This window comes from Poecile atricapillus, chromosome 7 (assembly GCF_030490865.1).
Source record: "Poecile atricapillus isolate bPoeAtr1 chromosome 7, bPoeAtr1.hap1, whole genome shotgun sequence".
In the NCBI taxonomy this organism is placed as follows: Eukaryota; Metazoa; Chordata; class Aves; order Passeriformes; family Paridae; genus Poecile; species Poecile atricapillus.
The window spans coordinates 26,705,011-27,858,443 of NC_081255.1; the positions used below are offsets into that span (position 1 = coordinate 26,705,011).

General features: G+C 40.3%; 2 protein-coding genes and 1 long non-coding RNA gene across 5 annotated transcripts; 1 reads left to right on the top strand and 2 right to left on the bottom strand.

The window, feature by feature from the left end:
- Positions 1 to 22,576: 22,576 nt before the first annotated feature.
- Positions 22,577 to 903,506, bottom strand: LOC131580845 (BEN domain-containing protein 5). 3 transcript variants are annotated; one of them, XM_058842532.1, is made up of 13 exons: positions 903,235 to 903,506; positions 886,108 to 886,236; positions 856,502 to 856,626; positions 685,478 to 685,572; positions 549,679 to 549,895; positions 434,056 to 434,095; positions 225,511 to 225,600; positions 201,886 to 202,000; positions 166,675 to 166,786; positions 115,349 to 115,501; positions 101,560 to 101,722; positions 34,206 to 34,302; positions 22,577 to 22,944 (listed from the first exon to the last, which is right to left on the bottom strand). In XM_058842532.1, the coding sequence occupies exons 1-13, from the start codon at positions 903,332 to 903,334 to the stop codon at positions 22,821 to 22,823; spliced, it is 1,560 nt and encodes a 519-aa protein (XP_058698515.1). In that variant the 5' UTR covers positions 903,335 to 903,506; the 3' UTR covers positions 22,577 to 22,820. The 3 variants fall into 3 exon arrangements, with proteins under 3 accessions (XP_058698515.1, XP_058698517.1, XP_058698518.1); XM_058842534.1 differs by lacking the exons at positions 22,577 to 22,944; positions 34,206 to 34,302; positions 101,560 to 101,722; ... (8 more) ...; positions 886,108 to 886,236; positions 903,235 to 903,506 and adding exons at positions 340,411 to 340,614; positions 344,488 to 344,701; positions 349,129 to 349,277; ... (1 more) ...; positions 357,478 to 357,611; positions 371,308 to 371,726; XM_058842535.1 differs by lacking the exons at positions 22,577 to 22,944; positions 34,206 to 34,302; positions 101,560 to 101,722; ... (8 more) ...; positions 886,108 to 886,236; positions 903,235 to 903,506 and adding exons at positions 340,411 to 340,614; positions 344,488 to 344,701; positions 349,129 to 349,277; ... (1 more) ...; positions 357,478 to 357,611; positions 360,675 to 360,792.
- Positions 564,468 to 565,615, bottom strand: LOC131580846 (uncharacterized). The gene is made up of 3 exons (XR_009277970.1): positions 565,545 to 565,615; positions 565,333 to 565,385; positions 564,468 to 564,708 (listed from the first exon to the last, which is right to left on the bottom strand). It is a non-coding gene; the product is annotated as an uncharacterized LOC131580846 (long non-coding RNA).
- Positions 903,507 to 943,128: 39,622 nt separating the features above from the next.
- Positions 943,129 to 1,003,928, top strand: ELAVL4 (ELAV like RNA binding protein 4). Its single transcript, XM_058842653.1, has 7 exons — positions 943,129 to 943,245; positions 961,355 to 961,595; positions 983,944 to 984,047; positions 994,037 to 994,190; positions 994,578 to 994,803; positions 996,196 to 996,234; positions 1,000,449 to 1,003,928. The coding sequence occupies exons 1-7, from the start codon at positions 943,222 to 943,224 to the stop codon at positions 1,000,774 to 1,000,776; spliced, it is 1,116 nt and encodes a 371-aa protein (XP_058698636.1). The 5' UTR covers positions 943,129 to 943,221; the 3' UTR covers positions 1,000,777 to 1,003,928.
- The last annotated feature ends 149,505 nt before the right edge of the window (positions 1,003,929 to 1,153,433 follow it).

A 1,153,433-nucleotide genomic window follows, 5' to 3' on the forward strand; every position in this document is an offset into this window, starting at 1 on the left:
ATCTGAAACTGTTTATTCTTACCCTCCCACAAACTCAAATTTATGTTCTTGATCTTCACCATTTTGGTCATATGAAGAATATTCCCCAGTGTGTCTTCTGCTCAGTTGTTTTCAGAGGATTTACAATCCCATCCAACACCAGAATAGTCTGATTTTCTGTCTTGGCAAGTGCAAGTTGTTTCAGCCTCAGACCATGAGGGGATTTCAGGTTTTAAATGTTCTTTCCAAGTTCACAAGTACAGCTGTAGAGAGGACAGAAAATTTTAATTGCTTCTAAAAGAAAGCAGTGGCTCAAATTCATCCCTTGTCTTTCTTTATTTAAATTTTACAATTTCAAAGAAAAAATCATGCTAAGTGATCTGGAAAGAAAGAGCATTCTCAAAATGCATTGATTTCCCTCTTTATTTTTTGGTGGTTTCTTTTTTTCTTTTTCTTTGTTTTGTTTTGTTTTTTTAAGGGAAATGGCAAAGAACATGATGTGCTAGTGCAGACAAAAGAGAAATCTATAGATGGTTTAAATATCACTATTAGTACTTGATACCAATCCTTTAAAATAAATAATGGATTGGAAAGACAGGCCTTGTTTTCATTAATGTGACTTCTGTAACAGCTCTTAGGTGTGGAGGAGGATTTTTTTGTTTGTTTGTTTAGGTGGTTTTGGGTCTTTTTTAGGGGGTGGTTTGGATTTTTTTGTTTTAGAGTTTTTTTTGGTTTAGCAAGGGATTCTCTGTTTAGGGCCTGGAAAATTCTCTGTAGACTTCTAGTACATCTATTAAGGAGGGGCTTACTCTTGGATAAAATAATTTTCTAAGCATTATCAGTCTCAAGGTTATGAATAGCATTCCAGAGTTAATGAGAAGAAAATTCTCACAGATCCATTGCTTCAGATGGTAACAGTATTAAAATGGTTTATTGCTTATTTTCAGCTACCTTTCATATACATGCTTTTTGGAGGCATAAATAATGTGTTAAAGATTGTGAAGTATGAGATATTATGGTAAGTGTGGCCATATAAGAACAGAAGATAGATAAATACTGAAATCAAAAATGGTATCATGTTTGTGATGAGAATTTAATATCCATATGCAGTGCCCTGGAACAGAAGTACTTTATAGCCCTTGGGAAAAAAAGCCAAGGCAGGACAGAAAGCTTCTCCAAAGTGATAAGGCAGTGATGAATTTCAGTGCTTTTCCCTGGCAACCTTCTGGTTTGCAGAGTTTCTGCCCCTTCACCCTGCTGGGCCTTGGGAAGAGAGGCTGCTGCTGCTGCAGTGCTCCAGCCCTTTCTGCAGCAGTGCGAGACCCAGCTGAACCTGCTCATTTTTGTTAAATGCATGATTTACACTTGCATTTGCACTGCAGGAACAGTAATGCAGGAATCTGGGGGACAATGAGGGAAAACCCTGACTTTCAGCAAAAATCCATTTCTAATAAGAAAAAACTGTTAACCAAAACAACAAAAAAAAGTGCTTGCTCCTGTAATAGACCTGAGACTTTAACTGCTGTAAAGTTCCCTGCTGTGAAAGCACATGAATTCCTTTGCTTTTACAGTAGTAAATCTTCTTGTAACACTACTTATACTTAGTTCCATGTATTAAAAGACTCTGAATGACTGCTATGCATTGTGTTATTTTTTATTTTTTTTTTTACAATCTACTCCAGTTATGGGCTTCAGCTTTTCCTGTCCTCTGGGCCCTCCTACATGGCTGCTACAGAAGAGCTGTGAGGTCATCAAAGTACTCAATTTTGCTCTTATTTCTACCACTGCAAACTATAAGTAATTGTCAGAAGGTTGAAGTTGCACAGGTTTAAGATAATTATCACAAGATTTATCTAATGTTGTTGCAGTTCTTGTGATGGTCAAGCATCAGGAGTTTCAGTGCATTGAAATACGCTACCAAATAGGTAAAGTGGGAAAAATAGGAATATTCAGGTTTGCAAACAGTGGGTATTGTACAATTCAGCATCTAAAAAATACTGGGGATGAGACAGAATTAGATCAGATCAGGCTGGAGATCAGAGAGCAAGCCTAACATGACTGAGTTTGTCAGAGGCTCGCTTTCAGCTAAGAAGCCAGCAGTGGTTTTCTCCATTAGGAAGCAGAACACTGGGTGCAAAGTGGTATTTCACAGTCATCCTGGCAATCAGAGGGGAATAAAGGAACTTTCCCCATTTTGCCACCCTCTGCTACAGTTCTTAGGAATGTTGTCAGAGGTCCATTTCTGCCTACTTGGAGCCCCTGATGTTGCCCGGCAGCAGAGGAGACATCTCTGTTCCTGCACGTCGAGCCTGTTATTTAGATATCATCACCAAGCATGACTGACTTACCATTAATAACTGAGGAGAATTCCAGGAAGGCATCTGCTCAAATAACAGCAATAAATTACAGGAGATGGTAAGATTTCCACATTAGAAAGGCAAACAAACAAAACATTAAGACTGTTTTACTTTAGAGAGGAGAAAAATAAGATGTAATTCAAAGGAGGTACATAAGGGATTGAATGATATGTAGAAATAAGTTCTTCTGTTTGCCCATGCCTATTTATCCTTTCAAAGGACACGTGCAGTGAAATTAAAAGACAAGAAAATCAAAATTGATAGAAGAAAGTACTTTAGATAGTGGAACTTATTATCACAAGATACATTCAACAGTGTTCTAAACACAATTAGGGTGCTCTGGGGACCCCACAGGACAATACCCCAATGCATTAATTTTGATCTTCTGATTCACTGTGAGGTTAAATGTGCAATCCACAAAAGTCAGTCCCAGTGCAAAGAATTGTAGTCAAGGAAAGCAGGCAGCAGAAGTTAAGACTAAATAATCCCAGAACACTATAGAGTAGAGAAGGAAAAATTTTGTGTGAGATTCTAATAGGATCTAAGGGGACCAAAATGAATTGTATTACTGCAGACAGTAATGTAACAGGGAAAGGTAGAGTGCTAGATTATTGATGAGGACAGAGGATGGAGATTACCTGAGGGTGTCAGCACACTCCTCACAAAATACATTTTCATCTAATTTTTCTACTTTAGGAAAAAAAGTTGCCCAGAAGTTCCTATTCATTAATATCTATTACTTTCAAAAAAGGCCACAATGATTTTGTTGATCCTGTCTTATTGAGTGTCTTGCTCTTTCCCCACATGCAAAGACACAACGGGGCAGAGTTCTTGGTGAATCTTTCTTGATGAATCTATGAGTTGCTACAGGCAAAAGGCCACCTGTTTATGTTTTTATGTAGGTGAAGCAGTGACCTTTCTTTGCCATGCCCTCCCAGTCTCACCTGTGCCTTTTGCAGAGCATTTTCACTGCACATCTGGAGAAACTCAGTGGCTCTTTAACATGTCACCATGGCTCAGCCATGACAGAGCAATCCCTCCATATTGCTGTTAAGTCAATACTCACTTTGGTGCATGTGAGTGTTAGCTTCACTCATTTGTGATGTGTCTCCTGCCTGTAACAAAAAGATAGGCGAGCTATCTAAGGACACTGAAGTTTTCGTAACATGTAAAATGTTTTCCAGGTCTGCTAAATTCTTTCTTGACTGGCTGCAGCTAAAGAAATCAAATCTGATTTGATTACACTCACTAGAGGAATATTCCAGATCTTGAATTCAGTTGTAGTAATTGGAAACTTGTGCTGTAAAGGAGTCATCTAAATTCATCTAAGAGATAACTTCTTTGAATACAGTCTTAAGAATTCACAGATGGCACAAATTCAATCAGCCAAGACAGCATTAGCTTTGTACCCCAGAAAGTTCCTAGTCTCTCCCTTACGCGGTTCAAAGGAGGTAACATTTTTCTTTGTGCTTTATATTTAAAATAAATTGTCTTAGATGGAGATATTGCCCCAGCAAAGTTTTTTGCCAGAAACAAAATTCTAACCAAGTTATAAACCCCTGAAAATAGGGCTTTATAATGGGACTGCTGATAGACCCTTAACAATAGCGTTGTGAATGGCGCTGCTGTAATTAATGACACTTCAGAAAGATTTATGGTCCTTAGAAAGAGATAAAACAGAAATATCATTGCTTCTTTGCCTCCCATCATTTTATCCTCTATGAAATTTTATGTGAAATAAGTCAAATGAAAAATGTAAGCTCTTAATCTTTTCCCAGAGTCCTGTCTCTCACTTGATGAACACTTTCACAGAATAAATTAGAGCTTTTTATTCCTTATGTATGTACAGCTTTGTATTTAAAAAGCAAAGAAGAGAACATTGTTGGCTTGGCAAAGCAACTCAAGACAACGGTCATGGAGGATGCAAAAATGGCTCACTATTCTTGTCTGTTCTTCTGCCATCCCAAAGACAATGGCTCTTGTCCTGCAATAGTTCTGAGCAGCTTGGTAGTGCTAAAAGTGCTCTGTAGAGAAAATTCTCTGCTGACAGAGTCAGCTACAGCGACTCTGGCTGCAGCAGCAAGAGCCCAGTGGCCTGAGCAGAAAACCAAAATCTGTGGCTTGATTATAGGAGATAGTACCTTTGTGTTGGAAAACAGAATACTGCATGGAAATTAATTTAACTGGGAAAGGCTTAGCAAGAAGCAGTTGCTGTAGGCTGAAGCTAGAAAAAAATTGAATTAGATATTTGGCATTATATTGCAACAGAGAAAGGGGGTAACCACTGGAACAGGCTATCAAAGTGAATTCTTCATTTCGTGACAATGCCAAAGGAAAATGAGAAGGTGACAGAATAAATGCGTTTGGTGAAACAAAACATATTTTAGCCAAACAAAAAGAGAATTGAAAACAGTATTAAATGGCCTGTGATGTACAAGAAGCTGCCCTGATGGTCTAACAGTGTGTTGTGTGTGCGAATGTTGTGACTTCGTACAGCATTTTAACAAGTAATGGTGAAGCACTTTTTACTGAGCAGAGATCAGGAGAGAGGGCTCTGAACGATTTGCTTGGAGCTCATGCCCTGCAGCACCTGGCAGTGCCCAGGGAGCTGCTGGGAGGTGGCAGGGAATGCCAGCTTCTGAGGCTTCTGAATCTGCAGGGGGAAAAGCTTCACCTCTGGGCAGCCAGGCTGAGGCAGCAGCTGAAGAGGGGCTGAGAAGTCCCAGATTTGGCACAGGACACCTGGAACGGCAGTGAAAGCTCAAAATCCATCTCATCCAGATAAAGGCTCTGGCTCCTGCCAGCCTCTCCCAGCTCAGATGGCATCAGGCACTTGTTTTCCAAAAGCCTCTGCAATGTGTCAAGAGTTTTGTCCCTCTGCCCATTAAAGTAGCAATGTTTGAGCATCTTTCCTGTTATTTTGGTTGACAACAGCAAAGTTACTACAGAACCTCAAGGACTTTCTTGCTGGCTTGTTTTTCTGTTATAAATCTTAGCTTTTTATATAAGGGAAAAAAAAAAGCTGAAATGATGTTTTGAAATAATAACTGAAGTTCTAGTTTCTAATAGGAAGCTCTGAGATCTATGCTCAAATTCCCCCTAAATTATAACATTGCTCCTTTAAAATGTCTCCAATCCATCAGGAATGGAGAGGAATATTATATATATATTTATTATTTTTTTATGACAAGAACTTTTGGTTTTCAATGGAATTCACTTTGGAGGGCAGAACATTTTCTTTTTCATTGTAAGAAGATTTGTAAAGGGGCAGGATTGTGGCTATTATTAGAGTTCTTCCTAAAGAAAATCATCAAATCCTTTACAGCACTAGGCAGATCTGGGCTAAAAAGTATAACAGGATGGTATAAAGCAGCCCAGATAGCAACAGAGAGAAAATGGAGCAGGAAGAATGAAAAAAAAATAAAAAATGGTAACCCACAAAGAAGAGCAGATGCCAATTAGAATTCTTGCAGGCTGCAGCAAGGAGTGAGCATAAGAAGCTGTAGGAAAAGAAAGGGTAGAGTGGATTAGTGTTAATCAGAGACATGGGAAAGTAGGGAAGGTTTTAAATGAGCTTTTGGGTTAGCAGCTCAAAAGAGAATTCCAGATCCATCAGGTGTAGGGGCAAAAATAAAATGCAGAATAGCAGAAGATACATCTGAATCCTGAGTAATTAACTTTTGAATGTAATAAGACATTTTTTGGAAGTGGAAGCCTTTCTCTCTCTCTCTCTCTTTCTCTCTCTAGCACTGTTACCCCAGTGAAAGAGTGCACTTAAAATTATAAGGAAGTGACTCCTACCTGTTTTCTTTTTCACTGTCTTAATGGTACATACACACAGAACCTTGTTATAGGAAAGTTAAGTACTAAGGAACCAGAACTTGCCCAGTCTCTGGCAATGAATTTGCCTGAACACGGAGTGCAGATGAATTACCTCTGGAGCTGGGTGAGTTACACCAGGTAAGAAGCTGGCACACTGTGGCACAGTCATGAGTGGTCTGAACATCTTGGGGTTCAAGATGAGTTCCAAAATCCACTGGAGACATTGTTGACTTGAGTAAACATTAGAGCAGGATGGCTGGAGTGTAAGGGTAGGGAGTCTTCTTACAGCTCTGAGATATGAAACATCCCTTAACATTTTCTGAGCTGCCAGTTTAACACTCTGTAAAATGAGGACACTAACACCTAATCACTAAAAAAGAAGAAAAAAAAAAGAAAAGAAAAGGGAAAAATAAAAAAGAGGAAAAGAGGAAAAAAGAAAAGGGAAAAATAAAAAAGAGGAAAAGAGGAAAAAGGAGAACCCCACCGATCATCTATTCTTAGAGGTTGTACAGTGCTATAATTAACAATCTTATTTCTAACTCTATTTGTGTTTTACAAATGAATCATTATTAAAGGTTAATGAGAAAACTAACACTGTATGAAAAGGTTGTATTCTCATTATTTAAACATTTTCATTTTAAAAGCTTTATATATTTCTAGAATATTATTAATTCATTATTTGCTAAACAATATCTTAACTAGTCCCTTTTTATTTCCTCACATGGCATAATTTTAAGCAACTGCAATCAGTGCCCTTAGTTCCACTCATCAGTTCTGAATCTCTGCACCACTGAATCTCCAGCAGAACAAACTTCATCCAAACAAAGCTCAGACATGTCCATCAAATAAATCAGCCAGAGCTTCTGACACACACTTTGTGCCAGCTTGGTGCTCTAGTGTTGGCTTTACACTGGCTGCCAGAGGAGCAGAGGATTCTGGATCCAGTTTAATGTTAGCTTAGCACAGAGAGGTGATGCCTAATGTAGCATAAACCCCACCAGCACTATGCCAAACCTTCCGTGTTTTTTTTTAAACAAATTTAAACCATCTGAGTGGGCATATATGAGATCAGTGCTTTACATCAGTAGATGCAACACTGAGAGCCTTGAAGTCGCAGTTTGGTCACTCCCAAGCCTGCAGTAAATTTTACACTGTGATAAAACACTATTGAATTCAAATGAAATCTATAAATCATTTGTCCATTTTCAATGCACTGGAATATATTATGGTGATGAAAGCAAGTCTTCTGGTGTGGTGGAAGATGAACCCTACATTATGGCCTCAAACCAAGGCACCCATGCTCATGGGCATGAAGGGAAAAGATGAGCTCCCAGGAAACAGAAACACAAAAGTTTGCTCAAGTTCTTTCTCCACGCCAGGAGTGCCTGTGCCAGGTTTTCCTGTTGGATGTGACTGTCTCTTAATGACCAAAATTACACAAAAAAACCCCTCTGAAAACAGGATTTTGTGGCAGAAACGCCTACACAGCTGTAAGAGCCACTTCTCAAATGTTCCGCTGCTTGTGAACCACAAGACTAATATGGCAAAATTTGCCGACTTTTCAGTTTTCCCCTCTTTTGTTGAAACTAATGAGTCACGATTAGAGTAATGCTTTTCTGTGACTCTGAAACCATTTTGCCTAATGAGGTACTAAGTCTTTATAATTAGGCCCAGAAGGGAGCTAGGACGTGGTCCCTTAAGAGCAATAATTATTTAGGTTATTTATGGTAATAAAAAATTGAAAATAGGAATTCTTCCTCAGAATGCAACTATTTATTCTTTTACATATTGCCTAATAGGCAATTACCCTATTAAGGCAACGTTTTTTTGCTAAAGACATTAATTGAAATGTAAATTAAATGTAAATCAGCTAATTAAATTGATATGTAATGAACTTGTCATGCAGGCCTTTGAGATCAGATGCATTCTGCTAATAAACAAGTGTTTTACTGGTGCCATTGCTCAGTGGAGTTAAGGCTGTTTAACATGTTGTGTCAATAACACTCTCCCATCCCAAATTGAAAGGTTTGGATTGTGTTGTTAGAGCCCAGAATGAAGCTGGCACAGGGACCTTCTGGATTTATTCCATCCTTTTATTTCCTGATCAACTTCATTGCAAGGCAAGGTGCTTCGCTAATGGGAAGTGCTGCACATCCCATTGGGTTGTGATCCAAACTCTGTCTGTTCCTTCTGCTCCCCAGAAATGTCAAAAGACTTTGTAAAAGCACTCTCCAAGATCGATGCTGCTGTTTCAGGTGGCTTCTGGAGGGGTTAATGTTATTTCTTTCTCCACGAGTTATGGCCAGTTCAGCAGAGGTAATGAACCCTCACGGCAGTGGGAGGATAACTCTACACATTCCTGAAATAGAAATAAAATGAGAAATGAAGCAATCAGAATTTGCTTGGTGAGTATGTTGACAACCTACAAGGTAAACATCAATGTTAATACAGCAACAGGAGAATGAGCTAGAATAACCTTCTATGCTGGCCATAACACACACCTAACCTTCAGCATCAAAGTGTGGGCTTGTGTTAAGCTGTAAATTAAAGGGAAAGAATAAGAAACTATCAGTTCTCCTATGAAATGATCCATTTACCTGCAGCTGTGATTTGAGACAGACCTACTAAAATATCTGGCAAAAATTCAGGCCCTGTATTGAAGGTACATTGGAGGACAGAACTCCTTCCCCTGCCAGATACATGGACAAAACTCACTGCCTCCAATTAAGCAGCAGTACTAGGCAAATGTCACACATTTTGCTTTCAAAAAAGGTCAGATCTGCACCTTATAGAACCCACTGTCCACTTCTGTTCACATCATGCAGACATTTTGTGTGCTCAGTCACAAAGCTTAAGCAAATGCAGCAAAAAGGGCTGTGGAAGCAAGAGAATGGAAAACCAGTTAGGAGTTGTGGAAATCCAGAAAGTTTTCCTGGATATCCGTCGTGCTGTAGCTGCACCTGAGCATTAATGCTTAATTATTCTGTCTGGAATAAATCAGATGCTGTGTTTATAACTTCTTCTACCCTGAGAACCTTCCACCCTGCAATCCTTTGGGGCCTGGGGGTATTTAATAAACATGTCAACTACCACTCTTCTTTAGCTCAAATGCATCATCTTGTTTTGTCCTACTGAAGAACACTCCAGTTTGAAGTTTACAGAGCAATTAAAGACCCTCATGGGGCCTCTGATATTGTCAGCATATGTAGATTAGTAATTGTCAAGTTTCTCCCTAAGGCTGAAGAGCTCTTAGTCAAATTCCAGAGATCATCAAATATTCAGATTTCAGTGGGCTCTGTGTCATACACAACATAGTAGCATAATTAAACTAAAATGTTTCTTTTCTAGTAAACTTTTGAATCTGTATATGTTTCTGTTGTTTGTTTTTAAATTAGCTATGATAACAAAATAAAAAAAGAACATCAATCTAAATCTGCAACTTTGCTGCTTCCAAAAAGTCACCCTGTAGTAGCTTTCTCTTCCAAAAAGTTGGGGTTTGGGGACCACATTTACACTGCTATGACTTGCAAAGGCCTGATGGATCACAAACCCCAGCATAGTGGGACTTTACAGAAAGTAAAGTTCCTTCTCTGACTTCTTTCCAGTCAACACCTGGGCATAGGCCATGATGCTGCTGTCTTGAACTGTGTCTTCACTGACCTGGTGGCTTGAACTAGCTCAGATTTTGGTCTATTCTTATCTAGTTTTGATGTCTGTGAACACTGATGTAGATAGAAACAATATTAAAAAAAAATAAATACTTTAGAGGTCAGAGAAGGGAATTAGTATAAGGATCCTGACAACCCAGGCTGATGCTGTAGTGGCTGACTCCAACCTTCCCTGTTGTTTAAGTCCTCTGCCTGCCACACTGTGCAATCAAAAGTTCACCTGAATTTAATACTCATTTGCCTGAGTGTTGGACAGGAATTTTGCTTACTTGCTTTGAATCTTGCATGGTCCAGCTCTTGGAGATCAAATAACTGCTCTAATACGGTAAAATGGAGTAACAAGAGCAACTGGACGAAGCTTTCCTGCATTAAGACTGGCCTGTGCATGTTCTGCCAGCTGCATCCCCCTGCTGTGGGTTCTCACATCCATTGGATTGTGGTCCCAGGCCCTGGAAGGGTCAAAGTGTTGATCACCATTCTGCATCCATCATTGGAATCCCATTTCATTGAGCTGTGTCTGTCTGTGGACAAAGCCTGTGGCAAGGAGGAAGTTGTTACAAACCTCTCTGATGTTTTTGACCTACAAACTGAGATTTTAAAGGTGCATTTGGGATCTGAAAGTTTAATTCCTGGCAAAATGAAAAAGAATTGGACTTGGAAATTGTGAAGACAGCTTTAATAATCTTCACTACAGCATGTTACATAAAGGAGCTAAGTTATGAGAGTAGAGCTATAAGAGCTAAGCTCATGAGGAGTAGATCTCAATTTCTATGCTGTTCACATTTCCTTGATGTAGCAGAGGACAAGCTGGCCGTGCTTGGAAGTTGACAGAAATCTTTTGTTAACCCCAGACTGCCCATGCACAAACAGGTGTGTTCTTATTTAGACTCAGACAAATGTGTCCAAATGAGCAACATTTCTCTTCTCAAGCTGGTCAAGTGAGTAGGAATTCCTGTTTCTGTGTGCAGGAGGAAAGTCTTTATTACCTCCATTACTGCACTTCAATGGCACTTCTTCCTCTGTAAATCCCATTTTATTTGTCACAACTTACCTGCAGTGCTGAATACAGGCAGCTCTGAAGGCTGATATCTTTCACTAGCCCCAGAACAGACAGCTGAAGTATCTCCTTCCCAACACAAAGATAACCTGAAGCCAGCAGGTAATTTGAGAGTGGTTTTCTGCAATCTCAAGCTGACTTTAAAGCAAAGCTCTATTATTTTGCCTTCAAATCTTTCAAGACTCCATGTCCCCAAGCCCTTTTTTGGACTAAATAATCATTTCTTGAAAATCACTTAAATTCTTCCCACTGTTGAGTAACACCCAAGTGAGTGGCTCTTCTCCATTTGGTCCACTGCATATGGCAGAATATAGTGCTGCTTTCCTTTCTGAGGCCTGTTTCTGTGCTAGGCTATGGAAACTGTATCCAAGCAGCACAAAGAAAGTTTGGCCTTAAATAGTAGCCCAGGAGGAGATCTCAAGAGTCCCAATAAAAAGAAGATCAAAAACTTCCCTCACATTCTTCCTACGATGGCATGTCTCAAAATTTTTAATTTTTCTTGTCCTGTATCATATCTTAGGCCAAGCTGTTTTTCCCAAGTGAATTGCAATGTGGCCTTTGGTTCAGTGAGTTTAACTGAACCATGGCTATCTGGAAAAAGGAGTGTTATCTGTAATACAGTAACTCCTTCAAATTCATTTTCTTGATCTTGTACTTTGGTTGGGCTGCCAGAGTCTTAATGCCTGGAAAAGTATCTCTCACCTAGGACCCTAATTTTAAAGGACTTTAGATTTTTTAGGGGCTGGATGGCGTCATCTGCTTGCATGGATTTTGTCAGTTTATTTCTGCGAGAGAGCCAGCCTGAGCTGTGTGCTAATTTCCCATCTCCTATTTGGTTGATGACAGTCCCTGGCTCAGTGAGATTTCACTTTTGCTCAATGAACTCTTCTTTCCCTGCCCATCCCTGAGATACATTTTCTAAGCACCAATTTCACTCCAAAATTAAAGATGAAATTAAAGATTAGGGACTGCAGGGTTTTTTTGTTTGTTTTGTTTTGTTTTTACAAAGGCATTTCAATGTCTCATACTCATTGATTGAGTTAGGTATCTAAATCATCCAGAGCAATCTGGCCCCCATCCCAAATTAGGTGATGTAAAAGGCCAATTTGCCTTTTAAAAGCTCTCCAATTTAATCTCCTGCTGTGCGATTAGTGCCACGCGTAATAAACACATTGTGAGCGGCACGAGGGCAGGTGTGGGTGAGGTAATGGATCCCACCAACTGCCTGCACTATAAATGCCAGAAATATCAAACACTGTGTGCACCAGTCTTAGTCCCAGTCAATTCTAATTACTTGAGTGGACTGACTCCAAATTCAGATGGGCTGTGGTGTAGCTGAGGTCAGGGTACAGTACATGATTCTTATCTTAATACCACTGTAGTATTGGAAAGGTCAAACTGAGCATCGTGCAAGCAGAAGAGGTACTGGCTCTGTTAATTATTCTTCACTCCTTGAACAAAGGGGTGAAGATTGTGTCTTTGCTGAAGAGCATTCTGAGGTACTGCGTATTTGAAATAAAATACAAGGAAAAATAGAGGAATCATTCCCACAACAATCCGTAGCTGAGCCTTCCTGAGCTTTGCCTGAAACCTTGGAGCACTTGGTCTGCCAATCCTTTGAACTACAGCTACACCAGAGTCAGAGGCCAGGGAGGGCAGCATTGCCCCTCCAGGCAGGGGTAGTTTCTAGTTCTGACCATTAAGAAAATAATGCTTTTCCTACCAAACAACCTGTTCAGAAAACATTAAAACCCTGTGTTCATTTGTAGGCATTCCTGCTGTTGGAGGAATTGCTGATGAGTGGGGAACAAGGCTGAACTTCCTTTTTTCACTTACCACCATCCCACTTGAACATCTGTAAAGCACCTCCAAATAAGAATGTTCCCTGCATGCCAGTCATAGCATTTTGTTCTGTTTTGCTTTAGTTTTCATAACAGTATTAGGTAGAGAGAGTGAATATCTGGGTTCAGAACTGGTTTGAGTTGGGCTCAGCTCACTGTTAGGTGTTACCTGCACCTGTTTCCAGTGTTTCCTGTTACCAGGAGCCCACACACAAGACAGTATTTTGTTCTTCTCTGAAAGTAATAGGCAAAGTCATTGCTAGGACCAGAGTGTAATCCTGATCCATAGCCATTCTGCTCATTTAATTTCAGCTATCTCTAAAGTGTTAACTGCTGAAAGAAGAAGCATGAAACCCTGCAATAGAGAGAGCTGATTAGAATTCAGCCCACTGTATCACCCGTAAATAGGAAATGAATACATGGCTGTGATTAATCGTCCATAAATGGCCATTGCCTGCTTCCTCTACTCCATACAAACACAGTCCAAGTATTTATTCAGCTCACCAAAGGAGTAACAAGAGCATTCCTATTTGTTAGGACCTGGGATTTAAGCAAGTACTTAAAGGGGAGCTCAGTTCTTGTGTGTCTGTAGATATGCACACACATCTGCTCTTCTGTCTCGTTTTCACTATCCATGATATAAATCAGAATTATTTTTTTTTAACAGGTGTACTTGCTTATAGATCAAAATACATTGAGATGCAAAATCACAGCAATATCAGTTTCAGTAAAGTAATTTTTATGATATTACAAACATCAGTCTCTAAGGATTGGCAATAATTGTACTATTAAAAAAAATGTTTTGGTTTATATGCGTTGCAGCTTGACCAAATCTGATACCAGGACACTGGAAAAATAAAAAAAAAATCATGTAATGCACAGAAACCTGACCTGTAGCTTGAAGCACTGGTGGGTAAAGCCTGTTTTTACCAGTCATGGATACAGTTCCATTAGAGCACCAGCTTGCCTGCTTGTGGTTCAGCTGAGCTCAGCAGAGCAGGGCTGCCTGCACCACTGCTCCCTGGCAAAACACAGAAATAGCTTTCCTTTGCTGGGATTTGCGGTCCAAGGGCTGCATCTGTGAACAGAGTGCTGCCCCCAGTGCCTTCATCCCCTGCTGTCACTGGCTGCTTGGTACACCAGGCGTTTCACTGGAAATACCATTTGCACAGGCATTGCAGTGGCAGTGCTGGTCTGGGAAAGGGGAGGTGACACTTGGGAGATTTGGTCCCTCTGCCCCCAGTTTCCTGAATGTCTTTAAGCAAATCCCTTGGCTTCTGAGTTCCCCAGTTCCCCAGCTGATCAATGGGGATTGTGAACTACAGCCCTCATTAAAGGCACTGCAGACCAAGGAGGGAAAAATGCTGCATGAGACCTAAATATTGATGTTGTTACCCTGCAAAATGGCTGCAAAATGGCCAGTAAAATTGTCAAAACCATGTATAAGGAACAGGGAACAGAATCACAGAATAGATGATGTTGGAAAAGGTCTTGAGATCACCTTATCCATCCCCTCTGCTCAGTCTGAGTTACTCACATGGGGTTGCCGATGGCTGTATCTGGCTAGGTTTTGAATAGCCTGCTCCAGTGTTTGACCACACTTAATAGTTAAAAATAATTTTCTTGTGTTCAGATAGAATTTGAATTTGTTTTTATTTCTGCCCTTTGCTTCTTGTGCAGCGTGTGGTCCCCACATCCCCCCTGAGGAACCAGTGAGGCCCAGACAAGGCCTGCATGTGACCAGATGTGATTTTGTCCAGTCACCTTTGAAATCCCAGTGTTCATTCTTCTTTTCCCCTCTTGATTTTCCTCAGCAGGCTACTTTTTCTTGGAGACTGCTACCAGCTTGTTGAACCATTGGGTTTAACAGCCTCACATCACCTGGAGATGCCCTGGCACCATCCAAGGGCTCCACACCTCCAGGAAGTCAGCAGAGATCGCCCAGCAGCAGGGAGCCTTTCCCAGGTGAGCCTGTTGTAAAACAGTGATTACCACTGCCACAAGGTTTCTCCTCCAGGAGGGAAAAAACTCTCTTGCCTTAAGATGTTATCATGCATAATTCAGGGAAGAAATCCATACTGCATTTAAAAGATTACATCTTATCATCCAGGGTACTTATTAGCTTGATGATTTAGAAGTAGATGGGGACAGAGCCTTTCCTGCTATTCTGCAGTAGCATCAGTGCCGTGTGCTGATGAGTGATGGCCTCGTGGCTTGGTCTGTGACTGAACAGCTTTTCTGATGCCAGAACTGGTCCAGGTGGGGTAGAGAAATTCCCAATTCATGGTGAACAACTCTGGCTCTGTTCATGCGTGGGTTTCGCCACACCACCATCCCTCTTCTTCCTGTTGGGTTTGGGTAAGTTTGTGTCGGGCAGTAACAAGGGGTTAGTGGTGTTTAGCTCCTCTGGTTAATGCCACCCAGGAACACACAGTACTCCCATCTTCCCAAGGGCAGGAGAGGATGCTTTGGGACAGCCAAGGGCAGGCATCTGGATACTGAAATGGTGAGGAGGTTGGAACAAAATTCAGGCAGATTTACCCTGGACAGCACTAGTTGTTCTGATGGCCCTTGGTGATTTCTAAATACGTGTTCCCCTTCCCAGAACATGCCCTCCTTTTGACCTGGCATGTCCCATGGTGCACACAGCCTCTCTCAGAACAGGGCTGGGTTTCCACCCTCATACTGTGCAGACTGTCACCATTTTCCTAAATCAAGAAAAACCTTTTTTTTTTTTTTTTTTTTTTTAAATCCAACCCACACATGGGCTGTTTTAAATCCAAATACTAATTTGAAAAGCATAGTGTAAGTTTTTTAAAAATGGAATTGCACTAGCAAATAAGTTCATTCAAATACCAGGTGGTCTAGATTGAACTTGGAGAGGGAGAACTTGGTTATGACCATTATTTTTGCACCATCATTCTGTCCCTATTATGCCTTGTGCCTCCCCTGCATCACGAGGCAGGACATAGCAAAACTGGCCATTCATGGCAAAACTACCAGGGTACCATCTTGGGACCTATCAGCAATATCTAAATAAAGTAGCTTTTTTTTTTTTTAGGTATTTTTTGTGTGGGGTTTTTTTTAGTTGTTTTTTTTTTTATTTTTTTTTTTTTTAGGTTTTTAGTTTTTGGGGCTTATTTTGGGCTACAGGCATGTAATAGGAGTGAAATTATGATGAAGTTGAGTGAGGATGCTTAGGAAATCTTGATTTTTTATTAAATATATCCTGGAAAAGCAAAATAAACCCCAAAAGGTGACACCTGAACTGATTGTAGCAAGTGGCATGGGGATTTCTAGGGTATTTCTTTGTGGCTTTCCACACAAACTCTCATCTCAGAGATTTCCTGATTATTTGTGGACTTAGAACTAAATGATAACCTGGGGACCCTGATGTTTAGAGCCATTTCAGGCAGAAACCCTAAGATGAAAGGCTTGGGAAGTTTGAGGATGGTGAATGACAGCTTGGTTGAAGAACGGGGTGTCCTGAACATGGAGTGTGAGTTAAAAGGAAGTATTTTGCAAAAATCCTTCTCCCGTTTCAAGAGTGAGAGGTATGAAATGTCTGCATTTAACAGTCATTATTAATTACTGTTTATTCTCTGCCAACACTGCCTTGGGAGCATCTGTGGTGATTTAGCCAAGCACCCATGGCCATCACTCAACTGGCTGCTCTGACTCAGCCATGGAGCCTCAATTCACTTCCCTCATAGATTCTGTGACCCACTTCTGTCCTGCTTCAGCTCACTTCATGTGCCTGAGTCTTGGGCCATCATGTGAGAAATGGGTGTTTCCTTACATGGGAAAAATGATATATAAAGCAACATTAGTATGAGGTAAAAATCATGGGGGTTTGGATGGCAGACATGAATCACAGAGATAAATATTCTTCACCTTATCCAAAATCTTGCAATATCTGATCCATAGAAGAGCTAAAAGTTGCAGTCAAGATTTCCAGGGTAAAGTCCTGGCTTTATTAAAAAAACCAAAATGCTTCTTCACCTAAAAAGACCAAGGGTTCAGCACCTCGAGGCTGAATCACAGCTCTGTGAGACCCATGTTCCCATGCCAAAAAAGGAGGAAGAGTGGGGACTCAATACTCCCATGCTGAAGAGCACTTCTATGCTCTAACCAGTTTCCTCAGCTAAACTTAAACTGTGCTTCTCCACCTTTTTTCCACCCTCTTCTTCCTACTTCTTAGTCAAGCCTCCTCAGACATCATGCGTGTTTTCCACTTGGTGACTCAGCATCAGCTGCTCAAACTCTTCGGGAGCGTGACAGGGCTGTGACCGACTGAGGGGGAAAAGAAATCTGCCTTAGGGGACACAGAAATGATTAAGTGTTAAGTACAACATGAATTTGCCAGAAAACAACATCCCCACCAAGAGCCCGCTGTCTCCCTGCAGGGCTGTGCTCAGCCTTCAGACTTGCGAACACCAGCGAGCTGATTTAGTGCTCATGGCAGCTCTGGAAGGGGCATCACACAACAAGGATAATGCTCAGGGCCTAAAATAATCACACCTCTAGAAATGTATTAATTCAGCCTTAAAATGGGCCCTAAATGCTATAGAAGAGTCCTCATCAATATTAGCAGTACATGCACGGAGCATCCCAAAAACTCCCTGCCTTTACCTGGCACCAAAGGGAAAAGAGTACAAATCCTCAGCATTTATTCAGGCTGCTTTGGTTGGAAGTATCAGGGGTAACAACCCTAAAAATGCAAAATGAACAGGAGACTCTTTATACCCAGGATAATTTTGTGTATGTAACAGGGAATCACAGTAGGATATCGACTCCCTTATGGCTGTGAGAAAGACTTCATCCCCAATGGCATAACCTGCTCAAGTACTCTTTCCTTCCAAACACTAGCTGGTAATAAAACCTTCCTTCAGATACACAAGGAAGTTTGTAGTGTAGTTTGAATTGTAGTGTTTGAAGTGTAGTGCAGTTTGAATTGGCTGGTTTCTGTTCCCACTGCTTCCAGACAGTAAATTTCAAGCCTTACTGGAAAAGCAGCATTTTCGTACTTCACAAATTTGGATTCTTTAAAAGATTTTTGATGATGAACTTTTTTGGTGAAAGACTTAATGAAAAAGAAAAATGTCTTTTACATCCATGCCCATCAGACTGATGCTCCAAGTCTCACCTGTGTTCTTTCCACAGGAGGATTCAAGCTCCTCCAGACACACTCTCAAGCATTTCATCCTTCCATGTGTGCTGGTCTGCCACGGAGAGGTGCATGAGATGCGAAATAAATCACACCTCCCCATACTGAGCAGCTGTGACAGCCCCTGACAGCCATGCTGCTGCAGTGCATCCATGTCAGCTGCTCTTGGATCCCTGCTCAGAGCCACCAAATGGGGAGGACCGTGAGTAATGAGAGGAGCTCCCCCGTGCCCAGGCAGAGCAGCAGGAGATGCTCTGACCTGTCCTGAAATCCCCTGTCGTGCCTGGAGCGCCCAGTCCATAGTGCACTCACCTCCAGAGAAGGGGCAGGGTGCTGGTGGGTCTCTCTGCTGCTCTGGCTGTGGTGTCCATGCCTGGAGGTGCTGTGGCTGCACTGGTAGGGCAGTGTGGGGCAGTGGCCAGGCTGTGCCCATCCTCTCCTGGAGAGGGTGTGCGCTGCCCCGGCCACAGCAGCTCCATCCATACACAGCTCCATGGAGCCCTGGGTTTGCAGGGAGCCAGGGTACTTGCTCTTTGCTGTTGAACTGTTGTTAATGATCACTGGATACTGATGCTAAAGCATAGGAAAAACCTCCATTAACTATGGCAAAGTGCTTTGAAATCTTTTCTCTGCACAAGGACAGAGAGACTTTAAGGGGATGGAAACTAGCTCCTTTACCAGCCATGCCAATTGTTTTCAGCAGCCTCCAGTGGAAAAAGAAACAGTGAGCTCTGTTCCCATCCAGCACCATTCCTCTGGCTGCTGAGGAACCCGGTTTAACTTATTTTTATGTGCAAAGAAAGAGGGAGGTAGACACGAACACACACACACAAATATACAGAGCACACACACATAAACACACATAATCTAGGAGGCAAAGAGAGAATCTGTACCTGCATTTGCGGTATCTTCCTGCACCAGGTAAGGAAAGCATCTTTTTCCTTTTAACTGTGTGCTGTACCTACATTGTTTCCTTGCAGTCTATCTTTAGGTTATAGCAGTTCACAAGGTTTTTTCAGCAGATGTGTTATTCAATTACTTCAGGGCTTTTCCATTTGTAATATTGCGAAGCAATGATAGCCAGCAGACTTCACCTGTCTTTTAGAGATAGCCAGCCTGGTAATTTTAACTCTGCCCATTTTATCCACACCAGTAAATCTCATAACATGGTTATAGAGAGATTCCAATTTTTGTAGAATCTTCTCCTGGGAATTCCTGTATACAATATTGCCATAGTCTGTAATGGACATAACCTGTGATTGGATTAATGTTTCCCTAGTGAAGAAGTCAAAGCATTTCATGTTCCTATAACTGGTTTGCAGCTCTGCAGTAAAGGTCTTTGGTGTGGCAGAGGGAATAATTGCAAACTCAGCCCCAATCAGAATATATAATCCCCTCACAGCGAGGGTCTAATTCGGTGCAGTTACACTGCCTGTGCAGGGGTTTGTAGTGGGATTTTCTTGTCAGGAGAGTAGAATGCATAGAAAACAAGTTAATTTCAGCACTTTAATATTCATCACCCAGCCCTGTATGAAGGGAGGCAAATACATTGCTACTGTTCCAAGGGAGCAGCTCCCCAGGCAGAGAATGTGAAGAGGCAGGGAGGGCTTTGCAATGGGCCACTGGTCTCCTCACAAGAAAAGCCCTCCACTTGTGTTCAGATAAACATGTGCCTTTTTTCTTAAGAGTAAATACCATTCTGTCCAAATAAAAGCCTAATTTTGGATCCATATTGGCTTCTGAACCTGTCAGAATCCCTGGTGTCACCTTACTTTGGTCCTGACACAAGTGACTAAATAAGGAATTACTGTTGGGAGTTCAACATGTATTACTTACACCTGAGACAGGGATCATCTCCAGGAAGAAGAGGTTCATGGAAGGCCAGGAGCAGGTTCTGAAGCAGGATCTGCCTGCTTAGGTGGAGGAGAACTTCAGCACTCACATGGAAGGAAAGGGAACTAGAGGCTGGGAACAAAAGGTCTCCTATTTTCAGCTCCCTTGCTAGTCTCCCCCAAAAACGGTATATATAAACCCTCAAGCAAACTAGCAGAGACCCCCTCAGTGAAGGAAGTGCTCAGGCTCCCATCCCCAGCTGGTCAGGGAGAGCTTTCAAGAAACACAGTTTATTGGAGAACCCTGAAAGCAGCTGTGGGTCTCAGAGGAAAGCACCATAAAGTCAGCTCTGCCTATGGGGTTCAGAGGAGATGTGATTGGCATCTCAGCATGGAAAAACTGGGTAGGGGCAACTGTGGCTCAGCCAGAAGGTGCCAGAAACAAACTGAAAGAGGAATGAAAAGGGAGGCAAGAGCAAAGAGTTTGAACATGACATTCTGGAACAAAGATGGGGAGGATGTGTTCCAGGACAGGCGTGCTGCCCAGCTGAAGAGCAAGGCAGATGCTCTTGGCAGATAACCTTGTGTTTGGATGTTACAGCTTTGCTAGGCAGGTGGAGAGGATGGGAAGAAGGTTAGCACCATGGGACTTGACAAATGGGATGTCATCATTCCCCATATGGGTAACTGTCTCCAATCTGTGCTCTCTGTGCCACTGAAAGGTTGGGATATCTCAGCAGAAATGCAGCATCTCTGGCTGAGATGAGCAATCTACTTTAGGTCTGTCCTAAGACCCACAGATTCCAGGCTGTGGGGCAGATACCTGTGCACAAGACAAGTAAGAGGTGGAGACAGTGATTTTCAGGAAAATCCAGTTATTAAATCTAAACTTAAAAGACTGACTTTTAGAAGTCTGACAGAGGGAGCCTCTGACAGCCGATAGCTGGGCAGCACAAGGGCTTCCCAGAATCATGGCTGAAGTGATCTGGGAGCCTGTGAGGAGGAAGAAATGGAAATGAAACAACACACTCGTTCCACAGCTGCTTTTATCACTTTATTCATATTTCTAGAGTAGGCTTTTTAGCAGCTAAGCAAATATTGAAACTCTCTCATTATATATATATATATGTATGCATATATAGAAACATCCAAAAATAAATAACAAGGAATTTTGCAAGAGTTTTTGCAATGAACATGGGAGAGAACATTTTAACTCCAGTAAACCAACTTTGAAAGTCTTCCACTAAAATCCTATAAAAACCAATGATAGTCATAAATTAGCACTAGATTAATTCAAAGGAGAACTTATCCCCTCTCTGTGTACCTTCTAATCCATATCTCCAAGAGGTCATTTTAATTATCACACTGTCACTGCTATTCATTACTCTGCTTTTGGAGACAGAGCCAGCACTGTGCCTTTTGGATGCCTTGGAATTCATCATATGAAGGCATTTTATTCTGCCCAAAAATGTACACAGTTTAACCCTCTCACCTTGAAATATGGACAGTAACAGGTTTGCTTGGTGTTTTAAATCATTTTTTCCTTCCAGTAGGATACCTCCTTGCTTTCAAGCAAGTTCCCTTTGTCAGAGAACAACTGAAGAAAGCTCAAGTAATGGGTGGCTAATGCACAGATGCACTCAGCTCAAGTTTTGGTAGATCTGAGTAGCTTGTCCTTCTTCAGAGGCATGCCAGAGCCAAGCTTTTGTCCTTATTCGTACCTGCTTATTCTTTCTGGCTGCAGTAATACAAACTGGATGGAAACCATGTGTCAGTAGCTGCTCATCCCACTGGGATGTGGGACCCAGCTCAGCCTTACTCTGTTCCTAGATCATGGCATTTCTGTCCTGGGAAAGAAGAGAGGGACAACCAACACATTTCTTTTACTAGAGGACAGTGTCTGGGGTTAGTACTTCTTCAGGGCCACCCCACACCAAGAGGAGCTCATTCAGTCATGTTTCATTCATCTTTTTCACCCTCAGTCTCATTCATCTTTTCCCTCTCTTTCCTACTGTGTCTTGGCACCTTCTCTCCCTCAAGCTACCATTCCAGCCCAGCTCCTGGCAGAAGACTGAAGAGAAGCTGCTTCCCAAAGCTTTTGATGGGTTGAGAAGCACTTCTGAGTGCATTCTCCCTTTCCATCTCCTGGGAGACGTTCAGACTCCACTCTGGACCACCCTTTTTTTGTCTCCAGTTTGAGAATGAAGCTCAGATGTTTCAGAGAGCTCCACATTTCAGGAGACAAGACTGCAGCATGCTGTCCGTGTCCTGGGGTGGTGCTGAGGTTTCACTTGGGGTTTCTTACACAACACTATTTGTTCACCCCTTTCAGCACCACTCCTCACTGCCTCAGTCATGCATCTGTTGGCAAGTCTGGTCTTTCTAGGCCCCAAGCAGCTTTTGATGGAGGACCACTGTCCCTGCCTGTTGGACAGGCCTTGCAGCAAGGGTCATGCTTGCAGCCCAACAGCCCCATTCCTCATATGACTCCTCTCCTCGAATGATCTGATAGAAGAATGGAAAGCCCAGCCATGCAGTGGATGATAAACTGCACACTGAGGAGCACCTGCCTGGCTCCCAGAAGCTATTTATCAGACTCTCTTAATGCAAGCTAACAGGACTAGCACATGCAGTAGGCATAAGGGCTTCTGAGCCTGACACTAAAAGGGGAGACATCACATGGTGCAGTAGAGGGCCCAGAACTCCCTCGTTAGCTCATTGTATGGATTACCCCTTTAAAGAGAGAGAAGGGGACTGGGGGAGGAAGGAGAGGCTTTCTCATTTTAGCAAATAGCTTTTCAGCCACCACAAATGATTTCTGCAAATCTATCAGTTCACTCTATTTTTTTCCCCCTCACCTACAGATAGAAAAAAAAAAAAAAAAATCCCTGAAATTGATTCACCATCTATAAATAAAAAAGAATCAATAGTAAAATTTCTAGCTAATTTCCCTCTCCCTCTTTGCTCCTTGGACTATTTGTTATCTTAGAAATGTTTGTCTGGGGAAAAAAAAAAAGAGAAACATCATTGATTCCTGACTGCGACGTGTTGCTCCGCATTGTCCTACAGCTCTCCTCTCCTCTCCTGTCCCCTCTCCTCAGCGTGTGGAGAGAGACGGGTCCTTCAGGTGCGCCTGGCTCCTCTTCCCGGGTTTCCCTCCAGCCTGGCTGTTCCCTGGGCCCCGCTGGGCAGGGCATTTATAGTGTGGCACGTTGTCCTTCCTGCCAAAGGAAGAGAGAGAAGACAGGTGGTATCAGACACTGCGGGGCTCCAGCAGCGGGTAAGCGTGTGCGGGGTGCACTCTGAGGAGGAGCCTCGTGTGAGGTCTCACAGCTTTGGAAGGCTTTGGCAGCTCGAGACAAATTAGAGGTGGTTAAAGACCAGCTGGTCCCATCCCTTTCTGGCCAGAGCAGGGTTAGTCCTTCCAGGAGGCTACAAGGGCTTTGTGGTAGCTCTGAGCTCTCCAAGAGAAGGGTCCCATTAGTTCTCTTTGGGTGAAGCACTCCCCACTGTTTTCTCCTACCAAGATTCCTGTGCACCTGAAATATTTCCCTTCATTTCTGCTCATGAACAGCTCTCCTCTCACTGTGAGTATTTCCTTCTGGGCATGCACCATTCAAAGGATGGCTGGGTTCACACATCTGCTCACAGCTGGATTGCCCCCACTGCCAGGTGTGTTCACAGCTGGCTCAGTCTTTGGGGACACACTCTGATTATGTGGCCAGGGAACACCCAGCAGGTGATACCAGAGCTTCCAGCATCCAGACCAGTTCCTGCAAAGAACCCACAAAGATGTGATACTGCTGTTTCACTGCCCTTAACTCCAATTATCTGACTCCAATTACCTAGCACTCATGCCAAATTCCAGTTGTCAGTAAAGTTTGGAGTTTCCAGTGCCCCTTTCAGGCTGCAGCCCCAGCAGAGCTGTGTGAGTTTTTTAACTGGCCTCCAAAGGAGTAGGGTTGTGATAAATACAAAGTACTTTTTGCAGTGATGCCCCAGGAGCTCACAGGGTAAGAACTGAGCTTTTCACAACTCAGCACCATAGAACCAGCTTCCCACAGCTTATCTGGTGGAAAGACTCGCTTTGTAACACTTCAGTTCCTGATAAGGAACTAAGTCTCACTACTTGTTTCCCAGACAAAACACTCTGTGTGTATATTTACAGTGTGTGTGATTTTCATTACTTTAAGGAAAAGTAAATCTCTATTTTCAGTTAATTCTTTAACATTTCTGTTCTATTTACGTATAGAGCCTTTTTGCTTCGAGGTTGTAATTAAAATCCTCCATCTCACAGCCCACCACTCTCACTGTCCCTCCTCCCTCTGGGTCCTGACACACTGGTCACAGAAAGATGGGCACAAGTGCCCAGACAGCCTCAGCCCTGGTCTGTCTGAGCAGAGCCAGGCCTGGGGAAACTGGGTCACAATTTATTGTGTCCAGAGGCTTCCTTGATGAGAGGCTGAACTGCAGAGAGTGTGGGTCCTACAGCACCATCCCTTGTTCAGGGAGGCTCAGCCAGCACCAGGCTGTCCCAGAGCAGGGACCTTCACTTCACAGCCCCTGCCAGCACTGGTGGCTCTCACTGGGACTGAAAAGCTGTCTCTGAGAGAAACACCAGGACCAGGAGCCAGAGGAACCATCTTTGGCTGTCCTAAAAGCATGCCTCTGGAATTCCAGTGGAGACTGGGGGGTCCCTCCACCCTCACCCCAGAGCAGCACCATCTCTGAGCAGCCATCACCATCCCCTGCAGATACATCTTCAGACAGCTTCTCCTTTGTACAAGCAGCAAACCCCAACTATCTATTCCCATCCCAAGGAAGGTAATCAAACTGTGCTGTCAGTGTTGCTCACACCAACCAAGGGGCTCCAGTGACCCTTCAGGCAGCTCTTGGCCCCCTCAGCCATGCCTTGCCAACTCTGTTCATTTTCCCTGCTGTGACAGGACACAAATAAGAAAGTCCTCCACTTGTGCCTGATACGCTCTTTGAGCTCTCAGTCTGCTCCCCCTTAGGTCAGTTATTTGTATTCCCCAGGGCAGCTGCTGACCCTGGGCAGGCTGGTGCTGTACCAAACCCTACTGAGACTCAAGCACTGAGAGGAGCTGTCTGTCACACATCCATGTCACACATCAGATGTGAACTGACCTGCCAAAGGCCACGCAGCAGACCTGGGGAGAACTGAAAAGAGCTGCTGAAACCCCAGTTTTATTGATCCCTGCACCCTGAGTCACCCCAAGGAATTGGGCTTCTCCGTAGTGACACAGAGGAACCTGCCTTCCTCACCACACAAGCCTGTGTTTTTCAGTGCCTCTGCTTTTATTTGCAAAAGGATGTTTTAATAAACTTTTTTTAAAAAATTGTAATAATGTAGTTGCTAATACCCAGGGCTTAGAGGGCTTTACCTCCACCAGCCCTCCCCTCCTCCCTGCTGTCACAGCTGCCACCAGTTCAACATTTACTGCATCTCTACACTTCAATCACCAACCTAAGGCAGAGTGGTATTTTGAAGAGATAAACGTTGAGACAAAAATAAATAAATGAGGACCCTGGGAGGGAGACCTGAAAGGCACAGTGAAGTGAGAACAAGCAGTTTCTCTGGTTCTGTGTATAATTACATTGACGTGTTCCTAGACATCACTGGAGACCCAAATGCAGCAGCAGCTGTGAACCAAATGGAGACTCATGAAAAACATCAGAAAACCAGCCAGGCAGCCCATCCCTTGCCCTGGGGCTGCATCAGCACTGCCCATGTCACTGCTGACAGCCTTCCTGCCCGCTCCCAGGGCACAGCCAGCACTGGATGGGCAGGCTGGGCTCATCTCCTGGCCAGGCTTCCATGCAGACCCCCATTTCTCTGCACCCACTCCAGTCACTGGAGCAGCACTGCTGAGTGTCACTGCCACGCTCCTCTGTGCAAGTGAGGGAAGCAATATAATGCAAAATATGCAAAGAGGATAAAAATGGGTCTTAAACTTCCTTTCTCCTGATTTGGTTAACATGGGAAAAGGAAACCCTGTCATGCCAACAGCACTTGCAGGTGAGATTTTTAGACACTGGCCTTTTTCAGCCGTCCACTGAACTGAAGCACCATGAGAATCAAACACTCGGTTCACATCAGGTACTTTTGACAAAGTGTTTTTCTTGGACATACAGCCAATTGACAGTCACAATCAAACCACAGCTCTGCTACATGTTCATTGCACAGACAACAGTTAATCTTGCAGCCATGCAAACTGTTTCTCAAATTGAAATCTCAGAGGCATAGCAATTACAATACCAAATTTATACCACATCTCTCACTCAACTAATTGTACATCCAAAAAATCACCACTTGAATAATCTGAATACATTCACCTTTAGAGCTAAAAAAGCCTCTGCTACATGCTTGATCTCAACACAATTTTGAGTTACAGAACCCCATGGGAAAAAAAATGCCAGCCTCTGATTTCAACAGGAAAATTGCTTCTATCTAAATACAGCAGATGCATAATTCACACTGAGGTCTAACAGCCTGATGTTCCCAGCAAAGCTCGGTTTTACTCTGCAGAATTAGGGACGCTGCTGTTGCTGCCTGTAGCTCTCCCAGCCCATCTACAGGAGGACAAGCCCTGTATGCACCTGCTCTGAATGTAGTGTACAAGTCCTCATCCAAAATAACTATACCCGGATTTCTAATTGTTAGCAAATCTTATGGGCCTTAAAATGAATTACCAGACTTAAAATCTGGCTGATGTTTTGGATGAGTTGAGGTATACAGAGCCACCAGTGGAGGCACATTTGTGCTGCTGTGGCATTTGGAGCTCTTTCACACACACATTTCTTGACTTCTGTTTCTATCTCATGAAGCAAGGCGAGGTGGGGAGATTTGAACTAGTGACTTTGCAGCTGGTGTATTAAAGAAAGTCAAAATAGAAGAGAATTTAAACTGCAAAGGGAGGTAAAAATAAAGTTATCTAAGCTATGTGAGTGAGATGAAAAATGAGTCATCAAGGCTGGAAAATGGGTAACCTCTGATCCCTGAAACGAAGAAATCTGGCTGCCGTCATGTTGCTGCTGATCTAATTTTTACACTTTCCCCTCCATACAGAGGAGACCTGTTTCCATTGCATCCATCACAGCTAAACAATCAGTGTCTGATCAGTCCCAATGCTTCACTCTCAGGGATGCACAATTAACCAGCACCATGTTTGACACTGCAAGGGGAGCGCAGTATTTTCTGGGAATGCCTGACAAGTTTCAATCGTAAAGAACACAAACCAAATGACCCAACAGATAATGACAGCCAGTGCCCTGACAGTTAGATAATGTGCATGCTCCAAAGCAAGGCCAATTAGAAGCAATAAAAACAAATTTGAAATGTTAGAGCAAAGGTCAGAAATCCTCAGCCATTACCACAGGCTTGATTTTGCTTTTTTTCAAGCGGTCACCAGCTCCTATTTCCAGTAAGTGAGCACATAGTCATGTTTCCCAGGTGCCCACCCATCCATTATAGCACATTGTGACTTCTGGGACTCACAAACCCCACTAAAGTGGTGTGTGGAGAATCCCAGCGCTACCTGGGTATCTCATCAGGTCCATATCCTATGGCTCTGCTGTTCTGAGTGCAGGGGCTGGCCCACAGTGCTTATACAGGAGGCAGATAAAAGAGGGTGTGCATGTCTCTCCCTCCACCACAGAAGGGTTCCTGCTGCTGGCCATCCATCCCTCAGTTCCTGACCTCCCTTCCCAGCTCAGTGCACCAGGACACACCTGCTTTATCCAGGAAACAGTGCCCTGAGGCAGGAATGATTAGTTTATAGCTGGAGTCACACTATCACATAAGAGGAGGAGCCACAATTACAAGCAACTCACGTGGCTCACACACAGCCACCCTTGTGTACCTCTCACCCCAGAGTTGGAAGCTGCAGAGAACATAGGGGTGGGTTTTGTCTTGGTTCCTGTCCTCCCATTTCCTAAGGAGCAGGAGGGCAATAATGGATTTATATGCACTCACCTGATGAGATGTAGCAGAAAATGGCAGTCTCTTGAGCTGGTTCAAGTTATGATATTGGGATTAACGTGCTATGTACATCAGACATTATCCATGTCAACCCACCCTTCACGTAGGTCCCTGTCTCTGCTTTCAGAGCAGGAAAATCCCAGGCCAGGGTGATGCATGAAGTAACACAAATGCTGTAAATCTGCTTATTGAGCCCTGGCTTCCTCAGAGCAAGAAGACCAGGGAAGGAGAAGGAAAGCAGGTGGGTACCTGCAGGCATACCTATGTGAGGATGCCTGTGAGAGCTAATCTAAATACATTTAGGGTTTAAATGCAAAGCTGATTAGTGAAACCACAGCAAGCTCTTGTGTGATATGCTCCTTCAGAGTTAAAGTAGCCATAATTCAATTTACTCATTTAGCTCATTTCCAAAAAGTAAATTAAGGTGGAGTAAATTAAATTAAAACAGCTGACAGCACCTTCATTTTGAAAGGGGTTGTTAACGCGGACCCAGTCTACTTCATACAGTAATGCAGATTTTTTTTGCCTGATAGGCCCCCATCAGGCACACCAGTTCCCCATCCTGAAGTATTTTTACACACCCTCTGTTCAGGGAGTCTCCAAGAGCAGGATCAAGCTGGACATGTATTTGGGTGTTTGCATGTGCTTAGTGTGCACGTGCTTAAATCCAGGGTAAAATCCCTGCAGCTGGCAGCCTCATTCCTAAGTGTTTGAGAAGCTAATTGTTGTAATGAGGAATTTTGGTGAAGCCTCTGCTGGGAGCTGGTCAAGCACAGCACATCTCTAAACTCTGTAAATGAATCCTTTTCACTGAACCCATGCAAAGTCAATGTTCAAATCCTGGAAGGTGTTCTTTAGTGACAGCTACAAGCATCAAGAGTTGCATAAAATGTGCAGACGTGGGAGCGAGCTGACAGATTATAATTACCAATAGAAAAAGGGGGAAAATCCCCCAAAATTATTTTTTTTTTTGGCAAAACATATAATTTGCCTTTAAACCTTAGTCGGGCTCCCATTAGTAATACAATTTACAGACCTGGAAATCAAATTGAAGCTGTTTGACTCTTCTGTTTTGCTGCCCTCACTCCATTTCCTCCCTATTCTACAAACTGTAAGAGGTTTTGCTGACCTTTCACATTTGGTCTGGAGCATTTTTTCTGTTTATGACATTCTGCTCTCCTCTTAACCACTGAAAATGGTGGGAGAAAAGACAACAAAACAATAATTTAAGTTTAGGAGAAGTGAGCTGGGGATGGAAACAGCTTCTCGGGAATAAAGCAGGGAGGTGGCTTCACTCCCTACTCTCACCTCAGTCATGGCCAGGTCAGAGAATACACAACCAGATGTAGGTGAAACCTCAAAAATCCTGAGCTTGAAAGTGTAGAGGGGAGTTCTTCTGGAACATGGGGAGAGCATTCCCAGTGGGGCAGAAGGACCTGCACTCAGCACATGCCAGAGAGCAGCACAGCCCTGGGATGGTATCAGAGCCACACAAGCTCTGGGCACAGCTGTTTAGTGTCCATATGGGGCTCAAAATGAGTTGTCCAGGTAGAAGGACCTACCTTTGGTCAGACTGTGCCCACACACAAAGGCTTTCCCCATCCCCAGCCAGTGTGGTGCCAAGACAGTGCCCATGGCCTGTGAGGATGGTGGGATGGTCCCGTGGGCAGACCCAGCCTGTTGGAGACGCAGCTGTGCTCTCATACATCATCATTAGAGCTGCAAAGTCAAGCAGCAAAAGGAGGAATTGCCAGAATAAAGGCTGTCAGAGCAATTTTAATTCAACCTCCTGGCAGATATGCCTCCTGATGGGGTCTTTAATTACCTCATCACAGCCTACTTTTTCTTCAACAAGGCTGCTGCTTTATTCAGGGCACGATGGACAGACGGCAATTAATGAAGGGCCAGTCAATATTTTGTTCTGTCCTTTTTTCATTCAATGTGTGGCCCCAGGCATTATTTGCCACATGCCATCAAATCCTAGCTCTTGGAATTATTCATCTTCTCCTGGGCTTTTCCTTCATATGTATCAGTGCAGCAACTGAGATTCCCACAAAGGAAGGAATTTCTTTTCCAGCACTTCTGTGAGCAGAGAACCTGGGTTTTACCAACAGAAAAATATGGGGCAGACGTGAGCTGCAGAATGCTCCACCAGCAAGGCCCAGGTGGCATTTTTCAGGATACCCATGCTGTCTCTGTCCAAAACCCATCTTCCCTAACCTCTGCCAGAGCTGTTTAAACACTCAGGGCATCTAGAATTTGAAATTCAGTGTGTCCAGAATATGATTAACATGGACCTGGTGGCTCTCAGAGAAAAAATGTCAGTGGTCTAAAGAGGGAAGATCTCTGCTGATGCTGTGCTGGAGCAGGGCTTTGTTGCAGCCAGGGATCCAGAGGGAAAGAACAGAGAAATGACGATAAGGGCAAAGGGATGAGCCTCAGGCAGGGCAAGCTGACTGGCATTTGTGAATTTTTAACCAAAAGTTCTGTTTTTCTCCCTTAGTCATTCCCTGTAACAGCTGTACTCTGCTGTGTCTTAATCTCTAACAAATTTTTCACCTTTTACCATCCTCCTTTCAGAGGAGGACAGTTCACACTTTCAGCCCAAGAAATCTTAACCTTTCCTCTGGCACAAGTAGAAAGAGGTGAGAACAGGACAGAGATTCAGTAAGAGGAAGAGCTCCCTGTGCCACTGGCAGCATCAAAGGGAGCCCCACTCGAATGGATTCCAGTGAGTGCACTGGGAGTGGAACCCTGGTCACTGAACAGCTTAGGAAAAGAACAAGAGGAGAGGAAGGGCATGAACCTTCATTGCTGTCCAACAGCCCCTTTCTGCACTTCTCTCTCCTGCTCTGTGCCCACTTAACCCCCCTCTTAGAGAGCTGCCTTAGTGTCCAGGATGGGCTCTCTGAGCCTCTCTCAAGCACAGCTAGATGACAGTGCTCTCTTCTCCAGCAGCTTCTGCAGGCAGCACAGAGCTCTCTCTTGCCCTGCTAGAAATTCATGGGCCTGCTGGCCTGTCACTCCAAAGAGCATCCAGCATTTTCAGCAAGGCTTTTAATTCATTAGCTCACAGAGGAAAATATTCTAACCTTGCCCTCCTCAGCTGAGTCAATGATGCTTTCCTACCTTGCCTCAGACAATCACCTTCAGAAAAATAATTACTTAGCATGCTGATAACAGCAGACATTATCTTTGTGAACTGGGTGTTTGTTTGGGATTCACAGGGTCTCCCTGCCATGAGGACTGCAGGGAAAACTGGGGTTACTGCTTGAAACCTGACCTGCCTTTGCAGGCTGTGGGAAACTCTGTGGTCACTGGGCTCACTCCAAGGGGAGCTGGGGGGATGCTGGAGGATGCTCAGTCAGAGGGAAGGGGCTGAAGGGTTCTGGGAGGAGCTGGAGGAGTTGTGCTGGGCTCCATCACTGGAAGAGGTTTCCCAGAAAAGCTGTGGATTCCCCATCCCTGGAAGTGCTCAAGGCCAGGTTGGATGGGGCTTGGAGCAACCTGGTTTAGTGGAAGGTCCACCATCTAGGGGATGGAACTGGATGATCTTTAAAGTCCCTTCCAACCCAGACCAATCTGTGATTCTGTGATATGTTGATCTACAGGTGGCATTTGGGCTCCTGTATGCAAGGACAAGGGAATTTACCCACAGGTCCAGCCAGCCAGTTGGATTCACTTACAGGCACATAATCACATTATACACAGAATACAGATACAGTTATTTCTCTTGACCCTTGAAATGAGCTGCATTTTCGGTAGCAGAGGGTGCCCCACCTCCAGCCTCAATCTTGTTCTGTAACCAGAGCTGTTGCATCAGGTATTGCCTCTTACTCCAGATGGTCCTGATTCCATTCCCACTGAACTGCCTGCATTGCCTATGCTGTAGGATGGCTGTTCTCTGACAGCCTGACTGCATGGACAAAGCTCTTGTGAAGGTGCCTGAATTTGGGTGCCAGCCCTATTTCTGACCCTCAGGTCCACCTCTCTCTTTTTGTGCCTCAATTTCTTTCTCCAAAACATGGTGATTCCAACATAAACACTTCCTTCCTTACAGTCAGATGTACTCTGGAAGTGTTGCAGGTTGTTGCTATTTCCAGGCCTGTCATTCTAATACATTTTGGCTGCACTAATTCCCTCAAACAGAAATTGTTCTGCCTGTCCTAGTCTGGGACAAAGCAGGCAATTAGTTGTCTCTTACACGTTTATTAACTCTGCAGCTTTCTTTCAATGACTACGTGAAATCCAGTAATGTTTTAATACATTTTCATAAACTGTGGGCACAACATGTCCTGTTTCCACTAATAACCGTGCCATATAATTAGTCCTGATTACACAGATATTTAGTATCATTTTACATATTCCAGTCCTTTCCTAGTGCCACTGCCTAGCCAAGGCATATTTAAAGCCACAGCCATCTCCCTTCTGTTTCCCAACAGTTTGCAAGAATTCTTTATGGAGAGGATTGCAGTTAACACAAATTGCAGATTCAAAGAACAATTTCATTTCACTGGTGTACATTTTAGGTGTATGTATATATATATGGCTCTGATCAAATGTCAGGTGACAAAGCCCAGGATACAAATAGAAGGCATTTATCTACTTACAGGGAAAAGCCGGTATTTGAAATCCATCAGGAAATTAACAACATGAATCTTTAAAAATCTATTCCTTAAACATCTGTTGGCTTAGGGCTGAACATTGACCGTATTTAGGATTTTACTGTGAAGTAGCAGCCCCCAAACAAAAGATCCCTCGTGGCATTAGGCTCTGGTGGAGGAACAAGAAAAATTTACTCTGTGCAACCTGATTAGAGATGTGTATCTTTCCCTGCTGGCGTGGCTGTCTCTATAGAGATGGACATGGATATTTGATGAGATTAAAATGCTTCAGTTACCACTGTCAGTGGTTCTTTAATTTAAAATGAAGGAAGCAAACAAACATTCCTTTTGATGAGGTAACTGAATGATGCTATGGAAAAGCACTTTGCTGTCAGGTGGTAATTAGGTTCAGTAATAGTTGTGGGTTTTTAGCCTTGGAGGCTGTGGCCCCTGGGAGTCTGAGAGAAATGATACATTCAATTTCCAGAGGAGAGGAAGATGCTGCATGCTTTTCTCTGCTAACCCTGCAGGTCTCTGCAGATAAGAGCATTCAGAACTGCAGTGCTGACAGTCCTCCTTGAGCCAGCCTGAACTGTGGTGTCAAGATCACAAACAGAAAAGGGAGACGGGCTCAAAGCAGGCCTAACACAGGCAGCCTGGCTCTGACCACATGTATAAGGAACTGCCAGAATGGCTGCAATGAGAGGATTTTTAAAGGCTGCAGAAGGAACTCCAGCAATTGCTCTCTGGTCTGGGCTGATATTTGTAACATCCATCTTACACATCACTAGAAAATCTTCAGCAGGAAAGTGTCTCTTTGTAAACAAGGAACATTCCCACAGCTACTCTTTTAAGGGAGGAAAAAAGCAGGTAGAAGGAATCTCGAGGCTCAGCTGCCTCCCTTGCCAATTTGAAATTGCCTTTTCCATTGCAAAATAGAAACAATATTTGGTTGTGCTGTTAAGGGTTGGAACCCAAATGAAACATTCCAATTGGTCCAAATGCATTCAATTGAAATTTTTCAGTTTGGAGGCATTATTGCCGTTTTCTCAGAACAGAGGCAAATACTGAATATGATGTTTCCCATGAAACAGGTGCTCTGGGTCCTGCTCTGCTGCCCTCTTCATGTTGTCACACAGCTTTCCCAGCCCAAGGAGTGCTAGTTCTCCATGAACAGCTCAGTGGTATCTCCCCTGCTCCTCACCCCAAGCTAAGGAACACTGAAAGGGCACGGTTGGCCAACACCAGGGAAGGACCAGCAGTGCTGCAGGGAGCCAGGCATGGGCATTTCATGCCTTTGTGCCTTGCTCACCAGTGCCTGACCTCGTGTCACACTTATTTTTGGACTAACAGCCACTGAGCTGGTTGTGAAACTGGAGTAAGGGCTCAGAACGAGAGGGGGTCCTGGGTAAAGTGTCCAGCTGGGCTGGCAGAAGGAACCTGCCAGCACTGCAGCAGCTCCAAGGGGAGCTGGAGGACTCTGCCTCAGCACAGGCTTGCCAGTAGCTTCCTGAAGCGCTGAAAAAGTTTTCACTTCCAGAACTAAAACTTTGCGAAATAAAAGCGGGTCTGATTCGCTCTCAGGAGATAAATGAAGGGTAAGTCCATTAAAGATACTGGTGTGAGATTGGTGTACAGCAGACAGAATTCAGGAAAGATATTGATATCTCCAAAATCCTCTGAATATTTTTTCAGACATAAACCAGGTATCTTTCCTGATCATAAATGCTTTATTTCCAAATGGAATTTCAATAAAATAAGCACAGTTAGACTAGCACTTATTATAAAGCCATAACGCAGCAGCACTGAAGTTTAGTTATGAAATGTATTAAAAAAGCAGCCTGGATAAAGCAAGAGAAATTGCTTTCTGACCTACCGAGTTTTAGGAGTAGGTGCTAGTGGTCCCTCCACCAAGGAGTTCAGCCTGTAGTAATCCAAGAATGTCCTGGCCACATTTCTTCCAAGCTTCATATCTGTGATTTTTTAATTAAGGAGCATTTAGAAAAAAAAATAAAAATAATAATAGTAATAAAAGCAGAGTCTAAAGGTAAGTTACTGCTATTTAATGCAAGAGCAAGTTTTACATCAACCATCCCACAGAGCTCAGGCTTCAGGCAAACATGACTTAGGCAGGCAAATAAGGTTGGGGTCATCTTGTTTGCTTCTTGTTTTCAGAGGCAGATGCTTCATAAAAACACAGACAGGAGGAAACAATCTCCCTTTCCCCCCACGCCTGGCTGCGGATCCCTGTGGTTCTCATGAAGTAATACACTAGACAAAAGGGGCCCTCCAATCTCCACATTCAGGGAAAATAATTACCTTAAAATGCTTGGATACAGGCAGTATTTCTGTATCCAGGATACAAGGTCAGCTACACCATGGTGTGAACCTGCCATGGACCAGTGTACTGAAGGTTGGGATTAATGCTGTAGCCCTCACACCTTTAGCTCTGACCCCCAGAGTGTCATGGGAGAATTCACTGTTCTTTCCCTGTGTTGTATTCAGGACCTGAAATGGTGATTTTAGCACTGACCTGGAAGGACAGTAGGTTACCTTAACGAGTTCAGCAGTAACTCTGATGTGTCTTCTCTCCTCACTAGCCACTATTTCTCCTTCAGCTAATCCCAGCATTAGGCAGGTGCTGCACATCAAAGCTGCTATGAAGACCTCAGGGGCACAGGAACCAGACGTTCCTGAAGACTCAGCTGCTTACAAAGAAGTTGAATAACCTGTGGATTGCATTAAAAAACAATATCCCAGACAACATGTTCATGGGGTGAATCTGCTGCTCATGAGAAAAGCCATCATTAAGTCTGCCTGTTACAGAGCAGCATCTCCTTATCATCTACAGGGTGATGTCCAGCTGGGAGATATCCCGTGGACTCCATTATCCACAGCTGAAGGAGGCTGAAGGCTCCTTTATTTGCTTGTTTTGAGCTGATGCCTACCCAGGCTGCAATAACCACATAGCACTCCAGGGCACTGCCCCAAATGGTCATTTCAGCAGGGCTGCTGCTGCAGAACCTGGGGACTCTGAAGAGACCTTTGCATCCAACACCCAGCAGTCCAGGGAGATAAACCATTGCTGGGTTGTTCTGTGTGCATGTATGCATGTTCTGCTTTATCATTAGTTATCTGCTGATGTTTCCATTAGAGGAAAATTCCAGAAGTGCAGCATCCCAGGGGCTTCCAGCAGTGCTGTTGAAGACACTGGCTTCTAAATGAAGCTTTTATTACCCGCCCACTTACATTAGACACATCAAAACAAGTGAGCATGAGACATCAGGTTCACGCATCACTGTGAGGTCTCTTTCTTGTTTATTTATGTATTTCTAAGGAAGGTCGAACCGATGTGACAGCCTTCTGCAAAAATCCAGCCACCAGCTCTGCCAGTGCTGCAGTCAGGTCTCCTGGCTGACAGTGACTCCTGACACTGCTTTTCTCTCCAATGATCTTGTCCTGATTTTCCAGCTCCCACCTCTGTGCCTGGGGATGGTTCCATGGACCTGTCCCTGCTGAGGGTCTATTGTGACACGCTCGTTTCGATCCTGATACCGCGTGTGCTGCGGGCACCTCTGTTCTCCTGGCCAGCAGCAGGGCAGAGCTTCAGCAGCTGGTGCTCCCAGCTGTTGTCTGCATGGACAGGGAGAGGCAGCTCTGTGGATCAGCACCAGCTCTGTGGATCAGCACTGGCTGTTCCCCAGCTGTGGCACTGCCCAGCGAGCTCCCCTCACATCCTACCAGCACTGCTTGGTGAGACCAGCCCTGCGTGCAGGGAGGTTTGGAAAGTCGGAGACAGCCTAAAGTTTAGCGATTCAAGGGAGGGCAGTGTTGCTCTGAAAGTGTTTTGTGATTGTTTCTGGAATTTGGGGATGGCTGGGGGTAGTTTGGTTGCTGCAGATGTGGGCTCAAAGCAGTGGCGAAGGTTAAGAGTTCAGAGTAGTCTGAGGAAGCCAGGAAGGGGAGAGGGCTGTCAGACACTTAAGGGATTGAGAAGACTAACATGGCTTGATCTTGTAGTTTCTTTCATTTACTCGTCACTTTAAAGACATAAAGTGGTAATTGGACTCAGTAAAGTCTCTAGGACATTTTGTCTGTGGCAATCTCAGAAAGCTCCTCTGCCAGAAGTGGCCCTGCTGCCCTTTTCTTTGTCTCTCTGCATTGCTTTTGTTTGCACGGAGGGAACCTGCTGTCCTGGGGGAGGAAGCCCTTGGATGGCAGTGGGTGCAGCCGAGGAAGTGGCTCCATGAGCTCCTGCCTTGCAACTCTGCCTTAACCCCAACCTGCAGGAATCCAGTTCCACTGCTGAGCTCAGGTCTCAGGAACAGCTTTCTGAAGCTAAGGACAGCTAACCACTGGAATAACCTGCCTTAGCACGTCGGGAAATGTCCAGACCAGAGGTATTAAAGAACAGGTTAAGCCCACAGCAGACATGAATGGTTTAGGTGTAACTGGTGCTGCATGAAGCTTGGGTAAGGGAACATAAAAGGCCCTCTCTGACTGCTTCACCCCATCTTCCTACAGTTCTGAACATATTTTTCAACCCACAGAGACCTGTTTTTTAAGATTGTTGAGAAAGGTAAGGGCATTTTGCAGAGCATGGACACACAGATAGATAGAGAGCGTGAAGAAACTGGAAATGCAGTGCCACCAAAATACGTCCACCAAAAAGTCACAAAATGGGAATAACTTGCAGTCAGCAATGATGAAAAGAGACTCAAACCAGCATGGGATAAAAAATGTGCATGTTCTAATATGAGTCTCTCCAGCCATCCTGCCCCCTCTTCTCTGCCTGTCACTTCTGCAAGGGATGAGTGGTTTCTGTCATGGAAATCAGGCACCTGATACATAAAAACAGGAGCAGCAGCATCAGTCTCTCCCTGTGACTGTCCAGCCTGGGTAAGAGCTGGCGTGGCTCCCTCAGCAAGTGCCAGCAGCACGTGTGTGCAGAACCAGTAGAGGAAAACAAATTAAAGCAATAACATTTGCATTTATCTCTGTGCATGGAAGGCTCGAACTCCACTTTGGCTTACAGTATATCCTGGGCACGTAAATAACAGCTACTGCAACCCAAACCCACTTCTGCTGCGTGGTTTGGTCGGTTGGTTGGTTTTTAACCAGCTTCCTATCTGGAATCACATGTGCTGTGTGCCCACAGGAGCTCCCTTCCTAGCCTGAACTGCACTTGACAGAAGGCCATTTCCCAGCTAGTCCCATCATGGGAGCTCAGCTCATACAAGACAGTCAAAATGTATTTGGGAGGGTGATGATGGAAACAGCTGGGTGTATCTTCACCTTCACTAGCATCTGCAGCTCCCTCTCATCTCTCTTCCTCCTCCATAGTCTCATTGCTCCATGCTCCATATTTCTACCTGGAAGTGTCCCTCCTGCAAACGCCCTTCTCACAGCATTCACTCTGTGAATGGCATCAGCAGATTTGGGGAGATTTCAGGACAGTCTGTTTATGCACAACTCTGCCAAATTTCACAGATGCTAGGAGGTTCAAGAATCGTGCTGGGCTCTCTGCAAAATCCCGCATGTTTATGATCCCTACCATGCCCCACAGCCCAAAGCTTCCCGCCCTGGTAAGAAAGGAGGACAGAGGAGTGGGGACTCTCACAAGCCATTACTAGTTTTCAGCTGACACAATTCATTGAGCCTATTGTGAGCAGTCTGCTTAAGCTCGAGCCTCTGGAAGTGCAGACAGAGCCTTGTTCTGTCTGTGCATGGAGGCAATAAAAATCTCAATTTGGAAACCAGTTAGCAGTACAAGTCATTAGGGGAGGTACTAAATGTTGCTGCTTTAATAGCTCACTGATCCTTTAATAATGTCACTGCTGCAGAGCATGGTGGCACCATTCGCTCGCTTTTGTTTTGCTTTTTGAAATTCAGGGTCATTCCACTTTCAAGTGAGTGGATTATCTCTCTTTTCTCCTTCTGCCAGACACTGCAAACTGCTTTAAATAATTAGAAAAAAGGATGGCTCCTTCAAATTCACAATCTCATTTTCATAAGGTCCAGTGTCATTGCTTTGGAACGGGAAGAGAAACCGTGATGGTGGTAAGGATTTGACAAGGGCAAAACAGTTAGCAGCCCCCACTCATCTTTGATAAGTCCTGTGGGGTCTCTGCCAAGCAGATTGGATCTCTGGTTTTATGTCTCATCTAGAGGACGGCACCTCCATCAATTTGAAAGACTGCACTGGGTTATTAGCTTATGGAATTCATCCAAGTTTAGTCCTAAGTAGGATTTGAAATGTGACCATTCAGTCCAGAGGCACCACTGACCAGACCCACGCAAGTCTTTTGTTTCAGACAAACAGCTTTAAGTTATCCTAAAGACAGACACAGAGGAAGAAAAAAAAAAAAAAATGGAAAGGAAGAAAGAGGGTAAGGAAAATGAGAACAAAGAGAAAAATGAATCTTTTTAATAGCTCAAATTAAAAACCAGAAGAAGCTCTTTGTTTGACGCAACTGAATTTTACAGCAAATCTCAGTCCACCACAACGATCCTGTTATTTATGAAAAGGGTTATTTTGTTTGGGAGAGTCCCAGATGACTGTGGTCAGAGAGCATACTGTCAGCTTCATACAGTCTCAAGAGAAATATGGATGAGGTTTTCTCATCCGTTTATAACAGCTTCCATCAATGGATCAAACCCCTTCCTGACTTGAACAAGAGCTCTAATGGAAAATGGCATTACAGGGCTTTAAACCACCATGTTATATCATGCCAAGCCTGATCAGAGCTAGTCCTCTATTGCAGCAGAGTTGTTTTCACCAGTTACTTACTTATTTTGTTTCACTGTGCTGACACTGCTCTCTAATAAACAGATGCTGCCCCAATCTCATCTCCTGGGGGGGCCCACTCCAAGCAAAGTGTTAAAAAAATAGAGACTTGGTGGTGAAGGAGGGTGTGCTTCCAAGGCTTTTCACCAGCATTTAACATCCTGCAAGTCTGGGTGCTGATGATGCATCCTTCCCTGGGACTCACTCTAGGGAAAAAATGTTCCCAATGCCTAGCACAGCTGCCATTGCAAAAAATGTATTTCAAAATGTATTTCAAAATTTAGTTTGAATGTATTTTCATGTATTTCAAAATCTTTATCAATGGTGGAAGCTTCTAAAATGGGAGTATGGGGAGGAGATTGGGCTTTCCATGGTTCCAGTGTAAGAGCCAGGCTCAGTATGAGAATTACTGGGGACTCCCTCTCATGGTAGTCAGCAGGTCAGACTTGAGAAATGCAGCCAGACCATCCAGCCTAAAAATCTATAAATGCCCTGAACTGCCAACCTGGAAAACCAGAGGGACTTTCCCCAAGGAGAGCATTTTCATTCCCAACAGCCCCAGCTCCTGATCCCACATGGGACAGATGCTTTTGGAAGCAAAAGGTAACAGCAATGACGAGCCTTCATTTTTATTCCTCTTGTGTGTTATCAGGGAAGGAACCAGGCGGAAAGATCCCTGACCGACTATTTCAGGCTTTCAGGCCCTTTTCCTGAAATGCTTGATTGTGGTGGAAGAAATTACGAAGATGGGAGTTGTGCGCTCTTCTCCCTGAGTAATCAGAGGCCTGTAATTTTCGCTCCTGCTCTGAAAGAGGAGGCTGGAGAACAGGGATCTGGGAGAGCACTGTTTTATCTCTGCCAGAGGGACTGTGCTCAGGGACCACGCTGTGTTTCCCATGAACTCATTTCAATATCAGCCATCGCTTTTGTCCTCGTGAGCTGAACTGAAACAGGCAGGTCCCAGCTAACACCTGGGCACGGGGAGCAGACAAGAGGGTGGAGGTGCTGCACAGGAGCCAGTGGCTGGACAGAGCATCCAGGGGCAGCAGAGTGTGGGGGAACACCAGTGTGCCCCAGCTCTGCAAATTGTGAGGGAAGTGCCCAAGTGAGCACATTCTGCTGCTGCTGGAAACCTGCCCGTGACACTGAGCTGCAGAGTGGCTGCCACACCTGTGGCCATGAGCAGGGAGCACCTGGCTCAGCATGAGATTCGAGACACACAGACAGGTACAGGGAATTCAGGGTGCCCTGAGCAAGCACAGGGACAGCGAGGGCTCTCAGACTCCAGCAAAGTAACACTAGGAATGCCACAGGGCCACAGTCCTTTTCACTCTGAATCCACGTGCCCTTCCCAGAGCTGAGAGCATGATTTTACAGGGACACCTCCGACTGCTGCTCCACTATCCTCATGCCATCTTCACATTGCTCCACACAAGTGACATTTTGTCCATCTTATGGTCCCACTACACAAGTGGGAGATGGAAATGGGCCCTCCTGTAAATGGTAATTTGGCCTAAACTATAAAATGACCAAAGAAAATGGTTTATTAAATATCTTAGAGTTGCTGACTCCTGATGAGGTTTTCTGAGGGACAGAAGTCAGGACCAAGCTCACAGCTGAAAAAGAAAAAGACCCTGAAAGAATGGATTTCAGCATCGGTACATTTTAATTCATTAAAATACTGCATCAGCTTCACTTTGTAAATTGGTATACTGTTAAAATTATGCACTTAAAAACTGATTGTAGAAACTTCTATCAAACTGTCCCAAAATTAATTTGGGCCTGAATTTACTGGTCTCACATTAATGTCTGATGGATTTTTAACAAGACTAGCAGGAAAACATAGGATGAGTCTCTTTTGTGATTTTAACGTTTCTGATCTTTGCTATTGTTTAATTCTGGTTACTTGCCAGCTCTGGGAAGGAGCCCTTGTGGATTAGCTGACCTCAGCTCTTTACACAGTCAATGAAAATTACAGAGCTGATTCTCTCTGATGTGCTGAGAAGGGATGAAGACAGTGGAAGAGATTTCCAAGTGAAAATCCAGCATTCACAACCTTCTTCTATCGCTGATGAATGTTCTCAAATGCACGGGGGAAAAACAGCATGAAAAACAAAGCCTTAACAGTTGTTTTCAGCTTAGTTGGAAATGCAAGAACAGTACAATACTTTCCAACTGTAATTAAACGCCCCAAAATACACTGGAAAATCATAAGCTGAACTCTTTGGGGATCCTCTTACTCCTCACATCTCAGCTCAGAAACACGATGATCCCTGTTGTTCCAGGTCTGGAAGTTCCCACTAGACATTCCACCCACGGCTTTGGGCGTAACATTTACTACCACCCAAACAAAATCAGTTTTGAGATAAATGGTAGAAAGACTGTTTCGATACACCGAAGTGTGGATAAACCATTTCTCATCCCTAAATTGCTGGAAGCTCCTGAGTTGTATAAATCACAACCAGGCATCAGTAATCTGTTGTGTGCTGCATTTTCCCTCTTCAGATGCAGCTTCCATTGTCAGATGGGGCACAGTCAATGGCTTTGACAAGAGCAATCCTAAAAAGAAGAAATTAAGAAATGAGATTGACTAAGAAGTATGAGGAACTAAGAAACACGAGTGTTCCCTTGTGCCAGAAGCCTGCGTGTAGCTGGGTTTAAAGTTGTTGAGTAAAGATAAAGAAAATTGAAGAATGGTGGCAGTGACTGCAGGATTCACTGGGATTTTAGGGCACCTTCCTTCCCTGGCTGGGATACCACAGGTTCTGCTGTGTCCAAGTGGAACTTTTTGCATTGGGAACATGGGAGTCTGCTCTCCAGTGTGAGCAGATGTAGATGATCTCCTGAAACCTACCTGAGGTCTCCCAGCTGATAAAAGACTCAGTCCAATGGCTATGAGATGGTCTAAGTCAAGATGCCTCTTAAGAACTTGCTGAGAGACACACTGGATTTATCCTGCTTTCAGCCAGGCTTTGTTAAGTCAAGAAAAGGCACCACCTGCATTTATATTGGGCCAAATGCAGGGAAGGGACCACTTATCCTCAGGAATTGGCTTAGCTCCTCTCTCAATCTGTCCTGCGAGGCAGAAGGACCATGGCCTCAGAGGCTGTGCCTTTAAAAACACTTGCAATCTCCAAGTAATAGTCATGCTTCAGTGTGTTCAGCATTTCAGCTGAGCTCAGTACAAAGTGCAGTGATTTAAAGCTGGGAGATCAGGCGGGATTCAGCAAATTCAGAATTATTTATTTCTTTAGAGCAGAAAGTCTGGCTACAGATTATTTACTGCAAATGGGTCTGTTTGGGGGAGGGGAGGAAGGCAAGAGGGTAGAGAAGGGGTGAATTGATTGATTGAAATTTTTTCAATTAAAACAAGCAGTTTTTAAAAAAGATTTAATGCTTTATTGAAAACCGTGAAATAATTCAAGAGTCTGGAGCTCTGCTAAGTGCAGGTCATAGAAATGAGGATGGGGGGAGAGGAAACTAAAATTTTATTCTGTGGGAGAGGGGAAGGAAGAAGAAAAAAAAGGGAGGGGAGGGAAGAAAAAATATCATTATCTTTGTTTCTTTGTCTACGTTAATGTATTTCTCTGCCTGAGTTATCTCCAGTATCTGCAAGTATTGATTCAGAATAAGGCACTGCTGGGCAGGCTGCAGGCAGCCCAGAGCTCTGCTGGGAGTGGAGTATTTCCAGGGCTGCCAGAGCACAAAGAAGAGCCAGGGATTGGCTTTGCAATGGGAACTGCGCCTGGCCAAACCAGAGACAGGGCTGCTGCCCCCTGTGCAAGGACCAGGCTGGGCTGGGGTGGCCCAGAGGCTCCAGAGCAAGGGAGGGGTCCGTGCTGAAGGGCTTTTGGGGTGTTCTGCTTTGGAGTGAGTGGCACTAAAGGGTGAGGGGACAACCAGAGCTAAATGAAGTAATGCTGGAAGGAAGAGGCATCAGGCCATGAATGCCAAGACCTCATTTCTGCCTTCGCTGCTCCCTCAGAGTGAAGGGTCCATCCCACACTCAGGTTATCTGCACTGCGGGGCTTCCTCCCCAAAGCAGGGACACAAAGCTGGGCCAGAGCTCCCCCCACATCAGCTGGACACACCTCACCATAGGTGGTCACTCCAGAGAGGGGGTGCTGGAAGGTAAGAAGAGGATTAGAGCTATTACTGGTAGGTATAGAAACTAATGATATTTTTGTCTTTGTAGGGAAGAAGTAAAATATTACTATAATCTCCACCACTCCTAAATTAATTGCCTCTTTGCTAATATAATTCCCATTCCCAGATAAATTTAGCTTTTTCTAAACCCTTTGATTTTTTCTTTGTGTTTAATATTCAAGCTGGAATGCAGTGATAAGGCGCTATGCATATATATATATATATATATATATATATATAATCTACACACACACAAATATAGTTATATATAGTCCCTGCCACAAATAACACTCCTCTGACTGCTGTCACAAAGCCCTTTCTAAAAAGCTTCTCACTCAAGCTGTGTTGTTTTCCTACATCATGTCCCCTGGGGAAGGGCTGCTGGCAGCAGCAGGACTGTGTCCACAGAAAGATGCTGGAAAGGTCTGCAGCTCTCCCCTTCTCCACTGCCTGCCTCTTCCCCATGTTCCTCTGATGGGAATAAGCCATTGCCAAACTTGAGATGCACCATCTCCTGTCATTGTCACAGCAACCAGCTTTCCTGGAGCAGCTGGCAATGTCTTGCTGTACAGTCAGCGTAGGAGTGGCCCTTGAATTTTGAAAGGGGCATCTCAGAGGAAGTTCTTGTGAGGGAAGTGAGCACTGAGTGGTGGGCCAGCTTTATAGCCACTGCCATCCTTGGTGAAAAGAGGCTTCATAGCAGCATGCTTGTGACTATAATTTAATCAGCAGCCTCTGGTTAAATTACTTCATGTGACTCTTCTATTAAACCTATCCTATTTTGCTATTGGCACAGTCTCACTCTCTGCTTGTGTTGCCTATCTCTATTTCCTTATTACCAACATTAAATAATTCCAGGAGCACTGTTTGCCTCTATTCACAAGTTCCAGTATCATCCTGGAGGAGACTCACTGGTCCCCAGCTCAGGTGACACAGCAGCACCAGCCTCTGCTGAGACCTGGAGAGAGCTCCTCCCTCTCAGAGCCGCTCCTCTGCCTCTGGTGTTCACATGGATCACTGGGGAATATTCACCCACGGATGCCAAAGGATGTTTGCTGCAGCTGTGGCCCTGCTGCAGAGGGCTGGGACTGTCTCTTCAGCGAGCAGCACCTCTGGTCCCTGCAGAGCTGCGTGGATGAGCTGCCAGCTGCATGCCAGGCTTTTTGGGAAGCAGAGGTTGCCTGCTGTAGGACCACAAAGCTCCTGAAGCTCCTGAAGGTTTAATTTCAGCTTCATTGTCTGGATGCTTCAAGGGCTTAAATAAAGGCTGATCAGGAGTACAGAAAGTCCAGGGAAGAAAAGGTGAAAAGATTTCTGGACTTTGGGCCAAGGAATGGTGATAGAGATTGTGCAAATAAGAAAAAGCTGCTGTAGAACAGGATAAACTTTTCAGCATCTGCTGGTGATGGGAGAACAAGCAATGGCCTCAATTTACAATAAAACAGATTAAGATTAGACTTAGGGGAAAGCTTTCCAGTGATAAGACTAGTGAAGCACTGGAAAAATATCTCCTGGAGAGGCAGTGCCATCTCCATCTTAAGACAGAATTAGGGAAAACAGCTATGAGACCAGGGGAAAAGAGAGTTGAACCTTTTTGAGGATGGAGGGATCAGCAAAGGGTTGCACTATAACTCAGTTCCTTAGGCTCAGATCTTGCTGTGTAGGAGCACTCTCCACCATGTTTTTTCTCAGTCCTTAGTGAGGCAATTATGAAAAGCTTCTGCTCCTTTTCTATTCCCAGGAAGAAGAGTAAGGGGCACAAAATCACCACTCTGTGGCCCACAAGCCCCAAAAGAACCACTTTAACCAGCTCACCATTCACCACTCTGCCCTGAGACTGAAAATTTGGCTTCTCTTTAAGGGCACCGCTGTCTTCAGCTGGACTGAATCCCAAGTTCCCCTGTCCCACATTCATCTGCTCTTAACTTCTGAATTCAAACACTGTTCTCCTTTAAAAGCCTCTCTGCCTTTTGCTGCTAATTAAAACATTGGTTGCACTCTGGGCTTGCTTTTCCAAGAGGTCTGGACAGCATTGCAGGCAGTTCAGACAAACAAACAACCAGACAAACAGAATCCATTAGGAGCTGCCACTGCTGACTGTGGCCCTTTCGCATACATCACAGTGAAAAGGTTAATGCTTCCCAAAAGGGGTGGAAGAGACGGGCGGAGGGGAAGGGCAGGAGGGATCCAATCCTGCGAAGACCAGATGTCAGAGATGCTCAATACCTCACAGAATGGGCTCCCCCGCGAGCAAGGCAATTGCCCATCTCTTGGCAAAGCTTCCCTTGGAGGGATCTATAATTTATTAGGGAAGGTGGAGTGCTGAATAAATTGTGCATAGAGATGAAGCAGCGATGATCGCTAACTCAAATCCCTGGGAGCCTGGCATTTCCAATCTTTAGCTCCCATTTGTGTCCCCCCGGTCCCTCCGAAGTGAGCGAGCCAAAGAGTTGAATATCGACAAAACATAATGAGCTCATTGAGATCTAAGCGCTGCAATTAGCAGGGTGGAATGGAGCAGAGGGGCTGGGAGGCAGACTGTAATTATTTATAATGTTGATAATCACTTACATGTAGTTAAAAATATAAATACATCCCAATGCTTGACGGCATTAACTACCCTTCAATTAGCTCCTTGCCCACTAAGTAAGCGATACCCAGGTACTCACAGGAGAAAGGCTAAAGGTCTCTGTCATGTGGCTCTGCTCACAAAATGTTGGTGGCTGGGTGGAAGAAAAGCATTTAAAGAAGGTACCTTTGTGATAACTCACCCCACTACCTGTTTCTGATGGAGCTGTGAAGGAGACAGCTCAGACAAGTGGCTCCTGTTCTCATGGCGGTAAATCACCCTCTGCCATCTATCCTAAATTTCACGGTATCTCCACAGGTTCTCATCCAGATGACCACAAGTTGATTAAATCGAGGGACACCAGTGCAGAGAGCCCACAGTGGAGGTGAGGAGCCCTTTGCTGTGTGGCAGGCTGTTGTATCTGTGCTGCAGTCACAGAAGTACCCATGGTGTATTACAGGGCCACTTGAACTATCATGAGAAGCACTCCAACTCCAGCCCCACGTGTCCCTGCACAGCTCACCTCATGCTGTTTCTCCTGTGCCTAAATCAGCTTCTTTCCAAATAGCTTGAGTCCCTCTGTGCTGCAAATACTTCCCTGCTCCTGAAGATTTTGCCTAAGAGTCATTTTGACTAAGACTCTTTTGACGAAGAGTCATTGTTTCAACAGTCATCCAGTCTGGATGATTCCAGAGATGGACAATCGAAACCTTTCCTTTCTAGCAATATCCCATCTCTTTGTGGACAACAAATCCAAATGTCTCTGTTACAGAAACATAAGGGATTTTATTAAAGAGTTGGCCCAAATGCAGTCATGTTTTACCAACAAGAGGGAAGGGGAGAACAACCAAAAAAAACCAAAGCAGCCAGTCTGAGTTGTAGGCATGCTCCCAGGGAAGATTCCATACCTGAGAACACCTTCAGCTGACAGTAAGCAGAAATGACCCTTATCATCCTCATAGTGCACTCCATCGGCATTAAAGTTTTAATGGAAAGCCAGGTAAGAGTAAAACCATGAGAAAGGGAGAGATTGCTGTACATCAAAAAGAAATACATTTTGGTGTGGGAGAGTAGGTAAAACCTCAATCTGCCTGTACCATTTATTTCCTTCCAGGTGAAGGGAGCATTTAACACACTGAGGTTAAATTTGGACCCTTTTCAGTACAAATGTACAGAAAGGACAGCAGTGGAGGAATGGTCACCAGAGTTTAGTGAGGGAGCTTAATGAAAACATGGAAAATGTGGAAAGAAAAAAAAAAAAGAAAGAGAAAAATCAGGGAGAACACAAACAGGCTGTGTTGCAGTTGAAAAAGCTCAGAGAAAATGCAGGCAGTGTTCAGTGAAACTGAAAGGGAAAAGAGCAAAACCAGAGTAAATGGAAATTGTTCAAAGATAATTGAATGTATGTCCAAGTGCTGGCGTGTGCCAGCCAGCAATAAATACACTGGCTGTGAAAACAAGCTGGTAGGGCACAGGGAGGAACTTCTTAAAGCAAACAAGAGGAGCAAGGAGCATCTGCAAGTGGGATGCAGGGCTGTAGGGACCAGGAATAGGAGACAAGGGATGACAGGATGGGAAGGAGCTGGCGAGGCTGGCAATGAGGCAGAACTATGTGTCTTGAATTGCATTGAAATAGGATCCCCAGGTCTACCTTGAGCATGCTGGAAACCTGAAGGAAAGGCAGCTGGATCACGCTGCAAGGGCCTGGCAGTGGCTGGAGGAGTTGGTATTTTTGGGACTGTGTTCTGGTTGAATAATCAACCATTCATTTAGTAAGATGGTGCAGGAAATCCGTCCTTGCTCTGTACATGGCTTTGAAGGGACAGAAGCAGCTAAAAGAGAAACACATCTCAGTTATTCTAGCAGACAAAGAGCAGAGAAAGCACAAAAAGGACAGGGAATTTCTGGCCTGTCTAGAAAAAAATCCACAGAGTGCCAGAATAAAAGATTCTTTCACAAGAAATACCAAGCCAGTTCAGACCAAACCTGACCTATTCCTGTCTTTGTCACCAGAGAGTGTCCAGAGGAAGAATTATAAGATTTACACCAAGGGATGAGCCCCTTCCCCCTGTATGAAGAGCAGTGTTGCTCCTGCAGCAAGGAGCTGTCCCTGAGCTGAACAGATAATTTAAACTTTCCCAAATTCCTTGGGCACAGGACAAACATGGCTCAGCCCTTTTCAGAAGCAATTTCTCTTCCCTGTTGCCTGGAAAGCTTACCAAGACCTTGGGGAGCATCACACAGGCACAACTTCAAGTCCTGAGCCAGGAATCAATGCTTGCTGCAGCACATCCTTTAAAGTGGTGTTCCCAAAGCAAAAATTAATCTAGAACTTACAAGGTGTAAAAAGCTGGGCACCACAACAGATAAAGTAATACCTGCCAATAGCAGAAACCTTTCAGAGGCTGCTGGGCTCCTGCATCTGACATAGATCAAAACCAAAGTGCAAAAGGGGATGTGATATTGCAACCCCATGGGGGAAATGCAACAGCACAAGCAGGAAAAGGAGCCATGTCCTCACTTGGTCCATAAGAACATGCCTGTCCTTGATCAAGCTGATGCTTGCATGAGAGGAGACAATCTGGTGAGAAGACCAGGGACTAGCATCAAATATATTTCCACAGAGATCTTCTAGGAGAAAAATCCCTCAGCTACACTTGTATTTGCTGTACACTGCCTTACTCCCAGCTCTCAGGAAATAAGTGCAGTGCTGGCTCAGCTCTCACAACCATGGGGTGATGCCTGACTCAGGGTCAGCAAATGCAGGCACAAGGAAACAAACCAAGGGAGAGGAGAGCCCACTGGAAGCAGATCTCCTGTCAAAGCATGGCTCCCATGAAGAACAGCCAGCAATTGAGCAGCCACCCAAGAGCTGCTTGGCAAAGAAATTTTGAGCTGATGTAGCTGAGAAAATGTGGGTCTGTTTGCAGATCATTTGTCAGAGTATGCCAGACTGCTCAGAAGAAACACTTGAGCTGACTGGAATTCTGTTTTTTGGGTTTTTTAAAATTTATTTTATTTTTAATATCAAAATGACTATAAATGATTTTTGTTTTCCAAACCATATGTTCCCAAAAAAGAGCATACGTTAGTATCAACTACTGTTTAAAACATGGAGAGAAAATAAAAAGTAGGACTTTTCCAGGGGAAACAACCTCAGCATTTCAATGATTTCAATGCTACAATATTGTCTCTTTTATGCAACCAGATAAACTCTAATTAGTTCTGACTAAAGCATCTGCTTTAGCAACACCTGATCTACAAGCCAGGGAATCCAACAGAGAGACTTCTACTTATTCAGTGTGCTTTGCAGAAGTTTCATGTTGGATTAACCAGTAAATTCAGTCAAAAACCCAGAGAATAAGGGTGAAATTAATTCAGGCTCCCCAAAAATGAATGAAGAGATTTTGGCAAGAAAATTCTGAAAGTGCAAAGGTGTCTAGGCCCACCACCCTTTCATTTCCCTTTGTCTCTTGCAGTAACCTGATGAACATTAGACAAATTTATGATGGAAGAAACCAACCCAGCCAAGCCTACAGTGGCTCCAGAGCCCTGCCTGTCCCAAGAGCCAGATTCCTTTATTGCAGTGTTTTTCATGGATTCTAAAATCCCCTTTATTCTCCTCTGAGCTGCTGTTGCCTTTGATTGTACAGAAGGGATTTCTAAATGCTTATTTACTACCGTCCTTTTATAATTCCTGCATCTTGGAAGAAAGGGAGACCAGTTCATTTTGAAACAAGATGTTCATCTTTTCGACAGCTAGCGTAGACCGGGGCATCAATAAATTAAGGGTTCTAGGGATTAATTGATTGGAACAAGGCTGGTTAACTTTATGACTAAATGGGAACTAATCTGCTAGCAGGCAAGCTGAAGCTGGGCTACATTTGTCCTCCATGAGTTTGGGCTGTGAAAATGAAAATTTGATGATGATAGCAGTAATACAAACAGGGATTGAGCGGAAAAGGAAAAAGGAGGTTTTTCTCCCTAAAGGAAATGTACACAGGCTCTGCTAGATCTGAAACGATATCTCGCTCAACCTCTTTTCTTTGTGAAAATCACTACTTCTGAAACAGAAATTCTAGTGAAGGAAAGATCCTATTATCAGCAGCAGTCACATTTCACAGCAATGTGATTAACTGCCGGTCACATGCTCCCCTCGCTCACCACTTGTAGACAGCTCAATAATTTTAACGAGGAAAGAAGACCGTCTTTCCCTTTCTTCCTTCCTTCCTTTCTTCCTTCCTCCCTTCCCCTCCCCCTTCCCTCTTTTCTTTCTTCCTTCCCCTCCCTTCTCCCCCTATAGACCTCCCTTACAAGGCAGGCAGTTGAAGCTGACCCTTAAGGAAAACCCCACCGGGACCTGGATATCACTTATCAAGTCTAAATATGCTGTCCTGGTCCAGGTTGATGTGAAGTGCGGCAGCCACGTCTCAGAAATCTCCCCCTTTCAGAACAAAACCAGTCACCTTGGCTAGGAAATATACTACTTCCATCACAGTCACACTTCAATCACCAGCCTTTCCCTTGTCTCAGCTCCTGTCCTTGGTTCGGAGTATTTACAGCCCATCTGTCTGTCTCAAACACACTTCTCACTCAAGAGGGAAATTAATCTCTCCTTCGCTCCCCTCTCTGCTTTCTCTCTCCTTCTCCCTCCCCCCTTCCCCCAACACTTGCAATTTGCCATGAACAGCTTCTCTTTTCTCATCTAAAATTCTCGATGACTTTGAAAATTGACTGCACCCACACACCTGGGCACAGTGAGAGATAATTGATTGCATTTTCATTTAGTCTCTTCCCTAAACTGTTTTCCTTGCTAATGGCCAGTTCTCTGCAATTTTTTTTTTAAACTGACACTCAGTGTGAGGGACTGAGGGAAAGGAAGAAATAACCAGCTGCTGAATATTGTCTCTCCTGCCTCTCCAAGGAATTAAAAGCTCAATGAGTGATGAGGATCTTGCGTGGAGGCAGATCAGCTCTCACAGGGTCCAGGTGATAGAAAGCTTTGCAGGAGAAGCTCTGGGGCTTTGCAAAGGGACATGTCCTGTAGCACTGCTAAAAGCAAAGGTCACACAGCCTGCCCAGCCAGTAACTAGGGGTACCTCCATGTTCTTCTGTTTCACTTTTAAGGTTTAAGTTACTCACTGCTCCTGCACCTTCTTTCCAAACCGAGCAGGCTCCCTCTTTTACAAACAGGGAAACTGAGGCATGGTGGGGAAGGGTGGTTTCCATGAAATCTCATGATGTGGAAGGCATTACAACTGCCAGAGCACAGAACTGGGAGAGGGAACACCCTGCTTTTATGCCTAGACTGTCCAGCTTGGTACCAAGTGAGGACAGAGGAACCAAATTATTTAGATATGGGTATTGACCTTGGCTCCTAAAGCCAAAGGAAGGCTCTTGAAGTGTCTGATGTGTTTTTCAGGTAGAATATTGGCTGTGATGTCTCTGACTCAGTTTCCCTTGGTAATAGTGATAGGCCAGTTTGATTGTGAATCTGCCTCTCATCATCAGGAATTGGTGGCAGCTCTGTTACGTCTCTCAGACTGAAATGATATTACCAGAATATTTGCTCCCAGGAAAAACCTGCTTCTCCTCCCATCCTCTTAACTCAGCTTACTCCAGAGGGTGTAGTGGAGATTATGGAGACTGAAATTAGGATGGAGGGATAAGGGATGGATTTCATAGCTGGAGTGAAATGGAACTGGTGAAACCAAGTCAGTCAGCTGAACCTAGAAGGCTGCTCAGGTGAATTCTTCCTGCTTGAGACCTCCTTAAGGTCTCGTTTCTTGGTGAGTAAAAACTGTTCTTTGTGCCGAGTGGTGGCTCTCACCACAGGAATGTGCAGAGGGAAGAGCACAAGTTTCTGAGGTGTGTTGGGTCAATCCATCTGCAGCTGGAGACCCAGCAAGATCAATCTGGAGACAGATGGCAACTCAGAAGAAGCCACCTCTGAAATGACACACAGCATTTGACCCTCAAATCCTGACAAACAGATTCTGTGTGTCCAAGTTGCCTGGAGAAACAGAACATACCCCTGGGCAAAATCACATTTATATCTTACAAAACAAGTTATAAATGGGAAAAGAAAAGGCCACAGTCCACAGTCTGAGGAAGATTCTGAGCATTTCTTTTTGACAGTCTGATTTAGCTGTGCAAGGAAAAGAGATGGGGCTCCTGAGGAGAAGGAAGGAAAAGGTCTGGATTCAATCTGCAGTATGCACAAGCCTCTGATTGTATATGTGGCCAACAAGATCCTAGCACTAAAATCAGCCTTCAGCTTTAAGTCTATACCTGGGTGCTTGGGATTGAGAAAAAAACAGAATTTGCAGTCAGATAAGATTTCTGCAGTGTAAGATGACAGAAATCCTGTAAGGTATTTTGATTTTTCCAGATTACTTGCCAAAACCTAAAGATATTTTGGCACTATGCAGTTTAAAATATACCCCTTGCTTTAGTTCAAGTGTATACAGGAAAACTTGATCCAGAAGAAACTTCTCCATCCATGGCTGTAATCCCTCCAACAGACTGTGAGTTTGCACTTAGCTGGGCTAAGCCAATTTACCTCAAGTCTCATAAAGCCAAAGCTACTCTAACATTTTGCTAATCTGTAAGAGACAGGAACATTCTTCACTTCTAACCTTTCCAGCAAGATCAGCTGATTAGATACATCAAATACGAGTGTCAGAGATGAGCCAGAGCAGCAGCAGTGGGAAATAAGATTTAGCCCCCACTTTCATTTAATTTTTATGATCAAAATGTTTCAAAACGTGGTTATGTCCAAGGGTATCCTCAGGTTGGATGAAGGTGTCAGGCAGATACTGGACTCTTCTCTTCTCTTAGTCCATTGCAAAAGACAGAAAGAACAGAAGCCTGGTGCTTCCAGGAATGCAGGGCAGGTTTCCAGGGAGAGATTCCTGGGGGTACATTTCTGAAGGATTTCGAGGCAAAGCTTATCCAACAATAGCATTTAGAAGAGAGTGGATGATATTGTTAGGGAGAATACAGGTTTGTTTGAAATATTCATCCTCTCCACACAAAACTGTTTCCCCTGTTGTCTATTTCAGTGAGCACATAGTTCCTCTCTACATTTACACTCTGAGATGTTTACATAACCTTCGCTCAAGGACCACAGAATTAAGCATAAACATGTTTTATCCCTTCCTTTCACCTCATCCATGGATTTCTGTAAATGCAAGGATGGAGAAGTGCTCTCCAAGGCAGGCCCCCCTCTCATCAGTGTGCAGTGACCTCAGGGCTCAACCTTTGGCTTTGCCAAATGTGTGCAAACACAAAATTTGTACAGGGCTGCCATCCAATTCTGTTTTAACATTCCCTTTAGAAGTCAAACCTTTTTGTTATTTATTGTCAGTCTTCAGACCAAAGCAACAATACCCATTCCTGGTGTGCTGACCTGTCACGACCTGCCCAGCCTTCCTGGCTATCCTCAGCATTACCAAAACCCATTTCCAGGGCTGCTGGCTGTCAGCAAGAGTTAACTTCTGCTGCCCCTACATAGCTCTATCCTCTCAGGTGCCTGAAGGCCAACAATTGGCAGTTTCTCTATTTGCCAACTGGAAATCAACCTCCTTTATTTCCTGAGCACTCCATTAATAGAAACTCACAAGGAAAAGGATGAGGGAATCCAAGTCCCAGCCCAGTGGGAAGCTTTCCTCTGTGTCCAGCAGGCCCTGGATCAGGTTTCTACCCAGGCAGTAATTACATGAAAAGAAAGCTGTTGTAATCTTTGGAGCCAGTGCAGGGCAGAGGATCATCCACAAGTGTTAACCCTGCTCTGATCTGGGTGTGACTTGGTATGCACTTCTGTGGGAAAGAAAAATCTTAAATTTGAGACTCAGAAGATGAAATCTCCAACAGACACATGGTTCTGACTCTCTAAGCAAGGTTTTGTGTCTTTGTGACCAGGCTGGGCTTTTTTTTTTTTTTTTTTTAATTTTTTTCACAAATATATTTCAAACAACAGGGGAAATGTAACAAACCAACCATTTAATTAGCAGGTACTACAGAAAGCAGGAAAAGAGCAATGCTGTACAGAGTGATTGTGTTTCCTCTCAATTTATTTCACACAGACAGAAGAGTTAGTGACAGCAAAAGAAGTAATACTAATTCCTGAAAGAATAATTAAAAAAACCCCAAAACAAACCAAAAAAACCCCAAAGCCAACAAGAACTTAACAGTACTGTTTATGGGCTGTAAAATGAGCAAGGCCCTACTTGGTCCTGACAGAATCTGATCTGTGCTAGAACTGTCCTCTTTGGGATGTCCTATAAATGCAATTGATATCCCACTGAAGTGTGGGAGATTCACTGATCCTGCCCAGTCTCATTAATAAATGTCCCCTTACACCAGCAGGAACAACCAGAATTTTTAAGAATGGGTTTATACCTTATGTACACTGATTTTGAAAATCTCTACACATTTTCCAAAGCTTTAGTTCCCTCAAGTGATCTGACCTGGGTTAGAGCTGTGATGGAGTCACTGCCATAACTCCACTGCCACACACACCTAGCAGGTGGCACCTGAGAACCACCAGACTTAAACCTGCAGCCCACCCAGTGGTGCTCCAGGCTTGCCTGAGTTGTGTGTGAGCTGAATGTGGTTTGATGCCACAGGATGATTTCACTGGGTCCGTGCTCAGGAACATTTACCACTCTCACAATAGTCATGGATGCTTTTACAAAATGTGATTTTTCTACACAGAAAAGGATGCAATAAGGTGCTGATACCTGACAAAGCCACAGAAGACAGGAACTGAGAGTGAACAAGAGAGTGCCTGGTGTAGGTTAAACTTTGTGCTGCTTCTGCAGGCTTTGTTTTGTGGAGCAGGTGAGATAGGAGGGAGCTGCTCTGCATGGAGCACAGCCCCTGTGCCAGTTGTCAGGCTCTGAACCTGACAGAGGTAACAGGAAACAATATGTAATTACTGTGTTTGCAGATGCAGGGATTTGAGGACTCTTGGGTAAATAAGAGGTGTCCTCAGCCACAGAGAAGTGAATTTAATGATATTTAGTAGGAAGAGCTACAGGAACAGCGTGATGGAAATGTCAAGCAACCTCTAAATGAGAAGAATGAGACCCTAAATTTTCAAAGAGGAGGATCCCACTGAGAAAGCATGTGAGAGAGAAAAGGCAGCACAGTTATTTAAAGTAAAGATACTGTCAGCATCACCTGGGTGTGTGCATCACAGGCTTTGTATGCAGAGGAATCAGAGAGATGCCAAAGGCCCTCTTACAGATCTGTACAATATTCCCTGCCAGATGACCAACATCAAGAAATGCAGAGGAGGCCCTAGAGCTGCAGAAGGCATACAGAGACAAATTCAAACCTTTCTTTCCATAGAACACCCAGGGCTGCAGGTGAAGATGGTCCCTCTCCAAATGGAGATGAACAAGAAGCTGATAAACATGTCTGGACTGGCCTGGGTTTTAGAGGGGACAAGAAGGTCAGGTGGGCACTACAAAATGCTGGAAAAGGTCATATTGGAGCTGATATCATTGGAAAAAACAAATCCACCATGTGGAGCATGCAGCTGAAGGGAATGTGGTGGTCTTAGGTCCATTTGCCAGTGCAAATGTGTCCACAAGACAAAACCTGCTGAAGGGGTTGGCAGCCTTGTTGCATATTTTCACAGAATAAAAAGGCACTCAGTAGGCTATTGAGAGGTTCTTTATTTTTAACCTCTAAATCTGGTTCCACCAGATGAGGGCTGAGGCACAGTGGCATGGGTAAGCTCTCCCGTGGATACTTGTTTTTGGGGCTGTTAATTCAGCACTTAATTCACACACATGGGAAACATTCTCATCAGAAGATATAAAAGCAATTTCTTGTATATGTCACACCATTCACAGTATCTCACAGCCACTCTCTGGAGCTTTCAAATACAGCACAGTCAGAACTGCTGAGACTTAAGAGACACTGGGTCACCTCTGAATGCACAGTTACAGCCTTTCCCTACACCCTGGTGACCTGGCTGGTAATGGATGTTTCAGTGAACAGCCCAGAAACACAGAAACCGTCTCACACCGACCACATTTGAGAGTATTGTGCTCTCAAAAAACACAGCCTGCACTCAGCAGCTCTCCAGAGCAAAACAAGCTGGAGGCAGCTGAAAGCACCTGCTCCTTCAGGGAAACTTAAACCTGCCTCCTGGTATGCAGGAGGAATCCTCCTGAAACACCCAGCTGCAGCAGGATAGATAGCAGTCTGTGTCTCTCTTGCTGTGCCACATTCCCATTCAGCTTGGGCAAGCACGGCTGGAGGATGCTGTTGATGATGCAAGCTTTTCCTAAGCTCAGGATTTAGTCACTTGTAGCTGTGTTGATCTACTCCTGCCTCTTAACCTCAGTCAAGATGCACTCATGGACCTCACTGAAGCAAGCTGTTGTTCTCTCTAAGGAATATAAGCACCTCTAAGTGACAACAGGGGAATTCTCTCTGCCAGTGTTCACAACAATTTCGTGGCCCAGTCAGTGGACACTGGGGCAAACAAAACCGTGAGGTGAGGTGAACTCAAGACATCTGGCATGAAGAGCAACAACAGGAGGGAATCTGAGGAGTGGACGTTCACAGAAGTGCATTTCAGTGAGCGACAGGGCTGTTCTGCATCTCCACAAGCCCTTTCATCCACGTGCTCCACGTGGCTTTGCCCTCCACTGGCTTGGCTGAGCTGCTCACCAAGGTGAGCAAAATGGGATTTGCCCACCTGGGCTTGTGGTTGCTTATCCTGCTTCATGCCCACTCGTGGAACAAAGCACCTGGCAGTTTAGAAACAATCAGTGCTTAACCTTTACAAAGCCCCAAGAGAGACGGGAAAAGGCAAAACAAAAAAGAAATTGAAAAGAAATTAATGATACGGTTTTGTTAACAGTTAATTTTGAAAGCTAACACCCACTTTTTAATTCAGAGTAGCATGGCAAAGTCAGGCTGGATGTGGCTCTGAGCAACCTGGTCTAGGTTAAAGGTGTCCCTGCCCATGGCAGGGGGTTGGCATGAGGTGGTCTTTAGGGTCCATTCCAACCCAAATAATTCTGATTCTATGCAAAAAGTGTGGTTGTCTGTCTCATTTGCTAAAGCACCTCTTCCCCAGCACGGTGATGACTATACTCTTCAGTAATTCAGTTTAATTGAAATTCTATGCCTGTTAAATTCTGAGTCCTATATCGATCAACATATGTCAACTGTGGAAAATTGTACTAAATTGTGTTGTTTTACTGTGCAGCAGTCAACTATCTGTTGGTGTCTGAAGTTAGTTTATTTCACCTACTCAAAATTGGGCCTGGACTGATATTACATCTAGAATTGGATTTTCTGTTCTTGATTTTTAATAACTAGGATTTGCACCACACTCAGAGAGATAAACAGAGCCAGTAGTTGGGGCTGTGGATCCATCAGCTCTGAGGCATGAAGCAGAGCCTTTCCTAGTTTGGAGCTGCATGGGAAACCTCAGAACCAGTCAGCTCCTGTGCAAGATGGTGCTGGGATTTCAACAAGCAGCTTTCTCCCCTCTCTGCTGGTCCTGAGGTGATCCCATGACAGGATACTTGGGACACTTGGCACTTAATCATGCTCTCCCTCTGTCTGATTTGTTCCCATGCTAAATGACCCTGAATTCTACTGACCCTTCTCCTCAAATCCTGTTTTCCAGATCTCCAATGCAGTTATTCTCCTCCTGACCCACATTTTTGGGGGCGAGGATAAAAAAAAGCAATCCACACTCAGAACTAACCTCTGTACCCTGGCTGTGACCTCACAAATGCTGAGGGAAGCACAGGGCTCATTCCAGCACCTATTTCTGTGAGAAAATGCTGGTTTCCCCCACAGCAGAATTTATTTCATGCTGGTGATAGTTCCCAAACCCTTTTCAGCACTAGTTTGCCTCCTGTCTCAATCCATACAGCCAGTTCCTCCTGCTTGTGTATAAATTCCTGCTTTGCTTTCACTGAATTGCATCCTCCCTCTCTTTCATTTTTTTTCAGAACATTTCTCCAATTTGTTTGATCTTCTCAAGTGGAAGCGCTTGCACTGAGCAGCCTCTACAAATACATGGTGCAGTTTAAATTCCCCAGTGTTAAAAATATCTGCTTGACTGTAAAACACTCCACTTTTTATATGGAAATAGCAGCTCACTGGGACACAAGTGGCACTGTGCTGTTTGGCATGCTGAATCAATCTGGGAAAAAAGGAAAACTAATACATACCAAAAGTAAAAAATACAAAGTAAATACATAAATAAATAAATAAATAAAGTAAGCAAATGGGATTGAATTTACAAATATATCAAAAACGTCCTATGTGGAGACATTTACTTTCCATGCAAAAGTAGTTTCTTATCTGCTTTTATCTCCATGCTGTGTGCACACTGTGCAGCTCAGGGGACTGACTGCTTGATGTGTTATTGATTTCAGGGGGAGGGGGACGTACAGAACTGACAGAAACTTCTTTAGCAAGTAGCACAACTATTCACTCAACATCCATTGGCCTCTGAAACCAATTCTGTCCTCTTTTCCATGCTTTCTCATTTTGTTTTCAATCACCACTGACAGATACCTTCAGCTTTCCTCTCCTTCACACTGCAGAGGGGAAGCAGCAATAATTAATTCTAATCACAGAGAAGAAAAGCACAACTGCAGAGAATGTCCACTGGAAAAATATGGTCAGAAACTCCCTACTCATGCTCCTGCCTGTCTGCAACTATAATGAACAAAGAACTGTGAATCCAAGAGGGAGAGGAAATGCATCTCTTGCTCAGTATTTTGCACTTGTAGTCGATCAGGAATGAATGAGAGACAAAGTAAAGCTCTGTTTAAATTTCTGTGCAATGCATAAATAAATGTCTCCGAGTGAATGCATGTATTAGATGCTCAGCAGAACCCACAGGACACATCTCTGCCAGACTGGGACAGACTGGTAGAACCCTAAGAGACAATTCCTACTTTCTAATACTCCGTCCAGAATTTTACTGGCTAAATAAAAACGATTTAAGAAGTGGGAGGCCACCAGTGGACAGACCTGAGCTGCTCCTCTTGGTGCACAGGTCTTGGTGTTTAACCCCTTAGGCAGAAGGTCAAAACATTATCTCCTTTGTAGAAGAGAGACAGATGTGCCACTAAACAAGAAAAGCAGGGAGGGAAAGAGACAATAAATTCTTTTAAGAAATGCCAAAGGTAGAACATTACCTAAATAGTGATTTTAGAAAAACATCTGTATAAAACCAAAAACAAGCAAGGAAAAAAAGCACCAAAATTCTGTCTGATATAATTAAACTGATAGGTTTCTCTAATTTTTAAGTTTCTTCCTTTAGATGTCTCTATTTTTTGGCTTAAACAAGTCTCTCAATAGCCTGACAATAGAGTGTTATGGGATTTGGTACAGAGATTTAGACATGTTTTCCTTTGAGTCAGGTGATGCCTCTTGATTTCACAGCATTCTCTGGAATTCCACACCTTACCTTTTATACCCTTTCTCCACCAAGAAAAACATATGAACTGAAATAATTTACAAAAAGCACTAATATTTCTTTTCTCGAGTGATCCAAAATGTTCTAGACTTTTACTCATGACTAATAAGGGGTTACCTCAGCATTAAAATATGAGTAATTACTTAGCAGCACACATTAACACAAAATAAAACCTCTTCAAGACAAGAATGCCGAGCAATAAGTCTGCATGAAAAGTTCAGAGAGATAAAAGATGATCACATCTGCATCACAATTTGGCTAAGAGAGGTGTCTGCTAAAACACCAAACACTAATGTCAGCTTTTGGTATACATGTGATATAATCCAAGGGCAAAGGAATTAAAAAAACAAAAAAAAAAACCCAAAAAACCTTTTTTTTAATTAAATTAATTTAAAATTAAATTTAAGCAGCAGTGAATTATTTCAATATCCTCTGAGATCATGAAAGAGAGATGGTGACTCCAGCAAGCATGAACTTAATTCTGTCTAGTCAGAACACCTTAGAGGAGGGGTCTGGGGAACAGAAAGGATGGTCTCTCAACATTTTGGATTCATGGAAACTCCTAAAAAAGCAACTGCTGCAATGTCCTACTTCTCATGGGGCACAGGTGGGATTTTCTTTGTTATTTATGGTCATTCTTACTCCTGGTTTCTACCAGAACATGAAATGAAGAAAGAAAAACGAAGATGTTTTGCAGATATTTTGAACCCAAGAAAACATTTGGTTTCCCCTGGGGGTATAAGAAGTCAATGGCCCTTGGAGCAATTTTGACTGGTATTTATTTTTCCTGCTTGGTGTAGGCACTCAGGGAAACATTTCTTGTGCTATTTCAGTAGCTTTATACTGCATAGAAGCTAAAAATCTCTGTGTCCTCATCTCTCTAACATATCACTGTACTGACAGAGACAGGAAAAGCACCCAGCAAATACAATGTGTTGACTCGCTCCCGACATGCATAAAAGCAAGCAAGGAAGATGTAATTTCAGTATTTTATTATACTCCAATTTTCACTGAATCTGATTGTAACCAGCCATTTTCAGAGCCAATACTTTCATTCAGAGATGCCTCAGAAGCAGGCATATTTTTTTTTTATCAGTGTGAGAGTAGCTTATTGCAGTGTTGATTTATACCAAGGAGCAGGTGGGATAACTTGAGGCCAGCTTGAAGCTTTACCATTTAATAAGCAATGGGCAAATGCAACTCATCACTGTGTGGTCTGCTGTGAAAATACTACTTGCTATTTTGGTTTCCACAAAAGAGCTGATGCCTTTGTAAAGAATGTGTTGTGTTCCTGAAGGTGACAGAAACTCAGGTGATTGGAAAAACATTGATTGATTCATCAGGTAGGCATCCCCCAAAAATATGTGTTTAATCTAAATATGCATAATTATACGTGGATACTGTCTGAGGCATCTAGAGATGTATTTGTTCTCATCTCAGGCCTTTTACCTCCTTCGGAAACCTCAAAAAAGTAATGGCAACATCAGGGCCAGAGGTCAAGAAATCTTTCAAAATCACAGAAGAGTTCAGGTCCCCCATGAGTTATGGAATTGGTCCTAGAACTACCAAAGGAGTTCTTATTTTTTAGTTCTTCCATCACTAACTGAGTTACCAGGCGGAGTTAACTGAAATGGATACAAACAAATCTCAGTGGTCATTATGTTCTCAAATGAAAGTTTCAGGTTATTTTTGCTGATTTACTAGGGCTTTGTCTTTGTTTATTTATTTGTCATTACTTTAATGCATAGGACCAGTGCATTCTTCAGTGATGCAGCTGAGATTTCGAACTCCAGACAGTGGCTGGGAGGAAATAGCACTGACTTGGCAGGCATGAAACATAGTTCTGTTTTAGCTGGGCAATTTATTTCCTATCTCACTTTGCACCTGCCTTTTTCTTCTCCCATAATACATTTGTCCATCTAAATTGAACAGCCTTCCCAGCAAGGATGGTCTTTCTCTTACTGTTTGTATCTGGCATCGCTCAATAGGGCTCCTGTTTCCTCTTGAGTCCTGAGCAGTATTGTAACTCAGGCAATTAAGATGAGCAAAAAGCCTGATTATTCTGCCTAAAATAAGTCTGTAATGGAACTAACACTGTGCAGATGGGAGAACAGATACCTCATATGACTATTTTGCTCCATTACACAACAAAGAGTCAACTGTGCACAGCTCTCTAACAAGCTGGATGTTGGTAATTTTTTGTCCAGAGCACTCAGCAAATGCTGATAAATAACAAGTGAGTGTGCATTTACGAGTGATTTACTAACAAAACCTGGGAGCCATCGCTGTAGCACAAACTCTACTAAAAAGAAATGGGCATACTTATTTTGCTGTCACCAGCAGAGGCATCTTCACTGGTGCTAATGGAGGCTTGGGCTGCGGGCTCTGCAGGGCACAGATTTTGCTCGGCGTTCATACAACACTTAGCACAGTGGGATCCTGGTCTGTTATGAGATGTCATGAATGCTAAATTAACACAAATACATATTTAGGAAGGAGCAAATGATAGATGTTTTGTGGACAGCCAGGCTGCCGTATTATTTGGATTGCAGAGTTCTAGTACAGCCCAGGCAGTTCTAAGAAAATACTTTAAAGATGCCCAGGAGCTGCCTCATGCAATATTCAATCAGCTGAAGTGATCCGAAGCACTGCTGGTATTAGAGAGCACACTTTGCTGTATTCATTTGTGAGCTGTTCCCTACAGAAATCTGAGCACACAAGAGATCCAGAATCACAGGTAACGTCTGAGAGAGGTCTCTGTCTGTCTTAGAAATTCAGCCATCAACATCTGCTGAGGTGGGTTCTGTTTCAGATGAGATTTATGGAAAAGCTATTGATTAAACCACAGCTTTAGTTCCGTTTACCACTTACACACACATACACAAACAATTAAATACATTACTGAGCTGAATAGCATTTCAAATTATAGGAGTTTCTGCCTTCAAAAGCACTTAAAAACATTATCCACAGACATACATATATATGTGTTTGCACTGTTTAATTGACATTGTTTTCCCAACTCTTTCAAGTCACCTGTAATATCAAGTCAATTAAGTATCATTTTCCCAACCTATTTACTGAGCTACCTAGCAATCAATCCACCTACACACAGAGAGAACAAATGCTCATGGGGGATGGTAGATCTTAAAAAAAAAACCACTGAAAAACTGTCAGCCTTCTCCAATGGCAGCCAGGCTCATAGCTTTGCAGGATTACACAGCCTGACATCTTGCAGAAAATAAGTCCATGGGATAAAAGCTCCATATTCTGACAGTACCTTTCCTTCCCTGCAAATCAATACAATCCTGTGTGGAATAGCATTTCTATTTCAAGTTATACACATACTAAATATGTTTTGGATCACGCTGGTATTAAATAAATAGATGAGAACACATTTCTTTTCCCTCTCTGGTCAGGAGATCACCCTTAGGACAGAAAGCAGTGCTGGGGCAGGTCAGTAACATGGGACACTTGGGTAAATGAGGTTTGGTTCCTGCCATTGCCACAAAGGGGGCTGTGCACAGGGTGGAGATGCAGAAAAGCCAAGGTGCTTGGTGTCACCCCACCTCAGCTAACCAGAGTCATCCCTACAGTATATTAAATTTTTCTGTATTTGCACGTGTGGCAGTGCAGAAAGAAACAGAGATAATTCACAATCCACCACTTTTCTGTAGAAGGGGTCTAAATGAGGGTCAGCTCAGCTCACAGGTGGTTTATTTGCCAAGTCTCACTGTGGTCTTGCTCACCAGGAAGCGTGTGGGGTCATGGAACAGGAGAGCTCATCCTGCCCTCTGCCACATCAGGCTTTGCCATGTCTGAAAGGAGCTCCCACTGCAGCTGGATGCATGGCACTGCTCTTGGGAAAGGGCACACCATCCCACAGACAAATACCTTTTTTGTCTGTGTTGTATTCCCCATCCTTGTAAATCAAAGCATTAAACCCTTTTTTGTCCCCATTTTGTCAGTGTCCATCCCTGAGCACCGTCCTTAGCACAAGTGAGGCTCCAATTCACACAGGAAAATCTGTGCCTTTCAACAGGAACCAAAGATTAATAATTCCTGGCCTCACACTGCACAGAGCCAGCGTGAGGCTGCAATCAGAGATGGCTATAAAGCTCTTTCAGAGTGAAAAGTATTATTGTTATTATTTGTAGTGCTTCATTTAGTAGAACAGCAAGTCATACCCCTGTACAAATATGTACATTTTTGGGCACCAGGCCAGGTACTAAAACAATAGCAACTGTGACTTGTCAGGTGAGACAAGATCAATCGGGCTAGGATTTGGAGTTCAAATCACTATTGGAAATAGAGCTTCCTGGGAGCTAGAGCAAACTAAATTAAAGCACAGATATTCACACTGCCAGAGGATTTCAAAATGGAATTTAAAGGGCTTCTTCCAAGAGATCATAGGGTAATGCAAACAAATGCCCATGAATATTTGTTCACATTTTACAAGCTTTTGCTTTGGCCACTTTCAGCCACCTTCAGTACTTTAGTGTGTGTTCAAGTGATCCACATTTCATGGTTCAAAAGTCACAGCATTTCAGTGTTCACTGCAAATAGGCTGTCTAACATTTTCAGTTGGGGAATAGCACCAGATGATTCCCCCTGCTCAGCTGTATCTGTTAGGACAGCCAACTTTGGAATTCAATACCAAATGAAAACTGGAAACTTCCTTTCTTCTCATACCACACCAGTTTTAGCAGAGGGACCTTCTTAGTGTTTTCAGAGCAGAGTTGCTTATTTTTAGCCTTCTGTGACCTTTGTGGTCTGAAGAAAGGTGTAAAACTCCAGCCTCCCATCATGAGGGCTCTCTGCTGCTTTATGCCTAATGTCCATTCCTCCTTTTACAGCCCCTGAGTTAATTTTCCCTCATTAACCTGTTGATGTGCCTGCACCTGTGGCAAAATGGGATCCACTGGCCCAGACCTGTTGTGTGAGAGGGTGCACACAAACTCTTCCCACAGCACTTTCAGCCTGCCTTTCATCATACTCAGTGTGAGCAGACCACAAGGAAAGGATAGAATTTCAGTGTAAATCAGCCACTGTTATATACTGAGGACAGTTCTGGAACAGCCATTTAATCCCTTATTGTTCTTTTTCATAAGAAAAACACATTGCCTTCCATAAATCTTTGCTGTGAGTCCACAGGGTCATCTATTTGCCAAAAGAGCAATTATTGATTATTCCCAGCCTACAGCTTCTGTGGCTGTTCCTTAAGTGTGTGTTCTTTTCTAATCAGAGCTAAGGTTATGACACAGCTTTTGTCATCTGCTTTCCCAGAAAACAGCAATATCCCTATGATATCCACAACCAGTGCAGTGGTATAAAACACCTGAAGGAATAGCTTCTTAGTGAAGGATCTTTTCCTATTAGAATCCCATATTTCAGCAGTCTTGATATTCCTCTATCAGTCAAATCAACTGCATCTGCAGTCCAGCCTCTGGATCTGTTTGAGCAGGAATCTCTGCCAACTCCTTCTAGCACATTAAGGCATAAAGGAAAAATTAAGCAGCATTTCAAAACACCAGTTAGGTGTAAGACTTAGCCAGGCACTCAGGGTAATGATCAATCACTTCAAATTTTAAAGCTGGGTGTTCTGATCCTTCTTTCTCACCAAATGATCCCAGTCTCTCCAAAGAACAGTAAAAGACATGGATGTGCTAACTGATGTTCAGAGGTTTTATATGAAAACCTCAGCCACTGCTGGGCCTGGGTGGCCTCAGGAAGTGCCAGTGACACTCCTTCTTAGCTCATTAGTTTGAATATATGGTGATGGCTTGAAGGGGCTATTGTGAAATGAGTTGCTAATAATCATCATGTGTACAGACAGCATTTCAGGGTGGGCTGGGATGCCCCATGTCAGCCTCTGCTTTATGTTCATGTCTATAATCCCCATATCAGATAATTCACACCCATTTAAGAGTACCAGCCTGGGAAAATAAATCCTCAGATAACCCACACAGTCAAATAATCCACCAAATCAGATGTGGTGGGATGACCAGGGATAGGGAAACTATTAGGAAAAAAGGTGCAGACTGTGGGAGGCAGAAGCAGTAGAGCTTGACGAGGAGAAGGGATGCTGAGGTAAATGTCCCCTCATCTCATCCATAAGTGTGGGCAGAGACCACACTGTTCCCAGAGCATTTTGGCTTGTTTTTTTCACAGAGAATGAGCAGCCTGTTCATGAGAGAATCTAATACTATATGGAATAAATGAGATTTGAAAACTGCATATTTTCCACCCACACTACAATGGGCATTATTGCTGGCAGCCAGCAGTGGGAATAGCTGGGTAGACTAGCCTTAATTAGGAGGAAGGCATATTCTTCTCAGGAGAAAGCTGGGCTTGCAAATGTTTGCATCGAGCACATTCCATGGATTTCAGACATAGCACCATTTGCAAAGCAAGGTCTGAATGAAAATGAGTGCGCTGTAGGGCATAATTTTAGAAGTCCTGCACAGGACATTTCTCCAGATAAGAAAAGGATTTCAGATGCTGTCAATTCTTCCTTTGTGAATTTTAGGTGATGCATTCACCCAACACCAAATGTCAGAAGCAAGGGCCACAATATCTGCAGGGCCTGAGCCCTCTGAAACCTCAAGCTGCCATTTGGGGAACCCAAGCTGAGCTGTAAAATCATCCAGAGCTGGATTCCTGCACAGCCTTAGCACATGTGGCCAAACCTGGTCTGCACTGATGCTGGGGAAAGAGCAAGTTGGACTTCTTTGTAAGGTGTTGACAATTACAGCCCCTTAAATCACATTGATGTTATTAAGGGGCCTTTATTTGGTATCAAAAGGGGTTAGGAAGGCCAGACAGATCAAGAGTTCCTCAAGCAGATATGGTCTTCACTGTTGACACAGCCTCAGCTGTCCCTCAGGATTGTTAGTCTGTCAAGGACCTGCCTCTGCTGCCAGAGCTGTTGTGAGAGGGATGGAAGAAGTTTCCCTTAAAAAGGATTTTGCAAAAGGATTTCAAATGTAAGCTCAACATTTGTAGAACAGTTTTGATGCCCTTCCTGCATTTGTGTTGTTTTTAGGAAACTGTTTGGAAACAAAATGCTGATGATTCTTCATGGTGAAAAACTGAAATGTTGTATTGTTTATCCTGTTTTGGAAGTGTTTCGGCTGCAGACATCTGAACCTGGCTCCATTTCACTTCTGCATGGCTCCCAGCCTCCCCTGGAGACATTTCACACGCTTGCAGCCCTGTCCTCTGCCCTCCCACCAGCAGGCTGCCACCAAGCCAGGAGGTGCTGGTTCCTCTAAAGCAGTTGTCAGTGTCAGCACATGAATCCACTGACAGATGGAGACTGAAAGCCATGAAAAAACCAGTCCTGCCCTAGAGATAAATTCATCAGCTTCCTACCACGTCTCGCTCCTCTCGCTCACCCAGGAACTGACTCCCTGAGTTCCCCTGGAAGATGAATTTCCTTAGGGCCAAAGCATGGAGCTGCCAAGAAGCTGGCAGAGCCTAGGTTTTGTTGTTTCACACTATAATTACACATTAAGGTTTGGAATGTTTTCCAGGGTTTTTTTTTAGAGGCAGCTGAGTCTCTCCGTCCTGTCCCATCCAGATGGTGCTCCAACTGGATGCAAATCTTCAGACAACACTTTTAGAACTAAAAACCCAACAACAACAACGAAAAATGTAACTGAGTGAATTCTGCGAAAGAAATATGGCTGTGAGAGGGCAGGAGAAAAGAGCCAAATGCCTTAAATGCCTCTATAAGAGACACCCAGATCTGACCCTAGGTGTCTGGAGCCCTGGTGGCACCCAAGGGTCAGGATGTGACCCCACCAGTCCACACCTGAACTGTAACGCTCAGCCCACAAATGTTTGTGCTTCCAAAATACCAAGCCAGCGTGGCCTGGGTTCAAAGGAAAGCATGACACAGTTCCTCTAGTTCATATACATTGTTATTGGTTGGGTCTGACTTTTTTATTTCTTTTAAACTTAGAAACAATAGAAGGCCATTGCCAAGTTCTCTCTGTGGGAATTGAATCAAGACCATAAAGTCATGGAAATAGGAACAGTGGTTGAAAGCAAATACTGAGTTTTGGTCCTATGAGGTGAAGGATTTCTAACCCTTCCTGGACACCCATGTGATTATTTCCACAAATTCTTTTCTGGGTCCAGAGCTCGGGGAGCCAGAATGGTTCCTGGTGCAAGAACAGCAAGGGAGTACACAGCAAGGCAGGAGAAAGTAAATTTCAGCTCCTTTCAGATCACCTACCATGCCGTTATGAAGTAAGCTCCTCTATCTAAATGGCTTCACATTAATTTTCTTCATCTGTTTCACACTTTTCCCCCTTTATTGCCCCACTTCTCCAGCAATACAAATGATGTTGGCTTGGATGTATTTTCTCTCCAGCAGTTCAATAATTTGGAGACAGCGATGCATCAGAGCTCTCAGTTGGAAAGCACATTCAAACATTTACTATTCACTCCTACGTTGATTACTCACTCAGAGTGCTTAAAAAAATAATAATAGCAACATTAAAAACCAACAAAAATACCAACCTAAAACAAAAAGCAGAATATCGAAGTGTACAGCATTAAAATAAACTCTGTCTCCCTTGCCAAAGTCATTAATAATTTTGGCTTTCAAAAAAAAAAAAAAGAAAAAATTTGGATTGCTCTGCTCTTCAAGTATCAAAACATCCAATTAACACAGCTAATTAGCGTCACAAACAGCAGTCAAAAGAATGGTAATTTAGATTCAGGATTTCAAAGGTTTCTTAATCCCAGGCCAATGCAACTAATCTCTCACAGGCTGAAAGTGTTTTGTTATTGCAATGCAATTGTATAGCATCCCATCAATTAGTGGCATTGCAGGGAACACTCACTTGCATGATTCATTTGTATAATCAGAACCTAAAAAAAATACTTGGGGTGGTGGGGGAAGGAGGGACACGAAGGAACAGAATAAGCTAGCCCCTGAAAATGTGCAGTATTAATTTTACTGAATATAACATAGCTGGAAATGATTGTGAGTAGCACCACAACTTTCCCAAACTGAGCTGGCAGGTGGAAGGACTTTTTCTAGTTCTTAAGAGATTAATAGGAAAAGTAAAACCAGCCCCACAAGTGACATCAGCTGGCCTGCAATTAGATGTGTTGCCTGACACAAACACTCTCTTAGAAAGGGAAGTGAAAAGATCCCTTTCTCACCACCCTTCCCTTTATGCAGGAAACACAAAAATGGCAAGACTCACAACAGACAGACACTCTTGCATCACAGTTGCTTGCACATTATCCAGGAAGTTTACCCCAGAACCTCCTGGCAATCCCAAAGTTTACCATGTGTCTTGTATCACCATTCCCACTTCTGAAAACCTCCTTCTTCCAGTGGGTGGGAATGCCCGACTGGCATCAGGATTCTTGTCTTGACTACAGAATTCAAGTTACCAAATTAAGCTTTGAAGGTATATCTGCAACACCCTCTGCTTGTTGAGATCATGCATCAGCTCTGTTTTACAGGTTAAACCCACTGTGAAATGATCAAGGTCCAAGTTCAGCACAGAATTCCTCTTCATTTGCCATGTTTCTCTCTAAGTTCTAGACCAGCTCTAACTTAGTTTCTGATCAAAACAACACAAAGTAGTGCCTGAGCTCTGGAATCAAACCATCATCTTCCAGAAGCGTGACAAGATGAGAGGATGATGACAAAGATGACATTTCATAATAATGAATGGTCGTAAATCACTGATTTACTTTAAGCAACCTCTACACAGAGCTGAGCTGTTCAGTACAGCTCACACCTGGAAGAACAGAGTGTTTCAGGTCTAAAAACAAAGCTTTTTCTTCCCAGTATGTGCACAGAGTGCCCCACACCTCCCCACTGCAGGGCCTTTCAGCTTCATTTCCTTGTGGGTGCATAGCTGACTTCCAAACCATCAACATTTCTACCTCAGAGGTACCTGAGGCCTTCACTGTTCTGCACATCACAAAATGAAGTCTGTGCTTGGAAGAGGGTGAGGGTAAAACACCCACTACAAAGCAGTTGGTTCTACCCATAGTATCCTTTCTTCATGTCTGAGGAAAAAGAGAAATCTTGAAAGAAAATGGACTTGGATCAAAGCACGATCAAGCTGATGGAAAACAGATTATTTATGACAGGAGGGAACCTTTGCCCTCCCCAGTCCCAATTTCTAGCTCCTGTATCAAACCTGCCACACAACTGCAGTTAATAAGATTGCATTGAATGAGACAAGCCATGAGCAGAACAGGCTCTGTAACGAGGTAAGTGCATGGCCAAATCTAACTAAGTCAAGAACAGGGAACATACAAAATCTGGGACCACTGTCTACATGAGCCCACTAAATGATCCCAGTATCAGTTCTGGTCAAGGCAAAGTAGGTATGAAAAAGGTGTTCAGAGGTGAAAAAAAGTTAATGCACAAATACAGTGCTCACTCTTGAAACCATTACCATGTTTTAAGGCATAAAGCACTAATGAAGATGTATAGACTCAATCTCATGGACTTATAGACTGAATCTTTGCCTCACTTATATTAAGCTCTGGCTGGTCTCGCCCACTCAATCATCCTTAACACACTCATTGGCATCAACAGCTCCTTTTTTTTTTCTGTACAGACAGAGCTCCTCATATGCTGCAGGTTTTGATATGAAGTCTAAAGAATGGGTAATTATTAAAGGGTGCTTTGTTGTGACTGGACACTGTACTGGATGGGTTGAGCTATCACCATTCACTCAAGAAAAATTAGAAGAAAGAAGACCTTTAGGAAACCCAGACAAAGCAAAAAATTTCTCAGAACAGTAGAGTTGATTAATGCCTGTTATTAGAAATGGCCCAAATGGGAACCTTATCTATGAATTCCCTCACTGTTTTGGGACCAAGGAATTCTCAAATCAAAGTCTGCCTGCATTATTTTCACAATGAAACAGGTGTTAAAAAAGAGAAAGAAAGAATCTATATTCATTTCTGGTTGGCAACAGTCAGGATGCTTTCCAGGCTTCCAGGATTCAAACCTCAAGGGCAGGCTTCCTTAGAATGGAGGGTGATATCAGAGAAACATTTATATTATTTTTTTTTTAAAATACTGAATCCCAGAGTCACCAAATCACTCAATAACACAAGGAATACCTATCCTTAACTCTCCCCCCCAAACATATCCTAAATCTCTGTACCATTTAGTTTAGCTGACACTAAGGCAGGATATTCTCTGCAGCACATATGCATACAGGTAACAAAATTCAATTATTCAAATTATGTGGCACTTTAACTGTTGTTCTGCTGTTGTATAAAGAACAATTGCTATCAAATGATTAAAGGCACATTCTGGTTCTGCCTCAAAGGAGAAAGTGGTATTTTGATCAAGATGGTTCAAGATTTCTCATGTCCTCCAGCTTGATAACAGAGCTCATGGACAAAAGAGAATGCAAAGGTAGGAGCAAGTATCTTAAAATAACACTGCAAAAGTTACCAGGTAGCTGGTGAAGTCAGGTTTTAGTTGAAATCCTGCTTCTCAGCCTGAAGCTCGAGCAGGTTTGGCTAATTAAAGCACAATAAAGCCTGTACTCATAAATAAACACATATAATCTACGTATCATGTACTCCAGTGGATCGTTTTCCAAAACTCACATTCCTGATCTATAAAATGGAAAGAATATTTGCCTTCCTCTCTAGAGCAGTCTGAAATTCATGAGCATAAAGGTTATTGTTTAGGAGCTCTGAAATACTACTCTTTATGTAGGGTACATTTACACCATTTCTTTCATCTTGTTGTTTCTAGAAGTGTTTGGAAATGTGCAGTAGATTCACAGCCAGAAAGAGTCTTTGTTTGACCAGGAGAAATATCTTGAGGTCTGAACTTCTTAGTGCCAGTGAGTCTAAGTCAGGTGCTGAAATATGATCTTAGCGTCATTTCTATGTATATTAGCTCAGAGTTAATAGATAGGTACATAGATCTACATTACAATTAATAAGTGTAGCCAGGGAAAAGTAGGTCCCACAGCACACCTTTCAGAAGCAAGCCGTTATTAATCAGCATTTTAACGAAGCATAATTACAACAGCTCATGGCTCCCACCAGGTAAAGCAATAATTATAGGTGCAACCAAATAAACAAGAAAAATAATTACCTATTTCTCAGAGCTAATATTAATTTAACCGGCTCGGAGTGATGGCTAGACAGACAGCTCTGTGCTTGCACACTGCCAGCCAGAAAAAAATCTGCTCTGATTAGAGCAAAGTCACAGCTGCCATTGTCACAGCACAGGGAAAGGCACACGGTGTTTTTTTCATTTCCAGGACAACTCCCAAATTCCCACATGCCCTGTGTGTGAGACACACATCTTCTCCTGGGAAGATGGGGTGAGGCATCCTGGACTGAGGCATGGAGCCATGCTGGATGGGCAGTGTGGAAACAGGCAGCTCTGAGCAGGGAGAAGTGCCCACCACAGGAAGGACACCACGCTTCCAGGGAATCTCTGCTCTGCTGACAGGAAAGTTAACCACTGGCAGAGGAGGTCCCTGGATTAGTCCCACCACTGTGACTCCCTCAGAGTAAACGGTGCTGTTCAGATGGATCAGCAGAAACTGTTTAATAATTACTTTCCAGAGCAATTTTTGCTCTGCCATACCTTCTATCCACGGAGAGCAGCAGACACAGACACATCAAGTGCTGCTGTAATATCTGGAACACTCCAGGCTTCCTCTGGATTATGGTGGCTTTTAAGCACACCCCCTCCTGGACTCAGTGAGGCTTTCTGATTGCATTGGGGATCTCCCACTGCATCAGTGCAGGCAAGTCCCTAGCATATGAAATAAAAACTAATGAAAGTTTTTGAATTTGTCTTCGTGATGCTCCCATCTCTCTATGGAAACACAAAAATAATAAAAAGGTTGATGATGATTTATTGCCCACCGCAGCCCAGTGGTGTTTTTGATTCCAGCTCTAATACTGTTAAATATTAATACCTTAATGATTCTAAGGCATGCTGGTATTACCTGGTGATCCCAAGGAAGGAGGTGGGGGTCAGGGAATATGGTGGAATGCTGCCAAGCACAGCCTGTTCCTCCAAAGTGCTGGAGTCTGCAGTGTGGTAGCAGAAATAGGGAAGGAAAGTAGGTGGGTAATAGGACAGGCACTTTGCAAAATCACAAGCTGCTGGGTCGAGGCTGAGACTAAATGATATTGGTGATGACATTATGACACAGTGTGGCTCTGCTAAGCCACATTTGTCCTCAGGCCCCTTCCCAGTCCTCAGCAGCACAGTTTCCATTGGGTTCTCTAGTGTTTCAGAAGAAATTACACTGGTAAAGAGATTTGTGGCAACATTTCATGCTGAAAGTGAAACTCTGTCTTTGAGCAGCATCGATTCCTCAGGCTGACCCAAGTCAGCACAGACATGTCTGGCTCCAGCCAAGCAGCTGGGAGGGGAGAATCAGCTGTTCTGAGAGTTCACTAAACCACTTCAAATCCACAAAGCATTTTCCCTCCTCTCTGAATGTTGTGGTGCTGGGTTGCTCAGGTGTGAGGAACAGGCTCTGCCAAAAAACAAGTTCAGGAGTGGAGCATCCTCTGCTAGGGTTGGTTTGGCTTCATAATCAGAACAGCTCCTTCATTCTCATTCTTTCCTTTTTTATTTTTTTATTTTTCCTCACAAGAATTACCAATCCTGAAAACATTCATTTGTGTTTCATATTTACCAAAGTGACTTTGCACATCCATGTTGATGTCAGAAAACAAATATAAAAAGAAACCATAAAAAGAGACGGGGTAGGACTTAAGGCATTTCTGATATTAATAAAAACACAGTGACATAAACACTCCTCAAGAAACCATGTTCTCCTGAGTAGCTCCAGAACTAATCATTTGGGAGTAGGTTTGATAGGTTTCAGCTAAGCTAAACCAAATCCCAAAGCCTTTTTAGCTTCACCATCACTAAATGGAGGCTTATGCCACTGTAATTTGGGCTTGAATTGAAGACATGAATGTCAATAGAGTCAAGAGGTTTGGATACAAGTGGGGTGGAAAATTTACCCTGCAGGACAGATTTTACCCCTTGCAAAAGCTGTAAAGAAAGGATTATACAGAAAATGAAGCTATATTACCAAAAGCAGCACATTTAAACCCTTCAGGAAACTTTTATGTAATTTTATTATTCCTTTAATTTAATTTCTTAAAATCTCTTTCTCTCCCCACTCCGAACAGTAACCATGAAATGATGCACTGGAAGGAGACATGGTGGTGCCAAATTCTCCTTAGCTGAGATGCTCTAAGCTCAATTTGAGCTGACAAGGTGCCTGCACGGGATGCTGAATCAAACACCTTGTGAAAAGCAACTTTTCCTTGAACAGAGAGCATTCCTGTCTCAGGACCATCGTCCTAGTGCCCACGCCCTTTGCATGGCACAAAATAAGGGAAAGTTTCCTAGCGTCCAACAGTACATGAAGGCAATGGATATGTGACCCAGATGTCTGGGTCGCCCACATGGGTTTTTTGAACCTTAAATGTCCTATGGATTTCTTTGGGCCAGATGCAAAAACAGCTAAAACCTCCACAAGCAGTTAAAAAGCAGTCAGAATTCCTAGGACACTGCTGGAATTAAAATAGGTTCAAACCCTAGGTGTTTTATAAAGTCTTGGGAGAGACTTATCTGTATTTTAAATGCCTCTAAAAACCTTCACCCGTCTTTTGCATCAGTTCATCTATTTTAAGTACAGTAATAAGCATCATCCCTTGCCTCAGAAGTGTGCTGTGACATTTCCTGAAATGTATTAGTCAACTCTCAGGAGAGGTCCAAGGGGCAGAAAACTCTTTACATAACTACTGGTGAGGAGGAGAATTCATCCCATGCTAACCATGGTAGCATTTCACAGGAAAAAGGCTCAAAGTAAGGAAATGTTTTAATGAAACAGTTTCTAATCAGCTGCTCTCTAAAGAAAAATATGAAGCCTCCACTGAATTTCCCCAAAATTTTTCTCTTTGGAAGCTTGTGTGATACTCCAAGTAGCTGTAGGAATCTTTCCAGGCAAATCAAACTCAAAGCTGTGGCTGCTGGCTGCCTGAGTCACTTGTACAAAGGTTTTCCATGCCACTTTATTTAGAAGGATGTTACCTTAACTTCAAATTCCAAGTATAATTACAGGGAGGGTTTTGCTTAGCCTGGATGTAAATTTAATGCCTGGCTGATCAAAGCAGGCTCTGCACATATCTGACTTCACAGAGCTACACTGGCTCTGTGGGTGCAGTGCTCTCTTTCCATAGGGAAGGAGAATGTGGTGGAACAAGGAGAGTACACAAGGGATCAGCAAGGATGCAAAACCATCAGACACTGCAAAGGTGAGACAAGCCAGAGTACAGGCTGGAAAAAAGTCCCCTGCAGAAAAAGCCTGAAGTCCAAGGTAGCTTCTCCCATCTGATTGCCATACCCTCACACTCCATAAGAAACTGCACCATTCAGCAAGTCAGTAAAATGTCTCTTCTGCAGGCACACATTTAGAGGAGTTACCTTGAGAAACAATGTCATTCTTTTTCTTTTGCTTAAATGGTAAATGAAAAATACGTGCAAAGTACCTAAAGTCATCACTGTCCCTTCCCACCCCTCTGCCACATCTCCTGAGTCCTGATGTACTCAGACCTGGCAAGAGATCCTGTAACCCAGCCACCGCCCTCCGTGTGTCCTGACAACCAGAGATGTGGGAGCTGCCTGGTGACAGAGACCATGGGAGGACTTGTGCAGCTGGGACCTCACCAGCTTGGCTCAGAAATTTGGCCACTCATGCAGAGCACACGATCTGAAAGAGATCTGCCACCTCATCCAGCTCCTCCTCCTCCCAGGCTACGAAGCCAGGCTTACAAAGAACTGCAGGTTTTTTCAGGTCTATGGTATCTCCTGTAAGTCTGGGCTCTGGGAGCTGGATGATTACTTGAGATTTCCCCAGCATTCATTTAAAAATGCAATTGTAGGCTTCACAGTTGGAGGGAAAAGCTTAATAATGCAACTGTATGCAGACCTAAAAATAGACTAAAAAAGATTTAAAATACTCCCAAATACATCTGGCAATGCTAGATTCCAGCTTCACTGGTGCATTCCCTTCACTTCAAGCTTTTCTTGCAAGCACAGGGAAATCGGGGAGAGAATTGAAAAACCCAAAATAATGAAGAAGAACACTGTAAAAGTTCAAAAACATTGAAGCAAGAATTAGGAGAAGACACAGCTCCAGAAATGAACTCATTTACAAAGCCTGCCTGGGCTGCTGGGGTCCCTTTAACTGAATGCACTCAGCACAGAAATGAGTCCACATTTATGCAATGAAAATGCTGATGAACGTCATCACCGTGCAATGGCTTCAAAATTGATTTGTAGGGGGTAGGAAGATTTTGTTTCACCTTCCTTAGTGGGGAAGCCAGACAGAGCTTTAAGCTTTATTGACTCTGGTATTACAATCACAGTTGCTGGTCTTTCAACCTGTTTCAGAATTGGAGAGAGGTTTTCTTCTCTGTGTGACTGGATACTGTGGCATGGTCGATTCTGTGCTGAATTGAAATTCATCAGAGCCTGCTTTGTCTCAACAGAGTAATAAAAGCCTAAAACGTTATTATGCATGAAATGGTTATGGAGCTGGTGAAAGGGTTGTTTCTCCCCCTTGTTGCAAAAAGGGGAGGAGAGGGGAAATATCTGACCTGACAATAAAAAGTGACTGGAAGAAAGATAAGTATTTCATGTAAAATTGGCTCTGCAAAATTGTGTAAGAGAAGCAAAAAGCAGTAAATGGGTCTCAAAGAAGGAGCCCAAATGATGAGATCAGAACCTCACCCAGCCTGGTGCTGCTCAGTGCAGGAGACTCAGCAGAAATCTGTCTCTGCTCACAGTTAACCCAGTGTTTAAATACAGATGCAGTCTTCACATTCACCTCTTCTCTTGATCTTCTAATATGAAACATTAGCAGATACTCCAGGGCACATCACAGTTGTGCCAACACAACACAGGGCTCCCCTGGCTCCAGTCCTGCAGAGAATTATGCACTTACTATACCCCTGTGGCCCAAGTGAGCATTTGTAAAAACTCCTCATGGAATCAAAAGGCCTCAGCAAGACTCAGCTTTCCTAATAGAAACCAAATTGGGAAAACATATGCACACAGTCACGATATGACTGAGGGTAGGGGAGAACCTTTGTAACAGGTCAAGACACCTTAATCTTTGCAGGTTTATCTCTCCCAGCCTAAACATTACCCATGGAATCCCTGTGGTTCAGGCTGCATTTTGTGCTGCTTGAGGCAGACTGGGGGCAATGCTGCTGTGTTCAACTCTGGCTGCATGTGCAGTAGAAAGGGGGCAGCTCACACAGGCACTTCTGGATGAAGGGCACACTCTGTGCTGCTTTTCTCTCCAAGTGCCTATTAGAGTTAATGAGCAATTAAGTAATTGAATTATATACAATTGCACAAAACACATATGCATATACACAGATAAGTACTATGCACTAGGGTGCCTATGTAGCTATATATAGATATATCTATATCTATCTATATATCAATATCTCTCTATATTATTGTTCAGTAGCACATACACATAAAATAAAGACACAGGAGGAACTTTGCCCTTGCTGAACTGGGTGGGGGTTTGCTAATTGGCTTGGATGGGACCCAGGCTCTGTCTGTGGCTGCTTCCCACCCATTCCAGAGGCAGTTCTGTGACAGAGCAGCCTACACCTCTGTACCATCACCTGCAGGGTCAGACTGAGACACTCCCTTGCTGAACAAGGTAGCAGGAGATTTAAAGCCATACTCAACACCCATGAGCTGCTAGGCACTTCTAAGATTTTGAAGGCAGTAAGAAAAAAATCCCAAACATGTGCTAAACAAACCAACAATGTCTGTGTGCTCCTGTAAATCGCTCAATATAAACCACACATTATTTACCCCTGTGAAAAAAAGGCTCATGAAAGTGTCTGGTCTCCAACCCTCTTGGATCCTCTCAGAGGGGGGCTCTCAAAGCAATAACTATTAAAATGTTCCTGCCATTTGTCTAATGCAATTCCATGCTCCACATCCATCTTTGGCAAGCTGACTTTCATTAACACTTCAAAAATAATTTAAGGTTTTCGCGGTGAAGGTTAGAAACTTTTCACAGCCCAGAGCTAATAGCTCTGCTGTTTACATGCTATAATGTCTTGATAACCTTTTCAAACATGCTGTGGCCGGCAGCTGGGACCTGTCCCTGCTATTTTTGTTCCCAGAATGTAACAGCAGAAATGCAATGACTTTGTGCCCCTGAAATGGTCACATTTCTTCTCTTTAGGTTTCGCTTCCATTACGAAGGGGCCTCACCTTTTCAAGAGGCTCCTGGTGTACTGAAATATAGCCCTGGCTGTCTTTTCCCTGGAGGAATGAAACATGCTGATTGTCTCATGGGAAACCCAGTTTGGGGGAACAGAAGGAGGGCAGGCAGTCTGCCATGCCACTCCAGGGGTGCCTTGGCGAAGGCAATGAACCTACTTGAACCATTTTGCTTGGAAGAATAAGGGAAAGATTCTTGCTTTCAGATGCTGGATGGACAAAAGCACAATTCTACAGTGTTTGTTCCAACGCTGCAGCAAAACAAATTCCCCAGCTCTCTTGCTTTGCTTGAGTTGTGCACAGATTACAAACCTGTACGGGTGACATGGCAGGCTGGAAAACAGTAGCTGGATGCTGTGGCATCCATAGGCTGGAAAATGCTGTCTCTGTCAAAAAGCAGGGATCTCACTTGCTTCAGTCTCCTGCCTGCTCAACAGCTGGAACAGGGAGGCAGGGTGGAAGGATGCTGCAGTTTCTAAAAGCCTTTCTAAAAACATCATGCCAGTCTAATTTCAGCATACTGTCCTTAAAATTACTGGGCCAAAAAATGCCCTCAGATACAATTTACATGGAAATATTCAATCCCATGGAGAGCTCCAAGAGGAGTTTTCTCTCCCTTAAACCCAGAAGTATATAAATGCAGCTGCTCCAAACTGATAGTGAGTTGAGGCCCTGAAGCTCAGAGAATAGGACCAGTCCATTCCTATTAAGTTAAAACATTAAAAGTCCTGGACAAGCTGTAAAAAACAGAGACATGATCTACTCAGTCAAATTTAGCGGACCTGGGGGCACATCCATGATTTTCTCTCTCTCCTGGGAGCTCTGCTAGATACAGCTTGGAGCAGTCAGAAGCACCACAGCACGTGTTACAAACAATGGGCTAAATGAGCCCTAAAAGAAATTGTTTTAATGATCATCTTTCTCCTTTTGGGCAGGGAAGGGGGAGGCAGAGGTCAATTTGTGCCAGGCTCCCTGTAGCCTTCTTGAACCCATTCAGAAACCAGATGAGGTGAAATGAGGGGTTGTGGATTCTTCCCAGTCCAGAGAGGGTTCACAGGGGTGCCCATGGGTGACATGGGCTGCTGCCACCACAGAGAGCTTGTCCTGAGAGATGGATCTGCAAATGGGATCCTAGAGAGCAAGGGGTAAAGTATTTCTGGCTACTACAGAGTCACTACCAAGTATCTTGAAGACAAAGTACAGGCTTTTGATCTCCATCCAAGTGCTTTAATTTTTTAAGGTTGAGAAGTGATGACAAAAAACTTTTAAAAGATTCCTTGGCTGGGAAGGAGAGGGAAGTAAATCAAAGAGCAGGGTATGTATCCTACAATTTATTGTGGCTTATTTAGGCAGCCTGGCTAAATACTCCACAGAAAGGTGCAAATTCAGCAGAAATTTTGCAAGGAGTTAGCGTAGCAAATGAGAACAGATAGTGATCAGGCTACAGAACAGCAAAGAAGAGTCACTGCTAATTAAGAGACCTAAATGATGAGGCCTGCTGAATTAGGTCAGTGAATATGCCCCTTCCTGCTCCACTTTTAGGCTGTGTAAATGACTCCAAGCCAGGTCATTTCCAGAGTTCCTGCGGCTGCCAGTGGGGCCATGTAATGGACGCGAGAAACACCGCCAAGAAATATCCAGCAATTTAGATCTGCTCTAGAACTGGGTCAACATACGGCAAAAGAAAAGTAAAGTCAACAAATGCAAAGTAATGTTCATCGCCACACGATCCTCAGAACCCCTGCTAAGCCTAATTTATATAAATGGCTCCGAGAAGCTGACTACAAACTGGTTAAGCCTGCTGACAACACAGAATTGGGGAAGTGGACATGGAGAGGGAAGGAAAAGAGCAAGCAAAGAAATTCTACAGAGTCCTTAGCTTTGCTGGGTAATTTGGACAAGCTGCAGCAAATAGCTCCTAATGTTGACAAATGCAAAAGCAATACAATTTATTTGCAAGATCTCAGGACAAAATGGGAATTGCCTTGAACGTTAGCAAGGGGAGACTAAAATGGCTACAGCAGGAAGTCAGCAGCCTTTTTCTCCCAGAAGCCAGGTGGCACAGCCACATAATGCATTTTTAAGCTAGGAAAGAAATCAAGGTGAACAGAAAGGAAAAAAAAAAACAAACCCACACACATTCAGGTTGTTTAAAGATAACCTCCCAAAATCAGCAAAATGGACCTGCATCTATTATTACATCTCTACAGCAAAGTCTTTAACTGGCAAAAACAGCTGCATAGCTGATACTCTGCAAAGCCTGAGCACAGGCAAGACCTTGCTATAAGTGAACACAGTATCCTTTGTATGAGCCAGATGGAAAGGAGCTACAGCTAATTCTGGGTGACTTTTGAGTTACTTCTGGCAAGACCTGCTTAGAAATTTCACTCCTGTCTTACCTGAGCAGCCCTAGAGTACAGAAATGACAATGTCCAAAACAAAAGCCAAGTCTTAGAGAGAAGGGTTTTTTGTCATTGCCTCAAGACTGATTCCAGTTGTACCCAAATGTGTTTCAAGGAAGGCTTTTCCAAAGGATCAGGACTTGAGAGGTGTCAGGAGATAAGGCAGGGAGAGGCCAGTTTTGAAGGAGAGCTATCACACAAGTTCTAACCCTACCCATGCCAGCAGAGCCAAGCGATCACACTGCAGCACAGGGCAAGCTAGAGATCAAGCCTAAAACTGAAAGAGAGGCAGAATCAACTTATTTTAAAAACAAAACTTCCCAGACTGTCCTCCATCTTCATAAAAGCAACAGAAAGTAACCTTTTGGAATACTATAGTTCGGACATTAAGAGCAGACTGCACATTGCTTTGGCAAATGCACTACACAGCCATGGCTGACCTAGATACAGAGAAGTGATCCATGCTGTAATAGTGAAATGAGCAGCAGGAAAACCTATATGACTACTGTAGGCTATAAAGGGGATGAGTTCAGAAAGGAACCTAAAAAGGAGGGAATAAAAAATACAACACAGATGACATCACAAGTGCGGTAGTCAAGGAAACATGTTTCATTCTTTCCCTCAGTTCAGAGCAAGCAATCATAAAATGGACAAAAATAGGAATTCAGAACCATTCCTATCTTCTTCCCTGAGATTATACAACTTTCAGAGACAATAAAAAGCAAGGTTTAGTCAATGTAGACTTAGAATCTAATCTTCACAAAGGTTTGATCTTTCAATGTTCAGCTCATAGTAATTTTGTTCCTCACTTCAATGCACACTGCATCAGCCCAGGAACAACAGAACACTATGTACACAGTGAGAACTCCTTATCAGCCCCTTTTTGGGGTAGTCTATCAATCACCAACTATGTGTTACAGCATTTTATTAGCTACTCTAAGTTAAATGCTAGCAGCATTGTCAACGTGTTACGATTGTGCAGCTGAACTCCATTTTGAATCTTTTTATGGATGTCATCTCCTTGAGCCCAACAGCCAACAAGCCATTATGTTTCTTACCCCAAACTAAGTAATTCTGGCCCACAGGACCTGCAGAACAGTACCAGTGTCCCCCTTCCACTGTCAGAGCTTTCTACTCCCCAAAGTTTAGGAAGCAGGTAAGATGATTTGCACAGAAACATGTCTCACAGCCAGGGAGATATCCAGAGAGAGTGGAAACCTTTTCTCTCTAAAACAATTCAATCATAAAGCAGAAAGCAAAACCAGACAGAAAAAAAGGGAAAATAATGGATGTCTGGCACTTCATTTTGCCATTAGTTAACCAATGTATCCTACCATTCCCATTCCTAGGGCAACATTAACAAGTCTATCAGAGAGCCCCCTCCTCTCCACACTATCCCCATTAAAGTAGATCCCAGTCATTCCCAAATATAAATTCAAAAAAAGATTCTTCTCATTTTGCAAATTACTCAACCTTTTCTTGAGCTGGTGTTGCACATTTAGTCAAGAAGAATGCACATTCCTCTACAGCAGGACATGCAGAACCTGGAAAATGCCCCCACAGAGACGCAGTCTGAGGCTGGGGGGCACTGGCCATCCAGTGGCATCCTGAACCAGAGGAGGAGTAGCAGTCCTGTTGTACCAGTGCAGGACTGGGAGAAATACATTAGATCTGCCCTCCAAATCCTGGGTGTTCATCTTAGCAAGCAAGCCTTCCATATGAGGTCAAGAAAATAATGGTCAAAAAATATTGTTCCTTTTATTGCTTATACATTTATTTCTTGCCCTCTCTTACGGAATGAGCTAATGAAAAAAATGTTGTCTTTTATTTCCTTTTAAGCTATTGTATCATCTTCTTACATTTTTATGTTCGTTAGAGATTCTTAGCCTTTGAGTCAACACTGTAACTAATATTTAGACACTAAATTGGGACTCACAAACAGATCAGTGGCTATTAAACACAGCCTGATGCATCCTCTGGATCAGAAAGTTCTTGATGTCCTGACTGCAAAAACTGGGTGAATACTTCAGAATTTCCTCTGCCTTATGTCTCCCAGTTTGATTCATCTTTAGTACTATCCAGTAAAACTTTACTGCCACTAAAAGCTTTATCAAAGTGCATAGTGTTGCCTGAGGTCAGACCAGCCAAGCCTTGAGCCTCATATGAACTGTTTTGATGCATAGAAAATCTGTCTTTAACAATTCCAGCCTCTCCTAATAAACTGGCCCATCCCTAAAGAGCACCGACTTTGAAATATAATTAACCTCCACATATTCTGCCTTGTGCAGCAAATAGCACTAGGAAGAGAGAGGGTTTTTTTATCTGATTCACTCTTAACTGCTAAATCATGATTCCTTTTATTACGTTTTTGTGCATTTCATCCTAGTGGGACACAGAAACAAGTTTGGGTAGTTTCATTGCCTGAATTTTCTGCTGCACACCAGCTGTCTGGTGGGGCTACATTCTCTGCACTGGAAAAGAACATTTATTTCCCATTTCTATACAGTCTCTACCACTTTCCTAGGAGGGAAAGATCTTTTCCCTAACACAATTAAAATAAATATAACAAAATATTTCTTCATACCATATCTAGGCATTGTAAAGCCATTTTGTGGTGATGAAGTTATAAACCTCCCAGTTTAATTCAGTTTTATATCTGTTCAGTTAAGCTGAAGCTTTGGCAGAGTATATAGTGCTACAGAGAACCCAGACCAGGCAGGACTACACCTTCCATGGAGGGCTTGCTCAGGGATTGCAGCCCCCCATACACTGGTGACCTGGGGAGCTCCTTGCTGCCAAAAATCAAGGAAATGAAGAACTTGACAGCATTCAGAAGAGAGGATGTGGAAGAGTCAGAGCACAGAAACCTTGTTTAGCCTGTGGACCAGGGGAGAATGTGGCATGAGCAGCAGGGAATGAGAAGAAGAGAGACTCAGCAGGTTTAAGGGAAGATGGACAAGAAGCTGCGCAGCCACTCACTGCACATGGGCCTTTCTCAGATCACCCTGATAATTTGCTGCTGCAGGAGGAAGGGGAAGCCATCACAGCCAGCTTTGCAGGGTACAGTCCTGCTCCTGCTGCTTGTTGGAGAACCAGGGGAAGGATGACCTTGTTTGTCAGGGAGCTTTACACACACAATGTGTGCCCCTGTCAGGTCCCCAAGCCAGCAGAGCAGCACCAAACCAGCACCAGGCAGGTACAAACACACACAGCCCTTGTTGGCAGTTTCAGAAAAAGGCCCTGTTTAGCTCCAGGAAGGCAAAGACCAGCACAATGTGCTCCTTGCACTGTTTCTGTGCCTTCCAGGCAGTTTGTACTCTTCACTGAAGGGCTGTGACAAGCACTGCATTCACTCTTTCCCCCACATGCACTTTGTGTAATATCTGGATTAAGGATGCCTCCTCTTGTCGTTCAATCTGTCTGCTACACTGCTCAGAGCTGAGCTGGCTGGAAAAGTGAGAGGCACAAGAGCTGATATTCTCAACTTCCAGAATTTCTTCCATAAAGAAGGGATTTAGTATATTTGTTATCTCAGTTTAGATGGAAAGACAAGAAGACAGCAAACACACATGAATTCTAAGGGAATGAAGCTGAATGAAGAAAGCTGGTGAGAGGAGAGTTGTGCCCATAACCACCAGAAACATCTGATCTTCCTTCCAGCCTTGCTGGAAGAATCCTTTTGCTGTTTCCCAAACGCAGCCATTGCCAAGTCTCATACCCAAAATAATTAGACTTGTGACATTTAAATGAAGAACTTTGGCAGGTGAGAACAGCAGAAGAAAAGCACAGCAAAATGCCATTCTATGCCAGCCCTCCAGGGAACAGAGATATGGGGCAGCCACAATGGAGAGGAGAAAGCGGGATGGGAAAAAAGGGGATGTGGGTTGTTGAAAAGGCCTCAAAGGCTCAAAGTGTCTGCCTCACTCATCTAACCTGTGTGTCTCTCAAGCAGAGGAGCAAAGTGCTGTCCCTGCTGGCTCCTGGTGGGCAGCAATGAAAGGAGGCACACAAAGTGATATTTCTCTCTCTCCTGCCTTGAGCAGGTGCCAGCAGAAAGCTTTGGCAGCTGCTGAGTGTTGTGCTCTGGGAATTTCTGCAGCACAAAGTGTTGGTCTCACTGCCGCAGTTGGATGACACCAGACCCGTTGGTGACAATGAGCCTTACAAGGAGAAGTGAAGGTGTAAAAACAAGATGAAATGCAAGCAGTGTTCTTTTGCAGGGCAGAAAGCATTTACTGACGTCAAGAGCTGCAGCCCGTTCCATTTGAGGTGCGTGTCGTGCCCAAAATGAATTCAAGAGACCACAAATTCACCTGGAAGATCGATTTCATGGCCCGAGAGTCAGAATATTAACTGTGCATCTCTCAGCTCCAAAACAGCCCCTCTTTTTCCATTTGTGCTACTCCTCACAGCCACGCCACCTTTCTCTGCCGGGCTGGGAGAGCGCTGCGTGCCACCCCCTCACAGCCACCACTGTCCAAAGGCACTAGAAAGGCAATTAGCAGTGAGAGGATTAGGGAGCTGGCAAGTGTGTGGGATGAGGTGTGAGGCCAGGGAGACAAGAGGGCTCACAGGGCTGGTCTCACCTGGAACCACACGCAAAACCATTGTGCCAGTCCCACGGCAGATGGGAGCAACACCTGATTTTTATTCCCAAAGAAAGTAACAAGTGGCAAGAAAGATTGCTTTCTGCAGAAAGGAATAAAAGCAATGCTAATTAAGCACTGTGCCTGTCTCTCTGCTTTGTTGCCAGCGTTAATCCAAAAGCTACAGAGGTGACTGTGGAACAGATTTCATCTTTGGTGTCACTTTGATGATTTCGGTACAAACACAACAGGTGATGCAGGAGGAAATTAGCCAAGTAACCAGAACAAACTTGCACCCAAGGTGCCAAACAGCCCCCATGTTCAGTCACTTCTTCATCATCCTCACAATGAAGGATGCCCTGCTCTGCTCACTGTCTCTCATCTTGACCCAGCTCTTCACACATCCCCTGGTGCAGCTGACAAAGGGAAGATACAAAATACATCCTGTGTGTCCTGTGCTTCATCCATCTCACACAGTTAGCACCACTTTAAGTCCAGCTCAAACTTTCCACTCCCTGGAGCAGAGGAAGAGGCAATCAGCTTGCCCAAAGACCCCAGCACCAAGGCAGATCAGGAGCAGTATGAGTCGCAGACGGGGAGCCCTGGGAGAGGGGAAGGTGTTTGCTGCCTCCTTCTTCCTTCCAGCCCCTTCAACATTCCCAAACATATTGCAAAACCAACACACATTACACAGCTGGAGGATGAGGATGAGCAAGAACAGTGGAGTTTGCAGAGACAGACATACAGCAGCCAGAGAGTGAGGAGACAGAATCCCACCAGGAGCTGGTGCTCAGCATCTCTGCTTTCCCTGCAGCGGTTTCTGAAGCATGAAGGTGCCTGAAAACCAGCTCCCACTGTCCCTGCACCACAGCTCAGCTCTTCCAGGGCTATAGGGAGGTGATTGGATCCCTGCACTGCCTTCCTCCAGCACTTCCCCTCTGCAGCTCCTTGTCTGTTGATGCTCCCACTGTGGGTTTCCAGCTCCTGACAGGGTTAATTGGCAGGCCCAGCAGGGGAAATAAAATGTTTCAGCTCTGTGGCTGCTTTTTTTTGTCCTTGTTTGCTGATGAGGCTGAGGGAAAGTGCTGGCTCCTGAAGGGTTACAGAGCAAGCACAGCAGGTAGCCAGCTGCTCTAGATCTCTGCCATTTATTCCTGGCCCATATTTGTGCCCCTTCGTGCTGCTCAGGTGCATTTGGCAGACAGACATCCCTGCTCCTCAGACTTGGGGCTATGGGGAGCAGGGGGCACAGGCCAGGGCTGGGGGGATGTGTGGGGCTGAGGGGAACAAGCCAGCAGGCACAGCCCTGGGCACTGAGGGCCATTCTGCACCCAGCAGGGGCTTCTGTAGCACTTTTTCTCTCCCTCCGAGGCTGTGCTTCAGCAGAGACAAAAGCCCCCTCCCAGATTCTTCTCTGAAAGCACTCTCATTCCTTTTCCATTTTCATGTAAGTTTCCAATGAAGATTTATTACTCTGAGTGATTACACTGTCAGCCAAATGAGCAGGGAATAGGAATATCCTTTCTTCTTGCATTCCAGCTACTAGTCCATTTGGCTCTCAGCAAAAAGGAGCAGATTTCGCATCATTTTAGTCCCTTTATCTTGAAGGTATTATTTATTTTCAGGCCGACAGCCTGTGGGAAAACCCATCAAGAATCAGTACCCTGGGGCATGAAACTGGGTTGTTATTCACCTATTTAAAACCTCGAAGGAATGGGGTGGTCAGTTAAGTGTAAGTCATGTAAAACTCCAAGGCAAAGACTCCCTATCAACACTGAAAACCAGTCAGATGTGGCATGAGAAGCAACTAACAAAAGGCAAAGAGGGCGGTGAGGAGACAGAAATGTCAAAGCAGAAGACAGCAATAGTTCCCATCCTACACTCAAAAACCAGGAATTGTACACAGGATGACAATTGCCAAGGAGATGAAGCATGCACGCATATGCAAAGAGATTTTACCCAAGACCTATGAGATCAAGATTTATTTTTGAAGATTGGTTTGTTGGGTTTTTTGTTGATGTTGTGGTTTTTTTGCCCCTGGGATAGGTGGGCAGTGTGACATTTTTGTTTTTGATTTTCATTTCCTTGTAACAAGACTATTCCCCTGTCATGTGAGAATGCAGCTGCAGCAGTAACACCACATTATACCTGAATGACAAGGACACAAACCTAAATGTAAATAAAAAGAGTACCCAACTAGTCTGATATCGGTGCCCACCTGTGAGAAACGCAAGTAACAAACAGACTGCATCAAAAAAAACCACCGCTCATGCTGGATTTCTGACATAACTGGTTAGATTATTAAAATGGTAATCAGTAAAAAGGGCAATTTCAATCAATCAACTTCATCTCCTAAGGAGAAGCCACAGGAGGGAGAGTGAAGGAGTCAGGAGATCTGGTTGTGCAGATTTAGGCAAATCACTTTGCTCTGTATGCCTGTTCCATTTTCCTTTTATCTCACTAGACTGTGTCCTAGCACTGTGTCATTGTCTAGACAACGCCATTTCTCCTGTCCTGCATTTTCATCCAAAAAAATACTGGGAGAGGAAAGGACAGGCACCGAGGCTGCAAAGCTCTTTACAGAGCCACAGACAGATTCACATCCCCACATCTCAACATCCCTAGTCACCAGGAAACGGCCAGAAAACCCTCTGGCAAAATGTTCCCTTTTTTTCCTTTCCTTATGTTGGTCCAGCAGAGGAGGACAAGTTGATATTCCGTGAGGCCGAGCACAGCACCCTGCTCGGGGGAGCCGAGGGCTCGGCCCCGCCGCTGTTCTGTGGGTGTCAGCACAACACCACCTCTGCTCTCAGTTTGCTTTGACAAAACCCGGGAAACGGCGCAGAAATGCAATGTCAGAAAACAACCAACCAACCAAAGCAGCCCTGTTAGGATGGCAGGGCTGAAAGCTGCTAACCGGGAAAGGCAGGGAGGGAAGGAGGGAGGGAGGTGGTGTGACCGCCCCCAGGCCAGGCCGGGGCACAGCGGGGTCACAGCCGAGCGCAGGTATCGTGACACGGTGACATGCAGGGCCACCCCTTCACCTCAGATGAAACACCAGCTCCCAAAAGGCCCTCAATCAAAACAGGGCTGAAGCATCCTACCAAGGTCACAGCGCAGAGCAAAGCTCACAGGAAAATCACAGCGTTTTCAGGGACTGCCAGTGAGGTTTGCCTGGCTCCCCTCAGGCCCCTCAGGCTGTGGCTGGAGCCGTGGGATGGGGTTCCCAAACCGCCTGAGCTGCAGAGCACACTGGGGAAATAAATGACACAAACAATGTCCCTCTGGGTTCTTCTCTTTCTCTCCATATTATCGTGTCACTGTGCATGTCACCTTGTGATACTGGGTTATTTATCATCACTTAGTGCCTAGATTGGCCCCGCTAGAGGAAAATCAAAGAAAGCAGCAGGGCCTGGGGTTTGATGAGGAGGAAACAAATTCTTCCCTTCAAGAGTATGGAAACTTCTCTTCTAGCCCATGCACACCCACACACACAATCCCAGGCTGCTCCTTTCCCCTGCCAGCAGCTCTTTCCAGCCTCACGCATCCCTGCTCTTCTCCCTTTTCTCTCCTCAGATTCAGTGCCTCGTTTCTATGGATTTCTGTGTCAACTCCCTCAAGGATATTCACTGGAATGGACACATTTACAGGATTACTAACGTTCTGAAAGCAGGTGGTGCTATTATAGTCATACAAAAGCCACCTATTTTTGGTGCCTCGTGCTGTCATCCTGTTAGGCTTTGCTTTGCCTTGTTATTGTACCAACTTCTCAGCACCACTACTCCAGGCTGCTCCAGTTCCAGCTCTGTCTGCAGAGGACTGATAGAGGGGCATCTTTGTTCACTGCAATGGTGCCTTGGAGCTTCCCCACACAAAGAGAGGCCTGCAAGTGTCATCATTCACTTCCTTCATGAATCTTGAGAATTAGGAAAAAAACTTGAATGTATTCACTTTATCCTTATGTCATATTTCAGGTAATCACTTTCAAAGTCATCGGGTAAATTTTAAGTATTGTCTATGTTTTTCAGTTAGGTCAGTTCACATTAACTGCTTTAATATCTCAGATTGTGTTGGCTGGAAACTCTCAGCTTGTCTCATTTCTTGGCACACACCCTGCACACCTGGGTTTGGTTGACAGCACTGCAAGGGTGCTGCACTTATCTGCAGCCACAGACCATCTCTGCCTAAATTCCATCTAAGCACCCAGCACTGAGAAATAAAGCGAGATGAAACACAGGCACAAAGTTTAAATAAAATCACATTATTAGCAGTCACATTTCCCGAGCCTCAGCTCTGAGACCTTACTAAACTAATAGTGAAATGACCAGGAAAAAAAACAATGTCAGCATGTGACAGATTAAAAGTGCATATAACAGAGCAGGGATCACTGCAGGAAGATCCTCAGGCAGACCAAAACCACCAGGATCTCCTATGTCCTTTTCACCTTGAAGGGAGAAGCTGGATTTTCACTTTCAGCTCGGCACTTTGCAAAACCTGGCAGTCTTGACTCCAGCTCCTTTTACTCCTCATAAAGGCAGTTGAGGGCAGTATAAATTGTGTGTGTGCTTCCCAAAGTGCTTTATGCCAATCCAGCTCGCGTGCGAGAGATTTGCATTCAGAGGGCTTACAGTAGGTACAGAATTATTAATACAGCGTTGCACTCGATAGCTGAGACACTGCTTGTAACCAGGGGAAAAAACCACTACCCTTCTGCTGTAAAGCATCTAAATGGGAATCAGGCTCAGTCTTGTCTCATAGCATAAATGTCCTGACCTGCTGTTCCCTACTTTGTAACACAAATTCAGCTATAATCAATTATGGCTTGAAATGTTCCTTAAACATAGAGAAAAATCCAAAGCACATGCGAAGGCCTCTGATGGTAACTGATGTGATAAAGCAGTGCAGGAAACTCCTTTTTCTTAAGGCTGGTTTTAAGTGCCTCTGCAGACAGATGTAGCTGCTGTGCTGTGTACTGCTAACCTTGAGCTGACATTAACAAGTGTATCCAAACTTTCCTTTTCCAGCCAGGATGGGGACTCCTCTGACAGCTGCTGCGCATTCCCCTCTCCCCTCATTGCATGACCATCTCTAGGTAATTGATAGAGGTCAAATCCAGATCCCCATGGGGATTCACAGTGAAAACTATTGACATCAACAGGTCAGGAATAGCAAAGAGAGGATTTATGCAACAGAAAGCAGAGAACATGAGCAGGAAAAGGCCACCCCAAACTCAGCTGGTGTAAATCAAGCTAGTTACAGATTTCCAACAGATAAGGCAGGGGGAGGAAAACCAAAAGAGAATAAAAGTATCTGTATTTAATCAGCTCGGATGCAAACACAATCGGCTCACAGCCCCGTGCCACAGGAAAGCTTGGAGGTGGCCAGGCTGCTACAACAGGGATGCTCCATATCCTCCAGTCGCTACTGCTTCCAGGCCAGTCCGGACACAGAGGCGAAGCAGAGAGAGGAAAAGCACTGCTTTGTTCCTGATTTTAGCAACCATGAGGGAAACATTCCCTGCTGCCAGGCGGCTGGGCCGGTTCTGTCGGAGCCAGAAGAGGGCACTTGCGCTCCAGCAAGCGGGAGATGCGCGGCAGCGCTCCGGCAGGAGCGGCCCCGCCTGCGGCACCGCGCCCGGGATGCGCCGGCAGGCACCGGCTGCTGCTCCCGGGAGGGCATCCACACCTCTCCTCGCTACATTTCCTGCCTCGGGGCTCCCTCGAGTCCTCTCGAGAGCAAAGAGATGGAGCTCCTGCACCGCACAGGTCTCTAACCTGCTTTCCTCCAGCAATATGGATCGTGTGCCAGCTGAAATTCTCTCCTTGCTGGAGCTTTCTGTGGTGGCTTCCCCAGACAGACCCTCTGGAGTGCAGTAACATTTACACTCCTCTCCAGCCTTGCGCCCAGCAGAAGCATTTCTTGAGACCCTTTTCTTTGCTCAGCTACCTGTTCTCACCAATCTTGCCCAAAATTAATACTGCTGAGAACTCTTGGTGATAGAAACCAAAACCAAATAAGGTCAGAAGTTTTGGGGTGAATGTATGTGAAACACACAAATGCCTGCTGCCCAGCTAAGCATCCTAAACAAAGAGGCTGCTTGCTTTTCCCAGCTGTGTCATCTGGTTCAAAATCAGACTGGTCTCCCTACAAACCTTACTCACTGAAGCACAAAAACTGTTCCCATCCCTCCAGGCACAATGTAATCAGCCATGCCTCATCTCCTTAGAAAATTCCTGACAACAAAATTTCACAGATTATGCAAAACCTTCATTTAAAGGCAAGTTAGGCCAGAGGAGATGAAGAGAAACAACCTGAATGATATAGCAAATATGACGATTTAGGTCTTGTTTTGAAAGCTTTGCTCCTTTTCTGTGGTGTTCCCTATGACAGATACGAAGCCATTTTCTTTTTGAGGTAGGCAAGCACAAAGTAATAGCTGATGTATCTGAACCAGCCCATAAACTCCCACTGCATCAATCTATACCATCTAATTCTAAGTGGCTGCCTCAGAGTGGTTAGCCCTCTGTTTGCATCCCAAAAGTTTCCAGACACATGAATAAACCAAGCACGGATAAATTAGGTCTGAAGATCAGTTTCTCAGATGGATCTGGCAGCTGCCTCGGTTTATTGGCAGCTCATTTATCATCTCAAGAAAAATATTGATGGTTCTAGAGACACAGGCCCTTTCTGTGTCCTGGCTGAAGGAAAGCTATCCTTCTGGGCAGGCTTTGGAAAGAAAGTCAATGCAACAAAATATGCTTGGCAGAAACGTGAGGGATGTGGTGCAAAGAGGAATCATTAACTAAGGAAGAAGGAACACCAGGATGATAACCCTGTTGGCCCAGAAATAGCCCAGTCTCAAATCTTCACAGTATTACAGCAAGAATATGAGATTGTGAGAGTGCTAACAGGCACAGTCATGGGCATCTTCTCAAGTGGAGATATCACTGCTGCACAGGAAGAGACAAAGAGCCTGAAGCTGTGTTCTGCCAACAGAACCAGACACTCAGCAGACCCTGAAGAAATTAACAGAAACACAATGATCAAAAGGCTTGAAAACAGGAATAATGGGACCGAAGTACTGGAAACTCTCTCCCCTTGGGCTGGCAACATCATGCCTGAGTCCATGTAGTGTTGGCAGTGCAGCTGCCTCTCTTCCGAGAGAAGACAATTGGAGCACCTGAGCCTCCATTCCCTATCTTGATTCAACCAACTGCATTCCACTTGAACAGCATATTTGAGGGTTTATTGAAAGTGATATTGAGATCTGTCATGTATTGCTGTGGTGGGAAGAGATCTCACTTTTCACATGTCCCCCCAACATTGCTCCAGCTAAATGTCAAGAGGAGCCAGTCCAGTGTAAGCTTTTGCTACACATGCCACTGCACTGCCCTGCAGATCCTCTTTGCTACATGAGAGGTCTTGGGCAGGTAGCATTCATACTGGATTTCTTGAGGGACTGGATGATGGAGAAAAGATGAATGGATTGTCACCTATCATTTGGTCTTTCATGGCATCAGATGACAATTGCTGGTTTAATAAGGATTGCTTAGTTTCAGAAAAAGAAATAAGCAGCCTGACAGAATCATGAATGCAACCTGACTGTGGGAGCATTTTATCCAGATGCTGGTTTGCTGCACAGCAATCATAATGACACAAATCAAGGTATTTGGGATATTGCTGTTTTCAAAAATGTAATCCCTCCAATAGGCATTGGTTGCCAGATTTTTTTAACATGACCAAAAACTCCAGTCTATACTGAACAGAATTCAGTTAGTTTAAGAAGTTTTGAATCCCTCCTAAGTACTGGGAAAAAACCAAGAGGACAGGAGAGCAAGCACAGTATTAAGTGCATCAGGAACTGAACACATGATGTTTACAGTCTGCACTCTGAAACTGAAAGCTTTATTTTTCATTTGGTTATAAGAAATTCATCTTATACCTGCTGCTGCTCTGTGTCCAGAGCGCAATTTATCCTGCATGCAAATAAAAATCACACAACAAATACCACTGGAGTCACTGGAGTTGGTTATCTATTAGTTGGCAACTCGAAGAGTTATGTATAACCAGAGAAAAAATGTATGATGACAAACCAGCTCTAGACATGGTTACCTGATCTGATAATAATTTTCTGCTTATGATGGACAGGGTAAGTATGCAGAAAATAACTAAGCTGTGAAATTTCAAATGTGAAATACAGGTGGCTGATGGTCAATGCTGCTCCCAACCAATATTGTTCTCCCAAACAAATAATTTGTTCTATTTAACAAAATAAAATTTCCTGGTGGTAGGCTCAAAACAAACAAATTATTAGTAAGCTATGGAAATCCATAACAAGGAATGTTGTGGATGCCAAAAATGTATACAGGTTCATGGGAGGCACATCCATTGATGTTATCTCAGGTATAATCAACATGTGGGGTTTGGTCTCTTCTCCCAAGTAACAAGTGATAGGACTAGAGAAAATGGCCTCAAGTTGTGCCAGGGAGGTTTAGGTTGGACATTAGGAAACATTTCTTTACAGAAGGGGTTGTAACACACTGGAACAGGCTGCCCAGGGCAGTGATGAAGTCACTGTTCCAGGAAGGATTTAAAGGACAAGTGGATCTGGCACCTGGAGACATGTTTTAATGGTGGGCTTGGAACTGCTGGGTTACTGCTTGGACTTGATGATCCTAGAGGTCTGTTCCAACCTAAATGATTTCATGATTCTAAGAACTCTGGCTCTGAGATCCCCAATCCGCTAATTGCTGCAAGCCAAAGAATATTCAGGGAAAACAGTTACATGATTACTCTGTTATTACATTCTTCTCAGGCACTGTATTTTGACCTCTGTCAGAGACAAGACACTGCAGAGGACTGGTTTTGATCTGAGCTGATTTGGCTGTCCTCTTCTTAAGAGATGAGACATGAGAGAATTAGACCCACCCTTGCTCTTATCAAAACACAAAGGTTTCTGAACACCAGATCAAAGCTGCAGGTTACCTTTGGTTTCTGCCTGAGACATGTTTAGGCTTTATTTTTCTGAACTGTGGACAAAGTTTCACCTCTAGGTGACAAGAAACACAGCTGGCTTGGGGTGGACCTGTACTGGCCTTGGCTTGGATGGGCATTCTCATCACCTCTGAACTGAAACCTGACAGGTTTTTTGCCTCTTTCAGCAGGGGTTGGATGGGGAAGGTGCAATCTGCTTTCCAGAATGCCATGAGATATCCTTTGTTAGGGTTTTCACAGACATTAGGGGTTAAAGTGTAGGGAGAAAAGGAAAGTGAAGTCACAACTCACCAGGGGCATGCTCAGAAAGAAAAGGAGATGTTGGATCTGTTTGCTGTGACTTTCATGCCTACTGTCCTCCTCTGGTTTCTAACAATAGACATGCAGCTGTCCCTACTGGAGAGATTAATTGGGGTCTCTCTGCTCATTCAGCCAGCTATTTTTCATGAAACTCATAGGAATGTAGTATCTCTGAGACCTTTATCACTGTCAAATTCAGTTGCAATTGGTCAAGTAGTTGAGAAAGACACACAGACAGAAAGACACTTGTTTTTTGCAGTTTCCTAAAATTCATCTCTGATCCCCTTTCAGATCATTGGTATTTGAGACTAAAGAAGTAGTAGTTAAAGAAAACCTTCTCCTCCCACCCTAGAATTCCCTTTAATTAACAGTAATCAAGCCAATAGTAGTAAAATCTGAAAGAAAGAAGCAGTAGTTTGGGTGAAAGACAGTAAAAAGTGAACAAAACCACAACACTGTGTGTGTCTGATCAGTGAAACACCTCCTGAAAAAAGCCCCAAGAGATGACAGAAAGGCCTGGGGTAGGGCTAATGACCTAAATGCCAACAAGATGGTGAGAACACAGACAAGACAGGCACAGGGGAGGAGATTCTGCCAGATTTGAAGAGACACAGAGAAAAGGAAAAAGCAGATAAAACATGGAGACACACAAACACCGCCACAGGCTGGCAGAAAAGGAGAGACTTCTCCTTTTAAGCAATTTGGCTGCTTATTGCTTTTTGAAAAACACCTTGCTCTGAATGGCTTTTTTCCTCTTCAATCCCAATGACATTTGGGAAAGCTCCAAAGCACAGGACTGTCTAAAGCCCTTTCCTAACCTAAGTCTCCAACCCACAGACATTACTCTTTAGTTATAATAACCACTCCCCTCAGACATTTCCAACAAATTGTTAATATCTTTTAAGCCCTGCTCTCCATTGCCTTTCAGATTAGCCTTGCCCTTTCCTTTGCACTTAAGTTTAGCAAGTGTTACTAATAGGAATTTAACATTTACCAAAGAATTATTTTAACTACAGATCTAATAGCATTTGTATGGTGTTCTGAGCACCCAAGAGCCTCATATCAGTTCTATATGCTTAGTTTTGTCTAAGTTGCTTCTAAGAAAAAGGAAAAATACAAGTTTAAGGAAAATAAAGTTTATAAAAGAGGCATTCAAATCCAGGAAAGCCAGTTCCAAGAAGGATAGCAGCAGTGCCTGGAGAGAGCTTTCCTTTCTTTATATTATCCACAACCCTGCAATCACTCATGTGATCAACTTCACCTTCCAACCTTTCAGCAAAAGCTTAACTTGTGCTTGGTCTATGTTATTTTTTTCCTGTGTACAAAAGAAATACAAATAGAAAAATGTTATGCTTATTATTACTATTATGCTTATTATTTATTATATTATTACTATTAAGATGCTTATTACTAGCTGGCTCATGCTCCAGCTGTCCACAAGGTCCCAGTTGCTGAATAGAGTTGTAAATATTGATGGTTCTCAAGTCAACCTGTCCAAATTCCCTAGTCCAGGCTCACAGCTACTCAAGTCTTCCTGCTCTTCAAAGAAGGCAAACTCCTCTATTCATGTCTAAAATAGAGGGCATTTCTGTAAATCTGAATATGCATCCTGCTCACATTCTCATCCCACAGCCACCAGCTGTTCTCTCCCCTGTACCTTGGTATCCCTGGGAAAGAAATATGTGTACACACAAGAGGAAGGAAAAGGAAATGGGAATCATATGGTCAAATGGAATAATTTTGAAGATGTCTGCCAAGCCCGATATTCTAAATTTAAGCAAAAAAATAAAAAATTCTTTTTTTAAAAAAGCACCTTTATAATACACTTTCTGCTTTTATAGCATCTTTCATCTGAGGCTATCAAAGCACTTTGAGGTACAGATCATAAGAAACCCATTAAAAAAATATACATATTCCTAAATTGACTATAGTAACTTCCCTAAATTTCCATTTCTCTACTGATACTCTGAGACAGTGTTTGCATAGATTGATGCAGTCAGTACTACAGGCAACTAGATAAATAAATCTACATAGAAATATAAACTGTTCCCCACGGACAGCCTCTCTTACAGAAGAGAAGTAATTTTGTGCAGCATTGTCCACTCCACTGAGCCCTTCGAGAGAACGAGGTGTGCATAGTGCAACACCATGTACTGCTTTGTACTTTCATTCCACTGCACTTCATTAAACACACTTGCACTGTTTCTTAATTTTCTTTGAGCAGGTCCCACTGTATATCCCCGATATGAACAAACACACAGATTCCTTCTGGGTATGAGCCAACAGCTGCAACCCTGAAAAATATCAGCTTCTTATATCATTAACTGAGTTTCCATGGTGCCCTGGGGCAGAGATATTGATGCTTGACAGCATTATCACTATAAAGTAACTTTACAACTCTATAATTTAACTCTATGCTTCCAGTAATATTAAGAGCATTTGAAATTGTGGCTGTAAACCTTGACACTTTCACGCAGACTGGGGAGCTGAAAAGAGGATTTTGTTTCCTTTCCTCCAAACCAGCCCTAAACATGGTACCAAGAAACAGCCAAGTACTGGAGAGAAGATGTGCAAAGAGGTCACTTTTCGAAAAATCTGCAGGGTTAGGATTAATGCCACCTTTTGCAACACACAGAAAGGAGCCTGTTTCTAGAAGCTTAGCAGAAGTAGACCTCTGGATGCCTTTCCCAGAATATGTGCCTGATTTACTTTGAAATCATCTTGGCAAGAACCTCTAACTGAAGTTCAAACCTAAGCCACACTGGATAACCTCTGCAGAGCTCCCTCAGCTTTATCAGCACAGCTTTTTATACCTCATTGGCTTTTGCTAGTAATGTTGCCTTTACTGGCGGGGAACGAACCTGCAAGGGCCATAATCTGTCTCATGAGGATCTTCTCTTAAGAATATCACTAACAGAGATAGGAGGATCAGGACAGGCAGTTGCCAAAAAAAGAAATGTAAAAAAGCCCAAAATAACCAAGTACATTTGCCCTAGGGGACTGGCAGGTACATGAAGCTCTAAAAGTTATAGATGCTTTTACTGGAATTGTAGTTTGCATACAGATTCCTTTCCCCAGGACAGGCATTTAGTGAGATCCAAGTACTCTTTAAAAGGAATCTGGATGTTACAAATGACTGTTTCCTCTGGGGATTTAACTTCTCAAGTTCCCAGTCAAGCAGCAGGCAGATACTTTGCTTGAAGTTGAGAATAAGAATGAACCCAGTGGTCTCTGTGTTGAGAGTCCATGATGTGAGCTCCTGTTAGGTGTCTGAAGAGATTCTAGTCAATCCAAGCCTTCATTTTGTGGCTGTAGCCACATAAATACATCTTTATTCCCACAAACAAGAGAGAGTTCAGCAGTGCACCTTTGGATGGGGTCCTTCACCACCTGGAGGAAGCTTGCAATTAAGATAAAAATACACAGAAAAAGCTATGGACATGCTGACAATTGTGATGCCCACCCATCTCGATGATTTTCCTCCCCTACAGCTACTGTTGTACCAGCTCCTGCCAGGTCTCCATCATTTCTGCCTTCCTGCCTCATGGCTGGGCTGTGGAAGAGCGAAACCTTTTATTCTCTTTCATGGTCTGCCTCCTTTGCAGCAAGGATCCAGTTCAAAAACTCTAAGAAATGAACCAGATAGATTTTAAAGCTGTTGATGCGAGGGTTCTTTGCTGGCTGCTCTCAGGTCAGGCTGTGATGGCTGCTGCTCACAGCTGTAGTGGGATACTGGAAAACACCAACTCTGGGTGTGCTGTCGGAGCAGGGCTCAGCCCTGCAGCTGGGGATTCATCCTGCTTCCCCCTCTTTTATCCCTTGCTCCCTGCCCAGCTCAGAGGCTGCTGTGAATCGAGACAGCTCAGCAGCTGAGCTGCTGGTGGTGAGTGTTACAGAGCAGTTTACAAGCCTCATGTCATAAGCCCTGTAAATGCCTAGTAAAACATGGAATATAATGGAAGCATATCAGCTCATTTTAAAGCTCCTTCACCTGGTGCTGAGCTAACTGCTGTTGTGCTGCCTTTTTTAATCAGTTACCACCAAACGCGTGCATGTGTGAGAAGGGTTTTAAACATTTCTCTGTCCACTTCCAGGCGAGTAACAGACAAGCCTGCAATCCTCTTATTATGCCTTTGAAACAGAGTCCATTCACTGTTATCTGCAGCACGTGTTATCGTAGGGTTTTCTGCAGAGCTTACAGAACACATCCCTAATGTTTCTCACACTCCAGGTATGTATCTGTTAGACACAGACCTAGCAGGCACACACACAGCTCTGCAGGAATGTCTAAGTGCTTTGTTTGCTGGATGAAAATACAAGAGGAACTCCAGCAGTAATATCATGCCAGTCAAGGCCTGAGACATTGATGCAATCATGTTAATTCTCTGTTTTAGAAAGGGCCAGAAAGTCAACACTCTGCATGATGTTATCCCACCATACATGCCCCAAACATACACCCCCTACACAGGCTGAAGGAAGATCCTTCCTGCCTGGATTTCATTTAAATAGTGCAGCCTCAGTAGCCAATCTGTTTTCAGAACATTCCAGGTACCATCCTCTAAATTCTGAACCAATTCATTTTGAACATTCATACTAACTGGAGTAATTTGAAACTGATTTCCACTTCTAAAGATACCTTCCCATTCTTTTTTTCTTACTGAAAAAAGTTACTGTCCACACTAATGGTGAGAATTCAAACACTTATTCTGAAAGTCTGTCTTCCATTTCCATGCATGTAAGGTATCCACTTATCTCAAAATTACAAAGTATGTTTCAGTCAGTCACACAAATCTGAAAAAAATGGATAATCTCACCCAATGTAAAAATATATCTATTACTGTCACACAGAGGTTGGTATGGATTACAGAGTTAGTATGTAAAACCTGGAGAACATGAAGAGATAAAAAACCCACCAACAAACCTAATCCACCTATATAATGGCATGAAAGGGAGTAGTACTGTGATCTTATTTGCCACAAATGTTGTAAAGAAAAGAAGCTGACAGGTATCATTACCTATCACCAGTGCAAACAAAAGTCTGTTCAGAGTATTCGGTTTTCCTACCTGTCAACAGGAACAACATTAGGCTAAATTAATATTTTTCAGAATCTGGAGATCCTAATTGGTTTTGTTCTCTAAAAAGAGCCAGTATGGATAGTTCTGGATGTGTGATCCACTTTGTAGTCTTTTTCCATGGTCATGGGTGACCTGAGTTTGAGGCTGAATCTCAGTCTGTGCTTCTTTATCCAACAGGAGAAGCTTTGAACAATCACAGACTCCCTGATCCTGTTTCCATCGAAAGGAAAGGGAAAAAGGAGAAAAAGAAAAGAAAAAAAGGAAAGGAAAAGAAAATGGAAGGGACAAAAGACTCATACAACCAAATAACATCACAGTGGGATGAACAAAGTTCTAATAAATACATCTTTAAAGGCAGATTTCCAGAATACTTGCACTATCAAGTCACAGTTCTTGGGTTCACTGTATTTTCTTCATTTATTTGCTTGAGTTGCTGCCTGCATGTAAGTAGATAGTTAATAGAAACAGCCCTGTCCTTGGAGGCCAATATGAACTGACTGCCTGTGTCTTTGGTTCAGCTCCATTAAAAAATCTGAGCATTAATTAATCACTGACTTGCAAATAGCTTGGAAGAGCTGCTCAGGCTAAACTGGAATGTTCTGCAATTGTTTTACTTTCAGTCATAGGCACTTCAGTGATGTGAAATTTTCTCCCCTGCCAGGACAGGATATGCATAAATCCAGTGGCTACTCCTGTGTTGGATCAGACCAGTCTAGAGATTATTTCAAGCAGTTCCATTTCTTTCACTAACTAGAAAACTGCACACGTGAGGAAAAGATTTCATAGGCAGTACTCTGGATAGAATTCCTACATTGAAAAAGAAATAATAAAACCTTCCAGGGCAAAATGCCAGTGGAGCATACTCCACAGGCAAAAGAGCCTCCCCTGCTTGCTCTCTGCCAGGCCAACCAAAAGCTGCTTCTCCTCCTTTTCCACTCAGCTGGGTGAAACCCTAACTGCAGAAACCAAGCTGCTGCTTGAGCTTTCCCCATGCCAGCTCCAAGATTCTCTGATCTGGAGCCTGTTTGCTGTGCCCCAGATGCTGATGGAATGAACAGAGAATGGAGCATCTCTGCCTGCAGCAGGCAAGGCAAACCAAGCAAATGGAGATGTTGGACCCCACAGGTGAAACATCTGCAATGTGAAGCACAAACCAGAAATCTTTATGGAAAAGGAAACTAAACCAGTCTCATCTACCAGTCATGAAGGAAAACATATCCAAGGGAATCATGATCTCATGTGTATAGGGGCTCTTTCCATTCCTCACTGTAAAAGCTGCTCTTGATAAATAAAGAAGAGATATAAGCAGTTTTCAGCACAATGAGCAGGAAGCGAGGAAGAAAATTAAAGGTGAAACTAAGGCACAGGTTCTTGAAACACCAAAATACCAACTTAAGAAAATAAATACCTAAACCTAACAGTGACAACATTTTATTTCCACAGTGGCAAGATATACTACATTTGTGTATGTTGCAAGGAGCTTTTCCTTCAGTTGACTTTGCTGGGCAAAAAAAGAGCTATTATTAAAGAGCTATAAAAAAGAGCTTCAATTCCAAACGCTCAAGCCAGGTAAGTCACTTTAATATATTCATCTCTCTCCTTCCCCCAAATTTCACTTTCAGTGGAGAAGTCAAAGCACAAAAGCCCAAATGACAAACAATTCCTTTCCCTACTCCCTGTTTCTTGCTCTTATTCCCACACCGAGAGCACATGGATGGTGAAAAATTATGTCTCATATGAAAATTTCTCCCTTGTTACCCCCAACTTCCAAAATGCAGCGGGGAGGTAAATAGGCAGTCACAGCTAATCCCTCTCCTTCTGCAGTGTTTCTAAACCTGTGGAAATTTCTAAAGCTGCCAAGATAGAATGACAAAATGAAATACCCAGCGTTGAAGTATGGGCACTGGGTGTTTGATTGAGCATGGTGACAAAAAGAAAAAGAAAAACATAAAAGCAGATCATAAGCCCAGTCAGAACAATTCTACAAATTGCTGATACATTGAGATAGCCAGATGGATATGTGTTTTTTGAGGAATGAGACACTGCTTCTATTTGAGCACTCAAAAATGCCAACAACTTTGATGGTTTTGTTTTCACAATTTGACTTCCATTTCTTTGTCAACTGGCCTTGAAGATTTGTCCTCGAAGCAGCTGCAGAACCTAATGGACCCAGTTCAAAGGCAGAGAAGATATTTTACTCAGTACCAAAGATGCACTCTCAACTTGCTATTAAAACAATAACACAAACACAGGGCTAATGAGGGAATAAGGAGAGAAATGAAGAAAGAAATGGAAGACCGTGGAAGGGAATGGATCACAGACTCTCCAGGACTAGCTTCTATAACAAGTGTGTGAGACAATCTCCTACAAGAGGGAAATGGCTTATTTGATCTAATGTCTTTCTCTTCTTGAATTTTAACAGTATGGAGAATCAATAGGAGGGAAATTAAAGCACCAGGAGCAGACTCACATTTCCACTTGTGTGTGTTTCTATCTCAGCAAACTCTTATGGAGACAGAAGTATTTACCTTAAGTGCCTGGCTCACGTGTGCTTCAAGAGGATGGATTTCAAAAGGATACAGGCTTCTTCGGTGTAGGGCACGGCAGAAGCGGTTCCACCCAAAATGTAGCTGTAGAAGGAGACCTCCAGGGTGTAGCAGTAGGATGTGTCATTTAAGAGCCCGCCAAGAAAGCGCCGGCCTGTCCCAGCTTTCACAGCATCCCTGTTGAATGACGTGCTGGACTGCAGGAGCAAGAACACAGGGACATGAGGAGAGTTCAGTGGAGCAAGGGAAGGAGTCTCTCAGCAGAGAGAGCAGCTTCACTCACATTGCCAAATCTCATTTACGCTGTTTTTTGATCATGGCCTGGAGGGGAAGCACGTTTCTGGCACACAGGCTATAAATGATGCCTCACAGACTTTCAGAAAATTCATCTGGGTTCACTATTAATATCAGCTTTTCCTCTTCCCTCTCAGATAACACAAAGCAAGGCTGTCATATGCAGGAGTTGAAAGCGAGCTTTCCAGATCCCCCATGCTCAGGAGTTAAGCTGTTCCATTACCTGGATATTGGATTCCTTCATCTCCTCTGCATTCCCCTGTACCATAACCATTCCCCCCACCCCTTCACCTGGACTCTTAATCAAAGCAGAAATAACAGTGGCATTTACGTTTTGGTGGAACTTTCTCACCTAAGACATTTGACTGGTTCTTAAATTAGGTCACAGAAATTTCCACTTCACTAACTTAAATGTTAACGGGGTGCTGCTCTCTGGGTGGAAAAATCTGCCTCACTATTCTACAGCACTAGCAGCACAGTATAAAAGGCAGTATTTTGTGCTATTACTGAAGATCTGGCTTTAAGAATCCTACAGCTTTATGACTATTCATTTGAGGGGTGGAGGGGAGGACTCCAAGTATTTCCATAAATGAGTTTTAGCTCTCCTTTGAAGGCATGACATCTGGAGACGAAAGGGCTGCTCATCCACAGGTTGATTGAAGTCTCAGAGCTTGTTCCTACCAACTAGATAGAAAAAATGGATTCTGATTTCATTTTGATTTTCAGACCCTATTCAGAAACCTCATAACCATTAGGCTGAGCCAATCTGGGCTCAGCACAAGCTAGTGACAACCACAAAAAAAATGATCCAGCTTGGATCTGTTGTATGAAAGGTCATAATATCTCCTGCTGTAAGAATATTATGTTGCCAATGAAACACAAAGGGCCCTTGCCACAGCTCATTGTTCAGTCATTGTGGCCATGGTGAATTTTTGAGCTGTCCAGGGTCCTCCTATGGAGCCTTAGGGCTGCTACCTTCTCTAGCTAATACAATGGGAATATTTATGAAATCCATCTCTTACCAAAACTGGGGAAAATGACATTTCCTTTGTATTTAGCAAATGAGAGGAAATGGTTCAAACTGCTGAACTTCTCTAGACTAAGAAAATCAGACTAATACTGAAATGAGCAAAAATTCTTGATAAATACTGTATGCCAAGAGATAGAAAAAAGTAGAAATACCTGTGAGTTTATTAACATTTTGAATATCTTGAAGTCTCTCTCATGTTATAAAAAGCAAGTTTTTTTCCAGCTTAATTAGAATAAAATGGAATTGGGTTTCTTATTAGCATTATATATAGGTGTTTTCAAATGTAACTTGTCTTTTTGGTAACATAATATTTAACTTTGTGGTAATTTGTACACAGAATGCATTCTCCTAAGTAGATATCATATAATTTCTGCCAAATTACATGGCAGAAGCCTGCAGGACATCCTGAATACCTTTGGGAGAGGGAGTAAAACACTCATAAGGAATGCTGGGAAAATTAACGGTTAATTTGATATAGGGGATAAAATACTTAAGGAGGTCTATGAGAGGGAATGTTCTCTGGCTTCCTGCAAAAGAAACCTTCAAAAGACTACTGAGATCCTGAAACTGAGGGGAGCTTTGTCCTCAGTTAAATTTCAGAAACAGAGGAAGATGACCATGCTCAGGGGATTGCTTCCTGAGCCAAGTGAACATCAAATTCAGTGGGTGGTGCTTCATGTTCCAACAAATGCCTGTAGTGGAACTTTTAATGCATGAGAGCATCAACTTCTGATGGAAACAGCTCAAAGGAACAGGACAACAAATGTGTCAGGACAGGAAATTGGGCTTTGTGTGCAGAAGCATCACTCACAAAGGGACTAAGCTAATTCTGAGACTGTATTTGGCACAGGAAAAACAAGGAAAATGTGGGTGGAGGTGACTCAGGGAAGACATTAGGGATAGAAGTACTTCAGTGAGTAGGAGACTCAGTTACTGATACGGAACATTTGTGAAGATTATGGAATCTCATCAACTATGTTTAAAAACAAATTGTACAAGTATCTGCTGAGTACAGTTCGTGGTTTTGGGATACAGTTTGCACATGAACTCCTTTTCCTATTTCCCATTATCTTAATCAGGCTAAAGGAAAGTTATGACTAGAATTCCTAATAGATTATTCTTGAGATAAATCTTACATAATATTTTCATCACAGTTCTTGGCACAGTAAAGGAGGACCATGCCAACAAAATTTGCTGATGACACACTGTGGAATGAATCATCATTATGGAGGAGGTTCTGAATATCATACAAGTAAAAAAAGCAGTGGGATGACTTTGAGGGCCAGAATGATTGTAGTCAGATGAAACTCAGCCACACAAGTGCCAGGTCATGCACTGAAGCATAATGAAAAAAAAAAATCTGCAATAGGCTAAAGCCTTGTCAGCTGGAAATATATGAAGAGAGAGTCTGATGTGTTACTTCACTGAAGTGATTTTTGCTTTCTAGAAGAAGTTGAATCTAGTTATTGGCAAAATTATATTTGTTGTATTTCAAAAATGAAGCATGAGTAGTTTAAATATTATCAAGACAGTTATAAAAATGGTAAAAAACCAAACAAACCTACCAAAATTTAGAGCTTTTCAGACTCTGAGTTTTTATAATGCTATTTCATGGGGCTTGGAGCTTTGGGTTTTGTTTTGGGGGACTGGGGGTGGTGTTCCTTTTCTCTTTTTTTGTGTTTGTGGGTGTTTGTTTAATATAAGAGTTTCAGGTTCAGCTGTAAAAAATTACTTGAAATGGCAAAGGGATTAATAAAATCCTCTGTTCATTTCTTTGCCAAGTGGTACTGAATTTCCAGGAATAAAAAGCTGACCCTTCATTTAGATGCACAAATGTAGATTTTGAAGGTTATCATTGTCTTCATTTTGACAAAAAAATGTGATAGCATAGACTAACTTGGTGTCATGAGCAAAAGGCAAAATCTCTCATTTGACTCAGAAAGGCTGGGGTAGAGCCAGCTTGGACCTGGCTCTAGAGAAAGTGTTTATATCAGCCAATACATGATTTGATATTTTATAGGAGAAAAAGAAAATTACAGATTAAAGAAAATTTAGGTAATGACAAGAAAGAGCAGCAGGTACTTGCTGAGTCTAACCTTCAACTCACTGTTTTAGGTGAAGATAAGTGGAGTGGGAAAAAAAACCAAAACAACAGTCAAAACTTTGACTGCTCACCACAGCTGATCTTGAAGTTTTGCCCATGTACATTTATTTAATCAAACACTAATCCAGGGGAAAAAGGGGTGGGGTGGCAAGAGGAGGGCACGAACACAGGGAAAATTGTCCACAAATTGCTTTTCTGGGAGAATCTGTTTCCCTAAACCCCTTTGCAAAGCTAAACTGAAGTCATCATTAAACAAATGCACTGAGCAGGCACAGCAGGAGAACAGCTAAACAAATATTTATTTCTCCAAGGCTGAAACGCATGGGAGTGTTAACAACAGCAGCAGCAAGAAGTGCAGTCTGGAGGGTGGGGGAACACCAAAGACTTTGAAGTTCTTAAATAGTGATATTTGTATAAAATCAACAGTAATGCATTATTAAAACACACAGATACATTAAAGCTCACAGAAGGACTTTGCTTCCCAGCTGGTGTGAGAAAATTCAGTGAACAAATAGCTATCCACAGAATCAGAAGCTGCCAAGAAATCCAGAGTTAAAAGAGCAGAGAAGGAAGGGCGAAGGATTCCCTTAATTTCTGGTGGGAAGAAACTCACCAGAAAAACAGATTTCAGAAACATTTGGGATCCTCAAGGTGTGCTGACCCTCTCTCTACACATCAGGCATTAGTGGCAGCTTCCCCAGGCCTCATTCCTGCTCCCCATGCTGTGCTGAGTGTGAAATTGTGTGACCAGATTCCACACTGGGAATGGCAGTGAACAGCCAGGCAGCACATTCATGAATCAGCTGGACCTTATTCCAACATTGCAGCAGACAAAGATGTGTGGAAAGAAATAAGAAAGAAAAAAAAAATAAAAAAATTGCATGTAAATTTTTTCTGGAGTGATTTCAAAGCAGAAAAATGTCTTGGCCCTTGGTCAGACCTGTTGAAGTGCCAGAATGCCTGTCCCTGGTTGTAAGGACACTCTGCCCCAGTGTGGTAGGCACTTTGTGAGCTCCACAGCTTGGGCAGCTCCCACAGGACTGAGGGATTCTCTTGGATCCTCAGCACTGCTCCATCTTCCCGCTGACAACCACTGCAGTGAGCATCCTGGGCAGTTCACAAATTAAACAGTGTGCTGATCACCTCTGCAGGCCTCTGTCAGTCACAAGAGTGGCTCCAAAAGACAAAGAGGGAGATTTCTCACACACCTGAGACTCAATTTACCCCAGACTACCCTTTGTAGCCCTGGTGGGCTTGGAATCTGAGTGGCCCTGAATGGTGGGAGCTCCAGCTGGTGGGGTCTCCTCCTCAGTGTATGTGTGACCTCAGAGGGGACTTGTTCAGCATCAGAAAACCTCAGGCTGCACAAAAGGAGAGATTGGAGGCAAGCAGCAGTAAAACTGGATCCACTTTTGGGTGGAAGAAGGGATAACAAAAAGAGATGAAACGTCAAGCAGGCTGTGTCCAGACAGTGGTGGATGGGAGCTTCCTTCTACCTTTCACTGATGGCAGGGCAAAGGGCCCTTCTCATCCAGAACTTTCTGGGGAATGAATATTTCACATCTTCTGAAACTGCTCAAAGCATAGGAAAAAAAAAGGAGCAAGGTATGACCACAGGGCAAGTCAGACCTTGCCAGGCTCCTGACATGGGATTCAGGGACTGCACATCATTTCTGACCAATCCTAAGGTGTTTCTCCAACCCAGGAAGAAAAGAAAAAAAGAAAAGCACAGAACATTCAGAAAAATGCCAACCAGGCAAAATCAGACCAAATCTGGTTAGAGGCTTTTACAGAAGGCAGAAGATGAATTTCTGGCATAGCAAGGTCCAGGGAGGTTCCCGAAATCCAAGAGAGAGATTTTTACCAGCTGTTCAGATCTCCTGCAACACAACTGATTATGGATGTGCCTGTGGAAGGAAGTAACAAACTGCATATATCTTCAAAAATCTGAGCATTAGTGTGCACATGAATGATTCCCAGATGATCACTTCTCCTCACAAACAGAGTTTTCTGTGTGAAACTCAGAATAAAGAGATCTTCCCTAAAGTCCCTGATATATTTAGATGATGTAGGTCCAGGAAGTGTTCTACAAAAGGATGTAGCATGCTCAAAAATCAGAAAATTATGTTAGAAATCTTTCCTGGAGAAAAGCAGAGGCAAAATCACCAGGATTCATAATTAATGTAAATAATTAATTAAATAATTAAAAACCACAAGGATTCATAATTAGAGAATGGTTTCATATTGCAACATATAATTAAAAATATGCAGGGTCAGCCTATGCCACCTCCATAACTGTGTTTCACAACTGAGCCTAACTACTAAAAAAACCCTGCTCCAAACCTAGTAAAACTGCTCACATTTTGCTCATTCTGTAGTTAAGAAATAACACTTTACCTGCTGGGGTAAACTGGGATTATGCATACAAGTTGTTTCATTTTCTTCAGTGACCAACACCAGCAATGGCAAAGAGTAATCAGGACTCATTTACAACATCACCAGAACTGTCTGCTGATGCTGCTCTCATGGATAAAGAGAAAGGGTTTTTTTCCACAGCAGGTCTGACCTCTGTGAGCCCTCAACTCAGTGCCCTGGTGTGGCAAAGAAAAGTGATAATAAAAAAGTTAGTGCTCTAGAAAAAAGGAATGGCAGACTTGTCATCAAGGAGGAATAGACGTGCCATTGGGAAATGGACTGGAGCCCAGACAGTGTCAAATCCATCTCAGAGAGCAGTTTTACAGTATCAGCTATAACTCACTCACTCTCATTTTCTAGAATGCTTTATTGAAGTCTGCAAAAGTTTGAGAAAGGGCACAGGAACACACTGGCTTTTGGAATCTTTGCCATAGAAGGTTGCAAATAGCAATATTACAGGCCGTGGTTCTGTTTGCCCCTGTGCAGGGAGCTTTAAATGGGTGCAGCTGGCATTTTGCTTTCCTTGTGTGGCTAGAGCTGACTCCTGCCATGATGTGTCCAGCTGCCACTGCTCTGACCCTGCCAAACTCTTACAAGCAAAACTTAACCTCCTCACTTCTCTGGAAGCACTGACCAAACTTCTCACTCCAAAAGCCAACTCTCTCATCACACTCACCTCTCACCAGCTCCATTGACTCTATTAATAGACTGGGAAGTAGATGTGTTGGCGTGGTTTGGGGTTTGGGGTTTTTTTTTGTGATAGGCTATCATCAGCTCCATGCCAACAGGGTCTGGAGACTTGGAAATCATGGCTTTTGGGAGGCTGCAACAGGCAGGCTTCTTCCAATTTATTTGACAAGCTACAGTCAGCATCAATCCCCAAAGCAGACAGCTGATCTGAAGGAGGGAGCAAGCAAAGAGGAAGGTTTCTGGGAGCAGAGGTGTGATGAAAAGGGAAAAGAGCTCAAAATTACTCCACGTTTCATCTCACCTTGCAGCTTAGCTGTGTTTCTGATGCACAGGAAGAAAACTTATTTCATCTGAAAATCAACTGTGACTACTGAAATCTGGGAAGAGGAGGTTTAGAAAAGTTCAGGATCATTTCAAAGATGAATTCCATTGTTTGAAGCTTTTCCAGGTCCCTTAGGAACAGGCAGATTGGACTGATATTCCTGTGAACAGGGCTCACTCTCACAGAAGCCTCTGGAGTTAACAGCGTTTTGTTTCATAACTTCTGTGCCCGGTAGGAAACACTGAGGTGGGCAGCAAAGTTTGGGTTTAGCTGGGGAATATTCTCCCATCTAGAGTCTGATTTGCAGAAATCTGAGGAAAGGCATGCAGAGGAGACCTGGAACAGTTTGACCTGCACCAAGAATGTGAGAATACCTTAAACTAAAACTTGAAGAACAAATAGCCTCAAGTCATAAGAGATTTTTAATCATTCTCCTCCCTATTTCTTTTTGCCTTCTTCCTCCTGCTCAGTGGAAAGAGGAGAGCAATCACCCTTTCTTAGAGGTGGCATCACTGTTGTAGGAGTACCATGAACACAACCTGCCTAGCACCACATTCTCAGGCTTTAAAGCGCAATTCTCCTCAGAGAAATAACAGTTTTAAAGGTACATTGTCACCACACACACATCTGCTCCCTGAGGGGCTTCATTATCCCTCTAATGTGCAGTGAAGGAATACCAGATCTTTCCCCCTCCCGTGTCTTTCAGTCATGCCTGCTTAAGTTTCCTGATAAAAACACATATTTGCATGGTCATTAGCAGAGAGGTTGGAAGGAAGGAGCTTTATAAGCTCTCAGTTTATGCCTCAAGACCAAAAGTACCAAATTAGTTCTTTTTTTTTTCTTTTTTTTTTTTTTTTTAAGAAATTCTGCAGCTAGAAAAGTAACTGGCTTTCATGCTTCAGGGTTTCAGCTGTTCACCTGTGAGAAGTACAATAGCTGCACTTTTTACTTCTCATTAATATCTGTGCTCTGCTGTACAGCTCCAGGACTGGCGGAGTTGTTGTGCCAGTTACACTGGCAGCACCAGTGCAGGGATTTGGCCTGCATTTCACACTCCCCAGAGTCCTTCCTCACCTGCACCTAAACTGGTTGTACTCCCCCTTCCCGGGGTGCTGCAGCTCTGAAGTTGTTCACTGAGTTTGCTGGCTTTAGCACGGCAGCTAACACGACTGGAATGAAAATCAAACCTGCAGCTCTTCTGAGAGAGAGCTCCCCAAACAACATCTGCAGCCAAACAAAGCAGGGTGGCAATGGCCTGAGACCTTCACAGGGCCAGACAAAGGTTTCCCTGCAGAGCCACCACAGCCTACAGGGAAAAAACTAGAGGAGGGAGATTCCACCATCCTAAAGCAAACCTCAGTTAGAGTCCTTTACTACTGGGTCTGCCATCCTAAACACACGCCCCCACACATCCCCATGTTCTTGTATCCCAAAACATCCTTCCTCAGGTCCTCTCAGCTCCTTCTTCAGCGAGTCTGCATCTCCCCATCACCAGAAATTCACTTAACCCCAAGTGACAATGTCAGCTACTCAAACATTATCCTGTTCCCCTTTAACCAGAGTTACTCTGGAACTTATCTCCCTTTTAAGAGCCAAACCAAGCTGTGACCAGTAATATACACAAACAGGGAATCTGAAAATGCTTCAGGTTAATAATGAAGGTGTGCTTTTCACCCCTGTTTTTTTTTTTTCCACTAATAGCAGCCTCTGCTTCTCAGAGCACATCTTCCCCCAAAGATGCCAATGGTGGCATTTCCTAGTCTAAGCTCTACAGAATAATCACACTGTTTAGAAAATAACTCAAGTCTCTGGAGTTCTCACTTTCTCCATTTGTCAGTAGAAAACGAGACATTTCCTCAAAATATACAATAAAATAGCCTCTAGCAATAGCCTGCAATGCTTCTCTTTACAATACTTTTATGAGCATGAGCATGGTCTCCTGGGAGTGCTTTCATAATCATTTATACAAATGCCAGAAAACTAGGACAATGAGAAGCAAAAAGGAAAATACAGCCATCATGCACCCAGTTGCATTGAATAGTTTGCAGAAAAAGTGGTTTTCTCCATGGCAAAGAGAAGTTCTCCTCACTTGCAGGCCTAGAACAGGGGGTCACAACCTTCCTAAGGTGGGTCAGGATGCTGCTCCCAGAGCTACCCATGCAGCCCATTGTTCACACTCCTTCTTGGCTCTCTCACTGCTCCAGGACAGTTCTCTGAGCCAGAGTTGTATCCTACATACATTTAAATATCATGTGATTAAAAAGGTAATACCCAAAAAGTTATCCTGCCAGGGAGCCAAGTGTCCAGTTCTTAACTACCTTCCTGTCCTTCCTTCACAGCACAGTTTGTCCCATCTGAGGGAATTTGTGGTGCCCTGCAGGAGATTCTACAGCAGCTCCTTTGCTTGCTGCTGCTCTGGGAGGCTGTCATCCTCTCCCAGTGGGTTGACATTAGGTGAGAGTAATGATGGTCTTTGAAAACACACCATAAAATTGCTATGAAAACTTGATCCTTCTGTGTACATTCTGAGTTTCTACCTGCATGTGGATGTAGAAGGGGCTATCAACTCTTATATGCACAAACAACAAGGCAAGAAGGTACTGAAAGAAAATTCATTTGTTCCAACACTTCCCCCCCACACTTTTCTTTTCAATACAAATTCAATCCTCCGTATTTGAGGGGGGTGAACTGCTGCAGCACGACATAATGGAACAGTTTCATTCCACTGAGACTCTCCAAAAGGCAGAGTCCTTGTGAGACCAAAGCCTGTAACTCTGAGAAGGATTGACTCTACACTCTGTTCCCTTTGCCACCAGAAACACATTTTCTTGTCTTGGCTCACCCAACCTCCAGAATAAATAAATAAATAAATAAATTTATGGAGCAACACGTCCAAGAAGCAGCAAGCAGAAATGCATCCCAGAGGGGTGCTAAAGTATATAATAGCTGTATTTGTCTTCCTGGATATGCCTTGGTACAAGACTACAAAAAAAAGGAGGCAGGATCATTTGTTGTGCTCAGGTTTTAAGAGATTTCTGAGTAGATCTGTTAAGCTTGCATGATGTCAACAAAACCTACCTGAACACAGCAGCTTTTGCCTTTCTGGGACAAGAGTCTTTTTTTACCAAAACAGCACAGAGGCACTTAGGAAGTGGTGATGCAAGTGAATATGGATTTTACATCAGGATAAATTCCACCTTTTCTACTGCTTCCTCTTCCTTGTCCAGCCATATGCAACACAAGCTATATTTTTGTTATTTCAGAACAGATTATTGGGTTTTGATCATTCAATGTTGATATTTCTGCCTCAGGCACTTGCATCACCGCTGATTTCAGGGGGAGGTATCCAGCCAGGGTAAATAACAGCCCAGAGGGGCTGCTGTAGGTAGAATGGAGAAGGTTTGCTGGAACAAACACATCTTTTCTATTAAAGCTTGGATGGGGGGATGCTGTGAAAATGAGAACAGCAGACCTGGAGTTTGTGGATCAAGGAAAGGTAGCAGAAGATACAGGGATTAAAGTATTTTTCTTCATTGCTCTGTGTTTGATGTCCAAACTAAAAACAACCAACCAAACATAACACCACCACAAAAAGTACTAGTGCAAATCATTCCATATCTGCATCTTCTCATATTGCTGAGACAATGATAGTCTCTAAAACATGTTTCAGGTCACAGTGTTATGGCACTGGAGTTAACAACATGCTTCCCCAAAGGAAACTGCCTGGGTTGCTGCCTAGAGACTTCACTCTAGAGTGTGAGCATGATGTAAAACAGAGAACTACTGACAGAGAAACAAGACTGGAACTTGGGACATCCAAGTTTTATTCTCCACCTTCTTACCCGGTTTCTATCTCTTTCTCAGCATGACTGGAGGCTTTTAGGGTTGTGGACTTCCTCAGCATAATTGGACTCTAAGTTTTTATCAGGGTCTTTGGGTAACACTGGCACACAAAGGTCAAACAAGGAAGAACCTTCCAAGGAAGGTTCTCTGCTGGGAGGTTGAATACAAGATTGAATACAAAATGAGAACTCAAATGTATCACCCTATGCCACCAGTTCAGAGTCCAAAGGGAAAAAAAACCCAAACTGATCAGATCAGGCCAAGTACCTCTGGCTGGTCTTTAACTGAAAAGAAAAGCAATCTTTGCAAAGTGATAAAGCCACCCAAGAATGGCTGCAGTTGTTTCTTTGAAATGAACCAGAGAGAACAGATGGTCGCCTCTCATACTGTCACAAAGGTCAAAATTAGCCACCCCTAAGACTAGCAGGTTCTTGAAATGCTCAAATGCTTGTGTCTGGTCCTTGTGACTAATCCACTCTCCCAAACAAGAAAGGTCAAATGAAGAACATCCCTACAAAAACTGCAACTACTCCAAGCCATGGCTGATGTGTAATGCTCTCAGACATGGTGCCAACAGCTGCTCCCAAAATGCAATGAGTCAGTCTTTCAAAAGAGCATGTCAGCTTTCATGTGAGCTTTCACATGGATTATATTTACATCCCAGTGTTTAAAAATATCCTTCTTAAACATTGAAAATATAAAATGTTTTCCTTACAGATTTTGTCCCTTTTGCCCAGGCAGCTGCCCAGGAATGTCTCATGTATTTATTTGGGAGAAAAACATCCTAGCCCTTCTTTCACTTTCCTTTTCACATGCTGACAGCTAAACCAAAGGCAGGCCTCTGTTTTCTGAAGTCATGTACAAATGAGGAATTTGTGGTCTCTTTCGCGACTCATGCCTGTGAACCAAGTCAGCCTTCCAGAGAGCTGTGGGGTCACGTGCTTTGCCCAGCAGACAGGGCACAGAGACACTGGGTGAGTCCCCTTTGGTCCTATAACAGGCATGTGGGTACAAATCCCCTATCCATCCCCTGCTCTAATCACCAATCTCCCTTGGATACTGTCATTTAAATAAAAAGGCCTATTGGAAATGACAGGTGAAGAAAGCAGCCCAGGCATGAAATGCACTCTAAAGTATATTAATAGAAGGTTGCCAGACAAAACGGCACAAGGCATTTGATCGCATCGTCTTAGGCTTGTTGTTCATGCTCCTTTGCATCTGGCTGCGTGATCCCTGCCAGATTCTCGGCTGGAGGAGCAGACTAGGATTTGCCTGCCTTCCCTTACCCGTGCTGGGCTCAGCTGCAATCATGCAGAGCCCTGAAAGAAATCCCTTTGAGTTGGGATTCATTCCGAACATGTAAAACCCAAATGACTGCTTCTCCAAAGTGAATCCCATTTCACAGCAAGTAGGTTATTAGTGTGGAACTCCATACAAGTAGCCTGCATTCAAAAGCTCTCTGCATTATTAATAGAAGATGAGCTTTTGACATCAAAGGAGAACCATTATGTATGCTAAACGGTGGCAAAAATTGTACCCGCACTTCAAACCTTTTCAGTGCTTTGTCCCTTGTAAATCAATCAAGGTTGACAGATGCTTTAAGGAGAGTAATCTTTTCAATGATACTGTCAATGGATAACATAATGGAACATTGTCTCTGTGCTGTGTGAAGACATGGAGCTAGTCAATTATGGACAACACTTCATGCAGCCGCCAGTTTTCACTTGAAGTGCTGCTGTTGAAGTATTATAATCCCAACAAATGGCCGCAGCAGCATACAATGTAAATGAGACCTCCTGAAGCTTTGGAAAATTCATTAGTAACAACAGTGGTCCATTCCCACACTTTCAAACACCAGCCTGGTAATGTTAACGATGCACTTCCCCCCTTCCCTTTGAGCAGGCAGTAGGGCATATTTACATACACTATTTTAAGTCTTTGGCACATTTTCCAACCCCACTTTGGGTTCCTTTCCTCTCTTCACCTGATATTTCCAACAAGTCACATAACCCACATGGCTGGAGCTGGAAACAAGAAAACAGACCTTCCCACTTGGGGACACATCAGTTGTCACTTCACACCTGTCAGACACTTGGTGGCTGTCCCTTTTTCCAACACTTCTATCTGCTCAGCTGCCCTGGGAGGAATGGCCTGGATGGACAGCAGGGGAAAAGCTTCCAGCCTCAAGAGACCAGTAGGATGTCAGGGGGAAGCTGGATGCACCCAGTGCCAGTAGCACCCAGGTGGAACTCTGGGCTCAAGGGCCAAAAGGGAGAGACTGTGCTGTTTATTTAGCTATTGGCTTCTATTTCCTACATCATCTTCTCAAAGATTTTCTCTTTGTCAACCAAGGCTGGTGATAAGAGGAACACTTAAAATCCCTCAGTAGCAGAGAGAAATCCCACACTTGAGCACAGAATCTCTCAGCTCCTATTAATTGCAGGTTTTCATTGCTGTGATCTGTGAATGCCCCTTACCCCTAATGTGTTTTTGAAACAACCAGGTGCAGACCAGAAACTCAATCACTGAGGTCTCCTTGGGTAAGAACAAGCTGTTCCTTGAACCAAGCTTCCCCTTTTCCACTCTCCAAGTTGTAAGTACTGGGCAACTGTAAGTCCTCTTGCAGAACACTTTGCTATGGTAATACCAAAGAATTTCAAAAGCATACATTGACACAACTTTCAACAAATGTTATCTTACCTTTTCTCTCAAGCTAATTAATTTTATTTCTATTTGCTAGCATATTATTATTTAGAGTGTACAAGTAAAATCTTTGACAAATTAACATAAAGAATGGAACAAAAAAGTTGATCCAGTTGATCAAAAGACAAAAGATCTGAGAAAAACAGGATGTGCCAGTAATTCAGAACTAAGGTTATTAAACAGAAGATGAAAAACCTGCTTTTGTTAAAGGGTCCAATGACACATAAGATCACAAGTTACCACTTCTAGATAAGGTAAGTATAAGGGGGAATATGGTAGCTTATAGTAAATTTTTTATGTAGCCTTTTATTCATACTGAAATAAAATCTGCTCAATCAAATGAAGCCAGAGATCTTTCATAAGGGAAAAAAAAAAAAAAAAAGAAAAACTAAGAAAAAATAATTAAGAAAAGCATGACTTACATAAGAGAAGTCTTCAGCATTCTGACAGAGTAACTTGGGAAAAACAGCCTGTCGCTGAAATCTTTCCTCATCTTCAAAGATGTTCCCATACATGAAGCCATTCATCATGGTGGAGTGGGCATGGATGTCGATATAGAACTCCAGGTTAATCTTCTGTTGCAGGAAAACAACAACAACAACAACAAAACATTCAGCACGAGATAAATCATAACTGAGTTATGCAGGTGAAGCCTCGCATAAATCCAGTCCTGCCATTCTTGAGCCCATCCATGGTGCCAGCATCAGAGCCACGCTAAAGATCTCACTGTGATGCACCCAACCATTCCTGCCTCTCTGTGGGGGCATGTGAAATACAACAAAGAACCATGACAGATATTTCTTTACCTTTTTTTGAGTTTTTTGAGTTTTTGAATTTTGCCCAGGACACTGTGCGAAACAGAGCCAAAACATCCTTCATTGTGATGCAGCACTTACTGCCAGTGATAAAAAATATGCATCTTCCAGTTCTAGAGCACGATTATTTGGGCATAGCTTGGCCATCTCTGCACAGTTCTGCATTGAATTATGCAGATGTTCCCTTCTGCCAGGTGAAACAGGCTCAAAAATGTGTAAAAAAGACTCCAGTAGTTCCTGTGCAGCTTATTTCTGCGTATGAGGAGAAATACTCCAAATGTTTTGTCTTCCTCTGCTTTCTAGTAGTAGCTCAACAGAACAACTCTTCAAAGCAAGAGCCTGTAATGCCTCTCTGCTTGTGGCTCCCTACAGGATTCTGAACCAGCTCTTGCTTTAAAGGAAGACAGCAGGAGCCCCTAGCATAGAAGTGCCTGCTCTGCCCATCCCCTTCCCACAGCATCAGTGGCAAAGAGGGAATGTTCACCTGGGGCACTACATACTGTGCCATCAGCAGCAGTGGATGGCACTGTCCAGCATGAAAGAGTGATACCAGAGCAGATGCCACTGAATTACTCAGTTTCCCCAAATTCTTACAACTTCTGGACCTGAACAAATGATGTGACAAACCCATCCCTGTCCCCTGGCCAGCACGGGGCCAATGGAGCAGTCCTGGTCCCAGAGCTCAGATGTCCCTGCCTCAGCAGAGGGATGGAGAAGAGCTCTGTTGGCAGCAGGATGCTGATGATGCTTCTCCCTGTGCTGAAATACATCAGGGAGCTGTGCAGCCACAAGTCTCTCTGCACAAAAAGCTTTCCAGGGCTGCTGGAGCACCCTGAGCTATGGGACATTCCAGTGTAACAGGAGGGAAGGTTGGATTGTGCAGTTCATGTGGAAGCAGTGTCAGCTCTTCTAGAGCCTCTGCTGGGGGAAGAGCATCAGTTGGTATGTGACACTAATATAATACAGATTTACATTCCCCTGTCAGAAAACCAATGTATAATACACAGAGACTGTTTAGTTTAATTAAACAGCCTAGAGAGAGTAATAATGTATCTTATTAAGCCTCTGCTATGTTAAAATGTTAGCTAATGCAATATCAATATCTGACCATGCTTCATAGGAAAGGGAACATTTGATTATGTTTGACTCTAATACAATAAATTGTTTGCTCCTGCCAAAACATTTTGCTGTGCTATAGAGGACCAGCCCTGCAATAAAGCACACATCTGCTATTTGGAGATACAGCACTGAGGAGAAAGATTAACATTGACAGGATGAAACACCACACAGGATTTTCTTCCTCTCCAAGCATAGAGAAATTAAAAACCGAGATTAAGTAATACTATTTTCATGAGATAATTTCCCCATCACAAACAGAATTTGATGAGATCAGATGCACACTGGCATATCACCATAAAACAGAACATGTTGTAGAGTCTCAAAACAGTGATTTGATGAAGTGAGCAGATAATCTAGTTAAACTGGGTATTTGTAAAGTATGAATGTCCTTCACATAGAAGTCAGTGACCTAAGTCATACTTATTTTAGAACAACAAGACAGAATTCTTTATAGGAACATAGTTACTAACACAAAGTAATTGAGAAGCACAGTGAGGTATGTAACAATAAACTAGAATAATTTGTGACTTAAGACAAATAAAATTGCTGGTGTAAACTGCAGGGTTTGTGGTATGTAGTGTATTTATTCATTCATAGTTTTCAAATTGTTTCCAAAAGAAGGTGGCCACAAACATAGATGCAGAGGCAGAGATTAGTAAGATTAGTAAGATAAATTTCCATATCCAGCAAGAAATTCACCTGGAGGACATAAGTGACCTGAGCCTCAGCTTAGTATTCAATTATCAAGTTATCCAGTCTAACACAGTGTCATTGGAGTATTTTCTAAACTCTCCTAGGACCCTCACTCAAAAAAACTGTTGGTTTTGAAGTGTCACAGAGTATATAAGAAAGTTTCCTGGTGTGCTGAAATTTCCTTGAAAATCTTTTTTTTCATCAAAACTATTTTCAAATAATCTGGTTGCAATGGTTATTTGTGAAGGAGCAGTGTCCTTCACAGATGTCATCTTTACCTAAAGATTAAGCTTCTAGATCCCTTATTTGGAAGCTGTGACATTAAACAGGTAGCTCATCACCCAAACAAGTGTTAAAAAATGTTTTTCAAGTCATCCATTTCAACATAATTAAAAAGGAATTTCTTATGTTAGCCCACAAAGACTATTCTATTGTTTTTTTGTTTTCTGGTCTTTGTTCCTTAGCCTCCAACTGAACATATAAAAATCTCTATTTCACATATTCCTTTGCACTAAATTTAGTCCAAACTTGCAACTGTCCATCCTATTCAGCATGTTTTTAAACACTGCTAGAGTAATTGCCAGTTAGATGTACTATTCCAGACACTGCTGTGTGTGAGCAGAACACCATTTCAGCGTTTCACATTTCTCCTCCTCACATTCATTACTTTATCAAAGGCAAACATGTTGAGCATTCTCCATTACAGAGCAAAATAATTCAGTTCATTGTTGATATAACACATAAGTTCCTAATGGAAAAAGTCCTCTTTATTCCCTGACACAAAGTTATTGTGGCCTTAAAATGGACAATAACAGCCCAGTCACTGGGACATTAAAAGTTTGCCACCCAATGCCTCAAGCAGACCAAGCAGCAGACAATTTGTTTGCCCCCAAGCTTCACAAGAACTATGCTTTGCTCCTGAACAATAATGGTATTTCTTCTTCTTCTTTAGAGTCATACATATTCATAGGTGCTTTACATGTAGGAACGTTTTCCCCCACTGCCACACAACCAATTTAAGCAAGGGAATAAAGTTTTATATTTCAGTTGAGGTTCTCTGGAAGATTTTGACATAATTACTGATCTCCAGCAATTCAGGTAGGATCACAGAATTAACATTTTATGAAATATATGTCACCTTACTGATGGCAATTTCAGCAAAGTCAGCAGAGAGGTGACCTTCCGAAATTGTTGCTCTTGGAGATGGGAGAACGTTAGTGGGGGAATGAAGTAAATAAACACGTTTGCATTTACATGAGCACATGCAAACACACTTAACCCATTGCTATCTGCTCTCATACCCCAGGGGTATCTGCCAGGATCTACACACCACAACCCACCCCCAGTAGGGCTTCTCTTGCTGCAGCACCTGCAAGCAAGGGAGTGAATACATTTAGATGTGGTTCAAAGTCTCATAGTCACATTTTCTTTAGCCTTTATGCAGAAAATAATGAAAAATGAGGCTCAAATAGCTCTGGATGCCACAGCTGCCTTCTGAGAGACTTACCAGTTACATCCTACAATATGATATTAAACTCATCATTTTCTGCTTTAAAGGTGGAATGCAAAATGATTCAGATGCCTTATAAAAGTCATCATGCAATTTAATTCTCTCAAGTGTCTTTTCTTTGTGCTTACAAGCAGTGGCAGAGCTTTCCTCTCTCACACTGTTTCTTAAGTAAAGCTGTAATTACCTGGATGACCCAGGTTAGAGAGTTCCAGAAAACAAAGGCAGACTTGGTCTTTCTTTTCCGTGAGTCTCAAAACAGAAATCATTTATTAGACTGACAAAGACAATGATTGAAACCCACTTGAAAAACAAGTTTCTCTCCCTTGAAAAGAATGGTTTTTATCTCTTCTTGCCACTTACCATATAAACCCAGCATAAATAAACAAGCGAACGAATTTCTGCTCTAAAGTTCATTTGAATCCCTACTGTTGTGACACGCTCTTTCCACTGCTCTACTGAGTCAGTCTGAAGTTTCTGTCAGCTTGAGAAATGTACATATAAATTAGGGGCTGGTGAAAATGAAAGAAATCATGAATTAAGAAAAAGAACTCGTGTTGTCAAGAGAGGAAATAGTTAAAGTAGTACAGAAGCTGTACTACTGTACTGGCACGGAAAGTTTTGAGAAAACAAATTCTCGTGTGTCTGCCTTTTTATTTCCTTCATTGAATGCCTTTGGAAGGGCAGTAATTAAAGAGTAAGAGGAAAGAACTGTGTTAACAGCTAGTGCTGATATGACCAAACTTAGATTTTGAGCAGTGCAGTTATGATTCTTAAGAAAACAGAGGTTTAATAAATAAATAAATAAAGTCAATAAATGCAGTAATAAAAGGATAAATGTGCATTGAGCCCAGAACATGAGCCACTAGAGAGACAAGTGATGCAGGAAGAAGCCAGCTCTGTCCACCAGCTGTCACTTCAATATGGATTTTATTAATTCTTGGGCACAGCAATTGGTTTAGAGAGAGAAGCATCCAAAAACCTTCTCCACTCCAGTATTTTGTATAGGGGATGGGATAAACTCCTTGCAATGTTTTCTACAAGCTGCTAAAACCATGGACTGTCATTTGTTGCAAGGAAGGGAACAACCTCCAGGCAGACTTTGTGCTCTTGCTGCTAAATCACTGTTTGGAGTAAACGGACATTGAGCAGCTGGCTCAGCAGAAGGAGTTTGTCCCTCTTCATTCAGAGGACATTCAGAAATTCCCAGAAGAATGGCTCATTGATGCTTCCTCAGGTATCTCTCAGAAGAAAAATTCCCCAAAAGAATCTGTCAAAATTTTGCATGTGTCTCCAAGAGATCCCTTTTGACAAACACATCGTTACCTCAGGATTAGTTATTTTGGCAACGCTTTCTCTGGTGACACCAGAAAACACAGGAGTGTGCTCCTAAGGAAAATGAAGAAAAATTGACCATTCAGCATCACATGGCCAACAGTCCACATTCAGCTACAAAGCACCCCTCCTTCCCCTTTCAGCCCAGTTGAATTCTGCCCAGTGCTTTGACTTGCTCCTTCTTGTCTCCTTCTGACTTTCCAAAGGATCATGAAGTGGAATTCAAACTGCCTGGATATGGTACACATTTTCAAGCTTGAAACACCTGGATTTGGATACCTGGTAAGATGAATTTTACCCAAATTACTTTTCTTACCTCTACATTCTCCCCATATTTCCCCCCACCACCCCAAAAAAGCATTAAACACTTCTACATTTTCCTCTGCTGCCCTTTATATAACCTTGGACAGCTTAGTCCTACAGAATCATCCTCAGGTTTTTCAGACAATGCAAGCCACACCTTATTAGAGGCACTATTTCAGATTTATACCACTCCCCTTTTGTAACCATAGGGACAACATCTTTTTCCTTCCATTCATCATCTCACGGGCCACCTGCTCATTCACCACTGTAAACACCATGGCAACAACAGCAATTATTTACACAAGAAATTAATAGTAGGAAAGGGAGTTACTATTTTTAAAAACGTTAAGAAATAAAGGTTTTCTCGTCCTGTTTCCAGAGAAAGGAAAATGTCAGTTTAGAGCCACTATTTTTCTCACTGATATGAAGCACAAAACACAATTTTGCTTTTTCTGTAGACACCTTTACAGTCTGACAATGTCTTTTAAATGTCCCTGCAGAAGCAGATTGCAAACTCTGATGTGCCACTAACTCTACGTGACCTTCCAGCAATTCTTCATAACACTTCAAACTTTTCCTTCAGAACATTTCAAAGATATTCCAGGAGCTGTTGTCTCTCAGAATGAACCACTCCAACCCAACTGATATTCAAAATAACTACTTCCCAACCCTGTTTCATGGCAAATAATGATACCTCTTGATGGCAGGAGTAACCTGACATGACTCCCTAGAGCCTCAAAGTGGATGGAGAAGACACCTCTGTTGGTCTATGGTTCAGCAAAAGGATGGAAGACCACCAGTACTGCTTTCCTGCCTGCCTTAAAATTTAGGGGATGCTTTTATCCACCAAAGAACAGGAACTTCAACCCTACTCTGGTGTGCCCATCAGTCGCCCCAAAAGGAGCGAAACTCAGAGTCCTGACCTCAGAGTGGGAGGTCAGCAACATGCATATTCTGATCCTGGCTCGTTATCTGCTTGCTTCTCTCACCTGCCAGTGCAGATAACAACACCTCCTGAGGATTAGCTGACGTTTGTAAAGCACTTTGAAGATAAAGCATCACAGTGTGTACAAGTTAAGTGTTAATTCATCTGCCGGGCTGATTCACTCTGACCCCTCTGCAGAGACGTCCAGTTAGTGTCAGCTCTGGCAGTTTTTGCAATTCAGGCACCTGTCCACCAGCCCCTGGACTGAAGCCAGCAATTCACACAGGACACAGAAGAGCCGTCAGATGGCAGCAACATTTGGTCATGACAGGCCTGAATTGGATTTGAAAGGCTGACCTGGAGGTGAAAGGCTCTATCAAGAAGCCACTTCTGTTCAAATGCATATTAAATTAGAGAGGTGCCAAAGAGACAATGTTAAGACCCAGATCAAGTTTAGACAAGACTTTTGGCTCAGCTGCACGGACAATTCTTGTATAATTTTTACCCTAAATTATTATGAACCAGAAAATACATTCTTATGGATTTAGGGTCTGACCTCAAGCCAAAACTAGCAGTGTGAATCTGAAGAAGGACAGTCCTTGCTCTGTCTCCTTCCTCTGTCCCTCACATGAAGCAAACGTGCACACACGCTTAGCACCACTGTTTTTTGACCTTCACAAGTTCTGAAATCTTTCCTTGCCTGAATTATTAGAAAAAAGCAGTGGGACTGAACAGGGTCTTGGGGCATTATCTCACCACAAGCTTTTCTGGTTTCACTTGGCTCTGCCCATCTCAAACACCACTTGTGTGTCACTGCCAGGTGACCCACAGAACAAGCTTTAGAAATCCTACCTTGCTCACTCCTCTGCTGCTGAACAGCTCTGGCTCTGTAGAAAGAGGGCTCTTCAGAAGAGAAGTGGCAAAAGAATCAAACAGCTTTTTAGAAGAGGGAAGAAATCCTACCATAAAAGACAATGAATGAATAAAAGAAAGCAAGCAAGAGGGAAAGAAAGAGTAAAGGAAAGGCAGAGAGAAGCTGAGGCAGTAACTGCTTCTTATTCTCTTATAATTAAAGAAAGAAAATTAGCTTATGAAACAGAAATATATAAATGACCATGTTTTCACTGGATAATTAAATTTATCTCTGGTCTGGCTGTGAAGGTTCTCTCAGCTGAAATGCACCCAGTTGCTGTATTGGAGGTTTTAGCACGCTTTGGTGCTGTTCCTTAGATAGCCACTTGCTTGCTGCGTGACAATACTCCTCATTTAATGTCTTCAGGCATCATTAATTGCTGCTTATATGCCTGCAACTATATTAAGGTCAAGAATTCCTGTTCAACTATTCACTTCATAGCAGTATTAATAGCTTTGTGTTTTACCACTAACTTTTAATTATACCTCTGCAGAACCCTTGGACCAAGCAGCAGAGACTTTACAAGTACATAAATATGGCCCAAAGACATTGCCTGCTTCTCCTCTAATTACAAAGGCAAAGAGTGGTAGACTAAAAACAATAGCTAGGAGTTATGGCTCCCTGTCCCCTGATTTCCTAGGAACTCTTGCAGTTGGACAAATTGTGTGTAGGCAAATCAAACTCTTTTAACTACCAGTTTCTGTACTCTCTCAAATAATATATATCATTATTCACTATTTCTTACTAAATAAGCAGCAGCTGGCAGAATATAAAGTCATCAGGCAGAAGACCAAAGGCAAACAAAATTAAGTGTTTTTTAAATTAGCTTATACTGCAGCCCTTACTGCTGCCAGATTTTGGCCAAAACACAGGTGAACACAGGTGAACAATTAGATAAATTCAAAGAAAAATTATGTTATTACACTCAAAGCAGTGAACACAACTCCTTGAACAGAAAATACCCAAATTACACATTATCAGAGCCTTGCTCTCTTCTTAGTCTATCCCTTACCATCTGCAATTAGATTCTGAGCCAAATAGACCTTGGGTTTTGATGCAGCTTCACTGTTCTTATTTTCCAATTACACCTTTAATTTATGCTGCAGAATGAGACTTCTGTAGCTCTTAAAAAGGTAAGGTGTTGATTGGTGGTGAAAGGTATGTGTATTTCTACAGTTTAAATCTCTAAAAAGAGATTGAACAAATTAAGGTAGATCCTGATGTATATAAAGCTTTCAGCTCAACAAGCCCTAAAACAATGAGAACTATAAGCTGGAGATCAAAGGTAAAGGTCCATTTTACAGATGTAAAATATTTTAAACCCACCCCAGTGTCTTTTCCCACCTACTCAGAACATACCCAGAAAACTGGATTAGTTGAACCTATTAGAGGACCTGTAAGGGTTGCTTTTATTTTACCTAGATCTTCATGGAGTAAGAAGCAAAAAAACATGCCTGGATGGAAACTGCCAACCTGCTCAGTCAGGTGGAAGGAAACAACACGACATGTGCCATTCAAAGGTTAGGTGGGTGCCCACTTGCTTGAGAAGACAGGAAGGCAGTGGATGGACATTGTGCACATGCTTTACCAGGGGACTGACAGCTGAAAGGCAAAACTCTTCCTGCTCACCCTCCTGGCACAGCCTGGCCACAGGCAGAAGCTGTCCATGGTCATTATTCTTATTCTGTTCCCTTGCAGGTTGAGCTTCCTTCTCCTTCCTTGTACTCAGGGTGAGCAGCAAGCACATCGAGGAGGAGATAAGAGTGAAAGCTGATAAACAGGAACACAATGACACCAAAAGAGATTAGGGACTACACAGCAGACATAAATGCTGAGGGAAGGGATGGCATGCAAATACAAAATAGAATTGACCCGGTATTCTCTTGCTGACCCATGATTCATCCACACAATGGGAAGAACAGGTTTTCTTGCCTTTGTCCTACTCAGACATAACATTTTGTACCAAACTGTGGGATGTTTTCTCTGAGCTTTACATCTATCAGTATTTATGGTCTGCACAGTGCTATAAAAGCTAAAATGTAATGGACATTTTGGAAGGGTCTGCCATTACAACTGAAAGCACAACATATCATGCCTTTTCCAGGGCATTTTATCAGCATCAGTTGTATCTGAAACTTTTTACTCCAATATTCCCCCTACTCCTACTTGGCCAGTAGGTGTCCTGGGCTGCACCAAAAGCACTGGGGCCCCCAACATAAGAAGGACACAGAAGTGCTGAAGGAAGTCCAGAGGAGACAGAGAAGATGCTCAGAGGGATGGGGCACCTCTCCTATGAAGGCAGGCTGAGAGAGCTGGGATTGCTCAGCCTGGGGAAGGAAAGGCTCCAGGGAGGCAGCACCTTCCAGTACCTCCCTAGGGTGACAAGAAAGCTGGAGAGGGACTTTTGACAAGGATGTGTAGTGCAAGGACAAGTGGCTCAAACTTAAAGAGGGCAGATTTTGATTAAATACTAGGAAAACATTCTTTGCTGCGAGGGTGGTGAGGCCCTGGCACAGGCTGCCCAGAGAAGCTGTGGATGCCCCATCCCTAGGAGTGTTCAAGGCTGGATGGAGCCCTGTGCAGCCTGGTCCAGTGGAAGGCATCCTTGCCTATGGCAGGGTTTGGGAATGAGATGGTTTTTAAGGTCCCTTTCAACCCAAACCATTCTGTGGCTCTGTGGTATTACTGCAGGCGATGTCACCTTGTGCTCCTCTTGTCAGAGCAAACAGCAGGACAGGTAACTGTGCCCATAAGTAGAGTCACAACATCTCAGAGACAATGTCTCCCCTGCAAGCACATCCTGGGGACCACTATTTCTTACTATTTCAAACAGAAAGAATATTCAGTTCTCGCAGAAGATTGGGAACTCAAGATTCAGCGCAGCACTGTGGAAAATAAGTGACAATCTCAAGAGGACCCACCAGGGCATACCTAACAAAGAAATGGTAGGATTCAGAAGAAGGATATTTCCCACCCTAGACAGCAGCAGCTGACCCACATGATCAATGGTTGACTTTGAGATTTAGGCAGTTTCTGTGTGTTTTTTTCCCTTATATGTGTATAAATTCACCTTTATAAGGATGTCTGTCTGTAAAAAGGCATCTTTAAGTACAAATATTTTGAACTTGTTTTCATCCTTCTCCTCTGTATCTGTTACAGCTGTCTGTAATGGACAACAAGGCAATTTGCTTTGAACCGTAAATAAATCAGATCAACAATTAATCTTTGCTCTCCTAAATGCTACATCATCAGTGATGGTTTTCAGGTTGAGCATTGTGAACAATATTGTGATTTATCATGATTTTACTGTGTCCTCCCAGGCAGATAAGCCCCACAGAGCCACTCATTCCCTTCTTCAGTGGACTGAGGAAGAGAATCAGGAGGATAAAATTGAGGAAACAAGGCTCTTGTTAGGACTTACCCTCTCATGCCAGCCACAGACCACACAGCAAGTCAGAAACCAGCTCCATGCCACAGCAGCACAGCCAAGGCTTGCACAAAACTTTGGCAGACAACTTTGGCAAAGCAAACTTTTGGTGAACTTGCTGTGTTTTTCCATAGTTTCCCTGACAATTTCCTTCCCTCCACACTCCCACACACCGCACTGTGAGTCGGAGAAAGTCCAGAGCTATACTTTAACTTTGGATTTCTCTGAAGGAAGGAGGTTGCTGCTATCTCTGATGGTTGGAACCTGATCCTGTCATCATTAACTTTCTCAGAGATTCTTCATTTGCTGAATATTGGTCTGTAATAAGAAGCAGGAAGGATAGGCATTTTCATAGCAACTACCTGCCAACAGATTTCAATTCTTTATCCCTTCAAAATCCCACATCTGTCCATGTCTCCAGGCACTAGTGGAAGAAGCTCTGCATTAGTTATTTTTATTATCAACATAAAAATCTTTCCAATTATTTATTTATTAAGGAAAAAAAAACCCAGCTATCTACAAAACTCAGTTCGTTTTGTCCTTAGGCAGACATTTAAAGCTGTCTGCCAACGTCTTTCCTTAATAAAAAAAAATAAGCTAAAGTCTTTATTACACACTGTGCAACAAAATACAACCAGCTACACTCACCCAGCTGAGACATGCACCATCCATCTATCAGAAAAGATTGCTGTCACTGGAAGAGGAAACATCTGCTAGAGAAGCTGGTCTTATCCTATACCTGAACCTGGCCACTGATGGTGCTCCAGCCAGACCCCCAAAAAAACCCACTTTGAGCTGGATCTTTGCTTTTGCCCCTTAGACTGATACAATGAAGGCTGAAAAATACAGCCCAGACTACTTCTGTGCCTTGCACAAATGCCCCTTGGACCCTGATGTGGGGACATGGTAGGTGATGCATCTTCTGTCCAAAATTTTGTGGGCTATGTCATATCCCTGTATCCCTGAAAAGCAGGAAGGATTTGGAGGCCTTGCTGGGATACGTGGCAGAGCTGCTGCCTGCTCTCTTTCTAGGCTAGTGACTGGCATGTTAAACCCAAACAACACATCTTAGACTGACACAAGATGAAGCACATTAGGCAGATGGCATGTTTTCTCTGCACAAGCCAGTGCCAGAGTATTTCCTCCTAATGATCTTCTGTTCTTGTTCTCACAGCAAAATTAGTTTTAAAGCAAAGAGAAACAACAACAACAAAAAAGTATGTAGCATGATGAGAGCAAAGATTACCATGTGGGAAAAATATCAACAGGATTGGGATTTTGTTCTATCAATTCTATGGCTTTTATTGATATATATATTTATTGTTTATAAAAACAAACACCCTACTTTGTCAGACTTGAAAAGTCAAAATTTACATTTAAATGGAGACATTTAGCTGTTGTTTTTTTTTTTTCCACTCTCTCATCTCTTGAATGCAGAGTACAAAAGATTAAAAACTCTCAATTTTCCTAAATGGACGGATAACAGGTGAACTTTGCATTCTGAGAGCTATTCATTTAGTGAACAATGTTCAACTCAGCAAGGACCAAAGCCCAGCTGATCAAGGGGAAAAGAGCACTGGCTACTAGGCCTGACACAGATTTGCTCAACAGCTGAGACCAGGAGAGGCTGTGATCCCATTGTGTATTTCCTGAGGAGGAAATTATGCCAAATACAGCTCCCTGAGGGCAACACCTACATTTCCAGATGTACAGTGGATCACTATCCAACCGAAAATCACTGCAATTTAGAGACTGCAGTGCTACAATAGCCCTGGTTTTGTTGCCAGAACTACTGCAGATGTTTAAAATGTGAGGTGGTCTGATTGTGAGAGAAAATGAGAAGACTTAAAACAAGTCCATAATTGCATGGCATTAAAGCCATTGTAAAATATCAAAGTGGACGCAAATACTGTGATGACCATTAAATCTTGCTACCAATTACCTTCCTTTATTTTTTATTCTATTTTTTTTTTCTCTTTCTTCTTATTTACTTCCTGGCCAGGAAAATAATTGCTGATTTTAAGCAGGGAGTCTATCAACAAAGTACAAGTGCAAGCAATATGCTCAGATAATGCCATCTTAGTCCATGGAAAGGTGCAGTGGCAGCTCATTCAGTTCTGGGCTGGATTTCTCCTCTCTGGCTTTTGCTAACACAGAGCTGATCCACAGTGTTAAAAGGACACACAGGCAAAATGCTAACTTCACGTTTTTTAAAACAAGGCTTAACCACAGAGCCAACCAGCCCTTTGTTAAAATCAGGGTCTCATTTTAAATGCTGTTAACAGTTTCTCATGTCTCATACTGAGTGAAATGCATCTATAAAACACCATCAACAAACCAAAAAAATCCCCCAACCACCTCTGCCTCCCCCTGCCAAAAATATCCCTAAACCAAATCCCCCTTCCCCTTCCCCCCCCAAAAAAAAAGACAAAAGTCACAAAAAAGAAAAAGGAATAATAATAACTGTTTAGAAAAGGCAGACACAGACACAAAATCTAAATTCCTGGGAGGCAAAGGCGCTATCTATCTGTACCCAGCACTAGGAAATTACTGACTCACTCTTTTTAAAGTTGCAAACAGTGTTTCTAGACTCCCAGGACCAGAAGCTATCCCAATCACATTCCTACTGAGACATGTATTCTGATGTTCACCCATCATCTCATTGGTCCCTCTGTCTTTGGAGAGTTTCCCTTTCTGTTGCTCTCACAGACTGCACAAGAATCCATTGTTCAAGCAACAAATGCTGCCAGATTTTCTAGCAGTTCCTAACTTAAAAGCATTAAGAAAAAAAATACAAGAGAATGGAATATGTTAAAGCAATTGATTCTGAATTTAAGCCTTATCCTGAGATTAAAAGGATTTTAACTGAGCCAGCAGGACAGACATCACAACATATGTCTCGGTTTTCTCCTCAAACAACCAGGAGCATCTGGGAGTACCTGGTTGTATCTGGAGCACTGACTTGACTGGTGTCCATGTGGTACTGATCCAAGCAGTCTGAGGAGTCTGCACAAGAAATCAATGAGCAATTCCTCCTTTCCCAAGCACAGCTCTCCACAGCTGTGTCATCCCTGCGGGCCAGAGTCCTTTACCCCAAATATGAGGCAGAGCATTAAGTTAGTGCTGAGATCACTATGCCCCGTGCAGCTGCTGTAATGCTGTTTCTGGACATGCACTTATCACAGCAAAAAACCAGGAGGCTTTTACTTCAGGCAATCCTTAGGATAAGGTTTCAGCCTCCAAGTGATATCAGCTTGATTCAGCCTTGAGTTCTCCTGAAAATATCATAGGATGCAGTGAAACATTCCCTTCCTTTGCCATTTCCTACCATGACCATGTTCTAGCAATACTACACAAGGGTTGGTTTATTTACACATTTCTTGTGGCATCCATGCCCACAACATCCAAATCTGACACCTGTTAAATCCACACAAGTGAACTCAGCTGGACAAGGGGATATAAAGTAATATAGAATGTCAGCTTTCTTGTTCTCTGGCTAAAGCCAGCCATGTAATCAGGCACTCCTTATGATGGGCATATCATAGGTGAGCAGTGATGACAAGAGTTTATCAGATACCAAAGGCCACTAAAACATTCTCCTGACTTTGCCTCTGTAGGAGTTTTTCAATCAGTGTTCCCAAACTTGGCACATGGTAATCACAGCTGGTGGAAACATTAAACCTTCTGGGTTACCTTCAAGTCCTAGCAAGAATTAACATGGCCTTGAATTAACCTTGGCTCTTACCCAAAGGAAGAGCTGTGCAAAATATTGAAACAGGCTGTGCTAACTGGCTGCAGACGTGTGAGCTCTGGGACAGAACAGGGCCAATAAAGATGAAATACTGACCCCTTCCTCCTGCTCATCCTGCTGAGGGCTGGGCAGGGCTCAGCCAGCTGCTGTGCTCCTCCAAGGTATGGCAGCTGATCCCAAAGGGCCAGGCACCAACTAAAGCAGAATTACATTTCAAGCTGAATACATAACTTCTCTGGAATGACTTCTCTGCTGTGAAGCATCTTCTGGGGTGGCTGTGTGGCCACTGGCTCTATGTGACACTTCTCCAAATTACCTGAAGGACTTTTATTTAAACTAGGTATTCCTGAATTTTTTGTGGTTTTTTGCAACAAAAAAATATCTTGTATTCTTTTTAATAACCAATTTGTGGGGAAAAGGACTTTTAGAAATATTATTCAAAGAAGAATAAGCTCAGCACACAACTGCAGTCAGGTCCCTCATGGAAAGTGGTTCACCCTGAAGATACACAGTCCTTAGCACTGTCCCAGCTTTTTAGCAGAGTACTCCGTGTTTTTACATCCACAAACTTCCCTGCACAGGTGAGATCTTCTTCACATAACTCTTCCTTTTCCCCCACCCACCCCAAAATAGCCAACACAATTTCCCCCACAAGCCAACAACCTACAGCTTGATGTGCAGTAATTTGACAACTTTAAAATCTTAATCTGCAGCTGGGAAGCAGAGACATAACAGTGAAGAGAAGCAAAGCACCATCCAAGCCTGATTCCTCTTCTGTGCCAACATGATGGATTCATACTCAAAATCCCCCAAAACCGTGCTGACCTACCTGGAAAAACCAATACATATCATCATACCATGTTCTGAGTGTTGGCTTTTTTTTTTGAGTTGGTGGGGTATTTTTGGGGTTGTTTTTTTTTTTGTTGTTTTTTTGGTTTTTTTTGTTTTTTTTTTTTTGTTGTGGGATTCTAAATTTTTTTTTTCCTTTTGTCTTTTTCCTTCTGTTTAATAGGTTTTGTTCTTTGTGGTGAGGGTATTCTTTACTTTGTTTTCAAGGGCTCTCCAGGTTCCAGTAAATGACATTGGGTTGTGTATAAAGCTGTGGCATTTTACTCTCTAATACTAGGAAATTAATATGCACACATTTTTCAGTTTTTTATCTTGTGAATCCAAAGACTGAATCAAAGCATCAAAATGAAGGAAAGAGGGCTTTTTTTTTTTCTAAGTTTTCTGGGACTCAATAATATTGTCGGTTTCTTTTCCTCTCCTGCTTCTGTTTTGTCTTAAGGCTCTGCATCGTGGAAGACTGTGAAGCTGCTGTGTGATTTTTATCTCCATGATTAAAGTGTTACACTTTATTGAGCTCTTTGCATCAGCACCAAAATCTGCAATGCAGGATTTTACATAACACTTCATTTTCTCCTCGCACCATTACTGTTATTAACCTGGTGGCAATAAACAGAAAATACAGCTCAGCTCATGATGTACTCCTGAGTTTTTTTTTTGTGTGTGTGTGTGTGCATAACAGAAAAGGAAAAAGAAGAATGAAAATGGAAATCAAAGGGCCTCCACCTTGTGAAAGGCTAGAAATGGCTGCATAAACTTGTCTTTTCCTTAAAGAACAATCTCAGCCTTTCAGAGTTAAAAGGAGAAGTACTGTGCTGGAGCATCTGCATGTAAGGATTTCTTCCAAAATAAAAGATCAAAACATAAAGAATATCCAAACTACTTTGAAATTCTCCAACTCATTATTATTCATCATTAGACCTCTCAGATGGAAGATTTGATTGAAATCCTACTTTGGGATGTTGCACATTTCTTTGTTTAAATGACAAAGAGCACGAGATCTGCCAAGAGGATACCAACAGAGGTTTGGAACCAGCTGAGGAGCTGGAGGTGCCAGCACAGATGACCTTCCCTCACCATCAGGGCGTGGAACCTGCGTGTTCCACAGACACGAGATCTCTGAGTTCCCAGGAAAACAGTGTGGGTTAAATATCCCAGTGTGTAGGGATCTGGGTTACTGACAGAGATTCTCTTTTTGCTGAGGCAGGTTGTGCAGCAGAGATATCTGGATGTGTAAGAAAGATTGCAGGAGCTGTGAAGAAAGAGAAGGGTTGTCCATGAACAGATGGTCACCAAAACTTCATCAAAGCCTAATGGAGGATAGAGAGAAAGAAATCCAGAGTGGGGACCTTGGCATGTCCCAGACAGAGCCTTCAAAGGCAAAGTCAGTTTGGGTATGACCTGACAGATGCTTCAGGAGCTTAGGCATCATCTTCAAAATAAAACAATTAGAAGGCCAGATTTCCTAGACTTGCTCTTCCCTTTAGATAACAGAAGCTCTCCTTTTGCAGTTTTGAAACGCTGGAGGTGGGGAGGTGAGGGATATCCTAAAAAACCTGTGTCAAGCTGTCCTCACTCAGGTGCTGCAGGTCTCCATGAAGTGCACTGTGCTGCCACAGCTGCCCAAGGCACCTCCTCCCAGGAGTGGTCAGGGAAGTCAGGGCAGACTGGGCTCTGTGGCACTGCTATAGCTTACCCTGAAATGTCCTGGTTATTTTTGAAGGATTGTTTTGTATTTTAACCCAAGAGAAATATTTTAGAAAGCTCGCCAAGCTTCTGCCCCCTACTTATGTGGGTTCCTGCTCTTTACTCTTGCTATTTATTTTGTACTTGCTCTTTACTCAGTTTACTACAGTTTGAAATATAGCAGAACATTTTTCAGTTCGTCAGTGTGTTGTTTGCTGTCAAGGAGACGAAATGTTGCTACTTTCCTCTGGAGAAGCTTAGGACATGATGGATGAAATGTCACAAATAATTAGACTTTCCTTATGAATTACATTTTTTTAAACTTCTGTTTTCGTGTCAACAGGTATGTTACGGATAGGCTTCATGGAAGGACCTGGGGAAATTTTAGTTCTCTGGGAACAGCAGTAATGTAATATCTGATAAGCCAGGGAATAGTTCCAGCTGAGACAAACTTCAAAAACTTCTGCTATGGCAATTTGGGGCTATGAAAGATCTGAGTCCGGTGGCAGTATCAAAAAGGTCCAATCCAGTTCCTGAATAGCATGGACATGGTTAGGGATTTAAGGATTGCTTGACACAGTCTGACCTAAAGCCCATCCACTGCAGTCCCTTGATTCTGATGGTGATGTTTTGTGGCACTGTTAAGCCCTACACCATATGACACCCAGTGATAATCTAAATAACTATCAGGCTTGGAGGAAATAAAAGCTGCAGTTAACTTTCACACTTTGAGCAGGGATGTACTGCAGATAGGCAGATACTCAGATTGCATAAGATTATCTGGGAGACAGACATGAACAAACCCTCTGACTCTGAACTCTCCCTGGATAACTGGTCTATATTTATGGGCTGGGCACACACCAATGAACACCCCCAAACACCTGAGCACACTGAAAAAGCTGCACAAAACAATCACAGGTATTCACACACTGCTTCTTCCTTCGGGTTTATGTGAGTTTCTAGATCTCTCATCATTTTAATCTCTGAATTTCCAGTTGTTACAGCAGTAAACACTGGATCAAACATAATGCTGCATCTGAATTACTGCTTTGAAATTTTGTATCACATGCAATTGCTTGCTTTGCTAGAAAAGCTGAAAGGATGTGAAGCTGTGGCACTCTAGATCACACTAATCAATGATGTAAATCTTAACTGAATGAACGTATCAGTAATGAGGAATGCTCCAGGGGAAAAATCAGGGGAACTGCACACCTTGAAGATCTCCCTTCCATAACCAACTTATTGTCATGTGTTGTAGAATCATCAAGAAAATATAAAGACTAATAATGATGTGGCAAAATTTATTTAACCCCCTTGACATGGAAATAGAGTCTTATTTTATCTATGGGAAAAAAAAAAGTCTCCCACATGCATTTGCTAAGCAATCTCAACTGTTTAGGAATGATTCAATTAAAATGGAAGCATTGCAGTCAATGACATAAAAAGCATCACCAAAATTTTCTCAGGAGATTTAAATGTTATTTTTAATGCTAAAGATAAACTGTGCACACACAAATGTTTGAAGGGGAAGAGGAGCCACGAAGTTCCAATGTTCATAAACAAAACACAGCTTGTTTGGAGGGTCACAGTATTTCAGAAAAATATTACAGATAGATAATATAGACATATATCAAAACAGGGCCTGGGAAATTAGTTTTCAAATGCCAGGAAGGGAGCAGGGGGAACACACCTCTCAAACCCTTTTTTTCTTCTTACTCAGAAAACAAAGCTGTGATCATCAGCTCATCTATAAGGATCATAAAACAACAAAAGAAAATTGCCTCCCAATGGCTAACATGATGAGAGGGAAAAGAGGGAGCTTAAGTAGCTTCTTGACTGAGTTGCTTCCTCCCAGCAACAGCTAATGAGATTCCCTGCCAAGGTGGAACCTGCCACACATCCCCTACATCAAAGGAGATCTGGAGGATATTCTATGGCCTTTGACTACCATGCTGCCTAGTGTGGTAGAAAGCCACATCTGAAAGTCCCCATGACCCCTAAAAGTCACCTATTTCTCTCTGGATAAAACCCATAATTGAGCCTTGTTTTTCTGCTTCACAAACACTTGAATTCTAACAGCTGTGTGCAGATTTATCAGGGAGAGAAGTGATTGCACCTCTGTCTTTGTCAGTCAGGCCCATCATAACTTACATGGTGTGATCACTGCCCATCCTTCCTCTTCCCTCACACTGCAGCTAGAGAAGGCTCAGGAACACTGTCAGATTTCCTCTAGTGAAGTCACAGAGCTGCTCCCACTGTGGGTTCCCAACTATTAATCTACTGTTCCATGTGCTGCAGGCCACCACCACCGTGCTCCCAGTGGGACAAGGCTCAGCCAGCCCCACAGATACCTGTGGCTGCTGTTCAGCGTGCCTGAGCTCCCCGGGGCACTTTTTAGCTGCTCTCAAAACACTTGAAGAGTTACTCAGTGGGCAGGGTCACACTGCAGCCTGGCAACCAAAGCCCAGGGGGAAATCAACCTGCCCAAGGTCACGCAGGATGCAAGGAAAAGCCAACCAGTGCTTTCAATTTCTGTCCATTATGCTGCTGCTCTTGTTTTGGAGGGTAGGGAGAAGCTCCAGGTGCTGAGCTGAACCTTTTCCATGTTAGACCCTGTTTTCAAGCAGAGTGAAGGTGGAGGTAACTACAAAAATGACATGGAGATGGGAGGTCACTCTTCTTCTCCTGGATAAGTATTTAGTTCAGGGGAGACAGGAAGCCTTCATAGGCAAGTCCAGCTTCTGCCACTGACCAGTGTAGGTAAAGGAAACAGGAAGAAGCTGGTTTTCAGGAAAACTATTTGACAACCTTGCATCCTTCCTTTTGGGGCAGAGATATAAAGAAGTACTCCAACACGAAGGCATAATTTTGGATCCACTCGACTGGATATAAGGATGCAGCGTCAGCTGCCTGGGAACATAGCTCCCAGTGCTCTGATATTATTTTGGATTTCTCTGGTTGGGTCCCAAGTCACTGTGCTCGTTTATCACACATTGAAGACTGTTGTTTCCTAATACTTCTGCTACAGGGAATACTTCAGCAGGCCCTGCCTCCACTGTTCCCAAGCCAGCAGAAACAGAAGGGGCAGAAGCTTCTATCTCATGAAATGACATATGCATTGATTTCTCAGTTCTGGCACGGGCTTGGCATTTGACCTTCAACAAATCATCCAGTTCCCCTCAGCTCTCACTCTTATAATGGGCATTGCAGGAACCAGTTTGTCTGATCTCCATAAATCACCACCTCCTCGTGGAAGACACTTTTCCATAGTGCACAGTAGTGCAAATTCAATGGGATGCTGGTCAGAGCAGGAACTGCTGGACCATATATAGCCTCCATTACACACACCTAAACACAACACCCTTTTCTTCAGGGTGGAAGTGCAAGAATTATTGCTAAAAGGAACATCCAGAAAAATGTTATTTGAAAAGTTGCTTTTTACTTAAGAAATTACCCCTACTTTGTATTTAATATTTCATACCTAAGTTTCAATCAATGCAGGAAATTCTCCTTCTATTCTCGTATCTCAACAATAATGATACAAAAGGTCATACAACATATCATCAATAAAATACTGTCTCTTGAAAATCAGTTTTCAGATAGTCAAATTATTTTTGAAATGGAAGTGTCATTCTTTAACCCTGTCAGGAAGTTAGAGGCACAACATTCAGTTTCCATTTAAAAATCAAAGTGTAAAAGGGTAGGGGAAAAAAAAAAAGGTCCCAAAAAAATCACTAACACAAATGTCATTCAGGCCTGGCAAAAAGGAACACAGAAATTAAATGTTACCCTTTGTAGTTTGCAACCCAAACAGAAGATGACTGAGCTAGAGCATGACAATAAACTCTATTGCACATATGCAAACCAGCCAGTCAAATCTCCAGCTCTCTTCAGGCTGGGAGAAAATAACCAAAGGAAAAAGAAACAACAAAACATTAGAACAACTGAAAGAAGTAACATTTCAAAACACATTTCTGCTTCAACTACATATAAGCTGTTCCTGATAGTGGGGAAAGTCTAAAATCTGGATATTTTTTTTTTTTTTCCTTTTAATGTGAGATTTTTACTCTGACAATTTATCCTTAATGTTACTTGAACATAGGTTACTCTCACTGCACACCAAAATATACTGGCTTGGAGTTTAATTTTGAGATTCTTAACATTACATTTTCCCAAGGAATGGTTGCTCTTCTCCTGGATTTGATGGCTCATTGAGCTTCCAGGTAAGAGCTGGTTTTACAGGGATATGTTTCTGTACATTCTTTACAGTCCTTATAAAACTGCCTGGCCAGCCAGAGCACTGATTGCCTGGGGAACTTTTGGTAGGGGTAGGTTAATCTATGTGACCCCCATAGTTCATCTGAAACTGCTGCACAACTTTCTAAAGAGCCATCTTTATTTCCTCCTCATCCACTCAGTTTCTGAGTGACTCCCAGCACACACTTTCTCACAGAAAGCTGGATCAAACACAGAGGTGAGCATAAACACATTTCTTCCTGTGAGAACGTTTGCAGTGCTATAGATAAAGACTCAGGGCTGCCCACAAACACTCAGTCCCTTGTGTACCAGCCCAAGTGCAAAATCACGTAAATATGCAAAGACAGTGATTGGGCTCCAGAAGAAGTGTTTCTATTCCCACAAGAAATACAATTCAGCTGCTGGGAGGGGTGGTTTAGTAGCAGGGATTCGTCCTTTCCAGCAATGAATATAATTTGTCTGTTCTCTGTAAGGACCAGCAGATACCATTCATTCCAGGTTCAAGTCTTTCTCCTGTATGCTAATGTGCTTGATTTTTAAGCTGATGATGAGTAGTGTGTCAAAGTTATTTCAATGTAGAGCAAAGGGGTAGCTCCACACAGCTTGGAAGCCCTTCCTTCCCCATCCTCTGAAGCAGCATTAATCAGGATTGCTGCCTAAGCCATGGAGCATTTTGTAAGTCTACCCAGCCTTCTTCCCACCCCTTAACACCTCCTCTCCTCTTTCCCCCCACCCCACCAGCGCTGCTCCCCCAGCACAAATTGCCACACATCTGCACAAAGGACAGGCGGAAGAATAAGGTGACAGTTCTTTAAGGAAAGAATAAAAATGCAAATTAACAAACACCAAATTTGCTGTAAACATTAAATACTTCAGACATGAAACCTTCTGTGCTACAAGAGTGCTTTCAGCATTATCTATTCACAGCAGTTCCTCTGCTCCTGAGGGTCATAAACACTGAGAGATGGAGCCAGCAAAAAAGCTCTAGTTGAAATTCAGCTCACAGCAAAAGCAATTTCCGAGTGTGCAAAGTGCTGTCAGCAGGCCTGATGTTTGTGTATGAAATATAGACAATATGACTGGCCCATCGGCAGTCACTGTCAGCCTGATGGATGGGGCCTGAAAAGAAGTAAAGCGGCTGCCGTTAGGGCCCAGTCTATCAGATGCTTGATGGAGATTCGGGGGCTTAATAGAGGTAAAAGTTTCTTCTAATCGGACAAAATTTCCAGCGGTGATCACAAAGGAAATAAAAGGGATAGCGATGTGATAGGAGGGCACGAGCAAGGCTCCCCCGCCTCGGCACAAAACAGGCGAGGAAGGAGATGCATTCTCAAGATGGAGGAAAATTGGGATCTTTGTTCTTGGATCTCAACAGTCCCTGAACAGACAGGGCAGCCCTGCAGCTCACTGTGTGCACCAGCATCTGCAGGTGTTCCCCATTGCCCACTCTCCTGACAAAATGGAAACATCACTCTGCAATCACTCTGGTGCCCTTCACAGCATACCTGTTGCTGGGACAGAGAGGGGACTGACAGACACAGCACCACACCCACGCAGAAAAATGGGTGAAACAGCCAGTTCAAATGTCCTTGATCCTTTTACCATTTGGAAACCAGAGTTCTTGCTATTTCCTTTTTTCTTTTGCCCCCAAGGTTGTTATGTGGGCAAAACTTCACGTGCAGGATGTGTGGGCCATCTGTAACAAAAATACAGAGGGCTGAGCTCCACATCATACCTCATGCTATGGGGTCCTTATCTCATGATGTCCCTCAGGCAGAAAAAATAGAGACCACAGAAAAAAAGGCATGGCATGGGTCAGGGTACTCATGGTGGTTCAGTTATTAATACTTGTGCCAGGAAACCCTGAAAATCAAAAGGCTCTGTTGAAAAAATGCTGACCACTTCAATAAGCATGGAGAGCAATTAGAAGTGAGCTTGTGCTTCAAAGCCCACGAACCAGTCTGCAGCCAAACTGTATATATTTTGAAACAAAATCAACCCACAGCTTTGATCAATCCTTATTTGCAAAGGCAAAGAAGGGCTGACAGCTCATGATGTTTGCCTCCCTTCAGGTATGTGAGAAGGCAAGTTCACGGCATAGGGAAAAGCAGAATTATTGCAGGTTTTCACTCCAAAACAGGACTGTCAAGCAGAAGAAACGTCAATGAATGCTTAAATTTCTCAAGCAAAACCACCATAATAATTGAAGCAAAATGAAGAACAGGAAATTAAAATTGTGCACAAATGGGAAACCACCCCAGTTCTAGCAGTCTAACATTTTGGAAGAAGCAATGCATTTCTACATGAAACCATGGCTTAAGAAAAACCTTCCTTTTCACTGGGACTTTATACTGTTCACACATCATTAGAGGCTCTTCCTTGATCACAAATGAGATTGAGAGTGGCTGCTGGGGGTATTTGGGAAATTTGAAATGAATTAAAAAATTTCTTTGCACTAGTGTTGAAATAGCTCGCCAACAGGAGAAGCAGCAAACTTTTCAATATTCTAAATGGTCACGGTCATCATAATGGACTCAGGCTCAAGAGGAAGGAGTACCCTTGATTAGTTCCTACTTGACCTTCCAAAATACAGCCTACTGGTTCTCTCATCTCAGGCATGCTCTCTACAGCTGGAGATGTTCCTGAAAAACCTCTCCCCAAAGACATCCATCCCTGTTCTCAGGCTGCAAGCTGGTCTTCACACACTAAACCCTTCAGTGTTCCTACAACGCCCTGTGGGCCTTTTCCTCTGGAATCCAGTTTATTCTGCCCCAGACTCAGCTGGAAATTCTACATCTCAAAGCCCCAGCTTAGAACTTGTCACAAGGGCTGGCTGTTTCCTACTTACCAAAGGGACACAAGAGCAGGCAGGGCTCAGCTGGAGCCTCTGGTAGCAAAGCAGCTCCTGACATTAATATCCCTTAGCACAGGCTCCAGAAGAGCTGCTAACAGTGAGCTTTTAAAAAAGATTGCTGTACCTTTAACGGGTTTTAAACCAAGCTCCTTTACCCTATTACCAGCAGCTGATGAAAACCACTACCCTATTGAACTCACCAGCGGGCCATTAGAAGTGTGTCAGATTATATTAACTAGGCAATTAAAAAAAAACACCCAACCAGCAACAACAAGGAGCAGCGACTCAGCGAGTGAGGAGAGTCTGTCTGTCGTTTTGTAAATCCCCAAATTAGTTTTGAAAGGCCACTTTCAGCCTGGAGTTAAGGCCAGATTTACCCTCTGTGTTGTCTGCAATGGGCTGAATCTCTGCAGCAACCTGATGAAACTGATTATTTATGATAAGTGACTGACATTGGAACAGTGCCCAAAAGGCGAAGGAATGAAAGCTGCTGTGACCCCAAATGAGAAGATTTTCTTTGATCAGCTTGCACCAACTTCTAAAAAAATTATGACTTTTGGTTTCATGCAGGAGATCAAGTAATTAAACAAACAGATGTGCAGATATTAATAACAAAAGGTGTTGCATGAGGGAAGCATTCAACCACAAACAAGCCATTTATTTTAAGACTTAAGTGTTGCTGAAATTCCCAATCAGAAGAAGAAAGAATGATTTTTAAGCGTGGTGTGGGAGGCATTTTAGAGAACTGGGGGTAATTTAAAACAGAATATGCTTTTTTGATGAGACTGCCAAAACCAAGATGCCTCTGGATAAAAAATAAAGCAAAAAAAAAGTTAATTTACATACAGACAGAGCTGTCAAGCGAGTCATCAGCAGAGAGAGGGATAACAAGTCTTTGGGTAACAACTCCCTTGTTAGGAAGATGGCAGAAAGAAGCAGGATCAAGGGAAAAGGAAAGTCACTGTACAGATGTTTTAAAGGAACAGATAGCATTTTCTGTGGCTTGGGGGGCTGAACATTGCAGCTGCCTGCTTGGTGCAAGTAGAGAAACCACCTGCATGAAGGATGTGTGCACAGCTGGGGAAATAACTGAGTAATATTTTCTATTTCTGTTCAGCATTCAAGGGTCTGAGCAAGGAGTTTGGGTTTAGACTCCAACCTCAATTTTTGTCAGCTTTATGCAGCTGGGGAAGGGCAGGAAGGATGTTATTTTGAGGCTTTACCTCTCCAGGATAGTCAGAAATGGCTTGAGGAGGCACTGGGGAGAGAGTCACAGGCCCTGTTGAAGAAATTTCAACAAGTAACACATACCCACACATACTCCTTGAATGCTGCTGGATGAAAAGCCCATGGATAAGAAAGAAAAATGAAAAACACAAGTGGTTCTTGTGTAAGAGCTGCAGAGAGCAGATCTCAGCCTCTCATCAACATGGCAGCTGCTCCTTGTCCCTCATTACACACCCACAGTGCTACCAGCGGCACAAGGAGCATTGATATCCAAGATAAGGAGGAAAAGGTTCCCCAGCGCCAGCCAGAGACACATCTGGGCTTCAGCCACCTCTCCTTCTTTACCTTGAACAGCAGAAGCTTTCATACTATTCCCATTCCTTCTCTCTCTGTGGATGCAGCAAACCCCAGTTGCAAGCACAGATCCAAAGTATGGGATTTATCTGCTGGGGTGTTGTTTATTCCCAGGAGAGCACAGAAGGTGGAATGGAAGTGCTGACAAATTCCATCTGCAGGCCATCAGCTAAACTGGACTAATGGTTTCTTTGATTTGCAAATGCCTTCTGCCAGCTTTACCTTCCCTTACCAAACCCTTTCCTGGAACCTGAAAGCCATCATCCTTTTCCATTCCTTTAATCAAACATCCTCCAAGAACTGTGAAGGTTCTGAGAAGATTTGATGAAAAAGGGATTAATTTCTAGGGAAACCCCTACCTATTCTCTACCATCATGTATCTGTGGCATGAGAAAGGGACAGATTGCTGGCCTTAAATGGTCTTACACTGCAGAAAAGAAACTATGGAATATGCCTCCATGAGAGAAAACTGAGATGCCAAGAAATAGCAGAGATAGATCCATAAATCCAAGCCACTGGCTGTAATAATCACCTGCTTTTCATGGAACTCAGGCTCACACTGATCACATTGCAAAGCCATTGGCTTTTCTCCATTGGTTCATTGTCCTGACTCACTGAACTGGGCACTCAGGCCCAGCTGATGCTTTCCTGGTGTGTTCAACAGACTGAGTGCCTCAGCCAACCATCACGGGAAGCCTGGAGGAAAGCATCTTCATCACATTTTGACTGGAATCAACTCCAACTCTGCCTCTGACAGTGGGGATAGGTGAAAGCAGCCCATGTCCTCCTAAACAAGAGAGCTGGGTGAAATGCTACTGCCTGAGCCTTTCCACATTATAAAGGGCTATGGCAAAGCACATCATTTTTCAGGGAAAAAAAGAAAAATCTTTCGTCTAGAAGTGAATCCTTTATGCAAAAATGCGTTTTTCTGTTTCCATATGCTACCAAAATAAATCCTTATACTGTGCTTAAGCTAAATATCACACAGAGAGTTTATTTTAATAAAAACTAAAGTATGCATGAAAAAGGCTTTACAAAGAAGAAAAACTTTAGGACCAGAACTCTCCTAATATTGTTTCAACATGGCCATTTTCATGTATGTATTTGTGGTACAAAGCATTGTGCATGCTGCACAGAACTGTACCTTTGTGACCATTGAGTATTTGAGTAAGTGCAACTTTAATGTGATAGTGGCTTTCTTCATGAGAGTACAGAAAATAGGCGTTAGAACAAAGTGTTTGTTTTTTTTTAAATAAAAACACAGTAGGGTAAGAAACAACTTGGCTGGCTGTGGGGGTGGACTGGCTAATCTAACAGAGTGTTCCCATCTCGGTCTTCCAGATTGCTACAGAAGTGACAAATCTACCCAAAAGCCAGCCCAGGTGACTCGCAATTATCTGCATTTCCCCATTGTGATCGTGGAAATGTGGACTGGAGATGGGGTTGATTTTCAGAAAGCAACATGTACCCACAACTGAGACTGACTTTATCTTCCAGAAAATACACAGAGCTCAATGGATTTGGTCTTACAGGAAACCACCAGGAAATTTTTCAACAATATATCCTCAGGAAGGAGAGGTGCTCAGCCAGGAGAAGATTCCTGGCTCCAATGGTCTGTATATCCAACACATGCCTTTGATTCACACAGACAGCAAAATGATCAGTTCTTTATGGCTCATGGTCTTCCCTTCCTCTGCATGACCAAAACAACATCAGGATTCAAGACAAATGCCAAATTATGAGGTTGGGTCTGGTGAGACACACACGACAGGGAGGTGAAGCAGCCTGGCACACCCACCCTGCCCTGTAATGCCACAATGTCCCTGTGAAAACAGCTGCTCCACTCCTGTGCAACCCCCTTCCCTTTATCAGGGTTTTATATCCTTCACTAACAATCATTCTCAACATTTTCCTTACTCTGACCTCGCTGTACAAGGAAACAGCAGCACCTACGGTAGTAAAACGTGTCCTTTAGTTTCAGAAGCCTGCCTTCCATTTAAGCTTTGGAAATGGGAAGCAGCAGCTGCTGATGGCTGTATAAACATAACTGTTCACAGAGCATAACTGGCACTTTGCTGAACTCATCTCTGCAAAATAATAGATGTGGCTGGTCTGATGTGATAATACTTGATTGATTTACCCACATGGTATTTAAAACGTGGCTGATGTGACCCTTTTTCTCCAGTCTACCCATGAACCATAGATTTAAACTCCACACATTAAGTGGATTTGTTGGAGAGCTGGAATTCACAAATCAAAGAGGCTGTTAAGGTTCAATAATATGGTTACATGATGAATGTAAAGCCAGAGCCCATCGGGTGCTAAGTGTGTTGGATAAAAAGACATCTCAACAATATCTTAGCGTGATCCCCATTCTTTCCTGCATCATGACCCTTACCAAAGTTTTCCAAAGCTGTGAAGCCCAGATTTAGACTTACCAACACGAAGAGCACGACTAAATAAAATTTCTTCTGAACATGTATCCACATGTTTGAGTGTTTATTCAGATTTCACCTGGGCTTCAACCCCAGCCAGGCTTAAGCCCTCTCTTAAAACAGTGACTCCAACATTACCCAGTGACTGTGCTTGACAGCCACCAGTGCTTAGCAAGTCTGTAGTTCTTTATGTCTTGGAGTAGTGCATTATTTAATTTGTCCATATAGCTGAAATGCTTGCTTTGATATATAACTGAAAGGATCAAAGGAATCGCTCACGACTGTTATTCAGTGAGGCACCTACCAGCACGTTTCCAGGAGCTACAGGCAATTTAGGGGGAGGATGTGGTGGGAATTATGGGTAAACAGCAGCAAATATTAAAATGAAATAGAGGAAAACAAATGTTGCAAGCACGGCAACAACAAGGAAAAAAACAGAGGTTTTTATTGTTTCTTTTTAAACCTGACTGGATTAAAACTTGTTTCCACTAAGCAAAACAAAAAGAAAACCTAACAATTCTAAGTAAAAAAAAAACAACCTACTGATTGGAAGTTTTTATTTACTCCTTCTGTGTGAGTTACAAAATAAAATGCTATCAAGGGAGAAACTGAGTATTTGCTTGTTTTTACCCATGACAATCATAAAACCACATATTCAGACAAACCTTTTAACTAAAGAAAACCTTTCTCTCGTTCCTGTGTTTCCCGTATGTATACTCTCTATTATTCACCCTTTTCCATCAATAGCTTCCAGCACTTGGAATTTATGTGCAGTATTTAATAAGAGCTGGTGTGAATGTCGAAAGTATCTTGGTAAGATGTTATGTGTCAAAAAGCGATCATGTTACAGTGTGATGGATTAATATAAAGAAACAGCTTGAAGACAAGGTATTCATCTTTTTTTTTTCTTTTTCTTTTTTCTTTTTTTTTTTTTTTAAATGACAACACTAATACATTTGTTTCAGTTCTGAAATTAATTTCCTAATAGTAAGAAAGGTCAAAATGAACGAGAGACATATGAGCCTTTTTTGTCATCTTTGACAAATTATCCAAAACAAGCCTGTCAAATCAAAAGGGATAACATTTTGAGTAATAAATGTTAGTACTGATTAACTGGTCAAAGTTAATTATTTCCAGGAATTGCCATATGCAAAAGGCAGGAATTCATTCATTTGCTTTGTTGTGGTATTTTATTTTTATTTTTTTTTTCTTCATATTTCTTCTATCATGTTTTCAGCATAGTTTTCTTGGAAATAGGCCAACCTAGTGTTTTCTGGGAAGGATGTCTGTTGGATGGTACAAAATGAAAGTGGTATCTTCTGCAGCGCTCAGATGGGTGGGTTTGAAGTAATTTGAAAGATAAATGAGATATTAAGCAACAGAAAAGGGAAGGAGCTGTTTTGCAGTTTTCCCTGGTTTTCAGATGATGCTTTGCACTGGGATTATGATGGGGGTTTCTCCTGAGAGACAAATTCTCCTGAGTATGCAAAGAGTTAACACCCAGTTACAGAAAACTGACATTTAAATCTAGAATAAAGAAAGTTCTTCATTATGACTGCTTCCAAACTGGTAAGGCTGTTGGGTTGTCTAGGGTTGGGTTACACTTCTGGGTATGTTCAGTATTTTCAGAGGCTTTGAATTATTAGAAGCTTCTTAGGGTAAGACTGGGGCAGAGAAACCACAGTTCTCTCAGGGATTCAAGGATCTGTCCAAGGGTAAAAGCCAATAAAGTCCAGCAGACATTATGGGCTCGTCACCTTTGCCATATATGGGACTTTTTTTTGAAAATAAAAATGGTCCTTTCAGCCTATTTCATGAGCAACAAACTATGTGGGAAAGATGTAAGTTACACTTACAAAGAGTAGTCCCCAAAACTGTGGAACAAAGCCTTATGAACACCTGGTTATTAAACCAGCATACAAATAATTTAAATAGAATTTTAGGAATCTGTATTTCCCAGGTGAAAATCCAGCCTGGCTCTCCAGGGACCAGATGTGATTCATAAGATGTGACTTCCTGGCAGAGTGTCTGCATCACAAAACAATGACAAACTTGTCTTACTTCAACAATACCAGCTGGGCTAAGGAAAATTATTACCTCTTCTCCTAAAAACCTTGGGGGTTTTCTATTCTGAAACTCTGGCAGCCACAGTAACATCATACCTCATCCCACAAGAAGACCTTAACACATCCCAGAAGCCTCACTGCTCATTCCAGAAAGTCTTTTCTCTATTTTTGCCCGGTGATTTCACCTGCAGAACCTGCAGGTGCTGCACACAGGCATTGCTGGGCACACTTGATGGCCTGAGAAAGGGCTGCTCTTAATTTAACCCACACAAATCACAATCATTTTCCTGGATAAGCAAAATTTTCAGCTTCATGCTGCCTTTCTGTCCTCTCTTGGTGCATCAGGTCCAGAGAAGGCAGTGCAGTTTCCAAGCTGAGCTGACAGATGCTGACATCCAGCCCACAGTGGGTGCTGCTGGAGGCTGTGCCCACCCGTGCCCACACAGGAACCTGAGCTCTGTCCTTCACCACTGCACAGCCCCTCACTTGGGGTCTTCTGCTAGAAACACCCTCCTGCTGATCTCCACAGAACTGAACAGCGGGCCAAGGTCCTGACAGCAAACATCAAAGAGTATCTCTGTGCCAGTTTTCATGCATTTAGAAAAATTAGTTCCTTTTCCTGTTTTAATTCTACTCCAGTAGTCTAAAGAAAACCCTCATACTATGGGAAGTTTTCCCCTTAACTTATTTCTGTAAACTTACACTGATAAACCTTTGGTCAACCCTAAATAAATCCTTTTCTCTTTGGGGCTTATGCAAGTCAAAAAAGATCTGGAAGAGAGCACAAAGTTAGGGGGAGAAATATGCTGAATTCTGATAATTGCTCTTCTCAGAATAAAGAGTTTCCAATTTATTACAGTTGGAAGGATTTATGCAGCATAGAGAAAGCTATATCAGTCCATACATATTAACACAAGATTGGGCTCTCTATTATATCAACACTTTTCCAAAACAGGCAGCAGCATGACTAATCTCAAAGCTCCAAAAAAGAAAGTGTCTCTTCTTTGTTTGGCCTCTCAAATCTTCCAAATAATTTAAAAAATATGTTCCCTTCTCTTCACCTCCTCCTGCTACTAAAAAAAAACCTACAGAAACCACAAACCCCAAACAACAACAATGAAAAAACAAAACCCACACACACACACAAAAAAATCCCTGAGAAGAATTTAAAGAGCTCATTCAAAAATAAAGCACAAAGATAAAACCTCCAGTGGTAGATTCTTTCTAACCGGTGAATTTATTCTAAACTCAGTGCAGGGAACTGAGTAAAATAAAGGTCAGACCCTGTGCTGGGAATTCCCCTGACCTTTCAGGCTACATCCATCATTGGTATTACACAGAATTTGCCATTTATCACACCAAACAGAGAGCAAATCTTTAACTCCTTTTCTCTTCCCAGCAGTACAGACCCAACAATTATTCAGATTTTAAAACAAAATTGATGTTTATCCAGCTCCTTTTTACAGCTCTGCCTCTTTGGGCTCCTGACTTCTCCAACCTCTGGATGTACAGCAGGAAACTGATAAAGCAGGGAGCATTTGAGAACCATGTGTGAGAATGTGTCTTGGGGAGATGGGTGCAAAGGGGTGGATTACAAATGCATTTGAGAAGGCCTTTCCAAAAGGGTCTGCTTTCCTCCTGGCACCTGTTGAAGGGTATTTGTGACAATCCACTCCTGAATTCCCTATCATATCTGGGGAAGAGGATTCTTTGAAAGTTTCAGGCCTTTGGATGGCATCAGGGAATTGTTATGATACACTTTCCACAGAAACTTGGCACCTGCATGCATCAGATTTGAACAGTTTTTAAGGATCCCCCCAGCTGTGAAACCATCCTGGATGGGTGCAACGAAGGGAGAAGCCCAGCCCATAAGTTCACAGCCCTGCTCATCATGAATTTCTCTCTGACACAGAAATCTCTCATTTTATTCTCAGATTTTCTGATAGCAAAGCATAGTCAGTCCAGAAGTGGAGATTTATGGAAAGAAAGAAAGAAGAAAAAAAAAAGAAAAAATAAGAAAGAGAATATGGGTAGCAGCTATTTCCATGTGGGGCCCACCTTCCTCAAAGCCAGTGACAGGGGTAGCACTGCCCCCTCTCCAGGACTCTCCAGTACTCATTCCAGAGAAGAAAATGAACAAATCAGGGTCTTGGGGTCTGACACAACCACACTGGGAGCCATAGAAAGGAAGTCTGGAACAACCTCATCTCCATCTAAGTGATTTCCTCTGTTTACAGCTGCACTCCTGCCCCCAAAAAATATAGGGATCTCTTGATAGACCTGTTCCATGGGGTGGTCCAGCTCAGCTTTCAGTGCACAGCAGAATTCAGAGCATGCCCCTTTCACCTCAGCACAGGGATCTCTTCCTTCCCTAAAAGCTATCAGGCTATGCCTGAGCCACCCAGTGCCCTGGTGCATTTCAGTGTCTTCTGCTTGCATTCAATATTCACATTATCAACACTAAGGACCAATTTGGGAGCTCCCAAGCTTCCTCCTCACAGGGAATGCAGGAAGAGAGGGCAGTTGCCAGGATATTTATAAAAGGGTGCGTGGGACAACTGTATTTGTGGAAGGTTAAACAGCCTAATGCAGGATACGAGCATCTGTGTCATGAATCAATGATTAAAGTAAAGTCTCTTTCATCAAAATTCAGCAATCTCAACCATGGTAAATAATGGGCTAATTAGGCATCTGCTCATCCAGTATCCAAAGGGACAGGCCAGTTCCTGGCACACAGAGAAACATTTGTTGCACCAGTGAAAAAGTAATTTCCAAGCCTGTGAGCCACCCACAGCAGAAGAGATCAGCTCCTTCCTTTGCCAAAGGATGCTCTCCACAAGGAGGAGAACAAGATCCCCTTCCTCTTCCTGCTGTCAGGGCTTACAAACTGCCCTTGGGTGGCTGAATGCAGCACCTGGTCCAGAGTGGGATGGACGGGAAACCTCAGACTAACTTTTGAAACACCAACAGATTAAAAAGGAAAGAGTGGGGAGCTGAAATGTTCTATCTGCCCAAATGTGTCAGGTATAAGGTTTGAGGTTTACACATGGTTAACAAGGGGACAGAATCTGACCAAATTACAAAATAGGCGGGTTTGGCAACAACAGTAATTAATTTTCCTTGCATGGGCTCATTCATCCATGATATGCCCAATACTTCTAGCAAAGGAACATGCTCCATTTGATTGAGGACTGCTTCCCTCCACTCCCATCACGTGAGGCTCACCTTCCTGTTCCCTTTGGCTCTGTGGGCACAGCTGAACACAGAAACTGCTGCCTCATTGTGCTGTGCTGGGGACAGCAGCGTGCTCCACAGCTGGCTCTGGCCCTGGCACAGCTGCAGTGGCCAAATCCATTTGAATGACAGCCAGATTTAAGAGGAGATCTCCTAAGGCTGATTGAAACAACCCCAGAACAGCAAGGATTACATGCCAGTAGGGAGGCTGCAGATCCATCTTTATTCAGAATAAATGCCATTTCTTCCCAAGCACCCTTATCTATCCCTCACACATAGCACTAAGATCCCTTCAAGCAGTGAAGTGCTGCTGCCAGGTGACTGAAAACCTGGAGGCCACTTGGCACCAGGCAGCCCCTCAAGCAAAATTTGTCACTAATTTTTCTTTCTGTCACACCTTTAAAAACACACAAGTGGAGTTTTTTTGTCTCAAGATTCCTCATCATTTAGCTGGACATTGTAGAGGAAGACTGGTCACCCCCTCCTATAACACCATAAGAATAATCAGAAGCTCCCCTGAGTGCAATGAGGCATTTCTTAGAAGGTTTTGTGCTCTTAGCACACCACCTTAATGCCTCAGCAAGGCTCTAAAACCAGCCATGTGCCTGCTGTGCCATTCCCTGGGCTCCTGCATTGCTCCCCTGGGACAAACTAGATTTTCCATGGCAGCTTGCAGCAGACTTCAGAATGGAAAGTTTTGCTAAATGCAAGATGGTCATGAATAACACAGGGAGTTTAATAACCTGTGTGTTATTTATTTTGCTCCTAAATTCAATCCATGCACTTTATTACATTCAAGGGTGTCAACTCACAAAATAAGTCAAGCCTGCTCTGTTATTGCCCAATGTACAGTAAAGCTGTTTTCACTCATATTCCGTGAGGTTATGCAAAATTACTTTAAAATGCTTACTGCTACAAGAAGTTCAGGGGAAAGCTAACATCCTCCCAGTGCCCTTCTGTCTCCATTTATCTGGCTGAGTATTTGTCCTTTTGTACCTTCAGCAAAATTTCAGCAAGGTTTTTCAAACATATCCTGTCCAAGAGCTGTTTCTGAAAGCCATTACCAGATGCATTTTTAAAGATATTGAGAAAGGGGAGAAAAAAGTAGATAATCTTAAAAATATCTTCCTTTTGCAAATACAGTTTCTGATCTCAAACTGTTACAGCCAAATTGGCTCTTTCCACATTCTTAGTTTTTAAACATAAGTCAATTTGCCTTCTGAGTTTTTGTATCTCACCCTCCTCCTCTACTTTAATTTTAATGCAAAAGGACTGAGTATCACAGTGAGAAAAGCTTAGGCTACACAATTAGTTCAGATGAGGAAAGTTAAAATAAATGGAATTTACTGGTACTAAAATAATAAAGCTCAGCGACATCTAAACAGCATTCACTTGTTTGCTTACCAGAACTAGTTATTTTGTTTATTCAAGTGACAACCTTTCATACAGTGAAATATCTTCACCTGTGCTTTACTACAGCTCTACTAAACTGAAGAAATCTATGGTGAGGTGAAACCTGCACTTAGGAGGAGATAATCCAATATACTCTGTCTGCAGTCTGTTCTATAATGTCCAGTCCAAAGGATAAAAATCCTAAAATACTCCATCAAGTCCCAGTGTGGTTCAAGAGGACATTGACTTTGTTATTAACAAAATTAGCTGGGGTACAGAGCCAGTGAGCCCGAGTGCAGCTTTATTCTCTCTACAGGTTCCTGAACGAGGGTGGCAGCTGGCAGTGTGCTCCATCCAACCCTGCATCACACAAGTTAGAGCAGGAAAATTCCTATCAGCTCTTCCAGCCTGTCTCCAGGTTCCTGCAGGATGGCTCCCCACAGCTGACTGAGGGGCTGTGCTCCAATTAGCACAGACCCTTTTGATGCTGGCCAGCCTGCAAAGCCAGATGGCAGCTTCTCCCTGGCATTTTGGGCCTGGGTACCCAGTGCAGACCACAGCTTTTGTAACAGCCTGGTAAATGGCTCCCAAGCTTTATATCAACTGCTCCAGCCTCTCCCTGAACTGCAGCACCAGATCCAATCATACTTCTGAACTCCACAGGGAAGAGATGCAGATAAATTCCTTTGCAAAATACATAATCAACAGGAAAACAATGCATAAAACACACTATAGATGTAATATATGTACAGACACACACACATACACTTTCCCCATTGTTCTCAGTGCACAGATATTAATGGGTCAGGTGATAAATCAATCTGCATGGCAAAAAGCAGTCACAGTGATCATTTACAGCTTCCACTGATTTCAGTCAAAGATACTGGCACTCCCAAAACAAGACTGAAAACTAAAATAATGTTGTGCTTGGATGAATTTCTGTGTTTCAGATCTAGCAAACTGCATTTGAAGTTATTTTCACTAATAACATAAAAGAATAATGTCTGTTATGATATCAATTTTCATTGCCCTTTGCTATTACAACACTGCTGAAATCAACAAAGTCATTTGCAAACACTGTCCAGAATCCCACCTTTTTCAACAGTGGTATATCTCAGTTTGACTAACACACAACAACTGCTAAATATTTGGCTTTGCAGAGAACAATACACTACTATGACAACTGTAAATAGGCTGGGTTGGACAGAGCTCGTTGCACCACTTCTCCTGGCAACCCAGTCCAAATCACCCTTTCCAAGGGTCTCTGGAGGACAGCTGAGCACTTTACTCCCTCCCTTCCTCTAATCTTGTTAGAAGGTAACCACACCACTTGGAGAATGGAATTAACAGACTGCAACCAGGGTAACATGGGATCAAGCAACCAGCATCTTCCAGCTCTCAAGGAGAAGGAAAAAAGATGAAAACAGTCTTCACTTTAAATCAGCTAATCTATCCCCCACCTTGGACTCTGGGGGAAGAAACCCACTCTACTGATCTCAGAGTTAATCCTGTTCTCTCACCACCACCCCTTCCCAGCTATGGTGTCAGGCCTCTTGCTTTTAAAAATGGACTAAAACAGGTTGAAGTATTCTGTCATGGTGAGACATATTCATCATTGCAGAGCTGGAATATTATTTCTTATTTCCAGGGACAACTGGGGGTTTGTGCTAGGAGAACCAAGTACACAGACTGAAACTGTTTTCTAAACAAAGAGCCAAACACCCCCAGCAGCTTTAGGAGATTCAGCAATTCTCACTCCTGCAGCTCTGCTTGGAGTTGCTGCAAGTCAAAACTCAGGCTCAAAACCTTTCCTCCTGGCTTTTGCTTTCTAGTGAAAATTCCTTGTTGAACGGAACAGGCAAGGAGATGATGAAGTAATTTGCCCAGAGCTGTCAGGCTGGACACAACATCCTACCTGCCTCACCCTTTTTCCTCCTGGCTCAGGGCAGCTTTAGCCACTTTGATAATTTTTTAAAAGAAAGGAATGCTGAGTTATTTGACAACAAAATTCATAGGTGGTTTTGCACACCATTTTCATTGTGACTTATGTTTCCAAACAAGTGAAAATTAGGCTAACCTTTAAACGTTCCTGCATTGCTTGGCAGTCAAAACAAAAATGACAAAAAATACACTCTAATTTTAGCAGCATCCAAGTCTGACATATGCCAGATTCTGACACATGCCATTTTCCTGAGTCACCAACATGTGGCATCCTGCTGCTCCAGCTTTCACACACCGAGGCTGAGGGATGATGGAATGTGTCTGCTGGTGGCAGTAATAGTCTGGTACCCTTAGCAACGTTGGGCGAACTGTGAACCTTTGCTTACATCAGGCCAGATCAATACAGACATTATCAAGGGACATAAACAGAATAAAAAGCTGTCTCTATTGCATGAGTTAACTGCAGCAAGAGGAGAACATCCAGCTCCTGAAGGGCAGACTCACCAACCAAGCACAGGCAATAATGTTTCCACAGACTACAAGTCATCAGGGAGGATTAAATCTACTCCTGCTGAGATTTAATTCTACAGTGAATATCCTTTTTGGGGAAAGTCATAAACCACCACAAATTCCCTAGCAGAAGACCAATACTGAGATGAAAGCAGTTTATTTTCAAAAAATACAAAACAATAGATTAGCTGGACTCAGAACAGAAATAGATTTTTCTTGATGTACATCTAAGTAAACAGCCTTCAAATAGTGATCTGATGATGGGGTCTTTTCCAGAGGTGACCACATTTCAGTAGGGCATAAACTGATTCCTAACTTGCATTTAAACTTTGGAGGTTTGTCTTCAAGATATAGTGAGACAGGGCAGGATCCTATTTCAGAGGGTACTATTGAAAATAAAAACCTAAATGCAAGATATTCTTACAGTTAAAAATGGAACTTTCAGGGAACAGTCCATAAATAAAAAGATTTAAAACAACAACCTATTTAACAAAATCACATGAAAATACAAGTAGCATTACATATTATACAGTGTTGTTAATTGGAAAAAAGCACCAAAACTACCAAAAAACCCCATTAAATTCTATACATCAAGACATACAAAGGTTTGTTTTGACCTTGACCACGAGCTGGCAGTGTCCTTGTGGCCAGGGAGGGTCAGTGGTGTCAGCCTCAACAGGAAATTCTGCACACCAAGAGGGGCAGAGCACTGGGACAGCTGCCCAGGGATGTTATGGATTTCCCTCTCTGGAGACATTCCAAACCCACCTGGAGATGCTCCTGTGTAACCTGCTTCAGGTGACCCTGCCTTGGATCATCTCTGGAGGTCCTTCCTAAACCAAAGTGTCCTGGGATTCTGTGAACCAGACACAAACACCAGGATGAAGGAGGGAGCAAAGCTGCACTGCTTTCACAAACTTGGCCTGCACATTTATCTTGCTGAGCTCCCTTTTCAGCAGGATCAAACACATTGTTGATTTTTCCTCCCTGCTCACGCACTCCATGGTGTGTGTTAACTTAAATTTTGCTGTTTATGCTCAAGCAACTCTCTGCATCTCCCAGATGTACATTTATGTGAATCAAGGATTCTCAGTCTTCATAATGTGATCCTTCCTATTTCTTGAGAAATAATGACATAATTATCAACATTGTCGCTAAAGGCGTCACCCTGGAACACGGACAAGCCCCACAGAAATGAAGGAGGCAGCTCACATGTTGGAGTATCCCTGGCTTTTGGCATGTTCAGGCAGATTTATCACAAAGTGTGATCAGGTTCTGCAGCTCAGGGCATCAAAATGATCCCGCTCAGTAATACAGCCCTACACTGCATTTTCCTGTATGTCAGTTCCCAGAAGGTAGATGTACTGAAGAGAAAAAGGAATATATATATATATATATATTTATATATATAATTTTTTTTGTAAAGAAAAGAATTTGTTTAAAGAAAACCACCTTACCAGCACAGGAATGGAGTTTTGAAGATATTTAGAGAAAGATTTGATATTCCAGATGCTCTTGTGAGATAAATCCTCTAAGCTCTTTCAGATCAGTCATTTTCTCTAACAGCTAAGCCACCAGAAGTTGGGGAAGCTCAGACTTTGATGCCCATTTAGGAAAACCATGATGGATGATATTTAGTACTTTGTAAGTCAGACTAGATTATCACGGTGATTCCTGTCTGCTTTTAAAAACCTATTGATCCACCGGTGTCAGCACTGCAGAAGACAGCAAGTAGAAGCTTTCAAAATACTTTTAAGATGGGGACTATTGCTAACTTTGATGTGATAAAATTCCAACATCTTGATGTATCTCCTGACAAGAAGAAAATTAAACTTCTGTTAATTAATACATTAATTTTAATTGGATTTTTCACAAGGCATACAGTAATCAGATTCTGAAGAGATGACTGAATGCATCCACATAGGAAACATCGATCTGTCGTGTAACACTAACTTGAAAGATTTAAGCTACTAATTCAGTTTTCTTGTCTGAGGAGCCTTTCCAGCAGGTTTGCATATAGCGGTCCTCTGGGTTTGGGAGAGTTTCTAAGCATAAACTAGAGAAGGAAGTCAGCAGAAAAGCTTTAACAAGAACAGGGATTAAGTCTTGTTCCAGTGCAGCTTGAGCAATGCTATGAATAGGTCACATACATCATGGAAACCAGCCATGAAATATAAGAACTTGCAGCCATCCAGAGGCTGATTAATGATTCAAATAAGCAATTTCTTTCTATAATTGCACTTATGGAACATTAGAGACACAGACCCCCATCCAACAGCCTAAACTGGGCTCTAGATCAAGAAAACATATGCAAAACTGCAGGGTTGCTGCCTGCAAAAGCCAGCTAGTAATGCTACCAGCATTAAGCTATTTTTTGATGCCTATGAAATGAAAAGAGCAGTTTTTCAGGTTTAAGGAAAATAACAACTCTGGAAGCAGCTCTGCTTCGTTATAATTCTCATAGGGTGAGTGTGCAAAAGGAAAAGATCCTGGCAACTTGAAATCATAAAGGATATCTATTATAGTCTGCAGAAGGGAAACAGCATTATTTGTTCAGCTCTAGTCACCCACTCTGTAACTAAAGCCTATCTGCCTAAGTATCCCCACTGGATCCATTAGTTACCTTCCTTTCAGCTGTTAGGCAGTTGCTCTGTTTTTCTCACAGGATTCCTGTTCTCAGGCAGGGGCTCTGGTTGACACAATAAACCAGGCACAAACTGAAAATAAGCAGTGGAGACTCTACAGGATTATCTGGGATTACTATCTTGGAATGGCATATGCCAAGAAATCAGTGGACCTATCCTGTACCTCTGCATGTTGTCACAAAGACAATATAATGGCTTCCCCTGAGGATAATGATCTTTTATCCAGGGAAATCATATAGTATGTAAACGTTTCCCATCAAAACACAGATTCACTTTTTGTTTTTTTGTATAGCACTGCAAAGTAACTCCACTGAGATTCAGATGTCCCCAAGCACCAGAATTACAGGAATGCAGAGGCAAACAGGACAGAACAGAGCTCTTTTTTAGGCAGAGCACCCACTATTGGTTGTCCAGAAACCTGATAGTGCCAATCCAGCCATCAGACAGCCACCCCTGCTACTTTAATGGAGGAATTGTACAAGAGGCTGTCAGAGAGCAGCAGCAGGAGCTGTGGGGTTTTTTGCCACGCACAAACTCGTGAAAGAACAGCCTCACAGGGATCCCTGGATGTGGGCAGCACAGGGTGGTTAAGGAAACAATGCAAGTAAAAGCAAAGAGGAGCACAAATACTCATATCACCCAACTTGGATTCTTCATTTCTTTAAAATCATTTGGTCAGGAATTTGCCAATGCTTTTCAGAAATTCAAAATAGGCAACAGGTTGATTGCCTTTATCTTCGTGCTCATCAAACCCCCGAAAAAAGGCTACCAGATGTATAAATTCTGCTTTCAAAAATGAAAACTCCCATTAAACCACTGTTATCCATGTTATCTGACTTGTCCCCCATAAAGAGCAGCTCTAATTTGGGAATTCCCTTTAGGCTCCTCACTGTGAACACCAAAGCAAATAACTCATTTAGCTTTTCTGCAAAGACCTTATTTTCCTTGAGCACTTCTTTTACATCTTGATCATCTATCAACCTTATAGACCTTCAGGCAGGCTTCTTGCCTCTGATGTGTTTGAAAAAGTTTTTATTATTAGTTTTTATGCCTTTAGCAAGTTATTCTTCAAAATTGTTTTTGTCCGCTATTATTATGGGTTTGCATTTAACTTGCCAGAGTGTACTGGGTTTTTTTTTTCCTTAGTTCATTTGGGCAAGACTTCAAAGGGTGTCCTTTAATGCTAATGACCTCCTTCATTCTAATAATGCCCTTTGCTAACTTCTCATGCAACCTTTTATAAAGTTGTGGAGTTTTTCAAGCAGGGGTAACACACTCTCTAACAGTAAAACTGCAAAAATGCATCTCAAAATGGTGATTTTATATAGCTGCCATGTCACCCAAAGTGTTATTTTGTTCTGTTTTGACCTTTTAGCTACTGCTTTTAGATGTCTTTTCCATTTTATGTTGGCCCCCTTTCAGAAGTATGTGCCATTCTGAGGTCTTTTTGGTTTTCATATTCCACCAGGAATGATGAATTTGAGCATGTTTATGTTTATTATTATGGAATTTTTCTATGACAGGTACATCTTCAAACAAGACTCAGTCCTCACTAAGGGATAAATTAAAAAAAAATAAAATTGTTCTTCTCTTTCAGGCACTTTGGTTTTTTACTTCCAGAAGATGTCATTTTAAAGTGTATAAATGTGGCTGTTACATCAACTTTAATCATGACCCTTAATCAGACTCTGTCATTACATTCTTTGAGTCCTCATTGCTTCTGTGGTAATTCTGAGCATGAGGCCAAAGATGCTTAGTGCTACCATCCCATTTGGGCATGAAATTTTAATTCATAGAGATTGTGGGATTTTTCAGTACTTGTTGATACAATTCCATTCCCTTTTTTTTTGTTGTTGTTGGTTTTTTCCCTTCTTTTCTTTTCTCTTTTTTTGCTTCAGATCTTTCTTTGAACTATAATGTCACTCCTCTGCTGGCTTGGTTTCCTCTGTTATTAGTGTATAATTTTACACTTCTATTCCAGTGCTCCCTGATTGAGATGCTATTATGTCAATATTCTCATTTAAAATCAGCATTTCACTTTACCCATCTTCATTGCATACACTGGGCTAATTGTCCACTGGCTCTATTACTGCTATCTTGCACCAGTAGAATAGCATGAACAGACATAGCTAGGTCAAACACTTGGCCAGCTGTCTCTAAATCATTTTTGAATACTAAAAGCTCTTTTGTATTAAATAAAAAAACCCTGGCAGTGACTTTGCCCCTGTGACTTAAAAGGCAAATGCAATCCCAGGAAAACTGAACAAAGGGCATGGTCCCAACACCTTCTGAAGTGGGAAAAATAAAATGGATCAGCTCATTCCAGGCACTTCCACTTGCATCCAGTGAGAAGCCCCGACTCCAAGAAGCTCTGGCAAGAGGCAGCTGGAACTGAGCTCTGTGTTGTGCAGAAGCTGGTTCTCCTCACTGCTCAGCAGCTCAAATGCAAGCACTGAAGCAGACTTGTCAGTGACCTCGACTCTGACCCACTTTCTAGAAGCACTTGGGGAAGGAGCAGACGTGAAAGGGGAGTTTTTCATAAGTGGCTAAAAAAAATAAATCTCAAACTCTCGTGTCGCACTGAAAAACTGAGGAGGGGAGGAGAAACATGAAACCAGAATTACTGAGGAGCTTAATGATATCTCCCAGACTCGAGGAAAGTGTCAATGCAGCACTGAATGTGTCAGCCAGTCCCTGATTAATGCTACTTAAAATTATAAAACCAAAACCCTCCCTCCTCAATGCACATGATAAGAGGAGATCGACAACATCATATCTATAAGAATTACAAAATGTATAAGCAGGAAGATGCAAGAGAAGGAGAAAAAAGTCCATACTGAACCCTTCTCGAACACTCAGTCCAAGAAAAAAAATGTGTATTATATAAAGGGAATATTTTCCTCCATTGGCAAGGGGTAAATTCTTTGAAGAGAAGGCTCTGATTCATCAGCAGGGTGCTGGCAGATGCCCCCAGAAAAATATAGAACATGGCTGTACATCTTCAAAAAACTATTTTAGGAGACACTATTTCCTAGAGGGATATTTGAGTTGTGTTCAGCCCCCTAGGCACATCCCAGGAAAATACAACCATGTTTTGATGGTAGAGAGGATACTAAAGCTTTGATGGATAATATTTTGATCCAAGGTAAAAGAGAGGAGTTTGACTAAAGGCCCTAAAGTGCCGTGGAAGGAGACTGAGATGCTGAGCTAAAACTAAGAAAGCAACAACATAAGTTCCATGTAATAGCAATAAAACACCTGGAAGAAAAGATAAGGTGTACAGTAGATCACTGCAAAGTGGAGGTCATAACTAACATGTCTGTCCCAAACAAAAAGCACAGAGATTCCTCAGAATGGCAAACTCCTGGAAAGAAAAAAACCAACAACCAAACTGGTTCAGATGTTTAGAGCATCAGATGGTTACACAGACACCCCACACCACAGTGCACGACAATTAGCACAACCTGTGAGAATATCAGATTTGAGTAAAGGACAGCTAGAAATATGGTAGTGAACCACACACTAACCTGTCTGCAGTGCTTTGTGCAGGTGTCTCAGTACCATGGAGAGCAACAGTTTAGAAGTGTCAGGTACAAATGAAAACTGGCCTTTATTGTGCTGAAAAAAACCAAAATTTTAATCTCTGGGATTAAAATGTTTTGCTCCTCTTTGTGTTATTGTGTTTTTCTAAAACTGTTCCTAGTCTAGATAAAAACATTACCAAAAGGGATAGCAAAAATAAACCCTAGCCAACCAAAGAAAGCATAACCCGTGTCAGAGGTTACCACTATGACATGATGAGCACAATGACTGAGTACGAACAGAGAGAAATTTGGTAGCTGTGGACACATTTCAGATTTGTTTCCTGGAGAGTCTGGAGTATTTGATAAAAATACAGTGAACCATCATCCAGAGCTAGATTGTGAACGTGCAAGTGTGATCAAAACAAAACAAAACCAGCCAAAAACCCTGTCTAGTTTAGATGAAATGTGGTTTATCATTTCAAAATACAAATTTTCCTTAGCAAAAAATAAGAGTATTAGCACTGGCTAACCTGAATAGCACTCCCTTCCTTGACTATCACTTTAACAAGGAGTTCACTGTTGCATGTGGAACTTCATCTAACAGTGTCAATGATTCCTAAAAGTTACCAGAGAAATTATATATTCACTTTTATATTTACATTTATATTTATGAAGATTTACATGTTGAAAACAAATCAAAGGGAAGGGACAAAAATCATAGATTAATTGGAGATGAGAAGGAAATCTGTATTTTATTGAGTGTATTCAACTGCTTCAAAAGGGAATTAACTCCATCTAAACCTTTTTCCAATAAATACCTGTCATAAAACCCTCCAGCAGCAAAGATTCTGCATCTCCTGCAAATACTCTGTTCTAGTGTAAAACCAGCTCTGCTATTTGCAAGTTTCTTTGAATTTTGTGTGTGTTTAAAGGACTGTGGGAAGAAAGTTGCTAAGATCAGAAGCTGCTTCACCAGGTATAAACATAGAACATATTACTAGATCAAGACAGAATGTTTACTCCAGGAAGCAGAATTGTTAAAATTGCATGAAAGGAACTGAGGAGTCCCTCTGAACTGTTACTCTCACAAGATTGCTTATCAGAAAATGCCATAGCTAACAAACTGATCACGCACACTACCTTTGCTTCTGTCAGCAGATACCAAATTTATCCTTATTTAACAATGAGAAGAGTTTAATGGGAATACCTTTAAACAGCCTATATGAAGCAGAATCCTAGCTAGAGCATTAGTAACTCTGATTATACTGGTCCAACAGGGAGGTGTGAAATAGAGACAAAATCCTAAACACAATCAGAAAATGATGGATACAGCATACTGCTAAAACACAGCACTGAGAGAAAGGTTGTCCTTACTACTGTTCAACAGAGAAGAAGAACTCAGAGTAACATAAACTATATTATCCTGAGGTCTGTTGGCAAAAGATGATGCCAAACAGCAATGGCTGTTTTGATGTTGGAGCGAAAACCATCAGGTACAAAGGACAGCCCAGGGTGTCTGAGGGGCTCTCTGAGTATCACTTCCCAGTGGCTTCTCAAAATTCAATATTAAGTTAAAAATGATTATTCACTGCTATTGAGCTGCTTAGCAGGGGAAAAGAAGTGTAAGAGCTCTGCTAGGAGCAAGTGGAGCCAGGTAGTGTGTGATGCTACAGATCTCATTACGCTGTGTTAATCTGCTATGACTCCTCACACCAGATGATGCAGACCCCAGCTGATCTGTTTGGCTCCAAGTGAGTTCTGAGCAACACCAAACCCCAATCCACAGCCTTTCCAAACAATTATTAACATTCAAACTGTCTTCAGCTAGACTGAGAATGAGTTTATAATTTTCCAGTGAAATATTTTCCAGTTTGCTGCTCCAATTTATAACAAGAGCAGGGGAGATGATGAGGGAAAAGAAGAATATTTGAAGAGAAAACAATTGCTTGCAGTCATTCAGATGTTAGATTAGAAAATGCTACTTGAGGGCTTATAGCATAAGAAGCCTAAATGTACAGTTTTGATGTGAAAACCTTGCAAAATTTGTTGTTATACTTGTCAACTATCCAGTATCACATTGATGGTAATACTAACAACATCATTTCATGAGATGAGTGGAAGCAGAGCCTCTAAGATTGACACACTTTACAGGACAAAAATGAAATTTATGTCACTCTCCAGCAAAGCACACACATCTTGGAGACCAGCAGCATTTTGCTGAATGTGGAGCTCTCTGTGAAGAATGTGGCACTGCCCAAGGCAGAGAGGATGTGAGGCCACTAAAGCAACGTTGCCATTGGGGATAGTATCCCCAAAACTATCAGTTCCAGGACTCTAAGTCTATATTCTGTGACTTAGTTTTCCATAAAACCAGAATTCTTCTCTCAATATATGGTAGGGATAAGAGGAAAAATAATATCCTGATCTTTTTCATTGCAAAAGTTGAGGATGATGGAGAAAGTGGGGGGTTGGATGAGCTGCATGTGGAGCAGTCCCACAACACCACACTTGGACCATGGCTCCTGCACAGTCACAAGTCCTCTCCTTGACAATACACTCTAAATGGTGCTACTGGAGGCCTAGAAAAGATGTCAGCTGAACAACAGCATTGGCAGTGGGTGGACTAAATCATATCTGAAACAGAGCAGCACGAAGAGGGGCAGTGATGGAGTGACTTCATCAAGCATCAACACCCGAACTGCATCTATGAAAGAGCTGGGAAGCAGTCTGGAGTGGTAAGAACACCTGCAAACTCATGAGAGTGATGAAAACACAGAACCAGAGTGTCAGAAACAGAAAATGGAAAGGAAGTCTGTGAGCACAGCAGGGCAAAGAGGCTGTACTCCTTGGCAATGGGGAAGCCTGGAGAAACCACCTGTCTGGACAGGACAGTCAGCTCTAATGAGTTACAGACAGACAGGGAGACAACATGTTTCCCTTCATCTGGGAGCTCACCTGCTTCACACACCACTCAACCTTCAATCTCACCTGTTCTCTATTATCAAGGCTTATCAGCCACAAAGCTGGAACTCTGAGATCAGGCCTTTTCCCCCAAAACCATCTTTCTGCTGTCTTCCTGCAGCAGTGAGGTGCAGGATGTTCTGAGGGGAGCCAGCCGTAGGAGGACACCCATCTGTCTCTAAAGAAGGGCCTGAGGAGTGATAACACAGACCCAGAGAACTGTACATTCCGTGACTTTGAAAGAAAGCAAATATATTCTCTTTCTGAAGAGGATATATTCTTCTGAAGAATCCAGTTACATTGACTTACCAGGCTAATTCCCCTGTACTCTTACTGCTTGCCCACTCAAGCCTACCTGGATCAAAAGCTAGGCCTCCTCAGAGACAGGGAGATTGGAAAATAATGATTTTGTTCAAATCTGAGCCTGCACATGGGATTGTAAAAAAAGCCTCCTCAAAAATATAAAAGGTGTCATTCACCCTTAAATACCACCCCTACCCATGCCTACAGTATTGTGTTTACTCATCCTATCTTATTACTAATGCTGTTGTCAGCAGACACCCCAAAGCCCACGGGCTCCTTCCCTCCCTCTTTCCTGTCCACAGCAATAGCAGATTGCCATCCTCTATCAGCTAATTCATCAACCCTCGTGGCAGATGTCTGTGTGCTGGATCTAAAGCTTCCAGCCCAGCAATGACTCAGAGTTTAGCATGCTGGGGCTTTCATTTTGCATTGAATCAGTGAAAGCTTTCACCCAGAGTAGTATTAAAAGTACTCAAGGGCTGCAACATCAAGCACTCCAAAGTCAGGAATGTATACAGAAAGGTCACTTATGCAGAAATATTAAAGTTTGGTATATGTGTGCATGAAGAAGGAGATGATAATTAAGGACCACATCTCAGGGAAGTGAGTATTTTTGTTGTTTCCAGCTCACTTAGGGCACAAGGTGAACACCATCTAGCAAAGGAATAATTTGCTTGTAGGAGTCCAGCTTCAATTCAACAGGAGGTGGAAAAGAGGCAGAGCAGAAGAAACTCGGAAGAAAGAACACAAAGTCCAGCATTGCAGCGAAAAGTGCCTCGGAGCCCTGAATCCCATGCCTGCATTTTCACTTGGGAGGAGCAAATTACTTGAAACAGATTCATTCCAAGTGGCCAGTCATTGCCTATTCCTTGTCTCCTAAGTCCTAGGAGAATCAAATGACAGAAACAGTCTATCCCAATCTTCCTTGCAGAAGCAAGGGACAGAAACAAGACAGTGAAAATATCAATCTTTGCTGGATGCCATGAAACAAATCTGATTCCAGGCATCTTAAACCATCTATCACAAATGAGTAGGTGTGATCATAACTGTTTCATATCCACACAAGGAAGAAACATTTGTCTCTCACAGGGTGCCCCTCCTCCCCCCCCAAAAAATAATCCACACTTCTGCAATGCTCCCAGGGATGAGCAATGAGCAGAACAAAAGAGCCTATGAGGAGATTAACAGTTCTGTCTTCAGTGTAGGATCTGCAGAGTGCACAGTAAACACAGGACAAGGCTGCACAGTGAACACTGAAGGTAAAACAAAACACTGAGTAGCTGCTCATTATGTGGGAGTTTTCCATTTGGAGGAGGCAGGGGTCTCTAGATGGGGGAAGAACATCTGTGATATGTGTAAAGGCCAGATCACAATGCTCATATTGAGGGGGCTGAGCTGACACTGAACACACCACCTGAGTGCACTCACTGAACCTGCTTTTAAAGGGTGCTGGAGGGGCTCATATGAACATGATTTAACATGCTCCAAACAAGAGTCAGCTGGGCTGGTTTAAATAACACATTCATGTTCTGAGATAGTTCTGCTACCTGCTCCAGCACAGACAGGGAAACCATCGACAGGTATCTCTGGTGGAGTGGTGGGAAGACATTGCTGGCTCACAAATGGGCAGGGAAAGGTACTTGGGAGCAGAAATATCCCAGCCAACAGCACATGACCTAGAGGAGACTATCACTTCAGTCTCATCTGCAAGACTGACACCACTAGAATCAGCTGAGAATATCCCCTCACTCCATGTAGGTCAATGTAATGACATTGACCATCAGAGTTACTGTGTCAAAATCGGTGGCACAGAGATCAAAAACTTCCTGTTGTTCTTTCTGTTGTTCTGACCCATCCATTCCTTCCTAAGGATGATATGGTCCTTACTGTATCTGAAATGCTTTAAAACTAAAATAAAATAAGCACACTTTGTAAAGGCAGGAAGAACAGTGAACCACAAGTGCTTTGGATTATTTTTATACAGTAACTACAGCAAACACTCAGCCCTGGAACACTCAGTGCTGGAATCACTGTAGCTGTGGCATTGTGTGTGTGCCTCATACCCACTTCACTTATTTCTGTGTCACTCATCCTCTCTGCTCCAGAGCGAACTTTTTTTCAAAGGAAAGAGCTTATCTCCCATACTGCAGAGCAGAAGAAAAATCCTCCTATGCAGCAATATTTAAAACATGGTTTTATGGTCTTATGGCAGCTAATTTTCCTTAAGTGATTTAAGGGAATGAATACATCTAAAAGTCCTGCACTGAGCTGTTCTGCAATGGCAACACGAAGCCAAACTTCCTCTTGCTTCAAACAATCCGGTCTTCAGTGGACAGCCCTTCACAGCAGATCTTGTCTGCAATGGGTGGGATGAAGGTTATTTTTTTATTACATAATTTCTCAGGGAATTGGGGTTTTCATTTTATTTCATTTCATATTCCCCAGTGTGGGAAGACTTCAGGTGAGGAGAAGGTGTCAGGACAGACATGTCCAAATGCAAAATGCCTGATGTGTCACAGTTTGACACCAGCCCTCCTGCAGCAGGTCACCTGTGCATGCAGCCAGCCATCTATCATGTATTAGTCATCTGAAAGTAACACTCCACCCCTGAAAACCACCTAAAATTTTAGCTGCCTGAAGGGATTCAAAGCAGGTTTTATTCTGGCACTCTGTCATAACTCAATAAAAGCTGTCAGTGCTACAGCAGGGTGGTGCATGGACAGCCCCATGCCTGCCCTCTGAGGCAGCTGAGTCTCCCCCTTTTGTCCCAGCACCTTGGATATGGTCTTTTCACACCAACGTTACTGGGATCAGAGGGACTAAGGATCTGGTATTGCCTGAAAATAACAGTAATCCTATGTACTGCAGTGCACTGCTGAGCATCCCTGAAACTGCCAGAAAGGCTGGTGTTGACAAGGGGATGATAAAGCCAGACAAGAAGGTTTTTTTTCAGTGGATAGCTAATTCATGAAGAAATGGAATTCTGAAGAGCAACCTGAACTTTGCTGGTACTTTAATAAAACAAACAAACAAAAAAAAATTAAAAATATAAAAGTTATTTTTTTTTTAAAAAAATAATAAGTAAATAACCTTGAAAATGAAATGTTACACTTGTGTTTCAAAAGGCTCCCTTTTCTTTCCCTCAGAAAGAAATGAACTGGAACTGGTTCATCTCAGGTTGATCACTGGGTAGAATGGGAGACAGAAAGATGGAGAAAAAAAATATTTCCATTTCAAAACAGCTCTCACCAAACAGTTATTTTGATTTTTCATTTTAGCCACCAAAGCAAATTAATTCATTCTTCACACATAGGACAGCTGGAAGCTACCAGAATTTCCAAAGCTTCCTTAGAATGGGATGAAGCTGAAAAGAACTTCCCCCTACCTCCAAGAATAGCTTTACTTTACTGACAGTGATTTTTGACAGTGCCAGGATTTGTTGCCTTATTGGCTACAAGCATTTCCCTATACCAAACCTTCTTATAATGTTCAAAGACCTCTTCATTCTTAGAAAAATACCAAAAACCTCTTCTCAAAGCAGTCTGCATGCCCTCTACCTCATCTAGAAGAAAAACTGTCTTGCTTTTTGGGGTAGAAAACAGAGGAAAGACCAGGCTGGCTCCAAAGCTCCTTCCTGTGCCTTTCCATTATTGTTATCATCATTTTAATAGAGCTTTGGAGGCTTGGTCAGAGGCACAATGCACAGTGCAAGGTGCTGCAGAAACTGAATAGAAGGACAAATTCTGTGCCAAACAATTAGCAGTCTAAGAAAATATTTTCCATGCAATTGGATTCCAGTCCATATGTAAGGATCTTATCTATTAACCTATCTACCTTGTACCTAAAACCTCCTCTGTACAGTTATTACTGGAAGATAAAAAGTGCAATTAAGATGCATTGGGAAAACCAGGAGTTAAATTAAAGGAGGTCTTATCCTATACATGATGTAGCTGGGGGTAAGAATCATCTTTCTTTATTATCCAGGCAAGCCAGGTCCTTTTTCACACAAACAAAAAGGAAAGAAAAAAAAACAAAAGGAAAAATTAGCAAAACTTCAGGGACTTAAAGATTCAAATTCCCTCTCCATTGTGAGGAACAAAAAGAAAGGACAAATTCCAGGAATCCCATAATGAAAAAAATAATAATCTATAAAATCTCCTCTTATTTTTTGGTAGTGATTTTTTCCTACCCATCTCCATTTTTTTTTTTTAGCAGTTTTTCTTAGGTGCCACGTTCAATAATCCTTCTGCACTTTGATGTCAAACATTCAATAGCTGTCTGCCTCCCTCCCACTCCTCTTCTCCATATTCTCTGCAATCCATCTCCTCTGATTAGCTCAGATTTCACCTTCAAGAACACCTCTCCTTCTCTGAGCGAGCATGAGTGTGTGTTTATATAACATTTGCAAATATTCTCCCCCTCCTGCACTGCACACCACACAGCCACCACTGCCAGAGCCCCGGATTAAGCATCGCTGCCATTCCCTAATTCAATTTGGGGGCCTGCTGTTTCAAATCCAGCTCAGAGCATGAGAGCTGCTCAACTGAACCTAGGCCCCGCTTTCAGAATTATTTCCTCCTTAATCTGAGCTGAACTTCATTTCACTGCCTTTCTCCACTTGTGACGCTTCCTGTGGCACAAGGAGCAGCTGTTCCCTGGTCTCCTGCAGGGATGGGGTCGGTGCCTCGGCACAAGGGGTGGCTCAGCAGCTCTGTGCCCACTCACCGGGTTGTTGTACATGTCGATGATGAGCTCCTTCACTCCGTGCAGGGTGGGATGAGCCCACGGAGAGGGATTTGCCCAGTGCCGGTTCAGATCAAACCCCATCAGGGAGCACCTGCACACAGACACAGAACACACACAAAGGGCTTAGGTGGGCTGCAGCCTCTCCTCGGATCAGCTGCAGAATTAGGGTTGTATTCTGCAGCTGAAGCAGTTAAATGTTATTCTCCTGGGGGAAACAAAGCAAACACTCCCCCAAGGAAAGGCTGCAGCCACGGCACCTTTCAGAAATAACGTGAGCAGCAGAAAATCAACTGAAACAGCTTTGGTCATTCCCCTCCACAACCTGTGCTCTCTGTATCCTTTGCCTTTTCCCAGCTTGGCAGGCTGGCTCTGGAACAGCCTTGCCTGACCTTGGAGGTTCCCTGCTTGCTCTGGCTGAGGGTCTGCAGCCGTGAGGGTGATTCACACTCTGCACCACCAAACTGGACCTTCAGCTTGTCCTCAGCCAGCCTTTGACTCAGCAGGGCCGTTCAGAGCATTCTACTCAATGGCCATTAAGTTTCTTTTTAAGGGATTTAAAGCATGAATGTCATTGTTCTACTAACCCAGGGCCTCGTCTCTCCCCCTCCTGCAATTGCCTACACAAAAGTTAGCCAAGCAAATCACCAAGTTAAAATGTTCATTGGCCTTCAGATCCTGTAGGCGTTGGAGCGTGGATGCCACCTTGGCTTCTCCTCCCTGCCCTGACTCAGATCCCTCCCAGGACACCGTCCCAAATTGGATTCTGCTGCTCACAGCCCCACAGAGTAGTATCCAAATTCTTTGTGAGGCCCCACTGAAACTCAGGAGGCTGTCGATAGAGTGAGCACTAAAACTGAAAATTGGAAAATGAAATTAAAAAGCTGCAAGTGGTACAAGTAGGAGAAGGGGGAAATCAGGTCCCTTGCCTACTGAAGAGATCACCTACAAAATCTTTGGCTACTGCTACATGCAGGAAAAGGCCTCTCATCTCAAGCTAAGCTTGGGATGAGTTGGGTAAATTCTTGCTCAGGAATTCTGTGGAAGACCACACAAATAATAGAAGCCCAGGTAGAGATGCAACTTCTTCTATAGTTAAAACAAACAAACAAAAAAATCAACCTCGCTGCTAAGCCTTAAAGCTTCTTGGGAAAAGAAGAGCTTTCATTGATCCCATGTCTATTACAAGAATGTCTGTTCAGCCTTAATCTTTTAAACACACCTTTGCAAACAAGAGATTCACTCCAGCAGTGCTATCCTTTGACAAAAAAAATTCTAAGAAACTGAAGACCTAAAAGATAGGTTTAATTGGCAAAGAAAAAAGAAAATAAAAGAGAGGTGAAATACTTTAAAAAGTGGGGGAATGAAATCAGAAGATAAAATTAATTTCCAATCCTGTTGAATAAGTATTTTCCTATGAACCAAAGGATAACCAAAGTTAATGGACGTTATTTTTAAAAGACTCTTATGGATATCTAAGCAAGCAGGATTTGCTTTTCTCCTTGGGCTTACAGAAGCCAACCATCAGCTCTCTGGCAGCTCAAACACCTGACTGCAGCTCTGCAGCTCCATCACTGCTGACGTGGGTGGCTTGCTGGGGTGCAGAGCCCACCTCCTTGTCCTGGTGGCCACTTCTCTGCTTGAATAGAGACCAGAAGGATTTTTTCCTGGACATTTTAAACAACTACAATTGCACAGACAACTCAAAGTTGCTGCCATCCAACTCCACAGCATATTGTGTCAGATTTCTCTCTCTCTCTTCTTTTTGTCTGCATGTAAACTCTCTGCACTCGGCTCTACTAAATCCTATCTTCTTTTGAAGTCATAGACATTAATAAAAACCAGAAGTATTTCCAGAGATGTAGGTGGAATTACATTGGGATAAAACAGGCAGAAGAGCAGAACGAGAGGAATGAGTTTTTCATTTAATAAAAGCAGAAAATGTCATGAGTTTTACTGTATTTTGGCACAGTTCCCAAGAAAACAACATTCTTACTTTACAGAAACTTTCTTAGGAGCTCAGAATCTGAATCTGTATTTATATAGTTAATGTGTCACATTTACATTTTCTTTTAATAATATTTAACACTAGAGAAAATTACCATACTGTCAATATTAAATTTGGGGTTTGGGACTTTTTCTATAACTTTATCTAAATCATCCCCATAGAGAAAAGAGGTAACCAGTACCTAATTTTTTGTAAGATTCTAAATAAGGCATTGCAATTTGCAGTATTTGGATGTGTCAGGAATGTCTGGTAAGTGATGGATCTCATAGTTCATTTAAAGCAACAAGAACAGTTGAAAACAGTTGTCTTTACTTGAAAAGACTTTATAAACAGAAGGAAGCAATGCTTAGCAAACAAGTTATTCATTTGGGAAGCTCCTCTGAGCTCTGTTTAATAGGAATCCAAATTAATTTCCAAATATCATTTAGCTAGTCTTTGATGTGGTATATCACATATTTATCAATGTAACAACAATTAATTAACTTTCTGATGTAGGCATTACTATTTCTTCCCAGTCTGGAAACAGTGCAATATTTTCTCCCCGCTTCCATTTTTCAAGTCTTTTTTCTTTCCTTTTTTGCCTAAAGACAAATTTGTATCTACCACATTCTCTCTTTATTCATCTGCTGCAAACTTGTGGCCTCTCTAAGGAAACATCAAGTTGTGTTCCTTGGTACTTCAGATTTGATTATTGACTCTATTGCATGTAGAGCTGTCTCCCAAAGCTCACGTATATCAGGACATGACCAAAACATACGGCAAGAGCCTCCCACGTGCCTCTTACGGATCCTGAATTCATTTTATTATCTTGCTCCCAGCTGATGTGATCTCCCTCATGGCTAATGCCTCCAGTGCAAGAGCTTGAACAGGATAACTTAAAAATTGCATCTTGCACTGCTTTTTAATTCATCCTCCCAGTCTTAAACCGGCTAATTTCTGGAATGCTTTGCTGCTGGTGTCACAGCTTAACTGTTTGCCTGCTGCTTCAAACCCTGGGAAGGCAAAGTAGAAATACAGATGTGCTCTGGGAACAGCAGCTCTATGGTGGGGAACAAGTGTGTTCTAAAATTATGCATAATCTCTCAATATTTGAGACCAGCTCTTTTACTCAGAGTGCAAGTGTTGTTATTTGATTCAATGTAGTTCCTCACGTGGCTGCAAGTGTCCCCCTAATTTAGAAAGAGCCTCCAAATCTTCCCTAAACAGATTAGATTTATTTTGTGCTCAGATCAGATTTATTTTCTGCTGTAAACAGTCTAAAATTAACAAGGCAGGGGGGAACCCTAAATTATATCCAGGGACTGTTTGAGGATGATCTTAGAAAGGGGACACAGAGATAAGAAATCAGGAACAGGCTCCTAGAGGTACAAGGGAAGACAAAAACAACTTCAGAATTAGTGATGGTTCTTCCTTGATGGAACAAGGACATTGGAGGATATCCCATTCCATGAAGCTTAATGACCATGCCCAAGAATGCTCTCATGAATGTGGCAGGGCACAATGCCACAGAGCCTGATGAGAATGGTGTGCTGACACAGACTCTCCCAAGTAAGGAAAAAGCACAGCCAGAACAGGTAACCTCCAACCAAAGTAGTAACCTGCAGCTGTTATCTGTTTTTGGTCTTTATTCCTCCTGTAAAAACCTGGGTTTTGGTCACATAGTCACTGCAGCCACAAAAAAAATGGCATGCATGTAATTTAAAGCATTTAAGCTGATAACCATTGTTTGAATTTTGGATTATGCTTGCTATAGTTTGCTAGATATACAGACCACATGCTGTGTTTCTGCTTCATGGCTGAATGTTCATTTAAATCAGGTTCTGTGAATATTCCTGTTGAATTAGAATTTGTGTTTCACCAATGTTTTCCAGCCTTTTTCTAAAATTTCTGTTTTCTGTAAGTAGATAAATTTATTACAGTGTTTATAAATTTACATAAACACAGCGCAAATTCAGTCAAAGCAAATGAGTTTCAAAATTGCACTGGAAACTGAAACATTTTGCAGTATTCATCCCTCCCTACTTGGGAGGCAGCCAGATCTGAAGAGGTTACCAGCACAACTCAGTACAACCAAAGATGTTCAGACCAGCTCCCAGCTTGCTGGGCACTTCTCTGGACAGAACCCCTTTGCCTCTGGGACTGAACTCATCACTGCTTTTAAGGGTTTCTTACGTAGCTGCTTCAGTGACAACATCCTCAGGAAGGATTTAATGCCAAGGCCCATGCCTTGGTTTATTTTTCAGGGCTTCCTCCTGTTCTTTCAGGTTGTGCCTCTTTTTCCTGGAATCTCTGAGTTACAGAAACCTCCAGGAGCTCTGCCTTCTTTTACCCTCAGTTCTCCCCGCCCTGCTCATTTTTCCTACCATGTGAGTTTGAGTCTCTTCCTTACAGACCCATTTCCACGAGGTGAGATATGGAGAATAATGGAGGAAAGGAAGTAAAGAAATCCCTTTTCACGCCATGTGATTTATTACAAAGGGAACCCTGCACCCTTCCCTTCGGCTTTGTAAGGCTGCGTTGGTTCATTGGATCAGCACCAGGTGAATCTCCAGATAAACTCCACACAAAGCCGGGGAGTTCCAGCCCACAAGTGGCTCTACCAGCAGGGCCAGGGTTTGAAAACTGGATTTGAAGCTGGGAAGGCAGTGGGGAAGGGGGAGTGCAGACAGAGGGTGAGAGCTGGTGGCTCTTGCTGCCCTTCCTGGAAGGCAGGGTGGCAGCAGGCAGTGCCATGGGCCTGCACCCAGGGATGATGGCACCCAGCAGGAGTGAGGCAGCAGGGAGCAGAGACAAGGGCAAGGGGCAGGAGACTTTCTTCTTTTCGCAAATACCATTTCAAAACTGATGTATTCACGGCGTTTTACAAATCAAGTCCGCACCTGCCAGCCAAGTCAGGTCTTCATTAGTGCACGTTTCACCCTTTGGGTGCTCGGGGTTTGCTGTTTACGCATTTGCCTATTAGTATTAAAAAGGATTCATTCAAGCCCACATATTCTAAAGCAATTAGGTAGCGAGACATCCTAACGCTCCAGCTACAGAGAACCCCTACTCTGAGGACTCTCTCCTCCTCCCCAGCATTGTGCATTTTTAATTTAGAGCTCTGGAAGCCTTCACAAAGGCTATTTAGCAGAAGCACTGCAGTGTGCTCCAGGCAGAGCAGGCTGGCAGTGCAGAGAGCAGCATTAGCTCCCAGAGACCACACGGTGGAGTAGATGTTTGCAGAATGAGCGCTGCCTGGTGCACAGACATAATTTCAAATCGTACATGACGCTTAAAGATGTGTTTCTCCATTTTCTGTGTAAACAATGTTAAATAAGAATAAACACAAAGGGATATTTTTTTTTTTTTCCTTCTGATGAATACATGCATTTCTCAGGGCTGGTAATAGGAGTCACAGGCACACACACCGAGGAAGACACACGTCCCCTCCTGACTTGGGCACGCTCTGATCTTCAGGATATGTCTCAATTCTTGTATTTTCTCTCCTTACACACCCCAGGTCCTCGGTAGTGCCAGAAGAATTCCTGGGCACAAAGCAGGATGCTGGATAGAAAAGGCTGTCCTGCAGATAGGAGAACTCCATGCTGTGAGTGTGCCTGGGGTGCCAGAGGGTGAGATCCCCTCCCCAGAGATCACCCCTGCAGAGATCACAGGACTCTGAATTTCAGTTTTCACATCTGCTTTGTGCCCAGCCCAGTTTTCAGTGGGACAGGGTTTCCAGCACTTCCCCTGGGATCCAAGCCCAGTTTAGCAAAGCTCCCCCTTAGGCAGAGCCTGTCCCCATGTGTGGATCTCTCCAAATGAGCCCTGCAGGAGCCAGTCCCATCTGTCCTGCCCTGGGAAGGCTTTCTCAGACTCCTGCTCCCAGCTGGATCTGAGTCACTGCCACGCCAGTCTTGGGCATTCAGGTGCTTTAAACAAGTTGCTGGCAACACCTACAGTGCTTCCATTTTAAAGCCTGATTCATTGTTTGGCCTTTTCAAAATCAAACACATCACTGACTTAATGACACAGGAGACAGGGTTTTTTTTTTTCCAACTTTTGTATCCCAAAATATTTCCACTGTAGGCACAGGACCTCCAGAACTCTCATATATATAGACCATAATGCAGTATTATATAAACTTTCTTTTCTGATGTTGTCCAAAAGCCACCTGCTTATGGGTCACAAGCTGCAAACCACTGAGAAAGAGAATTTTAATATGTGCTTAATTTACTGGACTCCCACTCTGTCAACAAGTCAAACTCCTTTAGGCCCTCCTGCCATATCTACTTGACACTTCCCCACAATTTCCTAATTCTGCTTCCTAACAAATGTTTCCCTTCAGATAAGCAACCCTTCTTTAAATAATTTGTATATTTATTTTTTTTTTTTGTGTCTGTCTACATTCCTGGAGGGACAGGTTGGGTGAAAATAATTGTTTCATCATCACAGTGGTTCACAGGAAACAGCAGATACATAAGCATTTCTGGAGACATGGCTGCTCTTGAATTGTGCTTTTGTTGCCACTTCTGGCCTTCCTCATCCTGTGCAACAGACACACAACACATCTCACAATTATTAGGGAATACTCCAGCTGCTGTAGGATGGTGTTTCTCCATATTACAGCACATTTCCTATACTGCCTGACACACAAATCTGGAATTCTCCTCACTGTCAGGAAAGAGGAAAGACACATGCTGTTCCCTGTTGACCAGCATTATAGGAACACCCCAAAAAGATGGTTCAGCTCTTACTACCAGACCCATTACACAGAGAGCTGCAGTCAAAGGAGCCAACCTTAATGTCACAACGCTGAGCTCTTAAAAGTTTGGACATGGCACAGCTGCACAGGTCCACAGAGCCCTCCTTCAGCCCTGTGCTTGTTATTATTGTGACACAGCCCTTAGCTGCAGGAGCACGGGGTGCCTTTCCACAGGCTCCTGCCTTATTCTGTGCACAGGATCTGCACTGTTCATTAATGAGTGGACTATTCAATATTTTGGCTTTTCCCTATTGCTCAATATGCAACCCTGGGCTCCTGCTTTCTGCACACGACTCAAAGCCTGCTCCAAGGACAGAGCTATTCAGTTCTTCATGGCTTTTCTAAAGTGCTCAGCACTGCAGGAGACAGCTGCTTTATAAGCACTGATGGGCTAATTTTCCCAACAGCACTGGTACAAGAGGGGACCACATTGTCCCCAGTTCATAAAAGAGCAATTGGGACAAAAATTGGCTTACATAAGAGATAGCCACTAATGTGAACCATTCTGTCTGAGAGGCCAAGGACAGGACTTTTTTTAGGAGAACTTGGGTTTGCATAGCATGTGACATGTCCAGCATCTAACTCTGATTTGAGCTGAAGCTGACTGTACTCAAGGCTTCTCCAAATATGACCAAAACATAGCCTGTGAGTGAACAGAATATCAGAAACATCCAACTTTATGAAATTAGAGCAGTCAGAGATTAATGTAAAATTGTAAGGTATTACTGGATCATGAATGAGTTTTGTGTGGGTTTCAGTTTAATTCACTTTAATTCAGCCATTTTTTTTGGCTTTATTTCCTGATACTGCTGCATTCAGCTGTGTCTGAGAACCTGCTGCAATAGGTGGTGGTTGGGGTTAGCACTGTACCTGATATTTCCTTTATTCTCTTGAATAGAATTAAATGATTACTTTGCTACATTACAGGGTACCAGACTATTTCCACCCAGGAAACTCATGCCAGAATCCATTTCCATCATCACAAAGGCCTTTTCCTCTTGGATATCCTGGAGGAAAGGTTTGACCTGGTACCAAACTGCCAAGAAGGTGTGTGCTGGCACACAGGGAAGCAGCACAGGACTGGCAAACTGCTGGCTGAACCCTAAGAAGCAAAATTTAACTCCCCAGCCCCAGAGCATAGCTGCTGGCTCCCTTTTATAATGTTTGCTAACAGGCTCTGACACACCTAGGTATTTCTCACTCCCATACATAACCAGAATATTAATTGTATTTCTGCATAGTCTTGCTGCATCTACAAATTGTTCAGCTTGAAAATGACTTTTTGCATTTATTTTGGGCTTGTGGGAGGGAAGGCCCTTTTTACTTTCTCTGTACTCCCATCCACATGGTCTGCAAGCAGCCTTCTCCTGCTGCATCAGCTAGCAGGTATAAATGTCATCAGAAGTTAGAGGCAGGGATGTGTCCATTTGCCAAGCACTCCCTTCATCACACCCAATGGAAAGTTTCACAGTTGTATGCAAAGCCCTGAACAAAATCCCAGTGGTCACAATGCAGGAGAGGGAACAAGGGACACAGTGGTTCTCTTCGGGGTGACACCATGAGACTCTCCTGTCATTGCCTCTCTCCTAACCCAGCTCAGAACTGCAATGCCTCAGTTCTTCACTTGTAAAAATCATCACAAACCCTCCAGGTGTTTTGAGAGGAAATGCATGAAGGATTATAAAGTGTTTTGGTGCTACAGTGCTGGGGATGTGTGAGGTGAGGGTCTGTGTTGACACAGGGTCCCGAGGCAGGTTCAAAGGAGAGCCTTTTTTCCAAAAACCTGGCAGCTGGCTGTCAGCTACATGCTTTTAAAGCATAACAAACATAATTTAACCATAATTCCATACATCACGATGTGAAGGGTTAAATAACTTGCTTTTCTGCCTCTAATTCAGCTGAGTCACTTCCCCATAGTCCTTTTCTGCTTAGCAGGAGTAGCAGGCCTGAGCCATGGTTTTACAAGGCCTTCCCTTGTAAGGTTTTACCTATATGCAAAAGAGATATATCAGGTGCTACAGATGGAGATTAAGTGATCTGTGGAATTGAGGAAGGGTCTTCTGACAGACCCTGAACTTTGTTGAGGTTCAGTTCCAACAAGATTGCACAAGTTTGTACTTAACAAACAATCCTGCAATGTCTATAAGAGCATATAAGATAAGGTAAGCATAAACATAAGATATAAGATATCCCAGACTGGTTTTTGAGAAACATTCTCTAAGGGTTTGGGTGGAGAAAAGGGATTGTGTAGGGTTGTGTTGTTATATCAGTGAACATTTCCTCTTGCTTCTTCTACCCCTTACCAGCTGTAACTAAAGATATTTTCCTCTCAAATCTGTCTTTTTTCTCTCTTTAAATTTCAAGGTTATCTGGCCCACTGAGTATGTTACATATTGCTGTCTAATTAAAGACACAAGATTAACCTTATTCTATTAGATTATTTTAACACCTGGCGGGTGACTACTCTGCTTTAGCAAAGGCACAGTGTGGCTAAATCAGTTAACAAAACCCCAAATCAACAACCAAAAAATCTTAACCCAAACAAAAAAACCACATCAAAACCTCCAGATTATTTCATTTTTGGAAAGTCCACCAGGAACTGAGAATGTTGCAAATGTTCTTTCCAGAATCATTACTGTGATAAACAAACATTTCATAGCAGAAATAATGCCAGTGTCTTGTTTGTCACATAACATTTCAGACGATGGCAAAGAAGCTGTAAAGTCCTGCTCTGTCTCTGATTGCAATCAATAAAAAGCCCAGATGCTTTAGAAGGGAGTTAAATCAGGCTCAGATCTTTCCCAATCAGTTGTTAATTTGAAGGGCAGAGTTTTACCACCTGAGCTTCTCTGTGTGGTGTTGCCTCATCCCAAGCAACGCAGAGAATGGGGAACTATTTGATGGCAGGGTGGTCTCTGGTCCATTTCCAGTTCCTACCTCAAATCACTTAGGCTGTAAATTTTCCACACTGAGCACCCCGTTAGGGAAGCTGCCTGGCAAGGAGACATTCCTCATCCTTCTCCAGGACACCTCAAAGCCACGTGGGAGGGTTTGGTGCCATGCCATGGGCCGAGGGTCAGTTGTCTGAGCTGGATGTTTGTGGGATGCAGGGGAATGGGAAGGTGAAGTGCTCAAAGTGTGGCTCCTATCAATCACTGCAGCGCACCAGCAGAATGTGATTTGATGCCAAGCCAAGCTGAAACTACACATTTTGGTTCCAGAGCACTGAAACATCTCATTGCAATGAATAATGGTGCAATGATGGATTAGTTCAAGAATCCTGATGAGAATGTTAAAGCTGAAAAATGTAAACCTTCAGGGATTCAGAGCATTTTCTTTTCTTTTCTTTTTTTCTTTTTTTTTTTTTTTTTTTTTGTTACGCCTCAAAAATAGGTGCAAATGGGTGTAAAATTTGTCAGAAAAATTTATTATTATACCCTGTTCTGAGATGTACAAAAGAATGCAACAATTACTAAAGACATGTAGCTGTTGAAGAAAAGAGGTGAGGATGAAACACTGGGGAAAAGTAAATCTTCTGGTAATTGTTATACAAAAAGACTAGGAAAGAGTTCAGGTGGAAGCTGATCATGGAGTGATTTGGGTTGGAAGAGACCTTAAAGACCTTTAGTTCCTGCCAGGGCCAGGGCCACCTCTCACTAGACCAGGTTCCTCAAAGCTCCCTTCAGCCTGGCCTGGAGCACTTTCAGGATGGGACACCCACAGCTTTCCATTTCCATCCAAGAGATTAAATAAGGAAGTCAATTTTAATTAGGCAACAGAAATGAGGGGAAACACCTCCCACATTATGACTTTTTATCCACGGAGATTTTCAGATCTTGCCTGTAAAAATCCCTAAATAACCAACACAACACTGAAGTTAGCCTTGCTTTGAGAAGGGACTGGAGACCTCCAGAGTGCATTAAACACTTTTTCCTTATAATTCTGTGAAAGTCTCAGGCACAGGGAAAGTTTCACTTGCTGCTCATACCTCTGTAGATACCAGAGAACCCCACTGTGGGACAGGTGACTTCACAGGCTCACAGAATTGCTTATTTTTTCTTTCTGCATATTTGCAGCCTCACACAGTTCAGCACCCTTGAGATAAAATCCTATAGCAAAAAATGTACAATGAATGAGAACATATATGAATGGGAAGCGGAGGAGCAAACAAATTTCAATTTCAAGCTTTCATGGCTCAGCATAAACAAACATGAAACAATTCATCCTCAAAATATAGGGGTGGGAGGGGGATATTGACAGTGTCCTCAAGACACACAGGGAGACTGAGAACGAGGGAGCCTGGAGCAAAGAGAACATTTCAAAAAATGTTTAAAGCCTTGGGAAAGTTTGAAGCAAAGATGTAACTTTCCTGATTCGTTCAGTGGGTCTGCAAAAACAATTCTCTTCATCCACTGCCACCCCCCAGACTGTCAAAAATAAGCCAGCTCTGTCAAATGTTGTTTTCTTCTTAACAAAAATGAGCTTTTAAAATCTGTCAAATTTTGGAATGGATGAACAGATTCTGAAAAAATAGGAACAGTCTAATAACTTTCTAGAGAAAGATGCAGAAATAGCTTCTAAAGGACTCACACTGAGCTAATTCACTTTATGATACTGCAAAGTCTATTTAAATTTTATATTTCCCCCTCTTTTATTTTCATAAATGCATCCTCTGCCTGAATCCAAGCTGATACAGAACTAAAACTCAAACCACTCATCTGAGATGGTGCCCCATTTCTACACCTTTTAGCAACACGGAGTGCAGTGATCTTGTAGTGAATATGAAGTGATCAGGGAGATGGTTTGCTTGTCTTACAGGTGCTTGTAAACATTCATTTGAGCTGTAAATGGACAAAGGAAGAAAGCTCTTCTTCCCAGCTGATCTATCCATTAGCTTGTTGTATCCCACACCGCAGAAACATCATAAAACAATGATTAACTGTGCAAGTCCTGGCTGTTTTAGCACTTGCACAATGTCATCCTCCTGACAGCACTCAAATCAATCCCTCCAGTCATATTCCACCCTGAAAAGTACTTCAGTATTTGGCAGGCAAGAAAGGAAACTGTTCAGCAGAACTGTTGCCTGGTTTGTTCAAGCTGGGACTAAGATCTGAGTGCTGTGGCTTCCACTGTGCACACATTTAGGGCTTTGATTCTGGTAGCCAGTGCTCCCACCTTTGAGTTGTTCAGAAGTTGGTTCTTGCTGCCTTCTGACAGAAAAAATGCAAGGCCCTGTGTTTGTAAAGCTCAAAAAATGTGATTATTGGAAGCATGTAGGGAAAAGAGCAATTCCCTACCTACAGAATCAAAAGATTCCTCTACACTGGCTTGACCTAAATGCCTGCCAAGAAAGTTGTGGTATCTCTATCCAAAACTTACAAGGCAGAACTAATAAAATAAACCACAAATGGGTCACTCTGTCCATGCATGGGCTTGAAAAAGAATGTGGAGGTAAACAAATTCGAGGATGACAAAATTTAAATGGTTCACCTGCAGTCAAAGCCCATGGAAAGAGTAGTTTCATGGCCAGGGAAAGAAGAGATGGAAATTGCTTTCTCCACTTTAAAGGAGAATTTATTGAAGCCTTGAAGACAAGAACAGAAGCAAAGAAAACCAAAGAAAACAAAACAAAACAGCCCAGAAGAGCTCTGAAAATCCAATCTCTCCCATCAGCCTCTGGAAAATGGATAACCTATGCGTGGTATGATTGAATTTCTCTGTTTCATCACCCTGGTGGAAGCATCTTGTATGAAACTCTGGTTTATGAATTGAGTTTTGAGAGGGACCTGGGAGAGCAGGAGTTATACCAATCTAATCAGGATGTGACAAACACATGCATCAAAATGTTGCATTGTCAAGATCCAGAAGCCATTTAATTCCAGAAAGATTTTAAAGTTGAGAAAACAGCTTTGGCAACAGGATTAGAAATTATGAGAAGGCAGATGAAAATCCAGACAGAGAAAGATAGCACAGTTTTTTTTCCAAAACATCCTTTCAAAAATTAGGCCATGTCCCAACATGATTTCTTATTAACTTCTTATACAAACCTATGTTTTATTCAAATGAAGGACACAGTTGCCTTCTTCCATTTATTGCACCTTCTTCCTAAACATATGCTAATGATGGAATGAAAGATACATGAACTGAGATAAATAACACCATGAAATCCTATAAACCCCACAGGTTAAAACACCACAAAACAATCTGAGCAAAATATCCAACAAAGCAGATTAAATACAAGAATAACATGCAAATGTCATTGCCACAGAGCAGAGAAATGTGCTAACGCCAGTGCCACAGGACAGGAAGCAAGATTCATGAGATTGATTTGTGATGGCTCCTAAACAAAAGCAGGGCACAAAAATAGCCCATGATTATCAATAAGGTGAGATCAAATCAGAAAGTGTGTGCATTTAAGAGAGATGGCATCAAATGCTTCCTCCAAAAGAAAAGGAACATCACAATCACTTTGTATTTGCCTGGTCTCAGCTTGCATTTCCTATCTAACAACTGAAGATAGTTTCAGAGGATAAGTACAGATTAGCAAAATATTCAAGGTGATTGAATGGATTAGCATTATTGTTTAGCACAATGCAAGGTGATAGAAAAATCCACAGAAAAGAAAGATCTGCTATCTGGACAGCCACTTGAAATTATGCAGCTCACAGGTTGAAATCTTACATTTATTGTAACATCATCAAGTGTCACAGTGGATGCCTGAAAACATTTCCAACTAAAGAGTGAGATTTAAAGCTGGGTATCTTGAGCAACAGGTGGAACAAGAATTCCTAAGTAAACTGCTATCTTGTTTGTCACACAAATAGAAAATCCATATGCTAGTGCCAGAGGCAAAAAGAACATGTTCTAACAAACAGCACAAAAAAACCCAAACCCTGAAGAAACATTTCTCTGTAGGAAAGGGGTGGGAAAGAAAAAAAGAGATTAAATGCATCTAAAAAAGTCAAAATTACTTTTAGAGGAATTAACTGTGTACTAAATCCCAGCCAGGTAGAAAGCATAAACACATGCCAGCCCCACTATCCTGGCCATTGTAATCATGTCCAGCAGCACGGGCTGCCCATTTTCCCCACCCTTGTAGAGATACACACTTTAGTTAACAGATGTACTGATGTGCTATGTTCCCCTCAGGCCCCAAGGATGATCAAACAGACAGACTGTTTCACACTGTGACAGGGATATTTGGGGTATTTCTATGTATCCAGCCTTAATAGAGGTCAAACTGTGAACAAATCCACATAACCTGTGACTAGGGATGGAGATTTCGCATTCAGACATTGCAATTCCACACAGTTTTCTTTGTTTCCAGAACCAGACATTTTGAGCTGAATCAAATCCCCTAAAATTCAGACATCTCTAGTTTGCTTTTCAGAGAGTTTCCTGGAGCATTTCACAAGCATTAATGGCATGTCCTCCAATGGTTCAGTGAGGCAGGTGCACAGAATTAGTTTCACTTTGCAGCCAGGACCGAGGAGCAGGGGGGGATTGAGTGAATCAGCCAAGATCATTCTGCACTTGTCTGACAGAGTCATAAATAGAAATCAGCTTTCCACAAAAAGTAAATAAAACCTCCCTCCCTGGAGTACGCAGCAAAATATTTGGTTAATTTTGACTGCGTGCATCCTTGCTGGGTTACAGCCAGGAAAGGAAACATCATTGTTCTGAGCAAGGTCACTCCCACGGCAAGCCCAGGCAGACCTTTAGCCATAAATTGTATGTGCAAAACCCTTGTCTCCTCACAAGCAATACATTTGAATATTTAAGATCCAAGATAGTGGTATAAGGAATTTGGGTATCTTCTCCTTATTGATCGGAGAAGAACCCAATTCCAAATTTACCCCTGTTTTCTCACAGGTAGTTATGGAGGCAGAACTAAACAGTAAATGACACTCACCAAGCAGACACAGATTGCCAGGTTAGCAAAATTACCTTCTCAGATGAAAAAAAAACTTGCCCTAGGCTGGGACAGGCAGGTTGAGCCAAGCTAAGGAAAAAAAACTTAGTGTAGGTACTCTCTCTATTGTAGCAGAAGAGCTTAACTGGTCTGTGTGGGGAGGTAAATAAGTAAACCCAGAGAGCCCTGCTTGCCCAAAGCACAGCAGACACCTCCCCACTCCACAGAATGCAACATCCAAGCTTAACTGAAAAACTTAAAAATACATTATTTGGGCTAAAAAGTCAATTTGCTTTTTACTTCCCCTTGACACTTTTGACAAGATGACTATCACACAGAGGTTCAGAGAAGATGTAAAGCAGAAAAAAGGCCAATTACCAACTTTTCCTCCTTCAGAAAAATTTGAAACTGCTTTCCAGTAATGAAAATACACAAGCATATCACTGAAAATTGAAAGGTGGCTTGCCTGAGGTGATCAGCACAATAATTGGGACAATTCTTAAACGAAAAAAATCCTTTCTCTCCAAATTTGTGTTCAAAGCTGACTTCCCCCAGCCTCTGAATTATAAGTCAGGACTTTAATTTGCCAACCCAGGCCCTTTCTGCCTTGGCAGTAAACATTCTCTGCAGTCATTGCTGTGGCCACAGTGCTCAGCAAAGGAGGATCATTAACCTCTGAGACAAAATCTGACATGACAAAAACCTCTTTAGCCCTGTTTGCATCTTCCTCCACTGTGCCATGCTGCCTGATCTCGTGTTTGAGGGGATGACACAAAGTTGAGAAACGTTTAAATGTGAGAGGCTAAAAGGAGTTCTGCATAGAGCAGTAGACAGCCCTGGCCAAAATTCAACACAGACACTTCATGACACTTGTAGACACAAATGACAGCAAAGAGCTGGATTCACATCACAAAGGGACAGGGGACAAGGGGGAAGATATAAAAGAGCAGTAGATCAGTAATCAATATAAGAATGTTGGTTTAGTCCTCTGTAGTAATTCCCATGTTCTTGAACACTTCACTGCTAATCAGACTGACCAGTCATGTAAGGATACTGAGCCAGAACTAGACCCTAGATACCTGCATTTGGTATGATTATACTTTCTTAGAAGAATACATTTAAAAAAACCCAACAAACAACACAATCCAGAGGGCCTGATCCACAGTCAGTGAAAATTGGTACCAGTGTTGGCAAATGTATGTGTGGATAGCAATAGATTCACAGCAGCTGGGAGCAGATCTCCCGACTCTTGTTAAACAGCTTAAGAGAGGCAGGATAAATCTCACTCTAACCCAGCCCCAAGTTAACAGGGTTACAGAAATCTGCTCAAATGGCAGCTTAGCCCACTTGCTGTGGGTGATACAAATTGCTTTCTGGAACGCCCCACTGACCACAGCCAGCTCTAAGCTATCAGTCCAGAACAGATGACTAACTTTCAGATGGCCAAGACTAAACAAAACTAATCCAACTTGCATCATTCAAAAATGTATTTAAAGTGTAGGTGGTGTTACACCTACTAAGCAAAATCCAGAATCTATAGAGCAAGATCTGACAACAAGATAATAATCCCCTAATCAGGTACACAAAATCTTTCAGGCTTTTCAAAATACTAAAACCCCAAAGGAAATTTTGTCCTCAACCAATTTCAAGTCAAGTTTTGCAACCCAACGAGGTGCATAGTTTTTTCCATGGAGTTTTTACAAATGGAGCATCCAAACCTTTGAAATTCTCTCATGGCTCATTTGTAGGCATCTCACTGTATCCCAGTGAGAGTGGATGAGAGGGATAATTGAAAACGGGACACATGGGCATCAAAACAAGCAAAATGACCCCCTCCTTTCTCTTTTCCCTTTTCTTCTGGTTCGTGCTTCTAAATGAAATCCCAGGCTGCCTTCCAGCTGCTACTCAGAGCTGTCACAGAGGAGGAACACGTAGAGAGCACTAAACCGACTGACCTACTTCCATCCTTGGAGCTGCTGTGTCTAAACCCTTCGTTCTGAATTCCACACACACACATGCACATGTGCACAGCAATTTCCCTGTGTGCTCCCACGAGGAACTATTTCCAATGTCTAACCTCAGCTCCTAGAGGAGCTCTCTGCATCTTCCTGAACAGCTGTTAACCCCATGGCCTCAGTGCCCTCCATAATTAGGTTAACTTTTGGGAGTCTACCCTTTGGGGAAGACAACAGAAGCTTTGGCTCACTGACCCATCTTTTCTTGTATCAGTTCTGTTCTCCACTGGATACTGCTCTATAGCTGAGAAATTTGTATACAAGGATCCTTTCATGTCTTTTAAAAATGCAAGCGTGCGAAGCAGCGCTGTGGAGTGAATAAATCTGAAAGAGCACATTAATAGGTGCAATTCAAGTAAACAGCAAAAAGACCACTAAAAATGAAACCAAGTGGCTAGTGCCTTCCTACAGCACCCAAATCACTGAAATAACAAAAGGTGTTGGAACCTGACACCTTTTGATTCTCAAATCCTCCCTCCCTCTTTTACAGTTAAAAAAAATTAAAAAAATAAAAAGGCTTTGTTACCCTATATGACTTCTGTGCTACTTATGTCACTTCCTAGGAAGAAGCAGCCACTGTCTTACTGATCTTGGCTGAACTTCAAAGATACAGAAAAGTTAATTGGATGAAATGAGGCTTCCAAAGAAAAACTTTGTGTGGAAAACTCTTGAACCAAGATTTACATGCAATCCAAGGAGCCACAATATGGAGTGGCAGCAGCATTCTTAATGTTGTAGAGGAATGCATAATGCTTGGGAAAAAACTTTTCTTTGCTCTTTTTCTTCCAAAATGTACCCTTTTCCTTTTCCCCTGTCCCACCTTCAATTTAAAGGTTTATAAAATGAGAAATGTAAAGAAAGTTAATGAAGGTAACATGGAACATTAAACCAAAGATTATTTTTTAATATGACCACATTATCAGCCCCTGAAAAAGGATAAAGTAAATGTTGTTCCATTTTTATTTCTTGTTATAACAGTACTCTGACAAAATTGAGTATAATTATTGCATCCGAAGCTTTGTATCATTCTTCCCATAAGTTTTCTATTTCTGCTTAATGTGGGTTTGTACTGAAGGAAGCCCTGGTCAGCAGAGTGCCAAGTACTGCAAAATACAATTACCTTTTGGGGAGTAGAGCATACTCCTAGTTACACAGAGCTGGATGAGAAAACTAGACTTCAAGGGGCCCAGAAAATTGTGATGAACTTCAGAATATCCACATACTATGAAAAGTCAGGGGAGACCCTCTTTTTATCTAAGGTGACTTTTTAAAACAATGGACCATTTGATACCAACAAATTTCTCCATTCACCCCTATGAGGGAGGAAGAAGTTTGGTCTCCACCTGCAGTCCTCATCAGGTGACAGTCTGCTATTTGCATTGGCAGCTTGTTTCCCCATTTGAAACATTTACTTTCCTAGCTGAAAGCCAACTATTTTTGCCATGTCCTCCTCTGCTAAAGTTGTCATCACCTGCCTTGCCCCTCTGACTGAACATGGGCATGATGGTGGCATCAGCTTCCTGCACTAAACAAAATTATCTCCTTTCTCTTGTTCTACAAGATATGTTTTCCAGACCTCAGGCAGGTCTTTGCATCTCTTTCTCACGTCCCAGTTTTAAACCTCTCAAAGCAGAGCCAGTGCAGCAAGGTTTATTGTCGAGGTGAGAGCCCAGGGTCAGCCCAGTGGCCCAAATGAGCTCCTTCAGTATCTGAGTGCAGTCCTCAGTGCTCAGGAGGGTGTCACATAAATAAAAGGTATCTAACATTCACTCCACTCTTTATTTCCACATCAAACAGTGGCAAACACAGCAGTGGCAGTGACACATCAGCCAGGGACAAGAGACCAGCACACAAATCACCCCAACACAGACTAATGAGCAAGGAGAGAGAGAAGGCCCCTCTCCTCCTTAGCCATGCTCAGAGAAGATTTCAGCTCCTACACTCTGGCTCTGCTCAGAGTATCAAATGTCATTATGGTTCTGCTCCTCACAGCCATTCCCAAAACTCTCTTGAACTCTGTCTCCTCTCAAGTCAAGGATTGCCACAGAAATTCTCACTAATGGCAATCTTCTGTCGTTTCCTGCTGGAGCTCACACTTGGCGTGTAGGAGACAGACATCAGGTCCTGTCCCCCAGTCACAGGGAACTGAACTCTTAATTTCTTCTTAGCAGATTCTGTCCCGTGAAAAGCTGCTGGAATAAAGAAGAATTAGGGACAAGTTACCTTTAAAAATATGTCCCAGAGCAGCTGCAGTCCAGGTACTCAAATTAAAGCAAGTGTCATTGCTTGAAAGGTAATTGAAATGCCAAAATCAGTATGAGAATTTGTGCTAAGTCCTCTCTCAGGACTACACCAAGGCTCGTGATTCAATTAGGTATTACAGCACTAAAGCCCGACCTTCACTCCTAATCTCTGGGCAGAGGATTCAGTATTTTAGAGATAAAAAAAAAAGCAAATGACAGCACTTTCTTCCTCCTGTTCAGGTCTATATCCTAAAGGCCTGTTCTTCAGCTTTTTTAGGGGATTAGAAGACTTTGACTCCCACACAATGTAGTTACAGAGGTGTGTTATACAGGCAAATGCCCATTTGACTAAACCACCTCTGAAGTATTTTTTTTTTTCCTTTCTTATTTTAATTCAGGGTAAAGTAAGTTCTAAAAACAACTCAGACTGTCGATCTTTTAGGACAACTAGAAAGAGTCTCCAGTGAAGCCTTAAAACATGCAGCTGTTATATTCTTGTTACTTACAGATCTAATAATTTCTCACAGAGACAGCCTGGATCTTACTTGCTGTAGCATCAACTGCTTCCAGAAATACAAGCTTATGTAGAACTACATCCATGTGCTGAAGGAGAATTACAGAGCTAGTTATAGAAACCTGACCTTACCAGAAAGCTGAATTTTTGAATTATTTTAATTGATAATCTACAGAATAGTCCTATCTACCAAACAATATTTTAAACAAAGAGAACCATCTTAAACTATATAAACCAAATATTTCTGCCTTCTTTTTTTAACAAACAGCTCTAGAAGCACAGGATTCCGTGATGTTATTGGGAGAACTGTAACAGTCTCAAGAGAAGCAAAAATAAAAAAAAAAAGAGAGTACAGCGAGGCATAAATGTATCCTGCAGCTGAACACACTTCTCAAAATTCCATTCCTCATATTCTGAGTGTCCTGAGATGCCCCATCCTGCCCCAAACCAGATGCTCAGCTAACAGGACAGAGGCAGCTGCTCTGGTCCCAGCACTGGTGCATTTATTCCTGCAGGCAAGCCCTTGGGAAATTTCACGTGCAGCTGGTTTACACCCACTCATCCTCTTGGGCTCACTCAGCAAAGGAACAAAATCCAGTGACAGGGGCAGTGGGAGATGAGAAATGCCAAACAGGCCATCAATACAAATGCACCTGAATGGAAACAAGCTGTAAGGCTGCAGTCAGAAGAGGAAATGTCATCCATCTAAAAATCCACTTGCCCCTCTGTTTAATTTACAGCACAAACACCTGTGGAGCCTTTCCATGGCACCAGTGAGGTGCCACACTCTAAATTCCAAAGCCAAACATTTCAAGACTATTTCACTCTCTGATTTGGGAGGTGCTACAAAGATCCTGTAATATTAAAATCGACTAAATACTCTTCATCTGGACTCCAGAAGCCTTTGACATGTCTCAGGCTCAGCACCCTACACTTCAGCACCTGAGGAGCATGAATTGCTAATGAAAACCAAAATCCCCTGAATCCAGGGCAGACCTGAGGCCTTCCTCAAGAGTAGAACAGGAGGTACAGCCAGGTGCCTGAGCCCCATCCAGCAGGATGGAGTGAGAAAGGCACAGGAGCTTGGGAAGAGCACAGAACTGATTTCCAGACTCCACCTTCCCTCAGGTGTTCCAAAAGTACAGATTTAAGAGACATGGACTGGTGTAAAACAAAGCTCTTACTACCAACCAGTTGTATGAAAGTGATTCCAGCCATGTCAATGACCACTTGGCACTTTTACTGTATTTTGTCACTGGCAGTAATTCTAATTTGCAAGGTAACCTCTTCAGCTATACAGTGTGATAAACACGTTCATAGGGAGAAATTTAGGTGCTTGCTTTAGTTAAGACGACCAAGAGCAAAATATTCTATTCTTGACAGAACTCAGTACTAACTTTCACCTTCACCACTGGTCAAAGTCACATTTAAGAGCTGAGAGTTTAATACAATTTATGCCCTCAGACATAGGAAAATACTTTATTGTTTCCAAGACCAGAAAAAAAAGATGTGGACTATCTGAGAGACCCATTATTAAGGATGTAGCCACATTATTTTCTCTGTTCACAACAGCACTCAGTCATGGCCTCTATCCAACTTAAATAATTGTTCCAAATTCCATGTATCAGCCTTTTATTTTACAGGCTAGAGATTGTATCTTTATAATAATTTTTTTTTTTTTTTAAATCTTATTTTTGTGTTTGACCTTAAATAAAGCACCATATTTATAATGAGCTTGTCCTCAAGGAACAGGCAGGTGCAAATTATTTCTGCTCATGCCAGCAATGGTCAAATGCTCAAAGCTGACTTTTCTCCTGCTTCTGCAGACCTTGAACAACTATAGGGCTTACACAGCTTCAGCCCAACAGCTTCTGCTTAAGGCAAGTGTTCAGGGAGGCATCAGCAAAGTTAAATGGATTTTCTGAGTAAGTACAACATTTTATTTTGTGATGTTTCTTCCTTACCCTATTAAGCTTACATGATACCAAACCACAAACCCCCTCTGCATTGCACAGTTGAAAGAAAAAGCCTCCAGCTTCCATTGATTCTAATGGAATTTGTCATTTGAAAGGAAGATATTCTCTCCAGAACTCACAGAATACTCCAATTAGATGGAATGATTTAGTTTATATGCACTATGTCCAAATTTTCCAGTCAAACAATCCTTTAACTCCAAGATAAACCAAGAAATAATTTGGTATATGGGGTTATTGCAAAAAGAAAACTATGAGCACTACACAATAGTTTGAAACTCATCTTTTCAATCCAGAAAGAGGTTACTGTGATCATCTTTGCTGATCTACAATTCACACACAAAGACCTTTTTTTAAAGCCATTCTCACTCACAAAAAAATGAACCACCCCTCCAAAAAAACCCCAAATCCAATAAAAAGTAGCAAGAAAACAAACAAAACCCCAAACAGATCTTTTAAGAAAACATTTTTATTTCAAACAAAAACAGTCCATCAGGGAAAGCACACCATGTCCCCTTAAAGACTTGAATCTTACTTTCTTGAGAAGCTGTGCCATGACATTCAGCTCAGTCATGCCTTCCTCTATTATAGGAAAAATTACCCTTCCTGTTACTCCATGCTTATGTTCCTGATGTATATACTCAGATCACAGACCAATGTGTCCCCCCAGATCATTCATTCCCTTGCCTGCTCTCTGCTAAAGGTAACAAGCTAAGCTCCAGGACTGCCTTGTCATAGAACAGTTTTTCCAAAACTCTTCTTGCTGATCTTTAGAACAGGTCAAACCTGTGCCAAGCACAACTGTTGATGTGTACATCAATGCACTTGTCTAACTGGCCTTTGGAAAGCTGAATTTCTGAACATTTTGGGTAATAAGTAATTATTTGAGATAGATCCAGGAAATGCAGAGGAAAACTGAACGATGGAATGGACTAACCCCTCCAGAATTCTAAGAAACAGAGTATTTTTTCATGCATCAATCAGAAATAAAGGTCTGAGGTAGATTGGTTGTTCAAAATACTTTGCTTGTCTGATCAAGCAAGCTGTGGTTGTCTCCTTCTCCAGCTTAAAGATTTTAAAAAAACCCAAACAAAACCCCCTCACTTCTAGACTCAGTTCTTCTAAGGTAGCAGTCATTTGACTTCCGTGGGAATTTATGAATCCTCAGCTGTGTTGTTACTGTTAACAAGAGCTGACAGTTAAATGCATTTCATTAACAGAAACTAGAATGAGAATGACAAAACTTTAGCAGATCAGATCTGAAATTGAAAAGGTGACCAACGTAAGGAGAAAGAACTGTCTGCCAGGATTGCACTAGCCTCACACCCACACTGATAACAGCGTTATCTCCTCCTGCTCCTGGCCTGCCGCTCTCCTACACAAGTTAGCACAGCATCAGCAAGATGGAGATGTCAAGAACAAATCCATGCTAGCATCAGCTCTCCCTGCAGATCAAGAGCGGGAGCAAAAGTAAATCCTACTGGAAGAATTAAAAACAAAGATCTTTCCCAGCTGAAAATGTGCAGAAGATTAGCAAAGGCACAGCAGAAAAGAGGCTGACAGGCACTTTGTTAATTGATTCTTTTCAGACTTGGAAGAGCAGGCAGAAGATCCAAGGACAACTGCTGGGGTACAAAACTTGCTGGGAGTGCTTGCATGGGATATATATTCTCAATGTGCAGCTTCCTCACTAGCAAGCACTGCCAAAAGATTGGCTGGGCCTGGAACATCTGTGGATTTTCAAAACCCCCTGAACAAACCTACCTCCAGATGCACAAAACGACAATTTAATCCAGATGTAAAACAATGGGTAGAACCATTATACTGCTCAGCTGCAGCAGGATAGCAGCAATCCTGGAGCTGGAATGTACTTGATGATTGAACTGGGAGCTGAGTAGAGCTCCACAGTTTTGCCCAAGAAGTAAAGAAGAGGAGAATGTCTAAAAGTAATCTGTTCTGAAGAAACACACCTTTTGGGTCAGCCATTCTTTTCAAATGTATTTTGTCCTTGGGTTCACCAAATCTAGAGTAGTCCTACTCTCAGTTGATATATGAAGGTAATTCAGCCTGATTGTACAGTTTGTTATTGTGTTCCCTTCCAGCAACCAGTGAGGGGAAAAGAAAACCTAAAAGAGGAAAAAACCCACCACTATTCATCCTATTATATTTAGTGCTCTGTCTTCCTCTGCCATAGCAGCTTTCTTGATTGCCTCGTCCCCCTGCTGTGACACACTCTTTTAGCTCTGGAAGCACTTTGGGAAAGTGAGGATCATTTATGATATACTCATGTAGCACCTGGCAGGACAGGATTGTGGCTTCTGGTCAGCACGGTGCTTTATTGACCACCTCAACATCCAGGCTGCCTTGCTGACCTGTTTCTATTCAAGCTAATGTACAATGTTTGTTATTAATGGTGCGAAACACAACCAGTCTGAGAGGCTTTGGCTTTGTCACTTCTGTGACATCCTTCTCCCAGTTCTTGGGAGTCCCAAAGGTACAAGCTTACTCTAAGCCCTTCCATGGTGCACCTCACTCACTGCTTTGCAGAGAATCAAATCACAGCTCAGCCTACTCTATGAGTAGAGATTGGTCTTCTAAACAGGAAAAACACGTTCTTTCAGTCAGCTGTTACTTGGAGAGCTACAGACAAGGTGCCTCCTCTTCTTTCCCTGGCCATGACGGAGAGGCACCTTAGAGAGGTCAGGCTTTTCCAAGCTCCAACAGAGCTGACAGAGTCCCAGGATAAATGCTGAATTGGATGTTGGGAAGCTCCAGTTCTTTCGCCATCATTTGGATGTCTGAAGGGCAGTGATAAAGGGAGGGGGCAGCTAAACCCATCCCCACCCTCCACAGCAGCATTCCAGTGTTGTTAGAAATGCAGCTGTTCTCCGCAGACTGTCAGGAATTACTGTTCCTGTTGTGGTTAAAGAGACAGACAAAACTCCCCTTCCCCACCCATTATCACTGTCTAATCTCTCCAGCACTTGTGCTCCGTGGCTGTGGCAGGAAGGGGAGGCAGAGGCAGCATTAGCATTCCAGGCACGGGCAGCACACGAGGCAGCAGGTTTATCATCTGTGCAGCCCTAGATCATCCCTGCTCTCCTCAGAGGAGCTCACCTCCAGTAATGCCCAGCCTTCCCAGCCTGGGAGGGGGCAAGGAGGCACAATCCCTGTCCCACTCACACAGGCAGAGACAACCAATGTTTTTGTGGCCAGAGACTGCCTGTCCAGAAATCCCACATCCCCTTTCTGATCCCAACTCCTCCATGCTGGCAGAAAGCTCTCCTCCATAGGCATGGTTGCTTTTGAACACAGCAAAATCCATCCAAGAAATCACTGGCTGCCACTGTCTTTCATTTCCAAGACCCCCAGAATCACTGCACAGCAGCCACCTACAATTTATGCTTTGGATTCAGAGTTGCTTTGTGTCCATCCCACCCAAGCTGCCATGAAAAAGGGATTCCTCTCTGCTAATTCCTCTCTTCTATCTGGGTCCCACTCTTCTGGAAGCACTGGGAGACAAGTGAGAACTGTTTTGTCAGGTTGGTTTTCTGTGGGATCAGTATTTTTCTAGCTCACAGCACTGCCACACAAGCATCAGTCCTAGCAAAGAGGAGATGGCAGAGATGGACAGCCAGGAGGGAAAACAGAGATGAACTGCCCCTCTGGGTATCCAGACCACGTTTTCCTGAGCTTAAAGCAGCTGTGGAACAGCAGTCTCCCATCTCTCTGTGCTTCAGCAGAAAAGGGTTGTGTACTAGTAGCTAAATAAAGTTTCCTTTACAACCACAACCTAAATTTTCAAATGAGCACCAGGACTAGTTTTCAAGAGCTCATTGCCTTGCAAGCTCCTTAAACTGGATATTTAAACATGTTTCTTTTGGGACACTTCCCCTAGCAGAATTAAGCCAAGAAAAATTGTTTCTTCTGCAAACAGAAAACAAAAAATCACAACTCTGAACCACTTAGAGACACTTCACAAGGCACAAAGAGATTACAGTGTCTGGGAGTTAATGTGCTGACCAAGACATGAGAGTGAGAGCTTTGGGCAGGTGTCTGCCTTTACACTCCTCAGAAGTGATGCACACCCTCAAATTCTTTAATCTTGTTTTATTAATACAATATTGGTTTAGATAACGAATGCTTATTACTTAGCTTTGTCTCAGGATTGTTTTGACGTTACATGACACTGCCCTTAGGACCAATATTATAAATTAAACAGCAAGCTGCCATCATTTTAAGTGCTGCAATTTTAAAAATAAAAAAAATAAAAGAACAGCTGTCACCCAGGAAAAGAAAACAATAAAAGTGGAACCTAAACAAACATTCCCTTAGGCTGCTATTGTTTTCCTAATAACTTGGATGGTATTTTCCCCTCCCCACCCACACAGCAGCAGTTGGAATAGGAAGACTGGACTTTTCTACTGCCAGTTGATAAATTCTTTCTGAATTTAGATTTAGAGTATTAGAACCCCTCCCTTGTATAGCATTATAACTATATTATTATATTATACATAATTATGACTACAAGAAAAGAGTCTCTTGCAGAGATGATGGGAGTGATCAGTAGTTGCTGGTGATCTCGTGTAAATGGGTACAACTTCAAAAAATTCCAGGATGTCTGTCCAGAAAAGTCTGCAGGAAAAGTTAATCCCTCTACTGCCTGCCCTGGTACCCTGTGTAGGTGAACAGATGTTGCTGAAATGGAAGAGTCAAAGGGAGAAAAGACTGAAAAAGATTCTGAGATGCTGCTTGGGATGGAAGAGTCTGAAACTGGGATACTAATCACAAGCTGGGCCTTATGTTCGCAGAAAAGAGGCAAAACACCTTCCTCACTCTTCCTCTTTAGGCTGCTCACCCAGGAGGAGCAGTAGGTGCTCTCATGAAGGCAGAATTTGACCTCAAATTGGTAATTTCTAGAGTTAAGGAAAAAATTCCCGCTCTTGACTTGCAGTTTTCATTTTTCACTTAATTGTTGCAGAGACAATCCCTGCTGGCACAAACAAGCACTGGAGTGTAAGCTGTAAAGTTAAAACACAGAATTAGCCTGGTTCTGCTCCATGCACCAGCTGAAGTCACAGAATCACAGAATAGTTCAGGTTGGAAGGGACCTTTAAAGGCCACCCAGTCCAGCTGCCCTGCAAGGAGCAGGGAGATCTTTAGCATGATCAGGTTGCTCAGAGCCCTGTCCAACCTGGCCTTGAAGGTTTTCACAGGTGAGGTTTTTACTGCCCCTTCAAGCAACCTGTGCCTGTGTTTCACCACCCTCATCCTAAAATTTTTTTTCATTATATCTAGTCTGAATCTACTTTCCTTTATTTTAAAACCATTACCAGTTGTTTTGTTTTGTTGCTACAGGCTCTGCTAAAAAGCCTGTCCCTGTCTTTTTATAAGCCCTCTTGAAGTATTGAAAGGCAGCAATAATGTCTCCCTGGAGCCTTCTCCAGGAATTCAGGAAGTACTGCCAAGTACTGCAGTGACTCTGTGCTCCTCACCAGGAGTCAGGACAGAGAAATCTCTTCCAAAGTAACTCCTGGAGATGGGGTAGAATGCAGGAGTCTGCTTAGGGAACAACCCAGCTCAATAACTAGAGTGCAAGGACAGCTTGAGTCCCTGTTTATAGCCTCAGGTGTGTGGGCATCCTCAGGGATGGATGCAGATCCTTTTTACCAGGAGAGGAGAACGGAGGGCTGGAATGGAGCTCAACCTCACCAATGCTTCAGGCTCTGGGATTTGCTCCCAGGTGTGCTGAGAACTCCATGATGCTGCTGGCAAGGCAAAAAACTCAGCACAGTTCCCACTGAGCTCCCCAGCTGCTCTTGCCTTCTGCAAGGAGCCACACCTTTGTTTTGGGCCAATAATTGTGTTAGAGAGGGAAAACCAAACAAGAGCAAGGGCAGGAGGGGAAGAAAGCCCAGAGAGAAACAACACTCCTGAGTCACAATGCTCATTGCAAGTGCAACTTCTGAGCACCTCCCTGAACCAGACCTTCAGGAAAAAAAAACAAAAAGGTGTTTGTTGTTTTTTTTTTTTTTCAGAAAAAAAAGCAGGAGCACCACAAATCTTGTTTGGGGGAAGGGAGGAGAACAAACAGGAACTGGAATGGGGATTGTCCCCACTGATGACACCTACACCTTATCACAGACCATCTCACCTGCCCCTTGTCACTGCAGACACTCCCCTCTTTCAAGGGTAAACCAAAACAAAGATCCACAGTACACTGGCAGGAGTTTACTAAGTCATTAGCGAAATTTTTAAAATAATAATAAAACCCCAAATAAAACACAAAGGCAAAGAAGAAATCACTGGAGAATTTGGTCCTTTGTTTGCTGTTATGAACAGAACTAAGAGCTCCAACCACCAGAGATACAAGCCAGATTTATAGAGGAAATTAAAAAAGAGAAGAAAGCCAAATATGTTTAGTTACTTAACTGAAAGTAAATCTAAGAAACCCAGATGGGATTATTCAGACCGAAGATCAGCTATTCAGAAGAGGAGAAAAGGGAAACAAATATTTCAACCAAGCTGACTTTAACACCCCTGTTAATTACAAGTACATTCTGGAAGATAAAGATATACAAAAGAAATAAAGTCAGTGAAGGTCAAGAATAGGCTCCTACAGGCTTACAGAAATGTGCCATAAATGGCACTTAGGCACAAAACTTTGATTCACTTGGCTGGGATTCATGAGCTGGGTGCCTATTCTCTGCATAATGGCTCAAAGGTAATAATCACAAATGGTGCTATTTAAATGGAAAATAAATAGCCCTGTCTCTTTAAGGACATCATGTCTCATTCTCAGTGGAATAGTGGCAGCTATAAAAAAAGCTATGATTTCAGTATTTCTTGTTATGACTTCTCTCCCCGCTCGTCTAAAAATAAAAGGCTACTCTGTAGTTCCAGATCAATCTAACTAAAAGAGAAGAATTCGCTTACAAAAACAAAATAGCAGCTCTGACACTAGTTAGGTATTCATCACATGTGGAAATGGCCCATAATGCTGCCTTCAAACCTTTCCAACAAGTTGTATTAAATTAGGTTGGGTTGGGATTTTTTTTTTTCCTTGCACCAAAAGCAAAATAAATATAGTTTTATTTAATGCTACTAAAACGTTCAGATTCAACTGGAACCCCAAGGCATGTGGCTTTGTTGTTAAAGCACATATACTGGCTCTATTGATTGGTGCAGTCCTCTGTGCGAGAGAATTTGTCACATCAATAGCAACTGAAAAATACTCAGGAGCTGTAATATGGTTTAAATGAGCAGTTACCACATCAATATAAAGAGCATTTCAACGGCAGCAGATAGGAACCCTTTTGCAAACCTAGTATTTGTTTTAAGATAAAGGCTGACAGCTTTTTTTTTAACAAGGGAGATTTTTTTAAGTAATGGTGAGCAAAGCAGCAACCCCGGTAGCTGTCCTGTGGTGACAGCACTCTCTGGGCAGTAAAAGCCACAATGGAGAGCAAATTTCCAGCTAGGAAAGGAATGGCAGTGCCAGGTGGAGGAAAGGGCCAGAGAGAGCTCTGCTGCTCCCTGGGCTTCTCCACTGCTGCTGCCCAGAGCACACCCAGGTCACAGCCCTGGATCCAGCCCTGAATTTGCTTCCCAGAACCCCAACCTGGCACAAAGCATCAGCTGGGACACGATGGATGTGAGAGGAGGACAGAAGAAAAGATTCCTGACCCATCCTCAAGGCCATGCAAGAGTTGAGGGAGGAGAAAACTTCTGCCATGCCTCTCCTGCAGCCTCCTGGGAGAAGGGGATAGATGGAAATGGCCATTCCCAGCTGATACCAGATGTGATCTAGGCAGGCTCAGAGAGACACTCACTGGCCACAATAACTTGCAATCTAAATTAAAAATAAGAAGGTGTAAGAGGGGCTGCTGAGGAGAGAGAGGTGCAGGAAGCATCCTGCCCCATGGCTGCTTTGGTGGATCCTGGCATTGGGGGGTCTGGCACACGTGGATGGGCTCCCAGACCTCCCCAAGGCGTGCTCCCACTGCTTTGGTCACAGCTGGGTTGGAAAAAATATAAATAGGAAATGCACCACAAGGACTAAACCTCCATTTCAGGGGCTTGAGAAATCCCTACTTTTCAAAAATGAGAAACAGTTCTATGTTTTTGGAGGAGGGGACACACTTTTCGTGATTCAGTGTGTTTGTAGTGTACAATCCTCTCTCAGCCAAATCCCTCCTTCCCTTGGGTTAAAGTACAAAGAACATTTCTTGTCATTCAGGCAAAAATCCCACTAAAGGAAGACAAGGAGCAGCGTGTGCTGCAAGTTTTGAGTAAGATGAGAAATTTCACACTATCCTGATATCTTCTGGGTAACTGCTTATTTTATGATGACTAATAGGCAATTACTATGGTAATACTGCAATACAACATGTGTGAGGTTTGGAAATGAGAAATTATAGGTAACTGCTTTGGACTCATTTCTATGGTAACAAAAAGTAATTGTCATTAAATACCAGTTATATTGCTGCTGTACCTGGTAATTATAGATTTTTTATGCCCAGTAACATAAATAAAACCAATAAATTTATTCAAAAGGTCCACGATTGTTTACTTATACGTTGCTATATAGAATACACAATGACAAACACCTAATTAGGAAAAATAAACTCCATTGAGAGCTTCATCTTGTCATCTGAGATGGATACTCTGTTTTTCAATTTAAGGGAATACATGAATTTCACATATATTAAATGAAGTTAAGGGGAAAACAAGAAACCTCTGGCAGAAAAATAGGTGAAAAATAATGAAGAGACAAACAAATGATAGCCTGCACGTGTGGAACTGTCTTACAACTGAATCAGTGATAGTAAGAACCACCTGACATATCCAGTCCCCCTAAAAGGGACATAAATAATAAAACAACTTGGATGAAGTCCATATGTGCCTTTACTGTTAAAAAACCCTTATGAATTACACTTGAACATGATTTTTTTACTATTTCTAGAGTCAGAGAAATAAAGTCCAGAAGAACATGTTTGGGATAAATCTGAAATAGTTAACCTGATCCAAAACCTAGTTTTCTGATTGTATTTGAAATCTTTCAAAAGGAATGTTTGGAAAAGGTCAGTTTTTAAACAAATTGTGCCATTAACAAACAAAAATGAAAGAAGATTGTCCTTTATAAAATGCTAGTATGAATAATTTAAAATGTTCCTCAAGCCTTCCCTTTCTTCCACATGAAACAGTTTGCTAAATTCTACTGCCTTCTACAAAGTATTTAAGTCTTTACAAAACTAGATTTCTGAGACAAAAATGTACCCTTTGCTCAAAACATGAAATCCCAACACAGCTTTCATATGGACACCGACACTGTCTATGGTGAATTTGGCTTTACAGCCTGGGTAGGGCTGGCCTCCTTTCTGCCCAACAAATGAATTTGTTAACCCTTTCCACAAGCAAGAAGGACTGTGTTGAGTTCACAAATATTGTCGCTGACAGTGAAATGAGAAAGGGCTGGAATGGGTGTGTGCCCTCTCCTCCCCATTCACACAAATTCTTGCAGCCCTACAACAGGGCTAGAAGGACACAGCAGAGGTGGAACTTCAGAACATTTCAGCTAATTCATGGCTTTAATTTACCGAAGGCTGGTACTGTCACAGCTCCCCCAGAGAAGGAACACAGAAAATCCAAGGAATGGGGACACTCACTGGGTCATGACACTCACAGAGCCTTTGGAGAACGGTCAGGATATTTCATCTGCCTTGTCATGGCATTTCTGGGATACCTCAGTGAAGAGCTTCCCAGACTAAGCAACACATCCCTTTAGGTGCCAGGGTAGGATTTAGCCTCTGAAAGGTGAGGCTGACAAATTGGAACTAATCTAAGATAGTGTGGTACAGTCATCTCGCCTGCAGGGACACATTTCAGCATTCAGCTGCAGAATGCCAGCTTAAGAACAAGCTCTCGATAAAGGAAAGTTCAGGCCAAGCCTGGGGATGCACGACTTTTAAATCAAGAACACTTTTTTTTCCTCCCCTTAGTCTACCCCCTCCTCCCTGGGGATGGCAATATGATAATGCTGTGCTGCAAACAGAGGGAGAAAAGTCGAGAAACCTCTTCACTGCACTAGCTTTCCTTTATTTCCTAAAGCTGTTTCACAGTTTAATCCATCAGAGAGGGTGAGATTAGTGTTATAGAGAAACTCACAACTATTTTTATTTGTGTGCCACGTTCTTTTATACTAAAGCTAAAGATCAAGTGCACTACCACCAGCAAAAGGGGTCTTTCTACTCAGGTGAGAGCTGAAGGCAAGTTCCCAGCTAGAAATGAGGCAAAATTACGATGAAGGCTCTCTATATTTTAGTTGGGTCAATGAATGGCATCTTTCTGGACAATTTAATTAACGAGCCCATGCAGCACAACATCATCTATACAGCACTGTAACTGCAAAGCCAGTTACACTTAGAAGTGCATTGTCAGGCTTTAAAAACTTCAAGAAAAGGGAGAAGCCTGTCTTCCTGTTTTGAGAAAGACTCTGCACCCTTGGCCCTAGTGAACAGCAGGTACCTATCATTATTCTGTGTTTCAGGAGGAGCTGGGTATAATTATGCAGCAAGAAAAGGAATTGGAGGGTGTTTTATTTCCACTAAAAAGACAGTTAAAAAAAACCAAAACAAAACCAAAACCACAAAAACTTTTTTGTTCAAATTGTATTTAGACTTTCCAAACATTCTGAATTAAAGGAGCTGCTTAATTGCCCCTGTACATCCCAAAAGGCACCTTTGTATTTTCTAATTGTATAGGTCTACAAATTCTTAAACACTTGCATAAACTTGAATAAATCAGTAAAGTTTAGCATCCCATTTCCACGCATCCTGATACACTGAGCTCTGACATTCCTTTCCATGGCCATTTCTTTTAGAGCCACCTGAATATACATGCAACATAAAAATATCTTTCCTCACAGATGAATCTGTGCTTTAGAGTGGCAGTACTAAACTCAGTTGTTGCTGGTGATGAACATTTCACCACATCCAAGTCAAGAGTCACAACCCATTTTGTCTGCTCTCTTGAGAATGAGCAGCAGCTCGTGAAAAACGGGCAATTCTTGGTGGCATCGTTGCAGATTTGGCTTAAACTCCCAGACCTCAGTTCACAGCAACAAAGGAGGGAGGATTTTGGAGGACAGCACAGGACTCACATCCTCAGTCAGTCCTGCATCCCCAAAAGTGGCAATGAAGAAAATTTCAGCAGCCAGCTGTGACCATATCCCTCTGGCTTAGTGAGTGGCTGGTTCCTGTCCTGATGCCAGGAGAACAAGTCCATCCCATCCCTCCTCCAAGAGCTGCTGACACACTCAGGCTCTCAGTGGTGCCCCTGTGCCTGGCATTCCAGGGGACAGCCAAGTGCATCCAGCAGAACGCTTTGCCAGTTGTACAAGGCTGTGCACTGGTGGGGTAAAAGAAAAACCTCCCTCACACTGGCAGGAGATCAATTTACAAACTCAAGCATGAGGTTTAATTACCCATTTCATTATCTTAGCTTGCATAGCTCTGAGTGTGAACCTTCAATGAACCAAAGAAATAGTCACCAGCTGCTGCTTTGAGAAAGAGGGAGATAACAGGAAGAGGTTCAAATGCCTAAAGCTGCTCTTGCTGCATGTGGCACCCCTGTTTGCAAAAGCAGGGGGTTATCCCCAGCCAATAGATCTGTGTTAGACCCCACTACTTGGAAGACTTCTGAAAGTCCTATTTATGTGCTAGTCTGAACAAAGACCATAAGAGATGAAGCAGACTTATCTAGCCAATCACTGAGAAGCCTCAGAGTTAAATTTTCAAATACAAGCAAGTGATCCTTAGAGATTTTTCTAGAAATACATCCAGTAAATTCAAGTAAATAAATTGTGATGTGCTTGTGGATTTTGAATGAGAAGGAAATAAGGTGTTTGCTGTAAATTATTCACTCAGCACTAGTTAACTGCAATGCTGGCACATTACTAGGCTTTTTAATATTCTTCTCAAGATAATAGGTAGCATTTTGCTTATTATCCTCCTTTTTAAGTTATTAGTTACATTAGGCCATTTGTAAATACAGTGAAAAATTGCAAGAAAATCAAATGTTTTTTCAGCTAGCTCATTTAAATTCTCTTTAGTTCAGGAGGGCTGAAAATCATGCATATCATGGAAAGTTAAACCAAGAGTACACCATCAAGCTCAGCAATTCCAAATTAATTCGCATGCTCTTTCTCACTACCTTTGGGTTCCCAAAAGGCTCTTCAAGTTCTGAGCCATATAAATGCCTATAAAAAGCTGCATGTCTCTCAAAAACTATAAATAACAGCACAGGGGAAAAAAAACCCTACAGTGCAAGTGACCTTATGGGGAAAACAAAACCTGCTTAATTGCAACTGGAGTTTGCTTATGTGCAAGGCACCTGGAAGAAAGGAAAGTGATGTAGTAGCAGATTCTAGAGCCATTTGGGGGCTTTATTCCTGTATGGTGACACATTCTGCTAAATCCCTGGTGCTGTCAGATGTCACCACTGCAGTCTGGTTTGGGATTTGCAGTCTGAGTGAGGATCACTGCAGCTGGAAGGACACCACCTGTTCTCTGAAGTTTCACTCAGAACGCACAGAACTGTGGTTTAAATCACCCCCACAACTCCCTGCTGCTTCAGTTTAACAATGAGCAAAGAAAAGGAGGGCTAAGGAGCACAGGTCACAGAGTCATGAATGATGGAAAAGACCTCTAAAACCACTGAGCCCAGCCATTAACCCAGCACTGCTAAACCATCTCCCTAAGCACCAAATCCACACATGTTTTTTATCACTTCCAGGGACAGTGATTCCACCACTGCCTTGGGCAGCCTGTTCCAATGCCTGGCCACCCTTCCAGTGAAGATTTTTTTGCTAATACTTAATCTAAAACCCTCCTGGCACAACTTGAGGCTGTTTCCTCAACAAAGAACTGCCAGCAGCCCCATTTTCTGCACCTTCTATCTTCTTCCTCAGTGGTCTCCTCACCCATACAACAACCCAGCCTTATTCTGCTTAGCAATACCTAATTAGATCAAAGCTCGAGGTAGCCTGGCTACAAAGTGAATTGTGTTATTTAGTGTTGCACTGTAAGCAAAACCACATGCAGTATATTTTATTTCTCAGGGGCTTCTCCAGAGAACTGTGTGGTATATGTAATTGCCCCCACAAACAAATCATCAACTAATCAACTAATCATTATCACCTCCAGCAGCACATTTATTTTGTAAATAAATGCATTAAGAGAAAACAATTTTAGGGAAAACAAAAGATTATCTGAATACGATCTCAGCAGAGGAGGTGGTAAAGTAGTAATTCAAACACTAAAATGGAGCAAAATTAGCATAGGGTGGAATGATTATTCCATTCCATGTATCCCTATCTATTACAGTACAATAACAGAGTGAAATCTGTGACTTTAATGGATGATCTGGGTAGTTTAAGGGAGCTGTGATTGACTGACACATTTACATAGAGGCTGATGAGCAGCATAATGAGTGCATTTATAAAACACAGCTAAGGTCTAACTCTAAGCTGACATTAACTCCCACACCTAGAGGAGGCTTGCAGAGCAGATACCCTGCTGTCTTGGAGAGCTATTCTCTACCTCCTGAAGAAAACAAATTTGCTATTTGCCCCTTTCCTAGGTGGGAATTTCAGGAAGTACGTTTGAATCCACGTGAGAATCTCCAGTTTAAGAGGAATGAATTGAAACAAGCCATATAAGATTCAATGACAAAACAGTGCAAGGCAAGTATAACAATACACAGATTCATTTCCCACACCATACCTGTAATTTCCTAGGTAAACTCCATCAGGATTGAGCATGGGAGCAATCTTGAAGACCAGGTGGTCTCTCAGTACTTTTGCAATTGGATGGTGGCTGACAAGGAAATCAATTATGCCTGAGGAAAAAAAAAATAAAAAAGGAGTTTGAAGAAAGGGGTCTATGACATCAATGATTTCCAGATATCTACCTGAAATTTCACATATAAAAGATCAGAATGATGATTCCTCCTGGTTCCTGGCACTGCTTCAGCTTCCAACAGAACAAGCCACTTGCACTCACGTAGCACCTGCCACCTGCTTAAAACTCCAAGAACTTCAAGGAGAAATCCCTTAATCTGTCCTCATAATGCAAGTCCCTCACAGCTGCATTGCCAGACACTGTCGAGTTTCCACAGAGGGAGAAGTTAATGCTCATCAGCTAAAAACCTTTAACAAAACCAGTTACAAAACCTTTCTGCTCCTCAGAGGGGAAATGAAGACACCCCTCACAGCCAGCCTGCGTAGGGCTCACACTACAGCTCACCTTGTGAGTGGGAATTTGTTGAGCTGAGCCATCTCAAATTCATTTCAGCATACACCCAGACCCGCCTGGGACATATGAACACAGATTTCAGATCATCTGCATGTATAAAGAGGTGTAAAATGCCTCACAAAAAATGGGAGGGTTGCCTAATATGTGCACTGGGCACAGGAATACTGTGCTAGTGGTGGACTGGAATTTATAAGGTATATTCCTCACTTCTTTTAGACTCATAAACACCAGGAGTAACTGCACTTCATCAGCTCCTTTAATGTGGAGCCCAGACAAGTGAAGGGGAAGCAGATCCTAAATGCCCTTCCTTTGGGCACATCACAGCACCAGAGCCTGCAGGAGCTCCTGCTCTTGGCCCCGAGCTCGGGGAGCCACTGAGCATTGCCTCAGCCCAGGGCTGCTGCTGGGGCAGGAGACAGGAATCTGGCAGCTCAGTTCCCTGCTCATCCCTCCACTGAGTTGGTCCTGACAGAAATAGCTTCCAGGGAATTAATGTTGAGATAAATTGAGTTCCTGTGTAATCTCAGGACACCCACAGATAGGTCATGACAATTTGCTATTTATTGTAAGGTCCATCCTGTGAAGCAGGAACCATTTACTGAATTTCCCCAGAATAAATCAATCACTACGGTCTAGTAACAGGATAAAATTAAGCAGAGAAAAATTAAGGCTGCTCATCAGTAAAATTTCAGTAATGGTGAGCTCTATTAGAGTGTGGAATTGTCTCTCCAGGGTAAGAGTGGAATCCTATCATGAGAAACATTTAACACTGGGCAGGGTAAAGCCTTAGGGAATAGCTACAACAATTCAGGATAGAAGGGATGGCCTGGACTAACTAGCTGACTTCACACCTGACTTTTTGTGATTCAACCAAAGTATTAAAAAAACCCCCTAAACCCCAAGTTTGTGCTAGATTAAATGCACTTGTTTACACCTTGGCTGAAACATGCATTAATGATGAGACCAAAATCTCACATTCTGCACGACTCCTTCATTTAGCTAATTTCTTAAGGTCCACTTTGTATTTCAAATACCAGAAAGTCTGAGCCTTGGCTGCTGTTGGAATAAATTATAATTTTCTGAGGCACATGGAGAAAAATGAGGCTTCTGAAATGTCTGAGATGATCAAGGCGTAGTTGACTCTAAACATCAGCAATTTTTTCATGTCTCAGTGACTAATCCTGCAGAGGAGAAAGGAACTTTCTGTAACCAGGTCTTCCACCTGAGAAGAAACTAAACCTGAATTTCTGAGGCAAATTAGCATATACATAATTATATTGCTCAGGAAATGTTCCTGCAATTACCTCCTCTAGATGAAGGAAACCGAACATCGATCTGCTTTTTGGCTGGTGTTGTGACTTTTGTTCATTATCCAACAGCAAGAACACGGAGGAATGACAGGGACACAGTTGGATCCTGAACAACCAGATTTCCTAACTGTATGCAAACACGAAAAGCTTAGCTATGTTAAACTGCTGCTCTGACTGTTTCCTGGCAGTGTCTGAAACATAATCCACAGTACTCACACCTGGAGGGCTCAAAATCACTTAAAGGGAAACAACCCCTCACTTAGCCCATGGTTTCCCAAGACTCTGTGCCGGTTTTAGTTTAGAAGAGCTTGCAACTTGACTCAACTAGACTCAAACATCACATCAGTTTGTGTTTTCTAAAACACTTGGAGGAGTTAACTGCTCAGAAATCAGTGTGTCCAGAACAAGTTTTATCCTAATTTGGATAAGACCTTCCAGGCTGAAACAAAACCAGCACAAATAGTGCATGGTGTGCACTGTGGATCATTGCCTCCCCAAAGGCCTTGGCAGAGCACCAGGCAGGAACATGCCACAGCTCCCCAGGCAGCAGGGAGCACTGTCAACACCCCAGGGGTGACAGGACTGCTTTCTTTCAGGAGGACACACAAGAGCCCCAGCTCTCAGGGCTGTGCTGTGGCTGTCGCTGTGCCAGTGAAGAGCCTTGTCCAGGTTCTGCTCATTTTGCCCCTGTTACCGATGCAGCCTCGCTCACAGAGCTTGGCAGGAGCATCTTGGCAACTGGAAGCTGCAGTTTTCAGCTTCAGCAGGCAATTGCTATTCCCTGAGAAAGAGCATGCAATGGTGTGGAAGGCTGCACATAAACATGCAGTGGGTGAGACTCTGCTGTGCCTGATTCACTCCTGCACCCGACTAAAGGAACCTGGCCCTGGGCACCCAGGGCGAGGTGTCAAACATGACCAGCGTTTCCCCAGGCACCCCAATCTACTCGGGCTAAGTTACCCATCAAAAGGAGATTTACTTGATTTTCTTACTTAGCAGACAGTCAGTTAAGCCTGAAGAAGCCTTTCCCCATCGTGAAAACACCAAGGAAGAGCTAAAAATAACTCTCAGAATTCTAACCTGGAAGTAGAGGCAGTTCTAAGGAGCATGGGAAAAGCATGAGACAAAAGCATGCATTTACATATACAAACCTCACCCTAAAATTATTGTAAGTATCCAAATTATCAATACAGCTAGGAAATAGCTTTGTCTTTCAGAGGAACCCAATAGTTTTGGACTGCCTGAAATAGTCTGGATCAATAACGTTTAAAATAAAAAGACAGATATCATACTATTAAAAAATACCTTTGCTGAGAACTTGGTCCTCCTGTTAATAAATCAATACAAACTAAATTTTACAGCTTCTGTAATCAGCAAGAGACATATCAGTGTATCTCATTAGGCTGGGGTTAAGAATTTGGCAGCGACCAAAGCCCATTTAATATCATTTACTTCAAGGCAGACATGGCAATACAACAGATGCCCTAATTTATTTGTTGATCTTTGTATTAAAATAACAGTTTGCTGGTAAACAGGAAGGGTAATGATGCCAGTCACCCTTGTTAGTGGCTAATAATTGCTTAAATTGTCCACTAATTGACCTGTGCTACTGCTGAAGCACTGGATCGTGTTGCAGGGCATGAAGTAAACAAGGCCACTGTAATGTTACTTTAGAGAATGACTTCTGGAAATAGAACTACTTATTGCCATAAATTTTCTTTTCACAGATGAGCAGATTAATTGGTCTGCCAATTAGTCTGCTATTAAAGAAAAAAAAGGGCTGCCCACAGATTGGTTGGATCTTCGAACTGTAGCCCCAGTTTGGGTCAAAGGAAATAATCCAATCTGAATCAGTCACATCAGCTATGAAAAATAAGACAAGCATTATTTAAAAACACAAACCTCTGTGGCTGGAGATCAAGGAAAATAGCCAAATAACAAAGTATTAACTCTTCAAGAGACTTGAAAATGAAATAGAGAATGTGATGGAATGGGCCTACTGAGACACATTACAGTGTGGAAAAGTTCTCCAATTAGAAGAAGGAAAACAATATGGATTATTTTCCTCTCAAGCTTTCTGGAAAGCAATTAAAATCTTTATATTCCAAACAATAATGTGCAATTATAGATGCTGCCTGGAACCAGAACAGCTCAGAAATCAGCATTCAGCCATGACACAAGAAGAGGCTTATTCATAGTCGACTAAAAATCCACCAAAGTCTTCAAGGAGCTTTTCATAGTTGCAAGTGAAAGGGAAGAAAGAATTGAAAACAAGGAAAAGGGAAAACAATCCTCACAACTGCAAGTATTAGAGACACGGCCGCATTGACTTAAAAATGTCAGACTGTTAGAAAACTGATTTCTTGGTAAACCCAGTTTCACTGAAACTGCACTAAATCTGGACCAAACCCCTTCTACTCTGAGCCATTTCCTTATCATTTATTTTTTCTCAAGGCTGAATGCACTTTTTCAAATTTCTCTTGCCTTTTGCAGCTCAGCACCTCTCATCTGCTCCAATGTTAGGTGCTGTGGCATATTTCTGCCCAGCCCAATCCAGCTCAAATTATCTGCTGCTTCTTCTCAAGCAAGTTAATCATTCACTCTTCCATAACATGTCATTTCCACTGTTCTGTCAAGACATTTCCTCAACCAACCTCCTTAAACTCTGTTTAAACTTCCTGCTGGCTCTAACATGACCTCTCCATTTGCTTCTTCCAAAGAAAAGCCAGCCTTATCCCCTGCTTTGTCAATTACTCCATCCTTTCACCCTCAGTCTGACAATATATTTAATTGTGCAACTATATAATACATTTGCCCTGCTCCTATTAGTGAAAATCTAATCAGCACAGATCCTAATGCAATATGGCAACTGCTAATGCAAACATACCCTGCACTGTATCTAGTACATGCCAAGAAAGAAGTGATTTATGTTTTCAGACCCATCTCCTAATGCTGAGTAGCTGCTGGTATCCTCCATCAGCTCAGCACAGCCTGCAGGTTAAAGAGAATGTGACAATTGGGCTCTAACAGCCATAGGATCTATTCACTGGAAAATAAAATGTACAGTCCCAAATGCTCATGCTCATATGAAACTATTGAAATATACTGTTAAAGGAGACTAAATCCAATGTGAATGACATTATAGTTATGTTTCAGTGGAGAGTAAGAAAACAAAAATATGGGGTTGGGCTTTTTGGAGAGGTTTATTTTAATGTGATAGTGAAGAAAAAAAAAAAAAAAAAAAAAAAAAGCAGGTGTCCATGGCTAAGTTTCAATAGTTACAATATTCTATCTCCAAAAAAAAAGTACAATACATAGAATAAATGACAGCAAGCCATCACTGTGCCACCATTTGCCTGAGAAGTGTTTCAGCAACAGGGCCCTTGTCTGTTCAGCCTTTGCCCTGTCTCTTAGGACTGCAGGAAAAAAATAAAGTCACCCAAAACAACAAAACAAAAGATGAAAAAGACAGATGGACCCTGTTCTCCACCCCAGCACGGTGGGAAAGGTGTCAGAGCCCCACGGAAGCCTGCCCAGCACGGGTCACAGCAATGCTGTGCCAGAGTGGGCTCCAGAGAACACACACCTGCTCCTTCAGTGCAGCTCCCAGCCGAGCCCAACAGGTGAAATGGTCCAGAAACACCTTGGTCTGAAGTGCTTCAATATTCAGCACAACAGCAAGAACAAATATAAAAGCATGTGAAGGGTGATAAACGAGCAGAGCTGACTCATAGTGAGGTTACTGACAGGATCTAACATCATGCTGTCACCAAAATTATTCCTACAAAAGATCATCTCAGAGGGGTCCATATGCACAGCATCATCACAGATGCTGACTCTGCCCCTTCTTACAGTTCTGCTCCTCCTCCTAATGTGGAAAAACAGATTGAGAAACTCCAGTGTGTTTTGTTTGCAGTATTTCACACTCTTTTAGAAAAAAGTTTCTTGGGCAGGGGAAGGGGTGAAGAAGGGTGATGTTAACATCAGTCCAGAAAGAATCTATAGATTTTGAACGCTTTATTAGTAAGTTGCTTTATTTTTCCAAAAGGCCCCTTTGGAATCCATGGCAAAGCCAAGGTTTATTTCATCAAAATTATAAGAGCTAATAGGACTGTTGAAGAAGCAGTGCAAATCTAAAACCAGGCACCTGCTTACACAGTGTTAGATGAAGGAAAATTTGATGTCTGAATTATGTCACCAGTTTCCAAATGCCCAGGTGTATATCTGCATGCCTATGCCTCTCTCTCAGAAGGTTCTGCAGTGGAGAATGGGAAGCTCCAGAGCAGAGTCTGTTTTCCATGAACCCCCTCTCTGGCCATCCTCAGCACACCCTGGTGCAAGGCAATCGAGTGCTGGCTCTCAGAGGGAGGACAAAACCTGAGTGAGCATCCATCACACCCCACTTTTCAGGTCAGGCTCTTCTCCTGCTTCCTCTGCTGATGTCCAGACTTCATTTACACTTCCCCCAGGAAAGGCTCAGAGGGGACCTGCACAGGCCTGAGGGTGGCACATGATGAAAAACAATCAGGTTTTTTTTTGGAAAATGCAGAGAAGTGAACGATTTTCCCCAGTGGTTCCTGTGGACAGGAAGGTCTCAAGGGAAAGAACAACTAAAAAATTGCCCATGACAAAACACATCAGAGCCAACTGAGGCAGCTGAGAACACTCTAGGAAGGACATTTGTTTACATTATTTCTAAAGGGAACAGAAAGGCAGATTAATTCTCTTGGAGCATCAAACCTTTTGATCACACAGCAATTTGTCCCCAGCTAGACAGGTAAATATTTCAGTGCTAAGCACGATCTTGTTGCATGAGTTGGGTTGGTTAGAAGCACTCCAAAAATAGTCTGTAGGTCCCCATGATAATTTCAGCTGTTTTTTTAAACCTGAAACCATTTTTACACTGCTATTGTAAGAAAAAAAACCACCAAAAACAGCCTAAAAACCAAACCAACAGTTAGTACCCTGTGAACTGCGCCCAGAACCCCACTTCACCTATTTTTAAAGAAGTTCTAATCAACCTGAGACAGAAAAGTTGCACACCTAACTAAGGATCCAGCTGCAATAAGCAGATTGATTAGAAACACATCAAGCCACATTACAGCATGTTTGTTCTTTTATTTACTGTTTAGTCTCTCATCTATTCTCTGCTGTAACTCTTGGTCTCTTCAAAACACAGGATTAAAAGCAAAGGAAATCTCAAATAATGGGATAAAATGAATGTGCAGGAAATGAATGGGTGAATTAGATTACAGCAGATGAAACACTGAGGTCTCAAATGCAAAATGCAGGGAGTTTATTTAATTTGTTACTCTTTTAAAATGAAAATATGCTCACTGACTTGAATTAGTAATTCTCCTGTTTTAAGATATGTTAGGCCATTACAGCTAGGCCTGTTTCCAGAGCAGTGGAATAAATGGAAAACAGCCAGTCTCCCAGGGAACACAATCCTCACTGCATTTTGCCAGCCTAGTGGAAGAGTGCTAATGTCAGCTCCAGAGAAAACCATGCTTCTGCTGGAGGGGCTGCATGCAAAGGAATTGAGAATGACTGGCAACAAATACTTCAAATGGCAGAGAAAGGCACTGTGGATTTTCCCCAGTTTTAATGTGCATGGTAAGCACAGGCAGTAATTGATTTAAAGAAGATTTAAAAAACCCATTGCTCCTGACCATTCCCTCCCTCCCTCCTCCAGTTAGCCCAGGGTTTCACAAATAATTAATCTGGAATTTGGTGTGGCTGGAAGGCAAATCCACATGGAGCAGTGGGAACAGCAGTCAGGAACCTCGCAGCTGGGTTCTGTCAGCATGAGAGAGAAACTTCTCTGTCATTTGCTGACCTGAGCCAGGGCATCCCAGCCAACACCTCCACCCCTCCAGGCTTCCCAGGTATCTTCTTTTGGGTGTAATGCTCTGACTGAGGGGGCTGAAGTCTCTGGTGGAGGGCCACAGGTGTGTGACAGCCCTCTCTAAACAGCTCAGCAATCACAGGGTGTGGGCACAGTGAGTGCCTGCTGTGCTGCTGCAGCACAGCTCTGTGATGAAATGGCTCTGACCACTCTGGTACCCAAACATTTCAACTGCTCTCCAGAATTATATAGTAATAAAAATCCTGCTCACACCCTTGTAAGGATACAGGAGACATTTCTGCCATCACAGCCTCAAATGACATTTGACATCTGTTGAGACTGCAACTTCAATGTAGATTTGGGAAAACTGTGCAATAGTAAAACATTCTGGGACTCCTGGGTAAGAAAATGGACCATATGATACCACGAGGCAGATATTTTTTCCCATTTTAATGTGTCAGCTGATTGGACAGAACTGGCTTGGGTGGAAACCTTTACATTTATTATGGATATTCCACATAGAGGAGGTACATTTGCACCACAGCCTTTCATGTCCACCATCCTACTATTTTTGAGAGACTTCTACATTTAGACCATGCAAACAAGGCCTCAGAACACCAGAGAGTTCCAGACCCTGACACTCCAGATGCATTTCAAACAGGGAGAATACACAGGGAAATGGATGTGACTGGAATAGTCAGTCACAAATCAGCAGTCTAGAAGTACAATCAGTTCAGTGTAGAAAGTTGCTAAGTGATGAGTGTTTGGGATTTCCTATGTATTTTTATGAGCTGTTGCTCTTTCCTCATAAAAAGATTCACATCTGCTTTGAAGGATACGCGGCTGCTGGTGCTTGGCTGGAGCACAGCATCCCAATTCAGTGCTGAAAAGATATAGATATACATTGCCAGTAAAACATAATTAAAGTTGGCATTCCCAGTGACTGGGATGTGGGACCAGGAGCCAGAATGCCTGATCTTAGTCTCTAGCACTGCTGATTTTTGGCAAGTTGCTCCCAGAGTCTGCTATCTTAGTGTGTTCAACTTGAGATAGCAATGGCCAGATTTGCAGGGCAGCAAAACTGGCATCGCTGGGGCCAAAACCAGCAGATGGATTTTCCAAACAAACTCATGAAAGCTCATTGGAGCCGACTGTAGCTGGAAACATGGCAAGTGGCCACAAAATTCTAGGTGTTGAGTAAAATTCTGAAACTTTTCTGCTCTTACTCAGCTGTCACTAGTGAGATCTGTGCCACTGACAGTCCATCCCCACTCTTCCCTAAAGATAAGCACATTATGAAAATCAGCCCTGTAGTGGTCAAGATGGGAAAACTTCTGGTGACAGAGACAACCAGCATTGCTGGTCAGTTCAGAATTGCTGCCCTGGCACACTCACTTCTGTGGTTTTCTTTTCTTCCAAAGAAGTAAGCACAGAAAGGAGCATACAAAGGGTTCCACAAACCGTAGCTGGTTCTCAGAACCTCACAGAATTTCCCAGAGAGGGTAAAATGTGGAATTTAATTTTGCCTGTTAAAATTGTCAGACAAAAAAAGAGAAGACAATTAAGCATTTTGTGAGGACAAGTCTAGTTCCTACTTTAAAATTCTCTAGACACTTTATTCTACCCAAAGCCTCATCCTGTCTGCAAAGCCAAAAAAAAAAATAAAAATAACATTGCTAAACAGATTAGAGTAGATAATGAGACCACATAGGCGATCTTGTTACAAAAGATGGCCTAGGTCTCATTCATGTAGTCTTGTTCTGGTAAAACTCTTCGAACATGCCTTAAGACTTGCTCTAATACTTTGGCAGTTTAATAGTTGGAAACCCCAAGGAACCAAACAGTTTGACCCTTTCTCTTATTTTTTGGATGTGGCAATTTATGGCCTCAGGACTCATTTTGATGCTATTGAACTGGATTGTGTGTCTTTTCAGACTTCAAGAAAATGCACAGAACAAAGAAAAATCCCACTAGATTCAAGCTTGGGTGTTTGTGGCAGCTGCTTGAACATTTGATCAGAGCAGCAGGGTGTTGGTGGCACCATTTCCCTCGTCCCACTGCAGCTGTGGGTGCAGGGGACTCGTGCTCTCTCCAGCAACACCACGAGCCCGGGTGGAACATCAGGTTAATCCCTCCCATTATTCATATATCTGCCTTTCCTGGTCCTTGCAGCATGGGATACCCACAAGCTTCAAATGAGTAGACTAATTTAGAAGAGCAGAATGAGGCCAGGGCTGGATTGCCTGGTAAAAAGTGCAAACCTGCTCAGAGGGAAGCAGACTCTCTCTTGCCCAGTGAGAAGCCCATATCTCAGCCCCTTAATTACCCTAAAGGCTGAAGTCTCTTGCTTAACCACAAACTAATCTCCCTGGGTCCAGGGGAAGTTGTGCAGTTCTCCAGTAGAACTGATGCAAGAGTTCTGTGGAACCTGTGGAATTGAAAGAACCTGTCAGGCTGAGGAAGAGGGGAGCTATTGGCAGGAGCACACAGCTGCTGCTGCAGGATTGCCTGAAGGGTTCCTAAATTCAGTGCACAGCACAGACTGAGTGGGTGGCTTTGCTGGCTGGCTTTCCTTTCTTTAATTTTCTTAATATGCTGTGAGGAGTTTGGAGTTCTCTCTGCATCAAAATGAGCCTACCAATAGCCCCTGGATAATGCCTCTTTTCCTCCTGGGGAAAAACAAAAGGGCTCCTGGAGAAACACTACAAGGATCAGATGATCTTGTTTCATTAATTAATTACTTGGGATTTATCAGAAACATTCTCAAGATGTTACCTCAGAATATGATGTGCTTGGCCATTATTATTCAAAGTCTGTCATTCCCATGAGTGTGAGTCCCCCAGTCAGCTTGAAAAATATTCACTGCATTATGGCCCTCAATTTTTACAGAATTAACTAATGTTAAATACAGCTAGGATTTCAGCCTTAGAGTTGAACAGGAATATGCAGAAGATTACACCTTCCCTGATGTGCAAGACAAGAGACAACCCAGAATAGAGGCTTGATTGCAAAGAGGGGAAAAATAAACACCAGGGGAGTAAAATCCAGAATGCATGAGCCAGAGTCAAGCGGGCATGTACCCTGGCAGAATTAACTCAGGCATCACTACACTGTTTCCTGCTATCCTTATCAACTCACAAAACACCAGACTTTTCTCCATGGCCCTGAAGGGAAGTTTCAGCTCTCCACCAACAGCTCACACAGCACCAGCAAGGAGGTAAAAAAACCCAAAAAACCAGAAACAGAAAATCACTTCATTCTCCAGTTTGCTATTTAGAGCTGTAAGGGGCTTGCAGGGGAAATAGAGAAACTGCATCATTATTAGAGTGTTGCTGCTTTACCCAGGACCAGGCTGAGCTCCCCAGAGCCTGGAAGATGACTGCTTTCTTCCCCATCATGACAACTGCAGACGTGGAGGTCAGAAGCCTTTCCAGGGCCAGCAGGAAGACTGCACCACAAGTGTAAATTTTCCAAAGTTGCCTGCACCAGGGAAAATATTCCCAGTAGAGCTATAAAAGTGATAAAAATAAACTTTGATGGACACAAGGAGGTCTAAGCAGACTTAGCTCTTCTTGGGAAACTACTAAGAGTTGCAAGGAATAAGCAAAGAGGATGAACCTCCTTTGAAGCCTTTTGTTGAATTGTCTCCCCAGACTCAGAGCACTTCCTATTTATGGCCAGAGTTAGCCTTTCATAACCTGGCAGGTGTCTTTCCTTGGGAACCAGGAACCTTTGGGATTTCAGTGTGCTTGGTTCAACAAAGGTGGGCACTGGGAGCAGAGGGCTGGATGAGTTTTGCCCTGCACCTCCCCTGGGCCTGTCAGTGCTGCTCTGCAGGCCCAGGAAACACAAGCAGCAGCCACATCGAGCTCTTACAGCATCAACTGTGCTCCAACAAGAACTGCAGAAGCCTGGAGATGGATAGAGTAGCTCAGGCAAAGAATGTGGTGTAAGCCGAGAAGGCAAAAGGTGGATTTCTCTGGAGGCAGACGGAGAATACATTTACATATGAAAATCTAATGCACAGTGAAAAAGGGAAAGGGCATCACATAAATAATGTGGGGGAAGAAATGAAAAATATGTCTTTTTAAACACAGTCTAAAAATGCTTTCCAGCATCTGCAAACACATTGGTCAGCCAAGCAACAGAGGCAACAGGCTTGAGTCAGGCAGGCACACACACAGAGCAGAGGGGCCCTGCAGAGCATCACTCATTCACACCTAACCTCTCCAGCTCCCTTCATCTGTAGGGTGATGGGAGAGTGCACTGGGGTATCTCTTTAATTTGGCTTTATCTTCAATGACCTGTAGAGGATTTTCTACTGGCCACATCCCAAGTGGGCTCCTCAGCTAGACAGACTCCTGGTGCCACCCTCTGTGGGATGAAAGTGGAACACGCATTGCTGGGAAGGAGCAAGAGCAGGCTGGGTGCCCCCATGGGGGATGTGGTGCCCTAATGCTCTGGATCTCCAGAGGACACAGGTATGGGACTCAGAACAAAACTGGAATGTGGGAAAGGAACTCTTTCTTGTGCTTCAGTTCAGAACTTTAATCCGCTCAGCTAAAGAGAAGAGCTGAGGTGTCCCCTTGTCAGGGCTGAACCCCAGCTGTTCACTTCTGCTGGAGATGTGGCTTTGCCATCCATATGTGGCACATCCATACACTCCCCAGATCCAAACAATGGCAGCTGGCAGCTTGGCCTGGCAGGAACCTGCACATCCATTTGCCCTCATTTCCCCTGCGGGGACGAACGAAGAGATCGCTTTGTAAGTCTTGATGCACGAGAACTTACACTAAGCCAGCTGTAATGGCACCTTTTGGCTGCTTCATTGATTTCCACTTTACTGGGTTTGCAGGTTATACTGCTTCACTTTTATAGGATTTTCCTGTCCTTCCATTCAAATAGACTGAAAAGGTACAAGGCAGTTTCTCCTCCTCCCAGTCAGGCAAAGGGATCTGTGAGGCTCCAGTGGCAAAGCAGGGCACTTTGCAAGGCTGGTACCTCCAGTAAGGCAGCAGCTCTAAAATGGACAACCATCAGACTCCAGAATCAGAGGGAGAGAATCCTGTTACTGAAGAGCTGTTTTACACTCTCTGTTTTACCTTCTGGGCATGAGAAAGGCAAGAGTGGCATCAACTTCTCCAGAGGGGCTACCTGTCCCCTGAAGCCAGTGGGAGCTTCCTGCCTGCTCTGGATTTGCCCCTCAAAGACGCTCAAAAGTACCACATGAGCAAAATCAGACCAAAGTAGACCTGTATCCATTTCCCCCTTCACAGATGGTGTCAAGCTAGTAGAGGCTGAGCTGCTCTAGTGTCAAAGTTAAAACTGAAATGAAACATGGAAACCCATTTGCACAGCAAAGTCTGCAGCTTCACTTTTGACAGGCAAATAAAGCAGGGACTGTATGTAACACCTGAACTGTTTCTGGGGAGAAGAAAAAAAAAAAGGAAAAAAAAAAAAAAAAGGAGTGATTTATTAAACAAAAAAACCTAATCCTCAGAGAAGATCTGATGTCCAAGAAAATGCTGGCTGCCTCTGAACTTCCTCCCCTTGACTCAGAGATGAAAGTTGTGTATCTGCAAGTCGCCTTCAGTGGTACTGGAGGGGACTTGTTGGATAGCTGCTTGCACTAGGCTCCAGCAGGAAAAAGCTTTTTTCCCTGTGGTTTATTTTTTTGTCTTATAGAAGAATAAAAAAAATGACCATGTCTCTACATGAAGAAGGAAATTGCAAAAGCTCTGCTCTGCCCGTCGTCAGTGGAGATGGATCTGTTCTTTTATTTACGCTGCATGACATCCAGGCAAGAAAAAGCTCCACAGAAATAAATTAAGGTCACTCTCTGTCAGTGCAGATGTGCTCCTGGCTGTTAAGCAGCAGAATATGGCATAAGCCCCTACCTCCACTCCAGAGAAAATTTTGCTGTGAAAATGAAGATGTATTGCAGATCCTAAAGGTGAGGGTAATTAGCACTGGAAAGGGAATAATCAGAAAATTTCTTCACATGAGTAGGACCATCACAAGCAACTGACATCTCTCCTTGTGAAGAACTGAAATTCTCCAGAAGAGTATAAAAGTACATGTTTCCATCTGAGGAGCACGAGGGAGAAAAGTCAGGAGGACATACATTTCAGGAGACCTCCAAAGATTGAGGGGGTTTGTTGTTGCTGTTTTAGGAAGAAGCAGCTAAAAAACCTCACCATTTCCTAAAGAATTCTGTTTGGAGACAGTCTTAAAGCAAAAGCAACTTTGAAACATATTAAACTAAGAAGGCATAAGATGCTCCTGTTCCAGAATAAGAATTGCTGTAGAAATGTTCTATTGCACACCACATTCACAGTCTGCCTCAGATGCAAATGAAATCTCAAGTGCCAGCAAGCCCCAGATAGAAGCTGTCCCCAAGCACTTTGCAATGATGGGTTTAAACTCTGGCAGCACTGTGACCACACCAGCTGATGTCAAAGTGCTATTTCCTTCATATTCTTGGCAATTAGGAACATTGCCAGGACGAAGAATCAGAGTTGACATGTAACCAGGGCTGAGGACTGTCTAACTTTCTACCTTGAACAGTCAGATTGAATTTTAAAATTTAAAAGGTAAACTTAACTGTAATAAACAGCCCCATTTACTGCATGAAGGAGCCAGACTTCAGAAGGGAGAGGTGCCACAGATCCCTCTGGGTAAACAGAGATCCCAGTGATCTGCTGTGTCTCCAGGGCAGGCCCCCTCCTGCAGGGAATTAGGGGTGCAACTCCAGCTCTGTTCCCAGCTTCTCCCAAGGAATGAGTGACACACACAGCTTTTGAAAGATGGCACCTGGGCCAAGGCTGGGTCACAGCATTTTTCAGTTCTACTCTTGATCTCTGACAGGTGAACCAGAGCTTGCTCTGTTGTCGTTGTCCATGTCACACCTGTTCTGTAGTCTCCCAAAGATTTGGCTTATGCTTGTCAATAGTAAATAATAAAGCACACCCATCTTTTTAATGTTTTGCCTACACACTGTACCACTGGCTGAAATAAAGTAAACTTTGATAATTTCAAACAAAATTTCACATAAGAAGACCTACAGACTTCTCCTTTCCTCCTCTTTTAACTGACCACAGATCTTTGCCTTTCTTTGTTCTTTCCCTTCCCCACCACCTTTTTTCTCCATCAGTGATAAAGTGACAAAAAAGTAGAGAAACAAGAAAAAAGAGAGAGAAAGGGAAAATAAGAGAAAAATACGGGAGTTTGTATGAAATTTATAGTAAAGCACTCCTTGCAAACCTGTGTCATTAGGAAAAAAAAATACAAATGAATTATTTTTCATCTGTCTCCAATTATCTTTTACATTTAGCAGCTGCAAAGACTAAAACCATAACCTGCAAGTCAGAGCACAGAAACCAGGAGTGTGTCACCATTTACTGAACATGTGATAAGTAATTTGACCCTTGAACTAACACTATAGGGCACATCTGGAAATAGCCACTTTGGGGTGATATCAGTCACTAAGAAACCAAACTTCCTGGTGAGAGCAACTTTCTAGAGAGCTCTTTGCCACTGTTCAAAACTCCCCTAAATTTACCCTTTCTGCCTACAAAGTGTTCAATAGAATTTTGTCCTGCATTAGGGTCCCAGCAAAACAATTTGTGACTACATTTCTTCTTAGAAATAAATTGAGCTTAACTTATTTATTTAACTCTTAAATTAAGCAGAACTGGTAATGAATGTGCCCCATCACCCTTTCCATCCTCAGAGTGCAGAGGAGCCAGACTGCACTGAAAGAGCAGAGCCATTCTCTACAGGGCTGTTGTCTGGGGTAGAAGCCTGTTTTCATCCTGAGTCCTTTCTTCTTGCCCTCCAAACAAGCTTTGCACCCTTTTCTCTGTAAGCTGAAGAAGTCAGGGTGACGTGGCTCTTATAAACATGTACACAGTGCAGCCGAGGAGCGTGTGAGCAATCTGTGCAGGGGCAGAGGGAAAATTTAATCCGAGTGCCCTCATGTCAAAGAAAAGTTTGCAGCGGCCAAGTCCCAGTCGCTCATGAATGCTGGCTCCTGAGAGCAGAGCAGAAGGAGCAGGAAGGTAAGTGCAGGGCACCTCGGAGACAAAAGGGCTGAAAACAAAATGAAAACGAAAAAAAAAAAAAATCAATTCAGCTGAACCCAGGCAGGGCAGGCAAAGAACAAAGGGTCAGAAGACAAAGCTGGAAACAATAGACCAGCAAGATTAATATCAGTTGTGAGGAAGAGCTGGGGCACTGCTGAAGGAGAATGGAAAGGGCTTAAATTATAAAAGCTAGAAGAGATCCCTAATTGTGAATTCTGACCTGCAGCTTGATCAGCACAGCTCTCACACATTGCTGCACTGACTGAAAGGCCTCATCTCAACTTTGATTCCTTGATGGCAATGATGGTCACTTATCAGAGCCCTTTCTTTGCCATTAACAACAGAGCCATGCAAATGAGATCTAAAGACAACCCCAAACTTCCTGTGGTTTTTATATCTTTGTCCTGAGTTTTGCATATTTATTTCCTGCCTTGGCCCAGAGAAGATCTGGTACCTGGGGGTAAAACTGTTCCCCAAAAGTGTAGGACTTACTGCCCATGTCCATGCAGAGCAATAAACACAAAAAATGACCCTGAAAACTGGGCAGACATGGATAAGCACCTTCAGAATCCACACAGGCTGCAATTTTTAGTGGGAAAACCAGGCCATATTAAGGAAAGCCAAGTGATCATGATGTCCAGGTGAATCAGTATTTTCTCTTTTTCTTATCCTCAGACATCAGCAAAGTGCCACAGTGTGTACAAATATGATGTGCTCTGCCCTAGAGGGAGGTTGGAAGGGCTGGGAGGAAATGATCTTTAAGCCACTGTTATCCAAAAGTATGAGCAGTCAAGAAACATTGCAAAACCAGGATGCTGAAGAGATTAATTGGGCGATCTCACATGGAGACAAAACAAATTTGCCTGCTGTTGTACAGTGAAGCCCTTCTCAATTCTCCCCCTTGAAGACCAAGGGCTCCTTTAGCTCGGTGATTACTGTAAAGAGGATTAGTTAAGCAAAGGTAGTCAAAGGTGTGCTCTGGGCAAAGGGCAAACCGAATCAAACAAAACCACTTGACATTTCTTAGCTGTGCAGGCAACCCTGGCCTTGCTGTCCCAGGGCTGAGGAGTTACTGGAAGCAGAAAGATGAGCACACAGGGCAAGGCTGGAGAGGGGTGAGCCTGACCAGACCAGCTTTCTGTTCCTGCTGCTGCAGACTGAATGGAAGAGGTGGGACAGCAACCTCTGCTGTTGATGGGGAGAGATGTGCCAGCCACAGATAACACAGCTCCTCCCTTGGGGACAGCTCAGGTCTCCAGAGCCCTGGGGATTCCTCTGCTGTTGCAAACAGCAGCACCCAGCCCATGCACAGCTCCCCTCCAAACCCTGCCACCATCACACCTTCTCTTCCCTGCAGGAGCACCAGGAAACACGTGTTGTGAGGGAGTGAATCACATAACTCTGCAGCCAGAGAAATTTAAACTCATTATAAATTTTCTCCAGCTCAGGAACCCAGGTGTATAACCTCTCATACCTGCCTGACACCACAGTGAATTGATTGAAAGCCTTGGTATCCTGTAACAACCCAATGTCACACTGGGTAGCAGGAATTCCTCTAACAGTCTGTTTACATCAACACAGCTTTAAAAGGAGCTTTTATTTCCATTACTCCAATATGGATGCTTTATTATTCTCAGAACAACCTTTCTCTCTCCTGGGATACTTCACACTAAAATCTCATCCAGAAGATTTACAAGGGACAGACAATAGTGTTTTTCATGTGGCTTTAGAAGTCAGGGAGAGTGTGTTTCCCTTTGTATTAAAGCTTAGGAACTATGCACTTAAGGAAAAAAAAGAAAATCTTGGTGGGAAGGATGAATGCAATTTAAGAACTTTAAGAGAGCCCTGCAGCTCATTTCATGGTTGGGCTGTTGAATTCTGTTGCCTTTGTTTGCTTCTCATCATTTGGTTTCCTGAACTCCTGTAAAAGAGACCATGAACTGCAGCTCCTGCTCACCACGTTCCCTTACTGCTCCTAAGTGCTGAGCTGCTCCTGAAAGCACAGGAGTGTTCCCAAACTCTCCTGACACAGCTTGTGCACGTCCTTGTCTGGATGCAGAACACCATTCACTTTATGGAAAGATTCTGCTCTTCTTTCGGCCAAGAGCAGTCACCTCTAGGGTGGAACTCTAGGGGATGCACTTTCCTCTGGACTGCAGCCAGAAAAGATTTGCATAGGATACAGTAAGTACTGAAAGGGAATGGAAGCTTTGTGTCTTCATAAAAAATATAAAAAATATCCTTCAAGGAGAGCTTCTGTGTTACTCAGTTCTCTCCAGTCTTAGCAATGCTGCCCACAAAGAAACACTTTTCCAGAAGCACCAGGAAAGGCATTCCTGAACCAGAGAGCACTTATTCCTTGTTTGCATGGCCATGGCAAACCTCCTCCTGCACCCAGAGATGCCTTACAAACACATCCAAAGAGGAATTGCAGACTAAGCCTTTATACATATGGAGTCTAGAAGTAGCCAGGACAGCATAAGTGTTTGCTTCCATTCTCTTTCATTTGGCAGCAAAGACAGAAGTGAGACTTGACAGTAATATAACAAACAGGCATTTATAGGATTCCTATTCCCCATGGAATCGTATTTTGTTTCCTCCTCTGGTAGAAAACTTAGCTTGGAAATGAAGATGAATTGGCTTGCTAGACAGAAGAATAAAACAGATAAAGTGAGATGCAAGCCATACATTTATTCAGATGCACATTCAGCCTGAAAGGGAATCTGGCAGATGATGTCCCCAAGCTTCTGAGGACCCAGTCATTACCTCCACAGGAATTTCTAGGTGCAGTGCTTTTTTCTCCAGTACAGCTGCTGTTACCAAAAGCATCTTATAGCAATGGCTACAGAACTCAGCTCCTTTCCCTTGGGAGAAATTTATACCCTGGAGAGAGCTAAGCAAGGCCATCACCTCTGCTACTTCAGAAAGGTTATTTTCACATGTAAAGGCTGCATTTACACTTGCATGTAAAACATGTCCTGGCCTCCAGTTACTATCACTTAAGTCCTAAAGCTCAAAAGATTTATGCTTAATAAAAGAAACAGAAAAGTAGTTTCTAACCCTGACAGTTTATTCTTCCTCTTTCTTCATAAGAAAACACAGAGTCTGGGTAAAATTCCAAGTAGAAGAAACAAGATTCAAGAGGACATTTCTCACACTTATGACTGTGTTTCCCACAAGAAATAAAAAACAAAAATCCCAAATAAATATCAAAATAAAACAAAGAAACCCCATAACACAACAACAAAAACCCCACCCAAGCCACATTTATTCTATTTTAGCTCTCCTGCTAACTCCTTCAGGTTTAATGCAGGATCAAATTCAAAGAATTTGAAGGCACTGCCTCCACAAAACAAACTAGAAAACAGCTTTAAGAGGCCACTTTGGAATCTGTAGGACTTAAATCCTTCATAGCACCTGGAGCATCCTGGTGACAGAGAGAGCAAGTTCAATTACCCACTAGCCCAGAGTTATAGTGCAACAGCAGAACTTGGGAGACAGCTGCTGGGAGACTTGTTTTTGGGCAGTCTGTTGCCTGCTATTCCAATCTTTAAACTTAGAATCAATTTTTTTTTACAAATTTTCAGATTTTTTTTCCCTTACCCTCTGCTGGCAAGTGGGTGAGGGTTGAAAAAACAGACAAAGAATGCAAACAGAAAATCAAAAGACTTTGCCCAGTGTAATCTGTTTCTTCATTTCATATCATCTGATATAAGGTGAAGCAAGAGGGAGCATTCTTTTAAGCAGCTATAAAGAAAAAAAGATTGATCAAAAAGTAATTTTTGCTCTGTTTCTTATGGAAAAGAGACCCAGGTGTCTGTTTTTCTTATATTTTGTTTTTAATGGCTGTTCCCTTTTCAGCCTGTAAGATTCAAGGTTAGCTCCAGGTCAAATTGCTGGGCCTGAGATACTCAGCAACTTCCAACCCAGCTGTGGGATTTCTCTCCCTCCTGTATTGCACTGGGTTTTCCATTCTGGCATCCCAGCCTGGAAAACCCTATTAGAGGCTTAGGGTAGAAATTTTCATTTCTGCATTTAGATAGCATGGTGGATGCCACACTGGCAAATCAACAAATGACATCCTACTAACAGAACATGCTAAATCAGTGACTGAAATACATGTCTTGGTACATCTAGACATGTTTAACCTTAGACTTCTGACTGCTGGCAAAAGTCAGAGCATACAGGATAAACTTAAACATAGGAGTGTGTCCTACAGCTTTCTGTGTGTGTGAATAGTGAGGGACAGCTGCTTTCATCCCACAAAGAAAATAAAATCTAGGAAACATAGGGAAAAAAATAAGACTCTGGGAATATTGGGGGCTAAAAATACCCCTATTGCCAGATCTTGAATAAAACCCAAACCTTTTGAAAAGTGCCTTTTTTGCACTTTTTGCCAGTGTTTGTAGGGTAAGGGCTTGCACAGATTTTACACACATTAGTGCACCGTGTTACCTGACATCTGTAAGAGTTAATTTGCCTTTACAGTCAGGTATGGAAGAGAAAACAACACACATTTTGTGAAATGAAAATACTGCAGGGGAGAAAAATGAGGAAAAATATCTAAGAAAGGAAAATAATCTAAACCCACAACTTCAGAAAAGCCCCTCAGAAATCTGAACAGCCCAAGAGAGATGAGTTTAGGCTGTAAAATGAATTTGCACTTCTTTGTGCTGACTACAAAGGCCCTCCAGGAGCAGCAGTGATTCCAGTTGGTTAATATGGTTATTAGTTGGTTAATATTAAAAATGGTCTATAAGAGCAAAGTAAAAACAAATCTTAATCTTGAGCCTTACTCCTACTTATTCATCCCTAAAAGTGTTACAGACATCAATGCTCATGGTGACCATCACCATCTAAGGAGAACACCACCCTACCTTTGGATGTGAAAGGTACTCATGTGAATATTCTGAATATACTCTCTGATGACTGGGCCTCCATTTCCAGCCCTGAGCTCCACCACAAGTTAAGAACCACCAGGAAAACTTCCTAAAAAGGCTAACCATTGTACTAACTCTTAAAAGACCAAAACAGAAACAAAAGGCTCTTAATCCATCTTTCTATGAAGAGGCCCTCCAGGGTTTTGTCTGCCTTTTAAGGAACTGAACTGCAGCATGTGTGAAATATTGCAGCATTTGTTTGTAAGTGCTGGATGAGGTGCCTGATGGTTCTAGGGAGGTCTGGCTACTGCTGCAAGCACTCCACATTGGAAGGTGACAGAAATGTGCATCCAAGTTTAAAATACTTGCACATTTGCAGGAATGAAGGGCATTTGTATCCAAAATTCACTTTTCAGTGGATTCTTCATAGTAGAATATGAAGAAGCATGACAGAGAAACAATTTTGAACAGAGAGATGACAAGCTTTTTTTTTTTCCCCACAGGAACATAAAACCCTTACTTATTCATAATATGTGGGTAAAGTGGAGGACAAAGGATGGAAAGACAGGAATGAGCATCTCTTGATGTATTAAAGCTAGAAAACTTGCTTCTCAGGAACCTTGGCTAGTCAAAAAAACCCAAAACAATGGGGGCTGTAATAGGTAGCTTCAGTCAGGCCCCAGAAAGCTCCTGTTTGGAATATACACTAAAAATCCCTCAGCAGAGACAAGGCCAAAGAGGGCAGGAAGGAAACTGGCCAGCTCAAAGACAGCTAGAAAAAATGAATAAGGAGTCAAATACTATCTTCAGGCTTTAAAGAAGACAAGGACTGAACTGAACAAAACCAAAAATCAACAGGAAAAAGTAAGAAATAAAAAAATATAAAGCTTTTAGCTAATTCTCTATTCCCCTATGGAATGGTTCTCCAAGCTTGGGCAGTCACAGTTCTGGTCTTCCATCCACGAGATGCTGCTTGCTCCTGGGGAATCTCTGGGATCAGTTTCCAGATCTTAATACTCCAGGTGGTAAGCATCATCAAATGTTCAAGAAGAAATCTCTCCACCAAGAAAAAAAAATAATCCTGACACGTTCCATATGCACTGAGCTGGCATCTGGATATAAAATCTGCAACACCTAACTATGCCAAAAAGCTTCCTGAGACTCCAGAAATAAAATTCCTAAGTGTGCCCTCAACTTGAATGCCAGAGGAATCTTTTTTATCCCTTCTTTTGATCCTCCCACACAAAAGTTTCCAAAGATGGAGCAAGCACCCAATTTCACATTTGGCAGCGCTGGAAACAATGCTGCAACAGCCTTGAAATGTTTGACATTTCTGCTTGTCTGGATGCTAATTCTGCACACGAGGCAGCTCTGCCTGCATGGGGCAGGGCTCAGTGCAGAGTCCAGTGCCTGTGGATCCACAGGAGGATCCATAAGTGCAGCCACAGCAAGTTTCTCATGTGCTTCTCCAAAACTGATACCTTGATATTTATTTCCTTGTTATTTTTCTTCTATTTCCTGCTTTTTTTTTTTGTTATTTTTTTGGGTGTGGGGGGTTCTTTGTTGTTTTTTGCTCTTACAAAGCACAAAGTTTCTGTGAGACAATCAGAGCGTGACTTCTCTCTGGCTGTTTCATCATGCTGAGCATGCCACACGCTTTTACACATCTTTCTTTTTTCCTTTTTTTTGATTATTTCCCTTTTGAATAAACTCTCCCTTATCAAAATAAAATAACATCATTTACAAAGCACCACCTCAGCAGCATGCCTCAGCTTTCATTTCACAGGGCTATGCCAGCAGCCACAAACAGAATCAAAGCAGCCAATTAAAAATCCATATTCATTAACAAACATCATGTGTGCTATAATGCCCTGCATTGACTGTGGCACGGCAGGAGATGGGAAACTCGCTGAGTTTTCCTGCTCTCAGTCTGAAGCATTGTTTTATTAGAGGAAGGGTTTTACCTTTGCTCCTCCAGGCCAGCAAGGAGAGCGTCCTGCAAGCCCACGGGGCTGGGGCGGCACAAGGGGCAGCTGCTGACCTTTAGCCTCAGAGAGATGCCAGGCACAGCACCTTGCCAGGATGAGGAGCACTCAGAGGACACCATGAACACGTGCCAGACCTCCCCACCGAGGTCTTTGGGTATCAGCAGGGCCAATGGCAGCCGAGTCTGCGGCACCGTGAGCAGACAACGCAATAAACTCTGCATATGCTTGATTGATGCAACTCATCGGCTCAGCAGGGCCAGGTCCAAGCTGCTGCAGTGAATTACCAAATTGCCCTGGCTCCAGGGGAGCTGCTTTGATTTACACCATCAACACTTTACTGCTGCAGACAGTCACATGCGTAAGTACGATATTTCAGACCTATACAATGAAATTATATGAAGGCGTGCCAGAGTTATTTATTTATTTGTACCCACAAGCCTGAGATTTACAACTCTTTATAAATACAAGCCGGGCAATTTGCTTTCTATTTTTAGCAGGAATGCTTTGTGCAGGAAACAGCTGTCAGCCACTGGGAGCTGTGTTCCTCAGAGCAGCAGCTTCAGACAAAGAGAGGCCTCTCAGAATTCAGCTGGAACTAGGGTCACCGCTTTGTGATGGAAAAGAAGCTGGAGATGGTACACAGCAAGAAAAAATGAGCAGTTAACAGAATAAACTCCAGCAAAATGGGCTGGAAAAGCTCTAAGGAAAGGACCTTTACACAAATCTATTGTATGTGAGTGTGACTGTCTCATTCTTCCCAAATAGCTTCAGAGCCCAATTCTGCCCAAGTTCAGCAAACATTCACAAGACTTGGAGACAATCTACTCCTGTGGCCTCAAGGTTTCAGATGAGACATTCTGCTGATACCCTCGCTGTGGAAAAACCTGTCACCCTTTCAGAGCCAAAGCTATCCACACCAAAGTCATGCACCATCAGCAGGAAATCAGATCCCAGCAGATCTGCCCCCTCGGTGCAGACACTCACCTTGGCAGACGAAGGAAGAGGGCGTTTCCCCAGGATGGACCCGGGCAGTGATGAACACCACTTTCTGTTCAGCTCCTGGACGCAGGTTTGCTGCAGCAGAAAAGGGCAGGGGACAGAGGGGGGAAAAGAGAGAAATGGAGATCATTAAACTGTGCCCCAGATGCAGAAGCAAACAACTGTTCATTTTGAAAGCACATCCTTTTATTAAAATCGGTCGTGCGTTATAAACAAGCGCAACCCCTGAGCAAAGAGCCAGCGTCACCAGGTCTCCTTCCCAGACTGCACAAGGGCTGCAAGACTCATGCCATGCAGCCAAACCTGCAACAACAATTTTAGCTCTCTTTTAAAACCCTGGGATTTACTGCAGCGAGTTTAACTGCACTGTAATTGTGCTCTCACTCGTGATAAATGTACCCCTGGGCCACTGCTAGTGGGGCTCCAGCCAAGGTAAAGCCAATTGCACCCTGCATTACACTTGGTACAAGCCTTGACAGTGCCAGGCAATGGCAAAGTCCTACAAATTAGATTTATTAGGCTTTGCTCTGGAGGATTTAGAAGTGATTTTTTTAAATCTCTTAAGTGTTTGGGACTGCATCTGCTCTAAGTGAAAGAAAAGTTAAAAAAAAAAAAAAGTATAGAAAAGAGACCAAGATTAAATCCAGGAACCTTCTCCAGCGAAGGCATGAAAATGTGCCATTTCCACTTCAAATTACAGATAGGTGGGAGGCAGATTTAGATTCCAACTATGCTGAATTTAGCATGGGTTAATCCCTCAGTTTTGAAACCACACCACTTTGGCCACCTGCTCCAGCCATAACCTACATGGGTCGACCAGAATCCTTTCTTTCTTTGTGCTGTGACTGCATTTAATAAACAGTAAATGAAAATTATGCTCTTTCAAAATGGGTTCTGGGAATTTTAAAGACTATAAGAGGTCAGGACCTCAGTTAGATGTCTTATCTCAACCTGAACACACACAGCAGGGGTAATGCTAAACACGGCAGGCTCCAATTGCTAGGACAGTTTAAATCTTTGTTTTGAAGTAAAAAGTTTACAGACTGAAAACAAAATGCAAGCTTTTTTTCTTTTTTTCTGTTTTATTTAGGTGGATGTATTGCACACATATCCAAAGCCAGACTTTTATTTCCAAAGATATGTGAGAGTCCTCAAGACCACGTTTTAGTTAATTTTTTTAAATTTCCCAAATTCTTAGAAATGCTCCATTTTCCCCAAGGCAAATCACACCTTACAAAGCCATAGGAATAATCAATTCATTTTTTGCTGTTCTCAGGAAGCAATTGCAGCAGGTTTCTTCCTTTATTTTCTTAGCATCTCAAAGTCCTGCAGCTGCTCTCCCTATAACTCAGCCATTCGTTTGTTCTTTCTTACACCAGCTTCACCATTCTCTGATGTTTTTGAGCTCCAGAGGCAAAGAAATATAAGAAAGTCTCTGCCAAACCCAGCAGCTGGTGGGGTCAATCCTCTTGGCAGAAGAAAAGTGGGAGGCAGTGAAAAGGAGCACAACCCCATCAGCTAGAAGTCGATGACCATCCCACATCATTTGCATTAACATTTAGTAGTGTGGGAGGAAGGAGATAAATCAGCAAACCAGCTTTAAAGAACAAAAGGAGAAGGCTGGGATCGCTTTTGCAAGAGGAGATAAGTTTTTCTCCCCTCCTGGAAAACCAGCATTGCATTGGAGGGACTGTGGCTCAGCACAGATGTGATGCTCAGCAACAAGACTGCCACTCTTTGGATCTGGAACACCACTGGTTAGGAAACTTTTGGACAGAGGGTTGGTTTGGGGTGTTTTGTGGCTTTGGCTTTGCTTGTTTTCAATTACAAAATTGCCGTTATTTATGCTTCATAACATTTATTAGAATCGTTATTATAATCAATAATTTTCAGTATGCAAGTCTATTTTAACTGGCAATAAATTAAAATCCCCACAAGTCAAGTCTGCTTTGCCCACAATGGCAATTAGTAAATAATATCCCTTTCTTTCTCTTGACCCATGAGCCTTTCCTTTTCATTTTCTCCCCCTGTACTGGATAAGAGGGAGCAGCTGTGTGGGCATCTGGCTGCTAACCAAAGTTAACCCACTAAACAACTATAAAACACCATTTTTCTTTTTAATTTAAATGTTACATTAGAAATACATCCTATTTTCTACTTCAGGATTGAAAAGATCAATCAAAATTAAGAAGATTAGAAGTGTATAGCTTTGCTTAGTAGGTGCCAAAAGCACTTAAGCAAAATAACAGAGAGGCACATTCTATTTAGCCACAGCTTTGAGACTTGTGGAAATGCACAGAAATCTGTTGTACCACTTTTACCCTTCTGAACACCATAGCAGTGAATCTTAGAAACAAAACTCTTTGACAAAAGAGTTTTTCTTGGAAATACAGGAAAGAAAAGTAGACATGTCTGGAATTGTTCCTTTTTCATTTTCTGTTCTGGAAAGTATCTTGAAGATTGAAATGAACATTTTCTCTTCCCTTTGAAGGCTACCACTATCATCATCATGGATAATATTTGCATTGACTTATGACTGAGACCTAAACAATCTGTCACTGTGTGTTACACCCTGGTGTCCTGCTACTCACCCCCTGCCATCCTGCCTCTGCTCAGAGGAGAATTCCCCTGAGCATCTCTGAACATCTGAGATCTGTTCAGAACAACCATCACTAGCCTCAGCATCTATTCTGGCTCTCCAGCAACCATACCACACAAATTTCACACTGAAAAGAAGCTCAATGAGCTGCAAGCAAGCAGCTCAGATCTCTTACTCTGAATATCCCTTGTGCTGTCTGGCCCACAACCCATGTTCCTTTCCCTCTAAAGCTTTGGTATGTTCAAGCCAATCACCCAAAACAACCCCACTGGCAACACTCCCTCAGCTCTCACCCAGGAAACAGCAATTTCCACTCCTGGTTGCTTATTATGCTACTGCACCTAAAGCAGGGTTGCACAGAAAATGTTTTCTACTTACAAAGAGAGAGTCAGATCAAATTCTAAACCTTCATGGGGAGGCAGGAAATTCAGTTAGCCATTTTCATTCAATTTTCATTTTTATGCTACTATAAAAACATGAAAATGAGAGTATTTGTATATATCAGCTTAATGATAAGTATCTAGAAATTTCAAGCAGAAATATTAAATTTATGGAATTTCATTTGTACCACCAAGATGAGGTACTGTAACAGAGCTGAGGTAGAACATCACTCCTCAACATCCAACATTTTCTGCCACCTTTTCAGACCAGAATCAGACTGCAGCTCTGTGGTTTCTTTAAGTCTTGCAGCCATGATAGCTGATGATTCAAGCTCACAAACTGGCACTCAGGATGAGAGGTCTGACCCTCAAAATCTGGTCCAGATTAGGCTGGTGCCCACCAGGACAACTCAGGAGTGAATTTCACTCCTTCACAGAAGACTTCCAAGTTGGGAAAGGTACTAGAAAAATACTGTCATCTCTGGAATACCATAAGGCTCTAATCCATAGGAATCCATCATCCTAAAAACATATGGCCAAATAACGATTTGATCTAAATACCCATATATATTTTAATGGAATGTTATCCATTGCAAACGAATTCCATATTGTCATCCTGTCTCAGGTACTTCCCAGCACGAGGTGGGCTGTTGCCAGCATTTTTTATTCAAAACCCTGCGAGTTAAAGACTCCACAGAGGAAATCAAAACAACTCTATTGCATTACACTCCTCTGTGCCACCTCAGCTCGTTTGTGTCCAACAGAGCTGGAACATCTGTGTGGAAAGCGAACACCGGTGTCGGCGCTGCCCCAAGAGCCTCGTCTCCACCACATTAACCTGCTTTAGCAAATCAAATCCAGGCACCATTTACTGTACTCTGGTTTTTCCTAAGAGACCAGATCAGCACCTAATCCCATTTATTTTTGCTCCTTCTGGCCACAAATGTCATTTCAGGTAAGAGCGCGCATCTCAGCAACACGAGAGCGCAAAGGAACAGCGTTTTTGGTCACTACCAAATCCCACAGCACTTGGTGAGGTCAGATTTTCTTTCTCGCCTTCTTACAGCTGGCTTGAGCAGTACAGAGAAACTGTAAGCAGGGCAGAAGGTCAAAATGATGCCATTTGTACCACAGAGCGATGAGCAAAGACTGGGCCATGGGTTTTGGTAGTCAGACACCCACTCCTATGTAGTTTTACCTGCACCTGGAGGCAGCAGCACTTTGTCTGCCATGCAGAAGCCACAGAAGTCTGTGGTGGGGCAGCAGTGCTAGAGGGGACCCTCACGGCTCAGGGACTCCCATCACCTGCACTCTGTCCTGCCCAGGCTCTTTACAGCAAAGCCTCCTCTGTGCATGGGCCATCTACTCAGCAGTGGTCCTGCATCCAATGCTCCAAACCGCATCCAAAGCCTTCCCAGCCTTGGATTTTCATTCAGGATCTGTCCTTGACTCTGTCAGGTGCTTAAGCACATGATTTGTTTGATGGACTTGTATGGTGCTCAAAAAATGCGCTTAACCATAATTTTGGCATGAGAGCTGTGCTGAACTGGGGCCATTTCGCAGGGAGGCTGCCTCTGAGATCATTGTCACGATGCTTTAAAGTTGGAGATCGTGCAACTATTATCCTTTATTGCCCGTTTTATGCCAAAGTCTCTCTTTCTTTTTACATTCCTCTTAAAAGTAAAGCTATTTTGGAGCATTTAATATTATTTAATCTCTTTACTCTGGCAGCATAGAAATTACAGGACCATTACAATGGTCCTGTGTGAGTGTATGCTTTATTGATGTATATGCTGACCTAATATCAAATTGATTTTACTCAGCTTTTCTGCTGACCATGGGAAAATGCAAATTGGGTATTATATTTGCACACTAATTTTATTGGGCCCCTGTGTCTTCATAAAAAGATAAAGTTTGGGCTAATAAAAATAAAACATTTCTGGGGCTAATATAGGCAAATGTTTATGTAGGCAGGTAACAAATTGGTTTGTCATTTAGAGGAACATAAAGAGCACTAAAATCATCTTTAGGCAAAATAGATTGGTGGCTTTTGCTTAGCTTTTAGCTTTCATTTGCAAAATCAATTTAATGTAGCACAGTGTCTCAAAGAAAGGGTGACACAGGATTAAGACATTAATTGTATTCCTCCCCCATAACTCCCCTTATTCAGAGGCCCTGGGATTTGGGTTTGCTCTTGTTCAAAGCAAATTAAATATATTTCAGCAGAAAATGGGAAAAAGGAACCTTTACACTTTTGCCATGTGTGAGCATCCTATTGGGACAAACAGGGGCAGGTAGGAAAGTGGGACTCAGTGTTCTGAAGGCAGATGCTGACAGAGCTATCAACGCTTGTCAGTGCCACCAGAATCTGAAAGCGTCGTTGTATGATGCTCTTTCTGGATGTGCCTTTGTTCCTCCCTCCTTTTCCCTCTCAGGCCTCTGTAGCAATGCCTTGTGCATCCCTAACGGCCTGGAGCCCTGCTGGAGTGCAGCTGAGTGAACCTGGATGACAGTTTAAGCAGACAGGCATATATCAACAGTCCAACTTCTTCTTATTGAAAGGAACTGGCCTATTTGCATCTCAGAGCAGGCACTATTTCTACCCAGCTCTTGGTTTTCATCCCCTCCTTCCCCTTCCCTTCCTCAGTTTCAGGGTGTTTTGGAGGGGTTCCATGTGGTGGGAGGTTACATAAACAGTTTTGATGTTAATACTTGACTGCATTTTCAACTTAATAGCCCAGCAAAGGGATCTGACTGTGAAGCAAAAGGCCAGAAATATCTCCTGGTAAAATTATGCTGAAGCACAGATCGAACGCCACTGCAGAGCTATTTGCAAAATCAGAAATGGCAAATGACTACGGAGCAAGATCCCCCTTACCTCCCAGCCCCATGTGCTTGATTTTAATCTTCATTACATCTTGTAAGCAGCTATTTTTCCATTTGGGCTTTCTGATACTGGCAGCTCACTATGCTTTTGAGGGAGGAAAATTAACCACACGCAAAACCAGTCAAGATACACTCATCTTTTCTCCCTCTTTACCTCCACTAAAAAAAAAAAAAAGCCTCCAAAAAACACTCCTAAAAACCAGAGGTTTTGTTTTTAAATTATAGATATGCATTTTAACGTTGGAACATACAGTCCTATGAACAAGAATAGAAATCTGGAGTATGAACAGCACATTATTCGTCCTCAAACGGCCAAGGTGATGACAACTCACAATTAAGGATGCAGACAGTAGCATTTAATGTCACCTACCTGCATCACTGTCATATCATAACAGTTTAGCAGGCAGGTCCCCAGCCTGCTCTTTTTTTCCCCTCTTCTGCTTTGCTATTTATAAAGTCAGGTTGGAGTGCAGATCAACCCCTTGCCCTCCAGAGACCGGAGGCACGCAGTAAATTATGGGAAGGCTAAGTGGTACATCAAATGTGTCTCCTCAAAGCTGTACATCATCTTGTTAAATTTGATGTCTAATCCCAGAACCCCAGAAATCATTCCCAAAATCCCAGAAAATGCATGTGTCCTTCAGATGATATAGAACAAGAAAGTAAAGTTTACCTGCAGGGAAAAGATAAAAAAAGCCACCAAGACAAAAACATTCTAGACTGTCTTCATTTTACTTGAGTGTCTTTCAATGCCATTTCCTTAAATGCCACTGACTCAGAACTCACCATCTGTATTTGAATACATGAACTCTGATCTACGGTACTCTTATTTTTTTCCCCTTGCAATAAATTACAAACTGAATAAACCAAAGCACATCCTATTTATCTCTCTCTAAAAATCTCACATCAGATAGAAATGCAGTATCTTACATATGCAGCAGCACCTCTTCAGTCACCACCAGTGACAGCAATAAAGATCTTCAGCCATTCCACAGGGTTCTCTTAACTGAGCTCCACAGCCCCTCAGCGGTGAGGAGGAGATGGAAAACTCAGGAGCTGCCTGCTGCCCCAGAGGAAGCAGACCTGATCCTTTGGGAAGGAATCAATACTAACTGGGATCTTTCTTGCTCGCTCTGTTCAGAGCTAGCATCCCTCTAGAATTCTCACCATCCCAGTAGCCTTCACTTTTTACAAAGTGGTAGAAATAAAATATTCAGATGCAAGACATTTCCACCTGAAATACTTCATTACATGGGTACTTTTTGAGTTTGTCTTTAAAATCCAGGCATTCAAAAGATGATGCTAGGACCTGTTAAAAAGCAATTCTCTATCAGTTCTCTCCAGTGGAGAAGGCTATGGCTATGTTTGTTTGCTCTAAGTATGCATGGACTTCAAGATAAGAGAATAATTTATGTCAGAATTTCAGCCAAGGTAGAAAAGAGGGAATTACCACCCCCTCAGAGAGTAGTCTAGCAGTTACAGGAGCAGCCAGGACACCTTTGATCTGTTTTGGGTTTTTTTCCAGTTTTGCTGTGGCTTTGATTGTGATTAACTTTAGTGCCCAGACTTTCCCATATAAAATCTGAGCAAAACCATGTGCACTTCAGAACAGAATTGAGAGTCCCAGTACAGCTATTCTCAAAACTTGTTTCTTTGAGATGCACAGCCACATCCCCGTGCTCATCATGGATTTTTCCAAGGAAGGCAGTGCTGAAAATGACATTTATAGCTGCCATGAGATGCAATTCCAGACACTGTGAGTCCAGCATCTTAACCTCTGAAGGCCAATGGATAAAAATTCGGGAAAGGAACAAGCTGCAACACAACATGCAAAATTCAGGAAAGATGTTTCTGAGAAGCTGTATCTAGAAAACCTCCATTCACCGGGGCTAGGTCTCATATTATTCACTTAAGAAATGGGTAAAAAGTATAAAAGGAGAGGAACTAGGAAAAAAAGAAAAAGTTGGAGTGGCATGTAATAGCGGACAAAGCTGGAGACCTACTCAGGTCTGTCTCTCTGAGGTAAAAAACTGAAAAGCATACAAAGTTTCAGCCTGCTGGGCTAAAATCACAAACCTGGGAGAGCAGTGAAGCAACACAACCAATGCTGTCAGCGATTAATCTCCTGTGTTCCACCTTTTTGACACTGACCTGAACAACATTAACCCTTCTCTCACTTATTCTTCCTAAATATTCATTGAAAAGAAGTGGGGACATGATCAATTACAGGACACAGGAGATGATTATTTTTCTGATTTATGTGTTGTATCAGACCCTCTCTGGGCAGAAGGACAAGGACTGACAGGGTTAGGAAGAAAAAATCCTTCAATGTACAAAACCTTGAAAGCAGTGATCCCAAGCAAGATGTGCAGGGTGTTGTGCAAGGGGTTTTGGCCTTTACTGAACTCTGACTGTGAGCTCTTCAGGAGCTGAGCCAGCGGTCAATAAAAAGCAACCTGCTGAAATGAGATTCATGAAGAGCCATGCTCCTCAGAACGTGCCACTGACCTCTCTGGGAAGCACCAACACTCTGTTTGGAGAGAGGCTTGAGCCCACAGGCAAGAAATAGACACCCATGAATGGTTTCTATTTTCATATTCACTACTTGCCTGAAATTAGAATTTGGCCCCAAACACCCAGCACCAAAAATTAATATACCTCAGTAGAGGGTCTTACACACCAAATTCAAATTTTGAAATATTTCAGCAAGGTGGGGCATGCAGACTGCCCTCAGGGCTGAAGTACATACACCCCTAAGGCAGCCAGGAGCCAATCCTTCTTTACTGTATTAGACAGGCTTCAAATCCTGTTCTTAATGTCAGCAGGATGGCAAAGATGGGGTGGAAAAGTCCCCCTTTTCACAGGCCCCTGCTTTTGTTCATTGATTCTTCAATGATTTTAATCACAGGGACATGATGTCAGGGGGTCTGTAGCTTGGGAGGAGTCAACAGCCCTAAATCAGCTCTGCTTAGTGCACTCCATTCACTGACTCCAGCATCAGCAGGTGTCACAGACATGACCTCAGACAGAAAAGCACGAAGAGTGTTGGACCTGTATGATAAATCCCAGAGCCTGGCAGGAGAAAGTCCTGTCTCACCCTCATCCTTTCCTTCAAAAGGAAAAGGGTGAGATGCACGCCTGGAGTCAGGGCACTTTCCATTCTCCTTAAGGGCCAACAATTAAGCAAGCTGCCATTCTTATTCAGATGCTGCTTATGACATTTTCCCCTCCGTTGCAAAAACAATTATGGCAAAGATGTTTAAATTCCAGCTGGACACATAAAACCTTCTCCTTCCCCAGCCAACCTGCCAGCTCAGTCCCCTGCTTCTCAACAAACTGAGAACAGCTCCTCTCACAGACGTGACCCCTTCCCAAAGCTCCCTGTAAGCACCACATTAACTTCATGTGCCTGCAAGTGCCCACCGATCCTAATTGTCCTTTTTGTCCCATCATTAGTTAGCAATAAATTCCAGAGGCGCAGTCAATCAATACAGCACGGGGCATAAGGGAAAACACATTTTGTTGCCCACACTAGACACACACCAGAAGGCTGTGAGAGCTTTGTAAAACCCATCTAGTCAGCAAACTGTTAAAACCAATTTATACACACTCACACTCTCTCTCTCTCAAGGCAATAAGCCTATGGAGAATTTTAATTAAAGTCAAAGGAGCCTCTAAAAGTGGAGGGGGAGAAATCTAGCACAGCGAGAAATAAATTAATAAAAACACGCTCCAAGTTGAAGCTCAAGGGGATCACTCTCAGTCATCATTTATTTAAAGGATGGGACACGTCAAAGAGAGGAATGTCAAGTGGGAGATGCTGTGAAGCAGCAGAGGACAGAAAAGGGGCTGACGAACTGCATGCCACAGCTCCTGTAGCAGATCATTTTTTGTCACGTAGGTTATACTTGTGGCTGGCCACCTGCTGCTTGATATTCACTAGCTCTCAAAGTTAGGCACTGAAATATCTGTAATCCCTTTCACAGCTGATCTGGGAAGGACCTTTTAGCTCATCTAGACCATCCTTATCTGGTCAGCACCCAGTTCCTGGAGAAAATTATTCCTTTTTCTCAACCTGAGGGTATTTTTCTCGGTATTTAGCCAACAGTTTCTTTTGCTGAATTTCATTATATTTTGTCACTTGCTTCTTCCCTTGTTGTTTATATCTTTTTAAAATTAGTTCATTTTTTTTATGCATTGTTCTAGCTTTTTCTTGGGCTACTCCAGAGGAACTGACTGACCCCTCTAGATGAATTTGACATGCAGGCAAACCACAGTTCTGTTCAATTCTCATGTTCCAGAGCGCAGAGGAGAATCCTGCTCTTCACCTGTCGTTTTTGCAGACACCAAATCATATCTTGTATCTTTTTCCATAGCACAGGGAAGAGATTTCTTCACTCGGGGCCAGTTGCAAACAGCAGTGCCACATTTCTTAACTTTAACAACTGCCAGTATCAGCTGCTGGAGCAGCTTCTCATCACCTCTGCCTGCCTTCCAACAGCTCAGTGGAGTGTAAGGTGCTCGTGTGGATCCCTGTCCTCAGCAGCCTCCTGGCTACCAGCCTGTGGCCAAGGGAATTTACTTCTAGTTGGGGCTGTGTCAAAACATCCCCAGCATCAGACGCAAATTAATCACCCATAATAAATCGTGTGTTTGTACTGAAAACCCATCCACTCTCAGCCTTCAGCCACAAGAATTATGGAGATCCAATAGCGACTGCCTATCCTGACACTCATTATCTTATGTAGAGAGTCTTCTGCTGTCTATTTTCCAGCTAGATCCCTCGGCAGAAGCAAAAGTTTCATGGATTAATAAGACCCCACATTAGTTTCCATTTAAAAGCACGGAAACATAACTCATTTCCAATATAGAAAAAAAAATTCCAATTATTCAAAACATTAATAAGTATATTTGATAGTCAATGTAAATTGAATTATGTTTGCCCTTTCCCATAAAGCAAACCAAAACACCCTTTTCATGGAAAGAGGGTTAGAAAGGTTAAAAAAAATGAAGAAAGTCAAAGTCATTATATTCCAATCAAACTTGATAAATATGTAAATTACAGCAACTAAACAATTGTCTTTGACAAATGGCTTCCACATAATGGATTTTTCATAGTAATGAGGCTACAGTGCAATTGTTTCTTTAAAGCCTTACATTTCTCATTAATAAAAAGTGAGTCAGTGTGCATAATGGGCATATTTACAAAAAAAATAATAAATTAAGAAGCAAAAAATTTTTCAGACATGAGTTGATATCACAGAGGGATGCCTGAGATGGTGTCATTGCCTCCATCAGCACTGACATGTTGTTGACTACTCTTTAATTAAGTAGCTTGAACCTGAGGAGCTACTCAGGGCCAAAAGAAAGCCCAGGACTTTGCCACTTGCAATTCACTTGGGGTTTGTTTATCCACCCAGACCATCAAAGGTGCCAGCTGCCTGTGCTACACAGGCCCTGCCACACCTACAAAAATGGCAAAACAAGCAAGAAAATCACTTGATGACACAGGAGTAACTTCTGTGGCCACCAATATCTTCCTGCCCCATTGAGTCCACTGGCATTTCAGACCATGTCAACCATCACAGCACCTGTGAATCTCCCCACCTTTCTATGCAGCTGGAACACTCCTCCAAAGGAAAAGATTCATGGAAGACAATGACCCTGGATCACACAGGACTGCTTTCAGCTGCCTCATCATTGTCCTCAAATCATCCCAGTACTCAGCAAGGTATCTCTAAGCTTCTTGCTCTTGATTTCTGTTCACTTGATGCATTTTGGAATGACAGAAGGGCAGTATCCAATGTGGTTTGAGCCTGAAACAGCTTCCCCACGTAAAGGAGCAAGGAGTGCAGAGAAAACATCTCCAGAACCACAGAGGCTCCCTTGCCATGCAGGTTTTAGCAGGACCAGAGCACTCAGGGTCCCCCTTAGTGCAGGCTGCTGGTAACCAACCAGCCAGTTGCTGCCAGCCCTGAGCCTGCTCTTCCATCACCACAGTCCAAGGCCTACAGCTGGAATGGACTTCTCCCGACTTTTCCAAAGGCATTTCCTCTGCAGTGCTGTTTCCCCACCCCCATCCTGATTTAAATAGAAAAAACAGACTAATTAAAAGTGGAGTGGAAAAGATCAATCAATTTTTCCAAGTTCTCCAACTCCCCCATCTTGTGCATTATCTCATGTCACCCTGGTGCTAACAGGGTTTATATGTTCTGTATTGTACAAAAATCCCTGAACAAGGATAGGGAGAATATAAGCATGCATGCCTCCATCATTTAATACAATTTTGGCTGTTCAGCCCTTCCTGTTTGAGGGAGGACAGCATCCACATCCCCTCACTGTAAGGAATTCTGCCACCTGGCATTTGAATTCCTGAGCCAAGGATGCATAACTGAATTTATATTTACTCCCAAACACCCTCTGTGCACCCAAGGGTCAGCCAATACAGGGTGGTGGTAGATCAAAGACTCTAATGCAGATTTTAAGTTATTTAAAGTAAAAACAAACCTTCTCACCCCAATCTGTTGAAAGTAAATAAGGGTGAAGAAGGGAAAACACAGCCAGGGGGAATGTCAGTGGGAAATAAGGACAGAGGAGGTGGAAGAGAGGACTGTTTATAAGTCTTCTCATAAGCCTATAAACCCTGGCTATATCTCTGCATGCATGCATTTCTTTAGCTGATACAGGATGCATACTCCATGTAATGCTATTCTTGTGAGCCAAGAAAATCTGCATGTAATACAGCAGGAGAATGCTAATGACCTTCAGCTGAGCTGGAATCCAGTGCTACTTCCCTTTATCAAAGGTGGCTTCAGAGCCAGCAGTCAACCTTGGGGCTCCTCATGGAGCTGAAAACCAGTGAATACGACATGACCACGCACATCCCAGTTTGTGCTAAGTGTCCCCCAGTTGTACAGGAGTTGGTAATTCTTCCCAAATATCCCTCAGGCTACGGAAAAGGAGATTTTTCAGGAAGCACTTTGTCAGTAAGAGAAAAGCAATTTCAAGCCCATTCAAGTGATGAATCCTTGAAGCAATATGGGTTAACAGCTCATCCAGCACAGACCACTGAGTGGTTGGCACAACCACCAGCAAAACATCTGTACCCCAACTCCCCACACCTCCCTGGCCCCTCCAGGCTGGGAGGACACTCCCTGGTTTTACCTCTGATGACAGCCATGTGTTACCCAACCATACTGTTCTCCAGGCAAAAATATTGGAGAGATTTGGAGCTTTTTCAGATGAAAGAAAAATTAATAGGGGTACTCCAGACAAGTGGAAGACTTAACTCTTCTGTCCTTAGGAATATGTGGCACAAAAGCTCGATTTGAATGAAAAGCTAAGTCAGCACTTGCGCTGTCTTCTTGGTTCATGAACTGATTTAGGAGAAACAGAGAACAGATTAGTCCTAATTTGCTTTATCTTTGCATTCCCAATCTATTGATTATAATAATTGTAGAAGCTATCTTCCCATTAGCCACAGTTATTACCATACAGAGCACATGCAAAAGCCAGCGTGGATTTAAGCGGTTTTGTTTCCAGAGTGTTGGTTTAATGTAGCCCTGCACATTTCTGAGGTACAGAAAGAAAAAAGAGAGTTTCCATGCCATTAAATTCAAGCAGATTTTTCTCATCATTGCAGAATTTAAGCTTTCAAACCAGATGTGTCCACAGTGATGATATTTAGGACTGAACCCTGGAGAGGCTTTTCAGAAGTTGTCAGGGCTGAGCCCAGACCACTGTCCTAGTTTTGAGAAAGCTTCTAAAATGATGGAAAACTTTCTGAAGGTCATTGTCCTCTATCAAACACATAATGTAGCACTGTCTGAATATGGGGAGAGAAGTCAAAAATCCTGTGTTCTTTCAGTTGCTCTTCCACTGAACTGATGAGTAACCTTTCAAAAGACATTCAGGAATAAATCCGCAAACAGATTTAGCCACTAAAGTCGCCTAAATCCCATTTAAGTCCATAGTTTAGATCTTCAAAAACTGCATTCAGCTGTCACCTAGTTCAGGAGATGTCAGTATCCATAGGCAACCAGAGTTCCTCCTTTGGCCAAGTCTTCCAGAAATCCATTTACCTCTGCCTCTCCTGCTTGTTTTAATAGATATTTCCAAATTGTACTTAAGGGAAGAGCACCACAAAAATCAGATGTGAAAAAATAGTGGCAAAAATCTCCGAGTTTTCAATACTTATATGCTAAGGAGACTTGGCCAGCATTAGGAAAGTCTCCAGGCAAAACCCATTTTTTAGGCTGAAGACACCCGAAACCACCTTTGCACTTCCAGGAGCATCCTAAATACATTAGACAGGAGAATTTATTTTCCTTTTTTAAAGTACATAGCATTAAATAGCACATGAACCAGAATTCTGTTTTCCCTCCTTCCACACTGACACCCTGAAGAGAAGATTAGAGGATCCTGATTGCTCTTGCTCAACAGCTAATCCAGTGAATATTGACTTAGGTGACAAAGAAAAGTAGCTTCAGCATGAAGACATAAGACATCCCCAAAGCCTGAAGACTGGGGTTCTCTGAAGGCTCAAATTCAGAACACAGTTTGGAAAACCTAAAATGACAGGGGGTGTGTGAAAATACTGTTTCCCTATCCCAGCTCTCCCCTGATTTGTCTGTGCAACTTCAGGAGGGAGGCCAGAGTGAGAGAACCTTCCCATGCTGACAGAAGATGGGATCTGAAAACAGAGACAGAATTCAAGGACTGTCCTTGAGCACACTCTACTTGACCACATTGAGTTAACTGGGTTTTTTTAAACCTTATTTTGGGCTTTTTCTGGGAGCACAGGTGACTGCTGAGAAACTGATGGCTATTTTAAGCAGCACATCAGGAACCTCCCAAACTCAGAGTGGTGAGGCACAGGATGCCCAGAGAAGCTGTGGCTGCCCCATCCCTGGAATGTTCAAGGCTGAACAGGGCTCTGAGCAACCTGGGGTAGTGGAAGGTGTCACTGCCCATGGCAGGGGGCTGGAATGAGATGATCCTTAAGGTTTTTCCAACCCAGACCATTCTATGAAGAAAATTGCTATAGGGACTGTATATACCCACCTGATATTTTTTGATGTGTTTTCACAACTCTTGCTTTATTTTCCTCCATTTTAAAAGCACTAGCAATGATTATCTGGTTTTATACATTGATTTCAGATCCTTGAATCAAATAAAACCTTTACATCTCTTTGCATCTATTACTAAAGCCAAATGATGTCTGTTTCTTCTCTTCCCTGTAAAATAATCTGGAAAGTGCTTTCCCAAAATCTGCACTTTGATCATGCAGTATTTTATCTACAAAAATGCAGATCTTAGGTTTTTAGGGTATTTTTTTTTCTTGGATGGATAGAAGACATCAGAAGAGGGAGAAAAAAAAATCCCAAAACAAAGCACCATCAAATCTTTCCTGGGAATTTTTTGTTGTGTTCCTTTCCTACTCCTCTAGCTGTGGGTCACATATATAAGTGGCTTTTCATGGCAACATCCAAAATTATACCAATATAAATCAATAGTAGGTATATTTAGTTACATTTTTAATATGCCATTCAGTTTTATTTTATTTTTTTTAATAGAAACAGAGAACCTGAGCTGCATATAAATGGGTCACAGTACCTCATGTTTACTGTTAAACATGAATTAAATCTGAGTAGCTTGGCATATCTCTATAATAAAAAAGGCACTATTAATAAGATATCATTAAATGGAGAGCTAATGTGTAACAGCCTTATATCAGATATGTGAAAACAGAGTTTCATAACAAGGTTGGGAAAAGTATTATCAAGGACCTAAGTAGAAAATCTGTCTTTCTCGATACTGGAGGAATTTATATTTGAAGAGTGTTTTTTCCTGTTGAGATCTTCATTGACTTGTAGAAAAATACCGCTTTTAATCTCAAATCCCCACTGGCATTTTCATATAAGCACTGAAAATGCTATTGGGCTTTAGAGATTTAATTTAATGAAGGAAAAGTATTTCTATTAAAGTGTGTAATTTTTTTTTATTTTTATTTTTTAAACACAAAATCTTCTGAGGAACCAGGGAAACAGGATTATTTTGAGCTCTGAAAAACTGACTAACCTGTGCCCTTGCAGAACTCCTGCTTCACAAAGGAAGCTTAACAGCTGTGGCAAAGCCTGTAGGTGCACTTGAAAAGGGACCCTACAGTCCCAAGTCATCCATACTGAGAATGCCAAGCCTGGAAAAGGCAGCAGGAAGAGAGGAAAAGCAATGTCCCCGTGCAGTCAGGTTGCTTGTGCTAAACTGCTGCATCGTTAAGCTCCATTCTGAAATGTCAAAGATGGGAAAAACTCACCAAATAGCTACTAAATCTTCTGCATTAATAGACTGATCCTCTCATCTGTTCATGTCAAAATGTATTAGGTCTGGCTGGGTAGGCAACAAATTCACTGTGGGGGTAAATGAAAGCTACTCCTTCGATTTGGGCAGAATTGCACCCTTTGGCTCCTGTGATGGGATAGGCTGAATTGTGCCATTTTAGATTCCCTCCATCCTAATTCTCACAGTACTGCTTTTGTGAGGCTAAAAACCTTCATTTTATCTGCAGATCACCCATGTCTTTCTCGTATGAATATTCATTACAAATATAAATTCCTTTTCATATTGAGAAGGCAAGTGCACTTGACTCCAGGAGGCCTCTCAACAGGACACTGCCAGGGCTGACAAGCTCAACAGCAGTTGTTCTATTTGTGTGCAGAGCCTGCACAAAGTTAAATTTCATCAATTAAAAATAAAAGTGAAAAAAATAAAAGTTCTTTTTTTACTTAGGAACCAAGCCAATCACCAAGTTACAGCAATGCAAACCTTACAAGCCATCTACTATGAAAACAGCTGGGCCCAGGAGTCATATGAAAAAGTACTGTGACAGCAGAAGAGGGCAGAGCAGATATAAATACCTGACTTCTCATGGGCTCTCCTACTTATCTCATATTTGGACAGCCAGCTCTGCAGAGAGGTTGTTTCTGCAAGGAGGTGCAGATAACAGAGTACCCAGACACCACCACAAACAAGAAGGTCATCTCCTGCTTCTGAAGTGAGACAACCTCAATGGAAAGAGACTCTGAAGGTCTGTGATGAAACACGGATTTCTCATACCCAGTGGACAGAGTTGGTGTAGGTTTCACCAGGCCTCCAGCCCAAACCCTGCTAAATCTCACAGTTCCCTTTCCCACGTTCAGCTGCCCATGCTGTCTATTCAACACCCTCAGCCCTTTCAGGTAAGCAGTATTTCCCCCAAGCATGAAATTGTGGACAAATATAATTGTGCCATTGACCTCAATAGAGCCACAATTCCCCTCTGTGCCTGAGCCACGAGTATTTCACTGCTTGGAGTTTCTGTGACTACCAAAGGAAAGCCAAAGTTGGGATTTCACATAGCTTCCTGCATCAGGTTTGTGATCGGTGCCAAAGGACCTCATGCTTCATTTCACAAGGTTAAAAAGTCAAATATGACAAATCTGGGAATATGGGCAATCACCTGAAGTACTTGGAAAAGTAAATACACCAGAGCCATGTATGGGACATAAAATTAATTTTCATTTAAACCTAATTAAAACACTGGTCAAAGATCACTTGAATCTTTATTAAATTAAACATATTGTTTGGTGACTATTTGGATAGCTACACATCTGAGCTTGATACACAACTATTTTACTCTAATTGGCTCCATTTATTTTTTATTGTAAGTAGCATGATGGACCACACTCTGATTTCATTTATTGCTCTTGAAATAGTTCCATGTGGGTGCACATCTCAAGTGCAAAGAGAGACACAGTGTTGGTGCTTGGATTAACAAGCATCCAGAAGTTCCCATTTCTACCCAAGCATCATCCAAAAGTTTACAAATTGTTATTATGCAACAGACTCCTTTTTGGCTTTGCATGAAAACAATCAATATTATTAAATCATTTTTACACTGACTGTGTTGTTACCTTACTAAAGAAACAGGAGGTGCCCCTCACAAAACCACAGTCCTGCCTCAAAGGCTATCACAAAAGTGGCAGATTAGTTCCATTCTTCCACAATCTAAGCATGAGCAGGAGAATAAAAAACTGATTTGATGGCACATGGTCTGGATAATACAAAGGTCCATCTAGTTGGTTTGTTTATTTTAAAACATCCATTGATTTTTCCAACCAGAAGCCAGCCTGTCTCCCTAAACCATCTCCTTCAGACTCAGAGCAGCTCTGAAAGGCCCTGATACACCCATCACCAACAGCCTCAAACTTTGGACACAGGTGCAAACTTTACGAGTGACCTCGGTCACCTCAGGAAACCAAACAAAAATCCCAGAACTGCTGATAAAAAAAAACCCTTTTGGGTAAGGCTCAAGCCACGAGGGACCATCCTTCAACCAGCATAAATCGTCCCCGCTCTGCTGGAGCCACTGGGACTGTGACCACTTAGCCAAGGAACGTCCCCGAGTCACTGGCTCATCTCTAATGGCACTGCCAGGGGACAAGGTGGGTGGAAAGGACAAAACAAGCAGGGAGAAAAGGTTGATGTAGAGCAGCAGACAATGTTGTGGTGGGTTATTTTTTAAGCTGGCACTGTTAATAGAAATCCTTCCTCTTCCACTGCATTCTCATGCAAAGCTCAGATCTGAAGGTTACCTGCTTCCCCAGTGACTTGAAATGGAATTTTTTTGTAAAGTAATCTCTTCAATCTGTCTCTTCCTGTATTTACAGAGCATAAAAGTAACCATAAAATGCCACCTTTTTCGAGCAAATCTAATCTGCCCTCCCAGTAATACCAGGCCACATGATGATTATCTCATTTTCTCTTTGACAAATGTGGACTTATTGGCTGGTCATTGTCAAAAAAATGCATGTCTCCAAATCAGATACATAACAGTAAAGACAAATAAAAAATATGAAACACTGAGCATAGGCAATAAGAGGCTGATGTCTCTGCCTGGTGACCTGTTCTGCAGAGTCAGTGACACAGAGCAGTCTGTCATTTTCTCTGCACTGTTTATGGCTCTTCCACTCCTCTTTTCCACTTCAGTTTCAGACAATGAAAGAGGTAAAAAAGGACAAGATAAGTAAAGAAAACTGCTTCTGCATGAAGGGCAAAAAAAAAAAAAAAAAAGAAAAATCAACCTCTTAACAAATGAAAGCAGTGAAATAGCCTGGCTTTGGACACCTTGTTTGGGGTAATCAAGATCTCTACAAAGAGACAAGGTCAGAGGTTTCTAGGGAGGAAGTTTCACTTCGTTTCCTATGAATGAAGACAGGCTGTAACTGAAGCTTAACAAATGCAGAATGCAAGCAGTAAAGAGGAGAGGAAAATAAATAAGCATCTATTCCAGATTCCCAGCTATGAAGTATGGATGCTAACTATGAGCAAAAGCAGGGAGCACAGTGCCTGTGGAAAAGCAGGCAGCATAACTTTCTCAGTCTCACCTGAGAAAGTGGCCTGGGAAATCATAAGGAGGAATTAAAACAATCCTCAGAGATAGAAGACAGCCTTGCAGGTGCTGTTTGTCAGTTCCTTGTTTTCTTGCAGGAGAAGGTTGAGGGGTGGTGTACCCCACTGACCAATGATGGTGATGTGTTAGTTTATTAACCAGTAAGAGTTTTACCTTTCTGTACTTTCACATATCAGTCTATAAAAGAAGATCTGAGGTACTAAACCTTGCTCTCCTGTTCAACTCACAAGAGAGTTGTGTCGTTCTTCTCGCCATTCCCAATAGAGTGACAATGAAGGACTGGAAGAACCAGCCCTTAGAAAATCCAAAGCGTTACTTAATTCAGCAAGAAATAACAAGCAGCCAAAAAGAAGCAGTGACAGGCTCAGTGGGGATGCTGCTCTGGCAGCAGATATGAGCTGCTGGAGTGCCAGCACAGTGACACTCAACTTGAGCGGTGACACAGCGATGTGACCGCTGCAAGGCACGGCACAACTCTTTCCCTCAAGCCCTGCTGCCTGACTGAGCAACCCCCAGCCAGATCTGGGTCGTTCAGTGGCTCAGATCCTAAACTCAAAGGAGAGCTCTCCTCTCCCATTCGAGGTAGAAACCTTGAGCCCCTTTCCTGGGCTGACAATGGCAAGGTTTGTAGCTCAGACCCAGCAGTCAGGCTGCTCAGAGCCAAGCCAGTGGGAGAGCTCGTTTGCCAGCAGTAGCAACAAATGTTACATGGAAAAAAAAGGTAAGAAAAGGTCACTTGTAGCCTCAGGCAGAGGAATGGAGAGCTCCTCTGGCTCCCTGGAAAAGCACAGGAGAGTAAAGCCTGACAAAGGAAGTACTGAGGCTGCAGGGAAGAGATTAGGCAGGAACATATCCAGGAGGATATTCAAAAAAGCTCTGTCCTTTTTGAATCTACAGGATTTAGATGATAAGGAGGAATCAGGCACCTAACTGCATTTCTGTTCCTCAGCTTTCAACCAGGATTCATCCCACCTGGCTTTAGGTATTTAAGCAATGAGCCAAGCACCTCTAGAGAGCAAAGCAAGTGTCAGTGGGACCAGGCTTCCAGTCCTCCTGCTCTGACTGCGAGGAGAGTGTGGAGCCTCCAGCCTGGGCAGCTCAGATAAATGAGTTAAATACTATATACTTAGTTATGACAAATCTATGGTTTTGTCTCTCCCTGCTTCTTCCCCTGTGGAATAAAGGTCAGTCCTCTCCTATCACAAGCACATCCACACTTACCACAGGCAATTCTCAGTGTGAAAGGTTCATCCTGCTTCTGCTTCACACAGGAGTTCTACAGCTGAGGGATCTGAGTAAAGCCTCACTTCTGAGGTACAGCTCTGTCAGAGGTGACACAGCTTATATTCTATTCCATGAGTGCCTGATCCTGGGAACACTCTGTGACGGGAGAAAAGGCAGCAAGAGCCTTGTCTTTGTGGTGTGGAGAGCAAAGAAATGGGGGGAAACCACAGAAGTCTTGCTTAGGTCCAGCTGCCACATTAAAGAGCCCCCATCACAGTCATTACACTTTATTCCTGTACTTTCATTTTCTAGTATCATGAGACACACTCCAAAGGCGTATTTGCATTGCCAAGGTGTTACCAAAGTGAACTGAAAGAGCTTAAAGCTTCTTTTATAGACAATGCATCTATTCATGGTAGATAAAGGGATTAAAGATCCTACTAAAATCCATTAGAATCAGGAGTAATACTGCCACATATAGTTTTATTTTGCACTTTTATTACACCTTTCCTCACAGGATCTTAGAGCACTTGTCAAACGAGAAATTAGGCTCTGCTACTTTAGCAGCATAAAATAAAAACTCTGCTTTCAGATAGAGAGGACAGCTCCACCGACAGCTGAAGGTCACACAGGAATGAGCCTGGCTTGTGGGTTTCTGCTCTAAAGCCCATTCTCTTTCTCAATTAAAGGGATGACAGTGCCATATACACACAGTACTTGGGGTAAACATTTGTCTGAGTTCCTCATCTCCTCCTACCATTATCTGCACCATTTTTATTTGAATGCCTCATCTTTTTTCTTTTTTTTTTTCCAGAGTTTTCTGCAAAATTCAAATGAACCGTGAACAAGAGAATGAGAGGTTTATTGAGCCATAGCAGGCTAACACTACCCATGTTCCTGCATGATTCGAATACTCAAGTGGCCCAGATGCTCTAACATTCAATTAATGAATTCCAGAGATTTGGGAAGGGGGTGGAGGAAGGAAAAACAAAATTATGCAAGATGTTGGCTCTGCCATTGCATTATCCTAGGTGTGTCAGTCTGATGAAGGTTAATGAGGAGAGTTCAAATGCTAAGACATAATTAAATAGCAATAATTAAAGAAGCTTTTTTCCATTTGCTAGAAGCAGCAAATGGAAAAAAGTAAGATTGCTTCCCTTTAAAAGAAAGTGGGATATTATTGCTCTAAACACAACCCTAACAGGTTTATGAAATGAATCCCTGTATTCCAAAACATGAGGCAAGCACTCATTAATTGGTGTCATTACACGTCCAGTGCTGCTTGCCTTGCCTTCCCTGATGCCATTTCCCTGTTTTTGGATGGGATCCTCAGCACAGTGAAGCCCATTTGGCAAGGCTGGACCCTGCTCAGATGGACGTGAGCTGGTCCTGGCGGCCACAGAACTGAGAGGGGCTCAGACATTCCCAAATGAGCACATTAGGAAAAGTGACAATGAAAACCACTGTTAGACAGGCAATGCCCTGACCCATAATATTCTAGAAGCAGCCAGTGCAGGATATAAAATGGAATGTTTGGAAAATTGGAATGTTCAGATCCTAAAAGCTCTGGACATTTGGGTTCATTGGATATCTTTGCTTTAGTCTGGCTGGTTCACACAGAGTGAAGCAGAAAGGAGGAAAAGAAAAAAAAAGAAAAGAAGCAACTTCTAATTTATTTTTCTAATTAATTTGCAGCTGCTAGTTAACATGCATCTTTTGTTAATGACATCAAAACTTCCCACTGTTCAGAAAATTTTACTGATTTACTGAACACTTAAGAATCACTCAGCACTGTCAACATGGCAAGCACTGCCATGGTAAACACGAGTGTGTCTGTTGCTGAAATCCAACTCTGCATTGATGGAAATGAGGGAGACAAGAGGATCTCTCCTTGCTGAATAAAGTTATGTTTAGATATATATAAGGAGAGGAAAGGAGAATGTGTTGTTAAAAATTCAGTGCAAGCCAGCCTCCCTCAGAAAGTGTCTTTTTTTAAAACAGATTGATTCTGACATTTCACCTTTCTCCTGACCACTGGCTCCTGCAGTACTGGCACAGCATCCATCACTGCAAACACCTGAGGAGCAGTAAGTCTCCTCTTGTAAACCTGCCAGCAGCCAGTCAAGGCAAAACTTGCAGCTTTTTCAACAAAGGTGCAAAATCCAGTACCAGAGCAAACAAAGAGCTCATTTTCATCCCAAAGTCACACCAGTATTTGAAGATAGATCTCAATGGGTGAAAATCCAGTGCATCAATGCACTGAACTCCCATGAATGCTTTCTTGGGTCATTTTGTCTAAGAAACTAAAATTATGAGGAAAAAACACAACAAATAAGACTAAAAAAAAAACCCCACAGAAGCCCTTCCTGCCTATCTCCATTAGTAAGGTGTGCTGCCCTTGTTTAGTGGTGACCATGGGAATCTGTTTACAGACTGGTGGCTGAGCTTTTGACAGCAGAAAAGTGTCTCCCATAACACCTTTCTGTCCACCTAAGCTAAAGTGCTCTGCTGTCTCTTCCTACCTACAGATGTCTCAAATTCAAGGCAAGAACTTGGCAGGAGTCTGAAACCAGGCAAAAAGTACTGAAGATATATTCATGGATGTTGTACATTTTGGAGCTTAGCAGACAGAAACCTAATTATAACTTCATAAGCTCTTCCCAAGGTTGATTCCACAGTGGCAGAACCTGGATAATCAACTTTCTAAAGCTGGTCACAGGAAAAAAAAAGCCTTATTTTCAGGACAGATTCAGGAAGGGAGAAATTTTTCCAGTTATGTAGGAGATCCAAAGTAATTGGCTCCAAGAGATCAACCTCTTGTTGTAGCCTTAATACCAGCTCAAAAATAAAATGGCAATTACAAAAATCCAAATGAACAGCCCCAACCCAAAACCTGTAGGCAAGGGGCTCTTGAGTCAAGAACTCACAGCTATTGTGTGTGATCCTCTGCTGGATCTGCACCAGCAGAAATCCAAAGGATTCTCACATTAACTTTTACTGTGATAAAACCACTTTTGCCCTTCAAGGCTTTTTGAAGGAATTTCAAACTGTCAAAAACTCAATTTGCATCCAGAGAAATGAGATAAATGCAAACCATCTTTAGCTTTTAAGGCCAAAACCCGCTGAAGTTCCCATGACAATGACTAGAGGGCATTTAGATACATCTGCCTGCTCATGACATGTTTTCATTCTTTCACTGCCTCAACTGCTATACTCAAAAAGTCTTCACTTATTTTATCTCTTGTGTTTCATATTTCTTTTCAGGTTGTTGGGGTTTGTTTTTATGGGTTTGGGTGGGGTTTTTGATGTGTTTTGTTTGTTTAAGGATGAACTGCTCGAATGGCTCAGAATGACAGAATACATAATTATCAACTGTGAATTGTTAGAGCAACAGAAAAAAGCCACAACAAATATTTACAGAACTTTGAACAGCAGTCTAGGCTTCAGGTGCTGACCATCAGCCTCCAGAAAATCAAGAGTTAAACATGGACACCTTAACTGTTTTCTCCTTTGAGCTGTTTTTAATGAAACAGAACAGTCTGTATTAATGGCCTTTTAGAGATTACAGGATGGAAAGACTATAACTGGCCCTTAATAATTTAAACCTAAAATCTGATCAATTCAGGTAGACTGTAGAGGCAGTAAACTTCCAGAAACAAAGACTTCTAAGAATTACTAACAAATCTCTGTCTGAGGAAGGTTTTTTGCTGCTCAACTCTTCATCTCACTATTTCTTAAAAAGTCTTTTCTTGTTTTCAAGACAATTTTTCCTGAAATAAGTACACATAAACACCAAGATCCTCTAGTCTGCTGTTAGAATAACATGTTCATGGCAGAGGAGATAGGAAGGGAAGGAATAGGAAAGGAAAATAAGATAAGGAGGGTACGGGGATCAGTTTCTGTACATCAGCAAAAGACAAGTTTTATCATGTTGGGAAAACTGATGGAGAAAATGTTGCAAGTAATTTATATTTCTGTAACCCTACATAAATATAGCTATAATTCTGCTTTTATGTGTAACCTTTTGTTCACCCCACACACTGCACATTCTGCAGGCCAAGAGCTGTACCACAGTCTTTTATCCATGGCTAGGCACTTCTGTATTACTCCAAACTAATGAAACATAATGTTATCCTAATCTCCTCTGTAAAGCTTATCATTAATTGTCAATTATCCACAGCGTTGGGATGAGAAGAAGAAATAACAAAGTTGGCTCAGCAAAAGAAATTGATAAGGAGAAGCACATTTAAATTTGATAAATCAGTCACTGTTTTTAAGATGTATATTTTTGAAAGGTGAATTTAAGAAGTAGTATGAGATCATCGATGTGCAAAAGGGTTTTCAAAAGATTAATATCAAGATGATTCCTAAATAACCTGGGTAATTGGCTGGTGAACAATCAAAAGACTTGACTACACCGCAGCTTCTTTCTTTCTTAGAGTACATTTAAATGCATCGTTTCATCTCTCACTGTGATTTATACTACTTTTATATAGTCTGTATTACAAGAAAGTTTTGGCCTTCAAATCAGATAGGTCCTCTAGGAACTCAATTATTCACCCAATGAAAAGCTACATGAAGGGCCTCCATATAATGATTTTTCCTGGCAGGGATTCCTAATGAAGTGATGTTCCAGTCAAACAAGGTGGTGGACAAAATGGGACATTTGCAGGCAGCACATTCAAAATTATACAAGGACAAAATTAAATTACTATTGAATCATCAATTTCACTATGTCAAGTTTTCTCATAATTAATGAGGAGGCTATTCTCAATTTTTAAAAGTAATATGTAGAATGCAAGGCCATACACAGCTGTTTCAGACAAAATCAGGTTTTGCCTCTTAAGATTGCCAAAAAATTGTAACATCCAAGCACAATAATTGAAAGTTTTGGCATTTTCTTCAACATAAACACACAGAACACACATGCTGAGCACAGCAAACAAATGCTGACTCTACTTTTAGAAATGTACATAGCAAATGTCCTTTCCAGCATCCACCTGATTTCTGGCCAGATGAGCAGAATCCTCTCTCTGCCAACACTAAAGGGAATGCATATCCACCATCACCTTCATTGATTTAAACCCAAAAATAATAAAAATAGGGAAGAAAACTATTAAATGGACTTCTTTCTTTTAATAGGAAACCCTATTTTTATTATCCTAGAGGCCAGGCATACGAGAACAGACACAGTTACAGTATTCTGACCTCATTCAAATGCTTCAAAATTTAAAAGAAGTCAGAAGATCAATGAAATTAAGAAAGGTTGAGGTGTAAGAGGAGTCATCAAACACAATGGGGTTAAGACTGATTACCAGGTAAAATCCTGCCAATACCATTAGCCCCATGTTTATTGTGAATATGTACAAGGTTTATTTTTCAAAGGCAGATCCTCTAGCATGCCAAGCCTATTTTTTCATGTGGAGATGATGTGTAAACTTCAAAAATCACATTTCTAAAGCTAGGAGACATATCCTGCAATGAAGCTGGGAAGGCACCTACAGAGTTTTGCTCATTTCCATCACACAATGTAGCAATCAGTGATGCAGAATCTCTGTAATATCCACTCCCCCTTCCACATTTAACTGCTAACAGCTCCATACTGGGAATCGAGTTTGTGCAGAGAAAATTTTCTTTACTAGGGAGAAAACCATGCTAAAACTCTATCAGATTTGTATTTTACCTGGGACATCCCAGCTCCCATCCTTCAGTCAATAGCCCAATATGAGAACAACATTCCAACGAGCCACTTTTCTCCACCTAACAGTCCACTCTCTCGCCCCACTCCCTTAAGCACAAAGACAAGTTATATATGGTTTTTAAATTCATTCTTTTGCTAATAAAAACCTTCTTATCAGTGATTGCATGCATTAAAGTGATGTCCCCTGGAGGTACAATTTTCCACCATACTCATTTTAGCATCTGCTGGACCAAACTGTATTTACAGTGTACTAATATCTGACCCTTGGCCTTGAGGTAGGAATGCTGATCCCCAGCTTTATCTGACAATTCTTTTCCTGCAGAGGCCTCCAAAAGTAAATGAAGATTAGTTTGCTTTCAGGGCTTATTGATTAAGGCCTGTAAAGGATGGTGGCTGTGAACTAACTTAGGTCATAATTGCTTAAAGAGGTCTCGGGAGCCAGAACAGTCATTTTCCTGCGGAGATAACTGAAACCACAGAGCAGCACATGCAAGATAAACACACCCAGGGTTTGGGGGTAGCTGGTGCTTTGTGCTGCAAAGAAACACTGACTCAGAAGCGTGTTTCCCCCTGCTTTAAAAACCCTCTCGCCACATTTTCCCTAAAGCTCAGGAAAGGCAATGGGGGTGATCACAATCTCCAGGATGCTCCTGTGCGGTCACACATTTTCTTCTTGCACAGTGCTTTTCATCAAGGATCTCAAATTACTTTTCAAACACTGATTAATCCCTACCTGTGAGATAAGCATTCTCACACACACAGGAGGACACAGAGTGCTCAACAGCTTATCCAAGGACACAGAGTTCATGAGCTGTGCAGCTGGAAACCAAACCCAGCCTTGGCTGGGGCACAGGGGATGTGATCTCCAAGCTCCAACCCACGATATTCCCTGCCATGCTGCACAAACACACCACCCCTCACCCAAAATAGCTTTAGAAACACCTTCAGTTATTAAAGAAAATCATCATGGGCTTCAGAATGAAATTCATACGCCCTGCAGGAGCGGCAGTGGGCAGGAAGACGGCCTCGGGCTGGAAAGACATTGTGTTGGAGGAGGCTGGAAAAAGTGGGCCTGACAAGAGTTTCAGACTTAAATTGGTTCTTGCTGAAGACAACAACAGATCATCTATCACCTCCAATAGAGTTAAACCCCAGATCTCACCCCAAGCCTGCGGGAACAAGCATAAATAACAGGATTTCCACTGAGGAGGAAGACAATGAAGAGCACCCCTCACTATTAACTTCTCAGTAGTGAAAGGGCTGCAGTGGAAACATGAACTCAGCCTTTGTGGGCTGCAGTCTTTGACTGAGGCAAAACAATTGAGCTTAATACTAGGAAAAAAAAAAATCACAGAACCATCACTAAACTTGCACAGAGCAACCGTTTCTTAAGTCTGTATTTAATATTTCACTCAATTCCCATGAATTAAGTATACTTGTAAAATAGCAAGCAGGTATGGGGAAAAATACAATATAAATATGTAAAAATATTACATATTTTTGTAGGTGATAATGAAGAAAAGTGAATTGTTTAATTAAATGCTGTTTAAACTTTAAAACAAAACAGCAGTAAAACACTTAAAATCTGAGATAAATCATATTTTAAAGCAGCTATGCAGGGAAGTAACATTTTAAGTATGCACAAAAACACAAACTGAAGAAAATACAGAAAATATTGATTGAATGGCAAAAAATCAGTGCTGCTTACTTGAATATTATGTTTAATAATCGAATTGTTGAAGTTTTGCAATTTCTCCTTATGCAGTTCCTGAACAGCTGCCCTGTTATATGTAACATTTTTCTCATCCTGTGTCCACAAACCCCCCTCTCCCATGAGCAGAACCCCAACCCACACACAAATCCCTCCCCTCTCCTGCCCTCTCTGCTGCTGCATTGCTTATGGAATCCTCTTTTCCTGCCTTAAGTTCATACCTTGCTATTAAACACAGTAATTGGACTCTACCCTTCAGCACAAAGAGGCAGTTCCAGCTATTTCTTTTGGATTCAATGTAGATTTCTGTGGTGGTTAGACAGTAAGCCTAACAAAGAGTGACTCCCAGTGAAGGGATAATACGCCTGTGCTCCTCGCTGTTCACTACACAATCCTGCTTCCCACTTACCTTGATCATATATGAGCAAAAAATTGGAATTTCTGATGTTGTTTTACTTTTTCTTCCAGGTCACTTAAGGAACTAACATCATACATCTTATTCAAAATTATCACAAAAATGAGAACTGCACTTTGGCCCCTACAAAAGACTCTTCAATGAGCTGTGCTGACAACCACGGTGTCTAACAAGATGCAGTTCACTCGAAGACTTCCTGGTTCTGCATTGACATTCTTCAGGCTGCAGAGCAATCTGTAGCTCACAACCATCATTTCATTAATAAAGATCTAAATCTAATATCCAAAAATCTTGAGGTGGTATTGTGAAACAAACACTGAGAAAAGATGCAATCAGAAAGTATTTCAAAATCGGAGAAGTATTTGAACCAGCATTTGTTGTTCAGGAGCAGGTCTCACCACTCACCTACAACCCACAGAACAGCAACAAGGGAGAAAAAAGTATCTGTATATACTATAATGATGTTTTTTCCTTTTCACATGCAGTTGGAGGAGGTTATTTATTGAATTTGAAGGTTGAAATATTTTCTTTTGTACCAAAACTCTTGGAAATAGTAAAAAAACCCCATAAAATCAGATGTCATTTCTCAAGGTGTTCCATTGGACTAAGGGTTGACAACTGATTTTTCTGGGCTCAGAAGCTGATTCCAGGTAGGATTTAAAGCAATTGTGAAGTTAAACCCATTTTCTTAGGTGCACCTTTTGTCTTAAAAGGAACAGAATATCTATTTTTATACCTATATATATATATATATATATGTATACACAGGCCAGCACTTCAGGCTGACTGAGAGATTACCTGCACAAAAAAATCTTTGTTGCAAGACTCCTAAATCACTGATAATCAGCAAGAAGAGATGCAAGGGACCATAAGGGAGAAAAGACTGTGTAAGCAGAGTTCCTCATCATTACCCTAATATCTAAATTTGGAAAGAACAGTGAAAGCCACTCACACTTGCCTCATTGACGTGATTCAGCCAAACATCTGGAGAAACAAGTGTTTAGAAAAGCTCCTTCTTCCTACCTTTCTATTTTTTGTTCTTCCATTTTAGGATCCACTTTCAAGTGATGCTGCTTATTTCAAACAGGCCAATTATATTCTTGAACAGGATTATTTCCCCTTTGCAAAATATGGCCACTCCTGTTCAGCAGAACTTGAATCCACTTGATTTTTCCAAAAATGAGAACACACACCCTCATTCTTCCTCTAAGCCTACTCCTCCTCCATTTCATCTCAAAATGCACCATTTGGTTGACATTCTGCACTGTGGCTGGGATATAAAGCCAACTTCCTTTGCCTCAGCAATAATGTGCAGAGCATCCAAGAACAAAATCTCAGACCCATGATCAAATGTCTCGGTCCTGGGAAGCCTCTCACCTGGGACAATTCCTGTGGTTCAACGTGCTCATCACCTTGTGAAACAAATTCTCTGTGCTCAAACCTCAGCAAAAGGTGTTTGGGCAGGATGATGTTAGTGCTTCTGGCCAGAAGGGCACAAGAAGTGGCCAGAGGCAGCCAGCAGGGCTCAGCTGATGCTGGATAACTGGATGGGCAGGTGGAATTTGGCCAGGTCTCACAAGGTCAGGCACACTTTGCCAGCGCTCCTGCTGTGTGAGCTTAGAAAAACCTGACTATATATTCTATGTGTATTACACCTCACAAGGCAATATTTCAAGGAATTGTCCTCAAAAATCCTCACCAGACATTTGGGTTAGGTGAAGAAGGCACTAAAGGCTTGTTATAGTCAAATGGTTTTTAACAAGCTCTGCCTGCACATCCCTCCACAGTTCTGGTTCAAGATCTTAATGTTTATTTCTTACACACAAGACTCTTAGCTGACAGAAAACAAACAAAAAGCTTTGCCCTGAAGCAAGGTACTTGACTGCTGGAAAGATGTTTAACTTTCCCTTTGTTCTTAGGCTGGGGGAGGAAGGGAAAAGCGCTGAAATTCCTGGTTGAAGTTACTCTCATCATGCTGCATCAGAGCTGGCTAAATCAGTCACGCTGCATTACTCTACATGGCTGATTTAGCCTCCTGTGATGAGTCACTGCAGTCAAGCGTCAGCAAAGAGATGTGCTACTTTAGAAAATGAAAAAAAAAAAGAAAAAAAAAATCAGGGCAGGTGCTGCGTGCCCAATTTTGCCTTTCAAATGGATTCTTTGTTGCTATTGTTGTTAATTTTTAAGCATGGTAGGAGTTTATTTGATCAGTTTGTGACTGTTCAAAAGAATTGTTATCACCTTCATTCTTTATTAATTTTTGTCTGGAGGCCCCCAGTGCGGGTGGGACACCGTCACATTGAGCATTGCACATTTGTGTGGGAGCAGAGACAGCATTCCCTGGATCTCAGCACACCAAACTTAGCAGGGGAAAGAAAGCCCAGAGCAGCCAGAGTCTGCCTCAGGGTACCCAGGGCCCAGGCTATAATAGCTCTCTAAACCAACCAAAACCCCCCAAATTAGTTTTTCACATGTTTTCAAGGGCACAGGGGTGAAGGAGAAGGGGGAAACTGAGAGACAAGGATTTGGGCTCTGACAATAAATAAGACATGAAGAAAAGTCAAGTTTTAGTGACTGACATCTTGCCTTTCCCCATTGTCTCTGGAGATTTCAACAAGAGGTCCCCAAATCTTCCTGCCCCAAGAAAAATTGCAATGCCCAGCCTTGCCACATCTGCATGCTGTGGAAAAGGGGATGAAGGAAAAAAAACAAAAACAAGTCACTGTCCTGCTTTTGTGGAACACAGGCCCCACTGGGCTGGCTGAAAAGGCTTTTTTTGGCACTTAAAGTAAAGTTTTGGGTTGTATTTCTACAGAATCCAGAGACTATTTCAATGCTCACAGATTGCAGTATAATCCCGGAAAACTATATAAATCATGGTCCAAAGATAGATCTCCTCTTCCTTTTCTTTTCACTGTGCTTTCATTTCCTACTTCCTCTCATTTGCTTTTAGATGGCTGGGTAGATTTAGATTAATCTTAGGGCTGAAATGTTACACTGAAGGGTTGTATTAATGCCTGATGTAGCTACTGCATCCTGCTGTAATTCATGCACATCGGTAATAAAAATAATCCTCTGGGAAAAATATAGTGGGGAAAGGATTTTTTTTTTTTTTTAAACTCCATGACTCTCAGCACATTTTCATTCCAAAGAAAACTAAAAAAGAGTTTCTAAAAAAATACTGCAGTAGAAACCTTTAATGGAAACATCTCTAGGTAGCTGATCATTCCGATTCACTACGGATGCAGTTTGTTTTCAGTCTAAAATAAAACGAGTGGGAAAATTGCAAACCCAAAATATTCTTAACTGCATTCCACATATTTCTTTCCTTCATTATTACTTTGCAGTTTCTAGTTTAAGAAGCCAAAGATCAGACTTTTCCACATATTGCAGAACCTATTCAAGTGCCACTTAATCACTTGCCGACAGCTAAATGGGTGCTCCAAAAAGACCCAGTCCTGTCCTCTTCACATGAGCATAATGTATCAGAACCCAGGTGCACCACTTCTAAAAAGCAGAGTTTGCACCAAATTTTCCTACTGTTAAGCCTCTTTTAAGCAACCTTCTAAAATAAGCATATTCTAATTGAACTGCTCATAACACTTGGCAGCATCTTTTGCTGCAGAAAAACTTAAAGCGCTTTTTCCCTTTTAAAAAGGCATCTAGGAAAAATAATAATAAAAAAAAAAAAGGCAGTTCATCCAAGGCCATGAGAGACCACAGATTTTCTACAGAATTAATATGCACAATAAAGAACAAACAAGCATTTATTTACAGGGTATATTAATGGAGGAAAGGAAAAGAATTTTCCTTTGCATCACTACACACACTGACATGAACAAGTAATCATTCAAATGCTTTTAAGAGATTCAGTCTTGCTTGTACAACTCTGGAGTCACAGAGAAATGAATGTAGATTACAGCAGCAATAGAGAAGCTATAAATACACATACTCTGCCAATCACATCTGGTGGGGTTTTTTTTAATATAAGATCATGGTATTGATATATTTCTTCTTGCAGATGATTTAAACAGTTATTTAGGATGTCAAGATTAAAAATAGTCTTTTTAAAGAGCAGGCAAAGGTATGATGGTATGATTCCTTGACTTCCTTTACTACACTTTCATCTCAGAAAAAAGCCCTGCTTACTTATGGAATATCCCAGCCATCAATCAAAGATAAGATCTTTAAACAAATAGGAAGCTTAAAATAAGTTGTATTATGTGGGAAAATAAAATAAAGTAACACAGCAATTAATTCAAATGAGTGTTTTGCTGGAAAGGATTAATTTTAACACAATTTGAATTTCAAAGTTAAGGCAGTCTTCTCAACTCTCATACCTGTTGTTCATGCCTACCTTATCTGCATTTTTCTATCTGACTGGATTACAGTTAAAGTGGGGAAAGGGAGATAGGGTCAGAAATAAAAAAAAAAAGGTCATGTTTTAGTTGACTTGTTTCTCAAACAAAGATACAGAAAATCCTCCCTGGCCCAGCTCAGCCAAAACAAGCCTGATTATTTATGATTTCACAGCTTCACCCAGCTCAAAATGGGAAAGATTTTTAAGGTCTTAAATTGTCAAATGGTGACACCACTTTCTGCCTACTTTAAATGATTATTCTTTTAGCTTTCTTTAAATTCATCAATTCCTGACATTCTGTCTGCCCTCTCTACCACCTCAAATAAATATCAAAACAAAGGGAGAACATATTAAAATCCACTCTCCCGGCAAAGACATTTCTTCACAACGGAACAGAACTCACACAGGCCAGCATTATTGGAGAAAACTTTTATTTTCCTCTCAAACTGGTGGAGGAATCACAGAAAAAATTCAGGTAGAAAAACATCTTCTGGATTTTCTAGTCCAACACTCTACTTTAGAAGGACTAACCTCAAGAATTGAATGTATTTAAGTAAAGGTGGTTCATTGCCATGCACAGCACAGCGGATCCCCAGGCAGAGCTAAACTGTGGCACTCGCTCAGGGAGCCCCTGCAAGGCTCCACAGCTCATGAGAACCTTGGTAACCTCACAGCAGCCAACTTTTCCATACAAACCAATCACAATTTTCTAGAATAAAGTCTTCAGCAGATAAACACCCAGCAAGATTTTCTTAAACTGGGGACAAGAAGATTTCCTTCCCTTTCCCCTTATGTTTATCAAATATTTATTGTTGCCATTGCAAAGAAGGTATCACTTTCTAATTCCAAAGTACTTCTGTGCTCCTCTGGAATTGGGCACCATTTTGTTCTATAACCTCTAATTTTTTATAGATCTTTCCCTTAAACTTCAAGTGAAGGAGAACTACCAAAGCTCTATCTTGTATTTTCCTATGATTTTATTGTGCTCAGCACCAAGAGTAAGTTTCAGAAAATCAGCTATAATCCTGACTTCCTCAGCAAACTGAAGAATTCTGAGTCATTCTAAAACTTGACTTATAGTTTGATGCTGTGAGTAATAAGCTGAAGCAAAGAAAAACATGGTCCAAGCAGGCATCAACATACAGAGTTTGCAGAATTATGCAAGCAGAATTTGGCCCAATAGATATTTAACATGAGCAGTAGGGTTTGCAGCATGCCATGACTCAGGACCTTTCAGACTAAACAAAGCAGGACATATTTCTTGTACAGCTGTAAATCTTAACTCAGCTCTAGCAAATGCAACTTTTTCAAAAGTAACACTGTAAGACCATCCAGAGCAGGACGTAACACAACTCATCTTTATTAGGAAGCAAGCATCATTTGTCATGGGGGAAAGATACTATATCCAAAAGGAAGAGGAAAAGGGAGACATAGATCACTTAATCTTGCAGGAGATGAAGGCAGATCTGTGTGAAAGCTGGCATGGAAGAAAACAGGAAAATGAGAGTTGGTGATCGAAGCAAAGGGAGAAGTTACAAGCAGAATACTTGAACATAACAAAGAAAAGGAACTCAGCAGTACAAAGCCATGCCACACACTTACAGGTCAAGGTAATCCAAGCTTGACTTGAGACAAAAATCCTTTCATGCAAAAGTTCACCTGGCTATCCTAAAAAAAAACCCCTAAACAGTAGCTGCCAAATCATAAGGAAATTTGTAGGTGTTTTACCCACTGAGATCTGTACTTCCATTTAGCATGAAGCATTTCCAAGGCCAGTATCATTCCTGGAATAATATTTCAATGTGCACAAACCTATTTGTCAGCCCATAACCAAACACCAAAATTGGTGCTGATGGAATGCGCAATTGCTCACCCTGGACAACACTTGCTGTCCAAACAGATAGAGATTTTGTAGCTAACGGGAACAATCTTTTAATTATTATTTTTAATCATCAGTGCAGACATCTTATTAATACGAACCAAAAAGAAACTTGACCTAACATAATACAGTATGTCAGAAATGAAAAAAGGCCCATTCCTTTCTTATCAACAACCATTTTCAATTAAAATATCCACATTTGGATTCAAGCTTATTGCAAGAGACTTGCTTGGGTGAATCATCTGGCTTTCCTAAGCAGGGCAGTCTTGGGTGAATAAAAGACCAAGGAAAATCTGTATTTCCCCAGACAATCATGTACCCTGTATGCACCACAGAAAAGCACTGGAAGGACTGGGTGCTAGGTCCTTACATCCCACTGGAGACAGTTTTGTAAGAATTTGACTCCTTCTCATGGAATGCTCCAAACCTCCCTTTTGCTCTTACATTTTGACCTCTTGCTTTTCTTCTCTTTGTGTTCCAAGGTAGCCCAGACTCGCTGGGCCCAGATGTACTCAGGATAACATTTTCAGGCACGCTCAGCATTACAAAGACCTGCAGTCTCCCACCTCCAGTAACTCAGAGACAGGCCCAGTAGGGCACATTTTCCAAAAATTTAATGCAATAACCAACAGTGTCTCCAAGTTTGGCGGAGAAAAAGAGGTCACCACATGTTTGGCAACACATCATTAACTCCCTAATTATGCACTAATGGACATCTGATATTTCAAAACCACTGCTTGATGCAATTACGTTCCACTCTCCCATACTAAAGGAAAGCTGTAGCAGCACTACATCATCCACCTGCTGCATTTTATTTTAAAGCCCAGTTAGTTCAGAAGGAATTAATCCTTTCTACCCACCACCAGTATCAGGCTCCAAAAATAAAACTAGTTTTTTGTATTTGAAGGAAAAACAAAATGCCCCACACCTTTGATCAGCAATCAGTCTTTGGTATTGGATGTTAGGAGTAGGTGACTACTGAAAGACTTCTCCAGAGCTCTGAAGTAATAGATGACAAGGTTTGGGCCAAAACCCATGCAGTTATGCCAAATTCTGCTGAAAGTGTGTGGGTTCCTGGTCTACAACATCTGAGCCAATGCTAACAAAACAATTCTTTCATGTTTTATCTCAGGAATAGCTGCACATGCACCTATTCTATCAGCTGGGGTAGTAACACAGGGTTTGCCATGGCAGCAGAAATTGCTGACTCCAACTTCCAGCTAAAAAAAATAAATTAATAAAAGCAACACCACACTTCCATTACTTTTTTTCCTGCTAATCCAAATATTCTCAAAAGCAGTTGCACCCACCACCCACCCCACTGCCAGACACTTTCAGCAGTGTGGTGGGTGACTCCAAAGTCCTGTTAAAAAAAAAAGTTCCCCCTTTTGTGTCTTTAGCCAGACAAGCCACCATTTCCCTCTTCTCAGAGCAGCCACATGAAGACTTCCCAGGCACTCTTGTCATGGAGAAAACACTAATAGATATTTTCTGAGTAATACCTCAAACAGAGCCTCAACCTTTCAGGCAGAGCTGACCCAGTGTAGCTCTGACATGAAAAAATATTTATAGCATAAAACTAACCAAACAACAAAAAAAACCCAAACACAGTCCCAAAACCAGTTTTAAGCCATTTATTTTAAGAACAGCCTAGTGTAGCCAAGGGAAGAATTTAGCCTCAATGAAACATAAATGAAATCCCATCAGGAAAGGCCTGTTTACATCCCAGCCCCAAAGGGCTTTTTTCAGAGTTCCTAGCATCCTCAGATGATTTCACTGCCATGATTTATATATAGCTAGGGAAGACCTTAGATGAAAATCACATGTGGAAATCTGCAGTGCTGCCAGGTTGCCTCTGGAGGGAAGAAAGTGCTGTGAAACTTCTGGAATGGTTTAAACCTCTGAGCCCCTGCAAGGCAATTTGGATTACACGATGGCCCATAGCAACATGCTGTTCCTGAACACACAAAGCATAAATATAGCAAATCGAGTTAATAGGTTTTGTGCTGCACATCTTGTTTTGTTTGCAGACAATGCTACTAGAAGCAGCTTCCAACCAGCTTTTCTTTTGTGGTTGTTTTGGTCCAGCTCATGCCTGTTTATGCAAATATTCATTTTAAAGTGGTGATTGTAAAAAGCAATTGCAAGTTAGCAAGCACCGGTCAAGGACTGGAAAGGATTGCTTGGATCAGCTCCCTCCTCCACTCCAGACAATCACGTAAGAGAAGCCAGGATCAAAGAGACACTTAATGATGTCTGCTTTCCCACTTTCTAGCCCTTCTTTTGACCTTCTCAAAGGATGTTTCATCTTCCAGCTCCAGTACTGACAGGGAAAGCCCTCACCCGTGGTCTTGGCTCTGGGCAATTCAGCCCAAGAGGAAGGAGTGCCACCTTCCGAGACACAGACTGCCACACTCACACGTTTCAGGCAGTGAAGCCAAGCAGATTTACCATGGACAATCCCAGCCTGATGCAGCCAGGACTCAAAACAGTACTTGGCCAGCAAATGATCAAAGTGTGACCGTTTGCCTATAATAACCTACTGCATCTTCTAATTTTTGTGCTGTCTTTCCTTCTCAGAGCAAAGCCAAACCCACAATATATGAGAAGCAAGCAGCAGATTTTTTTACCTTATCCCAGTCACTTTAGGGGTACACACTAGCTGGAGCTTCACCTGGCAGTGCCTCCTGCCTGCTCTGAAAAGGCCCCTAGCAAACACTACCTTCATTAGCACCAAATACTAAAAGAGCTCTCCAAAAAACGGCACTGTGTCCTACACATACTTTGGGTAATTTACACAGCTTTATTTTCTTTTCCAGCTCAAAGGTAGCCAGATAAATAATTCCATATGTTTGCAACTTTTTCCCATTCTGTGGTGGATTGTTTTACAACCACTTGCAGGCAGCTGACACATGGAGGAACTGCTCACCCCTCACATTAACCCTCAGAATCTGCTGCCCATATGCAATCCTGGACCCTTTCCAGCCTACTCAAGGGGCCTGGTGCCTCTTGAAACACTCCAGAAGACCCCATTTAATCTTAGCATCTGTAAAATTTGTCCCTCTTTAGCTTGCAGTGGGTAAAGAAATACACCAAGGTGTGGTTGCTGTGCTGGAGGATGAGGGGGTAGAGAAAAAACAGAAAGTCACGCTAGAGGGGAAGGAAAGCCTAAAGGGCAATCAAAGGATCACGAAATGTATCCAGCTCAATAGACCCAACATAACTTGGGTATCGACTTCATAACAACACACACAGTTGTGAACTTTCCCAGGGCTTTTTACACATTAATTCATAGCTCACCTGGCACTCCCAGCCCTGCAAGCCTAAGCTCCACTCTCCAGTTGTCCAAAAAACTCCTCTCTGGGCTTGGCAGTCAGCACTGCTCCCTGATTGCATCGCTACAGCTGAACGTGGTGCTCACCATTGTTCATCCAGGGAATGCCACCATGCACTCAACCCCTGGAGATCCTCCCTGCAGGGACCAGGAGGGTCAGGCCACCAACTTCTTCAGCTGTGAGGGGCTTGGGAAACCCATGAAACCCTCTCAGCAAGCAGCAGGGTGTAAAGGAAACTGTGTTAGCAAAGGGACTGGCTGCACACAGGATGGGGGTGGGAAGCAGCGAGCAGGACAGGTTCAATAGGAGTTTGACACATGCATCAGCTCACTCCACTGCCACTGCAGCCACTTGAAAAACACATCAACAAGCAGATCAGGAAAATTACCCAGCTGGGTTGCAGTGTCTGTCTCTCCTGGGCATTATCACCTCCAAGTCTTAATCCAGAGATTCTGCAATAAGAGACAGGGATCTGATGTCCCATCTCCTGCTGATTAGCTTCCAGGTAGAGCAAGGAGACATGGGAGATTCCCTTTTTAAAGAAAAAAGGCAGTTGCCAGCACCAGCTGATGGGCATTAATGCAAATAAGCCATCCCAGAGCTGAAGTCAACCATGCCACACATCACTACCCCATTCCTGCACTGCATTATGTAAACAAACCTCTGAGAAAAATACAACTAGGAAAGAAGAAACTGCAATCTTGGCAGGCACTGCTCTGCCAAGTGCAGCCCCAGCTGCCAACTCCATGCAGGAGTTACATCCAAGTGCCTGCAAAGCTTTGCACTGCCTCTCCATCTACCTCTTCTGCTGTTTTATTTACTCTGCATTACCTGCATTTAAAGCAGGTCCCTGAGGAATGAGGGAAGGGAATCTAAGGGAGAGCCCAAATCCGTGCTTTGGAACAGCACACTCTGCCCAGCACCCTAAATTGGGCCAACCATCCTGGCCCAGCTCTACCTCCCAGGTCAGGTCTGAGTCTGCCATTGTAAGCTCGGCCATGCTTTGCACTCCAAAATAAAGAAAATAAAGAGGAAAAAAAGAACCAAACCAGTTTGAAAGACTTATTTAATGTTTTGTGAGGAATACTGAAGTTGCTAAGCACTGAACTCTCCTGTTTATCTTCAGGGACTCAAACCACTCTGCCATCTGCTTTTGCTCACTTCTAATTTGCTCCGTGCAACCTCAAGCTTTGTTTCCAGGAATCCAGAACTGATCTAACTCATGTCCATCCACAGTCCAGCCTTGGTGCTTTTTCCTTTTCATTTTCTTTCTGTCTGCCCAATGCAATTCCTCTGAAATTCTGCTTTTTCCTGCACACACTTGTGCCCAATCCCATTTTTCAATCACACCACTGGCTTTGTTTTACCTACCACTCTAAATCCAAGCTTCCTGCCTCCCACTCACATCTCCCCAACAACTCATCCTCCCCCTTTACTCCCTGAGCTCCCTTCCAGGCTTCCAAACAGCTTCTCTCTTTTGCTCACTCTTGTGGAAGTCTCACCTTCCACCCATGCATAAAAACTGTTATTTCTTACGTGCCTGACCACACTCCTTCCATTTGTGTCTTTGCAGAGACATCACTTTGGTGAGACCTTCCAAACAAATTGTAACAAACAGCTTTAAGACCAAGCTTTGGTGGTCTGATTCACCAGACCTTGTTTGTTTTGGATGTAATACTCACTGCCCTGCTCAGCTCATGAGAGCACTGAAGCAGGGACTGTGATTTCCTGTTCCACGAGGCACAGACCACACTGTCAGGGCCTAATAAACACCAGGCAACCTTTCATTTCCTTATAATTAGTTGCATCATTTGACTCATGTTACAGAAAGAAAGGCACAAAAGCAATGCACAGGATTCATGCTATTTGCAAAAAAAAAAAAAAAAAAAAAAGAAAGAAAAAAGAAAAAAAAAACGGATCAAATTCAAATGTAGCATCCAATAAACAGTTAAAGAATAATAAATCTTCAAAGACAGCATCATAAGTGAAAGTAATCCTACTGTAGGGATTGTGTGCCCTATTCAGTCAGAGACAGGGAATTTAGAAAAGTTATCCTTACATTACAGAAATATTTGATGGCCATAGGGGGAGGAAAGAGAGGGGAATGGAAAGTTTTCCTTTTACTGTGCAACATGCTGCATATTTTAGCAACTCAAGATCTCAGAGTCTTTTCCCAGTGTGTGACTGCTGGTTTCAGTTTTTGCAGGAAGAATTGGGAACTTCAGAGGCAGAATTAGAAGCAGGAAAAGAAACATAAGCAACAAAACAAAATGGAGATGCTTTCAGGATAGCTGGTAAAAAGATATTTTATAGCCAGGAACTTCTTTTTGTATGCCATGACGTAAAACAGACCACATCCTAGTCTCATCCTGATGGAGGATGGTCACACAAGGGTTTACATGATCCCATAACACCACACCCATCCCCTCTGTGGGGGCTGCTGCTGTCCCCTGCCCCCCTAGTCAATCTGCAGCTGACCTTTGCAAGCATCCATGCTGATCTGAAGTGGGAAAGGATAATTCCTGCAGGACACCAACCTTCACATTCAGGCTTTAAATGTTCCTCCAGCTGGGGGCCAATAGGTTGTGGTGGCCCTTACCTCCATCTTCCACCTGGGTGTGCAAAGGCCTGAAAAAAGGACGTTGGCAGGGACTGGTGGCCAGAACAGCAGAAGTTGTTGTGGGGAGGGGTCAGCAAGAGTAACTACCCTGATATCAGCTGGATGTGTGTCACTCAGGGGGAGACTGCCTAGTTTCCATCTGGATGATAATGTCTACAGGAGATTTATTTCAAGAGTAAGGAACAAGAAGAGAAGTGCAGAGTCTCAGTGGAGGAAGGGTGAACATCTGGTCTGAGGCAGATGACACTTTTGGAAATGATGGCCATGCAAATCACCCGTCTGTACAAGCTCAGAACAAAGAATGCACACAGCAGATGATCTCCAGGCTCATGCTGCCATTTGAATGGGATCTGCTAAGAAACAAGAATGCCATTTTCATCTGCAGCAGATTTGTTTCACGACATGCTGGGCCTGACTGGGCTTCTCTGCTAAAGAAATGAGAAATTCCTGAAGCCAAGGACATTAGGAGATGGGACACGGTGCCTGCCAAGTCTCACTTTCCCCAGGATGTGGAGGCTCCCAGCTCATTCTAGATCAGTCACAACGCTTTGGGCAATCTGCCATCTCAGCCCCATTCAGACACCAGCCAAACATCATTATGAAAGCTCAAAGAAGTGAAAAAATATACATAGCACAATCAAGAGTCATCTGCCTGGGCTTTAGTTTGTTTCCATGTTTCACAGTCACTTAATGAAGTGAAAACCAGATTTCATCTCTGAACATCCAATGAAGTACGGGGACATGCCAAGATAGATAGCAAGGAAAAGGAAACGTGCTCTGAACAGCCACAAGCAGGTGAGCCATCACATGAGGTCTCCCTAATCACACCCAAACAGTGCAGAGACTACAGGTTTTGTAGCACATGTGAGAATCAAAGGGTTTGGAGAATATTGATCTGGGCACAGTCCAGCACAGAGAAGATGCAGACTGGGGTGACAGGGAGAAGAGAACAAGGCTTATTTTGAAGGACAGTGATAGCTTTTGTGATCAGGAGGGAATGATGTAGTACAGCAATTCCTAAATTCCTTGGGAAGGCGAGACAAACACATCTCACCCTGGCATCAAACCACAGCTTATTCCAGATTCCTGGAAGATTCCAGTGACAGATGTCACTGAGACATAACATCTGAGGATTACAGGAGAGTTAAATTGCCATTCCAAAACCAAAACACCATTTCCCAGCATTTTAAATCTTAAATGCAAGGAGAAAGACAGGCAAAGAGTTGAGAACCAGCCCTGGATGCAAACTTTAGGGATTTGGGAAAGTCTCTGCTCTCCTCTTGCCCTTCTCAAGTCCTTGGCTCAGCAGTCCTTGCTCCCTGTTTTAGGTACACTTTTAGGGGCTGGGAAACACAAACTAAAGAGCCTGTCAACCCCACAGCTCCCAGCCCAATTCTGCTCAAGGGAAAGCTGAGTGTGGCTTGAATTAGGACTGAGTGGCAGCTGAATGGACCTTCCAAGGCTGTCAGCCTTTCCCTGCTGCTCCCAACAAATCCTGCAGGGAAACTTTGACTGAGGCACAGAGAGAGAGAAGAGCCAAGTCAAAGCCCCAGGAAAGGTCTGAGCAAACCCACCACCCTCACAGGAGCACCTCAGCAGCTGCACTTTAGCCTGCACAGGGCAAAGTCTGCGTCCTGCAGGTCACAGCAGGACCTCTGCCAGCGTAGGATGAAGTCTCCTTCCCAGCAAACTCCCATCTCATCACTGACCAAAACAGCCAACCATGACAACATAACCTTTCTTCAAAATGCCTCCTGCAGCCAAGCCTGCAGGTGTTATCTCTGAGAGAAAGCTGTTCTTTATCTATGAGCAGCTAAGTCCACATTGACATTTTCCATCTGGGCAGGGGACACTGTCATAGAAGTGCCCCTCAGACATCTTCCACAAAGATTTTAGAGGTTCACCTTTGAGGCTACCATTTTTCCTGTCAGATTTGGTTAGCTGACAGCAATCAGTGGCTCCAGAAGTTATGATGACACGCTACAGAAAGGAGGAATAAAAACAAATCATGGGAATAAAGTCTTTAGGGCTCCAAGTCGAGTACTTAGGTTTAGGATTTGACAGGTGCTGCCCACACAAGTACAATTTGTATAACTGCTATCCAGTGGAGTAAGCACTATATATCTCAGCTGGCAGCTGGAAGTAGGGATGTAAGTCACAGAAAAGAGTTGTTTCCAAGCCAGCCATCACATAAAAGTAACTCTTCGTGGAGTTTCTCACACGCATTGTTAAAGTTGAGTTGTTGCTCGAAGGTACAAAGCAGAAAACCAACACAATCAAAACAGACTTTCAGAAGGGCAAGGAAATATGCCAACAAATACACTGCACAGGGCTTCACCTTGTCAAGACTTTGGCATGCACAGACTTGAAGAAACAACAAAAAAACCCAAAAGAAACCCAAAAAAAAGAAATCAACTCTTGCCATTTGCTTTGAGAAATTTCACAATCCTCTGAAAACTTACAATGAAGTAGCCTGTTTTGTCAGAGCTGATAAGCAGCTCCTGGATGGAAGACAAGGCAGCTCTCTTTTGAGCACGGCAATATTTTGTCAGGAAACCAATCAACAATATTAATGGCAAGTAAACTCATTCATTAAGGGAAAGAGATTTCTGCTCACGTCCCTTGCACTGGCAGATGGCCTCCCATAGATTGCACACTTCAAGTCTAGCCCCAGAGAAAGGAACTGGGGGGAACATTTGTCCTTCGAAATAAATAAGCATAGTTTGATTTAACCTTAGGCGGGGGGGAAAAAATTAGATTACTCAACTGGCTCGGTTGTAAGAACACACAGAAACTACCCTGACATTTGGAATTTTTATATTTTCAGAAAATAGAACTGACTTTCTAACTAACTGCCATCCTGCCTCTGCCAAAGGTCTTCCAACTAGATCCAAAATACTGAAACTTGGAGAGAAACAAAGGTACTGTAATGAACAGAGAACATTCCCGAGTATCCAAAGCACAGTTTATTCCTTCACAAGATCCGTGACAACTTCCCATGCACACAGCAGGTCATTCAAGCCAAAATCAACTGAGCAAGAAGAAAGCAAAACTTTCCTAATAGAATATTAATTTGTCTCCCTGTTCAAGCTAAGAGGGCTGAGAGACAGACAGAAGACTAAGAAGCTTTAGGAATGCTTATTGTTCTAACTCTGACAAAAAGTTTTCGTGTACTTTTTACTTATTAATTCCCTAGCTGCATTTTGATAAAGGCTCTTCTGGACAGAGATCAGTTGAATTCCTAATCAAAACCATGACAAGCAGGGAAAAAAAAAAAACACAAAACAAAAAAACACAGAACCACTTCTGCTTCCCAGCATGAAAAATTTAGTGTAAAATCCCATGAGCTGCAGTCTAATGACATCACACTAATGGAAGAAGAGAAAACCTTCTAACAATTAAAAAGAGCCTTGCTGAGAAAACACACAGGAAATTGTCAAGCTGTCATTTGCCTCTCAGCCACAGCACATGGGACAGTACTGGGGGCTACTGTACACCCATTTGTCTCTGTAATGGGCTGCACCAGCAAACAATTCAGACTGAGCACCGAAGGAGGCATTTCTTTGTTTGCTCTTAAACAGAAGGGTGACATCAGTTAAAGGATGCTGTGGTATCACCCACCACTGCCTCCAAAGCCTTTCCCATGTCCATGGTCCCACGCTCCCCTCCACAGCACCTGCACAATCCTGAAGCATCCCCAAAAACATCGGAGTTTGCCCATTGCAAAAGGAAAAGAAGTTTGGCTTCATAAATATTCAGTTTTCTGATAACAGAATTTGCGTAGACCAGAAAGCAATTTTTATTTTTATTTTTTTTTTCCACGTCCTGCACCTCCAGCAAAATTGCCAGTGAAGGGCTGGTTCCAGCACTGTGACTGCTGACACGGTGACGTGCACGGCAGGAAGAACACAGCTTGAGTTTTAGATGCCAGGCTGAGCATTCAGCACAGAAACCTTGTTTTGGCTTTAAACCTGAGCAAATCTGATCTGGGAGTTCACTGATGGAGAATAAATATGGAAGAAACTGATTTCAGATTGTGTCTTTTGAAAGGATGAGTTGACAGGGCAAAAATAGCAAATGCAATGGGTACCTGACTGCCATTGTTACATTTGTTTAAGCAGAGATTGCTGCAATGTTCAGGAGCCGCATAAAAGACTCTGCAATATGCAATCAAGTCACAGGTCTGAAAACACACCAAGAAACATCCAGTAACTGTCACAAATGATAAGAGCTGGGCAGATAAAAGAAGTAATTACATCTTCTTTGAAACTCTATTTTGCTATTTTTAGTGCTTTAATCAAGGGCCCAATTCTTCCACCTTTCTTCGCACCAAGTAATCCTTTACTCTTTAATTATTTTCACTAGTGTGGCTACAGGCAAACTAAGCTACAGTGAAGCCAGACTTAAGGGAATCAGAACCTGGCCCAAAACAATTTGGATGAGAAACAGAGACTCTGACAAAACATCATCATCACTGGATTAAAAAAAAAAAAAAAAAGCATCCCTTTGCCTCTTGGTGTGATGGACCCAGCCCAGAGCTGGAGGCTGAGGTTTTGCTCAGTGATATTTTGCCAGGGGCCTCTCTGGGGCTTTGCTAATCAGACCAACCGAGCTGGATCGTGGTCTGATGCAGGGAAATACAGATGGCTATTAAGGATTGGACTGTGACCAACTCATTCACAAATGTTATCAGGCTATCAGACACCAGCAATTTCTGGGAAAATCCCAGAGGAGAGGGGCAAAAGGTAAAGTATTTCTTGAACAGCAGGGTTTTAGTATGAACTTCCATATCCTTGTGCAATCCTGCCACGAGTGCCAGAGTGGGGAGCAGCCCTGTACAATGTTCAAACAGGGCTCTGCACTGGTTCAGTGGTCTGAATCAGGGTAGAAAGATCCAGAGCCAGAGCAAGACTCCTTTTAATTGCTGTGATGTTTCTACACCAGCAAAGAGTCCAGCCCTGGAGAGGAAGGTGCATGAGCAAGACCCAGACAACCATACCTAACGAGTTTGCTTTGCTTTGGAGCCCTGTCAGCACAGCACCTGGAGGAGGTTGTCAGTGCTTTAAACAAGAATCACCATTTGTCAGGGTTTGTATTTCACCTTCAGGACTTCATTCTGGCTCCTAACTCTTCACATTCAGATACTCAGTGCATTCTCTGAGACTTGCTCAGTTGGTAAGCAGCACCCACTGCCTGTTTTTTCACCTCTCAAAGTCCCCACCGAGTTTGCTCTGTGTGCTGCATGTTCCAGGAAAAAATAAAGCTACAAAAACAATCCAGAAAGGAACCAAAGACAGGATTAGCGTCCTGCTGCTATTCGTTAAGGTATGTTTCTTAAGGTATGTTAAGGTGAAAGAAGCCAAGTTCCTCTTTCTTGTCAAGCCTTCTCCTGGAAGGGAGGACATTACAAAGAGAAAAAGCTCAAACATCCTCAACTAAAGCTGTTTCAAAACAATATGAACCAGCAAAACAGCAATAATAAGCTTGCTGTAAATAAATGGGCTCCTGAACATGGCAGGGCATTGATCACAAAGTCTGCTCCCCCAGGAAGCACACAGAGCTTGAGTACATCTGGGAAAACTGTCTCCAGGCTCAATGCTGCTGTGCCAACAGCAACTCTTTGCTCCTGAGACTGCCATTGTCCCCAAAAGACCATGGGGACAAGAGAGGAGCAGTGAGGGAGAGCCCTTCACCCACTGTCAACCCTTCACCAATTGCTGCATTTAGGAAGCAGAATGTTTCCCAAAATTGAAAACAACCCCAAGCAGGCCCTTAGCACCCCCTTCCCAACTTCCATCTAACAACAAAGTGCCTGGAAGCCTCTCCCTCCCTGCAGCATTATACATCTCCTCTGCAACAGACCTGTCCTCTGACAGGCACTGGAAGATTTCCCATCTCTCCAGCCTGAGTTTGGATCCTGAGTTAGGGCTGCACGTGCCTGAAATGCACTTTTTGTGCACAATTTTAGGAACAGACTTCTGACTTTGGAGAAATCCTGCTGCACCAGGGAGTCCAGCCCAGGTAAGTCAAAGTGCTTCAGCAGATTAGGTCCACACAAGAGACTTATAAAACACAGGTGTTCCAGCAGTTCACAGCTGTTTGTCACAAATAAGAAGCAGAGTGACACCTCTGTCTTACTGCCAGCACCAGGACAGAAAAGTGTCATCACATGGAGGTGCCTGTGGGGCAGCCCAGGTGCACAAGAGCAGGGGAACCAGACACGATGCAATAGAGATGGGATTGTAGGCTGGCAGACTGCCACAAATGAGGTAATGGGGAAGGATTCTGAGCAACTCTTCTATCATACAAAACACCAGCACTGTGAAGCTCCTTTGTTCCAGAAAGGATTTCCTGCCAAAGCCTAAAACATCAGCGACATGAGTGGGGCGCAAGGTACAGCAATGGGAATTAGCTGCACAAGCAGCCCTGGTGTACCCTGACCCGAGTCAATTGAATAAGTGGTGTATTATTCCAGGCCTCATTTCCACAAGAAGCCATCTGACAGCTGCTACCTTGCAAATTGCTCTGTAAAAACAGGTGCAAAATGAGCAGAAAGAAATACGCTTCCCTTCCTTACCGAACTGGAGCACCCAGAAAAGACATTTACTAAGAATGATGTTTTCAGAGGGCAGGAAAGATAGGAAGATCCTTCAGTTTCTTTCACAAAGCAAGGCAGCCCTGTAGCAAACCAGACCTGAAGTGATGTATAGCTTAATTACAGTCATTGATTAATGGAATGGTTTGGGTTGGAAGGGGCCTTAGAAGTCATCTTGTTCCAAACTTTCCCCCTGCCATAGTCTTTGAGGTCTTCAAAGATCCATAGCTGGAAAGGTGCTAAAAAATGCCAAGTGTGTTCCTTAAAAACAACAATAATATATATATATATGTCTTTCTAGACTTCAGAAAAGCTCTGTGAATCCAAAGAAAAGAAAATGCCAAATCCTCCATTTGGAGGAATGAGGCATAAAACACTTCAGAACATAATCGCTAAACAAGACAATATTTCCAAACCAGCCTTTTGAAATTGCACAGAGCAGAGGCACATACATCTAGATTCTCACAAGAAAAGAGCAGCTCACCCACTCGTTGTTTTGGTATTCTAAGAGGATCAAAAAGGGCATTTTAATTCTCCAAATCCCTCACAAAAATCTCTCTCAAACACATTCAGTCAGGCTGGATGCAAGAGAAAGAAAATTGTGATCAGACACATCATGATTCAGGGAGATCTGAGTACAGAAACTTGTGAGCATTTCCACAGAATGCAAAGCAGTAATTAAATGCTTCCTATGGAAAAGAAAGGTTGTCCCTTGGACACTTCTGTCAATCTGCATTTAACAGACACAGCAGCACTCTCAGCTCAGGCACACGAGCACTCTGGTTCTTTGCTGGAGTGACCTTAGCTGTCAGCCCAGCCTGTCCTGTTCAATATCTGTAGCTCTGCCTGCTACGTTTCGTGAGCATGGGTGGGGATGAGGAGAGGCAAAAAGGAAAAAGCACAACGAGCAGGCAAAGCACTGGCCCCAATTAAAAAATTAAACAGGTGTCCTGAGACTGTCAGCCTGAAGATGGAGCATCTACATTTAATTAAAGGGATAAGTTTAGCAGAAAATGCCACTCCAGCTACTGTCAGAATGCATGATTAATTTGTGATAAAATACCCAGCACTGTCTAACAGAAGCAGACGGCTGGGGGACACATATTTACACAATCACTTGTTATTTCTTCAAGATATTACCAATGACCCTGAGCTTAGTGTCAGTGCATTAAAACAAAATTCTCACATCTGGTCTTTTGAAGTCTCAGACTTGCTGGAGGCTTTTCCCAAGTAGCTCCATGCAAGAGCACTCCAAAGCCTGGGAAGGGGAAGAGGCTGCTGCCTCTCCACCAGCAGTGGGGGTCACCCCTTTTAGTGCCAGTTCATCAGTCCATCTCCTGCAGTGACACCAGGGCATGGCTCTTCCTTCAGCTCATCAGCAATGCCAGTCCTTTCCAAGTGATTCCTTAACAACCCGTTTCCCTGCCACGACAGCGGGTGCTGCGCCCGCTGCTAATCAACTCCTGTTTCAATTAGTGGGTAGGGTAGGGGGTTTTTCCACATGATTGATACACTCTGCTGCTCAGCTGCTAAAGAGCACAATTATTTCTCCTCAGTCACAGAGACTGTTTTGCAAACCGTTCGGGTCAGATGAGGTGTGCAAGAGTACCCTGAAGTTTAACTTTCCCTGCCCATCTGATCACGTTTGAAATAACAGTTCTCAGGCAGGAGAGCTGGCTTTGTTTGCAGCCCCTGAGACTGGACAGGACCTCCCTACACTTTCCTCCAGGGAGGGAGCACTGTCTTTTCCTGGCTTGGGCTGTCTGAGTCCCCACCTGTAGATTCAGTTGTGCTTTGCTTCCCCTGGATTAGCTGGAAAGGTTTTAAGCATTAAACTAACAAGGCTCCGAGGACACATCTGTGGAACTTCTGCTGAGTTGCTTCCCTGGATTGACACTCTGACATACCATAATAGATACAAACCTCTCCACTCAGGGCTCTCACCATCTCACACAGCAGGAACTCTCAGAAAGCTGATATCCATCTCTCCTCATACCAGCAGGTGAACACATGGGGCCCACACAGAACGTGCCAAACCCTTCCAGGAAAGAGATTATTGTTTCCCAAAGCACAACACAGTGAAACTGGCACTGAACAGGACATTATTTGATGCATCTGACGTCTGAATTTTAGGTCTTAATTTTAACCCTGAGAAAGATGAGAACAAAGGGCAGGAATCACTGCCTTAAATTTCAGTTCCACTTGATGCCAACACTTTCCTTCTACCTCTGTCCATGGCTATGTTCCTAGAATGAGGCTCCTCTATGGAGACCTGGTGGAGATTATTAAGACTTCACCAAGATAACTTTGACTGTTTTACAACAGAGCCACTTAATCAGCCACACACTAAAAACAGGCAGTCATGCCAAAGGTATACTGTTGCAGCGGCCACAGGGAGACAAAGAGTTACATTGTCCCACCCCAAACCCCTTGTGAAGGGCGGCCCAGGAGTTCTGATTGGGTTTGAGTCCCTGGGGGGTTCTCCCTTGGTGTGTTTCTAATGGTCCCTGACCCTGAACTCCACCCTCAAAGGTGTAAACCCTCGGTTCTGTCCCTCAAAAACCCCTGCTGTGCCTCTGTTCGGGGCTCTCTGTTCTGGACCTGAGTTTGTTCCCATGCTGAATAAATGGTTTCATGAACGGGAGCCCGTCTCGTTGGTGTTTCATGCTGGTCCCCAGAACCCTGCTGCTTCCCTGGACGAGATCCTGAGGTTGCAGGCTGCAACAAATGGTGGAGAATGCGGGCATCCAGTGAAGCACCAGGAGAACAGCAGGACCGGCTCCATGGACACCTCGTAAGTCCCCGGCTGATGGCTTGAGAGCCGGCGAGACCCCCGCCTTGGAAAGGAGGACTCGAGAGTACCTGGCAGGGAGACTGGGTTGAGAGTGCCTCGGGCATGGGGGAAGAAAAGGGATTACGGAGGTGGGGGAGCCGAGACCAGACGCTGGGACAAGCACCTAACATCACCCAACGAGACGTATTATGGACGATATCAAAATTATGGACGATTCTATCAACACTATGGACGATATCAACATTATGGACGATTAACATTATGGACGATTATGTACGGTATGGCTCTTCCAGTGGACTGTTTTTGTCTTCTGTGGAGTTCCTTTTTTGGTGTATACCTCCCTGTACCTTCCCCTTTCCTCTGTTCCTAAGGGCAGGACAAAGGGTGAAAAAAGCCAAGGTGGCTCGGGGTTGCTGCCGACTCCCCGTCACCCCGGTGTCTCTGCCATCCCATCCCCTGTTTTCCTGAAGGCAGGCAAGGGACGGAGAACATCCAGAGTGATGCGGGTCTGCTGCCGTCTGCCCGCCGTTCCGTGTCCTCCTTCACCCCCTGTCTCTCCATATTCCCGTTCCCTGTCCGGGAAAGTCCGTCCCGGCCTCCCCCCCCCATCCCAAGATGGCGCCGGCCACGCGGTCTGGGATCCCTTGTTTCCCGCCTTGCTCCTTCTTTTCCGGTCCCGAACCTTCCCTTCCCGAACTTCCCAGTAACTCCTGCTTGGCCCCATCCCTTTGTTCGGTGCTCCACCCCTGGGGGCTGTGCTTTGCCATCGTGGGCAACACCTCCTCTGGGGAAATCGAAACTGTAACCGAGCTCCCAAAGCCAGTGTTACACTGAGATCATCTAAAGGGGTGACGCCCACATGGGAGCCAGAGCCGAAGCTGGAGATCGAAGAATTCTGCCCCTCGTGAGAGGAGATCTAAGAGCTGCACCCTTCCTAACAAAGAATCCTGAACTGGAAGAGACTGAACAAAAAAAATATTATGTTTGTATTAAGTACCATCACCGCTTAATTTGCCCGGCGTAGTCCGAGATTTAAGTGTTTGTTTTCAATTTTGTTTTTTCTGTTTGCTTAATGTGTTTTGTTATTGAGCTATTGGTGTCCCACAAAGCAAAGTGGGTGCTCTGTGGAAGAGGTGAGATTTTAAGGTGTATGTTTGGAAACGTTTTAAGCTCCTAATTAAAATTTGAAAAAAAAAAAAAAAAAAAAAAAAAAAAAAAAAAGGAGCAGATGTTGCAGCGGCCTCAGGGAGACAAAGAGTTACATTGTCCCACCCCAAACCCCTTGTGAAGGGCGGCCCAGGAGTTCTGATTGGGTTTGAGTCCCTGGGGGGTTCTCCCTTGGTGTGTTTCTAATGGTCCCTGACCCTGAACTCCACCCTCAAAGGTGTAAACCCTCGGTTCTGTCCCTCAAAAACCCCTGCTGTGCCTCTGTTCGGGGCTCTCTGTTCTGGACCTGAGTTTGTTCCCATGCTGAATAAATGGTTTCATGAACGGGAGCCCGTCTCGTTGGTGTTTCATGCTGGTCCCCAGAACCCTGCTGCTTCCCTGGACGAGATCCTGAGGTTGCTGACTGCAACAGTATACTCCACAAATAAATACATATAAATACCATAAACACAAGATGTATCACTGCTTGGACTGCCACTTAGCAAAGCTTTTGGCTTTCCTGGCATTTCTCTTAGCTGTTGATAATGGAATTTTCTATAGAAGCTCATGCAATGTAAACAGACTTTTTATTTAAAGTAGCTATCGGCTACCAGTCAACTACCACCAGCCAGGACCTAAATTAATGATAACCTGGAGTACTACTACTTCTGCTTTCACAGAAGGACAGCGCTGTGAAAAAAAGCATTCTGTAAGTCTACAACTGGTTATAAGCATAGTTATTTATGATTTGTATAGTCAAATGGCTGAACTGCTCTTCACTGCCCCTGAAGCATTGAACCAGAGCTGAGGACACAAGACTAGGACAGAAAACTGCCTGTCCCTCAAAACTACTGCCTCCAGACCTCAGCTGCAGCATGAATTGCCTTCTTTGGCCTTCATTCCCAGAAGGATCAGCTGTCAGAGGAATGTCACAAACAACCCAGATCATATTTCACATCCCCACTTGGATGCTTGATTAGATTAATAGTTATGCTTGGTGCTAAAACTATCTGATGGAAAATGCTTTGGTTTCTGAGCCATTTCCCACCTCACACAACGTAACTTCCATGATCTGTCATATCCACAATTAACAGCACTGTGGAGTTTTGCTCATGGAATTAACTTTCCTGGCCCTTGGCTCAGTGACCACACTTCCTCTGCACCCTCTGACTGGAAGGATGGGACACAGCACATCTCACAGATTCTGAACTGAAGGCCACACCCAGATGATAGAGGAAAAAGGAAAGAAACCTGCAGCAGAAGTAACTTATTCAAGAGGGCATCCCATAACCCCTTGGAGAGAGTTAGTATATTTTATGTGCTAGCATTACATAAGGATGAAATGGACTAACTATTGGGCTCTTTGTCCCCTTTTCTAGCTGCTAGACTAACTCATTTCTTCCCTTTGCTCCCAAAGAAAGATGGATTTTTGCAGGCTTTCTGCAGTTCTAGCATTTTCAGTAATTAAACTTATCTCTGAGGCAATCACATTTAGGATTACTAGGTTTGCTATCTCCAGGCTAATAGGGTCAAAATGCTTAGCTGCCCTCCTGCCTGCCAGTTTATAGCATTTTGCTAATGGATCATTTCCTTCCGTGGGGATAACGCTCTGGCTATTAGGTGTTCTCCTGTTGCACAGCAATTTTAGGTGATCAGGCAGTAATAATGAGTGTTCTTGTTAGATGGGAGACTTTATTGCCAGGTTAAAGAGTTACAAAGCAATAAGAATAACTTTTTGCTGGCAAAACAACTTCAGTCAAAGACAAGGGACACTTCTGCTGCTGGTTTTCCAGTTTCCATCTTGCTTATGCTCAGCATTTTGCCAAACTTGTGCTCCCAGACAGTGAAACTGCTCAGCTGGTTATACTTCAATGTTCACATGAAAAACAGTGGAACATCTGCACTTGGGAGAATCCAAGTCCAACAGGTTTCTGTCCATTTTAACTGCATCCCTGAGAAGCTCTGTACCTGCAGCACCTTGTTTCTTGTTTTTATTCAGCATTATTCCCTTATGTCTCAGCCTCCCTTGCCCACAGAAGCACAGGGCAGCAATAAAAGCTCTGAGCAAATGGCATCCCTGTGTCTTGAAGGGTGGGGAGAGCAAGAAAAAGAAAATGCTGTATGCCAACCATTGCCTTCTACAAAATGGAGTGTCTGTGCAAAATGGCATCACTTAGGCCAGCTTCAGACCCACAGAAATCACTGTTTCCTTCCACTCTTTTCACTCCAAAGCCAGTTTGTGTTTCTGTGGACAAAAAGAGCTGCAGTCATATCTAATGCATACTAGTCTCAATGCAAAACGGAATGGCAGGGGCTTACCTCCAAAATGTGTTTTTCTGTTAGGACCATTTAATATTACTCATTAGACCCTTCCAAATGAATGACTTAAAGTGAGAGGGTTTGGGATGTTTCTTTTTCCTAAGTTTCTTCAAGGCAATTATGTTGCACTGAAAGTAATAATCACTTGTCAGGCTCTCCCCTTTCCACATAGAGCCTTATTTCCATTCAGGTGAACATTTAATAGTTCACTTGAATGCTCTTATTTTTAAGAATTTGGTACAATCAGTGTGAACCTCACATTTTTTTGTCTCTCTATTTTTTATTTTTATTTTTTAATAAATTAAGACAACCAATCTGGCATGGGTTCCATTCTAGAGAGCTCAAGGAAAGATGTATTAAAGTTGATTGGCGGTAAAATGAAGCACGTTAAAATGTGTCTCTTGAGTTCACAAAACTGGAATATGCACAGGAAAGAACTATTCACTTATCTGTGGTAGTGAGATTTGTTTTGAGGAAGCCCTTAACGCTCAATTCACTTGTTCCTCTCATGCTCTCTGTGATCACACCTGTGATCCCTCCAGAGCTCCTAGGCTGGGTCCCCTGGCTGGATCAGTCTTACACTGGAGACAGTCAATGAAATTCAAACTTGGACTCAGGAGAAGCAGCGCTGCTGGCTCTCTTCACCAGCACCACTTCACAGCCCACTCCTCTGATCAGATTGGAAGTGAAAAGGGAGCAAAGAAATAATAAGATTTTAGAGAATACTCAAGACCAAAGCCTTAATCAGTTATTTCCAGGAAGGATCTAACTCTGGAGAAGAACTGCTGAGAAATTCTAATTTATCTTTGCTAATGTCTACAAATTCTCAACCTGTTTGCCAGTAATCCTAAGCAGTTTGGTTAAAAGCAAACACATTTTCCCTGGAGATTGCTGCCTTTCAGCACTGGGTGGAACAAGTGCCCCTTAGGTAGCTGCACCCCAGCATCCCAAATCCAGATTTAACTCTCACTGGCGCAGACCTACACCTGGCTGTGGGTTTTTCTGAGCTCTACACAGGCCCCCAGCCTCAGCTGAACAGGGGAAGGCCAGCAGCTGTCCTGGGCACATGGGTTAGCTCAAGCACAGTGCTAAAGTGGGAGCTTGACAAATTATTATTTTTCATGCCACCTAATGGCACTGCAGTACAAATGAAACACGCCTCAGACTGGCCCAGGCATGCCTCTGACTGCAGAATGGGTTTGTCGCACTGTGTGCAACGTACAATTTGCTCTGGGATCTCTCCGAGTGAAAGACAAGTCATTAACGCCCTCTAAACATCCTCAAGGAGTGGTAAGACAAAGAATAATCATGCACAGACCCCGTTTTGAATAGGATCTTGATTTCAGCATCTCGTTTCCTCTCTTCCATCGCCTTTCAGCAGGTGAGCCGATTTGCCTGCTCGGGGAGATCCGGCTGCACTGGCCAGCAACCTGAGCTGTGTTTATTTTCTGTGGGGGTGGCTAATGGAAACAGCACAGCAGGTGCCCCAGAGAGGAGGGGCTGCTCTGCTGGCCAAGCTGGGCACGCTGGGCTCGCTCTGCCTGCTGGACAAGGCTGCTCTGCAAGTTCCTCACCCAGCTCCCCCTCGCTCCATGGAGGCAGCAGGTGCAGGGATGTCTGGAGTGTGATATTGGGTCTGAAACAGGGAGGGAGGGAGAGCAGAAGGAAGATCTGTGCCCTGCCTTCTTCACACCTTTTGATTCAGCCAGAGCTACAGGCATCGCCTGGCTCCCACAGAGGCCCAGGCCATGCCCTAAATGTCAAGTCTGAATTTCCATAGTTATGAAGAGTCTGGATGTCAAGTGGCCCCTCCAGGCCTCTCATTCATCTGAGGTTGGCGAGCCCAGCACAGAGAGTGCTCACAGTTCAATTACAGGCATGGCTAAAGAGCAGGCACTGCAAACAGACCGTACAGCAAGAATCCCTTTCTCTTTGAAACGCTCTTCAGCTTGGGCAAGTCTGTACCAGGACATCTTATCAGGTTGTCTTATGGATAGATAAGGATTAGCAGAGCTCAAATTTTAAACATGGTGGTCACCATCTACGAGGATGCAAAGCCATTTTCCTCTATCATTACCAGTAGTTTCTCAGGGTAAATTCTTCAGTATTCTGCAGCTCTAAACTGCAAGCCTACCTGTGATAGTGAATCATGCTTTGGTTCAAGGAAATCAGCTTAAAAAAACATACCAATACTGTCCCAAGCTCATGAAGTATTGATGGAAGGTCTTAATGTATTTTTTTTTCCCTCAAAAAATACCAAATATTTTTTTCCTGCTTCCTTTATGCAGTTTCCCTTTGATGAGTAATAAATAAAGAAGCAGTTGAAAACAGAATGTAAGTGCAAAGCCCCAGATCTGAAAGGGACAAAGACTCCATCTGTCACAGAGAAATCCAAAAATCCGAGTACCAGCACAGAGCCCACCTGCCAAAAAGGTTTTATGTTTATGTTAAGTGTGGCTTTAAGGAACAGAAATGTTCTGGCAGATAAAGGCAGCCACGAGAATGACTAACTGAGATGCACAGACAATAATTCCCTCCTTTGATTTCCTCTACTGTCACTGCTATCAGTTAGACATCTGAATGAAAAATCAGCTTAGAAACTTTGATCCCTTTAAAAACAGAAAAACAAACTCTGTAATCCGGAAATCCTTAGAGGAATATAGAACTTTATCATCCCCCTATGCAGCACATTTGCTGCAACTGTGGGGAGAAGGGATCTGGCCTCCACACCCGCCTGGGCAGGATTGTGCCTTGGACCAAGCAGCCCAGGGTCCAGCACAGGAGCACAGATGTGTCTGCTCCCTTCTGTGACATCTGATGTGCCTGATGTGACAGGGGGAAGGGTCTGTTCCTCTGTGCTGCTCATGGAGCACAGCCACCCTCACGGCTCGCTCGCCATTTTGCACATGTTAGAAAAGCAGAATTTAGGACTGATATTTCTCAGAAATGGAGGTGGTTGAGCTGTACCAAACAGGAGGTCCCCTAAATAGTTCAGATTGCTCTATACAGGCTTGTTTTTCTGCATGCTCTGTTTTGCTCCTGGAACACACAGACTCTGAAATATCCATCTGCTTCCCCAGAGCTCAGCCCTTTGCCTTCACCTCGAACACAGGAGATAGCACTACACCTTTACCTTTATGTTGAATTAGAATTAATTTTTTTTGTTTCTCTGGCCAAAGGCCAGGACCCAAGTGCTGGAAAATGAAAACACAATGAGCAGTACTGAAGGGCTGAAAGAGTAAAGCCTGCAAAGGGGCAGCTCGCTAGCAGCATAATTAGATGTCCTGAGACAGTTCTTTAAAGAACTGAAAGACCTCGGCACTAACCCTGCTTGGATATGGGAACAACAGCCCCAGCACCAATGCTTTGCACTGGATGCAATAAACCCCAAATTGCAGAAATGTCGCCGATGTCATCACAAAGGATCAAAATCTGCCACAAATCCAGAGTGCAGCCTGCTCTCCTGAGCACACCGGTGCAACTGGAGCTTTCCGAGCTGTCCCCTCGGCACCTGGCTCCGTGCTGGATGCTGCCTTTCCCCAGCCTTGTGCAGGTGGGATGGGGCAGCAGCAGGGCAGCAGGGGAGCAAGCCAAGCTCCTTCCTGAGCTGCAGGGTAGGAGGAGGGCACACAGGTCCCATTCCCTGCTGCCTCCTCCACTGGTGCAAAATCTCTTTGCACAGAGCTGGCCCTGGCTCACTCTGGGCACCCTCAGCACCCGTGTCACCTTCACGTTCCAGGGACCTCCTGGGCTCTTGGTCTGCCAGCTCCATTAACCCATCTTGTGCACAACATACAAAATACCTGACCTTTCCAAGAAGCCTCTCATATCCACAGCCACTAAGGCAACATCTTCCTTCTGGGGTTTCCCTGCACCCTACACATAGAGGGAAACAAGAGCAGCTGGTTTTAGACCTTCACATCTGAAGCAAACCTTACACTTTTGTCCTTTCCTAGCACAGGAGTCCTTACTGATGTCCTTTTTTCCCAATAGACCCTAAAGAAGCATTCATGTATCCCCACACCCAGGCCTTGGTGAGCAGCACAGCTGCTACAACCCAGCCCAGAGCCACATTCAGTGCCTCTCCCCTCTTCATCAGCAGAGCTTTGAGGTGGAATGTGCACCCCAGAGGATGCCCTTCAGTGGGGTCACTCCAGTTCCCCTGCCCTGCAAGGGGGCACTGGCCCCAGCGTGCCACAGATGGAGAGCAGGTATGAAAAACAACAGTCTTGAACACCCCTGCACCCTGACCATTAACTGTAATTGTATTCTACATCAATCACAGGAGTTCTCCCCTTAAAGGTTATTAAGTATAATTTCTACTATGCAAATAGTTCCAGCTTCATTAATGGATTTTTGGTTTCTAGTAGAAGTTATTCTTTGATGAATGTCTCCAGATGTCAGTATCTGAAAAATGTATTGGGGGGAAGAAAAATCTCCCTGATGTAATGTAAAAAAAAAGGTCCATTGGAGAGAGGGGGCTGGGGAAGATAGAAATATAATTAAAACAATTAAAATTCCTATCTCATGACCATTTACAGATGCTCCAAAGTGGCTCTAAATTAAAGGGAAATGTCACAGAACATGGATGCTTCTGCCAAAAAGTAGCGTTAAAAATGACAAATTCCAAACAGCCTGAAGATTCTCATTAAATCCAGGGCTTTAACAGCTCAACCAAGCCAGGCAGAGTGGGTAGACCAAAAAAAGTAAAAAAAATAAAAAAAAAATCACATCCAACAGTCATCTGTGGAAATGAAGGAGATGTGACCAAGGAAAAGCTATCCAGCAGAACAAGGAGCCAACATGAGACCTATGGATTTTCAGATTTATTCCCACCACATCAAGTAGTTTTCTACCATCTCATCTTTAATGGATTCAGACCGTCTGTTACTATGACCCTGGTTACTGCCTTATCCTAACCACAGATTTATTTTTTATAAATGTTTAAAAGCTCTGGTGATGAAAGGCTTCATCTGATATCAAGATTTGCTGGATGAAGTCTCTCATGCACATGCACACCCCAAGTCCCAAGCCAAGGCAGAGAGAAGGCTGAGGGGTTGCATTTCCTCTGCTTTTTCTATTGTTGTTTTTCTTCCTCCCCTTTTCTTCACTCCTGAGAGAAATTTTTTTTGAGTATTTGCTCATTTATATTGTAAGAAACCTCTGCTGGTGTGCTTGGGTAGGGAATTTTGCTTAATTTTTTTTTTTTCCAAAGGCCATCTGCCTAAACTTCTTACACTCTCTCCCATTTAGGTTTACAGAGGAGAAACTCAATTATAAGAAATACAATAAATATTTATTGAACTGGTGAAGGCAATAGCACATGCTGAACACGCTCTGTTTTCCTGGATATATCTTTTTTTCCTCCCCCCTGCATCAAGCCCTTGTTCTGTCAGAATTGTTTTCATGTTAGCATTAGTCAGTCACTCCCCATGTGTCAGCAAATGCAAAACATGCCTGCTGTGAGACAGGGAGCGCGGGTGCCACTTTGCAGTTCCTCGGGATGCGAGCTGGCACAAAGACAAAGCGCACACAAAGGATGACAGGCACCACAGCCCGCTCCTCCAAACAGCAAACTGGGGAGATGAGAGAGCCTTGGGAGCAGGGCCCAGGTGGGGAGGGTGCACACAGCTTTGGAGAACCTGAAATGGAGCTGGAGCAGGCAGGGAAGGTTTCCTTGGCAGGAAGCAGAACTGCACGGCACAGCTGCTCGAGGAATGCAACATCTGTGCGTGGGGTCAGCTACTACAACCTGGAAGCAGAGCCTATGAAGTGGCCATCTGTAGATGGTTTGCTTATTTACAGGCCTTTCAATACAGTACAGCTCATCATTACCTAATAAATGTTAATGAGCTTGGCCATATTCTGCAGCTGCAAAGGAGGTGGGGTTTTCACTCCTTGTCCATCCATTAACTTTGGATGGCTTCGCTTGCAGGGGCTCAGCACTGGTGAGGTTGGAAGTATCCCTCTCTGGCTAAGGACTAGGTCAGACCTAGAGGGGGATTTGGCTCAGACTCCCCTCTCTGTGATGGCCAAATCACACAGGATGGAGCCTCCAGAGCACTTGGGTGCTGCTCAGCACTGCTGAGCTGGCTGCTGGCACACGGAGCTGCAAGCGAGGCCTGGGGACCAGCTCCAGCCCCAAGCACAGCCAGTGCAAGTGCTGGAAGAACAAGCAGCTCCAAATCTTCCCAGGGGAATCGAGCCAGGCATCCCAAATGAGGAGCGTGGGCCTATATGATCTGATCTCATCCTACAGAAAGGCCATGGTGCGGTCCGGAAATTAGCTCAGCCTTTCAGCACGCACTGAAGTGACCCAGCCAGAAAAAATTATAGGACAGGAAATTATTGTTGACTGGATCCATCATTATTCTTTTACCATCTGTTACCTCCAGGTTAGTGTTTTCCATAGCTCAAACTGCTTTTCAGCATTGCATCCAATTTTAACTGACCAGAAGCAAAAAAAAAAAAAAAAAGTTCAGATTTTGATCAGTTCATCTTTAATTCCCAGGAAGATTTCTGTCATGAAAAATGCTACAGAATCATTAATGAGCAGTTGTAGTGGAGGCTTCTGTTTAATCTCCCATCCATCAGACAGCACCTTTGGCATTGCAGTGACCTCAGGCTTCCCACAACACCTGGCACTTACATAGTGCTTCACCTTCCCTAAGCATTTAATTGGCATAATAGATTAATGCTTATTGATTAGCTGACTCAGAAGGAGACCACCACATTCCAGGTTCCCAGTGTCCCTTTTTCACAGCACATAGCCTTTAGCTGGTGGATAGGAAGGAGCTAGTTAACCTCTTAGTGCCCAGGATTTCACAGGTTTGGTGGTTCAGGGAATTAGAAGGTGCCAAGTGACATTCACGGGAGTGCTAAAAAGGAGACTCACAGCTTAAATAAATAACCTCAATATTAACTATACTACATTACTACAAATAATACCAAAGAAACAGTGTCTAGTTGCTAGCCCCTGAAAAGTGGGGCTCAATCTCCTCTCTCAAGTGACAATAGGACAAGAGGAGATGGCCTCATGCTGTGCCAGGGAAGGTTTAGGCTGGATAATAGGAAAATGTCTTCAATGAAAGGGTTGTCAAGCATTGGATCAGGATAGTCAGGAAAGTGGTGGAGTTACCATCCCTGGAGAGATTTAAGAGACATAAATGTGCTGCTAAGGGTCATGGTTTAGTGGTAGACTTGGCAGTGCTGAGTTAGCAGTTGGACTTAAAGATCTTTCCCAACCTCACTGATCCTATGATTCTGCACAGGCACCTCGAGAGCACAGCAAAGCTGTTTTAAATATCTGGGCTTCCCTTTCTTCAGCAAAATATACCAGTGTCCTCCCTTCAGGCAATGAGCACTGTTCTTAATGGATAATCACCAGCTTAAGAGAAAACTTAGCAAGCACAAATGCTGCCTGTAACAAAACACTTTAGGGCAGAAATAATATTCTTTAACACCTTCTTTGGCTAGGATTTAATAAGTGTGAAATCAATGTTATAATCAAAAGTAATACTCATTTCCTAGAATAATCCTCTGACACAGCACTTGCTATTTCAGCTGATTAGAAGCATTGTTCAAATAATAGAAATTCCTGATCAGTAACCCAGAAGTCCAAGGCAAGTTTTTTATTGTAGCCTAATGCTTTTACTTCCTTTCATCCCAAATGTTCACAAGTGGAGAAACACTTGTGGGAATTCTTCTGTCACCATCAACTTAAACACTGTGTTCTCCCAGCAGTGGATAAATAGTGGATGATTAAGCTGTTGATGCCTAAGCACCAATATGTTTGTGATTAACAGCCAGACCTGCGCTCTTAAGGCCTGTTTTTTATTTTATTTTTCATATTTTAATAGGCAGAAGCAGAGGGGGAATCTCAGACTGCAAGACTCAATGAGGGAATGCAGAAAAGTCCTCAGGCAACAGGGATGGGATGCTGACAGTCCTAGGTGAGTTCTACAGGTGGAAAACATCTATCTTCAAAAGACTCACTGTCAGACAAGATAATTTTCAATAAAGAGATGAAACTGATGGGAGGTTTTCTTTCTGCATTTCTGCCTGCTTTTGGCAGAGCAGACCTGTGTGTGCACGAAGGAGTTATGACTTGACAGCAAGTTGTAAAGCTTTCCCTTCTTATCAAGGCAGAGCAGCTGAGACAGCCTCTTCTATAGCTGGCTTTTTAATTGAAAGATTAGAAGTTCTCTGATGCAGTTTGCACGAGACTCGGCATTTCGGAGAGGTCACCCAAGGTCCGGGTGCTCTGATAACTCCAGGAACTGGCAGGTGCCAGCAGCAAGGAGAGGGGACAAGCTCGGGGTTCTCCCCAGCAGGCCACCTCCCCCAGGGAAGAGTTTGACTGAGCACCCCCATTCCAATTCAGTGCCCCTCAGGCTTGGGGGGCTGCACAAAACCCCCAAAAGCAGAGCTCTTCCCTTTCAGCCCCAAACCCCCAAAACCAGAGCTCTTCCCTTTCAGCCCCAAAACCAGAGCTCTTCCCTTTCAGCCCCGGGTGCCTCGGGCTCCCCGGGGTCAGAGCAGAGGGACCAGCTGACAAATGTGTGCAGAGAGCACAGATTAAAGGAGCCCAGGCTGGGACTGAGCCCAGACCCAGGACTGACACCTCCAGGGAGATGTTTCAAGGAGGCAGCAGCTGCTTCTCCTGCTGAGAGCTGCAGCTCCTGCCCAGGGAAGGGAGGGATTCACCTGGAGACAGTGGAGAGGACACATTGGCAGCATCATTAGCGGTGTTTTGATTGTGCACCTTGAGCTCCTCTTTAGGCCATCACATTTCATTTGTTTAACTTATCTTTGACTCCTGCAATCCCCAGGGAAGCAGCAAATGCTCCAGCACCGCTGCCCAGTGGAAAAGAGCCAGGAGACATTGCAGAACAAGAGAGGCAGAGGAGTTTCATCCTGCTGCATCCCCCTCTCAGCTCAGCTGCTCCTGGCACACCACAGCTGGGAACAGCTGGGAAACAGCTGGGAGTGGGATGCAGGGACACCTTCCCAGCCCAACACAGGTACAACACATTTCTGTGTCACAGAAAGCAGCCCACAGCCCTTCACAGACTGATTTGGAGTCAATTTTCAATCACTTCCAAAATGGGGTATGCAAAAATCCAGGCCATAAAATCCTGGTATCTACGTGCATCACAGATAGCAGAGGCATCTGCCAGCACCTTGGGAAACAGGAACCTACAATAAACACCTTCATGAGAAACAGTCCCTGTCAAAATAAACAGATGCACATTCCCACTTATTATTGCACTGCCATACACAGCCCAAGACTTATTTCCAGACTCAAATGGTTCATTACTGAGGAGAATAAAAAAGGAAATGAAGACAGTCACCACAGGAGAGCACCTTGAGTGAACATCCTCTGCTTCATGTTTTAACACCTGGGAGAACAACAGAAACCTGGCCCACTAGAGCAGCTCAAGGATCCCTGGCATCCTGCGCATGAAGACACAATTACATAAAATAAGACAAACTTTGTTTTCCTCAACATATTTTAAATGAAACTCCATTAAAATGGGAAAATGTAGATTTTTTTTTTTCAGCTGATAATCTATTTCTGTTTTGTTTGAATCAGGCTTGAAAAAAGCAAACAAACAAAAAACAGTAGAAGGAAACTCTCCTCTCTTTAAGCCTTGCAAAACTTATCTATCATCCATCTGTCCACCTTGCACCTCATTATTTATTATTCAATACTCAACAAGCTAGCATGCCAGTTAAGATTTCCCCTGAAAAAAGCTAGCATCTAGACTGACAGAAACTGCTATCAAAATGTTTCTTTTTGATTTCTCTGCCCTCCCTCACTCCATCCTTTGTGGTGAGAATAAATACAAAACCTTTAAAGTGAATAAAAAATTTTTTTAATGAACCAGCAAAAGCAAGAGAAAAAACAAAACCAAACAGAAGCCTGTTTTCTTTAGTCAGACTTTATCAGTGCTCCATTAAATCTCTCTCATCGTGGTCCTGAGTTCTCACCCATAAGAGAAAATCTGCTCTCGGACACACGCAGGCTTCTGGATACGAGGCACATCTGCTGCTCAGACCTCAGGCCCAAAGCAGAACTAGAGCCATCATGCTTCTTTTCCAGGCATCCCTCTAATGAGATGATTTAGTTTAGTGGATGCTGGAAGAGCAGCTACTATAACCCAGAAGCCTCATCTCAGCTGTTTGCTGCCCAAGCCAGGGCAGCCAGAGGTGCTGCCAGGGCTGGGTGTATCCCCTCCAGCACCACCACCACCCTCCCATGGGCACAGAGAGAGCCTAAAGGTCCCTGGAAATGCAGCCTCTGTTCATCAGGGACCCCCTGCAGGTCCCCTTAATGTCACAGGGAATCCCCAGAAGCAGTATTTTGCTTTGTGATTAAACTATGCTGGCAGCCTCCAGCCAGTCTGGCTCTGCAAACAGGTATTCCAGCAAGATTCCCTGTTCCCATCACCCTGCATGCCACAGGTCTGTCCAGAGGCACCTGTCCCAGTCGTTCTCCAGGTGCCAGGGCCAGGCACATGCTCCTGCTGCCCTCAGGTTTCCCAACATTTGTGCTGCCTGCCTGGGCAGCTCTTGGCTCTCGGGTCAGCAGGCTCTGCCATGCATTTAAACCATATTCAAGGATATCAGCCCTGGACTTGGATTCTCACCACCCAGTGCACTGAGAGATAAACACACAGCTGCAGCTTCCACCTCCTCCTCTATTTCGGGATTTGCAGAATAATTTAACAGTGGGCACCATTCCCAGCCTGAGGGTTGCAGCCCCACAAGGCAGCTCCATTTAAAGCCTCGCACTGGTCCATGTTAAAACATACACCTCAGAAAGAAAAGAAAGCCCCAGATACCTCTGAAAATAAGGCCTTTTCTCCCACAGTCTTCCAGAGAGAGAACAACCTTGTGGCAAAGACAGAACTGGGTAAACAAAGTACCTTCCTCTCCATGATAACACCTTCCTATTTTTGTATCTTGTATTAAATAACATCCTCCTTTATAACACTCACAGCAAGAAAATTTATCAGGAAAAACATAAGACAGAAAAGGTGAGATTTTTTTTTTTTCCCCTTCTCTTATCTCAAAGTTTCCTGCCTGTCAGGGTTTCACACATTGGCTGATGTGTCTTTCATGTAATACATGAATATAATTTATGCAGGAATGTATCTGCAAGAGCGTGTGTTAGGGGCATCGATCTTGTTCGTGCACTCTGTGAGGGAACAGCTTACACAGAGCCTGGGAATAGCTGGATTAGGTGATCATGGGGAAAAGCTCCATTAGTTTCCTAGACCAGTCCTCCAGAGCCAGGCTCTTGGTGCTCAGGCTGAGCACAGACAATTTGGGAAGGACCCACATGTGTGTGTGACATGAGCTGGGCTCTGGGACAGGAGATCACACGTGGGGATTGCCACCCTCAGCTGCAGCCCAGGAGCTCCAAACACGAGATACCTCTAGGTCAGGCATGTGCCAAAAGGGATATGGACCTGTGGCAAAATCCATAAACACAAAAATACATTTTTTACCCACTCACCAGAAGAAAAAAGAAAAAAAAAAAAAAAAAAAGAAGTGAAAAAAAAAAAAAAGAAGAAAAAACCCCTGAAGTTAGGGGTTGGTTTGTTTCTTCTTTTCAATATCCATTGCTCCCCCTCCCAAATGCCTCATTTTTCTTTTGTATTCCAGTAACTTACACCAGTAATATATGTCCTCATTCCCAAAATTCATTATGATCATTAAGGTTTAAAGCCCACTCAGCAGTAAATGGAGACAAGGAGTGAATGATTTCTCTCTCTGGTCACGCTGCCAGGGGAGGGAGAAGCCCTGGACACCCACAGGGACATGCCAGCCACTGGTGCACACATGGCTGTATCAGGCCCTGGAAAAGCACAGCTGCATCTTCCTCAGCCTCTCTGGCTGAAGCATCACACCACCTCTTATCAAGTACCTGGTAATGTTTAAAAATGTCATACAAACAGAGCTCAGCTCCACACACCCCTCAAAATGCAATGTGCTGGTAGGGAAATGGTCTGTTCCAATATCTTGTCCCCAGAAACAGCATAATCTAAAGTGTCAGTTATTTCATAAATACAAACTAGCAAGACTTGCAGTTCTGGCTGGGTTGTTTTCTCTTTTTTTTTTTTTTTTAATTTTTTTATTTTTTTTTTTTATGAATCTGCTTTAGTCCTTTAGCTGCTTACTCATTTGCACTTACCTTTTAGTCTGATCATGTAAAAGGTTCTGGAACAAGTACAGAGGAAGAATAAAAACATAATGGTTTCTCACTGCTCGAGGGCATAACTCTAATTAAAAAGAACATTCTTGCTTTTAGCACCCAGACTTCTCTCTCCAAAACCTGAACTTTGACATTTTCAAGCTGAGATTTAAAAAACAAGAAAATAATTCTCAGTGCCACAAGGAAGGACTGCCTGCATTGTACAGCGGGAAAGGGGAGGGATGTGGGAGAGAGGGGTTCAAGGCTAATAGACTTATCAAGGAATTTGAGTTAGGCAAATGCAGATTTGCTCATCAGCAAGACCCCGGCTCACGTCCACACATCAGCTCGGCGGTGACAGCTCCGTGCGGCGCCGGAGTCCTGCGCCTTCCTGCAGGATGTGCTGTGCTCTCTGCTTAAAGCAGGATGGCACAAACACACCAGCGCTCAACAAGGGATGTTTTCTGCCACCAGAAGACCTTGCAGGGCCAGGATCAAAGGCAGAACTCCTCGCTGGCAGCAGGGCTGCAAAGATGCCTCTGGTTACAGGGCGCAGTCCCAGCTTGGCGGCTCCTCACCGCCAAGACTCAAGTTTTCCTCTCAACAAACTACAACTTCACGCTTAGAACGACGGCGTAGATAACACAGATATCCCAACTGCAAACACACCCCACACACCCTCATCAGCCCCCTTACCCTCTTCCTTCACCTCTTTACTGACACAGCCTCCAGCTACACGTTTAAGTCATGGAGCGAACTGGCAGAGCAAAATGGGAACTGGCAACTCGTGCTGCTGAGTCACAGGTGTGGCAAACCAGCACCTGCTTTCCAAAACAGTTCTTGCTTACTCTTTACTCTTTCTACCCTTTACTCTTGAGATAAATGAATTATAAATGTTCAGAATACTTTAAATGTGGATTTTAGAATCAGCTTCTCATAATCAGCCAAGAAAGATTCACTTCTGGATTAGGACTGGGGAGGATGAGGAAAAGTGTAGCACCAGAAGGCAAAAAGACAATAGACATAAGATCAAGAAATGAACAAATGAAATTTTTCAGGTTAGGAACCAAGAGTCATTGAAAAGAGCAATTTGGAAAGGTGCATTACAGTTACAAAATTGACAGCAATATAAAATTAACTCATGCTACTCTATTTTAACTTCAACACATTACACACCACAGTTCATTTCCTCTCGTAACAATTCAATCAAGGAGCAATTAAATCATTATCACCTCCATCCAATATTAGTATTAATTTTATTTTAAACATCAATGTAGAGGAAACATTTACCAACAGCAAATAAAATCCCACATATATATGGATTTCTGTGCTGAAAATTAGCTCATCAGCCAATGTGAAAGGATGACTAAATAATTCCAGTGGTTCATATCTAGCACATGTTCCTACAAAATAACTGCTCCTAATGTGGCAGAGATGGAGGGATTTACAATTGGGAAATCTGTCCCCCCATGAGCCAGGCTACCCAGTGCAGTGCCCCTGCAGGAAAGGAGATTCTCCCTAACTCAGCATTAACCTGACAGCCAGAAGCTCTGAGCTTGCAGAGCAGAGAGCTAATGAGTGCTATCAGAACAGCACATGTTGCCCATAGAAACATTTGTATGAGGAGCATCCTTGTGATAGGACATGCTGAAGAACTCAGGAGCAGCTGCAGGATAATTTAGTTTTGATTTGGAGTCCTCATCCTGTATAATAACATTAACTAGCTTCTTGATGATTGACCAGCTTCATCCATCACATGTTTCAAAGGAAGATGAAGCCACTCTGGAAACATTATTATAGGCAGATTTTTTCCTCCTTTTTTTTTTTTTTTTTTTTTTTTTTTGCCTACAGGAAAGGAAATATTTTTTTCAGTCTTCATTTGCAACAGCAGAAATTCATCTGCACATGGATGAAACCTTGCAAAGGGCTGGGCATGGACACAAGACATCGGACCAGCAGCCCTACAGAACTACAGCTCCCAGACTTTGACACAGAAGTGAAGGAAGAGCAGAGATATGGACCATCCTCTCCACCAGCATAGGGGGTTTGGCTGGTTTAGAAATGTCCTTTAAAGCATCACAGAATTCTGCAATCATTGTCCTGCTGGGGTTTAGTTTATCTGGGATTTTAATTGTGTCCAGCAGTAATGTGTAATGAGAACAGAGACTGTGAAATTCGCCCACTGTGCCGGCACACACAAAGGGTTTTTCCAAATCATTTAAGAGTGATTTAAATACTAGGGAAAAAAGCCCCAAACCTCAACTAATTGTTAACTAAGATATGGCCCAATTTCAATTATTCCACTGATTGATCTCTAAGAGATAGATTTTCAAAAGGACCTATTAATGAGAAGTGTCCATTTCCCATTAAAATGTAATGGGATTGATACCTAATCTGTTCAGGCTCCTTGGAAAAATCCAGTTTAAATTAATCGGTGGAGAAGCTTTGTACTTTCAAGTTGGTAGAATTTACTCTTGCACTGCATAAATCTGATGAGTGTTAAATAAGATGCTCCTAAAGCATCTGTCCATATGTCTCTGCCCTGGACAACACCATCCATTCTAATCCAGTTCTGGATTTGGGCAATAGAAATCCCCTAATTTCCACTAACCATATGTTAGCTTTGCCATATGGAAAAGAATGTGCAGTAATGAGGGTGGTGACAGAGCCAGATTTCTTTCCATACAAATTCTAGAGTATGACAGTCTCCCAGAGGAGAAAAAGCCAGGTACAGCCCGTGTATGTCCTGCAGGAAGAGCCCAAGTTGCCTGGCAAACACATCATAAAAAACTCTCACAGTCTTCAAAAGGATAAATTATCTGCAGAATTGTTTTATAGTTGTACCCAGATACAAAAGCTTGGTTGTCTGTCATGAGCACTAAGACTTCAAACCGCAAGCAAAAACCTGATTATTTGGTATTACTGGGAATGCCACTCTTACAGAAATTCAGCGGTGTCTTGACGGGGTTTTATCAGCATTTCAGAAAAAAAGGAATGCATCATTTAGGTGAGAAAAACACTTCATGGTTGTGAATTTGTGTCCTTCCAAAGTTAAGATGCTGCCAATAGGCACCTTTGGTCTGACAGGGTGATGCAGGTGACGCAGTGGGGACAGAGTGAATATTTGCCCATCTTTACCCAACAGAACTTGGGTTTAAGTCACAGGCAAGAATCCAGTGACAGCAGTGTGCTCCCTCTCCACCCATCTCCTCACAGACTGAAAGCTCTGCCATCAAGGCAAAAGCCCCAGAAATACAGGGAAGAGATTTGGCAGGTCCCCAGCTGTTCAGCTCAAGTGTTCCTCCCCTCTGTCTCACCTCATCAGGCTGTGGAAATGGCTATTCCAGACCAGGCACAATCCTGGAGGATGTCACTCCCAGAGTGACACACGGGGATGTGTGGCCAGGGCTGACATGGATCCTGCTGATCCTGACCTTGGATTAGCTAAGGCAGACCTCAGCCACTATGCTCAGGCAGCTCTCAGGGAAATGAGAGGCATAAATTATCTCCTGTGCTGGGCTAATTCCTTCCCTCTGCAAGGAAATCCACATCTCCAAATAAAACAAAGCTTCCTCCTTCCTTCCATGGTGCCTCCAAGCAGATGTTCATATGTATGAACAGCCCAGAAAGGTTATCTAATTACAGAAACAATACTTATTGGATGCACTAATGCTTCTGCAATTTTAATAGCAATATGATAGCTAGGATTTATATTATTTTCCTTTTCTGATTAATTATTTACATAGAGACAAGCATAGATTATTAAGTACGTGTGCGCTGTGCCAGGCTGCAAAGAGATTTTTTTAAAAGAAAAGGGAAGAAACAGACTCTAAACTTTTCTGGAAACAATCATCCAAGTGCTTTGATATCCTGTGATCCAGCAATTTGCATTTAGGCTCCCAGGACATTGGTTCAGAGCACAGACTTGATCCAGGACATTACAGGTAATGTTATGACTTCCCAGTTTGGTAGCAAGCTCCAGTGGGGAGAGAAAATGCTGATATCAACACATCCATCCAAGAAAGCTGTGTTTAGCCATAAACCTGACCAAATGCCTCAGAGGAGTTCATGGCACTGGGAAATACCATGAAATTTAGGTTGTTTTGCAGTGACTGTTCACCTGTCCCCATGTAACGTGGCCCAGAGGTGCTAACTGGATTCAGCAGAAAATTTAGGAACAGCCACGGCTTCAGAGACAGACATCTGTCATCTACCCAGCCCATTTCAAAGCATGGCCATGAGTTCCTCAAGTAGACTGTGCTCTGGTGGAAGCACACATTTCCCATCTTCTTAGCTAAAAATCCTCCCACATCTGTCTAAAATGTATCATATTTTCCTAAGATCAAGTAATTCTTGGAGATTTGCCCCAATATACTTTAACAGACAAGTTGGATAATTATTGCTAAATGGCAACATTGAGCCTGCCCAGCTATTCAGGTGGGATGATCTCATTTTCAATACTTCATTAAAAAAAAATTCAAGTTAGCTTAAAACACTCTTAAGGCTATGGATAAAATTCTGCCCTTTACAGAAAACTGAAAACCATGGCCACTGCACAACCATTCAGCCTGAAACACAAATCTCTGCTTAACATCTGTCCAAATTCCTGCCCATTTGTTTATCATTCTGCATACCAAAAAGCACTTTTCTGCTAACTTTTTGCAAATCCAGATATTTCTATGAAATGGTGTTGTGGTGTGGTGGTAAAATTAATGAGAAGAGACTCCTAAGGAGGAAAAAGACAAATCTTTATGCTTATGTCATTAAATTAATTTGGCCTGGAAAGAAATTAATCCTATCAAGTTTTAATCAGGTGGTGACTTTGCTTTGATTTGTGAATAACAGTTTTAATAAAAGATATTTCACAGAACAGAAGAATCTCTAGTCCAAAATGCCCCACAGTCTCCTCCTCTGACTGGGAATTTCTGGTCATTAAAAAAGCCAAAGCAAAAGCAGAACTATCACTACTTACCCCATCTGCAGCTATGAAAATGTGACTGAGAGGTCAGAGGAGAGGGGGAAAAAAAGCGAGTCCTTGGAAAAAAGGGCTAGAAAAGATAAAATCCAATTAGAATTACTCTAAAATCCCACCAGCCCTCGCAGGTTAGGAGGGAACAAAAGCAGGAGTCCATGAGCCTTAGTGGGGCACGCAGTTCCTTCTCACCTCGGCTTTCATGGCACTGCAGGTGGATTAAGTAAATCACCTCAGGCATAAATTTACCATAAAAGATTGAGGTCATTCTTCCTTCCCCCAGCAGGAGCAGGCAGCTGAAGCCAATCCAGCAGCCTGTTGGATCATGGATTGTGCAGGGAAGGGCCCTTGCCTGTCCCCAGTGATGCCATCCCAGTGGCTGGGGGACAGGGACATCCAAGAGACCCCTCCTAATCCCTGCCACATGAACATCAGCTCCAGAAGAGATTTGGGAGCTGAAACCTGCCTGTATCACACAGCTCATAAAGGCCATGGCTTAGCACTGGAGTTATTCCACAGCCACAGAAAGAGCCTTGATCCAAATCAAAGGTGGAAGAAACATGGACCAAGGATAAACCTCATCTTCTCCAAGACCTAAAGGGAAATCAGACACTGGGAAAGGAGCAAGAATGAGGCAGATTCGCCTATCTGGGAACTGCAACAATCTCAGCACCTTCACAGCCTTGGGTGCTGGGGAAGGTGACACAAACCAAGGGGAAAGCAGAAATATTCATGGATGGGAAGCAGAACCATTCTTGAATGGTTTCCAGTCATGCTGCAGCCTCGTGAGCCCTGCAGCAGCATCTTCCTTGTGCGGCCAGCCCTGCTCCCTCAGCCTGCTCTCCTGGAGCAGGATGGGCTGGGGGCAAGCACCTCTCAGCCCACAAGGAGCAAAGGCAGATCTAGACAGAACTCCTGCCCCCGCTATTTTCTGGTGAGGACTTCACAATAGAGTAAATCTCAGGTAGCAATGAGCCCTGCTGCGCAGGGAAAAGCTGAGTGTGACTGAGAAACCCTTCCATCACGCTGTCACAGAAAGCAAGTTCCCTGGGGCTTGAAGGAAGGCTGTGCCTTAAACGATTTGCTCTTTAATGGGCTTTTTCTTTGCAATCAGCATGTGAACTTTGAAAAACTACCGGTTTGGTTTCCAGAGTGTGCAGTCCTGAGCCCACGGAACCCACGCAGTTCCCTGTTCCCCCCGCGCACGAGCCGCCTGATTGGCAACCCTGCCAAAAGAGCCTCCCTGCAATTTCTGCATCCTGCATTGTATTAAAAATAATGTGCTTCTGATTTCAAAAAGAGTTTTTAAAAATATGCCATTGGAACATCACCTTGCTAAAAGCTGGAAAAGATGCATTTTTAGTAACAGAAATGTGAGAAAATAAGTCTGGACCAGGGCAGTTCAGCCCACATGAGCACTGCAGACCCAGAGTCAGACGGGATCCTCAGAAACCAGAGGGATTCAGGGTAGCAGTAAAGGATCCTTTGGGGCCAGTGAGAGTGGAGGATCAGGCCTGGTATTGCTCTTAGCCCTCTCTAGAGAGAGGACAGGAGGGACAGGAGTTCCTGAGGGTGACCTTGCACAGCTGCTTGCAGGGGAGCGCTGGATGTTCCCCAGCGCAATGCACACGCTGCACCAGGAACCAGGGGGCTCTGCAAAACCCAGCTTCAGCCAGAGCAAAAGGCAGCAGCTGGGTGGGATGTGCGGGGAGGAGACTTCTCACTGTCTGTCATCGCTGCCCAGAGGCCCCTCAGAGCCTGCTCTCCATGGGCAGTCATGATTTAGGCTCCAGCACACACCTAGGACAGGACAGATGTTGTCCCCCAGGTCACATGTGGAGTCTCCAGTGGAGCTGAGCTCTGAGCCAAGTCACCATCTGTCACCTTTACAGCCAGACCAACTCTATTCCCCTTGTGCCCTGCCTCTCCCACAGAGATTTCTTCCTGGCCTCTTGCTCCAAGGGTCCAATTGCCATCAGCGTTCCTCATCCTTTAGATTTGCAGAGGACTAAGGCTGAGCAGCAGCCTCTAACCCCTTCTCCTGAAACAAGCTTAGTCTTTGTTGCACTGTATTTACTTCTGTTTTCCAAGAGTAGGGAAAAGCAAACAATGTAGAAAACCTTTAATTTCACATTTTTTCCCAGCTGGTAAAAATGATAGCTGGATATGCACACATCAGTATAATCGTCTCCTAAACAAATGGCACAATGACAAACCGAGGGGGCGGGGAGAGGGGGAGCAGAGCACAAGCTGGTGTTTTCAATTTAGAAAGTATGCATTATTTACACTGCCATTATTCCACTCAATTTGAGTTCACGCTTTAGTCCTAATTTCAGTATAATCAAAGTCAATGAATATTTAATCAGCATTGCTTCCAGAAATTGAGTAATGCCATTAACATAATGTCCCCAGGACTTCAATGCCGATTTTCCTCAAAAGCATGGGACTTCCACTCTTCCTGCCCTTCCCCCCATCACTTTAACCAGTTGATGCTCTGATCCCCACCTTTGCTGGGCTTAACAAACTGGGACCTGCCCAAAATGCAGTGAATGGGAGAACCTGTTCCCAAATGCAGAGATATGTCCCCACTGATGCTGATCCAGCCCCAGGATAGGTAATAAAAGTTCAGCATTTCACTTCAATATGGCTCAGTATGGATAAGCATCGTAATAACAATAATCCTTTTGTGCTTCTGGACCACTTTTCAATGGAGGGGCTCGAGTCATTCTGCAGGCATTAATTAATGCCTCCCACTCCCCTGCAAGGAGAACACTTATTTGTGTGATAGCTAATCTGCAGATAGGAAAACTGGAGCATGATGAGGTTAAGTGCCTGGTTTACAGCCACCCAGGAATCCAGTGGCATTTGGGCAGAAGTCTGGAGCTCTGACTGCCTCCAAGCTTCCTTCCCCAACCAACAGACTGTGCTGCTTCACTGAAATGAGATCAAGAAAAGCAGCAGTACCTATGAATATTTATGAACAATACAAAATTACAGCATAAAAAATTGTACAGACATTTCAGAGCTGCTAAGTGATGGCTCCAGAGCTGTATCTCTATGTGCACAGAGCATTCAGCAGTCAGTGCACACATGCCCCCTCCAGTGGGGCTGCATCTAATCTATCATCTTTTCTAACATGACTATCACTGTAATATCTCAGCAATGCCTTCAGCTGAAGACCTATCACAGCCTTCCATCTATCTGAGTTGGTTTATAAAGCTTTTCTCCATGGTGCTGGAAAATCTGTGGGGCATGTGTTTTAAAGTATTGGATAAATTCCCCACTTTCCCTTCTGTAAGTCTAGATAGAGCTTTAATGCAACCTTTATCAGTAATGAACAATCTCTTGTTCTCCCATAAAATTAGAATTAATCCTTCTTTATGTTAATAAGGAAGGAACAAAGTTCAATTTTTTTCACACAACACATACAATTGGGAAGTCTGAGGTTACAGATAGAAAATACTTAGAAAGTTATTCTAACCTGTTTTTTTAGAGGGTTTTCATAGTTTGGGATCATCACAATTTCATAAACTCTTCCATGAACAATTTCTTATTATATATCAGTTCACTGGCTGCCTATTTGCAAATCTATGTTATTCTCAGCAGGTCGCAGCACAGGCTCACCTCAGTGCAGGTGTTCTCTTCAGTAATGGCATTAAGGATCCTTTTTCAAATGCTGAAGGTTTCTGGGTTGCACAGGTGCATGTGCTATATGGAAATTTTCAGTCCCCACCTCTGAGAGTGGTCTTCAAAAATATTTTCTCTGAAAGTTTGCAAAGCTGTTCAAGCTCAAAACCAGTAATACCAATATCTGCTTATTTTGCTGAATCACATCATGGCTGTAACCAGCTCAAGCACAGTCCTGCTGGCCTGGCCATGCATTTGGGCTGAGGCTGGCAAAGATAAAGTAACACCTGACAAATTCACACTCCAGCTCCATGGAACTACCCTGATGTGGGTAAATATGAAGATCGAGTTTGCAATCATTTAAAAAGCCTCATTCTTGGCTCGTGCCAAGAGTTTTCTCTAGGAGATGGAATGAAGGAAATAAATGGTGCAGATGGAACAGACATGGAGGAGTAAAGCCTGTGCCTGCAGAGGGAATGAGGAAGGACCTTGCTGGAGTAGGAGTGGGGAGGTATTTGTTATGCTCTGGAGAAAGGCAGAGACTTGCTCAGCTCAGAAGCTCAAGTCAGCAGTGAATAATAGCTTGTGCATGTCACTGGCGTCATAGAATGAAAGCCCCCCTGCAAGCTCAAGGAAAGCACTTCTATAAGCCCAGGTAGCATTTTTCAAACTTATCTTGTCCTTAATAACAAATATTTTGAAGCCAGAAGATTAATGATTTTGTGGAAGTGACATATTCTGCTGTCTCTTGAATGAAGTTGTCTCAGCCATGCTCCACCAACACCCCCTGACACCTCCCACTTATCCAAATGGCTTTAAACATTAACCTCAGCAAACACCACCACCACCCTGGCTGAGAGGAAGCAAACCTGGCACCAGCTGTCTTTCAGCAGTAACAGCAATGAGACATGGAGGTTCTGCCCTGGAAAATCCCACCTTCACCAACTCTGAATGAAAACCAGCAGCTCTGACAACCTCTAGGGGTACTTTCCTCTGAAGGAGAACAGTCTCACATGTATAGTCTGCAGCTCCCCAGCATCCACAGAAGGGCCATCAGCTCTCACAGCGCTGTTGGGAAGGCTTTTCACAGCCCAGTTCCTGACAGGCAGAGTAAGAGTTAAGCTGGAGGGTGGGGGAGAAGCCAGAGGATTGCCATAACATATCATCAGTGGGACTATTAATAGGGTTCAGGTTATAACTTATTCATGAACTTCTGCACTTTTCACTCGTACAGCATGGCAGGGTAACTCAGGAACACTTATATATGACACTACTAATGCACCAAAGAGAAAGGAAACAGAGTTCTGATGCTGTTGCACATTAAACCTATCTATTGCTCTTCAAGACCACAGCAGATCAGTCAAGCAGACATGGATACTGCTGTTAAAAGATCAGCCCTCAGAGCATCACTACCCCCGCTGGGTCTGGGATGCCTTTGGCAGATACACAGCACATTAAATCTTTTCATCTTGGCAATACTTGCACAATTTGCCTTGTGATTCCTGTCTCAGCAAACACTTATGAGCATGGTCAGACTCAACAGGCAGCACCTCTCTCCATGGCCATGGAGGCCCAGTACCAGCCAAAAGGCATTTATCTTGCACTTTGCAGACTCAATGGAATTCACAGCGGTGCCCTTCCTTAAAAGTTCCACAATACAACTCACAGTAAACTGATGCTGATAAACTGAGCCAAAGCAAAGAGCCCAAAAAGCTTCACACTCTGAAAAACCAGCTCTGTGGTTTCTGAAGTTCTCCTCCATGGTTTTGAGTGGCCCTGAGGGCAGGTGAGAACAACCACTGGCACCAGGAGGTTATGGCTGACCAGGCAGCACCTACAACATCGAAATGGAGCTCACAGAAATGTGAAGGCTCAAATTCCCATTGCTACTTCGGTTCCTGAAGGAACTGAAAACTTATACTACAGCACAAATAATTTAGGACTTAATAGATATGGCGAAGGTGATGGGGTGTGCCAGTAGCAAGGCTGAGGGAAGAACCAAGCTATCCCTAGTGACCACATTTATTCCTCTCACCTACAGTTCTGGCAAGAGATTTAGCACTTGTCACTGGTCACTGTTTTATCTCCAGTGTCTTAATTGTCTTCCTGCTAGTTAGGGCTCATTGTATGTTCTATTGATTGTTGTTTCCCCACTAATTGACTGTGTGGTTGTTGGCTTCTTTAATTGCCATCCTGAAAGGCACTGTAAATTGTCCTACATCAACATTAGTGATGGTAAGAAAAGCAGAGTGGTGTGAGGAACTTCAGTATTAATACAATGGGGAAACAACAAGATCTTGGAATGCTCTCAACGCATTTAATCCCCTCTCTCAGCCAACTCAACCTTGTACACCAAACATTAGAGTTTTCACTTCCATATGATGGATTCAAGTTCTGGTTTTGACCTATATTCTGGTTCAATATTCATTAACCCAGGTGATGGATGTACAGGGACTACAGCACATCCTTTCCAACACACACGTGCTTCCCAGCTCCTCTTCCAGTTATCTAAGGCTGGTCCAAGACACAGAAGTCAATGGGTATTTTCTTTAGACTTCCACAGACCTTTTGGTCCAGATCTTGAAACATTTATTACTTCTCACAGACCTAAGGATACAGACAAGGCAGTTTCTTCAAGTCATCTAATTCCTACTAATTAACTCAGCCATGTTAGAGCCTTTGAAAGTTTGACAAAGCACTCACAAGCATTTTTAGACAGTTGAATTGCCTTACCTGGCTCAGCCCTCCAGACCCCATATTTGCAAACATTGTCTGCATATGCCAAACTCTTAATCCAGATACACAGGACAGGGTGAGTCAGTCATGCAATACATTTAACTGTTCTGGAGATGATAGAAGACTAAGAGAAGAAAGATTAATTAAAGACGTAGACAAGGAAAAGGCTTTTTTTTTTTCAGAATCCATTTAGCAGTGAAAGGCACTGGGCATTATTTGAGGCTTACTGAATTCATGCTGGCTCTCTCTCTTTTCTGGAATAGTGTCAATACTGCAATTGATTCCAGTCCTTTTCTTAGAAGAGTCTCAGTTCTAATTTAATCCTATTGAGCAGCAGTCAGAAGCCCACCAAAGGAGGAATTCCACTCATTTTAGCAAAACAGCCAAACAGTGGTGGGTTTGAGAAAACCAAAAGACGTGCCTTTTGCCTTTTTTGAAGGCCTTTTGCCTTTTTTGTCACTGCAGCAGACCCTGCCACTGCCACTGCCTACTCCCAAGAATGCAACATCCAGGACCTTGCTTGTTTCCCTGTTAAGGCAACAAAAGTGATTTAATCAGCTTTGTAAAAATGAAAATATATTTTTAAAGATGATAAATGGTCCTTTTGGCTCCTGGTGCTTCCTTTTTTTTTTTTTTTTTTTCTATTCTGTTCTCTTTTTTTCTCCTAGGTAAGAAAAAATCCCTCCCTTCCTGTGCAAATGTTAAGGAAGGAACAGTTAAAGGTTCTTTTTCACACAGCTTTTCAACCAGTCAGTACAGGAGAGCACATTTCAGCTGATGAGAATATGCTATAAAAACTTGTGTGTGCTATTCCTACATACCCTGACCTCCCTGTTACTCCTTCTCACCCCTCCTAGATGTCAGAAAACCAACAGAAATAGACGAATTCACCCCTCAACACTTGAAATCTCTCCTCCAGCATTCTCCAAATCACTTGGGTAGTTCTTATTGTGAGGAGCTAAGGGGGACTATGAGTTGTCCTGCCACATTTACAGGCCTTTCTTTAATTTCAGGAACTTTAATTTCCTGAACTTTAATGGAATGATTAGTGATGTGCAGCAGCAGCAGCAAGAGGAGGAGCACAGCCCAAGCCTGGATAAACCCAGGGATGCAATCCCATTCATCTTTAGATGCCACATCCCCAACAATATCTGCTGTGAGCACCAATTCATTAGACTGGCACAACCTCTTCAGTAACATCCCCAACCTGTCCCCCTCTGCCCCCACTAAGCAGCTTGTTAAACCCTCACAAGTCAGTGCAGAACCAATTTGCTCTTCGTTGTTTCCCAGCACTAACCTTGTTAACCTTTAGGCACAGCAAAAGTGGGTTCTTTATTTGCTGAAACACCTGCTTTGGAAGCCATAAGGGGAGTGTGGAAAAGGGAAGGACACCTCTTCTCTCTGGGTGTCCCAGGCTGCTGACAGGGCACGGGTCCATCAGCCCTGTGGCAACAGCCCAGGGGAGCTCTGCCTCATGACCTGAGCAAGTGCCAGCTTTAGCTGGGCTTTTTTCAGAGGAGATGGATGGAGGAGTTCTATTTCCACGGGCCCTGCTGCTCTGTGCAGATGTTCTGCTTGGCTCCACTTTGCTCTTTCATCTACAAATAGACCAAGTCACCTCCCTCTCCTTCAGAGTTCTGCGTTTATGTGCACCCAGGGCTAACACTGTAGCCAAACTCAGCCCATGTCTGTAACTTCTCCTAAAACTTAGACAAACTCAATTCTTTGGTTGCCTTTCTGCCACCTCTGTCTCTGTTTTCCCACCTTGGATCAGCTTGTCTCTGAAACCAGATTCATACTCAGCAGCTTGAAGAAGAAGAATACACATGCACACACAGACACACACACACACACACACACACACACAAACCAAGCTAATCCACATCTAAACCTAAGGAGCTGATGGCTACTTGAGGAACAGTTCACTTTGTAAATGAGAATTTATGAAATACCCTACTGAGAATAGAGGGATACTCTGCAGTATTTCTGCAGCTTTGTGCAATGCTCAGGTATCCTGAATTATTTCTACCTCCTGACAGTTTAAGCAAGACCAGTTTCTCTGTCTGAATGCCTTTAACTCTCACCTTCCTTCCAAAACAGAGGCCTGTTTTTCCCATGCCTTCTAGTCTGGTCTCATCACCTATTGCAAGCCCCACAGGGAGAAACAAGTGTTCTCCTTTAGCTGTAGTTTTCATGTCCTGTGGTGGTACTTATCAACATTATTTAACTGCAAACTTCTTTCTGGAACCTGATCTGATGGTCCACATTACTTCCTAGCTCTGCCTTATTGTAGGAACATGAATAGAGAAAGTGGAAGAGGTTCTTAAAACAATCCCTGAAAGTTTTATATCTGCATTTGGAGGTGCTTGACAAAAGTTTGCAAGCACGTTTTGCCTGTGAACAGCACGCTATCCATCACATCTGAAGGTGCCAAAAAAGCAGAACTTGGAACACACACAGGGGAAGGACTGAGTTGAAAAAAAAAAGCCATTTCAGTATCTATCTGCTCACAACCAACAGACACATAAATGAGTCTTGCACTCTTCTTTCCTCATCTTCACTCTGTGGCCACTCTCCAAAGAGAAGGCGGTGGTGATGAGCCAGGGGAAAGCAAAGCAAAACACCCTTGTTTCAAGATCTCATTAACTGGGAAACTAATAAGTGCACTGAAGCTTCCACTCCTCAAGCTGAAACAGGCTAAGAGGAGAAAAAAATACTTTTAAAGTGTCAGAATTTTTTACTTTTCATCTTTAACAGTGCCCCAGTACATTTTTAATAGCTGATCCTCCACATGAAACCCTCGGGAGCAAGGTTTAGGGAGCCAGAACTTACTGGAGTGCTTACATCCACATTTCAAAACCCAAAGCCTTTCCACAGAAAATAAGATGATTGAAAAACTGCATGACGTGTCTCCCCCATTTAATCTAGAAGCTTATTAGCTACTTTTTGAGTCTTGAGCCATTAAGGTTTACTGGTTCCATGCCTGCACTCTCATCTCCTCTTCCTATGGGCCAAAAACCTGCCTTGGTTTTCCTGCCCCAACCTTCTCAGAACTTCACCCTTCATCTCTGCAGTGGAGGGGAGGAAGCCAAGGAGCTCTTTTGTACAGCAGCTAGAGGGGGTCAGAGATTTAAATTTTCCCAGAGGACAGATGATTAAAAAAAAATAAAAAAAAAATCAAAACCAACCACCCAGAAGCAAGAAGTGAGATTCAAGGCTTTGTCTTTGTTTCAAGAACAAGAACTGAGTCAAATGCCTGTGATCGTGACCATGGGATCCTCCCACCTTCAGAAAAACAAAGCATCTGAACACGACAGTAGAGTTTTACACAGGTTATAGTTAGCAAAAGGGTCTGTCTTTTATGCAGAAAGGAAAGTAATCCTAAGGAAAGTAGATGCCTGATTAATTTTTCAAGTCATCTACTTTATTAAATAAATACAGGACAGAATCAATGGCTTCTTCTGGAATTCAGCAAAACATCCTTGGCATTTTGGAACATCCCTTTTAATTTCCACTGGGAGTGATTTTTTTTCTTTTTCAAACTAATTTTTTTTTTCCTTTTTTGAAGAATTGAAAATCAAAGTCCATAATTCCTCACTTACTACATGTTTATTTGCTTTCAGCTTCTTAAGATCAATGTACTTATGTCTAAAAATAACCACAAGTGCTACTAAAAGTGCAAATAAATTCAAAGCAGCCTAGCAAAGCAATGCTCCTAAACAATAGTCAATTTTAAAAGCAATCCTATGACAACAGATGTGATAAAGAATTAACTATTGCTTGTACTGTCTTAGGACTTCAGATGATACAGAGAGTTGACCCAAATCATCTGCACGAGACTCTGGGCTATGCATGATCCCACTTTTCAGAAAGTCTCTCCACTCCAGGTTGTGTGGCAGCACTTAGCCAAAGTCAAGAAAAACTTTTCATTTGCCTAAACTGGAGCCTAGTAGGCTTTGTTTATTTTTGTCTGCTAAAAGTGCCTCTTTTACTTAGAAATCTGATATTTAACTGGGAGCTCAGGCCAACACCCCTCAGTTTCAAGGGGAGAGAAGGGCTGGGATACCCTTCAAACCATGCCCTAGAGATACCAGGCTGAATTTCTTTTTTCTTTATTTCTTTTTTTTTCCCAGTTAATGCGTAAACATTTTTAAACTGACATGGAAAGAGGCATCTTTAAGATGATTGAATTCCTTTCATTTTCTTGAGGGAAACAAAAGACACCAAAACACATCCGTGAAATTTGGGGTCCACTTCTCTGCCTTTAGATAGCTGTAAAAACATTTGGAATAAAGATGCTGATCACACAACATGACAGTGCTAAGGGAGAAACTGAAACTCAGGGCTGCCCAGATCTTTCTCTCTTAAATATCTTTTCGAAACAGTGAGAAAAATGCACAGCTCCAGATCACCCCAGCCCCTTTCCCAGCATGCCAGGATTGCGATTACTGCCAACCATGGAATTGCCCAAGCAATGACATCAGCACTGTCATGGAAACCCAGTGGTTTTGTCCCAGGGAACTGAACTCAGTGAAACACCAAGAGCTTGAGTTCCCATTCCAGAGTTCCCGCTCCAAAAGCAACATGTGCCTCTGGCTCAGCTCCCTGCCCTGCAGAGCCTCCTCTGCTCTGTCCTGTGGCCACAAAGGTCACTGCTGGAGGGAGAGTCTCAGCCTGTTCCCCTTAAGCCAGACAGTGTCTGAAGCTTAAGAAAAGTTTTACTTTCTCTTGTGCTCTTTCTGCTTTTCACTTTGGGTCACTTCCCTTTCAGCAGCAGAAGAGGCAGGAGGATTCACCCTGGCTGATGGAGTCAGTGGCTGACAATACATTACACTTAAAATTCCTTTTAATATTCTGCTTAGACACACTGGGAAAGAAGAATGGAGATCCCGAATAATTAAAATATGTTTAATTTGCATGGAGCTCAGGGCATTGTTCTGACATCAAACATCACTGTCAGCCATATGTGGAATTTCAACTGCCAAGTGCTTCATTTATGTGAAAATTAGCTTAAGTGTACAAAGAATGAAAAATTTATGATTATTTCATATTTTAATAAATGCAGTGCTATGCATTAATTTAGACTTCTAAAACAATTTTGACAGTGACAAGGGAATCCTTCACAGACTAAGTGCTGCAGCGTGCCGCGTTTCACATGTCCTGCGGAATTCTGTGGTGGAGTGTTAAGGCAGTTAGATTTTTATGTTTTTAAACAAAGATATTATATGACTCTATCACTTAAAATACCGCTTCACTCTTCCCATGAGACGGCACAGAACCCATCAATGGCTTTCAGACAGATCGGCATCTCGCATTACACAAAAAATGTTTGCAGCGAGAAAAAAAAAAAGTGCACAGATTACATTGCTCAGTATAACAGGCGCTGGCAGCTTTCCCCAGACTTTTGTTGTGCAGGGAAATCACTTGGGTGGTGACAGGATCTTCCACAAGGTGCTAAAATCTGGCACCAGTGCATTATTTTTCATGAGCTTCTTTAGAAAACTATTTTTTCTGCTCTTCAGAGTAAAACATGAAGCTGCAGCAGCTCTCATTCCTGATAGGCCATGGGGGATTTCTCCAGGCCTAAATGGAAATCCACAATGTTTTTTGGGTCTGGGGTACCCCAGATTAAGAGAGAAAACATTGGCAGCACCTCCCAAACTGCTCCTTCTCTTGGTCCAGCCAGAGGTCCCCTTCAAATGGAACTTTTCATATAATGATCAACTTTGCCTTTTGAATGAAAAATTAACAAAGCACTTCTCTAAACACAGAATCATAGGATCATAGACTAGTTTGGGTTGGAAGGGACCTTTAAGGTCATCTGGTCCAGCCCCCTGCAATGAGCATCTTCAACCAACATCTGAAATTCTGTACAAACCCCCTGAACTCAAAATATAACTGACACAAAGAAAGAAGAGCATTTTAGCCACTGTCAGCCCACGTAAGTCTGACTTTTGTGCTTTGTAAGATCTGGCATTTACAGACATGTTAAACACAGTACACTCCCCTCTCTGCATGTATTGCACGCTCAAAATCTACATTAAAAGAAGGTTATTAACACCATCCTGCCAGAGTTCAGAAAAGAGACCAAAACCAACTTCATTCTGCCATTTCCTAAGGTGGGGCTCTTTGAACAAATCTCTTTGGTGTATTTTCATTTCTTCTTTTCTTCCTTTTTTTTTTTTTCAAAGAAAGCAAACTTATAAAAATGGAAATTCTATCACATAGCCTCACCTTGAGCACAGATGAATTATAAACAGGGTTTGATCCTTCAGATCCACCTAGAGCTCTCAGCATGTGAGCTTATCTAGTAACCAAGAGCAGCAAAAAGCCTTCATCCTATCTAAGAATCAGCTCTGAAAGGAGATGAGATCAGACACATGCTTTGCTATTGGCTTTTCATGGCTGTTTCCTGACAGCAAAATAGTACTAAGAATAAAGAACCTTAAGACCCATTCCAGCTGCTTTTAACAGGTGTGATCTGGGCAGGCACAGCTGCCTCTGTAAACTCTGAATCGTGAGTCAAAATCTCCACTTCATGGTCTGGTTATTTCTGGCCTTTGCTGTCCGAATGCAGATCTAGCTCCTTGTTGCAATAACACCAAGAACAGGACTAACCTCTACTAGGACAGGGGTAAACTTTTCCTCTTTGTCTCTTTGGCATGAGAAAGCTTGGCCTGGCACAGGGAATGAGTCAGAAAATCTGCTGGCTGGGTATTGAAGAAGCAAGTGCTGTGCATGGTTATATCCCATTTTGCAGGACCCTTTTTGGGTCAATGTGGAATGGCCACGCTCTGTGGGTGGGAGCAGAGCCAGGACACTGCTGGAGTCCCAGTTTGGTGGCTTGGATGGCACCAGCCAAGCCCAGGCTGTCACTGCTGAGGTGGTGGCATGGGCTGATGTGGGTCTGCATGGAGGCAGCAGGAAATGAAGAGAGGAAGGAGCTTGCTGCTGTCCTTGGCTTTGCAGAGAGAGCTGGAGAATGCTGTGGGAAGATCTCTTTGAGGGAAACCTTCACAGGACCTAGAGGGTCCCAAATGACCGAGAGGACTGGCAGCTCTGCTGGCTCACAGCCTCAGTCATAGAAATGTTTCTGTGAACATTTGGTGTGAGACTGAGGTGAAGCCCTTCCCCTGCCCTGCAGCTTGTCCTGTGACCACTGTCAGAAGTCCCTGGGGACAGAGCTGGGTGCTCACACTGCTGCCAGCCTGGCACCACACCCAGAAAATGCCACCTGCCCTGCTTGGTCCTCCCTGACACTGCTCTAATGCCTGCACAGCCCTCAGGATAAGAGTTTGCACTCATTCACTCAGTGTCTGTCAAAGAAAATGAAAATGCAAGCAAGAAAAATCAATGTTTGGGGCTTTTTTTAACAAGTTCTTTTACTGGTATTTATACTGCAAGTGCAAGGTGGTGTCTGTTATCACTGGCCTATCAGGGCAGGGGAAATACTAGTTCAAAAAAAGCCCCCCTGGAATGAAAACAACTCCATGGCCTTTACACTGGATCACAGATATCTCATAACTTACATAATCACCTCAAGTGGGATTTCAGAAGTGTTCTGCTCTAGACTTACTGCATTCCCACCACAAATTGAAGATAATTTTAAGCACTGATTTGAATAGAGACATCTGAGAGCCTTAATATTTCTCCAACAAATTTTACTAAGCTTTTGTGCAGTCTGTAAGTCAGATCAGAGTGGTATTTGCATATTTGTAAAATAGCACGTGGATCGTTTTTATCTGGAGAATACAAAGGAAAACTGCTGTCAGAAATTAAGGTAAAATCTAGAAGTATGCATTTAGAAGCAGATGAGGGGCTGGTCCTTTATTTGGCTATCAATTTGTGTAGAATACAACTGTCTGAATTCCTTGGGGGAAAAATTCCTTGTGATTCGAAGGACCACGGTGGGATGTTTTCAGCCAGATGAAATTGAGATCTTTCTGGTGTTAAATATTTGCTGGAGGAAGTTAGGCCTTCAACCTAATACCAGCAGGCTGCCCCCAGGAATTGTTCCTAACTGCAGAATATTTTGTCAAAAGCACTATCATCACATGCAATTTTCAAACCAGTAACACTGAACCAGAGGACTGCAGCTGGGGAGAAGGAAAAGGCAGTGAAAAGGCAGCAAAAAACAGAAGGCACCAGCCAGGAGACCAAGGCAGCAGCCAAGAGGGGGTTTTGTTTATATCAGAGGTGACCAAACCTGAACTTTCCCTTCCCATTTTGCAGCACCAAGGCAAGCCAGCCACACACAATCTTGCCTCCATGGTTTGAGCAGTTTGAAGGACGTGTATGGGATAATAAAACACCCTCTAAGGAGGTTGCAGATGCAGGGGGAGGAGATGGAGCTGAGGATGGCAATGGGCTGAGGGAGCAGAAGGGACAAAACAGGATCAGGATGGACTGAAATGTCACAAGTGAGACTCTTACATTAAATGAACTGAAAACTTGACAGTCACCTGTCAGACGCCAAAACAGGAATTGTCTCTTCCCCCCATGAAATTATATGGCTTCACAATGTGCTCCAAAGCAGTAAAAATATTCAAGGTTTTGTGTGCAAACAATGCTGCTGAATTATAATGCCCATAATGTGTGTCAGGGCTTCTGCTCCAGCCCAAGGCCGTAGTCCAAGAAGATTTAAGAACACAAAAATCATTAGCTGTAAACTCCTCAGAGGCAATAACAAGGCAGCCATGACTCAGTTTGTCACCACATTTTTAGTGAGCATACACGTGCATGAATAGATATATATTATATATCTGCAGCTACAAATCTACCAGATGCAGAATACCTGGGGGAACCCAACGAGGTTGTGGAAGCTGCTGACACAGAATATTCAGCCAAACCCTACAGAGAATCATTAAGTTTGGGAAAGACCTCCAAGATCATCAGCTGCAACCTTTGAGAGCCACCATGAGCAGAGCACCGTGGTGAGGTCTGGACAACTCCCACACTCCAACCTGCACACAAGAGACAAGCAGAGGGACACACAGCACAGCTAAACCATGTTTGCCACCTGGCAGAGGAGCTAAGACCCATTTAAGTTTCCACCCAGGCTGTGTCCCAGCCCAGCAGGTCCCTCTCTGCCATCAGAGCCCTGTTCCCACCTCAGGTGCCCCCGAGGTCCTGCAGTGCTGACAAAGCTGGGCTTGTGCCCCAAATCCTCCGAGCAGGAGGCAGAGGATGAACTCAGTCACTGGAAAAGGGATGTTGAACACATCCTTCCCACACCTCCTGCCAGCTGCTTGCAGCAGGGCTGGCATGAGATTTGCAGGCAGCTGCTAACCTTGGTGGGAGGTGCAGTGCAGGTAGATGGAACAGGGAGAATCCATCAAGGACTTCAGAGAAACAAAAAGGAAAAAAAAAAAGAATTAAATAGAAAAAGGGGTTGGGGGATAATTACAAAACAAGTATTTTTAATGGTTGCTGGCAGAAACCCCAACCCTTGTATTTAAATGGCTTTTTTAATTAAAAAACAGCAGGCTATGAATGCTAATCTCTCTGAGCAGAAAGCTCCTGATGGTTTGCCTGTTTCCAAAAGACTAAATCAATCAGCAAGAAGGCTAACCCCATCTTGGGAACAGACATTTCTGAAGGGCCTCAACTTTCAGAGACTACATGTGCTGCACTCCTGAACACACAGGGCAAGGTGTAAACTAACACCAAAACTGCAACATTCACAAAACATGTCCAATAGTGCTTTAACTTGTTCTTTTTCTCTTTCCTAGATCTGATCTGTCTTTCCTTGTTACTTCAGAATGTTTTTTTTTTTCTAGCTAAAAATATCAGTGGAGGCCTGCCAGGCTAAAATGTGCAGTTTGAGTCCCTAAGTGTTTGGGTAGGGAATATTCCAATTGCTCCACATTTTTGCCTATGTAAACTATTTAACTTGCAAATCAGAAAGCAATGTTGTATGACACACTTGGGTTTTTCTTGGAATCTCAGCAGACATGCAGAGAAAAAATAATACCAGTGGAGAGAGTGAGAGGAGAAGAGAAAAGAGAGAGAGAGAAAGAGAGAGAGAGAAGGATGTCAACCATGTAGTACAAAAATAAATTGTTAGCAATTTTTTATGAACTGAGTTTTCCCAAATGTAAAGCAATTTAACAATTTTGTGCCATTGCAATTCACAGGATCTGTGTGTAGAGGGATTTTAAAGAAAAATCCAGCCCTGTTTTATTCTGTGTCAAGAATTATGTGTCATTTTGTTTCTTTCCCACATTTTATATTTGTATAAAATGTGAGAGAAAGGAAGCCTCATCGGGGAAGGCCGCTAGCAGGAAAACAGCATAAGAAAATCCTGGTGCTGCAGAGCACTGGAAGGCTTCCTAAGCTGGCACTGCAAAAAAAAAAAATCCAAATATTATGTATAGGTATGTAAATTAACCCAGTCTGCTGGTGTCACGAAGGACAGAAATGCTCAAGAAGCATTTTGTGCCAAGTGGCTGCACAGAAAGAGGAGATAAAGAGGTCAATCACTGATGTGCACATCTTTTCTAGAATCTGGCTGCATCAGGAGCCAAGGCTTCTGTAAGGATCCTTCGAAGGCAGGGAGAGTTTACTCTCCACCCAGGCTGTCACCCAGACAGTGACAAGTGAAAAGCCTCAAAGATATCACCACTCACTCCGTGTGACCACACTTGATGCGCCTGGATGCTTTGTACAGCTCGTGTCATAACTTTGAGGCGCTCTGTAAGACTCAGTGATGAAAGAAGCTTTGCAGAGGTGCTATTCAAATTACTGCCTGGGTGCCCTTTCCTCAAATCAGGCTAAGCTTTCACTAGGATCAAGGTAGGGAACAGCTCCAAGGAATTTCTCTGCAAATTCATTTTGCAGGATGCTGATTTCTCATTATGAGGGAACAGAAATACATTTGACAAGAGATGTTCTCTTCCCATTCTCATTTTGTTTCACAACCTGTGGCCTAAACCTCAGGTGAATTTTCAAATCAGCCAGCGCTTGTCCTTGCAAAGGAACTGCTGTAGGAAACAAACACAGAGGGCACGTTGGCATCTTTTGTGTTATTGCCCAGTGCAGCAAGAGAGCTCAGGAACACCTTGACAGAAGTGATGTGTGCCACTCATTCTGCATTCAAGAAACCAAAAATATTTTGTGGATTTCTGTGAATTGTGCCATACAGCCTTGCCAAGTTGTTCTTTCCTCCCCTTTCTCAAAAGGGGGAACCTGAGGGATGGCTGATGGGAAAGCAGGCCTGTGGAAACTCCCAAAGTGATCTGGGAGCTAGATCAGATGAAATCTCCTGTACTTCAAGAACTAGACCACTCTGTGCTCCAATACCAATAAACTGATGTTTCATGCAGAGATGGCTGACTTTATACATTTTGCATTCAAGCGTCACACTGACACTTGCCATTCTTGGCACTGTGGAGCTAAATTTATCACTGTCTTCTTTAATATGCCCTAGGAAAGACAGAATTAGAGATGTCCTCCTGCTCGTGTTGCAGCAGCTCCCCGTTGTTAATCCAGCCACGGAACAGCCACACCAGAAATCCCTTCCAGTTTGATTTGCTCTCTCCATTGAGCAGCAGCGTGTGGATCAAACAAGCCCGAGCAGCTTGCTGTCCACCTGCTTCTCAAGTGCAACCAAGCAGAAGAAAACTACTCTGACAATTTGAAAGGGGACTACAACCAATTTAGAAGGAAATGATTGCGCAGAGTCCAACCCCGTGCCTCGAACGGCGTCACCGAGCAATCCTTCATCACTTAATGCGCTGGGCCTGTCACTCTGCTTATTTCAAATTAGTTTAGGTAAACCAGTTCCACAGCCATGATTCACTTGAAAACACTTCCAATCCAGGGCATCACTCTGCATCACTGGTGCTTTTATACTTTCAAAGAGTGTTTCTATTATACTTTTTATTTCTTGAAACAGACTTATAGAGATAAAATATGGCATTTTTATGACTAATAATCTTATTTGCTTATGGGAAACAGGAAAAGCTCTGGTATGGATGTAACCACCAATTTGTTTATCATATCCAGACCTAGTTCTCCACCTATAACAGATAGATGCTGGTCAGGTATGGAGTAAACAACACTGGGAGCTATACTTAGCTAAGACTGATCCTTAAACCTCTGGATTTTCAGATGAGAGAGTCACGATTTGGTGTGGTTGAACACTGCTGACCTAAACATCACTAGCTGCCACGGAACTGCATTAAGTATTCATTGACTTTCAGACCCAAACAACAGTTCAGCATTTTCTCAGGTACTTCAGAAGGAAGCTTGGTTGTAGTGTTCTCTAATGCCACCCACAATTAATTTCTTTGCCAAGAATCGTCAGTCCATGTCCAGGAGACTGCAGGGACTGTCAGAGCAAACCTCACAGGACACTGCTAGAGAAATCCCAGGAAGTCAGTGGAAAACCAAGCTGAGCTCTATTGCTTTTGGGACAGCATAAACACCACAGTGGATAAAGCAGCCACAAAACAAGTTAAAAACAGCCAAACCAAGCTAAAAAAAAACCACACACACACAAGCAAGCAAAACACGAACATATACTTCCAGGGAATCCTCAGTGGGGAGGGAAACACTTTGCTGTTGAGGGTGCTTTAGGTTAATAATGGTCGAATGACATGAGCTAGAAGGGATCAGCAGGAAGGGTAGAGAGCCCCTTTTTAATGGGAACATGTCCCAGCAGCTCCCCTCTGGTGCCTTTCGGAAGCTCTGGCTGCAGCTGCAGAGCTCACTCTGTGCTTCACTAAGATCAAACTGGGCTTTCAATGACATAATTACAGCTCTATATTAAAATGTTATATTTAAATGATCTCATTCTTCATCAGCAAAGGATATCCCTAACCAAAACAAATTCTTCTATATCATTTATTGTATTTAAGATAATTTAATTCATGCTGGAAGGCAGCAAATGAATAAATTCCACAGCACTTTATTTAAATATTTTTGAACAAATCTTGAAAGATGTTTTCATTTAGCTGAAAGCAGACTAATAGCAATTTTCTCCTCTACCACAATAAAAAATATGGGTTTCTTTTTATTGCACTTGTTAAAATAAATGGCATTTTTAATAAAGACTGTCCCCATAACAACATATATGATTTGATCACATTATGAAATAAATGTCATATGAGATTATACATTTCAAAGCAGACAGTTTATGTTCCTTTAGTTATTAAATTCAATCAGTTTTACTTTTTTTTTTTTTTTTCCTGAAGGCAGGTACGGTTTTGATTAAAATGTGACCCCAAAAGCAGAATAATTTTAGTGAGAGTGCATTTTCATTTTTTGAAGGTTTATCTACCTTCCCATAGGAACTTAGAAGAAAAAAAAAAAAAAATGGCATTTGATGGCAGAATTAAAATTTGGTTTTCTTTGACTGACATTTTTATTCCCAAGAAGACCATGTTACAGCACAGTGCTGAGTGGAAAACTTCAAGCTAACTAACTAGTTACTATGTTTTTAGCCCATAAAATGGGTCTGATGTTACAAATGGTCCCAGTATCCATCTCCCTTGTACAGAAACCCAAAGGCAGCCCTGTGCCACAGCCACTGCCCATAGGACCTGCAGGGAATTTTGATTTCCTCCAGAAACCCCCTGAGAACTATTAGCTACGAACATGGGAATGCAGGGAACCAACCAGCAGCAGAAGTGACCCACAGGATTCTATCCATGGCTCCACAGAGGCTCCACAGGCTTTGGATTGCACTCTAACCAGCAAACCTCCATTCCTATCTCTGATTCTCCACCTCCTGCCCACCACAACCCCACCAGGGCCCCCTGTTTACTGAGGAACATGATTTTAAGGTCAAGTTCCTCCTTGGGAGGCCCACAGGTCAGAAGCTGGTCCAATTCTTAGATGGAAGTTGGATATTTGAGTGGTCTGGCTCTTTCCTCCCCGCATAGGCTGCCCCCAGCACCCATCCCATACAATACATCCATGGTCAATACAGTGGAACACCTGGCTGGAAAACTGTATAGGAAAAACAGGCCATTTTTAGTCTGTCCAGAACTCCCACTGCTGATTTCAGGATCATTTTCCTCGTTTAGGAATGCAAAAATAAGAGCACTTTGGAGGGGAAGGCTTCGTGGTGCCCTTGAGGTCTCACTCACAACACCAAAGACACAGAAGCTGGATCTGCCAGCCCCAGGGTGTGACTATCACTGCTTGCTCTTCAGACACCAAATTTCTCTTAGGTGTCTTTCTAAAGCCCTCCATCCTTTACAGACACTAGCTGCACAAGAGTGCTGTTTCAACAAATGAAGCTCCTGTTAAAAATCACTGACAACACGGGTGTTGGCTTAATAAAGAAATTACTTTTAATCTAAACATCACCATCTGTCAGGCCCTGAAAAAGGAAAAGCAGGAAAAAAAAATGTGCAGTGGTGCACAGCCATGGAGTAACATTTGAAAGCTCACATCCCAGCTCCCACCGAGCATGAACACTGAATATTAAACAAACACCTGAAGCTACATGTGCCACCACCTCAAACTATCACTTCATTTTCTGTTACGTGCTGTGACTTACGGGAAGCATCGTGGGCGCCGCCATCTGTGTCGCCTTTAATTATCCACGGGAAGCGCACACACGATATCTCACAGCTCCTTCGGAGATGCCACCAGGGCAGGGCACGAGCCTGGGTGCTCATCCTGCTCCAGGACAAGTGTGGTCCCAGGAGTCAGGGCAGGAGGGGTCAGGCTGCACGGTGGGGACAGGCATGGCCTCTCCTGGGCAGGATGAGCTGGGCTCTGTGCCTGACATCTGCACCTGCCCCAGGACCCGCTGGCTGCTGAGGGTGACATTTATTAACAGCCTGGGTCAGGGGGTGGCTCCTGCTCAGCTGCTGAGGGTAAAGAGGGGAGGATGTAGCTCAGGATGCAGAGCCAAATTCTCTTTATCGGTGAGCACAAGGCATGGAGGAGGAGCAGCTTTCTGCAATACTGCCGGGAATTCTGCTGGAGAAGTTTCTGGTCACTGACTCGTGTTGAGGTTGGATGAATTGGTGGGAAGCTGGCTGGCTTAGGAGGAGTCAGTGATTGGCTTCCCCATCATCCCCAACAGCTCTGAGCAAAAGTAATCCTGGGATTAAATGATTCCACCAGCAGCTGAGCTCTAAGGAAGCTTGGTCTGTGCTTGCTGTACCTCCCTGTGCCACTCCAGCAATCCCAACTGCTCCGTGACACTTCCATTAAACTGGGCCACGTTGTTTCCCAGACCCTCAGCTCGTGCCCAGGGGCTGGCAGAGGAGCAGCAGTGTCTGCCCAGCCCATCCCACCACCCAGGGACAGCTGGGGCAGGAGGGAAGGGGATGGAAGACAGGCAGAAACCCTGGCAGTCACCACTGGCAACCGAGGAGGGCCGTGGGTACAGCCAGAGTGAACAGTCAGATGTTTTACAGACACTTAACTGATCTCCCAGCATCCTGCTAAATCTCTCAGGAAATGCTCAGTAAACCCTACTGCCTGTGTGCTGGAAGTGACAGTCTTCTGCAATTAAAAATGCCTGGAAATGGCTCTCCACTCCTCTGCACAAATAATCCATGCTACAAGCAAATAAACAAAATAAAATTGCTTTCTCAGAAGCAGCTGTGGGGCACCTGGAAGAAAGATGTTCAGGAAACCCAAGCAGAAACCAGTGAGCCAGGCTCACTCCTTTAGCAGTTCCTGCCCCACTGCCTGTCTCCTGTTTTCTGGAGCAGACTCTCCTGCTTATCCCTTGTGAAGAATTTGTACTGAATTTCTGAAAAGGTAAAAAAATGCAAAAAAATGCACCTTTACCAACCAGCATCCCTCTGCTCACACAGGTTGCTTGCTGTGCTGGTGATGGTAGAAATTAAGCCAATTAAAACCAAACTCCAGAAATCAATCAAATTTTTTGCCCTTCATCCCTTTGTTGTCAGGGAACACTTCATGTTCTCCTCAAGTTACCTCCCCAAGCAACAATCCCATTTACTTTTTGACCTCTGTAAATTAAAACAAGTTTGGAGCTCTCTTGGTTCAGAGCTGTGACTCCATTTACTTGTGAAATTGTTTATTCAAGCAATTCCCACTCTGTAGCATCAAAGTTTGTTGTTAATAGTTGCAGACCACTAATCTACACGATGAATATAACAAAGCTTGTGGAAGAATCCCAAATGGACGGGCATGATAAGAGATGGGAGAAAGAGGCTGGCAAAGCTCCAGGTACACGATATTTTTGTGCCTGACCTCTTTAATTACTTCAACACCAAGCTGACTGGCAGATGAGCTTCAGAGCTACTCCAGTGACTACCAAGGACTTTCATTTCTGTTAAAAAGAAGAGGCTTAATTTTTATTCCACAGTACGGAGGTACCTCCTTCCAGAAAAGTCACCACAGCACAAAGAAGAAATTGTTTTAAAACAAAAAAAAACCCAAAAAAAACCCAAACAAACAAAAGCAAAATACTAAAAAAACAAACAAACAAACAGAAAAATAACTTCACAGCACAGCAAATGTACACATATACCCCTTCTGAGTGCCACTGCCACAGAAATATCTCATTGCTAGCAGGAGATTAGGGGTTGTGTTGCCAGCTCAAGGTCTCAGATGCAGGAAACTGAGGGTGAGGACTCTGGAATGATGCTCTGGCTGCTTGTTTCAGCCACCCATCGTAAGGGACCATCATGGGGACCATGTCTGCAGCCACCGTTCCTGCCCCTGGGGAGACCAGTGGCAATGATGTCTGGGTAAAAGGTTATTGGTAAATGAAGGTTCTGCCATTTAAAAGGTTAAATTCTTGTTTTGTTTTGGTGAGTTGGTTTTTTTCCTTTTTTTTTTTTTTAAGAAAAAAAGATCTGCAACACTGCAAAACAAAAGCACTCCTGTCTCCTTTCTCCACATCTTGCTGTACTCTATCACTGAGAAGGTTTAAAATTCCTCAAAGATTTTCATCAAATATCTGTAACTCCCTTCACCCTGGGACTGGAAATTGAGACGAAAAAAATATTTTTCAGCTGCAACTTGTCTCAAATCATGGAGCCAAGACAGAATCTTCCACTAGTTTTTATGCTATATACCCTCTATTAAAATTAGCAATATCTGATTTGGGAAGCAAAAACATTAGCAGATCACAACTTAATACTATCTTGCACTTCACAATTTAAAAGATCTTGCAAGGGTGAATAAAATTTCTGAAGTACAAAAAGTTATTACTATTGTGTACATTTATAGAAGAAAAGCATTTGAATGACTGAGTTAATGCTACTCTGTTAAATAGCAAAAAAATCACAGCAGTTTCTAAAGCAGAGCTCCCTCCCAAAATCAGTGAAATCTGCCTGGTTCAACATTACTGGTTTGGGTGAGCAACCTGGGTTTGACTCATCCATTTTTTCATTGCAAAGTGGAGTTGTTAGTGACCCTCCAGGCTGAACTGGAAAAATAGTTCTGTATTGTAGTCCTGTTAATCCAGAAAGTACCAAGACCTGAGCACGAAACTTCATTCTTAACCTGAAATACGGAAGAAAACCCTACTGCTGGTGAGAGATCTGAAAGATGGATTAGGAAGAATTTTGCTTTTGGTTTGATGTTCAAATTAGATTACTAATTCACAGAGTCCTTTTACTGTTTAATAAATTCAGATGAAAAGATACAAATTCTCACAGTTCTCTTGCTACTTAATACATTCAGATGAAAAGGAAAGATAGAGCATAATCAACACGTGTTAATTTATGCAGATCTTTCCCTAGTTCCGTGTTTTAAAATGTCTTTTTTAGATAAAAGGCCAATAATACTCAGCATTTTTCATCTTCAAAGCGCTTTGAAAATATTAACTAGCGAATCAGCACAGCACAACCATCAGGGTCCATAAAGATTAGCATCCCTGTTTAAAGAGCAATTCCAGGCAGAAAGGTTGTGGGATTTCCTCGCTAACCAGAAGCCTATGCCAAGGAGAGGTGCTAATTAGCAAATTCATAACTTGAGGTGCAGCACTTAGATTACACCCCTTGTGCTCAATCTTGATAACATCACACTACTTGAAGCTTAAAAGATGCAAAGAAATGGGCATCCCGTAGAAAAAAGGTGCATTGTTGGGGGGTGTTTCAGCAGTGCATCATTTTGTGCAGGAGCAGTGCTAGGAGATCAGAGAGATAAAGTGGGGGCTGAATGCAGCCTTTACACCGGATCCAGCATCTGACACAGGGCTGCTGTCAGATCCTTGGAGCTGTCCAAACCCTGCTGCCACACCTCGTGGGGATGAGGGCTGGGAAGGGCACCCCACTCTGCTCTGAGCACACCCAGGTGAAGCCCTGGATGAGCTCAGCACACCTGGATGAGCTCAGCACACCTTGACATGCTCAGCACACCTGGATGAGCTCAGCACACCTGGATGTGCTCAGCACACCTGGATGTGCTCACACACCTGGATGAGCTCAGCACACCTTGACATGCTCAGCACACCTGGATGAGCTCAGCACTCCTGGATGTGCTCAGTACACCTGGAGGAGCTCAGCACACCTCGAGGAGCTCAGCACACCTGGATGAGCTCACACACCTGGATGTGCTCAGCACACCTGGATGTGCTCAGTACACACCTTGACACGCTCACACACCTGGATGCTCACCAAGAGCCGCTGTGCTCCCTCACAGCCCTCCCAGAGCACAGCTGATAAGCAGTTCCAGATCTGCTGATCAGCACCAAGGGTCAGGTGGGCAGACGCCTGTCTCTCACAGAGGGCACAAACCCTTTCAGCAGTTTGTTTACAAAGGAAGAATGCTTTCTAGCTCTCCTACTGGCAGGTCCTTCCTGTCCCTGTGGCTCAGCCTGAGCTACACCACTGGAAAAACTTCCACTGTGAGCAGTCTCAACACTTCTCCTTTTCAAGTTCATTATTTCCTTCCTGTTCATTATCTTCTGTCTATAAAATAAAGGCACTTTCCTGAAGATCATCAGTAAGGAAACAGGGAAAGGGGTGCACAAAGATGGGTGTGCATTAGATTCACTTCAGCAGCTAAGGGCAGGGAATCTGAGAACTGAGAATAACCCAGAGAAAGGTGAAGTAACGAAGACACACAAGAGCAGACCAATGTAAAAATCATAATGACAGAGGGATTTATGCAAGGACATATGCCACAGCTATAGAGAAGCCTTCTTTTTGTGCCGTTTTATTTTCTTTCCTTTTTAAAAATGGACTGCGCAGGGGAAAGCGAGGATCTCTAGGTGAAAAAATGCAAAACTGAAAACATTCCCAGGCTGTAAGTGGGTCATGTGCAGCACCAAATCCTGCTATAACATCAGCACACCGAGGGCTCTGCGAGTTCATGCAGTTCCTGGTTTTTTTTTAGACACAGGGTGTTGTTTTGGGGAGTGCCCCCGGCAGCAGCAGATCTGTAATGGCACTTTCTCCAGTCATTCATAACAAGGCTCAGTTATGCAAGGGTGGCACCGGCATCGCGATGGGCTGCGGGCCAGGAGGTGAAATGGCACAGCAATGTTCTAGCCCAGGGCCTCTGAGACAAACATCACAGTGAGAAGTTGGGGTTGGCCGGAGCTCAGCGCTCAGCCACCGCCGGCTGGGCTTGCCCTTCCCCACAGCATCAAACACCAGCGTCCTGTCCCCGCTTTCAAAGCCTCTCCAAACTCTCAGGAGACCCCTGAGGATGGTGCTGGTGCTCGGGCTGGCACTGCTGGACTGAGGGCTTTGATCCCAGTGAACCCTGTCCCTTCCTGGCCTCTGGCAGGAGGTGTTTCCTCAGCCCCCAGCCCACGGGATAAAGGATGGGGTTCCCTTCTGTCACAGTGCTCCACCCCACAGCCACACCTTCACACTGCCCATGCCCCATCTGCCCCCAGCCCTTCTGACAAAGGAAGCCAGGCTCCAAACCCAGGAGCTCAGCCTGAATCAAAGGCTGAATGCCAAGTGTCAGCACTATCTGTAATTAGAACTGTATCTCACTATTAATTATAACTGTCTCTCAGAGTAAAATGCTCATCTGTTACAAAAAAAACCAGACTTACCACTAAACACGTAAATACTTTCTGAATACAGTGCCTGACTTACAACACACTTTATCAAAGGCCTGGGCTATCAAAAGAAGGTTGTGTACTCCATGGGAAAAGTAATATCCGCTTTAGCTTTCAAATATTTTGGCTTTCTTTTATTAAAAATTTGTACAACAAAAGCCTTATGCTGATGTCATATACAAAAGAGATAACAAATGGCATATACAAAGCAGATAAAAAATGAGAAGATGTGGAAATCTGTCAGCTATTAATATCCAAAGGACACACAGGGAATGAAAGGCAAAAAAAGTTTTTCTCTACATGTGCAAAGCACGTTACTGTGTTTTCCAAGCAGCACATGAGGGGACAGCAGAGCTCCTACAGAGCTGTGCGGGGCAGAGGTGATGTCTGGGAAAGGTGACCCCAGAGCCAGCACAGTGTGGAGGAAAGCCATGTCCAGTCCCACAGCCGAAAACCTGCACCAACTCACAGCAGCAGAGTGAAAACCACCACCCTGAAAGATGTGGCCAGCAGCAGGGAGAGGCTGGCAGCCACAGAGCAGCCAGAGCACAGCTCCCTTCCTCCTCTGCTCCCTCCCTGCTCCGGATCCCGGCGCAGCCGTGAGGTGCCGGGCCCAGAGGGGCAAAGCTGGGCACATCTCCCCTCTTTGGGAGGCATGTCCCAGCTCCCACCAGTCTCTTCTGGCTCTGTAAGCTCCAAACTGGTGCAGCAACTTTGAATAGTTCAGTGATTCCAGTGCTGTAAAATTCTCACACCCACTGTCGGATGGCATTAGAGTGATCAGCTCCTGACTCCTGTCATTTGCTCTTGGACGTACAAAGGCAGAAATTCCTGATTCTGGCAACTCCAGACATGCAGAAAAACAGAAATCTTCACAAATTGCAGTAACTGAAGGTTCATGGGGATTATTTTTTTTTTTTTTTTTTTTTTATTTTGTGTCTTAGAATAGGGGAAAGCTTTGGACAGAATGGAAGTTTGTTGGGGGAAAAAAATCTTTAAACCTGGGGCTAATGCTTTAATTTCTAATAATAAAGAAAATACTACTAAAAAAACCCAAAAAACAACAAACCCAAAACCAAACTGGCAACAAACAGAATTTTGCTTTAACTTAGCATTTCAGGTAGGTTAGAAGAGTCATACATATAATAGAACAGATTTTTCAAATGGACAGGAAACTACATTGGAAAGGAGGAATAGGATTCATAGCTCTGGAAGCAACCAAGGCAATGAGTTTAAGAAACCTTTGCCACACAACTTCTCTGTTTCCAGGCCCCTGGTGAAAGGAAGGCAAGTTCTTTTCTGAAAGGGTTTTGTGAGCAGTGAGCAGACAAGCACAGAATAAGCATCACTTTTAGATTATTTTCAAGGAAGATGATTTCCCCCCTTCATTTAGAAAGATAGATACAACATTTTTTTTTTCCACATTTCACAGCTAAGCTGGATTTGGAGCTTGAAATTACCCTTCTTTTCTCATTAAAAAAAATCTGATGAGGTCACAAAGAACCAGACTTCATCAGGCATCTATGAAAAATATTTCCTACCTTTTGTTTGTCTCTATTCCTGTGTAAAGTACTTATATTTTCACACTTCAGGATCCTTTAAAGGCAAATTACTTTTGACAACCTATGCTTCTTTTTATTAGGGATAAAATTGATGTCTGCTGGTTTACATCACTATCATGGATGATTTGGAGGGCTATAAAGATAGAAATGAAATGATGTTTGTTGGGTTTTTTTCCCCCTAAACTGATATTAAACTTTCCTTCCTTTGACCTCTTGGACTGGCTTGCACATGACACCATTTCATTTGCATTCCAGCCAAACATAACACTGTCAGTGTCATGTCAGGTAGAACAAAGTCAGACAAACTCAGAAAAACAGATGGTTTGGATTTTCAACCACTGGCAATGATGTCAAGGTTGAGAAGATGTCATTTTTTGAGGACAGCGCTTTTGTCACAGCTGCTGTGATAAAAACTGCTGAAGGAGCCGGGCACTGGAAAGCTCTCAGCAGAACCATCTATTGACAGAGGAGGCTGATCCAGATGGATATTTCATCAGTTTCCATCTTTCTGCTGGGAAAGTTTGAAGATGAATTTCTTTGTATTTGGCTAGAGATTTTGCTCAGCAAGTTTGCTCAACTTGTCAAAGCACTGAGAGGGGAAGTACACACCGAAACGTGCTCCCACGCTGCAATGTGAGTTCTGTGGGCAGAAAGGAGGAAGGGAGAATAATGTTGGAGAAGACTCAAACTAGAAGCATGGGCCATTGCATTCAGAGTCCAAATATTTGGCATTTGCAGAGCAATAATTGACCTGTGAACAGGACACTGTTTAGAAATTCAGAAGGGCTGTGTACAAAATGTCAGTCACAGACGAGTCAATCAGCACCATATCTGGAGAAATGAAATATGGAACCTCACGGCTTTGGGAACCAACATTGCAAAAACATTTTAAAAAATGTTTTGCTTGCTACTGCTTCCCTGCAACAAAGGTGAATTCCACAGGAGGTATTTGTCATCCTTAGTCACCAATGGAAAGTTCAATTAGCGACACTGCAGCCACACAACTCCAGCAACCAAAGCTTAGGGTGTCCTTTGCTACTGCGAGCACCCCAGCAGCCACCAGGACATCACAGGGAGATTTGTCTCATCTCCCAGGGCACCTGAGGGGAAACTGAGCACATGCCCACAGTGTTCACACTTGGGCCATTCCTCCCAAACCATTTCCTGCAGTCAGGTCTGCATCACTTTGGTTCTGTTGATGGCTGCCCCTTTCTCCCTCTCTGTCTCTCCAGAGAGTGACATTTTAATTGTGTGCGCCCTTTTTTTGGTCTGTCAGCTCCCAGTCTCAGCTAAACAGCTGGGTAGCTTTGGCTGGAGTCCAGAATTAACATAAGCTGTTTCTAACCTCTCCATGCAAAGGCCTTTCACGTGGTTCCCCTGTGTGACCTCTGGGCACAAGGCTCTGCTATTAAAAACCACCACCACATGCAAACCACCAACATCCCGAGACAGCTGTGCAGAGCCTGGGCCATGGCCTGGACCTGGCTGGCATCTGGGCACTGTCACAGAGCAGAATATTATCCTCACCACTTCTGAGCCAAACACACCCTAGTACAGCGCCAGAAACAGCTCCAGAGAACCCCCCCTGGGGTATTTAAATACCATCCAAGTTTTAGTTTTCACTAGTTTGGAGCTCAAACCTCCTTCCAGTGTCAGACAATCAGATTTCCTGTCTAAAGGGGGACTGCACTGCACCCTGTCCCAAGGCAGGGCTGCTGCAGGGCAAGGGGAGGGTTTGAAGCACAGGTATGAGTGTCACTATTTAAGAATTTGGCCATGACTGTCAAACACAAGCTGCCAATGACCAGTGGCTCCTCTGCGCTGCAGCAGCAATCCCTACTCCAAAGTGCTCAGGCACAGCTCCGTGGAATTTGCTGATGAAAGGACTTTGAGACTAAAAGTTAGTCTACCTTTTCCAACTTTCCAGCTCTCAAATGGAGATATTACTGCTTCCCACAAACCCTTGACACATCAGGACATCTCTGCTTCAGAGGTTAGACGAGGACTCGGGTACAGCTCCGCAAATGTCGACTTACGTAAGTTCCCGAGCAGGGAGCGTGGTGTGCACTGGCTGTCTGAGGGATCCAGGTGCTGTGCCACTGGCAGAGGAGCTATTAGTAAGTGCTCAGCAATGTGGGGTAGGCTGCTCCTCTTTAATTGCAGGGACGCACAAATCACGAGCGGTTATTTGCTCGCCTGAGCGGCTCTGTCAGGAAATGGTTATCCAGGGAGCAGCACTCCACACTCAGAGCCTGTGCTCCCTGCTTTGGCCATCAGGACACAAAACCTGGGAAAACTACACCCACTGGAGCCTGACAGGGCCCCCAGATATTTTGTTGATTCAGTAATTCAAGAGTTATAATCCCATCGCTAAATATCAGCTGGCCCTCATCATTTCTCATTGGGAGGGGACAGAATGAGAAGCCATTAGTTTAGTTTTGGCTTCACTACAAAACAGCAGCCATCCATTCCATCGATGTTAGCAGAGCCCTCGCAGCAGCAGGGTCCTGGTCCAGGACAGGGGTTGCTAAGCAAAATGGAAATACAAACAATAAACGAATACCAGCCACCTGCAAAAGATTACACACCGAGCTGTACCTTACCATGCAAGCCTGTGTTTCAAACTTCATCTCATTTGGATTCAAATTTGCCAAAATCAAATTTATAAAGAAGGAAGGATTATTGTACAGAGCATTTTGAGAGATGTAAACACTTTCTTTTCTATTACTGTGATTCACTTTGGGTTGTTCTCCACTGTTAGGCATTTAAAGCATGCAGCTCTGTGGAACACAATGGCTGGTTTACTTATTACAGCACGCACTGGAAACTGCTTCAATATATTTCTCTGTCAACACATATTTATGATTCCCATATTTAAGGAGTGACTGCTACCCTGTGTACACGTGTCCTCAGCGTGACTGATGTCAGAACGGTGTTTGCACAACTCCACCTGGGCGAAGATTAAAAGCTGCTCCTGAGAAATCCTCTTTACAATGCCCAGCTATGCAAACACCCCATACTGGGACATCTCACCGAAAAAACTTCCTCTCAAGGCCACCTCGCACCCGCTGTATCCGCCCTGAGCTTGAGCAATAGGGCTGCTACTGTGCAGAGGGCAGATTCCTTCCCTGTAGGCTTGGTTTGTGACCCACTGGAAAGGTTCCCATTGCCTCTAATAGGAATTCAGAGCCTCTCTGCACCTCGTCCCACACCGAGGGCTGGTCAGGGAGGCAGCAGAGCCACGGAGAGCATGCACAGATCAATGCACACAACAAGGTCCTCACACTGGGGCTTCAGGATTCGATTGCGCCTTTGGAATGTGATCCAGAGCGTTATAAAAACAAAAGATGCACCCTCTTGTCTAGACTTTTGTTGCCCAAGGACCTGCAAACCAGCAGAGGTGTGTGATTCCCACAAACAAAGCTAATTTGGGGTTTTTCTAGCTGCAAGTGGAACAGTGGGAAATGAGGAAAAAAGCCTCACTTTTTGCCAGTGGAAACCCTGCAAGACAATTCTCTCTATACCTTGGCATCCAGCTCATCCACAGCAGCACTCAGACTCCTGCTCTGGCCATATGGGAGCCAAAGTGACCCCCCTTTTGTGCACTTGCACAGCAAAACCCTGAAGTAGTTTGACTTCTTTTGCCTCACCAGGAGCAGGTTTAGGTTTGCAGCCACTGTAGAGCAATTGCTCTCACACACAAACACAAAGCTATTATTTGCTAAACTGCAGCAATTTAATTGCAAAATTGAACCTTTGTCATCAAAAGATTATCCTATCTGGGGCTAAATGCTCTTCTCAACCTTTATACACAACTGGTATTGTCTTACCCTGTATCCAAAACAAACAACAAAAGGTAATTTTCCCAAGTTATTTGGTGGGTTGTTTATTTTTTTTTTTTAAGTTAAGAAGCTTTCAGCTGGAGCTTCCTCCCCTGGCTCAGGGGCAGGAGGGCGGCTGCAGAGGATGGGCAGGTCAAACTGTGCGCAAATCCCAAAGTGGCAACTTCTGTGGGAAGGTGTGGGGTGTTTGGGATCCCGGGGAAGTGAAGCAAGGCACGGTGGTGCTGAGGCAGCAGAGGGAATTAGACTAATCCCAGCTCCAAGGGAGGTGCCATGTCCCACAGCCGGATGGAAAGCTTAGCCTTCACTTTCTCAGGAATGCACTCCCTTCTAACTCGGTTACTGAGGAGATTTCACTCCACATTATTGCTTAAGCTCACAATCACTCCACGATTCGAGATTAATCTGCACAATAAACACAACAACAACAGCAGTTAGAATTGGGGGCATCAGGGAGCAGCGTGGACATTCAGGGTGGTTTTTTTCAGGGATATTACGCATGCGGCTCGAGAGTTAGAAAGTTCAAAATTAATTTTACCACAAGTCCTCAAGGCAAGTGCCACTGAAACAGCAAACACAGGTGAGTGTGGCATTACGTTCCATCAGCTCACCTGAGCTATTCATGTTTAATAAATACATAAAGAAAAACAATGGTGAAGCTCAGTCTGATACTGCAACATTACCATGGGGAAGCGCAGGTACAGCACCCCAGAAATCAGAGCCATCAAAATATCAGTGACTAAAATATCTAAGCATCACTGAAGCTACCCAAGAACCTTGAAAATTCAGTTCTCATTAAATTTATCTTTCAAATGGCTTTCCAGAGCCCAGCCTCAAGTCTGCACTGACATTCCCTATCTTATAAAAGCCTGTGGATGGTTTCCTGATAAAGAGCATACAGTGTTGTTTGACTTTTAGAACAGAGGACTTGGGATTGTGTCATCAGTGCTCATTTCTGACTCAAGGTGCGATGCTGAACTGTTTCTGAGAACTATCAGTCATTTACTGGAAGGAAAACTACTTGCTCCAATTTGGTGCAATTTGAGACTTCATTAAATGTTTACAAACAGTTTTAGAATGGGTACAAATCTACATAAAAGCAAAGGCAGTTTTCATTCAGTGGTTAAAGACACACTCTAGAGAGACAAACTAATGGCACAATACTAGGAGGCAACGTCAGTTTGATGTGGCTACAGAGAAATATCAGATGGGAAGTAGAGATCCCTCCAGATGACTTTCAGAAGTGGAAAAATGGAGGTGAGATTAAGTTTGACAGCAAGTTTCTACAGTGATAGGAAGTCTGGTATACATTAACTCAAAGGAAGGATAACAACCTCAGCAGAGCAATTGACTGCAGCTGAATTATGAGCCCTCAGCATGACAAAGCCATGAAGATATTTCCAGAGAAAGGCATTTCTGGAAAGATAATGTCTCTGTAAAATGTACTGTTACCACCCAAGATAAAACTCAGCACAAAAGCATCACTGATGGAGAAAGACCAGGCAAGTGCAGGAGACACTGAGTAGGATAACAGCAGATGAATTGGCGAGTGTATCTCCCAAGAAAAATTTAAAAGACAGGTCAGGCTAGCAAAGGTAAAGTGGATACGATCTCTCATAAACTCTTCAAAGACAGGAAAAAAAAAAAAAAGCTGCTCAAACTTGGCAGCAACATTTGCTCAAGAACAAATAAATAGACTGCTGCTCATGAGTGAATTCACTCAGTGGGGGGAGACAAAATAATCAAGTCCTGGAGAACAATATTCCCAGTTTATCTGCCGTTTGTGTAGAAAAAGCAGAATTTGAGCAGATGAACCTGTGGCACATTGAGACTTCAACTTCAATCCTGTGTTACAAGTTCAGCAGCAGGTCCAGACACTTCCAGTGCTACAGAGTAGTGGAACAGATACTCTTGGAGAACTTTCCAAAATGAGCAAGACCCCCTTATAAATTCTTCCTTTCCATAGCAGACTGCAATGTTTAACTCACCTGAAATATCATTATCTTATTCCTCCACCAGCCCAAGCCTTCCAAATTAAACTGAGCTGTTTGACACATTCATACAGTTTGATGTGACCTGCAGCAAGGCAATTCAGGGTACAGCTGGAATGATTATTTCACTATTTATTCCCTCTTTCAAGAAAAGAAACACATTTATATCATGATGTAGGAGGTCCTGGTTTGATAAGGTGCTGTGCTCTCTTTAATACATCCTTCCCTGGGTTTCAGTATAACACACCCAGTATCCAATGCTCAAGACACCACCCACATTTCCTACCCTCATCTTTAATACAGAAAATACAGTTGTGTCCTTCTACAGGCAAAATAATGCCAGATGAATTTAGGCAAACGAGAGATTGTCACATAGCTTCCAGCACTGGGAGTCAGTGAGGGATTAGCAACAACAGGACTTTCTGTCCTGTGCTCAGGCTCCACTAACCAGTGCCGAGGGATTCCTGGCTCTGCAAGGATGTAGGTCATGCCAGAGGGGACACAGGCAGTCCTGCAGGAGCCTGCAGGCAATTAAAAGCGGTGATGCAGCTGAGCATCACCACAGGCAGTGAAAAGGGACTTCCCCTGAGACTGGAATTCGCAGGCAGGAATGATCTATTCATCTTCCATGTCCCTGACAAGAAGGGATGACTTGGTTAGAAAGCCTTTAAAATGCAATGAGTCACTTCTCAAAAGAGGTCACCAGTTACTGAAATTTTGCTGAAGTATTTAATACAGAGAAAACACTTGAATAACAAATATGAATCCCTTTAATCATACCATATCTGATTCTTCCAATAATTACATTTGGGGTACCTGACAGTACAAATAGGTGATTCTCACATGCAGAGACAATACTGGCCAACAAACCATCCCCCTGCTAAAAATATCTCTGCTAAAGTTGGTTTCCCAGACCAGAACAGAGTTTGTTACCCAGCAGTAAAAGATCCCAAACTTCTGAGGAGGCGCCTGTGTAGTCAGTCCTCACTCAAGGAAGAGAATGCCATGCAGGTTCCCTGAGCAGTGGGCGAGAGGGGCTGCACACAAAGTGCCACCCTGAGAGCATTTAGCAAAGTCTGCAGCTGAGCTCCCTCGGGAGTGCAGCCAGTGGGGCTCTCTGGAGCTCACCACAGCTCAGCTATTGATGAGAAGCAATTCTCTCACGCACGGAGGGTGAAAATCCAGCAACATCTTGCGCCACAAAGGTGAAACCTCTCAGGTACAGGTTCTACCTGAGCTCCAGAACAGGAGATCAGATTAGTCAGGTAAGCAAGGAGACCTCGAGAGCAACTTCTGCACCACCCATAACCCTGCAAAACACCACCAAGGCCTTGCCCAGAGTGTTTAATAATCCTGCAGCACTGGGGTAAGGGCATCAGCTGGGTTCTGCCCTTGGAATTACAACACGCACTTAAACTGCTCTGATCTTACTCCTCCCATCATTAAGCCACCAGTTAGTTAAAACCTACCCAACCCCTCCCAAATCACGTGGGAAAGGGCCACCTTCCACCAGCCCAGAGAGGGAAGAAGCCAAGACCAGGCAGAACTTTGCCAGTATTTTTTTCTTGAGGTCATCAGATGAAGGTCATCATTTTAACTAGATCAGTTCAGCAGTGATGTCCTGTCCATTCTTTGGAAGCTGGACAAACCAGCATGTGAGCTTTAAATTGACAGAGATATTAATTTCAAATCAATAGGAAGCATAAAAATATCAATAGGCATTTAGGAGTGAAACATTAATTACTTTTCAAAGGGTGCAGTACACAAATTTCCCGGTGTCTTTACAAATAGAAATAAGTCAATAACAGGATTTCATAACATTTATAAATGACTAAGTTAATTAACAGGGAATCTTCAGAGAGATGATGAAGGAAATTTAGAAGAACCTTGTCTAGCACTATTCAAAATTCTCAAAGGAAGGAAGCAACTTCTTAGAGAAGATTAATTGTAAGTTTTTTTTCACTTTACCTTGATAGAATATCTGTTTACATATTTAAGCTGGTTTTGACCTTCAAAATTCTGGCAAAGGACAATTTTCATTAAACCACCTCAGTGGAGAAAGTTGGTAGTTCCTCATCTCATCTCTGAGGTTAAGAGAGGATGTCGATCATTTAGCAGGAATGGTCAAACAAAATGTGTCCTACCCAAAGCAACCTTTAATTTATCATAGCAGATAAATTAATCAGCAAGGGCTGATGCACAGCAAGCTCTTCTGTCAGGTCTGATGGGACTTGGCTGGAGGCTCCAGAGCGAAGTAATTCCCCCAGAAGTAGAAGTTTCTCCCTAAGGATACCCTATCCAGTTCTGGGAATGTGTCACAACATAATGGTGATATCTCCTCACCATTCTTTGGCAATTCAAAGGCATCTTCAACCAAGGAAACCCTTCAAGTGTCCTGAAGACACATTCTACATGAGTAAAAAGGCTCTGGCTTCCATTTCTTCTGAGTTCCATTACTTCAGTGTCCTATTTTCTGTGAAACTCTGTTCACTGCTGCCCTTCACAGCCCAGTTGGGCCCCGTCACCCACCTGCCTGGCCCAGCTGTGAGAACAGGAATGAGCAGCTGGGAAAGCAGGAAGAACGTGCTCTGTCTCCTCACTGGCACGTGAGTGGAACAGAATCAGAGTTAAACTTAGTAACAGAGTAAAAAGGGAAATACACTGGGACATCAATTGGTTAAGAATCAAATAATATCAGGGGTTTATTTCTACAAAATTAAATCAAGGTTGGCCCACAAAATGAAATTACTATTGTATATCACATTCTAATACCAAGTGACATGTGTCCTAAACCACCAGATTGTATCAATCACTATATTCAACTAAACCAAACACTCCTATAGAATGTATTTCCATAAAACTAAAAGGAGTTTGGGTAGGCATAAAAGTATTACAAAAATGAGTCAGTCATGACCTAGAAAATCTGTGGTGGTAGGAGAGTGAAAGCACTCAGTCCATTGGGATGTTCATGAGCTGCAGAAATACTGGGGGAAGATATTAAGACAGGCAAATCAGGAACCAGGAATAAGTTAAGCCAGACTCACAGAGAAAAAAGGCACAAGTTGAGCAGTGAGGGTAGCAGTAAGCACTGGAATAAACTACTCAAGGAAAGGATGGATTTCACACTTTGATGGATTCTCAAGAATGCTTGATTTTCTGAACAGCATTGCTGTGGTCTAGCCAAGGTTTCTTTTCAAGGGAGCAGCTGAGTGAAGTTTTGTGATGTGTTCTGCAGGGAGCCACACCAGTTCATGGAATGGCCCTGCAGCCACCTCAGCCTGCACACCTTTGGGCACAGCTAAAAACACCCTCACCAAGAACCACACTGAGATCATAGAACTGGAGATGGCTCTTTCTTCCCCAGTTCACCACGGGGCTTTTTCACACAGCAGCTGGAAAAAGGAAGGAACAGAGGGCAGATTGAAGCCATAGATCAGAATAAATCTCTCAAGGTGCCCAGTGATTTCCAGCTCTCATCTGGGCACTGCCATTAGGTGGGAAGCTTTCAGGCCACTGAAAGCAAAAGTAGGGGAACCTCTGAGAAATTAATGTTTTTAAATGATACTGCTGAAAGATTTACTTATTCCATATTAGCACTTAAAGACCTTCACATGAGAATGAAATTTTCTTTGCTGCAATCTAGGCATTGGCAGGGCAGGGAAAAAACAAAACCCAAAAAACAAACCAACAACAAGAAAATGCTGCTGTGTGAAGCCCCTGAGTGGCAAAGTCTGCCTTAGAGTGACAGCAGCACTACCAGATCTCCCAAGGAAATGCTCTAGTTCTGTGTCAGTCACCCCCAGGAATTACAAGCAGGTATTTCACTTGAGAGCCCTGCTGACAATTTGCAAGGCAGGAATCATGAAACGCTCCCATCTTGTCCCTTGGAGGCAAGCACAGAGGACAGACTCCCATTTGCAGAAGGAACAGCACAGAAAAAGGAAGAGCAGGGAAACAGGCAGAGCTGGGGACCATCAAGAACATTATCAATTGTGGATTTACATGGCACAGACATATTTACACAGAGAAATGGCACATCACACCTATACACATACAGCTGTGTGTCTGCACTAGATCAAGGTCCCTAGCTGCTGATTTTGCCACTTCTTAAAGGTTAAATTCTGGGAATGTTAAGAGTGATTGGACTTTTTTAATTAATAAAACTTTTCACTGTTTGAAACCTTGAATGCCAGTTAAACTGCTTGGGATTCTGCTGTTTGGCTACTGACTTCACCTCAATTGCACACACTATCTGTGGGAAAGGGGGAAAGGCCTTCTGTGACCCTTCTACAACCTCTTCTTTGCCTTCCTGCGCCATCAGACTTGGGATACTCCTCCACATCAGGCTGGATGAGTGAATGTCATGTACTTTTGCAAGTTCAGGAAAGCCACAGAGTGGAAGTTGCACATATCCACCAATGTGGCAATAAACAACCTTTCCTGGATGAGCTGTATTAGCGGACAATACCTAAAGAGAATCCAACCCTCAAGGTTGTCCTTCCCATTCCTAGCAAGGGGAGTGGCTCCTTGCATTGTCCTCCAAAGTAGAGATGATCCTACAACAGCACCTTCAGCCTTGTTTAACCCCAAATGGCACACCCTTGATTGCTTACTCCTGAAAGCATCCACAGCAAAAAGCAGAACTTGGTCCTGAAAGGTGAAACTGTCCTTGCAAACGCAAAGAAACCAATGAGTGTCAAAGAATTTTAATTTACAGTGCAGGAAAAGAAAGCAAAATCCTACTTTACAGAGTTTTAGTTTTTCATAAGCTAAGACTCTTAAAGAAATGAAAACACAGAACATTAACTTGGAGGCAATGCTTTTTGACCCATCCACCTTCTGTCCTACACATTTTGAGAATTATTCTCTAAAGGTTCTTCCATAAATCCTGCAGAGGACTCCGTAAGGAAAGGTAAAATCATAGTTCATCTGGCTCACAAAACCAAAATGTCCAAATGGACTATTGTCAAGTATCAGTGGCTTAATACCCCAACTGAAACATGGAGAAAGACTTCTCCCAGAACACTGATACTCAGTTAATTACAAGAAAAATGAGAAACACATGAAAGTACATTTTTTTTTTAAAACTAAACTACAATTCAGTCAGATTTGTATAAACATTTGGGCTGACATTGAAGATATATTTGAGTATAAAGGATATGAAACTCCCATAAAAGCTTTTTCATCTGAGTCTCCTCTGGAAGGGGCTGGTACCAGTGTGATATGGAGCTATCAAGGCACATTCCCCCTGCTGCTGTCCCAGGACATCGTTCACATTCAGCAGGGCGAACACCAAAGGGTGCTCACAGACAATTCCCCTGACAATCAGTCCATCCCATGAAATCTGCACCCCTCTCCACTCCAAAGGCATGAAAGTTCAGGCCAACTGTAAAGGATACACAAGCACCAACACGCATCATTTCTTATCTTCTATTTCGCAGAACTCCTAGCAATTGTTGTATTACAATAAAAGTGAAATCACCCTCAGTTTATGCCTCTCTTGGGTTGTTCAGGAAATTTTCTGTGACTCTTTAATTTCAAATCACCAAAGACCAAAATTCAGCATGACAGTAGGTAGCCTGATGCAATAAACATATATATTCATGAAGACTTTACTTCCATTAAGGCTTTACTATCAATAAACAGGGAACATAAAGTTGATATTCTGCTAAATGTGAAGGAAACAATTTGCTTTGGAGGAAGAAGTTTTCCAGCACAGAAAAAAAAATCCTTTAGGCTCAGCTTCTTCCTCCTCTCCCAGACTTACTTTCACCCTTGATCTGATCCAGGCATAATGCAACTTCATCTGATGCCATAAGTGAGGTATTTTCCTCTTTATGGTAAACAAATGATCTCACAACCACAGGACCATGATTTCACTGCAGGACAAGAGGGCATCTGACGCATGGAATTAAAGTTATTGTTCAAATACAAACAGGAGAAATAATTGCAAAAGTAAAACAGATGAACAACCACATAAATTAATTTCTTGAATCACTGTTCCTGTTTTCCAAGTCCAAATGATTCTCTTTTCCTATTTAGGAACCCTGAGGGGATGAAAAAATATCCAAGATGGTAAAATTAAAAATTAGCTATTGAGCATGAAACATGCAATGATTGCACTTCATAATGCTTTTATTGCCTCAGTGTTGGATGAATCACTTCAGAGTTCCACACTGTTATGATGAAAAAAATGACACCAATAAAATCTGAGCAATTGATGTTATGACTTCATCAATCCGAGACTAAAGGCACGCACAGAATGACAAATATTTTCAAGAGTATGGAGAAAGCTACCACCTCATTCTGAGGAGGCACAAGTTGTGTCTTTGTCTCTTTCAGAAGAGAATTCTCATGTCAAAAAGATGGAATATTGAAATAATCCTCAGCACAGCTCCAAGTGACACAACCCTGCTTTCCCCTTCTGAAACCAGCCAGATTTGGTGTTCTCAAAACTATGAACAGAGCTAATACACAGTGAAGCTACAGCTAATACACAATGTTCCCAATTCACACAGTTCTCTGAGGTTCTGCATCAAGACTGTATCATTTTAGCAATGACCTGCACTTAGCTTTAATTTTTAAAAGTCTATAGATTCTGGAAGTATGAAGTAGAATTATTGTTACAATTTCAGTAAATCCCAAAAAGTTCAATTTATTGCTAGTTAAAACTGCCAAGAGGACAATAAACTCTGCTTGAGACAACAAAACAGCTGTCAGAGTAATCTCTCAGATACAACATTAAAGGAAAGGTACACAAAAAAGTGACTTCCCACAGGGAGAATGCACCGGCTTTTGACAGGTCAATCAGCCAACAACAGCTAACCAATGCAACCTTGAATTCCTGCTTAGAGTTCAACTTTTACACTACTATTTTACTACATTAAAAAATCCCTCCCATCTCTATAAAGCACCAGTAAATCCAAACCTATTCTGGAACAGCAGAAACTAACAATTTTTTTCCCTCTCTAATAAATACTAGCTTTCTTTTTTTAATTGAGTGGTTGGATTTCCTGACTCAGGTATTCAAGTCCCTGGTAGGATTCTTTCCTTTAACACAACAGCTCATATCCCTTATAAAATCACTAATAGAAAATAAAGCCCTTTTTGTTAACTCTAATCTTGCTTCCTTGCAAGTGTGCCAGAGGCACTTTAATATGGATCAGATCATGAATATCACAAATTACGCCAGCAATGTGTGGCAACAGATCAGCTTATTCATATAACAGCAATACCTCCTTCCTGCTTTGATTAAAAAAAGAGTAAACAGTCACTTCCTCTTAAATCTGTGTCTTTCTGATCCTTACAAATCCAGGTTTACAGTATGAGGTAATGGCACAGCACAAACCTTAGAATGACAAACGAGGGGTATTACAGCCTGTAATAAAACCTACTTCATTTTCTGTCAAAACTCTCTCCTGTTTTTCATGATGTACAGGTATGAAGTTACCCTAGAGCAGGAAAAAGTTAGTAGGGACTATTTTCTATAAAGTTTCCTATGGTGGATTCACAGCAGATGCAATATGAGCAAAGCAAACTATGTACAGGCAGGCACAATTATGGAAGAATTAATGTACCAACAAGAACAGCCCTGGCCGCAGTGTAGGAAATGAAATGAAACTCACAGTTAATTTATACAGAGTTTCGCAAAGCAGAAAAGCAAACCCCATTAAAGTTCCTATTTTTCTTGGGTATTGCTGGAACATGTAACTGCAGCCTATTTCCCTATTTCAAACAGACACACTGGGAAACAATTGTAAAACCTCGATACTGGCTCATGGGGAGGAAAAGACAAGAGTAATGACCAAATCCAAGTATAAAATGTTATTCACACACCCATTACTCCCTGCAGAGCCCCCAGCATGCTGCAAGCCACAATGTGCAAAAATAGCTTGTTATTAGCAAAAAAACTTATTTCCAGTATCCAAAGATTTAGTTCAAGTTGTCATATAATAAAGAGGTGCTCTACCTTTAGTAAGTCCTATTCCCTTAACATGACTCAAGAAAGTTTCAAGTGACACATTAAATGCCACTTGCCCAGTCCAAGGGACACATTTCGTAGCCCCCATTGACACTATATTTCAAAGGGAACTGAACTTTTTTGTGTCACCCACATACCCCTCTTGAACACAAATAAAAACTAACCTGGGCTGATGAAATCTTCAGGAAAAACTTTATGAAGCCTTCCAAGATCCTGTGCCCAAGGAGAACATTTAAATTCTTCAGCAAAACACAGTATTAACATCTGATGGGAAGAGTAAGTCAAGCAGAAGCCTTAGAAAGATGATGCTGGTTTTGCAGAAGGAATTAACACCTCTGATTTTTGGAGTCCTAACTCTAATTAAATTCTAAGCTGCTTTTTCCAGGTTTCATAAAATGCTATCTCAAATAGGCTTATCTTCTAAGAAGTACAGCTTGATCTTCCCATTAAAGAATCTGTTACAATGGAAACACATTAGTACAAAAGCCATAAAAGACTGAGGAAATTATTGACATTTTCCCCAAAATAGTGGGTTACCTTAGTATCACTTAAAAAAACAACATTCACAAGTCTGCTTGGAAAAGGGGAGCTTGCTGTTTAAATATTTTTCAGTGTTATCTCTATTTTGTTCTTTTTAATTAATAAAAGGATACACGCACTGACATTTTAAACACTAATTTGCTATTTAGCATCCCAAATTAGGAAGCATAAACATTTATGCACTTCATTAAACACTACCTAAGAACACTTTTGATATTAGCAGGACACAAGGGAGGCTGTTCAAAGAAACTTTAGGGCACACTGGAAAACACACACTCCTGCTCTTTTCACCCCTCCCCACGAAAGCTCTGGCTCCATCCTGCAGGAAGCAGCTGTTGTGAAATGAAGCCTAGAGATCAGTGGGATCTGACACACCTGTTCAGTCACACGTGTGGGGTTAGGGAAAGGGACAGGAATGCAGGGACACCAGTGGTGAAAGTGGGGTGTTCCTGTCTGGCAGCACAGCATGAGGCTGGTGCAAGGCAACCATGAAAGAGGTCTTTAGAAAGCATAAAGCAAACACTTATGAGTTAAGCCATTATTTACATACAGGTGATGTACAGGGAGAAACAACCTGTTTGACTCATCTCTTCCAAGAGAGGCACGGCAGCTCCAGCACACATCCTCCTCCTCCTCTCCCCTCCTCCTTTTCTTCCACCCACACAGCACTTTAAAGAATTATGGAATCATTTAGGTTGCAAAATACCTTTAAGATAATCGGGTCCAGGCATTCACCCAGCACTAAACCATGTCCCCAAGTGCCACAACTATACCTTTTATCATTTAAATACTTCCAGGCATGGAGAGCCCACCCTAGCAGCCTGTTCCTTCCAAAGTAATCTACATTTACAGGACACTGAAAAAGGCTTCATGTCAGGGTAGACCGGCACTACAGAGAGGTGATAAGAAATGGGAAGTTTTTCAAAACTACAGGAAACTGAACTGCAGTGGCAGAAAAGAAACAAATCCTGACACTCCGGAACAGGCAGACCAAAAGGCAGAAAATCACATCTGTGAGCCTAAAATAAACAGGTTAATCGAGATCACTAATATAACAAACCCTCAAAATTCATCAATCCAGACCTCAAGTTATCTCTAAACCCTTCATGGAAAGACTTCAGGTTATTTTGTTTCACTTACAGACAGTAACATATAGTTCAGATGACAAATTACTTCTAAAAACTTTGCATCGCAAGTCTAACTTCAAGGTAGAAAATTATTTTTATTTGTAATTAAAATTTGTGCTAAAAGTGTCCATTGTTAAATTATGGACCCAAACAAAATTGTACTAAATTTTCTATTGTACATACTCTTGCCATAGTGTGGCAATTTTTAAATTGCTTGAAAGTACAAATACACTAAAAAGGTAATAATTCAAGAACAATAGTATGGACACACTGAGGAACTTCATACCACAACCAGAAATCTGAAGTGTCTTGGTGCCTGAAAAAGAACTGCTTTTAGATTTATTTATTAAAATGAATTGTCATGATTTTACAACTTACAGCTTTGGGTTCTTTGTTGTTTATTGTTTGGTTTTTGTTTTTTTTAAACTGTGATGGTAATAGTGATGTACCTACAAGATACTTGAAAGAGAAATGTTCTTTGTGTATTTTTGATCAAATATACTGTTAGAGATCAAAACAAAGATTTATAAAAACAAACGATTGAAACTTCATTTCAGGAAAAACACTTTGTAAAATACAATAAAACCCCTTTCAATAGCAAAGTGAATTTTGTACAGTTCTTCCCTCTAAGCAGATGTTTTACTGCAGCTGAGATCCACTAACTCCAGTAAAACTCAACGTAGGGCAAATGGGTCGGTGTCCGCAGAACCACAGCCCATGTACAACCGCAGGTAACAAACTGCATCTCGCTGGAGAAACCTTGGAAACTTCAGCTTTCATTGTGAGTGAACTTACAATATATCTTACATTAGTTAAAAGCAGTTTACACCATGACAGAACCGCTCAAAAAACGAATCAGTTATAGGAAGAGAGCAACGCTTCAATTCGTCTTCTCCCATCAGCAAAAATGCCACACAAATCAAAAACCAACACTTAAGTAAAACACTAAGACTTTATTAAAAATCCAAAATTTATTGCAAATTGTACTTTGCAATTTCCCTCCTTTCTTCATTTTTACATGATTTATTGATATCCATGATTTTTTCACAGATGTACTTGTTGACTTTGGAGAGTCTCTGTGCAATTTCAGTTTCATCCACAGTTTCTTGTGCTATTCTATCATACAAACATTCTGGGGAGAAAAAAGAAAAAAGAAAGAGTCATTAGGATATTTTTAGACAACAATATAGCCCTGAGTTGGGCTAACTGCTCAAGAGACAGCAGTGAGTATATACTGCGTATAATTGTTGCAAGACAAGAGAAGCTTTCCTTGATTCACCAGCTATCTTGTTAAAGTCAAGATTCATCACCAGGCTTGAATCAGTGGCATGACTAACTTCCAGTTATGCTGTGACTACATTAATAGGCTTTCCCTACAGAAACAAGGCTAAACCCAACCTTTCATGGTGTCAGTCTTGCCTGCCTGACTCCTGCATTTATCTGAATCTCCACAGCAGATTTAGTCTCTTCCCAGGTGAAGTGTCCCACCAGAGCTGTATCCACAGTGAGTCACTCCCACCTTCACCCCTTCAGGAGGGTATGGAAATGCTTAGGAAGAGAAGCAGTAACCAGCAGGAGAACACTGTAACTCATATCTTTTATTTTTCACATCTCTTCCACATACATTCACATCTGTGTCTTTATCAGCTGCCCTGTCCCTGGGCTTATTTCACTTTTATTGGCAGATTATTCAGGACAAGCGTCATCTCTTTGCATGTTTGAACAATACACTTTGTGAAATAAACATTATCTGGAATATAAAAAGCAAGCAATAGCAATAACTGCAAAAGCAATGTGGGCAGTTAAAGTTGAGACAATTTTTCTTCCCAGATTTGGTAGTTTGGTGCCAGAATCCTGCAGAGGTTACTGAAATCTGAAGTCGTGCAACACACACAACTCCTTAGTGATAGGCAGGTTTGGCATTTTTTGATTTTCATAAACAGATCAATGTATTTTGTTGTGTAGGCTTCCCAGACTGGTTAAACAAACTTTTTTCTGCTTTCCTAGTGATCTATTCCATTAGCTGTTTATTGCTTCATATACAGAAAGACATAGAGATTATTGCTTAATTAACGTGGTTTACAACATTTCTAATGTACCATATTAAAAAGTTATGAAAATTAAGTACTATGCATGCTTTGTAGTTCATTTGGAAACCTCTGAGAAGTTTTATAAAAGGTTATTTTGCATTAACAAGGTTTATAACAGTGCACATCCATCATACTTTTTATCATTTCTTTATTACATACTACACAGTGGGGATTTTTAAGAAGCTGTAGAGATATCAGACACATTAAGAACTAATGTTGTCGCTCAAAAATCTATTTTAAATAAGTTAGTCTGTGTCCACAGAATGATGAGAACATCTAAAGCAATGTGAATTTTATATTGTAAGACGTACTGAATATAAAATAAATGAAATTAACCAGCATGCAGCCTGATAGCTGAAATGCTGATCATCTGTAAACTAGGATTGGAAATACAACACCTAAGAAGAGGCACATTGCTGAGAGCCTGAAGAAAGGCAGTGTGTTTGCAGGACACAAACTGGCCCTACAACAGTGGCAGGAACACTCCCAGGCAGATACACCCAGTAAGGTGAACTCCCAGTGAAAGACAGGCTGTGTTGGTCGTTCAGCCACAAAGTCAAGCAAGGAATCACTTGACAGAACTCATTTAAAAGCTGGAATTTTAGAAGTTGGTATGAATCAGACAGATCCTTGATCACAGTTTTTCCTCTCCATCTCTTCCATTTCTCTGAGAGGGTGCGGAAATAGTAGTTTAGTACTTGCATAAGGATACTGCTTTAGGGTTTCAAAGAGTAATCTGGGGGTTCTGCTCCCTTGTCTTTTGGCTTTACAGGAGCACACAGACACCCCTTCGTACTGCTGAATACCAAAAATTCAAGTAGACCTCAAAGGCTAACACCAGGGGCTTCACTACTTTTTGTGATGCCTGATCCAAATCACTGACTGTGGAAAACTCCCTCACGTTTCATCTATTTGTCCCTTTGCTGGTCATCTTTTTCTCTTGTTTTGCTTTCTTCTCCCTGGTGGGGCAAGACCTGCTAACACTGACGCAAAGGACACAACAACATGGAAAATCATGGTTATGAGCTCCCCAGTCCCACTGATACAGGCAGCCTGACACCTGCAACACTGGCCATGCAGTTTAATTGGTTCATGAGGAGATTGTACAGGCTGGAGTCTAACAAAAGGGGAATCAGAGACAAAGTGAAAGAAACACTAAAAAGAGGAACATGGAAAACCAGGGTATGTAATAGTAGAATTCAAATGAGGGTTGAAGCAGAGGTATGACAGAAAACATAGAAAAACAAGGAAATAGGAAAGAGCTGAATTGCTGGTGAGTGTAAAGGTATGGAAGGGAAGAAAGGGAAGGGCTCTATCTGCCTCTCATCATGTACCTGTTGGAGCAGACTCCCAAACTCACTGTAGTCAAAACAAGGGGAGGTAGAAGAAAGCTATAATTTAAATGGCTCGAGCAACACACAGTGGCCCTGACAGAAGCAGAAGAGGAAATTCTCACAGAAGCAACTTTGCCAGCAGCGTTGAGGAGCAAAAGCCTCCAGCAGGGAAACTGGAAACCACATTGCAACAGGCCAGTGGAAAATGACCCCTTTTTGCTGTGTGCTTGCAAATGCACACCAGGGCAACCACTTCTGCTTCCCATCTGGAGCTGACACAGGGAGCCACCGCCACAGAGTGGATTCCTTATGTGGCCAGTACATCATTGCTCAGCTACATGTGTAAGGATTGTACCTAAAGACCCCAGACAGAACTAGAAAATCTGCATGGAACAGCTTCCACTTCCATATATAGTCTTGAAGCAGATTAGTGAAAAAAAAAAAACCAAAAAACAAACCATGTCTTTTACTCATTTCTTATAAACTAAGAAAGATGACAGCACGGAGATAAGTTTCCAACTTTTCCCCACACAACACAGACACAGACACACGCACACACTCAGAGAGGAATCGTATTTCTTACTCCAAAACATGGTACTTTCATGGCCGATTACAACACCTCTTAATGAGTTCACAGTTAAGAGCACATAGCAACTAAGAACAGGAAATGCAGAATAATGAAGCTCTACCAAATGGGGAGGTTTATTTCAGCCCTACTGCAATTTAGTATGGACACAAAACCTAAAAACCCAATTTCAGTATATATTCCATGAGGAACCAACTCAGTTCTGACTCAAAAAGAAGCTTGAAATACCAAGAGAGACAGAAATGATGCAACACAGGCATGATGATACAAAGGGACTGAAATTCACCATTCAGTTTAAATAAAGGAAAAGGCCTCCTCTCTCTCTCAAAGTACTACACACATGGACTCAGGCTTGCAGTTACTGAATACACACATGGACTCAGGCTTGCAGTTACTGAAAGCGTCATTGCAATTTTCCCTACCAGATGAGGTCAGCAATTTATACTTCCTGTCCAAATTCCAATTCAAGTCCAACAATTAATTTTTATTATTTCCATTTTCTTCACTTAAAAGGGTAAAACTATTCTTCCTTGCCCTTGAAGGTATGCGTATTTTTATAGTCACAGCTATAATGGTTTCTGTGCCTCATGCCAGAGCTGGTTATGTTCTGGATGAAAGAACGTGGTAAAGCTACTCTCAGTCTTGTTTAAAGGAATATATGCACTTTAAAAAATCAGCATGTTATAAATGAATTCTAGAACAACATGTTGTTCTCCAGGCTCAGAGTCCTGCCCTGCAAGTGGTCTAAAGTGATGATCTTTTCAAACCTTACTGAAGTCAATGTACAACTCTTCAGCTGTGGAGGCCTGCACTGTGCACAGCTATTGCAATGTGTTTTACTGTTCCTGGGTACATATACACTTCACAATGCAATAGCAATCTGAATTACAGTTTTTAATCAGTTAATTTTAAATGAGCTGAAAAGAAGCATCTTTCAACTCGGTGATTAATGGTTAAACTCCAAAGCAGGAAGCAAAAGTTTTCAAATAACCTACCTCTGACAATGCTTAATTTGTGAGGTGAGAGAGGTGGCTTGGGAACGGCATCTTTCTTTTTTTTGGTTGCAACTCCTGTGACACTTCTGTTCTTGAGAACATCTGTTCCCCAAATCATAACCGCTAGATTTTTTGTATACTTTGAATCTCCTTGTGTAACTTGCAGCTGGTGCCATTTCTCCTCATCTACCCAAATTCCACTGCCAAGATGGACCTAGAAGGTAGTAATAATAACAACTTATCTATGGTATGTAGCACACAACAGTATCCAAGTGCTGTAGGAACATTAATATTAGGAACTAAAATAACAGTAATTAGGGCTGAACAAACCCATTTTGCCTAACTCTGAAACTTTTCCAACTTTGTGGGTCGGGGAGTTCAAGTCAACCTCAATACATAATATAGTTCCTTTTAGCAATCTCTACTTTCCCCCCCCACATAACCTCTCTCCTGAAAGGCTGTGGTCAGAAACAGATCGAAGAAGGAAACAGTGAACACATCCAGTATTATAAAATTATGCACAGCATATAAACCAAGCAGTTGCACCAGCCTAATTCAGGAGCAAGATGAAACACTTCCCTTCAGCTAAAACAGACTTTACCCAAAGCATATTCCAGAGGCAGTAGAGAGGAAATTACTTCCTAAGTTGTATTTTGTACCTGTTGGCAAGACCCAGGCTGATTGTTTAAAGTAACTGGAAAGGGAGAAAGGATTTTGAGAGCTTCGATTTCAATATAAGCCAGGAGAGTTTGGAAGCTTTGTAAAACTTCCAGGTCTAACACAAAGTGCGTCTATCATGTACGATCAACGTAAATGCACCACATGAATACTGTTTTGTGGTTAAGCAATGACCCATTGCAGCAACATCATAAACTTTCCATTATCTGAACAATGGGAAGTCGAGGTATTTCACTGAAGTAGTAAAGCAGGATAATATGGAGTGTGAAGCCAGTGGACAGTCTCCAAAAGGAAGATGCTCAAGAAGCCTGGTTTTGTTTCTTAGTCTTGCTCAGCACTGACTGTGCTTGCCTGTCTCCCACAGGGACACCCTACGTCTCTACCCCAAGATTTCCAGTGCTCCAGTCTTAGGACAAATGCAGGACAGGAATCCCAGCAGCATCCTTAGGCTGCCACTACACATTTGAGCTGATAGTCCTGACACTCAGGACACCTTCAAGCAACAGCACAGAGGTAACTCCACGAGTAACCAGCACAAGTCTGACACAAGTGCAACCAGGACACATAGGCTGGCCCTGTGTGGAACCACAAGTACTTTGTACCCTGAATGTCCACGCTCCAGTTCCTAAGTACAGTGCAGCCTCCTGAGCTACCTCTGCACACAGCAAGCTTTGTTCACATGGTGATGGACTTCACTCACAGGGTCACACACTTGCTCTCATCAAAATGAGCTAAGGTGTGACCCACACCTCCCAACTGCTGATCAGAGCTCACTGCACTTACCTTCAGACAATCTGGACAAGTGCAACATTCCAAACTATCGGATTGCTGCATAGCTAAAATCTAGCTTTGATAAGATCTGGTCCAATAGGGGTTCCTTCTGTAACATTAAAACTTAAAAAAAACTTTTGCCCTTCTTATGATTAAAAAAAAATCCTGTCAACAAAATCCCATAGCAAAACTACATCAGAAAACTGCCTTAACTGCTCTGCCCTTAGTTTTCTGTGGTTTTACTCATTTTATCTGGCTTTACATAAACTGTGCTGCTACCCATACAAATCAGAGCAGTATCACAGAAGTCCCATTAAATGCAATGAAAATTGGACAAAGCTACTGTAAAATTTTATATACCAAACATTTTACTGCCTGTATTCCACTGAATACCATTTTTCTTTAAATGGAAACCTGCTTTAATTATTAATGAGGACTATAACCCCAAGAAATTTTTTATTACAATGGCATCCTTCAAAAGCAACTAGATGTTTAAAAACTTAAATAGAGTAATATGACTGGTCTGGCTACAAGCCATGTTATATATGTTATATATATATACATATTAAAGAAAATTTTACCTTCCTTAAAGCATAAAACATGCAGTAAGCTGCCTGTACTGCAAAATCTTCTCCACTAAAGGGATTCTAAGATGCTTTTCACAAGTCTTCCTGGACAGAAATTCAACTAGTAATAACCACAACACAACACTCCTTTTTTTTCATTTTTCTCAGTTGTTGAGCCTCTCCATAAATAATTTTTAAAAAAGCACACTCTTCTGGTGTTCTCTATATATTTTGTAAGGCAACTTCAATGAGAAGTGAGCTGTCTGTGCTCAGAAAATAATCTTAGTGCATCTTTAAATTTAGTTATTTCTGGTTAGATCTTGGAAAAGTTCTCAGGGAAAATGTTTGAAAATAACTAAGATTTTCTGTTTACCTAGAAAATAACTAAGATTAGAAATGTTATGACATACCAAATTTTGGATGTCTGTATTACATTAGTTGTAGGGACTGTTGTACTTGATCAAAAATCCAATTCCTCTCTGCCAAAATTAGGGTTTGCCTTTGCCAAAGATTATTTAGCTTCTTAAGATACTACATTATTCATTAGCTTGAAGTTACTCAAAAGAAAAGAACAAGTTACAGGAAATATTTTTAATATTTATGCTTCAGACAGACAATCTCTTTTAACATGCTTCATTTATTAAAAAAGCAATTGCTGGTATGAAACACCTATGGAAACAGCAACTACATGACAGACAGCCACAGCCACGGCAATCTTACGTCTCCCTTTTTCTATTTCTAGCAGTGTTACGGTGAGGAATTTAATCTGCCCGTGTCTCAGTTTACCTCTCTACAACAGGCCTGGTACTGTTGCCTATCAATCCCAAAGCTCTGGGAAGCTTCCTGTACTCCACACTCAGAAGACGTTCCCTTCTTGCTGGAAGAGCTGCCCCATGAGCCAGACTCTTGTCTTGATGAAATCAATGGGAAATTTACTCCCAATTTTAGAGACTGCGGGATCAACCTTCAAGCACAATGCAACAGAGACAGCAGCGAACTCAAAGCAACGCTCACCAGCGTGGCTGTGCTAACATCTGCAATAGATCTAAAACGTGCCTCAGAAGATGAGCTCTTTTTTTTTTTTTCTTTCTTCTTCTTTCTTTTTTTTTAAATGAATGGCATAGGCTCTTTTTCAGTGACTCCGTTTTCCCTCTGGAGGGAAGAGATTTATCAGCTTTGAAAGAATCCTACGAAGATCAAATCTGGTGCCACAAAGGGCAAGATTTGTAAAAAAAAGTATTTCAAATACTCTAGTGGTGCATATCAATATAGAAATACTGAAGTAAAGCCATAAATAAAGAAAACTGAAGAAAACTACCCTCCAGCAACTCCAAATACATCATTAGTTCACATTTTTTGGCATCTGAGCAGGCTGTAGACCCAGTAAATAGACAAACCAAGGACCAAAACTACAAAAAATAATTAAAGAGATACTAATATCTGTAGACAGAAAACTTCAGCAAAAGAAGTGCAAAGAAGCTGACAGATGAAAAAAGGGTGCAGGAAAAGCTGCATACAAATACTAAAGGATGTGCCCTATCCCACAAACCTCAAGTGGAAGAGAAGGAGGTAAAGAAAACTCGTACAGTAATACACCCTAAGTATTCATTGCACAAATTCACACAAAATAATCAGTCAAATTACATATTTAAATATATTGGGCAAGAAAAGTCAAACTGTCAAACTGTCAAGATTCTATTGTTTTTCATGTACATTCATCTTCAAGAGGGACAGACATTGTGTAGTCAATCTTTTAACACAAATCTGAAAATGCAGTTTCATGCTATAGTCCATCAGTAATTCCACTGTACAGCAAAGCTGGAATGGATGTTTCCTCCTTAAGGGTTCTTAGATTAGGGTACCAAATGCATCTATATACACCAAGAAACAGGATCTGCACAGGAAATTCTGAAGGACTTAGAGTTTTGTTTAGGAAACATCACATTTATTTAATGATAATGAAATCAGCTGTAAAACCAAGCTTAGGCAGATGAGCAGTTAATGTGTTAAACATGTAGAAACGTGAAAAGCTCTCAGTCAAATTCTGGAAAACTAAAGCTAGATGGTATTTCAGCAACTTCACAGTCTCTGGAAAGTAGCACTACATCAGCTCAGTTCAGTGGCAATGCTCCTACCAGCATCAAGGGAGCCCATTTTCCTTCCACAGTTCATAACTACCTCCTGCACTCTAACCCAAACATGAGGGCTTCTCTGCAATATGACTACAGCACATAATAAACATTAAAAACCTTTTAGCAAGAAGTGTTTTGGTTAAGTAGACTCATGTAACTTTATAATGTGGGTTACTGACTTTGGTCAATATTTGGTGTATTTATGGATGTCACCAAATGAAGACTATGTCAATTTGCCTGTGCATGCATATTTAATAACTATATTCCTCATGTTGCACAGCCTTCAATGTTCTCACCACTGAGGATATTTTTCTATGCTCTTCATATTTGTGTAACTTCACAATTCTCCTCAGCATAACAGCACACCTTCATGAAAACTGAGGAAGCTTGTACAAGCTGCTACCATCCAAAACCCCCACAATCATGAAAATTCCACAAGAACATCACCAGATGGACATTTAAAAATTACTCATGCTATATTTAATATAAAATACCTTTCCATTCTCGAGAATATACTTGTCCATTACTGGAACAGGGGCAGGGTAGTACGTTGATGTATTTGCTTCCTCACTGAAGGTCTTCTGTACCTCAGGTTCGGGCTCAATAGATTCAGGTTTTACTTTTTCAACCTCAATGGCAGGTCCTAGACAGTTAAGAAAAGAGAGCTGTCTGCTATCCCAGAGAACATGAAATCAATCCCTTCATCACCCATGATTAGCATAAAATAACATATTAGTCATGTTCATTTTGAAGTTAGAAGTAATCTAAACCAAAATCCTACTGCTGAACGTCAATAACTAAAAGCAGGATAAGTATTCCTGATTTATAAACATTAAAATGTTTAATTTTAATTTAAGTGTTTAATTTTATTCCTAAAGCATAAGGACAATTACAGATATGGGTAAGATTTCTTCAATGCACACTAAGGAAATTATATTAAAATGACACTGAAATTAAAAACCAAAAGCAACAATAGTAATTCTTCAAATAAGAATTGCTATATAGTTGCATAGGAACCTGCATAATTTACTGTGATAATTACATAAATTATCCACACAATTACAAATTTTATAGAAATCCAAAATCTCTTTAGATATAACAGAGGTGTATAAAAATAGTGAGAATCTGCAGAAATGCTATGAAGGAAACAGGCTCCTTACACTGAAATATCATGCACAGAAAGAATATCAAAGGTTAAAAAACCCCACATATGTTAGAGTTTTGATCGTCCAATCCATCCAACACTGATTTTTATTTTTAATGTAATCAACAAAAATTAGGCACAAATTAAACAATGGACTACTACTAAATACATGTTTGAGACTTAAAAGGGGGATAATTATTTTGTCAATCATCAACTTTTCTTTTCCAGATCCAAGTTCCTAAAAGGACAGAAGAACAAACTAAAAATCATTTGTGAACTGGATTTCATGACTCCATTCATTGCAGGGGTTCCACCAGAAGTCTAGGCTACGGCCCCAAGCCTATCAGTGTCCCTTGGTGTGTGGCTCTAGGATCCCAAGAAGCTCCGGCAGGCACTGAAGTTCCATGCAGGGCTGGTGGCTCCACAGCACAGCAAGGCTGCCAGATTAAACTCTGGACACCGTGGAAATACCCCACGTCCAGAACTCTAAGGATGAACTCACCCACTTGTCAGTGCTAGATTGTAGCAGGCTGTTGCTGAGAGCACTGCACCACTCTGCAGCCCAGCCCTGACATCTTCAGCTGGTGACAACTCAATCATCATGTCACCCTTCAGCTCCCTGCTCGTGTTTGTGCACACAGACCCAGCCCTGAACTGATCCAACTCTGCAAGTCACACTGGCACCACAGCCCAGGTCTTAGTCACGCATCTTAAATAGTTCCTGTGCCTGGAACAAGCACAGCATTCCTCCCTCCTACTTTGTGCAGTTTCATTTAGAGATTATTACACAGCCATAGCCGTGCTTCCTCCGTTGTCAGCATTTGACATTTATCCTATAGCTTATCCTACACCTACATAGCCAGCTAAATGTTCTCAGCTGGCTGCCACTCCACGCTCGCCAGTGACTAAAAGTTGTCTTGGCAACTCAGACAATCCTACACTGCAGTGCCACCAACAAGAGGGTTTTAAGAGCCAGCCCCAGTGCAAGCATGGCACAAACAGAGAAATCACACAAACATCCCATTTGCATTTTCATTTCATAGTGATCTTAGTAAGCACCTCTAGTACCATGAATATACAATGGTACAGCCAAGACAAACTGACTCAACCTGAGTTTACAACCTTTACAACTTGAGACTCTAAAGCTGATTCAGACTTGGGGGGAAGACTTGAACTGGTTAAAGCACCCAAAACCTGCCCACAGCATGGGCACAACTGAACAAGCAGATGCAGGGATGTAACTGCCAGTGGGACCTTAAGAAGTCATCTCTGAAGCTGTTACTTAGAGAAAACGTTCATCAACAAAGGGCTATTTACTTATACTTTGAAAGTCACTTTGAGGAAGACACCTAAGTCTAACCACCTTCTTCCTAGCAGGAAACATTCATTTCCCTTTAAACACTTTTACTAGTCCCTATTTATAAGCCTTTTACTGTTTTTAGCCATATATTGACACAGCTGGAATTTGGTTTCAAGAGCTTCCCCAAGGAAAAAGCTCATTAAAGTCCACAACCACAACTCTCACAGGTCAGAATACCTCTGCTCCAATTCATGCTTTACTGCTTGCTTAGAAGTCCAAAAGGAAGCCTTTAAAATCTCTTTTTTATATTCTGGTTTTTGATTTCCAAACAGAAACCTGCCCCTAACCAGGCAGTCTCCACAGCCACTTCCACAACTTCCACTAAGCCCTGCGTTTTCCACCCCGCGTGCTGTGAATTGCACATGTAATCTGCACTCCTGCCTGCCGGAAAACAGAGCAGTGTGCCCATTCCACCACACTCCAAGTTCCCCCTCTCTGCATCTTATTTTAAAGATGATGAATGGGACATATAAAAATATTTACCTCTATCTAGAGGCTTAAGAATGACAGCATTTATGTAATGAGGATCAGGGGAAAAAAAAAAAGAAGACGATTTTCAGAATGCAAGAAGGAAACAAATGTTTTATTGCAAAATCTTTCTCAATCTGACTGCAGATTTTTTTATAATGTCCAAGAGGCCAGAAAATTCAAATCAGGATGAAGAGGTAGAAGGCTTCCCTTTACCATCCCTTTTCCTCAAAAATGTATCTTAGGCTACATGCTACTCCTAAAATTAGTAAGAAAGTAAAAATAAATTGACTGATAAAGTGGTCAGCATACATTTGTAAGCAGTAAGTTTTTTCACACAGTCTACCAGAATTTGAACCAAAACAAGACAAGCTGGAGAAGTGGTAATATTGGTACTTTCTGTACTTCATAGAAACCTTGAGCCTTTTTTTTTGTTTTTGTTTTTAAACATCAAAAACATCAAAAAGCCAAATAAATCTAGAAAAGCTGGAAAACAGTAATTCCTGACATGTGGTAAGACATAAATCCCACTTCATTCTCCCTACTCTGGTGTCAGTCCCAAGACACTGTAAACTGGATCACTGAAATTAAACTAGGATTAAAAATAAAACCTTGGGGGTCTGTGTGCAGGTGCTGATGAATCCATGTTTCTGAATGAATGTGAGTATATTCCCTGGCTTTGGAGCAACACTAATTCTCAGCAAAATAACATGAAAACGAAGAAATAACCAGGGAGCTAAAAACACCCAAGCATTATCCCTATACAACTTTGGTACTTCTGACCATATTTCCAGCCACAGGAAACTGCACAGATCTTGCCTGGGATACAGCTATTCTTTTAAGAAGTTATTGAAATTCTTCTTCTGCAATCCAAGGGCTATTTAAAGTCCCTACAAGGGAGAGTCAGTTATTTAATTCTTTATATTATCTTGCTCTCTATTGATTAAAAAAAAGGGCCAAATTAGGTGCATTTCAGGTGCAACAAAACAAACTGCAAAAGCCTACAGTTGGTTGCAAGGCTTCCAATTCCCCAAGTGGACAAGGCAGGAGGCTGCACACAGTATTCCAGGAGCTCAAGAAGGACACCATAACCTTTTCCACAACAGCCATCACATTTTTCCACTGCTCTGGTCCCTAGAGCCCCGGAGAAATGCCTGCCTTCTCCGGGGAGGGATCTGCTGGGAAATAATGTACTAAAATCATGAAGATGATATTCAGCATTTCTCCATGGATCAGTACTGATTTCACTACTGTCACTTGCCACAGCTGCTTCCAAGGTTCTTTTGTGACAAACAGCAATCTGGTGTCACCATGAGGAAGATGAACCTCCTCACTCCTGCCACAGAAGTGGCTCCAGTTTAGTAGCAGAGTCTCAAGTACAATACATTGACTTCCAGCTCCTCACTGAATTGAACAAGTTGATAGGAAATTAGGAGACTGACTACTTGACTGCACGTTAGCTCAAGAGGCTGTTCTATATTTGATCTGCAAGTTTAAAATGGCAACAGGCACGCATTTCCCACAGCTGCAATTCATCAGCACAAACCAGCTGTCATCTCATGCAAAGAAATCACAAGTCTCTAAGGTGAAACAGAAATGCAATTAGTTTGCATTAAGTCCAGCCTGCTAGAAGTGCAGTGTAACATAAATTACACGTAATTTGAAACTCTAGGTTTAAGAGATCACTGCAACTGCAGATGAATTCAGGATGTAATTTATTTTCAGAACAATTTTCAGAGATTATTCACATACCCAAACATACCTCATTTATAAGCTGGAAAAGTAAGGAAGACTAAAAAAGTCTTTACATATCTATTCTTGATTAAAAGTAGTACTTTTTCGTACTGTCATCAGACTCTCTAATTTAGAACATGCTGAAGATGTCTCCCTTGCTAATTATTCATAAGTTTTGTATTGATCTTTCTAGAACATGGTTGTTTCTCTGCTGTGAATGAGACTACAAGGAAAAACAACAGTTAAAACACCGAGTCTTAGGAAATACAAACCCTGTGAAGGACAAAGCCAGCACGGCCAAATTCTACCTTTACCATCCTTAATGTAAGGTTCCTTACAAGTAATAATAACAAGGGATTTTTTTTTTTTTTTGGAAGTATCATATAGCTGATATTTTTTCCAGGTATGTGATTAAATTTAAAGAGCTTGTCTTCAGTGCAATTTGGATTTGCTTTGAGTTGTCAGACTGATACATACAATAGAAATTCATGCCCAATATTTAGAGAAGATTCAGTATTTTTTTTCCAGTTTCTTTTCCTCTTTTATTTTTTTTTTTTTTCATCCTAAGAAAATTCTTTATTTGGCTGAAACAAAAAAATGCATCTTCTTTTTCTTAAAGTGAAAGAAAAGAGACAGAATTCAGTAGCTGTCTTCATTTCACTGCTGGTCTCACCACTCCCAACTGCTGTCAAGTCTACCAACTAAATTGGTACTTTACGCTGTTCAGCCCCATTGCCTACCAACATCTGGCTCGTGCTCCATTCCCATAAATTCCAGCTAACTACTTGCAGATGAAGAAACATCTTTCCATCCAAGGAAAATTTTAGAAAGCTCAGTGGAATCTCCTGCCAACCACATCATGTTTTTCAGGCTGCGGCAACCTTGCCTATTTAGTTTTATTTAGAAAGTTAACTAGAATGTTGATGGTAAGTAACGACATTTTAATTATGCACAGTGTAACAATGATGAGCATTCACAATCAGACACTCAGTTTAGGTTGTGGGACACTCCAAGAACTTGGCTCCAAGGGTGTGGGCACACCTGAACACATGCTACAGCACAGGCACATGCTCTCTCAGGTCCAGCTCTGTACGTGAGGGTAACTCAGACCCACATGCAAATTGCATGCACTCGTTCCAGTCCAGGAAAAGAGCCAATATCCAATTGACATGCAAAAATTAAGTTTCCAGATACACAAAGGCAGACGTAAGAACAGCATGCTAAGTTTGGATGCATAGATTTCAAACAAGTTTCAGTCACCGAGCAAATCTTCAACACAGCAGTACCACATTCTAATCACAAATAAATGTAATTAGTCAAATTTTTGAAGGTATTCCAAGGGTATCATCTTCAATGAAAAGGATGAACTTTTTATTTTGTCTTTTTTCCCATTTATTCCAACATAATGCTTAAATAATTGTTATAAACCCAAACAAAGGAGCAATTGACCCAAGATATTTAAAATTGAAATCCAAATTACAAAAACCTGCATTTTGCAACAAGTGTTGATAAATGGGACACTAATATGAAGTTTTTTTAATTATGCTTTAACAATCCATTGTTGTTCAAATAGCATGGCTGTTTAAAGCCACTGCTAAAACTTCAGGAATATATCACATTCTAATAAGCTGCTAATGGGAAGAGGGGTCAGAAAATGGAAGGTAACATAGTCACATAACAATAAACAAAATCCCTAACTGCAAAGGATAAATTAGTTTTAGCCCAACTATTCATTCCAGCACCTTTTCTTTTCTTTTTTTTTCTTTTTTTTTTTTTTTTTAACTGGAACATATTGGTATATTTTGCAAATGATGCTTTATTAACTTTTCCAGCATATATTGGAAGGTCAGAGATTCTTTATAATACAGCTGCTTAAAATGGAACTCTGGTTCAGCCATACCAGCACAAAGACCTCTAGTTTTTAAAGAAAACCCCAGACGTACATAGCATACAAATTTGACACGTTGTACAGCCACAGCAGAAAACCCTTTTAACATTCAATGTCCAGTTTAACAACCACTGCTATTCTTCAAATACATTTCCATTACTATTGATCACAACTGCAAAGCTCATTCAAACTAGTCCCACTTAAGTCCGGCACTTACCACTACCTAGTCTTAGGAGCAGTACATCCTGAAGCCTCCTGTTCAAGTCTCTGAGCTCTTTCATTTCTGAAACGAGTGCCCCATACTCCTTTAGCTTCTTTGCCTGTTGCACAAGCTGTCTCCGCGTTCTCTCAAGCTCCTGTTGAATGTGTCTCATTTCTTCCTGCTGCTGCTGGTAACTCCTCAGCAATTCCTCATAAAGAATCCGAGGAACTACGGCATCGTCCATATTGTTCATGCCTTCTGTAGCCTCCATAAAAGCCTCCTCAGGGCTGGAAGTATTACTGAGACTCATCCCGTTCTGTTTTTCAAGGCGAGCAACAACTGCTTCAATGCTTTTGTGTGTACCTTCACTTTGTTTCCTCCCATCTTGTCTCTGCACGTTACAATAAAAAACAAATAAATTAGGAGAGCAGTAAGACATAATAAAATCAATATTCTACAGTCTTGGGAACTATTCATATTCTTGTTCTCCAAAAAAACTAAGACAAATCCAGTCTGCAAAAATATTTTGCCTCACAGTTTCTCATGGATATAACATATAGCATAACCAACATGCAACTGTAACTCAGCTAAATGCAGGTACAAACTTCTGAGGCAGTTACAGTCCTTCCTGCATTTGTGCAACACTTAGAAAGGCAGTGTATATAGGTCACTTGATTCCATATCATTAATTTCTTTTTTAAAAAGTGGATCTAGATCTCTTTTTCTTTAAAGCTTACCCTTAACATTCAGATTTCTGACAACAATTGATTTTCTGATAAGAAGGAGAAAGAATCAACTGTGTGCTCCATTTGTCACCTGTGACGACATCAGAGGTGAAAGCAGCATAGGCACAAAGCTGTTCTGTGAACTGAGGGCTTGTCCTTCCCACACTTTGGGAGACAAAACCTTCTCTCACTATCCCTACAGCACGTTCACCCAACTGCCTGATGCAAGTGACTGAGTTAACACTATCAGCAAATACTGAAAGGGATTTGAAAACACTGAAGCTGGAGACAGAATATATCATCCAGCCTCATCTTCCTTATCAACTGATTCCTTCTATATTAGTTCTGCATTGCAGAGGCTTCAGGGCCTGGGAACTTTCAGTGGAATTTTACCTTCAGTCATCTGCACAAACCCTACAAATTAAATTACACCACTTTCCTGGGGCCTGGATAGTGGGATTAATATGTGACAGTACAGGTAAAGTCACTAAGTTTTACTGGCCAAATAAGAAAACGTATTTGAACTTCCAAGCAACTGCAAGGAAAGCAAATGCAACTCACAGATTAGAGGTGAGAAGCCGACGCTATCAAATTCCTATACCACAATATCCATGAATAATGTGGCAGAAAATTGTTTGATAGTATACCTACTCCATTCATGTTCTAAAAAATAATTTAACAATTAAAAAAAAAAAGCTGGCCCATCACAAGGAAATGCACTAATATCACTCCTGCAGCTGCAAAACACATGAAGCCACAGAGCAATATCTCATTCTGAAGGCTTGCAAACTTTTAAAGAAGTAATTTAATATCAAAAAATAAATACATTTCCATATTGGGTTTTTGGCATTTGAACCTAAAAAGGCAACTGGGAGTTACAATGGAGTGATACAGTCCTGTCAATTCTTCTTCTCAGTCACTGCTGTAGATGGGCAGTCTCAGAGCACCCCTCCCAATTCCAAACAAGCAGTGAGCAATGTCACAAGTGCCACCACGAACAGCTGGCACAGTTAAGTACTGGTGACTTCTAAAGCATTCTGGGCCAAAGTGGAAGAGCATTGTTGCACCAATCTCAGATGGCAGTTACACTGTGCAGACAGTATACACAGGAAAACGTTTCATTGCACTTAAATCAGGTTTTGAAAACCCATACCCCACCCCCCCACACAATGTGACCCAATTTCACCAAACATACTATTTTAAGGGGATCAAAAGCAAGCCTGGAATTCTTAAGCTAGGATGTTTGTATATGCCCCAAGCGCTTGCAAGAAGGATTAAAAAAAAAGGAGAGAAAAAAAACAAAACCAGAAAGACTTCAGTACCTTACTGTGTCTAAGCTCCACATCTTCTTCCCCATAATCTGTAACCTCCCCAGCTTCTTCTATGTGATTGAGAGAGAGTTTGGGGATTTTAATTTTCTTCTGCATCACACTGTTCTCAAGGTCAGTTTTGTCCTCTAAAATGTATATTAAAAATAAGGTTTTGTTACATTAATCAGTGTTCTTACTTTGAAATACTACACATCTTAGGCAAGACCAGTTACAAAAACCCAACCTCCCATGCTCCAATCCCCTCATAATACCATGATCAAATTAGCCCATGGTGTAAATCCACTGATGCTTACTGGCAATTCTAAAGTTTCAACTGGGGATCAGTCTGGCCCAACACACAAATAAATATTGAAAAATGCCAAGCTAAATTCAAGCGATCAAAAGCATTGATGAGCGGCTTGTACCAGCACCAAAGTAAAAGTTGAAGAGGCTGTAAATAAAACTTCCTAAAAACCATCTGTATTGCTTTAAATTATGTTTACCAATGGTATTTTCATATTCATAATCCACTGCAGTTCAAACTCTTATTAGGGTTAAAGTGAAAATAAACTTGGTAATTCATCCCATACTCTAACCATCATCTGTCAGCAGCACAGATCTATTTGCACACATGGCAGATTCTGCTGTTCTGCAAAGTTCTGCAGGGCTAGAAAATGGAATGTTTTTGGAGAGCTTCAAAGTGCATTACACAAAAGTTGCATAAGAACCAAATCTGTAACAAAATTACTACACAACCCTATTTCATTAATTAATGGTATTCATCCTTTTCCTTTGGCAAAGCCATTAAATATTTATATGAATCTTTGCATCTCATGAAAATATTGAAGTAAAATATTTTCAAGTTTTTCACATTTTGACAGATTTCAAAATTAGGTATTTAAAAATATTAATCTGAAAACACATTCAAAATATTTTAATATTCCTGAAAAGGTAGAGAGGAGACAGTGAACCAAGAGTACAGTCTCCCAAAAATGTGCCTGTGGTAAGTAATATTCTTGCAGAGCAGACAAGGTCTGAAAAGATTCACCTGTTCCTGACAGTGTCAAGGAGAGATGCATTTAAATTGTCAGTACACTGAGAGCTTATGAACAGGAAAACATTTTGAGTCTTCTTATCCACCTGCAAATGGTATTGTGCAAAGTGTCCCATGAATATTTTTGGAAGTGCCAAGGAGGAAGGCCCCTGTGAGTGCTTAGTTACATTGACTTTTGCTTTCTCAAATTAGCATCTCTCCACAGGACCTCAAAACGGTTCGTGTTGACAGTGTAGGAAAGGGAAACAAAGGTAAATCACTGTTTAATGAGGAGCAAGGCATTCATTAGAAATGAATTACACAGATGAATGCAATTCATTTTGTTACAGATAGAAATGGATCTCTTGTAGGCAAATGGTGATATTACAGCCCAAGGCTATGTAAAAAGAATAGGCAAAGAACATGCAGAATGAGACATTAGACAACCTGAAATGAAACGCAGATGGTAGCAATAAATACTAAGACAGATGCAAAAAGAAACAGATAAACAACAAAAAACAGCTAGGCTTATTTTAGATCATTCTCCATTCCCCAGAGCATTGTGGATGCTTATCCCAGTAAAACAAAAAGGCAATCCAACTGTTTCAGTTTTGAAAAATAAACCCCTATGTTTTTATGTATCTGGAAAATGTAGGTTCATCAGAAACGTGAGATAAGCCAATTCTAATGCCAGAGAGATGAGAAGAAATTAAGGGAGCCCTTCCCAAGAAAACAAATAATACAAACTTCCAGACTAAAGGATAGACTGATGGGTATCGGTATTTTCTTGGAATTTAAGAATAGATTAATCCACATTGAAAAGAAACAAAAAAAAAAACCAACACTTTCTGTGTTCATGGATTTTGGGGCATTGGATAGACTGAGGAATCCTTTGCTAAAATACATTCTTTCAGTTCCTTGGAGGAAGAGCAGCACATGGATACTGCAGAGCAGTTTCTCTAGATTGCTTTGCCAAACCATCTTCCATAGGACATGCAGATGACCTCCTTCTTCATTTAAAGAATTCAGATCAGTTTCTGTCCTCTGAAATAACCCTTGTCCTCACAACAAGATGGACACAATCCATTACTTGACACAGCTAACAAATCTGTCTGCTGACAGCTCATTGAGGTCACCTGAAGCCAGAACCCCACACCAACTGGAGAGGGACACGAGCCATCCTCCCCACGGCAGGCAAAAGCGACCCTTGAAACAATGAAGGACAGGGGTCACAGAGGGGTAAGTGCTTGTGCAGACTACAGAAGCCAGTAAATACTTTCCAGTGAATAAACCAACAATTAAAACAAAAACAGTTTAGAAGAACAGTAATATTTATCTTTGATTTTGGCTTTTAAAGTCAATTCATAAAGGTTAATAACACTTCTATGCACTTAACGATGAAAATGAAAGAAAATACTTGGTTTGAGGTCAAAGAAAACAAATGCAAATTATTTTAATTCTACATTCTCTTCACTCTCTACTCAATTTCAGTTTGCCTGTGAAATTTATGTTTGCAAAACTTCACTGGTTTTGAAGTTTGTTTATATATCTCCTTACAAATGGTTAGTTTGCACATTGCTGGCATGTAACTATCAACACGGTTTTCCTTCTGTTCATTTGACTTTTTGGTTTTACTGCTTATCTGTACATGAGCCAGCAAGATGAAGAAAGGAACTGTTCTCTCCACACACAAAATCTGAAGAAACAATGAGTTTATGTAAGTTAAAGCTCAGGAACTTTCAATGTCGTCAGTAAGTAAATAAATGTTCCTCTGCCTTCCAATAACAATACATATAATATTTTTTTACATATGCTCTGGTCTTTGAAAGCTTATTTATACCTAACACAATCCATCCAGTGTGTTGAATATGAAAAGGCCTTTTGTTCTTTTTCTTTCTTTTTAAAGTGCATTTCTAACCTCTGTTGTCTTCTGCATTAGCCGCAGATAGAGCCAGAAAAATCTCATTCTGAATTTGAGATTAATGCTGGAGTTCTGGCTCTTGTTCTGTAAATATTAATGGAATTTGGGAAGGGGTGGGAAAGAGAGTGGAGACTGGGGGAAGGGTAGGAGAAACATGAACATACATTTATAGCAGTTCTCCTTAGGATTCGCTGTCTGTTGTGGCAGCAAACAAAAGAAAGGTACAAAAGAAGAATCCAGCAAACGACAACACACCTGTGATTTTGAGCCAGAAGAAAACCAGGATAGGAACCAAATATATGGACAAGCTGCAATTCAGTGCCTGAGGCTACAGAAGAGAGAGAAGGGCAGCCTAAAATCATTGCAGCTCAGAGCCTCATTTTGTAAGGACCCAAATAATTTTTCTGGACTTTGTTCCCAGTCATTTAAACCTTGCTAGAAGTTAAAATTACACCTTCCCCTAGGTGGCTATGATCAGCTTGTTATAAAGTTGTGTCTATTGTTTTCCCTAGATATGCAATGAGTGGTTCAGTGATATCAATTACTGAGAACTAGCACTTAACATACTTAATTAGGCACTCATAACAAAATGTGCGGGGTGGAATGCACAATACAAGAATGGATTCCCTTTGTTCTTTAGGAAGGGACAATTCTGACAGACACATGTAAATTAGGAAAAATTGCTTTTCTTCACAGAGAACCTGATATTCTGTGATTCAAGATAAAGAGTAAAGCATGCTGGAACAATTGTATTCCCAGAAAAGGTCAGACTTGGAGAGATCTTGGCAGTCAGCTCCTCACAGTCCTGAGGCGCAGGGCTCAAGAGCCAGGGCACGTGACAGCGTCTCTCCCCATCCAGGCTTCTCCCGAAGCTGAAGGGGCAGTCAGAAAAAAGTGAACTGCTGAGGAATTTCAGAGTGCCTGGGAACACATTTGGCCTCAGCAGTGCTCAAAGAAAGAAAAGCCAAAAAAGCAACCCTGCATTAGGAAGCCTCTATCAGCTAGCAAAGGATAAACTGTTCTTGGAATGCTCTCTTCAATGAGGCCCTCATTTCAGAGTCAGGATGGGTGGATCCAAAAGGTAACAGCTTCAAGTCCAGAAGGGAAGAGAACCGAGGCAGAGAAAGCGACTTTAACAGGGCAGGGAGTTGGTTAAATCCAAGGAGAAATATGTTAGTGCTCTAAAACTGAAAACTCTATTGTGGGATGTAAAATAAAACTATAAAAATCTCAAAGCCTCCTTAAAGTGTTCCTTACTTGCTAATTTAGAAATAAGGACTGAGCAAACGAATCCCTTCAAAAAGAAGTTCAAATGCTGGTTTTTTTCCATCTTTGGAATAAAAGCTGGAAAAATAAAGGAAGGGAGTTCTGCACTTCAAATGGATGAGGGATGGCAGGTCTGGTATCAGTCCAAAGAAGGGGCTTGGCAATGCTATAAATCTTACAGTAATAAAATGAAAGAACCTTGAACAGAATTCGTCCTTCCCCTAAGCCTTCAAAAAAATTCCACTCCTTGTGAAAAATGATATGCTGACAGATGAAAAAACTTACCATCAGCCTTCCCATTTCCAGGCATGTACCCAGCACATATGGACAACACCTGCACAAGATTCCCCACACTGCTGCACTGAACTGCTTTGCTACTGATTCAGCCAGGTTGCTTCTACTGAGAAGGTGAGATCACCTGCCTGGGCAGGCTGTGCACTGCTTACAGATCAGGAAAAGCAAAAGATGCTTAGGAACCAAAGCAAAGATCCCATAACCAAAGGTTATGTGGTGCTTTAAAGCAAACACACCAAGCACAACAGGGCATGGATTCCTAAGTGCCACTTAAAACACAAATAAACAATATTCAGTACTGCTGTGACTGAGAAGGAAAACAGCATGACAATAATAATTTTTAAAAAGCCACCTAGCTTATTCAAAGCTGGAAAAAAAAGAACTATAAATTACTTTCTTAGCCAATTTAATGCAAACATTAAAGGAGAACTTGAACAGGAAGAAGAGATGAGATTTCAGAAAATGTAATGATCCTGCGGGCTCAGAAGATATTCCGGATACAAAGCAAAAAGAAATGTGCCTCATATAAAACATGTCTGAGCTAGGAGTACACTAAATTACAACCACTACCAAAGGAGAAACTGAGAATGACAGTAACAAACACAGGCCAACAGACAGCAGCAGAAATGCAGAAGTTATTTGAAGAGGACAGGTGCCACCAAAATCAAGGCAGCTAAAAAAGGAAGAAGTATGCAAAAGAGGGGCCAACTAGCTGCTGGCACACCTAGTTGGATTCAGGATTTGGGTAGTAAAATTTACTATATTGTTTTGCTCTTTTTTTTTTTTTTTTTTCAGACTAGATGAGAACTTTCTTGTAAGGACAGAGAAAAAGATTCCCAAAATAAACACTGGGCACAGTGAAAGCGCTTCAGAATTATATTTAGTTGGACAGAAAGGTAGAGCTGAGTGTAAGCAACAAAGTGGATGAGGAATATGTGAGAGACAGGAAGATTTTGTGTTGGAAATGACAAACGAGATTATTCCTCCTCTTGACTCTAAATTCAAGGCAAATGGACAAAAATTGTAGGAAAATATGTTGGGACAGCCTAAGCATAAGCTGAAAAAGATTTCTGCTAAGGATGTCAGAAAGGGAAGCTGACAAAAAATGTGAGTGAGAAAAGCTAGCAATAAAAAGGCAGAGCTGAGAGATGCCATCATCTGGGCTTGTATCACTCCCAAAATTTTAAGAACTAAGTAGTTCTGCAGCACTTTGCCAGAAAGAGAAAATGACAGCAACACACAAATGAGTGACTGGAAGGTTGTCTTCAGAGCACAAAGAAGAGTGAGCAAAGAAGTCAGGGAAGAACAACACATCAAGCAGCACTGTGACAGGCAGGGCTGATAAGCACAGGAAGGTGAAGACATGTACTTGAGGAACTGGCCCAAAAGGCTGCTAAATCTTGTGAAGTGAATTTCAATAAAGTCTAAAGAATAGGAAACAGGGTGAAAATAATTCTTAATCAAACTGGGGAAAGGCAAGATAGAAAGGTCTTAAACCACTGCTTGACAGGTTTAGAGATGATGGGTAAGAAGGATGATGTGCCAGGAGCCTGAACCAAGACTGCTCACTGATGATGGAGAGAAAGCCACACCTGCTTCGTACAAAGGCACTAAAGAAGGGAGAGAAAGATTAAGGAGCCAAAATCCTACAGAAGCAGAGCACAGATTATATAAACCTCTTAAGTCCTCTCTGAAGTCCTAGATCAAGTCTGGCTTTTGCTCATTAATATTTAATACAGCAACACAAGTAAATGCACAGAGCATGGTTCCTGCTGCTGTTCTCACAAAACCCAAAACAAACTAAAACTAAAAAAACAACCTACCATGCCAGCTACTGAAGCAAATAATGTCGAGGTCTCTGCAATTTTTCTTCCAGTGGAACAGCTGAGATACCCAGCCTAATTCTGCTAGGAGTGTGAGTTTTTGATATGGCCACCTATTTGTAGTCAAATTCTAATGCACATGAAGGCATTCATGTATTTTGTAACATTCTCCTTTTGCATGTGCTCAGTTATCAGCAGATTGTTCAGATCTATAGTCTTGAGTATCAGCCCAGATACATCAGACCTCCATTGCAAGAAAAACTTATATGTATATTCTTCCTTAATTTCCATTATTAAAATCTATTTCCATTATGAAATCTATTTCTCAGTTCAGAAATGAATACAAAGTCTCATCAAAATTAGTTAACCAAAGGCAACACGGCTCAACCTAATACAGCTAAAAATAGTCCTTATTCTTTGTCAGCAAAACTCTCCCTTTCATTTAACTTTTAGTGGTACTAGAACTTGGCTGTGGCACAAACACCTGGAGCTGGACAATCAAGTTAAGAAAGACTACTGGGACTGCTGAGAAAAAGGAAATCATGCTCTCTACAAGACCGAGGACGGTTTTAATCCTGGATCCGATATTTACTTAAATACTGACCTTGAATAATTCAAACTTTTCATCTTACTGTCCCCATCTAGCCCACTGAAGTGCTGTACAGATTTGTTAATATTTGTACAATACTCTGCACATGTCAAACACAAAGGATTACAGCTATTGTGGAACAACTCTCTTAATCCTTTCTGAAACAAGTACACTAATACAGCATTACCATTAAATTAAAAAGAAACCCTGAAAACAAGCAGGATGTGAAAATGCCATCGTTTAAATATTTCCTCTGCACCAACACATGAAACTCAACCGTGGGCATTACTTTTCAAAAACTGGAACATGGTGAAGATTTTACAAAAAATATTTATAACAAAAAGCTATGTATTTCTGTAGGAGTTCAAAAGTTCATTTAAAGACATCAATCTCAATGACAGCTATAATTTGTTGATCTGGTTGCTCTCACCAGTCCATCTGTATTAGACTGTACAATTATACCAGGACTAAACCCTGTGATGATTTGATGATCACACAGGCCACAAAGCCATGGAGATGCTGTCCAGGAGCCATCCAGCAGGTAAAACAGAGAGCACTCCAGGAAGCCTCCACAGCATCTCTGCCCAAGGAATAAGCTCAATATGGAAATAGTGGGTAGATTTATGCATTTTTTCAGTTTCTATACAAAAATTACAATGTGGTTCAGCCTCTACTATTTTTAAAGGAATTCTTTAAAATACACAAATAATTGACTGACTGGCAATTAGGAAATACACTGGAAAAAAATGTTTTACTGTTCAATTATGAGAACAAAAAACATTAAGTTACATTTTTCCCTCTTCACTCCCCTGCAAATTTTAGCATATTTTAATTAGTTTTAGTTACCATAGCTACCATAACCATACTATCTTTGAAGTCAATTTTATTAAAATCCTGAATTTCATGTTTTTACTGTATGCTAGCTGAGCTTATACAACATTTACAAGCATAACTGGTGCTAAGTGGTGCAACAGAGACACTAAGCCCACAAAAAACAACAGCAGCGTAGGTCACCTGCATGTCTTTACATTACAAAAAAAAAAATTAGATGATTTCTGGCTATTAAGGTGAAGCAAAAAGCAAATGTGACTGAGGAACAAGCAGGTCAATTGAGAAGGGTTAAAGACAAACAAACAAAAGAACATATATTCAGAATAAGCAGGGTAATACAGGAAAGGAGGAAATTAAAGACAAGTGTAAAACCTTCTTGCACAGATAAATCCCAGGTTTTGAATTAATTTTTACAGACATTTTAGCCTGCTGATGACATCACCACTCTCATAAGGGTTACTCCAAACCGCTACTTAGAAGTTGCAGTTTCAAAAGTTCCAATTTTTTTTTTTTTTTGCTGCTACCATTTAGCTTTGTGTCAACGAGCCATAATAAAGCTTCAACACTGAACAAACAGAAACAACACCAAAAAGACCCCACAAATTGTGCCTTTGTAGAAGTCCTTCATATCTTAGATATGGTCCTACACTAGAATTTAGAAGAAGGGGAAAAAATCCTCCACCCTTCATTTTACATGAGTTAAAAATAAACCAGAAATGGATCAAATACAAAATGAGTGTGAAATTTAGCTTTAAATATTTTTCATGAATACTGTCATACTTGTGTTCAGGACTATATTTAGGAGTGTGAAGCAGATAGTTACCGTTATACAAAATGATTTGCTGAACCTCTGCATACAGCCAGCTCTTTTACCTGCTGAAAAGGTAAAAACACAGCAGTAGCACGTCAGCTAAGGGTGACAAAGGCCATGTCTGTCAAATATCACAGGAAAAATTTAAAAAAATAATAATTGAAAAATAAAAATGTTATTGAGCTCAAGGTTACTTCAGCACTACCTAAACTGCTTGGCTTAGTTTCTTTTAGCAACTGGAGCAGGCCCTCAGCACAGCAAGACTGCACAGGAGGTGACACCACCATTAGGGACAGCTGGACTTGCTGCTCCAGGGCAGCAACACAAAAGCTCATCCCAAGTACTCCCAAACCAGCCCAGGAAAAAAAAAAATAATTAAAGAGACTGTGAGGAACCACTGCCAGTACTGGGAGGTCTCCTACAATCTCTTCCTGGGACTTTTTTACTCAGGACAACCCTTGGGATCACCAGAGGAGCATCTGCAGGTGCTTTGTCGTTTTTCCTGGTGCCATTTCTCTCCAGGTCTCTGTCACACGCCATCCAAGGAATGTATCCCAGCAGGGGACAGGCCCAGAGATTCCTGGGAACAAAGAGTCAGCTTTTCCTACCACAATGGTTCATTCACCCTACTGACTGCTCTGGGAAAGGAAATGGGACATGTGGAGCACGCAGGAACATGGGATGGAGCACGGGGACAGTGGCCACAGCCAGGACCTGCTTTATGTACTCCAGCTCCCCAAGCTGTCAGAATGATGCAAAGAGGAAAATCTACGGAGAAGCCCAAGACTACAGAAATACCAATAAAATCTTGGACTTAAATATTACACATCAAGATGACTTCCTGACCTAAATTTTGTATATTCTTCATATAATCTAAAATCTCATATTGGAAATTTTTCACATATTCCAGAATTTGACAAAGGGTCCTTCATCCATGAACTTTCCATAGCAAAGAAGCTTTGATATACACTAAGAAGCTGAAACACTCTCAACCCTACTCAAAACTCAGTCCTAGAATCATTTTAATTTAGATTTTTTCTATGAACAGAGATTTTACATCCTTCTGAAATACACAGTAACATCTCACCATGAGCTGCACAGGCTCTTAAAACTAAAAAACCAAAAATCACACAAAATCACATTAAAAATTACACTTAAAAATCCATAAAAACTGGAGCATGGCATTTTATAAAGAGGCAAGAAAGGATACGGATGCACCAGGTATTAACACATTTGCTGTGGCAGCTAAGGAATTGCTGTGAGAATCTGATGGAGATGTTTGCTATGAGAGTGTGGGTGGCAAATGTTGAGGGCAGCAGCTAGAGAGCACAATTATTTACTGTAGTCAAGAATGAACACCTCCTAGTAGAAAACAGTCATTATTAACTTGTTAACAAACATAGCCTGAAGTAGAGAGCTTTTAGAAGCCCCCTTTTAGAAACTGAATTCATTCCAGCTAATATTCATCACTTAGAAAGGAAATAAAAAGCTCCCATGGAGTCATCTAAAGATCATGCTGCTCTAAGGTGCATATGCTCATAGATAACATTCTGCTAGTGACTATTAGACAAGTGTGGAAAAGCTGCAAGTGGCATATGTGTGTCAAGGAGAGGAACCAGAAAAAGCAGCTTTGGAGCATTTTGAGGAGAGGACAGAAAAGAAGAAAAAGGAAGGGTGTGGATGATCAGGAAGACAGACTCAAACTCTTCCTGAAAAGCTCTCTGCTATTTTTGTATTCTCAACAAGACAGACCAGCTAACGTCACCTCAAGAAACTGCTCTGTAGTCAAACTCCAGTCTGCTGAGCTCTATTTTCCATTCAAGAGGCAAGTAAAATTATTCCTTTATTAGTACCCAGCATCAGCTGCTGGTAGCCAAACGGTGAGCTTGTTAAGGCAAGGGACATTCACTTTAATATACCTTCTGTGGCTGGAAGGTCTAGAACTGAGTCAGGACAACCTTTCTGGTTTGAGCACTAGGCTTTGGCTAACTTTTGAAAAAGTGGAAGGTTCTAAGGCCAACACATCCCAGCAGTCTCAGCAGTTCCCAGCCATGCACACAGGGACACAAGGAAGCCACAGCTGCTCCCAGTTCATCTACAACTCTTCTCTAACATTGTCATGTACTATTCACCACACAATAAAAGACAGCAACACACCAAGCCTCTCACAATTACCTGATGCTCTGAGCATGTCCCTTCTTTATTTACTTTATTTACTTCCTTCTTTATTTTTCCTTTTTAAACTTATGCAGTTTATGCCCTTACTGCAGTGCTCTCTGCTCTGCAGCAACAGTATCTTTCACAACTGCACTGGCTTCCAACCACTGAACCTCAGCACAAAGGATCAAAGAATTGCTTCTAGACTCTCTGAAAAGAGGACAATTGTTTTATGAACTCTTTACACAACCAAAGCTCCAATAAAGCTTTGCATTATGGGCATAAACATTAGGCCTGTGTGAATTCCTACATTACAAAGGTAGAAGTCTGAAAGGTATCTAAATTTCTTTGGATATAATAGGAAAGGAAAACTCATTTCAAAAGAAAAAAAAACAATAATATGTGTCTTGTATCTGTGTTCTTTCTCTCCTTTTTTTCAAATTGCTAGAAAGGAAAAACAAATGTATCTGTTTCTCAAACTATGATTAATTTCCACTGCACAGACAGTGTTTGATCATGAAAATACATATAAAAAGGTAGAACTTTGCTTACTTGAGCAGCTTTACGAGCAAGAAAATTAGTCGCCACTCAAACTGTAAAAGAACACTTTGCAGGCTCAAAAAACCCCATTTTCCCCTCTTATTCTTTTTTGTTGTTTGTTTAATTTAATATCTGTAGCATAACTTTGATCCTGAAAACTCTTCCTATTGGGGATTTCTTGGACTAAAGCAGTAAACCTTTGAAGTCAATGATGCATGGTTTGTGCAGTTAGGGGCTCCTTCCAAAAAAAATTCAAAATCAACTATGTATATTTTAAATATAAAAGCAGGTTTATACACATTATTTACCTTATTAGTAAGATAGGCTGGAAACCATTAGAATTAAAAGTTCTGTACTGGTATGAGAAACGTTATTGCAGACTTGCAAAATTATTTTTAACTAAATAAGCAGTTTGCATAACATTACACTTGCAATGTTTGCCATACAAACTGGTCATAATCTGAGTTGGTCACTATAAAGCAAGAATTGTGCTATGACGTCTTCATGGAAGACCAAGTTTTCTCTCCAAGATTTTTAACCACAATAAAACACCAATATTAATATTTTGGGGAGAATATTAATATTAATTAACTTTAGAAGTTAAATTAATACTAACTTTAGAAGTAAGTGACGCTTTGTATACAACTTCTGTTGAATTCACCCAAGGTATTCTTACATGGCAGAGGGTGGAAAGAAGCACAGAAGTAAAGACTCATTTGGTGTTCAGGTGAGACATTTTCCAAGAATGCAAAACACAGATCTAGTCAAAGTATCTTGAGATGTGACAGCTGTAATAAAGACAGCTGTGTGTTTCCTTGTGTTCCTGGCTCTACAGGAGAATTTCCTGTAGAAATTAGAATCTCTGGAGAGCAATTAGTGCAAATCACTAATACAGGTAACAAGTCCTCTTCTCTGGAGGAAACAGCATATATTGGTTTGTTCTGGTTCAAGAGACATGAAACAAAGAGAAATTGTACAGAAAAATTCAGGAGAGTACCTCTTGGGCAGACACAGGCTCTGCCTGGAACAAGGGAACAGGCAAAAACAAGCACTTGCTGCTGGAAAACTGAGGCAACTAGGTGGGCTCAATATATGAGCAAAAGGTCTATTTCTAAGTATTTCTCTGGAGCACTTTAGCTGTTTTGAGACAGACAGAGGAACTGAAAGGGCACTGCTGCTGCAGTTCCCCAGTGGGACAGAGGAAGGTGAGGTCCAGTGAGATGCTGCCTTTGGGAAGAGGCCGTGCAAACCCCAGGCACTGAGATTGTTGTCTTCCATGGATCTGACAGGGAACCTGTAAGAAACACTTCACATACACTCCTCTGCCACAGACAGGACAGAAAAAACATGGGCTGGCACAGGACAACAAAAACTTAGCAGGAGAATCCACTCCTCTGCTAGATGGCCTAACTAGTTCCCCTAAACTTCTGAAGTTGCAAATGCTCAGAAACTGGAAAAGCTTTGCAGGGCCAAACTAAAGTTTGGCTGTTCCTGGATCATTTTAAGTATCTGTTCATGGCCAATACTAGAAACAGGATGATGGCTAAAGTCACTGGCCAAGCCAGGGACAGACTGGGCCACCACAAGGTTAACTGGCTTAGGAACTGTTAACGTTCAAACACAAAATTAGAAAATTACCAGTTTTAGGTGACTTTAACACCAAGTTACTCTGTTTAGACATCAGACTCAGCACTGCCTCCTAAGAGCTCAATACTAAACAAAAGAGTTTTTTAAGCCCATTCCATATTCAGGGAAACAGACATAACCAGTACTTTGCCCAAAGTGGAAAAGTCAGGATAAGAACCCAGTGTCCTCTCTGCCACCCAGACTGACATTTCAAATGGTCATAAAAGCCTATTGGGCAAGTCCACACTAACCAGCAATTTGCTACAACCACCAAACTTCCTTCCCATGTCAACTATGACTATGGCAGCGAGGAAACGACACAAAGTCTTCAAGGAGACACTCTGCCAAAGAGTGACTGTCTGGGGGCAGTGTCCCATCAGTACTATCTCACCCGGGCTCAACATCCTCAAATGGCCAAAAAACGGGGTTATTTCCTAGTATGCCCTTTAATTGGTCCTCTTAGCTCGGAGACATTTGTTATCTTTAAACATGTACCAAACCAAATGTAGCAAGCCCACGCTTAAGAAGGGCAGTACCTGGAGATCTGGTTCCACTATTGCCTTCCAATTTCTGAAGTCACTTAAACTAACAAAGCGGACATAAAACAGCACCCCTCAAATCTGGCAACAACTGCAAAGGTACACAAATGACTCCATGCACTATAAATAAGCCGTGGACGAAAACCTAAACTTTTTTTTTTTTTTTTTTTTTTTTGGTAAGTTTCCACCGTCCCCCCCTCCCCGGGCACCGCGGAGGGGATCACGGGGGTCGCGGGTATGTTGGAAACCGACCCTTGGGCCCCCTCCCCGGGCCCGGGGCCGCTCGGAGCTGCCCCTCCCCACCCCCGGCCCCGCGCCCCCCGCCCGCCCCGGGCCGCCCCCTGCCCTCCCCTGCCGCCCTCCCTCAGCGGGGAGGGGGCGGCATCGCCCCCGCGGCCCGGCCCGCCCTCACCTGCCAGCGCCAGGATCTGGGCCTTGTGCAGCAGCAGGCGGTCGCCCCACTCGCCGGGGCTCTCGTCGTCCTCGTCCGCCGCCTCCTCGGGGTTGCGGTACACGGTGTAGACCTTCTGGTTGTCGAAGTCCTGCTGGGAGGTGGGGCTGAAGTCCCGCACGCGGGACACGGGCAGCGCGTAGCACACGTTGTCCTCCAGGAACCGCACGAAGGCGTACATGGTGCGGGGCGGCCGCGCGGCTCCGCGCCCGCCGCCGTATTGTTCCTGCGGCCGCCTCTGCGCTCGGCTGAGCGGGCCTGGCCGCGCCGCCCGCCGGGCCCCAGACGGCGCCGGCCAGGCGCGAGCAATCCAGCGCGGAGCGACGCGAGCGGGGCGGGCCCGGGCGGGGGGAGCGGGAGCGGCCGCGGCCCCGCTCGGTGCCCACCGGCGGCAGCAGCAGCAGCGCCCCGCCCGCCGCCCCGCACGGCCCCGGGCCGGCCCACGGCCCCGCCGCCCTGCGTGCCGCCACCCCGCGGGCCACGCTGCCCGCCCTGCCCCGCCACCTGCGCCGGGGACTCGCGTCCCGGCTCCCACATCCCCACCCTCGGCCGTGGCCGGAGCCCGGCGGGCGCTCGTGCTCCGGCTCGGCCCCGGGAGAGGCCTCGGGGAGCTCTTGTGCCCCCAGGTTGGAAACTCCGTCCACGTGTACCTCAGAAATAGTGCCAGAGGATCGCGGAGTGGCTTGTGTTGGAAGAGACCTTAAAGATCATCTCGTTCTAACCCTGCTGCCACGGGCAGGGACAGCTTCCAGTGGACCGGGTTGCTCCGAGCCCCATCCATCCTGGCCTTGAACAGTGCCAGGAATGGGGCATCCATGACTTCCCTGGACAACCTGTACCAGGGCCTCACCAGCCTGGCCACCCCAAAGAATTTTTTTCCTGATAGCCCATTTAAACCTACACTCTTTCAGTTTGAAGCGGTTGCCCCTTGTCCTGTCACTACATGCTCTTGTAATAAGTTTCTCCTCATCTTTCCTCTTAAGTTCCTTTCAGGTGCTGCAAGGCCACAATAAGGTCACCCTGAAGCCTTCTCCAGGCTGAACAATCCCAGTTCTCTCAGTCTTTCCTCCTTGGAGAAGTGCTCCGTCACTGATGAACGTGGTGATCACCTTTGGAGGGGATCAGAGGGGTGACACACAATGGGATTTGTTCCGAGGGCCGGGGCAGAGCCCGTGAGTGCAGGGAAAATGGGCAGGAGGAGAGTGGATCCATCCTGGCCAGATAACACCTCTGCTCATCTGCCACTTGGCAACAGCATTCGAGCATCAGCTTTTACATGAAGGTCCTCTTGGTAATGCAGAACCACCTGCACTCCATTATTCCATGCCCTGGGGGTTGCTGGAAGAGCACAAAGCTTCCCCATCCTGCCCCAAAAGAGCACCGAGAGCTGAGAAATGCTGTGCAGGTGTGTCAGGACAAGGGTTAGAGATGGCACAGGTTCCCCAGCTTTTGGAGACCATTAGATACCGAGTATGGATGTCTTGAGCTTCATGTATGAAAAGGGTAATGTGGCAACATTGCTAATGGTTTGGAGCAAACTCATACTGCTGTTTCTAATCTGTTTCTGAGGTCTGTTTTACCCAACCAGACTTAGGAACAATCACATGGGGAGAACTATTTAATGTAAAAATAGAAAATAAATAAATAAAAAATGAATGGAATCACAGAATGAGTATGAGAGAGGGGCATCACCAGTTTTTTGTTTGCAAAACACCAACACAAAGCAAAACCAAAATATATCGTCTTTGTGGGTTTTCATATCCCTAGGCATTTCCAGTACTATCTGTGCCCATTGCACTGAGTGAAACCACACTGAACTCGTTTTTCCTGGTTATCTTTTATAGACTTCCTCTTACATGGGGACAGACCACAAGCTGGAAAACACGGAGTTCAGTTTTGACTGAGCACTGGCACAGGTTCCCAGAGAGCTTGTGGAGTTTCCATCACTGGAAGTAACTCAAAAGCACCTGGATGTGGTCTTGGGCAACCCCTTGAGCAGGAGCTGGATTAGGTGAGCTCCTGAGGCTTCTTCCAACATCAACCATTCTGTGACAGTGACAGAAATTTTTTAGTTGTGCCCAGCAGAAATCTCTGTTGTAATGTCCTGGAGTGATGTTGTGATGCTTGTACCCCAGTCATCAGTTCTGTTTATGCTGGATATGAAGTTCTGCACCTGTAACGCTGGTTCTGAGAGCGAAGGGGGGAAGAGGAAGCGCACAGTTTTGTTTTCAGGAACGGTGCTCACTGCCCCGCAGGCTGCTCCTCACTGTGGTGTCTGCAGCACGGACAGACAGCGGGACAGAGCTCTCCTTTGCTTTTAGTTAGTTTTTAGCTAGCTGAGGCTGAGAAGTTCCCTGGACTTGTTGTTTTTGTTTTTTTTTTTTTCCTTTTTTTCTTAAATCTGTTCAAACCTTCTCTGGACTGAAAACCCAAAAAAAACCCAGGAGCTCACGCCTGTGGCCCACCAGGGCCTGGCCCTCGGCAATTTCCAGAGCTGGAGGGACTGATGAGAGATTGAGCGAGCTGAGCTACACCACATAAAAAAGACTTTTCTAGATTTGCCATCTCTTCAAACAATAAGAAGTTTTTTTGTTTAAAATTATTCAATTTCTGTTAAATAAAGTTTTTTCCACTCTTCTCCAAAAAATTTTTTTCCTGAACCAGTTAAAAAAAAGAGCCACTTAAATTTCCTTTCTAGAAAAATCCCATTCAGAAATTTTCTCCCAAATTTTCCCAAAACCAAGACACTTACACTGCACATGAAAACATAAGGAATCCATACAGGTGTAGTTAAGCCAATGTAAGTATTTCACCAACAAGCTGTAAACTTCCCATACAGTAATGGCAGCTTTATTATTTTAGCAATTACAGAGTTTTGCAAATACTCCAGTTTAAGATTGGGGATTTAAATGGCAGTACTTTATGTTAACAATAAAGTATTGCCAGACTGGTGTGTAATTACAGGCAAATATAAGTCTGCTACAAAGTATGGATGACAAATGTATTCTAGTAGCGAGTCTGCAAGGGAAATGAAATTCCAGCAAGGATTGTGTTGCTGATCAAACAATACCAGCTGCTGTAGCACTGCTGTCTCCTCTACCTCATGTTACAGTGGGGTACAGGGAGCTGCAGAGAGATGACAGGACAGGCTGATTGCTGGAATTACTCCATGGACACTGTTAAAATTATGTGAAGGACAATTTTGAAGTACTAAGTTCAGTGGCCAGTGAGGGATTGGGTAGACAGCCTCCTGCCAGGATTGTATTCCCTCCACAACTGAATTCTATTAGGGGTGTGTAAGGCTGCTGTCCAGGGAAAGGCACTCAGAGCAATGGCAAAACTGGAATAAAAGGAAACAAAGAGAAGGTCAGTACTCAAAAATTGGTTTGAGTTGGAAGGGGAGAGATATCTTTGGATACCAAGGATGCCTGGGCAATTTGTCCCAATGAAAGAAAACCAAAAGGCTTCATGTGAAGGCAACTAGCACCATAGTGAGTTTTTTGGTTGGTTGGTTGGGGGTTTTGGGGAAAAGGAACACTCTAAACTGGTGTTCGCAATATTTTACATTTGAATGTTCAATTACAGTGAAGGCTGTAAAGATTTTTGTATCAGCAGCAAAGAAATAAAAGGTCTCAAATCCTTTAGGCAGGCTGTTTCACAGTTCTCCACTGAAGGACGTTTTTGGGAACAGGTAAGGGTCGGGATGATAAATGCATGTTTACTCTTGGTCCCTTGCACACACGTTGAGCCAGAAGGCAATATAATGCTAAAGAATTAATAATGATCCCATGCATTTTTTTTCTTCTGCCTACAAGGAACAGTGTTAATTTCTGGCTTTAAAATCTATAAATAACCTGCACTGGTTAGCTGTGAAGCTGAGGAAAAATCCATTAAAGCAGCGAATGAAACACAAGTCACTTGTCACTCCTGTCTTTTGGACCTTTCCCATTTCTACTAATGGTTAGCCAGCTGCTTTAACACGGAGCAGAGCTTGAAGTTTAAAGGTGCAGAGCTATTTTAAAGGTGTAGATTTTAAAACTCATTGTTAAGGGAATTACTGGAACCTCACTGGATTTAAATCCTCGAGCCAGTCCAGCCTTTTGGAAACAGCACAGCCCTGCTGAGAAGTAAATTGTTGTACTTTCAAAATGCAAATGAAGCCTCGGCTTAGAAAGTAATACTGTCACTCCAAGAGTGGAGAAGCTAAAAAGCACAGTCCCAGCCCTTGCGGGACTCCTGAGTGGCTCTTTCTTGGAACACTACTTATATTTTGCTGGTGCTATTTTTCTTGAAAAGTAAAAAAAGCATTCAAGCAAAAGCAGATGTCCACAGCTTTCATGTGCACTCTGTGTTTTCACTTAAATATACAAAATGAAAAACTAATAGTTCAGATAAAAGTTATGCAGGTGCTAAATCTCTTTTCACAGCAAAACATTAAAATTAGGCTCATCATTCACATTATTCCACATCTAGTACCAAATTCTCAAAGGACACCATATTGACTTTAAATCTGCTAAAGAGGAAATTCCTATTTTCTTTTACTGTTCCAGTGGAGGTGCTTCACTACTACCTGACTCTTCAGCAGTAACCATACATTGGGCTACTACTAGGAATCCCTACACATCGAATATGTGGTTTAGAAAACTATTGTTTTCTTGTGGATTTATTTATTTGTCCTCCAAGTAGCACATTTCTTACACAGTTGTTTTCAAGCTGAAATATACCTTGAAGGAAAGATATATTCACGAGTTTTTGGGTAACACTGTATTGGAACAATGGCATTAAAAGGTTAAAGTACTCAGCTAACAGTGCACAAGAACTGAAGACTGTTCAAAGGTTTATGTATGTTCAGGCATACAATGTACTCACAATCTGGCTAATTTTTATGAAGAATATGATTGGTAGAGTGGTCAGAAGATACCTCCATTCCATGGTTTGCATTTTATATCTTACAGTGAAGTGCAAGACAAAGTCATTTCTATGTTTAAATGAATTTTCCTCTGAACAAAGTCATGCACAGCTTCTAGGTGTTTTGAGAGAGAGGGTGGTTGGAAGAAGGGAATCCACTATCCAGATGGAGCCAGGTAAGCGTTCAAGAGGGTTGTTCCCTTTTATATTTTAAAATAAATTTTAGTGTCTCTTGGGACACTATCACCACATTGTGCTTTCAGCATCATAGTGATTACATGTAACAATACAAACAAAATCTAAAAAGGTCCTGTTCCTGTGTGATCCTAGAAGATGGATAAGAAAATATTTGTGTCCATATATAATTCTGAAGCACTAAATTACCAAGAGTAAGGGAACCTAGATTACACAGATAAATTCTGAAGATTTAATCTTCTGAAATCTATGGCCTTAAACCATCCTCGGTCCCAATTCCTCAGAGTGATCTAACGTTTCTCAGGGCTCTGGATAATACTCAATCATCTTTTACAGTAAATTCTCACACCCTCACAGAATATTCTTTCAAAGAAATTAAACCCAAGGAACACTTTAGGGGTCCATTCACATAGGAGACACTTATTTCCCAGCTGGTGCATTCTGTATCATGAAAAGGTAATGATTAAGCCCAAGTGACCACGGGAGAAGGCTTTCTCACTGTTAATGACTGGCTGGAGAAACCAAGGACCAAAGAAAAAGCCAGATAGTCATTAACTGTTGAAAATTCCTGACCTAAAGGTCAATATTGCTATTATGAAATTGGAAAATGAAAAAGTAATTATTTTCTTTGGGTTTTCATATGTGGTAAAATATAAAATTCTGGTGTCTGTTGCTGTGGATACTGGTCTGTAAGGTACTTATCTTTCCCATGCTGGCAGGCTATGCAATGGATGGATCTGGGATTGGCAACCCTTCAGGAACGTGTGCCAGACTGTATTTTCCTTCTCCAAATTACAGGTTAAACGTGCCCACAGAAAGTCAACAGGAACCAGGGGACGCTGCCAGTCGGCACCATCTCTCCTTGGTGAGAGCAGCAATTCCCCCACCCGCCCCCAGCCTTGTCTGGCAGCTGCAAGTGACCCCCAATCGTCATGGCTTTCAGCTCCTACCCTCATCTACACCATTCCAAATCTTGCTAAACACCGTCTTCTGCTCTCAGGCAAAATGCTGTTTTCCATGCTATAAACTCCTTTCCTGAGAGGAAAGTAGGGAAGGCTCTGTGTGAGCCGACTCGTGCATGGACTCACCTGTAAAACGCGTCCTTCAGGTGCCATTGCCACCTTCTGCAAAAACTGCTCTGGAGACGATATTGCTCTTGCAGCCCAAATGATCTTTATTGCTACTACCATCCACTGATGGCTTCAGCCTATATATTTTCACTCTAACTGGAAATTTTATTTGAGATTTGCCCTTTCCTATTATAAACCAGACTTTCCCCTGGCTTTTGACAGGTGTTTTACTAATATGACTCTAAAAGTAGCTTAACGTGCATAGATTTTGCACCACCACAAGAATTTGATTCCTTCTGTACTTCAGATGAAAAAGTGACTTTCTTTTGGCAAAGACTAAAGTATTTTTGTAACCTTTGGGCTTCAGTGTAAAATACCGTTGCTAGACACTGCCTGTGATTATCTTATGGTTTAGACAGATCCTCTAAGTAAGATGGTATTAATGAACCTTTTTCATAATATTTTCATTTTGGTTTTCTATTTACATGTCTGAACAGCACTGTTCTGTCTTGAATGAGCATTTATATCTCATACTGACAGGGAAAATGTTACTGCAGCCCTTTTCTGCAGAGACCTATTCTGCTTGAGAGGTTCACACAAGTAGTGTGGGATAGACACAGAAGGAAAGGAGGTCAGCTACTAAAAATGCAAGACCACAGTTTTTTCCAAAAAAGGTACCTCCACATACTCCCACTTCCCTTTAGAAATCTGATTTTAGCAAGAGTCTGGACAGGTTCCAGAGATGGTTCTTGCTGTTTTGGAAAGTTCAGCTGCAGGAACTGGATTGAGTGAAGGCAGATTCAAAACTGCTTAAAGAGATGTTTTCACAACGCAGTGCTTTTTAATTTATACTCCTGTCATATTCCTTCTAATCCCTTTCAATGCTGGTTATATTTCATTACAAAGTGAGTTTTTAGAAAAAGTTCCCAGGACTTACTGCTCACATCTCTCTACTTCAGAAGGTAGAGTTTTCTACTTCTAATGAAAGTCACAATCAGAGATGGACCAACAGCTCTTCTGAAGAACATCAACTAATGTGAGCACATAAAATCCTCTTGTGGAAGGTGAAAGGGAGATAACAAAGCAGGAATAATCCTTGAAATATTTCAGAAAAGTGCCTTCCTCATCTGTGTATTGATAATAATCATGTTTAAATTAAAAGAACAGAAAATGAAAGCTGAAACTGTTGGCAAGTGAAAGTGCTCCCTGATCTAAAATCCTTTACTTTGCTCTCTGAACCTCTCCACTTTCACTAAAACCAGAGGTCTTTACCATTTATGAGTTACAAATGAAGCTGCACCTTCAGTTTTAACTCACCTACTACTCTAGTAGGTGAGTTAAAAAAAAGCAACACACAACAAGCAAGGAGTTGCTGTGACCCAACTCCCAGAAATTCATACAACGGGGTAACTGTGATAGCCCCTCCAAGAACTGTTCTAGTTTTTTAAAGCAGCATAACTCCTTTTATGTCACACAACCTAGATGATTTGCATTCATCTTTGTCCCACTTACAAGGAAGGTGCTCCCTCAAAATAGAAAATGGCTTAGGAAACTGATAATCCAAGAAGTGTTTGAAACCTCAAGGGTCTTCTTTCTTTGCTGGTATTTTCCAGAAAAGCCTGAGCAACATCTATTGTTTAACAATATTTAACATTCAGGGGAATCAGGATCTTTTTTAAAGTGTGATCAGAAGGAAGGGCTCTTCCTAGGCTGTCCCAGAATTACTCATAACAAAGAAAGCTTTGTTTCCTAAAGAAATACCTTGCACTGGAATACCCTAGGGAAACCAGGGTTTGGTTTTTTTTCTTTTAAACAAAGACGGGAATGTTCAAGTTCGAGGTTCCCTTTAAGTACTCTTCTAACATGAATATTTTTAAGGATGCTCTATCAAGTTCATGCATGAAATGTCACCCAGCCGTTAGTATATTTCTATGCAAATACAGCTGTGAAAGCTAATAACTGAAATCTGCATTTTTTCCACATTTCCAGTGTATTAAGCAACTTCTCATTCTTTTCTGTTTTCTAACTCACATTAGCCTCTTGTATCAATAAAACAAAGCTTGGGTTATATTGCTTCTTGCTTGAATTCTCTGCAAACATCAAAGGTGGACATTTGAATAAGCAATTTAATGTATACATTTTTATTCAGTTCAGTATACTGATTTTCTCCTGGTAGGAATAAGAATTCTGCAAGACGACTGCAGAGAAACACACCATTCAGAATATGAATTGGAATATTCTCGCAATGCTTTTCAGTGAGGATGGTGTGATATTAAGATTAGAATCCTGCATATAATCAGATTTTGATGCTTGTACACACAGTCTGGTATTTCTTTTCCTTTACAAGATTTGTATGCAAAAACACAGCAATCCAATATTTGGAACATGCACTGTCTGCAGATACTACACAGTCCAAACTGATGAAAAAATAATGTCAAGGAAAATAAGAAAGTGTCTGGGGCACTGCAGCATACAAACTTTTCTAAATTCATCAGAAGTAGTTTTACTGTTCTGAAGAGAGAAAATATTGCAAAACCAGTCCTTCCAGAACAGTGAGAGCAAACAGGGCTTGTGTACATCCCTTTATTAAATCTTGGACTAAAAATTGACTCTTTGGGAGCTGTAAATATTTCTACAATCTTTCAAATTCTCTGATGTGATACACACAGAATTTCTTTCAAAAGACCTATATTCTCCAAATTCCCTCTCTTATTATTTACCAGTACATATAAGAGGTAATAAAATAGAAAAGATAAGATAGGTGGGGATTTTATTAGAAGCAAAAGGGGGTACTACTGAGAATATATCACAGTATTTAGGGAACATAAATATAAGGCATACCTTCAGCTTCTATCCAAAAATGCAAGAGAAAAGACCACAAAGCAAAGGAAGTCTGAATTTTGTTTAAGAACTAAAAGGACTCATCCCAGTGCAGTGTGGGATTCTGCTTCAATAGTTAACTGATTGGGATGTAAGCTAATAATGGCTTAGGTAAATTTTCACTGATGAGAAGTGATGAATTGACACATTTCTTAAGAAATGAAGATAGTTCAGTAGACACCATTATATGTCATGCCTCTGACCTGGAGGCACTGTCTAGAATCACAGAATCATGGAATCTTTTAGGTTGGAAAAGACCTTTAAGATCATCAATTCCAGCCATTAACCCAGCACTGCTAAGCCCACCATTAAACCACATCCTTGAGCACCACATCTACGCCTCTTTTAAATATCTCCAGGGATGGTGACTCCACCACTTCCTTTGGGCAGCCAGTTCCAGGGCTTGACTACCCTTTCAGGGAAGAATTTTCTCCTAATATCCAATCTAAGCCCTCCCTGGTGCAGCTTGAGGCTGTTTTGTCATTTCCTATTGCTTGCTACTAGGGCAAAGTGAACAGCACCCACCTGGCTACAACTTCCTTTATGGTAGTTTTAGGGATTGTTAAGTCTCCTTTTCTTCAGGCTGAGCCCCCCAGCTCCCTCAGCTGCTCCTCTTCAGACTTGTGCTCCAGACCCTGCCCCAGCTCCGTGTCCCTTCCCTGGGCTCGCTGCAGCCCCCAGTGTCACCCCTGGCATGAGGGGCCCAGAGCTGGGCACAGCACTCGAGGTGTGGCCTCAGCAGGGCAGGCACAGACGGGCACTCACTGCCCTGCTCCTGCTGCCACGCTCTGGCTGCCACAAGCCAGGTGCCATCGGCCTTCCTGCCCACCTGGGCACCGCTGCCTCCTGTTCAGCTGCTCTCACCAGCACCCCAAGGGCGTTTTCATGATCTCTCCAAAGTTCACTAAAATCCCTCCTGACAGTTCTCATGGGTTTAGTTTGGTTTGGGTTTGTTTTTTTTTTTACTCTGTTAACCAAAAGAGGAAGGATAGTAATCATTCTTGCCCTCACATCATGTATCAAAGTGAACTTGAAGAGAGGTTGGACCTAGCAAGGACTCTGGTAGACCTCAGATATCTATATGCAGCTTTACAATCCAAGAAAGCCCACAGAGTTATTGCTTACCCTGCAGGGCTGTCTCAGTACAAGATCTCAAATACCATCTGTGCTCAGTGTGGAGGCTGCCAAACCCCATCCACAGAAACCATGGAGCACAGAGTGTTTTAACTCCCATCTTGCTCTGGAGCAAAGGCTGAAAAAAGACACCTCTCTCCTCTAACAGCCTGAAATTCTCACCCCTGGGTGCAGATACAAAGTTCCTTTCAAAACTAGGCCAAGGGAGATTTCTTTCAAAATCTGTCAACAAGACCAGGAGGTCAGCACAGTGATGTCTCCCATTTTTAATTGATAAACTGCTTGCTGGGACTCTTGCCTGGCAAGTGAGGTGTCTGGCTTTGGTTCCCCCGTCTGCCTGAAGGAGTTCAGCCCTCCCACTCTGCACCTCCACTTGTAAAATCCTTTCCTTCACCTAAACACACGTAACTTCCTGCAGTTAAAACCCCCAGGAGAGGAATGCATCTGTCTCCCAGTCTCATGCTCAACGCATTACACTCCAGATGAGCTCTTACTGATCACTTGTAAAGGTAAAAGCACAGCAAGTAACCAAGTACTGCAGGGTCATGCATTTCCTCCACTGAGAGCAATCTGCTTTCAATTTATACATTGGTAAATTGAATCACAGAATCATAGAATGGGTTGGGTTGGAAGGGACCTTAAAGATTATATAAAACCACCTCCCTTGACCTGCTGACCGCACTGCTCTTGATAGGTTTGGCTTTCAGGGCTGCAGGCACACATGGCCGGGTCACGTTGAGCTTCTCATTAACCAACATCCTCAAGTCCTTCTCCTCAGGACTGCTCTTAATCCATTCTCTGCCCAGCCTGTGTTTGTGCCTTGGATTGCCCCAATCCATGTGCAGGACCTTATTTTAAGAGCACATATATAAGAGCAGTCACTGTAAATCAGCAAATTTGCAGAACACTTGTTATTCCTCAGTAATTTCTTTAGGGGTCTGTATTCTAGAGAGAAAAGCATTGCTAAAGTGGGAAGTAAAAAATGTAAGTAGCAATTAGACTCTCTCTTAAATATTCAAATAGCTCCAAGGTTATGTTTTCTCTGAAAAATATTCTCAGTGAGTGTGTTCGGTGCTCTTGCAGTGCATGACATGTTTTAGCTTCTTTGGGGATTTAGTTTTTGAAACCTTCAGATTTTAAGGCAAATGGAAGTGAAAAAAAAAAATGTTTATACATTAATGCCTTGCTTTAATTGTTTTGCAATCTGGCATGTATTTGATTGTGGTCCTTTCTCAAATAGCAAGATCAATATAAATGCCATGTTTTGGAAGACTAAGATGAAAACTAGAATTCCCTGTGTCTTAAAATTTTGCCTAAAATGGCAGCTGTGTCTTTGAGATGCTATTTAATTAACATCAGTGGAAGACTGTCAGTAATCAGTACTGTTGAGTGGTTTATTTACTTGGAAAAAATATGGGTTTCGGTGCATAACTTTCATCTTTTAAGTTTAGAAGTTTGGGTACCAGCGATATAATTTGCGAAGCTATCTCTAGGCAATTAAAATATATTCTATCGTTTAACCTTTGGATGATGTATAAATATGCATAGACACTCCTACAAGGCAATTTGGCTGCCAATCTGGAAAATGCTAACGCTGTAGTCAATAAGTCAACAGTCTGCAAAGTTAAATTATGAAATCAGAAAGAAGTGCAGTTCACATTCAATCCAGATATAAAGGTCCTAAGGATTTCCAATTTTCTGTGTGGGACAGTAAATTTCAAAGACGACTGTATTCTGCCCCAATAATCACGATCTGCAGAGCGTGTTCAGGTATTGTTGGAGAGATTAAAACCACAAAAACAGAGAGGAACAGCTCAGCATCAGATAATCACAAGCAATTCTATGTCAGCAACAGACAGCTGGAGACATATGCCAACAATATTGTAAAAGTGGGAAAATGGAGATTTCGTGACAGCAAGGACGTGGGTTTCATACATTAAGCTAAATCTCAACCCAAAATACTGATATTGTTGCTCACAAGTAACAGCTCTCTGTCACAGTGTTCAGAAAGTCTACCACTTAGCATAAAAACTATGTAAAGCAGAATTAGGCAGAAGAAGGTATTTGTTTCTCTAATATTTTGCATGTTGAGCACCTATTTGATCTCAGTGTTATCATGGACAAAGAGATCAGAATATTTTTTGCCAGATCAGCTGGAAGAGCTGTCCAGTTATGGACCAGACTAATGATTTGTGAGAATCTTGTGTGAAAAAGAAGTTAGATGGAATTTTATCTACAAATATTTGTCTAAAGATTTTTACTTCCAAGTACAGTTTCAAAGAAAATGAACAAATCTTGACCTAACTTGAGTCATTCTTTTTTCCCTTTCCCTTGAGTTTCAGGTGTCCCTGTTCTTCCCTGATAGTCATTCCCATCTATGCCCACTTTTGTCTTTTACTTTTTTAAATTAAACATTTACTAAGAAGTCTGAGAATAAAGGCTGAAAAAATCCTATTATATTTATTGCTGTGAAGCAGAAGAGAGAGCAGGGAAAATACTTGTGAAGTAAAAAATAATCTACCTTTCCACTGCTTTCTCTCAGAGCCTCCCTTACAGACCCATAAAAACATTTTCTTTCTTTTTTCTGTAGTTGACCATGTAAAATCAAGATAAAAAATTCAAGGCTTTGAACCCAAAAAAACCCCCTAAATTTCCTATTTTCACAAACAGTTCTCATAAAACCCTTTGTACGTTGGATTTCTTGTAAAAATGGGAACTGGCTTGAAAATATTCATGGGGAAGTAAAACTGTTCTGATGAGTTGACTTCCCCTGCATATGAAGAGCAGTTTCAAAGTGATGTTTTATAGAGGTGGCTGGGCCTGAACGTTTTCTGATTTTACTGTTGAAGCCCTGCCTTTCATCTCAAGTGTTTTGTCCTGAGATCTGGCCATGATTCCTGAAGCTGTGACTCTCAGGGAGGGTAATGGAGACAAGTGACTTGTGAGGAAGCTCAGGTCCAGGTCCCTGAGGTGTTTGTATTTTAGGACTCACAGCCTGGCGTGGATTGAAGAGCAATGTAATGCTTGAGGCACCGATGAAAGAGTTTGAAAAACCAATGCAATAAGAGGCGTCAGCGGGGAATGGGAGATTGATTACAACAACTAATGCCAAAAAGTTCTGAAAAGAAGAGAAATGTAGTCTGAGTAAAAGAAATAAAGAAGAAAGGAGGGAAAGGAAGAGCTTGCATGCCTCCGGCAACTTGCCTGCAGATCGATGTGTGCTGGGGACAATTAATTGAGCAATTCCTGTGACTGGTTTTCACATGAGTGTGTAAAGCTTGATGATACTCTTCAGTCTAGATCAGGAGGCTGGATTGACAGGATCTACCCTGAAACTCAACTTTACTAAAAACTCGAGTGGCTTGATGAAGCTCATCTTTTGGATCAGTGGAAGGCCAGCACCTCCAGATAGATGAGAGATCGCCCATCCATTTAGGGGTAGGAAGGACCATTCTCTCCTGAAGTGATTATTGGTTCCACAAATATGTAGAACAGACTGGACACATGGTGTTGGTGTGGCTGAAGCAACACAGGGTAAGTTTTGACCTGCACCTTCTCCTTCCCCCACAGATTAATACCTCAGTTTGTGTGGTAGCTTCTTTAAACAGACAAGAACAGAAACTCTTAATTTTGGGATGTAGTGAACCACTCTGAACTGAAAACCTGTGTGAACAGAGGCCCAAAGCCAGCATAGCTAATCCTGAGAGGCTCACAGACGTACAAAGATGATATTCCAGCCCCACAGAGCCCATGCACAGCACTCATCTGCTGTCACAGCAGGATGTGGCTGCAACAATCCTACGTGATGATTATAACCTGCATTAACTCGTGTTTGGGGTCGCTGTAATGCAAAATGCATTACTGCAGCCTCCATGCTCCTCTCCAGCTGGAGAACAGCCCATCAGATCGGCACTGCTGTTGGAAAACTAAAGCCACCTCACAGTCTCACCTTACCCAGGCCAGAGCACTGACTGCTGCAAAAAACATGAATCAGGAGTAAAACAGCGCTGAATACATTAATCAAAATGATCACCGTCGCAAGATCTGCTAAGAACAAAGAAAACAAATCCAAGGAAAGTTAACACCAGAAACCATTTGCAAGGCTGCACAAGTCAGCTAATGAAATAACTGTCAATTGTAGACACAAACCTTTTGTGCCTTCACACAATTTAAATATAAAGTAATTTGCATTCAGGTATCCAAGTCTCCCTAAAAAAAAAGATTAACAATAGGATTCACTTTCTTTCTACAACCTTTTTTCTACCTCCCTTCCCCCCAGGGGTGGCTCTGATAAGGTCACCTTATTAATGCAGATCTCTGTTTTTCAGAAAGCAGCCAGGAGTTTAACTGTTTCACTGTGAAATGATCTATGAGATGAGAACAGTCCATTTTTTATCCTTGATTGATCATTTCAGCATATATAACAGCAAATCCTAAGGGACACTACTCAAATCCCTGCCTCAGAATGACCTAGAGACTCGGCTCTAAAAAGTGTTGCGCTCCACTACACAATCCTTCAGCGTTTTTTCTTAACTTTGCATTTTCCACTGAACATAATAAAGTTGCCTTGCATCATTACAGTTCTCTATAGGGAAAAAAAAAAAAAAATCTCATAAATAAGTAAAAAGTTTTAACGGCTGAGAATTGGGTGCCACTACAGCCTGCTGAGGAACTGAGCCATCAAGCAGTTAATGCCTTTTCCCTAGACACAAAGGCAGGAGCAGGTCTATGATCTCAATTCAGGTGTCACAGCTTCTCATTTCCTTCCCTGGCCACCAGACACCTGTTTCCCTGCTCTTAATAGCCTGTGATGGGAACTGCCTAGTGCCAAAATCACAGGCTCTCGCTCCTATATGATGAGTTGAAAATAAAGCGATTGCCCTTTATTTTTTTTAGTTATTTACTGTGTCTAAGCTTTATCTCAATTCCATTGTTGGGTTATTCTTCTCCATTCTGTGCGCTTCCAGCCAACTAATCTTCATTTTGCTTTTTTTGATGACTTTATGCTGACATATACAGAGACCTTAAATAAATCATTACGAATATAAATAGCAATGGCTGGATTACAAAGGATTCTGGAACACTTGTGATAGTAAATTAGCAGGCAGGCAAATCTACAGCTGCCAGCAGCTGATGTAATATTTTAGAGAATTGTTTTCTAGATTGCGTAAGGGAGAATTGTCCTTTGAGCTTCATTCTCAGTTTCTTTCAATCTGTCAAACAGTTCAACAATGTGATGCTCACACAAAGTTTGCAGAGAAACAGATAATAAATCCCAAATATCACACACACAGACTGGGGAAAATGCAAGGCTGAGATGCAGGCTAGAATCTAGGGAAAACAAACTCCACAGGGAGTGTCTATTGCTAACAGCACCCCCAAACAGATAGACATTATATCCACAGAAACAGCTACCACATCAAGGAACATTTGAACAAATCTCCCCCTTTTTTCCTTCTATCCTTTCTTCATCAACATTAAACCCCAACAGGCTATTGTGTTATAATAGTGCAGCCTGTAAATTCCTGTAATCAACTGATGGAGCAACATTAATTATGGAGACTTTGTACAGGCCACACGCGTCTTTACATCCCTTTATAAACTGCTGACACATTCCCCATCTAAAAGGGATTACAATCACAGAGGATGATCCTGCAAATGCCTACTATTGAATGTAGCATTTGCTATCATGAGTAAGCCCACTGAAGCTACCAGAAACTCACATGGCCAGACAAAAAGCTCTGATTCACATATATGACTAACAAAGGTATTCAGACCACAACATTTTCTATCTGACTGTGCTTTTGCAGACTGAGATTTAGAGGGTTGATGCTTTCAGACTTGAGAATCAGTCCAGGACAGCAGGCTGGTTGTGAGATGATGCAGGTAAGAGGGGCAAGAACAGGTAATGGGTGCCCTCAGAAATAAGCTTAAAGAAGGAAGACAAAATTTGGGAAGCTGTGTCAGGAAGGCATCAGGTATTTATGTTGTAATGATGATGAAGATGAGATGGGAGGGGTACATTACGTAGAAGGGATACAGGAGATAATAGCAGAGATGTACTAAAGACAAGATTTGGATTAGGTGGGATTTAGCCAGCAGGGACAGAAGGCTCAGCGCTAATATCGAAAAGATGGGGAAGCAATAAAAGGATTCAAAGAGCAAGAGGCTTAGTTGTGAGCAGCAGGAGGGGCGATTCTTAGCAATCCATTGCACTTTGGTTGTTGCTGTTGCTCCAAAGGCAGCAAACAAAAGGTGTTGTCCACAAAAAAGTCTCATAAAACTCCCTGATTAGAGGAAAGAGTCAGGTTCCTGATCTTGTGCCATTTGGCAAGAAAGTCTGTAGTGTGAGTCATGCAATGAAGCAACCTTACAAATACCATATAAAAGTAGCTCATGTAGTGAGCACCCTGAGATGGAATGCCCTTGAATTGAAAGGAATATGCTGTTCCCTGGCACATGTAACTGCCTTTCACTTGTCTCATTTGTAGAGAGTGATTTTAGTCTTTGGCAGCGATGAGTGGCACATGTTGGAGGTGTTTTGCCTAAGGTGTGCTATTTCATTAGCTGAATGTTGCTTAACAAAGTCTCATCATTTCAGAAGGCACACTATAATGAATTATTTGCAGGTTATCACTGATGGATACATAAAATCCACTGAAAGCATCAACTGTCACTCAGCAATAGCATGGCCTGAATATTTATTACCTTTTATTTACTTTATGTCTATTCTATATCATGGACAGGTAAGAATTCTAAGACACGTTAAAAATCATTTCCGCTGATAAACATCCACAATGTTAAAATCAATCTCTTTTCATCCCCACCCAAAACAAAGCAATTCTCTCTCCTCCTATGCCCCTGTATTAGTAAAGGCCTGAATTTAGGGAGAGTTCTTGCTGCAGTGCCTGGTCTTGGCCAGCTCATATCCTCCCACATGCAATAAAAATCCTCCTAAAAAAATCACCATTAGCATGCAAGAAGCCAGGGACAGAATAAAGCAAGAAAGCAAGATTAGTGTAACAATGATTAGCTTTAGTGTAGAGCATTATAAGGTCAAATTTCTGGTTGCTGGTCTGGGTGACTATTTTTACAGCACAGTGTAACTGAGAAAGGGGCTGCTGACTATTCTCAGATTTGTATTAAGGCTCTTGGTATGCCCAGTGGGAATGAGAGCCTTCCCAACAGTGTGACACCACACAGGGCTGGCTTTTCCTTAGTTTTCCATAATAAATTTCTGCCTGCTGATATTAAAGATATACCTTCAATCGCAGACTGTGTAAATATTGGCGACATTATTCAGAAAATCTTATACTTCCCAAAGTGATTTTTTAAAAGGCTATTACTACTCTAGAGATGGGAGTCTTTGGGATTGCACAGTCTATGTACAGCAACTTTGGGATGACACACCAAAGAGAAGTATGTCTGGCAAAGATGTAAAAAACAACAAAGAGAAGAATATTTTAAAATTACTTCAAAATACAACCTGAAGCCACAAACACGTCCCTTTTAAAAGAAGGAATGAACACTTGTCTTCTATTTTGCTTTTTAAAGCATAAACCAAATGAGAAAGGGATTGCTATCTCAAGGTAGCTCAGAATAATTGTAACATTTCAGCTAAAGGGTCATTACTCTTCACTTTGCAGCAACATGAACTTCTATAAACATGGGATGACAGGTACAAACCCAGGACTGGAAATAGGTCAGAACACAAGGCTACAAATGGGGAGTGCTCACAAAAAGTCCATCATGAAATATAAAGCCCTCCTGCAGAGACAAGGGAGGTGGAATAGTTGCACTTTTTGCAATAAAACACATCATCTGATTCACATTTCTATCATAAGGTTTTTGTATCTTTTTTGTCTTTGTAATTTGCTTGAAATATCCTGAGTTGAGCCTGGATTTCATTGAAGTAAATAGACTAATTTTTTTAATGACCTTCACCTGCTGCTTATATACTGGTCTCTTAGGTCCAGAAGGGATTTGAGGATAAAGGAAAAAATAAAACCAAACCAAATCAAAAGAACAAGCCTAACTGGATTAAAATAAATAAGCCTATATATACTGTCCTCAATTATTGCCAACTCTTTGGATTATTACATCTGAATTGAAGCTGACATGCCCCCATGTGATGCACTAAAGCAGTTTAAAGCTGATACAGTAATTTAAGGGCTCAACTCCTTCCTTAACATAAAACTAGAGTGTTTTGATTTGTTGGAACTTGGGTAATTAGTAATGATACATTTGCTGACAGGTCTTGAGCAGGAACAATCACAAACACTGTGCACTTGATACAAGATTTATTTGTCAGAGTGCATGCTTTTTAAATCTGAGTAAAAATGGATTTTGTAAACTGATTGAGATTAATTAAAGGTATAACTCAGGGAAGAAAAAAAATTACTCACTGCACATTTATTTTCAGATCATTTTTCACTGGAAAGTTTGCAGGTCTAACGAGCAGAAGCCACTGACACGGCGTGCAAATGGTTCTGCTTTCACATCACAGAGAGAGGAATTTTTTTCTCATTTTTCTTTCCTTGGCTTGTCTGAAAGCCAGGTGTCCAGTCTGTGAGGTTCCTGCCAAGGCACCAGGGAAAAATGTATATTTCTGAGGAGAAACTGACCTTACCTACTTCAAGGAAAGAGTAAGAGTATGATTCTGGAAGGTCTGGGGAAATACTCTCTGTATGAAATTTCTCAGAAGTCAGGAGGCAAATATAGAAGAGCTTAAAATATAAATTTGCTCACGTATTTTTTTAATACTTGTGACTATAAACACCAAAGAAGAAAAAGAAAGTGATGTAAATTATAAAGGCTTCAGCAAGTGGTCGCAGGCTGCAGTGTCCCAGTGCAAGCCTATGGCTTTAGCCACTTCCCAAAAAGGCTTTTTGTACAACCTCAGCTTTTATTGTAATTTAAAACAAAAAAAAAAACGAACCCCAATATATTTGTATTTCAGACAATTCAGCTACTGTAAATTGATACCCCAGGGAGGGGCTGAAGTGCCACCTGTGCAGTTCTGTCCCATATCACTGCTCCAGTACAGCCTGCTGCAGCTGCTGAGCAGGGCCCAACCCTTGAATCCCCAAATTCCTGCTTTTTCCCTGGAAAAGCTGGGGAGCAGCTCTCCTACAGCACACACCTTTCACACAGCTGGCCAGGACCCCTCAGCCCCAGAAGAAATAGTGCCATAATACCTCAGAGCAGCAGCAACACAATTTTTTTTCCTGCAAGCAAGAGCAGAAATTCCATCCCCCTTCCTGGAAGGAACATTTTCTGTGGGACAACACAGGGAAATTCAGTGAGGTAACTTGGAGGGGTGAAAGGTGGGGACATGGCCTCTGGGACAGATGCAGTGGGAAGTGAGTACCAAACCAGACAAAACATAACTGGCTTTCTTATTTTCTAGTGTGAAACCCAGCAGAGATTTCAGGGCTTAACGTGATACTGTGAAACATCAAAATTATCAGTTGTGCCCAGACCTAAGTACAAAATATTATTTGTCAAAATATTGGGTAAAACTTCAATGCAAGAATGGGCAGCCAGACACAAAAGGACATCTTTCTAAATGTGATGTTACTCCAATAGTTCCTTCAAGTATTTTTACTCAGTGTTTCAAAGAGCTTGTTAACAGAGAGACTTTTCAAAGTCTGCACCATTTCCATCCATGCTACTGCCCCTGCTCAAAGGGGCAAGTCCTCAAAGGACCACATTTGAACAACAGAAATGAATGGAAAGTGAAAAGAAAATTCAGTAGCCAGAGCTGCCGCCTGTGCTTGGTTATTCTGGTACTGCTCTCCAGGGAACACTCTGCTTCCAGCCAGCATCTGCAGAAATGGACTCTTGCTACCTCCCAGGCAGGCCAGAAAAGATAATCTGTCTGAGTGCCTGTGAAAATCACCTAATCCTTTTCCATCAGGATTAATATCCAATGTCACACTAGTCTGATACATACAGGATGAAGTCTGACACTTCTTGTTATAAAGGTCACGCAAGGAAACAATCTCTGCCATCCCAAAGCAGAGCCCATAAGTGACAAATTTCCATTCCCCCTCTGTGTGTGTTAAAGAGGCAATCTTCATCATCACCATTTTTATTTATTCCCGGGAACAATTTCCACCTGGCGAGCCTGGAGCCTGCATCTGGGTAGGTTTGTTCCATCTGCAGCAACAGTTTAATCGGAGTAAAGCCAACGGCAGCATCGCTCCTTCCCTGTGCGGTTCAGCTGCTGCCCGTCCCCCTGCAGAGATACCTGTTGTGATTCTTGCAGGAGAAAAATGACCCATTTTCAGGTACACACAAAGAAGCATTACAAAATAAACCAAACTGCTGCCTGCACTTCATCACGAGTTACAGCAACCTCATCACCCGCAGAAAATGTGTTATTACATATATGAGACAGATCATAACTGGAAGTTGGAGTCTCAATAGTCATAAATTCAGGCACAAGCAGTAAGGAAATGTATTTTTCCTCATTCATTTTTAGCCAACAGTATGTGAACAGCAGTTTGAGAAGCTGGTGAAGCAAGGAGGCTTGGAACAACTACAGCACATTCAATCGACATAAGGACGGGATCAGGTCTTGTTATGTATTCATCTTATTCTACCTTGTTAAAATCTAATCCAGCTTGCACCATCTTCAGGACCTGGAGCAGGCCCAGAAGAGCAAATCAAGCTTTCCTCGATGGCATAGAGCAGGCAGGTCCTGCCTTTTGGGATTATTAAAAGATCCCATTTTACATCTTAACCCTGCAGGCAGAGACAAGTCTGTAAGTCACCTTACATGAAGAAATGGAGGAAGGTGTTACATCATTAAAAGCCAGGCTAGTATTTCCATGTGGAGGCACACACATTAACTAATTGAATCACTATCTTCTTATCTTGGGGAGCCAAGCTGCTGTTACTCCAGATTAAAATGCAAATGTTCGCCATCTTTCAAATAGTAATGTAAATTTGAAGTTGGGGGCTAACCTTTCTGTAAGTTTTAACTGCTCTCTCTGCTCTCCAGGCTTGCAAGCAGACAGTGTTATTCTGATTGCTCACACTGCTGAACCCAGGATGTCTATCCATACTGGTATTTTGCCAACTTTTGCTGTCTTCAGCTTCAATGTTTTATAATTTTTCATAGCAGTTCAATACTTCATAAACAATGTACCTTAGGAAATAATAGGTATACATACATCTTACTGATAGTATAGGCATCAGCTTACTAACAGCCTTTCATAGAGACCAAACAATTCATAATAAATTACAGAATTAGGAAATAAGTTATCCAGACTGAGTGTCCTGTTCCTCCCCCTTCATCATTTTCAGGGATTGTTTCACTGGTATTGACTTGAAAATACCGCAAAAAAAATATTGTAGGACAGGATTAAAATTCAAAATGAGCATGACAAATTGAAGAAAGAGTCTGATGAAAAAATGGTGACAGATCAATAAGGACAAGGTTATACATAAGGAATACCTAACTGAACAAATACAAGCTAGAAGATGACCTGAGAGAGAGATTTTGCAAGAAACTGTGACATATCTTAAATCAGAAACTCAACCCAAGTCAACAGCAGCAGACTTTACAAATGAGGTAAATATGAAATATAGGATTTGATCTGCCCACTCTGTTCAGCTTTTATACGGCCTTAGCTGGAGCAGTGAAGAAATTGTGCTGGAAGTCCTGGGCAGAGCAAGGACTTGTACAGGAGGTGACACATGGGAAATGGCTGGAAGGAGTGAGGTTATTTGGTCCTTAAAAAAAGCAAACTTCAAGTATTTGAAAGTCTGTTGTGGAAAAGGAAAGGAATGATTTACTCTGTATTGTGGAAGGGGTAGAAGCAATGGAATTTTTAGTTCAGACATCAGTAGAATGCTCAGAGCTGAGACTGCGGGATGGGGATGGGGAGTCTCTGTCCCTCGAGGTTCCAGAAACATCCCCCAAGCTTGGTGTGTGTTTCCTTGGCTTGGGTTGGGCCAGATGACAGTCCAGGAATCTCCTGGGACAACTGTCCAAGATTCCACGGCACGATCTCTGGTTAGGATAACGTAAGGGCGCTAACCCAAAGGAAACAACTTCAGCCACGCTCTTCTTGCAAAACTCCAGAATTACACCGTGTATTCCCGAGCCCAGACACCTGGTGTTTCAGGAGAGACCCAAAGTGTGACAGAGAGATGTTTGCTCCTGCATTTTGCCTGCAGCAAACCCAAGCACATGGCTGTGCCATGTGGCCCTGCAGCACGGGAGGGTCTTGTCACACAAGCTTTGGGAAGGGCAGTGAAACAGGCTCCTCTGCAGGCAGGGCACCTACTCAGCCACACCAGTCACAGCCTGGAAACGCATCCCAGGCTTGCTCCCGTGGGAAGTGCAGGTGTACCTCATAAAAAAGAGGCTGCTTCAGCAGGAGCAAACAGGAGGAATATAACCATGTGGACTGAAACAATAAATTGCTGTCAGATGTGTCAACTATTCCTTTTATTTAGTCAACAACTATCCAACTTGGTATATTTGCTGTGAAGGAGGGAGAGAAAAGCTGGAAAAACCAAGATGAACTCTGAAGGGGGAGAAAAAAAAGAACCCTTTTAATGTTTTTATTTTTTTGTGCCCCATATTTTTAAGCATTTATTCACACTGACTTTTTAAGGGAGAGAAATACACATAATTTGCACTTTGGGATAAGTTGAAGGTGTCCATGCAATTTCATGGATGGCAGAATACCAATTTTGCTTAAATGATAGAGTCCCACCACATGTCTCTTATTTAAATGACCTGAAAATAAGAGATATGAAGGCATAAGCAAGAACAGAAAATGAACCTAAATATATGAAACTAGTGCATTGTGTGATATTTCTTGGTGTGTATTTCACTGTGAACACCAAGCCCAATCCTGGGCATTGTTATCCCTGGCATTAGCCCCCTTCAGAGTGGTCATCTTCATCACAAGCAACCCAGAGTTCTGCTGGGTGTGCACAAAACAGCCAAACACTTAGGGAAAACTCTCCCAACTCACTAACAAAGCCAGGAGATGGAATTTTGTTCATAAAACCCATACTGTGTTGGAAGAGCAATATAGCCCTTCTGTGGGACCCAGGGTACAATAAAAACAGCAAAAGCTGGATGCCATCCAGGATTCTCATAGCATTTGAAACGTTGGCATCGCAAGAATTTTATTTCCGAGTTGCAGCAAACAAATGAGGAAACAAAAAAATTAAAGAAGTCAAAAGTGAGGTGTCCTGAAGACAATAATACCAGATTTTGTTTTCAAAAACTGAAAAATGTAGGTCTTATGTCATAAAAAAAATAAATTCAAACTTAGTATAATTCCATATTGTCTCTCAACTTCTATCAAGTCAACATATACCTCATCTCCTCTTCCCCTATTTTATTTCCTTTGTTTTTTATACCGTTTCATGAGATTCTTCTGTGTCCTCTCTCACTTTTCCTTCTCCTATTTCTCATAAGAACAGATGGTAGAAATTTTTACTTCATTTTCCTCTCTATCTTTCCCAGTAACTACTCAGAAATCATCTGTCCATCTGAAATGCCACAAAGCCTTCAACATCAATGCTCTTTGCCTCGAGTTTACCCAGGTATTGTCTTCTCCAAGCTTGCAGTCACACACCTCCATGAAAATAAAAAGCCTCTCCTGGTTATTAGGTAACTCCTAATAAATTCTGGATGAAGTTTCTTGACATCCAAATCAAACTGGGATGTTTGACTCCCAGCAATGTGCTGCTCTAATCCAGGAGCTCACTGTCTTCTTGGTCTTTCCAGGCACATCTGTCCATCAGATCCTTGCCAGCCCTTAATCTGAGCATAACTCTACCTACACATCCTTTGTGCAAATAACTTCTTAATAATACTTTTCCAAGAAAGCACACCAGTATAAGCCCAGAGAAATAAATGACGGAGGCAAACATGTTTTGAAAATTCAGAGTGAGTGAAGTGTAACCTCCTCTGCTTGGAAATTAAATCACCATGAAGCTCTCTGGCATTGTGTATCTTTATTTATTATTCCCATGTAGCATCTATTCCTGTTTCCTCTCACCTCAGTGGAATTCTGGGTGGGTCATGAGATCTTAACTTCCACTGAGAAGAAAGCAAATGTTCATTTAGCCTCAGCCAAAGTGGCAGAGCACGTGTGTTATCCATGACATTGTCAGTAGATACTTGATCCAGCAGGGCAGGGGGATGTTCTGTTGTGTGGCAAGTGGAATCCCACTTTCAGATTGGATCATTTCATACCCAACACCTTTCTGAATGCCCAGGGGGCCAAACCTGAGTTACTTCTGACCCGGGGATAGGTAAGACATGAAAGATGGTGCCTTACTCCCCAGGCAGGAGGCTGCAGCCAGCAGCTCTCAGAAATGAATCAGTGGCTCATTGTTCCCTGCACATTCTTTATGCACTGTATAAGTGTTTAATAAAAGCGTTACAGTAGTGCTTTTATTTTGCCTAATTCTTTTTAATTTTCCTACGCTTTAATTAGCTCCATTTAATTCACACAAAATAAAGTATGAGGTTTGTGCTTTCCTTTGGGCCAAGTCATCATACTTCCAGGAATCATTAAAGTACACATGAGCCCAGCAATGTAAACTTACTCGTAATAATAAAAGGACTATTTAACAAGAGCAATAACTGTTGATTTCCTTTCCAGATTTGTCACAGTTCAAATGCTGGAAGTGAGTAAATAGCATATTTCATTACAGACATTATTCTGACATTTGTTCAAATAATGTGCTTTGTTTTATATGACCTTAAGAAAAACAAGTGCCTTACTTCAGAGCAGGATACATCCCTTTGACTTGTAAAGAGCAGCAGATTTCAACATGGTTCAGTACCAAGATATCCTTATGCAATTCCACTGTAATCAATCCTGAGTTTGGGGGGCTTTTTGAGGCTTCTTAATTTATTTTAACTATGTCATCTCTGGGAGCTAAGATGTAGTTGTTCTGGTCATATTGGGAGAGAAAGTGTGTTAAGCAGTGAACAGCAGTGTTTTCAAGTGTTCATGTACTGAAATAAAGGGATGCATTTGGTAACGGTGCCCTAACAACAGCACCAAGCCTTTCTGGAGCACTGAGGCACCTACCCATTACTGGGATGGGGAAAGGTGTAAAATCTAGAGGATTTATACAAATATAGATGTGCAATTCAGAAAAAACTAGGACAATAGAAACATCCTGTTAGGCAGTGCACAAAGAACACGGAAGAAATTTCATATGCACATTCACTAATTGCCCTGAAAAGGGGAAAAAAATAATAACCTAACATTGACTGGTCCCATATAACTGAGAAATCATTTCCTTTCCTGAATTTCTTGTTGAAAAGGGTAGTGGCTTTGCACAGAGCCCCAGCCCTGCAGCAGCACCCCCTGCCCCCCAGGTCCTGTTTGGAACAAGCTGGAGGGAGCAGCCACAGCCCGGGAGAATGGCTCGGTCACACCGGAGCGCTGCAAACCCACCCAACAGTAACATCCATCACGTTATAAATATCCCATTCCCATTCTCTAGCAGATGGAGCACAGCACTTGCCTCGCTAATCAGCAGAATATAATTCACCTAAACTCTCAAACCGAATACATTCCCGCAAGAGGAAATTACTCAAATCCACCTACTGCTTTTCTGGAGAAGTACAAACCGCAGAGGGGAGCGTCTGCTTTTGCTGACAAAAGCTCAAAGGAAAATACTGAAAATTAGGGAAAGACAATAAACAGGAAGCCCCATATGTTGTGGGGGGAAAAAAAGAATAAGCTGATGTGCTTACTGGCTTGCCGAAATACAGACTTAATTTCCTTCAAGAATTGAGGTGTTTACTATGTTTTACTTTAAAGAGAACAGAGAAGGTACTGTGAGGCAGATTTTTGAGCTATTTAAACATAAAACTCCTAAAAAATTACAGGTTTACCATTCTGAGTTCCATTTGCATATTCTGGCTGTTCACATACCCTTAGAATATGGAGAAAATAAAGGTGGGGAGCACGAAAGGAAAGTGGGGAAACGGAAATGTAAATAAATTTTAAAAAACCCAACACATCGATATTGTTGATCTGGAAAAAAAATGAAAGGAAAGCCCAGAAAGGCCCAAACTCTGAAAACAGGCTTCCAACCACAAGAAAATAAAGGTTTCGTGTAGAAACTTCTTTCCTGTTTCAATCCAGTTTTCAGCTTTCCACTGCTACCAGCTCATTCCATAGGGTACCATCGCTTTTTCTTCTTCCCTGGATCCTCTTATTTCTGTACCAGGTAACAACAGGCAACTCTCAGATGTTCAAGACAGTAAGTGAACACCTCAGTTCTTCTCCCTGTGATCAGCACATTTTAAAATCAGAATCCATTTTAAAATGGTATTTGAAAATCTCCTGACTCAGGCTTCAGGACCCTTGTGCAGAGGGAAGACAGTCGTAATTAAAACAGAAGTTTCTACCCTGCTTTAGACAAAACAAGATCTGGAAAGACAAAGACAAAATGATCTGGAAGGCAGCTCCCTGTGGGTATTGCTCAGCATCATCTGATCACCCCCTGTCTGCTGAGACAAATGAATTTCTAGTAAAAATCACAAACTGTAGGAAATTCCTGCAAGTAGAACATTCCTAGAAGTGCAGAAATTGCTTTTGACCTTGAAAGGGAACTATTGAGAGCAAAATTCTGCAAAAGTCAGAAGTCAGGAAAGAGCCTGATTTGAGGAATCCATACATCTGGGTAACTGACAACTTTAAGAAATCAGCATTGTAATATTGGTGCCCACACAAAAGGTCTCTGTGGCAGCCTGCAGTGTGTGATCCTTGGGAAGAGGGGGAAACTCCACCTGGAGCTGTGCTCAAGGCCAATTTACAGCCCTGTGTGAAGGACATATTTTATTTAACTGAAAATAGGGTATGAAAAGCATTACCTTGCCTTATCCAAGGAACTTCTGTGCAATGATTTGTCTGAGTCTCCTGCAGTATTTAAATGAAAATGCCATCCTACCTACTGGCTTATTATCTTACCAGGACTGAGAAATTAAAATGGCACATAGGTCCAGTGCATGTGCATGGACACTCTTACCTGAATTTAAACCTTTTTGTAAAACTAACATGGAATTTGCCTGTTTCGCAATTCCTATAACAATGGAGTTTTGTTATCCTGTTTATCTAAATCTTGATACAAATAAATTTAAAAAACCCACAAAGATAACCTGATGCTTCAAAAGAACCAGTTATTCACAGTCAGACAATCGGGCAAATTTGAACTGTGGGAAACCTTGAAACTTTTGAAAGGAGAGCGAGCTGAACCCTCCTTTAGGCAGCCTGCAGCTTCCAGCCAGCCTTGAAGCACTGATGGGATAAACTGCCACCAGACTGGAAATGGCTCAGAAAGAGCTGGAAAGTGAGATGCCAAGAGAAAAAAGGGACTGCACAAGGTGGGAAGGAAAGGTCATGCTAGTGCTGGGGAAAGACCAGGAGAAATTTTTGAGAATGTTTCTCTTTGCACATGAGCCATAATGAGCCGGGTGTAAAACTAAAGGGCCAAATTATGTATTATGAAAGAGTTCTAAATGACGGAACATATGCGTTAACATATTTCAAGTGATATGTTTTAAAAACATTATCAAGCTTTTATGCACATGTTGCATCGTTCAGCTCCTGAATTCTGCTGCGAGATCTGTGGGAGGAGATAGCCTGCTTGCTTTGATTCCCAGCCTTCACTTTGTGTGCTGCCTGAACACACTCCCAAATGTGCCTGGAGAACAAAATTAACCCCTGACGTGCAACCACACCACACAGTTGTGTGGTAGCTGCTTGTTCAGTGACACCAGGAAATCCATGGCCTATTGCTTCATCACCAGGTAGCTCAGAAATACTTGCGCTGCACTTTTGGGAGACCCAAAGATGGCTGTACAGGTTCCCTTTTTGCCTCACAGCTCTAGAGGTATATTAAGAAATAACATATGTGCAAAGTAATGTTTTAAGGTCTGTTATATTTATTTTCAACCTCTTTATATGCTCAGAAAGGAAATACCCCAGACATCTGAAAGCACAGAGGGCAGTGAATGTTAACCCAGCCCTGATGTGCAGCTCCTTTTTTGCTCAGCACACCCTTGACCGGACTGCACAAGGGCAGGAGCACTACCCTACGAAAACACTGCTCAAGCCGATCCTAAAACACACTGACACACACAACTGGTATTCATATTGAGCATTTCAGCATCAATTATGGAGATCAAGGGTTTAGTTTGATGAAACAACTTCAGGGGTCTGACAGGTATTTACTGTACAAGTCAAATAAAAGACATCCAAGAGCTGCAAGAGCGCAAACCCGCAGTGACAGTGGGGAAAAACACAGGAATTGGCAACAAAACTTTACAATTATTTGATACCCCAAAAATGGTCATTAGGGATTTTAGGACAGAAATAACAGTACAAGAAAGCCATAAATGCCAGCCTTGCTTTGTCTTCAAATGGGCATTCAAAATAGAAAGTCTGATTTACCTGAAGGAAGCTACAAGAAACTTGAAGCTTCTGTACAGTGAGTAGGTTCAAAGAGAGAAGTTGTGGTTACAGCAGCAGGCAGTGGATATTTCATGTTAACATTTGCTGCAACACCACAAGATTATCAGAAGAGTGGGGAAGAGTGATCTGACAACTGAAAATGGGAAGAGAAGCAGCAACAAGGTTAAGGCATGGTCGATGGAGAAAAGAGCTCTGGCTCTTGTCTCAGTAATTTCTTTGCTAGCATTGGTGGAAGTAGAATAGGGATCTTATCTGTCATCTTCATTTTCCTAAGACTTTGTTTCTCTTATGAGCAGGAAATTTAAGCTGGTATGTGGGTGAAAGCAAGAACTCATGAAAATAAACAAGAAACAGACTGAACGCCCCACATGTCTGCAGTTTGATCCTGTGCAGCACATGCTGCTAGAGCCTGCAAGGAGAAGTGACACTGTGCACAGCCCTGCTCTCCCATCCCTCTCCCTGAGCAGTGCCAGTCAGCATTGCCAGGGGAGGATTTCTCCTTGGCACATGAGGAACTTCTCTGTGCGCTCCATTTTTATCACAGTCCCAAAGAGGTCCAGAAAACCTTTCCCACTGGGCTGCCAATAAGATGCAGAGGTTATTAAACACACACAGAGACTCTTTAGAGGGAAATTTTAGCAGCTCAAGACCAGATGGTTCTTCATCAGACACTGGACAACAGCTACTGCTTTTTAGCTGCAGTGACACACCAATGGAGAGCCCACGTCCAGCCTGCTCTCACCAACATCTGCAATATCACTCACTAAATCTGCCCCTCACTGCACCCCTCCCCTGGCTCCCTCCCAAGCACAGAGCAGCCACCCTCCTTAGAAGAGGTGATAAACCACAGAACTTCAGAAGGGTTTGTCATTCAGGTGGCTGAATAGTTCATAGCAGCTGAAATTGTTCCTGTGACAGCATTACCTGTTAATCGTCTCCCCATTGATAGAATCTCTCCTTACAGTTATATATGCCCTCTCTTTAGGAAGCAGCCAGTCTCAGTAAAACATCATTAATATAATTAATATATTTCATTACCTTTGTTCTGCTTCAGTTATTTTTCAATGGAAAAGCTGAAGAATTTCAATAGCTAGGGGAAGAAATAATGTCACCTTGAATATAGAATTTCTTCATTATGATTCCTGAATTTGATTTCCAGCATGGAAGTGGAATGTATTTGTCAGGATAATGGCCAAAAAGGGAAACAATAGGAAGCCTTTGTTATTTTAAATAGTTAAGTTGTTACACAATATGATGGACTTCTTCTGTTGTACCTTAATGGATAGTAACACAATCAATAAATGGCTGTAACAATTTCATTCTGCTTCACCTGCTGTAATTGAAAAATAACTCAAGCAGAACTTTGGAGTAGTTTGTGATGTATATTTTTTTCTTCTGCCCTCCCCTGTCCTTTTCTTTTTTTTTTCTTTTCTTTTATTAAGATGAAGATTACACTTTACTGATTGGAGTAGGTGTAATTGTTATTATAAACACCTTTCAACAAGCTGTTGTACCCTGAGAACAATCCTGCAAGGCTACAATAAAATGAATGAAATCAAGGTGAAAAAACATGGATCTGAATGGCATGAACAAGGATGTCATTGGTAGAGAGAGAAAATAGGAAGGAATGAGGAGCTGCCACTCACTCCCTAAGACTGTTCAATCTAGAGTGGACTCCACTTCCTCTGCTAGAAGCTGACTAACAGAAAACTTTTGAACTAAATCCCATCAGTTCTGCTGGTGACAATTATGAAGGAACTCTAGGAATTCCAGGCAGAGGATTTTTGTCTTTTGTTTCAGCTGTATTTTTACCCAGCTGAAGTATTAAGACACATGTACTGCAATCAATTCCAAAAGAATTGTTTATAAGAACTTCTGTGTGAGAATTCCAAACAGTGATGCAGTAACCATGAAAAGAAAGACTACAAACTATGGAAATTTGGAATGGAAGCTATGTTTAAAAGCAGATATGGAAAGAGTTGAACAGCACTGTATGCTCAAAGTGTACAGGAAAGATTAAAAATATGATAAAAATGTTTTTTGCTTTTTAAGAAGTGAAATGTAATAAGCACATCACGTTTTCAAAGCAGGAGCTCCTAACTCTCCTCCCTTGTACAACAGATGTGACAAAATGATCCAGAAGCTGACTTTCCATGGGTTCAGTAGGTTGCTAATCATAGAATCTTAGAGTGGAAGGGACCTTAATGAACATTAGTTCCAACCCTCACAATACTGGTATAAGAGAGAAGACGCTCCTTTACACCCTCGGTTATTTTGCAGAATGATTGGTTTGGGTTTTTCAGGGTTTTGTTGTTTGTTTTTTTTTTAAATAAAAAAACACTGCCACTCTATATTTTGTCCTAAAGAAATTAGGGCTAAAGAAATGTGACCTGAGCTTGGGACAGACAGAGATGTGATTGTCCTGCCTTCCTGTGGATTTGTTTCACCACCAGCCTGAGAAAGTTCTGCACAAATGAGTTTCCCTATTACTACAAAGAGTGAGTTTTGTTGTGTGCAGAGACTGTCCCTGTGGACCTGCCACAAAGTAAGGGGCAGCCTGATCAGGGAAGTGTTTGAATTTAAAGTTTCTGGATATGACCTTCCATCTGATGTCTGGAAGCTTTGTTTGGAAGAAACAATAGTGGCAGTTGTTATATTTTAGTGTTTCATGGAGCAGCCGTCCGTCATGCAAGGCCTTCAAAGATAGAATGATTTGCTGCATTGTGACCTAAATGCTGCTAATGAGCAAGTCTGAGCTGAAGTAGCCAATGAAGATACTTTGGTGATATCATAATGGACCATAACACTAAAAAATTACAAATTATGTCAGCTGTTAACCGACATAGTTAACTCCTGTAGTTAACTTAAAGTTCTGAATTCCAAAGAAAACACAAATGTTTTCTGTCATATTTGTCAAGCATCAAAGCTGATTGTTTATACAGTTTTCCCTCCTATTTAAAGAATACTTGAGGGAAAATAATCCACTTTAAAAAAACCCTTCCAACTTAAACTCTTCCTTTGGGCACTTCAGTCCACAGCAGTCTCATTTTCTGGGTTCCCTTACTGCTCACTTCTCTCTAATTAGAGCCAAGAGAATAGATCACAGCAAGTAACTTACTCAACAAATTTAGCTTCTTTTCTGCTCTCCAAATGTCTGCAAGCAGATTGCAATTTCCTCAAAACTGTTCATTATTCAAATTTACTGTATATATTTTTTCTCCCTCTGAGTATTTCTCTATGGATTGATCAAGAACAGTTTGCTTTAAGTATTCTGTATTCAAAATCCCAGCTGCCTTCAGTAGTTGTGATTAAATATAGAAGTCATGTGATATCATTCCTGCTTCTCAAATGCAAAAGCATAACTCTTTTTTAGACCCCAATTTGGCAAAGAATTTAAGTATGTGCCTAAAATTAAGCCTAAACGTTCTGCACCACAGAGATGAGACTATTTACCTCATTAAAGTTTAACATGCTTTTAAACACTTTCTTGGACCCAAGCCAAACAATATCTCCACCCCCACCCCCCTCTCCCAAGCAACACAAGGAATTTTACTCACTTACTTAGATTATTTGTTCCCCTAGCTCAAATCTTTTACAAAATGTTTAATATATAGGACACTGCTAAGTTCATGATTTGCCTTCACTGAGTCTCTCTTCCAACCTCAAAATGCTAGTTCAAATGATCTTCCCAGTCTGGGAATTATTTTAAATAAATTCCATCCTTAGTTCTATGACAAGACTAAGAACACATTATATTTAACATTATTATGGACAAATGCACAGTCTGTATAGGAAACCAATACCCACCTGGTGCTTCCAGGCAAATTCAGGTGGAACCATCACAGGGCCCTACTGCTTAAATACCATTGGAGCAACACTTGAAAATTCAGATGGAAATTATTTCTGTAATGATGTAATTATTTCTGTAATGATGTAATTATTTCTGTACTGATGGTCTCCAAGAGGTTACAGGAGAGTCCATTTGATGAAGTCTAACACCTGACGTTGCAGGAGTTCACACATTTCCTCCTGTACATCTGCATCAGAGATCAGTGTGTTCTTGTTGGCCTGAGGTGTGAAGCTGTCTCCTATCCCATGGCAACAATATTTTCAGATGCTTAATAGCAACTAAGACTCATGTAGAAGAAGGTAACAAAGAAAACAAAAACCCCCAACAAAACTCCCACATTCCAGAAAGAGAATTAACAACTGTGAAGACAATTACCTTGACTTGTCAATGAGGAGTTTTAGGAGTGATTTACCCAAGCTGTTCATCAGTAGGCTCAGGACTATGCTCTGACAAACTTCCTAAAAGTTTCTTCTGAAATACTTCAGCAGTTTTTTTACTAAAAGGCTGCAGGAACATTATGTCAAGACTATATCTGGGTTAGGATGCATCAAAACATCCCCCACAAAGTCATTGCTCACATGGAGTAAATATAGGAGTCCATGCTTAGAGGTAAGAGAATTATTTGGGGATAGCAGATGAGGTGTAGCTCTGATGTGTTGCACTCAGCTCAAGGAAGAGCAGCCCAGAGAAGCCCAGCCATCCTTATGTCCAAGGACCAGGAGCATGACAAGGAGGAGAAAACAAAAATTTGCAGAGGGCAGGTCTGAACCACAAGGAACTCTCCAAATCCTGGCCTAATTCTGGCAAAAAGCAAACTCTTTATCCTAAGTCACCTACTGATCTAGAAGCTTAACCCATCCATCCTAAAGAAACCTCTAAATGAAAATTTAGACTAAACCCAGAAGTTGTTAATCTAACAGCTCTGGTGTAGCATACACTTGGAAGACTGAAAGGAAGACCTTGAAGGGGAGGGTGGATGCAGAAGAGACAGATTTTCCTGTTAAAATTTGTTTCATGACTTTCAATAGCAAAGAATGCCACAAGAGTCAGACCAGCTGAACGCTTTCAAGACATAGAGAGATTATATCTAAACAATGCCCAAGTGGTCCAAACTATAATCATCAATGCATTATGTGCCCAGAACTATGTGCGTTTATTTTTAATAGTGTATATATTCTCTGAAAGGTTTTGTAATGCCTAATGGACCTATGCCGTGTGTGACAGATGCACAGATTCCTCCTGATTGCACATTGGTTTTATATATTTATTTTGAAACAAGATCATGCTCTGGCCAGTGCATACCTTGCCAAAACAGCAGTTGATTCTCTTTGACTCAAGTTATACACACAAGGGGAATTCTGAGGGTTTATGCTGGATATTGTGTGGGAAAGAGCTGACTGTGTGTTTTGAAGTGGGCTGTATAGCTCATAGCAGGCAATTTCCCTCAAAAGTGCATGGTTCCACAAAGTAGAAGATGTGAAGCAAAGTGCAAAAATATCTCTGATTTTTTTCTCATGCCTCCTGCTGTGACTGTCATGCCCATCATTCAACACATCTCACATCTGGTCTTTCAGGTGCTGTCACTGTGAGCAGGACGAGCAGTGGCTGCAGGATTTACTTGGAGGGGAGATTGCAAAGTGACTCAGAACAAAAACTCACTGACAGACTGGATGACAAAAAATCCCAACCCAAAACAAAGCTTTAAGGACAGATGGACCCTGGAGTCATTCAGCTTTTGATCTTGGTGGCAATGTGCAAAGCCTGTTACACAAGATGTTTCTCACTGCATGAACCAATGTGTCCAGACTTATCACATCCAGCACAACTTACCTGGACCTGGCATCTGATGCACGTGCTGAGATAATTTGAAAGAGATGTCTCACGTCACTGTCTCAGATTCTAACTTCAAATGAACACTAATTTCCAAACGTATCCTTAAATAAACACACACATAACACAAATAGGACTTGCAAGCTCATTTGAAAATAAATTAGTGCATTCAGTGGATGACCAGGAGAGGGTGTCTTCAATGCCTTTCAGCAGTTCTATGAGCTACCCAGATATTTAGCAAGAATTACAGTGTGGAAACAGAAATGGTGGGAGCTCAAATCAGTAGGTAAACAATTTAAAAGTAATCATTGAATGGAAAAAAAAAAAAAAAAAGCTATTTTTTTAGTAAATAGAGAAGATCAGGAATATGCAGACTAACAAACCTCACATCTCATGGCTCCTTTGAAGATCTGGAAGGGTACAGTGGTGCTGGGTAGTGCTAAGCAGACGGCGTCGCACAAGGCGCCGTCGCTGTGGTGTGAAATGCAGATTCTGATTACGCTGTCAGTTCTGAGCCGAGCTTTTTCTGTAGCCTGTATTTCTAGAACTCAAAAATATTTATATAGCATCCATTTCTGTCACACCTTCCATCCCACAGAATCCCAGAGTGCGAGCCAAACAGGGATCAGCTCCACGCGGGGATGGCTTCACCCAGCGCCGAAACGCAGCAGCTGTGGAGCTGCACGTGGCAATGCCCCAGAGCTTTGTGTGACAGGGAATGGCACCACTGTGTGCAATGGGAACACAGGGACACCAGCCCAAATGACATTGCTGAGGCTCAGAGATGGTGCCAGCACCCCAGGGAAGGGGCTGAGCAGCACTGCTGCGTTAACGTGCTCCAGGCTGGCTTAAAATTCTGTAGGTAGCTTACAGATTTTGAGGATAGTACCCTAATTCATCTTCCAGTGCCTTTTCATCTCTAGTTTATAATTCCTTTATATTTTGGAGCAGTTGTAATCAAGTGCACATGTCACTTTAAAGCAAGAACTAATGATAAAGCAGATTCCATTGCTCTGGAAGGCAGTTTCCATGATGTATTTTGGTGAAACCTTTGGCAGCTAGAGGTCAGACTGCTTGAGTTGTGCAACAGCAAAGAATGAAAGGATTAATAAATGTATCCACACCCAAAAAGGCTACAAAAAAAAAAAAAAAAGGTAGAAAACGCAAGTGTGAAGCAGTAAATTTTTTAATTCTTATCAGCTGCAGAAAGGTATCCACATAATAGACTTCACAGGACAAATTTATGATTCTGCAAATGTTCCCTTCATTTAAATCAGCGTCCCAGTGACTTTCTATCTGCAAATCACCCTAAAATCCTGATGGCCTGTAATACTAAATGCCACAATGGACCATCTCATGTTCATTCTTCCTGGTAAACAGGGAGGAGGATCTATCATAATGACACTGGGGCCTTTTTGAGGAGCCCAAGGTCTGGCAATTATGCATATCAGGCTGAGTGTTTAAGTCCAATAATGGGGTTTTAGTGATGGATGGATCATCCTTTCCTGTACTTCTAAGATGCTTGTGATAGCTGAATTGTCCCCAAGTGGCACCCATAAATTTTGGCCTTTCAGAAAGGCCCACATATTGTGTAGGTATCACCCAAAGCCCTCATTAGTTAGACTGTGACCTTTGGTGCGTGACTATCAGGCAAAAGCCTACAAAAGGCCTGTGTTCGATTAGCACTGCAATTTGTTCATTATCTCCTGACAGGAATTTGCAAGTGTCAAAGACAATTCTGTTATGAAAAGGTCAAGATCTGAACGGTGGGGAGAGAAGGCATCACTCTCAGAAATTCTGCCCCAGCAGTGGAAACCACCACCTGCTTCTCACCCACTTCATTCTGGGTACCAGGAGCCAGGAGCAGGTAAATTGCAATTTCACATAATTCATCATCACAGGAGTTAAATCACTTCAGGATAAAAACGGTTTTTCTGCTTTTTTACTTAAAATTATGGAAATTGTTTCTGACAGCAAATTGCTCCTAATTAATTTACGGTCTCTGCTGGGAAAACGCACTGTACTGTTGATTTCTACCTTCTACAGACTTAATTATTAAAAAAGCAAAATTTTCCTAAACTATTAACTTCTGTGCTGCCAGAATTAAGAGTTATAAGAACTGGAAGGGAGGCTGGCATGCAAGCAGTCTGAGGTTACACAGCACACCCGCAGACAAATGATCCCTCCACTATCACCCTGGTAATATAAGGAGGATTATCGCCAGTTTAGAAGACTTGATTTTGTTTCATTTTGGAAAAAAGTCAGGCTTCTACAATTGCAACAGTGGCTGTCACACCATTAAGCTGCCCCATAGCTCTGGCATCCCTTGACCCTGGATGACCCTTGGATGAACTGAGACCTGCAGTGGATGATGGACACCCAGCACTGGTCTATCCTTAGCTCTTGGTTTTCCTGTCCCCTACCTGAGGCTGTGAAGCAGTTCACAACGCTATAAATACTTTTCTGATGACAAGCTGTCATGCCACTAATGTGGGAAGGGGGAAAAGTGACTGTGCTGAGAACTCCAGGTTCTCAGACTTGTGGAATCTCTGAGACAGAGCAGAGTGGGAAAGATGGAAAAGATGGAAAGATGCAGGCTCATAGTCAGGTGAAAGCCAGACTGCAGCAATACAAATTTCATCAGCTGTGCCTCACTAGAGGGGCTGAGGAGAAGAGAATCATTACTGAATTGAGAAAAATGGGAGTTGGATCTTTAGGGCTGGGGACTGCAACAAACCAATAAAAAGGAAAGAAACAGAAGGATCACAAAATCTCTGTAGTTAAAATTAGGGGAGTAAGAGTGAGAGGTGAATGTCCAAGATCAGGACTAGGTACTTGAGGGCAGAAAAGAGAAGAAAAGCTCCCTTTTGAACCCCACCCCATGTTTCTGGTGCAGCCCACCTACATCTCCTGGACACAACAGCACAGGCTCAGACTAGTGGTACAGAGGTCTGAGAGGGCACTGAAATGTCTCCTAATCCACAAGGATAAAATTCTCTTGTCTTGGATGTTTTCACCTTTTCCATCCAGATTCCAGCTGAGTCTCAGTGCCAAACTTCCTCATGGCAGCACAGAGGTGTAACATGCACTGTGGTCCATTGCCCCACTGTTGTTTTGTTGAGGTGCAGGACATTCAATTACACTATTGGAATTCAAAACTTGTAGTTATCTCTTTGGCAACTGATGATAAAACCTTTGATAGTGCACGCTAGCATTGGCAAAATGTCAAAACACCTACTGTACAAGCACAGAAAATTTGACCCACTTTTGTAATACTACAAGGGTCAGAGTCTTACAGTAAATCCAGTGGGAAAGTTTGGCACAAGCCCATTTGATCCATGATATTTTGTTCTATGAGTCAGATTTACTCAGCTGCTATCATTTCCTAAGCTGTCCCTGCTGAATGACTCCCATCACTTGCTGCGTGAGAGAAAGTAGCAGCAGATCACAGAAGAATCTAGAAAATGTTGTTCTAATATTTTGTTACATCACTCCTTTTCTGACAGCTGTGACATTTAAGAGGAGAGAAGGATTGGTGAATGAGGATTCACGGCACTCTTGGTTACCGTCAGGGAAACAGCAGCATTGGCACAGAGGGGTGTGCATATTATTAAAGTACAAACAAATCACTGATACACTTTAAACCTCAGACTACACGAAAAGGGGCATTGTTGCCATCAGAGAAAACACTTCATATTATCATAAGGAAAAAAAAAAAGTAGAGTTTGAGAGTTTGAGGGCAAACAAACCCTGCAACAATTTGCACAGCTATTAAAAAAAACCCAAAAAAACAAACAAAACAAACCTCCAAACAATTAAAGGAAACAAACAAAACCAAACTTCACTGCAAAATCAAGCACTAAAAGGCCAGAAAAACACAAATTAAGGCTAGGAGCTAGTAGAGAATTATACAGCACACAAGGCAATCTTAACTCTACCTTTTCAGCAACAATTTGAAAAAGAGTCAAAATAAAAGAGGAAAATTGTTAGAAATCAGGGTATTTGGGATTATTATGAAAAATACTGCAAACACCATAAAATATTAATATGAAATTGGTCACTCAACAGTCCCTATTCTTTTCTTTGTTTCTTATAAACAGACATTATCTCAATTTGCTTGGTGTAAGGAGAGTGGCCAATTTCAACCTGCAGTAATAGCTTTTCTTAAAAATGTCAACCAGTGATCAATACTGCTTCCTGCCCACGAAACATTTAAACATGTACCTCATTTAGAATTGTAAATAAAAATGTATGATGTTTATGAAGACATGTTTGATGTTCTTCACCGTCTCCTGAAGCGGGCAAACGCCACAATCTGAGGTCATCTCAGGAAATTATAACCTGCTGGAATGTTACCTGAGCTTGCTGCTGCCATTAGGGAAAACACCTGAGCTGAATGACAATAGAGTGTCACACTGTGGGTTCTGCCAGTTCAGCTGGGAAGGGAGCACTGCTGGGCTTGGTGGGTAAGACAAAGAGAAGAAGTTAATAATTACAGAATGTAACATATCATTTTGGAGGGACTTAAGGGAAATTCCCTTCTTGATAAAGGGAAGTTTACTGTTCCTATGGATAAAATGCAGGACGAACAAGTGATTCACTAAAGATAATAATCTAAAAAGACATCAATGATAGCTAACGTGCTATCTCATCAGATGGAGAAAACTAAAAATTTAACGTGCAGTAGGAGACTTCAGCATCAAAACAAGTCCCTTTATCCTGAGGGCATTCCCTAGGAGGCACATGGAATTATACTGGGAGTTTTTTACTGACAGGCTCAGGTAGTGACCCTGGCAGGAGCAGTCAACAAAAGCAAGCAGCAAGTAAAACTCTTGACTGCTGCAATGCGTGTGATGTGGGACTGACCCCAAGGACATCTGGCAGCTTCAGCTGGTGCAGGAGGTGGCTGCCTGCCACAGAGGATGAGTAAATGGACAAGAGCATATTGCACCTGCTCTTGGGCTCCTGCTGGCTGCCAGTCTCACTCCAGGTGCAAGCTGAAGTGCTGGTTATTAACTATGAAGTCCTTGGTGATGTAGCACCTCAGCGACCTCAGAACGTCAAACACAATGGCTCGACTCTCCCGCGATCTTTATGTGTAGTAAAAGTACTGTTCTAAATGAAATGTTTCTTGATCACCATCCAATCCAACTGCCCAGCATTCCCTGTGGCAGCCTTCTGATGCAACTGGTGAAGGTTTCTGGACACTCTGGGTGCACTGCTCCACGTAATGGTCCCCCAGATCATGTTCCTGGTCATCATCCTTAGGTGAGGCATCCTGGATCTGACCTTTCTGTGGCAGCAATTTCGATCCCATCAGGACTCTTCTTCATAAAAACCAAACAATTTTTCATCAAAACTTCAGCATGAGCAACAATTCTAACTGTAAAGCAGATGGTGATGAGTCTGCACTATTTATTTAGAGTTAAGGTTTTGCCTTTCATTTAATGCTGTGACACTTGAATGCTTCTGTGATGGGCTTATAAATGTCTGCAACTACAAAAATGCAGCAGATAAGGTGGAGCAAAAATCTTTACAAAAATGGAAGTAGAAAGAAGCATACTCCTGTGGCACAGTTTGCTGGGTAGAGGTCTGGGACAGAGTCCATGATTTCCACAACCTGTTCCTGAGTGTGACACTGAGTGACATCGTGGGAGTCGTGTGTCTCTGCCAGTTAATCATAAGAGATGAAAAATCCCCAATTCTTACATAAAGACTGAGATCATGAAGTGACAAGCTACAAACTATACTGCTAATATTACCACCATTAGCATTTGTGAATAACCAACTTAAACATGAAAAGATTTCCAACAACCCAAATCCCAAGTGTCAAAACAAGAAGTCATTTTACAGACAGAAAAGAACAACCATCAAGTCTTTCTTATGCGTAAAAGAGAAACAACCATCAGATTGCAGAAAATTCCCCACTTTTCCAAATGCTCTCCCCACACAAGGATAGGGGACCTGCTGGCCAGCTACATCTCCTTTGCCACTACAGTATGGATTTATAAATGCTTTATAAATGAACTTGTAAGTCCTGAATTCTAGTGGGAGCATAAAGTTTCACAGGTACAGTAAGTGAAGACAGCACTTTTCATGGTTATTTAAGTAAAATATCCTAAAATAAAGTGTCAGGCTGCCAAATCCACTAACTTTGTCAAAATCTTCTGGAGGTGGAACTTTATTATTTGTTAACAAGAGGAACATTTAGCAATAACTAGCATTGGATAGAAATCATGAAGGGTATTGCTCTTTGCCAGCACAAATGCTCCAGGACAGTGTCAGCTTGGCAAAGGTCAGAAATAGCATTCCTGTTTGAATTTTTGCTGCCTATTTTGACAGATTAAAAAAACTGCATTTCTTATTAGGTTTGGGGTTTTTTTTGCCTGGAGTATGCATGCTTACAGTAACTCTTGAACCTGTTGAACAATTTCAAGCTCTTAGACAAAGGATAGTAGCCTGCAAAATCAGAGGTTCCTTCACTTTTAATGAAAACAGGCAGACCATTCAAGGAGAAAGAGACTATTAAAGTGTCTTCATCAGGGGAAAAATTTGTAGTATGAGCTCACTACTTATTAAAGACCATGAAACCTGTACTTGCAAACAGGCATTATTAATCTTTCTGCTAAGAGAACTGCTTATTCTAAAGGAGTGCATGGTGCTGCTGTGCTTCCAAGATATAAGATGACAAATTCATTAAATGTCAAAGTAACTGTTTATACATCAGAAACGGAGCAGACACGGGCACTAATGGGGCTCTTTGTGTGACTTACGTGAGCTGCTGTCTCTCCAAACCCCCAGCCCGTGCAGCTGAATTCCTCACACTTGTTTGTGGAGCAGAAGATGGTACACGAAGAGAGGGTGAGGAGCAAATCTTGGGGAGGAAAAACAGAGCCAGGCAAAATGCAGAGCCTCTGCCAGAAAGCTTTTTACACAGACCTCACATGCCTCTGCTGGAAAAGAGGCGAGAGCTTTGCATCTGGCCTGTGCAGCTGCCAAAGCCACCCCAAGAGTGATAGAGAAAAACAGAGCTGAGGAATGCCAAGGGCAGCACAAACACCTCCGCCAGCACGGGGACGTGATGCCAAGTGAGGAGCAGGATTGCATGCCTCCACCTTGAAATGGCATGCCTTTTTAATAAAGGAAATTTGGATGGAGGAACAACTAGCCTGGGCACATTTTTTACATGTTTTTAGACTATGTAAAAGGAATAAATGACCAAAACACTTGTGTCTGCACCTACAGCAAGCCCAGTGGTGGTGTGGAAGCTGCCAGCAAAACTAAATGAAATCTGCATTGATGCCAACCACAATCCTCAACTGAGCAGAATATTGCAGAGCTTGGCAGCTGGGGTCTCTGATTGCCATTCAAACAGGTGGAGAGGAGTACAAATGAGACCTCAGTATCTGGTGATCCCAAAGAATCAATGGATTGAAATGATAATGCCAGAGATTGCAGAAAACAGGAAAAAAAAAAAAATGGATGAGAGTGAAGCTAAAGTAGGACATGAAAATCCAGGGTAGGTGAGAAAACATTGCATCTTTCAACAACAGAATAGCAAAATCATACTGTATTTCCTATTTGTATTTAGGTCATGGACTTTTTTAAGGCGTAAAAGCACATTAGTATTAGAATAGCCTCTGAAGCAGATGAAGCACATTAGCTCTGCAATTCACTGATGATATGACATCAGTGTTGTCATGTATCCATTTGCAAAAATCCAGATTATTCCTTCCTTTGATCCCTGAAAAAGAGAAGCCTCAGACGCCTTTGAGAAAATATCCTCATCAATACTGAAGCACTTACAGAGCAGTCTGCCACAGGGAGGGAAAGGGCTGAGACTGGAAAATGAAACATTTGAACTTCAGCCGTCCTGTACCTCTTTCAAATCAAAGGGATATAGGAGGGGTGCAGGGTCTGTGGGGAAGTGCAATAAATTAGACAACTTTTTCAGGTCTGCCATGGCTTCAGAGCTCAGGCTGGTGTGAATGGAAGTCATGTCCATCTGTGGGCTGTTTGCTGGCAGAGTAATTTAGGAAATGCTTTTGTGGCACAGGTCCTATTCCTGGCTGTCACAAGTGACACTAATTAACACCCTTGCTGACAGCCCTGGGGGAAAGGCTAGGGGCTGAATGGGCACCAAGGCTGGGTTGTCCTCTTCCTCCCACAGCTTGTCTCCTTCAGGGGAGGAGTGGAGGCACACTGGGACATGGTTGGCTTGCCAGGGCCTCATAGTGTCTGTTCTGGGCATGAATGCACCAAACTCCACTGCTGGAAATGTCTGGACTGCCTGCCTTTCTACAGATCCATTCAATAACAAGAGAAGATCCAGAGGGCCTATTTTACAAACAGAGCCTATTTCACAAATGAAGGTAGCCATAATTTAATTGTGTGTCAGCATTCAGCATACTCTCCATTAAAATTCAAAGAATAACCCAGACCCCAGAAGATTTATGGATAAGAAGTATGGTTTATGTAATGTTATTTCTACTTCTTATGCACAGGAGCATCTTTCTTCTAACACCGTGCTGGAAGTGTTAGGTTATCCTGTCAAATTTTTCAAGTCTGCCACTGAGAAGAAAAGACCAATGCTGTGATGAAACTGAAGAAATGTTCTCAGAGGTTTTTAATGTACCAGCTTTTTTAGAAGATGGTGACTTTGGTGTGTCATTGAACGAAGTCTTCACGCTCTAAAAGCTGATATCCAGTGTGTAAAAGTCTAGAGCCCTTATACAAACACAGAGTAACCCTGGGAGCTGGACCTCGTTTATACCAGCTAGCAAAAGACTGCTAGCAAGTGAAAAGTCATACAAACAGATCTGCTAAACAGAGCAGTATTTCTGGGGTAAATCAATCTCTCATTTGGCTTTACTTCAGGCTTCTGTCAACTAGATGCTCTCCTTGCAGACCATTTAGAGACTCAAAACTAAACAGATGAATGAATAACACAGTGAAAACCCCTCCACTTTTCATTGTATGTAATCCATTCCCTGGTCAATTTTTTTTGACCATTTCCCTCGCTGCACGCAAAACAAAAAATACCTTCCCACTATTCAGTAAGATTTCGTACAAGTTTAAGGGGAGAGGAGAAAAAAGTGCTTCATTAAAGGGAATCCTCTAAAAGTAATTCCCAGAGAAGAGGCCAAGATAGTATCAAGGATACTTATCAAATGGTTCTTGAAGCAAGATCGGTTGATTACTGCCAGTTCCACAAAAACAAAGCATTAGCATTCGGGAACAGACTCCACCTCCTGCCTCCTTTCCAGCACCAACCCACGACAACCCCTTCCCAAGAGGAATAAAGCATTTGGCAATGGAGAGTTGTAGTATGCTGGGACACTGTGTATCGAGCCCTGGTGCATGAAATGTGACAATTCTTCAAGGTTTTCGTACTAGGCTATAGCAAATACAGCATATTAAAGTGTGATATTAATCCAAAACAGAAAAATGAAAAATCCCCAACAACTTAGAATCTTGTTTTGCCAGTTTTAAGAGGAGAGACTGCTTCTTGATGCTCAAGGATCCACCCACAACAGGCTTTCACCATACCGATTTCATGGCAGGCTGAAGCCTTAAATATTGTATGAAACTCTCAAGGCTTGCAGCCAAATTGCAGGGCAGCAATGTGTAAATTCTTAGAGGGATAGCGAGCCTTTTATTTTCATGTCATTTGTCCATTTTGATTATTATTGGCCTTTTTAAAATGGTAAAATAGTAAAATAGAATTCCAGGTAAAAGAATTCATGACGAGCACATATTTCATTAAGAGAAGTATTAATTAGCATTTCTGAATGGTTTCACATTCAATGGCAACATCATTTTGCTTACCAAATGCAGAAGTCCAACCTTCCAGCAGCAAAGATAACAACTACTAAATATTGTTCAAAACATAAACCAGCAAATACTTAGATGCTTTCCTTGCCTTTCCACAAGATGCATTACAGTAACAGCTGCTGTTTTACTTTGTTAACAGAGATTTGTCTCTCACTAAATTAAACAATACCCAAACCAATTCAATTCAAGTGTAGTTCGGTGGTGCCTTGAGTTAAAAATAATTTGGGAGAAACATGTTTGACAACTAGTAAGTTAATGAAACATTTATTTCCTCCACATTACATCCTAAGCATTTTACATTTTGAAGCCTGTCTTCGGCATATCTGTGCATCTCATGCTTTGGTTCACATCACAGAGCAATCCTGGAGCACACAAAATGGATTCCCCATGGATGAAATTTAATTAGAAGATGTGCTCCAATCACCAAGAGGCATTTCAGCCCCAGGAGCAGAGCAGAGCTGATCCAATGGGAAAACCTCAGGAACACAGAGTAGGTATGACCATGTCTTCAGTGCCAAATGTTCTGCTCCAAAAATTCACTTCTGTCAGTCCATGCAATTTGCTAATCTAAACACAGCTTGAGCAACAGGAGTTGGGATTAACTCTGAGTATTTATCTCAATTGTCTCCACTCCAGAGTTTTTTTCCATGCTCATCGTAAATGTTTTCAGATATTTCAGTTGCGTGGGGCAAAGAGGAATGAACATTTTGGTACTTTTCACTTCTTGTTGTGGTGACATAAGTAGTGGCTGATGGGAAATAAAACAAATACTGCAGATTGTTTTGATTCCTGTCAAGGCTGTTATTACACTGTTCACATATGACTTTTTTTTTTTTTTTTTGAAAAACACTTTGCAGAATAACATGTCTGCTGCTTCACATTGCTGTTGTCAAATAGTCCAGACTATCTCAACATTCTTCCTGTCATGTTCCAGAGTATGGCAGAGGATAGATCAAAATTATTTTCTGGGTTTCTGAGCTGAGAAAAAACATGGATTTCCACAGTGAATGCTCTTCTTCTTTGGGAGCATCCCCAGTCTTTGAATTCCAGTTGCTCTTCAAAACCACTCTAAGGATGTGCAGAAAAAATAACAGCTTTTTTTATTGCATTTGGAATAGAGAAGGGCTGTATGTGTAACTTTTAAAATAAATCTCTCAGGCACAGTGATGTTCAGTACATTGCTTTAATTGTTTTGAATCTGAAAGTTAAATTCTATTACCTCCACCACAACTTGAATATGAACTCCTAAGAAATGCTCTTATTTGTCAAGTTGGCTGAGCAAGGAGAGCACTATCCTTACAGGGATTTCAAATCAATCCTATTCCAGGAGGTAACTGCCACTACTAATAAGGATTTTGTTTGCAATTTGCTGTACGTTTCCTCAGGATGTCACTTTGCTCATCAAGCAAGCCTGCAGGCACTCACTCCACTCCAAACAATATAAAGCCATTAAATTCTTTTGCCTTGTTAAGGGGAAACACAAACTTCCAACCACGCAAATAGAAAGGTAAGTGGAAAAGTAATGTTCAACCCCATGCCAGTGATTTTCTTCCATGTTATTATTTTAGCAACGTGAGCTCCCCACTTCCAGTTTGATCTTTAACTTTTGTGAGACTGTCAGATTTTCACATATGAAATAAGAATAATTTGGGTTTATTTTCAGAAGTAGATCTGCTCTGTTCATTCCTTATTCTACATGCTTCCAACAGCTTTTGCTTTTCTGGGACATTGCAAATTAGCCCAAAGATTTCCAGGAGTACTTCATCACACTGGACACTCAAAGTGGAAGAGGAGGGAAGTACAACAGAAATATCATTTTTGTCAGACTGCTCAATGCTATGCCTGATCCAGTCATTTTGGAGGGGGGTTTATGCATCACCTCATTTGTCCATGTAGATCTATCAACTTCAGAGTACAAATTATTGTGCTTTACTCCCCTGTTCTCTTGTCTCTATCTTTCTTGCTTAGCACAGCATCAAATATTTTAATTGGTTTACATGGTGTAATTGGTCACCTTGCAGTCAGGAAAAAATGCAGTGAGTGTTTGAGAGCTGACTCTGCTCTTGTGTTGGAACTGCACAGACTCTATCCTAAACCCTCACATATTCTATTAAACTCTGACTGTTGCCACCTCTCCTTGGTAGCTTCTCTAGTGCTCTCCACTGGCATAACTCTTCTCTGTGATCACACCCTGGTAGCACTTGGATATGTTTATCTCCTCTGACTAAAGGGCAGATCTTCCCAGAAATCCCTCTTGATGCTCTGCCCATTTCGACACTGTCTGAGCACTACAGAGAGATTCTGAGCAAAACAAAGCTGTAAATTATTTACCTACTTTATTCTAAACCCAGGCAAGCAATGATTTCATCTCTCCACAGCAAGTCCACATAATTTCAGGCAGCCTTGGAGGACACCAGTCCAGCTCATGCCCCACCCAGTGCAGTTAATATTACTGTCAATACTCAGCTTTAAATTTCATATCAGGCCATACAAAAGACCTTTGCCTGTTGCCATGGGATTCTGGTCTGATTGTAAGAGATAGACAAAATACCTTTTGACAGTTCTTTGCTGTAAATATGTTCTTGTTGTAAACTGACCTCTTATTTTGTGTGTGCCCAGGGATATAATTCCCATTAAAACTTTGGATTGTCCTCTCCCATTTGTGTAGCCCAAACAGGCACGAAAGGCTGCACTACAAAAGGCAAATAACATGTGATTTGGAAATTGTCTGTTTTAAAACACAAATACACACATGCTACCAGTAGGCTCAGAGCCTGCCTTCAAATGTGTATTGCAGCATCTCTCTGTCTCACTTTTGATGACCTAAACCGAGTTTAAAGTCTTATCATTTAAACTGGTTTCTCAAATTCCAATACTTCACTGCTTTTTCTTTTTAAGTGGAAGAAGAACAGTGCATGTTGAGGTATGAAATATTTCGAGATACAGTTTTGACATTCTGATCCATTCTGCGTCCCTGTGTATATTCCATTAAAGAAAAATGGTTTGAATATATATCTTTTCAGGCTTCATCTAACTTAATTACTAGACAAACACAATCCCAAATTCTTTTGATCAATACTGCTCCATCAAACAGGCTTTGGCTGCCTTCCTGGCTTTGAGGAGCAGAAATCAAGGGGTTTTTTCTATGCTGAAATGGATTATTTTGTGTGAAGGATCCAGCCAGTCAGGGGATCGAGGTTGCACTGTGTGACAAACCTTTCTACATCTTCTTTTACCGCTCAACATTGATGTTTTAATCACCACAAATCATCATTAGAGGTCTCATTGGGTCCACTACTGTGAGAGGAACCTGTTGAAGAGAGCCCCATTCGAGTGAGGCTCCCCCATGAGGAGTGATGTGTGAGATGTGTCAGTTGACCAAGTTTTACCTTTTTTAATGCATTCTGTATTTTTAAAAAGTTGTAAGGCGCAAAATCAAACACCTTAAAAAAGTTTCATCAACCATATATGTGATATATTCAAAGGCCAAAATTAATTGTTTGACAAATCCTTTTTCTCACAAAACACTGCTTTTCATTAGTATTTAACTTTTGCTAACTAAACCTTCATCAGCCTTTTAATTAGTTTTCTGGGGGTTATTGCCAAAACACCAGTCTGTGCTAATCTGGGTCACATGAGCTGCCTTTCTGAGAATTTGCACAATAAAATGGCAACCCCCCATTTCCAAGACACATTAATCTAGCAGAGCATTGGGTCTGGGGTGATCCCAGTTTCTCTAGGAGTCCTGTACTCCTGATTTAAGAGTGTTTATCCCCCACAAAATCCCTTTCTGTTGTTGCTGGATTTGATCCAAGGTGACAGAAACTAAAATAAACTCTTACCAGGCACATCAGCCTTTTGAACTTCATCATTTTGAACTAAAACCTGAGTTTTAGTTTATTTAGAATTAAAGAGATCCCAGAAAATATACTAAACTAGAACTTTTAGTTTTGCTCACGTGGATTTTTCCTTCATGTGTTTTATTTTCCTTTCTCCCCCACTTCTTTTCTTCTCCTTCTCTTATTTATACTTGAAAGCTATTTATGTCCCCTATTCCTTTTAAGGCTAAACATTTGCTATTAATTTTAAAGTCTTTCTTCATTGTATCACTGAACCATAATGGATTTTTTAGCTAAATTTGTTTTTCTTCATGTCAAGGGATGTGGCTTTGGAGATACACAATTAATACATTTTCTTACCAAAAAAACCTCAAAAACAAACAAACAAAAAAACCCACACACACAGAAAAAGAACAGAAAAGTATTTTCTGTTCAAATATTTGCTAAGAGATTTCTACAGCTGTGGGAATTTAGTCCTTCTCAAACATACCATAGTACAGCCCTCTCTTCTCCCTTAATGAATATAAACTTGTTATGATCCTTGGGCCAGTAGTAACTTGTATTTATTGCTCTATTTATCCACTATCATGTGGCTCAAAATATAGTTATGCAACATCCTTAACTATGAAAAAGAAACCCATAAACTTTAGACAGCTCAAGCTCCATTCCATAGTGGCAGATCCTACAGGAAAAAAATAAAATTTAAAAAAAAAAAAAAAAATCACACTTGATTTCTTTCCAGAGGAGGTTATTTTTCTGATCATCCTCATTGTCTTTTAGAGTACCTCTGCTGGCTCTGCCACCTATTTTGTGAGCTGTGCATGGTTACATCTAATTTATCCTTTAGTTTTACTGATATCAAACATTCTGCATTTTTGACTGCTATTGTGCTCTGAGCAGATGTTTGCAGAGGTTCTGGGATGTCACTCCTGAGGGGTAAGAGCTCCTCAGGTCAAGACAACACAGAAATTTGGGGCACAGCATCCATTTTATCTTCAGGAGCTTTCTGTGTCATGAAAAGCAAACCTGTGAGCAGGGAATGCTTCTCTGGATTTCGTTGTCCCAGGTAAGTCCAGCACAGCTGAATGTTACTCCTGCCAGCCCCATTTGAAGGAAATCAGGAATATGGCAGTGCCAAAATATTCTTTTTAGGAATATCCTGAAAGGACCATCTGCCTGAGCTGCCTGCCCAAGCCCTGGACAGAACAAAAGTTCAGTTGTGTCTGTCTTCTCTGCGTCACAAGAGCACACGACACTTTCAGTTACAATAAAATAATAATTAAAACAAAAAGGTTAAAAGCCATATTCTTTTCATTACCACAAACATATTTGTAACTCCACAGCACCTGCATGTGCATCTGAGCTGGGCTGTGTGTCCGTGCTCCAGTGGGGCAATTTTTTGAAGGCAATACCAGCATGGACAGGGTGTTTCCTCCTGGAACTGATCAGCTATGAACAATGGATACAGATAAAAAAAAGGGAGAAAATGTTCTGGCTTTCCCAGCCGCTGATCTGTGACCCAGGGAGCTGCCCCAGGTAACACCATGGTGCAGTTTAAAGTTTCAGGAATATGCTGCAGATTTCCCAAGTCCCTCAGCTGTTTGCTGGGAAAGGTGTGAAGCTGCACTGAGGAGCTGTGCAATCCAGTGCCCAGCTTTGCAACTGTTCCTATAGATAAATCCATACAGATACTGTTCATATAAACAAGGGCTCTGATTTGCATTTAACTTGGCAAAGAAAGACCTAAAAACACGAATATACAAAATTTAATCCAAAGTGTCTCCTTTGCTGTTGATATTAAGTTTGCAATAAATAGGAGATAAAATATGTAAATATTTGAACAAAAAACATAATTAAAAGAAATGAGAGAAACTCCTGTTTTCACAGCTTGTCTTTGGTGCTAATTGCCAGCCTCACATTTCATCTTCAGGACTCAGTTGATTAAGGTAGCCATGACATATTTTCTGTCAAGAAGCCATTCATGTCTATAAAGACACATATCCCAACTTCACTCTCCCAAAATAACAAATTCATTTCAATTTTGTAAGACATACAAGCACTGCAGCTTCACTGATGCTCATGGAAGGGATCTGCCCCACTTGGGATACACAAAAAAGAGTCTTATTACTTGTTGGAGGTTTTTTTTTCCCTTTTTTTATCACCTGCTATTGTTTTTCCAGCTCCTCACTTTCCAATACAACTTTAAAACATCCATCCTCCCACCAAGTCCATTCCCCAGCAACAATAACTCTGTTAGAATGAATGTCACAGCAATGATGTTTCCCTTACTACCAATAATTGATTTATAAAATCCATCTTGGTGTCCTCCCTCTCTGTATCCAGCACCAAGTGGACAAGGCTGGGAGGCTCCTCCACTCCCTGGTAAATCTCAACCTTGGTGTTGAGGAACTGTCTTCTCCTGGGATAAGAGCCTAATTTATCATCTCTATAATGATGCATGTTTCTTGTTTCATCCAGCTGCCTTCTTTGGAAGAAATGGACAGCTAAATAGATTTAAATAGATTATATCCTAATTAATAATTAACATTTAAAGCAGATATACAAAATGGCTCACAGCCAAGTGGGAAATAAACCTCTTTTCTTCAAGCTACAATTAATTTCTCCCATAGATGAAATGATAAGTACAAGAAAATATTTAGCAACGTTTATCTGCACATTGAAATAGAAGTATTATGACCTGAAAAATGTATGGAAAGGTTCCTGACATCTGGTTCTCCTTGATAATATTCTTCCATGGTGCTCAAATAAAATCCTGAATAGCAAATACACCGCAAAACTCTGCCTCCTATCCCATAAAGTCTGCTTTTCCATACTCTTTTTTTTTTTCCTCCCCTTTGTCTAAAAATTAAATAAAATATATTAAATTAATCCAGTGAATTAAAAAAAATATCCTAGGATTCAGAGGACAAATCCTTACATTTCTATTTATTCTCAGCAAAATCTGAAGACAGTGAGATTGAACACTGACCAGCCTTACAGATGCTCTTACAGCAAAGATTGCAGGACCATTTTCCTGCCCCTTTTAAGCTCCAGGCTGCTTTGCTGTCAATATAGGAAGGGATATTCCATGGCATTTGAAGACAAGCCTGAAAACATTCATTACATATATATTTTTACAGTTAATAAAGAATTCTTTCCCCCATAACTCCAGCAGTGCAATCCAGCACTATTAAACTCAGTGCTTACATTTGCATTTACTCAATCCCTTTCTATCCAGAGAGCATTTCCTCCTCCCTCCAACCACGGCTGCTTTAATCCCAAGGCCCAGAACACAAATTCATTTCAGCACAGTCAGCAGGAGCAGAGGCCAAGGAGACAAAGCAAGACCTGCCAAGCCTCAAGGCTGCTGTCACTCCCTGTGCCTCAGGTCTGCACAGGTGATATTTCCCTCTAGCCTGCATATTTTGGAAACTGCAGGCAGAGATGGGGTGGTACCGTGTGCTCCACCCTGACTTTTGACACCTCTGGGGCCCTGAGGAAGCTGATCCAGGGAGAGATGTCCTCCCTGCACATGGCAGGGGGTGGAACGTGATGGTTTTCACCATCCCTTCCAGTGCAAGCCATTCTATGACTCTATGACATATTTCAGGTGGAAACAGCATGAAGAATTCAGGTCTTTTCCAGATGGGAACTGCACCCAGCAAAGGATTTACCTTCTGATGGATCCTTTGGTACCATTGCAATAACCCAGGTAATTACAAATTGTTATCTTCAGCCAAAGCCTCCAGGTCAGGCTGGCCAAGAGGCTTCAAATGGAAGCTCACATCATCTCTGAGTAAGTGAGCATTAAAAGAAAGGAGACAGATTTTTTTTGAGGCTGTGCTAGGCAAACATCTCTTGCAGAAAGTGAATAATAAATATGCTGTGTGCCATAGCAATGTCCGTGGGGGGAGGTAAGGAATTGCTATAAAACATCATATTCTAACTACTACAGATGTTGCTGCTAGAATTTACAGTTTTCACTGTGTGCTTATCTCTCCTCACCAGTTTCTGCACATTGAATCACATTCAAACATGGGCCATTTTAAGCCATCTTTTTATTATTTTAACCTTTTTTTTTCTGAGCTACAATTAATTTCTTCTGTGCTATTCTGCAATGTTAAATAGATTCAAGACCTGTATTTACAAACCACATGCAATCCTATTTTGGCACATGTAAATTACATGCAAATACATTCTAAATTAGTTTGTTTATCACTCCAGAATTCTAATCCAAAGGTTTTGTTTTTTAAATTTAGTTTTTATTCTGACATGTTTACAAATGAGTTTGACTCTGGAAAATAACTTAATAAACTCAGGGTTAGCTATGCAATTAGAGGAGGCATCTGGGAACCATAAAACCTGGAAAACAATATTTACATCTTTTATACATCCAAGATCCCACTTTTTTTTTCCCCCTCCCTTAAATTCATCATTTCAAAATATTGCTGTTATTTTCATATGAGGACAAACAGCAAGAACTCATTTTTATAACCAATGACCCCTCTCTCCAACAAGCAATTCATAGGGTAGCACTGGATAAAATGCATAAAGTAGAAGATTTCATTATATATATATAAAAAAAAAAAAAAGAGAAAATGAAAAATAACTGAATTAACATTGATCATGACTTTTCAACAGCATTTCTTATTATTACGGCCAGGCAAAGTCTCCTGTGGGCAGTAAAGCTTTCCCATGTATTATTAGCCCTCTACAGAAAGCTATGAAAAGACACAAATCTGTTTTGTCAAAGGACAGAAGAGCATTTAGTTATAAGAGAAAGTATGGCCATAATCCATTGCGGGGTTGAAGGTGAAGAAAACAGAACTATAACACGAAGCCTTAAGAGAGTAATGCCCCCAGAGTTAATTCCTGAGCACGGGCAGCGGGGAGAGCTCGCTCCCAGGGCAGCCTGACAGGGCCAGGCTTTGGATTTATGAGCAGCAGCCCCTGCCAGCCCTGCTCAGGCTGGGTGAGAACACCGCTGCTCCTGCTTCCAGGATTCTTCCCATCTTTTGGGGTGCCACAAAAACCAGCCCTGGCAGAGCTGTCCCCCAGAGGTGGGAGTGCTTTGCTTGGCTGTGCTGCTGCTGCTGGTCCAGCCCAGAGCCCACACGAGGCCAGTGAGGAAAGTTTTCCAGCACACAGAGATATTTGAGTGCTCGGATAACAAAACTCGAGCCCATCTCCCGGAGCGAGGGGGCTCAGCTCAGGATCAGCGAGAAGTTGCCCTCACTGTTGGGTTTGTCCAACCTTTGATAGGAATTAGGGGTTTGGTCCAAGTCAGCTGCAATTTAAGTGCTCTGGGTCAGATCCCAAGGCAAACGTGCAGCAGGTGGAAGTGAGGGTTCCTTTTTCATCCAGCCACAGGCCCTAGAGCCTCACAGTCCCTGGCAGGAAGGTGGGTTCAGCACAGGGGATAGGCAGCAGCACAACAGGATTTTGCACCACTGTGAGGCTCCCTGGAGGATGGGCAGGAAAATCAGGGTCTCTACAGATAATCCTTCCTTCCAGTCATCCCCAGAGGATAAGGACAAGGGATGCAGCTGTGCAACAGGGCAGGTAATATAATAAAGCATCAAGAATAACACAATCTTCTGCTATCTCCTAGGTATTTTGAAAACAGTTATTTCCATTTTGATTCATATGGCCCAGAGATGTGACTCTGGTTTATGTTGCCTCCCTGCTTATTCTCTCTGCCTTGTGCCCCTTCCCCTCCTGTGCCTGGCTCCTCTGGCAGCACTCTCTGTCCTGGCACTCACAGCATCTTTGCAGTCCAGTGAAGGGTCTTGTGCAACGTCAGGAGCAGATTGTGGTGTTAAAACAGTATTTCACCTTCCTTTAACCCCCTTCTTAAGGACACTGCAGTGCTACTACTGCCGAACAGTCCTCACATTATCTCATTTAGCAGCAGCTCAAATGACTCCCTCCAAAACTGCACCGAGCTGTGTGATGAACAGGTCTCTTTCCACCATGGCTTATGCTGCACTTACTGCCTGAATTCACAGAACCAGCACACCTTCCCCATTCAAATCTCTACTAAAAATTCCTTTGTTACAAGCTCAAAATAATAATAAGGGCTCTGGGTGATCCTTTCTTGTGGGTTTCCCTGTGACCTTGGCTGACTGCTTTAACAGAAATGTTTTGCATACAAAAGAAATGAGCCCACTGGCAATCCTTGGAAACAAATGAGCTTAGGAAAAGTCCTTTGTGCAGTTCCAGCTCCTCTCTTCCTCAGTCCCACTCGTTGTTGCTGTATAATCACCACTGGTTTTGCCATTTTCTGTTACATCAGAGACTGGAGGGAAGGGGAGCAAAAGGACACAGTTCTATGAAAATAATATTTTATTTTCTGATGTTCTCTTTCCATATATTCCCATCTACTGCCCTGAGCTTTGTCTGTTTAAGTTGCCAGCTGTTCAGGAGCAGCTTGGTGCCACTGCATCCAGCAGGATGACACCCCTGTGGACTGGGGTACATGGATGCTGCTAAAATAGAAACAAAGCACAGTTGCTGCATTTGCCTGGCTAGGTTAAAAAAAACAAAAGGACACAAGCTAAGATTCAGGCCCAGGTGCAATTCAGCTGCACTGGAATGACAGCACCCTAAAGCCAGTGAAAAAAGGGCTTGGGGCTTATCTGTCTCTGGCAGAGCACCCAAGGAATGGGGCTTGGAGGCATCTGTCCCCACACTGGTGAGGCTCTGCTGCTCAGGGCTCTGCTGGCTCCTGCATTTCTGCACTCAGTTCTACTTTGTAGTGGCAATATAATCCTCTGCTGCCTTCTAGATATTTAATACACTGATTTCTACTTAGTCTTGTTGAGGTCACTGAGCAAGAAGAAATCTGCCTAAGTGAAGAGTGACAGGTGACCTTGAAAATTAAAATTTCATTAAAAAGGAAGAACGCTTTCCATCCTTCCTAAAAACATCTGATACTGAAGAAATAAGGGGTTTATGAGAAAAAAAGTTTCTATTTTAAGTTTTCCCTGAGCTTACACAAAAAGAGGAGCACAATACACCTGTGCACAGGCTTGCTCATTTTCAGTCCCTCTAAATGAGTGAGATGCTCATTCTGCAAATTGTAGAGTAAAACAGAAAGTATTATGTGCAAACATTTACAGCATGGAAAACCTCATCACCTGGGATACTTGCTGCTTCTGAAAATTCTGATCAAAGATAAGAACCAAGACAACTTACTGTAATCAGTTATGCACAGATAGTCCTCAGCCTATGTGCAATTCATAAAAATAATACCAGAAACATAACGTGGATTTACATGCAGAAATGAAATATGGACATGGCCAGAGCACTAATCTTCTGATTGCTATCTCAAATTGGCAATCCTGGCACTTTGAACAGGTCTCTGGCTAGATGCTGTTCCCTTGAAGAAATTCCCAGCAGTCCTTCAGCAGCTCCTGCTTGCACAAGAGGAGCTGCAGAGCCACAGCCCAGGACTGGAGGTGACAGGAGGCAGCAGCCAGGGAGTCAGTGCTTCAACAGCCTGGATGTGGCTTTTATGTCTGAGCAGGCAGAGATGATCAACACCCCCACACGTCCCCAAAGCCCTCATGGTGCACAGAAAGCCATTGTTTGACAATCTGACTGAGTTTAACAGAAGAATGATGCCCGGCCGTGTCTCGTGTGTAGCACGGGGTCCCCTCCATGTGCACCCCCTGCACGTGGACTGACCACAGGCAGTGGTCACCCTCCCACATTAGCCACTAAATCCAAAAGGCAAATTGAAGATCTATCCAGGTTTCAGGCAGGTATGAACATGTGAGGTTGCCATCCTGACAAATACCAAATTCACACTTTGAGGTCTTTTCTGCGTCTTTTCCATTCACCCTTATTACAGTAAAATCAAGGAATTCACGTTGCAATATCAATCCTCTCGTCAACTTTACACCCCTCAAAACCTGTAAAATATTTAGATTTCCATGTGAAAATTTGTTCCTGTTTTGCTATAGCTGACATCCTTTTGTCACAGGTCTCACACAGTTTTGCCCAGGTGTGCCCCAAAGAGTACCCAGTGACTTAATGAGCAGATCAATTACTGGTCATAAGAAAAGATACTGTCTCTTTAAAGGTTATTTGAAGGTTGATTGCTATCTTATTGCTTATATCCTGCAAATCTATTCAGCCTTATGAATGAATTTGACCTTTTTATACTTACTGGGGGAAAAAAACAGAACAGAAGTTAATTTAGAGCTCTATAATACAACACTTTTTCCCAGAGAAATGAAAGGGCATTCAAATCGATACCTGCACAATAACACTCTGATGAATGTTTGCACCCAATTTTCTCATTTTGCTAACTTGAGATTGGGCATTTTGAATAGTTCTCAAAGAACATATTCTTTATGTGCTGTGAAGTATGTGGTATTGTGTCCAAACAATGCTAGAGGATAATCATTATAGGAGTGTCACTGGGCCTGAAAAGGTCAGTTAGTTAGAAATGTCAGCTTTCAATGCAACTGTGCCGGACCTTCCCATGTACGGATCCAATTAAAGGGACATGCCAAGGTGCATGGAAACACCATGGTGACCCAGAATAATAATAAGGGATTGTGGTAAAGCTTGATATTTTTCTTCAAAAGTAATGGATTAGCCTTTAGAATATCTTCTCTGCAGTCTTATTTTGACTTGGCAAATATCACTTCTTCTACATGTATCCAAAAAAAGGTCACTTTTTTAAATGCAAAGGTGGGGATGAAACAGCCTCACTAAAAGTAAACATGCTGCAACCAAATGGGGATAAAGTTCTGGTTTCATTATTGAATCAAAAAAGTGGCATTTCGGTAGAACTCAAAATGCGATATTTGGGATGGATGTGGGCGATGTTTGGGGACACAGGTGGAGATAGGTCAGGGGACAGGCAGAAAGATCAGGTAGGATTTATTCTCTTGGACATTGTGTGAGGGAAGGGAAAAGACAGTGGAGCAGGAGACATCTTCAATTATTATTCTGGCAAATGCAGAGGTATAACTGAGAATTAGGAAGGTACTGATCTGCATGAATGAGTAATTGCAAGCAACAATATTATTTCACCTTATCACAGCAAATGGATATTCTTACAGCTCTTAAGATACTGTAAAGATGAGAAATTTGATATAGTAAAATTTCCTAATTAGCCTCAGGACAGCTGAAGCCAACCTAATGGCACAAAAAAAGGAAAAGATTCCACACATTCCTTCTGCTCTCTGTTAGTACAATCATCTTGCTAAAGTTTCATCAAGTCTGAAACAAACTTCTTCCTGTAGCTTTATGGCTCAGCTAAGACAGACAACATGGGAATTTCACTTTGAGCTGAGATTTTAGCATTTATATTTTATTTTCATGGTAGGGAAATTCTTGTACTGGGTTCAAACAAACCATTTGGGGTCTATTGCCTTGCTGAGCAGTGGGATTCTGACTCCCCCAGTTATCTCATATTATTGTGGGTGGATTAATACCCAGTGATATGGGAAATAATTCACTGAGCATTAAAAGACTCAATTATTACTGGAATTCTAAGTAATTTCTTTTCTCCACCAGCTTTGCAAGTAAAAGACCATGTGAAGCTTCACTAACAGACATGAGCAGTGGTTATGTTAGGCTGTTTAAAATCTGCAATACCATCCTTTGACACATACTTAGACCAAAATCAATGTGCTATTAATTAATAAGGACTTGCAAAAAAAAAAAAAATGTCCCCGAGTTTTAGCAGCAAACAACTTTCTGTCACATTTTATTAGTTGGTATCATTTTTACTAATACCTGTCTTATAGCTTCATGACTTTGAGTTCATATTATTTTCATGCTTCAATTAGAAAGAAGTTGATAGCCAGACTATCCAGGAAGGTAATGGAAAAGTCTTGTAGCAGGGCTTAGTGGTGGAATTTATAGTCAAATGAAACTTTGAAATATACTATAAAACTTCTCCTTCCTTTACGTACTTTTACTTGAGGTCTCATAAGCAGTAATATGTAGAAATGCAAAACTTAATCAGCTAAAAAATATAGCAAATCCCACATATCACTTTATGCAATGCCAGGAGAGCAGAAATATATTTTCCTAACCAGAGGAAATTAACTAGGCAACAGTCCTATATCTATAATTTAAAGCAGTAAAATATGTATGGCAGAAGCCAAAGCCACCTTAAAAGAATTCAGGGTAGCAGTATATCACAAATTAATGAAATGGAGACATTTTTAGAGCATGCAGCACTGATGATATTAAAGGGGGGAGAATATTTCACCGTATAGATCCAACTGATAAATACTTTTAAAGTCAAGCTTTTTCCCTGGTTTAAAAGTGTAAGAGGTTGAATATTAGGAGGAAGCATGCACAAACCATTAACATTTCTGATGAAATCTCAATGGAGATTAGGATTATGTTACTCTCTCCCTGCCTGTAAAGCTCTGGTGTGGCTTTCACATTAGGAAAATCTGAGTAAATCAAAAGCCAGGAATTATGTAGTCAGCACTTACTTTTTTCATCTAAAACAGAGCTGAAAGAAACTTAAAAAAATTACTTTATATTCTGTGCTGTAGCCAAGCTGGACACTACGGAATATTCAACTACCCCAGGTTTTTTAAAAGCAATCAATTTACTGCTGCCAAATGTAGTAGGTTTATATACATCTGGGAAACATGCACCTACGGTGCTGATGAATTTCTCCTGACACTGCGCTGATTTCAAGAGAATGTTATTTTAAATTGGCAGTAGAGAGACTGGTAGAGAAGGATAAAGCCCCGAGGATGGCTGAATCAAAGAGAATTTCAAAAGAATTTTCCTGATGGTTCTTGGATAATATCACATGTTAGCTATTTTCAAAGCCAATAGTTTCCAACACACTTCCATTTATGGTATCAATAATTAAAAAACACTTCGGTGGGAGAGGAACTTACCTTACTGAGAAGAGAAATTGGAAAGCTGTATTATTATCATAAACACAGGAGATGCAAAAAGCAGTGTCTCCATGGAAAAGCTATGGAAACAGGGGTATCTTATTTGCAGCTATTGAGTGGTTACCACAAAATGTGATGTGATTGCATGTGCGTGTTCAAAGTGCTACTAGAACATGATCACAGAGAAATGAAGGGCAGATCCTCATCTCCTTTTTTGCAACAAGGCCAAATTAAACTACCTCAAGCTTTGGTCCTAAACCTCAAAGACAACCAGAATAGCGTTAAGGAAATGTTTTGGATCCAATTCAGAGGTAAAGCTGGGTTTAAAGAAAATTTAAATTACCAAAACTTAAATCTCATTATGTCCCACTCCCTGCCAGCATGTCCCTGCCAGCTCCTAATGAATTTTTAACATCCTTCCCCCACCCCACTGCGCACATCAGCTCTGACTCGGGCACCCTGAACTGTACAGCTGCACTCTAATTGTACCTCACATGTCAAGGGGCAGGAAGAAAGGAGTGTGGCGAGAGCATTGATAAATTTAACTTAACATTCCTCCAGCTACCCAGCAGCAAGGCAGAGCGGTGAACTCCCCTCCACATTTTACAGGGGTATCAGTTACTTCAAAGGAATATATTTGAGCACGAGGGAGTCTGGCTTGCTCCCAGATTATGCATCATTTGTGTCTGGCTGTTTCTGGAGATCCACAGCAAAGCAACGACTTCCTCCAGTTTGGGGTGCAGTGTGGAGCTTTCCATACCTGCTTTATTAGGGTGCTGGAAGAGGTGAGCCCTGCGTGTTGCATACAAATTGTGTAGCTGGAGCTGCAGCTCCCGCCATCTGTATTTCTTCCCGTTCCTTTTATTTTTTTCACTTTTTCCCAGACTTCTCTCCGTCCAGGGTATAGATTAATGGTCTATACCTGTTCACTTGAACATAGAGATGTGCTTTTAAGGCCAGAACCTGTTCAGCCAGGTTTCAGGAAGCCAAGCACATGTTGCTTGGGGGTTGGAAGCCATGTGGAGCAGGGCAAGAGGCAGCGCTGGGTCACCCTCAGTGCGGGCTCAGCACAGCACGGGCAGGGGTGAGGTTCAGGGAACAAGAAACAGGCACAAATTCTGAGCCTTTGGGGATTCCTGGGGAAACATGCAACAGCCATGGCCAAGGGGAGCATTGTGACTGCCATGAGACAACGTTAAGGCTCCCGTGATTCCACAAACTCTCTTTAAATGTTATGGCGCCTGAGTCTTAACAACGCTTAACTTACATTATTGGCAATTAATCTTAACTTGCAATTAATCTCATTAATTGGCTGATCAGCTTTTGGAAATTGTTTTAGTAGCACATGGAGAAGAGTTGTTGTACTGTCTGCATGGGTTCACCATCGATTCTTGACTAAAGGTAGGGAAAATGGTTAAAGAGCTTCACACACGTACAAGAAAGAGAGATGATATTCATTGTGACAGAGGTGCAAATCTCAGAGGTCACCTTTCCTTTTGAAGCCCTTTGTCTATTCTTACAATTAAGCAATAGGGTTTTGGTGGCCGACAGCCCTTGTGGGACGCAGAGGACTCTCACAACTCTAACAAAAGCAAAGGCTGCCTGCCCGCGGCGAGGTGGAGAGCAGAAACAAGTCCCAGAGGATTGGCAGGTGCAACTAAACAGCTCAGCCCCTCATTTGAATCAGTAAATTAAGGGTTGACAGTGATTATGGCTGATCTCAGCCATCATAACCGATATCACGACTTTGTAAAAGCAGACTGTCAATGTCAGATCTTAGAGCTAGGACTCAAAGAATTAAATATTTTAAAGTAGCATTCTCCAAAGACAGATAAAAGCCCCAAGGCTATGATTTATTTTATTTTATTTTTGTATTTGTAGGGCTGAAACTAGGCCCTTTAATCCACAGGCTGACATTTTCCAATCCTACTAGGAATTGAGTGCCTAACTTTTTCAACCCCTTTGAAAAATCTCAGCTCTAGGCTCTTTGGTAAGCTTGGCCTGATCCAGCACCAAGGGCCTTTTGAAAATGCCTCTACTGAAGGCAAAACTACAGGCACTTCATTATGTAATCATGAACAAGTAGTATTTTTTTCCCTATGTACCCAGTTATGGTAGATTTCTGGTTAAATATCAAAGGGTAAAACTTGCATTTCAGAAAAGGTACATGGTACAGAAAGCTTCCCTCCCCACTTTTAGTGCAGTATGCCTACCTACACAGTTTTTGAAGATCCTTCTACCTAATTGCTGTGTTCATTTAGTAGATTGCTTTATTAAGCAGAGATCTGAAGCTACAGCTGCTTACTGATCACATCTATGCACAAACTCTACCCAGTCAACCCTTTTACAGTGAACATTGCATCAGAAATTATGGAAAAGGCATCATAAGTTTCCTTTATGGAAAAGTCTTATATTAAGTCATTCTGGTCCCCAACCCTCTTTTTCTCTTACTGAAAAAGTGCCATGGACTTTGGTGCCCTTATCCAAGATCTGAGTGTGTGCTATGATTAAGACCTTCAGAGATCTTTTTTTCTTTTTCCTCTAGAAACAGGGAATGCTGAAGATATGAAAAATGAAAAATGTGCCATGTTTGTCCTTGAAGTTACAGATAGAATAGTGACAATAGCTGTATCACGCTGTATTGTTGCTTTTATCAGCAAGTGCCCTGAGCATACATTAACATAATTGCAAACTGCGTGAAAAGTGAACATGCAAAAAATGTGATGCAATTGCCAATAGCCTCAAACATCTGTCCCAACAAAGTGTTCCTCCTCCTTATTTTAATTCTTATTATTTTAACAAGGTTAGTGAAGGAGAAACCATGTCACAGATTATATCTACATTTAGAGTGTCAGAACAATTATTGATGCAAAATTGTTATCCAAGCAAATGTGTGTCACATTTTGTTCACTTCTCATAACACCTGTTCAGTCTGCTAACACATTATTACCAGTTAAGGCCAGAATTCATTAGTCCCAGCCAAAGCCCACCTGAAAGCTTAATTCATACACACATCTGAAAAATGAACAAAGTTAACCAAAATGTGGCATTATTTGAGCAGGGCTTCATCTGAAGCTGGTGGGCAGCAAAGTTCTGTAGCAGCTAGTGGAAAGAAAGTGAGCCAGAGAAATAGGAATAAATTAAAAGCCACCCAGCCTCGAGGGCTGAGATCACAGAGGAGCACAACTGGACCAACCTGCATTTCCACCACGGTGCTGAGACCTTCAAAACTCATTCTGGCCAGAGCCCCACACTTTCCCAATACAAACAAATTTTGATAGATCTCCCCAACAGGCAAATGACAAAAGCCATCATGAAGCAGATAGTTTAAAGCATTTTAATTCTACCTAAATATTTTCTGACCCACCTGGGGGTTCTCAGCCCTGAGCCTGGCCTTTGTCTCCTTCCACACGTGCGGAGTGTGTCACCATCTCCCAACTCCCCAGACTTCTCCCATTTGCCACCAAGGAAAGTCAAGCTTTCATTTCTGTGATACTTGAACACACTTTGTGAATTTGAGGGCATCTGCCCTGCAGATATACCACTAACTGTAACCCCAGGAGGCTTAAAGAAATATCAGCACTCCAATTCATAGAGTAAAGGTCTGAAGAGGCAGCTCTGTGAACGGATAACTGCCCGGGGCTTTGCCAAGCACAATATAGCTGTCACTTGTTATTAGGTGAAAGATTTTCTGGGGAACAGTGTTTTTCATTTTGCATGTCAGAGACGGGGGGAAAAACACATTTAGACAACCATCTCTTTAAGAAAAGAGAAGAGAGCGGCGCGGCAGAGCTCACTTACCGGGGCTGGTTATTGTCAGGAGGTCAAGCCGCCGTTTCTGCTGAAAAACAAATTATAAAAGGAATTGTTAAAAGGGGACTAATTTTAGTGGGTCAGCTTAGACCTGCAAAGTAAGTGTTCTGACATTTACAGCAGGATTAATTACAAGTTACATGGCTCACAGTAACTCTTTTGGAAGGGATCCACGTGTACTTTATGAGGGAGGAAAAAATCCCTTCCTCAGTCCTTTTCATGTGTTTTTATTTGCGCTTATAAAGTGTTACTATTTCTTTTTTGGAACATATACTTGAAATGGATAGCTGGAAGCACAGATGGACCAATATATTTATAAAAGTGATTTCTGATTCCACAGGGAAGAAGACATGGAACCAGGACAAGCAAGTCTAAGTTCTTTATTCATATCAATCACTGACTCAATGCCTGTATGTGATCAAACACAATTATATTGCCTTGGGGTGAACCTTTCAAAGACATGTAAGAGGATCTAGACAAACTCAAGACTGATAAAATGAAAACTTCTTTGCATGCTGAGCACAGTCAGCCCATGGATCTCGTTGCCACCGGATATCCATCACCCTAAAAGCTTGCCAGATTTGATCATCACTGGATATGTGTACAGATAGCAAAATACTGAGAGTTATTATGGCAAATAATCAAGTTTACTCAGAGGACTGGTTTCTGGAATGGCTGCAAAACTTCACAGGCTAAGCAAACTCATACTATGAGAAAGTTAAGAAAATTTTTGGCCTGGAGCAATCTATCCCACCAAAGCCTTTGTGATGGTGAAGTGCACCTGAGGTTCCCTTTTCCCACAACATGTAGCCAGCACTGTTTTCTACTCCATGTTCCCAGTGTTAGGTGATCTCTCCACCATTGTCTCTCTGTAGCTTGCCATTTAAATCCAGGTGCTCCTGGACCATTATCATCTTTTTCCACTTTTCTGTGGGCTGAGAGCTTTCCATCACAGGCAGGGCTTTCCCCATCTCATGGACAGACTGTTGCTGCCCCTTCATCATAGCACTTTCCAACTTACTGTCTTCTTCCTAACTTTGCCCAACATCAGTGTGTCTAGCAGGTATTGAAGATTATACTGTCCAGTTTAATTTCTCTCTCCTAATTTGCTCAATAATGTCTGTGTTACTTTCATTTATTGTCAGCCCTATTGATCTTCCAATCTAATTCTCATCACTGCACTCACTGTATTCCCTATGTGACAGCTGAAAGTCCTTGAGGAGGAAACATTGACTTGGTATTCCCTACCCTGAGTGTTGTTCCTTGGAAATCACGACTGATGAAACTCCTTTCCAAGCCCATCATTTCCCTCTGGTAAAGCTTCACTGGCTGAAGTTCATGGACACCGTTGGTCATCCACTGAACACACTTGAGCTGTGCTGGGCATAACAGCAAATTTGGCTTGCTGGGGAGCCAAGTGGGGTGTCAGGCTGGAAAAAACACATTTCTGAAACCTTCCTAGCCTTCAGTTCCTTACCTCTGGCACAACACAAAATATATTTGAGAGGAAATGCCTATCTGTCTTTTTCCAGAGGTACTCCTTGTTCTCTTGCTAAGTCATTTGGAGCATGACCTTAACCATGTGCTCGAGCACATTTGCTCCAGTTGAAAATACTGGGGCCAGTGTATGCCAAACCTTTTCCCAGGTGTTCCGGGGTAAAAGGGAGCAGGATACCCTTCTGCTGCCCGTGTCACCTGCTCACCACCCTCTTTTCTTGGGAGCAGCAAAGCAGGGTAAGAAATCCTGTGTGTGAGCACAGCACCCACCTTCCCAGTGGGAGCCGTGAGACAAAACATCTCCTAATGAGCTAAATTTTATATAGATCCTGCACCTTAATCCTGATTCATATGTACAAAGCTGTGAAATGCCAGAGCTTAGCCCCCACTGGGCCAAAAGCTTTGCTTACATTTCTCAGCACAACTGGAACTCCAAATGCTGTATATCTAATGAACAGCTAGAGCAGAAAATATATATCCGAAGCCTATACTCCGTGAAAGCCTCTCTACTAGGAAAAAAGGTGGAATATAAATATCCTGCATCAAAGAAAGTTGGAAAATGTAAAGATATGGAGCAGAGAGAAAGTCATGCAGCCCAACTGGCCCCCAGTCCTGACTTGAGTCTGTTAAATGGGGTAAAAATAAACATTAAATAAGAAACCAAAATAGCTTAGCTTGATACGTCAGGAAAACAAAAGCATATAGGACAGGTCAAACAAATGGGAAATAAAATGAAATTATTACAAGTCAAATGTTCAGTTTGTAACTTTTTTTCCAGTTTGAATACTGCCTTCAAGCTGACCTTGGAAAAAACAAATTAACTCCAGATCCAGGAAATCTTTGTGTGTATGTTGAACTTTAAGCTGAGTTATTTCTCTGACTTCAAGTAGAGCAGCTCTGATCTTTTGCATCTAACACCTAACTGCTGCAAGGGATTTGAAATGCCACCAGGTTCTTGGCACTGGCTCCACCCAAGTGCTCCAGGCTGGAGCTTGGTGGCTCCTGCCTGCCTGGTGACAGAGGGAGGAAAAAATTCTCAGCTCTGACCTTCACTGGACCTTGAAGAGGTTTCTCTGATTTAACTCGTCAAGGGAAGTTTGTGTACACTCACCCCAGCCCTGGAGAGAAGCAAACAGAATCGTGCATTTAAACATGCAAAAATGCCCTAATTATGGACACTCTCCGGAAATTCCTGCCTGCTCTCAGATCTCAGGGCTAGCTCTGCCGTTTCCAGGGCTCAGCTGGATGCAAGCAGCCTAGTAACTAGATGGATTTAAAAAAAACCTAAAAAACCAGACAGACTCACTTATGAGTAGCTATAAAAACAGCAGTATTTGAATTTAAAGAGAGAGACATTACAAATGTCACACCCATTAATAAAATAATTTCATCGGAAGAATCGTGGCTGTGGGGCTTTATATATTTGCTTCTTTCTTCAGTGCTGAAAGATGCAAATTGCAGCTGTGGCCCCCCCTCCAGCATGATCACCCTCTCCCTGTTTTGACAGATTTCTTGAAAGACTCAGCTCACAAGATGTCTGGCTTTTTTTTGTTCTGCCTTTAGGAATTTTCCACTTCTCAGACACCTGCCCCTGCTGAGATGCTTGGGACCATCCCAATCTTCAGGCAACCTACTATCCCAAGAATTTCCTACAATCTGGGCACTGAAATGCAGTGAGTGTCATCCCTGGTTGGGAAAGTGGTGACAGCTTCCCATGTCTCTAAGGCTGGATTTCACCCACGTTGACAAAAGGGCATTCCATGAGAGACACAGAAATGATCCCCACAGCCTCAGCCATCATTTATAAGAGGCAAACAGAAATATTCCCTGCATCATCACAGTATCTCTGCTGCTGCTGTAATCCTGTCCTGCCCTTAAGGGGCAGCATCCTCTTTTCCACTCTGCTGGCTGTTGGAGATCCCAAGGGCAGGAGGAGGCCACTGGTGATTCATTCTGCTTCCCACCTGGAGCAGTTTCCATCGCTGGCACTGCCCAGAGGCGCAGTCCCCACACTGCACCAGGGCTGGGAGCAAACCTGCAGCAGATCGTGCTCACTTCCACAAAATTAACACAATCTTTAATTAATGTAATAAGCACTGATGAGTAATAAATCATATTAAAATACAAGGAAGGCAATTTTTTAATAAATTAAGCATTGATTCACTCAATAAATATTAATCTACTAAGCATCAAGTATTCATTGCATTTTAGGAAACCAGTTGAAGAATGTCGCTGGTGAGCTGGTCTGCAGTGTGCAGAATGGTCCCTGTTCACCCATAATATACACTTACTTTTAACTAATTCCTGAATTTATCAAGTTAAACAACTTGAATGAAAGTGAGTCTGGATTATTATTCCATTGCAAGATGCAATTTTCTCAACACAGATTCTAACTCACCCCTCAGACTTTTTCCTGTTTCTTAGTAACTCCTTTCCTAAGTACCTCTTTTTCTAAGTACCTCCTTTCTCTCCCTTGGTTTTGGAGGTCTTTAAAATATTTGCTGACTGGTGTCACTTAATTTTCACCTCAATTAACTTAGCAAGAGTTGCAAAACTAGGAAAAAAAAATTGCAGGGGGAGTGTAAATTAACTCATTCATTTAAGTTCAGCTTATCTATGAGATGTTCTTTCACACTTTGCTCTCTGCAGAGTTCCTCCAACCTTTTATATAGATGTGGGATGTGCTGCACTTGCTTTGACTCTTATCTACAGATTAGCAAAAGAGAAGGGAAAGAAAGCCAGATGCAAAGATGCCCCACGAGACTGATATGGAGCTGTTTCTGTAGCAACCGATGATTTTCTTCTCATGTAAGAATGAGCCTCGTCATATCTAATTCTGAATGTATCTGGGCCTTACTTGCCAGCCAAAGCTGAGTCGAGTATTAAGTCAATATAGTCAGAAAGAGTGATAAAAAAGCAATTATAAAGTCATCTTCCTACTCCTCCTCCAGCCACGATCCAAAAAATATCCTTATCCCTGCTTCTGTCCCAGCACATCATATCCCAGGCCCCAACACCCAGCAGTGCAGGTAAGTGGGGATGGAGTTGGCAGCAGCCACTCAGGGATCTGTTCCACACATGATGCTGGAAGCTCCTTCAGCTTCCCAGCCATCCACATCCCAGGAACCAGCAGAGGTTTTTCTAAACAGCAAGGCCATCTATTCCTGCCTTGCTCTGAGTCTCCATATAAAATTCCTAAGCCCGGAGCTGAGATCAGCTTCAGCTCTAGAAAGCTCCTGTTGGGTTTGTGCCTTTCACTGCCTTCACTCTGGACAGCTTTTGCTGCAGCTGTGAACCCAAAACCAGGCTGCCCACTCACTAACAGCTCCTTACAGGAAACTGGAATTGACTCTCTAGGATCTCACAAGGACTTTGCCTTCCAAAATGTATTTTACCCAGCCTGGTCTCTGCTGTTGATTTCTTCCCCCTAATCTGAGTGTGTTTGGAACACGTGTCCGTCCCCCACCACCTTCAATTTACTGTGCAGGGGGTTTAAGATTAAAATGAAGAGCAAGATAAAATTTTTTTCCTGGAAACTTTGCAGCAAGTTGTCACTAATAACACCTTTTCTTTTCTTTTTGACTTCAAATCTAGTGTTTCTTTTCTGTAAACTGTGTTGACACAAGAGTAATATAAACCAGTGTATCTCATCACAAATACAGCTGAGGATGTACTGAAGGGTGCATTTCACATTTCTGTGCCCTTTATGATTGCCACACTCTGAAACATCAATGCTTTGGAAAACTGTCCCTTCACATTACGGCATGAAAGAACCCAGGAGCTCAGAAAATGATCAAAGTGACCCCAAGTGTGTAACTTGGCACAGCCAGGCTGCCCACAGGCACCACCATGGTTTGCATTGGAGGGAAGATGTGCAGGAGGGGGAGGTTAAAGGCTGTATCCCATCCTTCCTTGTTGCCACCTGTTGTTGGACAGGTCAAGAAATATTCAGGGCTTATCAACATCTGGATAAATTTTCTAAGGATGGCTTCAGTGAAGGAAGGTGTTGGGGAAAAAGTGAGCAATCATATCTGCCTAGTTCCTCAAATGCAAGTTTCACTGCTTGTACCTCCTTCCCTTCAGAGTGCAAGAGTTACCTCCAAAGAGAAACTCTTGAATTAAGTAATGATACCAAAAACCTACTAATTCAAATCCTGTAAAATGGATAATTTGATGATTTAAAGCTGGTTGTTTGTTTTGGGTTTTTTTTTCACATGATAGTGAGCAATAATCTTTTCTTTCCATCCTGAAATCGCAGGCTTTTGTTCACATAATGAAACAAGATCTCACATTTTGTACTTCCTTTATGATTAGCTGCTGAAATTTCCCGGTATAATGATAAAATGAACCAATCAGGTTGTTGACACTTGACTGGGATTTTAGCAAATTGCATCTGCTGTAGCCTACCCTGTGGAATCAATTATTGATAATATAGGTGTGGAAGAACATTTATAAAGTGGTTTGGGATATGTTATCATTCATGCTAAGAACTATAATGAGCATTTTAAACCATTTTGACAGTGGCCTTTGCAGATATTTGATCGCTGCAATATGTGGTAACTTGGTTCTGGTTTAGAATCAAAACCAAGTCCAAATAATGAAATACAGTGCCAAACCTTTAAGCTACTTTACTCATTCTTCCACTGCACATACTCTCCTGCTTAATATCTGACACTTGCCTATTTCTTTCCCAAAACCAGTGATACCTTCCTATATTCCCAAAGCACTGCCAAACAAGTAGCTGAGACTTCTCCTTCTTCCCCCTTGAAGTATTTGTCTCAGGAACAGATCCACACACAATGTTCTTATAGCCCTGCTGTGCTCCAAAGTTGTACAGAATGAAGATTTATACAACAAAGGTTGAGAAGAGGTGGAAAAGCCATTTTTTTTAGCCCAGTCAGTGTAAGCTCTGTCAGCAGTAGCAGGTTGCAGCCCCCTGGTGAGCTTTGGTAGGAACTCAATCTGTGACTAGATTATTGCCCAAGCCACGGGAGGCTGAGCTCCCCCAGTGGCTGCACAGTGAGACCACTGACCATGGGCACTCTCAGCTTTATGGGCCCCACAAATTCATGGTCTCTTCCACATATTCTTGAGTGACATCTGGTGCTCCATCTATAGCTTGCCTTATTTACATATGCAGAGCTCATAAAGTAGTAACCAGATTGACAGTGAGCCACTAGGAACACAAAAGAAGGCACCTCTCTGTTCACTGTAATATTAACAATCACCACAAAAAGTTGTTAAGGCTGCCTCATCTCTGGAAAGTAAGGCAGGAGGGAGGAGGTGCTTTGGAATGAGCTGGTCCTTAACTTTGCCAATAAAAGTCATGACAGCAGAAAGCCTCTTGGCTGGGGGAAATGAAAGGATGATATAGCCAATACCTTTGATCTGCTCTTTCCCAAAAGCTCTGGGCCTGCAAGAAATGAAGGAAGAGAAGAAGCCCATTTCTCCATGGTCTGGCCCCACATCCAGACTGGGATCAAGCCCTTTTTTAGCTGCACTAAAAATAAAAGTGGCTTGTGCATGATTTAAATGTACTTACATAGCAAGGGTTCAGGATCTACTCATTCCACAATTTAACTCAGCACTCTAAGGGGTTTGTTTTGGTGAAACACTGCCATGCAGGTTTTTCATAGCTTCTTGTATTACTATGTAAATTGCAGAGCTGTGGTTATAATCCCGTGCTTGTGACATCAATTACTTAATGCCTATAGAGATTATTGTAATGCCACAAATAACGGATTATGTTTTAAAGTACATAGCAAGCAGCAGGAGCTAATAAACTCTTCTATTTAAAATTTATTTATTTTGAAAAATAGAGTAAACAAGGGCAGGAAAAACTGTACAGACCCCACACAATGCCATTAACAGCCAAAATCTATCCATGACACAGATCCCACGGCACTGCCTTGCCGTTCTTTAGCTGTGATTCCTGCCTTACATTATGTTTTACCAAGGAAAGGGGCAGCATTTTTGAAAGCAATTACGAACTTTGAAAGTTCACCATTTGTTGGGGGGCGTGGGGAGAGAAGCAACAGTGTTCAATGAATGTTTAATTAGAAACAAAGCATATCTACCCATACCAGTAATGGGCTATTGACTGACCAGCCATGGTTTATGGGCTGGTTAGATGACAGACAGGAAAGATTAACCCCCAACATAGGCAATTTTTAAAATAAACATGCAATTATAGGAGCCTGTGATTACATCATAAGGGAGACAAAAATTCAGGGGTCCATGTCCCTGCTCTGGCCCATCTGGATCTTGAAAATGAACTCTGAACACACAGATCATTTCTCCCAAACATTCTTTTGCTGTCTATACCTAAATACATATTTATTCAAATTGGGACTTAAGCTCCAAAATTCAAGTCTGACCTAGCTTAGCTACCAGTTAGTAGCAGTTTAGTAGCAGTTTTCTATTCTCTCCATGTCAACTAACACTAAGTTGAATAAACTGTCATGACAGAATAGCCAAGACACTGGTGGGAGAGACCAACTTGGGATCAAAAAATCTGGGAAAAAAAATGGAATTTTAGGAGAAGAGGGGGAAAAAAATCACCTATGATTCTGAAGATGCTGGGAAAATTTCTGAAAGATGAAAATTTTTCACTGAAAGAGTGACTGACTCCAGCCCTCCGAGCTCTTCCCAGGCTGTCACGGCACCACTACAACCAAAAACTTTTCTGCAATAGGGACAGACAGGAGGGAAGGGGGAATAACTCTGTGTTTTCACATTTAAAAACTAGGAGGATTGTTAAAAATCCCTCCGCAACCCCCACATATTGTGTAATGTCTCTTAATTTCTTTATATAAGTCAAGGAAACATGATAAAAATTGTAGCAAAAACTTAAATTAGAATCTATTATGTATGGACAAATATATAAATTTAAATGTTTAACTATTTTGGTCTCATCTAATTTCAAGCTTTTCATCTAATTTCAGTTTGAGTCTGTTTCCTTTTACAATCCATGGCAGTGAGTTTGTTTTTCTAATGCTCAAAATTACATTTTTTGTTCCAAACCAGACCGCTGCTTGTCATATTCACTTCACCAAATGATTCAGAGCATCCCAATCTTTATTCTCCCAAATCCTGCCTATTTAATTACAGCCCATGACAGCACTGTCTGGAGAAGTCAAATGGCACAAATGAACGTGGGCTCTTCTGAAGGTAAAAGGAACAATCTGACTTTCCAAACAGACCCATCACTTTCTCATTTGTTTCTGAAGTAATGTCGTTGTGCTTTCCTATGAAATGTGCTAAAATCATCTCTGATTCCTGCAGCTGAGTGTCTGGAGCCACTGAACTTGTGGAACAAGGTACATTCAGGCTGCAGCTGCTATCAGAATTCCTAAGGACTACCAGGGCAGCTTTGGGACTCCCTGCAGCCACTCCCAGGGTCACTCTGCCTTTGTACACTGTCTAGAGCAATTCATGTTTAATCAATGGGTGGTGTCTCTAGAACTGTTAATAAAAAAGTCAAATGGAGGCTACTGGAGCCAAGGCAGCATTTCACTCTGTACATCTCAATTGAGACAGTTTTATCTCAGTTTTTAAATTTGGCGTTTTAAACCCAAATCCTTCACCCAGGTGCTTTAAACTGTGAAAACCATTCCAGGGGAATTTTTATTCGCAGCAGTTGAAGAGAGTTATATATGTTGTAAATAATATGTTGTATTAAAGGAGAAAATAAAAGTTTGGTTCATCAAAATCACCGAGCTGAGTTAGTTTGCCTGAGAGCAGCCTCGAATGGAGACCTGTGTAAGGAGATGAGGCCATCCAGATATTACAAGTTTGCTCCTCTCCTCAGTCCGTGTCAGGTTATTCTGACTAATAAAATAGGGGACAACATTTTTCCTGTCAGCTGAACAGAGATAAGAGGTCTGAAACCCTCATTTCATTAGCCTCATTGCTAACTGGTTCAAATTATCTCTCTTTTACAGTTGTTCTATCAGCAATTCACTGGGGACCTGCCACCTGATGTATATCTGATGGTGGCTAAAAATCCCAGAGCTCACACTTGTGAAAAACCTGGTGACTGCTTTGACCATGAGGACTCAGTGGAAGGGAGAAGGGAACCAAATTCCCTATTAACCAGTTTTTACCTGAAACTGCTCATTTTTTGCATCACAAGGGTTCAGCCCCCCAAAGGCTGAGCTTCCCCAGCTCCCCTTGGTGAGACAGATGCTGAGGGCAGATCAGAACCAGACCTCAACAGCTCTTGAGATTTGCCCACACGTAACCAACATTTAACCAAGTAACTCTGTCATGAGATACTGCAAAGCAGTTGTCCTTTGGGCTGCACGGAAAAATATGTTTCTCTGGGTGATTTGAAATGTGGATGTTTAGCTATGATTTGTGAGCCACTCTGAAGTTTCCATTTTTTTTTAGGAATAGATAGTTCTGTATTTTAATTATTACCATTGCGCTTATTTACATTCTTAAATTTTTGAGAAATCCAAGTGTTTTCCAAACATCCACTGAGCATTAACCTTAAAAATTAATTATCTAGATGCTTACAACAACGTTTACACAATGTGTTAGAAAAAGCAATTTGCTTCCCCAAAGAGTATCTATTTTTCAGTTAGCAAAAAAGCTGTGGTAAGTCAAGAATAACTCAAGAGGAAGCATCAGTCCATCATTTCAAATCAATTTCACAGTTGCAGGAAAGGTGAACAAAGTTTCCACAGGTGAAAATGCCAGGAAAATTTATCCTTGTTCTTAGCCTGAACTCCACGGTGTCAGACAGCAATATTTCAGGGGGCTTTTTTTTAATTTATTTTTTTTTTTGAAAGACCAACACAAATGTAAATGTTCCAATTTATAGTGGCAAAATTAGGTGTCAGATTCATTCTTGTTTTCAGTGAGCTTAAATTTTTCTTTTAGGCACTGAAGACAGAGAACATTTTTCCTTCTGAAATGTGGCTCCCCTCGCCACGGTCCTGTGGGTTTGGGTTACAGAGGAGATGCAGGAGCCCAGCTCAGCTTTGCCCTCTCCAGTCCCAGCCTCCCTAGAGAAAAGCTTATTCCCCACAGACCACTCCAGAAGAAAGTCTCTCTGCTATTTCAGCCACCAGAAATATATTCTGTGCTAATTTACAACAAAAAAAAAAAATTGAGAGTTCACGTCTTTTATATCCCCAAATAAATAAACTAAATTGTTCAGACAATACAATAGAATCAGTATTTTCAAATGAGCTTTTTAATGAAGCCTGAATAGATTTCCAGCCCACATGAGCAGAAAACTAAGTAAAATCATTGGGGATTACTATTAAAAAGCTCCTTGAAAAAAAAAAAAAAAAAAAAAAAGAAGAAAAAAGAAAAAGACAAAGAAAGAGCAACTGATCTTAGGGCAGAAAAGGCACTTTGCATACAAGGAACTGGCAAAGCAAGGGGCAGCAGAGAAGAAAGTGTTAAGAGAACTGAAGATAAAAGGCTGCCATTAGGAAGATGGCTTTGGAGCAGATTACATAGAAATAAGATGAAATGTTTCTTAAAACCAAATAAGCAAACAAACCAGCTCCCCCAGCCCTCTGATCAGCAAAGAAATCAGAACTGTCAGCTTTCATCTGCCTCGTACAATAAACCAAAACTCAAAAGAATAGTTAAGTTTTGATTCAAACCACACAAAGCTAATTTTTGCTGGCCATGGCTTTCCCTAACTAGGTGTTTTGGACTCTGAGGAAGGTTTTCTGGGTTGCAGAGTGTTTTAGTATTGCTACTGTGTCAACTTTGAATTATGCACGGATTTTTAAATATGGAACTGTTCCTCCACTTATGATGACAGGCACATTCACATCATATAAAATTGGGAATGAGGAGAACTAAACAAAGCCAGTGAGTTCTGAATTGATCACCTAAAACATCTGCTGTATTGCTTAGGAATTGCAGCACATATGGTATATCGGAGCATCCAATATTTGGAGGCACACTACCTATGCAGAACATCCATAAAATGCCAGAAACACCCATTTTAGCCATTTCAATCTTAACTCTCAATGGTTTTTTGTTTGTTTGTTTGTTTGTTTGTTTTTTAATAAAATGCCTAAAAATTATTTCTGGGTTGATTTTTCTGTTTTATCATGTAATTTGATTGCAATCAACTGATCTCCTGCCCTAGTCTCCCCTGTGTTTATGAACACTGGGAATGTTGATAGTGTTCAAAACAACAACAAGAACATAAAGGAAAGGAGAAAAAGAAGTGATCATCTAAATGTGATCCTTCCTATCTCAGCCAATCTATTCCTTGCACTTATTTGGAATCTCACTACCATTAAGCTAAAATAATCCCACAGCAACACTAACACAATATTAACAACAAATCAGAAATATGCATTTAAAATGAGATTTTGCTCTGATTTAACAACCCTGCTATATCATGCTCCAGGTCTTGCCAAGAGAAAGGATGTGACATTTTTCAACAACTGACCTCAAAGTGAATTAGACACCCAGATAATTTTTAGGCAATAATGTATCTTTGAGAATGATTCTAAGCAAAATCTCACTAAAACAGGTCTGATTTGAGCCTCTAATTTTGCATAAAGAAAATTAGCAAGGCAAAACATCTCAAATCACCAAATGAAAGTATTTTTTTAAATCCTACTGACCAACTGTTTGCTTTGCTTTAAAAGTTTGGCTTTAATTTGGGGGAGATAAGAAAGGAAGGACTGTCATATCCATTCAGACTACATCCCAAAGGAAGAGAGAGCTGCTGTGCAAAACAGAGAAAATACCAAATGGGGCATTGGAGCCACAAGGCCAGAGGAATCACTACATTGAAAATAAATTCTTCAAATGGGAACTAGTCTAGGGAACAGTACAGGTTCAGAAAAGATGGCAGAGAGCAGCTAAAATACTTGCAATTTCTCATGCCATAGTTTCCTTTAACCAGTTTAAGCTCAGAAAGAGGTAAGGGTGAGCAATGAATCAACACTCACCAAGTCTCTCTGGTAAACTTATTATTTGTTGTTGCAGTCTCTTGCAGAACTCAAGACAAAGACTTTCCCTCTGCAGATAAACACTAATAAATGTGCTTGTATTTTCTCTTTTTGCTTTGAACCTAATCCATGGGTAAAAATCAGTATCAAATCACATAACTCTTAAAACCCCTCCAAAATTTATTGGATTAGGTTCTACAAATGATTACAAATAACCCCAGCACTAATTTACCCTTTATATCTATATCAGGCAAACTGGAGAGATCCTACTCAGCTCTCTCAAACATGCAGAATTTCAGAATCAATTCAGTATTTCAGAATAAAAATATCATTTTGGGGTGGCCAAGAGGTGAATCAGGTACCAGTTTTGACAGTTCTAGCTCACATAAACAGAAGGCAATGTGGAACCCAAACTGCAACACACAAAACCATGTACCATTTAAAACAAGTTCTGTGCTTAGCAAGCATTGTCCAGCTTAGCACAGTTATTATTTCTAGCACTGGAATGCTAAAATATGGTATTTAATGAAGCTGCATTGTGTACTTAATGATAGCCAGCTGAATAATTCTGAAAACCAAAAGCTTATTTTCTCTCTTTGCACCCTGGGGTCATTGAAACCTAAGAGGGAAAAACTCACAGCTCACATTATCTGTGCCATAAACTTACTCTAAACCTAAAAGGCCTCAAATTTCGTAAGAAAAACAAAATTCAGAGCTTTTTTAAAGAGCAGATCCCAAAAGCAAAACTATTGCTAAAGCAGAGAGAATTCTGTGAGGGCTCCCTCTTTTGGCAACAAAATAAAAGCTTTGCAGATCAGCATGAAAAGCTTTTCACAAGGGGTTCTTTGCTTTCAGGAGCACAAACCTCACATCACACATGGCCTGCCCTGATTGTATTTTATCTTCTAGGGAAGACCTCAGCTGCCCAAAAGTCTTCATTTAGCAATACAAAAAATGCTGCTGCTCTTGAATTTTGGAGTTACTTATACTGTCCCTTGATTCTGAAGAGTACTTGGAGCAAGAGGAACCACTCAAAAATCCACATTTTGCTGGGAGCAAAATCTTGCTGGGAGCAAAGAGCTGTAGGACTGGCCAGGAGCAGGCAGAAACAAAAGCAATTTGGCAATGGCTGGGATAAAAATCACAGGATTAGTCAAGAAAATAGGTCACAGAGGACAGGCCAAAGAACAAGTGTGAAAAATGGCTTTTTCTGATTAGTCCCTTCCTGGGAAGTGTGCCAGAAAGTACAGAAGGTCCCCAAGAAATTTCCTCAGGCCAAGTTTCACTGTGCAGCTTTTCCACGGAAGCTGTCAAACGGAAAAACATCTAGAAATTTTTTATCACTGTTGGGATTGCTGGTACAGAAAGTTTTTACCTGGACACAGGGTTGCTAAGAGCTGCTGATGGCTTGGGAAGGGACCCTGCCCTGAGTGTGGGCTGCTCTGGGAAGGTGCTACACCTGAATTACCTGGGGGCTGGCATGTCCAAGGAAGGAAAATCTGTTCACCTCAGTTGTTACCACATTCCTCAGTAAAATGGAGTTTGGGGTCAGTATGCACAAACTACAGGCAATTTCAGGCAATTTCTTTAGTATTGTACTAAAACCCCAGACCCAATCACATGAATTTGGCCTTATAGGCATATATATATATATATATACACGTACATATAAAATTAAAAATAGGGAAGGCTTTGGAGGACTTTTTTCTTTTGCTTCTCTGTAATTTGCATCACCTGATATTCTGAAACTCCTGCTTTTTACAATGGCAGATTTTTAGCAACTTTTAGTAAGGGTTATTGAAATTTAAAAGTTCATTATGTTATAATTGTCTCATCTAGGGCTTAAAGGCTTTTGTGTTACTGCTGTCCTGTGGGGAATTGAACAAGAGGGTGCTGGTTGTGTGAACTCAGGGAGAGCTCCTTATAAACATGACAGATATTATGGGGTCTTTCAATTTAAATACTCTGTCTACAAAAGGCAGATTATTCTGGATTTATACACATAAAGAGAATATCATGCTAACTTTTTATTAAAAATTAAAATCTTTTGAGTCACAACAGAAATCAATATACCACAATTTGAGTGAAGTAGAATGATGATCCTGTGGTTAAGTAATTGAAAAGGGAATTGAGTAATCTGTCATCCTCCCTGCTCTGGGCAACTTAGCTCTGGATGTCTTAAGCACTGCATTGTAGACTCCTAAAAGAGTTAGACATCATGTTTCCAAAAGCAATTTCAGCAAGCAAGGCAGCATTTTGGGTACACTCCTAAATACAAGTGGTATTTTTTGCATTTTGCACATCCTGGAATTGTGGCCTTTTCTAACACCCTGGACTAAGAAGGTTCCAGGATCTCAACCAGTGGCCAGTTGAGATGGAAGGGCATGGCCACATGATCCAAGACAATTGAACATTGCCCATCTCTGCCCTGGCAGGTGAGAACTGCCCATGGCTGTGAAATGTGAGGCAGGAGCAGCTGAGAGCTCCAAAATGCACAGAGCAGGTCTGAACCCAGGCCCCCTGCCCTAGAGCAGCGCTAGACCTGCCTGCAACCGGCTTCAAAAAACATCCTGAGGAGTCTGACACCTCAAATCACTTCTGAAAATGAGACTAAACTACCTAAAGCACTTATGCTTCACTCTACATAGTGTTGTGAAAGTCAAGTTCTAAATTCAAGAGCTCTTCGGAAAACCGAGCTGCTCAGCTCAGCAAAAAGGCTGCTGCATTTCCCTTCTTTTGTTCTTTCCCTCTTTCACCAGCACAAGTTTGCCCTATCTGGGAGAACATCATGCAGTGTTGAGATGTTAGACTAAGTTTTTTGTGCTTTGCTGTATGTATATACACAATTACACGCCTCACTGCCTGGGTATCCTGTGGTACGAACCGGAGCGAGGTGGGCGTAGATGGATAACCACGAGGATTTAAAGAATAAATGCAAATGAAGAATCAAATAAAGAACAAATGCAAAAAGGGTGGATGGTGAAGACAGGCAAATGATGATGCAATTCTGTATGAAAATATATCTGTACAAACAGCATATGCAAAATCTGTCCAGGCTTCAGTTTGGACCTGAATAACCTCCAGAATCTGGAGTGATGTTTGCTGTCATTGCGTGCCACCAGTGCCCCTCTTACACCCAACTGCAGCAGCTCAGGAAGAGAAGTGCTTGCCTTCATTTTGAATTTGCCTGCCTTTTGTCACAACCTTAATTTCACTGAGTTGCTGAGTTTTGTATCTTTATAAAATGCAGCATTCCAGCTTCCAGCAGACATGCAGATTAGCCTTATCCTAAAGCACCTCGTCTCTTTTATCCCGGGATAATTAGTCACGTAAATTAGAAGTCATTACCAAAGGCTACAAAAACCTCTAGCAAAGGCTTGTTGAGAGGCTAAACATGTTTAAAATACTTTTAGGTCTGAGGGTGGGAAGAGAGGGGTATGTATGTGGGGGGAAGAGAAATATCATCATGAGAGGAAGGAAATTCTGGCAGAGAAAATGGGGCTGTGTTAATCTGTATTCATTCCTAAAGAAAGACTTATACCATTGTATGCTGCCACGGTGATATATAACAGAGGACATTTAAAATGCCAAGCCATAAAAGTGTATTTTCTTCATTACATTTTCGTTGAATGCTTTGATCTTCCCATTTTATGCTATAAGTTTGATTCATCATTACTTTCCAGTAAGAAACTGCCACATTTGATTGTGGAAAGAAGAATTCTTATCTAATTGCAATTTGTAAGCACAGGATTTAGTGTATTGTTGCCTGAAAAATGGAACTGTCTAAATTATTTTCCCTGAAACTAACATCCTCAACAAATAAAAGCAACATATGATAGCTGGGCATAATTAAAGAAAAATGACACCTACTGTTACATGAATAAAGAAAATATGTTGATGACAAGAAAGGGGGAAAAAAAAAAAAAAAAGTGATTTCCCTGCAGTTTTGGTAAAACACAAAAGCATCACATTTTAGTTCTTTTAACACATTTGTTCAATGAATTGGAAAAAAAGCAATGCCATCCTCCAAAGCAGGCTGTAATGTACAGTTATTTCCCTGCAGTGGGAGCAGTGCACGTCAGACATTTTGGATTTCCTGTGCAGGCACAGCAGCCCTGGCTGAGTGTCCCGACACCCAGCAGCCTTTTCCCGAGCAGTGGCACCGGAATGAGAGAGCAGCCACCAAAATCTGGGCATGCAGAAAAGCCTCCCTGAAAGGTTCCTGCTTGCAGCTTCGCTTTCAACAGCCATTTTGATCTCTTAAGGTGTCTATACATATTTTATAAAATCAGTTTTCAGGCAACTTTCTGCTTCTTCAAACCTTTTCTTTTTTATTTTCTGCTTTATTGCTCTTCATCCTAGCTCCCTCACATGTGCTTATCTATTCCCTTCCCCAATATTAAGCAACTCATAGAAAACCTCTGGTAACAAAACATGTAATATTCTGTTATCATTTGGCATTTTACCATCCAAAGCTTAGAGTATTTGTCTTTTTTTCCTTTGTTTTCAGCACTGTCCTGTCTCTCCCCTCCCCACAGCATTCACATATTCATTACAGATGCCTTGATAAACTCGTTTCCACTCCATGGGGTATGAATAGGGTTATGGAAATCACCTATCTATAGCAATACATGATAACAAATATGCAGTGATAGCTCTGAGAGATGAATTATTCCCCATTCTCAACAGCACCAGAACAGTATAATTTGTAACCTGCTGGAGGAAATGCTACCCTGATATTAGCGAGTTTTCCAGCCCATTCTGAGATCCATTCTGCTCCAGCTACTCCCCCAGTGTACTCAAGAAAGTTTGAAGCCAGGCTGGATATTTCTACCCAAGTTGGCAATGCAGCTTTGACTGCAGAGAAGATATATTCAGACAATAATGTGTAATGTACTTATAGAAATAGACCTACAATATGACTAAGTACTACAGGAGCACTACTACAATCTGCTATAATTATTACTTGTAAGCAAATATAAACACAGTCACAAGAAACACTATGAATCCCTAAAAATAATAATAAAAAAAATCTAATTATGTATCTTCACTGCTCAAAAATGGTCTCAAATGTTGTCCCAAAATACAGAGCATTACTCTAAGTAGAAGCACAGTAGTAAAGACTGGGTTTGCAAGGAAAAAAATAAATAAAATAAAAGGTTACTCTGGAATTCAGGTCATACTGCAGCAGCAGTGGGGTTGAGCAGCTGTGAGAGGGATGCAGCCAAAACCTGGTTAGAAGCCACTGGCCTTTTCTAGAGCTGGAAGAAAACACTCAACATGAGTCACCTTCGGAGCCACCTGCAAACTGCACACCAACAAGCTCCCAAAATAGCAAAATCCTGCTGGGGGGTGGGCATATGCATGTCTTTCTTGGAACAGGATCTAGAGTTAGTAATAAGAAATAAATAATGAAAGGAGGGTTTTCTGCAAGAATAAAATATGTTTTTTGAAACGTCCAGGTGCTGAACTGGGTGCTTGTAAGCTGTGAAATTTGACAACAGCTGCACAAGAATTCCAGGGCTGGAAAGATAATGTGATAATAACCACCTTGAAGATTAGTTCCCATTTTACCAAGATTTCACTCATTGTGGCTTCCATGTTGTGTTTCATCTCGATTCATTATGTGGAATTTCTCTCTGCATTGCCAACCATTAGGACAAACCCCAGTATTGGGGCAGAAGAATTTCCTGTGTACCTGACGTGAATATCATGTAAAATCCAGGAAAATGAGCTCTAAAGCCAGTTATTCCAGTGGCAGAGAGGGTGCTGAACTTGCCAACCAGTGCTTCTGTCCCAGCCCCACTGGGAGCAGCTGTCACAGGCTCCTGCCTTTGCCTGCAGCCACAGTTACCCTTCCTGGACATGGAGAAGGCCCAATCAGATTAGAAAACACTTACTGACATTAAGCAACCATTAGATGATCTCCCAAGGTCCCTTCCAACCTCAATGTTTCTGTGAAATATTCTTTTATGCCAATAAACACAAGCAGATCTGATCAAATATTGATTTCCAGCACCGCTCCTCCCGAGGCAGCTTCTCTATAACATTGTGAGGAGTCAAGTGGTGGGGAGGATGAGGGATGTTCTCCCCTCCGCTGTCTCTCTTCTGAAGCCTCAGGGAGTTCTCTACAGATTCAAGGGTAACAAAGCACATGTGGCTTTTGAAGAGAGACAGCTCCTCCCTAGGACTGTCAATCCTGCTTTGGGTCTGAGGAGATTTTCTTGGACCATTCAAAGGAGAAGTTTTGTACCCTTCACCATGTGGTCTCCACAAGCTTCTCCAAACCTGAGACATTGATAGCAATAAAAGGAACAAACAAACAAGACCATTCCCCAGCATCTTAGCCCAGGCAGATTTCTTGTTGCTTAAGAGGGAAAATTTCCATTTCTCTCAAATAAATTATGGTTATTGCTGCAGACATTCACTTCACATGGAAGATTTCTGGATACTGCAATGTTAGATAAAAGCCCTGAAATATCTGGGATACAGGACTGTCCCTGGCCCACGGTATTTCAAAATATTTGCCAGGCAAAATCAAAATGAAACCTTCTTCAGTAATAAAAGGAACATTATTTATTTATTTTCCAATTTCCCCTTAAAGTTCCCCAATGTATAAAGAAAGTGGCATTACTTCAGGACACATCACAAACATTTGGGAGAGTAGGAAATAAAAAGAAAAACTCTCCCACTGAGCTCCTCTTTTTTAGAAATATCATTCTATAATCAAAAGTGAGCTGTTTTGACTTATTTTTTTTTAATTGCTTTCCTATATTGTACCAGATTTTTTTTGTTCTTGATTGCAGAAAACATTTTCAATCTGGAATAATTTTTAACTACTTCATTAAATTGTCCTAAAATACAAAGAATTTCAAAACAGTGTGCTTTTATGATGTGAAAATCCATTCTAGAGCTTTATGGAGCTACTGCTGTGAAATCATAAATCAGCATGGGCAAAACAATGAACCATAATATTTTGCACTGATGTGGGAGGAACTGGTCTTTTATATAACTTCTGATTTCTGGTCTTTTATATAACTTCTAATCTATATTAAGCAAGAAGTATTAAGAATAACTTAGAGGCACTGTCAGAGTTTGAAAACAGGTATGATAAAGAAAAAGAATTCAATATTGCCTATCAAACAGTGTAAACTCAGGGCCTTTCAAAAATTATCTGAGCATCCTCAAATCCAAAATTAAGTCAGTGAAGTCCTGCAGTAGCTCTGTGCTTCTGAAACTCAGTTGCCCATTTTTAATGGAGAATGGCAAAATACCTTGTGGGGATACAGAGCAATTTAAAGCATTATGAAGACAAAATACTAAGTACCACTTCTTACTGTACACACCATTTCATCAGGGCATTTTTAATCAGCATGCCTCTGAGAGAGCCGAGCTCAGCTCCACAATATTTAATGTCAATGGCTGCTGGTTAGCAGGGGTGGCAATTCTGCTTAGTGGGGACATCTTCCAGTGATTTAGCAGTGATTAGTGCTTCTCAGCCTCCTGCTGACTGCCGCTGCTCCTTTCTCTAACAATAGCTGCTTGCTTTCCTCAGCCCTTCTGCCTGCTAGAAATTGTTTTCATTGTTTTTCCAGCACTCCCTTCTTCCTGCCATCCTCCTCGTTTCCTAGAAAGAGCTTTGGTCCCGAGGGTTTGGGAAGACCCTATTGCACAAGCAGAGATGCTGTGACTGGCCCAGCTGGCAGCATTGTGCTGCTGTGGGAGCATCCAGTCCCTTCTCAGTGCATTCAACATTTAATTCCTCCTCCGTGGATCTGTTCAGTGGCAAAAATCCACTTTGACGCAAGTTTTCAGCTCCCTGGGTATGAGCACTGTTGTAAGAAAGGAATTTTTTATGACCTACTTCATCCATCCAACAGGGAGCTCAGCACACACTGGCCATTTAAGAAATCCAACAACTTCTGGATAATTTTTGTTTGGTCCTTTTCTCTGGGAATTAATTATTCTTTTGCGCATTCTGTCTCCAGTGTGCTCGCACATTAAATCCCAGTAAATGTATTAGTGGTGCTGAAGTCTGCTAAAATTCCAGACCTGCAATTTCAATCCTTTACTTTAAATCTGTAATATCATTTGACTGCTTCCTTCCCAACGTTGCTAAAACAGTGGTTGCTCTTTTGTGGATTGGGCTGGTTAAGTGATGATTCATTAAATTCCAAGAAAAAAAAATATCTTGCAGTTTTTAATAATTAGTTTCATTCAAATTTCATAACAATGCAGCTTGAATAGAATCCCGATTTAGTGACAGAAAATTACAGAAACAGTCCTTTCTTTTTCTTTCTTCTCACTCTAGAACAATGCCATTCTTCTCTCACAGGACACTTTGGGCTCATTGTATCAGCAATAGATGATACCATGTCTAAAATATCAGTTATCTGTTACTGGGTTTGCCACAAACCTCTTGTGTAATATTCAACAAGTTACTAGTTTACCACCTAAAGGAATTAACCTCACACTGTGCTTTACCTGATCTAGACATTATATGGTTTCCTTAATAAATATGGCAAGAACAGATAGGAGGATATTTTAAGTGTTTTAAAAGGAGAGACAATTCTAAAATATTAGGGTTTTTTTTGTTTTTTGTTTTAGTGGGGGTTTTTTGGTTTGTTTGTGGCTTTTTTGTTTTTCTTCTTTGCTATCAACCAAGGGACCTTAAAGGAAGTCTTTGAGCAACAGCTGTATTCCTGCTATCCTCTGCTTTTAGAAGAATTTGTAAATTTTTAGCATTCAAATGGCATCAATAACATGATGGTTTTTGAGCACTCTTTAAAATGCAGAGAGGGAAAGAGAGCACAGAAAGCTGTATAGTAATACAATATTCCAAAGTCTGCAGCCTCTGAACCCAAGACAATAAGGACTCTATAACAATGGAAGTCTACAGTGTACATAGAGTTTTGAAATCAGACTATTTTTTAATCAGAGAATGAATTTTATCAATGTTGGTCTAAAGTAACCCTGGGCACCGTTAGGATTGCTAACGGGGGAAAGAGACTGGATAAAATAATTACATATAAATCTCCAAGAAGAAATTGCATTTGATCCCAAGCACACATAGAATATATTACAACCAAGCTATTTTTAAAATACGTACTCAAAGAGATTGAACAATAAGAATTTTCTTTGGCATGAAAAGGAAAGGGGAAAAAAGCACCTGCTTTTAATAAACATTTTATAAATTGTCCTTGTATTTCTTGAAAGACTGCAGGAGATATACTCACTTGATGAAAATGGTCCCAGACCTGCATCTTCAGAAAGTGTCTAGAAGAGCAAGAAGTTTCAAATTTGTACCCTTAGATTGCAAACTACAAGCAATTTCAGAACAGAAACATGAAATGATGAATCTGATGGCTGTTGGATCACTGGAGTCCATCTGTACTGCTGCACTGGCAGCATCTGGATTTTGGGGCTCACTTTAAACTCCATTTTCAGTAGTGCAAAGAAAAACAATCCAGGGGCAGCTCAGAGCACACGTGAGGCCCCTGCTCTGGGCCACCCTCAGCACCTGCAGCCATCCTGAGCTGATCAGCCTCTCCAGGTGCCTCAGCACGATAGCCAGGCTTGACACAGAAGTGCCCAGGTTTTTCAGCATTGTTCAAAAATCAGTATTTTTTTTTTCCTGTTCATTTTTACAGTGAATTCTACACGTGTGGAAAACTATACTCAGCAAGTGATAAATGTCCACCAGAAACCAAAGCTCCTGAGACTGGGATAAGGGTACATCTTGAACTTCTCCCTCAAAAGTTGCTGCCATGCCAAAGCCACAGAAAACTTGGTATTATTGAGGCAGCCCAAGTGAAGCTTAGCTATATGTCTTCCTCAGAAACAATTTGCTGCACTGATTTGCATAGTGGTGCACACATTTGCATTGTGAGCAAGTTTTGTAATATTGTATGTGAATGTTCCATGTGCCATAGGACTGAGTGAAGTTCACAGCCTTGGATATTTAGAAACTGATCATCTAATGTAATTTAGTTATCTTGTGTCTCTTTAATATCAATGGATGGACAAAATCCCTTCTATAGGATGAATCTCTTAACTTCTCTTGGATAAATGTCTTAGGGGAGAGTGAATCATCTCTTAGGGCTTCCTTGCACACACCAGCAATTTAGAAAAAGCCCAAATTGTCAGTTCAAACAAGGTCTTAACTAAGTTTGTTATCTGATGAAATTAATTTCACCCTAAAGTTTGCAAAGCCTGGAAGGCACATGAGGACAGCTACTTTTCTGAGCCATCCAGCTGCTGATGCTTCTTTCTGGATTAGGTATTTTAAACTTAATCTTTGTAGGAAGATTCTCAATACAGTAGTAAAGAAAGGAGGCAGAAACTTCCATTTCTAGTTAAAGTCCCTTTAGCAAGAGATGTTATAGAATAAGAAAAATCTAAAAATAGGGAAAGGAGTTTTGAAATACTTAAACTACATTACATAAGCAGAACTAACAAGCAAAACAAGTCAGATGAATTTCAAATGGTACTAAATATAACCTTGTAAATAATACCATTCTAGAAGGCTGATTTTCTGAATCAGAAAGCCAGTTAGCATTAATGGACATAACTTCTGTGAGAGATAACAAAACGAAAGGAGGTTAAGGGTTGAACATTTTCTTCTGTTTATTCTCTGAAATCCAATTAACTTCAGGTATTTGAGAAGACAAAGCTAGAAGAACACATCTGACAAAATGTAAGGCATTGAGACTCCTGAAGGAACAGGAAGAACTCTTGATACAAACATTGCCACACATCCAACAGGGTAAATTCTTTGAATTAGGCATGAAAGAAACAAGAGCACTTCCCAACAGTCCGGAATGGAGGTATTTTTGTAATTTCTGATCTTCTTTCTGTGTCTCTAAAGTCATCACCTCCAGCAGCTTGAAATCCAGCACTGCTGCCTGTGCCAGATACCTGTATTCATTAGCACCAGCATCTAACAATTGCTGCGTGGCATCTGCTCAGCATTGGGGTTAGGGGCTCATTTGTGCTCCTTGGATGCACAGGCAAGAAGAAAAGTTGAGGTGCATAAGCAGATCTTGCACAAATAATTTATTAGTGATTTACAAAAAGGGAAAGAATCTCCCCCCAAAAGAAAGGAAAAACCCAAGCTACTGTTCTGGAATATAGGTGTGCTACAAACACAGCAAAAGTCTGTAAGCTCAGTAACTAGGAAAACTTTTGACAAAGATGTGTGAAGGTGGATCTGTCACGATGCTTCCGCAGCTTTGAGGGGAAAACAGTGACAGTGGAGAACAAGAGAGAGGAGTAAACCCTGAGAGGATGAGCTATAACCTTCCAGCCATCAGGTCCATCCATGCTCAACGTGAGCCTCACGTGTTGCTCCGCTTTCACAAGTACAAAGAAGGTGAAAGAAAACAGCTCCATCACACTGAACAGCCAGGACTGACCCAGGAGAGAGGTACACCATAAAACCAAGCAAATACATACACACAGGTCTATATCCAGCTTCCAGAAACTGAGAAAAATCAGGCCATGGCTCAGCTGCCATGTGTGCCTGATGTTAGCTATGCTTGCACTTGTGTGTGAAGAAAACAACTGGCATGGAAGCAGCTCCTGAGCAATGACAGGCACAATGTTAATTTTTTTCCATACGATGTCTGGGGTGGGGAGGCCTCTTTGCAAATTAAGCCCTTGCAAGAAATCCAGGGATGAAGTGACTTTGTTGTACTGAACAGGATTTTCAGCTAATTTCAGGCAAAAGCAGTCTCTCATTTTCACCCAAAAGTTCTGTATCTCCAGCATGGAGTTTGAGTACAGAAACTGATATTAACTTCTGCTGGTTTATTATACTAAAAAGAAGAAATATTAGGAAAATAAGCTCAGAGATACTAGATATCAGTAAAATACAAATGCTAGCACAAACTAATTGAGCTGGAAGCGAAGGTAGATAAACACCTGAAGGGAAACCACACAAACTGAGGATTTGTGCTCTCCTAAAGTCAGTAGGATTTCCATATTTCTGGACCATCTCTATTCTCACAAACACTATGTTTGCAGAAGAACTTTTCTGTATAGACATGTTTTGAAAATGGCAGTCTGTCAAGTCACACTATGTGGGATCCATCTCACTTATCTTTACAGGGCATGCATCAAAGCTGAACTGATCAACTGGGATTTTCTTAAAATAAGAGAAACAGGCCCCTCCAAAGGATTTTCAGTCTCATCTATTGCACAAAACAAGCTCAGGATGGAGTACAGTGGCCTGTAGATGTGGGGTTTGTTTTTTTTTTTTCCTCATCTATTCCCAAAGAAATCCAACTCTAACTGATAAGGTCAGACAAGAATAATTCTCCCCAGTAAGACAACACATTAGCATGTTCTCCTGGAGTCACAGATATGTTTCAGAAATAAAGAGCTGCCTTGGCTGAGGGAAGGAATGCAGAATTGGATCCCTATAGCGCTAGACAGAGTGTCAACAAAATTGGCTGTAGCTGAAAGGTACAAAATCAGCTCTCCATCTCATTGCTGTCCATGCAACTCTGTATTCCCTGTAGTGCTGCCTCTCCTCTTTCACCCTACTGTGGTTGATTTGGGATTAAAATATGAAAGCAACTAGAGCAGAGTGGTTTTATTAAACAGCTGCCGTAGAGGAAGGCTTTGAGCTACCTCCTGTTACTTTGAAAGATACAATGCCAATAAATCTACTTCTGAGTAATGGTAACAACATGCTCAGTGTTAGTGCTGGTCCTGCCCTGTTTGCTTGTCCTGTGAGAAAGATGAATGGCTGTCATGCCTCACATGAGAATCATAAATAGCCTGGTATAAGAAAACGAATTCAGTGTTTATGGGGCAACAGTGCCAGTGAAAGCATTTTTTGGGAGCATGCCAGCTCTGGCTTGCTTGTGAAAACCACTGAGTTTTCTTTTCTCACATCAGTCCTTCTAGTAAAGAGGCCTTTGGAGTTTATGCCCACATCGGTATGAACACTGTGAGGGAAGCAGTGCCTGCTTTTAGTTGGAGAGAGGGTTACCAATGCTGCCATAAATTATGCTATAAGCCTGTGGCTGTAGCAGTAAAAAAAAAATCCAAAAACTAAAAAAAAAAAAACAAAAAACAAACAAAAACCCCAAACCCTAAACCACCAAAAAAAAATAAATCTTTATTCTGCTTCTATGAAAACTGAGCTCAGAGATTTCACAGAAATGGTAGATAGAACTGAAAAGCTGGACAGCACTAAAGGAAAGGAAACACTGTATCTCTAAAAGGTCTGGGACAAGGTTATCAATCTAGATAGGCAACATTCTTTAATGAGGAACTTGTAGGCAGAACAAAATAAACAGTATGGGTGGCAACTTGCAGTCTCAATTATCTGGAAACAACTGTATTTGTTGAGAATAATTTTGAAATCAGAATGTCTCTCCAAGTAAATATCCAATGTCATTTATATTGGAGGACTTGTTTACTCTACATTAAGGAGGTTCACATCCATTTGTATCCAGTAAACTAAAACAGGCACTGCCAGCCAATTAAACTGGTTCCAGTTCCTGTCTATAAATCTGTAAATGGCCATTTTTCAATATATTTGTCAATTCTTATTTTAATTATGTAAGAAGTACATTTTATGATCATCAAATTAAAACAGAAGCTAACCCATCTCATTAAACCTATCTGAAAGGAAACAAAATGCAGACTGAAGTGACAAATACCAATTGTTGAATCATCTATCAGTATTGAGAGCCAACAAGCATTTTCCTTAAAAACCCTGGAAAAAGTGAAGCAGTATTTCTGAAATGAATGAGTCTGGCAATAGAACCTGAAATGGAAAGGGCTCTCCTGCACATTGCTCACCCTCCCACAGCGCTCCGTGTGCCTTGGTTCTGACTGACTGGGAATGTCATGGGAAGAGATTTCCACAGTGCAATAAGCAGCTCCTGGGACTGGGATTTTCTGGGGTCTGTTTTAAGGGAATAGAAATAACATTTGGCTACTAAACTCCTGACTCCATAGCTCCTACAAATTTGAGCCAAGTTCTCCAACAGGGAATGGTTAGTAACAGAGATAAATGTTTCTACTCCACACCCTGCAGCATCTCAAATCTTGATTATACGATGGAAACCACAGCCCATACTCCATCCTGGCTACCCTGAGTTAAACTGTGCTGAAAATTTTTGGGCTTCTTGGAGTCTATGGACAGACCAGTTGATCAGACAGCACTTGGAGCCAAATTTTCTGCTGGCTTAACACCATTAGTGTTGGTGGAGTGGTGCCAACAGAGAATTTGGCCCTTGAACTTGGAGTCAGTTTTCTGAAAACCTGTCCATTTCCAAGCAACCACAGAATGTGCTGTGGAGGGAACACAGAGACCAAATCAAATAGAGGAGCTTTTTTTTTTTTTTTTTTTTAAATCCATGTGAGTACTTTTGGTCTGCCACCAAAAAATAAATAGTGCCTTCAGCTTTCCACCATCTGCAGTACCTGTAATTGCACAGTCCAGGCTCCAAAGGGGCCTGCAGGCTGAAACTGGTTTTGGATTTAGATCTTAGAAATGCTCCATCTTTTGTTAAGACTTTTTCAAGGTTTAGCTGTCCCACAGCACATGTGCAATGCACTCCAGTCACTTGCATGCAAGCCCTGTCTCTAATATGTCCTGCCTATCTTTTCATGCCATTTTTTTAGCAACCAGGAAAGATTTTTTTTTCACTGTTTTCTTTTCCACTACAGTTCCTTTTTTTTGCCTACTGGCAATAATTATAAGTTGTGCAGACACAAAAAAGCAGATATTAAATACCCTGTATTTTATTAAAAATACTGTCACAGGCTTCAGTCCTGAACCAGCATCTGACTAATACGTATTTGCCTTCCTTTGGGACATAAACACAGTCATTATTCCTGACAAAACAAAAAAAAAAAAGGGGGGGGGGGGGGGAAGAATTGTAGCTATTTAGTAACAATTTAAGGTTTTCATTTACTTCCTTGCAATGCAATAATGTACGTGCAACTGTGTAATTGTTTTTCCTATGCATTCTAGTTGTAATGCAACCTACTTCTAAGATTCATGGCAATGAAACATTTATAGCCTATATTCTGGGATTAATTTATATTTATTGCATTATATTCATTATTAATATTAACATGCCACTCCTCCCCTTTAATTGTCCTTTTTCTTTTCATAATAACAGCTTCTGTGAAGAAATACAGTTTGCTGGAAATTCTGCACAAAATTTTTTATCCTTTTCTCGTCCAAGGATGTTTGGCCAACTCTTCAGGTGTTATAGCATTAGCTGATTTATATCAGCTGAAGGTCTCATATCTCATTTCAAACTGTGTTTCACTTCACTTCTCAGACTGTTGTGATAATTCTTCAACTTGACCAGCTCCATTTGTGCAGTTGTCATACCCTTTCTTTCACTCCTTGTTTGCTGAAGAAAGGTGGATGTGAAGGAAGGTGCAGGTGAAGAACCTACCCACAAAGTTAAATTCTGTAAAAATCTCTGATCCAATGCACAGGGAAAAAATCCTCTTTATTGCCTTCACGCTGCATTTGCTGCTTACTGCTTGGTTTTAGAAGTATTTGCTGATCACTGATCAATTCAGTTCTGACTGGAATCAAACAAATTGTACTGGGGTTGAATTGCTGGGATAAAATGCTGTTTTACAGCTCAGCTCTATTTTCCACAAAATGTGAGAAAGAGAAGACCCTCTGCCGAAGTTCTATTGGAACAGCAGGATTAAAGTAAATGAAATTGGGCAAAAGCTCTAACTGCTGAGCTTTGGAGTCCAGAGATAGTCTTAGATAAAATATCTTTAATCAACTTAATACCACAACAGTTAAGGAAAGATCTTGTGTCATGTTCTTAGGGTGAGAGATCAGAGCATTCTGAATTTGTATATAGATAATACAGTGGCTTGGATATTGGTTTCATTTCTGTCTGATCCAGGAAATGGAATTTGCTCCTTGGACATACAAAGCACCAGATAATGCTCTCACAGTCCTTTGCTTCTGGGTAGCATCTATCCTCAAATGATCTGAAAATGTATTACATGGAGTGAACTGCACAGCAGTTCAGTAAAGCATAAAGATTGGAGTTGATTATCGGGCAGCATTAGTACTCCAGACCTTAAAAATATTTCTGTCCCTGCTGCATTAAATTCTGGTCACTCTATCTCAGAGAGTGTTAACTCTTTGAAACATGAAATAAGTGTTTGTGGGCATACAGCTCAGAGCATACAGCAAAGGCTGGGGGACTCCTCATTTAGAGGGGAAAAAAAGGACACAGACAGTAAGTAAAGGTGTAAAAGAATTAATCTGACTGACATTTACCACTATTAAGCAGTAGGAGACAAGGAGAGTTCAATGAAACAGAAGGGCTGAACATTTGAAACATTATATGAACAGTTCTTACAATATGCTAATCTCTGAAACACTCCAGCACAAACCAGTAAAGAAAGATTTAGTATGATTTAAGAATTATTTGATTTCTGTACATCTAATGAGAATATTCAGGGGTACTTTTGGGTAGAAAGAAGTAAAGGAATTAGCTCTTTGCTTAGAGTAAGATTTTAACAATTTTCTGGTATTTTAAGAAGAAATCAGGCCATAATATGTAATTCCATGGCTGCCCACTTTAGGAACTCTCAATGACGTGTTTGTTACAGCTCATTACACGATGAAGTTGCTCTTCAATCTGATTTGGTGTGGTCACTCTTTTGCAAATGGTGGGGTGAGATAATAGTGATTTACTTGAGGTGACTGAGAGAATCAGTGACACAACTGATCCCAGGAGGCTGTATCTCAGCTCCAGTAAGAAGCTGACACTACTCACTTTTCAGTTTTGTAAATAAAGAAACAAAGACCTTTACAAGAGAGAAAAAGGGCACATTAACTTTGGAAGGATGAGGCATTTATTATCTGTATGCACATATAGTACCTAAATATATCGTATTTTAAACACTGAGACAAAGTAATATTCTAATCACTTTGCAGATGAAGCAGTGCTGGAATTGGTTTAGGCTCATTCAGTAAAACAAGGTGTAAAAGCACATCTGGTTTCACACTGAAATGTGCTTTCTGCAACCTCTGCACTGCTGTTGCTCCTTCCTGTCCTGGGAAATGCAGTGTCCTTGGCTGTCTGGTGACTCCACCTGCACCTCACTTGACCCCTAAAACATCTTCCCCAAATCCATGATGGGCAGAGAGAAAGAGGACAGCCACGGGATGGTTTGGGTTGGAAGGGGCCATAATTGATGCTGTAGTTCCAAGCCCCTGCTTCTTGCCCCAGCTCCAGTCCTAGCCTTGCCAAGGCCTCAAAAGTAACTCCCCAATGCTACTCAGTCTCTAAACCTATAGCTGAAGTAGCAAGTAATGCCAATTTCTTTTTAAATCTGTAGGATTTCAGAAGTGTTAGCAAATAACATTTTTTCTACAACAACAATTAATGAGCCTTCTGATTTCTGTTGCCTGTTCACACACTGGTAACTAGCCACAAAATAATTAGCAATTCGAACTTCTACCCTGGGTGAAAAGATTCAGATCAAATCCACCATTTGTAGATACCAGTGGTTTGTTAAGTAACTGAAGTTTCTGCCAGGAAGTAATGAGAAAAAAAATACATAGAGATATGTCACAAATTAATTTTCTATTTGATCTCTGTTAAGCCTAAAGCAGGACCCACTTCACTCAGACTTTTTGGGATGTACTGATGTACTTTAGCACCTACATGTCACTTCCGCCAGAAATCCTCCCCAAATCTAAAGCATCTGGTTTCATTTCTGATCAGCATCAGAAAGGAATGCATCCCCTGTGAAGAGATAAATTTGACTTGAACATAAACCTAATTATCAGCCTCAGACCACATAATTCACTTGGTAAGTTATATCTTGCCTTAGTCCTGCTGAGGTCACTGCCAGGGGATCAAAAAAGAGTGAAAGTTGGATGAAAGTCCAAGACATCAAGTGCAGACTAGTGAAATGTTACAAAGGCATGTTCATTTTGAATTTAACAGAGGCAGCTCTAAAATTTTCAAAAAATTATCACTCATTGTCATGGCTTTCATGGTTCAAAGGCTACTGGTGCCTTGTTTCTGAGAAAGCAAGTAGACTTCTCTTTCTAAGCACTGCTCTGTGTATGCATCAAAATTTACTTTGTTTTGACCATCTTTATGCAAAACCCTATTTTCTCTCTAATTATCACCACTAAAACTTGTGTTTAAATAAGCAACCCAATCTCTGTGTGGAAATCCACCGCATATCTGTTTGATCTGAAGACAAACTGATGTGTTCAATCTACTGAAAGCAAATCGGTGACATGAATATTCACAGTCCATTTAAACAAAGCTTCACAAAATAATTTGAGTGGTTACTGAGAAACACTGCAGAAGGTACTGTGTCTGGTGAATTCTGTCTTCTCAGATGTTTGAAAAGATAATTGCTGCCTGCACCTTCTATATGGAGAGATTAAAAAAAAAAAAGACTTTGGACAATAAGATGCAAAGAACACACTACTCTTACCAGTGGGCTGTAATATCTCATCCATGTGTACAGTTGACATAAATCCAAATTAAGGCTGATCTGGAGAGCCTTATACTCTGACTGCCCGTTCCATACTTGCCTTTATACAAAGTCTTTTAGCCTCTGAAAGACTGTCAAGCTTATTTTCCTTAGTTCAGCATTCGTGCATGCAGATACATGCATAAGCATCCATCTTATCCATCCTTCAATTTTTTGTATACACTCAGAAGACTCAGAAAGCAAAATATGCTGATATAACTTCATTTAGTTTGCTTCTGAGATGGTTTTAGTCATCAGGATGTAGGCTGCTGTTTACACTAGATGACTATCCCCTGGGTAAAGAGCTACCTGAAGGACTGGGGCTTTGGGGAGAACTGCTTTTTCCCTGTGAATTCAGATCCTGCTTACCAGTTCCCAGCTCCCAGGATTCACAGCTCATACACCACTGAAGAGGATGTATCAGTGTGAGAGCTGAACAGGAAAGTGCTGGCACATCTCTGTTAATCTCATGCTTTTGTAGCTGCTTCCTTGTGGCCAGGCAGGTTTGGTGTCAGCCCAGGCCATCAGAGTAAATCCAGCCAGGTGTTTGCACATCCAGGCAGCTCAGGGAGATACCAACAGAAACATCAGCGCTGCCCCTCTGTTCAGTTTCCTTGGAACATTTATCACCCTTTTTTCCTAGTTTTCTTTTTAATGTTCTGACTGTTTATAGCTCCTCCAGCATCCCACAGAGTCCCTGTGAGGGTCCTCAGGAAGCCTTGTCCCCTGGGGCACACTGGAACAGTGATCACCTGTGGAAATGCAGCAGGATCAGGGTAACTCTGGCAGCTTTCCCCTGAATATTGGCCACAGGGCACTGCTGGAGTGAGAATCTGGAATGCACAGGCTGTGCTCTCCCCCGGAATGAATGCTGTTTCATCATTTTCTATTATTCCTGATATTTTCCCAGGCACACGGATGTAAAAGCACCATGCTAGAAGCTTCTCGCCTTAGAACTGTGAGCTTGCCAGGCTGGCCTCATGCACAGCCCTGTAAAAATAATCCTAAAAACTTCACCACTTGTGTATGTGTTCAGGGAGAATTACAAATACCTACAAACAGAGGGAAGCCAGGTATCCATTCATCCATGCACCTGCAACTGTTTTCCAAGGGTGTGTTCTATACCTGGTGACATCAGCATTAGTGACCCAAGGGAGCATTCCTGGTGCCCACAAAACAAAATTTATTTATTTAGAGAAAGGAAGAACGACACTGAAATGTTCTTATTTAGTCACATCTGTAAGGTTTTACTCATGCATTGCTTAGTATTAACATGCTGTGTTTATCTCTAAGTACCAAACTCCTTTCTGTCCAAAAAAAATGATACTGAAAATGCATAAAAAGCAGCATACTGTGAATAAACAGCTTATCTTGGGGGAGAAAGATAAAATTCACAAAACTGAAAATGGGGAAAACCTCCTTCAGTGTTGAATTTACCATTTATAGATTAATCTGTCCATTGTGCTTCTATGAAAAGCTTTTCTGGCATTCTACTCAGAAAAACAAAATCTACATTTAAATGAATGTAAGAGTGTACTACAGCAGGAGCCTGTCAGACTGTTTTATACCTCATTGCTATAATTTAATGTTATTGATGCAACCTAGATTATGTTTGAGAAATGAGATTGTGCAAATTCTCTCTCATAAATCAACTGATGTGGCACAAAATATTAGGCTACAGCATTATGTAGTTCTGAAACTATTATATGACCTCAAAGTTCCCTAAAAGGCTTCAAATTGGCATAGACTAAGAATTTGCTAAGGGTGTGTTTTCAAGGGGAATAGCTGTTGCTTGTTCATGGCTTAAACATTATACTGTGCCAGTAATAAAATACCAGTGATGCATGCAAATGGAAAATCGTGCTGCTTTTTGTGGTAAAAAGGTTAATTCCTTTGGAAGAAACCAAGTCCCTGGATAAAAAGCATATCTCAGCCACCTGCCTAACACACAGACATTTCAGTACAGTTTTATTGTATACAAGGGCTAGGAAAATCTAATAATATCCCGCTTTTTTCCCTAAGATTCAGCAGGTAAAAGCTCTGATTGAATTTCATCTTGATTTCATTAAATATTCATAAAGGCCAATTAGAAGGGCAGCTAAGTAGGCCACAAGGCTCCCTTCCATCATCCTGTCAAAGGCAGTCCATCAGACAGTCCTGTTTGCATTAGGGCCTGTAGTCAATATCTTCATTCAATCTTTATGTAGTATCCCTCTAAATCACTGCTCCATCCCACTTTACGGCTTTTATGGACAGACAAGGGGGGAAAAAATCTAATAATTCTGAAGGCAAGATGCTTACTCGGTAGAAAGCAAAATGCAAATGAGAAAAAACATCCTCAATCAAATGTTGGAATGAAAATCTTTTCTTTAATGAGCAATGACATTGGTAGAGCACTGATTACATTGAAGAAAAACTGTTTAAAATTCATAATCAATCAAGCAAGTTTATTTTAACCTTTCATGACTAAACCGCTGGGTTACAGTTTAATTTATTGATGGTGCTTATCTCTCCCTTCAACCACTAATTTTAAAATTACAACCCATATAGAATATGCTGAGTTGAGTCACAAAAATATATACTGATGTTTATATTCAAAGAAACCTATTAGCTCTGCCTGTTTCCCTTTAAAGATTCAGTGGCCTTTCTATACATGTCATGTTATATATATTTGCAGTTTATGCAGCTGAAATGCATTAACTCCACTGGTGCCTTGCTGGACCCAAGTATTGTGGCAGTTTTCATGTTCAGGTCTGTTTTCCAGATAGAGCTGAGCAATTATTGTTTTGTTTTTTTTTGTAGATGAGCATAACGTAGTGCTTTATCCTGTCACTAATCACCTACTCCTGCCTCAGAGGGCATTGCCTTCCTTGAAACTTCATGAAATTTGAGGCTTTTGCAGGTAGGCTTTTACTGTGAGCTTTCTGAATTTGTCTATATCAGGTACCATAAAAGGAAAATTATTTCCTTTACTATTGGCTCTTTTTCCAGAATGACTTTAGGAATGCTGTGGGTTATAGCAAGGTAAAATTGGTTTACATCTTGTTTGAATCTGTTGCCTTTGCTTGGATTACTGTTTCATACAACACTAAAATGTTGTCCCAATTTAAAAGACTTTCAAGCTCTCTCTTCCATTTTCTGAAAATAATGATATATCTTTCCAGCCTAACACAGGGCATGGAAATGTTTCACCATTCTGTGTTTAAAAAGATATTACTATAAATTCCAGAGACCTAATGGGAACAAGCCCCAGCAGTTTCTAAAGGCTGTGTTCATTTCCTTGATTCCTTGGGAGTCTTTAGCAGAGCAAACTCTGTAGGTCGTTTTCTGTATAGCAACTCCGTGTTTCCTTCCCACAGTATTTGCACGTGTTCAGTTAAGCAGGCTGTACCTAATCCTTAATTAATATTTTCAGTTCATTTTCTTTTTTTCAATGTGTTTAATTGCTAACTAGCTTCTTCTCTTGGTGACAAAGAAATTGAAGGATGGATATCACTGGGAGTCGTTAGCAAGTAGGGGAGACAATTTTATGTCTTTGTTATACAGCTTCACCTGAGGACACTCGACAATCTCAAAGGGGTTATCATGAGAATAAATATATTTTTGAATAGTCCTCTTTTATTTTCTCAGCAACATACTAGATTATCAAAATACAGTTTCAGCATTCTTTGTATTAAAAAATTGCCATAAAATTTGCTTTACTGAATTTTGAACAGAGATTGGAATATTCTTTTCTACCCAACTCCCTGTCCTCCTCAGTATATGTACAGCTCCATTAGGGTAGAATGTGGACCTCTGGGCAATTCTGATTTCAGCCATCTGAGAGGCTGATAAATATGGTCATCCCTTTTAACATGCCCAGAAAAAATACTGAGAGACAAAATTTTTTCTTTTTGGCCTGTGTTCTGCACCTGGTCCTGCTTGCTTAGGTCAGGCAACAACCATGAGCAAATTATTCAGGGCTCCCAGTAGGGTGAAGCAAAACATGATTTTCATTCACTGTGGGAAGGCCAGCTCTCTGCAAAGAGCTCAGATCTCTTCTTGTCTCTCCAGGCAAGTCCCAGGGGCAAATCCTGGGTCTGGGGAAGGGCTGGTGCAGGATCCCCTTTGCTCCACCCCTGGAGTCCTTACTCTGTCTCTCTGACTTAACAAAATGCTGTAAATGTTGTAAGTAAATCACACCAAGAGGCTGCAACAGCTGCAAGCAGATCAGGGAAAGGGAAGAGATTTATCATTTTATTTGGCTTGCAAAGAGTTTGATATGCCTTCCATAGGCCACTAGAATGACAGAGCCTTTAAAATATTTGAGTATCATTTTAATGGAGTAGACATTTTCTACCTGTTCTCTGTTCACTTTCTCAAATCTTGGTCCCATTTCAGTACCATTTAATTTGAAAAACAACAAGAATAAACCACACAGAAGCTGCTTTAGGCAGACTAAAGATAACCTACTGTATTGGACATTCCTACCCATAAACCTCTGGCATTAACCATAAACCATCCTAATCACCATTGGAGCTACATTTCTGTCGCTTTTTTAAACCGTGAGCATAGAAAATCCCTGACCTGTAAAAAAACTAGAAAAATGTCAAATGGCTCAGTTTGTAGCTTGTGTTCAAATGACTATTTAAAGACTCCATCCTGAAAAATTTAAAGCTTAAGTAAACTACTTCTTTCCATTCCTCCCTCTCTGTGTTAAGAAAAAACATGTCAAATATTCATTGCCCTCTTGTAATTGCCACAATGGCAGCCAAAAAATCCCTGACAGGATGTTGGGAACCACCAGGAAAGCTGTTGCATACAAGCCAGAATGATTTTACTGCTATACACACCCTTGTGAACATGAATGTTTTGAATCCTGTGTTTGGTTCCTGCACTCTAGGAAGGACACGTGGAGCACTGCATCCAGCTCTGGGACAAAAGGAGGATGTGGATCAGACTGAGAAGAACACAAAGATGATCAGGAGGATGGATCTGAGAGTCTTGATGTTGGCCAGCCTGGAGAAGTGAAAGCTCTTGTGCTTTCAGTATTTACTGGGGGCCTGTAAGAAAGATGGGGACAGACTTTTCAGCAGGGCTTGTAACAGCAGGACAAGGGGGAAACCAAATAGGAAAAGATTGTAACTAAAAAAAGAATCAGTTCAAACTAGATATAAGGATGGCATTTTTTACAGTGGGGGTGGTAAAACACAAGTTGCCCACAGAGGCCATGGATGCCCCATCCCTGGAAACAATTGGTGAGGTTGGACAGCCTGACTGAGTTGAAGATCTCCCTGTTTATTGTGGGGGTTTGGGCTGGATGGTCTTTAAAGGTCCCTCCCAACCCAAATCATTCTGTGATTCTACATTTCTATGAATTTATGACATAGCAGAAGGAGAGAGGGTACAGAGAAGGGTTACAAATGAGAAAAATTATGAAGAAGCTGCCTAATGAGGAGATTTTGAAAATGCTGATTTTTTTTCAGCTTTTAGAGAAGTCTGTAAGATGGGATGGAGGGTTACAAAATCCTGGAGCTTGCAGATGATATGGAATCAGAAAACAGAATTGTTACTCACCAAATCTCCCAATTAAAACCAGGTGCCATTATTCTTACTAAAACTGGTGAAGCACAGGGTTAACCCAGACAAAATTATAGTGTTTAAATAGCAAGGACTAAACTTCTGGAATTTGTAGCCATAGGAGGCCATGGAGACAGATAGCACTGGTAAGTTTAAAAAGAACTCTAAGGACATTAGGTCCACAAAGAGATCCCAAAGTGAATAGGTGAGGATGTATTTTTTTAATATCCCTAATCCAGTGCTGGTGGATGCTGAGAGGTTGAGAAGAGAAGGGACTGCAAGCAGTGGCCAGCCTGATCCACCCTCCTTATTGAGCATCTCTTGCTGCCACTGTGGGAAGCAGTGCCCTGAGTTAGACAGACCCCTGCCTGCCTCAGCAGGGCCTTTCTGATGTTTCTATATTGCTCTGCAAAAGTGAATGTTCTCTGAAAGATGTGCAGATTGCACCTTTATGTGGTAGGTTTAAAAATAAAAGGAGATAAGTTGAGCAAAAAATGTATTATGACATGTTTTTAGGGGGTTGCAGAGAAAGGATACTGGAGTCTATTATAGTGCAAAAAAATCTGAAGTGTCAGGGACCAGTGGAGAGAGGAATGGAAACCAAAAATACAATGGGAAAATGGTTTTCTTAGGGCTGAAAGGGTGGTGGATACCCAAGTGCAGATGGAAGAGCATGAATCATTTGTGGCCTTAGTTCTGCTTGTCTGCTAAATGAGGTTTATGCTATTTATCCTGACAGAAAACACAGAAGCTTAATTTGTTATGTTTCAAAGAATTTTGTAGAAGCTGAAACGCAAATTGCTTGGAGATGGATCCAAAATGTGCATAATTCAATAAGGCAATTTTCAATAATTTCCAAGATGCCCTGTGGAAGCCAGCTCCTAGCACTGCACACCAGGTTTAACAGAAAACTGCTCAATGAGGGCATTTGTTTTGCAAACCATGCTCTCATCATCTTCTGGAGGAAAACAGGGATGGCTGAACTTTTAAGTTCCTGGTACCAAATTAAACTGGAATTAATTTCCCCTTCCAGAGCACATCATGTTGTAGTCACCATCCTAGATTATTAAGAAAATAAGAAGGTGACTTCTTTTTTTTCATAAAGAGGGCTATTTAAACTGAAAAATTATTCTTAGTCCTGTATGGATAAAATCTGTCAAGGAGCAGCTCTTAATGATTTTGGTAGCTTTTAGAAATGTTTGCTGATCTACACATCAAGAAGAATCAGAAGAATTCATGGGGGGTTTTCTGCTTCTTTTCAGGAGCACATTTCTCTCTCCATATTTCTGCAGTTTTTCACATTCCTGTTCTGGATACACACAATTACTTCCATTAAGCAGCCTAGATACACCAAGAATAGGAATGTTTCCCTTTATCCTCCAAAAGCAAATGTAATCATGTTCCCTTGCTGATTTGTGTTTTGAAATTACCATTCTAATCCAATAGTTTAATTTTATTATACCCTTCAGTCTAACAGACCAGGCAGAGAAAGTGTAATCACAAACAAAGGGCCAAATCCTGCTTGCCATACTAATGGGAGCAGTCCCACTGATTATAATGGGACTACATCAAGCCTTACCCTTAACTAATGTGAAATGAGATAAACACACTCAGACTCTGCTGCAGGGTTTTCTTGGAGCATTTCTTAAGGCTTGTTACTGAGATTTTAAAACACAGTCTAATGGAGTGGTTAAAGTACTGCCAAAGTGGGAAAAAAATCTTCATTGGAAAGTGCAAGCATTCTGATATTTAGCTTATGTTGATATAAAAAGCCTCAAATATAGTATTTATATATAGGCATTTGAGGTGTTTAAATAGAATAAATTTTAGCATCCTTTTGCAAAAGAAGCCATGTGATTTTTTCAGGTCTAAACCCACAAATTTAACTACTTTCTGCTTCTAAACAGAATTAGATGTAAATCAGAGTGGTGATGGGGAAAAGGGCACTAAATCAGCTCCCCCATGAGTTCTTCTGGTTCTCATCCCACATGGAGATCCCTTTGCCCTGTATCCCTGACAGGTCACACAGCATCTGCAGAACTTGTGGGGGGAAATCAATCTTTTTGTTTTCTCTCAGCTCCCAAACCCATATTCGCCTGATATTCTCAAATCTTCCCAGTCAAGGCTTCAAGGTAAAGCAAATGTAAGTTGTAAAGGGTAGCTGAGACTTATAAAAGAAATCAGGTGGGAGACTTGTAGAGAGATGTGTTAAATAGTTGCAGTATGGGCAAAGAAAGAGCTATAAAGTGAAAAATAAATCCTGGGGAAAACTACAGCAAACCTATGCTGCTGCCTAAGCAGTATAACCAGTGCCAGGCTATTAAAAATCTGCTTTAAAATAATATAATTGATTTCCTACCTCTCCACCCCAACCTTCTGTACAACCACAATGGAAATATTTGGAAAACAATTCAGGACAGAAAAGAAACAAAGAAGGGGAAAGGAGAAGTTTAGTACTTGGGTTTGGGTTTTTTTGGTGAGCTTTTAAATGTTTTTTTTCCCCTGAAATGGACTGTTCTCAGTTGTTTCAGAACCTAGGTGGCTCTGTGTAATATTCAAACTTTTCAATCCTTTAACATAGCATTTATTTCTTTCAGCTGAAGAATCTCTTTATCCAGTTCTCTGATTTAGTATACTACAAACAAAACACAGCTTTAAAGCCTTCATACTTTCCGATTATCAGGTCCTATGTGCACATTTGGCTTTTTATTCTTGACTATATGTTATTTACACAGAACATCTTTCCTTGGACTCATAAAAGTGTCTAACTGACCATGTTTCTGATATACAAGAGTCAGTCAATATAAAAGATGTAGAATGAATTGATGACCAAAGCTTGACTTTTCCAAGCCGTCATCAGCAGTGCAATAAAAATGATTCAAACCCCCACATGAGTCATACTTGCAATCTGATGGGATCATTGTTTCCCAAAAAGGAAGCCTAGACAGAAGCCTCTGTGCTGTTCACTTCACCAGCCCTCTTTTAAAATAATAAAGCAATACAAGGCCTGTCAGAAATCAGGTCTTACCTAAACATCACCACTCCTCAAACACCCCTGCCATTCCCCTCCTCCTAAGAAAGGCTGGGGACACACTACAGCCTCAGAGCACACATCTCAAAGGGGAAAAATAAAAAATTCCAGAGTACTTCAGAAAAACTTCCCAAAATCAGGGCTCCTTTCCAGGAAAGAAAACCTGGCACCCTCTCTTTTACACTGCTTTAGATCCATTCATCCCTGGATTAGGTTAAGGAGGTCACACTCCTTTGTAACTGAATTGATACACCTTATTTAGGAGTTAAGTCACCCTAAGCAACCTAAACAGCTAAGTGAGGGAGACACACACCTCCAGAAAGCATTTGAGCCAACCTAAGATCAAATTCACTATGGAAGTGCCTTTTTCTTCACTGATTACCAAGAAAACCCCAGATCAAGCTCCTAGCTTAGAGCAAATCTCAGCAAAATGCTAAAAAAAGGATCAGTTAGGGCTGTAGACATCTGCAGAGGCAGGCCAATACCTTAATCCAAACCAGACAGCCAGTACCTATCGCAGCTCACTAACAATATCTACTTCCATTTACACCAACATTCTCTAAAGAAAAATCCTTGTTCTGTAAAGAAATTCAAAGCATGTGAAGGGCTTTGGACCATCAGTGAAAATGAGGGACAAAACTGACCTAAACTCACCTGCCTTTCTCCATTCCCCATGGCACAAGGGGAAGGTTCCCCTTTCGCCATTTCTATTCATGTATTTTCTAGTCATAAATATATATATATTTCACATATATTTCTATTCATATATGCAAATAGGGAAATCTGTTATATGGTGTTCTGGCCTCACTGTGGTGAAGCCATGATGATGAGGATGGTGCTCCTCATCCACCACTTATAGCAGGGAAGTTGTGCTCGTAGCATGAGCCAGCTGTTCACACACATAACAGCAAATAGTGCCTGCTCTGTTCAGAGACAATAATACAAAACTGACCATCATTTCTCCAGTTCTCAAACTAAGATACCAAGATTGATGATATTTTTGCCCTGAAATGATATGTAGAATGCCAAAATACATACTTAAAAAAAAAGAAAAAAGAAATGTTAAATAATAGCTACTGACCTTTCCTGTTTTTCTGGGTAACAACAAGCTCCTTTAGAGTTTTGCTAAGGAAAGGAAAGAGTTTTAAAGGCACCCCACAGCCTTTCCCCCCCATATGTGTCACTCTTCTAAGAGCTCATGTGAAGGGTTCTGTTGACACAGAATTTTAGAAGCTGAAATACAAACTCAAGGAGACCAAGAACCATCAGGACAAAAACATCTGAATCTTCTGCCCTTTAGAAGAAGCATATGAAGTGCATCAAAGTCCTTGGAAAACTGGCTTGAAGAAGTGGTTTGGCAAAACAACCAGGTTTTTATACAGAGTCACGATAAAGACTGGGCCAGAAAAGCACCAAATGGGGACAAACGTGCCTGAGCCTTTACTGAGCCAAGGGGCCAAGACTTTTAGTGGCTCTGATTTCATACTCTTCCACCCTCCTCTGGTGGTTTATGTGGACAAGAGGTCTCCTTGCATGGTAACACAAAACAGTCAAAACAGCATTATCCAAGCACACACAGAGCAAACTGGGAGATCAAGAGGCAGACAAAACCCACAGACTCAAACTGGAGAAACACAGGACTGCACTAAGATGGATAACAGCTATAGCAAATGCAGAGGGTATTTTCTTTATTCTTTGTCAGAGGTAGAACAAATGTTGAGTGACCAGCAATGGATTGATTTTACTCTGTCACCTAATGCTGTTCAGTGTCTGAATTGTAATTATTATGCTACTATTACCTGAGACCCAAAAATCTACTCAAGGGCCTCCTTCATCATGCGCAGAACAGGAAACACGGGAGTAAAAACTCAGCAAAGAATTAATACAACTATAAATATAAATGGTTAACAAATGGTGTGAGAGGCATACATTTTCCTCTGACTGGAGCTGCTCACAGTTCCAGTAACTAATATCTCATTCAGAAGGTCTGAATTCCAGCCATCCCATAAAGCAAGGACAAGGACTCATGGTCAGCTACAATGTGGTGCACCAAGGCAGGCATGCCAGCTCTCTATTATCATGGTGAGATTCCATCACTGCATTAAGCCAAGTTGCTTGACAGCTATGAAAAAGACAGCTTCATCCACTTTTATCAGAACACTGACCTTCTCAGGAGATAATAGGATATATCCTGCTATCATTTCTCCCATGAAACTCCTGTTGGGGTCAATAGGAATTTGGCGAAAAGTGTGAAATCAGTACTTGGCCCATAATGTTTAGTGCCACATATCAGGCTATTGGGAAAGGATCCAGAGTTAAGCATCAGCTCTCGTTAACTACACTGCAGATTCCATTTCAAAAGACTTTCTGAAATTTACTGTGCAAATTAAGTACCAAGAGCCAGATCCTGAGCTGATGTAAATCAGAATACCCACGATGAAGTCAAAGAAATGAGGTCAATAAAAATCAATCAATGATCTCAATACAGCTGAGGAAAATTACACAACAGAGAATCTGGCCCAATGAATAATTCTTTTGTCCAAGCAACACTGCAGAATTTTTTTTATCTGCAGTGACTGATCTTTTCTGCACATTCTGTGGTTCTTCACCTGTGGAAGGTCATAAGATGAAACTGCTGGAAACCCCAATACAGAAGCTGTACCATGAATAAATTCAGTTCTGGACTGTAAACCACCATTTTACCCTGTTAGAATAAATAACATTCTTTTCTGAATTTTGTGATGGTCTGACTTTTCTTGTGATAGAACAATATCAAAATTTACTATCTAACAAATTCCTGCCTATAGAAAAGGCACTTTTTCCTGTTCTTTTGCCTACTTATTGTGCTGATTTTTATAGTCCTCTGTGTTATGTACAAAAGGAAATAGGCTTGAATGTTTATTTTGAAATGAAGCCACTGCTAAATGTGTAGCTTTCTCTTCTCTTGTTTAAATATGACTTACCCAATCTAGAGCCCTGGCCAATATTTCTGGATCCACAATCCTATGAAAATATATTTGAAGTACCTCACAGATTACAAGATTGTAACATAAGAGTTTGTAGAGATCAAAAGCCTCCACCCAAGCATTCAGTCAACCAAACATAAATATTTGGACAATAATTTTAATCAAAACTCATTTTTCCAAGCCACAAATATTGCAGTTTTTAACAATAATAATTTATAGTACCATAATGTCCTAAAAAGAAAACAGGACTTTTTTATGCTAAGCACTGCGCAAATGCCAACCAAGGTGAGAGTTACAAAAATAATAATACAGAAGCCTTGTCACAACCTCTCCTACACTCCAGAGAGCAAAAAATGGAACAGCAAAACCAAATACACTTTATGATACATTATTGCAAGAAGTCTCTGTGTGTAATTTGGGTTTGTAAGAAGTCTTTGCACCTTTGTGTTTATTTGGTAAAACCAAAAGCTGGAGATGAATCTGGCATGTGTCTTAGACCATGCAGCATTCTGGCAGGATCAGCAAAGCCCTAAATGGGGCCAACATAAAAACCAACTTCATTACCTCCTCCCTCTTTGCAATAGTCCTTCAGCTTGTGCTTGAAGGCCATCAAAATACAAAATTACCTTAAATATGGAAGCTTCATGACAACATTTCAATTAAAAAGCTTTTAGGAAAGGTCATGGAGAGCATCTATAATATATTTCCAAAGGTCTAGGGAAGGAGACGGGTACAATATGGGTCACATCACAATTATGGTAAATTGGGTAAAACACAGTTTCCTGAGACTGACTGCTCCAAGCAGAATAAAAGTGATTGAGAAAGTCACAATATGACAGGTATTAATAAGTACTACCTATCATAATGTCTGATATAATATCTTTTATCAAAAGGATCCCAGAGCACTTTGTAAAACCCTACATGAAGTAATTTCTTTTATCACTAACATGTTCCCATATTTCTGAGAAAGCAGTGCACTGCTGAACTCTACACAGCAGCACAGCATGAAATTTTTCAGAATCCCAGAAAGTGCAGAATACCATTTCTGTTTGAAATTTGGGCAGGGAAAAGCTGTGTTTGGGGGTAAGTTCTCCCTAGCACAGTACATTTTCAATAGCAAACATCCTGAAGTGCTGCTTCCTTCTGTCCAAAGCCAAGAACATCCAGCACAGCTGTGCACTTTGTAACAACTTTTTTAGAGTAAGTTCAGAAGAGCAGCATTAGTTACTGAATCACCAGGAATATGCCCTTTGAAATCCATGTCCAATGCCAAGGTTTCCTATCAAAGCACTACCTCGGATCAAGATGATCTGAATTATCAGAACTGAAGAGATTCCAGTCCATGTGACACAGCAAATTCCACACTCCTGTGTTATTTAACAGTCAGTAAACCACCAAAAATCTTCCTGGAATCTTACCTGAGTACCTAGAAAAGATGGTGTGTTCTAAAAATCATGATGTGTTTAAACAATACAAAAAAACAAACAAACAAAGAAACAGATAGATTGGTGAAGAGGAAATCTTCAAGGGCCTGGCTCTGACAGGCTTGTCAATATTAAGCAAAAATATGAGCCTGAAGTAAGAAGAGGATGAAAACAAAGTATTACCACGAATAAAATATTCCCACTTGGTTCAGTGGCCATCTTCTTACCTTGTCTTCCTCTGCACATCCTTAAAATATCTATCTATCTATCTATCTATCTATCTATCTATCTATCTATCTATCTATCTATCTATTATCTATCTATCTATCTATCTATCTATCTATCTATCTATCTATTATCTATCTATCTATCTATCTATCTATCTATCTATCTATCTATCTATCTATCTATTATCTATCTATCTATCTATCCACCTACCTACCTACCTTCAGTAAAACAACACTACAAAAATGTGGTTTTTTTCCTATACCCACAAGGCTGGGAAGAAGCATGCCTAATGTCAGAAGGATGCAAAATTACAGGGAAAGAGCTATCAAGAAACAAATCTGTCTCTTGTGTATTGGGAGGAGTTTGATTTCTGTGACTATAGATTTTTTCTGGGTATTATTATTTTTTTTCTGGGCCTGTGAAAGCTAAATGAATAATTATATTGCAAGAGTTCAGCCTAAGAAAAATATTTCTTTGCAAAGAAAGGTATATACAGCTTCATTTGTTAAAGTACCTCCTTTTCCAGGTCATATAATTGAAAATGTGCTGGGTTTTTTTTAATAGGGTTTTCATAATTTTGATGATGGCAAGACAAATATTCACACAGTTTTTCAAAGCAAGGATAGTTGGAGGTCTTTAAAAATCTGTGAAATCCTTTTATCGAATGCAATGTCTCAAATGAGAACTCGATTTTTCTGAAATATGAAACCCTTCCATATTTACATGCATTTGTCTAGGTCGTATCCCTGCCTAAGTATTTTTTTATAGTATAAAGTATAATAGTATAAGCCTTGAATTTTTCCCTGACTTCAAAACGTCCCAGCAGGGCTGTGTAGGCAAGAGGACATTGCAATCCTATGGATCCTACGGATAACCATTCCTGTCGCTTCCATCACTTCCTAGGAATCATCTGAGATCTGCACATGGGGATTTCCTGCCTCCCCACCCACCACATGTGCATGTGCACACACACACACCCACACACACAAAGGATTATTTTATGCTGACATTCATCTGCCAGCTCATTTTATCCTGGTCTTTATAAAATAATATCCTAAGTAGCCTATTAGCTTTAAGGTCAAAGTCTTTGTCTATTTTCTAAATCTGCTCTCTCCTCTCCACCCGCCCCCCACTTCCTTTCCTTTCATTACCCTTTCCTATCAATTATCTCATCCCTGCCTGCTGCCCATCTGAGCAGGCCAGCAGGACCCCCTCAGTGCCCGCCAGATTGTCTCATTCAGCGAGCTCTCAGGTTGCTGCTGATTGCCGTCTTTATTCATTACCAAAACACTTGCTACACGGTGCTTGGGCCCTGGCAACCGAACCCGACACGCTGCCAGCGAGAACGTAATTACTGCTGCACCACAAACAGAGAATGGAGTCTGCTGTGAGTTGTTAGAAGCAGGAGTGAGATAGACCTGGGCTATTTTGGTGCGGCTGGAGCTGGCTCCGTGTCCGTCGGGCGGCGCGCGCCCCAATGATTGGCCTGGTTCGCGTTTTTGACGGGTTTTATCTGAGACAAAACGCATCTCTAAACAAACACAGCTCTGTCAAGGGCAGCGATTTACAGGTGTGGAATATGGCATGAGAGCAGCTTTGCGTGAGCTCTCACCTACAGATTTATGAAGTGTCTGCAGCCATTGGCACTGCTTGGATGTGGAAGGTGTGCTGGGAGCCTGCTCTGATCCGTGGCAGGCTCCCTATGAGGGCAGAGTTCATTTTCCTTATTTCTTTGCTGAACTAAAACAGTTATTAGACACTGCTAGGCAGCCTAAAGTCTCCCAAGTGATGATTCGCCTTCCCAAAGGAGCTGAATGTTACTTTCAAACGATCTCAGGCACAGATTATCCTTTTCTCTCCTTGTGTGCAAATTGCACAAGTTCTTATTTCGTCCTCTGTATTTATTGCCCTTCCCTGTAAAAACCCATCTTAAAATTTCACTCTTCCATTGGGGAAGTAAAGCTGAGCAGTGCTGCTGTTTCTAAAAAATATTTATTAGGGGGAGATCATTCTAACATCAGCTGAAAGCTTCTGTGTGTCTTTTGTATCTGGTCTTCAAATCCTTAATCTTTAAAGTGCTCACAACGAGGAAAATGCCTTAATGCTAAGCAGTCTCTAGCAGATTTGAAAGTTAAATTCGAGCAGCATTTATCTCACCATCAATGGGAAGGATTTATCCTATTACCTATCACTGCCATTGACAAGAATAGGTCCTGTGTATCTCCAACAGACAATGGGAAGCAGACCCATCTAAAACTTCTCATGTAAGAAAAATCGCCTTTGATCCAAGCAGTATCAAACTGTACGACAAAAGTTACAGTGATAATACTACATAATACATGGAGAATAATTGATAAACTGAAAGGAAGCCAAAGAGATAATTAAAAAAAAGAAAAAAAAGAAAAAAAAAAAAAAAAAGGAGAAACCTTTCACACCACAGTTACGAAGACCTTGCCCCTGGATTTGTTTGCAGTGCTTTGCTTAAGGTTTAATTCTATTGATTACACATTCCATTTTCCAAAGTGCCATTTGCCTGAAGGAGCAGGTGGTGTTTGCTGTTTCCATTTAACTGATATATTAGCCATGTGGTGCACTGCATCAGTGGGCAGTATTAATCAATTTACGGCAAGATGACAGAGAGAATCACTCACAGCAAAATTGCAAGGGGGAAAAAAAGGACAAAAGCAGGAAAATAATGACCATTAATGGAGAACTTCAAAACAGAAAAAAAACCCACAAAATCTGTGCTTTTAATACTTCTCTTTCATAACAAATGGAATTGGAAAAATTTAGGAGCAGCCAGTGTTTGAAAGGAGACAAATATCATTATGTTCAGTGCTGTACTTTTTGTAAGCTCTTTGCTGTTTGGCATTGTGTGATGAATACACAGTCACAGACCTCGATACTTGCTGAGAAACTTAGAGTTCCCTCCCCTAAATAAAAGCAAAATTCATCATACATGATCAAAGCTAGTACAGCTCTTTTCTTGGAAGATCCATTAAGTTTCTATATGTGAAAGTTTCTATATGATTTTTGTACTATTTTGTATATTATTTGAATAAATATTTTCAATTTGTGAATTTAGTATGAAGATTTCCATGACACTGAGGTGTTTGGGTTTTGATCAACCGGTTCCTTCTATTTGTAAGATTTTAATTTTTATTAAAAAAAGAAAAATTGACCAAATTGCACATTGTTCTGTAATCGTGTTTCTTCAAAAAATATATCTTGATTTAAATTCAGTGAGAAAATAAAGACACATGCAGAGGAGGGCAAGTGACTTCTTCTCTATTTGCAGTCAGGAAATTCATACCTTTCTTCAGGAATCACAGGAAAGGCACCAAATTTTCACTAAATAGAAGTAATTTTGCACTCTAAATTGCTTCCTCGTTCACAAAACAAAGATTTGGCTTTAGGCTCCCCAAGAGTGTCTTCAGCAGGAACTTGGAGGGCCTTGCCACGCCGCAGGAGGAGCAGCACATTCCTCTGCCACAAATCTCCCTGTTCTTCCTCTCCCCATCCAACATTTTCACCCTGTCAAAGCGGGTCCAGGCCCACCCCGCACTGCTGTGTCTCTGTTCTGCAAACCATGGAATGCCCTGGCCACATCCATGTGTAATTAATCCACAACTGGGTTCATTTGGATGGTCCAGCAGAGATCCTCTGGCCAGCAGAAGTCAAAACCAGGCTTCAAGGCCAGGCTGGAGCAGAGCCTAAAAACCTGATCCAGTGAGTGCCACCCCTGCCCAGGGCAGAGGGCTTGGGACCAGCTGAGCTATAAGGGCTTTTCCTACCCAAACCATTCCATTATTCTGTGATTCTCTGAGCCACAGAAAAGAGACAGGATGGCTGAAGATTCCTTGAAGTTTGCAGAATCAAAGGATTCCGCAAGAAATGTGAATCCTCACATTAAATACCTAGCAACACACTGACAAAGAGCTGAAAGGAATGTGAGCCCCTGTAAAAGGAGAGACTCCATTTAGGGAAAGTGTCAGATGTTCCTGAGCTGTGTGTAATCCATCTCCTTTGTCTCCTCACACATGCTGTCTCCTATGAACGGACTTATCCCTTAGTATATGATGCATTTTGTTGTTTAATATTCTATCCTTCCTTATTGTTATAAAGTATGATGATGCAGTGAAACTATGCTTCATAAATTAACAAATAATAATAAAACACTGCTTCAGGAACTTGTCTAAATGATGTAATGTTATCATGAATCATAGCCTTAATGAGGATAAAGGAAATATTTGACAATGGAGTATCGGATTGCAAAATTCAATGCAATGAAGTTGTAACAGCTCTCAGTAGCACCACATCATTAAATAAATTTAGCAAACTTTTCAATTAGACACCATGTCCTGGCTGTAATAAACTTGTGGGGAGTTTGCTTTTGTCTCTTTTGTGGTTTTTCTTTTTTTTCTCTGGACAGAGAGGGAGTTTGAACATCTGAGCAAGTTTACAGGGTCTAAGTGAAGATGACAATAATGTGAAAAGCAGAATTGGGAAAATCACTTTAAAACATTAAGTGAAATTGTACATGGGCTAATTTACAGACTAGGGACTCTTAAGGGAAATTTCTTTTATCCTCCTGAGCTACTTCATAGCAAAACATTATCAGGAAACCATTTCATAAAATCATGCCAGCTTAGGAATTGCCACAATTAATGCATCTCATGGACCAATCTTCCCCATTGTTCTTTCCTTAACAATGTCTAATAGCTTGTATTTTGGAAGAAAATGTGAAAAAGCCCCACTGCCTTGCTGCAAACAGCTGTAAGGTTACTCCCTTTGGTCTCCTCTCAATCGCTAAAATGAAATAATTTAATGCTGAAGCATATGCTTTAATATTATGGGAAACTTGTTAGGCAATTATAACTCTAGCTTTTCTTCACAAGCATTCAAGGAGCTGATCTTAGGGGAATGTTTCTGTATTTTTGGTCTCTCTGTTACACCTGGTGTCTACCAGTGGATTTTTTCATGGTCCTACTCCAGTAGCAGGCACTGTTCTTACCGCCCTGTGGAAAACCATTGTCTTTCATAGATTTTTGTCTGTTTGCTGTGATTTTTGTTGCAATACACTATGTGAAGACACAATATAGCAGCTGCTGAGTGTTCCATCACCTTTGCCAAGCTTTGCAGCTCTCATTCATCCAGGCACACCCAGGATATGAGATGCTAATTAGTTCAGGAGATGCAGCATGTCCACACACCAGTAGGAAGGACTACTCACGTTTCTACCCACCAAAACAGGGGACATGGAAATAGAGCTGTGAATTTCTATTTGTGATTTCTGCTTTAGTATTCTCACTCACTGCTTTCTGCTCAAACATGACCATGATTTTTAGTGATGCTGTAAGTAACTGCAATAGATTACCACAAGTCACAATGCAGAAGCAAGGGCCGTAACATCTCTACATTAATATTTTCTATATATATATATTTTTTTGTTTGTTTTTTGTTTTTTGTTTTTTTTTGTTTGACACACCCAAACACATAGTTCTGGTGTCAGGTTGCTCATCTGCTGTTGTGAAGGGACTCACAGAAAAATGCTGCTCAGGCTTCCTGAGAGAAGGGAAAGATGCCTTGGGAGCTGCAGGTGCCTTCATCTCTCCCAAAGGAGTCACGGGACAGCAGGGTGACCTTCCCTGGCAATAGGAATGATGCCATTCACGACTGCAATCCCAGAGCACATTCTCAATGCCCTGCAGAGCACCTTACAGCGCTGCTCTTTACCTCCTTCAGCACCACAACCTTCCAAGAGCGGTGTGATTACAGCCCTGAGCCGATTCCTCTCCTGCTCTCCTAAGGAAGACAAGCAATTTATTTTCTCCTCTGTAGCAGTGCCCTCCTTCCTGGCCTGGCACATCACTCCAAGTCACTTGGCATGATGTAAGGGCAGGCAGAGGCTGGCCCTCATCAGAAATTCTGCATAGTTGTGCCCATGTAGAATAAAAGCAGCCTTCTCCACACCAGGCTGCTTATTAAACAGCTCTTAATGGTCTGTGGGACCTTCCCTCTTCCCTCTGCCTCCAAAAATGTGCATTGCTTTATGGGACCTGTGGGAACTACAGGCTGACTACGTAGAACTAGAAAAGGATGAATTCTAATTAAGAGATAATGTCAGTGGAATAGAACTTTGTCACAGGATAATGATCCCCTGCTGTTAGATAAATATGGAAGCAAAACTTAGGCAGTTTTTGAAAATAAACAGTGAGGTGATGCCAAGATGTTTATATTCAGAAAGGGAAACATTTATCCCTCTGCAGAATTTCTATTTCATGGGATTTTTTTAATTAAACTAAACCAATCCTTCCCTCCCACCCAACAGAAATGACCTTGGCCTTGCAAACCATCAACAATATACAATCCTCACTGAAATCCAAGAGAGGTGGAAGGTAGCACTGGCAGGTTCACCTTAGGGAAGTAATAGAATTTTGAGAATGTCATCAATACAGCTTAGCAACGATTAGTAATATTTTTCCACTTATTAATACCCAAATTACTAGCTATAATGAGCCAAACTACCTTCTGGCAAAACTCCTTTTTGTCAATGGATGTATGCCAGCAGGCAATTTGGTTCAGTGTTTTACTTTTACTGTATATGTATTCAGTGGGCAAATTTTGATCTGTTACCTGTTTATATTTGGAACACATCAACAAAAGTCAGTGGAATTACAAAGTGAAAACTATGCAAAATCTGCTTATTAATGTTTTCACTCTGTATTTCTTTAATTTACAATTTCTTGGAAACTGGGGAGAAAATAGAGCATGCAAAATATAGTGACTTATCGAAATCTGAAGGAAAAAAGCTGCAGAAATCAAACTGTATGGCAGTGACTTTGTTTGCTATGTCTGCCAAAAATAGTTCTCTCCCTCCAGTGCAACTGGAAGTCTCATGAAAATCAGTGAGTTACAAATGTGTGGGGAGTAAACCTGGCTGCTGCTTCAGGCTGGGGATCAGAAACACCAAGGAAGTTCTGGGCATCCAACCACAGGCTGTGTTTTTTACCCTCTGTTTAAGGGAAAAGCCTTGTTCTCACTCTATTTTCTGGTTTCTAGCGAATCTAGGAAGGGATAAGATCATGGTGCACTTGGGTATCTTTGGGGTAAATCCCATAAATGAACGTCAGCCCTGCACCAGTGCTGATGCCACCTCTGGAGTGGTTTCTCTACTACCCCCAGAAAGAGAAAAAGGAGGAAATTTTTGAAGGATGCCACAGAGGCATCAATGTGCCAGCAAGAAAGAAGCAGCACTGACATGCCATCAGTTGGAAATTATCTCACATGACAGAACCTGTGCCACAAAGATTCAGCTGCTTCCCTATGCAATTTAGGCTCCATTCTATTCCAAATCGTAGATTTTGTCAGCTGACAAAAAAACATTGCACAGATATTTCAGCAAGAATGAGCATAGTTTTAGGTAAATTGATTAAATGAATCTGGTACACCTCTGCATCGTTTGTCTGTTCCATTATTTTCATAATATGGTATTTAGCTGTCAGGAATTAAGATCAGGAAAATTCAGTGGCTTGTGGTTGTTTTGGGTCTTTTATTCTAGATGAGCAAGTATAAAATAAAATCAATTAAAAAGCAGGAATGCAATTTCTAGTGGCACTTTGCAATGACTGATTAATATATTTTGAATATTTTTCCACCATAAATCTGCTTGGCTTGATTCTCTTCCCTAGAAAACTATTTAAAAATGAATCAACTTGTCAACATTTTGCTTGATCTTAAATAGCATCATTGTTGTTGTTAGTGGAGAGTAACTTTGTTTTTCACCATCCAGAGGATTCCAGGAGCTCTGTCTCCCTGCATGGCCCAACTCTTTGATATTCAGGATGCTTTGCCCCTTCTTGCATTGCTATGACAAGGTTACACAAAGTCTGCAGCTCTGTGAAAACAGGTTCCTCTGGAAGCTGCAACTCTGACAGACTTCGTACACAGCAAGGCACCCGTGACATCCTGGCGTCTGCCAGCTCCATTCCTGCTTGATTAGCTCTTGGTTACCTCAGTGATAATGTCTGGAGGCGCTGATTAATGCACAATGATGGTACATCTCGCTGGAAAGATAAGCTTATAGAAGATCAATTAAACAGCGGCAATTTCACAGGCTACAAGCTGGAAGAATGGTACCTGCAGCCTTTTCTGGGAGCTATTTTTTAACCAGTCTCTTTTTCTTGCTCTAGAATTTTCATTTAAAACACTGACTATCATATGGGGGAACAAAGAAACACCCTGAAAACGAAAGGTGATGGTACCCATTAAAATTACAAGGGAAAATGAATATGAATCAAGGCCCCTGAACATTCCTTCAGCTGTCAGGAGGTTACAAATTCTGCTTTGATGATAAGAGAAGAAGTTTTTTCAAATGCAAACTTGCCATAAATGGTACATAGGAGAATGCCATTGTTTCATGCAATTACATTGTTGCCTGGGCAACCATGTACAAAAGTTAATGTAAGTACAGGTTTAAAGATGAAGTGTCTCCTGAATTGGAATAAAACCCCATTTAATAGTATAGATGATACAAAGGAAAAAAAAAAAATGACCTGAATGCAACTATAAAAAGACCTCTTCTTGAGAAGGAGTATAAATTAAAGGTTATCTTCCTCCTTCAGTTTTTAGTCAGTCATTTAAATAATAATAATAATAATAAAAGCAGAAATCTTCAGGTACTATATCTTAATAGATATAACAATGAAAATTTAAAGAACATGAACATTATATCAGAAAACTTTAGAGAGATTCACCCTCTAAATAAATATTTCACATGACAGTTTCTCTCATAAGGGCATTTAGCACAGACAATGAATTATTTTGCCCTAGAAAACAGTACTATGAGAAAGTATTTTATTGAAATGCATCCAGAGATGGTTCTTCCAATAATTATATTTAATGCAGATGGGGAGGGAGAAAGCCCATATTGTACTGGGCAGTCAGTTTTATTACTGGAATGACTACACTTCTTCCTATCATCAGGCTGGATTTAATGGCAGAATTATGGCCCATTATGTCAATTGCAATGACTTTTCCGGAAGAGGGTGGCCCCAAGATGTATATTTGAGTGTGGAACTAAAACACACTGTTGAATGTATTCTTTGGGGTATTTTGCCTCCCTGGTCACAAGCCAGAGTGGAGAAACATCCAGAAATCATGACAGACAGAGGACATGAAACAGCAAAAGAGCAGAAATTAAGAAAGACAAAGATCTCCCTTGTTCTGCAGTCATAGGTTTGGGTTTTTTTAATCAAAATATAACCTGCAAGGCATCCCTTCATGCATTTACACCCCTGTTTTTAATGACAGCAACTGCCTCTGCCTGTCAAATCAAAAGAAATACCTTTCTCAATTTGCAGGGAAGATTAAAAATACTCTTCTTTCTTTTCTTTACAAATATAGGTATTATTTTTGAAGGAAAAATAAACTCTTGTGCAGCCTTTGTCACTGTAAAAAAAAACCAAAGATGTGTCCTGTATTTAGAAAAGACAAAACACAAGAAAACTTATTGAAAGGAACAATGCTGTACTGCTGCAGACCTGGAGCAGCTGACCTAGCAGGTCTTTTCCATCTCTTATTTCTTTGACTCTGTGAGAAATGGTACAAATGCATAATAAAGTCTAACACATATTCACTGAGACACTGAGGAACTGAAATACATAATGAAATAACACAATTTTGCCTGCTAGGAAATGGTAACTGTGTTTTGCTGAAAACGTCAGGTAGGAAGAAAAGAGATTTCTGGGCGATGTTGAAAGAAAAACCTCTTTGTGTTAATCCAGTTGGGCATGATTTTCACAAGTGCAGAACACTTAAAACTCCACTTGAAGTCAATAGAAGCTGCAAGTGCTCAGCACTTCTCAAAATCAAGCCCCTTGGGAACTGGGGAAGAACAAAGAGCAAGGAACTTGTGCCTCAGATAAACTGACTGTCAAAATTTGTAGAGCTGCCATCATCTTCTCATTTAAACATGTTCTTAACACCTTCCTCTGCCTCTGAGTGATAGCTATAAGTCACTCCAATCTGGCACTGGTTAGGCAAGCAGCAAGCTAAGATTTCTGCATTTATGCTAATGCATTTGATTTGGAATGATCATCTTGCACGTGGAACTTTGCATCTGTACTTTTTAATGTATTTAACACACTTGTGTTGTTTCCTACCCAGGTTGAAGCTATTAGAACAGATACTTTCATAAAACATCAATTAGACATAATTAGTTCTCTCTCTCTCTCTTTTTTTTTTTTTTCAAATGTATTATTATGGATCTCTCAAAAGCTGGAAGACCAAAAAATAAACAAATTATCCAGCTTCAGCATGGTGGTTATCAACCTGAGCTGGTAGAAATTGCAAGATTATTAAATTGACATTACAAAACCACAGTTAATTGGAAGGTATCAATCTTTGGGTGTCTGTCAGATTAGGGTTATAAATCAACACAGTTAAGAGTAAAAAAGGAACTGGACATTGAGCCATTTTCTTAAAAATATATTGGTAACTCCAGCAACTGTAATTTGTTTCTGAGGAAATAGGAGAACTTAAAACATCATCTCAGTTTGACAAAGAAAGGAGATCTTATTGGAATTCTTATGAAGAGGAAGAAATGTCTTGTTATGACTCATAAAATAATAATAGTGTGAATAATACTTTGCATTGTTTTAGAGCCTTCTATCTCAGAAGCTGAAAGTAACTTTATAAAAATTAATGGATTAATCTTGACAATTCACCTTTGAGGTGCACCATTATCTTTGTTTTACAGATATTAAACTAAAGGCGAACAGATTCTACACATCTTGCTAGATTAACTCTTGGAGCAAGCATTAAATGAAGTCTTTGCAGGAAATGCTGGCCTTCTGTGGAAGCAAGGCAGAATTATCAGTTTGTCTGTTGTTATAATCCAGATCATACGAAATTGCTTTTGAACCTGATGGTCAGTGACATTTGAAAGAACTGAAGTCTCAATAACTGGCAATTTCCTCCTGAAGTCTGGAGGCGAGCAAAGGCAATGATCCAGCATAGTGTCCCTCTGGCATCAAGGTCTACATTTTCCAGACTTTTTATTTGGCAACAATACCTGATAGCCAACATGAACATAAAACTCAAGACAAGCCATGGTTGTTTTTTATTTTTTCCTTCCACCCAGAGGATCTCCTGGAAAACCTCTTGTGAAAAGGGGAAGAAGCGGGGTTATGGGACACCGAAGTTGGGGCTAGGGGACACAGTAAACAGATCTGTGGGATACCAGGGTTAAACAGTTCTGCTAAAAGAGTATCTATGTGTGCTTCGTTAAAGCATAAAATTTATTTCAGAAACCAGTCTCTTTAGGAAAAAAAAAAATAAATATCAAACACCTGAGTGCTAAAACACATCTTTCAATATCTATCCGTCATTTTTGCCTAATGACATATGCTTGGATAGCCACCAATCCAGAGTACTTTGGAAAAGATCTTAATCTGTCTGAAATGGAAGAGCTGTCACACTGAGATAAGCTCAAGGACTAAAATTTTGTTTTACTAAAAATTGCTATCTGGAAATTCTTTCTGTAGCAAGGTAAACAGTTCCAGCTAACCTATTTTCTACAGAGTCAAAGGAAATATTTTCAAAGGATACCAGAGGTTCACATTCCAAAACGCCTATGAATTTCTCTGTGCTTGCTTATATACTCGTGTTTGTCATGACTGGGCACCTATCACACTGCCAGCTTAACAGAAGTGAAAGTCAAAGAAAATCTAAGTGTTCTGTAAGTATTGCAAAACTGCAATAATATTTCACTGGTTGACTGAAGGCACAAATGCACTGGCACAGCAATGAGAATAGGTGAGGTTCAAACTGATGAATACTGGTTTTGAGATGCATTTCCTGGAACCAGGATTCCACCAGAATTATGTGGTTTATTGTTAAGACCCTTGGGTTCAGCCAGGACAGATCTTACTGACCACAGCAAACTCTGGGTGTGTACTGTTGATGGTGTATTATTAATTTAGCACTACATACAATTAACAGTGGTGAGGAAATATTGGCTACAATCCCAGTAATAAAGCTCTCACCTAATACAAGGGCCATTATTAATGAGGAGAAATAAATTGTGTGCTTTACCTCTTCCTTCAAGTTCCCCAATGTACCATGGGCTCTTTTACACCTTGTATGGATTTTGAAGCCTGGTGTAAGAGCCATATGGATCTCTTTGAAAGATAAAAGGTTTTTATGTATGAGGTATGGAAGACCACGTAGTTCAGTTCACCTCAGCTGCAGAGCTCTAGTGATAATATATAAATCATCGTGCCACCAGGGCTAGGTATCTTTGAAGGATCTCTACATCTGAAGCTCTCCTAATCTCAGATCTGATTCTCTTTATCTCTTCAATCAGAAGACAAGGCAATATATTAGAGAGCAAGGTGGAAGCATAGCTGATGAGTTCCTCATTTAACAACAACTCAGGCTAAAAAGAAGAAATTTCCAGGACTTCAGAACTGTCCCAAGGTCAGCTGCCTTCACTCACACTCGTTTTGGGAGCAGTTAGGTGGAAGATTGTTTCATAGACACGGCTCTGGGGATGTCTCCAGAGCAGGAAGTTTACACAGGACCACAGGTTTGGCTCATTGCACGATGCGATGCCGTGGGGAAGAAGAGCATCTTCCCTGAGCCTTGGATCCTCCCAGTTAGTGAACAGACCAGCTCAGCACACCAGGGGAGAGCAGCACAGTTGACAGGCCCATTCGATTTCAATTAGCATTTCAGCTTCATCTGACAAGTCAGAAAGACAGAGTAGGGGAAAGCTGAGCGCGAGACAGCAAAACGTGGCACAGAAACTCAGCAGACAGGGAAATAATGTAAAGGCTGCTTGATTTGCAAATTGGCTCATGCAGCAAAATCAGTTTCCTTATTATTATTACTTTACAAGACAGAAAATTAAGGGGGGGGGGGGCAGATCTATAACTAGATGAAATTATTTAAACCTCAAAGAAAATGTCTGGAAAATGTGAATGGTTCATCCACTTTAAAATGCTGTAGAAGTAACAGGCAGGGGGAGCTCCTCTACTGGTCACAGGTGAGATTAAACCCAGAAGGTCCAGGAGCTGCTTCCATTGCTGAGCTGGGGCAATACTGGCCACCTGCTAATTAAAGGGTCTGACATAGCTACCAAAAAATTCAAGGCTATGGGATTTCCCACCAGTAACAAAATGAGTGGACACAAAAGTCAGGATCTATTACAACTGGCATTTTTGGCGAAAATGAGCTACACTTCAGATCTATTTTCCCTCAGGGTTTTGAAGAAGGGGGACAGATGGTTGGATAATTTATACCATTTGGCATGAGGTTACATTTGAAAAAAAAAGAGAAGAGAAAATAAAGGAAACAGAGAGAGATAGAGAGGCAGGAGCTATACATAACTGAGCAGAGAGGCAATCACTAGACTCAGATTTGCTCAGGCAACACCACAAGTATGTGTCGCTAAATATTATAATGGCAATTTTAAGTGAAAGATAGGGATTGGTGACTCTGCTGAGGAGAAATTAGAGTGGACAATATGAACATTTATTTTCTAAACACCCCCATCTGAAGATCTCAGAAAGCTCTTGCATCCATTTGTTACATTAATACATAATCATGCTTTTCACTTCATATTCGTGCTCACCACAAGGTATCAAGTTTCAGTGGTTCACTTCCTCCAGACTTCAGCTTGCAGCAAATACTACCATTTTTCTTGTACACCAACGAGCAGGTAAAGTTCTAGCTAATACTAGATCAATTTTAGGAGTGGCCATATTAAAACAATTTAAAATATGGTGGTCAATTGCAGTGCAGTGAACTTCAGAGCACATGAAAGTGGAGATGAGCCCAACAGAGTAGTAAATGCTATACATTCCCAAACTGAGAAATAATGAATCATCTACAGGGCACTGCAAAGGGAAACAAAGCAAACTGAAGGTGTTTTCAGCCTGGCTTCCTGAAGAATTAAGTTTATGTAAGAATCTTTATTAATTTGTCAGTCTTCTCTACCATCACTGCACCCACTAGCCAATTTTCACTAAATCTCTCAAAGACATCTGATACATGGATATTCAGTGGTTTAGGCACAGGAATGGGTTGCCCAGTGAAGCTGGGGATGCTGCATCCCTGGAAATGTCCAAGATCAGGTTAGATGGGGCTTTGAGAAAGCTGCTCTAGTGGAAGGTGCCCCTGCCCATGGCAGGGTGTGGGACGAAGAGATCTCTAAGATCCCTTCCAACCCAAACCACTCTGTGACTTTGATTCTGTGATATTGCAGTTAGGTTATACGGTGGTAAATAAAGGAGAGACACTCCAACTGAGGGAAAACTCACGGCCTAAACTTCATGGGGTGTTACACAGCACAGCTGCCACGCAAAGCAGCGCCAGAGGGAGCCTGCGTTCACTGTCCGCTGCTTCCATGTTGATCTGCAAAATAAATCCCAACCAACAAATGTTCCTGAGCCCCTCTGGCTGGTGGAGGTGCGACACTTACCTCAGCAGCCTCAATTTCCAGCCCCATCACTGCTCAGTAGCTAACATTTACTCTTTTAAATGTGTTTCTCAAACAGCCACCTCGGGAAGGTCTTGGAAAAAGCCAAAGCAATCAAAATACGTAAGGAGAGCTGTGTCAAATCTAAAGCTGTAAATATTAAAAAGCCATAGCATGAATATTGCAAAGCTAAATGCTTCATGTTGGCAGAAAGCCCACAGTTGCCAGTGACCTTCTTTGGGAAGGGAAGGCCGACCTCCAAACAGCCGTATGGGGGTTGCGTGTGTTTGTGTTTATTGTGCATATAAATACACGCCGCTCTGTTGACCAAGTTTGCGGGACATTTACAGTAGTTATTAAACTCAATCTGTATTGTTTCAACCTTTCTGGAGCTCCAACAATGTTTGTACAATAAATGCTGTCATCTACGAAGGAAACTGGGGGAAAAAACCGAAAGGGAAGCGCGATAATATGGGACAGAGAGGCTGTCACAGCCTTGGTGGCTTCCCAGGTGGTGACAGGAGAGGCTGAGACCAACTACTGACCTGTAGGCAGTGCTGCAGCTTCAGGAGACTCCACTTCTTCAAAGCTGAAGCAGCAGCTCTGTCCTGGCCCCACACAGGCTGCTGTGGAGGCAGCATTTGCACCAAAAATCTGTCTTGTACTCGTTGGTGCAGGGAGAGGCACAGCAAGAGCCAAGGTGATGAACCTTTGGAAATGCTTAAATGTTCAACATCTACAGTGTCTGCACCATGACCAGACAGCCTTGCTGTGTTCCTTGGGCTTGGCATTTGGTGCGAAACCATCTCTGTCAGAATTGAAAATCTAGATAAACCCCACCACAATGAATCTGGGCTTGCTCCAGTGGAAAAAAGTCAGACCAAGTTTTGAAAATCCCCATCAACTTCACATGGGGAAAGAAACCACAGACGATCTTTTAGCAGAGGAAGGGTTGGTGAACACCTTAGACACATCTCTGGCACTAAGGTTTTTATTCACTGGGCTTTTAATTTGTTTTCACAGCGGTTTGAACAAATTGAATTTGTTAATTAAAGCGGTAAAATGAAATGCTGAACATTATTGACTAGATGCTAATTACATTAGAAGAGATATCGGGGGAGGGAGGAGTCCTTGTATTCAATAGCCAGGACAAATCATATTAAGAGAGACAAGTGATCAGTCTGAGCCTAAATTCTGCAGGGAAAAAACTGTTTACATGTTGTGGTTTAATGTTTATCATTCATGATCTTCAATTGGCAATACCAATAGAAACATGATTACTGCAGCTTGCTATTGTACCTCTTTTCAAATTTCACTCTAGTTTATAACATTCACTAAGCAGAGGTCATTACCCAATTAAATGCAATGATGCTCACTGTGCTAATCAGGAAGGACATTATTTTAAAGTTGGCCTCATGAAAATGCAAGCAGCTCACATTCCATGTCTGAAAAGCCCTTTGAGTGTTCAAGCTGTAACTTTTAGTATTAAAAAAATTATTATCAAGTTGATTGTTTTGTTTCTTCATACTCCTTTTCATTTAATGACCTTAATTTCCATATTAGCATATTATTTTCAGCAAAATTTTAATTTCACCCTTCATCTACTTGCATGGGAATGGCTGGAATTTGGTATTACTTTCTTTAGTGTAATTTAACATAAATACAACCGTAGTCCTTCCTGTTAAGTGTTCCACTACACAATTTCTGTTATGGGGGTACCCAGCCCCAATCCTGTGTAAGTTATTTGTAAACAAAATGCTTTCACCCCATGACTGCAATCACTACCTTCAAAAAAAATCCCTGTAAAATCCTAAAATCCCACTCCTGTGAAAATTCCAAAAGATTTCTGAGGTACCTAAACAGTGTGTAAAAATAGAGCTGAGCCCCTAGATTACCTAATTGATAATTAATATTGTACTCTACACACAGCGGTTCCTTTCCAGATTGGAGCTATAGATACCGACATGTGTGATCAAAGTGCAATCCAGCTTAAGCCCTCAGAGTTATATTGACTTTTCAGTGTGAACAGGTGCAATAAAGATTACCAGAAGCTTTCTGTGTCACTACCATCCAACAGCTCAGAATCCAGAGAGAGGGGATTTGCAGAGTAAGAGGAACCATTTTTAGACTGACCGTTTTCTTCCTCTCCGCTGGGCTCATAATCATGACCCTTTCTTGAACACCACCAGGATACTTAGTGCCTCACAAAAACACAAGGAGACTTTTAGAAAGAAGGAAGGCATTTTGTTCTAAAAGGAATCAAGTCTCTGCTGCTCATAAATACACTGTAAACAATAGATGAAGCTGCATTATAAAGAAATAAAGAACAATTGTAGCACAGAGAATCAGTGTTAAACCTTGCTGGGCAGAGGGAATAAACATTGTTCTTCCTTTAGAGTCACAGCAGAGAAGTGGCAATAAAATGATAAAAGACTGATTAATGTAAATGGAATAAACTGAAGCATCAATTTCTATGTCTAAGAAAGAGGAGCAGGGTAAAAAACCTGACCTGCAACCATCAGGAACAGCAAAAGCAGCTGCAAAGCAGGGCACGACCACCTGCATTAGCTTAAGCATTGAGTGCAATAAAGCCCCAAGCACAGGAAGGTGATAAATTAAAGGTTCTCAGCTCTGGCATGTTGAGAGTGCCTTAACAAGGACAAAAAGGAAAACAAACAAATACTCTTCCTGTTAGCTGTTACGAGCATGTACTTTGTTCTCCTTTCCAGTGTGTACAGTGTATAGAATGGCCTAAATGACACATTTCAATTTTCTTTCTTTTGGCAAGTTAATTGCCTGACAGCAGCACAACCTGGCTGAGCTCAGTTGGGTCTTGAGCACTTGCCCCATGTGTAACTTCATCCATTCAGGCAGGCTCATTGAATTTGTGGGTTTGCACAATGGACCCTTTGAGCGTGGTCAGAGCTGAGCAGGGTGGTGGCCCTGGGAATGGTGGTGCTCCAAAGCCTCTTCAGCCTGGAAACAAAGCCAGTCCAACCACTGCACAAACACTGGGAATGACCCCATGTATGGGGTGGGTATGACAGACCCGGCACAGGTTCATGATGCATAAGAAAGGACTTGTGATGCATAAATAAGGCATAAATTGAAGCTGATTTTCACAGGGGTTCTATTTAGAAAAAGAGATTCCTCCAATAATGGTTCAGGATTTTTTTTACTCACAGGTCTTTTATAAAGAACATAGAATGTGACCTTATAATATGTAAAAACCAAGTACAATACAGAGAGCTGACAGGTACAGCATTGGCTGATGGGTCTGCAGAGACTCCTTCAAGGTACAGATGTGCAGCCTGCACCTCTGGGAATCCACCTCTTCAGATGACACCAGCTTCAAACAGAATCAGGCATTTATTCTCTGCTTATTCCTTTTTGAAGTTCCTAAAGAGAGCCAAATAACACTCGAGAGCCTGATCCTTCCCACCTAGCTCATTCTGGTCTTTCCCTAAGCATGTTTGAATATTTTGGTATCTGAAACAAGCAAAATCTGGTTCCGTGTCTATCCAATAGAAAATCTGTTAAAAGACTACTCTCCAATAAGCCAGACTTAAGTCTGCCCTTCACTAGTTCTAACTTTTTATTGATATATATTTCATTTACACTCTAAACTGTGAGTGCCTTGGGTACTGAGTTTCTGGAGGAGTCTCATGAATGTTTCCTCAAACATTTTTGAATGGAGTGCATGTAACATAAAGTTTAAGCTTGAGCCAAATCCTTGGCCAAAGAAATGGAAGACAGAAAAAACCCTGAAGTAAACCTGAAGTAAACCTGAAGTAAAATACATGGAAATGCCACAGTGGAAGTTATTACCACTAATGCTTTCGAGCTCCTGCTGTGTTGATGTGGTTTTACAAACACTCAGTGTAGGTCTGTTGCTCAACAAAAGAATTTTGCTCTCTCTTTACATGGAAGTAATAAATTTATTACAATCAGTGAGCAAAATCCAGAAAGATTGGACATCTGCCTTAGAATCTGCTTGCTATACAGAAAACTGTTTAATATTGGCAAAGAAACAAATCTGAGAAGAGCACAGGACCTAATTAAAGGAGACGTGCTTAGAAAACAGATACCAAAAAGACAGATGACTACTTTTGGGCTAGAGACGAACTATGAAGAGAGAGTATGAGTTTTATACGAGTTTTAGGGTGGTTATTTTTTGAGGTTGTCAGGCAGGGAACTTGTTAGAACTCTGTGGGTGCCAGCACAGCACCAGGCTGGTGATGCTGCTGGTCTCTAACAGTGCCCTCGATGGCTCTGTGTGTGTCAGAAAAGTTCACTTTGCAAACTCTTCATGGAGGACTGAGCTCCACCAGTAATATTCACTACAGAGAGGAGAAGTTTTAATTGATCGCCTTCAATACAGCTGAGGGAAAAATGCACAGAACAGACTTACCATGAATTTAGATGTTTCGTTGATTAAAAATAAATGGCCAATATGGCAAGTCTCTGTCTGCACATTTGTTACCTTTTTATTTCAACTAATGTTCAAACAGAAAAGTAGCTTTGCTGCAGGGCCCCTCCATTTCATTCATGTTCTGGCCTGAAGAAGTTTATACCTGACATCAGAGAGATGTTCCTTTTTCTTTTTTTTTTTAAATTCATATGGGTATTTTATTATCCTTTCTTTGGCTTAACCAGCTTAATTCATATTCTGACATCATGAGAGGAAGAGGAGGAATTTAATTTTTTCTATGTGACAGAAAATCAGTTCTTAAAACTTCAAATTTAATGTCACCATTTACCAAGTCACTGGAGCTCAGCACTGAGTTCTGCAGGACACAGCCGTGGACAATCAGAAAATTCTAGGCAACATTACCCTCTGGATCAGTCTATGTTTTGAGAATTGTGTCTGGATTCCAAAGATCAAAACTTTGCTTTCTGCTTGCCTTCCACCTGCATTTCAGAAAAGCAAGAATTCTAACTTCACAAGGATTGCTTGTTAGATAGTGCTCCTGGCTCTTGGGAAACTTTGAGAAGCTTCAACTGGCTCAGAAGAATCTAAAATTAAAGGATGACCTTAGTGACCTTCATCATGAAAGTCTGTGCCAGCTAGCAATAATCTGGTTCATATTTTGGGAAGTCAGTAAAACATTGCCAAGGAGAAAAGTTTTTTAAATGAATGTAAAAAGCCAAGGGTATTGAAATTAGCACCAAATTTGGACAGCCATTTAAGTTTCCATTTCCAGTAATTCCTAAGTGTGGTCAATGAACACAAAGAATTTCAGCACATTTCCTCCAGAACAGATTAATGCTGCAATCAAAAGCAATAAACTAAAACACAAAATATAATTGAAAAAGTAGGAACTGGAAGTCCTTGGTCAGGCTAATGGATGTAAGAACTGAAGCAATTTGTGAGCTCTTGTTGCTCCCTCTGAGCTGTTCCCTACCACTCTGATAATGAGACAGTACCATAAAGTTTGTCACTGGAGTGTTAGAACAAACCTACAAAGAGTCAAGAGGTATCTCACCTCTGAAAAAACTGTCTGCAGATTTGTCTTAGAAGCAGGAAGGAATTGCAGTGGTTTGAAGTAAATCTATTGTGTGTTTGGACTTATTTAGATCTGCATCTGCACTGAAAGCGTTACCAAATCTCTAACTTTGCTACACAGACACATCACACTCTAGTGACAAAAATGCACCTAGGCTGTGTTCCACCTAAAATATTCCAAACCAGGCAAGCTCTGAATGTCCCTGTGCACTCTGCATGCCGATATGCAGGATATCCCAAAAGTGGGGGCCATCCCAGCCCCACAGGAGGTGGCACAGTGAACCAGACACCACAAGAGGTAATCATGGCACACTCCATTACCAGCAGCACTACACAACTCCTACCAGCAGTGATACCCATCACACAGCACTGGAGCTGGGTGATTCCAACAAGAAGACTCTGGACCCCGAATTTCTCTGTTTTGCCATTCACATGCCATGGAGTGCTAGATTCTTTTCAGAGCTGATGTTGTGTCAATGCACTCATTATGGTTTAGCTGAGGTCTGTGTATTGTTCTTCATATATATTCACAGCATACAGTAAACTCTAATAGCTCCTTTGGAGCTTTAACACTGTATGCTGTAAATGGTTATTAACAATAGTATTCATTCATTTACATGTAATGGATTCATAATAGCAAAAGTAGAGTGAAAATCTTATGCTGTAATATAAAAAGTAGATACTGCATAAAGGCAGCTTTTTTATACTCAATACTCTGACCGCTTTAATTATTTTTTAAATATCAATAGGTCCTGGTTCAGTAGCTTGTAAAATTACACAAACCAAAGCAGCCCTTGTGTCAAAGGAGCACAATGAATAGGGTGCACAAAGCCAGAGATCTCCAGAGGCTCCAGTGTTCCCACAGATCTGCCCATGGTGGGGATGGGATCTGTCCACATAGGGATCTCTGCCTGTGGATGGGCACCAGGATGGAGATGATCCATCCCTGCAGTGCCCAACACTGAATCCCTGTTCTCCAGGCACTCACAGGTGCTCCAGGAGGTTGCAATCCATGTGCTGGAAGGCAGAGGAAGGAAAAGAAGAAAACCACCAGGGAGAAATTCATAACGCTTTCCAAAATCTACAGGCAGGTCATATAACCTCCACCTGATCACCTTTGATAGCACATCCTTTAACCACTAAAACTTCTCTTGAAAGGAAATTGAAGCTGACATAAAAGACCAAAATGGCTCCATGGGACTGAGAAATGAAGTCCTACGTTTCTGAGGACTGCTGCCATAGAGAAACAAATCCTAATTCCTCCAAATAGGAAAATCCCTAAAATACTTCCTCACTGAAAACTCTCCTTTTCAGCCCCAGTGTTCATTACCAGAACCATTTTTCTAGCAGTTTTTTCTACTGCTTCAAATAAAAATGCCAGCAAGTAAGTCAAACAGATGCAATTTGAGACAGACAAAGACAACACAGAAAATGAGGCATTCACTCCCCACAGCCACAGTGGCCAACATCTCATGGAACCTTACAGATGCAGCTCACCACTGGTGCAGAGAAAGAGGCAAAGAGAAAGCAGCAGCTCTGGGGCCCTTCCTAACAAAGTGAAGAAGAAATAATCTTTCTCTGTGGGTTATTTTAGGGTTTCTTTAATTTTAAACCCAGATAAAGCTCACCAGAGGAACAGATTGGAAAGTGGAGTTAGTAGCAACCCATGAACACACTATGAAGACTGCCACTGCTGTGAGAAAGCAGTTGAGCTTCCAGTACAGGTTTGCTCAAGTCATGTTTTATTTATCTAAGAGTTTAGTACAGCTGGGAGTGTATTTTCTGTGGAATTTTTTCTTTGTTTTTCAGAACTTGAGATGGCTTCTCTCAGCACAGTCTGAGATAGTAGAATAACATAAGGATATCAGGTCTCATTACACCAACTTAATAATTGGTTTCTTTAGTCATCCAGAAATCTATTGGAAACTGTAAACATCAATACAAATTTAGCTTTAGTTGGTATCCTCTGAATACCACTAATTTAGCCATTAGTTAGATTGCCTCATAACATAAATGCAATGCCTTTCTTCTCAAGCAATAAGATGAAATAGAAGAGGAAAAACATACATGTATTCATGATAGTGAGTACCAGATACGCCATTAAAAGGATTTTTTTGGAATCTGAGAAGGTTCATATATAGCAAAAAGGATACTGAAGCTTGTGTCTAGCACAGACACAGGAAAAGAAATAGATTTTTAAGGGATTTACTGCATAAACTGTTTTTGGAAGCCAAGTCCAACACCCAGTAAAATCCACCAGCAGTTATTAATCACACAAGAATAATTTGCTCCAATACTTGAATACTTCATGGTGAACAGTAAAGAGCAAATGTTGCTCTTTGTTTTATTCTTTCTTATTTTTATTTGGCTATACAAAGGTACTGTAATCACACTGACATAAACCATGTTCTAATTTACCTGTGGTTTACAGCTGTTGTTTTCCAGCTTACACTAAATGTCAGCAGGGCTACTTGTATCCCTGTCAAGGACATTCAAAACATCTTATAAATCTGTAATATTTGGGAAAAACAGAATCAAGGAAACTATAGCTGCAATGCCATTTATTTTTGTCTGCTTATTAAACTACTATTCCAATGTATTTTATATCTGTAACTATTTAATATAATTAGCTGCAAGGCAATGACATTTTTTATAGCACTGGAGATAAAAAGCTAATATGTTAACCCCCAGGACCCAATTTCTGTGAGGTGAGAGTTTGCTCATTATATTCAAATTAGTAGAGATACAACAGCACAGGCAGTTATATAGCTTATCTTTTCTGCAAATATATGTAGACCACTCTAAAATGATTTGCCTTTTTTTTTTTCCTGGCTATAAATAACTTGAAAGATAGGTTTCTGGTTCGTGATAAAACTGTGTCTTAAACTATGAATATCACAGAAAAAAAAAATTTCTTTTACATCTGAATGTAAATGTTTACTTCTATATCATAACTATCTCTTTGTTCATAGGAATGAAAAATAACGCTTAATATATTCAGAGTTTCATTGCTATTAGCAACACAAAAACCAGCTTTGTTTCAGATCACAACTGATTAAAAATAATATTCAATTGCAATTATCAAAATTGTACCCAATCAAAAGAGCAACTGTATTGCAGGCATATTCAAAACTTCATGGACAGAGGGCAAGGAAGGAGGTTAGAAAATCTTAATGCGAAAGCAATTTGTATGATCTGCATAGTAACTTAATCAACAGCAAAAACAAAGTCATTTCTTCTGCGCTCCTAGTTTGTATTTTTATATTTAACTGTGTTCTGAGTGGTGCCAATTACCAATGTGAGAGTTACAGACTTGATTATCTCCCTGATTCTAGAGAGTCCTGTTCCATTGATAAGAATATCTGGTATACAGCCTGTATCACACAATGCTGCTCCATCGCCTGATATTGAGTTAAAAGGACCATAAATCCTGCTTGGCAACCTGGTCTGCTGGAATAATGGAAAGTACTTGGCAGCAGTGGCTGAGCTGTAATTCAAGCTCATCTCCTCAGACAACTGGAGAGGGACACACATGGCCGCAGAACTCATTTCGGAGTCTGAAAGCCATTAAACATCTTTTGCTGGCTTCTACACGAAGGACTGTGATGCCAGAACCTCAGTGCCAAGGGATACCCAAAGGGAAGGCATATGGTCTGCTTTCACTTCTGCTGAAGAGTTCATTCTTGTTATTTAAAGAAATAATGGAATGTATGCTTCTTTCTTTATCAACACCCTGCCTAATTTAAAGGAGGTATAATGATATATAATTAAATCAAAAGCTGTATTTAAGCCTCCTTCACGCTGTTCACTGTTGTATCTGGGAAATGGTGGATGTGCAAAGAAGGGAAAAGTCCCAGGAGGGAGCCCAGCTCACCTGTGTACTCCTCCAAAGAGTGCCCTGAAAAGTCTGAGAGGCATCACTCATCTATGCTCTTCCAGTCCCACAGCAAACCACACCGTGGACATTTTCTATGGACAGGGCAAGGAATGCTGCTTCTGATGTATAGCAGGTACCAAAGACTCACTCTCTGGCAGAAATGAATGCTTGTAAAAGCAATCAATGTTTCCCCTTGTGTAATCTTCCCTTACATGATCTAGTCTCACATCGAACCCCTCATCTTAGCACGCAACCGAAATCTGCAAAATTAATGTCAATATTAATAAAGTTGTCAGTGCAGTGTGTTATAACTGTGTGCAAAAAAACCTGGAGTTGGTTTTAGAGCAACTGGTACAGCACGAGCTTATTGTGAGTATTTCATTCCATGTAGGAAAGGAAATTTTCATTCCTGTAGGATTCACAGACTGGCTGTGACACCAAAACTAAATATAACCAGCAGCCAGAAATAAGGAACAGAAAGAGCAGGTACAAAGAAATGGAAGAAATCTGTAAGAAGCTGGAATGAGGTTAGAATTCTTTGCATCTTTTTACACAGAAAAAGGAGTGGAGCTGGTGCTGCTGGATAAGCAAACCAATGCTCCAGCCTTTCAGATCTGCTGTTCTTGCAGCTCATTTAAAGCCTTGCCTGTATTCCTTGGATCAATACTCAGGCAGCTGTTTTGACAATCTCCCTCTGATGGCATTTCTCCTGGAAGGATGGACAAAGAGGAGAGAGCAATCATCTCAACAAGGTCCAAAGCTCTCAAAGGTTTCCAAGGCAGAAACAGACTGAAACATCAGATACCAATTGCTGAGATTGACACCACAAATCCCAGCACCTGGTCAAGGAACATTAGGTGACTAAGTCAGTGACAGAATGGATGTGGCAAGACAAACAAGCCAGTGTTTATAACAAAACGTAGACCAGTTTAAATATATAATTTCCCTGCTGTAATTACAATTTTACCTTTAAATACCCACATTGGCAACACTATCAAAATCTGAATCCTGAATAAGTCCTATGAAAACTAGATGCAAATCTAATCTGAGGTGCCTTTTCCTTCTTCCCCTCACCTTTTATTCATCTAGGAAATGGAAGTTTCACAGTAAAATTACTTCATAAAAAGCAAGTTTCATAAAAGAGTTAAAAAACAAGTCAGATAAATGAAAGCAGGTAATACTCCACCTCCCAGAGTAAACAAACTAATGGAGGGATAATTATTCCATTAAGACACAGGCTACAAGAAGACAATGAAACTGAACATAGAAACATCAATTTTATAACTCACTGTGCTATAATTATTCTCTGGCTCAGTGAATGCATATACCCTTTCAGAAACCTACCGTGCCTTTCATCTTACATAAAGGATTAAATCTTTAACCCACACACAGGAAATACAGCCTTCTGTAACATTCCCACATTACTCCCTGCACACTGCTAGATACTGCTCATTTATAGTAAAAACTGACTATTTGCAACATCTGAGGAATGTCATCTGAATGGCTTTTTTTCAGATATGTATATGCATCTCTGACCTGATTACATCTTCCTCAACCATACATCCAAGAGTGTAATACATTCCTAAGCAGCAAACTAAACTATTCATGGGGAAAGCTGGGAAGAATTCAATGATCTTCAGTATGAATGCTAATAATGATGTATAATTGGAAGACAAAGATATTTTCTTTCAAAATCCGAGAACAGGAATGACCTCTTGTAAATAACACAGTACAGTTTCTAGTATAAGATATCTAAACAACTTTTTCCAAGCAACATTCACCCAATTTAAGAAAAAAACAATACAAATTAATGTGATTCAAGAGTTTCATTCATGAACATAAAGCAATGTGCCATTTACACAGCAAATACACTCAGTAATATTCTGTTCTATCTGCATGCACAGGACACCCAATGCTATGAAGAGGAGTTTATATGTATAGGGAGATAGAATATGAATTAATCCTGTAGAAGCTTGAACAAAACTAATCCTGCAAATTATCTGGGAGGTCTACTTGGTAAACCATTAACCATTTTTGTTGTACAGTTCTTTCAAACACAGCCAGTGCTTTGTATAGAACATACTGCTGATTGTGTTTAGTTTCTATATGAAAATACTGATTTACAACACTCTGCCCAAGCAATACCACATGAACACACACATCTGGTAAACTTGCTGATAACACTCAGCAGAGAACCCTGTGAGTTCATTCTGAATTATAATATCTCTGTAAAACTGAGTAACAGCAACAAGCAGAAAATCATTCAAAGGTTTTCCTGTAAAACACGAGGTTAGTAACCAACGGTCAACTTCACTGGGTTCCTTTATCCCTATCAAAAGCAAATCGTTGCCATGCAATTTGTTTGCCCTGAAGCTACAGAAAGTAGGGGCTGACTCCCTCTGCTCTGTCATTCCTGATCCCATCCTTTCAGCTGGTAAAAGTGCCAGTTTAGTGCTATCAAATGTGAAGAATCAATATGCTGGCAGACACCAGTAGCACGTTGAGCCATCAGACCATAACAGCCTGAGATCAGTTTTATTTTTTTTCTTTCCCCTTTGTTTTTGTGCTGCTTTTTCCCTACTGTCTTATCTGGAGTCACTGGATAGAAGCCATCTATCAATCAAGCAAAGTCTCAACAAGGTTTATTACTCAGCTGCTCAAAACAGGGAATATAGATCAGGCCTCATTATTATCACAGAATATGTTAGAATCTACTTAATTTTTGCAGTGATTCTTTCTCTTTGCCACATTAACCCAATGGCATAATTTTAATTGACCCACAGGCTACTGATTTACAACTGTAGCTGAGAGTTCCTATAAAAAAAAGTCCCTGAACAAATTGGAAGAAAATAATTTGCAATGTCAGTAATATCTGTGGTCAGTATTTTATTTACCCTACTCAACTGTGTTTGTGCATGTGCCTGCAGGAACCAAGGGCCATAGATCATTCCTTTGAATTCTTGGAAATGTCTTCTCCACAGCAATCAAAATTTATGATTCCCTCCATTCTAATGCAAAACAGGTTGTTTTCCAAAACTGTTCTTCAGTGTGTGCTTCTTACAGCAGAGAAAACCCAATGCTTTGTGTTTTCCAACTTCAGTAGAACTAATCCTGGAATAAGAGTTACCCTTCTATTTATGTACATCAGTGGATGTAGGCCACAGAGAGAAGAAGATTTGCAGAGGTGTGGAACTCTTATGTGAGCCAAACACCACCTCCACCCTGGATTCATCTGTCCTCATCTGTAATGAAGCTGATCATCTGAAGGATGAGTCAGCCTGGTACAAGGCTGGCACACAACTGTAGTTTTCCTTACTGCTACATAAGGGACAGGAACTGGGTCTAATTTCTTCCCCCTTAAAATCTGAACTTTCAAAATTAGGCAATCCCATTGTAATTTTATCATAATTAAAGACTGAGGCATACAGTGACAGCACTGCTCTCTGAATTCACAGAGATTCATTCCGGGATTTCTTGCTATCCTGTAATTAGCACAATGAAGAACCTTGAAATTCACTTAGCAATTAGCAGTGATGAACAAAAATGAGTTGCCTTTAAGGCACTTAGGCCATATTCACACATCTTATTTTAAGAACCAAGCTGCCTAATTTCCACACCTGCAAACTGTGCTCCTGGATCTGGAAGGATGATTCAGACAGCTTAAGTTAGGACTGAAAGTTTTTTTTGCATCCAGAATCACACTGACACAGTTTGGATCCAAGTTCAGGCACTGCTTCCCTCCCTACTGCCAGTCACCTTGAGTCCTACCCTGGTGTCTTATTCTAAATCTGAGATATGCCATGTCTAAAGGCTTTAAATCCCAGGTCAAATAGCAAGAGAAACCAGCGAAAGGCCAGCTTTGCATGTCATGGCTGATGCTGTCCGGAAGGATTTCCAGGATGTGTCAGTATTATATGTGTCAAGGAACCGAGGAGAAATGCCCTGGATGTCAGGAGGCTTGTCAATAACTCTAAACCTGAGAGCAGGAGAAGCAGGTAACCATAAAATGATGCTTTGCATATTCAACTGTTTGATAAGCTCTGAAAATGCAATTTAATAGCGCTGTACAAATGCCAGGATTGTTGCTCTTTTAGAAATGAAAAGATTAAAAAGCAATATATATTGCATTATGCCTCTCCTGTGCCACCAAGGAATGTGCCAACCAATATTCATCATAAAAAGCCCTCATTCTTCACCTCACCTTTAGCAGTTTACACCTATTCTTGACAGCAAATATCTCTATGATTAAGCATATAATCCCATTTCTTTGCTGTGATGGATTGCTGACCAAATAATTAAACTATTTCTATTTTTTATTTTGGATCTGTACTTAAATATGTGAAATCAATAGGAGGCATTACTTTAATCCCATTGTGGTTTTAATTTGTTTTACTTTGTGCATGCTGAGAAGGTCTCTCTTCCACGTGCTTCCAGAAACCAGCAGCAATGAGGTCAAAGCCTGGTTCTTTGCTTGAGTTGAGACACAGGATTCCTGCTGAGTGCAGCAGCAACCACCCAAGTGCAAGTGATGGGAAATAAAAAGCCACTGGGATGTCTTCAACTTTATCAAACTCAAATGGTTCTAGAAATTTGATTGATTGATATATAAATTTATGATGCCTCAGTATCACTATATATAAGAACATTAATGACAGACTAATTCCCCTTTTTGTTTTTTGTACTTCAGAAATGCTTATAATATGGAAACATGTTTTTAAAAATGTATTTTTAGTAAAATCAGTCTTCTATAAGGAACTTAGCTGCATTTTTTCTCTTTCCATGAACTTAACTCTGGTTGGTGAGAAAGAAGTTGTTCTTCTTTCGTTATCAGACTTTTCAAAAGTAAACATACCTATTTTACATATATTTTTACAAGCCACTAAAAAAATAAGAAAACTCTAATGTTCACCCAAAGAAGTTTCACAGGACATATTTTGGTTACACTGGTTATTGTGAGCAGCTGTGGGCAAAGGCTGACTGCAGAGTTCCACGGCAGCTTCAGAAGGGAGGCCACCACAGCATCCTGCTGATACCTCACTTCAAACACATCCTACTCAATCATATCCACTTTATCACCATGGCACACCTCACACTGGAAAGTTTTACAAAAACTGCAACTGATCTGTGTCATTTATTTCCACTTGAGCCAATTAAAGAACAGTGATTGGAAAAGCGTTCTCGGTAAATTATTTCCTTTTGGACGACAAAGCTGGGAAAATCTGGAGTTTTGTGATAACCTTGTTTCAGTATTTTTAAGCAACTGATAGATACAAGTGAAACAATACCAAACAGATTAGGGCATTATCTATCCAATTAAGAAAGAGAAAGGAACACTCCAGTCTTGGATGACTTGGCAAGTAATGCATCTGTGTGCAGGTTTTTTTTCCTTTATTATTACAAAGCAACAGCTTGGACACACAATGCTTTATTGTTGTAAATATTAAGCCCTTTGCTCAGGGATGGTTCAGCTTCATTTCACTAAAACAACTTCTATTTACCTCCTTAAAGGCATGCAGGGATAGGGAGGAGGAACTTTACATTAAAGGTAAACATATTCACATATATTCTTTGGCCTGGACCCAGGGGTCAGGTCTTGCAGCCTCTCAGTACAATGGAATTTTGTCACTGACTTCAATGGGAACAGGAGTGGAGCACTGGGCTACAAACCACCCCACCCCAGCACTGGAATGAAACAGGACACAAATGTCTCATGGATCAGTGTGTTCCTGCACTGATTAGTGGAAGAGCTGCCAGTTATCATTCAAAAAGAAATTTCTCAGTAGAAATTTAAGCCACCATACTAAGTAGATGGTTATAAAAATTTAGGTGTTATTAGTGGATTTCAAGTTTACTGATGCCAGGAGTTACAGCAGAACAAGAAATCACCTATTGCACCTGGTTATGCCAAAGCGCCTTAGAACATATTTCAGCTTTAACCAAGAAACTAATGAAGACTTTGTGGATGAGGAATGGCTTTGAGAAACAACTTTCTCTTTATGCTATCTTCCTTTGTGACCATGGGAAAAGCATTCATCTTGTTTACTCCATCTTTAAAATTGGGCTAAATATATATTATTCATCTTTAGGCAGGGCTGAGTTATTGATGGCAGTGGCTGTGTAACTGTTCACCATTATTTATTATTATCAGAACTGAAAGCTTTGCAATGGATCAGATGATAAAATCTAACCATTTCTGTTTGTCGGTGAGCCAAGCTAAACAGAACTTGATTTTCTTGTAACAAAACTAACATATCTGTGCTTTCCTTCTCTTCCTCTGGTAATCCAATGATTGCACCCCCCTACACTTAGAAAAGATATTGAGAAAGCAAATGCACAGAAAGTTTGCCATGGAAACCTACTGGACTGTAAACCTGGAGTTCCAGGGTCTTTTGACCTTAAATTTTTCTCATATACTACAAAAGAGATTTTGAAAGCTGAAATAAGTAGTTAATCACAGTGGCATCTTCTAAGCATCATTTTTATTCCAAGAACAGGAACTTTATCATGTTAAACCCCGTATAACCCATCTGCAACCCATTCCCAGTGAACCAGAGATAAATCCCTCTGACACCAGCAAAGCCTTCACTCCATGCTTTGCAATTTGCACGGGCAGCTGAGGCAAGTCTGGAAGGAGCTAAAGAATTAGCAGTAAGAAAAAAACACAGAAATCTTGTGCCCAGTTGCCAGTCAGAGAGTCAGACATCTCCAGGCAAGAGTTATTTCAGCCTGAGCACTAGAAAATTGAGATAAGAGTTGAAATTGCACATTTCATAATTTTATTTTTTTTTTTTTAATAAAGTGCAGCTTACTTTCAGAGGTAGGACCTTACTGCAGAACTCATGAGCACAAACATTTCTGAGCCAGCCTGTTCTTGTTTAATGGAAAAGAGATTGGTGTCATGCAATCATGTGCTACCCTTCATCAATGGATCTCCCATGGAAACCAGTGTAACTCCCTTCTCATTTCCCTCCACCACAAGGGCCTCAGAGGAAGCAGAATGTTGAAGAAAGAATGTGAAAGATCTCTTGACTGTGTTTGTTACAATTTCACAGACCGATGGCAGTGTGAGGCACTTATGTTCACATAAAATTAGTGCTTAAAGCTTCTAAATTCTTATTGTTTTCCAACACAGCTTATATTTTTTGACTTGTATAAATTATAATCAAGATACCCTAAGGATCTTCAGTAATGAATAAGATACAGAAATCAAAGGCTACTGAAACACCACAATTTGGTATATTACATCATTTATGCAAGCTAAGAAAAAATACATAAATTTGCTCTTGTTGGATCAGTGTCTCTAGTGGACATGTAACCCACAAGGTTTTGGCTACCTTCATGAAAGATTAATTAAAAGAAAAAATAGTTAATCAAGATAAACTTCTACACCTAGCTAACAGAGGACTGAAAGTTTATCATGTCTAAATATGTTTCTCATACATTTACTGCAAATTAGTTTTTGAAAGTGAATTTCAAGGTCTACTGACTCCGAGGTTCACTAACTCAGTTTTCATTAAGTTTTCACAAATGATCTACTGTAGCATTATTCTTTTATAGTAGTGGAGATTTAAGGCCCAGTATGAAAAGCAATTATACTGTCAGAAAAGTGTATTTTGACTTATTAAAAAATTGAAAGATTTCACGAAACTATTTATTTTGGTGTTCATTTGGAGTGCATGTTGACAGCGTTATGAAGAAAGTCTTTTTCTGGGTTGTATCTCTCACTGAGCCTTCTTGTTGAAAACTTGAGATAATCTCACTTAGCAGATATGTTAAATACCTGTGTAGGTAATAAATACAAGGTAGTTTGTGATTGTGCTCTGCAACTGTTTTATATTAATGATGCTTATGTGTTAGTTAAAAGTGTATTAATTTTATTTCTATAAACACTGAAGATGTATAAAAGAAAACCTGGATATTTAGCAGCCTGATGAGTTACACGAGTCATATCAAGAAACTATTTTGTCCAATTTTTTTGGATCACTTGTTTCAACTGCATTGCATTAACTTTTTTCCTATTACCTCATTATCTCTCAGAGTGTTATTTTTACATCCTGTTTGAGCACTATTCATTTCAAATAACTATAACTAGAGAACAATCACAATGCTCTCTTCTGGTAAAGGGCTGGGGAAAGCTTAAAATACAGGAAAGGATTTACCCTCCAATTGTTATGTGGCACCTCGGAATAAATTCAGCTGTTTGCCTCTTGACTTCCTTTTCAGAGCAAATGACTAAGAAGTATTTAAGGAAAGGACAAAAAGTGGGTGATAATTGATTCAATTTAACCCTTGATCTTGTTACACAAAAGCCATTGTAGAAGACACAAGAGGAAGAAGGGATGACATTGCTACTTAGTTGCTTCTAAAAGTCAATGCCTACACAGGCATCAGCAGCAAAGGGTTTTTTCCTGCCTCTAAAAATAATAGCACCATTTAATTTCTTTTTTATCCATCTCAGTTAGGTTACTTCAATTATTGTGTATATTAGTCATGAAAAATAATAACTTCCAAATCTATCCTTTTGGCCTGGCCTTTTCCAATTGTGTAATCATGTAGATTGACATGAAATTCTAGGAACTACCAGAAAGGAGCTGGGCACTCAGATGATGGTTTTCTTTCCAGGAATCTCATTATGTCCATGCCAAAAAACAACAGTCGGTGTGAGATGAATGTATATGCTAATGCAAGGCTTGTAGGAAATAAGCAGGAGGAATAGGAAGTGTTAAAACAAGTAATAAAAACCTCAACACAGCTTTTTAAAGCAGCAAGACTTGGAGAAATTATGCATGGAAAGTTGTCTGTGGTCTGATTAAAACCTACAGAAAGAAAGAGGGCAGTGAAAGGAGGCATTGATCAGATGATGTCTTTTGGGAAGGGAAAGGCAGAGAAGGGTAAAATAAAGACAAAGGCCTGCTTTCAAGACCAAAAACCTCAGTGAGCTGCAGGGTTAGACAGCACAGGTAGAAAGTGTAAAACCATTCATGACACAAGTGCAATTTATGGCAGGGTGCAAGAAGTGTGAGTTTTAACAAGAGAAACTTGGGGAAATCCCAAGCTCTTCAGTGACCTAAAACGCAGCAAGAAATGGCACAGAACACAAAAAATATGCATTACAAAATTTAAGAAGTAGACTTTAGAGAATGGGAAGGAACAAAAAGGCCAGCACACAAAGTGAGATGCAGCAAGCAGGTCCAAAAAATTCCCTTCAGGAACATTATCTAAATAAAACAACAGTAGAACTAGATCAATAATAAACTGTGCACCATTACATACAGAGGAAAAAGTAGCAGCAAACAGTAAGATTGCTGAAGTATTTAAAACCATATTGTTCCAGACTTCCTTAAAAAGATCAGTTATTATGAGAAAGTTGTGTTCAGAATGCAAGCTACATAGACCTTTGACTTCCCTCAGCAGAGATCTTCAGCTCTTGCACAGTTTTAATACAATAAATGCAGTATGGAAAGTCATAATGTTATTTCTACCAAATAAGTACATTTCCAGTACCATAGCATGGTTTTCATTTTACTTTACAGCCACTTGCAAAACAATGGCCACCACACCACAAGCACAGAAAAAATTCAATTTGAAGACGAGTTGTACAGGGCTGGTCCTACCCACTCCTGGTTAAATGCTGACACATTGAGATTTTGCTATCATTATTGATTTCCCTTAATTACATCGATTCTAGAGGTTATGCACTGTTATTGTTTAAGCTATAAATACTCATTACATGCATTAGCATCTTTACCTTGAGAAGTGAAGAAGAAGATGTGTAATAACTACAGAAAAAAGTTTTAGTTATAACTTACGGTACTAGAAACAAATTGTCAATAGGATCCAGTTCTTAGGTGTTAGTAATGAGTCTTTTCATCAACAGAGTTAGCTACTAATTAAGCCTCCAAGCTCGTGGTCTATTAGCATACTCTCTCTGCATTGATACTCTAGCACACAAGACAGGAGACTTATTTTCCTAATTCTAAAAGCTAAGGGGCTGTTCCCCTTTTGACAGGTTTACAAAACTCTTCATATTTTTAATAGTTCTACATGTAAGATCTTGCACTGCAAACAACCTAAATTAGGGCTAAAGGAACAGATATAGATTTAAATAAGTTGGTGTGGATTCTTTATAATTAACTTTACGTGAGTTCTCCTGGAGTTTTCCCAGCGTGATGTGGCTTCCTCTTGGCTCTTCCCTTCTACACTGTCTGTTCCTCCAAAGGCCACAGATAATTTCCTGTTCTGCAGCTGAAATTGCACAGCTTCAAAGGCTGTGACTAACATCATTTAAACCATTATCATTTTTTACCCAACTATTATTAAACAAATTGATTTCCCCCCAGTCTCCATGATAAAGAAAATCATTCATTCATTTTGTGTGTTCTTGGAAATCTATGTTTCTTCCTTAAATCACATAATAGCAGGAATTAGGAAAAATGATCATTTATCTGATGTCAGTAAGTTGGGCAAAGCCATTACATTTGTCATCATGTAGGAAACTGCCATTATGTTAGGCCAATTTTTGCAACTAATATTTTTTGATTCATTCACAACTCAAAAAACATAATTGTCTTTGAACCTTTTTAATTGTCCCACTGAAAAGAAGAATATTTTGGACTGTATCTGATGTGACTTTATTAGCATGTTGGAAAAACTTGAAATTTGAGAAAATTTTGGTTTCAAATAACCTCCTCATGTTTCTCATAGCTAAAACTTTTCTAGACAAAGTAAGAAGATGGGTTTGAAGATGGGAAATTTAAATTAAAATTAAAATTTAAATTTAAATTTAAATACTTTTCCTTTTTTTATCCACCTTAACATCTAAAGCACTTGCCCCATGATTATGGCATAGGGGCTGGATGGTCTGCCATGTTCCATCACCCCACAGTCCTTTTCATCCCCTCATTGCATATTTTGCCTGTGCAGTAGGACTCAAGTGAAAAGGATGATGGTGTTTTTTGCCAGCCATAAAGTCTGTATATCTTCACAAAAATCTTTTGTAAAAGGATATAGAAAGTAATACAATGACATCTGTGATGAATCTGGGTAGTCATGTGAGAAATACCAAGCTCAGCACACATTCTGGTAAGAAACAGCTGATATCTGTTCCCATTTAATAGAACTACTCTTGCTAGTAGAATAAACAAAGTTTTTATTTATTCTGCAGTTAGTTATATAAAATCATTTCATGCGAGTGCCTGCTAGCAGAATCTGAAGAAAGCAGCCAATCCTGTTCATTTTCATGACAGATGGCATAAAGTGGTGTTTAAGGCACTGGTGGGAAAATGGAGAGAGAGATTTTAATCTTGAATTCCCCATGGTGCTGCAGCACAGCCTGTAATGCCAGCTCCCATTCTGTGCCTCTGTTTACCTTTCCCCTTTCTATATTTCAGAGGGGAGCTTTTCTCCCTGGGTGCATTCATCCAGTGCCTGCATGAAAAGGCCACAGTACCAGAGGGAGCATTAAGCACTGTCCCAGGACCAGCAGTGATACCAGTTCTATGTAAACTTCTTATTTACTCTGAAAAAGCACTGCATTGTGCAAACAGTATTTACTGAGAAGGGCACCCTGGTAGAGATTTTCTCTCTGAACTGTTGTTTTGCCACATAATGTGTGGCAAAAGAGCTTTAAGTTCACTGAAAGGGTTATCTGAATTCCATGGCTAGTAAATGAGCGAGTTTTTTGGCAATAAATTCATGCAAAGCCAGGGCTGCTGAACTTCAACAGCTGACACTGGCTTCTGCAGGTGCGAAATCACAGATGGTTACATGTCATTACTGCCACAGAAGTGCTACTGAATTCACTAACATTTGCCAGGCTGTGCAGAATACTGTACACACAATATGCTATAGAATTCAGGCAGCCCTGGACACCATATATTCAGGATACTCCACTGTGCATTTGTAATAAACAAATGATTCCATGTCTAGGTCCTACATTAACATCCATATCTTTGTTCTTCAGACGTCACCTTGTCCTTTTAAAGAGGATTACGATTCACACCCGAGAGGACCTGGTTTTGTGCACAACACATGGCAAGGTCAAATTAGACATATATAAAGCTTTAGACTCCAACATGGTGCCCCTGACACTGTTGTTAGGGATGAGAGTTTGGCCAATCATCAATGACAATTTTGTCCTTGCTGTCCCTCCTCCCACTGCAGGAACCAAGCCCCAGGCTGCTGCAGGCAGCTCATATGCTGGGACAGAGCAGGCTCACTAATTCAGGACCTATTATTCAGCAGGAGAATGGGCTGTGATCCTTCTTATCCTCCACAGAAAACAACACAGAAACCAACAAGACCTTATGTTTGTAGCAGTCAGAGCACACCTTCTCATTGATTTAAGTTCTCATTTTTCTGTCTCATTTTAAGAGGAGGTTTTTTTTTTTATATTGAAATTGCACTCAGGGTAATAACCAATTTGCAACTTTTTTCACATTCCTATTGCAGACAAATAGATTGTGATCAGAAGTGTTTTAAAACTACAATTCTATTAATGCTATCTACTTGACAAATAGCCCATAATACGTGAGAAAACCAAACAAAGTTATACTAATCCAGACTTCAGAGAACAAAAGTATCAGCTATGGCTCATTTTGTAGCTCATTTTGCTTCTACTCAGATACTTAGATCCTTATCCTTAAAATGGAACAGAGATGAAGGACAAAAAATACAGAGAAGTCACTCTGTTACTTAACAGGAGCTTTACAGATTGACCACTAAGTTGCAGGCGTCCAGAGGGCAAAAATCTGGTCTTTATATATTTTCTGAGATAGAGAACACTTGCTGTAATGGGAGATTATAAAAGTGGAAAGAGGTATTACTTCTTTTTTTTCTTCCCTAAAAGATAGTGGAGAGTAAGTAACTACAGGCTAAGAATTCTCCTTTGCTAACCTGTCTAAAATACAATAATTACATGACAGAGTAAATGTGATCCTGTGCCAACAGAAATCCATGGCAGCTAATCACACTGGTATACGGCTGACCACGTACTTAGTGATATAAACAAATTAATTCCCAAAAGATAGCTAATCCAGCTTTTCTAGCCCCCTAGTAACATTGTGGAGCCTGTGCACTAATACCTAACAGCATGTACTTTATATCATTTGGTGGCAACTTTTCCATTAACTGGCAACAAAGGACTTTTTTATTTGGATTTAGAAATTCCCAAAGCAAATTTCTGAAGGGCAAACTTACATAACACCATTTAATTTGCAATGGTTCCAGATCCCAACAGTGGGAGAGCTCCTACTGAAGCCTGCTCTGTTTCCTTTAACCAGAAATGCGATGGTTTTAACAACAGACCAAATCAGCAGTGTGCCTGCAATGCAAAGAAAATGTCACCCTCTCAGATAAAAGATGATTGGAGAAATACACATTCCAACACAACCTTTATCACACATTTTGGTTAGACTATCATGGGGCCAAACAAGAGGACACACAGCTGTCTAATGAGTCCTTGGAGCTGTTTTAAACAAAAAACCCACCAACCAACCAAAAAATCTCATTTGCAATCCCCTGCCACTGGTTCAATGGAGGAAGGATCTGTCTCCACCCAAGTTTCAACATCTACTTCCAAGGGGCACAAAAATATAACGATGTCATGTCACATTCCTATAATGACGCAGAAATTATTAGCTCTCATAAATTCAAATCAATAAAAAAAACCAATCTCATATGATCCTCTCTCTTCCCTCCAAAATAAATACGTCAAATTTATCTCAAAAGCTACTTTCCCTAAGTGTCCTATTTTCCTTTTACATTATGTGGCAGTATTAGAATATCATTACTCTCTGGCAATGGATGTTTAAGAACACTTTGATACTGTTTAATTTTTTTCCCTTTTTCTACTGATTTATTGTACATTCCAAAAATACCCTGGAGCAAAGCATTTGTTTTGGTTTGGGAAAGGAAAAGTCAAAAATATATTTGCTATATTTATCTCAGTCAAACCCAAATTTGAACTCAATTTTCCAAGGTACAAAAAACTCCCAAGAAATGAAACAAAAACATATATATCCCTTGCTTCTGTCCTTCTCCTTCATTCTCTATATTGATACAGAACTTGTGTCTCTAGAGGCACAACCCTTTATTCTTTGAGTTAATTTTTTTCCTCCAAGTGGTTATATTGATAAAAATTTAATATCATGCTCTGAAGTCTTTGACTTTCCCTTGCATATCTTCATTCTTTGCAATTTCAATTGTGGGACCATATCTAACCTCCACATTCTTTAACCATAGGAATGTAGGAAATAATGAATATGTGCATAGTTAGTGATAAGTGATGAAAACCAGGACAGGACAGCTGCATAAATAATTCTAATTGTGAAGGAAAGTCTAATGACCCACCTGTAATTCACCCTGCACCCTGGTAAAGACAAAGGGGTTTACACAGGGGCTGAAGTTAGATAAAGCTGCTCTGGGAATCCAAGTTAGAACACTGAATATTTAAAACTTAGTTATCAGTGATTGCTAAAAAGTCCCTTTTACTTTAATAACTCTTTCTAATAGAATGTTGCCCGTATTCTCAGTCCACAGATGGCTGACAAATATTGGTTAAGAAAAGTAGTGAATTCTTCTGATATACCAGTACCTGAACAAAATGAACAACTGAGCAATGAAAAATTTCCATTTTCCATCAGAAATTTCTGATACAAGTTCATATATTTCATACATGACTTAGTGTAACTTCGAGCTTTCCTCTGCCATTTTGGAATGGTGTTGGTCTCCTGGGGTTCTCTGCCCTATTTGCTACTCAAGGGTATCTAAAGCAATCCTAGAAAGATTTCTGAACAACTGAATCTTATCTCAAACACTGCCAACAACAAGTGGAAAGAAGATCAAATAAAAGGGCTTGATCTCAAAGAAGTTACACACTTTCCACTCTGCAAAACCAGTAACCGTGCTGAGAAAACTATCTCATTTAATTTATTATGAACATTATTCTAGATCCAATAAGCAAATATTTTTCTCACACTTCTGACTCCATTTTCCAGCTTTGATTATCTTTTACATTCTCTGTAGCAGCACTCCTTCATGATCAGCTCTCTGAAAATACACTCTAAGGGGAAAAGACAAGTCATTCTGGAGAAGTGCTGTTCTCTTTGGACTAACTTTAAAGCTGACAGCATCTTCCATTTATCACCAGGTCAGTGCACACATATAAGCAGTTACTATGGAGCAGCTCACGCATTGCAAATTAACACCTCTGTTTAAATACCCCTAATTTATTCACTTGCTCACTCCCTTAATCTTAGCAGAGAATTGCATTAGATTGCAACAGCCACAGAAAGACACAAAAAAAAATCAATAAGCAATCCGCATTCATATATACAATTTTGCAATATTTTTAAATACACTTTTGACACTCAAATACTCAGTACTTACAAAACAAAAATTATATATTGCTAAAGAGTTTATTAAGAGTAAATTCCATTAGTATTTGAACCCTTTGACTCCACTCAGCTTTCTACAATCAAAATATATATTGGGGAATGGTGCATATGGAAAGCATATGGAGTGTGGCTAAAATGGAACAAAGCCACCTTTTTGGTAAGAATTCTGTATTAAGTACTCACATCTGCAGACTAGCAGTGGTGGCCCTTTAACATATGCAAGTTATTCTCCCCCCTGAATTCAGCCAGTGGTTCTTTAACCAACAGACACCAGTACAAAGCCATGGCTTCATTCCCAGTAAATTCATCTGTCTCAGGGAGCAAAGGAGAATGTAACATTGGAATTATTCATGAGAACCAACTATGGAAACTTATCTGGATTGACCAAGAAAGGAAAAATAGCCCAGACATATGGGGTGGTGTAGGAAAAGGCACAGATTCTCCTGTAGGAGCATGGGACTGCCAGAACAGCTAAGCATAAACAGCCAGCTGAGAGCAAGAAATGTCTGAGAATGAAGGGAAAAATGAGCTGGGTAGGAGGAAGAAGCCAGATAACACTGAGTTGAAAATGAAGGGATTTGCTTTGGTTTAGAAGGAAGCTATAATCCAGCTCTTAGACCTCAAGGAAGAGGGGCAGTAGAGAGTATTAGGCTAGAAAGGTTAACTTAGGGGTATGTTTCATGAATTTCAAGGTTGTGTACTCTCCTTCAAAGAATCCAGAGGAGTTTATAGTGCAAGAAGCTAAAAATATTTCTAGATACTAACACAGCAATGTAGATCACATTAACATACAGCTTTGCAAGGAATGGTATATAAATTAGAAGTATTTGCAAAGGACTGAAAATAATAAGCTCATATAGAATGATAAATGTGTGTTATTAATGCTCTGTTGTCTTAATTGCAAGGCTTTTGTTCTCTATTACAGAATGAGAATATTCCCTGCAAAACAATTATTCTCTTGATTGTTGGTTAGATTAGCATTTGCCACAGGGCTTTATGCTTCACAAAATATTTTTGCTTGCATGAAGAAACCATGAAAGGCAGGGAGATAGAAAACAATGAAGTAAAAGAAAACAGATCATGTTTGCTTTGTCATTCTGCCTTAGCCATCTAACTGGTCATTTATGGATGGGAGTGCTTCCCACAAGAGGAAGAAGTGAGCAGAGCTCACATGATCAGTTCAGAATTTAATGGGTGAATATTTTGTGTGCTATTCCAGAAGAAAAAAAAAAAAAATGGAGGAAAAAAACCAAGTATGGTAGCACTTTGAGCTGTTTCCAACATATTTTGGCCAAACCTGAAATCTTCTTATTTGTTCACACACTGCCCACTGCTAGAGTAATATGAACATCATGGAACTGAAAATACAAGTAAACAAACCTTTCTTTTAAGACATTTATGACTCACCAGGTCATGATTTTCCAGTCACTAGGTGAGTCAGAACTAAGCCTGTGAAATGGTGTTAGAAAGTACAAGACTTGATCTTTCATCTGCAGTGCAAGAATCACTGTCCTGACCGTTCTTGCAATTAAGTAATCCAGGGCTGTTTTCATAGAATGTGTCCCAGCCAAATTCCCAGTCTGGAACTTTCTCCCTGTGTCCCTTGCTCCTGCAATCTCATTTGGATGTAGAGCTCAGTCTGTTGTGCCCTGCCCAGGAAGCTGAGGCTGTGTGTGGCTCATGGCTGCTGCCTTGGTTCATGTTTGTGATAATGCCGCTTTGAGGTACTTCTGTGAAAAGCACAACAGAAATACAAAAGGGTCCCTGAATCCAGCCCTGAGGAACCAGATCAGAACACACACAGCACACAAGGAATACACAGACTGGGAGAAGCACCCTGTGAGGTTTATAGCCAAGCAGTGAATGCAAATGGAACCTTGCAGCATTTTTGACAGTAGCAGCAAGGTTACGGGATGTGCGCGTGTCACGGCTTATTGCTAATCGAGATTTTAGTCCGTGTTTATTCAATCAATATCAGCATGTCTGAGGGGACTGAAAAGGCCCTAATAAGGACACTCATTGTTTAGGGTAAACACAGAGCTGATTACAGCGACATCCACTTGATTCGGCAACTCAGATGTAAATGGATATTTTCTGGATCCATATAGTGGCACACACAGTTCACCTGGCAATGAGAGAAGCAGACAGCACCTCCTGGGTTCTCTGTACTCTTAGAAAAACACTCCTGGGACTCTCAAGCCACTGCATTGAGAATATTTAGTGTATAGCTACACTCTGCAGCAGGGAATGCAGACACAAGCCAGGTAAGTCACCTAGATATGCCTACCCTGGATACCCGGGCTGCCAAATTGTGTAGCCTAAGAGACTGCAAGCCAACAAAGGATTTGACACAGAGAGTATGTGCCATGGGACAGTGAAGCACAGAGATGCTCAGAAGTTGGCTCTAAGATCACAGTAGGATACTGAATGTAAATTACAGTATTGAAGTCTATTGCATATCTACTTCAGATTTGATCAAAAACCAGAACTGTGTGATTGCTGTACAGTGAAGAAATCCTTTGAGACTAAATATTCACACTGTTATTGTTTAAAAGATGAATGATCATATTGGCCCTCAAGAATGCCCTCACAGAAATAATCTGTTCAGGCTTTTCAGTCATATATGTGTATGCCATTTTAAGTGAGGAAAGAAACAATCTTGCCTGGATAGAGCTTATATTCTGACAGGAATGTCAGCTGTATCGCTTGGGACTGTGTCTAAAAAAATTACTTGAAGGCATAAAATTGAAATCAGGAGGAATTTTGGTAGAGAAACCCAGAGCTGCGATCCTGAGTTGTGAACCTCAGCTGCCACTTGTATCCCATTCATTCAGCATTTTGTGGCTGTAAAGCTGACTAGAGACTAGCAAGTTCTGCTTTGGCACCCACTCAGAATTGCCTGAGTTTTGACAGAGCTGAGCAGTTTGGCTCTTAACCCAGTCAGGCAAAGGGAGACTTGGCATTGCTGATGACAAAGAAAATAGTTTTTTTGAGAATTAAATGCATTTTTTCAATTTGCTGAAATAGAGTAATTATAATTATTAGCAGAGGTACAGAATGGCATGACCATTGCATTTAAGACCTTGATTTTTCTATGCACACAATGGCACAGCACATTAACTCTTCTGCTAAAGTAGCCCTGGATGACATTCCATCTGTACCATGATGGATCTCCAGCCACTCCACGGAACACACTGCTGCAGTGCACAAAATCTAACTTTGTGCTTGCTGTGCTTTGCCACAGATATTTTTTTTCAGATATAGGAACTTAGAAACCTAGACCAAAACTGTCATCACAAATTGCTCAAAGGTTGTCAGTCCTTTTTCGTCTTTCAGGAGCTCACTGGTGACAATTGTCTCCAGGTCTGGTGGTGCTAAATGCCTGCAGTTCCTGTGGAGTTCCTGTCCAGTAGAACTGAGAATGCCTGACAATTTGACAAACTCTCACAGGAATTTTATACTTGATGCCAACAAAATAATATGGGAAAAAAAAATAAAAAATATTGGTATTTCCTTAGAACTTTGTCACAGAGCAGTACCTGTAAAGAAAAATAAATCACATGGTCATCATCCATAGGCACGTCTGGAAGCTGATACTTGGAAATGCTTTTGAAATCAATGACAAAATTTCTTCACTTTAACAGTGCAAGAGAGCACGCACAAGAATGTTCTTTAACTGTTTCTCTCTGAGTTGTAGCATTCAGATAGACACAATTCTGGAAGTGTGCACACAAACCTGAAAAGCAGATCTCTGACAAGGCACAGAAATACCTCGAAATAAGCAAGTCCTATCACCATAAAGGAAAATTGGACATGGTACAGCATCATCTCCTCCTCCCTGTAAATCCATCAAGCGTTCTGTGGGAGAGGCACTGGAAAAAGGGCTGAAAAGGCTGCTAGGAACAGCACAATTTGTGCAAGAAGTGTTATATTTCTTTCTCCTTTAAGCTTTTGCACGTAGATCCCTCACAGTGAGGGGAATGTTAAACACTACTATAGACTAAATGTCACTCCTTGACTAACCACACAAGCTGAATAAAGCCAGGAGGAATTGCTCTCCCAAAAGTTACAAAGAGGAGGGAGTAAAGAGAAGTTCTTCCAAACCCAGGCAAGAAACAGAGGTGGCAGCAGACTCAGGTGATCCTTGCTCCACCTGGTCAGGGGGACTTTGGCAGGTTCTGAGCAGGGAAGGAACAGTTCATTCCCAAGTTTTTGGTTGCATGCATACAAGTACACATGAACATAAAATACACCATCTTCAAAGAGCTCCTTGATAAACTACCAACATTTCAACAAAACTGTTGTAGTAAAAGAATGAACTACAGTATTGTAAACTGAACAATAAAACAAAAAAAACAACAAAAAAAAACCACAGAAAACCAACAAAACAAAACCCAGGGACAAGCCCTAAACATATGGTAGAATTCAAAAACATATTTTCCCTTCATTCACAGTAAAATACTTATATAGACATACAAGCTACAAATGTCAGTGTCTAATGTATCAAATATGCAATAAATAGTGTTATACTGTAATAGCTAAAACTTTCATCTTCTTCATGTAAAAGTGATTGTACTCTTTAACTGGAAGAAGCAATCATAAGGAATGCATCAATAGAGCTATTTACTATTTGTTATTGGCAGTCCAACATTTCCAAGCATGCTTGGAAGGAATATTTCAGTGTATTCAGCAATTTTAAAGATTGTCCTGGTATTATTTCCAGACTCCAAGCAGAAGTGTTATTTCTAATAACATGGAGTGCTGTTCTCAAAATTCTCCTATCTAACAGTTGTGCCTTTTCTCTCTCACAATGCACACATGTACCCAATTTTACAACCTCTTTTAAACTTGGTTCTTCCAATCCTCATCCTATCACCCACTCCACTTTTACTAGTCTCAAAAATGCCTCTGCACCTCAAATACCGAGAGCAGCACTCTGCTCTTCACCCTTCCTCCATTTCTGTCCATTGTCTACAGGTAAATATCACATGACTCACAGGATTACAGGTGTGCTGGCTTGGGCTGAGGCAGAGTTAATTCTCTTCATAGTAGCTGTTTTGGGGCCATGTTTAGGATTTGTGCTGGAAACACTGTCAATAATACAGAGATGTTTATCCTGTTGCTGGACAGAGCTCACACAGAGCCAAGGCCCTTTTGCTGCTCAGCACCCACCACCAGTGAGTGGGCTGGGAGTGCACAAGGAGTTAGGAAGGGACACCAGGATATTCCAGACTCTATGACATCAAGCTCAGCATATAAAGCAGATAAAGAAGGAGGAAGGGGGGAATTTTCAGAGTGATAGGGTTTGTTTTGCCCAGTAGCCATGAGATATTATGGAGCCCTGCTTCCCTCTGGGTGGCTGAACTGCCTGAGGGGAGTAATTCCTTTTGCTTTTCTTGTGTGTGTGGTTTTTCCTTCATCTAATAAACTGAATTTATTTTCTTACTCTTTCTATTGTCTTTCCCCATCCTACCACAGGGAAGGTAGAGACTAAACATGTGGTGCTACTGGTTGGGGGTTAAACCATGAAAACAGGCAACAAAATACCTTCCTGAGGAGAAGAGCCTGTAAAAGAGTGACTGGAAGGGAGGGGATATACAGAGGGGATATACAGGGATATACAGAGGGGATATACAGGGATATACAGGGTGACATTTCCCTTGGTGCCTCCATTCCATGTATTACATGTCACAAGGGACCCTGTGCAAATGACTGATTCATGGTAAAGCTGTAAATCATGCCACAAACCAATGGCAGAGCTACCTTCTCCTGCCATTTATGCCAAAGGGTGTCAGAGTTTATGGGATTCCTCCTTGTTCTTTTCTTCTGCTTAAAAAAGCACCTGCTTAAGAAAAGTCACTAAAAAAGTGCTGTCAGAAATACCTAAACTGGCTTATTTGTATGTGCAAACAGTACATGCAGATTGTTATAGGCCAGACTACATGGTGTTCTTAGAAAAATATCAAATGAACCTTCGGGATTTTGCAAATGGGGGAAATACATTCGTGGGAAAAAATATAACCCAATCCTTAATCTTCTCCCATGTGAAAGGAAGCCACATCTTAACCTGAGACTGGCACAATTTTCTTAAATCTCTGCACCTTCAGACTAGCAGTCATCCTTAGGAAGGTCAGCTCATCCAAGCCACCTCTGTCTTTTTCATATGATAAGCTCAAACCAACACATCAAGCCTGAAACACAGGGTAAATATTCTATCATTTAACTGCTTTGCAGCAGCTCACACATGAGAAGTTCCTCCCAGTTTGTCACACAAATGGCAGGCTCAGCATGATGATGAGCACTGAAAATTGCACCATTTTGGCCAACATTAAGGCAAAAGGTGTTCTGAACATACATCATTACCTGTTGAATTAATGTTTGCCTGTGCATATAGGCTCATATGTGTGTGCCTATATGTAATTATATTTCACCCTCCCCAGACTTTTCCTCTCTCACATTCCCACACATGCATCCTTGGAAAGGAGAAAAACCTTCTGTGTATTTTTATTGGCCTGTCAATCTGCTAACTTTTTTTTTTTTCTTCCATAACTGGAATGTCATGTAGCATGTCAGTCTTCCTGCTTCCCCTTAAACCAGAATTAAGCACCCTGCATGACTGCAGAGAAAGCTACTCGGGAAAAAGGCAATTTCTTTTCAGCATTTAGACTTGATACAAGAGGTGCCATATATTGTGTCTCCAGAAAAAGAAACATCATGATCAAATCCAGCAAAGTTTAAATCTAAAGTATCCTATCTCCTGTCCTCTATTAAAATACATATTGACAAAAAGACACAGAGTTTACCTGGTAGAGTAAAAACAAGCAGAATTCTTATCAACCTAGGAATCAAACCCAAAGCATCCATGAACAGGCTTAGAAATTAATCTTTGAAGTCTTACTTTAAAACTGACCCCTGAGGTTTTGGTGACCACCAAAATGTTTCAGCATGAAATTTAGGGGACAAGGTTTACCAGTACCTCTTTAAAGAAATCAGCAGGTGATGCTTGCAGTGATGCTGGCACAAGGATATTCACTCACCATTCCAAATTTTCTTCTTCCATGCTGATATGGATGACATCCATCCCCCTCCCTCCTTTCCCTGCACACCCCCAAAAATATAACCCTTAAACTGGATGAAAAAATACAGTAACTAAAATATTCCTATAATAAGCTGGGAACTGGCATGACTATCTGTCTTTAGGTGTGAGCATTCATAGCTCTGTTTCAAAACCTATTCAAACCTGGATCTGGATAGCCTTTTGTGGGGACAAATGGGGCTGCTGCCAGTTTTCACCAAGTTATAAAATTTTCAGCGTCACAATAAATTGTGAGACAAGGAGAAGAGAAATTCAATTTAACAAGGAACTCGTAACTTTTCATTGAAGGAGTGCTCAATTGTGGGACAAGGAAGAGTGAGAGGTACAGTGTGCATCAATATCTTATCCCTTTCTTTCTGGGTTGTCCTTGGAGGCTTGTCCATAATTTACTTTCCCAGGGGAAATTTAACACAAGTGCAGCAATTTTTTCTTTCATCCTACTGATGGACTAAGCTAGCCTCAGAAAAAAAAAAAAAAGGAGGGGGGGGAGTAAAAAAGAAGGAGAATGGGAAGGTCCACAGATATTGTTTACCCTGCAGATCATGTATTATTTTTACCTTCAGATGTACATATTTTGATAGTAGTGCTAACTGTGCACACACACACGCGTACACCGGGGCAGCGTGATCAATGGTAGGGGTCAATAATCCCATTTCAGAAGCAGTTCTGCTGCAGACTGAAATGAAACAGAGTAAAGTCTAAAGTAATGAAATGTGACACAGCCACATTCACTGCCATCCTCCCAATATGGAGAGAAATACATTTCTACACAAGGAAATCCAAACTGCCAAATTAGCTCCACTCATATAATAAACAAGGCTACACATGGCATCATCCTTAGAATTTGCCTTCTTCAATTAAAGATAATAGGATCTCACAAAGTCTGGTTTTTGTTGGAGTATGAACGACTAACCTTCAGGTTTCCTTGTGAGCAAATAGCCTATCTCATTAGTTCACAATATTAATCAAATCTTTTATTCCCTCTTTATATTTGTTGTAGCACAGTGATATTATAGCTTCTTCAATTGGTTAAATCAAAAAATGATCTACAAAGAATCACAGTGCATTTAGCATCATAATTGTCAATGCATCTCATTACATTGGGCAGGGCTGGTGACAGCTGGCAAATCTGTCTTTGATCTGTGAGCAATCCCAGACCTGGGCGAAGCTGCCCTTCAGTCAATATAAACGTCAGAAGCAATAGCACTGCATTATAAAGTGTGATCACCGAAACAATGGAGCCCCTTTCCAAAGCACTGAGCAGATCCAAGGGCAGGAACAAGCCCAGGGGTTTCCCTGTGGCAAACTCTCGGTGTGAGTGCAGCAATATTAATTTGGTGGAACTTTGCAGCCCCGCATCAGAGCAGCTTAGAGGAACAGGAAAACCAGCAGAGCAGACATTAAGGACTTTATTGCTGGAAGGAAGCTGCACACAGATGGGTATTTTCTTGTCCTGTCTTTGGGTTTCCCCCTTGCCACAAATAAGGTTCTGTAATCTGTTTGTTATGGATGAAAAGGACATTTTGTGTATTAGCCATTTGCTCATCCTAATCCGCTCTCTCCATCCTCCCTTTCTTTTTCTCAACTTCTGCTTCTGGAAAGCTGATTCTCATTTCTATAAAATTAAAAATCTCAGTTCTGACAAGAAATGTAGCTGATGTCTGCAACAATAATTTCATGAAGCTCTTGACTTACTTCCAACTGTCACTAGGATTTACCAATGGATAATTCCATGAATTCAATAAAGTATATATCCAGTACTAATGAAGTACTAATTGAAGAAAATTCCCTGGAAGTAGTAATTAAAGAATTAACATGTAATGCAGATGGAAATCCCCAAAAAAATAGGTATTGCCTAACACTGTCCAGTCTCTGAACTGAGGATCTAAAAGAAAAGGTGGAGGTACTACAGCTGTCATCTGTGGTCAACAGCTGGAGAGGTGACAGATGATGAGGAGCTGGTTAATCACAGAAAACTGATCACTGTGTTATTTGGACCACTTCAAACCCTGTGGTGAAGATGCAAGGAAATATAGAAGCACACATTTATGAATAACAATACCTACAGAACAAGGATTGGTATGGCAATGGAAAGAAACTACCCATCTGGTAGGGATAAAACTAAAATGTCCAAATAAATGTGTAGATGAGGCATGAAGAGTCATGAAGGGCAAAAATGAACACTTCATAGATACTCCAGAAAGAGAGATATCAAGGAAAAGGCTTCCCTACTCCTTAAGGAAGAAGTGAAACCTGATGGATGATGCCAAAAGGCTAATGGATATCTTTCTTTTTCACCTCAGTCTTTACTATAAGGTCAATTGCAATCATGTATCTATCACAATTAATATCACTGACAAAGGGCCAGACTTGAGCCTCAAATAGGGAAGGTACAATATTCAGAGCACTTAGATAACGTGGATGTTTTTAAACAGGCTGAGTCTAATGAACTTCATCTACCAGTACTTATAGAGCTAAATAGGAATCTCAAAGTCATCAGGGCTTATCTCTGAGAACTTAAAAAGGACAGTGAATAAACTGGAAGTCCTAGAAATGGGCCACTGTAATGTCTACCTTTAAAAAGTATTTTGGAGAAAAAGGCAAGCCTGACAATTGTAAGCCAATCAGCTTATGTTCAATTCATGGAAAAATACTGAAACAAATATCCCAACTCTTTGTAAGTGCCTGGAAGTTAATGAGAACATGTATAACATCCAACATGGATTTGTCAAGAACAATCATGTCAGAGCAATCTAATTTTCTTCCCTGATAAGGTAACAGGCCTTGTGGACAGAGGAAAAGCATCAGATGCCATTTGTACTTTGGACTCTTTGATCCTCTTCCACGTATCAATCTTCTAAGCAAACCATGGAAGCATGATTCAGATGAAAACACTACAAAGTGGCTGCAACACTGATTCAAAAATCACACTTGGGGTGTGATTAGAAATGTTCCTATTGACATGAAAATTTACCTCAAGTGACAATTTGGATGAGGGCCTCCTAAGTCTGGTAACATTTAAGATTTTGATTAATGACCTGGAAAATAGCATCACAGACATACTTGCTGTGACAATATCCTTCTCAGAGGCATTATAAATGCACTGGATTTATAATGACCAGAATTCAGAGAAAACTTGATGAATTTAAAGATCTGATTTGGAAGCCACAGGGCTTGTTCAGTAGGGATAAATGCAAAGTACCTCACTGAGCCAAGAAAATTAACTACTTGGGATGGAGAACCACTGACATTGGTAACCATTCTGTAGAAAATTAAAACTTACTGTGGATCACAAGCTGGATAATCCATCAACAATATCATGCTGCTCCAGTAAAGATGAATGTCCTACTGCAATGGATAAATTAGTTCTACTTTGCTTGACACAGAAGAATCTTTCTACTCAGCACCAGGAAAGCTGCAGCTGCATTATTTGATCCAGTCTGAAGAACTGCACCTCCAAAAAGTGAGCACCAGCTTGTGATAACCCAGAAGAAATTTATGATTTAGAAAACACGAGTAAGAATCGAGGCTGTTAAAAAAGAAAAACAAGTACAGTAAAATGCTGCTAAAAACATAAAAAAAACTAAAAACAAACAAACGAAAATATGGGGGGGGGGGGGGGTGGAATAAAAAGAAAGGGAAAAAGCCCCAAACCACAAAACTGGTAAACTGCTCTTTGTGCTGATGTTAGATAGGGCAAGACATAAATGACTTAAAGAGCAGCCAGGGAGACTGAGGCTGGATTTGAGGAAAAAAAACTGTCAAGCAGTAAGAAGCAATAAACAGTAGAGAAGACAGATTGCCTGTGGAAGTTCTGGAATACTCCTGGAAAAAGCTGTCAGAAATAACACAGAAATCTGTCCAAAATAAATGTGGATCTTGCCACACTACAAGGGTGATCCAGATTACCCAAAGGTCCTTCCCACTCGTGTGATTCCATGAGCCCTACTGAAATGTCCCAGAAATGAGATCCTTGCACATGATGTTTGGGAGCAGTGAGCAGAATTAAATATCTGTATTTTTTCAAACAAAGTATTTTATAAAGCTGAACAAAATTATTGAAATTTTAGGACCTATATTTTTAAAAAAGATGTTGAGAAACTGAAACAGGCACAGCAAGAAGCCACAGAAAATACTTAAATTCTCAATATAATATCTTGAAATGAGACTCAAATACTACAGTGTGTTGCATTACCATTACCATTAACTTCCCATCTCTCCCCCCATGGAAGCAAATGATTTCTTAATCTTGTAATAAAAAATTAGCTACCAGACAAAAAAAAATTATATAATTGAAGATTAATTCAACTCAAAAATTAGATTTATGTTTTTAACAGTGAGAGTAATCAGACACTGGAACAAATTACCAAAGGAAACAGTAGATACTCTGTTTCCTGATGCCTTGAAATCAAGCCTGGATGCTTTCCCAAAAGACAGACTTCAGTCATACATAGGTTAAAGGTTCAACCCAAGGCAATACAGGTTTAATTTAACAGCCTGTGGTGTCCTAGGGGGATCCCACAATTGTTCAAAGTCCAGGAATTAATTTAAAGTGAGCCTGAACTTCTTTTCATCTGAACAGGAGGGTCCCTACACCCAGAGCCTGGTAGAGCAACATGAAATGCCATTGTCTCCACTGTGATATGGTATTTTCATACACTGGGGTTCTTTTCCATAGCTCTATGAACTCAGAAATATCCTTTCCCAGCACAAAGTTGGGAAATGAAAAAAATTATATTTAAAAAATACATATCCCCCCCAAACCCACAAAACATATTTTGCTCAAACAACAGAAAATGAAAAGTTCTAGAAATCTAAGTGGGTAATTTGAAGATACATTTCTCCTTTTCAGAACTTAGAGTCTACTATTTAATGCCTTATTTAGTCTGTAAAAGTTCTGCCTGCTTTAAGAGCAAAAGGATTAATGGTTTCAAATTCCAGTGTGTTGACCTTTATTCAACATTAAAATGCTTATTTGAGCATTCTGCCATGGTACCAGTAAGCCTCTGTCTAATGAAAATTGTAAGGGAAAGAAAGTTTAACTCCCATATGCCCACAAATAGAATTATTTTGCATTAGGAGGTTTAGGGGATCTCTTTTGCACACACACACACACAGATAACATTGATGCAAAGTGCATTAAAACCACCGGGTATACATGCTATTGCTCTGGCTGCAGGTTGAATGTTAGAGCAATATTAATGATGATGAAGAACAAAGATGGTTAAAACCTCCTGCTCCCAAGTTATTACCCTGAATTATTTGTGACATCCAATAATTTTAGGCAAAGTCAAACAAAAGCAAATCTTACTGGTTACTTCCGTAATAAATTACAGATTTTTGCTTCCAAACACCAAAAAAAGCCTGATGAAAACTAAAGAAGCAATTTACATACCAGGGTACACGGTGTGCTAAGACAGCAAATCAAAGTGGGGAAGAGGAGGCCAAGATTGATTTTGGGTGATGCTGAATAGTGGAGAGGGAAAGTTGTAAATGCTTCGGCTGACACAGCAGGAAGAGCTGGGGGAGAAGCTAAAGGCAATAAGGACAGTGCTGCTGCAGACCTTCAGGGCACCCCCTGAACTTAAAGCCATTGCCTTCAGAGGCTGATGCAGTGGGAGAAAGCCTCAATCACACCGAGATTTTACTGCTCTGATATTGATTCAAACAACAGCTATGTAAAAAAGCCAGGCCGGGGAAAAATTTTGTCAAGGCAGGTTCCCACTCACCCCTCGGCTGCTGAGAAGGAAACAGGATCAAATGCGGTCCAGAACATCACCACACAGAGATGGCACATGCAAGAAAATAATTGCCAGCTAAGGTTTTGTGGTAACAGCCTTCCCATAGATTAAAAAATCTTTTTCCTGTATAAAAGATTACAGGTCGGTCTTTTAAGTACTGAAACGTTTCTTGGGCAAAACCACAGTTTTACAACAGTTTGTTGAATAAAAAAATAAATTGCTCAGAACTTAAAGAGCTAAAATAACTTCCTGAGGATAAAAAGTAATCAACAGCTTATCTGAAGAAGGGGCATTGAGCAAGCACATTTTAAAATGTTACAATAATTGTGTAAGAATTACAAAATGTGTCATAACTAAAGTTAGTCATGACTAAGAAATTAGGCATAAGACAAGTAAGGAACAGCAGAATCGACACTGCAGGAATGTGCAGGTTTAAGGAGATGAGAATAGTAGACAGGAAAATCAATTTATTGCATGATAAATGTTCATATGCAAAATAGCGTGAGCAAAAAAACCCAGCTGTGAAGAATGTGGCAGTGGAGGGGATCAAATCATTATGCATCAGAGTGAATATTTCATCATTCTAATTCAAACTTCCTGTGCAAATATTAACAGAACCACAGGAAAAGAAAAATCCTACAAAGCATGCCAGCATTTTGCTAAAAATACATAAAACCACTCCAGAACTGCAAATATAATTCAAAATTCCCAACTCTCTTAGAAGTCTGACTTCACTGAACATAGAATAAATTCAGGCTCAGAGGAAACCAGAGTGGAGAAGGTAGAGGTGGATTTATTTCTGCCTCTTAAACAACTTTAAATAAACTTAAGGCAAGGCAAGACACACTCACAGTGAATAAAAGGAATAAACTTGGAGAGGGAAGGACAGAAAAAAACCTGTTTCATAAAGATTTTTTTTAAAAATATGTCCTTTTATTACATATTGAAATTCAAAGTAATTGTTTTAATATGTTTTAACCTAACACTAAAAGGAGAACAAAAGCTTTATTTAAAAAATCCAATCAGTGAGTGACTGCAAAAATAATGGTGTCTGCCAGGAGCACTGATGCCTCTAAAGAAATATATATTTAGTTTGGCTTACTCAGCAGTGCTCCAAAAAACTCTAGGAATCATTCTGGGTAGAATATACATTTTTAATAAATACCACCAAAAATGGGGAGAAAAAAATCAATTCATCACAGAAAAATAAGGCCATAAAGTTTTTCCAGCTCTAAAATGCAAGCATTGTCTTAGCCCAGCTCCTTTTTCAGTCAGGCACAGACAGCACAACAATGAAACAGGGAGATTTAACTTAGCTCTCTGAATTCTGTGGGGAAAAATGATGACACCATATGCATCATTCCTATTGCAAGGAATTGGCTGCCAGGACAGGGAGTGGGGGATAGCCCCAGTGTGCCATCCTACACCACAAGGGACACAGGGATTGGTGCCAATCTATATTGACCCTTCCTTCTGCCATGAATCTCAAATACAAGCACTCTTGTACTGCGAACCAAAATATCAATTTCCACAGCTCATTGTTCATCCCATTCCAAGTTTAATGCCATGCAATTAACAAAACCACTCTAAATTTATCTCCAAAGCTTATGTGCATCATGTTGGACTTGTGAAATGAAATAGGCATGTGGTAAAACATGTTACTGTTTTTGCTGATTCTCAGCATAAATGTTTCCTCCTCTCTTATCAGTTGCCTGAACACCAGCATGCTACAATCAACTTCCTGCTAGCTAGTTAAGATTCTTGCCTGCTTGCCTTTCTTCTCTAAATATGGCTCTCTCGTGCTGCTATTGATCAGTGACTGAAGAAAAAAAGCCAGGATGAAACCCCTTTTTCTTTCCTTTCTTTTTTTGTTATTGATATTTTTTTAAAAGGTCCTTTCATCTCCTCCTCTACCAGGAAAGCATTACTTGATGGAAATACAAGAATAATGAATCTAAAGCTGTGCAACACCAAACTACCTAGAAATGGGAAAGATCCCCCTAGAACTGAGCCTCCTGCTTTTCAGTGAAGCAGCACACCTGCACTCCAATTACTTTCTAAATTACAACATCAGTAACTCAAGGAAATTCTGCTCCAGTCAATAGTGCTTCCACAGATTATATGCTATTGGGAATAAGGGCAGAATCTGACCCACTTCTTTTTAGCCATGAAAAAACCTCAAGGATGATAGGTAGCACAGCAGAATATTAAATATAATTTTATTGTTTAAGATTTATAGCCTCGCGCTGCTCATACAGTCTCTACTTCCAAGCAGTTTATGCTATTAGCAGGAGGGGTTAATGCCAGCAGAACTTTTGAAAGCCACTTCCCAGCTCTCTGGCCATCCCTCTGAACACAGGAGTACCAGAGGTAGCTGAAAACAGAGCAATGTATATTTAGCCTGCAGTGTTATATAACCTGTCTGTTAACAAATGCAAGACACAAAGTAAAGTCATGTAACCCAATTGAAACAGTTCGTACTGGAGGTTGATTTCCCTTGGGAAACTGAAACATCAAGTAAGAAACTGAACCAGTTAAATATAACCTTTTTAAAGGGCAAAAGAATTCAAAGGTAATCAAGGATTTTTTTTTTTCCTCAGAAGGGCATTTATAATTATATTCCACTCTTATTTATAACAACCCTTTTAATGTTGGTACTACAAAGAACTCCACAGAAAGCCAGCTTTGCTTTATATAACAGGATTCAATCTCCACGTGGTTTTTATATGCAAAACATCTTCTGCACAAGGTATACACTGACAAGAGCACATTTCCCTGAAGAAACAAGGAATGTGTTTTCAAAGTGGTTCATGAGGGTTCAGCCATGTGCCTTTTGCTAATATTGTGGGAGACTCAAGAAGACTTGACTTAACTCTTGTTTTGAGAAAATAATAGCAAGTGACTCCATGTGCACATACAGTGAGCTCAGAACCTAGTGTTTAATTTCCTTTATTATCCTAGAATACACTTAATGGTTTGCCTTAATCTACTGATTACTGAGGAGAAGGAAACAGAACAATTACCAAATTGATTGTTTCAGTTTCTTTCCACTGGTTAAGCAGGTGTAAGAAGTAGAAATGATGGGCATGAGCTAAAACCTCCTGAACCAGAAGCAAATTTCAAAATTCAGCACCAGAGTGACCAGGTGGTCAGTGATTAATCATTTAAGATCCCAAGTCTCGTGTTCATGTTGTGTTAGGACACAACATCTTGTGTTACAAAAACAACAGTGGGAATTTCAGAGTGGGATCTGGAGGTGCACAAAGCCAGTGAGAAGGAAATCTACAACAAAGGGTAAGGATAGATTTGGGCAGGACAAGCTCTTGCACAGAAGGTCTGCTGGATGCAGTAGAAATTAATTATATAGAAACCTGCCACTGTGCATGCTTCCATCTTCTACAGACCCAGCAGACACTCACACAGTCTCACACTGCAGTCTGTTACCCTTGAACAACAAAAACAATGTAAAGGGCAAAGCCTTGACACAGCCAGAGATGCTCTCAAATTATGCTGCACAGATTAAAAACATGCAGGAGTTTCCCAGGATGATATAAATTATTGATCTACCCCATTTCTCATGTTGCCCAAATGCTTGTAAATGTTACTTTACAAAAGCATCTGTATGAAACTGCCCTAATAAATTTATTCCGCGAAGAAAAAAAAAAGTTAATTTAATCTCAGAATTACATGAGAGACATTCTGTTTGAGTAGCAGCAAGCATGCAGAATCCCAGCGTGGATTCCACTGTGCATACCTGCTCAAACTCTCAGCAGACACACTCTGAACACCTGCAAGTGCCTGACAGAGGCAATGGGCTGGTGATTTCTTACCCACAACAGGCAATCTGTTGATACACTGTGAAACCAGTATTAGGAGATGCTTTAGTCAAAATGCTGCAGGTTATTAATCACAGCTTTGGGGTTTCTGACAGGATGTTTTGATAAAATAAATCTATTTTAAGTGACTGTAATGAAATACTAACCGGTTTTTGAAGGGCTTTTAAGATGTTTTTAAGAAGTTTCAGATCAAAGACTCAGTTAATGTAACCTCCATGCATTAAATATTTAGTACTTATTCAGTCACTTGAGCACTCAGGCATCTTGACATTGTAAAAGAAGGAGAGGGAAATTGAGTTTAAGTCAGTTTTACACAGTGGGATTTTTCAGTTTTTATGTTAAAATCCCAGGCATGTAATTTTAATACAAAGGGGTCTATTCTTCTACAACAGTATACACACCACCCATTAAAAGAATTCTTTGTTCACCTGCATAGATGGGAGAATAAATCCTCTACAGAGTCACTTCGGTAGAAACTGTTTTGCTGGGATTAACATCACGATTGAACATTATTCTGTCTCTGAGCTCTCTGATGGACAAAACCAAATGCACACACTTCTCTTTCCTGAACAAGTAGGCACCTACAAGGAACACAGAATTTTAACAATAGCAGATAGATTTAAGCAAGTTCTTTTTAGATATTTGGATTATGTGACTATAAGATATTTCCCCTTTCTAGCATCCCTGAATTCCAACAGCTGCTCTTTACCATTTCATTTCTTTCAAGAAATGCTCACAGGTCTCCAAAACAGATGAGGGAAATAATCCTATTTTGGGACTTATTAAAATAGATGCCTTGTATTAATAGACTGGAGATTAGGAGGGGCTGGATATCCATACTGAAAATGCAACACTATATATAAATTTTATAATTTCTGAAGAACCACCTTTCTTGTGAAAGCTCGCTGAGTGTAGTAGGAACTTGAGGATTACTTCAAGCAGAATGAAGACACTCCTGAGTGCATTTCTTGGCTCAGTTGAAGAGGATTATGGACACTAAAATATTAAAAATTGCCTTTGAAACTATTGCCATGACCCACATTAACATCTATTCTCAGAATCAAGGAAAGTGTTGTGCATTTCTATCCTGTTTAACACAAACATGGACACATCCAAGTTCTTTGATTTGCACAGTTGCTCTAAGGCTCTTGTATTTCACATTCATTTATAATACATGAAGAAAAGAAACAACCTTACCTCAAACACTAACAATATATGGGAAAAAAACCCAGCAACTGGTTCTGCATATTTTTCACAGAAACTTCCCAAATTTCATCACAAACATTTTTCCAAAATTTACAGTGTGATTGAAGATGACTGCACCCTAATTGGATAAAAAGCTAAAACTGACCTCTGAAGTAATGGCAGCAATACATATTCCCAAATCTGGTAAGGCATCATCATTACATGACCCTATTTGTCATAAGTGTCTTCTGAATGTTAAGCAAGCACAGAGGCTGTGTGTCACCACAGGCTCAGCCGTGACACTGAAAGACAAACAGCCACTGAGAAAACATCCACATGCATCTCCTGGTAACCACATGATCTCATCTGTTTTTCTCAAAGAATTGTCTCGTTTTTCCCTGCTTTCACTGCTGCCCATGGCTCTGGAGCTCCTGTCTTCTCTGCCATCTTAAATTATATAAACACATGGTGCAGGAAGGTGCAAGGTGATTTTACAGGAAAAAGATGTTTCTTTATATGTAACTTGAATATTTTTAATGCATGGTTGGCTCTGTGAGAAACTCCCAAACTGTAAATTAAACAAATTAATCCTTGCTCTGCTGAAGAGGAAACTAGGTCAAAACTTCTGGTGGAGTTCTATGCAAAGAAATCCAAACCACAAGACAATCCTCACCACGTGAAGGATGTTAAATACCCCAACAGGTCCCTCACTGATTTACCCAACAATCAGAATGTATCTACAAGGTACTACTGAATAACTTCATTTCTGTGTTTCTTTTCAAGGTACTACTGAATAATTTCATTTCTGTGTTTCTTCTGTGGCTTTGATTTTCTTGAGTGGAGACCTGCGTTAAAACCACCTAAAGAGCCAATGAATCAAGGCCATTCCTGAATAATTTAGTTGTGTGAAAGTAGATCTCTAAAGATTTCCTGGAATCTTAGAAATCAATTATAGCCTCAAAACTAACAGGAAGCTTAGGAAGAGACAGAGGTAATAATTTGGTTAATTCTGAAACAACAACAAAAAACATCTGGATGTAATCTAGGGGAGCCTTTATTGTAATAATCACAACTGAGGAGAAGTCAGGCACCAGATCTTGTCCTGCTGCCTCTGGCACTGACATTGTCCTCCTAAGGAAGGCAGCTTGGACGGGGGAGGGTAAGGAGGTTGGGACCAATGCTCCAGTGCAGGTGTGGTGAAAAATGAGAGGAACAATGGAAGTGGTTTTAATAACACTAAAAAAAAATAGGCCTTTAACCAATTGTATAGAAACTGAATGCAGCATTATGAAATACTCAGCTTGACTGTGGCACTTTCAGATGCTCTGTTGGTTAAAAATGAAAAGGGAAGAAAAAATGAAAACGAAAAGGAGATGTTGTCAAAATTAGCAACATTAAAACGTTAAATATTTCAAATGGTATTGATTGGAAGGCAGGAAATGTGAGAATTATCACATATGTTTCCTTATAGAAATGAATGCCATTCAAATAGATTCCAGTTTATTGTTAGTTATGATGTTTCAACTTGTAATGAATATAACCTGTTGAAATCAGGATATATCCACAAGTAATGCTTTGGGATGCAATGGACTTCTGAAAAAAAAGCAATCTTGGTTATCTGTTAGCCATTAACAAGAGAATTGTTCCAGGCTTTCAGAATTTGGGATCATTTGAGTAACAATCAGTTTACACAACTCTGATAGGGTGAAGGTGCCTCCCAGAGAGATTAAATGTGAACTGTCCCTGGAACAAAAACTAAAATTTTGTGCTCGTGTTGGCTGGAGCCAGGGGTGCAGATGGGTATTCCCAGCACACAGAATGTGGGATGAAGCTGCTGTAGGGAATTCTATCCATGATCATTGCTGAAATGCATCTGCCACCAGTGTGAAGTGCAGCCAGGGAGATCTGCTGACGTGTGATCAGCTCCAGAGGTTTACTATCATGACACATCATTGCCATGCAGTTGGCTGTGATCCTTGCCTTATCATCATTATGGGGTTTTTAGAATCAAAGAAAGAATATGTGTGATCACCTTTGTGATTTCTGGTGAATTTCTGTGCAGTACAATTCCCAGAAAAGCCCAATGTTCTGAACTGCCTGTGCACATGGGTTCCCTGTTGTGTTAAAGACAAATCTCCTGTTGACATTTTCCAATAAATCATATAGAGTGTGCTGCTGCCAGAGCTCAGGCTATTCTACTTTCTAGCACATGGAGCAACTTCTGAAGCTAATCAAAGAAGGTATCTTTTGCAAATTAGTATTTTAGGGATGTTAATCATCATCAGTCCAAGGTCTTTCTAAACCTCTTGTTGTGATTCAGCACTATTACATGTAAAGTTAATAATTTGTGACTGTATGAAAGAAAAGAGAGCTTATCTGAATTTCAAAAAATACATAGACATAAAAAAAGGTGACTCCCCTAGGTTATTTTTTAAAAGGGATTATGGAGAAATTACTCTGTGGTCCCCAGTTTCAGGAGAGAACTTCTTTGTTTGCAAGTTTTCAAATTGAGTGTGTGAGGAAATTTGTGTCATTACATGTAAATACATGAAACTGGGGTGGATATAATTTCTAGAATCCAATTTTTAAAAAAGTTAACATAGGCGCAGTTCTTATCAAATAAGGGAAGACAGATGAGAATAGGAAAGGTTTTGACACGCAGTTCTCATTCACTTCTACCAAAAATTTGCTTGGCTGTTACAGCAGATTCCAGAAATGGCTGCTACAGGAACCATCAGTTTACTTTTCTTGGTACTACCTGATGGCTCATACTGACTTTGCAGTACATACAAGGGGAAGTGGTTGTTGTCCAGGAGCTTTGCAATACATTGATTTTCTTTTTTTTTTTTTTTTTCTGATTTAACTTTCTAATTAGCAGAGAGAGAGAGAGTGGCATACATAAATCCATTGTATTGTAACACACATAAATTCATTGTAGTTCTAAAGGAAGTCCAGATTTCTAAAAGAAGAGTTCGTATTTGTCAGTATTTCTCTGGGAAGATGAAAAATCTGAGATTTCAGAGACCACAGTCATTCTGCTCCATTATTGTCATAGCAACAAATGATCTTGAAGCACTGTATGCAACATCTATAGCCATTTGCAGTATAGCTCTAGCTACTAACTTGTTTCTGTTAATGGCTGGCATGAACCAGTCTCTGTAATCTCTGCAATTTAATTGATGAACCACAAAACAAATGGTCATAGTTAATAAAATTATATTTTGCCATCTGTGTCCAGTAATGAGAAAATCTGAATTATAGGAATGAAAAAGAATGAAGTTTTCTTCCAAACAGATCAATGCATCCCACCTCTTTGTCAGCATTAAATTAGATGTTATCTGTTGCTGTGTATTTCCCTCCTTGGTTGCCATGGCTAATGGGAGTTTCAGCCAAGATGGACAAGAATTCTGTTTGACCATGGGGAATATAATACCTTTTCCTCTGTTTTCCTATGAGTCTGTGTAGTATGAGTCTACAATCTTATTTGGTCTGAGTGCATCCAAGTCTCACTTATAGAAGGACAATTTTGTTCAGCTCTGCAGTGTTATTTGCTGTTACAAAACCTTATCTATTTCTATAAAAGAAATCTAGAGGATATGTGCAGTTTTATTCCTAAAGCTCTGAAGGATTTCAAAATCAGCTGGAGCTGAAGGCAAATCTGGTGCTGCCACTATCTTCTAAGGATGATTACAACAGCAGAAAAGTCCATCCTTGGAATACATATTCTGTTTTCTTGAATTCACATTCTGAGCAGTTTGTTCTCTTGAGAGTAAGGATATAAATTGTCTGGACTCTCCATAAAAAATCCACTGCAATTTAAAGAAAAAAAAAAACACCCAAAACAAGAAACAACCCACCCCAAAACCTTTTATAAATTCTCTAGGAGCCCCTATATCATTAATTCTTGTAAGAGACAGATGGTTCCCACACAGAAGATAGCAAAGTAATTTATGGTGATAACTTGATTACCTAGACCACACCAAAGATTTGGACCATTTCCTTAAGCTTTAGAGAGGAAGACAGACTAAGGCAACAAGGAGAGTATATTATATCCACTCACAGGAGACAAAGAAGATGCAATGCTGCTGAGCACCCTGTTGTGCACAGCAACACTATTCTTGTTCTACACAGTACCTTTCAGATTTTGAAATATTCATTGTTTGGATTAATATCTATGTCTAGGTCTCAGACAAGACTTGATGGATCTCACTGTATTGCCAAAATATCTCCTCTTTTTTCACCACAGTACCATCAACCTCTGTTTTAGTCGTCATCTGTTAATCTATAAAGTGCCCTTAATCAGTCATCTCTGACATTCCTATAAATTTCCCATCAGACATAACACATTACAGGCTATTTTTCATTCTCAGAAGGCAAATAAGAAAAACAGACTTGAGGTCTTGAATCACATAAACTGTGCAAAATAGCAGCCTCTTTTCCTGAAAACCACGGCCATAATTTGAGGAGCTCAGCAGCTAAAAATAGGGCCTGGTTTCCAAAACACTAAAATCATTTTTTGGGGTGTGAGGGTTAGGGTTAGGGTTAGGGTTAGGGTTCGCTGGGGTTCAGTTTTGCTTATTAGGAGCTCTGAAAAGAGAAGTTTGTATTTTCAGCATTTGTAGAAGTGAATGTGAAAGGGTTCCGAGAGTGCCTCGGAAAGCCCGATCGGATGCGCTGTCCAGGGTCCTGACAAGGATTGGAAGCCTCGATCCTGCGCTGAACTCCATCTAAATTAACTGCTTGCTATGGCTGACCCCAGAGAATGAGCACCAAAGGCTTTCCCACAGGCTGCTTCCAAGCAGTCCAGGTTTCTGCAGTAGTCTCCTTTCCCATAAAACGACACTGCAGTCACAAAAATGTTATGAACATTAACTTGCTGATATTTATGCAACATTTTGGGTGTTGTCAGAGCAGAAGTTCAGTTCAAAAAAAAAAAAAAGGTTTTCTTTAAAGACAGGCATGAGATTTTTCCCCTTATTCCATGCTGAGAACAGCGCAGCATTCATAAATATGGAAAGACTACTTAATATTTTAATTCTAAGCAACATAGATTTTTTAAGAAGGGTAGGGGGGGAGGAAAAACAAACAACATTTAACAATATGCAGCTGTTACTAATGAATTAAGAAGCTGATTAAAAATAGAATGATAGATATTAATGCATTATTATAAACCACTTTAATGCAGAAAATCTAAATGGAGTGAAAAAGTATGTATTAGAAAATCCTGAAGTTGTCAGATTTTGAGAAAGTAATAGTCATCTTAAATTTTAACTAATTAGAACTTAGTGCAAAATTGGATGCAATTAATGAGAAATTAAAAATAAATGGGAGGAAAAGTATTTCTAAAACAGATTTTTCTTTCATGCATACTCATGAAAACTCCTGAAATGGATGGTATCTCTCCTTTGTCTTCCTCCATGTTACACATTTATTAGAACATCAGGAAAGGTGGTTCAGAAAAACACTTTCTGTAGAAAGGTATCTCCGCAATTCTAGGGAATTCTGAGTGAAAATATTTGACTGTGGGCCTAAGGCTGGTTTGTTTTTTTTTTTCCCCCCACTGGAAATGTCATGTAACTGGGGCCTTTTCAATCCGTGTTCATTTTCTCAGATTGTTCTCTGCTGCCACAGTATGGTGCTCAGCTGCTGTTTGAAAACATGAAAAAGAGGATCTTTATCAGAGACTGCAGTTCTTTTCATGTACCAATATGACTGGTTGCCATGTAAGATCTCTTTTAAAGAGTATTAAAAAGGCTTTAAGCTGTATCTTATATTTCCTAAGAAGTGAAAAAAAAAACAGTTTTCAATTAAGTACCTACTGCTTTACATTAAAAAGCTCCTGTCTCCTCATGTTATTTGTATGTCATTTTGTCTTCAAAACAAAGATAAATATTGCTTTCAGTATTTGTGGATAATAGCAGCACTTCAACAGCAGCAGGCTTTTTCTATGGAAACACTCATTTTTTGTCTTTTCCAGGAATATCATAATCTTCTAAAATAAAATATGTTTGAATGCAACATGATGTCTTAAAATAAGGATGGCACTAGTCTCCCTTACATGTAAGTTTGATGTGCTTCATCACTGCACTGTTCTTTGATTCAAAAATACTTTGCTAACAGTGCAGAAAAGTAAGGGCCATTAAAATCACACTGAAATCAAGAACAGATCACAGGCTACACATAATATCTCTCAGCTGTGCTTCCTTACATGTATTATATTTTCACGAGCCTTATTTCCTCTCTTCAAGTATGTATCTTCAAATACTTGGGTAAGGATGCACTCAGCCAGCTGGGGCCACATGAGCTGCACTGCCTCGGTCTCTACTATCTTATAATCTGCATCAAAATATGTTCTTATGTCTTTATTTTCTCATTTCTATATGATATCTCACCAAATCCCTTCTGACATACAGGCAGAAGTCTTCTTAGAGCCAGCTTTTAGCTTTCAAGGCTTAAGGACAAAAGAGATAAAGTCTTACTGAACATGTGCATGGCAAGGACAAAGAACTCCGGGATTAGAACAAATCTCATGCAGAAGGCCTCAAATGCACACCTTACTCATGCACTGCTAAAACCAGAAAAGATTGCTGAGCAATGGTGGGACTCTCTTTACTCACAGGCATTCAGTATATTTATAGAGAAGTGCAAAAAGCGAGGTTTTATTATTATTCTTTGCCTATAGTCATGTTGTTATAGTTGTAGTACAAGTTCACAACAAAACATTAGGGCACCAGGCCTAAGTGCTGATTGTTTTGACCTTGGAGCTTAAGGACATCTTTACACACATTAAACCTGATGTCATAAACTGTGCCACTGACTTCAGCATATCTATTTAACATGCTTAAGTTTAAATCTACGCTTAAGTGTTTTGCTGGATCGGAGCCACAATGCTCAGTTTACATAAATTATGTGAACAAGATTTTGCCTGAGGTATTTAGAGATTTTAATATATTATACTTACATTCTAGAGCTGGTATAAAGTTAAATCAATAAATAGTTCTTTCTTTGGTTAAATTAAAAGGCATGAATCCAAATCCTTTGGACTGAGCAGACTTTGAAATTGTTAAATAAGCCTTCAATCCCAAGGTTTCAGCCCTACAGGTAATGTGAGTCAGGCTAACCATCTTCTGGGTCTACAGTCAAAGAATAAAGATTAAAATACTGCTCCAGCCCCACGGATGCATTACACAGTCACCACTCAGGAGATCTAAACAGCAACCAACTCAAACATAGCCAAAATCCCAGCAGAGTCAGTGCAGTGAAGTGCTACGGGGCAAATGTACTTAATAGCTCCACATAGCACGATTTCCCCTCCGTGCGAGTACATTCAGCATCACTATCAACATGGTAATTATTGCTTAATGCTGTGCTACAAAGCAGGGAAAACAAATTTCTGGAAATGGAAGTGTGAGAAGACTGAAGGCATTCTAGGGTTTTCTAAGGATTCCAAGGGCCCTACATACCCTCTAAATGCACTCATGGACTGCAGGGCAACTACATAAATCTTAAAACCACGAAAAAGTTTTACACTGGTGTACACGCAGAACCTCAGACTTAGGGTTTTTTGTAAGATTATATCAATTGTCTGTGTCATGTTATTTCCCTAGCACCAACTGAAAAACAGGGATTCTAGTCAGCACTGAACATGGAAAGGAAAAACATGTTCTTCATGTCCCCAGAAGCTTAGGGTGCAGCAACTAAAGGCAACTGCCTAGATCTGAGGTTGAACTCTCTGTGTGGACGAAACCAGTGGGTTTCCCACTGGGATTAAAGTTCCCCCATGGGCCTTTGTGGCACTCAACCTAGTGGGAGAAGGTGCTGAGGACAGGAATGAGTAAAACCTGCCTTTTACTTGAAATTTGCCATTGCCATGAAAAAAAGGGTCAGACCCTGAAATGCCTTCCTGCACCTGGGTGTGAGCTCAGCCATTTCAGAACATCTGACAAGATCATTAGTGCTCCCTTTCCAGGCTGAAGGCTGGACAAGCAAAGTATTATTCCAGCATTTCTGGAAATGTATTGAGAGATGGAGCAAATAGGGAACACAAAAGACAGAAGGACAAGGAAGACAAGGATATTTCTATCCTAGACCAGGATATGAAGTTACATGAAATGGCACTGAGATGAAGATATTGAGTGCATAGAGGAGAACATAACTACCCTGTGCAGTCCTGGTATTTAAAAGACCTCACAGCTATTTTGGATTTGCCCTTCACAACTCAAAGAGATAAGGAGAATGAATAGGAAAGAACAAAGCAGGATAAGTAACATAAGAGCAGAAAACAAATACCACAGCTTCTTTCTTCTAGCTAGCTTAGGAGAGTATAAACTAAATGGAAAGAAAAGGGAAGGTTAGATTTGAGGCAAAGAAAGGGCAAGCCAGATGAAGGACAAGTGTGGAGTAAAGGTGAGATGAAGAGTCTGACTTGGAAATGGGAAGAGCCATGAAGCAAAAGGCCAACCTGAACAGCTACAAAAAGTCCAGTGAAAACTTCAGAAAGGTCACTGACTTTCCAAATGTTTTCCTGAGTGGCTACAAGATGAAAGGGTGAAGCCTGGGACCTGTGCATGGAAACAGTTTGCATAGACTAACTTTGCCACACATAATTCATTTACTGTCATTTCTTTCAGGAAGTTTTTTCCTCAACAAAATGGATCATAACTTTTTTTTTTTTCTCTTCAGATGATTTCTTACCTCAATGGACTTTTTGTGCTCAAAGGTTGTTTTTTGGTGAAATGCTTTTTCTAAGAGTTTTTTTTAAACTGAGAATGGTAGTTAAAAAATGTGAGCTGCAAAGCAGACTTAAGATTTGAATCCTTCTTCACAAGTTAAGATTTTTTACTCATAGTTAGATAAAGAGCAGTTAATGCAAATCCTTCTAGAAATTATTTCACTATATTGAGCAGTGTTCTTTCTGTAATTTAAAAAATAACCAGCTTATGCATTTAGTAGCATTACATGATATTAACTGCAAATTATGATTTTACTGAGTTTGTTTTCTTCAAAAACTATATATTGCTGCCAACTTAAACCAAACTATTTCTTGGTTTTACCATGAACCCTTGTGTATATTCTACAGACAAATGGCAACATTCAACAGTAACATAATTTCACCCATCCTTCCTACTCTGTGATTCCCACAGGCCAGGTTATCTTCCAGAACCTCCTTTTAATTGTAACAAAGAAATTTTCCTTAAAACTGATGCTATAGAATAGTCCCCTGTAATTTTTCATGTTATTTATATAATTTCCCTGGCAGCACACTGTGCTATTATATGCTATAAATCATATTTTATTTTGGAAAGAACTGCTGGTGGTGTTATTTTTAGGTCTAACTCTACTTCTGCTGATATCCAATCCAGCTAACAAAATAGCTGCAGGAACATTTAAAATCTCACATACAGTGTTGGGATGACATCCGTATTACGAATGTTTTGGGAACAGCCGTACTATAGGAGTAAAAAATACAGCAGTGACTAAAGAGAACGTGCCCTGAACATATACACAGCTGCACTTTTACACTACTGAGAAATGAGAAAGGGGATTTACTTTTCCTAAGCACTATTTCCGTGGCCTTTTTCAGGCCAAGTAAATTGCCACAAATTACATTTACATGACATTTCAACCTAGTTACAGTCAAATCCATTGGAAAATACAGTATCTGACACCAACAGGATTTTAAAGGTACGTTACATCACACAGAAGCCTGTAACTTCTATTTTTTTTTCGAAGACCTAGAGTATACTTTTCTTTTACTGAGCTGTTATTACATAACCTAGAGTTGAATGCAGAAATGGGAAATTTAACCTTAGAAAAACTGCCTATTTTCTTTGCTTCATGCTTTAAAATGTTCATAACTGAGCAGTTAAAAATGGGCCAGTAGAAAACAGTAGAACTGATCAAGTATTTTTACCGGGGTGCAAAGTCATTTAGTCAGTAAATAAAGGAAATTTGATCAACGAACCGGCAATGTGACATCTGGTGTGCAGTTTCACAGTCTTAGGGCATCATTCTGCTCTCTCTGGTACCAGCAGGAACCAGGAGTAACTCATGTAAATTAAAAGCACACCCCAAAGTGGTGTGGAGTCAGGAGGAAGCACTCTGTGTCCCAGTCTGTGTCTTTCAGTGTTCTATATCTGACTTAAGAGATCGGCTCGTTTACAGAGCCCTACATTAGACATATTGCCTTCTTGTTTTAAAATATGTGTGTTTAATATTTAATTTAACAGAATTCCATATTCCAGTCCCTGTGTACTGTGCAAGTCCCTTTGAGGCTCGTGGTTTGTATGTGCAGTCACAATTCTCCTCAAGTGTAATTTGGAAGCACCATTGCCTAATGGAGTGAAAGGAATCCTGGTTCTCTTTGGAGTGAGTAATGAAAATAATGCCCAGCCAGTGTCAATTTGTAAAGTGGGCTGTAGGAGTTGAGCCAGGCTGTCCAAAACTCATTTAATTTATTATGTGTGGCTGTGGAATACTGGTGGAGGTACAGGTCTCATCAATTGTCCCCACACTTCAAGCACACGCAGGCAATTTGAACTACCAACTTCAAATGACAACACATTCCAAAATTTTGCCAAGTCTGAAAAATCAGTGTGCTACACACATAGCTATTGCACATGAGACTGAATAAGTATCATAAAATAGGTACTGTAAATGTAAAATGTGTCTGTGCTTATATTTTCACAGAAATATAAAAATTAATTTTAATTATGTTGTGCAATCAAATACTGCATAGTATTTGCTGAGAGGAGAAACACATCGATAATATGCAAAAAAGTAATTCCAAAATTTAAAAAAGTGCTCACAGGTTTTGAACGTCTGATCTGTTGGGGCAAACCAAAGAAAATCTGAAGTTACCCAAGGCCAATAACAGCAGAATGAAAATAGCAGTTTAAATGGTACCTGGGTGACCATCTCAGCTCACTTGCAGGAGAGCCTATTTTCAAGAACATTTGGCACATCTAGAATGTGGGATAGCTCTCTGAAGTAAAGAATATAAACATTAAAAGGTCATAAATAGTAGTACAGCTAAGTTATCCATTTAAATGGGAATGGGAAACTTTGCCATTTGGCTCTGAACCATTTTGTCATTCTGCATCCTAATGACAATTACATGCCCCATACTGATATTTCACTTTCAGTTTTCATAGAATTAGTGATAGTATTTCAGGAGTTAACAGAGGCAGAGTACTTTCTTTAGCGAAGATATGAAATTAGATTAGAAATTAGATTGCCTTGAAAACATTATATGCAGCAAAATGTGCACTCAGAGAGCCTCCAGGAGCAATCCTCTAGGCATGGCTACTTGTGACTTGAGTTTTACTTTTCCACTACAAAGGAGAAAAACAAAAACCAAAACAACTCCAAAGATCTGTGGTGAGATTCTGCTGTCTCCAAGAGACACAGCTCAAAACCACATAATCCAGGAGAAGTGAAATCGTTTCCAACACTTCCCATCCTCACAATCACAGGCTGCGGCAGGGGGCTGTAAAATCCCCCTGGAACGAACCTGAGGGGACCAGCACCCAGATGGCAGCTGGACAGATGTGCTGCAGCCTTCCCCTCCCAGGTTATCCCTCCTCAGCCCTGTGCCCAGCATGAGGACTCCAGAGTTTGTCCTCAGACAGCATCTTTAAACCACCTTTCACCATGTGCTACCAGGGGTATGGTCCCTTGGCCAGGAATAGAGCTTCTAAGGGCCTCTTTATGCCAATCTGATTCCTCTTATCTTACATAAGGGGCCAGGGCAGGGACAGAGCTCACTTTCTTAGCTCTAAATCTATCCTATATGGCACGCAATTCTCCAAAGTACAGCCAGCTTCTGCTTTTATGAAGCACTGTGCAGTGAAGAATGAAGGATCCTGTTTTTCACCATTTAAAGATGTATGATAGCAACAAAGCTCTATGTTAAAATATTTAACTCGCAGAGAACTTATGGAAATTGTCTATTCAAGCTCAGCAAAGACATTAAATTACCAAGCTGTTCTAGGACAGTTGTGTGTGGAGAAAAGCCAGAAATGCTCTGAGATTGTAATGTTGCTCACAAAGATTACAGCATGAGCCTGATTCAGAAGCTTTTTTATACAGCTTGGTGAGCTGCAAAATGTTACCATATCAATTTCTGCAAAACATACTGTGTGTGTACATATAGATATAAAAGCAGGACTTATACACAGCACATTTCCTGCCACATTTTGAGTGGCATCTGTTTGTTTAGTGTGCTGAAATATGAAAAATAATATTTAGCAACTACTGGTAACACAATGTTAACAAGATTTAAGAGTATAGCTCTGTCTGTCAAAATGCAGATAAAAGACAAATCCTTCTATCTCTGTGTTTTAATCAGTCAGATCAGAGGTTTGATGAATATGCAAATGTGACTGTTTATACACTAGTTTCAGAGTGAAAGGAAACAAATTCAGTTTCATTATAGAATTAATGACAGCTCTGTCCTCTAAGATTAATAATTAAAGCCCTACACACATTAAGATGATAGTGCTCTTTCCAGCCAGCCTCTGCAGATTTTACTTTTCTATTTTTTAATACCCCTTTCCTTTATAATTGTTTGTCCCCCTAATTGGAACGATTAATAATTAATGCCAGTTCATGGATATGCAATAGTCATCTTTAGAACAAGAACTGTATTTAACCTACAAAAAGGGGTTAAAAAATGACTTCTTTTGTTGATTCAGTTTTACTCTTGTCTGTAAGTTAATTTTTTCCTCCAAGTTTTATGCCACCATTGGAATCTCAATGGCCTGCTTTAATGATGGAAGCCTTTTTGTTTGTTTCAATGCAGGGTATACTTATGATTTAATTTTGATTTTCACAATATATGCTGGGTTTCTTTTCAAAGCCCCTACTGCTGGGATCAGCAGCCTCCCCAGCTTTCTGATTCTGAAACACACACTACAAGTTTAGACCAAATCAAATCTCTGAGAAAAGATTAAGAGTGCGATACAAGTGCATTATAAAGCCTGAAAAAACAAAAGTTAAAAAATAAAAAAAAAAAAAAGAAGAAAAGAAGAAAAGAAAAGAAAAGAAAAGAAAAGAAAAGAGAAGAGGAGAGGAGAGGAGAGGAGAGGAGAGGAGAGGAGAGGAGAGGAGAGGAGAGGAGAGGAGAGGAGAGGAGAGGAGAGGAGAGGAGAGGAGAGGAGAGGAGAGGAGAGGAGAGGAGAGGAGAGGAGAGGAGAGGAGAGGAGAGGAGAGGAGAGGAGAGGAGAGGAGAGGAGAGGAGAGGAGAGGAGAGGAGAGGAGAGGAGAGGAGAGGAGAGGAGAGGAGAGGAGAGGAGAGGAGAGGAGAGGAGAGGAGAGGAGAGGAGAGGAGAGGAGAGGAGAGGAGAGGAGAGGAGAGGAGAGGAGAGGAGAGGAGAGGAGAGGAGAGGAGAGGAGAGGAGAGGAGAGGAGAGGAGAGGAGAGGAGAGGAGAGGAGAGGAGAGGAGAGGAGAGGAGAGGAGAGGAGAGGAGAGGAGAGGAGAGGAGAGGAGAGGAGAGGAGAGGAGAGGAGAGGAGAGGAGAGGAGAGGAGAGGAGAAAAGAAAAGAAAAGAAAAGAAAAGAAAAGAAAAGAAAAGAAAAGAAAAGAAAAGAAAAGAAAAGAAAAGAAAAGAAAAGAAAAGAAAAGAAAAGAAAAGAAAAAAGAAAAGAAAAAGAGATTTGAGCTATTATTTTTTAATCTGAAGATTTCTGAGTTGTCATGGGAGTGGCTGAGTCATGCTTGCCAAATCCCCTGGACAGGCAACATTTCAGAAGAAGATTATAGCAAAGTGAGCAGAAGTTCACCCTTACCATTAACCCTTCTTCCTGCTCCAGAAGAACTGTGACACTTCATTTTATGTGGCCATTAGGATCTATACAGAGACCACGAAATCCCTTCTAATTGCAAATCACCAAAGCATGAATTTTTAAGAGAAAATAAAATAGCTGGTTTGTGTATGGTTTGCATTATCTTATCAAGAAAAGTTATCTTCTGGGTCAAAAACCCCGTATTTCTTTCTGAACAGAAAAGAAGACAAATGGTCAGAGTACTCTAAAAATCACATTTCTTCAATAAAGCTGCTTCAGTTTCATCTTGTAATGTGTTTAGAGGTGAACTGATCCTACATAGGAATCTAGCATTGCCTTGGCTATCGCAAAGGAAATATTTAATGTGAAATTAAATCAGCATTTGTCTTTATTTCACCATGCAGGTACACTTCCTCCTGTGTCATTGATAGCAAGAGAGCAAACACGTGTTTGTGGGTACTTCAGCGAGGATGATGACTGATACTCTGGAAACATTTAAAGGTAGACATCCATAATGAAGCCTGCTGGCTGGCATGTGTGCCTGGTACTTACCACGCTGAGCCCCAGCAGTTCCCTGCAGAAATAGTCCATGTTCCTCCTCTGGAGGTTGTCCAGGTAGTGCTGAAGGCGAGTGTAGGTGTAGGGGTAGCAGTAGGCAAACTGGTAAGTGTCGTCCTCTCGGTCGAAGCAAAAAGCGAAGGACATGACGTAGTTCTTCCTGTGGTCTGGGCAGCGGTAGTAATACACATTTTTGGAGGGGATTCTTTGCCTGAGAAACAAACACATGCATGGAGATGGATTAATTGATGTGTACCTACACAGACACAGGAAATCAACTGAAAGGGCCGTGTGGGAGTCAGATTTCCTCCCAAGTAAATGAGTGGAACAGCTCAGGAACAGCTCAGGAGCTGGTGAGGAGATCCTGGTTTTGGGAGCACTTGTGACAGCCACTGTCACCACAGGGACTGCAGCCCTGCCTGGGTGCCCAAGCTGGCAGTGTCACCACAGCAGGGAGAGCATCATACAGCCAGGGAAAACATCCCACAAAGTGAAACACCACACACAAAAGGTGTCCAAATATCCTCTGCTTCATTATCAGGCTGCTGCAACCTCACACACCTCATAACTCAAACAGGCTTTCCTACAGGTTCAATTCACCAGCACAGAGAGGAGGCACAACCAATGAAGAAGGAATGTCAGTATAAGGCAACACTGAAAAAACTGTTAGTGAAATTCAGAACATCTTAATAGGTATATACATATATATACAGATAGATATAGATACATTTATCCGTAATAGTCAGGATACATATCAACATCTAGCCAATGAATGGAACAAAAGATAAATTCTTGAGATTAAAAAACAAACAAAGAGTCAATATAAAAATCATGCAAAAAACTTCAGGTATGGAAAATAACCAGGTCTTAAAATAGAAGGCAAAGGAGAAAAGAGTATTTGTTCCCATTTCAAATTGGACTGCTGCCCTCCTCAACATTTCTGGTTTATCTGACAAGATAGAAATGAATATACATGATGGTAAATAATTATAATAAAGACATTTATGTCATTGTTATCAAGGTGGTATCTCTTTGAGGAATAACAAACATCTGTCTGCAATCTCTCACACAACTCCATTTTCTTACTTTTCAAGAGAAATAAGTAATATTTCAGAGGAGGAGCAAAAAGGATGAGAGATGTTCACTATTTCTGTTTTGTATGCTTTGTTCATTTCTTAGGTGGAATTTCTTCATTCAGACAGGAATAGTCTCCAATCATGCCATGCACTTGTAATTTGATGTAAGTAACTTACCAGTCATGTTTGGCAACAAAATGCTATGGTCCTGCAGACTCTACCTGATTCAATTACACAACCTTATAAACAGGTCTCATCTAATGATTGAAGCAGATCTCAGCTAAACTGGGATCATGGTGAGGGAAGAACATAACAAGATTTACAGACATAGCACCAGTAATGTGCCTCAATGCAATCATTACGAGAAGCTGGTCCGCTGCAGAGCCTCAGTTTTGGCCTCTCACTGCTAATATGAATTAGAGGACAAAACCCTTTCATTATACACAGGTACATGTTTGCCAATTAGCAGCAGTTGACAAGTCTGACCTGAGCAAGACTCAGGATCTACAAAGAGAAACGGACAGGAATTGAGATCTTCTTGAGAAAGCAAAATAAAGAACCAATGATGGTTTTAATTACACTCAGAAAAAGAATTTATCTGCCCTCTTTAATGCCCTGCTTCTTGAGCATTCAGGGCCTCAATAACTTCCTTCAGCATTGTGGCTGAACAGGAGGCAGCGGTGCCCAGGTGGGCAGGAAGGCCGATGGCACCTGGCTTGTGGCAGGCAGAGCGTGGCAGCAGGAGCAGGGCAGTGAGTGCCCGTCTGTGCCTGCCCTGCTGAGGCCACACCTCGAATTTAGGTTGGCTTAAGAAATATTTCTTCAGTGAAAGGGCTGTCAAGTGTTGGAAGAGGCTGTCCAGCCATGTGGTGGAGTCACCATTCCTGAAGGTATTTAAAGGATCTGTAGATGTGGCACTTGGGGATGTGTTTTAGGGGCAGCACTGGAAGTGCCAGGATAACAGCTGGACTAAAAGATATTAAAAGATATTTTCCAAACCAATGAAATCTATGATTTGATGATTTTTTTGTTGTTGTTAAATAAGACACTTGCTCATGGCAAAGATCTGGAAATCATATTTAACACATGAATATAAAAGACAGAAAAACAAAGCTTTTATTTTTTTTAAAAAAGTATCAGTAGGGGAAAAATGCCACCAGCCATCTGCATGCAGCACTCTTACCTAATAGTTTTCTTCAGTATCTTAACATATTTCTATCATTTTCCCTTACTCTGGAGTGCTATAGGACATCCCTCATTTGATCTCAAATCAAGCAGATGATATGGCAGTGGGTAAATGTATTCCAGCTCCCAGTCCTCAAACCGTAATGCAAGTTTAAACAGTATGTTGCTGAGTTGTTGAACTTTATTTGTTTCCAAATTAGCATGGGAAAAATAATAAAGGACAAGCCTCACTTTGTGCTATAAAAATTTCATGTAAAATGAGACCAATAGGAGGAAATTCAGGATTTTAGAAAGGCTAATGCTAATTGAAATTCATCTGCTGATAGGTAATGTTTAAATGACACATAGTTCTCCTTGGTTCAATAACTTTCTACTTTTAAGCAAGTTGAAGACAACTTTGTTAATGTATTAAAGGCACTTTTGATATTTCATTCCCTTTCCCCTTCATTATAAAAGCTAAGCATCTGTTTTATTATCCACTTTGACACATCACTTTATGGCTGCATTTGGCTATTATGGCTAATCTTGATGTCTAGGACATCTGGTATTGACATTTCACTATCTGGTGTCTGACACAACAGCAGAAACCATCCTCGGTTCCTAGGTTTAAATTCACCCTCTCAGGGCAAAAAGTGCCCAAACTCTTAATTCAAACCATATCTTCCAAAAATAATTATAATAGTACTCCTGTCACTGCTAATCTATTTTTATCTCTCCTAGCACTTTGTCACTGCTAATCTATTTGTGAGTCATATAGAGAAAGAGAGTTAGCGTTTAGATACCAACAACACATCTTTACACACAGGAGCTTAATCAGATTGAGATCTTATCAGGGAATTAAAGAAGAAAAGAAAAAAGGGAAAGAAAAGGAAAGAAAAGAGACAAAGTGCTAGATATCACCAACTGAGTTTTTGATAAGGAAAAGACATTGCTCAGTTCTTGAATTAACCTTTGTGTCCTAGACACACTATTGTTTACTCTTTCCCTTTTTTGTTCTATGCCTTCTGGAAAAGGACACCCACACACTGTGGCAGCAGCTGCTCCTATTAATTTAAAGCTATTACAAAAATTAAAATTAAACCCAATTACTTTGGCTGGTTTATAGCTGGGGAACGGCTTAGTCTGATTGTTCCCTCTGGTTATGGACAAAAACAATATTCCTACCTACAGGCAGCTGCCAGTGGAATACTAATGCATCTAGGGCCTGGCAGGAACAGATTCAGAATGCAGAGTCCAACTGCATTTCTTACTAAAGAAAAATATCTTATCATGCATCTGCAGAAATGCACCAACTTCTTACGCTGTGAGTCACAATGAAGCTGATTTGTAGTGAGAGGCAGGAAGGCAAAATGATGGTGGAAACCTCAATGCTCTGATTTGCCCCTTTGCATTTCCAGGCAGCTCACACTCAGCAATGCATCCTGCTAATTGATACACACCTGCCCAGACCTCTGAGCTCCTGAATGCTTATTTGAAGGAGAGCCACCTCCATTCCAAATACAGCCACAGGGAATAATGTGAAACAACTAATTTCCAGTCTGTTTTCTAGATGGTTTTAAAGAAATGAAGATTGATACTATACATCAGTTTGACACAAATTCAGAATGCCTAGTCTTAAACACAAAACTCTTTCTGTCCAAGGAAGAAGGAACACAGAAATGGAGAGTTTCTCTCTATTTTGATGCTAGTAGTTCACTGCCAAAATCCTGAGCCTTTGAGTGTCTTCTCCTCTGATCTGACAAGGCAGCACTCCCAAGCCAGTGGATCAGTGCAGTCTGGAGTCAGGACATTTGCTCTGTTCTGGTAGTGTGCAATAGGACCAAATTTGTAAGTGTACAAAAAATAAAAATTTAAATTCTAGTCTTTATCCGGTATCAAAAACCTCATGACTTTAGAGTCCACAAGATTTTCCTCCTTTGTACTACAAGAAGCAGTAAGGGGTATAATTCAGAACTTCGAAACCTTTATCCTAACTATACTTCTAATTTGAACATTATTTTAACTTCAACTCTAAGAAATTTGACTTTAAAATCAAACTTTATTATCTATATTTTTTTTTCCTTTCTTTTTTCTTTTTTTTTTTTTAATTTTCTGCTACTTTCTGCTTATTTCCATTTGAAAATTTGGAGTTAATCGATGCTTTGGAGGACAAACACTGGGGGTATTGGTGTTACTGCTTTGTGGCATCTAAGTTTTAAATATAGAAGGGTGCTAATCAAACTCTCTTGTGGCACCACAGCAGAAGTAATTACAAAATAACAATTTTTGGAACGCTTTCCTCTCCCTATTGCATGACCAAAGCAGGGAGCTCTGGCCCAGCCAAATTCCCAATGACTTTAATGAGCAGCATAAATAGTCTTTGGACTGCTTTTAATATGGCACTCATAAAGTAATTATTCAGTTCCTTGCCTCCACAGGATCGGGTTAGACATATCACAGTCAGCAGACTTCAAAGTAAAATGATGATCTTTGGAGGAAAAACAAAAAGCTGCAGGTGCTGTAAAAAAATCGATGGCCAAAAGAAAAATTACAGGATCTGACTTGTAGAGAAATGCTCAAGTTGTGGTGCAGTGTTAGCTGTGGTGACACACTGTGGTGATCATTTTTAATTGCCATCCATTTGCACAGTTAGGGATGCTACTTAACAGATTTACAAATTTCCAAACCTGCCTATAGAACTCAAAGGGGTGGGCCTGAGTCACAACCTCAAACGAAATTAAGCCCACTGACCCAAACCCTGATTCTGATTGAACTTTGAAAAATAACCTCCAGGTATTTACTGATGTTGTCCTAAATACTAGATTTGGCTCCTTCTGAGTGCTCAAATTTTACTCCTAAAGCTGGATGTCCCCAGTTATGAACTGCAAGAAATCCAACCAACTCTGGACAAAATTTGAGGATGCAAATCATGTGCTGCAAACTCCTCTTCTGGGAGGCAGCCCTTTCCAACTGAAGGCCTTCCTGACTTCTTTCTCTCTTAGTCTAAACCATTATTTTTCTTCTTGCTTATTCTTGTTGACAAGTGGAGCTGACCATCTTCAAAATTCTTAGCTTACTTGTGACAAAATAAGTTTGTAGGGTTTTTTTTCTTGCACATAATTTTATATTTGATTCACAGAGCATGGAGTGACAGTGAATATGTCAGATGGTGTTAAATATTTTTTGCAGACAGCTGAATGGGTTTTGGCACAGCTAACTCAGTTTCAGAAATTGCAAAACAAGTCCTGCTTTTATTCTTTCTCCTGTGTATTACAATGTTCCACAAATATTTTCATAACTTAAGACCTCAAGGTTTTCTACTTCTAACAGTACCCGATTTCTTCTTCTTAAGCATAAAAATCAAAATATTATGTGATTCAATTTCATAAAAATCAGAAACCCTACACATTAAGCTTGCAGCTTTCATTTTTTAATTGAAACAATTAAGCAATCTCTATCAAAACTGTTATGGAATTCAAATAATAATGAACTGTACAAAGATTGCTTGTAAAGTCTTTTCATTCTTTACAACTTCAAGGAGAAAACACTGCATTTTTAACCTTTTCATTTCCTCAAAAATTCCATTCATCCATTGAAGATTTTTTTTTTTTTTTTTGAGAGTGGGAGCTAGCATGTTAAATGTTTATAATAAACATGGTGTTGGGTACCTGTATCAGTGCTAGTCAAGATTTTTTATTTTTATGAGACCAGCACATCATATGAATCAGTCTCATTAGCTGCTGCTAAGATAACAAAATATCCTGAATACTCCTTTTTTACTACTTGGAAGCCTAAACCTTGAATCAGATTTTTGTGAGCAGATTCCATGAGAATGATTTCCCAGATTTTATACTTTGGATGCATTCAAGAGGAGCTTGCTAAGAAAGGTTTTTATCCATACTGTGTCTTCAACACAATGCAGTGTTCTGACAAGGAAAACTCTGTGGTGAAGAGAAACAATAAACAAAAACATTGCAGTGGGAAATATCCTTGGTCCTCTGTTTGCAGAATACCTTACACAAATGTGGCCCAACAGGCCAGCCTTGCGGTTCCTACAATAACAAAAACACAAATAAACCTTTTCTACCTAAAAATGAAAGGGATCAGTGGAAGTCATTATTCTTAAGAGTGACAAGAAATGGTGAGGAAAGGCTGCACCATGTGGGGAGCACGGGGAAGAAGCAGGGAAGGGTCGTGATTACAAGATATGAAGCAATACTGAAAACCTGTCCCCAGGTTCTGATGGCAGAAATGAAGTCACCATCCTTCAGTTTGACAGAATTAGGAGAATGAAAGGGAGGGCTGATAAAGCATAAACTGGCAAGAAATAGTTTTTTAAATGACTTAATTAATTTTAAGGAACTTCATATGAGATAGGGCAACACTCAATCCCTCAAATGGAGAAAAACGTTGTTTCAACTTCTTCAAACATCAATTTCGTTTTGTGGGGGAGGTTTCATTCAGTGCCTTCTATTACTTCTCACTTGTCTATCTCCCCTAAACATGAAATTTGTCCACAAAGGTCAAAATTTGCCACTCTTCTGACAAAACATTTTAATATGTCTGAGAGCCACTGTCAGCTGATAGCAAAATCCAAAATCTTCTGCCAGCAGCAGGTACGAGTGGGATTTCCAGTGGACAAGCAGCCAATTCCCCTTCTTCCTCCCTCCTGCCTACCCTCAGAGCCAAAGCTATACTACCCCCTCCATCTTTTGTTTATTCTGTCCAGTTGTTAAATCTTAAACTGCAGGGACTTTCCTCTGAAGCAGCAGTTCCAATACTGCAATTATTCCACAGAAACTCTCTTTTAAACTGCAGGGATAATGAATGGTGCTGATTTTTTTCTTCTGTCAAAATGTGATTTGCCTACTGACCACAGGTATTCCAGCCATGGATTGTTTCAATAGAAATGTCTCTATGCAGTGTTTGTAAATGACAAAAAATAAAGAGGAGGAGAAAAGCCAACTTTTCATAAAAATACTAGTTAGCCATATATGTGTTGTGATCCTCTGAAGATATCATGAGTACAAGAGAAGGATGCAGGGGCCAGAATTAATGTCCTGAAATGCAACTACCAGGAGAAAAAACAAATACAGATTAAAAATAAAATTTTAAAATACTTTAATTGGCACACAATAATTTGTCATAAGAATCACTGAGTAAAAGGTAAGGAACAAGGGAAGTTAAGGAGTGACACACCGCTGCAGTCCCAAAGTTTGCAGTGTAGAAAAGAAAAACAAATGGATTTTGAAGAAACTGAGGAAGAGTAGCCACAAATGCTGTAAATAAGTGAGAAAATTTAAAAGAATAAAGTCAGCATAAATAATGTTGTAGCAGAAGAAGGTGAGGACAAGAAATGTTCCACCTCAGCACAACGCCTGTCCTGGCTTTGACCCCTACCAGACTCTCTGGCCATAAAAGAGAAACTCTCCTGACAACTTCAGAAGACTTTTTGAATATTCTGACATCAGGGAGGAAATAAGCAGATAAAATTCAGAAGAATGTGTGTCACTGACTGCATTGGAATAGAAGGTAGGCCAGGAGACAGAGAGAAGGGAACAAGACTGGCACAACACCACCACACCAGCTACAAATTGGCCAGCAACAAAGTAATGGAATGACTTAAAATAAATGCCCTTTTAGGCCTTTGCTTTGTCTACTATCTCTGGAAAGAAGAATCATGCCTGAGAGAATCACGACCTGGACAAATTTTAGGAAGGCTGCTTGGTGAGAAATAGTTAATTGACTCTTCAAAATATATTTATTTCAATTTTTTTTTTTCAACAGAAGATTCAAATGAATTCCAAAGAATTTCACCAAACAATTTATCAATTAGCATAATAATTTAACATCTTCATGACCAAATTCAGCATTTTACTTCATAATTATTTCCTATCTCCACTATAATCTGACATACAATCCCTCCAGATTATGTTGACTGGAAAACATATACTTGCAGGGTGATGCAGGCTGTGAAACTGAGCCCTTATGATGTTTGGAGCATGTGTTGGCCTGGGATTGAGGGACCAACCTCAATCCCAAATTCAAGTCCCTGAACTGCACCACCAGTAGACCACTGGGTCAGCTCTAATAGCCTCTTAGCCTCAATTACCTAATTAGCCTTTTCTTCAGTCTCCTCTTCTCCCTTTCCCATCTGTTCATCTATTCCCACCACTCCCTGTTCTTCTGCAAGAATAATTTTTAAAATCTATGTTAACTTCATTTAGGTTAGTCTCAGGTGACTTCTCTATGCAAGAATAATTTATAAGTCTCATAAGAGCCCCAACTTGAAGAAGCTTCTTTTCACTAACATGTGAATTCTGAACCCATGTTTAAAATGTTGATGATTTCAATAGTGTAAATAAAAAGTTGAGATTTTTAATTTATGTCATTTAGATGTGAATTTTAAGCAATTACCAAAGGAAGGAGAACAGATAGGAAAGAGATTTTTTAGCTTGGTTGATACTGAACTGTCCTTAGCAAGATCTCAAGCCCTCTGGAAGCCTTTGCCTTCCCAAAGTATATTATTCCTGATAAAGATCAGTGCATCTCTGATAGTAGATGATGTATGAGCAGGATAAAGACAAAAGAAAACAGGAAATTGTCATTGTGGATCAGACTTCGTTAGCTGGGGAAACTTTCCCATAATATTTTGCTTTATCCTCTCATCTGTCTACACACAATGACGACCGAGTTCAGTAATCCATTTTTAATGCCCCATTTCTTACGCCTTCTAGCACCTTGTTCACTTTTTCTACCATAACAGCATCTCAAATGACTTCTGCTGTGGAACTGCCAACAGCAATGTTCAGGGTTTTCCCTTTAGTCAGAGGATAACGTTTTTTGTGTGGTTTCCTCCACAGACTAGCTTCCCATTTATCAGGAATGAACCTTCTCGCTAGATCACCCAGAAGTTTGCAACAGTGTGCTACAGGCTTAAATTACTTAAGTAATTACACGTCATTTGTAAATGTTACCACCTAATCCTTCACCTCTCTTTCCCAAGATCATTAATAAAGATATTTAGCATGTGACCTGATAGCTAACTTTAAGAAACACAGCTGCTGGCCTTTTACTGGGATGAAAACTGACCACTTAGCCCTCTGCCTTTTTGTTTCCTTGTCGGGTTTGATCTATGGGGATGCTTGCCCTGTCACCATATGTGACTACTTAGCCTTTGCAGCAGTGTCTTGTGACAGACTTTGTCACATGCTTTTAAAAAGTCAAAATACATTATGTCAGGCAGCTCGTCTCTTAAGCCTGGGAGCTGAAACCCAAAGGTGAGGAAACATTCCCAGGAATTCCCAGGGGGAAAGTGCACCTTGGCATCCAACGCAATTGAAGGGAGATAAACTGGCAAGGTTGGTAAGAAAGCCAGCAACACCTTTCTTTGGCACACACTGCAACTCTACATCTAAGTAAAATCATATTTTTTCTGCTACAAAGGGAGTTAATTCAGCACAAGGAGAAAAAGTGGAAAAGCCCACGTCAACCGACTGCCCATGTGAGTCAATCCAGGAAGAGTATATAGGAACAAAATACAAAGGTTACACCTTAAATAAAACAAAAACAAAACAAAACAAACAAACAAAAAAAAGGGGGGGGAAAAAGGAGATTTGGCTTAAAGCCTTCTGCAAGACATGCCAGATCCAAAAGCTGTTTAAGCCTCTCTTAAGAACTGAGAGCCTGTGCCTGGTTCTCAGCACAGTGCTTGCTTTTCCAAGGGCTGAAACTACAAAAGGAGTCAGCAGAGGGGTGGGAGCTGATGGAAGAGTGAGTGAGAGCACCATGGACTGCAGAGCACCCAGAGCTGTGGCCAGCACAAGCACTAAGTGTGGCCTGCAAGGAAATGTTTGGCTGTGGAAATGTTTGGGAGTGAAGAGCAGCTAACAAAATAACCCAGTGGCCTCACTAGACAAAAATGCTACTGGTACAATTATACCTCAGGAACAGGTTATTGCTACTCTGAACACCCAACCTGTCAGAGCTCTCTTTGATCCCTTTCAGGAAAATATTGTTTATTTTACCACCCAATTTCTTTCTGTGAGTGGGGGAAATTCTCTCTCTGAGCACCAGTGAGTTCAGGACTGGTTTCTGGGAAAGGGATGATGCCAGCGTGCCAGCAGATGACCCCCTTAAATACAGACATGGCCTTTGTTGCTGTCAATCAAGTCCAGGGGAAAAGGGTTATCTAATTCTTTTTATTCCTCTCTCTTTCCTGTGTGGCTGTGACAGGACACTGATAGAAGCAGGATGCTGGGCTAGAGGGAATTTTGGTCTGATCCAGGATGATCATTCTAATTCCTTTTTATGGGCACATTCACAGAGTTCTAAGCAATGTAGGGAGACATGGTTTTCCTTTGCTGAACCACTTCTCATTAGTCTCTCACATCATGATCTTCCAGGTGTTTTATTATTCCCTTTTAAATTCCTGTTTCGACCATTTGCAATGTGCAGATGTAATGCTTACTGGTCTAAATATAGGATAAACCCCAGATACTTGCCAACCCTCTGGAAAAGAGCTTGGTTTTAATGAGAGTGCATATCTTTGTTAGGAGTTCAGCTAATTCATTCCTAATCTTCCTCAGAATTCTTTTATACATAAATCATGTGGGACTGATGATTTACTACTTTTTAATTAATCAATTTGCTCCATCTTCTCAATCTCTGATAGTGCCTCATCTTTATTCCCAGAAAAGAGCAGGTACCTCCTTGTTTGCTATAAAGACTGATTTATGCTGCAGAACCACCTGATTTCTTTGCGTGAAAACACATAATTTTAAAACATGTACAAGACGTGACAATTTGAGAGCAAAATAATTTAAATTCAGCATCGCAAAGTTTTTATTTCTTCCCCAGGCTACACATCTTGCATGTACACAAATTTTATTCTCCATGCTCCTCCATAAACTCCTTCAAATTCCCTCCTTTCACCTCCCTCCATTGAAAAACTACTTTATAACATCCTCCTACTCTTGAGAGTGTTGCAGAGTACCCGTCTCCAAGGGTGCTTGCATTTCTCTGCTACAAGGAGAGGCTGAAGGTCTCCCATTTATCTCCTGTGCCAGCATGTGGCCTGTTAGCAATGGCAAAACTGCATTTTCTGGGCTAAGCATACAACGTGCTGGGCAGCCCTGCCTTTTGTGTCCTTCAGTTATCCCTTCTGGAGACAGCATTCCGAGCCATTGCATTAAACACACGGCAGAGAAAAAAAACCAAAAGGGAAGGAAAAGCCTCAGTTTTCCCACTCAGAAGGAAACAACAAACATGGCAAGCCCTTTTTCTTGAAAGACAAAAATGAATGAAACAGGACTTCAATACTTTGGCTCACAGTTCAGGTTCTCAGACCCAGAGCTGCTGCTTTGCAAACACCATGGGCCTCCCTGCTCCAACACATGCTGACCTCGATCCCTCTCCCCTCTGAGCCCAGCTCTAGGGAAAAACACCACCTAGATGGCCAGCTAGAGAATAAAATCCTTATTTTAGTGAGGGGGAAAAAATTTCCAAGATTTTCTTGCTACTTGAATTCTTTGCTGTCGTATTCACATTGGTTTTTTGCTGGCTGATTCTGGCTCAGAAATAACCTAAGCAGGCTTTTTTCCCCAGGTAACAGAGATGAACCCAATGCAAAGGTGCTACCCTCAGACTGCAGGGGAAATAAAAGACAATTCCCTCCTTCCCTCTTTTCAAACATTCCTAGCTGCTGACCCCCAGAGTTGTATTGATTTAGGAGGAGACTAAGTGTCCTGCTCTCTTGGTCACTCCTTACTTACAGCACACATGGAAACGTGTGAGCAGAGGGAAAAAAGCTGGGAGCAGGAGGACTGGGCAGTCAGAAACCATCGTGCACACATGGGATTTCTCATCCCAGACACAAAGTTAAAAAAATGAGATTCTGCAATGGTTGGAGCTGTTGAAGACATGAGAAATTGAAAAATGGTGTGTTACACTAATCTTGTTTTTCCAAACTGTATGCGTGATATCACCCAGGTCACTCCAATTTTTCACAATAATAGTTACAGCATCATTTTTCTTGATAGCCCTTTAAAAAGTATTCATTTTGGGAAAACTCTGTGGTTTGTTGTTTTGCTTTTTTTTTTTCCCTCTACCTGAACAGTCAGTGTCACAAAATGGAGCAACTGCAATCCTTATGCATATTTAAAAGTACTGCCCCATTTCACCGTGCTGAGTTTGTTTAGACTACAAGAGCATTACCTCCTTTACCCTCTCCTGCAATATAACTAGACATGATGGCGAGGGGAAGGGAAATGTAGGATACACTTTTTTAAATTACTCCAAGTTTTATTTAGCCTTGAAAGACTCTTCACATTCTCCTGCAGCTGACAAAGTTCTAGACACTTTCCTTCCTCTTTAGACTGTTACAAAACACAGGGAGGGAACACTGCTCCCAGGTCAGCACAGAGGCTGGTACCCTGAGAGAGGATGGTTTGAGTTGGATATAAGGTGGTTGTCTACAAGCCAGTGGTCACCAGTGCAGTGCAGAACTTGATATCTGGTCAACAAAAAGCATTTTTTTCTGTGCTCTCAGGAAATGTAACCAAACTAGAGGAGACCCTCCTCCCTCTTCACCCCTCGAAGATTCTCTGAGCTAAATCTTCAGGAAGCTCTGGGAAGAGGTGTTGGGGTTTATAACAGGCAGTTTGAGGTCCAAGTGACAGATATGTACCTGTAAAAACTGTGCCTCCAGTGATTTCTAGGCACACACTGTAAGGCTCCAGAGAGGTTACTCCTAAAATCATTGTTCAAGTGTTTTCACTTCCAGGGCCTAATCAATGGGATAATCTAAGCAGATGCTGCACTAGTTGTTAGTCCAGGCCAATCACCACATACTCCTAGTACTGTGAAATATATGTGGCGTTTTTAGATTTCAGATGAAGAAAAAATGGGCAGAGAAAACCCTAAAAGAAAGTCTTAGGTCACAGATTCCAATGATAAAATTTAGAAAAGGAAAACAGAAAAGAACCCAAGATGATGGGTTTCTCAGTATTCCCCGAACTGATTAGCACCAACAGCTGTAAAATACAATTTAACCATGAAGTCATACATGAAAGGATGTGAAAACTTTATGCAAAGCAAAATACAATCAATTCCATCAGCTTTGTCTTTATGTTTCCCAAATGAAATTAGGAAGTAGGAGTAATGCTCCTCAGTTTATTCAGGTTTTTACCCTGCTATTACCTTCACCATGTTAGACAACTCTGCATACAAAACATTAGCACCTACAGAAAAGCCAGTGGGACTATCACTGCATCTTATTTATACTTGTTGTAAAGTTTTCTGGGGATTATTTTACATTTCACCCAGGAACTCATCTATTTCACATTTCTAAAGGTTTGGTCCAAATACTAACTTCCATTTTGGACAAGAAAGGCTTTCTAGGACTGGCATTTTTGTTAAAATCAGCAGTTTTTACTGCAATAAATCTGAGGTGTTGAAATAAAGCATCTAAAAATCTTCCAAACAATGTCAAGAAGCAGTAATATTTATGCTTAAAAAAGAGAAAATAAGAAAAAGCAACATATGGGATACAAAAACTTTTATAAGCAAATCATCTTCAAAATGCTCCATGTATTGTGGATTTCCAGGAGAATGACAGGACATTTGTCAAAATACTTGTAGGAAATTTTTGCAAGAGTACTTGAAAAATAATATACACAGCTATCAGTTTAAACACACAAATGGTGAGAATTTAGCTCGCAATAACCTTATATATTTAAAGGCTTTCAAGCAAAGTGACAATTTCTTATCTGTTGCTTTTCCAGGCAATACCACATATTAAACATTTTCCCTCTGGTCTTTAAATGGGACCAGATTGCACAGATGTGTTTCATATCCAAACACAGGTGTGTGTTAGCTATTATGGCCAGCATCTTAGGAAATTTAGCCATGTAATACTGAAGATAAAATGTACAGTATTTTCACTGAAATAGTGGGGAAAAATCAATATACATATAAGTGCAAATAATTTTTTTTTTAAAAAAAATCTATTATTTACTTATAATAAATAAAATAAATAAAATAAAATTTATAATAAATATTTTAATATAGCTATTATTTAGCCCACTGGTTTGAAATCTTTGTAGAAGACTTTGCATCAGTCTCTTTTTTTCACAGTTGTACATTAGCTTAGCTTTAAGGAGATACAAAGTCCTGCTGAACGGGAACCACAGCTTTAAGTAGGATTCATAAATTAGGCTTTAGCATAAAGAGGCAGGAAGGTAGATGCCATTTCCTATTCCATTAATTGACTATAAAAATTCAAGCACAGGAATAATATATGCTGAAAGGTCTTAAAATTTAACAGCTGACTTTAAAAAATGAAGTCCAGATACTATATCAGAACATGAAAACAGAAGAACAAAAACTATTTCTGCGTAGTTTCATACACTATTTGTATATATAAAAATATAGGTATGTATTAAGTCCCACAGCACTAAAAATAAAAATATAAAACCTCTAAAAGTTCTTTAGCTTTATTTACTTGGATTAGAACTGGGGGGAAAAGGATATTATGGCTGATAGCATTTTCAACTGGATGTGATCACGCTCATATTCCTTTATGAATCTCTGTCTCAGAATCATTAAACTTGATGTCCATTAACCAGGAGGGCCTGGCTGGTTAAACCACTCACACCAGACATAATCCATGTCCCACACAGCAATGCTAATGCAGATAATGGGAGCCTGCAGGGTTCCTGCTGCACAGATCTGGAGTCTCCCAGCAGGAGATGCCTGGTTTGTGTTTGGCCCACGCTGCTGCAGCCTGTGGACACATCATACTCTCAGGGGAACAGGCTAAAAGGCCAAGGCATTTTCATAACTCAAGCAAACCAAATCTGAACCCAGCTCTCAATGACAGATCAGTTTGCACAGTTGCTGCTCTCAGCCAGTTCCTAGCACTTGATTGTTAGGATGCAGCGTGGCTTTAAGTGACAAGACACAGCTATTGCAGACAGCCAGCACAAAAACTGCCTATCACTGTTATTATTTTAAAATTGCTACTATTAAATTCAAAGCAGACAATATAAATGGAAGCATTAGGAAAAAAAAAATAGTATTGTCTTAAATTGAAATTACGAACATCAGAAGGGAAATTAAATGACCTCAGGAATAAATAGGAGCAGCACACACCAACCATAACCCAGTGCTTTTGTTTCACAACTGTCTCTCCAGTGCCTGAGTGGCTGAAGCCTCTGATCTGATGGATAAACATGCTCTAACTCATCATTTACCCCCCAAACCCCCTGATCAGCCCATAGCTGTTACAGCCACACAGTGCCCCAGGATTTGCACAGTCAGGAAAAGCTCTTCAGAATCGTGCAGGAGAAATGCTGCAAATCCAAATATGAGGAGCTAAAGAAAGGCTTGCAAATGCAACATTTCATACCTCCTGAATGATGACACGATCTCTCTGACAGCTGCCTGAGAGAGCTAATGGAGCTGGCAAATTCAAGAGAGATAAGAAAGGCACAGTAGCATTGCCTATTAGAACAACAGATTGAACTGGGAAAAGCAAACACATCCAGCCAGAAGAGCTCATGGGCCTTAAAGCTTTCTGCTTTTCTCAACTCAGCCAGTTCATTCCATAAAATATTTTACCTTTAGCTTGTATCCACTTCATGACTGAGCACACTTGTTACAGGTTAGTTGTGCCTTTGATTCCTTTTCGGTCTCTGCCAAGCAAACACTCTAAGTGACTCATCTTACATCTCCACTTTTCCTGGAACCGTGTCTCATGATTTCCTCCCACCTCCTTCCACCACCGTAACACATTTCATCAGCAAAAAAATGCAAAACCCCACCACAGACTTCCTTTGGGAAGCCATGGTCATAAGAGAAGAGCAATGATTTACAGCAGAATGCAAAAATCAGAACTGTTATCTGTCAGTCAAACCTGATAAAAAAATCAAATGCAAAAATCAGAACTGTTATCTGTCAGTCAAACCTGATAACCTGAGTGAAGACCTTATGTGGAGTTTAAAACCTGGACTATCCCCTAAATTGCTAGGCCACACTGAAGCTGACCAGCATTAAACTCAAACTTAAAAATGACACCTGCTCTGACAGAGATGAGTGACTGGAGTACCTGAATTCAGCTCTTGCAGGAATTACTATGTAATACCAATCGAAACAAACAAAAGTTTACACTATAGTAGCTAAATTTAAGTCCAGTCTTCTATTTTCCACTGTGTCTGACAGCCTTTTACCCTTCAAAATCTCATATATTAGTATTGAAACATTTTATTCCATCTCAGAGTATGATCCTGTCTCTATCAATACCTCACTGTATCTCACCAGCCTTTTAAGACCAGTTTCAGGCATGTAAAGAATAATGAAAAGTTCAGAAATTTATTTTGATTTCCTGCAATATGCTACCCAACAGTTTTCTGTTGTGTTATATGACCTTTCTGCCTAGCTAGTGTTTTGCTATTGATTTTAATTACTCAGTTTAATTTACTGCATGCCAACACAAAGCTGTTTACTCCTACTTGCCAAAATGTTGTCGTAGTCTCCCAGAGGAGGGCAAAATGAGAAAACTGTATATGTTTTACAGTTACATGCTATTCATTATAAAGAATTTAATAGATTCACTTCACATAAATGTCACCACGCTCACATGTAGCCACTAAACACACCAAAACATCACACAGAAAGGGAAATGCGGAGCCATTCAGAGAGAAGGTAGAATATAAAAGCCTTAATTTATGAAAGGCTTTGACTTGAAGCAGTTTAGATTTTCTGCTTTGCCATTCTCCTCAGAACAAGTGAGGGAGTTAGGACCATATGTTCCCCTTCTGCATAAAAAAAAAAATCATGGACAGAAACGAATGAGTCCTAGAACCACACAGTGATTATGTAGGTAAATTCTACCTGGCCCCAGAAGCCAACTGCAGGGTGAGAAAGAGGGAATGCTAATTTCTGGCCTCTCTTCTCAGTTCCTCTTCCTGCCACACATCACAGAAATGACAAGAACAAACCTCTTCATGAGAGGATCCTACAAGTATTAGCAGAATGCTCTTCCAAGAGAAATTATGTCAGCACAATAGAAGTTGGCAACACTGGAAGATGAAGGAAGCTCATTTCTGAGGTAACAGCTGAGCCCTTTTGCTGAGCAATGCTTATCAGTCCATTTCCTCTGTGAGGAGACAGATAGGAAGGGATAGTAGGACTGGAGAAACTCTGGACAAGAATCTCTGTCTCTTACTACACCTTGGAAAACCTATAAAAGAATTAAACCTTTTATTTCTTTGGAGAGAAAAACATTTAAGAAAAAAAAGCAATTTCAAAACCCTCATACCACCTCGACATTTCTGCTAGACATGAAAATTCACAAAGAAATAATTTAATTCCCACATAATTATTTTGAAACCTACTTCCATTTTCTTTCTTTCTCTGATCCATGGTTATGGAATCCTATTGTGCTGGGATTCTAGAGGCCCAAAAAAATGCCCAAACTTGCTCCAATGATGAATGATAATAGCTTTTGGTGCATTTGATCATCTTTGAAAGTGTGCATTATACTGACTAAGATTCATGTTTTTTAAACACCAGGTCATCTACCAGCCCTTTGATTTCAATTGTGTTTAAAAATAGGATCATCTGATGATAGTACTGTGTTATAAAAGCTTCACCAACTTAGCTCGATTGTAGAGTGCTCTTGAGGAATGATAAGATCTTTGGACAAAGTTGAATATCAAGATGATACATGCTAAGAATATGAAAATTCTCTATTTGAGTACCTTGTTTACAGAGTGAGAGTCAATCTCCTGCAGAACCTTTGAAAATTGTATTTTAAATTAGGGGTGAAAATGATCGAAAATACTAAACCCATTAATTTTTCATACTGCTTTGTATTTGTTTATTGCGGTTTTATGTTTACCATGATATTCTTCCAAAATTAGAGATTTTTATCCTGAGACTCTCACCACTACAAAGCATTTGTAAAACTATAAAGTCAAGCTCTTAAAACAACACTTGTTCAAAACCATGATGATTCACAATGAAAATATGCATAGCCTAAAAATTTCTTATGACCTTGGTAAACCATAACCTGAACAAGACTTCCCTAACATCTAGACCTGTGTTTGCTCAGTGCAGGGACAGATTTACTTGAAAGCTTCCATAAGAGTTGAAATGAGGCAGGAAAACTTCCAATTGCTTCATCTTCCGCTGCAGTTTGTGCAGCTGAAGGACCAAAGGGTCTTTGGAGGGGAAACTCTTCCTTAGAACACTGGCTGGTAGTTTAGAGCTAAATCTTCAGCAGATTTTCAAGTCTAAATAAAGAGTAAGTGCTGCCTGTCCAATACAAGCAAAGAGTCAGACACCTCTGAATGTGAGGAGCAGGAAATGCCCAGGATCTCCTGGGCAATTTCACCTGTTCTGTGATCACAGCATAATTCAGGTTGGAAGGGACCTCAAGAGGTCATCAAATCCAACTTTCTTCTCCAGTCAGAGTCAGCTATGAGATCAGACCAGGTTTTTCCAGAGGTTTATCCAGTCAGGCCCTGGTGACAGTGGCAGTGTCATTTGTTAGACACTGTACCAGCAGTTAAGAGCACTCAGGACACCTGCCCAGCCTGAAGGACACCTGCCATGACTCTTTTGTCCCCTCAGGGCAGGGACTGACCACTCTTGGCTTGGACAGGAAATGCCTCTGCTCTTACATACATGGCCCATTTTACATGAGGGGAATTCGGAGATGTGTTGGATAAGAAGACTTTCAACAGCCCAGCAAAGATACTTTCTCAACCTACCTTATATACACTTGTCTTTTGCAAAACCTGGAAAGTTCTCTGTGACCTGATCCCACCCATCAGATCAGGCCCAGAACAGGCTGAAGAATCCCCAATTTACAAGTCTTGGAAGATGCCAAAGGTTAGGACTTGACTCCTGAAATTATTACGACTGACAAATGCATGGATGCATCCAGAGATAGGTCTTTCAGCATGTGAGAAATTTAGAACTCAAAACATAGGATCTTAGAGACCAAAAATATTTCTGAACTTACAGAGCTAGAGAGCAGCTCTGAAGGGACTTCAGCAACTTCACATCTATACTTGGGCTTCAGTAACTGGAATCAGGCTCAATTCTAACCAAGTTCTTGTGAAGATCCATCTTCTAGACCAGACAACTGGCAGAATGTTACAATACAAAATGGTAACAGTACCAAAACACAGCAGAATTCAAGAAAGCTCATTAATAGTCATACAGAGCTAAAATAAATATGAAGCAAAACCAGAGGAAAAAAAAATTCAATATTCAAAACCTTATTCCCAAATTCTCCAGGTGGCACTGTGTACAAAATTATATATCTAAACTCAACATCTAGTCTTCCAACATCTAGTATTAGAAATGCCAAATCTGAAATCATTTACCAGCAGGTGTAATGCTTGCTGTCATCAACAGCACTGCTCTAAATCAGAGTGGTAAATAGTAAATCAGAGAGACTACTCATGGCAGTAAGCATTATGCCCACAAGTAAGAGTTTATAGCTGCCAGCCCAACAAATGCCATACTATGATTTTTTTTTTCTAGCTATATCAGTAATAAGATGCCAAAGTACACTGTGAAAAATTACATAGATGCTGAAAACATATTTAGCTTTTCTTTTTTTTTTTTTTTTACAGATGATCTATACAGATTCAATGAGGAAGTGGAAGTCTGTTACTCCAGTGCTGTAAGAAATAAATTATCTGCACTGCATAGTTTATTCTTTCATCCTGCAGATTCTTCTGATCACTAGTAAGTGATTTTTAAATAGTGTGCAGACATGTAGCTTACTCTTCTACATGCTTTCTAGGGCCTGCAATCCTTTGTCAAAGAGAAAATGTCTTCACACAAGGCTCTAAACCCAACAGGACAAGTTGTTTCTTAAAAGCCCAGAAGTGTTTGCAGGGGGACTCTTGCAGATCAGTGGCTGCCCTGTGAGCACTGTCACCAGCTGATCCTGCTGAAAACACAGGGCACTTCCACAGGTGAGCTCATGGAATGACTGTAGAAGACCTGATCCAGCCTTGAGATCTACTCATGTGCTGCTTTATGACATTTTAGAAGTAACTTCATCTAATAAAAAAACAACAGCAAAAACCCCAAAGCAAAAGCAAACAAAAAACACCAAAAAGTCCTGAAACGCTTAGGTACCATTTTCTTTATTTTTCTGGTTTTTTTTTTTTTCCCTTTTTTTTTTGTTTGTTTTTGTTTGTTTGTTTTTTAAGATATCAGTTTTTTTCACAGGTTCTGTAATTTATTGTACACTCTAGTGTGAGTCTTTGGGACATAAAGTCCTTGTACCTAGGAAACCAGGGAAAGTTGTCGTATACCTGTCTGACAGTTCCTTACAGATCATGACTATGAGGGTTTTAATGGATCATGGACTGAATTATGAAATTCTAATATACTATGGCTTTTTTTCTTTACTCTAAAATTAGGATTTTTCCCTTGAAAGATCATTAAAACTTTCCCCCATTATTTGCTATGATAAATCAGCCTTTACCCATAACCAGCTCAGAGACCTTTACAACTTCTGAGCCCAGAATTTCCATTTGAATGAGTCATGTTTTTTTTCTCACAATAACCCCAATTCTCTCTCCTTGTTAATATGGTTGCCCCTGGTGCTGCATTAGCTAATCCCTTCAAGAAGCCAGCTAGCAGGACCAGGAATTGGAAGTTCAAAGGTCACTCCCAAACTGATACTTCCCCAGTGGCAACATGAGGTGAGCAATGACACAGAGAATTTCTCTTTTTATTTTTTAATAGACCTTGCATCCTTTGCTGCTGACAAAATTACTCCCTATGACCTCGTAGCATGTAAACATTTCCTATTTTATACAGTAACTAGAGTTTTTTCTGCTAAAGGAACATGACTCTTAAGATTTATACTCCTGGTTATATTGCATTTGAAAATATTTTGGGCTAGTCTGTTTATTTATTACTCTTTTCTTCCTTACTCATAATAATACCCTAGATACCTAAAAATGGTATCACTTTGCCTATATGAAAGTGGGCTGTCTGCCAATTTCTGGAATTTAGCTCTCTAGCTAGACCTAGTCTTCTTTAATATTCAGAAGATACAGATCTCTTATTTTAACCAGAATACATTTCACTATGTATGCATTCTTGGACTATCTCTATTAGAAGTGCAATTATATACAACACAAGGCTTGACTTAATTCAAAATTTAAAATTAATTTAAAGAGTTATGCACTGCCCAAACAATATGGATCTGCTTTTACAAACCTTCAAAATCAAAACAAAACACAGGTATATGAAGCTTTCTGTGTTCACCAAGGATTGTTAGGCTTTTTCCCAAGAAATAAAAGACAAAAATACCAGATATCCTTTTTTAAATGCTCAATCACTCGCAGAGAACTACAGAGCAAAATACTTCATGGGCACACGGAAAATGTTCACAGGTTCTTGTTATGACTTATCCTCCTGGAGACTGTATAAGACATTGTCTTTTCCCACTGTAAAACCTTATATGTTCTGCTCAGTCTGATTTTGGAAAGGAAAAAGGACATTTTGTCTCTAACAGTCCAACTCAGAATAAGACATTTTATCTAAAAGGAAGGTGCAGACTGGCCATATGCAGATGCCTGTTGTCATTTATTGAATGCTGTGACATCACCTAAAACACCCCTTGAAAGTGACTGTTTTCTGCTTTTGCCACAGTGTCTCTGAAATGAATTTTCTTCCCAATACACATGTACATATTCTGCTAGAAGTTTTGCAAAGTGTTGTGTGGTGTTGTGAGATTATCCTTTGACATTTGTACTACAAAGTCCAGTTTAGCCTGGGAAAAAAAATGAGTAAATAACAGGGGTTTAACTTTAAAAAGATACACCCATGTAGGGAAATTTTTAACAGATGTTCTTCCCAGGGTTATTTTTCCATTCATAATTCCACTTAGAATGCAACAGCTACCTTGCTGGTACAAAATAACCCCGTGTTATACTATTTCTGCAAAGAAATAAAAAGGGAAAGGTAAGTTATAATATATTTCAGAGGTGAAGGAATACTTATGTTACTGTTTCCATTGCAATATCATAGCTTTGCTAATGGCAACCTGCTGCGCAGGTAAAAAGAAAAAGAAAAAAAAAAGGAAGAAAGGAAAAAAGGGAAGAAAGGGAACCTGGTTAATTAGAGTACAGTTGCTGCTTTATTGCAGCATTACTGCTAAGTGCACTGAGATGCCTTCCCATAGGCAGGTGCCGGTGGTTGTACAGCTCATTTAGCCTGGGTGAGTAATGTCAGATCAGGAGGAGAGAAAGGCTTGTGTCTTCAAACTTTCAATCTGCCTCCATTATCTGTGATCAAGGTGGAACCACAGGGGAGTGGAATTACTGGCAGGTCTAGGACAAGTGAAGAGACAGTGAATCTATAAGACATATTAATCATCTTTCCCTTCTCTTGGCTGGCGCCAGCCTGTGCCTCCGACTCCCCGGCGCCAGGCAAATGGATTCTCTGTCCCCACAGGTACAAGCGAGTGCCTTTCAGGGGCAAGTCATCAGAATAATAATTACTGACACTGCTGAGATCAGCCCTAACCAGTCCAAAAGAGAAGAGAAAGTAGGAGAGAAGCACATTTCCTGAACTTTCATACCGGTATTTATGGCATTAAGCTATTTTTCAATTACATTAAGGACTTTCAAATTATATAATTCTGAATCTAGGTTTCTCAGTATTGTGCCAGCATCACCAACGTAGTATGACTATTTGAAATCTTTACAGTTTCTCTTTAAAACATAATTTAGATCTGTTGCTGAGGTGTGAGCACAGAAAAGTGGATATTGCATCAGCTATATTATGACAAGTGCTAAAACTCAGTTAATATTAAAAAGAACATGATCCTTGCATGTGTCCCTTTGCATAGCTCTGAAACAGAGCACAACACAGGTTTGGTATAGCTACTCGTGGTAATAAATATGAAATAAGCATTAATATAAGCTTGTTAATTATAAATATTTTAAATTATAGATACTATGCAGCAATAGCCACATATACACATACATAAATATATAAACCCAGAAATATTTTAAAGGCATAAACATAATTTTAAAACAGCTAATTTAACACACTATCACTATTCTGTATTTTATTATAACATGGAGTATTTTTAGTGCCTTTTTCTCACCAAAGCATTATTTATAAAAACAAACAACATAATACAGTGCATTATCAAACTTAAATAGAAAAATAAACTCCAGCAAAAAATCTAGTTCTGTTTCAATTCAGTAATTGTACCAATATCTAAAGAGTTCAGAATAAGAAATAAGGCAATTTGTAACATTTTACACTATAGAGAAAATCTTACATTATAAAATATTGTATATTGCAGCACAGAATATGAAATATTATCTTGGTCCTGATCACAATCAGTTCATTATCTGATTGTCAATGAGACCGAGCTCAATATAAGAGTATTACAGCAAAATGTCAAATTACTTGCCAGAATAACATGGCTCATTAACATACGTTGCTTGATGAACCCTCCATGTAAATACAAATCTTAACTTCAAGAGTTTACATCATAAAGTATCTGACCTTCAGTTCAGCTTGGAGTTCGCCACACACCTGCAGCCATGTAAGCAACAATAATGCTAATATTTGTGTTTGCCATTTTGTGTTAAGGACCAAAAAAAAAAAGGTAAAATAAATGGATTCAAACAGTAACATGTGTTCATTTATTTTCAAATCAGCAGTTTCGAAGTTTACTGACAGACAGTACAGAGAAAGGGAATGACTTGAAAATGCAAAATCAAATCAAATCCCTGCTTTCTTGGTGATCAGCTGCAGCAGCAGCTCCAAGTCAGCCAATCCACACTCACTATTGATTTTTCTGCTGGTCTTAAGTGAGTTTGGACACTGATCAATGTTCTAAAAGAGAAATATTAAATCTCATAAAGAAAAATGCACATCTGACTAAAGAGCAGCAATGAAAGCAAAAGTTTGCCAAAAGATAAAAGGATGTGCATATTTAATGGCAGTCAGGCTCTCAGAACACAGACAGCCACTCTAAGAGCAAAATTAAGCTGTATCTTTCTTTTGTGTGTGTGTGAGAATTGTAGAATCAAGATTTCTTTCACATGCTCTCAAAACCATTTAGAATTTTATCTGCCAAAAGAAACGATCCCTGTGCCTGCAGTATTTACTCCTGTTACAGATATCTAGACCCCCTAGAAGATATTAAATAGCAGTGGAAAGCTGTTAGATTTTTAAAGTAAAAGATGCTTTAAAAAAACCATTAAAAGTTCATAACTATTCCATTATTTTCATATCCTACTGTTTATTGTAATCTGGCTTTTTTTTTTTTTTTTTCTTTTTGAATGAAGACCACAGACTTTCCAGGAAATTTATCATTAATTTAATGAGCTACGACTATTTTTTTTTAACTCAGCTGTATACAAAGGGGAACCTTGATGTAACAGAAAGCCCAGCTAAGACCCTGTGGATAGATACAGTGTATTCAGATATCAGCTGGCGTGACAGTGCCTAATCCTGAGTAACGTGACCAAGAGCCAAGGGAATGCTATTTCTCTCCGTTGTTCCAAACAACAGATGCTGTCAATTAACTTTAAGCAGCGTCCAAGAAAACCCTTTTGTTATATTTTGCAGTATTATGCAGAAAGTGTCACCTCTGGAAATGAGGGAACAAGCTGTTTTTCATTATCATTCAATTGTCCCAATCAATCTGACAATTACAAAGAGAAAAAGTCTTAATCACTAGACACATGCTAGTTGCTGCTAGTTTTACCAGCTGCAAAGAAAAAAAGGAAAGGAAAAGAACTACAGCCCCTCACAAACAACAGAAACAACAAAGAAAATAAAAAAACAAACAGAAAAATTCAAAAACTGTTTCCTATTTAGAGATGTAACCCAAAAGCATACCTGCATTAGGGTGAAAGATAATTGAATACACAGTGTTATGCTAGGTATGGGAATAGGCACTGCAACAAATTAGTAATTAAATCAGCTTATGCTGTTGATTTACTGTGGCTTTTATAGAAGTACCATTTGCTGTGTACAAAGAAACAGCCATCAGCATCTTATTCATTTGAATACAAGAAAAGTTGTTCATTAAAGTTGTGACTAGTGAATTTCCATATCATTAAAGTACTGTATACATAAGCAATAAAGGCGCTTTCTGGGAGCTGGTGAGACAATGAGTGTAAATACAGATGGCCAGATTCATTTCTTTGGCTGGAAGGACTGAGGCTGCACAAAGGTGGCATTGCCAGCGGGGACAGGGCTGGAGCTACTGCTTTGGTGACTGGCCTCAAGAGCCTCAAACAATAAATGCAGTAACCTCCACTGGAGGGAAAAACTCCTTGTATCTTCTGATCTGTATACTGATCAGGAGCACGTGTAACATTTTTATGCAGAAAATTCAAGCAATATCATCCTGTGTCTGTGAGGGAGGATACTCACACTCTCAATTTCTGCTCTTTGAGACCCAGCTGTTTGCTAAACTAACTCACCATGATACCTCCACCTGGCCTGCTCATCCCACCAGTGCTCATGAGAAAACAAAGGATAGCTTGGTGACCCATTCCTCAGGGAGCATAAAGTTCCTACATAATCTGTATTTGAACAGTAAACGAGCAACAGATTTGGCCTGCCACCAGGAGTTTGAAGGATTTGATCTACCTGGAATTTCTATAGCAATAAATACCATCCCATGGAAAAAATAATTGTACTTTTCAGTTGCATCAAAATGTTCTCTTTCCTACCATCACCCAGAATAGAGCAGCAGGCAGCAGCTTTTGGAACAGAGCTGGCATCAAGAGTTGCTTGGTGACACATGCACTGGCTGGTGAGTGACATCCATTAGAATAGGTATTCCAGTAAATGCCAGATATGTGACACTGAAAGTATCTGTCTGATGCAAGTCTTTCAGTATATGCCAGTTATGTTTTGTCATCTCTTCTCAAACAGCTCCGCTGTCACACAAAACACAGTGAACGTTCCGTATTCCCCACCACGCTGCTCTGGCCATCAACATCTGGCCACTAAGGAAGGAATTTCCACAGGTGGAAATTATTCCAGAACTATTGGCAACCTTGTTGAATCCTTCTGCCTGATGCTTTTCTTGAAGGAAACAAGGGTGCAAAACAAAAAGCCTTGGTTTGCTGCAGTTCTCACTCAAGAAGCTACATGAGTTTTTTTTGTACATTTATCAAAAAGGGCCCACTCTCCTTCATCTGACTGTGTGGGATCTTTCAGAAAGCTGCATTACAGTGAGATCCCTGGGCCCTGATGCAGTTCAGATAAAAGAGTGCTTACACTCCGGAGGCCAAGACTATGATGCTGGTACATAAACCTGGATTTCAGTTTTTGTCCTCAGGAAATCTGCTAGTCACAATAATTCCAAACCATACACTTAAAGATATAAAGATCAATGCACAGAAGAGATTCACAATAAGTATTAAAACAAAACACATATCTTACAGCAATCCATAAGACTTAGATGAGAAGGAAATTTTCTACCTGAGGCATGAAGAAGAAAGAACAGGTAAGCTTTTTTGATAAAAAAAGAGAACTCTCGGGTGTTGGATTTGGCAATCACACACAGTTTTGTACACTCTGACCAATAAATCTATTATTACAGTCCTGGCCCATAAGGCAATGAACATCAAAGTGGGACAACTCAGAGAAAAACAAATCATTTTGATTTCTAATCTCTTTAGAGGCTTGTGCACATCATGGGCCCTGTAAAGGCCACCTGCCCAGGGTGTAAAAAAAGTCTTTGACCCAGAACCTGTCTAAAACCACGAGATGACAGGGATACAAGGGACAGCTGGCTCTGAGAGTTTTCTCAAGAGGTGGCAAATTTGTGACTGGTTGTAAAACTACTCATTTTTCTTGTCAGGCTTTTCAGATTTCTAAACTATTCAAGCTAGTTCAGGTTTTATTAAAGGCACACTACATAAAGATGGAAAGAGGTTTTTGTCTTTAATTCAATGGGAAATTCCTGACCTCACCCATGATTAACCTGTCAAATTGATACAAGTCACTCAGAAGGGGAATCTCAGTTGCTAGGGGATTGCTGATTCATTAAAGACAAATTTTTTTTTTCTGTAGAAAAATCTTTATTTTATAAGATTTCCTTTACTATCTACAGGGATAGCACAGATCCCACACAGACCTGCATTCCTTGTGTAGGGAACTACCAGCTCTTTCTATAATGTATAGAAGATCGTATTTAAACTTTTATTTTTGAAAGACTAACATCCTTTTGAAAAAGAATTTTTAAAGAGATAATACAGTTTTTGAGATGTGTGTATTTATTTCCATAAAAGAGAGGAAAATCAAGCTAATTAGTCTTTTAATAGACCTTTTGCTTCAGTGGAATTTTTGTCCAAAGCTATGAAAGAATAAGGTTGCTTGATCCATTTCTCTTTGCAGAGCTCAGCTGCCCTTGCCAAAAAATTAAACACTTCTGTAAGATAAAATCAACATCAGAATAGAGTTAGTATATCCTTCTGCATTTTACCTTGATAGTGGGGAAAAAAAGTAGTACTTTTTATTGTAATTATACTGATCTGCATGTGTCTGTTCAGTCTTTCAAGATTACTCTTTTAAATAAACTCTTGAGTCTATGCTGCTTCCTTCTTGAATGTTATTCTCCATTTTACTGTGTAGAAGAACTTATAGAATAGAGAGAACAGGTGTGTTTATTAACAGTTACGAGGCACTCAACTGGAATCTTGCAATTCTTATTTACAGTTGGAGTGCAAGAGTGCATATGTAAAAGTGCAACTTCAAAATGACTGAAACTATTTAAAACACATTTCATCCAGAAGGAAAAAAAAAACAACAACCAAAAAACCCCACTTATCACAGAAGAAACACTTTGTTTTGACTTACTCAGAATAAAAGGTCCTAAAAAAAACCGCCAAACTCATTTTGAAATGTATCAAGATTTAATTTGCAAAAGACATAGGTACTTAGAAAGAAAATATATGAATTTTAAAAGTAAGCAACATGAAGGAAGCTATGCACAAATCTGTATTTCCAAACATTTCACTGGGCAGCCTTGGAGGACGCTACAGACCAGTGGCCCTCTGAGAAGATGCAGTTTGGCAACATCAGAGATCACAAATATTGCAAGTGAACCCTCAGCACCTCCAGAGGAAGGTTCAAAAGGAGGAATGAAGCCAGTTGAGGATTATAAAGAGCGTAGAGGGGAGAAAGAAAACTTTAAAGGAAAAACATTATTTCTGGTGTGTTTAAATGGAATAAAAAAGTTGCTGCAAGAAGCCTGGGCAGGGCTCGAGGGCTAGCTCTGGCTTTCCACAGGAACTCACAGCTTCCCATCTCAGGAAATCAACAGCAGCCAAACCTCACCCTGTGCCAGCCCCCACAGGCAGTGGGGTTAAATAAGGAGGAAATTCTCCTCTGCTACATTGGGCTGCATGTCTGGAGACTGTCCCACTCAGAGCCAGGGGAGCAGGAAGTAATTCCTCGTCTCACACTGCTGCTTCTTGGCCTTCACCAAAATTTCCCTGCTGTCACTAAGGAAGAGATGCTGCTAGAGTACCTCAGAAAGATGTATTAAAAAAATAACCTTCCAGAAGCCAATTAAAATGTAGGCCAAATGCTCAGGGAAAATTTCTGTAAACACAGGTGGAGTGTGCCAGCTCTTTGGAAAGTGGGTGTTTTTAATGAATATGATGATGGAGAAGGGCTGCATGGCAGACTGCTGAGGGGAGTCAGAAACCCGCAGCTGCTTTCTGGGGATGAAGGAGGAAGATCCAGCCATGGCAGGATCTGAGTCAACAAGCTAGGCCTGGCTTTTGCTATCAGGGCAGCAACTAGAGAAAACAAGAAGTATGATAAGGAATGATTAGAGAAGCTGGAAACCAAAATGCAGAAATAACTTAAAATAGTAATAAATGAAAAGAGAGGAAAAATGGTGCTTTGGACAGAATGTGAATGTGTACTTCAGGTGACCTGGGATTGTTTGCTTAACACACTAGAAATGAAAGGGCAGACTGGAGTAAATTTAAAAACCCTCACACATTAAGTAATACATTTAAGTAGGGATGAAATTGGAAGATGTTATGGAACAATTCTTAATGGTATTTAGAAATCTACACAACATTCCCTAATCATACAAGGGTCAGGAAGGAAAGGATATTCCCCAGTATTTTCACCAACATATATTTTTGATAATCTCCTTACCTTGGCCCATTCCAGGGGAAATCTTACTACTCTGAATCCATCTACCCCACTGGATGTACCTCTAGTAGAGACAAAATCGAGATGGGAAAGAAACAGAGCCCAGCTCTCGTGCAGCTAACGTCACTCATCAGCTACTGAGGATTAGCAATAGACCAAGCATTCATGAGGAATGCTCACTGTTGATTTATTAGCAAGATATTCCCATGGCAGGGAAGAACTGTTGCTGGAGAAGATGCCCATTCAGTGGGAGGATAATAAAAGGTAACAGGAGCATCACACACAGGTTCAAGCCCCTCTGTCCTGCCCATCCCTGGCAGGATCTGTGAGCTATTGCAATGACCTTACTGGGAATCTTGCAAAATACAGGCTGCATCTCTGCCTCAGGAAGCTAATTAAAAAGGAAAAAAAAAAAAAAAAAAAAAGATAAAATATGTGGAAATACCTTTAGCTAATTCAGATCTTTGGCTGATAACAAAGCAAGACAAATTGCAAAGATCTGATACAAGTTCTGTGTGGGTTTTTAACTAGGTGAAGTATTTTCTTTGCAAAATTGGATGGAGTATTTTTATTCTTAATAACTGAAAGTGTAATGTACTGTATTTTATGCTATTATAGAATTGTGTAAAGGTTATTTTGCTGCTAGTTCAGTGCATATTTTCAAATGCAAATGACACAAATTAAATTATCTCGAGTAGTAGCAGAAATTCCAGGAGAATAGTATTTTAAATATAAATCATCATCCCCTCAAGTCATATTATAGACAGAAAATTGCTTCTGTATTTATATTTTTTCATTAAAAATAAAATGATTAATTTCACAAGTTAATTTACCTTCCCCATCACAACACCAAAATTGAAATTAAATATTCTAATGCTTAGAGATATTAAAGACTCGTTTATTGAAAGCAACTTATTGTTTTAGGAACATCTTCTTGATAAGTGCATGTTGCTGCCACGCTACTACAATATTTGCAATGATTTTATTGAGCAGACTGTGCATTGCTGCTTGGGTTTTGCTGAGCTTTATAGAATTAGTATTTGCTCAAGAATATACAAGAGATTTTGCACACAACTTTACACTGGGTGTTTTTCCAGTTCTGGATATTTGAAGGGAACTCTGCAGTGACTTTGGTAATGGATTTTAGGGAAAGGCCCGACTGCAGTGCAGTGAGTGTCTCAGGATGGTCTCAGAATGGTTAATGGGAACAAGCTGCTCCCCCCACACACCACCTGCAAACTCACTTTTATTTCCACACAGCTTTCTTTCTATTATTACCTGATCATAACCTTCAAAGATGAATCTTGGTGAACCATAGTAATGGGTTTATAAGAATAAGACATGAAAACACCTCCAGCATTTTCATAGCCTCATCTTTTCCCTCAAAAGAAGTCTTCCTTTCATTTAATAATAGGGCTTATTCTTTCTTCTATTAATAAAATGATAGCTTTGCTCTCTTTTAGATTTTTATATTGTGCCTAACTAAGGTCAAAGAAGGCTCAGGTTGGGCATCTCTTTGCAATAATTTCATGTTGAAGGAACAAGAAATATATGTAGCAGGGAAATTATCCCCTCAGCTAGACAAGAACCTGTGTTTAGTCACTGAGCCACTTGAAGGTTAATCAGATCTCCAACCAATCCCATCAACACGGATGTGATGAATATTTGATTCAGACTAATTAGTAGGCAAATCCAGACATTCTGAAGGTATTTGGAATGGCTTAGACAGTGACCTGGAAAAAGAATAGAGATAGCAATACTCCCCATTATTATGCTCCAAAAATTACTACAGTCCCCCTTAGGTCACCTTCACAACCCCAGAAGATTTGCAGGTGTGAATAACAATAATCAGAAATAAATGGTAGATGTTGTCATTTCTCTTTCTTTTGTCAGTATTTCCCTGGAAATGGAGATTATGGACCTCATGGTTGTGCTCAGCCTGGAGGAGAATGTAATTCCAAGGAGTTAGGATATCAAAGATGTAATATTTGTTACTTTATGCATTTCCAAAGGCCTGAATTAAGATGATGAAACTTAGTCTAGCCAAAACTTTCAGAAATACCATCTTCACACCAATACTGTTTCTGTTACAGAACAAAATACTACACAGTCTAAGGCAGAGAACAAGTCCTGCCTCTAGCTGGATCTCTCCCTCTCCAAGGATTTCTTCCCTGGTACAGTTTTGTGTACTGCAGACACATATGGCACACAGAGCTTCAGAGCAAGATTAGCAATTACTGCATAATAAGCAAAAGAAACTTAAAACCTGTGATTTCTATAACACTACAATTGGGAAATTGTTGTCATCAGTCTTGCCAAGCATGCATTTCCTCCCCCCACCACCAAAGCACTGCAAACCTTGATACACCGAGGTTTAAAAATCAAATCCACCAAATCCTACAGCTGGCCTGCAAGCAGTGACATTTAGAATTTCTAAATGGATGAACACAAAAAGAGGAAAAAATGCCCTGAATGGCCTTTCTTCTTCACGAGACAAAAGGCTTTACAAGGGGAGCACAAGGGGAACTCTTTGTTGGTCAGATCATTTTTCTTGTCAGGTTTTGACACTGTTTCGATTATACAGTCAGTAATAACTCTGTGAGAACATCATTATTAACTAAAAAGGTTAATATCTTGACTTGGATTTCTCTTCTTTCTTAGAAAGAAGTTGAAACACAATTTCAGATTAAGATGAAACAAAAAGGCCCACACAAATTCTAAGTCAGAAGTGTCAAAAGTAAAACAAGTGATATGTTCTCTCAAAATATGGTGATGCAGAAAAAGAAAATTTTCTCTTGACTGGATACCAAAGTGTAAGCATACCTTGCCTTACATGTTTCCCAGTCAGCAAGTGTGCAAATTTTTCATTTTGACTGCAGAAAATACATCCAGTTTTTACTAAAGCAAAAAAGAACTGTGCTACAGTAGGAATTTCAAGTAGCTTTACTTACTACTGACAGACAGAAACAAGAATATAAAAATAAATGGGAAAAGCCATTCACTGAATAAAGGGTGCTAAACTTCCTCCCTTTAATGAGGCTTGACCATGTCCTAGCACTTTCATGGTCACTTTGACTCAACATGGGTAACAAATTGCAGACTTGAATATGAATGATGGGTTTCTGCACATTAATAAAAAATGAAAAATTGGAATACATTTTTTTCTTCTTGAGATCAGGTTACTGAGAGATCTATACATGCTCACATGTGCACAGAGCCACAGTTTACAGGAAAATGGAAAAAATTAACATAAAATGTGATCTATGACTTAAGTTACCAGCCTATGTCAATGGTCATGATCAAATGGAGGTGTTCCAAGGACATCTTTACTCCTTGGGTTTGTAGGACTGGACTCTAAACTAACCAGTCAAGTGATCTAAAGGCTAAAAAAACAAAAAAAAAAACCACTTAAAAATACCCCACAGCCTTTACACCACCTCACTTGTCAGTTTATAACTTGAGCTGTAAAAGAGATGCAGAAATAGAGCAGAAAGGAAATGGGAAGATGGGAAATGGCTAAAAGAACCTCTCACAAATAGCTTTAACCTACAGACAAATCCATTGTCAAACTATACCTGTGCCTACCCTGCAACTGACCACAACAATTATGTTTTCAGGCAAAAGTGTACAGATTTTGGAATAATCTGCAGGAACTGTCTTATTATAAAGCCCTACTGCTTTCATGCCAGAAGAGTGCCTAGAAAAATATCTCAATTTTTTATATTACTATATTAATGCATTTGAATTTTTTAAAATCCTGTAAATCCCAGCATTCATGTTTAACAAATGTATAAAAAAAGAAATTAAACACTGAGATAAATTATGAGAGAAACATTTTATAGGTATCTGACAGTTTTACTCAGAAAAAAATAACTTATTGATAGGTACTTCTTTATAAGATAATTAGATTTCTTTCATAGTGTAAAGAAATATAAAAGATATTTAGAAGCTACACAGGCAAATTTTCTCTTTCATGTTTTCATTTCACATCCTAGAAATATAACAAAAAGACACATTTTTGAAACAAAAAAAAAATTGTCTCTGAATGAGCCAATATTTCAAAATGATAATACATGACAAAATATATCAAAATAATTATAAAGTGATTCAGACAAAAGTGACTGTACATATTTTAAGTTAAATAGCAAGCTGTTAGTCTAAGCTAGAAATTCTTCTGCTTCTCATTCATTTTTCTTCACAGACTTTAAAGAAACACAGAATGGTTGAGGTTGGAAGGGACCTCTGGAGATTGTTTAGTCCAAGCCCTGCCTTGGAGCAGGGTCAGCTACTGCAGGATCTTCAGGATTGTTTTCAGTGAGGCATAAATAACTCCATGAATGGACACTCTACAACCTCTCTGGGCAGCCTGTTTCAGTGTTTGACCACCCTTAACATTAAAAAAAGTTTTTCCTACACTTGAATGGAATTTCTTACATTTCCATTGGTGTCCTTCACCTCATCCTGTCACTGGGCACCAGCAGGAGCAGAACTGGCCTTGTCTTTTCTGGGATATCAGGTATTTATGGACATTGATAAATTCCCCCTGAGCCTTCTCTCCTCCACACTAAAGAGTGAGATATGTCAGCATCTTCCCACGTGAGATTGAGCTCTCCATGTCTGTCTGCTACTGGGGAGCCCAAAAGTGGGAACAGCATCCCAGCTGTGTCCCACCAGCGCTGAAGGGAAAAGAAGGATCTTCTCCTTCATCCTTCCAATAGTTCTTCCCCACTTCCACTTCTGGCATCTTATGGGCTTCCTTAGATTAATGAAAATACATGGAACTACTGGAAGCTGTTAACAAAAAAAAATTAAGATCAAAGGCAACAGCTAAAAAAATGAGATGAGGGTTCAGTATGAAAATATGGCCCCACAGTTCTCAGATTCAATATAACAGCTTCTATATAAAGCAGAGTTGTTCTGAGAACAGTGCTGTAAGAAATCCACATGCTTTGCTTCTAAGAAAAAGGATGTTTTGACATTAGTTTTAGGTAGGTCAAGCTTTTACTTTCAGATTTTATTTGTAAAGCAAAAAACTGTTATCACAGAGAGGAAAAGGAAGGTATGCTAGCTAGCAACAGGGAGTTGATTAATGCACAGCTGAAGACCTAAAAATGCCATGAATTTCCTGGCAAAGTATGTTAACGAGCAACAGGGAGCTGATGCAGCTGAGGACAAAAAATTCCATGAATTTGTTGGCAAACCCATAGAAACTGCACATGTTACTGCAGGACACTAAATGCATAGTCCTGCAAGATGCTGGGTCTCACCCCAGCAATTAAATCCTTCTCAAACTCAAGTCCTGTTCCGGGCTCACGATTGATCAGTTTAAGGACCCTATTTTTGTTATCTTCAGCACATTGTTTACACTTCTGAGAATTAGTCTATTTCCTTTTAATTACAGTTTGGCAAATCATTGCTCCCAACTGTTTGTTCAAAGACACTTTGAAAAACAAGCCTTTAAGTTTCAGAAGAAAATTATTACAACTGCACACAGTTACGCTCCAAATCCAAATGATTCCTCACTGAGGATTCCTCACTGAGGGACTCATCACACTTCTTTCCAGAATCTGGATGAACCTTCAAGGTGTAACACCTTTGCAAATATTTAGTCTTCCAGAAGAGGATACATGCCCAATGCCATGAATTACCAGAGATAAAAAAAATACACAGAGTAGGTGTGTTTGTGCAAAAACTGCTGCATTAAGACAGATCAAAGATTCATCCAAATTGATATCCAATGATGAATAATGAACACAAATAGCTTCTGAGGTTAAATATAACAACAGCAGTGCAGGTACTATGAAAAGAGTTAGAGTGCAAAAAGATTCAAAATATGACCTTTTCATCTCATGTACAACCCACAGACAAATGTGGAGATATGCAAAAATCAGGAAGGAAGAAAAACAGATGATAATTACTAACAAACAATAGGATTTGCAGAGCATAAGTAAATTCAAAGAAAGAAGGTTACAGTTTCATAAAGACAACAGGGCAGCTACACCAAACAAAGTTATCCCATCTAAGAGATTGCTGAGGAAACAATAAGGCTACAGAGATCTTAACTTGGGTCCTGGAAATGTGCTTTATCACAGTACTGACACCTCCAACAGAATATTCTTCTCAGGAAGGCTAGAGGTGAGGGAGAGGATCACATGGAAGCAACTGTACTGTTCTCACTTCTGTGGCAAGCTGGGTACACCCTGGGGTGAGGATCTCTCCTCTGCAGGACAGCGACAGGCACTCTATCAACATCCCCTGCTTCAGGCTTCACAAAGTATTTGGCTTCCTCTCTCATAATATTTGGAATGAAAACAGCACTATCCAAATGTCATGAACCTCCATTTTCTTTAATTAAATTGACTACACTGATGGAGCCAGAAAGGCTTCTGAACATGAGGAATCACTCCATGAAATATTTCTAGTGTGGGCCCCTTATAAATTTACCCTTCTCTGGCAGCTTTATGAAGAAAAAAGAAAACTGGACTGAAAGAAAACACGGTGATATGCTGGGTAACATATGCAGCATACATTTTGAGAATAATGACATGGAGAAGTCACTGGGGTATTCACAATTTAATATAAAGAATGTCATATTGGTTTAGGTCAGTGGTCCATCTAACTCAAAACTGTCTCTGCATTTGGCAAATACAAGTTCTGCAGGACACAACCTAAAAAGAGGCATCAAATCACTCAGCAGCTATTTTACTTCAGAATAAGGAGACACTGGGTGGGATGAAACACCGTGGTTATTAGGCATTCAATGGACAAACATGGAACAGCAAAAGCAAATACAGATCCCATACACACAATGAGTTCAGGTCTGCACCATCAGGCAGAAGAAAGCTTTGATAGCAACACTTCTAGAAAAGAAAAAAAGTTGTATTAATGGAAAAGTTTGGAAGAGAATCATATTTCATCTGTGGCTCGCTGAAAGGGCATGTCTGCAGCACAGTCTCTGCTGATGCTGCAGAGTGTAGTTACACTCAGATGGGCAGTGAGGGCTGGGACATGGCACAGTCACGCTCGGGCAGCTGGAACAGCCCAAAAAGCTGCCCAGGTTTGTGGGTGACATTTAGAAGGCAGAAACATTTGTAACCTCAGCTGAGTAAGGGCTAGTGAATGCCCGAGACTGAAAGCTGAAACTAAAGAAATTCAAACTAAGAAAAGTGTCTGCATTTTCAAACATGAGGATTATTGACCATCAAAAAGAAAAAAAAAATATTAAAATAAATCTGAAAAGATTCTGTTGATCGTGTTCTATTACCTGACATCCATAAATCAAGACTGGAAGATTTTCTGGGAGATATACTGTAACTCAGACCAGCATTTTGAGCTCACTGCAGCATTTATGAGTATTACTCTAAAATCTGTTCTCTGTGAGAGGCAGTACCAGATGACCATGGTGGTACATGATGTTCTTAGCAGCCAGGAGAGCAGTGCTCTCTGCATTCTTATGAGTGCAGATATTGGTTTATTCCCCTGGGCTTTTTCAGTGTTCCTAGAAGCAGGTATTCCAGCAAAGGAGAGGAAATAGGCCCTTGGACTCTTTCTAGTGCATAGCCAATGGAATCAGCAAGGTGAAGAGTACAGGGTGCTGTACTTTCATGAAAAATAAACTCCATCCATGCAACTCAGAATTTGTGGTAGGGATAATTTGGGTAAAGAGAGAGGCCAAGCAGAGCTGACACACACGTAGCAGCAGTAAAATGTTTACATCTGGGTTCTGTTTACTGGCCACATCTTTCACAGACCTCTTAGCTTTTATTTACAACATATCTTCTTCAAAAAATTATAAATTGTTTTAGCTGGAACTGTCAGCACTGTGCTGACAATGCTTAGTTGTATTGATTTTATGATGGAATATTATTTGCTTTGTTGAAGGTTTTGCAGAGCTGTTTCTAATCTAGTGATAGATGTTGGCAAACTATCCTTAGGAATTTTAACATTCTTACAGTTCTTGCAGTCTGAATATAATTAATAAAAAAAAAGCTGTAGCAAACTGCTTAGTGGAACAAGACTATGGTTTGAGTCATTTCATTACAGTCTTTGACTAACAAATTGGAATCAATTTGTAAGGATAGAACAGAAGATTATTTTGGCATTTAAAGTATATTTAGAATGAGAGAAACATAAGATACCTCTTCTTGTTCCAACATTTAACCCGTTGTCTCCAAGATAAACATTTTATTACTTTGGGGATTGATCATTTTATTTTCCTCTTTTTGTTTTTCCTACCTGCTCACCTGCATTTACCTACTTCAATCTCTCTTCAGACTCATTATGAATCTGGCCAATAATATGGGATGCAGTGAGCAAAACTGAGAATCATTAGAGAATTTTTTGCTTTGTGTGTGTAGCAAAGTAAAAACAGGGAAAAATAATAATAAAAATGAAGTCATATTTTAGAGCAGAGCTAAGCTGGTTTGATATGGTTTCTGATAGAGCTTCTCCAAGACAAGCAGAAGAAATGAACCCATTTGAGCAAATTAAAAGTTGGCTGGAGGAGCAGTAAGGAGCACAGCACAACAAGAGCAGGGCTCTGAACAAAGCAGGGAGATGCTGGATTTTGTTGCACTAAGGCTTGCTTTTCAAACCATCTGCTCCTCAGGCATGAAGGAGTTTAAAAAGTGACCTGGACACGTGACTGGACCACAGAAAGCACAATAGTAGGCACATGCTTTTTAATTAAACTCAGTGATGAAACAGCAAAACATCTGCTGAAGAAAAGGTCTTTCTTTGGCTTTACAAATATATAGCATGTTTTCAGTTAGAGGAAAATCTTAATAGTCCTATTTGTGATGCTGCAAGTATTTTCTAAACTAAAATAGGGATAACTGTGGAGTACTTTTATGTGGGAAAGAACCTTCCACACTGTTTTTATCTGAGAAGCCATCTCTCTTTTATCATCAAGTAAGACATAATGCTACATAAATAAAATACAATATGGATGTTCTTTCATGTTAGATTTTAACCATGATTAAAACAGGGTTCTACAAAGCAAGCCAGGGCTGCAGAAGTCTCTGGGACTTGCAAATATACTTGGCAGTAAACAAATGGGAACTATAAGGGAGAAGTGTATGATACAGCATATAAACAAAAGGCAGGAAGATAACTATGAAACATTTTATCAATGCTCACCAAGAAGGAACGTTTATAACTTGAGCTGAGAGATTAATCCATCCTTCATGGCTTAAACAGAAAAAAATGTTCTTTTGGATCCATGCAGGCAGACTGAAAATGACTCTGGGAGCATCAGATTCTTAAAATTCCAAGCTAAGAAAATTTCTATGGTGTCTGATTGGTTTTATCTTAATTTCATAGCAGATAAGTATTCATGGTAAGACCTTCCCTACATTTCAAGTGATTAGAGACAAATCTTTTAGCCAAAACATTTAAACAAGGTACTATTATTTTAAAACGCTTCAGAAATTCTGTTGATGTTAAAAACCACCCTGCTTCAGCTTTATTTCCATAGAAGGGCACAAAGCTAGCTGCCAATAAAAATAAATTATCTGGGAAGCAATCAGAAAACATCACAAACATTAAATAAAATGCCATAAGGTACTGTACCAGGAGTACCATACCATAAGGTACCATAAGCACTGAAATATATTGTATGTCAAACTGTGTTAGCAAATATGCTTCACTAACACTCATCAAGGAGCAGAAAAATCCCAGCTTCTATTCCCCTAATCCTTAGAGCAGAAAGCATGCTATAAATAGATGTTAAAAAAAAAAAACATAGTATGTTGCTGTTGTTCCAATATTTTACCGTTACTGCTCACTTGCAGTATCTGACTTGCTTCCTAAATACATGTAAGGAAATTAGTATTTTGAGCTCACTTGGGGGACAAGAATTTCAATCTTAGATTGAAATGAAAGTTGAACACAGCCTGGACCCAGTCAGAGCTTTCTTAAATGCTGTCCAGGTCTTCAGTACTCAATAAAAAACATTTCCAAGTCCTTTATCTGTAAATCTGCAAATCTTATCAGAATCGTATTGATAACATATCCCGCATTTGAGCTTCATTTGCTGAGACAAAACATCTGAGGTAGATGATGGGGGCACACAAACCTTTTGGTGTCTATAAAAATTAAATACAAACATTTGGAATACACATTGTAAGACCACAGCTCTGTTCTACCGGATAATTAAAACTCCCCCTTGCACTTTCAAAAAGGCAGAAAAAATCAGAAGTCTAAATAAAATTATAGCTGTGTTCAGCTATTCTTCCTCCCTGGGAGCTCCCTGAACTGCAAAAAAAGAAGGAAAATATGGTGGGCACTGGACAGCAGATGAGACTGGACACCTTCCAGAGCACTCCTGATGCAACATTTGTATTTTTGGGAATAGATCCATCCTTTTAAAGGAATACAGCCCTAAGAGACAGCTGGGGCACCTGAGCTGCAAACTTCGGACTTGTGTGTCCTCAATTCCCATAGACCAAACAGACTTTGATTCACAACTCTCTTTCCCCCCCCTTTTTTTTGTAAAAGCAGCTGCCCTAAGAAGAACGTTGAAGTGACACATTGCTTAAAAAAAATCACCTGCTAACATCTTCATTAAACAATTGCATTTGAATCCTTAATGCCAATTGTAAAGTTCCTGTTGGATTTCTAGGATTCTGTTTCAAGCAGGAGTTATTTTGCTTCTTTAATGTTGGTGGCTCCCTGACAGCTTACATCATTACTCCAAAGGATACAAAGGACTTAAAAGTACCTTTCAGGCATTGATTTAAATCAAACAGCAGTGGAGGAAAATGAACCTGTGTGTGAAAGGTTTGAATCTTCTGACATAAATTTCCTCACATTTGCAAGTAGGTTGAATACTGCAGTTGAATAACTGCATCGAAAGAAATGAAAGATGTGAATACTTGCACTAATTTTTTTTTCTTCTTTTTTTTTTTTTTTTTTGGTATATCCTAGTGATGATAATCTAACAAGGATACGTTTTTCAATCACATCTCATTACTAAATGAACGTAGTCTTTTATGCTTCTTTAAATGGAGATCAGGAAAATGGTAAAGTCAGCATTGGAATTCAGCAGTGCTGAAATTTGCCACCACTACAAGACAAAGTAGGCTTTGTTGTCATTTCAGCATGATTATTTTTCCCATAAGATTCTGACTCACCCCCACAATCATTTTCAACAAAAAATAAAGTAGAAGGAGAAAAATGGGCTTTTTAAAGCAAAAACTGAGCTTCTAAAATAAACTTCCCTGAACAAAACATTTCTCGTTTTTCAGATTTCATGTCCTTGATTAAATATTAAAGATGAAACATTGCAGAGCATCAGCATATTTCTTCATTAAACCAAAGGGACATCCTGAAGATATCCTTGTGCTTTATTTCTGCCTGGCTATACCACGGGATCAGCAAAATATGCAACTAACATAACCTTGACCACTGCCTTACACATTCAACAGGGACCTGGGTTTTACATAGCATTATCCCTGGAGTTATATATTTTAGCTTTTCTATTTTTATGTGTTTAGACACAAATTGTTTACAAACTGCTGGTTTGCAGTGACTAATATTCCAAAAAAATAGACAATAAGAAAAGAAAGTCAGCAAAAAGGCCTTTCAAAAAACTCTGTACAGTCTTGAGGAAGCAGGAGATGGGGAGCAAAAATCCAGAAGAAGCAAGAGAACAGGACAATGCCTAAAGCCAGAGTGTTTCTGTTCAAGAGCAGCCTATGATGCAAGGTACAAAACAGAGATATGTCCCCTGCAATTCATGGATCAGAAGAATACTGATTATCAAAAATATATTCCTGTCCACAAATCAAGCTCAATGTAATACAAAAATAGAAGGAAAAAGAAAATTCACTGCTAGGGAGAGCTATGAATCACTAAGGAGTAAAGGGCAGGTAGTTTGACATAAAGACAAACATCTTAAGAGGTTGTTTCCTATGATGAATTATGAAAAACTGTTTCTTTGACTTGAAATGCTGCACTTTCTATTACACCTATGCATGGGTCAAAATATTTCAAAACTGCTTTTTACAGAAAATAAAGGTGTGGTAGGGTAATCAACAAACACACAAGAGAAGACCACTGATCAATGGTGAGAAAATGCAGAGAGACTGAAGTGACTCTTCCACCAAATGAATACTTATTTAAACACATGCAGTCCAGGAAATGAGCACAAGACACTCTCATAGGAGCCAAGAGCCTGGACATGGGTGCTCCTGCATGTGGTAGAACAGGCTCTGCTTCAAGGTTTTAGCTGGGGCAAAGCCAAAATAGTACTTAACCCAGTGTCTTACACATTTCAATGACTTCTTTGAAAACTCCACCCTGAACCTAGGAAATTGTGAGCCAGTGAAACCTGAAGAAATATTTGTTAAAAAGAAAAGAAAAAAAATGTCCATTCTTTTCCATTTTTCAGACATTTTATTTAGTTAAAACACTTCATGACAGTTGTTTTCTCTTCCAGACATGTTCTGACCAGAGACACACACAATAAAGTGCTGCACACAGAGAAATAGGATTCCTAGACCAAAACAGCTTACATTTAAATTTTTGTATCTGAGAATCCAAGAAGAATGTGACAAAAAACCCAAGAAAAATCTCTTCTCATTTACAAGGTTAAATGATTATAACTTGTTGTTGTTGTTGTTAATGTGCACATTTCTTTATATTAGCATTGAAGATTAAATGAATAGAAATTGACAGCAGAGGAAATTCTGATTCCAGAAACAACACTTTAGAAATGGAACTCTTCCTGTACAACTTCTTCTAACAGTAATGGAGCGTGTAGGGCTAACAGCATAACAAGCTAAAAATAAGCTCTCACAGATATTAAAAGTAGATGCCAAGAAGGAGATCTGGACATGTGTCTGAATTCAGATCTCACTTGGCAATGTTCTGAAGGCAAACCTAATTAAAGGTTACAGTTGGCTACGTTGCAGCACCCAGACATTACAGACTATAATTGTTCTAGGACCATGTGAGTGTTTAATTTCTAGCAAAAAATACCTGACAGTTAAATTAAACATTTATCTATTTGAGATAGTGATCTAAACACCCACACAAAAGAAAAGAAAAAAAAAAAATCAGAAAGGGTAACTGAATGAATAGCAACATAACAGAAAACTTTTGCTAGTTCAAGTTCCATTATGATACACAGTGTGAAGCTCACAGCTCTGCTACATACAGGAGGATGTTGCATAGAGAAAATTGGTTTATTGTCTGAGAAATGTAGGAAATCTCTCTCTATCTCTTCTCTTTTGTTTCTGAACAATTAATGCAGCACTGGTTAGGCACAGTCTGGAACTGGGCACCTCACACAATGATAGTCAAGACTGAAAGGAAATTAAAGCCAAGAACAAAGTTCCTCCTTCACTGTAGCGTAGGGCTGAGCACTACTGTGGAGCTCCAAACATTTGTTCAATGAGTTCCTTTGCCCAAGTGCATCTCAGGTAAAATTTTCCACCTCTCAAGATGCAGGCTGTCTTTTTTATGGGTGAGCTGCTCTCATTCCCTGCTGCAGTGAATGCTAAAGAGCAGGAAGAAATTGGGCCATGAAACCTGTACCTGGTCCATTGATGCACCTGAAGCCCACCAACCCACTGATTTTCTTGGGCAATCTAACCTTGAAGACACAAAAACTGTGTACAAACTCAACAGCTCTGAAATGAGGCCTTAATTTCCTGAGCAGAGCCTCCACAATCTGATTTTAGCATACAACAACCTCTCTAAAGCCTCCCAGAGGCACTTGAACAGTCAAATTTGGTCAGGACTACACTCCTTGGTGCTGATGCCTCACTTTTTTGTAGCAGCGTGATGGTTGGATTACTCACACTGAGAGTAGGAGGCAGTGGATTCAAATCTCTGAACAGGCTGATGGAACCAAATTTGTATTTTCCATGTCCTGGGAGAATGACTAAATCCCTGCCTCCAGCCTGATGACTCTAAGTGAGCTTCCACGCTCCACTGCCTCCAATATACATATATCTTACAAGAGATCTTCACTGGATAAAAAGAAATATTTTAGGTCACCTGATGTAAATGGTACTATGAATGTTTAAGTATTTGATGAAAAGTTGAACTGTTTTAAAAGTATATTACTTTCTTGGACTTCAAAGGTCTGTGAAGGACCTTGCATTCCAAGTAAAAGCTTTAATTCCTGAGAATAAGAGGGAGAAAAATAATGCTAGAAGTGGTTTGAGGATATCTGCCAAATTTGATGTGCAATTGGCACAGATCTGGCTCAGTGCTCATGCACATACATCAACAACTTAGGCTGCCAAGGAATGTCGGTACTGAACTGGATTAGTGCCCCCACCACAGCTCGGAGTTTCAAGGATCTCAGCTGCAAAGAGCATCCTTAGATTTGCATCTTGGTAGACCCAAATCCAGACAGGTACTCACTCATCCCCTCACCGCTGTTTCCCCAAGGTCAGCCTCAAGTTTCACATTGATCAGCTACATCCCAGTGAAAAAAAACAAGGCCAAAGCCTGGTTTCAACTAACAGCTCACGCTGAGGCAGCTATTTAATTTCGCTGTCTTAGAACAAAACTTGCAGAGATGTTTTGTTTGCTTAAAGACAAAAGGCTTATTTATACTCTGATTTTATATCCCTACCAGATCCTTGCATTTCCAGAGGATGGCTATGTTTAGAAATTCATCTATGTAAATAAAGTGACTTACACAGCTCTGGGTCCCTGAATAACACATTTACAGATAAATCAATGGGTTTGCTCTGTTCCAGCTGGAAATCTTTCACCTGAAGCCATGCAAAGTGGATCCTATCTTACTTTGCACATCATCAGCAAAAGCTCTCGGCTGAATTTTGGCAGCATCATATTTGCTACGAGTGACAAAGAGGAAGAGGTAAAAGAACTGCTCTGTTTTCAAGAGGAGGTGGAATCTGCAGAATCTGGTTGCAACAATCCATGTTTTTCAAATGTCTCCATGTCTCATGAGGTCTTTTGTGCTGCTGAGAAGGAAGTACAAGTGTGAAATAGAAAAAGGCTATGAACACATATGCTGCCCCCTTTATCATGAACTCAGTGTTCTGTGACTTCAACATTTTAAGGCATTTTATATTAAAATAAGAAATTCACAAAAGAAAACATGCATTAGTTAGGCTGGCAGATTTAGACCTCTGTGCCAAAACAGAGACCTCCAACACAGGTGAAACATACAGTAACGCATAGAAATTACAGTATATTAAATACAAAGAACAAGGTTATGAGCGAAAACAATATGAACTTAAAAATTCATGGTTCCTCATGCTACACCATATGTCTTCCACCACCTAGCCACAACAGGGTGCCCTTTAATTACTCTGCTAATGTGCTCTTTGTGTCTAAGTGCTGGAGGACATATGGTACACTTCACTTGTAGCCATGAATTTCATGTCTTTAATGCTTTCTGTCAAAATTGAGATGTCCTTTTTAAATATATACCTGTGTATACATTTGAATTCATATGCTGATATTGTCACCTCTTTGAATCCCTATACTGTTCTGCACCTCACGGTGCAATTCATTTATACTCCATTTCAGGAGCAAATGGATAAAAAAATGGAAATCTATTATATTTTTATTGCACACAAATATTAAAACCAAACAAAAACACAGCACCACCTACTTAATGACCTGGAAGAGGGAGGGACAGGCAGCTAAATCACCAGTTATATAAAAATGGCTTTTTAGTTTCAAACTTTCTGGCTGAGCTTACACACAGAAATACTAAGTGAATCGACTGCACTTCTGCCTTATTCTTTGAGATTGTATCAGAGAGCAGCTTTGCAATTTATTGTCATGTGCTGCTGTCCATTAACGGACAATATTTTTAATATATTTTTTCATTTCAGGTTGAAAAGGAAGAAGGTTTTGTCAGTCTCCTCAATTTTTCTGCAAGTGACAGTTCAGATAGGAGCTGATGAATGAAAATGCCATTCTGATGTGCCTAATGTATTGTAGGCAGCAATCAGATCTTTGGTATAAACAAGGTGCAACACGGACTTCAGAACATGGTATTCCTCATCTTAAAAGGTGTCAGTGTCTAGACAAAGAGGATGACATCCTTTAAAGTGCCTTTGGAAATTAGACAGCGATTCAATGCACCCTGGACTCAGATGGTGGTGATGTGCCTGATGTATGTACAGTCAAGACAATTAAGTTACATTAATCACATTCTGAGTCAATTACAGTTCCAGAGAGATTTGGGATTTGCCCTATGTAGAAAGAAAGCTCATTTTATGTTCCAGTTACAATAAAGAATTTCTCAAGCATCTCCTGTGTCATTTAGGGGTTTAAATCAGAGACAGCTCTCGCATCAGCCACTGAATTCTGCAATGCTTCCTCAGTCCCCGAACTGCAACTTACAAAGGCTTCAAATGCTGCTGCTCAGACTGAGCGGATCAAGGTCAAGTATTGTCCTAGAAAACATAGGCTTAAAGTACCCCATGCCATTTTACAGGTTAGGAAACTTACAGACTCCTCCATTTTATCCAGTAAATAGCCAGTGAGAAAACCAGAAATGTAGTTCTATGATGGGTTGAGTTTATTTTTTCAGGCTTGACGATGATGATGCTCCTACTTTTAAATTAACCAACATTTTGATGTTTGTCTTTGGTCTGTAAACTCACATGAAGTGCAGTTTCTTACCTGGAGGATAATGCCGGGCACAAACTGGAAATCCAGAATTTGGCTGTTTTTACTCTGGAGAGCATAAATAAATCCCCAATCTAAAGTTTCCAGTTTTCTAACTAGTTTCTGAATATGACCAAAACACAATAATCTCCAGATTAATCACAGGAAAATAATTGTGAAACTGAAAGACACAGAGAACTTCCCCTCTACCATGATTACCAAGAACTACTGTCCATTTTTGTTGCCTTTTATCAGCTCCATTTGAGACAAGGGAGCAGGAAAAACATGGCATGAGGAGATTAGGTTATTGGGGATTATGTGGAAAAATTCCACACATTCTTACATAAAATGAAAAATCTCTGTAGCCATTTATGATTCAGTTTGCTTGAAACTATGCCAACTGAATTATAGCTGTTTGAGACCAATCTGCCAAAATTCACAGGATAAAGCAAAATGTTTACAAGGTAATGCAACTCACTGCACAAGATGGCTAACAGCACACACAGCTAAAGATTCACAGCTATTCAGGGGAAAAGAGACAAAGTGCTGTAAACAATTTTCTATGAAATAGCTTTCAAAACACTGCCCAAAACAGATAAAACACTAGAGGCTATAAAAAATTGTCAGAAATTGCAAGTTCATGCTTTCAGTAACCCTCCAACTTGGCAGTGTCTTTCTACAATTGCATTAAAAGAAAATAAATTCTATTTACATGGGCAATAAGCTCGGTTTCCATATTTGCAACTTCCAAAGACAGTCCGAGTGCAAGGCCAACCTGGGAGGTCAAATTAATTACAACTGTCGCTTGTAAAGGTTTGTATATTGGAAAATTGCAGCTAATCTGAATTCATATCCAGCACAATAAAATGTCATTTGAAGTAGAAGAACAGAATAAACTATTTTGTGGAGGATTAGCTAATTGCAAAGTATAATAGATTACTCTGAATCAAAGTCTCCTTATGGGAGATCAAGGATTATGCTTATTTTAGCACTGGGACAATGACTCATTTCTTCACACAAATTTAAGCAGCAAAAATAAAAGGTAAAATTCAGCCATACTCATTATTTACTATTATTTTGCCTAGAAACAGCAAAAATAAACCATTTTGCCTCAGAAATATGACATTGTTGTTTTTAAAGTGATTTTATAGTTATGAATGCTTGGGTGCATCCAGAGGAGGGCACCAAGGCTGGTGAGGGGCTTGGAGCACGAGCCCTGTGAGGGGCGACTGAGGGAGCTGGGGTTGTTTATCCTGGAGAAAAGGAGACTCAGAGGTGACCTCATCACCTTCTACAACCTCCTGAGAGGTGTTTGTGGGCAGGTGGGGTCGGTCTCTTTCTCCAGGCAGCAGCTCACAGAACGCGAGGACACAGCCTCAAGCCGTGCCAAGGGAAACAGAGGTTGGATATTGGGAAAAGTCTCTTATGGACAGAGTGATAAAGCACTGGAATGGTCTGCCCAGGAAAGTGCTGGAGTCACCAGCCCTGGATGTGTTCAGAAAAACGCTGGATGTGGCACTCAGTGCCATGGTTCTGTTGAGGTGTTAGGGCTGGGTTGGACCCAATGATCTTGAAGGTCTCTTCCAACCCAGTGATTCTGTGAAAGCTTTAAACAGAGCTTCATAGCACTAATAATCTAAAATTAGAGAAAGTTTTAAATCCAACAGGCTTTTCTGGAATATTTCCATTAAAGTGGAATTATTGGAACTAAATTGAGTGGTTCATTTGAAAACACCTTTTTCGTAAAAAATATGCTTCTGTGGTTCAGGCTTGACTTTATATCTGTGACTGCACTGAAATTAACTGAACAAAGACCTGAGGAATCCCATATGTGTAGACAGAACAAAAAGAAAAATGGTATTTAGATAGGGGGATACCTTCAACTATCAGTCTACATACAGTGACAGAAGTTTAGATGGCAAATTATAGTGAAAGAAATAAATAAAAGTGCCTTTTTTCTTTAAGGTTGGGGGATTTGGGGGTCTTCTTTTTTTTTTAGTTTCCATTAACTGCTAAACATGAGAAGATTTTTTTTTCTCTTTTGTCCAGAAAATAAAAAAGTTCCCTTGTGGTTGATTTTCATCCAGTTTCTTCATGAAAGAACTATCAAAGAAAGTTACAGTGTATATTACTTTTCATTTCAGAAGGATTTCAGCAATCCCTAAACCTCCAATAGTATCTTCTTGACAACCTAATCTCTTTGTAGTAGTAGCTAAATTAAACCAAACTGTCATCAGTGAAAGCTCTCAAGAGTAACTCAAGGATATTCAGTACATATGATCTATTAAAGTACAGTAACCCATCTTTTAAAAAACTGTTTAGGGTAGAAATTTTTATTAAAGACCAAAGTCTTCACAGGACATTTGTATTTAACAATTATTTTCTTCTATTCCATTTTATTCTATTCCAAATGACCTCAATTTTTCTTATTTGAAGTTCAGCTTGAAAAATTACGTCTTCACTGGCCAAAAAACAAAAAAACAAACCACAAAATAATAAAAACTTTTAGAAAAACAAATTATTGTTGTTGAGTTGAACATAAAAACAACTATAAAATACCACAGATTGTATTTCCATATAATTAGTGCAATGCCCAGACACTTGTATCTTTTCAGGTATTTCTGTGAGGACAAGAAAACCACGTTGTACAAATGATGTATGAATGCCACATTTGAGTAAGGAATGAAGGCATCCAATCCCGCTTAACACAATACCACCTCTGTGAAAAAAAGGAAGAAACTGATTTTTATTCCCACAAATTGAAACAGAGGAAGAAAACAGGTGTGAAAGAAATTTTACTTGAGCTGCCCATCACACTTAACAGGCTTTTATACTTGGCTGGAACCTGAAATGCTCAATGATGGGAGCAGGATGCAGATCTGGTCAAGACAGAATATCTGACCACAAAATCCACACACTCCACAATCTGCCACCTCATAATTCAGATACTGCCACTTTCTTTTCATTAAAAGAATATGTGGGATATGTTAAACACGGGGAAAAAAAAACAAAACCCTGAATTCCAAATTTTGCCAGCATTTTCCATTCAATGAAAATAATAGCTCTGTTTTAAAATATCAGGAACATTTGTCTTTGTGAAGTGTATCTATGGTATTTTCCTTGCTCTGAGTGGAGAATGGGATATACACCATGATAAGCTTCACTACTAAATGTGATAAACATTAACTTCCATATTGAGAATCCCTAAAACCAGCAATATCAATTACACAGCCTGAAAAATGTCAAAGCTCCAAACTACTATCGTGATTTTCACTCCAAGTTGTCTACAGCCAGAAGGATAAATCCAACATAGAGCACCTACAGATTTTTGAATACTGATTTTGCTGCAGGTAGTGCAGCTTTATGATTGAAAATCAAACTCCTGGCTACTGGCTGTACATGTAGATTTAAAGTAACAATTTAGAAACCCAAGTTTGGAAACAACTCACCTATATTCTTAATTAAGGAGTGGTTAAGAAGATGACACAGTCCCAGGAGCCCCTGGGACATATTGCTATGTAAGACAAAGTGGGGATGAACGCTATTGTGAGCAAGAGTAGATATCCCTGCTTTATGCCCCTGGTTTTCTTCAGGTTTGGGGATTTTTAAAAATTAACATATGAGGAGATGATAAATAAAACCTCTCAGACATTTTTTTACAAGACATAAAACTAATTTGCATGCTGTCTTGCTTTGAGGTTGCAGCAACAGATACCATTTCCAGAGACAGGGACACACTTGTCACCAAGATGACAAGAACTGAATTCTCGTTATCTCTGTAACACAACAGAATATGTTTAAGATGAGGGAACAAAACAAGGAGAGTAAAAACATTTTGTTTTCCCATTTGTAGGAAAAGAATTCAAAAAATGGGAGGAAGGAAAATGCACAATTGTAATTCCTGCCACAAGCTGAGGAGCCAGGTGAGTTCAGCACCCTGAACCTCCAGCTTTACCCAGCTGAGTAGGTGGCAGCTTTTTAATGAAACAGCATTTTAAGAGCACCAAGTGAAAAGTCCATACCGGGTGTTATTAGTGCACTGTGTCCTCCATGAGAGTGATGGAAAGCAGGAACTGCTAAATGGTATCAGTCAAATATAACGATTTGTTACTGATGCTGTCACCTGCATTTAAGCGTTAGCTGCTCTCCCCGTGCTCTGCTATTCACAGCCAGGGAACACTCAGCCCATGTCTGTCAGCCCGAGGTTATCTCTGAACTTTTGTCACCTGAAGGCATATTTAGACATGGTAACACGCAAAACACCTTTTTCTCACTCATCAACACTTTGTATTACAGTGTCAGAGAGAGGATATTGCACAAAGGACGCTGACTACCCAAATCGGCTGGTGAGATGTCAAAGCCATTTCGTGGCAATCAAATGAACATATTTATTCACAGATGAAATAACTGAACATAGATTTATCGTAGTTTTGATTCAGTCCTCATCTTTTCTGCAGGAACAAACAAAAGCTTTCATCTTGGACAGCAATGCAGATGGTAAAAGCAAAAGAACATTACAGAAAAAGATCTGTCTTAAAATTCAGACTTTATATAACAAATTACTTGAAAGGGCAAACAGAATGCTGTCATATTCCTTTCCATGTTAGAAGGAGCCCCACAGCACAACTTCTATTTTAAATAAAAAGAAATACTGTAAAAGTTAAATAATTAAGAAAAATCTTCAAGCCCTAGTAATTGGAAGGGTCCCAAAATCCCTTTGTGTTTCATGCTGAGATGCACGGAGAGTTGTTCCTATTTAATTGAAAATGTATTAACATTACAATTTCAAAGGATCAAAAATAAAAGGAGTTTCCTGAAAATTTAAACCAGGCTTTCAGTGTTTCCTGTTGTGCAGAAGAAAGATCTATTTTTAATGGTATAAACTGTAGAAAAGGACCTAAAGAGGGCAATTTCTTCATTCTTCAGGGAAACTGGTGGGAAGTAAAATGGTCTATAATTAGGTTTGGTGGGTTTTCTTTTCAAATATATTTAAAACTTTGTGAAGGTTAATGCTCCCACACATCTGCATTCAAGCACAAACTTTATCTGAATGGTGTTTTCACAAATTTTAGATCCCACTAATTTAAATTTACAAATACTAAAGGCTACTCCTTTGAAACCCTTAAAAAGGTTTACACTTTCTTTTTCATGTTTTAAAACTCTTGCTTATTATAATATTGCATATTCTTTTAATGTTAATTATTTTTCCTTCTTGATATATTATGGATATTCAAATAGCCTCAAGAAAAGACCTTGATTACATTTATAAAAACACATATATATGGACTAAAAGGTAAAAACTAAAACACTCATAGAATAATAGAATTGTTAAGGTTGGAAAAGGCCTTTAAGATCACCAAGTCCAGCAGTCACCATGTTCACCATTAAACCATGTCCTCAAGTTCCATATCCACACATTTTTGGAACACTTCCAGGGATTGCAGCTCCACCTCTTTTCTGGGTAACCTGTTCTAGTGTTTGGCAGCCCTTTCTGAGATTTTTTTTTTTTTCCCTAATGTCTAATCTACACTTCCCCTGGTGCAACTTGAGGCCATTTCCTCTCATCCTGTCACTTTTTAACTGGGAGAGGAGACCAACCCTCAGCTCACTACAACCTCCTTTTGGGGGAGTTGTGGAGAGTGATAAGGTCCCTCCTGAGCCTCCTTTACTCCAGGATAAACATCCCCAGCTCCCTCAGCTGCTCCTCACCCACCTTGTGCTCCAGATCCCCTTCCCCAGCTTTGTTGCCCTAAGATCCTATTTCTGAAAATTAATCTTCCCAGGTGGATATTTGCAAACTAAAGTGAAAGCAAGCACAACCAATTTAAAAATACTGTCAGTAAGAATTGTACTCAAACACCCCAGTATTTTATTATGTGTATATATATATTTTTTATTTTTTTTTTTTTTTTTAAAGCTGCATTCTCACACCTTGTGATGCCTCTTAAAAACCGTAATTTCATAACAAGTAGTCACTCACTGGTCATGCCATTTTATGGGAAAGTGCAATCAATGGCACAACAGTAATTGGGAAACATCATGCTTATCAAACTGTACTTTTACTTTGGTCTCCAATTATGTGAAACTTTGAAAGGCCTGATGCATAAGCCAGTCAGAACACCTTGGATCAATACTGGTGGACTGAGCAACTGACATTTTTAGCACCATAAATTAAATGATTACATCAATCATTTTTCCTTTTTTATGTAAACCATGTTAAGGCAACAGAACTCTGCCACAGGATCAATGTCTCCTGCTTGGAAAATAAATTCTTCAACACTTATGCAGCAGCAGCAGGAGATTGCTATTGTACAACAACAGTCTATACCATTTCTTAATTACAGCAACAGTCATTAGTGTTTGTGCTGTGTTTGGGTGGGATAGAGTTAATTTCATTCCTATTAGCTGCTATAATGCTGTGGTTTGGATTTAGGATATTGCTAACACTGATGTTTTATTTGCTGCTGAGTAGTATTTATATTTGTCAAGGGCTTTTAAGCTTCTCTGCTTTTTGTATTTTATTTTTGGTATATCAATGGTATTATTATTACTAATATTATTTAAACGATTAAAATGTTCTTGTTTCAACCCAAAAGTTTTCTTACTTTCCAATTCTCTTCCCCATCCCGCTGGGGAATATGGACAAGCAGCTGGATGGTTCTTAGTTGTGACCTTTATGGGGAAGAAATACTGAGTTCCTTTTACAACACACTTCCTTGCAGGGCATACTTTTACTGCTTCAGAAGGGGCAGGAACTGGTGCTTTAAGGTTTTGCTTTAAGAAAACATAAAATGACCAGAAAATAGGGAAGGAACTCCACCCAGGATGTCTGATCAGTGCTCAAACCCCTTCATTGGAGCTGGTGAGCAAACAGCAAGGGTGAGGTCAAACTGATTTGTTGCACAGAGGCATCCACATCTCCTTACTGGGGTACATCTCCACTCTTCACAGCCCTGACATGCACACGAGCAGCAGGATGCCACAGGAGCTGCTGGCTGTGGTTCCCTCTACAACCTACACGTGAACCCCTCCCCATGAATCCATGTTCTTCTCAGAGCTGTGCCAGCACTCTTGGCTAAGCACCTACAGAAAGCATATGGTGCACCTTGAGTGTGTGCTAACAGCTCGAGAATGTGTTCTCACACCTGAGCGACCCATCCACACAGACTCCTCCAGTGCATTCCCACTGTTGTTTCAGCCATGAGTCCAGCCCCACAGGCTGCTGATTTCCCCAAACATTCCTGATTCAGAAGTCACCCCTGCAAATGGAGATACAGCTGGTCGGGATTTCATCTTTTGCCAAGATACAGGTAGTCCTGGTTTTCTCCACTGCTTGCTGTGAGCAAACTACAAATCCAAGGATGATGCTGGAGCCCAATATAATTTCAGTGTCCAACTCTGTGGGTGCCAATTTTTATTTCAAGCATGGATTTGTGTCCTGAAAATGCAGCTCATCAATGATGACTGCTCACACACTTCTAACACAGCAACGATAATTCACCTGTTAATACCACAATACCAAAATCATGTGTAATAAATCTGGGATACATCAGGTTCCAGTTACCTCCTTTTAGACACTGATATGTTCTCCATCACCTATGGCCAGTGCTAATTCTTTGTGTTAAGCTGAAGATATGCTCCTTTTCCAGTCCAGCACTCTGGAACCACAATAGATCACCTCAAGTCATTCCCAGAAAAATCCCATCTTACTGTACTGAGCCAGGCTTTGTAAGGCTCAGCCTCCTGGGGGGTTGTTCCCTGCACTGGCATTCTGCTCTTCCTAAATCAGGGGACACTTCACTGCTGCTCACTGAGCCTGGGAGGGGGATAACAAAGTATTAAAATATATCATCCTTTCCCCTTATAGTTCTTTATTTAAATATATTCCTCATGTAACCTAAAACAGAAAATTAAGAAACCAGGAGTTCACCATTTATCTTAATTTTTTCATATACAATGATCAGATAAACCACATAGATTTGCAAATCACAGATCTCTGGCCTTTATTACATGTGAAAATTTGCAAGGACATTTCAGAATAATGTCCAAATACCTCTGCATTTCTCTATGGGTTAATGAGTAGTTTAACATGGTAGAAACACAATGCTAGCTTGCCAAGCATATAATTCAAAAAAAGTTTCCAAGAACATGTTAAAGTAGATATTTATCTCTCTAATCAATAAAACTGGAGTCATGAGGTCTTTGTGCTTTTTGTGGAATAACTGGCAGTTTCTATTCAGACAGATTATGCCAATTTGGATGTGAAGCTCCACAAAAAAAGGGATCACGTTACATTTCAAGAATTAGATTACTAGAATAAGAGAAACAAAATATTTTGATCACATCTCATCCAGCAGGAATATCTGATCTCCTCTGGAAAAAGCAACAACTCAAAGCTTCAGCAGAATCATATTACTCTGCTCAGGGATATTGGAGAGGCAGCTTCCATTACAAGTGCCTGCCACTGCCTAATTAGCCAGTGGGCTTTGGGGCACAGTTGCCTCAGAATACCTACTTTTGTCTTTGGCACTTGGAAATGAAGCTTTGTGAGAGAACACTGGGCCCTTGGGAATAAGCATGCAATTTCCAGAATCCAGCTGAGACTTCCCGCTTGCCTGGTAATGGAGCAGGCAGACAGAGCAGGCAAACAGAGCAGGGCCGAATTTGGAGAAGTTTCTTAAAGAGGGCCACAAAGTGGAGAGAGAGGCTCCTTTCCACTCTTTTCTGAGTAGAGTAAGATGTCTCTGCTACCAAGATTGCAGTGACTTCATTATTACTTCTAAGAAGGAGCTGGCGGAGGTGACTAATGACAAGTGTGACAGATGAGATTGGGAACAGCGGATGTGACCCAGGCTGTGCTGCCCTCCTCTCAACAACAATGCAGTCAGAAGAGACTTTTACTCTGAGCCTTTGCTAATACTTCATAATAAAAAGAAATTCCATGCTGAAAAAAGGAATCAAAAGCTCAGCCTTAACCTTGAGGTGGTTTCATCATCTGAAGCAGCTGACATGTTGCCTCACTGGATCACACACACACACTCACATCCCCAAAAAAAGATGTGGCAACAGTAATAGATGTCCGAAAGCAAGAGTTTCGGTTTATAATGACTCATGTAGCAACTGCATTCTCAGAAATTAAGCATAGTGTAAATGATATGACTATTTTGCCAGAGTGGGGTGTAAGCTCAGATGAAACATCCAAGAGAATAATCCTATTATGGCCTGGCAGCTGGGTAACTGCAAGAAAAGAAACAAGCTGTTTATATATCTGAGTCATCTTCTACTGTATTAAATTATTTGAATGTGAAGGCTCTGAGACCTTTCATTAATGAATATGTGGGAGAAACATGCCTAATGTTAGTCCATAAAGACAGGTGGGGCAAAAAATTGGCTGTAGAAAAAAACCCAACAAATTATATGTAATAATATCAAATAACATGAAATAAGATTTTGGTATTAAATACAGATCTTGAGGAAATAAAGTTCCAAAGACAGTAAAATTTTTTTCAGGCAGTGAATTTATCCCCCTGTCTAGTTCATGTTTATATATTGAAAGAATGAAAGGTTGCAATGGAGAACTACCATAATGAGATATTTTACTGGACACATTTTTAGCCATTGGGCAAAGCCAGAATCTTTGCCATAAGTAAGAGTTCTGATTGTTCCATTATAGCTAGACAATTTTAGGCCAGGCTGTTTTGTCATTAATCCAGTCTGGTCTCAGTGGTATCTGAAATTTGCATCGAATGCTAGAGGCTGGAATATCCCAAATCATTAATTTTGGGCAGCTGTTAGAGAAGTGCAGCACAGGCAGGGCACCTGCTCTTTGCCACATGTGGGTGCTCAGCTACACTGAGCCTCCATGACAAAAGACACAACCCCTTGCAATCCAACTGTGCACAACAAACACCTAAATCACATTGAAATTGATAAGGTTAACCATATTCCTACAGGTTTTGCTGAACAGGTGCTTCAAGGAAATATTCTGAAAAGTCCATTTTAATCATAGTTGTGGCTATAAAATTAGGAGATGTCAACACTTATGTCACCCTTCCAGCTCTTGCTATATTAAGTTATTGACTTTTACGTTTCCTAGCAATAGCAAAGCACTTGGAGTAGGTGCCAAATTGGGCCAGCACCAATAATAATCAGTTAAAAAGCAAAATATATTTGGCACCAGATACCAGCAAGGTTCACCACTACCACACTTAATGAATAACAATATTCATTTCTTGTGTGCAGGCAGCTGTCATTTTGAAGCAGAAAAGACAAACCTTTGTTTGCATGCTCTTCTGGAGATTACAGATCACAATTCAACTGCTGCAGACAAGCTTTGGGGGATACCATCACCCTGCTGGCCTCACAGTTATGCTCTATCACAGGGCCCAGGCACACTGTGATAGGACCGTGGAGGCACTAAGGATGCAAAAGAACTCCAAGATTATCAAGCCCAGCCTTCAAGAAAATACCACTGTGCCCACTAAGCCGTATTGCAAAGTGCCACATCTGCTCCTTTTTTGAACACTTCAGTGTTTGAAACTTCTCGGGGAGCCTGTTCCATCTCCCCCTCACAACTGGTTTGAGCCCTTCAGACCTGCACAACAAAATTAGTGTGTGAGAAAAGGGTAAATAACAGGAAATGGACAGAAGGACATAAGATATTAAAAAAAAAGAACAGAAGGATGTGATAAAAGGGGCCTCCCCAGAGTTGACAGATTTGCTCATGATCAGGGTTTCTCCCAGCTGACCTACAACACCTTGAGGCAGCCAACACTTCTGGGCTGTGTTGCTCGTTTTCATACAGAGACACACTATACTTCAATAAAAATATATTAAAAAAAATGAAAAATCCAAGCTCTATACATCTGTGTCTCAGCTTCATCTTTCACATTCTAACTTGCCTTGGCTCTGTGATAAACAAAATCTCTGTGCATTTACAGACTAGTAGCTGGTAGCTATGAATTTTAGCAGTTTACCTTGCTGTCTTTTAAGGTGTTTGGTCTCTTATAGGGGACAGCTACCAGGGGGTGAATCTGTTGTGATGAAATTGGTGCACAAACATCACTTGGGTCAACACTCTTCCATAATGAGATCTGTATTGTTTCACCTCCATGCAGGTATCATCACACAAAGGTGATAACACCACGGTTAATTTTTCATCTTTCCAACAATCCCACTTGCCCAACACTTTTATTAATCAGCCTATTCCATGCTGTTGCTGAAGCTGTTAAATACACATATTTCAGTGGTAGAGGAAAGCTGTAGTAATCATACTATGCTTGAGCATGTTTTGAGACAAGTGACACTGGGCCAGCAGTTTTAATTGCCTTGAGTTGGTGAGAATCAGATATAGCCAAACACTGTCACACTATAAATGGAAGTGTAATGGGTATCTGAGATAAACAGAAGAACAAACAACTCAGCTGCAAATGAGCAAAATCTGTTCACAAGGCAGTCTTATGAAATAATTGAGCACTTCTGTGCATTATGTTTTTTCTTGGACTACTACCAGTCAGGTGCATCAGCCATTATTGCAAATTGCAAACCTGATTTCTCATGTACTGTGGTAAAAGTTGCCCTGAAAACAAAAGGTCATCTAAACCAGATTCCAGCTCTTGTTCTCAGATTACTCCAGCTTGCTCTAGAACTCCCTCCCTGCATTTCACCCCTGCTTTCAGTCCTTGGCTTTGACAAGAGTTTAATGTTTGTTAATAATAAAACTCCTTATCCATAATGCTGACCACAGGGAGGAGTTCTGGGCTCTGCACAGCCACTCCAGTATCCCTGCTGCTGCAGTGTTCCACAGCTGGCCTGCCTCCTAGAGGGACCAGATCTTCCCTCTCAAATGATTATCCCATGAAGTCATGGCTCTTGCTAATCTCTCCTGACCAATAACTTCCAGCCCTCCAAGGTTCTTCCCATTCTTAGCAGGAATTGGAAAATACACATTTCTGCCTGTTGACACGCCAACAAACATCCCAAATGTGGGTCATTGACCCAAACACTGTCCCCCTTGCAGCCCCCTCAAACATTTCCTTTAACCACACTGCTCTAAGCCAGCTGTGGCTCTGAGCCACCCTCCCCTCTAAACACTAATCTAAGCCCAAGGAAATAATCAATCTCAAAGTTAACCCCTTCACTGAGCCAATCCTACATAACTGCAAACTTGAAAAAGATATAGTCGTTCTCTAGCAAGTTTAAACATCTGCATTGCCAGGATAACACTCTCCCATGGCAGCAGCAGGTTTGGCCTGTGATTCAGTGAAGCATAGATTCATATTCTCATAATAAAAAAATTCACTGTGAAGAAGATTGTTCATTTGTTACAAAATTATCTTCATAGTATAATAATTTAATATCTCCCTACTGGCAACAGAACTAAGTATTCCGGTTATTCTTAGAACTAATATTTTTAAATATTTTTTTTTTATTATAGCTATTTATGTGGCTGCCACAGCATAGCATTAGACTATTTGGTCCCTTAAGAACTAATTCTAAAATATGTTTCTAGCACACCAGGCTATGCTTTATGGATTGGAAATTCAGGAAAATACTAAAGATTAACCAAGGAATGAGCACAAGACCTGGCAATCATACTTTCCACCCCAGTTCAAGTCCAGAATCTGTTATCTAAACACCTAAAAACCAACCCACATTCCAGTGGGCACTATGTCCACCCTCACAGGATGCTCTCACAAACCAAGCAGGCCACTGCTGAAATTTCTGGTGTGGGTGAGCTATCTAAAGCTTTAGCACAGCACATGAGTACCACACACTATCATGTGCTTGGAAGTGCACGACATCTGCTTAGAAACGAGACATTACTCCCCTACCAAGAGGTGTGTTCATCCAAAAAGGAGCCCCATCACACAGTCTGACACACACATGCAACCTTGATAGAGGACATATTCATATGACATTCCCATGAGAGGAGAAGCTGAAAGTTCAGTCCCAAGAGATGACTTGCAGACATTTGAGGAATCTCCAAGCAACCCTTTGGAAAGGAATAGCAGAGAGCAAGAGAGCCAGGTCAGTTTGATGACAGAGAAGGTCAGCAGCCCTGATTTAAGCTACATTTAATAAAAATGCATTGCAGTAAAGACCTGATAAGCTTAGAAAATGAATAGAAAATAGCTGCACTTCATTAGTTATTTATCATTTTTATCAGTCCTCTCATTTTAAATGTATAAGTTATTATACAGTTTGAACAAAACTGCTTAATAAAACCGTACATCAACTGCAGAGCCCAAGATGACCACCTACTCCTCAGCTAAAATTATAGCAGCAATACATTAAATAATTATTCCTCTATAGATGTATACACACTTTTTTTCAGCTTTGGTATTTTGGATGAAATTTTCAACCACTACTTGTAACTACAGGATACGATCAAGAGGTGGCAGCAGAATTGTCAAGTATTCCTCTCTAGACATTTTGTGCTTCATTTTAGAAGCAGACCATTTCCTTGACATTCCCCATAGAGGAACAGTTCTCAACTCTCATTATGAACTTGGATTTTTAATCACTTCTTCTTACAAGTTTCGTGCATGTAAGAACACATGTTCATATATATATATACTGCACTGTATTGCCAAGTAGGCAACGTAAGAAATGTTCTTAAACTTGACTGTGTTTATACTTTCAGTTTTTCTGGGATCAGCTGACTATGCAGTCACTACTACCAGCTAATTTAAACAACTTAAACTGGCAGAACATCTTACAGCAATTTCATGTTGCACCGTGACACATGTACAAGCATTAGCATCATAGCCAGAGTGTTACAGCTGAAACATAAAAAGGAGCACAGGAATAAAACACTAATTTTCAGGATGTTCTTGTTTGTGACTACAGATACATAATTCTAAGAGGACGTTTCTGTTCCAGTCAACAAAACCTCAGCATTTAAAGACAAATTTTTAATGCACAAATGTGTGAATCAACACAAGATTGCATGAGGTGCTTTGCCTCCTACTGTCATTCTCTGCATGCTACCAATAATAGAAGTTGGAAAAACTCCAGCAGCTGTGTTTAAGTGTCTGCAGCTTTGCACAGATGCCCAGTACCATTCTGGTCAGCACTTGTACCATACACAGCACATGGGAAAGCATGGACAAGCACAATGGGTAGAAAAATAAAGGGCATATCAAAATAGCAGCAAGTCTGCAAAATTAAATAGATGAATTTTTAAATCTCGACCTATACCCTTTCTGCATATGCAAAATAATGAATTTTTCATTGCATAGTGAAATCTTCATTGCTTGTATTTTCCATGGAATTCAGGAACACTGAGGAAACAAAAGGCACGACACAGTTATTGATGTGCAGCTGTTCTATGCTTTCTCTTTAGCGCTCAACACGTGGCCTCCTGACTTACTGCACACTCTGCAGAAGGGGCAATCAGCAAATCAGTGCATGGGTTCATCACAAGCAGTCGTTTGGGCTGTATTCCCCTGCTCCCATACTTTTCCAGTGGCACATTCAGAGCAGTTTCACTGCATTCTGTGAGGAGAAGCAGAGGTAAAACAGAGATGCTCCTCCTGCCTGGAGAAGTGCAACTTTACCTTGGGTTACGTGGGGAGAGCTGGGTGTTCCCTGAATCCACAGCTCCAGAGCAGGAGGAGCCCCAATTCCCAGTGAGTCCTTTGATAGAACAACCATTGGTTGTCCTTTGTCACACCCAGCCAGAGGGGTGGAGGACACTCCTTGATCCCAGTGCAGCCATGGCAAACATTCCCCCAGGAGCAGGAGACAAGCAAGTCACTGACCCTGTCTGGAACATGTAGAAAATGCAAAACCACCAGTTTTTCAAAGTAAAATAAATAAGTAAATTGATCCTAGGGTTCTTTCTGTCAAGATGGCTAAATATGAATCCTTATGCATTCTGTGGGAAATTTACACCACAAACACCTGACGTAGTAGGACACTCACAGATCACTTACATTTAATTAATGTAATTAATTAAATTAATTTAATTTAACAGCATTTAATGCTGTTCAAATAAAAGCCTTATTTTAAGGAGGAAAAAAGATATACAAAATATAAAGCGCATAAATCCTTTTTCAGTTAATTATTTTGTAATCTGATGCATCATTTTGGGGTTATTTCCCCCCTCTTACTGATCCTTCAGCCAACACTGAAAATGCTTTTGTAGAGTAAATTGAAACCAGTAGTGGAAGCTGTTTCACACTTAGGAATTAGGTCCTTTATGATGAAATGATACACCTCATGATAAAACCTGATATCACACTGATGCTGCTGGAACAGAACCCCCTAAGCTGCTGAACAGGCACATCAATCCCTTCAATTTTGGAGCAACAGTTCTGTAACTCATTTATGACCTTATACGTCTCAAGTAGGAAAAAAACCCATCACAAACCACAGTGTAGCAAACCATTAAAGAAAACACCAATATTTTGTGGTTTAAAACTGAAGCACAAAAGTAGTTAAAATGATTACACGGCCTGCACGTCGCACTCTTTTGCTAATAATTTTGGCGTTGCAGCCAGTCATAGCAAAAGCACCTGAGTTCCTGGTGATCACTGGCACGAATGTAGGAACAAAACCCTTGCATGCTGCACAAATCCCCATCACCTGGGGCTTTTACTACTGGCAGCCATTGGCATTCATCACCATCCCACTGCTACTGCGCTCCTCTGCACACCGTTATCTCCATAGGACCCGCGGTAATTTAGATGAAGAACATGAATTTGCATCAGAACAGAAAAAGGCCATTTAGCCCCAAATCCTCGCTTTCCAAGTACTTATCTCAACATGGAGACTGACAAAAAAAACCTAACTTTTTGAACTGGATCCCAAGCTGCTGTAGGGAGACAGGTAAGAAAAAACAGCAAACCTGATGCCGCAGGGAAGGCAGGTAAGAGGGGAGATGGGGCCTCTCACAGACAGCTGACTTTGAGGAAGACAAAACCATCTTTAAAACAATTCTATTAAAATGATTCAGCAGGCCAGCTTCAGCTCTCCTTACCCACAGAGTACTGTAATGCCACTGAAATTAAGAGAATTATTTTGCATTATTATTTTGCATGAGTGTCAAGGGCAGGAGGATTTGCCTGGTAAATCACTTACAAGTCTTTAAATCACCATACAATAGAAATATCTCTCTAAAAATTACTCATTCAGTGGTTAAGTTCCATATATTATTGTATATCTTATGCCTTTATCTATATTCAATGTAAACTCATTTGTAGAATAAGAAAAACTAGGAATGAATTCCTAGGAATGGAGGGGCTGGTAAGGATTGAAAATAAAAAAACAAATTCAGATGGCTCCCCCTATTTTAATATTATAATTAGAATGTATTGATCTATGGGAGATCCATTCAAATAGATGGGAGAAGTCCATTCAAATAGGAAACGCATAAAAGCCAGAACTGAAGTGACAATCCCAAACCAGGTGTTTCAGTGTCTGCAGCGAAGGGTGATGGGACAGACAAATCTGATTCACAGCAAGGAGCAGGATTTAGTTGTACAGTAGCAGATAAGAGTGGAGATGAGGGATGGCAAGCTTTCGTAGGGTTGTGGTGACTAAGAAAAAATATGTACCATGGACTGGACAGATAAAATACAGCTGGTGATATAAACCAGAATAGTATGTCAGTATTTCTACTGGTAAACTCAAATATTATACAGCCTCCACGTCTGCATTACAGCCTGGAAAGAATTTATCATTATTTATGTTAATCAAATATTTAAAATCCAATATATTAAAAATTATTATATATTAAAAATAACAAGTCACTGTTCTCTCATTCTTTGTTTATGCTGTAACACAACAGCTGTGATAACATATTTTCAGTTATCTGATGCATCCACAAACCACAGTCTCTAGGAACACAACAAATTAAAAATGAAAATAAATAAATAACTGGATTAAATTAACAAATTGTAGAAGCCACGCTCAATAGAAGAAAAACCTCTGAAGTAAAGAACCACTGATAAAGTGTCCAGTCAAACCAGGTACTTTGTACAGTGCACAGACCTCGGCAGGTCACCAAAAGGTGAGAGATGTGCAGGTTTTACCAAAAATACTCAGCCGTCTCGGGCACCTGCATCTGGTGCTCTCTGCAGGGAGCCCAAACTCCATCCCAGCCACTGCACCTGGAATTGTATCTTCACTGGCTCCAGCTGCCAAGGAGGATGAGTCAAATGGAAACACAAGATCCAGAGCTGAAGTGGAATTTACCCCATTAATAGAGCAGCGAGGTAGCCCCTGCACTGATGCCCATTTTTCAATGATGTAGGAAGGAAGCCTTGGCTTCTGACACACCAATGTCCTAAAACATCAATGCCATTCTCATCCTGTGCCCAGCCAATGCCTGAATTACCCCTCCTCCCACTGTCCCTTCAAGTCATATTGATTTTAACTAAGACTAGAATTCAGCAGCTCTAAAATCAGCAATTTTTGAGCCTAATCCTGCACAGCCTACAAGGAAAAGAGCACACAAATAGTGTCTCTGAAATTTCACACAGAGTTTACTCAAGACTGAAACACATCTACCCTACAGCAGGAAGCTGGTCCTGCTGCTCCCTGCACATGCTGCAGATCCAAGTAACTCTCCAAAGGTAATCTTAAACAGACCCCATTACAGTAAAGCCCAGCAAGAGGTGAAAATCTATAATTAATGATCACTGTCAATTTAGCATCTCCCATGAGCGATTCCAGAAAGCTGAAGTCTTGACATTTTGAGAGTTATCAGAATCAATTTAATTAGTTGAAAAATGGTTATTCTCAGTATAATGACCACTCTAACTGTTCCTAAAGTACCTGAGGACATCAGGATTTAAGAGCATTCGGAAGGACTTACCTGTTGAGAGACTGATGCACTCCATGAAGTGGAGGATATGACAGATATGGTGCAGGGAATAAAATGCTATCAGAAGGGTTACAAACAGACACACAATCCTAATGTTTCATAATAATTAAGCATCCTGAAACAGTTATCCCAGCTGTTACTATGTATAGACATGAATGACTGATGCAGACTTTTCCAGATTTTAAAATTATAGTGTAAATGATTATGCCACAGCAATTCCAGAAAAGGAATGGTCTTCTTTTCCCATTCAATTAGGATTCAAAGAGAATTTACTGGGGAGAAAATACACCCTACAACTCAATCAGTTCTTTAAATAGATAACACAGGACACAGGAATTATTCAGGGTTTTAATGAGACTTAGTGCAGAAAGCAACAACAAAAATCCTGAGGCAAAACCTCACCAATTAGGAGACTTTTTATCTTGCTTTATGTTTAGCTTAGAAACCTTTGCATCCCTGCAGTCTACAAGCAAAAAAATTCTTTACATAGCAGGTTTCAAAGATTGCCTAACAATCAATATTTGGGAAGAGCTACATGAGAAATTTCCCCTGTGATTTGGCAATGACTCCGATTCCCCAAGGTCTGTGTTACTGACATTGCTGCAAATGTAGTGCAAGCAATGAAAAATGGAAGCTGCACATACTGTGCTTTCCCTGTTGCCTTTACTCAAGTCATAACTCACTCTTGCATATACTGTAATTTAACCTGTGGAGATCCCAGAGGGGGCTGTACAAACACCGTGTGGAAACTTAACCCAATCATTAAAACAGTATCACAGATTTTGCAGATTATTGAGCGTTTTCCAGTAGATCACTCGGCTGAACTTTCTTGCGTTAAGCAGGGCTTCGTCCCATTCATAAATTAATTTTTCATATTAGGCAAATCCCCATAGTACTTTGGCACCTAAAATCAGCCAGGAGCTGAGAAATGAAAGCCATGTATGTCAAATTTCTGCATCTTTTCTGACAGACTTTAATCTCTCCCTGAGCATGTCCCTTAAGGTGCCATAAGTCACTCTGTAAAAAAAATAAAATACACCGCTATTGGTTTTAAATTCAGAGCTGGGCAGCTGCTGAAGTTACCCTTTGAGGAAAATCTCTATCTTTGGGCAAAGACTGTGCTCTGTCTCACAAACACCCAGCTGAAGTCTGGCACCCATTCAGACCTGATACCCACCACTCAAATTGTTAGCAGGTATTAGCTGTCACGTTCCATTAGCCCCTCATCATGCTCTCTTGCATCATGCCAGCATATAATGTGATTTAATGGGACATGACGTGACATATGTGATGTGACGTGATGTGATGTGACAGCTACCATTTAAAGGGGAACACACCTATTTTAGAATTAGATGTCCATTATCAATTAAAGCTGCTCTGGTGATGGTCAGAAATTTATATGTCAAGCCCAAGCAAAACTAACCAGCATGTGTTGCCTGCGCTACTGAACTGATGAGCTGGGAATCCGCCAGCTACCCAAATCATCCTTGGGTAATTTGACAGATCTGTAATATAAGCTCTGTGTATCAGTTCCATGTCATATTTGCTCAGTACTACTGAAATCATGTTTTTGCCATTTTTCTCCTTCATCCATCATAATTAAAATCACCTAAAACGGTGATTTCCAAGCTGTAACTTCAGTTCTGTTATTATCAGCTGCTGTGCTCGGTACATGAGAGAAAAAGAGGACAAAGAATACTGTGCTGTAGCTGCAGTGAACAAAGTGCTTAGAGCATGGCAAAAATGGTCATTTAACTGACCAGACACAATGTGGAACTAATACGAAAGTTAGGAAGAGCAGCACACATTGTGAGCAATGAAACCTTTTTGCATCCATTCCTGCACAATGATTTTTTTCCCCCTCAGTAAAGACATTAACTGCTTGATGCTTAAAACCAAAAAAGATTTGCATAGGTGCAATGAGATTGTCATAAATCTGTTGTAGGCAACAGGCTATGGAACGTATGCATAATTCAGAAGGAGAGAGAGCCTGCAGATGAGTTTAGCGTACGGGTGAAATTCAGACACTGTAGTGCAGCAGCTTTACAATGCATAAGGAATGCACATTATCCTTATGCAGATTAAAGTATTGATTCTTCATCATTCTATAGCTTAGCCATTAATATTCATGCACACCCTCCGGGCTGGTCACCTTGCGGGAAGGCGCAGAGCGCTGGAGGATCCAGCCCTGTTTTCCGTCGGCGCCTGAGCTCTGGAGAGAGCTCTCTGTGCATCACCGTAACATGGCTTCCCGGGAGTGATATCCCTGCACTTGCTGCTCAGTTGACTGTTTCTGATGATCTTGCTGCTGCTGCAAAAAAGGGTAAAGCTGCTGCCTCTAGATTTCCCGATGCAAAAATTGCACTTCAAGGCCGGATGGCAGCTTGAAGGTCACACACGCTGACGCCTCGCATGCCAGAGACAGGAAGCCTAATTTTAGCCCACAAGAAACTAGAGTGCTGATTAGAAAAAATGAGATTCTATAATGCTTCAAAAGCTTTACAGGGGAAAATTATTCTTAGCACAAGATATCCCATCATACCTATGGGATGCAACGCTTCAAGGATGTAGAAAGGAAAGGTTTCCATAATAAGTGGTGGGAATGAATGAAAAGCAATTACACAATTGTCTAAAGCAGTGAATGTTGAAAGAGAATGTGGATATAATAGGATTATATAGTGATTCTTTACCTTATGATCATCCAGCATCATAGGATAATAGAGAAATAAGTAGCAGGCTATGGATTAAAGACGCTGGAAATATTTATAGTTTTATTCCTGGCACAGCAATTTCTACAAAAACCTGCAACATGAACTCTAGACTGCGCCACCTTTTCCTCCACAAAACACTCCCAGATTTAGTATGAAGGCTCCCACACAGGTCTGTCTTGTCAGAGAGCCTGGGCTCACCCGAGTGGCCAGGCAGGAGCAGACAGCCTGTGTGGTACCTGCCCCTGATGTTCTGCTAAGTGTCAGCGGCTGTTCCATGAATTGGAGCTTGGTGCCTTAAGAAAAGGGGAGTTATGTTGCTAAGAGAGGTTGTTTCACAGCCAGGTCCATTCATGATCACACATATTTTCTCTTTCTCCTCATTGTAGCCCGTATCATTCTTGCAGAATATGCTGCACTCACTCTCAGAGAAAAACAACTCTCTCCCTGCACTCATTTTTAAAACTGTGCTTTAAGAGCATTTAGTGACCAGAAGAGAGGGGCAGATAGAGAAGGGCCACGAGCAGCTCCCTACACATCACTTGCAGCTTCTGCTGAGAATCACAGCAGGGTTCTCCAGATGGGCAAACTCCTGGAAGAGCTCAGCAGGAGTTCCACAGCAGCTCTGCTCTCTCACTCTGGTTACATCCAGGGTGTCACTAATGCACTGCACATGATGACAAGGAGAGAGAAATGCTGTGCCTTCCACGTCCTGTTTCTATAATAAAGCAGCTTTGGGAATGCTCTTGGGAAAGATTTATTTGGAATTTTCACTTTCCTGTTCACAGTTACATATATTGCTTAACATTCACACAGTCTTCACTGTAATTTTCAAGTTCTCAAATAGTTATAAGAATCATTTCTGAACTTCATACAATGCAATTACAAAACAAGCATAACCAGTTCATAAAACATGTCGCAAAGATTATTACCAACATTTCCGCTCCTGCAGACTTTTTGCTTGTGTCAAATCATAAGAATAACATCGAGTTCTGGATTTACTTTTGTTAAGCATTTCTGAATGCATTTTTCCTAAACCTTTTTAATAGAAAAATGAAAATAAATGTGCCAATAAAGAGCAAGAAGCAGTAAAGTTAAAGGGAGGAGTGCCCCATTCAAAAGTTTCAATCAAATTGCCATATAGGCACCTGGCCCATCAGATATGGTGAAATTTGTTTGCTTACATGTACCTATTGGTGAGGACTTGACAGATTATTGGCATAAATTGCTGAATATATGCTCATTAATCCACAGTGCATTTTTCTTACTTCTTTAAATGATAATTCTGAACTAAGTGCTTGTCCCTTTACTTCATTCTGTATGGAGTTCTTGAAAAAGCATTGCAAACAAACAGGAGCTGGCAAAGGGAAATCAGTCTTGAATTGTTTGGGGTTATATTCCTGTATTTTGCACCTTCAGGCACAGTGTTTATTTAATTATAATGATATATTTATCACTGGGGAATTTCTGTTCCCATCTAGATTTAAAAGTTCATGTCAAGGTCAGAAGTTGCATTTTAGACTCAAACTTCAGATTCCAAGTCTGACCTGTTTTGGTTTTTTTTTAACACACACAGACCACACAATTCCTCAAATTCAGGTAAATTTGTAAAGCAGTTGAGAACATAAGAACAGCCATACTGAGACCAGAAATCCCTCTAGCAGAGTACTCTGTCTCCAACAATGGCCATAAGTGGATAAGTAGGGAAAAGCATAATAACAGGAAAAGTATAAATCATTATTTCCCCTAATATTTACCCAGCTTCCACTTTTTCTCAACTTAGGGACTTCCTGAAACATGATATCCATGTGTTCAGCTACACCTCAGTGAATTTCTCCTCCATGAACTTGACTGTTCTCCCCTCAGACCAACAGAGAATTTTAGCACCCATCAATCTTTTGGCAAGATCACCTCCCCTCTCCATGAGATCTGTGTCTTTTTATTTCTTTTAGATCTGGCTCCTGCTACCTTCATTTGATTTCCCCTGGCTCTCGGATAAGATACTGTGAAGAGAATGTGAACAACTGAGCCTTATCTGCACTTTATGATTTCATAGACTGCTATCACAGCCTCCATCAGCCCTCTCTTTTCCAGACTGAAAGATCCTCATTTATTTAATCATTCCTAATACACAAGCTCTTCCATGCTTATCTTTTAGACCCTTCATGGAGCCCTCTTCAGTTCTATTGCAGCCTTCTGGAGACTGGGGAAAGAGGGAGCTCTGCAGGGGTGGCAAAAACTTCTGTGTCTAATTGGAGGCAGATCATGGATTTTCATACAACACAATAATGATATTCTCTTTTTTTTTTCTTTTTGTTTTTTTTATTTTCTAATGATTTCTAACATTTGATTTGTCTTCTAACCATTACTGAGCACTGATTTTACACCCTCAGGGACTTACCTACTGTCACTGGAATATCTTACCCCGGAGTACAGAGGATAAGATCACAAGACATCATTATAGATCTAGGCAGTAAGGAATATTTTTTCCTCATGTGCATCACCTGACATTTACCTACACTGAATTTATCTGCTATTTTATTCTGCAGACACTCACACTATCTGTTTTTCATTTGTCAAGCAAAACAAGGCTGATTATCTGTGTGTACATCAGCATCCCCTAGACATATTTTTAGAGTGGGCTGTTTGTCCCATCAACTTTGAATGATAGAAATTGCTCCTGCATTTGTTAAGGTATTTGCCCCATCTGTCCAAGGAGGTCACAGCATGGATTTATTTCAGCTTAATTCATAAAAATAATATCTTCATGGAGGGTCCACTGTGCTACATCCCCACTTCTTAGACCTCTGAATACATCTACACAAAGCTGCACAGAAAATCTCAGGCATGTTTTTAGCAGAATACTGAAATAAAGACACTTTGCAGAAATAGTTCCACTTCTAAACATTCAGCAAAACTCGGGCACAATCCTGGACTCTTGCCTGTGCCTCCCAGCACAAAGCCCAGTCTGGTTTTAAGCTCCTTGATCCCAGGTCAGCAGGACTGTGGAATTCCCTAAACTTCCCAGCTTCCAGTCTCTCTGGAGCCAGTTCCCAGCAGAGGTCCTGTGGCAGCCTCTTTGGGCCTTGGAAACTCTGGCAACTGAACAAAAAAGCTGCCAAAAGTTTCCAGATTTGATTATATTTTAAGGAATATTTTTAATAGGCTGATCAATTTCCCTGGTGTTATTTATTAGTGGGCAAACACAATCAATGGGAATTGTGTTAATTTCTGCCCACAGTTACGAGGAATTTCCAAGGCTTTGCTTCATTTTATCTATTTCCCCTTGGAAAAAATCTGGATTGTCTTTGATAAAGAAAACAATGCAGGATTTTTACAAAATAAATATTTTCATAATTATACTGTGGGCTGGGTCTTGTTTCATATTTTCTGATTTTGCCTCCACTTCGAGAAGAACATTTTCACAAATAATTTTTTCAAAACATAGACCAAACAGAATTTGTCCATTGAAAGTAAAAAGAAGAATACATTTCTTTAGAATTCTGCCATCTTCAGATTGTTTTTTTAAAGAATTTCACAGATGTTAAAGATGTACATTATTTAATAAATCACATCATTAGGAGGATATCTAAAATCAAATGTATTAAATTATCAATAGACAGAATTAAGACTTCAGATTCATTTCATCAGGGAAATAACTTATTCATATGTTCATACTAGTAACTGTTTCTCCAGAGGAAAAAAATTACTAGCCATATACAACTTCCAATTCCCTAATGAATTCTTTCATTGCCATGTGAAAACTTTTACACTTGAATAATCAGCTGTTGCATGGCTTATCATTAAAAATAAATAAATCAACAATTCAAGCATGGTTTAGATTCCCATGCAGAGGGGTGGCAGAAAAATGAAACAAAAGAAATGACAAATGTAACTATTTCTAGAACATATTTTCATTTTAAAACCAAGTAGCATTTATTGATGAAAAAGCTTCAGCTATGTTGGAAATTCAAAACATGTTTTCAGAGCAGAAACCCCCAAACTACTAAACTTCCCAATTCTTATAGAGACCTTTTCTCACAGATCTATGCCTTGTACTCTAATTCTTGGAGATGATCTTTACTCTCACTGATTTAAAAGGGCAATTTGAATGATGAAGCATTGCAGTAGAGATCTATTGCATTTCAAACTTTAGATCCCCCAAAAAACTGAAAAATTTTTGGCAGCATCATGAAAGTATCTCTTCTTCCTAAAATAGAAACAACAGAATTCACTTCAGCAACTCTTTGACAACATAAATCAGTAATTGCAAAGATCAGATGATTGTTCTTTTAGCACAGGAAAGAATCTCAATAGTTTTGTAACAGAACAATTCCCAAGTGATTTTTATTTTTTTTTAGAAGACAAAATATAATCATTTTAACCCAAGGATTAAAATACCTTTCTCCTTCAATTATACAAATCCTACACCAGATTAGAAGACAAAATCATATCTCTGTCTACATTATGACCTGAAATGAAACAGGTTTCTTGCTATATTGACAGAAATATTTATCTCCAGGGGCCTGCATTTGCTCTTACTGAAGTTAATGCAAAAAATCTAATTGGTTTCAATGGCAGCAGGAAACGTTCTGAGGCTCCATTCATGTGCCTTTGTGGAGGAAACACAAGGAGAACATTTGTGACCATTATCCCTTCCCTCTTTTCTCATTTATCCTTTGTTTTCCTCTTGCCCCACATTTCAAAATTTTAATAGTCAGACATAATTGCTGGGGCTAGAAAGAAACTGCCATGTGGGAAATGTATTTCTTGGGCACCTTTGAATTATTTTAAACTGTCAGCTCTCAGAGTCTGCTGGCTGGCAAGACTCCTGCTCTGTTCCACAGTGTCAAATTCTATGTTGGATATTGTCCATTTTTTGGAAAGATGTACAGAATTATACTTGTGCTTTGCATTAAAAATATAGCTAATTTTTTTTGTACATGAGCCTGAATATGAAACGTATTCTGTTAACCAGGTCAGATCTTCATGAAGGAAACAAGTGAAGGAAAAACATGGAAAAGAAAAAAATGTTTTAGGTACAAGTAAAAATATCCTGCTTCCATCTAATTTTTTTTCCTATAAGGATGTTTTTCACTGTTGGTTAGGTGGGGTTGTTTTTTCAGTATGCTTGAAATAAAGCAGAAATTATTAGTGAAAATTCATGGAGGAATTTAGTGGAGGAATTAAGAACAAGAGGACAAGGGTCCATGGCCAGACAGGAACAGAAAAGCTAAGACACTGTTCCTGGAACTGCTTGGGTTGGAAGATACCTTAAACACCATCTATTCCCAACCCCAGGGACACATCCCAGTATCCTCAGGTCACTCAGAGCCCCATCCAACCTGGCCTGGAACACTTCCAGGGATGGGGCAGCCACAGCTTCTCTGGGAAACCTGTGTCAATTCTCTCTGCTCTCACAGCAAAGAACTTCTCCCTAATACCTCATTCCTAAACACAACGACAGAAAAGGTCAGAATTCACACTGCTCACATTAATATTGCAAATCCACCTCTACAGAAATGGGAAACAAATTGAAATTAATTCATTGTTTGCTGGTTTCCATATCCTCAAGTCTTCTGAGCAATCAAATCTGAAACTAGTACAAGGTGACTATGCAAGTAGCTTTCTGAAAGAAGCCAACTGCAGAAGAGTTTTTCCTGATTACTTTGTTCACTCAAACCAAGTGTTTCCACGCTGCTAGATAAAGTATTTCCATAAGTAAAGCCCAGTTGCAATCTAGTCACACGCATGCAAATAATACACAGCTCTTTTTCCAGGCATATTATTTACATTATGGATTTATTATTGTCTTCTGTTATGTTGACACGAAATAATCTTTCATCTCCTTCTATGTTAAAAGAGTGCAAGCGTCCTTTGCTCAGTAAATAATTCAAAGACATATAAATATTTTAAGAACAATAAGCAGTATATTTTGGAGCAGTGAAAGAGAACTGAAATTAGTTATTTGTAGCTGAGATCTTGATTGCAGCAACATAATTGTTTTTCAGTTTTCATTATCCCACAGTGAACCAAATTTCTCCCTTTACTTTCAGACACTGAATATTTAGTTTCATCTGCAAAAGTAATTTTTATGAAAAAACACAAAAGCATTCAAGCATGAACTTCCAATGCTTCCAAAATCTCTGTGCTAAACAAAAGAAAATTTACTTATAATAATTTTTTCATCCTGCATACAAAATTTTAAACCATGGTATAATAATCTTTTTTCTCAAATATTGTGTTTATGGGTTAGTAGATACAACCTCACAGAATATTTGAATATAATTAACTTGTGAAAAAGTTTCAGTTAAAAGGAGCTTTTTTTTGATCACACGGAAATAACAAAGAGGAAAATTTCTTATTCTTTTTATATTCACCTAGTAACTATACTTGAAATGATAAATCAAAACTGACCCACAGTCAAAAGTAATAGAAGTTTAGAAAGCGGAACAATGTGCAGACACAGCAAAAATTCATTTGGGAATCACTTATTGCTAGCTATTTTTCTATGATCTGAGGCTGGCCCTCAGATCTGCAATGCAGATCTCCAAAATCTTGAAGCAGACAGGCTATAAGGCCTGGCAGGAGATCCACATTAATATTGTCAGTGCATTCACATGTCATCTTTTTCCCCTTAAAAGATTAGCACAGAATTTGTGTCTCCCATTCTCTTTTCAGTGTTGGATAGGCCTGCCCTAAAACATGTGTAAGAAGCAAATCTTGAAACTCTATGTAGTAGTGAAATTTTAGGCACAGCTGCCTCAGTATTAATTTTAAAGTATGAAGGATGGAAAGTTTCAGAAAAAAAAGAAAAAGAAAAAAGAAAGATGCAAAGCTATAGATTGCTTGCAGAACAGTCACCCATCTCTGAGCAGCCAACCCCTGTCACTCCCTCTCTCTGGACAAGGAGATTTTCTAAGGGAGGATTTGGCTGCAGTTCTTCAACGTGGCTTTGACAGCTGCAAACCTCAGTGCTACAGACAACTCTTGAAACCCCCAGAAATTTACAACTTCAATTTAAATCGTGCTTCTGAAACACAGACAGTGCACTATCCGGTGAAAAAATATCTATAAATATCTATTTGATCAGCTATTTTCCATGAAGGTGATTAAAAATATACTTGTGGGGTTTTTTTAGCCATCTGTGATCATAGGTAAAAGTAAGCATGTCCCATGTTTCAGCAAATTTTAAGTGGGGACAAGATTCCAACTCCATCACACTACGCTGCTTGACAAATACAGAGCTCAGAGAAACTTTGTCAGATGAAAAAAATATTTGGAGGAGGAGAGATGACCAGGAGTATGAAAGCCAGGGACTGACCTCACCCAGTCTCTTTTATAAAGTAACATATCTTTTTCAAAATCTTTGTCCATTTAAAACAAGGAGATTTTATAAGTTTTGGGTTAAGTTCCTTTTTCTTCATCCTATTGTGCCTTGCCTTAGCTTTCTCCTGAATAGGGCTTGTTATCCTTTGGTTTTTCCCCCTCTTCCTGTTTGTTTTAGAAGCTTGAGGGTTACATAAAAAACTCTTTGAAGTCCAACAGAAATTCAGTAGCTGCCCTTGCGACCTTGATAAAGATCAAGGATAGACTTGACTTAAAACTGCTAAAAGGCAGTAGCAAAAAAAAAATCGGAACTATCCCATTAGAAAATACAGGAGAAATAACCCCTTCGGCCCTCAGAAATATCAGAGCTAAAGCTGACACATTTGCATACTCCCAAACATGGAAAACAACACTTTGAGTACTGCAACCACCTTTTCAAACATATTTCTAACGTTTCAAGAGAGCAGGTTGTAAATGCGAGTGCTCATTCCGTTGTCCAATGCACATTTTGTCACAGACCTTTAGTGTGCTTTATTTTCATGTCCAGATGAAAGTACTGGAAAATACCTAACCAGAATTCCTCCAGGGCCAGACATCTAAGGCGAGACCAATATTCTCCCCTCATACAGCGACTTTAGAGACCTTGTACCTGGAAACCTGCAGGATCAGGTGGGGTTTTTATTTATTTATTTTGACCAAGTTCACAACCTAGATCCCTGGCTATCTCTACTCGGCTTTTTGGGAGAGACACAATGTTTCAGATGAGTTTCATTATGACCAGAGTGACCAGTGAGGGCTATTACATGCACCACAAGGAAGCATCTGAGAAAAAGTTAATCTGGGAACTTTAAGAAATTATTAGTACAACGATGGATTTTGTTTAGATTATTTTATGAGGAAAAAACACGATAACAAGACATCCTAATTGACTATATCCCATGGACTTTAAAAGTGTCAGAGCAATTTAGCCTTTAAAGCACTACATAAAATATTTTATCACATCTCTGCCTCAGTAACTTTAATAAACTACACAGCCTTTAGGGACCAGGCTCCTTATAAATTAACTGCCTTCAACTTGCTGCACAAGGGTCTTTATCTCTTGTCAGCTTAATTATGTGTTTAATTTTATTTTTAACATTTTTTTAAAATGACCCATACCAAGAGAAGCCTAGATTGTTTAATTAAACAAATGAATATGGTTATATCTAGCACAATCAGAGCACTAATTTGTCATACTAATGTTTTATACAAAGCTGATCATTCCATCGTAGTGCTGATACACTAGTTTAGTCTAAACTTTATCAGCTCACCTTTCCAGCAATAATTTAAAGTTTAACTTTGTTCCACCGCCCTCTTACAACTAATTGGCTGTAGCTTTTCCCTGGTGTCTCAACAGGAGCCAGACTCTAATAAGTTATTAAGCAATTGCTAATGCATTATTGCTTATGCATGTGTTCCAAAGCCACACTCTGCTCCAGAAGGGCTCAGATGAGTGCAGAACACAGGTGCACAAGTTGTTCACTTCAGCTGCAAAGGCCTCAAAGCACTTTAGCCACTCATGCTAAAGGGTAACAGAACTGGGAGAAGAGGCTTTCAGTTCTTTCTGTTGATTTGGCTGCTAGAGGGAGGAAAGAGAACCAACGTTTGTCAGCCCCAATCCTCATAAAACACTCACTTGTGGTGGGAGTCTTCATCCCCCAAAAAGTAGTTTACTTTCCACACTGAAGTATGATTAAATTAGAACCAAATCGTTGGAAACCAGGCTCTCCTGCTGCTCTGTGACAGCACAGAGCAACAAGGTTAGCATCAGACATTCAGTCTGTGTGAGAAGCTCTGATGGGTCATTATTCCCCCTTGCCTCCAAAGCACCCTCTAGATTAGAGACCCAGTTAGGGAGTGAGACCCTGATTTTGTTCACATAAAGAACAGGGAGCTGAAGCCAGGTCTCCCACACTTAAGAAAGGCTCTAACACTACATGGCTGCATAACAGCTGTGCAGAAGGAAGGACAGCAGGAGTTTTGGGGGTGGAAACAGAGGTGTTCAGAACCCAAATTCAGCACAGCTTCTCATTGCCGGGTTACAATGAAAGGACACACTCCCAGGGCACTGAGGCAGGTACGAAGCCCTTCAGCTGAATTTCAATTACCCATTGCCCTCACTTTGCAAAGAGTAAGGAAGTAAAAAGGGGAGATAATGGAATTTTGAGAAGAGACCCACAGAAGAACTTGAGTGTTTGGGATCTACTGGGAAGGCACAGTGGTGATGGCACCCTGTCTTTCTGGAAGTTATCTCCCTTTGAGACTCTTCATATTCTCACTTCCCCCTAAGACCAAGCCTTTTTCTTCATAGAATTATTAGTGTTTCAGCCTCTTGACTTTTCAGTCATTATTGTGATTTTTCTTGATGGACTGACTCCTGGCCCATGCACACCAGGACTGGCAATGAGGGCAGAGCACATTAATATTAATATTTCTTATGTTGCTCTTTTAGGAAAATGCTTATAAGTCATATTCATGTAACACAGTAAAGGGAATCGATTGTTTCACATTTACTGAGGGCCCACAACAACCCTCCCTCCCCAGCCATGTGATAGATTTCACAGAAGTGACAAGGCAGCAAATGTGGGAACATGATGAAGCACTGAGCACAGGCTGTCTCCCCACCAGGCTGTAGGATCCATTTGGTCCAGAGGCTCATCACTTCCAGAAAGCAGAGAAGAGGGAGTGGCTGGGGCTGACAAAGTCCTTCACAGTCTATCACAGAGATGCCAACTATCACAATGGCTCATTTATACCGGGGCTTTTTCTAAGTATGGATTTAAAACTCAGGTCAGTAGGAGCCAAATATGTCTTTTTTGAAACCTTCAGTTCCAGGATGACACCAGGCAGTAGATGGGAACTCTGAAGGGTGACAAAATTTGACTGATGATGGCCCCACAGTGCATATGCAGAGCAACTTCAGAAAGTGACAGAAAGCACCCAGAAAAAGTCCATGGTGAAGGTCAAAGCTGACAGAACCTTTATATATGTGGGAAGATGCCAGGGAAAGAGAAATAACTTTTAGGAATGCTGAAAGAAGTAAAAAGCTGAGAAGTACAATTGCAAGATCTTGTGGAATTTATGGCTTGCTTGGTTAATGTGTCTGGCTGGCTGAATGATAGCTCCATTGTGGTAATAATACAATAGCAGAAAGTGAAGTTCAACTGCCCATCTTTCCAGACAAAATGTAGAACTTTCACTTTGTTCACAGTGCCCCTCAGACCAACAAGGACTGACTTGTTTTCTCAAATGCATTGCAGATGTTCATAAGTTATTACCCAATTACTTTTTTGCCACATGCATCCAGGCAGTTAGTACATGAAATTTAAGACTCACACTTAATGGAAAACTTTGAGAAGGATTTTAGTTAAAATGTTTATCTATATAAACCCCAGATTTTTCTGTTTCCTTGGGTAAATTTTCTGCAAGTCCTTTGATTTTAGGAATTTCATTTGTTCCTCTGTTTTTGTCTTCATCTGAAACCATTACATTTTACTCATTTTTCTCCATAGAAATTATGTCACCAATGAAGCATGATAACTTCAAGGCAGAAACAGAGAATAAACATTTAATGTTTTCAAAATTAAAATATAAAAATAGAGGTTTAACATAATCAAAATGATCACATTTTGCAAGCTACATACTGCAGAGGTAAAAGGAATGAGCTGCCAATGGGGCCAAATCATCAAATGAAAGCAATAATTGATTTAAAAGGTACTGTGCTAGTTTTCCCCTAGCTGCAAAACTAGCTGAATTAAATATATGATTGACAGCTTCTTCTTTTCAAGCTTTCTGAATCATAACTCACTAAGAATGGTCTTCATTTGTTGAAATTATGATGAAGCTCATGATTAAAGCCAAAGCTTCCCACACTGAATGTTTGGACTTAGATGTTCCTTTGACTGTTGTATTAACTCTGTCCAGATAAAAAACTCTCATGTCCTCACAATTTTTTCCTCTCTGTACAAGTTTGTAAAATCTCAACTAAACTCTCCCAAGATTTGTGTTCTGATTTGTAGTCATCCTGTTCTCCTCCTAGGTTCAGTTGCTGATCTGGAAAATAAGCCAGAAGGTTTTACTCTCATGCTCCTGATTTCTGTCCTCCCCATGATGAAGTTCTGTGGAGGAGAAAGCCTTTTGAAAATAGAAGATCTAGACAAAAGGAATTAAAGGAAAGAAGGAAAAAATAAAAACAGACCAAGTTGCCAAGAAACAGTTTGAAGATGGGATTTTTTCCTAGTGGCTTATCCACCCCACTGGAAATATCAGAGCTGGGTTTGCAGCCAGAGACCAGAATGGCTTTGCAGTTTCAGCCCCTGCACACCCTTGTCCCAGGGGAGGTGATCACAGTCCCTGCCCCAGGAGCACCGTGCTGCAGGCAGCTGGAAGTGCCCACGAGCCAGACACAAACACAAGCTCTGGTGTTTTGCCTGTGTGTGACAGAGTGTGCAAATCAAGGCTGTACAACACCCACACCCCTCAGTGTGTACATGGAGGGCTGGCATGATAATTCCTCTGCTTTTATAGATTGCCCTGTAGTTATAGTTTTAAATATAGTCCATTAGATGAAATAATTATTCCATACCTATCAGGCAGGGGTGAAGGGATCCTCAGCTACCACAGCTGGTAAGAAATGGAACATTATAAATTACATTTGCTTTTATAAATCAGAAGAATCAGATTCCCAGCCCAACTCTTAAAAACATCATTACTCCAGGTAATGTGGTACATTACATGGTGTACCTAACTTCTGCAAACTTCTAATTGTTGCTAAGAAATCCATTCCTTCACTGAAGTCATCAGATATTTCACTTACATTGAGAACTCTATTCTATGACAGTACCATTTAAACATCCATTTATTTTTTTCTATGCCTTTCTCATTTGCTGAAAGCCTGGGCAACAGTTCACCTTAGGTTAATCCTAACATTTTAATTAGTTCCAAGCTGACAGCTATTTGTACTTTCAGTAATAAATTTTAAAGTCACTGAAAAGTAGATTAGTGTGTAATTTAGGAAAGCTTGCTCATGTGTTTCACTTCTCTGTGAAAGAGACACGCTCATGAGATTAAGCTCTACCCTGGCAGAGAACCTGTTTTTCCTAGCACATATTTGCTTCTGATGTCATAAATTATGTTTAAATCCTGACTTAGCCAGCCTGTTGGTAGCAAGTAGTTCACAGAAGACAGCTCATTTGCAGGTAGAACACTCAGGGAAGTGGTCCCAGTTTTGGACATACTGCCTGGCTGATGAACTAATTTGACCTTCCTCAGTTCTTTTTGTTTCACATGGGCTGCTCCAGTACAACTGCCCATGGAGGTCACTGAATTTGCAAGCAAATTAAGTTGGCTTTGCCATCATTCACACCTCTAGATGGTCTCTCTCTCCATAAATACTTCTGGAAGACCTGTATTACCAGTGCTCCCCGTTCATCTCAGACCACTGTATGTCATTTATGACAGAAGGAAAACTACTGTGCTCAAAGGTAAGGTCTTATAGAAGGCTCGTGTGTTTTTATTTATTTGTGAGGAAACTGGTTCTTCAAGTAGAGAAAATGACCCTGACGGTTTGACAGGGTCAGGTCGGACTTAGCCAGTGACATAAAATTATGCACCAGTCATCATTCTTCAATATGTACTCCAGGAAATGAAAGAGAAATGAAAACCTGTTCCAGACTATACAAATCTTTCTTTGCAACTCTAGACACTACACAAATACATCTGATTTTAAAATGTCTTACAATAAAGTTATAATATTGAATTTTACAAATTCTTTCACTGCTGTACCATCAGATTTGAACCTTCCTCGTGCTTCCACAAATAAAATAGGAATGTGCTTTCTGTTACAGATGCTGGAAATGACTAGATAATGCATTTCACAACCATGCCAATGGTTATTTTCTTTCACTCATCATCTTTTGTTCCCCGCCAGTTATTTCAGTTGGCAGATGTGGTTTCACAATCCTCTATAATTGTATCTGCTAACATTGCATAGCTGAAAGTTCCTCCCAAGAGCGTCTTTAGATATTTCTTATGTCCACTGCAGGTCTGTTTCCCATTAGTTATTTCCTTACAGAATAATTTCTTCAGTAAATGCCTCTTACCGAACTGTGGAAGGCATTCTCCTTATCCAACTGTGATAGGAAATGGTACCACACATTCCCTTTTCAGCTTCTGGCTAGCCCAGCACAAAAATAAAGCAACTGTGCTCCTCAGTGAGAGCTCAGCTAACCCCACTGCAAGTGTTTCTGTATTTCCTCTTTCTGTATTATTTGTTCACATCCCTGCAGGGAATGACTAGAGAGCCCTACCAGAGGGCTTTCCCAGCAAAAGGAGCAGAATAATGTAGGACATGTTAGGTCTGATCTGTCTAGTGCTCAGTAAATGTAGATCATAACAAAAAACTGATTTAAAATGCTAAGAAATCCTCCAGGTGTTTTGACAGTAGCCATAAACAAGTGACACATGATTGATATTAGAACAGATACAGCAATTAATACAAAATAATTTTCACATTTTGACTCTTCCCCCTGCCATCCCAATCTTATAAAGAATCAAACATTTTCTAATCAACATGTAATGTTTTCCCCTTCATAAAGATATTTTTAATTCCCTTCAGGCAGTCTTATTAATAACAAAAAGTTCAGCTTCTCTTTTAGAAATATTTTGAAACCCCATGCATACATACACACAGGAAGTGAGAGTAAATAGTTGATGTAAACATAATGAAAAACTGCTAAAATTTAGACTTTGCTAAAAACTAATTTGATTTCTCAGTTATGTTAGAATCATCACAAACACTAATCTACAGCTGGTAGTCTCAACTGTTCCTTCACTTGTATGTGATTAAAGATGGGTATAAAAGTCTAAAAGAAACGTGAAAATTAAAATTGAAATTTCAGAAGTACACTGCTGAAAATAGGACAAGAAATTTTTTCCTTCCTTAATTACGTCAGAATTGCAGCTTATTTCTTACACCATAGAATGGTTTATGCTGGAAAGGACCTTAAAAATCATCTGGTTCCAAACCCCCTGCCATGGGTAGTGACATCTTGCACTAAACCAGGTTGCTCAGAGCCTGCCCTCTGAACCCCTACTATCCAGTCTAAACCTACAAAAACCAAAACAAGAAATCACAAAAAAAAAAAAATCCCCCCAAAAAAACAAACAAAAAAACACACACACAAAAAAACCCCAACCAACAAAAAAACTTCAAAAACAAACAAACACAAAAAAATCACCCACAAAATATAAAAACAAATAAAAAACAACCAAACCAAAAAAAGGAAAATCACTTGCAGAGATTCTGCCCAGGATGAATGATGATAGCTAGACCAGAGAAAGGGATTTTTTTCTAATTTTAAAGGTATTTAAATATTTCCTTAAGGAATTTTAAATATACTGTGCTGGCTTTGACTATGGCAGAGTAGGTTTTTTTGAAGAAGCCAGTACGATGTTATATTTTGGGTTTTGCTGAAAACAGTTTTGATAGCACAGGTATGTTTTAGCTATTGCCAAGCAGTGCTTACACAGAAACATCAACTAACAATAAACCATTCCTGTGATTTACACCCTTTCTTTGAGAGAAGAAAATTTGCATCATAATAAAACTAGTTGCCCACCCCGGGGGGAGCAGCTGTGCTGAACTCTACACAGCAAATAATGTTGGGATGTCTCCTGTCAAGCAAATGGGAAGAATAGCTGGGGTGCAATCTCACAGCATCCAGCCTGGGAAGCACAGATATGCCCTGACATTTGGAAAAGCTATCCAGCAGTGATGTTACAACAGAGACGAGCAATATAACCCACTTCTCAATCCTCCAGTCAATTGGAGCTGTCAAGTGGCACCTTGTACTTGGCTAATGTGAAACTCTCAAGAATGTCCAACAGTTGGGTGCTGTCAAGTATTTTGCTAAAATCTATAGTCCTTAAGCAAGAAAGTCTAATAGGATATGTATGGAAATCATGCAAAGTACTACTAAGAATGTGACAAATCATACGATAGGAATAGCTTCAAAGCCCAGCAGCATGTGCCAATCTGTGCCCTGATTACTGATTAACATTGAGAAACATTTCAGAGAAAAGCCAGACTTGAGACAGGATTGGAAGTGATATATGTTATGTGAGAGGTACATTCATTTTCATAAGTGACTCTTCAGAGACTTTTGATAATTCCCAGAGGGACCTCCCTCTAATGATTTAACAAAGTGATCAAGGATCAAGGCACCTAGAATTCATGAACAGCATGACACTGCCTCCCTTTCATGTCTGACAATCCTAAGGACAAAGAAACTATGAAAGGTTCACAGCTGTAACAAAAGTGAGAATTGTTAAAATACAGCACTGTAGTGGCAGTAATGGCAGTTCCAAAGGAATCAGTCTGCACTCAGCAAAACTTTCCAACAAACAAATTATTCTAGAAAAATTTCCCTCTAACCTATTTCAGGGTAAATCAATGATACCTTTCCACATATGTCCCATACTCTTGGCTCCACAAATGTAGCAGCATAGTAGATGGACAATTCTTAGATGAGTAGAGCAGCCTTACATCAATTCTTTGTGATTTGCCTGTATGCCCACCTAGCTCTTCTCAGCTGTTGCTTGTGTCTGCTTCCTCTAGGGCACATTCACATCCAGCATAAAGTGATGCAGTGCTATGACAAAGAGAAGAGAGGGCTCTACTTTGCCATATTCAATATCCCAGGATGCTGTAAGGGAGGAGTAACATGTTTTATCTGGTGTGGTTTACTATAAAGATCCTGTACTTTTTTGCTAGAACATTTCCAGCTACTGAAGAACTCTCCATATATTCATAAATAGCAACGTAAACAAAACGTGGACTGGTACATAAAAAATGAGACAAAACAGGATGAGAAGTCACTCTGAAAATAACATTAACACTCCCTCAGCTTCTTGTGGAGAAGCAGAGACACAAAAAGGAGCAAGTAAAGCACACAAGGATGCTGAAGTCCATCCAGTGATCAGCATCTGGGGCCAGCAGATGCCAGGTTTGCCTCAGGAGGGGCCACAGCAGCTCCCAGCTCTGTGACAGGAAGGAGGGAAGTGGAGAGAGACTCATTCCCCACCACAGCCCACAGCAGCAAAAGGCAGATCTACATGGCAATGCTGCTGCCACAGCAAATAAGAGCACGATGATCACACTAACTTTAAAAGAGTGAAAGGGAAGTAATTTAAAACAGCTTAAATACCAGACAGGTGTTTAGCACTTCCATACACTGCAATCTAGGTTTGATAGCAATGCAATATTTGAATATGATAATTCAACACAATTTTTTCTGTCACATAAGGAATTGATTCCTATGCATCTTTTCCCACACCCTTGTTACTTAGCAGCTCCTAAAATAAAGTTCACTGACTTCAGTATGAATTTTGCCCAAATTCTATTTCAACTCCTTTTGTCCTACTCTTGAAGGGAGTTTTGCTCATTTGCCTCATTAAACTGCTTTGGTTGCTGAGAATCCAGGAATGTCTCAGCAAGTCAGGATACATTTTCCTGAGAAACAGGAATTCCAGAAGGTCTTATTCTATTAATTGATCCATTTCTGTAAGTCCAGATAAATATGCACTGAACAGTATATAATTTGTTTGCAAAATAGGTAAATATAGCTTAAGCTCTCTCAGCTGAAGCCTATGGAAATCACTGTGTGACCTCTATTAGAGGGCCTTAGGATTTTACACTGAGACTGTAAGATCCAAGGGGCAATTACCAAGGAAGGAAACCAATAAATTATGTGAACTGAAATGTGTGTGGTCTGTCTGCTGCTATGGATGCTTTCTAAAATAGTATTTGAAATATTGCCTTAAGGGAACACCGATCAGTTCAATATATTTCATACAATCCTAGGAAGAAAGTTCCAAGAAAAACACCAAATATTTTTTTAAGTAAGGAAAGAAACAAATAAATAACCCCTGCTTAATGTTACTAAACATTGAGTGTGGAAATGAGGTTCAGGTAAGCATTACAAAATTTGACCCTGAATCACTGTATTATAAAATATATATTTCAATAAATTTAAATTCTTTTAAACAAAGATAAGACACTTGTGAGCAGATGAAGCATCTAGCCTTTGATATTTTATTCATATTTTAATAATTCTGCTGTTTGTTTTCTCTCCTCTCTAAGTGAAGGTTATACCTGCAATTGTCATCAAGATAGGTAAGAACCACTTCAAACTATTTGAATCCAGATTTGCACTTCCTCAGAAGTTTTTGGCATTTGAATGTAATGATTTTTTTTGAAGGTCCTCATTGTGTCCAGGAGACAAGATAGGATTCCAACTAATTCTTTTCTCCTTTGATCCTTTGCAGGACCTTGCAACATTTCCAAACACAGAGTTTCTAACTTTTCTCAGTGGATAAAGTCCAAATCTCTGTGAAAACAGTGAAAGAATCCTCCTTGTCCCTAGCAACCTTCGGAAAAGGAGCTGTATACCACATTGACTGAAGGTATACTTAGGTATACTGAGTATCAGGTCTACTTAGTCTTCATTTTCTTTTCATTTTACTCCATTGTTATCTTTTCTCATAAATTAATAGCAGTGGCCTGAGAAATTTAAAGATCTGGTAGAAATATTCTGCTTGGAAGACATCATAAAAACAGGTGTATCTTTAATGTTTGCCAACTGCTTAGTAGATTATAAACAAACTCATAATGCCAAACACTGCAAGCAATTTTCAGTGAAAACTCCTTTAGTAACCTCTGTCTGAAATTTGATTACTGTATTTGGTACATTGATTTAGCAATGAAAGTAACAACAATATCATAATTTTAAACTTCCTTGCAGGAGTGTTGTAGAGATACGCTTAAGTTCATGTTTGTGTAGCTTTCCCTGTCTGCTTTAAATTATGAAATGCATTATTTAAGGAGAGTGATAACAGCTCTAATTGCAAATAAAAACAGGGTGTATCTTTGAAAAGTGCCCCTGTGAGACGTTACAGCTAAACCCAGTACTACAGGAACAGCACATAAAAACTGATAGATTATAGAAAAAAGCCCAGTGACAGTTTTCATGGTCTGTTCACCCCATATTGCATTTCTGAAGAAAGCATTCTTAGTTAAATTTGCTCAGTGAGCAACAGAAACACAGTTATTTATGTGTACTTAGAAGCTCCTATTACAGACTAAGGCCTCGCTGTGCAAGGCACAGTACAAATATAACAAAAACTTGCCCAGCTGGAAAGGATGCATGATGTGAATATTATAAATATGCTCTGTTTACAGTTGTACTGCAACCTTTATTTTTCAGTTCAGACACTTCCTGTCCATTACCAGTTGCTTCTGACGTCCCACTGAATTCCCAAGTGCTACCATGACATCTCACCCTGGGTTTGATCTCACTAATGCCACACCTGTTCTGGAAAAAGAGTAGGAGGTTCTGTCTACTATTTAGCTCTGATAAAAATCCATAAACATTGCAAACATTGTGTTTTCTTCCCTAACCTCCAGAAATTCTAGAGCACACCCTCCTGAGACATTCAGTGTTTGGACAGCACTCTCAGACACAAGGTGGGCTTCTCAGGGCTGACACGTGCAGGGCCGGGAGATGGATTTCAGTGATCCTTGTGGGCTCTTTCCAACTCAGGATATTCTATGATTCCATGAAAAGCATAAGAATAATTGACATATTTTGCACTACATGGAAGGGTGGGCTTCACTGCTGCACAAGCAAGGAGATTTTAGTTTTAATGGTATTAAAATAGTGGTAAAAGTGACAACAGTGGGAGTAGACTATTTGTTATGCAGATACCACAGCCTGATAGAGAACCTACTTTACTCTCAATTCATTTCCTTTGTTTGAGATATGCAAAAATTGAAGACAAAGTTTTACCTTGATAAACGCCTGTTTCTCTTTCTGAAAGCCTCAAACTCAAACTCCCAGATTGTCTGATGAAGTATGCAATGTTCTCAATGCACCTCCCAACTAGTGGGACTGGTGACTTTGCTTTCAGTTTTAGCTGTCTCTCACTCATAAAGCACAAAAATATAATTAGTATATCACTCAGCGCTCAATGGTATGTTCTTTATGTTCATGTAATTTATCTCCAATTTGTCAAAGCTCCTGTCAAATTGCCTACTGCTACATGGTGCCTTATTCTGGGTCTGTCCATTGACATGAAAGTCTTGAAACCAGGCAGATGGTTTTGTGAAGTAAAGACTGTTTTGCCTCAAGCAAGAAGCTTGTAGATTAAAAGAAAGGTTAATTCAAAAATAATTCAAGGTAAAGATAAAAATTTGACAGATGTGCGCGGCTCTTTCTCCAATCCCTTTTGCCGTGGTGTCACTGTAGTATTTATATATTCTAGATCATACCTATGTGGAAGTGTACAAAATTTATCATGGGAGCAAAGATCTGAAATTAATTCCTAATCAGCAAAGAGTATCCTGGCAACATTGCTAGTCTAAATTCCCTTAGCCCACAGGCCAGGAGTAACCCCCGCAGCTCTGCTTTCAAAGTCCTCTGAGCAGATATTGTCAAGGCTTTGCGGTATAGATTATCTGGTTTGGCAGTATCACATTCAGCTCATGTGGAATGTCAGTGTAGGCTTGTGAAATGATCTTTAAAAAGCAAATTAATTTTTAGAAAAATGCTATCTTCCAAAGGAATGTAATCAAGATGTCACATGGGAAATTGCAATGCCTCCTGGTTTCAGAAGGGTAGCGATCAGAACAATCTCTTTTGTATCTGTCGGTTTTATGTTGAGCTCTACATATATAATTAAAAGAAAACCCCAAACTAGTAAGATGACTTGTTCCTGCCTATTTTGGGAGGAAAGAGAAAGAAGTAGGTAATGTCCTAACAGACTAACAAATCAAAATATTATTTCAAATGTTCCCACCAAATCTGTCCCACTCGTGCCCAAGGGGCCTTTACAAACATTTATGACTTAAAAACACATCTTAAACTAGGGCTCCTTTTACTAAAATAGACATTAAATGAATGGTTGCAATGAGAAGTTATCAATGAACTTCACAGAGTTTAGATGTTTGGCTTAAATAATTATCCACATCTGGAAGTTAACTACAGCACCATCATAAAAAGATTTTGCTTTGAAGCAAGATGAACATCTTTGAAATAACTGGATCTTGGATGGTAAAAAAAACATTCCTCTAATCCATGCTGAAAGATGTCTTAGAAATGTCTTCAATAGAGCTTTTTCCATGGCATTCTGGCATTATTTTAGAAGTGTTTTATATGTCTATAGTTCTATTTTAGAATTGTCTCAAATAAGCCAAACAACGCTTAACAAAATGAGATAATTTGTGACATATGTTCTTTGTGGCTATGTCTCAGATTTAACTACAACAATTTTGACACAGCTAAAACAAAGTTTTTTGATAAGGATTTCTCCACATTCATATCTCAGGTTTCCCACTGTTTTGTCTCAGGACAGCTGCAAAATTTCACTACCAGCAGCTGAGGCCCAGGATCTGGGCAAGGCCCACCTGCTTTATCCACTGTCTATGGCATCACAGCAGTTTGTGTATAAAAATTGCAGTAGAGGTAAAACTGGCCCTGCCAGGGAGCACAGATCAGGGGTTAAGGACAGGCAGGAAAATTCTCTTGGATTTGGCTCAAGCCACTTAGCTCCAAGATCTTAAAGCAAACCTCAAGCACAGCTATTAAAAAGAGACACACCCCAAATAGCCTAAGCTTTGTGCTCAGAAGTGATAGATTTTTCTGGAGCCTCAGTGCCTCAGCTATGCAAGCCACGTTTTGCCATGCTGAAACAAGAACTAAATACCTTTGCAAATCACAACCTCAGAACTGAGACAGGGACAAAACACGTGAGATCTACAAGCCTCCATTCTTTTTTTTTTTTAACCTTTGTTTCCTTAAAACTATTCTCATCCTATCGCAATATGTTGGTTCCTCCACTTGTCTCAGTTTCATTTGTACCATTGTCACACAATTACTAGGTGACTTCTCTAGCCCAGATTTAGGGACTGGATCCTTCCATCCTGTGCCAGAAGATTTCTGAACTCCAGTGTTTGCAGAGGTTGTTTCTGCAGTCAGGCATAGCTAATGGTAGCTATTCTGAAACAGCCACATCTGTTTCAGCACTTTTAACTCAATTTCATCTGCCACTCCTTGTCCACCATTCTTGTTTTCTCCTGCCGTCACTTTATAGGATATTTTCTTAATCTTGCTTTTGCAAATATTACTCTGATTGAGACTAGATAAGTGAACAAAAGCAATTGGCAGCGCCACTAAGCAGCAGCGTTTCATCCAGCTTACAGAGGTTAATACTCGGGCTTTGGTGGAACAGAGCTGTGACTTCTGCAGCTTTAAGAAAGCTGTCCATGCTAACCTTAGTTTTTCCTTTCAGTATGACTTCTAATTTGATCAAACCCTGTAAGTATCTAGTGTGAAACAGATGGTGTGTGTTTGGGAAAGTTTAAAAAGGGAGCATAATATACTCCCTTTGGCGGGCGACTGTGAAATGCATCTGTTCTCTCTGCAGCGAGGCTCCTCTCCCTGCTGCAGGCAGGAGCCGCCAAAGCCTCCCCACGCCGCTCCTGCTCTGTGCCGGCTCAATCACCCTGCTCCCTGCTCCCCTCGGAACTCACTGCTAATCAAACCACCATTCTTCTTTTTTTATATTTTTTTTTTTTCCTTTCTATATAAAGGACAAGCATTAACGAAACGAGGACTTGGGGACAGCCCTTTGATTCGCGACCTGCGGGCTGAGCTTCGGGAGCGCCCGAGATGCTCGGTGTGAAAAGCGCAGCGGGGTTTGGGGTTTGGGGGAGGGTGAGCAGCCCCGAGCAGCCGTGTCAGACACCGAGCAGCAGCGGGGAGATGCAGGACACCTGCGGGTTAGCAGTGCCCACCCTGCCACTGCCACCAAAAGCCGAGTTCAGCAAGAGCAAGGAGCGAAACAGATGCCGATCGTCACACGCCTGTGATGGGCAAGCCCACACCTCCTGGCACACCTCACTTTCTCACGGCACAAAAGAGAAAAGCAGTATAGGTAGGCATCCACCCCCCCTCTCTTCCCTTTAAAAATGGAAAATCTGCATTAAAATGGTCACAAAATTATTTCTTAGCTCAGAAAGGCAATGCCCATCAACTTGCTCTGGAGTCCAGGGTGGAGATCAGTGGGTTAAATCAACATTCATACCGACATTGATTTGGTTTCCTGTGTATCATCCGTCAGAGATATGGTTTTAAAACTTAACCCCACAAACACACCACCACTGTCATAGTAAATCAGAGGCTTAAGCTGTCAGCAAAAATATTTTCGGGGTCTAGTCACAAAGATGGGCATAACACGTAAGCTTTAAGGAAATTACCAGCCAAGAGCACAGAGACCTCATCAATAATCACCTTTGCATTAAAACGCTGATGAGTCATGAGCAATACTCTGTGATTATCCAGACTTCGTGCTTGCTGCACAGACACTGGCTTTAGGGAGGAACTGGAGCTGTGATTCCAGCTTCACTACCAGAGAAACAACACACAGATCAGGAAAGGAGTCTGAGCCAAAGACTGACAAAAAAAAAGCTGAAGTCCTCTGTATCCAGAATGCTGTTCATTCTATGCAACCTCTCTCCAATTATTTTATTTCTTTTCCAGTGATTATACATCACTATTATGTGAAGAAATCACTTGAACTCATGATTCACTCCAGTTATTTCCAATATTTTGGGGCTTATTTTTTATCAACGACTGCCCACAGGCCAAACAGATTTACACATCTGTTTATAAGCAAAGCAACTTCAGGCACTGATGTGAAAAATCTTAATTGTTTTGGGCATTTCAGTATGATACTCCTTTAAAAATCAAATCGCTGCAATGCTCTTTAAAATTGCAAATATATTACTGTATTTCTGAACTCTGTTAGTTCTAGTGACATATTTTGATTTCTGACATTTCAAATGGGTTCTTTTCATCTGTTAAATTTAAACCAAAGGTAGAAGAACCAAAAGCTAAAGCTCAGCAACACTTCAGGGTAGTAATAATCTTGTGAAATGACCTCTTGGTTCCTGTATTCCCCCAATACCATTTTTCAAAAGTCACTTTTTAGGTAATATAAAAATTTAATTAAAGTTAATGAATTGCTTTGAGAGTGCCAGATTAATACAAAAAAATACAGTCAATGAAAAAGTGTTTTCGATACTGAAGAATTCAGAAACATTAACAGACAAGGAAGAAAGGACCATTATAAAAAATCATGGCAAGTATATAGGGCATTACTTTAGATAAAACAGATTTTATTTTCCTCTTCAGTTTTCAGTATAAAAGGTTGGCCATGGGATGTACAGCTGCTACTCAAATATATAGCATATAAACCAAACTTCATAGAAAGTTGTTGCCTGTTCTACATAGATTGTTTCATTAATCTGAATGATTAAGCATTTTATATTATCACTTTTTAAAAACATAAAGCAATTAAAAAGTAATAGGGCATTCTGGAAAATGGAATTCCTCACTGCATACTGTAAACCCCAGTCTCACTTGTTATAAATACTTAAATAGAAAAAAATAAACCTTATTATTTAAAGGCAAATAAAGCTACGCTTCTCTCTCAAACTGGAAAGTCCCAAAGGCTTTATATTCTAAAGTCTTTCCTCTAAAAGATTTTTCCAATTTATTTTCAAAATAGAAACCAGCAGGACAAAGGACTAAAGGGCCCCTGTGGAATAGAAGTGCAGAAATGATCTTCCCTTTCACTCTACCCAGATTTGTTTAACTACAGAATTCTAACACATTTGGCCACGACTGGGAGGAATCAACCTAGCTAATGTAGCTGTCCTGCTGTCCGTGACCTTGTGGTCAGTAAAAACTAAACAAAATTAATTCAATACTTTTTGCTAACTACATTCCAATACAAGAATTCCACAACTTCATCAAGCTAAGCTGATTCCTCAGCCATCTGCACTGGCACTGGGACAATTGCTCACCTTTGGCAGCAGAGACAGCCACAGAGGGAGGCCCAGGGCTCTCCACTTGCAGCTGGGGATGTGTCACCTGGGCAAGGTCCCAGGAGGGAAGAAAAGCTTTAGCACAGCCTGCCATGGCTGTCCCTCACCCCTCACAGGGCTGGGCACTGGGCAAACCCTGCCCTGCTGGGCTGGCAGAGCTCTGTTTCGCAGGGACAAGAGGGCTGGGAGATGTCCATCAGCACTTGTGGCAGGGCTTGTGTTGATCAGGAACCAGAACTTGATGTTCTCCAGTTAAGCACCATATGCAACCCTGCTGATGAAGATCTAGATAATAAAAATATCACTGATCAGATCCATAGTTTAAAATGAGTTTTGCATAGTGACACACATGTAAACATTGGAAAGTGACACATGTGTAAACATTAGTTTTCTGATGAATAGCATGACTGTGATAGCACTGGCATTTTACTAGAGCTATTTATTGTTTGTTCACCACAAAAGAATACTGGTGAGCTTGCGAGTGAGTGAAACATCTGGGGAAATGTTGTATCTCCAATCAAAGCCAGCAGAGTAGAAGAGCAGGCACATTTTATTTACAGGTTGAGACATTTATCAATAACTCTCAGTTATGTGACTGATGCTCAGTGTTACTCAGGCATGAGGCCAACAAACCTCTTAATAGACTAGGATTAAAAGTCAAATGCTCAAGGAACATATTTGGAGCTGCAGTTTTACTAGTAACAGAATAAATTGCATAATTTGTAAAGTCTTTGGCATAGTAATTCTCTCAAAGCACAATACATAGACACAACCTGAATATAATTTAGCTTTAATTATAGGGGTAATAGTAAGCACTATATGAAATTTATGAATCTCTGTCATAGTTCTATAAGTTAGAAAGGTAGAATTTACTTTTGAAATCATGAATCAACTATAGAATAAAAGCAAATGTAAAATGCAAAATCTCCATTTTGTATACACAACCAGCGTCCAAGAAAAAAAAAATAAATTGGGGAGGCAGAAATAACCAAGCACAAAAACCAGCACATTTAAAAATGTAAAACCATCGACAGCACAAGCTAAACCTTTAAACATGATAGATAATTACAGAGCATTTGAACGCTGATTATTAATTTGGATTCTGTACTACGCTTGTAGCTAAAAATTACTCTGGCATTAAAACCAGAGCTAAACCCAGGCAAGTAGTGTGTTATTTTTACAGAATATCTATGTTTGATTACAATACCAGAGGGAGAAGGAAATACAGACAGAATGGCCATGCCTACACCTCTCACACAACAAACACGTGGCCAGCAGCTCCTCCAGGACTCCTGATGCTCAGGTGCCAGAACCCGTGGTGCTCCTGAAGGAAACCTGCAGCAGGGGAACTCAAGCACAGGCACAGCCAGAACAAGATGGAAAATGCTGTCTCTGCCCACAGAACAACTGAGGCTGTCACGAACCTTTCTTGTGAGAAGAACTCAAAACGTTTTTCCTGGATAATTCTTATTCTACTGTGAAAGACCCATACAAGAAAAAAAATATCCACCTGTTGATTAGGCTGTTCATCCAGGAGATAGGGGTAAGAATCCAGGACTAAGAATTTCTGCTTCTCCTGTCTTGGGCCTGGACTAGAAATAGCTTTTGGCTCATTAAGTTTCTAATGAATAAAGGTTACTTATGTCATTTCATAACAGCCTCAAAATATGAGGTAGAATTATTTCTCCTGTTATTGCACAGCTGTTTCAAAACCTCTCTCCTCCAATGTTCAGAAATCTTCTTCTAATTTCCAGTCTAAATTTATTCATTTACAGTGTTACCCAGGTGGTTTTAGCCTAATGCCAACTTTTCCTCCTGGATATTGATCCTAAATTTTATTACTATGGTAAATTTTACCCTTTCTCTGACTTCACTTTACTGGAATAAACAAAAAAGCTCTTCTGTATGATTGCCCTTTTCTTCCCTGACCTTCTCTGTACCTGTGCCAAGGGTAGTCACTTTTTATGAAAATAGATGGTAAAGTCATACCAGTACTCCACAGAGTATCCTTTGGCTTTAATAAATATATAGTATACCCCAGCTCAGCCCAGAGAATGATGTTTTGAGTACGCAGAAGAGAAAGACGAGGCACACATGGACAAATTTACATTCTTTGTATGAGTAATTCCAAGCCATCAATCCATCTTCTTCATTGGGTATAGTTCCAAATAGTCCCATAAAATGAGACAGTCATCTGATCCACAAAAGCCACACTAAGAAGTGTACAGGTGTAGATAAGAAAAATTCTCTTTTTTTGCATAAAGAAAAAATTGGGCCAATGTTATTTCACTCCTCCTATCCTGGCCCCAGTACTAATTTAAAGGGTGACTGTCTAATCATCTAAGGCTGAAGTGGGAGGAATTAAAAATATATTTTAACTAGATCTTGAATGACCAAAAATATAAATTGGCCTGAATTTGACTTTGAACGGACAGAAGGGAATCCAGTTAATGCTGGACAAACAGTGAAATATATTTAGAAATGCAATAGAAAATGCCCCTGTTGATCAAGGACATTTTGAATCTCCTCACTTTCATTCCTTTACATGCATAGAAGTATCCTGCACACTTGCTATTTTTTGTTTTTTGCATTAAGTCTGCCTTTATAATACATCTTGCCTATTTTTTATATGTTGGAGATGAGTCATGTCACACTCCAGTCACCACTAAAATCCTACTTCTTGTACCTACGTGGGTATCAACATATGCTTGGGTTATTAGAGATTTCAAGTAGAAATTAAAAAAATACTGCAAGGTACTCTAGCTTTGTCCATTAACAACCGGTCAGATAATCAATAATGAAATATACTGAAAGCATTAATTATTTAAAAGAGTAATGAAGACAGTTCTGCTTATGCTTTCCCTTGTAAAAGTGAGAAAGCTCTGGTCTGAAAATCTCCTGTCTCATCACAGGGCTCCTACATGTTCTGTTTCCAGAGATTTTTGCTGTTTGAAATTAATTCTAATTTTAGGGAGACACCGAAACTCAAGATAAGATAAAATGCTAAGAACCATGCATACCTTCTTTTTCAGTCCTTTTAAGTGCATATGTTATTGCCCACACACATCTAGCATATAATTGTTGGCAGTGATGTTTTTTGGCTGGCACATCCTTTGGTGGTTGAAGGTTTCTGTATTGCTAAAATGAAATGGTATGACTGCCTCAGAGCGAGACAGATAGGGGGGTGGGAAAAGTTCATATTGACATACTGCACTTTCCCAATTAAGTTAAATATCACCACACTCAGAAAATGCTCTGCTGAGAGATTTGGTCTCTACCTTTGCTGCAAGATTTTGGCAGTTTGTTGGCATTTAGCAGTTAATTTTGCCAAACTGCAGACAAGGCTAAGGGACAAAAATGACTCCATTATGTTTCTGACTGTCTGGCAGAATTACATTTGCCCAAGGGCAAATCTCTCAGATGAATATTTTTAAAGCTAGAGTGGCTCATCCAAATTATCTCTTTTCAGCTGCTGGGGATGCTTGGTATTCTCTGGTAATCAGAGGGCAGCAATTGCATATTGAGCACCTGAAAGAGCAAAAGATAGGGGCCACATAGAAGCCACTTTTGTTTCTCATCATTTACAGGCTTAGGATCCTTGATTAGACAAAGGATAGATAAAACTTGGACAGAGCCTGCAAATTTCCACATCGTCCTGCCAATTCGTCTGAAGCCTTATCTGGAAAGACTGCTTTAAGATGTCAGAGGGAAGTTCATCCTCATGCTCACAGAAGCTGCCAAAAAGAATGTAATTGTGACAGGTTTTGTTTTTTGTTGTTGTTTTTTTTCTGAATGTGAATACCATCAGTTCCTTTCACACAGACTCCAAAACAACCATCAGATGATAATGAATTTCTGTCAATACAGACCCGAGCCAAATCTGAACTGGCAAGCTACAAATGAAAGGCTCTCTATCTGTTACCTATCACCTGGGCTATCCATTCCTTCCTACTCACACTTATTCCTAATTTACAAATAAACTGTCATTCAAAGTCAAAGACTAAAATTAGTTGGGGAAAATAAAGAAACACTGTTTAAATACACACTTCACACCCGGATTTTACAGTAGCAGCAAACAGTGAAGCCATGAAGTGGTGAGGAAATACACTGGGTGCACTATTCCTGCAGCTACAAGTTCTTTCTCTGATGTGTTAAGCACAGTTCAATACCCAGCCAGGACTTTTTATTTTTGGCCCAGCCTCACCCACTGTCACTGAAGGAGGACATGGGATTAGAGCTTACACTTATTTTACATAAAGATGTTTCCCAGATGAGAAATCCTGAAAAGGAAAGCTCTGGGTCCCCCATATTTCGAGTATGCAATAGCCAACGTCCCTCACTGATCTGGTCATGAAAATGGGAGTAAAAACTCAAATGATTCCAGAACCAGCTCTGGCAGCAAACATTTGATACCTACTGTGGTTTCAGCCTTCCCATGTAAGGAGTTCATCAGATCTATCAATGGGAGATGACATAATGCCAGTTACAGCAGCAGGAAATGAAACAGACTAATGGGTTAATTTGTTACCTCTTGATTGAGTGGACTGGATCCTTTTAGCAGCTGCTGATATTTTTTTGATGTGTTCTGACATTCAAAGGATTTCTACACAGTTCCCACTAGAAAGAACTAAAATTTAATTGCTCACTGATTTTGCAAAACACTTCCCATTTCACAGCTAGACTGTATACACTGTATTTTAAAACAGTATGATCTATTAAGTGAATCAGTTTGCAATGCACACAAAATGTCTGGGGAATTGTTTTGTGCAGCAATGAGGAAATGGCTGAGAATGAAAGACCAAGAAAAAGGATAGATATGGAATGGATCTAGGGCTGAGAGAGACATTTCAGCACCTAATGAATGGAAGAAATACCTGTCCAAGACCAGCCAAAAAGTAGTTTCACAGATAAACACTACTGAAACAATGAGCATGCAAAAAAAAAATGTCTCTTGAAGACATCTAGGCATGGCTTTCTAAACAGCAAAGCCACCCCAGTAGCAGATTTGTGCTCAAATCCCCAGTGTTCCTCCACGTCAAACTGAAGCCATACAACCTGGTATTGTCACAGCCCAATTAAAACCTTTGTTCCAGCAGACTGAATGAAATGAAATGAAGGAACAGATGTGGATAAACAAATTTAAAATACATGAGAATGGCATTTAGAAATGTAAAGAAAAGTTCCTTGTTTACATGGGGAAGCTGCTAAGCACCAATTCTACAGACCAAGAAGTGGGAAAGAAGCCCCGGTGTTTGTTTAGCTCATGTACCTGTGGTTTTTGGCTCTTAGCAGGAAGCTTCCAAACACTCCTAACAGAACAGAGCCCACACTGTAATTTAAATTGAAAGATTTCTTAACCTGAACTCCCTTGACTTTATCATAGAGATTTCTTCCTGCTGGGTCACTCAATCTCTGCCTCCAGTGGATCAAGAGCATGGTTAAAATTGACCTTTTTGCTGTATTCTCCCACCTGTAGCACTGAACCTGATGAAACAGCCCTGGGTATAGGAAGGGTTCTGAGAACCTGCACCCAGTGACAGCAGCCCACTGTGATACAAACAGTTCACAAAATAAGGCTGAACAAATAAATGAGTTAAAATGTTTCAAGTGCTGAAAAAGCTGACAAAAATTTAAAGAAATTAAATTAACCAGCCTCAACCTACATAGAAAAAAAAAAAAAAGGACAAATTAATAATTTGTTTAATAATTAAACCAAATGTCAGATAAATGTCTCCAGTTTGGTAGCAGTGGCACATGGTCCTTGATTATATTCTGTGGTTTCAGAAAACTATTGTCAGTGGTTTTCATTTAAGAGCAGTAAAGGTCCCACCTATAGGTGGAGACCTTTGTTTCTCTGCCACCTGCAGCCCTGTGGGTACTGAGAATAAGGGCTATTACATGTGCAGTTTACAAAACATTAGTATTTCATATTCCTCTATGTTAATTACTAATGGAATGCAATTAACTGATTCTCTCATGAACTGTGATACCAGATATAACAAGCCTGATTCCTTTCTCACTGTGACATAAATTAGCAGTAACTTCATTAATGCAAATAACATTATATTGTATAAAAAGGATGAATGGATGAAAATAGAGACGAGTTAGGATAATCTAATATCAGGGCAACACATTAGAACAATACATCAAGCCAAGGAATAACAGAAAATATTTTACAGGACTAATACATTTTTAAAACACCTCTATAGTAGTGTATTCAAAACTGCATTTGTTACATTTCTAAAAGCCTTACAAAATGCAAGGAACCAGCCAGAAATGCAGATTAGGGAAGGCTACCTGATGTCTTGGCCACCCTCTGCTGAAACGTAGCAGCAAGCACAGAATTTGGTGTTTCAATTTTCACTTTAAGGGATTAACTTTTCTCCCTCATACTAATTTAAATTTCACCTTAATTTGCCTCTCTAAGCTGTGTGTTTGAGTTTTCTAATTAAATGTAAATACTTAGTACATTTTTAAAAATAATCTGGTTTAAATTCTGTAAGAAAGTAGCACGTAGTCTTTAAAAATGTCAGATCTGAAAAAAATTAAAGCTTTACTTACAAATAACAAGGTCTGAGTGACTTCAAAGGTCAGAAGTGAAATGTTTAATTTCTATGACTGTAGTTTAGAATCTTCCTAGCCTCCCACTAGTGGGCTTTTAAGCACAGCCTTCAAAGGTCAGGATCTTCAATGCAATAGGAATTAAGAAAGGTACAAATATTTCTTAGAGGAAGCAGCTTGGCACACAGATAGTTAAAGGCTCCATGTGTTAATAAGTTGTCCATGATTCAGAAAAATCTCTATTTATCAAGATCCAAACTGCACAGTCTGGTTGGGGGAGAGTAAGTGGATAAGGAGAACAAGAAATACCATCCCCCGCTGGATACACACCACTGATTCTTTTGCACCTACCAAGTAGAAGGGCTCGACAAGATATATTTGTTTTTCAGTTAATATTCATAAAAGGTGTGAATAGGATTCGGTACTTTTTAGTACAAAGCAAATCCAAACAAAAGGAATACTCAAATTAAAACTCTCGTTTTTTTCAAGACACAGCAGCCTTTTCTAAGCTTTATTAGAAAATTATCATGCCAGCTGTCTCTTTTCCCTGACTGTTATTCACACAATATGCCTCTCTCTTGTTTCTTTTCAGCTTTGTACATGTATAATAATGAGTTTTCTAGAATGGAAAACCCAGCGGAATATTAAAATTGCAAAGAGCAGCTCTTTGAGTTAATTTCACCAAAGTGCATCACAACATAATACAGTGTAGTAAGAATGAATTTCTAATAGGAATTCATTCATAGAAAAATTAATTAAAGAAAATGTTATTGCTAATATAGCTTTTCATATACGTACTGTTATGTATTGGCAGTAATAAAAGCTAAACATTCAAAAAACCAAACTGCACATGACATAGTTCCTGCCCTGTATCATGAGAAATACCTTTTCACAACAACACAGCACATGTTGACTTAAGAAATGTAACTTATTATGATACTACTGAGAAACAAAGCATGGGGAAGACCACTCCCCACCAAATTCTTAAATTAAAAAAAAAAAATGCTCTACCCATATCAAAATGAAATTTAGTAGAACAATCAGTATTTTCATAATAATAATAATATTGCTCAAAAAAGGTAAGAATAAAATGAAATTTCCTATTAAACAACAAGGAGAAAATGTCAACATAAAAGATTGGGATATCACATAAAAAGAAAAACCTTGAAGAGTAAAGTAATAGAGGTAGGATGAAACTCAGTGCAGTGAATGTAACTGAAGACTAAAAATTATGAACCTGACCTGCAGGACACTGAAAAGGGGAGGAAGATAAAGACATACAGGATGATATGTATAGACTTTAAAAAAATGGCAAATATGATCACAGATAGGATACATCAATCAGTTCATTTCCCAAAGAGATTAAAAAAATACTCCCAGGACAGCTTAAAGCACTGGCAAGGCCCTACCTGGGTGCCTGTGTACAAAGGGAGCTGGAAAAAATAGAGAGAAGCATAATGCAGGAATTAGGAAGGGCCATACTATCAAATAAAAGGAGCCCAATATGAATTGACTCATTTGGAAAGTCAAAAAAGCCTGTAGATAGAAATATTTGTTCAAGGGAGAAAATCAAGCTAAAAATCAGAGCTGGAACAGAAACAAATGGTCATGAACAAAATCAGAATAAACCAGTCATGAATAAATTTAGCCTAGGGATTAGGAGGCTTCTAACCATCAGAGAACCAAAGCACAGACTCAGCATCCAAAGGCAGAAAAAAATGCTGCTTTTAATTTGGAATGTGATAGATTGTGAAAATTTTATGTGAAATAATTGCCTGTGATAGAAGAGGACCAAGCAATATGGTTTCAGGAGATTCCTTCCAATCCCAAGTTCTTAAATTCATATTCAACTATGCAAATTACACTCACTCTGTGTCAAACAGCATACATACATCTCTGTCTCATAAAGATCAAAATGTTTTCCTGTTTTTCCCCTAGTTTCAGCATGTTTCAATTATAGCTCTCAATGTTTTGAATTTTTGTTTTTCCTAATAGGCTCAAACTTGCCTTAAATATTTGCTCATGAAACCACATTTATACATCTGACTTCTTGTCCTAGGTACTCACTGCTCCTGTTACACAACATTTCTGTAGCAGAAGAAGCAGAAACAATCCCAAAACAAAGCAGTTTTTACCTTGGTAGTCATTCATCATGGGAAATGCAAGTTTTAACCTCCTTCAGCAAAGGGGAAATCAAACTCGAGGCCTCACATACTACATGAAAACTCCCAATACCTCCCACAGTATCTGTGTCACATAAGCACATCACCAAACACCCTGGATTCTGTCTTGGAGGTTTTTCTAGACACACACACGCAGATTTGACTTCATGAATATTTTAAACCCAAGTTTCAAATGTTTAGCCACACGCAGGAAAGCAAGTAATGAGCAGCCAGCAATCAGAAGGGGATAGACTGCAATGATCACAGAGACAGGCTGATAAACCAGCTGCTGGCAAGGTGCTTCTCTCTCCTCAACACCACCTCCTTTTTTTTTTTTTTTTTTTTAAATGTGTAAAGCGCTCTTCAGAATATCTGATAAACAGAAAAGAAAGTCAAATAATGATAATTTTCCCGGAATATATTACAGATGGCTAGTCATTCATGTGTCAGCTTTATTTAAATCTGTGAGGAATGAAAGTGATCTGAAAAGCCTCACTGTGCACAAAGTTACATATTTAAAAGCAAGTTTACAAATCTGTGGTTTAGCCCTTTGAAGCTATTTGCAGCTTTTCCCTTTATTTCAAGGCCTATAGACATGTTCTCTTTTTTTTTTTTTTATCATCTAAACATTAAAATTTCAGCTCCCTTAGGATGAATGACTTGTGCTCAGAGCTGACTTTTTATCAATCATGTTAATTTGGAAATAAGCTATTGGTTTGACTTTTTATTCATCATAGTCAAAAGGGGATTGTGTTAGCCCTGTCCCATTTGCCCTTAATTAACAACCATTGAATCCCCATATTAATTAGCACAGCTATTAGTAATTTTACATCACTCTTCACTATAGTAGATAATTAAAAGTCCAATTAATAAAACTCTGGTATTCATAATTTGTATAAACCTATTATGAAACAATAAACCTGATTACACTATAGCTTTTTAGATGCTTGTTTATTGATATAACGCTGCTTGAATTTAAAAATAATTTACAGCCTTATAAAGGTGTTTAAGTGGTGGCTTTAGTTTAATTTATCTGGTACATGAAACTTCTGAGATGACAGACTTCAATTCCTCCTGAAAGACCCCCAGAAATAATTGGCACTATTGGAAACGAGCAATATTTGGGTACATGTTGTTTTGGGGACTTTTTTTTTTTACGTTTACAAAACCACAAACCTTCATTTTTATTTATAACACAGCACCAGAGACTGATTGATTCCTGCTTGTGCACAGGAGGTGCGATCCAGAAGACAGCAACTTTAAATGACAGCTACAGCTTAATTGGCATCATCCAAGGGAAGCTGTCCTGCTGAAGCACTGAACCATCATTTCCCTAAGGCACCTTGGCCTTGCCACATCCCCAGTCAGCATCACTTTTGCATTTTCAGATAAAGTGCCTCAGGGCCCGTTGCTGGAAGATCTATGCCAAGGACCTCTGAAACCGTGAAGTCCAATGCCTTAAAACTTTTTGTCACAATCTTTGATGAAAATGAGAGAGAAATTTACATTAATAAAAATCTGGACAGGTGAAAATTGTCAGAGATGCTCAGGTGACAGTGGCAAGATACTCAAAGCTGAATTAGTCCTGCTTACATTGTACCCACAATACAACTTCTGGGTGTTAACCATAAAGTCAATGGGTTATTCCTCGAAATTCAATTAATGTCATTTGACCCATTTCAGAAGTCTAACAGATAAGCTAAAAGGCATCAGGTAAAAATATCATTTGTAGGGGAATCTACACCTTCTGAATTGCAAAGGAAACAACAAATGATAAATGCAACCCTTTGGACAAGTGACACCAAATTTATTTTCAGATACTTGCCCAAAACCTTTCATCAAGACTAATTTATCTCTACCTGCTTTCCTAATAATATTTCCACTGCTTTTAACTGGTGTTTATAAATCCTTGGTCACAGATTCCAAGGGCCTTCAAGATCTTCTGTGAAATCTGCTGTTACGCGAGGTTTTGAAAACCTGATGTATGTTAAATATTTCCTGTTCAAATCAGTGCAGTGACTGACTACTTACAGCCCACAAAGATGTTAATTCCTTTTCTTTTGGGTTTTTATCCTGGGTTATAGTCTCTATTCATCACTTAATATTTCTTTATAGACAATTTATAAATATAGTGATAAAAGCCTATTCTCCAGGATTTCTAAATCTTCTGTGTGAAATAAGCAACTACTTTGATTTAAATTCTAGGAAGACATTCAAGAAGTCACTGTTTCCTCACCAAAGAAATTCATTTAAATTTCAAGTTTAAAGTTAAATCTAATTCTGCAACCCTGTTTAATTAAGCAATCTTTAGCTCTTTTCACTGAGGATTTGTAACTCCCTACTGCATTCTCACTAGAACTAGTTAGATTTGCTGAGTTTAATTTTTATCACAGTTCTCTGGCTTTCTACTTCTGTCATGTTCTCCCAGGCAAAAACCACCTGTTAAAAAGCCCTACAAGCTTTCATTTGTAATAAGAGGTTAAAAATTAGAGAAAAGCAGCAGAAATGTATGCCAACTCTGACATTCCCTCAGGAAACGTTGCAAGTTAGGGAAATTTTTCAATATTATGAACTAAAGGCTTAGGCTGTCATTTCCGTGGGAATTGCTGATATTCTGCTGCTATGACTTTTGTGCAAATGAAACTCTGTGTGGGTGAGAACTGTATTTAAGTAGAGTGGCTGTGAATTTATAAAATGCAGACAAGATGTTCTACTGCAATTTAGTAAGAATTTGCAATTGCAAACAAACAGGAAACATACCTCAAAGCCAGCTTATCAATATGCAGGTGAAAGACAGAGAAAAGCATATCTCTCACTACAACCTCTCTTCTCCACTCTTCCCTTCAACTGAATGTATTCTCATGTCACAAAGTACTGCTCAGAAAAGCACTAATATGAAAAGAAATGATACCTATTTAAAATATATCAGCATCTTGAAAGGATGTGCACCTCAAGTTGTGGTTTGTGGAAAAAAAAAAAGATACATCTATAATATACCCTGATTTTATAATTTACTCTTCCTACATTTGAAATTCAAGATGGTGACTCACTTTCCAGCACATTTTCAACACAATGCAATATTGATTCTGTGAAGGAATTTCCTAAAGCTACACAGAGTTACCAGCATCCAGGTATTTTGATCATCTCCGTCACTCCTATTTTGTAATCCTTTGGAAGAAGCTATGGTTATAAACCAAACGACAAGGAAAACATTTGTAATATTCCTTAAAAACTATCTAATGTCCCTTACATAGCCCCATTTCAAAGGATTTTTAAATAGATAGAACATTGAACTTCTGATTTGTTTTTTTTTAACAGAAATGTTTTACCCATTTCTCTAAAGAAGAATGAAAGCACTCTTCTTATTGACTTTTTAAAAATTTCCATTTCAACAGCAGCCAACAACAGGGATCTTGGCAACATCAGTATAGCTGAATTGCAGATATGCATTTTACTGGTATATCCAACCCCCTTTCTTTAAATTTTGTAAGCAATATATGTGCTGCTACCATTGCCTTACCACAGAAGGTTTTCCCTGCTTTTCCCTCCTGTTTGTGAGGAAAGACACTGGGCACAACGATTAAGGTATAAGAACAGAGCTTTCAGAGTGTAGAATACCACAGATAATATGGTGAAAGAAAGGAAAACTCACACCTCGTTTCATACCCTAAGCATGAATATTTAGACTCAGTTTCATCATTGCTATATTTAAAATACCTTCCCTATAATCAGCACATCACACTGACACATGCCGGTGGTGGATCTGACCCTTTATCCACAGCAAGGCTTCGCTCCTAAGCAAAATACAGAGTCTTGCATCTGAAGTGGCTATCAGGCATTTCACAGAAACAACATGACGTGACAGCTCATCAGAAGAAGAAGTGAAGATGATAATTAATTGGAACTTTGAGGGAAATTTTTGGAAGAATATAATTAGAATACGAAGACTAAATAATTCCTACTTGTGTGAAAAGAACCTTGAGGCATTTTAGCAAAAGAGGTTGCACACACACATTGCTGACTTTCCAAGAAATAATGCAGGACACCATTGACCTCAGCCTCAAGTGTTCCTGAAAGTAAATTGCAGCAGCTATGTCTGTGTTTGTAGGGTTCAGCTAAATCACTACTCAGTTAAAATAAATGCCTTCTTTTCATTAGATTTGATGAAATCACTAATGATGTCTCTAGACTGAAAAATTACAACCCTTTTGTCTGAAGAAAATAGTCATAGATTGGTGGGTATTAGAACACCTGAAATGACCGCCTGCTTGTTCTATTTGAATCCAGATGACCAGGTAAAGTCATGATGGGTAAACTTTCTCCCTTTGGCTGTTTTAACTGTTCTACAGAGTAGAATTTAGGGCATTGTTTTTTTATTATTAAAATGCTACAATAAAGAAAATCCAAGTAACATTCTGTGCTGTGATGAAGTAGCAAACAGAGCAAAGAAATGAAAACAATAATTGAAAAATCTGGAGATCTATGACTCCTTTTTATTAGAGATGCTGTGGACTGTGTGCCAACAAGGTTGAAAACCGAAGTGGAATCTCTCACCCTGTCCATGTACACTGTCATTCATCCTGTCAGCTCATTCCCTGATGTGACCCTGCAGATACTCCTTAAATGAAGGGGTCTTAAGTGACAAGATGGTGAAAAGAAGAAAAAAAAAAAAAAATAAACCAGTTTCAGTAAGCTGAAAAATTTAAACTGTGCTAAGGAGATCTGCCATCTGGGATGTTGGAATGCAGAGAAAAGGAGCATTTGGAGTTGGGAATATGAGTCTAGTATGGGGCATATTGTTTCTACTCCTATGGATTCATCACTCTTCTTCAAGCCAGCATATTCTATTTCCTGAAACTTCATAAGCAAGGACCAGAATTCATCAATCAAACCTCAACAATGTCCCTGTGTCCAGCATGGCAGGAGATTAACATGGATTAATTTTGGTTCAGCCTTCACTCTTTAGTCTGCCTGGGGAGACATTCCCACCAGAAGCAGAAGTACACACATTATACCCTACACTGCTATGAGGAGTCACAACTGCCCCACAACAGCCAGGCATTTTTAAGAGCAGCAGTAGATCCTTGCAGGTTTTGAAAAGGATATTTTTATCACTGTAGAGGTGTGCATATGTAGATGAAAGGAAGAGAGAAGCCCCGCCAAGTCTTACTCATCTGATGGCAGACAATTTCTTCAATCTGCACCTATTTTAAGACAGCTTTTAAAAGTATCTGTACCTACAAAGAAATAGGCAGTGTGTATTTCAAGGAGACATTTAGAATCACACAGTTTGACAGCAGAAAAGGGGGTAGAAATTTCTCTGCCCAAAGAGTGGATGCTGGCCTTTCAATAAATCTTTAGTAACAAACACCCCCATGACCTTGAATTTAAGTGTAGAAAAATTCTGTTCTGCATAGGATTATCTGTTAAACATATGCTATGCCTAAAGTAGGCCACTGAACAACAAACAAATCGCAGCTAAGAAGAAATTACCTGAAATTTGTTATTTCTGTGTTTTGACTGAATAATCAGAAGTGTACTTCCCCAAGTGCTAAGAACCTGTGTCTCCTGCCCTGCCCTGCCTCCAGGAGTTTAAATTTTCTGTTTATCCTATCTCTAAACATGTCATGACAGGTCTAGAAGAATTTGAGACTTCACTGTCACATCCCAAAATGCAGAACTGACTCTGCAAACACCCTGCACTGCCACCTGGGCAGCCAACACAGCAGAGGCTGAGCACCACCTCAAACAGCACGTTGCTGCTTCCCTGAGTCAGTGAGGCCTGAAACAAGGAGGATCAACAATGGGAATCCTGCCACCTTGCCAATTCTTCCCAAATGTACCCAGCAGTAAAACTGAAGAGCTAAACGTATCACTTGTTTTCCATGTTTTGAGCATAGAGCACATATTAACAAACAAGTTATTCTATTTTTTTTCATCGTTCCTTGAGAAACAAAGCATCACTGTGTGCTATCACAATGGTTTATTTGCTGTGGCATTCAGTTCAGAATGTTCCTTTAAAAAATTTATAGCTGCATTAAAGCGAGTCCTTGTGAGGAGAAGGAGACTGGCTGGAAGAACTGAGGTGAGCAGAGTTTCAGGCCATGTCAAGGCCACAGATTTCTGCCAGCCTCACTGCCATGGCTGTGCATAAGCACCAGTTAAATCCCTGCTACTGGAAGAGTTCGCTCATGATCTAAATCTACTGAGCAGCATAAAGTGCAGCAACTCCATCATAATGTTATCCTGGGAAAGAGCTTCTACCATAGGCACAGACCTCCTATGTGAAACCGGAGACTGATACGTTTCAACTTCTGTGGAACAGTTATTCATTTCATTCATGATTTTTACCCTCCAACTCTAAAATTTTGGCTTCTCTAACTCAGTAAAATCAATTCTTCCAAGAAACTCAGGGAAATTATACCTGGCAGGTCAGAAATGCACAGCAGACAGGACAGATATTCAACAAACTGGATTAACAAATGCTTAACTTGCCACCTTACTGCCTACAGTCCCTCTTCCCCCTGTAAATCAGGCTGCAGAAGGACACAGCAGGAAAAAACGCTGTGCAGAGAGGTCAGTGACAATGCTGAATCAGAGCTCCCCAGCCATCAGCAGAGCTGGGATCATCACTGCTCACAGCAGCGCCAGACTGACTCATCCCGAGCAGGACTGAGTGTCTCGGTACCTGCAGCCTGCTTCCCATCCATCACCTGCAGAGCCTGCCCCTGGGTAATTGACACACCACTGCACTGATTTCCCATCCAACAGGGCCTTGCCTTTGAATGCTGCCCGTGGTGACTTTGCAGAGGCTGATTTACCCAGGGGGTAAATCAGCAGGGCTGATTTACACCAACTGCACCGCTTCTAATTTGCGCTGTGAATGCAGTAAATCATTTATTGCTGTCATCCACACTGATTTCTTTATTGCTACAAAGTCAGTCAGAAACTTGGGAAATTGAATTGAATATTTTAACTTTAATTGAATTTTAGGCAAATCTGAATTTCCCTTCTCCGGAAATTTTGAATAAACAGCTACATTTAGTATTTTTAGTTACCTTATCAAAAAACCACTTAAAAGGCTTAATCCGAGACTACAGTCTGACTGGAATGCCTTTATTTACATTTAAAATTTTACAGAATGCTGCTTAAGAGCTACTCACTAGACAAATTCACTTTAAGATATTTTCAGTTTCTGTGAGGGATTTTCTGAACTTCAGCTATAACATATTCCTGGATTCATTTCACCCTTTGTCAGCTGTGACTCCCATGTCTACAATAAAGGGCTGGGCCTCTCAGATATAGGTGTTTATACAATTCTATTCTCCATGGACTGGCTTCACTAGACAGTAAAATACCTGGAAGCCTTTAGATACAATGGAAGAACAGCAATAAAGTAAGTGGAAATGTGTTTTTAATAAACTGATTCTAAATTTCCTTATATGCATCATAAGCTCTTGTATCCCCAAGAGGGCTTATTAGATACAGATAAAATGTTTTAGAAAATTCCTATCACCTAACTACTTTAAGCTGCATTAATCATTTTAAATTCCACCCAAATCATGAGCAAAAAGTCTGTGCTCATTTAATGAATATAAATGCTTTCACTTCCATAGCTAAATTTCTTGGTCTGAAGTTTTACAAACATTTAATGGGAGATGTTCACAGAAAATCCATTAAACAAATAAAAGGTTGCATGTGCAAATTTCCTGTGCAATATGCTGTGTTGAAATTCATCCCCTTTATTACTTAGCATTTTCTTTTCAAATATCAGAGTTGGATTTTAAGTACTTAAAAGTCATCCTTTCAATACTTTTTTTTTTACATTTCATTACTTATAATATTTCTTAAAAAGTATTTCTTTGTGAATCATTCCAAGTCTTCCCTAGTCAAGCAGAAAAAAAAAAGTGAGGAATGGTACAGAAATCTGTGGACTTATTATTAAGAATGAATCCCTAATTCATTCTCCTAGATATCTCTATTGTATATATAACACTAAAATGCAGATTTTTTTTTTTTGTGTGAAATTAAACTTCACATCTCCTACATTTATTATCTAAACAAACAGCAGTTAATTCTGGCAGATTCTGTGTTTCAGACCCTGAATCTCAGATCAGAAACTTTCTGTTTTCCTCCGAGATCCACAGGCACGGTTCTTTCCCATTTTGTAGTCCGTGTTTGTGACGAGCTGCCAGTGGGCATCCCATAATGCCAGGGCTATAAACAAGAATATGCAGATGACATTTCCTCCTGCATTAAACTCTGGCCAGCTGTCCCAGGGTAGGATGACACCAACAACTTGATGAAGGCAGCTGGCCAAAACGAAACCCAGACCACAAGATACCAGATTAGTCAAGGGTAAATGGCAAAGGACTGGGATTTGGGAATTCTCTGCACAGTTTCTGTTTCTGCTCCTTTTATGACCTTAAGTAAATCACTCAGTCCCAGAACCCCAAGAGGTTATTAGACACCAAATTTACAAAGATTTCAAAGTCGTTTCAGTTTCCAAACCTAAGCAGATCTAAACCCTCATTAAAGTTTCCAGGTCTGATCTGAGCCAAAGCTGTGAACACCAAGGCTATTCTTTCTATCCTGGTATATGTTGTTAAAGGAGACTAATTGGTAATTCACCAAATTCACTAATTATGGCAGGGATGCACCACCTCAGAGCACTCGAGGCTCCTCTCAATTAGGAAAAACTCTGAGAAGCCAACATGCCCTTCAGGCTCACAGCACAGAACAGAAGCTCCTGGGCAGAGTTCAATGCTCTGTTTCTGAGGCACCCAGAATATGCATTTTTGGAATACCAAAAATGAATTTATTTAGATAGAAAACCAAAAGAGAGGCAAACCAGTTAGCCTGGAAAGAAGAATTCTGCCTTCTCAGTGTGAAAGGGTACAAAATCTCCAGTACCACTTAAATGGAAAGTGCAGGAATAGAAACAGTTGCACAAAGCAGCTTCTTCTATCCTTTTCTGACTGAGCAAGTATGCTAAAAATTCAGACTACTTACATTCAGAGAAATACTAATGCAAAGCTTCCTTGGCATATCACCTAGCACTCTGGGAACTCCTCTTCACAGAAGCTAAGCAACTGGCTCACTAGGTAGGATATTTTTAAAAGTTCAAGAAGATTAAGTGCCCAAATGCAAGAGAAATAAAGAAGTTTTATGTTTAACTCTTTTCAGCCTTCTTTGAAAATCAAGAACAGTATTCCCAGGTGAATTAAAGCTTTGACTTCATAACTCCTAACTTTGCACATACTTTCTGTCTTAGTAATAACGCCTCCAATAAAACTCATCCATGCAATAAGCTCACTGAAGCCAAAGAAATTACAGTGATGACTACTTTGGTCTACCATTTCTTAATTAGCTTCTTTCACATTCAATTGACTGTGTTTTAGCCAGCTCTACAAAACCAAAGGTTATTGTACAGAGTGACACTTCTTTGCTGTGCTGGCTGTAACTCGCAGTGATCTGCAGAAGCCTCTGCACCCAGGCCTCTCCATCTCTGCTCAGGAACAGAAGGGAGCTGTCCTGTGGCTCAACCAGCTGGGCTCTGCAGAAGGTTCTCTGCAGCTGGGAGGAGTTTGGCCATGGGCACAAGACAGGTAGGCTGCCAAATATTTCCTCCTCCAGCCAGAGCTGGAATCCTACTGCTTCTACAAGTAGTATTTGCTTTTTTATCTTCACTGGCAAATTCTCTGAAGAGCACCCAGGAGACACAGACTAGCTGGAAGCACCTGGTGCCTCAAGTGTCCCCTGGGGCAGGGAAAGGCAGAACTCCTGCAGTTACAGTGAGGACACAAGGACACTTACTGACACTGACCTTGTGGGATGTTTGGATCTACACAAATCTCAGAGAAGCAGAAAGTTTTAAAGGCTATGTCCCTGGGGTCTACAGGGAAGAAAAAAAAAATATATTTTCCCAAGCTGCAGATTTTCAGTGCATACACTAATGAGAAGAACCATGTACAATTTCTTGGCCTTCCCATATGTATTTCCCAAAAGGATACAAAGTGGGTCACACATGAATGGAGACACAGATGAATTTCTACCATCAAATATTAACAAGTCTGAGCAATTTTTTTGAATCCAAAACTCATTTCGTTAGGCATTCCTGAACACATTTGAAGTTTGGAGTTAACACCCACAAGAGTTCAAACACACATGCAAGTTGTCTCATAAATGCCCTCCACCACAAAGCACTTTTGTGCTTTCACTCAGCTCTCTTCATTCCATCCTGCCATATCTGAGACCATGGCCTGACATCTTTTCCATCCCACTTTAGATCCCCTCTGTAAGGTGAGTGAATCTGCTCTCGCTTCTCCAAAGACCACCCAGCCAAGCTTCTGGTTTGGAGCTGTCTGGATAAATTCCCATAGCAAAGCCTCACTCAGAGTCCACACCACGGACACATCTCAATGGAGAGGACACATCTCTCACCTCATTCCTACTTTCCACCATCAGGATTCTTCTTTAAACTATATTTAATTCAAGGGTTCAAATGCAGTGTAAAGTGTTTCACAGGTGCAGGCAGAGGGGGAAGGGCAGAGGAGCAGAACTTTGTCTAGACAGTTGTTAAGATTGGTTGTTTAGTTGGGTTTTTTTATAGAGACAGTTTGAACTTTGCATAATCATTCAGGATGGATTTTCATAGCTACTCAGGCAGATTCATGCATTTTAGCTGTCCCTAGAACCCCACTCAATAGTTTTTTGGACTTGCTTAAAATTTGGACTTGCCATTGCTTTTAATGGACACCCCTTCAAGCAAAGACATAGATGTCTTGAATTGTTTATAAGAAAACCCAGGAATCAAACACAAGGAAGGAGGTTCACTACTTCAGCTGTGTTAAGGAGATTATCATGTCAGTGGTGAGAAAACCAGCAGGGCAGTTCCATATGGAGAATAAGGTACTGAAACTTATTTTCTATTTTCTTATAATTCTTAACTACAGTAAAAAAAGGATAAGTCGTTTTATGGTTTTTGCTCCAATAAACATGCTACAATCACATTCTGAAATTTTACAGTCCCAATAGATCTACATATGCTAGGATTAGCATAATTTTGTCTCTTTTTTTGTCTTTTTCAGGATAGCCACAATATTTCAGGGTCTAACATAGAAGGAGCCCAGTTTTAACAGCAATCCTCAAATACTTCCTTTATAATTTAAACACATATATAACTAAGGAAAAATGGAATAGAAAGTTAAAAATCTATTTTAAAAGTCCTTCTCTGAAGAATGTAACCCAGAGTGATAAAGAACAAGGCATTTATCTTCATTTGCAGGGAACAACATAAGACAACTTGGTCTGCTTTTCCCCTTGTGCATTGTTTCAGCACCCCAAATGTATGAAAAACAACACTGCTATCGTACTTATCAGAACTCTCTCCATATATATTTATTTATATTTTTTTAATCTTCTAAAAGGCACAAACAACCTGTCAGATACATTCAAGCATATGCAAAATTCTAACTAGACAGACAAAAATAATCTTTGTTCTTTTCCCCATGTGCTCTGTGGGAGTTTTGTCTTGTTTGTGTGATTGATCAGTTTGTATTTTACTTCAGCAAAATCATTTTTCAGACACGGTACATGCAGTTTGGAAGCAGAAGAAAAATATTCCAGCCAGAGCTTTTACTGGGCAGTGTAAAGTCAATACAGAGAACTGAAATGTTCAACAAGATTACAAAGTGTCCCACCAAATAACATTAGAATTCTTCTGAGAAATAATGATTTGGGCTTTTCTTCCCCAGTACCCAGGTTGCTTCCCAAGTGGTTGGGAGGGTGGGGTGGGTGATGAACCCCAAACAAGATTTTTAACATCCACTCTATTTTCTGTGAAAAAAAAGCCTTTGGGGGATCAAATGGCAAATGAAACATCAGAATATTGGCAGAAAAAGTTAAAGCCAGCAATGAATGTATCAGTCACCTTCAGAAAAGGTCACATTTCTTTTGATCATTCTTCAGTATGCTGTAATAATAGAAGCATAGCTTCTTCATAGTAGTTCCCATGTATTCCTCTTCGTGTTCTCCCTTCCCATCTGACCTCACAAAGATAGGCTCTATGAATTCCTATTTTGCCATCAGAGTGTAGTAATGCTCTTTTTGTCAGCAATGAAGGTGAAGACAGTCATGCTATCTTTCAACTGTACCACTTGGAAGATAGATCCTTGCTTTTGCCCTTAGCAATCTTTAAATAAATTTGTTAATTGTTAGAATAGCTTCCTATCACTTGTCCCACATCTGCTTTTCTTTTTGACACTAAGTTTTATAACTTGCATTCCTTATACATCTCAAACATCCTTGGTAATGTGAGTCCATGGAAGATTGAGGCATATACAGAAGGCAGAATTACAGTCACTATCCATAAATTACTTTTAATTCATAGCAGTCCTTCAGAGTTCTTTACACAAATGTGTTGACAAGCTACGCATTTCCTCAACAGAATTTACTTCTGCAAAGCATCCATCTAAAACAAATCACTTGTATTTTCTTCCTTTAGTTATGGCAGCATTTACTAAATTGGGTGAAACTTTACAAAATTTCTACAGTCAGAGGGTTAAAAGCCATGAAAGATATCACTACAGCATTGCAGACACTTTTGTGCAGATTTCCAAAGCTAAAATTGTACTTCATCCTCAGCGTAGCGCTTTTCCCTCGTGTGAATGCATGTATTCTGCTAATCACAGTCATCACTGCATCCTACTTCACTGCTCAATGACGGGGGGAAAGGATCTTTCATTCCCAAAATAGCTCTGATCTTATAAGTGTGCTCATCAGCCAGTTTAGACAGTGCCATCTAATTGAAGTCAATCACAGAAAAATTATTAAAAAACAAGTTTGAAAAAGCAGAGTGTATGTGGCAACAATGCAGTAAACCCTCTCACAGCCTTCTGCCTTCACAGTATTTGTTGCTTTTGCAATATGTAACTTGATCATTTTTCTAGACAGGAATTTTTAGAATCCTCTACAAATAACTCACAGTATCAATAGTAATCAACACAGCAGGAGTCACCATCTTTAACATTCCTATCTTTTTTTTTTCAGAACCATACTGCTGTTTACCCAGAAGTTTAAAGCAGAATCCTGTAATTTCTGGAGGGAAAAAAAAAAAAAAATACAGTAGGTTGCTGTTTCAGTGCATTTTCCAGATACTCATCCCTTACTCTGACACTCTGAGTGACCTTAGGCATTTCAATTGACCTCTGTAAGCCTCAGTCAGCTCAGCTAAAAGACAAAGTCCCTTTGAAAAGCAGATGTTGTACCAGTGCTGTGTTTTCTTGGATAAATGCATTTAAAATTAAAAGAAAGCTATGACTGTTCAATGACCTTTCAGTACACTTAATGTCAAGGGCCTTTCTTTCGGAGACTGAGTGTCTATCTCGAATTGCTAATGCAATTTAAAGGAAAAAGAGAAAAATCAAATTGCAACAGCTCAGAGAGGTGCAGAGGTAGGGATTGCCTTTTCATTGATATTATATGCTTTGGTTATATCACATTTTTTCTGTGTCTAATTCAAGATAAATCATTTATAGTATTGTAATAGCTTAGATTCATGCAGCTTTTCATTTTAATTTCTGTATTTATACTGGATCTTTCATGCCGAAACATCTCAAAGTACACCCAAACTTAAACTTTTAATCAAAAAAAAACAAACCCAAACTGACAGGAAGCTAAGAAACAACCCTGGGTATGTGCAAGAAGAGAAAACAGTTTACATAATGAGGATACAATCTCCCACAATATCCCTAGGCCCTGCCATCTGAGCATGGATGTTTGCACTTGTCAGGTACTGATTCCACACGCTGCTCTGAGCAGCTGTGAACCACCAGCACAGAGAGAGCAGGGCAGGCTTTGGTGTCTGGGATGAGTGACAGCCCCAGGGCTGGGGACAGCTCTGGCAGTGGCTGGAGCAGCCCCTGGAGTGGGCAGGAGTGTTCATCAGCTCCTCTGCCAGTGACTCAGCACACACACACACACATTCCAGAACGGTTCAGTGTAACCTCCTAAAGATTTTAATCCTTTTAATCACTGCCTGCTCTTTTCACCATTGTATCCCCCTGCTTTTCCTCTTTAAGGAAAAATACTACAATATTCATCAATCCTTTTTTTTTTTTTTTTTTTTTAAGTCCAGCAAACCAGGTGCTATTTTATTCATCTAATAAGGCTAAATCAGTTACCAGTTACTTCTTAACTGGATCCACATGTGTCTTCATTTAAATGAAACTGCTTTTAGTGCTGTTCTCCAGGAAGTATTGTCTTAAGACAGGCCACATTTTGCTTACTATTACATCTCCTATTACACCAGTGCAATGACTTGCAAAGCACAAATACATCACTGTTTCACACAGTAAACCCATCCCCAGTTTCTCTTATCATCAGCTCTCCCATAAGTATGAGAAAAAAAAACAGAAGGAAAAAGTAAACACAGTATTATAAATTCCCACATCCCAAACTCATAACCTCTTCTAAGCCTTTGCCAAACCTATCTGTGCTGTAGATCCTTGCTGTAAATGTGCTGGAATGGCAGCTTTAGTGTGCTGTTAACTCCATTTAATGATGAACTGCACCCACAACGCCAGGAAAAGGTGACAAAGAAGCTGTTTTGGTGTTTGGCTTGATCCTCATCCCTGTGCTACACAGTTTACCTGAAGCATCTGGCTGCAGCAGACTGATGTGGCAGAAACCTTGTGCAGAAAGTGAATTTTTGCATGTTTGCTGAGCTGCTGTTCAGGAAAGGAAGAAACCTGCCCAGATCATCAGTGCCTGTCACCTTCCCAGTGGCCGCTGCCCACTTCCTTGAGGAAGACAGCACATGTTCCTTCCTCTCCAGCCCTCCCAGTTCACAGTAGGAATTTTAATGTTACAATATTACTATTAAACAAACACAATTACTGCAGTTTTAATGAGTACTTTTCCTTATCTTCGGTTGGCTTGTGTTCTATGTGTAAAAAAATAAATTATATGGCCTTCCTAATAAATAATATTCAAGTACTGTTTATGCTTTGCAGCCTTGCAAACAGTAGTTGACTTTATCACTTGAAAACATTCTGAATAATTTTGAATCATTCTCTGAAGACTACTAACTGAATTCCCTTAGATATTTTGGGAGTCTCTTTTCACATTTAGATACCTGACTTGATACCTAAAGACTGTTTAATTGCCCGTGCACTCAGACCAACACAACTTACAAAAATATCCTCAAGGGCCGTATCAAAAGCCATGTTAGAGTTGTGGTAAATAACAACTTTCCCATCATCCACAAATCCATTTATCTTATCATAGAAGGCAATCAGGTTGATTAAGCAACCAAATTCCTTCCTCTTCACAGCCCAGAGATATCTTCCAAGAGAACCTGGTCCATTCAGGGCCCAAAGTGAGTTCATCATCCCCAAGTAGGCCTCTTGGCCATTTTGAAGATGGGGATATTTGTCTTTCCCCAGTCAACAAGAAGCTCTCCATGTTTCCACTTCTCTTCCAAGGCAATAGTGGCAGAGGACATCACCAGCCCCCTGAGCACCTTGGATGCTGCCCATCTTCCCCCCAGAGGGATTGAGCTCCTGCAGACCTGTCCCTCGATCTGTCACACCAGCCATGCAATAACCAGGGTAAGAGTGGGCACCACACCTAAGGTATTTGCTCTGCAGAAAACATCTTTTATGCTGTCTGTGTCTCACAACCTCATCATTTCCTCACAACAGAAAGATCAATCAATTTCATAAGCAGTGTCTTCCAGGCTGGCTTTGATATTAAATGGTAGGATAGCGTTCCCAACACCTTAATCCTCACATGCTCATACACGTCCAGCTGCAACAATTCTGACACGCAGGTCAAAAGGTTGATTTGAGAACAACCAAAGCAGTTCATAAGGTTAATTTGATAACATCCAAACCTGTAATCTGCAATCAACTGAAGGAAAGAAGGACCTCCCGCTGCACAGGTGGTACAAAGATACCCATGTTACCCATAGCAGCTGGGGAACAAAAATCAACAACACTGTTGTAGTAAATTCACAATGTGTACACAAACCCTTTGAAACAATGTTCATAAACACCTCCTGTGAGAAACAAAAGCAGTCAAAAATGAAAATACAACAGTCTGCTGTGATCCACACGGCTTAATGTCTCACATGCAGTCATGCCTATGATTTTGCATTAATTTCATTTCCCATGATCCCAGGTTTATTATCTGGGACTGCTGAATTCTCAGACAGGAATATTGACCTGAGACACCAGGATCATCAGATGTTTTCGATTTGGGATCATCTGTACATCCACCCTGGGCAGTAGTTTTATCCCTCACCATCACAGTCTGCCAAAGCCACACTAGCTGTGCCTTCCTGCCCTGCCAGCAATGTCTCTGTCTTCTGTGGGGACTGAAGTCAGTCTGGACAGCTGATTACCCTGAGTTTAAACACTTAAACACTTAAAACACAGCAAGCCTACACTCTGCTTTCAGACAGACACAAAAATCACTGGAAGGACCTAATTGTGACCCTGCTGGTTGAGCACACAGGCAGAGCAATAGTGAATTATTGCTTCCTTATGTCTAGAAGAAGTCACACCTTTCACAGATTCCAAAAGCTGACTGGTCTCTACTTCTTCCCAAGCTAGAATGCCACCACCCCTCTGCAGCAGCAGTGCCATGCTCCCCACTCCTCTCACCAGCCCAGACAATGTGTTCTTTCAACAGCTTCCACATTTCCCACAGACAGATCCTCTACTCAAACTGCTCCCTGAAGAGCTCTACAATGTTCATTCCCAGAACCCTACAATATTTGTCAATAATTTCTGCTGTAGATTCCCTGCAACACACTGTTTGTGTGCTCTTGGTTATGTTCTACCAGGCTGCTTACCCCATTTTCCGTGTCTAATTCTGATGTTACCATGGTACCATAATAAGTGAGAGAAGTGGAGACTCTACAACACTAGATCACCTTTTACTGCACCACCCTCTCACAGAAAAGGAAGCTGTCCACCTCAGTACTGTTTCTTTTTTTCTTCTTTTTTTTTTTTAATTGAGCTATTACCTAAACCCCCAAGAACTTTCCAAAATATTTGCCCTGCACAGTTTAAACTTTTTTTTTTATTTGAAGTCTTCCATTGAGTAAGGCAAGTCCCAACAAACAGTGATTTCAGAGAGAAAAAAAATAATAAAAAATACCCAAATAAATACAAAAAAATCCCACCCCCAAAAGAAAAAAAAAAAAAAAACCAAAAAAAAAAAGGGAAAAAAACCCAAACTCTAAGAGAAGCCACCAACCAAAATGACAAAAAAAAACTCCTCACACATTTGAATACCAGATATGTAATGGGTAGTTATGGGAATACAGACTCCTAATCACCACACTCCTGTTTCTTGCTAGACTCTCACCAACAACAGAACAAATCTGTCATCTATTTCAAGCTTAGATGAGACCAGATTATCAAAAGCATAAGGACTTTCCAAGATACTGGCAAATATCTTATGAGATCAACCAGTATTTCAAAATTTCACACAAATAATGGCTTTTACACACTCCAAAGAGAATCAGACTTTTTGAAGCAGCACCCATATACACCACACACAGAAGCACGTGCAAACACACCCTGCAGGAAGCAGCAACCCTACAAGTCCTGTAGGCTCCAGGAAGAAAGGTTGGATCTCATCAACGATCCAGGGGCCACACTGCATCCAGCCATATGCACTGAATATTTTTTCCACCAGTGTCTGGTGGAAAATGAGTGTCACTGCAATAAGGAATGAGTGGCAACAGATCCAGCAGCCCAGGCACCATCTCAGTCTTACACAGCTGTGGTGAAACTGCTGCAAAGTCACTTTTCCAGCACCTATAGTTCCATTACTAAAAGCAGCATGCTGGAAGCAAGAGAACAGATAAGCCTGGGAGGGTCTTTGAAATTATTCATAGTCTTTCTACTGACAGTTTCAGCAGAACTTTTAACATTAAACAGCTTGCAAACAGAGATCAACAGCACATCAGCTCGTACCGACTAGAAACCTTCTGCAGGTTTCAAGCAATACGCAGTGGGCATTAGCGTAGCTCAAAGTGTTTTAAAAAAAGACTGTAGGAAGCTGGAAAATGCAGATATTTCAAGCATAATTCATGACCCAACTGTTGCTTATGATAATTTTGTTGTGCAGTATACACTGTGCAATTCTTGAAGGGAATAATTTGTATTATTTCCTCATTATAAAACTCATTTTTTTAGCCACTGGAAAATAAAGAATGGATGGATTTGAACCTATTTCTTTAGCAATGGGACACTACGTGATTGACAATGCAATTACCAGTGTAAAGTTTTTGATATGCCAAGTAATACTTAAAATAGAACTTCAATATTTTTCATGTACAGAGCTGTGGGTTTCGTAACAACCTGTTTTTCTGCAACTCAAGTAATCTTCACAGGTTCAAGAAAAATTCCTTTAAACTTGGTATTTGTGAAGAGAGACATGCATATGAGAGACATTCAAGCATTCCATGGAAAGGCTGGTGAAATTAACGTTTCAATTACATGAGGAGTACAGTTACACTTTTATAGATCTTCATGAACTGAAAGAACCTTTTTTATTTGAAAAACATTAAAAATCTGTCTCCTCTAACGATATTGAGAGATATTTCAGACCTCAATTTCCATATCTACTTTAAGCCAAGTTAGTATGTGGGCATGTAGCATTAATGTCAACTTATTCCTTCCCCTTTACTATAATTTTTCTCCTCTAAACTTGCCAGGTACATTCAGACAGCTGGAAGCCACTGAGATTTACCAGATCCAACCTGTTGTACAGAGGCCCATCCATTAGTCCCAAAAAAAAATTTTTTTAAATTATAATTATTTAGTTAGGCCATTAAAACAAAAAAAAAAAAACCAAAAACAAAAACAAAAAAAATCATTTTTTCACCTTTGGACTTAAATCTTCACTTTCCTTGAAGAAAATATGAATGTCTGTTCATTTGTCTGTCTCTGCTGTGACTACACAGAACATGGTTTAGATCCTGTACAACACAGATGCAGTTTTGCACAGGCAAAACTTTTCTGGTTTGCATCATGCTTCTCTTAGGACTGGTCATTCATTAGGATATTTCCTTCCTTCTCTTAGAGCTTCTCCTACTATTACAAATCTCTTTTTACTTTCTGTTCTTTCTCTCCTCCTGTTTATTACTGGTTTTCAGCACAATTGCTGATGGAAGTTTTCCATTCCTTTTTGGAGGACAGTAAGACTCCCCACTCTTCCAGTCTGTTCTGGTAAAAGATCAAAATGCAAACCCTGCTGAGGAGCTGTCTTCTTTCCCCTTGAGCTTCACTACTCATCACCAAGCCTGTCTCTGCTTGTTCTCCCAGGCCAAGACACATGGCAGCTTCTAAGACAAGTATCAGGGCTGTTCAGCCAGAGAGACTAAACCTGGAATTCCCTGTGTTTCCTGAGGACACCAGGAAGGCAGCACAACACAATCTGCAGCGGCTGCTGCAGCTGCAGAGGAGCTGCAGGTGTATTCACAACTTACCTTGGCAGCAATGCAAGTGTAGAAGAGAACAGTGTTCCAGCTGTCCACTGAGGGAAGGGAATTGAGGGGGATTTTTATATGCTACCACAATTTTCCACAGGAAGAACATAATCCAGAACCATTCTCTAAAATAAAAGAGCTTTCCCATCCCTGAAAAGTTTGACTTTAGCTACAATCCCATCTCTGCCTCTAGACTGACCTCAGCCAGCTGCTCTTCACACATGGGTGCTGATCCCACCCAGGCAAAAGATGTTTGGGACACAGTCCTTAGGAATAGATAGATTTTTTATTATTATTATTATTATTATTATTATTATTATTATTATTATTATTATTATTATTATTATTATTATTATTATTATTATTATTATTATTATTATTATTATGTTTGATGGCCACCTGTGCATTTCTGGCATTTGGGACAAGTCTACATACATCAAGGCACTTAAAAATGTGCTCAACTTTAACTTCAATCAAATTCCCAAAATAAAGCAAATGCTTCACCTGAGACCACAAAATCCTACAATGTAATGGAGGAAAGGAGCCTGCCTTGCGCTGATTTAAATCTAAAAATGACTCCAGCTAAATCCAGAGGTTTCTCCAGATTTTTCCCTGATGTGAAAATAAATACTGACCTATTGTATTCACAAGCCCCACAGCCACCACACTCAGTTCTTTATCTTGTAAGTTCATTCTTTACTTTCTCAACAGAAATATCTCTATAATTATTCTATGCATGAGTAATATTGGCTCAGAAAATCAACTAACATGGGATTTAGCAGACCCAAGAATTATGCAAAGACTGTTTTAAGCAGCTTACAATTTAAAATAAACTTTTTTTTAAAAAAAAAGTGCATCTACCAAAAAAGCAATGAAGTTCTTTGCATACAAGCAAATTAGTAATATTTCTTCAGTTCAACTGAAAAGCTGTGGACACTGAGGATCAGTCATTCCATGAGAAGAGAAAAGCTGCATTATAATAAAAATATAGTTTTAAGGCAAATGTGTGAATGTCGTTTCGTAAGACATAAATGAGAATTACATGGGAGAAATAAGAAAAATAAGAATAAACATTTTTTTTTTTAATTTTAAAACAACCCAGAGATATCAGACCCACTACAAAAATGGGCCACAGTCCCCTTTTTTGTCAGCTTAAGTTTTACTGCAATTAGTGAAGCCACATTAGTCTGCTTGGCATAAGTATAACATCACCTGGATTGATCAGTTTCTAAACAATATTTCCATACAATTGGTTTTTTTCTCATTGTTCCTACCCTTTCCCTACCTTTATACTGTCTTTGAATGACAATGGGTGGTTATGGAAAACATTTGCTGTCATATCAAGGGCTTTCAGCCTCCAGTAACCCTGTCAGAACAGGTCTTTAATTAGCATTACAAATAATTGCTGACTACATTTTTGTTCTGGGATGCAGAGAAAAGTTGATTTGAAACTAATTCTAATTCAGGAATTTTATTTTCTTTTTTCTGCAATTCAGAGATAGAGATGGAAGAATGGTCCTCCCTCAGAAGTGACTGGCAACCTCTTTATAAATTATTTTCCAGGTCATTTCACTGAGTGTTTTGCAGGTATTCCATTTCATTCCTTGGCAACTGACCCAAAACTTTGAGCTGGATTACTTGAGAGATAGGCCTTGTCTTCAGTATCCTTGGGTAAAATAAAGCTATTTTTCTGGCCTGTAATTCTTCCCAATATACCAGTGAAGACTCCCCCTCCCAGCTATCACATTTCTTCTTTACAACCACATTTTGGCCTTAATTATTAGGATCAGAAGAAAAACATCCATATCATTATAAATTAGAAAATGTTTAATAAGAATGAGCTTGAACAAATTTTTGTTATAATGAAAGGATTAAGGTGCCTGATAGCATTAATATTTAGGAAAAATTAAACAAAATTGCTTTTTATCTGCTGCAAACTACGCTAAATATTTAATACACCACATTATAAGGGCACAATTTGTGCCCACGAAGGGTACGACAACCTTTGTGTTATAAACCTTCATTTCAGTGGTTCAAACTTAGTTGGAAAAACTTCTAAAAGCTAAATTTAAAACCATGTTCAGGTGGGTTTTTTTGGCAGTTAGACCTGAGAAAAACTTCAAACCTGTGCAGGGCTCCAGCAGAACATTGTGCAAACAGTGGGGCTAAAGAGGCTGCCTCTCCTGACCCAGCACATGGTTTATTTAGAAGGGAGCACTGAGTTTAATTGTTCTGGAACTTATGGGAAGCCTTTCTGTTGCTTAGCTTGGAGTGTCTGGATGTATTTTTAGACAGCTTTAAAACATGAAAAAAAAAATAAAAAAATGCAAGTATTCTGAGGTGATGAAGGGTGATTTCTTTTTCAGTAATCTAGCAAGAGATAACTTTTATATAAATATTGTGAGAGGAAAATTCTAGCTCTCAGGTTATAATAAATGAGTATAAGTATTCCTTTATCACTAATAAGGTATGCTAAATCTGCTAGGACCAGTAGTATGCTTCTGAAAAAAGAGCAAATCACTTTCTGAAGTCTGAAATCCTGGAAACTTTTAAGCTTTCCTGGGAGTTTAAACAAATAGATCTCCAGAAAAACAAATCAAAATAAATAAGCCCTAGAGCCCAAGTTGGACCTGCTTACAGCCACCTATGAATGGCATGAAATTTTAAGGTAATAATGTAACAGTTTAATGTAGTAAATTTGGTGCTCGATTTTTACTGCTCTCAGATCACTGAACTGAGAAACAAATAAAATGAAAAAATTCTGAGGTTGTGACTAAGCTGCTCCTTACAATGACCTTGAAAAAAAATGTATTATCTTTTGCCTTTATCTCTCCTCCTGTAAAATGTGATAATAAATACTAGTTAGATCTTCTATCTTGGGATGGGACTCTGAGCAGAAAACAGCAAAACATTACAAACACTTTGCTTTTCTGGCTGTATTTCCAAAGTCAGCCTCACACTCTATAACCTCAAAAACCAGAATCACCCTAACTCTTCAAAACCTATCAAGTGACTGTGAGTTACATTGAAAGCTCTCATTCCACCTCAGCTGACTTTCATTTCATCCACCCAAGTAAATTGTTTTCATCTCTACCCACATCCAAGGCAGCTCTGAGCTACTGGACTGGGGAGCAGGTTCAGCTCTGCTGTGCAATCCATGCCTGGTGCCATCATTTAAAGAAACATTTTTTTTCCCCATTCTCTATTTCTCACAGATGCCATTGTTCCTGAATAAAAGATTTCCTCCTTTGCAAAACAACAACAACAACAAAAAAAGCTTCACAATTATTTTATTTCTTCTATGCAATAAAATGTTTAATTTTACCAAATGTAACTGAATCTGTGACCAGCTCCTGAACACTACTGAATTTTCACAGCTGTAACAAACTTGTTTCCAAGGCACAGCTTTCTGAAGTTCACAACTCACGTTCAAGGAAATCCAGTGTTAAACAGGAAGAAGAGAGGAGAAGTCAAACAATGTCAGAGACACTGCAGTTCATTATTAGCTTCCAGATTTTCTGACTCTGGCATGTATAGTCACATTTAAATATAAAAGGAAAAATTAAGAGATATTTTACTATGTTTACTATGCCTTACAGTTAGGAAAAAAGAGTAGTTGACCAGCATTTCAAAACTAGAACTGTTTCATTTGAAACTAAGATGGAAGATATCCAGCAGAATCTTGCACAAAGGGAAGGTAAAAAATGGTTACTGTTCAAAAATTCTCCAGGTTCAAGTCTCATTTACCATTAGAATAATAACAAGATATACTTTTATGTATGTACATTTTAATAAGATTGACCTAAATTATATATTTTTCAGGCTTGACTACAATATCTGCATTGTATCACTTAGGGTCAGAGTGGTTTTTTTGTATTTAAATTGTTTATAATCCCCTCCCAATGCAAAAATTGTATGATACCAACATGAGAAATGAGTACAGAAGCACATTTTGAAATTGGAACTCAAAATATCAAGTATCTGCACTTAAAGGTGTATTTTAAAAAATATACTCCAATAAATAGCTTTTATTGAGGCATTAGTGACCATTAAGCTCTCAGGCATGTGGCTCATGCTGTCAGGCAGATCATATTAGTGATACTTGTAAATGTGGTGCATCTGCTACAAAGAATCTCAGCTTCACTTACCAGAAGGTTTTCCAAACATTAATTCACATTTTTGGTGGCTTCAAGAGAGATAGCTTTTATTAATTACATGTTAAATTAAAGCTACAAACAGCCTTTATTTATATTAGCACAAGATTCTGTCAGTGGATATCTTTATTTCGTTGCACTCTACTTTCCAAAAACTAAAACCTTTAAAAGAAACTCTAATAACAAGTTTGATTTGGACCTAAAATTGTGTACCAACCTTTGAAACAAAGAACAGAAGGAACCTTCAGCTTCAAGTGTAAATATTAAGGTATCGAAATGTCAGGTTGTGCTGAAAACCTATATTTGGAGGGCAGAAACTTTTCAAGCATGAAACCCCTCCTCCAAGGAAGGCAAACTGAAATCAACACCAAAACTAAAAAAGCAAACCTTTGGAAATGCACCATGCCATTTTCACTGCCATCACTCTTCTTGCCACATCTATGTGCTGCTTTGAGTGTCCTGATAATTTGCTAAAGATCTTTCCTTACCTGCAGAATTTCAGGGGAAGCCACACAGTGGCAGTACTGTGAATGCAAACACTCTGCTCTGTTGTGCAGCAGCTGCTAAGAACTAAAATACAGTTTTCCATCCTTGGTTATGTTTAAGTTGGCCGTTTCCTTTCTATCTAGAAGAACAAGCAGTCAACATGTAACTTACTTCCTTCTTTAATTTTAGCATCCAGAGGCCCCAGGCACAGTCACACATTTCACTCCAGGCTACTATTTTCTTGCCATTTGTATCCACTCCTTCACTTCCTCTACTCAGATATGTTTGTAAAGCCCAGTTCCTTAGTGCAAACTTGGAATTCTTTGCCAAAAGAGAAAGAAAGGGAAACAAATTGAAGGAGCAGCCCACGTATGAAAATACCAACACACCCACCCCAGACATTTATGATTCATTCAGGTTATTGGTTTCTGTACTTTCACAGCACACAGAAACAAGTTGATGAGTATTAGAAATGACAAATCCAGAATGCTCTGTTCGCTTTTCTGTACCCTGAGACTCTGCTCAAAGACTGCAGCCACACAGATCACAGATGCTAACTTCTGATTTACAGGTACCTCACATCAGCTGGGAAATTTCCACTCTTGTGGAAATTTCCTCCAAGTGACATTTTCCAATTGCAAATAGTCTTCTGGTTTTAAAACCCCCAGATTTCAGGCAGGAATGTAACAGTTAACATGAGCATGTGGTCTGGAAGAGCATGACATACAGCACAGGGTTTGTTGTTTGTTTGTCTTTTAACTTATACAGAAAACTGTATTTATAGCCATCATCCCCACCTAAATCAATTCCCCTTCATTTCACCAGGTACACACACAGTACTTCTCTTTTTTTTTTCCTCCTTTCAAAGCAAGAATCAGCTTTTTCCCTGTAGGGGTTAACAGTCAGTGAATCTGAATGTCATTCCTTCCCTACTTATCTTGACTTACTTTGCTTTTAGCTACAGAAGCTGCTCTGGAAGGCAAAGCCCTTCTGACTGCACATGCAGCAGCACTTTTCCCCTGGCTGAGTCATTCCTCAAGTTCACAGAGTTGAAACAAGCCAAACACTTCCTGGGCAGGATTTGCATCACAATCCTTTCCACCAGTACCCCCAGGATAGAGACAGTCCCTCAGGAGAGCACAGGGAATTATGTTTAATAAAAAAAAATACACAGAAAAATACACATTCTACATGACTCCCCTTCATTGACTGAATGACATTTAAAAAACAACCATAACATTAAAGTATCCAGTACCATAGCAGATGGGGAAAAAGTTCTTTGTCTTATCAAAGCTAAATTATTATATCATTTCTAGTTGTGAAGCCATAAGGTACTGGTATTTTTTTAACTCCACTAAAAAAATATCAGGAGAGGATTTTATCAAATACTAAAAGGCACAATAAGTTACTTTAATTTGGATATTCCTCAATTCCTTTCTATGGTAAATCTGTCCTTTTAAGTTGAATCTCTTTATCGTAAGCTGAAATGTCCCTGCCTTTAAATTTTCTAAATGGTATCACATATTTCCAATAAACAATACCAAAAGAATTCTCCACAGAATGAATGCAGATTTTTTTTTTTTTTTTTTTTACAGCAGCACCTCAGAAAGGCTAAAAAACAGTGACATCTTCAAACAAAAAGCAAACAAAAACATCATTTTCTTCAGCAATCTCAATAGCAACTCCCTATTAGGGAAGTTACTAATTTTACCATTTCATTTCATTTTCCTACAAGTCCAGTTACCCAGTGCAAGTCCCTAATAAATTAACAACCAATCCTTAATAAAAATCTAATCCTTGAGCTGCTGGGAGGACACTATCTACTCATTTCTGTGCTTCTCATGACACCGTTCCTTTGGCCACACATTTTGGGGCAGACGGCAGCGGAGCGAGCGCCCTCACCTTGCTCACACACCTTCAGGTACCTCCGAAGGGACAGGGTGTGCCAGCAAGTCCCACATCCTCTCCCGTGGATGTCAACCTCTCACTGGGCTTGGTGGTGACTGTACAAGAGCACAGAATGGGAAAAAACCCCAAACAAAGCAGAGGATAAGCCCAGAAAAGGGCACAAGGCAACCCTTGAGGGGAGGTGCCCCCAGGGCAGGGCACAGCCCCAACACAGGCAGGGCTCCCTCAGCCCGGACACAGGCGGGGCACTTCCTTTCAAACAAATAAAGTCCAGCTCAAATAAACATTTTATGGCTTCTTTGTCAATATTTTTAACAGTTCCTGCACACCCATCAGCGTTAAAAGATAAAATCAGGTGAGGGCTCACATGCCGCAGCGGTGTAGGAGCTGTGGAATCCCTCCTGCCCCAGAGCCCCCGGCCGGCTGTGGGGCCCAGGGGCCGCCCCGAGGGGCTGCTTCCATCCACCTGCAGCAGGTACAGCCCTGAGGGTGGGCACCTGCAGGGCTCTACTGCACCCACCTGTGCTGCTCACACACCTGCAGGGCTCTACTGCACCCACCTGTGCTGCTCACACACCTGCAGGGCTCTATTGCACCCACCTGTGCTGCTCTCCTGCACCCACCTGTGCTGCTCACACACCTGCAGGGCTCTCCTGCACCCACCTGTGCTGCTCACACACCTGCAGGGCTCTACTGCACCCACCTGTGCTGCTCACACACCTGCAGGGCTCTACTGCACCCACCTGTGCTGCTCACACACCTGCAGGGCTCTCCTCCACCCACCTGTGCTGCTCACACACCTGCAGGGCTCTATTGCACCCACCTGTGCTGCTCTCCTGCACCCACCTGTGCTGCTCACACACCTGCAGGGCTCTACTGCACCCACCTGTGCTGTCCACACACCTGCAGGGCTCTACTGCACCCACCTGTGCTGCTCACACACCTGCAGGGCTCTATTGCACCCACCTGTGCTGCTCACACACCTGCAGGGCTCTATTGCACCCACCTGTGCTGCTCACACACCTGTGCTGCTCTACTTCACCCACCTGTGCTGCTCACACACCTGTGCTGCTCACACACCTGCAGGGCTCTCCTGCACCCACCTGTGCTGCCCACACACCTGCAGGGCTCTACTGCACCCACCTGTGCTGCTCTCCTGCACCCACCTGTGCTGCTCACACACCTGCAGGGCTCTCCTGCACCCACCTGTGCTGCCCACACACCTGTGCTGCTCTCCTGCACCCACCTGTGCTGCTCACACACCTGCACTGCTCACCCACCTGTGCTGCTCACACACCTGTGCTGCTCTCCTGCACCCACCTGTGCTGCTCACACACCTGCATTGCTCACCCACCTGTGCTGCCCACACACCTGCACTGCTCTCCTCCACCTTCAGGGCCGTGCTGTGGGCATGTCCAGCCTGGGAATGCCACCCCAGACCGGCTGCCCAATACCCCGGGAGCCCATAAAGATAAACCAGCCCTGCATCCCGCCCAGACCTGCTCGGCACAAGGCAGGGAAACCTGCACCTGAGTGTCTGGGGGTGCTTATGAAGGCACTGTGTCGTTCAAACCTCCGCTAAAGACCCGCGGTTTCCGAAGGGATGCTGTTCCAGCCGAGGGCCAGCGCTGCCCAGACTCACCCAGCCCATCCCCTCCCCAGCAGCACTCTGATTTTCCAGAGGCAGGGAACTGACAGCAAAGCTGCCAGCTTTCCACTGAGAGCCTGGAGCCTCACCTTTCCATTACCCAAAGCATTTGACAGCCAGTTATCCTCGTGCTGCCTGAGCAGTACGAGACAGAATGATTGGAATTAGTATTTGCTGCCAAAAAATATTGGATACTTTCTAATCACGCTAGGAGAGCTCTTGCTAGGTTTTCAATCTCAGAGATGCTTAATATCGTGAAGCAGGAAGGCGAAGTTTCACTTTCAAGCTGGAATTCAATAATCCTACTTGAGGCAGTTTTAAAAACAAACTTTAACCACTGCCTCAGCATCTAGAGATACAGGAAAGATTTTATCCCTATTGCATTATCATTAAATTTTAATTCTCTCAAATCTGTGCCATATCATACAGAAGTTAATTCATAACTTATCCCTAGTAATCTCAGCATAAAATTCAGATTTTTATCTTTTGAGTTTGTGTACAACTGTTGAATCCCATGAGTCCAAGTTCAATATACAGCACCTATTATTTTAATGTTCTGTTCCTGCATTATCACTTACCATACTTATTTACTGCTTATTTTCTCTACAGTTCTCAATTTCCACAGTACAGCAAAATGTTTTTGTCTTCTATTTTATGTTCTATTAAAAGAGAAATTGAACTCATTGCTTTGACTTTTACCATGGCACTTCGAATATAAGGCAAGTGCCTGATAATGGTCTCACTTTTATCAGAAGTTCTCACCTTCTCCTCTGCACTAAACATTGTTTCTTCACAGCAAATGAATAAAAACTTTGTTGTTAATGATTCAAACGAACATTAAAAAATATTAGGCTGGGTGTTTCAGCCATAACATTGCTCGGAATTGTATTTCAGATGTATTGCACATTCTATGCTTTTACGTCATATGTAAATTTAAACAGTAATATGTATTTTTAAAACCCTCTGCTGAAAGATCTTTAAAGTTGCAAGGCTAAGTGAAGGAAAGCCAAAATTTAACCTGACTGTGCTGCGTCCTGGTGCATTCTCAATTATATTATGTCATAGGTTATTACATCTTGTTAAATTCAACTTGTCTAGCACTCTTCAGACCATTAAAAGATTCTTAAAGAGATGTTACATTTTCTGATTACAGTTTTTGGCTCTTATTTGTGTAGTCTTGTGTTAACAGTCTGATTTTCAAGTACATTTCTTGGTGACACTCAGCTTTGTCTGTGTAGAGCTCTTACTACTAAGTACTTACAGCTGATAAATGCCATTCTTAACAGAGGTGATTTTCATTCTGCTTCACTCCATTAGTCCAAAGTATAAAATTGCAATGGAAAGCTGCAATGTCCTCTTGGTAGTTTGACTCTACTTTGAGCTCAGTGCTGCCCATATTTATCTAACTTACAGACTCATTTTGGGGGGAAAAAAGCTTCAATTTTATGTACTTTTTGTTAAACCTGCCAAGGTTAGGGACCCAGTTCTGTGAACACTTTTCATGCAATCAGTTCCACCAAATGCCCATCACCTGAGGAGAGAGAATGACCTGTTTCAGGATGGGATATAATGCACAGCTCTGGTCATATTTTGCAGCTATTAAACTCAATACCATGGACTGTAGTGGGAAAAGCCTACAATTCAGTTGTTTTAAACTGCCACAAAATCTCCCAGCTGCAAATTTCATTGTGGTTTGCACCGGCGATGGGGGAGCTATTTTCACACAACTCTACGCTATTAAGATTTTTGAATTTCTCATCAGAACCCCAGTAATTAAGTATTTATAGATGACGAAAATGCACCTAACAGGAACAAACCCATTTGTTTCCTGTGTGCTTCAAACCTTTCATGAATAAAGTAGTACCAGGGGTAACCTTTCATGAATACAACCTTAGGGATCACAGAGTGCCCTCAATCAATGCGGGGAACTCGTGTTGACAGAGTATATGGGAAACAGATTGAGGTATTAAAGCACATAGCCTCTGGTGTTTTAGATGTAAATACTATAACCATCAAATATTTAGACTCTTATGTAAGCACTATGTCATTTTTTAAACAGTTACTGCTTGGAATAAATCTTTAAGGGTGGAATTTTCAGAAGTGCTCAGTATTGGCCTAACTTTGCTCTTACTGAAATCAATCATAAAATTTTCACAACTTTAGAAAAGGACTTTGTCTGTTTACATGTTTCCACAGCACTAAACACAATAAGTCTTGATCCTGGCTGGGGCCTTTTGACTCTGCTGTAATCTAAATAAATTGATTTATAGAAGATCAGTTAGATAAATGATGAGGAAACACACACATACATATAAAACAACCAGGGTTTTTCATGATGTCATAGCAGCCTTTGGAATATCTTCATCATTTTCTCTTTGAATCCTAAAACTCATTTACATTCTTTTATATTAATTTAATTTCCTTGTTATTAGTTTTCTCCAACATAATTCCATCTTAAATTTCCAGTGAAGTATCCCTCCAATAAAATATAACTTACTTTCTTGACACAAACAAATCCCATTTAATCTACACAATAAACACATTAATTTTGGGATCTCACTCATACATTGTTTCAGCAGAATATAATCTCTCCTCTATTTCCACAAAAGCTGTTGTTAATGACAGTGATATGGAACCTCCTCTACTTCCAGGAATAACCACCTCTGCTGAGTTGGGAAAGAGGAAGAGAGTGTGCTTCTTTTATAGGTTTGTAGAGTGGTTAAAACTGTTTCTTTTGTTATTTCACAAGATTCACACAAACATTAATTTACCCAGGGATTGGGAGTTATTTCACTTTAATATACATGCCAACCTGAAACCTGTCTAAAAAGATCTTATTTTCTTCCAAAGAGCTGCACTAAGACCAAGACAAAACTTCTGCTTTTCACACAACGTGGGATTCCAAAATATTGATACTGAAATGCCTTTCTCCCTATTTTCTCCAAATAAAATGCTACAAGTTATTGAAATGAAGGCTGTGGTTCCACAGACAATTTTCAAGGCATTTTTGTGGGAGCTGCTACCCCCATTCCCTTGTCCCTGCCACTTATTCCCAGCTCCCATCCTGCTCCTGTGGTTGGAGCTATTCAGCTGATTCTGGATCTCCGTGATGACCCAAACCAAGTCCTCTTTCTCTTCCTTGACAGGTTGGTTTTGCCCAGGGCTTGCTCCCAGCCTGATGTTCCTGTGCAGAGCTGCACCAGGATGAGGGAGGGGGCAGCTCTGAGGAGCTGGAGCTGCACCTGGCAAGGGCTGCCTCAACACCCACCTGTGCCATGGGATGTATTCCTGAACCTCCAAAAGCATTCTCACCACATCCCTCAGGAAAGCAGGAGCAAGCACACGTGACATTATAAAGCTGGCAAAAGAACAAACCTCCAAGAGTAGCCAAAGTTGTAAAATAGGCCAAGCAAGGAATCAGGTAAATGATAACAGCTTGTTCATCTTCTTTACCTAAATTCAGGTGATGTTATCACCAGCCCCAGCCTGCTATATATTTTATAGTAAGCAATTTTAGTCTTTCAGATTAGCAAGCTATATATATATTTAGTGCTTTATTCTCAAACTGTTTCACCACAAATGACAGCTCATTTCACAAACAGCTTATCTTATGGCTAAAGATATATAAATACATACTAAAAATGCTGCTGAAAGTCTCAGAATGTATAATGCAGCCTGGTAGACATGGTAGTGATTGTAACACTGCATTGTAGACACAAATGTTAAAGAAACTTGGCAAGAAGCAACACATTTTAGCTACTCAAAATTCAGATTTTCTCAGACTTGTCCCCTTCTGATGAATGGAACATATGGGAGTATTGTTCATAAAACTTACATTGCTTTTCTTGATGTCTACCAAAATTCCTCATCATGACAATATTTACCAAGATACATACAGATTCAAATTTGAATTAATTACCCAGAAGTTTTTATGTTCTTCCAGGTTTGCTGGAATAGAAAAGCACTTCAGAAGCAATGTGTTGTGAGCATTTAGCAGTAGATGTTACAGCAGCAGAGGTAGCAGTGTGCTTGCTGGGGAAAGGAGCTACCCGGTTAAAAGCCATCAGTGCCGAGTGAGATAAAAGACAGGGAAGAAATCAACTGCTTTGCCAAGAAGCAGTTTGAAATCTGACATTATAAACAAAACACATTTAGATCTAGACATAAATCCTCCGTATGCTGAAGGCTCAATAATATTTTAGCTAGCATTATAACTTCCAAACAAACAGTTCCTGAAATACAGCATCAAAACTGCAGAACAGCCTTTAACCTTGTGTTCATCCACTCAAGAGCCATGTTATTTATTATCCTTTATCCCTTAATTATGGGGACTTCACCTACTGCTCTCTGCTCATTTGAAATGCAGAATAAAATACAATGGATGTCTAAAGACTTAACAGGTGTCAACCAGATATTTGCCAGCTACCGCTACTATTCTACTGGGAGGAGTTGCTGTTCTATAAATACTAATTAGAGTTTTGCACATGATCTTGCTGAAATACCTAAGGTGATGAGTGGCCAGTTGTTACTTTTAAAAGATTAGCACAATTTGAAAAACTAATGTCCCCAATGAGGCAATGCTCACACTGAATAATCAAGAGTTATAGCTGTTCTCTGCCCAAAGGGAATATTTGCTCACTTCATCATTTGGAAAATCTGCTGCCTCTCGAACAACTCACTCTTCTATTTAACTTTGAGAAACTTGTAAAACTTTGTGCAATCAATATAATAGTACAGTATATGTACTTAGATGGTCTTCCACTGCTACGCCCACATGGCAGGCTTTACTACCTTTACTTCCAAAGACAGAGCTCTTAGTGTGAAATCATGATTAAGAAACTGCAAAAAAATAATATTGTACTTAAATCAAGCAGCAAAGAAAAATAGGATTACAGTATAAAGTCCATAAACACAGCCAAAATTCAATTTCCTCAAATCCATCTCCCTTCAAATTCTTCACCTCCACTAAACAGGAAAAACAGACACAGGCAAATCAGAACAGGTCTTTATGATACTGAGGTTTTATATTAAAAAATTATAAATAGTAATTTTTGATTTTAAAATGCCTTCCAATTCTCTAAAATCATGGTGCAATATAGCTGAAAAAACAGTTAATTTTAAGCAAAATGTAAAAGTGACATGGTCCATTTCCTTGGTTTGTAATAAAACCTTTAGTTTTATCTTGTCCAGTCTGCTGTGGAAAGCAATTGATGTCACAAGGTGTGACACATTGCTGTATTTCTATATGTGAGCTGTGCTTCGATGCAGTGAAATTTGATACAACTAATACAATCCCTTATTATTTAGTGCTCATGACTACGTGTGGGAAAAAATATATATATCACTTTAATCAGAATTTTTTTCAGGCTTTTAAATTTTTTTAAAAGAAATCTTTTTCTTTACAGTGAAACCTATATTTTTGCTTATCCCTCAAGGATATCCCTACTGCCTCCTCTTTTCCAGTAGCTCATTACTGGAAATGTTTGGCCTTACTTCAAAAGAGAAGAATATGTCAACACCAGAACATCTGTGTCCACATAGAGTGCTTTGATGACAGTGATATACTCCATTTGCATCAGTAACACTGAGCTGAACCTTGATGCTGTCTGCATTTAAAGATCTTACCCCACAGGGCAAGAGAATACAGGTCAAAAACGTTGATCTCTGTTTGACACACTCTCTACTTCAAGAGCACTTGGCAGCAATTTGTTCCAGAGTCAAGAATCAAACTCACAAAGTGTTGCAAAGCTTGGAGCCATGTTTGCATAACCACATTCAAAACAAATATTAAAATTCACAGTCTCTGGAGGCCAATCTACTTTTGATATGCAGGGGTTTGTGAGCAATACGGTCAAATTCTAGCCTGAATACAGTAGGAAGTTTCTCATTTAAATCAAAAAGCCATAACTCAGGCTTGTACGTCTGTTATAAAGAGGGATAATGTACATATATCTCTCAAATGCAAAAAAGGAAAACAGGCAATTTATCATCTAAAACTCAAAATTGATTATCTAAAAAAAGGGGGAGGAATAGTTATGTGTGACAGAGTTGTGCCTATCAGTGTGGCCAGAGGAAGCTGGGTGAATTTTGGCATGGAACAAATGGCTCCACAGGCAGGCACAATAATGATTAATTCCTCAAATATTTCATACAGAGGAGTTCAGGGATGAAGCCTGAGCTACAGTTTTTGTAGCCCATGGCTACTGGTAATCTTCCTTTCAACTGGATTTCAAAAACTTTGGTGTTTCTTCAGCTTTTCGTAATTAATATATAATTTTCTAATTTAATTACATTGTGTCCACTAAACTGCTATGCTGACATAAACCCTAACAGGATGTGGAGAGTTTTAATATTTTCCTTCCACACCTTCCTCCCCTCATGTAAAGCTCAGCACTTTTGCAGCACTGAATGATGCAATATTGCTTACAGGACTAATGCTCACAAAACATCAAACAGCATCCAATCAATGCAGCTGGATATTGCCCTGCTCCTGTTGAAGGACCACAACCACCTGTGTGCTGCAACAGCAGCTGCAAGGACTGGCAAATCCTATTTCAGCAAACAGAGAAAGAGAAAATTTTGTTTACAGGTTGCACCAGAATGCCATGGAAACAGATACAGAGGTAACTGTGACAGGCATAATCCAAATGGAAGACATCTCTGATAGAGCTCATATATCCAAAAATAATATATATGTTTTCCCACTTGGAAAACACATGCATAATTCCTATTAACATCAAGACAGAAAATTATACTGAGTAGACCCCAATATCACTAAGGTCCCTGATAACAGTATGAATTAATGTGCACCTTCAAAGCAGAGCAAGATATTTTCATATGCAGACTATTAGAAAAAAATAAAAATATCTTAATAGAATAATCATCTTTTTAAAGAAAAAAAAATTGCATCTTGAATTTTTGAAACAGGATTAAAGTGTGGTAGTAGCCCTGTAAAAGGAAGCTGCTCAGCACCTGCTGCCTACACTGTGCCTGGCTTCAGGCAATGTTATTCATTCCTCACTTTCATGGGAGCAAAATACATCCTCTAAAAATATAAAACACAAAAATAAATAGGTCTCCGGGGAAGTGGAAGAGAAATCTGTTTTAAAAATAGTGAAGGAGCCTCTATGTTCTAAAAAAATAAGTCAATTTTGCATTGTTTTGTAAGATTTACACTTTAATTTGAAACTGAAGTAAGGCATAAAATTTGTATGAAAGCAATATCTGATTTATAGATAAACTTAAAACACAGTACGCTTAGCTGCAGATGCCAGACCCCAGTGAGAGAAGGAAAAGGTTTTGAAAGATTATTAAAATATGCTTGATAAATGCGGCCCTGAAATGCCCCAAAAGATTTTTCTGAAGTTAAATAGTAAACACAATTAACATGACTTTTGCTACAAAAACACTAAATGCAATGGATTTTTTAAATTAATTTTCAATGTTATTACCTGTTCCTATTGAACTGGAATTGACTCAGTTCCAATGACTGTGAGACAGTCCATATGACCTTATCATCTAGACAAAAAGCCAAATATCCATTCTGTTGGTCACATGAAGAGAAAACCACACTATGAGAACAATCTTATGACCACCATTTCCATCTCCTGAGTGGAAAATTTGTGACAGTTGAATCATTGAAGAAAGATATATTTATAAAGTCCAGATAATGTCCACCTTGATCAAATGTATTACTAATTAACCAATAAAAAGTAGCAGCTGTGAAGGCTGACAAGAATAACTTACTGTACACCTCTGGCCTAACCTCACTATCCATATTCAAACAAGTCTCCTGGCAAAGGCAAATCATATAATTCTTGGGAGTCTTGCATGCATTCAGACTCACTAGATTTGCATATTATTATTCACAGTAGATGTTTCATTACATTTGCTTTGAGAAAATGTACAATCTATATGGGTATTCACATGTTTAATATGCACATGACTTCCCGTTTTGTACATTTTATGCAGCTGATGATGAGGTTGTTTGGCCTCCCTCTGTCTTAGACCAGGCACTGCTCATTCACATGAGGTCAACTCACATGGCAGAGCTCACTTTATCAAATTCCAGCCACCCCAAAATAGGCTGAACAATTCCAAGCAGCTTTTCAGAACCAGACCAACCCCAGTCCATCTCCCACAATATTTGCAGGGGTTTTTCAGGAGACTAATGCAGGACAAAAATACAATTACTGTCCTAAGAGCTGGACAGTCACTGGAAAACAATTCACCCCAAGCCCTGACTGCTCAGTTTGCTCAAATGGACACCACTTCAGTCATGCCTCTTGAAACAAGGTCCAGAATTCACATTGTCCATGTGCTCCAAAGAGAACCTGTCCTCACAACGCTGCTGTATCAAGGTTCTCATACTCTCAGGTAAAAGTGCTCCTCAACCACGGGGTCTTTGGTACAAGTGCCAAGTAAAACATTAACATCTCATTAATTCTTTGAGAGAATAACTCACCATTTTGGACGGCTTGTGGATTTCACCATTGGAGCCATCCCATCTCTGTAGAGGCTTTTTGTTTTACTGAAGTTGACAACATTGAAAATTACTCTCTGGAGGGGAAAAAAAGAAAAAGAGATCAGGTATAAATTCTGAAAATTTCTTTGTGTGTTGTCTATACCAGCTGCATAAAAATATACACAGATAATACATGAAATAGATGTGTACCTTATGTATTATTGTTATTCTCCATAGGCCTCAGATAATGGATATCCTGTCTGTTCTAAGTATTTAAAATGTCCATGTTGTTTTATACTGCATTGATACATATGAAATATATGTTTTTAATTTAGCATGCTGATTTTTCAGTAGAAATCCTAGCCAGATGAAAAAATAAGCAGAGCAAGTCCAATGTGCTGCATTGATGTGATAATGTGAACATGACAGAGGTGGTTGGAAAGCTGGGACATGGGGTAGCATCCTTGTGAAAACCTTCCATCTGCTTCATAGAATCATAGGATAGAAACACTGAATTGCTGAAGTCAGAAAAGACTTCCAAGATCAAGTCCAACCACTAATCCAGCACTTCCAAATCTGTGGGTAAACCATATCCCTGAGCACCACATCTACATCCCTCTGGAGGAGGCAACTTCTTCCCTCAGCAGACAGCTCCAATCCTTAGCAACCCTTTCTGCAAAGAATTTTTTCCTAATGTACAATCTAAAACCTCCTCTGGTAAAACCTCTTATCCTATTGCTTGTTATGGCACCAACCCAGCCTGTCCATATCCCCATGCAGAGCCTTCCTGCCTCCCAGCAGGTCGACACTCCCATCCAAGCTGGTGTCACCTGCAAACTGACCAAGGGTGATCCCCCACCCTTCTGAGCCTTCACACAGCAGCAGCAGCAGCAAAAAAAAAGGTTCCTGATGGGTTTCTTTTCCCCCCGCCAAAGACGAATATTTCTCTTCCTTTCCCCTGGAAAAAGGAAGAATTTTCCTTTGCAAAAAGTGTACAGGATACCTACACAGAGATTGCACATAGCCATCTGTTGTTTGAATATGATAGATAAGAAGAAAATATTCTAAACCTGATCTTAGTTTAAACTAAAACTTTGGGAAAACTGGTTAACAGGTCAAGGAAGAGCAAAATTTGGATCTTAAAGGGTAATGGACTGATACTAAAAGCAAATTACTGCAGAGGGACAACAAGAGAAAACAGACAAAAACTTTTTCTTTACCATATGTCTGCTTCAAGTCATTTCATACAAAATTACTTATTCTGTCTCTGTTAAGAAAGTCTAAATTTGATCTAGCTCATCTCATGGAGTACACTGACTTTTCAGATGGAAAATGCAGTATCCCTCATTTGTTGTACTCTTGATACCCAGCACTGATGTACTCCAACAAAACAAAATATGAAGTCTAAATTAGTTTTTATAAAGCAGTCCACAATATAGTGATACTTTCAATTTCTACGTCTCTCTTTACATTTGTTTTTTAAAGGTAGAAGTGAAGACAAACCACTAACAATTATATTCACACTTTTAGAACAAGCTATTTAAATGTTGGCACCCTTCATAATGGTCTATGAGCAGCCTAAGAAGTGATTGATCACTCTTTAAAATCAAACAAATTTTGGGTGAAACAATAAGATCAATTAAGCTTTTATATGTAAAACTTTGCAAAAACACATCTGGACCTTCCAGGCAGTCTGCTCAGGCAACAGGGAGTGATGAGGTGAAAGTGGAAGGAACCAGCAGTGGGACACAAACAGGAACCAGGCACATTTATCCTCTCCTATGGGGCAGGTAGGATGCCAGGTGAGCAGCATAGCCCTAAGTAGCTCTGGACTCAAGAAAAATTAAGCAAGTTTTTTTGAGGTAAGGTAGTGCTGAAGATTTTGTGAATGGGAGCACATACATCTATGTTGCAAATTCTGCAGATCAGTAAAAGCAAAATCTAAAAATAACCTGTAGGTTTGACTAGAACTGACATGAAAAACTAGCAAGTTGAGAAAACCACTTTCTTGAAGGTGGTAATTGAATTTTGCACCAAAGGTAGTGAGGAAACCACATATCCCAGCACATGAGTTTTCATGCATTTTGAGATTTTCTAATGGTCATGAGATGAACTTATTTTTATAACTCTCAAAGAAAGAATGCACTTACTTTACAGAATGTTATGTTTGTCATTTTAAGTATTTAGGATATTGCTTATCTGATTAAATATCCACCTTGGGAGGTCTCTAGTTATTTTTCATCTTCTTACAGTCACAATGGATGGCTTCAAGTTAGAGAATGTTATTTAGGTCTCTGCAGGCTTTATGCCCTACATGGAAGCATTTCCCCCTATTAGAATTCTCAGATTTTCCTCTGTTACTTAACTCTGTTCATATTTTTGAAAACAAATTAAGTTGCAACAAATTGGTTTGTTAATCTTGATGTTTGCATGGAGTGAATGAAACAAACAAGATCTCCAAACCAATTGCCTTAAACTTTGGATGCAATCATGTCACTGTTGGAAAGGGAAAGTTGCTAATTTTGTTACATACTGACTCAGAGCAGACAGCTGGTAGAGAATGTTCTTATTCCAATCAAGCTTATTTTGTATAATGAGTTGGGCAAATGTACACAACTGGGTAAGCAATGTATATAAAAACAAAAATATGCAGCTCATTTAACAAAACACTGCAGATGATAGCGTTTCCAGCGCTCCCCTTCGCCGCGGAGCGAGCGGTTTGCAGCGCGTGCAATTCCCCCAGCATGGCACCGAGCTAGGCTGGCAGAACCAAAAATTCAACAGCACAGAGCAGAACTTTATCAACACATGCCACTGAAGTAATAAAGCACACAAACCGAAGCACTCAAATGAGCAGCTGAACTCCGTCAAGTATTCCTGGTGATAGTTAAAATAGTCCATGCAGCTCAGGCAGTGAAGTGTGCAAAAATGTAATGACTACAGGATACACACTGGATACACATGCTGGAAAAATATGCAGCTTGCTCAATAAGGTATGCAAACAGCTTTGAACTGAATGCTATCATAAAAAGCTGTGATACAGCAATCAAAGTTTTGCTGAACAAATCTAATTTTTAGTCTAATTTCTGTCTGTACTTATATCCTTTAACATACCAGTTATGCAGTGTAAAGAGCAAAAGGACTAGAAACAAGCTCTGCACATTAAATTTTTTTTTTGCAAGAAAATTATCACTATTCTGAATTCTATGAGTTATAGGAGATGTATAAGTTTGTCATCTTATAACCAATGTAATTGAGATACTCCAAAATGAGTATTCAAGAATTTAAGAAATGTCAAGTTAAGAAAATAAAACTAGATTAAATGTACTTAAAATCCTCTAGAAATTGCTTTGGTCTCCAGAGCATCAATACATAGAAAAATGTCAGAAATTTTTACTTGTTGGGTATTTGGGAGTGTATGAATACCACTAAAAGAAGCAATATTCAAATTAATGCTATACCAGGAATCGTAATTCTGTGCTTTCACTTCAGATTTAGGATAAAACCTTAAACCTATTGCATTATTTTGACAAACTGATCTGCAATTTCTGGGCAGGTGGAAGAGGCAGGGTGTGGAAAAGCCTCCCAGGACAGCACCAAGTCAAACCATGCTCCTGGGGATGCCCCAGGATGTGCTGTGGCTTCACAGCATGAGGGAAGAACACTGCTGCAGTCTCAGGCTCTGTGCTGGGGCTGCCAAATCTGAGACAGATCTTGGAGAACATGAGACGAGGCAGGCAAGTTCTGCCCACTGAGAGAAGAAGAAGGAGGACCTCTTCCTATAACATGGGCTCTAAGTTTGAATTTGAAGGTATCTTGCTGATAAAACCATTTTGACAGAAAACAAAGAAAAATCTCAGTACTTTAGCCTTAAACTTACTGATTATGTCAAGATTTCCTTATAGTCCTTTGCAGACCTACTTCAGGAATTAAAAGCACAAGCAGGTATTAAGGGATGCTCAGTGTGTTTAACATGAGCAAGGTAAAGATGAACCATGAAGAAAAGGAGAAAAGGTGGTTGAAATATGTCACTTTTTTTTTTTTCTTATTGCTAGCAGTTTTCCTGACTGGAGCTGGAAGGAGCTGCTGTCTGTCTGGGGGGAAAGCACAGGGCAGGGTGGTTTTGGCTGGGAGCTGAAGGCACCGAGAGTGGATGGTTGTATCAATCAGATTCCAACAGGCTGGTGGGAACACAGGGTTCCCCCAGCTCCCAGCAGGATCTTCAACTGGAGCAGGTTTCCAAAAGAAAACCTTTGACAAAGGTTAAGTGCCTTCCCCCAGGAGAAGGACACACTAGGTCCCTTCTAAAAGGCTCCCAGGTTTATTTTGCATGGTTTTCCCTGGCCGGCTGCTCACAGAAATAACTGCACAGCTCTGGCTGACATTAAAAGGGGGAAAAAAAAACAAACACACGATAGAACACCACAAAATTCTGCCTGAGGCAGACACCTGGCACGGAAAATTTTGTGTCAAATCATTACAAGTATGAGAAGTTTTAACTAACTGAAAATAGGGTTTGCAGTAGGAAGTGTCAGGCCTTCTTAATATTGATGTAGCATCCGTATATTAAATATTTTAAATTATATAATATATTTAATATTAATAGCATAATAATTTCAGTTCAGTGGGCAATGCTGAATGCTACTAGTATGAGCTATCAAAGTACCTGGGGACCAATTGTTTGAAGACAGTCATGAACAATTTCTTCATTTAACCAGACAAAATAAGAGAACTGGGCACTAAGTATTACTATAAGACCTTCCAGCTGAAATTAAGTCTGAACTTTTGTGATTTAAATGAACATTAATGATTCAAATGTGGTGGATAGCATGGGGCTCTGCCTTGCTTACGCTGCTTGATATTTTGCTCTCCTCTCCTGTAGAGTCTTTAGATATTCAGTGTTTTGTGAATTCATGAAACCTGCACCTTTTTCTGAGTTGGTTTCTTGCCTCAGCAAGAGTTTTGGTTATCCCTCCCTCCCTCCCTTCCTCCCTTCCATAAAGATGTAAGTTTTCATCCCTTTAATGGGCAGATCTACTTCAGAAGAGGAGAAAGGAGGAAAACAAAAACCACAAAGAAAGAAAAATGAACCAACCCCATGACTTGTGAGATTTTGAGACACCATTTATGGATGTGAGAAAGTGGCGACATGGGATTGCTGCCTGCTCACCAAAAAACGTGCTGTGTTTTGGTATTTGAGTCAGAAGGTCTTTAGGATCTTTTCTGACAAAGCACCTTAAACAAAGCTGTACAAAAATAAATTACACTGGAGGGACTTCCAGATGGAAAGAAAAAAGTGTCTCCTGCAACTGTTATCAATGCTGAAGAAAACAAGTAATATAACAGTCAGGTCTGTGCAAAATCCCCAATGAGAACTTACAAATAGCATTTTCCTGACCTTTTCAAATTTAAATCATTCATTACTGCTAACATTTTAAAATAACCCATGCTTTTCTTTTCCCTTTGTAGGAACAGTCGTCCTTTCAAATGGAAAAGTTTTTAATATTGACAGCATTTAGCCTTTTTCTCTTCAGCTAAGGAGCTTTCAAAACCTGCTGATGCTTAGGAGGGGAACATAAATTCTCACTTTCAGAGGGGGGAGGATGCTGGGGACCACTGAGAGCTCCACCTGCCTCACTCATCAGCTGCACCTGTGTCTTGTTAACTGGAAACTGTTGAGCCTTTACAAACACAACAAAATTTTAGGAAAGTGACGCAGCAAATGTATTACAGATTGTGAATTATTAGTGTTTTTCCCTTGGTAGAGATCTTCACTTAGTTACTTGAAAGCAAGGAATGCTGAAGTCTGGGATGTTGCAAAGAGCAACATTAAAATGAGACCCAAAGGATTTTAATACAGCAAGACCTTTGATATAGTGCTTTGCTAACCATTAAATTAGTTTAGCCTCTCTCGTGGTATTTGTCTGTGTGGGGGAGATATTCCTGGGTTTGATGCTAGCCCAGCACCCTTAAGCTGCATGAGTGTTTTTCAGGTAATGGGGTTTAACTGTGTGTCAGTGTCCAAAAAATACTTTTACAAATAATTACTAGCTTAGGCATTTGCCCAGTTACCTGTCCCTTCTGGCAGTTCTTTCTTTGTCCTCAAATGTGCTTAGGCATAAACCCACAGAAGGTGTAAGACCTGTGCAAGCCAGGGTTCCTTCCACATCTGGGATTTCACTTTTACCTCACTAAGTTCTATGGCAGAGAGAGTAGAACCTCTTCCAGCAGAAAGCTTCCAAAAGGATTTACAGAGGAATTGCTACTCCCTGTTTCATGCCATGCTATGAAATGACCACTAACCTGGCTTCTCTCTGTGGCCTGTTGGACTTTAAAATTATGAAAGAAAGAGTCACTCCAAGTTCTCCCAACTCAACTTTTTTTGGGGAAAACGGCAAAACTTTTTCAATGAACAGAATAACAATATTGTTCTCCTGCAATCATAAGTCAGCTTTCTGTTTCAACTTTTCATCTGAACATCAATAATATGACACTTTCAATTGAAAACTCAGAAATGTCCATTTGGAAAGCCAGCAGTTGTGTAATTAGACTGAGTCCTGTTCCCTGCTCCCTTGGGCCAAAATCTCCAATAGAATTGCAAATGTGTCAAAAGACATATATTGGATTGTGTTGATTCATCAAAAAGAAAATAGCACAAGTCCTGACAGGGCATATAATCAGGCTACAGAGTTATTTAAAACAGATTTGAAGCTGAAACCTTCTTGTCATTTTTTTTTCCATTCTTTGCAGCAAAAGGTCAAAATTTTTGCAAAAATAACAAAGGCATCTTTATTAATCAGATTGGGGGGAAAAGAAACCCAGTACTTCTAATATTTCCTATCTCTTAATATATATGCAGGCTTTGGCAAAGGAGCCTCCTCGAGTTCCATGCTGAGAAATTGCAGAGCTACAGGGACGTATGAGCAACTTTTTACTTGATATCTGACAGGTGCCTAAGCCCTGTTGGTCTTGTCATTGCCTTTTTCCATATCCATGAATATTTTCAGGAATATGAGAAAACAGTGCACAGCCTTTCTCTGAGACTTTCTCAACCAGCTAAATTATTTCCTAATACATTCCATGCCACATTGCAGCCACTGCCAGATGACATTTGAAGTAGCATCATGTATTAAACTCATTCTGCATAATTACAGAAGCTATCCATGTTTAGGTTCTATATTCTTTTCAATCAATATTATGGCTGCAGGTGGATAGTAACAGCTGGCTGTTCTGGAACGTGTTAGCAAAATTTGCGGATATCTTACATCCCTCAAGAGGAAGCAGCTGAAAAGACTTACATTTTCCTTTTCCTAATAGAAATTATTTAGCCAGTGAGAAGAAATGCTATAAAGTTTTGTAGGATTTGAAATAGTTATAGTAATAACATCTTTGTGGTGATACAAAGAGATAAGGCTATCAGTGGAATGTTTTCAAGTCCAAATCCCCTTCATGGAGCAGAGCCCACAGGAGGCTTCAAAACAATGAGGTCAGTTTGGAAAAGGGAAAGGGCCAGAAAAAGTCACCACATATAGGAACTATGGTAAGAACCAAGAGCCCATGTTTATGAGCACTGGCATAAAGTGTGTCCTGAGGAGTAGAGCATGAAGCGGCACCAAGTTCATATGGGAGCATTCTACACCCTCTGCAAAGATTGATTTTCTGGGCCCCTCAGAAAGTGCAAATCAGCCCATGATCCACCATCAAACCAACAAGGGATACACTTAGCAACAAATTAGACCCTGGTGATGGACACCAAAGTGATGCAGAGCTTCAAGCACGCAGGTGGAGTGCTGAACATTCTCACCCAAAATACTGCAAGGCAGCAGGTGACAGTGGCACTAACAATGACAGAGTGGCACTGATATTTGTATGGATCATGATTTTGCTCAACCCCTAAGCACACAGAAGGTAACAATCACGATTTAAATAGCATGCAAACTGAAAGGCAGAAATCCATCTGATACCCAGGCTGGAAGATGAGAATGAAAAAGCCTTTTCAAGTGTAGGCCCTTGTGAGGAAGATAAAGAAAGCCCTGTTAAGGGAGAGATTTGGATGAAGCTTTTCCAGCAATTGTTTACTTTGTATTTTTGCAGCTGGCATTTTTCTGAGTTAAAAGCTAATGTTTGTCTGGAGCTTGTGGGAAAATTCTGTGGGGGAAAAGAAGGAGATGACAACACATAGAAGGTAAGACAGGATACATGGGAGAGCTCATAAAACAGCACCAATGTATTTGCCTCAGTATTTTCTGATGTGTCACAAAATAATGACATTTTGATGTGTACAACCCCTGGTTATTACTGCCAGTGGTCTTGGTCATGTTGCTGGGATCACAGCCTTGCAAACGTAAACCCTCTCTATTTACCTCTCCAGTAACTAAGCACAGATGGGCTTTGTGTCCAGGTTATTCACGGAGGTCCTTGGTTTTCCCTTTATTTTCTTTAATTCAAGCATTTTAGTAGCTATTACAATGAAACCTTTGAACCTTCTATGTTCTTCCATGCATGGCTCTGAATAGTAATAGAATAAAGGTTTTCCATATTGTACAGCTCCTTTATATTTAGACAGAATTTGAATTGGATCCTTACTGGAGTAGCTGCAGTGCTGACAAAAAACCCTGGGTTGGTTTTTTTTTGAGGGAAAATATAAACTATATGCTATCAATTTCATGAAAATAAGGGATATTGTTAGAGCATGTACCCTCTAGTTTTCCTTTGCAAAATTAATAATCCCTTCTATTTCTATATAGCAGGGTTAAAATACTGGGGGTCTTTCTGCTCTTTCTAGCTGAATCCTTTTGCAATGCTGCAACATTCACACAATTCCCTGATTTCTATAAGAAAACGTAATCGATGTGTTAGTGTACATTGGAATCTTAGCATTGACAACCAGAAGCTTGCAGTATTGATTTGAAAAGAGATGCTCATGATTTCTACAGTTCTTCAGCACTATTTACTGTATTTTCAATTTTCACTGCTTAGAATTCTACTCAAAGAGTCTAACTCGTGTACTAACAGACTATTCAAAGTTTTGTGCTTCAAAACAAAACCCAAGGGTAAGTAGAAGGAAATCTGATGTAATTCCTGCTATTTCTTGTGCACCTATTTGACACAGAATAAGACCTCAGAACTGCCTTAACCAACCCTAATAGTAAAGGGATATATGAATTGTACTCAAAGCTTTGAAAATCCCATTCTGAAGCTGAAATGCTGAATGTTAGATTCAAATGCTGATCTCTGTCTGTTTGCAAAGGCGATTCCCAGCATGTGGAATAAACATGTTTTGGCAATGTCATGGACAGAACAGATAAACAAAGGAATAGGGAGGATTTCAATAGGAAAATTAAGTGTCTTAAAGCAAGGTGCCCTGTGATGTATTTGTGTAACACAGGTGTCATTCCCCTCTGGCATTCCTCCCTGTCACTGCAAAGGGGGGAAAAAAGCCCAGAAATGGCAAATTCTCATTACTGGGGTGAGCAGTATAACTGCAGTCCAGTCAGTCAGGTCATTTTGCTTTCAAATGCCAGAGGTAAAACTTCATTTTTTCCCTGCCTGAACTTAAAATGTGGATAAAAAAAATATGTGTTCAGAAAAGCTCTCAAACATATAAATATTTAGCTCCACCTAAAGTGTTCCTAGAGGCTTAAAGTTAAGCAAACATTCACACTTTCTTGCTGAATATGGGTGGATTTCTGATTCAGGATTTAAGACAGCCTATAATTATGGGAGAAAGATGCTGGGTTTGCCAAAAATCCCATAGGCACCATTTATCCTTAGTAAATGATCACTGTAGATTGGAAGTGGCATTTCTGCAGCTTTGGGATGCAGCAACATTTTTATTACTGTTACAGATCAACTTTAAGTGTAATATTGTTTTGTTAGTTTATGTAAATCAATCTGCTGTATGAATAAAAGGAATTTGGAAATGGATCACTCATCTTCATTGGCTTTGAAGTACTGAGTATTTGTTGTTTTCCTGAAACTATTATATTGAGTTATAAGAAATATCGCTCAGATACTAAGCAAGTCTCAGCACAAATTCTGATTATTTTCCATCAAAAACAAGACTCCAAAAAGATATAAATATGGTACAGTGCTGAATATCTTTCTAAAAAAATTGTATCATATGTGGCCAAAGCCCCTTTCAATATGATACAGATTTGATTTTCCTTCAGATCACTTCCAAAAGGTAGAGTAGAAATCTGCTGTGAAGTGCCCCCCTGGTAGAGAAAACATCATCTCTAAATGGTTGCTTATTCTTCTGCAAAGCAACAGTAACAGCAGGCTGCTATGAGGCTACTATGAATGCTCTGTGCATTTTAACAGGTAAATTCTGCACTCTTTAATATGCCAGGTTGATGGAATATTCAAAGTTACCGAAAACCCTTCTGGGGAAATGCGAAAATTGATAACATTGCTTCTCATAACTCAGTATTTTAATACAACATCTCAATATTAACCGTAATGCTGCAAAAAGATCTTTCACACTTTATGTTGTTCAATTTTTTCATTTTGGAAAAGACTCAAGAGTTTTTTTGGAAACCATATGTAAATATAACTCCTTTCAGATTTCCTAGAATTTAAAAATTGTAACGGCAGAAGATACAAATTATTAGCAAAAAAACCATTTGTAATCAAAGATCCAAGACCTTCCTCAGTTCCCTTACGAAGTAATCACAGCTGATCATCTCTCATTTCCCAGAGTATCATTTAAGCCCTGAGCTTTCCAGAACACTGATGCAGTTTACACTTATTTTTACTGCAATGCATATGATAAGCTTTCCCTTGATTTTGCTCATATCTGTAGTTACATCACCTCATGAACACTGCTCTGACAGCCAGCCTATAACCGTGTATCACAGAGGCAAAAGTCTGCAAACACTATTTTGGTGGCCAAGTCTGAGGAGGGGAAGGAGCCCACTTATCACTAGGGAGGCAGGAAAATACAAACAAAAAAAAAAGTGCATGCAGTGGCAGAAGCAGGAGAATTTCAATAGATAAAAAATGCTAATATGACCTTAAAAATAATGAGGAGTTTCCCACAAAATTGAAACAGTGCTCTGTCACCAAAACACAAATTCCCATTGCATGGGAGAATGTTTTTCTGTGGTCTTTATGCGCTTGACACCGGATTCAACAGGAATTTTGGATATGCCAGGAATAAAGATTGAAGATGCAAATGTGACTGTGAGAAATAAAATGGTGATTCAGATTTGGGATGTCAGCTGCGAGAGCAGCACACTGCGCATCTCAAGAGGGTGAAATACACGGCTTGGCACTGCCCTAGTTCTGGATCATTAGGGATTTCCTCGGCATAAATCAAAGAAATCTAAATAGTACAGCCTCACCCCAGCTGCTGAGATCCCCAGGGTGGGAGAGCTGAGTCATCCACGCTCTGTGGCAGCACCGACCGCAAACTTTGCCACCAAAAGCTGCCCGAGCTGGGACCTCGCTGCCCCGGGTGCCAGTGACAGCACTGCCCTGCTAACCCATCACACCACCAGAGCCAGGAGACAAACCTCTCCCATCCAGCAGCCCTGCTGCTTTCCCTGCCTCTAAAGGCAGCTCTAATAAACAGTGTTGTTTATTTGTCTGTACCATGCCAGCTCCTATCAAGTGCTGACGTAAAAATGTGACTGTGATGATTTCCCCGTGTTAAAAAATGCCCGTCTTCCAAAAGCCAGTGGCAGGCAGGTTCCCTGTTTTGGGAAGGACAATTCCTCTTGAATTGTTCCTCACAGCACATGCTTTGAGCCTTTTCTTCCTCAAGGAATTGACTTTTAAAAGCATGCCTATAGGAAAAAGAAAACAACTCTCTTGCAGGATAGATTAAAATTTTGTCCAAGTTTGTAACTCTATTACCCTAACAATAAACCAGATTACAGGATATTTTACTAGAACAGTGACAATTCTAAAACATATTAAAAATATGAACAAATCAATAAAGATAAAGATAAAGCTGAATTATACATATAAGGAACATTTTCTTTATTGAACAATTCCTATAGGTTGCTTTGAAATAACATTTTTCTAGACGTTTGCTTGGATGATCTTATTGCTGAGTTTCAATGTGATAACTACAGAAGTTCTGCATTATGTCCTTACCAATAGCAAACAAACAGAAGAATGGAAAGACACTCAGATATAAACATATATGGAGTCTCTTGTAAATAGCTTCAAGGGTTTAATCACATTAACAGCATGTTTATTATTAAAAAATTTGCTAAAACACAGCTGGGAAAAGAAAGGATTTCATTACAAACACAACCCCTGGAAAACATGTTGAATTACTCTAGTTAGTTACTTCTGCTGAGACCTGTGTTATAGAATAGAATTGGCAAATAATTATGATCCTTTATATATGCATGAAATGTAAACCAGGGAAATGGTCTGGTAAATTGAAAAAAATCTGTTTTGATGTTTATAAAAATGTTTTCTTTGCATTTTATAGATTTCTGTATATAAATACAAGGTTAGCAGAGTAAATTATAGTTTGAAACCAGGGCAGCTCTGGTCCCCAGAATCTGGTATTGCTGACCACAAAAAGATTTTAAAATTTATTTTAAACTTAATAGATTTTTAACTGAGCTAAAATGATTATTTCAGCACCAGAACATATTATGGCAGACTCCCTTTTCTAATCTACACATAAGTTTCCCAAAGAAAAAATACCATTGCATTGCCAGATTTTTCTCAGGAAAAAGTCAGGGCAATTCATTTCTCTTTGCTTCTTTCACCCCTGGGACGACCTCTCACAATAAGAATTGTCAGTGCCTTATTTATAATGGCAGATCTCAGGTTTGATTCTGGCAGCTTTTGATCTCTTGATGGCCCAAAAGCTTTCAAATACAGAAGAATCTGATGCTTTTTTGGCATCCTGCAGTGTGCCTAAACCTCAAAAGCAAGTTTTAGTCCCAGAAGTGAATTACTGAAGCAGTGTAAACAAAACACAAACGTCACAAAATGATGAATATCTCAAAGAAAATGTCTTTGTCAGACAGATGACAACCTCAGATCACTTGAAAAGCATTTGTAGAAACTCTGCAATATGCAAACAAACTTCTGTTTTACAACCTAAAACTAAAAAGTACACGAAAACAATGAATTATTAAAACCGCAAATATTCTTTTTTTGACATTCATATAAAAATTCAAATATCTCCATTCTTTTAAACATTTAGTCCCTGTAAAAAAAAAAGATCCCTGCATGTTTCTACACCACAGAAATGTACATAACTACCCAGTCACAACATAGCTGTCAGGAAAAGGATACAAGAGCTCCACTGAACAGCCTTCAGCAAAGCTCTCATATTTGATTTATTGAAAAAGAACAGAATAAATGAGAGGCAAAATATTTTCTATCATTTTCAAAAATAACTTCAGAGGAGTATGTGACAATGAGAGCTATTTTATCCCTAGAAACCTCTTCTTGGATAGTCTATATTTTTGGTAAGACCTCTATGCAAAAGCAGAAAACAATAGTACATTTCAAATAGGAGAATGTCTGGCTTTTTGCTCTACTAATATGTTATTCCTTAACCCTTAACAAAGTTTAAGGTTTCCTTCTTTCACTGTGATGAAGTAAAGAGAAGGCAGAGAGGAAGGAGAGGGAAGGGACCATGTTCTGCTACTAAAGGTGTTGGGGTTGTTTGTGTTTTTATTTTAGCACAAAGATGCAGTAAAAGTGGTTCAACAAATTTTAGGTCCCTCAGTGCTGCAGTGGATGCTGTAAAATACCAGATCTATGCCTCAGTCTATTAGACATCATGTTTTCCTTTTTTTTTTTAAGCAAACTGGAAACACAGATAAAGGCAGGCTAGCAGGCTGGATACTGTAACCTTTTTATACCAGCTATAACTACATTAACATAAAGATAGTTGCTATAATATCATTGCTGGGAATCAAGGCACTTTGAAAATCTTTGCTCCTTGTGCCAGTTTGTGGTGGAGTTAAATTAGCAATAAAGCTCTGTATTAGTAACACAACCATTAGTAAAAAAAAAAAAAAAAATAAGTGAGAATACATTTGGAAATAATTCCAAGAGATTGGGGAATGACAGCAGAGGATTTGCCAGATTAATGAAATTCTTTGCTCCTAACCTTTAAATACCTGCATGTACTGTACAAGGCCCCATTCTGACTAAATCTGTGCTCTTAGGTTTACAAATAAACCTGCTAAACCTTTTGCATTATTGATCAGGGATGGCATGTTCAGCCCACACGTCCTATTTACATTCTATTTCTTTTACGCTTCTAAGATATATGTGTCTTTTACAAAACAAGAACTCTTTCTCTTTAGACCCTGCAGTTGGTGTTCTTCATACAATTTAATGGCTGTAAGCAATTTAGAAGGTTACTCTTTGAATAGTAGATAAAACTGGCAATATTTATTGGTAAATAAATCCCTAATTATAATAATTTAGGAACATTTCCAATATCATGGGGTTTTTTTCTAAATAAATAGCTGCAAAAATTATCTCCTTCATATAACAATAATGTTTAAATAAATACTGCAACAACTTACATCATTTTAATGTTATCATGAAGAAATTTTGCACCTATTCTAACCAAAATGCAAGAATTTTTTAATTTAAAAATAGGAAACAAATATGTGGATTCAAATATAGCAAATTTAACCCCATGTTCTGCACAGAAACAAACTAAGCCTACCTTCCCAAGGCTTGTAAAAGAGGGGCTGGCACAGCACCAAAGACAAATTTAGATTAAATGAGCCAGGTCTTGAAAAATTTTACGTTTCAGGACAATTGAGAAAAATTCTGACTCCTTATTCTTGCTTTCTGAGGAAGGTAATGATCAAATACTCTTTAACAGTAGGTGTGCTACTCACCCACACATTTGCTGACCAGAATCACCTTATAAAATTCTTTAAAAAGACACAGAAAGTTTTAAAGCAATTCCTTGGGTTCCAAATTTCCCCGTTTGTACCACAAGGCATTTTAAGTATCTGTGTTTCTGAAGTCACAAAAGGAAAATCATCAGCCACTTCAAGCAGGTCCTGCTTTGACATCAGAAAGTCAATTCACTCAGCTTAGCAGCATTCAATTCTCAACAACATTTTGTTCTGGGTCTCTGTCAAGTTATTCTAGGCTGTGAAATTGTCAGGAATGATGGATGACTATCAGCCTTCTGCTATCTTTTTCTTTCTCCTTAGAGATTTGAGGCTGCTGACTGCAAAGCAAATTCCTCTTTTCTCTATTTTTTTTGCACAACACACCAAATGAACAACAGTAATTATGAGAAAGCCTACACTACAATTATTTTAGCACTTAACTTTGTATTGACATCTGTAAGAGACAGAGCTCTCTAGATTGATTAGCAATGATATAGCTTCCTGCCTTTTACTACTATTGCTGCAGTCATCCTTTACATGCAGTTTGTTCAAAATAAAAACCTCCCCACTCTTTCTTTCTCTTAATATTTTAAATTAAAAATTGAACTAATCACTGAAAAACTCTAATACTAATTTTAATCTAGGGCATTATTATTACTACACTAGTGTTTCAAACAGTGTAGTATTTGTAACACTATCAAAGCTGACTAAAGAGAATGATTTAAGGCTAATGGGATTTTGTTGGGGAATATGCTAAAGCTACATTATTTGTCCAGGTTGAAATCCTTGCTTGAACAAATCCTGTTTGTCCTGCCATTGCAGTCCTGGCAATATACAGAGGAAAAATTATTGAAAAATTACTGACAGAATTTGATGTCAAGAATTTAAACCATTTACTAAAACTAAATACAGAAAGAAACATCTGGCCTGGAAAATTAACAATTTTGGGAGGAAAAATGCAACAGTGGGAGAAAATAAACTGGGACATCCTTCAAACCCATGCCAATTATAATCCAGTCTCCCATATTTCCATTGTATTCAAAATAACTGCAAAATTTCTCACAAACAGTTCTCTAGCAATAACAATGCATTAATTAATCTCCATTACTCTCAGTCACAAAGCTGTTCCTTTCAATTACACATCAGATCTGCTCAGCTCACTACACAAGGCTGCACACACACAGTGAAATGGAGGCTGTTCCATCTCAGAGCAGGGACAATCCTAAAAAACAGATTCAGCACCCCCAAGGAAACCATTATCAGATATCATCACCATTGCCTTTAATTCAGATTCAAACAAAACCAGAACACATTCCAAAAATCTTAAATAATGCAGAAAATCTTTCCCTCTAACCCCTAAATATACCCCAGCCTGGCCAAAGGCTGACATTGATCTGTTCATTTCATCACATTACACGGGAGGTAGAAATAAAAGTTTGTCTCTCATAAGTGTCTGTTATGAGGCAGGAAGCATTTTTGTGGTTTAGAATTTTTCAAAATCTGAAAGTGGGGTAATATTCACACAGAGATTTCCTCCTTGACCTTTTCTTACTTTAAATTCACTTTCTATGTTAAGCAGTTGTGTTCTGTTTCTTTTAAATAGAAAGTGTTGCACTCCCAGACATTTAATAAAGATTTTGGTGGGGTTATTAACTAATTTTCTCTTGTCTCAGTATCCTCTCATTTCCCTCTGCTTCACTAATGGATAACCATTTTATTATGGGATAATTCTCAATGAGTAAATCCAAACAAAAAGATACAGACTACAGAAAAATAGAAACTCTGCTACCTAGGAAAGCAAAATCTCAGAAATAATGGCAAAATCCAGGTCAATGCCTTTGCACGACATCCTGCAACCACCCCTAGATTCACCAGAATATTTTGAAGGTGCTGTCATTTGTTATGTGTTTTTATTTATATGGTCACTGTACAGAAATATTCACCAGGAAATCAAGGGTGGTTTCAGCTGGTATTAAAAGTAAATTACGTTCATGCTTCAGCCTGTTGGGACAGAATTCTGTCACAGCACTTACAAAGGGATTAATAAGTGTTTAAACTGCATGGTTCACTCCCACAAAAAAAAAAAAATCAGGTCAGTCTAATTTTTCTGAACTTCAATACATAAAAGTTTACTTCTCCTAAGTTTTAGAAAACCAAGCAGCTTTTACATGTGAGCAGAATGTGGTTTTCAGCACAGCATTTGCATACAGGGATTTGACCATGTTTGTGGTGAACCAGAAGTCACATTCACTTTACAGAAAAAAAAAATGACTGAAACAAAAATCAAATCAGCCCAAACTGAGGTTTTAGAAGTTGGCCATAAATACAATTGTCCCCACCTTATTCAAAAAAATTACTTTCAAACATGGGGTCATTACCAGGTCAAAGACTATCAGGGTCTTTAATCTAGAAATCTGTAATATATGAAGCCAAATTTTACATTGAAGGTACCTAATCACTGGGACTGTATTATCACAATTAATCCTTAATCAGATAAATTAACTCACCAGTATGTTCAAAAAAAATTTCAATCTTTTTTCCTGGAGTAGAAAAATGAATATAACCTCTCCTAGGAAATGTCCTAAATGTCTCCCTCAAAAAGTCATTAGCTGGAATCTGTGGTATATGGTAACTTAATGTCAGAAAAAGAGGTAACAGACGTTAACAGTCCCTTAATGAGATGAAATGCAATTTAAACTGTAATCTCATTACTTAAAAATAAATAAACCTCTTCTGCTTTACCTTTTGGACTTAGCTTAGGCCTATTTGTTTTATCTCCATTTAGGTTTCAACTTTAATCATATCTCAGAAGCTTTTACACAGAAGAACTGCAGTAGCAACTGAGTTTGTCTACAATATTTGCTTGCTTGTAGCTGTTTACTCTGAAATTTCTCATTTGCTGCCAAATAGAAGGCAATGTCCAAAGCCATAGAGCAGAGATAAGAGTTTAAATCTCACTATCAAGAGAATCACCCTCTCAACAGAAAAGTTGGAACCACATTAAATTAAATATTACTTTACTTCCAATGCATTCATTTATTTTTCTTATACCAAGAGTATCCAGATATGTGTATAAATAACGGTGGTGTGAATCATTTTTTATCATTTTATAAAATGATTCTAATATTGTTATCTTCCAGCTTGTAAGAATGCAGAACTTTTATGGGTATCTGTGTGAACAAAATATCTTTTGTATGGATATCTGTCAATATTGTATAAAAAACTAAGAGGGAATGAGAGAGTAAGAGAATTACCTTCTTCATGCATGTAATTTTTAAATTGATAATTATTTATCAATTATTTTATTTAAACTGATAATTATTATCTGCAGCAAGAATGAGTTTAAAAGGAATTTCCAAAAAGAAAAGCAAACCCCTTACCACTCCACAAGACATTTATGCCTAAAATACTATATGAACAATCTTTCAAGGAAACCATATGAAACTCAAAGCCAAATTAATTTCCATTTCCCCAAAATTTCAGGTACAGCATATTTTCCCTCTAACCCATTAATATGTTCCAGCCAGGCAAAAGGCTCACATTTACCAATTTTCTGTGATTATATTCTGTGTAACATACATACCCATGTATTAAGTAGAAATTAAAATGCTTCTCCCTCACAAGCTCATGAACCAGAAATCATTTGACTCTTACTGCATTCTCAAATTTGCAAGAGAGTGGGTGCCTCTGGAAAAGGTCATCTTTTCTCTGTCATTCTCTACCCCTCTCCAAATTCTTTTTTATATCAGATAGAGAACATTTTCTATGTTAAATAACTCTCAGCACCCCAAAATAAATTACAGCACTTGGAAGCTGAGTGGTTCTCCTACACCACCAGGGTTTTTCTGGCTTCATTTTGCACAAGCGCATGGCTTGGGACGCGCTGACTCACGTTCATGAAAACAAACAAGGAGTGACAACTAAAATAATGAGAACAGCTGGAGTCCCACTTTGTGGAGAGCAATGCCACCAAGGGAGGTCACAGTTTGGGCTGTGCAGAGCTGCTGAGGTTTCTACATAAGGAGAGGGAAGAAACCTCACCCTCTTGGGTGGCACCTTGGGGCAGGCACAAGACAACTTTGCAATACATAATTCAGGTGGTACGTAATGTTTTTCTCCAAGATGTGCAATTCTACTCTTATCAGGTGTCAAATTTAGTTACTTGAAGCTTGAATATGCTACTTAGATTTATGATATTTTTTTTAAGCTCTCACATCTGTCTTTTCTTTAATAGACCCCTAAAACCCTTTTTGCACAGTCCTCGGTGGACTGTTTTTCTCTTGATGTATTTGAAAGTGAAAATAGATAGAAATTCAACAAAATTTAAGTAATGGAGAAGAAAAGGATTTCAACATTGGCAATTTCCTAGGTGAAAATTCCAGAAGTATGCATGGAAATCTATAAGCCATGGTAGTTCTCAGAAATGAAACACATTTTACTGAATAAATCCTTTTGCGTCCTTTCAGTTCTGTCATGATTTGTTTTCAGGAGAGCTGCATTTTTAACAGAACTTGTTGAAAATATAATGGTATAACCTATCCATTAATTAAGGAGTTATTTAAAATCTGAGGAAAGATCAGATTTTAGAAAGCATGAGGAAAGGTTTTGAAGCACTGTGGCAGAAACCTAAGTAACATTCCACCAACACTGAGTCATGCCCATCTTTTTTATTCTCACAAAATTATAAGATTAAAATTGAGCAAACTTCGCTTGATATTCAACTAAAGTTTTGTAGATAGAACATTTTTAAGACATCTACTTCTACTGGATATAAATATATTTATCTCATGGCCATGTTTCTTTTCATGTTTTAAAGGCTGATCAACTGAGGTATCAGTAATATTTCAAGAAGAAATGATCAGGACTCCTGTTATATGCCTACAAGTAACAATTATATTGCTGTATTACACATAATAGGAGCAATAACTAAAATCAAATATTTATTCATATTTTCTGTTATTTTTCAGCCAGTCTAGTGCTTCTGAAAGTAAACAGTAGCATTATCAGCTGCAAAGGATAACACGCTCTCAAAGTCCGAAATGTTTGGTCGCACTCTAACTTTTATATTACCTGATATTTCTGAGACACTTTCACTTCCTTCTTCAAAGTAATCAAATAGACATATAGGGCTAAAAAAGTATTAAAAAAAAATTTGATATTGTAGTTTTGAAATCCCAGGAGCCATGAAGAATACACCTTTTCAACCAAGCTTTTAATTATTTTTTCCCCAGCTGGAGAAAGGAGCTAAGATAGTTTATTCTGCAGTATCTCCACGTACCTCACAATCATTTCAAATATATTGACACTCCCAACAATGAAAGCCCTCCATGTACCCTCTGCCATATCCCCTGGAAAAACCTTACCACCCAGGCCAGCCCTCCCAGGGGCAGCAAAATTCAATTTTGCCTATGCAGCTGACAAGCTTTAAGCTGCCTCTGATATGAATAATAAGCAATGATCCCATTGGACTCAGCATTGCACAGAGACATAACAATGAGTTGGTCCCTGCCACAAAAGCTTACAAGCTAATTAATGAAAAAACAGGTTTAGGCCTGTCTGTAAAACAATGCAAAGATGTAAATGGGAGTCCCATGGTGGGTGGTCCAGTACTGCAGGAGGTGCTGCAAAATTTTCAGTCCAAAACCGCAGGACTTGGGCACATTTCTAAGTTACCTTAAAATTACCGTCCTGAAGCCATCCAGAAAGAAGTAGGAAGAGGGGAAATGCTAAAGAGGTTGAAATTATAGCTGTCTCTTGCTCTAGTCTGGGGTTTAATCCAGTTGTCTCAGTCTGTTGTTTTTTCCCTAATCTTGGCATTAAAGCACTTTGTAATTCTTCCACTTTAGTAAAAAAAACAGTATGATCACATTAAAGTATTCCTCCTTTGTGACTTTTAACAACTTAACAATAAGAGAATAAATCCAGCACAGTGTTATATCCTCCTACAAACAGGTAGAGGTGATAACTCTAAACTGTGTGAACTGCACTTTTTACCTCTCTGATGTTACTATTATTAACAGTTTCACTGTGGATAATTTTAGCACAAACATACAGAAATTCTACCTTATAGTCAAAAAAACAACATTACATTTCTTCAAGCCATGAAGAATCCAGCTACCAAAATGCTTCCTCAACCCCAGCAACTTTTTTTAATACTTTTTAAATGAACTATTTGGCAAATCTGCCCCAGCATGAAAACAAACTATTAAATCCAATGAAAGATAAATAGCTCGAGGTGCTACTAAGGGAAAGGATGCACAATAACACTTTAAACAGTGGCTTCCAGTCTGGGTGAAAATACCAGTTCCAGTGTTATTCCCACTGGAAAGGCATTTTAAGTGCAGTGGCACAAAGCCTGTAGGATTCATTTGGAGAAGTCTCCACAAGTGTTTTCTCCAGGGTTTACACCTACCTGCCTGTGTGCTTTGGAGGCTGGGAAATTCCCAGGGCCATCCCTACTGTCTCATTCTTTTTATTACAGGTTCTGTATGGCTGCAGGCTCCAGAGAATCATTGCTGTAAGCACCTGCAGGCTCGAGGAAAAGCTCCTGGAATAAACCCAGATAAAACTCTGCCTAGGCAAGAGAAGTGAGGCAGTTTCAGCCACAAAATTTTGGGGTTCAAGGGGAGGGGAAGAGTAACCCCACTGAGCATGGAGTGTTGTGCCTGCAGGCTTCTGCCTTGCACAAGAAAGCTCTGACAGGTGAGACTTTATTAATTCTTATTAAATCTTGCTTTAGCCATCCTGTTGCCCCTGGGACAGCGCCTCTTTTTTCATACAAAATTTAAAACAGGACTTAAACTTCAGGCAAGCTGGCCTACTGGAGAGCACATTAAAAATATCAGACAAAGAAAGAAACTTGCAACTGAAATGGGGTTTTATTAGGGCAGTTTTAAACTGTGGCCTTCACAGTGCAAACCATATGAAGTGACCACAACTACTCACAGGGAGGGTTGTATGCAAAGAATATATCTAAATGCTTAAAATTAATTATGCCAGTCTATTATTTCTATCCATTAGGGAAATGTTTGGTTTAATTTTTTATCTACTTTAATTAGGAAGACAAATATAAAATATAAATAAATTAAGAACGAGGATGTTCCTGGGGAGAAAAAAAAACTCAGTAAACCAGAAAATTCTTTGCACATTGTCCAGTTTTTTTTTTAATTCCCTAAACGTTTGACAATTCAAAACTTGTTAAGAATCAGATAGGAATAAATCTAAATAATTTGGAATTTCTAAATGTAACATAAAATTACAGAAAAATAAATACTAAATAACTTTACAGTTGCAAGGAGAAATGGGAAAAAATTCACAGTATCAAACATCACACAGAATTTTTTGTCACTTATTTGCTGCAGTTGGTCTAGCAGATACACAGCAACACGATGCTCCTAAGTGTTTCTGAAATCAGACAGAATGGATCTCTGAATTTAGTGTCTGTGTCACAGACATCTGCCTCAAAAATGGAAGGCACTCTACTCTGACTTCTATTTCTGAAATTTCTATTTATCCTCTAAGAGCATATTTTTAGGTTATTCAGAAACTCACAGATGACATTATTCTTATTTGACTCTTCCACTTGTCCTATATATAAGTTGAGAGAAATTTCAGCAAAATGCATCATTTACTATAAATTTATCTAGAAACTTCAGCAATATTTGACAAAAGTGGTCCTTTTACACCTATGAAAATTCCTGCTGCTCCTGGTCTGGAGTCTTCTGAATTTGCTTTTTCTTCCCAGAACACTTTTGCTTACCAGGACTGAATTGTTTAAAATTACTGCTGTGGTGAAGAACAGTTTCTATGTTTCCAAATACTTTTATCTCCTGTTTGTTTTCCAAAACTTTCAGGTTCTGTTCTATTAATTTTTCTCTGCCTGGATGCACAGCTAACTGCAACATAAATCATCTAAAGACACGGATTTATCACATCTGGAAGCTTCTCTTCAGTACTGTCTGCAAGGTTAAACCTTTACTTTTTAATCCACCTGCATTTCTCATTTCCCCATTTTATCTGGCACATTTAAATGAAGATGCAAAATACACTTTCTACTTACTCACGAAATAACTGTGACAGGATACAACAGCTGTGGAAAAATGGAGAAGATGACCTTCAAAAGGGATACCAGGACTGTGGGACATGGCTCCCAAGTGTAAGGCCAAGCAGGAGTCAATTAATCAGGATATTATGGCAGGGAAAACGTTTTCTCAAATCTGAGACACAGAGCAGTGGCTGGTTGGGCACTGGGCACTTTCCCAGGAGTGCTGCTCAATCCCCTCTCACAGCCCTGAGGCTGACTCTGGCACCTTTTTTAACCTCAAGGTAAATCAAGACCTCTGTGGACCCCACTTTTCCATGGCCAGAACTAAAATGGCAGCACTAACCTGTCTTCCCTTAGTTAATTAATCTTACCTAATGAATATCTGAAAGCTGCAACATCAAATGAAACACTCTTTATAAAGACAGTGACTTGCATAGCCCTGATAATGGACAAACAAGATAGAAAAGGAGAGGAAAGAGAACCTTGATGGCTGATGCACCAGCGTTCCCCTATTGCTAGCCTATCCCATCAGTCCTTCCTGCTTCAAACACTCTGATTTTCAGCTTTTCCACCAAAAAAAACCTGTATCTACTTCATAAGATTGGAAGTATATTTGCAAATGAAGTGGCACAGGTGACTGTGCAATGATCAAGTGGGAAGCTCCGAATAACTGCGAAGTGCCAAGGTCAAAGAGCATCCGACCACAGGCAGTGCAAGAGGATTTTATCCCTAATAATATTGCAGCCAGATGAAAAATATGAGCTTAGATCCAAAATCCTGAGAGGCTTTCTCAGCCTGGGACTTCAGCGCTAGCAGCATCCCAGCAGAAGCAGCTCTGGTTTGTATCTGACTGCTTCATTTCAAAGAGTATCTCACACCAGAGATAGGCAAGTAGAAAAAGTCGAATTGTGTGTTAAATATCAGGAAGTATAAAGACTGACATTTATCTGAAAGTATTTTTAATAATGGTTCCACTTTTTCACAAAAAAACTATTCTCAATAACACCTGCCTCCTTCTGTTATCTGGAGGAGGCATTTCTATGACTCTAGTGTGAAATAGGAAAAAAGGAAATAGAAAATTGGAGCAAGCCTACATGTGCTGCTAAACAAAATGGTTTCTGAATTAAAACGAATCTGACATGCATTTTTAAAGCTTGCTCTGCCTAGATAGGTTTAAAATATAAGCAGCTTTGCCAGTAAATAAGCAAGTAAACAGCAGAGGAGGGCATGATAAGGGAAGGACAAAGTCAACACTCTCCCCAGAAAATGAAAGCCTACAATTAAGAAATAAGATAACACCAGGAGGCTTATCTCCATTTCAGTCGCAGATGTGCCCATATGATTTATATGTGAAAAACAATATCAAAACAAACCAAATCAAAACAGTCTTCACATTTAGGGGGCTATGAGTTTGTACTTCTCTTCAGTTACACAGTGATAATTAAGAGTAGACATTTGAAACACCCACTTCAAAAACCGAACATACTTAATATAGGGTAAGATAACACAGAACTTAGTAAAGATGTCAGCTCAGTCTAAAATCATAATTACTGTGTACAACTTGCTCCTGAGAGGTTTTCCCAGTAGAAATAATTGCATTACTTCAAGTTCCTTTTATTAAAAAAAAAAAATATAGATAGGCATAACATGTAATTTTGCAAACAAAAAATACTGTTTTCCTTTTATTTCCAGATTTTATATTTCCCTGGCAAAATGCTGAAGACTGCAGGGAAAACAGTAACATTCAGCTTGGAGTAAACTTTAACACTTTGAATCAGATTATATTTAAATTAAACAGCTGCACAATTAATGATAGAATAAGCAAACTTCCTAATTACCCAAAGTATAACTTTAATTTTTATGATCTTGTTATCTGTTACCCACCAGCTGGACTACTGCATTCCTTTCTGGCCCTCATCCTACCCAAAAGAATATTTTGGTGGTTGTGAAGAAAAAAACAACTAGTTACAGAAGGGTGATGTATTGAGATTGTGAGCACAAGTAGTGGCTTTGCTTTTGCATTAAATTATTGCCTAGCCTCCACAGTGCATATATCACCACCCCATAACGCTCATCAAACCCAAAATTTTTGATTGAATAATATATTTTTACAAAATATATCAGGTTGATTAAAGATTTCAAACGATGGACAAATCCATTATTTCCTAAGCTGGTTGAAAATGTTGAATGTCCCCCACTGCTGCAAAGGTGTGGTGCCTTTCTATGGCCTGGATTTGTTCCCACTGACTGGATAATCCCACACCTTTGGAGACAGGAAATGTGAGCTGTCCCTACCCTGTGTCTGAGCAGTGTGGGCACAATGGTCTGCATGTCCTTGAGTGCCACAAGAATAAAAGAAAATCACAGGAAGCAGGTAAAAGTGGCATTTATGGTATTTATAGTAGCCATATGCTGAAAACACTGGTTCCTTCAATCAGCCTCCTCAACTCTCTGTATCCCCCACTTGCATTATGTTTGGCTTCATTTAAAATGAAAGGAACAAAACCCCCAGCATTTCAATCCACAAGTTCCATTAAAAAGAAGTTTCCTTTTATTGGCACAATCTGGTCTTGTGGTTGAGAGTATTTACTTATAGAGATGTGTTACATCTATGAAATTGTGCAACGTATTAATACTCAATCGAGAGAGAAAAAATAATTTTTTGTTTATCTGTTTCCCACAGAGGCTCTTATCAAATGCTGCAAAAGCAATCTCAGTCTTTATAGATATTTCCCAAAATTTACAGACTATCAGTTACAAATCAGCCTTGATCAGCTAGGGGGTGGGAGGAGAATAAAAAAAGTACCCTTTACTTTAAAGTCTCCATATCCACTTTTCCCTCACATTTGAAGTCAAGGAGAAAAGATTATTTTCTTTTACTTTTAAATGAATCAGCATTTACTCACAGTCTGGTAACTGACCACAGTCACATTTCTCTCCAGTAAGTTTTGAGCCCTTGAGACTGGAAAAATAGACTTTTTTTGTCCTTCTTTTTAAAGTGACAAGGCTGAAAGTGGAGTAGAAATGCAGCAAAAGTACCCAGTGCATGTTGTAGGTTCCAAGAAATTAAAAAAAAAAAAAAAAAAAAACATTCTATGGGCTTTTGCATGTTAATAAACCAAGATAAAATCATGGAGTGAGGCTTAAATTCATGGTTCTGAGTGCATGCATCAGAAATTCAGTGTGACCCAAACTGCAGTTGGAGTGCCCTCATTTTCTCCTATGTGATAGGATGTGATATTGCCAATCACCATGAAAGCACTTGTAAAACAAAATTTCAAAGGGAACCTCACAACAGCACCTTTGTCTCAAACACCCCTAAGCTTAGAAAGAAAAATTTCATCTTGGAGGTTCAATCTGATTGCTGCAAGTGGGCTGAGCATGAGGAATGACCCAAATAAACCTTCGATGTGGGAGGAGTTCACTTTTGGGTTCGAGCTCATGAATTTCACAAATCAGCTGTGAAAACAATTCCATTCACAGTGTGATGATTTCTGAGCTATTCTATAACTCATTAAGTGTGTGTTAAAAGTCAAATCAATTATTTCCTCATAGACACCAAACAAGTTCTAGCTACATAATAAATAGAAGAAACACTATTTATTAAATAAAAAGTGTAATTATTTCCTGAGCAATCACATTCTCTTCCCCGTAGAAATAATCATTTCCTTTGTTCTCCCAGCCTTCAGCTTCTTCCCCAATCATTTTCATCTTCTATACAAATTTCCTTGTGGATTGCTGCCTTGTTTGGATGTAGCAAAGAAAGCAGGAGTTTCTCCCAAACAGCTTTTCCAAGAGAGAGTATTTGCACCCACCTTTCAGAGCTGGGGAAGTCTGGATAGCTCTTCACATTTCATTTGCTCCCCAGGGACGTGGTAGAGTCCCCCCACTGGCAGTTTTTGAGATGCAATTGTTCAGGGTGCTAAATAATCTCATCTAAACTCACTGCTCACGAAATGATTCCCACCAAGCTCCCATCCAAAATCCAAACTGGGCTATTCCATGATTTCCTACTTTGAATAAAGAGGATTTTCCTCCCTTCCTCCCATGGATCCTAAAATGCTTGCCAGCTCTGTAGGAAAATGGAAACAATTGGAACAATTGAAATAGTGACAGGGAAGGACACGTTATCTCTGGGTGACCTCTGTGCAACAAGGCCACCCAACCTTTGTGGAGCCCCACTATTGTTCAGTAGAAGTTATTTGATAAAATGATGATGACAACTTTCTTTATCACACTCTTCCCCTCCCATTCCATCTTCATTTTAAATTTGAGAATTCAGCACTATATTTTATTAAGCATAACTTGATTACGTGAAGACAGTGTGATGATATTACTATTGACTAGGGTATTAGAATAACCTTGAAAAAGAGAATTCTTTTGGAACATTAAATGATCCTGTTAATATTTTCGACCTCTGCTCCCTGCTATCACTACCCTCTATGGATTCTGTAGTAAAAAAGTAGAAATTCAAGGAGAGTGATAATGCAGTCTCTATTTTCTCTATATTTTTGTATATGTGCATATCATGTTCACGTACAACTAAATGCACAAACCTCTGTTCTTCAGCCCTGAAGGTCAACCTCCACATGAAGGCTGACTATTTAAAGGTCAGAAAATTCCAGATATTTAGCATCAGGTGGTAATCAATGTTGGTCACATCTGAAGAACAGGCTGAACAGAATAAAAGAGAGTTTTCCTCATAGATGGCAAACAAAATTTCAGGCTGCCCTGCCTCAGCCATTCTGTCTTCAACAGCCTCTGTGTGAGCTAAATTCCTCACCAGGGAGAGAGGAGCAGCATCACCTGAGACACTGCTCCAGTCTTGACATCATGAACTCCCAATTCTGCCTGCCAGCAGTGGATTCCCTCCAGCTGAGAGGCGTCCAAGCACACCCAACCCCAACCCCACACAGGCACAGTCCAGCCCTGACCCTTTCCCCCAGAGTCACTGCACACACCTGGAAAACAAACTGCAGTGGGGAAGGTTGATTTAGCTGGTGGGACAAAAATAAAAGACAGAATTTGTGGAACAGTGATGTGAAAATAACTGATTTCCCAGCCAGACAGCTAAAAAAAACGCTATCAGCTTAATCAGGTTAGCAGGTCTGATGTTTTCAAAGTTGTTTTCTTTAGCCTTAAGAAACTAACTAGCTGAAATCCATTAGAACCTGGTCCTGGAACCTGGGAAATCTCAGGAAAATCCCCACTGGATATGGCCCTGCCTTGTAGTCAAACAGGGAGCTGACTCCAAATTTTCCTTCCACCACTTAGCTGAGGGTTTCAGTTTCTAGGTTAAAGGGGTTTTGCAGATTTGAATCATCTCAAAATTATTTTGCATTTCACAACATCCTTTATCAGGTTATTCTGAATGTTTGTGTCCTTGCCTAGATCAGAGCTGTTAAAAAAAATACTGCAAAAAGTTTACTCTCCCAAGTCTGTGGCTTTGACTATATTTGTCTTTAAATCACTGTGCACGTTTTTTTTCACAGCTGTATCCAAGTTATTCACCTTCATTTGCAAAACTCTTTACAGGCTTGGATTAAAAAATGCATTTCAGTAATTTTGTTTCTCTCCTTAAGCTCTCACACAAATCCCAGCATACTGTATATCCAAATTTGATGAGCTGTAATGAGAACAAAATAGTAAATTATCACGTTCCTAACCATCATATTAAAATGATGCAGGAATTATGTGCTGAATAGAGCAGAGAACTGCTATGCTAGACAAGTGTAAATCTATAGTAACTCCAGTGAACTCACTGAGATTTACATGCATGTTCCTGGGGACAAAACCTGACCCACAGACCTTTGGGAAGTATATTAGGCCTGTGAGGTTTTGTAAGTAGGGCATAGCGAGGATTACATCACATTTTAATAGAAAGCCTGTTCTTAGAAGTGAAGGGTTTTGCACTTGTTGGAAGGTGCTTGTCAAATGAGAAATAGGAGAGCAGGAGGAACTGAAGAATAGCAGCCTTATGTCACGGGTAGTCGTATGAAAGGCAGCCTTGAATAGAGTGCACTATAAAGAAAGAATATTGTTATGTTTTCTGACAAGGATCTGGTTTGCTAAGTGATTCTTGAACTCCACAGGGAGACTTGTCTCTTCACCTTGATTTAAAAGAACGTACAAACAATACCACTTAAAATATGCTCAGGCTGTCTTCTGATTTCACTGAATCTCAGAACAAGGCAAAACAGATGGTACTGAAGCCCTTTCCTTTAGCTAATACTGGCTGTACTCATAAGTCTGGAAAGAGCAAGAGGTTTAAGAGGAAAAACAGACCTTTTTTTTTTTTTTTTTTTAATTGTCAGGGTTTATAAATAAAGAGAAAGTTATTAATCCAATTATTTTCTGTGAAGTATTGATTCACTGCAGAGTGATCCAAGCTAACTGATACTGTGAGTTGCCTTTCCATGAACAGCAGAAAAAAGAAAAAAGCTGAGTACATTGGATCAGTTCTCCATAATAAAAAATGGACTAGGGTTTATTTATCATTCTGATTAAAGTAATTTCCCTGTAGATCTGCAGTTTCTTATGTTAGAAACAGAATTCTTTGATGCAGTTTTAGATATTCTACTTGTTATACATAACTCTCTCATCGCGATTCTTTTCTAAAAGGACAATGTTCATTTTACCATTTCTTGCATTTTTAATCATATTCCCAAGGAGAAAAACAAAAACCATGCATCACCACAAAAGACCAACCCTCTGTAATCATGGAGAAAAGCTTATAGTGACAAGATGCTTGGATTATTACATAAAATTTATAATTGGAAATAGAAATTAAAACAAACTGTCACTTTTTTTTTTTATTATTATCTCTTCTTCCAGAGGATAAAAAGGCAGAAAAGAGCACCACGAAGCCTAAGATTGAAGAGAGCCTTTGTTACCATAGATACTGGGCAGGTGTGTCATTTTCATCTATAAGCACACATATGATAAGAGTCTTCTGACTGCAAATGCACCTGAATAAAATAAGGAGGAGTTGTAACAAAAAAAAAAGGAGGTAGGGATACTGAGTTGTTTCACACCTCCAGCTTATCTTGTAGCTGATGCATTATCATGTCTGAAATTTCCATCTAAACAAAGAGCAAGCAGATTTTTAGATTTTCCTGGGTTGTGAGCGTTCAAATCTGTTCACCCTGCATTCCACCACTTTCACATAGATTTTAGTACCAAATAGTCATGAGATGAGTGGTATTTCTAGATATCCAAGTCTGTCTTTCAGACCTTTCTGTCTTCATACACAGAAGTTTAAAATATTAATTTTTTTTTCTTGGAGATCTGTGAGAAAAGCATGGGAGAAAAAATAGCTGATGGCAACAATTGTTGTTTAGAAAAGAGACAAAATGCTTAAAAATTCTGTTTCTCTAAACTTCTAAATGCATAATAGAAGTGCACTTGCTAACACGCAGCAGCAGTAGCAACCTACACAAAATGATAGAAAATTCTTTCAGATTGCCAGTCCCAACATTGCATTCTTGAAATGTAAAGAAAAATATTCATGTGAAAGATAAAGGTAAAAGTCAGCCCTCTTCAGATGCACATCTTTGGAAGACTATCAAAGCTGGTTTCATTAAAGGACTTCCACTATTCACCTACAAAACAATTCATAGTTTGTATCAACTATGTGCACATCAAAGAAAAAAGAAATTGAAGAAAGCAACAAACAGTAAGCCAATTTTTTTTTAAAAAATTATGTTTTTCTATCACCTTAACTGAGATATGGGAATTTCCTTTCCCTTGCAGTCAAATTCATTGGGGATAATGGCTTGGAATAGAAGTTGTTAAACAAAAAGTCAACCTGCCCACTTAATCTACATATTAGCTTATTTGTGAGATAATTCCCTATGAATCTTACTTATTTCTTCCCAACAGGCAGGAGACTGTCTTTTACACAATTTGCTAGAGGTAAAATATAGAGGTAAAAATACAATAAATCTCTGACTTAAGCTTTCCTAACCTTAAAAAAAAAAAAAAATGAAAAAAGAAAAAAGTTCCATTTCAGTTGTGGATAGTGATTTTATCTGAATGATCTGTGCACCTGCTCATCTCACTTCTGTTATAACAACTTCATGTGCAGTGTATCAACATCACCAGATCTTTTTTTTCCTGCAACGTGTACAAGCAGAGTTTCATTGAGAAGGCAGAAAACCCTATGTGAGCCAAAGCTTGGCAGGTATTTCATAAAAGAAGGTGTAGGCCTCTGGGAATATAAAGCATTAGTCATTACAGGGAAATTAATGATGATCTTTACCTTAAATATCTTCTTCATGTCTGTGAATAATAACAACTTCCTGTATCTCTGTTCCGATCTCAATCCACAACTGTAGGCAGAAATTACTTCCAGTATTCCAATAATAAAATCACATTTCTGAGGAATTATTAGAACACTGGCTGCTGCTTTTCTCCAGCTGGCTGTTCCCTGGTCTTGCAGAAGAGCTTTTGTTTCTCCTTGAATTGAAGAACCACCTCATGACCCAGAAGGAAACTGAGTTTGTCACCCTGAGGTTCCCAGGAGGTCGCTGTGGACAAGGTGCCACGGCCACACACACTCACACCTCACATGTGATTTTCAGAAAGCAGGATGTCTTCATCCTTTTTTTGAAAATGTCTTCTTCCAATGCAACAAAGTGAGTCCTGACCACAGGATGTCACTGAAGCTCATACTTCACAGGAGCATGGGATTTTGCATTGCCATTCTAGTCAAAATGCAGTACCCAATTCTTCACATTAGCTTTAATTAGATCCAGTCATGTTCTTCAACTTGATGATAGTATAGACTTCTATGACTAATTATTCTCAGTAATCACAATGCTAATAAAAATCTTTGTATAGCAGAAATCATCCATTAATTGAACGTGAATCTCATGAGGCCATTTACCCATTTACCCATTTATGTGTTTTCACTAAAAGCAAACGGCACATATACGTTTTTCAAACAAGCAGAAGCATTAAATATTTTCCTGATACTATCTTGAGGTGATATGCCACATGAAGCAAACTTCATCCTTCACCTCCAGCCATCAAGTCTCACACCAAAGAGCTATTCAAACTCTGAGATGTATCACCAGCCCCTACTCACAGACAGCAGCACTGCCTGGATCCAAGTGCCAGGAAAATCCTGCCCACCTGCTTCCATTATCATTTACATTTGGAAGCCTTATTAATACACAAGCCATGTCCCTCTACCAGCCAGGAAACTGCTTGGTTTCACTTCAAGAATTTGACAGGTTTTCATCAAAAAAATAATAATGATTGTCCAATTCTTAGCCATTTCATCTCTTTCCCCAGCTGGTAAAAGAGATGTAGGAGTGACAAATCCTCCCCTGGCCCAATTTGACAAATTCAATAGGTTGTCTAATAGTGAATTCTCTTTCACCTTCCTTACTTACCTTGATAAAACAAAGTCAATTACCATCCAACTCCAAGCTTTGTTTTCTGAGGGTATTCACAAGGAAATATATCAAAGGCTGCCTAAAAGTTCAACTGAGTAGAGTGTCATCCAAATGCAAACGAGGATTGCAGCAAGGATTAGGCATAGAGGTTGCCCTAACAACATTGTTCAGTTTTTTGTTGATGGAGGGAATTTGTTTATCCTTTTCCCCCTGGACCACAGCATCATGCAATAGATTTCATCACTAGAATTTTCTGATATGCCACAGGAAGGGATAGCTACTAAAATTCCTCCAGAGACCCCATGTCTTGTATGGAGGGACACATGCACAGGGCAAATAGGAAGCACCACACGACCTCTCCACATTTCAGTTGCAGAAATACTCTTTTCATCCAGATTGGCTCTGTGTTAAGCCAAGATCATCAGGTTAACCATCAGTGAACTGCTGGAAGTAAACTGAGGAACAGTGCTGGTGAGACCCTCTGAGAGCAGGTGATATTTCGAGGCATTGCCATTACCATTGCAGTGCAGGCTTTTTTGGGAGTTCCCAGCTGGCAATGTCTGAGCCATTCTTCTGCCTGATGATTCTCAGACTCCACCTCATTGCAGAATCTGTGAACTGCCTGGCAATTTGACTAGAAAATTGTTCCATGCTAAGTGTGATGGCCTGGTTTCATTGATGTCTGCTACTGTAGTCTGCTGCCATTTCCCTCATCCCACCCTCTCCCACAGGCCATCAAATTCTTCAGACTCCCATCTGCAGAACACACCAGTAGCAGACACCATAAGGCTCAGGGATACTTCTCTTTCTCTGCTGCCCTCTTTTCCTACAACTCCTTCTGACAGAGAATCCATTTGTAGGAAAATTTAAACAGTGAAGTACACAGCAGTGCATCTCCTCAGTCACTAAGATTTTCAAGAACAGTTCTGAATTCTACTCTCTACATCAGCTTCTTCCAAAGATTAAATAATTCTCTCCTCCAAGTCATCTGTGTGCCCATCCCAGGGCAAAAACCTCCATGAAAAGGATTTTATGATCACAACTCTACTCTGACACAGAAGACGGGTACAGCTCAATCACACACCAGATGAAATTTTTTAATGAGCTTCTTTGGAGCCTGGGATAATTTATGCCACAGTCTATGTCATTCCAAGTACAAACACTCATTTGACCTGTTGTCTGATAACAAAACCCTAACATAATTTTAAAAACAAATGGAGGGGGAGGGGGTTACATTACATGATTGCCCTCCAGGAGGGCAGGACAGAAGTATCACTCATGATGAATCATGGGTCTGTGGCAATGGCTTAATGAAAATATATGCTGTTACTTCTAATCCAGAATTGTGCTTTTTGTCATGTTTCAGGCAAATAAATGGAAAACAACCTCAGTTAGCTGGGCTGCAGTAACACAAAGAGAACATTTGGTTCTGCCCATACTAAATTCCAGCATCCTTGTATTTTCCAGTAACTTTAGAGTTTTATTTAATGAAGCTATAGTTCATTTATGAAAGCTGTTATGGAACAGATACAAAATTGTCTCAGACTTTGGTCAAGAGAGAGCTACACCTTAACTAGCACAGAGGCAGGAAAGGACTGCTGTGTCTTTTTTGTTGTTTTGTGGGGGTTTTTCTCCTGGGAATTTAAAATCTGCATTTAACAGTGGTAATGTTTGAGAGATAATCCCTGGAACCACTTAAGACAGAGAACTTTGTTACTGCTTGTCCTTATCTGGATAATCAAATAATAAAGTCCAACTGGCTACCAAGGCAGAGCTTTCAACTTAACTCTGAAATACTTTAAATGTAATTTGTTCAGTAAACTGCAGTACATTAAATTTCTATATTAAGTAAATTATAAGGAAGAGTGCACTTTGCAAAATTAAAAAGTGCTCCGTTAACTTATCTATTACTCCTCTGGGAAAGTTTCCAAAGTGTGTCTAGTACAATTAGATACTTTCTTTATGGACAGTCTATAGCCAGGAAAGAACTCTTGCAGCTCAGCAAATGTGTTTCCAGTATTGTTATAGACTTCTTTTTATTTTCCAAGGTGAAACTCCCTGATCAAAAACATCATTTTTCTAGGTTGTGTGGGCAGATTGAAGAGTTTTAGATAAAAATAACTACCTAAATCAGTATCTGGCAGTTAGAATCAAAGAAATATTGATCACATGCTTTTAAGTGACTTTTTAAAAAAGTACTCTTTGGAAATGCATTTAGAATAAAAGTAAGTGGGATACAAGATACAGTGGATTTACTTCAATAAAGTCCCACCACACAGCAATTACAAACTGCCTTCATCACATACTATAAGATAAAAAGGAGATATTACATTCAAGATGTCATTTTTACAAGAAAATATACCGATGTTTCACAGGGATATGAAAAACAATTGACCCCAAACAAAAAACCTCCAGGTTTTTCTGTAAAGCCTTTCATTCTAAACTGTTTTTTTCACTGTTTGGATACTGAAATCTGAGTGTGTAGGAGTCTCAGTCCCCTGTCACTGAGATGAACCAAGTGATCAATGCTTTTTAGTCACAGTCTCTTCTTAATTACTGTAATGGTAAAAATCTTATTTGTGTGAGATATGCCTCCCTTTGCACTTAGCCAGACAAAGTCCAAAAGGGAAAAAAATGGGAGGGGGACTCCTTACTGTGCAAGAAACGGCTGCAAAATTTATGAAGGTTAACATTCCTGGTAGGACTGTTGTATTTTGTTAGTGTGTGTCAGCTGGAAAAATAAATAACCTGAAACTGCTTCTGTGGAAGCTTATAGAAGTATCAAAGATTAAGTTCACAGCAGAGCCAGGCTTTCAAATCAACCATACTGAGATTTCTGCAAAAGCTGGAAGGCCCTGGTTGTTAGATACAACAGGCACCATCAGAAACCTCCTCTCCCAAAGAGGAACTGCACCAGCTGAGAAATCACAAATACCTACAGTGGAATGTCTGAACTCCAGGTCAGTGATGTGCTTGCTAGAATTTCAATATCACCCTTCCCACAGAAAATATTGCCACAACTTCTGATTTTAAATGCCATGATCCCAGAAAAAGTTCCCTGTGAACAGCAGTCATGCTAAAAGCAGAAAACCACTCCTAGCATGCGTGTGGTCTTTTAACACCACCACTCGTGGGTTTTTTCACTCTCCTACTTTTCAAGGCCGGGGTTGTGCCCGCCCAGGCCTTCATCAGCTGACACACAGCTGGCCATGACTTCCTGGAGATGTTCAAATAATGACCATTTGCCAAATGAGAGAATTGTTTGTGGCAGTCAGGGAGGACCTTGTCAGTGCTCTGCTGTTGCTGTAAGTGGCTGCTGACTCCAGAGTGATTAGAGAGGTGGCTTCTACACACCTTTTGCATCTGTATGAATGATGCATTGCTTAAACAAGATGGTTCCAAAGAGCCACCTCACTGAAATATCTCCCAAGGATTAAGACAGGTTTATTACCAGTTGAACACTCAGCAACTATAAATATACTACCCATTTTATTCCAAACTGCCTTTTCATGAGCTGGCTCTGCCAGGGCACAGGCACAAGGTGAACCACACACTGCATGTAGAAAAGCCCGTAGAAGAATAAACAATCATGGCTAGCTCTCTATAAACAATCATGGACAGCTCTCTGGCTGGAGACAGCTGGTGCTGACTCAGGTACAGTGGAGCCTGGCAGACACTGCCATTCACGTCCTGGAGCCCTTTGAGGAGTTAGTTTGAAAAATAAGCTCTGGAGATGTGTGTATGTGTGTCATCATGCCAGCTGTCAGGGCTCTGACAGTCCCACCTCAGCATGTGAGTACTGGATCAAGGCAACGAGGCCAAAAGAAAGGAAGTGTTATCTTGTCTTTCTGAGCCATTTAACAGTGTGGTGTCAGTAAAGGCACCGTGCAGAATGAGTCCTGATTCCTTAGCTCAGGCACTTCTCTGCCAGTTCTCCATTTCCCCAAGACAATGCCAGAACTGTCACGCACAGTCAAGCTGAGGAACATCAGGGGAAAATCCCAGCCATCCAAGAAACAATAATAAAGACCAAAGATTATCATCCAGCCCACCTGGAAGCTGCAAATGTAATGAGCTATTTGGAAAATATCATGACAACCTCAAACTCAAGTGACTCTTGTTTGCCAAATCTGAAGCAGTTCTGTACCTCTCTGAGCTCACTACACACAGAGCAGGTCTTGCTGAGTGGTGGAAGTCTAACACCAGCTCACTTCCACATCTTGCAAACCTGGCTTTGTCTTCTCTTGGAGCTCTTCCCAGCAACGTTCTTTCTGAGAGGCTCTTCAGCTACACTGAGGATGTTACATCTAAAAACAGATGCCAGCTCCTGCCAGCAAATGCAAAATGGCTCGTCGCCTTGCAGTGTAATCTGCCCACGCTCGGATTTTGTATCAGTGGCTATTTGCAATTTTTTACCAGGATTTTCGGGATACTTGTGCACATTATGAACCTAATTTTTACAGAAAATTTCTGGTAGTTATTATCACATAAGCCAAAGTGCTTATCATATGCTCCCCATTTAAATTTTTAAGTAGATCTACAAGTACTAAAAACCAAGCTGCAATTTGCTTCCCTCCCCAGGATTCTTTTCCTTTCCATTCCTCAAGTCTATGAAACATTTGTCACAGGTAGCATATATAAAATGCATTGAGAGACATTTGCCTTCCCACTCTTCCTTACAGAACAATCTTTAAACCTTTTGGGATGCATACTGCAAATAGGATTTTAATTTTCAGTATTTGTACATTTAATGCATAGCAGATGACTTAACTCCTACTCTTATTTGCTTGGAGTCTTTTATTGTGGATAACTTTGGAGGATTGTTGTGGAAAGTGTGTGCTGGGGGGGAAATTCTACTATTTCATATGCTGTACTAAAGTCACAGGACTGTATTTTAGCTTGAGAGGGGAAGAAAACATGTCCTATTCAGAGGAAAGAGTAATTGACAACCAGCTCATCACCATCTCTAAATGTAAGAAATTGATTTAGGGGATCTGGACCACTTTCTGGCAAAGCTCACCTCTGCCAATATTTACAGTACCATTATTTATATCCATGGGCTTTATAGGAAATTATGTCCTTAGAAAGGTGTCTGAACTGTAGTACAGTTAGATATCTACAAAAATCTCGAGTCATGAATGTCCATTAATGCAAACTTTCTCAAACAAAACAGTTTGCTTAGAAGACCATTTCATGAAGTCCCCCTTCTCTCCTTCTTTCCACCTTCAGGAGGTGCAGCCTGCTGAAACACCTTCCCATCCTTCTCCTGTATTTGCTCTCATTCCCACAGCTGCAGCACCAGGATGAAGCCTCTGGACTTATCCTATTCAGCCTGAAACCCAAATTCAAGGAGGGAGTGCCAAAAGAATTTTTTTGTCCAAACTGGGAGTTTCATGCCCGACTTTCCGGCTTTAAACCAGCGCCTCCACTGCTTTTGGCACCCAGAATGTGAATGAAAACTGCTTTTGTGGACAGAAAAATCCTGATTCATCAAACTGGCAAGCAAATATCTGATTCTTCCCACATTTCCTGTCACATCCAGAAGTCAGAGACCTGACATTTTTGAATGCTGCATCTTGGTGCAACTGGCACAGCTTTCTCAGGTCTCCATTGAGCTGTTCCACAGGAGCACACCCTGGCTTCTATACAGACCTGAAAGAATACAAGAAATGTCTTCTCACTCATCATCAGATTGTTAGTAAACAAGGCACATTAAGCAGTGTTTCTGTTCAACAAAGACCCTGCTGGGTAATTTTGGATCATTTACCCCCAGTTAACCATTAATTGCTACATAAAATTTTAATCTCCATTTAAACAGACTAAAGCTCTGTGTCTGTTTCTGTGTCAGCCTCAAGACAGCAGTAACTTTGCAGCTGTGGAATACTGACTGCTTCGTACTTCCTAAACAGAAAGGCAGCATCATGCACAACCCAAATGTTAAATGAGGAATTTAAAAATAAAAAAACTTAAAAAAAAATAATTGCCATTGTGAAGAGGAAAGATCAAGAAGGGGTGGAAAGGCAAAGAGCAAGAAGGCTAAAAAATTCACAAAAGGTAAGGTTGAAAAGCACAGATTTTTATTTTTGATAATAGGATAAGTATTGCCTGTAAAGGCACTGAGAGTTCTTTAACACTTTAAGGGAGTTTATGGCCATGAATTATTTTTTTGAAAGAATTGGTAATATAATGAATTAACCAAAACCTAAAAACTATTGCTCCCATACCACTTTCTTCTGTGACTTGTGCACAGAGTGACCACCATGGGCTCCCTGCATGGGTGGCTTCTGCTGGGCTCTGCCACTTGGCAGAACAATCTGCACTTTGGTGACTGATGCTAAAAGGGATATATTGATTCAGAACACCACATCCTTAACAAAACCCAAATAAAAATAGCACATTTGTAATCTTCCCTTGACATAACCACAAAGGATAGAAGGAAAAATCACCATATCTCATGTGCACCTTCATATACACACACAGGAAGCTCCAAGCTCCTTGCCAGGAGGGAACTGATCTCCACCTACTGATGGGAAAAGCAGATGTCCCATGAGCAAAGTCAAATGTAAAGCAAATAGCTCCTTGGAGCCTGAGTTCTAAAGAAAGGGAGAAATAAAGATCTATGGCTTCCCTCAGCCAGAGAGTGAAATCCTGGCTCCACTGATGTCAGTGGGAGCTTATTCCTGACTTCTGTCAGGCTGGAATACTAACCAGCATGTTTAAACATAAAGAAAGGGGGCTGCTTGTAACAAATTTTGCCACCTTCTTTTATCCTGAATGTCAGGGAACTTACTCCTAGCTTCAATTTTGTGCCTATAGGAAACCTCTTTTTTTGTTTTACCCTCTTCTTGGACTTTGCAAGCTCTACATGTCATTCTAGGCAGTATTTAATCCTCATTTGTATCCTGAATTAAATGAGGCACTATTGAAATGTTGAGCATTGTGCAGGCCCTCTAACTAGAAAAGAATTTCCTGCTGACTTTGGGATATTTTGACATGATCCTGCTCCTCAGCTCTTGGCATCATGAGTCTTTTTAACAAAAGCATGCACCTGGTTTAGAAAGAGTTTGATATATTAAGGACTTCTGCATCCAGATCCACTACTGCATTACTGCAAAATAAATAGAGAAAAAACAACAACAATGCATTTTACTAGTATGCTTCTCTTCAGTGTTAAGAAATTGCTAAAAGGCTTTCACAGGAAAAAGTTTAAAAAATTGATGGTTCCTACATTGTTAGTTATACAAAAATAATTTCCTTTATCATAAAAATGGTCTTACAAATGATTATTTTTATTATTTTTAATGCTATTTGTATAAAAGCAAAAGCGTAAATCTTCAGACTAAGACATATTTAAGGCTTATTTAAACAGACTCAGGAAGGCAAATATCCACATTTTAATTAATAGGCCTTCAAAGGCAGATCCTGGTAAACTATCTATCTGGACACAAATCTGTTCCCTACTACTCAGAAAAAAAAGACAAGATGTCTCATGGATTAAATATAAATGTAAATGAGGGAGATAATTTGTTTCTTTTTCTGAATAAAAGTATGAAAAAAAAAGTTACTGTTCTTTGTTAACTGATTTCTGTGTTGAGGCTAAAATAATGAACAACAGCCATGGGAACTATAAGGCTTTCTCACCCATATATAGAACAAATATCTGAGGATAAGGATTTTTATGTGGCTTTTTTCTATCACATGAAGCAATAGTGGAAATAAATGAATTTTTATGAGCCATATGAAGATTTTCCAGACAAAATGATGCCAAGGAAGTCTGCCAGAAAAATTTGGGCTTTCTCTGATTGATCTCCATTATTACTAAAATCCTGGACAACACACAGCAAATACAGTCTTGGAATTTCAGCTATGACTTCCATAGTAAATACATCCACTCCTCTACCATCAAAAGACTGAGAATCCAAATAAAGGAAATCTTGAATATTGACTGTTTTTTAATTGAGGAAGGAACTGTTAGTGAGGGACTTTTCTTAGATATGTATTTGCTTTTGATTTTTAAACAGCTTTGGCTGGAGTAAATTCAGTGTTGGTAAGATTAAATCCACAGCACATCCCCAAAGATTCCATCAAAATTCTGAGGCTGTGGGGAAAACTTGCATAAAAGTAGCTGTCTTAAGCCACAAAAAATGCTTTTCAACATGCTCTGAAAAAGGAAAGTGTTTCTCCTTTGTGTATATGATGGCAGGGAAAAAGCGCATCAGTCAATTGCTGCTGTGCATGAAGAGAGTTCAGGTAACACCAAAATCCTTGCTCAACACCTCCCTGTACGTTTTGAAGGGCATGCAGTGAAATGTGTGAGTGGAAGGTTTGTAAGACAGCACCTGTGTAATCAGCTAACATGACAATTCAAGTGAATTTGGGACACTGACTTCAGACACCATTAAAGTCATTCCCGTGATTTGGGTTTATTAATGTTCCTACGTGGAAATTAATTAAAGCCATATTATGTGATGGTCTCCAGAAAAACTCCTTAAATACAGAAGATGCTTCTCACCAGGCAGCAAAATCACAAAATAAAATTGCAAGTTAATCACCAAACTTTGTAATTCTGGATTATGGATAATTCTGAGTTTTCCCACAGAGAAAACTCTGACAAAGTGCAAGCAACAAGACCAAAGTGAAAAGGTTGTCAGCAAACCCAAAAAGCCATCAGTAACCAAGCTGCAGAGCCTGCCTGAGAAGTTTGACTCGGGAGTGTTCTTTAGTGCAAACTCTGGGGCTCAGGTTCCCATCCCAGCTTGGGCAGTGTGGTCACTGAGCTCCTCACCATTTTCCATCAGGAATTCACTGGGCAGGATTCAGCTCTGTGCCCCCTGGAATTTCTGTTCCCACAGCAGAAAAGGGCAGAACCCACAGTCCATGTCCCTCCTCCCCATCAGCCCAAAGGGTGGGGTGCAGAGTGCTTGTCAGTTTTCCCAAATCCTGAATTGTAGGTAGCTTTTGGCAGCCCTTGGTAGTGGCTAATTTCTGTTTAATCTTACAGTTTAATCTCCCAGCAGAGAAATGCAGCGTTGGTGGCTAATTAAACTGAAGTGAACTGTGCAATCCAAACAAAGGATCCATGTCTCCACCATGCCCCAAAGATCCTCTACATTTAATAACTCTTCCTGTACTGCATTTCTACTTTATTATAAAGCACCCATTCAGATTTGGGACAATTCCAAGAAGCAACCACCTATAATTTGCAATAACTTGAAGTGAAATAATAAAAATGCTATTTCCTGTTCTTGCTGAGTTGTCACCTCCCCTAACACCAAGATTTTATGTGAGAAAGAAGTCACCTGTTACATCTTTTCCTTTCTGGCTCAGTATGAGTGCAAATTCCTCCCCTAAGTCCCACGAGATGCTAAGGTGCTTTCTCAGAAAAGCCTCTGCAACACACAAGTTATTCTGATTTCATGGAGAGATTGTGACAGGACCAGAAGGAATAGTAAGGCAAGAAAAAGTAAAAAACAGACTTTGGATAGGACGGGAAAAAGATAAAATTCAAATGTTTGTTTTTCTAAGAAATTTAAAGATACATTAAATTGATGGTTGACAATCATTTATGGACCTTGAATGATTGACTACAAATTAGATTTAAACTTACTATTATTTCAGAACAGTTTGGAATCTGAGCTGAATATTTTCCAAGGCCTAATAGCAGGAATTTGATAACATTATGCAAAGTAGTATATCCAGCATAATACTAAACCATCATAGAATAAAACAGAAACAGCAATCACTGCTATAATATGTAGGAGTTGAAGGCGTGAAGCAAACACAAGCCATTGATAAAAGTCAACATTTGCCAGGCATTACCATACAGTTCCTGCAGATACCTCCCATTCTGAGTGGAGAAAAAACCCAATGAATCGTTATATACTACTATGAAATAACTGATGGCATGTTTATGACCTTTTCAGATCAAAAGCAAATTATAGCTTATAATGAGAATATTTACACAATAATGTGAATTCAGTATGCTGCATATCAAATTTAACCACAAATCAGGAATTGGAACGGTAAAATGCCACACAGTACTTCATTATGATTCAGGATAGCCAGGTGATAATTCTAGTGCTTTGCTGATTATAATTTCTTTAGCACACAATGTAATGAAAGAAAAAATGGGAACAGTGGAAACATTTTGGCATGATTAAATGGCCACTGTGTTCAAACAAAAGTTCTGATCTAAATCTATTCTGAATTAAATAGCTGCCAGAAAGAAGATTAATCTAACGCCTGGGCAGTGGAATGGGACTTGTGATTTGGCTTCTTTTTCCAGCCCCACGGGACACTGCACCAAGCCACTGGTTTTTTATAGTTTTCATATCCATTTTACAAATGGATATCACCATGCATTTTACAGCCAATGTACTGACGTATTAACACACTCAGGAAACAGACAGGAGTGCATCTACCTTTTTCCAAGAACAAGTCCAACACTGAGGGTCCAAATGCAATTGAATGTGGACAGCATGATGTATGAATTAAAATCAAACCCAAGTAAAATAGGTATTTGGCACACAAAGGCATTTTGTTATGTGTTTTAACTGTCGGTATGATTTAGTTAAGTTTTATTAAGCTTTCTGTTCCACATCTTTACAACTATGATATAAACAAAAATTCATACTGTCAAAACACTGAGTCTAAATTGCGTTGTTTTATTTCTGCTATAATAAATACAGCAGATATGGCTCTACTAGAAATGCATGGCAATATTTTGTAAATGGAGAGGACCAGACCTGGGGGATGAATCAACATGTCCTGAGCCCCTGAGGGCAGGGCTGCCACTCAGGCTGGAGAAAAGGGCAGGCAGGAACCCTATGAAAGTCAGCAAGGAGAAATGCAAAGTTCTGCAACCCCTTCCCATGAGAGAGAGCTGGGAACTGCCTGGCTGAGGAGAGGACAAGTTTCACAAGAGCCAGCCTTGTGCCCTGGCAGCAAAGAAGCACAGCAGCATCCTTGGCTATATGACCAGGAGAATGGCCAGGGATGGAGTGAAGCTGTGGTTCCTCTCTGCTCAGCCCTTGTCTAGGTTTGTCCCCTCAGATACAGGAGGGGCACTGATCACCTGGAGCAAGGTCAGCACAGGGCTGCTAGGATGGCTGTGGGGTGAAACACTTGCTCTGGGGCTGGAGGGGCAGGGCTTGCTCAGTCAGGAGAAGAGAGCAGACCCCAGAGCCTACAAAGGGCTCCACAGAAGAGAGACCAGGCTCTTCACAGGGGAGATCCCAGCAGGATGAGCAGCAACTGATACAAATTGAAATTAGAGCAGGTCTGATGGCATAGAAGGAGAAACTTGTTTCCCATGAGGACAGCACAGGGAGGTTGTGCCATTGCTATCCTTGGAGGTTTCCAAAATCTGACTGGATAAAGCCCTGAGCAACTTGGTCTGATTTCACAGCTGGCTCTGCTTTGAGAAGGAAGCTGGACTAGAGATCTCCTGAGGTCCTTTCCAACCTCAATTATTCTGTGATTCCACGATTCTGTAATTAACTGAGCATGAAACCTAAGCTGGAAAGAAATTAAATTGCTTTCTTCTTACCCCAACCCTCTGTCAAACTATTTTTCATTTAATTATTTCTGAGTACTGACATGGAGAGCCAGCTTTCAGTATTCTCCAGTAAATAAAGTTATGTAGCTTGACTGACTGCACAAAATCTGACACATTAGAACTTGGTGCAGTGAAGAAAACATGTGGATTTTTAGCCTGATGTGTATATTTTTTATATTGAAACTGCCTGTGACTCAGAACAACTTAAGAAAGAAAGAAACTATTGCACAGCTGGATTCAAGGACCAGTTTACTGATTTTAAATTTCCCACATATTTACTAAACCATTGCTTCATGCATTTTCTCTTGCATGTCCCAGTCTTAAAGGTAGTAGAAACTGCACAAGGTACTGTGAAGTTCAATAATTAAAACATTATCCTAATTAGCATTATACGTTTTTAGACAGACCTTTAATTATTTGCATATAAGCAGGTCTGTGGAATCTCATGAACAGAAAACAACAGTGGGCAAGGGCTTGGGTTTGGAGGCAGAACCCTTCTGTGTGTATTCTGTCAGATGTAGAGGCCAGATGACCTGCTTCTTTGGAGGCTTTAGAAAACAAAATGGAAATGATTCTGTGAAGAACAGAGGCCATGATCTCTTCATATCCTACCATATTCCCTTGCCCTTCCTGCCTGCTTCTCTGCCTGCCTTCTTCTCTTTTGACTTCACAGAGAGAAGTTTAAGCACACAAAACCCACGGACCTTTCACCCACCCCAGATTTAAGCTCATATGTCTTCCTCAGTGGCTGAATATGAACACTGTGCTCAAACTACTCTGTGCTCTTGTCCCATGAGGGAGTTTGGATCATGTTTAAATTAGTTTTTGGTTTCTCAGGATCAAATGAGAGAATAAACATGATCAGGCAAACACAGAGAAGAAACAGTTAAGGGATTCATGGCTAAGTTGTAGCTGTTTTTCTCTCCTTGGTATGCATCCTCCTGAAGGCAGCCTGGGTGGCTTATTGGATCTCCAATCCTGGCTATTGACAGAATGAGGTGGAAGTTAATGGCTGAATGCAGCAACATTAACCAGCTAAAAAAGCAAAATAAGCACATTGCACACAGCTCTATTTTTTATTAAATACAGTTTAAAGCCTGGCATTAAGGGTGTTGTTTTTTGTTTTTCTAAAAATCCCAGATCGTTTGAGGACAGGCTGCCAAGTTCATCCATCAACTCAGCCACTGAAATATTGGTATTCTAAAAAATTTATACGGCATGAGTTCTCCACAACCTGCAACTGTGGAGACTTTTGTTTTTAAATTATAGTCTTCCACTTCATTTCAATCCTTTTTCTTAAAAGGCAAGGCCTCTGTTCTAGAAAAATCATGTTTGCCTTCTGTGAGCTACATGGCCTTGAAAAGAACAGGTATTTTCTGCAAGATACAGGTCTCAGAGGCTGGAGGATGGGAATTTTAAGCATGTATTTAGTTGTGTCCATGTTAGAGTTACAGTTTTCTTCTGGGAAATCTCATTTTCTGTTACCACAAGTCAGAATGTTCTACAATGAACTCTGACTTCTCAAAAACAGAATTTTAGGCAATGAAACGTCTCTTTCTACAATAAACGCACACCTTCAACTGTTGTTTTTAAAGAATCAGAATAATTCAGGTCAGAAGCAACCTTGGGAGGTTATCTCAGCCAAGCTCCTGCTCAAAACGAGTTTTATATTCAACGAGAAAATATAGGCTATGTGTAATGATTATACTGGAACTTAATTAGCCTCAAAAAGATAACATCCTAACCTCTGTCCAGCTCTCTTTCATGTAGAGGGATGACATACAGTCAGAAGTGTACAAGAATACAGCCTGCATTATGAAACAAAAATAGATCTGACACAAATGTCATAAGGCATAAAACAGTACCGGAAAGTTGCAAAGGTAAAGCTGAAGTTTGCACATGAAACAATACAAACCAAATCTTCCTTCATGACAAGTTTCCCTTTTCAAAATAATTCAACTTTTTTAAGAGCAGCAAAAGGGAGAAGAAAGTGATTGTCATTGGTTTATTAAGGAAAAATCCATCAAAACACATTTCAAATGCATTAAAGTCTATATATCTACACAAATTCCTGGTTTTATTTATTTATGACTAAAAAGAGAATAAAGACACAGAAATTCCTGAATTTCAGGGGTTTTGGTGCAGCAGCCCTTCATGTCACAGGTTTGAAATGCACACAGTTTCTCAAGGCTGCCACTGCAGCGTTGCAGGGGGCTCACAGCTGGTCCTCACCTGCAATCTCAGCAGCTGCAAACTCCAACCAGAGCTGCAATTTTGGAAAACAACACACTGAATGCAAAAAACTGCCTGTGTTGGTTCCCAGAACAGTGGGTCCAGCCTTATAACATGTCCCACACAGGGACAAGACTCGTGGGGCAGCAACAGCTCATGAGAAATCTGTGCAGTATTTAGTTTTTTACCTAGAATGGATTTAGTGAGGGAAACATCTGCCCCTCCTTCAGCCACATCGACCTGGCAAGTTTTGATAACTGGCATTACAAGCAGTGAAGGCAGAAAACATTCCTGTGCCTGGGAACAAGGCTGGGCTCGTTCACCATTTGGAACCACAGCCCTGGCCCTTGTGCCATTCCAGCCACACTGCTCTGGTGCTCTTAAAACAGTTTCCAGCCATGAAAACCTAGATTGCTTCCTTGACCTTTTGGATGTCCAAACTGAGTAATATTTGACTGACATGGAGCCTGCAGAAGATAAGGATCATATCTCATTATTATCACTAAGATGCCAAACAGTGCAGTGACTCCTCTTCAAACTCAGTTAATTTTCCTCATTAAAATATGAGACAGAAGTGCTCACTGCCCCTAAAATTCTCTGAAAATCCCAATGCAAGGTGTCTGGTAAAAAGCAATAAAGTGCAACCCGTAGCCAATACTTTATTTGATATTGATAAGAATGTAAAGGTATTCCTGCAACAAACCACCAGTTTCATTAAACTATAACAGAATTGTTCCTAACATGTGGTGGCAAACCCATTAGTTCTGCATGACGGTGTAACTTTGCAAAGTAAGCCATATGTGGAAGTTTAATTGTTGTCTGTTTATTAAGCTAGTTGCAAAACTGTTAATTATGTACTAATACAATGATAAAAACTGTCCAATGATTAGCTAAATATGTTGGTTGTTTTTTCTGATGAACCAACCTCACACATTCTACGCAAATATTGACATATTCTGCTCTAAGGTCAGATTTTAGCACTGTCCAGCCTCTCTGAGTCTAAGGACTGAGTCAATGGCAGCATGGATATTCAAAATCCACAGGTAATTTAACCATTCCAAAAAAACTTTTGATAGCAAAAGATCTCTACACACCGAAATACAGACTCATGGAACAGAAAGATAATGTAATTACTTCAGAGAGTGTTCAAAGTGTGATCAGACTCAGCTTACACAGATTGAGCCAACAGTGAGCCTTTTATTTAGATACAGATTTTGTCTGGAGCTGATGCCTCTAAAACAATACAGGGCTAAAAATATTTTACAGTTACCACTTGGAAAGGTAAAAGCCATAAAGGGTTGATCAAAGGAAAAAGAGAGGGGGATAAACCAAACAAGCTGAAAATTCCTATTAAAAATTCAATATAAACAGCTTTCCTTTTCCTCTATACTATTTTCAAGGGGAGATCTCTTTAACCAGCCAAGAGATTAATCCTTTTTTTTTTTTTTTTCTTTCTTACAATATCACACAAACACAACCAAAACACACAAATAAAACTTTGAATACACCAGCACCCTGAACTGCACATACAACTGTTACTGGCTCAGGCAACACTTAGTGACAAAACTTATGGCTTTCCATCTGTCACCCAAAAAGCCGGCAGTAACACGGCACAGCCTCGGAGCTGAGCTCGGTGACCCGCTGCACGGGGGGAGGATTCACTCCTCAGCTGGCTGCTGCAGAGCTCAGGGTGGAGAAGGGCTGCCAGGGACAGCTGGGAACACAAAACAGGGGACAACTCATCCCAGCTGGGGAAACTGTCCACGTCAATCTGGAAGCATTTCTTGGTAAAATCAGGAAATTGGAAACGGGCGCAGAGAGCTCTGAGAGAAAGAGGAGACCGTGGAAGTTCTGAAGGACAATTCCCTGGTTGTCTGGGAGGCCCCAGAAGTAGGTTATGCTCAGTCCAATTTCTCCAGCCCACGTGAAATGAAGTTCCTCTCAACACAGGCAAAATACACCATCTTGTGCAAGAAGTTTCCAACGCCAAAGACAAAATTTATGTTGATGTGAATCCTAGCTCTCCTCAAGAGACAGGCCTTTCAAGGTCAAAAAGCAAGAAAAAGGCACCAATTAAATAAAAGAACCTAGATTAGGCCTTTCCTATTGTTGTCTGTGATATTGTACAGTCCTTGTACAATGAGTGCATTGAACTGATTGGCAATCAGAGAAACTGCTTGTTTCCAGAGAAAATGGACTGGGGACATCCAAAAATCTCAGAAAAATACCCAAAGCCTTCAGCTTGTACTCAGAGGAGATTTTCTGATTTTAAAAGATGACACAACTAGAGGAAGCCCAGATATATGATTGCAGTAGCAAAGAATAATTTTCATAAACAGACAAAAGTTGCAATTAGTTGTCTGTTTGTATAATATTTTTGAGCAGATGGCTTTGGCAAAGAGCTGGGATTTGCACGCCCACTTGCATTTTGCAGTGATAAAATAAAGATGAAAGACATATCTTAGGTCATCCAGTCCATTGCCCTAACAGTGAAGGATTGATCCCTGCAACATGTAAACCAGCAGTCAACTATTTGCCATCTGATGCACACAGTTATCCAAACAGAAGGGATCTATAGGGAAGATCACCAGGCATAGAGAGAGGGGGGTGAGATGCATAAGAAATCAGGAACGTTTACATTGGTAAAGGAAAAAATATTTACTGCAGAATTAGCTTCATGGAGAGTCAATAGTCAGGAGAGAGCAAGGCTTCAGCTACAAAAGCAAAATGTTTTGTAAGACAGGGTTTTAAAACATAGCAAATTGTTGGTCTTACTACCAGTGTAGAAGAGGCATCTCTGCTGCTTCCAATGCTTGTTGAAGAAATGGCAAAGGAATTGGAGTCATCCTTGCAAAGTTAGACATTTTGCAAGCACAGAAAACTGTAAGGCTTTCAGGCAGCCTTCCCAATCCTGGAACACGGGAGGTTGGGAATGCCTTCACGTGGATTCTGACATACACATAATGATGACCTCTCCAGGTATTCCTAGAATATGTTTCATTTTACTTCCTATTTACCATTGTTTTAGTGTCATAGTCCCCCCCATTCCCATGACTAAGTTGCCTTTCTTTTATGCTGTTTCTTTCAAAAAGCTCTTCTGACAATTGTCTGTGATCAAAACCAGGTTGAAGCAATGATTTAGACTGTCCATAGTAAGAGAATTTAGACTGTGCCTTTTTCTTTTTGCATTTAAATCCAGAGCTATTCTGCAGGTCTTTTACCAATTCTGCTCCTACATAATCCGTATTTAGCAGTTTCATTTACTATAAAAAGCATGCAGTACTTCCTGTAAAGAACAGCTCTGCAAAACAAAAGGCAAAATACACATAACTCTACACTGTGTCAATCCATACAAGTGAAGATCTGTATTATATTCTATTTATATATATATTAAAAAGCCCCAACCCTTTCAATTTGATTTTCTCCCTCAGATATGTACTTAGCATCTAAATATTCTAATTATTATTTGAATGATGGTAAATGAAAAGCCCCAGTAGCCTATTGATGAGTACTTATCAAATCTCCGATTCTCATCTGAGCACTTCTAAAGCCCCTTTTGAGCTTGTATTTCAGCATTTGCCTAAAAATAATGGGAGCTATAATTAGAGCCATGCAGTAACAAGACTTAACAAATAACAATCAAAACACAGCCACCAACAGCTAAAATACAGAAGAAAAGGAACATCAAGGCCATATATCAGTGAGAACTCTCTGTAAGTCAGAGCGGCACAAACAGTGCTCAGACCCCTGGTGAATGTCTACGTGAGAATTGCACAGGTTAGATTGGCAGATTGGAGAAATAAATCCATTTCTTTCTGTCTGAGAGGGAAAAGATACAATGCCAGGTACACAGATTACAATAGAAGCTTTTGCATTACTACTCAAAAGGCAAATAAGTACAGGACTTTTCTTTAACAAAAAAAAAAAAAAAAAGAAAGAAAGAAATAAAAAGGGAAAAAAGGAAAGTGGTTCTTTTTATGCCTTCGTCCATGGATTTTCTCACCCTGCAAGGCTACTGCCATTGAATGACACTGAGCTCAGACTCCCCCACACCCCAAAAAAGAAAAATTAAATTTAAAAAAATTAAGAAAGACAAGAAAAAAATATAGTTTTCCTTCAGGAGAGGTGGCATTTTAAAACTAAAGATGTGTAATAGACTTAAGCACATCACACACAGACATGGAAACAAATCCAATAACTACACTGCTGGCTAGATAACAGAGCTAAGTACAGTCCAGAAGGCTTACTTTTGCTTTACTTTCAGCTTCTTACTTATTTTTAGATTTAACTGGATGGAGACTGAATTAAGGGAAACAGAAATCAGATATGACGAAAAAATATCTTGTGCACAAAGGAATCACACAGAAAAGACTATGGGCTCTGTGAATTTTTCTTGGAAACAAAATACCATTTTGTACATCCTATTGTAGGACTTCAGTGTCTTCCAACATTACAAAATATACCTGGAAAATCCACTTTGTGAGGGAGGACACCCAGGATCTTGCTGAAGGCTGTTCAAACACCAGCTGCGAACTTGAGGGCAGATCTCAGAGTCGTCCTTCAACTTTGTGCTCTTTCACCACAAATACTTCCCCCCATTGCTGACAGCAGGGAAATCTCAATGTACCAAAGAAAATTTTGATTTTGAAGCCATCAAGCTATTTCCTAGACCAAAATGTCTCCTGAAAAACCCTGCCTGGCTCAGTAACCAAACTTGTACAGTATTGCAAAGCTGATTCTGTAAAGCAGCACAGAGTCCCAGTGACTGCCAAAAGGAAAGTGATGACAGCAACAGGATCTTCTTCCTTTGCCTCCAGTTCATAAAATATCCCTTGATACTAACAAAAATAAAATCTAACAGTTCAAAGTATAATAAGGGAATTTCTCCAATAAGGATAAAAATTAAAAAATTTTGTCACATGAGTAATACCAAGACTCCTGTTTCTTTCTGGGTATCCCAAGAAGAGTGGTGTTCTGCATCATTCCATCAATTTACTGCTGCAAAATGGAACGGATCTAAAATTGAGTGCACTGGAAGGAAGTCTAGAGATCACACCCTTCCCTTTCAAAAACTACCTAGGAGTCTGATTATTAAGGTATATTTTGATAAATATATAAATATATATATATATATATGTAGTCTCTCCAGAGACTCTAATTCCAAGCACTGTGCTGCTGAGATTCCATCACAAGAGCAGCTTGTTTAACCATGAAAACCACTCCTTTTACTGACATTTCTTAACAATGGAAATACAGTGTTTCATAGTTTTGGAATAAATAAAAAGATTGTTACACAAAACCTGCCTATTGTCCCAATTTACAAGAATGTTTTTATCAGAGCAGTGCTAAAAATCCTTATTCCAGTTGGCCAAAGAAACCCAAAAAAATAAACCCGGAACAGAAAAAAAACAAAACAAAACCAAACAGACGCAAAATTATCTCAGTGTAACAGACTGACCTCATTGTAAGATCATGAGAATTGCAATTGAAAAGATGTCACAGCCAGAAAGCCCTTCCCAAAAATTCTGACTTTAAGCTGAGTCACTTCTCTCGGGCTACCTGGAGTCCATTAGGGGATGTGCAGGGCGTTGGCAGCGCAATGTGAGCAGCTTTGCCTGCCCTGCACCCAAGCAGGCAGAGAAAACAAGGGCACTGCTCTCCTGGAGTGCAATTCTTCCCCACCTCAGGGCCATAAGCAAGGCTTCTTGCTCGTGAGTATTGGGGGAAAAAAAAAAAAAAAAAAAAAAAGAAATTATTCTAGGCAGACAATAGTGAAAATTATGATTAAAGAACAAAGATTCGGTGGAAAATAGGACCTGGGAATTGAAATGCAGAAATGCAAACCTGCCTTGGTGTGTTCAAGGGAAATGCAATGACTTTTACCCTAAAAGACCATTGCTTCCGTTTCCTACAGAGACTAAAGCTTCCTTTAGACTCTTTGTGAACAGAAATGTTGTAAGGGTTAGACAATAGTCCTTAAACACCTTTCAAATGCTTCATTTAAACATGAATGCAATAATACAGATGCCGGGAAAAGAACCAGCTGATTAGCCAGTCTGATTTAGTATGTGTATTTAATAAAGATGAAAAACCACGGTTCTCTGCTTTCCAACAAGTAAATGCCTTATCTATCAACTTAAATTTTTCCAATGTTTTATTCTTTGAAATGAAAAAAAAAATATTAAATAGGGCTCAATCAGCACAAATTTGCTGCAAGAAAAAAAGAAAATAAATCTTTTTACCATTCCGTTGCTATTTGCATGCAAAATGTAAACTTGAAGCAAAGTGACCTTGGTTATAAAAAGTAAGAAAGCAATGTCAGAATTCATAGGACCTACCATTAGTATTTCAATCTGACAGGTAGGAAATAGGCATGTCAGCAGTGAATGTTACAGACTGAGCTGTGGCCCTGATCGCAGTCAAAGCGGTAAATTTCTGCCTACAAAAGTAATTTCCATCAAAACAAAAAGTGCTTAAATAATACAACTATCTTGAGATGAAAATAACTTTCTGTGGCTGAGCTCAAAGGCAAACAAATGAAAATGCAACAAATAGCTTTTGTATTGTGTAAATGCCAGAAAAGTAACATTAGGTGCCATTAAATTGTACAATGGTTAAATTTTCAGTGAGCTTTCCGGTTCCTAGAAACTTTTTCCATAGGAAAACTCTACTGAAAAGAATAGTTACACAAAGGCTTCATATATGGACTTATTTTTGTGTTCAGAAAATCTGAATTATAACACTGAAATTAAGCAAGCAACGTCTGTACCCATTCAACATCTCATGTGATCAAATAATCACTCAAATGTTCAATAATTAGCAGATGCAGCAACCATAGTTTCCATTACTAATATAATCAGTGATGAGACTTACTACCTTTACCTAAAAACAATTTAGGTAGAAAGACTAAATTAAGTATCAGTTAAACCAAGTTTTTAAAATCAAGGCAAGTCCATAAGTAATGAAACAAAGTTCTAGTAAGTTTATTTTGATTTTGATTTACGAAGTTCAAAGGGCTTTCCTGCCTTCATTTTCAAACTGCATTAGCAGTTCTAATATTTTATCTCCCTGGAGAATCTCACTGAATTTCACATTGTATACTACCACCTACACTACCAAGGAAAGAAAAAAATCTTCTATGTAATCATAAATATCTAACATACTTTACAGGAACAGTAAAAAATTACTAAGTCACAAACCTAGGAACAGAGGTCTTTACTAAGAGAGGATGAATCCACAATTTATTCTCCTCTTGAAGACAAGGTTTATATCTGGTGTCACAGTTTGCCATCAGGTTGCTAGGTACATGCTGCACCATTTCCCATTTAGGCATTCCTCATGCTAATCCAAACATTCACCAGCTAAAAATCCAATCAAGGTCAGACACTGAGAAGACAGGAGTGCCCTAGAAGGATGTGTGAGAGGATCCAGTGAAAGGACAGCACTGGATGGGCTAGTCTAACAAAATCTGTAAACCAAGCATTTAAAACCCTTCACTGCTCAAGGCTGAGCTGCTTCTCCCTCCTGTTCTTGTCAGCAGGGAGGGAGATGGGCAGCTCTGAGATGCACCACACCTTACCCTGCCCATGCTCCTGATAAAATCCTATGCACAGGGGTCTGGTTGCTTTCTGTGACTCTGAAAAATGAGGATTGTCTTTGGAAGTGACTGTCCCTTTCCACTGACTCCACTCAGGTAGAAAAGATACACTTAGATAAGACACCTAATTTCAAAACGATGCAAGACAAGACCCATCCCAGCTGTACTAATAATGGACAGATTAGTCAGAAAATAACTTTGAATTATAAATAGTTTGTTCTTTTGATGTATTTTTCTATTTCTTTTTTTTGCCAGACTGCTGCTTTTATTATACCAAAAAAGTATCAGGAAATATGCAAAAACAAACTGCAGTGGTCTGGGGGGAAGAAATCAGGTGTGGCTTCCACCACATTGTGTAACTCCCCTTAGTGAACTTGCTGACTGTTCTCAGCAGGTTCTGCATAGAGCTCATTCAGGACCTCCCTCATTTAAGTGGAAATTGGACACAGAAAGTAAAAGGGGATGGAACTGGGGAAATAGGGAATAATCGATTACAAGTTTTACAAGCACAGCTAACGGGAATGTCAGCTCCCCTTGGCTCCTGACCAAGATTTAGTCGTATTCATCAGTAAGACACATGTTCATCCTTCTACCTACAAAAACAATGTTCTAAAATATTATGCACTGTACAAATATACCTCTTTATACTTCGGGGAATAAAATTTGAGCATTGTTTTAATGTGAAAAAATTTAACTAGAGCAATATTGCTTCAACTTGGTCTCCTTTTCATCATGTCTTTAACAAAAGCTAGAAGGACTACTCCCTGAAGGATTAAAAAAATAGGTCATAGATAAATCCAAAGCAAAACCATTTAAATAAAGATTTGATAAAATAAAAGACTTTGTGAGCATCTAGTAGAAATAATGCACTGAAAAGCATCTAAGATAGGAGCTAATTGTTCGGAGACATTTTCCCATACTTAGCCTTTATTTTAGGAATGTACTGTGTAAGGGATTTATCGTGACACAGTGGGAAGAAAAACACCCAAGTCTCTCTGACCTCACTTACCTGCTGTTGTTGGCACCTTTGAAACCTTCCCTTCCCCCCCCAGTGGACTCTAATACCTCTGATCTCATTTCCTTCCTATAATTGCTAAGCACACACACAGTTTAATATACGAACTTGTACCTTTCATATTGTCAGAAGAACTATCAGAATACCTACACTAAATCCTTGTAACATTTTGCCTTATTTTACCAAAGGATTACGTATCTCTCCCATTCACATATAAAACATGTCTTTTAATGATGTACTTTTAGAAAAGTCTAATTAAAATTCAATGCATAAAAGCGTGCAAGGGTTGATAACCCACAGAACTCAGCAGACCCTAGTTAACATTCTAATGCATCCTCCATTTGGAGAGAGACAGTAAGACTTTTCCACCTCAGTGGCAGACACTAATGATACTTGCAAATATGACTAATGTCTTCATTGGTGAAAAATTAATGCACCACAATAATTTTTCTACCTGGGGTTAATGAACATGTCAGATGCTGAAAATGAGTTGTTTGAAAGTAAATTACTATAATCTATATTTAGAAGACTCTGCTCTTGGAAAAAAAAAATCTACGGTGTGTTTGATGTTCCCTGCTTATTTTTGTCATGAATTTTGCTGTCCACCCAATAAGACTACACTATGCTGAATTTTCTTTTGGTATAAGGGAATGTTTTCTTTTTCCTAGAATGCCCATTTTTTAGAGGGAGAAGTCCAGTTTGACTGAAATTGCCACAAACATTCTTTGACCCATACAAGCAGTAGAAGTGAGTTGATACCCATGTAAACCAGTTTATTTTCACTAAGGTTAGACCCAAAGCAACATCTCACTAAACATTTTGGAAAATCCACATACTCACTTTACAGCTTGTCCTTCATCTGAAGAGGAGGGAATAGTTTCCCAATTCAGATTTCTTCCTTTCCCCCAGCTCCCCTTTTCCTTTACCAAAGCTAAGTGAATGCTCTGTGAAGATGTGTGAATAGAAAATAGCTTCAAGAAATAGCCATAGCAGAGAGAAAGGAGTTGTTCTCTCACTGAAGGGGGAGTTCAAGTCACTCTAGATAAGTCACTACAAAATTTTTAGAGCCATGCTTCTTCCAGAGAACTTGGGGTTTCAGCTGTCCAGTGGGAACTGGTATGATCTGGTTACTGGGAATTAGTAGCAAGTTTGAAATATGGGGCTCATTCCTCATGTTGGAATCATCCTTTGCTTTCAACTGTGATCACTTCTTCAGAAAAATATGCAAATGCATTCATCTTCTAAATGCCATTTCTAACAGAGCACAGAACTCCAACTCCACATTTAGCACTGCAAGTGTAACTCCACAACATTTCTTTCAAAATGTGCAAGCAGAGAAAAAAGGGTACAGAAGAGTATGCCTGGCCTTTATTCAGGTTTCAGCAGTAGCTCGTGGTGAGTTTAGGGAGTTAGAAGGATTCTGAATCAAAAGTTAAAGGCTTTAAGTAATGACAGATTTGATATATTCCTTCACAACCCATCCCAAAGGCTAAGTATTCCTTCCTACCATCAAAATAGATGCACTTTATTTACTTCTGATACCTTGCTGACTTGAATTCTGGCCATAAGATATTTTCAGCTAGTTTTAAAATCTTTCCAGCATTAGATGACTTTACCTACATGAGCAGTTGCACACCATGACTCGGCGGCTTCTTGATTATGTGCTCAAAAAGTAGAGAACCAGAACTTCTGTAAATGACAATGATTCAGTGCTTGAGGTTGCATAAATATTCCATGTCTCTGAATTTCCTGGTCACATATGGGTGTCTGGCAAATCCGAGCCAGCACTATGGAACCACAGTCAGTTCTCAGAATTAATCCCGTTCCAGGGGACACCTGGAACTGAGTGATTAATCCAGTCCACTTCCAGCAGAGTGAAGACTTTTTCTGAGAATTATCAATTCACCATAGCACAGGAAATCTGCTCAAATTTAGGTCTCACAGGGTACTGAAATAATCACTTCTCTGATGACAGTGTGTTTACTATTTCTCCAGATTCCTATGGGTAAAACATTAAGACTTTTGCTGTTAACCTTTTTTTTCCCAATTTTATTTCAACTTTCTGAACAATGATTGCTTTCCCTCATTTCTTGTTTTCTACAGTACTTTGAGTTAGGATAGCAAACACACAATGGAACTTTACTATTCTTAAATAAGCTGTCTACCCACAAAAATTTTGTCACTCCATTTTGACAGATCAAGTAATAATTTTATCTACCATGGGAGAGTATAAACTGTACCAGTACAGGAATCATAGTGGGCGTATAAGCTGTAACCATCATAAATGACACTTTTTATTCCCTTTGAAAATCCTCCTGATTTATTACATTTACTTAGAGACTGTCACAGCTTATTTTTACTAGACACATTTTTTTTTTAACATTCCATCAAGTGAGCTCCTATGTGATGCAGAGCAAACTGATAGAAAATGGTGACACTCTCACCCAAGCTGTCATTATTCAAAATGATTTCTTCTGCTCAGGTTGTTTTCATTTAGTAAAATAATTTGATTTTTCTATGTCTGCCCACATTCTATTCACAGGAGGAAAAGGAAGCTCAAAACAATGTCTTCTGCATTTAATATGCAAGGAGAATGCTTAATAGAATCATTTGCAGGATAATTAAAAGTCTGCTGATACATCTTAAGAAAGTGTGAAACAAAGTACAAAATGAATAGAGCCAAATGGCAATTGCTTATTTCTGTAGAATAAGTGCTAAGTCAAAGAGGTCATAATTGCTGTTTTGCATATGGAAAACAGTTAACAGGGTTTTATAGATATATTTTCTGCAGTGAAGCTAAAGTTGATTGTTTTCATACAGAAGTTAGTGTAATATCACAAATGAAAATGTTACAGGGTAGTGCTGCTGGCTCTGCCTGTGATATCAAGGGAAAGAAGTCCACAAATTCAAATACAACTAAGGAATGGCTTCAGTTGAGTCAATTCTTGCTCACATTTATAAAATGGCTCATTCAGCTTCAATACAACTCTTCTGAAACAAATGTGACATTTTCTAACAAACCAAAAGAAATCTACCCAATTCATTTACACGACACCTATCAAAATGCTAATGTTGTATTGTTAATAAATGGTTGCACTGTGTTCCCTGAGCCCTGTCCCCATACTCTGTAACTTTTTATGTTTCAAATCTAAAAGAAATTTTCTTAAGTATCCACCTTCCGAGGCAGATTCATAAGTCCTATTATGAATTATGGGAATTGTGTGTGCTCACTGAGGACAGACTATGGCCACCAGCTGTGCCAGTTATCCTGATTATATTCATTTCTCATGAAGTGGATAGCCCCTTATCTGGCTTTTTTATGACTACAAATTAGTTCTTAATTACAGTCAGTCATTGTAATTTCAGAGCAACTGCTAGCTCAAGCATTGACCCATTTTAGTGAATTATAAGCAAAGTAGATAGCATAGATTCCTTTATTCCCCAAACACTAAAAAAAAAGAAATTTCTTAAAATTTGGCATTCCTGTTCCACTCCTACCTACCACTGAGACATCATCTCAACTGTTCCCTACATCTGCTGATGTTCACCTCCCAATAACAGTTGCCATGAGACTGTGCAACTTAATTAAAATAAAAACAAGCAAAAAAATTCAACCAACCAAAAAAGAAAAACAACTCTAAGAAGCAATGTAAAGATCCTGCCACCCAAATTAATGCAAGTCAAGGATCTCACTGTAGGCACAATGCATTCTGTTAGCTCTCTGAGAGAGTAACCAATTGCTGCAGTGACTTTACTTGTGACTGCTTTTAGGTCGAGGGAGAAGAGAATTATGCCACAGCCTCTAATTATCTGTATTTAGAGAGCGTAAGCATTGTAGTGATCCCTATTCAGAGACTGAAAAACTTATGCCTGACTTGAATTGTTAATGCTATTGGTGTGATTTCAGTAGCATGGAGGAAGTTACAAATCCAGGAGGCATTTCCAGCAGGAATCTTACGCACTAAATTGTTCTGATGTCACATTTTATGCCTGTGCAGATATTTGGCACCACCACAGGCTCGCTCATCCGGTGATGACTCCTATTTGAAAGCCAGTTAAACCCAGTGAAACACAAAGGAAAGAGTGAAATCAGCACTTCATCTTCTTGGATCCAATTGTTAATAGAGAAAACCTTCCACAGCTCATTGTAAACTGGTGATTTTCCCTGATTCCAGTGCTGCTGGTGCGCTAGACTGTGCATGGATGTTCAAGTGTTAGTATTTATGTTTTCAGCTTAGGTGTATTTTGCATTCCACATCTTTCCAGGAGGGTCTGTTTCCCCACAATACAGCCCTGAAGCTCAGCAGGCTCACCTGTGTCAGGTGCCAGGTCCGTGTTCAGCGCTCCCAGGGGAGGTGTCAGTGCCAATGCTGTGCTGATTCCCCCCTCAGGTCCTGAAAAGTGTGCCCTGGTGAATGTCCCTGGAAAGGGTTCAGCCTGCTCCCCTAGATCCAGCAAACAGACACAAGGTCAAGGGGCAGAGGCAGAGGTGAGGGCATGGCTTGTTCCAGTGCCCACCTGCCCCGGGGAGCAGCAGCGGAGCCGTCTCTGCAGCGCTTTGAAGTGCCAGGGCAGAGGAGGCTCCTCACATCCCTACCAAAGAGTGTGCTTGTCACAGAGAGCCCCGAGCAAGTATTAGAATTCAGCTGCCAGAACTAGAAAGACCAAGACACAGCCACAGTCCCAATGTCTGTCATGTTGGGAAGTGAGAAAAATGTAACACATCCACTTGGAGCATTGACAGATACTGAATCGGAGCTGATGCTTTTCCTGCCTAAGAGGTAACACAGAGATCAAAAAAATTCATGCACTTGTCTTACACATCTTGTACTTGAGACTAATGCCATGTCCCACACAGAGAAAATGGTACATTAATTTCTTTAGCAAACACATAGGGATCCATTTTGTTTACTTTAAAGCAAAAACACCACAAGGGCTTCCACAGAGAAGAAAGACAGAACAAACAAGCCTAACTATGATATGCCAGGAACCTTTTCACCACCAGTTTTCAAGTCATTCCTCCTTACTCTTCTGCTTCTGGGCTAATTAATTATACACTAAACATACTGCTAGTGTGAAACAAATAATTAATTAAACATGGTCACAGGCTAGAACATTAATTGTGACAATATATTACACTTACTGCTGCCTGTCTCTTTTAGCTAATATGAACTTAGCAACATGCAGGGATTCCAGCCTGGCAAATATGTCTGCATATTTACTCTAAGAAAAGCCTGCACAGAACAGTATTTATTGTTTCTATGTCTGGACAGTAGTAAGGAAATCTGCCTTTCTTTACACCATGACAGGAGGCCAACACTTCCTTGTGTTCACTCAGATCTCTCAGAAAAATTTAAAAAAAAAAAAATCACTAATTTTGTCTAGTTTGTTTTTTTTTTTCACTGGGGGTTCTCTGAGGAAGCAGAGTCTGAGCTGGTGAAAAGGGCAGAGAAAAGGGCTGGGCAGAGAAATAACAAACTTCAGCAAACACAATATTAAGCTGATTTTGGGGGTTCCAGGACTGGCAAGCACACAGGTATTATTCTCAGCAAGACCAAGAAGATTCCTTAAAGAGATTAGTAACATTTACCTTGAGCACAGGAAATGTTCTGAGAATTCATCACTTGATGCCTACAGTGCTGAAAACACAGCATGTTGCAGCAGCATTAAGTATTATTAGTGTGCTTACCTGCAGCTCCTATATCCTACCAGATGGCACCCAGAGTTTACTTTGCCTTCTCTTTTAAAATTACCAGGAAAAAAAAAAAAAGCAAAAAAACCCCACGTTATTCCTAAGAAGGTATTACAGCACTTTTTGGTGCATAAAACATGAAAATGACCATTTTTAAGACAATAGTGCTGCTGGATGTTTTTTTCCTTCCACTGGGGGGTCAGACATGGCATGTACACAGCACACTGGAAGAGAATAATTCATAGCACACACTTAAATGAACAAGACCTTTGAGGCAGATTAAACTACATATGCATAAGAGAGAGAATCAAGAGCTAAAATACCTTGCCAAAGGTTGTGGGCTTTTTGAACTTTTTAGAAAGAAAATTGTGCCATAGATACACAACCATTCCATTCAATAGATAAAACATTTAAATGATTTGTGCTGTAACTTTTATGCATTGCATGTGTGGATAAAGCGCTTTTAAAAAATGATGGTTAATTTTTCAGTTGTTCCATCATTTCTCTTTGGCTGGAAAGAGAAGAGTTTTATGACACCTTTTTTGGCAAGTGGATTTAGCACCTTCGAGTACTGAAGTTCATTCATTAGCATAAGCTTTTATTATAAGCCATAAACTCTTCTTTATCTCAACTGCCAGGAGTGAGGACATCAAGGCACCATCTCCCATCAGTGGTAGATGGAAACATCTCCCATTTGATTTCAATATACAAAGCACATGTTTGAACATTTAATGCAAGCATCCTCATATTTTAAAGGCTACCATTAACAAACTAGAATGCAAAAGTCAAGTCAAATATATTTTAAAAAAACACCCAAAAACTAGAACATCAAAACACAGAAACAAAAGAGAAATGTAAGAGAAATACTTTATTTCTGTCACTTAGTCCACCTCATTTATGAAGAGGGATTTTTTTTAAATGATGCTTTCCACAATTCTGATTATTTTTACTACAGGTATCCGTGCTGCAGCCATGCCACCAACCCTGAACCATGGGCCAGGATATTATGTTAAACCATTACAATCATTAAATAAATTCTTCATTGACAGATTTTTTAATAAAATAGCTATATTGAACAAATATAAGATCTAAAATACTTTTTTATCTAGGCATTCCAGTTTACCCTTTTTTTTCCTTTTCAGAAATAAAAACTGTAATGACATTGTTCTGATACCTTCCATCTTTTATGGTATTTTCTAGATTATCCATATCAGTCTGTTGCAATTTGACTTTTATTAACACCTACCATCATCAGAATACTGCAAGTAATTGTTTTTATGAAAATAAGATACAAACAAGAGAGACCAGTATAAAGGCTTCAAAGAAGCCTTGCATTTCAAGAGAAAACAGAGACATAATTTTAGTTTATATTATGTTGCTTCCTAAAGACAATGAATTAACTAGAAAAACATTCTTTTTATGTTAATGTTCATTCAAAGACAGAAAAAAAAATACTCATCAGAATAAACCTGTAAAAATCATAAATCTTGCCTGGGGGACAAAAGTACAGTGTTATTGTTTAATATTCTTGTTTGTTGTTGGGTGTTTGGAAAACAGAAAACACTGCTTTGCTTTAAAAAAATATTTCACAGCTTCATATACAAAGTCAATCAGAATCTCTGATGACAAGGATTACCATCAAGGGGATGAAGATGACAGGGACACAAAATTAAGTTTAGTTTGTCACACCATAAGAAGTATCCCTGTGTTTTACACCCTAGCACTCACATCTCTCAGATTTTAAGAATTAATCTCAAAACTCCCCCCACTAAAAAAAGAAAAAGGAAGTCACATCTTCCTTCAGACCTCTGTGAAACTCTTGCTAAAAGTAATCAGAAATGAGTAATGTGCTTTTCCCAAAAAAAACCCTTTGTTCTCTGATAAAAATAAAGATTACGGGATAATGCTTCCCGTTTTCCAAAGGAATAATTTAGGAAGCTTTCTAGGATTTTCTTTGAACTACATTTATATTCCTCTGTGCTGATAGCAAGCACAAGGAAATGTGCTTTCCTATATTTCAGCACTTAAGCCCCACTCATAAAAAATTAGGTGCTTAGGAACCAATTAAATAGCTTTGCCTTAGTGAGCAGAGTGTTACGAGTGAGGGAGAACAGTCACCTGTGGTCCCAGCTTGGACTCATATTTCCCATTAATACTTGTTTCTTATTAACAGTAGTCAGGAAGAGAAAAAGAAAATGTTTTGGAAATTTAATCACACCATCACTTTCAGGATAACTCGTAGGTAATTACATATGAAAAACTACAAATTATTTTGCCTTGTACGCAAAGTTTGAACAAAAACGAAACCACTGAGGACTAGTAACTTAGAAGTAACATAGATATTTTCTGATTTCCTGATTTGTTGGTTTGATGTCATGTGAACAGGCTGTTCTTGGTAGATTTTACACTGAATATTAATCAGAGGCAGAGAAGAAGGAGGAAAGGGTGTCAATAGATTTATTCAAGGTATCCATGTGCCGTCCTCTTTGGGGACGATTTCACCCATTTTTTGTCAGAGGTTAATTACCTCCCATAAAGTAAAATGAGCACTTTGTATTTTTATTCAGATTTTTTTGGCCCCCAGCATCCACAGAGATGATGTCATATCCAGGGGGGTAAAACCCCAGAGCAGTTAAAACCCCACATTAGTCCTACTTGCCTACCACGTCTTTATTACTACAACCTCCTGATGACAAAGCATTCTGCTCGAGCACGGAACAAAAGATCGTAAAATGCATTTTCATAGCAGAGCCAAAATTGCTGTGGTAATAAAAATTTATTTTCTTTTTCTCTTTGAAGGCTACTGCATAGGCAATCCATTATTAGTGGCTCAGAGCCAGCAACTGGCTGTGAATTGAGCTGGTGAATTAATCAGCCTATGTAGAAAAAGACCCAGAATTCTGGGAATGTGAGTGTGCAAAAGAGGCCCCAAACAATGATAATTTTTCTGTTTCTCTAATGCAAATAGTTTAATGATGGATGACCCCATTCCTCTAATGTCCATTGGGGTGTTTCATATAACTACTTGAATATTCACTTGAACTTAATTCCTTTCACCATCAGTTTGGGAACTGATGAAAATCCTGCTTCCTCATATAATCCCAAAATAGCAATGCATCTTCCAGAGAGTTGAAATATGAGATATACATTGCTAAATCTGCTGCTTTCATAGCTGAGCTGCTTCCTCACAATGGGGAGAGCAACTCTGCGTATTCTTTCTTTCCTTTATAAATCTGGCATATAGTGCTGCTTATGTTACCACTAGATTAATCTATCTTCAAGTCAACTGCAAAGTTACACAAATATTTGAGCTCTGACCTTTGGTGTATTCCCAGGTTTCTCCAAGTCTTTTACCTGATGATGATCCAAAAACATTTCTTAGCGCTTAATGATGGATGCATCCCTCTGGCATTGCTTGGCACAGGATTAGAGGAAAGGAGATATCTCCATATGTAGCTGAGATCTTCCCATAAATCTAAAAAAATTTAACCTCCTTATTTTGAAGGATAGAAAAAAACAGGAGGACCCCAAGAACTCCAGATCAAGGGTCATCTTGAGCAGAACCTACTCTTTCAGTTCCAAAGAACTTTGTCCTCTCCAGATCTCTGTCTCCAGCCATAGAGATACTTTGGGAAGGGTTCTGAAAAATACTAATAGGAAAGTATAGCCCAGAAATAAAGGTAATAATCTTATTGATCCATTGTTTCGAGTTTCTTTAACTCTGAAAATTTGTAAACAGTTTGTAACCAAGAGAGGAATGGTATAGGTCATTTATATTAATCATAACACATCTTTTAAACAAATCTTCCCAGACACAAAATAGTTACACTTCCATTTTGGAACTTCCACAATTCACTAAAGGAAAATGCAAAGCATGAGTGTAATGCCTTTTCTCATTTTTTTAATTTAAGGGGCAAAAGTATAAGCCCTACAAAAAAAACAAAAGCAATAGCCTATGAAATCTTCAGCAACCCCTTGTGACAACTGAGATCCCCATGAACCAAGAAGAAAAATCCACAGCAGTCTGCAGTGATATCTAAAACCTAAACACCTCCATAAACTAATATTAAAAATCCCCTCTGCCCTCCTGTTAGTGTAAATTGTTGAGGTCCAGACATTCCTTGTAGCTTAAATCTCCTCATGGAGATTTCCTTGTTTCTGTACATGAAGGGACAGCATAAAAGGCTCCCTGAGAAATCAGAGAAATGTTCAGAGCACACTGGCAGCCCCCTGTACTCATGGCAGTAGCTTTAATCTGCCATTTCTCTAGTGCAGTGTCACTTCTGCTTTCAGGTTTAGGGGCATCAAGAGATTGTCCTTGGCTGTAGTTCCCGACAGAGAGGACAGCAACTCTACAAATCAAAACTTTCCCTTCTACACGCCTTTGTCAAGGTTCACTTCTCTTTCTCTGTACATCCAAAAGCTTTTTTCAGGTTTCTCCAAAGCGTGCCCAAAATACCCCAGATGCGTAAGAAGACTGGAAAGGCACAATGCAAGACAACATCTTGCCAGAGCAGCAGAATTTGCTGGGAGGTTTCAGTGTCACATCAACCCTGTTTTAACTCCACGTGCTTTTCTTGAGAGCAGGGCTGGAACAGAGCTACTGCCTCACCGTGCTGATGGCAGACCAAGAAACTTGACACCACAACTCCACCAGTCACCTATCCCATGTTCCCAAGCATGGATGCCACTGACAATCCATGCACACCCAGGATTCACAGTCACTGGTGATGGAAGGACTGCAGGACAGCAAAATTCCTGCCCTTCAAGTGTGCAGAGGTGAAACTGCTCCCTGCAGTCTGCAAAGGCATCGTGCAACACTTACAGCACAGAGGATGAGTGATCACATGAGAGTGATAAAAAGATGTGGAGTTTGCCATTTGGGCAGTCAAAATGCCTGGCATTCTATTTTGGCCAAAATTTTGTTACCAATTCACTGGGAAATAAGGAGAAAAATAAACAAACAAACAACGAAACCAACAGCTAGCATTCATGTATCTGTCTTGATGGTGCAATTGTGCAGAAACCTACTGAAACTAATTTTATGAAACTAAAATGCATCCACTCATTTGAAGGAATATTTGAATGCAAAAAAAGTACTCTGGGCTGTACCTCATCAATATCAAAAGCTAATTTGATTGGAAATTCAGTAAACTCAATAATTTCAGTGCTTGACATTGCTCAGGAAAGAATTTTGTCCAGCAACTAAACAAAAATATATTTCTATGACTAACACAGCACAGATGATCTTTTTCATTTGTTTCCAGAGGCAGATGTTTTCTCTGGGTATTTGAACTCTTTAGAAATGTGGTGGAGGACAGAATCAAACACACAAAATATAAATACACTCAGCTCCAGCCAGATTTGCAGAGCATGGGGGAGTGATGCCATGATGGTGGGTATTCTCTGAAGTCTTCCATGTCCCAGGAACAAAAACTATCTGAAACACTAGCTGTATTCCTACAGAGACTAAGGATAATCCTGCCTCTTGGAAAACATCCTTCTGAACAGAAAGCCTTCATGACCACAATCAGAGCTGCCATCTCTTTGTTATAATTATTGTCAAAGTAAACAGGATACCCATGCAAGAATCCAGGATAATGACATAAAAGCAAGAACACTTGTCAGAGCCCAGGAAGATACTGGATTTTGGTGCTATATAGAACAAAACAGCAAAGCTTAGTTGCATGCCCACACCACCAGCATTTTTCAGGTAACTGTGTTTATTGAAAACGCCTCATGATTTGTACCAACACATTATCCATGTTTTCTGATTGGTCAATATGTCTGTCTTTGTCTCCACCCCTGTAGGAATAAAGATTAATTCCCAAATTACAACAAAATAAATGAGTATATAATATATAATGAGTATATATGAATATATATATAATCACTATGTATTATATACATGTGTGTGTATGAGTATATAATGAATGTATGATGACTATACAATCTCTGCCATATTTTTTTTTTTTTTTTTTTTTTTTTGTGAAATGCAGAAGTTTCTTGTAAAATGTTGAAATAAAAGTATATCTGCATTAAAAACTAGATTCTGGGGCCATGGCCAGAACCATCACCCTCTGGGTTATTTTTAGCCAAACACTCCAGTTTTTCTTAGCAATAGTTGATTTTGTGCAAGTGACATGAAACTGAGTAGAAGTGTGTTGTTGACATTTCAGTCTACATAAACTAGCGGAGAAAAGAGCCAGTGTGGAGGTGACATATGATATTTACAGTATAGAAAGATCTTGTTACAACCTTTCCCTGTTCCATGAGGGACCTCTCCCTGAGGCAAGCCTATAGTTTTCTGCAGTCAAAAATGGCACACCTTGCTATGAACAGCCTCTTGCTTCAGGACTCTCCTGTCTGCTCCTGCTACTTCTATCTTGTAGCATTTCTTTAAAGGTTATTCATTGTTATTACACCCCAAACGCCCCTGATTTCTTCCCCCTTGCTCCTACAGCTCCCAGTGAAACTTCAAATTGTAGTAACACCTCCCAGCAGCACTATTGTGTTCCTGCTCCTCACTGCCTACTGTACTTCAGGGTAATTCTTTTCCCAAAATCTTTTCAGAATGCCCTTGTCCTCCACTATTCCCAAGCTGTCCATGGATCACAAAGGTGGGCAAATGCAGCACATAATATATACAGGTTCAACATCATCCTTACAATACCAAGCGAACTCTCAGATGAGAGATATTTCTCATCTGGACCATTGCCATTATCAGTATATTTTCATTAATTTATCACTTTTATTTCTTCCTCTGGTATCTCTTCATGAATATTTTCTTTCTGTGCTAAAATTATCTTTTAAATTTATGCTGAGTAGTAAGACAATGTGTTTACTGTAAATAATTCAGCAACGTAAAATATTTGAAAAAACTCTGGGGTAAACCGGTTATTTACATAACTAAAGTTTCTAACAGATACGAAGTTGAAAATTTTACTTGCTTCATCATCATAAAACTTCACAGTATTTGTCATTGACCAGGACTCCATTGTGCCAAGTGCTGCTCACTAAATGCTGCCTAAGCAGAGAACAAAACCCCAGCTCCTGCCCTAGACAGCTCACCATCTGCAAGACAAGGGGAACGTGGACAGATGGAGAGGGATGGAAGGTGACAAGATGCTTGTGATCACTGCTGTAGGCAGGAGTCAGGGCAGAAGAACACTGTTGTCCAGTTTTAAACAGGCATCACAGAAAAGAAGGGTTCTAGGGAGATACAACACTCTTAATGCCACTGGAATAGATCAGTGATTTGCCATTTATTTTTACTTTTTAATTTGAAATCTCCTTTTCCTCTCTCTTGGCTCTCAGGTTCCCTCTGAATAAAAGCTTGTAGTAAAAATGAGAAACAGTACAACCACTACCTTCACTTGGAGACGCTCCACTTGCTGATAAATTCACATAATAATATTTAAACACACTCTTGGAGCTTTATAAATATGTTAGCATATTTTATAATGTATACAAGTGTATGCAATTCCTTGAATGCAAGATTTATACCTATTTTACTGTTGTTAACAAAGACATGGCTTGAAATTCAGACCTAAACAAATCTGTCAGAAGAAAAAAATTGATGAAATGATCAAGTAAAATTAATGATGATGATGTAAGCAGTAAGGTTTATTATACTGTAATATAAGCCAACACATCAGGCAAAATTTCACCTCAGTCTGCAGAGAACTCCTGCTGGAGACTCTGAGCATAACAATAACAGGACGCTACACACAGACAAAATGGAGTTTATAATTTTTACAAAAGAAAATAAGATTGATTATAGCTCCAACAAATCAATATGGATAGGAGGGAGAGAAATACACTCTCTCCATCTCTTCAGATTATCTTAATTTAATAAATTGCCTTTCATAGTGAAAAGCAAAACATAGATCCTTTAAAAATCTACACTGCCTGATATAGCAGATTTTAAACAATTAAAGACTAACTCCTCTCTAAGTGGATGCAATTTTAGGATGAAAACAAAGCAGAATAAGTATTTAAATTGGCACTTACATTTTCACTCTGAGAAGCATTTAAAAAAAATAATTATCACAGGTCCAAGCCAGGGGTGTACACTTCACAGATGCAAACATAAACTGTGGCTGCAGGGAGGAATCTATGTGTACAAATCTTCATTTTTAGTCACAATGGATTTCCTGAATGATTAATATATTTACAAACCAACTAAAAACCACAAACCAGATTATATACATTCACATTTTTCCTATCAGACCAGCCTCCTCATCTTGTCACAGACTGAATTGATATCAGCACAAATCATCCTGCTAACATAAATATCACACTGAAGCCATACTGAAGGGTAGAACCAAACTTTAAGTAGGTAAATTATTTAACTTTACTATTTGGCAGGCTTTTCCCCAACTTGCTGTGCATTATTCCTATCTAAAACTTCTTTATGCAGCCACGTGTCACAGATGAGTTGGACAGGGCAAAGACAAAGCAAAGACCCTCCACAGGTCAGTAAATGCACACATTTCAAAGCAATGCACCATGGTGTCCAAGCTGTGGCCTCAGGTATTGCAGCTATACACATCTCACCCCTCTAAGTTGGGATAACATTCCCATGTTATCTTTTCCCTACCAGAAATGTGCAGCTGCTACAGCCACTTTCACTTCATTCCTCCTCATCACTACCCTGGTTTATTTAACTGTGGTAATATCTCAAACTTGCAGAAATACCTTGCTGATGCCACAAGCTGCAGCAGTGTATAAATTGCCCTCCAGTGCCTTTGTATATCCAGGGTTAACATAAAAGGGAAATGCTTCCATCCATGTGTCAGCAGTATGACAAATAACGGTGATGGAAGGCAGAGAGAAGGCCTGAGTGTAAAACCTGTGTAAAACTTCCCCCCTGCACTCTGGTACATCAAAGAGGGTTTGAAGCACCACAAAAGATGAGACACGTGGTGCTGGGAGCTGTGTCAGGCTCTCTGCACACACTGCATGGAATACTCAGCCAGAAACACGGCCCAAGAGGAGGAGGAAGGCAGAAGTTTGGATGAGGGAGAGCAGAGCCTGACAGGAGATTGCAGATGCAGAAGTTAAATCGGCAGTAGGTTAAGCTGGCATGACACAAACAGCCAGAAAAAAAGGTACAGCCTCTTCCTCAACAGCACTGAGATGCAGGAATGAAATGGAGAATAAAAAGAAATTATTAAGAGGGAAAGAACCCCAACAAACCATGAGACAGATCAACAGAGGAGAGCACAAGAGAAAAGAAAGCAAAGCTGACTGAGATATGAAATGGTTCTAGAAACAAAACAAAAATCTCCCGACAGCACAAATGCAAAATGGGGACAAACTGTGAATAAAAATGGTTAAAGGCAGGCCTCAGTTTACTGCTGGCATAGTTAATATGCTGCACCAGGTTGGAGGGAGATAACAGCTGCTGCTGCTCTGCTGAAACACCCACCTAGAACTGCACTCGGTCACCGCGCACTGAGCGCTCGCCTACAGCCACCACCACTGCTCAGCCCCGGGATTACAGATTCCAGGAGACATCAAAATATGGCAGCAAATCACAAAGTATTCCAGCAGAAGACAATCAGCCACCAATGCCATATTGTAATAGCAGCCAAAGGCAAGAAAAGAATAAAAAAATAATTATTCTTCATAGGGAGAAGTCTGTAATGTGTTGCAGATACAAGAAAAAGAGATGTATTGCACCTGCAGCAAACAACATGAATAAAAGGAATTGTATTAGTAGGAGCTAAATAAATATTTGCTAAATAATACATAAAATGCATTTTTATTTTTGAGTTTTCAGTCATTGTTTTCAAACACCTCTAATGATTCAGTAGCTGAATTAACTAACTCGGGGGGGGCGGGGGAAAGCCCCAGTCTCTGGAAAGCAGCTTAGATATGGAAGGAGAAATATTCTGAATTAAGATATCTTGGTCATCAATCTCAGGGTTTAATTTACTCAGTTTGCCTCCAAGAATTGAACAAACTTGGGTAGGCAATTTGAAGACTATTTAATCTCATCCCTAATCTATATACTAATAACAAATGTAGTGATTCTTCAGAAGCTGTTAACTGAACAAACAACAGAATCAGCTGTCTGCCATATGTTTCTTATTTATTTACATAAAAATATCCATTCTGTGCTCAATCCAGTGTCCATCCAAGTCAATGGAAAAACTCTTACTAGTTTGAACAAGTCCTGGAATAAAGTTTATGTGGTTTTACATTTGGAAACTTTTTGTATATTAGCACTACAGCTGTCCCAAACTCCATCAGCGGAAAAACTAAACAAAACTTTTAAAGATGTGATTAGTTGGTGTGTGTTGACATGTTAAGACTTTGGGCTCCAGGAATTCAACACAGCAGCTGGTTTCTTAAATTCTATTCACAAATTTAAGTAAATGCTCATGGGTACACTCAGCTCCCTGCTTTGTTGATGAAGAAATTCCATTTGAGCATAAAATACCCATTGCTTTGTGTACACAAAGGTAAACCTTTTCTCATTTCAAGATGTCTTCCTATTTGCATTCATTCCAGATGGAAGACTTTGAGAAATAAGAAATTAGTTTCTTGTAGGCTAAATAGATTCCGTAAAATTTGAGATTAAACCTGGTTTCAGCAAATAAAGGTATTATTTAAGTACATTAAATACTTGGATTTCAATTTATTCAAATATCTTAATTATTTTAATTTAAATACAGTATTTAAATATTTAAATATAGTGTTTAAATAGATATTAATTAAAGATAGAGGGAAGCATTACTTTGGAATAAAATGTAGAACAGCCCTCAAGAAGTAATATTAGCCTTAGTTCTGGAACAATATATTTGCTTCTGGTCCTCCTCACAAAAAGATGGAGGATAATTCTAATTATATCTGCTTCAGATGATCTGTTTCCTATTTTGTTCTCAAGTGGCTCAAGTCATGCACAGAGATTTCACAAACCAAGATTTCCCTCATGCAAAGTTCCCACTGTCTCCACATTCTGCAAACCCAAAAGAAGTGACATTCACCCCATGAAACTATATTTTCCCCTTTTACAAAATGTTGTTTTTTGACAACACTAACAAGTTCCTTTTTTGTTCCATTAAATTTTGACATCTTGTACCTTTCGCTTCCTTCAAAGCAGATATAAAGAATGAAAAAAAAAAACCCAAACCACAACACCACAAAAACAAGAGGAGAGATCTCTTTGATACTTGTACCTGACCTCCAAAGAGTCATTACACAGCTACTGAGCCCAGAACATTTGAAGAAACCAGATGTTTTTCCTTACATGGAAGCCACAACTGGGACATGATAGCTTAGGAAGTCAGTCCACAGAGATGTGCTGTAGCAGCCAAACCCAGCAGCCTCCTCTGTCAGTGCCTAGAGGAGGAATTCTGACCCAGTCAGCCGTGTTTGTGATGGATACAGTGACAGACAGAAATAAAGTGTCTTATATAATTTGCCCGCCTGCAATTCAGGCTTTGCAGCCATCCTTGATCAAATTCTGGCAAATGAGCAGAGAGGAATCCAGCAGAGTTTGAGCTGCAGCCTCCCCACATATTGCAAAGGCACTGCTTGAAAAGTTCAGACTCATTAAGTGCTGGAAAATTTCAAATATTCCTTTGCAAGAATTATTGTACCTCAAAGCTCAAGTCTTCAGACCAGCACTCCCCAGAAGGGCTGTGCTAGAGAGCAGAAATAGAAGGCTTCTACCAACAGGTGGGCAGATGCAAATTGATTTTCATGTGCCCTCCAGCTTGGGTCTGTGTAACCCAATGAAATCCAGTCTCATTGCTTATTAAATTTAACTATTTTTACATTAGGACAACACTGAAGACAACCATTTTCAAGTGAATTCAAAATTTTCCTTTTAAGTGAGTCCTCCTCATTCAGTCTGACACGGCAATACAATAATCAGCTGACAGTGCAGTACCAGTATGGAGACATAAAAGAAATTATTTTGACTTAGCCTACATGAGGAAATCCTCCACCAGTGTGAGAGAAAATGGGGTTTGGACAGAAGTTCCACACCACTGGTTACCAGTGCACCCTTTGCCTCCCAATTTACAACAGAGATCTTTGGCCACTGCAACACACCCTCACACCCACACTCCTCCTCCTCCTCATCCTCTCCCAAGTGACTGACAGTATCAACATTTTTGTAATATATGATCCAGATCTGTGTGGCCTCATTCCTCCAGTTCCCTCTTCCTTTTTGTACACAAAAATCTCACATCATTTGTTTCGGTGTCAAGCAGATTTTACTCTAAGTCAATGACAGGATTTCCATGAGCTTCAAAGGATGTGGCAGTAGATCTTCTTGGTGCCAAGGTATATTCCAGTGCTAGATGAAACTCAGTATTTCTTTCATAAACTTATTTTCTCATCCCAGAGCACTGGCAAACAATGACTTCTATGCTATTGCATGACTCTTGTATTTTCTGTCAAGATACTTCTGTATAATATTAGAGGTATTACCTTTCATTTAAAAGAATTTCAAAATAATATGTGGATGAAATTTCCTACCATGAAGATGTTAGTCTAAATGTTTTGATTGCATTATGTGGAATTCATAAAATGAAATTTCTACACTATAAAAGCATTTTTAGTAGATTACAAAACACTTAAGTACCGGATATGACTAATTCAATAAAAGTCAATAGGAAACTGATATGATTATGCTTTTTCCATTTTTACTTCACTTCATTTATCATTTTCTCCCAAAACACATGCCTGTATCTTCATGAAAATTCATTTATATAAGCAACATTATTTATGTTTCCTGAATTTGACCAAGTTCAGAAACTAAAATTACTTGTAATCTACCTTATAGGGCTCCTGCATTAAATTTCTGACCTTTCTGGCCCCAGCTAATAGAACAAACTCTGGTGTGAGGCACATTTTACTTAAGCTGAAATAAAGAATCTGTATTTTCCTTGTAATGCTGCAGCCACACGTCAAAGAAAATTATTTAAACAAGTAATTCTGCTAGCAAATGTATCCATGAGTGCCAGATTGTGTACCAGAGCAGGATGATAGCCCTTCTCCAAGGCCAGCCACAAGTGTCCCTCCCACACTCTCCTCCAAGGCAGAGCAATTCGCTACTGCAACCAAAGCCTGAAATTATGAATGCATAAAGGACTGAATGGTAAAAAAAGAAAAGAGCAACCTCCATAAACTGAATCCTGAAGTTCCTTATTTAATTTAAACTCAATCAAATTTCCCTTTCAATAATATTTAAATCTTGTTCACCATAGATCTCAAAGTACTTTATAAAGCAGCATAAGCCTTATTATCTCACTGAAGTTAAAAGGAGATTGTCCTGAGGAAGGAAAGAATAAGGATTTCAGGATTTGTCTCAATAAAAGGTACAAAAAACCTGCTAGAATTGAACAGATCTATTACATCACAGAAAAACTAAAACTGTAATGTTTGTTTCTTTTTTTTTCCATTAAGTTTTCTCTATCAAATTAGTAAAAATAGCGTCACTATATCTTCTAATACATTGTAGACTAATATCAGAACATTTACTTATTAAATTTGTGATAACAAGTTTGGAAACTTTCTCATGTACCAAGGAAAATTTCCAAACAGAAGTTTTATTTGTCATTTACAGAAGAGATTAAGGGCAGTTTAAAAGAGAGCAACAGAACAATTTTACCATCTGTCCATGAAAAAGGATTTTTGGAGAGTACAGAGTACAACTGCAATGGTCTCTGCTACTTCAGTTTAGCAGCTAAAAACATAAAGCACTGCTGGATGCAGGCAGTGTCCAGGAGTCCCTGCTGTGATGTCTGCATGCTGGAGGACACCTAGAAAAGCTGGGCACACATTTTCCCCTGGAATTTAAAAGGCAATCAATGTGTGGGACCCCCAAGAGATTCTGGCCCTGTGACAAAGCTTGTCACAGCTAAGGAGCAGCGACATGAACCTCAGGTGCAAGAAAAAATTCCCTAAAATAATCTTGGAAAAGGCCCTGTGCTTTAGCCATGCCCAGCAGGGAGACAAGCCTTGGGGAGACCAGTGGAACCAGGGGAGCTCAGGAACAGGAACAAACCTTAAACACCAGCAGTGTGGAAAGGACCCTCTCTAGGAGAGCTCCAGGCAAGAGGCCAGAGGAGATACACCCCCCATTATAAATTCAATGAAAGAATCATGGACAGGCACTTCTCTCCAGAGCATGGCATGTGCTCAGGGTGGCCAGGAATGGCTTTGGCAGCTCTGGCAGGCAATGGACTGAAGACACAGAAAGAATTTTAGTGGCAAAATCTTAGGTATTCAACAGACTTCAGACATCTGATGGCTTGAAGGATTTAAAAGATCACCTAAATTAAGTCAAATTTAGACACCATTTGCTTGCCAGTTCCTGGAAGCACTTTTCTTTTTAAATCACATCCTTTCTATCTGTAATAGCGAGCAATTATATATTTGGACTTGAGATCATGTAATATTTTGAAAATTTACAATATAAATATTTCTCACAGAGTTGTAATTTTCTTCAGGTGATCGTAAGAGCTACAGCACATTCATCTGACTAACAATGCAGGAAGATATATACATATTTCAGGATTAATGATAGGGTGCTTAAAGCAGCTTGCAATAATACTCTGAGAAGAATAAGAGGTTGTCATTAAAAAAAGGCAGAGGAAAATTTTGGGATTGCAAACTAGAATTATTCTGCATAGGCAGTTCTACTTGTTACTTCTTTAATATGATATTACTTGGCTGATGTGAATGAACAGAAAGGCATATTATCAGATATTATTTTGTTTATTTTCACTTAAGGGGCTTCTGATTGCTGGAGATATCTTCATCAGACTGGGTGTAAGACCATGCGTTTAACATGGGTGCACTTTTTTTTTGGCCATTTTCACAGCATACTTTTTGTTAATACAGATAAAGGAAACCGTAAAATAAAAATTTCTATTTCTGCAAAGACAAGGTCACCAGTTCCAATTCAACATTATTTTAAAAAGTAGATGACATTAGAGCTTGAGAAATTTATTTAACATTCCCTAGCCTGCAGTCTAAGCTCCTTGTTACAGGCAAAAATGCCAGTGGTAACATACTCTAAAAGCCTCATCTTCTACAATTGAAAGGAATACAACATTTGTGTATGGCTCACAGTGTGAGGTATTTATTTATAATGTTGCAAACTGTCAGCTCCTGTTTTATTTCCATTCTATAGAGGATGTGAGGAACTGTCAGGAGGAAGAGCTTTACCAAGGGACGAGCCATGGGAAGGCAGTGGATCGGGTGGAGGCTGCAGTGAACACGCTCTGCTGAGCTCCTGTGGGGCAGCACAGCCCCAGGGTGGGGCTGAGCACAACCTCCTCCACTAAGGGTGCACTGGGGGCTGCTTAGATGAGAAAAAGGCAGAATTAAAACCTTTACATATAAAATGTATCAGGGAAACTGTCATTCAAGGAAGGGGGGAAAAGCGTTTCTACTAAAGAAAACCCCAAGCAAGAATAAGAAGAAAACAGCCATGATTAAATTTAGACTGAGAATTAGTTGACTATTTCTAACCATCTGAGAAGTGAAGTTGTAGAAACCTGTCTTACTATGAGTGCTGGGTTAATAACCTAACCCATCCTAATCCATGAGGCTCAGTCTCTGAAAAAAAACATTGTCTGCACATCTCCATGGAAGGGTGTCAGAGATATAAACTCACTGAGAACAACCAAGGACACGAGAAGCAGATTAGGAGCATTAGCACAGCTCTCCACCCACTGTTTGCTTTCTCGTCTGCACTGTGCTTCCTCTTTCCTCCACAGCATCACAGAGAACTTTATATAAATGACTTTTGGAATCTGTTGTTCTCTCTTTCTTCACACTTATTTTATCTCTTCCTTCACTCTCACTATGCATTCTGAGCCCTGCCCTTGACTTTTTCCAGTCCACCTCTTTTCCTACAAAGACTATTCTCTTTGAATACTGCATTCTCTTTCATAATTTAACAGTCCTTTCCTCTCCCACACATCCTGGCACCCACAATTTTTATTCCCATCTGCTGCTTTATGCCTAGGATTGAAATATTTACCAGAAACATAGTAACTAGTGAACTAAATGAAGAAATGGAGCCCATTTTCCAGAGACAATATGTAGAGAGCAAACCAAATCATCTTGTTCATCTTCAGATAGATACACTGATACCTCTCATCCTCACTGGGAAGACAAAGAAGCAGCTTTGATGAACAAAATGGGATGAACAAAAGTATCTAAAGTGAAGCCCAAGACACAGCAGCTTTAAGAAGACTATTTCTTTATGACCTAGAGATACACGATAGCTGCAAGAAAGAAAACCCTGAAAATTTTATCACTGCATATGGAAATTCTTATCAGTGTGTTCTTCTCAAACTCAATCAAAATGGGTTTCTCACATTCAGCCAATGTTGTATAAAAACCCTGAAGAGTCCTCACTCACCAGGCTTTGTGGGAAAGAAAGAACACTTCATCTTTCCTTCCAGCTTTATCACATCACAGCCCTTTTGTGCTCCTGAGATGAGACTACAGGTGACAGAAAAACAGATTAGCAAAAGGATAATGGGCTGTCTTCAGGTGGCTGTTCTACACCAAATTCTTCCACCAATATCTCCTTCTCCTCACTGCTTTCATAAGTGGCACCTGAGTGGGAGCAGACCTGATCTTGGAAGTTCTGTTCATCCCGTGTTTCTCCAAGGGATGTCACTGTACCCAGGTCTAAACACACAAATTTACTGACTGTATGATGAGAGAAATCCTAGCAGAACTGACATAGCTGTTCCACCGTGCCCCAGCCTGCCTGCTGTGGCAGGGAAATTGTGCTTCACTCAAGCAGCAAGGGAGAGCAAAGCAGAAGAGGAGGATTCCTTCCTCACTTGTGAGCACACCTGAGCTGCAGACCACCAAACACTGCCAGGCTGAACCTGTGGGCTTGCACAGACATCTCCAGGACAGGTCAGTCCATTTGGCTGAGAGTTGCAGTAACTGTTAATTTTTTACATTTTCCCAAGGAATATTTTCCCACTGCTTTTGTGGTTCCCTTTTTCCCCAGACCTGTTTGTTCTCATGAGTGTCTGCCTATTGGGGAAAAAACACCCACTAATAGAACCATACAAAAATTAGGAAAAATTACAACCATTATGTGCCTTTCCCAAAAATAGAAACCTTAAAGTTTTAGATTTCAAGAGGTCTCTTGCATCCAGATTTGCATTATTGGTCTATTCAATGAGAATAATAAACTTGTCATTAGTTTAACACAGGAACTGCTGTAGATAACATTAATCATGCACTTGGTTTACTTTTACTTTTTACTTTTACTTTCCACAAAATGGAGCAGAAAAGCCACTTTGCTTTTTTACATGCTAATCACTTTCAGAACACCTGTATCCCCTTTGTCAACTGTGCATCTTTTATTAGTATTGGCGAATTGTATTTAAACAGAATTCTCAAAAGTCCCAGATATGAAAGAACAATCAACATGTCAACTCACATATTAGTAAGAGACTATCACACATCAGATCTTTTCAATGTTTGTGATTCTATTGGGATAATATGGATTGAAATAGTATATCACAAACACAGAAAAGGAAGTCTCCAGTGACAACAGTACATCAATGATGTCAAAACACTGTCAAATAAAGCTATTATTCTTCCAGCTGATACTTTCACTTGCATAGTTTGCCTTTGTTATGTTGTAATTTCCCCTGTATTTTCATTGTTCAAAATTCAAGCAATTATTAATTTTATACATGCGTGTCAGATCAGACATTAAACACAGGAATATTTTAAGCGTTTGGGAGTTATGCTGTTCATTACAGAGCTGTCTTCCCTCTTAGGAAAGCCTTTCATGCCATACAGACTACATAAATGTAACCTCTTTGTTTTTAAACACCACTCAACATATAGGTGAAAACTGAAAAAAAAACAATTAAGAATGGTACTCTGAAGACATTCAATTGGAACACAGTTTACTTCATAGTTTACTATAACAGTGAGCAGGACTATTTTAATCAGGAAAAACTTTTGTAACATTATTCCCTAAAGCCCTCTCTGAGTATAAAAAGACAAGACTTTCCTGAAAAGATCTGGAAATATTTAGCAAGGCCACTCAAAAAAATAAAGATATAAATGCTTTTTAAGTGCTCTCATCAGCTCATGCAGGTTTTGAAGTTATAGCGTGCCTTAAAAGTAGGTTATTGCATTTTACTGTACACAAAAATATTTTTTTAGAAAGTATCTCTCTTGTAAAAAGGGTAGATAAGCAGCAATCAAGTGGAATTCTTCCTAATTCACTATCCATTATCTGTGCAACTTTGAGTGAACACAACCCCCAGCTTTAAATACAACATCTGTGGAAGGAAAGTATACTTCCCAAACTTTGTAAAGAACTATGAAATGCTGGATGAAAAGCAATTTCTTAATACAAAATTTATCATCCCTACAACAAAAACAATATAATTGGTATTAAAAGTTCTAAGCACACTCGGTAGGAGTTAATGACAAATACTGGTACCAGGCACCATGTTTGGTGTTACCTCCTCCCTCCTGCCTCTCTTCTGTGCTGTTTTGTGGAAATGGTTGTCTTTTGTCAGTTCTTGGGGAAAACAAAACCAAAAATATCAAAATGTCTTGCACCTCTTTCTTATGGAAAGAAAGAACTCAGTGTCCTGTCCCACAGTACTCATGTATGCAGGTCTAGGAGTAGAGCAATTAAACACAGATAGATATCTCTTTAAGCTCCAGTCACAGCTGACATCCCTGAAGACCTAAATCCCTTCAAACACATGGATTTTTCAGGCTGAAAGACAGGATATTATAAATAGCTGCAAAGAGACAATTCCATAATTATATTACAGTTTCACCCAATCTAAAAATATTCATAAAGTAGAGATTTTTAGTACGTTTTTGGAGAGTAGAAATGTGACTGTAGACCCATGATTATATTCCTGCTTTGAGTGTGAAAGAGCCACACAACTTTCCAGTGCTTCTAACACATAGACACATGTAACAAAACACAAAATATGACACAGGCTTCCTGACAAAACAATTTGTTGCATATATCTCTGTAATGGCAAAATGGAAACACTGATTCTTTCTCCTTTAATCTCTGTACTTCTTTTTGAAGATAGCATTGGGCTGATTTTTGTTGGTTTTTTTGTTGTTTTTTTTTTCTAAATGAAGAAAATAATACCTTTGGCACATTCTGTCAATGATTCTGTAATTTTGCAACCTGCCCACAGAAAACCTGTCTCCATAGTCCTTCTTTCATCTATTTAGCATCTCTTCTTCAGAAGAAGAAGCAACTGCACTTGTAGCTGTACCAACACCCCAATCTTGGGCTAAAGCCTGAGATTTCAGGTAAATGTCTGTCTGGGGAGGTGATGTTGCCTTCAGGGCTGCCTCTGGCAGCCAAAAGATAATAAATCAGATAATAAACACTGAGAGGGCAGTTCACTTCCCAGGATCTAGTAAGCAGAACTATCATGCTCAGATCTTATGAGTGTGACTAAAGAAAGCCATTGTTTATTGATAGGATTGTTATTATAATAGCTTCCTAACAATAGCTGGCACTGGACATAGACGTGGTGCTTGTGCTGAGAATATTTTTAAATAAGTCTAAAGAGAATGTGGAGATTTGAGGTAATGCTCTCAAAACAGAATATTGTTACATTTGAGTAAGAGGTGGCTGATTCAGCCTTTGCCCTGGGACAGCAAAGTGGAGGAGTCAGAGCTTACCACAGGAATTCTGTATTTCACATGGCTAAATTAACTCACTTAATGATTTGAAACAATTCTACAATTCCAGCTAGGGGAGAAGGCACAAAGAGCACATTCCCAGGGCTGCTCTGGTGGTGGTGTAAGAGATTCTAAAGAGCTGGCATCTCTCATTCAGCCAGGTGGGGGACCTGGGTGGGACACTGACAAGTTTTTCACCCCAAAAAAACTTCCATGCTTAATATTTATTTTTATTCCCTCCTAAACTAATTTTAGTAGTACATTTGTTTAAAAAAAAAAAGAAAAGAAAAAGAAAAAAAATAAAAACTACTGCTCAGAATCCCTAACCTGCTTAGAAGATGGGTTCTCCATGTCAAATGAGACTTTAGCAGGACCCTAACAGAGCTGAATAAACGATATCTCAAATCCTTCCCTCAGTGTTTCCTCTGACTTTCATGTGCTGAAAACAAACTGATTGGTGTGAAGTTACAAAAAATGGCCAAAAAATTTTTCCTCCAGGAAGCAGTTTCTATAAACTTTAAATGTAAAAAAAGATTATATTTTGAAAGCATACTTCCCAAGTCTGTAGTCTAGTCAGATAAAACTTTCTTTTAGATGGGAGATTTCTAAAAAATATTCACTTTTATGGCTATTTAGTTTGCATTTAAATTAGATTAATCAGAAAGGCATACTAATGTATATTTATTTGGTTCAATCATAGCAAGCTGACTTTATTTGGGAAGTGTTATATACATCTTGCTGAGTCTAACACATTTATATTTAATGAAAATAATTTTCACCAAGTATTTTTCCTCATATGATCACCCTCAATAGTAATTTCCTGTTGTTATTCTCCTCTCCTTAATCTAAATTCCGTTCAACTTGCTTAAGTAAGTAGTAATTTGTCCTTCTGTGCATGATGGTCATGGTCTCTCATCACACTTAAAATAGTTTTTCCACTATAATGGCAACTTCTTTTGTGAGAAGAAGAGTTCCTCTTGATGATGATGACTAAATTATGTGTGTACCAGAAATTGTGGCTCAGATTAAAAACAGAGCTGAGTGGACATTTTATGCCTGTTGCCCATCAGAGCTTGGAGGGGAGACAGAAAATGCAGAGAGAAGAGCTCGGGAAAGAATTCTGAAAGAGTCCTGAGACCCACAGCCACTCCCCCAAACCACCAATGTAAATCATTAATGCTTCATGCACTGGGAATTGTACAGTGGGGAGAAAAGGGAAAGACAGATCAAACACTGGGCTTGGTGCTTATATTTCACCAGTTCAGGGAGCAATAGAATGTGGCTACAAGCCACAGAACCAGGCTAAAAAGATTAAACACGCTGTACAGTTGCACCCAAAGTGCTTGGCATGTTCTCATTCGCACAGTGCTGCAGTCCAGGAGTTCTGGTCAATCCAAAGCTAATTTATTTCTTGGTAGACAAGTGTATTTCTGTAAGGTGAAGCTCCATTCAGCACTTGTCTCCAAAGCATTTAGAATCTTATTATAATCCATGTGACCTGTTTCTATTTTAAGTGGAGTAATTCACCAAACTGACACTGATAATTCCAACTAAAGTTTTATAGTCAGTCACAGGAAGTACTGTGTGGGGAGATCTTTCTCTTTCTTTCTTCCTTTCTTCCTTCCCTTTCTTCCTTTCTTCCTTCCTTCCCTTCCTTTCCTTCTCTCTTTCTTTCTTTCCTTTTTTTTTTCCTTCCCATATCTCAGTATATTGTAAAAGTTATAAAAGTAGGAGTTAATCTTGAACCGATACAGTTTTTGGAATACACTTCATACCCCCTTACAACACAGGCAAGGCTGGCAGCCACTGTTAAGTTGTCACAGTTGATTTCTTAGATACTAGGATGTTGCAGCGGCCTCAGGGAGGCAAAGAGTTAACATTGTTCCACCCCAAACCCCTTGTGAAGGGCGGCCCAGGAGTTCTGATTGGGTTTGAGTCCCTGGGGGGTTCTCCCTTGCTGTGTTTCTAATGGTCCCTGACCCTGAACTCCACCCTCGATAGTATGATTTCTTACATATTTGTTTTATAAGGACAGGAACAAGACAAAATCAATCTGGTATGACAGGAACTCATGTAGTAATCTGCACCAGAAGCAAAAAGATCAACTTGTGATCTCAGGCTATTCTATCATGTATATCTGTCAGTTTTAAAAATATATTTTTCATAAAGAACCAGAAGACTGGTTGATTTCTCATGTGATTTAGCACCTTTTCTGTGTGACACTTGAGGGAGAGCCAATACCTGCATGTGTCCCAGATTCAGTGTGTGAGATGACCTTTCAAAAATCTCTTTGCCATGGAATGGCTCAGCTCCCCATCTGTAAGGTGGCAATAATATTTCTCATTACACACATAAGCACCTTCAAGATCTACTCACAAGAAGTCTTCACCTTAGAACACATCAGTTAATACTTAGACAACAACAACAGTACATAGCTTTAGGCAATAAATAAGATTCTTAAAAATGTGTAATGAATTGAGAAATAGACACCCCATTCTACCCAGCACTTGTTCAGACCCACCAGCAATAAGATATGTAGTTTGGTCCTCCCCAGGTCGTGGCAGACACTGAAAACCTGCCAGTCATCCAGTAGGAGACCACCACAATGATTAAGGTGTTGGAGAACTTAAAATACAAAGAAATGTTGAGGATCCAGGATCTGTTCAGCTTAGAGGGTTGAGAGCAGTGAGCACAAACACAGCAGTCAAAAACTGCAGCTCACCATGGAAAGAGCCGTGCCTTGACAGATCTTAGTTCTGCTGAAAAGTATTCCCATAAAAGCCTACATAGTTTGTCTTGCTCTGGAGCATTACAAACGTAAGAAATGCAAGAAAGACCTTATGGCATTTGAACAGCCAATTCCATTGATCCACTGCAGGCACAAAGATCAAACCCTCGACTGTCCACTGCAGACTTTGTGAGAAATGTTTGCCAATAGGACTTGCCAATGTATTTCTAAAGCAGAGGAGATGAATCACAGATATTGTTATTCCGTGGGAAAACACACCAGTTCCCCAGACAAATCACCCCTCTGCATCAAGGAGCTGATGTGACACTTCCTTGCTTGCTCATGCAAAGCACTGCTCCGCTGGTGTCTGTCATTAAATGGATGCTTTGAGCAGCAGTGGCCAGGAGCTCTCTCCACTGCTCTGCCACACAGCAAAGACTGAGCCTCTCCTCACAGGAAACCACCCTTGGGCTGGTGTGTTGGGATGGATATTCTGCTACTGGCTGAGGGAATCCTATGTTGTCCAGTGGCAATACATTAATTAATTAGTTCATTAAATTAAACAAATTAGAAGTGATCCTCAAAGCTGGTAGACTAAGTGGAATTCTGATAGCTAGGCAGCTCTTAACAAAACCAGCAAATTATCTGATTAATAAACAGGCAGAGGTAAACTGACCTAAGTACAGTCACCTCTGAGCTGGAACACCATGACTACCTCTTCCATGAATATAAAGAATTTTTACTATGCTCACAGAATGAGGATTGACATTATTATCCATGTTTGTTCTTCATAGATTGGATGGGAATATGTGAAGACTATAATGCAGCACATGAATTTTTTTGTCTGTGCAAGATATAATGTGTTCTTGAATTTAAAGTATCCCCTATAAAAGAGATGAGAACTAAAGGAAAATGAGTACCAACAATTGCTTATCAGAGAGCCAACAAATAATGTTCTCCACATACAGGTCACATGGAAAAGACAATAACAAAATGATAACTAAAAACTTATATAATGCACATCATTGGTAATGTTGTCAGAAAATCAATTCAGACAAATTTAAGCCTCATACTGAATTCATTACTTTTCAAAAATATTTCAGATAATCCAAAATGCTTGTCCATGCCAGGAATTTACTCACAGCTACATAACGTGTTGGTGGGGACAATTTCCTTAAGTGCAGGAAAGGATACAAAGAAATGCAATTGTAAATGTAATGGGCACAGGAAAAGAAAACTTATATATGTGGAGTTGCATTAGATATCCAGATAGATATATTTCTGCTCAATTATCCTGACTATGTGCACAATGCTACCAGCTTTGAAGTTATTTGAAACTTTATTACGTGTTTCACTGTCACATTCACTGCTGTATCCACGATGAAGTAAAAACACTAAACTTTTCCAAGAGGCAATCCTGGAGGCCATCCAGTTACTCATTTCACTAGGAAAACTGAGAAGAAACTAAATGTAGATAGCAAAGGTTGTGAAGTACATACAAAACAGTGGCCACAAACATTTTTGATGTTGATTTAACAGAAGCTGGTGCTCTTATCAGATATGAGAAAAACAAAGAGAAGCAATAATCACATTTAACTAGCATGGGGCACCTCCACATGCAGAGGATTGCAGAGGTCATTTATGCTTATATATTCTAATTGTATGAGCAAAGAAAATCTGTACAGGTTTTAGAGATGCTCACTACAGGCTGTACTGCCATTTGTGAAAAAGAAAGAAATTAAAAGCAAGTTTGACATGCATTAAAGTAGGAATATCAGTATTGTCTCAGGTGAGGTGAGACTTATCTGCAAACTGAAATAAGATCTTCATAATTGGTTTAAACCATGGTACATGGAAATGGAGAAAATACTTATCTGCACTTAAGGCAGGACCTTGAAGTACACTGGAATGTTTGGAAAAAATGTATGGAACTATTGGAAAATAATCTTTCTTAGGAATGCAATCATAGGTGTTCAAATTAGCTCTACCCTTAAAAATAGTAAGCTTTCTTTTTGCATAGGGTACAACAGAAAAGTAACTCAATTTAGTCTTTTGCATGCAAACTTGTGCCTACAAAATGCAGGTGGCTAAGGAATATTTCTGTGTTTACTCTTACATTGACATTTATACCACAGGTTATTCACATTTACCTGCTACCTGAGACTCAGGCATGACGTAAAGGATGCATCCTGTACTTGCAATTTTGTATTCAGGAGGAGTTGCTGTGGTCTAGGCATCCTAGACAGCAAGCAAGCTTACATTCACAAGCCATATTTATCTATAAGTATGACAAAAAACTGATTAAAAACAAAACAACTGATGGGAAAAATAAACCGTTAAATCAGCTGATATTAATATCAACTCCCATAAGTGAAGATGATTGTAACAGCGAGCGTTTAACAGTCCTAAACCCTGCTGTAAAAGGCAAAAACACAATGCTGCAGTTAATTAAATATACATTACAGAGATAATTTAATCATCATTCTGTTCCAGCAGTCTTAAATGAAGATTTTGGTTAAATAGTAATGTATAAACTACATGTAGAGCAGCTCTTTTCTCAAGGAAAGATTCACAGTACCTGTCTATCATTTGTGTATGCCACCAATGTACCTTTCCTTGCTTTGTGCCATTTCAAAGAGCAATTATTTTGATTGGTTTTTCTTATGTGCACCTTTTTCTGACCAGTGGCAGTGGCTGCAAGGAAAACACTCAGGCCTCATTCTTCAAACACAACTGAGATGCTACTTTCATTTATTTATTTTTTAACTTTTAAGGTAAGGCATTGAAATCTACTGAATTTCAACATTTGCTATAAATTGATTCCATTTAATTAGATAATACTTTTCTGAGCATTTGCTTTAAAAAGCATTTTGATAAATTTGACTGCACACTTCATGTTCTTTCCAGCTTACACAGCTATACACCACTGCATAAATTACATTTGTTTTGAAGATTGATAGTTTGGTCTATAAACTGTACATTATTGGAGAATAGATGCTGTGTAAGTAGGTGACAAAAGCCTGCTGTCACCAGACATCAATCAGTTCTGGATATCTCCAGGCTCCAGAGTTACTGTCAAAAGATGGGAAGTGTCCACATAAGGAGCTGCCCAAATTCAGAGAAGGGGACAGCAGACTAATAAGAACTCTGTGATTAGTAGGAATTAATAATTAATCCCACCTTTTTAATCTTTGCTTTTAAACAGTTAAGCTGCCACTTAGAAGAGGCATATTGTCAGCAAAATCTAATTCTTTTTAATCCATGTGCTGCCTTCATGACATTCCTGTGGTTTTTCCCACACACACTGAACTCGGAGGCAATGCCAAAGAGACAATATCTTGCTTAACACAAAATCTGTGTTAAGCCTTTCACCAAGCACAGTTACTCCTCAAGTATCCATGAAAACCCACAACAAGCACTTTCAGACACTTTCAGACATGGGATGATGTCTTTCATTTTGACTTTAAAGCTGAAAATTTGGTCAGCTTGAAATATTATGCATCAAAAGTTGAGACAGAGCTCCCATTAGCATTGCTCCACTGAACTTCATTGTTTGGCTATGAAACCTCTCACTGACCACACTTAATTTATATTGCATTTGCAAAGGCAACAATTACCTCTAATTCCATTTTTCCTTTGTTCTGATGGCCTTTTTTTATCTTTTACCTCCTTGAAAAATCCTGTGATTTTAATCAATACATAGTTAACAGCAAAATGTTGTAAAAACACCTTCTCTGACTATGTCAAAACTGGTACACCATACCCAGCATCTACAGACTGATAAGGAAATACATGTCAAGTGCAACATCACTAAGCACTAGCCAGCTCTTATTTTAATAGTATTCATAAATGGTGGCTAATTTAAGTGCATTGTATTGGACTGATAATGGAGTCTCAGTTATTGCTCATCTCTAGAAGCATCTATTGATATGTAAAGCAAAGACATTAGCCATGTAATTAGCCTGCAGCATAACTATCATCCTTCACTCAATCATTGCAGTTCCAACTGCCCAAACAATAGTAACATTTCACAATGTTTTCACTTGAAATAGCTGGTGCCTTAATCATAGTGTGAATTTCTTATGAAAAGCTCCCACAGATAGTGTACATCATGCTGGGAAAATGAGTTTAAGTACAAGAAACCGATTAAAACTCTAACAATCTCCTAAGGATAATTTGTTAAAGGGGTTTTGTTACTTTGCGTTCGCTCTAAAAATAATCTAGTTCTTTATTAAAAGGTTCAGCACCTTAATAACTACTTAAGATTGTATAAGAATAATCAGTGGTTTTCCCTTTGTTGGCTACATACATTTATATTAAACAGAAACGCAATTTTACTGTTAGTTTTAATAATATTTCCACACATTTCTATTTCATTATTCATGATTCCGTTCTGAAAGCAAAACAAAAAAATACAATCACTCTAAGCAATTATTGGAAAAATCCAAGTTTATTTTAAGATGGAATTTAAACTAAAAACAACCTTTATCATGTTTTCTGCCATAGTAGGGCCCTAAATTCTAAGACTTGTGTATCCCATCTTCCTTTTTTCATATGGTCTTGCATTTATGAATGCTGATTTCAAGACATAATAAGTTTCACATATTTTGTAATATATTCCTTAGTTATTTCAATCTGTGCCTACAGAGTCAGTCAAGGCTGACTTTGAAGGTCACTCTTAGACTTGGGCCATCCACCCCTCCTTGTCTATGCATTTATTGGTATCTACAGATAAAAACCATCCCCACTGCTTGCTGGAAATGATCTGCCTCAGGCAGGACAAGCAAACCTGTTCCTGCTTCCCAAAGCATTTGTAACCGTGGGATCTTGCCCACACAGGGCAGGGAAGGATGGGCTTGTGGAAAGGTTTATCTCAGTCCTGGACTCTGCAAGTCTGAGCTCAGAACAAGCTGTTACCAGGAGACTGCAGAGATTTGCAAGTTGAGTTGAGGATCTCCAGCTCAAGAAGGCTGTAAGGTCAGTCTAACATATTCCAAGTCCCTTTAGTGTCTGAAACCCAAACATTAATTTTTCAAAGGGGCTCCAAGAACAATGTCATGTATAAGATACTGCAAGCAGTGTTTAGATTACCTATGAAGAGAATCCTTAGAAGCAATCTGACACAAATGTATCAGCAGGGGGGAAAGGTCAAAAAAAAAAAAAAAAAGAGAGAGGAGGATTAGGACCCAGAAATGCCAAAACTGTGACTTGGAGCCCGGAAATGCTCAGAAAAATTATTTTCTCCAGCCATATCACAGACATTCTCCTTTGCATTCCCCTCATTTATCTAAGGAGCAGTAAAGTGAGCCTTTAAATTTATTCCTTTTCCACATTAAATTCTTTTTTAGCATTTCATAAAAACATTTAAATCTTTTCCTCAAACATCTTCAGTTGGGGAGAAAATAATTGGAAAACTACTACAATTTGCAAGAAAAGTCTACATAAATTTACCTCAGCATATTATGTAAAATGACTGAATACCTCAAAGCTTCAGTGTTTGTTAGCTGGCAAGTTTCCAGAGCTGTTCCAATAATTTCTACTCCAATAACAGTATGATAAAAATTTTACTGAGCTAAGATGGAACTGAAGTTGTGTGCACTTTCATGAAAATATGATTATCTTAAAATCAAATATGAGATTTCAAACTGAACACATGAATAAGAGCTGCAAATATGATGTCAGTGCCTAGAAGGACCCTAAGAGTAATGGAAGCGAAATGACACATATATTGTATTATCTTTGCAGTAGTTTAGAGACCTGGTTTTGTGGATAGAATGGCAAAATAGCACAGGAAAATGTGAATTAATTAATCCAAATTATAGTGCAGAAGGCACTCTCCAACCTAAGATGCAGATGATGAGAAAAAAACAGGCAATTGCACTTCTTAACTTGCCAGAGTCCCAAGGTGAAGCAAGAGTAGAGCTCTCAGTTGCTCAGGGAAACTTTCAGCAAGCCCAAAATGGAAAGGGCCACTGAAGTACTGCGTGCTGGACCAGCTCCATTTGTTTAATTTAAGGGAGACAGCTGCTGCGATTTACATAAATTGTGCTTTATTGATCCACAGAGATTCTTGTGGCAGCTTGCCTTCCCCCAGAAAAAAAAGAGAAAAGAATGCCTTGTCATCCTCCCCAAGTCTTAGAGGCAGCGCTGCACCAGAAGAAATATTGAGCAGGTTTTTGCATTAACTCAGAGCTTAGAGGTGAAGTTTGAAGAGGTGCAATACCAACTTGCAGTATCAGAGATTAGGTCTGGGTTTCATGTGGGAAGAAAATACGTCAGAAATAGAGATGGGAGGAACAGCACCTTGTAAAGAATGTAAAACAGCGGGATAAAGGTGGGAAAAGGAAAATATTTGTGCATGGTCTCGGTTTTCTTCCTCGGCAATTTTTTAAAGAGAGGAATTAATAGATTTTTTGAGGGATTGTGGTAAATATGGGTCTCTGAGGGCAAGGGAAAAAGCAGAAAGGAAGGCCTGGAGGATCCAAGCTTTCATGTGAGCTGCCACTTCAATATGTGCATTACAGGAGACAGGTAGGATAAATTAAACAATGTTTGTACAGTGTTGTGAAAATTGCAAATGTTGTAAAAGTGCTAAGAATTATTATTAGATGCAAGATATATGCAAAGAACTCTGTAAGACAAAAAAAACCACCAAAAAACTAACACCAGCTAACCCAGATATTCTAATTAAACACACCTACTTCTATCAGGTACTCAAACTTGTTTCCATGCCAAGGGCAGCCTCTGGATTAGCCATGGGCAACTACTGGGAAACAGCAAGAGTAGAAAAGGAAGAAAAAATGACTATTGAGCCACAGGGTGTTGGGAGAAGAAGAAGAGGCACTGGAGAACAGCAGCATGACCCTCAGGCAGAACACTCTGAGTGCTCTGCCCACCCACCGCCCGCACATTGCTGTGGGCTAAAACCCAGCTCAGTCCCAGTGCAGCCAATAGAAAATGACATTTGCGACATCCTAAGGTTAGCCTAACATTAATTAAACTATCACAGTACTGCACTATTATCCTCTTTACTTATTTCTTTTGCGGATTTTACTTTTCCTTGAGAAACAGTCGTTTCCAATTAGAATTTCGTAATAAATGTGAATGTCAGAACTCCCCAAGTATGAATGTCATCTTTGTTTAGAGGCTGGAAGGGAGAACTGAAAGCAGAGATGTCCTTGAGCACTAAAATTAGCTGAAATGCTCATCTACCACAGGAACCTGACTGTGGCATTAGACCTCAAACCAGCTAAATCAGAACTGTTGCAAAAGAACATTCCAGGGCTCGCTGCTTCCCTGAGAGCCGCGGGCTGTGTGTGGTGATCCCTTGCAGTGCTGAGATTCCCAGGTGAAATCAGAACCTGGCAAATCCAACACAATCAAACCATCAAATGCTACACACAGCCCTCAGATTTTCCTCTTCCCACCAATATTTTACCAGTGAGGATTTCCTTCTCCTGCAAGCTCTGATGCTTCAAGACCACAGGAAAGTTTGGACTTGAGGTATTTCATGCAAGTGGCGAAAAGTTCCTGCTCTTTCCAAGGTTTAGTGCAAATGCCACACTTCTGTGCAGGGGATGCAAATCCACCTTCCCAGTCAAGGACAAGGTAATGTCCCTGCCATAATTTGCTGCACTGAAAGACACTTCAGGCAGATGACCAAGTAATGCTTTCATGTAAAATTTGTGCTAAGTAAGCATGGATCCCATCATCCAGATTCCCTTTGAGGTATTATTATGTCAAATATATGATTATTCACCTATATCTATTGTTAGATACTCTGCATTCTTCCTACATTTGCCTAAGAAAATTATGGTACTGGTTATTAAGCAACAGTTTTGTTTTTTGTTGTTTTTTTTTTTTTTTAATTTTTTTTTTGCCAGAGGGTACACAATAATAAAATGCATTTTTTTTTTTAAATATAATTGTTTTTGTTCAGAAACAAGTGTTTATAAACATGTTGCCATGTGAACTGAATCAAGAAAACTGCCCTTTCTACTTTTATCTCAGCCTTCAGGAAAAGTGAGAACTGCATTAAAGATGGGGTTTAACCTTTCAGTAAAGTTGTTGCAGGCATCTTGAATATTTTCATATGGCTAAGTTTGTTCAATATTTCATAAGAATTACAGAGGTAGTGCTTTGTACTGAATGCCAGAGCTGCACAGTGAGAAAATGGCAGTAGAATTTAGCAATATTGCTGCATATCAGAGGTAAGCCTACATTCACTACTCCAACAGTTCACTCTGCCATCCTTCACTCAAAGCAATTTAACATAGAAAAAGGAAATTAAATCATGGAGATACAATAAGGCAAAATACATCAGTCATCTAACAGGAGGACCTGCCACTGCTGCACAATGTACAGATCATTTGCCAAAGTCAGAGGTGACAGAAAATTAAGAAATATACAAACACAACTTAAAGCACCAGGTACACCTGAAAAGGCAGAAAATAAATCACTTTGTCCTGCCAAGGTTAAGATTGAACCATGAACTTTCTTGCATTTGGAATTGAAGGGAATAGATCTTGAGATCTTGTGCACAGAAGCTGAGTTTATTCTACCTCAATGTTTTTTACTCCATGACTCATCTAGAACAGCTTCTGCAGCTGTAGCAGCATCGGTTTTAAGCAACTTCAAGGCTTGGAATAGAAAAGAAACATGGAATTATTTACTACAGTTTGGGCTCTGATAATTACCAGGATAAGGTAGATGAACAAAGTAGAAGCTATTCCAAACACAGAACTCTGGGTTAAAAAAAACTTGTCTTTCCCATTATAACAAGACATTATAATCTGCACAATAAAAGTCTTCTGGACTAAGCAATCGTTTTTTTGATTAAATGCTTCTTACTGTCAATGTCAAGGCTTGTTGCTTTGGAGAAAATCCTCCTTTTTAAAATAAAAAAGGTTGGTTTTGACATGCAAAATTTGCTCTTCACCTGATAAGAAAAGTCACAGAAACACAATACTTACAACCTGAGGATGTCTGCAATGAAAGTGCAAGCAAACTAAAATATGATTAACTGCACAAAACCAAGCAAAACTGTTTCTTTGCCCCACTAAAGTATTAGGTGGAGAAAATCTGTTAGGCCTTCTGATACATTTTCTTGTAAATGAACATTTTTACTGACTAGAGATATTTATGTATGCAAATACAGCAGAATAATTAATAGTAGAGTAGTAACATGAATGTGTACAAAACTGCCCATTAAGATTCTACACACAGTCCTGATTACTGACATGGGAGACATTCTTATGACTTGGAAAGTTCAGCAAGAGAGTTCTTTAGTAGTAGAAATTTTATAAAATAGACAGTATTAAAATATTCCTTAAATTATTGCCAGCATCTATAATGACAAGAGGCTTTGGAATTTTAACTTTTTTATTGTTTGATTTACAAACCCCCCCAAATACATTTACTTATAAAGCTATTTGTCTTTCTATCAATCAACCCACATGGTTTACGGTGGCGGTTTCACATTGTTATCTCATAACTCAGGTATTTGGATACCCAGTTGTATAAAAGACTACTTTCAAACAGTTAAATCCCCAAAAGAAAACAGGATATGAGCCAAAAAATTTTAAGTGAGATGAACCGAAGCCTGGAATACATCTGTGTTTACACATGGTCTGTTAGTCTGCAAATATATGTGGGCAACTGTGCACACCTAATTCCACAAATCTGAGTTCATAAATTCATTTCCTTCACTCCCAGTTGACACTGTCAGTGTAACTCTTTAGTCTTTTTGCTGAAAGAGGATCAAGTGTGCCAGCCACAAGAGTGACTTTCGAGGCTGCAAACACTCCAAGAGAAAGGGACTGATAAAACTGCCTTGCTTTGCATATGGTAGGAAAACAGAAGATACCAAAGGTTATTTATGACTGATATGTTCCACATTTAAAAGAACAATCTTAAGCTCACTCCCTGTCCCTTGAGCCATCTGGTCTCCCCATTATTAATTGTTCTACCTGACCTTCACAAGAGAAGAAAAATATTGTTGTATCTTCTTTTATCTTGTCTTATAATAGGAATCATGTTTCATAGCTTTGAAATAAATTACTTGCACGGTGATCAAACATCTTAGCTTCGTTTCAGCATTTAATCACCCATGAAAGCCTTTTATTGCTTTGTATACTCCAAAGTCATGAACATTATTTCCTATCTATTCTATGGAAAGTATCTTTCACTTTATTTTTCAATTACATCTTAAATTCTGTCATTCTTCCAGCAAGCACTTTGGTGTAATCCAAATGTATGGAAGACCTTTGTTTCACTAGTATTTATTTCCTTTAAAAATGGTTTTTTACCTATTGCATGGGAAAAGAAAAAGACAACCTCAAAAGGCCAAAGTAATGCTAATTTCATTGACACTACTATATTTCCACTCAATATATATATTAAAAAGCCTCAGAAAGTAATAATAAATAAAATCAATACATCAGACAATGGAACAAACAAAGGCTGTTCTAAAATCCATTATGTTTTCTAGGCTGCTTGTCAAAGCATCATTGCTATTTTAAAACAATAGTCCTGCATCAATTCTGCCTGAAACTCTCACCAAGTTTATGGATGTATCAGACAATTATTTAGTGCCACAAAGCTCAGCATAGGTTGTGCAACATACATAGATTTTTGTTTGGTGAGCTAGCTCAAAGTCAAACTGCTCTTTCAAATGCATAAGGAAAATCCACATCTTTACTAATTAGAGAAAAAGAACCCACACTTCAAGATTTTTAATAGCAAAACACACACACAAACCAATTGCTATTCTATAAAGAAAGATTAAGAGAGGTGTAATGGAGAGAAAACATTTTTTGAAAACCGAAGTGGTCTTTGTGACATAATCAGGGAGTTCAATATCACATCCTACAAGTCCAGCTGAAATAAGTGTAACAACTTTCAGTGATAAAGTATCAAAATAAAGCTTCATCTAATAGATGTGACAAGGCCATGAAGAATTTGAATCAGCTTTTAAGTTGTCCCTGTTTTGGGCAGGTTCTCAGAGTAACCCCTCCTTTTCTATAATTCTGTTCATCCATAAACCACAGCAGCTGTTATCAAGAATGCTTAAGAATATATTAATTTAAACCATTCATAATAAACTTTTCAGAAGTTCTACTTTTCAGGTAAGTCAAGCTCTGGGACATTGTTCCAGTAAAAATACTGGTGGCAAAGCAAAATAACCAGTTTAAAGATGAAGTTTAAAAACTTACTGCCTTGCAGAAATGCAGGACTGGCACAGATGAAACAAAAGTTCCCTCTTCAATGTTCCTATATTCCATTGAAAGCCTTTCAGTAAACAATCATTATATATTCTTTTATACAGAATATTTAAAAAATCTGATACATGAAGAAGAAATATTCACCCTTTTATATCTTCATCCAGTTTAAATCAAAGTTATGGCTAATAGTTCACTAATTTCTGATTGTGAAAATATAAATTAGTTCACATCTTATATAAATTCTCTTTTATTGAAATATGATGGCAGTGAATTTGGATGTTGAATTCCAAAATGAGACAAATGTTATTTCTGTTACAGTAGCTTTTCCTACCCCTTGAGAATTTTCCCGTTCTCATCAGTTTCACAGATTATGAGTTTTTAGATAGTAGTAAAGCTTCTTATACATAAATATGAGAAAACAGTAGAAAAAGAAAGAATAAATAAACAGCATCTGTTTGGAATGATTATTTAGCTGATAGATTCTGGTCTTAAGCAAACAAGGAAAAATGCATTCTCTAAAATGAGGAATATTTGAGAACCTTAGTTATTTATTTGTCCCACCTAAGAGGCTGGGGATATTTTTCATTGAACACTACTGAGAGCACACAAACAGATTATATTGATTTCAATTAGAAAATCATGAGACTAGATCTGTCACCTTTGATAAATTTCACTTGAACTCTGATTGTTGCATTATGAGCTGAAACTGCACATATTATTAGAGACAATATTCAAGTGGAAAACCACACTTATTCTAAAGACAGTTTAATTTATTTTTAATGGTTTTAAGTATTAACAGCACTGCTACCAGTTAGGTTAGTTAGGTTACCGGTATTATCATAAAATAGTTCTCTCAAAGTGAGGGGGTTTGGGGTTTTTTTACAATATATTTTAAAGAAACATTTCTAGGTAAAAGATAATTAAGAATTCCTTCATAGACATGAATTCTGTAGAATTCCACACCAAATTTTCTAATGCTTCCATGTCAGAACACAAAGCCCAGGTTAATCTGATCTGGACAGCCTAGAAAGACAAACCTATAAACCACATCCCTCAGACACTCCACCGTGACCTTCAGCCAAATGGCAGCACCAGAGTCCCCTGGTCCAGCTTCAGCAAGAAATGAAGCCACACTCCATTTAAAATCTTGTCTTTTTCAGGCTGTGTCTAAGCTTTAGGTAAAGGTGCAGCAGCAGAAGACATGCACAATATGTTGAGAAAGGAGTCAACATATGTTGGGAGTTATATCACTGTCCCAGTAATCCAGATATGCCAGAATCCCCCAGATACAGAAGTCTGAGGGACCTCCAGTATTAAATTCACAATGAACAGCATAAACTTTAAAAATCTGAAAACAAGAAGACAGAGGTTTCACCTAGTAACTCCAAACAGAAACATTTTACTAGGATGTTAAATAAAAAGTTTCAAACTGTTTCAAGTCAATTTGTAGAGGGTTGAGTGACTGAAGAGGAAGATATTTCAAGCTAGCTTGTACCAGAGAAAAACTTGGGATATTTAACCTTTTTTCTGAAATGGACTTTTTTTTTCAGAAACTGCACACAGCTGCAGTTTGGGAAAGTTACCTCAGAAAGGAGGGGTGTTCTCCTTTCTTCTCTTGTACATATGATCACCAACAGGCAGAGATCACAAGGAGAGGCAAAAGACCACTCCAACACACACCTCTGGGAGCACAGCACTGCAGAGCTGACCCTCTCTGCTGAACCCCCATCACTGGAAATCAACAACATAATCTGGTGGGAGGTGTCCCTGCCCATGGCAGGGGGGTGGAATTAGGTGATCTTTAAAGGTCCCTTCCAACCTAAACCACTCGGTGATTCTGCAGCCATGTTCAGCCATTTGTGTTCAGTCCCACAGTTGATCTCTTTATTTCCAGATTATTCGGATTTTAAAGATCTTCCCATAGCCTTCCAGCATTTCTTTCTGTAACTTCCTGTACGAAACTCCTGATCTGGCAGATATTCTCCCTCTCCCCAGCCATCAAAGAAGCCCTTTTCACTTCAGTCTTTACTGAGGCAATAGCCAGAAGAACCAGAGTACCTCATTTTCTCCTGTGGTTTCTCCTGTGCTGCTCAAGTAATTGCAGCACACACTGTTCTGTTTACATTATATCTGGATTTGCAAAGCGGGAAGGCTACAGATGAGCATCTCGCTTGAAAATTAACTAAACCACAGCTATTCTTAATCTCTCTATATATTCTCTGCCCATCCTCACAGATCCTATATCTGCACATAACAATGTCTTCTTTTGTCTCTTGCTTGACCACAGACTTTCCTCCCTGAGGCCTGCCCTGTGTTTTTTATTTTCAGAATGTGTCAGTCCTGGCTGTACACAGCCTGTTCTGGCTGGGTCAGGCTCAGCACTAAGCTCTCTTTTGTCCAGCTGCCTCCACAACACAAAGGCAGCTCCACAGTCAGGTTTGATTACACCAAATGCCCACTGGTGCAGGTTCCTCCACTAATCTCCACCCAGACAAAAAGAAGGGGTTTAATCCTTGAAATCCTCTTAATGACCTTCCAAAGATATGGCCATCAGTCTTCCTGCAGTCCCTTCAGGCAGAATGCTCTAGGTTTAAAATCTTTCCAGATAACTTTCCATAATGTTGACTGACACCAGAAAAATACATAAGGCACACATTGTAATAACTGTAATATAGTAACTGGCAGTACTAAGAGGAGAAATAATAGCTTTTCAGGCAAACATTAAAGTCAGGGCAAGTTAACTCAGCCTGAGTAAACAAATTGTATAAAAGTCCAATTTTTGTGAAATGAGTCCTACTGAGCACAATTCTTCCCATTAGTCACACAATAATTATGCAACCACACAGCAAACAAACATCAGCCTTTCCTTTTCTTCTGTCTCAGTTGCTGAGGACTCATGAGGATATGGACATTATTGAGTAAAAGCATTAATCTCTGAAAAAGCATGTTTGTAACGCTCATTTTGTCCCATGAAAGAAATATGAAACCAGAAATTACCAATAATTTCACTGTGGAAGCACAGGAAAGTATTTGTGAGGTGCACCAGTCACAGTGCTCTGAAGGATCAGAGCACAGAACTGACTGAAGATTTTAAATTAAGGGTATTTATCTTAAGTAAACATGTGAAATAATTTTAAAAATACAATTAATTGGTCAAAACATCAGCAATATTGGATGTTGTGGAACACAAACGTGTGAGGTTTTCACTCCTGTCAGCAAAGTACACAGTTATTAAAGCTTCCACTGTTGTCAAAGTATGTTAGAGTTTGTATAAACTATTTCCACAGCTCTTCACACTCAATCTTAACAAAAAACAGTTTCAAATCTCAGATCAGTTTTAGTTACAGTCTACAATTACAGTGGCTGTGACACAACCATCTTTCCAATGGTAGAGAAAAAAATCTCCCAGTTTTGTCAACAGCTTGGATTGGATTAGATCACTATTTTCAAGTTAACCAATATTTTGAGTTGTATTTAAAAGACTTAATTTCATTCTGTTTAATGGGATTTAATATTTAGCTACTTATTTGAAGCTGTCATTTTAATGATTTCTAAAAGTTCAAACATCCCAAACTCATTAAATTGCATACTATAGTTAGAGCAAATCAAGGTTTTGAGGGTTTCGTTTCAGTTCTGAAAAAAAAAGCCCAAATGTACATGCCACTTCACATGTTAAATAATACAAGAAAGGATATTAGAAATTAAAAGGATAATAATTACAGGGATTACATTTCAGTTCCTAGGTAATCCTGTTACATAAGAAATTTGAGTTATACCTTCTCAAGATTTGAGATGGATTAATAATTATTTCTTCAAATAATAATTCTCATTTCTTTAAGTGCTGAAATAAATTTATTCCAAATAATGTATTGGGGGAGGTGGGGGTGTTTCTACCAAATAAAGTAAAAGTCTTTAAGTTAATCTGTCCTATAAAATTGCAGGCTTCTGCTCTGGGAATGCCTTATACTAGGTGGTTTCTTAACCTTAAATCTAATTAAGCTCACATCTCATTCCTCCAAGCAGAATGACTGCAGAGAAAGTTCTTGGTGAGGGTGTCACCACAAACTCAGATTTCAGAGGAAGAATTTTCATTTTCATTCACTCAGAATCATTTTCAGATGAAGAAGAAACTGAAGCAGAGCTTTCATCCTTTAATAAAATGGAATGTAAGAAATGTCATTTGACCAAAAAGTTGATTTCTGGCTTGGAAATGGGTTTTTAGCTTGCACCTATTATAGTTAATTTTAGCATTTTTTTCTGGTTTTGGGGAGAGGGTGGATTATTTGGTTTTGTTGAGATGGTTTTTTTTGTTTATTTGGTCTTTTTTATCAGGCAGAGTATGAACTCTTTATTTACAGTTTGAAGGACAAAGGATGTCAAAAAAGTCACCTAACTTTTCTTTGCATGTTAAAATCAGCTCTATAACTATAAAAGTGACAAAATCCTCTGCAACAAATACTTCCAAGTCTTCAGCATTTAACTGTGAGCAAGGACATAAAACAAATATCTTAAATAAATCTAGAAAATATGGAAACCTTCTGATTGAAGTATAAACATTTTGAGATGCATTTTTTAAATGTTGTCAGGCAAGTTTAAACTATCTAATGTAATCTGTGGTTGGGGAACTTAAAAGATTTGAAACTTTGATTGGTATTGACAACACACTTCCATTTGTGATCAGTTTCAATATGTTTTGTGAATTTTTTAATATGCTAACAGTGGATGTCAAAAACTCACTGTTTTTATTCTTTTCATTCCTCTCTGGAAGATACCCAAAACAATGAAAACTTTCATTTAAAAAATAATCCCTAAGGAAACTTTACACATAAATTCACGTCTTGAATTCTGGATTACAAACGTTTCTGAAAGATAATTTGCTACTTAATACCACAAAAAGTTTTGAGATTAAGCAAAGTGTGCTCAGATTCACCTCAAGAAGTTATCACAAAGATCTGAGTCTGTATAAACTTCCTAAGAGTCCTCAAACAGCAAGATTTGGATGCAGGAACACAAAGTTACCTCCAGTGTAATTATTCCCCATCTAAGGCATAACCCACGTGCCAATGAAGAGGAAAAGGCAAAGGTTCAGTCACAGGTGACTGCACAGTTGCAGACATTAAAGATCAGAACATTTCAGGGAGACAGGGCAGCTCAGTGAGAACTGTCACTCTACAGTGTACAGCTGCCTTTCTAAAATTCAGATTAGAGCAAATGGCCCCAAAATCACTCATAAAGCCAGGACACCAGAATGAACATTTAGTTTAAGTGGTGCAAAGTTAAGGGAATGAAAAAAGCTTCAAATTCCTGCCAGGCTGACATTTTTATTTGTAACCACTCAGTAAAAAACATTTTCTAGAGCAGCAACGATGGGATGTTTAATATGAATTATATATCTAATGACACAATCTCACCTCAGGATCAGTTGCATATCTCCCAGCAACAGCAGTTTTCCAAGTTGTTGTGATTTCTATTGAACATGCCACATGCCTGTGCCTCATGGCACAAAAGAACTATTTTTAAAAGTGGTCTCCATGGTTCAGCAATGGCCTCGTGATCAGCAGAGCCACAGGTGTCAGAAATGCAAACACAAGGCTCTTTCCCACCCCATAAGGAGCTCAAGTAGCAAGGACAGCCTGGATCACAAGCTTCACGTGGAAAAGGTGCATCAGACAGCCAGAAAAACAATTAACAGCACATCAAACCAATTTTTCATAGCAAATACTCTTATTATTTCAATATTATTTCTGCTGTGAGCAGGAAGGGGGGCCCTACCACAGGCACAGTGGGAAGCAGCAGCACAGACTGTGTTAGGAACACCTGAGGAAAGCCATGGAATAGAAGTGCAGGGAACAGACTGTCCTGGAAGTGTCCAGGACAGTCACACCTCTCTGATGGGCTGCACCAGAATTTGGTCTGCAGATGTTACAGGTTCAGGGCAATGATCCCAATAACCATATCTTGGCAGAACACCACCTTTTTTACAGCTCAAATATGCATTTAAATTGAGTTTCAATGAAATCTGGAGAAGAATCGTGAAGGAAAATAATCAGATTAACTGAAATTAAAATCTGGCCATTTCTCAGAGAAACATTTGACCTAATAAGAACTTATATTAATGTAAAGCATTGAAAAGAGGCCCAGTTTGGACTCTTGTGTTCCTCCTCTCCAACAGAGCCATTTGCTTTGGTTCATCACTGCAGGCTGAGAGACAAACCCAGCTCATAAGCAGGCCTAAGTGCTTTCTCCCTAAACAGACTGCAAGAAATGACTGAAAAACTGCAAAAACCATTAGCCTGAGGCAATACAATGTGTCAATAAAGCTGCCAAATATCATCAGCGCAGCTGCACTCCAAATCCTTAGTTTAATCATTCTGCAGTCTTATGTCAAACATGTCTTGCCACCTATTATTCAAAATACAAACACAAAACAAAGAAAACCCTCCAGTGTTTTTTATAGCTTTTCTTAATCTTAGTAAGGCTCATTGTATCAGCCACATGGCAAGAAGCTGAAACAATGTTGTAGGACTTAGAAATGTTATTTCTCAGAAGGAAAAGTTTGGAAAAAAATTTAACTGTTTACTATTCCTGCCAATAAATGTATTCCTGACAGTTGCAATTCTATTACTATACTTTGTCTGCTAACAATATGAAAATACAATGTTGTAGAATAAAACAATCATGCAAAGGAGGGTGAAAATAGAAAATATATATATGAGAACAAATTATTTGCGTTAAAAAAGCCTTCCTTGGGTAGTTCTGCAAAATACAAACAGAATTTTTTACAGCACTTTGACAGAATTGTACTTATTCCAGGAAAAATAAAAATTCTGCTGCTGTTTCTAGGAAATAATTCTCTTCACTTATAGAAACAAACTTATGATACGAAGTGCTGAAAGTCACAAAGGTCAAAAAATGGTCCTTGCCCTGTCCCTTTGTGCTGAAGGACAGTTACTATTCCATTGTTTGAATTTCTTTTATTTGGCATACTCCAAAACACATTCTGTTGCATGGTAATCATTATTAATTTAATTAAAATAAAATACCATTTTCAATTAAAGAATAAAGTACACAACATAATGCAGTATCTCTGAGATATTTATTCCCTGTATTCATTTACTTCCTAATTTATAGTTTGGTCTTCTCTAATACAAATAGAAGTCATTAGTGCAAATTACTGATGTTCTTATTAAAATTTTAATAAGAAAAGTGCTCTAAGAGTGTGACTCTTAGTCATTCATCTTTGTGCTCATCTTGTAATAGTTGGATGGTATTTTAGAACCCAAAACAGAATAGGACACTATAGTTTTTATACTCCTTTTTACGTACTAATGCTGTCATTAATTGATATAAATAAAGAACTCTAGGTCCTGCATGATGAAGAACCTAAAAATAATTTCTTTACTTAACCTTTATTTATGGCTGTTGTCTTTTAAAAGAAAATTAAAAGTACCCTTTATTAGTAAAGTGGTTATAAAACCCTATTAACAAAGGAAGCACCGTGGCTTTCCAGATCTCAGGAACAAGTGCAGATTCCACCAGCAGGGATTGTGGCATTTCCTGAGAGGACCTAGAGCACCTGGCTGAGGGGAGTTAATGGAGGAGAGGAGGAGGATGAAACAAGCACAGGGAACAGCATCAAAGAAGGTGGGGCAGCTGTGTGGAAACACATAAAGGAAACTGCTAAAAAAAAAAAAAGTTCTGCAGAAATTTATTGAGTATAAATATGCAATAAAAAGCACCCTGGCCTTGTTATACAATGAAAGATACACATTATTTTTTTCATTTCTATTTTACTTTGAACATTCTCAAACTGTGACCCTTTCAGAAGGCAGTTCTAGTAGCAATCTGTAAAATGTGGGACTCTCAGAACTAAGATGCATCCTACCAGAAGAAAAAAAACAAAGCATGAAACAACAGCTTTTGCACAATAGTCCTCAAAAATCAACATTATAGATATATATGCTGTTATGTAATCCCATTTCCCTGGTAGAAAAGTCCCAATGGTAGACTCTTAGGAGTCCATTATATGAAATTTCCAGGGACTCTTTCTCTGGAATTCTCCTTTTTTTTTGTAGGATACAGCTTTGACACCCTCTCCCCTACTTCTGGGCCACCCAAACTTAGCAAGAACCAGCGTTTGCCCTGCTCAGCCCTCCCTGCTGTGGCTGGGCTCTGCTCTCCTCACAGACACACATCCCTCCCTTCCTGGAGCACCAGCCAGAAACTGCAGCCAAATGAGGGGAACCAGGACCCTTCCAAAGTCACCAACACCTTTCAGTTCTTGGTTGCTTCTAAGAGGTCATTTTAAGAAAATCCCATCTACTTTCTCCACTCAGGCAGGCAGAAACAACTGTGAATTTTGGCACTTAGGAACTTCTCAATTCTTCCCTTGCTCGTTTGTAACTCCTAGTTCTATATGTGAGTTCAGTCTGTTACTCAAAAAAATTAACTAAAATCTAAATATCTTCATCTACCCTCCCAAAAGCTTTATTTCTTTGAATGCTTTCAGTATAAAACAGAAATTACTCTGGAACAGAAAATAAGCATATTGCATTTCACCTTGCAGAAATGAGTGTAAGAAGCAGAAATTTAGAGTTGAGTCCTTCTGTACTGACTAAATATTCTTCCCTAGTTTATTACCCATGACACATAATAAAGATCTTTTCAAATGTTCTTTCTCTTAGTAACGGAAATTAAATCAAAACAACGGTAGAAATATGTTCCAGCAGTCCTAATACAGTGTCTAAAGAAATCCCTTTCTGTTTGCCTTCTCAACCTTGTTTTGTCACTCATCTATTAATTATGTGCATAATAATCTTATGTACCAGGTTAAAATTAGTATTGGACAGAAAGTGACAGGAATTCAGCCCCTGCTCTAAAAACTCCTGTCATGTCCTGGAGCTGTACTTACAAATATTTCACCAAGTATTTGAAATATGTGCATGATAACAGGAGGTGTGAAACACTTATTTTACTTCAATAAAGCCTTACTTGCAACATAAATTACTACTTCCAAACTGCCATGTTAGCCTACTTAACTTTAGGGTGTCAGCATTTATAAAATATGGATGCTGAGCCTGTACATTCAAATACAACAGGAAATTAATATGTATGCTGCAACCACTGGCACTTAGAGACACATATCCTGGAATAATAGGTATATTATATTTCCAATTTAAAAGAAAAAAAATTGATCAGATTTCAAGTATCCTGAAGAAGCCTCTCATTGTTTCCTTTTTTTAGCATGAATCAATAAAATAAGCATTAAAGTCTCTGACTGAGGAAAATAAAACAAACTCATACCATTTAGTGACATGAAATTTAATATTGAAGAGAGTGACAGGAACAAATATGAGGCTGTATGAAGTGAATATCTTAAAAAATAAACTACATCAAAATGGTTCTTCCTAATCTCAGACAGGCAATGTTTTATTAGTAAATAAATTACTTTTTTAACAGAGCTCTCAAGGTTTTTTAAGTTCTGTAACTTGGGTATTTCTCTCCTTACACTCGTCAATTCCTACTCCAATTTCCATATCAGAGTGTGGCCTCCAAGCATATGAAAGCTCCTATTTTGAATAAATTCTCTGGATCAACTATCAAAAACTTTTTTTTTCTCTACTCAGGCAAAAATAACCCCAGCACAGAGGAGCAGAGTAAAACAGAACTCTTAAATAGATGGGTTATGGTGCACCTGGAGCACAGGCACCTTTTCTTTTATTCAGAGAGATTCAAATACACATTGAAGCCCATTATGACTCTGGAAGCATTCATAGGAATAAGTCATTTCCTTCTGTCAGTAGAAGCAGTCTTTGTGCAGCACAGTTCTCACACAGGCAAAGATCCCATGAAGTTATACAATTAAATTAGAACAGTTTTACTTGATGATTTTGAGGTAAATTTTGAAAAATGGAAGAAATAATCTCAATTTTTTAATAGAATACAACCTAAAACTTAATCCAGGGAGAGCTCTGAAGACCCTGGAAATCTCAGGCAAATATTTCTCAGTCTGCAGAGAATATCTCTGTTTTCTGCTACCATATGAAAAAGTTGAACTTGAGGTTTTTCATGCTTTTAGCAATTTGCACCCCTATATCCTTTTGGGCTCCTGTATTATCATTCTTATCAAACTTGCCAGAGTAATGTTAATTTCTTTTGCATTGTCTAACTAGTAAGAATTTATCTTACTAGCCAAATTTTGGCCTGCTGCCTTTCATCAAAATAATATACATATATGCAGAATTACCTACATATTCTGAATTTCATAATGGTTATTGATCAAAGACAAAGGAAGGAATGAAAACTATTCTTAGAAGTTCGCTCATGAGTTTTGCTGTATGAGCATCAGGATTTCTTTATTTACAGTCTATGTGATAAGTCCAAAACCCAGAGGAAAGTTCACTTTCTGTGCTCTACCTATGATTATCTCAAATTTTCTGGCAGATAATCAGGCACAACTCAGTGCTGGAACATTTCCCAATAATCCAAACACAGCACAAATGGTCACGTAGAAATTTAAGCCTATATCACTCAGAGTTTTCAGTCTAGAAGAGTTTCTGTAGGAACCAGATGGAATAATAAAAATAAAATTCTAAAGCCCATTTTACTTTACAAATTCAATGCCACAGAAGTGTGGATCAGTTGTTAGGAATTGTCTTCCCTCCCTTTGTGGCACCAACCACACGAATCAGTTCATATCCAAGCCATTTATTTGCTCAGATGATTAAGCTAGATTTAAATAATCCGCATTATAGTTCCTAATTTTTTTTTTTTTCTGGATTGGAGAATATCTTCTTTGCAGAATAAAATATGCTTGCTGGGGAAGGGAATTCTCCACGTTAAATGACAGCTGTCATATTTTGTTATGGAAGCGCAATTCTATTTAATGGACTTGATTGCGCAATTTGCTGCACCTACCTCACATTGTGTGGGCTCCTAGGAGCTCGTCTGAGTGGAGCTGCAGGATCAATGCCAAAATAAAACAGAAACATGCAGAGGGGGAAAGTGGGGAGGGAAAGAACTGCCAGGAAAAGCACTTGCACATAAAAGCAGGCTTGGCTAATTTCAGTCACAGCTTCAGCAGGTGACGCCTCAGGTGTGCTCAGAGACTGCTCGACATCTCCTCACTGCCAGCAGTGCCAGAACTGCTCCGAGAAGCGTCCATCCCTTCCCAGAGAGCTTCTGACAAGCAGCACCAGGCTTGGGCTCTTGTCAAGAATACACAAAGTGACTCAGAGAGCTTGTGCAGCACTGAACCACAGCATTTGACTCATTCAGGATCTCCAAAAGCGTTTTAAGAAAGGCACGGTTTAAAATAAAATTCTGTTCTATTATAAGTGTACTGTAGTACATGTCCAGCCCTTAATATGGGATACACATCTCTTTTTTCCTTAAAAAATTACATTTTTTTCAGAGGACATAACTAAAGGACTAGTGTTGCAAGCCCTGGGAGTGCAAATGCCAGCAGTAATGAGAAATCAGTGATTATACCTGAGATCATTTAATAAATTCAACTTTTTTCCAGTGAGAATATGAATTGCCACCTACTGATATTTAAATTTTCTATGGCAAAATCTAGGAATACAACTCTGCTGCTGTGATTTTTTTTCCCCACATCCCTCCCCCTCTCCCTCAATGAATTCCACATCTTACTGAAATCTGCCCCCTGCCCTGGGCTAACAGACTGGATCAATATTCTCTCAACACAGGTATAAACACAAAAGGAAGAAGGAGTCACGAGGGGGAAAGTCAAGAGTTAGGGCTAAAATTCCTGTTCAGCTTCCTCTGCAGGCTGACTCCCTAAACCAACCTTTGGGAAACACAATGTTGCTGCAGCAATCCTTTTCCCACTCTAATTGTGAATATTTCAGGAAAATAAATATGTTCAAGAGCAGCCAGTGGCAATTACAATTTCCATTTGAACCAGAAAAAAAAAATTAAAAAAAAAAAAAAATAGAAAAGCCAATTCAATTTCATTAGGGGACCATCTTCTTCTCTTCCTTGAAAACTCAAGGGCCTGACAATGAATTAAGATTTATAGAAAAATCCTTTCACTACTTAAATGGAATTATGATTTTGCCATTAACGCAGAGTCAAGATGTTCACTCTGTGTATGAAGATAACTTTTTAGCAGGGATTGCATGGGTAAGTAATATTATAAACTGCAATTCTATAGCAATTTCCTAATGGTCTGCAAGAAGCAAAAGACACAATGAATTTAATGGTATCCAAAAAGAGGACTGATCATTGCCAGGACAGGAATAAATGATGGCCAGAGCACAGCAGACTCAATGATAAAAGACTGGTGAAAACGTACTTTCCTGCACTTTCTTTACTCTGCAACAAATACTGAATTTATTTCCTTTCTTGTCCATTTCTCTTCAGCAAGCTGGCTGCAGCAAACAAAATTAACAATTGCCACTTATAAATCTTGTAAATGCAGATTTAGAGATAGCAGAACACATGACAGGCATTTGTTATCTTGGATGGAGTTTCTGGAAAGCACTCTATTTTCCTGTAGCAGAGAAAAGCGTAAGGAAATTCAGGGCTGGAATCAGTCCTGAATGTCACAGAGGACGCTGCTGAGAAAACACAGTGCAATCCACGCTGGCCAGGCAACCTGAGACCAGTCTGCGATTTTGTACAGTTTTGTTTAAATCTACCTGAATGATTCAGACTTTTTGTGCTTTAGTGTTCAACTACAGTCATTTTGGATAATTTTTTTTAAGCAATTACTCTTAAAAAACTTATGACCGGTAGACTGCAGAGATGCTGGAGTGATCTGCCACTGGTTACTGCTTTTAACAAACACTGGGGGGAAAAATATGAGTTTTTAAATTCTTAGAAAGCCATGAAAATATTAATAATGGGCAAGGCAGATTACCCCAGTTCACCCCATCAGTTCTGAGGAGATTAGAGGAAAAAACTGACAGGGGATTCAATTGAGAGGGAATTAAAGGAAAAAACATTAAAAATAAAAAAGTCAATCAAAATGATTTTATGAAAAATGGGACTTGTAAAAAGTTATTTTATTGTCTTAAAGTGAGGTTGATCATGTTAATCTCACATGTAATACAGTTTTTATAACTATTTCAATCCATCCTGCGTGAAAGTAATTTACAGATTAGCTTCACAGAATACCAGCAAAGCATATATAAATGTACCAGCAAACTTGGTAGTGATTCCCCACTGAAAACTACTCTGTGAAACACATCAGCTGCTTTAGAAAAGCACTGGAGGGATTAATGTGCAACCTGACAGGGAACATGTTCATCTGAATGCAAGAATTCAGACCACTAGTAAAACCTGCAAGCAAATAATGCAGAGGATGGGCAGCTACAGAAGTGAACTCACCTAATTTGCCTTACATACATGTAGTTAATTACAATTTTTTTTTTTTAACCTGTAAAAAAATTCATAAGGAACAAACTTTTTGCCAAGTATAATATCAGAAATGAGAGATGTAGGAAATGCCAAGTTCATACTGGATGAGTAATTAAACATTGGAACACCCCAGAGTTCTGCAAAGAAAAAAATTTGACTCTTGAATGCCTAAACAAGAAAATAAAGAATAAAATAAGAACTACAACATTAATTCTACTTAAGACACTGGAAGGCCTGACATTTGGGCTGTACATAATTCTAGTGTTCCTTTTTTAAAGTGGTTGTTGAAAAGTGAATTCCCAAAGTGATTTGAAAGTACCTTACAGCAAAACTGCTGGAGCTCAGTGCTTTTAATTAAAAAAAAAAAAAAAAAAGACTAAACACAAGCACAGTCCAAGTTCCCACACTGTTAAAGCATCATTTCACAGAGTATGAATTACAGTGCATTAGCTCTGTATACAAACAGTCCTAAATTATACTCTGGCCTCTATCCAAGGGAGCTTCTTCCACTCCAGAACCAGGTACCTGCCTCACACACAGCTCTCAAGGAGCTGGTGCTGCTTCGTGATGAAATTTCACACACAACTTTGCCAGTGCAAGCAAGGGCAGAGAAGTGACTGAAATCCAGTATGTTAAACCTTTCCAAAGGACAATAAATACTTTGTTCTAAGTGGTTTTTAGAGATGTAACCAGCCAGACAGTTCTTAAGAACCTGTACTGTAAATTTTTAATTTAAAAAGGTTGGAAGATATTACTGAATTTCAAAATTATTTTCTCCATTGATTGAAGTCTTTGAATGATGATCAGGAGATATATTTTGATTAAACACAGTTTACCATTAAGAAATAAAATGCAAGGTTGATGTCATGTAATAAAGCAGATGAATTCTATTTTTCTGAAAAGCTTTAATTGTAACTACATGTACAGCCAAGTTACTGATTGCATTTCAAAAGTTTAAGAGACTAAAAGTACAAAGGATAGTCAGATCAGTACCACAGCCTCTGAAAGATACTGCAAAAGTGAATTTGGAGATCTCAGGTCAGTTCACAGTCAAAAGCTGGTTCAAACTGAGCATTATGCTAATGTAATTTATTTATTTCATGATAAAACATTACAATTTATATTAGCATATTCTTCAAATACCTCAGATAAGAATTACAGCAAATAGAAGTATTTAAGGGCAATGACAAGCACATGAAATTAGGAATAGAGGAAAAAAAAAGAAACTATATAAAGAGAACTAAAATCAAGCACATTTTCACATTATGCATCCTACAAATTAGTAACTAATTATGAAAATGTTCTTCAGCTTCACAAGTGGTATTGCCTGTACTATTTTATCCTTTGCTATGCATCTTTTTGAAGCACTTTTGTATATCTTCTTTCTATTAGGGTGTCAGCAGTAATCAATGTTAATACACTCGATTACACGCAGCAATTTAAGAAATAATCAGTTTTAAACACCACAGTTGCAATATTCCTGGTGGCCTGTATTATTAGTATATATTCAATGCAGGGTTTAAAATGGTGTGAAACATTCACTTTCAAGTAGTAGACTTATTTTTCTAAGTCTAGAAAGTATTCTCTCTCAGAAAAGCAGATTTTCTTGAATGTTCTAGGTGAGAATATAAGACTGAAAATTTCTGGTGCTGCTAGCAGCAATAAAGTTAATGATGTTTTCTCAAGAAGCATTCCTTTTCTCTAAAGATTCAGTTTAGTTACATAATAGATAAATTATCATTATACACTGTTCACCAGGCAGATATATTGCATTTATTTAATCCAGATATGCTTCTTTAATAGCTTTCAACTAAATTTTGGAGTATTGTTAAAAGTTACATGCAGAGCACTTTCAAATTAGAATTTTTGTCCTATAACAGTGATATAGTTATTATTTCATCATCTTTATTACAGAATAAAAGAGAAAGCAATTTTCTGAAAGCACCTAAGCTCATAAACAAGTTATGTGCTTTGGAAAACGGGAGCCTACGTTGTTGAGCAGTTTTAAAAGTTTTTCTATCATTTTACTCACCTGTCCCAGCTTAGTAAAGATGATAAATAATTCCAAACATTTGGCTCCTTGGAGCATTGTAAAGCACTGCATCTAAGTCTAAACACGACAGCGGGAGCACACAAGATCCCACTTCTATAAAAGTGCAGCTACACATAATGCTTTTCTCTAGCAGAAATTTCAAACGCACTGAAAGCAGCTCAAAGGGGAGATTCTCACAGGTGTTCCCTATTTATTTCAGCTTTTCGGTTGGAGAGTTGTGGAATGGTTGAATGGTCTCAGCTGCAACTGGAGAAAATAGGAACTATACATCAAATGAAGTATTGTATACTGGTGAGCTCGCACAAAAATCAACTCTCAGATGTTTCAAACTGGGCACATACAATATGCCTGGCATTTGTCTGCGCTTGAGAGCAGAAATAGTCTCTCCTCAAAAAACATGCATTAAGGTGGCAATTTATTTCACATAGTAGGACACTCCAATCTCGCCACAATGAGTGCTATAGAAAAGCCCATGAGGAAGTTAATTATTCTGCCTTCAGCACAGCATTTAAATAGCGTATAGTAAACAGCCTATACTGCAGCCTGGGACCGCACACTGAACACGATAAAACAAAATACTGGATCGCTTCTCATTAAATTCTTATCTCTTATGTGAAAGCAATGTGAGATTACATATTTAAAGATTGTAGAGCGGTGCATGCTCATGAGGCAGGCTGCTTGGGCAGCCCCCAGCACAGCAACCCTCCAGCTCCACAGCAGAACCAATCCAACCCTTTCCAGAGGTGCAGTCTGTATCCAGTGCTTTTCCTAGCTCCATCTTGCATCCCTTTTCCTTTTATCAATTATGGGCTTTTAATCATAATCCTCGAGTCACCATTAACAAGAAAGAATATTGTGTTACCTCTGCAAGAGTTCCCTCTATCCCCAAGCTCTCACAGTCTCAAAAAAGTCACTAAACCTTCATTCTAAAAACTTTTAGAGCAGAACAGTCCACATTTCTAATCCTCTGCCTTCCCCACCCTTTATTTGTATCATCTGGTTGTAAATCCCTACCCTTCCAGTCCTGTTATGACTTCCAAATAATCATCTCTCAAAACTAACTGTTTAACCTTTTCCTCCCTGGTGGGAAAAAGCAGTATCTGATCATACAGTTAAATTAAAACTGCAGGCAGCCTAACTTATACATGTGAGATTCTGAAACTTTTGCATTCTTTTTTTAGTAGGTATGGTGGGTTTAAAGTATAGAAAAGATGGTAGTGTTTTGAAATGTGATGCATTTCACAGCATCTCAGCACAACAGGAAGTTTCCTCCTTTGCACTCCCACTATGTTTCAAAGAAATAACTTTGCTTTAAATTTTTTCTCCAGTGTTTTACAATGTGAAGAGTAACCCTTGACTACCATAAGCCATCTTCTGCTGGTTTTCAGAGGATACCCATACAGTAGAAAAGGGTGGCAAATATAGTGTTATAGATTTCTATGTTTATTTTCCTTTGGCAATGTCCATGTATAATTCTTTAAATTACTGTTAAAGTGATAATTAGTCTTACTACTAGCCAGGTAAACATGGCCTTGTGTTTAAATGAGAAGCTGGGCTCTTCCTCCCTGCATCTGAAACAGTAAAAAACAATTTGTAGATGAACTTTCTAATCACTTTTTCTCCAAGATGCACTGCCAGAAATGCAGCCAGGCTCATTCTCACGTATTTGTGGAGACTGCACTGCTTGGCCTGACCAGGTCTGAGATTAAACCAGGCTCAGATGCCAACAGGATCACAGGTACAGCCTCTAAAAAAGAGAGGAAAGCTTCTTCCTTGCCTCTATCTCTAGTGAATCACCCACCAGCTTCTGACAGAAATGCAATCTTGTTCTCAGTGCCTGAACTAAGTAGAGAGGGAAAATATTGCACTTCACTGTGGAACAACCAGGAGTAATTGGTGACTCTTAGCAGCAAATACTGCAGGACTCTGCACAGCCTGGTGTCATGTACAGCAGTACATCGACACAAACACAGCCCAGTTCATGCTGTTTATACACTAAAACATTGCTCCATTACTGATTACACGTTCTCAAGAGAGTAGAAGCATTATCTTATCAGGCCACAAAAAAATGAAATGGCAAAAAAGTTTTTGGCAATTCAGCAATGGCATCTACAGACACAGCTGAGGCTTCCTTGCTCCCAGCCTCCAGACTGAGATGCCAAGTAATTGACTTAATTAATCACAGTACTGCCATAATTTGAATGAGGCAATATGACCAATGGCTCAGTGACTCAATGACCAGCATTCTAATACAAATATGCAGTGGAATTTTTCTGCAAGATCTTCATTAGCTCATGTACTTTTTATGATTTAAAAGAATTAGAGGCTTGAGCACTATCCAGTTTCTTCACTTTTACTGCACAGGAGATAAATAAAAGCAGAATTTGGACCTGGCTGTTTTATTTTCTGCAGCTTTTGGTTTTAACCTACCATACAAGAATTATTGAGGATTTAAAGTTAGCTTTGCAAAGACTTGCTGACTTCCTAATTCCCAGTTATTTCAATGAGTCAGGAACCAAAATGTCCCTGAAACAATGTGCCAAAATATTTGTAATGTGTAAATATTTGTAAAAATGTGAAATAAAAACCAATTGAACCTTAGTGAGATGAATTAAAAATCATTAATGACTTCTAGAATTCTATTATTCATGTACCTATTTCTTCAGCTTGTAAAATGAGCAAGTTAGATGCCTGCAACCAATAGAAGCAAAGAAAATATCAGGTCTTCAGTTTCTGTATGGTGAAATTGGCATCAGGACCAGCACAGAGATGCTAAGAAAAAAAATCAGAGATCTGTCTCTTAGCAGAACTATTCACATCCAGTTTCTCAGGTCCACAGCTACAGAAACTACCATATGCACTGCAGGAAAAAGGGAAGAGGAAATCAGACTCCTCCACCATCCACTGTCTTCCCTGTTTTATTCCATGTCCCCAGCTTCTATTTAAGGAGATATGAAAACATTAGGATTTATTATAAACTTTGAAATTTATGCACAGTGGACAAAATAGGTTATATTTTACTATTGTGCAACAAGCATGAGCATACAGAAAATTCACATTCAGACTGAGTACATTTGAAGCTCTTTGAATCACAGAAAAGGCAATTAATCTTAGTAACCTCACAGAGAACTGACAGAGTGTTTTAACATAGTCAAAATGCTGAAGGTTCTTGAATGCTTTCTAATAAAAAATGTTATGAATTTTTGAATTTTATGTTTACTGTCTCATCTCTGCAGGGAACCTAATGAAAAATGCAGTATGGGAACACAGTATGGATATTTCATATAAATAATTGCTATAAATGTTTATTATTGGAAATGTAACCGTACATGACTTGTAATGGAAACTATATTAAAGACTAATCAAATAATTGATTGTGATTACCGATCATATCAAATTTTTGTTCATGTTAATAATGTTTCTAGGAAGAGATAACATGCTAGGTAGAGCATGTGCATAGGAAAACCAGGCTTTGAAGAGTAGGGGAAGAATATATTTAGTATTTACCAGTATTTATTTCATAACATTCATGCAAATTCTGTATGTGAGTGAACTGAAACAGAATCTCCACTACTGCTCAAAGTTTAAAGTATTAATATTATGCAAAGCATTTTTGCAAAGGATTCTTACAATGCACTGTCATTTTCAAGGCATTAACACCATCCCATATTATCACAAATTACAATAAAGAAAGAAGAGGTCATCAGTTAATGTTCTCAAGAACAGTCCTTTTTCTTATTCTGGGTGAGCACTTACAAAAGAATAATAGTCCATTTTCTTTGATTAAGGGATTTGTTAGTTGGGAAATGCTTAAATACTGCTCTTTCTGATGCAAAAAAGTACTTTTATATTCACAAAATCACAGAAAAGCTGCGTTTGGAAGAGACCTCTGCAGGTTGCCTGGTCCAACGTTGCTGCTTGAGCACAGTGAACTGAAGCAGGCTGTTCAGGACCATGTCCTGACAAGTTTTTCATTTCTTCAGAGACAGACACTCCATACCCTCTCAGGGCAAGTCGTTTCAGTGTTCCATCAGATTCACAGTAAAAAAAAAAAATTTAAAAAATAAATGATACCCTCACAGTCTCCCCACACCAGTCCCACGCTCCCTCCTGAGTCCCTACTCCTGCTGTGGCTCTGCCCACCTGGATGTTGTCACCTTGTGCCCTTTGTTAACCAAAGCCTGGCCATTCACAGCCTCTTGGCTTGGGCTCCCACCCAGAGCTCAATCTGAGTCTCAATCTGCAAACTGAGCTGCCCCAGGTGCTCTCCTCAACACCAGCTCTGTCTTCTTTGCAGCTCCCAACAAATATTTATGCACTTGGATCAGATCCACTTCCCCAACAATCTACATTTTTTGTAATTTCCTTCATTTCATCCCCCTCCATCAAGGTTAAGCTTTCCATGCTCCTGACTTCACACTGGCCTCAGGGAATTGAGAGTCTTGAAAAGCAGTCTGACCCACAAACACTGAGAAGTTGGTCAGGATTCCAAGTCCTTCCCTGTGTTTTGTATCACCACACTGCCCCTCTCACTTGGCAGTGAGGCCACAATTTCCCTTGTCTTCCTTTTACAGAAGAAATACAGATAAGTTTCTTGTTTCCCTCCAAGCCCCCGGACAAATCCAAATCCAGATGGGCTTTGGCCTTTTTAACCCTGTCCCTGAATTTTAAAGTCTCTCTACTTTTTCCAGGTCGCCTACCCTTCTTCCACCTCTTGTACATTTTCTTTCCACATTTGAGCTTTTTCAGGACCAACTTGTCCATCCATGCAGGACTCCTGTTGTCTTTATTTGATTTCTTTCTCATCAGGATAGATGATTCTATCATCTTTAAAACCAACCAGTTCTCCAGGACCCCTCTTTCCTCCAGGACTGTAACCCACGGGATTCTTCCAGGCAGGGTCCTAGACAGCCAAAAGTCTTCACTTCTTAAGTCTAAGAGGTCATTTTAGATTTGTGCTTCCTCTCAGGAGGTTGCATCATATTGTCCTCTAACTTCCAGACTTCACTGTGGCAATAATGAGTGAGGATGTGTTAATTTCATTCAGACAGAAGATATAGACTTTTTTTTTTTTTCTCAGCCCTTGATGAGCTAGACTGCTCTGGAAATTTGACCCCAGCCTATTTCTAATAATAATGGATGCATTGCTTGGAACCTCTGCAAAGGGAATATCAGTCTTTTCTGCAGCACTACCTTAAATTCACTTCTCTATACTCCTAGCAGTGTCTGCAAGGCACACAATATTACAATAATTAGATATTTTAACTGCAGATTTTTATATCTAAACTTTTAAAATCTTCTTATGAGAGTTTCTATTCTTTTTCTGGGGTTCACTGAAACTTATTAGGGCAATAAACCCATTAATGAAACACTGTGGTTGAGAATTTTAATGCAGTGAAGTCAAGAAATGAGCTTGAAATTATAGTTCTGCATATGAACCAGTGCATATGAATAACCTATCTCATATGCATATTGAGTCAAATATTCATCACTCTATCCAGCAAGACAAAATTCATCACACATACACAGTAATCCCTAATAAATGCTGAAATTCTGAGGTTCACTCTTTGATTCCAGAACTATGTCAAATGCCAGGAAAAAAGTGTTGATATATTTGGATATCAGACATGAACCAAGATACCTGGCATCAAATAATTTACTATTCCAAAAATAAGAGGGGAAGAAATTAAATACAAGCTGAACCGTGACAAAACTGTAGACTTGTGCTTATAACTTCTATTTAATACTAAGTATTTCTCTCACATTTTTCTTTCATCTCACTGACCCTGGCTACAACTTCATTGGTGAAATTTTTTTTCTGCATAAACACTAAATGAACATCTTGCTGCAACATTTTTGTCTACATGATGGTGTAATAAAGGCTATGTTTGTAGACTGCTCCTCACACACACAAAAAATGTGGGTTTTTTGCACATTTTATTATGAATGTGCATCAAATAATTGTCATTTGTATTATAAAAATAATAGCATTTTTTTTGCTTCTCTTTCCTTAGATACTCCTCAGAGTTGAAAAGCTCCTCTACAAGCATTCATGGCAATAAATATTATTTAATGGGAAGATGAGCTATTCAAGAACAGAAGCAGTCTATAAAGAAACACTCTGGCCATGAAGTGTAAACGCATCTGCAGTCTTTGAGATAAAAACGGTTCTATGCCCAAAAAAAACTGTGACTGAATAGAGGCTTCTATAAAGAATCATTAAACTATTTTCCTTAAGAATTGTTTTTAATAAAACAAATTCCTTTAAGAATTTTCTACAAAAATATTGATTAATCAACCATAACAAAAATTGAAAGAGGCATGTACTCTAGAGAAATTGTAAGGAGGATGTTATTTGTGTTTAAGAGGGACTGTAATCAGGCTTCATTTTATTTATATTTCTCATATTTTGTATTTCAAGCTGACCTACATGAATATATTTTCATTCAATCACACCAGAAAACAGTTGATATGATGGGCTGGTGTATAAAGGGCACCTCAACTAAGGAAGAGCACAATTCAAACAGGAAATGTCAAAGCATAAGAATCTGTTTTGGGCAGGGAAGAAAACTTGCATGGCCTTCCATAACCACAATTTCCATTTTGTCTGTGTTCATCAAGGGCGTTGAGATGTGCAGTGGAAGTTGGCTGAACAACCACCCCTGACTGAACGGGCTGGGACTTTGGGGTGAGTGGAAGGGAACTGGTGCACAGCCCAGCAAACACCTGGGTTTGGAACTAAATCTGTGCACAACACACTACTCTGGGTCTCAAAGGAGCAATATAACCCCTGTGTTTGCAACACAAACATGCACACTGGAATTATCTGCCACCAGTAAATCAAAATAGAGTCAACAGTTAAAACTTCTAGAAGCTGTATGGAAGTTAAATGTCATGTATATAATGGAACACTTCTTGTGTGGACTGAAGAATAAATCAAAAGCAATTCAGCTACAGAGCTCCAGTCCTCTCCCTTCGTCTTAGCGAGGACGTTGTTCCTGCCTAGTCCCTGTAGTTGTTGACTTCCCTGTTTAGACACACCACATTCTATCAGTGGTTTTTAAAGGCCATAAATCTGGAATTCTCTCTCCAAATCCTTACTCCAAATAGTGTCCAGGCACAAAGTGTCACTTTGGTTTTGTATTTCACTGTTTAGTAGATTATAAATAATACATATCTCATATATGGCATGATTCAGTATTAAATCCTGAAACTGCTTTAAAAAGCAAGTCAATAACATTTTTCCCATTATATAGATGTGGAAAATGAAGCAAGTTGATAAGCAAATTTGCTCTGGCCAGTGAATATGATCTCCTAAGTTTCAGTTCAGTGCTCTGTCAAATAGAATCACTGCTTTTAGCAATTAATACAAAGTAGTTTATCATTTTCTTATTATGCAGGGTTCATTTAGCTACTCTCTGATAAATGTCTTTTATATATTTACAGTATTATTTATGTAGGCTGCATTTACATAAGGGTTGCCTGCTTCGGTGATGGATCAACATACAGAGAACTTGCAAATGAACACCCAAATAAATACATTTCTAGAAAAGAGAGATATTTCTGAATAACTCTTACACTATCTTAACTAGGTGATGAAAACAATAAAAACAAACAACATGTAGTCACAGCACAGCCACACATTTTATGCAGATAATGAGAAAACCAAGTTGATAACCAAATTTTGTGCCAAACCAAGTGTTTGATCTAAGTGTGGAGTTAATAGTGCCACACAATTCAAAGACAGCTCATCCAGAGGTATCACTAACATTTAAAACAATCCCATTCCAAACCACTTTGCATCTTCACACAGTCAAAGCCCTTCCAGAGCAAGAGCTGCAATTTAGGAAAGATTGCAGAAAGCTAAGTCTGAACAGGGACAGATAATCAAGTACATTTGTATTTTTAGAAAGCCCAGATTAACAAGACTTGTGGTAAAGGGTGAGTGCAGATCTCAGTCACAGCATGCCACTGCTGCAAAAGAGCTCTGCTTCCAACATCCAACTGGAATATGGCAAAGAATTTAAAGTGGGGTTAATTTTATTCTCTAGTTAACAACCAGACCTAAATTGCTTTATTATTACCCACCTACTCAAAGGCAGAAAAAGCAATTTTTTCCTGTGAATACTAACTGTCTCTCATGAGAAAGTTGTTAATACTAAAGCAGCACCAATTATTTTCCACCTTGTAAATCTAACAATGACCAAGCTTCATGCTGTTTTCACTAGTGGTACAATTTTTTTTCACATGGTGAGATTCAGAACTGCAGAGAAATAAGTCAGGTTCTAGATACCTCAACCCTCCCTGAATCTAATAGATTTGCAGGATAGAGAGCCCATTCTAATATTTAAGAGCTAGCTAACCAGTTTGTTAGGCCCAAAGCAGCCTTGAGCCAACAACAGGACCTGTCAGGATTGTTTACACATTGCGTCATTACACTTCAAACCATTTTCAGACACTTGTGGAGAAAAGAATGAATTGTTAATGCTTACCACATCCAGCATCTGTTTAAAATGAAATCCATGTCCCTTTTCACGGATCCAAAGGTGCCCTGACGCAGAAGGACCCGGGTCTGGAAGCCCTGCTGTGCTGACCCTGTGGCACTGGGGTTTCCCAGAGGTTTCCTTCCTCTGCCTCTCTCTTTTCCTTGGCAGTGTCCAAAAAGGAAGATTTACCAAGAGGAGCAGTGCTGGGACTGCCACTGAGCACTGCAGCACGGCAAGGCAGTCCTCTTGCACAAGTGTAACCTAACATATGCATGGCTTGGATGGAAATGAATATGCAGCGACAGTCACTGAGGAGCTCTGTGGTTTTCTCGTGGTGCAGAGAAAGATCTCAGTCAATCCCCCAAGAAACCATCAGTAAATTGTGCATGGCACTGGGCAAAAGGAGGAGATCACGCCGTGTCCCTCAGATAGCAATTCACTTACACGTTTGCATCATGCCACGTAATTCAGTTAGCTCTTTTAAAGATACAAGCGTGGTGAATAAGTAAAATATCTGATTCAAAGTCTAAACAACATCCTTTCCCAGTGTCTATGAGCCCATTGTTTAGATAACCAACACAAAATAAGGTGACAAAGAGTGCTTTAGCCTCTTTCAGGAGTCTGCTAAATCAGTTTTCACATGTAAACTACAAGACTCAAGGGGACCTTTCTTGGTTCAAGAGCTGCCATTGTTGAATTTTCCAGATGCACCAAATCTAATTTCTGCACCTACAAAGAAAACAGCATCAAGAACCCAGCTCAGAGTTTTCAGACCATTGCCGTCACTAAAGGCACAAAGCTACAAACAAGGTGCTGTCACTGACTTTTTGTCAAAGTCTGCCAATTTCTGTCTGCTGTGCTTTAACAGAGGTGCATATTTATGTCATTAAACACTTAAATCCTCAATAAATGATGAGCACCCAGCAACTCCCCAGCTTTCCCTCAGGTTTTGGCTTTCAGCCTGGATTTAGCTCAGTCCAGCAGAGCATGAGCTGGGTTTATGCATCTACCTCCAGCCTTCATGAACCTGGCAAAGAGTGTCTCTGCTTCCTGTTGTGCAACACCTTATAGAATCCTTCAGTATTTCCTATTTTCTTTAATTTAAATTATGTAATCTATTTTAGAACACTCTTTCTTTCATTTGGTAAAAGCATACGTGATAGGCAGGTGAATCTCATTTCAATTTGGTTATTGCCACTTTTTGTGTCATGAAAAATTTACAATATGACAGACTCCTGATCAATATGTATTTGATAATAAATTAATACGGATCATATAAATATTTCTTTATCCCTACTTTGCTCATTATTTTCTTTATTATTTTATCTTATTCTTTATTTATTATTCTTTATTAAAATATAATTTTTTTCCATTGCTGTCAGTTGTAGTTTTAATAGACATGAATAGACATTTAATATACATGAACAGACATTTTAACACTTTTCAATAATATTCATACAAATGATTATAATGCTAGCAATTATTTTCTCTAATACTCTTGTATTCATGTCCTTCAAGTTTTGTGAACCACTGAACTGTCAGGAAAAAAAAGAACTGAACTGATATTTCTTTTAGCAGTATTATTTCAATTAGATTAATATTTCCCAAGTTTATAATTAATTTGACAGAAATGTCATTATAGTAAAAAGTCAATACTCCTTCTGTTCCTTGCTGGCAAACTTTCCCTACAGTGTAGAATTTTATAGCAGTGCCAGAAATCATCAATTTGCCTAAATATGGATATACACATGTCAAATATTTGTTTCTTTTTACTAATTTTTATAGCACCTATTACCATGCTAGACGGATGAATTTTCTATTTTATTTGAAACACAATAGAACAATTAAAATAGATATTTTATAGAAATGTCCAGCACCCCTGTTAATGTTGCCACGGTCCTTTGGGATCTAAATATTTCTTGTGCTAGATCACCCTATCTCAGAATAACAGGAAATACCATTTTACATTTTGAAAATTAGGGGCCAGATTATGGTAATTTTTTCAGCCCAGAAGTACTGAAAACAACAGACATTTATTGTATGAAGTGCTTACAAGTGCTGTGATAGCCAATAGCAAATTTCACACAAAGAGTTGTAAATTAATTCTTGCAGGTTTAAAGCTGTCTTCATTCTCTCTAGACTGTGCGTAAGAGTGAGAGAATTTTTATAACTCTAATGCCTGAACTGATACACCTGTAAAAACCTCTTTAAATAAGGAGGGAATACTTGATGCTGGGAAGTTCTTAGCCACTCCAGATAATTTTTCATCATGATGAAATCACATTTCCTAAGACAGATGTTCTGAAATTGAAGAAGGAGAACACAGCTCATGTTCCCTATTCCAATAATTAGTGCTGCATTGTTTGTACAATGGTACATTCTACTCATGTTTGTTTCTGTTTTTTAAATGTTAATTGGTGTAGCTGCTATTTAGTCTCACCTACTTTTATTTTCTAATTTAAGCATCTGCTGGTGCCCACAAGTGATTGTTATAGACATTTTTTCTGACCGCATAAAGGTCATAACCTTTACATTTTTATGCACCACTAGTCTTGGAAAACTATTTTAAAGTGTATTGATCTCATGATCAAATCTTCATCCTCAAGTGTATTTGGGTATTTTAACGTCTTGAAATTGCAAAAACATAGTATTTTATTTCCCTCCATTAGTTTTTAATAGTTTCCCATACTGTCTCAAAATACTCTCCCTTACTTTTAAATATTTACAGGGTATCACCGTGTACCTTTCCCAATCTTATGTATTATTTAATCAATTCTTACCCAGGGGAGCATTTAACCAAATGATTCACTAAATTTGATGTCAGCACACCTATTTATACCTTCCAACAGGCATTTTCTCTTGCTGCACCATGGTCTTAGATAATTATTTGCAATCTCTTTATTACTTTTGCAGTTTTTCTCTTGACTTCAACAAGCAAGAGCTTTTCTGAATTGAATGTGAAGAACAAAATATTTTGCGTACATATTTTAAGCTGCTCCAACATGAAACTCACACTTTTTAACACTTTCATAAACTCTCAATGAAAACCTAATTTTCGGTACTTCAAAATTTCATATCTGATTTTAAGAATGGGTTTTGTCCCGTATGAAACTTGCTTTTGCTGTTGTTGATCTACATTTTTACAGAAATTAAAAATTACAGAGGAAATTAGAGGAAGAGCACAAGAACAAACAGGAAACCACAGGAAAGAAGAGCTGAAAGGAACCACGAGGAGTAATTGCAGGACCATAAGATAAAATTTTGATAAACACTGACAAAGACCAAAACTACTCAGATATTTACCATTCACATCCCTGTGATTTCATCCTGATCACACATCCCTTACTATGAAAATATTTTTATCTAAATCTTTAATGAAAGAGTCTTCACAACCCAGACAGTCTGTTCCATTCACTAACATTGTAGATAGAAAAGCTCTTTACAATCTAATTTAAATCTTGTGCTGCAGGTAAAATTCCATGACATGAAGATATGAAGAACCATTGTTTACTGTATCTTTAGACTGCCCTCCTCCAAAATTTCATCAAGTTACCTGTATCTTTCTTGAAGTAAATCCTAAAGCAAGAGATGTTATCCATTTCAACATCATCAGCCCGAGAGAAATTGTAATAATTATCTCATGTCTTAAACACAACACTCCCTAATTACATATCACAGAAAAATATGTCTTATTTTGCCATTTAATTGCAATAATTCAAATTCAGTTTTTATTTCTCTATCACCCTCCTACATTCAGATAATGCAACTCTCTAATCAGTGACTTTACATTTTGTACTCAAGGTTTATTTATCCTTCCTACCAACCAAAGTAACACTTTGGTCTTCTTGTTACTGGATCATTGCTGCAGTTCTGTCAAGGTCACTCAGAATACTCAGACACTTTTTCAATGGGTTTGCAGGCCCTCCCACTTTAACTGTTTACAAAATATTAACTGATTACAATCTCATGAAAACCCAAGTGAGGAAAGCACTAAATATTTCACTTGGGTTTTCACTTCTTTGTTTCTTTAATTATTTTTTCTAACCTTTAATGTAATAATAATCAAAGTGATCTTTTGGACTGTAGCAGTAAAAAATTAGATTTAAATTTGTTATGAAAGAAATTTATGGGTGTGTTAATGACCCGCAAAAATACTGTTTGCATAAACACTTATGCAAATATATTCTAATGAAGAATAATTCAACTGGAGACACCCCACTATTACCAGCATTCAAATTCCAGACAGGCAGAGAATGGAGAACATGAACCTTTTGTCTGGACCCTTCCAAGGTCCCTGCCCAGTCCCTCCATCTTCCCGTTCTCCAAGGATGAACTTTGGGCTGCCAGCTCAGAGGGTTTTTTGAGCACACCCTTGACAACACAGACATGGCTCCAGTGGGTTAATTGGAAACTGCCCGAGAGGCAGCTGAGTTTCTGGCAGCATAGCACTGAAAGTCACATCTTTCTGAGCTACAATGTGCTAATTTTTATTAATTATTACAAGTATTAAATAATAGTACCATTGAAGCGTGGTAACCGCTGCATTTCTCCCATAAAAATTACAGAGAATGACCCTTGGCACAAAGAAGTTGCTTAATAAATCAGTTATACATTAACCATGAAGCAAATTTATTTATTTATTGGTACCCTCATGTTTTTAAGAATCGAAGCACAGATAAAAGATTATGATAGATATATTTACAGTAAAAAAAATAACAGAATCTATTGTCTCAAAGATGCAATGACAGTGGAAGGGCATCTTGCTGAGGTAAACTAATATATGAAGCAGTTAAACTATGACAAAAAGGTGAAATATTATTAAATATAATTCATTTATTCACTTATGAATACTGTATGTGCAACTACAAAGGTATGCTTCTTAATGTAATTTAATGGCTTTGAATGTAATTTTCACACTATTTACAGTTCTGACCCTCCTCTGCAACATCAGTTTCTCAATAATCAGCACTTTTTATGTTTGCTAACTCCCAATAATATCTGTAAAATAAAGGACATCACTGAGTAATCTTTGCATCTTTTAACTTCAGTCTAACCTGTGCCTTGTTCAGCACAGTGCCAATCTGAGAACCATCTTTGCTAAGCATTCTAAACAAAGGAAGTCTCAGTTATCTCTCTTTCCTTCTATAAATATTATCAACCTAGCAACAACGTGATTAACTATGATTGTTACTAATAAAAGTACTAGGTAGTTCCCTGCATATTTCCATTTTAGTTTCTAGACAGAAGAAAAGCCTTTTTAATATTGGCAGAGAATGGATTTTCTTCCTACTATGAAGTATTATAGCAGTGAATAAAGTCTTTCTGATCAAACCATACCATAATAGCTTTTGTCTTGTGTCACTATATGTTAGCCAGCATCAGAAGAGAAAATAAGCAGAGGCTTGCTATTGTGCCTCTATTTTAAAAGGGCCTTCCATCTGGTAGGAAGCAGAAGCCATCAGCACTGTAATTAAAATGCAATTACTGTCCCCCGCCGCAATCCCAGGACGACCATTCCATCTGTGTGATATACAGTGGAAAAACCACAATTTTTTGCACTTTTCTAGCCCCATTAAGTTTATTCTCTTTCTATTAATTAATCTAACAGCACTAAGGGATCGTTCCTGTTTTGCAAGGCATTGTGTCACAAACTGCGCGCTCACAAAGACCGAAACCACATGAATTTTTAAAACTCTCCGCTATCCCTGTGACATAAAACCTTAATTACTTCTGACTAAATCTGTAATTAAAATATATCACCGCAGCAGATTTACCTGCGTGTGGGTGTTGGAGTGCATGCTTCTGTGACTGTCACAAATGAATCACTCAGAGACGGTGTTATAAAAAGGGGGATTAGCATGTACAACAGAAAGGATGGGGAAAAGGGACTTGAAAACAAAAATACTGGCAGCAGTCTAGGAAAAAGTTGTATGCTGGTAAAATAAGAAAGAGTAATTCTCTTATTTTGTTCATTTTTTAAAAAAAAATTCATAATGTGCATTGAAACATAGCAAATGTTCCAACGTAAAGTTTATTCCTGTGTGGTCCTACACTTTAATGTGCTACCTTGACCTTATAACAATAAAACAAGTATAATCTCTGATCCTGCAAAACAAAATCCCATAATATTTTTCATAGCAATAGATCTTGTATTCACAGAGATAATCTCATCATCTACCCTTCCTCTCATTCACAACTGTGCAGTCCAAGGCCTTCCATCTGCAAAGCCAGAAAATCTTAAAATCTTTGTGAGAAGCACAAACATTGTGCATATCAAGACAGAAGTATCAGCTAAATATTAAGGTGAAATCTTGGCCCTGTCACAGCTTGTTGGAGTTTTGCTTTTGACTTCAACTGAAGTCAAAGAGTATTTTGTCTTTTCTTTTAATGCATGTTGCTAGGGGAAAACAAAGAAACGAGGCTCTCCGCAAATGCCCAGCTGCAAGAGGTGAGCAGGCTAGCAGTGAACCTCAGCAAGAGAATCCTAGCTGTAAAATGTCATGTGAAAATTATATTAAAAGTCCTGCCAAATAATAAATTCCTTAATTCCCTTTTTTTTTTTTTTTTGTGCTTTGAGCATCTTGGAATCCATTAAGGTTCAGCATGTGCATAAGTGTTTTTTACAAACTCAGCATTTGTGCTCAATATGTCTCCAACAGAAGAGAATTTGGGCATTTTGTAGTTTTCATAAAGGGGAAGGCCAAAAGTAGTCATAAAATGTTTAGGATAGCTTCCTGCATCTCCTAGGTCTTTAAATGTGCCACTCACCCTCCTATTTAGTACAATGGCATGGTTTTAGCCAGGGCATAGAGTCCCTTTTCAAAGGTACCACAGGACATGGTGCCTCAGTTTCAGAGTTTGCTCCAGCAGACAATGATTCTGATCAGTAGGAATTTGCACCTCTCCCCATTTTGTTTTATCTGGTTTAAGATTCCAGCATTAGTTTCTACCAAGCTTCTGTTCTTGAAAAAAAAAAAAGCTTTTTAATATCCCATATTTTCTTCCTGTGAACTTACTTGCACACGGTAATCATGTTACCTATCAATCTTCTTTTGATAAAATAAACAGATTGAGCTATTTAAATCTCCCACTATAAAGCATTTTCACCAGCTCTTAAAATGTGTCTTCTTCCTGCACCTCCTGCAATTTTAAAAATGTGGAGAACAGCGTGTAAAACACTCTCCATCCTCAAGGTAAGACAAAAATGACAAGATTTGCTGCTTTATGTGGTTACTAAAACAACCTGGACTAGGAATTGGTCCTCAACAAGGAGAAAACCAATCTCCCATGAGTGGCTCCAGCCAGGCTCTGTGGAGAGTGGCTTCCCACAAATACTGTGGAGAGCTTCAGCTTGCATGCAGTGGGTTACCAACGATACCCTAATTGGCAATATCTTGTTTACTGCAGGGAAAGTCTCACAGGACAGTCAGCTACAGAGAGCCTACAAGAATTTAGTGGGTTCACAAGTTACTGTCTCACTGGGACCAGATGGTTTGGCTATAGCTTGTCTCTGTGTAGGAAAGCAGTTCTCACACACTTCCTATAAATGTTGTCATTCAAACTGGTATTTTTTAAATCCAAAAGAGTGATGATTTGGTGTTGCTTAAAAAAAAAAAAAAAAAACAAAAAACGGTATCACATTTTGCCCAGCCTCAAATGCTGAGTATTCCATAAATGAAGGTATATTACTCTTATTAAGAAAACACAGAGAATTATTAACTATATGTGATTATAAATATATATAATAATATATATATAATAAATATAAATAAAGCTTTATATTAAACACTGGTCACGTATGAGGTATATTGGCACTTTGATACATAAAAATGAGCTAAATTTACATTAAAACTTATAACATCTTATAGCAATCTCTCAAATACATTTGCTTATAATTCAAGCAAAGATAAAGAGGTTAGATATGTTGACTTTCTGTCTACAATACAGTTTTATGATAAAGCTTAATAAAATAATTTTTATTTTAAATTATTCTGAACTTGCCTTTGAAAAAGGCATGAATATCCAAGAGGGGTATTTCATTCTGCTCCAGTGCTGTTCTCATTACCTAGATCACTTCCTATCCTGGAGAAGCATAGTACACACAGAGTAAATATCCAGCTCTAGTGCATATGATGACAGCACTTAGTGGCCTACTTCGAGGTCCTTTCCACCTTCAGACCTTAGTGATACAATATATTTAGAAATAAACTGCACACTAAAATGTCCAGCCTAAGAAAATATAAACATGACATGGTGAGCCTACATAACTCATTTGATGGGGGCGAGAGTTGAATAAGACTAGATACACTCTGCCAATTATTTTGTCAATACTTTTATAGCTGTTTGGAACATAATAATTGCATATCCCCAAATGCTGTCCAGTGCTATTAGTTTCACCTCCTAAGGACACCCTATAGAACACCAGCTATTGTTTTGCCACAGGAAAATAAAAAAAAAAAAGTCTGCACTAAATAGGAAGACCTAGATGGAATTAAACTGACTAACAAGAATCTGGAGGATAACCAGGGACTTGTCTCTGCATGCCCTCTCGAAAGCACCTCCCATATAAACACATTCTAAATTGGAATGGCAACCCATACTGACAATGAATGTTACAAATTTTAAAGAAGGACAGAAGAAAATTGGGTTGGTTTTTTTTTTTTTTATAGAAAACCTGCAAGAATATATGTTTAAAACATGGTATCTGCTTCAAGCCCTTCTCAGTGCACAGAAGCTGCCTGTGCAAAGGTAACAAAGACCTCCTGTCTGCCACCGTGAGTAGCAGCCACACTCTGGGATCTGTTTTGCTAACGTAGTGCATAAAGCAATACAAAATTAGCTTTCATATCATACAGTCTATCACTGTTTGACCCTCTGGGCTCTTTTTATTTATAGCATGTTGTTTCTTGTTTACTTTAGTGTTTTCATATTAAATAAATATTCATGAAAGTGCACTCTTCCTGAAATTGGGTCATTTAGGGACTACCCCATTAAAAATAGATTTACTTTTTTTACAGGTGTCATCCATTAAGGTAGGGAATATACAAACTCAGCCAATTGTATCTGTCAAGATGTTAGTCCTTCCAGAAAGTCAGTCTTCTGTCCTTTACATATATAGCATTTAATAGCAAAATGACTAACTTCATACTTTGGGGAATTTTTTATTGTTGCACGATTTGTATCTGAGGGTTTGAGGAGATATTTTAGTCCTTCCAAGTTGTTCAGATGCTGCACCAGGCTTAAAAATATAAGCTTTCCCTCATTGGCTAGGATGTGGGAAGCCTATTGCTAAAGTGGCTCAGGGAAGAGGAGTTTAACTCCTCACTGGGATTAAACACAAACCAGTGACAGAAGGCAAAGCAGAACCCTGGCACGGTCTCTCCTAGGGCAGAGGATATGGGAATCTCCATGGAGCAGTGCATCCCCTAGGGCTTGGTTTAATGAGGTTCTTGGTCAAATGTGTGAAGTGTGTGAATAGAACAGTGTGGGTTCTTAAACTCAGCCTTCATCTCCCGTACACCCAACTGCTGGGAGGTGTGGGATAAGAGTTCTGGGAGCTTGCATAGAGAGGAAATAACATCTGTGACTGATGGCATGGGAAGAACTGGCAAGGCTTGGACACAAAAGCCCAGGATTGGAGGAATGGAAAGAGACAGGCACTTCTACAGAGCCATCCATCACCCCACTCCCTCTCACAAACTGCTTTAAAATGGGATGAAAAGCCTTTCAGAGTGACTTGAGCACAGCAACAACCACAGAGGGTGTTTAGACACCTAATCCAGACTAGAGATCTAGATTTTGGACCATGCCATTTAAGTGAGATGAGTTTTAGGATTAACAAGGACACTTACTCAAAAGATCCAACCAAATTTGTCTGGTGCCTTTCCCCAGTCAGAATTGGTATTTTTAGTCCAGCCACCACCAACCACTACTATGGATATTTCACACTAGTTATGAAATAAAACTGTTTGAAAATTAAATCTTTGCAGAAAGGAGGCATGAAAACATTTTGATCATTTTCATGCCAGTGAGCCTGTGATGAATCACAATTCCATCACATGGCAATAAACTCAGGTCCAAATTTTGAAAATGTGAATTTCTGCTAATATAGCAGTAATACTTTTATATTGCAGCCATTCCCAAGAGATCAGCTATATCAGCCAACAAGTTCTCCAGTTTTCTCTCCACCAGAGCCTGTTGTATCAAATTAATAACAAAATAAAAACAGAGGTTTTCAAAACTTTTATGTTCAGGGGAGTGTTAAAAAGAAGAAATTACCCATTTTCCATGGATATTTTCCTAGCAACGTGAACAGTCTTGAAAAATATCCTTAATGTGTTCAGTAGGAGATTAATACAGAAATCAATAGCTTCTATTCAAAAGATAAAAACAACTACAAAGAAAAGTAATTTTCAAACGCAGCAATTGTTGCAAACATTGCTTGTTTAAAAATAAGACAAAGAATATCATAGAACATTAAAAAGTGAAAGAATTCACAATAACTAACCTTAAATCAGCTTTGCAAAGTCCTAATTGCCCACTGCCTGGGGTGAAAAATTTTTTTGACAGGCAAGTAAATTATCATTAGTCTTGTCTATTATTGTCAATCATTACGATAAAATGCTGATGAGTGAATTCCTGTCTGGGCTGGTGCATTTTCATGTCAACTTTCCCACACAGGTTCAAATTAAGTCACAAGTCAGGGCACGAAAAAATCTAAAATCAGCTGTTTAGGTTTCTTCATCTGCATAGTGATATGCATTACCCCTACAGCCTTTAGTGTAATAGGAATTCCTCTAAGTGTTTTTAAACATCACAAAAGTGTTTGCCTCACAAGGTATATAAGTGAGCATTTATAACTAAGAGACCCATGTAAGATCTTTTGTTTCCTTTCATGGAAAACTACCCTCCAACACTTCGGTCTCTGCTGAATGAAACTGCAAAGCACAACTCAGGTAAAAGAGCTGAACAAACTTCAGACAGGAGAGTTCCAGTTCTGGGCAAATGAGGCTGATTTATTCTCTGCTGAATGGTAAAAAATAAACACTGAGGAATCTCCTACAGCAGCACTGCTCTTGAAAGAGCTGCAAATTTAAGAGACTATAATATGGTGTTGCTGAATGCAAGTGTCAACAATAACAAACCATGATCAGATACCCAGTATCACACTGGAGCAGCTCTTTGCTAAAGAAATTATTATTATTAATAATAATGAACTAATAATAGCAATGAATTCAAAGATTTATTTTTTTCTGAATAGTTTCAGCATTTTGTCAAGAATAAGAATGAAGTTTTTCTAATACATTGATACGTGGGTGGGATAGGAAGTAGTGCTGTTAATCACTGAGTTCTAATGGTCTTCCTTCAACCAGCTCTGGAGTTGTCTATAACTCCAACAAAATTAACAGGTCTGGAAAATTTTAGGCAAAATATATTAAACATTCCTGTGGAAGAAGCTAGAGAGGAATACTGAAGAGAAGGAACCCAAGAGCCTTCTTACTACTGATTAAATATTACTATATTCTCAAGCTTGAGAGCTTATAGTCCTGAAAGCTTCATTTCCATTCTATTCATACAATGACAAGTTTTTATTTTTGGAATTTGCCTAGGATAGACTTTCTATTCACACAGGTACTTCATGTCAGGCAGGCACACAGGCTGGGTTTGGTGAATGACTTCTCAGAGTCCCCAGGATGATCACTTCATCATGACAGTGTGTGACAGCATTTGTATCTGGGGGGAGCAGGGGGAAAGGTCCTGAAATAAGCATTTTTGTGTATTTTATTGGAAGAAAAACAATTCAATCCAGAGTTTATAATAGAGATAAGCTCTAGATATATGTTTCAATAGATTCACATGAGTGTGGCCATACTGAAATATATTTAGATGCAGTGGCCATCAGCAGGGTCTCAGTGCAACGCAGCAACCAAAGCAGCTTGATAATTTCACAAGAAATTTATAGATTAAAGGCCTGAGGGGATTGTGCTGATGATATAATCTTACCTTTTTGTAATAAAGGCATGTACTAATTCCCTTTTGAATTAAAGTATATATTTTAGGGTGAAAATAGCCATCAGTTGCCACCTATGGAGAATAAACCAGTCTATGATAAATCATTCCAACATTAATTAACCTAACAGTTATAAATAACCTCAACTTCAATTTCCAGTCATTCCATTTATACTTTTATTTACTGAATTGAAAATCCCATTATCAAAGTTTTGTTTCCTAATATTTTACTCATTCCTGTGGCTCTTCTCTAGAGCATTTCTAATTCAGCCAGACCTTATATTTTCTTGAGTTTATACATTCAATTCATAAAGAAACTTGATTCAATCTCTGTTTTTTTTCAAGGTCCTTTTTCCTCTACCAAAGTTCTTTCATCTAGATGGACATGAACACCCATCCCTTCCATTATTTATTACTTGCACAGCTCTTTATCACTGTGATCTTACTGTGTTTTATGTTTTCATTCAAATCATGGTAATGATGTCAAACACTGTTGAACTTAAAGTTCAAAAACTACCTGCCACTGAAGAAAGCTGCTCTTTGCTGAAGTCATGGAGACATACACAAATAAAGAAAAAAAAAATATATATAAGTCCTATATTCAAAGATTTGAATACTACATCCAGTGAGTAAATCACACCTCAGTAAAAATTTCCCTGGAGAAAAAAAATATTGACATTCAGACACCTATTCCAAAGATGAGGTTATTTCCTTTTTTAAATAAAAAAAAAACCATTTCAAGTGAGGAAAATGCACAGGAGAAGAAACACTTGATTTCAAACTTCAAATCTCTCAAACTTTATTTGATCATCGCCTGTGTGACTACTGTGGTACAATAAGTAATAATAACTGCTGCTTTAAAAAAATTATATTACTATTGTCTTTCAAACATGCCAAAGGATTTACTAGACTGACATAATGTCCAAAACCACTTTCTATCAATTTCACTATTTTATTCTCTTTTATAATGAAATGTGGTGGGTCTAAGATATAATTCTGACCCTGGACTCTCCAGTCAGGTTTTGATAAACATACATTGACCACTGATGATTATATCTTATTCCCTGACAACTAGATGATTCAGATACCTTTTGTCACAGTTTCCACACTTCTCTAGACTTAAATAAATAAAAATTAGAAATGTTTCCATATGAATTGTGGCATTTTCATTCCTTTGTATCAAATGTAGTTATTTTGGCTGACAGAACAATGAGTTCTGGTATCTTTGCCCTTTATTTTCTCCTGTCTCCATAAAAGCAGATACTATGTGTTACACAAAAAGGATATAGAAAATGCAATTTACATGGACCACAGGAAATGGGGATACTCATCTGGACAAGACCCACAGTCAAGAAAAGACAAGACACACACACAAGAAAGCAGTCCCTCTGTTTTCAAAGTGCATGAGGCACAGCTGAAGTGCAGATGCTTTTGGGAATGTTCTCTGTCAAGGACTGGACTGGGACTGAGGTTTCATTGCCATTAACAAAAGAATTTTTAAAATAATTGCATAGAGTTAGGAATGGTAACAGTTACATTCTGTAGAAAAATATGCTGAAACAATCTGAATTGTCATATAAAGGCCCAAGACCTCAAATCAGAAGATTAATTACAAATGCCTATACCTAGAACAAGTGTAAAATAATTTTGAACTAAACCCAAGTTTTCTATGATACTTAAGCACCTACATAGTAATTAAAGTTTAGCCTTAAGTGTAGGACTCCTTTGAAAACCATGAAAATAAACTGGTAGCTTCTAATAATTTCATTTTAAATTTAGTGATTTAGTGATTTTATTTTAGTGATTTAGAGAAAATAACATTGAAAAGCTTTGAACAAAGTAGATAGTTGGCATTATGACCATGTGTCATTTTATGCTAAAAAATAATCTAAGAAATGAAGCCTGCTGTTACTTATAGTAAACAGCCATTTATCACTTTGAAGAATATATGATCTAATCTTTCCAGAAAAGTGGGCAGAGTTTTACCTTGAATTTAGGGTAGACTTGCACACAAACAAATATTTGGATAGGTCACTTCCTGATCAGATTTCTAATGTTTATTCAGTTCTAATGTGACTAACCTATAATCACTGGCAAAGAGCTGATAGTTATTTTTCCTATAAAGGCACAGAGTACTCAATTTTGACTACTTTTAAAACCTACAGACAAAAGCTACAACAACTACAAGCACTGTAGAAAAATGTTATTGCTGATAGGTGTTAATTTTGAAAAGAACATTCTTTGCAAAAACCTGGCCATTATCTGATGCCTTTTGTAGGTGTTGAAAATAACTAGGTCATTTCCTTGAATTCCCCATAGATCCTTTCTGTCCTTAAAAGTCTTCATAAACACAAGTTATCATTTTTCCTGTGCATACTGAGAAATGTGCTCATTACAGGAGTTATATTTTGATCAGGCAGAAGGGAATAAAGCTCAGTTGTGATTCACCATCTACAGAAATCCTCTCCCGAGTGCAAACTAATCTAAATGCTACATAAATATCTTTCTTTGCTATATATATATGCAATTAGCATATATATGGGCATATACACTATATATTAGTGTGCATATTAGTGCATACACAGTAATTCAGGGCTGAAGGAATCTTTTTAATGTATAACACCATTATTGAAACATTTCTTAGACTCTATCATGCTAGATACTGTTCTTTTACTATGCCCATCTTCTGTAATAAACTCTCTTGGGATTTCATCATTTGTATACAATCCAACCAAACAAATCCCTTTAATAACAAGAGCACATCTTGAAAAAAACTTTACCTTGAACTTAGGGTTTAACCTTAAAATTTCTCTCCTTATCAAATTTCCAGTAAAATAAATTTTGTTCTTCACACCATTAGAACTTGAAAAAATAATACTGTAGGGAAAAAAAATCACAAAATTAAAAATTTAGATATTTAGATATTTAGATAATTCCACAAAATTTAACACAATCTGATACAAGATATATATATATATATATATATTAGTATTTGCTGCTCTCCTTGCTCTGAAATATTCTTATTGATGGAAAACATTGTGTAATTACACTTAGTGAGCAATTGCAAGCTGATATAAAATTCAGCCAGCTCAGTTAAAAAATACCAAATAGGACACAACACAGGTAACCAAGGAGTAAATATATTTCAACTTTCACACTATTCAAAAATAGACTGCCAAAGGCTGCAGGGGGAAAAGGCATGTCAATTAGTTTCTTCAATCTACACTCAGTTGCACTGATCTCAAACACCTGAGATCACAAAAATGACACATCTAACAGCTTCAGTTCCCAAAGAAGAAATTGGTGTGTGAGTTAAGAACAAGTTGTTCTACTGGATTAATATGAAATTATGTAGTTGGTCTGAAACATTAAGAAATTCTACAGGTTTGGCTCCCTTTATTGTTTTAGGTGAATTACTCTGTCAATAGTATTGAGGTAATCTTGAGGCTGTTCCTTGTCCTGGGTATATGTCTGAAAGGACTTTGAGTCTAAATAAATAGAACTAAGCTTCAAAAATAAACTGGATATGTCATGTTATTTTAAAAAGTTTTTGACCTTTTGTGGAATCACCAACAAACTTCTGCAAAAACAGCTGCTCTTTTTAGCTAGTTTATAACAAAAGTGGTTTAGGTTCATATTCCCAGAAACACAGACATAGTACTTAGGCAGACTTCAGTGACTAAGCCCACATTTAAATCTAGAATTCAAGTCAGAGGAAATACCAGCTGCTGAAACTTGGTAAATTCTCCTCTTTGGCTGAAGAGTTCTTTGGCTGAAATGTTCTTTGACTGAAAAGTTCTGCAGGCACCTGAATATTCTCAAAGTATAAAACCCCGGGAATGTTTTGCCCGACCATTTGGATCACCATCTTTATTCCAAGTACTGTGGGAGCAGAAACCAGGTGGAACAATACCTAAAATCTCCCCATGGACTCCCTCCCTTACAGGATTCAGAGAGGGCATCAGGCCATTGTTACAGGGGCCCTAATTTTGAGCCATAATTAAACACTGAGGCAATATCAACAACTTTTCATATAATACCTGCTAAACATTGAACCAGACAGGAGGTGCCTGAGCTCCCAGTTGACTCAAGCCTGAACAAATGCAAATCCACCTTTCACCTGCTACAGAGAACAGCAAGAGCACATTTTTACAGTGTCCTGGTGGTGAGTTTCTAAGGCTGTGAATTCCAATAGCTCCTCCCAGAATTAGTACTTTTTGCTCAACGTCCTTTGTTGTTTTTGAAGTCTGGCCATGGTTCTGCAGATGTGGGTCACCTACAGCCCATTTCCTACTGAGTTTTCTTAGTGATGCAACTCTCCCAAGCCACTGTTAGGATAACACTGAAGCCATAGGCTCCTTGAAGGTTGGCAGATCTGGAATTTTAGCTCTGAAAGTGGATCTTCATCCTACTATTCTTATTTTTATAGGATTAATGGTTGAGAAATACTAATTCTCTAGTCTGAAAACAAAATTTTTATACTACATGCTTGTACTGAATCACAAGGATCACATTATATGATCTTTTCTGAAGTTCTCAGGGGCTGGGAGCAAAGAAAGCCAAACAGTTTTCATTTACTTCTCATAGGGATTTGTGGGTTTTGCTTGCTTGTTTGGTTTGGGTTTATATATCATCCTTACAAAGAAATGAACAACACCCCAAGTCTCAGAAGCTCTGGGTGCTGTTCTCACACATAACTCAGTGCTCTATAAACATATTTGGAGCTAATATGACAATAGTTCTTCTACTAACCAAGCTAATTAAGTTAGAGTTAGATCACTGGCTTATGCAGACAAACCTCAGAAGGCAAAAGTTGTGCAGAATAGAATATTTAAGTGATTAGCTTGCAACAGAATATATTTTGCTTTTAAGCTAAAGTGATTTTTTTTTTAATGAAGGTTATCTGCTTCCTCTTGTATGGCTGGCATCTCAAGAGCAGAATAGATTTTTTAAATTATTTTTACTAATACTTTATAGCAAAACTTCTTCTGGAGTGATATGGTCAGATTCAGGCAATAATGTATTGGGTGAAATTATTTACACATAATATACTTGGCTATATTTTGATGAATAAAAGGTTTTCTTATTTAAGATTCTAGATCAAACTGCTCTACTTGAAATCATAAATAGAGCAGACCTGGTAATTAAATTTTACAGTGACATGAAATTAAAAAATCAACAATAACTAATTTGTGCTAATATTTAAATACGTATTAGCTTTCAATCATTAATTAAGCTTGTTTTGTATCAGTTTTGCAATTAACAGAACTTCAGTTTGTTTTCACTTTCAACAAGTAACAGTTAAAATAAATTGTTAGAATTTAAAAATCAAATTCTATCATTCTCCTAATGAATCATACCTCATGTTTAGCACTCTTTATTCCAAAACTAATTATGTGGTGCACACAAGCATTCCTAAGATAAATGTTTATTACGGAAATGATAACATGACTGCAACATAATGGCAATATCATGATGCAATTACAATGAATCACTGTAATCCGTCAAGTGTTTTGAGATACTCAGATATGCAGTACACTTCACATACACCATGTTAGGTTGTCTCATTTATCCAGGCAGAGCAGAAATCTACGTTCCTCACATTATTTTGCTATTCTTGTGTACTGCTGGCATTACCCTCATGTTTGGGAGCTTCAGGTCTTGATCAGGTTTTATTTTTCCTGGACTGTGCTCAAAATCAGAGGGAAGAACTGGTGTTGGTTGAAGGAGTTTTAAGTATTTAGATCAAGGCAGACATGTGGGAAAGCTGAAGGAAACAATAAAAGTGTTGGTCAGCACGGTGGCCATGCACAGAAGTCTGGTCACATTGCCTCATCATCTGTGCCAAGGGGGAAAAACCAGTTTCACAAGAGAGGAAAAGCAAATAAAGGATTATTTTCATGACTGTATCCACAAAGCAGTAAACTAAGTAATGACCCCAATTCACAGCCCTTCATGCATTGCAGTGTGAAGTTTAAGGCAGTTGTCTGTGGAATCAAAACTTTTCTTTCTTTTTAAACATATTTGCTATGTGTGAACCTCTGAGATTTTCTAACAGAATTTAGATGTACCCTGGGAGAATCTTCCTTTTTTTTGGTTCATTCCTGGAGTTCTCTTTATTTCAAAATAGATGTCTTCCCAACTGTAAATATTATTTTCCCCTTTGCATTTAAGTCAGCACTATATCTTTCCAATTCTTGTCTCTATATATAATTAATACTGAATTTACTATTTCTTTTTGGCATTTACAAAAGAAATGTAATTATAATAAGCCATTTGTGACTTTACCTGCAGGCTTTTGGTATTCAAATTGTCCCTTTGCTCTCTTCTGTGGCACTTTTTCATTCCACCCTTTACATCTGGAAACCCTTCCTTGGCTACATCCTCTTTTCTCACTAATTGGATACTTTCCAGAGACTCAAAAAAAAAAGCTTAAAACATATTCCCAAAATACCCCTCCAAAGCTAAATAAAGATCAAAAAATTAACTAAAGTGTGGTTTAAAAAAAAAGAAAAACACTCAGATTTTTCTGCATTTTATCGCCATCCAGTACTGGATACTTTGAATTTAAATTCTGTGAGAAAGGAACCTTCATCTCCATGTTATCTGCAAAGCACTGAGCACACCTGTGGTGTTAAATGAATAGTTATAATAGATACATGGGTGAATAGCATTAAATGGCAGTGGGCACAAAGATATTCACTGGATCACCTGTTTTGACCAGCCTGATTAATGTGGTAATTGTGCATGCATTATTTAGTGCACAGACTTTCCTCAGTGACAAAAGCCATTTTGTGAGTGGCCACCAGTCCCGTCCTGGTAATTTCACTCACACGCAACAACTTCCAGTGTTAAAATCTGTGTCCCACATTAAAAAGTGAAAAGAAACCATGCTATGTGGCAAGAGACAAAGGAATTATTAAGCAAAAAGACAGAAAATAATTGCACTAATTTTTAATTCTATCTTCTATCATTTTCGAAGGGAACCAAATTTAGTATCCTCGCTTTCCAAAACCTTCGGCCTCCTAACTAGCTTAATTGGTCTCTGTTCATTTCTTACTCACATCATTTATAAACTGCCTCCATGGTCCCTGCTGCCTTTTCAAAGCAGCATATGGTCCCTCCATTCATGATAGTCACAATTTCTATTAGTGAGTAAAGGAGAAAAAAAATGTTAATGTCATATTCAGACTGCAGCAGAAAAAGCCTGAAATGAAATTTGGGATTAAAGAATGAAGGTATCAGTGGAGACAAAAACTCTGAAACATCACCCACCCTGGAGGATTTATAGTGCATCTTTTTTCCATAAACTTCTAAAGTACTCAGTGTAGATATTAGGCTATATTTATAAAGAAATTCAAGTTTAAATACATTACAATAAGCATCTGTTGCATATGTTGTTCGAACCTCAAGGATTGTCTTTCTTGATGTGCTTTTACATGTAATTAAAAAAATAATGCCACATAGTTTCTTATGTTTAAATCGAGCCAAGCTCAATTAATTAAGAATGTCTCACTATTGAACTGATTAACTCACAAAATACAGAAGAAAAGAGAGTTAAAATTCAGAGTTAGTGTCCTGTCCCAAAAGATTAAATATTGCAATTAACAGACAAAAAAATACAAGTGACCATTATATTTAGCCCTCACTTTTGTAAATGATGTTATCTGAAGGATGCCTTTCATAAACTAATCAAATGTGATTTGAATTTTAACTATGCCAAGAAATGTTTCAACAGCTATAGGAATGAAGGCTGAGGTCATAGGTTCTAATTCCTTTCAGTGGTAAGCAACAGGTATGGCCTATTGTTATTCCATACATATTTTAAATTCTTCAAATATTCATTATTAGTTTCAACTTTTAAAAAAGAAATATATATCATATCAAATTTAGGAATACTCATGGTTTAATATTATTTTGTCCATTCCACTCGAATTTTTTAAGTTACAATCAAAAATAAAATTATGTTTAACTTCTCTTTTTGTTCTTAGATTTTTATTTCCTTTTTTTGATAGTTAATCTATTTAGTTTCACTCTGCTATCCAGCTTTGATGAAAGGTTAACACATTGCTAATTGAGATATACTGGGTATTACTTTGAACAGCAGAGGCAGCTTTTATGGATGGTGATATGAATTCAATAAAGCTGAATTAGCATGAAATAAGGCTAATTTAGTGCCTGCATACTTATCAATTGATTTCAAATTTTCTTCTTTAATGTTTATTTTTTTCATTCAGGAAAATAACTATTTGTTATACAGGTCATTAACTTGTTTCAGTGCAATAAAAGCACCAGAGTTGTGTCAGCTTCAGAACTGTGTATTAAAAAGTCCTTCTGTTCCCACCACATCTCACCCTCATTCCCACCATGTCACCATTCTTACTGACTCCAAACTAAAACGACCCTGCATCTGGATTTTCTCTTGAAATCCCTTGAATTATTATGTTTTAGGTATATTTTCTATCTGTTGACAATATTTAAGAAAGAACAGGTTAAAGTATAAAAAGAAACCAGCTCTCTTATTATCTCTATTTAGGATATATACAAAGAGTACATCATGATTAAGTTACTTGACCAGTTTTAGGAATGACAAAATCCAGCTCTGTGCTTTTAAGAGGGTGCAGTAGTTATGTGTAGGGCAAGAATCTATTATTAAATAGTTCCCAAGAAAAGATAAGCCTTCCTATACATGGATACAATTCTTATTTCTCAGTAATTTTACACCGGACAAATTTGTTCCATACAATAAAAATTATAATAGAAACATAAATTTTAATATAATAGGCCATATTTCAACAAATTCAATTTGCATTACCTCAGTGCAGGTGGTTATTTATTACAGTGTATACACACATAATCTTGATGTTTTGAAGGTGACTCAGAGTGGCTGAGTGAGTAAGGCAGGGACAGTCAGGGAAAGCATTTACTCAGCATCTAGAGTACATATTACAAGCTCAGCTCTGCATGAAGGGCAATTTGGACTATGAAGAAGCAGCAAAAGGAATCAAGGACAACTGTAGTTTAATACTTCCAATCTCATCAACAGAGAGCAAAATCCCATTTTTAAAGGAAAAAAAAAATCTAGAGATAAAAGACAAGTTCACAACAAATAGTTCAAGTACAACCCCGAGAATTTACCATAATGAAAGTGTGTGTATTATTGTATGGTTAAAAACATAACAGCTGCATTTTTCTGAAAATTATTTCAAGACTAGTACATTTGTTTCAAAATTTTTCTATTTTTACTTTTTCCCCTTTTCCCTTAAATAGAAAGCAATTAGATTTTATACCACTGCCACTTAAAATATATATATAACCTGGAGCAGTGGGGAAAAAGCAAAGAAGAGAGAGAATTAAAATGATCTAAAATCAAAGAGAAACAGTGAAATGAAAAGACGGGAATGAATCTAGAAGGACTGATTGAAGATGAGTCCTGAAAACAGAGAGAAAGAAAAGGAAATAAGCATAAGAAACTGAAGATAAAGACACAGATGTTACTCTGAGTCGGACAAACCCATTTCTTATAGAATACTTTACATAAAACTCATACTTTTGGCAAAGAGGCCCCCAAAAGACACTTTAAAAAAAAATCTATGTAATAGCAACATATTTACCCAAGAAAAGTGTTCCCTAGATTTGATTCATTTTTAGTGACAGTTTAAAAGTAATATATCATGTTTACTCACAATCACAGGTTGCACTTTTTCCTTATTTAACACTGAAAGAAAACTGAGGTAAATTAGTTCTCAGAGATTTATCCATTAATAATTTTGTCCCAGTCTCCTTGCTCTGCCTGATACTGCTGATTTACCCTGCTCCAACACTGACAGTCTCATTTGTAATGCCTTGGCAGTAAGACCCATTTAAATCAATAGATATACATGTATGTACTCAAACTTGTACTCAAACTTCATCTTTCTGCCAACAGCCTGAATTTAGATGCCCACAGTCATAAGGATTTTATAGGCTATTCTGTTTCTTTTATGTTATATGCAGCCAATTTCCATGAAGTAGTTCATTTTACTAAAAACTCTACAGCATTTAGGCATTTTACATCATTACAGTTATTATCTCAAATCTAATCACAGACAAGCAGCACGAGGAGTTCCAAATTGGAAGTGCTTGTGCAAGATAAATAATATGTAAGAAAAAGTAATTTAACAAATATTAATAGCAATATCTATGATGCATATAGTATGTCTACAGTAGTTACAGAATACAGTATGTACTACTGTCTTCTTTTATTAGTTAGTGAAACTGGAGTAGAGTTTTAGGTAGCCCTGGAAAGAGGGTAAAGAAGGAATCTGAGCACCCAATTTCCTTATTCTCAACTTCTGGGCTTACACGGCTAGCACCATTCTTTTCAATAATTCTGCTTTGATTATCTCAAAACTGATTGCACTTCATAATTTTCAGACCTAGAAGGTAACAAATGAAGCTTCTGACCACACAGGATGGAGTCCAGCCAGGATGAAGCCTATCCTGGCCTTTATCCAGTAAAGCTCATCCCTTTCAATAAGGCTTACACTGATGATGGGCACATTTAGTTAAACACAAGCTGATATTCATTGCTAAGTATCACTTACAGAGTTTAGCAGCACTCCTTCTGAACTATCCTAATCCTGGAACTTATTACTTATCCCAAAAGCAAGTTGTTTAATTCAGCTTCTTGGGTAAATCAGGTTTCCTCCTGTGAATTAAGGTTTATAAACTAATCCCTATTATTATCATTTATCAAAAGGAGCGTGTGAAAGGATGCTAATTTGAATGCAAGTATGGTTGCACTATCCTGTTTGTACATATTTCATTGTGAATATTTTACATTGTTCTATATGCAAGCCAATTCTAATGCAAACTATTTAATTTCCCCCAGGTAATGAGAAGGTAAAGGAGGTAATCAAGATGTAAATCTAGATTCTGCTCTTTTCCAGCTTGTACAAATGTAACATGAGTTAAAGTTTGATTTACCAACACAATAGGCAGAGTTCTAAGGCAAATGGCTTCAGATGTCATTTCCTTCATCTCACTACCATACAAAATAATTTGGCTCTCTGGGCAGCTTTCTGTCTAATCCATGTCGTAGACATCTAATGACAGACACCATAACTTTCCTAGGAATGTCATTTCAGGGATTCTCTGCCTTTACAGCAAAATGCCTCTACCTAATACCTAGTCTGAATTCTCCTTCAGCACTTCCAATGTGCTACAGCAGTTCAAGATTTTTACTTACTGCCCAATTCACAAGAGACCACACATACTCAAAATTCTTCTGTTCTATCTCAATATTCCTTCCTAATAAGCTTAAGTTCTTCCATTTTTCATTGCAGATCACCTACGACATTTCTGATCATCATTTCTGCTCTTCTTTCAGTTGCCTCCATCCAGCCCACAGTTTCCTGGGAGTGAATTATGCAAAACAGGATTCAGATTGTCCTTGCTCATGCTGTGAAAGGCTAAAAAATTACTCCACACATGTTCTAGGCTATGCTTCTGCTAATACAGTCCAGAATGCTTTTTCCTCTCTCAAAGTGAAAGATCATTTTGAATTCTAATTTTTTGTCTTAAAAATCTGTCCCAGAATGTTGTCAACACAAAGAAATTTAATTCCATCATCTAAATCTAATGAGGAATAAGGTTCCACAGAGTGCCACTCAATAGGTTTTTTCACAGCTTTGACTGTGAACCATTAAACCATTCTCTGGATAAGCTTTCAAAGAAATATTGTATCAGCTATAACATAATCTCATCTATACACACATTTTGCTAATGATATCATTTGTTAATGATATCATTTGGTAATGATAATATTATTAGTAACAGGGACAAAAGCCCTGCTAAACCAAGATTATACTGCACCTACCATTTCTTCTCCAACCATAAAACTTTAAAAATACTCCTGTTTTAAAACTGTACAGACTTTTTTGTTCAATTTATAGTTCAGTATCTATTTGATTTCACAGAACTGTTTCACTTCAGAATTGTTTTATAAGAAGGGCAAAGTTAACCCATCTATCTACCTCCTAACCATAAGAAAAACTTTAAAAGCATTCTAACACTAACTCTCTTTTGTTAAACAAAAAGAATCGCACTGCTTTTACAGTTTACTGTGGGGAATCTTTCGTCTTCAGAGACAAGCAGAAGATGTCTGGTAAGAACAGAGATGGGGAAAAAATACCCTCCCTAGTGCTTCAGCATTCACAAGATGTGTCAAGTTTAAATGAATCATGGAGGGAAAAAAAAGCTTCTTCTCTTATGGGGGATCAATTTTGAAAAAGAACAGTCAAATGAGCATTTTGCAGAACATCACATAGTGCTTAGAATGTATAAATAACAGAGTACTTTCCTTGGACATCAGTTACACCAATGCACAGTTACTTTGTCCAGAAAAGAAATAAAATTTATTAGCCATGTTCTGTTGCCTCGTACAGTATCTTAGCGACCTAATGGTATTACTTGAGCAACATTGTTGTCAGAGTAGAGATGGCCCCAAATTGAATTCAAATACCCTTGAGCCTCACTTAGCTGAGAAATAGGCTAGGACACAGTTGTTAGACCAGGTCAAAGAGGAAAAAGGTAGAAGAGAGCTCACAAATGCTTGAGGGAAGAAAAGCGAAAATGAAATGGATTAAACTGCAAACAGAACAGAGCAAACAAAAAGGATTATTTAAATAGGAAATGCTAAAGAAGAACAAAAGATTTTTAGAACGGTAAAAGAAGTATGAATAAGCAACTATGAACTAATCAAATATGCTATGTTCCAGCCTCATTTCTTTCTTAACACGTATTAAGTTCTTATATAACAAGTCAATAACAGGTTTAGATATTTAATTATCTCTACAGACTATGCAAACTCTTATTACCCTGTTGTCCTCTGGCCCTGGGATACCTCTATATTGACTTCAGTGGGAATACTCAAAGTATGTGATGTATATGCACAAATCTCCCCAGGAGCACAGCTTTCCAGTGCCTGACCTCAAAAGAAACCCCACAGGCATGTTAGTTCAGCCTGGCAGGTCTTATGGACGTCCTCCATATTCAAAGCTAATAGTTTGTCATTTCCAGGGAATCTTATAAATAGTTAATTGAGACAAATATTTTTTTCCTTCTCTGTTCCTCTAACAAAGTAACCATAGCAAGTATATATGATCTTAGTTCTTCTGATCATATTGTCAGCCCAATTCTACTTGGATAAATTTAAGAAGCATTTCTTGATGTTTCAAGCAAAGTGAGAAAAGTATCTGTTAGGGCCACTAATTTCAATCTTATGTTTTTCTGTCAGGCTTAAGGGTGGGTCTGCTCATCCTCACTTTAGAATTTCTGCTCAGTAACTTCTGCATTATTCTGTCTGATGAAATTAGAACAGCCACACTGGGAGGAAAAAGAAAAAGTTATTCAAGTTACAAACAAGCCAGCACCCTTAGAAGTAATCCATTGTGTTGTCCCATTTTACTGAACTGTACATACTTCCCAATCAGGACCCAAAGTTTAAAAAGCTTTTCTTGCAATGGTTATAAAAACTGAATTTCATGTGTCGTACAAGACCAAGTAAAGTGTAATCACTCATGTTCTTCAGTTTTCTATGTCCAGTGTGGGAGGTAACTTCCCTGAGCCATGACCCTCAGCTGTCCTCTGTCATATTGGAATGGCCCCCTGGAGCCACCCTCCTCAAAGAAGCAGCCAAATAAATTCTAATATTCAGATAAAGGATCCATTTTCTTTCTGGACATGCTGAGGTTTTTAAATGTTTCTACCACTCTTTATTTTGATCTATGCAGAAGGATGGAAGTTTCAACAATTTAAAGTTTTCTGTCATCCTAGGTCGCATAAACCCAGTCACCTACACATTTAGAGAGGAGATTAATCTGTGTATCCACAGACTTCCTGCCCAGCACAGGAAAGACACAGATATGCAATATAAATATTGCTCACCTTCTTCTTTGGTGTTTCTTTAAAGTTATCTTTGGAACCAGATGACCGTGGAAATAGGATAAAATTAGGGCTGGGGTGGGGGTGGAACCCCCCTGAAGTCCTGAATTATGGAATTTCATGTCCTGCAAATGCTAGATACCCTAGCACTGGCTTTATGACCATGACAGCATTATTTGGTTTCTTCTAACATATGCTGGCCTAAAAAGACCATGTGAGTTGCTATTTCTGCTAAATAAAGGGAAAGTTTTCAGCTTCAGTGTTGGACACACTTAGTGGAGTGATAAAGGACTTCCTCTACTTCCCTACATGTGCCTGTTTATACTGAAGAGAAACCACAGCAGCTGCCTGAAATACATATACTGGTCCCATATTCCAAACCACCTTTGTACAGTTAATATTTCTGTGATTGGTATATGCAAACAAATAGAAACAGCTCTCGTTCTGCCAGTAATTTTTATATTGAGTACTTTTATTCACAACTTTTTAATGTGCACTTTCTCACTAATCTAAGTATAGCAACCTTGGAGACCAGTCTGGTGGTGGCAAAGACCCAGCATTTGGGTGGGTTTCTTTTCCATGGAAAATTTTCCACCAATTTTGCTACCACCTGAGAACATTCTGTGAAAATCACCGTAGTGTACCAGCATTTTAAAAGAAATTGTTGCTGAGAAAGTTAAAGACATAAACCAAAACTTCTTGTGAAGTTTTCTTCACTTCCCTTTGTATTCCACTCTGATTATAGGTAAAGATGCAGTTCTCTGCTCCTATTTATTTACAGGCACATATATACCTGGAGTTAAACTGCTTAATACAAAAAGTAAACCTTGTTTTTCTGGAGAATTGCATTATTAGGACACATTTTCTTTTTTTTTTCCCCATCTTTTTTAGAACCAAAGCTTCTGTAATTTTGCATTTCATATGTGTAAGGTTTCCATAACATGTTGGAGCAGAATCACAGGGACTTTTAAATTGAAAGTCTTTTCCCTGTGAAATTAATGTGGATAGTAGTATTGTAGAAAAATACTCAGACAAGAAAGACAGACAACTAGGAAAGTATTCCAAATATGGTTGGAAGGGGTTTTAATCTTCTACTGTCCTGCATAAAATGCTGTAGGATATAACTCTGTAATGTGAAACATAGGAATCTAATTAAAGCTTCACAAAATTAAGCTGTTTATAAAAAAGTCTGTTTGACTGACATGTATTTTGAGCCTAACTTTCTAACTGTAGTAGTGCACCATTACTAATGTATGTGCTCAGCACATGAAACACAACCTACGTTATCTAACAGTAGGAAGCCATGAGATGAGAAACAAAAACCAAAACGCAGTCTAGTCAATATATTTAGTCAATACTTTTATCTTTGAAAAGGGTCCCAGAAGCTTTAATGTTCACCAGAGATCAGAATCTTGAGTTTATCTTCACCTTCAGAGAATAACATCTCCATCAGCAGTCCTTCTGGCATTGCTAATTAAAGAATAATCTACTGATTTACTGACATGAGCTGGAATATGAGAGAATTCACACAAAACTGCTTTGGAATGAATAGTCCTGCAATTCTAAAATCCCAATACACTAAGCCATGCTAACTTTAGTGCCATTTGGTGGGAAAAACAATATAGATATCTGTAAACACACTTAATATGCAAATGAGAATATAATTATATTTTAACATCTTCCCTTAAAGTTTAGGTCATGTAATATAAATATGATCCAAAACTTTGAGACCATAATATTTTTTTACGAATTTATAAAGGCCCTGTATGCTCTCTGCCCAGAATTTAAGGACTCAGTAAAAATGCCCAACTGCATGAAAACAAACATGTATTTCTATTTTAAAAAGTCAGAAGTGCAGCTATACAGACACAATTCTTGCGTAGAGATTGGAATTTTTCCACAATTTTGACAGCACAATATGAGCAGCAAGTTATCCATCTTCCTTCACTTATCAAACAAGGAAAAAAGGAATTAAAAAGTGACTTAAGCAATTTCATTTTTATTAAACCAAATGGATGACGCAGCTGAAGTTTAGTAGAAAATGTCAGACAGTTATAAACAGCTATTTTCTCTAACAGAAAAAGGCATAATGATACCCAATGGCTCAACGCTGAAACTCAACAAACACACACAAGAAATATGGAATATCCTGTTAATGAAGATAATTAGCAACTAAAACAACTGGGACACTTTTTTTCACAATTTATGGATATTAGGTAAAGAAAGCATCAGTCATTTCTTGTAAGATAGGCTTTGCACTTATCAGTAATTGTAACAAGCTTTATCTGCACTGGTTCCTTCCTCAGTTCCTTTCAACACTCCATGAACTGGAGACTGCAGGTCCTGCTGATGCCTTTGGTGATACTAATGTTAAATGCACTTAATGTACATTCAAAATTATTTTCATAAATACATTATACTGATGTCTCACAGCCACAGCTGATCAGCTCATACACTCAACCACTCCTCACCCTTTGTGTTTGCAGTTAAAGGACTCCTCTTCATGACAGTTTCATGTGATTAACCACTAAATGTTACAGTTCACACTGGTGCACCTTACTTCAATTGCGCTGCTGAAGTTCCCTACGGGATAAATATCATTTAGCCTGATCCTTGACTCAATGGCCAGGCTTCCCATTGTCATATTGCTTCATTGGTGTGATCCAACTGTGAGAAAACTCCTGAAGACCCAAAGAAGCAGATGAAAGCTGTGTTCCACTGAGGAAACTGCTGAATTGTTGGTCTGACATTCTTTCATTCAAATAAAAGGAAACCTAGAATACTCCAGAATCAACAAGAGAGAACAGAACTGACGTTGCATTTTTACCCACAGCTAGGCAGACCTGGGACATGGATGACACACGTTGCTCCAATGGTTGCTGTGATTGAAAGGGAACTAAATGGAAACCTGAGAGGGGCTCTTGGTCAGAAACTGTAGTGATAGAACAAGGAGTGATGGGTACAAATGGAAAGGGGAATTTAGGTTAGATATTAGGAAGAAATTCTTTATTGTGAAGGTGGTGAAGCCCTGGCACAGGCTGCCCAGAGAAGCTGTGGATGTCCCATCCCTGGCAGTGTTCAAGGTCAGGCTGGATGGAGCACCCTGGTCTATGGGAGACGTCCCTGCCCATGGCAGGGGGGTTGGGGCTGGATGATCTTTAGGATCCATTGTAATCCTTAAAATTCGATATGATTCCATGATTCTATTAAATAGTTTGTGGAATATAATATAATTATTGTAGGCTGACAAGGCACTTTTCCACAGTGTCCCTTCATAAAACAAGGGTCCCACATGTGTGTTTACATGAGGCAGAGGGATGGACAGATGGAGAACAGACTGAAAAGTCTCCATGGGCATGAGGTGGGAAAATAAGGCAGAGTCTACCAGGATGTAGACAGTAAGGACTGGGAGTAAAAGTTGGTGTCTTTAGAGGTTGACTGAGGTTACCTGGTGCACCAATTATTACATTAACTAGGAATCTCTCATCCTTGAGCCAAACACATCTCTAATTTTTTGCAGGATCAAGATCACCGACAAAATTCATGCGACTTCAGACTGTGATATGTGAGCTGCATTAAAATATATAACACTGTTGGGAAGTGACAAATAGGAGCAGCAAAATATAACAAGAAAGCAAGAAACAAATACAAGAGTATAATTTTTAGTAAAATAATGTCTTTGGAGAAGTAAGTCTTCAGAACAATAAAAGAAGTAAACCAATAATGTATGTGTTCCTTTAATAAAAGCAGAATGTGACACTCTATTTTAATTGAGTAAATTGAAATGCAGTATGCAATTCAGTATTATTTAATCCTTAAGCTAAGTTTCTTTAAATTTTTTGCATTTATACTGATTTCTTAAATTATTACTTATGTAACATAGGACTGAAATGCAAGCTTCATAAATCAGCTCATACCATAATAAAAATTACTTTATTTCTCCTTACAAGGGTGTTATAAGATTCTACAATGTCATCCCATAGTCTGCCCACTCTTTTTTAACTTTCTAAAAGAAAGATTGGAAAAGTTAATGCATGAAAGCATTAATACTTAAAACTCTGCATTAATATATTTGCAGACAAATTATCAGTCTATTTTTGCAGACAGCAGTTTGCAGACAATCCCACAACAGCATACATACTTCATAACTTTGTATTATTTACCTGGAATAGACTTATTCATTGTAAAATTAATCAAGGTACAAATCTCTACAGAATGTAAGTCAGGATAGTATCATGTCTGGGAATATATTTATGCAGATATAACCAACCCTCAAATTTGGAGAAAAAAATCACTCTGTAATGTCACACACATATATTTATAATTTGCATCATGAAAGACAATGAGTTACCTAAGTAAATATTTTTACATTGCAAGAAGACTTTCAAAAGGAATTATATCTTGAAAAGGAATAAAACCCTCTCTTCTAAATCGCCAAAAGCTTTATTTCAGCAAAAGCATCACTTGCTGTTTGTTTCTAAAATTGCTATTTTTCAGTTTTTAAAAATATGGTCAACATTTTCTATATGATTTAATTTTCTTTTCAGGGCTTCTCCTTTTTATACTCTCATTTTCTACCCAAACTAAAATAATATTATCTTATTTTCACATTTCTAAAACCTTCCAGTACCTTTGAAGTATTATTGTCCTCATTAATATACAGCACTTTCCAATTTAGTACAATCTAAGAATGTAATTCAAGGTCTATTCCTCCCCCACATCATTTATGAAATTGTCAAATAAAATTAGACTTATCACCAAACCTGGCAGTTCTTTAATGAGCAGTTTCATCTTGGTTATAATTATTTTTTGTTTGTGTATGTTCAGTGATTTTTCATTCTACTTCCCACAAATTATATTAACTTTTACACTTTACCCAATGGAAATAATTTTTTTTTCCCTTTTCACTTTGGAATTTCTATGTACCACATTACACACATTGCTTTACACCTATATAAAAATTTGAAGAAATAATTAATATTAGGAAGCCTCCTAGCAGAGTGTTTTGTTGCATTTTCTTGCTGTCTAGTTATTGTCAGTGTGCTGCTTTTGCTGCTAATTATTCTGACAGGAACTCAATGGTAGTTACACATGTTCATGAGGAAGTGCATAAATCACTGCTGCCTACTGCTCCCTGTTTCCTCACTGTCTCCTCAGACTTTGGCCCATTATTCCATAATGCTTTCCAGGATGCTTTCCAAAGTAATTCTCTTACCTTTACTTAATCACTCTATTTATAGAGTTTGCTTTTTCATATTTTCTGATACTTTCTTGACAGTTGGGGAGGTTTTAAACTAAAATTTTAAAAAATATATTTATTGATTGTCATTAATAATGCCATATCCAACTACCATAAACTCCTGGATTTAACTGATGATCCTGAAAAACTCCTTTCTTCTACATGGAAAGTCTGTAACCATTACAGGGTACCTCTTATACTTTTCAAATTACAAAATAAGATCTGACTGATTTCTAAAAATCTAGAAAATTATGAAGATCTTGTGAATACAAGGGAATTCCCACCATTAATGTTGCAAAAAAAAAATTTCAGATTTAAATAATTCAATAATTCAAAGAAATTATTTAAAATAAGCAAGAATGTATATTTCAAATAATCTCAGCACAATTCTTTATTGCAGAACACCTATTTTTCACCACTGAAGCTCTAGCTAAAATTATATTTTCCTTTGCAGTGCAAATTGTGGAATTTCTGACCTCTGCCAATAGAAAAAAAAAGAAACCTGGAAAAATATGGCAAAATAAACATCACTTTATCACTGAATACTATCATTAAGAAACTGAATTTCAGTCTTGGAGGAAAAGAGATGAATGATACCAGAAATACATAGCATTTCAGTGTGGTATAAGATACTACCTGTTATTATCAAGTCATGATTTACATTATCAAATGCCATTATCAAGCTCTATTATTCTAGATCTGCTGCTGCACAAACTGGAGTTTTCTCTCTAATTTTGAATCTATTTTGTTATAGGTATGTTTGGCTCTGACTCTTGCATCTTTGCTTACTATATTTCTATAAAAGCCTTGAAGTTCATGTAAATAACAGCTACATTTATAACAAAATTTTAATTTTTTTTTAATACTAGAACACAGGTAAAATTTAGACAACAATTTTGGGCAGACAAGGTTTTTCCATTAGCACATGTTTGATTCACCCTTTCCCAAGTACACCATATATACAAATTGAACATTAAATTGTACCCTTGGGCAGCAGAACAGATATTCAAAAGGTAACTATATTTTAAAACTCTTTGTCTTTTGAACTAAAGATCCTGATGTCATACAGCCTTCATGAATGCAAGGTGGACAAAATACCAGTTTTCAGGCTGTGGTATCTTACATTTTGTGATTTGTGTCTCATGTCATTAAAAAAATAACTTTTCATTGTCTAATATGGCAGCTAAACAAGCACTACACTATTTATATTTACTACTCATGCATCTCTTCTCATATTTACCTTTAACTATCAATATTCTACTTATTAATCCATGACAAGCTGTTAACCAGTAAATGGAAAATTCCGGTAGTTGCTATAAAATTATCACACTCAACCTTTTATGAGGTCACCTTTCTGCAGGAAGAAAATGGTTCTAGTGAATTGCATTGCACTCCAGTGTAAAAGGGAGACTTTCAGGAATTTTAATAGACTATTAAGAATAGTTATTAATGCTTAAAATGCATCTGTGTTGTCAATTGAAACAGTATTATGAGAAAGAAAAAACATTCCACTGCTTTCCCATATTGGATAAAATTCCTACTGAGGAATAACCTGAAACCTGAAAAAACACTTCTGTGGTAACCAGCCTTACAGATCTATTTCTTCCAGTGCTTTACTGCTCAGGGGCTATCCAAGGAAAATAAGTGGTCACAATTTATGCTCATTACTTTCTTATTTATTTCTTATGATTTTGAGATTACAGTTGATATATATGGAAGTAGAGAATTAATGTATTGATCAAAGAGCATGTTTGGCACAGAGAATTCTTTGTGTAGACCTGACACTGTTATTTCAACCTCAAGGTAGAATTCCAGGTAGAATTCCACTTTCTAAAAGAAAGTGAAAATTTGCACTGGGTATTTTATGTGAGCCAGTAAATGCAGGCACATGAACTTGAACTGGCAAACTCCTGTGACTTTGTCACAAAAACATCCCTCACTTTCAGATGGAAATGGATTAGACTGTTCTCCATAAATTATAACAGGAATGAACAGCTGGGAGGCAGAATTGATGGTTAGTCTTAAGAATAATACTGCTGAAAGAACAAATGAGTATTAAGTGGTTATTAGTACATTTAATTAAGAAACTAGAGGGCCTCAAACTTTCAGAGGACTAATATCTCAAACAGGTTAGCTAAAGGAATACTTCATTTTAAAGAGAAGCTTTAGCTGGCCAAATTTAGGAATTTATAATAGCAGAGACTTCAACTGTCCACAATAGAAACTCTTCCTGTCCAACATTGTATTATTTCTGTATATTTCATGCAGTGAACAGGATGACAGAGGGATATTCAGCCACTGACCACTAAGTTCTCAGTATGTCCTACATTTCCTCCTTTCTCCAGTTTTAACCTTTTAAAATTGAAATCTTCAGTCACGCTTTTTTTTTGCTCATCACCCTATTTAATTTGTTTCAGCTTAGAATGAACTGATGTAACGTCCTTCTCCACATTTTGGCCTTTTTTATTTGATGTATATCAAAAAACACACAATAATCACAGGGGTTTCTTGATTCAGTAGCAAGACAATATTCCTGTATAGAAATGCCAAATTATTCCCCTATTTGATTGCACTGTTGGGTCATGGAGTCCTTAATGGAGACAAAGCAACTGCTTACTGTTAAATAAGCTTATCCAGATAGTGAATATAATGCTGGGTCTCTCTAGGGACAAGAAAAACAACCCCACAAAAAGAAAAATTATAACAAGCAATGTGCTGGTTGAACTGCATTTCATTTTCTATTCAGTAAGCAGTCAAAATATAAAAATACTATTGTGTTGGGTATGTAAATTTAAGGAAAAAATCCATGCTGTTTTGACTCTATAATGTGGATTCTTTTAAACAAAATGGCAGCCATCATCAGTGTCTGTTGCTTCAAAGCAGTATATTGTAGAATATGGATAGAGAACACCTCTGCATATCATGTTGCTTACACCATAGCACAAATGTGTGTAGGAATAACACCCTGGCACCTGGAGCCAAAATGATCTCTCACGTTCTGTGGTGAGAATTTCTTTCTAAATAATACACACTTAGCAAAAAACCATCAGAGAAGTATTTTCTACCCTGATGTTCTGCAAATTGAATATGAGAAGTGATGCTCAGCCTTTCAGAAAGAAATCATTATCTAGTCATTAACTTTTCTTTTACCCTCCCTCTCTTCTTAAAAAACCAAAATGTAAATGAAACTGTTTAAGAAATAATATTGCAAACAACTAAATGCTTATGCCCACACAAATGACTAAATAGGAAGGTGAAACATAATTATGTTCATTTACAGTCTGATTTCTGACATCAAGAACTGAGTGTGCTCATTCACTCTTTTATGGGCAAACACCAATTTTTAATTAATTCACTCAATTTGAAGAAACCAAGTCAAACTGTTGAGCATATTCATAGCAATTATATTTTAAAACAACAGAAAGATAGTGAATATGCATCTTGTTTAAGTAAAATAGGAATCTCATTAACTTGAAAAAGATATTGCTCATCTTCAGAGAGAGGCAGATACAACAGTTACTTAAAATAGGGAAAACTGAAGATTGCAAATAGTACAATACACATAACATAAATAGAGATAGTGTCAATTAGGTGGGATTATTAATACACTGGCAACTGAGTCTGTGGAGAAAGACATTGTTGAACAATTGTGTTTGTTTGTTTCAGTATAAAAGTCAGATGTAATTACTTTTCAAATGCATTCATTTGACACTCCACTACTGTTTCTGGAAGTACATTTGTGTGTCTGCATGACCCTCAATATTATGATATTTTGAAGAGTTTTGTCTTTTCTCCTGTTAAGTACCACCTATCCAGAATGTCAAGCATTATTCTTCAAAAGGCTGCACGGAAGTTGAGCATGCAAAAATGGGCAAACACACTGCTCAAACTGCAGGACTTGCTATGTTTACAAAAGAAATCTTTTATACACAGCTAAATCTGAGTGGGCAGCCCTGGGAACCTGACCAACATGTTTCTAGGATTTTAAATGCATTTGTAGCATAGGCAGTGATGATACATTCATTTAATAGGTTAATGTATTTAAATAATTGATCAGATTAGTGATAAAAAGACTTATTTTTCACTTGTTCTAAGCACTTCAACTATATCTAAAATAATTTTCTACTGATTTTACTGTGTGGTCAAATATATTCAACCAATGCCTCATGAGGTAACTTAATTCTTACCCAAATTAATCATAAATACTTAGTATTTATGATTAATAATCATAATAAACATAATCATAAAAATTAATCATAAATACTTAGTATTGCTTAATCTCAGTTAAAATTTCTATACAATTGAGCTTCAAATACAGTTTCAGACTCTTTTCATCATTCAATCTGTATACATGATGCCTTTAATCAGAACAAGGTACTTGTTCTGATTGTAGACAATATATACACCAATAAATCTTCAGCATGTACAAAGCAATTCTTAGGGTAAAGGGTAAAAAATTATTTGACAGTAGATTTTTAATTTAAAAAAAAAATAATTCACCACGGAAGAAGCCTTCCTATGTTTCTGCATTTTCACTGTGACTACACTTTTTTTTCCCTACAGTAAAGTATAACTTCACATGAATCTCCTTCTGTTTGGTTTACCTGTTGAAAACTTTTACAAAAGTGCAATAAAAGGAGTTCATTTACAGCTCAGCACTGAGGGATCTATGATCCACACTGTTTGAGCTGTAATAATAATTTCTAAGTAAGGCCAGTAGTGTATATGGTGCACACTGGTTTCTTTTCTTTCTAATGTCACGAGGTACAGTGGCTTTGTAGATGAGAGAATTGAAAAACACACTGGCTTTAGCTGGATGTCTCAGTTTGAAGCCCAGAGGGTGGTGGTGAATGGGTTTACATCCAGCCCACAAGTGGTTTCCCTCAGGGGTCAATGCTGGGCTCGGTTCTGCTCCATCTCCTCAGTGATGATCTGGGCAGGGGGATTGGGTGCACCCTCAGTCAGTTCACAGTGACACCAAGTCAGGCAGGAGTTATCTGCTGGAGGGAGGAAGGCTCTGCAGAGAGATCTGGACAGGCTGGATCATTGGGATGAGGCCAACTCTATGAGGTTCAATGGCACCAAGCGCCAGATCCTGCCCTTGGATCAGAACACCCGGCAGTGACACAGGCTGAGGGGGGAACAGCTGGAAAGTGCCCAGGGGAAAACGCCCTTGGGGTGCTGGTGAGAGCAGCTGAACAGGAGGCAGCTGTGCCCAGGTGGGCAGGAAGGCCGATGGCACCTGGCTTGTGGCAGCCAGAGCGTGGCAGCAGGAGCAGGGCAGTGAGTGCCCGTCTGTGCCTGCCCTGCTGAGGCCACACCTCGAGTGCTGTGCCCAGCTCTGGGCCCCTCATGCCAGGGGTGACACTGGGGGCTGCAGCGAGCCCAGGGAAGGGACACGGAGCTGGGGCAGGGTCTGGAGCACAAGTATGGAGAGGAGCAGCTGAGGGAGCTGGGGGGGCTCAGCCTGGAGAAAAGGAGGCTCAGGGGAGACCTTATCACTGTCTACAACTCCAGGGACAGAGGTTGTAGCCAGGTGGGGATCAGTCTCTTCTCCCCATAGCAAGAGACAGAACATTCTGATTGCACCAGGGGAGGTTCAGATTCCTTATTAGAAAGAAAATTCTTCCCTGAAAGGGTTGCCAAGCCCTGGAACTGGCTACCCAGGGAAGTGGTAGAGTTGCCATCCCTGGGATAATTAAAAGAGGTGTAGATGTGGTGCTCAGGGACATGGTTTAGTGGTGGGCTTGGCAGTGCCGCGTTACTGGTTGGACTGATGATCTTAAAGGTCTTTTCCAACCTAAGTGATTCCATAGTTCTATGATTTCAGTCTTGATCACCAGGATGCCTGCTCTAATTATATTAACTTTCATTTTTAAAAGGCAAAATGTTGTGTGTTCTGTGAGGCCTGACCAAAGAGGCACTCAGAAGAGAATGCCAGATATCCTTTCGTGTTTGAACTAACATTATCAACTGCTGCATGTTTATACACAAATAAAATGTTAAATTAATGTAGTTTATTTACACACGTTGATGCAAGTATGTATGTAAACCAATGTGCACACTGTAGCGTTGCATAAACAAAACACTCCTCTTAAGGGAACTATAATAAAAGCTTTATTTAGCACAGCAGTAATTTATCCTCTAAACAACTTTACACAGTTAGAGGGAATAAAGTGAAAAACAAAAGAATATAAATGATTAAAAGCTATTTGCTGTAGTACTTCACTAGAAATGAAGATTATTGAGGCCAAGAAATTTCTAGTCAGGACAAAAGGCTTTTCAAATCTTTTAAATCTTTTGTTGTGCCTGTGACTACAGGTTGAAATGACTGATTTTCCTCTATGACAGTGTCTTAAATTGTGTGTCACATAGTCAAAATTTAAAGCTTGATAGGTCCACAGTACAGTTTTAAAATCATTCAAAGCTCAAAATTTAATTAGGAAAAACATTAGACCAATTAAGACAAAATGGTAGTATAAAATATTAAGGTAAAACATGTATTAGTGTGACATTTACATTTTTATGAAGTATGAATCACAAAGAAATAAAAACTGCTGCTAAATTTCAGTTAAGTCCCTTTTAAAAATCTTGTTTCCATGGCAATGCTGAGAGTAAGTTTTCAGAGGATGTAAGATATGGATTTTTTATTTAAAAAAAAAAAAACCCACAACAGTTTAAATGAGAAATAGCAACATCATGGCCTCTTTTCCATTTTCTAATATGCCCAAGAGGCACAGAAAATAAGTCACCAAGACATCAATGCCAGGATGAACGCAGGAGGACAGACCCCTACTTATTCCACTGGTTTGCAGTATGCTGCTAAATAAACACATTCACCAGTGTAATTCTGCTGCAAACACACTAATTGTTAACAGGCAACAGTATTTTTGCAATCTGAAGGCCTAGTAGAGCCCATTCAATCAGGAAAGCTTAATAACAACACTCATTACCAAGATGAGCTGAAATTCCACTACAAAGGCTACCTATGACGAAAGTAACCAAGTGATTCTTCTTTTACATTCCAGATCTAAGAAAAGTTGTTCAAGTCTCTAATGAGTAATCAGGGATTGAGGTTTCTAGGCTACAAAAATCCTGTTATGGCAAAAAAGGCAGAAACCTAACACCCAAATCAATACTGTATTACTCTCTCCACAGGCAAGAGCTGCTGGGTCAGGAAAATCATGAAAAATTCATAGTGAAGGTGGTCAAATCATCCATAAGATAGAGAAAATAATGCTATATCTAAAGATCCCTTGAGCAATCGAAGACATTTTATAGATTTCACCATGGATAAGTGCTGGTTTGTCTCATCTATGTACCTTAATACTGTTCCTCTCTTATTTCTAACAGTAAATGAGGATAGTCTGGTCTATATTTACTGTCTTTCCTATTTACTTTATTAATTTCTCTGTCTTTGTGCTCCATTGTTGTTGCAATAGCTACCCTCAAGAGAATTCTGAGTCACTCTGCTAGAAGAAAAAGCAGGTAACACATCTTGGAGAAGTCCTCCACCTAAATTCCACAGCAGGGATGAGAATAACACAGGCTAAGAGAAAAAGTTGGGAAAAAGTCCTGTACTGCTCCTTTTTGTGACATCACTTCTGCAAAGGGGAGAAAGCAACAGCCTTCATTTTTATCAAGTCAAAACTCTCAAGCATAAAAAAGAAAAATACAGTTTTATTTCATATAAGGGTAATAGAAGGAAAAGAAGTGTTTCAAGACACACATATGGAAAAGATTTGAGCATGATTAATAACCTGGGTTTGCACATCTTCATTCCTCCTGCAGCATCAAATTTGTGCTGAACAAACCAACAGTAAGAACGTAAAGTGGCGAAGCAAGTCCCCCTGTACAATATATAATAAAGTAATAAAACAGAATCCTAACAATAACAAGAAGTGATAGAAATCTAAGTGCCAGATAGATAACACAGCACTTTCTAAAGCTTCATAAACATTTCTAAAAATTCGGGAAAGGTACATTCTTCCACAATGCACAGAAATCCAAAGCTTTCCAGTAGGATGAGCTGCACAGTTATCCCACACCTGTAAAAGATTTAAACATTCTATGATTCAAGACACAAGACACTTTGTGGAAAATGGATATAGTCATGATTAAATCTGTTATGCCAAAATAAGATAAACAATGTAAGAAAGGCTGTGCATCTCTCTGCCACTGAGGAAAAAGAATCAAATTAAGGATGAAAACTGCTGGTCCATTTTGTCAATTGTCTGCAGGATGCAGTACTGTCTCCTGTTCTGTAACAAAAATCCCTATCTAGTGAGCCATTTAAGAAACTGTTAAAGTTTTTTATTGTGTTTAAAAATATTATTCACCTGTGAATGAAATTTTCCAAGTATATTGCCTCTCCAGATACACATAAGACTCAAACATGTGCAAGTTCTTGGAATAATCTAGAAATGAATGAATAGAGGGCAAGACATGTTCTCTCTTGGACTTGAATGTGCTTGGCATTCACCTAGAACATTAATAAACATCCCTTACCTTGTTATATAATGCCAGTCAAAGACCCAGAGAAATTCCATACATCAAATGTATTTCACTGCTTTTGGTTTTTTTTCTTTATCAAAATTAGGAAAAAAGATTGGTAAAAAGCAGGAAAAAATTAATTTGGGCAGTAGTGGGAGACAGCTCTGAAGGTTTATGCAATTTTACTTGAAAGCACATGAGAGAATTTTTAGAGATTGGTGCCAAGGAATATAAAGGCCGGTTTTCCAAGGTGTTAATAGTACTGAAATGTCACTAAAGTCAATAGGAACTCGGGTTATTTTGCACTTCTTAGAAAATGTTTGGAAATAGTGAGTCCATAACAGGGACCTTGTGAAACCACTTGTGGCACCTGTATTCCCATAGCAGAGCAAATATCAGTGCAGAAACCAGAGGTTATTTTGAAATAGAGGGGTGAAATCAGCTGCAAGGAAAAAAAGGACTGATTATTGGCATCCAGTACCACAGAAGAAGATACATGCTAATATGTGTCCCCAATACATTGCTGTATGGAAAAGAGTGTTCAAACAAAATGTTCTTGAATAGTAGATCAGACTATTCAGGGTTTGGTTGTTTTTTAACATTGGTACATTGACCAATGTCCAAATCTATTAAAGGTTTACCAAAAAAGTTTCCCAAATTCAACACATTATGATTCAGTAAGAAAACAAGTTTTCCAGAGAATGACACAAAGTGTCAGTAATGACATTTCTGGGGCTGCCAGTACTTCGCTACACATGGATTAATATTTTCACCGAGGTGAATATAGAAAAAATGTCACCTTGAAGGGATGAGAGTACTGGAAATCTGTCTCTGTGAAGCTCTGGTACTTTAGTGAGAGCCATGAAACACTGATTTTTCTCAGTGCTCTCCATTGCCACCAGCAGAACTCTGCTGGTTCCAGAGTAAGCCAGCCTGTGGCCAGGGAACTTGGCTGTGCCTCAAGTACCTCACCCAGAATTTTCTATTCACATGGCTTGGGTTACAAGTTCTCTGGGTTAAAACACTTGCAAGAGTAGCACAAAAGATTCCACTTGTCTTATTTTATCTTATGGGTGTTTATTATGTATTAGCCCTACCATGGTTATTTGCATGGCAGAAGGAATTTTTCTTTTTTCATTTCTCCCCACAGAAGTTCTCTAAAATACTCTAAGACATTCCTATAACAGCATGTAGATACAAAAAATATAAGTTTCATTAGAAAAGAATGAATGAATGATTGGCAAAAGGAATACACAATTTAAATAAACAAAGTGTTTCTTACACAAAGATAAGGATACTCCCTAGGAGAATGTTCAAAACTTTGCATTTGCTCTTGTTAATTATACACTTCATCTTCAAAACCAGGGAAAAATGTAAAGTATTTTTAATTCATTTTCCACATATATATAGCACATCTATTAATAAAATAATCTTTGGGTTTAGTAGAATACATTTTACAGCCTGATAAGCACTGCATTACACACAAAGTAATATGGTTGTATCATTTACTGTGCTCCTCTCATTTAACATAATATCTGTAACAGCCTGCATCTCCTCACAATATTCTAACTTTACATTACTACAAAACACAGTTTCATAAATTGTAAAGGTCTATACAAGGAATGTATTTTAATACAGAAAACTTGACACTATCACTGCACTTTTCTTCAAAAATATTCTTTTCTTTCTTTGACATTTTTTTGGCTTACACAACAGGGTGCCAAACATTTGTGACAGCTTACAATAGAAAAACAATATTGCTTTTAGTTAACAATGTTAGCTATGAATATATATTGACAGCATTTTCACTGCAGATTTGCTGCCAACATAATACAAAGCAAATAGCATTCAATATGTTGGAACACTCAGGGGAATTAAAGAGTTTCAAAAACAAATTTATGGCATTAGGTGCTGAATGCTAAATCTAATGAAAATGCAAATTCAGAAGTATCTCCTGCACATACTTCATGCAAAGGAACACAGTTTGGCAAAGTGATAAAATTAAGATTGTTTAAGTCAGGAGAAAATTATGTTAAAATGCCTCTGCTTGTTTGTCTTTTTATAAAGCCAGTTTTACCACAAAGATTAATTTTTTTCCAAAATTCTTTCTGCTTTTCTTCCTTGAAGTACATCAGAGAGATATCATAAAAAAAACCTCTGAATTCAAAATGCTCCCAAATGTTTTGAGAAAATACAACTACGTTACTGTATAATTTTAATATTTGTAAGCTTAACTACTAATCATATACAAGCCCAAGCGTCACTGTTCCCTTGAAACAACAGAAGCTGAGTTTTCCATCCAAATCTGTACATTTATTATTATCTACAAAACAAGCAAAGGAGTGCACAGAAATTATGATTTAAATCTTATTAAAATACAGTAATTTACTGCAACACTGTAGTCTCATCTTCTATATATTAAAATGTATTTCAAAAACCAACCTTTATTGACTGTACCTTATAATTGACATGACGCTAATAGTTTTTAAACCATTCACAAAGCAAATTAATGGAGGTTAACAATATCACAATGTTAAGAAAACGAAAATTTATCATTTTTATATACAAATTTATCATTTGTAGTTGTTGAAATAACATTTTTATGAACTTTTTGGTTGAACTTTATATTTATCATGACTGAACCATAACAAGCTGTTCAATACTTGTATCTAACAGTCCTTGTAAGACATAAAAATATCTAAGTTTCAAAATAACTTGTTTAGATAGATATAAAATTATATTGCTATAAAAACAAATTCTTCATAGGTTGCACTCTAGTATTACTGAAGGCATTTTGTACTCCCTAAATAACAAAGAAAAAAGGAAAATAAAAAAGGAAAAGTATTTGTAGAACAATATTTAGGTTTAAGCACTGAAGTGTAAAATTATTATAATCCATAATTATCAAACCCACTATAACACACAGAAATTTATGAATTTCAGGTTTATTAGAAAGCTGAATGAAACACATTTTAGGATTAAGCTTGGCCATCACACACAGTTTTCCATGAGACTCATACTACTTGCATTACAGAATAGCCTAAACTGCAAAATTATACAGTACTTCCCACTCTGGTGAGAGAGCCACAACTCCACATTTAGATCTGCAAAGGAAAATCAGGAAATGCAAAGCTTCCCTTTTGCTCAGCTATGAATTTCAAAACGTGCTTTCGAGCTCACCCAGTGCAATATGGACCCGTATTCTACAAGCACCAAATGAGCTGATTTTTTAGAAGCTGAAAGACTCTTAAACTGGTGAAGATGAGATAAACACAGTTAATTTGTTAACGTCTATTCTGTCTCTTTTCACTAACTGTCAAGGAAATCATATTTTACATTTTCTTCAGTATGTGCTTGGAAAGGATTTCCCAGTAAGCTACACTAAATCTCACTGAAGGGTGACAACAGAAATCAATATGTGTCTCTGAAGAATAATCTAGCCAAACATTTACATTTAGAAAATTCATTTGTATCTATGCATGAGAAATCCCTGGCAAAAAAAAATAAAAAAGAAATTATCTCCCTGCATACATGCTATCTCTTTTTATAGGCTAATTTTTATAATGAACGGGCTTTAAATCAATAAAATAAATATATATAACTCCATGTAAAAAAAAAAATTACCTAGGTAGCTAACTGTATTAACCTCTGGTTTAGAGAAATCCTTCACAGCCATCGGGAAGAGACAACCCACAAGGAACAGCTATTGTATTTTCATCCTGGATATTCCAAAGCCATGGAATTGCCATTCCACATGCCTGCCAGGAAGGATATTCAGTTTAATCTGGCTATTGAGGAGATTCTAAACGTAACACTGGAGGTACTCAGCATCACTGTTGAATTTGCAGGGCCAGGAAATGCCCTGCCATGGACCCCACAACACTCTGTAGTGCTCTGATTTTGGGATTAGTTTTGCCCACAGAGTTCACAGAAGATCAGAACATGAACACACAACGAGCTGCAAAGCTGCAATTCTGCTTCCCTGCATCACCCTGAGTGTGATATGGTCCTGCATGAAACCATGCAAAGGGAAAGGAAAACCTGCCAGGAGAATCTGCACGCTGGTGTAATATGTTACTTTTGTTAAAGTTTTAATAAACATCTTCTGCAAAGCTTCATGAGAATTTTCAGAGGGACAATGAACGCAACACCCTTCAAAAATTATGCTACATAATTAGAAAATTAAATAAGTGTTCTGTAGAGGACCATCAGTTCAAGACAGGAAAAATTTCAATTCTAATAAAAGCTTGTTACAATGTTCAATGTTAAGACTCTGAATTCATGGACTTTGGTGTTCAGTAGGACAGTACATATATTAAGTGGGCAAAAATTTTGGTAACAATACTCTTCTCAAAGTTGAAAATTATAAAAAGGGAGTGGTTGTCCAACTTGCTGTCTCTTATTTTGGAAAACTATTAGGGAAAAAATAGCCTATTAAACAGAAACCACAACTCTGCTCAGTGACTGGCTTAGAGAAAACAAATATTTTGGGGCAGGTTATTTGTATTCCTTATACCAAGCTACTAAAAGCTCCAGAAAGATTATCCTTTCTATTACAATGTAAACGCCATTCAGCAACATGCACTAGATTTAGCAGAAATACTTGCAGTTGTTTTAAATCTATGCTGAATGTGTTCCACTGTATATACATCCTCTAGTAAAAGGAGTAATAAAAAACTCATTTCTACTTGAAAAAACCTGCCGAGTTTTAGTTCCTACATAACATAATGCATATTTAGACTATCATGTTATTCTGTAAAAGATGTCCAAACAAGATGATTTGATGTTGGAATAGTCATCTCAGAACAACCAGAGCAATGTAAGGTAAAATAATTGTCAAGTCAATCTCTAGCTTACACTTTATTGCAGAAATAAATTGAACTCTGCTCCAGCTTTTTGACATGTAATTCTGATACTAATGGGTTCAAATCCATTTCTCTTTGCTCTCCTTCCTAACAGGAAGCCTCATGTAATACTGTGTCAGAAATCTACCAGTTACTGGCTAATGTTTCCCTTAAATAAAAAGTCTCTGCCTGTAATAGTATTAACAGCTGCCATCAGTTTACAGTAATGAGCCACAGTTCATCATGGTAGTGCTACTATGAAAATTAGAAGCTTCCATGGAGCTTCTCAAATCACAAAAAAAATTACCAGAGCCATCCTGATCTGTGGTGTAACAGCAGATGTTGCCTATCCAGGGCGTACAGGTCAGATCCTAAACTGGGGGAACTGTGCTCAATCATCAGAATCACTCAGCTGATTATTCTGCATTTTGTATATAAAATACAGCAGCTCTATGTTGAGAGTCAGTTTATAAATCCAGTGTTAATTTTCCTTAATTTCTCAAAGCAAAAAACTTGCACAGTCATTTTGCAGAGTATTTCACAGCCTTTTCAATAGATAAATTAAAGATTTAGATATATCTTGATGGAAGAAACAACAATTTAACTATATATAACGTAGTATCTCGGGTAACCTATACAGTCTTCCAGTTTCAATTAACAGTAAAAACAAACAAACAAACAAAAAGACAAGTAGCTACAAATCATGGCATTTTAATTTTATCTTCTCCCTAAAAAAATTGAAAGTGCATATCTTAATGTGTTATAGCTTCAGAGTTTTATAAACTAAGCACATATTTATAAGCAGTATAGCAAAGGAACAAAATATTTAATTGAGAACAGCATGGAATTTTTCTGAAGCATTTAACATTGTAGGAACTTTGCTCCCTCAGAAATCAATGGGACACAGATTATTATGAATTTTTTTTAAATTAAAAATTATTCTGAATTAAAAAGATTAAAAAATCTAAAGACAGGAAAGTTCAAAACATTTCACCTTCACTTCTTCAATGTATGCTTCCAAATTCTCATATAAAGACTTTCCAGTCATAAAAGGAAAATGAAACCAAATTTGCATGGAAGACAATCCACTCTGGAACTAAAAAAAGGAGTATTTAATCAGAAATCAAAAAGGTTTTAAATTGAAAATAAAAGTAAGTATGTCCCATCACTGACATCAAGATCATCACAGTGCTGATTTTGTTGATGACTTCTATAATGCATTTTTGACAATTTGAGTGACAGATGCCACCACCACAGGAAATTAAACACACCTGGCCCTTAGTTTCCTGTAGGTAAAAGGCAGTGTTAAATCTGAAGAGTACAGTATGTGTGCAATAATTACTGAACACTGGCACCTGAAATGTTCTTACAGACACCTGGAACAGAAAAAGTTTATTAATTTAACACTACCTTGCCAAGAGTGAATATTTCATCAGGACAGATGTTCTGGTACTGCTGACTGTTTCAGGTGTTTACCAACCTACCTGCATTCATTAGCTTTCAAAGGATGATACCTGTCATGACAGCTTTGGATAATTTCATGGAGATGCACACTATATTGCACTTACCAAAGTTTCACATGCACCCTCAATCTATTCCAAGCACAACTGAATTATTGATCCAAAATAAAATTATATGTACTTGAAAGGATTCCAACTTGGAAGAATCATCATTTATAAATCTAATTTTATACATGACCAATATAGGCACAAGTTTCCAAAATGGTAACATTATTTTTCTTCAAAACTGCAGTATGTTCAATTGATTTTTCTTTTTTTAAATGTTGAGACGCACATGCAATCTATTTTAAATGTCATCACTTTGTTTCTTATTTAATTATCATTTCAAATGGCTTCCTCAGTAAGTAAATGATTACCTCAACTGCTATAGGTATCATCTAACCCTATGCACTTTTGACTTATGATAAAATTGTACCACTTTCCAACACAGTGATCAGTAAAACTACTTTTAAAAATACAAATGCTCCTTTGAAATAATCCATTTTGGTTTTTAATACAAACTTCAAATAATTCAAGCCCATACCTAACAAAAAGTAACAGATTCATATTACCAGGTACTATGGTACCACAAGGTCTTACAAAATTTGCATCATGATTCTACCTCCATCCTTCTTTTCCCATTTTTTTTTTTCAAGTTGAAGGGCATGTGCTACTCAAAGAAATAATCTGCTTATCCTGTAGTAAAGCTGTTACCAAGAAGATATTATCCAAATTCACTCACCTCAGCCTCTCGTGTTTTCTAGGCAGATAGACATACACTTATGCACATGTTTATATATAAAATATACATATGCACACAAGCACTGCTTTAAGGAACTTGGCCAGTGCAGGATATGCAGTGCAACACTGTCATACACAGGGATGCCATCAGATTAAACAAAAAACAACTTAAAGTTCAGACTTCTGATGCTTCTGAATTCCAAAAGGAATCCCAAAGGATACAAACACATAACCCTTATTTTGCTCAGCTGTTGTCATATTTGCTAGCGAACACCAAAGAATTTTCACTGAAACCATTCTCTAATTCAGATTCATTTCTTTTACTTGATTTTTCCTGATGAAAATGTTTCAAGACACTTTGTCTCCTTTTTAATCTTAGAATAATTAGAAAAATGATTGTAACTTCCACCTTTATGCAGTATTTGCTTTCCTCCAAGGGAAAATAAATCATGCTATGATATGACATGATAATGATAAATGATAATGACTGATACACCCAGCAGTGTTAGATGCATGTCAAAGTTTAAATTTTGACCAAGTTCAGCCACAAGAACTGAAATCCACAATTTGATAGATAAAAGGAAAACTTCACTCACATATGAAACAAATAAAAATTTGATACTGCTCTAACTAAATCAATACTAACACTACAGTAAGCAGCAAATGAAAAGTTATAGCAGTGATGCTACACACAGTTAGAGCTTGAAGTCAAAATGGGAATGTGAGCTGGTAGTGTCAGCTGGGTTACTGATACCCATTTAACCTCTCAAATATAGATGGTTTTCAAGAGAAGTATCAGAAGCAAGGAAAAAAAATAAATTCATACAACAAAACAAAACTGGAACATGAAAAGGATCAGGTTTTGCCTACCTGTGTAAACAGTGACTAAAATAGCAAAATACAGGAAGGGCTGGATGTCTCTTTCTAGTGGGCTTAAAATTCACAAAAGAGTACATAAAGATGGGTAATAGCTGGGGGCTTCCTTAATGGGGAAAATTCAAATAATCTACTGATTCCCCTCGTAATTCATTATAAACAGGTATTTAGAGATTACAGAAGCTGACCAGAAGAGGATTAAGAAATTATTAATGTAAATTATTAATAAATGAGTGATATATACTTAGTTTATTAAGAAGATATACGCAGCGAAACACACTAGAGAAACTATGCATTTAAAGTTGGTTAGGAATTGTTGCAAAAAGTGCTTCATTCATTCATTTTGAATGCATTCACTTCAAAATTTCAGATTTGTACTCTTTTCATAAAAACATGACCTTTCACATATGCATTTTCCAAAGCTAGGTAAATGCAATATAGCCTTTAATGCACAGTAAAGAAAATATCTGTCTTCTCAGATGAGAATCTGGAAAGAGTGTAAGATATTAGAAAGCATCTTGATACCAGTAACTTAAATCCCCAAATGACATTAGAGCAAAGCATGTCTGCTTAAGAAGAAGAAAGTAAAAAGGTAACCTGTTTCCAACTTTAGCCTGCTTTTGATGTCATATTCACTCCATCTTACTTTGGATGCAGCTTCTGCAGGAATTAACTGCACAGAATGAGTTCTTAGGTCAGAAAAAAAGGTTGAATACCTCAAATTATGCTTGTTTTTCTTTCCCCCCACCCCCCGCTTCTCCAAAACATGTCAGTTGGTATAAAGAGAGACATCTCTCCCTACACACGTATCACTCATATCTTTAAACAAGCACAGCTGTAATATCATAAAGAAGCAGTTGTCTGCTAAGGATCATGGAGTTGTTTTAGCACAGTAAAAAGGGCCTGAACATATTGTAAAATCCACTGTCAATAACTAATATTTCCTGAATATCTAATCAATTAAAGACAACAGAGATCTTACAGCCTTTTATATTTTACAAAACAGCATAGGACAAAAAAACCCAGAAAATTCTACAATGACAGTTCCATGCATTCATAATAATGTTCAGCTATGACAATCTCTGTCTTACCTGGGCATCCTGTTTAAACTTCTGAAGAACAGGCTATCCTTTTTCCTGATCCATACTCACACATAAAAAACTCAAAAATGAGTCAAAATTCTAGTTTCAGCGCAATAGCAACTGAAGTAACAGAGAGAATGTCTTTGAAGTAAATAACATTTGGTTCTTTGATTTTAACCTCAATCTGGATTGATTTATTAACTGTAAGTAATGATCAAGTCCTAGCTGCCAAATATCCATTCTTCTCCTCTATCCTTCTTGGTGTATTTTGTCAGCACCTTTGTGATGAAGAACTCCAAATGTGTTTATCAACACTTACAGAACAAAATTTGGCACTATTAGGAAACCCCTTCTGTTGGAAATTCTTTTTTTAATCTCAGTGAAAATACCAGTTCTCAACATGATTCATCAGACAGCAGAGCTGCTCATGGTACACACACACACACAGAATTTGTCATGAGGCCTAGATGTGCATTACTTAGTGGTATAATATGGCTGCTGTGTGTTAAATCAAAAATCCTCAAATATTTTTAATCTTTTTATCATTTTCTTGTATGTAACTCTTATCTCTTCTCAAATTGCTCAAAAGGAAATTTTCCAGTACAGATTTTTTTCCACTATGGTTACAGTATCTGGAACTGTGAGCGTCAAGCACTTGAGAAGAATTTCTGACTATGGCCCTCAAAAACAATAGTCATTCTTTTCACCTGTAAAATCCTCCAATATTAGTATACCAGCATGTTTTTTATAATTTATCACACGTACACACATTTCTCTTTTTTTTCCCAAAAAGCTCAAATGAATCACTGTTGCTAGTAATAGCATTAAAGCCATTCTAGCTCAGAGGTAATCTTGCACCTGAAGCACTGTGTATTTAAAATACTTGAAATGCAATTGGGAGATGAAATTTGTTCATCCAATTTCCGGCTGCTCAGAGAAGAAATTTAGCAAAATCATAGATGGTGTTTTAAGGGCCATGGCTGAAGTGAATAGGAAGCAAACCCTGCCCAGTAAAGAGCATTATCAGGAATAGAGAGCAGCCTGTGACACATATATAATTAGAGAAATTGGAGGCTTTGCCCATGAGACCATGTGTTCCCCAGCAAATCCTATTTCCTTCACTCTCCCTTTCATGGATCTGTATAAATTGTAAAAATCTATCTGTTTTCCTTACATATAACATATCAGTTTATTTTTTTCCAATATTGGTGTTAATTGAATTCACCAAACAAGTAACAGAAAAGAATCATAGCTCAGATGTTTTCAGACAACTGACTTGCATGTCAGAAGCCATATAAGGAGACCAACAGACCAGATTTTACATCTTGCAGGTATCTTACATGATGGTGGAATTAGCTATTTTTTTAAATCTTTTTTCCTCGTTAAAGAAAGTATAAAATAAAACTAACATAAAATGTCTGATGTGGAAGTCCAAATCATAAGGAGGATGAAATTAATTTACCAACTTCCAAATTTAAAAAACGTCTGTAGGCTCTACTTCAACATTGGGAAGTGAACATCAAATAAACCAAGTTTATGGTAATTTTTTTTAAATAATTCTGGAAATATTAGGGCTGTCAGTGGCATGGTGCAGAGCTTAGGTGTATAACCTATGAAGCACAACAGTAACCTCACACATACGTAATAGGAGTGAGGAAGCAATCACTCTGAACAAGACTTCTGTATGATAGGGAAAAACAAATTAGGCCTGAGTTTCCATAGTGATACAGCAACAAAAGGCTGCTGCAATTTCCAGCTGTCTATAGTGAGGCAGTAACAGCAAAGGGAGTTGAGCCCCTTCTCTGTAAATTTGGATTAGCATACTCAGAATTATCCATTAAATTTTAGTTCCGCACTATAAAGAAAATATTGAAGGAACTGGAAGAGGAAGAATAATAATAAAAAACAAGAAGTTCTGCAAGAAGCAAAATTACTAAATGCTATGGATTTGGATTTCATGGTTGGATTCTCTGGTATCTTAAAAATGCAAATTCCAATGAGTACTTCCACCTATTCATCTCCTCTGTGGGTTCTCTGATGTTTAATAAGAAATGATCTCATACTATAGCCTGTCTGCCAGTGGGAACACTAATGGGTCTCTTGCCCATCTGGCAGCCTGTTTTCCCGAAACTTACAGGAATTCCTCTCCAGTGGTGCTGAAACTGGCCAAGAGTTAAGAAGCTATTGAAGGAGAAAAGAGAGGAGAGGGATCAGCAGCCATACAAAAACCTAGGCTAGCAAGTAGACTGTGTGATCATATAAGCTCTGCTTCCTTGGGAAACTGGGCTAATTACCAAAGGACTGAAAGATTCACTTATGATGAAAGTCCAAAGGTCCCAAAGCGGAAAAATACTTAAAAGGTAAAGTGGTCTATTGGATATAGGGCTGAAAGAACCAAACATGATAGCTAGGTTGGGACACAAATGATGAGGAATGTTATAATTTACAGAAATATAAATGTTAGTCAGGGATGATGAGGATTTATTTGTACCAAGAGGAGTTATTACTAAGCAGAATTGCAACTGGGAATTGTGGGATTAAATAAAGGAAAGCTTTAGGCTAAAAATCAAGCAACACTATAAGTGAGAGGAGTTTATAAAACAGTTTTGAGACACAGGAAATGGAAGCTCCATGACATAAAAAATTAAATGCAAAGAACCTGTTTTCTTATAGAACAATAATGCATGGATGGTAAGATTGGCTGGAATTTCTAATTGGTCATTCTTTTCATTTATAAGTAGATTAATAACAAAAAATATGGCACTAATAGATAATATAAAAACAAAAGTAGTTACTCTTTGTGAGTCCTTATCCAAATGGCTGAAACCAGACCTAATAGAGATAAATGTACAGATGTGCCTTCTTCACACATTACTTTCATGATGCATCAAAAATAAATGCAGTATTATCCAGGTAATGATTTATAGACAGCTATTAAAATATCTACTTCTACACATACCCAAAGGTGATCAAAGGTCCTCTGTATTTGTATTAGTGCAACATTTTGAAGCAATACTGAATAATTTGCGCTTCCTCATTACTGTTTTCTAGTGAAACATAAAATAATCAAAATGCAGAAAACAGATTACATTACACAGTGTGTTTGACGTAGCAACTTCTAACTTTCATTTAATGTAGCTGAGCTGCAATGACTAATGCTGCCCATGGCCTGTAGTATAAAGAGCTAAAAAGGGTTCCAGACTAGATTACGTCCAGGCAGGTCTCATCTTAACGGAAATTGGAGAGATGAGAAAAAGATTATAGGAGAACACATTATAAAAACAGACCTCACAAGTCAAACTTAATAGTGGAACCATTCTCTTTCATGTAGACAACCATGAAAACAAATATCCTGTAAGCACTAGATATATATTGTATCTTTCTACCCGATCTCTTTGCCTCCTTGAGACAGATTCCCATTCATCTCATGACTATATAATTTGATCATAGTTGAGTAAGGCACAGCAGGGGAAAGGGTCTGTCTGATAAAGTACCAGGCACCAGGACGACAGATAAACAATTTCATGATTTCCAGCTGCAACAGGAATGTTACAGTGCTGGATATTAAGATATTAGTCCCATAGGAATACAAATATTAAGCTTCTGCAGTTTTTTTTCTCTCACTAAATATGTTTTATTTCCATTAAGTAAAAATGACAGACTGATTCTGATAAACTAAGGCAGGTCACCAGAACAAAATTCAAGGCACATTTGAAAAGTGAAATGAAATATTTTTCTTTTTCTTTTTAATTTTTCAATGTGAAAGTTAGTATGTAACTTTTAAAAGCATACAATTGAAAAAATAGAGCAAGGAAGTTTCTTTCTCAGGGGGCATCTTTACTGCAAAAAACATTATTTAAAAGTAAGTGAAACAGTTGCCTATCAATTTGCTTCACATTTAAACCTCCTCTTTCACAAGGGACACGTTGGCAAGCAACTCCTGTGCTACAAGTCACTAGGGAAATGCCTGTTTGCAAAGCTACCCCATTGTTCTACATGTATTAAATGAAGGCTTGAGTGATAATATTTGAACAGCTATGATGGACTTTTTTTTCATATATGAACACACATATTTGATTGGAATGCAAAAGCACAAATATATGGCAGCCATTATTAATACCAGTTCTGTTATTTGGCAAAAATTATACTGTCTTTGCAATTACCTCTTGTCTTGAATAGCTGGAAAGCATGGTCATACCCACTCCTGCTGATACCTGCTTTTATTTATAAAAATTCAAAGAACAAATATACATTTTAAAGAATTTTTTAGTTGCAAACCCTGGGTGTCATTTTTTTGTTAAAGAAAACATATTCTGGGGTAAGCAACTTTTGAAGCTATCATACCAGTTCAATTTATTACCACTTACCTGTGATTCCTTCACGTTTTCCACAGTGAAGTTGAACCAGACCCGGAAGCGTGGGTTGCAGGTGTCTGGCCTAATGAAGAGGTCATACTCAAACTCTGTGACGTGGTCCACACGGCCAAGGTTCCCTACCAGGAACAGATGAAACAGGTTGCGTTTTAATGAATGGCTAATCAACTGTCCATCAACAGCAGTGAGAAATGTTTTTAAAACTTCTATCTCCCTTGGCTAAAATATACAAGTATAACAGGCCTTACAACAGTTCAGAATTATTTTTAAAGGTAGTTCAGAATTATGTTTAAAAGCTAAATTGTAGTCATAAAATAAAATATGTAGCAGTAAGCTACATGCATAAGAATACACCAAAAAGAAGACAATAGAGACTTTTATTGTTCACTCAAATTGACCTTTTGTTTCCTGTTATCTGAATATTCCAATTATGTGTCCTAACATCCTTTTAATTGTTTCTGTTTTTCTTTTTTTCACTTTTCTAATGATGTCTCTGCACATCTTTAAATCCCCACCTGTTAGAATTTCTTTCCAATTGCTGCTCTTGTTCAAGTCCCTGTAATATTAGAGTCCCCAGATTTCTGCCTGGGCCCTCTGGCTGCTGCTCTAAGCATCCCTCTCTCACCACAGATGGTCCAGCCTTCATCTTCTCTGCGATTCAAAAACCACCTCAACCCTTTCTCTTCACCATTTACAGCCACTATCACCTCCTTCCAAAGACACAAATGAGATTTTGCTTCAGCTTGTTCCTAGTGAATTTCATGGAATAGTATTTTTAAATACAGTCAGAGTTACATCGTCCCCTATGGCATTATTCAGCAGGCAACCACACTGGCTATGGAAAACCCACTAAGTGCTTTTAAGTTGCTAAAATGGCATTTTTCCTTTGAAGTACGCCAGGATTTTTAGAGACAGGATTTAGACTGTCCATTGCACTTATATACTACAAAAATAAGACTTTACATTTTCCTGATCCAATCCAAAACCCATCTCATCTGGTCTTGTAAGACAGGGCCACATTTTAGCTCACATGCTAAATTACACCTTCTAAAAAGTAGCACTGAAAATCTGGGTTTACAGTTTCAAATATAATTTGAGGTTAGATATATATTTTTGTGTTGGAAATATACTGTTGGGCTCTAATGTGCATTTATAAGGTTATTTGAGCTAAACAATTCCCTCCTCAGCAAGCCCCACTGCAGTCAATAGGACTGTTCTCTAGGAATACATTGCTCAATACCAGCACAAGCAGCAAAATTCAGCTGATCCGCTGCTCTGGGCTGGAAAAGAAGCAGGAAAAAGACATTTTTAATTCTGTTTATCAATACAGTTCCAGGATTTCTACCTTATCCTAAATTGTTTCTGGCTTTTCTAATGGAACATGTTTAATCTTCTCTATTTTTAATGTTATCCTCTACTTTCCTACCCACATCCTTCTTTTCATAAGAAAATTCTCTCCACTGCTTTCCTCTGCAGACCTGCTCCACGCTCTCAATCTGTTCCTGAGGGCTCGCCTCAAGGAGACACTTGGCATTGGAAATATTTGAAAAAACAGCTCTATTGCAAAGCCAGAATGCCTCTGCCAAACAGAAATAATGACACCTGCCGTGGTGGGTGTCGGTGCCCAGGTGCCGGCAGTGGGGCCGCAGGCCCGGCTCATGGAGCGGCTGTGCTGGCCCTGCCCATTCCAGCTGGCTCCTGACACTCCCAGATGGCTACAGAATGGCCTCACCCACGGCACAGCCCAGCCCCTCAGCCCAGGGGTAAAAATGTGTCCAGTGAAGGGCAAAATCCTACACAGGCAGAGGGGCAAGGGAGCCTGAGGACAACAGGGGAGCGAGGAGGAGGAAGGAAGGAGATGCTCTGGGAGCCAGGACAGAGATTCCCTGTGTCCTGTGGGGAGAGGCTGGAGCAGGTTGGTGCAGTGACCCATGGAATGCTCACAGGTTGGTGTCTCCTGGGGAGCAGTGACACATGGAATGCCCACAGGTTGTCTCCTGGAGGAGCAGTGACACATGGAGGGCCCAGGATGGAATAGGTTGATGTCTCCTGGAGGAGCAGTGACACATGGAGGGCCCAGGATGGAGCAGGTTGGTGTCTCCTGAGGAGCAGTGACACATGGAGGGCCCAGGATGGAGCAGGTTGGTGTCTCCTGAAGAGCAGTGACACATGGAATGCCCACAGGTTGTCTCCTGGAGGAGCAGTGACACATGGAGGGCCCAGGATGAAATAGGTTGGTGTCTCCTGGAGGAGCAGTGACCCATGGATTGCCCAGGCTGGAGCAGGGAAGCGAGGAAGGATCAGTCCTCAGCCCCTTGCACCACTCCTTGTGTGGGGAAGTTGCTCCTGAGAAACAGGGAAGGGCAGGGAGAAGGCACTGTTTTCATTTCTCTTTGATTTTTACTATGCAAACCTATTTTAACTGGCCATAAATTAATCTCCATTAACACAGCAGAGTGTTTTGCCTGTGCAGGCCATTGCTGAGCCCTGTCTGCACCTCGACCCAAGAGCTTTTTCACCTTATTTCCACCTCTGTCCAGGTGAGGAGTGTGGGTGAGAGAGCACTGGGTGAGCAAAGCCAGCCCACCACGGCTCCTGACTTTAGCTAAAGCCCTTGACACACCTGAGTGCATATTCTGCCACAGGGGTAAGACCCATCCCTTATTGACAACTGAACTCAAATCTTAATGTAAACTACGATTTCCTACATATTATTATCCAAAGTAAATAAGAATGGTAAAACCAAGCTATTGCATTGTAATACCTTTAATTAAGTGACTTCGTTTTGCTGTATTTTTCATTAAATGTCATGAGTAAATGACATAGCTGGGATAATAATATTCCTTGGATATTTCAGGATTTAGGTAGTCTGAAGTATTCATCCTGAAAGTTGAGATTCCAACTGCATCACAGGTCAGAGATTTACATCTCTCTGGACAAAGTTTGGTGCGTGGATTCACCTCAGCCTGAGCTGTGCATGTGATCCTGGCAGATTGTCTCAGGTTAAGGCAGCAGGCTGGATGAACACAGATGGTGGGCTAGGTCCATCCTGTAAACTCATAAACTAATATACATGCCTCCCAGCAATCCCAGCAATTCCAGATTTGGATTAAGTTATCTGCAGCACAGAGCGGAGGTGCAGATCTTCATGGAATTATTCCCAAAGAAGGACACAGAAGCAATTAAATTCATATTTAAAGTTCAAAGACCATTAAAAACTTGTACTGCAAGGCATAAGAAACTAAAAGATTATTAAGTGAATAATTAAAACAGAGCAAAATGAGACTTTGATTTTGACCTTTTGCACATTTCAGTTTCTTTTTCAACATCAAGTTAACCTGATGTTGATGGGGAACAAATGACCCTCTCAAATCTGCTTTACAGAGTCCTCAGGATCCCTAAACTAGCACTGGAGAATTGTAGTGATGTCAGGGGAGTCACAGATGGTGAAGAGCTGGTGTGCTGGAGCCACTGCCATCCAGTCTGCTTTGGAAAACCCATCCCAAATCCAGCAGAGCCCTTAAAATTTAATCATTTGTGTGCTTGATTCCTCACGAACCCCAGCATGGTTTTCTCTCTTGATTTGAATACTTCCTTCCCTCTTAATGCACTATTTTTTTCCTTTTGTGAGTTTATTAGTTTATTATTATTTTTTACCTCTACCAGGCACACATCAGCTGCCATTGTCACCTGCAGCCCTTTGCAGTTTGATGTCATTTGGACATTTCATTAGCCCACTCTTTCTTCTCTGGCTTCCAGATGCTTAAGAGGCTGGACTGAGCACTAATGCCTTCGGTAACTAATTCAACAAGTTCCTCATGCTCAATAGACTATTGTTTGTAATATCACAGCCTTTGCTCACAATCTGTCAGCCTAATTTCAGCCCACATAGCAATGTCATTAAACAAGACAGCAGTTTTGGTACAAAGAAGCCAAGAACTGTAGGAACAAAACACCTCCTCGCTTTAAGAGATGCTTTGTAGAAAACTGATAATGCCACTGAAAAACATTTCTTGGTGTCCAAGAAAGGATATAAACTTCCCAATGTTAATCTCATAAACAAACTGAGCAGGTTTTTGTCCTGCCTTCGCAGTGCTGTAATCACGGGAAATACATTTACTCTAATGGATGAGAATTATATTCCAAAACCACAGGTACCACATTAGAAACTATGGAACAGGAATTAAAACATTGATTACAGCATTCCATTTAGATATTAAGCCATTTTAACACTGAAAATAAACAATTTTTTTCTTAAGTGCAAACCACCTCTAAACTGATTTTTTTTCATATCTGTAAAAGGTTCCATAATTTTTTTTTCTTGCCTTTTTGCTAAATATATAGCAAGAGAGAAAACTATTTAATGTGGGTAGACAGCAAGTTCCTCCTGTGTGCCAGGAATTTCTGTGCAATTCCACAATGCCTACACTGTACTTTGCATTACCTGCAGCCAACAGTTTCTGCACTGAAATTGTGAGAAATGTAAGAGAAAGCCAGATAACACCAATTTTGTTTAATGTACCTATCAACAGTTTTCAGTCATGATACAACTACTGTATGACACTTCATGTGCACAGGTCTTATTCTGTGTACCTTGCTAGTCTGGTCACTTGTGGTATCAGTAAGAGTCTGTTCACAACCTCATTGGTTAAGTATATTCTTATAAAATCAGAGAAAAAAGTCTCCCACTACTAAAACTTCAGCTTTGCTTTACTTCACTTTGAGTTCATGCCCACATGAACTGATCCCCACTCCATTCCATAAATACAGAAGTTGCATATATGAGATTATACAGCATTCTCCAAAGCCTCATCACTCCATATCTTGTGATTAGCACTATATTTTCTGGTTAACATTACAAAACACAAGATATTAATGATATTTAAGGTACATGTATGATTAAAGAACTGATTGAATAATGTGACTGCAAGGGGAAAAACCCAACAATATTATGAGCAAAAAAATCTGAACTGGTTGGCATTCTAAGACAATTCTTGTTTAATTTTTTTTTAATAATTTGGGTTCATATCTGGATGTCAAATGACTTTCTGACTATATCTTAAAAGTAAAACAAGTAATTTATTAGGGTAGCCAGCATTTTACAGAACATTTTTGATTTTCTTTCCTATGCACTCTGAAATTAGTTGTGGGGGTTTTTTTCTATTATTATTTTACTTTACAGAAATATTAGCACAGATCTTTTTACACTGATAGGAAGATGAGAATAAATGAAATTCCCAAATGTCTATAAACTGACTTTCACTTAGCCTTGGGGTTTGTTTTTAAGACACGCTCAATTTTCAGTCACAGTTCTGTTCAATACTCTTAGCATACTGAGAAAAAAGGAGACATACTTTCCTTTAATCGTTCAAGCCGAAATTTTTAATTATATTTGCTTAAATTGCTTTACAGAGTAATGTTTAGTGCAATGCTCTCAAAATGTGAATAGTGAAAGGGGTCAATAGCATGTTTCAAGTTTCTTTAAAAGTCAGAAAAAAGCCCAATGATAGCATTTTATTAATCATGCAACATACACTTAGTCCTCATCAAATATTAATGTATATTGCTTCCTACATCAATAAAAAGTGTACTTTACACAAAGAAAGGAAACCTGCTTAAGAAAATGCTAGCTAAAGTTACTAAACATTCTAACAATTATCATAAAAATGCTAGAAAAGAAAATATAGAAATGTTAAGCAATCCTAAAATCTTCTTAAACCACACATTGTGCTTGCCTACAGAGAATTTTTAAGATGAAAAATAGACCTTGAGGGTCTTAGACAAGCCTGAGGCAATATAAAGAAAAAGGTCAAACACTCTGCTAAAAAGGACCGTTATCTTCAGAACAACAACTTATCAGCCAGCTTGCAGCCCTGCTTATTTACAGTTATTGGTCCCAGAGGAAGTGCACTTCAGCGCAGGGCGCGATTACTTTGTAATGAGTTTGCCAGAAATGGTAAAGGAAACTAATTTGTAACAATGTGCTGTTCCTGGCACATGAACTTTCTCAGACACTTTTTTTTTTTTTTTTTTTTTTTGTCCGGCCATGAATAACTAACTTCAGCCTTCCTAATAAGCAGTGAAAACAGAAGTGCGCTAAGCCCAACTGAGTCGCGAGCATAAATGCGCTGAAATATCAGTGATTATCCCTCTCAGCTGTCCATTACAGTACTCATGATGACCACCAATTCCCCTGTGGTGGATATATAGAATGCAGGTTTCAGGGGGTGGATTTGCACATGAAAATTAACACCATTTGGAAGAAAATAGCCTGCACCTGTCACAGATTAGCAACAAAAGGTCAAATGCCTCCTTTTACACCTAGAGCACTTGCATATTGTATGCCTTGCTTACAGGAGCCTAATTCTAGTTTCTTAATTCAAAAAAGTGAGCACCATGGTGAACTGAGGAGAAAAAAAGAATTAAATCTTGGCTAAAAGCTATCAATAAATCTATTGATCAAGATACATATGAATGGAAGTAGCTGAGGCAATCTCTGTTTCTAAAAGAGGTAGTTTTTCAAAAGAGAATTACACAAAGTGCTCTTCTGTTTTTGTCAATATGCTGCCAGGTTTTGAAATGCTATTTTTCATCCACACAATAAAAATCTTGACAAGTAAGCAATAGAAAATCACTAATACACTTTCAGCTGCATTTCAATCTATACAAATTCTTTAAACAAAAACAACCAAGGAACAGATTGGAATATACATCATTTTCACCAGTAGAACCTGGGATTAAGTCCAAGATAGCCAAACGGTATTAATCTATATTTCATGCAACTCTGTATTTCCAAAAACAAGGTAAAATGTTGAATATGGAATAACCTCGATGGAATTCATCCTTATAGATCATAAAACACATTGAGATGATAATGTGAAGAAATTTTATCGATATGTTCTAAATGGAACAGAAACTACAGGGACTGAGATCTGTAAAAACTCCTCTCGAGTGAAAGATTAGGTATCTCCTCAAAGGAGTGCATCTAGGAATATCAGATGTAAATACCCACTTGCTTTATGGTCTTTTCCTGTGAAAAGAATTCATAAAAATAGTTTGGCAGTAAGTCCTAAAGAACTTCTAAACAATATTTGATTTCTAAATAGGGGGGGAAAAAAATCTAATGAAATAGGGATGATCTTTGGAACCCCATGACAGCTTTTGCATCATCTCCTAGATTTGTGCCCAGAGCATATGTCAGCTCAAGATACCTGAAACCACAAAGCACGATTTGAAAAAATAAGACAACTCCATAAAAACCACATATACAACACCTGCAAATTTTAGTTTAAATTATTAAAATTACACATATCAAGCTCTGCAACACAAAGTAATATCTTCAGTACCACAGTTAAATCAATGTTCTGCAGAAAATCTCTCGGTGCTCTTCCGCAATGTAACATTCTTTTAAAAAACTTATGTTTCACTTAAAATCATAGCAATGCTCTTAACTCCACTTTTGGTCAAAATCCAGATTTCTTTTGAAAAATGGTCAAGAATATCAAATAGGCAAAGCATTTCAAAAGTACATGGCTCAAAAAGCTGGATGCTTCCAATTTGATTTGCAGTCTCTTTTCTATCTTCCCTCCTCAATTAAGTTGAAATTGTTTTTACCATAATGTTTTGAGTTTTCTATCAATAGTGGCATCCAAATAACAGTAAATCACTTATTTTTGTGAAAAAGATTGTATGGGAACAATGACTTAGGTCTTAGCAGCAGCTGGTAAAAGGCCAGGTTCCATCTCTGCAAAGGGTAGATCAGGATGTAGCGCTCACAGAGGCCGAGAAATTCTGATTGAGCTGTTATTGTAAACAGACAACGTGATAAAATCTAATTGTGACTGAGGGCACATGAAGATTCTAGCTTTGCACTTTCCTTATCTATGTAAACAGCATTAAAATAAATTGGTTTGGTTAGGTTTTAGGGGGGGTATATAAGTTATGGATTTCTATTGGTTTATTTGTTTCTTTTGCTGTTGATCTTAATTCACAACATTGAGAGCCTGATCTTATTTTCAGGATCACAGTCAGAGTTCCACTCTCTCCAATACTTTTCCTTTCAAGTGACATAAGCAAGGTGCACTGGATCCATTTCCTGGGGGCATTCTGCCCATAGGCCCTGGGAACTCAGTCACTGCTTCTCAGTGGTACCAAATAAGTGTAATGAACAAATCTTTAATTCCTTTGTATTGAGTTAAGTTGCAAAAATATTAATGATGTGTGGCCTAGACTAAAACACCCACAGGAGTTTTATAAATTAAAACTTTTATCTGAATTAGAGTAGGAGGCAGAATTGTCTTCCACACAGAAAATTAAGGGAACTGAAAACCTTTAAGAAAGAATGACTGGTTGAAAAAGGAGAGAATCATAATCGATCTTAAATCTATTTGTTGAATATAAAAGAAGGAGGGGTGAGGTGGACAATGTCAATGTAAAAACAAAAATATTATCATATTCTAGGAGTCCAGACAGTGCTCCCAATAGATAGCTTTAAGATGAGTTCTTCCTTTCAGAAAAAAAGTACTTTTCTTGGTCACAGGTGTTTGAATGATGTCTGGGCAAAGGGTATGGGGAAATATAGGGATTAAAGTTTATTAAATAGGCTTGAGGTTCCTCCTGCAATGAGGATACAGTTACAGAGATTTCACATTATAACTAACTGTAAACTTCTAGCTTGTATTAATCCCAAAGGCCACCTACTGACATCACTTGCCACTATCTTTTATAGTCCAGGAGAGTAAACAATGCAATTTAGAAAGACAAAAGAAGCAGCTAGAACTGGAATCTTTTCTGTCTTTTTATGTTCATTAAGTAGAGCAGTCTTAATGGTGATGCCTTTTTAGAGCATAGTGACAAACAGCAAGTATTCCTGAATATTTAGTGATCATGATTGCTCAACAACCACTATGAGCAAAACACTACAATATAAAAGTAACAGATATCCCAAAGTACTACAGAAACCATTGTGTAAACAGCAGGCTCACACGTGTATGAAGAAATTATACAATACAGTCTTGCTGAAAGAATTCAATAGTTTTGATCAAATGAGATTGATACTTAATCACTTGCAGCCAAAGAGCCTTATTTCAAAATTGTCCTTTTCAATGAAAACTAATGCTTTCAGTTAAAGGACCTAAAAAACCTGGTGCTGCAAAGAATAAAATGTCAATGTTCACCGTGTGGGGAAATTGTAAAGGATGAATAAAATGGAGTCAGTCTCTTGACTCCTTCTCCTACATCTGTGAGAGTCTTATAAATTACAGAAATATCAGCAGAGCCCAAGACTGCAGGCCAAATGCTCCAAAAAGTCAAAAAATTATGTAAATACACAAACTGGCAGTGGTAAAGCAGCAACTTAGTAGGGAGTGTCATGAGTGCTTAAAAATCAGAGGCCTGTGCCCTAAGATGGCCATCACAAACCCACTACACCAAATCCACCAAATCCCCAGAAAAACAGATTTCTCTGCTCCCTCTTTATCAATTCCCCAAAGGCCTCCAATGACAGATGGGCAGTTATTTATCCACGGCAGTGAACCTTTGTTAAAGGAAAATCAGAATACAAAGAGGTTTTGTATTAGTGTCACGAAACTCAGCTTTCTTTAACAAAGCATGTGCTCCCAAAATGGTCTCTCACGGCTGCACTTGTACCACATCCTTCAGAGCAGAGCGCTTAAAGGAAAAGCATTTGGGGAAATTTCTGTTTGGAAGTCACTTAGCATATAATGGGTGCTATCCTAAATAAATAATTAATGAGTTAATAAATAAATTACGACAATGTCTGCAGCCTTAACCACAGAAGCAACCACCAGCCAAGGCAGATGAGGGAACAGGAGCTGCAGTACCACAGTGGGATGTACCATCACTGCTGTGTCACAGACAGAAACACGTTCCAAATACTGGCTTGGTTAGGGCCTGATGCTCAGTGCACACCACTGAAATCTGTTGCTCTCTCCAGCCTCTGATGTAAAACATTCTCATATATGCCTGCTGCCTAACAGCACAGGTGTGCAAAAAAAATAAAGTATTAAAAATGGTTAAAAAAAGTTAAAAGCTGCATATTCTTTATTCTTTAGTACATCACAGCAGTCCTGCTTATGTAATGCTTCCTACTCAATATATTCATTATTTGGCAAAGACCCTGAGAATTCTGGTAATGCAAAAGACAAGGAAGTTCTTTCATCCTACAAGAGAGGATATTCCTGTTGATTTATTACAGCACAGTAATGCTGTAATTCTGCATTTGGCCTAGTTTGGTGCCTTATACATAGAATCACCATTTTTCCAGGGGAATCCTTCCAAGGTATAACTACACACTGACACTTGAATAAAAATTAATAGATGGAAACCTTAATCAGAGACCTATAGTTATATTATATTCTCAAGGACCTCTCAAAAGTCACCAGAGCTGTAAATAAAATAGGAAGTTTTTTATTAAAGGGTATTACTGGAAAGGTTCCAGATATTGCCTTATAAAAGAATCTTGCTTTTTTGAGATGGATCCCGGGTAAGAACCTTCTTTAACTAATAAATTACTGGGTTTATAGCTGAAATGTTCTTTATCTTATAAAAAAAATCCTTGGGAAAAGGTACTGCAAGGCTAGACTTTCCATACAAATACTAAATGTGAATAACATCTGTCCTCCATACAGCTTTTGCAGAAGGAACACTAATTTTAATTTATTATAAAACTGAATTTGATTCTTCATGCCATTATCAATCTAGTCACAAAAACAGTTTGGGGGCTAGAAATGTTATTCTCATTCAATACATTAATCCCATCATTTCATTGCCTAAAAGTGGTATCTTACCATACAATCTCCATGATAAAATTTACAGATAGAGTTTCCTGCAGTCTGGGTACATTTTTAGCCATTCCATCAGATTAGACTGATACACAACTTTTCTGCTCATCTCTTCCTCCTCCTCTGTAGCTCCCACTCTGACATTCTTTCATAGAACAAGGTGATTTCTCTGCTTTTCTCTTTATTATACAGCATTTTGATCCTTCTGTAGGTAATGGAACTTGCTCCTGTATTTCCACTTATATAATTTTCTGACTACTGTGTCTTGTTATTTTCTTTTCCTCCAGGTACCAGCCTGTTCTGGAAGCCCCCTTGACTTTCAAATTTACCAATATTTATGAAATGCCAATACTGTTCATATCATAACTACATTATATTGGTTTGTTTTTGTAATGCTGCTAGAATTTATCCAGGCCTTTGTAGCTGTACCCACATGGATGTAACAGAAAACTGCTTACTCTCATTTATCTTTGTTTAGTTATAGCTGAAATTAGACCTTAAAAAAACTACCTAGTTGATGTTATTTTTTCAGTCAGAAGTGATAATTTAAATATTGACATTTTAGATGGCACCAACATGTTTTTGATTTCTGCTATGGTTACTATGCTTTTTTTATATCTGAATGTCTGTCTTAATTTTGTTGGGGTTTTGGTGGGGGTTTTTGTTTGGTTTTTTTTTTTTATTTTGCTGGATCCAGAAGCATTTCCTTTCATTTCAAAGTATTTCTATGTTTGTAGTAAATTAAACATTAATCTTTCTCTGCAAATGTCAAGTGATATTTAAATGTTTTTCTGGCAGATAAATGATTATTAATATTAATGCAATAAAATCACAGCTCTTTGTCCTTTCTTTGATATTTAAGAAAAAATTAAGAATGTCAAAACAGTTCTGCAAAAAGAGAATTCATTGGTTTACCATCCACTCTTCATTAGCCTGAGAGGTAAAAAATTACTGATCTTGTGAGACAATGTGTTTATAGAATCAGAAAGGGTTGAAAATGAATTACTCTATCAGTGGTAGAGTGTGTATCATTTCAATGTGAAAATGCCTTGTTAAAGTTCATTTTAATTTAAAGCCCCCTTTTGTCATTCAAAAAGCTTTAGCACAACGAAAGAATCTTTGTCACTTTCATAATTAGCCCCTCTTGCACTAAATGAGAATAAAATCTGATCAGAAGTCCATACAGGCAAGGTCATAAATCAAAGAGAAAAGCTCCACAACAGTCCTGTAAGATGTCCAAAGGCACACACAGCTTGGAATTAAAGCACTGTAGTCAGGATCCACTCCCAGAAACACAGCACAAAAAAAGCCCCAATAATATCTCTTTGACAGGCTAAATTTATCTCCATATTCTGTAGCCCTATAAACACATTTTGCTGTTTAGATACAAAAGCAATTTCAGCACCAAGGACAATCCAGGAAAGCAAACAGCTGTTAAAGTGCTACTATCACCGTTTGCCAAGCAAAGTCAAATTAATTTAACTTAATGCTCTGACTTCAAACTGTGGCAGTAAAACAAAATAAAACAAACAAAAAAACCCACCAAAAACATATATGATAATTGTCATAAAGCATGAAGAAAGTTGTATAACAACTTAGGAAATCAAGTTTTATTTTATACACAGAAGTGAGTATGCAGCCCAGCTCAAATGTAAAATGGATTTTATTCAACTTATTTTCATTTTCAGATGAAAGTAAAAAGACATTTTGAAACATGTAATAGAATTCTCAACCTTGGACAGTTATGGAGAGACTGACAGCACATCACTCTCTACTCAGGGATCATCAGAACACCAACAGATATCCAAGCCATCAACATATTATTTTACTCCCCATGTTGACACAAAATGAGGATTTCATCAGAAAATGATGCCTAAAACATGGGGAGAGAGAAGGGCAAGGAGAGGGCAAGTTAGGAAGTTGAAGGGAAGACTGCTATAAAGTGGCAGCCAGCAATGAAAATTTGTATTCTACAATGCATACACCTTTTACAATTCCATGTATTATGTTAACATTAAACGCTAATCTTAAATTTTAATCAGATGGGAGTACTTTTAAAGTAGCTACATCCATACAAGCAGGAACTTGAAAATTCACATTCACATCTATAAAGCACACATATATGTGTAGACATTTGCATCTGTGTATCTCTACCTTCAAATACACTGCTTTGTCCATTAAAATTGTGCAACTTTCCTTTATGAGATTTTGGGTTTTAACAATATTTTCTTTGCAGAACCAAGCTATTAATGTCCTGTCTCTAACCATGCAAACACCAAACTACTTTCAAAGGAGTGGCTTGTTTGGAGGGGGTGGTTGCTTGTACATCTGTCACATGTTCCCAAAATTTCACGTTACAATAATTATATAATGATCACAAGTAATTCAGTTCCACACATTTGGAGACACGTGGAACTGGTCTGCTAAGCAACAGACTGAAGAGCATCAGTGTGACAAAAGGAGAGCACTGCCTTTCTCCATCCTCCTACAATCTCACTTTAGTTACCACTTTATTTCACTTTATTATCACTTTAGTTCGCTACCATTGAGCTACTCACGTTGGTTCAGGTAGTGAGTACTCAAGTTTCCTCCTGAACACAGCCCCCCACACCTGAGGCACAAAAGAAATGTAATTTCCCTTGTCTCTCAGACATACAGGTATCTAAAAAGTGCAATTTGCAAACTCCCATACAAGCAAAGCAAGCCTGGGAACTGTGACAAGGGCGTGCAGGTGATTAGAGAAAGAAAATGGATTTCAGATGGATGGGATGAGAATCTGAGTCAGACATATTATTGAAATTGAACTGCCTAGATCTTTTTCTTATAGGTGAGTATTACAAAAAGCCAATAAAGCTTTTAAACAAAAAGCAGGGTTTTTTCCTATATAATAAACTAGATTAATTGGCTTTTAAATAGAGAGAACTCAAATTTAAAAAGTATGAAGGAAAAAAATCAAAATAGAACTCCCTTGCCCATTGTGCTCCCGACATTACTTTTCACCTTTATCTGAATCTCACAAAATGTGGAGGAAACAATGATTTTAAAGCCAATCACATCATATACTCACTTTCTCTGCTCTTCTAATAATTCTTTGATATCCAGAAGTTTCTAGCCCACCAAGAGGCCCACTTAAGCTTGATTTAGGATTCCAATTAAGTGGATTAAAATTAAATTTTCTTTTATTTGACTGTATCTAAAATTCTTTCTCACTGAATTTGTATTTGGTAGGAACATATTTTTCCAAAAAGGAAGGAAAAAAAATCTTAAAAAAAGGAAAGATGAAGATTTTCAAAATAGACAAAATTTTCTCATAAATTATTTTATGAACCCAGAAAACAAATCAGTATTTCTAAAGCAATTAGTACTCAAATAACCTTACAGTGATTGTTGAGCTGTGTTATTGTGTCTCATGGGCATGAAGTGACCTTGATCAATTATACAGATCCAATGTTGCTTTTGACTCTTCAAAGGCAGGGACATACACACACTTTGCAATACTATTTCCATTCAAAATTAGGCTGAATTTCTAAAGAGTGATGCCAATTTACCTCTACATAAGAATTTAAAGAAAGATCAAAACTTTTCAGTTAAAAATAACAACAAATCATGCTACTTTTGTTACATATTATGTTTTACTTCTAATAGTATACCCTGACAATATAAGAAGCTGCTGCTATGAGCTCTTTGGAACACAATGCACATTGAGATAAACAGGTTAATTAAAATTACTACTTTAAATATATCCATGGTTAATTCCAATTTTCAGTTTGAATCTATATGTATGTGCTTTACAATGCATTCATTCATTATGACATACAAAAATATTTTTCTTATTAAATGCATTGGGAAGTTTTAATACATTATGAAACACTGAACAAGGACTTACATAACAAAACAATTATCACCTTAAGAAGCAAGTAATTATTTGTGGTTCCTAATTTTAATAATATTCTAGTACTGTAACCTCAATAATCTGTATTTCTTTAGCTTATTTACTTGGAAGTAAAAAATCAGATATTTAATGTGTAAAAAAATGTTTACATGTTACTATCCACAGTGAAAAACTTTCAAATAAAGAAGTTAACAAATGTCACTAGCTTTACCCAAATAGACTTGCTTTTTCAAAGGCAAGTCTTCAAATCCAGGAACTTTTATAAAGTCTGTCTATTCATTTTCATCTTCTTACCACAATGACAGGAAAACATTATCTCTGTGACTGAAAGATGACTTTCTGTCACACTGCTGATGTGAAAGGCAGTCAGCAGCAGAAGGACCTTTGGCTTTAGAACATCTCAGACTCACAAGAAACATGGCAGTCCCACTGTCCCCTCTAAAGAGGGAAATAGTTTATACTTTGGGAATTGTAATTAGAATTTAAAAGACTTCCAGTTCTGAACAGGTGGGCAGCTTCTTACAATTACTAGGATGGCAGGGGTGTTGTAAATATCAATTTATAAATTCCTTTACAAATAAGTATATAAATAAGGGATATCAGGAAACCTAAAGGGCTAGCAGCTGTATTTTCATTTTTTTAAAAAAAACTAAGTTTTTGTTGTCAGCAAAGTGACTTTTTTAACCTCACATAAAACTTCACCTGCAAAAATCACTTCCAAACACACTGAGGGATTTGGCCTCAATGTACAGAACCAGGGATTCCAGATTCTCTTTTTCCCCCTTTCTCTCATTATTTTTTGTACTTGCTGCTGCATTTTGCTGTCCATCAAGGCCTGGAACACCCCGGAATGGAATCCACACCCCCAGACCTTGCCCTGAGCACGCTGCAGTGCAAGGGAGTGGCCCAAGGTGGCCCCAGCCATGTGTGTCACACTGCCCACTGCTCTCACACTGACCTCAGCCTCCACCCTCCTCTGCAAGGCATTCAACACCAAACCACACCAGGATATTCTTCCAATATCATCCTGCAAACAATAATAATAATCATGGAGGAATTGATTACAATTTTTAGGGGGCAAGGTGATTTTATAGGACTAGACAGGTTAATTAAGAATACTACTACTAATAAAGAAGTTTATTTGGTTATATTTTCTTGGTGTTGAACTCTTTCTGCAAGATTGGAAATAATTCACAAACATTATCTTTCCAATGTAATATCCACAGTAAAATTACTTTGGACTGCATATTAATTAGCCAACACTAAATTTTCTCCACATTTTCTCGTTCATACCCTGTGGAATTTTATTTTGTTAAAATACAGTAGCCTATATTTGTGCTCACTATGAAGTCACGTAGATAAAAAAGACCAAATCGCAATCACTAAATTACAATAATACGACTTTCTGATTTCAGCATTTTTCCTTTCTCAGAATAACCAACAATTTAACATATGTCTCCCAGTTATTATTAACAGTTAGCAAAGCTTGTTATAGTACTGTCAAAGAACACAATATTGCTTTTCTCCTCATCTAGGTTAAATCAGCCAAAACTGAATAGGTTGCAAAAGATAATGCTTGTTCTCCCTCCTCTTTCTTTACTCAGCTGGTTCATTCTTCATTAGTCTGAGTCAGAGAAGATAACCTAACACAATTTTTCCAAGAGTATTTAAGTTTCTCCATACTGCTGAAATAATATCAGTTATTGTTACATTCTATCTGAAATAGTATCTATTATTCCTAGTATCTGTTGAAGCATGGCAGACCATAAAATAGCGTCCCTACAAAGTCCATCTTATCCATTGTGATTCAGGTTGACACACACTTTGTTCAGTTTTAAAGAGTAATCAAAGGTGTGGGCTTAAATCCAATTAGTGTGCTTCAAAGAAGATAATGTCAAAATGCTTCAAATGGTGATTCTACCGTGTAACAGTGAAGTTCTGAACTTCTGGGAGCCTCAGATTTCTGGAACTATAAAATGAAAACAAAAGTACCTTGTAAAGCACACAGTGATTTCCTGCAGTAAAGGACTATAAGCATAAATTACAATTAGCAAGGCTCATGTTCTAAACAGAAAATAAAATCAGAGGTCTTGGAAGTCATGTATTCACATCCTAAGAAGTATCTAGGTGTCATTGTGACACTTCAGATGTATGGGACAGACACTTTGAACTGAACTCCACATAATCACTGAGAATGTTCTTCTTTTTCTGCCATCTAATCAGTTCTGACTCCTCTGGCATTCACTGACCTTCGGCTGATTGAGTGACAGAGCATTTGCCCACTTGCCACATGACCATTCACAGAACGCTTTACAAGCTTATGGTCTGACCCAAAACCAACAGAAATTGTAGTTAGGCAGAAATTTTTCCTGATTTTTGCTCTGGAACAGGCACTGAAGATTTGGCATCTGTCAACATAGATCCCCTGTGCTAGGGAAAATACTTAGAGTGCACAGCTGAAATTGGAGTCTTGGGCAAGAAACATTTCATGTCCAAAAGAGCATGCAGACTGAATAAAGACAAATGATAACCAAACATCCGGACAATGGCTCTGGATCTCAGTTCCTTTAGATGTTAAATATATATAAATATGAATTAAAACATTTAAAAAGGAAAAAATAAAAATAGGAAGCATTTTGGAAAGGCAGACTTATTAAAATTTTTCAAGGAGGGATACTGGTAGAGGAAATAATGAAAATGGGAAACGTTGACTAAAATAAAGTGGACAAAATGTTTACTGATGAAAATGAAATGCAAATATGAGGGAAGGAAATAAATTGATCACTAAATCCAAAAGGATAAAGAAGAGCACAGAGACAGGAATAACGAAAAACAAAACAAACATTAATGGCAGACCGATAACTTGTTGTCCTAGAGGTGATAACAGCAAGGTTTAATTTGATATAGCAGTTAATGTACAGGCTCAAGAACTGAGGCTCAACATTCTCTCAACATAGAAAAAATACTTTAGCAGTAACGTTCACACAAATGCAGAGAGGAAAGAGAAATACCAGGCAGGATAGCATAGATGTAATCAAGTAAGAGGATGAGAAGTGTCTGTGATGAGTGAGAATTGTCCTGAAGATACTGAAACAGAAGGGCCACTGAAAATACGTGCAGTAATAACCAGAAGTTAAGTTCCAACTTGCTATCAGCTTTTATTTTTCAGACAAAAGCATTAATGAATTATAACATTGCTGCCCCATTCCTTGCCTAACTTCACTTTAGTAAGGAGCACAGCTACAATCCATCACCCCAGCAAGCTCAGACACAAAGCTCTGATATTCGGACAGCAGTGGATCTGTAACAGCACAAATCTCCAGAGCAAACTCATCCTCTCAGTGTTCACCCAATCTCAAGACATCTTGGGCTAACCCTGCTAAACAATCTAATTTGACTGTGCCTACACAAGAGGCCATCAGCCCAGTGCAGGTTCGTGGGCAGTTTTATGTTGCATTGAAGGTGTTTTATTATACAACTTAAAAGTAATATGAAATATATCTGTAAAGTCTAATATAATGGGATTCTGATATAATAAAAACTGCAAGTAAGAAGAAAGACCAAAAAAGAACACAAGTGTCAAAAAAAATTCTTACTCAATCATTCAAAAATCTCACTGTGAACATAATTTCCTAAGCTGATCACCAAAATGCTAAAAGGAAAAAGAAAAAACCCTAGATGTATTATTCCTTAGCTCTCCATATTTTATATTGCATGCATGATAAAGGCTTAAAAGTTTTTCACATCAGAAATATGACATTCACTTATAATCTTAAAAATGGCTACTAAAAATCAATTATTCATAACATAGTACAGTAGCAACAATAAACATTCAAACCAATTTTTTTTAAAACAGAACAAATTCTCCTTCTTATGAAAAAGCAACAGTTTCAGATGAGAGAAAAAGAGATGTGATTCTACCAGAAACTGTTAGAATATAATAATAATCCTTAATATAATATGGTAATTTACCTTCACATTATGTTATTGTAGTAGATACTGGAATTCCAGTAGCTGTCTAAAGAACACACAGTGATAATTTATGGTTTGTTCCCAGTTTGTTTTCAGAAATACAAACACTAAATCAAAATTAGCATGCTAAAGGCTGAACCTAGAAGGCAATTAGGTTACTAAATAGCATCAATAAATGCAAAACGAAGCTCTGCATGTATCCAAAATAATGTGTTTCCCACCTAATAACTTGTATCCCAATTCCTGTTAGGCTGAGCAAAAAACTCTAAAATATTTTTTTCCTGAAATCAGATAGTATTCATCCAAGAACAGAAATACTTTTTGTTTATGAAACACCTCTTCTAAAGTATGTTTTCCAGCCAGTATTCTTTCAAAAGTACAGACCACTGTTTATTTCACAGCGTTTTGTCTCTTCTTGCATTAGAGTGGCAGCTCAAACAAGCAAAGATCTTAATTTGGCTTGTTAACTTTGGAACAGCAGGCAGTTGAGAATTTTTAAGTGATTTAAAGAACAACAAGCACAGAATCTATCTGAAGTGTATTCTAATTTCAGGACAAAAAAAAAAGAAAAAGTGTTAATCATGTAAGCAATCTCTTAGGGATTTCTGGAGATTGTGTAGTCCTAGAAGAGGGTCGGCATGAGGAGGCTGCTCTGAACTGCATCTGCCCAGGTTCTGAATGCCTCTGTGGATGGAGGCTCCTCAGCCCCTCTGGGCAGCCTGTGCCAGTGTCTTCAACCCACTGGGAAAAAAAATCAAACATGACCACAAAAAGGATAGGATTTACAAGGAAAGGGTGAGGGAGCTGGGCCTGTTCAGCCCTGGGAAGAGATGACTTGAGAAGGGCCCTCATCCCTGTCTGGCAGTGTCTGCAGGGAGGGATCAGAGCAGGGACCAGGCTCTGCTCAGTGGTGCCCAGCAATGGCACAAGAGGAATGGGCAGAAATGGATGTGCAGGAAATTCCACCTGGACATGAGGAATAACTTTCCTGTGCAGTGACTGAGCACTGGAACAGGATTCCCAGACAGGGTGTGGAACCTCCCTCACCAGAAATGTTCCAGAATTGTGTGCACACAACCCTGTGCCACGTGCTTGAGCCTGAAGGTGGGACAAGGTGACCCACCGTGGTCCCTTCCAACCATCCTGTGATTCTGTGAAAGGTATTCCTGTATCTGGGGCTGGGAATGAAGTACAAGGAACATTGTTCTCCCAGCTGGTGCTGCCTGAGCCCTGACCTGAGCCAACAGCAGCACCTCATGTTGTGGTCACACAAGAAGCAGCAGCTCAGCACCACTGTACCAGAGGCCCTTCCAGGGCAGAGGCTCACATGAACATTTCAAATGGTTCTCTGCCTTAGCCCCTTTCCTTCTGTTCCCCTGTTCTTTATAGCACCCCTATTTGATCAAATCCAGTAGACATAGTACAAGATACGAAATTTCCTACATTTCAGTCTGAATTTGGCTCACATGGATCTGATGCAAAGCACTCTTAACATTTCTCAGCCATTTCGCACTCATTTCACACAGCTGAAATTCACTACAAAAGACACTAGGCAGTCAAGAACCAGGGCTTTTGTGTTCCTGTCTTCTGCAAAACAGGGATAATATTACAGGTTACTGAACCAACTGAACAAAATACCACTATTTAGTTAAGCAGAATATTTCAATGTTCTCCCAAGATGAAAATAAAGCCTTTCCAATACCTCTTAGCTCACAAATATTTACTGTTCTGATGCCATTTTCTCTTTTACTCTGAGTACAGCCACTCCTTGTGATAGTCTATATAGCAACATCTGCATAAGCAGAGTAAAGAACACTTCAATTTCTTCTGGTTCTGAAGGGCTCTGATTTCAAAAGACACAGCCTAAGCATATAAACAGGACAGTGAAGGCAGAGTATTACTTTCAGGAAATAGCAAGGAGAAGCATTCTGACAAAATAAACAATGCCAAATTTTTTTTCCACTGGTACTGCTCTGCACTATTTTCCCCGAGTTTGAGAACCCAGCAAGATAAAATTTGGGAAGGGTGGTTGGCAGCTCTTTTAAAGGCTCAAAATCAGATAAAAAGCTAAGGTTCAGTTAAGGTCTGAACTGCACTCATCAGAAGAGATTGACCTGGACCTACCAATCACTCAAAACTAACACAATTCTCTATTTTAAGAAGCAATTATTCAAAGCAATTATTTCCTTAGTCAGTAACTGAGGCAGAGGTCACCTGTTATTCTATAGAGTAACCACAGATTTATTCAAATCAAGGGACTGTATATGGGAAGAATTTTGCATCTCCTCATTAGTGACTTCCAAAGATGTTAAAAAATCTTTAGGTACAGCACAACTCATCTAGACATTTTTCCTTCCCACTTTCAACTGTCCCAGGATTCTATTGTCACTATATATACATACCTCTATACATTCCTGAGTGATTAACTGATGTCACATTCATGTTCATATTAACATGTGCAGTTTGAAATAAACACAGCTGCATTTATGTCAATGATTTTATATTCAAATATATCTGATTATGCTGAAATAAACACAGCTGCATTTATTTCAGTGATTGTACATTCAGATAAGGATATTTGTTCAGTGTAATGTAATGTTCCTTCACACTGGCAGGGACATTGCTATTCTTTCTTGTATTTCCCTCTATCATTTTTCCAGATGGAAAATTTTGAACAGAGACAGAAAAATGGAAACTGGAAAATTTATCTCAAAACCTGATATGTAGGAAAATCCTTCTGCTTATTATCAAAAATTAGTCATCTTTATATAAAGTATCTTTGTTGTTGAGGGTCTTTTTTAATTCCTTCTCTGTCAGAGAAGAAGTTTACAAAAATCCCATTAAAATATTTTCAATCTGATGGAAATGTAGCTACCAGCAATGTGCAAAATCTTAAGAATGGGTCTGCATCAGGTCTGTTTCTGGACAACACCATCTTCATCCACTCTCCCCCTAAGAAAATAGTGTGAATGGAAACAAGAACTAAGATTTTCGTTCCTACTATTTGATCAAAGTACAGTTTTGCATGATGTTAATTTTGGCTTGCAACTATAACCTCTAATCTGTTTTTAGAAAATAATAGAATATTACTAAATGTACTAACAGTGATTAACCATTTAATCAGATGTATCTATCAGGTGACATCAAGGTCCAGCTCAGTAACTGCCAGAAATTAATCCCTACAGAAGAGCATAAGAAAAAAACCAATCATTTGAAGACGCCTCCCAGTATAATTCCCTAATTTACAATGCACAGTTTATGAACCTTCTGAGCCAGAAATGCTGTCAGTGTTTAGTAGCTTTCAACTGATTTTCCTTTCCTGGGCTTGTCAGTTGGTTATTTTATTGAAAGCATGATACATGTCAAGTTTTAGCATCCACAATGTCCTGCAGGAAGAAGTTCCACAGCTTAATTAAACAACATGTAAGGAACTATTCTCCTTTGTTTGCTTTCAACATATTAACTGCTAGTTTCACTTGATGGCCCTTAGTTTTTGTACAAAGAGAACAGAGAGGGAAACACTAATATTTTAACTAGAAATCATGATTTTACAGACCTTTAATATATTATTCCTCAGTTGCCTTTTTTTACAGACTAGGGATCCATACTGTATTTAGTTGTTTCTTATACTGAGGCTTTTGAAAATCTGCTGGGAGCTTTCAACAGCTGACCACAGACATTTCTGGTTTTGTTTCCAGTTGCTTATTCTGGTCCCTTTTGGGTCAGTCAAAAAGAAAATGAACACATGTGCTTTAATACCAGCTGAGGAGATGCAAACACATGGTAAGAAGGAGGAAAGGATTGGTCTTGAAGAAGGTAGTGTGAGAATCAGATGGTAAACTGACTGTGAAAATCATAATTGGCACAACAACTGCAATTAACATCCTAATTCTTTACTCTCATTGTTACAGTAATACTTCCTGCATTTTCATTAGTTCCATAGGCATTAATATCTATTTCCCACAAGTTACGCTATCTGACTAATGCCATATGTGTTGGCTGGTATCACATTGACACCAAGTACTCCCCATTTGTAAAAATGTCTTCCATACTATATCTGTTTAGATATTTAAAAGGTTAATATTTAGTTCCATTTGCAATGCTGACCTAGCAAGAAAGAAATTAATTTGGCATTACAGCAGTAACATCAATTTCCCATGTAACTTTAGTAATGCATTTACTGGAAAGAGATTAATATCAATTCCATAAATCATTCACGTGCTTTTTCCGGAGTTTGAGACTTCTGAGTAATGTCATATATGTTAACTGATAGCACTCTGTGCATGCTACATCCATTAATCTATGCCTAGTGTCATCATTAAAACACACCAAAAAATTAAAATCAATCTTTTGCTCTTACTTTTTTCTGACTTTTAACTTGCAGTAGTCAAAAGGTATGGATACTCTGATAGAGTAACACTGCTGTGAACTGGGAACAGACACATTCTGGAATGGGAAACATTTGCTAAATTATCCCTACTGGTATCAATAACCACTTCATATCTTCCTGTGAAACATAGCATAAATTACTGTCAAAAAATAAGGAAATAACTAAAATGTTTCATTAATCAGACACACCTTGAAGCCCCAAAAGTAGGCTGAAAACAGACATCATTACTGAAATATCACAGCAACTTTCATTCCTTTGTTTCTACTTTACCGATGAGCATCCTTGTAGAAGTGAAAGCCAAAACAGTTCCACCTTAGTGATTCTAGATATACATGAGAGATTATAACACAGGAAATTTGGAATATCAACTAGTTTTTGCTCCAAAACAGTTTAGCTTGCTACTAAAAGTGTTTGCACTGGAAGAAAGTATCCTTACACAGCTTTTGCACTTTCTATTTCTACTGATGTGCCATTATGACACTTGCCTGTATTGCTTCATTGCTATTCTCAGATATCATCACAGTGCTACTGAAATCAAGGGAAAGAAGGGTTTTTCTGTTCATTTAAACATAAACACACAGAGGGTCAGATTGTTTAATAATTTTGGAAGCACATAAGCAATTCTATGTTAGATGGCAAAAATACAACTATTTCCTAGGTTGGATTTCAGTTTTTCTATGAACGTGATACTTAACAGTATCATCATCTGTGTTGTCTTAGTTTTCATTTTTAAATTTTTTACAAACAAAAATGTCCATTACAGAAAATGCTTTGCAAGTCAAATTTTACAATATTTTACTAATCACAACTAAGATTAATCACCCTTAATTTTAGCTGTCTGAAGTTACATGTCAAGTCTTAACAACTGGGACACAAGCACCCCCAAAGGGCAATCCATCCTATATTATCTGTGCTTTTGTTCAGAAGATATCTTTCATGGTAAGGCTCAATGGCCTATTTCACGCCTGTAAGTGGTTACAATGAGATCAGCGGAATTACAATCACTTATTGCAATTTTGAGTGTTGTGCAAAGTGTTTTATAAGTACATTATCCTATTTTTGAAATATAGAAGGATATTTAAAACCTTTAACAAAAATGATATGAGGGTACTTCTCAGTCATATGAGATCTCTTAATACATTGTACGTTTTAACTTTTTCCAACTGATTAATATCATTTGCAATCCATCAGCACTGAATTTTTTATCAGGTTTCTAATGCAAAATATTTTACAAACCTGCTGTAGGAAACGACAAACTAATGTTTGTGAATAATTTTCATTGCAAGGTGGTGGTACAGCAGTTAACATAATTTGAGGCTTACAGTAATTGAGATTGAATCTAAAATTTTACAAAACTTTAATTACAACCTTTTGAACATAAACCACAATACAGAAATTACCCAATCATAACATTTTTTCATAAAAAATAAGAATTCATCCAAAGGATAGAAGATTTAATGACTCTTGGCGGAGTTCCACTTTTTGGTTGAAATGAGAATAAAAGCAGACAGCAGCTTCATTTCTAATTTCAAGAAACACAGTATTTTTTAACAGTTAAACAGCATTATATTTGACTAACAAGCCAAAATATATATTTTCAAAGCCTTATTAAAAGCCCCTGTATTTAACAGTGTGAATGCTGAGATTTACAAACCTCTGTGAGCCAACACTGCTCCTTCAATTCTCAAAAGTAATTATAAAACAAGCTATTTGAGCCACAAGCAGCGGAAACCGTCGAGCTTGGGGTTTTTAACCCTCCTCACAACACATCACAGTCTGCAGCCTGACTCCAGCTCCCTCCCATATTCCCTGTGCCATCCCAGGCCAGGCAGAGGGATTGGGGTGCACCCCAGAGTATGCACAGAGCCACCAACCAACCCATTCCTGGGGACTGGCAACCCAGTGACACCATGCAAAAGGAACAACATTTGAATTTCCCCAGCATTTTTTTGCAGCCAAGCCACACCTGGCAGTGTCAGCCCGAGTTTTTCAGCTGCCAGTTCTCTTCATGGTGAGCCCAGGGAGGCAAAAGCTGGAGAACAAGCAGAGCCCACCTCAGAACCACCCTGTGATGGAGCCAGGAAGGCAATTTGAGCTACACCCAGCAAGCAGCCTTTACACAATGAGAAAAAAGGTGGGGCTTTTTTAAGGACTGAGTCATTTGGTTTATGTTTTCTTCGTTCACTTTGCAAAATACATATGAAAAGCTTCTCATGTATCATACTAAATTAACTAAAAATCTGTGACCTCATGCAGAAGCAAAGCTACTGCAGATAAGTAAGCTCCCAGAAAAACAAGTGGCTTCCAGCACTGGAGGTACTATCTCCAAAACCATCTCTTACAGTTAAAATGACTAAGCAGATAAAACAGCTCTTAGCCACAATACAGAAAAGGTTGCTGACTCAATGGATGCCATCAGAAATCACAAGCACTGAGGCAACACAGGACAGGAGGGGCAGCTGGCTAAACTAAGCTTTGAAGTCCTTCAGATAAAATGTCTGAAATACCAAGTCACCTTGAGTATGAAATGCCAGACTCCCTGAAGAACATATTCATATCAAAATCTGGGCCTCCCTCAAGCAGGAAGGACCTCTTTGCATGGCACAAATGAATACATCCTTTTACCCAGAGCACTATATTCTGCAAAATTCCCATTTTGACAGAACAGTAGGTAGGATGAGGGGTGAACATTTGCACAGTCATGCATTGCTGCTGAACTGAAACTGAGTTAATAATTTAATGCATTAATGAACGTTAGGAAACAGAATTACAACTGACCAAATGTATGCATTTCAGATGTGGCATTTCTTTCCTTTAAATTTGTACTGTGCATACGTAGCCATGTTTCCATTTTTCCCTGAAACTAACTCATGTTTCTTGTGAAAACCAAAATTATCCAAAAAGTATAGTGTGATACGCAAGAAAGCTGAATTTTCATCAGTTTCTTTAATGCTAATGATAAAAATGTGAAAAGTTTCTTTTGGCTGCATATATTCTTAAATATTAATAGAGATAACAAGGAAGATTCCAGGCAGAACACTAGCTTGAACTGTGGGAAACACATATTCCTGACATACTTGCAAGTTGATAATTCTCCCTCTTCTTTACTCCTCTGTCAGTTATTAATATGATAAAGAGCTCAGGCACCATTCCTCATTTTCAGTAATTGCATTTATTTTACAGCAATTATTTTTTCCCTAGTAATATATTCATTAAGGGTAAGTGTAAACCACCAGCTGATTTAACTCCTTCTGAAAAGGACCTGGACAGTATAAGGGTTCACAAGTTTTATAGAAGTCAACAGTACCATGCTATTGTGAAAAAGATTGGACTGTCACATTGCAGAAGTAAATAGATTGCAAGGCATGTCATGTAATAAACTCTACATAGGACTGGCACCAGCTTATCTGAGTATCATGCTCACCTTGGACCACTGCCAATCAAGAAAGGCACAAAACAGCTGGAGATAGGCCAGAGGAAATAAAGAATGAGAGAAAATTTGGAAAATGTGAGCACTAAGGAACCATTGAAAAAAATAGCAGTTATTTAACCTGAGGAGGGAAAGGCCAAGGAAAGATATGATAGCAGCTTTCCATTAAGTCAAAGAAAAAAGGAATAATCTGCTTTCTGTGCCTATAGGACTGGGCAAGAATTAATGCCTTTTTGGTAAGAACATTTCTACATAGAAAGAAAATGTCTCATATTGAGTAAATTGCAGTGTTAGAATGGATTGCTGCTTTCTCATTGAAACTCACTGAAAGTCTCTGAAAAAGATAAACATCTGTCAGGAATGGCAAAAATAGTTTATTTTGCCTCTCAAAACCAGAATGGACTAAAAAGAAATCCCAATGCCCAATTCTGGTTTTTTATGATTTTTTGAAAGCACAGCACTTCAAAACAGCAAGCTGGACATTGGTTTTCAGACTACATAAAAACACACCTCTGTCTCATAGAAAATCATACTTTTCAATGCAATTTAATACAATAATGACAACAATTACAAAAATGAAACTGCATTAAATAACATTTCTTCAGTAGTATTAATATTTTTCCTGATTTATACAAGTTTAATATACTTTCTATAGTCTGAAATCTGTTTATTTCCATTTCTACAATATAAAACATAGTCATTAAAAAATAGGTCTAGTAGGAAATCTTCAGTCCTATCAACAAGACCTTTCAAGAAAATAGAGAATGCAGCCAAAGAAGGAAAAGCCACTTATGGAATTGCATTTAACACAATTTCTATTTTAGAATCATAGAATGGCTTGGGTTGGAAAGGATCATAAATATCATTTTGTTCCAGTGTCCCTGCCTGGGGCAGGGACACCTTCCACTATCCTAGATTGCTCAGAGCCCCATCCAACCTGGCCTTGAACTCTTCCAGGGATGGGGCAGCCACGGCTTCTCTGGGCAATCTGTGCCTCACCAGCCTCATTGTAAACAATTTCTTCCTCACAGCCAACCTAAATCTACTCCCTCTCGATTTAAACCCCTTTCTCCCAGCCCTGTCCCCACAGGCCTTGGGAAAAAGCCTTTCTCCACCCTTTTCATACATTCCCTTTACATACTGAGAGGCCAAAAAAAGGTTTCCTCAGAGCCTTCTCTTCTCCAGGCTGGCCAAGCCCAGCATTCCCAGCCTGCCTCCATAGGAAAGTTGCTCCAGCCCTCGGAGCATCTTCGTGTCTCCTCTGGACCACTCCAGCAGGTCCATGGGAGCCTTGACCTTGTGGGGAGCCCAGAGCTGGGGGCAGTACTGCAGGTGGGGTCACTTTTACCACCTGCTCTTTGCAAAAGGCAATTTCCATCGGATACTATATTTAAGGTGGTACTCAAAGAGCATCAAGATAATCTTATAAATGTTGTGTCCTACTGTTTGGACAATAGGATGGGATAGATTTCAACATCAATAACAATTTCTTAAGTTATCCAATATCAGTTAATTTGCTTTGACCAGTAAAGGTACTCTAAGCAATTACTTGGCTGACATAGAACAAAAGATGAAGTGAATTTACATATGAAGTGTACACAGTATTATTCTCATTCTTGCTAATACCTTATCATCATGAGAAAGTAAATGAAGGTATTAATTTCATTCATATTTGTGTTTTGGAAGTGTCTGAATATGCAGAGCAACATCACAGCCTCATCATGCTACAATGTAAATAAACACAGTATTTCAAATAGCACCTGCTTCTATCACATTCCATTACTACTAAAGTATGTAAAGTATGAACATTACCTTCAAACCAAATAAATGTTTTAATTTAAAAATACAATTAATTCCATTGTTCAAAAACTGCAATTTAACCATCATGCAATGACTCACAATACTTCACAAATAATTTGATGACTGCTACCGATCGTTTTCATTGCAGACAAGTTTAGCACAATAAAGTAAATTTCCCAGCTTGGCCATGATTCATTTCCTAAGCCACTTTCTGACACAAAAATGCAAAAAACCCACATAACTATAGCACCCAAAGTATTTTTAAAAATACAGAACTATTGTCTGAACCTTCAGAGACACACCTTAAAAAAAAGGAACTAATAAAGATACTCTTTATTATTCACTGCATCATTTGCACTTTTTACATAATGTAATCACCGGATTTAAATAACTCAATTTAATATTTATCCAGGAACTGGCAGCCAGTATTCTACCCTGAGGGACGAAACTCTTCATAAAAAGCTCATTTTACAAGACACTGGAGCAGTTTTGGCATTACCAGCACCTCTCACATAAACCATGCTGAAAACTATAGTTTATCCTGCCAAATGCCTTTTCTACATATGGTGTTTAACAGTGCTCTGTAGGTCTGAAAGCCAGTAATAATAGATTTAAGCTAAAACTCTGGTAGCACACATGTATGTAAGAGAAAAATTCAAACAATGCTACATTTTCATGGATGTATTTACCTACATACCCCACATGCATATAAGCAATTAAAATTACTCTTTAAATTAATGTTCTAACTATAACTCCTGTAAAAAATACTTTCCCTTTCAGTTTCCAGTAGCTTCCTAAAGTTTAATTCTCCTATTGACATCAGAGGCAGAGCTTCCATTAACCTCAGCAATACAGGATCGGGCCACAGGAAACCCCAAGTAATACATTTAAAGACAGTACATATACGTTTTTAAAATTCTCTAATTATGCAAGGATGAGTTTGGCACTTTACTGGGTTAACTGCCCCAGTAAACTTCTAAATTAATTTTTTAAATAGCATCTTTTAAACACTACATCATAAATACATAAATACTACCATATAAATAATGACAGAATAAAATCCAGTTATGTATCTACATGTGGTTAAAGATGGACCTGATGAAATTTTTATTGTAGGCAACAACAAACTTCACAACCTTTTTGACATTTGAAGTTTGATTTGAAATCATACTATGACTGAAGGGAATCAGCTAAATTTGTTACGTAGTATTTAATGTCAGCCTTCTTTAGAATGAAGACACTTCGCAAAAAGATGAGTGATAGATTTTAAAGTGTTAACATATTGACAGCTAGGTAATAGCTGTCAATACTCACCACTTTCAAAACAGGCATCAAATATGAGATGTCCTTTTTTAGGCTGTCCACAGTAACCAGCTGGGAGAACAATGTACTTGCTCACGTTCCCTGCTATGATGTCATCACTTCCAATGGCACTGCCTGTTGCTGTAAAAGTGAAAAAAACCCCATGAGCATTTAACAAAATATATATAATATATCAAAAATAGTAGAAGCTACACCCCCAAGCATTTCTACATAAAATGAAATTTGCACCATTTAACACCTGCACCAGTTTTTTCTGACTGAGCCAGTCCTTTCTTTTCAAAAGGTATATAAGAATTCAGATATAATAATGGCATCATCTGCTAAAGGCTCTCTAAGGAACAAACCACCCAGCCTGGTTTCTTGCATGTTTATGACCTATGGACGAATCACCTTATATGCATTAGTCTGATATTCAGCCAGATCTACTTCTTCCAACAGGAGCTCTCTAGCTCTAGGTCCTGCTGGATTCCATGGAATTGAACTCCTCATCATCTTCTTTATCACAACCCTCAGAAGCATCTTCCTCTCAGCATTAATGGGATCCTTCTCCTCTATCCTGCTGCCTATTTTCAGGCATCTTAAATGAACTTAGAACCTTTGAGACTGCTCAGTCCCATCCATATCTGAAATTTTACAATTATTAGAAGGAAGAAACATACACCCATGGAGCCATGTGACTATCTGAGCCCTCCTTGTTAGAAAACAAATCTCAGAAAAATAACTTGAATAACTTGAAATTTTTTTATTGCGGCATTTATTTCATCGTCAAATATACAAGGACATAAAGTTTCTACACAATGGCATGATTTTTCTCATAATACATCAGTAGTAAATACACTGAAAGCTTTACCTTTACAGTAAAATTATACTAACAAATTGCAGCCTGCAAAATATTTGTTTCCAAATAGGGATAGAAGAACACTAATTTTTATTTTTTTATTCCATTTGAGGTATGTACAAGAAAGTAAGTAAATAGGTGTATATTATATCACACATTTATATTATAGTATAAGAAATACTCAGCACTTTCTTCACTACTTACAGTTTGGACAAGAAATATTTAACAATAGAAAAACTATCTTCTGTATTATAGAAAATGAAGAAATGGTACAGCTTCAAGTGCACAAGGCATGTGATGGGATAATGGGATGATAATATCTTATTTCACTCTGATAAATAGGGCTACTAAGGCTTCTAGAAATAGACTTTTGGTCTGTACTGATTTTTTTGACATTTAAATGTGTTATGGGGGATGATAAATGTGACATAAAGCTCAATTTGCTTTATTTTTATATTGAAAACTATTTCACACAAATGTTACAAGCAATTCATATTGTCCCTGAATGATGAAAACAGCTTATTAATTAAAAGTGACCTTTCCATACATAAAAGTATTCCACTTCTTGAGGCAAAACACCTTAGCTGAGGTAACAAATTATAACAATGTATTAGTGACACCATAGTTAAAGGGTCTGTCAGGCTTTCTATCATATACCCATATTTTCACAGGTACATAAATCCCATATTAAAAAATATGCAAATCCAGGTCAACATTTGGCATATGAATCCCCAGTCTTCCACAGGAATAAATTTGAAACTTACTCTCTTTGGGAAGTACTACAACAGAACAAACAGAATTTAGACCTTTTCTTACTTTATCAAAATCTAAAAATGTAGATATTGAATAATGCATGATAGTATTTTTTTAGCAAAACTATTATTTGTAACCTCTGGGTTATTTGTTTTAGACTGAATAATTACCCACGGACAGCAATCTGTGGCATTTAAATTGTTTTCTTTAAGTGTATAATTGCTACTTAGGATATTTTAGCTGGATGTTTTTTACCAGCATGCTGATAAAATTTGCTTAAAGCCTGGGAACGTCAGAGGCAAACTGAGACCTGGATGGGGCATCTGTGCATCTGCATGGCTGTGATTCTGTCCCTCGACAAAATTCACCCCTGTGCATTGTGCAAGCTGCAGTGCAGAGCAGCAGCCAGAGGAAAACCACTTCCTCAGTTTTACCTGAGCTGGATTAATATATAGCTGTTGCAGTTAAGATTAGTCAAGTTGGTCATTTGCAATCAAACATCGTGGAATCAAGGATACAAGGAAAAATTAGTGGAAAACCTGCAAATCACCATGAGTGACTGAGCTGCCAGAAGCCAAAGTGAAAGAATGGGAGGCAGGGAGTCACCTGAGTAGAGCTGTTTGAAGACTTAACTCTTCTTGGTAAATGTTCCCTTTTAAGTCTCAGCTAAAAGTAATAGGCCTCTCAGAAATTGTAAAAGATAACTGGGAAACACCACTTAAAGACGAAGAAACTGGAAAGGATTACATTCATAGCACTGCCACCATAAGACAGTGGAGGAAAAGCAGGCAGAAGAAAGAGTTACATCTCCCTGGCAATTTAGAAAATCTGCCAATGGAGCCTTTACACAATGCAGAAGGAAGCTGTCAAGTAACTGTGTCCCAGCAAAAAGTTTCCATCTGCTCCTCCTGACCTAATGTAGCCCTCCAGGAATGAGAATAAAATCATCAAATAGCCTGTAATTCATAGTCATTTAACAATATTACTCTCCTAGCGTGTTCTTTATTCCACAGCACTTAGAATATTCAGAATGCACTGCTGCTATATTTTGAGTTATACTATCTTTAATCTCTAAACATGCAAAACTGCTGTCTTTGAACTTCACATTATTAAACAGCACAACAGCACCATGTCCCTTCTGGCATGTTCTCCTTGGGTGATAAAGGAAAGGGCAGACCACTGCCCGAAAAGGAGGCTGTTTGAGTCCATTATAAAACATGGCCTCATGCCTGTCTGTTCAGCAGATGCAGAGAGTGGTGCTGGGAATACATTACCCCCCTCAGATGGAGAGAACAGCTACCCTGGGCTCCAGTCCTCTGGCCAATAAAGAGATCCTGTCCTCACAACTGGGGAGCCCTAAGCAGATTTTCCTGGCTGGAGGCAAAGATGTATGACAGAAGCTTGTGGGGAAGGGAAATAGCTCTTCAATCTGAAACAAACTGAAAGGGAAAAAAGAGAATTAACTGAAGTACATCCTGAACATTCCACTTAAGGAGACCAGATTCTCCTTTGAAAAAAAGGTTAGATAAGACAAGCAAAGGCAAAACCTAGCAAAGAAATTGTCTCAGAATGTAGTTCTTATTTCGTCAATTATTTTTCTTATGGGTTGTAAGACACATAGCTATTTTATTCTAATTCTTCATTGCTTAAACTCCAGGAGGCTCCAGCAAATCCCTTGGATTTACTTTTACTGCAGTATTAAACTTTAATGGTAATTTTCTATCAGGTATAAAATCTGTAGGTGCCTGAAATCTCTGTAAGTATATAAGGCTTTAAAATAAAACCTGGACAGAATCTTCTGGTATCTGCATTCATCACTATTGTCATTGTGGATATATTTCACATCAAACTAGTGAAAATTAATAGAATCAGTTCCAGGAGACTGGGATTCGTGGGAGGAAGAGTTTGGAAATTTCCAGAGTTTCTTTGCCCTTCTTAAATTCAAAGGGTAAAGACAACTTTTTTCTTTTTTCTTTTTTTTTTTTTCCCATTTAGGAAAAGATGAAATCAGTTATTTGCTACAATAAACATCATGCAAATTTAAGTACATTTTCTTTAAACACTGTAGTTTCTAGAGGAAGGTACCTCTAGAAATTTGAATTGAAAACCTCTTTGAATTGGGTAAACAACGAGCTCAGCTTCCAGAAGTGCCAAACAGGAAAACCCAGGGAGTTAGAAGCCAGCAGCTACCCTCATGCTACATTTAGGTAGGACAACACAGCCACATTAAAACAGACATGGAAAAATATAGCAGGAATTTGCCTGGGAAACCTGCACCATTCACTTACTCCCTAACAATGATAGCAATTAGAAAGGTGAGGTAACACAAAAACAACAACTGCAAGGCAACTTTGTAGAAGTCTTTCTTTAGTTACAAATGTCATCAAGATACCTTGCATTCTCTTATGAGATCCTTCTTTTAGAATAAAATTAGGATACATTTTGCTGCTGAAAACGTCTGTGGTATCTAATAGCCAGATCCTCATCATCCAGGGGCTAGGAAACATTTCCAGGTATCCTAGAAAAGCTCCATCAGCCTTGAGCAGTACTGTTAATAGAAACCCACACAGTGAAGTGAATCTGAACTCTCAGGACAGTTTGCAACAACAACAACAAAAAAAATTCATTCAGATGACCAATAGCAACTCCTATTGCTCCAAAACATACCAGGTCTCCAGATGAACGCTGCTCAACTCACACTTTGGCTAAGTAGCACTTATGAAAGTTATGCCAATGACAGTATCTGCTCCAAAAACCTGAAAACAACATCATTTTTAGCAAAATTATTTTAAATGATAACATTTAATACAAGTCTCAATATAGTCTCAATAGCTGATCGTGTTCACTTATTATTTGACTTTTTCTTTTTAAATAAAATATTTTATATCATTGTCCCTAGGGTTCAGAAACACTGATATTCATGAAGACAAGCTATTTCTGCTATGACTTCTGAATGTGCTCTAGCCATTCTAAAAATCCTACAGGCAGCAGCAGTCAGGACCTTGGAATTCCAGCTCCACTGACTTAAAAATGCTAAGAAAAAGAAGAAAACATAACTGTCATTTTGATCTTCAGAGCCATGTATCCTGAAGCAAGGTTTGGCCATGAACCGGAGAATCTAAACATACTGCAGAGTGCTGTCAATCTGAAATGAACTTAAATCACAGGCACTGTGATCTGAAAAGAAAGGGGAAAAAATATGTTTAGACCATAAATCCCAGGGTTTGAGACAATACCAGGCATAGCAGCAGCCACACCTGCTGCCTCACACTGGGGTACTGTGCCCATTCTGTCACCATTACCTATTTCAAAGGTCCAGCAGAACAAGGAAAATATTGGTTACCACAAGAAGGCATTGTGATACAGCTTGGTCTAGTTCTAAAAAATAGTAACGCCGTGTTGTCATTTAAAAAACAAATTTGAGATAAAGCAGCTTTACGGCAATTGTCTCTTCAATTACTTTCCTCCTACGGTTTGACCAACAGACTGCTTGTCAAGTCTGTCTCCAAACTGAGATGATATTCATATTCAAGAACACAAGCAAAGTAAAGATGAACTGTAGTTTAGCAGAGATTATCAGGCAAATTCTGCGATTTGCACAGGTTCTGAAAGTAGTCAGGAGGAATAAACTGCAATCTTACTGCCATGGACTTGAAAGGGCTTGTGGCTGATTGCATAATAGGAATGAAAATCTACGGCCTGGGTCCTTAATTTTATTGCACAAGTTACTCTTTCTTCAGAGGCTACCAAACAATATTACCTTTCAACCTTCCTAACATGACTCCTTAGCTAATCCACCATCAATTTCTACTTTGGGTTAGAAGCATAACTATATGTAAATACCTCATGCCTCTTTAGATGGAAGTACCCAAATTCCTTTACTCTGGCAGAAGGTGTGGAATAAGCATCTGAGTCAAAGCTCAGGGTGGAAAATCTTGTTCTCATATGCAAATACATAAAGAAAGATTATCCCTAAAGCTGGTGACACGTGTGGTGCCTACAAAAGGCTGAGTGGCACCACAAAGAGGACTTTGCCTGCAATATACTGAGCAGAAAGCCCAGGGCAAGCAGGGACACAAAGATACACGAGGTGCTTAGCCCAGAACAAAGCATTGACCACCAGGCTGGTCATGTGTGAAAAGGTGATGAGAAATCTCCACTACATGGTCCTTTCAAAAAGACCAGATCCACACAGAGACACAACTATCAGTCCAAGGTCAATTATAGAGCCTGTCCAAAATCCAATGAAGAACATTCAACTGAAGATGTCTGGCAGACAGATGCTCTGCACAATGACTCCTTGTGCCCAGGGGCTGGTATTGTCTTATGAGTTTATAGAAACAGAGGAAAAGTCAGCTTGTGTGGACTTGCACCTGTTTCATACGTGATATTTGTTTCCAATCCTCAACCTAAAAGCTTTACTTCAAACCTACTCTTTTGTTATCTCAGTGTGGGCTATCCCCAAGGATATTACCTTTCTGTTAGAGACAAATGGCAATGGAATTTTTTGTATTACTTTAGTGAAATCCAAAGTGTCCAAGAAGGTATGAACAGATTTTTCTAATGAAAATTTTAAAAAGCAATTAATTCTTTGAAGTCAGTAAGCAAGAAAAAAAAATTCCATTACTCTTTTTACTGCACTTATAAGCTCTAAACTAAAATTCTACCATAAATGAAAAATAAAAAGAATGGAAAATACAGTTGTATCAAATACATTAACTGAAAAGATGTTTATTTAAAAACATTGTATGGATCAGTGAATTTCATTATATATAGATTTATTTTTTAACAAGTATTTGGTATCTTGATAACATCAAAGGTATCACATGATGCAACAGTTGCTATAGTAGCAATACTTAAGTAGAAAAACACATCAAACAAAAGCATAAAACATATAAACAGTAAACAAAAATATTACACATTATATGCAACCCCAGATAGCAGACAAAAGAGAAGATAATAGCTATTGAGTTAAACTAGTCCTCAGAGCTGCATCTGCAAAAAACTATCAGCAAGTCCACCCTTTCTGGGAAATAAGGGATGGCTCAGAGAATTAGGTCTGCATGTGAATGAGAGGAGATGCTGAAACACCAGTCAAAGAGAGCACAGGAATTCAAGTTCTAGGTCAAGATCAAAAAATTTGTGGATGTTCCTATCATTCCAGGGGAAATTCTGTGTCTAGGGATTCTGAGGCAGGTAAAAAACTGAAGACTTAAAGGCTATCTTTGTGGGGTATTACAGAACTTTGAGAAGTGAAACTCTTGCCTGGCATCCCATACCTTTCTGAAATTTGTATGCAACTGATTTCCCAAAGACAAGGAGGGCGTGTGACCTGCAAAAAATACCGAGTCAAGCAGGCAGGCAATTGCAGGGTTTGGAATTGTAGTGGAGGAAATTTCAGGTAAGGGCAAAACCTGGTATTACTCACAAAACTGGAAAAAAATGGTGGTGGTTGAAGCTACTCACTAGTATTTGCTACAGCCATCCTAAAATGCTGCAAGTATTTCCCATGCTATTTAATACTGAAACAAATCAGCTTTCATATATCTGGATTTGTGTTATTTGTGAGGGAGGATAGAAGTGGAAGGAAAGAGAGATTCATGGATGTATGCTGTGTATACATCCATATATACTCCAGGACAATTTGTATATACCAATGTTTCAACAGCTGCCCTGGGTGTGAGGAATTGATTTACCAAAAGCACATTATCTCACTTACACTTGACAGCATAACTGGGAGAAGTCATGACAAAATAAATTTCTAAACTAAAGCTAACTCACATTGAGCCAAGCTAAATGTAACTAAAGCATCTTATATGTAGCAACTGATGCAATGACCTTGACCCAAGACTATATAGCCTTCAGTGACTAACAAAGTTTAATCTCTCCAAGTTAACTTTTTGCATCTCCTTTCTTGGGGACCAACTGATTCTCAGCTGGGGAACTGGAAAGGACTCAATAGGTAATAAATATTCTTGATATAACAGAGAAGTAGGTTGATTTCAGCTTTTGCAAAAGGCCAAGGCTTCATTTCTTGTCCTAGTTTTCAGACTCCTCAGCCCTGACTATCACATTCAAAATGTTTGTCCACAAAAGACGTCTCCTAAAAATACCAAGTATGAAGTACCATGGAAGTCTTTCAAGAATATCAGCAAGGTCAAGCATGGAACATATAAACAGCACTTTTTCTGTCTATGAAAATTAGCCTGCTCATGCCAGTTTCCTAGCACTTTTCATGTCTTACTATGTCTGCTGATTGAACAGCAACTTTCTAAATTTATATTTAAAGAGATGTCTATGCCATAGTGTGGAAGCACAAGTTTATGTGCTGAATCCCAGGACGGCCAAAGGAAGACAGCATAGCCATGATGCTGAGCTAGCAAGCTGGATCATGGACATTATTCCAGGGTTAGCACTGAGGGAATACAGCTGTGCTTTCTAATTTGGATAGGGCTTTTATCTCATCCTCAGCTATTCTTCACAAGCAAGCAGCCTGGTGAGACTCAACACAGATCAGCTGTGGCATTATACCAAACCCACTATTAACAGCTATTTTAATTTGTTCATACCTAAACTGCAACTACTGTCAATTTCTTGCAGATGCACCTGTCCACATTTTTTAAAAAATATTTGATTATCACTAATTCAGGTGTTCAGGAGACTTCAATTCCTGACTCAACCACTAACATCATTATGGTGGTAATGAATCTTTATCCATGGGAAACTGGGCCTTCCATGAGGGTTCCAGTGCAGGCACAAAATCCTGTGGGGAAACACATCAGCAGCTTTGCACAGCACCATCTCTCTCTTCAAGATCTTGTATTCCCCAGGTGACTGGAAGAAAGGTGGTCTCTGCAGCTGCTGGGGCTTTCATCATGAGTGCAGTAACTGAAAACTGGGCAACCTCAGTGCACAGACAATTCCATCCTGGTTATTACATACCATTCCTGAATCCTTCTTTGGTTAAACTGCTATTTTCCTTGGCTCTTGCTTCCTATTCACCTGTTGTTTAGGGATGTAGGGATGTCTTCTGCCAGTTAACTTAAGCCAGCAGTAATTTCAGCCACAGTGTCTTCACTTTTGAGTTACACTCTTCTTCACTATTGCATATTTAAAATAATTTGGAGATTGTTGTACAACTTCTGAAATAATCTGTTCCCCCAGGTTGCTGAAATCAATTAGACTATTAATTACTGCCACAGTTATAATTACCCATTGAAACAACTTGTTTAACTTCTTCATTCAGAATAGCATTTCCCCCTACTTTCCAAAACAGTCCATTCCAAAAAGTAGTATTCTAAACCACTGAGAATATCTTTGACCCAAGCATTGTCCACTCACATTCCCTTAAGAAAATAATCTAGTATTTCATTTCAAACAATTAGATCATTGCAGTTTTATTTTATTCACAAAGTATCATGTAGGAAAAAAAATATTGTTTCAAAATTCCCATTTTCTAACATAAAAAATGCCAGCAAAAACAAACAAACTATTAACTGTCTTGCATCAGCAACATAACAGGAGTAAAACTACAGAGAACACTAATAACTAATACAGCATATTCAGCAGGTTTTTTAACTAAGCAAATACCAAGTTGATACAATATTTATGGGAATATGAAATGCATACAAAATATTTCAAGTATTCAGAACACAAGCCAAAAATTCCACCTTCAAGATGCCTTACACAGAAAAAGCTCTGAGATCAAATTACTGTTTATTTGTACGGCTCAGAAATAAAATAACCAGCAGATACAGTGATATTGTGCCTAGTTACAAAATATTCCGGAGCACCACAGGCTTTGGGTGTAGGGAAGTAGTAGAGAGGCAACTTTATCTCACAATTCTATTTCACATGGACAGTTCCCATCAAATAATGTTGCTGCTTTCAGATTTGTATAGGTTATTTGAGGAATTTTTCATTAATCTAACACATCATACTACCTCATCTGCATTTTATAAGCATGAAAACCTGATAGCCGCTTGCCAGGCTTCCCAGCACTGAAGTTGTCTGTAATGGCAAAGTGACTCTGCTGCTTATTGCAAATGAAAACACATCAGCAGAGCTGCAATGAATCCAAAAGGGCTCTCTTTGCAATGGATTCCTGCTGCTCTGCGCTGGTGATTCACGGGAACTGATGTTCCACTTGCTTGAGTGGAGATTGAAATTCAACACATTTTCCAAGGTGCTTATGAAACAAAATGTAAAAGGAAAATCTTGCCAGTTTTCACTCATGATTGTGAGATCCATTGCTAAGCAAACAGCTCTGTGAATTAGCAGGTAAATGGGATCAGTAGAGAGCTTATTCATCTAATAATAATAATTTAAAACAACTACTTTTTCCTCCATTCCCTTTTCTGTGCTCGATTTTTGACATAATGAAACCATGAAATCAGCTAGTTAACTATACTGAGAGAACAAGGATACATATATATATATTAGAAAATATATGTATCAGAACATGTAAGTTTTAGCCTCTAACATTTATACATTACTTATCCTAAAATAGAACCAATCACAAAAAACCTTTACTATACACAAATACATCAAATTCACTACCAAACATTTGCAGGATGAGAGCCCTAGATTTAATACTGAAGTCCACATCCTGAATTTGAGAGTCTATGACAAAATGAAATGGAAGTCATTATTATTCTTGTAGAGCAGTTTTCCAAACCATTTCACCATACAAATAGTAAAATTACTTTAAAAACGTATGTAAAAATCCAAAGTTAACAAATACAGCACTTCTTAAATGGCAGGCTTGGCCTCTGTGGCAAAGTCAAGAAAATTAACTGTGGGGACAATGTGACAAGGAAATCTGGGATAAGGGCTACATTGATGTGTACCCATAACCAACTTCAAGTAATTATAAATCGGTTTACCTCTAATATAGATTAAAGGCAGACACAGCTTGAGCCCAGAAGAACTTGTTATCTCAGGGACAATGCAATCTAAACATGGCAATTCTGCACCCAGGCTCTGCATGCCAACTACCTTGGGGAATCACTTGAGAAATCTAAGCTTGTTTCAAAAGATTCCCACCATTCTGGAAAAGGGCAGCATGATCCATCCTCCAGAAACAAGAGTGCTGGAGGTGGCTGTGCCGGAGCTGCTCTACATCCAGCAGCACCACTGTGAGCAAAGCAGCACGTCTGCATCCCTGTGACAGTGGTAGGAAATAACTGCACAAACTCCCCTCCATGTCCTCCAGCACCTCATTTATCCAGGGGTTGCTGCTTTCTGTTACCAAGTTATCAGACATCTTCATTAAAAACTTTAAAAAAGGTAATGATGACTATTCAGCCATTTTCCTCTGTGACTTCTATCCCTAAGCAGGTGTTGTGGAGGAAAGAGGAAGAGAAGGAAAATTTCCCAGTATAGACGAGTTGTCCACCTCTTCTGTGGCAGCTGAAAGCTATTGTGTGAGGTGTCCCACCTGGAGGGCAGGCTGGTGCTGCAGATCTGAGTGTGCCAGTCCTGTTAGTGGCCCCATGTGGAGATCAAGCTGGTTCCATTGGAAAATAGGGAGATGACTTTAAAAACCTATTTTATTGAGCTTTAAATCTATGTAGCTCCACTACCAAAAACAGAAAAGCTATGTAGGCCACTTAAATGCATTCTGAGGTTAATTTGGTCTTTTGCATGTGACTTTTGCCTACTAAAAGCAGTGAGAACCACACTAAAGAAACTTGCAGAAACTTCTGTTTTACAAATTTCAGTATAAAACCTATTAAAATTCTCAATAGGTCTCATTTTACTTTTTACAAATTCAAAAGCCTCCTCTCACAAGTGCTAGTAATTAATAGGGTGCTTTGAACTTCACTGAAAGAAAAAACGTTGGGAGGCTCGAGGTAAGTAACTTTTCAAAGCTTTGATTATTTGTCAAAGAAAAAAAATGTATGAAATATGGCTAGGAAATGGTAAACCACTCAAAAATGGCAGCTGGAACACGCAACACATTCTTGTTTCTTTCTTTTTCTGAAATTATATCTTCTGGCTGTATAAAGCCTTCATTAGTATTTCTCAGGTCTCCTTATATGGCAAATTATGTAACAAAAATATGATCAAAGCTTTAAGTACCAAAAATATATTAGCAGCTCTTCTTCGATGAATTTTTCTAGTGAGGATTTTTTTTCCACTGGATAACTGAAAAACATTGGAAATTGCTTGAACAGCGACCTACTGGCAGCAAAGTCTAAGGATCACTATAATAGCTTTCTCCAGTGACTAGAGTTAATTTCTGTATAGAATTTCAACAAATATTTCAACTCATACATTTAAAACTGAAATAGTTCAAAATCTTACAAAGGACCTTAGATTTACTAAGAAACCTTTCTCTAATGTCCCCTGGACTTCCAACTGTTCTGGCTAAAAAGTACCAATGCAATCGGTAATTTCTGGCAAATGTCTTTATTGAACAAAACCCATTTTAGATTTGTTTACAAATCCACCCTGCAGCATTTTATAAACAGCTGCAAACAGCTCTTTCTGCTGTGTGAACATCTGCAAGGCAGGGCCCAGTCCCCACACAGAGTTCCACTGACGTTTGAAGCCTCCTCGTGTTGATAGGAGGATACAGTGGGCAGATCCCTTTCAGCAAGAAGGCTGCAATGTCTCTTCCCAAACACTGGAATTCTATTATGTTTACAGATTAGTTGTGTATATTACAAAATAAGCTCTGTTGTTTGTATACACCTTAAAATTCAGAAATCATTTAGGAAAAGTTAATTCAATTGTAGAAATTACCTTTACCTGGATAATCAGAAGTATCACTGACGTATGGTGTTATTTTAATGACCGAGATTAAATAATATTATTAAAGTAATTAGCTGATCTCTCCTTTTTCAAATTTCCTCATGACAAAGTCAGTGAATTAGTTACCAAAAAAGACTTTATTTAATGACAAATAAATTATGTTCTTATATAGTTTGGTTTTTTATTTAACAATTAAGGCCACTGAAAAAAGCAGTTATGTTCCTGATACTAGAATGTTGTCATACCATAAGTGATTAAATATTTTTAAAAGAATAACTATCCTCTTTTGAAAGAATAATGGAAAGCTATCTTCAAAACAATCCAACTCAGCACTCTGATATTAAAATCAATCAGAAAATACTGCAGAATTTACACCGCTGTTCTATTGGCCTCTTCATGTGCAGATCTCTTAAATAAGGAGCTCACCACTAAGTGTTTTAGGAACGCTAATTACTACACAAACTTTGGGTGGGGCTTGAGCATTCAACAGAGGTTTGCAGATTTTCTCCCTGAAGCCAGGTCACAGCTTTGAAAATTCCAACCATTCTTAACATGAAATGTGACTCAACACCACTCTGCAAGGTACCAATGGCGACATGTAAATAAACATAAAAAAACTCCACATTCAGCTGGGAAGCCTGTTCATTCCGATAACCAGGATTTTTGGTCTAAAGACATTTATTTATATCCTGTCCAGTACTATGAGTAAATGCCTTTTCTTGTTTTCACTATGATTTCAGTGGCAATGACACAATGAAATACCAGAAATACTAATATCCACAAAATGACTAGCAATAACTGTGGAATAACACATATTAGAACTGTCAATCCAAGCTAATATTCAGTTGCCTCAGATAGAAAACGATTACAGAACTCAGAGATAACCTGCACCCTTTGATCATTCAGGTCTCCAGATGCAAGTCCTCTGAAGGTAATACAGATGCCTTGAACATAAACCTGGGGAGAATGAGATAACTAGTGAAATTCTAAATTGGAAAATACTTTCATCTGGTTCATGGGCCAAAAAATTTAGCAAATCCAGGCACTCTGTACTCACTACGACCTACTAATAAACCTTCCTTAGTGAAACTAAAATGTCCTCTTTGCTACAGAACTGAACAAAGAACATTCATCTGGTTTTGATGAAACTTAACTAAACTGGTTGTTTTCCTGTATCTTCCAGAGGCTTATGACAGCAAGGTCAGCTGAGCAGAACAGCTGGAAATCAAACCAAGAAGCTCTTGAGAGTAACTAACTAGACTCAATCACTTTTATCCTCCTGCAGACTTCATTTGTGAAGATTTACATTGCTTTAAGTTGGATTCCCAGCTTGAGAGACAAAGGTTTCAGCCTGGAAAACCAAACAGGAGTCATACAAATTCAGAGTTTACTGCAAAAAGCTGATTTAAACACTTTCATGAAAGCAGGTAGGACTAATGAGCCAGCTACAATGGGAAAATGATTAATTCTGAGTAAAGTGAGCCGATTTGCAGGACTCTAACCAAACATCAGAATACAGAAACTATTTTGATGGATTAGAGCAGATGTCTGCCTAGTCTGAGGAGGACAGCAGCAGAATATGAACTCTGTACCAGACAGGTGTGAGATAATCTACCTTCCATATTAAGTCCAAATTTTACTTGAAATATATAGATTGGCTGAAACCTACCATGATGTAGAGAATAATGCTGAACTTAACAGTAGACTAAAAGCTGATGGAAATCCCTCTTCTGAAATGCTTCATGCGATTCTGTGTGTCCTAATCCCCCTCCCCAATTAAAAAGATAAAAAAGGTTAAGAATTTGCAAAAAACAGAAACAAAAATCTTCTACAGGGAAAAGGAATAGAATATGAAAATATTTGTATACAGGGAAAGAGTAAGAATAATTACCAGTATAAGACATATTACAATATTTACTTCCCTATAACAGAGATACTAATAAAACTGAAATGAAAAATTCTTGCATTATAAAAAAAATTTAATTTTTATAAAGTATAATTAATTTACAAAACATCTTAACACAGCATATTCTCAAATCTAAGAGTTTAGAGAGGTCATATGCATCCTAGATGTGCATCATTCACTGTCAGATAACTTTTAGGAAGAAACCTAATTTTTATAATCCCTTATCTCTAAGTGCACACTGTATTTTTTCTGACATGGACTCTTGTCAAACCTGAGTTCTGAACTCAATCAGTAAAGAATGGTCCATCACAGCAATCTGTGCTGCTTTAAGGCATGAATAAGTTACCTTCAATTTCTCTGTAATATGGTTTCCTTATGCAAAAACTGAAAATAACCAGCACTATTTCTAGATAGGAAGATAAGATGATGAGAGTTATTACTTGTGTTTTCTGATCCACGACTGAAAACATGATGTTGCTGTTTAAAAAAAAAAATCCAACAAGTATAACATACTCATACTGGCTAAATTGATTTATATGGTTTGAAAAATGTTCAGTCCTTCTGTAATGGCTTTATTCTCCTTGCATTTGTGCAAAAGGCAGGTTCCAGAGCTACATTCCTGTATCTCCTAAAGACTGCTCAAGATGTCACACATGATGAAGACACACTAAGCAGTGAGGATGCAGCACAGCACATTCCCCAATTATGTGTTCAACAACAGTGTCAGTGTCACCCAGCAGTAAAGGAGAAGAAAATAGAGATTCTTTGAGGGATTTGCCATGGAAAGAACCTGCCTGTCAACTTAGTGTCAGCAGACAGTCAGAAAAAATCCAAATCACCCCACCTTTTTTTCCCACACTAGTTTCCGTGACCTTTCTTAAAAGTGGGCCAAGATCACAAACTTGCCTCTTCTTCTCTGAAGGTTTTGGGTCTTCTCCCTATCTTTGTGGTTCTTTGCATTTTTAATTCCTTATCTGGTTTTTCCAAAACAGAAGGACCTGCAAATTAAACTTGCAAAGTGTACAGACAAACATTGTATAACTCAAGCAGACATGTACCAGGACATGCAACTAAACATGAATTCAGCACAAGCTGAAACACAACATTTATGACAAGATCGTTGATTAGTCAGCTGCAATGGTCTGAAGCAGAAAAGGTTCTGGGCAAGGTTAAAATTAAAAAGCAAATATTGTGAAGCTGCAGGTTTAACTAATACAGTAGAGAACACTGGGTAAATTAATCTGGAAATAGTATGAAAGTTACATTCATGTTGAAGTTACTGACAAGGGCAGAGGCACAGGGGGTTGGCAGGAAAGCTGACAAAGTCCCATGGCCACTGGAGATCTGTTCCCTGATTCACAGCTCAGGCACAGCTGATCACCTGTGTTAGCAGTGTTGCAGAGGATGAAAATAATCACCTGCCCCATGGACAAGATCAACACACAATAAATTTCACAATGCTTTTCCACAGGTTCATAAATAGTATGGCTGAATACAGGGAGTTCAAAAACCATATGGACAATCCATTTAGTTGTAGACTCTGTAGTATCATTTCCCCAGAACAAAACAACATTTGACATACTTATCCCTATTTTTCACCTTAAGTGGCCCAAAAATCCAAGATCAGTTCTATGGGTAATGCATATTTATTTGGAGGCACTTCTGAGGCTGAAAAGCAGAGGTGCAGCAGCTAACACAGCAGGCTGGGAAAATGAACTCCTGGTTCAGGAACCCAGATAATTTATGTATGGTACTGTGGGAGATTAAATATTCAGGAATACTGTCATCTTTGTTCCATCTTCCAAATGTTAGCATCTCTAATTTTCGTACTATATTTTGAGGGCTTTTGTTTTCATGTGGATTGGAAAAGACCATAACTGTATTTTGTTACAAAGGAAAGACCCCTATACCTAGAGGGTCCTTATCATTTATGAGGAGACACAAAACTTCAGCTTCACAAACTTATCAACACAAACACAGTTAAAACCATTGTTAATACATCCTGAACAGGAAGAATAACATTTGGCAGCTTCCTTAAAGAAATCCTCAGTAACAGCGTAAGGGATGGGAGCTGTCAGGTGTGCTGCTCGCTGTCCCTCTGCAGCCTCCGGGCACTTCACACCTCCCAGACAGGTAAAGCAGCACCTGCAGGTCAACCCGCAAGCTATCAGCCTTGTGCTGCAGTTTCAGCTCCAGACCTGTGTCTTCACGCATTACTTTTTCATGCTAATTCACGCAGGCGGTCGTTTCTTGTGTAAGGGGAGCTCCTCTGCACCGCCGGTTTGCTCTGCTCTTTGCCACCGCAACCTTTGCCCCTGCGCGGGAGGATGGAGCAGAGTGCGGGAGGATGGAGCAGAGTGCGGGAGGATGGAGCAGAGTGCGGGAGGATGGAGCAGAGTGCGGGAGGATGGAGCAGAGTGCGGGCTGCTCCACCATCAGCCTCCTCCTCTGCCCCGCTGGGGCTCGGCCCCGCAGTGCAGGCCGGGCGAGCCGGCCTCCGGCCCTCACACCTTCCACCCCACAGCGGGTCAGTCCCGCTCAGGCTGGCCTGGAACGAGGGGGCTCTTCCCTCCCTACCTGCCTGAAGGAGCTTTCCCCGCAACCACCTTGTCCCTGGGCAGACTCTCCTCATCACCGAAGGGAAGGGGCTTTGCCCTTCGTCACAGCTCCCTGGGCAGGAGTCTCTGCCGCGGTCCCCTCACCACCTCGGTGCCCTCGGCCAGAGGTACCCCCCCGTTTCCCCTAGGAGAAGGGCTCCGTCTCCACACTCCGCTGCGAGCCAGGCCCCCTCTACCGCCAGAAGCCCCTGGAGAAGGGGGACTCCCCCTCTCCCCCCGCCCAGGCGACTGCGGCTGGCACTGACCCGTCTCTGCCGTCCTGCTCCTCTCCGCCATATTTGTTGTCATCCCGCCACCCCCCCAACGCCGCCCGGCCGTCGCCATGGCAACGCGCGTCACGGCCATGGGGGAGCCCCGCGCCCCCCCCCCCCCCCCGACATGGCGGCGGGGCTGACGGCCCTCCCCGGGGACAGCCTGCCCGGGGACAGCCTGCCCTGGGAGCGACCTCCTGGGCTCATCCTGCCCGGAGAGAGCCTTTCCCGAGAGCGCCTGTCCGGGACAGCCTGCTCGGGAAGCAGCGTCCGTTCCCACCCTCGCCCAGCCCGGCAGCCGCGGCGGTGGTGGCGGGCGGGGCGTGAGGGGAGCATCGCCGGCCGCCCGCCCCTCACGCAGCGCAGCTCCCTCCCGCACGGCCACGGGCGCGCCCGCCCCGCCTCCCGCGGCCGCTGTTTACCGCCGCTGCTCGGACGGGCAAAGCGGAGTTGGTTCTCTATTCCCTGGTTGCTGTTCTCAATCTCGGCAATTGCCGTCACTGCGCCCCGGAGGACGGGGTTTTACTGGTACTGGAGCTCCTCCCGGGGCCCGTGCCTGCCCGGGGGAGTCGGTGTGGGCCTGAGGTGCTCACGGGGCGCTGAGGAGGAGAGGCTCGTTATCACAGAATAGCAGTTAGGTTGGAAAAGACCTCTGAGATCATCGAGTCCAGTCTAAGACCAAACACTACTGTGTCAAGTAGACCATGGCACCAGGTTCTGTCCAGTCTTTCCTTTGACACCTCCAGGGACAGCGACTCCATCGCCTCCCTGTGCGGTCCGTTCCCAGGTCCAATCACCCCTTCTGTGAAGAAATTCTTCCTATTGCCTGATGTCCCGGTGTTTCGGAGGTGCACGTCCCCCTCCACACAGCTCAGGGCAGCGGGGAGCAGAGGCGGCCTGTGTGGGCTCAGGGTCTCTGTTGCCCCAGGGGAAGGGAGCGCATCCCTCCTGCTCCGATTCCAGCCTCCTGCACTGAGGTGCAGCACCGGCAGAGATGGCCAATTAATGTGTGCGTGACTGCCCCACCCTGCCCCAAAACTCAGCAGGTGAGTCTGGTCATGTGGCAGTTATGTCAACTTTTATTTTTTTTTTTTTTTTTAAACTTCTTAAGGCAGCCCAGTGGGGAAGCTTCATTATGTGTGTGAGTGTTGCCCGTCTGTCTCCTTGCCCCAGCCCCAGCAGGTGAGCCTGACCATATGGCAAATGCAGTGCCGGGGACGGGAGGGCTTCTGTGTGCGCGTGTTCGCGGGCCCGCTGGGTGACACTCACCATGTGGCAAACACGGCGATGAAGGCTCTGGTGCACAGGGGCTAATTATGTGTGTGAGTCCCGGGGGACCCGGCAGGCTGGGTGTGATCATGCGTGTCTCACTAATGCTGAGGCGCAAGCTCCATTGTGCATCCTCTGCGCAGACAACTCCAGCCTCTCGGAAGCGAGGCTGACCACGGGACGAGCGCAGTGTTACAAGCATAGGCATCAAGACTCGTGTTTATGTGCGTACACAGGCAGACGTGGGGCTGAATGCACCCCGAACCAGGTGGCTGTTAAAGCTCTGAAACAGGGAGTACACGAGCAATGCTAAGCAATGGAAACAGACAGGACTGTGTTTATGGTGATGCACACACTCAGGTGTTTGCTTCCTTAGACCTAGTAAATTCATGTAACCACTTCCTAGTGACCAGTGACTAGTCAGGGGAGCAATCCAAGATTAAAGAGTAAGGCGTGTAAAATTGTATCTTTCTCCATCTAAGTTATGCTATTTAAACATCACTTTACCTCTTTGTCTTCCTACCTAGCATATGCCTTTTCTGGTCCAGTTCAGCTCCTCTTAACAGCACTCACATGGATAATACCTACAAGTTCTACATGCTTAGATTTTTCTGTGGGGTTAGTTACTTCCTTTCTCCCTGGAAAAGAGAAAGCCTGCTCCTTTTTGAAGCCTTGTTCATTCTTCTTTCAGTTCATAGTTCTCTGGTTATTTTTGCAGCATTTATTTTTGTGGTTTCACTTCCTTTACTGTTTCCTTTCTTTTTCAGTGGCACTTGGGTCTCTTTCTTTTATCTATTTCTCTTCATTCTCAGTATCTTACTTTAGTATTATGTAAGCTAATTGAACGTTACTTTAGCCACATTCCTGTTCCATGATGAAATACCTGTCTGAAGTGGTATACCAAGGGGGCTTTGTGATGGAGTTGGAAGATACACCCTTGCAAAAAAGAATGTTGGAGGCAATCTAGATTCAAGCTCTGCAAAAATATTTTCTAGACTTTCCTCTCTGCAGTCTTTATAAACTATAGGTGGTCACTTGCATACTAAAAAGGTGGATTTGTCTCGCTGCTGACAGTGAGCTACACTAAGTGCACACACCCCCACAGACACATTCTTTCCCTTACAGCCTTGCTCCAGGCCAGAAAATCACCCGGGCCTTCTGCTCTTCCTTATTTATTGCTGGGCAAATGGTCCTGGGACTTCCCTCTTTAGAATATGCCACATGTACTCTGATCTTTCTCTTCTTCTTTTATGTTCCCTGATAGCCACGTCCCATCCCAACTCTCCTTCAAATAATTTCTCATAGTACTGATCTCTTCATTCCTTTATTTGATTTTTTTTTTATTTTTTAGATTTTAAACAGTTCTGTCCAAGTTTGCAGCTCTAGCCTGGTCTCTTACCATGTCCCCACATGCCCTTACTCCTTTTGTTCTACTTGCTATTCCAGCTTTAGTGTCCCCTCATCCATATTTCATTCCTATCTATTAATACCCATATAGCATTTTTCATCTGTAAATTTCTAAGAATTAAGTGCCTGTGGAGAGACCTTCCATATCTGTTCTTCTGGTGACCTCTTTATTCACATTTCTCTGAGACTCGCTTCTATGGTGACCACAAATACTAATCCAAAGGCCTTTTGCATCTAATTGCCAGCCGATTAACTCACCCCCAATACCTGCAAGAAGATCTGTTGAAAACAGAGACATTTCTATTGCAATCAGAGACATTTGGGGGAAAGCACTTTTTCCAGTCAAATTATCTCTTCTGAGTTAACATACTTGAAAAACCTAGAAATGCCACACTCATTTTTTTAGTCTGAGTTTAATGCTATGTTATAGTCACCTCACCAAGCTGAAGTGGTGTTAAATATAGATGATATGCAGTCTTTCCAAAAACAGTAAGATAATTTGACAAGAGAGAACTGGAAAGTTCATATAGAAAGTTCTTTTGGAAATAGAAAGATAACTGAATGGTGTAACTCGAATCAGGGCTGAAGAATGAGGGAAATGGTTTTCAGGAGAAGCAGTTGCTTATTTTTATTTGTGCATTTTTAGAGCACCTGAGAACATGTTGGACTTGTCATTAGTACAGAAAGGCCTTTGGCCCCAACAATCTGATTTTGGACAGTACAAAATGACAGCAAAACAACAAAGAGAACAACAAAACAAAACAGCAAAGAATAGCAGAACTATTGCAAGACACTGGTGCCTGGGTTGTCCTCACATTTGCTGCTTCAGCCCTATTCCTCGTTCCAGCGCATCCCCCCGCCCCCTTCTGCATCTTGGCAAGCAAAAGCTGCCTCACTTCTGTGGCTCTTTGCAGCTTATTCCCACCCCATCATCTTTTAATAGCCTATGGAGAAACCAACGGCTTCCCCCCACACATTTCATTCAGTAATAACTCTCTACTTGTTACATGTTCAAACCAGCTTTCCCTCGCTGCTGCTTCGCACTCCCACTCACCTAATTTTCCTCCTTCAAATCCCTCCCTAAAAATCTCCTCTGCTGTGATGTCTACTGAAGGAATGATAATGAATCGTCAGCTGTGTGCCAAGCTGAGTGTCTGTCATGGGGACTGGTCTGATGTGTTGGGCATCCACTGCTTGTGTGGGACTGGCAGTGCCTTGAAGCAGCCCCTCTTTTCACTCTGTTCATTATGGGTCCTGGGATGGGCCCTTAAAACTCATTATATAAGCAAACAGAAATAAATTGAGGCAATCGAAATAGAAATGGAAATGCTGGCCAAACCCAGGAAGATTAGACAATATTTCAGTTATGATTCATCAGCTTAGGTAAATTTACATAAAAATTAATGTGACTGACAACTCCCTTCATTACAGATACTGAGAAATAAATTATTTTTCTAAATACAGATTTGTGCCATTTCTCTACTTATTTATAATCTATAAGGACTTGAGGAGTATGCTTTACTTTTTTTATCTGTGCTTGTATTTGAAACATTAGATATTCCATTGTTTGTTTATCTTTCGTTCGCAGCCTGCAAGGCTGTGGTGATTAAAGAACGTAAGAAAGAATAATAACACAAGAGCGAAGACTTGAAAGGAAAAAAGATTCCTAATCACTTTTTTTTTAACATGAGGATAATTCAAATATGTTGAAGATCGAATGATTTGTGTTATACATTCAATACTTCTGATTCAGCTAGAGGTGGCTGCTGTCAATACATGTCTGTCGAAACCCCAAAGATCTTCCAAGAAAATCAATAAAAATCCAATTTTACAATCCTGATATTTTCAGTATTTAAAAAATTGGCAAAAAAGTGCCCTTTCTTATACATTACAAAAAAGCCAGTAAGGTGCATTATTGATTTTTCACAAATCGTTTGTAAGTGACTGTTAAAGCTGGATGAGAAGGAGAAGATGGAGCATTAGCACAAGTTTTGCATGCATTTCACACACCACATGCATGGTGCATGTTGTGGGTCTTCAACATGGGGATTAAAGAATCCAGGTGTAATTGTGTAGAAATCACATAATTACTCTTTTTTTGTATCCTTTTCCCCATGTAGCATAAAGTAGTGCAAACATTCAAGTATATTTCAACTGTGACTGCTGTCAGAGAAAAGGCCATAAAAATGGTTCTGATACAAACAGGGCACTGATGGTGGCTGTGCAAGCAGAGCAGGCAGAATCCAAATTTAAAAAGAAGGAAAAAAGAAGGAAAATCAAGACTGGTCAGAGTTTTTAGCCAGGTTGTTATGGTCTGGTGGATTCAGAGAGAAAATTAAATCTGATAAAGAAAGAAAAAACCAAAATAAAAAACCAAAGCCCAGACTGAGGTAGCAAAATTGAAGTGAATTTTAAACTATGCACACATAGTGGAGGAATCCTATAATCTTATTATTGTAACCTTGATCCATTCATTCTCCTAGCATTTATCACTCTCATTAGTTATGTAATATCTAAAAGCACACTGTAATTTTTTTTTGTGTCAGGACAGTATCTTAAATGTATTCTGAACATGCCTAGTATAATTAGAGAGCTTTATACAAAAATAATATTACCTGCTGGGTTTTTTTCTGTGTTATTTCTAAGCACAGGAAAAATTAAAATGCAGCAAGTCTGGAAAGGTCAAACTGAATCTCCCCTCATTCTGTGCATGATTTCAGAAATAATCAAAAAGTTATGCTGAGATAACTGATATGAAACCAGTGACACTATCATCACAGAACTTGGATCAATTTGTACCCATGCAGGCAAAGCATCATCTCATTTCACACCTGAAAATATTTTTTTTTAATTCTACGTTTTATAGATATTTTGAACTGTTTGTTCCTAACGACTTGTTCTCACAGATGTGCATCAATATTATGTAATTACACAAAGATCTTGTCAGCCCAAAGGAACCCAGGCTGCAACGACAACTGTACTGTAGGGAAGGTGAACCTGTGCCTCCAGGATATGGAATGCTGCCTTGCTTTTCCACTCTTCCACAAGAACTTCTGGGCTTGTAAAAGCCAGGGATCACCAAGGTGTAGAGCTCTCTCAGGTGCACATCCTTGCTCTTCCAGTGTCCCTCTAAGCCAGGCACAGCTGACAAGGGCTTGGCTGCCAGCGTGCACTTCTGCCCTGCATTTGACTAGGACAGGGAAGGAAGGTCAGTGCCAGCCACCTAGGTGCAGAATGGAAAAAGAAATTATTACCCAAGTAAACCCTCGCTATTACAAAGCTGAGGCTTTGAAATTCTTTTCAGGAAATAACCTTCATTTTTAAGTTCCCATTGGAAACATATACACACGTATGTGATAAAAGCGCACTTTATCTGGGAAAGGTGAGAGGCTAAGTCAGTTCTCCTGGGATTTGAGCATGTGGATCAAGATGGTTTAGAATTTCAAACCCAAAAAATAATACTAAGCTAGAATGGTGTGCCACTCAGAAGAGGAGCCCAAAGAGTTCTTCTACACTGTAACCTTGGAATTTCCTGAAAGCCCTCAGTGGGGAAAGCGCTTTCCAGGGGGTTCTAATTGTTTATCTGCTAAACACGGTCTGTAACTTGACAGGCATTCCCAAAGGGTCTACAGGATCCTGATCCAGTCCTGGTGGCAAAGATTACTACACCTATACTTAGAAATTAAAGTATAGGCTTGTGTGATGTTTTAATGTATTTACTGAAAATATTTACTATCTTAGTTTTTCATTAATATTTCAAGATTATTATGGACATTTTCCACATTCAGTACCATGTCTATATACACAGACACATTTTATGCATTACATTTTAATCATCTATAAACTTTACAATTCCTTTCTATCCTTTAATCCTTTTCAGTATCTACTTTGATAAAATTATTTTATTTTAATGTAGTCAATGAACATCTGGAAAAAGAGAGGTACAATCAGAACTTAGTTTCAGATTACCTGAACAATTACCAGATTACCTGTTTGCTGTCCTGAAACTGATCATTTGGCCCTCAACTGAAATTAAATTCTTTAGAGGAAAGAATAATTCATAATGAATTCAGGAACCATGTTAAATTCCATACTTATAAAATAGATTCATGATTTCTCAAGGTTCCAGTGGCACAGAAAAAGGAGCAGCAAATCTCTGAGAGACAATCACTACATGTAGCAGCTGGGAGAGAGGAGGTAAACTGAAATGGCAGGAATTTACTTGAGACTGCAATAAGCTTATGTTCACTAACACATGGCAACTAATACACGATAAAATCCCAGTGCAGAAAGGCCATTTTTAGTTTTCACATTTGTTAGCAGATCATGGTAAACAGTTGGCTCACCCTAATATGCACTTGTCTTCCCCAGCATTTTTTTCTCACACTAAGTGGCAAGGAATTCTCTTTTGCTCCTATCATATACAAGACTTGCAAGTATTCAGAAAGGAGTGGAGGAGATCTATGCCAGTGTCAGCCACACGGATGAACAGTGATGGGTTTATTCCTTTTAGGAACCCAAGGAATGAACTCAGGGGCTGCAGCCTGGTTGCCTTTGGTAGCTAAATTGTTGTGAGGGCTTGAGTCCAATGCACTCGATGGCTTGAGACTCTCAGCCCTGAGAGACCTTTCACCTTCACTGGAACATTGCTGCCCTCCCAGTTACACTCAATAAGCTCTTCATTTCCACTAAAACAAGTCCTTGTAGTGCAAAATATCATCAACATTTGCCTTTAAAAATGGTACAATAAGGAAAACTTGAGCCCATAGCAGCACTCCATCAGTTTAGGAAAGGGATAAGAACATGTTAGACCCATACTCTGTGGAATCCAGAGTGCAGAGTAAAGCAAAATATGGGACCTACTGAGGCCAAAAACCTTCCCTCAAGAATACAGAAAATAGAGTTGTTCAGTGAATCTAGCTCTAAACTACCTGCTATGGCAAAACAATGAGAACTCAAGAGAAAAAGATCATTATGCCCCTAAGGACAATGTAATTCCTGATGGTCCACAAGATGATCAGGGACCAGTGCTCCTCTGCAAACTCCAGCCTGACTGTGGTGAGATAGGCAGAGACCTGGCTTTAATGGTGCTAGAGAATCACTATGCCAAGGCCACATTCACACTAACATTTTAAAATCACTATTTTATGTGTTTGGAGACATGAAACACACAGCATCTTTTCTTTAATTTCTCTATTTTGTCCAAGTAATACAAAATTCTAGATATTCCTGAACACCATGATTACCAAAATTGTTTCCCTTGTTATAATAGCAGTGCTGAGAAGTGGCTATCCAGTAAGACATAATCACTCCCAATTATCTGTCCCCAACCTTGAACCTAGAGTCTGTAGAAAAAATTACATGAACTTTCTAAGGTTTGTATCCGTAATATTTTCTGCATTCTAAAGATTCAGTGACCTTTCCAGCCTGCAAACTTTCTGCTTCTCACTGCAACCTGACCCTATAGATAATAAAAAAACTCTTCAAATTAAGATCTTAAGGAAATGAATGGGTATATATGTATCTGATCAGAATCTGAAGAAATAATTTAATGTAATTACTAACTAATCCATCTTGAAATCAAGGACAATTTAAAAATTAAGACATTAATATGAAATTAGAAGCACTTGAAGTTTGGATTAAGGAAGTACACAGTAAAAAATGTGGTTACATTACCATGTTTATCTTCTAAATGAAGATATTTGGTGAAGCACAGATGGGCTACTTTGTTTCGTAATCCTCTGACCCATAAGGATTGGCACCGAGACAGTGTTCCTACTAATACATCTCTCACTCCATACTTTTCACATGGCATTGAAATACTACATTTGGGAACTCATTGACTCATTTAGGAGGGCGGCTGCTGTACCAGAGAAAGGAAGCTGATTTCCTTTTCATATTTTGAGCACACATAAAAGTGGTGGCAACTTAGGAATCAGCTCTTAGAAAAAGGACCTGAAATAGGAAAGTGCTTAAAATCTTACCTGCCAGAAAGTAATGTTCCATTATATGTGAGAAGGAAAGCTCAATACTGAGGGTCTGATTAAGGAGAGGGCACTGCGCTGTCCAGGACAGCTAATCTTGACCATTCCTGAAACTGTGCCAAAACTGTAATGAGGAGCAGAGCTGCTCACAAGCCAGGCACAGTATCTGCACCTTGACAATGTCTGTAGAGGAGGGCTTCCAAGTAAATTCTAGCTTTGCTTAAAATTCTGTGCTGGAGGCTGCAGGGTTGGACACTGCAGCAGTGACCCCATCAGCCACCTGAAGTTACACCATCCTGATGGGGTCATGTGTGACTTAGCAATCACTTAAGGATTCTGCTAATGCACAAGAAACTGATTTGGATTCCCAAGTCCCAGCCTTGCCCATCAGGACCTTCCTCCCATACAGGAAGCAAGAGCTTTTAAGGGGAGCAGCTGCAGCCAGCCAGCGAACCAGAAAGTGACAGAAATATGGGTGAAGTGTCCCAGAGTGGCATGGCACTCTGACAGACATCCACACAAGAGGCAGGACTAAAGGAAACATACAAATAGATGCTATTTAATTAGGACTTGCACAGAAAAGCATCTGGTATAATTGGTTAAGGGGAAATCTTCACTCAGGCAACATTTATTGGGATATAAACAATGTCCAGTTGTAAACACTAATTAAACAGCAGGACTAAGGTAACTGAGTTTCGCCTGCCTGCCTAAGATGTAAGCTTTATAATCCATGCTGTTATGGGACAATTGCGAGAACAAATAATTGCACATCCAAGAAGTCAATTAGGCCCTTCTTTTTGTAATGACATGCTCCAGAGAATACTTTGTCTTGAAGTAATATAGCCAGTTTTTTACAGAGATTGAAGCTTGACTGCTGTTCAGTGTTTGTGAGGAAACTGGCAGTGGCAAAACAAGCCTGATGGATATCCCACCCTGTCTGGTGGTATGTGACCCACCACCACCAGGCTCTAGGCACCCTTAAGCCCTTTGGTTTCAGTAAACAAATTCTCTTGATTTTGAGCCATCCAGCCCATAACAGTTCCTCTAGAAACTCATATCATTGACCATGTATTATTTCAAAATGTCCTTCCACAGAAAGTTCACTCACAAGTTCTGGTGATAGTTATATATATATATATATATATGTATGTATATATATATATATATATAGTTTGAACTAATGCAAATTCCATGGCAAGTACACGTCCATTAGCTACAAATTCATATTGCAAACCCATATTGCAGAACTTCTTTAGATCTTCTGCAATGGGCGCAGCCTGGCTTTACCTCACACCCCACCCCAGGCTGCCCTCCAGTTTATTTACAGGCAAGCCTGGACCATCTCCAGCATCTCCAGCATCCTTTCTCCTTGGCAGCACAATACCTGCCATTGCAATCCCTTCAACAACAGCCTCCATAACGACAATTCTGATTTATTAACTTCATGCTTATCTTCCTTGTACTGTTGGAATGACCTAATGCTGCAAACGGGAAGGAAAACGAGGTTTAGAGGGCAGTCATACAGAACCATAGAACATCTCAAGTTGGAAGGTATCATAAGTATCATAGAGGGCAGCTCTCAACTCTTTGCATGACTCCCAGTCCATGTGACTCAGAATGTCATCTTCTGTGAAGAGAGAGGGATGTTTTCCCTTGAATGCCATTCCAGGCACTAACATAATCTGTGGGATTAAGAAGCACCATACATTGTCACATATGATGAATAACTGAAATAGTGAATCTCCCATGAAGAGCCCTCTTCCAAACCAGTGACACCCACAGGAGTTTTTTTTCTTTTATGTGAACACCATTAAGGCTTTTTTTTAATAGTTATCATGACACAATATAGGCTACAGTGCATTTGCTACACTTTCCAACTGTGGCCCTCAAATAATGTGAATTCTGTGAGAAGGCTTCAGGCTGAGCAGTGACAGACAAATGCACTGATATCCTAAGTTAGTTTACAGCCTTTTAAAGTGCACATAATTTTTTCACAAACTAAATACCTGCAGCAAGTGGAAAACCTAACATTAAAAACTTGTAATGTGTTTTTAAGTTCATAGTCTCTAGCAATATATTAAAATGGGCAGTAGGTATAAAACTATACTCAAAACCTTAAACATTTTCACAGGAATTTTTACTTTTAATAATTTAATTTATTTCATTTTAGGTTTGAAAGTAGCAAGGACAATTTCAAACGAAAACTTCAAAAACAATATATAACCAAAGACTTTTTCAGGATGAAAGAACACATGCAAGGAGGATCAAGACCCTACAGTGAGATCAGCTATTACCTAATTAAATATGTGACTAAAATTCATCATTTTAAATAGCAGCCGTATTGATGGTGAGCAATCTGGTAAGTAAACAAATGATAGTGGATTTTTTTTCATCTCTTCAGAGAGAAACATTTATCTTAATAAGATTCACTGTGCCATAATGCACGTGGAATAAGTCAATGTCTACTAATTAAAGGACATTGTCAACCTGATTCTCTAAACAGCTAATTAAAATATGTAGCATCTAACAACAGCCTTTCTTGCAAAATATGCTCTGTTTAAAATACACATCCCTGGAAAAGTTACTTGTTTTCCTATTCCCTTGCGTTTGCCTCTTTAAATGGTTTTTCAAGAAAGGAGGATCAGCTGAGCTGAGGTTCTATTTCTGTTCCATCAAGTTCCATTGATACACACCCATGTACTAAGGCAGAAGCCCAATTATTTGTAGGTCTAAAAGGCGACACAAGACAACAATGACACTAATCCTAAGGGTTTGCTGTTGTTGCCTTTTCAGAGATGACATGATATTATTCTCTCTGGTTTTTAGATAGTCTAGATGCTACTGGAAACTAAAATTTTCAAGAAGAAATGTGATTTTCATATTGATGAGGAATATTTAACCTCCCATTTTATATATTACATTAGTTTCTCAGAATAAGCAGGCTTCTCTCTTTCTTATTCTGATTCTGTAAGTAGCTTTTTCAAGAGAAAGAAGTTGTTGTAGATCTGTCAGCAAGGCTCTGGGAGTAGGAGGATGTTTGGATTTCCGGCATATTGCAACGCAGTTCTTGGCCACCAGCAAAGCTATGTGTGTGAATCTCATTTTATATCCGTTGTTTGCAATACCACATATTTTAAGAGGCATTTGAAATAGTCTCTGTACTCCTAATCACAAATCATTCCCTAAAAGACTCTGAGAAGGCAAAATACAAACCTTTACAGGACTTAAGATAGACAGTGGATGAAATTATGCTGTCATGGAATTAAATAAAATCAGTTACATCTTGAACAATTTAGTCTCTGTTCAAAGTTCTTAGCTCAAATCAGCTTATTGTTTGTTATGTTTGTTTTTCTCTCCCAATTCAGATTGTCTTTTTATGTGTCATACCTTTTACATTAAAACATTAGTCAGATAATCTCATTAGCCAATTTTTAAATCTATATTAAAATGTATTTTTGCAGTGCAGAAACCTTAGACAGTGGACTACAAACTCTGTGACTTATTTTTCAAACCTGGAAGTATGCAGAGCTCATCTTCAATTCCTATGTGCATTATTTTTTTTCTCTAAAGATCACCCGAGTCACCACTCCCACCATTTCCCCTTCTTTTCTATCCTCGACCAGTACAAGGAAAACATCATTTTCCCAGCCAAGGAATATGCAACATCCTTCAGAATGCGTCAGAGCAGATCCCTCATCAGCCAGAGGAATCACTGTGTTAATTTGAAGTCCTTCCTGCCCAGCAGCACAGAACAAGATTGGGATCACCACATGGTTTTTATTCTCTAGCAAAGAGGTGATTTTAGCATTACCTAATATATTAGAAACATTTTCCTTTCACATACCTGTGCCCTTTTGTGGGCAAGCACCCAGCTCCTCCTCCCAAATTATGACAGCTCAGTGACTGACCAGAGGCTTTGGCAATCTTATGCAGGACAATGACTCGAAACCAAACCTCTCTCTTGCAAATAATTCCATAATAAAATGTAACTGAGGGCTGTGTCAGCAATGACTTAGGAGGGCAAAATACATTTTACATTTCTAGAGCTGTCTGCATTCTGCAGTGTTAACAGGAGTTAAAACCTAGTTTAGTCATTAAAGTAATCAGGTGTGAATCAAAGAAACTCAGGAGATGCTGTTGTTGAGAAAGCAGAATTATTTTCATGCAAACAAGCATTTTCATCATTCTAACTTCTTTCTAATGCATATATGTCTTTAATAAACAAACACATTATTTTGAATTGTATCAAGGAATTTTCATCTGTAATACGGTTCAAACAAAAAATACTAAAATGCTAAAAGCATTTTGGTTTTTTAAATACACATCTAGCATGTTCATTGCCATAATGCAATACTGTAAATGCCAAAAAAGTGAATCACTGATATATAATTTTAAAATGCCAGTGATTTCCCAGCTGTCACTGATCTTGGAAAATTTCCCCAGTAGCATGTGGAGATCAATAATTGTTTACAGACTTTTTAGTCCCAGTTTGTAAGGGGGGTATCACTGTGGACTATGTCAAATCTTTTAACTGTGAAGTTACAGACTGGTTTCACACCTAAGTCTATCCAAAAGCCCATCGTGCTAAAGAAACACAAGAGTGATGATCCACAGAACTATTGCTTGTCCTCTGGGACAATAATGGTGCAAGTCTGCAGGAGACATTCCTGAAGAAAGAAAGGTGATTAGAAGTAGTATCCAGCATGGATTTTCCAAGGTTTGCATCACCTGACCAAGCCTAATGACCTTCTGTGATGCCCTGGAAGATGTGCAGATCTAAGGCAGAGCCATACATGTTGCCTACCTCACCTTCAGCAAGGTCTCCACAGCACACTCGTATCCAAGCTGGAATGTTACAGTGTGGATGGGCACACTGCAACAGGGGTGAAAATCTCCTGCCAGGCCCAAGGGGCTAATGAGTCCTACTCCCCCTGGCAGCTGTTTACCAGCAGCATTCCTTGGGAATCTCCCCTTAGACCTAAGCCACGGAATATCTCTCAGTGTCCTGGAGGAGAACACAGAGCACGGATTATTGATCCCTTTTTATTTTTTTAGGATATGTAAGCACTGAAACAGGTTGCCCAGAGAGGTTGGGGAATCTCCTTCCTTGTAGGTTTTCAAAACTTTGTTGCACCATATCCTCAACAAACTGATGTGATTTCAGTGTTGACCCTGATTTGAGCAGGAGTTTGCACTAGGAAACCTCCTGAAGTCCATTCCAGCTGAATGATTCTATGATTCTGAGAAAGAGGCTTTTCAAAGTCCGCCTTTGCCATCCATCCTATCCTTAGGTTTTCCCTATACATGTGTAGTTCTGGGCTGATGTCAAAAGTAAGTAAATTAACATGTCCTCCTCATCCTTGTAGCTCAGAAGCAGGTTTAAGATCAATACCCTGTGCATGCTGATCCTAAATTCCATGGCAACGTTAATGTATCCCATTAGCAGAAAATACCCTTCACTCACTATTTTTCTCTCCTTGCACATGTACTCACGTGAAAGCGGGTAAAGAACCTTTCTCTTCTGAATCCAGATGATTTTCTATTCGATGTTTTTCAGAAGAGGTACTAAAAAATAATTTTGTCTTTGATTATGTCTCTTTACAGCTTATTCATCAATGCTTTTAGTTATGGCAGATCAATTATTTTCTGTGTTCATCCATTTCTCTTTTAATTTAATTTTTCATCAGCTGAATCTTTTCCTTGTTTAACTGAAATGAGAGCTAAGGTTTCACACGCATCACTGTGTCCATAGCTCTGAACGTTAATTGGATAAGAAACTGTAATGCAAATTGGTAAACGGGCATTCTATATCCCAACACTGTAAAGAAATGTGAGTTTTGCACTGTTCTTGTGAAACCCAGAATTTAATTACACTGCTCCACATAGTGAAGTCGAACACACTGAAACTGGTGTCCCCTTACAACCTTTCAGAGGTTTCATCTCTTCACAGCTACATTTGTACTGCAAACTCCCTGCTTAGCAAATCAGACATTGCAGGCAATCCTCAAAATGAACAATAACACTGCAGTGTAGTCATTTGTCACAGGATTGCACATTTTAAATGTGACACTATTTAGCAAACAGTAAGAAATGTATACTGGAAATGAACCATATATTTTCTCCCTAATTCCTTTAGTAAGAGTGGTTAAACACATTAAGTTGTACAGTTTCGTATCCAAGGTCTTATTTCCAGCATTATAAAACACTGCCAGAAAGTATTTAAACCTTCTTCGTGTGTATCATCATAAAGAAAAAAAAATCTGAATTGCAAGGAAAACTTCCAAACATACACATTTAAAGTGACAACTAGAATTCTCCAAATTTGTGCAATTAAAACAACATAAAATGGACTTTCTAAGATATGACATATATACAAAATGATTAAGCATTAAAATAGCCAGAAGCCTTTTTGGGGCAACTATAGCATACATCGGTGGCTTTGCCACAAACTGAAGCCAAAGATGAACTTCTTTTAAACCCATGAGAAATCCAACACTTTTCCTTATGTACAGTACTGTGTATATCAATAGAGGAAGCAGTTTAAGCATTTTCAAACAGAAAAAAATATCTTAAAAGTCCAGAAAGATATAAACAGTATAGTCTTCTTCTTTATCCTTGTTCTTTTTTTCATTCCTGGCTATGCAAATTAGAAAAAAGTAGAAAGCTGTGATAGCAGTGGAAGACTCACCAAAATACATTTCAAAACTAAGAAAAAATACTTAAATTGCTATAAAAAAATCAATAGTTATACTGACAGTTGAAGGCAGAGTGAATACGAAGTCATGTGGCTCTGAGGCCTGATCTTTTAAGCTGCTCCTAATTAAATGCAGCTTTGCTCTTACTGGATGTTAAGAGCTTTCCAGGTTACTGCCTGTATTAAAGGAAAATTAGATACTTATCTGTATGAATGTCGCAAAGTTGATTGAAAAAAGATAATGTGTGAAGACTGCATCAAAAAATAATATTGCTGATTCATTCTAATGTGCTTAGATGTCCCTGAACTCTGATGGTTCATCAGTACCTCATAGTATGGGTCATAATCCTTAGCAGATAAATGCTTAATCCGAGATAAATCGTAATAAATCCAAATGAGATTAGACCTTTACCAAAATATCCAATGAGCGGTGTAAAAACATCTTTGAGTGACTGTGATACATCAGTGGGAGTCACCAACTGAATTCTTTACAGAATAGCAGAGAAGGTGCAATAATACTTAAAAGCAAAGCAGAACTGTTCTGATCAGCACCACTCGGGGGCTGGTGTTGAGTGTTCTTCACCAGCCTCCCTTCTTAACAATATTCCTCTGATCTGTGAGGCTTCATGGTTTACATCAGTGTTCTGTCAAAGTCACCTACTTTCTGAAACAAATGTTTTATTTATCTCTTCCTTCCCACTCCTACTATTGTGAATCCGAGTAAAACCTGCAGGAGCCTTAAGGCTAAAACATTCAGAGGGATGCACTGGCATTTTCATCCCCTCTGTATTTGGTAGCTTATGATATCAGGTTAACTCGTTAAGTATTTACAGTAAAGGACATCTTTGCATAGCATTTTAAAAAATCAAAAAGCCACAGTTAGTAAAATTCATGGTGCTATGATTGAGTAAATGTGTTATGGTTAGAGATGGACAAAAATATAAGAAAAACTGCTGCTAAAATCTGAGATTGCTATGAAAATCTAGACTCTTTACAAGGCAGAAATTTTGCCTGCCTTCAGTTGTGACACAAATATAACCTCTTAACCTGTTAAATGTAAGCAAAAAGCTGTTGTCTTGAAGAAAAAGTATTTCAGCTACATTTTTAAGTTTTTTATTATGTAATAATAAAACCTCCAAGAAATTATATTCTAAAAAAATGTGTTCCCTTATATCCAGCGATTTAGAGGAAAAATCGTTACAAGAAATCACTACTTAATAAATTGCAAACTGAATTAAATTACAGTTGTGAATGAAGCTGCCCATGGAAGTCTGAGTTCCATTAGCATTACTGAACATACTCGGAGTCGTGATCCTGGGACATTGACTTCCATGGGAGTTTTGACTGTGGGAAGAATTAAAGTTTGTATCTGATGTCCTCAAAGCCTTTGATGTGTTTATAGCTTTTATAGGTCAGTTGCAAAGATAAGCTTTGTAATGGCTTTCTACACTTACTCTGGAAAAGCACTTACACTCTCTTTCCATTGCTTAAAATACAGAACTATTTACTTCTGACATTTGCTATTTGTCCTAAACACCGTGGTGTGTATCGATTCACAAGGCATCTCCTGAACGGGCAATTTCCTTGCCCTCCTGTGACAGCACAGAGAAGCCACCAGATGTTGTCACCGTCTGACTTCGGCTGCTGCTGCGGTTTCATCACCAGGTGATGCGAGCACAGCTCTACCTTGGGTGTTACGATTTTAGCAGTGACCTGGGTGAGCGCTTCTCGTTTGCAGCTCCCGCCCCCTCCATTCAGCCCAGGTTTCCAAACTCCAGCAGATCCCATTGTTGGTGGCTCCGAGGAGACAAAGAAACAGGGCGGGTCGTGGGAGGAGAATGATGAGCAAGGTGCTCAGGTAGAGACGGAGCAACACAGGTGATCTCTAGCGCAGGTGTAGAATGAGCACTCACATCCTCTGAGCTGAGACTTCACCTCACTTTCACTGCCTACAACACACGACTCATTTTTCTGAAGGAGAAACGTAAGTTCTTATTTTAGAAGGTGTTTTTGTTGGTGGTTTTGCCATGTAACTAAGAAATGAAGTAACAAGAAAATGAGCTATATCTTTTACTTTGTGTAGCTTTTAAATCATGCATTAGAAGTATTGAGTTATAAGAAACATTCACAATTACTTCCTATTTGAGCAGATCTACCTAGAATTCTCTTTTCCCAATAACTACATTGGTCTTTATGCTTCTCAAGGGTACATGACTTTTATCTATGACTATTTTTGGTTACATTTTTAAAGAGTTGATAGGAATATTTGAATTGAAACTTGCATCATCAAGCCAATGCCACATAATGATCACTATTTGTACAACAGTGTAGACCTTTCTCCACACCTGTCTAGAAATATTTGCACTGTAACCAGATCCAGTAGGAACTATAAAATCGTAGATACATGTTTTTTGGAGTATTAAGTAGTAATATTTTATTTTTTTTCCTGAGACCTAAAAAATCTAGGCAAATAACTGAAATCCTGAATAGTGCAGCCTGGGTATGCCACAAGTAAAAAAGCTGTATAAGAGATGTCATTTTCTTGGGTATACAGAGCTCAAAGTGAAACACTTTTCTAAAAGCTGTTGTCTAATGTGGTGATCCCTTATCATTTAATGGATTGATGCCCTTTTCCTGACTGTTGTTTGCAGCTAGACTTCTCAGTTTTTAAGAATACAAATACCTCTTCAAAAGTTGTAGAGGCTGTAAGGCAGGAAGGATTTTCCATCATTCTGTCACAATAAACACATGGAAAATATCCAGCGCACCTAAAAGTACAGCAACACTACTTTGGGTAGGAGAGAAGCATTCTGAGACCAGGACACTGGTTAGGGGCAGATGATTTAATATAAAAGTGCTGTGAAAAAGTCAAACTTGTTTACAGGAAAACAAATAATCTTACTTTAGCTTTGTCTGGATTTCTGACAATGACACTTCATATCTCCTCTGTTTAGAATAATTCATGTATTTTAGGGGTTGACTGCACAGAGTGTATCACAGATCCTTTCCCTATGTGATAGCATGTCTCTAAAACAAGAGGATTTGGACCAAACTAATAGACAGATGAAGCCAAACAAACAAATTGCTGCTATGCTAATTTCTGAAACAGATGGCTCTGATCCAGCATTTGCTGGGAAATGCAATTCCTTGTCAATCTAACGCAGAATCATGTCTGTCTTTCTGTAATCCTGTATGTATAGCATATAGGGAGGAATCTGGCTCAGAATACTCCACCCACAGCTAAATTTATACACAAAGAACAGAAAATCAAAGTGCATAAACAAGTAAAGATTCTGCCATTCTTACTGGAAGTGGAGATTGGACCCTGTTTCAGGTACAGATCAAAAGGCCCAAGATGTTCAGTCTTTCCTCACTTTGTGGTAGAAATACTCTTGAAATTAATGCTAGTTGTATATATGGCTTACAGCACTGAAGTAAACCAGGAAAGCTAGAAGCTTCTAATTATTTTAGACTCCAGGCATTTTATTTAAATATCTGAGATTCTGTTAGTTTTAACCAAACTACCTGAAACAAAAATAAGTCTGTAAAAATGTAAATAATTTCACACCCAGGTTCCTGACCAGGCCACAGCTGAGGCTGTGGGTCTAATTCAGCTTCCTCAGACAGCCTGTCTTCGCTGCTGGTGCATCTTCATCTAAATTTAGCCTAATGTTAAGAATGACCTACACAGCAAGAAAATAAACTGTTTGAAAAAATATAGGACAAAGCTTATGTCTGAGGAAAAGCTTCCCACAATGTTCTATTTGTGGCACACGATCATACATTTGTGTCACATCATCTTATCCTTTCCTTGAGCGGCGATTGAAAAAGAGGCTTTTTAACCTACTCAAAATTCTTCCCTCATACATCTTCACGGCGCAGGGTCACGGACCCAGTCAGAGACAGGAGGAAGCACCTGCGTGGCGGAGATCAGCACAAACCTCACCTTGCCCGCCACACTTCATTCATCTCCATTCCCACACCGGGAGCCACCTGGGAGGGAGCGGAGTTGTACGGACCTCCTGGCTGCGCTACCCCGGCTCCGGCTCTTCCCTCCCGGCACCCCCGCGCCCCACATGTGTGCCCTCTCCGCGGCCAGGGCTTTCCCCCGCATCCCGCACAGCTGCCGCCGGTTCCGTGAGCCATAAGAGCCCTCCCCGCGCCGGCCGCCGCGGTCACTCGAGCGCTGCCGGCGGAACATGGCGGCGGCCCCGCTGCCTCACGCCGCTGCGTAGCGCCCCGCCCGCCTGCGCGGGAGACCCCGTAGCCGCCATCGCCACGTGCGGCCGCGCGCCCCCCCGGTGTCTGGCGGCGGAAGATGCGCGGCCGGAGCGCGGTGAGCGGAGCCCCGGGGCCGGGAGCGGTGGGGACGGGGCGCTGGGGCCTTTCCGCCTTTTCCCGTCGGCGACCGCTCCCGGGGAGCGCAGGTTAAACCTCTCCTTTCACCCCGCTTCAGGCGGAGAGTCCGCCCCCGGGGCGTCGAGTGCCGCCGGGAGCGGGGCCGCGCTCGGGTCGATTTGGGTGATGCCGCTTGCGTTCGTTCCGCTTTTTTTAAAAAGGCTTTTTTTTTTTTAACAACTGAAAAGTAATTTTGTGCTGTGTTTCCTAAATTAGAGGTTTTAGAAGGAGCATTTGTCCATCGGGGACTTGTGGGGTGCGGGAGCAGGGGGACCCGGCCGCAGGCTCCTCCCGGGGCCGGGGGTGGCTCCTCCCGGTGTGTCCGTACCTGTTTCCCTTCCACGGCTTCGCCTTCTTTCGCTACCTGTGTTACTCTGTGACACATATGTGAGTTTCAGGCTCAGTCCCGTTTACTGCGATGAGTACAATTAAGGTGTTTTTAATTAAAGGCATTACCCATGACTGTGTAGTTTTAATTGCCTAATAGCTACTCTGGAAGTTAGGGCTGGTTTTGTGCTGATAGCATTTTTTTCCTGCAGCAGGCTGATGGTATATGAAGTATTCCCAGATGTTAAAAGGTTGGCATGGATAGAGTTTAAACTTCTGTTCATTTATTATGCCATCTATAAAAAAAAATAAATCCTAAAGCAAATTCTATCAATGAGCGTTTGTGTTAAAGAATATAGATTTCCTTAAATAATTTCTCTGAGTTCTTGTTCAGTGCAATGGCATGCCTTGAGTAAGACTCACTGGTTGTGGAGGCTGCTGGCAGTAAGGCTGCCTACTGTGATAAATCATCTCTTAAATTTCACCAAAGCAAGAGCAGGACAGCTCATATTGCATCACTTGCTCAGTTTGTTTATTGGTTCTTAAGTAGGTCTCCCACTGGTGTCATTGGAAGGTTGTTTTATCCAGTGCCACCCTCAGTGCTATTTTAAGACTTCTATTATCTCCTTGTATTAATAGAGGATCACTAAATATTATTTAACAGGTATATTGGAGATTTGGTTTTGTGCCAGCACTCGGCCTTTTCTTTTAAGGAGGGCCAGGGAGAGCAACTGAGAATTCTCATAATAAAAACAAGGCAATAGTTCCCCCTGTTTTTTAATTCAGAAATTCTAGGACAGTATTGGAAACCTTAAACAAGAAAGTTCTAGTGGTTGAAAAGCAGAGCCTGCAACACACTCAAAGCAAAAATGAAATTGATAGTCTAATTTTACTATCCACACTGAGTGACATCTGAAATAGTAAGGAAGCCTAAATGATGGAAAGTAAATTAGATTTTTAAATTAGGTAATGTTTGAAGATGTTAGAGTATTACTACATTTATTTCCTTGTTAATATTCTGAGATGTTTTAGGAAAAAGTAAGGAAAGATAAATCATACCAAAATAATTTAAATGACACTTAAAAAAAAATCAATTACAGTGTGAGGCTTATTGCTATGCAGAGGGAGAAGCCTTTGCACAGGAATAAGCCTTTTACTTTATTCCACCTATTGAACAGAAAAATGTAGACTAGGGAGAAAGTGCTTGTCTTGCTTTGGCAGTGGAGAAGCCTGGAAATAGTCTGAGGAAATGGAGATTTCATTCGATTTCAGCACTGCTGGTGAGTTACCTGGCACAGGCATGTGTATTTTTATCTGAATTTTAAAGGAGTTTTGAAACGCAGTTAATTTTTTTTAGCCATATGGAGGAAGGACTTGTTATTTTTGTCTCAATATGGAGGAAACACCTGGAATTTACAAGTTTAAAATTAATGGTTTTCAAGGAAAATGTGTACTGTGTCACTAGTTAAGAGAAAACTGCTTTACACATTTACTGGTTTTGTGAAAGGGGGAAAAGGTGACACCCTACAGCTGCAAGTCAGAAAGCTACAGGCAGGACAGCAATTGTCTGGAACTTTAAATGTGGAATGGGAAAGGTGCTGTTGTGGGCAGCCAATTCTTCCAGAATAGTTTAAAGGTTACCTTATTAGTGTGTAGTGATACATCTATACAGAAATGTAGGAGACCATGGATGTCTCTTAAATGTAAGAGTGTATTTAAAAAAAGAAAAAAAAAAAAGTGGAATTTGGCTTCTCTGTCGGTGCAGAAATAACCTGGAAGCCAGTTCCTAGGTTTGGTAATCACAAAGAGTTATCATGTATCCCAGTGGAGTATTGGGTTTTGTGCCAGCACTGTAGGGGAGAGGCAGAAGTTGTTAATTTGCAGTCACTTTGGTGTTTGCATTCTGGGCTGTGGGTGGGAATTCCTTTTTTACCCAGTTTTATTTTGCCTAGGTGTACTTGGGTTTTTACAGCTGGGAGTCAGCAACTTTTTATTAATTTTCTGGAAATAGATGTGTAGCAAATAAGTTCCTAAATAACTCCAGGTTGTGTCAGCATTTTTCTTTGCTTGTTTCTATCAGCATTAACTGTTACTGTCCAAATCAGCCTAGTAACAGTTTTGAAGAATGGCAAAAGTAATGAGAATAGATGTATTTTCTTGAAAGGGTAGTATATAAGAGGAGAGAAGTAAAACCTTAATATTGCCAGTTAGATTCCTATTATCTGTAACTGCTTTCTGGCCCTAAGGGAAGTTGATACCTCTAACAGTAAAATCTGTGTGAAACAGCATCATAATCTTATACTGGTCTAACTGCCTGGATAAAAGAAAAACATGTGAGTGTGGCATTATTGATGTAGCAGTTTTGTCAGGATCCATTTGTAGTAGCTGTGGATTTGTTCAGGATTAATCAGGGGAGTGTATAATAATTATAATTCTGGCCCTGCAAGAATTATACTACTGTTCTGAGCAGAAAAGAATATGTCATAAAACATGTCTGCCATACAGAGTTAAATCTCTGTGGTGTTTTCTTTACTTTTGCTCAGTTTTTGAATAAATTCATGGAAGAATCCTGCATTCAAACAACAGAGGACTTCAAACAAGGTGTAGGATTAAAGAACAAGCTGAAAAATCATGACTAAACTCAGTAACAGTGACAAAATAATTGTGGTCACTTCTAATTAGTCTGTTTACTTCACAGTATCAATTCAGATTTTTCTAAGAAAGTATATATGCTGGTGTTTTTTTAATTAGCTCTCCTTGATTTTTCTTACATATCTTAATTAAAAGTTTGGTGCTAGTTGTTAATTATGATGTACTTGTTTAGCCTTTTGTTTAGTCTTTGTTCTGTTTATGAATGCTGCCTTCGAACAGCACTGCTCTTACTCAAACATCTTGCACGATAGTTTTCCTTGGGGGTTATGGAAATGATAATCAGCCTTATGCTTGCTCTGTTTCCAGGTGCCAGAAAGAGACTCTCTGGAAACGAGAGCTCAACAAACAGACATTTCATGTTCTACTGTCACCTAGTCCAGTTTGTCAAAGGTGGAATTTTAAAGTATGAGATTGGGCTATAATGATAAGCAATCTGCTCGGGGTTTTTCATGTTTCTGCCTTGGTTGGACTTCAAAGTTCTGCTTTCAGTGACCTTCTTTTTGTTTTGTGTGAAAAGAGGGTTGTAGTGGAGAATCTAAAAGTGTGTTGTCCTTCTCGCAATCTTTTGTATTTTGTCAGGTTTTTTTTCCTCTCCAAACTCTGCGGCAAGTGTAGCATAGAAGCACAGAAAACTCTTAACCTCTCGCAAAAAGAAATAACATGTCAAATATTCCAGTATATAACTGGATTCAGAAAGCAATTGACTTGTGAACCAGGCTTGGTGAACCATTTTATTCGCAATGTCTTTTCATTACTTATTCAGATAATTGATGCAATGTTTGAAGTCCCTGAAGTGCACAGAAGCATCTGCAATTTCATTGACATAGTAAACTATTTTAGAAAAGTACTTCAGTATCCTTACAATAGACAAAATATGCAGCCTTTGTTTCCATAAAGATTTAAAGTTAATGCATGGGAGATTGGATTTGGGATTTCCATAAATTAAGGGGAGTTCTCACCTTTCAACAGTTGGGTTTTTAGTACTGAAAAACAAGTGTCATTTCTCTGTGGGTTTTGTATGACTTCAGTAAAAATAAGCATTCTGGTGCTTCCCCCGGTTATAAAAACTACTCCTAATAAATGGTGGTATTTGTAAAAGTGCTGACACTTCTGCAGTCTAAGAACACATTGAACAGATGCCTCCTGTTGCCCTCCACTTCAGTGTGTTTACTGGTGCTTCATGCAGCCTAGGTCATATTCTTGTTTTCATGTTTCTGAGTGCTCCTGTAGCCTCTTCCCTCTGAATGCAGTCAGCTGCTCCCTGATTTGGTTTACGTGCTCTTAGTGTCTCCCTCGGGTTCTCTCCATTCACCCATCTTTCACAACAGGCTCTGCAAGCTTTGTTAATCAGCTCATCCATTTGCATTAGAAGGTGGTTTTTTTTCAGCACAAGAAAAATTGTTTTCACCCCTCACTGCTTGCTGTCATTCCTTAGTTTGGAGCTTCCTATTTTATTATCAAATTTACCACTTGCTGTACTTAGAGCTGCTTTTCTGTGGGTTATATTTTTTGGGTTTTTTTTGGGTTTTTTTTTTGGTGCATGTGTGTCCATCTATGTTATCTGGCCCCTTGCCTGCCTTTATAAGAAAAAAAGCTTACTTTTTCTTCTTGATTGATTTCTTCCACTTGGTTCCTTTCATTTTCTTCACTGACTAGTAGTTTTATCACTTCTGGGATTTCATGCACTATTTCCAACACAGTTGACTTTATTTGAACCATTGTCCTCCATATTTTCGTGCAATGTATAGCTAAAGAGTCTTTGTGTAGCTGAAGTCATTGCATCTTGATGTTGTTCGTTTGTTTTCCCTTGGTTTTTAGGCCTTTTTCAGTTAGGTACAGTCACTTGCTGTAAAATACCTACATGGCAATGTTTTCTTATGTCCAATATATAAACAGTGGATTTCCTGAGCTTCCCAACACTCATATCTACTATATATATCCTTTTGTATTTACTTTTTTTCTTATAAATGCATAATTCTAAATGTCTTTTAATGAGTTTTAATTTCTCAATTCATTATTTTTTTACATCCTTGCCAATTTCTTTAGTTGCAGTAGACCATGTAAAGTCACCTTTTGCCAAACTGTTGCTCATTGCTTATGTAGAACCCCAAATTGTCAAAGGTATATAAAAATGGATATTGTTTAAAATAACTTCTATTGGAGGAGCTTTGTATGCCAAAAGAGAAGCTTTCCTATTAAGCTGATGTGATACAAAGCTGGTCTGATACAGACTACTGTATCCAGGTCTGTCGCTTGCCAACAGTTTTAATTGTTGTTCCTCATTCAAGTATTTCTGGTTGTGAATAGCTTCTGCTTCATTATGTTCCTAGTTTTTCAAGAGAAGTCCTTTCTCTACCCTGCTTGTCTGTTGTTCATGTATTTCCTGCTTAACAGATTTCTAACTGCCTGGCAAGTCTTCAGTAGATAGCAGAAAGGTGGAATTTTCAAAGATGGTAAACTCTACTGCAGGTTTTGCAAAATCAAATGTCCAAAAAGGGTCTTAATTTGATCTCATCTCTTAGGGAATTGCACAGCAGCAAAACTGGATGCTGAAGCATTAGAAAAGCATTGTTTCCATGGGACAAGGATCCTGCTAGCAGCCTTAATGTGTGGGAGATTATTTCTGCCACGCCATGATAAGAAAAGATAAAGCACTTTGTATGCACTTACTAACATCTCATAATCCAGACAGTTTACTTTTGGTTGAATTGAGATGCCTGTTGGTGTTCACAATACCAAGCTTTCTGTTAATGTACTCACTGCTGAATTCCACTGCTCTAAAGAAAACATCAACTTTTAATTATGTCTTGGAAGAGTCGTTCCAGTTCCTCTCACTTGGGGCTCCACGCTGTGGTTTGTTCTGGGCTCACTGGAGCTCTTCTCGGGCTCTCTCAGCAGCAGAGCACGCGATAGCTCAGGGTTTGCTCTCTGCAGCTCTCCTTGGACATGGCACCAGTCACAGGAAGTTAATAAGCACAACAGATGAAAGCAGGGAAGGAATCAAAAGAGATTGGTAGAGAAGGAAAAAATGGCATTTCTAGAAGTAAGCAGGACAATTAAGCAGATTTGGTCTGAATTGTTTTGTTTATTTCTCTTCTGAGGAGGAAGCGTGGTATTTGTTGGGCAGTAAAGCAGATTCTGGAAGAATGATGTGCTTAGAAAGGGGAGACTAAACCTCAGCATGCTTAAAGATGGCTGCTGCATGGTTCACTCAGGGCTGGTATGTATCCTTACTGTTCTGTACTGCCTCTGATCTGCATCAAGTTTTCTGTGTAGGTTGCCCCTGTAGGAGTCAGCTCAAGGATCTCAGACTTTGTGCAGGTAGGAAGAACCTCCAGGAATGTTCACCAGGCTGCTTGTCTTAGCAGATGTGTGATAGAGAGGAAGGAGTGAGAAGCAACAAATACTATATATATGGAAAGCAATTCCATGTCATGCTGGGTGTTTTTCAGTTCATCAGATAATTTACACTGACTGAACAGTGTCAGGAGATTTTACTGTTTTGCATGATCTGTGAAGCCTCTCTTTCCCAATAAGTCACAGTCCTGTGATATCTAAACTGGACTTATCCTGTCATAATAGGACAGCCAAATTTCCCACTTCACCAGTGGGACCTTAGGAGGAAGAGCAGTTGCCACTTTGCATTTACCACAGCTGGCAGAGTGACTGGAGAGGTGAGAAACTTACTCTACAGCCCAGATATCTTCCTCTGGCAGCAGTAAAGACAAAACTGATGCCAGACTTCTCTCCTCTGGTCCTCTGCTGGTATGTGGGGGAAGATACTAAGGTCAGCCCCAGGCTCTGTGTGCTGTGACAGCGTAGGTTGTTCCCTGTACACAGATGGTCTGGCTAATGAGAGTACATTGCTGAACAGTTCTAAATCAGGGTTATTAACACCCAGAACTAACTACACTTCATGGAACCACAGAGTTAAATAATCTGTAGTACTGGGATGCTCTGTGCAGTACAGACACTCACTTTTTGTGTGCCTGTCCATGCATCTTGGTCATCTTATCCTGCAAACGTCTGACTGACAAAAATCCCAACCTGAGATATAGTATTGGAGGTTAGAGCTGGATCTATGCAGCCTGTTCTGTTTTTCCATCCACTTTCTCAATGGTAAAATGGTCTATTTAGAAATTGAAAAGCCAGAGTTTTGCCCTCTGTGCCCCAGCCCTGAGCTTAAATGGAGCACCTGGACTGGGGTGGTGGTGGAGGCTGCAGGTGGGACCCATCAGGGCACTTAACCCTTAACAGTGCCATGCTCCCAGCTCTTCTTCCTTGCCTGACTCCCTGAATCTCATGCTGCTCTCTGCAGGTCACTCTACTGGAAACCTGTTTGAAATTTTGCCAGGTTATGTTGCTTTTTGTAGTGTTGAACAACACATTTGGGATCTTCCTGTGGTATGGGAATGTCATTGGCTGATGTGGTTTTTTTCCCTCTGTCCTGTTAACCTGTCAGCTCTGATGCTCAGCAGTTGCCCTTTCCCAGAATGGTGAGGCTGAGCTTGTGGGCAGGGTAGGAAAATGCTGAGGAGCAAATTCAGTACACTGGAGCATCTGGCGTGTTCATCTTGATCTGAATCTTACAAGCAGTCTCTTATGTAGAAATTGTGAGGGTTTTTTTTCTGGGTTCTTAAATAGATGAATCAAGTAAAGCCTCCATTAAGCTTGATTGCAGTGTTTTTAAAATTATTTCTATCTGGGTCTTGTGGAAGCATTTGGAGCAAGATTTTACTGTATACACTTACATGTTGTTTTTTTCCCCAACATTCATTTTTAGTATCTGGTCTTATTTTGGTTTGCATAGTTGATGTGACTGTATCTGTGAGATGTTTTTTTCCTTCATTCATTACTTAAAAGCTTATGAAATGTGCAATAGCATCTAGTTTTGACAGATTCTTTTAATAAATTACTGTTATGATCCTAATGATACAGAAGGAGAGGTTGGCTCTGCTTTCCACATGGAACAGCAAGTGATGAAATTCAGAGTTCATTACTGAAGTAAATTCTGTATCTGTCAGCAGCATGTGCAGAGCTGCAGTCCTTATCATGGAAGTGTTCATACCTGGTGCTGTGGGCACAGGCCCTGTGTATGGGAGGCTCTCTGATGGTGATGACTGGAGCTTTCAACATTCTAAGGCCTGACTGATGCCAGTGGAAAGAGAAAAAACCTTTGTGCGTGTCAAGTCATCCAGGTCGCTGAGGAATGTTCTGTGCTAGTAGGAGTTTCCTAAGCATCAAAGTCTTTGCGCCCATGTGGCAGCTGAGAAGTGACAACAGCAGGAATGGATAAAGCCATGTCATGATCCTCCAGCCTGGGATAGTCTTCCAACCAGCTGAAGAGGGTGGCTTCCTGAACAGATGATAGCTCTTAAATAATTGGCCTCATTTTCTGTGTTGACAGTCTTCCAGTTAACAGTGAGGTCAGTGGGAGTAATTGGTTAATAGCTTCATTGTGCCTTAAATTTAAATAGCACCATTAACCTCAAAGGTCACAAGCTGAAATTTCCACTACCAAACCACAGAATTTTATGGTATGCACCTATACTGCCCTGTTACTTTGGCAGAAAGCACAAAATTATGGAAGTAGTCTGGAGAAAGACACAGCACAGATATGCTGGAGGGATTTTGCCATTTGTTGCCAGCAGTTGAAATTCCGTGTCAGATGTTCCACAGCATCACTGATATCTGGCTTTCCCTTACCCACAGAAGCAGGACCCTCTATCACAGCAGAATAAAATATTTTAAAAGATTGTTGAACCTTTTAAAAAAATAAATATATTTTTTCCACACTAGGTCTATGTTGGTTATCTGTGCTTGCTTGGAACATTTTTTAAGTTTTTAGGAACATTTTTAGACATTGGGGCTATGGAAAATGTTAAAAATAGAGGACTGTTTTTGTTTATTATGTGAGTTTAAAGTTCCTTCCTTGTACCGTGTCAGAAGAACAATTAAGTTTTATCTGAGCAGAGCAGGGTGTCCCTAGGTGCAGGTTACAATGCATCCAGTGATACTATTAAAAGAAAGATCGTTTGTTGTTGCATTGGGGAATCCTTATAAAACATCAGGAAAACAGCCTGGAAGAATATAAATGTGTTCAGGCAATGGAGTGAAATATTCTTAAACTGCAGGGTGATGGCCTGTAGCTGGATAGGTTTTCAGAGCAGCTGTTTTGATGTGATTGTTGCTTTTCCCAACAGTCATCAATTGGATGTACTAGAACCCTTTTTTTTCTTAAGGCTTTGCTGTTCGGAGGTCCAGAATCAAAGCTTCTGTTATGAAAGCGAGATTATCTAGCTTAGAGTTCATGAAACAAACTTTGCTGTTTTGTTTTTCCTTTTGATAAGTTGTTTACATGCCTCCAAGGATGTTAGGCTTTTTCCATGTACAGACCAATGTAGTCTTGCAGGATTTGCTTTGTGTAGCTGTTACAGGTGTGTTGAGTGTTGGCTGTGTGTCTGTGGTCTGGGTCTGTGCTAAACTTGCCTTGCTTGAATCACTGCTTACTGAATACTTACTTGTATTTAGGAACAGCTATGTTGAGTTATACTGAGGATTGCACTGTGTGTTAAGAGACCCCAGTGTGGCCCCAGTTCATTTAGGTGAGGGTCAGCTGGAGACCATCTGCCTTGGTCACGGTAAACCCATGATGGCATTGGCCTGACCAAAGGTTGACTTTCTGCTGGAGCAAGGCTCCCCTGGTGTGAATGGTAGAGAACTCCTTGGTGTGCAGCCAGTGAAGAAGAGCATGATTTATCTTTCTCTCAGAGGTCTATAGAGCAGGACAGATGACCTGTGCCTTGGAAGTGCCCATTTCCTAGAACTTCCTGTACAAAAGGCTGGAGAGAATCACTGCCCAGCAGATGGGTAACTTCAGGTGAGGTAAATTCATCCACACTGGCCTCTAGGACTAGTAAAGCCCATCTTCTCACACACAGCTTTTCTCCACAGGCTGGAAAAAACACAAGCAGCCTGGCTACTGCCTCATCTTTCATCTGCCTTTTCAATGAAAAATCAAATCAGTTGTGGCTGTGGAAGAGGCAGTTCAGCACAGAAATGAACCCACTCTTGGGTGCCAACCTGCCAGCTTCTCCCTTGAAGTCCAAGCACCAAATATCTATTGCTAGATAATTGTAACCCAAAGTTATTTATTAGGAAATTTAGCTTAAAGAACAACTTTTATATCTACTAGCATTTTTTATTTTTTTTTAACTGCAATATTAAAAGTACCCATTGTTCATCTGCCCTACTTTAAAGGAAGCTAAAAATCATCTGCTAAGGTATGTCACACCTTGGAAAGAGAAGTTTAAAGAAAACCATAAGTCTGCATGAAAATCTGAAACTGGGTAGGAAAACTGGAGTCCTCCTGTTCCCAAGAGGGGAACTCCAGGAACTCTAGAGGGCAAGAAGAGGAGCTGCAGATGATTTCTTTCAGATGTCTTTCTTTAGCCTCTCCCTGCTTTTGTGTCAGTATGGAAAGTTCAGTGTTGGCATTGCTCTTCTCAAATACTGCATCAGTTCTGTTTTTTATACCCCTTACCCTCTTTTACCTCACTTTTCTTATTATGAAATAGTCATTTCTGTAATCTAAATTGTACACTAAAGAATTGCATGAGCCATATTCCTGAGGGAGCTGTTCATCCCTGAAATTTGGGTACCTTATTTAGGCAGCTTATCTAACCTTTATTTCTTAAGGGGTAAAATAAAACAGAGGCACACAGGAAGCATCTTGAAATTCCTGGCACTTGTGCATACAGGTATAAGCTTTGGAGCATGAGGTAGGCTTGGTTTCTGTAGTAAAGCCATTTTAACCTTTTTCTCCATTCCAGCACCCTTGGTTTGGGGATGGGTTGGATGAAAGGGTTTACCTGGAAATTACTAAGGAATAGTTTTTAATGCATGAAATTGTAATACTTATTTACCTTCTGCCCGCTGCTACTAAAATACTCTATGTAAGTGCCAGCTGCTCTAACAAGAAGTAATTTGGACAATTAATAGCTCTTGACACTTTTTATTGTCTTTATTCTCTGTTGTATCTTCCCTGGTTCTGCATCCTCCCTGTGTAATTGCAAGTTGCAGGAGACATAACCCTTCTGCATGCTGCTCACAGGTCTCCTTTGATTCCTCCTGTACCTCTGTTCTGATCCAGCCACCTTGCACTCTTCCCCAGATCTCTTTCTGATCACTGTCTCAAAGCTTGGAAACATCAGCACGTTAATCTCCTTTCAGGTTTTTATCTTTGTTCTTGTTATTGATATTATTTGGCCTGAGTGCAAGGTGTATAGCACACTGTATTACAGATGGGCTTAAAGCAAATCCATCAACTGTTCTAAAATTAGGCAATGCTGGTTGAAAGACTCTGTTCACATTTTTTATGAAGGTTTTTGTGCTTATACATAGGCACATTAAAAATGGCTGAACTCATGTAAATCTCCCTGGTAAGTCTGGAGTTCTTCAGTGCCTAGGTCCTTTCATTATTTACAAGTAAATACATTTTAAAAATGCAGTCATAAATCTTTGAAAACATCTTCATTTGTGCTCAGTTGAAACTTTGCTAACTCTATTATACAAAATTGACAGCAATGTAGAAATGTTTTAACTCTCCCTGTAGGTAGAATTGAGTCCTGCTTGTAGTGATAGGAAAGCAAGCTGTAGGATTTAGGATGTCTGTCGCGTACAACTTTTAGTATCTGAATTTAAAAGGAGGAAAACAAAATAGGGGACTGAAGGCATTAAAATCTATATTCCTGAGCCAAAAGTAAAATAACTGGAAAGGGGAGAAAGAATTACTGGTACATTACTGCTGTGTTAACATGTTTACCTGCAGTGTATGCTGCCTTTTGCTTTTCAGTTTTGCGGTGCTGACAGTGGGTTCTGTAAAATGGATTGAAAATTGGCCAGGCAGGACATGCTGGGTCCGAGTGGACGCTCTGTGTTGCAGAGCAGCAGTTCAGAGCTGGGAGAGGAGTGTGGAGCCAAGGACACTGCTGGCCTTCAGACTTGCTAAGGTGCTGAATCATCTTCTCCAAACCCTTCTTGCACTGGAGCAGAGCTGCTGGCCCCCTTCCCTGTGCCCTGACAGTCACAGGAATCCTTTGCTGAGGTTATTCCCTGGCACACGTGCACGCTTAAATCTGTGTGGCTGCCCAGCTTCCGGTTGTGGAATTGAGGATGTGGTTCCTATCACTACTAAGACTTCTCTCGCCATCAGAGCTATTTACATCTATTCATTTTGTTACCTCTGTGCTCTGCTGTGCCCTGGAGAGTTTTGTTCCAGTCTCCCAGCGTTCAAACATGAGTATCCACAGTGGGGTTTGCAAATACACACATCTTTGGAAAATTGGCATGTGATACTTAGAGCAGCTATGCAGCATCCAAATTACACATCTCATAAGGCATGAAAAAGAAAGTGGGCAAGCAACATTAAATAGCATATTTGTGCAAAAGCATCTGAAGTGTGATTTCTGTGGGAACTGTGACTACTTGCCTAAGCTTTGTGCATCTAAATTCCTCATTTAGGGTTGTAAGTATTTAAGAAGGCTTTCTGTCTTGTTTTGCATCTAGTGTCTAGCTCTTTAAGGAGCTAGAGCTCTCACAGTTCTTGATTTTTCTTCTGGGTTTTTTTTTTTTTCTTATCTCTTTTCTGGGTTTAGATCCAAAGTGATAGTTTTTCCAGGTAGCTGTGTGTTGTACTTCATCTCCTCGGCATCTGGAGGAATTTCATTGCACCACACAGAACATTACATCGGCAGCAGAGTTTGTGCAGCTTGTCAGTGGGTTCCACATCAGGGGCAGGACAGGAAGCAGGGACAGGTTCCTGTGTTTCTGAGTTGATTATCAAATTAAATAAATTAATAAAAGCTCAAGACCATGTCAGTTATCTTTTTCACCTACTGTTTTCTCAGAAATTATATGGTGTTTTTTTTATATGGCTAGTGTTCAGTTATCATGATATATATTTTGCAGCAAAACCTTAAAAATTTGACTTTTTTATCAAGTACATTAATTCACTAACCTTTAAGAGCCTGAAAAACATTTTCACTGTCATGCAAGGTTAGTCTCAATCACCCAACTCCTGCTTGATTTCCACAGGGCAGTTGGTAAGGTGTTTTATTTTGCTGGCTCTTTTTTTAAATTGCTCAGTAGCTAAACAAGTTATGTGTATATATACACTTAATTGTAAGCTGTTTAAGTAACAGTGGAAAAAAAACCTTGTTGTAAAAGTAAATAACCTGTGTGGCCATTGGTTTTCCCTCTACTCCTTAGTCCCTGCAACCTCCTGCACACAGGTACAGGAAAAGGCAGTCAGCTTAATTGGGCTGATTTCTTTTTGTTTTCTTTCCCATTTTCTTCACTGAAATCTGGCTTTGGGTTAGATGCCATGAACAATTTAGCTCTGGCTCTCTCATCTGAGTTTGTGACTGTCAGCATCATATGAATTATATGTTTACCTTTTCAGTTTCTTGTAATTTCATGGATGGTTTTAAATTAGTTAATTTCTTCTCCCTGCGTATATTTATAAGGGGCTTGCACACCTTCATGTTCCCGTTTTCTCCTAGTGCTCTTTTTTAGTTAGTCATGCAGTGCATTTGCATAGGGTTATAGGTGGTGGAGGATATTTTAAATTATTATGAGATCTTCTGATGAAAAGACTGTGTGAGCTCAGTGTTGCTGAAGACAGTGTTGATGTGGTATCTTGAACTGGAGGCTGTTTCCGCAGAGGTTCTTGAATTACTGCATAGGACAAACCTGGGTGGTTGCATTGTGTAATGTCCTTTCCCTGCCTGTTATCTTTATTAAATCATTTTGTACACAAGATCCATCTCTTGCACACACGTGCCTCTCCTTGGTTCCTCATCCAACTGCGCCCTCCCATCTGTCAAACAACAAAATAACTCTTTGATGAGAATTAGATATTAATTTTGTGAGAGGAGTGTCTTGGAAAAGAGTAAAACTGTTCCAGAGATAAATGTTTAGTTCTCCAGAAGAGTAGAAAATGAGGTGATGGAAAATGCCAGGTTGTAGTTCACAGGCAGCAGCATTTAAATGGTTTGCTATAATCATATTAGGATAGAATTAAATTGAGTTCTTTTATTTTGTGCTGCAGTGGAATAAGACTGTTACTGATCATTTTCTCCTCCCTCTTGCTTTGATGATTAGTGTGAAAACTCAAGCAGCAAAAATTACGGGAGTTCTGCAGCAGTGCACAGAGACAGTGGTGTGAGGAGGTCTGACTTGGAGTGTTGTGTCCTTGCACATGAGAGCTCTGGTGCTTCCCTAATAGGCTGAAAATGAGACCACTGCTGCTTTATAAGAGGTCTGTTCCAGCCACATTGCTCTACAGCTTGGCAGATGGTGGCATGTGAATGGTTTCATATTGATTGGATGGATTTGCCTCGGGGTAATAGGAGTGTGGGTCCTTAAAGATGTAACTCTAGATTTATTTTTTTTTTCTTTTAAATTTGAAAAAAAAATCCAACAAAAATGTGCATTTGCAAAACACTTCTCTTTACATGAGAGGAGTGTGTGGTAATAAAAGCACTGAAGTTGCGTGGAAATAAAAAGTCCTTAAATAGATTATCACAAAGACCAAAAAGCCAAGAATACTTATTTACTAAGTGATTACGTTTTTACATTAGAAGAAAGTGACACTTTTAATTAGTGTTCAAGGCATATGGTGAATGAGAAAATAAGCTTATTTCATGCAAACAGAAATCGATGCAAATAACCTTTCTCATATAAAAATGGATGACTTGAAACTCAATACATATTCAAGAAGGTTAAGTCATTACTGCATCACTTTAATATTAGTTAAAGGCCAGCAAAGAAAATCGCTACTCTGCATATACTTACTCAGCATGGATTGCTGTAAATGAAAGAAATAGGTGATGGTGCTTTGTAGGTGATAAATCTAAAGAAGCCCTTGTCCATCTAATGCATTTTCTCTTTAACCTCAGTAAATAACCTTTTGGGTTCTGCCTTAGCACAGGTAGTTGCTGGAGTTGTCCTGTTCCTCCAGCGATTCTTCCCAGCTGGTAAAGACATTTTGTGATGCTTTTTGTTTATTGTTCCTTCTCACACCTCTGCTTTGTGCTTTCAGTCTTGTAAATGTTGTTTGTAAATCCTTCGGTATGAAATGACTTTTCAAATGTGTTTGTACAGCACCTAACACAAAGATCCCAATCTCATTCAAGCCTCTGGGTGTTGCTGTAGAGTGTTGAGTGAATTGGTATTTTTTATAGTAATGGAAGTCTTTCTTGAGGTATTTGACCTTAAATAAAGTGGAGAAAAAAATACTTAAATAGCTTGCAGACATGATGGAATAGGGACAGTTTGATACCTTGGGAGACTTAGGTGCTATTGAACACTGGATCCTTTCCATGTACTTCGGTCTTGTGCTCTGATGCGTGCAACAGTGGTTTCATAAATGAATTTAAGCCACAGTAAGTCATAGCAGTATCTTATCAAGTTGCCTTTAATTTGCTTGAAGGTATAGTTCATATTTTCTAGCAGAATTATTTACATGCTGAATTTTGTCTTTCTATGAAAGAACCCTCTTGTGAATGTAATGCTGTTTTTTGTTCCTTTGTAGTACAAACCAGTTAGTTGGGAGTGCTTTCCCTTTTAATTACACTTTGTTCTCACAACTGATTGGATTTTACCACTTTTGCTGAATGAAAAGCTCCTGTATCAATTTTAAGGTCCCTTTAAAAAAAAAAAAAAATCTGTGTTAAAAGCTAAGTGATTTTAGGGTTTTGTTTGTGGGCTCACTGATGGGGAGGAAAGGGCATAAAACACTGACAATTTTTTTCCTCCTGCTTGATAAGTGTAGGGGGGATTTACGTTGTATATTACAACCAGCAGCTATTCCAAGAAAAATCTTTAAGATGGTTACTTGGATCTGTGTACACTGCCCACCTGGTGGTTATGGAGTGAACTGTTACTTTAAAGAATAGTTTAAACAACAGCCATGTTTGGGGCAGGCTAATCTTGCAAAGAGAGCAGTACATATAACAGGAGTCTACAGTGTGATAAGGGGAAAATTCAGCTCACTGACTAGATGTTTTAATGTGCGAACTCTAGGGAAATAACATATTGACTATTCTGTTGTGCGCAAGAAAATTGAAGAACCCTTTGCAGACAGAGGGCTTGCAAAGGATTCTTTCTGTTTCTCTTAACCAAAATCTGTGGCAAGATGTTTGAAATCAGCAGGACGCTTAATGCTGCTTTGTTAAATAATGAGGTAATATTTTGTCACTTTTTCTGGGCAGCATCTGTTTTTTCTCCTTTTTCATATGTTGGTGAAGGATTCAGTTTAATCTTATGCAAGTAAGAGATTTTTTTTAAAAATCATTCTTCAATTTATTATTTTTTTCCTTTTGATGCTTTTGGAGAATTGGGTTGTCTTTTATTTGCGGTTTCAATCGGCTGCTGTTGCCTAGGACATTATGCCACGTAAGGCTTCTAAACTGCACAGAGTAGGTAGTTATTAACGCTGAATTGGCTTCTGGTATAGTCCATCTGGGCTCTGTATGAGAGAGCTTGCTAGCGGCTACTGATGCTAAGATACCCGCAACCTTTGGGATGTATGCGTGGTGGAGAGGGGCTCAGTGATATGAGATCACTTCTTTTAAGGGAAACTGTCATTAATGAGTCAAGAAACTGCTCATTTATGGTAAGGAGAGGGAGGGGGGGGCTGGGAAACAACCCTGTGATTTCATTTTGATATTGGATTAGCTGTTTAAGACAAGTTTCTTTTTGTGGGGATGGAAGATTGCACTAAAAATATGCTTTGCTCAGGGGCTTGCTGGCTGATGCTGGAGAGACTGTGTAGAGAATCTGATGCTTTACAAATGTCACCACCGTGATGCGGTGGTCAGTCCCTTTCCCTGAAAGATAAATGGTACTATTGGAAACACGAGAATAAGGTTGACTTTTTCAACAATAGGATTCTGCCTTTGTCTTTCCAGAGAGAGGCCTCTGAGGATGTTTGAGCGTTTGTTTTAGTGTTTCTCGGAAAGGCTGCGTGTGTGGGGTGCTTTTTGGGAAAGTGTTCAGTGTGCAGAGTACCTGGATTTATAGACCGATAAGATTAGCTAATTTTTGAGAGGAGCAGCGTGCGATTATTGTTTCAGAAAAATGGCTGAATCTTGATATGCATAATGAATTTATAGTAACAAAGTAAGCTGAAGTTGAAAAGACTTAAAAATAATTTCTGGATGCCTTCTCCGGTGTTATTAACCCCTGAAGAGACCTTAAGTAAAAAATTTGCATTACAAATCTAACTTTAATATTTGATGTATGTTTGCACAAGAATCTATGGTAATATACTAGCTGTTGTAGCATTTTGATGTCTGTGTGTTCAGTCTAATAGGTCACATAAATTTGAGTTGGGAAATGTATCTTACGGGCTGGTTTAATCTATGCTTAGTTTTTAGTAAGGTACAAATGTGTTCAGAAAGATGCGTGGTGACAGAAATCCTCTGCAGCCTTTCATATTGTTCATATTTTAATTGAATTCAGTGCTCATTCCACAAACAGATTGTATGATGTTTTTAAAATGTGAATTTTGTCCTTGCTTGGTTTGTGTATAGCTAGATTTTATGAGCTTTACTACATTTCATGTGTTTTATTGGTGTGTTTAGTCTCTGTGTGTGTTTGAGCGTGTCTATGGCTTAAAGAAATTTAAAATGTACTGAATGTCAGTCCCCAGCTTAGCAGTGTAGAGGGAATATTTATACTTTTATTAAAATGAAACTAGTAGAACAATGGTGATTTGATTTACATGTTTTTAAAATGGTTTTGGTGGTTTGTAGTCAGGTTTTCTTTCTCTAGGAAGGAGCTAAGTGAGCTTATAATGTGGCCCATCCTAGCTTTCTCAGTTTTCAGCTCTTGCATTTAAAAACGTTTGCAGTGATACTGATTTTAAAAAAAAAAAAAAATTAATTTTGAAATGAATCTGTGGATGGTAAAACTAAATGATCCTGTGTGTATACATAGAGTAATACTCGGGTGCTTTAGTTGAGCTTAATGTAAATTCTAGGTTTGCTGTAATTACAGAGTGCCATGCCTTGTTACTTTGGACAAAACATGCTTTAGGAAAATACCTCTCAAGTAAGAGAAAGAAATGAATGCTTCCTAACTTGTGAGAATTCTTAAAAAACTTGCCGTGGTTGGAAGGGGGTAAAATATTGCTGTTTGGAAGTGAAGTTTTGTTAGTTTGTCAGTGGCAGCGAGTGGAGGATTAATGAGTGTGCATTGTTAAGTGAAGCACGTTTCTCTAAGGCTGGAAAAGAAAATTCTTTCAAATACCCAAAGTTCGCTGTCGTTTTATTTCTTGTGGAGCTGAAGAATAATGAAACGAGGTGGCAAAATAATTCTGAAATACTACTATCATTCGAGGGGAGCGCCCGATAAAGAGGTGTCTACTGTGCCTTAGACATTGTCAAGTGGCAGCAACATCAAATCCACTCCTTTAAAAATACGTATTTTTAAAAACCTCGCCGGGTAGAAAGAAGGAGAGATGGGTTGATTATTAAAATCAATAGTACCTGAAAATAAATGCAGCTTTAAATGCACGTCAAAGTGCTTTTGTTGTGCCTTTAAGCCTAGAGGCACATCATTAAATATGCATTTCTCCGGAAAGCAACTGTCGAAAAAGATAAGGTGGTTAAAATACGCCGGACCTGGGAGCGGGGCGCGCAGGAGGTAAGGAGATGTAGGCACTGGAGCATGGCCGAGGTACGGCACCGCCGGGCCCAGGGGTGGGAACTGGGGGAACCAAAAAAAAAAAAAAAAAAAAAAAAAATTAAAAAAAAAATTAAAAAAATACGGGGCTGCGTGTTGTTTCTTCAACCGGGCCTTAATTACTAGACACAAGCAGCAGTTCAGAAATCTGGTCTCTGTTGTTGTAGAGGTCACCGCATCATTAACATTGTCAATCTGGCAGCGGCTAATTTCAATAGCACCTGATGTCGCAACGCCTCCCCCCCACACACACCACACACACACCCTCCCTCCCCCCCGCCCCCCCCCGCGCGCGCGGCGCGCTCGGCCAATCAGCGCGCGGCGCCGCTGACAGATGGTCCCATAAATGGCGGTAAAGGGGCGACGGCGGCCGCCAGTCGCAGCAGGGCCCGCGCCGCTCCGCGCGCTCCGCTCCGCGCGTCCCGCCCCGCGCCCCTCCGCGCTCCGCCCGCCGCCGGCGCCGCCGCCCTCCCGCCGCAGCACCACACTGAGACAACGAGATAATATACTTAGCTATTATTATTATTTATTCTTATTATTATTATTGCTGCCGCTATTATTATTATTATTATCGATAATAATTTCTCGCTGCACAAACGTCTAGCAGTGTGCTTTGTGGATCTTCAAAAAAAAAAAAAGAGAAAAAATAATAATAATAAAATAATTCCCTGAAACCTTAGCAAAACCGTTAGAAGAGTTGAAGCCTTTCAAGACACCCAATATTTGCCATTAAGAATGGTTATGGTAGGTATTAGTAGATTTAAAATCTGATCGTAACGGGTTTATATAGAGGTAGATATAGAAGCTAACATACAGATTTTCCCCGAATCTGCATCATTCTCAGTCTGTGTTTTCCCATTAATTTAGTTTTCTGCTACTGATCTGCTTGTACATGATCTCTCCCTTTCCCCCCCATCCTTTTCTCTTTCCCCTCTCTCTCGCTCTCTCTCTTTCATATTTAATGTCTGCGTATCCTTTAATAAAGGATGTACTTTGTCATTTTAAGGTAATTGCGATTTCTCTCAGAATAAAGAGAAAAGCTCATTTCTAATGCAAAGCTGGTATGTGGCTAACTGAAATGCAAAAGGAAGAAGAGGCTTTTTTTTTTTTAAAGGGTGGGGGAGAGTTAATTTCCACATTGACATTTTGGAGATACAAATGCAGAGCAAAATCCTTGGGGGGGGGGGAATGTTTAAAAAAAAAAAAAGCCTCGAGATTGGTAATTTTCTTTTTGGTGGACTGCGCAATAGGTATGGTAATTTTAAAAGAGGGTGATTTATATGAGCTTCAGTAAATGCTGCATATTGTATTTCAAAGAGTTTCCTGTCGTGACCTCATAAAAAGAGGAGGAGGCTTGTATGTGTTGCAGTGCCTAGTATATGTCGATTTTGTTGCATCGTTGGGCAGCAGCGCTGTAAGAAGGAATGTCAGCTTTTACATAACGCTCTTTTTGCTTTTGACTCTGTGAGGGGCTGTAAGGGTCCATCTTTGTGATCACAGATGGAGTGGAATGGCTTGAAAATGGTAAGTGAACGGGGAGAGCCTGCTCGTGGGGTTTTGTCTCGTTTCTCGTGTGCCTCGCGAATTTCTTTTGTTCAGGGCGGCGGATCGTGAGTCATAAAATAAAATTAGAGAGCCTTGTTTATTTTTTTTTTTTCGGTGGGATATGTCTGCCTGTGTGTGTGCATATGTATCTGTACATCCATTTACCGTCTCTAGCTGCGATGGCACTCCACAGCGTTTCCATTGAACGTTGCGTTTCAGTTGAGCGCGGATGGTCTCTGCTGACAGTCACGGTGTCATGGTACCGCGTGTGCCTGGCGGAGCGGGCGGCCGATGATGCCTTTTAATCTCCGTTCCTATTACACCAGCCTTAAATGCAAACCTAATAATCGCCTCTAAAAATCCAGGTATCGCGTTTCCCATGGAGCCGGTGCTGTCGAGGATGGATGGGTGGATGGATGGGTGGATGGATGGATGGAAGCAAGGGTGTGTTTTTTTTGTGTCGGGGTGGGGGCTGGGGTTTGGGGGGGTGGGGAGGGAGCCGTGTTGTTTTGTGCTTTTTTAAATGCCGGGAGAAGTCAAAGCCATTTATGTGAAAAATAGTATTTCTATTTTTAGCCCGTATTCTCCTGGCGGAGGAGCCCGGACGTGCTCATCTCGTCCCCTCTTTTGTGCTTTTCCTTACAGATTGTGCAAAATGGCATGATCAGACACTCAACTGCGGGCACCGGGGCTGCGCCGAGCGGGGCGACCCGGGTGGGGGCTGGGGCCGCCCGCACAATACCCGGCCCTCCTGCCAGCCCCGGGATGGGGGGGCGCCGGGGACCCCCCTTCCCCCTAATTTAACGTTTTGCAGACTTTTGCCGCGGATATTTATTATAACCGGGGAAACAAAGCGACGGTCTTTTCCCATTCTTACAGGATTGTCTTTGTCTAGCTGCTTGTTTTGATGGGTGTAAAACAAATAAGATTAGACTGAGCAGCCGAACTGAAAGCGATAGCTGGGAGGAAAAGCCAATGAAAGGTTGCCGGGGAAACGAGCATAGGGGAAGCTGAGTGGGGGAGCAGGTGGCAATCATGTGGGAATACTGCAAACAGTGTAAAAAAAAAATCTAAAAAAAAAAAAAAAAAAAAGCAGGGGCTACCTCGATTATCTCTGCTGTTCTTTGTGGCAGTCACAACTTTAATTATTCTTTATAAATAGGTGTTAATTACATTTCTGGCTCAGGCTTACAGTGATTTCTAGAAATCTGGTTTTAAGCATCTGTTCTTTCTCCTTTGCAAAAGAGGGTTATCTTTTTTCTTTTTTTTTTTCTTCCCCCTCCCTGCTGTGAAATTGTACGTGCAAAAAATTGCAAGGAATCCTGTGAGGCAGTAAAAAAAAAAATGTAAATTATATTGAATGAAGTTGACAGAGGTATAATAGTGAACTCCCACAGCTGATAGCTTCTGCAAATCATTTCTTAGAATTTTCCAGCAAATGTCCCTATGAGAACAGTAGGTAGAATGAATTTACCCTAAGCAGTGATTTTGTGTTAAGTGATATTGGTATTTTTACTAAATCAGATGGTTATATGGCAGAATAATCAGTTCAGGGGAGTTCACCATATTTTAGGGTTTAGGGACCGAGTGGAATTTACAAAAATACTGAAATTATTCTTCTCTTCGTCTCCGGCCCCACCTTTAGCCACAGTCTATTCTATATCTGCCGGAGCAATGTTCACTTCCAGTGTCGGGCTCCTTGTGGCAACTCTACTTTTTAAACCACGGCTGAATATTTTGTTAATTGTGATGGTCTCTTAATTGTAGTGGCAAACAATATTGGGAAATAGCTGGTGGTGCTAGAAGTGTTAAAAAAGCGTAGTAGACTGGTAAGTGATAGACAGTAGCGTAGAAGATATAAAGATGTGGTTGCCCAGAAAATGCTCATTTATCACACATCAGGAGGCATAAGAAGCAAAGCAAGACTATAGAACACGCCTTTCTTTCTGTCTTTGGATTTGCAGATATTTTTACTTTATTCCTTTCTCTGGTGCAGGGTTACTTTGAATGCAAATTCAAGCAGGAATGGTAGTGCTTAGTTGAATAAGCAAGGAATAAAAAAAAATTAAATACCCTTTTAATTTGCTTTGTTTTAAGTATTGCTTCTACTGCAGTCCTTTCTGTGAAAAAGTGATTGAATGACCCTCTGGAAACTGCACTGCTTTACAATGTAGAGGGGGAGAAAAAAAATCTTGAGGGGGTGTGTGCATGTGTAAAATTCCGTATTTTACAGTCTGTGCATGTGCAGAGATGCATTCTGACATGCATTGTAGTTTGTACGTGAGAGTAAAATAATTTTTCTTCTGTCCAAAACAGAGATACTGTGTTCTAAATCTGTTAACTTAGTCATGACAATAAATAAGGGTGCCTTTTATTATACACAGCTGCATTGTTTGTTTTAAGAGTCATCAGCTAGGAGTTACATTTTCATTTTCTGTTCAGTTTCGTGTTTCTACAAAGATTTAAAAATAATGTAATCCTTGTTTTATGGTGCACGTGTTCCTGCCCTGATCTTCCTCTTCCCTTTGTTTTAAGATTATATTAATGAATACAGCCTGCATGTACATAGTGACATTTTCTTTCTGCATGTAAAAGATTGCATTGTAAATCTTCCTATAGAAAAATAGCTATTAAGTTTGTGAAATAGAATTAAGATTGCTAGTAATACTAAAAGAAGAAAACGTATAACCTCTTTCTGTTGAGACAAAAAAAAATACAGAAAATGTAGTTGTCCTTAGACATGACACTTTTATTTTTTAAAAAAACTGTTGTCATGGTGTACTAGTGAGAAAGGAGGAAATGTTACAATTGGATATTGATGCAATGTGAATACCAGCCATCAGTTTAAAATCCTGTCCCCGTGTACTCCGCTAATCAAGTCCCCATGTTAGATACAGGGATGCCTTTCCACTGGTGACTGGCTTGGTTGCCGCCTTTGCTTTCGTCCTCTTTATTAATTTTACCTTTTTGAGCTCTCTCAAAGTGAGCCCGAGCTGTTGTGACAAAGGATGGTTACAATGAGCTGGAAGGGGTATACTTAAAAATCCCATTTGAATGGGTTTGAAATAGTCTTCATCATCTTTATTTGGTCCTGTTAAATATTGTGACTCTATTGAAAGAAAATCTAGTTGCATTATTCTTACATATATTTAATGGATTAATTTTTTTTAATAATGTCTTCTAAGTTATAGGAATTTTTTTTTTTCTTCAGCCTTCCTACTTGGTATGCTGGGAGTGTACTAAATAAATGCAGGTTATTTTCTGTGAGTAATTGTCATACTGTTGGTACATAACCTAGAGCCACTCTACACCCTGAGGTTTTTCAAAAGAAATAAGATATGATTGTGTCCCATATTCTGGCAGGGGAATTTGGTGTCTTCTTTGGGAACTTGGACTTTGAAAATAATTTCAGCAAACAGCCCAGGCAAGAAATGGACAGTGGCAGAGAATATTATGGTGAGAGGGAGAGAGATGCAGATAACTTGACAAATCCACTTGTCTGTTTTGGCAATCTGTGTCCTCTGGACACCTCATTTACATGCCTGGACACATTAAAATGTACATTTGTTTGTCTGTGGGACAGCTAACTGGATACACTCCGATGCACTGGCAAATACTGCAATGCAGTATTTTTTCAATGTCATTGAGGTTTTGGGGGAGAAGTGGGCACAAACCGTTTTCTTGCAAGTGAGGTGATGTTAAAAAGCATGGTATGTCTGTAAGGGATAGGCCAGATTTTTCAAAATTTGCTAATCTGTGATGGAAAGTCACCCCTCCCCCTTGCACTCCTCTCCTTCTCTTGCTCTTTTCCTTTCCGTGTAGGGTGGAGGAAGAGATGGGTACGTGTGTATTTTGGTGCGTGTGTTTGTGCATGTGTATCTTCCCATTTGAATGGATGTTAAGGAAAACGCTGGGATTTGGGTGAGGAGGGGAATGGAACATTTCCCAATCATTTCTGTAAATGTCCAGTTACCAGCAGTGTAGGACTTGGACTAACTTTAAAAGAAGGCACATTTTTAATTTTCTAAGGAACTTTGTGACGAGGAGGGCAGTGTTGCAATTCAACAAGTACGATAGTTTTAGTCCTAATAAAACATGTTTAAAGGGTACCTGTACCTCGCCTCAGCCTTTGGGTACATTTAACCATTTGAGATAATGTAAAGGGAACGTACTGGAGAAACAGATACTTAGAGACTGATTGCTTTTTCCCTCAAATGATCAGTCTTTACTTTTTTAAATACTAGAATATTTTAGGTGCAGGGGGCTTTTGTAGGTCACTGGCTTTACAGCAAGAAGAAGGAATGGGGGGAGAAAAGGTCCCAATGTGTCAGAGGCAGTAATTGTATAAAATTAGCCATCTAGAAAAGGCAGGAAAGGCTTGGAGGAAAGGAGGAGGCACTAATATGTGAAACAGCACTGTGCTAGTCGGGGAGATAATGAGTGATAAATTTGAACTGGTGCAGTGGTGTGATGCCCATTAATTTCTCAGAACCTTGACTTTGCAGGTTTGTTACTCTGTTGTTCACACCTTTAATTATAACTAGTTTTGGATGATAGCTTGGGGCACTGAAGATGAGACCTTTTGTTTGTTGTTTACTCATTTAAATATTTAGAGTTTGCGATAACATTGGAACATCAGTGTTAGAAATTAAATACTCTCAGATGAAATTATAATAAGAATGCAGTTAATTCTTGGAACTGCCTAACATTGTCTTACTTATAGCATTTGCATTGCTTGAATGAATTCATTAAGAATTAGCTCAGCAATGCTGAGTTGAGCTTTATTTTCTGTAGTGAAGATCTGTGTTCCCTAATGGAGCTCCTGATGCATTATTGCTTCTTTAGAGCCCCAAAAAGTAGGGAGGAAGTGGAGAGCCTGTCTTACCTATTATTCTACCCTTGACAGTGTCTTACATGAGGACTTCCACCTCAATGGCTAAGAAAATCTGTACAAGTCAGGAAATGCTGACAACCAGTTAGGAGTCATTAATTAAATGGGGAGAAAAGACAGAATATTAAGAAAAAAACAATTAAAGCAAAGGATAGCTAAACCTTTGTGTGTCCTCTCTGGAAATGAGATGTAGTTGCACAGTAAGATGCAAGCCTGGCTTTGACAATATTTAGAGGCATGATGTATATAAAATGCTGTAGTATGCCTTCGTTGCTAAGGCACGCGCAATTGCGTCAGCAGTGCTGTTGTGATGGGAAATTATTTGTCCTTGAATTCTGGGGGGAAAATAAGCTTTCATTTATTTTATTCTTTTAAAATTAAACTTCGCTAATTGCTTTAAAACTCTATATACGTTGCTGCTGGTAGCTTTCCCAGTCTGGAGAAGTGCGCCAGCGTTTTTCTGAGTCAGGGCGGTGGCATTTGGTGGCTTCGGAGCATTCGGAACCCTTGGAGGTGAAGGCGGCGTGATAATGTGTTTGTTTCAAAGCAGACACCAGTGACTATGGGAGGTGGCTCTCGCTTGCAGTGCTTCGAGAAGGTTCCATACGTAACGCGTCTGTGCCCACGTAAGTGATGTTGGCGTTGGCAGAGGGCAGCAATGCCACTGGAGCCTTTCCAGTCGCGCGAGTCCTTCGGATCCAGCCGCTCCGCCACGCGCCCGGCGGCGCTCACCGAGCCGTGGAAGGAAACCCAAACCGCTTCCCTGGGTTTTTGCTTCCTGAGGGGCAGTTGGTGAGAAGGTCCCACCTGATCTCCATGTAGGGGCCCCAAAAGGTTGCTGCTGGAGCAGGTAACTGTGCCCCAGTCCTACCTGTTGGCCTGGAATTGCATGCACTCCCCTTTGGAGAGGCTGAGTGGTTGCCTGAGCACTTCCAAGTATTTTCTCCTAGGCTAAGTGCTGTTGAAAAGCTTTTGTAGGGACATGAGGGATGAAGGACACGTGTCCTTGCTTTTCTTTCCTTCTAAGAGTCTCTCATGGTTGCCTTCTGGAAAACTAGCAAAGACAGCAATTTACTCACAATTTATAATTGAAGGTAAAACTGCCTCCTCTTGTAATGTTATGTCTAATTTCCTAGCAAGGACATAGAATTTCAGATCCTGACTCTGCTCCTGCTGGTCAGGACAGTTGCCAGAAGTCCATGTTTCCCTACTGCTCTTAACAGCCAAACTGGTATTTGTGAGTTTGAGAATTATTATTGCTAGACAGAACTTCATTGGAAGATTTGACATCGGGGTTTTTTTTCTTTTGGATTAATTAAGATTCTTGATGTCTATGAAATGCTTGGTGTGTGTGGAAGTCAACATGGTTCTAGTAGTTCGGGTTAAAGACAGTCATAAAAATCTACTTGGGCAAAATACTAACAAACCCTTTTAATGGGTTGAATGCTAATTTGGAAGGGAGGCCAGGCCTTTTTTCAGTCCCCTTCAGCTGATATGTAGACACCCATAGTCAGCAGCAGTTTAATGTTAGATAATGTGAAATTCATGACTCAACGGCATGAAATAACCTATATTTAAGTCACTACACTGTGGTGGATGTTAACGCACTCTGCTTTGGGGATCAGAGGTATTTGGGGGGTATTTGGCTTTTCTGCCTGTTTAAAGGGTTTATAAAGGTGACTGTTAATTGCAGTACTTGTATTAATCTTCTGTTGGTCCTTCTTGATCTTTGAATGGTGGTCAGTGACTTTTTGCTTTACTATGTGCAGAAGATATTGTGGGCAGAGATGTTATTTCTGTAAAGCAGAAGGCACAGTCACGACTCCGTAGAAGTAATAATGTATGTAAATAAATGCTTCTTAAATAAAAATAGTTCTAATATATCTTTGTTCCAAATGAAGTTACTGGCAGTAGATGAGTAGGGGGAAGTTGATTTTTAGCAGAAAGCATGAATGCTGGAAATTCTTCCTAATATGCCTGTGCCAGCTATACTGTGACAATGTTGCTGTCGATTCCCTTCCTGTGAGAGCAGCTGTTCAGGGAATTAAACTCTTTGCTCGATGCAGAGGGTCCTGAAAAATTCAGTGTGCAGCTACGGTGGTGGCTGTGGCCATTTTTAGTGTGGCCGTTGATAGGAACTAACTCCGTGATCCAGCACAGTAGCATATTGTTCTTTAGACTAACTGGGCCAGGACAAAATTATCATTCTGTATTTCGTGTGTTCTGTGAGAGATTCCGGAGAGCACTTCAGAATTTGACATTGTGTTTGATAATTTATAGAGCACAGTTTATATTTAACTGTAGACACACTAATCCAGGGAAAAAGAGTAGTGTATTTTTAGAATCCTTTTTTTATTGTCTGTGCTTGTCATCACCCAACTACTGAAAGAAGTGCTCACAAATGTAAATCCTCGGATAGAAAATGAGTTTAATTTCCATCGTTAATCTTTGCTAAGTGCAAAAGTGAATATTATTTGTGTGATGTTTTGTGGTGATCAAGGAGCTTTGCAGCTGTGCGTAGCCGATGCGGCTGCTGGAGGAGCCACGTTCTCCCCCAGCATTTCAGCACCAGGCTGGACCAGGACACTTGGGCTGAGTATCTCCATGGCCAGAGTGCTTAGGTGATGTAGTGGTTTTTATGATGACAGTGTCACTTTGGTCACCAGCTTGTTTGAGGTGAAATGGATGGAAGTGGATCCAGCTCCAGGCTTAAAGTACCTGCCTGTGGCTGCTGCATGTTGTAAGGAAAGCACAGCCAATAGAGGACAGTAATTTGGTTGATTTGACCACTTTAATACTCAAGCATTAGTTCATATGTGTTTAGGCTCTTAGGACGTTTCTCCCTGCTGATCTCTAATAGTGGCTGTTGTATTTCCAGTTGCTTTTTGACATCTAAGTGAAGTGTCATTTATGGGGCTTGGGAGTCAGGACAGCTGGGGTGGTCTGGGCTCCCCCCTGTCCCCAGGCACCTGAACTGGGACTGAGCTTGGCGGGGCTCCTATTGGGTGCTTGAGCAGAATTGTGTTACAACCCTGGGATTATTATCCATAAGGTCTGCTCACCTTTTTAAGAGGAATTTTGGTACATTTTTAATTCCTTGCTGTTCAGGCTATGTTTGTTAATTTACATTTATTAAGGAAGGTGTTTGGGTTGGCCCTGTGACATGCTTCTCTTCTGTAGTACAGAGATTAATAGTTTATCTAGGATGAAATACAAGGGTCTGTTAGCCTGCCCTGTGGCAGATATGTAGTTGATATTTTGTCCTTTATTGATAAATAATATATTCCTAATCTATAATAATGTGTCTTTGTGCTTAGCATAGATGCTGTCATGCATAAGATTTTTTGAATTTAAGCATTACTGAGATATTTATCCCATGCAGTACTTTAAAACTTACTTATTTAAGCTATTCTGTAGGTAGTTTTGTGAGGCCATCAGAGTAAACAGCTGCCACTGCTTACTCAAAGGTGATTTCTGATTATTTTCCTCCCAGGAGCTTCTCTAGTATACAGTTTCTATTATCAGCTCACCATCTTTATGATGGTGATGGCATGTTATTTTCAGTAATTCATTGTAACTTTTTCTACCATAGGTATGTTACAGAAGTAAGAATGCTTCTGTTTTATGAGAAGGTTATTTCCATAAGCAATGTCAATGTGGTACAGAGCTGTAGACTAACAGATGAATTGTGGAAAAAATATAAACTTCTTTTTTTATTACTAGTCCAGTTAAGTTTTAAGAGAAATACTGATAGCTTGCAGCAGGCAAACATTTCTAATGGTGGAGATAGGAGTTAGCTGAACATCATAGTTTCTATTTTGGGGTCTGTCTCGCTTAGACCTGCAAGCTGCAGTATCCATAGAGATGCTGTTGCCAGCAGTTGAGATGTACACATGTTGATTAGTGTTTCCTAATTGCATTTAGCAGTGTGTCTTCATTAAGGTCCTGTTGAGGACAGAGCCTTAAAACATCCTGGTTGGGGCGTGTGTTTTGCTAAGCCATCCATTCCTGCCTAATATAAACCCGTCTTTGCATGAAAAATATATGGGCAACATTTTCAGAAGAGCTTATGGCTTAGGAGCTGAAATCCTATTGCAGTGAACTTTAATGAATATTGAATCGCTGAAGGGCTTCTAAAAATTGTAGCTTTTTGTTTCTAGAACTTCAGTAGAAATAACAGCAGTGGGGGGTTGGATGTTCCTAGGCTTCACGGAGAGCCCGCGCTGTCCTTGCTTTGCTTTGCCTTCTGGTAAGTAGATGTTTTTAGGTTTCTGTATGGCTCATAACACAGGTTTCATTGTCTAAACTCCAGGGTTGCAAATTATTCTAGATTATTTTCTTAAAGAGTAAAAAAACCATAAAGTGGAATTGTGACAGGTCTGCAGCAGCTGAAGACTTGCAGCTGTCTGCTTCTTACATGAACATGTACGTCCCCGTGGGAATCTATGCGTCAGTACACAGTGCTACATACATATTCTCAAGGCAGTAATAGAATTCAGTTACAGATTAGCAATATATAACTCAGTAATAGAGTCAGTAAACCAAACAAGTGAGTAGTGATTAGGAAACAAAATTGAGCTAAAAATAAAATCCAGAAAGTAACCAGAAATATAAAAATACTCTCTCAATTTCCTTTGCTTTCATTTCAGTGTATTTTTAGGCTGCATGTCCTTTAGACTGAGAATCTGTCTTAAATGTAGATCTTTACCATGCTCTTATTGTCTAACATGTAGGCTTTTGAGACCCTTTTCAGTCTTTTAGAGTTTTCCTCATGTACTTAATGTTTTTGATGGTCTATCTGGTTTTCTATCACCCTGTTAACAGATTTCAACTATGATTTCTGTTCTCTTTTTTTCAAGAGGGACAGTGCAGTCATTGGGAGACCTCTTGCCTTTGTGGTATCTAATAAATTGCGTCCCATGGAGAAAGAGGATGGTTAATCAAGTTTTGGCCTGGAGTGTCAATCAGAGAAAGACTTCTTTTTACTGAGATTTTTTTTTTTGGACCCCTTTAGCCTTCATATGCATCTTGAGAGAGTAAGTAGTAGCCTTAGTGAAAAGATAGGAGGGAATAAGAAGCAATCTGGAATGATGAAATTACTGAAATGAGGCCCTTGTAAAATTTTAGGCACAGGGTTGCCTGGTATGAATTTGGCAGAAGTAGAAGTGTGACTGAAGAAGAAATAGATGTTCCTTCAGAACTGAAAGCCTGACCGTGTTGTCTTTATTTCAGTTCAAAAATAGTGCAGACCTTTGAGCAGAGGCGGCGGGTGACCCCCAGAGATGTGGGTGGGCAGGAGCCACTGATGGCCGTGTCCCAGGACCGAAGTAGGACACCTTCCTGCCACCAGCCTCTGCTGCAGGCTGTGGTCTGTGGGATAGAAGTGGTTGTAAGGGTTTTTAAGCTGAGCTGGTTGGATAACCCACCTAAATAGACAGGATACATCTGTTTTTCTCTCTCGGTGTTTCTGGTGATGGCTTTCTCCAAAGCTGTGTTCCAGAGTGGTGTTTAAATGCTGTGAAATCAAGGCTGTGTTTTCCCATCTCTTCATGTATGAATTGCGTTTAATGGTAGGAGTTATCACAAATTTTGGTGAAACCATTCTTAATGAAGTAGGGTATAACTGGCCAGCATTCCAGAAGTCAGTTGGCCTTAATAAAAAGGACAACCCTCATCCAGGGACAGAAGGAAATCTCTGTGCCCATCACCTATTACACCACTTTCTTCCTCACCATTTCCAAGTGTGGTTGCTGTGGATAAGATACTGGAATATAGAAGAAGAATAGAGCCAAACACCTCTGAGGTTTCCGATAGGCATAGTTTATTGATAATCTTTGCAAGAGAAAAGAAAAAGCTGGAAATAGTTGAAAGTAAAGCTCAGTAGAAGTTCATAAAGAATATCCCATTTTGTGAGTTAAGGTAATATACAACACAGAACTATAACTATATTCTGCTTCCGGGCAAATATTGTTGTCCTTACAAAATGTGCCACACTTCCCAGAAACTGCTGTGCATGGAGTGCTTGTCTGTGCACCTGCTCCCCAGTCCTGCGTGTTTCCTCTGAGCTTTGCAGAGTGCTGAGCTGTATGAATGATAATTGTAGTTCTCCTCCTCCAATTTCTTACCCCCAGAGTACTTGCAGGAAGAGTAAGAGATTATGCAAAGTGTGCGATATGGTGCCTTTGTTCCTATCTTTAGTGTAGTTATTGGATGTGAGGTTCCTAGAGTGTTTTCCCCTACTGCTCAACTAGTAGCTACTGATGTTGAAATAGTTGTGACTTATTTTGGTGTCTACTTTTTCCCCCCCACTCATTCTCTTTTGAAAAAAACTGTAGAGTCCATGCTTTGTGGGAACAGAACACATTTATCTGAAACTCAAAAAAACCTGCAGTTTGGTGCATCATTATTACACTGGTTTTCTTTTTCATAAGGTTGTTAGGAGTTGTACTTTAGCAGTGGGCCAGGTTTGAGGGTAGGGTGGTGCATTATGGGGTTGCCACAGCTTTCTGTGTAACTTCAGCAGTTTGCCTAGATACTTTCATCTGATCTTTTTTTATTTAATTTCTGTGAAATCTGGAATAAAAAAATAACAGGTTTTGCCTTTCTGCTTTTTGTCACTGTGTTGGTAGAGCAGCAAGTCCCTGCCTTACTGCCCATTTGTACAGCACAACTTGGTGCTGCCATGGGTTATGTCCTTCACACACTGCTGTGATAACAAGTAATATTGCCAATAAACTTTGCATTCATTTCACTGCAGAATATTTTGCTTTAGCATATTCATGCAAAAGCGTATAATGGTCTGGTTCAAGATAAATTTAGCTGCTGAAGAAAATATTTTTTTCTCCTTTATTTGAGCTGAGGTTTGCATCTTAAAATGCATGCACTTGTTGTCTTCTCCATTTGGATCATTTGTGAGCTCTGAACAATTATTGTGGCACCCATAAATGTGGATTTGCTGAAAATGTTTGAATGCCATTTCAACCTGAGTGCAGCAACTCTGAAAGCAAGATGGCCATATCTGTGCCATAAGAGCCAGAGATTGCTAGTTTTCTGAGACTTTCAGCTATGTCTGTATTCAAAATATTAAATATGACTTCTACTCCAAGGAGGGTAAAGATGTAGCAGCATGTAGAAGTGCATATGAGTGGGGAACATGTCAAAATATGGAGGGTTAGATAATGATTTGTTTCTGGGGTATTGGATTTGCCTCCAGGCAGATTAGACTAAAAAGCTTCATTTTCCTCCTTTATTTCATGTTCATGATGTATTTATTAGGTAAATAATAGTCAAGTCTAGTGTGCAATATATAAGCTATAATAAAAATGTAATTGACAGTGAAATTTGACAGTTGTTACAGTTAAGAACCTGTACTGGAGCTGCACACAGAGCATCACTTGCCACGCCTGAAGTCACTTTAGACAGAAGCCCACGTGTGGTTCAGGTGCACCCGCTTCTTGCTCTGGCTGCAGTCGTGGTTTTGAACCAAGGAACGCTTAAAATCACTTTGTTCTTTTCCTTTAACGCTCCTGTGGGAAGGTGGCATGATGTATCCTGAACGTTTTGTGATCCAGTGCCTCATTCTGCAAGAATGTGCTAAATGTCGGTGGAGAGAGAAGCAGTGGGTGCATTTTAAACTGGGGTGGGGTTCCTGGGCTGGAGCAGGGCTGAGGGACCTGGATGTGTTTGTGTGTTCTGCTCATGGACCGTGCCCATGGACCAACCTCCTGGCTTTGGCTCTTCATGGCTCAGCAGATGGCAAGGCTGTGGATGGACTGGGCAGGCAGCTCCTGGAAGTGGGGATTTTGTCACCTGCAGAAAAGTTCTAAGGGAACAGATTTGTACTGTGCTGACTTGCATTCAAAAGAGCAGATATGCAGGGAGTTAAAGCCTGTTTCTCATTGTATGAGGGAAACCTTTGTGAGTCTACATTTATTTTCTTAGAGAGGTTTTGTTTGTTTCTTCTTTTGTCATCGTTTTTCACGGGATGGCTGTGGGACCTCTGCCATGGCACCATTTGTTTTCACTTGTAAAAGCAAACAACTTGCAATGCTAATTAAAGAGCTTTTTTTGATAAAGTAAGAGCTTTGCATTATTTATCTAAACTCTTTTTTATGGGAGAATGTTCTGAGTTTGTTCATTAATGAACACTTAGAAATAATATAAAATTAGACCTCATTAATTCTTCATGAGGTGTAATTTGCCATGATCATTTTTCTTGGCATTTAGGTGCTGTGAACAGTTCATTATTCATAGCTAACTTTTTTGACTTCTAAGTCTTCAAAATGGATATGTCTGCATGAATTTTCTGGGGTTTAGAATTTTTTTCAGATTTTGATTTTAGAAAAATATTGTTTGCTGTATGTTTAAAAACACTTCTCTTTAGCGCCTATAAATAACTTATTCTTAATTGTGGCTTTTTTTATACATAGAAAATCAGTTTCTGTTTATTGTGGAACATGGTCAGTGGAGTATACATAATTCAGGTATCAAGAATGGGTGCTGATTATTTGCTGAATGCAAGCTACTTTCAGTGTACATATGTGACAGCCTCAGTTCAACATGCAGACCTTCTTTTAGACTGCTGATAGCAAATTTTGTAATATAAAAAATTTATATTTACATTTATTGAGCCATTGGCTATTGCTTATGCATGCAGTAGGGAGATAAGGCTGTCTTAGTCTGTGGGTAGTTTTCCAAATGATTCATTAACTGTGCTTTGTAATGGTAGATGGATGTCACACATTTACTGTAATAAATGAAGATTAGTGTCAGTTACTCCAGCTTGTAATAGTTTATAATTGTAATAGTTGTGTTTATACATACAGGTATTTTTTGCATTATTGTTGGAGCTAATATTTTAGCAGGAATAAGTTGAAATTAATTGCATTAATTGAAAAAAACAATGAAGATGTGACAGAAGTATTTCTGAAACCTTAGTAATGTAGGAATTGCTCTAATGGGTGTTTGTGGCAGATACTCTGTGGGAGTGGTTTATACCAAGCCTTTTGGTAAAGCACTGTTTTGCAAAACACTGGCAAAGCTTATGTTGTCTTCCCCAAAGCATTTATTTGTGAAATCTGTCAAACTAAAATACCTTGTACTTTGCTGATACATTACCATAGTGAGAAAAGTAGTACACCAGGAAATCGTCATTTTTAAAAGCAGCAGTCTGATGAAATGCATGCACAATTTGAAATGTGTAACTTAGAAAATCAGTGTTGAAATTCTATCAGAGATAGTATTTGTCAGTGTTAGAATATTTAGGTTATTGGTGGCTAAATGATCCAAGGTCTATTAGCAATAAATGCAGTTTATTCTTCTTCAAAGATACTATTACTATATATATGGAGTATCATATTGCAGTATTGGGGGTTTGGCAAGTTATTGCCCCCCAAAAAATAAAATGCCTCTTTATACCAGTTGCATGTGAATGTCATCACACATGACATTTGCACTGTAATATTTCAGGACCAGTAGTAACTGCCTAAATTGGGTCAGAAAAGGTCTACCAAAAGATGTTGCTCAGAGCACAGATATTGCTAATTTTACTTGCTTATGGAGGTTTAAGAATACCTTCAGGGATAACAGTATGTTTTGTTTTTAAAAAATGAACATTGAGGTTAAGTCACTCTCGAATTTTCAACATTTGTTTTGCCTGTATCCAGATAAGCACTTCATGAGTTAGGCAGCCTTAGAGCCTTCTTTGATATTTTGGTAGAATTTAATTGCAGCCCAGTACTTTCCTGTATTTAAAAAAGTTATTACCCCTAATTAAAACATAGTAAGTTAACTGTGTGCCCTGGAAACTGGAGTATTGATTTTAAAAATGTTCACATTGTGATACAGGTATTGAATTAAAAATTTAAATCTTAGTGTTGTGGATAGAGAAAAAAAGCATACAGCGACTGTCATGTTGAAATCTATTTGAATAAATAATCTTCCTGTTATGTAATGTGCTGACTGATGTGGAATCAACAGCTACTTAATATTAATAACAGTGCTTGACGATAAACATCCCAGAGCATGCACACTGAACTCTGCCCAGGGTTTGAGGTTCAGGCATGCTGGGGACAGGACCCAATGTCTGGGAAGGAGAGCCAGGGCTTACCTTGTTGTTAGCCCTACCACTGTAAGTCTTTACTCATGGCAGGAGTCAGTATGCACACCTAAAGCATGAGTTAGTCCTTTGTACCTGTGAGAACTTCGAAGGCAAGCTCTGCTACAGAACTGCTTTTGCACAGAAATCACTCTGTAAATGGAGACTTAAAATCATGCAGTTAAAAAAAAAACCTGAAATCCTTTATCAGAAATGCCTTTAATAATTCTTCAACATTTCTCTTTATCCATTATCTCTTTTTTAATATGTATATAGCAAATGGATTTTCAGTAACCTATGACTTGGCAATAATTTGAAGGGCAGATAAGTGCCTTGGTTTTCCTTTCTACTATTAAAAAATCAAGACAACCTAATTGGAGTTGAGAGTAACTAGGAAGAAAACCTGGCACCTGGTGCAAAATTAGTTTATGCCAAGATACTTTGAAGTATATGAGGAAATGTACTTGTTCGGGAACAGATTTTTACCGAGCAGCTTACTCTTAATGTTCCGACTGTTTTAAATGTCTTGGATTGAATTCTGTTCCTTTGCTTGGTGGGGAAGGTATGGATGCTGCAAATTTAAGTAAAAAGCATTTGCAAAATGCCTAAGTAGGACACCAACCAGTTTGGAATTTTGTTTTCTTTCACAGATTTTAAAAGATCCAGGGTTATTGTCTACTGCGGGGAACTATAGATAGCTTTTGAGTCTGTTGCTAAGAATAGATGATGTACCTTCCTCGGTGTGTTGTGCAGAAGTCCTGCTTCTGCTGAAACTGAAACCGGTGGTCTGGTATTCCTGCCAGCTCCAGAGGGGCAGGATCAGTCCCTAAAACTGCAGCTTATCTTGTGGGGTTTTATGTTGGGAAGAATATGGTCCAGCGATGTAAAGGCACATGGGAAGCTGCCATTAACCGTGTCAGCTGCTTCACTCATCCTCTGACTGCGCGGTAGCGTCGGAACTGGGATTTTTTTCCCCCAGTTTGAACCGAGTGGATGCGGATGCAGCCCGTAGGAGCAGGCTGTGCTGAGCTGGAGCGCGGCCGCCGTGGGGTGCGAACCCCGGCCCCGCAGCAGCTGCTGGTGGAGCTCAGAGCCCGCGTCTGCCGTGGGGTCGCGGAGGTGCGGAGATCAAAGGATGATCTTCCAGCTGGAATCCCGAGCTAAACAGATTTAGCAGCATCTGAAGCGTTTAAGTAGTACGTGTGAGTAAATACATGGATGGAACGAAGGAAGTATGGCCGATGCCGGGTAGAAGGGGGAATCTCGAAGGAAGAGTGTGTGGGGCTGGCACAGCTTGGCCAAGGATGCCAGAAGTACTTGGTGCCACGTGGCTGGTAAAATTGGCAGGGGGATTCTGGTTTGGATATGCCCATGTCTTTCAAGAAGTGACTATTTTTGTGCAGTTTATTTTCAAAATGATTCTGCTGTGTGGTTTTAAGGCATTTCTGTTAAGCACAATGTGGCAAGGCTTCTTTTTATTTAAAAGCTGTTAAACCAAGTAGCTATTCCTGGGCTTGATAATAAAAATAATGGTAATTCAAAACTTATTTCCATTGATAAAAAAGAGGGTTATATCCTAAATGAGGCATTAAACTAACACTGAAGCATTTCAATTAAAAAAAAAGACATGACCAGAATATAACCTATTTAGACTCTGAGCCACCCTCTTGCAGTTAATTTTAGAATAGACACCCTTTTTTGGGGTGTGTGTATGTGTCCCTATCCTCCTGAATTACAGGCCTAATTTGTCACAATATGTACCTCCCTGGATTTAAAAAAGAAAGCAAATTAAGTCTTTAGTAATTATAATAATTACAGGATCGGAAGAATACCAGGTTCAGAGTGTGTGATGCCTTAGCCCTCTGTTCTCCCATGTTTGTCACTGTCCCTGGGCAGTGGAATCTCCTGCCTGGGGCAGCAGTTTGCATCAGTGACCCTCTGGTGGAGGGAGGCTGAGCCCATCCAAGGGATGATCTTCGATTCCAGTGAAGCTGCACATCACAAATTTCACAGCAGACAGCAAAAGCCACCATTTACACGGCTTTAATTTATCCAGATTTGAGACTAAGATGATGCCCTTCCTTTGGCATTACTGGTGACAGTGAAGATGGGGCTAGAAGCCATGGTAGAGTCAAATTATACAGAAAAAGCTTGAAGTACCCAGGTTTTTCTGCTTCCGTTGCCTGTGTGTGCAGTTTTGGGATGAAAACTTGTGTTCTGCAGATAAACATGCAGGCAGCTTTGCTCACGTGATGGGTGGCACTGGTGACAATGGGGCTACTGTCCTGCAACACACTTTGCTAAGCTGGATTGTTATTTGTTGTTTTTTGGAAAGGTCTATTTGAGTCTCCTCTGTGAAAACTGGAGTTTTGTGTTTCAAGATAGATGTGCTTGTTATACTTCCAGCCTTCACCTGTGCCTGATAAGCCTTTCTTTGATTAAACCCTTTTTGATTCTAGTAAATATCTGAAGACCTTTGTATCTGTGAAGATTGCAAATCCAGGGCTTTATTATTTAAAGAGGTGTCAGTTCATTAGTGAAAAATATAGGTGGAGAATATAGGTCATCACTGGAACCAGTAAATGGTATGTCTTGGGACACCGAGTTTATTAATTGAAGGCAAGCTGAGTGACGACACTGTGCAGATTGACTGTGCCTGGTTAATGTTGTTGTCATTGCACTCTGTGATACAGTTATTAAATAGGTAAAATATTTTACCTTTTCATATAGAGCCATACACTTACTTCATCTGATTTAATGGAACTATAATTTTAATTATGATTATTACCTTAAATTATAATTAAATTTATGTGGTTTAAATTTACATTTGTGAAAATGGCTGCGTGATGAAAGCAGAAATCAGCTTCGCATTAACAAAAAAAGGTTTTTTAACTGCATCTTAGTATATGCTCACAGCCAAAGACTAGCATGACCTACTTTGCAACAATAACAGAGGAATCAAGCCGGGCTTTTTTGTTGAAGTATCTAAATTGGCCATGAATGCTACCTACTCATTCGTTTGTGAGTATCTTTAAAAATAGCTATTGTATCTATGAAACTTAAGGGTGGTTTTTTTCCCCCTTTCTCTTATTTTGCTGCAGATAATTAGCACCATGGAGCCTCAGGTGTCGAATGGCCCTACTTCCAATACAACCAATGGACCCTCCAGCAACAGTAGAAACTGCCCTTCCCCCATGCAGACAGGGGCTGCTACAGATGACAGCAAAACCAACCTCATAGTCAACTATTTACCCCAGAACATGACCCAAGAGGAGTTCAGGAGTCTCTTTGGGAGCATTGGTGAAATCGAATCCTGCAAGCTCGTGAGAGACAAAATCACAGGTAAGCGCTTCGTGTTGCGGACTTTGCCTGCGTTAGGGTCAGCTTATATCTGGGGTCAGCAGAACCTTGGTGCTTGTACTGCAAGTGCTCACACAGGGAACACTGCAGCAGATGCAGTGCTAAACTTCAGGGGCAAGCCTTTTGTTTTCAGTGCTGCACACTGGATCTAGAACTGCTGAGAAGCCCCTTGTCTGTCTCTCATCCTCTGCACATCTGAGGGAGAAGTCTGAACATTGCCAGTCTGGATGTGTGTTACACACTGTGCAGCTTCTCGCAGGAGAGCTTAGCCAGTGGCCTTTGCTTTCCTGTTCATTCTCATTTTATTGAACATGGACTTGTCTGAATGGCTTGGGCCAGCTGACAGTTCCTAATTCTGACTCTGACATTTGAGCTTTACCAGACCCTCATTAGATTTCTGCCTGTTTAAGAACACTGTAAGGTGAGGTGGGGCTGCATGTCCATCACAGCTTATTGACCGTGGTGCTCTGAATCAGAGAAGGAATAAAAGCCTCCCATGGCAGATGCTGCCTCAACAAGAAGTGTCTGCACTGTCACTAGAGGAGGTGTGGATGGGTGCAGATGCACCTGGCCTAATCCACATCCTTGCTGCCGCAGCCAGGAATTCACTGGTGCACAAGATGGGATGAACAATCAGCTTTTATAGCTTGCTTTATAGGTTAGTTTTATAGGTTGTGTGTCTACTCACACCGTAGGTGGGAGCAGCTGAAATTTCACTGCTGTTCAGTGCATCACCAGGGCTGTTATGTTTAGCACAGAGAGCAGCAGCCTTGGGAGGGAAAGGGTTCCAGAAAAGGCGTCAGCTCCCCTCAGAGGCTCTCCTGGCAACTTGGGTGTGTGCTCTGTGGGAGGAGGCACCATGGGAGGATGAGGAATTAAAATGCAAACCTTCGTACCTGTTTCTGTAGCATCCTGGCAGCCATTGTATTGGCAGCATTAGGATGATCTGCTTAGTGCTTTTCAACATGCAATGCTTCTTTTTTATTTACTTCCTGACACACAGCAATGCTCTGGTTGAACACGAGGCACATAACAAATGGCAGTAGCTGCAGGGCAGCTTGAGTCCTCACAAGTGTAGTCCAGCAGAGCTTTCTTTAGCACGTTGACCATGATGTATCTATTGCAATAAATCTGATTTGGCCGCAGCTTCGGGTGTTCTAAAAAGATGGAAAAATGGAATCGACTTTTTATTTATTTTATTTTTTTTTACAGACCTTTGTTTTTCTTCTATTCTGAAAATGATCTGAAAAATTTAACTGCAGGTTAGTTCAGCTATTTCAGGCAGAAATGAAACCTTCATCTGCAGGAGTCTAGGGTGCCTAGCTTGAATTCTGATCTTAGGTTTCATGAGCTTTTACTTCTTATACTATCTCTCAAATTCATAATGTTCTTACAATATATTTTCAAGACTTTAGATACTTGATGTTGTTTTCATAGGGAATGGGTTGTCTTTGGACAGAGAGCCATTACTTCATCAGCTAGGAACAGTATTCTTTTTGTTTCATTCCATCTCCAGGCTTTGTATTTCTGTTTGAAGATGTGAGAAATTTGCTATATGATCTTCTGACATATTCTCGGGTAGTTTTTTTGCCTATGCTTTTTCTTTCCATACGAAGTGCATAAATCTTTGATCACTAAAATACTTTAAAGGAACCATTCCTTAAAAAAAACTTACACAGATGCCCTGAGGACGTCACCCCTACATGTTGTTTTAAGTGGTGATACAAGTACAAAAAAGCCAGATTTAAAAAAAAAAAAGGTTCTCCAAATTATCTGTGCTGGTTTTGAAAACGGAATTTCATCTGCCAAGGTTTTCAGGCCTGTTATCAAGGCATTGTGCATTACTGAATTTGAGGATGCATGCTCATTCCTCACATTGAATTCAGAGTTAGTAAAGCAAATGCAGCCCTTTGCCAGAAGCAGTTCATGTTTTTAAGGTTCTTAGAACATGGAGAGTAACAAAATGGAAATGCACTGAGGTCATAGCCAGCTCATCTTTCTGGATCATCATCGTGTAAGCATGTTCTTCATTAGGCCCCTGGATTGGTTTTTTTGGGAGGGGAGGGGTGAAGGTATGCCAATAGGCTGCTAGAGGAGTGACTGGCTTTTCAGGGGTTCTTTGCTTTCTCCTTATTAAAAACCAATAGAAGTATTTTTTCTGACAGTGAAAGCTCTATGGCAAAAAACCCCAGTGAAATTCTTAAGCTATTGCTGAAGCAGTGAAGATGTGAAACAGTTTAGATTTTGTCTGCCTTTGGATTTTTCATTGTTTGTTGAAAATTTTGTGGCTTTAATAAATCTAAGCTAAGCATGCTCTGTTTCGTTATGCCTTCAAACAAATGTACTGTTTTTTCTATTAGAAGTCTGGTTTGTCTTCATATATTGTAAGTTTGCTTCCTTCTTGCTGGGCTGAATTATCAGGCAAATCAAACAAAATTCAGAATAAAAAGCTGTAGAGAGAGCTTGCTTCAAGAAAAATAGAAAAGGTCATAAACCAAATAATGATTAAACAGTTATCCTGGCAACACCGTAGTAGAAAACCTCAAATGTATTTCTGAAGCTAGGCAGCATTGAATTGGCTCATGTAAAAGATTCTATTTCCCCTGTCAAGGAGATGCAAAGGTTTTTTTGGGTTTTTTTTGGAATAATGTTGAGTCTTCTGAAATGTTTTTTTTCAAGGAGGCAAAAGGTGTTATAGAAAGTCTGTTAAAACATACTGGATCTCTCTAATGAAACTCATGACCTGAACTCTTTTATTAATTTTAAATTTGGTTAAACAATGTATGACAGGAATAGTCATCTGCTCCAAATCTTTTTGCAGTCTTAGAACAGTAGTAGGAGTTTTTAATAAAATTGGTTTGTGAAGTTGCCCCCTCGCTTTGGAAAGGCACATGTTAAAACAAGCATATTCCTTTACTAAAGAACTATGCTAATTTGGTAGTACACCACACTGAGTTGAATAGGAATGACAGCTTCTAAGACAGCCTTTAATTTGGTATTCAAAACCCAAAATCGTAAACTTGGGTTTTGTTTGGTAGCTTCTCAGAACAGGCAGGATATACAGTAGCATTTTTTAAAGATGCTAATGACTTGAGAGAGGAGATGGAAGTCAGGCATACATTTTAATTATGGGGGAGGGGTTGCAATAGCAAAAATGGTTTGGGTTTTTTTTTTTTCACTGCAGAGATTTTAAGGGAATGAGACAAGGAAAAACAGACTGAAGATAGTTGCCTTCATTTGGCAGGGGTGTTTAATAAAAGCAGAACTTGTGGTTGTAAAGTGTGCTTATTAAATTCTTCATTTACACTACCTAATTAATTCTAGCATTTTAAATTAACAGTGAAACTGGTCCCTGCTGTACCGTTTCATAGCTACAGCATATTTCGTCCAACAACCCAGTTGTTCAGGTTTAATCAGCTGCGCTCAAAAAATGAGAAGGAACTTGGGTTAAAAAAAAAACAGCTAAGTGGCATAAACATTTTAGAGCAGCATTAGATGAGAGAAGGTGACTTCAGGGAGGAAACCTTTGGCTTCAGATGGATGTGAGTGAGGCTCAGCACTAACCAGAGATGCTAAGCTAGAGAGTGTTGCAGATGCTCTTTATTTTTTATTTTGTCTGAAGAAAACCAGTTGCAAATATCTTCATTGCCAGAGGGAGAGGGCTTGAATTCATGAGAATTCTCAGAGAAGAAATGCTGAACTTGTTTTGTCCTGTGTTTGCAAACAAAAGATCCAGTCAGTGTAGTGTCCGTCAGACACTGTAAGTGCTTCTGGCCCACTGAGTTGTCCTTGTTGACGTGATTTGTGTGTGGGAGAAGGGGATGTTTGTTATTAATTTTTTAATTCATTTGGTAGCTTTGAAGATTCCTTTTTTGTTTCTCTGTAACTTACCCAGGAGCTTACACCTTTGAATCTTCAGATGATTGGTATCCAAAAACCTTTGGCTTGCAAATCTTTCTCATCTTCAAATGATCCAGGAACATTGTAAAGCAGAATATTTATTGATACAGGAGTTCTGTGCATCCCTTAAGTTATGGCAGGGTTTGCCTAATTCTGTGTGGTACAATTTGATGTTCTTTGTATGTATAATCAGGAACTTAGTTGTTCCTCTGCCCAGAATGTAACTCTCTTGGTTTTGGGTTGTTTTTTTAATTGTTCCTTTTTGAATTTACAATTCCTTTAAGATTATGTACAAAGACCAAAGTCTTTCACTTTCGTTTCAGTATTTTATATTTATGAACTGCAGTTTGGAAATTATCACAACATTGTAAATATAGTTTAAATATCAATGAATAAAAAGGAGAGAAAGAAATACTGACTGCTTTACCTATAGTCTTCTCTAGAAGTTATGGATTGTTCACTCCTTGGATGTTTCAGCATAGAATCCAAGAACCAAAACCTAGTAAAAATGTCAGAATCAGAAATCATGCAGCATTATGAGAGTACAGGAGGGTATTTTTCACATGAGAAATGTGTGGTGCTCATTCATTTGTGGAAACCAGTAAATTGTTAACCTGGGAAGGCTGTTCTGCTTCTTCAACCCACAAGTTTGTCCACACTGAGTTAAGTTGATATCATGTTCCCTCTAGAAAAAAAAATTTCCAACTTTTTTGTAAAATGAGAAACCCGTACTGAAAAGGTGCTGCTGTAAAAAGCAAAGACCTAGATTTTATTTAACCAAGTCTGTTCAGCAAGTGATGGGGAACTAGTGTGTTTCTATCTAGACCATGCTGTTCAGAGCTGCGTGTTTGCAGTTTGCTGAAATTTGGAGCTTAATTAAGTAGCCTTAATTTCAGCATCTGGATTTGGTGACTGCTTTGAAAGCAAGGGATGAAGAAGGTCTGTATCCTCAGGAGCAGAAGCCATTAATTGCACACTGGTGCTGCCCAGGGAGGCAGGAGAGAGGACAGGCAGGAATGGACATGTTCTCCAGGAGGGAAGCAATGGCAGATGTGCAGTAGGAGGAAAACACCCCCTAAGCTTTCCCTGGTAAGCAGACATTGCCGAGTATCGGCCCAGTGTTTGCAGCAGGCAGCAGCTAAGTTTTATGTATTTTAATTGGAGGTTTTGAGGCATGATAAGAGTAGATAACCAGGAGGTCCCAGTGGGTCCATCTGGGTTGGAGTCAAAGGAGGACTCTAGGATCTCATCATAATGTAAAGACACAAGGGGAAAATGGGACTAATGGCTAAATTTAATTATAGGGAACAGGCTTCTGGTAATGCAGTTCATGACAATAGGTAACTATTGCATGGTTATATGTGCAGGTGAAACACGCTGGAAATTGCTGACAGATTAGTAAAATAGTGTTGCTTTTTCAAGGGGAGAAAAGATTTCTTTTTTAAGGGAAATAGTTCACAGCTATTTATGCTTAGAAGCTGCAGATAGAACATGTATTCACTGAAAAATTCACATACAAAGGCTGGAAATGTTTCATCTATCTTTTCTTTAAAAGTTTTTTAAAGTGGTGGCCAAAAGTGTCCTGTGGATAGAAAAAAAAATCCATATGCAGATAAATATAGCTTACAGTGAAACCTAGCATTAGGGTACCTGATCTGAGTGAAAGTCTAATCTGAGCATAAACTACTTCTGCATTTGATGTCCAGTTCATTTGATTGTGCTTTAGAAGTGCCTTCCATTTTGAAATACTATTGGTTCCAGCAGTTTTCCCCACTTAAAATACATTAAACAGATAGGATTATAGAATGCAGGGATTATGTTAGATAAGACTTATAAACTCTTTAGGAAGTATGTAAACACTCATGCCTCATGGCATAAGCCCACCTAATAACAGGGTTTAGGAGAGAAATACCTTGTAGAGGTAGTTTATTCCCTTGTTGACTTGGAAGGGGTTTTTAGTAATTCTCTGTAGAGCAGTGGTAACTAGTCACTGATCTCTGATCATTTATTTGGCACAGATCCTGTTGCCTTGGACTGAGTGTTAGCAGCAATTTCATTGCTCTGGTAGAAGAGAATTAATACAATCCTTCAAAACAGGGCAAAAAAAAAAAAAAGTCTTCATACTGTGGTGTTCACCATAAATTGTATATATATTTCTGGCATTTGGCTTGATTGCTTTTAAAGGCCATACTTAGTAGTGCCCCTCAAATTGACTGTGTAGGGAATCTCTGTAAGAAGCAGTGGAGTTCTTGCATTTGACTTCCTTGAAAGCAAAAGACTTGGTATTTGCTGAAATAGGAAAAATATTTATGCAGTGGAGTACTCAGCTAGAGTTCTTTTGTCTGGAAAAATAATACCAAATTAAGTGAATTGCCTTAGGTTTTTCAGGAAGTGACTGTACATTGGCCTCACTGTATTTATTAGGTAAAGGAGATTTGTGTGGAAGTTACTTCTTTGTGTTGAATACATAGACAAATGCAGTGAGGAAAGAGTGGTTAGAGCAGTGTAAGTGCAGCTGAAAGTCAAGTGCCTAGAGAAGCAGAAGTCTAAGATAATGTAGTTTGGAACTGAAAAGAAAAAATTCTTTTTGCTAGTCAGATGGGATACAGACTATGCTTTATTTTTTCATTTTATGCTGAGAATGAAATATTAAAAGATATGGAAAACCAGACATGTATCAGAGTCTTTTAAATTTGAAATCTAGAATTATTTTTAAAGGACTAAATATATGGCTCTGAATGTTATTAAAGACCTTTGATAAATTGATCTTAATTTCATAGCCTAGTTATTTTTATAGCTTATTTCCTGAAGTATATTCTGTTCTGGAGCAGAGATCAACGTAATTTCCATGTTGCATATCCTATTTTAAGGGCTTGCAGATTCAAGACAATTCCCAAATATTGATTATTTTAATGAACATTTGCATTACGTAACTGAGCTTAGCTCTGGGTGGAGGGGAGACACAAAAATGGTAGCGAGCATCTTAATGCTGGATCTCTAAAATGTTTTTTGTGTGGTTTGATGTCTGTGCTGAACACTGAGGAAAACGGTCAAATTAGCATCCATCATTTTCTTTATCACTTCTCTGCAGTCGCCTGGTGCGGACTCTGTGCCGGCGAACAAAAGAATTTTGATTTCTTGATTATTGGAAAAAAGCAATTGAAATGAGTGTTGGGGCAAATAGGCAGAAAGCAAGCAGGCATGACCCATGTGCTGCAAAAGAGCTTTCTAATTAACTTCACCAGTTTCAATCCTGAGCTGCTTCTGAAGTGTATTAAATGCCTCTAATGCATATTTAGCGTATTCTTCAGTTTTTTGCTGCTTGGTTCGGGTAAATACCATCACCTTCCCATCAAGCCCAGTGTGGAAGGATTACCAGTGTGATTTTCCTCAACAGCACAGGCATGCCTACACCTCTGAAATCCTGACTTCCAGATACAGGGTTACCAGTGAGGCTTTCCAGTGTGTCTGCTGACTTTCTACTCTAAGACTTTTTTTTTCCATCCCTCCTGTCACCCGCATGGAAGATAGCTGTCTCCCAGGGAGCAGCCAGTGAAGTGGCTCTGGTGTAACCCTCTGCTGATGGCACTCCACCCTGCAGTGGACACCCTTCTGGTGTTTTCTCCTTATTGGATCATTCTGCCCTCTCCTCAAGAAGCCCAAACCCTGTGCTTCAGCTGCTTCTCCCTGTAACTCTTTCTTTTCTTTCCTTTTAGCCCAAGGAGAAAGGAGAGGAAAGGAATGTGAGTGCCAGGAAAACTCTGGGAGACTGTCAGCAAGGCACTCCCAGCTGAGGCAGGGGACTTTGGGGCAGCAGCAGACAGCACACCCAGGTACCTGTCAGGGCTCCAAGGCTGACTTTCCCAGCATTTCTCCATTCCCTGCTGCTCAAGGAGTTCTGCCCTTCAGCCACACCTGTGAGCAGCTGTACTGTGGCTGTCACCTCTGCCTGGTTCCCCCGTGCTCTTGCTACACAACTTGTCCAGAAACAGAAGTGACCTGTGTAAAACCAGTTCAAATGCTTTGGAAAGTGATCTGCCTCCTGCTTTCTCTTTTCACAAGGCTTAACTTCACCAACACTGCATTTGGAGTTTGTTCTTGACTTTCATGTGGTGTTCGGTAAACTCGTGACTGGGGTTACTTGACCTGCCTGCGGTAGCTGATTCTCTGAATCGGTGAGCCAGGGAGTCCTTGCCCCTTTTGGCTTGCAGAGCTGATCCATCATCATTTGACTTCCCCCTAGCAAGCCATTTGTTTTCTCTGCAGCCAAAAGAGTTCTGCCAAGCTGATCTTCACCTTGGCTTCTGGGAATGGTCAGCATGAGACCTTCAGACTGGTTTTGGGATCTGCTGCTCCTAGGGGTGTGAGTGTCCTCAGCATTCCTGCCTCTCCTCTGTTTTCTGCTACCTCAGTTTATGTGTTGTCCCCAAACTGATCAAAGTCATCATTCAGGTTCCATCCCCTCAGAGTGTGTCCTTCAGATTTTTGCTTTTGGAGTTATTCTGTGACTTGAGGAAAGACCCATTTACATGATCAAGCCAACCTCTTTTCTATCTGTTTGTCAAGTGATAGGTCATTTGTAGAGGGCAAAGTTCCTTATGGGATATTTACTGCATGAAGGTCTTGCCTGGCCTTAAATATTTTTTTTTCTCCTTTGCTTCCAGAAATCTTCAAAGGTTCAATATCACTGCTTAAAAACTTGGGCCATCATTTTAAATTGACTTACAGTTAAAAGTTCTTAACTGCTAATTTTGCTGTTTACACACAAGGATATATGGAGAGGGTGTTTTCTATATCCTTAACGCTGCTCACCACCTCTTCTTTTCTCCTGCTTGAAGCACAGTTTCTCTTGCTGAACTGGGAGTCCAGCAACCTTTGTGTGCAGCTCACTGGCAGTCCTGTGCTTAGAGTCAGCACAGATAACCATCTCGGGAATCTGGGCTGTTGGAAGTTGATCTGATGCACAGTCTTTGCCAATAAATCTCTGGATTTCATCAGCATTCTCTTCATCTCCTGTGCTTCATTCCTGGAACAGTCATTGATAGGGTACTGCAGCCTTTGACAATTCAAACCATTTGTGATACAGCCTGAGTTTTGTTTGGGCTCTTCTGCATCTCTCCATGTCTATTAAGACTGGTTTTGCTCAGGTACTATATTTCCCATTTCTGTGATACCACAATCTTGTGGTCACTCTCCGCTCTCATTCCTGTGAAATTCTGGTTCTATGAGAAGAGTGCAAGAAATCATCGTGGCCAGTCCATTTCTTTGGCTTTGCTCACTGGTTCTGCTTTGGCTGACTCACTGCTGCACACTGGTCATGTAGCTGCTGTTCTCTGTTGTCCCTGAGCAGGATCCATCACTGACTTTGCAGATGTTGCTGCTTTTCCCTGCTAGGAATTTCAGCGCAAGTTACTGACTTGCAGGTACTGCTGGAGGCAGGATATTGGACCAGACAGACCTCTGCTCTGACACAGTACTTTTCTTATGACTCTCAGTATCTCTTTAATCAGTGGAATATATCAGCTTGAGGGGGAGAAAGACTGAACACTTAGTGCTTTTATTCACAGGAGCCCAAACTGCTTTTTTTTTTTTCCAGTTAGATGGTTTTCAAGGGGTGTTGCAAAAGCAGATGGACAAAAAGCTGCGTCATACTCACCTGCAAGCAAACAAATGGCAGCATTGCCAGTGTGATTAATTGTTGCTGTACTAGAGAGGCTGCTGTTCCTGCAGTACAGCTCTAATCTCCCTGCTGCCCTATTCAGATAATTGTGCGAACACATTTGGAAGCACCTTAAGTTAGGTATCAACAGGCTTCCTTCCTTTTCCTACAGAATTCTAGGACCCAAAAAATGAGGCTGCCTCCTCCTTCCCTGGGAAGCTGTTGGCTGGATGGAGGGGGTGTATTGACTTTCTTGGCTGTGAGGACGGTAGGTAGGGCATGAGAAGATAGGACATGTAACAAGAAGTATTTTCCAGCAGTTCCTTTTTTAGACTTCTCTGTTCTCCTACTTGCTGTATCTGTGTCATTCCTATTTACCAGTGCATATCTTTGCCCAGTTCTGTTTCCTTAAACATTTTCCTGCTCTGGAAGCCACTTTGTCTTAAACAAAAAAAAATAAAAATAAAAAACCCAGCCCCAAACATGAACAGCTTGGGAGCTTGACTGGTAACATATTTTTCCCTTATGGTTTCTGCTGCATTGGAATAGCTGCTCTGCTACCTTCATTTTGGTTTTTGGTAGTATTGTGGTACTCACTTGCTCCAGGTTAAGTATTTTGCCAAACTGGGAACAAAAGGAACAAGCTTCTTTACCACCTACGTGTTTAATATTGTGAAAAGCTTTTTATAAGAGTTGTGTATCACAGAAATTGCACTGTTTTTAGTGGTGGTCAGCCAACAATGGCATCAGTCAGTGGTACATCCAGTGCCATACATGTAGATAATGTCAGAATGGAAGGTGTTAGCTGATACAGATTAAATCTGCTACCTTGACATTTTTGTGCTGGAGAAAATTTACTGAGGAGCATATTCATGCTAATATTCTTCTCAGAAAAATTACCAAGATTAAGTGATAGAACTAAGTAGTATGTGCACACAAAGTCATAATATTTTCTCCTCGAAGTAGTTTTCAGTACTTCTGTTACCTGCAGGTATCTAAAAGGAATATTATAAACATTTGAAACCATCCTGGTTTTGCTTTAAAATGTTTGGAAGTCCTGTCTTAAAGCTGAAACAAATTTTGTGGTGAGTCTCCCTATAGTCTATATATCAACACATAGCAAAATTATTATAGGTAGCATGTTTTGGAATATGATAAAGTAACTTTACCTTTCTCAGCATCTTTCCAGATGCTGTGTAAAGTAATCTACGTAAATCTAACTATTACAGATTAACCTTCTTAGCTGTCAGGTTGCAGCTTTTATTTATGTTTCTGCTGATCAGATTAAAAATGCTGCAGTCACGAGTTGTGTTGTTAATATTAAATTTTGTATTCCGGTCTGTAATAAATTACTTTCTTCTGTGCATTGGAAAAAGTGGTTAGTTGAGCTCAGAGTTTAATTAGCAGGCTGTTGATGAGATGGAACAGGTATTGAGAATCATTCTTCTGAATTACTGGAAAATTTGTTAGTATTGTTGTGGCTTTTGATTTTTTGCTGTTTGACAGAGGGTGAGGTACAAAACCTTAAATGTTGCTGAATTAAATAATTTAATGACAAAATTACCAGGGCTTTTTGAATTTACAGCCAAACAGGTTTTAGATATTGATGCTGCAGTATAATATGTCCTACTTAATATTCTTGTTTTGCAAAATGTACTCTTGTTTTTCTCCAGTTTTATGTTCCTCTGCCATTTCTTTTAGACTGGAAGCATTACTGCCACCACTTCTACGTGAAATGATTCCAAGTTTGATGATGAACTGACGTTTACAGATCTTAGCTGTGTCTTTCCCCATGTCCTGTGCTTGCTTCCTTCTTATTGACAGTGTGTCCTTGGCCTTTTAATAAAAATCTCTAGCCTGTGAACCAAGATCTTTTTTGAGCCAGGCCTCTTTCCACTCTGCTGTTTTCTGACACTTCATGGAAGTAGGAACCTTGGTCTCTGTACAGGCTCTGTCCTTCTGCCTTTCTTCTGCCACTCACTGCCATCATTTTCTAGTGGAGTTTCTCATAAGCTTTGACTCTGAGTGTCTGGCATTGCCCTTTTTCACACAAGTTTGGTACATTTGCACCATAAATCGTGTATGTGGTACCAGTATGGGCTCACAGTGATCTGAACTTACTGTGCCTTTGGTTGAAGCCTGACCAGTGAGTAATCATTCTGTTTCTTTTGGTTTGCCTTAAGCTTTTGGTCCATTGTTCAGAATTAAATTTTTAGTTGCATTCTACTTTCATCTAAATTTCAGAAGTGCCAGCATTTGAGATGATGTGCAGGAAGGAAAATAGATCTGCTGTAATGAAGCATGTGCCTGCCTCTTCTGTGACCTGCTGGCTCAGGCTCTTGGAGTGCCTTTTCTCTTTGGTTCCAGTCTATGATTCTTTCTCTACCCTATTATAATTTCATCTTCTTTTGAGTAACAGTATTAAAAGTAGCACACTTCTAATATTTCATCTCCAGTCATAGTCTTGACACATTTGAAGTATCTCTAGGCTTTTGTATCTCCCTTTGGTCAAATTTCATTAAAGGATACTGTGTTTTAGTGTTTTAGCACTGGACACTTCTAAGCTTGTGTTTCAACTCACTCTTGAGCCTTAGGTCTTACTTTAAAAACGTGGTGACTGCAGAAATTTACCTTCAGTTTGTTGCCTTCCTTTTCCTGTGGTACATACATTTCTTGTTGGAATTGTGTGGCCTTTACCATTCTTTTGTACTGCTTGTCCAGTGATGCTGTGTCCTTTCTCCCAAGTGTGAAATCCCCCGTTTTGGATGAGAACTGTTTCCCACAATGTATTGCATGCTTAATATAATGCAGTGACTTCTTTAATTCCTTTTGCAGACTATTTTTCCCACACTGCTGATAACAATTTTTATGTGTTGCTACATCTTTTAGGGCTTTTTTTTCTGGTTCTATTTGTTTTCACTTTTTCTCACTGAATCTTGTTTTCACTTAGCCTGTTTGTTTCTAATGTCTGCATTCTTGTGTTTAAGTCGTCTCTTCAGCATTGAATTTACTGTTCAGGATAGACAAGTCATGGCTGTTTCTTGTCCATTCATGCCTGTCCCCCGAACACTGGATTTTTATAGTACAGTCCCTGTTCTGTTCTGGGACAAAGCGGGGAGGAGTGCAGCCTTGCTCTTCTCAGAACAGCTGCTAATTCAGAGGCTGTGTGCTCCTTGAAGGAAGGGGGAGGAGAAGATGAAAAGAAGGGAAGCAAGAGATGTCAACTGAGGGAAGCAAAATCCAAATATTTGTTCAGAAATGGAACTCACTTGTCTTGTGTATGTCAGGAGCAGTAGCTTTTCAAAACCTACTTAATCAGTTGCTTGCAGTAGTATGAACACACCCATGCTGAAAATCCAGTTTTGCATTTAAAGAAACTTGATAAAAGCAAGCAAACAAAAAAGAAAAAGGAGGATAATGTATTCTACAGAGCATGAAATGTGTGTGTTGTTTACAAGATATCTCTAGCCCAGCACAACTCTCAATGGGCCAATGATAAGGTTCCAGTCTTAAAGTGGGGGAGCTGCAGTTTTAGCTCCCTGTTTTAGTGGCTGTGTTATTCTGTCCAAGTTCACCCTGGAAATCACGATGCCTTTCAGTTTTCCTTCTCCATAACAGGAATAAAAGTGCTTTCCTCAGTGGTATTTGTGAGGAAACGTGTGTTTTAGAGGTAAAATGCTTCCATGCTCTGGTAATGGGAACCACAGAGGACTCCAGCCAAGTCAGCAGCATCTGTTGCGAGCTGCCACTTAAGCTTTGCATGCAGAGTAGTCCATGTCCTCAAGCACAGCAGTGGCACAGCTGACTTGGTTGAACTCTGTAGTCTTGCAGGATAAAAGCAAAGCCTTGTTTCAGGTGAGATGCAGAACATCTGAAATGATCAGAGCCTTTAGGAGACTGTGAAACATGATTTTGAAGAGCAGGTGTGTCTTTCTTTGCTGGTGTGGTCAAGTATAAAATTGAGTAGTTGCATGGTTTTGGAAGTCCCCTTGAAGTTTCTGTGAGGGTAGGATTTTTGGAAGGATCTGGTGGTGCACTGGCCAGCAGCTGGCTGTCAAAGCGTGCTTCGTTGTGTTCTGAGTTGGATATATGGGGCCGTTCTAAAGTGAAAATAATTTCAGTATCTAATTTTGAAAAATGGCAGTTACTGTCAATTGGTATTTAATTTACACAAGAACTGCTACTGCTTCAGCATCTTTGAAAATCAGGACATTAAATTACACCATCTTGCGTTAAGAGATTTGTCAGAACTACAGAAGAAGACAAAACTCATGTAATCTCCTCTGGCACTGCCTGGCCAAATCAAGCTTTCCTAACTCAAGGTGCTGGATGAATATTTTTTTCTGTTGTGGGGAGCTTGGAGATGGGTTTGGGGAGTTTTGCTTTGATTTTGAGGCCACTGTGTCCAGGTCCTCATGATTCCCTTCCAGTGACATGTGAAGGCCCAGGACTTGCAGTTACCTCACCAGCACTAATAATTTGCTTTAGCTACATTTATAGGATTTGTTTCACGTTTTGGGCAATGCTTCTTTTTATTCCCCTTTTATTTTCCTAGGCTTGTTGTCATGGTATCTGGCACTTCCCATTCAGATATTAAAATTGAGTGAGTGGTGTCTGTATGTCTGGTTCATTTTCCCTCTCTTATCCTCTCCCCGAGGGAGAGTTTTACGTGGGATGTAGCACACTGTTTGCAAGGGCTTCCTTTGGGGGATTTTTTAATCACGTAGCAGCGCCTCTGTTGGGTGAGGCCTGGTGCAAAGGAGCCCCTTCCACTTGGGCTGGAGTTTATTAAATCCTGTGTGCATAGGGCTCCCGTGGGACCTCATTGTGCAACTCATGTCTCCCCTCGAGCTCCCCGAAAAAGGCCTCACTCCTGCATGAATGAGCTTTTATCTGAGTCTCTCTGGCATTAATGCAGCAATAGGAATTTTCTCTGTGCAGACACCTGATGGGGAGGGCCATTGCTATTTAGGTATCAGGGTTCTGATGCCTGAGGAGGAGACTTTGCTTGAGGGATCTTGTGCCATCTGAGGATCTTTGTGTCATTGTGTAGCCTTTGCAGGTGTTCTTGCTATGGAACATAGAGGATTTTTCCCAGAGGTTTGGGGTTAGCTTTACTTTTTTTTTTTTTTTTGTGAAACTATAGGCATGTTTCTTAGGAGGGAATATGTTAAAAGTGTGTTTCACTGTTAGTCTTCAACCTGGCTTTCCTCTCCAGCAGTGTTTTAAGAAGGATCTATTGAACTCAGATAATGGTGATGGCTGTTTTAAACTGAGGACAGGCCATGCTTCTTGCTTGTAGGTGCACTGTAGCCTCACACCCTATCTGGGGCTCTAGATTGGATTGAATTTAAATTCAGATGACCTTTCTAATGTAGAAGTGTGGTCTTTTCAAAAGAACTGAAGATAATCCAAGTGCAGTAATTTGATGGAAGGTTCCTAATCAAAGCTTGTACCCAACCACCTTCCTGCAAAAGACAAAAACCAAGTGATTTATCACTCATGCTTGTCTGATTTTTTGCTTTGAGAAAGATGGTCTATTTTTCCCTAAATTCTTGTAAAAGTGAGAGTTAATAAGGGGAGAATGCTTTCTTGTTGTTCATGGACAACATATTAAACAAATCCTAGTTTGTACAAACATAAGGCGTCTGTATTGTAAATAAGCTATAGACTAAATGGGTGCTGTGATAGAGCTGCACTAAGGACAGAACAAGTTACCCTTCATAGATGGGTTGCAGTGAATTGTGACAGTGACAGCCTTAGCTTAATTGTTTGGTCCTGGGAGCACAGTGCAGAAGATGCTTCCCTCCTGGTTTGCTCTCCTGAGACTGCAGTGTGCATTTGTTGGGGTGACAGCGGGTGATTCTCCTTGGTAAAGAGGTGGAGGATGAATGAATGACATTACTGGTATAAAAAAGTGTCAGACATGGAGCAGGTTTAGAACTGGTCTCATGATCCAATCTCATTTTCCCTTGATCTGAATTTTCTCTCTATAGCTTACCTCCTTTTTTAGGTGAACAGCTCTATTTGTTGGTAACTGTTGTGGAAACAACAAGAAAAAAAGTCATTTCACTTGACCCTCTTTGTACAATATGAATATATCATCTCAAGGGTATTTATGTAACCTTCTCCAAAAGTCTGCTTCATATGGCTTTTCATAGGAGTTGCAGTCATTCCTTTTTCATCTCAGGAATGTGTTTAAAACACTTCTGAATTGGTTTGAAAGCTCACAGGGTGGTGTTCTGAAATGGACCTGCCAGCTGGAGCAGGGATTGCCTTGAATGTCAGAATTCTTTGGTTACTCTTACTTAAAAGACAGAAAGCACTCTCCCTGCCAGCCATCCATAGGTGCTGTTTATTACAAACATCTCAGCCTTGAGAAACACTGGGACAAGTGGAAGAGTATGTGCAGGTTTGCTTGGAAGAGCCACAGGTGGACAGCAAGTTGCACTGAGCTTTTGCAATAGAGAGAAGCTTACCCTGTGACCAGTTTCTTCCCTAAATCTTACCAAGGTTTGAACGGGCCAAAATGGATCTGGGGAGATGCGGAGAGTTGGTGGTGAGCATTATTTATCTTTTAGTCCCAAAGGCAGAGTGACTGAAGGCTGTTAGTGTCTGACGGCTCCTGCCTGGCTGATGCGAGATGAGCTGTCAGACGTGCCCTACTTCTGAAGGGAGGGATTGTGTCAGGGAAGCAGCGGCGCTCGCGGTACGCCTGTCAGGAGGGCAGCTTTAATTAGGTTTTACATTTGGGCAGGGGACAACAAAACCACAATTTAAGGCAGTTTGGATCACTGCTGTCCCATTCGGTGCTTGTTCTCATGAGTGATTGCTTACAGTGGGCGCCACAGTCCTTTAATGTGACGTGACATTCGACAGTAACTTACTTCCAAATAAAAAGGATCCTTCTAACAATTTTTTTTAACTTACCTGGTCACAGGTGGGCAGTTAAGTTATACTCATTGCTAAGTTGCTGTTAGACTAGTTTCCTGCAACAGGAAGGCTTCAGACTTTCTGAGAAAGTAGCTTGCTTTTGCTTTGCTTGTGGCAATGACTGTTCTTCATAGAACCAGCAGGAATAGTGTATTTGTGGAGTAGAAGAGATTATAGAGTACTTAACACACCTTGCCAAAATGTTCCCTGGATTAATTTCTGCTTGAGCTAGAGCATAGTTTTCAGGAAAAAAAAATAAAATCAAGCCTTCAGAATTTCCAGTGGTAGAACTGACAAAATGGTTGGTAGGTACTTAAATTCATGTTACTTTCAATGTCAAAAACACAGAGCAAATGGCTTCCACAGGAAAACAGCATATTTGCTGTATTGCTGTATTTCTGTATTGTTTCTAGTCTGGTTTCACTTGCCAAGCAGTGGGACTTGGGCTACATAACTCCATGGGCAGACATTAGTAAGAAAAAATAAATTTGTACTCCAGGTGATTACTAGTGTAGTAGTGTTCAGGTTCAGCTTCATTCAAATTACTATCACAACTTTTTTGATCAGGTAGGCAGATTTGACCCCCTTATCTCAACTGAAAGAGTTCCTGTGCTGTAGTCAGGTCTCATGGCCCCATCTCCGAGGCATCGGTGTCTTGCTTGGAGAATGTGTACCAGGACTGGGCTCTTCCTCAGCAAAGCACAGGCAGATCAGAACCAGCAATTTTTCTTTCCCTTTCTGATTGTGTGACTTCTATAGCAAAAATAGTTTAAACTCTTGTGCCAGTGTTGCAGGCTTGATGTATTGTAGCCTGTGTCAGTCTTTCATTTCAGTGTTCCTAAAGCAAGCCACAGTTAACTTGGTTTGTCAAGGTGTAATCTTTGTGCTGTGTAAATGTGTGTATTTGTGGTTTACTGAGGAACTTAAATTGCTTTGTACCTTCCTTCTGTCCTCTTTGTACTTATCCTCTCCTCTTCCTGTCTTTCTGCAGTCGATTTTCTCAAGCAAGGAGTTTGGGTTTTTTCCACTTACTGGTGGAAATAAACAATTTAGGGCCAAGATCTGTTTCCTGAGACAGACCTGTAGGAAAGCATATTTCTTGTGATTTCCTGTTCACAATTCCCAGTAAGATCTGTTGGCTTTTTTTAATCCATTTAATGTGTGCCATGTTAATTTTGTTTTAGTCAATTAATAAGCAGTACCAAATCAAGTCCTTTAGAGAAGACCAAGTATATCAATGTTGATTTAATGGCATTCTTAAAATTTATAGGTCAAACTTGTAATCTCATCAAGAAGCTTGTCAGTTTAGTTTGACAGAATCTATTTTCCATAGACTTAATTTGATTGACATTGATTTTATTACCCCTCACTAATTCTTTATTATTAAAGCCCAGTATTGAATATTCTGTAATTTTGCCTTGCTTGGCATTGGACTGCTGAACCTGTGAGTACTTGTTCCACCCCGTCTTCCCTCTTTGAATTTCAGTGCAAACATTTTTCTTCCAGGTTCCTGAAATTAATTGATCACAAAAGAGAGCCATTAGCTCCCTTTTTTTGGAGTCTGTGCTCTACAAGTAATCCAGATCATTTCATTTAAACATATATGATTTTAGGAGCTCCTGTTCAGCATTCACCTGGTTTGTTAGTTATATCTTCACATACTTTTTCAGGTGTACATAATGAATGTTGTCTCTGTGCTGTTACTATTAGTATTACCTGGTGAATCAGGTTGAGTGTTAAGGGATCTTTTTTCTGTAACCTAAGAAAAGAATTTTATTCCAACCTTTACTAGCCAGAGGGTTGTTATGCCTTTTTTTAATGTTTTCTATGACATATCTGTTCTAACTTAGTGTTTTTCGTTTACCTCAATATAAATATGGAATTGGCCAAAGCAGATAGGCTTACAGAGGAAGTGAAAAAAGGTACAGGTCTCTTTGACACTGCATTTTTAACACTTGCAGTTTTTTGCATTTATGGATAAATGATACAGGGTAAATTGATTTTATTTTTTTTCTGTCTTTCTCATGACTTGTTTTAAGCATAACTTTCAGCTCTGAAATTGAACTTTCTCAAATGCAAAACATGTACATTACCAGCTTGAGCTTGGCTTTGCCTGTTTTTTTTAAGACTGTCAAGTCCTTGATAACTTCTAACCCTGTTACTGCTCATTTTTAGATTTATTCCTTACCAGATTCTGGGAGGTCCACTATACATTTTCAGCTGCTAGAGAAAACATTCGGAAAGAGCAGTGGGAATAGCAAGATAACAAGGTGTTGTTTTAGGATCATCTAGAAATATCTCTTGCCTGACCTACTGAATCACAGCATGTGATGAACTATTGGATTCCAAATCACAGAAAATATTTACTATTTACGGTGCTGTTCCTGGGAAGTGTAGCATGGGAATGAACTACAGTGTATGTGTGGGATCCCACTGAGAGGTCCAGCTGCTTGCTTTGTGCTGCCAGATTGTGTCCAAAGAAGTGTTACCCTTTTTGGAGTACATGCAGTAAGAGTACATGATGAAGAAAATAGGCAAGTTCATACTGTTTACTGTATTCTGGAACAAATCCTTTCCTTTCTTCATCTGTAACAGTTTTTATTTCTTTCATATCTAGAGTCTGGTTTTGTCTGACATAAGGTGCATTTGCTCTTGAGAGGAATTTGAAACTCACGTTTTTACCTGCCTGTATAATTTTTTTTGGCTTCTTAACTGTAAATGTTTAGCACAGTAAAACTTTGATGTTTGCCACAGTCATCATAAAGCTTTTCACAGACAAAAAACTCATCTTGAGTTTTTCTTTTCAATTTTTTGAGACTGGGGTGTTTGTGTCAGTATTAAAACACATGATAATATTTAGGAGAGATGATTGAAAATACAAAGTGACCAAACAAAATACACTTTGGAAGTGGAAAACTCTTAATGGCAAGGTTTCCTCTCTTCAGCTTCACTGATACAGTGAGGTCTATGCCAGGAAGTAGCAGAAGGAATTTGCTGATGGAAACAACTGCACTGAGATTTCACAATGGGCTGTGAGGGGTGTGGAGTTTGAGAGTTTTTAAGATAAAAGGGATGTTCATTGAATTAACAAAAATTCAGTGCTCAAAATTCTGAGCATTCACCCTTTTTTGTGAGAGTACAGTACAGCTAATATACCAATCAGTGGGATATGAATTCATAACCAAATGCTTGAGTAACAGGCCTGCAATCCTTTTGCAAATTTTGTATATTTCCTGATGTTCAGGAGTATATACACTAAGAAGAAATCATGTTTCTGCAGACCTGTTATTTGAAAGAAAACTGGTATGACAGTATAATGGTTTTCATTAAGCCAGGTTCTGCAGTCCTGCATACAGACAAGACCAGCTTTATTCGTTTAGGTTATTTGTTGTCCTTCACCATGGAGAAAATATATTTATCTGTTGCCAGTTGGTAGTGAGAATGAGAGATGATGATATTTAGATAACTTGAATGTTACTGGGGGACTCAAAAAAGGGTTCTGTGTAATTGTGACCTCATTATTTTCTTGTATTGCCATTTATTTCCCTTTCCTACTGGTAGTGCTGTCTGTGAGCTTGCTGTCCATGGTGTCTCTTGTGCAAGTATTTACAGAAGTGAGAATGTTTGTTTCTATGGGAGATTGTTGAAAAACAGTGTATACATTGTAGAGGTTGGTCAGTCCATGTGCCTTGAGAATAGCAGTGGCTGGACATGGAAGCCCAGGATCAGACATGGGACATAAATCCCAATCTCACATCACCTACTCCTGCTTTCCTTGTACCTCTGAAGTCTGGAGATGATTAACAGGAAAGTGATACAAACGCAGGTTATCCAAGCTCTGATCCTTGAGTCTCCTTCCCCCCAGAAAAAGATGTTTGTTTCCTAGATAATCGCTTTCCTCTCCCTAGGATTGTTTAGGATTAAATATATCAAAGATTTGATATGTTCGGAGGCACAGGAATTGGGGCTGTATAAAATACCTCAGGTAGGCAAGCAGAGGAAGGCATGGCAGGGAAAGTATCTTTACAGTATTTCTGCTCCAGGCTTTGTGCTCAGCCAGACTTCAGGTCATTCTTGGTTAATGTCATGTAACTTGGGTAAGAATATTTTTGTTGAGATTAGTTCAGCTCTCCAGGAAGACCAAGTACGTTTTTATACTTTTTTTTCTCAAGTTAAATTGATGGGATGGAATTGCTCCCTCGCTGTATTGTATGTTAAAATAGCCATTTCTTATCCTTAAGCCTGCATGTGGGCATTTCAGGCATGAACTGCAGTGTTTCCATGGATTTTTAAAGCCTTCCATTGCATAGTTAGCAGCTTTTAGGGCTTTGATCTGATTTCGTAAGACAGAAGCGCTCCCTGTATTTGTGTTACAGCAAACGCTGTATTTTTGGTGGCGTCTGACTTTGAGAAACACACAGATGCTTTTTTGTAGTCCAGGAGACAAAGAAACAAAGCTTTGTGCTGGGATGCAGGATCTGTGCCTCCAGGGGACATCAAGGCACTTGGTGTGCAGCTGCCTTCCCAACCTCCCCGTCCTCCTGGTGAGCAGGAGCTGGGTTGCTGCTTGCTGCTCCTGTGGCTAGAAATCTCCACAAATGCTGCTCCTCTCCTTGGGAGGGATTTTCACGTGTTTCCTTTCTCACTGCCTGTGAGCAGGAGCATTTTGATCCCCTGCACATCAGTGCTGAGAGAGAGGTGGATTTTTGGTTTGCTGTGCTCCAGATTCACAGGAGGGTGTATGAGAGGGAGCATGGTTGGAATACAGGACCATTCACCTGTGCCTGCTTGGGCTAGCTGATTCTTGAAATGTGATTATTTGTGTGTATTTCTAAGTTCACGTCACTTAATAAAAAAAAAGCCCAAAAAAAAAGCTTTGTTTTCCAAACATGTAAAACAAGTTCAGTAGGATGCTGGAAGGAAGGGATCTGGAAGCGGCTGTCTGTCACAGTGCATTAATAGAATTGGTGCTGCAAAGCTGCTGCCTGGGAATTGGGCAAAGATCGCTGTGGAGTGGGTTCTCACAGCCCTGTGCGTGTCCATGATCCCTGGAGAGCCGACAGCACGGCCTCTCCAGCCCCATGCCTCTTATCCCAGTCGTGAACTGGGTCTGTTCCTGCTGCGAACACGCACGGGTCTGGCTGCTGAGACAGAAGCTGTTGAAATGCTTTTGGCTGCTCGAGTGGGCTCCTGCCATCCTGTGCACAGCAGCAGTTGTGGCACTGGTTGGGTTTGCTGTCCTCTCTGATACTCTGAGAGGAGCTTTAACGCAGTCCCTCACCCAGCTGCAATTTGGGCTGTCCCTTCTCCTATTTACTGGCTGCTCACTGAGCAGTAAAACAAGATGTAAAGATGGTTTTCTGTTCCTCAGCTCCTTCAAGTGTAAAAATGCAGTTTCCTAATTTTGGGGTTTAAATACTTCAAGACTTGTTTATAAACAGCAGCAAAATTATATGTGTGTGTTTATTTAATTCTAAGAGGTGGCCTCGTTACTGACAGGTCAGCCAGTTATATTTATTAGGAGCTCAGCACAAAACTATTACACAATTCTGTTGCTGTCAAGGCTCATAGGTGCTTTTCAGTTAACTCCTGGGGAAGGGAGGGCAAGGGGTTGCTGCTTCTTGTTCTTACAGAAGGATCTTTAGAGCAGCAATTTAAAGTTATGATTGCTCCCCCTGTATTAAGGAGACAAAGAAATGGTGAAAAACAGCATAGAGATTGTAAGAGAAAGCAGGGATGAAGTAAACAGTGTAAGAAAATTGTGCTTCCACTCTTGGAAGTTGTTCCTGTGCTAAAAAATACTGAGTCCTTTTTTCTTTATTTCTTGTGTTTCAACAGGGCAGAGTTTAGGGTATGGATTCGTTAACTACATTGATCCAAAGGATGCAGAGAAAGCCATTAACACTTTAAATGGACTCAGACTCCAGACCAAAACCATAAAGGTAAGACAATATAAAATGCCTTTTGCTCAATTCAGGAAGGGGAGAAAGTAGTTGGAACTGTTTCTGGCAATTTCATCACTATTTTATTCTCCATTGTGAGGGGGTTAACGAGCTCCTCCTTGGAACAATGAGCAGACATGCAGAAGATGAAATCTCTCTTCTCAGAAATTGCTGCTATTGTTAAAGAGAGGGGAAAGTAACAGGAAGCTCTTTAAAGCATGACAGTGAGGCTTAAATGTAGAATAAAACAGCCAGAATGATACCATTATTCATAAACAGGTGAAGTATGTGGTGGTGTATTCACAAGTTACATGTTTCCTTATGTTTTAATGGGAAATACTTTGTCACAGAGTTCTCTTTTAGTGACACTCCTGTCATTATCAGGTGTTCAAAGCATGTTTCTTGTAAGTTATAATATGTCATTCTCAAAAAAAATTTTTTTCATAATTTCCACATCCTTAATTTGATTTATTATTTTAAAACCTGGAGGCTTCCCACTGAAGTCTCTTATTTCATTGTTTGTAATAGACCATTAGTTATTCAATGACCTTCTTTAGTGGTCTCACAAGAAAAGCAAGCTTCTACACTGTCACAGTATTTGCTGCATGGCTGATAAAGCTGCTCTGAAACAGCTTACAGAAGATTTCCACATCCCAAATTCTGACAAATAATACAGCTTAAGGGATGTGAATCAAAAAATTGAAGGGGAACAAACTGCAGATCAGATTCAAATTATCTGAAACTGCTTTGATCATTTTTTTGAATGCTGGCTTTGGATTTGCACCATTTTCTTAATTTTTCTTCTGTAGTTAATTTGTATTTCAAAGCTAAAAATGTTAACATAAAAATAGAATTTTTTACTGTACTGAATATTGATACAAGTAATGTCAGTGATGTTGTATCTTGCAAAAAAAGATACAACGTAACATGGTCAATACTGTAGGTTTTGGCATTCTGGCTAAAAATTGTGGTTTGGACAAAGTGCTATTGCCTGAAGCAAAAATATTTATTGGATTCTGGTGTATTTCTAAGGATTGTTTCAAGCAAGTTTTTCCCCTGATCTGTTTGATCAGTGAAGAGCAGAAGTGCTGAGCTGAGGGTTATGAAAGTGGTGGAGCAGCTGCACAGATTTTGTAGAAAAGGATGCTTGCAAACCTCCCTCAGACCATCCAGGTTCCATCCCACAGATAGGCATGTGGGCCATACATCAAAATGCTCACAGTATGCTTTTGCAGAGTTAATGGAAACACTTACAGGAATATGTGAGGCAAGGCAGCAAAATCTACCATCTTATCAACTGCTGCAGGTGGAAATGCAGGCTTGGACTCAGCAGTTTCCACTTACAGCGAAAAGTTGCTCTCCAAATTGCTTTTAAAGGCACATTATTGGAGGAAAAAATATTTTGAAAATACTTATTAAAAACTCAGTAGAGCTTGAAAAATCTAGATCACTTTTTCATGCAGCACGTGTATATTTTGAACATTATTCAGCCTTAGGAAGGAACTGCATTTCGTGTCCCTAAGTACCTCTGTTGCTTTGCTTCTGTTTTTCATTTTTGTGAACCAGAGAAATGCTATTGCATTCATAATATTTCAAGGTTACAGGGAGCTTATGCTGTAAAAACCCTCCAGAAACTGCAACCCACAGCAATTACTATACATTTCTCACATGCAAAATTAAACCATTGTGCCTTTCTTTGTCATCTGTGGTAAGACTTCTGTTACCTGGGAACTTCCTATGCAAAATCTTATGTTGTGGTATGTTTTTTTTAATTCAGTAAAGATTTTAGAAATTCAGTGATTTGTTTGTTTTGAGGTTTTCATGTTTATTAATAGCTGGTAGACTGGCATAGAATAAAGGACATTTTGGGGGGGGCTCTTGAAAGCTGTTAAAATTTAATAATAAGCAGAGAGATTGATCTGATCTACATGCACAGGAGCTGCATAAGTTCTTCTATGACTGAAAGGAAGCGTAGGGTTTTGGAGGTTTTTTTTAAATAAAATTTGGTTTATGCAATTGCCTAAAACCAACCCAAGGGAGCCTTCTATCCCAACAGCCAAAGTTTTGGCCACGGGGACATCTAATCAGCAGTTTCCAACCCAATTTTCCATTGCAGAATTGCATATGATTACCTCACCTTTCCCCCTTTGGTTTTTTTTGTATTTTTAATTATGCATTACTTCTGGAAATGCTGATCAAATTAGGTCTGCTTTCCCTACTGCTGTGCTGTGGGGATGGAGGTTTCCCAGTGTTCACGCTGAGGGGTAAATCAGGTGTATTTGGTGCTGCCAGGGGCATTTGTGTTGCTGGAGAGATCTCTGGTTTCCAAAGGATTTCAAGGTGGTGAGGAGCAGTACTCAGCACTGCTGAACCTCCTCACTTACCTGTTTGCCCCCACATGCTGCTTTCCAGCATCTCACTGTAATTCTTTGTAAGGCTGAAGTATTTAAACTTGTAGAAATACTATATTTAATTATCAGACCAAATTACTTTAGCTACAGATGCCCTTTACAGTTACTAAAAATGCGCTGTTGGTGCATTAAAAAAACCTCTCTCAAGAGAACATCTAGAAAAGAATTTAATGGCATATAGTTTTATAGGGTAAAACATGCTTAGTAGAATAACATTGAGCTGGAAAAGTACTGAATGTTACTTTGTTCTGCTTTCTTTGTGAATGTGGCAGGGTTTTTTTGCCCCAGAATGAATCTGTAAATGTTATTGATGAATGGGCTGAACCTTGGCTTCTGTTCATGTGTGTTGGGTAGCTGCAGTCCTGCAGGTAGAATTTCTGTGGCTGCCTTTTGGAAGCTGTTTTGATGGAAAGTTGAAATGAGTAATCTGTGAAAGCCCTTTTACAGTGGCAAATTGCTTCTGCTTGCCAAGGTCACTGTGGTCCTGCTGGCTGTGTCCCATCTGTGTCGTGGGCTCTGCTGTTCCTTGCACCTAGACTGAATATGAGGTGGCTCTAGGGAGTTGTATTTGCACTCATTTTTCGACCCCACAAGGCTTAATTCCGGTTTAAAAATAATATGTATGTTTTATGCATGTGGCCCCAAATGCTGTCCTTTTCACTTCTGTAACATTTCTGTGGCAGCTTAATGTTCTGTCTCCTGATGCCATGCAGTCACAGGAGGAACTGGCTTAATAGCAGGATCAGCAGAACAGCCAGGCACAGTCGGATCTGATGTGTGGACCAAAATAACTGAAGAAATGTTCTTTTTATTCTGTCATTGTTATGATAAATAATCACTTTTCACTCTAGCAGCTAAAATATTTATGTGCATTTTATTTAAGTCAATGATGCCCTTTCAAGTCAAAGTTGAGAGGTGACGATTTACAGAGCATCTATTTGGGAAAAGCATTGGAGGGAATGTTGTGTTTGGTGGTAATAGGTTATACCACATTTTGTTCCTCCTCAACTGATCATAGTGCATATTTTATTTACGCCATTTCATAGCAGCATCATCTTCTTGTGAGGGAGAAAAGCTTCACTTTATTTTTACAGCTAAAGCTTGACATAATTCTACAAAACAGTTTAGAATGAGGGAAGAGACAGTGTGTGTTGAAATAAATATATATTCCAGAAATTGAATCTATTTTTAGAAATTAAATTTGCCCATCCATAAAAGCATATGAAAGGTCACTGCTGCTGTTGAAGATTGCCTGGCAATTCAGTTGCATCAAATATCAGAAGGAAAATAAGATGTGTGATGCATGGGGTACAGATTGTTTAAACTGCTGCTTTGCCCTGAAAAAAGGACAGCGCCTGAAAGGATGCGAAGGAAGTGTTTTACCATTTACTTGGAGATTCAGGTGACCTGGCTTCACTGGAACAAGGGCAGAATAGTTTTGAAAGGAAGTTTGAAATCTAAAAAGAGCCAGTGACCCCCTGAAGCGCAGTCTTGTGCACCCCTCTCTTCCTTTTTCTCTGTTGCCTGAGAAATAGGTTTGCTCCTTCCTTCCCTCACAGGAGCAGGTACATGCTGTGACACTGCTGGAGCAAAGGGAGATGGCCCCAGAGAGGGGAGAAGGAATCTGGGTTCTCTGAGCCCTTGATAACCTCCAGTTTTTAAATCCATCCTATCTATCCGATGTTGAAATACTAAATGGATAAGATGATTCCTCTGTGCTCAGAGGCTTTTTCTAATTAGTTTTATATTCAGTTTAGTTGAATAAATAGCATGGAATTCTGTATTTCTGCTTTACTCCCCTGTTATGATCAATAGGTCTGGATGGTCCTAGTTTAAAATACAGAGAATAAGGCTGTGGGAGGAAGTAATCTTGCTTTTTCTGAAAATAAAGTAGTAACATTACTGCTGAAAGATCTTGGTTTCTGTGGCATTTTTCAAAATGCCAGCCATTTCCACAAAACTCAGGCTCTAAATCTGTCCATGTTAATTTTTGTAATTGTCCACAAAACTACAAACCATCCTGTCACTGTAGGGTAACCAAATAACAGCAGCCTCAGATTTCTCTGTCCTACAAAGTCATTTGTCAAAAAGATTGCCTTCCAGCCGTGCTGGGCAGAGGAGGCGGCGCGGGAAGCACAGGGCAGGAGGAGGAATTGCAGCAGGGAGTGCTGAGGAAGAGACCTGCATCTCCTGCACCCCATCCTAGACTCCTTGGGAAGGTGTGGGGGAAGCTCAACACAATTTGGGTTGCAGCCAGAAAGCTCTGGGTTGCTGATAGTGATGGCAGCAGAGTTCTGGTGTTGGGTGCCCTTGGTGCAGCACTCGGCCAAAAGCCGGTGTTTTCCAACCGTGTTCTTGCACAGCCTCCACAGGCCCACCCAGCGTGCTGGACACTGCCTGCAGCCTCCACTGAACACATGGCATGTTGTGCAAGGCTGGGTGCTAAGGAGAGGGTGTACAGAGAGATCAGGGCAAGGCACAGCAGGAGCTTGGATGCTCTGCAAGGAAGAAATGGAAGGTTGTGGTGTTGGAAGACACTGGGAGTAGCTGAGTACATTTGACTGCAGCAAGGAGGGATTTGCATTTTTTAGTGTCTTGTGTGCAGTGCCCTTTTTTTCCCTTTCCTGAAAATTCACATTACAGGCACAAACTGCAGATTTGGGATGTAGCTATTTTATAGCTGCTTCTAAAATTGAAGTAACTACTTGTTCTCTTTGATGGTAGCTCACACAGAGGGGTCGTCTGCTGTGGCTGCTGCTTCCCAAGACAAAGTTTTGGACAAGAAATTCAAAGATGCCACAGACCTGGAAAGCCTCAACTAAGTTTATTCCTGTTGTGCTCTTTAGGACCCTCTGTCAGTGTAACCCTTGGGACTTGGTAGCGCTTATTAACAAACCCTCCTCCACCCATTGTGCCTGCGATGATACTGGTGCTTGGAGGACCTTTCAGTGGTGCATTTGAAGGTTCAGCTTTGGTTCTGCTGCGTTCAGGAGGCACCAGAGGGGTCTCTGCCTCTTAATTCCATCCATCTTTTCTTAATTGTGATTTCTTTTTTTCTTGCCTCAGTTTTGCCAATGAGTTCTTTTCATTCCACAGAGCCAGAGCAATTATTTCTCTTAGCCTTGCTCTTGATACAGCCAAGAGTGTTTCTAGGCTATTATCTATAGATGTCTTTCCTGAAATGATGGGATAGACCATTGTACCTGCAATTATAATTAATCTCTGTAAAATGGCATTGAATTGCTCAACAGTGAAGTGCATCGTCACTCCCCCCATCCCCCAGCCAAGGGCTTAGGGAAGAGAAAGGACAGAGCAGTGCAGGCATCAGATGTGAAAGTATTCCAGATCCTGGTCTTCAGCCTCTGGACCAGAGGGCTTTTGTGTTTGATTGTTTTGACAAAGCACAGAGCTTTCACGGGAGGTTGTTTTAAATCTGGTTTTGCACAGAATTAGGACACAGTTGAGGATCTGGAAGTGGCTGTGGGGAAATGTTTCTTTCTGCCATAGCCCATTCACTGGTGCTAAGCAGATTTTACTTCTAGTTCTGGATGTGCATTAAACAAGTGAGACTGTGCTTTATTTACCTGTGTGAGGCTTTTGAGCGCTTGTGTTAAAGCACTTCCAGTCCATACCAGTGGGATAAAGGACAGCAAATGAGGGAAGGGTTGTCCCCATTCTAAACTGGACTTCAGGCAGAAAAAAGCCAAGTGACTCACCCCAAAAAATCATATAAGAAATCCTGTATCTCAGAGAGTGTCACAGAAGGACAAAGCAAAGTCTCTGTATTAAGGTCACCAAGAAGCCTGATGTTTTAGAATGTTACACAACTTTTTGAAAGCTGCCCAGGGAGTCACTGACTGCACCTCAGCTGCTTGTGGCTGGAGAGGTTGTCCCAGGGACTGCAGGTGTCCAGGGTGGTTGGCTTGGTGGTCCTTGGGTGCCTGTGCTGCGCCTGATTCAGGCTCCTGCATGGTTTCCCATTCTCCAGGTGAGGAACGGTAGATGCAGAGCAAGGTACATCTCGAGAAGGTTGGTACCTGCAGAATGAGCTGCTTGGTTCCTGCTCAGGTGTGTCCAGGGCAGGGTGGCTCTGCTGGTCAGAGCCAGGAAAGGCACAGAATGCTGGCATCATTCCAGGAAAGGATGATGCAGTTCCTCCTCAGAGCAGACCACAGTTAAATTTTACAAGGAGGCTTCTAGAAAGGGACTTTGTTTGAGAATTCCAGGATTAGCACAGGAGCTGAAGGCTGCTCTTACAGGGAGCAGCAGTGAAGTGGTTAAGTGTCAGTGTTCAAATGGCTGCTGTTGCTTGTTCCAGAAGACAAATGGGATGCGTTCATGCCTCTGGGTGCCTTTGCTGTGGGCTCTGGCTTGGAAAGGCCAGACCGCTTCAATTTATGTTCTGAAGAGTCTCGAGGTTAGTAATTCTTGAAAAAGTTTTCTATATGGGAAAACCGGTAGAAAATCAATAGGGAAGATAATTACTTGAATTTGGAGATATATTCTGTGCACTTGAACAAAAATGTGCTTTGCCATGGAAGATACAAAATGCTGGACCTTCTGATGCTGCAGTGGTGTTGGGAGACAGTGGTGCAGCCTCTGGAGATGGGTGTTTATTATGAAGAGAAGCCCTTAGACAAGCTAATGCTCAATGTCAGATGAGAAATGTCCTGTTAAATGTTTTTTCTAGTTATTATATATGTATTTATAGAAACTAACATCTGAGGCAAGCAAGCCATAAAATGAATTGTACAATATTTTATTTTCTTCCTTGCAAATTTGACTGCAGAACTCCTAAATGATCTTATGCAGTGAAATCCAACACCATGGTTCGACCTTCAACCATTGTACGAGCGGACAAACATTTTAATGCTGAGAAATGCCTGGGTCAAGCAGTAGTTTGGTGTTCTCCAGCTCATTATTTGAATTCTTTGTGTTGTCTAGGCTTCCATACTCTTTTCTTCTTTCAACGCTCTGTTTCATTACAGGGTGCTAACACTGCCGTGAGCAAAGGAAGGAAAAAAAAAATCATTTTTAAATGTGGATATAAAGAATTAATGCAGCGTCCTCACCCAGCGCTTTGCGGTTTGCAGTGATAAAATGGGAGCTGCTTTTTGCTCCCATTTTAACTTGCACAGCATAAGGAGCTTCTGGTGTGATGGAGGGTCAGGGTGGGCGATTTCTTCCTTTGATAGCTCACACACAGGAAGACATCCCGTCCTCAGCACTAACTGAATAATAGCTTGAAAGCAGGATGGCACACTCTAACCGATCGATTTGTCATTGGCTGACCTCAGAGGGAAGATGAAAAAGATTCAAAAGCAGATAAATAATTGACATTACTAGCCTTGAGTCCATTCAGCTCCGCAACCTTTTCTCCTTGATATTAAAGACAGCTGAGTTGCTTTTGGCAGCTTCTTTCTTTGGCTCAGGCTCCCCTGCAGCCTGAATGTTTGATTGCGGGAGGAAATAAAAACTAGACCTGAGCAGCGATAGGTGTTCTCATGTGCTGTGCATGGAGGGCTGGGAGTGTGAGCAGCCTCTCCTTCCTCTGCCTGCCTGCAAGGCCCATGAGAGCAGAGAGCCTTCTCTAGGTGGAACTGTATATATATATAAAATGTCAGGCACTCATTGCTCTGGGAAGTAGTGTTTTTGCATATCCCAATACTTTTCATACTCCCTGTAACTTGGCATTTGGTTAATGAATGTGCCAGAGTGAGAAACCCAAAGGAAACCCCTGGCTGTTTTCCCAGGAACTTTATTCATTTTGCTGTTCTCAGTTTTAAGGAATAGGTAAGATCCCTACCCTCACCCCATAGAGGCTCTTAAATATTTTTTAAACTGTTATTCCTAAAGTAGGTTAAACTGTAGGTGCCTGAACTCTCATGGTACCCTCTCAAGGTGAGGCATTTGCAGAGTGGGGAAGGAGAGCCTGCTTTTCCAAATGCCCCAGCACCAAACTGAGCTGCAGGTGAAAGCACCATGTTCTTATCCCTGGTGTCCCCTAGGGCCTGGGTTGAGCTTTGTTGCATAAAAGCCACGTGGTGCTGTCCATGAGTGTTCTGGTCCTGGATCCATCAGAGGGGAGCTCAGGACCAGCAGGGAAGTGATGGAAATGCTGCATCCCATCAGGAGCTTATGGGTTGTGGCACGAAATCATTTCTACGCCAATATTCTTCTTCTTTTCAACAGCTGAAGGTTTCTCTGCTCCTCATGTCTGCTTGAGCCTTTGTGCTGTGTGCCTGAGCTCGCCTCCATTGATGCAAGTGTTTCATCTAACTTCCATTTCATATTTCTTTCCCTGAATTTTCCACTTCCTCTCTCCAGCCCTATCTGTAAATGTTAGATTTAAAAGGTTACAGACAAATGTGTAAGTTAGAAAGAAATTGGTAAAAACCTTAAAATCTAGAATCTTTAGAGTTTGCTATTATGCGGAGAAGATTGTGGAAGCAAATATTAGTCATTAACATAATTTTCTGTGTTGAGTCAACATCTATTTTTAGGTGTGGAGCGCATAAAGACAACTTTGACACATAAAACACAGACATCCATTTGACATCATCTGTGTTCAGGCTGAGGGAAGAGGGAAAGACAATTGCTGAATGTATTGTATTCGTGATGGGAACCCCCCCACTTCCTTCCTAGACACATTTTAAGACATAATGCAGGAAAGTACTGATCTGTTTATATCGAAATAAATCAAAATGAAGTGCAGAATATTCAGCTTGGGTTCCTTGGCTTTTTCAGATGTGCTGCAAAGTAATTCATGATCTGTGCTGAATATTTGCCATTAGGAAGCATTTTTATGATATTAAATGTGTTTATTCTAAATGTATATATTATTTTTAAAGTGCAGAAGGCTTTTTATGCACCTATTATAATTATAAATCTGATTCATAGGTAGAAGAGCAGTTAAGAGCCTTGAATTAGTAATTTTCCAACAGCACACATGCAGCGCCACAGCTAGATTTTCTTGTTTGCTTGGCCATAATATTTTATGGTCTGGTTCTGGGCTTTGTAATGCAAGGGAACTTCTTGTGATAAATTGCAGATCTGACAATGAGTGTCAGTCTACAGCTCCCTGAGCAGATGTTCATTTAGTCTAATTTCACCAGTACTTTACTGTTCATCCAGAACAGATCTTGCCAGCTCAGGATGCAAACACAAAGAGAGAGAGCACAAAAGATCACTCCACAAATAACCTGATCTGTTTCAGACACTTGGAGGGGGAAAATGAAAAACATGCAGGGACCTCAGTATGCGAGGCCAGCTACGGCAAATCATCCACACCCCACACCCATGGGGGCAAATTTACAAAGCCACACGTGGGAAGTTGCACATTAATCCACCTCTGAACAAAAGTTATTTTATCACTGCACATCAAGAACCTTTGTGTCTGTTTTAAGTTCTCTGTAGCTGTTCCTTTGTTCCTCCAGCCTTTCCTGGCTCTGCTGGTTTTACAGAGCAGGTCCTGTCTGAACTGCAGGGTTATGTTTTGTGAAAGAACAGAACATTTTCTGTCCAAAATGCCAAGGGTGGCTGTAGCTCTCTAACACTCCTCTCCTTTTCTCTCCCTAGGTGTCATATGCCCGTCCAAGTTCAGCATCCATCCGGGATGCGAACTTGTATGTCAGCGGCCTTCCCAAAACCATGACCCAGAAAGAATTAGAGCAGTTATTCTCACAATATGGGCGCATCATCACCTCACGGATTCTGGTTGATCAAGTCACAGGTTAAAAGAAAACTTTTCTTGATATGTGCATGTGTTTCTGGAAGTGGCAAAATTGCTAATGTCTGCAGCTGGGTTTTTTTTTTTTGACTTTTAGTATAAAATGTGATACCTGTTTCCTTATAAATGTAACTGGAGGTACAACTGCTGCCACTTTAATGAGGGACTATCAAAATACAGAATATTGTTTACTTAAAATCATTGTTAGATGCGGTAAGGGCCTTGACTTTAGAGATTACGGATTGGGAAGAGGATTTTTCTTTACAGGACTTCTTTTAATTTGCAAACCACTTATTGTGTCAAGTCAAACCCAATATTCAGTTCATGTTTGTTACATAGATGAGGCTGTTCCTACGAATATTCATCTCTTCACATGTTTTTACTTCCCAGGGGTTTCTCGAGGTGTGGGATTTATCCGTTTTGATAAGAGAATAGAGGCAGAAGAAGCCATAAAGGGACTAAATGGCCAGAAGCCTAGTGGTGCTACAGAACCAATTACTGTGAAGTTTGCCAATAACCCCAGCCAGAAAACAAGCCAGGCACTCCTTTCACAGCTGTATCAGTCTCCCAACAGACGCTACCCGGGACCACTTCACCACCAGGCTCAGAGATTCAGGTAATTACCTGGAAAAGAACTGAAATTCCACCAGCGACGACAATGTGGGGCAGGTGTTGTGCGGGAAAATATGCTTTAGTTGTGTAGGCTGACCTGATTTTCTTTGTAAAATTAAATATTCTTTCCTGGAGAATGAGGAGGAAAATCTGCTGACAGCAGTAGTCATGTTGTATTTACTAAAACAGCTGAAGTACTGTACAATCAGATCTCATGAAGGTTCATAGAAAAAGGGAGGACAGAACAGAGTTACACTGGTAATCAAATGAGCAGTAACTGTCTTGTTCTTTCTCTCTTTTTGGGTAATGCTTTTATTTTCTGCTATATTACTACAGTTTTGATGCAGCTTAGACTTTGATGTTAATGGCAATGGATTGGTAGCAGGAAAAAAGCTGAGTCTGTCCCAGTCAGCAGGAGTATCATTAAATTTATTAGCCTGAGATATCTGCTCTTAGTATAAAGAGCCCTTGTATTAGTCTTTGGTGTGAGTCTTCAGATGCTTTTGGGGATGTTTTATGCTTTGCATTTTGAATATACTGTTTCCATCTGATGCATAAGGCAGAGTTAGCAATATGTGATGTTCCTATTACATTTATACTTAATAGTTCTCAGGCAACCCAGCTTTCAAATCAAAAAGTCTGCCTCAAGAAAGAAAACTTGGACATATTTGCATAACTGAGTTGCACACTGGCTTTAGAGGATTACTCAGAAGTAATTTTAGTTTGTCAGTGATGAAAAGTGCTAATGAATTAAAGATCATAAAAAGTCAGTCATTGGATACATTAAATTTACACTTGTTTTTGTGTCTTTGGCACGCAGCTGTGTCCATTGAGGTTATCACTGAATCATTCCATGGACAGAAGGACTTTATTGTGCTGCCATGGAAAGCAGATGATTAAATTCTGCAAAATTTGGAGGTTAATTTGGATTGACATGTCATGAAGGATTAATACTAAATATATATAATAAAATGGGGAGAATGTGTTATATTAAAGCAGATAATCAAGAATTTTTCCAGTTCCAGCAATTTTAGTCTCAACACGTTATTTCCAAGTTAACTGTAAATACAAGGTGAGCAGTTGAATTACCAAAAAAAAAGTTGAATTATAATAAAAAAGACAAACCCTAAGTGGATTCTTAAAAACCAGGCTCTGGAGGTTAAGCTTTTCTCTAAAACTGTAGACAACTTTAAAAAAGGCTTTTAAATGCTTTGGTAGAAATTTAAGCACAACCTCAGACTTAACAAAGCAGGCCGGGAGTTGTTAGGCTCCTTAGATGTGTGGGAAACTTGTTGAACGTTTCTTCTTTGAAAATGGAACACTATTAATAATAGTTCCATTGAGCGATCTTGCCATCTGTGAGACATTAACCCAAAGACCCTCCTTCTCTTTTCAGGCTGGACAATTTGCTTAATATGGCCTATGGCGTAAAGAGGTAATTAGAATTCCACAGATTGCCAGATGTCCGTGTTGGCACAGATTGGTGCTACAATTTATTTTTTTTTAATTCACTAACTTTATTTTTTTTATCCCTTCTTTTCTTCCACCAGCATGTCAAATTCTTTTTAAGTTTGGACTTCAGTTGGTTTTGTTACTTTAAAGGCCTCACGCGCAAGTTCTGTGGGGTTTTTCAACCTTTTTTTGTTTACAGGTGGGCTTCTCAAATGGTTTAGGTGCCACAGCTACAAGCATTGAAATTGCAGTTGTTCTGCTGAGTGGTGCATTTTCTAGAGTCAAAAATATTAACTTGAGTTTATAACAAATCTCTGATCTGATAATGGAAAATTTAAGTCGAAAATCAGAATTAGGCTGCTGTTATCTCGCACAGTTAAGATCACCTTTCTGCCACCCTGGCATCGTAAGTTTGACTTGAAAATACAGCTGTGTGCACCTCAATCAGCCCGAAGTTTCTTTTGTTACAGGTTTAATACTTTGAATTTTTTTTCAGTCCTTGAAATTTATTTTTTGTTTGTTTAACGTAGCTGTGTGTTTGTATGTGCACGCATGTGTGAAAGCTCAGCTGATCTGTCAACATTTCTGCTGTTCCATGAGTATGTTTGGTAGCTAAAATGAGATGTGTTGTTAGTGTTTCTTTTAATGGCAACATCAGCATAAGCAACCCTTGCAGCAAAACAAAGGTGTAGTCTTATTCCTGATGTTACTCTAAGATGTCCAGATTAAGATGACAAAGTACTACTTAATCTTCTGAAATGGTCTACTCACCACACTTGAAAATTACTTGAGCTTTTTTTTGAAGCTCATCCTCTAAAAAGGTATGGTAAGTATATCTTTACACTAGCAAGTAGCAGACAGTAAGGTGGGATTTAACTCCTCAGTAACTCAGTACAGATCTGAAATCTTGAGTACTCACAAGAGGAAAGTCAAAACAGAGCTTCTCCCCAGAAGCACCGGTGCTGGTGTTCATGGGCACATTGGTTGTGTCAGGATATCCTTAGTGTGGTGATGGGGATATAGTGAGTGAGAACCCCCCGCCTGATTTTATCACACATCACTTCTCCTGTGTTCTCCCACCTTATTTGTTCCTTGATATTTTGTCAGAAACATGGTAAAACTCCCAGCTGAGTGTCTGTCCAGGTGCAAGTCAGTGTCAGAAGGATGGGTTTGTTCTGGGAGGTTTCTCTGGGTTTTTGCCGCTGCTGCTCCTTCCCTGGAATTGAGCTGGCGTGTGGTGCAGGATAGGCTTAGACTGAACAGAGGAAAAGAGCAGGAAAATTACCTGCCTTTATAGGTTATACATCTGCTTTCTCAACATTGTCTGCAGTGTTACTCTAAAAACACAGCAGTGTTTAAAGTCACTTTGCAGGCATCTTAAATTAGTTCTTATCTCCTCTCAGCAAACCTTGACAATTGTACCTGCACTAGCAAAACCTGAATCTGTAGGTGCAGGGTCACAAAAAATACCGCACTGATAATTTCTGAAGCTGTTTCAGAAACAGGAGATTGGCTCTCCCTGTGCTAACTGTGTGGTGCTGATGGAAAATGAGACATGCTGATGTGGAAAAAAGGTTTTATTGAGGCTAATTTCAGATCACTTGCTAGTAGCAAAGCTCCTTATGCGATAGGTGATCTTGTATTTGTGTCAATACACTTGCACCAGTTTTGTGCATGTTTTGTTGGATTTACAGCAGCTGCTGTGCTCGTGGCACATAAATAGTTGAAAGCTGCATAATTCCTGAAGGTTTCCAGGGAAAAGCTGCTCTTCAGTGAACTGTAGGAAACTTTAACCCTTTACATCAGTGCAGCATTTCATTAAAATGCAAAGCCTTATAATGCATTGTGACATGCACGGCTCTGCATTGTACGGGTTTTACATCGTCCTTACTTAGAGCATGGTGTATCCCATAGTGTTGTATTAATTTAAACATTCCAGAAAAGCAGTATTTGGTGGCTTATGTATGTTACTGACACAGTTAGCACTTGCCAGCGATGGGCTTGAAGTCCTGTCTTCCAGATTTCAAAATGAGCTGAAGCTGTTAGCTTATACAAGCCCTGGCTGTGCCTTATTTCCAATCCTTATTTCCACCTGTGGTGGAAGGAGCGGTAGAAATTGGCCTTGTCCAGCCTTTCTGTGCTGAACTGTTGTGATAATGTCACTGGTTTCTCTGTGCAGGAGAGAAACTAAAATGTGTTGAGATGAGGATTTGCAAAAGTGAAGTTGAGTTGGAAAATTGCCATGTATTTTTAATAAACTGTCTGCAAACCTTCCTGAGGATCTGATGCTGTGAGCATTTGTGAACTGCTCATTTATAGCATAGCTACACCCCTGTGATGATCCTCAGCTAAAGATCTATATTCCAAGTGTCTTCTTTTTCCCTGAATATACATAAAAAGTGCTGTCAGGCATCAACAGAACAGTGAGCAACCATCAAGTGTGTAGTTTCCTTTATGGTTATTTAATATACACTGCATAATATTGTGCAGATTCCTAAATGTGTGTGGAAATTATTACAAGTGTAAAAAGTTTTGGAGAGCACAAGAGCTTGCTCAGCAAGAGTCCCCTCCCTCTGCTCCCTCAATCATCGCTCAGAAAATCCTGAGGAATTATTTTTCTGTTCTGGTATTAAAACTCATCATATTGAAGGTACACGTGAAACTGGATTTTTAAGACATTTCCTCTGTGCAGTTGTTATTTTAAAACATATCCCAAAGTGTAGCTTCAGAAAGCACGTCAATTTTTTTTCCACACTGATGAAAGGAAAATTATGTTGATCCTGAGGGCTGATACTGCTTAACATCTTCATTAAGAACCTGAGTCATGGGCTGCTCTGTGCCCTCCCGCATTAGCGGGTGACACTAAATTGGTGAGGAGCAGGGGCTGTCACTGCTGCTGGCCATGGCTGCCACTGGGGAGACCTTGGAAAGCTGCAGGAACGTGCTGAAATTCGGGAAAAGCAGATGTAGAGTTTAGCCCCTGACTGCTGCCTTCAGCTGCCTACAAGGGGCCTTAGAAGGAAGGTGAAGCTGAGCTTTTTGCAGAGGTCAAACGCAGGAGGACAAGAGTCAGCAGTGATGGGCTGCAGCAGGGGAAATTCCACTTGAGGATAAGGGAAACTCATTCGCAGTGAGGATGGAGTCCTGCAGCAGGGGCTGCAGGAGCGGGGTTCGTGTCCTTGGAGATTTCCTGAGCTTCCCTCTGCAGGGCCATGAGCAGCAGATCTCATTTGAGAAGCTACTTGCTTGGAGCAGGAGGCTGATCAGATGATCTCCATAGATCCTGCCCAGCCTTTGTTACCCCGTGATGGATCTGTGTTCATAAACACCTGGCTTTATCTGCTCTCTTCGGATATTGGAGGTAAAGTCCCAAAGGACAACAAGGAAGAAACAGTAGGGTGCTCTGTTGAATTCTGGGGGTTAGTCCCTGCATTGACTTCTTGAAGAATCTAAAGCCTGTCATGGAAATGAAGCCTCACAGTATGAAGGTATCAGTTGATGTGCTCATTAATTGTATTTATGTTCTACTTACTCTACAATTGCTGCATAAACCTTCTTTGATATGTGGCTGGCTTTAGGATTTCTTGTTACCTGAATTTTTTCCCCAGTGTGTGTCAATTAAGGACCATGTTAGGAGGAGAAATAAAATCTACCACTTAGAGACATCTCTCTAATAGTATTTTTAGCTGAAGAAGCTACCATTACAGCTGAATCCTGACAAAGGCATTTCTTATTAGTCTTTAAAATAGGTCTTGAAGTTTGCTTGGGTTTTTTCACTGCAGACTCGTAGGAGATAAAGCATTAGAACTCCGTTGTCCTGAAGCTTACATCAGTGCTGGGAATAAGTGACAAATTTCTACAGGCCCTTTTTCCACGAGCTGTTGTTTATCACAGCGTGTGCAGGCCCTCTCTGACTCAGATTGTCCTCAAGCATTTCTTTTCTGAGGTCTTTTTACACATCCAAGCAGGGCTTATCCTAGGAGGGAGACGCATTTGTGGCCAGATTTGGCAATTTTATTTAGTACAGCTCCCCTCCGCTTCAGTGGGAGTTAGAGAGCAAGGGTGGCTCTGTGGTCATCTTCCAGGGACAGGATCCAGAACCTTCAGTACCATTGGCTTATTTACTTTAAAATCTTGGACCCTTATAGCTCGTGCCAAGAGATATATTTAGAATAGACCCCTCTTTTTGCTCGGTAGGTTTTCTCCGATCACAATTGATGGTATGACGAGCCTTGTGGGAATGAATATCCCTGGTCACACCGGGACTGGATGGTGCATCTTTGTCTACAACTTGTCTCCCGACTCGGATGAGAGCGTGCTGTGGCAGTTGTTTGGTCCCTTTGGAGCGGTCAATAATGTCAAGGTGATCCGTGATTTCAACACCAACAAGTGCAAGGGATTTGGCTTTGTCACCATGACCAACTACGACGAAGCTGCCATGGCGATTGCCAGCCTTAATGGATACCGTTTAGGAGACAGAGTATTGCAAGTTTCCTTTAAAACCAATAAAACCCACAAATCCTGAATTTCATATCCTTACTTACTAAAATATATATATATAAATATATATACGAACAAAACAAAACAAAAAAAAAACTCTTCAAGGCTTATATTCAACCATGGACTTTATAAGCCAGTGTTGCCTAAGTATTAAAACATTGGATATCCTGTGAGGAACAGGAAAGGATTTTATAATGCTTAGAAAAAAAAAAAACCTTTGATGCATTGAATGTTCTTTCATAGCTGTCGTTGTTGAATATAATATACATAGATAACAATGTGCAGGGATTTTTACCCGGCCAGCTAGTTTTACTACCTTCCTTGAAGGTGGGTCTTTTTAAGATGACCATTCACTCATTTGAAAAAATAATAAAACAAAAAACAATTTTTACGAACTAATGGGATTAAAAGCGAGAAAAAAGATTTTTGTTTTCTTTTCTGTTTTTTCAAAACATTGATTGAATCAGATTGGTAAACCCCCCACACAAATTAAAGAGGAACAATAAAAATTGCAAAAAGAAGAACATAATTTTGCAACTTTTTTTATTTTTCCTTTTTTCTTTTGTATCATGTGAACTAAACAGTCTTCTGTTAGGGAATGGGGTAACGGGGGATACCTGATGACATAACAATTTAAATAACATTAACAATGTTGCCAAAGAGGTGGTCTCTTTGCTGAAAATGGGTTTCAAGAAAAATCTATTTTTATAAAATATAAAGAATTTTTACAAGAGAATCTGGATTTGAGAAAAAATATTTTGACTGGCTAATTTAGGGGAAATTGACAACTTTGTCATGTTCATACTGCACTGGTAACTTTTTAGAGATCAAGATGTGTGTTTTAAACTGGATTAGTAGATTGTTTTTTGAAGGATGGGCTACAAACAGATGATCTTCGTATCTTTTCATAGCATGTAATAAAAATATTAAATACAGTACGGGAGAGTGTTCTTCCCAGGCACGCAGTTACCCACAGTCAAAACCCAAAAGCAAGGAGATGAGTTGCAAGACGGTTTTTCTTTAAGTCATCAGTATGGGATATCAGCAGAACAAAAGTTAAAAAAATTAATTTTTTGATCAAAAACTTCCTTGGTTTGAGCAGTAGGTGCTACAAAATTATTTACATATCTTAGTATCATAGTTAAATGTAATGTGTTTAGAAAAAAATACATTTGCTTTAAATTTGTTAAGAATTTTCAAATTCACTTTATAGCCCAAGCTAATATAATTGGGCTGTGTTGGCACATTTGGAACACTGTTTATGTTGCTTGAAACACTTATTTATTTAATTGCCGATGTGATGCATATGGCCAAAATCAAATATAGCTAGTTTGGCTAGTCTACTTATTTGTTTACTTAAACTATGGGAAGAAGCATATTATTGTGTCATTTTGTTGTGTGTGTATGTGTATATATAATATAAATATATATATATATAAAGTTATTTTTTCTTTTGGTTAATTTATTATAAGTTGTAACACTTTGCTAGTTTTGTTTGTATATGTCTTAAAATGTTTTCTTATGATACTTAAGTGACAGAGGTATCAAGGTAACTTGTGTAGAAATATTGTTTGATATATTGTCATGTTTGTTGTGAATATTTTTTCTTACTGCACAGTAGAAAAGAAAACAACTGGGTCTTTATTTTAATGTAATTCAGATTGGGGAAAACAGAGCTAAGGGAACAAAATGACTGAGGGGGTGCTCTCCCATGTCCAGTGCACTGATCATTTTAGTATGTTTGTGCTTTGTACGGTTATATATTTAAAACAAAAAAGGGTCATGCTCTTCCCTGAGTACTAGAAACAGTTACTCGCTATGCATAATCTAGTTGATAGTTAAATTTGCTATTGCTTTTCTTGTCTTGTTATATAAAATCTTTTCAATACAAGTTTAGTCTTAATGGTAATAAAACGTTATGGTTATTTATAACTTGTGCTTATTTTGTGCATTTTTTCCATGCTATACCCACTAACTGCATGTAGACTAAGTATTGTTTTTTCACACTGAAGAGGCAAACTTTTGTAGTAGACAAATAACTAAAAGCAAAGGCTGCATCATAATTTTATCAGTTTTTTACTTTAACAATGTTAGATTTTAGTTTAAAGGAACACTCATTCAATGTTCAGGGAAACCTTTATACATCATCTGCTATGAATGAGCGCAGTTTGCTGGGAAAGTTTTGATGCATTTGCTAAGCATTAGTGGGGAAGGCATGTCAGAATCTTTTCTCTACGATGTGTTTTACTATCTGAATAATAATAATAATTTAAAAAATCTTTCTTAGGACCAGGCAGTTGTATACTTTAGTTATAATGAATGACTTCATGTTAACCTTGCTAGTTTAGATCATTTCTGAGGGAAAGTATTGTAAATGTTTTTTTCATAACCTTGTTGTGTTTGAATTATTTGTACTTTAATTGTCCAGACAATAAATGAAAGTGTGTAGAATGGCTATGGACTTTCCACCTTTTTAAGTGTGTTCAGATGTTTTAGTATTCCCAGCCGCACCTCAGCCGAGGTAGAGGTTTAGTCTCTGATTCCAGAAGCAAGGTCTTCAAGAGAGAAACGTTCTAGTCAAACCAGATTGAGCATATTCATGATTTGTTTTTCCTTCCGAAGGCCAGAAAGAATCGGCCATTTAATTTAAGATGTTGAACACCAAATACCAAACTGTAACTTTCATTTATTTGAATGTGGAAGATGCTGAAGGGTTTCTACTATATACAGTATTTTTACACAATGAAAATATTAACTCAGTCAATATCAACACTTTAAAACATAGTGAGCAAATTTCAGTGATAATAACAGTTTTTAAGCCATCATTTAGTTTGACTTTTCTATGAATATGCTATGAATGTCATGCAATATGAAACAGTGTACATATTGTCTGATGTGCAACAGTATATATGATCACATTCCAAATTTGATTCTTTTCACCATGTGTTATAACTAGAGTTGATACTTCTTTCAGTTGACTTGTTTGAATCTCATTAATACAAATATTCACTTCATGTTTATGTTCTGTAACATTCACTAATTGAGAATATGTACCTTGTAAAACTGCAGCATTGAATTTCGTAACTGAGATTAGGAAACTCTATCAGAGGGCTGGATGGACTGTGTGGTTCTTCAGCTCCTTCACCTATTAATAAACTCGTGTTTTTGTGAGATTAAGTTACCATGTTGGTCATAATAATTAATTTCAAGCCACAGAATGAGTTTGTTCTTAAATTTACAGCTTGCCTAATTCATCCTTAAATCCACCTCACCATGCCATAGTAAAAAGCAGAAGTGGTTAATTTGGTCTGTTTAAAGACTTGTCTCTGAAAAACATCATCCTTCCATCTACATATATATGTATATACACATATTTTGATTATATACATATATATACTTTTTTACAACATGCACCAGCCCATTAAAAAAAAAAACAACAAAACCTGCACTTTCCATTTAAGAAAGTGATATTTTATAACCAGCACTATTATATAGATACGGTTCTATCTGTTTTATAGCATTTGTTAGGACTGTCACCTAGTTTTTCTGCAGTCCTTTCTTCAGAGAAAGTATTGAGACCAAAATCATTGTATGGTCTGGGTGCTCTTAAGACAAAACACAATTGCCATTGGGGCCAGTTTTGGTTCATATTATCTCCCCCCTTCCACTGAAAGGTTGGCTCCTTGTCCTCATATTTCATAAGGTACCTGTTTCTCCATTCAGCAGCTTGGTGAGCCCCTGTGAGCTGAAGCACACCAGAAACATAAGAGCAAGGACTCTGCCAGCTTTCAGGGATGCAAAATTCAGTCCCCCTTTTGAGAGTATCACAAATGGGAACAGGATAAGAACAGTCACAGACATGTTCCCCCTGCCAATCCTATGGGAGCATTTTCAGAAAGTTTTACTGAAACACAGTTTCTGCCCAGCTGGGATCAGAACCACATTTCACTAACACACATTCAAAGTAATCAAGGTTTATATTTCCTTCTTGAAAGGGTAATCACTCTTTCTGCAATTAGTGAGCCTGCTGCATAAATGGAAAATCACCTGGGGGAGGGTGTTTCAAGTGCATTCACTTTGTGTTCCACTTCAGCTTACCTTAGACACGGAGCTGGGCTTGGAATGCACTGAGAGGAGAGCGTGTGTTGGGAAATGAAGGCTGACAGATCCAAGGGGAGCAGTGAGTGACCCTTAAATTCATACTGGGCCCGTTCAGCTTTCCTGGTGCCCCTGAACGTGCAGCAGCCAGACACACAGGTACCCTGGTGCTCCTCCTTTCCAGGGGGAAGGGTGGGTAGGGGGGTCTGGATGCATCAGGCAGAGGCGGCTGCCTGGGTACTCGGATCAGCCTCGGGGGTAACTGAGGAGAGGCACAGCCAGAGCTGTTCCAGGGAAGCCTTTCTCCATCACCAGAAGCCAGGCAAGGCTGTTACCTTGCACATCTCGCTTACATGGCTACAGAGAGATGAGGTAAAGCCAGGTCAGAGTGTGGTGACAGTAAAAATTTGCTCCCTGCCCTGGAGATCTTGCAGACTGAGCTCCCTGCACAGAAGTAATTCATTGTGCGTACAGAGCAAAATGAAAGGAGATCAAATCCAGCATAACTTCATGAAAGCTCTGACATCTCAGACTAATACAGTATCTCTCTTCTAAAAATACCTGACTTCCTAAACCCAGGAGATGGGATGAAGCCAATCCAGCTGAGCCTCTAGCTCACAAGGGGACAAATCACCTGGGCACAAACTGGGACTGCTGCAGGAGGGAAAAACAAGGCACCAACCACACACAAAGACACAAATCCTGTGGGATGCTACACCGGGGCATTGCTGCAGGGCAGCCCCTGTCCCCATGCTCAGGACAGTGCTTTCACCCCAGGTACTTTGGGGGTACCTTCAGCACCCAGGGGAGTGGTGGTGCTGGTGCAAGAGGCGCTTCTGAGGCCTCCCCAAAAAACACGGTGTGCCACTGGTGTGCTCAAGATATTCCAGTGGGATCATGTGCAGAACAGCACCAGGGTGATCAGAACAGGAACTCTGAAGAGTCACCGAGCTTGAATTGTTTCTACCTCCCATAACCACAAAACCTGTAAAAAGTCTGTTCTGTAAATCTTTCAGAGCTGAGCTTTAGAAAGGGCTGTAGGAAGAAAAGGGCCCAAAAGGAGGGGGTCATACAAAGGCACCCTGATTTAACTCACCCACAGTCAAAGACAAATCAGATTGGTTCTTCCAAATTAGCAATTTTCTGAAATACTTTCTACACACATAGAAATTACTGGGAAGATGGATACACACACACACGCAACAGCTGCTTTTCAGACACAGTTGGAAGTTTTGCTTGCCACATTCCTAAGGTATCACTGATATTTTTAAATGCCAGTCCAGCATATTTTAAAATATTTTATCTTAAATTTCATTGAGATTGTAAATGTTACAGAGCTGAAATATTTTTTTTCTTGTGCAGTAGCAGAAAATTAGATCCTGAAACCTTTATTCTGTTTGTTCCACAATAAACCTCCCGTCTCACATCATTGGGGTTTGGAGCTGCCAGCAAGTGAGACACAGCTACTGCTGCTTACAGGCAAACACAATCTGAAGCAGGTTCATATTCCCTCTCCTAGAGAGCAAGCAGACCCCTGTGCTAAGTGGATCATTGCTCTGCCAACAAGTCCAGAAACCTTTTTTCATCACCAAATACACGTGTCTTGTCCCCAAGCCCTTCAGCCAAGCTGCCAGCCTCATACTGCTGAGACCCCCCAGGCCCTTGTCAGGTGTGACATCCTCCTCATCCTGCCACTGGCTGATCCTTGGGGTGAGCCCAGCCTTGCTCCTGTGTCTGAAGGACAGATGGGACAGGATTTACTTCTCTGTCATCCACCCCATGGCACAGGGTCCCCTGCCCTGGGGACTCTCCCTGCAGGCCGTTCTCTTGCCTGGCCCACAGCACCTGCTGCATCAGTCCCTCACTAAAAATAACCAAATTCCATTTCTGGTAAGCCAGCCTCAGTGGCCCAGTAGCCATCCCTCAGGAGCAGGTGAATGACCACCTCTGGCCTTATTTTGTCCATCCTGAACACCTACTTAACACCACAACCATTCAGGCCCTGGGTTCCCCCCTCTCCAAGGCCACCAGTGTGACCCTGTCCTAGACAAAGCCACATTTTGGGTGCCACCCAAGGTTGCCCGAGCAGGCGGTGCCATGGGGCTGGTGAGTCTGGCAGTGCCTGACCTCCACTGAAAGTCTCCAAACTCAAAATGCTCCAAACAGAACTCCAAGGTTCTCTTTGTCCTCCAAGACCCAGGCAGGAACCTGAGATGCTGCATGGCCAGAGCCCGGGTGTTCCATAATGATAAACAAGAGTTTTACCAAATTAGAGGAAACAAAAGTCCCCTAAACTCCGAAAATTAACATAAGCAATGCCATTGAAAGAGCAATCATTTAAAAATAAATCCCTGCTAAGGAAAAAAGCCCTGCCAAAGGAAAAGGGGTTCAGTTTGGTGGCCTTGGCTGTGCTGGGGTTTCACTGTGGGTGTCACTGAACTGCCCCAGAAGCCTTCTCAGGCAATGTTGAGGCAACCTGGCAGTCACAAAATACGAAATTTTCTTTAGTGACTTCACACAGTCATTGAATCCTCAGTCTGAGCATCGGGACTGACTAGAGTTGCCACAATCCATTTGTTTTAAAGCAGCACTTAGACTTTTCTTCCCTTGCATTTTGTTGGAATTGCACAGGTCCCAACAAAATGATATGCAAGAATTAGCTTTTTACGAACAATACAATTCTGATTTTAAGTCAGCACATGAGACAATTAATTTTGTAAGATAAGGAATCTGTTGCAAATATACAGCAGTACACCCACACATCACCATCTGCTGTGGAGAATTAAATGTACAACTCACAAATTAAATCCTGCAAAGTTGGTGCAAAAAGGTCCTTGCTTGAATTTAAACAAGGCTGTGGAAACCTGCAAACACATTGCAAAAGATCATGAAAACAATAACAAATTTGTCCATCTGTGAGTCAGTTCTAGCAGAGTTGGGGTTTTGTTTTGTTTTTTATATTGGTGCATTTGCAATAAATGTTGCAGCTCACAATGCAAGTTGTGTAAACTATAGTTGAGCTCTCCTGGCCAGCAAGAGTCACTCTTGGAGGCACTCCTTACAGGTTCCATAATTTTACCCCAGGTCTTCTATTCTTACAGGGAGGAAAAACAAAACAAAACAAAGCAGAAAATAATTAATTTTTTTTCATACTCAGTTTATTGAAGAAAAGAAAATTGGCAAATCTGGAAATTGTTGTGGATGTTTTATTATTAGATTTATTAACAAACACTGTTCCACTGAAGTGAGAAAAAATAAATATCAACAATTACTGCTGCCATGAAAAAAACTCTGACAAGCACAAATATCTGCATCCCTTTGACTCCCCTGGAGCCAAGCCTTCATTCTCTGATTTTGCCTCCCATGTTCTTCTAACACACAGCTCTTAATTTTTTTTTACACCTGGTAGAACCACCCAAGACTAAGTCACATTTCCTGATCTCCTGCACTGAGGAAGTGGCTATGAAACCTTGATAGCCAGGAAAGGCAGTGAAGCCTCTGGACCTGGACACACCAGTAAAACACAGGTTTGGGTGTGAGGAGGAGGCTGCAGCAGCCTGGAAGCCAAACCCTTTGCACCTCTGCCTTTTCTGTGTTTGGCTCTGACCCCCAGGTCTGCTGGGGACTCGCTGGCAGCCACGGGCTGTAAATGAGCCTGGGAGCTGCTCCTCACGCTCTCACCAGCTGTGCACCTCAAAAAAGTTGTCTTTTGCAGCATTAGGATGACCAAAGCTGTGCCAGTGATCTCTGAAATGCAGGTGCCCTTCTCTTTTCTTTTTTAATGGGATGCCAGGAAAACATCCTGGCGTTTTCCCTGGTCACTACTTGATTGTATCAATAAAAGAGCTACAAACACCCTGTCTCAAAGCACACTCTTCTGCCACCAAGCCCATCAGCATCTGGAGTTCCACCTGCACATCCCCAAACCATGGGGTAGGAAATACAAGATACAGCAATCCCCTGCCACAGACAAAAATTGCTCTGGGTTGGCATTCTCAGGGATTTTAGCAGGGTGGTGGTTTTTTTGAAAATGAAATTATTTCCTAAACATTTTCTGAGGTGCATGTACTGCTTTAACACACACTTATCCTCTCACACACCTGGGAAGTGCTCTCAGTACACACACCCCGAGTATAATTTATGCTGAGGGGCCTGCTACATGTTTAACTCAGATAAAGTGTATCCGTAATTAAGAAATGCAGCATCAGAGGTACAACGTGCATGGAAATTTGCAGAAAGGATTCTATCAACGGAACGAATGCTGCTGAAGACTATTTAAAACCACAAGCTAATCAGAATACTACGCCTCTCTATATATTTATATCAATATCACCAACCCTTTGACATCCCCAGCACTGCTAACACTCTGCCTGGAAGCCGACTTATCGCAGCTGCCTTGGGCACACTCGCATGCATAAAAAATCAAGTGACTTGATTAATCAGTGGAAGTTGCTGAATCATGGGCTTGCAGCCGTGCCTGCATGGCCCTGGCTATCGATGGGAAACCGGCAGCCTGGGATTGAGATTAATCCCTATCAGCTGGTCCCCAGACCTGTGTGGCCTTTTGCCAGCATTTTTATGAGAAATAGAATCTTAAAAATTGCAGACCTGAAAAATAGCCGTGTCAAAGGGCTGGGAGTGTGTGTATGAGAAGAGACTCCAAGCACAAGTGTCAAAAGGGAAGTGCAGCTCAGGAGAGGAGAGAGGAAAGCTGTGAGCAAGAAAATCCTGACTCCACCTGGAAGCTGCCTTCAACAATCACAGCCAGAGGCAGCAGCTGCAGGTGGATACCAGCCTGAGCAAACCCTGTCTGAAATTCAGCAGCCCCACCAAGGGAAGAGCAGGAAGAAATGAGGGACGTGTGATATGGGTGGGGATGGAAAGCAAAAGTAGCCAGGCTGTAGCACCAGTGCAACCATACCAGGAAAATGAGAGCACTTCTGGGTCTCCTGGGCATGAGCTACTTTGCCTTGGGCTTTCAGAAGTCAAGGAGGCTGGGAAAAAAAATATTTCTCTTTAACACATAAAGAGCAATTTGTCCAGAAGTAAAAAAGATAAGTGCCATGGAGATATGTTTTATTTGACACTCCTTGTGGAGGCTCCTTGCAAGGCTTACCCTGCCCAGTGTCTAGCAAGCTTCACCTGCTCTCAGGACGATTGGAGGCTTTGGGGGAAGGAGATTCCTTGCTGTGCCAGCCTCTGTCTGGGAAAAAAAAATACAACAAAACCTTGTGAACAATTCACTGAGCCCTACAGGGACCGTGTGCAGCAGCCCTGCTGTCTGGCCACGTGCCCCAGATGGGAATGGAGCTTTTTGTCATGGAGTTCAAACCCTCCCATCCAAAGACATTATTATGGCTTTGTTTGGATCTTCAGGTGAGACAAACAGCCGCTGCTCCTCTGAAGGACCCTGCCCCAGCTGCTTTCTGCTAGGAAATCAAGAAACTTTTTGTTTAAAGAAACACATTTGCCAAATCTTTACTGCCAGGCAGCTGGTCAAGGCTTTTGCTTTGCTTTTTCAGAGGGTAAGTTAAGTGTCCTTGAATGAGGGTCTGGAATAAAAGGAAAAGGAGGGCAAGCACCCTTTGTGCCAAACCTCTTATGCTTCCTCCAGTGTGACTCTGCTGCACTTGTGAATAATCATATTAACATATATTAGATGCGTTGTGTGCCAGTAATGGAAGATATTGTGAAACCACAGTAGCTTATCTATTAAAATAGCCAGAGCAATAATATCATGTCAGCTAAATTAAAAAGCAGGGAAGACACCAGTCAGGTTGATCACTGCCTAAAACCAGTGTATCTTTGGCTACACACATATATATTTCAATATGAGCTGACTCTGTGTGCATTTTCAATATTAAGAGATAAAATACTGTTCTTTGCCATGTTATAAACTAAGTTTGTGCAATGGAACAGATTTTTAAAGCTAAGTTAAAACCTCTTGAGACTAAGGGGTTTATAATGGAAATGCTGACAGACTCTTAACTGGAGCACTGGGATCTCTCTTGCTATTATGACCAGATAAACCAACAAGGTAATTCAATGTAGTGTTCCAGCTCCAAGACACTAACACACTCCTTCTGGTCCCAGGTGCTATGGGGAAGTTAAATATAAAACTTAATGAAACTGCTGTGACTGACTACAGGGCTGGCTGGTTGCCCCTGCACCAGGGAAAGGTGAATTTCCCTCCTGGGAAGGTGTCTGAAAGGCAGGCAGTGACCGGCTGGTTCAAGTGCAAGCTCTGGCTGAAGCCTTCTAAACTTCACAGAAGTCAAATGGCTTTCTAAAGTCTAATGGGTGGCTAAAGTTGGAAAGCTGTGAGAATCAAACCCAGCCTCTGCACACACACCAGACCAAGAACTGACTGGAAATGCAGAGCAAGGTCCAGCACTCCCATCATACACCACACAACAGTGCTGGGGTCAGGATCTCTGCTCATGGGGGCTGGGAGACACAGACCTGCCCTCCCTCCCTACAAAATTGCCTTCAGTTCAGCAACTCAAATGCCAGGGAATCCAGCCCTGCTATCAAAGCAATGGCTTCAGGGAAGCTGAGGTGTGGATGGGTGCCACCCCTGGCCCCAGAGTCAGAGACAGCACTGGGGTTGTGCTAAGCTGGCACAGCAGTCCTCCAGCTTCTGTCCAAGTTGACAGCAAAGCTGCCAGCATCAGGACTGCCATTCATGCCATGCTTTGACACCTAGACAACTTTGCTGGCACTTTCTGTGCCACTTATAATATTACCGAGACTACCAGGAGGGGCATACACTGCCTCTACCTACACATGAAATCCTGAGCAAACTTCCTGAGCTTGGAGGGCTGGTAGCACTGCCTACTGTCAAGACCGTCTGACATTTCCAATTACAAGACTCTATTTTCAGCTGCTTATAACTGTCATATTTTGACCAGTAACTTGTCATTTTTCCATCCTGGGCATCTGCCGCAGGCTGAATTTTTTTGGAAAGCTTCAGCCAAAACAATATAGCTATTCCCAAGGGCAAGGCCAGGGAACAATGCACTGTTTTGTAATGGTAAAAGAGAAAAAGAACTGACATCCTCTTCTTTAAGATGCACCACGACTCCTCACAGTTTGGATAGGGGAGTAGAAATTTAGTCAATCTGTGACCTTTGTATTAAGGATGTGCATTTCTGTTAGTGCCATGAAAATCTATGCAAGTGTGGCCAAATGAAAGCATTTGGAAAAATTCCAAACTGACCTCTTCAGCAAACACTTTTCTTTCACTGAGAATCCTAAGAGCTCTGAGGATCCTGTTCTGCTGGACTCATCTTGCCCTCCAGCTTGTGCAGAAGGGAGCAGCCCCATCCCAAAGGCAAAGAGATGGGGAGAGAAAAGGCAGAACTGGAACAAGGAGGAGATGGAGGGGAACAGGCAGAGTGATTTGCACCCATCAGAGTTGCTGGCTTTCCAGGGCTGGGAATGGGATCCAGGATCCTGAGTCTCACCATCAGGAGGCTGCCAGGAAGTGCTGTGAGATCCCACAGTGCCCGGTCAGAAGCGGCAGGTTTTACAGCTCTGAGCTTGGTGTGGATTTTCCTGGGTTCACAGCCCACCAGCAGGAATTGCAGCTGGAAGTGCTCCACACTCTGGAAATCAGGTGCCAAAATGAGCAGCAAATATTTAACAACCCCATGCAAAACACTGGGTTAAACGCCCTTCCCAGGCTCACTGAGATTTTGGCAGGACCATGCAGGCGGCTGAACTGGGACAGCCTCCCGTGCCCAGCTGCATTCCCACAGCCCCCTCAGCCTCCACAGCAAACAAAGCAGGGACCTGTGGGAAAAGCATCCCTGACCCACCTGTGCTCCCAAAGCCATCCTGAGCAGCAGCCTCTCCTGCACCCCCTGGCAGAGGGAACCTGTGCCACCAAAAGCACACACAAATGGTGCAGGCGGCTTCTGTTCACGGATTCCCTAAATTTTGACTACAGGAATACAATCCCACATTATGTCCTTTGAATAAAAAAATACAGGAGAGAGAAAATGGAGGGTGCTTTCTTCCTTTCTTGAGACTTGTCTTTGACTGGCACATGCTTCCTTTACAGAAAACTGATGTTTACTACTGCGATACATTTATTTTGAAACTCAGTTCATCCGCTGTAAGAAATTACTCAGACCATTAATTTTGGAAGCCAATGCTGAGAGATCACAAATGTTAAGAATTCTAATTATGTTGGGTCTGGAAAATTTAATGAATAAAAGAGACTTTTCATAAGCATCTCAAGCCATAATATTTTAATGCTATTGGCATTAATTAAAATATCTGGAATTTTTAAAGGAGCCCTCTCCTTCTCCCTTTAAATATTTTACTTCTACCATTTGAACAGAAACAGAATTTTGCTAAAGCCACAAAAAAAGTGTTCTCTCTGGCTGATCATCTCATTTATAATCGTGTCATGGTGGGAACAACCTTTTGCTGAAATTTTGTTTATGCTTCAAAAATTTTCTCCTAACAACTTCTTCCCCACCCCCCTTCCCAAGCACTAGCAGGCCTGGATTTGTCTTGTGTGCAGGGATAGGAAGATAAAAGTCCAGATGATTTGGCATCATTTGAGGGACGGAGCTCTCAGTGCCTGATTAATGATACTATCCATCGCAGAAGGTAGTGATTCCCTCCTTTAGAGCTTAGGGGCAAAAAATAGCCTAACCTTTGAATTCATACTTCATCATCTTCCTCTGGCATTTGTGGTTTTCTGCAGGACACAGAGCTCAGTGCTGTCCTGCTCCCCACACCAACCAGCACAGCAAACAGCCTGGGAAAGAGGGAGGCACCCGCTCCTCTGCTTCTGCTTTGCAGGCAGCCTGGGTTCCCATGAATTTGGTGCCATGTCCTGGGTGCCCTGCAAAAGCAAACTTCTAGGGTGGGCAGATCGTGACTGCCAAGGTCTCTGCTGCTCGTGCTGTGACATTGGCAGCAATGCTGAGTCCAGAGGTTAGAGACAGCTCTGGCTCTGGGGTCTTGGGAAGTGGGCTCATTCCCTGACTTGAGAGATCAAATGAGCTCAGAAACATAAAAGGGCTTTTTTTGTCTCTGATCTTAAGCTCACGGGTTTTTACTTGGATTTTTCTTAGTATCTAAATATACAGTCACTTGCTAGTTAGTAATAGTGGGACCTCACCTTGTTTGATGGTGTTCTCAGTTTTTAGAGTGTCTAATTAAAGGAAGAACACAGGAGCTGTCAGTGTTCAGCCATTGAGAAAATGGAGCCAGTGTGTTTTCCAGGCACTGAACGTGCCAGGAGTGCCTCAGATGGAACCAGCACTGTGCCATTGCCTGGGCAAGGCAGGGGCAGGTGAATGGAGCATTAGGGGCAGGGAAGAAACTGCCATACCCTCAGACACATTTAAAAAGGCATTTTCTCTTGAAAAGGCCACAACTGTAGCTGTGAAATTTGAAAAGTAAAAACAGCAAAGCAGCATTTTGCAGTGGGTTGGGGGAAGCAGCTTCCACAAGAACAGCAAATAACAAAAGAAGGAGGTTGAGCTTTGTTTCTACCAAATTTGGCACAGCCTCCTCTGTCTCAGAGGTGCTTGGCACATGACAAGGCTGCTGCTGTTGGGACACTGCACATCATCATTGCAGAGAGGCAGGTCACTGCTTTCTGGCAGCACTTTCTCCTCCAGCACAAATATGCGGATTCAGCAGGCTGCCAAGCCCTCCTGTGCTTATTTCTGTGCTGGGCACAGCCAGGTGTCACACAGGTGAGGCTGCACATAGACATACAGGAGGCCCAGAAGGCTTTTATCTATTTTCTCCATGTGGCTGAGAGAGCACTCAAAGGCACCTGCTGATTTTGTGTGTTCAGTGCCGCGGAGAGGAAAATCGATGTGGGAGCTACAGATGGCTTCAGTGGTACAGGGTATTCCAGCCTGCTTTCTGATTGAAACAGAACTGATTTACTCTTAGTGGCTTAACTTCACTGACCATTATCTTTTGTTTCATTATTCAAAGGCAAACACTGAAGAAACATGTTGTCAACATGCCCAGTTCTTTCAGGTGGAAGGAGGTGAGAACCATTTGTGTAGCATTTCAGAGACTTGTTTTAGTGACTTCACATGGTTTCAGGAAGCTTTTCTTCTAATATTGAGCCGCCTTTAGCAGGTCTTTTTTTTTCCTGCACCTTGGGATCCAGTATCATTTCCTTGTTTTTCTGCACTCCAGTGCTATCAGCCATCCTCAAGTGTTTGTCTCATCACTTTCAAGACTGCACCCCTACCCAGGAAAACAGTGAGGGAAAAACTTTCTGCTCTCTGCAGGCTTTTCTCCCAATAAGCTGGAAAATAATGTTTGTTTGGCTCATATTCTTAGCTAGCTGCAGACTCCCCACTGATACCCCCTGCCCTGTCAATTGCTAACTAATCGTGCCTGCAGTAAAAGTAATCCAAACTGGGGAGTTATTCAGCAGCAGCAGAAGGATCCATTAAAACAGATTATGCTCCGTGCTCCATTTCTGTCCTCATCCTCCGGGATCACCCTGCCCAGGCTCTGTCCCTGGGCACAGCACCCACGCTCTGCAAAGTCACCCTGCAGGGTCCCCTCCAAGGGACAGGCAAAATCCAGGCCAGGGGTCTGTCCCTGAGGGAGCTGGCTGCGAGGGGATGTTAACAGGCAGCCTGTCCAGGAATGCTCATGGGCACAGAGATGTCCAGGAAGCTGCTGCCATGGGTTTTTAGCTTTCTTATCCTTGACACACAGGCAGCAAAGCAGTTCTGTATTTGGTTTGACTGAGGCTTGGAGGGGAGAAAACCCCTATAGTATTCAGGCCCTAGGGAGGCAAAAAAAATGCACAGTAGTGATGTCCTGGAGCTAATTCAGCCTTGAAGCTGAGTGGCTGCTTGGCATCAGGAGAGACCTCAGCCTGGAGTGAGGAGCAGAGTGTCTGAAGGCCTTTGGAACAAGCCTGTGTTATTTCACAAAATCATAAACTCACAGAATGGTTTGTGTTGGAAGGGACCTTAAAAACCTCACCTTTTTCCAACCCTCTGCCATGGCACGGACACCTCCCGCTGTCCCAGGCTGCTCAGAGCCACATCCATCCTGGCCTTGGAAACTTCCAGCCACAGCTTCTCTGGAAAACCTGTGCCAGGGCCTCACCACCCTCCCAGGGAACAATTCCTTCCTAACAGATAATCTATACCCGCTTCCTATCAGTTTAAAGCCCCCTTGTAAGAATCCTCAATCCGTATTTCCATCCCTTCCCCTCAGAGTGGATTTGTTACAAGGCCTTTATGCCTGTCCCTGAAGGGTTCCTTGCCCCTGGCAAGACCCATCTCAGGCTCAGCACCTTCCTCCCAGCCTTGGCGTTCTGGAGACCCTGTACCAAGCAACAAATGCAAAAAGTGACACCCATGAGCTTCATTCAGCTGGGATATAACCACTGCTAACAGCACAGGAGGTGCCCTGTGGGGTCAGGAGGCCTGGAGCTGGATGAGGAGGGACAGCGATACCTCAGCTGGGAACAGAATCCGTGCCACTCCTGCCCCAGAGAACGCTGTGCACAGCTAGAACCACATGGCTGGACCTTGCTGGGCTCCCTCTCCCCACTTTGTTTAATTGTGTGACATTAAAGCTACCCCTAAGCCAGTAGGACAGGCGTGTGCAGAATGTACCTATTTACCTTGCAGGTTTTTAAATTCAAATGGGTTATGTAAAGCAGCACAGTCTACACAATTTAAATTGGCCTGACTTCTGAAAGCTGCAGGTTCCAGGACCTGAAAGAAAGCCTGCAGCTAGGCTGAGTATCCAAGGGAGGTCCTCTTGGCATACAAAGATCAAGCACAATCTGAAATTCAAACATACCTTTACGCTTAGTTTTTATCTTATTTCAGTTCACGCAAAATAATGTTGCCCTAGAAATGAAATTTCCCCATATGTCTGGCACAGCTCTACAATGGCCATTTAGTGGAGCAGTAAAGCAAAGCACCAGGTACTTGACAGCTCTTTTTGTGTCACTCGCAACATGCCTCCTAATTCTAGAGAGCTACTGCCATGTACTCCAACAGGGTTTCTTTGCTTTCCTGAAGCAGTTACATGACTTAAGAGTTTGGTCATCTTTTCTGCTAATAGGAATTGAGGAATTGTCCATAGGAAGAGCACACAGGTAGAAAGCCCTGCACATTAAAATCAAGATTGCTTAGGACACCCCTAATATGATCCATGCAGCTCTGCAAAATGAATTTTTATAATTTTCCCATCCTAACACGCTAGCATTAATATTTCATTATGAGATTTCACTATGATTTTGGTCCTGTTACTGTCTCAACCAATTTATTGCTTGAGAAGGTTATTTTTAATCTTCAGTGTTAACTGAGAATATACCCTCAGAAAACCTTTCCCAATGTGGAATTTCTTTGCTGTTTCATTGTAATTGAGGTGATCCAGAGCAGTATCCAACAGCTCTTTACAAGAACAAAATATATTTTAAGAGAGGAGGGAAGTTTATCAGTTTCTAGCTGAAAGTCTGTATTGCCCACTTGTCTTAATTTGTAATTATAGAATTTCAGACATAACAAATGAGGAGAACGAGCTAAAAAGATGTGATTTGGTACAGAAAGGCTGGGTTTAGCACTGAGCATTCAGGCAACTGGCTTCTGGGGTGCTGCAGCACTGGTGCTCCAGCAGTTTCCCTTTGAAAAATGAAGGTGTTTATTTGGGTTCTGATTCAAACAAGGTCAAAGGTGTAAAAGCACAGGCAGCATTTGGCCAGGTTTGTTTCTCTCTAGGTTTGTGATTTGGGGCTGTGTCTCAGAGACAGTCCTGGCAGCCAGAGAATGAGAAAGGGCCGAAGACTGCACAGGGAATCTGGTCCTGACCCCATCTCCCACCAACCTCGAGACACCAGAACAGGATTTATCACACAGGCTGTGAACTAACTGTAAGAGGAAAAAAACAGGTTTCAAAAAAGGTCTCTCAAAATCTGCCTCAGAGTTACAAAATGTTTCTCAGTGTCAAACACAAGCAATTAGTGTTATTTATTCATCCCCTTAAAACATCTCACTCCCCAGATCCAATTCCCTCCAGCCAGGTACTGCCAGTGATATTGCACTTCCCCTTAATTCCAGCCTGATGGATTTAGGACAGGATGTGCCATTTTGGTCCCTTATCCTACCCTGGGGAGTCTGCTCTCTTTGCTTTGTGGACAACTTCTTTGTCCTAAGCGCAGGATTATTTTCCCAGCTGTTGTGGGGATGGGGCAGGGATGCAGGCAGTTCTCTACCAACCACTGTCATAAAGAATATCTGACCCTTCACCAGCCAGGAAATTCAGACTGTTCCCAAAGGTACACAGGAAGGCACAGGATGCTGGCCTAGACACACAACAAGCAGATGATTTTCCTTTTTGTCCCCTTGGACATAAACTCAAAATGTCCCCTTGTATGTTGTCACATCTCCTAAGGGACTCAGCTGAAGAAACCCTCCCCTAAATTCTACCTGGAGTAATACCACCCTCCATATGTACCAAAACTCCCGTGCAGGGGTTCCCCTGGGCTGCCTGGCTCCTCTCCAGAGCGTATCCCCAGTAGTTCAGTCCAAAGGAAACCGTGGATCTGTGCCTGTCCGTGCAGCCTGGGACAACACTGACCTTCATAGGCACCTGAAAGGATCACTGAGGTACAAATGCCCACACCAGCCCCATGTCCCAGTGCAGCCTGTTTAATGATGGTGACACGTGTCAACAGCTCTCCAGCACACCTCAGGTACCTGCATTTTGAGGGGTTTTACTGCTCAAGTGCTTATCCTAAAACCTCTTCTGGCGTAATCATAGCATAATCATCTAATTTGGGGAACTTAAAACCAATTCAGAACCAAAGGACACAATTTTTTCACTCTGACTTTATATGGTTATCAAACCTCTCCCTGCCTGCTGGTGAGTGGCCCAAAACAGAAGAGATTGAATGAGTTCATCAGTACTTGGGCAAGTATGTTTTGGGGAGAAACCAGGAGGGGGGATCATACTGATCCCTTTAACAGACTCCAGGAATGATGCTATTCCAAATCAAATGGTCTGTCTTTGACACAGCATCAAACAATTCATAAAAGCCTGCCTGGATTCTGAATATTGGACACATTCTTCACAGGGAAGATGAGCAGCAGAGCAGATTTTCCATTGAAAACATTTTCTTCTGTAATTTTTTCTGATCTGCGAATTGTAACGAGTGCATGGAAATTACAAGCTGCTATAAAAATTACAGAGACTAAAACTACAATTTTATCCTGCATTAGAACAATTTTAACATTGTTAGAGGAATATATCTCTGCAATTTTAAAATTATTTGAGTCATGACAGAAAGACTCACAACTGCAATATTTATCTTTCAGATTCATCTTAGGATGTTCCTGAAGACTTTTGAGATGTCACGTTATATAGCATTTTGTGGGGACTGGAGAAAGTCACTTTGACAAGCAACACATGTAAATTGGAGCCATTGATTATGGAGAATTTAATTTTATCTATTCTGTATTCATGGTACAATAAATAAAAATACTTCAGTGGTCACTGTAGGACTGCAACAACTTCTACAGAAATGCAATTTATAGTTGCATATTTTTAACAGCGAGCTTCAGCGTACATTTGATTAAATTCTGCTTTCCAGTGCACTTAATGAGAATTCTAATTCTCTAGAGATTTCTATAGGCATGCCAGGTAAAGAGGAGTCTATCAAGTCAGAGCTGTGGTTGTTAGTACAAGGAGCTGGCTCCTTTGAAGAGAAATAAAATTCATAAGCATGCATGCATATATTTTAATATTGCCAAGATACATATTGGCAGAGCAATAAATAGTAAGAAGATTTATTACCCACTCTATTTTCCAATGTATACAAATGCAAGTGATACTTGTGAGGTATAACATCTTTCGGGCATGTGTTTGAACTGAGTGGCTGGAGCAAAGCTTATTTATTTTGGGTTCTCAGAAAATTTGAGGTTGATTCAGTCTCTAAATGTCTTCAAGTTATCCTATTGATTTCCCTGCCTGCCTGATGAGGAAGGTGAAGAACTTCCTCTAAGGGATGCAATGTCAAGTCCTGACTGAGGGCCATCCACTTCTCTAAATAAATGGGGTCAAAAAATAAAAAAAGTTTTTCTTACCTGCTCCTATCTGGTATCTCTCTGCTCCAGCTCTCAGATCATGATCATCTTTATAAGGACTATCTTACTACCACAATATTCTTGCAGCAACTTGGAAAACAAGTTTGCTCTTCCTGGTAGGAATATTGGGGGTGTCCAGACAGGACAGCTCCTTCCTTTATCAATCTGCAGCCACAGCCTCACCTCAGTTAAGCTCTACAAGAGATGGTTCAGTTTTGGTCAGTGTTTTTTCCTTGGCTGCAGAGCTGGGAGAAGGACAAAGCCTGCTGAACATGGGGGCAGGTTTGCCTTGTTCCAGTCTGCCTTGCTCGAGCCTGGGTGTTGGAAAATGTGAGTGAAACCCTGGACACTTTCACCTCAGTGGCAAAACCCCTTTCACGGGAATGAGACCAGGATTTCTTCCATGCAGGGATAGGTGTATCTGCCAGGTCTGTAAAAATCATTATGGCTCTTTGTCCCCAAACTTGTTCTGGTTTCACTGCAGAATTTATTGATTACTGGGTTTTTAAGTCATATTTTGGTGTGAAAGTATGAACAAGATTATCTGGTCTTGTATCACTTTTAATATGCATGTTTCAAATTAACTGAAGAGTTCAGTAAATTTGCACCCACCTTTCTGATGGGGACCCAGTGAGAGCTGCCATTCAGGATAGCAGAAGGGGGACACTGGCAAGACAGGGAGAGAGCAGAGTGTGGAGCTGGGCCCCACACCCCAGTCATCAGGTCACAGTGTTATTCTTCAGGTGACTTTTCTTGCTGTCACTACTATTAGTCTAGGAATTAAACTAAAATCAGTCTCTCCTAAAGAATATGAAAGAATGTAATAAGCCTTACTTTTTGTCCTCTCAGCTGAACCAGTGGGTTACAGTAATACTGACCAATGCTCAATTTTTAATTCTTACACTGGAATTAAAAATAAAAAAAAACACGTTGGGAGGAAAAAAAAAACAACCAACCAAAAAACAACCAAACCCAAAACACAAGAAAAGAACAAATTAAATATAGCTTTTGCTTATGCTGATTTTCAGAAATAGGTTAATAAACATTGCTTAGATGAAAGGAGCCTCAAGCGTTAAAGAAAGAAATCAGAAGGTCTCAGTTAAGTGATTTTTTGGCAGGAATCGAATTAACGAATATAATATGGATTGCTGACAAGGTGCTTGATCATTCTCTGCAGAGAGGAATTTTTTATGTATATATTTATTTATATAGATAGATATATATATGCATCAGTTTGTGTTCGAGTTGATTCCATTAACACTTCATTTGATAATGATAAATAGCATTTTTATCGAAAAGGAAAATATCATGAAGTCCCGATTTGCAAGAGCAAGTTAGAATGTATGACATTATTACGTCCTACTGCATTTTTTTCTTCTTTAGAAAAACACAAGCCTTCAATGCTAGCACAAAAGAATGCAAACATTTTATTTAGTCCACAGACAGTTTTCCTCTAATTCAATCTGCAAATAACAAAAAGTACCTTTTTTTTTTTTTTTTTAAGAGGGTTGGAGGATAAAATAGAAAGGGAGACATAAAAGAGACTTAATTAGATCATGGAACCCTTTCTTAAGCAGTTCAGCATCTTAATTTCTGGTAAATTCAAGCGACATCCATCTGGGGGTTGATGGTGTCAGTCTGGATCTGTGTCTGTCTGCCTTGATCCATCTCTCCAGGCATCCGCGGCTGCGGCTCCCGAGCGGCACCGGAGGATCCCGGGCTCCGCATGCAGCCGGGATCCAGCCCCCCTCTGACAATGATCGGGGCTGACACCGACAAGCACTTACACCCCACTCTCGGGCTCCTTTTGTTTGGCCTTAGCTGCACGTGTCGTCTGGCAAAAGTTAAAAATAAAGCGTTTAGGGCCGGGCTGTGGTCACTTCTCCTGCGCCTCCGCAGTGCGAGGGGGAGGAAGGGGAGGGGGAGCAGCCGCGGCTCCGCGTTCTGCACCGCTCGCATCAAGGTCAGCCAGAACTGCTGCGAGAGCAGAGCCCGAGCCACACACAGCACGTGGGGTGCTAGAAAAGAGCTTTTCCTCCCAGAACTAAGCCCCTCCGGACCTCCAGGTGATGAGAGATGCTCAGGCATTGCCCCCACCGATTCAGGCAGCAGATTTAGCTGGCCACACCCCGATGCGAGCAGCTCCTGAGCCGCAGGGCTCTTGGAAAATTTTCCATCAAAACTTTCAGGGGAAGTATCTGATTTCCTTGAAAATGTCAGCATGTTTTTATTTCATCCTGCTAGGCAAATTAAATATGGAAAATGGAAAAGATATTAGCAGAAACCCAGAAACCTTAATGGCAGGGGAAGGGGACAGTATTCATTTTGTCAATGAGAAGCTGATATTTCCAGCTGAACATTTTGGATTAAAATAGTGATGGTCTGACTAGGCAAATAATAACTGGACAAACCCACCTCTTATTTACCAGGAGCTCTATTTCAGATATTTATACAGTAAAGCTGACTGCTTCCCACCCCACATCCCCCACATTTCTTACTGCCAGTCAGGTGGATACAGGCAAAACATTTTCCTTTCCCCAGTTTCCTAAGGTTGTAGAATCTCCTTGCTACCCGTCTGCCAAAGCTGCAGAGCTGTTGTGATGCTGCTGTGAACCAGAGGTGCTGGGGGATCGCCTGAGGGAGCTCCAGGGGTAAAAGCTGAGTTGGATTCATGTGAATATGGGACCAGAATGAATGAGAACAGGAGGATGAGACAGAGTCCAGTGGTCACAGAGCCCAGTGTGCTGCACACAGATATCTGCTGCACCCCTCAGACACGTACCCATCTCCCTGACAGAAATACTGACAGGGGTTCTCCCCACTGCTGCTGTGGAAGGCTTTTCCAGAAATTCCCATCTTTCATTAGAAACCTTCTTCTAAAATACAGGGTCACTTACTGATGACTAGCTTACAGTTATTTACATATCAATATTGTTTAATCTTAAAACAATCCCCTTCATTCTTATATTTATGGAGGATTCTCTGCAGGCTTTAGTCTGCTAAGGCACAACCCCTCTTCTCCCACTGAACTCTTCACCATTCTCTGCTCCTGCTCTAGGCTGAATTTCTTTCTTTCAAACACAGGTGGCTACAACTGGTCACTACATTCCTGGAAAAGCCTTCTAAAGAGTATTACTTTTTTCCCAGATTGACTGGGAATGTTTCTTTTGATATAGTGCCAAATAAATGCCCCATTCTTCTGTATCTGTCCAACCAACAAGCCTTACCTTATATTAGAAATTGTCATTAGTTCCCAGCTACCTGACCTTGCTACTTGAACTGTTCAGTGTAATCCCATTTATATCTTCCTGGTCCCTGAGGATATTCTGTTTTTCTGTATGCTGTCAGCCTCCTTGCTATTGACAAACCCTCCCACCTCCAGCCATCAGCACATTTCTCTAGCAGGTTCTTTTTGTGCCTAGTTGATTAATGAAAATATTAAGTGATATTGGTCCCCAGACTGCACCTTCAGAAACTCCACTTTTAGCTCTCTCCAGCCTGATATTTCCTCTTTCAGCATCATCTGTTATTATCTCCTTTGGCCAGTTTCTATTTATTTTCCAATCCTGGGCCTAATCTTCATCATTCCCAATCAAACAATTCTCCATGTAGCTCTGTGTCAGATGTTTCTCCCACAGTGTATACACATCACATCTAATGCCGTTTTCTTTGTCTAAAAAGATCAGGATAATCTAAAGATTATCAAGTTAATCTCGTAAATCTGCTTTCGGTAAACCTATTCTGTGTGTTATCCTACTTCTTCCATTTGCTATGCTCGCTATTCCTCTGCCTTCCAAAAGCACTCTAATGCCTTGTGTACTGCTGATGTCATCTTAATATGCCTACATTTAACTAGAATATGGGTTTTTTTTCCTATTTTGAATACAGGAATCATATTTGAAATTTCTCTTGCCACTCCCTACTTTAACACAGCTCTGAGTACCCTTCGAGCAGAAGTGCAGTTGTGAATGCCAATTCCTTCAGACAGCTGGGACACAGATGCTTGGAAACCACTCCTTGAATTTTACTTCTACCTCAAAGGCATCATTTTCACCCTTCCAAACTCGCTCCCATCAAGCCAGTTTTTTCCCATCCAAGCTCAGAGCCACTGTCCAAATTGAACACAGAGCCACAAAATCATCTGTTTTGAAAAGCAACTATGCCAGTCTTAAACCTGTCCTCCCTCAACCTCACTGTTACTTTCCTTACTGTCATCTAATTTTGATGGCTGAAAACCCCACTGGTTTTTTGAATTTCTTTTGCTGCTTTTGAGCTGATTTCAATTCCCATTTTACCTCTCTGATTCTGGATCTTACATCTCCTGTTGATCACTGTTTCCATTCCTGGGAGACTTCACCATTTTGAAATTTGACCATTTCCTCTCAGTAAAAATACCTGCAATGGAACAATATCAGAAGAACATTATATTCTAAGGCATTGCCAAAATTTGTTGTTATCCTTTTTATAGTATAACACAATTTCTTTTTATTTATTGATTTCAACAATGTCTTATATTTGAAAGCATTGCTCCACACATTTAGAACAGCAGATTCACTGAAGCTGAACATGCAGGTCTGATTGGAAAGCAAACTTCTGGTGCTGTGAGCAGTTGGACCAGGGTTCTGTACAGCCCATCCATCAAGCATCTTGATTCAGCTAAAACCCACCCATGCAAAGTGTCATTGCAGCTGGAAATACGCCCCCATTAAAACAAAGCTCCTGGATTTTAATCTTTCTCTGACTCTGTGTTAAGTTTGCAAGTCAGAGGAGGGTTTCTCTAATGCAACCTTTGAAATCCCACTTTCAGGTCTACAGTCAAACCCAGCCTTTATTTCCTCCTCCCTAATCACCAGCACCAGGCTGCATGATTAGCAAATGAATGATGGTTCAGGACCCACTGCAAAGCCCAAAGCGGGAGCTCGTTTGAGGATCAGGGACTTTCACTGGAGCTGCAGAAGGGATATGGCAGTCCATCCACATCTCCACAGTAATTTTAGTTTTGTAGGGCTTTGAGGTTAAAACTCTAGTGTGGAGTCTAATGGAGATTGTGTTGATAGAAGGAGAAACAGCTCTAGAATATGCACTTGTCAGACTTCCAGGCTAAACAAGGCTCCCCATCTGCAGAGCCCTTTCTCTGGACATAGGCACCCCTAGCAAAGGGCACAGCTCTGGAGGCTTGCAGGTCTGGGCAGTGGAAATGTCTCTGCACTGCACAAAGACCCATGCTGTTGTTCCCACCATGCAGTTCAGTCTCCAAAGCAATCCCATGAATCCATAGCTTATTTCTATCAAATCAAAAGCCAGAATAAAAACCTTCAAGTGCTCTTGGCCACGGTTATGATCCTGTTTCATAGAGAAGCAGATGTATTTCAAATATTTTTTTCTTTTGCAATATCAAATCAGTCCATTCCTAATATTTGGTATATTAGATATGTTCAGGGGTGCTTGATTGTAACTGTTAGTACCTTATGGAAGGTTTCATGTATAGGAATGGAAACATACAGATTCAATGGTTTCTCTAATGACACAACTGAGATATAGCTGCCAAGTCAAAACTGAATTCACCATTTCAGCCTCATGCACATGGTCAGCTCACTTTAATGTGAGATATGTCTGTAACTCATTTCAAAACTAACTGAAATCCTACCCTACTTCATAAATCAGATTATAGTTTCTCTGTGAAGTAGGAATTAATTATTAAACATGGCTCCAATCTTAGTTTTAAGTATCTCCTATTAGTACACAGCTATATCCTGGACTTGGTACCACTGAAAAGGCTATTCTTGTCTTAACATTTAGAAAAGATGATTAATTTCCTATACCTCTGGTCCTGTGGTATTGATTTGCTGCACCACTTAACAGGAATAGGTTGCTAAGGTAAGTGACTTATTTCTATCCCTTTCTTTATTGAATTGTCCTCTAAGTGAAGAAAGCCGGCTCCCCTACACTGAAAATTATCTTGCTTCCATTAACAAGATGGCAAAAAATAATATATTATTTCATGCTTCAACATTTCAAGTAAACCTTTCCATTTTGTTCATTGGCACACAAAGAAGAATATTTATTCAGATAACCACAAGGCCATATATAATAAATGGATAATGTGACTTTTAGCAGTAACTTTTTTCTATCATGAATTTTGCTTTGATACTTGTCTTCTGTTTCATTTAGAATTCCCAGTCCTTCATTATTAAATTATAGCCTACAAACTATTAAAATTTACCAATTAGAACTGACAGATACTTTTTTCAAAGTGAAGATTTAAGTGTTGATTTATTGCAAAAAATATTCACATCCTTCATGCACAAGCAGCATTTCCCCAGCTTGCTCACAGTAGCTGCTGGATTTACCAGCCCAGGCTCCCCCATGATTGCAGGTACTGTGAGGTGTCAGTGTAATGCACTTGTCAAAAAGACAAATGCAACTTTAGGATGCATCCAGGAAGGTATTTCCAACTGCAGAGAACTGACACCAGTGCACAAGGAATTCGTATCATCACCTCCTTTGAAACCATCTGAACCTTCCCCCTCCTCAGAATCGAGAATAAAAAACTCAAACTGGTGCAAAGAAGGACAACTGAGACAAGAGGGATGAGAGGTGAAGGCAAGAGAAAGAGGGTGAACATTTTAACATGGAAAAAGTCTTAGAGAGAAAAAAATCTCTGCTACAGATGGTTGTTGGCACTAAAGCAAAAAGTATAAATGGGATAACTTAAGTAGTTTTCTAATCATAACAGCAAAGTTGTTCTAGAAGAGACTTCCATAAAGTAGTGCAACAAAAAAAAGTCCAACTACCTGCAAGATGGAACTCAATACAAATGTACAGGATTATGTGATTTGAGCACAAGTAACAACTGGGGGTTTGACCTCCCGCTTGTTTCCATTGTGAATTAACAATGCAACAATCAGACTTTTCTTGAACTGTGTTATCAATAACAGTGTGTAATTTTATGGTTTGTGTATTGCTAGAGCAATCATCTCATTGGTCATCTTCCAAACTCCCCAAAGGAAATGCAATGAGTGCAAAAGCAGCTAACAAGCTGGTGAGTTTGAAAATGTGGTTGAAGTGGAATGTGTTAAACATTGGAATGAGGTAGAAAGTGGCTGGATCACAGCTTAGTCTAGGTCCAGTTCCAAACTTGTCTGGAAAAGCAAGGGTGGCAAACCACAGCAAAGTGAAATCTGAGATGGCTCCTGATGTAAAGAGAGCAAAGAAAACTGTCCTCACACATGACCAAGAAGGAAGACACAGAGCCCTCCAGAGGAACTATCCCAGAACTGGGCTGAGAAGGACGGACATCCCTGGTCACAAAACACTCATCTGCAGGTGCAGCCCACAAGTGAAATCAGGTCCCTGAGAGGCAGAAAGTGAGGTAAAGGAATTGTGAAATTAGGTTTGCTTCTACAAATTAGTATAGGTTTGAGGGAGAATGGAAGCAAGAGTTTTAGCACCTGGATGGTTGCTGGTGGCTCTGTATCTTGGGTAACAGCATAGTCACCTAAACACAAGTGGGGCTGTGAAGAATAAGCACATCATAACTTAGGAGCTCCATAAAAAGGAGCCAGCACCTGTATTTACCTTCAAAATTTACAGCTGAATATTTTGAAACCCTGAAGGTGACCCATTAAGATTCTTCTAGTTCTAGCCTTACTTCTATGATAAGATTCTTTTGACATGTTCTGAAACCTAGAGGCAAGTGACTAAATATATTTCCATACAATTTAACACTTGGTTGCATTAATCTACATTACCACCTATAGTATACTTATTATTTTAAATAATAATTTTCAATATTTTAAAAGCACAATTTCTAAGTGAAAGGTGACACAAATCAATATTCTTTTCAGTGTGACATGGAAGGCTACAGCTACCTAAATCCATCTTCAAAGCAAAGATGGAAAAGACGCTGCTTGTCTCATTATACAGGTATGGAAGATGAGGAAGTTTGTCACTGGGATCATGTTGTATTTCAGCCACTGCAATGTGGGAGCAGGATGATTAGGAGAGGTGTATTGGTGTGACAGCCTCATGGTAGTGACCACCATCATATGCCATTGTTGATCACACCAAAAATTCAAAAGTGAATTGGAAAGCAGATGCTTCTGGCTCCTTATCCCTGTGATCAAGCTTCACATCCATCCTGGTATCAAACTAAAGGAGTCAGACTGGTACCAGACTAAAGGTCTTTCATATATCCATAGCACTTTGTTATCCCTAGAAAACTGTCTGATGTCAATCTCTGCATTTAGTGTAAATGAAAAGCCATTTTCTAGAAGAAGGCCATTTCTGCAGACATGTCCATGAAGGAATTAAAAGTTTCCTCTTGTTTCAGACAGATATTACAGCCCACCCAACAACTACAATCAGAGCAACCTCCTAGGTCAGTCAAATCTTGACAAAATTTCCATCTATAAGCTTGTTGGAAATTAATTATTTTGAGAAAGTTTATGAGGAAAAATTAGAATTCATATATAAAATTGTCTAATGCCAGGCATGAATTTTGTAACTAAAAGTTGCAATCCTCATTCTCCACAGAATGTGCACAGAGTTATATAAATCCAGCATTAAATAATAATTTCACTATGCCTTTGGCTTTACAATGGTTTCAACTGCCTTTCTTTTCCACGTTATAACCAGTCACTGATATGTGTTCTTTACATCCATAATGATGGCAAGGAGTTAAATTTAGGAAATGTGAGGAGTGGTTCTTCATGACACTTTTTTTGACCAGAAGAACACCATAAGGAAACTTATCGTGCATTTCACTGTGACAATGTTTTCCTATCATTTCACTCAAATTATCATTCGTGTACAGTATTTATTTTTAATTTAAAATTAAAATGCTGAATAATTAAGTACCATAGAGAATACTGATGTGTGGAACAAAGTGGGACAAATAGACTCTGTCTACAAGATTTCTATGATCCTCTCTCCATTAACATAAGCATGAGTTCTACTGGGTATTTGCATATTAGATTTGGCAAGCAATAATACAATGAGAAGTAATTTCTGCATTAATATTTTTCTTTCAAATAAGACAAGTTCCTGAACTTGTCAAACATAAATGCAAAATTATGAAAAACAATCCTAACCAAAAACTCTTGTTATTAAAATGCATGGCAACTAATTATTGATCTGATGCTGTTCTGCATAAAGAAGACATGCTTGACTGAACAGAAATATTTTAAAATCATTAATATACATGTGTTTATTTTACTGAGTCTAAATTGGAAGTGGTAGATTATTCTTATTGTCTAACGAATTAGGAAGTGTGACAATACTGCTGTACAGCACTGATGTATGATATCTTTCTCTTTAAACTTATTAATTTCTGTCAAATTAAAACACTACTGCAAACCTTGAACAGCCACAGTATGAAAATCAAATGTGAATTGCTATTAGAAAAGCCATAGTACCTTAGATTGCTCCAGGCAAACACACAGAGATACAATACTAAACACTGTCTTTGTATAAGAAAGGAAAGGAAAAAATCTCTTGTGGGACGTGCTGCCAGTTGAAGCTGAAGCCCTGTCAAAACTGCAGTTCTTCTGTGGGAACATGGTGAAATCGAAAATCTTTGTGCAGCTGGGGTTTCTCTTCCCTTCAGTTTTCCACTTAAAACAAAAACCTAAGTGAAATTCAGTTCACTGCAGATTTGCCAATGCATCATTTCCCTCTAAGGACAGATTAATAATTTCTGAACTTATTTCAACTGAATTTCATGGTCAAGATATCCCGTAATTTTACACCTCCCCACAATGACCTTTATACTGTACTTATTTTACAAAATATCACTGGTAACGCTTTTTCCATTCCAACAAGCTTCAGGATACATATATCTTGATATTACTTTGGAATTACTATGGTGTGGAGCGCTCTGTAAATAATCAATGACATGTAGCTCGTTCACTATAAAATTCTGAGGAGCATAGTACTGAAGACTGTTCATCTTTAATGCATTTTTACAAGTCAAAGTTAACCTTTATGGAAGGTACAAGCTCATTTCGATGAATTCCTAAATCTGCCCCGTTAATCTAACTCTGGATAATCAGAAATGTATCATACGACAATAGCAACATACCTGCTGCACAATGTGACTTCCCCACAGAGAGTGCTGCAACAGAACAACTCCTCTCCATAGCCTGAACACCCCAAAAGTTCTTTGACAGTTTCTCTAAAAGCAGGTTCTGACACCCTTGGCACATTTCCTTTCAGTTATTCATGGAGGCAAAGTAGCAAATGCTGCTGTCACAGCTGAAAGTTTTTCTGAGATTATATCCCACTGCCAGAACACACAAGGCACCCAAATGATACGTGATGCACCCAGAGGCATCAAGTAGTTAAACAAATCCCCCAGAGCCTCCTCTTCCAGAGAATATTAACACATTGATACACTGCCTGCATATAGATGTCCTATCTGAAAGTGCAGTGTTACATTTCTGGAAAAAGATCCCAACATTCAGACTCCTGTGCATCCCTGATTTTAGGAAGAACTGGTCACTACCTGGGAGTAGTTGTATAGCACTGCTGGGGACAATTAGGGAAGTTCTTCTAGCAGGTGAAATGTACTCTAGGTTATTCTGATGATCCAGGAGCCAGCTGGGTAAAGGACTGTCCACTGTGTCCATGGACCCGCAACTTCCAAGCCTTTCCTTTGCCAGCATCAGGAGCTGCCCTGGAGAACACGAGAAATGAGCACCCTACAGAAAACAATGACAGCCCATGTCATTCATTAACTCCTGGTTTAACAGCTCTTTTGGAAAGGTATTAATTGCTCTAGATCTGTCTCCTCTTTGCAGTCCAGCCTCTTACCCTGCCCTGTGCCCTGTTCTGCTCTGTCGGTGCTGGGTGTGGGACACTGCGCTGCTGTGAGCCACTGCTCCTCACCAAGCTTCCCATTGCCCAAGGCTCTCCTGGCAGGGGCAAATTGCTCTTGAATTGCTCTTGCTGTCCTTCTGCTGAGGTGTTTTATTGCTTTTATTGCTTATTGGAATTGTTGGAACCAAACATCTCTTCCCATGAAAATGTCCAAGAGAAGAATTTCTTCAGGAATGGTAAACTCCAAAACTATTCTTTGACAAACTCCCTATAAGCCATGGTTTTCAGAAGCACAGGAATGATTCATATGGAACAGGCTACCAATAAAGACTGGAAAGAGCCATAGTTGCTCACTATAACATGCTATGAAAAGGGATATTCAGAGTTCTAAACCAATATCTTCACAGCCTGGAGCCTCTAGGCTATCTCTGGGACCAGTATCTCCCATCTGCTCTCTGACAGGAAAGCTGTATTAGAGCAGAGGTGTGACAGGCAGTACAGTGATTGTGTTATTTTGGTGAAGTCACTTTGCCATGTCAAACACAAAATCAGATTTCCCTGAAAACTGCTCACTAGATGTGAGCACAATTTTCTAACTTTCAGTTTAACAGGAGGCTCAATGCAATAGGAAACACCATTTTGAAGGGAATTGTTTCATTTCATTTACAAAACTGGAATATACTAAGATTTTCCTGCTGTTTACTCAGTAGAATATACCTTTGATTTTGGCAAATACAGTTCCTTCAAAACTCCATTACAAATACAAAGTAATCAGCAAAAAAAGAGCTGATGCAAACACATCGCCACAGTACTGAGGATTTGGGTAAACAATTGTCCAAACCCTTGCCTTCTCCCCTGTACAGTTATTCTTTCACCTTTATTACCTGCCACTGCTAGATGAGAAAAGCAAGGGTTTTATTTGTGTTGTGGTGGCACATAAGAGCACATTTCATAAGTGGGCCCCACTGTTTTATGTTATATAAACCTCACAGTAACACATTATTTCTACAAATGAACACAGTTAAAATTTTAACAATTGGTCTCACATTGATCTCCTCCTTCATCTCAACCTTTCCCATCACCAAATATTGACTAGGATATAAACATGCAAAAGCAGAAATAAAGATTTTTAATAGGTCAGATCTCTATGAACTGGAGTAGCTTGCAGGAGGTCAATAGAGCTGTACTGATTTACAGAAGCTGAATATGCATCTTCTGTGGTGTACTGGCCCCATATGAATGTATGGGAAGAAAAAATGCTACCAAAAAAAAAAAAAAAAAAAAAAAAAAAAAGAAAAAAATCAGCAATATTTTTATGATGTTTTACATAAATCCCTAATGTAAACAGCTCAATAAATGTTCTGAATCTCTACTGTAAGAATATAATGAAGAGTGAAAATTGTGATGTTCTTTTGATGTAGCAAGTTGAGAGCTCTTAGTGAATCAACTTTATAATGAATTCTTTCAGATACTGATGAAAATGGTTTACTTACTAAGGAACTTAGCTTGATTTTGAAATTAATGTGGTAATTTAAAACTACTTTGGTAAAAAAAGTTTAATGACAGCTGAACCTGAAAAATATAAAAGATGGAGGTTCAATGAATAAAGCATTTGCTCCTTCTGCTTTCCAGGTTTGATGGCTAAACAAGTGCTGTTTTCCAGGACTATTAGTTATTATCCCATAACAAATTTGTGGAGTTCAGCTCCTCATATGATGGAAAGAAAAACTACATAAAAACCCCCAAAAGAACTCTGGCTGTGATGAAAGTGGTGGCAGAACTCCATTATTTCCCATGTTCTCAGCTTGCTTCCAATCTTCATAAACTCACTATAATGGCAAAAATTGAGCAACAGAAATGGTGGTAAACTGTGGACTGCCAATTCTATGTTATCTCATATCCTGGAGTCACACAAAACTGCTGTATTCACTCTTGATGTCCAAAATTGTCAGCAACAGGAACACGTTCCTGATACAATGTGAGCGATGAGGACAAGCAAAGGATTATTTTCAGAGGTTTGGATTTGGTCATCAGTGAAAAACTGTTCACATGACCACCAACAATCTAATCTTATTTTCTCAACACATGAGGAAATGATTCATTATCTAATCTTATTTACATCATGAGCATCCAAGGCATTCTCTTACTCTCTTTTTTAATCCTTAAATCCCAGCTAAATGGATTATGCCAGTACAATTTGTGTTTCGAAATCCTACCTCTGATTGCCTTCTGGGCAGAAATAAATACCATCATATGTATTCAGTCTAAACACTGGAGTCAAGTCCTCATGTGAGCTAAATTAGCAGAGCTTTGTCAGATGTATAGCAAGTTGCATCTACATTATTTGTTTACAGCTATTGAAATATTGGCTGCTACTTTAGGCAGAGAGAAATTCAGGACTCCTCAGATATTTTCTACATCACCCAAATGTAGTTAAGCATCATATTTCAACAATTTGTCCGTAACTATTAAATATCTATGACAATTAAAAATCTGTAACTATTAAATGTACATTAAAAATAGCTCTCAATGGCACCCTGTTGGTACCCAGGTTGAAATAAAGGCAGAATGTGAAGTCTGAACAGCAGAAAGGAGCACAGGAAGACTCTAGATGGTTAATGGAAAATTTATATATATATCTTTTCTATTTTTTTAAGTGATCAAGTTATCCAAACAACCTGGAATATTTCCAGTCAAAAGGCATACTTCTTCCTGAAAGTCTTCATAGTAGCTCTGTTCTCAGAGGACACAGAATAATTTTTCAGAATACAATGTCCAGTTACAACACAAATCTCCAGGGAATTCTGGCCCATGTTTTTAGCCCTTGCAAATCCTCTTCATACCTGTTCTGGCTGCACTTGTTTACAAGGATTCATGAGAAATGTGGAAGTCAGGTTTTTTTACCGGTAAGTGCAGGAGGCAAACTGGTTTAATGATGTGTGGCTGCTCCAGAAATCACCTCTGTCCTTCCCTCCAGCTATTTTAAACCCAGACAGGACACCTGGCCATGTCTCAGGATTTGGTCATCAGCAACTTTAGTCTAATTGCTGCATAAAAGCATTGCTCTTGCTTCTGGTAAAATGGGATTAAAATGAGTTTGTCATCTGAGCCCTTTATTTTGTTATATGGTCTCTATGAGTGTGGTATCCAGTGCACTCAGCATTTACAGGGAACCTGTCATCAGTGAGAAACTGAGGCAAAGATAAATTACATGACTTGCCCTGAAACTGAACTCAATTGAACTCAAACTGAACTCAAATTTCCTAAGACCCAACCTGACAACTACTGGAATCATCTGTCACTAAAATAATAAGAAACTTCAAAGAAAATGGTATCCTCTAGCCATCCTCCTCTCTTACCTTGACTACTTACCTAGTATGGTGTTTGAGTCTGTTTATTTACTGTGGATCAGTATGTTATAAATTTTTAAGAATAAAGTGTCTTGATTTATGATAAGGTTCATAATTCTGAATCTGTCTAAATATGAGGTTCCATGAAATCCTAGAAAGATTACATGACGAAATGTTCAAGAGAAGAAAATTAGGCTTGTCTTTGTCCAGAAAATAGGATCATCCACATTTACCTGGACAGAAAGTTTGTCCACATTACACAGGAGCTGTGGGGGTTGTTGGTTGTTTGGCTGGTTTGTTATGGTCGTATTTTCTTTGGGCATTTTAGGAAAAATATGAGCTTGTACCTTTGAGAAAATCAGACCAGCAATTTAGTCAGGATTTCTTAAAATTCCCTATGTCCCTACTCTGCTATCCTCAGACTGTCCCTTCCAGGAATTTTCTCTATATTTATTAAATAATACAAATGATGGTAAAATAGGGGTGGTCATTGAAACCTTGAGAGATTTATGTTTGCTTTGATAACACTAATGTAAATATGAAGGGCATAAAGGAAACATGAAACATAAAGCAGAAGAGAAGACAAATTCCAATGAAATTATCCAGGTTTTAAAGAAAAAAAAAATTCATTGATTATTTTCAATATCCTCCCTTCCTATTGCAATGTCCTCTTTTCACAGAAAACTAGTGCATACACAGTAAATAATGTTGGTATTAACAGAGATGCACTAAACTAAAAAAGGATGAGTTGGTAATGAAGTAGTTAACATGAAGAGGAAAAAGCCCTGGGTGTATTTGACTGATCCAGCTCATGCTCCCAACTCAACAGGCAGCAGCAGTGAAGAAAGTTGGTAAGATGCTGGTACACATTAAGAAAGAGGTATATCTGTAACAAAGCAAATAAAATTACATTTTTACTATGTAAGACCCTGTGGTGGTAGACCAAATCTGGAATATAATGTCCAATTTTGGTCATGAGTGGAAGACAGATGTAAATAAAATGGAGAAAGTACAGCAGAGGGCAACCAACATGATTAATGTACTGGAGAATGCTGGCAGAGTAGCTGAGAGAATGATGAAATGGGAATTATTTAGCCTCAAGGAAAGGTGATTAGGAGGTGAACTGACTGAAATATTTAAACTACCTATGGGTTATTATAAAATTAAGCTTGAAGGTGAATTTGAAATTTTTTGACAGACTAGAAATAAGGGAGGCAGGATTAAACACACATTAAATTAATGACCTCACAGGTCACTGGGGTACCCATGTGGGCTGCATGAGATGCCAGCTTGTGGGAACTGCAGTGGAGGCTTTGTGCTCCAGAGTGTGGGTGCACAGGGTCTTTGAACCACCTGGCATTTCTGGTAGGAGCTGAAGGCTCAGCCAGTGACAGCATCAGCAGCAAACTCCCTTCTGGGCAGTGAGATTGCTCACTCCAGATCACACCCACGTGGAGTGGGGCTGCCTGCTTCTTTCCATCCCTGACAGTGGCTAAAAGCCTGGATCCCAAATGGAGCAGTCAGCTCCTTGCCAACAGGGCTGGTTTATGGGGTAACCTGTTGTGCATTGCTGGGTGCCCTGCTCTGAACCTGAGGGTGGCACTCATCACACCTACCTTTGGCCACCCAAGGTAAGGCAGGGCACTAACTTTGAGCTGCTCAGTGAGCTCCCACTGCAGGCACTGCAGAGAGGAAGAGAAACTGCCAGTGCAGAGCTTCTGCCTGTCCTAAGGCAGGTGCCTAAGACAGGTAACACTAATTGCTCTCTGCAGCTGTCTTCCTATTTCCATTGTCTCTGCTGGCAGCCTCACATGGAACCAGGCTGGAATCCCAGTGCTGGGGACCTCTTTGGCAACCATTGCCATGATGCCTCTGAGCTGAGAAGAAGAGGAGAGTCCATCAGCACTCAGAAAAAACAAACACTACTGAGAAGTGGGGGCCAGAATTTAGACCAGGTAGGTGGCATTGAAAACAAGATTTAAGTCCCCAGGGCGAGGTGAGGGAGATGATGAGGAGAGGTAAAGAGTTCAAGCTCACTTATAGTCGTTCAGGAATCTGGGAGTTAAGCAAAAAATTTTGATGAACAAACAGTTCAGTTTGTCACTGATGGATGAAGGCTCTGAATCTGCATTGAGGCAGTCCTGACATGGTACTTAAACAATGCAGACTAAGAAAAATAAACTGTACATGAACAAAGAAATGGAGAGGACACAGTGGCTATTAACAGTGAAATATGGTGTTTTTAATTAGCAAATGCTAATTGTAGGACAAGATATACAGTGGAATGGAAACATTGAATCTCAGGTGAAAGTAGGTGATAGCAAAATACTATTAATCTGAAAAGGTATAATGAGAAAAACAAAGTAAGAGAAAATGGAAAGGCTGATTGTTCCTTCCAGCAAGAAAATGTTATTATCAATAAAAAAAATTAAGTGAAGCCTATTTTTTCTGTATTGGAACAAATTTTATACAGTATGTATAATGCTTAAATTATATTTTTTGTATTAAGAAGCATAAAAATGGATAATATTAATTTCAAAAATAATATAGACTTGGGTAAATCATGGAAATCCAGTAATACAGGGAAAAAATCCTGTAGATTTCACAGCAGTGATATAAGCAGGAGAAGGGGAACATGAGAAGGAAGAGCTAGAAAGAGAGTTATATACATAAATAAATCTTCAAAACAGAATATAAATGTGTAGATAGATTCAAAGATAAAAAAAAAAAAGCATCAAGCAGGATTACAAATTTTCACAATTTGAAGACTGTGTTAGTGATAATTGGGGAGGGAAAAAAACAGTAGCAAAACCATAATTTCTGATGGACTCTATTTCAGAGTCTGTTGGGTTTATACCCCACCTGCATGAGAAGCAAGAGGATCATAATTGCCCTGAACTTTGTTTCCAAAAATGAACAAAGCTGAGCAATAAAACACACAATTAGAATTCAGTGATCTTACCATTAGACCTGAAATATTTGTAAGGAAAAGGCAGTGACATCATGTAATGCTGGTATTACAGTCAGACTCTAAAAGAACATAGAACAAATTTTAAAAATGTCTTAAACAAAGTGTTGAACAGAAAAGAGATTAGGGTGTACTGGTAAATATTTAAGAGCAGATAAAGATGATAAAATCAAAATTAATTCCATCAGAGCCCACCAGATTGCAGCTGAAGAGTTTGGAAGCCGCATACAGTTTTGCTGAAGCATAAAATCACAGATAAACAGGAGTAGTCACAAATACTGGGAAAAAACATTAACATTAGTGTCTGCACCATACCCAATCTATTGATTTTTTTTTTTTTTTAAGGTAACATAAAATGGTTTGATTTTACTGGGTGGAAACATAAACTGAATGTGAAGAGAAATTGCAGATATTGAGACTATTTACACTAAAAAAAGATTGAGAGGTTATGATAAAAGTCGAAAAAGCAGTTTAACTGAGCCCTGCTCAGTTCCTTGTGATTGTTTGTCCTTCCAGAAGAACAAGGAAAACACGAGACTGAACAGTTGCAAATTCAAAAACATTAACTTGATAACTCTGGTACTGCTACCTCACCAAGACTCTGAAGGTAAACTGCAGCAAATAGGGAGCCTGCACAAGAACAATAATTTTTTTTTCCTTCTTTTTTTATGTTTTTTAAGCACTTTGCTTCAGAATCTGCACCGTCCTTCACCTATAAGGACTGGCAGGAAAGGATGACTGGCCACAGCTATCCCATAGCTGCACCTTTGCCTGCAGGAACTGACACAGATTATTGTTAAAGCATTGGACAATCAAATCCTTGGGAGTCAAATTGGGCAGTCAAAGTCTTCTTCTTGGTGTGTGTTTTTCAGAAGAGAACAAAGGCAGCTTAGAGAAGAATGAAAGAATCCATCCATATTTCAAGTACTGAAATTGCACATATGCGTGTGTTTGTGCAATGTATGCATATTAAAGAAACACATGGGTTTTGCTGGGGAAACATAATTATTATGAACTTTAAAAACATCTAGACAGAAAGATATGGGTCCCATCCTTACTTTCACCTTCCTATCAGAGAAGAAGGATGATGAACTGACTCTTTTTAATAGCTCCAGAAAAATGGCAGCACGTTTCTGCTCATACACTGACAGGGAAGGACTTGACTGCCTGAAAAAATAGTGGTTGCCAGCTGTGCTCTGAGTAAAACTAGGGCTGGTCTGATAAAACTGGCAATCCAAGTGCAAAATAGGAAATGAAGCCTTGGAAATATGATGTAAGGAGACACTGAAAATTATTTCCTATATTTTGTCAAAACTGAACTCTGAATATGCTAGGCTTCTGCAAAGAGTGGAGGCTAATAACAGGGTGCTTCAAAAACACAGACTCATGGCTGCTTGTGGCCCCTGGAACAGTCTCTCTCTTTCATCTTTCACAGGACCAAACGTGAACAAGGTGTAGATGTAGCTTTTTGTTCCTCAGCCCATTTGCTCTGTGCCTTCTGGAGGAGCGTGCGAGGGGATGTCAACTGAAATACTGCTGTGAGCTGCAAGGCTGCACAGCTCATTCACACAGACAGTGCTGCAGACAGGGATGGAGGCACTTGGGCCCATGGGACAAGTTTTGGAAGTTCTCCCCCCTCCTATGCCATTAACCTGCAGCACAACGGGAAGGATGCCAGCTAAACACTGTGCCTCAGTTTCCCTCTCACAATTGAGGACAGCAAAGCATTTCTGCTGTGCAGTGTAGGATAACCCTCGTCATTACAGCCTAGAGCATGTTCTGGTGTCTCAAGTAGGTGAAAACAGATGAACTGTACAGCATTATCCATCTTAAAATGGCAAAGAATAACTTAGGCTGCTACAAGGCCTTAACCTTTTCCTCCCACTTTGCTTTCCACTCAGAATGCCCCAAACACATGCTGAGGAAATAACACTGTGATGGCAGCTAAGGAAGGGCCAGTGGGTACTGAAGTGTGGCTTTGTCAGTTTAATAAGCTGCTGCTCTTGCAAAAATGGCTGCAGCCTCTAAACTTAACCCCTGAGAACTTCAATTATTTTATCTACCAATCTTTTGGATTACTGACACCCTCTAAGGGAAAAGCTGTTGTCTTAGATTAGCCAAAGCAGCTACAATGCTGTCTTCCTTAGAGACGGAGGATGACTTAGCTGTCTTATCCTTGGAAAATCTATATAATCCGAAGATTAATCCAGAAGACCCTGATCTCTTTGCAGCAAAAGGCCATTCCTAACAAACTGCTTTCTCTCTAGCAAAGCTAGCTCTTCACTTTCTCTTTCAGCCTAGAGTAAAAAGAGCTGTAATTGTCCTAATAAAAGCATTTTAGTGTCATGGATAGCAACTGTCACAATACAATTTCTTGCCTAGATAAAATTTATCCAGAGAATAAAATGGTTCCTACGTTCCTTGCTATGAAAAAAAGGAGAGTTAATTGCTATCAGTTAAATGAAAGCACAGAGGAAACGGGATGAACAGCTTTGCCTTGGATCTCCTACAGGTGTCTTAGGCTACAAAATACTTGGTACTGTATTTGTGTTGACTTTAAAATCATTGTGGGATACAAAATAATGCACATTGCATCTCTGAGCTGCTTCATTAGCCTGATTTACCTCCAAGGTCCCTGTTTCAGGCAAGTCTGCTAGTCTTGCATACAAAAGGATCAGCCACAGAACTCTGCAGCGTGAGCCGAGCCTTTTGTCCTCCCAGTAAGAGGGAATAAAGTACAAAACAAAAACAAACCTTCCCTGCAAAGGTAGCCTGTCAAATTAGCAGGGCATTTCAAATACAAAGATCTTCAAATCCTCTCATCTGCTCTGTTTTAGAGACAGAGGAGAAAAACCTTATTTAGCAACAAAACACAGTCCTTGACACACGGCTTTTAAAATAACTAATCGATCAATCTCTCCCTCCCTCTGTCCATCTTTTAAAAGAGAAGATTGAATGTAGTTTGAAAAGAAATGTCCAAGAAAGCTCATCTGTGTGACAAAGCAAAAGCCAGACCTAAAGCAAACAGTAAAAGCTGAAAATGCCCCTGTTCCTCTGGAAAATGTGGGAACAGAGGCAGAGTCCTGGGGCAGGGTGTGGGAGCTCCACAGGCTCGAGGTGCACTGCAAATGAAGCCACATAAAGTATCTCACCTGCCCCTACCAGTGACAGTGGGACATTTCAGACTGTGACCTTTTGAAATGTACATAAAATACTGGAGATTGTCTCCTCTCCTGAGGGCATCTGTAGCATGAAACTGAAGGTGGCCTCACAGTTGGCAGAAAGTGTGCGGGGCTTTCTGTTTACATTTATTTGTGTACAGACACCGGCTTGTTTGCTGCTTTTTCTAAATTACTGCCCTCTGCATTTCCTTCATTTTACATGCACTGCTGTTAAATCACTTTTTTCCCGATAAATATGGAAACTTGATGAGTTGAAAAAATCCTTCCATGTCAATTCTGCAGTTCATATTCATGCTGAGATTGTATCTAATTTTGAAAATCTTCACACTTGTGCCCTGCCATCATGTGTAATCTTTTATGCATGGCTACCTCCACTGCTGCTGAAGCAGTTGCTATGCGACAGATGAACCTGCTCCGTGGGGCCCTGACATTAGTAAAAGCAAATTGACCACAGGAGCACTAATCTAGCATGAAAAGCAGTTGGTGCCGTGCATTTCCTAGAGAAGGATTACCTAATCAACAAGCAAAACCTCCTTTTAAACGTGAGCTGAATTACCTGGGTCTGGATTTCCCTGTTTCGCACCTTTTTGCTACACCAAATCATCCTGAAGAGTGAAGCCTGCAAAGGTGCATCACTCAAGAGGAACAGGGACTCACCTTGGATCAGATTCTTCAGCTCTCACCCTGGCCTGCTGGCAGATTTGTCACCTGGCTGATAGTTCCTGTAACTTCTTTCTCTGAGGTTACCAAAAACCGGGAAAGAAGACAAATAAAGACAAAAGACGGTCAGGCTACAGTGAATGTCACCCTCTTAGCACCTCACTGACACACCGCATGAACCTGAAGTGTCAGGAAAGGGTTAGATGAGAAAGTGGTCACCTAATCCTCACCCGGGGTATGATGCCTGCTCAAAACCCACCACAGCACACTGCTGCCTTTTTTTGGAGAAAGTGATCTCAGGGGAATTATACTTTGCCAGCCAGATCACTACTAACATCATTATTAGTGATTTAACCCTGGAAGTACTGGGCAATTTTCCTTGAATCCATCACCAAACATATGATTATATTAGAGAAAATGAGTCCTGACTCACATAAAGGTTCAGCTCACCTCTATCTGGATGTTTCTTAGGAGGATAAGGCTGATAATCTACTGTTTTCTCCTTGAGGTAGAAAGGCTTTTTAACCCTTATCTGCCACAGGAGAACAGAGTTGTTGGAAAAGGTGACTTCAAAAGCCACTTTGGAAGAGGCAAAGGTTTTATAACGCGAAATATTTTCAGGACAACTGCAGGCACTCCTGGAGGATCCTCCAGATTTGGGGGATACAAATTTGTCCAGCTGAGGTGTCTGCAACTTCATTACATTCCAGTGAGATATGATTTCTTTGCATAAAAAAGCCTCCCCCTGCCCTCCTGTTTCTATTGTGGTGTACCACAAAGAAATCTAACAATCCAGTGTTCAATGCCCCTGATGCCTTGAGAAGGCTGACATAGAACAGAGGCTAGAAAGAGTTAAGAATCAAGTAGGGATTTATTGAAAGGCCTGAAAGGATACACCTTGGGCAGTGCAAGAGCCTGGCCAGGGCTGCACCCAAGATGGACCAAAAATGGTCACAAAATGGATGCCCTGTCACAAGGTCTCACATTTTTATGTTTTGGTCCACCTGAATATCGGGGTTAATTGTCCAGTCACTGCTTCAGATGATGAAGTCCCATCCTTCTTGTTTTCTCTCTTCAGTCCACCCTTGTTTATGCTTTTGGGCCTGAAACTTGTAATGATTGTCCTTGGTATCAAGCTGGAAAAGGAATTGTTTTGTCTACCTACTCTGTGGAAAGAGCTCACTAACACTTAATATGAAGCTCAAAATTACACACCTAGGCAGCCCAGAATATGAAAAATATGAAAGCTAAAAGTTAAGGCCTCGCTCCAATGTGTTGGAATCATGCACCTGGATATTACAGAAACAGCATCTCGGGTAGAAGACCTGGGAATGCTAAAGCCAAGGTTAAAGTCATGTCTTGACTGCATTTTGACTGCAGCCCAGTTTGTACCAACAGCTCAACATGTTTACCTCTACGTGTTGATAAAGAGAGAATTTGATGGCATCTTCATGGGGATAATACTGAAAACTGTTGCATCATGAGCCTCATAAAAGGATGTCAGACAGGAAAAGAGAAATCACCTCTTACAAAACCTTATCTTAATCTCTTCCTTAACTCTTTGTTTTCCTTGGCTTCTGAACACAACAGCAGCTACAACAATACTTGTTGCTCTTAAATTACTCCTTTCATTTAGTTCATCAAATGAGTTTTATTTCTAGTGTTGCTACTGCTTATGACTAACTCTTGTTAAGGCTCATGGTACAAGGGTTACTGACTATTCACTGAGTGACGTGAAGGGACTTAGAGGTGCAACTTCCATTAACCTTGATAGGATCCACACAGCTAAATCCCCACCCTGAATATTTAACCTCCATGGTCTCTGTCTCTTCTGGTCTGTATAAATTGCCTTGAAGAGGGAAATAAATAAATGCATCTTTGCTGCCTTTGGTGCAGTGCTTAAGCACACAGAGCAGAGATTCAACACAGCTGCTCCTGCACTCAGGTGGGTCCTGCCCCACAGCCCCTCACTGCCCCACACACACCAGCACAAGAGAATTCTTCCTACCAGCTGAGCTTCTGTGCAATGCCACACTAACAGCCTCCTGTGCAGGGCTGGCTCCTGCCACAGGCAAGGAGCCATCATGTTCTGTGCCGTAGGAGTTTTGTTACGACCCATCGCAAACAAATCAAGATCACGTGTAGGACCGGTGAGAGCCTGGGAGGTGGGAGTTCAGCTCACATTCATGCAGGGCTTATTTAGTTCACACCAAGCCAGTGCTCTAGCACACATCTCAGGGCATCAGCAGACATCAACCAGTGGCAGCATCATGCACTGGGTAAGTCCAGCAAAGAATTTCAGGCTGTACCTTTTGCCATATGCATTGACTGTGAAGCAACCTCTGTACCACAGAACCCCAACCTGGTGACTAGAACTTGGTCCCCAAAACACTCTGTAGTTTTAGGCAAATCTTCACTTCCCATGTCCAGACTTTGCTGAGGTTGCCATGTGCTGTAAATCTCTTGCCACCCTAGTTCTCATCCACAAGGGGCTGAACAACTTCAGTTGGTAATACTGTGTTGTCCTTTAACTTGCTAGTGAAGGCAACAAACATCTCCTATGAACCAGGTTCAATATTCCTAATGAAAAGCCACTTCAAAACTGCTCCTCTGCCAGTTGGAGCTCCTACTGTTTTCATGACCAGTTTAAGGACATATTTTCTTGCCTCAGGTTTAACTAGTTCTTCTTTTCCTCCTTCACTCATCCTTCCCACAGTAAGCATGCACACAATTCAGTGTCTATCCTTATGAAAAGAAAAATTATACTCATCTGGTCTTGACTTGAGTAGGCTCAGCAAGATTTTAGGCTGGGTGTTATGGCCCAAGGAGAAGAGCTGTGCAAGCCAAATCCAGTTCTAGAAAGTTGTAAGGGTGCTTCATTCAGCACATGATTCCACCCGAGCAAAGTATTGATGCATCGCAGGGCGCTTCAGTGGAGGTTCAGGGCTACACTGAGGCTGCTATTTCCAGGTTTGAGTGCACCATCTGGATGTAGGAGCTTGGGCAGGTGCTAGCTCAAGGCTTTCTTTGCTGAACTTCAATACACAGAATAGACACATCCCCACTCGTCAGGCAGGCTCTCCAATTCCCACTTGTCACCCCACTGACCTTTCCAGCACCTGTTTCAGCTTGACTTTGTTTTCCTTGAAGGAAAATTACGAGAATTGTAAGGGTGAGATTGTTCTGAACTCATCAGTGTTTTCTACAATGGTCCTAATACTTCCCTCTTTCTCCTGGAAGTACTTGTCTTAATGGATCCTGTGACCACATATGGGGCTTCTGCCCATTCATGTTAATTTAATCTCTCCCATTGTTCATCAGAGCTTTTTTTCTGCCCTAACAGCCACTTCTTTTTTTGGAGCAGTGACACAAATTATCATTAAGCAGGGCAATGCTCAAACCCTCAAGGGCTACAATTAGGTTTCAGGGTTCTGTGTGGGAGGACTGCACCAGAATTCTATAATCCTTCCTTTATTCTTTAATGATCATTACACTCTCTATGTATTAATAAAACTCATTTCCTATCCTTCTGGATATGCAAGACAAAAGTAATTAAAACAAAAATTAAGAAGCCCTTTTTGTATGTAATAACAACAAGGGTCCAAATTCAGTTTTCAGTAAAGCTCTGCTTGATTCTGTGCCCAAAAATGTCATTGAAAAATCTCTTAGAATCACAGAATGGTTTGGGTTGGAAGGGACCTTAAAGGTCATTTGGTTCCAACCCCTCTGCCCCAGGTAGGGACACCTTCCTCTAGACCAGAGTTGCTGAAAGCCCATCCGGCCTGGCAGTGAGCATTTCCAGGGATGGGACATCCACAGCTTCACTGGGCAACCTGTGCCAGGGCCTCACCACCCTCACAAGGAAGAATTTCTTCCCAATATCTTGTGTAAGTCTAACATTTTCAATTTAAAGCCAGTGCCACTTGTCTTGCCTCTCCAGACCTTTGTCCAAAGTCCCTCTCCAGGTCTCTTGTAGCCACTTTAGGCACAGGAAGGTGCTCTAAGATCTCCCTGGAGCTTTCTCTTCTCCAGACTGAGCAATCCCAACTCAGCCTGTCTCCATAGGAGTGGTGCTCCAGCCCTCTGATGATCTTTGTGGCCTCCTCTGGACTCACTCCAGCAGGTCCATGTCCTTCTGTGACCTCTCATATTTTGGTGCCTCTGAGAGTTACGTTTCTGTTCCTTTCTATATGGCTCACCAAGGGCTGGGAATGAGGCTGGGAACAGAAATGCATGAACTTCAAAGTCAAAGATGGGAGGAGAGGAGTGTCCTAAAAAATTCGAAGCCCAAACTTATATGTTTCCTGTGATGAAAACTAATTATAAAATCAGAATGCATTACCATAATTGTTTATATCTGTGTTTTAAGGAATTTGCTGTCTTCTGAATCTAATAAACGAAGGAACTGAAGCTTGACTGCTACAACAGTTTTTAATCTGTTTGGAAATTAATCCAAACAATGAAGAAATGCTTTCCAGAACCACAAGAAAACGTTACAGTAAGGAAAGAAAATGGAAGGGAAAGAGAAACCTTTAAAGAAAGAGGAAAAAAAAAAAAAGAAAAAAAGAAACTAACAAAACACTTAAATCTTATCTGGGGATAATTAAGGGCAGAGTGTACCTGCTTCTCCTGGAGTGCAGGATGGGAAATGAAGGCATAGGAAGCATTGCCTTTGGCTCTCTGACCCCACTCATCCCTGGCAGATGCCATACATTGCTCCCCAAAAAAGTGGGGAGCCAGGGGCCTTTGTGCACTGGCCAGGAGGGGTTGGCAGGTTACAGATGGGGTATTGTGATCCCACCCCTCACAAAGACTTGTGAGCTCCACAGTCTCCCTAAGGTTCAGCTGCAAATGAATATGGTACACTCCTGGCAAGCTAAATGTGAAATATCTGTCAAATATCACCATCTCTGTGTTTTCAGCCCTCTCAGCAAGGTAGTCTTCAAGCACCTGCTCATACCTCTGCAGCTGAGGCAGATTAATTCAAAGGATAAAACATCAGATAGAGAATAATTGCTTAAGAGCAGCCAAAGCAGACAGAGGTTTAGTATAACTATGTTTAGAAGTAGCACAGATCCTTCATCCTATTCTTGGCCATAAAAGAGAAATTAGTCTATTTCCCATATCTCTCACTTCTACAGCTGTTCACCTCATCACATTGTGCAGAGTTGTTAGAGCTGCTGAAGATTAAACAAGTTTTTGGCAAAGATTGCAAGGTAGGCAGTTTTCTGTCAGATGGGGAGGGCTGTGTAGGAGGTTAATAATATCAGGCACACCCAATGAGAGCAGTCATGGCACAGAGGCCAATAAAAGCCCTAAAATCAACAGCACTTTTGAAATTCATCTCAACCCAATTTTTCACAGACATGGTCAGGAGGCTTTCGTTTGCTTCCTCATGAGAACCTGCTCGTATCACCTGAGCTCAGCTAATTTCTGTAGTTCAGGGTCAGCAAAGTCTCCAAGATCTGAATGAGCAAAGAGAGTAAATAAATGGTGTTTTTATCCTATTCATGACCTTCCAGGTGCACACACAAGTGCAGCAGTGGAGAGAAGCAGGCCAGTTGTTAGTTTAGTTAGCTGTGCTGAATCTGAACAGGGCATCAAAACCCAGCTTTGGTTCCAATCTTTCCAAGCATGCACAGCTTCCAGCAAGGCCTGCTTATTTCGTGATGCATCTCCTCTGCCTAAAGCTGAGTGTCACTGATCCCATGCATGGATGCCATGGCTCTCAATCCAATATTAACACCCACCTAATTATCAGCCAAGAACAGTAAACTCAGTAACTCCACACTCTAATACTGCAGGGAGTGCTCCAGAAACTCTCTGAACAAAAGTCCTATCTCTGACTCAGAAACAAATCCTCTGATATTTTGTCTGCAGAAGCCAGCTAAAAATATCCTTTTAATCGTGATTTGGCCAAAATAATCTTTAGGAAGGGTGAAACAGTGGGTGTCCAAGCCTTGCTGTAGAATTAATATGTCAGAAGGGTGCCCAGCTGAGGCAGCGGTGGGTGCTGAAGGCAGAGGTCAGCTGGTCATCCACAAGGAAAGGTACAGTGGGGTGAATTTCTCACACTTTCTCAGCCAATGTAAAGTTCTCTCCCTCTTTTCTTTTTGAGGATGAAAGTAGCATTTGTGGCTTGCTGAAAAAAAAGGAAAAAAAGAAAGATAGAAAATGAAGCTTGCTAGAGGACATTCTATTTCTAATCCAGTTTGTGTGCATCTCCCACATGTTCCCGAAATTTCTGCAGCAATAGGTGTTTGTTGTACTCCTGTATGGAATCTCAAATAGCTTGACAACAGCATCTCCTCAGATGTCTCATTACTCCTAAAAACAATGTTGTGTTAGAAGTGTTTGCTTTCTTTCCTTTTTGTTTCGAGATTTAAAAAGGCAGCTGCTAGGGATCGATTTTCAGTTTTTAAAATACTCCACTCCTAAGTAATAGAGCATCATGTGCCTCTCAGATGGAGATCACAGTTGGGCTGGATGCTTAACTGAGCTGCTTTCCTTGGGAAAATATCACAGCTGGGATGTGACCTGCTTCTAGACTTTGATTTCCTTTCTGCAGGAAAGCAGTCCACCACAGCTTGTTAGCCCTTTGAGCAGGATTTACGTATTACCCACTCGGGCCAAGCACAGTGTTAGCCCTCAATAATAATAATGAGTTGTGAAAGGAGTTCATAACTGGATGTGTGAGATAAAGAATATTTGAAGAGCAAAGGTTGCCAATATTCTCAGGGATAATGGCATTATTTCCAGGGAATCTCTCTAAGCAGCATGTCTGAGAGGAATTTGTCCCCTACAGACCACAGTGCCAACCTGCACCTACTTTAGTTTCCAGCCATTATCCAAACAGCATTTCTTCTTCAAACCCTTTGGAGCCATAGACCTTTTGAAAACACAGACTCCTGGGAGCAGTTTAGCACACCCAATAAAATAAAGTAATTAAATATAATAAAATAAAAGATGAAGGTAACAAAGCCAGAGACTGATTAGTAATACCTATGCAAACCTTGCTATTTGAAAAGTGCTACAGATTTTGTTGTATATTCCTCCTGCTAGGACAGGTACTTTGTAAGTAATCACAATTTTGCTGCCTCAGAGAACGTGATTTCAGCTGTTTTCTGCTCAATATAGTGAACATCCGAATCACAGTGGAAAAAAATTCAATCAGAAATCTCTCCATTTTCACAAATTTCTTCCAGGTGCTCTGCATAGCTGCTCACACAGTGTATTCTGCATGCTTTAATGAACTGTTTGTTGTTGCTACAACAGGAAGCACTGGTGTGAGGATATGAACTCCCTGGCAATACCTCGTGCATGGGAAGCAGTACTCTTCTGACCTCTTTCAGCTTCTCCATTTTTGTACTCTCATGAAAAGATTTTTACACAGAAATCAATGTGCACAAACTCAATGTTTTTTGCATCTGAATGATACGCAGACATCGGCTTTCTTTCCTCCCCCCCATTTTCTTTTGTATATCTTCCTGTGCCTGTAAATGCCCAGAAAAAGCTGTAGAGTATATCCTTTTGGGTCCCAATTAAGATTCTGAACTGCTGTTCTCTGTATGATAACAACCTGAAGTGCTGACAACACGCTACCTGTCAACAGGCAAATGAAGGCCAACCATCTGTTCTACTATAAATTGTCTCCATTACTCTCAACTTGAAAATCTGCTTTAAAGACTCCCCAATTATCTAGTAACCTGAGCCAAATGATGCAGTGTTATTTTAACTAAAATCATCATTGTATACAAGAAAAATAAACATAAAAAGCTATGAACAAAGAAAGATTTTTGAAAAGTTGGTTTATATCTGATTTTGTGTGTAAAGCTCTGATGTTTGTGCTGGAGCAGCTCAGAATTGCAGAAGCAAAGAGTATCAGATTGCTGCTGGTTGAAACCCTGAATTTCAATGGATAGGGAGCTGGCTATACCCTCCTGCTTAGAACCTTTCTTCTCAAACAGGTTTGATTTTATTTCATATTAAGTTGGGCTTGCATCTAGTCCCAGAATCTTCACGTCTGAAAGTAAAGATCAGCAAAACCAAGCACTAAAGCAAGGCTTCAGCTCCTGCCTGCCTACCTGTCCCTAGAACATTCCCTATTTCTTAGGCTACCTTCAAGCCTTTCTATTGCTAGCTGGCTTCTTTGTTTGGGGCATTCCCTGCTTGTTACAACCCTGAAACCTCTTTGAGGAGTTTCAAACGGGACCCAATACAGAATTTATATTGTTATAAATGAAGACACACACTGGGCTGATAATCTAACCCAGATTTCCCCTATTCAGTAACCAAAAAGTTGCATCAGCAGCTGGGGCAAGCAAGCAGGCCAGTCTTAAACAGTGATCAGAGGATTCATCTCCTGATCACATCCATTGAACTACATGTAACAGCACGGAGATTTTGAAGACAGGACTCATTACAGCTCCATTTTCCTCACAGAGGCCAGAAAGCCCAGCAGACTTCCTATGTACGCAGAAAAAACATTTTAAAACTATCCATAGTTTTTAATGTCTGGAGATTACAGATAGCAAAGATATTGACCGAATGAAAAATGATAGAAAAGTACTTGGGCTTAGTTTGCAGATGCAAGAATTAGGCTATGGGATTCCACTGGAAAACCTGCAGGCATCTTTAGAATCACCTTAGGGTGCAGGTGGTAAATCAAAGATTCAGAGACAGCAAAGAAGAAAATCCAAACCAGGGAGACATAGGCATGTAAATGTTTTTCTCATTGTGGTGACTCTTACAAAACCATTCACCTGTATAAGGCCCTATTGACAAGACAGTGGTTGGAATTTGCAGCACTTAAAGACACAGAAACACTCCAAAATACTTAACAATGAAACAACTGTACTTAATCCCGTGCTATGGATCCAGCACCATGAAATAACTGCTTTTTATACAGCCTTGAGTTGGAATAGCAGTTGTGCTCCATGGTATTTACTAGGGAAGTTAAACACAAAGAAGAATAAGATGACACATTCATTATGAATGACTTTTTGAAGGTTCATATTTCTTCTTTCATACAAAAGAAAGGCAGGAACCTAAAGACTGTACTAGATATTTCCAAGAAATTCAGAAAATGAAGCAAAGGTAAAAAACTGATTTAATGACTCAATCATGTCAGTGTAACCACTGTAAAGCGTAGATGAATCAGATCATTGCCCTTCAACACAAGATGCAGCCTTCAACAGTGGTACAAATCTGTGTTTGTGCCATGACCCTTTTTCCACTTATGGACTTCATTTTTCCTTCTACAGATTTCTGTGTAAAGGAAAGTCCGCCTCCTATTTTGATATACTAGATTATTTTGGGGTTTGCTGGCTGGCTGACCTGATGGGAGTTTTGGTTTCTGGTTAGGTTTGTCATTCTCCTTTGTGAAATCTGTAGCCAAGATTTTGATCCAGAGCAGTTGTGTTTGCCTTTGCACCAGCACCACCAGTCTGTAAATGCTGCTGGCATTTACAACTTTCCACTGGTGCAAGTAGTCCTAGGAATTCACACACCCAAGTATTTCCAAAGAGTCAAACACAGAACTGTTTTGCATTTCTTCCTGTGGTATATAATCTGAAAATATGCAGATTGCTTTAATTTAGTTACCTGCTCTGGCAGCTATACCCAGTAGGCATTTATATTTTTATATTTTTATGTTACCCCATGCAATGGAGGATCCATCCACACACACTGAGGCCTCTGACCACCCCCCTGTAGTCTGGAATTCCTCAGTGAATGGCCAGTTAGTACAAGCTCATTAAGTAGGTGACTCATTGAAGAGCTGGTCCACCTCCAAATAAATGCTGTTACTAACTTGTGCAAATGTGGAATATCACATTATCTTAAATTTAGGATTACATCTGAAACAAATCTGGAGATTATATAGGAAATCTATCTTATTAAATTTGTACCAAAGTCCCAAATCAAGGACTATTTTACATTACCAAAGAGAAGGCATGTGAAGAGCACCATTTCTTGATGTCTCAGACCAAAATAAGGCTAAATCAGGCACCAAATGTAGCCCAGGTTAGATCTCACAGCCAGACACCCAGACCTCTGTGCTCTTTCACACCCACATTCAATACTCACATCACTAATCATCAACCATTTGGAGAACTGGGCAGGGGGAGGATCTCCAAGGATAAAAGTCTAAACAAATAAAGCCAAGAACTTGTCTGCCTCACACAATTTCTTACTCTGTGAACTGCAACTACCTCGTTTCTTGTTGCTTCAGTCAGGAGCATTTCATAAAGGACCTGGGTATCACCTTCTGAACAAATATGTCAAAACAACAATCCAGCAAAAAGTGAAATACGTGATATATAAATACCCATTAGCTGATGTACAGTAGGGGAAGGAGGAAATGTATATTCAACTATGTGACAGGTATTTCAAAGCACCACATAATTAGCTTTGTTTCATTGTTTTAATTTTGTTTTTATTGGCAAGATGCAGCATAAAAAAAATCTACTAATTAGATAGGAACTTCCCCTAAAGACATCTATCAACAGTTTCTATTAATACAGGCAACTGTGAGTAAGTAGGTAGGATGGAAAAACATTCAAAACCAACTTTTAGTTAATTAAATTGAGGTCTGGATGCAAAATACTTTTCCCCCATCAACAAATGTTCAGTCACATTTCTTAGAAAATTGGAGTGAAAAATAATCCTAAATCTGAGGAACCTGTCAGAATTTTGATTTCCATCTACCTTATTTCTCATAACTTCAACACAGTAACACCAAGTGTATTTGAGCTCCACAGAGAAATCCACTGTCACCAGCAGTAAGAGCTGTGTGTTCACTGTTAGAGGCATTACAAATGTGTAGGATGGTAGAACTTTTTCAACACTTGCACTCCTTGGCCTCACAATAGTTACAGATTAATAGTAATGAAAGTACCACCAACTGCTGAGTCTGGATTCTCCCAGACAGAAAACTCCGAATTTTTTTTTTTTTTCTTCCCTTGACTAAAAAATTGTCCCGGACCTTTTGTGATTGTCAGGCTGGGCAGCCAGCAGCTGGCCATGCTTCCATCTGAGGGCTGCTGGTCACTTGAGGTTCAGTGGTGCAGGAGGGCATGGATGGCCTCCAAGGGAAGATTGAGATTCGGTGGGTTTTGGTAATACACTGCCATAACTGGGAGAGAGTGCACTCTGGTTCTAATGATGCCACAGAGCAGCAGAGGAGGAAGCTGGGCAGTAGCAGGTGATTTAGTGCACATTCACTGAATATTTGGAGTCTGTGCTGTTCTGCCTGGGCATTCCAGAACGGGCAGAAAACAGCCACATCCCCTTTGCTGCGTAGGCTGGAGCAATCCTCAGCGGGCCCTTGTGTGGAGCCTGTGTAGACACCTGGCACGGCATTAACACCACAATCAGAGCTCACTCTGCAGTTTGATCCCACTCAGCTGACCTGGGATGTGTGTGCTGGGTGCAGGAACCTGCTGGGTCTGGAGAGAGCAGACAGGATGGGCATCAGCTGGCAAGAGCAGAGGCAACATGGACAAGCCCCTAAGCAGCAGAGGTGGATGCCAAGAGTCCCTCCAGCCTTGTGACGGGGCTCTGGGTGAGCAGGAGCCCAACATGGAGTCTGGATCCATGTGGAAGTCTGGGGGAGTGTCTCCTGCACACACTCCTGCGAGCCAGGCGGAGTCCAGCTGCTTGGGAAGGGAGGGATGCAGAGGCATTTACAGGAGATTGACAAGGCAAGGTCTGCTGAAGGACAATCACACAGAGCCTGTTCTCCCTGCAGATCTGCTACCCAGAGGGGCAGGTGAATGGCCAAGACAGAAAAGAAACCCTGCTTTAATCCCTGCTGTACACATACATAATGCAGGTAGCAGGAAAGGAGCAGCTGAGGAGTGAATTTGCCAAATACAGCACACAGTGCTCTGTGTAGCATTTCTCCTCACATTTAGGAAACAACTAGATCTCATGCTTATTTTGCTCCCCTTCTCTATATCTAAATTCATATTCTTTACCACCTGCGTGTGCAGAATGGAATAAATAATGATTACCACTGTGATGGAGAACTATTGCTAAAATCCCAGTAAGTCATCAAATGGTTGTTACGTACAAAGATAATGCAGTCAATAGTGAGGCTTTTTCAGCAGGGTTAGGCAGCAACACTATATGTGCATGTTTTATTAGTTACAAAAATGGGTATTTCAGTATAAGCACCACATGTAGATCAAACTGACAGACTCCTTTGGGATTAAGCCCCATCGCCTTCTGAATGCAAGACAAGCATAAAACCACTGCAGCAATGGGGAAAAAAAATCAGCTTGAAAATAATTAAACAGCAAGGCAGCCACCCATAATGATATTCAGCAGAACACATTAGGGACAGTTTGCTGGGAATGCACAAGAGCACTCCAGTTGTTTAATTAACATTGAAACGGCGGTTCCACAAGAACTAAAAATCCTGTTAATTTATGTGTCTCTTAATGATGCTCATTTAAATACTGTCAACTTTTCTCCAGTTTAATATTCATGATTTTTAGTCATTAAAACACCACTCTCAGCTTGTGGATTCACCGAGAAACACAAATTGTTTGATGATGATGTCAGTTCTTAAAAAAGTTTTTTTCCCCTTACAGTGTAAATCTCTCAATGCTCATCACGAGGGTCATTGTAGTCTGGTCTATAAATACCATTTTTATCATTCGTATAATATAATAAACCACAATGTTCTCTCTCACCTTCAAAGACGAGCCCTGCTTGCATAGTCAGGAGTTATTTATGTAAAGGTAGTTATCTTTTTATGACGGAGCATCTCAGCTGGTTAATGTAATGGCTTTATATATTGGGATACTGGGCTCAAGTCCCACTTTAGATTATAAAAACTATTTTCATCCAGGGTAGGAAACATTACATTAAAGATAATTTTAGTGCTGGAAAGACGCTTGCAGCTGGATATTAAAAAGATACTGCCAATGTAGGCAGAAGTCAAATTTTGACCTCCACATTGTCTGAATGAACACTTGATTCCATGGAACCTTTGTTTATCCTGTCCTTTCCCTATGTTGGCAAGTTTAGATAGTCTCCAGTGCTGCCTCCTTGACAGAAACTATGATGGAGCCTCCTGTGGCTGGGACTTCTTCAGAAAAATATCATATATTGATTTTTTTACTGTCAGAGAAAATCCATTCAGATTTTTATAAATAAAAAAAATATGGCTTAATTGTGCATTTAATCTTTTCATTGTATAATAAGATTTTAGATTTCAATGAAAAGCTGTACATTTTCAGTAAGACAGAGAGCATGACATTTGGAACAGAAGTATGGGCAACTACAGATGGACATTTAAATTATCATCCCTTACAAAGGCATTTCTTCCCACTATTTTTCTTCTAAGTACCAGCCCTTAACACCTCCTTAATTCCATCCTCTGATGATGCCATGTTTTCCTGGGCAAGATATATTATTCCTTTTATTCTTCCTTTTAATGCCCAAACAATTGGAAGTGTCTCTTATTAGATACTTTATTCCTTTTCTCTAAGTGGATTGTAAAAAATATTAATAAGACACAGGTTCAGGCTTAAAAGAGGTCATATACAAAGAGCAGATGAAATCTTGTTAGCACTCCAATTCCCACTGCATACTTTTAAGACCTAGCTGAGTTCCTCGTCTCAGGGTTTTTTTATTATTCCTGTCAGATTTCCAGTACACATTGAAATGCAACAGTGCCATATAATTTTTCTGAAAGACAGTTTGTTTGGCATTTTAGACAGACATCCAACACAACAAAATGTACTTTATTATACAGAGAGAAAAATATTCTGTGAACCAGGCAGCACAGAACTTACACTACCTGATTAGTAGCAAAGCCAATATTTATCACCTACTTCTGCTCATTTCAGTTTTTGCATTTTATTTTTTTTCCCTGTTGTTTCATATTTACTATCTGCACTTCATAACTAAATATCTTCATGTGGTTTACCTCTGAAAAAAACAGTCATAACTAGATGGTCTAGACATAATTACCAAAATGCTATCCCATGTCTGAAGTGCTTTTTATGCAGTTACTGTTGCTATTTTCTTCCAGAAGCATTTCAATCAAGCAAGCAATCTGTATTAACTTATTGTGTACACATTTTAATGTAATATACATTATTTTCAGCATCATTCATCCCTGAAGAGACCTTTCTATTTATTTTAGTAGTCTAAATGTTCTTTTTTCAGTAAAGGGATTCTTTTTTCATTACACCTTATGATGGCCTAATTATTAAATGCAATTCCTTGGGACCATAATTTTGGGATAAAGCCTGATACACAGTTCTAGCTTGAAATATATGACCATCCTTATTCTGCTTTAATCCATAATAGATTTTCTCCAGTAAAAATGCATTATAGCTCCAGACTGATCTATGAATAGTCCATGCAATTCCAATGTCCCTGTTGTTTTTCATGTTGATCATAGAAAAAAAAAAAAAATTAACATCTTAATTTTAATTTTTTTAAATTTTTTTTTTTACTAAAAAAGTATGCCAGCCTTAAGGTAAAATGTATTAATTCTACCTATGGCAACTTCATCTGTTTATATCATTACAGATAAATTTGAGAATATAAACCTTGTATGCTAACTTACACAGCTCTTCCATTTTGGTATTTATACTTCAGTATCCAACCCTTTTGACATTGCTTTCAGGAGGCACTTGCCTGTAAACTGGTTCCCAAGTGAAAGTTTCCATTACATTAAATTGGTATTTTGTATAGCCAGCATGAAGTAATCAGCATATGATATCTATTCCCAGTACATTTATTTACTAAACTTCTTCAGTGTCCCTAATCTTTGGCACTAATGGTTCAATAATTAAACAAATTATAATGAACAGTCTTCTCTTGTTCCTTGTTTTTGAAGCACTTGAACCCAATGCACCAGGAAAGTCGTTTCACATGCTAATTCAATTCTGAAAGCATTTTTCTTGTTTCTCCAACATCCCAATTAAACACGGAGATCCTACCAAGAAAAACAGAACACTTTTCTGTACCTATATATTGTGAAAAAACCTCGTTTTCAGATTCTGTGATGTGCTAAATGTCACACAAGACATTTCATGCTTAAGGGAGTTCTTTTTCCTAAAACACACATTGGTTTGCATCAGCATAAACTTTCTTGTCTCTATCTCCACCAAGACCTAGCAGAAAACCTTTGGCTCAGGAGGGAGGTTGATTAGGTTCATCCTGGTTTGGAAGCAGTTTCTAAACTATTTGTAAGGGGAGAAAGTTGTCAGCTAAGTATTCAATTTCCATTGAGAAAAGAGCCTTCTGTAAGAAGGAAGGTATTTGTGGCCCAAATATTTCAGCAAAGCATCCAGTAGATCATGACTCTTCTCTATTTTTAATGTACCTACAACATATTTTTCAGATGTTTTGAAACCCTGCAATGTATCAGCTGACCCTTCATGTTTCCATATTTATTAATATGCATTTGTGCAGAGTTATGACACCTGCATTTTACAAATCTCTTAATTTTGCTTGACCTTGTTTCTGAGCACTCCTTGTTCTTGTAGCTGTCTCAGATCATCTATTAAAATTAAATCTGGCTGCTAAAGTGTCTAACTTCTTCCCTATGGAGAAGAAAAAATGCCAAAGGCCACTAGTTTGCAAATAGAAGTTCTTTCTGGGTTTTGGCTCTTGTTTATGCCAGTAGTGGCTCTGCCTGAGAATGGATATTTCACTTTCTTCCTCTCATGAAAGTCAATCTCATTAAGGCTCCTGCAAAGTGCAAACTTGTTGCTCTAAGTCTACATGTTTGTGTCTATCTCATGTTTTTCCTAAATCCACCATGCTAGCAAACATATATCCCTTTATAATTGCTTTAAAGGCTCCTTCCTAGGATTCTGAAGATAAATTCTGTAAGGATTGCCCAGCATATAATTATTGTGTGATTTTCTGGTTTATTCACACTTTCTTTCAGTGCTACTTAATCTCCCTCTTTTCCTCTGACATGGACTTTATTTTTGTGAATACCAATGCACAGTCAGAGATACTGCTGGTCTTATGCTAATACTGAGAATCTCACATAATAGACTTTTTGATATCAAAATTAAATCACCTGGAGTATGTATTTTGAGAGATTCAGAGAAATAACTATATTCTGTTAAGTCATAGAAATCTTCCAAAGTCCATCAGCTCTGGGGTTTATAAACTGATTCCAACATTTAAGCTTTTTCAGTGAAGCTGCTGGAAGACTTGTTTGTGGATCCTGGGCTGGGCTGATGAATCAACAATTATCTGTGAATCCAGAACTGCTGCAAGCACTAATCAAACACTAAAATTTTAAATGGGTAAACATCAGTGACAAAGTCATCTTCCTTCTGCATCTGCTTTAAAACTTTTAGAGTCCAGTGCTACTTGTACAGGCATTAATAAAAACACAGTTTTTAATAGCAGCAAAACACTTCTGTAGGGATGGAATTTCGGTGCCATTAATTTTTTCCTTCAGGTGAGATTCCTGATGAGTCACTACCCACATTTCCTTGTTTTACTGGTTTTGATTTGTGCTTTGGTGAGATTTGGTTTGGTTTGGGTTTTTTTTCCCTTTTTAATAAGGGGTATTTTTAATTGCTTGCTTTTGCTCTATGTTTAAAATCTGGAGTTCCAATTTCTGTTTTTACTCTTTCCTTATTTAATAGCAATATTAAGCTTTATCTTTACTTAGTAGTATCTCCTCATTATGCTTGTAGGGTTGGGCTTTTTTTTTTTTTTTTTTTATATCTCCATGTCTCCTAATCAGACTTCTGATTATATTCAACATTGTACCAAATTATAGCATAACTTTAAACTATAGGTTAGCCCTATGCTACATTGTTGCTTTGTTCTATGTTTTTCTGGTATCCATGTTTGCAATGGCAAACTTTCTTAATGTTAGCTCTTGTAGTTGCTACTTGTTATTTGTTGGAAATTTGTTTCTTAAACTGTATCTTTATAATTTTAGCACAAAACTCATTATATACATTTTTTTTTGCCACCAAGGCAGTATTTTTTCACAGCACAAGCACAGTGTTTTATTACATTCAAAAGGCATCTGAATTCCCTTTCTCCTATAGTTAATGAGCCCTCAGGTGAAATACACTTAACTTGAGTCTAATCACTGCCTATTTGTTCTTGCTTCCAGCAATGAGGTCAGGAACTTTTGGACTTCCCCTGGCACAGAGAAAGCATGGGTTTGACTTACTTGATACATATTTAGGATTGTTGGGAACTCTGGAGCATAGTGCTCCTATGGAGATGTTTGCAGATCTGTGTTAATAAAGTCCCCTTGGTTGTGCTCTACTGTTGTCTCTTTTGATGTCCAGAAAACTAATCACTATAATAATATAACTCTGCTATGCCTGGATGACTTCATTTACTGCATCCTCAAACCCTGATACCTTCTGAATTTTATTTGATTATAATAATGCAAAGTTTTAGGCATCTGCTTGTCAAGTGGCAAACGAGTTGTACGTCTGTGGCCACGTTTTCAAGCTCTGGTATTGTCCTCACACTCTGTTTTTGTCCTCACACTCTGTTTTTCAGTTCTATCCACTAGGTCATAGACTTCCCCGTGCTTGTTCCCTCTCTGTCCCCATGACTCTTGCATAATTGGTTTTACATTGGCCCACTTTCAGTTGGAGATGTTGAAGGTATCCCTTGCTAGCACTGTAAAATAGCCAATTTGTGGATAGGAAGAATGTTCTCATTGAAGGTTGGAGGTGGATGTTTGAATCTCCTCAGCTGGAGCAAAATTTAACCTAAATTCCTTCATTCTGAGAACATTCTCATCACAAGCTTTTGCTGCTTTGTCCTGTTCTTTCCCATGCCCCTTGTGCATTTTAAGCATAGGAAGTATTACTGTCTTTGTACCTTGTTCAGAGAGTTCACTGACTACAGACCTCAAAGAGCTCCTTAAATACAAAAGAGCCAGAGTTTTGGACGTTTCCACTTGCACTGCCTATTGCCTAGTTTAAGTTCCCTCCCATTGCTATGTTTGTTGGCTTAACTCTCTTTAGCTCATGAACAGAAATCTCAAGCACGTGACTTTTACTTTTTAACATTAATACCATAGCTAAGAACCCAGTTTTTAGTCCAACACTAAGCACCAAGAGCCCAAGCTCCTTTTGGGATCTATCCCATAAGTCTGGCATGTTTTTGTCCTGGACTCCTGAATCTGCAGCCTAAGAACCAGCTATTTCCTACCCCTGGCATACCTCTGGTCCCAAAAAAGCATGTCCCAGCCAGGTTCACCTGGGGACAGCTTGACCTCTAGAAAAAAAAATGACAGAGTAGTGTTATGAATTTTTCTGTCACAAAATAGCCACAAAAAAAAAGGAAAAAAAAAATACTTATTTCCTTTAAAACAGTAATTAAATAACCCTATCTCCTTCCTCCTAACAGCCTATTGAAAGGATATTTAAATAGAACAAGGAAAAATCTTAATCCATCATATAATAGTGACATATTGTTTGGCATGGGCAGAGAATGGTGCTACAGTATAGTGATTAAAGCTTCCATTTATAAAAATTATTTCAATTAGTGCATGAGTAAATATTTAAGTCAAAATTCAGCAGTGCTTAAGCATATGTTTAAATCACACAGAATATACAATCAGTGTGGTGCACACGTTCTTCTCGTCTACAGTTGAACATTTTGTAATTCTTGGCATTGGTTTGTTTTAGTGGGTCAGAAACACAGAAGGAGATGAAGTGAACCTAAAAAGATACAGTGCACAGAATATTGGCAGTTATCGTTTGGCAGTTACGTTTTTGGGGTTTTTTTCCCAAGTAAAAATCAAACTGAGAGTGTAGATTCATAGGCTTGAAGGGAGGGAGAGCACAGGCTTCGGTCTTCTGGACCAGCAACCAACTTCACCAGGATTTCCTTGCAAGAATGAACAATTATTTGGTCAGCAAGGACTTAATAGACATCATGTGCTGCCCTGTGCTCAGCTGAACTGGATCTTTGTGTTCATCCCATTACAATGCAAAGGAGATTTTGGCTAAAAAGAGGTTTAGAATGAATTCATAACTCTTTGTATAAAGTGCCATGGAAGATGCCTCAGTACAACTCCCTCCACCCCTTGTGAGGAGCTGGACTCTGATATTTCCAGATGTGTTGCTCCTGCTGACAGCCAGTCAATGCCAAACTCACTGTCAAGAAAATTTCAGTGCAGATCCAGTGAAGATTCAGATATCAGGTTTTATAAGGTTTTCCCCATCTTCCTTCTTCCCTTCATAAAGCAGCAATGCTCTCTTCAAATGCAGGATTTGAGTGAGAGGTGCAGCCTTGAAGTAATTTACAAACAGCACAGCAATTTACAAACATATTTCATTACAGTTATCTATTTAGAAAAATTAAAGTAAAATGTTTACCCTCCTAATTGACCATAGGGAACCAAATACTTTGTGAATGTAAATTATAACTGTGATTAAAATATAAGCTGCACTTTCTTAATATTCATAGTGATGTCTGGTACAAGCAGCATTAACATAAATTCATATACTTTCTTATCTCTCCAAACCCATGCTTTTATTCAAATGAAAAGTTTATTATTTATTATTCTCTTGGTGGAAGTTGGGGTTTATGCCTTTATAAAGAATCTAAGCTGTCATATTTTCTTTATCCCATATTTGCCAGGTTGCTTTGTGGTTCATTTATTTGTTAAATGTATTGATCTGCTCCAGCCATTATGCACTTCATAAACAGCTGTGGACTAATTGATATTCATGTGTTGGGAGTATTTCCTTATAGTAGTGGAGCAATACAGTGAAGTTTATAACCAAATGATAGTTCAGTGCACTGCTTAGGAAGTTCAAATACTGAAAAAGCCCAAGTTCAAAAATGTTGTAAGAAATATTAAGCTAATGTTTATAAAAGATTTTTTTTTCTGTTCTCTGAAAATACAAGCAAAAGAACACAAGAGGAAAACACTGCTGATCAAACCAGTCATTCAAGAACTACATAATCCTGTCTCTAGCAATGTGTATGCAGACAGCTGCACCCTTCTTGAACTTCCTGCAACTCCTCAAAACAGCTTAGAACAACTTCTATTGATAAATAACACTGCCTACCTCTCTTAAAACTCAACTCTAGCTTTTATCTCTTGCCCCTGGAAGGATGCTTAAAGCCAGTCCTGATTCTGAATACATCCATGAAGACCAAAGCCACAGCCAAGATTCAGACTCTCAAAAAGAGCAATCTCTTGTTACACTGGGTTTATTTAAAAGAGTTTTCAAGCAGCAGTTTAGCAGTCCTTGCCTAAGCCTGTGACTTTGACCAGCACAGGCAGTGAGTTAAATACTTGAATATTCTGAGAGATCCAATTTACATTCTTTTATGAATTTGCTCCTTGCCTGGGGGCTGGCAGCACCAGCTGGCAGCAGGAGCTATCAGGAGCAGTCTCACTTCAGTGAAACCACATTATTTTGATCCTACCTTGTGCCCTGCTAAGTTGTTCATGAAACTGTCCAGTCTCAGCTCCTCTGCTGCCAGAGGAGTTTTAGTCTTTCTCACCCAAAGAATAAACACCACACCACCCCCTTCTAACGTGTTGGGTGAAGCACTGCGTGGTGAATCGTGGCAGTCTGACCACTTGGGCAAAGGTAAATGCATTTCAAATGTCAAGGTGAAGTCCAGAGACTGCTTGAATCACATCTCAGCAGCAAGGAGAGGGTTTCCATTAAGGGGCAGATCAGATCAGCCTTCTTTCTGGGGCCAAGAGATGAGTTTCCTGAGTGTGCCCATGCTGGTACCCACAGAAAGCAGCAACACAAAACAGAGTCATAAATTTCCTGTTGGCTGAGTTCAGTTTTACTCCTTGTCAATTGTGTGGCTTTAGCTGATAGATAATAGGACTGAAGGCTTTAGAGCAAATATTAAACATCAAAAAGTTTCCTGATGTATAAATAAACCTTGTAGCTGCACAGGAAATGTTATATCTTTGTTTACTTCTGGCATCTTTAAAGGCATCTTCACTAAAATTTAGGAATGAAAAGTTGTTACCTTACTCTGCTAACATGATAGAGCATGTAGTGATCCCACTGTTACACTGTCTTCTGTGAGAAATAGATTAATGTAATTATTTAAATTATCATCATATACAACAGCTTTAATCACTGACTAACATTGCATTGTGGATTTGCCACTCGTGCACAAGACAGAATTTTCTCTGTTCTACAAATGGTAGAACAGCCATAGAAAATCAAAGGGAACAATTGAAAGTGATATGTTTATTTTTACATCAAATCAGTTATGCATAAAATGTTGATCATAAAAATAAAATATTAACATATTAGCTGTCTTCTTTTTGATTTTCCTCTAGCTTCTAAACAGAGCTCATTAGAGAGGTTCACCTTTGTTTGTGCAAAAAAACAAAGTCCATGTCAATACTGCTTCCAGGTTCTTACAAACCAAAATTGTATCTGGCATGTCCTTTACTACAAGGGAATCCTTTTACATGTGAGGGATTCCACTGAGATTTAAACAAAAACCAACAATCACACTAATGTTCCTTTAACTTTAGGCCTGTACATACCTTATTAAAACTGATGTAGTGTCTGCAGTTTTAGAAAAGGTGAATGCTTTTGAAATATGAGAGTTTACCTGATTTCTAGGCCCTGTTCTGAGCCTGGAGAGGAGAATATATTTCACCATTTTCCTAGGCTCGCAAGAAAATCATACAAAAATGGTGTCACCCTGTAGGCTTAATTACTTTTCATCACCACTCATAGAAATAGGGATGTTTCTCCCTGTGACAGGCCCTGCAATACAGAAAAAAATAACTTCTGTTATTGTAAAAGAACTGAAACAAGACACAAGAAGATTTTAGAGATACAACACATGAAGAAAAGCATTGGTTTTGACCAAGACGAGGTGTTTTGCTCATAACCAATACCAACATCTGATAATAATCATCTGATTCACAACTGACTAGAAGTTCTGTGGCTGAATCCCATTAAAAGGAGGAACTATGACTCAGAGTCTCAAAAGTGTTGAGCCACCTAACTCCCACAGAAATCAAGGCAGCAAAATACCTGCAGGGGTGATGGCCTTGTCACCTCTCAGTAAGAGAAAGGCTCATAAGGCTGCTACAGGTTAAGTACCAGCAGAAGTTGCAGTAACCACAGTCAGCTAATTAATTGCTGTTTTGTGTGGATATATTAGTGCTCCTCACACCTTTGCTCCCAGATCTGCTCCAGCTGGTAGTTGCAATCATCAGTGTGCTCACACTAAGGCTGCATTAGCCAAAGGCAACTTGGGGCTGGAACTTGGGTTCTGGACCCTTTCCAGAGCATTAATGTGTTCTGGGTGTCTTTCATTAACCAGAAGGGCAAGAGCCCCACTTCTACCCACTCTATATATAAACTCAGCAACCAAGGCTGCAGAAAGGTCTGCAGTGTAACTCCATGAGTTTCCAGATGTGCCCATGTAGACACCAAGGCCACATGCCTTTCACCAGGGGCTTTTCCTCTGCTTTGCATGCCTGAGATTCGCCTGGTATGACTTTAGAAAGTCGTCCATGCCTTCATTTAGGGAGGACGCAATTTATCTTTGTAGTCCTCCTGCACCTCAAGTCAGAAGACAGAAGACACATTCATAATGCATGGCTTTGTGATGTGTGCTCCATGACAGCTACAATCTGTGAAGCACACACCAAAACTCCCTGAGAAAAGCACTTGCTGAGAGCTGGGGCCAGTCACACGTAACACCCCTCTCCTCCACACCACATTTTAGAGTGGTGAGGGCACTCTTTTCTACCCTCCATCTCAAAGGTTTCACTGCTGGAAAACTCTTCAGCATCTGCATATCCAGCAATGATATAAACACACATCTGTCTCCAGTTCATTGTGTCTCACCCTCTGAAACAACATATTAGATTTAAAGATACATTTAAACAAGGGAGATTTGGAAAATTGCATATCATCTTCACAGTCACTGAAAAATTTAAATGGCAACTACATTACAAATACATTTAATCCATTAGTCTGTCTCATGTAACTGAGATTAATAAATGCAAGGCTTAGATTTGTTCCTTCAGCATCCAGCAGTGTGTGTTTTCTGACGAGTCATCTTGCTTTTCCGATTGCTCTCATTACAGGCTCAGGGAAGAGCTCAAGTCACCTTTTAAAATGTACCCACTTCCTGAGACTGCTTTTAGAATAGCCAGAACAGCAATCCTCTTGTGTTAGCAAGTTGTGGCTGTCCTGGAACGTGGATCTCCAGCTGGCTGGGGAGCAGACACCATCCAGCCCCTTCTCCCCTGCCTCAAAGTCACTCCCACATGGACACTGAGCTGTGCACCCACCCAGCTCGGGTGCACTCATGGGATCATTTTAGGTGAATGATCTGTCTTCTTCACCAGCTCCATGTCCCTTTCCAGTCTGCTTGGAGGTTACAGCTGTGTTTAAAACCTTGAGTGGGGTATTTTTCCCAGTAGATCACAATGGCTGAAATCAGTGGGACATTTTGCAGTAATGCAAACGTAACATGGACCATTAACAGTCCATGTAACGAGGTCCAGGCTGGAAAACCTCTAGTGAAGGCCAGTGCCTGAGGAATTCTACAGCTTAAAAAAAAGTGAATTGTACTGGCTTAAAAAGAAAGAGGGGGGACAAGGTTTCATATCTTTTTCATGGCTCAGTGTAAAATGTTCCTCTTAATTTGCACATTCCTTACATGCAGGGGCTATGGAATTTATGAATATTGTCACTCATGGAGGCAAAAGTTGTAAATAACCCACCTAGAATGTGACTTTTAAAAAGAAGGAATGTGAAGCCCTTTTGGGTAGAAGAGATGTCCTTCTGGATTATGCATGTGACGCTCCAGTGTTAAAATTAGGGACCATTCGAACTACATTTCTCTCAGATCTTTCTCCCTCTCTTTGCCAAGGCTTTCAGAGAGGGTTTTATTTTTTTCTTTATGATACCCTGAGGAAATACCTCTCATGTTGGGTCAGCATCTTGAGCTGTCTACAGCATTTTCAAGACTAGCTTCCGAGGTTTTGCCCTCTGAGAAAATCAATAAAGAGGAAGGCATGATGTGATCATACATTAGCTGGCCACAATCTCCCTGTATGGCTGCACTCAGTGGCTCCAGTGGAGCTGCCCTTCCTGAGCAACAAGAAAAGTCACAACACTGTGAGTGATGCACTACAGTCTAGCTCCCCTGACCAAATTAATGCCATTATTGTATTAATTTAAGATTTCAGTCCCTCAGAACCATAGCTCCCTTTCCCCAATTTCCCCTGGCCTGTAGCAGTTTAAACTCTTCGTTGCTGGCCAAGGGCCTCTGCTGGGAAGAGTTTTCAACCCAGGTCCCCTCTAGTCCTCCAAGGTGTGTCTGAACAGCCCATGTCATTCCCAGATTTTGGTGCACCCATACCCCTGCAGAGATGTAAGACAGGTTCTGGTTCATACCTGTTCCCTTGCCCAGGGATAAAGTCTGACCCACAGCGTTGCCATTACTTAGTTTTTAGAAAACTAACACGGGTGAGATTTTCTTGTCTGCTTTCACTAATTTTTTGTTAGCAAGATCTCCAGAGTATTGACTGTAATGACTGCCCTCAACAGATGAGTCCAGGACTTGGTAATCACTGCTGAGTGATCTGTGGAAGAAATTAAAACTAATTCAAACAAGCACTTTCCATGGTGCATCTCGCCCACTAAGCAACCCTGCGCAGGGATGGAAAATTTCCTTTGCAATGTCCACAAATGATCAGTTTCTGCCTTGAAGCACTGAGCTGGATTCGATTACACTGAAATCATTATTTCAGTTCATGTAACTCCACACTACTAGGGATACCCAATGACTCTGGCACACTGGGAATTCAATCAAATGTTTATACTAAGGGGGACTATTTACTTCAGCCCCTAGAGGTACCACTTTAAAAAAATCCCCTGAATATCGCTGAAATTAATATTAAGACTTTATACCCTCATGTATTTTTGAGGATTTATATATGTTGAGATATCATTTTTCCTACCACTTATCCTCTTACATACTCCCACAATATCTCATCTGTGGCATTTTCCCAGATGGGGCCCACAGCAACGTTCTTGTAGCTTTTGGCTCACTTAACACTCCCGCTTAACAAAATCCTTCATTTGACGAGGTCTTCTCTGCTCCAACACCCAGCTCTACAGAACCCCAGCACTGCCTGTTGGTAACTGCCCTGTTTGCTGCATGGCATCCTCTGTGCACAGCACACCCCAGAACGGGCCATGGGCCTAATTCTCCTCTGTCCTGCAGTCTCCTAAGGAAAAGGAAGCTCTGGGAGCACCCACGCAAGCCACTGCCAGAGAAACAGCAGAAATTTGGCATTCTGCATCTGTGTAGGCAACAAGACAAAGTGAAAGCAGCAGATAACTGAGCTCTTTATTGCATCTTTACCATCATTTTCCCGTTTTCAAAGGCGTTCCAAATGGAATGACGGGGCTGACAGCCTGTGCACTGGCTTCGATGGGCTCTGCCTTAAATTTCTATTTCTGGGTGTGAAGACCTAATTTTCAGAGGCAGATAATTTTTGAAACTGAGCCTATATCCCTTTCACTGCTCTTGATTTACATGCAATTTGTCAAACAATTAAAATGTGCATATTGTCATCATAAGGCCAAAACATCTCTTCATCTCTTCTTCATTTTCATTTTCCCACAGCACGGTTTTCAACAAGTGAACTTGGCATTGAACAAATCCTCCTTGCCTCTCCTGACTGAATGGGGCTTCAGTCACCCTGCAAATGTTCACATGTGGCATTTCATCTGATTTCATCTTTGTGTATTCAAGCACACATTCACATTTTCTTCTTCCATTTTTCCTCCCATCATGAGCTACTTTTATTCCCTAACAACCCCTTAACTTGTACAGACTCTTCCACCTAAGCCATTTTCATATTTGTCTTTGAACTGAGCACTAGTGGTGTAGTCTGTGACATACAGGTTTTTTTCCAGGTATCTCAAAAATTCTCAGTATTTCTTAAATTTCTAAAGTCAGCAAACAGGGCGAAACACCTGCCAATTATTTCTCTGAACTAAGCCAGCTTTTCTAAATCAATCAGTGTGTTCCCATTCAGATATTTAATCATCCTCTGCTTCTCTCAACCTGCCAATTCATGCTGCACTTCTGGCAGACCAAACTGATATTTAGATTGTATTGAGCATCAATCCACACGGTTGTTTGCACACAGGTGTGCCATGAGGTTCCCATCACTTGTAGCAAACATGTCAGGAACCTAAGCCACACATCTCATCCAGAACATTTGCACAGTGGAGATAACAACTCTGCCACTGTCCCAGGAGGGGCTACAAAAGATGGACACAATGGGAGGATTTGTATTTTTGTAGTGTCACAGATCCCATAAACTCCATCCCATACAACTATTTTAAACAGTGTTTTTAAGAAAAATTGGAAAGTGTGAAGAAAGATTGGGCACTAGGAGAATCAGCTAAAATTTTAGAGAATCACAAATTATTTTCTGCATATTAGACAATGTTCCTTTTACACTGTATCCAACTGATTTTTCTAGGAAATGTCAACATACAAGTGGTTGCCATGTGTTCCCTGAAAATTGATACTATACTTAGGAACATAAGAATTAAAAAAAAAAAAAAATCTGCTAATTAATGAAGAGTTTCCACTGCCAATTACTACAGCTGAGTTCTTCACCTACAGAAATCTTCTAGGTTTCTTTATTTTAAAAAAATCTATTAATAATAATCCTAAATAGTATCAGAATTTTGTGATGTAAGTAAACTAGGTTTTCTCAGATGTGCAAAGAAGGTTTGGTCCAGACGTTATCTCAAAGGAAACAGCATTTCATGCAGTTTGTTCAAGACAAAGCTGGCTTCTCCTTCCTGAAAATTTCTCTGCAAGTCTATCTTCCATCTGTGCCTTGGCTTTGTCCTACAAATCATAGCAGCACAAGACACTGATCTTCAAAACAGCAATGTTTTCTTGTTTAGATGCTACACATCTAATAAACAGCCCTTCCCTGTCCTTCAGGGATCCCATGCAGAGTTTCAGCACAGAAGTGGATCCCAGAGGACACTATCCAGGCAGTGGCCTATCAATGCACCCACTCAGCTGAGGTGGATTTGGTGTTTACAGAATACTTCATTAAGACACCAAGTTCAGATTTCCTTCCTTAGGAGGCGAGCTCACTGCCTAGGGGTTACAGCCAAGGTCATAGCTGCAGGTGAGCATCCTTCATGATGTCCCAGCAGATCTACAATACAACCTGTACAGCTCACACATTGAGAGAATTCCGCCTCTTCCCATTTTTTTATTTTATTAACGCTTGCCCAGACATTGCTTTCCAAATATGTGTGGTTTTAGTTACTGGAAAAGATGTGTAACCATTGTATGTCCTTGGGTAGGGTGGGATTTGTTTACCCACTAAAAGCTGTTTTGGATCCTGCATTTCCACTGTGAAGTGAGCCCTTCAGGTCAGACTGATGTAGAGAGGTCAAATCCCCAGGGTACATACCCAGGTCATATGCAAACAGGCTCCCAGTCACCTCCATGGGAATTTGCATGAAGAAAAATCCTCCCATGGACAAGCAAAGCAATCTGAAAAATTGCCAGATATTTCCAGGATATTTGTGTCCATCTTCTACTTAAGGACAGGGCACCATTCTTATAACTGGAATACAGTTCCACAAAAACCACGCTGGCTCCTTGCCACACCATTGTGCTCCAAAGATCTACTGAAAATTAGGCTTTTGCCCTTGGTTACTGCACAGCCACAGCTGAGATGATGCAGCTGCCTCTCCAGCTTCTCCAGCAGGTTATTCTGCACAGTCATTCTCATGGCAGATATCACAAACTTTTGGGGTGCCCAGGACCACACTGCACCACTTACTACTCAGGAAACATCAACAGCCTCGTGCACTGATTACTGCCTAGCATGTCTTTGTCAAACACTTAATGAAGCACATATTGGGGCTGCTGATCTGACTGTCAATTTATTCTAAATGAATGCACATGCCAAAGGATTTAGGTGCCAAAAGCTGGAAGAGCTTTCAAGATTATTTTTTTATCCCTGACCATGATAGCTGTGCAGCAATATGCCATCTGAAGCAATAGATGTTTGAAAACTTAGAATACCAGGTAGTTCAAAATCACAAATTTCAGTGGCTCCCTCTGAAAAATGACTCTTTGGCTCTACCCCAACAAGCAGAAATGACAAGCCTACGAGATCCCTTTTTATACTAGAGAGCAGAGGTATTAATTTTGTGTTGTGAGCAGAACCTGAGACCAGCCTGGGAAAGTGGCAATTACATTATTTTGTTTGGGTTTGTTTTGCTTCTGTCCCTGTTTTGCACAGCCCACGTGCAGCTGAACCAGCAAAGCTTAAGAGGGAGTCAGAGCCCCAAAACGAATGTCACAGAGGAAAAAAGGTTGTGTTTCACTGGCAGCAGATCTGTTTCAGGACCTTCCCACTCCACTCCTGCTCTTACTCTCCTGTAGCTCCTCAGTTCTGTGGCACACCAAGCCTGCCTCCCTGACCCTGCTCCGACTGAAGATGGGGAGAGGGCAGGGAAGGGCAGGAGTGAACAAAGGCTGCCAGGAACGTGGGAGGCCAGGCCTTTTTAAAACAGCAATGAAAATATAAACTAATTACCAAGTGTGAAATTGATAAATGATAAAGCAGACATCATTTAACAGTCCTAGTGTTGAGCACAGATGTTCTGTATGCATGTATGAAGCGCTGCTGCTGGGCTTTCTACTGCTGCTCCTGGCTTCTCATTTCTGCCCTGAGCAAGGGCAAGGCATTTATCCCAGCTCCTGGCCTTTCCTTTCCCATCGATTGATGGAAGCAAGGTCAGCCACCCCAATCTGGCCTCTAAAGCAGAACTGCCCATCACTCAGAGCCTCCAGAATCAGAGGATGAAGGTTATTTAAAGTCTTCTCTGAAAGAGTCAGGAGAGAATTTGCATATGGGAGGATTCAGGATGAAACGAGGATCTCCAAGCACCTTAACTGATCCCAGAAACTCTTGAAATTCCCAGATTCCCTTGAGAATTGGCCCAACCAGATGTTCTGCAGTGATGGATGAAAGTTCTCCCTTTAGACTGCATCCTGCTTGGCTCTGGAGCCACTGAACAGAGTGGGCTGCAAGGCATTTTCACAAACTGAACACCAGAGAAGTTAATCCTACCTGAATTAAACTCTGCAAAATGTAATAAATACCCATTCAAATGACAGTGGAGCCCCAGCTGCATGTTTAACACTAGCCCAAGGTTACTCCAAATCTTCGTTAAAGTACTTCAGGGAAAGAACAGCACCTCTGTAGCACTTAGAGATGGTCAGCAGAATGACCCTGATAACCCAGACTCATGAAAGTAACAAATATGCCAAACAAAAAGCTTGCAAACTAATGTAAACAAACAAACAAACAAAAGGTCCAGAAAGGAGAGACTCTATTATAGGACAAACCTGCCAAAGTTTCATTAAAAGACTCATTTAAAGTGAAAGAAATCAGGAAAACTCCAAAGCTGGGCCAAAACATCATCGTTCACTTATCCTCTTGTACCTGCACATCAGAGATAATAGCGCCTTCTGAGCAGTGGGTGACCTTATGTACCAAGTGTGCTGCAATAACTAAGTACAGCAGGGGTGAATTGAAGATGACATTTCAGCCTTTAACTGAATTTCCCACATTTCTTCAATTTACGCCAGACCCTTACATTATTTCAACTTGTCTTTTCTCTGATGACACACAAAGCCAGGGGTTCAGGGAGTGGCACTCACACACACACAGACAGACACACACACACAAAACAAGCAATTATTGCATTGCAAAATTATCTGCACAATCTCTCATTGAATATTTGTCTTCAGAAAGACCTGCAAGAACTGCTCTTTCCCAGGCACAACTCCTCTGCAGCCCTTGACCAAGAAATCCTGGAAGAAAACATCCGGCCAAAGCACCTGAATTTGACTCATCCTGCACCATTAAAATGAGTCAATAAATTTGTCAGTCCAGTAAGAAATTGCAAGTCACTTCACTTATGAACAGGCCTTTGAGGGTTTTTTAATTTTTTTTTTCTTTTAGTAACTAAAGGAAAAACAGAAAGACTTTCTTTACAGATAAATGCTGCAGGAAAAAAAAGAAAAAAAGACATTTTTTACAGAAATTGTTCATCACTGTTAGCCTGTTGGTACAGTGTACACCTTGGCTGCACATCAGCTGTTATTGGATAGCAGAAGCTGCATCCATCTGTAACTTTCATTAAAATAGAATGCCACTGCATAATTTTATCTGGATTTTTTTAATTCTTTTTTTTTTTTTTTTTTTGCATGGGACACCAGTAAATCTTTCCTTCTCTGTTGGAACACACACAATATTTGAAATCTGCGTTTACAGCTAAAAATGAGTGCACGGCATCAAAGCATAGCATGGAAATTAAGCATGATAAAAACAAAGCAGCAAGAAACTGAAACATCAAATGGCTCTTCCTTGATATTTCTGCCATTCATAGCATCTCCAAATTAAAAAAACAAACAAAAAAAACCCCACAAAACTAGAAGAGCCATATCTGTTTCAGAAAAATAGACATATCAGATATTTCCATATGAAAACTATATTCATATCTAATTCCAGAGCAAACAGGGATAATTCTGTCTTCCCCTCGTCACACAGAGCACTGACTTCTCAAGTGAACAATTCAGATTAAAGCTCCCTCCTTCAGGTAGTGCCTGGTTACCAACAGAACTGCCTTGATGCCTCAGCCTCGATGGCCAAGGAGTAGCAGGCAGACAATACTTCACATTTCGAGCTTCAATCACTCTTGGAGCTGGCTCAGTTGAGAGGAATAATTCTGATTCTCAGCAAGTTTAACACATTTGCATGAAAGAAATAATTTACTCTGTTGCACCCCCTAGTGGGATTATTTAGAGTAATCAGATCCTCACGGTTTTGTTATTTTTCTATTCATAGTACACGTTAACTACAGAGAGTCACAAAAGGATGTACTTAGGTTCCCAAATTAATTTACTTCAAGGTTAACTGACATTTCTCTCTTTTGTTGGTGGTTTCCAATAAGGAATAGTAAGGCACGTGGCACCCTGTGATACATAAATCTTTGATATAATCATGAATTCCTGGTTTGTGAGCTGGGCTCTATTTTCAGTTTAAACCCAGAGTAGAAAGACTTTCTACTCCAGCGAAAAATTACTCATTCTCTTTTTAAGGTCAAGAAATATAAGGAGAGATCCAGATAGAGGAGGAGAAAATGTGGGGTTAGTGCATTATTAATGCCAGCTATCTTCAGTGCATTCAATAAGTTTCTGCAAATTGGCAAATGGCAAAAAGTCACAGTATTGTTAACATCATTATTTGACTTTGTGTCCATGTTGTTCCTACCTCAGTGAACTTACCTGGGAAAAAAATCAGGCCCATAACAAATGAAGCAAAGGGTGAAGGAACCAAATTACCAGGACTCAAATCCTGGAAGGCTTTTTTTGCTGTTGGGCTGCTGCTGCTCTCATTGCCAAGAGATGTTTGTCAGGCACGTTAGCAGGAGGCAGCCACAGCTCACAGATGCAGCGTGGCCAGGGCTAACACTGCACACGAACCATGCACAGGAAGCTTTTGGAAAATTGGGCCCAAATGTTGAGTTCAGAGACACCTGCATGGGACACGGGGCTGGTAACAACAGCTGGGAGCTCCATCCTTGCTCCAGCTTCCTCGTGGCAGACACAGAAGGAGAGAGGCATAAACATGTCCCCAAAACCCCAGTGTGGCCACTGTTGAACTGCAGCAGGGAGCACAGACAGTTTCCCTGCTCTGGAGGTGCCTGCCCTGCCTACACCACACGTAAGGACACACTAAAGAGCTGCTGAGACACAGGTACCACAGGGCTGCTGGAAGGCATTTCCCTTTTCCCCCAGGCTGGCAGGTCTATCCAGTCTTGCTGAAGCTCTCACCCTCTAAGGTTTTCAACTGTACATATAAAGATGTACAGAGGATCCCAAATTGCCTTCCTCACTGCATTATGATTTAAAATATCAAGGCACTTCCAGCAAGTCCTGACATCAGATGACAAGAAGGAGCAAACAAAGAGATCTAGTTTATCTTTTGTGCTTAGATATATTTTATACCAGCGTATAAAGGAAATCAATATTCCCATCATAAATCTTGCTTACTCTCCTTATAGGGCTGATGGCTGACTTCCATGTGAAAATGTCAAAATAAAAGCACTTTGCTCTGCAAGAGACTTTGGTTCAATCCAACATAATACAGCACAAACAACCCTAATGTAAATAAATGCACTGGGAATGCAAACATCCACAGGAGGCAGGAGGGTTAGAGCCCTCCTACTTCCACCAGGGATATCCATCCACTGCCCAGGCAGACATGGGAACATCTCCTGCTTGCTGCCCACCAGATCCAGCCTGGCCTTTGTCATCTGATGAGCCGTGATTTTCTCTCATCCATTAACATTCAAAATGGTTTCTTTCTACTTCCTTGCAGCCCCTTAGATGGTTGACCAGAACACAAACAAGAAAGACCATTCCAATTAGCCAGGGAAGGCTGACTCTGGCTCGCTGCCTGTGTAACTATGATAATAAGCCATTCTTAGAGCGTTATCAATGTAAACCGTCTTGAAATCCACACACGCTTTGGAAAACATGAATCTGTCCTGGTGAAGCCTCGTGACGCAGCTACTGCTCTTGTGCTTCCCCATGGCTGACACAGATCACATCAAAGCCATTATGACCAAAGGGAAGATGAATAACTTCTGCAGTTTTAACTATAAACATGTTAACAGAACTATGTTTACGTATTTTGGATTAAAAAAGAATATATGCTAACAAATAGCTTGAGAAGGTCATTACAATTTCACATTAGTGAATTACCAATAAATTTTTTTGAGGAAATTGCTTCATTGTGAAACCAGGACACTGGAAAGAACAATAGTATGTATATAAAATTAAATTCTAGTAAATCTATCCAACAGACAACAGACACGGAAAGTACATAGTTCCAATAATGGGCATTTGCAATTCACAATAATTTTATCTATGTGTGTATCTGAAATGAGAAGAAAACACAAGTGAAGATTTTGTAGGGAAGTGTTGATAACAGAAGTAACAGGATGAAAAGAATAAAAATAAAATTGCTTCCAGTAACCTGGCAGCAAAAAGTAAAGCAGGGTGTCATCAATATCCATGACATCTGTGAACAGAGTCATCACAATGCTAAAAAAATCATATTTCATTTTCTCTGTTAAGGTTAGCCCTGCGAGCTGGCACCTCTGTTTCTCGTTATAATGCTGTCAGTAGGTGAAATCCACAGGACAAGGGCTGTGTGTTCCTTATGTCCTACTTAAGCCTACATTAACTCAGGGTGTGTACTATAATCTCTTACACATAAGTGCTTCTTTTGATCAATGCTACTTCATTTAAAATTGTTTTGATCAAAATATTAGAGGCACTTTATCTTTCCAGTGATGCACGTGTAAAAGTAAAACCTTACAATACCACGAGTCTGGATTGAATTTTCCATAGAGAAGGACTTTTTTTAGTGTTCCTCATTTCCTTACACTCATGCTGATATCAACACCTGTGCAAACTGAGTGTAAAAAGCCATCAAATCACAATTCCCCAATCACATCAGCAGTGCTATTTTGCACCCGCTTGGCACAGATGCAATTTATTATATGAGATTAAACACAGTGGTGGAACCAGGCCTTCTGTATTTAAAACAACAGCACACATTTTCACCTATAGATATCATGGCCAGATCTAGGCAGGGGGGAAATAATGTTTTGAGTTCATCTTAAATTCTCATGGATTCCTGTAACTATCACCAGGTTACCCTGTGGCTGAAAGGCACCACTCAGGAGTAGCCCAAGAAGGATGAAGTTTTTATAAATCAGGCTCAAAATGCACAGGCATGGCTGTGTCAGTAAGATGTCACAGTGCATAGCTGTTACAGACCTCTTGGGTTTGAAAATATTAAATACATGCAAAATGTAATGGCAAAATAGTCAAGATGTCATGATAGTGTAACAACATAACTCCTTAAGGAAGTACTGTAACCTGAATTTTACTGCCTCTTAAGGATTGCTAATTCAAAGGGGAAAAACAAGCTGAGTTTCCATCTTTGAAAAATACCCTCCAAAAGAGGTTCCCTACGTCACATCAACATTGTCTGTGATGTGGAAATTGTATAGTGGGAGAATAAATTATCAGCAAATTAATTGGATATAAATAGAATGCTCTTATGTGTTTGGCTTTAGCTGTCAGCAGCTCAGCACTCAGAGCTGATCATGGGTGTTGTTTTATTCAATCAAATAAGACCCTTTATATTATAGTGTTCTATATTCTATAACTAGAACTATTATAATTTGAGCTGAAGCAGTTATCTTTGCTACCTTGTGAATACAATCTGAAAGAGTTACAGAAAATGCTGATATACTTAGGATGACCTTCTTTGGTTCAGTGGTGTTACAGGCATACATTTTTTTCTTTTTTTTGTTACTAGGAAGGAGAAAATTACGTTGGGCTAAAATGAATACTAATGAAACTCCTTAGTTAGCTTTCTTTGTGATAAGAATAAAAAATTGGAGCTATGTTCCTCTAGAATCTCAAGCAATTTTTGTCCTTTATTCTGATAGAAAGATTACTGACAGTAGAGAAGGAGAGCAAAGTAATTTCATAAAATATCTGCATTTTTAAGAATGCTTTTGTTGCAAAAATGTTGGTGTGCAATTTCTTCAATCTACTTTTAAGGCTGTAAAGAAAAAGTACCTATTTGTTCTGCACTGCAACAATGCCAGCTGCATTCAATCAACTAAAAAGCTGCAAGCCATAAACCTTCCTCCACAGCTATAGAAGAAAAAAAGGCAGGGCCATAAAAATTCATCAGGATAATGTAGAGATGAGGCGTGTTTGAATCACCATCCCTGCAATCAACCAATCACTCATCCTGTGGCATTTACAGCACATCTCATTCCCCTGTTCCTTAAGGACAATTGATTTTCCTGATTCCATTAGCATAACGGCAAGGAAAATGACTGCAGTGCAATATTTCTGGAAACTTCCAACAAGTATGCTGTGTGCTGGAGTGTGACCATAATAATAAGCTACCTAGCTAGCAACTGCGTGTGCTGCTGCTGCTGCTGCTGCTATGGTATCACATCCAAGGGAAAAGGACACAGACTAAGCAATTTTGGGTTCATGCATAGGGAAAAAAGAAAAAAAAAAAAATGTTTTCACAGAATATAAACCAAAAACTCACTTAAGCAAATAAACATAATTTCAAGGCGGGCTGATCAGTAGGCAACATCTAGCAGGCCTTGAGCATTATTGTGTTATGGTTAATAATTCCATTTTCTGAAACATTAGTAATACTTCTGCATTCCTCGATGGCTTTTATACTCCTGTTTTAGCTAAGGCTTAAAACAGAGGAAAATGAAACTTTAATACCAGAGTTTTGTTATAAATATACAAGAAGAATGCATCAGTGGATTCCCCAAAGAATTTACAACCATTCACAGCATTACACAGTCATCAGCACTAAGCAGGGGTCTCCACATTTTTCAGTTTTCTCTGTAAGTTCAATGATAATATCCACACTAGCTTAAATTATTCAAGATGATGGAACTTTATTGGTGAACATGCACTGCCTAAATTTAAAACTGTACATTATTATCTTCCCTTGTGAATGTATTTTAAGGATGTGTTAAGCTTTTTGAAGTGTAATTCAGAGACTACTGTATCTCAAACAACATAAAATACTTTTCATCTTGTGAAGGATCCTTTAGACTTCTAAGGTCCTATCTGTTGTACATTTTTAAGTCCCTTTATAGTTTCAAACCCAGTGGGTTACGCATGTTAAATTCAATCCCTAAATTGAATTCAAAGTTGATACAAGCCTGCCTGCAGAACTAAAGAAAGTCTTCCTATTATAAGAACCAAAAGTCAATATTTTTAACCCCTCACTGACATGGTGGGTTTTTTTTTCTTTATCCCTAGAAATGCTCCAATATTCTTTACAAAGGGCCAAAAAAAAATGAAAATAAAAACTTCATTTCGATTGCATCCTGTGACTGGACTACCAGCATGGTCCAGATTCTTACAAGAATTTTTACTGTTGTAGTTTTTTGCTATTATAATTTTACAGCCTATAATCTTTATTCATAAATATGGATCCTGTCTTCGTAAGTGTGATAAAGACACAAGGCTTGCAGAGAACTTAAAGTTTACACAAAAAAAAAAAAAATTGTAATGGATATAAACGGGAGAAAATTAAGAGTTACTCTTCAATTAAGAGTTATATCTCAGTGTGAAAGCCCAGTGGTTCACTGGGATCAGACAAAAACAATCCATAGCCCTACCTCAGGTCTTGGTAGGACTGAAAATTCATAACAAGGACAAATACCCAACAGCATCTCCTCTGTAAATCATCCTCAAAACAAAGTGACCTACAGAAATTCTGCCTTCTGCACAAAGGCACCCCATTAACCAATTGCCAGGCAGGGTGTCCCACTATTGAATTACCTTGTGGGGGATGTCAGGGACCCTCAGGGAACAATTCTGGGACAAACAGGAAAGGGAGCTGGCAGAGCCCTTGTCTTGGGACTGGTCCCTTGACCCTGTGATAGTGATGGCAGCTGTTTCTGAGCAAAGTGAAATCTTGTGGCTACTTCAGTTCCTGCCCAAAACTCCAGCAAACCCAGTGTGGGCAGCCCAGTGGAATTCTGTGTGCTGCACCCAGTGTTTCGTGCTTCACCAGCTTCCACCCTCTGATTAATGGCACAGGCACAGCAAGCACAACTTTGGATACCCTCGAAACAATTAGCTTTCAGGAAAGGCCTTTGTCATCAATTCTGTCTATCTTACAAAGTTAGAAATTCCCTTGATACGCTGCCCATGTCACTATGCTAAATAATAGCAACTACTCTTGATTAAAAATGATCTCTGGGTGTAGCTTTCCATCTTCATGGCCGTCTACAAAGAATCACAGTACAGGGATCACAATGACAGAAAGGACTAAGCCCAAATCTGTCTGAACTCTACAGACCTGGATGCTCTTCTGTTATATAAAAAGTCAGTGTCTCCAAAAACCGAGGGTTTGTTTTGATTGCTTGCAGCATTTAATTTTGCCCACAGATTAGCCCATTTTGGCCCTGGGTGTATGGTTTTAATTTCTCTTGTTTACATCTCAGCCCAGTGTTATACATACTGCTTATTGTCTGCTGGGAACCAAAGCATTTTGTAAGCTGAATGCAAATGTCAAATAACCTTTTCAACAGAAATAAAATGGTCTGAGGCAGGTCATGGGCTCCTGCTCTGGCAGGTCCAAGTTTACACCCCTGGCTGGTGAATAGTTAATGTACAGATTGAGACAAATGACTTAGACTCTCTCTGCCTCCATTTTCTCATGTACATAATGAGGATAAGGATATACCATTTCTTTGGAGAAGTCTCATCAGATTAGCTGATATTTGGGCAGCAGTGTGGCACCATGGTCCTTCTCACCACTGAAACAGCCATTCCAGAGTCAGCTTAAAAGAGAACAGCAAAATGCCTACTTGATAGAAAATGGAAAAGATGTGATTTGAATCTCTGTCACCCACAAAAATATCTCCAGCTCCTGGGTATCAATACCATGCAATGCTCCCAGTAAGTGTCAGTCCAGGCCTTTCCTGGGTATATTCCTCAATTACAGTGGATGGGGCCAGCCCCACAGCCAGGATAAAGAGGCATCATTTGCTGTCATGGGGAATGGAATTAGGACACTCCTCCCTTAAAGCAGATTTCTCCTCCTAAGGAGGATGAGGATGTTCATGAGCACTTGTTGATCAGCACCCGGGATCAGAGCCACAAGCACAGGGCAGATCCACTGGTTTAAAATTGAGACATCCCAAACACATATTATATTCAAAGTAGAAGCAGACCAATATAAAGAGGAAAGATTATTTTGTGGGGTTTTATAGTTGGTGAGGAACTCATCTTTATAGCTCTGAAAAACAGCACTATCAGCAAAGACACCCTACAGTGTGAGGGCATCAGCTCTAAACTAACTCAGGGGGAAATGCAAATCTATTAAGTCAACACCAGTTGTCTCTGACCTATTTAGTCCTTATCTGCCCACAAGCTTACTCTGATTTACTTAAAGTAGTTTATCCAGGATGAGCTAAGCCCCTGTTACTAATTGGCAAGCATCTTGTTTCACGTTGGCCTAAATGTCTTAAACTCAGCTAAAAAACTCTAGTTTAGAAAGATCAAAGTGTCTACACAGCCATCCACATTGCTTCAGCTAAGGTCTTTTTAAATTGAATCTTAAATTAGCCTGCATTAATTGAATCCTTTTAATTAAGGTGCATGCTTGAGCCCCAGATAGTGCCTATTTGCGTGCTGACCAAAGACCTGCTAAACTGCCACGGTCCAAAGAAAATCCATTGGGCAAAAGACACCTCACATCCCAAATGTTTCTTTTCTGTTTTGCTTCCAGGCATCAGAACCATAAAGCCTCCAGGTCCACTGAAGTGTGCTGAACCTTGATCCTAGAAGTGCTGTCACACAGAGTGAAAATGAGGTACATGAGAGCATGAATAATATATATCACATTGCACTACATAGCTCCTTGGCATGCAAATGTCAAGAACTGGATCGTCAGCACAATATTCAGTCCAGTTCACAGGCTGAATATAGTATTAGGTGCTCTTGTTTATTTTTTAAACTCAATCAAAAATGTCTCTCAGACAAGCTAACAGTTTAGGCCAAAATAGTAAGAACTGTCCACAGCCAAAGCCAAACTAGGGTCAGTCTCAGTTGGGTCAGGGAACCCTGGTTCTGGTATAAAGCCCTCTGTCTCATCAAGACTGATGTTGAGCAGACAAGTAGATTTACTTCTTTATTTCTGACTCCTTCCTCCTGTTTCCCAAAGCTGCAGCTAACAGCTCCTCAAACCTCAGCACTTGCTTTTCTGCTACAAACCAGGCACTCAGAGATCCTTGCAAATCCCTCAGCACCTGCACTCCTGCCCACGTAAGGGCCTGAGTGGGGGCAGGGGGAATAAACATCAGAGTGGAAATTTTCAGGAAAAAAATATGTGAGAAGGGTTCAAGAGAGGTTCTACATTTTTGCTGTCGCTTTTTTCTCTGATCTGATTTCTTCCAATTCCCAGCATGGCTCGTTCCTCGTCCCAGCCCTCCCTATAACCATCACTTATTCTGTGCTTACATGAACACTTCCAGCTTGCAGGGAAAACTGACATTGGCAAACAATATTAAACCTCACACTATGAGAAATCCCAAATTATACAGCTACACAAGCCACAACATGACAGGGGAAGGAAAAAGGACCCACATCTTAGCCCTTGACCCCTGTGAGATGATGCTACCTTTGGTTGCCAGAAAAGGTCTCTTCTCTTTATGTCACCTCTCAGTCACTCTGTGAACAGCTGTTTATATTTCTTCTTTCCTTTGACATGATCCTAAAAATCGGGTTCATATGCACAATGCTGATCTGCAGCTCCAGCATTTACCACCCCCTTTCAGTGGATTCCATATTCAGGGAGAAATTCTGCCTGCCCCCCTGAGGGCATCAAGGGAATCCAGAGAGAAGCACAAGTATATGTGGGACATGATTTAAAAAAGAGCAGGGAAAACTCAGCAGACCATCCCTGCACCATGTGACAAGTGACAGTGGGGCTTGTAAGGTCAGTGCAGAAAGAGGGGGACCAGAAGAGGCACTCTTGAGGTGACCAGGAGTCCGTGGCTTTCTGCCTTGACTTAGGAAAAAATCTCTTTAGAAGGAAGTGTCTATCCCTGGAGAATAGACACAATCTTCAAGACAAGGCCTCCTGTTCTCCACTTGTAATGTGCCTTTTAACAGCGTTAAATTGCTCTGCACATTAGTGAGGTGGATAATTAATAAATAATAATAATAATTACTTGATGCCGGTTCCATCTGGCATCCGCCGGAGAGCTCAGCCCTCAGTGTGGCTTGGTAATGCTTTCAGCACTTACCAGTCAGACACCATCAGGCCACTCCAGGGCTGGGTAAGAGGCAGTCTGGGCAGCACAGGGGAGGGGTTTGTTGCTCAGAAGGCTGCTAGATTTATTTAGTATCATATAAAAGCCCTTAGAAAAAAAGCCTTCCTCCTTTCACTTAACTCCCTGCCAAGAAATTACTTGGGGGAATGGGGAAAATGCTCTTTAAAAGGCTATGAAATGTTATTGTTAAAAGAAAAAGGTGCCCACAATGTAATGTCTTCCCCACAGTAGTTCTTTCCTCTCCCCAAAAAAATCATCTCAGTTTTCTGTTTGTTTTGCACTACCAAGCTCAAGTTGACACTGTGGCTCCTGATGAATTGGTTCTTGATGTCATTGTCAATGTTAATAGTTCTACAAAAGAAGACTATTTGGTTTTATAATTGCAGCAGCAGCTACATTCAGGGTCTCACAAAACAAAAAATAGCATTTACCCTTTCTTTACTAGATAAACTTTAAAGTCCCTTCCAACCCAAACCATTCAATGACTACCTCAGAGGAAGACAACTCCCTTTTCCCTTCAAGAATCTGGGTGAGAAACTTGGTTAAATATCACCAAAGTCCTGTTCATTTATCACTGCATGTGCAATGCCACTAGCTCTAGGCAAGGGCTGCCCCTGTGAAGATGGAAGTTTCAGAGCTGCCCAAGGTCATGAGCATTGCAGGCTGCTAGAGAACAAAACCTCAAAGCAAACTTTCAGTGTTACTTTTAATCACTGTCACCCCCCATCATCGCATCTGAGGAAATCTGAGCCTGATCTGAGGTTTGCATTCCTGACCAAATCTATTAAGTAAACTATATATCAAGGAGATTATTCAAACTATTATAGTTCTGCTAAGTTCACCATTGAGAGAGCAATGGAGTTTGTGGCCTTTGGCAATTTTTGGCACTTGACATGTGCAGAAGCATGCAAGAAGTACACAAAGGCTGGAGAGGTTTTTCCCTTCCCAGCCCCAGATCTGAGTACCCATCCTACAGCAATTGGTGAGCTGGCACCACCTCCAACACTTGACTCAGACTGCACCTCAATTTATCACACCAGCTTTAAGCAGACCAGAAACTGGAGCAAAACAAACAAAGAAAAGCCAAACAAACAAAAAAAAAAAACCCAGGAGGCCCTATTTTCACATCTTTGGCATTAATCTGACAACAGGCATGTCTTTTTTAGCCCTGGTGTTGCTGCCTCCCTGGCAGAGAAATAAGAAGTAACTTATTTTTCAATTTTTTTCAGTTTTAAAAGCCTGGTAGTGTTTAAGTTGGCACTTGCTATACATACAGCCCCCGGGTGACATCACAGCTTTGAGGTTCAATGTGGAATGTGAAGCTATTACAGTGGGAGGGGAAGAGGGAAGAAGTCATTTTAAAAATCAGACTGACAGCCAGCATTCTGAATGGCAGCTACCAGCAGCTGTCCTGGCTTTGAACTGTAACTGTTTTATTTTAAAAAGTTAGATCAGGTGTATAAACTCCCCATCCCACTTTAAGCTTTTTTAATAAAAATTCAAAGTGAAGAGCTGTGATAGCCCTGAGTAAAAGCAATTGAAAGAGCTACAGTTGGCTATGAATCTGGAGAAAGGAAGTTTTCTTGTTAAATTTCCAGCAGCAGTGGAAAGAAAATGAGAAAGGGGAAGGAAAAAACACAGAAAACCTGGAGTGGTCAAAGGGTCAAGAAGGAAAAGAGAGGGACTAGTTCAGTTTGCTGTTGTTAGGGACAGACATAGCTACCAGCACGTTGAGCATCACTTGTATGTACAGCACTACTGCTGACATCAGAACACCCAAGAGAGCAAATTCTGGCAGCCCTTGCACTCTCCATAGTTTTCAATGGCTTGTCCCAATTCCACAAGAAATCCACAGAAATAGCATTGCCATTGGGATGTGAGATAAAATTCCAGCCCCATCTCCAAAGCCAGCCTAGCTTTGTCCTTCCCCAGCACTGGGAGTGGCTGGTCCAGCAGCAATCAGTGTGAGTGATCTGTGCTGGGCACTGCAGATGCCTGTAGGACTGGATGGAATTGCATATTCTGGGAGTCACGAAGTGGCAATGTGAAGTGTAAATGGACCTAATATCTTCACTGTGAAATACTGTATGCTAAAAAAAGAGAAATAATGAAACCCTAGGGTTATCCCTGTAACAACTCTTATTTTTTATTTGAAAAACTTAATCAGGAATTTTTATTACTCCCAAACAGTGTTTTAAAATAAAAACCAATCCCTTCCATCCTTCCTTGGGCATACAGTGCTGAAACTTGCAGATGGAAGTCACTCTTGCAGACAGTGCTTCCTAATCCTGCCAGGAGTTGGAGTGGGGACAAGGAAATCTTCAGGGTAAAATAACGGGAGCAGAGGTCCTGTAGGACAAGAAGATGATGAATTCCAAGGGAGCAAGGAGAGCAAAACATTGGAGGAAAAGATTCTGGATTAAGGAAGCAGAACAGCAGTGGAGGGAAAAGCCTTATAGGAAAACAGAGTAGCAAGAGAGGTGAGGCATAGCAGAGGAGAGCACAGAGTGGCAGAGCCACAGGGCCAAATCTGTAGATAGCTTTTGCAATGCTGGAACCAAAACTGCAGGAAAAGAAGAATAATATAAATGCAGTGAGTTGGAGTGCAGGTTATAGCTAATAAATTACAAAGCGAAGTTTACATGCAGCAACACTTTCTAAGAGCCTTTTCCACATATCAGAGCTGAAGAAAAGTCACAAATCACTTGAGATACTGCTCATGGTGCTGAGAGTCACAGGCTGCTCTGTCTAGGTATCCTTCAGTGTCTATGTATAATATTGAACAGGTTCTTGTGTCCACCACAAGTTACAGCTAAACTGAGCAGCTACTCCTAGAACAAGAACAGGAAAATCTCCTGGTTTTCATCTAACCAATTTCCTGAAACTTTACTCTTTAGAGTTGCTGTTTTCTAAGGCTGGAAAACTTCAGTAAAAATTATTCCAGTTCTTCTATGAGAAGGCAGAAAAAAAGTATGTATCTGTAAGAAGAAAAAAAATCCAGGCTTCAGGGGTTCTTTAAACAGATGTGGAACCAAACTAACCACCAAAGAAAGATGAATTCTGAGCTGAAAATTTGCTTTGCTGGCTCCCCATGGAGCCCAGCTCATGAGTTTTGACTCTCTTGGTTCTCACTCTGACTTGACTTTGAGTTCAAGTCAGAGATTACATGTGCAGTCATCTTTTGCCCTTGTATTTTTGTCCAGTGTTAAACAATGAGTTTCAAAGATTAATTCTCTCTCTGTACCATATGTACAATTATATAAATGGCTTTCTATCATGATACAGAGCTAGACAGGAAGCTAAGGCAGACACCAGCACAGAGATTATAGATAATCGCTGTTCATTTACTGATCCCTACCCCCCACAGAACTGTGTAAGTTAATGAGCTCTGAAATATGAGTTTCAAAAAAACTTTCATTTCAATAATATTCTACAGCCTCGGGCTCCTCTTAAACTTTTTTTGCAACAATAACACCATTCAAACTAGCAGTCATATGTGAATTACAGTGATAGTGCACCCCATGAAAATGCAGAGAAAATGAAATAGAAAAGAAAAGAAAGCACAGTCTGCCAGCTATCTTAGCCACACTCCAATTAATCAGCAACAGCTCCCAAGGACAGGTGAATGGCCTCCAATAAAACCAGAAACTGCCCAGCCTTCCACCATAGACTTGAAAGAAGCAGCTGGAAAGCAGAAGGATCACAAGATTTATTTCTCAGAATTTCTGCCCTGCCCAGAGTGCAGCAGACACCAGCCTTCTTGAGGGACTTTCTCTCAGATTATTGACACCATCACTCTCCTAGAGAGATACACACACGCTGCTCATCACCAGAATTTGCACCAGCAATTCCAAGGTTAAGCTTGCCCCAAGCCTGCATGTGACCCACACAGCAGAGACTCATTGACTAAACTGCTGTTTCCAGCTCCACCCTCACTTGCAGCAAAGCAGCTCCAGAGCTGCTACAAACACTGTGCAGAGATCTCCCCCAGGAAATCCCACGCATAAGATTTGCAGAAAGATCTGACTCACAAATTTATGCCCAATAAAGATGAGTGAAACTTGGCCTCCCAGCTCAAGCCAGGGCCTGTTTTTGAAGTCCTCTAGCAACGTGAACAAGTCAGCTAAGGCTTAATGAAATTCCAAAAGCTCAGTGGAAGTCAGTCAGAAGAGAGTGGCCAGGTACTTCTGTAATTCTGGTTAGGCAGCTAGACACCAGCACTGCTCAAAATGTGCCTGTAGAGCTCTTTAGAAAAGCTGCCTTTCATGTTTTCTACATCATTCTTGTACACATTGATTTGGATGCCTATCCAGGAAAGCTACAATCCAAAAACATGAGTTTCATGAGCAAAGAAGGACAAACCCACAACACAGGACCCTCACGTACTTCAGCCCAACGAGGTTTGAATTCTGCTCCCAGTCCAAATATAATCTGAATTCACATCTACACATCAACATCTGTGCTGGAATTTTTGCTGAAACTTCATGCCATAATGCTGTAAGAACCCAAGATTTCCAAAAGCAATAAAGGTAAGCCAAGATCGCAGCAGGAATTGAGATCTGGCCTCTAATTCGTTCCTTGAATTTTAAACCTTTGGGTTACAGGTCTGTTTTGCCTCTGAGCCAGTAAGGAGTTCTGTCTGGTGACAGGAATTCGAGCTGTCTACTGCTCATCACAGGACTCAGATATTGCTTTCTTATTTTCATTATTTGGCCTTGGATCTCTCTGATTCATAGAATAAAGTAAATGAGACTGAAGGGAATTTTTTTAAAGGCTCAGTTATTTCTGTCTCAGCTAATTGTGTAATCCAGTTCTGTGCAATAACAATCACATACGTTTTCTGAACGAGGTTCAGCCTTATATACAAAACCTTTTCAACACAGTTCTTTTAATATCCCTGTGCCTACACAATTCCAGTGCAATCCAACAGAGTGGGCTGGCCAACTCACAACTGGTGGCTGTTGATTTTTTTGTTTGTTTATTTGCAGATCATCAAGAGCATGTGAAGAGTGGGTATGTGTGAAAAGAACTGCAGACTGAGCAGCTTAAAATTGGATTGCTTGAGCAAAAAACACTCTTTTCCTGTTCAAAATTGTTCAGGACTGAATCCTGACCTCAAGGTAAAGCAGAGAAAACTGAATTTGAAAAGGATGGGATCTTCAACTATTTGAAAAAAGGAGCAGCTTCTATTTATAGAAGCAGGTTGTTCTCTCCCAAGGCAAAGGACACGAGAAACATCATTCTGCTCTGCAGCCCTGTAGCTGTTGGGGTAACCTTTGTATCTGCACTCTCTGCAATCAGTCTGATCACCACTGTCTACACGTCTTGCCCACCCTATTTCAGAAGCTGTGGTGAGGGCTGTACAGAGAAATAGCTCTGAAGGTGACAGCCCCACACAGCTGATCCTGTCTGGTTCTGCTGGCTTCTGTAAATCCAGGGATTTGAAAGCCTCTCTTCTAATGCTCACCTAGAATAATGGGTGGTCAGAGAAGCACTGTGGCTTGGACAGAAAAGCATAAAGATGTTAGATGTTCTTTCTTCCCAGCAAGGCCTGAACTGGCTTTGCAGTGAATAATAATTATGGTATCTCAGAACAATTACGAGACAGGAATCTCAAAACTAAAACAAGAGGGGATTTTTGGATGAGATGTCCTGACTCAGTGGGCTTCACCCCCATCAGGAGGTGAAACAGCTTGGAGAGGCCCCCTGGGCACAGGGTGAAAGCTCTGAGCATCTCCTTTCCTGAGCAAGCCAGAAGCTGATGTTGAGGAAGAGCTGGAGAGCTGTGCCAGAACAGCAACACCTGAACCTTGGGTGTCTCAGGACCCCCACTCTGGTGCCAAAGGGGTGAAGCCAGACCCACAGAGGCACAGCAGAGAAGGTCAGGCTGCTCCCCAGGGCTGCACAGAGTCCTGGAGCCGGAGCTGAGGCAGGCACAAGAGCAGATTTACAGCGTGGATGGTGGGTGAGGCTGGAGAGGGCCCTGGCTGCAATTAAAGGAGTGCCTGAGGGACTCTGTCTCAGCAAGAGCACGTTAATCCAATTCTAAAGTGCAGGAGTGCTCTAACAGTGCTCTTTAATCAGGTTGAGATGACCTATCAGAAAATGGGAGATGACTGTGGATAAATGGTCCATATGCTGAATACCAAGGCATTTAATGAAAAATTTTCCTAATAGAAAAATTTTCCATGCTCAATATTTTTCATTGACTACTTTTTTACAATTTTACTCATTTAATAGCAACTGTCATTAAGTTATTTTCTATGTAATATCAACTGGAAATCATTTATTTCCTGCTTGAAACAGCAATTAATGCCAATTATTTTACACAGCACCATGAACTGCTACAGATTTTTCAATTTTCCACTCAGCTTCTCTACATACTTTTTTTTTTTATTAGTTTAGTTTCATATTTTTCAACTATTTTAAACAAGAGGATAAAATAGTGATTTAATCTTTTTGGCAAAAAAAGAATTGAAAAGACCCAACTATTACAGCAACAGGAATCTTATTTAAAAAAAAAAAAAAAAAAAGGAATAATAAAGATGCACCATTATCTTGCTGACTTTGATTTTAATTTAGGGAATATCAATACTCACAACAGAAAATCCAAGGCAGAGCTGTGTTATACTGAAATGGATGTGTTGCCCCTTTTGTTACAAATACAAGTTTCTTACATTGTTCTGTTCCTGTGACAAGGTGGCAAATTTAAGACCCCAGGGCTGCTTTCTCTCTTGATGGCAGTAAATGCTACATCTTGAAGATTTCTTGATTGCCAGGCCAAGGTCAGAGCTCTGATGTGCACTGGAGACTGGATCCAAGGAGTGATCCCAGAAAGAGTTAATTCTTCCCTTTGACTTAGCTCTGGTCTAGCATGCTCAAGGTTGAAGAAGTACCAGAACCATCTGACAATTTCCTGAAAGTTTACTTTATTTCCATGAAATTGATTTCATTGTTACAGTTAATGGAAAAGAACTTTGGGGTTTTGAACATTAACAAATGTCAGGTTTTAATTTATATTCAGATATTTTCATTTTTATATCAACATTTTTAGAGAAGAAACCTATTTTCCAGGTTTGCTGCAGATGGGTTTTGTGAATTCTGTTTCACAGCAGTTAATGCTTCCTTACACTTTACAATCATTAGGTCTGCCCTAATCTACTGTTGCCTCCCCTAAATCTGCCAGACTTACACAAGGACCAGAAGAAAACACTCCAGACAATGTCTTATGCAGCAGAGCCTTCAAACTCAATACTTTCTCCTTAATCCTCATATTTCCTGCAGAATTTCACCCTCAGTAACTAAAATAATGGAAAATACCTCTTCAGAAAGTTTTTTTAATCAAATGAAATTATAGACCCATGTTTTACTCTCGTGGCTAAAGTCCAAAAACACACACTCTGTCAATGGTATTGAATTTAGCATTTTTGAGATAAAGTTCTTTGAGTTCCTTTTCAAATAAACATGTACAGCTTTAAATGAATAAATCATGCAAATGCATGTTAATGTATACATAAATTAACACAACATAATAAGGAAAATGAAGAAACAAGATTACAAATTTTCTGCACCTTCAAAATATGAGAGTGATATTTGCTTTAGAAAGAACAAACTCATTTAGAGAAAAAGCTTATATAGATACAAACAAACCCAAATCGTCAATGAAAACTAATTTTATGTTCAGCAGAGAAGCAAGATGTGCTTCCCAGTACAATAGACAAAACCCAATTAGATTAGGCAAACGTAGAAACACAGAAACAAAATTTCACTTAGTAAATAAAATCTCAGAGTTGGATTCTATTGTCCACTCCATGCTCACAGCCCTCACAAAATGTGTCAGAGATTCTGGGGGAACAGCATTTATTGTGTACAAAGAATGGGGGAAGTCAGCAGGAGAATCTGCCTCAAGGATTCAACTTCCCAGACAGATTTATCATAAAAAGTACTTATTTTCTTTTTCCTGACTTATTATTTCAGTTTCTCTTTTTCAGCTTTGAATGTCTTTGAATTAAGACCACAAAACCGGCATTTGGAGAATACTGCCCACAAAACACCACCTCAGCATGCACACTCCATACACACAACCTCTACAATGGGATGAATTTTTCCAAGTACTGGAAATAACCTGTGAGCCTAACCCTGTTCCCAGGACACATTTCAATGGATGCACAGTTACACATTGCTGGGTGTTTTTTTAAATTTCTACACAGTCCTGGTTTCTGTTATCACTCTTACCAACAAGCTGCTGCTGTTACTAGAGGTGTCATAAATCTGTGGTTTGTGAGGTTACAAAGAACTTCTCTTGTTTTCTAACAGCCACAGACAGTAGTTTTTTAAGATAAACCCAAACTCCAGAACAATGCTGCCAAGTATAGAAGAAAAACATCTCCTAATAGATAGTGTACATTGCTGCTTACTGCCACATATTCAGGGGTTCATTTATTAATACCAAGCATCTTTTGACAAATGATACTCGGTTAGCAAGGACCAGGCTTCTGCTGAATTCTGCTTTCTGTTCACAGGAATCAACCAGCAAAATAAAGACGCCTCACAGCTCAGAAATGTTCAACAGAAAAACATTTGCTTAAATCAGATGTCTTTCACCCTGAGCAACCTTCCTGAGAAGAGCAGAAAATTCAGCCTAAGTCTCCCTGATAGTCATCTGAAGATGGAAGTTTTTATCACAGTCAAGCAGAGTATAAAGTAAGGACACCGATCTGATGCCTCTCATCTGTCTAATGCATTTGCCAGACCCTTATCTCTGCACCTGGATGCCACAACTGACTCCATTTACCAGTCAGTTTTGATACACAGACTCATGAGATGATTCTCCACATTACCACTTTAAATATCTGATTGCTTATCTGGAATGACAGCCCTGTTAGAACCAATTCATTCTTCACAGTGTCCTGGACCTTGGCCCTTTACTTAAGCTGGAGCAAAGCAGAGCAGATTTTTGTTTGCAGCAGCTTTATGCCCGCTGGTCCTCTGCCCTTCCCAGCATGCCAGCCTTTACACAAATGCATATTTTTATTTTGGGATTCAATTCAACATTGGAACAGAGCACGTGGAAAAATTCTTACTACATGAAATGCTGGTTGCTCAGATTCTGGTCATTTTTTCCACACAGTGGTTAAAAAATAAGCACAGCCAAGAGCATCCCTCTCCTCTGTCCTCCAAAACACCCAGCTTCCAACCACTGCTTCTGGTGAGTCCAAGGCTAATATTGACATGTCAGAAATGTTCAGATATATTTCTCCTTCAGTATAAAGAATATGTGGTTTCCTGACAGACTTCAGTACAGAACTGTCAACAAAATATCAGTACAATAAAGCTGCGAAGTTAACAACCCATTCTGTGGATTCTGGAGATGTCAGTAGTTATTATAAATGACTTTCCAGTTAATTACCTGTTTTGAAAATTAAGGAGATTGGGGGTTCACAGCTGCTCCAATAAGTAGCTTCAGTGCCCGCCTCATCCCATTGAGTATGATAAATAATATATTCTCTACCACCCAGACTGCCAGACAGTGGCTGTGTCAAACTCCTCAGAGAGCACACTTTGTCTGCCATGTGTTATAGGCAACATTTATGACAAAAGTAGAAATTAGATGGTGGTTAATCTTGCTTCTCTGTGTCCCATGTGGGGCACAGGCACAGTTGTAGTGTGGCTTGCTGGATGACAGTCAGAAAAAATGATCTCAGCAAATTGTGTGTACATCAGGATACAGCACAAAGAATGGGCTTAGGAAATTATTTTTGGTGAATTGGGCAATGAGGTAGCCTCTTAAAAGAAAAACGAGGTGACAGAAGAGCAAATTTTATTTCCCCTTAAAAAAAAAAGCAAGCTTTACATTACAGTTAGATCACAGTGAAGGAGAATGAAATCATACCGCTCTGGGGTTTTTAATTTGCTCCTTATTGCTGCTTAGGCTATTTAGCTTGCAGATCATAATAAACTCTGTTCTAATGACAGCATGAAAAGATGGATCCAGCTTATAAAAATACTACTAAAGTAATAGCAGTAAGTTCTGCATTTTAGTTCCTGTGAAACGCAAAAGGAACAACTCTTATTTCAGTTACACGCTTATAAACAAGGTAAATGTGATAGTCACACTGACAAATTAAGGCAAGTGAGATCAGCCCTGGACTTGCATTTAGGCTGTCCTCACATTGTAACAACACAGGACAGGAATCAAAGTTTTGCCTGAAGAGAAACTCTGAGGGAGTCCTCAGTAAGCCTCACCTGCTTCTAAATAAGATTTGATGCAGCTCACGAATTAACTTAAAGTCAACCCCCAGCTGTGATTTCCCTCTGAACGCTTTTTTAAATATATAATTGTAGCATGAAGATCAGAAGAGGTAGCATAAGTTAAGAGAATCATAATTTTCTAAAGGAACTTGCTGGCTAGAGTTAGAGATTCCTTTATATCAAAGCACCAGGACAGGTAACACTGGTATCACTTCATTCCTCAGCATCTCCTGTCTAACACACATCACCCCAAAAAAGCAGCACCATTCACGGCCAGCAATGCCATTTTTCATTTAGACTCCTGCTTCCAACAAAACCATGTGTTTGTATCAAGGAATTGGGAGCTGTGGCTACACTTCATATCAGAACTGTCCAAATTTCAACATTTCTGCCCATGGTTGATATATTTTATTGAAGCAAATAAACACAGTGATGGATCTGAGCACCACGAGGAGCAGCCTGCACATAACGTGTTCTGTCTAAGACTGAATTAAGTGTACAATAATGCCTGGTCTGAGAGGTGTTAACTCATCTTGGGAATTTCTGAGAACTCCTGGGAATTCTTTTAGGAGAAGCAGAATTTTCACTTCACTTTGATGAATCTTTTATTTCCTCCCTGATTTTTAATGAAATGCAGGAACTTTAACTCCTAAAAGTTGGTAACAGCTGGCATCCTTTTGCTTTCACGCTTCACATCTTTTCATTCTTAAGAGCCTTGCCAATCTTGTTTTGACCTCTCAACTCTGTATTTCTTTCTGTCTGTTGATGCAATGACTGGTTTACCACCACGGAAGAATAGTCATATAGAAGATCACTTGCTGTATAATAAACTTTAAACTTAACATTTCTTTCCAGTTCTGTGTAGAATACAGTAATTCCCCAAACATTCAACTTCATATAGGCTAGGCTGGAATAAACAAACCAGCCTCCTGCATTCTCCTCTGAAGATTTTCAAAGGCTCTACAGCACTCGAATCAGGAATCACATTGATTTTCAGTAAATCCTTTCTCCTAATTCCTCTAAAGCGTTTCAGAAAACCTCCTGCAAAAAGCCTCAGAAAACATATGTAGTGCAGTCTCAGGGACATGAAATGGAAGGTGATGTTAAAAAATGTTTATATTGGCTATACCAATAGCACGCTGACATGAATACCCAGCATAAATTTCTCTGTAGAAAGATACTGGGCTAGAGGGCTATAGCTTTACTAAAATGGCCTGCTCATTATCATGAAATCTATTGATCCATTTTCATTAGGGAGAGCTATCTTTGCCTTCACTGGAAAGATCTAGAAATCATAATCTTTTTTTCTTTAATTTCATAATACAAGGCCTTCAGCTAGGATGACAATTTTGGTCTGTAATACCGTAAATATTTGTCTATTCAAAGGCAGCATTTATCTTACAAAGGCACACATAGCAGTTTTGCCTTTGACAAGTTCCTTGTTTATTTATTACTCTAATAACAAATAGACTGTCATCCCTGCTGGGCCTCAAAGATGAACTAAATCTGCTGACACAACTGATTGGGAGCGGCTGCAAATTATTTTATTAAAAACTGTGCAATAGAAGATTCATGGTGGCAAAAGTGTTTAAATCATAATTCTGTTATTGGTCTATATGTTCCATAGTAACAACATCCAAAGAAGCCAGAAACACTTTTGTAACCCTCATGTTTATACTGCAGAGTTTGATTTTCATTTTGTCCAAACAGGAGAGAGGCAGTGAAGGGGAGACAGATTTCTTTTGTGTTGAGTGCTCTGTGTGCACACACACCAAGAGCAAAGCGCAGCATCTTAATTAGATGGGTCCAGAGGCTCTGGCAGACAAGGGAGAGTGACAGTCACTGGACATGCTTGATAGCTCTCTCTAAAGCAGTGCAGAGACTTTCTGGGAAAAGCAAGACAGATCCATACATCTCCAATTTCGTAGAGAGGAGCCAACCAGAACGTGATAGGAAAGGACAAGAAGACGGTGAGGAAAAGATCCTCTGCACAGTAGGGGACAACAGTCCTAAGGCACATTACGCCTTACCAGGTCACCTGCAGTGCTGGCCTTAAGGCCCTTCAGACTCTTGGGCAGAATGGACCTTGGGGAGAAACCTGACAGTGGTACCTGGCTCCAGAACCACGGGCCTGAGGCAGGACAACCCAGCAGAGACCCACCCTGTGACCCATCAAGTAGAGAGGCCCTGGCAATTCTGTAACAGCAACAGTAAAGTGGAAAATTGCCTCTTTTAATCTCTTTTAAAGAATTACCACGTAATAGTTTTATTTAGCAGTATCACTGACAGACCCTAAAAATGCAGGAGGCAGATGTTTGCATATATGAACAGTCGGGCCCTAAGAAAGAGTTTGTGACACTCATTGTCTTGACTGCCCCCAGGCTTAGTGCCTCTGGGTTCTTACAAAGGTCTCACCCAGAATGAGCTTTTGGAGCAGTGGAGATTTAGGAGAGGCACGAGAGAAAGGGAACAGATTAGAAACACATAAAATTAACTCAGCCTGTTTGTAAATCACCTCCTTGTCACTGGAGCTCACAAAGCCGGGCACTAGGATGGAACATCTCTTCCCACGTCAGCGCCACAGGAGCTGCACAGAGTTCCATCTCCTGGTCCGTACATCGAGGTGCATCCCCAGCTGGCTGCACACCGACCTGGCTTTATTCACAGGCCCTCCACACCCCCTGCCACACATTGCCACCTTCTCTAGTTTGTCAGCTTGGCTACTATTTTGGTCCAAAAGAGAGCCAGGCTAGCAGAGAGGTGCTAATCACCCACTTCAGAGAAGCTGGGCTGTATGGCAAAGAGAAACTTTGGAGACTGGCGTAACTTCAATGAGAAGAGTACATGGAGGACAGTGGGATTCTTGAACACCTGGGTGGACAATTCAGAACCTGGACTGGAGGAATGAAATGCCACAAAAAGCCTGTTGTGCAGCTTAGCTCTGGTTGGGGGTGAGGGGGAAAGAGACTTGGAACACTGCACTGAGCCAGGGGTGGCTGCCTGACTCAGCACCAGGACATTTCTGTGCAGAATGAGTGAAGCAAGGAGAGGATTGTGCGTCAAAAGGGTCTTCTCTGATGACACAGACTTCCTGGGATAAACCATTCACAATCGAGGAGGTGCTGAACAGCACAAATAAACATTAACATCACTGAAAATGTTTTTCTAGTCCAGATGTTTAGGTACTTGCAGAGAACTCAGCTGGGAATTTCTGCATCTTTTCTTTAGTCTTCTTTAAATGTACCGAGGTACCTGAACTTTATGGTGGACTCTGCTCAGAGAGGAATTAGGTGGGACCAACCTCCAGGGCACCTTCTCCCTCCTGGTATTTATTGGCTCCTAAGCTGGACAGGTCCTTAGCCTACACTCTGTACTGTGATAACTGTTGTAGTCATTTGGTTTGAGGCATTTCCAAGGAAACCTCTCAGCAATTATTTCTGGAGATGGAAAGCAGTCTTTTAGTATGTCTTACTATCTATTCCACATACTTTATATTATAACAATTTATTCTGCAATGTGATTACATGTTGGCATAGACTCTGATTAGGGCTTTAAACAGGAACTAACAGCAGTTATGTTGAATATGTTTTTCATCTGATGATGCACAATACCATTGATTGGATGTAGATTATATTCAGCATTAACTCCAGCTATATAAAAATATCACAAAGAAAAGTCTATCTCATGGCACAGAATACTCTTTAATTGCATGGATGCTTAGTACATGTTGTGACTTCTGCTCTTTTAAAAAATCCTGTACACAAGAAAAGTCATGCCTGTAACAGAAACATTAATCCAAGAAATTACCAAGCATTGTTTACTTTTCCTCATAATCTCTGCAGTTTTCTTTTCTTTTCACCCACGCACTGTCAAAACCTAAAGTGATAGAGGGAAAAAAAAGAAAAAGCTGGATATGTCGTTGTCCAAAGATAAAAGTTTAAAGTTCATCATGTCAGGATTCAGGAAATGTATTGACTGTTTCTTGCTGACTGCAGATGCACTGCAAAGCTCTGATAATGTTTTTTTTTTCCTTCATAATACCCCTTGAAACTCATATCTTCACTGCACCTTGGTTTTTTGCCATCCTGCAGACTCAGAGCATCTTTAACAGACCTGTACCCCTTGGAGATGAGAAATGTCACTAAGTGTCCAATTTATTTGCCCATCATCGTGGGGCCTGCAGCAGAACTGAACTGCAAGAGGACAGGTCTCTAAGTTACTTTTTATCCCTGGAAACCTAACTGTTGTTGGCTTTCTAGAGCTGAGGAAGGAGGTTGGGAACAGATATTTCAGACTCCCTGACAGGATTTGATAGGATGTACATGACAAAAGAATTGAAGAAGCTAACCATGATATCACTACAAATTCAAGAAAGACTAAGCTGTGCAGAGATTTCCAGCTGAGTTCTCTACATAACCAGAAAGGAAGAAAATCCTGAAAAAGGGAAGTATTAAATGGCAGGGTCAGATTCAGTCCTTCCTCAGCACCATCAAAGACAATGAGGATTTGCAGGTGTGGAATGAAGGAAGTGTAACCATTGTATGTCTTTGGGGAAATTTTGTAACAAATTCTGTTCCATTTATTCCCTTATTGGACCATTTATTCTTCATGCATTTGAGTGAAAATGAAGGAGGCAAAAAATGAGAAGGAGAGGTAGGAAAGAACTAAAGAACTGATCGGATAGGGACAGGACCAAGGAGGAGGCATAGGGAGCTCCTGGTCAGTTTTTGGAGAATTACAAAGAGGAATTTCTGTTTCAACTGCAGTTACCTACAGCCAGGGGTGAAGCCTCCATTTTCCCTTAGGCCAGGTCTAGGGTAGAGACCAGTGCCTGTGCTGTACCATTTGTAATTCCAGCTGAGTCCATGATTTTTTTTTTTTTTTTTATTTTTTACATTTTTTATTAGCTTCAACTTCTAACATAATCTTGGCTTACATTGATATACATGTAGTTTTGCTAATTATATTATGGGCCAGGTGTCCACCAGGAGTACTTGGCCCCAGAGCTCTATCAGCAAACATTTTTACTTTAATTTAGGCCTTACAAGGTTGAGGAACACGTCTTTGGTAGATGGAAAATAGTGATCATCAATTTTCCTAGAGAACACTCTGATTCATGTTATTATCTGCAGGTAGAATCAGTTGCAGAGAGTCATAGGAATTAAAATTGAAATAATTTAAAGGCACCATCCCAACTAAAAAAAAAAAAAAAAAAAGAAAGAAAAAGTTTTAAAATGTTTAAGTCTTATGAGAAAGTTTATTTTCAATCTAAGCTCCTGTAACATACTGGTGGTGTTATTTTTGCACTTATAATTAAAGTAATTCTCTTCAGAAAATTACATATAGGCAAAAGAGAGCAAAATCAAACAAATAAATGGGTGGAGAGAAGGAAGTAGAAGATTCAGTGATGGTATTGGAAAAAACTCTATTCATATACAGGAGGGTAGCAGCAAGCTGGGGTTTAAGCAAAGTGCATTTAGGTGATGATTTCTGCAGAGAACATTATGAAATGAATATGCAGCAACAGAACAAGAGAAAGAGGGAGTCCAAACCTTCCCCAAGCTGTGCCTAATGTATTAGAAAAACTAATGGCTAGTGAACAGTTAGCAAAAAGGAAGATAGCACCTTTCCACACAGAGAAAGTTTAATGTTGAAGCATTAGAGATAAAGGTTTCAATATTCATTGGTGGCATTGTGTCCACTCATAGCAACATGGTCAATGGACCAGAAGGGAATATTTCATTGAGTTTTAACACAGGCAAAGAAATGCCTTTAAAATTTTTATATTAATCTCATCCAAGGTAATAAAAAAGCAAAAATGTGGTAAAGAACAGAAGACCTTAATGTACCCATCAAGAACAGCTGAAGTGGGTTTTTATGAATAGGGTTCTGCAAGGATTTTAACCACCATAAAGACAGTAAGCATGGATAGGCAATTGCAGAAATGTACAGACACTACCAGGATGATATTGGTAAGACAAGGACAAAAGAGATATAATACACACCACAGAAAAAAATAGAAGTACTATCAAAACAACACGAGCATGAGCACTTACTCTGTTGTTACAAGCCCTTGTTCAGAGGCTGAAAGCTGCCAGTTCCCTGACAGCAGAATTCATTGCTAATCATAGAGCAGGCTACACTGGCGGGTTTTCAAATGCAAGTGAAAGTATTCACCCACAGAAGAAAGAAGGTCAAAAGTCAGTGAATTCTTTGTATACTTTAGTTCTTCAGATGTTTGTATGTTTTATTTTTCCTATTTGAGCTGTAATGAGCACCAAACTACACAGAAGACCACTTTTAAGAATGATCTCAAAACTGCACTAGCCCACAATTTCTTATAAAATTATTTCTTTGTATTTTCAATATTCAGAGCAGAACTGATCACCAAAGACCACATGATCTCTCTACTTCTTATAGTCACATGACTTGAAGGAAGCAATTTTTTCTCCTAAAAAAAGCCTATATAATAACTCTGGCTACAATATATCATCTTATTATTTATATATCATGCCTGATACAATAGTGCCATGGGGCCCTGCTCATGGTGGCCCTAATAGTCCACTGTGACAAGCAGACTTCTGTTTGGATTTGGGTTTATTGTTGTCCTTTGTTGGCTACCTGAAGATTCAGTTGCCTCCTCTATAAGTAAGGGGCTCTGCAGATGCTCTAAACTGTAGAAGAAAGTTGGATCCATTGTTCCTTGACACCTTCTCTTAATTTTTCAGCCACAGACCTTTTGAATTTAATTATGTCAATTTTCTACTTGCCCTTTCCTGATCCTCATGAGAAGTTTCTTCAACTGACCACATGCTAAAAACTGTAATAAATACTCTGGATAATTTATAAGCAAAATTTTAGCATCTATCACATGTCCTGAGGTTGATCCACGTTTATCACAAAGAGGCATCAATCCACAGATTATGAATGGAGACAGACATGGCTAAATACATAATCTATAGTGCATATAATCAGGAAAATTATCTCTGTGACAGGATACAAGAATTCAGACATAATGAACACCATTTCAAAAATGCACAGGTTACACTGAATTAGAGAGACATACCAGACTCAGAAGAATTTTAGAAAGCTGCAAGAGAAAACATTCTGATGTGTGAATTTATTATCTGACCTCTGCCTCAAATATGTCATATTCCTGTCATTACATTTTATTAAAAGAGTGTATAATCATGAACCTAATAATAAATGCAAGGTTTAAGGAAAATCTGATTTGAACCTTTGTACTTGGGTCACATGCAATGTAATTCAGTTTTACTCTCTTCTTAAAGTGATTCATATACAGAACTGCTACACAAAAATATAAAACATAGAGGGGGAAAAAAACCTCTGTTTCAAAGAAATAGTAACTTTTCATCCAAAACATTTAAAACAAAATGGGTAAGGTCACTAATCCCATCACAATACCACGTTACTTAATTGGACACAGAAATACTGACATTTTGTAGGACTAGACTGAAACATGCATGACAAAATCACATCACTCTGATGGCAATGCTGGAGCCATAAGCCTTTTTTCAAAATTAATTAATTCTTTTTACATTTGAAAACATGTCCTTGTGCTACTACAATAGCCAGATAAGAAAAGCCTTGGAAGCTGAAGTAACTCTGACTTTGTTGTTGACTTTTGCTGTACTTTGCTGATGGAATGTCATTGCCCTGTGTGTACTCAGATGATCATTCATGCTCATTTGTGATCAGTTAAAGTATCTTCACCATTTCAATGCAATAAATATCAGCCTGTGTTGTACAGGTCAGCAGGGATTGCTAGGAATATATTAGACTGAATGAATGAGACTCATATTAATAACAGGATTTAGTACTAATCATTCTCCTCTCTTTACTTTCAGGACTGTTTCTTCCATTTTTTTTTTTCCATTTAGAGACATTGCTGTTATAAATTTTGTTTGTGCCTGTCTTTCAAAGGTTTGCATTAAAATCTGAAAACAGTTATTCTCTCTACTCAGCATTTGATATTTACAGCCACACTTCACAATGCTCTTGTTGAAGATCTCCTGCACCTATTACAAGTCTGTAGGAGTACACTGTTTATGAACTTGGAATAACAGAGACACAGCAGGGTGGTTTCCTTTTAGACAGCATATGGCACCTACCTGGATATGCTGCAGTGCTATGGATCATTTGCTACAATTAATAGAGCTAGCCAATATAAAGAAAAAGGGCACTTGGCAAAAAATACATCTTTTAAGGTTTGGCTCCAAATTTGATTGAAATGAAGATTTGATACCTTCAAAGAAATTGCACTTTGAAAGAACTGAAACAAGCCATTTCACAGACTGACCGGGAAACAACCTCGGGAACCAGCAGTATGGAAGGAAAGGAATAGCCCTTGGTCCTGTTCAGTCTCATTCTACTCAGTGTGTTCACAGCCCTCTGCTTTGGGAAAGGATTCCTGGGCTCACTTCACTTGGCCCCAAAGTGAAATTAAAGGTGAACTGATCATTATTTAAAAACAAACCTGAAAAAGCTGCTCTGCAGCTGCAGACTGGGAGCATCTCAAAGGACTCCAGGCCCCAAGCTGCAGGTCATACTCATGAGGCTGCCTTCCTAAGCAGGGGTTTCATAGTCCCTGTTTCAGATGATGATGAGGAGGGCACTTGGAAGCTCTGGAAGGCTGTGCTAGAGCTGGAAGCCCTGTGAACACCCCAACCTTGCAGCAGCCCCACTGTGTGGAGACTGCTTAGATCCCAGTGTGGATTGCTCTGCTCAACCCCACCAGGTGTAGCCACAGCATTTCCAGAGTGTGTGGCTCTAGGACAAGTTAAAAATTAAAGCACAGGTCTGTAGCCCTGGAGAACTTGTTCTGCACAGAGGAGCCCTTGAACCTTAAGAGATGAGGTGTGAGCAGCAGCTGCCACAACATTCACAGGTTCAGAGCAGCAAGGCTGGAGCTGCAGGTCAGGAAAGCACCTCTGGATGTGGGCAGCCCACTCTTCCTATGTCAAACACCAAGTATTTCCATTAGCCATGAACACTGGGACACCCCACCTGAGAGCTGCACTGAGAATGGCAAGGAATTTTCAGCCCCTCTCTTGTTGCAGCTCATGAAAGGCACCTCATTGTTCAGGCAACAAACATGAATCCCCAGTCCTCTGCGAGTAAACACTCTGAAAATAGGGAACTAAATGCCTGCTTTAAGACTTTAATGTTTCAAACATCATGATGAAAAATTGAAGCAACGTTATTTCCTGCAGAGGTGAGACAGAAATAAATCAGGGGAGTAATTTACTTCAAAGGTCTCTATGTTTACCTCTCCCTGTCTCCTAACTGGGGACACCAATCTCGCTGACTGAAACCAAGAATAGAGTCAAGGGAAAAACGTCCACAAAAATGCTCAAAATAGTCCAAATGAATGTAAAGTCTGATGGGTTTAGAATTGGTTCTGACAGTTTTGTATTACATGACAGCGTCAGGTGCTAATTTTCATTTTGGTTTGCATTTCTTGTCACAGTTAGGGCCAAATTCTCCCTAAGCCACAGCTGCCTTAGCAGCTTGACTCGGATCTGTTGGAAACCAATGGGAATTGGTGCTGGACAGAGAACTCCTGTCTTCCATGAAGAGCCACAACACTTGACACAGGCTCAGAGGGCACACTTCGTGCCAGAACCTCTGAATAATCTGTGCCAGGGAGCAGAGAAATCACAATATAGCACATGGATCTTTGAGATACATCTGGGTAATGGGCTTCACTTCTTCTGTCACTTCCCATTCCTGAGTCCTGTAGTCATTCAAACAATATGTTGCCTTACCCAAAAACCAACAGGCTATTTTAAGTTGTTATATTTATTTCAGATTAAGAAAGCAATAAATCAAGAGAGTGGCAAAGGTTTTATAAGTGAACGCAAAGTGAATTGCCATGTAAGAGAGAAAGCCAGACAACTCTGAAATGCAATAAAAAGGACTTACAGAGGAGATTGCCTGTTGCTTGTTAAGCACAGCAAATGGTAAGAGTTTGCTTTTATCAAAATACGTGATTTTTGAACAATGAAATCTGACAGAACCATCCTAAAACACCAGAAGTGTTCTGCCCAGATTCCCTGCTTATGTCCACTATACACAATTATTGTCTGGCTCTGCAAGACAGAATGTTTAAAGATTAAAAAGTGCAGTGCACAGAAAAAAATGAGACTTAAGAATGACATCATCAAACACAACACAAAATGAGGCAGAATTACTAAAGGATTCCCTGGAGCAACCACAAGTCCTGCTGAGAACGTTCCTGCTGGGGCTCCCTAATTAATGTACCCATTTTCCACCTGTCACACAGCAGAATTAAACTCACTGCATCTCTGCTTTAATTCTCCACTCAATCAATAATTCGGATAACAGATTCAAAGTTCTGTAGATTCTATGTATTGATCTTCTCCCACCCTCAATTTGCCAGTTGTCTCCACTAACTTTGAGCAGTACGTCACTGAAAATCCATTTCATTTAAAATGTAATCACTTTGCCGATGCTGAACTGCTTGCCAGTTTTATTAGTCTTCAGAAAACTTTCCCAAAATATGGAGCTGTGTGTAAACACATTGAGTATTGCTTAGAAACAGAAATCAGTGTTCAGTCCATGACTTCTCTTGCAATAAAAATTATTCTGTGCAGATACATCGACAGAAATTCCATACTTTAACCACTAACCCTTGCAAAGTTCACCAGAATTAGGCTACAGCTTCAAATACACTTTTTTTTCCTCTATGGCAACTTTAAACAATATTTGCTGATTAGAAAAGAAAAAAGTTTTACTTATAATATTTGAATAGAAAAGGTTTGTAACCAAAAGGCAAATAATAATAAAAAAAAACCCTCTACCTTTATTCTGCTGAGGCAGCCTCTATCTTTTGCAACCCTGTAAAGATAGATCTCCAAACCTCATGAGGTTTCACAGTAATTAATGCAAACCATTTAGATCTGATTCTGAAAGCTGAATGGACTAAACAATGGAAGGTAAATTACTTTTTGCTGTTTTACATCTTTTCAATTCCTCGGCAAGGGTCAGAGCTGACACGGGGAAGATTAAATAGCATACAGCACAAAACGACCCTTATCACTGCCTTTCTGGAAAATTTGTTTTCTATGTATGCAAAAGGTATATAATGCTCTTGACTAAGAAGATACATGGGCATCATTACTATGTTTATACCAAGTGAATAGAAATAGATCAGAAGATGCTCCGTTATTGGCGGAGAGATAGCAGAAGAAAGTTATTAAAACACAGAGGAAGTACTGTTAGCAGCATCCAATGCAAGACAGGTCCCTGCATTGTTTTTCTGAAGATAAAATTCACTGGAAAAAGTGAGTTTTTCAGCAGAAAAAAAGTAAGTTTCTGATAGCAGTAAAGTCAGACATGAGTAAGGATACCAAACTCACTGTATTCAGCTCCTAAAGCTCAGTCTGGCTCCAGCAGTGCCACAGTGATGCATTTTCCAGAAGAACCTGTGCCCAGCACAGTGCCTTTCCTGCATGTGTGTCAGGGGAAAAAGCCTGAAGCCTGAGAAATCTGTTATTTGGTCAGCTCCCTTCCTTTCCCTAGTAAAGGCAAAGAGATTTTTGATCTGTGTAGTAGCTTTGAAGTATTACTAGATAATAATTTTTCCTTGATCTACCAAGTTAGTACACCACCAGCAACCTGTCACCTTGGAAGAAACAAGGGAATAACTTTGATCACTTCTATGAAAAAGGGAGTGGAAGAGAATTAGAAAGGTTTGCCAGCCTGGCAAAGCTCTTCCAGCTGGGCTGACTGCCAGTTGTACCCAAGAGCTCATGAATATTAAAAAAAAAAAGTGGGATAGCTGTACAATCATACATCATATCAACCAGATTTGGTTTCTGGTAAATTAAGAGTTTTCAAATTCATGTCTTTTGTTATCCCAGGCTGCTTAAACCTGTGTTAGAAGGGTTCTCAGAGCTCAGATCTCTAAGACATGAGGTCTCAGATTAAAGGTTAGCCTTGGAAATTAATGGTAGACTTACAGTAGAAGAAAGGATTGGATTTTTATTATATTTTCCATTCTTTAAAAAGAAATCGGAATATTATTAATTAGCTTCATTTCCTGGAAAAGTTCTAAAATTAAATAATCAAACATAAGTGCCTGCAAGATAATAAGGAAATGGGTTACACCCAACAAAGATTTTGTCAGGAAGTCATCTTGCCAAGAAACCATCATTTATCTGTTAACGAGATAATAGGCTCTGTGGATAAGGGAGGAACAGTTAATATTGTACCTTGAATCTAATAACATTTGCCATGTGATCTTACACAACAGCCTAACAAAGGCATGAATTAAACTGCTGCAGGTTAGGTACACAACTCTTTGGATTATCATGCTCAAAGAGAAATTACCTCTGTCATTTTTCCATACTTAGGAAAGATCACTGCATGGTTTCTGCAAGGGATTTGTCCTAAATGTTGCTAGGCTCAATATTTTCTGTAATGGTACGGTCACAGGACATGTAGCTGTCACCTTTAGATGACAAGAAACTTGGAAAGACTGACAGTTTATCAAGAACACAGAAACAGATTTCATAGTGATTGTGGCAACCTGGAAAAATGTTCAGAAAAATGGGGAAAACAATTTGAAATATGGTATCTGTGAATAACCAGATCTAGTTTAAAATCACTTAGTAAAATCTTAGTTTAAAATCACTAAGTAGTTAAGAACTTAAACCCTAACTGCAAAAAAAAAAAACAAAAAAGTTAGAATTTCAAATTATTTGAGCTGAAGATGAATTAGTAGTGATATGCTGTTTCACAAAAGGCAGTCATGGCACAGGAGCATAGAGAGTCAGGCCTGTAAAGACCATCCCACAATGATTCTTCTCTCTTTGCTACACTGTCACCATCTGCTTCAGAAAGATGCAGACAGCAGAGCTCAATGTGTCACAATGTCAGAGAGCAAACTCAACAGTTTGACCAGTTAGAAAAGATAGAAATAATTCTGGTTGTTTCTATAGAAGAGATACCTGAGAAGGGATGCAAGCACTTAATAAAAATTCCTGTTTAAATAAATAAATTAATTCATAAACCCCTATTACAGGAAAAGACCAATTTATGCCCAGTGTCCTTGAGAAGAGAACAAGACACACACAGCTAATGCAGCAAGCAGGAGTCAAGTTAGAGCAAGGAAAAATACACACTAGAGAAAAGGCCAATGCAGCCCTGGAATATCATCCTTTGGTCAGGCTCTGAGTGTCCCCTCAGCCAGAGACCCTTGAGAAGATGTGTGACAGAAAGCTGCCAGCAGTGACAGGATAGGCTGAGGGATGGACTGAGCCCGCCTCAGACACCCCAGGTGCTCTGAGCTGCACAGCTGCATCTCAGCCAGATGTTCTGCAGGCAAGAGAAACACACACACCCACACACCCATGCAAGAGTTATCTCTGCCCAGCAGTGGAAAGATGACTGTGCAGATTTTTATGAAATACATCAGTGGTCTTGCCCAGCCTTGCATGGACATTTGCAAACTTCTCCCTCCCTGAATTGGAAAATGTGTTTTTCCATTGGAATTTCAGGCTGAGTGAGCAATTCCAGCTACATTATCAATGAGATCATGACAAAAATGGACAGGATCAATGTTTATAGATACATGGCTATGCACAAACTGTGGGACCTGGGAGCCCTTCCGAGCTCTTCAGTCCCATTCAGTGTTTCATTCACCTCCTGACTCAGTGCAAACCAGATGGCAAATTCTGTCCCTCACCTTCTGCCTGTTACAGTCTCCATGGGGAAGGAACAGGGAGAAATTTGCTTGCCCTCCTTGCACAAGGCTAAAGCTGTAGATAGCCAATATACGACAAGCAGTGCCTGGCTTTTCAAACTCAGATCACTCACCAGGATCAGACAAAGATGTTTTTTCAGAAGACTCTGGGACTGTTTTTGCAATGTACCCTTTTTTTGCCATAATTTTGATGCATTGGCTCTCCACACCCAAGGTCTCAGTGTTTAGCCACAAGAAATCTAAATACGTTGTTCTGTTCTATTCTTTTTTTGTGGGTCCCATGCTAAGTGAGTTGGTCTTGAAGAGAACCTATTTCACTAAGCTAAAACAAAAAACCCTATCCTGACAGTATTTATTAGAAATTAGATCAGTAGCAAATGGGGAAGAAGCCAAGCAGAAGTTATGTCTATTCTGCAGCTGGACTGAAGAAAAGGGCATTTCACTTACAAAAATTGTCATTCATTTACTATTTGAACAGAAAAATCTCATAATATATTAACTATATTTGTAAAGCCTGCAAAGTCACAGTTGCATTGATTTATAACAACAAATGCACTGTCTAAGTCATTTATTTTAACACTGTGAGAACACTTCCTTTTAGAGAAAATGCACAGGATTTGACAAATGGATAAAATTCCTTGGTTCCTGTCAAACAACAGATTTATCTTTTGGACCCACTGAAAAATCATAGAATGGTTTGGGTTGGAAGGGACCTTAAAGATCATGTCATTGCCACCCCCCTGTCATGGACAGGGCCACCTTCCACCAGACCAGGCTACTCAGGGCCCCACCCAACCTTGCCTTGAACACCTCCACGGATGGGGCAGCCACAGCTTCTCAGGGAATCCTGTTCCAGTATCTGACCACGCTCACAGGGAAGAATTTCTTCCCAACATCTCATCTAAACCTGCCCTCTGACGGTTCAAAGCCACTGAATAAGTGCTACAGTATTATTCATGCAACCTGCTCTGCGATACCCATGTAACAAGGCTTTTTGGAGAGGTGAATAGAGGAATCCATGGGAGGTGTTAAACCAGCCCTTGACAGAACCATGACCTCAGATGTGGCACAGAGCACACTGCAGTAGCATAGGATCCCTCAGATCCCACATGTATAAACTCAATGCTTATTTGGGCAGGAGCAGCTCACTCTTAACCGTGTCTCTATTAAGACTACAAAGCTTGTTTGGTCCTGATTAAGACATTTTTGTCATGTAACCATTTATTATTGAATATAAGGACGAAAAGAAATGTCACAGAACAAGGGTTTCAGACTGCAGTCTATCCTGCAATGATGCAAGGCTCCTGATAAGACATTTTAGCTGCAGACTATATCAAAGCAAAACTTGAAAACAATACCTTCAAGCAGTGGTAGCAATGAGTTCTTTCTATTTCAATAAAAGCTTTCCATCTCGAGATCCTAAAGAGCTTTTTAAATATTAATCAAGCCTCTAAGCAGCTCTGGAGATGCTAAAATATTGTAGCCAATGATCAATTAAACCATACACAGTTTATCCACTTTAGAGATAAGGCATGGCACAAATGCAGAAAATACCCAAAGTTGTTCTGCACAGAGCCAGATGAGGCTCTCCTGGGTGAATGGGAGCCACTTTGGCATCTGAAATACCCTCTTTACAGTGTCCCATGATGACTGTACTATCCAGGCTTGTCCATTTATCCTGGGGATCCAAATCCCCATTAGAGGAGAAGTGACTGCTACTTCTATTTTATCATAGATGAGTGACTGAGGTACAGGGAGATAAATGATTTGCCCAAGGTCACACAAGAGACCTGTAGCAGAGAAATAGGGTATTTCTCAGTATTCCTGTTCCTTCTCAACAGCCCAAATAGTTCTTTCTTTATTTTTCCTTTTTTTTTTTTTAACATCCCTTTTTCAGCACAGTCTAGAGGGTACTGAATCAGTCTGAATGGCGTGTTATCTGGCAGTGTGGGGATTTATTTTTTGTTATAGTTTTGACATGTGTAATGAGTAAAACATTCTGTACTTGTAGCATTATTTATCCTCTAGCCTTAACTGTGGTCTTCAAAAACTCCCAGAGACTGCACCTTTCAGAGCACATGTAAGGGTAGCCTGTTATTTGTCAAAGCTCACAAAGGCATTGCTGAGAGTGCAAGCCTTGTTCCTCAGACAGAAAGCTCTTTCCCCCTTTTATGCTGCAAATTTCTGGGCAATGTCAATACCCATTTAAGAGGTCTCCCACTCTCTAGGCTCCTACTGTCATGTGTTGACATCTTCTAGGAATCAGCAGATTTTATGCCTCCATTCAATTCACTTGACCTGCCTCTAAATATGTTCCCGGCATCAGAAAAGCCATTCCCCACACACACATATGATGAAGCCCAGATCAATAGCACAGGATAAAAACAAACAAGCTAACTAAGGCAAGTCTAAAGTCTGAAGAGCTATCCACAGATGCTGCTATCCGGACTGTTCAATATGATGTTCTGAATTGCACACAGCAGGGTTTCATTTGCTACAAATAGCTTTGCACCAGCAGCATCTTCAATAATTTTATCATGCAGTGTTCCCTAGATAGACCAATATTTCATTTAATAAACAGCAAATTAAAATAGCAAATGTAGTGAAAGACAAAGCGTGAATAGATTTGCTTCAGAGTTTTAAAGGGAAAGATTGACTTTTTTTGTTGTTGTTGTTTTATTTTCTTTTTAGTATTTCTGTAGTTGCTCATAAGGTCACCTTCATGACAATTCCAACAGGGGTTTATCTTGTAGTGCTCACTCTGACATACAGCCTGATGATTTATTATTGCTTAGTTCTTGATACTGTTCACTGCACAATCCAATCTAAGAGAGACACATATTTCTCAATTCAGGGACTTCTTTTATTTTATGAAAAATCAGCTTGGTGCTTTGTGGTAAAACTGGACTTGGCATTTGATCTTAATTTTTTTAGGTATTTCCTTCTATTCTTTGTTTCTCTGCTGTATCTCTGATGTATTCCAGGATCATTTTTGTTTTCTATTCATTTGCTTTTCTCCTCTCACCCTGTTTTTCTGTGGCTACACCCTAAAGAAAAATCTGGCAAAGCAGCAGTTTCTTACAGATGCTCTTATCTAGATTTCTGTTTCATACTAGTGGGTGACATGGTGATAGATTTCATAGGTTTTCTCTTCTCATTTGGGAGAAAGAATATAATTATGCAAAGGAGGGTTAGATGGACAGTAGGAATATATCACTATTAACCCACCAGAACACATGCAGATTCACTGTGGTTATGTCCTTAGAGGGGGAAAAAAAAGCCCTTCACATGCTAGACAAGATTCTTTTCCTCTCTTTGTATTAACATCAACTCAAGGGTAAGCCAACAATTCTCATCATGTCATTCCAGTGTCTATGGTGTTGTGATAAGGGGCTATTTAAGCTCTGCTTGGCTGCAAAGCTGTCTCCAGTGTTCCCATAGAGTGTCTAAGCCATTTGGAATCATTAACCCACATGGACCAGGCTGCCCAGGACTCAGAGACATTCCTTCCAGGCTGCCAGTCATTAGCTGGTACGTTAAGTAGCTAATGGTGCTCTCACTGTATCTGCTGCATCATGCAGGTGCAACAGAATAAACATTTTTTCCCACTGGTGCTTTGTCCTAAATCATTAAGGACCCCAATCCTGCAAAGATTTATGTCTGTGAATAAGTTTACTCACATGAGCAATCCTGTTTCAACCCTCTTAAACACATGCTTGTAGGGTCAGAGTCTTGATGATCAAAATATCAGGTGTTTGGCTAAAAGCTGATGGAAATGCAAAACAGCATCAGAAAAGAGCAAAAAAACCACTTTCTGCTCTGTATTTCTTTGTACTGAGAAATACTTGCTCAAGAACAAAGATTGGTAGCCACGCCTGAAATCCTATGATCCCATTATTTCCCTGCTAATTGATCAGTACAGAAATATATATAAAACTATCAAAGCAGTATGAATATTCCCCAACTAGCTGGCTGCTGGTAAGGGAGATTAACGGAGGATATGTAAATTATTAAAGCCATAAACTGCTTGTGGAGCCTCCTGGCTCTCCTGACTGTGGTCGGGGGGATCAGCTGGCTGTTCCCGGTGGGGCTGAGCTGGAGCAAGGTTAAATAAGCATCCCCACCTCGTGTCTGCAGCTATCAGACACCTTTGCTGACTCGCCGGCGCCAAGAAGTCAGGCACCACCCTCTACCCTCAGAGAAGCACAGGAGGTTGCAAATGGTAAATTTAGTACCGCAGCAGGAGGTGCCATTTACAGTCCCAAAGGATAAGTCTCCCCCTCTTCTCTTTCATGCTCATATAAACAAATGGAGGCTGATGCAATTTGGAATCCTGTTGGCTTGTTTTGTTTTTAAATATGTAATTTCCTCCTTATTTTAGCATCTAGGCAGGGTAACATTAAAGGATTTTCGTACACATGACTGATGGTTAAACTGCAATGAGGATTTGTATTTTATGAATCCATTAAAGCATTGGCAAATACAAGAAAAAAAAAAAAAAGAAGAAAAAGGAAAAAAACCACAACCTACCAGTAAAATATTTGGGACTTATTAGTGACATGCAATTTGAAAGAAAAGGAGGTTAAGATCCCTGCACAACCAAGCCTTACACGAAGTATTCTTTATCTTAGTTTAAAAGACAAACAAAATTTACTGCAGAAAGGCTATCAAATATTTTTATAGTGCTTGCCTGCTTTGCTTCATCTATTGTGGCACAGTCATTATTAGAATAATGTCTTTAAAAGGTTAAAATCATGTAATAGTTTCATTTTTTAAGTTGCATATTGCCAGGCACTGTTTGAAAGAATAACACAATATCTAGTGAAACCACTGCCTTATCAATTCAACCAACTCCTTTTATATGTTGCTAGAACAATGCAAGAATACATCTTTTGTATGATCAAAAAATTAAAAAAAAATAATTAGTCTATATTGGAAAGATGTTTCAAATCAATAATTTTACAGAGGGTGTTTGAGATTAATGCATTAATTAAATAATTGGAAAAATGCAAGGCAGGAGAAACAAGCAGCTTCTAAAAACAGATAGAGAGAACAAAAATTATTTTATCTGAGAAGAAGACTGACACATTGTCAGAGGATCCAAGCACTGCATCCATTCCTCAGTCCAGTTTCCTACATAATGTTGGCCAAAGGATTCCACTTTAGTGGCTTCTGAGTGATACCTGGTCATGTGATTTTGGGTGATTTCATCGCTTTTAGAAGGGCACCAATCCTTCTAATTAGAGAATCTATTTTATTTCCAGGCAAACTCTTGTGGTCACCCAGTTCCTCTCACTGCTAAAATAAATGGGGCAGCAGAGGCAAAAGAGCTGTGAGTGACAGGGTAGATGGCAGAAATGGGAAAGGAGACAGATCACAGGATACCTCAAATTGGAAGGGACCCATAAAGATCATTGAGTTCAATTCCCAACAGGCCAAAAATACATCTAGAATTAGTAGACCAGAGGAGTGGGCCAGCACATTAGCAGGAAACATCGAGCATTTCCCTTGTCAGCATAAATATCTGAGACATTTCAGCCATAAATTTCACGGAGCACGCCAGGCTGCAGGCTCCTGGCTCCTGTTGCTGCTGTATTGCAGCACAGCCATCAGCACTGGGTTGGATTTATCAGCTCAGCCTCCAGGATGCCACAGAGCCCTGAATGAGCTCCTGCAAGAGGCAGAAAATGGGACTGGGCGTGGGGCCGCCGCTGCACCGTGCAGAAAACAGACACAGGACTGAGCACACCAAATGCAGGCAGGCAAACAGTAAATAATTAACCACTGCATCGATTCAAATGAGGACGAAGGGAGAATCTGAGGACACAAGAAATGTTTTGCTCTCCTGTCTCGCACACAAACTTCCCAGCGGAGGCTTGGGCAGCGGTGAAGGCACGCAGCCTCCCAGGCAGCCCCGTGCTGCTCAGCACACACACCTTGGGCTCAGGCTACAAACACAGGCCCCCAGACAGCTCTACATCACCTTCACAGCCCCCATCTGTACTCTGCCCTCTCCCTACCCATGGAACAAAAATTTAACTCTGACTTTTTTTCTCTTTTTTGTCCACGGTTAAAATGCAAGATTCATCTCTGCTTCCTTATTAGTATAAGGAAAGAAGGCCTGCATTTGACTGTCTGACACATCACAAAAACATGGAACATTCATTAAAGATTTATGGCAACATCAAACATTCTGCTTTACTTTCAATTTTGTCACATAATCCCAATAAAACAGTGATTTAGCTGTATATGTTAAAGTTATTTGTCAGTGCTGAGTCCTTCCTGTTTCACTGCTGACACACAAATACGTAAGCCAGTGAAGTCAGCCTCCATGGGGTCTGCCTCTTCTGGGAGCATTTTAAGGATGGCTCTTCTGCAGGAGTATGTTGAGACTGGGCTCTATATTATTTAAGCTTTCCAGGAAAAAAAAAATGAAAAAACCCTCTTAAGTAATGCATTAGTGTTATTCTTATCTAGAGAAGGCTTGTGGGACTAAGTGAAAAGATAAAGGAAATAACAGAGACATGTAGCAGTGCTAATGTTAATATTTGATTAGAAATATTCCAAACAAGATGTCAAGACAAATTCAGCTCTTGTTATCAACACACACCCAGCTCGTTGAGGCTGAAGTAGTGTGTTCAGAGGTACAGTTTAGAACTTAAGTTATTTGAAATTAGTTTGTGCTCATAAAATGAAGATAAATTCTAGGAAAAAACAAACAAAACAACACCCTATCCCTAATGTAACGTTCAGAATTAATTAGCAAGGACAAGAACTATTAGAATCAAATTCATACCTGTTCATCTATTATTACATGTTGCTTAATTTAAAACACTATGTGCAACATCAAACCACTTGACTTCATCTTCCCAAAGTCTTAAATGAAATTATTTTAGTGTCTAAAGTCCTCATACTTCACACATTTTCAATTCTCTCTTTGACCACAGCTGCCACAGGCATCATCCCCTGAGTTTAAGTGGCATGACAGCATTATCTTCTGCTACACCATGTCAGTTCACTCCCCTTTTCATATAGTTTCATGTATTCAGTGGTTAATTGTAAATGTTTTTATACAGGGTTTGACTGCTGCAGCAAGGAGGAAAACAATCTAAAAAAACAACCTGCCTCAGGTTGTAAGTCACCGTGATGGTGCCAATATTGTCATTGTCGACAACGACGCGCAAGGAGAAGATGGAGAAAGAAAGGCACACAATTAAGTCTAAGCTGATGGCATGATACCCAGAAGCAATTGTCAGAGAGAGAAACAAGGAGATGGAATTGGATGCAGAGCAGTCAGGAGCAGAGAAATAGAGCTGTGTCTCCGTTGGGAAAGGACAGCAGGTGAAATTATACAACTGGACAACATCATCCAGAGAGAAAGCTGGCAAAATTTTTAAATGGTAGAATACATAAAATGGAAAAACGGGAAAAAGGGGGAACTAAGGAAGAAAAGAGTTGCTAAGTAGGGATGGGGAAAGCATGGAGTAAGCCCCAAGGGAAGTTGGAACGTTGAGAAGACTTAAGAACAAAGTAGAAAGATCAAGAAGCTGGATATGGCAGTCTGGCCAATAAACCATTTCTTGAGACTTGGTAAAAGCCCACCAGAACTCAACGCTGAGCCAGGATGTAACTGCAGGATAAAAATTCCCAGTTCCTGACTGTGCTGTGGCCTTCTCAAAACACACCTTGGTGGGACTTTTGTTACTGGCTATATCAGAGGACTCACCTGTTCTCTCCATCTGAACACTCCCACTATCACAGGACTGAAAGAATTAATGTTCCCTGCATGGTAGTTCTGTACAGATTAGGGAGGGAGACAGTACTGGAGCCATGGAAAGGTATGAGGTGTGTGAAAGCATTTCAGGAGAATGGTTAAGGACACATTTCTTGATGATGGGCACAGAAGTCAGCAGCAGGCAGAAATGGGAAAGAGGGGGAAGGAAAGACACACCCAAGGCAGCGGGCAAAAGGGCTTGAGAGAATTGTCAGGAGCATCCAATATGGACAAGGAGCACTGGGGCTTAACCTATGTTACTGTGCATCTTTAGAATTACTTATGTAGCCCCCTTTTTATATCTATTTCCTGTGCTCTTCAAGGTATCTTTCATAGAAATTATGATTACTGTCATTTCAGGGATCTGTCTCTACTTCAAGATGTCTGCATGCATCCTAGCTCCTCTATGAAAGGTGTTTCACAGCAGTCTTAAGGAAAAAGAAGGAGATCAGAAGTGGGAATCAAAAGCCACCATATCTAATAAAGTTTCCTTAATTAGACAGTATACAATTATTTTATGATCCATGAGGTTGCCTGCAATAATTCAGTCAGTGAAACAAAGCACATGTAAGATTTTTTCTTTCTGTGAGAAACCACCTCTTCCATAATGTTTAAATAGCATTATGACCCAACCAGTAATAAATACGAGGCTTTCAAATACAGCTGCACAGGAATCCATAAACTACAGAAAGGTTTGTGATGTATTTACTTCAGTTCACTTCAAAGCAGGACTAGTCTTTCTTAAAAGGGGGGGAAAAAACCACAAGAAAGAACTGACCTTGGTTTTGCTGAAGAAAATCATTGACAACATTAAGTAGTGAAAAGATAGACTGGTAAAACCCAAAATCTTTTTATATTAAGACATGTCAAGTTACATCAGGAATAGTTTTGGACTATGCAAGTGTATTTTGTCTCAGGCATTTGCTAAACTTAACAAGCTGAAATAGACAACAGTAGAGTTGTTAAGATTTATTTCTTATTTTCTTCAAATTGCCTGTGTTTGTTTCTGAGCAAGAGGATGATTTTCCCATCCTGAGAAACAGTGAAAGAGACAGTATTTTTCAGTTTAAGCCGGGAAATGGAAATTAATGAAAGATACTTGTAAATCATTCATCAGCCTTGGCAGTGCCAGGCATTTTGCATTTCAATACCTCCATGGTTCTAAGAACAGCATAAGGTAAGTTTATAGAAACCAGACTTTTTCCTCATCAAATGTATCACGGATTTACCAGGAGAAGGATTTTCACCCCTTCCATCTCCTGATTAGGGAAGAACCGACCATTGTAGCAGTTCTCCTCTGAAATGTTCCTGGCAAGCTGACAGACTTTTTTCCCAGCACTATTGCATCCTAATGAGCAAGACTCCAGCCTGCTGTAAGAGCTGTTTCTCTCACTTACCACAAGGTTTTGTGCACATGTATGTGACTCTTCTGAGAATAAATTGTGAACACTGTGTTTTCCATGTACAAGTATTTCTTTTTTGAGGCACTGCATCTCCTCATTGAAGACATTCAGCCTCTTCCTAAGGCAGCAGGATACTGGTTGTCACATTATGTTTCAATCTTAGATGACAGCATATTTTTCAAGTGTCCCTGCATTTACCTCAAAGTTTCCTCTCTGTGGACAAAAAGTTGCTTCTAAACAAGCAAGAAATTGTGAACTAGGGGGTGATACCTCCTTTCTAAAGCCCTTAGCACGTCTTTCCTTTCTCTGATTGTCTTTCCTTTTCCTTCTTTCATAAAAACTCATGCTGCCTGCCCATATCAACATTTAGAAACTGTAAATTTAATTTAAAAAAAAAAAAATGGCACATCTGTTTGGATAAAATAACAACAAAAATGTGAAGAAGCGGAAATACCTCTCATTCAGCCACAAGAACTGTGGTAGAAGTCTGAGGGCTCACTTATGTGAGTTACAGCATTTTCCATGAACATGATTGTGCCCTAATGATACCACTGTCCTTTAGCAAAGCCCTGGGGCCACGCAAAGTGTTCAGCGCCTGGACATCAGCTCATGTTTTGCACACTGCCTAAGGCCTAAATAGGCCTTTCATATACAGGCCAGATGTTCACTCTTTCTTAGGCCAGCTTAAGGCTAGAACAAACCTTTTCAACCAGGGTTTATCAGAGTTTCTAAATTACATGCTGGGAAGAAATTTAATTGGTTTAATTAAGAAAGTTTATTTCATGGTAATTCAGTTTTGTTATGCTGCAAGACTTAATGTGTCCTCTGATAGGAGTGATTTGTTATAAATATTCATAGCAATCCTCTTCTCATCCAAGCCAAAAAAATATATATTCAAGTAGAAAGTTGCAAATTTTAAAAAAAGAGTACTTTCTATAGTCTGGAACATGACTGACCAAATCTCCTCAAAATAGCATCCACACCTATTTAAGTCAGGGTAATTGTCATCTCTTTGTATAAATGACACAGTGCTCACAGATTGTCCCTGTTTTCAACAGAAATGTCAAAGGCAACAAGGTTACATCCTGACTGCTTTTTTCCCATAAAGTTTTAGTCATTATTTTTCTTGACCAGTTACTGTATGTTGCTAAGGTTTGGGGGTTTGTTTTGGATTTGGTAGGGTTTTTTTTCCCCAAAACCATCATAAGAAACAAAACATTTTATATAATTTTATTCAATAAAAACACCGTAAAGCTGATTTATTGTGTTTTGAAGTGAGCCCTGCCTGCCTGAGATGCCTGACGATGCACATTACAGCCAGGGGTAGAAAGGCAGTGTAAACTAGAGGCTCTGCTACCTGTGAAGGTCATGGCTTAATCCTTCACACTGAACAGACAACATGACTTAGCTAAAAATCCAAGTTCACCGACATCAGTCACTACCATAATGGGCCTGCAGGTCAGGCAAGACAACAGGAGGAAAACAAATGTTGATTCAGTCGGGTTCTTCTGAGGCTCAGGCATCCTTTACAGCGTTCTCTCTGTGCCCCTCACCACCAATCATTAGCGGTGATGAGGCTGTAAGGAACATTCATGTGCAGGAGGCAGAGCTCTCTGGCTGCAGAGGAGATCCATATGGATCAATAACGGGTTCATTCTTCCAGCAGCAAATTTAGAGCAGGGAAATGCTGCCCAGCAGGCAGGGGTGTCCCCTGCCCATGTACCCCCACCCCAACACAGCTGCTTCTGGTCCCATCACTGAGTCCCAAACCTACCAAACTGGAACAAGGCAATAGTTTGTCCCTGTAAATCAAAATTGGAGTCTGTAGAAATATCATAGGAGCAATTCCTCGGCCGTTGTTATGGCCTTTGTAAGATTTTCTCTTATGCTAATCCATCGATGCCACGTGCAGGATTCTGGCTCTGTGTTTTAGCTGCTGCTCAAACACAGGTAGAAACAGCATTTCCCAAGTGAACAGCTAATGTGAAAGAACACAAGAGAAAGTAGGAGAAGGAGACATGCCAGAGTGTTTTATGCTGAAGAGACAGGGAAAATATTTTTGATTAGAGCAACCCAAGGTGCTCAGTTCTTAATATGTTGAACTCCATTTTCTAGCTTTTTTTCATTAAAAAAAACCCCAACCAAATAACTAAGCAGTAATCAAGGCTTTCCAAAAACTTTATTTGCCAGTCACAGCATGACTCTGAAAGTCATTTATTTTGTGGGTCTCAGTTTGGCCCTGAGATAGAAGACATTTTTACACATATTATGCAGATTTGCATGATTTCCTCAAGGCTCTTAAAAACTGCAGCTCTCAGATATGAAAAAACACACAGGTAAATTTTCAAATATTTCTTTTCAAATACTGTTACATTTCTGGCAAGTTAAGCAATGAAAAAGTACTGATATTATTTACTAGGATCCACAGTGGTACCTGAAGTCAGAGTTACATTGAACAGACAAGAAAAGAACACCTTTTGTGCCCCAAGTCTACTTTGCCTTCTATGATTTGCAGCAGATCAAGCACAACTCTTGATTCTGTATCCAAGGGCGGGGCTGGTGGAGCATCAGACAGCACAAAAAGACCCTTGAACACATTTTAATAGATTTTAATCTGATTTGTCATGTTAAAAAAAAAAAAAAAGTAATAAAAATGAAGAAATTATCTGTAAGAATTTCCATACAGTATCTACAAAAGGGTTATTTTTAACATCCATCAGTTAAAATCCCTTTATAAGAAAGGTCCTGAGCTGCCCTCACTCATATGTACAGCCAAGAGAGACTCAGAATGATGAGCAAGAACAATTGCATTTTAAAGGATGTGTGAGTTCCTTTCTTCTCTGTTAAGAAGACTATATTGTCTATATTGTGCAGGGCACTTTATCACCCAGTCCCTATAAAAGCTGCAGTGCTTTCAGATATTCATGCAAAAAAAAAAAAAAAACACAAAAAACACACAAGAAAAAAGAAAAAAAAAAAAAAAACCAAACTAAAATAACCCCCTACTCTTCAGCAAACAGATCAACTTTTTCTCAGCTGGTTAAATTAGGGAAGTGATGAGCCTTCCCTAGGTTACTAAAACACATAAATCAGATATCTTGACAACACCTCTGCCAAATCATAACACGAAAAACAAATCCATTTACAAAAATCCGATTGATACAAATGGTATTTTCCTTTCAGTTCCCATGGCTATATGAGTATGTGAGGCAAGAAGAAGGTAGAATTAATCTTCTTTAATACTGCAAGGAACACATTTCAAAATAAACACTATTATCAATCTATTCCTTTTTTATCAAAACAAAAAGGATAAAGAAACAGCATCACTGTCTTATTGTGAGAGCCAGGCAGAGCCAGGCACACGTGGCTGACACTACCACTGGGAAAGAAACAATCTGCCTTTTTAGCTGCCCTACCTGCACTTGGAGGTTAGACAAATGCACTGAAGGTTAGAAAAGTGTCGTTTCCTTCCACAATCTAAATGTGCCAGCCTGTCACAGCACTACAGACAATAGATGGCTGCTCACTACTTGCTCTGTGTCTGATTTTCTTCAGCTCCTGATGACAGCTCTTTCTCTCAAGTTTACCAGATCAACATTGCCATAATGGCTCATGACAATGCAGCAATGCAGGACTACCTGCACAGATGCACATTTATTCCTTCTGTTGACAGAAATTCAATTCATTTTTCAGAATCCACAAGATAGCTCCCTACAAAATGAGCTGTGGAGAACTATCCGCTACAGTGAATTGAGTAGTTTTGAGAACAAACCATTAGGAGAAGACATTATGTGACAAAAGTATCTCAAGTTCAAATGTTCTCTTTCCAGAGAAAGAAGAAAAATCTAAAAAAAAAAAAAAAAAAAATCCAAAAAAAAACCCCATGACCCAGAAAAATCAGGACATCAGCTTACATATGTGCCCCCCAAAAAATATGTTGCCCTTATGAGTTTCCAGAATCAATTTCTGTATTTGAACATAATTTTTTAATCCTTTGTTTACATTTGTAAAACTCCTAAGAAAATGAAGTGTATGGAGAAACCTGGTTGTTAGCAATGCCCTATTTTTGGATGAGATGAGAAATCCACTGAAAGGGTTGTAATAAAAGAATTGTGGGGAGGGGAAAAGGAAGAAAATTGTAACACAAAGCTATGAGACCATTATATGAATTTAAAAGAATAGTATAATGGTCAGAGGCAGAGATAGCAGGTGTGACAGAAGAAATAAAAGGTTTAAATTTCAGTATCACATGCAGAAAGGAAAAGCCCATCAGGAGCAAAGTATTCCAGATGATGGAGGGGATCATTTCTGCTATGAATTTTTTAATACATCAGAGAGAAATGAGCTACGTGCCAAAACAGCCAGAAGGAAAAACTCATGGAAGTCTGACCAAAGACACCAGTACTTGTTATCAAGATGAACAGTTGGGCTGCAGAAATCTAAGCTTCTTTTTTAGACAGACCTATCTGTTCTTTAATAATATCCACTTGGACACCTACAGCAAAATTTACTTAATTGACCTCTCTGGCCAGAGGTGAAGTCGCTATATTAAAAACTTGCTGTTAATATTTTCTGTTCCTCTCAAATGCATAAGTTTCTTATGAATCACTGCAAGTGTGCTATACTTTAGCTTTAATTCACTTGCAGATTTATCTGGGAACAAAAAGATTATTTAAAAGAAGTCATTTTAACATTTCGTTACACTTTTACTATTGCTTTCAATGGAATTTGGTATAATATATAGTTTGGGCTATGCATTGTGTCATTCTGAGTACAGACACACCATTCAACCACAAATTATCTCTGCTTCTCATTACTAATGTTCATTCACGGCGTGAATTCCATGCAGGAACTGCACCTTAAAGCAACATCAGTCCTCTGTGAAATTAGAAACTGAAGACTGTTTCATTAGCCACCTTTTTATTTGATGTCGACATTGCACAGGCTTTAGACTGAAGTTCATAACCTGTTCATGAGGAGTATTTTTTCAGTTCACTTGCTACCATGGAAAAGAACCAAACCAATTAAGAATGCTAAAATTGCCACTTCGTTTTCACTAAGGAAAGAGAGAGAGATTCTGCTAAACTGACAATAAAGAAAAAATATCTCACTACGGGAATTATCCACTTTGACTAGATAGGTCATTTCATTAACTAAAAAGTAACAACATCTCTAATCAGTCTTTCTCACCTATAAATTACCATTTTTATCTCTTCAAATCTTTAATTCACTGTTGCTTTTCTTCCCATTTGCTAACAACTACCGCCTTTGAAACACTACCATCAACCACATCAAAGGCATTTTAAATAGAGGGGGGTTCACTTTGGATTGTACAGCACATGGATCATTTTCCCCATTTTTTCCCCCCACTGGTATATTTTAATGTAAATTTGCTTAAACTAGCATTACAATGTGTCATTCATAACATACACTAAGTGTCACAGGGAATAGGTCAAGTAAAACCCATCCAGTGGACTCCTCCCCAAGCACAAAGAGCAACAAGAAGAGGAATCTTTCATGAGCAAGGTGTATTCAGTCTCAAAGGAGCTTGCTGCATGAAATGGTGCAAAGAGGTGGAGGGGAAAATCCACATCCACAAGGAAAGCACAATGCCCACATTGGATGAATGCATATTTGTGTGAACTGCTATGCATTCATACCTATATACACATATACACACATACATATGTAGATAAAAGACCAAAAGACCGGTTAAAGATGTTTCCAGTAATTCCAAATTTATGGGACTGATAACTCAGGCAGACATTCATCCTAGCACTGGACCCCAGTATCAAATATCAGACACAGGCCACTGCTGTCATCTCTTCAGATGTGTTTCTGTCTTGCTAATTGTGTAAAAGGAAATAAAGATTGGTTAAGGTAAAGCTGAGAGCAGGGACTTTTCAGTTGAGGGCCCTGTCTGTGAAATTCCATGTGTTCAACAAAGCCCCTTCTTTGACCATCTTCAAAGTTCAGACTGAGACTTTTCTACTGAAATGTTCCATATCTGACTATTTTGCCTGCCTTCCCTTTCCTACTTCTCTTTTTGGCTATCTGTCCCTCACTCTCCTTGCTAAGAAAGGCTGTTCTCACTGAAGCACTGAATCTTCCTCTTTTCTGAGGTTTTACTTTTAGATCTGTGCACTGTCCCAGATACAGACAGTCAGCACTCCAGACAATGACAGAATAGATAAGGAACTTCAAACTTTCACCAAGAAAGTACTTCACAGAAGCCTCCAGCAGAACAGAGATGTGGGAACTTACCCCAGTTATCCTTTAACAACATTTGGAAAATAATACAGAAACAAGTCAGAGTCTCACAATTACAACATTGGTAAGTCCAGTACCATACCATCACCAGAGACATTAAGCATCGCTCTCAAATTACTGTCAGGGGTTCCTTTCTGTTTATGCTCACTGTAGAAATCAATAAATCCACTGGTGCTCTGCCCTCTGACTGGACAATTTCCTCTGGTAAAATTTCCCCCAGTGTTCTCAGCATCCTCTCCAGTGGTACAGGCATCACAATCAAGAAAGGAAGAAAAAGGCAAATTTCTCTATAAAGGTGAGAAAAGCCTTCTTTTTCACCCAGGAACTACTGCAGAAGACAGTGCAATTTACATCATCGTTGCAACACATTGGTTCCTGCATACAAGTGAATTTATTTTTCAATTTTTTAATGTCCTGTAGAAAGAATGTGTCACTTGATCCATGCAGTGCCTTTAAGAAAGCTTGTGTACCAATGATCTACATTCAAATCAAATGAGATTTGGGCATACAAATTTCACTGAATTAACAAATTTTACACATGATTTTTCTTTCATGCAATGAAATCACTTCCTGTGCCAGAACTCATAAAATAAATACCCATAAACAGCAACATAAATAAGTACTCGTAAATAGCAGCCTCACTCTGTAGGTCCTAGCATGCTATTGAAGTGACCTGAATATTCCAGTTCAATTCCCAGGTCCTGTTCTCCTACTTCTTCCAGAAGTGTCAGAATGCTGATGAGTTTAATCACTACTACAATAGATCATACACAGGGCACAGTCCATCATGTGGGAATGGCTTTAAAAAAAAATTATTTCACCTATCAGGGGTCATTTCCTAAGGCTAGAAAGCTGCTCAAGCACTCTCTGGCAGATCAAAAGTCTATTTACCCTTCAGCAAGGAATCATTTTTCTCTGTTCTCTAATCTCTTGAATATTATAGGATATAACTGATACTACGCAACAGTTTTTGTAGCTCGTAGCTCTTACCATTGACCATGTTTCCTTGTAGATATAAGGAAACCCAGGAAATCTGTTTTGGTTTTTTCTGTTTTAGTCTCATTATTGTCTGAATGAAAGATTGTATGTAAATCATATGAAATCAAATGTTTCTGTACTGTTTTCTCCCATTTAGACACACCTTAACATCCTTTCTGAGCAGCAGTAGTGTGCTATCTCCAAGCTACCCCACCTTGTTAGCAATGCACTTTTTAATCTGTCACATTTTCCATTTGCTTTATTCTGCTAACAGAGGGTTTTTTCCCTCTAGCTTGAAGTACTTTCTACCAATATCCAAACAATAATTAAAATAAAAGCCTAACAATTAGTAATACCAAGTGGTATTTCTCTCAGATTTTTTCCCATGTAATTCAAACATGTCAAGACACAGAGTAACCATTATTAACTGCAGTTTGTTACAGACAGAAAAAAATGACTGCTAGAGAACTAAAGTGCTCTGTCACATGCCAAACAGGCTGCCAAAGGCATCATGAGGAATAAAACACTAAATTCCAGTCTCCAAGACCGGTGATTAATCCATGGTGAGATTGGGAATGGTCATTTGCCAACCCAAACTCTTAAAAATTCTACATGTATCAAATTTTTGAGGAATCATTAAAAGATGGGGGCTCTTTTCTGGCCCTTGGGGCTAATTTACTGTGATCTTCAACAGATCACCACTATATGCCACGGTTTCTCTGTCTGCAGAACATGGATATCTACATCCACAGGAAGCTGGTGAAACTGCTGCTTTCTGTTGGCTTTGCACAGAATATCATGTCAGTATTACATTTCTTTGGACTACAGTGTGAAACTGTTTCATTCACATGGGATCTAGAAGGAGGTGAGATACTCAGCTGAATTATCTTTCAAATATCATTCAGTATTACAAACAGCAGCACCAGGCTGCTGGAAATTATTACATTTAAACAATGTCAATGAAAAATAAGGAGCTAGAGTTTGTCTTCTTGCTTGGATGCAGAACATGAATCAGTGCAGTGATACCTGACATTACAGGTCAAATTGAAAACAAATTTGCTGATGGAGTCATAATTTGCAGAAGATTTAGAACAAATTTTAAAACTTCAATTGTGCAAATATTTTAAATCACTCAGAGGAAGAAGGAAATTTTTAAGCCATTAATAAATATCAGCTAACATCCTTGGAATCAGGTGAAAATGTATCTTCTCTGCTTCTGTACTTCAACAGAACTTTCCAAAGGTACCTGCTCCTCTGAATAATGAATTTTATTTCATGGTGACAGCAGCTATCAGACAAATCACTGTATCATTCCCACCCTTACTTCCCAATGCAGCAGTGAAAAACAGATTAAATCAAAGAGAATGCTACCTAGGTAAAGCCTCTTCACACAGGGAATAGGTAAAACAATCTTTTCTGCTGTTACCAGACTTGCACTAAAGAACCCATAACACACCTAGTAATTCACTTAGGTGGCTTATTCTTCCCCTGCCTTTAAGTGGAACAGTTTGTTCCAAGTGTGAAAGGACTTGGCCATTCCCCTTGTTCTGTTCCCAGTTCTGTCACTGCCTGGTGACTTTGTCCTTAATTCCTTAATATTCAGCCATTTTTGCCCTCATTCACAGATCCCTGTTAGCAATGTACAGCAAGCCCATACACAGATTACACAGAATCTTCAGACACAATATAAATTATCATTCCTATCTTCATACTTTCCATGCAAATTTTTAAAAGTAGGAAAAGAAATGCAGTGTACTACTTAGAAAACAGACGTTCTTTCCATCAACTAACCAGATAAAAATATGGTATGGATAAGCCTAAGTTTGGGGGTTTTAGTTCTGCTCTGGAGGCAATTAAATCAGATTTTCAGACTGCAATGGAGTCTTTCATAGACTCGTGTAAGATTGTGCTAGGTTTTGGGGTTTGTTTTTTTTTTTTAAATAATGTCTTCTCTGTGATAATAGAAAGCTCAATGTCACACTGTAATTTGGTTTCTGTTTGCTTCTTTTATTTTAGAATATTTCATATGGTCTATTCAGAGATAACTTCTTTAATTTCCTGCTGTTGTCAAATTCTGTTTGGTACATTCATAAAAAGCAGTGTCACTTTTGGGGAAAATTAAAAACTTCACACACACAGAGTGCACAGACTTCTCACACTGTGTTTTTGTCTTGCCAAGATCTTGGTATCTTTGCTTAGAATTCTGGGCTGCCCTCATGTCATCAGTCCTAACACTAGGAGCAGTTTTCTATAAACAGGTTTGGAATGTTATGTCTTTGTTTTATAGACACCTATTCCCTTGGTATAACAGTAATACAGTCAAGAAGAAATTTTTATGTCAAGTATTTCAGTTCTGCATTGCTATATTTTTTGACTCATCATGCTGTTTATGAAAATGTAGTTTGTTCTGTGATTTAGCACCCAGACCAACAACTTTTATACTTCTCATTTGTTTAAGAGCGCTATGATTTTGCATTTTACAGTAGATTCCCTCTGTCAAGCTCTCTTCTACTTTCTGAATTTTCTTAACCACCATGGAAAGAATGAAAACTAACTTCAGACATCCATCCTAAGGAAAAATCCATCACAGGTTGATTTTCAGCAGAACTCATAGACAGATTGTCCACCAGTCAAGGCACAAAAGTGTATTATTCAGGGTATATTTGTATCCATTTCCAAAAAGCAGCTTGCATTTACATCCAAGTGCAATAAATTTCTTGTGCTCCAATGTATTTATGGAAGTGGGTAATCAGCACTCAGTTTTGAACAAGCCCTTTTTAATTTGATGTCTTCCCCAATTTCATTCCAGCCTGTGCCAAAGAGGGAGCTGCCCTAAACAGCTTCATTTTGTCAAGCTGCAGCTGCCAGTGACTCAGTGGTTTAAAAACTTGCTGGTGGGGAGGCAGAGAGGGAATAGTACACACAGAACATGGGGGTTTTAGTCTGTATTTTAAAATGCCACAGGGGAAACATTAAAATTACAGAAATATTTTTTAAGGTATTCTGAGATATGCCTATTCTAGCTACAGTTGCTCTTTCTCCCATCACTCCTTCACTCTCAATATTCTATAATCATAACATAAGGCTTTTCCTTTCTCACATGGGCAGAGCTGGGTTCACTGGAAGCAGCTGGAGATGGATGGGACCTGCTGCCAGTTACCAGTTTGAAAACCTCTCCCTCGAGGGTTCACGTCTTCACCAACCTGGAGCTGCACTCCAGAGGTGGAGAACTCAGGCCCAGCACAATGCCACAGCTCTGCCATGCACAAGAGCCAGGGAGAACACAGAAAACACCTCTGTTCCAGTGGCTCTCCCTATGGATTCCAGAAATGGATGTACAGACAGGCAACTGCAAAAGCCTCGGAGCAGGTGGGGGGGCGGGGAATAAAGGAGGTGCAGCTTCTTCCAGAAATTACAAGCTCTGATACAGAAATGCCCAGAAACAAAGTGTTCCTTCCTCCACCCACATCCCCACCTTCTGCAGGAATCCATTTCACTAACCTGTACTGCTGACTAGGGGTTTCATCCTTAGCTTCAGCTTTCAAATTCATTCCCAACAATGGGAATATTGCCACAGAGTCCGGTGTGTGTTGGCTCAGGCCCATCGTGCACAGGGAATGATTTTCTGAGAGAGATGGCTGGGCCTGTAAAAGGAAATGTGCATCAAATGTAGATTGCTATGAAGCAATGGGACTAGGAGCAATTGACCAAAGCGAGAAATCCATATTAAATGGAAAAATTATGCAGCATGCAGCCAGAGGAAAGGACTTAGGGACAATTCCTAAAAGCTGTAATCCTAGCTTGGGGATGCAATTAAATAAGAAAAAAAAAATGAAAATAAAAGTGTATTTGGAGACAGCAGACAGAAATGCATTCAGAGAGTAGAATACAAATCACTTCAGGATGCTGCTGCTTTAGAAGCCAGCAGCTGGACCCTCAGGTGGACATTCCCCATTTGTCACTCAGAGAGGAGCCTCTCCCAGCTAGGACAGCACAAAGGGAGGGAGGGAGGGACACTGTAGGCACCTGCCATGTCCTCAGATATCCCCAGCACAAGCACAGCACACACGTCCACTCATACAGCAGAGGAGCTTTGCCTTCTCATCCCAGTTCTTCCAGCCTCTAAAGCAATCATGATTCCACCCAGAACAGAGAAAATAGGGCTAGGACCTCTCAGACTCTTTCTATACCTGACTGAGATAAAAATAAAAGAAACAACTCTGTTGAGATAAGTGGCTTTTCCATTCTAACAATCTCCGTGCCCTTGAAATTTAGTTTGAAATGGAGCAGCCTGCTATTTCCACATCAAAAATCAATACAATCAACAGGTTAAAACATTCTCAGTTACAATGAAACTGCATCTGAGGAAACAGTACATGATACTTTAAGAAACATCTGAAAGCTTAAAGACCCTAAGAAAATAGAAAATCTCTTTGTTTGCCCAAGGCAATGACATGGAACTATAGATGAGCCCCACAGAGAAATTTGAGGAGATGGGTGTCTATTCCCAGCACTGTCAGCTACCTGCTTTGTGACCTTGGGCAAGTCACTTAACTCTCCCCTGCTAGAATGAAGTAAAAATGCTTCCTTACCTAAAGTGGCTCAAGATCTCTATGAAGAAATTGTATTTCTCTTAATAATCCTCTAAACATCAGAGGTATATGCACAATATAAAAACACACAGCAGTTTAACATAAGGCTGTAGCAGAAGATCTTACACATGCTCTGTGTCTGACTTGCACCAACTTGTCCAAATGACCTTCCAGAAAATATTGTGGACCCACGGTAAAAGTCTAATTTTTATTCACAAGAAACAAAAAGGAAGCAGCTTAGCATGCATGCAGTCAGATGAATCAGAATGTACCTTTCCACAATCAAATTAAGAATGAAATTAAATTCACTAATCTCACGCTGAAATATTGACAACAGACTGATTTAAATGTCTCTCTTAATGACCATACTCCCAAAGCATCCAGCTTCCTTAGAGGTCCAGGCTAACACACTGCATCTCTTCAGCCGAGCATCCATTCCTGACCACAGGATGTAGGGGCACATTAGGTCTCTCCCCTTGCTTTGAGATAAGAAGCAAAAGAAAATCATATTTTGGGATTGCTTCTGAACATTTTTTTTTTCATTTGACCCTTCTTTTTATGGAATGTCTAGCACGAGGAGATGAGGGTGAGACTTTTCATAGAGCCTGATGAGGTATAGATCATAAACTCCAGGAATCCCATATACATTTCTAAGAGGGCGAGCGTGTGCATGTGTGTAAATAAAATGGCCTAGTTTAAAATGTCTTTAATAACCAGTATTTGCTGGGTTGAAGCACACGGCTGTCAGCTCCCCCTGCTGACTCTTGAGCTCAAATAAATGCATCGTCTTCAGATGCTTCTGCAAACACTTTTGATATTGACTCAAGGTCAAAGGAGTGGACTGCTCTAACGACATTCATTTTAGCCTCACTAGCGTCACAGAACAAAAACTAGCAATAAGGACATTATGTGTTTTATTTTGGTCCCACTGGGGGACTTTTACAGAGGCTAACAATTCAGATTTCAGTGATACTGCCCAATTTGCAGACTAATAGAATAAAACCCTTTGATGCAATCTTTATGCCTCTAAAACAAGTGCACCAAGTAACAGATTAAAAATCAAATTGGTAGGAGAATATGTGCTATCCTTCACCTTAGACACGAGCACTTGAAACAATTTATGTCCAGCTACTGTCAGACACCAGGCACCTCTTTGATCAGTTGTAACATCTGCATTGCTGAACCACCTAAGCTAAAAAAGAAAAAAAAAAACAAACAAACAAACATTATTTACATCCCTCACATTTTAAAGGCTATAGCAGACTTCCACAAATGTGAATGCCATGTCATGAAGTGGCCCAGTAATATACATTTAAAATAGATCCTATTTAATATTTTATTATTACTACCAAGACCAGGTTTTTCTGTTTTTCTTCATGTCACTCTCACCAATAACTTGGGCAATATTGTCCATCCTCATCTGTTGGCTGTATTTTATAAAGTTCCTGATTTTTTTTGGCAAATGTTTTTATATCACACAGAAGTTTGGATGTGAACAAGCCAGTTCATTTATTGCTGCAGTTCCAGGTCCATTTCAAAAGGAATTGCTGACATCTACTGGTTCAAATTATAAAATACTCAAATTACTGGTTTTCCTTTCAAATAAAATCTAATGGCTCTGACTTCTTTCTCAGATGATGGCAGAAAAGGCAATTCTGTTGAAATTAGCAGAAATAAACCCATTCTCCTCTCTATGCTTTCTGGCAGACATAAATGTCTAGAATTATATCTGCTAGGCACGAAGAATTTTTTGAACTTGAAAACCACAGGGAGCATTTGGCTATCATACAAGGCTGCTCCACCCAGTGCAACACAAAACCCTCACATTTTGTGCTGAAAATCCTCAAGCAATTCTGAAAATCTGATGCAACACAGGATTAACATCCTCATTAACAAAAATGGAGAGGAGAGGAGAGGAGAGGAGAGGAGAGGAGAGGAGAGGAGAGGAGAGGAGAGGAGAGGAGAGGAGAGGAGAGGAGAGGAGAGGAGAGGAGAGGAGAGGAGAGGAGAGGAGAGGAGAGGAGAGGAGAGGAGAGGAGAGGAGAGGAGAGGAGAGGAGAGGAGAGGAGAGGAGAGGAGAGGAGAGGAGAGGAGAGGAGAGGAGAGGAGAGGAGAGGAGAGGAGAGGAGAGGAGAGGAGAGGAGAGGAGAGGAGAGGAGAGGAGAGGAGAGGAGAGGAGAGGAGAGGAGAGGAGAGGAGAGGAGAGGAGAGGAGAGGAGAGGAGAGGAGAGGAGAGGAGAGGAGAGGAGAGGAGAGGAGAGGAGAGGAGAGGAGAGGAGAGGAGAGGAGAGGAGAGGAGAGGAGAGGAGAGGAGAGGAGAGGAGAGGAGAGGAGAGGAGAGGAGAGGAGAGGAGAGGAGAGGAGAGGAGAGGAGAGGAGAGGAGAGGAGAGGAGAGGAGAGGAGAGGAGAGGAGAGGAGAGGAGAGGAGAGGAGAGGAGAGGAGAGGAGAGGAGAGGAGAGGAGAGGAGAGGAGAGGAGAGGAGGAGAGGAGAGGAGAGGAGAGGAGAGGAGAGGAGAGGAGAGGAGAGGAGAGGAGAGGAGAGGAGAGGAGAGGAGAGGAGAGGAGAGGAGAGGAGAGGAGAGGAGAGGAGAGGAGAGGAGAGGAGAGGAGAGGAGAGGAGAGGAGAGGAGAGATCTCCAGTAAGTGATTAGGTATTTCACACTGGGGGACTCCTAAAGACCTGTTCCACTTACTCCTTTCTCGGGATCATGCATTCAACACCCATCCTCACAGTTCAACACGGAGCCAGGTCAGCTCTTGCAGGTGGAGCACACAAACCCCCTCTTATCCCACTTCTGTATTTATTCATGATTTCTCTTTCTGGAGCAGGGAAGAGCAGGCACAGGTGTGCTCTGAGCACACTTCTGGACTGTCACACATTTACAAGACAGACCTTTCCATGTCCCAGAGATCAAGTTTAGGAGCTCTGGGGCTTTGGCTTGAGCAGGAACAGCTTGGTAGTGGTAGGACGGCATTACAAACAGCTCTGCAGATGCCAGCCTGGGAAACTGGAGGCACTCATAAGGCCAGAAAGCAACTCTGACTACTTTGAAAATGTTTCTAAGATGGAAAACTGTGGTAATTAGAGAGGCAGACAGGTACCTGAGGGCATTTGGAGACACAGGTCAAGAGCAGTCCATTTAGCAAGCAGTAAAACTAGGACAACTTCCTATGCCAAATCCTAAGGTTTTATCTCAAAACAAGATTTTTCTTTTTATACTCCTAAGGGCAGTAAACCCAATTTTTACTTCTTCTGCAGACATCCAGAATTGTACTGCTGTCAACTCCATCACTACTGGCAAATCAGTACCTTTCACTCTCATTGCCAGTACCTGGCCAAAGCATCAGACAAGCAGGAGGGCAATTAAAATCTCACACTGCTCCAAGAAACAGTGCAAAACCCCACAGGCTTCAGTGATAACACTTAAGTAGTCTAACATCAAAATGCTCTAGTAGACCTGGCTAACAGCAAGTATCAGGCAGCAAAGCTGGACTCCTCCTTCCATGGCTTCTTTTTCCTCATTAGTACAAAATATTAAAACACAGATCTACTCTGCATAATGCAGTTATTGTTTCACATTTACAAAATCCTTCATTTCGTGTAGTCTTTCAAAAATGCAATTCGAGACACAGAAAATTAGTTTTCACTGCTGCAGTTTTCAACACTTTGAACAAACTCTTGAGATAGTGCATTAATGTAGGAAAACAGGAAAGCGCCTGACAGCAGCAGCAATGCGGCAGGACATGGGATGTCTGGGAAACACAAACAGAATAACCAAAATCCCACACAGAGCAAGATGTGAAAAGAGATGCTGGAGAGGAGGAAGAAAGCTCTGGCATGCCAGATGCTGATCACAGCTAACAGAGGTGCAGGGCACTGCCTTCCCAAGTCAGCTGCTCAGTACCAGCTGCAGGAATGTGAAAGGCTGTGGCCAGCAGGCTGAACTCGTTTTTTCAGAAGAAAGCCTTCAAGAGAGGAGCTGTAGGAGAGAAGCAATCACTATGCAAAGTCACTATAAATGACAGAAACTAGCACAAGAATCCATCCATTTTTTCTTACATCCACAGGCAGATAAAATGAAGAAATTGTAGGGTCAGCACTGGCCCTCTAGAGAACTAGACTCTATTCAAGATGGGAATGTTAAAGTGTCTGAACATTTTCTTGCAGAATTGAATTAGGAAGTTGGCCAGGTAAAGAGACTGAAAATTGATGGGAAATGAGAGTGTAATTTTGGGTCAAGGAGAACTGAAGTTAAAAACAGTAAGAGATAGGCAGATAGACAATGAATGCACTTTAATGACCACACAGAGACCCATTTCAAACAGTGCTTTATAACCTTCCTGCTACTCATCAGGTCTCAGCCAGCCCGTAGAGGATGTGCTTGACATGCTGCAGTGAATAGAAAAGTTCAAACATTAATTCATCCACACCGAGGTGTGCCCTGCCCTAAGGGCATGCAGTTTAAATTGGATGGATCTAGAACATGAGAGCAGATACAGGAAAACAACAGAGAACAGACAAATGTTGAGTTGCATTATCAAGGCAAGCCATACACCTTTTGAACGGTTTTATTTTTTAATTTCTGTGGTAAAGCAAAATAAAGAATGGGATGACCTTGAATGGATAGAAGGACAAAGACATGCCTGAGATGCCTGACCACACTACAGCCAGCTCTAGGTGCTTTGGATCAGGAAACCAAGTTAGCCACAGAGGAGGGAAAGTGGTGGGAGTAGTAATTTTAGATGATAAAACTACATTTTGTTTCATGATAGTCCTTCAATAGCATTGTGGGTTTTTGTTTACCTATGGATTCAGCCAGTGCAGAGACATACAGCCATCCTAACTGAGATGTTCAGTCACTTGTGACTAGCCTGAGAAGAAGAAAAAAGGACAAGATGAAGTAGACACAGACTTTCCAAAGTCAAGATCAGTTTATAATTTATGAGTAAAAACAGTATACAGATAAAAGACCAGCTGTAAAAAGTAAAATCCAGACTTGCATTGTCCAAGACTTTGATTCAAGCCCATTCAGATTCCAGGGTATTTGCTGTATGTTTCTGTGATGGCAGTAAGAGAATATGGCTTAAGATCAGCCTTTAATTAGATAGATTGTCTGCTGTTCACAGGTCCATTAAGCACAGATGCTTTTGCCAAAGACAAAAGCAGAACTGCTAGAAATTTTGGAAAGGGATGAAGAGGGAGGTCTTGAGAAATAAATGATATTTTAGAAAACTGCATTTGGATTTAGTTAAAATAGAAGCATATCTCCTTAGTCTCAATGTACAAAACCTCGAGAGACTGTGGTGCATGCATGGCCAGGTTCCACAGATAATGTCAGGTAGGTGCTGTTATTAATTGGTCATTTCAGACTTCTATTCAGTTGGTTTTGCAGACAAATATTCTTATGCCATTTGGCTGTATCCACAGCAAGGATAGAAGATTGTCATCACTTCTTCATGCTAACAAGGCAGTAATAAAAAAAAAACTGGCAGGCTGGAATGAAACTGTAGAAAATGTTAATGGTGGAGCCACAGCACTGATGCCAAATATTTCCAGTAAAGGGATATAATTATTTTCAGGTACTTACACTGTGACAGGAAAGAAAGCACTGAGAGCTTTTGGTTTTGGCTCTTTACCCCTAAAGCTGCAGAGGCAAGATGTACCAAACACACAGAGCAATGATCCAGTCTGGGAGCTTCTGCCATCCAGAGCTGAAGTGACTTTAGAGACCAGGAGATTATAAAGCTGCTGAGCTTTTCACTTTGAATCACCTCATATTCAACACATCCTTTAAGGCCAAGCATATGGCTAGGAAAGTCTGAGCAACTCAAAGTTTTCTCTCTTAATCCTTTGGCTGACTGGTGACAAGTGTCTCAGGATTAATAGAACAGGACATGGAGGAAGAATCCACGGAATACAAATTACCTAAGAAAGGCTACATAACATTTCTCCCCACTTTCAAACTAAAAGCTCAGCACTAGTATTGTGGAATTTGCCTGACACTTCCCTGATTCACTAAGATGTTCAGCTTCTACAGGTATTTAACAAACTAGGTGTCTGTTGGTGACATCTGTACAGGAGGCAAGTTAACTCAGTGCCTAGTACTATTCACCCCAAGGGGAGATACATTCTCACAGCAGGAAGAAGAGCAAGTTCTTGGAATTCTGCATTCATATAGAAAAGGAAAAAAAAAATGCAGGGAAAATACTGAACTGCAAAATAAAAAATTACAAATAGAAAGAAAACCTCCCTTATCAGAATAAGAAAGCATAAGAAAATAACCCTTAATTAGATACTATAGGTTCTTTTTTTTTTTTTCAGCATGTAGCATGCAGATGAGGAAGTACCTTTCCTGTATTAAGGACCTTTCCTACTAGTCCTACAAGGTCTGCATTCATTTACCTCAGCAAGGAAGTTACCACACTTTGGGAAGAGAGAAGCAAACAGGTGGATGCAAATCACTACAGCAGACTTAACAAACCTCACTGAGATGGCCTCAGGCTTAGAAATGGAATCATTCAGATCTCACCCCAGTACAGCTCACATTCCCTGGAAATTCTCTGCTAGGGACAAGGCTGAGTCTATCCTAATTTTTGGTTTGGTCAGACTTTCTGAAATACTGGGCAAAACACTTGCTACAGCTCTACTTCTGACCTGTAAAATGGGCATTTGTCCTTGGCACATCCCACCTCAAAGCCTGATTCACACACTCACAAACACTGTCAGAAATACCAGTACCCCATTCTTTCAGAACACTGCTCTGTCTTAAAACGTTCCATTTCCCATTTCTTTTCAGGCCATCTGCAAAAGTACGCATGGATATAAAATTTACTTCTAAATAGTGTGAGAATGGTTGTGTTGAGAAATTCATCTGCAGTCCTTTACTTGCTCGCCTTCCTCTACAACTTCCTGGAATAAGTATAGACTATGCCTCAGGAAAACAAAGCTATTTGAAAAGAGAACAGCTGCCATGGTGCTGAGTCAATACAGGCAGACAAAATAAAATAAAATAAAAAAACTACACTGCATCTGTGGCAATGTTTTCTCCCCCTCCATCACAATATCCCCGATGCACAACGCCTTGGCAAGAGTTTAGCAAACAGTCCAAGCGTGTGCTTCAAAGAAATGCATCCAAACCCTGAGATCATTAAAACAATACACTGATTCCTGCAATGGGGCTTCCACCCAGCTGCTATTGCAGCATCTGCTTTAGAACTATTTCCTCTGTCTCAGCCAGGCTCCTCTGAGCCATCTTCTAAGGGATGGGCTGTGAAAAGGTGCAGTAGTTACTTACTGCTGTTGGCAGCAACAATAAAGGTAAAATGTTCCGAAAGCTCCAACATCTCTTGCTAGGCACTGGCAGAGAGGTGCTGTTCATCTTTTCTGGTGACAAGAACAGGTTCAGAGCGAATATTCATCTGTGCTTTCACAGGGGAGGTTTTTCTCCATCTCAGTTATTTTCACAACATGGTGAAGGGTTTTCTACACTTGGAATTTATGCTGGTAAACTGGAACCAGGAGAATGCAAACCAGTGCTTAACTCTCGGTCCTCACAGGGACCACCATGCCCTAGGGGAGACACCAGAAATGCTTGCTCAGTGTTGGGATGTTATCTGCAACATCCCTCATTTACTCTGTTAGCTGCACTAGAACATACAGTGACATAGAGGATATAAAGTTACAGTAAATACAGCCTTGGAAGCATCCAGAAATTCTGAATAAAACAAACAAAGCAAGAAAAAATGTTGGCATTCTGGCCAGGGAATTCAGGATAATCCCTTCAAACTTTTACTTCAATCGAGGCTGAAGAGTGTTCTGTTTATTTAAAAGACACCTGGAAAAAAAATAAATTAAAAAAAAAGGCAAAAAAGAAGAAAACCCACCCACCCCTACTTTTAAAAGTGGGAAAACCATGCCATGTGCTCAAAAGCAAAGTTTAAAAATGGCAGCTTTGTGAATGTTCTGAGCCGTAAACTGGTTTTGTGAATATTATGAAAAGCAAAATGTACATTAGCAAATTGCAGCATTCATACTCTGTGAAAGAGAATTTGTACAGCTGTAGAGTGGCACATTTGATCTGCAGAACTTCAGTAGAACAGTTTTTCACAGGAACAAGCCAAATTCTTTAAAAATCTTTCTTTGCTTTGGGATAGGGCCTTTTAGAAACTGATAAGCTCATTTTCATTGTCCTCCCCTTATTTTGAAAACCATTTTCATGGATGTAAAGGACTTTTCACTGGGGCATAAAGCAAAACTCCAGACATGGTTGAACTAGCACCTAACAGCACTTCCCCTGGTACAGAATTTCTTATAACTTTGTACACAGTCCTTTTTTCCCCCACACTGCTGAAGAGAGGGCAGGGTGATGATCTGTCTTTTCCCAGGAATTTGTTTGGATGGCTGAGATCTTTTTTAAGGTTTCCACTGTATTCAGCATCTCCTGGCAGAGGGAAGGGCAGGTGGGACCCTCCTCTCTGCAATTTTGTGTCTGACCTCATGACTGAGTTTTACACAAATAAAAGAGTAAAAAAAAAAAATTAGGGAAATATATTTTATGGATACAGATTAGGAATCTTGACACTACCAATCAGCACTTTAAGGGACAGGATATAATTAAGATGTCAAAAATAATAAATTAACACCAAAATAGAGGATATTTAATAATAAAGCTCTCCTGTTCATAAAGAACTTTTTCTATTGCACAAAAAAGCTTCTCTAATATAAAAGAAAAAACTACATTAGACTTGAATTATCATTTATATCAGCTTCTTTGCACTTTTCTAGCAGCATAAATGAATCTATACATGGAACAAGTAACCTACATTTAGTCTTATCTGTTGATATTGCAGAATTGGTAAAAAGAGGCATTGTGGTAAGGATCATACCTGGTATGTTCACAATAGTTTTATCTAGGGAAGAACATTATTAGCAGCATGGAACTGAATATTATGTATTGTAATGAGAGGAAATCACAGCAAGATGTTCAGATGTGCCTTTGTATGCATGTAGATCGAGCACCTCTGAATTTTCATCATGGTATATTTGTCAACTGTTCCCTCCTAGGAGGCATTCAGTGGTGAACACTGTGGGATCTGCATTTCCAGCTGTAACCGTAAAAACAGAAATCTTCATACCAATGGAGTAAATGCTCAGTTTCCCTGAGCCTCTCTGACTGAAAACACTAAGGTTCTTAGGTAACTGCATCTTTTAAGTACTTTTTTCTGACTTCTGTAACTAAATATGAAGACTATAGTCCCAAAGTTTTGTTTTCTTTTAGGAAATCACCAATTATCCACATGGTTATTTCTAATAATAGGATTATATTAGACTATTTGCTTGAAATTTTTTTGTCATTGGCCAGCTGTAACTGGTATGTTTCCTTGGCTCTTACTGCTTTATCTAGTAGGGAAATATTTCCCTTGCATTCTAGGTATCTCTACAGCAGACTTGTTATAAATTAGCAACATTTCTATGTTCTCCTTACACTGGAAGTATGCAAGCACAAGGAACTTTACTCATGCAAGTGGTGCCAAAAAGTCAAACAAGACTATTCATCAAATATCTATACTGTGCATCTAATGCTTGAAGGACTGAAAAGCTGATCTAAAGCACTGACTGAAAATAGCCTGCATTTTTTTTTGGTTTTGAAATACAATGAAGCAAGCAAATACTGCATGACAAATCATTCACCTATTTTATAGATGGGTTTTCAAGAATAAAAAAAATTTTTTTTTTTTGTATAGTCGTTATTAACATTTTTAGAATTGTATGAAAATTCTGGCTAGGAACATATTTCCAAAAAACTGAAGGAATAAAAGGCTTTCACTGATAGTACCTGAAACTTTTAATTAAACTTGACCTTGAGAACTGTAAGAAAAGCACACTGCAAAGAAACCACTTCATCATCATGGGAATAGATTTGGTGTTTCACATTCCTGCTCAGATGACCAAATCAGTGTTCTCTAAGCGCTCCTCACAGCAATTGCAAACTATTCCACACAAGCCAAAAAGCCTACTCCTTTATTTTAAGAGCAGGGTTGGAAGAATTTTAGTCATTTTCTTTGCATTGGTTAAATGCTGTCTTGTAGCTATCACAACTTGAAAGAAAAGAGTGTGACCTGAAAAGGTTGGCTAGAAGTAAAAGTACATTATTTAGCTACACTGTCACTACCTAAGCCATTCTAACAAAAATCTGAAACATTTAGGCTCATCAATGCAGACAGAATGGAGCTCTTCCTACCAGCTCTGGGCTTATTCAAAGGTTAGGCTCAATTTAGTGTCAGTTCAAACTCATTTAAAACCCCATCCATGGATTGAGTTTTCTGTCTGTGCTGCTGGGGGAGCTAAAGGAGGAGAAAGATGAGATCAGAGCAGCGTTTCAGCTGTCTTGATTCACTTTTGATTTAATGTCTATAATGTTATGTATACAAACTGGATCTACTCATGCAATTTAATTTCTATTTTCTTTTTTTTGTTCAGTGAGCTGCACAAGGCCAGGGTAGGTTTCTGTTTTCAGACAGGAACCTGTCTCACAGTGAACCTAAACTTCAATCAAAGAAGTCTTGGGTCACTCCAAAACCTCACTTCAGTGCTGTACATCCCCACAGACTAAGAAAAATATTGTTCTGCCTTTTTTCTTTCTTTACTTCCTTGTTGTTTTGCACCCTCAAGAGCATAAATTCTTTCTAGGGTGTTCCTAGGCAAGACAGAGGCAAAGCTTTAAGTCATTCTCTCTCCTTAAAACTAAAGCAGTGGAGCACAAGGCATCATTAGCATAAGTGGAAGAGTCAACAACTTAAAGTAGTTGAAAAACCTTATAAGTTCACCAAAAAAATATTTCACAGGGAAGTGAAAAAGGCACATAAAATACAGAAAGCCATAACAATGTCTGCCAAAATCTGGATGCAAATATATTTAGGATTGGTTCCACTTTATGTTTGTTTTAGTTCCGCTATAATGCTTAGCTTCGCCTGGAGCTGACTCATAGCGCTTCTGAAAGGAAACAAAGTTTAACATCTCAATTGAGGAGTGCAATCTGCCCAGAGACTGCATCTCCACGGCTTTTACTGACCAAGGAAAATTATCTGATATTTAAAATGCTTGACACCTCTAAGAACTCCACAGGCCCAAATGCCTAGCCCGAATTAGCTGTAGCAGATAATTCTGCAGGAAATGTTTAGCAAGCTTATTAGGCTTTTGCATATTAACACAGAGAGGGGAGAAAAACCTTTTGCCATGGCTATTGAATGCTGCATGTAAAATATTTTTCAGTAAAAAGATGACAGCAGACTGCCTTATTGCTATTTGTTTCTGACATCAGCTTCAGTTTAATTCAAAGTTTATTAAAGTAAATGGGAGTCAGAAATGTAATAAACTTATACAATTATTTTATACATTCCCATGAAAGGGTGCATCAGGTCATGGCAGAGACTCACAGAATCACAGAATGTAAAGGGCTGGGAATGGACCTTAAAGGTCATTTATTCTCAACCCCCTGCCATGGGCAGGGATGCCCCACTGGACCAGGTTCCTCAAGGCTCCATCCCACCTGGCCTTGAACACTATGGGATAGCCACAACCTCCCTGGGCAACCTGTGCCAGGGCCTCACCACCCCCACAGCAAAGAATTTCCTCCTAACAGCCAAGCTAATTTTCTTCTCTTTCGACTTGCACCCATTATTTCTTGTTCTGTGGCTACATTTCCTGATAAAGAATTCCTCTCCAGCTTCCCTGTAGACCCCTTCAGACACTGGAATATCTTCTCAGGAGATGGTATGGGCAAGCTGCATTGGTTCACTGTGAAACCTGCCTTGCTCTGAGGAGTTCTAACTGGAAAAAAAAAAATTGTACAAAAATTAGAAAGAAAAACATACAAAATGAGAAGTGGAAAAATATCATCTAGTTTAATATCTAAAATAAAGCCTAAGCAGACAAAGCACCCTCCTACAATTTAGTTACAGAGATCTCAGCTGGGCTCAGCTGTGTGTGTCAGGTCCCATCAGAAATGCTCTTGGTCTCTGTCACTTCTTTTCAAGTTCACAGGAACCAGAGCCCTCCCCAGTGCCCTGCTCCGAGCTGTCAGCCCCCAAACTCAGCATTAAACCAGGCAAGGTTATATCTTACACAGCTTTCTTGTCTGGCCAGGTGGGAAGGCCTGATCTATAGAAAGGTTTCCAGAGTAACAGGAGGCTCTTTCACAGGCTGGCTCTTCCAAACACAAATCTTTCCTCATTTTTATTTTTGTCAAAAAAAAAATTGCGGGACTATTCAAACTTAGGTGATAATATCCGAAGGTGCAGATGGGTGCATCTATTTGCCTGCCATCACCACACCAAGGTTTCTTCTCCTGCTGAGGATCCCATTAACATGTAAATCTTCCCCATTCTTGCCTGACACCTGAATTTTTCAAAATAATTTAGCATCCCTTTTTCTCACCTGCAGGGCAACTCTCTTCCTTTTAAATGTTAATTAGGCATTTGGTGGCTTAGCCTAAAGTATTAAATTCAGAACCATTTATCAGTTTCCCTCACCTCCCTTCACCCCCATTCACCTCTCAATCATCACTGTAGAGAAGATGGAACTGTCTTTGGTTCTCCTCCATCCAGACTTCTCATCAATAACCAAGGATGTTAAGTGCTGTAAAGTATCCCATGGGCAGGTGACGGGAAGATTTTGTTGTTGCCCTTTGGAAATGGCCTGCACAATCTCATTTCTGGGTTTACCATTCACAGGCACCAGGAGAAAACCTGGATTCTGCTCTACACTTGTAAAATGGCAGCAGCTGGGGAGCTCCACATCCAAACAAGCACCACCTCCTGCAGCCCAGGCTGTCAGATGTTCTTTACACACCTTTGGAGATAGCTTGGTTCTCCTGCTTAGCAAACACCCATCAACGTTGACAGAATCAGGATTTTATCCTGCATGTCTTCTGCATTGCCTATAATGCCCCACTGCATCAGAATTTGGACAGCTCCCTTTAATACATTTATGTATATCTACTATGTTTATATTTTGAACCAAGAGATGCCAGGAGCTCTCATAATATCATAAAACCCAACAGCCTGAATTTGAGTAGTGACAGGCCTATGGATGACTCTGCTGAAAAGCCTTGAGTAAGGCTTCCTTCAGCTTCAGAAGTTTTATTGCACCACAAGAAGATTTGGACAGCACAGCACCGGCTAACCAATGTCAGTGTCATCCAGCTGCTCCTGCCTGGCAGGGGCACTGCAGAAAACAGTACAAATTGAACAGAAAAACTAATGTTTGTTCTGTCAGCTGCACCTGCCTATCAAATCATGCTGCCCATTAGAGGTTATTTCCCAAAATCTCTTAACCTAATAAACTGAACCGACACAATGATACTTTATGCTGCTATGAAGTACTGCAGCCTGTCAGTGCTGGAATACTTAACTATCAAATCTACCAGTTAGTTCTCCTCTCCAGAGGATCCTAACTCATGACAGAAGTGAATTGGAAAGGCAGATGTTTTTAAGGCAGTTTTGAGAGAGAAGCAGATCCCACATCAGAGGGGGGGGGTTTGAAAAAATCCTCCTCTCTCTCCCAGTATGTAAGAATAAGTGTCTCCATTAAGTGTTTACAAACCCCAGGATCCAACAGGCTCAGAGCAATAGGTTTAAATAAACAAAACCAAAGGTTTGTGCCATTTAGCACCGGTGTACACACACATAGAACAGGTTTGTTTTAGTCTATTACACAAAATAACTGCCTCAGATGCTTTTATGGGCACTCATCTCTGACATGGGACATTTAATTCCCCATCAGAATCAATTAACTCATGGTTGAGACTACAGCTGCAGGGAATACTAATTAATAACTATTAATTAGTCAATTAAAGGTTGGGACAGCCTGTCAGCCTCTGTCTCAGGTGAGTGTTATACAATACAAGGCTCACTGAAACAACCAGTTTGAAACTAAGCACATTTTCCTTTTGAGGAAGGCAATTAATCTGCTGCTTATAATTCTGCTCAGTTTCTTCATTAAAAGCAGCATTTGTCCCCCTCTGCTGCAGACTCTGCCCAGCAGATAACCTTCCTCACTGTGCTCACCTGCATCACAACACCTTGAGATGCACAGCTCTGGTCATGGTCCATCGTGTCCTCATTAGATCCTGCAGCACAGGGAAGGATCGCTCCAGCAGCTCCCACAGCTCCCTGCGGGGCTGCAGTCCTGGCAGGACTCTGGAAGCCTGTCCTGCACACTGGGAGGGGAAGCTGTGCCAGGAGCCCCTGGTTTCTGTGTTAACTAAACTGGAAAAGGAATCTGCTTCCTCTCCTTTCCCCACCAGTTGGCAGCTTAGGAATTCCAGCTGCAGAGCAGGAGGTCAAAAATCACCGAGTCCCAGGTGAGGCCACCAGCACCTGGAGCAGCTTCTAAAAGTGGAAGCCACCTTCCAGAAAGCTGGGAGGATGGTTTATGTGCAGCCTTGCTCACTGGGCCGCTGCACACCTGCAGAGCAACTGGAATGGCTTCCTCCACAAGGGTATTAAAATAGCTTGTCAGCATCTCAAAATAAAACAAAGTGGTGATACAAGGATAAGCCCAAAGATAGCCAAGGTTTACAACTTGGGTGGGAGGGAAATGGAACAAAAATAACACCCAACCTAAGAATGTATTCGTCACAATTTTTCCTATATGAGATTTCTCTAAAGCAGCCTTGAAAATAGTGTCTATGAAATCAAGCTGGAGAACAAAGGAATTAAAACATAATTCCTGCAGAATTCTGCTCCTGCAGAAAATATATGTTAAGAAAGGAAGTTAAAGAACAGAAACTAATGACTTCTACTAATTCTTTAAGAGGATATAACCCTAACAAATTCACCAGAGAAAGCCATGTCTAGTGCAGGCAAAGAGGCTGAAACCCCTGACCCTGGATCAACCCATGTAAATACACCTCAAACTACTGAACATCTACACAATTACAGCACAGAGAGAAAAGATACCAAAACCTCTCCAATGACAGCAGCACTTATGAGATCTTTCTCCTTTTTGAAGGCAGCTGTGCTGCTTCTGGCAAGAAAAACTAAGGGCAAGGCAACCTCTAACTCTTTGTGGGTAAAAGAGACAATCCAGCTCACAGATAATTTTTTTGCTGTTCATTATTTGTCTACTCAAGGTTAACTGTACAAAAAGAGAGGATGGCCAAGCTGCATATGTTGCACCATTCTCTAGGGCCTTTCCATACACTTTCTCTATGATCCTGATCAGCTCTGATGTCTAAGAGTGCATGTTTCTGGTCCAGACCTTCTGTCAAAGTCATGTCAGGTTTCTTCACATAATCTCCAGCTGCACACTCCCATTGCTTTAAAATGCTCATTCTCCATCTCATCTAACCAAAAATCACCAAAACTCCCCAAAGGTAATAACTGAGGATTTCAGATGTACTTAAGTGTGGAACCCACCAGATCAGGAGTTCTGCAACTGTCTCAGACAAAAGTGTCACGGTTATTTGGACACAGAATGGCCAGGACTTCCCAAAATTTCTGGAAGTAATAAAACAAAAGCCTTTCTTTAAAGCACAGAGGCAGAAGAACAAAGGCAATAGGAAATTGAAGTAAATCTTGCACCACTGAGCTGGCACAGACCACTAGATCAATGCCAGCGCAGAGCTCGGCTGTAGGGAGCTCTGCATGCTGATCACCAGCAGCCTGCATGCAAATGCATCGCTAAAGGAAGAACAAAGAACAAAGAGAGAAAGCAAATACAAAAGCACATGCACCATCATGCCATTTGGGTTTATTCATAAAAAGGAATTTCATTCCGTGCTTCCTCCTCTGAAATGTTGCTTCCAACGTGATGGCTCCTCCTGCACTTGCAATATAGCAAATTTCAATAATCCAAATTACACGTTTCTGTGTGTGTGGCAGGGATGCTGCATCCACCTTTACTGACAAACAACAAAAATGGATTTCATTAGTTCAAAGATTTTTCTCTAAACATGCATTCAATGGAAACCATTTCTAAGAGTAAGTTTTCTCTTGTCAGCATCACAGTATACACAGGTGGGCTGGGGTGGAGGGGAAGTGCTACACATCTTTGTGAAATTTCTAAAGGAATTCTGCCTCCATTATCATTGATAGCTGGGCTTTCTGGTATTCCCTAACATCTGCAAGTCTTCTTCAATCACTCCATCAGAGGCCACAGAGCTTGATTTCTCAACAGGATGTCAGCTTTTAATAGTCTCTCCATAACAGCAATATTTTTTTGATAAGTAAGATTAGGGAGCAGATTTTTAAAGGTTTTCCAGTACCAAAAAGAATAGAAGAATAAGAAATGCAGTGGAATTTTCAAGGTATTTCAGGAAATTCAGTTACCATTATAAAACAATGGAGAGGGGCAAGGGGAAGGGGGAAAGGGGAAAGGAACCAGGAGTACAGTTCATTCCCTCCAATGACCTTCAGGCCAGCTCATCCCTTTCCATGGTAAAGCCCAGGCAAAACCCTGCCCAGCTTTACACAGTATCTGTGCCCCGCTCCAGCTCAGCTACCAACTGGGAAAACAGTTCTGGGTCTCTAAGTCACAGCCTCCCACCTCTGGGGATTTTTCCTTCTGTGTCTGCTCACAGAAATTTCTGCAGCAAAACCCTTCCTCACTGCATGGACACAGCCCTTGGTACCAGCACAGCACCAGCTCCTCTGGCAGGGGCAATTCCCTCAGGTCCTTTGGACACAGGCAATAACACAAGGACCTGCTCTGGAAAACTCGTGGGGAATCCCTTTCCATAGGGCTGGAAAGGAAACCCACTGAAATCAAATGTTTACTGAGGAGTCCTAAATGAAGTCTGTGATTAAAGCCAACTCAAATAATCAGGCACATTTTGTTCTTTCTAATCATCAAAGTGCTGTCCACATTATCCCTAACATGTGAAAGGAAAAGATTGAATGTGTGGTTTATTAATTTACTTCTTTAATAACTGCCTCTGTGATGCCTCATTTGTTATATGTTTTTCCCTCACACTGTTCCAAGAGCAAATACAAGTTTTAATATTGTTTATGTTACTATCATCTGAAAATTAATAGCTTTTCATATATCTTTTGACTTCCTAGTGGCTACAAGGAAAAAAAATCTTAAATATATTCAAGGCTAAGTGTCATTTAAACTGCCTCTGATATACATGTATTATAGTAAATTACCATAAACATGCTATGCAGTGATGGAGACAAATGCCCAAAGAGAAAGCCCATGTAAACAAGATAACTAAAACTGTCTTATACATATTTAAGGGATCCATAAATGAGAGCTAGTCATAAACTTGACAAAGGTAATAGAAGATATATGTTAAACTTCATTGCTATAAAATTCAGGTTAAAAAGGTGATATAAATATTTTAGTCTTTTATCTAAGACTCCATCATTAAAGATTTAGTCCCACTTCAGCTGCTTTGGGGAGGTTGGAAGGGTTTTTTTCATTTTTCACCTTTTTTTTTTTAACTTTTGCAACTTTAGTTAGTTGATTTGAGTACTGCTTGATTTTATCCTGGATCTGGGGTATGTGGTATTTTCCATTAACTCCCAGCTACTCAAACAAAATATTTGCATGGGAATCTCACCACATGCAATTTCTAGTTCCCAGGGCTGCAAAGACAAGTTTAAAACGTGGAAGAGAGGTATAAAAAATGCCTTAAAGATCCAGAAAAATATTTTAAAAATATTTTTCAAAAAAGGAAAAAATAAATAAAACCCCAACATAAATCACTTTTATTTGTTAAAGCCAACCTCAAGAAGTGTTACATGGCTTCTAATCTTTTATAAGTTAGACACACCAGCCTGCACTGGATGCAACCACAGAGTTTTGTCATGGGCTTGAGGGCTCAAAATCCTGATTCAGGAGGAGAGCTGCCACAGTTTTACACCAACATCTGTCCCTGCACAACTCCTTGACAAATATTTATCCTCACACAGAAAGAACTATATCACTCTGAGGCGCATAACATGGAAATAGCTGCTAATGCTCACTACATGCACACTGAAATACAGGTGTTAATGCTCATTACAGGCACATTGGTATTGAATGTCATGGAGGTTCTGCTCTTGAGCTCAGTTTATTGTAACCACCTTTAAATTTAAAAAAAAAAAAAAAAACAAAAAAAAAAACCAAAAAACAGGCAAGTGAGGTTTATTTATTGAATCTAACCCTAGCCCAAACCAAATTCTGTGGGTTTTCCAGGTCAGAAAGACGGAGGAGCAGCAATTCTGGGGCCTTTCCAGGATGGCCTTTTCCAGTGCTCCTGGAGCTGAAGGTTCTTTGACTCTCTCGTGTGAGACCACGTTGGTATTTTGGGCCCTGCTCTTTTGCTCTGTCTCTCAGTGATTTCCTCATGAAGGCAGCTCAATTTCCAAGTGTTTCCCCCTCTCACCCCCAACAGCCACTCCTGGTAATTTTCTGACTCTGAAAGCCAGGCAAGGTCATTTCTGGCTTACACATTAGTAGCAGCAGACTGTGAAATCAGAGGTTAGCTAATAAGCCATCGGGACAGTCTGGACTGTCACTACAGCCCTGGCAGAGGTAATAACACTGATTTAGTCAGCAGAGTAACAAAATGTAGCTCTGAACATTTCCAGGTAGCAGAAATCCACAAACTGAAAATCCTTCCATTCACGAGCAATTGCTTTTGAGTCTGGAATCATAGGAAAAAATGCTATCATTCAAACATTGTCTGAGATATTTTGCTAATAAATTTCTAGTGTTTATTTTAGATCCTATGTCTCAGGGAAAGAGAAGAATTTTTTTCACATTGAGCTTTTCTTACTAAATTTAAGCAAAGGTGGGTCAGAACAAAGGTCCTTGATCCGAATATTCCCGTACATTCTATTCTTCAAAAATCAAATTATGACCTTGTGCCTGTGATCCATCTGTCCCCTCAGTACTGCTGTGTACCATCCTCCATTCCCTCTCTGAGCCTGCTTGCCATCCCCTGTGCCTGCTTGCCAGCTGTTTATTTTCTCTTCATCAACTTTTTTGGGAAGAGGCCATTTCATTTTCCGTCAAGTCTCTTCTCTCTTTCATTGATTCTCATCTGTATTTTTCCCTTCTGCCCTCACCCAGCTCTACACACATTTTCTTCTCCATTAAGTTAACTCACAATTCATCAAGATTGTGCACTCCAGAGCCAAGCAGATATGGAGCACTCGAGAAGAAAAGGCAGGGATTGCTCCAGCTCGCTAATAAAGGGTATCAATCTTGCTCCCATTTTAATGAAACAAGTTGTAAGCTTCTCTTAGTCACACTAATGAAAGTGTTTTGCCAAGTTTATCCCTAGCATGAGCTCTACAACAAAAAGTAGGGGAAGAAGAGGGTACAGCATTGAGAATAATGGAGTATATTTTTAGCTAATGGATATTATGTATTAGAAAAACTAATAATGTTTTGGGGCTAGGAATAGGATAATCACATCCATCTCTGTAGTGAAGTGGAGGGCCAGGACCCTCACTCTAATGGGCACATATAATGGCCATTATATATGTTCACAAGGTCAGTGTAGACCACATCAGAACACTTCTAGGAAAGTCCTGGGGAGGGGTGAGGGATTTTGTTCCATCATTGAAAGAGTTTTACAGCACCAAAGCCAGGAGACATAGGTAATTCTAGCATTCTTCTTTGGAATTCCTCTTGGATTTCCCCAGAGTAACCACCACTGATGTTTGCCACCAAGCACTGCCCTAACTGGATGGGTCTCTCATGTCACAGGGCTGCTCAGGAGGTGCAGCTTCCACTGAGAACCATTCACCATCCCTGTACACACAGGGAAAAGGGCCTCTGTAAACTGCCTCAGCAGATCAGGGCTTTATTTCCAAGGATGGAAAAGGAGCTGGCTGCACACAGCCAAGGACTGCGTTTTTGAAGTCACTTTCCTGCTAACATCACTTCAGGGACTTAAAAACCATTCTCCATCCCCAAATCAAATTCTGATTTCCCAGTTTCATCCTTATCTCCCTCTCCCACCAGCACTTAGTGAGCTTGGGTAGAGTCTAAAGCCAACTGTGCAGCCATGGGTTGCTCTGAAGCCTCTGTGTATTCTTTACCTCACATTTCTCCAGACAGGAACTGCAGAAGAGCTTTTCCACCTTTTCCAGCTGAAAGGGGTTTCTCAGCATGGCTCTGCCAAAGCCAGTGTGCATCCTTTGCTTCTCCATCATCAAATTCTGCTCCAGGCCACACTGGGCCCCTGGCAAAGGGCTCAAGAACAAAGGGAACAGGAAGGACTGAAATAGCCCCCACACACCTCACTGCTCTTGTGAATCTCTCCAGCTCTCCATTCCCAAGTTACAGATGCATTATTGTGAGAAAAATGCAACCACCTCAATCTGGTGTCTCCCCTCACCTCATGTTAATCTTCCATACCATTACAATATTACATACCACTATAAATACTGCTTTTAATGCTTTATTCTACCTTATTCCCATGAGAGATCTCATTTTCTTCCATCCTGAAATAATGTGACATATTATCACAAACTGCAATTTCTCCATCTCTCCTGGGAAGTGTGTTTTATACCTGCCTTCTCACCAGGATAAATCCTTAAGAATTACTGAAAACAGAGAAAATCTGGTCTACCTGAGCCTTTGTACTACAATGTGACAAAAAAAGAAGGATGGGGGAAAAAAGCCAGGTCATTATCAGAATACAGGATCTTAACATCAACAAGTTCACCAAAATCAAAAAGATCAACTCATTGTGACAGGGCACTTCTTACTTTGATGAGTGCAAGTCATGAGCTGTGGTGATGATATAAGTTGTTGTGGTTAGATTGGGTTTTTTTTAAATGATAAATGAACTCCTTGGTTGTTTTCTCTCTTGTGATAGTTCTGAAAGGAGAGACTGTACAATGGCAGAGCATAATTGAATTGTAAAGACAGAGGCACAGATGGATAACAACTCTCTGTCATTTGTTCCCGAAACTTCCTAAATGAAACTCCCATCAAAATGTGAAAATCCGTAAAGCATCATTAATTTCAAGGGATCAGAGTAAGATTTTAAGCAGGAACTATGAAATAGTTTCTGTGTGTACTCTTCTGATGTCTTTCCTATTTCATCTAATTAACAATAAAACAGATGTCCCGTGACAAAATCAGCTTTTTCATCCAATAACACCCTGACAATCTAAAAATGCCAAACCCTTCACATATGTAAGTTAAATGTCACTGGAGACAGTTGATGCAATTTAGAGATAAAAGCAAAAGGAATATTAACTCTGGCTAACTGCCTACAGGGGTGCAAAAAACTCCTATTGTCTGCCCTTCAAGGTTAGAGATCTCTAGTGAAGTGATTTTTTGGACTAACCCTGTTCTTTAAATGTAATCTTCCAATCATTCAAAAAGTTAAATTGGTACATTTCAAATCTCAAGATATATATCTATATATATATATAGATATATTATTTATATAAAATATTATATATATATATATGTTTAATATATATTCAACTTACATATATATATACATTTTATATATATAGATATAGATATATAAGTTAAAGTACTCAAAGTTCTTTTAAATGCTCATATTCTGAAGTAGGAGTGGTCTGAGTTTCCTGTCACCTCTCTGTAAGAGCAGAGAATAAAGAAAGATTAAACTTCAACTCAGAAAAATAAGCCAGTAATAGAATAGCAAAAAGCATCTCACTTCCTTTTTGTGGCTCCATAAACATGGGAAAACTCACAGCATTGGTCTGTGCTTACAGTAAGTAGCTCAAACATTCCAGCACCACAAACATTCACTCATTAGCAGTTTATACCTGCTGCTAATTGACCCCCTGCCCTCCTCTAGATGATGCACAGGTCCTTCACCTGCAGGTTGGCATCAAAGGCAGGCTGCTCTCCAGACAGGGAATTCTCCATTTGTTTATGTTTTCCTTAGGAATTACACATGGAGGAAGGTAGGTGAGGCTGTTTCAGGTGGAGAAGTCTAATATAGAAATATTCACAACCTCCAGTCTAAGAATGTCTCCTCCTCATGTGTACCCTCAAAGAATATTAAGTTATTTTTGGTATTCAGAAGATACCCTTTAGAACAATACAATTATTCTGAAGATACTACATCTCTTTATGAAATGTGATACACGGCACTCAGAGCGACTCTGGAGAAGTTAATCATAGTCACAATCGTGTGTCTTTTCCAATTCATGCACTTGTGTGATTGACAGAAACTCCCAAAACAGAATCCAATTAAGTATAATTTTGATTCTCATAAGACAAGTCTGCCTTTGTTGTAACACTAAAATCAGTTCTGAAACGCAGATAAAACAGATATTAAATAATGTAATCTGAAGCTTCTCAGAGAGAATAAATGCCACCAATAATAATGCTGCCACTGTTCCCTCCTGCAGAATTCAGAGCTGGTTCTCTCCAAAACTGAAATATAAACATCTCAAGTTACAGGATACCAGGGGGCAGATTTTTGAGGTTTTTAAGTGCCTGAAAGTGCAAAGACTCACAGAGATTTTCAGAAACACCAGGACACCTACTCCCACGGAACCAAGAGAAGTTACAAGCTAATCCTCAGAGTATCAGAACTATGAACAGATATTGCTGTTGTGCCACCTTTAGCAGGTTATATTGTCTGGGACTCATCTTCTGTGTAAAGAAGTGCTTTGATAACGCTGGGTACAGGGCTGATGGTACAGCAGTGCTCTGGTCTGTGGGAATAATCACCATGATTCGGTATCCAAAAACCTTGAGAACTTCTGCTTTGCCATACTAGTACTTATCTTAATCCACTAAATACTGTCCCAAATTTGATCAATTCACACACTGCGATCTTTCTTGCTCCACCAAAACCCACTTCAGCTGTTTTCAGTTCTTCCACACAACCCGTAATCTGGCAGTGCTTTTCTCCTTCTCTCTCACACTGAGGAATGGGATAAAAGAGTTTGATGCTTGCACAGTGACCTCTGCCAGACTGGGGTCAGAAATTAACTCCACCTTCTCTCTCAGTGCCCACACCATGCCAGACATGGGATGGTTTCCCTGAACCTGCCTGTTTCACCTACCTGCTGCCTCTTGTTTAGTGCCTGGTGCCGCTGGCAGCCACTGTAATCACGGTGACAGCATCTCACAAGTGCAGACAGCTTTGCTTTTCCCAGCTCTTCCACTCTGCTCCTCTCAGGGAGCCAAGAGAAAGGATTTGAATCCTTGAGGTGTTGTTATGGACTCACTGCAGGGATGGACCGGCCACCACCACAGGAGGAAAGGGGGAAAATCACTTCTAATAAAGGGACACATTTCAGAAATTGGGTTTGGGTTCTCAACCACAATGGCAAAAGCCCAGGGGAACGGGAGAAGCCCCAGTGGGACGGGGGTGACGCCAGGGGACAGCCGGGGGGACAGGAGTGACCCCAGGAGACAGGAATGACCCTGGGGATTGCCCGGGAGACAGCAGTGACCCCTTGGGGACAGCAGTGACCACCTTGGGGACAGCAGTGACCACCTTGGGGACAGCAGTGACCTCTTGGGGACAGCAGTGACCCTTGGCCAGCCCGGGAGACAGCAGTGACCCCTGGGGACAGCAGTGACCCTTGGGGACAGCAATGACCCTTGGGGACAGCAGTGACCTTTGGCCAGCCCGGGGAACAGCAGTGACCCCTGGAGACAGCAGTGACCCTTGGGGACAGCAGTGACCCCTGGGGACAGCAGTGACCCCCTTGGGGACAGCAGTGACCCCTGGGGACAGCAGTGACCCTTGGGGACAGCAGTGACCCCTGGGGACAGCAGTGACCCTTGGGGACAGCAGTGACCACCTTGGGGACAGCAGTGACCCCCTTGGGGACAGCAGTGACCCCTGGGGACAGCAGTGTCCCTTGTCCAGCCCTGGGGACAGCAGTGACCCTTGGGGACAGCAGTGACCCCTGGGGACAGCAGTAACCCCTGGGGACAGCAGTGACCCTTGGGGACAGCAGTGACCCCTGGGGACAGCAGTGACCCTTGGGGACAGCAGTGACCCCCTTGGGGACAGCAGTGACCCCTGGGGACAGCAGTGACCCTTGGGGACAGCAGTGACCCCTGGGGACAGCAGTGTCCCTTGTCCAGCCCTGTCCGGGGCAGCGCTGCCGCTCCCCGCAGTCTCTGCTGCCCTCTGGCGGCCGCAGCTCGCTCTGCTCCGGGCGTTCCGCCTCCCTCTCTCCTCCCGTCCCTCAGCCCCAGCCTCGGAAATGTGTGCGGGAAGCGTTTTGTCCCTTCCTGCAGTGCTTTAAATCAATCATCTCGTGTACAACCCGGCGGGATGGCAGGATCACATCACGCCGTCTTTCGGGGCTGCAAAAAGCAAATCCTAAATCCACTCTGTAGCCACGGCAGCGGAATTCAGACCTGCAGGGTGGTGTACAAAGTCCCAAGGGACAGCTCCTTCTCCACCCTTTGCCCTGCATTCCTGGATTAGGATCAGAGGGAGAAAGGGCAGAGAGTTTCCACGAAGAAACTTGTGCAAGCTCACCATCCATTTGTTTTGGGCCTGTACACACAGACCCACCCTGATCATGCTGTGCCTTTGGCCTGTGTCACCTTCATTGGGTGACAAAATGTTTTATTCCTTACACTAAACAACCATGACATGGGAGATATTACACGGGACATGACTAAAGCTTTCTTCAGGAGAAAAGAATTTTAAAAATCACCACAGCTAAAACCTGGAGTGATCCACATGATAAGTTCCCTTTTCTATTCCCTTACCCATCTACAGTCCTCGTGGCCACAACAAATTAAGAGAATTTCACACAATTCAGTGAAAGTAGAACCAGGGTGCTAAATAAACATATTGGCACAGAAGCAGCATGAGCAGCTCAGCACACTCATGAATGGGCAAAAAGCCTCTACTGGTTATGACAGACAAGTTTGGCACTGGAAAGTGTTTCTATTTTTAGCCCAGCTTCCAAAGGAAATGAGGTTTATGCAATCACAGTACATGCAAATGTTGTGTGTCAGTCATCCGCACCACAATCCTACTATCACTACTCTGCCTAAACAGCCACCTGTAGCCTAAGCCTCATAAATTATGGAAATGCATTGGAACTTGGTTCATTTAGCAAGTCTAATAGCAGAGAAATTCCCTGGAAGTGCTCTGACTGCAAAGCTTCTGACCAATAAGACCTGCACAGAAGGTTGCAGGATTTATTGCTGACCCCTCCTTTTATTTGGGCTAAGTAACCAGGTGCAGCCAAGAGTTTCCAGCAAGGATCTGCACTCTGCTGCATGCTTCACTCCACGAGCCAAATCAGTGCAAAATAAATTAATAAAAATATTAAAAAAAAAATCAGTGAGAATCAAATTTTGTGAATGGGTCAGGAAGGGAGAAGATAAGACAGTGGGGGTGGAAAGGGTGTGGGTGTGCAGGCAGGAATCCCACCTGGCTCTGGGTCTGCACATTGCACAGACCCTCAGGAAAAATCCCATTCCCAAAGCATTGGGGATTTAGCAGCACAGAAAGCAGGAGACAGGAGACAGTCACTTGCTGTTGAGTACAAAGCTGAGACTGCATCTGAGGTCATCAGATGATTTCCAATCAGTTTAACATTTGTGGCATATTTGTTTTCACCTAAATTAAATAAGGGCTCTGGAAAACGGCAGAAATGGGTCTTTTTATTTATTTAAATTGCCTTCCTTACTGTGTTAATAAAAGTATTGCATGACATTCTCAGCTGCTGTTCCCTTAGTAGCTAGAATTTCCTCCTTCTGTGAATTTCTTGTGCTGACATTTTACTTTTTTTCTAATCTCTGGGCTCAAGGCAAATTTTTTTCACCCTGATTTCTTTACAAATATTTGGGGCTTGCTCCTGCATTCCTCAAAGCCAGTGAAAATCCTGAATGTGCAAGGAATGCAGAAGCAAACCACTGAGTAATTTACATTTTCTATTTCACTCACTTTCAAAGTCCCTGAAGAGACATATCACTGTTTATTACTACAATAAAACTTTCCTAATTCACTCAAGTGAGTTAATGACTGAGAAACCTCCTCGATATTAACAAACTGGCAAAACATAAACAATTACCGCATTATTTTCTAAAAAGCAAACCTAATATAACTTTTTTTTCTTGTGAAGTACACCTGTGTTTTAACACTTGTTGCAGTGCTTTACTGCTGAATTGCAAAGCTTCTGTGCTTTCCTTGAAACCTCAACAACGTGCAAGGCTGCAAGAGATCTCTGAGCCTTTAACCTGGAACACACAGGTTTGCAGAACTCACACACACCCCACACCATCCTGGGGTGTGTCTGAGCTGTGGAAATCACAGCAGAGATTAATGAAATCCCTCTAAACAGATTTCCCTTCTTGCTTGCATTTCAAACAGGTCTGTCAACAGCAGCTGTTCAGCAGGGGCCCGACTTCAAGCAGGAGATTTCTCCCTGCCATGTCCCTTTTATTTACCTGTTACAAACGGGCACAGTATCAAATTAAGAGCTGATTTAGGGGCTGTTTATTGTTTTTTTCCCAGGCTAAGACCCACCCAGCACAACGGACCTTTATTGCCACAGGTGCCCCTGGCTGCTGCTCTAACACAAATAAAAATTCAAATTAATTCAGCGCGGTCACTCCTCGTTCCCAGAGGCTGGAGGATAATCACCTGTGGGATGCCAGGACTCTGCTGATGCCACACAAATCCCAGGTTAAAACTGGAATACCTGAAACAGCAGCCCAGCTTTGACCACACAGTGGCAGCAGAACCAAGACACTGCTCAGACAAGCCCTGTACCAAACCTGCCACGGCAGCGAAATTCCACTGGCTTGGCTGGGGAAAGAGGGAAACTGTACTGTGAAAATGCATTGAATAAGATACAGAACTGGAAATTGTAGAGAATTCCCCAAGTTTAAGGGCTCGATTTGCCTGTTCAAGCTTGAGGCAAGTGACTTGGTGATACCTCATTTTGCTGGAAATACATTTCCCTGTGTGTTTAGAACCTGACTGAATGCTGCACCCAAGGACAAGCTCTGCCACTGATTGACCTCTAAGGGCTCCAGGAAAAGGGTGAAGAAACTGAGGTTAAATACAGCAGGCTACAAATCCTGTCAGCATTGTGCTGGAAGCCTTCAAGCAACGTTCTGGAACAAATGGTTCAAATCCATTAATTGCAAAAGGCAGTTTAATGGGAGTTTTGCTCAGTCAACAGAAGTAAAAATATTTCTACATTAAATAATAAAAATAACAACAGGCATGAAAAGAGGGCTTGATCTGCTTCCTACTGCTGTGAGTAATTGAGGAACAACTGTCTCCATGTCTGAATATTTTTGTTTATGCCACTCTCAGCCAGTGGGATGAACAAACCACCTTCGAATGGTAAAGGAGCAAAGTCAATCCTGCCTCATTCATGGCGATCAGCAGAAGAAAGAAATCCCAGGCCCTTGTGCCTGGCAGTCCTCCACCACGGAGAGATATCCCGTGGGAGTGGGAGTGGGAGGCAGATACCCCTGGGAGCAGCAGCACAGCTCAGCCATGGCAGGAGAGCAAAAGCTGAGGTAGCTCCTCCCCAGCACACAGCACCCACC

Bases quoted from the DNA above. Each gene is read 5' to 3' on its own strand.
- ELAVL4 (XM_058842653.1), top strand. From the start codon at position 943,222: ATGGAGTGGAATGGCTTGAAAATG. The intron at 994,191-994,577 runs GTTAAAAGAAAA...TTTACTTCCCAG, and splicing joins TCTGGTTGATCAAGTCACAG to GGGTTTCTCGAGGTGTGGGA. The intron at 994,804-996,195 runs GTAATTACCTGG...TTCTCTTTTCAG, and splicing joins CACCAGGCTCAGAGATTCAG to GCTGGACAATTTGCTTAATA.
- LOC131580845 (XM_058842532.1), bottom strand. From the start codon at position 903,334: ATGGCCGTGACGCGCGTTGCCATGGCGACGGCCGGGCGGCGTTGGGGG. The intron at 115,502-166,674 runs GTGAGTGGGCAC...TTCCTGCAACAG, and splicing joins TCGACATGTACAACAACCCG to AAGATTAACCTGGAGTTCTA. The intron at 34,303-101,559 runs GTATCCTTTTGA...AAAAAATCACAG, and splicing joins GCCCTACACCGAAGAAGCCT to ATATGAAGCTTGGAAGAAAT.